The following is a 1,153,433-nucleotide window of genomic DNA, read 5'->3' as shown; positions in this document are numbered from 1 at the left end:
TGTTTGCCATCTTTACAGTGAATTTTTAAAAATTCAGTGAGTTTTAAAAAGTGTATAATTCCATTTTGATAGTGTATATTTTTTGTTAAATATACAAAAAATTACATCTTAAAAAATAAGAATTAACCACTTTCTAAGACAAACAATTTATCATGTATAATAATAACACAAAATACTTTTGGGTGTCTTCGGGGGCGTATGTGGAATATTTTCAATAACTCTCACGTGTTAAAAATTATTTCTTTTATTTTAGAACAAAAATAACACCTTAATTAAATACGGGAAATTATGCTTTTGCCATGTGGTACATTTAAACAAAAAATCCAACAGACATATGCTTTCCAGCACTTGTTTGCAATGTTTGATTTTTAGTAAGTTGCTAGCTTTGACTTATCAAAACATAAGAACATGAAAGTTTTAAATACAAAATGCGACCAATAATTCAAAATAAAACTCTTATTTAAAAATATTAAATATTTTATAGGTAAAATATATCCAGAGAGCTGCTCTGCTATAGCCAATAAGCCAAAATTCAATTGATAGCTTTTTTCCCTAATAAAATGTTCAAAACTAAAAAGATGCCTGCATCGTTTCACATGATAGGCTTTAGTTCCATTCTTGCAAAATATTTTTTGTAAGTGACAGACAGACTACCAATACCCTGCTTTGAGAACTTCACTGAAGTGTTTCACATAGTAGAAGTAATTTTCAAAAAAAAAAAAAAAATTAACACTAAATCCTATTGATTGTTATCGGTGGCGTATGTGGAATATTCTGTATTTAAATAAAACTCATTGTAGAAATATTAAATTTTAAAATACTATATTAATGATACGTACATTAAAATTGTTTATATTATGTTACAACCTATTTGAACTTCAAAAATCGTAAGCAATATTACTGTTAAGTCTGATTGATGCGGTTAAATTAACCACTTTTTACTTATTAACCTTCCTTTCATCTTTGCGGCTCCAAAATATTTTAAAAGTTTTTTTTAAATCCTGCTTTCCATCAGTCAGTATTCTGTGATGGAAAATGTGAAAATGTGAAATTGTGTGACGGGTGCTCACAAACTGCATAATTTAGTGACGAATTACTTACGAAGACGGACTTTTTGAGTGTGCAACAGATGACCCACACAAGGAGAAAAACATGAACATGTTCAACCTTTTTCTAATTTGCACACCCTAAAGTTAGCATGGCTTGATTCCCAACCTTAGGTGTCGAAATACTACGAAAAGTCACCTTGCTTTGTGTTTTTACTCCCCCTAAAATAGTCTTCATGGTTTTAGAGCCTTCGCGTGAACTATCGGATCCTGTCTCTCAATCTTGGTTGAGAAATGTCAAGGTTGCCAGTTAAAAGAACAGTTTCCTTTAGTTATTAAACTGGGCCGCGAATTCTCAATTCATTTCGTTTGTTCATTAACGATATTGGCAAATTTCTTCCTGGTGGGATACGGATAGCTGACACTAAAGTCAATATTCTACTGTATGCTATGATGATCTAGTGATCCTTTCATAGTCAATCGACAATAGGTTGTCAATATACTGCAACACAAGGGGACTTGCAATAAATATTGAAAAATCCAAAATCATCATGATATTCAAAAGATCTTCTCATAGTTTGGTTAGGTTGGTTTGAAGGTTGGTTCTTCAATGGCTATCGTCTTGAAATCACTACGATGGATTTCAAAAATCATCTAATTGAAAAGGCGAAGTCTTCGAAAAGCTCGCTGAGTATGACATGTAGAAATATTTTCTTAAACCATAATGTATTGCTATCAGCTTAATACAAAACATTTGAATATGTTGTTAAAACATCTCTTTGTTACGAGGCACAAGTTTATGGAGTGGATTAATTTGAAGCAGTAGAAAAGATCCAAAGAAATTTCAAAAAAAAAAAACTTTTTAACCTGCCAAATGGTACACCAAACTATGTAATTTATTTAGAAACGGATGTTGCAAAATTGTTTACGAACACACTTAAGATGCAAGTAGTCTACATCTATAAAGTTGCTTCAATTCAGATGATGGTTTGACAAAGAAAATGCTCCTTTATGAAATGCCGAATGCAATAGCTGTCTAGAAGTTATACAATTTGATTTGCATAACTTGGCTCAACTAAAGGGGCAAATTTAGAAGATATTTCAATAACACGAAGACCTTGTTCGAAAAAAATTAGTAGCAGTAGCAGTCTCACAACTGACTCACAACTAAATCACAACCTTTTAAACAATAATTATTTTGAAAACAAATTCAGCTATAAAGAAACATCGTTAATATTTAAATCCAAATGTAAGCTTCTAACCTTAAATGAAAGTCCATACAACGGAAAGTTCCAGCAATTCTGTACCCTCTGCAACATGAAGGCAAAAGAAGACTGCTTCCATTTTGTACGCATTTGTCCACTGTTATGACATCTAAGACTAAGATTTTTCCAGAAAAGCAGTTTTACAATGCCAGAAACAATAGAATTATTAAATGGTTTGAATTGGAAATTATTGTACCGTTTTTTAAATTCAATTTATAAGTAAAGAAATCTTTTAATAACTGAATATATTTAAAATAATTGATTTTAATTTTATTATATAAATTAAAATCGCTTTATATACTTTGCCAACTGAGCTGACGACTATGCCAAAGCTTTATAAAATTCGTAATGTTTATTCAAACTGTATTAAAATATTTATAATTAAATGAATTAATTACTTACTTACATTTCGTTTGAGGTTGGCTAAAAAAAGCCGAACATTTAACTTTAGACTTTTGGTCGTTTTCCTTGTCTCCCGAGATTTCGGAACCCGCAACCGTAGTAAGTTCTTTTGTTCTTGGGGAACTTTCCCAAGGTGACGTTTCTTTGTGTCCTTTGTTACACACCTGATTGTTTTTTTTTTTTAATCGTTTGTTCTTTGCTTTATTAAAGATACTTTAAATAATTGGTCCTCTGCCAAATATTCATCACAAAAGTGCGCAATTTTTTTTTTTTTTTTAAGCTAGAAACTACTTCAGCATGCTGTCTCATACTACGTAGAAAAAGTATGTTTTGTTGTTTTAGAAATCACCTCTGATTTCAAAAAGAAAAAAGTCTAAGAACAATCATACAACTTAATTCTTCGCATAATTGGAATACTTTTGTATTTTTTTTTTGTAAAATTTTTTAAAACTATAGATCCAGTAAATTATAATGATTCTCTTAAGCATGTGATTAATGGTCATTAATAAAAAATAAATAAATTAAAGTCATACATTTTGTTTACTTTTGAATCTCTTCGTGTTGATCACATCTCAAAAACATTTTATTTCATTTAACTACAACATAAGACTAGCAGGAGTAACATCCTTTTTAACAATATATAGTTTTTATTGTAGCCAAAATATCACATTTTTTTCTTACCAATTTACAGAGATTGATATACGCTATCTTACTACTGCCAAATGATGAGTTTTTTTTAATAAGTAGTTTTTTACAAATAAAAATATAATTGAAGGAAAAGCTACGATTAAAAACCTTCATTAATAAGATTATGTTCTATATTTTAATTCGTAAGTTCTTTTTAAAACTGAAAGACAAATTTATTCTTTAACTTTAGATATTTGCAGGTTGTTACCGTTTTTTCTAACAAATCCATTGAAGGATGAATCAAGACCAGTAAATTAAGTCTACCATAACTTAAAATAAGAACTTTAATCGATCCAAAAAGTAATAGATTATGAATTAACTAAAAGGTTTTATGGTATAAAATGTATCAGAACAATAAAAAAAAAACAGCGGCAGAAAACTCTCCTTTATTTTATCAGATTATTTTTATTATATCAATATCAAGTTCATAACATAAGTTAGCTTTTGATATCAAATGTTTCTGCCCAAAAGGGCAATTCTCTACTTACAACTATTATAATTATTATTTGCTTTTGGAATATTCGCTTTAGAAAAGTGAGGCAGTTAATTGCATAATATTGCTTTAGTTGAGTGCTCTTGTTATCTTAATTGGGCTCTATTAGATATCATCAGATGATCCATCACCAAGGAAACAATTAATAGCAACCCCATACATACCAAGACTTACCTACCTAGGTATAGCATGACCAACCTCAAGCAACCATTCCATAGATACAACATGAACTATAACGACTAGTGTGTATGAAGGTAGGTAAGTACTATTAACAGTGTGACGACGACGAACGACGACGCGACGCGACGGCATCAAAACCAGCGAACGAAACAAGCTCACTATTAATGGGAGCTCAACGCAAATAAAAGAAGTATCGCCATTGCTGCTTCTGATGATGCTTTCAACCAACAACAGGCTCAGCAGAACGCAGCAATAAACTGAAATAATTGTTCCAACAAAAACCAAAGCTGAAGCTGAATGTATATTGTGTATAGTAAGCGATGGGAGAAAGAGTGTGGAGCAATAACAAAATTTACAGTAAGAAGAGTCTCATGTATCCAGGCTACCTTGCCTTGCCTATCGCTATCGCTACCTTCCTTGTACTGGTGCTATAGCTGGAGCGTCGAGCATCATGGAGGTTGCTTCGTTCGGCCTCCAATGACGACGATGATGATGATGATGCTCTTCGCATTGTTAAGAGGTGCACTTGTATGGAAAACAAGCAGAAACGAAGTAAGTATGTGTGTTTGTAGCGATATGTGTATGTGTATGTGAATAGTGCTCATTATACGCGACAAACAGGACGAAGGAAACCGCATCCAATTATAATTAATGATCTTAATTAGGAGCAGAATTATAAGTTGTCGTTTTAACGAACTAATTAATAAATCTCCTTTTTCAAGTACCATTAAGGTAATAAGGTGGAATTATTGTGGACTCGAGAGCGATGTTATACGATGGATATGGATGTATGCGAATCAACATAGACGAGTAAGAGGTACCTACCTATACCTTCCTACCTATAGGTAGTGCTAGTGATATGATTTTATATTTAGAGCTCTATTCGCATACTTTTGTAAGGCTAAAAAGCTCAGGGTAATTTATTCATTGTGAACAAAGCATTGGTTTTATATTTCATTGGACATTTATGTATTTTATAGTAGAAGTAGAAATTGTTCACTTTGGGTTTATTTTATGGCCAAAAAGGTTTTTGTACTTGAGATAAAGTGTTAAATTAATATCTTCTACCTTGATACTTTTTTTTAATACAAGATAGGCCTTACACAAATAGTTTGATACTATGTCTGCTAGGTTGAAAAAATGTCTTCATAGAGACAATGTAGGTCAATTAGATTTAAACAACTGGTATTGTCCCCATAAACGTCCCAACTCGAATTTTGGCATCCCTCAACAAACTTTTTTATGAAAAGTAGAAGTTCTGTGCCTTTAATAATTAATATCATGACATTTTTTGTAATCTTTGCAAAATTTGAATAGACTCAGATAAAAGCATTAAAAACAACAAAGAACTTCACATAAAAGAATTATACAATTTAGGTAAGACCATCAAATGCAATACCCGTGGCATAATGCTTATTGCGTTAGACTGTCATGCCAGAGGTCTTTGGTTCAATCCTTGTCTGGTCCATCTCAAGTTTATTTTCACGGGTACTGCCCCTGGAAAGGAATTGACAAATCCTCCAAAAGTAATTCTTGTTATAAAAAGGACTTCTTTAAATAAGCAGTTCGGATTCGGCATAAAACTTTAGGTCCCTTCCATTCCTGACTGGTTTCTCGTAAATCACTAGGCCCTTGTTCTAAACGGATTGTGTGCAACCGATTTTATTTATTTAAAGACTAAAGTGAATGCAAAGAAATCAAGAAAATACAAAGACTTCAAGTCAAAATATAAATGAAGTCTCAAATGATTGCAACTTTTTTCTGCGTTAAAAAGGAAAAACGCTTATTGTTTACTTTTTTTGGCAAAAGCCGGAAAACATTGTTGTTGAATTACAAAACTGAAACAGCGGACAGGATGCGAGCTACACTGATAACTTCCTATTCCGTCTGTCGATTTGTCTTGCTTAAAAGTTTGCATGAGAACCAAACTTGAGTACTATTTTTTGTAGATTTTATATTTTAATGAAAAAACTAGCTGTTAGATTTAAAAAAAAATTACAATATTTTCTGTGAGATAAAATTAGTAGCCAATATTTTTAGTTTTTGAAAAGATATTTGAGTCGAAAGTAAATTTTTACCAAGTTTTATTTATTTGTTATTAAGTTCTTTGTAAAAAAAAAACTATCAATTCGATTTTTCTCAAAATATTACCGGATGTCAAAAGCGTTATTCTTTGTTGCACAAACTTATTTTGGAGATAAAATCAATCGTAAGATATTCGAGGTGTCAAATATTTTAGTTCCAGTTTTTTTTTTTATAATAAGCGCACACTCAAAGGGATATATAACCCTTATTATGTAGACACAGTGTGAGCACTAGGAAAGGGAGAGAGGGTTTGAAAGGAGATGTCGGTGCACAATAGTTTTGAATTCCTGAATATTTGCAAGGACTTGGAAAAACAGAGTGTGGCAAAGCATTCCACATACGCATAGTATGGCTAAAGAACGAATCTCTGTACTTGACAGTACAACCGAAGTTGGGCCCGAAGGTATATTGATGAGCGTTCCTAGAAGCGCGAGTATTACGGTTGAACTGTTTAAGGGGAGGAATGCAGCATAAACCATTAAAATAACGGTAAAAGAGGGTAAGACAAGAAACATTTCGACGATGTTCAAGTGACGTAAATGATCTTATGATGGTAATATCACCAATCAATCTGAATGCTCTACGTTCAATACTATCCAATAGGCTTAGGTAAGTTGCAGGAGCACCAGCCCAGATATGGGAGTTATACTTAAGCTTTGGACGTATATAAGTCTTGTAAATAACAGCCAAATCAGAGGGGGAGAAAAACTTCTAGCATCGCCTTAGAAAACCCAAACATCTTGCGGCATTTTTGGTGACATCGCGTATGAGATCGTTCCACAAAAGGTATATATATCGAGATGTTCAGTTTCTTCGATGCAAGTGCCATTTATGGATAATGGCAAGGGGGTATATTTCGCTTTAACGATACAAGACAGCATTGCGTTTTCGAAGCATTAAATTCCACACGGTTTCTTATTCCCTATTGTACAATGCTGTTTATGTCGGAATTTAATAAGTTTTTTTTTGTCGTTGCAGTTCCACATCCAAAGAAGAGGGATGTGAGTCTGAAAACGAATATGAAAAGCTAAGAGAACTATCGTCAGCGAAACAATGTATTGGATTAGATGTTGGAGACAAGAGATCATTAATACAAATGAGAATAAGTGTTGGAGATAAAACAGAGCCCTATGGCACACCAGCATTTATTTTGTGGTTTTCAGACTTGAATCCATCCAATACTGCTTGTATTGAACGATTCGGAAGGTAATTACTAATGCAATGAAGGAGGGATTCATTAAAACCGAAAGCACGAATTTTCAATAAGAGAGCCTGATGCCAAACCCTATCAAATGCTTTTGGAATATCTAGTGCAATAATTTTACTTTCTCCAAAACTATGTAAAGATTTGTTATTTGTTCCACTGTTCGGTGAGATTAACCATGCGATCATGAGATTGTTTTGTTTAAAAAAAGATTAAATGTGTTTTTTTCCAAAAATATACTAGTTTGGTATTACGATACATAATTTTTTTTAAATGCAAGTCTTTAGCGTTATTTTTGTTCGTAAAATATTTTGTTTTTTTTTTTTTTTAATTCCTATGGTAAAATCGCCAACCCCTACATCTTCCTGCGTTATTATCTGTATAACAAAATTTATTTCAAGTCGATATCTCTACTGGTTCTTGAGCTATGCACGATGAAAAAAACTTCGCGAACGTGCGGACGTACGACCGTACAGACGTACAAATGTACGAAGGAACGAACGTACGTACAGACGCTCGTACAAGTTTATTTCAAATGCCAAACCTTTAGCAAATCAATTCGTCTAATTTTCTTTTATTTAGAAGAAACACATATTCATCCAAGAATTATGTTAAAACCCTATTTTCCGGGCTACCCTATCATTCAATAGCCATTTTGACTAAAAGCTCTTTATTTTGACACGAAACTAAAGCAGATCTTCAATGCTATATGTATCTAAAGGGTTTTTTATTCAAAGTTTGTAGATTTAAAATGTAAAAAAAACAGTTGCTTATGAGTTACCAAAAGATTGTATGTTTATTTGATAGTCCTATCAGTGACATTATGTGTGAAATATAAAATATTTAAAATCTCCTAAGTGGCTTAGCGGGATGGTGAGCATTCGAAATATACAGTTTTCGATGACTTTGCCGCAATTATAGTGTTTGAGACACGCAATAGGTTGTGGCTTATTTGCATACACCAACGCCAAGGTGGCCTGTTCACGTCACCTTGGAGTGATATTAGAATGTCATGAAACCGAATATTGATTGTGTCTTAAGCTGTGCGGCACGTAGCACCATCCTATTGAAACCATATGTCTTCGGTGTCGATATCATCCAATTCAGGCCACAAGAAGTTGGTCATGTTCGATATATATTGGTCGCTATTGAAGGTGATGGCCTGGCGCTAGCATTATTTTTAAAGAAGTACGGACTACTGACACCTCCCGCCTAAAATCCACACTAAATAGTATCTGTATTTGGGTGCAATAGAACCACGTGAATCTCATGTGGACTGGTTGGTCCCAAATATCTGGCAATTTTACTTATTCACGAACCCATTAATCCCAAAATGGTCCTCATGGCTAAAGATGATTTTCGACAAAAATTGGGATGAATTTCCAACTGCTGCAAATCCATACATCGAACACACGATGCCCGCTGCGTATGGCCGTTAGATTTTTAATTCTAGGTCAGTTACATCATTTTGTAGGGATGCAGGCCTTAATTTTCGCAATACTGTTCTCTACTTTTAGTTGGCTGATTGTTCCCTGAGCCGTTGACCAACCGTTAAATAGTTGACTAATATAGAAGGACGACCGTGTACCCATTCAAAAGCAATATCATTTCCACGTGTTGCTTGACGCTGTCTGTAGCTTGACATGATGGTTTGTTTTCAAGGACTTATTAAAAAGAACATATTTTTACAGAAACTATTAGAAACTATATGTCGGACGCAAAAGCCAAAATCAACCCATCCCTATTGAAAAACTCCTTTATGTACATATTTAACATTTGGATACTGTCTGAATAGATTCAGGGATCATAATTCGGATCCGGATTATGCATGCTTTATTTTTTAGCACTGTAGACATAAAATAGAATATGAATAATTATACAATTTAAATTTGTTTTTCTACCCTTGAAGTATTTGTTCAAATGATAGAAATTCATAACTATTCGGATAATTCGATTTCCAGATATGTTTTGAAGGATACTATATGAAACCAATACTTGGCCCGTTATGCAATTACTAATTTATATTTTTTAACAAACTCATATCTACCCTTTTTGGCCGAAATAAGTTCACCATATATTTCTACTTTAATTGAACAAAGTTCTTCCTTCATCAAACACTGCTTTTTTAAATTATTCACATATAATATGTCATGGAATGGCGAGATTTTCAAGGAATTTGTGTTCATATTTTTACACCATTACTACCATTTCCGTATAAGGAACTACATATTAACAAGCTGTATGAATTATAATTGCTATTACCAGCTCTTTCTTAATCTACCATCAACTTACACTGAATAAAAGACAAACAAATAGCAAAATTCTTGGAAATCAATAAATTACATGTTCAAGTTTAGTATTATACTTCAGTTCAATTTAAAGACACATCAGGTCCTTGAGCCAACGAGATAACAAGATAGCCTTGAAGGTATATTGTACCATGCTCTATAAGTCATATAACATAGATCTAATTACGATAGCTTTTTTATTAATAAACAATAATAAAAAAAAAACATAATATTTATCTTTCCTCATCATTACTAAACAATCCACGTGCGTTGCTTTTTGATTGCAAAGATTGCTTCTAATTAAAAATTATTATTAACTTCAAATGTTAACCATTAGCAAGAGATCGATGTAAATGTATACAACATTCATTTAGGTATTTAATTCAATATATTCCACCAAAGGGTGTTGTACAAGACACAGAAATGGCTATCCTCTATATTCAACACACCACTCCATCGTCATCATCATCATCATCAGAATCAGCTTCAGCTTCAACATCAACATCGACATCAGCATCAGCACCAGATTGAGAAATAAATTCAAGTTAATTATTTTATTCGATCGCAATGATGGCACGCAATGCTGGTTGGCCAGGCCATTCGGTTGACCAGGGGCATGGACGGCAACCACCACCACCACCACTATTGGTGTTAAGCCTACAACCGCAATGCACGGATTGAATAGTTGGCAAATCCCAGCAGAAGCCATATCAGGATGTAGAATTGACTTCATACGGAGATGGCCGTCGGATATGGTATAATTGTCCGGGAATTTTTCGTTGGCATCAGTTTTAATTAAAATGAAAAATTGTTTAATAACCATCTCAGTCCGATTATGGCCAAAAGAAGAGGCTAGGACAGAGAGGGAGAGCTTTGTATATACATAGGTACATATGTGCATGATTTTATGAACGTAGGTAGGTTGGAATATATTTTAGGCTTTCAGGCGAAAAGAGCCGATTTATATTTATTTAAACAACAGCAACAAACCCAAAAAAAAAAGTGTCAGTAAGAGAAGAAGGGGTTGTCAAGCTTTGCTGTTTTATGTTTGACAATAATTGTTATGGCCAAAGGCTTATTGTATCACAATTATATGACAGTTTATTAATAAATTTCATGCGCAAACTTTTTTCATAGGTATATATGAGTCGAGCTGTGTTTGTTAGCCTTACTGCGATGGTTTGTACGCGATGATGTTGGTGGCTTGATATGCGGATAAAATGGGATTTGATTCTGATGCAGTTTGGCACCACATTAAACCTGATACAAAGTGAGTATATGGAGAGTAATCGAGTAATGGAGACGGGATGGTGATAGTGACCATAAATGGGAACTCCAACTAGAGTCTACCCATCTACAGCTTTGCTTTTGTAATCAAATATTAATTGACAGCGCAAACCACTCAAAAGAATCACTATACAATCATTATGTAGAGCTATGGTATACTTAAAATTGCAGGCTGCAAGCTTGTAATTAAAATCGAAATATCTACATATAAATATGGCTTTAGCTTGACATAATTTCCTTGGCGGGAATATAATAACCATCTTGGATTAAATGATTATAAGCATTTGGTTAATGAGATATACATTTGAACAGTTAGAGCGCGTTTTGTTGACGATGTTGACTACGAACGCACCTCTTTTTTTCCACACAAATCGAGGCATCTATAATTGCCAGGAGTCAGAGTGACATTTTCGCGGATAGATGGTTATGGATAAGCTAATGATAGTGCGTACAATTCCTTCTAAGACTCATCATCATCATTAAAACTATGAATAACGAACGAACGAGTTCGTGTTCATTATTTTCCTTATTATCAAAAATGGAAGAAGTGCGGTAGATATTTTTCATTTGAAGAAGATAATTAGTAATTATATTTGATGCTACATTGTACTGATATCTCGTTATTTGAGTAGAAGCTGATTAAACTGCATAGTTTCACTGAAAGTTTGTTTACATAAATGGAGCAATATCTTTATAAGTGTTTCCTAGTCCACCACTAATGGGACATAATTTCCATTTTTTTTTTCTTTGAAAACCAATAAGTCCGTGAGGATTTTCAATCTATTTTTTCGAGTTTAGAAGAAGGCAATAAGCCAACAATTGGTCTAAGTGTGTCTCATTATTTCTAACAGCCAATTCCAATCAACTTTTTAATGAAAGATAGTTTAAAAAGCTTTTTGAAATTGTCTAAAATGTAATCTTTTTTTAACGTACGATTTTTGTTTTTACACTAGGTTTCCCAAGGTTCAAGTCTCTGTATTATTTTTTCGAATTTTTTCTGACTTTAAACTGTTTTCAGACAAGAAAAATTATCATTAAAAATAAATTATTGATTCAAAAATTGGTTATAAATTTGAACCTTTACAAAAATAATACTTTTTAAGTTTGATATTAGGTAAATTAAAATTTAAATAATTTTTGGCTGATTCAAGGAATTTCAAATGCGTCATTCAATATTCTACTGCTCTTATCCCATTTTAGAGAAATCGATAAAAAGTTGATAATTTTACTTACTTGTTTTAAAGTTAATATATAAATAACAGGAAATTATTAAAGGTACTTGAGAATTTTACATTCCCAAAATTTTGAGTAAGACATTTTAAGGAACTTTATTTCATCTTTAATTGAAAACAAAATATATAACAAAATTCGTTATAGTTCGAAACTTAATTGCAGTGGTTAAAAATAGCAATCAGAATATCAATTGGTATAATCAAAGAGTTTTTCTGACAAATATTATTTTAATTGTATACATATTAAGTTATTGTATACCGCCTGATTTTTCAATTGAAAATTTTGACATTTCTCGACGTTTCAAGATTACAAGAGTTTTAATAAAACAGTTTTAGAGAGATGTCTGTTTGTGCGTGTTAACGTACTTTCGTACGTCGACTTAAATATGTTTTTAAAAATACTAATTTCATTCTTCCAATTTGTATTTTTTCTATTAGAATTAAAACTTTAAAAAAATGCTACTAAAATTAGTAAAATTTGGTTCTTTTGAAATCAAACTATTTTATCATATGCTAAATATTGTTGGTAATTTTTGAATATTTTATAATAATTCAACCGACAACTTTTTTAACAAACCACAAAAATCTACAAATCTTTAAGCTTTACAGACGGGATAGGAATTTTAAGTGATTTAAGATTTACAATATAAAAAACAAATAATCGAGTTCTTGGAAATGTTGTTCACAATTTTAGTATTAAATATTTCGTGAAAGATAAATGTTATATTTTAAAAAAATTCTAATTTTTCACTTTTTTTTTGAATAATAATGTTTTTTTCTGTACTTATATCATAGTAAACGAAAATGTAGATTTGTATTCATTCAAAATTAATCAAAACTAATACAAATTTTTCATTCAACCATCTTCAGAATAAAACAAAATATTGATTTTCGACTTCAAACATTCTTATTAAAATTTTGTTAAGTCTTAAGAAAAGATCAATTTCTATTTTTCTTACAAGAAATAAGTATTTCAAATATCTCGAAATAAAAGAGCTTAAACTTCTTATTTGAAAATAATTATCATTTTGAAGGACTTCAATATAAAATTCGATGTTTGAAGAGTATTCATGCTTGCACAACTGGTAGACGATAAATATGTGTAATACTGATTTAGCTGGTAAGGTACATATGTTGATTAAGGCCGTCATTAATACTGGATTGGGAGAATAATCATAATAAGTAACGTTATCTAAAAATTTTGTAATAAACACATAGCTCATTTATATCAACTATGACTGTCCTTAACCATGATATAACATTTCAGTCTGGTTTAGATTTTAAATGTTTCCCATCCTCTTATTAATTTTGTTTAATCTTTGTTTTTAACAAGAAAATGAAATACCTGAATTCAACAACGAAATCCTAGATACGAAAATTAACCTTCAAGAAGTGGAACTCTATGATCTCGAAAATTGGCGTGTGCAAATGGTATTCCTGTTGAGTTCTATAAATACGGAACAGTCATACTAAAAGAACGTCTGGTAATACTCTTTAATGCATATTTCTGTAAATGAATTTCAAGACGCTATAATCTTCCTGATACATTAAAAATGATCTTTGTTATATGCAAAAACTATCGTGGAATTTCTTTTCTTAACCCATTTGTGGATTGCAGATTAAAACCTGTTAAAAAAGACTCAAGGGAGAGCTTTAGATCAGGGTACTCTACAAAAGATAACATTTTCATAGTCAGAAGTTTAGCTGAAAGCTTTATTAAGCAAGGAGGAAAATTGTATGCATTCTTTAGTGACTTCAAAGCAGCATTCGACTCAATCAACCGAGGTGCTTTATTCCACAAGATATATGGTCTGAGCTTGTCTCTGAAGTTCGGACACGTTCTCGAAGAGCTGTATAGCGGAAAAAAGGATGGAGCTGAGCTTTCTGATTGGTTCACAACCACCACAACATTGAGTCCCATCTTGTTTTCGCTCTTTAAAGATGACCTTGTAGATAACCTACAGGTTGTTTTGATTTAGCAGTTTTTCGTATTAATGAAATATAATGCTGATGATATAGTAATGTTTGCGTGTTCCTCAGAAACATTACAACTTCTGATAAATAGAGTATACCACTACTGCTGCTTATGGAACCTTACAGTCAATACTCAAAAATCTAAGGTGATTATAATTAAGAAGGGTGGAGGGCACAATGGATCGAATGAAAAGTATAATTTCAACGAAGAAGATATAGAATATGGTAACGAATACAAATACCTAGGAGTAATTTTTTCAAGAAACCTGAATGTGAAGAAACATTTTAGCGAGAAACTCCCAAAGGAAAAAACTACAATTAATATTTCATGGAAAAGCTGCTTTATGAGTTAAAACATAGCTCACAGTAGTAAATATTAGATATTTGAAGCAGTTGCAGAAAGTAACCTTTTTTCTGACTCAAAAGTATGGGATGCAAAAAGTTGCACACGGTGGAGAAACTATTAACACATAATGTGAAGAGAATATTTCGTCTGCCAAAAAATACGCCAAATAACGTGATTACGCTGGAAACCTGACTATCACCTCTAGTTATAAAGACCCTAAGATGCAAGTAGATTATCTCCTGCACGCTTTTAGTATGAAGGAATACCAAATTGTTATAAAACTAGTAATAAATGCTGTAGAAGACCAAAATCACTGGTACAGTCGAGTTTAGAAATTTAAATTTAAATTTTAATTTAAATGCGGAAGATGTATCGCACAGTAAAGCTTTTATCAACAAGGTTATAGCAGCGGTAGATGAGAAGTGTGGAGCAGAATATGCAGCTCAAGCAGTTGGGTCCTTGTTCAGAACAACTTACAGTAGGCTTAATCATAATCTAGCAGATAGGAACTACTTCCATGATGAAAATAATGTAAACGTCATTGCTAACATGGTCAAGTTAAGAAGCGAATTACTCAACCTGAACTTCATACCGCACAGACCCGATATAATACTGGAGTGTACTATTTGCAATTTAGCAGAAAGAGAAAACGTCATACATTTCGTCGGAACGTGTCCAACTTAAAAAGAAATTAGAAGAAGTATTCTTGGAAGTGACTTTTTATCAGAGGAACAACTTCTTAGAATGCTGAATGTCTCCAAGCTGAATAACCATTGAAAAGTTGCGTTACGATTAGATCCAGAACAAGAAGACTTCTGACGTTTGTTTTTAAATTGGCCTTTTAATTTTTTTATTTTAATTATTTTTGTGATAAAATATTTATGTAATAATTGTAAAATTAATCTTTAAATGAATAAAAATAAAAACAAAAATTGATTTGGTTTTAATTTATAATTGTGTAATTGCTTACATTTTGAAACAATTTTAGGTCTATATGAAAGTTTGTAAAAAATACAATTATTATTAGTCCTCCGTCATTAAAAATCATAGCATTTACAGAAGATAACATTTTTTGAACATTTACAAAAAGTGTGCTTTTTGTTGGTTCTAAACAAGGAAAAAACCACACGAATATTTCCTACAAATTTGGTAAAAATGAATTCAAATCAGTGGGGTAGGCATTATTTTTTAATGAATTTTAAACTGTGCCATTTTGATAGTGAACAAAATATTGGTCTTCTTTCATCTTTAAATGATTGCTTATTTTTTGAAACAGCAAAAATACGTTCATCAAACCAGTTGTCAGTTTGAATTTTTAAAACAAAGATTACATTTTAAATTTGGCTTAACTATTCATTAATGATGTCCGTCCAATTATTGATAAAGAAGGTTACATCTTATGCGATTCAAAGATACTTCAAAATGTATCTTTTACAATATCATTATACTGATTCTAAGTAACATGTGCAGCTAGACAGACCCAAAACCTTAAGCACTGAGATTGAATTGAATTCTCATTGTTCTTTAAGACTATCGCGATGCGCAAAATTTATATGAATTGTTATTTCTAATTTTTTGAAAGAAAATTGTTTTAATTACTATTAAAGTTACGAAAATGATGAATTGAAGTAAATCTTTTACAGTAATTTGTCCATACTTTTACGTTTTGATTGAAAGAGTATTATATTAAAATTTAGGATGACATAATTGGGATATCTTTTTTTAAATAAGACTCTTTGACACGAGACCAAGTATAGTTTCACTTTAATTTTGATTACTTAAAGTAAAGTAAGGCTTTCGGTATAAGGTAAGCCAATTTCAGTTATGTATTGGAAAGATTTATTTTTGAAAAGCATGACCTTATAAATAAAATCAATTTTGATTTCAATAAACTATAATTAGTGTCTAAACTCATTGTTGTGATGTTGACACAAAAAAAGGTTCTTTTTGATCTGTAAGTCAAATAAGTAACATACAACCATCAATCAATCCAAAACAAAAGACCGTACAAGACGATCCTTCTCAATTCCAAGACTCTACTTATAAGGGTGCTTGAATCGAACCTACATTACCAACAAAACAAAACTGTAATGCAAAGAACCCTTCAGCTTGTCATTGCTTAACAACACCTTTAACTTGGGCATTAGAATGTCAATTTAGATTTATTTTTATTTTATATATAAATTTAAATAAATATAAAAGCGCGACTCCGTATACGCCTTCAAGACATACTATAGCCACATACTAAATTGATGCACACAAATTGCAATATCTCCTCCCATCATGCCACGCTATATGCTTTGGCATGGCCATGACCATCAACTTAAAAGAGCCCCCAACCATCTAGCCAGCGGATTGTGTGTGCGATTATTTATCATTTTTCATTCGATTAATTGGAAATCAAAGTTGACGGAACGAACGCATTTGGCATCGCTAACGTCTTCATTAACATTCCACATTGATACTCTGCTCGCCTTTTTGTCCATTTAAGGCTTCCCTGAATAGCCTCCATGAAATGTCAATAATTGCAATAATAATATATACTATATAGATTTTATGTATGTACGAACGACAAGAACGACTATACGCGCGTCAACAGTGTCATACAAATACACACTTTCGTAGAGGAAAGGTAAGTATATTCCTTAAGAGAAGAGTGAGGCTTTGCAGCAGACTTCATCGCATCACCGACCGGCTTCAGCATCAGCATCAGCACAAGCAATAGCACTGGACGGCCCAGCAAAACACCAGCATTATGCTTGGTGGTTTTGAGATCAGTGAATATAGAAGATGCAATGAAATTTCAGCCGTCATGACGGAGGCTGGTTTTGCCGTATTGCTTTGTGTAGCCTTTCTGTCTGCGAAGCACAATAGTAAAGGTGAATTTTACCAACGTTTCTGAAGCAAGGAGTTCCTAGAAATATCATCAAAACAACTGCAAACCTTGTCTTAAATGCCTCCAACATTCTAGAAAGCTCAAAACCGTTTACGCCAGTTTAGCTAAATTTTTGAAAGACTTATTAAAGGGGACAGTTAAAGCGATCTTTTGACTCATTTAGCTAAGATCAAATGAAATAAGGAATTTAAACTCCTTTATCAGGACTGATGAAATCTACACAATTATTAACCTACCCGAGTTACGGCTGCTTGGCCTTCTGACATCAATTCGTATACAAGACCTAAGGCAATTCAAGATTATAAAGTTGGAAACCGATGCACCTTGAATGGATGTTGCCGGCCGGCCGGTTAGCCGTTTGGACGTTTGGTTGGTTTGGTAAGTTGACCGGTTGGCTCACTATAGTGGATATCGTTTCACTAAAGTTGTGAGAATGTTGCAAACGTTTTTGGCCGACATTGACCATCGTGACGTCTGTACATCAAGCAATTGACTTCGAATCGAAATGCTCACTCCTTCATGTAAGCCATAACTGCTCTAGCTCTCGCTGCGCTGGCTAGTTGGCTGGCTGGCTGACTGACTGGAGCTGGACTGGGTGCAATTGCGGATGATATTACTTTTGCTTGCATCACGCTTATAAAGGTACGTGTGCATTTTTGTGTGTGCGTGTGAGTGAGTGATGCCTGATGGTTTGCGGAATCGTGCAACAAAATGTGATGGCAAGTGTTTTCCTGGAAAAGTTGGTATTTTTTTTAATGAATCCGCGGCATAATTAGGTCCAACTAAAGAGGGACAATAAAAGAATGCTGTTCCGAATCCGAATGTCCTCCGCGTTTTGAATTCATTGCAGAACTCAAACAGCAATGACAATAACGACCACGACGACAAAGACAACGACAACGACGACGTAAACGACGATATCATTAGCCAGAGGAACTTTTGTAATAAGATCGAATTATGACATGTTTCAAAGTAAATTTAATGCAATTAAAATAATTGCCTGGCTAATTAATATAATGAGAATGTAGCATTTGCGATAAGGATACACAACACACATTTTTATGTGATGCTCATGCTGATTTTGATGTTGATGTTCATTTTGATGATGATGATGTTGATATAAACATGTATGTTCATAGGGTATATTTTAAAAGTCATAAAAGGAATCAAGGAGTGCGAATGTTGTAATTCGTAGTTATGGTGAGTATTTATAAATCGTGTTTTTCATTTCCTATTTAATTGATAATGAGCTTTGACCATGTAAAAGAGTATAAGTATACTTTTATAGTTTGTATATGGCACAGGTATGTTATGTTGAGAACGTCAGTTATAAATTAAATCAAGGTTAAGGACATTTTTAAATGGAATTAATAATGCCTTTTACGAAAAAGAGTTGATTCTCGAGGTTGTTCCTTGGTGGTCAGTTATTTCTGGATTGTTTAATTCAAGTTTTAAATTATCAGAAAATCATTGTTGGTTGAATTTTGTTTCGCATAGTGTATATAAAGTTTTAAAATATAACCAAGCTTTCGAAAATCTACATATTCGTGCATCGTTTTGTTGAGGTAAGAATTTCAAAAATATAACATATAACTTTAACATTTGTAATCATTTTATTAATGTTTAGGCAAACAAGAAATTTACTTGTGTTAAGAGATTAATAATATATTTTACATGGAAACATTTTTAAATTTTCTTTACCGTTTTGGGAACTTTAACATTTTATCAATAAGTATTAAAAATAATGCAAAATGAAAATACTTTAAAAAAATCCCAATTAGCGAATCAGATTTTTAGGAAATGTTTTCTTGAAGATCCAGAACACCAAATTTGTTCCCATTCTTAATTAAGGATTTTAATTTAAAGCAGTTTTTTAGGCCTAAAGGTATTATTAATTGATATATTTTGTAACTGAGAGTAATCACTTGTACAAAGTCAATTATTTGTAAGTTATTGATACGTAAGCTACTTTTATAAATGTTCAATTATCTTTAAGAAAGTTTTAAGCAAAATTAGTTAAATACAAATGAATTTACACAAAAAAAATGTGTTGTTTTTCATTGTGTTATTATTTGCTCTTTTAGTTCATTGCAATGAACTAACAGAGCACTAGATCTCCCGATCTAGCAGTGTATGCAGGGCTGATCGTTCTACTCATCTTAGAACTTTATTTCTTGAATACGCTGTTTTTTATAATAAGCGCACACTCAAGGGGATAATACTACCCTTATTATGTAGACAAAGTGTGAACAATAGGAATGGAGAGAGGGGTTGAAAGAAGGTGCCGGTGCACATTTGTTTTGTATTCCTGGATTAAGAATGGCTGGAAAAGACAGATTGTGGCAAGTTATTCCACATTCGCTTAGTCCGTCTTAAAAACGAATCTCTGTACTTGACAGTACTACCGAAGTTAGACTCGAGGGTTTATTGATGAGAATTCCTAGAAGCGCTAGTATTTCGGTGGAACTGTTTAAGGGGAGGAATGCAGCTGGCTATTTCTCTAAAGCATAAACCATTTAAATAACGGTAAAAGAGGGTGAAACAAGAAACATTTTGACGATGTTCAAGTGACGAACATGATCTTTGATTGTATTATCACCAATCAAATGCTCTACATTCAATATTGTCCAAGAGGCTTAATTAAGTTGCAGGAGCACCAACCCAGGTATGGAGTAAAACTCAAGCTTTGGACGTATATAAGTCTTTAGATAACAGCATTAGAAAACACAAACATCCGCATTTTTGGCGACATCGCGTATGTGATCTTTCTACAAAAGGTGGTTGGTGATACACATACCGAGAATATCGAGATGTTCAGTCTCTTCGATGAACGTGCCATCTATTAATGGAATACGATTTTTTCAAGCACATGTTCTCACAACAGCTGGCCAAACAAAATATTGGTCCTATAATATAAAATACTATTTTCTTAACACCCAAGATAAGACCGAGAAGAGATCGTAATACATTTTTAACTAATTTTTTTTTTAATTGTTGCTGGTGTTTTTTGGTATATATATATTTTGAAACAATTGCTCATTCTAGATTACACTTAAAGTTAAAACTATAGGTATAAGTATCAAAAAATAAATGGTGGTTAAATTGTAAGGGCCGATATTATTAGAAATTATTTGTATTGGTCAACTATGTATGGAACAAAATATCGGCAAAGTATCCGCCTCGACCTTGAAGGCACACTTTTATCTGATGGTCTAAACTTTCGATGTCTCTAAGACATATTTGAGGTTATATGCCTTCAATTTTCTTTTAAATAACCCCAAAGAAAAAACAAAGAGTCTTTCTTTGTGACTGATTTGGTTTTTCGACAATCACTGTTGGATTATCATTCGCCCGAATGCGGCTTTTCTACTTATTGACGAACCCATATTTAAAATGTCCCTCACCACTGAAGATGATTTTTCCGAAAATGAATCAGCTACTGTTTCCATTTCTTGCCACTATTCTGACAATTCTGGTCAGGAGGCCTTAGTTCTTGAGCCCATTGCACCTTGTAAGCGTGTAAATGCAAGTCTTTATACATAACGACGACGGGTAGAGGTAGACGTGTCTTCAGCCACACTATCGCGAAAAGCAGCAATATTTTCTGTGTAGACCCGGTTTGCTCAAATTATTGCACGATTTTGCCGATTGTATGCACATTAAGACTATTAAATTTACCGAAAAAATCACAAAACATTTTCATAATAAACCTGAATAACTTTAATTCATTGCTCGACTGCGTGTATTTCATGGTTCAAATTGAAATAGTATAATGTTGAGGAATGTCAAATAAAGTACACACAAAAACTTAACGTTTAGGTGTGGTTCACATTCGACATCAGGCTTTAAAATCTAACCACCACCGTTTAGAAACATTATTTAGCGATGGATCTATAATTTGTCGTTAATTAGGAAATAATTAAATGTTACGGTAGTTCCCTTGGCACGATGGTTAGTGCGTTGGACTTTCATGCTAAAGGTCTATGGTTCGCGGATATTGTATTGTACGGGTAAAGTCTTGACATAAAATTATAACAGACAGACGTTTAAACCAAACTTTTGGATACAACGATTTTGGCCCCATAAGCGAAAAAACCTTATTTCTCAATACGCCCTTCGCGCCAGAGAAATACTTCGATTTTAAAATTTGTCAAAGCCATGTTTGAAAACAGTCATTGTGAGAGCCTATGACTTAACTTTGGATACCAATTCAAAATAAAAAGAAAATAATATAAAATAAAATAAAATTAGAATAAAATAAAAAAAAAAGAAAAGAAAAACAAATAGTCATCGATAAAATATTATTTCACTCGGAAAGAAGGGAATGATAGAAATGAGAGAAATAGAAGATAAATTAAAAAGGGAAAAAAAATAGTTAGAATTAAGAAGAGACGCTACGCTAATTTAAGTTAATTTCTTTGGTTAGAAAAGAAAATCTTAAAACTTTTTTGGAAAATGTGCATATCACATATATTCCGCAGATGAATTGGAGGTTAGTTCCAGAGGCAACATGCAGCAATTAAAAATTGCCTTTCCGAGGTCAAACACGAAAAGCCTAGCAAAATTAACGATGACAATCTGTTCGATGTTGACACTCTGATTTTTTCGAAAAGAAATCAGTTCCATTTTTCGAATCTTCTTGAAGTCATTTAGAGGCAAATTAAGGAGAATTTCTTGCAAATGTAAAACATGGTCGTACCTTCTTAACCCAAAGATGTATCAAATGATACTATTAAAGGCTATGTTTCGTTTATTTTAGCGGATGGAATCGCTAAAGTTGCTAAAATTTCGCATCCATGAGTGAAAACAGGTATAACTAGTGTCTTTGCTAGCATTAGTCTGGTTTTAAATGGAGTGCTGTTTCGGGTGGTCCACAGCTTTCTAAGCGTTCCATAAGTTTAATCTATCAATTGGTTGAAGCAGTCAAAGGAGAAACTCTACGATATGGATTCAAAGAGCTTCTCTCTTCGCAATTTTAATTTTAAGAAAAGAGGCTGGGATGCGACCCACACTGATAACTTCCCATCCCGTCTGTCGATTTGTCTTGCTTAAAAGTTTGTCTATATGTACTAGTATCGATTTTACCAAATTTGCGTACTATTTTTTATAGATTTTATTTTTTATGAAAAAACGGACTGTTGGGTTCTTATATAAAAATCACTGAATATTAAAAACAATATTTTCTGTAAAATAAAATAAGTTTGAAGCCAATATTTTGAATTTTTGAAAGCTATTTGAGTCGAAAGTAAATATTTACCAAGTTTTAGTATTGTTTTTTTTAGAGTTTTATTTTTTGTAAAAAAAACTTTTGTTAAATTTTTTTTTAGGTATTTAATTTTTTGTACAAAAACTATCAATTCGATTTTTTTCAAAATTTTACTAAATGTTAACAACAATATTTTTTGAAAGATAAAAGTAGTTAAAAGCCAATATCTACAATTTTTGAAAAGATATTTGAGTCGAAAATCAATGTTTACCAACTTTTATAAATTTTATTTTAAGGTTTTTATTTTTTGTAAAAAAACTGTCAATTCGATTTTTCTCAACATCTTTCAGAATGCTTAAAACAATATTTCTTATAAGATAAAATAAGTTTAAAGTCTAACTTTCAAGTTTTTGAAAAGATATTTGAATCCATATTCAATTTTTACCAACTTTTGTTAATTTTTGTTCGGTTTTTAATTTTTTATAAAAAAAACTATCAATTCGATTTTGTTCAAAATTTTATTGAATGTTTACAACAATATTTTTTGAAAGATAAAAGTAAATTAAAGCCAATATCTCAAAGTTTTGAGAATATATTTGAGTCGAAAATCAATGTTTACCAACCTTTATTAATTTGTTTTTTAGGTTTTTATTTTTTGTAAAAAAAACTGTCAATTCGATTTTCTCAAAATTTTATTGAATGTTGAAAACAATATTTCTTATAAAATAAAATAAGCTTGAAGCCTAAATTTCAAGTTTTTGAAAAGATATTTGAATCGATATTTAATTTTTACGAACTTTGAGTAATGTTTTTTTTAGATTTTTATTTTTTATAAAAAAAAACTGTCAATTCGATTTTTCTCAAAATTTTATCACATTTTTAAAACATTATTCTCCGTTGCTCAAAATTGTTTTGGAGATGAAATCATATGTTAGTCGTTAAATTTAGGAGGTGACAAATTTTTTTTTTCAGTTTTTTTGATTTAGAAAAAAACCGTTAGATAGATTTTTTTTCAAAAAATATATCTGTTTGGTATCACGTTACAATATATTATATAAAATTTAATTCAAGTCTCTAGCGTTTTTGGTTCGTAAGATATTAAGGGTTAACCAAAATGTTCACCTTTCTGCATCTTTCTGCCTTATTATCTGTATAACAAAATTTATTTGAAGTCGATATCTCTTCTGGTTCTTGAGCTTTGGACGACGAAAAAAACGTCGCGAACGTACGGACGTACGGACGTACAGGCGTACGGACGTACGGACGTACGAACGTACGTACACACGCACGCACAGACATCTTTCTAAAAATCTTTTATTTCGACTCTAGGGACCTTGAAACGTCGAGAAATGTCAAAATTTTCAATTTGACAAATCGGACCCATTACAATAACTTCCTATGGGAAGTTAAAAAGTTGTACTTTTAATACCCTTTTTCTCAAAAACGATACCAATAGGATCTGGCTAACGAGCTTATCTCGTATCAACTTAACGAAGCTTAGTTGTATCCTTAATATAAATTGGTTAACTATCAGAGGAAAAAATAAGCCCTTAGAAGTTCTAAGGCTATGATATCAATTTTAAAACCATCGTGCCATGTTTTCTATTTTTTGTTCTTGCTAACTGAGCAACTTCTTAGTTTTCTACCATTTGATGTTGATATATTGTGACTATTTCAAATGTGACATGTAATATTTTCTATTTCTTTAGCCGTTTTCTAAATAACTTGATGGTAAAAATGTACTCTAAGAAAATAAGTGTCAAGTTTTATGATTATTAATTATTGTATATAAACTAAACTTTAATCAGCAGTTGATGTGACAACAAACTAAATTTGTCGTTAACTTTTTTCAATTTTTAGTTGTTAACTGTTGTTATTTAAATGCTTTAAATTGATAAAAACATAATTTGACAAAAAAACGCTTTGTCTCCATTTTTTCCACATATCAATATCGAAGCTGTTGAAAATTTGTCAATCAAAATGACTATAATATTTCTTTCCCCTCTAATGCAAGCAAAATCAACAATGAAAGAACTCAAAACTTGAAATTAGTTTCAACGCACTTTCTTGATATTCTTAAGGAAAACATATTTATTAGTTAATATTCATTCACTCATTATTTACTTATTTAGTTAAAAGCTGTTTAAAAATAAATAAATATTATAAGCTTAGGTACATTTGAAATTAAGACAAAAATGAAACCATGAACCACGCTAATGTGTCTACATACATTTACTGTAAATGACAAAAATAATAATAATTCTAAGCATTGTGTCTCTGAACTTATCATTATTAAACATTTACTAAACTCGAATGTATTTTAGTAGCACTACGTGTCTGATGTGACTGTTAATAAGTTGTAAAATTATAAATGACGATTAAATCACTCACCCATATGTTCGTATTCAGTGAGTAAAGTTCTCCCGAAGCTATTAGATCATTGAATTTTAAACAAAATGAATCATCTTTAAAATAATATCTTGCCAGACTAATGAGTTATTTGAGCTTGGCATCTTCTATTGGTTTTTAGTTTTACTTTCACATTAATAGAGGACAGTTCGAATGTTTGATATTGTTGGAAAAATTGTAAAATGTCAAGAAGACTAATTGTTTGTTTGCTTTCAATATTTGTTATAGTGACACTCACGGTAAGTCAAACATTTGAGGTGTGTTAAGTACTTATTAGCTGAAATAAAATTATTTTTTTGTATAGAACGAATTAGAATTCAGCGATGAAGAATCAGACGAACAACCATCCCTTGAATTCGATTTCAGCAAAGACACAATTACTAAACGAATCTCAGAAAGCACGGAAAGTAATATATTGTGGGAACACATTCCATATATATTAACAACAACAGACCAAGAAGATACTCTTAAAAATAAGAAGCTTCAGATAAATAATTTTTTAAGTTTCGTAACGCATTTTTTTTTAAGAGATGGTGATAGAAGTAAGACATTCAAATAACATGTGCAATTATCATATTCTAATACCTTTTAATTTAGTATAATATGCCTTGAAATTTTTTCAAACCAGTGATTGGAAGGAATTTTTAAAAAATCTTGAAAAGTCTATTAAAAAAATAATCATAAGCCTTTTTTCATCAATATTTTCAAAAAAAAATAAACAAGCAATTTGAAATAATTTCATAATTTTCAATTTTGATTAATTTGGAAAGCTCAATCTGTACTTTTTTGTAGAAAATCTTTGTTCTTTTGATCTTTCTTATAATAAAAAAAAAAAGATCAAATGTCAGTTCGCAAATGTAAATTTTCTTTGGAAAACAAATTTTGACGAAATCGAAAATAACAATTCCAGAAGTTTTAGCCAATTTAACGTATAGATGTTGATCAAACCAAAAATTTGAGCTCGCATGGTTTTTGAGTAATTGAATATTCTGCTAAATTAATAAATGTGTCAGCGAACAAAATAATAAGTTCATTCGGCAACGAAATTTGGACATTGTTATATACTCTTACGAGGTAATCGTTTTGTTTTGCTGGCTTCAACTGCAATTTTGTTATTTAAAAGCCTGCTTAAGTAGGATTGCAGTTATTGGACAAACGTACGGAAAAATTATTGTTATGATGCTACCGTTTTTGAGCAAAAATTAATTTAGTATCACCTCTGCCAGTGGAAATTAATTTCAAAAAATGAATGGTTTTGACAAAATTGGCCTTGAAAGTTAGTTTTCAAAATCCAAAAAATGGAAAAATCAAAATTTTGTGGACATTTTTACTCATTTAGAAATAGATGAAAGCTGCAAATCCCACAATTTTGTAGCTCAACTAGTTTTTTTGTAATTCAATATTCCCCTAAATTTAGGAATAATAATAAGTAACTGTGCTGTTTATTCGGATAAAAATGTCTACAAAGCACTTTTATCCGGTAACGATGTTAATGCTTAGTATTTGTTAGTTAATTTATTGAAATAGTAACATAAAAGTGTCGTAAGACTCATTCTGAACTCATGAAAGCAGCTGGAACAATCTTGAGGGCATTTCTTTCACATTTCCAAAAAACAGTCAGAAAATACGAAATATTGTCCAAAAATGTAGTCATATAGATTTCTGCATGGAGAAATTTCTGGATTAGTTTCCGAAAACGAAATTCTGACTCAATTTTTAGCAACCCTTTGTCAAAAAAAAGTTCTTTGGCTCTTAAGAAATGAAACAAATTAAATAAAATTCGAGTTCCTTTGTCTTATGTTAAGCAATTGAAATTGAAACTACAGGGAACCAGAAATGATCAAAATTGTTTTCGCATGTTTCAGGGTTTTGTTTTGATGTGTCAAATCTTTTGTGTCTTTAGTTGGTTCACATGATCCTAAAAATAGTATGTATCTCTGCTTCTCTGGATCTCTGTCTTTAATCCGATCGGATTTTTATAATAAGAAACCCCTATGCTCTGGCTATACGTGTACGTATGCCAACAGCTCAATGATACCCATTAACGTAATTACTATAGAATTAAGCTTTCGTTAACTACATCGCAACGAGTTAAATGACCACTTTCCGTCTCAAATAAAACATTTCTAGTTGGCAATTTCACACCTGCCAACAATTTTCTATCCACACTACACTCGCTGCCAATCCAATAATATGCTCTATCCAACGCTTTATGCCATCGTTCGCCAACTACCATCATCGATCGGCCAGCAGAAGTCCAAAAGGATTGATTTCCTGCAATTCTTTGATATCTTTTTCTCTATTAACCAACAACAACAACAACAAACGATAGAACTACCTTACCTATATACAACACCCGACACCGGACCACAGCATCACATCGAACATTACAATCCTATGCGCACTTAATTGAAAATGTTGTGATGGTATTTTGAGACTTTGAGGATCGTGCAAGATCATCACACACACAGAATATCTAAAAGTGTTGCTGTTATGCAGCTAGCTGCTGGCCCTATCTTCGTTCTCTGCAAAAATGATGGCTGATCTCTGGCTCAGCTATGTTCTGGCTTGGCCATCATCATCATCATGAGTGCGCATCATTACAGGTGATTGCTGGGCAATCGTAGCGTATCAAGATTAATGTAGTTCTAGGCTAGGATAAATAGCTGTTCGATGTGCGAGTTGATTAAGCCTCCATCAAATGGATATGCCTACGCCATGGTAGAGTATTATATAGTCTTGTGTGTGCGTCCACTCGTCGACCGAGACGTCGTTGTTGGATCGGTCCTGCATTCAACGAGTCAATTTGTCGTTAACGCGCGCGGTACAAAGATCGGTGGTGCTCTGATGCGGGACATAAGGATCGATTGTCACAATAGCTAAAGGCGGTACTGAGTTGTGGCGAAAGTTGTGCACAACCGACAGGTTCATTTGTCTGTCTTTTATGCGTCGTCGTTGTTGTTCGTCTAGGAGGTGGACAAACTTACCAGCCTCCAAGCAGCATGTTGCCAAGCATGATGAAATTTTTAGATTTATACAAGATAAATAAACGTTTTAAGTCTCTTTTTGAAATAGATTTTAAGGACAAAACTCCACATTAGAAGTCAGCAATTTAATTTTGTTTAAGCTAATCTCTTTAGAATTTGTGTAAATGTGTAACTTTGTGGGTGTTTTTGAAAACTTATTTTAACACTTTTCTGTGTTTGAAAAATCTAATTATAGAATTTGAAGGGAAAGAACGACAGGTAGTCAAAAAAGAGGCTTACATAATTTATTTATCCTCAGTTGGCAACAAAAGCCAAAAGCAGAAAAGTCGGGAAGGTTATGATAAGCTATAAGCAAGTCTTTTTATCTGATATGGCTTTTGTCAAACGATCGTTGTATATATGTACAATTGTGGGCTTGTGGCCTAGCGAAGAGTTGAGAGCTGTTAAGTTGCAGGTATAGTTTGAAATTACTGCATTCATTTGCTTCAAGTTAAAGTCGACTCATCTAATGTTCGGTATTCACTTAATGAACTATGTGCAGTCGTAATGCTGCAGTGTTCACTGTTCAAAGATACGAAAAGGCGTTTGCTATGAGTCTGAGTATAGTGTGTCACACAGGAATTCCAGACCACCACAAGTTAGTGTTGTTTTTTTTTTTGTTTATATATATTATCGAGGTAAAATTTAACAATTGGTAACATCAAATCGGCAAAAGTGACAAAGTGGTAAGTTGATGAGGTTTGGTGTTGCAGATTCTTGCTAAGCTACTGTCGCGTCGAGTCGTGTTGATGTGGCCTTGCGTCAGTGTCGGCTGTTGGAATGCAACTAACTCTATGATGATAATGATGATGATTTGGAGCAATTACCGGTAATGTTTTGCTTTGAAATTGAAGAATTTCTATACGAGGGATACAAAGGAATTAACAAGTCAAATTCTTAAATAATTGGATATAACTTAGACACCAATCAATGGTAAAGTTAAGCTTTGATCCAAAATCTTTAAATAGATTCATTCTGCAGTCAAGCTACACTTTATTTGTTAAAATTAGTTCCGTATGAGAGCCGAAAAAGGGAGACATGCTAACGAAATAATGTATCATGATGATGATTAGTCCAGATTTAATTTATATTCAATCACTAAAAAACTCCATAACATCTTTATATCTTTGAAGACAAACTTATTATACAGGTATATTCTTAAATCCTTTATTGGTACTTTTTTAAACGGACTTTTTGCATACAGGAGCAAGTTCGTTCGACCCAGTCGTGCATCTTATTTTTGTATGATCCGATAAAACTGTTCCTTCAATTTGTGTCGTTCAGGTCAATATGTCATGTCTCTCCACAAGATTCACCAATAGTTTGCCATTTTGCAAACCAGTCCTTGTTCCTCAGCCCGTATTAGAGCTTTTTTTTGGAATTCTGGGTCTTGATAATTGCTGCAGATTTTAATTACGAAGTCATCTTGTGACTTGAGTGTATTTGTAAACATCTTTGGTAGTCCAGTTTCCAGGTAAAATGCGTAGCTTGGTGTGTTTTGGGGTAAATTGAAGAGTTTTTTTTAAGAAAGCCCTATTTAACTTTTCAATAACTTCGTGATCATATATGAGAAGCATAGCACAGAGTTGATTTTACCACCGAATCAATTGGCTTTCTTTCAAGGCAGTATTGGGAACAAAGAAAACTATTAACTTCGAACCTTTTTATCTTACTGATATAAAATGTTGTTGTCATTTCGTTTTGTAATTTTTCGAAAAGTTTGGTTAATACTTTCTTATTGCAAACTTATTGTCCTAAAAACAAAAAAAAATGGTTGAAAGTCTGGAATATCAATCTACACAGAAAACAGAATTAAGTTTCATTTTTGGTCTAGTAATTTTCTTAGTATTTTAAATGAGAGTTCGGCTTGTAACAAAAAATATCATTTCAAAATTGTGCATCGCCACTCAACCACTTTTTTTAAATCATAAAACCTTTGCCATGTGATACTTGTGGGACACTCTTTAAATTAAAAACATTTTTAATTACTTAGTCCTTTTTTATCTTCAATATTCAAAAATCTCTATATGTATATGTGAATTTTTAAATTAAATAGGCAGTCTTTATAAAACATAAAATTTAACAAAAAAAAAAATTGTTTCCAACACCTATAACACCAATTAAATCAAAACACAAAAATTAATCTGCATTTCCTTGATGCATTTTTTGTATGTGTGTGTGTGTTCCTTTATTTCTGACGAATTAATTAGCTAAATGACTCCCAATGATGTTTCTATTAATGTGTCACAGTACTGCGTGCAGCTCCATAATTTGCGCTCCCTCCGCGCAACCAACATAACTCGTAGCATATATCGTACTTCAATCATGCCACTCTCAGTTTGTTGCATCACAATGATGAATCTGCCCTCCGGTAAAGTAATTAAAAAAAAAGAAAAAATAAGTTAAACACAAACGAGTGAACAGATTGTGTTTGTTTCATTTTACCATTTCGCAAACAAAAATATGGAAGTTTTCCTGTCTCTCTGGTGTAATTACCAATTAAGTTGATTAACTGATGAATTTTCATTTTTAATATCAATCAAGTGCTCCCATTTTCTGGTTGATGGCCGCTGCCCCGCCTTCTTCTGCCTCGCCACGTTCTTCTTCGCATGCTATTTTACTATATACCCTGGTATAATTATTTCAATCTAGTATCGCATCACACACCCATTTGTTTCTATTAATTCGTTAATTGATGTGATCCCTGCGGAGTGGCAACACACAAACACAATACAAAAATGAAAAAAAAGGAAAACAACACACATATACATTCGCTTATACAACAAGAAAATCTAATAAAAATATAACATGGCCATCATGATAGAGTTAATTAAGCAAATAGTCCGACGTCTTATATCGTTCCGTGGAGGGGGGGGGGGAGAAGAGATAGAAGAATACAAGGAGACGACTATGATGATGACGACAACGAACGCCAGCGACAACGATGCCGCCGACTTGACAACAAGGACGAAGTTGATGGTTTGGCGAGGATAAAGGATATTAAAGAGTAGAAAAGTTTTGGAAACAAGAAACAAAAAAGTTATACAGGGTCGGATTTGTTTGAAAAAATAAATCTTATTTCCCAGGGCCTTTTATGAGGATTTGCTATCTTTACGAGCACGATTTTCTTCTTGTTTACAAATAGTTCTTATGTCTAAATATAAAAAAGTAGGCCTTCAACAAAAAAAATGTCAAAAACAATATTTTCGGTGATATGCAAATAGCTTGGAGGAAAGTTTTTAATATTTTTAAAAGAAATTCAAGTCGAAAGTCAATTTTTACGAACTTTTAGTTTGGGTTTTTATTTTTTGTAAAAGTTTTACCAGATGTCATAAACGTTATTCTTCGTTGCTTAAAATTATTTTTTTGTTCGTAATATATTCAAGGTGACATATACTTTTGTTCAGTTTGTTGATTTATAAAAAAAATGTTTTTCCAAAAATATACTAGTATCACGTTACAGTATATAATTTAAAATTTAATTCAAGCCTCTAGGGTTAAACAAAACGTTTGCCTTTTTTTTAAATTGCTATGGTAAAAAAAACCACTTAATTTTTTTGAGAGTTCTTTCTGCATTATTATCTATACAACACAATTTAATTGAAGTCGATATCTCCACTGGTTCTTGAGCTATGGACGACGATACCTCTCTTAAAAATTTATTTTGACTCTAGAGACCTTGAAACTTCGAGAAATGTCAAAATTTTCAATTCGACAAATTGGACCGATGAAAATGACTTCCAATGGGAACTTAAAACAACAGTAAGAGAAATGTCAATACAAATCAAAAACAGCTACCTCATATCTGCTTAAAACCTTAATTTCCAATTGTGAGCTCAATTGACCCAATGGTTTGTACTGTAGGGGCGAGGATAGACAGGAATCTGGGACCCACTTTTTCTAATTTTCTACCATCGTAATATAACGTTTGATCAAAATCTCGATTTCGGAATTTAGTATCAATGCAATACTTGCCGTTAAGTACCTATATGTAGCAAGTAAAAACCATTTAAAAGGCCTGACACTTTTTGAAATACTATATTTAATTTTTTAAATGTTTCTGTCTTATAACATGTCCTGGCAAGAGTCTTATTTTTCCAAAAAAAAGCCACATATGAAGAATTTCATTCATATCCTATCCAAATTTCACAATGGACATCCTATGTTCTAAGTGTAAAATCTTAACTTCCGAAATTAATTCAATTAACTGTGGCTGTTGCCACTCGGTTTTTCATTTAAATTGTGCTAAACTGAGTGAATTCCATCATTCCGCGCTAAAATCAAATGAAAACTTGTTTTGGAGGTGCAATACGTGCAAAAACATTCCTTTATATAATTACATATCGAAAATCAATGATTTTTATTGTTTCTTTGCTGACCATAAGCTTGAATTTGAAAAGCTCATCACTGACCATCCAAGTGCAAGTGCATCGAAACCCCCCCGCGTTACCCGCTCAAATACCAAAAAGTTGGTTGTCGGAACTAATAACTGCAAAGCGTCTCCGTCACCCATCTCAAATAAATCAAAAAAGCCTTCCCCGTCATCTCTTGTCGCTAAGAGCGATAGTGCTAAAATTCTCCCTCCTACTAAAAAACCGATTATTCCTTCTAAGCTCAGTACAAAACCAAAATCTGAAAACAATCTTAATTACTCTCTGCGTAGTCCAGCAATAATTGATAAAACTGCATGTTGTATTGCTGTAGATGAAGGTAATACCATGGTCGTTGAAGGTGCCTCGTTTGCCGATGTTGCATCATCTGCTTTGTCTACTGGTTTAGACAACACTGATGAGAATTTACACACCGGTGCAAATCAACGAAGTGCTGAAGAAAGTAATGTGAAAGACTTTCCCGTTATTGATAACCAAGGTAGTGAGAAAGCTTTGCAAGATCTCTCTTCTAATGTCAACATAAAAAACGATGCTGAAGCTGATGCTCCCAACAATAAAATTTCTGATAGTGCTATTGTTTTTATTGTTGATGATGATGCAGATGACGGCGTTGTTGCTGTTCGTACTGATGATACTGCTGCTGTTGCTGCTCCTTCTGATGTTGTTGTTGCTGGTTCTTCTGATGTTGCTGTTGATGCTTATAATGATGTATCTGGTGAAACTAAAGCACACGAAAATCTTATTTCTGGTTGTATTAGTGTAAATGTTGCTAACGAAATTGTTGATGACTACACTCAGGTTCGTTTGATTGAAGCCAAATCAATAAAAAACAAAAACGTTCGAGAGATCAAAGGCAATAAAATGATCGATGACATCATTTTCGGTGATTCAATTATCCAGCGCCGTAAATGGCTCCACGTATCCAGCTTTCGTCCTGCAACAAGTCCTGAATCAATCATTCAATATATTGCTTCATCCAGTGGTATTGAGCCTTCTAGGCTTTCTTGCTTTAAATTAGTAGGAAAGGATGTAAATCTCGACCAAATAAAAAAAGTTAATTTTAAAGTTTGTATTCCGGCTGAGTCATTCGATGCTGTCTTCAATGCAAACTTTTGGCCCAAAGGAATACGCGTCAGACCCTTCCAACAATTTCCAAAAAACGTGAACGACAGGTCAGTGGGAACACAAATGTGACATTCCCATCTACAATTAACATCAATAGTCAAAACCTGAATGCTGTTGAATATTCTAACTCCATTACTACCTCTGTTGCTAAATTAAATCCTTCATCCGATGCCATACAAGTGTATTACCAGAACGTTGGAGGAATGCGATCTAAATTGTCTACTTTTTATAACGCCGTAAGTGATTGTAATTATGCTATCATCGCTCTCACAGAAACTTGGCTGGGTGATGACATTTCTAATGCTGAAATCTGCAATACTGGTTACGAAATCTACAGAAGGGATAGAGACAAAATCTGTACAGAACTTACTAGAGGAGGTGGTGTGCTGCTTGCAGTTAAGAGTAATTTTAAGAGTAGGCAAATATCTCTCACAAACTCTTCTGGTTTGATAGAACAATTATGTGTTCATGTGAGCTTCACTCACAACTTAAGCGAATTAAGTATTTATTATTTTGTTTCTTATATTCCTCCAAAATCAAACATTGACATTTATTATGCTCATGTAAACAATATTAAAGACATTGAAGGTACATTAGATAGTAACTCTTACATAGTAGTCTTAGGCGACTTTAATTTGAGTACTGTTAATTGGATTTTCTCTGAGGATGATAAAGCTCTTATCCCATATAATATTGTAAACGAAATCGAAACCTTTGTATTAGATACTATGTCAGCCTTAAATTGTATTCAAACGAATAATATTGCTAACTCTATTGGTAGAATCTTAGATCTTATTTTTGTGCAAGAAGACCTTGAAATGTGCTTACTTGAAGAGGACTTTCCTCTACTGAATATTAGTATACATCATAAAGCTTTGCGTTTAGAGTTAAAGTGTATCAATTTTAAAAATACACATTGTTCTAATCTTAAAGTGGATTATAAATACGATTTTAGTAAGGCCGATTACATCAACATAAATAATTTTTTAAATAATGTAGATTGGAGTTCGATCTTGTGTTTTCAGGATGTTGAAAGAAATTATAAGACTTTGCTAAACTTAATTTACAAAGCTTTTTCTTCCTTCATCCCTGTTAAGCGAATGAAGAAAAATAATAAGCCTGTTTGGTTCACTAAAGGTTTAACAAGGCTAAAAAATGCAATGTGTAAAGTGCAAGGTATGAGTAAGGTCAATTCAGGTTTCCGAAGTGAATTTTGTCGCTTACGTCGGGAATATGATTTTCTAAAAAAATTCTTGTATAAACAGTATGTTTGGTCTTTAGAATCAAACATTAAAACAAACTCTAAATGCTTTTGGCAGTATTTAAATTCTAAGAGGAAATCCCTTGGTATACCTAGTTATATGACTTATAAAGGCATTGGTAGTAGTGACATGAATAATATATGTAATTTTTTTTGCTTCATTTTTTCAGTCGAATTTCATATTAAACTCAGCTTACTCAGAAGTAAACTATGAAATCCCTGCTATAACGGATGTCGGTATCATATCTCTATCAGAAGAAGAAATTCTGTCGGCGCTTGGTAAATTGGATAATAGTCTTAGTCTACCACCCGATAATATTCCTGAAATCTTCATTAAAAATTGTAAGTACAACTTATCGAAACCACTCCAAATAATTTTCAATCAGTCTCTTTCAAACGGTGTTTTCCTCGATTCTTGGAAACTTTCTTTCATCACACCAATCTTTAAATCTGGCTCTAAGCAATCAATTGAAAACTATAGACCGATTGCAAAGCTCCAACTGATTCCCAAAGTTTTCGAATCCTTGGTTAAAACCAAAATGTATGATGCTGTTAAAGCACATATCTCACCCTATCAACATGGTTTTGTCAGTGGAAAATCCACAGCAACAAATCTCACATTATTTACGAACTATTGTATCAATGCACTTGAGAAACGAAGCCAAGTAGATGTTATATACACTGACTTCTCAAAGGCATTCGATAGAGTTAACCATAAAATTCTTTTGTTAAAGCTTAGATGTTTGGGTTTTCACTCTCAGATGTTAAATTGGGTTAAAAGCTATCTAGAAAACAGAGTGCAAGCAGTTAGAGTTGGTCGAATTAAATCGGAATTAATTTTTAATTATTCAGGAGTACCCCAAGGTAGTCATCTGGGCCCTCTCTTGTTTTTACTCTTTGTTAACGATTTACCTAATGTTGTTTTAAAATCAAGTTGCCTGTCTTTTGCTGATGATTTTAAGATATATCGATCAGTAAATTCGCTCTCTGATTGTATGCAGCTTCAAAAAGACTTAACTTGTATATCAAAATGGTGTATGTTTAATGACCTTGATTTAAATATCAAAAAATGTTGTATAATGACATTTACAAGATGTTATAATCCAGTAGTCTTTAACTACTCTATATCTGAGAACGTACTTCGAAGAGTTTCCAATCACAAGGATTTAGGAGTTATTTTTGATTCCAGGCTTGATTTCAGAATGCATGTTGACTATATTGTATCTAGAGGCAATTCTATGCTTGGATTTTTGTTTAGAAATTCTTATGAGTTTAAGTGTCCTTATACTGTTAAATCACTTTTTGTCAGCTTTGTTCGTCCAATTTTGGAATATTGCTGTGTAGTTTGGTCTCCTTACTACAAAAATGCTTCTAATAGAATTGAAAGAATTCAAAAAAGATTCACAAAATATTCTCTTCGTAAACTTGAATGGACTTTGCCCTTACCAACTTATAAAGATCGGTGCGCGTTAATCGATATAAAACCTCTAGAAACTAGGAGAATTTATTTCTTGATTGCACTTGCTAGAGATGTAATAACAGGACACATTGATTGTGCTCCTTTAGTTGAAATGTTTATAAAACATACACCAGCTCGTTGTCTTAGGCCAAGAGCTAATCAATTTTTCTTCATCACACATCATTCGACGAATTACGGATTAAATGAACCGGTTACTAAAGCGTGCCAATTTTTTAACAAATATGCCGATGTAATCGAACTTGACTGTTCTAAAGAATTGTTCAAAAAAAGAATAATGAATACCATTGTTTATGTACCTGATTAACGTTATTTATAATATACCTAATTCTATTGATTTATTATTAGCACGCAATGTTTTTCTTTCTTTATTAAATTTAAGCTATGTCTAAGAAAGTAGCATGTACTTATAGACCAAATAAATAAATAAATTGTTTAACTGGATGATATTTTTGTTCTTTTCAAAATGGAAAAAGAGAGATTAGGAACTCCATCCTATGCTCCAGAGCTGTATTTGTGTACGAGTCATTTTTCTAAACAAAAGATTCGAAGACGTCTCTAGCGGAAGTACATATGTAATAATTTTTTTTCTATAAAAAGAACTGACTACCATTTGGTCTACATTTAGAATGATGTAACGTAACAACTACTTAGTTCTTTTTCCCCATAATTCTCTACGAAAACACTCAATCATATAGGATCTTTTTAAGGTTCCTAAAAATCGTGTTGAACAATTTGTTTAGGAAATTGGGCCTGATATTTTTTGAAATAATAAGAATATTACAAAATTCTAGATTTTCTCTTAAGAAAAAAGAATGCAAAGTTTCCTCACATTATTTTTATCATTTACTAAAATGAAAAAAGATCAGGGGTGGAATCGCGTAAAGCAAAAGGTGATCAACAAAATAATGTTTTTTAAATCGTTTGCGATTTAAGCTTTCTCCAACTCCCTATTTCTGATATCATCATTTTTCATCTTTCTTCATGAAAATTGCTAAATCACTTTTCTTGTCTTAAATAGTTGCTAGCTGTGGAATAGTATCTTGGATATCAACAAGAATTTCCAATTGCTTGAAAAAGAAATTCTCTTAGAGTTAAAATAATAGATTTTTAAGACGTCATCTACTTTGTTCTCTTTTGGCTGTCTTTTTTTGGGTTTGAAGAATAATTGTTCAATGTGTCCTTCAAAATTTGGTCTTTGCTCCCATTCGGCGAACTTGTAAGTTTGTTTAGAATTGTTTCGATTTTAACGAATCGCAGTTTTTCACTACATTCTGGGTTGGTATAAAATTCAAAATTATGATAATGAAATTATAATATGCCCTACAAAGTTTTTAACGATCATTTTACGCAGAACAAAGAAAGGGCTAGAATAAAAATTTCTATCGCAATAGCCAGTTTCTTTTCACCCCTAAAACAGTTCTGTCATGATACTCGAATTGCTAAGAATTACTTAAGCTCAATAACCAGTGCCCGTAGCATCAGTATAGACATTATTTGTTCAAGAATGTTGAATTTAAAGGGTTTTCCGGTACTAACCGGTATCTGCTCATGAATCCTTTCTATATTCTTAAAAGGTCATATTTTGTTTAAACAGTTATAGTTTATACCTTTGATGAGTTTTATATTTTATTATATTTATAAAGTTTACACCACCTTAAAGTTTCCAATAGAAAAGTAAAGCTATTCTACTATGAGATGACCGATTTTTTAGGTAACGATAATAGATGATATAGTGTCCATTTAGCTATTTTAATGCAGCTTAATTCAACTTCATTATTTACGTATGTATATTAAGAACGAAAAACATGGTCTTTTGATATCTTTCGTATGTTTAACTAATACACACGTGACTCATACTTTACATTGCATGCACCAAAATATTAACAATAAAATGCCATTTGAATCAATTTTCTCCTGAGGCGTCCAAACAAATAATTCCACCCCTGTAAAAACTCATATCAGTCAAACTAAATTAAATTTATAAAAAAGAAACTACTATAGTACCAGTAAGAGTATTGGCAAATGGCAAATGAAATTGAGTACTAATCAGAGATCAACGAATGAAGATGACTTCTATACGACTAAGACTACGGCGACGACAACGTCACACCGTTCAACCTCTATCCCTAATGCTTAAATCAATATTCCCGATTTATTGGCAAAGCGAATTTATACTTTTCGAATAGATGTATATTATACCTATGATAACCTCATACGTCTTTCCCTATAGTATAGTGGCGCTGTAATGTGATGTCTGTTGTAGCCATCGCATGACCTGACTCCTCCAAGTATATAACCAAACCATCATCAGAACTGCACCAAGCAACGACGACGACGATGAGTACCATAGGACACAAGATTTGCACCTTGACATCACGATGTATCTCCAAGTTGTCCCCCTTCTGGTTCATATTCTATACTCCAAGTTCCTTTTAATACCAAAAGACAATCTTATTTGATTCGAATGAAACATCTGTAGTTACAAGGACGAAGCTATAAGATCGTAACTTTAGCTCATGGATACAAGCAAAATCGACCATTTCGGAGATAGGTAGGTAGGATACTCGTATAGAAATGATTTTCAGAATGAGTATGTCTCGCTTTGGACGGAATCAGATGCTAATGAAATTAACAAAATGGATGAACACACATCAACTATACATATATAAATATATATTTGTTCGGGTTTGGCATTGGGTTCGATGTCGATGGATGGATGGATGGAAAACTCAATATCGAAGGGACAAAGGGGATTAGTCAACCAATTTAATGAATTAGTATATCGTTGCTATCGCTCGACATTATTTCATTAACTAATTTGTTTTGGGGAATGAGTTTATGTTGAGTATACGAACAGTATACGAATATATACAAGATAAAGTGTAAAAGGACGAAACGGACGGAAACTCAATTTTATAGATACATATATGCATCGTTTTGGGATATAAACTCACACAAATTAAAGGAGTAGGAAGTATCTGTGTAGATAGATACTAGTTTTAATTTTGTCAATTGATTTTATGTTCATTGTGTTTTGGTCTATTACGGAGATTACTTAATTCGTACTGTCAATTTATTTGTTGTTTAATGAAATGAATGAACAGTTATACACATTTTGCCGATATTACACTTAAGTAAACAAGCTTGACAATGAGGCTTTTATTCATCGAATAATGGTAACTTCGTAATAATAATAATAATTAATTAAAGTTGTTGTGTATTTGGAATTATTTTTGAATACTCGTTTTGGGTTTTATTTCTTCTTAAGTTATGGGCAGTTTGAAAACGGGTAAATTGAATTTGTCTACCTAATCTTTTAAGACTGTCATGCGAAAGGTCTTGTTTTCGATCCCTACCTATGACACCTAAAGTTTTTTTTCACGGGTACTGAACACTGCGAGGAATCATCAGTCATGAAAAGAGCTTTCTCAAATTTGCCGTTTGGATTCGGCTTAAAACTTTAGGTCCCTTCCATCCCTGATAACAGTACTCGCACACAGGAATGGTTGAGAGCTCTCAGTCACTAGGCCCTAGTTGTCAAACGGACTGTTGCGCCACACAATTTATTTATTTTTTTATAATCTTTTAAGCAATGAAAAAAAGGAAACGTAAATATTACAGATCAAGAATATCAAATTAAAAAGAAATGATAAATGATTTTAAACTTCCCAAAATGGTAGATAATTTCAATCGGATTGGTAAATCTGATAATAGGAAAAGGCCTTAGCTTCATTTATTACTGCAGTACTTTTCTAAGTTTTTTAATTGAAAATATGCCTTGTTCCTTAAATTTAATCATTTCATAAGGACACAATTGAGAAGTGATCGATGTGGTTAGCCATCCAACCTCCTTTTTTTAAAGCAAGCCGTGTCTGCTTAGCTCTAGTTCAAAAGGAATGCAATTTCTCAAAAATAAAAAGGAACAACTATAAAAAAATATTGACAAAGCTTATAGTATTGAAAGCGGTTCTTGAACCTTAAGGTATTTTATTTCAAATAATGCCTAAAAATTAATTTTTTTTCCAAAAGAAGAATGCATAAAAATAAAATGCACGACTTTTTTGAACAAATAAGGTGTCAAAACAGAGAGAATTTTTCGTAGACTTTGCGAATTGTTTTTTGTTGAATATTAATTGATAATTTCTTGAAAAACTTAAGTTTTTATTATAGTAAAAATATGAAATACTCGGAAAAAATTTTGTTAAGGGAAATGGTTTGTGTATTTGAATACACTTATCAAATACACACCATTTTTTGTCGGTAAGCTAGTTTCCAGGTATTCATCCCAAGACACAACTCATCCCAGGACTAAATCCTAGGACAACTCATCCCGAGAGTGAAAAATACTAATAAGCATACTTAACGAAAGCAATTGTTTGTGTATTGAACTAGTTCGTTCAAAGGTTTTTCCTGTGGATAGCTTTATTTTAATGTCATATTAGAATAACCAGGATGGAAAATAAATTATCTGAAGATAAGAAAGAGGAAGAACATGTATGATTAAATTGTAAAGTGATTGCATATTGGTTGTGTAGCTAAGTAGGTTGTAAATCGAATAAAGAAAAGTTCATTGGCGTGTTTAGCCATGTTTATGATGATAATGAAGGAATTTTATTAGTAGGTAGAAGGTACTTACTACAATCCAATCACATTCCTTCTTTCCAACAAGTTTTCAGCGCAAACATGAAGTTATAAAGTTCAGCTTATTTTTGTGTTAAAGTTTGAAAAAACAAGCATACGAGCTCTTTCGGATCATGCATGATTTGATCTGGTGAGATGGGAAGCGGTTACATTTAATACAAGTAAAATAATTTAAAAGCAAACTAATTTATTCAAAATTTTACCTCAAAAATAAGTTTGTCTTTAAAAATTTAAATGCCATTTTATAAATCAAAAAATTATTGATTTTTCAATTTTTCTTTTTCACAAATCGTTAGAGCAGTTTTTTTAATTAATTTTGTATCTATATAGTTCTTCAATTTTGTTCTAAAAATATTTTTGTTATGCAGTTGTTTAGTGATTGTAAATATACGCTCTACATTTCGTAAAAAACATTCAACCGTTTTTGAGATATAGAATTTTGAAAAAAAATCAATATATTTATTTAAAAATCCAAACAAAAAACATTACACTTTTGATAATCAATTATTGTTTAGCCAATATAAGAGCTCTTTAAAAAAAAATTATTGAAATCGGTTCATAAGTTGCTGAGAAATGCAAAAATATTTTTTTCTTTCTTAAAGAAGCCACGTTAAAAAAATAAAATGTTAAAAGAAAATTTAAAAAAAATCTATCGGTTTGTTTTTGAGAAAATACGAATTTTCGTTTTATGACCAAAAAAAATGTGTGGGGGCCGCTGTTAGTTTTGATCTTAAAAAAAATTTAATAGACGCTTTACTCGAATTTGCTGAAAACCTTAAATTCTAAGTTTGAACTCAATCGATCCAATGGTTTAAGCCGTAGGAGCGTGGACAGACAGACAGGACAGATAGACGGAATCGCGGGACCCACTTTTTTTACTTCTCTACCATCGTAATATCACGTTTGATTAAAATTTCAAGTTCGGAATTTTTAACAAATGCAAAACTTGCCATATAGTTTCTATGTATATGTCGCAAGTAAAAAGCCAAATTGGTCGTAAAAATGAGTTGATCTTGCTCCTCAAAAAAAATTGGCACTATTTCATTTAGTCAAAGTCTAATTATTAAAAGATGGTCTAATTTCCGTTGGCTTTATTTTATTTATTTCACTACAAGAGTCTCAAAGTATTTCAGTTTAAAACAATATATTTTTTCTTGAAAACAATATTGTATTTTTTTATGTTTACCAAATGTTAAAAACGTTTTAAAAATTGGTAATTTCCATGAAAAGAATATGTGTGTTTTGCTACCGTTTTCGAGAGGCTGTCATTTTTTAAATGTCAAAAAGAAAAATCATATTGAAAAACCTTATGTTTTAGTGGAATTTTCATTTGTATTTATTAAAAGTCATAAAAAAATGGTCTAATGCTAAATCCAAAGAAATCTTCAAGCCTTGTGATTTCAAAGAAAGTTGTTGTCAATTGAATATGTTAAAACCGCTAACAATCTAAGTATGATGTTCAAGCAAACTTAACTTTGAACAAACAAAAAACAAACACAGCTTTGAGTAAGACACATTCTACCTTTGACCTTTTAACCTAACGTCAAAGACATGTTGTCTAAATTTCGAGCAAATTCAATTAACAACAACTGTGAAAACCAGAAAGTTTAATTAAATGCAAACGTTTTATAAAAAAAAAAACACATTTCTGATAGATTCTTATGCTTTAATTACTTTGAAAAATCCTTATCAGTACACATACAAATCGTCTTAACTCAAAGAATCAAATTATTCTACCAAATTAAAATTCCTATAAAATTTTATTGCTTTCCTTATGTTTCGTTTTTCGAACACTGCAATAATTATAGTATTGCATGTCACGACCCACAAAACTACCTACATATACGAAATATAGCCCGAACATATTGCTAGCTAGCTGCTAGTTTTACCAATGTGGCATACTAATGTACCAATTTCGTATCCCTGCTGGTCGGGCCATGTGTATGTATCTATGAGAAGATCAAATAAAAGATTATTAAAAGTATCACTTAGGAGAGCTTAATTAAAATTAATGACGTCATAATACATGCAATATGCATGTTAAATTTAATTAAGACTCACATATGAATTAATGTTTAGGAAATTATATATCTACATAGGTGAAACCTATTCTTCGCACAATTTCCAGGCTCAGACATATAAAATATTGGTCAGGTATTTCTTACTAAAACTTGCATTTGTATTAAAGATGGAAATTATTTTGTTTCAGGTAAAGCATAAAATCAAAGAATACCAATGCTCTGGCAATTAGAGTGACCATTTCAAAGAAACTTATATAAATATGGTTAAGCAGGTGCTTATAATTTTAAACCTGCAATGCTGCTATAGTGGCAGTTCATTTGACAACTTCTGGACTATTTATTTCGGTACATATTTGCATTTGTTTGTGCAAGAAAACTAGATTTTCAAACTAAACTATTTCTTTATTATGAAAAATATTGCTGTTAATTTTAAAATTTTAAAGAATATTTCAACTAACAACTTTTTTAACCCAAAACAAAAACCTACAAACTTTTAAGCAAGACAAATCGACAGACGGGATGGATAGTTATCAGTGTGGGTCGCATTCCATTTTCTTTTTTTTCCCTTTAAGTGAATATCACCACAAGTTATACACCATTTAATCAATACAAAAGATATAATTTATTTTTTTGTTGCCAAACAAACACTTTTGCGCATTATGGTCACACTATTTTGCACTAGCAAATGCATCCTTTACTTGCCACTACGTCTAAGAGGAAGATACTTATACCAACCTGTGAGTGAACTACAAACTACACACCTACATCTACACCTTTTTTTAATTGTCCAAAGCGGATTGAATAGTTCTTCACAATTCAGCAGCCCGATGGATTCTTCAACGTTAAGTCCTTGGATAATTTGCGTCCTCTCCAAAGTACGTACAGAGAAGTGCATGGTACAACATCAGAAAGCACGCAAATTAATTCCACACGATTCCCTGCTCGTCCAGCTGGGTATACACGTTCGGTTCGTTCGAGATGAGATGAGATGAGATGAGATGCAATGGCAAAGTAGTATAGGAAGAGGTGTGCACCACTCGAGCTCGGGCACAAGTAGATAGATGCCAATAGGTACACTGCACTCGGTGTCAGTATATTGATGCATGATGTGATGTGCAGTGTGCACTGTGTACTGTTCAGTGCATCACTGTGTGCAGCAGTTTTGCAGTGCATGAAGAGATAGATGAAGAAACACATAACATTGGCGGCTGCATCGAGTAGCATGAGGAATAAATAACTCGCCCGCACATTCTGCCATTCTGCTAGGGTACTGGGTTTCATGTCTCCCACATGCATTTGGCTTAACGCAAATCCACCACCTTCAATCGATAGCAGCAATTATAGCCGATATTTTATTGAACGCTTGATGAATTTTTAATAGTGGATACCTCGAATACATCACCGTTATATGATGGTGGCTTTCTTTTCTCTGGCTATGGTTATGGCTATGGCTATGGCTCTGACTCTGGCCCAGTCCCAGTCCCAACTTTTTCCAACAACTCTTCACCCTTTTTGACGCTGACGCTGAAGCTGGCACTGGTGGTCTGTTGCGAGGATGATGCCGGTGTTCTGTGTTCAGTTCTCAATCCTGATGCTAGTTCTGTTCTGGTTTGGTTAGTGCTGGTCGGACTGTGTAGTGTAGTGGCGACTATGGTGGCACCACTTGGTCTCTCCACTCATGGCATTGCAATGTTGCTGCTTCCACTGGTGCTGGGGAATTTCTGTTAATTGAATACCAAAGTGATTCCTTGTTCAATTGAAAACTCATTGTTATTGGGAATGATGTATTATGGGTTGTGTCCTGTCGGTATTGGATGTGATATTTCTCAATTTATTAATGGCTCATGATGATGTCACTGTGCGATTGCGATTATTTGCAGAAATATTTTCGATACGAGAATTCAGCTTTTGATGTGGAGGGAAGGTTGAGGGAGGGGGTGAGGTGTAGCAGTGTCATATCTCCTCTTCGGTGAATATGGTAAATATGGGATGGATGCTTGAAAGGTAAATTTCCGAAAATAAATGTGGCAAGAACTTCATTTATTACTTTGTTCCGGCAGCTTCACCACCACCACCGTGCGTCACGCGCGTCGTGTATAAACAAAATCCTTCGGTTCAAATTATACAAATATTTTTGTTAGCTTTTGGAATTTATGCATTTACGAGAAATAATTTATCATACATTTTTTTCGATACGAACTCTATGATTTTTTCTGCGAAAAGGTAATAATTATTTTCAAGAAAGTTACTTTTATCAAAAACCAAATACGCAAACTGTTGTATGGTTCGAAAAGGTTATGCCAAAACAGATTCCTTAATTTATCTAAGCGATTTTAAAAGTGCTGTACACCATTCGCAAGGAATCAAATATTTTAGAAGGCTTTAAAATATATCTCTAAACGTAGAGAATTCGCTTGGGGAGTTAATTCATTTAATGCTGACTAGCAGAATAATTAACTCAAAACTGGGACACTCTTCTGCCAGAAGATTCGTTAGTAGAGGGTCACCGCAAGGTGGTGTTCTATCCCCTCTTATCTGGAACCTAACTTAAAAGTTAATTTCTTAACTAATGTTTTTATCCTGAAAATCTCAAGAACTTATTACTTATTATACTCAAGATTTAAAAGAATCATTTCGTATACAGACAATTATAGTGTTTATTACAAACGAGGGTAAAAAGAAATATTTAAATCGATTTTAAATAGATTTATTTATTTTTATTAAAAAAAGTGCGTATACGCCAGAGTGACCCATATTTGTTTTACTGTTTAAAAGAGGTTTTAATTAAAATTCAAACTTAAAAAATTAAAAAGCAAATGAGTTGTTTGTTTGTGCATACACAATTCTTGGATCTAAATCCTAAAGATGAGAGATTCAGAACGTGCATAATCATGAATGAAATCCTGACTAGTCTGGATGCGGAGGGTTTCAGAGTGATCGTCTATGCAGATGAAGTTGCCATAGCGGTTTCAGAAAAGCGTCTTTATACCTTAAAATAACTCTTACAAAATGCCTTAGAAAGACTTATTCTTTGGGCTGATCGGTGTGGACTGGGTGTTAAACCACACAAAACTGACCCTATATTAAATTAATCTGATTAATAAATGAGGCTTACAACCCAGAACTACGGAACGGTTATACACATCGGTAGTTAGACCGATTTTAATGTACAGTGTGGCAGTATGGTGGGATGCTTTAGAGAAAAATATATACCGCGCGAAATTAAATGTAGTCCAACGTTCAGCTTGCCTATGTACAAGCGGATCCTTTTGCACGGCCCAATCTGCGGCAATGAACACCTTACTCTACCTAACACCTCCTGATATATTTAGCAAACAAATATCTGTTCTGCTAATTGCCTCAAAGCTTCGTGGCAGTACACTCACAACATTATTGGCCGCTCCGTTATTCTTATGTATTTATAATCAATTCCAAAGTACACAGACTACACCATCCCCCAACTGCAATTCAACAGAAACTTCCAGATTTCTATAACTTCCAGATCTTTCATTTGGACGTGTTAATTCTAAACGACTAAAATTAAGTCTCTCATTCCGCCTTTCGAATCATTGCAGCGTGTTCCAGGCGGAACTTTTCACGATAAAAGAAGTCTTGTGCTGGCTTAAAGAAAACGTGATATCAACATCTGATATTTGTATTTTCTCAGATAGCCATGCCGCTATCAAATCTCTAGATTCTGCATCTACAAACTCTATAACAGTCTATAACTGTCGATCATCTGTAGTGGAGATATCACAGCAGTTTAATTTTTACCTTTACCTTTGGGGTGTTGGGCCATAGAGACATTCCAGGAAACTGTAAGGCAAATAAACTCATGAAGAACCGTACAGTACAACCCATTCTATCACGTTTGGCAAATGCTGGCATACCAATCGCTACTTGTAAACTGCTGCTAATGCAAGACGCTCTGAGGAGGGCAGGCACCAGGTGGAACAACATCACCACGTGTCAGGTCACAAAAACATTTAGCCAACATTAGATTCAAAGCGATCAAGGTGCTTGCTAAGCAGATCCCATATAAGCTTGAAAATAGGTGTCATAACCGGGCGTATTCTCAAATCAATTTTGTAGAAGCTCTATGGCCGAGGAAGAGGCGTACACAGTTCTTCAACTTCTCTGTACAGTACATGCCCTGCGCTGGCTCTAAACTCAAGAACTACCTAGGAGAATTCTTCTATAAATCATATTAGCATAATCAACCTCAAGAAAGCCTCAAGATTCATATGGGATCACAATATCCCATTAAACTGGCATGAGTGTGACCTATTTCATCGCGGGCAACCACTCTAACCTAACCTAAACAATTTAGTAAAAAAGGAATTTGATTTTTTTCAAATTTAAACTTTTTGTTTGTTTTAGTGGAAAGAAAAATAAAATGACTTTAAAAAGGTTTTTCATTCCAAATTTAATGCCCCGAAATTTTCATGAATTTGCCAAACACAAGTTTTTAAAATATTTCCTCAATGTACTGAGACTACATTTTTTTCTTTCTCACTCTTAGTTATGTTCTTTCTGAATTTCTCATAGTTTTTGAAGTTCATTGACCCATTGTTTAAGATAAAGCTCAAAGAATTATGCAACTTATTTGTTTTTTTACTTTTTTGAATTTGAATTATGATCAGAACCTCTTTAAAATTATTAAAAACAAATATGGGTCACTCTGGCGTATACGCACTTTTTTATAAAAATAAATAAATCTGCCTAAAATCGATTTAAATTGTTCGTTTTGCCCTCATTTATGAAAAAAACGTTAAATATTTGTATAAGCAGTAAATGATATTCCTATATCCTGAGTATAATGAGTAATAGAAGCTTGGGATTTGCATTGCATTGCAATACATTGTTTAAGAAATAAACATCTAAGTTTTTATTAACTTCCTCATTAATAATAACTTCAACAGCAAACTTTTGACTAATTCATTCCATTATTTCAATAATAACACGAAACCAACCTTATACAAATAGTACATTATTAATTATTTTAATTGGAAAACAAAAGCCAAAGTTGACTTATAATATGTTTCGAACATACATAGCTGTTGAATTGGAACCAAATCAAAGCAACATACTTATCTATAAACTAAAGCAATGGAAACAAATATGATTACACTATACACAATATACATACAAACTTGTTCTATAATGTAGGTAGATTTCATCTGATATAATATCAAAACACTGCATACATTCGGAGGTTAAATTAATGTTATAGACTATAGTACACAGAGCTTAGACAATGCATGTTCGGAATTAGGACACATGCTTTATTCGGATATCTAAGAGGAGAGGTTAAGTGGAGCCAAATAAATGTCACAATGTTTCACTGAATTCTAACTAATATTAAGATAATATCATATGTTCATAAAGCTATAAGATAATTAACTATACTGCTATTGAAACTGTTGATTGCAATCCGTGTTCACAAAATTATGTTGTTCATACAATTACTAAAGGATTTCAATTTCTATAATAATTTGTAATGAATTGAGGACAAATAATACACGATATAATACAAATTTAAGGCGAAATAGCAACCATTTCTTCCGAAATGTAAACTAAAACTAACAAAGATATTATACTTCGATATATTATGATGTAATATGATTTGAATTTGATAAAAAAGTTCAATTAACAGGAATAAGGTATTAAAACTTCACTTAGCTTCGTTTAAGACAGATCGCAAGAAGTTTCCTTTTTATCAGACTATATTCCTAATAAATTCCTGAAAACATTTGAATCGATTTTTTTCATCTATGTTCTGTGATTTTCTTTTTGTTATCCTTCTTTGATCTTTGTGTGAATAAGTTTCTTCGAAAAACCTGTGATATATTGTGTTAGTTATTTTATCTAAGAAATTGAGTGTTTTATTGCAAAAACAACAATTACCAAAACTAATAACGAGAAGCTTTATTTTGTTCTTATTTCTGAAAGTGATATAAGTTAGATAAGTAAGTATTTACTCGTAATAGACTTTTCATTTGTTTAATGTGCAAAAAAAGCCAAACTTGGACAATAAATCAGGAACGTTGTTAAGGACATAAAAGACTATTACACGACTCAATGAAAGTTAACAATAATACAAATTACATAAAAAAAAGTAATAAGACGACGATCTTTTCAGAAGTTTATAAAAGAATGTTGGCCTAAACAAAATAGTGTGAATTTCATGAAAATATTTTGTTTCCATTTAAAATTTCGACATTCAATCAACTGATTAAAATATAGGAGTTCAAATCCTAAAATTTTAACAGTTCTTTTAACTTTTCTACGTAAAATATGGAAATAAATAGAAAAGAATTTTAATGGAAAAGATTTGTGTAAAATAAATTAGTTATACGATTCTAAGAAATGATTTGGAAACAAAATGGTTCAGAAATAAAACTACCACAAAAGAAAAAAAAATCCAGATATTTTTCATGATTTTAAAACCATCGTTTTAAGAAATGTACAAACAATTGAAATAATGAAGAAATATAAAAGGAAAAAATAAACGAAAACATCTTAGATGACTTTTCGAAAAATATCATCAAAAAATATGATTGCGAAATATGTAAAAATAAAATTAACTTTGTTTTTCTTAATTTCAATAAAAACATAAATCAATTAATAAGAACGTATTTTTATCTCCTATAACTTCTATGAAATGTTAGTTTAAACTATTAAACACTAGAACGTCAGTAATTCTGTGGTAAAACTTCAAATAATAAAGTCTGAAATGTTGAAAAGTTATTTCGCTTTGCTAATTTTGGTAAGACACTTTGCAGAATATTATTGTTTTTCAAAATTGCAAATTTGAAAGAGTTTGTAGAAATGGACCCTTGGCCGTAACGAATATTGAAAAAGCTTATTGAATAAAAAACCGTAAAACTGTACGTCTTTTAGTAATTATAAAGTAAAAATTTGTTATAGATTATATTTAAACTTTAAGAGAATAAAAAAAGAAAAAAAAGTCAAAATTTCAACTTTCAGCTAATTTAGTTTTAACAAGTTATTACGTACCTAATGTTAATAAAACAAATATAAATCAATAAATTTGTCATTGTATGAGACATTTTAGAAGTTTATACAATTTTACTATATATAATTTCCTTTAAATCGTTAATATTAAGTCAGTAACTTGGTCAACATATAAAGTCAGGAGCATTTTTTTAAAATACTCGAACTCTAGAAACGCAAAAATTTTAAAATCTTTAGACTATTGTTACAATCCTTTTGTCCCAAAAAAGGATTAAAAACCAAAAATTTATTTGTATACATACTTTAAAATACATACCCCTAAATTTTTTTAAATTTAATAATACATATTAATTTGTATTTTCATATTTTCAAGTTGGTATCGGGGTGAGAAAAGGTCTATGAAGTTTGCAATACTAAGGATGTGGAGAAAACCAAAAGACCATGTCACTGACTGCTACTTTTGCATTATGTGCTTTTGGGATAGAAGATCGGATTCTTAACACTATATTTAACGGTCATGGCCTGTGGGAACAGAAGTATGTGTCGGAAAACAAAATGTAAAATTTGGTCTTATTTTTGAAGCGGAAAAATGTTAATGCCACCTATGAAGTTAGGACTGATAAAAAAATTTGTGAAAAAAACTGAATGAAACTTCAGAAGCTTATTGATACTTGAAAAGGGGTTTTTCGAAGTTATCGAAAGCAAAGGTTAAGGCTGGGGTTTCTGTTGGCCCGCAAATAAGACAGATTTTTGCCGATGAAAAATGTCAAACGTTGCTAAAACGTCATCAAAAAGGAAGTTGGAAAAGTTTAAAAGCAGTAGTATCTGGGTTCTTAGGTAATAACAAAGCTAAAAACTGCGAAAAGTTCGTTGAGGATATGATGACAAAATTTAAGGTCATGGGCTGTAGAATTTCATTAAAAGAACATATGCTACACGCACATTTAGATAAATTTAAAATCAACATTGGAGCGTATTCAGAAGAGCAAGGAGAACGTTATCATCACGAAATCATGAATTTTGAACAACGTTTTCAAAGACAGTACAATCAATCCATAGCTCAAGAACCAGAAGAGATATTGATTTCAAATAAATTTTGTTAATCAGATAATAAGGCAAAAAGATGCTGAAAGGGCTCTCAAGAAAATTGCGTCGGTGATTTTTTTTACCATAGCAGTTTGAAAAAAAGGGAACATTTTGGTTAACCCTAAATATCTTACGAACCGAAAACACTAGAGACTTAAATTAAATTTTATATAATATATTGTAACGTGATATCAAAGAGGTATATTTTTTGAAAAAAATCCAACTAATGGTTTTTTTTTTATAAATCAAAAAAAATGTTTGCAACGAAAAATAATGTTTTTGACATGTGATTGAATTTTTAGAAAAATCGAATTGACAGTTTTTTTTACAGAAAAAAAAAACGGAAAAAAAATTAACAAAAAGTTGTTAAAAATTGATTTTCGACTCAAATATCTTTTCAAAAATTTGAGATAATAGCTTTTAATTAATTTTTACTTATAAGAAATATTGTTTTCAACATTAGCACAAATTTTGAAAAAAATTGAATTCACAGATTTTATACAAAAAATAAAAACTTTAAAAAAATTAATAAAAGTTGGTAAAAATTGATTTCGACTCAAATAGCTTTTCAAAAACTTGAAATTTAGGCTTCAAACTTATTTTATTTCACAGAAAATATTGTTTTCGATATTCATTAATTTTTATATAAAAATCCAACAGTCCGTTTTCTCATAAAAAATAAAATCTACAAAAAATAGTACGCAAATTTGGTAAAAATTGATACGAGTACATACAGACAAACTTTTAAGCAAGACAAATCGACAGACGGGATAGGAAGTTATCAGTGTGGGTCGAATCCCAGCCCATTTTTTTAATCTTTCTGCATTCACAAACGCAATACACAAATTTAGATTTTTAAACTTTCATGAATTTTGTTTTTATTTATATAGGAGCTCTTGAAATGATGCTTAAAATCACCCTTAGCTGCGAAATATCTATATTTAAATATACCCTAAAACCTATTGCCCTGCATCATCATCATCTCGTTACATTATTCTATTTAAATTTTAACTCACATAATGGATGCTTAATTAGTTTGAATGTTATGTTCATTAATTAATTATGATAATGTGATTTCGATGTTGCCACCCGCGTATATTCAACAACATCAGTCGACACAAGGTGGCACAAAGCCGCCAATCAGCTTCTCAATCACTATAGAGTGTATATTTTGAATCAAGCTAAATTCAACTATGCATACATATGTATATATATAAGTAGCACTTCTACTACTCCCTATCTATACCATACCTTCTACCCATTATATTCAAATCTATACACCCAACTCCATCTAGGTTGGTATAATAGTGAGAGCATTCGGGAAACAGTTCGTTGACAAATAGCGCCTATCCTTGGTCAAAAACCAACAGCCAATGGCCACAAATGTGACCGGGCCAGGAATAGGTATGTACTTTCATACATTTATATAGGATAGAGCCACAAACAGACACTTGCATAAAGCGCCAAACCAGATGCTTATCATGACGCAGCGGTGTTGTTTAAGCAGACACAAAGTCAACTAGTCAACACTAAACTAAGAGCAAACATAACCGTCCGAACTGAATCAGAAATGACTATACGGCAATGGCAATGGCTACTCCAATGACGACGACGACGATGGCAATGACGACAAGGAGAACGACAACGACGACGATGACGGAAGGAAACGGAAGGATGGCCGATGGCAATCGACGAAGGATGTTTACCCGATTCAACTTCTATGTATGTTTGCTTAGTATATACAATATGCACACAAACAACATCACACACAGGTCATGCATTTATAAGAACGTTAATATTAGGGGGTGCCATGTCGGCCGCATACACAAAATCACATTAAACAATCACAGCTCAAGATTTTGGCCCAAATGCCAACGCTAATATACCAACGCTAACGCCAACGCACACCCAGCTCAGCGCCCTCTGTCGCACTAACCCAGCAATATAGCAATAGCAACAGCAACAGAGTGTGTTTACATAACTATGACAATAATTATATTAGCAAACAAGCCCAAATCACATTCATCTGGTGCTGCCACCTATAATGCCAAATGGGTTTGGAGTTTTCAAGTTGAACTTGGAGTTGGAGTTGGGGTTTTGAGTTGGGCCAAATTTCTATAACTTCAACCTTCCTTTGTCACCTCATTCCAGCTCGAATAGGAACCTGGCAATTAATGATAATAGTAATTAAACAATGCCTGGTAAGTTGGGTAACTAATTGTAATGTTGATTAAACATTTACGCGTGGGATCCTATTTGCGACATACTGTATACCTATACATATATCTACAATTGTGTGTGTGTTTCTAGGTTTGATCACGTATAGTGAGCAAACATTAGGAAATAAATCATAATCACGATGGTAAACGAGTGGAGAGGGGTGCGATAACAATCGATTGCAACAATTAGATGGGGGATAAGGGTTGCTTTTATGTTTTATGTGTGTAAATGACAATAATTATTACTTAGTCAAAAAGTCACCCAGCTACCGTTATGTCTGTATATATTCTACATTCTGTTGTGATGAAGTACTACGTAGGCTATGCACAGTAAATTGTACATATTTATAGCTCGACTTGTATTTATTTAAACATTTGTTAGCTTGACAGGTGTCCACGTTCTCTAATTGTCCTTTTTGTTTGTTTAACTAGCAATAAATATACCTGCTTTTCTATATAAACAAATTCACACATGCACACATAGGTATGCTTATACGAATTCATATTAAATGTTTGCATTAGCTGAGTTGTTAGACAAGAGAGTGAAAAATTCAACATTTGTATTTGGCTTATTTTGTTATTATTTACTGGTCATATTATGCTTGCGGTCGATAAAAACCTCAGTATTAAAATTTTGTGGCTATAAATGTATGTTTATATTTAAGCTGATGTCACGCGGAATGGAAAATTGGCAATCAGTTTATATTTAATCAAATATAAATCTGAATGATCTATTTTATTCAAGTATAGAGGGTAGGTATTATATACATATGTATGTTTCTAGGAATCATTTAGAAAAATCACAATTTTCAATGTTTTATTGAATGGATAATAATTTCAATGAATTAGAATGCAAAATATATTTACCTATAGATAAAATTAGAATTTAATTTATTGGAATAAACAATACATTTATATTAGTTTGCAAATGGAAGCTGTATAAATTGGTGGGACAATAAGTGTATTAAAATCGTATTTTAAAATTGATTTTCAAACGATTGTCTTTTTTTCTAAACAAATGTTAATGTTGTCTATTGTAACCGATTTTTGTTTAAATAATTTTTAGAGGGTTATATGTCTAGTCTTTGAACTTCAACTTTTAGTTCAAGTTCAAGGCTATACTCACAATTAAGCTTAGATTTGTATTCATTTGGAAATAGGTGACATTTATTTAAATTAAATTATAATTGTTATGGAAACTAAACTTGTTTTGAGGCGCTCAATAGGGTGCACCATAAAATTGTATTACAAAAATTAGAGAACATTGGTTTCCATTCCTACATGCTAAAATGGCTGACAGTTTATCTTACAGGACGCAGTCAGCTTGTTCAAATTGATTCGATTACCTCTCGTTCCTTTTCTGTAACTTCTGGCGTTCCTCAAAAGAGTCATTTAGGTCCAATGCTGTTTTTCTTATTTTTAAAAATGACGTACCTGATGTCCATACAAACTCAATGCGTCTTATTTTTTTTTATAATAAGCCCACACTCAAAGGGATATACTACCCTTGTTATGTAGACACAGTGTGAGCACTAGGAAAGGGAGAAAGGGGTTGAGAGGAGATGTCGGTGCACATTGGTTTTAAATTCCTGAATATTGCAATGAATAGGAAAGACAGAGTGTGGTAAGGCATTCCACATTCGCGTAGTACGGCTAAAGAACGAATCTCTGTACTTGACAGTACAAAAGAAGTTGGGCTCGAGGGTATATTGATGAGCATTCCTAGAAGCGCGAGTATTGCGGTTGAATTGTTTAAGGGGAGGAATGCAGCATAAACCATTAAAATAAAGGTAAAAGAGGGTGAGACAAGAAACATTTCGACGATGTTCAAGTGATGTAAATGATCTTATGATGGTAATATCACCAATCAATCTAAATGCTCTACGTTCAATACTATCCAAGAGGCTTAAGTAAGTTGCAGGAGTACCAACCCAGATATGGGAGTTATACTCAAGCTTTGGACATATATAAAATAAAAAATTGGGTTGCGCAACAGTCCGCTGAGAACTAGGGCCTAGTGACTTACAGCTCTTAACCAATCCTGTGTGCGAGTAATGTTGTCAGGAATGGAGGGGACCTATAGTTTATATGCCAAATCTGAACGGCTAATTTGAGAAAGCACTTTTTCACGACAAGAGTTACCCTTGGAGAATTTGTCAATTCCTCGCAAGAGGCAGTACCCGTGAAAAGACTTTAGTTGGCATAGGCAGGGATCGAATCCAAGACCTCTCGCATAACAGTCCAACGCACTAGCCATCATGCTACGGGTGCTACTTTGGACATATATAAGTCTTGTAAATAACAGCCAGATCAGAGGGGGAGAAAAACTTCTTGCATCGCCTTAGAGAACCCAAAACTCTTGCGGAATTTTTGGCGACATCGCGTATGTGATCGTTCTACAAAAGGTGGTTGGTGATACACCTACCGAGAATATCCCTATTGTAGAATGCTGTTTAGGTCGGAATTTAATGAGCTTATCATATTTTGTTGTTGCAGTTAAACATCCCAAGAAGAGGGGTGTGAATCTGAAAACGGCAAATAAAAAGCTAAGGTACTCTTATCGTCAACGAAACAATGTATTGGATTTGAAGTTGCAGACAGGAGATCATTAATAAAAATGAGAATGAGTGTTGGAGATAAAACAGATCCCTGGGGCACACCAACATTTATTTTGTGGTTTTCAGACTTGAACCCATCCAATACAACTTGTATTGAACGATTCGAAAGGTAATTACTAATCCAATGAAGCATGGATTCATGAAAACCGAAAGCACGCATTTTCGATAAGAGAGCCTGATGCCAAACCCTATCAAATGCTTTTGAAAAATCAAGTGCAATAATCTTTCTTTCCCAAAACTATGCAAAGAGAAATTTGCTGATACGACACAATGGTCAGATGTGCCTAGAGGAGATAGAACACTAATAGTGTACTTACCAGGGTCAGAGGTAAGAAACAAGTCAAGAGTGTTTGCTGCTTGACCTACCACGCCCGATATTCGAGTGGGCTCGTTGACCAGCTGAGTATTTCCGAAGAAAATCATTTTCAGTGATGAGTGACATTTTCTCCTTAGTGGATTCATCAATAAGCTGAATTACAACTTATAGGTGAATGATAATCCATATATGATTGTCGAAAAACCAATGCACCTGCAAAAATTGACTGTTTGGTATTTTTTATGGATTAATCATCGGGCTGAATTTTTCTAAAATGAGACCGGTCAGGAGGTTACTTTGAATAGTGATATGCAATCAGCAATAAAAATTGCTTTAAACATATTTTTTTAAATAGGAATGCATTAAATTAAAGGCGCAAAACTTCATAAAGATTCAATGAAAGACTTAAAATTAATGAGAATTTCTAGAAACTAAGTAAGATACTATAAAAATTTAAAATGCATTACCTTAGCCTTTAACCCCGTTGTTGGTTGTCTTTACCATTTTAAAAGTAGCATATTAAAAAAAAACCTGATTTGATAGAAACATTTTATTTCAAAATTCGAGTTCAGGAAAATGTAATCCCTTAAAAAAGTATTGTTGTTTTGTGTGACAGAAAAGAATCGTAATTGTTTCGACTATGTTATTTTAGACTAGAAATTTCTTTAAGAAATAAATCTAAAAATAACCAAAATTTTAATGTACGTTTGACTAAATGCATTACACCAAAATATTTTGCGACCGATTTTCCCCAAATCTGTTAACTCTGACGGAAAAAAGGGTTAAACTGCAACTTACAACTTTTATCAACAAAAAAAAATAAAGTTTTGAAATAATTTGCAAAAAATTGTACCTGATCCGCTTTCACTCCAAAATGTGAGTAGTGTTAAGGATGCATACATTTGTCAGTAAGACTATTTCTTAATATAATTTTTCTAAATTAATAATTCAATATTAAAAATGAAAAAGTCAACTTAAAAAGACTCATTATCTATGAAAAATTTAGAGAAACATTTTTAACCTAAACTTCGACCGTTTTTATTTTAACAAAAAAGCATCAAAACTGCAGTTTTTGAATTTGTTTTCAAGTATCTGAAGAAACATAGTTTTTGAACAACAATTTCACAAACAAAACGAAGAATGTATTGAATTCTTAGAAAATCCAATATAAATTTCAGTTAGCAATGAAAAATTATCTCCAGCGTCAATACTTCATACATCACGTGATAAAATTTTTCTAAATATAGACTTATTGCAAAAACAACTTTAACAAAGATTGACACTAATAACTGACAAGGGTTCGACATCTTACATCTTAATTCTCAATTTTTCCGTCAATTTTAGGAAAAAGCAACAACTTGAAGTATTTAGAACCACCACTAAAAACATCTGTAACATAATCAACATCAAATTATTTGTTCCATTTGATATATTCAAGTCATTAACAACGCCATCTAATCCATCAGCTTAATGAAAGACAAAAGACACCACACGAACAGGCTAATACATTCCACATCCACCCATAACTTGTTTATATGTCCTTGCCCATAAGACTAAAGCCTACAAAGCTTTCCTATACCTCCCAGACCAAACCTCATTCTTATCGTAAATATGTATGTATGTATACATATATATTATTAGCAATATGGCAGATAGATAGGTATAGATATATGTACATTTAGACATGTATGTTTACTTTTGGAAGGCTTTCGTGTTCTGATGATTAAAACAACATTGTTGCTCCAATTCTTCCTCCTATATTCAAATATATGTACAATTCATGTATAGCAACAATTTTTGGATGGGGTGATAAAGAAGGCAAAAGGGTGTGTGTTGTGTGATGATGAGTTTCTCATGTCCTATCCTCCTCCTACTTCTGGTATCTCCTTTTATTTTACGCACATCAGATCTAATCCTGGCGAACCACATATGACACGACCGACGACGTCGACAGAGAAATGATTATGCTCGTCATAAATGTCTTAATTAATTAAGGAGACTACTCATGATTGATTTGCTCATTTATAGTTAACTGATATCCTTTAATGATTACTTGACGATATACGACCAAGTATACGAGCGAGTATATTGGGATAAAGTGGTGCTTAGAAAATCCATTCCATCGATTTCGATTGATTGCGAAGAACACATAAACCGTCAATAAAAACCATATTGAGTTCTTTTGCATTCAATCAAATTTTTCGATGATGATGATGATGATGCCATGAAATTAGAAGAATTTGAATTCCTCAATCGATAATAATCAATTTGTTGGTCATAAAAGATTACCGTTGGTTGAAATTTATTATTAATTAAACAAGTATTAGTTTACTGAATACTGGGAAAGTATTTTATTTATTAATTGAAACTTTAATAAACCATGACTAGTGAATAATATTTATTTAAATATTAAATTTAAGTCTTCATAAAAATTCCTTAAATGTGTTTTTGTTCCTTGGATTTATTAAATGTGTATGACTTTTTTATTTATAACCTGAAATTGGCAATTGATATGTATGTTTCTAAAGTTGAAATTAAAGAAATTCCAAGCCTCCTTGGTTCAATAAAAAGCTTAGTAACTTAAGCAATAGAAAAAACAAGGCTTATAAACGTTTACGGATACCAGAAAATAAAGATGAACTACAAAATATTTATATCCAATTGGAACGAGTATTCGATGTTCTCAACAAATTTTTATTTCAAAATTATATTTTATCAATTGAATCTAACTTAAAAAAAATAGTAAGTCATTATGGTCCTACATCAAGAGAACAAAAAATCTCAGGTGTCTGAATTATATTTGTTCAACATTTTCAAATTTATCAAGTAATTGGGATTCCTTCGCACACTGTTTTGAATCTAATTAAGCTAATTCAAATGTAAGTTCAAAATTGACAGCCAAATATTTGTCTTTTGAATGTAGGACAGATATTGGTTGTTTAGAATTTATTGTTTCCGAAATTGAGTTTAACGAAAGCTGAACCGCTTTTCCTAAATTTGAATAGCTTTTTAAAGAACGGTGAATTTCTTCCAGCATGTAAGAAATCATTTTTAAACCCTATTTACAATGCAGGGTCTAAACAGCAAATATCCAACTAATGTCCGATTTGTAAATTTTAGTGTATTCCAAAACTTTTCGAAAAATTTATATATGAAAAACTAACATTTTTAGTTAAGGAACACATTTCACCGCTACAACATGGTTCCGTTGCAGGAAGATCAACAACGACAAATCTTTCTATTTTCTCCAATTTAGTTTTTAATAATCTTGAAGAAGGACATCAAATTAATGTAATTTATAACGATTTTTCAAAGGCATTCGATAGAGAAAGTCACTCTATTTTAATAAAGCAATTAAAAAACTTTGGTTTTCATTATAAGTTTTTTAAATGGTTGGAATCTTTTTTAAAGGATCGAGTTCAATTTGTTTGCATTGTCGAAGTTATATCAAAACCAATTTTGGTTTCATCTGGTGTACCCTAAAGTAGCCATCTTGGACCTCTTCTTTTTCTAGTTTTTGTAAATGGTTTACCTAGTAGTTTCCTCAATTCTAGTCAACTTCTTTTCGCCGATGACTTAAAGTTTAGAAGACGATTTTTCGAAACTATCCCAATGGTGCACGAAAAACAATTATATTTAAATGTCGCTAAATGTCAATGTTTTTCCTTTTGCTGCAATTCTTTTTTTTTATCATCTTTGACTACAAAATTGAGAATCGAGTTCTGGAAAAAGGGAGAAGAAATATATTGGTGTAGATTTTGACCCTAAACTTAACTTTTTTAAGCACATTGAATTGAGTGTATCCAAAGCAAATTCCATGCTCGGTTTTATCAAACGCAATATCATACACTTTAAAGACCCTTTTGCCCTGAAATCGCTGTTTACATACTGCTGTGTAATCTAGAACCCTTTTTATAACATTCGATCTAAGAGAATTGAAATAGTCCAAACAAAGTTTACAAGATTCACTACTCAAAAATTTGTGTGGAACACCGAAACACCATCATACAAAACTAGATTTCAAGTTTAAGCTATTCAATGGCTTGATAATAGACTAAAAATATTTTCTATGATGTTCATAAAATTACAAATGCCCTTTTTTGACGAATTATGTGTAAAATTCTGTGCGATGGTGTCATTTCACATTAAAAATTATAATATCGGGTATTTTATTACGGATACATGAAAAACTAGCAACAGTACGTTGAGAACCATTGCCTAGTGGCTTACAACTTTGAACTATATGCGAATCATGTCATGATGAAGGGGATCTACAGTTCTTATGCCAAATCCGAACGGTTAATATCAGGAAAGACTTTTCATGACCCCTGGAAAATAAACTTTTAGGTGGAAAAGAACCTTTGATTGACAGTTCTACGCACTAACCATCACGTTACGGGTCATAGGGATATGGAATAAAAGAAAAGAAAAGATCGATTCTTTGAAGCCGATTTTATGTCTGGTTCAATATCGGCCATGAGCTTCTCTTAAAAAATGCGGAACGTGTTACGTGAGGGTCATTTTCATCACGTTCTATGAAGACGGTGCTCAATATTCACATCAGACATCAAGCATTATTAAAAGAGTTCAATATAAGAACGGTTTTTTTTTGTGGATAAAGTGTTTACGGTGAAAACAAGAGATGAATTTAAATAATCAAGATCGAACGCCCTATATCAGACTTATCATCATAAAATGTTCTTAATGATACAACATAAATCAAAAAAGGGCAATATCTGTGTCCTCAATCTAAAAGAGGCTTTCAGTGTAATTGGTCCATAGCTTCTACTTGAAACTTGATTTCTTCTCTACTTCTTTAATCCTTGAAATTGTGTTTTCTTCTAAAAAATTTTTTTCAGGAAAGCTGAGACAGACGGTATTAAGGGTTATCTAGATAATTTTTATCTAAAAACAAAGCTTAGCTCTTTTGTATAACCATAAAAGAGAATCCCTAAGCTTCTGTCATTTTAAGGATCTTACCAATCATCTGCTAAAAAAAAAACTTGTCTTATGGTTTTGCTTAAGCAGACGATTGATAATTTATTTGTCATTTTTGTGAATAATAAATAAGTTGAAAAAAACTAATAAGTTTCGGAGATTATGTTTTAATAATTGACCAGTGTATATTTTGTAAGATAAGGCTGTTCTCAATTAGGTTTAAAGAGCTGAAGAATTCCTGGTTTATTACTTAAAGAGTTCACTAATAAGAGCTTTTATTTAGAACAGTACGCTTCTTCGACAGGCGTCATATTTTGACAAGTAAAACTTCATCATTACAAATTGAACAATACTTGCTCAAATTTTAAAAATTAACTACAAAAACGCAGAAACTTGTGGAATATTGTAGTTGTTGGGACAAATTAATAAATAAATAAATTAGCTGGAGCAACAGGCCGTTTAGAACTACTTGTCAGGGGCCTACAGTTAAAAGCCAAATTTAAAAAATTTAGTCGGCTAATTTGAAAAAGCACTTTTTATGACACGAATTACTTTTGGAGGATTTGTCAATTACTCGCAAGAATCAGTAACAGTAAAAAATAAACTTTAAGGTGGAAAAGAACTCTTGCACTACAATTCTACGCACTAACCATAACGTCACGGATCATTAGGATATGGAATTAAGAAAAAAATGTGAAGCGGATTTTACAGGAGGAGTAATCGAAGTTTTATTACAGATTTTTTACTTGAACCACGAGTTCTTTTCTACATTTTTAATGCTTGAACTGTATTGAAAGATTTACTTTAAGAATGTTTAGACAGATGTGGTAAAGAATAACCTTTATAATTTTCATCTAAAAACCACAAAGGTCTTTTATAAACCCCCAAGAATTTAAACTAATTTTACAGCAAAGAAATGTAGTCAAGAGGTTTCCTATTGCAGAAAATTTATGAATATTTGGCAAGTTGAAAAAAAAAACTAGAAAGTTTTAAAATTGTTGTCTTATTAATTAACCAATTTAAATAATATAATGTTCTCAGTTAGGTTTACAGACCAAGGCAATTTCTGGTTCAAAAGTGTTCAATAAACTTTGTATTGTATTGGTTATTTTTAAACACATTTCTCTTAATAGAAAGATCCTAAGATTTTAGAAATAAAAGGTTTTGCAATAAGACGTTTTATTTTGAATAGCAAGCTGTTTTGGCAGCCGTCATCTTTTGACAAGTAAACACATGATTTAACAAAAAATTGTTAAAAATTCACAACAAATACTTTAAACTGTTAGAAATTTAGTGATATTTACAGTTGTAACCGAGAACTTCGCTTAAGAACAAAAGAAAATATTGCTACTCTAGATTTTAGTGTTACAAAAACCCAGCTTTTTCGATTTCCTGACGAATATTCAAAAAAAAATATTATTTAAACGACGACAAAGTAAAACCGAAAGGCTAAGGGTTTATAAAGCTATTAAAGTTCTGTTAATACAAGAACCCAAGCTGAGCTCAAGTCCTTCATTGAGGTCCAAAAATTGCAAACATTATAATGCTTCTCTATCCTGAACGTTCCACTTTTTTGTGCGGTTTCTGGGATAATTTAAACTTCCCGAAGTTAGAAGGTATTGATGTAGACAAGGCTTATTTTCAACAATACGGTTCTTTACAAGCCGTAACAAGCAAAAGAACTATCGGAATTCTCCCAAAACATTTTTTTGACCGTATTTGTTCTCTAAAGTTGTCTAGTGGCCCCAACATCTTTTAGTCTATTGCCTTGATTTGTTTATCAAAATGAAACCTCTTATTAAAAAGCCTTATGTAAAGGATTTTTCAGGGCGGGTAGATGTTGAAATGGAATGGAATGTCGTTTGCACGTAGTGCCGTCCAATTGGGGTCCTCTTCCAAACGATTTGAAGCCCAGTCAGCACACATCAGCTTTGTCTATGGTCATGAACTTTGAGCTCCTGGGTCAGTTGGATCTTGTACGGGTGTAGGCCCAAGTCTCGTCGACAGTTGAAGTCTCCGAGTTCTTGCGCAAGGCAAGGTATAGACTGCCTCGGGTTCTGCTGTACACTTTCATGGACCACGGCGATGTTCTCAGCCGATCTTGTGTTCCTTGAACGTACGGGTGTTGGCTGATTGCTTACTGAACCATTCGTTTCAAATTCGACCACCAAGCTTTGAGTCGACTGGAAGGGCCACCACGCACCAATTGAAAAACCCCTTTTTTAGGACAAAATATAAATTTTAAATGGAGCTTGTTCTACACATTTTTAAATTAACCACAAAATTGGTAGAACAAAATTTTACATTAAATAAAGTTTAATAAATAAATCTTTCTCATGACTCAACCTTTATATTCGTTACGTAAGTTCAAAATACCGCCTCAAGCTAAAATATTGTTTCATCTCATAATTGACTCCTCTTCTTTAATAACCTACATATACATACAAACATACACCCATACACCCATATACGATGAAAGAAGGACGAGTACAATAATTTCAAGTAATGAATTATCCTCACTCAATTTGAGCTAACAACACAGAAGACCAACAAAAAAAGGATAATTTAAATAATTTCCTTCCTCGCGCAGTTACTCCATTAGCATTTTATTCATTTAATTCAAAAAGCAAAGGCAAATGATGAGAATAAGAAGAAGAAAAAAAAGTAATAATTAATGTTAATAATAAGTATTCACACAACAAAATACCATGACCTTAGCCCAAAACATTTAACAAAGAAGCAGCAACATTTTTCTCATGCTCTGGAGCTTCTGCTCCACCGCGCCGCGCCGCTTACCGCACTCACTCAGCCCATTCTCCTCGTAGCTATGTGAAATTAATTCCTTGAGTCTCTTTACCGCGCGCTGAGTTGTAGAGCGGGAACCCTTGCCACTCCCTCCATCAACATTGAATGTAATTCATTTTCGTTTCATTTCAATTAGCTTAATTCCAAAGTATTATTTCGAGCAATTTGTTTAGCGGAGGTCGCTTTATTTTAGGATAAACTTCCATCTGCCTTCCGAACCATCAGCCAGCCAAGCTATACCATTATCAGGACGAGTCCTTCTTCCACAACATGGTTTCTGGAGGATGGTATAAAAGGGGGGGTTGAGGGTATACCTTCGCCTCTAGCCCTCATCTTCAACTCGGCAGTAAATAAATAAGGCGCTCTGTCGCTGCAAGTGTATTGTGTGCTCGATACTATTTCTATGTTTTAATTACAAACTACAGAAGAACAGTAACGAATAACAGAGGGGTTGGGGAGAAGATTGGAGTTGGAGTTGGGAAAGGACGAGGGAGTGGATTTGCATGATTTAGACACACACCCTTACCCTCAAGCGAGACGGACGCAAGGCGACGCAATGCTGCCGCAGCCGAAGATCTGAACTATACTATAGGAACGTATTTCGAATCAAGAACGGGAGTACTGTGGAGAGCTCCCCTTTTCTGACGAAATAAAGTTCGCAGGGTGATGGGTTTCTGGGAGAAGAAGTAATGAGGGATCTCTCTTATCACTTCGCACAGGGACGTTAAGCGGTGATTGCAATGGCGGCGACGAGCAACGAGCGACGGAAACGAATACCAGCTATAGAATGTCGGTTCAATCTGCTGAATGGAAACCTTGGGGTTGGGGTTAATGGCTGAATATTACAATTATTTTAAATGGTGGTCTTAATTGGTTTTATGTCCCTTATTTTGGTAGTTATTTTCGACATTTCCGAGAAGCACACGGTGTGTGGATGCCATTAAAATGTTTGATAATTTTCAATGTTTGTTTGTTTAAGTCGTCCTCGTCCTTACACTCGCTCTTGGATGGATGGCTATATACGATGCGATGGTATTGCGAGTGTTCGTCCTAGTCCTAGTCAAAGTCAGAATTAGAAGAAAGAGAAAAAAACAGTAGCTCATCAGCTCTCCCGCATCATTTTCTTCGTCGTCCTTCGTCCTTCTTATACTAGTTTCAGTTTGTTGTTCTTTAGCTGTAGGGATATTTTCTGTTTCAGTCGTTTTAATTTTGAAAGGATACTGCTGATGATGTTGAAAACCGTCCCGACAGTATTAGTATGGTATAGGAGTAGGTAAAAATTGATGGTAAGGGTGGTGGAGGGTTTCATTCTGATGATGATGAAGAAGAAGAGGAGTATTAGGTAGAGTGATGTTATGGCCAAGCTATAGAGCTTGTGGTGGTATAGTGGTCCACTTCTAGAATTATTGCTTTTAGGAGCAATTGTGGGACGTATTTGAAGGAAATTAAAATTTTACTTGGATTTAATAAGAGTTTTCTATAAGATTGATGGAGATGTTGATGGTTTTGTTTTTTTTTTTTTGTTTGGTTTTTCTCTCTCTCTCTCTCTTCACATCTCTTTCTATCTTTCTACACTTTTTATCGAGGATGAAAAATGTTTTGAAGGACAGGAAGGGAGTGTATAGTAGTTAAGGAATTTTAATTAAATTTTAATTGCAGTTATTTCGTTATATTTGGCAAATATTTTATTTCCTGGTAATTAAATTTAATATTAAAGAACTCTCCTCAGTAATAACAACACAGTAAACAAATAAAAAAAGAAACAAATTATGGTAATAAAGAAATTTTATAGAAATAAATTAAGTTGTGTAATATTGTTTTTTAACCCTTTATTTATTTTTCTTTCGCTAACAACTTAATACTAATTTTTGTTTTCTATGGAATTGTTATGGAATTAAAACATTCATTATTTTCCCGAGAGCTTTTTAGTCTTCTTTTAGTTTATTAGGCTCTTTTTATTGTATTAAGTTAAAGAAAATTCCAAATGAGGGGACCAAAAAATGTTATCGTTACGATTTGGGCTTGGCCCTATTGTCTTGGCCATTCCACTTTAAGTATACCACAAAAACAAAAATGTTTAAAGGAATATTTTAGATAGAATCCAAAACTTCATTCCCAAGCACCATTTTAAAATCACAAAGAATAAAGCAGACAAAACGGAATCCTGAGGTATGCCATCATTTATTTGCTGTATAAAAGAATATCCAAGGTTGAAGTATCATCATATTTTACAGTCTTACAAGTTGAGCAATTAGTAGACGAAGCCTACTCTTAAATCTGATTCATACATTGAAAATTGTTATGTTAGATTGAGAAAGTCCCGCATTGTAGTTTCTGCTCTTTAGTTTAGAAGTTCAAATAAATGAGCTAAGTTGGCTTTGTTAATCCGAGTTTTTTTTCACGCAAAACTTTTTTTTAAATGTTTATTTTCGTGACTTTTTAATGATAACAAACTGATGAAGTAACGTTTTTACCAAAATATCACCTGAAGAATACAATTTTATAAAATATTCTTCAATTTGAGACTAACACACTAAAAATACGATGGGATGCGGCCAAAAAGAGGATGAAAAACTGCGATATTTACTATGGTGACTGCTACCACGAATACCAACAGCGCTTATTTGGATGCGGCTTTGTCATTGGAGCCAGACTTGGCTTGAAGTTTTGAGCTATAGGTGCATCAATGAGCGCCTCAATACGCATCAAAGCTAAATTCGGTAATATTAGCCTCATATGCGTGCGCGCCCCCACAGGAGAGAAAGATGACAACACCAAAGATATGTTCTTCGAGCTCCTAGACAAAACATATTATCAGTGTCCTAGCAACGATATTAAAATTGTCCTGGGTGATTTTAATGCCAAGCTAGGTAGGGACGACATCTTTGGTAAAATAATCGGGAGAAACAGCCTGCACGACAACACTTCCGGCAAAGGATTCAGGCTCACAGATATTGCTGCGGGGCAAAACGTCATGGTAGCCAGTACGCGTTTTGCACACCTCAACATCCACAAAGGAACTTGGACTTCTCCAGATCAACCTACCGTCAACCAGATTGACCATATTGCGATCGACGCCAGACACGCTTCCAACATTATGGATGTCCGAATTTTCCGAGGAGCTAACATCTACTCGGACAACTACCTTGTTGTAGCCAAGGTAGCACTTTGGATTCCAGACCCAAGGCAAAACAGGGAGGTGCAGGGAGAAGGTACAACGTCGAACGGCTGCAATTGCAAGAGATTGCCAAATCCTTTTTCGACCGAGTTAAGAGTAACCTCTCTAAGTTATCTGCCGCCAACACAATGTATTTAAAACCAGTGGCAACATTGCCAAGATGCAATCAAAGAAGCCGCCTCTGATGTGCTGGATTTCAAGCAGCCACCAACAAAAAAAACCCTGGTTTAATAAGGAATGTTGGCAGGCAAATGCAACCAAACAGCAGGCACGCAAAGCGGAGCTACATAAAAGGACGAGAGCTGCTCATGAGCTCTATAAGCAGAAGAGGCGAGAGGAACACCGATTTCTCAGCAGGAAAAAGAGAGCAAGAGAATCGTTGCAGATGCTGAGAGGTTCAAAAGCAGGAATGAAGTTAGAATGTTTTATCAGCAGATGAAACGACATTCACAAGTAAATAAGCCTCGAACCGAAGGTTGCAAAGACGAAACATCACAGGGGAACCGCAGTCAATGCTGAGGAAATGAAAGGGCTACTTTTGCATACTGTATAACGGCGACGACAAACCGAATTCTGCTGTCAGGCAGGATGATTCATTCAACATAGACCACGAAAGCCAACAATTCCAAGCTGAAGTATAACAAGCCGCTTTAGCAGATGAATTGAATGCCGAGCTCTTTAAAGCAGATGGGGATAATTTTGTTAGGAGCATGCACCAACTTTCCTCAGTATTGTTTGCCCGGTCCCGAAGAAAGAAGACCCTCTGAACTGCACCAACTATAGAGGAAGCAGTCTACTTAACATCACCTTTAAAATCTTCTCTATCGTAATATGAGAACGTCTAATGCCCATCGCCAACAACCTGATAGGTCCTTATCACTGTGGTCTTAGACCAAGAAAATCCACAGTCGATCAAATATTCACATTGCGGCAGATCCTGGAAAAAACCCCAGAACCCCAAATCGATACCCACCATATTTTCATCGATTTCAAGGCCGCATATGACAGCATCAACAGGGACGAGCTGTAGAGAGCCATGTCTAGTTTTGGCATACCTGCCAAACTCGTAAAGACTGGAAACAACTTAACAGAACCTTTCGATGTCAAAAAAGGTTTTAGACAAGGTGATGCACTGTCATGCGATTAACATCGTACTTGAAAGAATAGTGCAGAGCTCCCACGTCAACACTAGTCTGTCCAATTACTCGCATATGCTGATGACGTTGACATAATCGGAAGAACTCAGCGTGATAACAGTGGGGCTTCTGTGAGTATTGAGGCAGAGGCTACTAAAATGGGTTTAACGGTTAATGAGGGCAAAAAAAGCACGTTCTGTTGTCAGGAAAGGACCGACATCTTGGTCAAAACATCACCATCGACAGACGAAACTTTGAGGTAGTCAAGGACTTCGTCTGCCTAGGCACCGCTGTAAACGCAGAAAACAACACCAGCGCTGAGATCAAACGCAGAATAACTCTTGCTAACGGCTGTTTCTTTGGGCTTAGAAAGAAATTGAGTGGTAAAGTGCTCTCTGTAGGGAACAAAGTGTGGCTATATACCATTATCATCCCCGTCTTGCTATACAATGCACAAGTATGGACTATGACAAAAGTGGATGAAAGCACCTTGGGTCGGTTTGAAAGAAAAGTTCTTCGTGTGATCTACGGTCCCGTATGCATCGAAGAGGAGTGGACGATAAGATGGAATGACGAGTTTCCGGACTTAACAGCGAGGTAGACTTAGCTAGAAGGGTAAAAATCCAACAAATAACATGGCTGGGTCACGTAAAGCGCATGGAAACCAATGCTGCGATCCGGAAAGTCTTCGAATCCACACCGACAGCGCAGTAGAGGAAGACCGTGGATCAGGTGGTGCGCACTAATGGAAAGTGACCTCACCCACCTTGGAGCGTGAAACTGGAGACATTACGGTTCTGGGATTAAGACATATGTATATCACATTAAGAATTTCAATGTGTTATATTGGTCACAGTCAATAGTTCAAATTTCAAATTGCTTGACTAAACTAAGATCCAAATTTTTTAAAGCAATATTGCATACAAAATGTTTCAAATTCGCAAGTCTCTAATTCGTTTAGTTACACCCTCTGAAACACAAAGTTGTACTTTTTGTATTTTTCCTTTTTTTTGGAAAATCCGCTATAAATAATTCATGAAGTAATAAATAGGTACAAGTGTCAAACCCGTAACATAATAAAACACTTTTATGTAACTAAAAGTCAATAAAAATTATTCCAAAATAATTTGAATCTCTCCAGTGAACAATGCAAAACCTTGGGCTTTGTTACACGCTTCTACCCACAATGCTAATGTCTAAGAGAATGATCACTTTTCCTTGATTTACTACTCGTACACTAATAAACATAACAATTGTCCATTATTCTTCTTTATTCGTACGGCTTCAGAATCTTAAGCCAATTACCAATGTCAACAGCCAACCAAACCCCAACCCCTCCCCCAAAGAAAAAAACTCCTTTCCTTTGACTTCGTTCTGAAAAAAAAAAACAAAAATCATGATTTCAAAACCACTATAGTACCACCACTAAGACTATAGCATTTCTACCGCCACCACCGTCATGTACTCAACCAACACAAAAAAAGAACTGAAACAAATAATTTCCGTTCTTAATATTCAAATCAGGCCACTTTCAGTTTCATCATCCACCAAACCAGCAAGACGAACTAAAACAACACAATTAAGAGCACCTTCTTGATCCAATCAATCGTTCAGTTGACAAATCTGATTGAGTGCCTGAAAAATCCCTGATTTTCCAAGAAAATCAAATCAAAAAGTAAAAGTATAGTGGAAAAGAAAAGCGAACGAACTGGCAAAGCTAAAGAAGTAGATGAAGAAAGAGAAGGACTAAAAAAATAAGAACGCAAACTTAAGGATCCAAAGAGCACACCTACACCTATAGTATAGTACACCTACTATATAACATCACATCAGGCACCGCATCATCCATCCTCTCTTGCCTGCTGATGATGATGATGATGCCAACAACACTCAAGGAGTAAACCAACCATACGGCTCGTTAACCATCTTCTGTGTGGCTAATCATTTGTCGCAAATGCGATTAGAACAGCGTTTGTTGGCTTCCCACAACCTTCACTTAATGCGGCGTCAGAGTCATTTATTAGAGAGCGCGAATGAAGGTGGTATATATGTATATATACACTACAGACTAAGACTATACACACACATAGAATTCCCCTCTATACTCACCCCAATCCTGCCACAATGACAATCAGTTATTTAACCACCAAGGGAGAAATCTAAGGACTCAATGTCTTTGCTCTGTTTTGCAACAAAACACCATACCTAGACCCCAAAACCTACACCCACCACCTTTACCTATGTATTTATGTACGTACCGATACCGACTGACTCTACCTACATCTTCACCGCACCGTGCCGTACCACCCATCATCACCATCACCGCCTCCAACTCAAACTCTATAACTTCAAGGCCGATTGCTATTTTCTTAGTCCTATGCAAGGACTTTTTTGTTGGCTTTCCTTTTGCTGTGACTTTCTTGTTTTTAGCATTTTATACGTAAAAAAGGAGAATTGAGTTGAGTTTCTTTTTTTCTTTTGATTTGCTGCCTTGACTATATACTATATATGTATACTAAAAGGAGACAACCACTATTGCCATTATCACCGGGGAAATGTCTGTCGTCGCAGTGTCTCTGTCATGTCAAAAGAAGCAACAGCCAGACACCTTGGTACCTTTAGTTAGATGGAAGGCAGCCGCCAGCTCACATTTAAACGTGTTCAGCAGATTAGGTCTAAGGTTTTCCTTTTTGTTTTTTCCATTTTTGTCTTTCTTATTTATTCGCATACGTACTCAATTTTATTGAGATTGTTTTTTTGTTTCTTGAAATCGTGATAGTTTTAGGAGGAGGAGTTTATTTGTGGTTTGAATTCTTAGAAATGGAGAAATCTTCAAATCTGTGTAAAGGCCCGCACTTGAATTCAACTTACATGAGATCTAAAGCCAGTCTCAATGTCTAACGATAAAAAATTACTTATTTTCGTCTAATAAAAACCATTAATATATTTCTTGCAAGATAGTAATCTGGCACGATATTTTACTCGCATCAGAAACAGTAAAAAATTTTGCTCTCATTATATTTTTCTAAAGTAATTGTATTTTCATCACATCGAATTTTGATACGATATTTTTAAAAATCCTTAACTTCTTGCAGAATATTTTTGCACTCTTTATATTTTCATAATAGCTGCATCTCAAAATACTGTATTTCAAAATACTGTCAGTACAAAATACTGTATGATCAAAATATTGTAACTCAAAATTCTGTATTTCTTAATTATCTAGTTCAGAACTCTGCATTTAAATATGCTGTGTGAAATTTTTTTACGTTATCAAAACGATTATTATTTTCCAGTCTATTTACAGTATTTTGATAATACAGCATTTTGAGATACAACATTTCAAATACAGTATTTTTTTGTTAAGTGCAGTATTTTGAAATACAGAATATCAACCGTACAGTAATATGACCATATACTATCATTTTTGAGCATATAGTATTCCAAAATGCAGCTTTCCTTTTTTATTATTTGAATATTTTCTTAAATGCAACGTATTTTTCACAATTACCGTTTTCAAGTCAAGATAATTTGTCCATATTTATCTCAGACTTTTTTGCCAAAATCCCTCTTTCGATTAAAAACGACTATAAACTAGGGTGATAATTTGTGGAATACTTTGCGTATTTTTGGATGTTTTTATTCCCTTATTAAATTTAACACTCTTCATATTTTTGTTAATACTTGCGACACATATGAAATTCCGTACACGACTCCATTTAGCATAGACGACGAAAGCCAACAATTCCGTCTTTCCGACTTGGACGAAGTTAAGATTGCAATATCGAAGCTGAAGTCTAACAAAGCCGCTGGAGCAGAAAGCTTGAATGCCGAGCTCTTTAAAGCAGATGGAAATAATTTGGTTAGGGCCATGCACCAACCTATATGTAAGATGTGGTCGGAAGAAAGCATGCCCTATGAATGGAACCTCAGTATTGTTCGCCCGATGTTGGTTTTATACCAGAAAAGTCCACAGTCGATCAAATATTCATATTACGGCAGATCATGGAAAAAACCCAAAGAACAACAAATCGATACCCACCATCTTTTCATCGATTTCAAGGCCGCATATGACAGCATCTACAGGGACGAGCTGTATAAAGCCTTGTCTAGAGAACTCAAGCTGCTACTTGAAATTTGGAAACAACTTACCAGAACCTTTCGATGTCCAAAAAGGCTTTCAAAAAGGTGATCCGCTGTCATGCGATTTTTTAACATCTTACTTGAAAGAACAGTGTAGAGCTCACACGTCAATACTAGAGGCACTACCTTTCAAAAGTCTGTCCAATAACCAGCATATGCTGATGAAATTGACAAAATCTGAAGATCTTCAGCGGCGACAAAAATGGGTTAAACGGTTAATGAGGGAAAAACAAATTACATGCGTCTTCAAGAAAGGACTTACAACACCGACAACTCGAATAAAACTTCACTATCGACAGACGTAGCTTTGAGGTAGTTAAGGACTTCGTCTACTTAGGCTCTGCTTTGAACGCGGAAAACAAAACCAGCGCTGAGATCAAACGAAGAAGCATGTACTATAAAAAAAGCGGACGAAACCACCTTGGGTCATTTTGAGAGAAAAGTTCTTCGGGCTGTCTACGGTCCTGAATGCTTAGAGGGGGAGTGGAGGAAAAGATGGAACGACGAGCTGTACGGGCTGTACTACAATGTAAACTTAGCCAGAAGGGTGCACGTAGACCGCATGGGCACCAATGCTCCGGACCGGATCCACAACCACAGGACAGAGCAGGATAAGAAGACCGCAGATCAGGTGGCGCGCACAAATGGAAAGTGACCTTACCCAACTTAGAGAGCGAAACTGGGGAAATCTAGCTAGTGACCGAGTTAGATGGAGAAGTTTGTTGGGTGAGGCCCTAATTCACACAGGACTGTAGCGCCATCTTAAGTAAGTAAGAATGACTTGAAGTTGGCAAGAAGTCCAGAAAAGTTGCTCCCCCGATTCCGTCCGTCTGTCTGTCTATCTGGTCTCGCTGCTACAGCCCAAAATTTTGGGGCGATCGAGTTTTAATTTGAAAATTAAGGTTTTGAGCCAATTCACGTTGAGCATTTTATTTAGTATAAACTTTTTGGTCAAAAATCAAAAATTCGAATTTTAATAAAAATGAAACGACAAATTTTTTTTTTTAATTTTCTCCAAAATTTTTAACTTCCTATAAGAAGTTATTTTAATTGGTTTGATTTATTAAAATTGAAAATGTTGACATTTCTTGATGTTTGAAGGTCCGTAGAATCTAAATAAAAGATTTTTAGAGAGATGTCTTAAAAAATGTCTGTCACCTCGAATGTATTACGAAAAAAATGGTTTGATCTTCAAAGCAATTATTAAAACACATTACTAAAACTTGGTTAAAATTTGATTCCGACTCAAATATTTTTTCAAAAATTAAAGGCATTGGCTTCAAAATTATTTCATCTTATAGAAATCATAATTTTCAACATTCAGTAAAATTTTTATGAAAATACAAGAGTCAGTTTTTCCATTGAAATTAAAATCTACAAAAAAAAAAGTACGAAAAATTGTTATAAATGAAATTTCGATTCTTAATATGTTGTGAAGGTATTGTCTTCAAAACGATTTCATTCTGTGGTAAGTTTTTTTTAGAAAAATCAAACCCGTATTTGTTTATATAAGAAATACAAATTTTCAAGAAATGCTTCTAAAATTGTTAGAAATTGGGTTTCGACTAACAATCTCGTTGCCAAAAATTTATTTTAAAATCAAACTATTTCATCATAAGTAAAATATTGTTGGTAACTTTAAGTTAATTTTTTAGAAAACTTCAACTGACAACTTTTTTAACAAAACACGAAAACCAACAAAAATGACAAAAACTGATAAGAAGTCTTTTTTGACTTGAGTATTGAAAGAACAAAGAGAGATAGTGACGTCAATCTTCACAAGCAATACTGTTTTTTTTTCGAAATCTCGAAAATGGGTCGTTATTTTTGCATGCAATTAAAATGTAGGTTAATTAATAACTTTTAAGTAACTGCATATTAAAAATATTTTAAAACTCAAACTAATAATTTTAAATATTACAAATCAATAAAAAAACACTACAACGATTTTGAAATAAAAAATTTTAAAACAAGAATTGGAAAAGTTTAAAAAACGAATAGTGAAAAAAAAACCAAAAATAACAATGCTAAATATTCTTGGTCCGACGTGCGTCGTTCCAACAACTTGAAGCCGTTAATGAAAATGTGTGTTAAACTTATTGTGAGACGTCTCAACTCTTATAATTCCTTGGGAACGACATGCATTGGGATAATACGCTCAAAGATTCTGCGATTTCTTCATCGCGCATCAAATTTGAACATTGCTTATTTTTCCAGGAATCCAAGTGATTTATGAGTGAAATATAAGGACATGTCTGAGAACATATTGCTTCGTATGTATTACTACAAATATTACAAACAACTGAAGACATTCCCAATGAGACATTAACTATGATAGAAGACCCGATCTCAAATAAAGTGTTATGGTATTAAGGCATGACATCACCCAATTATCTTATGCATGATCATTAGTTCATGAGACCGCCCGATAGAATATCCAAGCAATAGCTGAAGTGGTTAGCATGAATTTAACAAACTTATTAAAACAACAGAAGATTCTCCACGACTCTTTGATCCTCCCGAAGGAACTAGAAAATCTTTTTCGATATCACAGCTTTTGGGGAGGATCCGATCGGAGAGTAACATTGCCTTAGGGTTGGTTTCATCTGGATTACTACTAACTTTGTTGGAAAGGGAAAGAACCGAATATTTTGCGTTGAAATTACAGTTAAACATGAAAATCGACGAGATACTAACTGAAAACTCCCACAATAGCAAAGATTTCACAGGTGTAAGAGGCTGATTTGGGGACGTATGTACGATGGCCAACAAGAGGTCAATAAAGGAGCAAGAAAGAACTTTGAAAAATATGCGTGTTAACCAAAACATTTTTGGTGGAGCTATGACTCTGTTGTCCGCTGATTTTTGTCAGACTCTTCCGGTTCTTCTACGATCAACTGCGACCGATGCACTAAACGCGTGTTTAAAATCATCTAATTTGTTAAGATATTTAAAGACACTTAGACTGATAGCTCAGTCTATGTTCTTTTACAACAAGATCAAAGTGCAGGTGTGTTTTTAAAAAAATTGCTAGATATGGGTGACGAACAAGTTGCAGCTGGCATCATGAATGGATTTTTTACCCTTCCTAACAATTTTTGCCACCTTACAGAGTCAAAAGAGTAGTTTATTGAGCGTGTTTTTTCTAAAATAGCACACAAATTAAAGGACGATAGTTGGTACAGCGAAAAAACAATATTGGCAGCAGAAAATAGAGAATTCGATGACCACAACACGTCCATTAATTCCTGAGCTGTTGTTTTCCTTTAAGTCAGTCGATACTGTTTTCAATTCAGAAAACGTAAATATTGATCGTACGGAATTTCCGAATTCACTAGAAATAGCTGCATTACCAAATTAAAAATTGGTTCTATTATTATCAGGATGTTGTATAACACTAACAAACTTCGAATATGCAATGGAACAAGATTGAGTAGTTTTTTCGAATAGGCGGTTTTCTCTAATGATGATTTTTCTAAGGAACAATTTTCTTGTGTGATATTTTTGAACGTTTTCTCTAAATTACTAAATTTTTGAAGTGATACATTTCTGACATACAATTTCTTCGGTTCATGGTACTTCATGGAATTTTAATTTTTTTTTTTTATGTTGATACTGGAATTTTAAAACCGTAATTTTTTAAAAATTATTTCAAAGCAGATAAGGGATTGTCTTAAACCGAAGAAAAACAAATAATGACTTGCAAAGTAATCTTCGACAGGTTTCCAAAACCACACGACTTCTTCACACTTCCAAGTAATCTTTCAAGAAACAATGAATTTCGAAAGCTATAACATTTTCAAAAACATAAGGTGAACGAAGAAATTCCTCATATCTACATAGCTACCTTTGGCTTCGACAAGAAAAACGACAAGACTATAGACGACAAGGTAAGGTATGTAGGGTAGGTGGAATATGTTATGAATATAGATATAGAGTCCCTAACTTACTATATATTGGGATAAGGAGTGTTGGTATACATTCGAACAAAGCACAGGAACGTTTTACCTATAGATTACTACAAGAACTATACCAGAGCTAAAGCCAGGGCCAGAGGCAGCAGGTTGGTCGTTTGGAGGGGGATGGTGGATGGAGCAAGGATTTAAGTTCATTATCTCCAACAAGATTTCACTCTAATTAAAAGGTGGTTTTGAGTTTGTGGGCAGTAAGTAATTTATTGCCGAGAAATTTATCATAATACATTATTTCTCGTTGTTGTTATTGTTGTTTTGTTGTGTCTTGTGTCTATTGTGTGTAAATGTGTGTGTCCTATACATAGATATTTATATGGAAGGGTTTTTGTTTCAAATTCGTTGTTTGTGTCTTTTTGGGTTGGTTTTTTTGGGGAAGCCAAGAAACAAGTCGATTGTCCTCCCACTCTCGTTTTCTCTCTAGTTTTTCCATACTTCTCCGGTTGTATGCTGTGTCAGTTCAGTTCAGCTTCGGAAACGATAAAACCTTTCTAAATTGGTTGTCTTAAAGTAGGGGGGTGTGGGAGAAAATTGTGTAAATAGATATGAACAGGGATTAATTGTTCCACCTTCATCGTCGTCGTAGTCTTCGTCGTCATCGTTGAAAGCATCGTCGTCGGTAGTACTTCCCTCCTTCCCTCATCTCATCGTGTTGAGTTAAGTTGAGGAGGAGTTGGTATCTCTCATAGAATGGACGTTGAGGTTTTGTTTTTTTTTTTTGTTTTTGAGGAGTTTTCAGTTTTCAAAAAATACAGGAAATTCGGTCGGTTGGCCGTATTTTAGTTTGAAATAGAGAAGAACGAAAAGGTGGTTCCTGGTTCATTCTTTATGAAGGAACCAGCAACCATAGCCACCAGAACCAGTTCCAACAAAAAGCTACCCAAAGCAAAATAGAAATAGAGAAAGAGCAGAGGAATTAAGAAGATATTCTATATTAAATGAATGACATGAATTTCGTAATTATTATGAATTATGGATAGAATAAACGTCATGTTAACGGGATTGTTAAACTAAATAAATAGACATGAAATTTCATACTATTTTAATTTCATTAGCACAATTCGGTTTAATGGTTGGTCTATGGAAAAACTCTTTTCTGGTTTGGTTTTGTGTAGGTATACACTCATAAGTCGTTCCAATGTATAGCTATGCTTCATTACGAGTATTATCCTGATATACTATGATTCTGATCCTGATAATGGTTTGCCTTTTTAGCTTTATTTTGAATTCCTTTGGATGAGAAGATTGGTTTTTAAGGGTAACTTATTTTGGATTCGTGTGTTAGTGTATAGGTATACCTAATGTAAGTTTTTGTGTACAGGTAGGAGGTATAAGTTTTGAGTTATGTGAAAGACATAGAAAGTATAAGACACTTGATTCCAATTAGAAAAGTGTGTACATAATTATTTTAATAAATGGACTAGTATCATGATGAATTGCTTCAAACTGTCAATGTCATACTCTAGTATTATGTAATATGAGGTTTGGAAAAGGTTGTAATAAAGTATAGCTAAGTATACCTGTATGAAATATTGAAATTTTTATGTTCGGGACGTCAAGTAAATTAATTATATTTCAAAATACGTTAAGACGGCACAATTTTTGAAGATTAGCAATATGAGTGTAACAAATTCATAGCTATTAATCATGGTGTGGCACTTAGCTTAAGTAGCAAATATATTTTATTGTTTCCGAAAAAATTATATTGTGATATAAGATTATGGTTAACAACTTATACAAAAACTTTAAAATTCAGTTCGTATTTTGATAAGTTACATTGTTTATTAACTTCCCATACGAAGTTATTGTAATCGATTCGATGTGTCGAATTGAAATTTTGACATTTCTGGACGCTTCACGGTCCCTAGAGTCTAAATAAAAGATTTTTTAGAGAGATGTCGTTCAGGGAGTTTTTTCGTCGTTCATAGTTCAAGAACCAGAAGAGATATCGACTTTAAAATTTTGTTATACAGATAAAAATGCAAAAATAATGCTCAAGAAAATTGCGTGTGTGTTTTTTTACCAAAGCAGTTTAAAAAAAGGTGAACATTTTGCTTAACCCAAAATATCTCACGAACCAATAAAAATAGCGACTTGAACTTGTATTGTAACGTCATACCAAACAAATATAGCTTTTGAAAAAATCCAATTAACAGTTTTTTTATGAATCAAAATAATAAACAAAATAATTATCACCTCGAATATTTTACGGACAAAACATGATTTTATTATCAAAATAATTTATTCAAAGAAGAACAACATTTTTGACATCTGGTAAGATTTTGAGAAAAATCGAATTAAAATTTTGTTTCTAAAAAATAAAATCCTTAACAAAACAATGCTAACACTTAATATAGATTTACTTCTGACTGAAATATCTTTTCAAAAAATATTGCCTTCAAACTAATTTTATATCACGAAAACTATTGTTTTTATAATTAAGAACATTTTGTATAAAAATCCAACAATCAGTTTTTTTTATAAAAAAAAATTAAAATCTACAAAAAATAGTACGCAAATGCAAATTTTATAATAATTCAACTCACAACTTTTTTAACAAAACACGAAAATCTTCAAACCACCTAAGCAAGACAAATCGGCAAACGGATTTGTTTGTATTTTAGAACTGAAACACTGATCAAAGAAATCAATTTTTGAGCATGTTTCATATAACTTTTTTTTTTAATATGAAATATTAATGTTCCAACATAAATGTTGGCATTATAAAATATTGACAAGAAAAAGGCTGGAATGCGACCCACACTCATAAGTTCCCATCTCGTCTGTCGATTTGTCTTGAAGTCAGTTGAATAATTCTTAAAAATATTAAAATTATCAACAATTTATTTTATATAAAGAAACAGGTTAGTTTGAAAATCTAGTTTTGTTAAATAGATTCTTAGTCGAAAACAATTTTTTACCAATTTTAGTAGCATTTTTTATTTCTTACATCAGCAAATACAAATTGGATGAATGAAATTAATTTGAGAGATATCGAGAACCGAACATCAATTTTTAAAAAAATTGCGTACTATTTGTTGTAGATTTTATTTTTCTTATGAAAAAACGGACTTATGGATTTTTATAAAAAAAAACTATTGAATATCGAAAAAATATTTTCTTTGAAATAAAAAAGTTTGCAGACAATATTTAAATTTTTGAAAAGCTATTTAAGTCGAAAGTACATTTTTACCAAATTTTAGTAATTGACAAACTGTCAATTCGATTTTTCTCAAAATTTGTCCAATTGTTTATTTTTTTGTAAACAAACTGTCAATTCGATTTTTCTCAAAATTTGTCCAATTGTTTAAAACAGTATTTGTTATAAGTTTACATCAATTGGAAGCCATAATCTCAAATTTTTGAAAAGATCTTTGAGTCGAAAATCAACTTTTAACAATTTTTATTACATTTTCTTTTAAGTTTTTATTTTTTGTAAAAAAAAAAGTGTCAATTTAATTGTTTTCAAAATTTTACTGAATATTGACCAAAATAGTTTTTAATAGGTAAAATTAGTTTAAAGATAATATCTAAAAATTTTGAAAAGATATTAAGTCGAAAATCAATTTTTACCAACTTTTATTAATTTTTTTGTTAAGCTTTTTATTTTTTTTGTAAAAAAAAACTGTCAATTCGTTTTTTTTTTTAAATTGTTCCAAATGTTGAAAACAATATTTCTTAAGAGATAAAATTAGTTTAAAGCCAATGTCTCAAAGTTTTGAAAAGTGATTTGAGCCGAAATTCAATTTTTACCAACTATGAGTAATGTTTTTTTAGGTTTTTATTTTTTATAAAAAAAACCGTCAATTCGAATTATCTCAAAATTATACCAGATGATAAAAATTTTATTCTTCGTTGCCCAAAATTGTTTTGGAGTTAAAATAATGTTGTATTCGTAAAATTTTTAAGGTTCCAAATTTTTGTTCAGTTTTTTTCATTTAAAAAAAAACGTTTATTGGATTTTTTCCCAAAAATATACCTGCTTGGTATCACGTTACAATACATAACACAAAATTTAATGCAAGTCTCTAGTATTTTTGGCTCGTAAGATATTCAGGGTTAACCAAAATGTTCACCTTTTTTAAACTGTTATGATAAAAAACAGCCCACGCAATTTTCTTGAGAGCCCTTTCTGCATCTTTCCGCATTATTATCTGTATAACAACACATATTTGAAGTCTATATCTCTTCTGGTTCTTGAGCTATGGACAACGAAAAAACGACGCAAAAGTACGGGCGTACGAACGTACGTATCCACGCACGTATAGAAATCTTCCTAAAAGTCTTTTATTTCGACTCTAGGGACCTTGAAACGTCGAGAAATGTCAAAATTTTCAATTTGACAAATCGGACCCATTACAATAACTTCCTATTGGAAGTTAAAAAGTTTTTTTTGGGTTTCTAAACAGTAAACACTTTTATTTTTTAGCATCTCTCACATTTTTTCTGACTGCTACATCATAAACAACGATCAAAACCGTTATACCATGACAGTCCTACGCACTCATCATCAAACCCTTTGAGCTATGTGTGGTTTTTACCTTTTGTAAACTTTTTATCTAGAGCTAAATTTGAATATCCATTATTTTTCCAAACGTGAAAATGACCAAAAATTCGTACAGTACATTTCCTTAGTAGAAATATCGTTTCAGCTTTTGTTTATTTAGATCATGTAAACATATTTTTAAATTTAATTTGAATTATTAAGAGAACAGCTTTCTATTGAAAATACTTTTAAATTTGAAATGTTTTCGAAAACTAAAAATGTTCTTTAATATTTATAACGAATGCTTTTTTCTTTTCAATGTGGCAATACTTATTTTCGAGCTGGTGGTCCTTTTGACAGCAGTTACTGGATTTACACTCATTTAAGTTTCGATTCTTTTCTAAACAACACATTTTTTTCTAAACAATATTTGCAAATTGTTGAAACTCATTGCCAAAATAATGGTGTGGTTTGCACAAAAGATCAATGTATTGAGGTGAACTTTTTGTGTCGTGAGCCTGTGATTTAATATTGCTTGTTGAATTATGTAAATTTACTTGTCTACTCAGATAAGTTTAATATGATTGACGTTTTAAAAGATAATATTTGGCGCGTTTTTGCTGACATACATTACCAAAGTGGTGCAATACTACAAAAAGTGCTCGAACTCTCGGTTAGAATTTATTTGATTCAGCTACTATGGTCCTCCAAAAATAATTTTTAAACCATTAAAGCAAAACCCATATATTGATATAAATGCTTGATTCGTCTTATAGCATTTTATATTTTTCTTGAAAACCACACGTCTTAAAAAAACACCCTTTATAAATAATATATAAATATAAATCCTACCATTACATATGTTCATAAATATTAGTTGTATGATGCGTGTAGTAAGGAGCTATAAAATTGGCCACCATTTTATAACTATTAGGACCATTTTTTAATGAAATGATTTTGGAATTTCTTTCGTTGACCTTTTGACGTTTATTTTTGACAAAAACAACAAATGCACGCGGTTTTGCCGATTTGTCAGCAGTTTTTTTTGCAATTAGTGTGTTCCAATCTTTTTCATTTTATTAGTGTTTACACAATATTATGTAACGATTTTCGTAATAAGGTTAAAACATCAAAGTATTATTTTGAAAATATGGGAATGCACAATAAACGGTACCGAGACGATACAAAAAAATACTACAGATGCTCTACACTTACAAAATATATGAATATGCACATGCTTTAGTAGTGCAAATTTACTTCGCTGAAACCCTAAAGTATACAAATGCACAAGGATGAGCAACACTGTTTTGACAGCAATAAATCAGCTGATATTTAAATAATCAACATGGCTGATCTAATTAAAATAAATAAAAAAAGAGAAAAACCGAATAAAAAGTGGTCAATTGACGAAATTAAAATAGTTTTAAACTATATATGGGATAATCCGGACTTGGAGGTAATATAAATCAACAATAATTTAAAATTTGTTTACAAGTATTTGCTGTTGTAGCTACCAACAGCACAACTTTATTATAAAAAATGATTGCTTAAACAACTACTGATGTCAATTGTGAGCTGATAAAGTGGAAGCTCTGACATTTAAAGTTTACATATAAAAAGGCTGGAAAATGTCGACAGGTGCTGATGTTCAAGAGACTGATGAAGGCATTTCAAGTGTGGAAGGTAAAATATTTTCATAACTCAAACAAATTAATTGAAATTTTCGGTGCAAAAGTTTATTCGCGATGCGCTTTTGAAGTGCAAGGCACGGGATATACAACGGACCAATTGAATAACCTGCATGTTGACGAACCAGTGGCATAAGAAGTTGTAGATATTTCTATAGTATATAATGCAGAACTCTGTGAAGCTAGTGCTGATGTAACTTCTAAAAACGAATCCTACGCTGTTAAGTTCACAAAGTGTCACAACCACGCTAGTTTCTAAAAAGGGCAGGAATTTTCCGAAAAATTAAAAAAAAAAAAATAACGCCAAAATCGTCAGCTGCTCACCTGACGGCATTCCAAGCAGAGAGTACAGAAATGTACAAAATTAAATGGGAATGAGAGAAATCCAAACATGTTATTTAAACTTTTCTTTTACTTTAAATCATATATTATTAAGGAAACATAAAGCAGTATATTGCTTGTCTTTTTGTTTCAGCAGAACAGCTGGTAACTTCTTCGCCATTATTGAAGTCTTCTGCTATCTGTACCGGTTCCACATTAAGATTAAGGTTATTTAAATCCTTTTCCAGTAAAATGTTATGTAAAACGCAGCATACAGTAAACCAATCGCAACATAACTTATGGCTTTCTTTGATAGCAATGCGCATTCTAAGCTGCTTTAGGCTACCAAATCTTTCTTTGAGAACAACAAAACAATGGTCTACTCTTACGCGGTACTTGCTATGCCTCAAATTAAAATTAATAGCGTTTCTATCTAAATGTTTTGAATTGGTCATGTATGGAGTTATTAAATTTTCAGACAGAGGATATGCCAAATCTCCAGCTAACCATTGCTAAGAAGAAAAGTAAAGTTCAATATTTTTAAACAGCGAACTGTTTCGAAAAATTCGCGCATCATGCCAACTTCCAGGATAGCCAATTTATTGTCACACACTACTTGCGCTTTTATAAAGTACGTATGGTTTCTGGAAAAGTAAGCAGTGTGGTCTACTATTGGTGCTTCTGCAAGCTCTATTTCAGTTCGATCGATACATCCAACGAAAATGGCAGTTCGTGGAATATGCCTGCAAGAATTTGTACACGCTCAAACGCATTTGGCCAAAATATACACGTAGACTGCAGTTTTAAAAGCACCTTACAAATTCTTTCAGTTATTTTGTAGATGGTGCCTGCGTCTTCTATTCCAAAAGTAGTTGCAAATTTTCTAAATGCAGCGCTTTCTCCAGATGAACCAAATCAAAAAAAATACAATGGCTAGTTGCAATTCAATTGAAAACTGCTTACACGAAAAAAAAAAAAACTGCTTAACTGTGCCTTATTGAACTCCTCATCATTTTGTATTAATTTTATCAATTTGAAAAATTGATCTCTTCCAACTCTAAGAAGTTGTCGAAATCTCGCTTCATCCATCATAGTTAGTACATTATCACGCCATTTATGACATTTAGGAATAATATCCGATATACCTCTACGGTGAGCCATTACAATTGAAAGATTTTCCTCTAAATCATAGAAAACATCTTCCATCGCGTCATCGTCATCCGAAATTTCTGAGATAATTTTTTCATTTAAAATTATGTATAAGAATAATTGACTAACCTTATTCAACAATTGTAGCAGCAGCTTCTTCTATAAGCGAATCAATAATTTGTTTTTTTTTCAGTTTTCCTCGGTATATTAAAACCAAAATAAACTTTTGAATTTCATAAATTGAATAAAAATAACAATAATCAGCTGTTCTCACAACTGTCAAAAATCGTTCCAAGAACACCTTGCTTTTTTATTTGCTTTTCGAGCGTTCACTATGTTGTGCAATTGCAAATGCAATTTTCAGACTAAATGCAACAGATCGTGAATTCCTCTAATATAATTTAAAAACTTTTTGAAAATCAAATAAAATTGAATTGGTCAACAAATTTACTGTTAAAAAAAAAAAACATTCTTTAAACTACCACAGAAGTTAAGTTAATTTAACTTTTATTTTGCACTTTGAAAGCTTAATTTATGAAAACAAACTTACCTTAAAAATGTCTAAGTTTTTAACCTGAAAAAAAAAAAATTGAAATAGTTAATATTTATTTTAACAAAATCAATTCAAAAAATAGATCGTTAATTTATTTAAGAAAAATGTATATTGTAACTCTTTTTAAGGGACTTTTATTATTTCTTGAGTTTTTTTAAACATTTTTTAACTAAATCAGTACCAGGACACAAAATTACAGTAATTTAAAAAATAAAAAATTTTACCTTAAATAATTAAAAATTATCTTAGATTTTAAAGAAAAAATAAAATAAAGAAAAAAATTGAAAGTAAATCTCAAAAAAAGTATATCGAAACTACTCCTAAAGAACTCAAAGCTTTCTCTTTTTCATATAAACAAAATTATCCTCTATATAATAGTAAATCATTAAAAATAAAAACAAGCAAAGTGAGTAATTTATCCTTTTAAAACCAAATGCAATTTCGAAATAAGAAAAAATCCTCTATTCAAAAACGTTAATGAATCTCCTGACAACAAGAAACGTTAGAAACTTCATTAACAATCCATATACCCTTTTTCTTTCATTCTTTTTCTATTGCCTCGCCTTCCTTTAACCCCCCTTCTGCCTTGTGTGTCACTGTATTTTAATTTCTTTTTAAATTGATTCAAAAGATAATCCCCAGAAGCTAATAATCTTTTCTTTTTTTTTGTGCGATTTTTGTTGTTGTCTTATATCTTTGACCCTTTCTTCTTCCACTCTACCGCTTACCCTTATTTTTTTTGTTGAGTGGAAAATGCCAAACAACCAAATAATAGGTAAAAGGGAAATTACGCTCCAAAGTCCAAACAAATGACCTTCACTATTCTGCCATTATAATTAGTTTTGCCCTCTCCCTTTCGTCTGTTCTCGTTCTCGCAAAGGAAAACCACCCACAAGTGGTATGGATGGCAGAGTAATAGTCCTTATAAAATTCGTCCGTCCAGCAACCACCCTCCCCCTCCCCACAGCTTGTCCTGCTTCAGAATTGCTTTCTAAAACGAAATGAATCGCAATCATAGGCAAAAACATTTTATGGTGCCAGTTACAAATTTATATGGCAACGTTTTTGTTGTTGGTTTTTATTTTGTGTGTCATTTTGGTTAAGATAGAGCGGGTTGATTTGTTGAAGGCCTCCACAATTACTACTGCCACTTAAGAATTTCACTTAATTTAAATTAAAAACAAAAAAGAAAAAGAGCCAAATGAATGACAAAACACAACAATAAAAGGACCAAAAAACAACAACAAAACAAAATAAAGAAGAATCACAACCAAAGGGAAGAAAAATTTATGAAGAAATAAGAGATAAACAAAACACACAACAAAAAAAAAGTCCAACAATCGCTCGCACACAATAAGAACTAAATCAAGAAGCTGGAAGCTGGGGACTGGGGTTTTGCGAAAAGGAAAAGGTTTGCCACCTCTCGCAGTGAGTGGGGCAAGGCAAAACAACTTCTTTCTGTCCTTTCAATTCATTCCATCCCACATCCACAACAACTGAGGTTTTGTCAGGGGCTAATGGGCGAAATTAATTAAAACTTTCCCAACTAATTAATCGGAGATGAGCGTTGGAACTAACAACAGCTCGTCCTCCTCCTTCCTTGGCATCCTTCCACCACTACCACCACTACCCACTCAATCCTGCTATAGCCTTCGCATCCTTCACTTTGTCAGTTTCTATCATCTTTGCCCACATTTAATTGCATTCGTCCTGGAGTTTTTGGGGTTGTGTATGTGGCCGAACACAAACACAACCGTAATTTGTATGTTTTACTTACCTCCCAACATAACACCACCAACACTGCCCCCCTTTCTCCACCGACAAAGCTACAACTATATATGACTATGACTAAAAAAGTAGTATAGTAACTTCTGTGATCCTGGAACCTAGAACCTAGAGCCAGAGCATTCAAAGCTTCAGTCTTTCTATTTCTGATGAAAGTAGCGTATAGTGCTCTCTCTAAAAGTTCTCTGCTCTATCGCTGGCTGATGATGTGATGCTGATGTTGCTTTTTTCGTCCTTCGTCCTTTACTCATCATCGTCCTCTTTTTACAGCGCGCGGCGGTGGTAGACGAGTAGGATACGATAAATGTGAGTATAGTGAGTGTTTCTCTATGGTTCATGTGCAGTGCATGTCGACAAAGTGAGGCTGGCTGAGGCTACACGGTACACGGCTTGATAGCAATCATGATGATGAGAAAGTTTGAGGAGCTTAAACTTTTGCTTGTTTTTCGGTTTTAAAATTGAAATGAAACAGAAGCGCAAAAGTAAAACACACATTGAATTCATTTAATTGTGTGGATAATTGTATGAGGGATATCCCAAACATAATTTTTTTTTTCAAGGATTCTTTTTCTTTTTTTTGAAGTAAAACCGAGTTCTAGGATGATCAAACATAAATAAATTAGTTAGACGTTACATATCAACATAGGTAGAAAGCAAAACATATTAGAAAATGGTAGTTCTCAAGCATTTATGTTTTATAGTCTAAGGTTTGATTGGTTAGGGTGGTCAAACTTAGTACCTTTTTCTTGAATTAAATAAATGCTTTTAGAGAGAGCACAGTTTATAAATTTCATTAAACAGTTCAAATATAAACAACTTATATCAATGAAAAGAACAGCAGAAAAAAACATTATAGTATATAATACTTACTACATAAATAATTATTACAATAATTATAATAAATAATATTAATAAAATTATAAATTTGAACGAAGGAAAATAAGTTAAAGTATTTTAAAACACAAATTGGGCTTTTAGTTTAGCTAAAACAAAGCTTACCATTGGACCGCATGTATTTGAAGTTAATATACGTGTTTCTATATGCTAGAGCTTCTGAAACAAATCGAATGAAAGTTTTCATCCACTTTCTCCATTTAAAATTGAAAACGATTCTTCAGTTGTAAAAAAACTTTTATTAAAATATAATCTTCGGAGAAATATTTTCAGCCTGATTGAGGTTACATAGTGGCAATTCGGATTCAAATCATTTCTGCGAGGTCTATAACTAAGCTCAAGCATTTCAACGCGCATTTTAATAATAAGACTCATCTCATTGGCAGTAAACTCGTTTCGAAAATAGTTCTCATACCCGAGACATGAGTTGAGTTTAGAGTAAACTGAAACTTAATACATTGTTTAAACTGTAATAGAAGTAAGGTCATACAGTTCGTTTCTAAGTGCTCCTATATTATCAATACTTAGTGACAACGGATAGTTATGTTCTGATGCCAAATCAAACCAGTCTTTAAAAGGATAGTACTCACCCCGCAGAGCTATCAAAATAACCTTTTTCTGAATGTTATTATTATGTCTCCTCATGACCTTAACAATATAGTCTGCGTAAGCTTTGAGGTTTTTTAATTAAACTGGAGGCAGGCCAGATTCAATGTAAAAAGCGTAGTTTGGTGTATTAGAAGGGAGTCTGAAAATACGTTAGGAATAATTCGATTGCTTCTAATTCCTTGTAGGCATAAACTTCACTAGCATACAAGAGAGAACTTTTGATAGTTGTCTCAAATACTTTACATTTAGTCGACGTATCTTAAAGTTACTTTTGACGAAGTTTGACCACATACAGTTGATAGCTGCTTTTGCTAGCTTCACCTTGTCTTTGAAATGAGCTCCAAGATCTACTCGTAAGTTATGTGTTATAGAAAATCGAAGGTATTTGTAATCAGTCACGACTTATGTGTTCGAGCCGTCAAGGTGCCAGTTGTGATTAGTTTAGTTTTAAGATCTAAAAACCATTATCTTTGACTTTAAAGTATTTATTTTAAGGTCTCAAGTAACACAATATTGTTAAATTTGTTAGTATGGAGCTGCAAAGTCTCTGGATTATCGGTTAGAATGACAAGGCCATCTTCATATATAAAAGCACCTTGATAGGTACATATCCAAAAATAACAAGACCTGAATTTGATCTTCAATGTCATTGATAAAGAGGGAATAAATCAAGGGACTCAAAATGCAACCCTGTGGAACTCCCGTTTCAGATTTAAATTAATTTTAAAATCTCATAAGAATTTTTACTACTGAACTTGTATTTGACATTAGTTTTCAAATATTCTTATGAACTTTGTAGACAAGCCAATATCTGTAAATTTGGAAAGTAGTAACCTTCCTTTTATAATGTCAAAGGAGGCTTTGAAATCTACAAAAAAATTCATAGAGGTTCTTTTTTGTATCAAACTTAATACTATAAACATTGCTTGTCAATTGACAGCAAACCAACAATTGACTCTTTTCATTAAAATTTTGTTCTTGTTTCAACTAAGATTTAAGATTCAGTTAATTAGTGCTTATAAATATACGTTTAACATTTGAATTTCGTTAAAAAATGTTTAACTGTTTTTGAGATAACGAGCTTAAAAAAAATACAATAATAATTTTAAAAAATCAAAAACAAATTATACATCAAATAGTACTAAAATAATAGAAACAGTGTATTTAAGCAAACGTTAACAACATTTTGTGTAGTATAAAAAAAAAGTTTGAAGTCAATATATTTCTTTGTTCTCAAGATACTTGATTTCAAAACCTTTTTAATCAGTATTCAGTTTTCGAATTTTTTTGGTTGTTGTAAAATGCCATTTTCAATTGGATTTTTCAATAAAATTAGCTACAAATTAAAAACAATATTTTACATATGGTAAAAAAGTTTGATTTTAATACTTTTTTTATTCCCAAGATATTTTAGTCTAAAATAAATTTTTAATAACAATTTTTGAGGCTTTTTATAAAATCAATTCAATTTGATTTAAAAAAATATCTTAATTTAACAACAATATTATTGTGGAATGAAATAATTTTAAAATAGGAAACGGCCTAGTCACTGATAAAGCTTCGGTTCCCATCGATCACCGAAATCAAGCATCAGTGAGCGTGGTTAGTAGAAAGATGGTAGACCGTCTCGAACCTACCGCGTGCTGCTGTCATGTGTTTTTTCTTTTGTGTCCTTATGACTTGTATTAATGTCTTGTGTTGTTATTACCTTACATAGTCTAGTTGCTGTGTAGTGTGAAATGTAATGTAATGTAATAATTTTAAAATAAATGCTATAATTTCTTGTGGAAATACTTTTAAAAAGTTTTTATAAGATTAAATTAATTTGAACCGAAAAAATGTATTTGTTGCCAAGAGTTTCAAGTCGAAAATTAATTTTTAATAATTCTTAGTAGAATTTATTTTTAGGTTTTTAGATGATCTCGATTTATTTAAAATTCTAACAAATGTAAAAACATTATTTTCGATTCATGTTTTTGTATTTATTATAAAACCTTTAATTGAATTTCTTACTAATTTATATTAATTTGGTATCAAAATGGTAGTGCTTTTGGCAAACCAAATTTTGTGAATGTTTAACTTAACACAGGAAGTTATTGTATTATTTGTACGTCCGTACGTTTTGGAAGCTTTTTTCATCATCCATATCTCAAGAACTTGAAGAGATATCGACTTAAAATAAATATTAATATACAGATATTAGCATGGAAAGATGCAGAAACGACTCTCAAAAAAATTGTAAAGAAGTTTTTTACCATAACATTAAAAAAAAAAGTGAATAAATTGGTTGAACCAAAATATTTCACGATCAATAACGCAAGTGACTTCAATTAAATTTTATATAATGTAATGTGACGTAATACCAAACAAGTATAATTCTGAACAAAAAAATCAATTAGCGCTTTTTATTTAAAAAACAAAAAATAATTGTAACCTCAAATATTTTACGATTAAAAAAAATAATTTAAATTTAATAATTATTTAATCTCCAAAATAATTCTATGCAACAAAGAATAACGTTTTTGAAAACTGGTACAATTTTGAGAAAAAATAAATATAAAAAAACAACAATAAAAGTTCATACAAATTTGTTTTCGACTCAAATATCTTTCCAAAAATTAAAGATGTTGTCATCAAACTTATTTCATATTAGAAAATATTGTTTTCGACATTCAGCCAATTTTATATAAAAACCCAATAGTCAATTGGTTCATAAAAATACTACGCAAAATTGGTAAAAATTGTAGTTGGATGTATAGTGAATAACTGAAGGTACAACCTTACAAAAAATGTTGTTATAAAAATTGTGTTTAAGTTTTGAACAAAAAACATAAATAGCCGGAATTGAAAGTTATCAGCGTGGGTCGCATTCCAACCTCATTTAACTTGTAAGATGTCGAAACTATGTTCCTATCTAGCAAGTTTTGTATTCAAGATTTAAATCAGCCATGATGGTACAGAAGTAGAAAAAAGTGGGTCCCCCGATTCCGTCCGTATGTCTTTCCCGGCTTCTGCAGTCCAAATCATTGACTTTAAATTTGAAAAATAAGTTTTTGAGCTGATTTGCGTTAGGCGTTTTTTCACTTTATTTTAAGACTAAAAATTACAGTAGTACAAAGTTTTTTGTCAAAAATCGAAAGTTCAAGTTTTCTCAAAAACCGATAGATTTTTCTAAAATGTTCACTAAATTATTTTTCTTAGTTTGACATCTTTTGATAAAAAAAGGAAGATATTTTTGTCTTGCTCTAGTAGAGTATACCCAATAGAACGGATATTTAGTTTTCAAGTTTTCTCAAGAACTAATCAACCGATTTCAATCATTTTTGTTGGCATAAAGTCTTATGCTGTTTCAATAATATTTGATTATCAAAAATGTCATTGTTTTTATTTTTAAAAAATATTAACATTTTGTTTCGAAATTTGAAATCTTGAATCATGGTTATCATTTGTTTAAAAATTGGAATGCAAGACGCTCTAGACAACTGCATACCAAAAATATTTTTAAAGAAAAATTAAGAAATTTAATACCTACAAAATTATTAAAAAAAAAAACAAATAGCGTTTAAATTTTTTAAAATACAGGAAATATATTTAAGGGGACTCCCAATTTTTTTAAAAAGTCCTTTCTACATTTTTAAGCTGTTATCTGTGAAATAAAATTTACAGACGAACGGACGCAATCGCCGTATCCTCTTTTTTCGATTTCTCTACCATTTTAAATGCATGTTTGATTACAATCTAGAGTTCGATATTCTTTCCAAGTGCAATACGTGTGCATATAATTTCACTATGTTGCAGGTAAAAATCGTTCAAGAGCCGTTAGGCGTTAAAAACATTAAACATTGTTTTATGCGTTAAAAACATTAAACATTGTTTTCTTTTGGACTTTGGAGATTTTTTAACAATTTGTCTTTTTGTCAATTTTTTGGGATGATTATTAGAAAAAAATTAGTGGTTCGTTGGCTTTGTTGTAAGGGGAAGAACAAATCGTCTAACTCTAAATCCTTTATTTATGGCTACAAAAAGTCCGTTAATATGCCGCGATAGGAAATTCCATTCACAGTTACTACTTGGTCAACCCTATTTTCAAAACAGTATGGCCCAATATCGCAGCCGTTTGCACCAAACAATCACTTATGAATATATCAGCTTCCCAATTTGCTTTTACCCAGATACGGCAATTATGTTGTTATGATTACAAAAATATCACGAAGAGCATACAACATTTTCAAAAACGCTTTTAAAGTCTTAAAAAGAAGCTCAATAATGTAACTGTCCGTCATTCAAGTAATCAAACAAGGAAATGTCAAGCAAACTACTGCAACTACTCTGCCCACCCTTTAATAAATAAGATAGGGATAAGAAGTAAGAGGTCCAGAGCTGAACCTCCACCCTATCTTACTCTTTCTCATCTACTATCAAAAAATTATACCCTTGATTCAATGTTATTTAACAATACCCATTTAAACAGCGGGTAGGAATACCTCTTATTTGCTTGTACACCGTTTACACAACAATTTTCTCCACAGCGTGTTAACAAATTTTTCCCTTAAAAATTATAAACATTTTATTCAATTGCTGATTGAACAGCTTTCCATCGTTATTAAAATTTCCCTGAAAACCGTTTTTAAAAAAAAATCTGAAAAATTTGCATATTTTTAAGAAATCGTAAAATTTAATTCATTAAATTTCCATTATGAACAATAAATTAAAAAAAAAAAAGATTTAACAAAAGTAAAATATTCTTTTCATATAAATAAATAAATAAAATCGAATGCAACAAAAATGCTAACTTTTCTTTGTTCATTGAAAATCAAGAGAAATTCAATTGAGGAACTGGTAAATTAACGGTTTCAGAAAACTCCATGAATACCAACCAAACGTTGCAGTCTGCATTCAAAAATTTATCACACATATTTAAGTAACTACGTATATGAATATGTGTGTGTAGGGAAAAGTGTTGGTAGTAAATATACACCACATAAATTTCCAACCCTCCAGGACATTGCTGGGCTGGCTGACTGCTCTGGATGCTGACTTATTCAAAGGCAGAAAAGCAGCGAGTCCTCTCCTTTGGGGTGTCCTGAGCCTGAAGTCTAGGCACATGATTTTCAATGAATAGGACTATAATGAGGACAATTGGCGATATATATCGTGCGTGCTATGGCATCAGCTCCACCAGTATACCAGAACCATAACCATAACCAGAGCCAGAGAATCAAAAAGCCAAGCCTATATCCTAGGCCATCATCATCAGCATCAACATCATCATCGTCGTCATAAACCAACTCGCTCGCTAGCTCCCGCAACGCCTCACCGAATCAGCATCAACATCAACATCACACACATCGCACAATCAGTGGGAATTGAATCCGTATTCTGTGGATCAAGAAATTGCCACCGCAATTTGTCAGTTCTGTGCTCTGGTGCTGGAAAAAGCCTGAAAGGAGCCAATCAAATGCTCCTCTTTGTCATCGTTTGCTTTTGCTGTTTGTATATATCATATTCCTGAATATATGTAAACGTAAGGAGCAAGTTAAAAATAAAAATAAAACCCACAAGGACAATCATTAAAATGTTGATCTATAAAAGGAGTAGCCGAGGATTTTTTCCTGATGTTTTGTTTGTGTGTCCGTTCAATGAATTAAGTGACAGCTAGAAGTTCGCTAACCCCAATAAGGTCGGACGGGACGCTTATTGTCGATACGAGTAAGACTACGAGTATGAATCTATATGAGATACCAGAGGCCAACACCTCAACATGCCACTGGGAATATTATACGCGCAGTGCTGCCACCCTGCACCAACTGCTGCTGCATCTATTGACGCGTGTAGAATTCCCAACTTGACCATTTTTGCACTTTTTTCAGCACCAGCTATAGCCATTGACGTTTTACGGTTTAGGAGTCACATAGCGCTAAATAAAGTCATGACAGTGAGCACTTGGCATGCCAGCTACATAGTATATCGGAAATTAAATCAAAAACCGTTTTGCCTCGGGAGAGTTGATCATTATCCCCGGCTTAGTTCGGTATCGGTTTGTGGGGTGACGACTGCAAAAGACCGAGGACGAAGACGATGATGAGTATGCGACGGGAAGTGGTGTGCGGTGCGGTGCGTGTCCGTCGACTGATGGGACTCTTATATGTGCATAAAGTTGGACATAGGCTTCGCCTAGTAAAGAAATCCCAATCAATTAGTTTATCTTTTCGGTTACACCTTTAATGAGACATCCGTGGCATGAGATCGTGTCCGACCGAACGAAGGAGTGAAGTCGCATATTTGATGACCATCTTGGGCCAACTATCTACACACAAGATACCTTTACTTTAGGTGATGCGATGGGAGATGAGATGATGTTGAAAATGTTGATGGCCATTGCGGCAATGGGCTAAAACGGGCCGGGCCGGGACGGGCAGGACTGGACTGGACCGGGCGCATTATTTGCGATGCGATATGGTGTCTCAATGTCTGTGCAATGCTGATGATCCACTTCATGGTTTGTGGTTTCCTATTTTGTGCATATTCGGCGTCCACTTCAGTCCAATATACAAAGCCATATCCTATCGCATATATGTATAACCGCTTTAGGTATAAAGTGATATTATGGTCTATAGTGATGGAGAAGGTTTAAACGCGAGGCAATTGCTATAATGATGACATGGCTTGGCTATATAATATATAGAAGAGATGGACTGGACATGCTGTTTGTTTTTTGATTGAGTGGTGCGCTGATTGGGAATAATTATTATGATTGTAAGATATTGAAATGGGCATTCACATAATAAGGCGGTTATACACCCCGGTCATTAGTGCGTTATTTAAGGGTTTAATAAATGGTTGTTTTTTTTTAAGGAGTTTTGAACCCATTTATGTTTCTTCTACATTTATTTTTCAACAATGTTGCACGTTAATTAACGGTTCAGACTAATTTAGCTCAGTTGTTAAATTTCTTTATTAATTCTTTTTGCAGAATGGAAAGACTAGTTGATGGAGATTTTGTGTTGACGTTTTTATTCAGTTTTCCTTAAAAAACTATTTAACCTTTCAAACGGGGAAACAATATATCCTTTTATAGGCTTCCATTGTAAACAAAGAGATAACGAATGAAATATCTTAAAATTTCGACCGTCGTCACGGCGAGTCTTCGGGAGAAGGGCAAATTGTTTATAGAATTTAATTAAAATTATGACGTTTCCACTTTAGATTGGCAAACTGTCATATATGACAAAATAATATACGATGAAATTTAAAGAACGAAATAGAGACTCAATTTTTAACTAAAGCCTCAATTATTTATTATAAGCGATTTTAAACATAAAACTTTGACGATTCTACAGAAGGTACAACTTATAACCTATACAAATATAACTGTACTCAACATTTCAGTTTTCAATGTTTAAGACTTTATTTTAAAAGTGGAAAAGGTTAAACCAATTTAATATACAACTTTTCAATAAATTCGTATTTTGAAAAGTTGAAAAGGACATCTTAGCTTTTGTTTATAAAGATCAAATATGCATTGACAAAATTGGAGAGTCAATATTTATCATGGTACCGTCAACACATAAGGAAATGCTCCTTAAGGATAAAATTGAGAGGCTTTGTCTAAAAAATTGTTGTGTGCTCAGCAAATGGTGTTAGAGAAAAATTCAACAATTGTAACTTTCGACATCCGATAAACTACTCTGCATACGGTTTATTTGCTTATTCCGATCTCTATTCCCAGATCATTTGTTGCAAGGGACTTATGGCTAAAACGCAAACACGCTGCAGCTTCAGCTTCGGCTTCGTCTGCGATACGATGGGCTCGCTTCGTGGTCGCTTAAAATGACATTTATAAAATGACACTTCTGTCATTAGCAGCTGTTAATTTTTCTCAAAAGTTTATTTTGATATTTCGTGCAGTAAAAAATAATAGCTTACACATCCTATCGTGGGTATTTTCAAATAATGGAGCAAGAATAAGCTCAAACTGAGAGACGTGGGTCCGTGATTAATCAACGGAGTTTTTCAACCTATGAGGGTTTCTTGGAAACTCATTTTCTGTTCTACGTTTTCAAACGTTTTAACTTTTTCTAATAATGATTGGGAATCCCTCCAAAAGCAAATGTATTTCGTTTGTTGACTTTTTTTGAAAGCTGTTGAGCTGTCAGACAAAGCAAATGTTCACCAAATTTGAACAGGAGCTTCTGTTTGCAGTCAGATTACATAACATTACGTTCTTTTTCTTACGATAGTCAAAAGAAACGTGAGGTCAAAGCTTAATTATGATAAAATGAATTGAATTCCTTTGGCTCAACTGGTAAACGTCAGCCGAAGTTGAAACGTGTTTGTGTTTCAGCTATTAAACACATATTTCTTTGACTATTGAATTGTAGTTTATTTCCAATTTCAGACAACACAAAATCGAGGATACTTTTCGTTAGTCGAATACTCTCTTTTGATTACATAATCATTTACGATATCAAAGTTAATTCTTGGTTTCACTGCTCTTTGGTCACTAAGAAACGTCTTTTGACAATATGGGTTTTGGTGAAACGTAATTTGAAAGTATAAGTGTAAAGTTGTAAAGTGAAAAGTGTTTAGTAAAATAGGACCCACGTTTTAAATAAATATGAAAGTTTAATTTTTCTTCGAAAATATTTTCAAAATTGAATTAATGTGGGAATAAGAAAATATAAAATAAATTGAAACCCAAATTTATTTTATATGTTCAAATCTGTCAGTTTAGGGTTGAATAGCTTTTTTATATTGCAAGTTAACTTAATTAGTGAATACATCTAATCATTTTTTTGTTATTGTTTTATAATCTTGATTTTTGTTGAAAGCCTTTAAACTTTGTTGTGTAAGAGTGCATAACAAGTTGGCAGCTCCTACAACTGCAACATTTACATAACAATCTTGTTGTGGTTTTAAAACGATATTACATACGTTTCATGGGAACGTGAAAACTCATAGTAAAATTGGTTTATTGTCCATCTGTTAATTCATAAATTGTCAAACTCCATGAACAAAAAAAACCGTTGAATTTAAAATTTGTAGCATAAACTAAGGCCTAGAACACACTGATCTACCTGTTTACCGGCACCTCAAAGTTTATAGAAGTTTCTCCATGTTTCCAGCAAGAAGCAAGCAACTTTATTTTTTATTCGCGACGTTTTTTTCGTCCTCCATAGCTCAAGAACCAGAAGAGATATCGACTTCAAATAAATTTTGTTATACAGATAATAAGGCAGAAAGATGCAGAAAGGGCTCTCAAGAAAATTGCGTGAGTGGTTTTTTTACCATATCAGTTTGAAAAAAGGTGAAAATTTTGGTTAACCTTAAATATCTTACGAACCAAAACCGCTAGAGACTTGAATTAAATTTTGTATAATATATTGTAACGTGATACCAAACAGGTATATTTTTTGAAAAAATCAATATCATATAATATCAATATAACTGAAAAAAAAATGTGTCACCTCCAAAATTTTACGACTGAAATATGATTTCATCTCTAAAACAAGATTGTGCAACGAATAATAATGTTTTTGACATCTGATAAAATTTTGAGAAAAATCGAATTGACAGTTTTTTTTTTTTAAATAAAAATCTAAAAAAAAGATAACTCAAAGTTCGTAAAAATTGAATATCGATTCAAATATCTTTTCAAAAACTTGAAATTTAGGCTTCATGCTTATTTTATCCTATGAGAAATATTGTTTTCAACATTCTGAAAAATGTTGAGAAAAACCGAATTGATAGTTTTTTTACAAAAAAATAAAAACCTAACAAAAATGTATAAAAGTTGGTAAAAATTGATTTTCGACTCAAATATCTTTTCAAAACTTTGAGATATTGGCTTTAATTTACTTTTATCTTTCAAAAAATCTAGTTGTCAACATTCACTTAAATTTTGAAAAAAATTGAATTGACAGTTTTCTTACAAAATATTAAAAACCGAAAAAAAATTAACAAAAGTTGATAAAAAATGATTTTCGACTCAAATATCTTTTCAAAACTTTGAGATAATAGCTTCTTGCTAATTTTTTCTTATAAGAAATATTGTTTTCAACATTAGGGCAAATTTTGAGAAAAATCGAATTGTCAGTTTTTATAACAAAAAATAAAAACCTAAAAAAATGTATAAAAATTGGTAAAAATTTACTTTCGGCTCGAATAGTTTTTCAAAAATTAAAAATTTTGGCTTCAAACTTATTTTATTTCACAGAAAATATTGTTTTCAATATTCAGTAATTTTTATATAAAACTCCAACAGTCCGTTTTTTTATAAAAATAAAATCTACAAAAAATAGTACGCAAATTTGGTAAAAATTGATACGAGTACATATAGACAAACTTTTAAGGAAGACAAATCGACAGACCGAATGGAAAGTTATCAGTGTGGATCGCATCCCAGCCTCTTTTTTATTTAATTGTTTGATAATTATTCTTTTTATTTACTTCCCATATATATGTGTATTTACATACGTTCGTACCTCCATACGTTCGGGAAGTTTTTTTTTATTCCATACCTTAAGAACCAATGCAGAAAGATGTAAAAAGAACTCTCAAAAAACTTGAATGGGCGCTTTTTTACCATAGCAATTTTAAAAATTTTGGTTAGCCCAAAATATCTCACAAACCAAGAACGCTAGCGACGTGTTATGTTTTGTATTTGCCAAAAAAATATGTGTTTGGAAAATAATTGAAGCAATGGTTTTCTTATAAATTAAAAAAAATAAAAAAAATTGTTGAGTTGACAGTTTTTTTTTATAAAAAATAAAAACATAAACAAAACATTACTAAAACTTGGTAAAAATTGATTTTCGACTCAAATATCTTTCCAAAAGTTTGAGATATTGACTTCAAACAAAATTTACTTTATAAAAAATATTGTTTTCAACATTCGAAAAATGTTGACAAAAATTGAAGTGACAGTTTTGTTTACAAAAAGTAAAAACGTAAAAAAAAACTATTCTAAAACTTGGTAAAAATTTTATTTTTGACTCAAATATCTTTTCAAAAGTTTGCAATAACGGCTTCAAAATTATTCCGTCGTATAAAATTATTGTTTTCAGTATGCAATAAGATCTTGCAAAAAATTAATTGACATTTTTTTATAAAAATAAAAACCTAAAAAAAATATTACTAAAATTTGGTAAAAATTGATTTTCGACTCAAATATTTTAAATCATTTTATCTCACAGAAAATATTGTTTTCGACATTTAGTCAATTTTCTATAAGTATCAGTTTTTTTAACAAAAAAAAGTACGCAAATATTTAAAAATTGATGTTTGGTGCTCGATATCTCTTGAAAAATAGAAGATATTGACTTCAAATTAATTGCATTCATCCAAATTGTATTTGTTTATTTAAGAAATAAAAACTCTTAAGAAATGCTATTAAAATTGGTGTTCACGAAAACCTAAAATTCTTTAAGCAGAGCATGGGAAGTTATCAGCGTGGGTCGTATCCCAGAATCTTATTGAACTAAATATTCCAATTTTAAAACACAACAAAATTCACATAATTAATAGATCTGGTCGAAAACATTACAAAACAAATTGACTATATTCTGATCTTTTTGTTTTTTGAAAGAAAAATTTGTCAAGCAAAAATTGGTATGCCCACATAGCAGGGCATGAACTAGGTAACCAAAATTCATGGCCACAAAGTTCCCCGAACTGTTTCTAATAATTTTCGAAAACTTGTTATTGCCAGCACTCTGTTTGACTAAAGAAAGAACTCTAAAATGGTATTAATCCTGAGCAACTTTAGATTGATCGGATGAATAACTTTAAGTTAAGTAACAGGATTTGGGCCTAAGATGTCGTTTCAGTACCGTTTTTTTTCAGCAAAAATTTTAAATTTGTAAACAGTTTTAATGAATACCGAATCAAATGTGTACTCAAAATTTATATTTTTTAAATCACTCATTCCGTGAATCTAACTTTAGAGTTCCCTTCGAAAGGCAAAGGTTCGATTCTAACTGAACTTTGAAGTTCCCCTCTCTGAATATTAAGACATTATAAATTTGAATTTAACATTCGATTCCCTATTTGTAATGTGAGATCACAAATCTAACATTTTTATGAAAACAAAATCGAGGAACAGATCAAACTATCTTTCGAAACCGAGACGAGACTAAAACATAAGTTTAGAAGTTTTTACTTTCACACACATTTTTCAACACGATTTGAATTATAAACAATTTTTTTTCTGGTGAATTAAAAAAAAAATTTCAGGGAAAGAAAAAAATGTGAATTGATTAAAACAGCCCACGAAAAAAAAAGAAGAATAATTTCGGTTTCATTTTTCGGCAAAACTGCTAACTAAAGAAAAATTCCTGTCGAAATTTTGTATTCTTGAAACGTAATTCAAACGCTAACAAATACGTTGTTCTCGCAGCATCATTAAGCAACCCAAAATCAACCCATACTCGTGGTATTTTAATCAAAGCGGAATTTTAATGAAATCTCTCTAAAATGCGTGCGTCAAAATCTCATCGAGTGTATTCCTTTTTTTTGGCTATCGTGTCGGATACAAATCCCATCGTGCATCGCATCGTCATTGTGTGTCGTGTCGTCGTCGTATTTGTCGCCAAACCTCACAAAAATGCATGCCTAACCTAAAAGAAAATTCCTAGAGTATCTAAGCTCTCCCATAGTCCGTCCATACGTATCCCTGTGTCGTATTTATGTTCGAATGATACGACTTGATGCGAATAAATTAATTCAAATGTTGGTATTTTAATTCGCAACACTGATATGTTGTGACGAGAGCTGCGAATTTGTTGAATTTAATGAGAATATATACGAAAAACAATTCCCTATTTGAAAATTTATAACAAAAATGAAAATAAAAATATCTAACAACAAAATCCAGGACGGAAGAAGTATTTTTTTTGTTTTTTTTTTTCGTTAGATAGGTATTTTTGTATCTTTCGCCTTCTACCCGTATATTCATTTGGATTTCGGACAGAGTTGCAAGTTGCAAGTTTTATAGTTCTAATTAATTTGATTTCACTCGTATCCACGGATGCATAACAAAGAATGACAACTTTTCGCATCCCTTTGACAGTTATGGCGTTTCGGGTTTTTATCTTTGTTCCTTAATCAACTGCTTCCTTTCTTTTAGTTTGCGATGCGATCCATTCCCGTAAAATATTTTATTCAACTTCTGTGGGAAAATATGTTTGTTCGCCATCAGGAGTTTAGTTGCGTGGTTTTTTATTCTACTTTTTTTCTGTCATTATTTTGACTAACTCTCAAGTTACAGCATCTGGATGCACGTAGCGTTTGAGGGAGAAGCATCATTGCACCGTGATGCCGCGAGCAGCACAAACCTAAGCGGACGGACGGACGGACGGATGGACTAACCTTAGAATCATGTATGCATAAAGTATGTATGCAAAATGATACCTAAATGTTTTATAAGGGTGGATTGAGCGGACTTAAAGTTAGCGGTGCCGGTTGTCGGCGGCGGCGGCGGTAGTGTGGTGGCTTTGGCTAATTTGGCTCCATAAAAGTTTTGTCGTAACTTTAGTTTTTTTTATAATTTGCTTTCCTGTTCGTTTGGTTTGAGGAAGGAATTTTTGGTAACCGTGTGCACCGGCGGTAGCCGCGTCCTTCGTGCAGAAGTGATGCGGTATCCCTTTTGAAACTATGGGGCTATTAGTAAATTAATATTCATTGTGTAGATATAGAAGGTATTTTTTATTACACGCGTATGTAAATAAATATATTATAAGGATAAAGTTTTCCTTTCAATTTTAAGTTGCAATATATGGAGGTAATTTTTGTGAGGAGAAAAAAGTTATCTATGGATAAAGTTAACCCAAAATTTTGCATCAAAAGGACACAAAATATTAAAGTCATATATTGTTTAATATAAAAATGTTATCAATTAAAGAAAAAGAAAACGTACCAATAAAACATGGAAAGGATAACGATTTTTTTTTAAATACATTTACGATATTTTTCTAGAATAGAAATATTTCAATAAACTTACCAAAACAACACTTACTTGATTTCCATTTTGACTTTCATCCAGTTTTGGCTTGGAATAAAGTTAAGCGTTTTCCAATAAGAGGGTTCAAATTTGTATTTAAAAGAAACAAATTACGGGTTATCCATTTTGCGGTCTGACATTTATTAAAACGGATCGCTTAACTATCGTACAACGCATACAAGTTGTTAAAATGGTGAATTTACCACATATTGTGCCTTAAGAGAAGATTATGGTTTACACAATCGTCCAACTACGCAAGCAGTTGTCAAAATTGTGGAGAAATTTTAAGAGATTGAATTGGCTACAGATATAATAAGGCCTGTGCATCATCTAAAAATACCGTTGTTGTAAGTAAAAGCGTTGCCGAAGACCCAAATGCGTAAATTCCTCGTCGTTCTCAGGTACTAGGACTGTCTTAAAGCACATTATGGCATGTTTTACATTTGGATCTAGACATCAAGTCCAGCTCACATAACAACTGAAGCCAGCTGACTATTCTCAATGTCGGTCGTAGATACGTGGACGGAGATTTTGCGAACAAAATTTTCTTCAGTGATGTAGCACATTTCTCACTTGGTGGCCATAACATCCACAAAATGTCGCTGTTTATAGCGCTCTTTGGTGCGGAGGTGTGATTAGACTTTACTTCTTCGAAAACGACGACGGAACGACTGATACTGTCAATTCGAAGAGTTACGGTCATATCATAACCGGCTTTTTCTGCCTGCTACTGAAGAATACAACTTGGAGATAATGTGGTTGTAAACAAGGCGGTCTCACATGCCACACAACTTAAGCGAATATGGCTTTATTTCAAGAGACATTTTCTGGCGCGTAATTTCTCAATATCAACTGGCCACCAAGATAATGCGATTTGCACCGCTGGACTTTTGTTTAGGGCTATGCGAAAGATCGTACTCTTGAGGACTTTACAATCAACGTTCGTCAAGTTATGGCTGAGATACCGCCCAATGTGTGTCAAAAAGTGGTCAAAAACTACCTCAAAAGAATTTATGGTTGCAACAATTCGAGTGCTGGTCATTAAAATGATGATGAAAAATCAAAAATTACCAACAGTATTCAACCTTAAATGAATTAGTTTGATTTTAAAATCTATTTTTGTTAACGAGATTTTTAGTCGTTAACCGTTTTTTACCAATTTTAGTAGCAATTCTTAAATTTTTTTATTTCTTATATAAACAAATACAAATTGGATGAATTAAATTAATTTGAAGTCAATATCTCCTACAGTCCAGTCAATGAACGAACAAAATTGCCTTCACCTCAAAAAAAATAAAACAGTTTTGAAATTTGGCAGACTTTCTAGGGATGTCTGGTGATGAACCAAAAAAAAAAGTCCCCAAGAATCCGACGTGAGCTCTAGCGGCAGTTAAGAGAAACATGGAGATTGTTTCAGTTTTTCACGTTTATCTCGAAAACTATTTATCGTATCAAAATATTTTTCAAGGGAAACATATGTTTTTTTCGGTTTTTCGGGTTTATCTTGGAAACTATTTTTCTTTAGATGATATCTCCAGCAACTGAGGTTTATAGTATGAAAAATAAAACCCTAAGGTTTACCAACCTGAATGTTGAGAACTAAATTTTTTAAAAGGTACAATTAGCTTAAAGCAAATATATCAACGTTTTCAAAAGATGTTTGAGTCGAAACTCAATTTTTACCAACTTTTATTAATTTTTTTTTGCAAACAAAACAATTTCATAATTAGATATTTTTTCAAAATTTTAGCAAATATTGAAAACAATATTTTTCATAAGATACAATTAACTGGAACCATAATATCAAATTTTTGAAAAGATATTTGATTCGAAAATCAATTTTTATCAACTTTGAGCAATATTTTTTTAGGTTTTTCTTATAAAAAAACTGTTTATTCGATTTTTCTCAAAATTTTACCAGAAGTAAATGGCATTTCTTTCATAACCTGAGCAGAAATTAGATCGTAACCTGGTGATTTTTTATTTGATAGTTGATGTAAACAAATACTTTTTGCCATAGCGAAAATTCGGTTGAAGCATCAGTCGTTAAATTCCTAAGGAATGTACTGAGTGAATCATTTTTGAATTTGTAAATTTATTTTTTTAAGATTGTTGCTTATACGGTTTAACGTTGTTTTATCATCTGGAAATCTAGTATTTTGAAATTTTCTTCGAGCTCTTCTTTTCTCTATTATCAACTCTCTTATCTCTAAAGGATATTCTACTTCATTTTGTCTTCTATTAGAAAATATTTTAGTACTTTCTTCAGCGGCATGTTGCACATCAACAATAAATTGTTCCACTTCATTTGCTCAATTGTATATATGGGAGATCTTAAATTTTTAAAACTTAAAAGCCTTTCTCTAAAATCATTCCAGTTTGTTTTCTTATTTACAAGCTTTGGATTACTTTTTTTTAGTATTTCCGATTCACTTAGTGCTAGAATCACTGTAGTATGATCTGATGACAGGTCATAATTACCTTCGATTTCGTGATTTCGTTTGATTCCTTTAGCTACGAAAAAGTCAATTAGGTCTGGTATTTTGTTAGTATCGGAAGGCCAGTAAGTTGGCGACCTGGAGGAATAGCATTAGCAATTGTATTTACTGCCTGCTTGGAAAAGTCTTTTGCCTTTTGTTGATCTTGAACCCCAATGGGTGTGTTTCGCATTGAAGTCTCCACCAACAAGAAAGTTATGACCAAGAAGATTAAATAGATCTCTATAGTCTTCTTCTGTCGGGGTGCGCCTTGGTGGGCAGTATATAGCTGCTATCTTAAACTCTTTCTTTTTCATACGAATACTAATAGTTGTTACTTGCATATTTTCACTAGTAAACTTTGTTACTTCATAATGTTTTAAGCTTTCTTTTATAAGAATCGCCGATCCACCTCATATTACCACGCTCCACATCCAGCTGACAAGGCGGATGTGGAGCGTGGTAACATGAATAGTTTTCTATTACATTATCTAGACTTTGCACATTAGAGAAATGAGTTTCGGACACCAGGCAAATATCGATATGTTCTAGATCTAAAAAGATTTTTAATTCGGATGAATTTTGTATAAGACTGTTTGCATTCCATGTAGCGATTTTAAGTGTTCTGTCTATCATTGTTTTTTTTTCGCTTAGCAGTTTGATATTAAAATCCTGTTTATCAATTCTTTTAAGAAAAAGTTGTAGCATTTCTATTATGGAGGTCTCTTCATTCTTCGCACATTTTTAACAATCTGAGAATAGGCTTTCTTTTCATCGCTTTAACTTTGAACAGCCTTTTTAGGCGGTTCCTTCTTAGTATTGTTTTCAGCAGTTAAATCGGTATTTACTGTGTTTCTGGGTTTGTCTCTAGCAGATGTATTTTTGCTTCTGAACTCTTGGAATTTTTTGGCAACTGGGCAGCCTCTATAGCTTGCCGGTTGATTACCCTTACAGTTCACACATTTTGCTTTTTGATCTTTGCTCATAGGACAATTTTTAGTTGCATGTTTTCCTTCGCACTTTACACAAGCAAACTCTCGGTTGCAGTATTTTTGGGTATGACCAAAAGCTTGGCAACGTTTGCACTGCGGAACAACTTCAGATTTTCGGAGTGGTTCAATTTTAACAGCTATGCTCAAGAACCGATTGTGAAGCATTAAATTAGAGTTTAGCTTTGGCGTTGCTTCGATAAATACTTAAGTTCTTGTTTTACCTGTGCTTTAAGAATCTTAAGACTTTCATATTAATGCAAAACTTATTGTTGCTTATGTTGTGAATGTCTAATCATAAAGATCGACGAGGAATCGACTTCTAATCATCCAAATATGTCTCCAGTTTAACTATTTCCAGTCGAGAATTGTCAAAAGTTTAAATTTTTCTATATTCAAATAAAAACCTCTTATTGGAAAAAGGTTATTTTTATTTATTTATTTTATTTCATTGCTTCCTCAAAAACTAGCTTCGAAAAATTCAAACGTGTTGAACAGTTAAATCACAAAGCTTACTTCTTTAAAATAAGTTAGTTCCTTGTTATTTCTTTTATGGAAATGTTTGATTTTTTACCAGAGGAATGCACATTCCTAAACGATACTTTTTATGCAAAAAGTAAGTCTCACGATTTGTTCAGGTGAAGCCCTTACAAATTGTTGGGCGTGTGTCGCTGTGCCGGTCACAATCCTATAGATTTCAGTATCACATGTATTTTTTTTAACTAAAAAAGAAATAAAAGACAATTCAACACATTTGTGTCATAACCATTCAAAATTTAACAATAAATGCGGAATCTAGGAACATGAGTTGTAGCACATTTGCGTGCAGGCATAAATTTTCATTTAAAATATTTCCAGTACTTCACACACTTCAGTTCGCTGATTTGAATCAAAATCCAGCTCTTACTTAAAATTAAAAACCCTTAAAATTACAATGTAAATTAGACATACAAATATTCATGGACTTTTCAACCAACAAAAAAACAGTTATAATGAATTGAAAGCATTTTGTAAAATTATCTAAATGATTAAAAATGTGCTTAAAACACACAAAAAATACCTCAAGAAAATGTTATCACGACCCGCAGAGAGTTTGGAGCATCGAGAATGCAAGTTACAGTCCCATGAATTATCCGGCCATCCTCGCTCTTTTATATATTCATAAATGCAAATTACATTGTTCCTTATGGATGAAGTTTATATGTATGGAGGACTACGAGAAGAAGATTTTCTTTTTGTCATAAAAGAATTTTTTAAAAAATTGGTAGATGGTAGGTTTGGTTTGGTACATCGAAAACAATGCATTGTATGCGACCGCAGTTCGTGCGTTGCGGCCTTTTGACTTATTTCTTCCGATGATTGTTCTTTATAGACTTTATATACGTGTAGGTATACCTACTCTGTTTGAATGTTGGTGAAGCAGGCGGCTTTTCATTTGTTCAAGTGCTTGAGGCTGATAAAAAAAATGTCTTCATTTTTTTGGTTATTTTATTTTCAAAGGAAACATCGGTCTTCTTCGTTTTGTAATGAAAACATAATAATACTTTTAATATATAGTTTTTAAGGTTGGTATGGAGATAAGTTACACTGCGGGAAGTTTTAACTTTTGAAAATTTGTTCCGGATTTCACCGTTAATATATGATATAAAATGTTAAAAAGAACAATTTACAATTTTCTTAGTCAAATACTTAATATGGTATCATCTTTTCTTTTTTTGTAAAGCACTATTGCCAAGTCCAATTTTAATAAAAGCGATTCATATTCTGCTTAAGATTAGCTCTCTAGGTATTAATAAAGTTGTTTTATTCTTGTGACATAGCTTCTTTTAGTCTATTCAGTAAGATCGGATTTCCTAACAACTTGAGAGCTTTAAATTATAATGCAATTCTGAAATATTGCTGGATTGATTTTTTAGCTTAACATAGGAACTTATTCTAACTGGTCCGAGTGACAGATTGTTTTAGATTTTTTAATTTTAAAATACAGTGAAGTGACAGAATCGCAACAGAGACAAAGAAAACATCAACAGTAAAAATATTAACGCATAGAATGTAAATTTATCAAAGGCTCTATCTATAACGTAATGTATGTTAATCATTGTTGTTCGTAGCTATTAATTTAAAATACAGGGTTTTTCAACAGAGAGGCTGCAAAAGTAGAGTGACAGGGACAGACAACGACGCCATATTTCTTGCCACTCTTTTGACATTTCTCTTCAGTAAGGTTTGCCATTTCATGATGACAAGATATACGAGCCAAATCGGAATTATTAAAATTTAATACCGAAATTAGGAGGCAGTGGCCTCAACTTTAAGAGCACTACGTCTTATTGTCATAATCGTTCTAGCAGGTCAACAATTGAGCGTCTAGTGGAAAACGTCGTTCTCAAGCGTTGGGCATCTCTGTGACATCGTTTTGTCGAATTTTGCTAAAAGATTTTGGCCTACATCATTACAAGATGAAATTGACGCAGGAACTGAAGCAGCTTGTCCACCAGAAGCGTCATAAAAATTATTTTCAACGATGAGGCTCATTTCTGGCTGAATGATTACGTCAATAAACAGAATATGAGGTATCGGCGTCATTGGGCCGTACCTCTTCCGTGATTAGCAAAACAGGCACGTTGCTTTGAATGGGAATCGCTCCAGTTCAATGCTAACCGAATATTTTTGGCCTTAATTGGATGATATGAACTTGGAGGACATGTGGTTTCAACACGGCGGCGGCGGCGCCGCCAAAAGCCACACAGCTCAATTTATTATATCTCACGAAATGGTCCAGTCGCTTGGCTGCCTCAGTGCGCCCAGCTTAGATAACGATACGTACCTGTCTAGTTAGGCGTTTTGTAACCAGAGCGTTGTGTATAGTTCTACCCTAATTTAGTGCTAAACGATGTAATCCAATAAAGGTCAAAGAAGTTGCCAATCATAGACCTGAGAAGGTCTTACCTTATAGTAAACACCAACACAAAATTTTTGCTCGTTAACGACAGATCAAAAGCTTACTGCTGGTAAATAAAACCATTTATGCATAAGGGCAATACTGGAATTTAATAAATAGGACAAAAGAGTCCTAAATTTCTGTATAATTATAATTACGCAGTTCGTTTTTTCTTATCTAATGAGGCAGTCTATTTTTCACCGTGCACAAGAACTCTACCTATCGCAGACTTCAACTTGCCGAATTTTGCGTCGGGACTTGGGGCTACAACCGTACAAGATCCAACTGACCCAGAAACTCAAAGTTCATGACCATAGATAACGCCGTTTTTTCGCTGACTGGGCTTCGAATCGTTTGAATGAAGACCCTAATTTTGGCCGAAAAATCATCTTTAGTGACGGTGCCCATTTTTGGATGAATGGCTGTGTTAAAAAGCAAAATTGCCGAATATGGGACGAAACCAACCCAGGCAAGCTTCACCAGGTGATAATGCGTCCTCAAAAAGTAACCGTTTGGTATGGATTTTGGGTCGGCGGAGTAATTGGTCCGTTCTTTATTTAAAACGACATTAATATGGCGATCACCGTCAACAGCGAGTGCTACATAACTATAAACTCCACGATTGACATTTTTTGCATTAACGATTTGAGGGTAAGGTTATCTCTTACAAGGACTAGGTAAATTGGCCACCAAGGCCATGCGATTTGACCCAGCTAGACTTTTTACTGTGGGGTTTCTTGAAGTCGCAGGTCCATACAAATAAACTACAATTGACCGATGCCCAAAATGTGAACATAACACAGGCCTCCGCTCAAATTCAGCTGGATCTATGCGGAAGAGTCATTAAAAATTGGATCGATCGGATCGGTGCCATCGTTAGAAGTTGAGGCGGGCATTTAAATGATGTCATATTCCACACTTAATGGCATACATGCGCTTTTGAAATAAAAAAATAATTTTTGTAAAACCTCACAAACAATATGTATCATTCCATTTCAACATTTAACCGATCTTATTGATAAACCCTTTATAAAAAGTAAAACTTAATTTAACTTGTAACGAAATTGTTTTATGTTTCTTTTTTTGGCTAAAATTTTTGATTTTGAACTTTAAGAGCTAACAAATTTCAAAAAATGTTTGCATTTCAAATACAGGGTTGCCATTTGTTAATTTCGAAAATAATATAGGTTATACCATATACTGCCACAGTTTTTGATTAAATCAAACCTTTTAAAGACACTTCAAATATCGTGTAGTGTCACCAAATTCTGTATTCTCTTGATATAAAGTGATTTGGATCCAAGCCAATATCCCTATCCCATCCGAATATTTATATATTTATTTTATCCCACCTTGTGTCAAATATTTATTTTGATGCGTGACAGCTCAGAAAGAACCGTATAGTGACTTTCAATTACAATACTCAACCAATTTTATATGCATTTTACATTAAAATTACATTTTATGTAGATACATATGTATAAATATGTATGTATGTATGTGTATACTGTATGTGTTTTCTCAATAAATTGGAATATCAATTTTTAATGGAAACTCATTTTTTTTGTTAATATAATTTAATGAATAAGTTTCCATTTAAAATTGATATCCCATTCAGTTCTGGATTTACAATTTATTGCACCTACCAACACCTCTGTGTTTGTATATTCACATGGATGTGCTTAATTTAATTGAATGCAGAAATAAAAACAGAAAAAAAAATGATTGTCCTTTTTTTGTTGTTGTATTAATATAACAACAACTGAACTTACACGTGAATTGTTTTAATATAATTACATTACCCTACTACCTTAATTAAACTATCACTTTAAAGTCTGCTACATTTATATAACCCATCAGAGTATATCGAAAAGTCCTGCCATATAGCGATGGCCTTCTATATGTAGAACTTTTGAAACACGGTCGGTCTTCACTTGATCACTTTGCGACTATACCTACATACATACGTTACAGCTACAAACATCCACTGAACCCAAAATTGGTCATTATATTGAAATGGCAGTGAAAATGAGTCTATGGCGCATTATTGGGTAAATTTCATTCAATTAAATAAAATTGTTTTAATTAATTGTTATTACCGTATGGACACATGTATAATGTATTTATAGTTAAATGCATCTATATTTTATTTACTATATTTTATATGTATTTGTGTTATGTTGTATATGTGTGTTTTGTAGTGTGAATTCCTATACGCCAGGATATGATTTTGCAAAGTGATTATATATATCTATACCTTTACCCAGTATCCAACCATCAGCTAGCACCACTTAACCAATTTACACACTGTTGCTCCTGTTGCTGAGGTATTATAATTTTCATATACATACATACATACTCGTATATTTATATATCGACGGAAAAGGTAAAATGTCGCTTATATACGAACGTGGATAATTTCTGTCTGAGTCATTATTAATTATTATTATTATGAAATCATAATAAAATGTTAATTTAATTTAAACGATTTTATTTAATATTTAACATAAATAATAAAAATTAAAGGCTCTGGTTGTTTGTACTTCAGTGAGAAAAATGGAAAAAGAACAACGAGGATATAAAAAATCCTTTTTATAAATTTTAATTGTTCCCAATTTTTTAAGTAAAAATAATCTTTATTATTTTGCAATTAACATTTATTTGGTAATTTTAAGGTGGCAAATGTATTCTAAAGACAAATATGTCAAAACCTGAAGATGAAGAAGTCTTAACTTTCAATACATTAGATTATGCAATTTCAGTGGGATTGACTTGTTTATTTTTAAGATTACTCTTTTATTTAAATTAAATAAATAGAAAATATTAACATATTAACAAATTCTGCAAAAGAAAAAACAAGACTATTGCTTGAATAATTTTGTCAATTTCCAGGAGTGTAGGTGTTTTAAACTTAAGATGGATGGAAGCTAGAGAAAACAAGAATGTTAAAAGAAGTACTAAACTAAATGCAAAATATTATCTAATTAAAATGTTTTTGGTATTTTGCTAAATGAAGTTGGAAACAAAATTCCAAAACGTTGCATGGTTTTTTTCTACTTTGGTTATTCTATCATTTAAACTGTGTGATATATTTTCGTCCATTTCTGGTTCAAAAATTCGCGTCATTTTAGTATTTTACCTTTAATCGCACATTAAATTATACCTTCGTCAAGTGCAGTTGCATTTTCTTTTCGCTCCTCAGTTGCCCTTTGCCCCCTTTTTACCGTTTCCAAATAAACAATTACAAATAAAAAAAAAATATCAATATACTCGTGTGATATTCTTACCCGACCTACTTTACTGCCCATCGCCGTTTCCCATTACACCAGCATTTTTTTTTTGGCTTGGCCAGAAAGGCGAGTGTATACCTGAAAGACTCTCTTCACAATTTTGTGTGTCGGATATTATGATTGCAATTCAATGTCTAAAAGAATCCCTTTCTTACGAACATTCCGTTTGCCAAGATCAAATTTCTAATCTCTCCAAGAAATTTGATCATGTCTGTAATAGTGTTGAGGACTCAAACATCCAATGTCAACAATCGTCTACGCAGTGCCTTTCCACGATACGTTCTTTGGAAAAACAATAATGTGACGTCATAGGTGGGTTGAATTCTCTTCGTTTAGATATTGACGATAAGTTAAAGCTGCTAACTTGGTCGGCAAACGATCTAAAAAAAAAAACCTACTGAAATCGGATATTGATTGCTGTATGCAAAGTTCGTCATCCCGGCTCTCCCCCTCCTCCAATCAAATGAGTAAAGTTACAAACGTTAGACTCGTTAACGAATTTGAAAACATTAATTGTATGCTTTCTTGGGATTCAACGTCACTCATATCTATTGCTTACGATATAAGCAATCAAGAACAGAAATATACAAGTGTGTATCGCGAGCTTGAAAGTCTAAATGTTAAATCTCAAAAAATTGAATCGCTTCTCTACGACATCATTAAACAATCCGGCATACCGTCGTGTGATATCGCGATCGTATCCATTCGTGATGAAATTCATGCGGCAAACCTGGCTGCTGACTCTCTGCAACAAACCACCTCAGTGAATACCATTGAGGAGGACGAAATCAGCAACGAATATGGCCATTCCTGGAAGTTATCGGACGAATGTGGCTTTCCAGAATGAGTAGCAATAATAATTTAATTAAGTCCAACAAATCCAAACCTAATTCCAAACCTATTCTCAAACCTAATCCCAAACCTAGTCCTAAACCTAATTCCCAACCTAATCCCAAAAAAAATATTGAAACTAACTTGGCTCTTAAAACACAAATCTTTCCAAACTTTTGTCTCTCTAACCAACTTTCGTCCCTTAAACGGAAAACTTCTCCTACCTTTGTAAAGCCTCCGTCCAAACGAGTTTCCTTTAAACCTTCTCATTCGGGTCTTGGTTTTTGCTTTCCGATGGTTGATGCTCCTGCTAAAACACCCGCTTATACAAATTTCATCCTTTCTCACACCATTAACCCTACTTCTTCTTCATCAGTTTCCCAAGAACCACAAGGATTCCTTAACCCAATGATCCCTCCAAATGTTAAGTTAACTAAACATTTATCTTAGGCCAACACTTATGATCGGTATGTTATGTCCCGTCTTAGAGACCACAAAATCTACAATAATGTTCGTCTTTACCTAGCTTTCCTGCACGACAAACCAGATTCTGTTTGCTTTGAAGGTAAAACAAATACAAAAATTATTATTGATAAACTTTCTTGCATTCCAAAACTTTTTGAAAGCTTAATTTATGATTCCGTTTATTTCGTTTTCTTAAAGGTAGATCCACTACGACTAACTTAATTGAATTTATATCCAAAGTTTTGTCAGCCCTTGCGAATGGCAAAGAAGTTGACGTTGTATACACTGATTACAGCAAAGCCTTTTATAAAATATCCCATAACATAATTTATCTCAAACTAAGAGCTCTAGGCTTTCCATCTATATTTATAAACTGGATAAGCTCCTATCTTGCGAATAGAACTTATAGAGTCCTTTTTCGTAACTCAGTCTCCAGTCCTATACCTGCAACTTCTGAAGTCCCACAAGGTTGTCACCTTGTCCCCCTTCTCTTCATTTTATCTGTTAACGATGTCTGTCTTAAACTAAAAAACTCAGATAAGATAAGATAAGATATGTAACTAAAGCGCTTTACATTTCCCAAGTCCGTCCTCATCTTGAATATGCATGCCAAGTATGGTCTCCCTTTTATGAAAACCATTCACTCAGAATTGAAAATGTTCAAAGACGTTTCGTTCGATTTGCCTTGCGTGGCCTCCCCTGGGATGATACATCAAACTTGCCTCCTTATGCCGATCGACTAAAACTGATAGGTTTGCAGCCCTTATATATTAGACGCAAAAACGCTGATATATTATTTGCTCACTAATGGTTAATGGGCAATATAGATTTCCCGGCACTCCTGAGTGATATTCATCTTAACATCAACCCTCGAAATCTGCGATCTGTTTCTCTTTTCTATATCCCTCATCACCGCACTAATTACGGGCACTTTGAAGCAATGCCCAGAATTCTTTGTCACTGCAACGCTGCTATGGTAGTCTTCGATTTCAACATTTCCAAATCCCATCTGAAAGATACCCTATACTTTTTCCCTTTTTGAGTCCGAATTCATCGTCCCTTGTAATTTTAAGTCAAATAAAATCAAAATTGTTAGTTCTTGTACATTAAAGAGTTTTTTGAATTAATATTGAAAACTGATAACAAAAAAATCTAGATAAAAAATGGCGAAAAAAACCTTAGTGCAGAATTCGAGTACGCGTATGTACATAACTATTTTCTAAGAGTCTTATTAATAAAAACACGTTATACCTAACACACGGATAGTGAAATAATTCATTTGATTAGTTACTTTTGAACCCAGAGTGTCAGCCTTACGCTTCCTATCCAATACGCTAATCCTTCGTACTTGATATTTTGGATAGTGTCATAACTCATGACGAAATTAAAACCATAGTAGTTAAATTGAAGGACGGAAAAGCTTCAGGACCTGATGGAATACCACTGGAATTCTTTAAATAAGGAACAGAAGGGCTAACTTTGAATTTAACATTGGCTTTCAATATAATTTTGGATACTGTAATACTACCAGAACAGTTAAAAAAATTCTTAATTTTTCCCATTCATAAAAAATACAATATTGATAATCCATCCACCTAATGTGGGATATCCTTTCTCAACGCCACCTACAAGATATTCGCAACATTATTAAATAACCGATTGAGGTGTTGGATTCATGATAATAAGTTGCTTGGGGAATTTCAGGCAGGTTTTAGAAGTGGCTTCTCGACTATGAACAATATTTTTGTATTGCAAAGCATAGCGGCAACCTCTATTGAACAAAAAAAGAAGCTCTTTGTATTTTGTGTCGATTTCTAGGCAGCTTTTGATAACGCTGAACGCCGATCACTATTCTTTAAGCTTTACAATAATGGGATGTCAGACATATTTGGGCAGGTACTAGAAAGCATCTATGACGAAAATAAAACGGCGGTATGGAACGATGCCGAAAAGTCCGAGAGTTTTGAATCGAAGATGGGAGTCAAGCAAGGATGCAATTTAAGCTTTTGCTTTGTTCATAGAGGACCTGATTGATTTTCTTCTTGGTGGAATTGAAATATCGAGAACACTCATCAAAGCCTTGTTTTTTTGCAGATGACGTCATACTGTTTATTGTCGGTTATGTAACCTGAAAGTCAATTTGAGAAAGTCCAAGATGATGATATTCCGGAATGGTTCTGTTAGAGAACCAATCGAGATTGTTAAAGCCTACTAATATCTAGGTTTTACTATAACCAGCAAATATGGAAACACAACTTAAAGAAAAGTTGATTAAATCTAAAAGTGCCATATCCACAACGTGGAAGAAATGCTTCCCAAACCAGTCAATATCACAAGGTGTTTGTTGCAGTGGCGGAATCTATTATGATGTATGAAGCACAGATGTGCGGTGGGGAGAAGTTTGAAACGGTCAAAGAACTTCATAGGTTCTTCATTTAAAGATGCTTTTGTTTACCTAAAAACACCTCAAACTATATGATCTCAATTGAGACAGGACTATCACCGTTCTTCATCAAAACTATTAAATGTCATGTTTATTATATCAACTAAGTTTTTAATATGCCAAATGAAAGACTCCCACAAACTCTTGCATTGAAAACAATTGAGGAGGAAAATATGTGGTATAAGAGCTAGAAGACCATTCTGTCTACTGTAGAACGGACTTTCGAATAGGTGATAAAAATGGTAAATACTGCGATGACGATCTCCGGAATCTTAAACTGAGAGCCGACGCTATTACTGAAACTACATCCTCGTTCCATATATCTACGTACAAACACAGGAGCAATGATAAGTATTAATTATAAACCACCTCCCGATCTGCCTATCTACTGGAGCCTTTGTAACTTAAGAGTAAGGGAAGATGTTATCCATTTCATAGGAAAGTGTACAATTTTATGTGAAATACACAGACATTTCTTCGGCAGCAATTAAAAATCACTAGAAGTCAATCGACAGACGGCTTAGCCAAGCCTTAACGACTTTACTAAATTATTTTTGTTAACAATGTACATGTGTATATAAACGAATGTTAATAAATCGAATTATCTATCTATTTATCATTTGATAAAAAAGAGGATGGCATCCGACTGATAACCATCCAATCCCGTCTGCCGATTTGTCTTGCTTTAAAGGTTGAATTATTCTACAAAAATTAAAAATTACCAACAATATATTGCATATTATGAAATAGTTTGATTTCGAACAACGTGAAAAGTGTTAAATTTGGAAATAATTCGAAAAATAGCAAAATAACTTTTTTTTTTCTTATCAAGTTATTTCCTCAAAGACTTCTTGACGGGTATAGTATTTAAGGGTTATAAGAATATTATAGACAAATAAAACAGAATCAAATTTCTTTTCGCATCTGCATAATCTTTTCATCTATTAATTAACTTACTTTTTTCACATGAGAAATACCAAAAGAGAAATTAACTGACCTCTTGCATGTCACCCACACTACATGCTTAACGATACGGGATCGGTAATTAATACCATAACAATGGCATGACAGTTTACCACATTACCTTCTACCTACGTACATATATGCATTGGATATGTTGCCTTTTTGGACAAAGCTCAATGTGCCACCTTCAGCGTATTCGGTTAATTGATCAGATAAAAGCACGAAACCTTTAAATTCGAGCTAATTATCCAAATTGGCTTCTGGAAAGGTCCATAATATACCAATGAGACATATGTAGTAGTATCTGTACGTCCATAAAGCTCTAAAGCCGATACCCAATAGAAAATCGGGGACCCACCATACCCGCCAAGAGCTCTACCACTATGCTCTTAAAACATAACACCGTAGCCCGAAAGTCGTCGTCGTCATCATCATCATCAGGATAGCCATAGCCCAACCAAAACTGCTCTACGGCTACCAAAATTAAGTTCGTCGTGTCGATAAACAACGCACGATGAAGAAACCACAAATGCTCCTCGCTGTCGCTTCTACAACTCCCAGCAGCCTCTCGAATGCACAATACTGCTCGCTGGCTGTAGCTGTAGACAGAGCGAAAGTCGCATAAATTCGACATTAACAAGCCCAAAAGAATGCAATTTATGCTATCGTACCGCGACACAAGCCCAGGATGAAGGAGTCATTGCGGCCGTGGCGACGGCGGCGGTGGTGGTAACCGATGGCGGCGGCGGCGTCGGTGTGGAGACGACAGCGGTGTGGCATGCCGCTACGTGAAATGTTAACATGATATTAAGTCTCCGGATAGGATCCAACAAAAAAATAAAATTGAAACTTCATTAAAGGTGTAAAAGATCCCAGAGAACATGAAAGTAATTTGAATTAACCGTGTATCCTTTTGCCTCAACCTTTCATACAAATGTATATAAGGTTGGCAAAATTCCCTGCTACTGTATTACAGAAAGCGGTTTTCGATAAAGTATGTACGCTGTGTACTCTGACTTGGTGCACTTAAAAAAAGAAGAAGTTTGGCAGAATTTTGGGGTTTAATGAGTGTTTTGGTGTTGTGTGAATTTCACCAGGAATCGTGAGATTTATCTGTCAAAACATTCAAAACTTTTACATTTGGTAAGCAACTGTTTCTAAGCCTCCATCGTCTATTGAAATGAGCTTTACTCGATTCGAAGACACTTGGGAAGCAGAGTCGATCTATTTGGCAGAATCCTCCAGAGCTTTATATTAAGCTTTCTTTAAAACATTTTGTCCTTTAATGCTCGTCATGGCTATTATTTGTATTTGTAATAAAACGAAGTCAATGATTTATTTATTCCCAAGACTTCAAATGTCATTTCAAGATGATTTGAATACTTCAAACTCAATTTGAGTTCTTAACTCAAAAAAGGACAAATCTGGTTCGAATTCCGATTGTAAACATAATAATTCTAAAATCAATATAAGAAAGATGAGAAAGAACAATTTTTGATTTAAGGGTGCGTTCACATTTAGTTTTTCAATGACTCCATTTAGTAAAAGTTAATGGAAAATAAGTAAATGAGTAATTCAAGGTTTGTAGAACATACACTGTTGTTCGAAAAATGTCGGTCTAACATTTTATTAACCTTTTCGAGATCAGTTCTTTTAATTAGAATTGCAATTTAGGAACGCTTCGGTTCTTTTTTGCACTAGGTAGTAACATTTAATTCAAACACTGTATAAAAGTCCATGTTATTATTAACGAGAGCTGGATTTGGCTCGTGAAAGTAGTACGAGTGATTTTGTGGAACATAAAATCCAATATTTCGTGTTTGTCACGTCTCAATTTGACAGCAAGTGCATGGAATTTGAAAAATATCGTGAGACCAAAACTAGTAAATCAAAAAAATCGGTTGGCGCACCGATCCGTTGAGAACTAGGGCCTAGTCACTAACAACTCTCAACCATTTCTGTGTGCGGGTAATGTTGTCAGGAATGGAGGGACCTATAGTTTTATGAGGAATCCGAACGGCTAGTTTGAGAAAGCACTTTTCATGGCACTACTAGCAGTAAAAAGGGCTCAGCGAAGCCAAAACAGACAACCTCTGTAGAAGATCGTTTTTTGGTGTTGTACAGTCGTCGGTATCGGTTCAAGACTTTGGTGGCCCTTAAAAACGATTTGTGAAGAGTTACAAGCAAAGTAATTTCGTCAAACTCAGTGAGAAAAAGGTTCGTAAAAATTGGACTTAAAGCACTCAAGCCGGTACTGAAATCGGATTTTCCAAAAAGAAAAACCATTGCTTGCGGCTCAAGAGCATCTGAATTGTACTGAAGACATGTGAAACAATGTCATCTTTTCAGACGAATTATAATTCAAGCTCCGTTTTGGAGGTGTGAGGATCCTTGCGCAAAATGAAAATTAGCTGGAAGTCTACCTTCCAGTCCTAGAAAACGTATTGGAGCTCACGGTGCTAGACCTTTTTTGGAGACACTTTCCGTTTCATTTTTCAACAGGACAATGCTCCTCGTCAAACAACCAAAATTGTAAGTATGAACTTGTTTTTATTTTTACCATGACTGACTAACACTAAGTATTAATAAAAGCTAAAATTTGTATGACTAAAAATAATATTTGGATTTTTGTTCGTATATTTAAGGTTTTTTGTCTAAATCAAAATGGGAAACTTTTATTAGAATTGATTGAAGACTTTGGTTTTTTCGTTCTAAATGGAACATCTCAAAGTGACTCAAACGGAAACTTCACTTTCGTGTCTGCTCAGGGTTGCTCTGTAATAGACTACTGTCTTATTAAAGGTGAATGGCTAAGTATAATTGATGACTTTGAGATCTATCCAGCTAATTTTTCGTCTCATCTCCCTATAATTGTCTTTTGCAAATTAGAAAATCTATTAGTAAATCTACAAACAACCGGAAATGATAAATTAAAATGGAAAGAAAGACATGCAAATAGATATAAAATTAAACTTAATCATCAGCTGGTTGCGATGCCAAGTGTGACATCTGACTCTATAGATTCTATAACTGACATAGTTTCTTCAGTGATTAGACAGTCTGCAGAACTTTCTTCCCAACGTAGAAATACCTTTCAGTCTGTATGGTACGACGAAGAATGAAAAAAAAATAGGAGAAAATCTTTCGCTTTCTTAAAACTATATAGAAAAACAAATAGCGCAGTTTTTAAATCACTGTATTTACAATCAAACCAAGAATACAAAAGGTTATGCAATCTCAAAAAAGAACTTTATTTAAAAAACACTGCTTCTAAGCTCGTTGAATGCAAGGACTCGAAATCTTTTTGGAAGACAGTACAAGTGTTGAGTGGGCGGAATAGGAGGGTATTGTTCACAATTGATGAAAATCTTCTTGCAAATTATTTTGAAACTCTATTTCTGCCTGACCCTAATCTAAACACAATGAGCTTTGCATTCCCTAATGTCATTATTCCTGAACTGGATTCCAATCTTACAATGGTTGAATTAGTAGCTGCTTTAAAAAAAATGAAAAATAACAAAGCACCTGGATCTGATGGGATCCCAGTAGAGTTTTATAAACATGCTACTCCTGAGTTTTTGGAATATCTGTTAGAATTTTTCAATAGAATATTCATTGAAGAGACAGTGCCTGAAAATTTTCGTCTGTCTCGAATTACAGCCATTTTTAAGAAAGGTAACCGTGATTTGCCAGAGAACTATAGAGGAATTGCTGTGCTTAACTCATTACGAAAAGTGTTTACACAAATACTCTATACTAGACTTACGACCTGGTTAGAAGATAATAACATAATTAGTTGCTTTCAAGCTGGTTTTCGAGCCAACCTTTCAGCTATTGATCAAATTTTTGTACTCAGCACCACTGCTAGGCGATTTATTGATAAAAAACAGAACTTATATGCCTTTTTCGTTGATTTAAAAGCGGCTTTTGACACTATTAATAGGAGGTCCTTACTCTATAAGCTCTCAGCAATTGGCCTATCTACTAAATTTATCAGAGTCTACGAAAAAATTCTCGAAAACACGATGGCATCTGTTCAGAATGGTGGAAAAGTATCTAGAGAATTTAGTTGTGAAGCAGGTGTCCCTCAAGGATGTGTTCTAAGCCCTATCATGTTTGCACTGTATATGAACGATGTCGAAAACAGTATACCTGGGGGAGTTCAGTTCGGGGATATTACACTTAAAGTCTTGTTTTATGCTGATGATTTAGTGATTTTATCAGACAGTCCGCTTACTCTACAGCTCCAGATAAACAAGCTGAAACAGTTTTGTGATCTATGGGATCTTAGAATAAATACCACCAAATCCAAAATAATGGTTTTTAGATCTCGAAATAGATCAACTGGCTATGGGCGGAATTGGACTTTAGATGGTGAGATAATTGAGGTTGTTAATGAATTTAAGTATCTTGGGTATACAATGACATATAATCTTAAAATTCAAACCTTTATAAAAGAAAAAACTACCGCTGCAAAAATTGCAATAAATACAATGTGGTCCCAGTTCTTCGCAAATAAACTCGTAGATCCAATCTCAAAATTCAAAGTCTTCAATGCCACCGTGAATACTTGTTTTTGCTATGGTAATGAAGTATATGGTTTCGAACAGTTGGAGGAAATGGAAAATATACAGAGGTATTTTTTCAAGAGAATTTTTAGGTTACCTATTAACACTCCTAATTATGCTATCCACCTAGAGACAGGCTTACCTCAAATTTTCTTGAAAAACTTAAAGGCTAACGCCGATTTTATGATCAGAGTTATGAAGCGATCTGACCATAACTTGCAAAAAAGACTCCTTAAAATTTGTTTTAGTAGTGGATATAGTCCGGTCAAAAATTGGTATGATCTTGCTGTAGCACATAACCTTTCAATATCATTGCCAGTGGACAATGTGGAAGCAATAAAAAATGCATTATATGAATGTATCTCTGTTATAGATGACTCGATGTATAGGCTTTGTGTTGCGAGAGGGACTGCATCAACATCGAGGAATATATACAGACAACTTAATCTGAAACTTGGTGAAAGAAACTATTTTAGAGAAGAGTTTACAGTTTCTGAAATGAGCTTGATCTTCAAGATAAGAACGGAAATGCTCGATTTGAATTACAGACCACATAGAACAGACTTAAACCCTGTGTGCTCTCTTTGCAACCTTGGTCAAAACGAAGATGTTTTGCATTTTTTAGCACTTTGTCCAATATTACAGGAAATCCGAAGGCTCTACTTTTGTTCTAGTTTTCTTTCTCAAGAGGAATGTGTCAGTGTACTAAACGGAGATCGTGGCTGGAAGCCTCTTATACGCTATGTCTCACATGCACGAAAATATCGAAACGAGTGTTTGAGTTTGTTTTGAGTTGTAAGACGATGTTAATGTGATTGTATCTTCTCCTTTCTTTTTTTTTTGTTTTTAACCAAATTAAAAGTCCTTAAAATTAAAAAAAAAAAAAAACTTATAAAATATACAGTTCTTTTCCTATCTTTTTGCTTTTTTTTTCTCACTTACAAACCATTATCTGTTTTAGCTAAACTAAAAGCCCATTACCAATATTTTTCTTTTTTCCTTAATTTTTTTGTTTTGACTAAACTAAAAGTCACATTTTTTATTAAACTTATAAATACCTGTTATTGCTTGCTTTATACTATATATATATATCAAAATATACTTTAATGGTGAACATTATTTCATATGGTTCAATGTTTTCTTTTTTTTTTTTTCTTTGTTTTGACTAAACTAAAAGTCACATTATAAAAATAATAATTTAAAAAAAAATTGTTTTCTTTAATATTTATATTTATATTTACACTTTCTTTTTTTTTAACTATGAAACTTATTTTGTGAAATATTCTCTCTTTTTACTCAAATTGTACTTTTTTTTTTGGTTGTTTATTTAATTAGTTTTTTTTCCCGGCAGACGGCTTATATAGCCATGCTTTGTATATCTTTTATCATGAAATATTGTACTTATAAAAAAATTGAAAAAATAAAGAACTTATCTATCTATCTATCTATCTATCTCTAATATTTTATGACTTGATATTCTTAGAACATATAATTGTACTGTTAGTGTCTACCTTTAAATTTTATACCATTATTGGAGATTCAAGAGAAGGCTTTTTTGTTGTACTATATAGATATATTGGACTTCATTTAGGCTCGTTAATTTTGCATTTTGTTAATGTACTTACCAATAATGAGAATAAAAGTCAATAATGAAACCCTATATTTAAGGTTAAAAAGTACTTCGAAGAAAATAATATCGATGTACTAAATTCGTCTCCCAATAGTCAAGATCTCAATCCAATTTTGGAATATTTGGTCTTTAATAAAACTTGAGGTTGTGATTAAAAAAAACTAATACTTTCAAAATATGATACTTGCATCCACATGGAAAAACCTATCTCATTCAATGTCTCGCCGATGTGCAGCCGTAATAAAAAAGAAGAGTTCCAACAAAGTACTAATAAGATACAACATGTTTCAGGGAAGCAATACAAAAAAACGAAAAAACTACACCAATAAAGTTTAGGCAGGTACCTAAAAAAATCATTTTGCGGTATCATCACTTTTTGCTCCCGTGGCCATTTTAAAAAAATCTCAAAATTTGAATTGTACCATAAAACGATTTGAAACGCATAACTATTAATTAAACAAACCTTTATTAAAAAATATGTTGTTATTTCAACACATTTGACAATATTCGAAAACAAAATTTGACCAAATTTTTTCTATCGTTTTTTGGAAGAAGTTTAATTTTCCTCATAAGTTGATAGATTTTTTACAGAAAATATAATAAAAACTATTTCACTGATTGCACTAAAAGAATTTCAATGTTTGGAACATTTTACTGTTCAATAAGAGAAAATCTTGACCACTGCATTTTTGTTGACAGACTGCTATACAAAGCTTTCAGAGAAAAATCAATATCATAGGTTTTAAGTTTTTCTGGACGTCATTGGAAATGTATAAAATTGATACTGTTCAGGAAAATCAATTTCTGCCAGGAAAATAGAGATAATAATGCAAAAGTATGCAGAAAGAACTATCAAAAAAAATTAGTACGTGGTTTTAAAAAAAAGTGAAAATATTGGTTAACCCTAAATATCTCATGAACCAATAACGCCAGAGACTTAAATGAAATTGTATGTTATATATTGTAACGTGATACCAAACAAAAAATTCCAATTAACAGTTTTTTTATAAATCAAAAAAAAAATTGAAAAAATTTCTGTCTTTTCTAAAATTTTACGAACAAAAATGATTTAACTTAAAAACAATTTTTTGCAACGAAGAATAACGTTTTTAACATCTCGCAGATTTGAAGAAAACACGAATTGACAGTTTTTTCTATAAAAAATAAAACCCTAAAAAACATTACTCAAAGTTAGTACAAAATTTCCGACACAAATATTTTTCAAAAATTTGAGATTATGGCTTCCATCGTATTTTATCTTATAAGAAAAATATTTCAACATTCTGAACAATTTCGAGAATAATTGAATTGAAAAATCGAATTAACCGGTTTTTTTATAAAATATAAAAATCTAAACAAAAAACATTACTAAAAATTGTTAGAAATTAATTTACGGCTTCAAAATTTGAGATTAAAGCTTTTAACTAATTCTGTCTTATAAAAACTATCGTTTTCAACATTAAGTAACATTTTGAGAAAAATCGAATTTACACTTTTTCAACAACAACTAAAAAATTTTAAAATAATTACTAAAAGTTCGTAAGAACTGATTTTCGACTCAAATATATTTCAAAAATTTGAGATATTGGCTTCGAATTAATTTTATTTTGAAAAAAAATATTGTTTTCAACATTTGGTAAAATTTTGAAAAAGTCGAATTGACAAAGAATTCTGTACAAAAAATAAAAACCCTAAAAAACATTACTAAAATTTGGTAAACCTGGATTTTCGACTCAAATATCTTTTAGAAAATTAAAACTATTAATAAATTGTTTATTAAAATCCAACAGTCAGTTTTTTATACAAAATTAAAATGTACAAAAAAATTGCTACTAACATTGGTAAAAATATATAAAAAAAATCTCGTTAACAAAAATAGATTTTGAAATCAAACAAAATGCAAAATATTGTTGGTAGCTTCAAATTTTTTAGAGTACTTCAACTGACAACTTTTTAACAAAACACGAAAACCCACAAACCATTTAAGCAAAAAAATCAAAACACTGGATGGGAATTATCAGTGTTGGTCTCATTCTAGCCTCTTTTTTTCAGATTGATTCCTGGTGTAGTTCTTATAATTTTCTACTGCACACTTTTCTGCCTTTGCTTAGTGATATTATAGACATACCTTAATTTTCTTCAAAATAGGCTAACTTAACTATTCATTATGCTTAATTAATTTTTATTTGTGATGAGTAAGAATCAAAGTGAGAAAAATAACTGAGCATTTTGTATAATAATCAAGTATTTGAATAATTTATAATACTTAGGTATGCTAAAGAAAGTACAAAAAAATATCTGTTTCGAAATTAATAACCTAAGCTTAAGAGCTTAACATAGCTTATGGAATGAGTAAGTGTTAAACTTTTTGCTATTAGCTGATTCTGAGTGGAAAACGCGAGTCTTCTGCAAAAGAAAATAGGTTCATACCTACTTCATTCCAAACGTGTAAATTTTCCTCTAAACCGTGACTCAATTTGGTTTCAAGGAGAAGTGAAAATCAAAACATTACACTTGGTATAACTATTAACTTTTGTATACATATGCATGTAGTATTTTGTATGTATTTTATTCGCTTAAGATTTAAACCAAAAGATTATTTTACCACTAAGAGTTAATTACAGTTTCATTATTTGTGTTAAATAAGGTGAAGTTGAATTAGTTACCCTGTGAAAACCTAAAGATTGGAATTGTTATAATAGTTGAAGGGAATTTTGTTTTAGTGAAATAAGTAAGTTTACAATTTGTATTTTTTGTATTTTTAATTTTCAGTCAAGAACTCAACATTGAAGTTAATATACAAAGCAGTATGACTAAAAAGCAGCATTCATAATGTTGATCATGGAGAGTTCTGAAAAATGTTCTCTCTTAACCTTATGACATATTTATATGCAAAGTTAAATTATTTTCGAGTCCATATTTTATATCGAAAGATGTATTTGAATTTTGGAAACCTCGAAGCGTTAAGGTTTTTTTGATAATTCGAAATTTCAACCAATTTCAATAACTTTTAACATAAAATAGTAGAGAGAGAGAAAAGATTATCTTGATGCACATTGGTCTTGAGTTTCTGCACACAGAAATGATTGAGAAATATTAAACCTGGTAAAGCATTACACATTTTTGTAGTTGGAGTTAACGGGAAGTTCTTTTCCCATCGACTTGTTTCCATATTCGAAAAATTAGTAGCGGGAATTTTTTGAAATTGGGAAAAAATTCCTGTATGGGAAAATACTCAGGGGCAACTTTTTTTCATGGGAAAATCTTGTGTCGGAATAGAAAATGGAGCAAACAATGTATCATTTTAAGGTCGAACTCAACATATACTCACCAAGTTCACGTTTTAATTAGTTTAATGGAAAAAACGAGTTATTGTTGATGGTTTCACAACAAATCGGTCTTAAGAAGATTTATCAAAATTTTTGAAAGAAGTAGAAAAAGAACTCAACAGTTTGGGCCCACCAACAAAATTTATTTCTAAATGGAAAAAAGTAGGTGATAAGTTGATAAGCATGATTTTTTTGTTCTTGATAAAAAAAGTATGTAAGGAAGAAAATGTCTGAAAACAAATATGGAGTATACATTTAGTGCGTTGGAGGAAATGATAATACGAATTTGTGCCTTAGAAGAATCGGTGGAATAAATGCCCAGATGCTTTTACTTTTGGTCTCCCAGCTGAACATTGAAAACAGAACTACAACTCCTCGTCCTACAATAAAACCAGAAAAAGGCATAACATGTGACGCCGATTTGGAACGAAAAATTGAAATCCAAAAAGAACTCTGCAATAAGGTTGAAGCGGCAGTTAAGGCTATGAAGCGACACCAAAAAGAAATAGAATACAATTTTAGTGAGTTTCAGAAGAAGATGTAAGATGAAACCTTAAGGCACAACCTTGAAATAGAAGCCATGACAAAGGAGGTTAAAGCAAAAGTTAAAGCAAAGCTCGAGTTTCATTTACTTGAAATCGCATTACGGATTAATAATGAAAATGATATGCTTTGCATTTTTAATTAAGGATTAGGTCTAGGACGAAAACAAACTATTTTTCTCTCTAAGAACCGACTGTCGAATCATTCCAAAACTATGTTTAAAAATAAATTTATTATTTTCATTTTGGCAAAATTTGTTCCTAATGAGAATTCCGTGGGGAATTCCCGATAGTAGGAACTTGCTCCCGAGAAGGGAAAAATTGCTATGGAAAAATATTTCCCAAGGAATTCCCGATAAGGCTGAGTGTGTCTAAATTAAGATTTCTACATACTTTATAATACGTAGGAAATTAGGCTCATGGGTAAACTGATTAGGGGTTTTATGGTATGAGCAGAAAAACACAACTGGATAATTCCCTAGAGCAATCTACATGAAATTAGTGATTAGATAACTACAAGCATAAAACTTTTGAATTCTATTTCAGAAACTTGAGTACGTTTTCGTAATACCTGCCCAAATATGAGAACTCCAATTTGGAACAAATTACGACTTTAAAAAATTATAGCCCGATCAGAAGAGATATAAAACTTCTAGTATCATCGAAGAAAAACTAAACAACTTGCAGCATTTTATTAAATCACTAAATGAAAGATGATCTGTTACGCACATACCTAGAACTTATTTACCTTTGTTTAGCTTTTCTCAATGGAAGAACGTATCATAAAAAGTGTTTAAAATGTAATCTGCGAGTACTGATATTGGCGAAAATAAAATTTAAAAATCATTACAAAAAATAACAAAAAGTATCGGAGACAAAACAGAGCTCTGTGGCACACCAGCGTTTATTTAAGGTATTACAATTTCAAACTCGTCTCTTTAAGATAATTTCTAACGAAGGAAGATATTAATTGATACCGAGTTAGACATCATTTTATGTTGTTTAAATAAACTGTTTTCTTAAAGAGATCATGACCTTATCTTTTTTCTCTCAAAAATTGTTAAAAGCAATGGCAAATACACTGTCCAGCACATTTAATTTAGGAGTATTATTGTTCACCTTGGCATCTGGTTGGATCAGTTTTTGTATTTCGACAGACTTATCAGTGCTGCTCTGGCCGGAGCTAGGGGAGCCTTTGCCCTGACAAAACGGTTGTTTTTTAGCAATCGTCTTGACAGTAGGGTGGAGGTGATTTGCTACATGGCCCTTATCCGACCGATAATTGCCTATGGGTGCCCGGTATGGTTCAACGTTGCCCCATCTCAAATGGGAAAGATTCGGGTGTTTGAGAGACAATGTCTGTGAAGTTGCCTTGTACTACACAGACCACCAGTTTCGGAGTACAAACATTACTATTCCAAACAGATTCTATACAACAGAGCCAACATAAACAGAATAGATAATTTCTTGCTTAAGCTTGTTAGGGGTCAAACTGCGAGATCGAGGTTGTCGACTAACAGCTTAATTTTTATGGCTTACTATCCCAACAATGAGTAATACGAAAGTGCACGTTTAAGTGGCAACATTCTCTATTTAGACAATCGAGGGCAGATACAGGATAGGGAGATGGTTCCGCTTATCTACCACGTCAGCCGTAAAACTGTAGATAGGCGACTCCGTTACAGTCGAGACGTCCTCGCACTAGACGGAACCGAGTGCCTTCGGTTCGGTAGGACTGTTTCCGATAGGGACCGAAGAGATAGGGTGAGGCAGGAGAACCAGTTTTGGTGGCTTCAAATTGAGAATGTCATTTAAAGTTGTCTAGAGCGATTGGTCTTGGCCGGCTTACATAGGCTAAAGGATTAGGTTAGCGACAGTCAGGGTGGCACCAAAAAAAAAAACATTATTGTGGCTCTTCTAGTTTTTAAGTAGTTTTAAGTCGTTTTAAGTGTTTTTAAGTAGTATTATTGGTTTGGTTAGTTTTAAGTAGCTTAAGTATCATAATAGGTTTCGTTTTTTTTTTTATTTAGTTTAGTTTCATGTTTTATATAAAATCAAAAATAGTGATAAATAAACCTTTTTTTTATTTTCTTGGTTTTAGATTAAGTTCTTGTTATTTAGTATTGAAATTGTTCCTAAGCCGAAAACAGTAGTTAAAAAATAATGGATTAACTTACAGCTATCGCATAGGGCAGTATGATATTTTTTAAGTTTTTCAAATTTTACGCTAGTTTTTTTTAAGAATTTTTGTCTAGCTTTAAGATTTTGAAAAAATAAAATATCTATTTTGTAAAATGTATACAAAAAACAGTATTATTGTTCATATTTCAACGAAATTTGTTCATGGTAATCTGTATAATCACATTATCTCAAGGTCTAGAGATTGGAAAGCGAAAGTCTCTTTCTGGCTCAATCATTTATTTGACCGTATTTTTGTAGTGATAAACGAGCTTTCAGTTATAAATAAATTGGGTAGCGTAACAGTCCGTTTGAGAACTAGGGCCTAGTGACTGACAACTCTCAACCAATCTTATGTTCAAGTACTGTTGTCAGGGATGGAAGTGTTGCCATTTACCAGTGAAATTTGACTTAATTTTTTGTTTTTTTTGTTCAACTTTGATTGAAAGTTGACCTCTAATGTAAACCTATCCTAATATAAACTAGTATAGAACCATTCTGACAGAACAATGTTTTTACTGTATAACAAAAATACTAGTTTCCATTCTTTACTTTTAATTTTAATTGTCTGACTTTTTTAACTGAATTTCGAAATATACCAAACAAAAAGTCAAATTTGACTAGATTTTAAAATATTGAACTGACAAAAATTTACTTAAGACTTTTTGAACTGCATCCATGTTTTTTAAAAAGCTCTTGCATATATTTTCACTAACACAAGACTTAACCCCTTTATCAAAACTGTTTTTTTTAAACTTTCGAACATTGAAACTAAAAGATTTTCCTTTCTAGTTTTAATAAAGAATATATTGAATATTATAATAAATAAAATTAATTTCAAAAATAATCTTCCGAAACGATTCTCTATTTTCCGAAAACATTGTATCTATGGATGGATTTAAATTCAAAACTGCCACCATAAGGAAACAGAAAATATTGTTAAAGTGTTTCTTTTAATATTCCCTCACATTCGTATCTCCAGAAAACATATGCATTAAAATATAATACAATTTCTATAGCATTCATAAAACTAAAAGGATATCACCGTATAAAAGAAGGAAGACCTAACAAACATAAATGCACTCCTAATTGATCTAAAATAGTAAGAAAACAGCCTATAAATGTACCTACCCTATCCCACAGTACATTAGTACCTATGTTACAGTATATTTATATGTATGTGTATAACCTTTATTCGTACATCGTATAAATATATTCATAAATGTATACTGCAGGAACGTGTGTTTTGAGTGTAGTACATATCTCAATTTAGAAAACCCCCTTGTGTAATAGCAAAAAACCACCAGTCGGCCACCACCACACCCTCAACCCCCAATAATCCATCCCATTCCACCCTTCGTTCGTTCGTTCGTTTGCATCCGCCACCAGAACCAACACGGCAATTCAATTTCAAATTGTAATTCCCTCCAGGCCATAAATTATCATTTCGAACCGTATAGAAGAATCTCATAGTCCCATTCATGGATGTTTTCGTTTTGGAACGATGGGATGCGATGGATGGATATTTGGGGGATGCGGATGGGGCAGGCATGGATTTGGGGTACTAGTTGCCGATCTAAATGAATTGACTACAAATCATGACGGCAATAGGTACAAAATTTACCCCCGAAAACTTGGCAAAGACCACTTTTTGCATTGCACCACCCGATTCCATACTCGTTTCGTATAGATTTTTATTAGTGTTTGTATGTGTGTGTGTGTTTGTCCTTAAATTGCTACACCTGAGACCTGAGACATGGGGCTTATTTTTTGATATAGAGGCATCCATCGCTTCCTTATGCTCGAGCTGAGACTGAAGCACAGGATTCTTCTGCTAACGCTATAGTTAACTACATATATCTTCACATGCATATTGTGTATACCTATGTTTGTAGGTAAATGAAGGAATGTGAAGGAACACAAAGAGATCCTTCGAATTTCCAAAGAATATTGTATGGAAATTAAATTATTGGTTATGAGCTCGAGCCACTGATTGTGGGGTTTCTATATATGGCAAATGTGCCTATGTATGTATGTAGGAAATATAAGGCATCAGGAGCTAGGTAGTGATCTCCTTTTAACTGGAGTTAAATGGAGAAAAGAATAACTTTTTTTTTTCTTCTCTTGGAACCATATTGCATGTGGTATGTGCGAAAGAGGAAGGCTCAAAGGATCTCATATACGTATACGGGACCGAGCGGTATACTATATGGTGGGGGTACTTTTGGAGCTTTAAATCATATTCTGGTAATGGAGATTTGTAGTTAACTATGGGACAGATTTTCGTGTACCTTACCACAATTTGCAGAGATTTTGAAAATATTTGATTGCTAGGAAATTTACGTGCGGTGGATGTAAAAATATAAAATTTGAAATAATGACTCTGTCGCTAAATGAGTTAGAAATTTTTTTAAATTTTTAGAGCGAATTTTTCTTTAGGGGTATGCATTTATTATGAGAAAAAATGGCATTGCTTACGAGAAATATAGATGACCTACCATATCGGGCCTTTTGAAACTTAGGATATCGCAAACTTCTTATGAGTTTAAGGAAATATTTATGTTATACCAGCTCTTACGAGAGACTTCGTCCGCATTACATAGTTGTTTTTTGGATAGTAGTATGATAAACCTGAGCTGTACTTTTTTGTACGTATGTTTCAATTGTGCCGAGATGGGATGAGGCCTTACTAAGCGTGATTGTCATAGGTTAAGTTAGGTTAATACGTTTTAAGAAGAAGATAGGTTGGCGATCTCAAGGCAACCTAGCCTGAGATCCAATTAGAGCTGTAGTGCGCCGTTAGGTTACTGCAATACATTTTTATATACGACGGTTTTTTGTTCTTCCTTGGCCAGAACGTAAAGATTTTGTGGGTTTGAGAAACTGCACTTTTTTAAACTAAAACGGCAAATCGGTTATTCCATGCCATGATTATAGCTTTTATAATATTTCGTCCTAGGTGAGTAATCTGTAGCCGTGTACCATTACATAACCTTGGTGCGTTAAGGTTTCTCATAAACAGGACTGGAAAACTAGCCTTCAATCTAAACTGATAATCCCAAAGAATTAAGAAACTCTATGGGGTATTCACGGACTAGCCTCGCGCCTCAGCCGAAACAGAATTATCAGACCCAGTGAATTAATTGTTATACCTACATAGCTCGTGTTTGGCGATGAAAGGTTGAGCATAGCAAAGTTTAGGTTTAAAATTATAATTTGTGGAACCTGGTGGGAGCCACAGTTTGAGTCTAATGTTGAGGACTTGAGGCACGTGGTGCGCAAAGCCCGCGTTAATATAAGTATATGATAAGTTTAACTTATTTCATAAGGCTTGGGAATGCGTTGTTTTCCCGTAATACCAATGCTATCTAAATATTATTCAAATCTTTGGTAATTGTTGTTTTACCGAAGTCAAAAGAAACTCATGTCCTTTATTAAGTCTCAAACTATCTATAGTCTAGGCGTAAGAGAGATCGGCCCACCTGAATTTGTCCATAATAATGCGTCATTTTCCCTTGGTAAAAAGTAGCCTATGTAATTTCTCGGGTATCAAAATATCTCCATTCCTAATTTCATGCAAATTGGTTCAGTAGTTTAGGCGTAAATAAGTAACAGACAAGCAGACAGAGTTACATTCGCATTTATAATATTAGTATGGATTTTTAATTCTGAAGTATGAGAAAAATAATTTATGAGTGCTTATTTTTAAGCCTGATGACATAAACGTTTTTTGAGACAAGAGGAATAAAAAGAAGCTGCCGCAAATTAACGTAACGTGGCAAAAATTCAAAAAAATTCGTCAAAAATTGGTTGTTAGTAAAAATACATCACCTGAATTAACATCAAAAAATATGTTCCAATTTCTAAACTTTTAACATTTGACAAGTAAAAACTACACAATTACTTAAAACAGAAAGTATTAGCATTGATTAAACTTTTGTAAAATTTTGCAGTTCATAGTTTTGCACGAAAAGTTATTTGTCGAAAACTTACACTTTCTTTGAGGGAAAGTAAAAGATAAAGTCTATTCCAATACGCCACATTTTATTGAAAACCTCACTTTGAAGATGGAAAACGTTAAGTTTTCGCAGGCATGTTTATTCGAATTGGTCAATCGAGATTGTATTAAATTAATAAGATGCTGTTATGCCTTCCTTCTTCATGACAATAAAAACACTCATTTTTTAATATCAAAATTAAACTTCTTACTGGAAAACCCTATATTTTATGATATTTTTGGGTAGCTCAAGCCCAAAATCAGTTTTTAGAAAGTCTTGAATTCACTATGATAAAAGTAACGTACCAACTGTTGAATTGATACGAGCTTTGAATCATTAATTTAATTGGATGAATGAAATTAATTTGAGAGATATCAAGAACCGAACATCAATTTTTACCAAATTTGCGTACTATTTTTTGTAGATTTTATTTTTTTGTATAAAAACGGACTGTTGGATTTTTATAAAAAAAAACTACTGAATATCGAAAACAATATTTTCTGTGAAATAAAAAGAGTTTGAAGACAATATAGATTTTCCTCAAAATCTTACGAATGTTAACAACACTATTTTTTAAAAGATAAAAGTAGTTTAAAGCCAATATCTCAAAGTTTTGAAAAAATATTTGAGTCGAATATCAATATATACCAATTTTATTATTTCTTTGTTTAGGTTTTTAAATAAATAAATAGATTGGGTGGCGCAACAGTCTGTAGAGAACCAGGGCCTAGTGACTTACAACTCTCGACCATTCCTGTGTGCGAGCAAGTGCAGGGATGGAGTGGACCCACAGTTTATATGCCAAATCCGAACGGCTATTTTGAGAAAGCACTTTTTCATGACAAGAATTACTCTTTTAGAATTTGTCAATTCCTCGCAAGAGGCAGTACCCGTAAATAAAACTTTTTAGGTGGCACAGGCAGGGATCGAACCCAAGATCTCTCACATGACAGTCCAGCGCACTGACCATCATGCCACGGGTATTACTTTTTGTATATATTTATTTTTTGTAAAAAAAACTGTCAATTCGATTTTTCTCAAAATTTTACTAAATGTTGACTACAATACCTAGTTTTTTAAAAGATAAAAGTAGTTTAAAGCCAATATCTTAAAGTTTTGGAAAAGACATTTGAGTCGAAAATCAATTTTTACCAACTTTTATTAATTTTTTTTTGTTTAGATTTTTTTTTTGTTATAAAGAATTGTCAATTTGAATTTTCTCAAAATTTTACCAGGTGGTAAAAACGTTATTTTTCGTTGCACAAAATTGTTTTGGAGATGAAATCATTTTTTATTTGTAAAATGTTTTGAGGTGACAAATATTTGTTTTTAGTTAACTAAAATGTTCAACATTTTTTAAACTGCTATGTTAAAAAAACAGCCTACGCAATTTTCTTGAGAACCTTTTCTGCATATTTTTGCCTTTTTCTCTGTATAGTAAAATTTATTTGAAGTCGATATCTCAACTGGTTCTTCAGCTTTGGGCAACAAAAAAAACGTCTATAAATCTGGGACCTTGAAACGTCGAGAAATGTCAAAATTTTCAATTTGACTACTCGGGCCCATTACAATAACTTTCTATGGTAAGTTAAAAAACAAAGATTTGATTGATGTAAATAAGTATTAAGAAACCATTTTTTTGTTTCTAAAATACTATTAAAAATACAGTCCACAGCTAATTGAAATCAAAATTTGTTATTATAGTTTTAAAGTTGTTTAGAAAACCTGAATCCATTACTCAGATCCTGTACAGTGTTTTGTTAAGAAATAAAAAAGGAAAACGGCTATTGTTGCAAAGGTTTTACTGTCAAAAATGTCAAAGTCATAATAAAAGAGGCTTGGATGTGATCCACATTGCAATCAAATTGAAAATTGTCTTGTCTTTTGAATATTACTAAAAATTAACAACAATATTTTTAAAAAGATGCAAATTACTTCAAAATTCAATGACTTAATTTTTTCGTAAGATACTCGGATCAAAAATCAATTTTTACCGTCTTAAGTAATACTTGTGCCAAGTTTTTGTTTTATAAAATAGAAAAAATTATAAACAGAAAAAACAGAATAAAAATATTCAAACATAAAATTGACAAACTAGAATTTAATTTTTCGACTTATTAAACATTTGTCAAATTTTTGAAATTGAAAATATTATTACCTTTCCATTATTGTTTTGATTTGTAAAATTGAAAATATTTTGACCTTTCTCTCAAGAACATGACAAAAAATCAACTTTAAATAAATTTTGTTTTACAGATAATAAATGCCTCAAGGCCATTTTAATGCTATCCTTAAAAACGAATACATTGGTTCAAATGTCAAATGATTGGTGATTGCAAAATTTAAATTCAATTAATTTAATGTTTAAACTGAAGTCATAGAAAATTGCAATTGCAAAATATCAATTAAAAACCAAAATATTATAAATTATTGTTTCATTAAGTATGGATCACTTGTTTTATGAAAAAAGAAATCAATGAAATGATTTATGTTTAAAATAGATTTCTTTGTTTTTCTTATGAATAAATGGAAAAATTGATAAAAACAATAAACATAAACAAATTTAAACCAAAATAGGAGATTAAATCCAACATTTTTAAAAAACAAAAAATTGATTGAATTATCATCAAACGCGTTTTAAAAGGCCTGGCAAAAAGATCTCCCAAAATTTAAAAGACAAATTCTATTAAATTTTTAAAATAAATACTGTGCCATTACATTATATAAAATAATTACTTAGTTTTAAAAATTACCATTTTATCTTTAAATAGCTTTAAATATAAACGTCTAAAAATACGGGATGTTTTTTTGCCGGAGCCTGTATAATAACTTCCAAAATAATAAACGTATTTTCAAGATTTAGGTTTATAGTACCTATTTACAGACATGCACATTAAAATAGACACAATTGCTTAGAGTAAAACCAAATTCAAATAACAACCTGCATTAGAAGTAGTTTTAACAAAGTAGTTATCAAAAAAAAAGTTAGACTTTCTTTTGCAAAATAACATGGGTTTTATTTTTTCATTGCTTGTTTATTTTTGGAGATGAAACGATTCTTAGGTAAGACTGTTATTTTTGTGGACATTTAAATAGAAACACATTGGAACACAGACATTAATATTAGATTTTATATTTTTTTTTATAAAACAATAAGTTCGCTTTGGAAGTAAATTCAAATTATTTTAATAATACTACAATTAATTCTAAGGAAAACATAAGTCGCGGTAAGCATTGTTCCCTAGAAAAGAAAGCTGTAATTTTAGTTCTACGAAGTGAGGGAAAATCTTTGAGAGAAATAGCCACAATAATGAGCAGATCTCTCAAGTTAATTGCAAAAGCAATTTGATGGCTAAAAAACAGAGAGGAATACCAAGCAAAACAACCCCAAGAGAAGACTAAAAAGATCTTTTAGGTCTCAAAAAAAGATTCTAACGAGTCTTCAAGGGAAATAAAAAAGAAACTACAGCTTCCAATAACTTCCAGAACTGTTCGTAGAAGATTTGTTGAAGCTAACTTGCTCAGAAGGATCACAAGAATGGTGCCCTTTGAAAGGAAAACAAAATATAACAAAGTGGTTTCAATTCGGCCACGATCATTTTTGATTGGAGTGGGCCAAAAGGAGGAGAAAAGTGGTGAAATGTTTTGTGGATGGACAAAACTAAGATACATTTGTTTTGAAGTGATAGAAGAAGGTTTTCTTTGAAAGAAAAGAATCCCAAATACATCCAGAAAACGGTCAAGAATGGTGGCGGCAGTATCATACTTTGGACTTAATTTTCTTGGTATGGCATTTGAAAGAGGATAAAATGGATCAAAATATGAAGGAGAATATCATGAAGGACACGATGCTGTCTTATGCGGTCGAGAACATACCTCTCAAATGTCTTCTACAGCAGGACAACGACCCTTAGCACACATCCAAATCTGCTCAAAATTACTTTGAAGACCAACAAATCATCGTATTTAAATGGACATCTCAATTGCCTGACTTAAATCTCATAGAAAATGTTTGGGGAGATTTAAAATGTGCCGTTGGGAAATAAAAACAACAAATTAAACCAAACTGTGGAGGACGGTTCAACAATATTTCATTTGACAGATGCCGCCAATTATTTGACTCAATGTCGAACAGATGTAACATTGTAATTAAAGCTAAGGGCCAGGCTTCAAGATATTAAATTAAATTTTGAACTCCAGAATAGCTTTGCATTTAATTTAATTTGTTTTAATCTTTGTATCTATTTTAAATTTATTCTTTTTTTTAAATTATGAATTTAAAATATTTTAAGCTACAATTTTACTATAAAAATTGGATAGTTTTAGTTTGGAAAAAAAAAATAAGAAAATGAAGAACAAACTTGAAAAAAAAATCTGTTTAATCAATAAAAAAATTAATTTTTTAAAACTCTGTTTAGTGTTTCCATTTTAATGTCCATATCTGTATATTGAGACATATGTACAAGTACATATTATATAAAACACACCGGTCGACTAAAATCGAAAGCAATACAAAACAATATTTTTTAAAGGTTTATAATGTCCAAAATTCGAATCTTGTCTTTAATTTTTTTTCATAATATCAGGTTTTCAAAATATGCCCCTTTCAAATAAATAATAATGTTAAAAACAATTTAAATGGAGTTTTCAAGGCTAAGTTAAAAATCAAAATATCTCTTAAGTGTATTATGATTTTTTAATTTATCAATTTAAATTATTTTAATATCTAACTTAGCTTCAAGAACTTCTCATTAGTTATGTGTCTTAATTTAATACAGATCTAATTTAGAAAAATACGTGTTCGAGCTAATTTTTTAGGGATGATTTCGAAACCAAGCTTTAATTTTAAAACTATTTACTTAAGTTTTAAAAATATCCGTATTCCTCATTGTTTTATATTTTTTTAAATATATTTTTAAAACTTGAAATAATGGAATTGTTTACACAATTGATTAAAACAGAACTTGCTTTCAAACCGTTTTGTGTTTATCTGTTAAAAACTCTTTTAGCATTAATGGTTTACATTTCTTTCAGATTTTTGAAAGACTAATGAAATCTAAGAACTAATGAAGGTTTTTCGAATATAATACAAAATAATATAAATATTTCAGCTAAATATTGAAAAAAAAGGTCACAGATTTGGAAATTCATCACGAATTTTGTAAAAAAAGGCTACTTGATTAACTTAGATAGCTTCAAAAAGTCCTATTTACTTGCTATCTTTATAATTTTAAAAGGCAATATCCCAAAAATCTGAAATAAAACATTAATTTTGAAATCGGATTTGAATTAATACCTTCAAATACATAGAAAAGTAGTAGCCTTATTGTCAGTGAAAAAACTGTTCACCAGTGATATCTTAGAACATTTTAATTTCTGCGTGATAATATGAACAAAATGTAGGATTTTCCTAATCACTTTTGGTTGATGCAGAGTATTACATTACTAGGAAAACCAAAAGTATGTTCAAACATATTTTTTGTTAACATCACTATTAACACGAGACTGAATAGAAATTCGAAAGGCCAGCAATACAACAAATCATTAATGAGAACGAAATATGAAACGCTAAAGTTTTTTGGGCAATCTTCGAGTTATTAAAAAAAAAACAGAGTGCTTTTGTGGGGGCAGATATACCCTTTTTCAAAATTCGCAATAAAAGTATTCCTTTTTTTTGGAAAAATATACCGAGCACAATCTTCCTTCAGAAACAACCTTGTGAGAAAAATATGTCCACAATTTGTACAAAAAACAATCGATACAATTAAAACAAATCGATTGTTATGGGTTTCAATTAAATTAAATGTATAGCTGACCTGGAAATTGACAAATCATTCAACCATCGCCCGGCTCTTCGATGATACGGTTAGATTTCTGGGTGAAGATTTTAACAAAGACTCTATCCTCCCTTTTTTCAGACTCCGCGCTGCTCCGTATATGGTAAAAGCGGACTATGTTAAGAAATTAGAAGTGAATATGCTGACATTGACCGCTTTATAGCAAATGTAAAAATGTGTTTTAAAAAGCTCCAGTGGAACTTCCTCCACAACCAAAAATAACGCGATGGGGGACATGGCTCGAAGCGGTGAACTACTACGCCAAGCATTTTGAAAATATTGTTCGGATTTTGTATGCTTTTTTTGGCATCAAGCTATGGGTTTCTAGTTACATCAATTTCAGAAATTTAATCGCAAGGTTTAGCGCTTAATTCCAGCACCCAAATTATAAGTGATACGTTGAAGACAATCTATAGCATTAAAGGCAAGTCTGCGAAATCAGTGAAGAAAAAAATAGAACATGTAATGGAAAAATGCTGGCTTCAAAAACTAAAAATAATTGCAATGGCTTTGTTAGGAGAGAAATCCATAGCAGTTGAAGACTATACAATTGCTGAAGTTTTAGCAGTCAAATACACTCCGATCACTTCTGTTGACGTTGAACGGAGGTTTTCCATGTATAAAAGTAATTTTTGATCAAACAGACAAAACTTAATTTTTTAAATATTTGAGTAAAATGTTAGTTATTTACTGCAACAAAAATTTGCTCTTATTGATCGCTGACATTACAAAACTTCTTTTATTCAAAAATGAATTGGATTTTTTTTACTTGAGTAATATATGTGTGCGAATTGGTATTGTTCTTATTAATTAATTTTCTAACATTTATTGAGCATTCATTGAGGGCATACATATATTTGATTTTTAAGGGTATATTATAAACTAGTTTTTTTTACGACAAATGTTTTTTCATATAAATTTAAAATACCATGTACAGGGAAAATATGCCTCTCAAATATACAACTAAAATGGTTTTTATTCGAATCCTATTCAAGTTAGTACCTTTTAATAAAAACGTAAAAATAAAAGTAATGCTGTATATAGTTCTAATCAGGGTTGTTGCGGATGTACAAATTTTGGCATCAGCGGATTTTTTGAGAATCATATCAGCGGATGCGGATGCGGATTTTAGAATTTATTAAATAAAAACAATTTAAAGTCCGTAAATAAAGGAAAATTGTATTTTTTATCTTTGCGTTTATAATTAAATTTAAAAATAGGTGAGTTATATTTAACAAAAAGCAAGATTGCAGCCTTCTCAGAGTGCAATCTGTTTCTTAATAGATCGTATATTAATCCAGCTCTACTAAATAGTTGTTCGCTGAGAACACTAGCTGGTGGAGGTGATAAATACCTCAGTGCAACTTTGGAGAGCCTTTTAAAGTCTGTTTGATGGACTTTCCACCAATCAAGTGGATTATTATCCAATTCTAGTCTTTTTTTTATTACTCCCTTCGGAGAAGTGCTTCGGGACTAGCGTTATCAGATTCTCCTTCACCTTCGTCTTCAGTTGATGAATCTCGCATTATTGCCATATCGCTTCTGAAGCAAGCCTTGTAACCTAAACCGGATGTTCCTCTTTCCGAATGTAAAGTCTCATCCATTTTCAACGTAGGAGAACTGGTGCTTAATGGATCATTTATCATCTTTAAAATTTCTCAAGTTTTTTCTTAAGCATTTGAATTATAGGAATAACAGATGATATAAGTACCTGAGAGCTGTTCATTTCTCGAGTATGTTCTTCAAAAGGGTTGAGTAGTTCAAGGCAGCTTTCAATTATTTTCCACTCTTCTGACAAAATTGGTTCAATATTGTTGTCATTGGCATAAAGACTTGCATGCATCTTTTATCTTGAAAAAACGATTAAAAATGTAGAATGTGCTGTTCCAGCGTGCCACACAATCCTGTAGTACTTTGTTGCTTTTTTTTCGAATTTGAAAAAAGCGTTAAAAACATCTGCATCCGCAACAAACTCCGCATCAGTTTATGCGGATACGGATGCGGATGCGGATTTTGGAATCATTGCGGATAATCCGCAATTGCGGATGCAGATGCGAATATTCGCAACCACCCTAGTTCTAATCCCCAAAAGTTCAATCATAGAACAAAATTTCACTTAATCTCCTGACATCCATACATAGTACATTTTTCAAAGCTCAATTTTAAACTATAGTAAAGTTTTCAAAATACTTTTTAGGAGCTCAAAAAAAAGCAGCGAAAAACAAAGTAATTTTCGAAACTTAAAATCAACATTAGGCAAACAATATTAAAAGAAAAACGGTCTTGTAAATTAATATAAAATGTTGGTAAGAATGTAGATCTTTTTTTTTACTTATTATAAAAATGTGAAAAGAAATTCCTTTTCAAGTTAATTTTTCAATAAAAACGAATTCTACAGACATAACAAAAAGCAAGAAATATGATTGTGAATATCACATGAATCTAAAGACTTTGACATAAGTTTAATGAAACCGATTGAGACTTCTTATGAAAAACGATTGATTCTTAAATAATTTAAGGGATCACTATGATTCCTATAAGCAAATCTTGACGAAAGAAACATGGCATTGAAATAATTTAAAAAGAAGTATTTGTATAAGAATTACTTTATGTCTATCTAATTAAGAAAATTTGTATTTACCTCTTTTAATGTGGATCAATATCAAGATCTTATAAGAGTAGTTCTAAATCTTACGGGCAGATGGCTCAAGTGTAGTATTAAGAAAAAACAACAGGAAAAAGAAGCTTATAAAAGAAATGCTAACTGTGATTTTGTTACTAAAATTCTCTCTTTTAAAAAGCTATTTTAAAAATGTCAGAAATAGGTTTAAAGACTAGATTATTTTTTTATTTTGATCAATTTAAAAAAACTAATTCTTACTCTGACTTCTTTTAATTTAATTTACACATGTCAAAAGTACAGATGATATTTACTTTCACATTGATTCTAATTTTTTTTATGTTTATAAGTAAACTAAAAAATGTTAAACGCAATAACAACAATTTTGAAAATAGTCTAATGTCCTAAAGGTAATTGTTCTTATTAGTTATTGGACACGTATTTATTTAAACAAAAAATAATACTACCCGTTTAGATAAAACTATAATAATTTTTATTTCAAAAACTGAAGAGAATTAGTTTTAGAAAACATTGAACACAATACCAATAGGTTTTTTGGAAGCTCTAACTTAAATAAATAAATGTGTATGTAGCTCAGAACATTACCAAATTTTAATATTGACGAAAGTTAATTTAAATTTAAAACAAAATTCTTTCATTTTCAATATAAACTTTTTTTACTTTTTAGAATATGATCAACGGTAAAAAAATTAACTTATTCTAATGAAAATAAAACACAAAAGAATTCTCAACTTACCACCAATTTATTCCAAATAATTTTCAACCTTCAAATTAATTCCCAAACCACCATAATCAACGTAAACACGTGACACATAAGTTAATTCGAAAACAAAGAAAGGAAGACAAAAATAAAAATAAACAAACGTCTTTCTTTATTCTTAACACCCCCGCCTATCAAAGTGTTATATATATTTTTTTTTTCTAACCCCCTTTCACACACAATCACAAATTTACTATTACCAGGGTGTAAAAGTAAAAAGAACAAAAATATCACACTTAAAAGAAATGCGCAATTATATTTTTTGTGTACAAACAAACATAAGACACACACTTTTCTTTTCTTTTTCGTTATCCTTAATTATTTTCCCGCCATTTTTAAGAACATCCTTAAGGCGAGATATTTAACTTTTTCACTTGTTTCTTCTTGTTTATTTCCAATAAGGACTCAATCGAATCTTTTTCTCTTTTTTTTTATTCTACTCTCAATTGTGAATAAAAAAAAATCCACCATCAACCCTCGTTAAATCAATTGCCGATTGAAATCCTTAAATTACCAAAATAAACACCGAGGTTAACCTGACGAACGTCCCACAGCGACATCAGCAGGAGCTGGGTACAGAACATTAACTACACTCAATTGATTAACACACCAGAACCGATTAACCCCTAACCAAAAAAAATTCAAATTCAAATTGACGTTCGTTCAATTCACTTCCGCCATCAGAACAAAAAATAACAGTAACAGATGAAGTACGAAGCTCGAGAAAATTACGAAAGCCGAAGAACCAAATTCCGTATGCTGCTCGGCTCGTTGTGTGTTGTGTTGAGTTGAGGTCCTTCGACAAGACAAACGACGTCGATCTTTCTTAACTCTCGAAAACGGCAGCACTGCAAAATATCGAAAATTTTGCATGCAAATTCCACCGAAAACTGAAAACATTTAGGAAAAGCACATGCCTTTTATATAGTAGAAGTAGAGGGTTGAATATGGCGGCTACTATAACGTTAACGGTTGTATGTTGCTCCCACGTTTTGCCTCCAATAAGATGGTCTTTTAAATACAGTTGTTGCCAAAGGATGGATGTGTGTACTTTGCAGCTGTACGTAGGGTGTACAGAGGGTAAGCCCGGCACAGCAATACACGATATGGAAGCGATATATTTTTTGTGTGTTTTTATTTTGTTTTGACCGACTTGTACCACCTATACTCGTACAGTAGCAGAATTGAGTGATGCCACTGCTGCAATTTGGGGCTGTGTTTTCGGTAGGTACTGGTCCTTTGGCTCCTGGCTCCTGGAGAGCATCAGGACTTTGAGTACATTATGTTTCATAGAATAGAATTCATCTCTCATAACCACATGAGTTTCTGATGTTGCTGCTGACGGGAATGGGGTGCAACACACAACCTCGCCTAATGATATGTACCAGGGATGAAGATGTTGATGCAGTGTGGCTTCAACGGAAACAACAACACCACCATCAAAATCTCCTGCAAGGACATTGCTCAAATTTCCGCACAACGCATGCGTCAAGGTAGGGATGGCTACATATATGAATTTTAACAGGTATCTCTGCTGATTGAAAACGAACAATCCAGCAAAAATTATTGTCATCTCATGCTGACTGGAGGTGCCTCTCATGGTACTTTTAGTGTGATGAAATTATTAATGCTGGACATGATGCTGGTCAACATTGGAACAGCGTTATACATCAACTTATAGGAAGAAAGTTTGTTTTTTTCTCCTTTAAATAAGCTCTGTTTTTTTTCAAATCATTCGAGAAAACAAGACGTATCCTAAACACGCATCATGAGAATATCCTTTTTTCCACCAATTTCTGCGGCGTATCATCTCTCATCACGACCGCATCCTTGAAGTATCTAAGGATAACTAAATGAAATGAAAGCGCACCTGCTGGATGTCAAAACAGTGATCAAAACAACACCACCACGAGGAAGGTTAATCGTTCTTACCACGTGGATGATTTGTTTTGTTTTCACAATTTATATTCCAATGGCATTGCCATCATCACATTCAACCCATACAAAACTCTACTTTTCGAATCTCTCAAACTTTTAAAGCGCATGTCCTTCCAGGACAATATATATTTGTAGAAAGCCAACATATCTAAAAGGATATAAAGAGTCCTGAATGAAAACAAAAAACAAACCAAAATAACACATGGCCTGTTATTTATTTCACTGGAACCAAAACAAAGTCAGCTGTTTCTTGTATATTCTCACAAAGCCACGTGACAAAGAAGAGGAGGAGTTTATGAAAAGGCGCAGGATCAAGAATATTTCCATAATGGTTTTTTTTTTGTATTATTTTTATACATTTGCCCTCCTTTTTTTATTTTATTTCGAATTATTATAAAAAAATAATATTTATAGAGAAAAAGGCGGAGAGATCAGAGGCAATATTATGATGGTATACGTATTGTGGAAGACAAGTGTTTTATTCGTTAGCGAAGTTTTGAGGGGGCAATGTCATTGTTTTATGTTTTTTTGTTTTTTGAAGTCTGTGGTTTTTGACGCAGATTTTAAATATATTTGGCTCATTGTTTGTCTATAGAGTAATTTTTTTTGTTGGTTGTTGTGGTGGTAAAAAACTATCAAAAATTCTTATCTTTTTTTTGTTTGGCTTTTTGTATTATTCAAGATGTCAAAAAGATACAGAACGTTTCATATGGATAAAAGTCAACCGAACGATTGTTTTATTTCCAACAAGATTTATAGAGAAGGAATTGAAGTAATTGGTGTTAAGCTTTATTTTATTAAGTCCTTAAAACATACCTGTCGATAGATTCCATGCTTCCTTAATTGAGTATAAGAACATTTTAGTTTATTGACATGAGCGTTATAGATTCGTTAGGATTGGTTCTTAAAACTTTAAGGAGCATTTTAACATTTTTTTTCACACGAATTTGACATTTTCGAAATGAAAAATCAATGTTTGCTTAGAAAAAAATTTCAGGAAAAAACAATAACAATTAATTGCAAAGAATATAAACTTTTTAAGACTACACTTTTCGCTTTATTAAGCACTTAATGTGATGCTACTCATAATTTGTATGATGTTTACCGACGCAGAACATTTAAAACATTTCAAAAACAGTCACATTACATAACTTTCAAAAACTAGGAAAATTGCAAGAGATACAAATGAAATTCAAAGCAATATCATCGAAATCTAAGAAAGGCTAAGAAAATTAATCCAATGGTTTTCTAAGGAATTCATATTTTTAATGTATTATCTTACAAGATCACGTTTTAAAAAATAAATTACAAAAATTATAGGTCAAAATAACCTAATGAAAATCAAATGCATAGACCAGTGTACTCTGGCGTATACGCACTTTTTTTAAAGAAATTTGTCTAAGTTTGTTTTTGTAAAGGATGTTGAATGTACTTAAAGCACAATTGACACTCATTTTAGTAAATATTCTTTCTTAAGAATGAATCCGAAATTCTATACGATATGCATATTAAATATTAAATTTTTATTTTTGAAAATTGTACTAATAAATAGTACTTCATTCAATATTAATAAATACGTTTATAAGAAAAATAAAAATACAAAGTTTTATGGCTCACAATTTTTGTGGATAAAATGACAGACAGGTCTGCATATCTTTACTCCTTTTTCTACAAAAAGACTCAAATGGCCAAGGATCGCATACGAAGATAGATGATTGTTAGTTAAATAAATTTAAGTTGTGTTTTTTTTCGAGAAAATTGACACAAAAGTTAGTACTTAAAAAACATCAAATAAAATGCATTTCCTGGCAACACAAGCACATAACTTTTCACTAAGAGAATGCATCATAATAATTTTGATAGAAAACGCAGTCTTTCAAAGACATCATTTAGATGAGATTAAATTAATTTGTTAATGCTTAGTAGAATAAGTAGAATTATAATTACATAATTTAGAATTATTTTGAAATAATTCGTGGATAATACCTTTAAAAAAAATACTTTCTTGACTAAATACCCGTTTTTTTTATTTTTAAACATTCTTCAAAAAACGCTGAGCTGCGCTAACAGACTTGCTAAGATATTTTCAATTGGAGAGAAAGTTAATGGAATAAAAATAATATTGGTCAATAATTTTACGACTTTAAACACTTATGTATGTGGTCAGAAGACTAGACATCACGAGACTTTTACTAGTCTCGCCTCGGTCTTATCATAGTCGAAAATTTTTAGTCTCATCCTGGTATTGGTATAAGTCGCGTATAAGTGAGACCTTTAATTTTTTCGACTGAGTCAACTGTTTCACGGGTTGTTTTGTCTCATCTATTTTTACAATTTGAATAAAAATCCCTAAAACTTTTCTAACATATGTGTACATTTTTGACTTGTTTTTTATAAAAACGGTAAGAAATAGTTCTAAAGAAGAACTGTGGGAGCTTTTCAAAAAAAAGCAACAAAAAATAAAATTTTTAACATCTGGTAAAATTTCGAGGGAAAACAAATTGACAGTTTTTTTTATAAAAAATAAAAACCTAAAAAAATATAACTCAATGTTGGTAAAAATTGAATTTCGACTCAAATATCTTTTCAAAAACATGCGATTATGGCTTCAAACTAATTTTTTCTTATAAGAAATATTTCTTCAACAATCGGTAAAATTTTGAGAAAAATCGAATTGCAAGTTTTTTTTACAAAAAATAAAAACTAAAAAAAACAAAAACTAATAAATATTAGTAAAAATTGATTGTCGACTCAAATATCGTTTTAAAACTTTGAGATATTAGCTTTAAACTACTTTTATCTTTTAAAAAATATTGTTGTAAACATTCAGTCAAATTTTAAGAAAAATTGAATAGATAGATTTTTACAAAAAATAAAAACCTTAAAAAAACAATACTCAAATAGCTTTTCAAAAAATAAAAATTTCACAGAAAATATTGTTTTCGATGTTCAGTATTTTTTTTAATACAAATCTAACATTCCATTATTTCATAAAAAATAAAATCTACGCGAATTTGATGTTCGGTTCTTGATATCTCTCAAATTAGTTTCATTCATCCAATTTGTAAAAATTTAAGAAATACTAATAAAATTTGTAAACATTTGTTTTCGACTAAAAATCTATTTAAAAAAAATAGGTTTTCTAACTTAACTATTTCTTTATATGCAAAAAATATTGTTGGTTATTTAAAAATTTGTAAGAATAACCCAACAACAACCTACAAACTTTTAAGCAAGACAAATCAACAGACGGGATGGAAAGTGTGAGTCGTATCCCAGCCTCTTTTTTTATTTGTAATTAAATGAGGAAAAAATCGGCACTAGGTGTATTTGAATATATGAATGTTTGTATGTACATTTGCAAATAAATTTGGGAATCTGTCAAGAATATGCTTTTATTATAATATTTCCAAAATAAGTGGCTTATTTCCAAATATACAAACATGTTTCAAATTTGATAATAAATGAGTTGATTTCTTTAAAATTTTATTTACTTTCAGTTTTTAAAGTACAGTTCAAAATCTGGATTTTCAGATTTTTTAACAGTTTCCCGATATGCAAATTGGTTTGGAGACGAAAAGACAAATAACATTCTTAGTTTTTGGAAATTTTAATTTTCGGAATAAGTACTCTTATATATAACTAGCTTCACCCGGGAGGTATTCAACTATTTTATTTAAAACAAAATGAAGATGACAAAAACTACTATTTTCTTATATTGTACTGTTTTATTTATTAATTTATATATTATTTTTGTACATATTTCTATTAAGTTTATAATACTTCTTTGTGAACAATATTTTTTGCTTTTTGGTGAGGCGCATACACATAATAGATTTTTGCCGAGCTGACACGGGAGCAAGCACCATAAAATTGTCCGTGGGTAAAACAGGGATCTTTGATGTCAAGGCTCACAACCTGTTGTGTCTGTCCCTATGTCTTATTGATAGACATAGCAAAATAAAGCTTCATCAATCATCGGTTTCTAGGAATGAAAACTTTGACCTTGGGCCGAGCAGGAAAGAATTGTATCTTCAATCACGTTCCTCTACATAGTTACTATCCGTAATCGAACACATTGCAAAATTTCGGTGCATTTAAATTCCTCATAAGTCTTATTGGAGCCCCAATTTTCAAGTCCAGTTTATGCGGAGAAAGTCCTAATCAAAAGTGTTATTTTGACAATCAGATTATCAATAGAAAGATAAGTTTGTTGTTAGGTCTGAAACATTGAAAGAATTGTGTTATTAACTTCCCATACATAGGAAGTTATTGTAATGGGTCCGATTTGCCAAATCCCTAAAGTCAAAATAAATTTTTTTAGAAAGATGTCTGTGCATACGTGGTAACGTCCGTACGTCCGTACGTTCGTCGTCTATAGCTCAAGAACCAGAAGAGATATCGACTTCAAAAAAATGTTGTTATACAGAAAGATGTAGAAAGGGCTCTCAAGAAAATTGCGTGGGTAGTTTTTTTTACCATAGCAGTTTGAAAAAAAGGTGATAATTTTGGTTAACCCTAAATATCTTGCGAACCAAAAACGATAGAGGCTTGAATTAAATTTTATATAATATATTGTAATGTGATATCAAAGAAGTATATTTTTTGAAAAAAATCCATTTAACGGTTTTTTTTTATAAATCAAAAAAACTGAAAAAAAAATGTTTTACCTCCAAAATTTACGACTAAAATATGATTTCATCTCCAAAACAATTTTGTGCAACGAAGAATAATGTTTTTGACCACTGATAAAATTTTGAGAAAAATCGAATAAACAGTTTTTTTATAAAATAATAAAAATCTAAAAAAAACATTACTCAAAGTTGGTAAAAATTGAATATCGATTCAAATATCTTTTCAAAAACTTGAATTTCACGCTTCAAATTAATTTTTTCTTATAAGAAATATTGTTTTCAACATTCGATAAATTTTTTTAATTTTTTTTACAAAAATAAAACTGTAAAAAAAAACAATACTAAAAAATTACTTTCGACCCAAATAGCTTTTCAAAAATTAAAAATATTGGCTTCAAACTTATTTTATTTCACAGAAAATATTGTTTTCGATATTCAGTAATTTGTATATAAAAATCCAACAGTCCGTTTTTTCATACAAAATAAAATCTACAAAAAATAGTACACAAATTTGGTAAAAATTGATACGAGTACATATAGACAAACTTTTAAGCAAGACAAATTGACGAAGCGACCAACACGGATATTATCAGTGTTGGTCGCTTCCCAGCCTCTTTTTTAAATTTAAATCTATCGATGAACAGTTTAAGTTATATAAAATGCTCATTCGACTTAAAGCTTCATTTTTCTCATAGTTAGTTCTATGGAAGTCAATATGTATAAAATCAAAAGAACGTAGGTAATAAGTTCCGTAAGTTAAATTTACACAAGATAGCAAATAAGGTGCATCAATTTCACCATTAATGAGTTGATGAAGAAATATTAAATTATTATTAACACGCCTTTGATGAAATGATTGCAATTGAAGAAGCTGAATACGATGTTCATAGGGAGGCAGATCAAAAGGATCTTCCCAAGGAAGACCCTTTTGGGCAAAGCGGTACGTTTTCTATAAAATTGAAGATGAGGACGAACATGACAATTATACAAAGAAAGAGTAACATAGGGATCATTGAACTCCTTTGCCCAGCGTTTTATAAAACCAAACAAAGAACTTGACTAATAGACAATAAAACTAATGTGATGTGTAAACTCTGAGTTGGAACAGAAATAAACACCTAAATCTTTAAATGTGGAGACGCGACAGAGTTTTTGCTGTGATATACAATAATCAAATACACTAAAGATACGTTTTTTAATAAAAGTTATCGTCTGGCATTTTAAAGGGTTGAGGGCAATTCTATTTTTTCCACACCAAAATGTGAAACTATCAATGTCGGCTTGTAAAAGTATACGACTTGTATTAAATGTAACCCCCTCCCATCTCACCAGATCATATCCTGTGCATGATCCCTGAAAGAGTATTACAACATTTTACTAACACTCGTATCATTTATACAAATTAATGCATTTGGTACATATTTATTTATTTTTATTACTATAACTATTGTAAATACCAATGATGGCCGCATAGCGCCACTGCATCGGATTAACGAATATGATATGTTTAATCAACAATCTATTTTAAAGTGTGTATCAAAAAGTAATATCTTGGTACCTTTGTTCATATGATTTTAAAATATTATTCTTTAAGAATAAGGTTGTTTCACATATATTTTACTTAAATACTTAGTACAAGTTTAAGAAACGGGCCAGAAAGAGTATATGTATTATTAGAATCACTTTTTCATCGTATACACATAATATCTATATAGGTATTACGTATAACCCCTTCAACTACTGCTTGCGTGTCATAAGTAAAATACAAAACGCACAAGAGCCTGACTGTAAACAACACATTAATAGCAATTTCTTGTACCTCTTCGTATGCTTGTTTTTTTTTTAACTTTAACGAAAAAAATAAACTGAACTTAATAACTCCATGTTTGTCCTGAAAACTTATAGGAAAGAAGGTATGTTATTGGATTGTGTAAGGTACCTTCTACCTACCAATAACATTCTTTCATTATCAGCATAAACATGTCTTTATCTAGCTATCTGCATAAAGCTGAGCACTCCAATGAACTATGTATTTTTTATTCGTTTTAGACACCTACCGAACTACATAACCAATAGGCGATCACTTTAAAATTTAAACGTATTTGTTCTTCCTCTTTCTCAGCTTCAGATAATTTATTTTCCATCCTAGTTCTTTTAATATGAAATTAAAATAAAGCTATCAAAAGGAAAAGGCTTTGAACTAACTAGTTGAATACACAAACAATTGTTTTTTTATGCTTACAAGTATTTTTCATATCCGGTATGAGTTGTGACTTGGTATGATTCGCCCATTTGTATATACAAAGAAAATACCTCGAAACTAGCTTACCGACAAAAAATGGTGTGTATTCGATAAGTTCATTCACATACACAAACCATTTCTCTTAACATAATATTTTCCGAGTATTTCATATTTTTATTATAATAAAAAGTTAAGTTTTTTTTAACAAATTAATAATATAATATTCTATAAAATACAATTCCCATAGTCTACGGAAAATTCTCTTTCGTTTTGACACCTTATTTGTTAAAATTAGTTCCGTATGAGAGCCGAAAAAGGGAGACATGCTAACGAAATAATATAAATGATGATGATTCGTCCAGACTTAATTTCTATTGAATCACGAAACAACTCATAACAAAAACATTTTTAAGAAAAAATGGAAAGTTTGTATGTATATATAAAAAAATGTATTTAAATAAAACCGGTCTAACGATTTCCAAACAAAAACATTGAAAAATTGAGGTTTTTATGACAAATCAAATGACAGTTATATCTTTGAAATTAAACACATTTTACAGGTATATTTTTAAATCTTTTATGGGTATTTTTTTGAACAGACTCTTTGCATAAAGAAGCAAGTTCGTGTGATCCAGTCATGCCATTGTTGAAAATAAAAAAAAATGTTAAATGGTTCTTTAAGCAAAAGGTCCAATCGGATATTGTTATCATCGAAATTTTCATTTTTTCCTTAACTGGTCTGTTTTCAATAAACAAGCAATTATTTGTGTTGTAATAAGCAAACTTCAATACTTTGTTTAATTTAAAAATACTCAGCCCGAGGTAGCAGGCGTAATTTAAATATACATTTTCCAAATATATATTTGGGAATCAGCCTAGAATATATTTTAAGTTTTTTTAATTTCTAGCTTTGTTTAAATAAATTTCTTATAATATTTCAAAAATAAAAATTTCCAAATAAACTAACAGCTTTCAAATTTTACAATAAATAAGTTGATTATACGTACGTTGAAAATACGTACATTTTAAAATCTGGTTTTTAAGATCTTTCAACAGTTTCCTATATGAAAATTGGTTTGGTGACAAAAAAACACATCTGACATACTTAGTTCTTATAGATTTTAATTTTCTGAATAAGCACTCTTATACGTGTATATATTTGCTGAATGGAGCTTTCAAAATTTTTAATGTAAGCGCACTATTTCAAATAAACATGGTTTTCGTTCCAATCATGACTCTTGATTTTTAAATTAGGCTGTTTTGAATTTTCAACCGATTCACATTTTAATGGGTTTGATTTATTAATACTGAAAACCCTATTTTAATTTTATACTGTTTATGGACATGAGAAATCAATATAGAAATAAAGGGTGATTTTTTTGAGGTTAGGATTTTCATGCATTAGTATTTGACAGATCACGCGGGATTTCAGACATGGTGTCAAAGAGAAAGATGCTCAGTATGCTTTGACATTTCATCATGAATAGACTTACTAACGAGCAACGCTTGCAAATCATTGAATTTTATTACCAAAATCAGTGTTCGGTTCGAAATGTGTTTCGCGCTTTACGTCCGATTTATGGTCTACATAATCGACCAAGGTAGCAAACAATTAATGCGATTGTGACCAAGTTTCGCACTCAGTTTACTTTATTGGACATTAAACCAACCACACGAATGCGTACAGTGCGTACAGAAAAGAATATTGCGTCTGTTTCTGAGAGTGTTGCTGAAGACCGTGAAATGTCGATTCGTCGCCGTTCGCAGCAATTGGGTTTGTGTTATTCGACCACATGGAAGATTTTACGCAAAGATCTTTGTGTAAAACCGTATAAAATACAGCTCGTGCAAGAACTGAAGCCGAACGATCTGCCACAGCGTCGAATTTTCAGTGAATGGGCCCTAGAAAAGTTGGCAGAAAATCCGCTTTTTTATCGACAAATTTTGTTTAGCGATGAGGCTCATTTCATTTGGAGTGAAGAGCAACCAGAAGCCGTTCAAGAACTGCCCATGCATCCCGAAAAATGCACTGTTTGGTGTGGTTTGTACGCTGGTGGAATCATTGGACCGTATTTTTTCAAAGATGCTGTTGGACGCAACGTTACGGTGAATGGCGATCGCTATCGTTCAATGCTAACAAACTTTTTGTTGCCAAAAATGGAAGAACTGAACTTGGTTGACATGTGGTTTCAACAAGATGGCGCTACATGCCACACAGCTCGCGATTCTATGGCCATTTTGAGGGAAAACTTCGGAGAACAATTCATCTCAAGGAATGGACCGGTAAGTTGGCCACCAAGATCATGCGATTTGACGCCTTTAGACTATTTTTTGTGGGGCTACGTCAAGTCTAAAGTCTACACAAATAAGCCAGCAACTATTCCAGCTTTGGAAGACAACATTTCCGAAGAAATTCGGGCTATTCCGGCCGAAATGCTCGAAAAAGTTACCTAAAATTGGACTTTCCGAATGGACCACCTAAGACGCAGCCGCGGTCAACATTTAAATGAAATTATCTTCAAAAAGTAAATGTCATGGACCAATCTAACGTTTCAAATAAAGAATCGATGAGATTTTGCAAATTGTATGCGTTTTTTTTTTTAAAAAAGTTCTCAAGCTCTTAAAAAATCACCGTTTAGTAGAATAGCAAATTAAGTATTAGTTCAAGGACTTTATTTTGACATGTCTGCAATTTTTAATGCGGTCTCAGCACAATCGAACCACACTGGTGCTCCATAAGTGAGGACTGGCTGAAATGTAATTTTATAATTGTTATGTATGGTTAGACGAGACTTCCTATATTGATAAATGGATACAGAATTTTAATTAATAAATTAAGTTTTATATATGACCTTGAAAAGTGACTTTTTTATCAAGTATAATGCCATGATATTTACAATTTTCGGACAATACGATATTGGTTGCATTAATATTGAGTGTGGTTTGTGGGAGGAAACATTGTTTTCTACGTTGTGTGAACCAAATAGCCTAGCATTTTTCGGCATTAACTTTAGTTTTCCACTTATTTAAGTAACTAAGAAGTTTATCAAGGAAACACTGTAAGTAGTTAAATGCGTCTTCATCAAAAAAAAAACTTGATGCAAAAAGAGCAGTGTCGTAAGCGAACATGGCAATTTCAGTATTTCCAAACTTAGGAAGATCGGGTAAGAAAACCTTAAAAAGAATGGGACCCAAAACAAATCCTTGAGGAACGCCAAATGAAATATTAAATAAAGAAGATTTCGCAAGTCCAGTACTATCAAAAAACTTTCGGTTTTTCAAAAAAATTCCTAATGATCCATCGTGGCAAAGGCTTTTTCTATGTCTTACAAAAACTAGACCCGTCGATTTTTTTAAAACAAGAGTGTTTTTGACATATTTTTTAATTCTAAGGACTTGGTGGGAGGTGAATTGACCTGCTCAAAATCCCAATTGTTCAATTAGATATATGCTTCTTACATCAGTATGTTGCAGGAGTCGGTCTTTTAACACCTCTTCAAAACGTTTACTAATATTGCTTAGAAAACTTATAGGCATACAACTTGATGGGCTAGCTTTAGGTTTTCCAGCCTTGGCAATAGGTATAATCTTTGCTAGTTCTATCATCTACAAGAGATTTCTTTATTTTCAGGTCTTTAAGCAAGCTTTTTACTAAACTGTTGTTAGGAATAAGTGTACTGGGTTGAAAAATTACAGACTCTTCGAACTCTAAGAGTTTTTGGCGAACAATATTTTCGGTTACGTTGTCAATTAAATGAACGGACGCTGTAAAATTGCGGTTGAAACTTTGAGCGAAGATATTTTCCCTTTCTTCCTGCGTAATATAAACATTATTTTGTTCCCTAAGAGGAGGAATAGCTGAACCTTTCTTCTTAGACATCTTTGTTGCATTCCCAATTTTTATATTCTATAATACAGTTGTTTACCATTTAATCTGAAGATCAAGCCTCCCCAAATATTTAACATGTATCTTAATTAATTTACCTATAAGTCTTTCTGTTGAAAAATATATCACTTTTAAAGCGGCCTTAACAGATTCGTAAGGTACGAGTAAATACATCGTTATAAATATTTTCTGTGCCCGTGGTTATCAAATAATTTAAACTCAATCTGCTTACAATGTACATATACATATATCACATTATATACATACATAGTTAAGGTATATAGATTCACTTCATTTGATGTTTTAAATTAAATATAAAAAAAAATTAACTGAAATTCATTCAATGGTAAATATTTGAGGTTATACCAACTCTCTGTGGAAAAATATTTTATATCTACCTGATATTTCAACGACTTGAATATTTCTCCGTTATTTGATTTTGTATAATTAATATGAAATTAATTTTGGCCTTCCAGTCTAAATATTAGCACCATACATTACCTTTTTTTGCTACCTGCCTTCCCTCCCACTTATTTGCATTAGGTCAAGCATTAACTCTTATAGTATAGAGAAGTCTCTTTACTCGAATTTTCAAAACATCAAGCTTTATACCGAGAAGACTAATGTTGATTTTCGTATGTGCTGCTCCGGTTCACATTCTCATTTTTTTCTGCTATAAATCTGCAGAATAGTATGCATTCATTTTTTATTTTTATTTAATTTTATTTTTTATATATTTTAAGACTTAGTTCCTGCCTCAAACCTGTTAATGTTTTGCCAGCTGAATGATGGTAAGAGAAAGGTTATACCTACCTACCCGGTGTGGTATCCTGTTTTTGAGCTTCCTGCACCCAGGTTCCGCAAATTCATTGCTGTTTTGATGGAAATATTATGGAAAGAGGGGTTGGTTTCGGCCACAGATACACACATTTATAATGTTGGGTACTGGGAGATATATAAGAGGTACACAGTATTATAATGTGTGCATACCAAAATGCTTTCAATTAAAAATCAAATAAAATGAGATAAATTAGAAGAACTCGTTGGCCCATTCATTCCGCCATAGCAAATGGAGATGCTAAAAATTAAAATACTAAAAAAAAAAAAAAAACAAGAAAGCAGCTACGAGTATAAGGAAGGATATAATTATTTAAAAACGAAACCTCTGTGCCTGATTATAAATGCAGAACAGGGCACATTTAAATCATTTAGTTGCTGTGCTAATGAATTTCAAAGCTCTAACCACATCATCAGCTCTGCAAATGCTATGGTACAGCAGCGTAGTGGCGGTAGATGGCAGAGGCTAACAGAAGTTGGGTGGGCGGTGGTGAGGCGCTTGAAAAAAGCAAAGGGCAAAGAGAAGGTTTTGATGAAAAGGTGTACATCAGCTCATATAGTTCGTACAAAGGTACCTATGTACATATATGAGCATTGCATCTAGTTTTGATTTTCTCGTGGAATTGTGAAAACCTTTTTAGATGGTTTTTCGTTTTTATCTTGAGTCCTTTTCGTGGTATATTCCGAAAAGTAGAACCTTATATGACTGTAATTCATCAAGTGTTTGCACTATTGGTATCTCATTAAGGGAGAAGAATTAATTATACCCTCTGACAGTGACGGTACACATGAGTATCTCTTTTTAAATTTAAAACTGTTCTATGATCATAAACGATTCTTAAATAACAGTCTAACAGGAATCAATGCACATTATTACTTGTAAAATGAAAATTGTTTTTTTTTTTAAAAATCATGAATATTTATGCAAGGGTTTAAAATACCACGTATTTTATCACTTTAATAAGAATTAAATCCGTCAAATTAAAAAAATTCGTTGCCTTTGAAAAATTATGAATTTATGATTCTTAAAATATTATTATATTTTATTGTTTTTGGATATTTTTCAAGCAAATTTTTTTTCATTTATGTAATAAAAAAATAAACAGGTGACATCAAAAAAAGTTCCCTTCTATGAAACGAGTTGTTCCTTGGACGATTTAAATAAAATATAAATGTTTGGGTAATTATAATTATAACAACTATTTTTAACTTACCATAGGAAGTCATTGTAATGGGTCCGATTTGTCGAATTGAAAATGTTGACATTTCTCGACGTTTTAAGGTCCCTAGACTTGAAATAAGAGATTTTTAGAAAGATGTATGTGCGTGCGTGACGGACGTAGGGACGTTTTTTTCGTCGACCGCAGCTCAAGAACCAGAAGAGATATTGACTTCAGATAAATGTTGTTATGCAGATAATAGTGTAGAAAGATGCAGGAAGGGCTCTCGCGTGGGTGGTTTTTTACCATAGCAGTTTAAAAAAAAAGTTGAAAATTTTGGTTAACCCTAAATATCTAACGAACCAATGTCGCTAGAGACTTGAATTTAATTTTATATTACATATTGTAACGTGATACCAAACAAGTATATTTTTCTAATTCAAAAATTCCAATTAAAGTTTTTTTTTTATAAATAAAAAAAAACTGAACAAAATATTTGTAACCTAGAAAATTATTTACTTACTTACATAAGGTGATGCTACAGTCCGGTGCGGACCTGAGCCTTAACCAACATGCGTCACCAGCCAGCTCGGTCCCTAGCTAGCTGTCTCCAGTTTCACACGCCAAGTTGGTTAAGGTTCTATCCCACCTGTGTGCGCCACCTGAGTCGCGGCCTTCCTCTACTGCGCCGTCCCTCGGGGTAGGATTCGAAGACCTTCCGGGCTGGACCGTTGATGTCCATTCTCTCTACATGACCCAGCCATCTAAGCCGTTGGACTTTAATTCGTGGTACAGTTCGTCGTTATATCTTCTCTCCATCCTCCATCTATGCGTATGGGGCCAAAAATCACCCGAAGAATTCTTCTCTCGAAGCATCCTAAGACGTTCTCATCTTTCTTTGACAGGATCCAGGCCTCAAAGCCGTAAATGAGAACCGGGATGATGAGTGTCTTATACATGGTGATTTTAGATGCTCGAGAGAGGACTTTATTTCTCAAAAATAATAATTTCAGCGCTGGTGTCGTTGTCTGTGTTTATAACGGTGCCTAGGTAGCTGTCCATGGTGACGTTTTGTCCTAGACGTTGTTGTTTAATGTCCTTTTTTGATGACAGCATATACTTGGTCTTGACCTCATTGACCACTAAACCCATCTTCTTCGCTTCCGTCGCTTTGATCTTCAAATTATATCAATATCATCTGCGTATCCGAGTCATTGGATGGACCTTTGGAAGATTGTGCCTCTTGTATTGACGGTTGAGTTTTGCACAATTCTTTCCAGAACGATGTTAAAGAAGCCGCATGACAGTGCATCGCCTTGTCTAAAATCTTTTTTGACATCAAATGCATTGGTGAAATTTTTTCCAATCTTCGAAAATTGTAATAATAAAAATGATTTTATCTCAACAACAATTTTGTGCAACGAAAAATACGGTTTTTGACATCTGGTAAAATTTTGAGAAAAATCGAATTGACAATTTTTTTATACAAAATAAAAACCAATAAAATATTACTCAAAGTTAGTAAAAATTGACTTTCGACATAAATATCTTTTCAACAATTTGAGATTTTGACTAATTTTATATTATAAGAAGTATTGTTTTTAACATTCTGAAAAAAATTTGAGAAAAATCTAATTGACAGTTTTCTTACAATAAATAAAAACCTAAACAAAAAAATTAATAAAAATTGATTTTCGACTCAAATATCATTTAAAACTTTCAGACTTTAACTTCAAACTAATATTGTCTTATAAAAATATTGTTTTCAACATTCGATAAAATTTTTAGAAAAACCAAGTTTGAATGTTTTTTTTTACAAAAAAAAAAAAAACCTAAAAAAACAATACTATAACTTGGTACACATTTACTTTCTACTCAAATATCTTTTCAAAAATAAAAAATATTGGCTTCAAAATTATTTTATCTCACATTGTTTTCGACATTCAGTAATTTTTTTATAAAAATTCAACGGTCCGTTTTTTCATAAAAATAATAAAATCTACAGAAAATTGTACTCAAATTTGGTGAAAATTGGTGTTCGTTTCTCGATATCTCGTGAACAATAGAAGATATTGACTTCAAATTAATGTCATTCAACCAATTTATGTATATCTCGTTAATTAAAATAGATTTAGAAATAAAACTATTTTGGTATATTGTTGGTAATTTAGAAATTTTAAAGAATAATTAACTGACCATTTTTTAAAACAACACGAAAACCTACAAACTTTTAAGCAAGACAAGACGTCGACAGACATGAGGGAAAGTTATCAGTGTTGCTCGCATCTCTGCTTCTTTTTTTAATTTATTTAAAATATTAGTAACGCAAATAAAAACAGAACATGATAAGGAATAAATGGAAAATTACTGGCTATTTTAAGATTATTAATAAAAAGGCTTTTTTTAAATAATCAAAAATGTATATTTTTAATAGAAAGTGATGGGTACAGAAATAGAAATGTATATGCCAAAATATATTTTAAGATATTATAATCAGTACAAATTTTTGACATTTCTTGGCATTTTGAGGTCCCAAGAAATTCATTGCTTTAAATATCTGTCCACATATCAAGAACCCGTACAGATATTAACTTTAAATTAATTTTGTTTACAGATTACAACATCAAAAAATGCAGGAATGCCTTTTAAAAAAAATTATGTGGTCAAAGAATTGGAATGAACTTGTCAGTTCTTTTTATAAATTGACTGCCAAAAAAATTCTGAACGCGAATATCTGACGAACAAAAAATAACATTACCTCTATAATAATTCCTTGAAAGTCGGAAAAAGAGACTTATGTCAGAACATAATATTAACAAATATCAAAAAAAAACGTGTTTCTGTCTTATTGCCTAAAGACTTAATTTATACGATACTAAGCAGTTGCTCTAAACTCAAGTTGTTAAACAAAAGAAACAAGACAAAAAAATCAAATCAGAAAATAAACCCCAAAGAATGTATGCAACGTTTTTGACTTTTGGTAAAATTTTAAAAAGTATTGAATCGACAGTTTTGTTATAAAACCTAAAAAATGACAATAATTTATATTTAAAATTGTCTAAAATGGATTTTCGACTCAAATATCATCAGAAAAAAAAATATATTTTGGTTTCATACTATTTTTATCTATACAAAATATTTGAATCAAAATTTACTGAAATTTCCTAAAAGATCCAATCCAGTCCTCCCAAAAATACTAATAAATTGAATTTTCTTCTTGAATATCACGTTTACCTATGGCATATTAGAGACGATCAACCAGTTTCATTTTTAATGAATTTTTTAAATTCACAAATTAAAAAAAAAACGCATTTTACTTACGAAATTTAGGAACTATAGGAAAAGTTTTGCATTTGTTAGAATTTTTAATCAAACATAACATTACGATGTTCTCTACCATCTGTAAAAAAGTGGGTCCCACGATTCCTCCCGTCTGTCTGTCGTGGCTTCTAAATCCTAAAGCATTGATTCGATTGACTTCAAATTTGAAAATTAAGGCTTTGAGCCGATTTGCATAAGGCGTTTCTTTTTTAACTTTTTTTAAGATTAAATATAGCAAAAATAGCACCAGTCCCCAAACAAATTGTTTGGTCAAAAACCGATCGATTTGTTTTTATTTGCGTTATATTTTTTTTTCTTAATTTTTTTTTCTTAATTTTTTTTTTCAATTTCAAAAAATATTTTTGTAGTGCTCGAGAAGAAAACAGAACCGCTTTTTTGTTTTTAAGTTTTCTCAAGAACTAATCAATCGATTTCAACACATTTTTTTTGGCACAAGCTTCTATACTGTCTAATGTTTGATGATAAAAAGTGCCATTTTTCAAATTTTTTATTTAAAAAAAATATTATTTTTTTCGAAATTCGATGTCTTGAAAATAGGTCATCATTTTTTTACAAAATTGAAATTTAAAACTTAAGTTTTAAATAACTGCATATGCATACTATTTTTTTTTTTAAACTAAAACTTAAAGATTGTAAATACATATATACAAAATTATTTAAATAAAACCGCACTACGATATTCACATACAAAATTTAAAATAAAACTTTTTTCAGGGATATTTTTAAATTTTAAAGTTCATAAAATGTTTTTAAACTGATTCTTTATATGCATAGGTTCGTTCGACCCAGATTTGAATTTACAAAAAACGCAAACAATACAAATTATAATCTTCCAATTTGCTTGATTAATTTTTTAAATTGGTAAATTAATCACAATAAATACTGCCTATTCTAACACACATTTCTGTTAAAAAATTGTCAATTTTATATTTTTCATCCATATATGAATTTTCAAGAAACTAAGCAAAGCTTCAGGCAAGACGTGTTGTGTGGCTTTTTAAAAAGAAATATAACGCATGTTAAAGCAATTTAATGTTATGGCAAAAAGAATTTGGCTCATAATTATAAAGATAAGGGTTAATCATTATGTTTTTTAAAGTGAAATTAGGAACACATGGATACTTAATGGAAGTCGTTTAGAAATATCAAAAGAATACAAGTATTTGGGAGTTTTACTAAATCCAACCCTGGATTACAGGTAGCACCTTGTAGAAAAAGCTAAAACTTCACAAAGCATTATTAATGTTACTTGGAAGAAGATTTTCCCTAACGATCACATAAACCTTTCAACAAAATACAATATTTTCAATATGCGGTTAGCAAGAATACGAAGAAATTGAAAAATTTCAAAGAAATTTCTTATAGAAAATATTAAATATTCCCTTAACAGCACCAAACAATTCAATTTATTTAGAAACGGGCCTGCCAAAACTTTTTACTTTAAGTCTAAAGTTACAGGCTGATTATTTAATCAAAGTGCTTGGTCTACGGGAAACTCGGTTATGTAAGATAATGATGTTTTACGAAATTCGGAATAAGGACTGGTTGATGAGGACATTGAAAAACATTGCTGCTTCCTGTGGAGAAGTTGTGCAGATCAATCTCAACAATATTGTTCAGATGAAAACGAAGTTCCACGAAATCATCAAAAACTTGAAAAACCTAACCGAAATCAGATGATTGAAAATGCCAGTCAATCAAAGCGCAACTTAATTATAACTTGTATGACAAGAACTACGAGTACTTCCAAGATTATTTCTCCTATAAAGATATTTCCCAAATTTTTAAATCAAGATGCGAACTTCCACATTTAAATGGAAAACTATACAACGGAGGCTTTGACCAATGTTGCAATTTATGTAACTTGAGAGCTGAAGAAGATTGCTTTCATTTCATGAGTGTGTTCAAAATGTTTAACCAAGCCAAGAAGAGTATGCTTTGGCAAACCATTCCTATCGGTACAGGAAACGATTGAAATTTTAAATGGATCAGATTGGGCGAAACTTTTCAAATTTGTCGGAGCTAGCTACCACTATAGAATGCTTATAATAACGAAATATACATAAATTATATAATGCAAATACTTATACAATCAAATCATACCTTTTTTAATATTATATCATTATACATATGTACTTGATCAATTGTATACTTAAATATTTTAAATTACCATTCGAGCTGACGGATAAGCCAAAGCTTAAAAATTCATAAAAGATTTTGAAAAAAAATGTATAATGATTACTTACAATAAATAAATATTTGAAATTGAAAAAAAAATTGTCTTAAAAATGATTTCAAGCAAGTGCCCACCGTAGCTTGCTCGGATGAATTCCAGTCGAGAGGCCCAATTTGCGAGGACATTTTGTCGTATGGGAGCAAATTATTGCCGTATTTCAGCAATTTCACTTAAAATTCTCTCTTTCGAGGCGTCAATCGTCTAGGGGTTTGCCGCTTAGCTATAACTACACAACACTACAAAAAAAAGTTCAGCAGAAAAACTGATAATCTTCAAAAATAAAAACTTAGTTTTTTAATTGGTCAAATAAAAATTTTAACTAATTCTGGTAATTTTTGGCAGCCTATTAAAAAAATCAAGTAATTGACAAGAATTAAAGAAAAATCGTACAAATATTTCCTATTTAATGAATATTTTTAGTATTCATTTAACTTTTTAAGGTATAAATAAATTTGGAACTCATTGTCATGAAAAAAAAAATTTCAATTCCAATTAATTTTCTATTTAGTTGGAACTTAGTCACTCAGTAAAAGACTTAGTTTTCTGAAAGATTGAGAGTAAACTAATAAATTTCGAACATTGGGTAAATAATCTCCCTTAAACTAACCGAATGCCTCACCACTGTTATAGTCTAGCCATTTCTGCCGAACACTTAAAATACTGTTGTTTTTGTAAATAATTTTATTTATTTTTCTGAAAAACCACCTCAATGAAATACTGTGTATGTATTATAGTTGCATGTTTTGAATGAAGAATATATTCCTTTTGCATTTTAAAATCAGTACAAGTACAAGTATAGGAGAATTTCCTGTGAAGCTCGTTAAAAACCCTTAAATCTTCCTGATGATGAAAAACAAATTCAAATGCGTTTCTAATTTCGTTTATTCTGTTCCCTAATGTCTATATGCGAGTCCCTTATTCTTTATAAAATGACGTGTGCTTTACCAAAGTGAATTTACCACCACCACTAGCACCACCCACCACGACCTCTGTCTCTGCTATTAAAATAAAGAACTATTTTCTCTAGAATTTCGTATTAGATCCACATATGTGCAACACACCTTTGATGGTAGCATATTTCATCATCATCCAGAGAGAAATCATCACACACTCATATGAGCTGGGAATATATCTATAAAAAGGACGACCTTTTCCTCTTTTTCTATTTTTATCCATTTTACACTTGAATAAATATTGAAATTATTTTATTTTCACCTCGTGTTTATTTTTTTTTTATTTTGGAAAAGATCTATTCATTATTCGAAGCACCTTTGCAATGATAGATGCGAAAGAAGCGAGCTTAGAGTATGTGTTTTGAATGTGATGATGACGACATTCAAAACCAAATCCTAATGAATTTATAAAGATTTCGTACCCAAAACCATGAAAGGAAGAAATTCAATTGCAACAAATGTACATTATGTTGAATAAATACAATTCAAGAAAAATAGAAGAAAACTGTTGTTAGAAAGAAAAGGGTTGGTATTTAATGCTCTTAAAAATTGATACACGTTTATTTAGAGTCGTTTTAAGAACTAAGATCCTTTTCTAACCACAACACTCTTGGTAATGAATAATTTGAGAGTTTTACACAAAGTGCGGTTAACCGGTAGTAAGAAAGACCGATGTTTGGGAGAGCCTTTTAAGGATTGTCCATTGGCAATAGATGAAGCGTGAAAAGAGTTGATACATTTTAGAGGAATTGCTTAAATGTTTATATAAGCAAATGTCTTCTAAAAAATATAGAAGAAGCTTCTATTAAAGATTTTAAATATAAACACTTCATATTGATAATAAGTCTGCGGTATAACTATTCGAACTCGGCATAATAAGTTTTCTTAAAAAGTCGTAAAATAAATCATAAATCTCAAACCAAATTAAAATTATTGTTTTTTTTCTAAGAACGCAATTTTGATTTGTATGAAGGTTATAACTTGCATTAAGTTTATTTATGGAAACTAAATGCAAGTTAAATTTTTTTTAAGTTAATGAGAAACCGAATTGAAAAAAATTAAGGAACTAAGAAAACGAATTTAAAGTGCGAGTTATTATATATGTGCAAATTTACACCGGGTTATAAATCAAAACAATCTTATGGAAGTTTTATCAATTACGAAAGTAGTAAATTTATAGCAAGCGTCAAACTACGATCAGAGATTTGAATCCCACCTTATTTAAATTTAAATCTATCGATGAATAGTTTAAGTTATAAAAAATGCTCATTCGATTCAAAGCTTTATTCTTCCCATTGTTAGTTCTATGTCTATATGTTGATAGCAAAAAGGGTGCATCAATTTCACCATTAATGTGTTGATGAAAAAATACTAAGTCATTTTTAACACGTCTTTGATGGAGAGATTGTATTTGAAGAATCTCAATACGATGATCATATGGAGACAGATCATAAGGATCTTCCAAAGGAAGGCCCTTTAGGGCAAAGCGGTACGTTTTCTTTGAATTTCGTAATAAGTCCATACTTGCGATGCATATTCAAGATGAGGACGAACATGGCAATTGTACAAAGAAAGAGTAACATAGGGACCATTGACCTAATTTGCCCAGCGTTTTATAAAACCAAGCATAGAATTTGCCTTATTGACAATAAAATTAATGTGATGTGTAAATTCTAAGTTGGAACTGAAATAAACACCTAAATCTTTAAATGTGGAGACACGACAGAGTTTTTGCTGTGATATACAATAATCAAATACACTAACGATTCGTTTTCTAGTAAAAGTTATCATCTGGCATTTTAAAGGGTTGAAGGCACAGCTATTTTCCCCACACCAAAATGTGAAACTATCAATGTCGGCTTGTAAAAGGACACGAACATGGGTGGACTTTATAATCTTAAAAATGTTCATGTCATCAGCAAAAATGAGAACTTCACTTGAACCTAGACATGACGATACGTCGTTAATAGACAGGATGAACTAAAAAGGGCCAAGATGGCTTCCGTGGGGAACAACAGATTGAGTAACAAAGGTTCAGAAGGAAAATTTTTAAATTTTACCTCATAGGATCTGTTTTCATGGTATGATTTGTTCAAGCTAAGAAAAATGGCAGAGAACCAAGAGCTTTAAGTTTAAATAAAATAATTCCGTGGCTAAATTGGTCAAAAGCCTTAGAAAAGTCAGTGTATACACAGTCAACTTCAAAACCTTATTTAATAATAATAATTTAATCGTAAATTTTTTACGATTCTTCATGTGTTTGAGAATGTAAGGAGATTTGTAGCGGTTGATCGTTTTTTTCACAAAACCATGTTGCTGTTCGCAAATGAGGTTCTTACTAAAAAATGCTACACTTTCACAAACAACTTGTTCAAACACTTTAGGAATACAAGAAAGCTTTGCAATGGTCCTTTAGCTGCTTATATCCGACTTGTTAGCTTTTTTGAAAATTGGTATTACAAATGACTTCTTTCTTATACATACAATGCTTATACTGGGAAACTTTCCTGTTTTTAGAGAAATTTTGAATACGAACGTAAGGGGTTCAATTAAAGCTTTACTACACTTTTATAATACTATCGGGGGAATACCATCGGGACCGGCTAAATAGTCATCATTGAACGCACATAATAGATGAAGGACCGTACTCTGAAGCACAGGTATGTGACTACAGCTAGCTTGCGAAAAGGAGTGAAGATTATTAAAATATACCACTTCAACTCCTTCAGGACTATAAACAAATGGCGCACGGACATTTGTTGCGAAAGCCTTACAGATATCAACAGTTTCATCTAATGAAAAGTGCTTATAAGTGAAGTTAACTGGAAAGCCATCCGATTTTTTCTTTGAGTTGACAAGTTTCCAAAAGTTTGTACGATTTTCTTTCAAAGAGGTGCCCATATCAGTAACATAGCTAGCACATATACAAAATTAGAAAGAGACTTATATTGGTTTAAGAGTTCAATATAAAACGAGAAGTTGATTGGAGACAGAGTTTTGAGATAAGTTTTCCATACCTTATTTTTCTACCAATGCCTCTAAAAAACCCTACGATAGCATAGTAAATTATATTGCTTTTAAAAGATTGCAAGAAATTCAATAAGCCTTTTATTTAGGAGTCTTAAGTAAGAAACCCTATGTAAAAACTAGATAATTAGATTTCTCAACCCTCTCTAGCTTTAAAACGCTTCATTTTGTATCAATCTGTGTATTCGAGAAAGCTTCTATTTAAAAGCTTTTTGGAAATATCTAATTGTTGGGTACTAAATAATATTGATTCGTATGCCAATACTTACGAAATTGGCTTTTCAAAATGTTTCTGTTTGGAATATATCGGAAAACTCTTATTAAATAAAGTAACTTACATACATATGTAGTTTCTTTTTGAATTAAAGAATGTTTAATACTTTAATCTGTTTTTTGATAAATGTCTTTAACGAAACAATCGGATTTTTTATTTTAATTTTTTCAGCCGAGAATTTTATGCCAATAATTAAATAAATGTAAGTATTTAAGACCAATATCATCCAATCAATGCTTGGCGTTCAGCCCGAAACTATGAAAACAGTCATGGAAGAAAGTTTGCTCTTTCTATTTATGATAATACATACATTTAAGTCAATAAATTCGAGAAAAAAACTTGTATTTAAAAGCTTAATAAAAGTATTACCGAAGCGTCCAGTACAAAATTTAAATAATTTAATTTTTCCATCGCCTACAACAGATTCTTGGTAAAATTAACTTACGTGGGAACTTAAGTTTTAATGAAACTATAATTCGTTTAACTTTATGTTATAAAGTCTTAAAGTCAATTTACACGGTGTAAAAAATCATTCTTTTTCAAATGACCCGTTAAAATATATTAAATCCTCATTAAACCCTTATCACTTCTCAAACGAAAAAGTACATATATTAGTTTTTTGACATTTTAAATGAGATTTCTTGTTTTTGTGGGAAACATAGGAATTTTTGAAATTTGAATACAAACAAATTTAAACTTCTTACAAGCTAGTTATGTTATTTCGTTTTCAAATATTCAACATCTTACTAACTCATACAGTCTTAAATTTAAGCATGTGGAGTGGCCTAACAAAAGAAGTCGTAGGATCATAATAAGCAGTCTCGTTATAATGCCTTCAAAAGGATGGATATTGGATATGTTTGATTCATAGCCAAAAATTTTAGTGTCAATACCTTAATGAGGAGCTCTACGTGATCACGCCCAAAACATCGTTTTAAGAGTTATTTCCTGCTCCAGAAAGTTATCTTTCTAAAATTGATGTGTTTTTGTATCAATCCATTGTTTATAAAAGTAAAGCAGAGTTAGGATAAATTGATTTAAAAAAAGAGGCTGGGATGCGACCCACACGCGATTTTTGGTATTTTATAACTTACGACAAACGACACAATCTTAAGAACACCAAATGGAAGCTTTAAACAAGTTTCCAGTTTAGGTACTCTTATTCCTAGGTAACACCCTTAATTTACAGACTTGAAATTTGAGTGAAGTAATTTTTTGTTGAAAAATGACTTTCGAACTTTTTGTATTTATTTTTAAAACAAAACCTAAAAATTCACATATTTTTAAAACAAAAGTAAAAAATTCTACAAGTAATACTTCAGAACCTTAAATAGGAGTAGAATTTTTTTACAATTTATCAAATAAAAGTTATCAACTTTACTTTTATCAAATCTTGATTAATTTCTCAGCAAATATGTTTGTATGATTCTTTGGACACAAAAAGGTGTTTCAAAAATACAAATAAGAAAAAAGAAAGAAACTTAATAGTTTCTTAATTTTTCGATGATACTTGATATTGTACACACAAATTTTGATCGTCAAAGTAATTCTAATTTTTCCGAAGTATTATTTGAAAAACACTAAGTCTTGAAATGATTTTGACTCTAAGTTCAAATTAGCGTATATGTATGATGTTCTTGATTTTTTTAAAGTTATAAAATTACTTCAACTTCTTAAATCATTGATATAAACTTCAAATTGACTATAAGTTTGAATAAATTGTAAAACCTTGACCTTAAATATTCCATTAAAGCGAGTGGTACCTTGCTAGATCCTAATAAATTACTTTAGATTTTGAAATGCCCCATGTCTTTGTGTATAATTAAAAATGTAACGGCCAATTTCTTGATAAAGGCCTAAAATAAATTGAAAACTTGATCTTGTAAGTCTCGGTTTATCTTTGGAACGTCATTTAAAAAAAATAACTAGAGCAGTTCTGTAGAACTCGGTTAAAGGTAATTTTTAAGTTCTGGAAATTTCAAAATTTAACATTTTACACTACACATCTCTTATTTACGACTTTTTGGCAAAAATTCCATTATTACGTATTTTCCAAAAAAATGTGTTCACATAAAAATCCTTGTGGTCTGAAATGTAATCCATAAAGTGAATGAAACTGAAAACCAAGCCTTTGTAACCAAACTTTGAGAGTCTAATAAATCGAAGTTCTATTTCAAACTAAGATCTGAATCAGAGTTCTGTCGCTTGGAACTTAATGAAAACCCACACTGATAACTTCCCATCCCGTCTGTCGATTTGGCTTGTTCAAAATGTTGTCGGTTTTCGTGTTTTGTTAAAAAAGTTGCCAGTTGAATTTTTCTTAAACATTTAAAAATTATCAACAATATTTTGCATATAATGAAATAGTTTGATTTCAAAATCTATTTTTGCTAACGAGATTTTTCGACGAAAACCAATTTTTACCATTTCTTAAATCTTTTTATTTCTTATATTAACAAATACAAATTGGATACATGAAATGAATTTGAAGCCAAATCTTCTATTGTTCACGAGATATCGAGGACCTAACATCAATTTTTACCAAATTTGCGTACTATTTTTTTTTATTACGAAAAAACTGATTTTTATAAAAATTTACTTAATATCGAAAACAATATTTTCTTGAGCAAAAATAAGTTTAAAACCAATGTTTTTTTTTAATTTTTGAAAAGATATTTCAGTCGAAAATCAATTTTTACCAACTTTTGTTAATTTTTTTTTTAGGTTTTTAACTTTTTGTACAAAAACTGTAAGTTCGATTTTTTTCAAAATTTAACTGAATGTTAAAAACAATATTTTTTGAAAAATAAAGTAGTTTAAAGCCAATATTTCAAATTTTTGAAAAGATATTTGAGTCGAAAATCAATTTTTACCAACTTTTATACATTTCTTTAGGTTTTTATTTTTTCTAAAAAAACTGTCGATTTGATTTTCTTAAAATTTAATCGAATGTTGAAAACAATATTTCTTATAAGTGAAAATTAGTTGGAAGCCATAATCTCAAAATGTTGAAAAGATATTTGTGTCGAAAATCAATTTTACCAACTTTTGTTAAATTTTCTTTTAAATTTTTAACTTCCCATAGAAAGTTATTGTAATGGGTCCGATTTGTCAAATTGAAAATGTTTCAAGGTCCTTAGAGTCGAAATAAAAGATTTTTAGAAAGATGTCTGTGCGGTTTTTTTAAATCAAAACACTGAAAAAAAAATGTGTCACCTCCAAAATTTTACGACCAAAAAATTAATTTATCTCCAAAACAATTTTGTGCAACGAAGAATATTGTTTTTGACATCTGATAAGTTTTGAGAAAAATCGAATTGACAGTTTTTTTATAAAAAAATAAACCTAAAAAAAAATTAATAAAAGTTGGTAAAAATTGATTTTCGACATAAATATCTTTTCAAAACTTTGAGATATTGGCTTTAATTTACTTTTATCTTTTAAAAAATATTGTTGTCAACATTCCGTAAAATTTTGAAAAAAATCGAATTGACAGTTTTTTTACAAAAAATAAAAACCAAAACAAAATTTATAAAAGTTGGTAAAAATTGATTTTCGACTCAAACATCTTTTCAAAAATTGTAGATATTGTCCTTAAACTACTTTTATCTTTCAAAAAATATTGTGGTCAACATTTAGTAAAATTTTGAAAAAAATCGAATTGACAGTTTTTTTTACAAAAAATTAACAAAAGTTGGTAAAAAATGATTTTCGACTCAAATATATTTTTAAAAATTTGACATAATAGCTTCTAACTAATTTTTACTTATAAGAAATATTGTTTTTAGGACAAATTTTGAGAAAAATCGAATTGATAGTTTTTTTTACAAAAAATAAAAACCTAAAAAAAATGTATAAAAGTTGGTAAAAATTGATTTTCGATTCAAATATGTTTTCAAAAATTTGAAATATTGGCTTCAAACTTATTTTATTTAACATTTTTATTTCATATACAAATCCAACAATCCGTTTTTCAAAAAAAATAAAATCTACACAAAATAGTACGCAAATTTGGTAAAAATTGATACGAGTACAAACTTTTAAGCAAGACAAATCGACAGACGGAATGGGATGTTATCAGTGTGGGTCCCAACCCAGCCTCTTTTTATTTTTTGTAACAAACACTCTCATTTTGATTTTTCTCAAAATTTTTCCGAATGTTGAAAACAATATTTCTTATGAGATAAAATAAATTTAAAGCCATAATCTCAAGTTTTTGAAAAGATATTTGAGTCAAAATTCAATTTTTACCAACTTTTATAAATTTTGTTTTGGTTTTTATTTTTTGTTTTTTTTATTTTTTATAAAAAAACTGTCAATTTGATTTTTTTCAAATGTTACCAGATGTTAAAAACGTTCTATTCTTCCTTGCTCAAAATTGTTTTGGAGATGTAGTCATTTTTTATTCTTAAAATTTTCGAGGCGACATGTTTTTTCGGTTTGTTTTTTTTTTATTTTAAAAAAAAAGTTGATTTGATTTTTTTTCCAAAAACATACTGTTTTGGTATCACGTTACAATATATAATATAAAATTTAATTCAAGTCTCTAGCGTCATTGGTTCCTGAGATATTTAGGGTTAAGCAAAATGTTAACCTTTTTTTAAACTGCTATTGTGAAAAAAAAAAAAAACATTGAGAGCCCTTTCTGCATCTTTCTGCACTATTATCTGCATAACAACATTTATCGGAATTTGACAAATCGGACCGATTACAATAACTTCATATGGAAAGTTAAAAATGAGTTACAACTCAACCGACTTCTAATTTATCAATAAGCCGATCAAGAAATTGGACGTAATATTCCTAAGTAATTTCGCCAGAACTTTTTAATAACATGAAGTTTCAAAGGACAATCGTTTCAAAAGGCAAAGTAAGCTGAAAACAATGGTTAGAATGGAAAATCTCAAACTTAAAATGAAAATGCTGAACACAAATGTTATATACTAACTTTAATAAGCTTATGTATTTGTTTGTTTGTTTGAACGCACTAATCTCAAGAACTACTGGTCTGATTTAAAACTTTTTTTCAGTGTAAAGAAGAGAATTTTTATCCTTTAATAGTTATACAAAAAAACTAGTATTTATTTTTTGAAGTTGGATTGCTGTCAACTTTTTATAATAACCAAATTGCTACTAAAATAAAGTATGCAAGTAACGCCGAGGGGGGCAACTAGTTATTTTATACATTTATTTTGATATTTTTAGAAACTATAATTATTTTTTATCTAATTTTTAATTTTACAAAGTATGCGTTCTATATAACTTAAATCTTATTGTAAACTTTAAGTAGTTTTTGTAATAAGCCATGCTTTTAATATTACATCAAAATCAAAACCTCTTTTCGAGCCTCCATTTTAAAACTTAATGGATGTTGCTTTTTTAAAGTTAGGTAAATTTACCCAAATTTTCATTATTTGTTTTTAATTATTTGATTATATTTAATTATGTCGCACTTATAATTAATCTTCTTTTACTTTGTCATTTCATTTTTGAGTTTTTATTTTAAAAGAACAATGTTCTGATTTCGAACGAAATCATTTAATAGTTTTTAAAACCTTAACCTATCTGCAATGTCAGGCCGTTCTAATCGTAAGTTTCTAGGAAATCTATGTAGATAAGTTATACAAAGTATTTAAGCTGTTAATTCTGGTTGAAAAACTAAAACTATGCGTGCTTCATAAACAAATAAGACGATTGCATGAGAAGTTTTCAAAAAGAATACAATTTTATTTTAAAGTTTTGAAAAAAATTAACTCCTTTTGTGTCCTGCTCAGTGCTCAACCCCTTCGTATATGGAATTCAAACAAAAAATCAACCCAAAAAAGGCTATAAATCCTGTTTTCGGGAATTCAAAACAACTGTACGAGACACCACCTTCATGTACTGTTATACTCCGGCGGTACAAACAAAAAAACATATATGAAACATACGATATTCCAAATTCTGGGTAAGCCGATTTTAAGATAAAAACGAAACCACAAGAACGGGAACACAAATTTTTGGCAGAGGCATTTTCATATACACTCTTTTTTTTGTTTCGCTGATGTTGTTTTTATTTGTTAGCTGGTTTGCTTTTTTATATGACTTTTAAAAATGTTTGGACGAATGGTGCATATATAGAGAATTGAAAAACAAAGTAAAACACAAAACATAACAGTGGTCTCTATGCAATACACTGCACAGTGCACAGAAAAACGTATCCGCTTTTCTCGTGGCTTATCCTATCAAACCATATACAAAGGATAATGTACTTAACGTGTTGTGTTGGTTTGCTTTGGTTTGGTCAGGATACACAAGGACCGACCGACGACGCCGAACGAGCGAGCGACGGACTGACCACACTTGCCTTTGATAAACCCGAGATAACTTGAAGGCTCTATATAAAAAATATTGTTATGGTTTTGTGGCTGTACCAGTTCACTGCATTAAATGGCCAAAATATACAAATCTAAGAATGAAAATACCTCCAGCTCTATTCTCATTAAGTGGACTTAAAGCGAGAGTATCTTTAATGTCAAATCAAATTATAAACCGTAGAATCAAGAAAATAGTGTATGTTAGATAGAAGGACTGTGAAACGTTTTATCGTTTTTTAAGAAGCATTATTAATGCAAGGTTAATGAAAGGAAGTAGATTGTTATGTTAATGTTGCAGTATTTTTTACTTCCCATAGGAAGTTATTGTAATGGGTCCGATTTGTCAAATTGAAAATTTTGAGTACGTACGTTCACGACGTTTTTTTCGTCACCCATAGCTCAAGAACCAGTGGGAATATCGAATTGAAATAAATTTTGTTATACAGACTATAATGCAGAAAGATGCAGAAAGGACTCTCAAGAAAATTGCGTGGGTGGTTTTTTTACCATAGTAGTTTAAAAAAAAATTTGGTTAACCCTAAATATCTCACGAACCAATGACCCTAGCGACTTGAATTATTTGTTTTATTATACCAAAAATATTATTAGACAAAAATATCGGTTTTTTTAAGTTACTTAAGGTGCCGCTAAAGTCCGGGGCGGACTCGGTCCTTAACCAACATGCGTCTCCAGCCAGCTTGGTCCCTAGCTAGCTGTCTCCAGTTTCACGCGCCAAGTTGGTTGAGGTCTTCACCCACCTGTGTCGGGTCTTCCTCTACTGCGCCGACCTTCGGGATTGAATTCGAAGACCTTCCGGGCTGGACCGTTGATGTCCATTCTCTCTACATGACCCAGCCATCTAAGCCGTGGTACAGTTTGTCGTTATATCTTCTCTCCATTCTCCATCTATGCGTATGGGGCCAAAAATCACCCGAAGAATTTTTCTCTCGAAGCACCTAAGACCGCTATCAAATCTCTGGACTCTGTCTCTACAAACTCTATAACAGTCCATAACTGTCGATCATCTCTAATGGAGATGGCGTAACAGTTTGATATTCACCTTTGAATAGAGACTATAGAATAGGCTATAGAGACATTCCAGGCAACTTTAAGGCACATGAACTACCTCGTTTGGCAAGCACTGGCATACCAATCGCAAGACGCTGTGAGGAGGGCCAGCACTAGGTGAAACAACATCACCACGTGTCAAGTCACAAAAAATATCTGGCCAACACTGGATTTAAAACGTTCAAGGTGCTTGCTCTCTCTAAGCCGATCGCATATAAGCTCGATAATAGGTGTCATAACCGGACACTGTCTAATAGGAAAGCACGCCACGAGACTAGGTGTATTCTCAAATAACTGTTGCAGAAGCTGTATGGACGAGGAAGAGGAAGAAGCGGTTCTTCATCTTCTCTGCACATGCCCTGCTCTATCTCGAAAACGCAAGAATTACCTAGGAGAATTCTTTTTTAACGATCTAAACGATTTAAATAATATCGGTATAATCAGCCTCTCACGTTTCGTAAGGGATTCAAGCTGGTTCCATTGAGCTTAGGAGGAAGCCTCAAAATTCATGTGGTATCACAATGGGCCATTAAACTGGTCTAAGTGTGTCCGTTTCCATCTTGGACAGCCATTATAACCTAACCATCCTAAAACTTTCTCATCTTTCTTTGACAGGGTCCAGGCCTCAGAGCCATAAATGAGAGCCGGGATGATGAGTGTCTTATAGATCACTGACATCACGTTTTGATCTTCTTATTATGTTAATATCATCTACGTGTCCGAGTAATTGGATGGACCTTTGGAAGATTGTCCCTCTAATGTTGACGGTTGAGTTTTGCACAATTCTTTCCAGAACGATATTGAAGAAGTCGCATGAGATAGAGCAGCGTGCATTGTCCATCGTCATTCTGCACAAACGGACAGGGATGCCAAGACTAGCCATTGCTCTGTAGAGCTCTTCCCTAAAGATGCTCTCATACGCGGCTTTAAAATCGATAAACAGATGGTGGGTATCGATTTGAAGTTCCTGGGTTTATTACAAGATCTGCCGTAGTGTGAATATTTGGTCGATAGTGGACTTTCCTGGTCTGAATCCACACTGATAAGGACCTATCAGGTTGGCGACGAACGGCTTCTGACGTTCACATAATACGGCAGAGAGGATCTTATATGCAATGTTAAGGAGACTGATGCCTCTGTAGTTGGCGCAGTTTAGAAGCTCTCCTTTCTTATGTATCAGGCATACTATGCTGAGATTCCACTCATCGGGGATGCTTTCTTCCGGCCATATTTTGCAGATGAGTTGATGCAGGCTCCCTACCAAGCTGCTTTAAATAGTTCGGCAGCGATGCCGTCAGCTCCAACAGCTTTGTTTGACTTCAGTTTAGATATAGGTATCTTCACTTCGTCGAGGTCGGCTAGGCGGAATTGTTGATCTGAGTCGCCAAGGTTGAGTGCTTCTATCTCTCTTACAGCTGAATTCGTTTCGTCAACTCCGTTATATAATTTGGAGAAGTGATCTTTCCATATTCTCAGCATTGACTGCTGATCCCCTGGTCGTCTTTACAAGCTTCGGTTCGTGGCTTGTACCCTTGGGAGGTTTTTTTTACCTTTTGGTAAAATTTACGAACTTCATTCCTGTAGTGACATCCCTCTATCTCCTTGATCACGAGCTTCTCGTGCTCTCTTTTTTTCCATCTAAGAAGCCGGTGTTTCTCTCTCCTCTTCTGCTCGTAGAGCTTGCGAGCAGCTCTGGTCCTCCTGTGCAGCGCCGTTTTGTATGCCTCTTGTTTCGCTGCGTGAGCTTGCCGGCATTCGTCGTGAAACCTAGCACTTTAGAGGCGGCATCTCTGATGGCTGCAAGGCAATGTTGCCACTGGTTTTCAATGCTTAATGCAGACAGCATAGGACTCCTTAGGAGGTTATTAGAGACTCGATCGGAAAAGGACATGGCAGTCTCTTGCGATTGTAGCCGTCTAACGTCAAAACTTTTCACAGTACTTCCTTGTTTTGGCTTGGACCGGGATATCCGTAACCGAACCTTGGCTACAACGAGGTAGTGGTCCGAGTCAATGTTGGCCTCTCAGAATGTTCGGATATCCTGGATACTGGAGAAGTGTCGTTCGTCGATCGCAATGTGGTCAATCTGGTTGACGGTTGATTGATCAGGAGATTTCCATGTCCCCTTATGGATATTAAGAAATGTGAACTGCGTACTAGCTACCAGAACGTCTCAACCCTCAGCGAAATCGATTAGCCTGAATCCGTTGTCGGAGGTAATGTCGTCAGGCTGTATCTCCCGATTTTGCCACCAAAGATGTTTTCTCTTCCTAGCTTGGCGTTTAAATCTCTTAAGATAATTTTATTGTCATAGCCAGGGCACTGCTATAAGTCTTGTCCAAGAGCTCGAAGAATATAGCTTTGGTGTCTTAATCTTTCTCCTATGTTGTGGCATGCGCGCATGCTTATGTTGGCTAATTTAGCCTTGATGCGTACTGTCGTGAAGCGTTCGCTCACACTGTTGAAACTGAACACTTTTTGCCTGAGTCTAGTTCCAACAACAAATCCACACCCAAATAGGAACTGTCTCCAAGCTCGGTATAGGAGTCGCCGTAGGATACATCGCATTCTTTTAGAGTGCGTTTGCCCAGTCCATCCCATCGCACTTCTTGGATGGCAGTAATATCTGCCTTGCAGCAGACTCCACTGGGTTTAGAATCCAATCTCCAGTTGAGGTACTAAGCACCCGATGTTCACCGCGTGGAGGTGAGAGTAGGAATTGATAGACATTTGAACAACGAAAATCGAATGGACAGTTTTTTATTAAAAAAATAAAAACCTAAGAACAGTACTCAAAGCTGGTAAAAATTTGGTTTTCGACTAAAAATCTATTTAACAAAACTAGATTTTCAAACTAAACTATTTCTTTATATGAAAAATATTGTTATTAATTTTAAAATTTTTAAGAATAATTCAACTGAAAATTTTTTTAACCCAAGATGAAAATCTACAAACTTTTAAGCAAGACAAATCGAAGTTATCAGTGTGGGTTGTAACCCAGCCTCTTTTTTGTAAGGTATCCTTTTTACAGGTATTCAAAAATGTCTTCAGATATTTAGGACAAGCTGGAAATTGTTCAAGGCCTAAAATGAAAATACCCATGTACGGTGCACATACGTCGTGCATATGGATCCTTAAAAAAATTGTTTGTACCGTAACAATAACTTTCAGGCTTAAAATTCAGAATTATTTGTCTAACTATAATATATGTAAACATTTCACATCCAAAATGAAATGGATCAGGCGAAATGATGAATAATGTGTCCCTCCGTATGCCAGCTATAAATCTACTACTCTTTCTCTGTTTCCATTTTGAGTGGCTAAACACTGAACACCAAACACACATCATATGAATACCGTATTAAGCTAAACTAAATCGTATTTGCATTGGATTAATTTCTGGAATCCGCAGCAGGATGTGAGTTTGAGGGATGTGAGCTTGTACTCTGTGCTCTGAAGCAGCAGCAGGAGTAGCAATAGCAAATTGTCCGGTTCGTCCTAAACCAACTTGGTAGCTCTGCTCGTATATCGAATTAAAATACCCATCTGGGAGTTTCTTTTGGAATGCGCTATACCCATAATACATATTTTGAAACTCGAAACATTCCGTCCATGGCAATCACTCTCTCTCTCTCTTTTTCCGGGTTTTGTACAGCAGGAGGCCCAGTCGTGTGTAGTCTCTCTAAAATCCCTGTGTTGTGCCTCCAACCTTGCACCCTAAACACAGGATCAGTAAGAGTATAGGGTTTCCGGAACTGCTGACCAGACTATCGGGAGTTGTAGTTGAAATGGGGTACATTTTTATGAAGAATAAGTAAAGAGGGGCACGAATGAAGGTGGCGGGCGATGGATAGATGGTTGGCCGAGTGGGTGATGGTTGGAACTGAAACTGGTATGTCCTGGCTGATGGGGAGCCTGTAGTCCTGTACTGAAAACTCATTTCTCATTGAAATCATAAATCCGCATTTAACAATCAACAATTCACGGTAACATGCACTCATACAAAATGTTTTGTGCCAATTCGTTCGCTGTTCTGTAGAGAAGTGGAAGTTTTTGGTCAAGTGGTATTATAGCCTAGTTTTTCGAATGTGGGTGTATTTTTAATTTTTTGTATTTTCGTTTTTTTTTCTGTTGTTGTTTTGTTAAGACTCTCGTGTACTTGAATAAGGATATATGGGGACAAATTATTCGAGAGAAAAGTTTTTAAACGACAATACTCGATGGCGATCTTTATGAACGACGAAAAACTTATATCAAATGGCACATGGAGTACATATTTATGTGTACACAAGAGAACACTAAAAAACTGTTTTTTGATTCCAACAGCATCAGCACCTATAGGTCCAATACATCGAGTTCACCAGGGTTCCCATTTAAATCAAATTTGAAGTGTTTCAACGATTAGATTATTTGTTTAAAAAACAGATTTTTTTAATCTTTAGTTTTCCAAGTCAAGTTCCATTACGGATTCGCATCTTTCTGTTCCTTGTTTGGAACAGCTTCAATAATCATGTTTTGATAGTTCGGTAGACTGCGCTGGGCAGGTCAATTATTTAGGTCACAGCTGTCACTTTTGACATTTGAAAAACTACGTCAATACGAAAAATGGAACGAATCATTCCTCAACAACGCATTGAAATTGTGATCATTCATAACATTTACTAAAGTGTTTTCGAGTGAAACATCTTTAGGACCGAAATGGTCTAAAAATCGAAATTACGTGCTCTGTTTAAGAACAACAGAAAATGTAACTGTTGTTCTTCGTAGTGTTGAAGAAAATCCAGGTTCATCAATTTCTCATTGATCTCTAGAATAAGGCATTTCAGAAGCTATATATAACATGGTATTTTAATCCCAGAAAAAGGGACTATCAATTTTCTGAACTTGTGAATGGATCCTGAAGGCTTGAACAAATATTGTAGTGAATGGATTACGCTTTTGATCTAAAATCAATGATTTTTAAGATCGAAGCTTGAAGATATTTACATATTTCTTTCGAAGAACTCGTTTTGACCGTGCTATTTCTCAAAGAAGTGATTAGGATCAAGTACCGAAATCTTATCTGATTTAACACCTTCAGGCTTCTTACTTTGGAAGTTCCACAAAATCGATTCAAGAACTTAAAGATGGAACTCGTAAGGTTATTGAGAAAATATATACATACAAATTTATTGGATTTTTTTATTTTATTTTATTTAAATATCGTAATTGCTTACCAACAGTAAGGTTTAAAATCTTATAAAGTAGCTGTAAAAAAGACTGAGCCCGGAAAAATAAAAAAAAAGAATGTTACTTTGATTATTAAAACTATCATAAGATACAAAAATTCAATGATTATTAAAAATGTTTATATTGAGAAATGAGATCTAAGCAATCTTCTTATGCTTGTTCCAAAGCTTAACCGAATTTACAAAAAATTGACGTTCCGATGTTAAATATGAGTAAGGAGGGATAATTAGCTGAGAGAGAACTGTTTGATGTCGCCCTTCTTACTCTGTCAAAACAATATTGTCGTTAGTGTGCGATAAGTATGTCGGAAATCAAAATCAAACTACGAAAATCTATATATTTTTTAGAAGGGCATGTCTAGTAAGCGCGAGGCAAAATCAGATATATCATATCTACGTAATCCAAAAACATAACGAACGATGGAGTCGAAAGCTAGTGAAACTCCAGTTACAAAAGATTTCACAACCATAAACCAGGATAGGAATAACCAAGTTTTCAGCAAGAAGCAAACGCGTTTATAATGGAGAGAAAGATTGTGTAACTCCATAAACCTTACCAAAAAGTCCAATTATACGATCATCCCAAACCCAAGTCAAAAGACGATTAAATGTCACACCAAGATTCTTTGCTGTAACCACATATTCAATTGGAGCATAACTCAGAACAATTTGTGGAAAATAAGAAAGATCAAGATATTTTCTATTAACTACAAGACATTTGGATTTTTTTGGGTTCAACATAAATCCGTTTGACAAACACCAATTTGCCACTCTCTTCAGGTCTTCATTGACGCAGAAAGCTCCATGTTCGATAAGTTCAAGTGGACAGCTAAAGTAAAGCTGAAGTTCATCAGCATCAAGTAAGAGCTGCAATTAACTGATGAAGATGGAAGTTCATTTACATAAGCAGAAAACAAGAGAGGATCCAGTATGGAACCTTGTGGTACACCAGTGACATTTGGCAACAAATTTGACACGATGTCACCAACGTGCACTGCTTGCGGTTAGATAAGACAAAATGTATTTATTTTCACTAGATGAAAACTTAAAAATTTGTATAAGCAGATGTAGATTGACATGATAAACACATTCGAAAGCTTTCGATAAATCCAACAAAATTAGAAATGTAACCTCGTCTTTATCTAATGCTTTTGTAACGCCATCAGTAATGTTTTAAAAAGCGGAAACATAGCTGTGTTTTTTCCGAAATTCAGATTGATAAGGGCTGAGCAGTGTTTTAGGAAATGGAAAGACGTAAGTTTGCTTTTGATCCTTTCAAAAACTTTCGACAAAAATGCCAATATCGAAATAGGCCTAAATTCATCTCTTTTAGCGGTTTTGGGAAGTGAAATGATTCTAGCAACTTTTCATGACTCAAAGTATATCGAAGACGTCAAAATAGTATTGAAAGCAAAAGTGATATATGGCAATAAAACTGGAAATATGATACACAAAAAGGTAGCATGTATATCATAGAGTCCAACAGCTTTTGACTTCATGGAAAGAACACTTTCGAAAACATCAGCACTATCTACTGCAGAAAATTCAAAACCATTACGTTCGCGTTGGTAAGTAAAAGTAATTGAACAAATTAAAGGCCAATTTTGTGGGACCTGTGGCGATGGAGAAGAAATTAATTTTTTGTTAAGTTCATGTCCTCAACAGCACCAAATATTGTCTTTCCGAATCCTATTCTATGTAGATTTTTCCAGAGCTGGCGACCATTTGAACTTGTGCTAAGCTGTTGAGAAAAATATTGGTATTAAGCCTCGCGTATCATAGCGAGGGGGCATGGGTATTATACAGTTCAGAGATATTATGTGTTAAAAATTCAATCTGATCTTTTGGGGAAGGCATATAATATAAAGAATCCCAATGTGTTTCTTGTGCTTGAGTTTCAAGTTCTTGCAAATCTTGATAAGTGGTTTTTTCATATGAATAATTAAGGCTAAAATTAAGTTTTAGAAAAATCAAATCATGCTTAGAAAAAACAGGAGCTGAAAGTTGATGCAACATTATTCTTTTCACTCACACACATAAGGTCCAACAAATGTTTTGGGGAACTGGTGTTAACTGGTACTAAATTAAAAGATAACATTTTCAAGAGATTGCCGATGAACTCACCACAAAGCACAATATTAGGAGAACTCAAAGAAATTTTCTTCCAATACCGCATACAGCGGTGAGAAATCAATATATCCATTTAGCCTTTAGGTGGTGCCACTAGTAAATTTCCCTGACTACCTATGATTTCAACTTGTTTTTATATATTGCTAATATATTCTGCAAGTACCCGTGGCGTGATGTTTAAAGCTTTTTTTCACGGGTACTGCCTCTTGCGAGGAATTGAAAAGTCCTAAAGTCCTAGAAGAGTAATTCTTGTCATGAAAGGTGCTTTCTTAAATAAGCAGTTCGGAATCGACTTGAAACTGTAGGTACCCTTCATCTCTCACAAAACATTACTCGCACACATGAATGGTTGAGTGTTGTAGGTCACTAGGCCCTAGCTCTCAAAGGACTGTTGCGTCACCTAATTTATTTATTTTAATCAAGAGCTGGTATTTTGGCAGATGTAGTTTCAAAAATGTGACCGAAATCACCTGTCAAAGTTCGTAGACCTGTTTGTTTTCCCTCAGTGTCTGTTATTTGTTTGTGATTTGTAATCCTTAGTTCTGTGAACTTGATTTCCTACATAAGAGTTTGACAGTACAAATTAAACGAACAGATCCACGTATTGATTTCAATTTGACGCAATCTAAACATACTTTATCACTAAACAGAAATAAAGAAAATTAAAGTGGCAACACTAATTTACCATCATGCTTATGATGTCTATGGTAGCAGCATTATTATTGAACAATAGTCTATTGATAGCAGCAGTTTTGTACCAAAATAGGAATTTGCACATCACAAAACTGAACGGGCGGGTCGGTTTTATTTAAGCGGAATGCTGGTTGCTATACTTCCCACATGTATACGTAAAATTACAATCAGATGCTAGGGCTTGATGCTTGTTGGATATTCACAATCAAACAACTAAGAGCATATGTCTACGCTGCGCTGACTGTCCTGGCTGGCTGCCTGGCTATAGCTGAATGTCGATGATGATGTTGTTGTTGATGATGATGATGATGATGATGATGGCAAAAGGACCACCACGATGATGATATGACGATAAAGCACTCGAAAATTGGAAATCCTTTCGTAATCTGTAAAATTTTTGTTCCAACAATCAAAAAGCTCTTAGCAAGGATTTACTTTTTGGTGATACGATGTGGTGGCACAATGCTTAAATTCGGACGAAGGCCAGTAGCTCCTCAACACAAAATTATCAAACAGAAAACACACACTCAGACTCAGTCAGACTCTGGCATGATGATTATGAGCCTCCCACATCAAGAGGATACCTTTCTTACATTCACATGTCCATAATATACTAATACTAACAACATAACTTTATATGTTTGGCCAATTGTCGAGAAGGATCATAACGTTAATGCCGTTACACCCCTAATTAGAGAGTTTATTTGAATTGGGAACGTCCGTCCGTCGTCCATCGTCCGTAGTCCGTTGTTGGAGTAAATGGAAGTTATTTAGGTTGGTTTTTATGATGGAAATGGAAATAATACTTTTCTGTATGAATTATAATTGGATTGAAAAGAGAACAGAGGATAAGAACGTTTAATTAGGTTTGAGTCTGTGATTTCGAGTTTAATTTAACTTATTCAAAACGTAAAATAAGCGGGGCATTTTAAATTTTTAATTTGTAGACATAAACGTAATTTTGAAGTGAACTGATGGTGTATTCTAACCAAATGAACCTTTAATTTGTGTGTGGCATCATTCTGTAAAGGATTTGGTATTTTTATGAAGGTACTATTCTAACTTTGTGTGTATAATGTATAAATGTAGTTTAGTAAAGTTTATAATCAGAATGAGGTAACTTTGTTTTCCAATGAATCTAAGCCCAATATTCTGCTATCCGGTGCGATGGAAACAATCAATTCAAGTGAATCTTTTATTTGGTTTGCAAGAAAGACCTATTTTCAAACCTTTTAACTTTCTCTTTTGAACAAAAATCTAATGAATATTTTCACAATAGAGAGTATTGCAAGCGATTTCATTTCTGGAATTGAAAATTTTGATGATTCGCGATGTTTCAAGGTTCTTAGAATCTAAATCTATGATTTTTAGAGATTACGTTCGGGATACTTTTTTTCATTCTTTCTCCACTTTATTGCAATGGGAAAAGGTGAATTATGGTATATAACTTATTTCAAGTATCTTTCTAAGCTAGTAGCTCATTTTGTCACTCCAATTTTAAAGGATCTTGTTTTTTTGTTATAATTAACGGGCACTCAAGGGGTTATTAATACCCTTGGTTTAAATTTTAAACACAGTGCGAGGCTTAAGAAAATTGGGAAGAATTAAAGAGAAGATACCGATGCACATTGGTCTTAATTCTTTGGTATCAAAATGATAGGGAAAAACAGAGTTGGGTAAAGCATTCCACATTTTGTATGAGCTGTTAAAGAAAAAATCTCTATACTTGCCAGTACGTCTGAAATTAAACTCAAGGATAAACTGATGTGCATTCCTAGAAGTACGAGTATTACGGAAGAATTGTTTGAGTGGGGGAATCCAAATAAAACCACAGAACTCTGTTAATAAAAAATATCGGTAGAACAACGAAAGGCATGAAATATTGCGGCGGTGTTCGAGTGACTGTTATAGTTCTATCGCCTATGATTTTCAAAGCTCTTTTTCGGATTCTCTCCAAAATGCTTAAACTTGTTTTAGGGGCACCTGCCTGAATATTGGACTTATGTTCAAATTTCAGACGAATGAAGGCTTTGTAAATTACAGCCTGATCAAAAGGGGTGCAAAATTTCTTGAACCGTCCAAGAAATCCTAAGCACCTTGCAGCATTTTTCGCAATTAGAAATATGTGATCATTCAATAAGAGTTTATCTATGATACTCATACCGAGTACTGAAAGTTGATTAGTTACCTGGATGCTCTTCTATACAGACGGTTCAATGACCGATTACAGAGTTGGTAGTGGTATCTATTCGGAACAACTGAATCTCAGTCTATCATACAGACTTCCCAATCAATGTAGTGTATTCCAGGCAACATTTAATGGCGATTAAAGAGGCACTATCCTGGCTCAAAGAAAACGTTATATCTTGCAAGGATATACGAATCATCTCGGACAGCCAAGCCGCTCTTAAATCGCTCACGTCTGTCTCCACAAACTTTCAAATAGTCCACTATTTTTGATAATCTCTGAATGAGATGATGGTTTAATATTCACCTCATTTGGGTGCCGGGCCACAGAGATATTCTGGGAAGTTGAAAAGCTGATGAGCTCGCCAAAAACAGATCACTTCTGACTAATGTTAGACAAAAACATAACATACGAACAAAACTTGCTACATGCAAATATCTTCTCAAACAATATGCTCTAGAATCAACAAATGCTAGATGGTCACAGAGTACCCTGCATATCAACCAAGAAAATGAGGCCAAGCATAGACTTAAAACGGTCAAGATATCCCTGAGCAGACAAAGTAATAACAGGACACTGCCTCATTGGAAGACATGCTCTGAGGCTAGGGGTCTACACAAATGACTTCTGTAGAAGCTGCATGGACGAGGTGAAAGAGGAAACGGTCCAACATCTTCTATGTACATGTCCAGCACTCTCCATTAGAAGAATTAACTTTCTTGGTAATCCCTTCTTTGATAATACCAGTGAACTGGCAACGATGGACACAAAATGTCTATCTAACTTCATTAAAAGTACAAAATGGTTTGTTTAAGTTCATTGCTCTCCCATGAGTAACCTCATTAGTGGTATCACAATGGACCCTTGAGGTCTAGGTGAGCCAATGACATCTGGACATCCACTCCGACCTAACCTAACCTACCTGGATGCAAGTGCCGCTCATGGATAACGCTTTAACGACAGAAGACAGCATTGAGTTTTTGAAGCATTAAATTCTACACGTTTCTTAATTCCTCATTGTATTGCCGTTGAAGTTCCACATCCAAAGGATAAAGATGCGAATCTAGAAATCTAGAGTTTACTATCGTCCAGTGAAACAGTTTAATGGATTAGAAGTAGCAGAGAAGAGGTCGTTTAAGAATATGAGGAGGCAAGTCGGAGACGAAACGGAACCCTGAGGAACACCAGCATTTATTTAATAAGTTTCAGACTTGGAACCATCCAATACGATTTTGTTTTGGAGGGTCAGACAGGACGGTCAAAAGAATTCAACAATACCAAAAGCACAAATGCCTTTGAAATATCAACTGCAATAATCTAACTTTCTCCTAAACGATATAAAGATATGTTCCACTGTTCGGTGAGATAAACCTTGAAATCAACAGTGGACTTATTGCCACGAAAGCCATACTGCCAGTCATTAAGATGGTTCTGTTCTTCGGGATGTTTCTTAAGCTGATAATTTATCAGAGTTTACATGGCCTTGTAAAGAAGGGACGCGAGTGTTTTTAGGGACAGGCTGGACAAATGCTATTTTCCATCCTCTCGGAAAGAGACCTGTTGATGTTTTCGGGCTTTATCTCTAGGAGAATGTTTTGAACAAGTGCTTGGCCAAGGGTTTGTCCAAATACATGTTTTCAATTTAAAAAATAAAATTGATTAACAAAGCTCTGAGTTGTGAGTTTTGTCCAGAAAATCGTTCGCTCGAAATATTTCTCCCGGAGTTTTAAAAGTTATTGCGAGTATCGGCCGAATAAACAGACCCTCTAATGTTGATGTGTAAGCTCTGCACCATTCTTTCATCACCTTGTCTAAAACCTTTTTTGACATCAAAGATTCTGTAAAGTTGTTTCCAACCTTTATGGAGCAGCGTAAATTCTTCATGGTCATTATGCACAAACGGACGAGCTTGGCAGGGATGCAAAAACCAAACATGGCTCTATACAGCTCCCTGTAGATGCTGTCATATGCGGCCTTGAAATCGATAAAAATATGGTGGGTGTCGACTTGGTGTTCTTGGGTTTTTTACAGGATCTGCCGTAATGTGAATATTTGATCGACTGTGGACTTTCCTGGTCTAAGACCACACTGATAAGGACCTATCAGGTTGTTGACGATGGGCTTTAGACGTGCACATAGTATTACGGAAGAGAAGATTTTATAGGCGATGTTAAGTAGACTGATTCCCCTATAGTTGGTGCAGTTTAGAGAATGTCCTTTTTTCAGGATCGGCCAAACATTCCATTCATCGGGCGTGCTTTCTTCAGACCATATCTTACAGATAAATTGGTGCATGCTCCTAACCAACTTATCTCCAGCTACTTTAAAGTGCTGGGCATTCAAGCCATCCATATCCTCAGCATTGACTGCGGAGAATTTTTATGTAGCGCTCTTTAAATTTATTTTGCTAGAGTTTTAAGCAATTTATTGAAATAGATTTGTATAATATATCTCTTCTTCTATCGTATGAAAATCAATTATTAATAATAAATAATTGAATAACACTTCTCAATTACAATAAAATAAAATTAACACCCACATTATAAAAATACTTTTTTTCTCCTAAATAAATAATTGGTTTCTTGTTCTTCTGCCTTTAGTTCTCACATTCAATCAAATATTCTCTCTTTACCACAGGAATTTCAAGACATCCACTCATATAAATCATATATTTTCCAAGAAAATTCTAAATTCAACTCTAAATATGTTTCACATGTCCAAATAATTAAGAATGCATGTCCTTGCGAGAATCTTGAATTGAAACTTTCGAAGATAACTGAATTGATCAATTATTTATAAGAATTGTTCACAATTGCATCTTGGGAATGGAAATGAACAAGTTTCCATGTGTCGTACCTCATTTTAGAATACTTACTGGTATGTGAGTTGAAAAATATAAAATACGAATAAGAGTTTTCCCTTGTTGGAAATATAATCAAGTGAAGGTGTAAATTTTCCTCTGTTTATATGTACCTCCATATCATTCCTCTGTCATTTTCAGTGACAGTGTCCTTGTCTTTGGTCTTCAATGAAAAAAGGGCCCATCAAATAAATGATGTGGTCCATGACGGAATCGTCGTCGTCGTATAAATATAAATTAGAAATTTTTCACCTTCGCTTTTGAAGGCAAGTCTGTCTCTGTTTAAGAAGTCTTAGGGAATAAGATAATGCGGAAGTTTAACGATAGCTGTTTCCTTACCAACAAAAATATTCCTATATTTAACTTTTTAAGACAAGTGGAATTTCTTCAAATATTCAAGCAGACATACAAATCTCTCCAGCACTGTGGCGCCTAACTTTTAAGTTTTTTTTGACAAAATTTTAAATAGCTGATTTTTAAAGCAAAATATTTGTCGTCTAATGTCTTCTTTTCCAATCATGGGTTATTTTGACACTGGAAATTTTAAAAACTTGGTTCAAAATGAAGTCCCTTGTAGTTTTTTTTTAAAGTTGTGCCTTCACATCTAAAACGTTGTCAAAGTGCTTAAATGAAACACATGACCCCATTGTAGGTGTACTTCTTACGTATGATGCAGTCTTGAAATGTTTTAAAAACTATTCACCGTATACTTGTATACATATCATATCTTCCTTCTACTTTAATTTTAAAGTGACGGCCATGGGAACAGTAAACTTAACTTTATCCTGTGCTCTTATGCCTTGGGCTGTATACAAAATTTTAGATGATAAAAATGAATTTTGTCATATTGTGTATTGAGTTACTTTTTTCTTGTGTGAAACATAAAAAAGAATCTTTAGGGAATACCTTTAATTTTTTGGCCAGTGTTCGAAAATTAAAATAAACATGTTTTTGATAGGATGTAATAAACTTTCAATTTTTCTTGTTAAATACATTTACAACTTTACGAGCATCGTAAACAATATTTTTCAATGGTCCCCAGTTATTAAACTTAAAACAACTGAGTGAAAAATCTTCAGAGAAAGTGTCATTTGCAAAAAGTTATATGTTTAGTGGATTCAGAATAAATGTTTATCCATTGAATAGAACCAGGCAAGGTCTTACTTACTTACTTAAGATAGCGCTACAGTCCTGGCGGACCTGGGCTTCAACCAACATGTGTCTCGGTCCCCAGCTAGCTGTCTCTAATTTCACACGCCAAGTTGGTTGACTTCTTCACCCACCTGAGTCGCGGTCTTCCTCCACTGCGCCGTCCCTCGGGATTGGATTTGAAGACCTTCCAGGCTTAAGTGTTGATGTCCATTCGCTCTACATGACCCAGCCATCTAAGCCATTGGACTTTAATTCGTGGTACAGTTCGTCGTTATATCTTCTCTCCATTCTCCATCTATGCGTATGGGACCAAAAATCACCCGAAGAATTATTCTCTCGAAGCATCCTAAGACCGCTATCAAATCTCTGGACTCTTTCTCTACAAACTCTATAACAGTCCATAACTGTCGATCATCTTTAATGGAGATGGCGCAACAGTTCGGTATTCACCTTTGCTGGGTGCCGGGCTATAGAGAAATTCCAGGCAACTGTAAGGCAGATGAACTCGCCAGGAACGGTACCACGTTTAGCAAGTACTGGCATACCAATCGCTACTTGTAAACTGCTGCGAATGCAAGACGCTGTGAGGAGGGCAGGCGCCAGGTGGAACAACATCACCACGTGTCAAGTCACAAAAAACATCTGGCCAACACTGGATTTAAAACGTTCATGGTGCTTGCTCTCTCTAAGCAGATCGCATATAAGCTCGATAATAGGTGTCATAACCGGACACTGTCTAATAGGAAAGCACGCCATGAGACTAGCCGTATTCTCAAACGACTCTTGCAGAAGCTGGAAGAAGAGGAAGAAATGGTTCTTCATCTTCTCTACCTAAGAGAATTCTTCTTTAACGATCTAAACGATTTAAATCATATCGGTATAATCAGCCTCTCACGTTTCATAAGGGACTCAAGCTGGTTCCATTGAGCTTAGGAGGAAGCTTCAAGTTTCATGTGGTGTCACAATGGGCCTAAGTGTGTCCGTTTCCATCTTGGACCGCCACTATAACCTAACCATCCTAAGACTTTCTCATCTTTCTTTGACAGGGTCCAGGCCTCTGAGTCATAAATGAGAACCGGGATGATGAGTGCCCTATAGATGGTGATTTTAGTTGCTCGAAAGAGGACTTTACTTCTCAATAGCCTTCTAAGTCCAAAGAAGCAGCGATTTGTAAGAGTTATTTCAGCGCTGGTGTCGTTGTCTGTGTTTATAGCGGTGCCTAGGTAGACAAAATTCTTAACTACCTCGAAATTTTAGCTGTCCATGGTGACGTTTTGTCCAAGACGTCGTTGTTCAATGTCCTTTTTTGATAACAGCATATACTTGGTTTTGCCTTCATTGACCACTTAACCCATGTTCTTCGGAATGCTCAAAAACGCTCCACTAACATCACGCTTTGATCATCTAATTATGTCAATATCATTTGCGTATCTGAGTCATTTGATGGACCTTTGGAAGATTGTGCCTCTAGTGTTGACGGTTGAGTTTTGCACAATCCTTTCCAGAACGATATTGAATAAGTCACATGACAGTGCATCAACTTGTCTAAAACCTATTTTGACATCAAATGCATCGGTAAGATCTTTTCCGCCCTTGATAGAGCCGCGTGCATTCTCCATCCTTATTCTGCACAAATAGATAAGTTTGACAGGGATGCCAAGACTAGACATTGCACTGTAGAGCTCTTCCCTATGGATGTTGTCATAAGCGGCTTTAAAATCGATAAACTGGTGGTGGGTATCGATTTGAAGTTCCTGGGTTTTTTCCAAGATCTGCCGTAGTGTGAAAATTTAGTCGATAGTGGACTTTCCTGGTCTGAAGCCACACTGATAAGGACTTATCAGGTGTTGACGAACGGCTTCAGACGTTCACATAATACGGAAGGATCTTATATGCAATGTTAAGGAGATTGTTGCCTCTTTAGTCGGCGCTATTTAGAGGGTCTTCTTTTTTATGTGTCCACTCATCGGACATGCTTTCTTTAGACCATATTTTGCGGATGAGTTGGTGCATGCTCCCTACCAAGCTGCTTTAAACAGTTCGGCAGCGATGCCGTCAGCTCCAGCAGCTTTGTTTGACTTCAGTTTAGATATAGCTATCTTCACTTCGTCAAGGTCGGGTAGGCGGAATTGTTGATCTGCGTCGCCGAGGTTGAGTGGTTCTATCTCCCTTACAGCGGAATTCGGTTCGTCATCGCCGTTATATAATTTGGAGAAGTGGTCTTTCCATATTCTCAGCATCGACTGCGGTTCTACTACGATGTTTCCCTGATTGTCTTTACAGGCTTCGGTTCGTGGTTGGTACCCTTGGGAGGTTTTTTTTACCTTTTGATAAAATTTACGAACCTCATTCCTGTTGTGACATCCCTCTATATCCTCGATCGCGCGCTTCTCATGCTCTTTTGTTTCCATCTAAGAAGCCGGTGTTTCTCTCTCCTCTTCTGCTCTTAGAGCTAGCGAGCAAATCTGGTCCTTCTGTGCAACGCCGTTTTGAATGCCTCTTGTTTCGCTGCGTGCGCTTTCCGGCATTCGTCGTCAAACCAGGGGTTTCGCAGTTGTGGCCGTGTGAAACCTATCACTTCAGAGGGGGCATCTCTGTAGCTGCCCCTCGGAACGATCGGGTATCCTGTATACTGGAGAAGTGTCGTGCGTCGATCGCAAAGTGGTCAATCTGGTTGACAGTTGATTGATCAAGAGATTTCCATGTCCCCTTGTAGATATTGAGATGTGTGAATTGCGTGCTAGCTACCAGAACGTCTCGCCACGCAGTGAAATCGATCAGCCTGAATCCGTTTTCGGAGGTGGTGTTGTGCAGGCTGTATCTCCCGATTGTGCCACCAAAGATGTCTTCTCTTCCTCGCTTGGCATTCAAATCTCCTAAGACAATTTTAATTTTATAGCCGGGGCACTACTTATATGTCTTGTCCAAGAGCTCGAAGAATATGCCTTTGGTGTCTTCATCTTTCTCCTCTGTTGGGGCATGCGCGCATATTAGGCTTATGTTGGCGAATTTAGCCTTGCGGATTGTCGTGATGCGCTCGCTCACACAGTTAAAACTCAAGACCTTTTGCCTGAGTCTAGTTCCAACAACAAATCCACACCCAAATAGGCGCTTTCTTTGTTCTCGGTAGTAGTCGCCGTAGTATACATCGCAGTCTTTTAGTTTGAGTTTGTCCAGTCCATCCCATCGCACTTCTTGGATGGCGGTAATATCTGCCTTGCAGCAGTTTAGGGCTTCCGGTAGTTGTTCGGCTGCACGTGGTCTGTTAAGGAACCTAACATTCCACGTGCATATCCGAAGTTACAGTGAACAGTGAATCCGTCCTTATCCAGGCAAGGTCAAAAAGGTTAAAAAGCAACGAATAAACTAATCATATTTCCTTTTTCAGCGTTCTTAACGTGTTATAAGAATATGAACCCTAGAGCCCTACCCAGGGTGTTTTATTACCCTTTAGTAGCAAGTGCACAACAGTTTCGTGTTATTCTATAGGGTTTTTAAATTGGCGCGGATAGATTTAAGGGTGGTGCAAAATCTTATCTGCATCTTCTATTGGTGCCCGCTGGATAGCCCGAAGGTGAACTAACGACGAACGTTGAATTTATCAGATCCAGATATGTGACACTTTAGTTACCTTTTACGGAAGTAGGAGCAAAAGACCAGATATCGATCTGAAGAACCAGCTACAACCAACGATCTCAGTTATGCGAAGGCCTCACAAGCCGGCCATGAAATTAAAATTTGAAGTGTGATGAAAACACAAGTAATAGACTCGGATGAACGGACTGATAATGTTGACAAACCAAGCACCACCCTGTAAACGATTAACGTATATGTACATGGAATGTGCGGACACTCAACCGGCCACGGGGAAGTGTCTACTCGATAGGAGGAAGCGCTTATTTGGATGTGGTTTTGCTGTCAGAGGGAAACTAAGGCAACGTGTTTTAAGCTTTCGGGAAGTAAGCGAAGGAGTGACGATTATCCGCATTAAGGCCAAATTCCACCACCTGAGCTTTATTAGCGCGAATGTTCCTACGGAAGAGAAGGATGACAATACCAATCAAGAATCTTACGAGCTCCTCGCCAAAAGATATGAGCAATGTTCTAAAAACGACGGTACAATTTTTCAGGAAGATTACAACGCCAATATTGGTAAAGAAGGCATCTTTGGTAGGTTAATCGGAAGACATAAAGCCTGCACGGCATCACATTTGGAAACGGATTCAGGCTTATTGACTTCCTAGCCGAGAAAAACACCCATACAAGTGGTATCATTTTTGGCCAAAGTTGATTAATAAGGCCATATCACAAAGTTTCAAAGAGACACTGTAAAAAATCTTAATCACCCCAGTCTTGTTGAATGGTGCAGAAACATGAACCTTCTCCCAGGCGCATGAAGGATCTCTTGGTATCTTCGAGAGAAAGGTTTTGCGCACGGTCTATGGTCTGTTTGGTGTCGACAGGCAAAGCATGAGCTATACGAGCTGTACAGCGACTTTACAACTGGTCAAAAAACTGCGTATTCAACACTTAAGATGGCTAGGGCATGTCGAGCGAATGAACATCAAAGCTCCAGCCAGTAAGGTATTCAACCCCAAGCCTTAAGGAACAAGACGCAGAGGCAGGATCAAGTTGAGGCCGACGCACGTCAACTTGGTATTCGAAACTGGAGGCAGCAAGCTAGAGATCGTGTAAGCTGGCGAAAGTTATTACTTGAGGCCCAGGAGCACAATGCCCTGTAGCTCTAATTCAAGTTAAGTTAAGGCAGACAATCACCCAGCACCCGAACGTTCAATCAACGCTAGATTGGCCGAGAACATCGTCGCAGTCCGTGAAGTGTGCAGCAGAACCCGAGGCAGCCTATTCCTCGCCGTGCACAAGAAATTGGCCTTTCGCAGACTTCAACTTGGCAAATTGTGCGTTGGGACTTGGGCAAACAAGATCCAACTGACCCCGGAGCTCAATGTTCATGACCATTGACAACGCCGTTTGGACTGGGCTTCGAATCGTTTGGAGAAGCATCCCAATTTTAACCGAAAAATCACCTTTAGTAATTGGGCGCATTTTTGGATGAATGTCTGTTTTAACAAGCAAAATTGTTGTATATGGGACAACACCAACCCACGCAAGGTTCACCAAGTGATAATGCGTCCTCAAAAAGTTACCGTTTGGTAAGGAATTCAGGCCGGTCCTTAATTTTTTGAAAACGACGTTAGTGAGTCAACAGGGAGCGCTACATAACGATGATAACTAATTTCTTATGGCCCAAATTGAACCATATGCACCTAGACGACATTTGGTTCCAACAAGAAACGCCATGACATCTGCATACATACAAAACACAACATCTACCCGCCCTAATTGAAAAATCCTATACTTAAATATTAATAAAACTAAGTAAAAGATGCATACATATACTTTTATTTAATAAAATATCATGAAATAAAGACAGGGTGCTCTGGAAACCATAGTAGGAAAGATCCACTAGGCTTACAGTTGTAACATCGATGTTATCTATAATTTTGTTGAAGATTGGATTTGGTAGTACCTACTTAAAACATATTAAAACTTGAGACTTTTTTCAAGGAAAATTTTATATTTGGGAATTCGAAAATTTCGACAAATACTGGCTTAAACAGTAATTTATCTGTATTTGAAATCGCAATTGTTCTTGCGATTTTGTAAAAGAAATTAAATTACTTACCCATGTTAAATAATAACTTTTCAAATTATTTATATGCTACCACATTCGTAATATAGCCGTAACCGAAAAAAAACGAACAAATTAAGTTAACACAATTTTTACATAAAACACTTTTTTTCGAGACAAATTCAAATTTTCAAATCAAACCGCCGCGCCGCGCCATTAAATTTTCAGCCAACACTACCGAACAGCGCAATCGACATTTATGCACAATGTACATACATACGTGACGAACGAAGATATAAAAATGACTTTAATTATTATTTATATACAAAAATTCAAACCAATTCTTATTTTCCTATATTAAAACAAAGTTTAAGATTTATTATTTAACTTTTCTTTACCGCACGTTGGAAATATTTATTATTTTAATTAATTTTTCTAATTGATAATGAAAGGACCGCGAGCACAAGAATTTTCCAAACTAATAAACTAAACTTGTTGAATCATGTTCATGGACTAGTGTTGGTATAAAATTGATAGTTTATCGATAGCAAGAAACTATCGAGTACATCGATAGTGCAAAAAAAACTGTAGACACGACTATCGATAGTTGCACTGATTTGTATATGTAGCTATGTTTTCGAATATTCTAAATGTTATATTTACAATTCTACGTACTTCTAAAAATCTTTTCAGACTAAAACAGGGAGTGAGATATCTATCAAATATAAAACGAAACAATAGAAGGAGAAAATTAAATTTTGTATGAAAGCTACCATTATTAATTATTTCTAAAGCCAAAAAAATATAAATGATGTTCTATTTTAGTAAGGAAAATAGCAAAATTTCGTATTGTTTTCGGTGTTAAAATCGTACATTTTATGTACATATGTCCAGATCTATACGAGTGGAAAAATGTCATAATATTTGTAGTTTTGTTTTTACGACTTAAAAGAAAATAATAACTATCTTCTACTTTACGTACATACTTTCATGTAACGAGTGTTTTTTAAGACGTGTGTTTCTCGCTCTAACAATTCTTTTTCGGAGTTGTTCTTTGTGACAGCTGTCACTTGATTTATAGTCAGTTTGGTTTGACATTTCATAATGAATAAATTTACTTTTGAACAACGTTGGCCAAATAGCAACGAGACGACTGACATCTTGGAATAGAATATTCGTAGCATTTTCAAAACATTTCTGCACACATTATCTTCATAATAAATCTAAATTCTTGGTCATAACAAAAAATTACGTGCGTTTTATTTCATCTTCATGGTTTGAAATTAAGTATTTAATAAAGGGTGGTCATAATATTTTAAGGGCCGATGTTTTATGTGAACGATACCTTAAGGTCAATTTTTTGTCTGCATTTCATTTGACATTTTTCAATTTCAGACTAATTCAATTTTAACCATGTAAAGATAGACTGTCGAGCAACGCGTTGAAGTTATTCCGACTTATTATGAAAATCAGTTCAAATCAAATCTGTAGAAAATGTGAAAACTGTGAAAAATATTACTGCTGTTCGCGATAGTGGGACCGAAGAGCTTCTTGAACATTTCAAGCGTTGATGAAAATTATGCATAAAGACTATCGTTTACACAAGAACTAAGGCCTTTTGACCTTTCCAAGCGTCGTGGATATAAAGTTTTCGAAGAAAATCAACTCCAGTGATGAGACACATTTCCCCTCACTAAATTCTTCTGAAGCACGATTGCCACATTTTGGCGAATGATTATCCAAGAGTAATTGTAGAAAACCCAATGCATTCACAAAGAGTGAGTGTTTATTGTTTGTTTCATCGGTCCTATTTTTTTTTTCAAAATGACAAATTCAATGCAATTGTGTATTATTTCACGTGGTAGCAATGGGCAGGTTCAGACAACATTAATGACATGATTTGCAGTCAACTACATTCTTTGAACGTACATTTCGACTAAGGTAACTATTTAGCTGGCCAAGTGCCATTAATTTCAAACTCGGAACTTTACTTCACTAACCTCTACCTCCAGTAGATAAGTGTCTACAACAAAAAATTTAAGGCAAGCTACACGAAGAAAGCATGCCCGATGAATGGAACCTCAGTATTGTTTGACCGATCCTGAAAAAAGGAGACCCTCTAAACTGCACCAACTATAGAGGAATCAGTCTACTTAACATCGCCTATAAAATCTTCTCTGCCGTAATATGTGAACGTCTAAAGCCCATCGTCAACAACCTGATAGGTCCTTATCAGTGTGGTTTTAGACCAGGAAAGTCCACAGTTGATCAAATATTCACATTACGGCGGATCCTGGAAAAAACCCAAGAACACCAAATCGACACCTACCATCTTTTCATCGATTTCAAGGCCGCATATGACAGCATATACATGGACGAGCTGTTTAGAGCCATGTCTAGTTTTGGCATCGGTGCCAAACCCCTCCGTTTGTGCAGAATGACCAAGGAGAATTCACGCTGCTCCATAAAGGTTGGAAACAACCTAAGAGAACCTTTCGATGTCAAAAAAGGTTTTAGACAAGGTAATGCGCTGTCATGAGATTTTTTTAACATCGTGCTTGAAAGAATAGTGCAGAGCTCACACGTCAACACTAGAGGCACTATCTTTCAAAAGTCTGTCCAATTACTGGCATATGCTGATGACATTGACATAATCGGAAGAACTCAGCGTGATGGGCTTTTTGGAGTATTGAGGCAGAGGCGGCAAAAATGGGTTTAACAGTTAATGAGGGCAAAACAAAGTACATGCTTTCGTCAAGAAAGGATATACAATACCGACGTCTTGGTCAAAACGTCAGCATCAACAGACGTAACTTTGAGGTAGTCAAGGACTTTGTCTACCTAAACTCCGCTGTAAACGCTGAAAACAACACCAGCGCTGAGATCAAACGCTGAATAATTCTTGCTAACCGCTGTTTCTTTGGACTAAGAAAGCAATTGTGTGGTAAAGTCCTCTCTCGAGGGACCAAAGTGTTGCTATATAAGACCCTTATCATTCCCGTCCTACTATACGGTGCAGAAGCATGGACTATGACAAAAACGGATTAAAGCACCTTGAGTCGGTTCGAGAGAAAAGTTCTTCTTGTGATCTACGGTCCAGTATGCATCGAAGGGGAGTGAAGGAGAAGATGGAACGACGAGCTGTACGGGCTGTAGAGCGACGTAGACTTAGCCAGAAGGGTAAAAGTCCAACGACTAAGGTGGATGGGTCACGTAGAGCGCATGGAAACCAATGCTCCGGCCCGGAAAGTCTTCGAATCCACATCTACAGGACAGCGCAGTAGAGGAAGACCGCGGATCGGGTGGCGCGCACAAGTGAAAGGTGACCTCACCCAACTTGGAGCGCGAAACTTGAGACATCTAGCCAGGGACCGAGCCAGATGGAGAAGTTTGTTGGGTGAGGCCCTAGTTCACACAGGACTGTAGCCCACCTTAAGTTAGTAAGTAAGGCAAGCTGCAAGTCTATCTCGACTTGTATTTTGTAATTAAAATAAATATTATTTATCCTTTTTCAATTTTACACGAAACATTAAATGGAATTGTGCAGAAAATAAATAAATCATAGAGTAATGAAGTCCAGCTTTAAGTTGAATGAAAAAAACATGATCAATTGTCATTTTGACATAAGTAGACTTAACTTGATCGTAAGGGAAATTTTTCTTGACTAACTTTCCAGTCAACTTTCCAATAAAGTTGCATTTATTGGAAGGACATACTTTGGCAACCAATACTAGAAACTTACTTTCAAGTCTCTTACGACGTCTGAACCTTTCCGATGTCAATTGACCACCAAGATAATGTGATTTGACACCGTGTGACTTCTATGGGGTCAATTGAAAGATATGGTGTACGTCGATAACCCAGTAAGATTTCCAGAGCTAATTGATGATAATCTCAAATATGCCTCAGTGTCATCGAAAATTTATACCATCGTGCCGGCCATTTCGTTGATATTTATAATATTTATCATAAAAAACAATAATTTCCTAAATAATTTGTGTTTTATTCAAAATCAACACCTGCCCTTATAATTTAACCAATAGTCTTATTCTCATAAAGTCTATTCCATAATTTTTCATTACATTTTCAATCAAGAGAATTTTTTGCAAAGTAGTTCGAAAAGCGCTTTAAACTTGATTGTAACCGAAAAATTAAAGAAAGTATAAATAGACGTTTCTTCAATACATTTCATATTTTATAACGAAAAGCAATACATTTTAGAAAAACAGAATTAAAGTTTTGTCAACCTATATTAAGACAGTTACATACGTTAATAAAACGTTTTTCTGAAATAAAATCACGTTATCACGTCGAATACACAATGGGTAGGTTCAGGTGACATAAGGGACTTGAAAATAAGGCAATTCTCTGGTATCTGATTGGCTAGCTGCCAAAAAATGACCTTCCAATTAAGGCATCTATAATGGAAAGTTGACTGGAATGTTAGTCAAGAAAAATTTCACTAACTATCGAGTCAAGTCAGCTTATGTCAAAATGACAGTAAACCATGTTTTTTCAATCAACTGAAAGTTGAACTTCATTTTTCTATGATTTTGCGGAAAAGGGTTTCTTGTCATATTCGAAAAGAAATAAGTAATATATTCTTACAATACAAAACATAAATGTTGATTGACATGTAGCTTGCCTGAGGAGTGTTTCGTAGACAATATTGTTCTTAATAGTTTTTGTACGATGAACTGAAGATAGAAGTTAGTGAAGTAAAGTTCTGAGTTTGAAATTTATGACACTTGAAAAAGTAACTAGCTGCTTTGTTCAAAATTTGAATTTAAAGAATGCAGTTGACTGCAAATTAAGTCAATTATATTGTCTGAACCTGCCCAATCTGAAGAAAGTGTCAAAAAATCACTCTCAATCCACACTCAATCCTCTTGTCCAATTTCTTGTTAATGGCCAGGTTCAGGGACTGAAAGTAAGGCAAGTTTCTAGAATCTGATTGGACAGCTGCCAAAAAAATACTTTCCAATTAAGGCAACTTTACTGGAAAAATGACTTGAAAGTTAGTCAAGAAAAAACTCCCTAAATATCAAGCCAAGTCAACTTACATATATATGTCAAAATGGCAGTTGATCATGGTTTTCCGTTCAACTGAAAGCTGAATATTATTACTCTACGATTTATTTATTTTCTTCACATGTTTTGCGTGGTAGGCTTCCTTGACACATTGGAAAAGAAATAAGTAATATGTATTCCCTTACAATACAAAATACAAATTGTGGTAGACTTGTAGCTTGCTTTCTAGAAGGAAATTTCATATTTTTGGAAACAGCTGACAAATAAAGGGAAAATTGGAAAATATCATGGAAATGGATTAGAAATATTTGACATTTAAGCTGGAAAAATGGAGGGAAAGCTTTCTTCCATGTTCGCTTTTGAAATTAACTCAGAGCGAAGACGGTCGAAATTGAATTTTCGCTTTCAATGCGATCCGCCGCGCTTTCTGGAATCGGCTCTCAGTTTCCTTTTTGTCAAAATATACGTTCAAGGAATGCAATTGACTGCAAATGAAGTCCCTTATATTGTCTGATCCTGCCAACAAAAAGCAAAAGAGTGCAAAGAGTAGAAAATCTTTAACTTAGCTTCGTCACTAATATTTGTGAAGCCAGAGATCCTAGAAGGTTTTCGTTTGAATTTTGAATAGAGCAATATAATACCTACCTTTCTTTTGATGTGTCACCCTTCAGGCTAAGATTTTAAAAATTTACTTTTGGATCAAAGATAATATATTTCTCATTCACATTTTCATATTTAACAAAATTTAATTTAATATAAATTAAAACCGTTCCTATTTGCAAATAAATAAACAAAAATACTTAAAAATTTGATTGAATAGTTTAACTTTAAGTGTGTACAATTATACTATCCTCAATTTGTTTTTTTATTAGTTTTTAATTGTTGAAGAATTTCTTCCAGCAAGTTGGTAACTCGAGCATTAAACTGCCTTTGATCGGCATTATGACATTTTTGTCTCTCATGAATTTGTCGTGTAACAGCTAATTGTCTTTTTTGTAAATAAATCAATTGCTTTAGTTGATCTCTGTTATTATTAACTTCAGAAGCTGACGCAAGGTTTTCGGTTTTACAACTTTCAAAAACATCACTACTAGAACTTGATATTTTCAATTTCTTTTGTGGAGGACTACCTAAATCGGATGGATTACTTTCCGAACATTGTGTAGCCTTATCATCAGAAAATACAACAACTGGGCAAAGTAAACTTTGGTCGTCATTTAATTCATCAACCTCAGGTTGTTGTTTCCGTGGACTTTTGCGATTACTTACACGCGCACTTGAACGTGTTGGTTTTTCATCAGCCAATCTTAAACTTGAAGTAGCGGAAGTATCAAAATCTGTTACTTCTTGTTTGATAGTTTTAGATGGATTTTGAATAGCATCCATTCCACAAATACGAATTACCCAAAGATCACTCTCTGAAAAGATGAATTCATCTGGAACTCTGGCACCGTTTATTTCATAAGTGTGCCTCAGTGAAACCTTTTTTCTTAATGTTTTTCGAATATCCGTCCACACCTAGAAAAACATTTTAAATTATTTGTTGTTCTACTAAAGGAGCATACGTTTCTTTTACTCTTCTCCACTTTTCAGTAGTTTTTGGAGGACCTAGTTCATTCAAATTGTCTTTGATTTCTTCCCATACAGCAGTTTTTTCGCCGTTGCCACGATTTGGATTCCCCGACAAGATGTGATAGTTTTCTTCAAGGAGCTCAAATAAGCGAACCTTTTGTTTGGACATCAATCGAGTCTAATATAAAAAAAGAAAAAAGTATAAATGCATCCACTTTATTTTGAAAGCTTTTACCATTTTGAACGTTATTACTCCTGATGTGGTTTTGGTTAAGATTTGTTCTATATATTATAGTTAAGAAGTTTGTTGACCAGGAATAAGAAATCGATTTTATTTAATTATCCTCCAGGCTTGCTAGGTGTCTTTCAATTCCTGTTTTAAATAGAAAATCAATGAAAAACACATTTAAACAATTTAATGAACATTAAACATTCACCCTAATACAATTTGTTTATATTCCCTAACAAAATATTTGTAAATTAATAATGTGGAAAAATATGTAACGATAAATTGGAGTGTTTTCCACTAATTTTTTTGATTTTAAAGAGGTGGACATTTGGTGGTGGTTGTGGATGAGTAGATGTGGAATAGGAATTGCTTTGATTTGAAGTTTGTGTTGTGTTTCGTATGAAAGAGATAAACATATTATAGTTGACAGATGATTCTCCTAGGAAGTCAAATAAGTGATACCAAGATATTTGTATCACAGAATTTTGTATGAGGGTGCGTTCATACTTATGTACTTCTTTAGTGAAATCTCAAGAAAATAAAATTTTGAATAAAAAATACAAATTCAAAAGTGAAGCAATGGTTTATCGCTAAGAGATTATATATAGATAACTGATTTTTTGGCTTAACTTTCCATTATTTCCATTCATTCATTTCAACGAACGATTTTTTTTTATTTGATAGATATGTGCAAATAATTAATAACTAGAGCACTTTTAGAGCAAGGAAACATTTATTTCGATTTTAAATTAATTTTCAAAGTTTTTCACGCAAAAATGGTTGATTTTGACATTTCCTCCCTGATTTTTGTTCAGTGTTGCCACACTTGCTTTTTTGTTGTTGTCAATTTCTTTGATTTAAGTGATCAAAAGCAAAAAGTGCCTTACATATACCCAAACTCGCACCTACCCCAAATCCTATTGTGATTCCAATCAGGGGTGTTGCAGGGAGCAGCGTGCACCACCTTACATACCTAGCTGTTAGTACACCATGCTATCAATTAAAAAAAAGCTTTTTTTAGGCTCAATAAATGAAATACAAAAAAGTAGGGTTAAGTCCGAAAAAGAAAATATTGTTTTGTATGATTTAAAGGTGTTTGCTCGCCTTAATATTTAAAACATGTTCTATTGAGACCCCTACCTAACTGTAAAAAAATCAGAAGGTAATGGAAAGTCGCCCCTTGGTTTTAATCATTGAAACCATTAATTGGAAATTTTTGACAGGTTGGTTATAGTTTTTATTGATAATTTTCGTCATTGGATAAATATTTACTGGTTGGAATTAAGCATTTTCTGTTTGAATCAGGAATTTGACGTTAGAGATAATCATTGAAAGCAAAAGTGACAGGTGGCAGTACAGTGAAACGATTGTGTTTAGAAATGTGAAATCAACAATCATTAATTAAAAATGATTCCATTATTGATAAAATTAAAAAATGAACTCACCAAATATATCCATATTAAATAATGTATTTTTTCAGTGAAAAAATTAAAAACTAATTGCTTCATTTTGACACTGAACGTTTGAAAATTTGACTCCCTTAATCTCTTTTAAGACAAGAATTTGTTCCATAAACCTTGACGGTTACGTGTTTTTGAAAACCATATTTATTTTATGGTATTGTAAGGAAAAAACGAACAAACGTTTTCGGTTGTGTGAACGACTTATTTCATGTTACTTCAAAAACGAATCGTTTCACTGTTTATATAGAGAATTGGGATCCTGGGTTCGTATTTCACTGTTATTAACCTTTCTTTCTAAAAACAAAAAAGTTTAAGATATCATGATTTGAAAATTGTTGTTATGTAGTGAGTTAGTACAAACAACACATTCGAGTTTGTTTTGTATTTATTTCTGCCAAATACCACAAAAATATCACAGTTTATATTTTGTCATTAAATCTATTTTAATAGAGTTTTGTTAATCAAAATTTCAAAACACAATTATAGGCAAAGGACCATTTTTACAAATATTTTTTTTCTTTTACCTAAAATTAATCGAACATATGATACGACATTCATAAATTACCCTTCTAATTTTTAACTCTATACAAGTCCAGAACTATAATAAGTGTTTTCTTTTTTTAACTGAAAAACAAAAAAATATTTACACTATATAAATCTATTTACCTACTAAAACAAATTAGTATACTAAATACGCTATTTCAATGGAGGAGATCCTTATATAATATTTTCTTTACATATTTATATTATTTATACTATAAAAACTATTTTCAAGCTAAAATCGGTAGTTTAGGTTAATTCTATAGTGTTGGTCCTCTCAGCGAGTATTGAAACCTTTTAACGAATTTATAGAATTTATGTCAGACTTGTGTTAACTTCGACAGTTTGATTTATGAAGCACTCTTTTGGCAGAAATCTGAAATTGAAAGAAAGTTACTTTTTTTAAATAATTGTTCAAAAAGGTTAAGTTAATAGAAAACAAACCTGTGAATTACTGGAGAAAGAAGATCAGCATCAAGTTTACTGACTTTTGTTGGTCCGGTTAGAAATGAAACGATAGTTCCCACAAATAAAACCGTTAACATTCCAATCGGTCCAACCCATAGGAACGATATTCGAAACAATGGAAATAGTTCAGATTGATCAGGTACATCGGTGGAAGGTGCTGTGATATTCAGAAATGCGGGACATTCGTCTACCCAAACTTGAAGTTTCTGAGGAACAAGAAGCCCTTCAGCAGTGAAAACTTGAGATCCTAATGAAACGGTTCCGGATATCAGGGCACCAGCCAAAGCTCCAAAAGTAGCACCTTTTGTATTACTCCATGGTATAAGCATCCCCAAGGTGAATATACCCGAAGTTGTGCCAGCAGCTATACTTGACAAAGAAGTGGCAACAGCAAGAATACCTCCAAGTTTTTCCAAAACTACAACTAATAAAGTCGCAATTACTCCGAACACAACCACACTGGTCTTCACAAGAAAATGGGAAGCTTTTTCAGAAAGGTGAATTTTAAAACAGCCCTTGACGATGTCTTCTAATAAAACTGCAGATGTACAGTTCAAAACTACTGACAATGAACTTAGACAAGCTCCAAAAATCCCAGCAACGAATAGGCCAGGAATACCTGTGATATGTCCTGCAATCTGCATTACGTACACTGGAAATAGTTGATCATCAGTCTGAAAATTTTCAAAAAAACAAAAATCAATCTTATGTTGTTATGATGACAATCGAAAATAAAAACTCTACCTGAATTAAGCCAGCAGTAAGGGGATCACATTTACTATAGTAAGCAAAAATCAACAATCCAGCGAAACAGCAAATTGACACAAATAAGCATATTCCGATAGCAAACAACACTATTGATACCTGAGCGCTTTTTTTAGTTGGCAAAGACATGTAACGCTGAACCATTGTTTGATTGACCGAGTTAAATGAAACCCAATAGAAATAACCTCCGACGACCACACTCCAAACTGAGTGTCTTTCATACAATGATGGATTAAAGCTAAAAATAAAATAAATGTATAAATGTCAGTTCCATCATGTATGTAAATTTGTTATACTTGGAAAAACGTATTCTTCCTCCCTCAAGAGATCGCTTGATTACTTCAGATGGTCCTCCAATATAAGTTGTTCCAATTATAACAACAACAGTGACAGAAATGAACATAACCAATATCTGCCAAGCATCAGTACTGACGACAGCTTTTATGCCACCCTTAAATTATTCAAATGATTGTTCTAAAGATCAAATTATTTTTGAAAGTATGACCAATACTTACCAGCAGTGTGTAAAATACGCAAACCACACAAACAATGCCGCTTATTAAGTGAATATTGAGTCCAGTGACTGAAATATTAGATTTAATAAATATTTGTTGGATTTAAAGTGCGGTAGTAATTTTAAAAGTACTTTAATATTTTAGAACTAAAGTCTTTATAAGTACAAGTAGGTACTTGGTATTGGTACTAAAACTACTTGAAAAACACAAGTATTTATCAAGTAGCCAGTTTTAAAACTTGAATCCTTGATCCCGTTAGACAAATACAAAAGCTATAAACCAAGAGTTTTGATTATAGCTTTCTCTATCATATTTATAGAGACATGTAGAGGGAGCTACAGTCAAACCGACTGTCAAAAAATTGACAAATAACTATCTTTTTGATCGAGTTATTCCTGGTCGCAGCTTTTAAGTTCTTACTACAGTATTAAATAATATTATTCTTTTAAATTTTCAACGGTATCACACTTTTGAAATACAAAAACAAGTCTAGATACTAAAACTGATACTTGTTTTGGAAATTGTACAATTATAAACATTTTTAATTGAAAACTAATTGGATAAAAATGTAATTGCACCATAAAACGAAAATACTTATTTGTAATATGATCTTACCTTGATTAAATGCAATAGCTGGAACGTAGAGTATAATTGGGAGAAACAATATCTATTGACATAATTGTAAAGAAATTTCAATAGATTTTAATAATCAAAACTAAAGGTAATAATAGAAATTTATTACCTCATCGATGATAAACAAAAATGAAGCAAAACTTCTTATTCCAGAACTAAAGCGCAATTCCAAGTACTGAAAAGAAATATGAACGTAATTACGATTAATTTAATTGTATTTTATTTAACTTAAATGCTAGCTGGTTATTTTAATTAACGTCACGCATAAGGCTTTGTTTGTATTATAAAAATTTAAGTATCAAGTCTAGATCGTTTGACTAAAATAAATGTTTTATTCCGTTTCTGGGCGACATTAGAAGTATAAGAGTTTGCAAAAGTTAAAAGTGAGTCATTAAAAAGATAACTTAATTGCTGAAAACCAGTGAAGATGGACATTTCCCAAGTTCAATATTTAAACAAAAATTCCTTTTAAAAACAATAAAGTTATAAGGTTTGTTCTCATTTTAATTTATCGTCTTTCATAAGGTACTGGAAGTTTTTTCGCAAGCAAACTGTCAAGAATTGCTCTCATGTACCTTTCTGTGTCTATTTGATAGTTGATTTTTGAGATTTTACTATAGTTAAACTTAAGTTTTGGGAAATGATTTTCTTAGAGTGTTTTCAAAGCCTAGGCTTTAGTTGTTTTATTCATAAGAGCGAAAAAACAGTGAGAATTGAAGATAACAATTAAACTAATCACCTCCAAAAAAATATATTTTTGCAATAATATTTCTGGCACTTAGGGGTAGGGGGCCAGTTATAGCTGTCAGTAAAATCTATCCGGAACATTTTTTTGAATCGATATTTGACAATGTTTTCATTTTCCTGAATAGCTGATACTTTTATGTTCAAAAGTGAAACCAATCGTTCCATTGATTTACACGATTCTAATGACAGATTTCTGTCACTACACATTTGTCGGTAGATTACAAATAGGAATATTTGTTCAATGAAAGAATTGTTTAATAATCGCCAAAAACGAGCTGTCAAAATATTTTCAACGATTGTTGTCAATGATGAAAACCTAATAAAGCTATTATTGCTTTTCATCATTTCTGTCATTGAAAAAAAATCCTGATTAAAATCCACCGACAATTTTTTTACTGTCATTGGATTTGTGTAAAGTTGGAACACAAACCAGTGGGACGATTCGTTTTACTTTTGAACATAAAAATATCAGCGGGAAAATAGAACAAAAAAAACATTTTTAAGGAAAATTAACTGCGCAATTCAACTTCTTAATTTGATTTGTATTTCTATTCCAAGGGAAATATAGTCAAATGTCAATTCAAAAAATGTTCTGGATTAATTTAAATGGTATAACTGGACCCTTAATCGGCTTTCTACGCAATTTCAATATCTCTTCGTCACATTTGTATGCCTGAACTTTAAAAATTTATATTATTTAAAATAATTAAAGTATTTAATTATTTCTCTTAAAATGTGCAAATTAGACTTGAAAACAATAATTTAAATCAAAATCAAACATTCAGGCGCCAGTTATACCTATCATTGGTTTTCTTCATTGAAAACAAACATTGGAATTTTTTGACAGGTCGTTTATAGCTATCATTAATTGATTCTTGATTCAAATCCACCAAAAATGTTGTGCCCGATTACACGAGATGTTTTTTCGGTTGTTTCCTCTTTCGTCTTTTTGACAGATCGGGTGAGTGGTGTAGAAACGTAGGGGGAAAGAAGTCGTGAAAAGAGTCCTGAAAATGTATGGACTTTTTTTGGTTGAACTTTGACTTTTATATCCAATTATAATTTGTAGGTACTCTCTGATTATATTACTGCCCGGACAACGAAACAAAATTAAATTCTTCCCCACAGTTTTTTCAGAAACGTCAAAAAGAGGAATAACGAAAGGAACAAAAAAGGAAAGGTGTAATCACGAGGGTAGGTACCTGTCAAAAAGATGAAAACGAACAAAAAAACATCCCGTGTAATCAGGGTCTTTTACTGACAGAAATCAGTCATTGGAATTGTGTGAAATTGAAACAGAAATTAGTAAGGGGACTGTTATATATATATGTGAAATTTGAAACAGGAGGAATTGGAAATGTTTTACTGATGAACATTTATAGCAATCTGTAAATTTACGTCATTCAATGTTGTTTTCTTTCGATCATAACATCGAGTTTCGCGTTTTAGACAATTTTGTACTGATGCTTTCATCAGTAAAATTTTTAATGATGTGATCCGAACAGTAAAATATTGGAACACTTTGACTTTTGCAAAGCAATACAAAAATTAAAATAGATTTATAAATTAAATAAAACTTTAAATGCATTGTTTCTTTTTGAAAAAAATACTTCAATATAGGATTCATCTTATTGCATCAATCTTTTGCTAGAAATAAAACTCAAAAACTTCAAAAACTAAAAACTAAAATTTTACTGAGGAATTTTACTGATAGCTATAGCCGGCCCCTAAAAGTATCATCGGTAAGGAAAATGAATGTCCGTTCGGAAAATAGAAAAATAAATACGCAAATATTGTGTGTAATCTCCGATCGATATATAATAAATATTTTTTCATTGATTTCAACGATAGCTAAAACTGGCTCCTTATATATGTACATTAATTTAAAAATGTACAATAATTTTTACACTTTGAAAACATAAACGAAAACATTAAATACTGTATTGTGAACCTAACATAGGGGCTAATTATAGCTATCATTGAAATCAATCCGGAAAAATTTTTGAATCGATATTTGACTGTGTTTCCCTTTGATTAGAAATGAGAATTATATATTGGTCGATCGGAAATCACACAAAAAATTTTGTTTGAGAAAAAAAGTGTAATCGTGCTTTTATTTTTCTCTAAAAATGCGTTTTTCTATTTTCCGGACGGAAATTCTTTTTTCTGAAAAGCTGATACTTTTATGTTCAAAAGTGAAACGAATCGTTCCACTGATTTAGTTACAATTTCACTCAATTCCAATGACAGATTTATGTCAGATAAAAATTGTCGTGATTTAAATCAGGAAATTTGTTTCAATGACAGAAATTTTTAATGATTGCTACTAACGACCTGTCAAAAAATTAAAATGTTTGTTTCCAATGATGAAAACCAATGATAGCTATAACTGGAGTCTTAATGTAGAAATGTGAGAAACCGTTCAATTACAAAACAATTTCTTTGTATTGTATTTACTGTTATAAATATGCCTTACATTTTACAATATATTAATTTTTTAAACAGCAATTCAGTAATAAGTGCGATAGATTTCTAACTATACAGCACATGATTTATATCACTTGATTAAACTATCTCCATCATCTTAATCATTGCCTTTAACTTAAATATAAGTCATAACCCATTACAATGAAAACCAATATTGACATTTCATTTGAGATAAATCGCAATATTTCAACAGATAAGATCTTCATATAAGACTTTCAAAGTTGAAGCTAATGATTTGCGTAAGCAAATATTTTATATATGTACCTGATCGTAATCCGCAAAAGTTCTCAGTTGAAAATTGATGTTTACACGCGATTTGATTTCTTTTTCTTGTTTTTTATTTGGAGAAGAGAAATCAATTGACTTATTAATTTGTTTCTTACAAATTAATTAAACTCACGCAAACAATAAAAAATATATTTTTCTATTCATTTGCCTTTTATTATAATTGGTGACAGTGACGATATGACGACACAGCAATTTGAAATGTCTAATTCAAAGATTCAAAGTCCAAAAATGAGTCTAGAGAGATACACAATATTAGCAGTGAGTAGAGTAGGAACTGATCGTTCCTTTGAATACCTAAGAACTTTTGTTTTTCAATGATAAATATGTAAAAACAATTTAATGGAATAAAACGATTGTCAGTGTCTGTAAGATAATAATAATAGATAATAATTTATATACATACGTACTTCATACGATGAACATATTCTTAAAGTAGTAAACACTGGAAGATATACCGTAGATACGGTTAAAGCCATTAACATAACAGGTATCACTGTTAGCCAGTATTGAGTACCAAAGTTGTAAATTTCCGCAGGAGTTCCCAGAACTGTTACACCTGACACATAACTGGAGTAAATAATCTAAGGTAAGAAATGTGTATCTTTCATTTTAACTTTTTGAATCCTAGCCCGAGCTTCAAAAACCACCAACCTAAACCTTAAGACATCTTGAACTACTAACTCTAAAAAAATATTCTCGTTAAATAACATAAATCAGTAAAAAATCTCTTTAGCTATTAAAAGACTTAAGGTTTAGACAAGCATAAATTAATCAAAACTTATTTTTGAGCAGTAAAAGAGAGAGAGAGAGAGAGAGAGAGGAGTTTTGTAATTGAAATCGTTTTTGAAACTCTTGCCAATGATTTTTGGTTTTCTCACCTTCCAATTAAACTCATTGCTACCGGGAATGTTGCGAGACTTCGTGAACCAAGCAGGTACTCACTGAGTTTTTTTGATCCAAAGCTTAAACCACTACCACGTCTGCATTTGGGATCAATATGTTCAATGATAGTATTTTTTCTAAAATATTGAAAAAAGCTATGTTAATAAAAGTTTGAATATAATATTTTTTTACACCAACTTGTAGTATCCATAATAAATTCCTGTTCCAGCAGACACAATTAACATTCCACAGAATATTATATAGTCGACTATGTGGAAATGGAATTCCTGAAAGTCTTCATATTCCTCCAACCTTAAAAGACAAATACATACATATTATAAATTATTATAATTTTACATAGAAATTGTTTATGGAAATATTTTGTAATTAAAGGTTTTATTCACACCACTTGCTCATTTTTAGAAATTATTAGTTCTGGCACATATTCAGTTGAAGTTTTTGAAATTCCATTAGATCCATATTTCCAAAAATACTACATTTTTCCGAAAAATTCTTATTGACAGTGAAGAAGATTACTCATTTATTTTGTCAGAGTCAATTTTTGATTAGTTTGGTGTTGAGATGAAGTAGATTTGTTTCTTCTAAGGAAAAATTATTTATTTATTTAACATAGAATTTTTCTTTCTGTTCATCTTTAATTTTTGAATGATGAAATCGTTTTCAATGCACAGCTGATTGTTTATTTCACATTTAGGCACATAATTGTTCCATTATTCCAATATTTATCCAAAGACAAACATTTTCAATGGAAACTAAAGCCAACCTAACAGCGAAAATTCCAATGATGAACATCGATGGAAACCATGACTGGCACTATAGTTCTGAATAAATCACCTTTATCACGAAGTCTTTATCAGTTGAGTAATGAAGTTTGAATCGCAAAACGAACAAGTTCATCAGTTAATGAACTTAAGAAATATTAAACTTAATTTGAATGTTAAATTATAAGTAAGCAATCACTTCAACGGTGATGCAATATATTTGAATTGAATGATTTAACCGAACTATATTTTCAGGGGTGGTACCTGTGGCATGATGGTTAGTGCGTTGGGCTGTCATGCTAGAGGGCTTTGGTTCAATCCCTGCTTATGCCATCTAAAATCTTTTCATGGGTACTGCGAGGAATTGACAAATTCTCCAAGATTAACACTTGTCATGAAAAAGTGCTTTCTCAAATTAGCCGTTTGAATTCGGCATATAAACTGTAGGTCCGGAATGGTTGAGAGCTCTAAGCCACTAGGCCCTAGTTCTCAACGGACTGTTGGGCCACCCAATTTTTTTTTTATATTTTCAAACCATTAATCACTAAAACAAATTGGAACTGATTGGATTTTATTTAAAAAACATACAAATACGATTTTAAAAGTATTGATTTTTAGGTGTTCTGTCAAATTTTAGTTGATGTACCAAACTTTTAGTTTAAAACTGTTAATGTACCAACTACTAAACTTACAACTGCTCCCAGTATTAGAAGTGTTTATTAAATATTCTTAACACAATTTTTACAATTGAAAATATTAAAAAACACATCAGTCAAACTGAACTGATAGATTAAAATGTGTGCAAGAAGGAATAAGGAGCTAGTTAGGGGCCAATTATAGCTGTCATTGGTTTTCACCTAACAAACAAATCATTGGAATTTGTTTAACAATTTGGTTTTAGCTTTCATTGAAAATGTAAATGTTTGGACTTAAATATCCTGATTCGTATCCAGCATTTCCTGATTGATGTCAAGTATTTAGTTAGAGTTGATCATTGTTAGCAGAAAGAAAACGGACGATTTTGTTCTGCATTTTCATCATTGAAAAAGAATAGAAAAGTTCTGGGTTAGGCGCCAGTTTAGCTACCATTGGTTTCCATCATTAGAAACAAACATTGAAATTTTCTTGACAGATCGTTTATACTCGTAGCTATCATTAAAAATGTCTATCATTGAAAGATATGTCCTGATTTAAATCCACCGAACAACTGTTACTGACAGAAATCTGTCATTGGAATTTTGTGAAATTGGAACACAAATCAGTGGAACGATTCGTTTCACTTTTGAACATAAAAGTATCAGCTGTTCAGGAAAATTTACGTCAGGAAAATAGTAAAAATACATTTTTAGAGAAAAGCAAATTCGCAATTACACTTTTTTTCCTCAACAAAAATTCTTAGTGTGATTTCAGATCGATCAGTATATAATTTTCATTTCTAATCGAATGGAAACATCGTCAAATATAGATCTAAAAAATGTTCCCGAATCGATTTCATTGAAAGCTATACCTGGCCCCTTAGTTAAAGAATAACATAAGGGAATTTATTTGCAGCCAACTTGATTCTTTGATTGTAAATTTTATGATTTTCAAATTCAGAACCTAACTTCACAGATATAGTTGATAGTACAAAAACAACCAAAAACAATATTGTCTACAAAACAATCCTCAGGCAAGGTACACGTCCATCACGATTTGTATTTTGTATAGTGAAGAAATATTACTTATTTCTTTTCAAAATTGAAAAGGAACTCTTTTACAGAAAGGATTAAATGGAGCTGTGCAGAAAATAAATAAATCATAAAGTAATAAAGTTCAGTTTTTAGTTAAATGAAAAAAAAACATGATCAATTGTCATTTTGACATAAGTCGACTTGACTTGATAGTTAGGGAGATTTTTGTTGACTTACTTTTGCAGTAAAGTTGCCTTACTTGGAACGAAATTTGTTGGCAGCTGACCCATAAGATGCTAAAAACTTGCCTAACTTTCAAGTCCCTTATGTCATCTGAACTCGCCCATCGTTCTTACTTTCAAGTCAAGTCTATTTATATCAAAATGTCACTTTATCAAGCTTTTTCATTTAACTTACTTTGTTTTGAATGAAAATTATTATTTTAAATAAAAGAATTCCTTGTCATATTGAGAAAAAATAAAGATATAAGAACTTTTCTCTAAAATACCATTTAAACTTTTAATGGACTCATAACTCATAAAGCAAGGTGTTCTTGCAACGATTTTTGACAGTTGTGATAACAGCTGATTATTGTTATTTTTAATTTGATGTGAAATTTAAAAGTTTATTTTGGTTTTAATATGCCGATTAAAACTGAAAAAAAAAAACAAATTATTGATTCGCTTATAGAAGAAGCTGCTGCTACAATTATTGATGAATTTAAGTCAATTATTCTTATACATAATTTCGGCAAATGACCACTTTTTATTTGGTTTTTCTCTTTTTAGATCAGCCATGTTGATTATTTAAATATCAGCTGATTTATTACTGTCAAAACACTGTTACTCATGCTTGTGCATTTGTATACTTTAGGGTTTCAGCGAAGTAGATTTGCAATACTAAAGTATGTTCATATTCATATATTTTGTTAGTGTAGAGCATCTGTATGCACATGCACTGATGCAAGACCATTTACACCCGATCGTGAATTCCCCTATTAATTTTTTTTTATTCGTCAAAAAGCAAATGTCTTTCTTTTTGCGTTCCAAAGGGCAAAATAAATTGAATATTTTTTAATTTGAGATCGAATCTACAGGTCAGAAATTTTCGGCAGATTTACTTCTCTTTGCACCATTACTAATACAATTTTTTTTTAAATGTTTAACTGACAATTTGACAGCTCTACCGCACTCACTAGCATGTACATAAAGTCGCACTAATACAAAGACAAAAAAAAAACAATTTCAATCGTTTTCCATTCCCCAAAAAAAAAAAAAAAAACAATTTTTATCGGAAATTTGGAAAACCCTTTTCTAATGCATTTGACTATAAATGAAATCCCTTATGTTGTCTGTAACTGTCCTTTAAGTTAACAATAGAAAAGCCTTTATTGTATTGAAAATAAGTCAAAAATGTAGTCTAGTATGCATGTAGACCAAAAAAGTTGCTTTACACATTTTTTGAGACATTGGTCGATTTTGACCATTATGCAATTAAACTGATTAAAAAACTAGTAATTTAGTGCCTTCGTGAATTGACAAAAATAAAAGGAAAAATGTCATAACTTATTTTGAGAATTATATTTTCTAATAAGAGGTATTGTAGGTATATATGTATGTAGGTGTCTATGTACCCACTTTTTATAATTTCTCAGTTCATTTAAACTTATAATTATAACATAAAAGATAAGCCGATTATTCTGCCACTTATCTAACATTCTTTTTTTAAAAGCTTTCTTTCATGATTTCAATATCTCCATTACGAGCAAAAATATAAACCCCTATCAATCATACTTAAATTGTATCTATCCTACTTTTATTTATATGTACTTCAATAAAATTAAAAAAAAAACATTTGTTTCATAAAATGTGTCTGTTCATGAGAAAGGTGGTTATTCACTTCATTTCAAAGCAATTAAGTTCAAATCTTCTCGTTTTTAATGTTTTTCCCCAAGTGAGTTCACAATATACAAAAATAATGAGAGTGACTACTGTGAGTGTACCTTCTATGAAAAATGACTTGGCGGGAAAATTTAAACTGAATCTATTCTTGTGAACAGTAGTTGTAAATTTTAATGAAACCCCACGTGGGTAAATATTAATTAAATATTTGCATCATAATGTGATTCCACTTATGTGTATCAAATGAGTTATAGGAGCTAGCTTAAACCAACTAGGCTCTGAATTTTTCGCAATAAGAAAATGTTGATTGTTTTTTAATGAAGGTGGGTAAGAACCAGAAATTTTCAGTAAAATAACTTAATTACGAATAAATTGATAAGCAAACGTATTGGCATAACATTTGAACAAAAAAAAGTGAAAGCAGATCGAACAAGAATTATTTTTATATTTTTATTGGTTATGTTAAGATTTTATTGAGGGGCTTTAAATTTTTGTTTAACAATCAACAGCAGCTCATGAAAACCTTATCATAATAAACTTCATGCCTTTGACCGATAAAGTATATAGATATCAATAAAAATCAATTCATTTAAAAGGGGTAAACCTATCTACCTATCTGAACATAAGTGGGTACTAACTACAAGTACCTGTACGCATGTATATTTATTTTTGCACCTACATACATTTATATAAGTTCTAGAGTCGAAATATTCGACTTTGACCATTATTGTGTCAGCTAAAGTAGTCTAAAATAAACAGCACAAGCCCAAAGTGCACTCTTCACCGACGACGACGCTGGTATTAACAGGGTTAACTCTTAATTGGTGACAAAAGATGTAATGCCAAAGGGCGCTGTCACTGTCTTCATTGGGCAGGTTCAAGCGACAAAATGGACTTGAAAGTTAGGCAAGTTTTTAGCATCTTATTGGCCAGGCTCCAAAAAATTAGTTTCCAATTAAGGCAACTTTAATGGAAAGTTGTCTGGAAAGTTAGTCAAAAAAATCTCCCTTACAATTCAGTGAAGTCTACTTTTATCAAAATGACAGTTTATCATGTTTTTTCATTTCATGAACTTTATTACTCTATAATTCATTTTATGCACAGCTTCATTTAATGCTTTTTGTAAAAAAGTCCCTCGTCAATTTGGAAAAGAAATAACTAATATTTCCTTACAATCCAAAACACAAATCGTAAAGGACTTGTAGCTGGAGGTGTGTTTTGTAGACAATTATTTCGTTGGTACTTTTTGTACTATGAACTTAAAGTAGAAATTTGCGAAGTAAAGTTCATGACACTTGAAAATGTCAAAATTTACGTTAAAAAAATGAAGTCTATTATGTTGCCTGAACCTGCCCATTATAATTTTCCAACTTAAAGTCTTTGTTAAAGTGTCACATAGGGAGCATTCCCGAAGCTAGTGACTACAGTATAACAAATTCCAACAGTTTGTAACAATGACATTTTAACAATTTTTCTGCCATATCCACAATAGTTAACAAAGGTTGCGTTCAATCTCGTGTTGGATAGGTTGATTTTTAGATACCTTATTGAACGTGATGGATGTACCTATGAAAATTGAGATAGCTGCCTTAAAAAAAAAAAAACAACTTTCAGCTGTACATAAAACGCCGATAAAGATTTAGATTTCGAGGTCCGAGAGCCAAAATTATTGTTAAATAAAATTTGATTTCGATAATTTTAATAATTCACCGGGCTTATACCAAAATAATAACAATTTTAAATTAATTTTTGGCGTCCTTCAAATTTAACCATTATGTTGCATTAACTATTCTGTCAGATACCCACATATACCAGAAATTGGGCAGGTTCAGAATACACAAAGGACATGAAAGTAAGACAAGTTTCTAGTATCTGATTTGCCAGATGGCAAACAATTTTTCTTCCAATTAAGGCAACTTTATTGGAAAATAGACTGGAAAGTTATTTAAAAAAAATCTCCTTGATGGCTAATTATGATTGTTCAACTAATTAAAAGCTGTACTTTAGTACTCTATGATTTATTTATTTTTTGCACAAATCCATTTTATGATTTATGTAAAAGGGTTTCTTGTAAAATTAGTAAAGGAATAAGTCGAGATGAACTTGTAGCTTCCCTAAGAAGTTTTTTTTTAAGACAATTATGTTTTTATTAGTTTTTCCACATTCAACTGAAAGTAGAGGTTTCAGTGAAGTAAGTTCAAAGAAAGCAGTTGACTGCAAATAAAGTCCATTATGTTGTCTAAGCCCATTCTTGGATATCTTTGAATTCCTTTTTTTGTTAACCCAGCTGTTTGGATGAGCTGTTCTTTAACGCATATCACACTAACAAAAAGGTATCCGATTAACCTAAGTTTCTGAAAATGAGCACTACACCATTTCTCTCCACAAAAAAAAAACACGCTTCTAGTATATGACTTAGCAGACTTGCGCTTCCGGTATCAACAAAATGCGGCCCTGTGTGTTAGCCGGTTACAATAAAACTTAATCAATAAATCACTAAATCAGACATCTAGAAAGCCACCTCTCTACTTAACACTCAAGACTGTTATTTGCCTTTTTTTACATACCAAAAAGAATGCATAACTTATTCGATTAACATTGTAACAACACAAAGCAAGAAAAATACATAAGGTAAACATAATGACTTGGATTGGATGAATTATAAGTTGGCACACAATATCATTGATAATACGGTTCCCATCCCGTACGTAATACGTATATAGTTTAATTAATCATTTATATTTGCAACAATCATTCGAGTTAATAGGAACAACATTGTCAGTCGTATTGTTGTCACTTTATACATATGCACAGAGTTCCCGAGAACTTTTCTTTCCACATCCAGGCATGCATTTCTTCTTGCTAAAATTTTAATAACTCCAATTTTGCTTTTATTGTTTCAGGAATTAGAATTATAATTGCTATATAATCAAACCATATGATACCCCGCAGAGGCGCGGCGGCGGTGAAAGAATTACTGACAACGCGCTATTTATACATTTAAACAAAAACAAGAATTGAGTAAAAAAAACAATAAGAAAGAAATAAACAGTGAAAGTTATGTAAAAGTAAATTGAATCATTTTTTGTTTAAACTTTTTGTTTTTTTGTATATGTACTAGTATGTACCTCATGGTAAATATTATTATTTCTTAATAAATAACGATTGGAAGACGAGAACTATTCTGTTTCGCGGATGAATATATTGTTCCTGTCAGATAACACCAATTTTGCCGACAATTATTTCCCGTATAGCGCAAATAGTAGAGAACATAAAGGCAAAAACCGCCACCGAATACTGAGAGCTTTAATGCAAGAGCACGAGTATTTTAAAGAAAGTACAAATCAAAAAAGTCTGAAGCTGAACCTGAAATAAATGCCCACATGCTCAGTAGTTGTCTGTATACCTACCTACAATCTACACCAAGTAAACGTCAGAGGTATTAGGAGCTTTTTTGGTATACATAAATACCACGGCCCATTCCCTGACTTGAAGCTGAGAGGAAAATTATTGAAAAAGCTTCTACATAAATTAAATTTAGAATGCATCACTGGATGGTATTAATTTTTAAATTTGAATTATTATTTATTTTCGAAAATTCAAGTTGTAGCGAATTTGAATTATAAATTATTTAAAACGGTTACAAGTTAGGCAGTTGGTAGTTCCAAGGTTTTAAGTTCAGGGTGTCATGCCCTTTTTTTTTGGTAAAATAAGGCGTTTTGATTATATTTATTTTGTATATTTTAGGCAGATGATTTTAATTTTATTTATAACCCAACCAATTGCCGGCGCAAATAATCACAATAAAAACACACGAAACTATAGAAACTTTGAGAATTCAAGAAATCGATTTTAGACTTAAGTGGTATAAATTCTTGCAAGGAAATGACAAATCCTCCAAGAGTAATTCTTGTCATGAACAGTGTTTTCTCAAATTAGATATTCGGATCCGACTTAAAACTGTAGGTCTTCTCCATCCCTGATAACATTACACGCACACGTGAATGGTTGAGAGTTGTAAGTCGGTAGGCCCTAGTTCTCAACGGTCTGTTGCGGCATTTATTTATTTATAGGTACAAAATACACGTGAACATTTTTGCGAAACAATTTTAAAATAAGACGTCTCGCATTTATATTTCTGTATTCTGGTCACATCTGCAAAAAGTACATATTTTCCACTCAATACTCTTAAAAAAAACCTACGAGATTTTGATATTTCATATGAAGGCGCTTATCCACCAATATTGGTTACAAAAAATCCTCAAAATTGTATGTTGGCTTTATAAATAATTCAATGTGAATGTTTTTCTTAAGCTTCTTATATTTTTTTTAAATATTAAACCTCATTTTAACCGGAAAATATTTCGTCAGAAAACTTTGTATTCTTAAAAGATTTTGAACAAAATTTAAATTTTCAATTTTTCGGACTATTTTTAATTTACGTTTGCATTACTTTTAAATATAAATAAGTACAAAATACATATGTATGTATGTTTTTTAATTAGAAATAACGGTTATTTGACGGTACGAATATTTATTTTCTTAAAATAGGTAAATGTTTATTCCGAAAGAGACTCTGAACAAGACTCGCTTTCTTCCTCAGAATTATTATTATCTTCTTCTTCAGAGTCATTTAATCGAAATGAAATCGGACCCTCAGATATAAGCATTTCAATTGGAAAAACCGCATTTTCAAGTACGGTTGATCCATGGATTAAAATTTTGTGCATTTTTGGAGTCATCGGAGTCAAGTGTTGCTGTATCGAATGCAATTTTACCAATCTTAGAAATATCGATTTTATATTCACTGGACAGAACTTCTAATATAACCTTAAGCCTATAAATTAACTGAATGTCAACACCCGTTATTTCAGCAGAAATTTGTGGATCTTCAAAGAATTTATGACTTGTATTGCCATCATTTGAACTCCCGAAACCTGGCTTTGGTACATTCACTATTAGACCGAGTTGGTTTTTCAATTTGTATGCAATTCTCGTTTTTTTCTTTGAAAATATCTTTATCTCCGTGTTCGAATTTGCCATTTCCTTAAAGCGTAATAAGCAATATAGAATATGGTTTCGAAAAGACGAATTCTTGCATGTAGAATTGATAAACCAAATTTTAATGTAGTTGTTTGAATATCTTTTGATTTTGACAAATCATTAAATTCCTAGATATTGCTCCACATATGTATTTATATAGCACTTCATAGTTGATTTTGTATCTGTTTCGGACTTTGATATCAATCATTGTAAATGCCAACGTATGTTTAATTTCCAGGGGCTCAAAATCTTCCAGTTTTGTTTCCATTAGAGAATTGATTTGCGATTCTATAAATTTAATAAATTTCACTTTGGGTAATATCCTTAGTTTCTTTAGTAAAAATAATTCTTATAGGTCGACAATACCTTGGTGATGATTCTGTCGGATTTTTTCAAACGAAAGGTACAAAAGAACTTTGAAATATATTTGCATCGGAATGGGAATGGTTTTGAAACTTTTGTTTATATTGGTTTTGTTGTCCATTTTAAAATAAGCTCTAAAGATTTCATTTCGTCCTCAGTTAAGGTTTGTCGAATATCTCAATACATCAGTAAGCGCTTATTGGTGTGATAAAGCAAGCTTTGCAATTTAACCTCACCCAGTGTTTCCGTAATCACTTTTAGCTTTTTTAAGTGTACTATAACTCGGAAATTTTTTCTTGTCACTCGTTGTTATAATTTGCAGATACTGCCTTACCAGATTGCAGCAATTTTATTTGTGTTGCAAAAGAAAGTCCTTCTGTTTGATGCGATCGACGAAGTTCTTTAGTTCGTCTACATTTACTACGAGGGCAGAGATCACCAAAGAACTTAGAGGGCCGACAAGGTCTTTATTTATTATTAATTTCAAAACTTTCAAGTTCCATCATTTTGTAAAAATCGACTTTCAACTCTTGCAGAACGAAGCCATCTGGTCTTAATTTCAAAGCTATAAATAACCCTTCCAATAAACAAAAATACATTTCATTATTTAAATTCATATTCAAACCTTAAACGCCATATATTAATTTTAAATTCTTCGAGTTGACCCTCCTCACTACTTGCCTTGTGTAACAAATATTTTTCTAAATAATCCAATCACGCTTTAAATCCACCTTCAGAACATGTTTTCATCACATCATATAAAAGTTTTTTGGTTAAAACTGTTAAGTCGGATGATTCTTAAAATATATCAAAATTTACGTTTTTTAAGATAAAGCTTAAAAATGCATAAAACATAACTTTTTCTTACACAAATAACAACGAAGGTTGCAAATTGTAGCACTCAATTTTTATGTTTATTTATTTATTTTATGTTTATGTTTATTTAATTAAATCACACAAACTATTAAAACTAAGTTTTTAAACAAAAACCAAAATGAATATATTAGAACACACCTGGGGTGGAATCGGCTAAGGTGATTGTTGACTATCAATTTTTTGATAGTCAAATTGACTATCATTTTCATTCCGTCTGCGTAAGATGATTCAACTCAATTCAATTCGATTGAACAATTTCAGATTCAAATTGTCAAAATTCGTTGTTGCCTTGGTGAAATTTTAAATTGATTCTTATAAAATATCTAAATAAATGTTTCAAATTGGCTGATTTTGAATAAAATTGTTACTTTTCTTACTTTTTTCGAATGTCGTAAGCTTTGTCGGTCACAGGAATGTGTTTTTTAAAAGAAACAAAGTGAACTAAGAAAATTTTCCAGTCGTTTGTGTAAGCGTCTGGTAGCTCTATTCGGAATAAACAAATTTGTTTGAAAACGACTATCACATTTTTTTGTGATAGCTTTTTAGGTATCAATTTGACTATCACCTTATGTAGATCAAATTCTATCATTTTGATTGTCATTTATCAACAATCACCTTAGCCGATTCCACCCCTGCATCTATATTAATCATCTCAAAAATTATATCAACAGTTGCAAAATGTTAAATAAATAATGAATTGAAATTACAACTTTCTTTCTATGGTGCAAAAAAATATGTTCTTTTTCATTGACTTTGAGCTAGTGATGCGGCTAAATTAACTGGAGTAAAAAAAATATACAGTTTCTTAATCTATGGACATTTATCTTACGTTTGGTTGAAACTTTACTTCTTAAGTTAGCAATTTTTAAATCGACTTTTGTCTAGTTTTTGCATGCTTTTACTCCATAGTGCACCCTTAATTCTTTTTTTTTTTAAATGAAAAACCATGTTAAAAATTGGTTGAGTAATTTCGAATTTGGTACCTGATTATAAGTTCGCGGCGGATCGTTTTCATTTCGACCTTTCAAATTCTATTTATTCTTATTAACGAATTCACGGCGAAGCGATTTTATTCCAGTGATTGCACACCTTTAGTTTAGACTTTTTCTTCCTATATTCACCGCGAACCCCATAATCAGGTCCTTTTTTTACGATTAGTTATTTTGAAACGCTACTAGCTTCGAGAAAGCACAAGATTTTCCAAATTTTCATACGATGGCTAAAAAAGATTACAAAAGTACTTTATTATGAATCTCAGTTTAAAATCATCTTTAAAATAATATCTCATATGTGCTTGCAAAGTTCATTCTAGGTCACCATGCATGTATAACTCTCGAAGTGAAACAAAAGGTTTATAGAAAATGAAAATACTTTCTTATGAAATTTTCGAGAAAACACTAAACAAAAAATTTGGTTTGTGACATTCCTAAACCTTGAGCAGGTACGAACGAAAATCCAATGACAAGATACGTTCGAAACGTTTTCAATATACTTCTTCCCAGAATAACACACATGAAATACAAAAACAAGTTTTTAATTTGCCACTTTGCCAAAAAATAACGACTAGAAGTGGTTGCTGTTTAATCAATATTTTCTAAAAAAAAATGCTTTCAAGTTATAAAAATAATTAAAAACTAGTTATTATTTTAATTAACTTTATTTTTTTATATCTCCTTTTTTACTTTTGTTTCCTGTCACACTCTCTTTAATAGAACAAAAGTTCTAAAAATACAGGACCGTAATTGTTTTTTTTTTTTTTTAAAGTTATTTTTTTTTATTTTCTATGACAAGTATTTATCTTCCTTCGACTGAAAAGAAAGAAAAAAAACATTTTTATACATTGAATTACATAAAATAATGTAAATGTAAAACTTACTGTAAGATGATAGATCAATTTCGTCAGGCAGTTCTGTAATATTTACGTCAAAACGATCTTGAACTTCGTTTAGGATTTTAGCATCAGCTTCATCTGAAACAAATGTGATGGCTAAACCCTTTGTACCGAAACGTCCAGCACGTGCCACACGATGCAAGTAGGTATCAGAGTCTTCTGGCATGTCATAGTTGAAAACAATATTAACACGTTCAATATCCATGCCTCGTCCGAATAGATTTGTTGCTACCAAGATTCTCTGTAAAAGAAAACAAAACAAAATGGATTTAAATTTTTGTCGTTTGTTTTTAAAGTTTATCAACGTTTTATTAAGAAGAACCCCATATTGAGAAAAATAATATTTTTACAACAAAACATACCTTCTGGAAATCTTTGAACTGTTGATAACGCGACAAACGCTCCTCTTGGTTCATACCTCGATGAATTCCAATAGCTGGGAAATTCTGTTCTGTCAACAATTGTGCTAGCGCCATGCACCGTTGAACGGATTTCAAGAATATTACAACCTAATGTTTTTAGTTTTTTTGTTTGTTTTAGTTTTCAGTCAAATTAAATATGTACAAATATTTTTCGGTTCAAAGCTTGAATATTCAAAGTACCTGATTGAACTCAAGAACATCGAGCAATTCAAAGAGTTTTTTGTTCTTCTCGTTTTCCTTCAACTTAACATAATGCTGTTGTAAACCATGCAAAGTTAGTTTAGCTTCATCATCGACATAAACTTCCATGGGCTAGATTAAAAGGGAACGAGAAAATGAGTTAAATAAATATAAATCCTTATAAAATACACTAATTTAGAGAGAACATCAAAATGTATGTAGTTAAAAACCGAAGCTTCATCTAATCAGCTTTGTAGTCTCATGTTTATTTTTATTTTTTCTCGTTCTGCAACTGTATCCACAACAACGTACAACTATCAATTTCCCCGGGTCTTAAAGTTGACTCAAAATATAATTCTTGCCATTTGAATTCGATTCGTATTCAATCTTAAAAACTAACTTTTTTTTACTTTCATTACATTTTTTTTTTTTTTGTTAAATTTTCTTTTTTGTTTTTTTTTTTTTAACAATACATACGGCTACAAAGGGACCTGCGACATCCACCAACCACCAAGAAGCAGACGGTGTTTGTGACCCTTCAATCCTCCATATAACGCCACCGCTTGGCACATTTATGGTGTGCGGATTTGTGGAATAGAGAGGTATACTCAGCAACCCTTACCAAGCAATCTGCTTATACACACACATTATTACAGAGAGTAATGGGAGTTTTCTGAAGCAATATTCTGCACATCAACGCAAAAGGATTTGTGGGAAGTTATTGTAACGATAGCTTGCGACAATTTGTAGTTCCATCGAACACACAGCTTGTTGATGCATATTATCATATAGTATAGTATTTTTTTTTGTAAGGCGCATAAACAGGAATTGAAGAATTTCTTCCATTTTCATTAGGTTTTTGTTTGAAGAACTTGGATTTTTCTTCAAATACAATATCATTTGATTGGTTTTTAAAAAATTAAACCGCGACCTCATAAATTATTTGATTTAAGTTTAGAAGAATATTTAACGTTTTGCAAACACAGCCAGATGAACTATGGTTATGGTTTTGGTTTTTCAAATACAATATGTTGTTGAACGCGCAAGTTTTGAGTAGTAGTTGAAGTGGTAGGAGCAGGAATTGAGATAATCTTATTGGTAGTAGTAGTAGAATAATTAGCACGGTGATATTTACATCTTGCATAAATTTCTTGCAGACTGGACGAATTTCTTTGCTAAGTGTTGCAGAAAACATCATGACTTGTTTTCCGTGTGGTGTACTGCGGAAGATTTCCTGCACGTCGCGACGCATATCTACAAAGGAAAACACACACACAAAAAAACATTATACAAAATGTTATTACAAATTTGAAATTTTATTTTAAATGTTTTAAAGATTTGTTATCACTTACCAAGCTGTTCCAACATTTTATCACACTCATCGAGGATGAAATGCTTGAGATGCTTCAAGTTAAGTTTTTTGCTGCGAATAAGAGCAAGAATTCTTCCGGGTGTGCCTACGACGATGTGTGGTGTAACACTCTTTAAGTTGTCTTCGTCTTTTTGAATCGATAAACCGCCGAAGAAGACACCAACCTAAAAAAGCAACAAGGTTTAAAAGCCACTCAACGGAATATAATCTTTTTTGTCGAATCTCACCTTAACAGATGGCATGTACTTTGAGAAACGTTCGTATTCTTTGCTGATTTGGAATGCAAGTTCTCTGGTGTGACACATAACCAAAACATAGACAACATTTTCAGTTGGTTCTAATTGTTGAAGTGTGGCCAAAACGAATACAGCTGTCTTTCCCATACCTGACTTCGCTTGACATAAAATATCCATACCTAAAACAGCTTGGGGAATGCATTCGTGTTGAACTAAAAGTAACAAAAAAAAACATGTAGTTTTAAAAAATAAACCAGGTATTTAAGTATTGAGAAATGTATACCAAAGATTTAAAATGAGGACAGAGCTTAAAAATGATGCTATCTGGGGATCATATCATTATGATACGAAACAAATGAAGAAGGTGGTATGTATACTTTGATATTATAATATTTTCTTACGCTATCTTTTAAGATCTTGAAGCATAATTCATCTAGATAACAGATATTCAGATTCAGTGTTTGCCACTTAATTTCGTTTGCTGATAAAAATAACGATGAGATATGTAAATTTATAGAAGGGAAAAGCAAACATAAAAGTTGTTACTCTAAGTTTCGTTTTAGCAAATGGACCTAAAGGAACTTGCTCAAAAATAAATCAAAAATGTGCAAAATGCGATTTAATTTTGTTAAGGCTTCTTGACATTTCATGACCAAATGTCACCAAATTTCTCTCTTCAATTTCAAACCTCAAAAAGGACCAATCTTTATCACCTCTTAAATTGTAGATTTGAAACACTCACGAGATAAAAGTACAGTTTCTCACAAAATAATAGCAGTGTAACATTCCATCGAAATTTTCTACAAACTAAGATAAAGATTATAAACTGTACCCACGTTGAGAGGTGTTAAAGCAGCGGATGGATAAAATAAATTCCAAGGGAGGCCCAATTTTCCACAACTTTTTTAAGCAGTTGGGGCAGTATGTCAAAAATAGTAAGCACTGGCACGATCTTGGATGCCACGCCACAAGCCTACGACACAAGATAATGCACTTGCGAAAAGTTTCCTTCAATTGTTTTTTTTTTATAATAAGCTCACACTCAAAGGGATAATACTCATTAAGCCCTATCATGAATTCTATCGTAATCGGAAAATTTTTACGAATCCCGAAAAACTGTATAAATCTGTTCGTAATGCAAAATTGTATGAGATTTTCCACTACGAACGGATTTTATGATACAGTTTTTTGGGATTCGTAAAAATTTCCGATTACGATGGAATTCATAATAAGGCTGATTATGAGGATGATTATGTAGACACGTGTAAGCACTAGGAAAGGGAGAGAGGGGTTAAAAGGAGGTGTCGGTGCACATTGGGTTTGAATTCCTGAATATTGCGTTGGATTGGCTTTAAAACAACAGAAACTAACCTTCTTAATCCTAATAACCTCCTAACAGCTCGCATCGAACCATGCGGTTACCTTAGGTCTGATGCTTTTAACCCTATAAAGATAGAAGTTCTCATTCCCAGGAGAATCAAACTTTTGATAATATCAGCGCTCGCGTCAACGTCACTATCGAGGAAGCATAGTGACCAGTTAAAGATCCTAAAATAAATTGAAACCGTCCTAATTGGCTTTCTTGTATTGCCAAACAGTTCTTTAAGGAGCTCTATCTTTAAGTGGAGAGTTTTAACACGAGAAATTTGCTGCTATGACACAATTTTCAGATGTGCCTAGAGGAGATAGAACACTAATAGTGTACTTACCATGTCAAATGAAAGAAACAAGTCAAGAGTGTTTTCTGCTCGATCTACCACGTCCGATATTTAAGTGGGCTCGTTGACCAGCTGAGTTAGGTGGTTTAACTCAGCAAGGAACTTAGCACTTAGTTGAAGCCATGAAGAATTGTGTACATTGAAATCGTCCGTAACAACAATTTCAGTGCATGATAGGACGAACCAATTCTTTGGATGAAATCAGACAAAGCATCAAATTCAAGAGAAGTGGTTAGATTATTTTGTTGGCTGTGGCGAACCCAACCATTATTTTGGGTAGGTAATAGATTTGTAAGATTTACAAACGTTGTTTAAGAGTAAGTCTATTTGTTATAAAATGGGAAACGAAACTGATCACAAATTCATAAATTAAGTAGCAGCAGTCAAGACCAACTTCGAAAAAAGCATTTCTTGATTTAAAATCCCACTTCTAAAAAATACAGCCAATATCTGTTGTCATGTAGTTTTAATTTTTTATTCAAATTGCGTTTTGTCCATACTATTTAAAAAAAAAAATCTTAGTTGCAATAGCAACTTAATGAAGAAATCGAAGAAGAATTAACACTCAAATAAGTAAAATTCAATTTTATAAAACGAATGTTTTATAATTCTTTAATAGATATCTCCTTTTCTAATATCCAATAATAAAAAAAATGGGGTATAATAATTGATTATGCCTTTATTTGAGTTCAAACCAATGGCAGAATCGAACAAGTAGAAGCGGAGGGAATCAAATGTTAGTTAAACATTTCTATCAGAAATCACTCCGAACCCATCCGCAACTCATTCATCAGATTCTGTTATCAAAACGATTTATTGAAGAAACAAAATTAATTTTTCATAAAATGTGAGTTTATCAGGGAATTTATGATTTTTTTTTAAATATAATACCATTTCTAATGGTTTTTGTGTCAACTTAAAGTTTACTTATTTCAAAATCCTGAAACTTTAATATACTTTAAGTCACTTTTCTTTGAGTAGGACTATGACTCCTATATCCCTTCTCCTTAAAACTCTGAGAAAATAGTTTTAAGGATTTAATTTCTATAAGGCACAAATTGAAATAGAAAATAAAGTTCGTTTTCTGGGTGATGAATTTTATATACCTTTGTACGTATGTATATATACTTTCTCCTGATCTATCAAGCATACTACAAAAATTGTTAAACATTTCGTCTTTCTGCATATGGCATTTAATTACAAAAAAATGTTTTTTATTATAACCAATAAAACAAATAACAAGTTACTATAACTACCACCTACACTTGTAGAAGAAATCGCTTTCCACTTTCCAGTGAAGATTAGGTTGTGGAAAAAACGGCGCGAGGGAAACATTTTTCCTCATCACTTTCATCTTCCAAACCAAATTCACTATGTGCCTACCTACCTACATGATTCTCAATCCAAACAGGCTCATACTAATTCTATAAAACAAACATGCTTAACCATGTCAGAAATGACTAATAAAACTATAGAAGATCTATATCTACTCTTTTTCTTTTTTTATTTAACAACAAACTTCTAAATATGAATTTGGTTTAGTACTTAGCTAAAAAAATTAAGTTACTACCTATTACACTTACCTTCAGAAGGATGTTCAAAACCGCAATCAACAATAGCACGCAAAATTTCGGGCTTCAGCAAGAAATCTCTAAAACCGGAGCTATGAATTGATACATATGTACCCTTTACATCTTTCTTTGGTGCTTCTGTGGTCTCGGCGACGGTGGTTTCGGTCTGTTCCTCATCTTCGTAGTCTAAAAGATCGTCATTGTCGGCCATTGTTGATTAAACTTTAAAGAAAATTACAAAATATATTAAGTATTTTCCTCTAATATAAAGAAATAAAACACGATGATAGAAAAGTTAAGGAAATAACGCCGGTGTAGGTCGCCATTTTTTTCTTGCATTTTTTCACTTCACATTTTTTTATTCTACAAAAATCTTGTAAATTATATTTTTATATATTTTAGATTCACTTTTTTTAAGTTAAAATACACTTTGATTGCCTACCTTTTTGTTTATTTTACTAGGAATAAGAAACTGAATTTTATTTCAGATAAATTGCACAAGCCAAGATCTAAAAATGAGATTTCTCTGCAATTTAATTCTGAAAATGAAAAAGGTAAATGGAATTATGGAAATTAAGGCAAATGGCGCGTCAAATCAAACACAACAACGAGTACTCGTTACTTTTCTTAAGTAGTGCCAATTGAACAATTGTTAATACAGTCGATAGGCATGACTATACATAAGGGCACAAGTACATTTTGATTTGATACATGAGCTCGAAAAGGGATTTAATCTCGAAATACAAAATGAAATTTTTAATAGGGAAAAAAGGAAAGAATAAAAAATTTGACAATTTTCGTCTTCGCTGTAATTCTTTCAAAAAAAAATACATTCTCTTGATAGAATTAATCATTTTTTCTGCAAAATAAAATAAAAAGTGATAAGTGTAAAAATGGGTTTAAGAAATACGTATAAAGAATACATAAAAATTAGGTGGCACAACAGTTCATGAAGAACCAGGGCCAAGTTACTTACAACTCTCAACCAACTGGCATATAAACTGTAGTGACCTACATTTTATATGCCGAATCCGAATGGCTAATTTAAGAAAGTACTTTTCATGACAAGAATTACTCTTGGAGAATTTTTCAATTCCTCTCAATAAGCAGTACCAATGAATAAAATTTAAGGTGGCACAGGCATTGATTGAACCCAAGACCCTTTGCATGACAGTTCAACGCACTAATCATCACGCTCGGGTACTACAATCACTGGAGCTTGTTTATAATTTCGACATAAAAAATGTTGTAGTATAGATGCTTTTTGCATTTAATAACCTCAAGTTGGAATTATTAAATTTATAGGGGAACTTATTCCATGCCGAATATTTTTGTTTTAGGTTAAACTGATAGAGTTCAATCGGAAGTCAGATAATTATATTTTGGAAAAAGTCAATTTATATACCAAAACCATTTTTCAACCTCAGTTCGCTCACATAAGACATATAATTGAAATTTGAAAAATATACTAACTTCACACACAAATCTCCTCGTGTGAAAGAAATCTTTGATTCTTCGAAATTTTCTCTTGGTATCACTTACAAACGGTATAAGCAGACTGGAAGCATTTGTATTTCCGCTTCTATTTCGACAGGCTTGATGAATTGATTTTATCAATTTTCAATTCACTCGTTTCGAAGTCATTACAGCGCAAAGTTGTATTTCGCGGCGCGTGCATCTATAAATAAAATAAATTTATTAAATTGGTAGGTATTAAAAGGTTTATTATTTTTTATTTTTATAATGTTATACAATTGGTGATGATAACTTTGATAGGGACATCTGAATCGAATGAAGATTTGTCACATTATGTAGAAAACCTGAGCATATCAATAATTTTAATCATATATTGATTGTACCTATAGTTTTTAGAAATCTCATTACTATACTTTCTTTGTTATATTTTTTGCTGGGAGACAACGTGCTTATTTTCCCTCAACTTGGCAAAACTTCCTGAGAATTTTATTTGGATTCAAGGTAAGTTGAATATTTTATTCAAAATGTATAATTTTTTATAAAATTAAAAAAAAAAGAATTAAATGATGAAAATTATGATAGGGACATCTGAAATTAATGATCGATTTATCATTTTTGTAGATAACTGATTAATTTATACTTATTAACTTTTATGAATATTTGTCTTAAATGTATGAAGTACTAAAACGTATATTATTTTATTTGCAGGTGTTTTGCTGAGTGAGTAGTCTGCGTTGTCGGCCCCGGTGGGGGTGGATAGCTTGGGTTTTCATTTCCAACGCCATTTTTTAAGAAGGGCGGCGTCATCAATTTTCAAGGGTTCATTTTCATTTGTTTTTGCTTTTGTTTGTTTTTTCGTTTGTAATTTATTTTAATTATCAATAAAGCTAAATAAAAAAAAATACATGAATTTTACTTGTAATGGATTTCTGTTCAACTGAATTGAGGTTTGTATTTGTTTATTCAATAATGATGGGTACATATATTGATACTTGGTAAAAGCTTGAGTATTATCAAGGAAGTCTCATAGGTACTGTTTTGGTATTCCTTTAATGGAAATTCACTCTTGTCTGTGGTCATTGGTTGCAGTGGCCTTGGCCAACAAAACCTGTTTTCAACAAGTATATACCTACATACGTCAAGCGTCGAAGGTTAACTACAATTGACTTTTTACAAAAGTCAAGCGCTCACTACAGATGCTTACTTTTGATGTAACGAGATATTTTGTGGTTTCTATTGTAAGAAATGCACTGTACATTGATACTTGCTAAAGCGGGAAAATTATCAAGGACGCTTCATATTGTTTTTCAATATTATTCTGGTATTTCTTCAACGGAAATTTACTTTTGTCTGTGGTCATAAGTTGCATTGGCCATAGTCAACAAAACCTGAATTAAACATGTAGCTTAGCAAGTAGGTATGTATATCAAACCATTTCCGCCAACTTATCGTAAGCGCCAAAATAAATTTGATCGTAAACGAGAAATCTGAAATGCTGGTCATTGAAAATTGAAACCACTTTTATCCTAAGTAGGTATTGGAAATAATTATGCTTAAGCTAAGACATAACAACAACCTTCAAGTCTTCATGTGTTACTAGCAAGTTCTGAAAATTCAGTTTACTTTTTAATTGAAAATGTCGCTTACGATAAAATGGGGAGCATAGCTCGATATACCTACCTAGGTACCTACAAAAATATATTAGACGTCGAAGGTTAACTGCATTTATTTTTACAAAAAGTGCAAAAATGAAAACGCTCACTACCGATTTATGTACCTATCTATTATTGTAAGAAATGTACGATAGTTTCTATTTTTTTAATAAAAGTTTAACCTCTATTATAGTCTCATAAATTCGTCATTTCAAAGGATTTTTAATCTCGTTTTTATTTTTAAATGAAAAATAGCTTTTAAAATAAAAATTATTTTAATTGATATGTAAAAATTATTTCTTAGTCTCTTTTTGAGTCTAAATACAAATCAATAATATTAAATGGAGAATTAGCTTCTCTTGCTTATGTATTTTCATATTCATCCTTATATAGATTACCTGCATAGAATTGTCTAGAGCGCGAATAAAGGGGCTTGTCCAATGCATTTTTTTATAGAAAAAACCCAGAATCTATGTATGTAGTGTTGTTGTAGGTATGGAGTTTTGCTAAATGCGTGAATAAAAGTAAAATAATAAAAAACAACCACCATTTCTGAGAGTTTATAGGTACACATAATATTTTTTTAGTCAGTCTCTCTTAACATAAAATCACTAATATTACATAGTAAATAGAGTCAGCTAGTTAAGGGCTGAATATAAGTATTTAGTATATGTTTGAACATACTGAAGTGACTAAAGGGGTTTGTTCTCCTTCGCCATACAAACGCATTTAAACATTGAAAAACAAAAAAACATGTTGTATTAAAAATCTTTACGTTCAACAAAATATTCAATGTTACTTTATATTGCTCATGTATGTACATAAATTGTATGATTATTTATATTGAGCGCCTAAATTATTTAAAGAAACTACCTTTTCGGTAGCCCAATTCAAAAATGTTTGTAGCCCAAAACAAGAGCCGAAAAATTAGCCCAAATAATTGCCCAATTTCAATTGAAAAAAATCTGGTAGAATTTGGAGTGTGTTTGGTTTATATATGTACATAAATATTCATATATGTACCTAGAGCGTTTTTACAATTGAATTTTTGGCAGCGCAGTTTTTATGGAAAAGTTAGAGATAATGAATTAAACTAAATTTCTTGGTTGCCAAACTTCACATTTCGGAAGATCCAGAATTCAGAAGCATGATAGAGGAAAAAATAACTCTACCAACTTTGATAGATCATTTTAGTACATTATATTGGATGAAAAATGGTTAAAAAAGAATTTTAGGCGTCTAATCTACATACTTTTCAATCAGCGCTTGTCGTCAAAATGATGGAAGATGCGACAAGTATTTCCTGCGAGTAAATCATTTGAATACAACTGCGGTAAATGTTATCTATTTTAATATTTAAACTCACCACCAAGTCAAGAATTTTCAAATGTAAACGCACATCAATTAGAATACGCCCCAGAAGCAACATGTTTTAATTTGTTCTTGTAACCATTACATCAAAACAAAAAAGTTAAGATCATCGACAATTTCTTTCTCAGCTCAAAATCATGGACAAATTAATCTGATGTACTAGGATAACATATTAGGAAGCAGTTATACGCTACCAATTTCGAAAGGAGTGTTTTTCTTTCTTACTTCCAAATTCCGAACACGATCACCACTCAAACTCTTTTCAAAACTATACATATCTCACTTATGCTTATTATACCTGGCAATGATTACAGAGCCAGACAAAAATTCATTAACTCTCCAGTACGTATTAGAATTGGTGGAGAGGAGAAATCACAATTTCAGTATAAGGAAAATGTTGGTGTGGAAAGTTCATTTATGTAAAAATGCAGCAGTAATGCAAGATTTGCATTACTGCAGTCGGTAACTCTGTAGTAGTAGTAGTAGTAATTTTTTATTGAGTTTCTTGTTTTTTACACATTTGTTTTTCTTATAAATTTTACATTATTTCACTTAGCTATAATATTGCCGACTTAGAATTGGCCAGGCTACACAGGTTTTTATTTATATTGTTTTTTTTAAATATATTTGACAATTTAATTTAAGTATTTAAAGAAATGGCTTCTGCTGGGAAAAATTTATGTGTGTTCACTCAATGAGAACCACGCTTATTTTGAAGTATGTAGGGGAGGAGGAAAAGGAGATAACAATATAAATTAGAACAGGCGAGATAGATTCGATGAAGTCGAGTCTACTCTAACACAAACATGTATGTGTGTACAAGTGCCTGTGTTTTTATTTTTGAAATACAAAGTTAAGTTTAATTGGTATAAGAATTTTTGTGAGTTGTTTCACCACTCATACTATCATATTTTCATCCATTTGTAGTTTGTGTTTATGTTACTTAGGTTTTATGAATAAAGATACTTTAATAAGTTAATTTTACATCTAGTATAAGGTACTGTCAGTCTTTTTGTAGTTTGTAATTCATTTTAGTAATATATTATGTTTAAGCTAACTTAAGATAATAGTTCACAGCCCCAGTTAAGGCACTAATTAATGTTAGACATTTTCATAAGTCAAATTGGTATATATGTTCTAGACTTAAAGCTATGTATACTAAGTTAATGGTTTTGTACATTTAGGTATTTGTTTTTGATTTATATATTATTTGTTTATACATTTTTGGATATATGTATATAGAAATATATTTATTTTATAAATTATTCTTTCAAGTAATTATTAGGAACCTAAGTTGCAAATGATTCACATTTTGAAAGGTATCAAATAATAATAATAAGATAAGATAAGATAAGATAAGATAAGATAAGATAAGATAAGATAAGATAAGATAAGATAAGATAAGATAAGATAAGATAAGATAAGATAAGATAAGATAAGATAAGATAAGATAAGATAAGATAAGATAAGATAAGATAAGATAAGATAAGATAAGATAAGATAAGATAAGATAAGATAAGATAAGATAAGATAAGATAAGATAAGATAAGATAAGATAAGTACTATGGTCTAACTTTAATTCTGAAATATTCTGTGATTATTCAATATAATTTTTTTTTTTTTTTCCATTACAAATTTTTCTTGTTTTTGTTTTTACCGGCACTAAAGACATTCAAGATGAAATCTCCTAGCCTCTAAAATTGTCTGGTGATCTTTTTTTATAAAAAGGAGCAAGAAACAAGTTGTCATCGTCAGAGAACAGAAAACCAGGGTTGGAACCCTCACTGAGAATGCTAATTGGCGAAATATAGTATCATCGATTTCAATTTGTTTTTCTGAGGATAAAAGGGAATTGACGTTAGCTTTAATTAAGTTTAGATTCATGGTGAAAGGGATGCGACAAAAAGCAAATAAGCACCAGGCTTCTCATTTTCATTCATTTTTTTATATGAAGGCCAGAATGACCTTATTTTTGAAATTAGCTGCCCAATCGGCAAACCAAACAATTTCTGAGACTCATTAATGAAATCTGAAACATCATTGCCATCAGTGGAACAAGGGAGGGGTTTATTCTGCCCTTTATCGCTATTTTTGACTATATCCGCGAGGAAAAGCCCGTTTGCGGTAACCTATTATTATCACTGGTGCTAACTAAGTTATTTAAAACTAACTTGTTCTTTTTGTCAGGACGTGAAGTCACTTCCTCTCTTTTTTTTAGGTATAATGATCTTTTTGGGCAACCTTTGTAGTTGGCTGGATGCCCTGCCGTTCCACAATTGACACACGATGCAACTGATGTTTCATTTTTTGGTCCCAGACTACACTTGCCAACTTCATGACTGAGAAGGCATTTGACACATCTAGTTACAAACGCACAGTATTCCGAGAGATGACCAAACCTCTGGCATCTGTAGCACTGCTTCATTCCAGAGCTTCTTATTGTATCCCACCTTACTTTGTGTCTCAGTAGAGATTTGAGAGTTTTTATTTGAAGGAGACTTTCCCTATCCTCCAGAGAGCAGACAAACATGTCCAATGGGATTCCATTTTCTTTAGACCATTTGGTCTCAAAGTTTTTAACCGTCACCCTCAGTGAGGGCACCAACTTTACAATCTCCGACTGAATCTCTGACGGAGAGAACTCACTTGAAATGCCTTTTAAAATTAAATTGTATTTTTTTTGCTCCTTAGGAGTGAAAGAGAAAGCTTCTATTTCAGTTTTTCGAAATTCATTCAATAAGTAACTATGGAGATTTACATCTTTTACAAAAATTTTAAGTTTGCCAAAACCTCTAGTCTCAAATTTAACATTTTCAGAATTAAAATTAGACTTACTTATAAAATGGAGAAGATCCTTCGATGATACTCCTTTAGCAAAAATTGGGGGACACCAGTTCTTTTCCTCCACAGGTACTGAAGCTTTGATGTTTTTTGGTTGATTGATGATTAACGAGTCTGCTGTCTGCTGTACGGCTGAAGGGTTATCATTAGCGTCTTCATTAGCGTCTTCATAATACTCCGGATCCAGCAATATAAAGCGGTTACTATTATTTTTTTCATTGGCAACTTTTTTTGCGTTGTTAACTGATGAGTATTGGCGTCTTTTTCGTGCCAAAATATTAGTGAATGTATCTTTACTATTCACAAGAATGCTTCTTAGAGTAGAAACTGTATCTACATCTGTTGCTGCAGACGATCCGTCCGCTGCATTAGTATTTGTAGTAACGGCACTACCGATTACTACGCTGTTTTCAGGAAGTAGAACCTTGTCATCGAAATGACTGGCTCTCTCACTTGCACCAATAACTGACGCGCTTGCGTCTGTCTCCATTTCATTTTCAGAGGTTGGAAATGCGCTTGATGGCGAAGCGCCAGCAATTGGCATCGACCACCATTCTAAATTTGTTAGAATCTGTTTTTTATCTTCACTATTTAATAATGATGAGGGTAAACTCGTAATTTTTTTGTTTTTTAAACACTTTGATAAAGTTTTGTCAGGGGGAACACTATATGGAGGTTTGCCCGCCTCCATGGTCAGATTTTCCAATTTCACTTTTTGTTTGTTGTTCACTTTAAAAGAGCTGCTACTAAACACGTCCTTCTTCTACAAGAGTCAAATCGAGAGTCCTCTCGGTAACTCTGTTAAAAAAAGCAGTCTGACGGCTGAAATGCGATCAAACCTGCAGTCATTTTATTTCTGTTGCGTCTCTGCAGGAAAATGTCAGAACAAGATGAGTAGGTAAAATAATTGAGTATTTATTAATTTTTTGGTAAAAAATTAAATGATTTGTTATTAATAAGTTGAAATATAATATTTATACTTCGTAGAAATGAATGAATGAATTTGCTGCATTCAAAACATTTGAAATAAGTCCTTATAAATTATTTTTATTTGACATTTTGAAAGAATTTTGTTACACACTAAAACATTAAAACTCGCGTAACTCAACGAAATATCTTAATTATTTCTGTCATACTTTTTTATAGGCGCCTACTTTGATGCCATTTATGAACTGGTTTTTGATATTGAATATCTACAGCATTATTACAGTTGTTTTTCTGTTCATAAATGCATTGCAGGAATTTTGTCTTCATGGCTTGTGCAGCTAGTTGCATTTTTGAACTCACGCATATTCACCTCTCAGTTCAATTTTTCGATAAGTTTGAGCTGGTGTTAAGGTCACCCTTTATACCCCTTCTTATTTTTAATTCCTTTTCTTCTCTACTCCAACAACATTAATAAGGATATAATCGCTAGCACTATTAAATGTGTGACCACACCCACTTTCCCCAATATTTTAACATTTAAAAGAAAAAATAATGCAATAATCAAAAACATACAATTTTAAGATCAACAGGGCATATTTTTATGATGAAATGCTCACGGAAATATTGAGTAATACTCTCCTTGAAAAAAAAAAATTAGATTTGCCTTGTAAAAACGGTCTGTCGAAGTCAAAAAATTTGTATTAATTCTGTTTCGTTCGTGAAAAGTCGGTAAGTGAATCCATGTAAGTAGCGTAATTTGCTGATGATACTTGCGGTGGTTTCATTTGCTGAAAGTAGAAAGTTTGACTATTTTTTTAAGGAATATTATTTTTGATTTTTCAAATTTAACTGATGCCTATTTTGCAAAAAACAGTTCAACCACCACCATAGAGGAAATATATTATATTATAATATATTTCCTATATGACCACCACGTTGCTTGAGTAAAACATCTTGCATATGTGCTACGAACTGCGAACTGTGATGTTCGTATATTTTGACTTTTCTTTCGCATGAGCTTTATTTCTATTCGCAGACAGCGACGAATTGTCAATTTATAAGCACCTTTTTCAATAAAGAAAACAAGAGCGGTATAATTTTGAGGTTAAGTTGAGCGCAAAAAATGTATTCGTTGCAGTGTAGAGTTTGACAGTTTGTAGCAACCACACTACAATTCGTTACTACCAAATTGTTTTTTACAAAATTGTCATGTTTTAGAGAATAAAATGCAAATTGTATTATCCTTACATAGGTGTCAATTGGTTTCTTATAAATTAAATGTGTTTTTGTTTGAAATTGACTTTTTGAAATGTTTAAAATAACGTTTGTTCGTCCATACGTTCATTCGTTTTTCCCTTTTATCTGCAAGGCCCTTAACCACCATTGAACCACGACTACACATTTATGTTCAGTTAAATATTGGACCGCAATTATATAATGTTTTTATTTATTTAAACTAAGTTCAGTTGTTGTTCAAGACTCGTAATGTTAAAAAAGTGAACTTAATGAACGCCACTAAAAATTGTGTCATATAAACTCAGATTCAACTGACGATTACAACCAAAATAAACAATCCGAAAACACTACTGACTCCCGAACGAGCCTACTTCTTATGTCAGAAAGAAGGGTAAACAAAAAACAAACCTATAAATGAACACGTCACATATGTCAAGACGAAAAAAAATCTCGGGCCACAAAATTCTTTTGGGACTTTAGGAGGATAGCTTCGCTTGGAATTTTTTGGGAAATGTTTAATTAAATTTAAAAGAACCAATTTAAAATTAATTTGAAATAGAAATAAATTAATTAAAATGGTGTCCCAAAAGGCAACATACCTCGATGACTTGGTCCAAACCGTATCCTTACACGTAATAAATCCAGTTTACTTAAGCGGTGTTGTCTTTCCATTCCTTGCAATTTACATTACTTTCTTTTACCTCTGGATTTACGTGTACGGAGTCGATGAATACTATGAGGCCGGTCTTATTACCTTTGCTGTCCTGGTATTCTCACATATTCTGGCGTTCCTTTGCTGTTTTTGGAGCGTTCATGTGTTGACATTTTTGAATTTCCGAAAAGTGAGTGTGGTTGCACGTCATCAATTAATTGCAATTCATTAATATTTTATATCTTTGCTACAAATTATAGGTTAAATGTCCACGTTCGGGAGTTGTGGCCAAAGTGGTCCCCACTCCAAACAATGGCTCATCCGAAATGGTACGCATCCAAGAGACAATCATGAACGAGACCACCAAAGAGTCTGTCTATTGGTTTTCATTCCAAAAAACCAAATACGTATGGGACGATGAGAAGGCAATCTTCAAATCTGTTCAATATCCAGTGAATAAGCTTTTGAAAGAGTATGCAGGTTCTCGAGGATTTGAAAATGACGCTGCTATTCGATTGGCTGAAAAGACATATGGAGCCAATCAAATGGAAATGGTCATTCCAGAGTTTCATCAGTTGTTCATTGAACGTGCAACTGCTCCGTTTTTTGTCTTTCAAGTTGTTTCGGTTGGATTATGGTGCCTGGATGAGTACTGGTACTTTTCGGTGTTTACCCTGTTTATGTTGATTGTCTTCGAGTGGACTTTGGTACAACAGCAGTTGAGGAGTATGTCGGAAATTCGTAAAATGGGAAACAAACCGTATTTGATTTATGTGTTGAGAAATAACAAATGGCGTCAGGTTGTTTCGGATCAACTGGTGCCTGGTGATGTGGTGTCGTTGACTCGATCTCAAAATGATAACATTGTGCCGTGCGACTTGGTTATGTTGCGTGGGGCATGTATTGTGGACGAAAGTATGCTTACAGGTAAGTTCTAACACTATTCAAAGGATATTTATTAGAAGCTTTGTAAAAGGATGTCCAAATATTTTGTATTTGTGATGTAGGTACTTGATAATTATTCCATATGGCATACTCTAAGAACTATCCTGAAAGAATGAAATAAATATTAATTTATTTAAATCGTTTCTTCTTTCTTTTAAGGTGAATCGGTTCCTCAGATGAAAGAATCTTTAGAAGCTGTTCAAGATCTAAACCGAGAACTTGATCCCGAAGGTGAAGGAAAATTATTCACCCTATTCGGGGGAACCAAAATAGTCCAGCATACACCTCCTACAAAAGATGGTACTCGTGCTCCAGATAATGGCTGCATTGGATGCGTCATCCGTAACGGCTTCAACACTTCTCAGGGAAAACTTTTGCGGACCATTTTGTTTGGCGTTAAACGCGTCACCGAAAACAGCTGGGAAACCTTTGCATTTATAGTATTCTTAATGATTTTCGCCATAGCTGCTGCCTGCTATGTCTGGATGAAGGGAACCGAAGATCCCGAACGCAATCGTTACAAATTATTCCTCGAGTGCACTTTAATTTTAACTTCTATCATACCTCCTGATCTGCCTATAGAACTTACTCTTGCTGTTAATAACTCACTTATGCAACTTTCTAAGTTGTATATATTCTGTACAGAACCATTTAGGATTCCATTTGCTGGAAAAGTACAAATTTGCTGTTTTGATAAGACTGGCACTCTAACGAGTGATAATTTAATGGTCGAGGGTGTAGCTGGACTTGATAATAATTCGGGAATTGTGCCAATCTTTAGTGCAGGCGATGCTACCGTCAACGTTATAGCTGCTTGCCATTCGCTTAGTCAAATGGATGATGGTTTAGTTGGTGATCCGTTGGAGAAAGCAATGCTCACAGCTATTGATTGGGTCTTGACGAAGAATGAAGTTGTTGTCCCCAAGAGGGGTAAATTGAAGCCACTCAAAATCTACCAAAGATTCCATTTCTCATCTGCTCTTAAGAGAATGTCAGTTCTTGCTGGTCATCTTATGCCCTCTTCAAGTGATGTTTCATACATTGGAACTGTAAAGGGAGCTCCTGAAGTCATAATGACCATGTTGAAAAATGTTCCAGAAAATTATAAAAAGGTTAGTATCAATTTGGTGTACAAAAAGAAGAACTAGCACGAATTATACTTTCTTACCTTCTTTTAAAATAATCAATTGTTGTTCTTTTGCGATAGACTTACATTGAATATTCTCGCAGTGGAGCACGTGTTCTTGCTTTGGGCATCAAAGAGTTGGGATGTTTGGACGGTGCTGCTGTGCGTGAAATCAAACGAGAGGATGTTGAATGCGACCTTACATTTGCCGGCTTCGTCATAGTTTCCTGCCCAATGAAACCTGATTCTAAGATTGTCATCAAAGAACTTATACAATCATCTCATAAAGTTGTTATGATAACTGGTGATAATCCCCTTACAGCTTGTCATGTGGCCAAGGAATTGCGATTCACCAGAAAGCAACTTCTAGTACTGACACCATCCGATGATAACAAATGGCAATGGCTATCAATTGACGAACAAATCAAACGCTCCATCGAAGACAATTACAAACAGGTTTTGAAAGAATTTGATTTGTGTATAACTGGCGAAGGTCTTGCATACCTGAACGAGAACGAACACAATTATATGCTTAACATCCTGCCATACATAACTGTGTGCGCGCGCTTCGCCCCTAAACAAAAGGAATTCATTGTGACAACTTTAAAGCAGCAGGGATACTATACACTTATGTGCGGAGACGGAACCAACGATGTAGGTGCACTGAAACATGCCCATGTTGGTGTTTCATTGCTCAGTAATATGCCAGTGGTTAAGTCAAAGAAAACCAGAGTAGAAACAGTAGAAAATGTAGGTACTGCTGTACCCACACACCAAAATTCTAGAGGTCCAAGGCAACACAATGCTGCCATCCAAGAAAGACAAAATCTTACCCCTCGAGAGCGGGCACTTTTGCGTCATAGAGAAAATCTCAGCGCAACTCAGGAGAATCTTCAACGTGTTCTGAGGGAAGTCGAAGAAGAGACGGTGCAAGTCGTCAAACTGGGAGATGCCAGTATTGCAGCACCTTTCACAAGTAAATCATGTTCGATTTCATGTGTAAATAACATCATAAAGCAGGGACGTTGCACATTAGTCACAACTTTACAAATGTTCAAGATTCTCGCTTTGAATGCCCTAATCTCGGCGTATTGTCAATCTGTGCTGTATATTGATGGGGTGAAGTTCAGTGATACCCAGGCGACATTGCAGGGTTTCTTCATAGCTGCCTGCTTTTTATTCATAACGCGGTCCAAACCTTTGAAGACTCTTTCAAAAACAGCACCTTTACCTAATATTTTTAACTTTTATACGGTTTCGACAATTCTATTGCAATTTGCTGTTCATTTTACTGCCTTATACTATTTAACAATGGAAGCTACAGCTAGAGCTCCACCAAGGTGAGAATACCAATTTAAAGTTTTTGGGTTTAATTTTTGTTTAATGTTAAAAAAATGTATTTGCTTTTCGTTTCAGAGAAGGAAAACTTAAATTGGATATTGATTTGGATCCAGAAGAAAAAAAAGAATTTGTACCAAATATTATCAACAGTACGGTGTATATAATTTGTTTAGCTCTTCAAGTTTCAACTTTCGCAGTTAACTACAAGGTGAGATATTTTAAATATTACAGAGGGTACTAGAAAGGAGGCAGACAAAAACAATATAGCCTAACAACGCCACATTTATCAGCACTTTTCCGTATGGCTGATTGATTTTAGGCAATCAAAACCAATAGAAAGTATTTTTTGTACTCTATGGCTCAAAGACTGCATACAATTTATATATAAATATATAGAAGTATAATTATTTCTTTTATTGGCAACAAAATTTTGTATACTCCCACATTAATGCAGAAAGTTTCAAGAGTGGATGTATATTTTGTTAAAACTTTCATCCTCATGTAAAATCTATGGTTTTTAACATAAAACTTTATTTTTCAGGGTCACCCCTTTATGGAAAGTCTACGAGAGAACCGTCTACTGATGACTTCAATCCTAATGTCAGCTGCCCTGGTGGTGCTGTTGGCTTTAGGTCTTTCTGCTGATCTTACTTATACATTCGAAATAATCGATTTCCCCGACGATGTAAGTTAAAACAATATCTTAAATATTAACAAAATTAATTCACTTCATTTGTTTTGTTACAGTTCCGAAGGATATTAATTTTCGTGCTAATTGCTGATACAGTATCAGCGTATGCTGTTGACAGAATATGTTCATTCCTATTCGGAGAAACTCGACGAAAATCTAAACTACTAAGTTTTTAAGTTTTGTGTTTGTTTGTTTTTTTTTCTCTCAATTTTTCTAGCCTGCTTTTTTCACTTAAGATAATTAATTAATATAAATCAATTTAAAAACAAATATTTTTTTTACAAATCTTTTATAGATGAGAGATTAACTTTAAATCAATTGAAGTAATTAAATTTCTTTTGTGTTTTGTCTTAAAAAATAAATTTAACGGTAATTTATGTGGCGGTTAAATAGATATAAAAAAAACACTTAAAATACATCAGTGTAAAATATTTATTAAAAAAATATTTATGGATTAAGATTTATTTTAAGGTTTTTGATGAAAATGGATAATGAATCAGAATACGCATTGAATTAAACACTTAAAATAAGTGAGTTTTTTATCTTTCTTATTTTTTGCAGAAGGGGGATTTAGTCCGATCTATAGCCAGTATTTGTGAAAGAGGATTTATTGGTGATTTAATTGTAGTAACAAATTCAAAAGTCTGTCAGTTTTAATTTGTTGCCATTAATTAAAAATAATTTATTTGGAATATTCCCTTTCTTCAAATACAAGGAATATGAACTATGCACGACCGTTTGTTTTGTAAATTAATTGTGTCAATTAAAAAATTCGATCTCAACAATGTGAAGACAAGAGTAGAATAGATATAAGAAATGTAAGTTATATAAAACGACTGTCAAATTTGAATTGTTTAAAGCGGCGAGCAGCGAGCAACATCTCACGTGTAAAATACGCTCGGAAGAAAACGTGTCCGATTAATAGAACTTCAACATTGTTTGCATGATTTTGAATAAATTCGACCCTCTACATTGCATCAACTGTAAATCCATTAGTCTTCTTAATAGCCCACAATATATTTTTTGTCGTACAACTGCATCAATATCAGTGTGCTTTTAGACCAGTCAACCATAGACCAAATATTAAAGTGAGAGCTGATCATCATAAAAAGCCACCATAACTTTGAAAACCAACAAATCAAGAGGCTTGTGTTAAATCGCTGATTGTTTGAACTTAGGAGGCAACTAAAGAATCTCAGGTGGAACAACATCACCACGTGTCAGGTCACAAAAAAACTTCTGGCCAACACTAGATTTAAAGCGATCAAGGTGCTTACTATTTTAAAGCAGATCGCATATAAGCTCGATAATAGGTGTCATAACCGGACACTGTAATAGGAAAGCACACCTCGCGGCTAGACTTATTTTCAAATGACTTTTGCAGAAGCTGTATGGACGAGGAAGAGGAGGAAACAGTTCTTCACCTTCTCTGTACATGCCCTGATCTAGCTCAAAAACGCAAGGATTACCTACAGCTATTTTAACCTAACCCAACCTAAAGGATCACTGTATACGAAACTTTCTATTCCCGTCGAGGTGTCTGGTTCATAGACACAAAAGTGGTTAAGAATGCTTCAAGATGTAACGAAAGAAAAAATTCTGTGTTTACTTTTTTGGTCCCGTCTGCATGTGACGTGTGTGAAGGAGAAACCTAATCCTCGACAACATTTTTTTTTTCATTTCGGAGTTGTTATGACTCTGATTACGTGATACAACTTCTTAAAATCAACAACTTATGAAGGTGGCCACAATGGATGAAGGTGCTATACTCTCGAATATTCCTTTCGTATGTAAATGATACAAGGTTGGTCCTAAGCAACTTCTTTGAGGTATACCAGTTTTTTTTTCTTTCCTTCCGAGTAGTTTTGGTCAAAGCCGATTCGTAAAAAAAGGTTTCAGTATTCCGCACTCCCAAATGCCAAAGTCTTACACAACATCTAAGAATATAGGATATAGCCGAAGATTATTATTTGTGTGTGTTCAAGTGGCTTTTCCAACATCTTATTGGTTAATACCAAGGTTATTTCCCTATAAACTTACATATTGCTAAAAGCAATTTCACTTAGGAAATTAACAAATGGGTATCCGTTTTGTAGATATACATCAATTTGCATTGTAATAGAAAAACATACCACTTTTTAAAGGTTGTCAACGGAATCATTAATCTCACGAAGAGTATAATTAATAAAAGTCCTTGATAAGCTTAAAAAGTTGCAGTGGATGACTTGTTGTTAGTTATAGTTTGCTCGATAGACAATATAGAAATACATTGCTGAAAATTCTTAGGCTTTCCATATTCTAATATGTATTCCATATAAGAAGTTTATAGAAAGGATTACAAACATTTATTTATCATTCTAACATTATAAGGATTCCATTTTTATATTAATGTAAATACACAAAAATTTAAAAAAAATCAAAAACTAATTCTAAAACTTACAGTGAATTAATTCAAATATTGGGTACCTATTGTATTTTATGGTATAATATCTAAATTATGGGTTGCCGAAAGAAATTCATGTCAGAATGTTTTCCTCCGGGAACCCTCCTAATCGATTAAAAATATTTAAAGGCATTGGAAATATTTTTATAATTTTACTTCCATTTTCCATTGTCCAAAAACACTACCTAGGCAAGCTACAATTAACATTTAATCATAGAGTTTATGTTTCAGTTGAATGAAAAAGAATGATCAACTGTCATTTTGATAGAAGTAGACTTTACTTAACAGCTGGGGAGATATGTATTGATTAACTTTCCATTAAAGTTATTTTATGGCAATTTTTTGACAGCTGGCGAATCATAGTCAGAAACTTGCCTTACTTTAAAGTCCCTTATGGCGTCTGAACTCTGCTTCCAAATTTGCCTAAATTATGCTTCCAAATTTGTCAAAAACAAGATTGCCGTTGATTCCAATTTTTAAAAAGCGAATTTTGTCTAATAAAGCTTTTTTAGATTCTGGTTTTTGGAGTGATGATAAACTCAAGTGTATGTTAAGATCCCTTTACCAGAGAGAAAAAAACTAAACGAGAGAACCAACTTCGACGGTTGCTCTCTTTTTGCCTACAAGCTGCGATTTGCACATAAACTTGCATATGTATTAACTCCATATAAAAAAAATGTGGGGAACGAATACTTATGTAAGAAGATGTGCATACTTCCCACATTAAAAAAAATGACGTCCACCTTCGAAAAATGGCGGATGCCATGCTGTTTAGAGGTGTTCAAAGAAAATTCAAAATTGTGGATGAACAATTTTTTGGTATTCTCATTGTGTTACTTTGGGAGTAATATCATTCGAATATGAAGTGAAATTAATTACTCTTGTTAGGTGCCAGAACAATAAAGATTAAGAAACAATTCTAAATTATGCATTTAGACAAATATTAGTTAGTTATTTGAAGCCAGTTTTAATCATTAAGTAAGTAAAATTGATTAGGTGGTGCAACGGTCCAATGAGAATCAGCACTACAACTATTATTTGTTTTATTATTAGCTGCGTTTATGCGTATCATTTTCGCTCAGACCGTTGAAAAATGCAAAAAAACTCAGATTTGTTTCAATTTTCAGATTTCATCGACTTAATTTTGGCTGCGAGAGTTGCTGGAACATTGACAACGCCAGTTAAGGAATGTAAACATGGATCATTAAAATAAAACAACGCAGAAACATTGTAAACATTTTTATATACTCATCTCTTTTTTACATTCCTATTGTATTTGTGTGTACTCGTTGTTTGTTTTCTTTACGTTACCGACATTTCCAAAATGCTGAAGATAAGTGATTTAAGTAGAGACTAAATAAAAAATCGTGAACTTTTGTTGCCAATTTTCATCGCATAAGATTTGTGAATTGGCGATAAGCTATGCTTTCCACTAAGCTAGTGTGCTGTTAAAGGCTTAACTACATATGTAAGCCGAAAAGTACTATTGTACAAAAGTAAAAGCATTTGTATTCTCGCTAGGTCAGTGGTTTTGTGAAGAGAATATACAAATTTGTTCTTCAACCAAAATTTAAGTCTTAAGCATCATTTTTATATGTTTTCCAGTTCTATTATTTATTTATATCTTATCTTTCAGTTATATAGCGACAAGGAAAAATCTGTGAGGGAAAGTTCTAACTACAGTTTTTCTGAAATTGCATTGTGGGTTATTCATAGATGTTTACTAAACTTTTTAGGCTATTCATAAATAAATGCAAATCTAAGTTAAGGGCTAAACCTGAATAACTATAAATATAGAAAATGCTGTGTTCAAGTAATTATTATCGCAGCCAAATTTCATAATTAATTTTTTTGATGACAAATAAATGTTACGTTAACACTAAGTTCCAGAAAATATCGGTAAACTGTAGACCTTTATTATTTCCACCTATTATAATTAATTCGATGTAAAATAATTCAATGCAGTATATTTTAGATAAAACAGCAGTTAAGTTATTAGTTAAGGTATTACTATTGAAATAAACATAACATACATTTATAAAAAACATATACTTGTTTATAACAAATAAAGTCTAGTCTAAAAAACCTTAACCTTGTTATAAACTCTTTCTGAACACATCTTTTCTGGTTTTGGTTGTTAATGCCATCTATCTGTAGCTCAAAGAAAGAGAAAAGAAAAACAAATTCACCACAATCTACCGTTTTAACGTTTTACCGTAAGTTATTGACAAACGAAAATTGTTTGCTAGAATTAATTTGTGAAAACCAGAGAGAGAAAGAAATATCAAATGCCTCTATTCTCTCTGCTCTTTGAGGTGAAAACATGTATACACCGATACGAATTCAACACGCTATAAAAAATGAGTTTAAGAGGTTTCAAAGGGACGGAGACGAGGAAATTTGGCTCTCTCGATTAGTTTTTTCTCTCTGCCTTTACATCCACAACAACTGACATGTTTAGTATATGCTTTATGGGTTGGTGGAATAATTTTGATTAGTAGGAACTTGTTTAAAAAACATGCTGTTCAGAACAATACAGTCAAGGGTGACTGCTATAGAGCCATTTCTACTCAGGCTTGATTATGAGGTTCGCGGCGGATCGTTTTCAATTCGACCTTTCAAATTCGACTCGCGTCCTATTTCCTTATTAACGAATTGGCAGCGAAGCGAAAATAGTTCTTCCTATATTGCAGTGATTTGACACTTTTGGTTTGACTTTTCTTAATGTATTCCAGTGATTTGACAGCTTTTTAATTGAATTTGTGAAATTTGCGGTGAGTTATTCAAAATTTTATGTTTTATTGCGGATTGTGGATAAATTATAAGAAAATTAAAATAAAGCCAACTCACATTTTTATATAATTACAATCAAGAAAGAATCAATGAAGTTGAACAGTGAATAATAATAAACACTCTTTCGCCTGTGAATCCGCCAAAAAACTGTCGGATTTCAACTCTCCAACAAACATTATGACATTTCAAATTCACCTTCGAATTCGTTAATTGGTCGAATTCAAAATGAAGAAGGCGTAAGCGAAAGCAATAATTAAAAAATGGCAAGATCGCTAGCAAAACGATTCGCCTCGAATCCTATAATCAGGCCCCTGTCCTTTTTTATTCATCTATTGAACAACCATGATTTGCAGAAGCTGTGGTTTTAAAAAGACAGTACAAAATGTCACGCAGTTCCACAATTTATTTATTGAAGAGACGTTACTGTGTAGTTTCACTTTATGGACCCGTGATTTGGCCTTAAAGCTCGTCGATTTAATGCCTCTTGACTATTTTCTGTTTTGATATGCAAGGTCGTTAAAGTTTACGCGCTAAAGGTTAAACGCCAAACTCTCGACCACATATTTTGGAAAAATATACGTAAATGGCTGTCATATGCCAGAAATCATATGTTACCTAAAATTATAACGCTAGATTATCTTTGGAATAGACATAAATTAAATTATTTCATTGTAAATTTCTATACCTAATAAAAACACCCTTTATTACCTATTAGATTTAAATTTAACTACCAATTATTTCGGTTGATTCCTTCTTCAAATAAGGGACTTCACTTCCATATATTAGATATTGTCTGTGCGCAGGAAAATAATATCATGTATTTACTAAGTTAATACGAGAGTCTATCCTGATGGACAGCTCGATAAAATGGGAGTAGTTATTGTCAGTTTGATATGAAAATGAGTATATGCAACAGGTTTCGCATAAACATAAACATTATACTATTGGTTTGGTACTCTAGCTACTTGACGAAAAGAGTTTCATTTATCAAATTAACTAATGGATTTCGCGTTCCGGGTAATAATTTAGATTCTCTCTTGAGATATCCAATCTAATTAAATTATTCGAAACAGATACACGTAGTTAGCAGCACAGTCTTTATTTTTATGTTACCAGACCTGTCAATACAATATTTAGTCTTTCAGAATTAATGGAACCTCTGGGTAATAAAGTCGAGTTAACAACTTTTGTTAAAGAACTAATAGGAAAATGTATATTGAAGAAGTTAAGAGAAGTCAAAACAAGCTTGCACTTCGAAAGAATTCATCAAATTTCCTGAGGGAATTGAATATGCAACTGACAATTCTAAAGGCAGTTGGACTATTTCCAATTGTCAAACAGATCAGTGATTATGAAATCGAAGGTCCATCTCACCAGAACAACATATATTCGACGATTATCCGGGGCATTATACATAGCTTGACCATCTTCAACTTGTACAGCATGTTCCAACGGCATTCGGTTGAGGGATTCTCAACGGAACGGGAAACGGATAACATCAATCAGTACATTGAGATAATAATCACCATCACCACCTACACCGGAACCATCATCCTATGCTCGAGACATTCCAATGACTTTCTGAATATTCTAAGGGACATCCTTAAGATCGATTCCAGCATCGAGCAAAGATATCAAGTTAAAGTTCAAAATCATTGCAAATTTGCTCAAATCACAGTTTTGGGAATTTTTGCAGTTCAATTATTTTTGATAAGTTTAAAATTCACAAGCGGAGATTTTACGAGTTCGATTCAGTATTTGTTTTTCTTATTCTATGCTTTTCAAAATTGTATTTGTTCGATGTTTATGATACTTCTTTCGGCATTGCTTCAGGTTGTTTCGCAGCGATTTGATTTTGTCAATGCGATTCTGGAGAAATTCTCCTACAACATGATCGAAATGAAGATAGAGCAACGATTGTTTGAAGAGGATGTTACATTTGTGTTTCGATTGCACAATAGACTTTTGATAATCTTTAAGCTGTTGAATGAGTCGTGTAGTTTGATGGTTGCCTTATTTATGGGTTATGCTTTTTATAGCATAACAACAAAGACGTATAATATTTTTGTGGAATTTACAACTTACGAGGTGGTGTCATGGGTTTTTCTGTTGGACTGCTTTGCTTGGCTGGCTGTGAATACGACTCTTTTGGCAATATTAGCGAATATTTGCGGGCAAGCTACAAGGAAGGTATGTTTTTATCTTGTTTTTTGTATGGAATTTGTTGAAACAAAGATAATATAATTCCGCAGGCTAACACATTACAACAAGTGGTAGCAAAGATCTATGGAAGAAACAAGGACTCTCAAACCATTGTGAGCTTATTTTTAACTCTAGACTTAAAGCGAGATAAATTAACTTTGCATTTTAATTTCAGATTGATAAATTTTTAACCAAGAGTATAAGACAGGAAGTAGAGTTTACAGCGTATGGATTTTTTGTTGTTGATAATTCTACACTTTTTAATGTATACTCTTGAATATATTTTGTATTTATTTTTATTAAAAGAATTTTTATTTAAGATATTTTCGGCAGTTACAACATATCTAGTTATTTTGATTCAGTTTAAAGAACTTGAAGAGACAAAAGTAGAGACTCCTACTACCATCAGGGTGCCCATACCCAGTAACCGAACTACAGCGCAGTAAACACAGAAAGTATTTTTGTAAATTTCACTTATTTTTGTAAAATATATGCTTTTAATTTTAATAATTTTGAAGGTATTTTTAAACTAATTATTGTATAAAATCCTGAAGTTCTGATTTTAATAAAATTGGTCTAATACTTATTCAATGATTTTGAACTCTGGTACCGAAATTGAGCAAGACATGGGGAAAACGCGAAACCTAAAGGACATTTTTGTTCATACTATTTTAAGGCCACTAATTTAATTTTAATGTAAGCCTAACATTGCGTTTAACTAGCGTTGCTAACACACCCTCACTTTGTGTGCAAAGACAATTTTTCCAAAAAAAGAGTGACTTACCTAAAAACTAATTTGAACCATCTTTCAAAAAACATTTTTGAAGGGAGGTATATGGTTGAAATTTAACAGCTTTGCTTTTGAAGAAATTAATTCATTCCAAGTGTTATTAACTTTAACATTATTGTAATGAGATATTTTGCTTTTATTTAATTTGTATGGTATAAAATAGCCCTACTTATTTTTTGAATCTTCATAGTAGAATCAAAAATTTAAAAATACCACATTTTAAAAATACACATAATATTATGTTTTTTTTGCGCCGAGAATTATTAACTTAATTTTAACTAACAATAGTAACAATATGTACATTTCAATACCAACAAAAATAAACAAACTACGAATACTCCTGCAATTTATTTAAAATTACATATATTGTATATAAGTTATAGATTAACCAAACTCTCTTAATCTTATTTTAAAACTCTTTAATAAATTAAAGCCACCAACATCCGTTTATTCGTTATGGTTTAAAATTTCAAACAAACAAACGCAGTAATCATTACTTCCGCCTTCATTCGTTACTTTACAAAATCGATATTTTTTGATATTATATCGATTCAGAATTTGAAATGCTTTCGATTATTTATTTGGTATGGTTGTTGTATCTGATATTTGTTCTGCTACAATTGTTCTATAATTCATGTCACATCCAATACAACAATCACATAATGACCACAGCGTCATCTGCACTCTCATAAGAAAGAATTGAATAGCAGCCATATTAACCAGGTTCACCAACAAACGCCATCAAGAAAAAAAATTAAAACAAATTATCAATAACAAAAATATGTCACAAATGGCGGCACGATTGAAAAAATAATTTTATAAATATTCTCTTATTTATTTTATGGATCCTAGTTAAATTTTGATAAATTATTATATAAATTTAAAGTAAAACTAAAATCGAACAAAGTTCCAAAACAGAACAGAAAACAAAATGCACAACAGAAATAACCATCGTTCTGAAAGTTCTCTTGTCAATTTGACCAAAATGTTTGTTCATTTATTAAAGAATTCTGATGGTCAATTGGATTTAAAACAAGTAAATAAAAATAATCATAAATATTTTATATATTTTAAACTAAAAACCCTTAACAAAGTTAAATGAATTTAAACGAATTGTAAACAAATTTTCAAAAGTAGCGCCAGATTATTACGTGATTGTGTTGTGGTCTTTCTCTGTCTTTTTGCATTTTCATTCTTGAGTGCAATAATTTTTTTTGGTTTAACTTGTGTTCTGTCAATTTTTGTTATGATTTTTGATTTCTTTTTCAAGGCAGCCAAATTGCTAGATGTCCAAAAAAGACGCATCTACGATATAACAAATGTTCTGGAGGGTATTGGTTTAATTGAGAAAACTGGCCATTGTTGTATTGTCAATTGGAAGTAAGTTTTTGGTCTTCCTTGAAAATTTTCAAATTTACGGAATTCATGTTTATTTTGATTTTAGAGGAAATATTAATGATGGCCATGGTGAAGCCCAAACAAACACATATTCTGAAGATGAATTGAAAGTGTTCGAAGAGAATCTTGACAGGGATATAGAACTGGCCAAGATGAACTTGCGTCTCATAACAAGCAATCAATCAAATCAATCATTTGCCTATGTAACTCGTGATGATCTCTTGAGTGCTTTTGGCGATGAAAATGCATTAATAACTGCCACCAATATTGAAGAGGCCGAAGTTAAAAGAACAAATGTAAGTCATACAAATATTGATAACGTAAGTAGGTGCGTAATTTGGAACATTCTAGGATACTCTACACATAAAGTTAGAGACAGGAAGCACAATTGATGTTCGTCTAGTCACAGATGAAGGTAGTTGTTTGATGGAAGACAATAACCTTTCCTCGGAGGAATCCCTTCGAACAGCCGAAACTTTAGACTTTGACGATGATGATGATGTTGATGTTGATGATGATGAAGTTTTGAAAAATGATCCAGACGATTGCGATGGATATCATGATGATGCCATAACTGCCCAAATCATTTTCAAGAATTTCAAGGAAGGATATTCGTTGAAGAGATTCTATCCAGATGATCCGAATTTAAGTGAGGTTTTTTTGTTGTTATTTGTTTTCTTTAGTTAATTTTGTTCTCTGTTTTCATCTTTCTAGCAAATACTCCATTTATGCATCTTAATCCTCCAAAAATTGATTACAATTTTGTTATGGGTTGCAATGAGGGTTTGTGTGATCTCTTTGACATTCAGATTGTGTAAGATAATGCTGATTGTTCCAAGTCCAACCAAGTGCAAATACAAATTTTGGAATTTTTTGTTTGATATTTATGAAAACATTAGTAGTCATTTTGTAGAAATTTAACCATTTATTATGAATTTTTAATATATAATGTAATTTATTTTAATATATAGTAGATCATACTTTTAGAAACAATGAAGTCGTTTTTGTTGATTTTTAACTTTTCATATAGGTACGTTCTTTGAATTACATTCTTGTCCTTGTGAATCTAATTTAACTCTAATGCCATTTCTCCATCAGTCCATTTTCTATTAGGGAATCATAAACATCACAAAGAACTTAGTGTCTAAAAAACTTTCTTTTCAAATGGCACTTTACCGAGGAGACTAAACAGCTTTCAGTTTTAGCATCCCAGATAATTTTGTTGAGAGATCACATATTTGGGGTCTTCAGAAACACAGCTATACAAATTTTATCTTATTACAGCTCGCACAGTCAGTCCGAACAATGTTCAAAATGGCTAATTTGAAAACAGTTTTTATGAAAAGAATTAATCTCAAAGAATTTGGCAATTCCTCGCAAGAGGAAAACACCGTGGGTAGACACGAATTGAACTCAGACCTATGTCGTGACAGTGCTAAGCTCTTAACATTAAGCCACATATTATGTATCATAGAAAACGCGGCTAGTTTACAGTTTCTCCGCAGTATGCAAGAGTTATCTTATTCCGAAATGATGAAGCCTGTTGTGGCCACTACAATAGGATGTTATTTCTGTTTACTTCTCCTTTTGTGGTTCGTTATGGAGGACCTAATTTATAGCTGCAAAGCAATATTTTCCTACATTATATTCAGACATAACTAAACCAATCTGCACAACTGTTTTTTAAAGCTTCCCACTTAGTTTTTTTCTTTGGAAAGAAAGTAACTACCAATTTTATACCTTAATTATTTCAAAACACATTTTATACATTTCTTAATTATAACAAACACATCGACTTCAAATTTACGTTTAAAAAAAATAGTAAATAACCAGAAAACTGATGATAGTTGTTGCTCACAAAACCGATTTTTGTTCACAATGGGTCAACAATTGTCAAAATTGGTAATTGATTTCACAATGCCATTTAATAAAATTGATTGAAAGATCAATAATTGAATGCGATGAATGATCACATACGATCCGTCCCCTTAAAAGAATCACACTACAGCAGCAGCATATTCAGTATTTGGAGGCATCACTGACTATCAAGATAATGTACTTTTCTGCACCAAATATCCTGAACACACCGATGTCGTAAAGTACGATTTTTATCGGAAGCACTTCCATACTAATTTCTCGTACAGATTGACGTCTGTTGAACATGTGAGGGACTTAGTACAAAGGTAAATAGTGATACTGCTAAACGTGAAGGGGCCACAGAAAAAATCGTGTCCTTCCCGTCATTTTATCGTAAACTACATTTTCGATAAATAAGACAACTTAATTATTAAAATTTGCTAGTAACACATATAGTCTTCGGGGCTATTGTCATGTCTTAACTTAAGCATAATTAATAATCTCCAATACTAACTACGGGTACAAGTTGTTTCAAGAAAGGAAGGGCTCGAAATGATTCATCTGAAACGGGCAAAAAAGTTTTACAATAAACAACAAGACTAGTGGCTTTATGTGGTGAAGAAGAAGATGAGCATTGTTTTTGACTACATGCAGAAGATTCCAGTGCAAAATATGTTTATTTGCGAAAACTGTGGCTCTATGTATTTTGTGTCCATGATATGAAGACGAACACTGCGGACTTTTACACGTACTATGAAGACGTAGCAAAGCGAGGCCAATTTTTTAAAATAAAACCAGCAAATCATTAAACAAGGATTCCATGTTTATGATTTCTAAATACAGACATCTGACCTACAACTCAACATCTATAGGGCGCATGGAAGCTTCGGAATGGATCGACAGCCTTATCAGTTTTCGAAAACGCCTCGCTACTCCTGCCTTTCCAACGACAATGGCTTATGAAAATAAAATTCCCATAAACCATAAAAAGAAGGAAGATGTCCGCAAAATCATATCGTATATAGAAGACGATATGAAGGAGTTCTACCTAACTATATAAACATGGCCAAGCCCAGCTTCTGAAGAAGAAGGATACAACTTTTTTTTACTATATTTTTTGTATGTGATCTTGCTTATGTATACCGCTTTTTTTTAATTACATAATCGCTTTATTTTAAATAAATTATGTATTTATTTCATTAAAATTTAAGTTTTATTTGAAATTTCAAACCGTAAGTTGCAAGAACTGAAAAAGTCCAACGTTTTCAAGCCGTTACAACCGGCTACAAACAAAATTTGTATCTCATTCCACTCAAATAAACGTGATCTTCATTTTATCTATAGGCCTTTCAACTCAAAAAAGTAAAATATAGACGCTCTTCAGTTTTTTGCAAAATGGACTTGTTCTGTTCTCACAACTGACGATTCAATTTATTGGTTGATTTCATAGTTGATATTCCCAATAACTGTGATGAAAAGTTTTCCTAGCACCATACTCCTAGAAAGTAACAACCCTTAAGTCTGGGTTATATATCTGGATTTTTTGATATTTATAGTAGAAAGGAATGTCCCTTAGCATTGCTATAAGCAGGGCCGAGTATAATGAAACTAACCGAGAAGAACTTGTTTCAAAAATTCCAAATGACAAAAAATAAGATTACATTACTTGGCAAAATGTATCTCCACGTTGTGGGGATAAGCCCGCAACCGAATTCTTACCAACACATGTTTTTATCATATACAAATGCAAGGCTTGGAATTTAACCGCCAAAATATTCAATTATGTGAATTTTTACACGTGCAATCTTTTTCACTAAAGTAAAAACTTTCCCAACTTCGAGGAACGAAGCATAGCAAAAATACGAAATTAAAAACAAGATATTTCTTTTTTCTTAAAAAATAAATTATATTTATCACATAAATTACAATATTTTACTTTTTCGCCTTCTTCCAATTCTTCTTTCCCTTCCCTCCGCCCCCGCCACCCGATGGTTTCATTCTCTTTCGAGCACCCGAAAATTGCTCTGAATCGTCAAAGTCTGTATTCTTAAACTTTCCTCTCGAACCTTTACTGTCTTCCAAGTCTTTTAACTCAAGCTTAGCTGTTCTCTGCGCTTCGCCAACTCTCTCTTGCAAGGCCATCACTTCGTCCTCCTCACATTTATACTGTGGCAATTGCTTGCCCAACAAATGTTCGATTCTCTGATACAATTCCACATCGTATTGAGTGACAAATGTTATCGCTTTACCAGATCGCCCGGCACGAGCAGTTCGTCCAACTCTGTGGATGTAGTCTTTGCTGTGTGTGGGTATGTCAAAATTAAGAACAACGTCCACATGGGGAATATCCAAACCTCTAGATGCAACATCTGTGGATATTAATATCGAACGATTCTTTGCCTTGAACTTGTTCAGAGCTGCAAGTCGTTTGTTCTGAGACATCTGACCGTGAAGGGGTATCGCAGCCAAGCCCAGAGCTCTCAACATCAAAGCCGTTTTAACTGTGTTGTTGCACGTACTGCAGAATATCATGAAGCAATTTCCCGCCAATTCATTGATGATATGCACTAAGTACACGTCTTTGAATTTAACCGGAATAAAGATGTAAAACTGCTGCAGTTGCTCCACTGTTTGGAATTTGTTTGAGACCTCAACTTTTACGGGATCCTTGAGGGATGCTCTCTGAAGTTTCTTGACTTTCTTTGTCATAGTCGCACTGAAGAGGTATGTTCTCCTCTCTCGGGGAAGGACTTTGAGAATCTTATCCAACTCTACTTCGAAGTCCATGTTTAGAATTCGATCGGCTTCATCCATGACCAAGTATTTTATGGCCTTCAGATTGAAGCCTTTTGTGTTTTCAAGATGATCAAGTAACCGACCGGGAGTGGCAATAACTATGTGGGGCTTCTTGGCAAGTTGAAGAGCTTGCGATACCATGTCCACTCCTCCGACTATGACGCAGCATTTAACGCCAATGGAGCTTCCTGCATAAAAAAAGTAAGAAACATTGATTATTTCCACATCGAGTAAACTTGGAAAATTTATAATTTGGGTTTTAAAACTCAGAGGTAGTGACGAAACTAAAGATATTTCTTTCATTATTGAAATCAAAATAAAAATTAACATCATTGTGGGGATATAATTGTAAAAAAAACAAATGGAATTTGGTTGCTAACTTACCGAGTGCCTCAAATTGTTCAGAGATTTGGAAAGCTAATTCACGCGTTGGTGTTAAAACCAAGGCGAAGTATCTCTGTGGATTCTCCAATAAACTCTGTAGAATTGGTAAGGCAAAGGCTCCAGTCTTTCCGGAACCAGTTTCGGCCAAGCCTATTATATCTTTGCCCTGTAAGCCAACTGGTATTGCTTCCTTCTGAATCTTTGAAGGTGCTTTCCATTTTAATTCCGTACAAGCTTCACATAATGTATCAAGTAGACCCTATCAACAAAAAAAAACGTACTTATATAAAAATGTCCCTCGTGGTTTGGAGTTGATTAATTTTTTCCTTACCAAACTTTTCCACGTTACAACTTCATCCTTGGGTTTTTCTTCATCGTCATTAGCTTCTGAATTCGAATCACTTCCGGCCTGTTCTTCTTCTTGGTCGCCTTCGATTGATTCATTTTCTTCTTCGGAGAGATTTTCATTTTCTGAATTATCTGAAGAATCCGACATTTTTAAAGTATTTTTTTTATTTTTCAAGAAATAAAAGTTTTAACACCAACCTTCTTCAGCGGCCAACAAATTTGAAATGAAAGAGAAAACCACGTTGGTGAAGAATATAACCTCAAAATTTGGCGTTTGGAATTCAGTTGAATGCTGAATGCATTCATAATAAATGATTATAATTATGGTGAGATTACACATCAAAGGGAAAAGCAATCACACGGTGATTGACCATGGCGGTCAAACGTCAAAACAAAAAAATCAAGAATTTTCAATTTTCTAAATTTAAAGTTTACTTTGGGGCGGCTTTCTATTACCGCAGAACGAATTTCCTTCTGAATTTTTTTTAACTGTAGGTAGGGGTCTCAATAGAATATGTTCTAAATATTAAGGCGAACAAACACCTTTGAGTTATAAAAAAAATTATTTTCTCTTTTGGACTCAACCCTACTTTTTTGTATTTCATTTTTTAAGCCTAAAACAAGTTGTATTGAATTAATAGCACAGCGTACTAACAGCTAGGTATATAAAGAAGGCATGCTGCCCCATTGCAACGCCCTGCTTGGTATCACTATATGATTTGGAGTGGGTGCGAGTTTGGGTATATGCAAAGTACTTTTTGCATTTTAGCACTAAAATCAAAGAAATCCCCAACAAAAAAAGCAAATATGTCAATACTGAACAAAAACAGGGAAGAAATGTCAAAATCAACAATTGTTTCGTGTTTTGTATGCAAAAAGTGAGCTTTGAAAATTAATTAAAAATAGAAATAAATGTTTCCTCGCTCTAAAATTGCTATAGTTATTATTTATTTGCACATATCTATCTGCGGTAATGGAAAGTTGAGCCTTTACTTTTGTTGTTTGTTTAGAATGCAGTCTACAATGACGGCTAAGAAAATCCGTCCCTTCTTCTTGTACTGCTGATGCTGCTTAATTTGTTGCTGCTCATTGTTCAGGAAAAAATAATTTTTGCCTCAAAATATTTCCCATCAAATTCTTGCGTAAACACCTTTTATGACAAATAAAAAAAATAAGTTTAAAGTATAAATTGATGTATAGTTAAATAGGTGGAATAATTTTCAAGGGGATTTTCTATAAGAATGTTAATTGACTAGCAGTCTAAATGTCAAATGGTATGCCAATGCTAGAAATGTAGACAATATAAAAAATAAAAAAGAGAAGACGATAATATAATATAGAGTACACTGAAGGCAAATTCTATCAAAAACATGTTTTTGATAGAGAATGACAGCTGCCAAACTTTTACGAATCTAGGCAAAATTTACGTTTAACTCTTTTGCAACTTAGACCATTATGAGTTGAATTGCTAATAAAATAAAATAATGACTTATTTCATGTTCTGAGGACAGGTACAAAAGTCATTTTGATATCTTAATTGACCATGACAATGAAAATGTAATTGTTTGAAAATTAAATTAAAATTGCTCACTGATTAATTCTCCAAGAAACTCCAAAAACGCTTTAAATGGTGAGTTACTTAGTTGACGGCAGGCACTAAGCAACACCCTTTTAAGAGGTGAACACTGTGAGAAAACGGATGATCAACGATGTAAATGAGCATGATAATCCATTAAATGAGCATAACAATCCCTTGCATGTCGGCTTCAGCTTGAGAAAATCTTAATTCCTAGACAACTTGAAAAGTAATGCGGATGTTTTAAGGCCCAACTATAATAGGCATAAGCTAGCATATGCGCGCATAAGTAAACGTGCGAATACAAAGAATCTCAATACGAGTGAACATAATGGAGTCGAGCTCCGTTTCGTTCAATTTTTCTCAGTTTCGTTAACTCAAGCAAACTTAAGCAAGAGCGATTCCAGTCGCTCGCCGGATAAGTAAAATCTGTAGATACGGGAACAAAATTGCATAATGGCTATCCGCGTAATTTCACAAACTTTAGTGAGTTTTCGTTGGGTTTTTTGAAATAAGCTTATGTTTGCTTATGCCTATTATAGTTGGGCCTTTTTACTTGTATTTGATTTTATACAAAACTGTGTTAAGAATGTAAAGTTTTTCTATTTGTTTTAAAAAAAAAAAAGCTTGAACTAAATTACACAGTTCAAAAAGTTATATAGAATTTATTTTTCTTCATGCATACTAGGTGTATCGTGTAAATCCTTTCTCCTATTAAATGCCTGAACATCTAGATGGCGTACAAAACACCATTAAAACAGATTTCACAACTCTTGGCAACGCTGATATCTTCGATTTGTATTGATCAAAAAAGTGACGTTTCCGAGGCGATTCGATAAAAAATTTTCCTTCTTTTCGGAAGAACTTATTTTAATATTTTCAATATTAAATAGGCTTTTCCAAAAATCGCATAGCAAATTATATTAAGTGCATGCTATAGTCCAAAAGAAGTGAGTGACCATTTAATAAATCTATTCCTATTTATCAGTGTCTGTCCCAACATTAAAACACAAAAGAAATAAGAATTTGTCTGTGCCAATTTTTTTTTCTTCGGTGGTTACCTCGGACGGGTGATAAAAATTTTATCGACTTTTCCAAACTCCTTCGATAAAAATTTTGTAGTACAGGAGTACACTACTTGTGCGTGGAACCCAATTTTCTCTATTATTCATTTAGCAATTCAATTCATTCAAATTTATAGTAAAAGGAGTTCTTTAAGAAAAGAAACATTTAATTAATAATGAAAATGATTAGTAGAGCAATTCGTATTTTCCAATTCGAAATTTATTGAGAAGATGTTCTACTTTTCTTTTGGTTTTTGTAGATCGAATTAGAAAATACATACAAAGGTGAAGAAAAGAATTTTTCTTCATTTAATAATATAAGAGGAGGAGCGAAAGAAAAACCATCACAAGTCACAGAGCTCACACTTAGAAACTTATTAGTTGCAATCTGAAGTAGCGGCACAAGCTGTTCCCCAATACTCTACGGAGCGGAAGTGAATAGTTGACGACCCCAAAAGCGCTACCACATCATACATCTCAAGTGAAAAGTCAGAAAGAAGGGAGGACTCGCGAAAAATGAGTGCTGCTGTTGACCCGTGGGTAATAACCCAACGGGAAAAAGTCAAGTACCAGGAGCAGTTCAAGGCGCTGCAGCCACAAAATGGATATGTCTCCGGTTCGCAAGCGAAAGGTTTCTTTTTGCAATCACAACTGCCTCCGCTTATCTTGGGTCAGATATGGTGAGTTCAAATTTTAATTTTAATAAATATATTTTTTATTTGATCTAATTGAAACGAATAACGAACCGAATACAAATGCGAATACGCCCATTTAAGTAAGTCAATGGTTGGTTTTTGTTATCAAAATATAGCTTCTTATGAATTAATATTAAGGGCGAAGGAAGATGACATTGATGTTCATGCAATAACTTACAATTTAGGGGTACATACATAACTACCTAGTTAATGTTATTATGTACATGCATGTGCGAAGCGAACTATAGGAGCAGGCGAAGCCGGGCCGATTACACTTGTACTCATTCCCATATTGAGTTAAGTTTTATTTTTTTCGTTGTACAAGGTGAAGAGTTCTTAGTTTTTGAATTTACAAGGGAAAGAGTTTTATGAATTGATGATAGTCCGATGTGAGTACACACTTGTTATGAAAAAAAAAAATGTCATACCTATTCCAAATATACCTTTTATATTTGAAGAAAGTTGAACAAGGCAAAGATGACTTTATAATATATTATACGTTATTTAGAATTAGTCTTTTTGTTATTTATTTATATTTTTTAATGTTTTAAATCGTCAATAAAGAACCACTTAACAAACAAAACAGTTAGTGTATAGTATTAAATATAGATTTTGCTTGACCTTTATGAGATTGTTGACCTGGAAAATGATAGGTAGGTAGATTTAAAAATACATTTGAACTTATAACATTTGCTAACTTCGACTTGCATTTTCATGTATCAAAAAGAGTTAATCGCGAATTTTATGAAAAATTAAAGATTTGTATTCAAATTTCTTGGCTTTTAAAAAGGATGTGTTTAAAAAAAACACTTGTATTTCTTTTTTCTTAAAGTCATTAATTTGTTTCAACGATTAGATGTAGATATGTATAAGCAAACTTTGGTCATAAAAAGATTCCATTTTTTCCTGTAACCCTTCTGTTCTAAGCTGCTTCTCTCTTTTGTTTTTATTTCTTTTAGTTTGCATTTATAATTGCTTTTTTCAATATTGAGCAATGTAAAACCATAAATTATCACTAGTTTATACGACTTGTCTTACAGTTTTAAACATACATATGCAAGTGTCCGGAGGGGGGGAGTGATTGCTCCTTCTTGATATGGAGACTACTGCTTACTTATACATCTGTTTCCACTCACCCCGTGGCTTAAATGTCTAGGTCAATTATGGTTTTAACGACCTTTTCTTAATTAAATATTCTGAATTGAAACTCTCAAAAGCTAAATAGCATTGATTGATCGACTTTTATATAAAAAAGCGTTTATAAAGAATTTCTCGAGTTAACTTTTATTCGTCTTCGATTCAAAGAATTGTTTGTCTAGACCTGCTACCAATCGAAGTTAATAAATACATAATTGCGTAAGTGTTCCTTTTAACCCGTTATACGGTTTTTTGCAAAAAATTGACTCTTAGGAGCAAAAAGATAACTCATTTAGTTACAACTATTATGACCTTGCTTTTCTTAATTTTTATTTTTTCAAAGGGCTCTTGCCGATACTGATTCTGATGGAAGAATGAACATCAATGAATTCAGCATAGCATGTAAGCTAATTTATTTGAAACTTCGCGGGCTCGAAATTCCAAAAGCCCTTCCACCAACTTTACTGGCATCTTTATCATCAGCCGTTGGAACTCCATCAATAACACCCACTGGGAGTCTAAGTCCTCTAGATCAAGTAAAATCGATAGCTTCGCCACTACCTATGCAGGCAGCAGTAGCTGGAATTCCCATTAATCCGGCACAGGTAGTAGCACCAGCAATGCCAACAATGATGCCAGTTATGACTGCACCAGGAATTGCTCCAGTTGTACCTGGAGTTCCAGTTGTTCCTGGAGTCTTGCCAGCCATGATACCAGGGCAAGGAGCAATTCCAGCTAATATGCATGTCGCCGCAGGAATGCCAATAGCACAACAACAAGTAACAACTATTCCTCCACTTATTGCACCAGCACCTGGTGGTGTTGTTCGTGGAATTGTACCAGTGGTAGCTGGACCACAAATAATTCCAGGAAAAATCACGTCGCCACCCACCGCAGACACAAGTGTGTTGCCAGCACCACCAACGCCTCCGCAAAGTAATCCACCATCTAGACACATGTCAATATCTGAGAGAGCACCATCAATTGAGTCACCGTAAGTCGAAAAACACAATCAACATAAACATATAATCGTAAGAGATTTTTTTTCTTTTCAATTACAGACAAGTTGATTGGGCCATAAAAGGGCCAGCCAAACTTAAATACACTCAAGTCTTCAATTCAACAGATCGTTCACGTTCTGGATACTTGACAGGCGTTCAAGCACGTGGCATTTTAGTACAGAGTAAATTATCTCAAGCAGTTCTCGCTCAAATATGGACATTATCCGATTTAGACTGTGATGGTCGTCTTAGTTGTGAAGAATTCATTTTAGCAATGTATTTGTGTGACAAGGCAATGTCTGGAGAGAAGATTCCAGTTACACTGCCTCCAGATTTGATTCCGCCTAGTTTTAGAAAAGTCGCCTCAAGACATGGCTCAGTTTCGGGATCACGACAGGGATCTTTACCTGGGTCGCGTCATGCTTCCATTTCTTCACAAGGAGCTGTAGACCCAGATCCTTTGGCTGGATTACCACAAAGTAAGAATATTTAAATAATTTAATTTTTTTTTATTTTTATTTTTTTTTTTGTTTTTATAAATTTGAATTTATTTTAAATAACTGCAGCATCATTTGAAGATAAGCGTAAAGAAAACTTTGACAAGGGTCAAGCTGAATTAGAGCGGCGACGTAAGCTGCTTATGGAGCAACAAAGAAAAGAGCACGAAGAGCGTGAACGAAAAGAGCGCGAGGAAATTGAAAAAAGAGAAAAAGCTCGCCTCGAAGCAGAAAAGAAACAACAAGAAGAGCTCGAAAGACAGTTGCAAAAGCAACGTGAAATCGAAATGGAAAAAGAAGAGCAACGCAAAAGAACTTTGGAAGCTAAAGAAGCAGCACGAAAGTAAAATCTTTTATATATGTTTTATATAATTTTCCAATAATTAAGTGTCTTTTGTTTATTCTATGTAAAGGGAACTTGAAAAGCAACGTCAACAAGAATGGGAACAACAACGAATTGCTGAAATGCAAGCACAAAAAGAACGAGAGCAAGAAAAGGTTCTTAAACAAAAAGCTCACAATCAAACTCTTAATGTGGAATTAAGCACTCTAAATGAAAAGGTAAAGAGTTGTTTTATAAAAAAGTTATTCAATAAATAATTTATAATTTCTGTTAATAGATTAAAGATTTATCACAAAAAATATGTGATACACGAGCTGGTGTAACTAATGTTAAATCTATAATCGATGGCATGCGATCGACTAGAGATACACAAATGTCGGAAATGAGTCAGCTTAAAGCTAGGATAAAAGAGCAAAATCAAAAATTGTTACAGCTAACCCAGGAAAGGGCTAAATGGGATGCAAAGACAAAATCAGGACAATACACAGAGGCAGCACATCAAGAACAAATGAATGCTGCCTTTGCAAATAAACAAGTAAGTACTTTTTTAAAACTTTTTAGAAGTTACTCTCAAATTGTCGGAACTTGCTAAAACAAGAAGACACTAAAAAAAATTCTCAGTGGAATTTATTACATAACATAACAGTTAGGAGTTGGTTCAGTTGGGAAGTAGTGATTTTGAAATAATAACTGTACTGGAAATAAGTCCATTATATTTCTCCAAGTCCAAGTTTGCCAGTAAATCTTATAATAATTTTAAAAAAATTAAGAAGCAATGTAAGAGATTCAATTATTTAAAATTGTCCCAAATATGATTTGTTTTATTTTAATCAGTTTCTTGGAAGTAAATTCACCTGAGAGATAATTTATTCGTGTCTAGTTTTCATAATTACCAATGAATTCGACAACTTGTTTCTAATTTTAATTATTTTATTAAATAGATTAATATCAAGGCGTTAAAAGGAAAGCTCGAAAATATTTGCCAGGAAATTGAGTCCAAAAAGGAAGATATCAATTCGAATGATATTCAACTAACAGAAACAAAGGCTGAGCTGACAGAACTAATAACCAAGTTTGAGGAATTGTACACTAATTATGACAAACAGCGAAATCAAGTGCTCGAAATGAAGCACAATAAGCGAAACGAAACTTATTCAACGTCGAATGCATGGGATGCCGCACCAACATCTGCATGGGGCGCGACAGATACCATTGAAGAACAAACTGTGGCATCTGTTGTTGATACATCGGCACCAGCTCCAGAAGGATTTGTTAAATATCGCGCGATCTATGAATTTAGTGCTCGAAATTCAGATGAAATTTCATTTGTACCCGGTGACATTGTATTGGTGCCGTTGGAACAGAATGCCGAACCTGGTTGGTTGGCTGGTGAGATAAATGGACATACCGGGTGGTTCCCAGAGACATATGTGGAGAAACTTGACATAGTCGAAACATCTGTCCCTATTTCTAGTTATAATGCTCAGGACACATTCAATGACAATAACCAACAGTTTAGGTAAAATATAAAAACACATTAGCTTTCCGAACGAAATGAAAATTAATAAAAAATCTTTTTTTTATTTTGTAGTAATTATCCTGCCTCAACGACAATAGAGCCCGAAGAAATTAAAACAGAACCAGCAGTTGAAACTTACAACGGTGATGTAGAATATTACATCGCAGCGTATCCTTATGAATCAGCCGAGGCTGGAGACTTGAGCTTCACAGCTGGCGAAATGATAATAGTTACGAAAAAGGAAGGTGATTGGTGGACAGGAACAATAGGTAGCAGAACAGGAATGTTCCCATCGAATTATGTACAAAAGGCTGACGTTGGAACGACCGCAGCAACAGAAGTAACAACTGCGGCGGCTACAATTGACTCCTACATTGAAGAACAACAAAGGGTAATTAATATTAATTATTTATTTTATATGACAAATCATCGAAATAATAGACAACGTTTTGGAGTGTTGATTTAAATGTTTGTTTGTTTTTGTTTAAACCAATTTTATGCGTGTGCCTACTAAGCCTCCGCATTTATCAAAATTACTAAACTAACCATTTTCTAAGCAAAAACTCCAATTTTCCTGTATCACTCTCTACCATTTAGGATAATAACGTAAATGGTAACGCTCAAGCCGAACAACTAAAAGATATTCCAGAAGAACCCGTACAACAACAAGAAAAACTGACCAGCGAGTACTCGTCTGAACAAATTGTTGCAAACAATATTGATTCGAAGCAACAGATGCCTGCTGCTGTTGCAGCCACAACTCATGATGCAACTGCCACTGATGAGTCCCGAACACAAGAAGAACTTGATACGGAGGTCTCTCAGATAAATACACAGCAAAAGAGTATTGAGCATTCGGATTCGTTTAGTCGACCCATGTCAAGAACATCATCCATGACACCTGTAATTTTCAAAACCAAAACATTTTTTTTATATTAGCTTGAAAATTCTTTTGTTTAATTGTTTTTTTTTTTTATAACTAACTTGAACATTTTCATCTTTGAACTAATCCAACTTACATTTGTGCTGTAACTTTATAGTTTTTGATCCTCTTCCTCTGTAATACTGCTTTCTTTAGAAAAAAAATACTACTTGATAAATTGATATCATTTTAAATGATTTCGAATTGCAATCCACAGGGAATGCGAGCCAAACGAGGTGAAATCGCACAAGTTATTGCTCCATATGAGGCAACAAGCAATGAACAACTTTCATTGCAACGAGGCCAGCTTATTATGGTGCGCAAGAAAACTGACTCCGGCTGGTGGGAAGGTGAATTGCAAGCAAAGGGACGACGACGTCAAATCGGTTGGTTCCCAGCGTCTTATGTTAAAATTCTTCAAGGCGGACGTAACAGTGGCCGTAATACACCTGTGTCTGGAAGTCGTGTTGAAATGGCTGAAACTATTCTAGGTAACTTCTTTTTTTTTTTGAGTATAAACATAAAGTTCTTAAACTATAATTGAGTTTTTTCTTGCAGACAAAGTCATAGCCTTGTATGCTTATAAAGCGCAAAATGACGATGAGCTTTCATTTGACAAAGATGATATAATTAGTGTGCTAGGCAGAGATGAGCCTGATTGGTGGCGCGGTGAATTGAACGGATTGTCTGGGCTGTTCCCCAGCAACTATGTAGGACCATTTGTTTCATCGGGTAAGAAGGATGCCAAATAGTGTTTTGTTTTAATTATAATAATATAAAAAAGTCTGTCCATTTTCAAAAAAAAAAATGTTATGCGTGATATTATTGTATTTTGTAAAAAAATATTTCTTTCGTAAATTCACAAAATCTCTTATTTTTCAATGATTGTTCATGATTTAGGTTTTTTCTGCTTTCTCTTTTTGTTTTAAATCATGTTGTATATTTTATTTAATCTATTTTGTTTTTCTTTTTGTGTTCCCTAAGTGAGAAATCATTTGATTGGTTCTAAGCATTCCTTAAAATAAAATTGCAATTTTTGTATCTATAGAAATGAAACTCATAACAATTAAGACATGAATTTTTTAGTAGCTGCGAATTATGTTAAAACTTTAAAAAAATTATTTATACTCTATTTTTTTTAATAATGTTTATTTTTTTTTAGTTTTAGATTGCAATGAATTGTTATTTTTTTCATAATGTTTTTTTAAGTAAAAAAAAATATATATGTAATAAAAAAAGACTTATCTATTATTTTTTTCTTTGTTTTTTATTTAATTTATACATAATTTTTAATTTTTGTTTGGCTTTGTGTGAAAGATGTATTTTTATACCTTGAATGACGTCTGGTTGTCTGTCAGAGGTATCCCTGTATGGGTTGCCAGGTTTGTACAGATATATAGTGTAAATTAATAATGGGGCCCTACTCTTTTACCGTTTCGAAAGTCGATCCGATTCGAATCTGATATTCGATTCGTTTACGACTTCGTACTCTGTTAAATGTTCGAATCGAATAAAACAATCATCTACAAAGTACTTTTTCGATTTATCGAATAGATTTGCCGAGTCTCGAAGTATTTCTTATGAGATTTGTCAAAGCTTAAATACAAACAAAATTCAAAACAAATCACAAATAAGACGAGGAAAAAATTAAAATTAAAATTCAGTCATTGAGAATTATCGTAATGTTTTGTTTTTACACTTCACTGCTTTGCAATTGACACATCTCTCTTTTCAATTCAAACTTAGAAAATTTAAGCTGATTTTTTTCATAGACATTTCGTTTTTTGTATTGAAATTTGTCTTTTGCCGAATTCCACCATAATTTCAAATTGCTTTTGTATGGTATGAAAATTTTTCGCTGATGATTCCTTGCAATGGAATTTATTTGCTTTAATTTTGAATAAAATTATTATTTCCTTTTGTGTCCTTTAAAAATGACCTTCGAATTGGAAATCGTTACCTCTCTTGGTGTAGAAACAAAAATTTCGTTTTCGAACGCTAATGACTTTCGGAAACGCATTGCCAGGTACTAAAAATCTGAATACAGATTTGTCATTCCGTAAGTACAAAATTTGTATCCGCATTAGAAATATAGAGTACAAAATATTCGTTTTCGAAAATTATTGCTTTCGAAACGCATTACAGACTAGGGCCCCTGTTGAGCCATAGTAAATGGAAATATCAAAGCGTTGCTTAATAAAACAACTTGGAATTAAAATACCTTGTACATAAGATCGGCAACAGCTAAGCCGAAGCAAAAAGCTGGTATCTTTTATTTTTTTTAAATTTGTGTTGATAGTTTAAACACGGCTGTTATTGCGCATTACGATAATCGTAAACAAATATTTTTTATCCTTACACTGCGACTACGACTAATTTTAGATGATGTATTAATATCGCGTTGTTGTTGTCGTACATTTAATAAATTGTCTACGTCTACTTCTTGAAAAAAAAATCTAATGGAAATGGTTGCATTCGTTCTCGAAATTCATAATCGGTCTGACTCGGGTTTTTTTATTTGTAGTACGCTGTACGGGTCCAGTTGTGGAAATCTGTACTCTTCTAATAATTTGTATGGCCCTATTGAGTTTGTAATACAAATATGTAAATATTTAAACAAATATTAAAGTTATTTTGTGGGACGTGTTTACTTTGTTTTCGGTTGCCTTATCTTCTATCCTTCAAATAAATTAAATAATTTGTTTTTATTTTTTCAGGTAACGTATAACGAGTATATGGTTAAGGATTTATTAATCAACAGCAGCGTATTAAAAAATTGAATTCATAATGTTGTTACGGTAGTAAAATTGAAAATAATAATTAAAACAAACAATTAAAAACACTTAAATAAGAATTTAGTTAACGAAACTTTGCGTAGATGTTCAGATCGTAAATTATACTTTTTTCTTAAGTTGACAATATAAACTTTATTAAAAATTAAAGAAAAGAACAATAATAAAATGATATTCGAAAGCAAATACATATTTTAAAAACGTAGTTCAATTGTTTTATGTTAAAAAAATTATAGAAATTGAAAACAAATTTATATTAAAACACAGTTTCTTATTTTTTAAAACAAATTAAAATAAAAAATTAAACAAAAAAAAATATGATGTTAACTAAAAGTATTAAAACATACATATGTATGAAATTAATTAAAAAAATGTAATGTATTAGATTTATTCCCATATTATGTTTATCAAAATTAAATAATATCCAATAGGACCTCCTTGTTCCATGTAATCATCAGTCTTATTGTACATGTTTGGACTTTTAAAGGCGACGACATGTTTATCCAGTAATTACCTCATTATGAGAACAATTTTATCCATAAACCTTCATGTTATAGAACAAAAAAAAAAACCAATTCGCACAATTATATTATAAGATCATTATACGTTGCTTAGTTTTTGAGCTTAAATGATTCTTTAAATCTGCTTCTGCTTCCAAGAAGGGTATTGTCGTATAATAGATGCACACACGTCAATTTTGACTATGCAGCATGCACTCTGTGGTATAGGGTGGGGAATTAAGTAAGAAACAAGTAAGCAATCGCCGAAAAGACAATACCTAAAGCCCCTGCCCATGTCAACAAGAACATGACTGCGCCTTGAAATCATCAAGAAAACGAATACAAATTAACTTATAGCCTCAGGATTTCTTCATGGTGTTCCAAATCAAGGGACTTTTCATACTAATTTAGTGACACACTATGCAGGTTTTTGTCAAGCTGATTTTGACTTCTCGCATATTTATTTGTATTCCAATTTCCGAAATTCGTCCAACGAACTCTCGAGGGGTGTTGGAATATCCACTTCAAGTATGGTAGGTCCCTTAACATAAAACAAAAATGTAGGATTTCAAAAAGAAGCTCCATATGAACTTAAGCGTCATCTACTTGATAGAATGTAAATTGTTTTCTTTGGGTTGAAATTGGAAGCCGAAAATATAATCGTATTGTTTTCGAATTGTGCTATCAAAAAAAAACCAAGCTAATTATAATTTTTCAAATAAACAACTATTACAATTTCCAATACCTATTACCTTAAAACGAAACCTTAGATGGAAATATTAAATAATAAATACATAATATGTATAATATAATTTTATTCAAATTTAATACAGTGAATACACAACAAGAAAAGGTTACAAAAAAATATAAATGTCAAAATTAAGTAAGAAAAATTTAACAAACAATATGAATTTATTTGATTTGTGTGTATTAAAAAAAAAAAAATACAGAAAACATGTATAAAAATTTAAAAAAGCGTACATACATAATTATGCATATAAAAAGTAAAGTATAAACATACCAATATATATATCATACAACAAAAGTATTATTCATGAAAATTTTTAAAATTTGCAGTTTCTAATTAACATGTTATTTGTGTATTTTCAAATGAGTAAACTCAATATTAGTACACGTACCTTTGGGGCATCAATCGAAAACCCCAAATCGCTAATTTCTTACCTATGAATTCTTTTCAAAACTAACGTACATTGTTCCATATGTACATATACGTCATAGATGTGATGAATAAATAGGTAATGTTATTAAAATAAACTCACGTGAATGTTCAAGAACTCAAAACACAAAAAAATATCCAAATGTAAACTCATTTATAAATACACAAATATATACTGTATATCAATTTTATAAATGTATGACAAAATTAAAACAAAATAAATTTTAAATAAATAAAAAAGAATTGACGTATTAAATGTGTTATTTATTACCTATACATTAAATTAAATACAAATATATATATACGTTATTATGAACAATTATTGTTTATACATGAACATTGTAATTGGTTATAAAAAAAAAACAAAACATAAATTAAATCGAATAAACAATATCAATAAAAATTAATACATAGAACACAAATATAAAGTAAGATTTAAAAAACAAAAAAATAAAACACTGTTAATGTATTAAACAACAACCAAAATTGTTTTGTAAATAGAATAAAAAGCATATAAATTCATTGCAACAAGTTTTCATTGTTTAACCTTTTAATTAATTTCATTAATGTACCTATAATTTTTAAGTGAAATTTAATAATTTTCGTAGATTTTTTTAAAGATAAAAATATTTATTATTCGTTTTCACCATTATTTATTAATTTTTGGTTTTGTATATAATAAATAAATAAAAAACACTTTGACCATTCACAAACAAAAATCCATGTGTATTTAAATATTGCGTCGCCTTATAATCGTATAAAATAATCTCAATACAAACAAAAATAATTATACATTAATGTGTGTATATGAATCGCTTTTTATTGTATGTAATATATAAATAAAGATTATTTGATTAACATATTAAACAAATTTAGACATTACATCACATTTTGTCATTTGAAACGCCTTCTTCTTGACAATTCTGCGACGCTTATTTTAAATTATATTGAAGGTCTCTACAAACAAGAAAAATAAAAACAAAACGCTAAATAACGCTAAGAAATAACGTTTATATACTAATTATTAATGATTATTTTAATTCAAACCAAACAACAACAACAGCTAAAATCATTTGTTTATTTTCATTTTTCATTTATAAAACGATAAATTTTTACAATTTTTATGTCTACGATGCCTTCACTCTCTTATGAAATCTCTGTTTAAATTTTTTATGTTATATATGTTTCATTCTGAACAAAGAAAAATAATGTTAAATTGAAAAAAAAAAAAAAACAAAAATAAACCAACTGTTTAAATGAAATACAAATTACAAAACATAGTCTTCGTTATCTTCTTGCTAGAATAAAACTATATATATATATATACACAATTATATCATTTAACATAAAATATAAACAAAATAAAATACATGTATTAATTGAAATAATGAAAATAAAACAAAAAAAATGCAAATTAATACTTAAAGAAATCCGATGCAATAAATGTATGAAAAAAAAATTAAAAAAACAAGACTTTTATTTTTAATAAATATTTTTAAAACAATACACAGGAAAATATTTCAGGAATTAGTGCAGCAAGGGAGCCCCAGGTTTTTATATTTTGGTTTGGTTAAAAGTTATACCCTTTGATTTAAAACTCTTTTGGTTTAGATGTTAGGACTTTTGTAACGTTCACGAATATAGAATGTACCACAAACTTAACAATACTTTTTTTAAGTATTAAGTTGCGCTGGGGCCCTACTCTGTTATGAGCTTCGAAAGCAAACATTGTCGAAAACGAATATTTTGTACTATCTGTTTCTAATGCAGTTAAGAAATCTAGTACTTACGGAAAGACAAATCCGCCTTCGAATTTTTCGTACCTGGAAATGCGTTTCCGAATGTTGTTGTTGTGTGAAATAGATAAAATGTAAGTAAGGAAATGATAATTGTACTCAAATTTAAGGAAATAAATTTAGTTACAAGGAATCATCAGCGAAAAATGTGCATTCCAAACAAAAGCAATTTTAAATTATGGTGGAATTCATTTGTTCTCATCCCGATTATGTATGCATTATGTTAACCTTCTATCACACATTTCAAAAATTTTTGATTTATCGCGTATTGTTCTACGTTCACCTTGTTTTTTTCTATTTTCTTCATCCATCCACAGCGCAGCAGAATCCATTTTATTAACTTTTTACTGAATGTTATATTTTCTTTTTAAAAATTTAAAAATTAATTTCAACTTCCTCGTCTTGTTTGTGTTTATTTTTTTTTGCTTTGACACTCGAGACTCGGCAAATCTATTCTATAAATAGGAAAAATACTAAATGATTGATTTGTTTGATTCGAACATTTTACAGAGTACGAATTCGAATCGGATTGACTTTCGAAACGCATTACAGAGTAGGGCCCTGAATTTGAATCTTGCCTTATAGTTTTTTTTATCACATGACGCTTTTAAAATATGCTCCCTAAGTTATATTTTTCATTTGACTCTATCAGCTAGGTTCTACATTATACTTTCAATGGAAATGGAAATGAAAACAATTCAAAATATGAATTGCATGTCTGAAATTCGCTTTTATCGATATCGATTTACTTTTTTTTCGAACTTAAACAAAGTAAGTTTCCGTGTTCCTCATTTTGATATTTGCGATTTTCATGTGATTTGAATTTTGATCAGATTAAGTTGGTGTGATTTGTACTCCAAATTGTTTAAAAACAGCAGTATTTTCTCTTAAGGGAAATAAAACTTAACTTCTTTACGTATGTACTTGGTTCGTGATAAGTTGCAGATTCTACTTTGTAGTTGAGGGAACGGACGAAGCATTGATATTGATTTTGAATAACACCATACATATGAACTGAATTATTTATCGGCTGCTTAAATTTCACTTAAAGTGATTTCGAAAAATATTCCAATTTATGAAATCGATGGAATGGTAGAACCCTGAAAACAATTTCACCCGATTTTCAATTAAGATTTCGTATTCATTTCTTTCGATTTTGGGAATATAGCTGTATGTATAGTTTTAAGAAACCTTAATAGAAATAAGCTCTGGAGTAAGTCTTTAGTGCTGCCTTAGAATCCACAAACTATCTGCTGCAATTTTTTAAATACAAGTTTTTAGCACCGTTTAAAATTGTTTGTTCAATATACATATTAAAAAAAATTGACGTGATTTTTATGAGCATTTCTGGAAATGCGGGTATTACGGCTGTATTGTTAAGCAACTGGCTGATTCGACGGAACATTGTTTTTAAAAATATTTGTGTCATCATATCTGTATATCATTTTCAAAGCTCTTTTTTGAATCCTATCTAAATGTTTCAAACTTGTTTTAGGGACACCTGTCCAAATATGTGAGTTTTATTCATATTTTGGACGAATTAGAAGGGGAGACAAATTTCTTGCACCCTCTCGTCGGAGGAATCCTAAGCACCTAAGTAATACACATACCACCACCTGAGGGACACTAGCATTTATTTTAAGAGTTTTAGATTTAAAACCATCCAATACTACTTGTATTGAACGGTTCAAAATGTAGTTTCTAATCCAAAGAAGTAGTGATTCATCAATACCAAAAGCACGCATTTTCAATAAGAAAGTTTAATGCCTTTCGACAATAGATTCGTTATAAACAAATACTTCAATCTCCTTTCTTAAACTTAAAAATGTATCTACTAAGGTATTGTACATGTACACTTTTTCGTCAATGAAGATAAATTCCAACTTTCGAAATTGGAAGTTAAGTTAGCTTCGAAAGTTTTCGAACTGAAGTTATTTGCTTGTGTTTATAACGCATAGCGTTGTTTGGCTAAAATGTCATTCTAAGTATTCTTGTGCACAAGCTTGCGAGAAAAAAATAATTGATTTTTCTTTAAATCAGGTAAATTGAGAAGCAGCTTACCCACTTGGTAAATCTTACAGTTGTAGTAACAGGTGTTTTTTTTTGAAAATGCGTTTATCAGTCTGGCAATACTTTTTTCGAAGTTGGTCTTTTGACAGCTGTCATTTGATTTATGTTCACTGTGGTTTCAAAATGAATAGAACAATTCCTAAAAACGATTGCTAATCCTAGATCATGCGGTTTAACAACGCTGGACTTTTTTTGTGGGGTTATGTTAAGTCTATTGTTTAAGCAGATAAGCCCGAGGCGCTTGACACCTTGAAAGTGAATATTAAGCTCTTTATTACTGACACCCGGCCATAATTGCTACAAAAAGTTGCTGGAGTAAGTTTCAAAACATAAGGGAAAACACTGATCGTAATAATAATGTTAAATTCTTGACCATAACACAGCATGATCTAAATTGTTTGCGTTTAGTTTCTTCTTGAAAACCACAAGTCTAAAAAACATACCCTTTAGCTCGGTTCTTCTCTGACGCTCAACAATAGCAAGAAAAGCAAGTTTATTCTGTGTTCCTCGAAAATAAACAAATTTAATAATTTTTGTAAAGCTTTTCTTTTTATTTTAATAATAATATTATAGTCTATAATATTTTTTACTTACATCATAGGAATTGTTTTTTTTTTTCAAAACATTTAAATAATTCTTTTTTTTTTTTTGGATTACAATTTATAAAACTTTTTATATTTATATACTCGTATATTTTCTAAGCATGAAATGACAAACAAAATAATTGAATTTAGAATTATAACTCTCATAATAAAGAACGCTTTTATTTTTGTTTCCAAAATGTTCTATTTTATGAACGCAATCATTTTTTTTAATAGTTTATATTTTTTCTGATTTTTTGTTTACTAAATTAATTGTTTTTTTTTTTTTTATAATAACAGGCGTCAATTTTAACACAGTTTGTTATTTCTATGCGATCAAGAAGTATATAAGTGATTTCGTCAAGAATTGTTTTTTATTGTCTTCAGTAATTAAAACAATGTGAATAATTATTTTTTTTATTTTTACATTTAGAATGCATTTTCTTTGTCAATTAGGAAATTTAAATTTATCAAACAAAATATGAACGGAGGATAAAAGTGGTTCTTAGTTAATTGCGATGGATCCGATAATAGTTTGACGTTTCCTTTAAGCTTTATGAGGATCTTGGATGGATTTGACAACTTTTTATTTAGAAATAAACTGCCGTAAACTAATATCGAATCGCATTAAAATTTAAGATAAGATCAATCAGGGAACTCAAAATGAAAACATCGAATTGAAATTAATTTTGATACTTTTTTTCCAGGTTGTGTATTTCAATTTATTATATGTATATCGTCTCATATAGTACACACATACATTTTATCATTTTTGTATTCCATTAAAACGTTGATTATCTTTATTAACATGATTTCAGTTTTCTTTTTTTTCTTTTGTGAACCTAAGATGAAATGTTATTTGCATTATGGTTAGGTATATAATATTATCAAAGTGCGTATTAATGTATTTACACTGTTTTCTGTGTTTTTTCACCTTTTTTGTTTTTTTTTTATTATACATTTTTATGTGCAAATTTTTATGAGAGTATTTATATACCTAATAATAATTTCATGTAAATATGCATATAGAAACGAATGTAAAATTGTGCTGCTAATTTTATGTTCTTTTACAAAGTCTATCCTTATTTACAGCTTCTCAATACTTTTACTTCTTGAAAAATGGATATGTTCTTCATTCAAAAAATGTAAAAAAAAAATAAGTAGGTACAAAAATAAACAAAATAATTCGAATTAAAATCAAGGAGAAAATTATTGATTTGAACATAATTTAACAAAAAAACTTCTGCCGAAAAAGACTGACTTAACATACAAGCATTCAAAGCATAAAGAAACTCATACTCAAGCAAGGAGAAACGGAAAGCGTATCTTTCTTGGAATATCGTTATTTTGGGCATTTTTAATTCGTATGCTGTCAGAGGCTTAACGAATTCAATGTATTTAAACAAATATTTTAAAAGTCTTTATAATGCCAAATAGAAATGGATCCTTTAAGAATGTTAAAATAGGAAAACAAGCTTTTAAAAATTTCAATATTCTCCTAAGATTGCCTTAAAAAATAATAAATCAATGTTTTGAGCTTAAATTGAATTTTCAAATTGTTGCCATTTTGTTTATTATTTTCGAAACATTAGTAAAAATAATTATTAACTCTTTACTATTTTATTAAAAATGTTGTACACAAATACAGAATATTTAAAACCTTGGTAGATTTTCGGACAAGTTATATTTTGTTTGGTGGATTCAAAACCTATTAAGTGTGTCTTGAAAAAAGAGCAAAATAAAGTAAAAAAAATTGCCAAATTAAATAAAAAAAAACAATGTTTTAGGATTAAATTTCTTCGTTGAAAGCTTTTTATTAATATTTATTATAGGTAACGATAAAACTAGTTTTTCGACTTATTTATTCAAACTATTTTCCTGCTTTAAAAAAAGGAAAACTCTTTTGAAATAATATTTTTACTACACCTATTTTCGAATTATGGATCCTCTCAGTCATATTTAAATGGTACGAAAAAATCGAACCAATACGGTCTATAACATTTTTAAATATAGTAAACAAAACAATCAAATATTTAATTTTCAATCAAAATTATATCCAGAGATGAAAATAGAGAAAAAAAATTGATTACTTAATATATTTTCTGTTTACAATCAAAATAAAACAAAGACAAAAATGCAATTTAAGAATAAGTACAAATAAGTCGTTAAACTAAACAAACAAAAATAAATTGTTTTTGAACAGCAAATAAAAACAAATATTACTTATATTTTTAAAAACACATAAATATCATAAAATGCAAACAACATTTTTTATATCCAGGCCTATGAGTTTATATAGTCTGAAAGTGATTAGTTTTTCAATTTCTGCAACAGCACATGATAGAAAAAACACTTCGTATTTAAATTATTTGAAATAAGTTTAATATAATCAAGTAAATTATTTGTATAAATATATTTTTTAAATAAGTACCAACCGTTATTTTGAACTAAACTTAAACTAAAACTAAAGAATAAATCAATTTTCTTTGGCTATTTAAAACTAATACATTTTCACACAGACACAAAATCTCTTTTCTTGTATTTTGGTTTTATATATTTTTGTTTTAACTATTTTTGTTTCTTGTTTTATTTTTATTATTAAATTGATATAAAAATAAATTAAATTTTCTGTTCTTTCTATTTTTAAGTTTGTAAAGGTTTTTTTTTACATATTTCATTTAATAAAATTCTTTCGTTAACATTTTCTGTACAATCTCAATACATGTTCATTTTCATTTCTCTATTACTAGGATGTGTGTGTGTTTGTTTAATTAAATACATAATAATATAATAATTGTCGTGATTTAAACCTTTATTATAATATTTATCGTTACCCTAAATTTATCAATTTCCTTATAATAGAAAAATTCAACTATTTAAATTTTTTTTGTTGATGTATCAAGAACACATTTGATTTTTTGTTTTATAATTTCATGTTTTTCAATTGAATTAGAATTTAATTAATTATGCTTTTTTGTTTTGGTAACTGCTAAAAGTTAGTCATGGCTGTTTTGTGTTTTTTTTTTTCTTACTTCATTGATGTTAAGTAGCCTTTGTTTCAATCGAATCATTTTTGATTCAAGTAGTTTCGCTTTATTAAAAGATCAATGGCAATCGGAACGAACAGTCGTCCGATCTTTACAAATAGCCAAAACATTCATTGCAAATTTGTGTGTCAAATTGTGTCGTTTTGCTTGAAGTGGTGCAACCTATTGTCTTTGTATTGTGACTTAAATAGCAGCTCTTTGCATAGAATTTTTGTAACAATTTTAACGTTTTGTTAAGGTCGCAATTCATCTTCATCAATAGTGTTTCGTTTTTGTTTCTGTTTTTTCCTTCTTTTTTTTTGGTTTTTGTTATAAAATTTTACTAAAAGAATAATTTATATCTAATACAATTCCCTAGCCGCATTCTTAGCAATTGTTCCCTTCTACCTCAAATGATGCTTTCGTCATTGTTTCGCAAAGCACTCGATGTCGAAGCACCATCTCCTCCACTATTGTTTCGTTTATTCGCCGATCCTGGTGTATAAGTTGAAACAACAATATTATCATCATCGTACAAATCAAAATCTTCTTCCTCATCATCGTCGTCGTCATCATCATCAAAATCGGACGTAGAAGTTGACAGAAGAGCTGTTGTTACTTGATTTTTACTGCCCATTCGACGGATTTGTGCTCGAGGCGTTAGTTTAGGAAGCAACGGTTCGCGACCACTACTCGTCGTTGTTGGCGAGGTGAGCAGTTTGTCGCTGTTTCCGCTTCCTGTTAAATGTTTTGCAGCTCCAGCCAAAGCGGAGGTCCATTCATCTCCGGCCGGTTCACATAACGATTTTGAGTGGTAATGAGTCTCCTCGGGGATAGTGTCTCTAAATTTTACAAAAACATAATGATTTATGATTATGAGTTTTGAAATTTTGTTTTTGCAGTTAAGTTTGCTATAAGCTAAATGGTTTTTTGTTTTTTATTATTATTTGTTTGAAATGCTTGTGATTTTAGTGGAGTTAGATTTTATGTTTGGCAATGCAATTGTGTGTAATACAAGTATGTTATATTAAAGTTAAGTAAAAGCAGTACTATGAAGCTTTGATAAGAGTTTAATTTAAGACTTACAAAGATAAATATATATCAGCTAATAGAACACATGTTTAAATGTTACTGAAGTATAATAAAGATTTGATGACAAAAAATTAACAAGTATGTGATAGAAATCAACAATTTTGTATTTTAAGATTCAATCTAATGTTTAAATATAAACGGTAGATTAAATTAACTTCAATAATGTGATTTTAAAAAATCCAATACAAATATCATTTGAGAAAGTTGAAAAACAACGCAGCTTTGGAGCATACAAATAATTGCGTTGAAAAATAAAAGATTATTGTGCCATATTAATATACGTGATAGTAAATTTTGAAATTTCTAAAAGAATTTTAAAGGAAACATATGTACTTGTTTATTGTGATCTTCCGACATATGTATAACTTAATATCAAGATTATTAATGTAATTTTTGTACCCCTCAAAAGTTAGGAATAAGAAAAATGCATCGTTCGTTACTTATATTTAAAAAGTTGTACCATCAAACATTTAAAAAAAAGACAAAAAGTTGTATTTTATTTGCCACACAATTGCATTTCAATTATTATTTGTTGGTTTTAAAGGGAATTACTTTGAAAATATAATTATGTACAGTATGTTTGTATATTGAAAATGAGAATAAAAGTAAAATAAATGAATTAAATTAGAATATAATAAGAAATATATGATATTAATAAAAAAAGCACTGAACATCAAGCATACAAATATATTAATTTAAACATTTAATTATTACGTAAACTACATTATAATGATAATAATCTATATTTTTTATATTAGTTTTAAGTAAATTTGTAACTAAAAAACAAAACAATGAACATGCAATTATGAATTATTTATGTAATTTCAATAGGTCTAGGTTTTTTAGCAATAAATTCGTCTTTGTCTGGTTGAACAGAATTCATACTTGAGTCTGAAAACTAAACATTTTAGTTGTAAGCAAGCTTAGAATTACACTTCTATTTTACTTATATAATTTAAAGAGCAAAATATCTGTCCCAGCAATTTTTAAGGCATAAACAGTAAAAGTTTATGAAAAATAGTAAACATTTTATTTTAAAAAATTGAGATAAAAATCAAAATTGTATGGTTTGTTTTTAACCTATAATTTTAAAATAAATTTAAATGTTTAATAGTATATTTGTTGCTAATTTGAAATTTAGATTTTTGATTTTTCAAAAAAAGTAGTTATGAATAAATTTATTTTTATTAAACTTTATTTTCAGAAAAGTTAACATCCGAATAATTTAAAAATGTCTAAAAAAATCTGAAAAACCTTTTTGCGAAGCTAGTTTTGAGGAAATTCAGTATTAAATGTTGCGGTTACGTTTGTTAAATAGAGCTCGTTACCACTTCTCAAAAAAGTGGAAGTAGATTTTAGGAAAAAACTGAAGTAGATTGAGAAAAATGGAAAAAGATTTCAAAAATTATTTTTTTTCATATTATTCCACATAATTTTAAATTACATTATTTCAATAAAGAAATTTAAAAAAAAAACTAGAATTATTTAATGTTTAAAATTTCTTACATTAATTCTTGGTTATTGACAACAAAAACGCAAAGATTGGACTCGTGTTGTTCAAATGAAATAACTTTGGGATGTTTTGTATTGCAAAGGACGAGTTCTACAAGAAATAGTTTTTGTAGTCGTAATACAATTCCAGTATATCAACAAACCTTTTATCTTTGTTTTTGGACAACTTAAAAATATCTTTTCATATTGAAAAATATGATGGACACTAGAGCACAACTTAACACAAATAACATTAACAAATAGAAAAGAATTAAAATGCGCGATTGGTTTGCATGAACTCGCTCTTGTATCCAAAAAAGTCTGTTTAAAACTATTTCCTGTATTTTAAGAATTAAAATGTACCTGCCAAAAAGTTTGTTTTAAAAAATGTAATCGCCATTTGATTTCTCAAGAAAACCTTAATTTTTTTTAAAATTTGTATTTGGAAATCGTTTTTGAATTTTAGTTTAAAAATATTTTTGATATATATTTTTAAACTTTTTATTAGACGTTTGCATTTCAAGTTTGTAAAAAATGATGACCCATTTTCTAGATATCAAATTTCGAAAAAATAATACTTGTTTTTAATTTTAAAATAAAAACAATGACATTTTTGGCAAAAAAAAAATAGTTTAGTTCTTGAGAAATCTTAAAAACAAAATAACGATTCTATCTGAGTTTCCCTTGTGGAGCAATACAAAAATATTTTTTTATATTGAAAGAAGTCAAACTATGAACACAAATTTTAGCAAGAATTAAAAAAAATCTATCGATTTGTTTTTGAAAAACACTCGAACTATCGATTTTTGAGCGTACAAATTTGTATTGGGACTACTGTTATTTTTAGTTTGAAAAAAAGAGGAAAGACATACAGGTAAGCCGACAAAACCGGGGTACACACTTTTTTCAACTTCTCTACCATCGTAATGTCATGTTTGATTAAAATCTCGAATTTGTTTGCGAATACATACATATGTCGAATGTAAATGACAAAAGGGTTAAACTATAATACATTAAATAAAACGGAACCTCACCGCAAATGCAAATACTCAAGGGATTTTTAATTCTCTAGAAAGTTTAAAGACTACATACAAGAGTGATAAGGAGAAAAAAGGAGTAGATTCAGTCTATTTTTATTAAAATTGAAGTAGGTAGAAACAAAGATTTTAAAAATGAAGATTTCAATATTTTGAAAGATGGTGCGAAGTAGGAAGTAGATTTTTAATTTATGTAAAAAAAAGAAGTAGATTTACTTCATTTGAAGTAAAGTGGTAACGCTGGCTCTGAGTTTATTGAATTCGGTTTATTTTAAATGATGTAGACAATTGTAGAACACGATTTGTTAAAATAAATATTTATGAAAATGAGTATTAGTTATAGAAAATCATCTATATAAATTTTAATTATTAAAAAACTTCACTATTTTATAAAAGAGAAGTGTTTGATTATCAAAGGTAAGCAACCATATGTTTTTTTTTTTTTAATTTATCAATTAACTTACAGCGAGGAAAAATATATGTAACTATATTGGGTGCAATCTAACTCGAGCAATGTATATAATTAAGTATATAGAAAAATATCATGACTCAAAAATGTGTATTAAATAAAATGCATAAATATAAAAACTTAACTTAGACTTCGACTACTTTAACGAAGCATTTTTAGCAGTAACGATGTTATTAATTACATATAATATTAGTATCGTTAAATTATTATTTTTTTTTTGGTTTTTATTTATATGAATTTAATTCTGATCTGTATCAATAGAATTGTAATGATTTAACCTGGGATTAGGAGGTAATATTTTACTAGCCCTCCGTCCTGCAAGTACAAGTCTGTAAAATATACATACACAATACAAAAATATTTAAAATAATATTTAATAAATTATAAAGAAGTTTTTTTTTGTTTACTTTTGTATGATTCTAACTTATTTTCATAACATTATAAAAATTGTTTCTAAAGGTGATTGTGTTTTAGTTTGTGTGTTATAGTTTTGGAATTTGACACGTCAACATTTTGACGCATTCGAGGATTTGTATGATTTTTTTTTGTCAAAGGAATATCTAAAAGATTTATTAAACAAAGCATTTTTTATGGTAAAAAAAAAGAAAAATGTTTTATTTTCTTTCATAAAGCTTTAGCTTTGAGTTAAAAATAGGTATGTAATGGTATGATTTTTCTAAATTCTCTTGCAACTTAAGTATAAACAGCAGCTTTTCCAATCGAAGAAGTTAAAATATTTACAAGAAAATTTAGTCATTAGCAGTATACATGTTGTCTTTTCTAATTTGTTTTTATCCCAAAACATTTTTTTTCTCTCATTTGTTTTAAGAAAAAAAAATATATTTTTCAAAAGAATATAAATTATGCCCTCGATGTTTTCGACTTGCAAACAAAAACACCAGTTATGTACTGAAATATGTGAAAAACGATTTTAAAACAGCAATTTTTTCATTAATAAACTAAAACTATCATTTTGACTTAAAAATTATCATCAAATTTCGTTGTGTTTTGTGAAACTTTTATTTTATTATTATAATTTCTGTCGTCCTTTTTGGAACAATATTAAAATCGAATATTTAAAAAATAGAACTTGTACCCTACTATTTTGATTTTTCCAATCAGACCATAATATTTGTTTAAAGTTTGAACAAAAATTTGTTCTTGCGCGATTAGATTATTTAAATTAATTTTCATTTACCAAAGTAAAAGTCCTAAACTCTAGACTTGCTAAGCACAAATTTCTTAAATATTTACGATAGTTTTCCTTCAAAACTGAACAAGTGATTCGTATCCTCAAATTACAAAACAAAAATAATCCTCTTTTTACTAGAGATTTTTTGGTTGTTTGCATTTTTTCATTTGAATTATATGGTTTAACCCCTCCCCATACGAGCAGCTTACGTGCGCTTAGAAGGTGTATACTTCCAAAGCAATTGAAAATCGTTTATCTAAATAGAAACCCTACACCAATTTGTTTCCTTACAAAATAAAAGGTATACTGTGAATATTTACAATAAAACCAAATAAATTAACCACAAATTTTAAAGCCAACAATTTTTTTTATTTAAGCAATAATTATAAATAAAATTTAAACTACATTACAAAGCAAAGCAAAGCAATAAAGCAATCAATTTTTTGTTTTCTTAAATGTAAGGTGACGAATGCAACAAACCTTATTAAATTCCTTTATAATAAATTTACAATAATATATAACGAATATAGTAAATAAAAAACAAGCAATTAATTTAATTTTGTTGTATTATAATATTTTTATAACAATATTATTTACATAGCATTATACCAAAAAATAATATATTTTAACATTTTAACATATAATACAGTATTATATGAAAATTAATTAAGATGCAATTTTTAAAACATATTTGTTTTTGTATGTATGTTTTGTGTTAGTGTATTTAATAGTGTTGTGTTTAAGACTTAAATGAAGTTTTATTTTTTTTCAAATGGATCTGAGTTAAATTTAATAAAAACAAGAAAAAATAATTTTGTTAAATTATAAAACATATTTTTTATAAAATAGTTTTAAATAGGGAAGCCAATTATTTATTTTGTTTTATTAAATTTACAAGTTATCGAACTTTTCTATATCTTACATAGAGCAAAATATTTCGGGGCAGTATAAGACATCACGTACGATTAACTTTTTAGTTATTTAACCATAAAACTAATCAATTTTCAAAAATGTAAGCTTTGCGTATTTAAGCCATTAAGGTCAGTTTTTTAATTAATTTGTACCTCAAGCTCTAGAAAAATGTATTCATTTTAACTCAAGTTTCAACAATATGGTTTTAATTTCAGCAGATTTCTTAACAAAATTTCCGGTGCGGATAAGAAAATAATAAGTTACTCCTGAGTATATCCAACTTTGAAATGCAAACAAGACTGAAGTGCCTTACAGCAATGAAACTATCTATTTTAAAATGTGTTAGAATCCAAATTGAAATATACATTGACAAACACTCATGAGTGTGAACAATCAAAATTTAGTCGCAATTCGCGTTTTACGTCCAAAAACTTAGAAGCAATGTCTATAGCAAATATTATTTTTTGAAAGTTTAAAAATGGAGCTCTCTTCGTAGTTTTAATTGGAATACCTAACCGTGACAAATAACTTCCATTGCGAATTGCAAAATATAATTCTTCGAATTTAAAATACATACACTCCAAAAACAGGGCGATGTATAAAAATTGCCAAGATTTCTTTCTAATGTTTCTAAGAACTTTTTCAGGGGCCCTACTATGTAACTCGATTCTACTTTTGATTCTATTCGAAACTCATTTCCGATTCTACTTTCAAATCGTACTACGTATGAAAGTAGAATCGGATGCCGGTTATACCAACTTGTTTTCAAAAAATTGTTTACTTTCGAACGAGTTGTTTGACAGTTAAAAAAAAATATCAAATTTTTGGACAAGAATAATTATTACAAAAATGGTTAACCATTGGAATTTGGTTTAATTTTCAAGGAAGCAAATTGAATGCAGAAGAATAAGAGATAATTCCAAAATAATAGAGCAAAGTAAGAAAAGGTTTGTACATATACATACATATATGCAGTAGAATATTTGAACGCATTCTTTATGAAAAATATATATATTTGTTTTAGTTTTGTTAAGAGCTATCGTCTTTCTAAAGACGTATTTATGTTCTTATATAACATCATATCATCCGACATGACTACTCGCAGAAGACAAAATGCTGTTCCAATTATCATAAAGTTACCAGTTTTTGGCAACAGGAGGTTACCAAAATCAAATCGGTGGTGAAAAGAACGCTACAATTGCACAGCAAACCATGTCAAAAATACTTGCCGAAGTTTTGACTTCAATCGAAAGTGTCATAGGCCCGCTGATGATGAATTTTGAAATGAATGAGGAAGAGAAACGAATGTAAAAACGCTAGTTTTGGAAAAAATCACGAATTCCCGATGCATTGGGTTGGTAGATGGAACTAATATTCAACATTTTACTTACACTTTGCCAAAAAAAACTTCGCTCGCAAACTCATTTGATGTTGAGTAATTATTTTCGAATGTTTTGAATTCTACTTTCGAGTCCTCGTTTATTCAAAAGTTCATAAGAATATAGTTGGCACTACTACAACTATCCGATTCTCGTTGGTTCGAAAGTAATCAAATAGATACATAGTATCATTTTTTCGAATTCGAGCAATTTCGTTCTAGAAATGAGTTACATAGTAGGGCAGAGATTCTTTTGATAGAACATGGTCATTAAAATGAAGCTAACATTTCTAACTTACAAGTCGAGTCAATCTGGTATTCATTTTTTTTATTTCAATTGCACGATAATGAATAAGACAAATCAAATACTATTGTATTGGGTGCAAAAATAAGAAAAATATTTCTGAAAATGCAGATATATCTAAGATTTTATAAAAACATATGTCTAGCCTAATGTGCTTTTTGTTTACGGTCAAAATAAACGACAATTCACATAGAGTTTTTAACGCAAAGTCAGCTTTGACATAATTCAAACCTGGAAACATATATGTAGCTTTATATAAGTTCTACTTCTGATAACGCATGCCCGACTAAATTGATAAATACAAATTTATATTGTTTTTACCCCAATTAATGGGTAAATTTGATTTTTCAACACTAACGTTTAAGACTTTAAACGTTTTTAAGAAATTCACGAAAGTGAAGCAGCCTGCTTTATGTAATACCTAATCTTTTTTTTACTACATAATTAGAAAAATTCGATAAGCAAACCACAATTAAATTTAACAAAGAAGCAATATCATCATGCACATTATGCTCAATTAACAAACGTTTAATTTATTAATAACATTATAGTAAGAGGATAGAATTTGTTTATAAAATAATTGATAGATAAATCTTAAACCAAATGAAATATAATATAGATAGGTTCTAACTTAATAAAAAAAAAACATAAATAAAACATATATGTACATAAATAGAGCCTTAATAACCAAATTAAATTAATAAAAATAAAATTAAGATAAAAATTAAACTTACCCGCTCAACTCAAGCATAGACCCTCTTCTTATATTTCTTCGATGACTAGCTGTCACCGGAAACGGTCCCGAATGACCACTATCGGCTATACTAGCCCCCGATATTGATGCAGACCGTTTGTCTGATCTCGCAGCTCCACCAATTACCGCAATATTCTGTTGTTGTTGCTGTTGTGGCAAATTAAAAGGCACCAATCCACTAGTTAAGGCGGCTGCTAAAGATGGATCCGATCCAATTGGTATTTCACTGAGATCGACAACAAGAGGAACGGGCTTGGGGGCAGTTCCACTTCCTGAACCAGAGCTTTCGCGTCGAAAGAAACCTATTACAGATTTAGCCTGTTTAGGTTTTGAAAGTCCACCTTTTTTTGTATAAGGTTTTTTTTTGTTTTGTTTTTTTTTTTTTTTATTTTTAATTTTAATTTTTTAAGTTAGGTTTTTATTATTTGATGTCCGATGTATGCATTTTTTAAAAGTTGTATGAGTGAACGGGTTGCAGTTGTGTTGATTTGGGTTAAGTTTTTTTTTAATTTTTTTAAAATTTGTATTGGGGGAGGAAGTGGTACCAAACATTGCATCACATATAGAGAGAAGAAGGAAGAAAAAAAATAAAAGAAAATAAATACAAACTGAGCATTACATTTATATATATTTAAATATATATTTAAAGCGCAAGCATGTTTTAGCCTATACAAATTTGAAGTTAAAGAAAAAAAACACAGATACGTATATTTATTTTAAATATATATGGGAGAGAGCAGATGCAGACTGAATGATAAATAAAAGTAAATGGTATTGTTGATATTTAATCAGGTGTTAATTTTCGATTCGAATTAAGATACATTTTTAAATTTTCTTTTTTATTTACATGACGAAAGGGTGGTTTTTTTATAGTATATAGAATTATAGCAACCTATAGTTTGTAAGTATTGGTGTCAAATACATGAACATCAATAATATAATACTAATTTCAAATTTTGAAGTGTCTGAAGAGGTTTTATTAAACAACCCACAAAATATAATATACAACAACTATATCACATGCTTTTCAATGTTCCAATTTTGTAAATTAAAATTGCACACAATTTTTAAACAAATAATTTAATATATAAAATAAAAAATCTAGATATACTCGTACATACAATATACATAGGTACATAGTATGTCTTTGTCTATATATACATAATTTAGTGCTTTTGTTAATAAATTATTTCAACTTAATAAATCTTGTGTTTTTTTAGCATAAGAATAATTTACCTAGAAACGTGGCACTAGGTGAATTGTATGCCAAGTATTCCTTATTTGATGCCCATGCTGGAAATTCATTTTGTTGAACAGCATCTGATTCTTCGTCCTCTTCACGTTTCCATGGCAGTTGGGATTCGGTGGCTGTTGGTGTGGCAACACGTCGTTCACAATCAGAATCACGAGATGCATTACGTTCTTCTTCGACAATCACATTTTCTGCAACTAATTTAAAGAAAAAAAAAATATATATTAATTTAAAGTAAAATGCAATAACAAAAAGTTTAAATTCATTTAAAAATTTATATAGAAAAAGAAACTACAAATAAAATTTCTAGAAATAAATTATGGCATGCAAGAAAAAAGAGACAGTACGATTTTGTTGAACAATATGCTGAAAAGTATTTTACCCAATTAAAATAATTTTTAAATTATGCAATTTTTTTACACTTAGGTACCATTACTTACCAATTGAACCAATACGCATTTTCATTCATTCAAAAGAAGTTAAAAGAAATCTACAAATTAAATTTACTATCTTTTTTTTTCCAAACAAATGAGCTGAGAATAAGAACTCTTGTAAGAATATTTGTTGACAAAAAAAAACCAAAGCTAGAAGTTATTTAATTTTTTGTATGAAACAAAAGAGCTGAGACACGAACTTTTTTTTTTTTATATTTTTTTTTTGAAACAAAAGAGCAGGGAAAGCGAACTTTTATATTTTTATTTATCAAACAAAAGATAACAGTTTTTTCTGGTCATCATATATTTTGAATAGTTTTTCACATGCTCGAATGCACATATTTGCACATTAAGTAATTTCGCCTTGAGTCCATCTGACATCATTTGTCCCTCAACATTTTTTTTCCTCTTTCGAACAAATGTGTTTTTGAAATTTACAGGTACCATTTCAAAATACATTCTAATGAAATTGTTTAAGGCGTTTTTAGAGCACCAAGTCAATCCATAATTTTTCCAAGATTGTTTGTTTTTAAATTAAAACAATTCAGCAATTAACAACATCGTACACAATTAATAAAGAAATCATGCAGCATGCAAATAAACACATTTCAAAAAACATTTCGCATTCGTTTGTTAAAGCGATAGATAATTAGAATTTAGAAAAAAAACGAAATTTCTGATTTTATTGAAGTAAACAATTTAAGAAGTAAAATCTTTAAATAGGACCTAAACAGGCATATTCAACATAACAAGAACATACAAAATTAAACAAATTAGAAAAAAAAATAACAAATAAAATAAAAATTTAAACAGTCAGTTAAAATTCTATAAAATGTCATTATTTTAACATATCGGCTATTGTAGTTTAGTGCTTGGTCATGGAAAGAATAATAACAATTGATGTGTTTCATAATGTTGGCCTATGTCACAATGTGTGTGTTGTGTGTAAAATATTATTTGAATACAAATTAACGGGACAGCCAATATTTAACAAAATTAATGATTTTTTGTTGTAAATTTAAAAGAACTAGCTATTTTTTTTATTAAAATTATAAATTATCTATATTTTTGCGTATACCAGCGAACTAATTATCATTAAATGAAAAAATGATAAACTATTTTAGCACATACTATTTAGGAAAAAAAAATAAAAGGTAAGACAAAATTAATTAAAACAAAAAAAAACAACTAAATATTTTTATTTAAAATCACTTAATTTCTTTCATTGAAAAAAAAAATATTAAAGAGTTTTATGCGATAAATCTTCTTTACCAATACTTTGAGAGGATCTCTCTCTACGCCACGGTAGTATTAATTCGGCCGCAGTTGGACCAATATCAGGTGTGATAATTTTCTCAGGACTTTCACTCTTGGATGCATAATGCTTAACTATTCTTGCTTTGGATGAATCAAAGCCTGGTAGGCTTGTGATATGCGCTATCAATGAATTATTATTCGCAAGATCTGAGTCCGCTGTGGGTTGGTTTGTAGGTAGGTAGGTATGTAAATATTTATTTGTTTTAAATATGTATTGTCATTTTGTTCAAAAAAAATATTATGACAATGGTTTTATTTGAAAAAATATTGTTGTTTAATGTGTGTGGTTATTTTTTTTTTGATTTTTGGTAAAAGAAGTTAAAAAAGTGTAGGAAGAAAGAGAGGAAAAAACGCAAACAAAATGTATTTTTTAATTAGGGGTTTATTGATATGCATTGAACAAAGTGGTAGTTCATTCAAAACGTTTATTTTTTTGTTGGTATTGAATTCAAACTAAATATTTCTAATAAAATAAAATAATCTAAGAAAATTATATTAAATGTATAAAATGTATGCATAAATCTTTTATTATATTTACAAAGAACAATGTTTTCTAAATTATATAAGCATTATTGATATTATTATTGAAAGCATTTTGTTATTATAAATTTAGACATTTAAGCGAAATAAAATTTAATTGGGAAGCAAATGAGAATATTTATATTTTTTAACGACTGAGAGTTATAATATATATAGCCTACCTACCTTCTATAGAACACCTACCTAAATTGATCACCTACTTTAACAAAAAAAAACTTACAATTGACGATGAGTGACATAAAGTATGTTTTAAAAAATAATATCAATGCTTTAAGATAAAATAAAGATAAAATTTAAAATTTTCGAGAAATGTATGATTTAATTACTGAATGTGCACTCTTGCAGTTTTGAAAATGTAATCTTCAAAGGAATGTGTTTTCACTTAACGATCTAAGATCAACAGTCACAAATTATAAAGTTCTGCATTGGATAATTTGTACCCTATTTCACATTTTTTTTTGAAAATATACTAATGAAATAGTAACTAAGATGTATAATACATTATTTGTAAACTATTTTTACTTTATTTAATAATTTTTAAAGTCTTATTTTTAATTTTAACATTAGCGATTAAGTACATATCGTACATCATCAATTTTAGGAAGTTGTTTTATTGTTTAAGTTGTCTGACCTACAAAGCGTGTTTTGTGTACACTTTAAATTTATTTTAAATAACAAATAATTGTTTTTCATTTTGAGAAAGCTCTGCTTTAAAATATTTTTTGTTTAACTCCGTCTAAAATTTATCATAACTTTGTTTAATTGATTTTATTAACAAAGCAACTACTCGTTTAGCATTTTTTTAAAAATACATTTATAATATTAACGATACATTATTTTTAAAAGCTTTAAATATTTGATTAATCCAGCGTATATATATTGCTATTAATTTTCTTTAAAATGTGGCAATAAACATTTTGTTAATAACGAAAATTTGAATTTTGGTTTAAAGCAAAGCATTTATAAAAATATGTTATTGGTTATGTCCAAACTAAGTAATTTGTTAAGAAAAATGTACAATTGAAAAACTGTCCTCACAATATTTGTATTTGTACCTAGCTTTGATTATAGTTAAAAGTTGTCTGTGTATTTAATTTATATTCAATTTGATTTAGAAAATGTCACAAAATAAAACAAACCAAAACAAATATGTAATACAAACAAATAGACAAAAGAAAATAATAAATTATAAAATATGAGTTAATGCTTTGTTATGCATGGTGATATAAAATATTATAATAAGAAAACATAAGTTTATAACTTATGAGATTCACTTTATCAATATTAAGACTCAAAATCACACAAAATTTGTATTATTTATGTTTTGATATATTCAAAAAAAATAACAAAATATTTATAATTTTGCACTATAATTGTATTTAATTTAATTGTTAAACACAACAAAAAACACTGAATAGTAGGTATCTATATTTTGTATGAAGAGAAAGTTAATAATAAAGATTATACATAATCTCAAAGATGTAAAGATTTAGGTTATAATAATGTTTATAATGAAGAATATAAGGAAAAAAATACAACAAAGTATATATTATTATAATGACATGATAAGAAATTAAAAACCAAATAAAAATAAATGAAATATTGTATTTTGTATGTTATCTACTTACGTGAAGATTTTGCAGTAAATGTAAGACCTTCTTCCCAATCATCGCCAGCTTCATTAATGGTGACTTCAGTTTGTTTCGGAGGATATTCTTCTGCTGATTCATTTAGGACTTCATTAATGTAATCTAATTTAATTTTAATATTAACGAAAAACAATGATGATAAATGAGAGATGTGATTAATGGCTTTGCCCCATAAGCATCCAAATTTGGATTTTTGTTTTTTAATTAATTCATTCATTTCATCAAAATTACTTTTTTTGATAGTATTAATTATGTTTTTTTAATTTAAAGTTTGCAAAAATATTTTGTTAAAAATAATATTATTGCCACGTTATTAAATTAATTATTTTTTTATATAGCAGGAAGCAATGAAGCTATGATTAAGTTGTTTGAAGGTACTCACAAATAACTCTCAGAAATAGGTTGATGATATTTTAAATCATGCAATTATTATTATTTGCAAAAGATTTGAAAAGGTATATATATGTTAATATTCATGGTACAGAAACTTTTGCATTCGTAAAAAAAAACATAGACAGATAAATTAAATCAAGATTAAAAAGGGAAAGAAGTTAACAAGTGCTTAAAAATTTAACAGAAATAAAAGTTTTTTTTTGTTAGCAAAGTTATTGGTATGTTTATTTATATACCTACGTTGTTTTTAGTTGTCAAATGGATTAATGGAATAAATGTATGAAAAATATTTCATGTTAAGTGTGTATGATTCATTCAGGAAAAGTATTTTTTTAGTATTTTACTAAAGTTTATTGTTATTAACAGATTGGGGATAGCTTTTGATTAAAATGCTGTAGAATAGATTAGAGTCTCAGCAAACAATTTGAGAATTTTCATCTTTATTTTGGTGTAATTTAAAAATTTTAAGAGAAGCAAATCAACAAGTGGATTGAATATTAAGATATAAAATACCAATACAGATATGTAATATCAATCTTGGAAGTAAAAAGTTTGTTTTCACAAATAAATAAAAGTCCAATCTCAACTGAAAGAACTCATATTTGTAGTTAGGATTTTCGGCAGGCGGTAGTGCAATACCAATACAGATATGTAATATCAATCTTGGAAGTAAAAAGTTTGTTTTCACAAATAAATACAAGTCCAATCTCAACTGAAAGAACTCATATTTGTAGTTAGGATTTTCGGCAGACGGTAGTGCAGTACTACAAATCAATTATGTGCACTTTTTATTACACAAATGATTAAAAAAAGAAAGAAAATTCAAAATTGGTATTAGTTAAATTAGAAAATAGTTTTGAGGTCGAATATAGTATATTTACATTTCAAATGATTTAACAAAATCATGTAAATAAAAGTAACCCCGTTGAGAGAGTCCTTAAAAAGTATCATCTTAGTCTTTTAAATGCAAGTGTTTGACTAAAGAATGAAGGTGTTTTCCTAGAAGTGACCTAGATACAAATGATACTTTTAGCTACACATGCTTCTATGTGTGAATAGATGAGGTTTTTAGAAGTCAGTATTTTCTACACGTTTTAATTGTTTATTATATTTTTTTTTTCAACATAAACTAAAGGACAGTAGATATACGGATGTTCAACAAAACTAGGAGACCTAATTAAAATTTGGATACATTTTCTTTGAAATATTCATGCAAAAACTTCGGTGTACCTACTAATTATTACAAAATTAATTTTAAATTCATATTTATTTTCTTTTATAATTTTCAAATCTTACTATTAATTTTAATCTTCATCATCATTGCATTAATTCAGTGCATGTTTTTTTTTGCTTAATTTGTGAATCAATCAAATTACCTATTTCTAATCTACGATATTTGTTAAGTGATTTGTGAGAATGTTTTCTGATTAGTTTTTTGCGTAAAAGAGGTTCATTCGTATTCGTACCATGCGACAATTGTTTAGCTGTTCCATTTTGTTGAAAATCAGTAAATGAGACGTGATTTTGTTTGACACCATCTTGTTGCTATAAATAAAAATATTTTTCTTTAGAATAAATTAATTTGAGAAAATAATTCATGAAATACCTTGTTTTTATCTCTTTTACTTCGTTTATGGTGTTGCCGGTCTTTAAACATACGTCGGAAGTTCATTTGCAGTTTATAGTTGACCTTAATCAAAACGAAATTTTATTAAATTTATGATTTTCTTCATCAATATTTATTTAAGGCTTACCTGTGTAGACAGATCTCTATCATCGACTGCATGTCTGCTATAGCTTAGACGACGATGCTGTAAAAAGTTTATACAAACAAATATTATTAAATGATATGCAGAAATTGACATAAAATTAATCACAAAACAATTAAAAAAAAATATTAAATAAAAAGAAAACCCAAAATGTAAAGAAATCAAATAAATCACTTCAATATTAAATGATTTTTTGGGATGGACAAAATTTTACGGTTTGACAACAGGTAAATAAAGTGCAATAATATATTTAATATATTTATAATAAAAAAAACTAAGTTAAGCAACGTGATGCAACAAAATCCATAATAAACTAACTTTTTATAAATATAGAAATTCAAATATAATAATGACAAAAAAAAAAACAAAGTTTAAACTTAATTTAAATAAACGCATTAACTAATATTATTTTTTTTTAAATGAATGATGCATATATTCGCGATTTCTATTTTTTAGTTGATTGAATATTTTAAGCTTTCAAGTTTATGTTTTATTTAATTTTTTTTTAAATTTAAAATATGAACTTTTAAGTGTATTTTTTATAGTTATAACAATTATTTGATTTTTTTTTAATTAATACACATTTAAGAAAACATTAAGATATTTTCAACACAAAACAACATTTATAATATAAAGGAGTCAAACACTTTATTTCTATGACCGTTCTATGGTCCACGATTTTTGTTTATGCTTATTTTTTAACATAGCCTTAGAGGTCAAAGATAAACGTTAAATCATATTTTGAAGAAATGTATTTCATTTTATAAAATGTCAAAGATAAAGGTTAAATCATATTTTGAAGAAATGTATTTCATTTTATAAAATGACTTATAGTATACCAATCCAACATAGTAAAGGTGAGCTTAAGGCAGGATTTGTTTAAGTTACGGGCAAAAGCCTTGTGAGATCTAAGAAGAGTCCAATGTGTCGTTAAGAAAAAGACACAATTTTAATTAAATCAGAATAATTAAGTACTGTTTTTTAGTAATTCATGTCGTAGAGTTCCGATTATCATAAATAACATACATCAGGCTTACTAAATGATTTAAACGGTTATATTGATTCAAAAATGCGAACATTGACTTAAGTTATCTGGCAAAGCCTTTTTCCTTTTTTGCGTTCAAGTAAAAAATATTTTACAACATCGATTAAATTAAGAACAAAAATAATAATTATAGATTATAATAGTTAGTTCGTATAAATATTATTGACTTGTGTATATGAACTCGAAAAAAAACCGTAAATTTGCATGCTTATATAAATTTAAGAAGCATAATTTCGCCTGCTATAATTTGACTTATTATGCCATTTCTTGTTTTAACTACTTTAATGATAGTAGTAGTTTTTTTTTTTTTGAATTATGGTAATGAATTTATTTCAAAATTAAGTCACACCCAAAACGTTGTTATACGATTTAGTAAAGGTTTAATACAACTACGCATATATAAACCAAACTTATTATTACCCTCATGAGATAAAGAAAAAGGTTTTGATTTACTTTTACAAATGAAAATGAAGAATCAAAAAGGGTTTACTTAAGTGATTACTTTGTGATAATTTTTTTAAGGGAGAATAGGTTTTCGTGAATCTTAAAAATAATTAAGAAATAAGCATTAATGTGCTTTTTTTATACTACTATTCTGCCAAAAATAAATGTTTCAAAATGTAAGCGTTATTAGTTAAACTACTTCGTTCATTTACAATGAAAGTAGGATTTGTAATATTGACGTTTTTTTAAAAAAATATGAGGTTTCACTAGAAAACTAGCTTTGTAATTGCAGATTGACCTTCTGTTGAAATTTTAGATATTATAAAATCAAGTGAAACAAAAATTAATTACAATCAAAATGAAGGGAAACATTTTGAAATGTGTCTGAAATATAATTAGTGACTCTTTCAGAAACCTTCTTATAAAGTCCTTTTTAGTATGAATTTAAATTTATCTTACATATTAAGAAAGTGATATGTATGTGACAATTGGAAAATATTAGGAAATGTCTTACGACATCTCAAGACGAATTGTATGAACTTTTTTTAATAGCAATTTATTAATAGCGATATTAAAATTAATATTTTTGTGCATATCTAAAATAATATTTGAACAAATGCAAAAACCGAAAAAATTAGCGTTTATAGTTGTTATTCAAACAAATTATAGGTACATATTAATCGAATTAAATATTAATGAAAATTTGGTATTTATAATAATGTTACAATTTATTTAAAAATAAAAAAAAAATTGATATTATTACCTACAATTTTATATGATTTTTACGTTAAAATTTGTTTGTTAAGACAAGAAAGTTTTACAAAGGCAGGTTATATATATATAAATACACATACACAAATTTATTAATAAAAATTGAAAAAAAAACATTAATTATCATAATCCAATTATTGCCTACCATTGCCATTGAAGCCTGATATTGTTTATTGTTGAATACATATTTTTATTTATGTTTGTTCAATTTTTTTGTTCATGTTTGATTTTTTTTTTTGGAATTTACGATTTGTTTTTAAAAATTTATAAGAATTGAATAAGCCAATTTTCAACCAATTCGATTTGAAACATGTTCATGTTTTATTGATGTTTTAATAGAAACAAAAAAATGGGAAGAGACAAATAAAATATATATATTTTTATTAATATCTATTTAAAAGCGGTATCTAATAGAAAATATATATTAAAATTATAAATTTGTATGAATTTAATTAAAACTATAAATGATTATTAAATTTATAAGCACATGATTTTTTTTTTTGAAGTGTAGTGACATTGATGGTATTTTTTTCTGTACAGTTTTTGTTGGATTGTTCTTTAAGCAAATTCCGATTAATTTTGTATTTTTTCGTATTGAATTTTATATTGGAATAAATATATATATGTATGTACATGAAATAATGACAATTTTCTGGTATTTTATTGAAAATTGTTTGTGTATTTTTAAATCATAAAAACTTTTGTCTAGAAAAAATTAAAATAAAATAATCTAAATCAATAAAAAACGAATTAAAAAAACTCACCCTTCTATATGGTTTTAATTCTTCGGCAAGTAAATGATGAATTCTTGCATCAGTTAAATCTTTTTTGGACGGATTATAGTCCAGTTCATGCATATCCAGATTGCGAGAGCATGTATTTTCTAGATTGGTTAAACTAGGACTAGAAAGGTAGTTGATAAGTTTTAAGTTAAATTCAAAGGATATGTAAATTAAGTTTGGACTTCTAACGTTTTTATTTTTTTTTACCAATTGTTCTTGTTTGCTTTTCTACAGTAATGAGTAGGACCAATTTTGGGAGAAAGAAAAATTATATTTTTGAACTTTTAGAAGCCCAATTTTTGAGAACCACAAACCAAGACAACTATAAACTAGAACGAGAACAACACAAACGTATACGACAACTTTGTCGGTAAACGAATTTTAAGTGCAGTGCATCGTCGTTATTTATATTCTTTTTCATTTTGTTTATTTTGTTTTTGTGATAGAGAAAAAACCTTTGTTTTCTACATAGAAAATAGTTAGAAGGAAATATTTTATATAATATGATAAGATTTGTTATAAAACTAAAAATTTTAAATAATAATTTAATTTAATATAAAAAAACTATATATTTAAACGTAAACGTTAAAATTATAAAACTTTAAACATTAAAATTTGAAACTATATTCTCCATTCCAGTCAAAAAAAAATATTTTTGTATTGCTCTAGAAGAGAAGGATACCCACATAGAACCGTTATTTTGTTTTTAATTTTTCTCAAGAACAAATAAAACGATTTAATTATTTTTTTCTACACGAGCTCTTAAGGGCCTTGCACATGAGAGCGAACAACGAATGGATGAACAATAGTGATCTTACATATTTCAAAAAGTCAATTTCGAAATGTGTCAATGATTGAAAAGTAAAATACCGTTTTGCGATGAAGATGAAGATTGTTTATGATTTACGTTGTTTTTAGCTGGACATAAATTTAGCCCGTTTTGCAATCAAAGAGTGTACTTTTAATTTTTGTGTTTTTTTTTTTTTAAACAAATTAATAATTTTTGTGGTAATTAAATATTCCTTTAATGATCTATATTAAAAAAAATTAAAAAAAGTTAATTAGTCATGGCAAAAGAAAATGGTGCTCAAAGGAAAAAAAGAAGTCTTATCTTGAAAATGAAGTCAAATGGGCGAACGGTAACAGACATTTCTAAGTAGTTGGAATACTTCAGGAAGCTGGTTTATAATGCCCTTCGTCTTGTCAAAAAGTTTGGAGCGATTGAAAACGTTAAACAAAACCCCCTGGGCAGAAAGACAACTACAAATGAAGATAGAATTATTTATAGGTTATCGACCAAGGGTCCGTTTAAGACCTCCAGTGCCATTCGTAGTGGGCTTTCAACGAACTATGGAGTAAATGTTTCTTCAAGGACCATAAGACGCCGATTAAATGAAACAATCTACGTAGGTGCGTTGCTTAGAGATAACCGCTTGTATCAAAAAACTCTGAAATCTATGTTACAGTTTGCCAAAGCTCACCTAGACAAACCAATTAGTTTTTGTAAAAACGTGTTCTGGAGCGATGAATCCAAATTCTGTCGGTTCGGATCCGATGGGAAAAGATATGTATGGCGTCCAAAAAACAGGGAATATGATCCAAGGTACACCATTAAGACGATGAAACACGGTGGATGTAGCGTTACGGTCTGGGCTGCTTTTTCATGGCACGGCGGCGTTGGCCCCATTGTAAAAATGGACCAGAATGTGTACAGAGATATCCTGTTGGATCATATGATACGCTACGCAGAAGACAACTTGCCGTTATTATGGCGCTTCATGCACGACAACGACCCTAAACACACTTCAAAGTTAGTGATGTTTCTACATTCCATACTTTTTTCTTCTTACAGATGTTAAACATATTTGATGAAGTACTATGAAAACATAGTGCTACATATGTATATGTAATGTAAATAAAATATAACTTGTTTTTATTTTCTTTAACAAATGTGCTAAATTCTTGTCCACCTCTGTATGTTAGGATGATAAAAATTGCATTTTGTTTTCTAAAACAAGACAATTTTGTCAAAATTATATTTTATTTCTTGAAAAGGGTAATTATAAATTGACAATTCGTCGCTGTCTGCGAATAGAAATAAAGCTCAAAAGTCAAAATATGCGAGCATCCACAGTTCGTAGCTCATGTGCAAGATGCTTTATACTGTCTGAATAATATTTGATGATCAAAAATGTCATTGCATTTATTTTCGATTTTTAAAAGAATATTAAAAATCTTTTAATTCGTAATTAATTTTTTTTTTACGAAATTGAAATGTAAAGCGTATATAAATAAGCTCTAAATAACTGCACACTAAAAGTCTTTTTGAACACCTTGAAAATTAAGTTTTTTTTTGAGATATCAAATGTCATTTAAATTTTTAAAAACAAGCTTTTTTGGATGTACATTTTTAAATCTTAAAATTCAGAAATATTTTTAAACAGACTCCTTAGATACATGAACAAGTTCGTGCGATCTAGTCGTGCATTTTATTGTTCTTTGAATAGAGTAGCAATTTTCGGATATGTAAATGATTTGTTTTCAGATGAAAAAAAGAGTGCAGTTAACTACATATCAAAGAATGCTCATGTATAAGTGAATAAATTACTATTTCAAAAATAAATCTATTAGCAGATACATTTTCGAATAAAATAAAATATTTCATAAATTATAGTTTTTCCATATTGATAATCTGAAAACAAGTTTGAATATTTTTAAGTAGTTGAATATTTGCATCATATTTTTTATAAAATTTATAATTGAATTTTAACTGTGTAAGTTTAATTTTTTAAACAAATTAATGGTTAAGTATGACAGAAGTGATATGACTAAATGAAGTGCATTGTTAAGATAATTATTTATAGATTTTCAATAAAGTGTTAAGCTATTAAGAATAAGATTATCTAACCAATATTATCAAATTCTAACTACATGCTATATAATAACTTTTAGTTGCTCTTGAATTTGGTGGTTTTTAAACTAACTAAACTTAATTACTGTAATGAAAAAAAAGTAATAATTTGCAAAGCCTGAACATTTACAATTATTGTGTTCAAACATTTACATAAATACAAAAATAAATAATTAATTGCATTGATTTTTTTTTTTTGAAATGTTAAATCATTTCTAAAATTGTACATGCACTTTCCAAAAACAAATTGACGAAAAATTCGTTTACCAAGTCGGAAACAACGTCGGCGGCGCCCACCTTCCACCTATACAATTACTGGTGTAATTCCTAAATAGTGCACTCATCGATTCGGTTCCAGATATTTGACCAATTGTTGAAGGATTTCGCCTCATAACTTCCATAGCATCACGCATTGTTAATTTTGAATAAGTTTCGATAATTTTTGGTTCAGCACCCTAAAACAATTAAATATTATTATTTTAAAACAATTTTGACGACATTAGAAAACATGAAAGATTAAAAAAACAGAAGTTCACCGAATAATAAATATGTAATTGAGTTTTTTTTTGTTCTTCTTTATAATCCTTCTTCATTTTCGAAATCTTTTATTAATTTTCTTTTTGAAACTTTTGATGGTGACTTTGATGGTAGCATTTGAATATTCATTATGTCTTGCAAATAAGCCGAATGCATTCTTTGTTCGATTGAATGTTCAATATATTGTAATGGTATATTGTCAAAAAATTGCAAACTTATTTCACGTGGCATCTTAATTTCAGTAATTCATGAAAATCATATCACATCATTTTTGTTTTGTAAGTATAACTTACCTTTAAATCTCTTATCAAAAGTGGACGAATGAATCGGTTGTCAAATCGTTTGAATTTATCCCTCACATTGTAGTTACCAGTCTTTCCAACTATGTCTTCTATTCCAGCCATCAAATGATCCATGAACTATAACAAAATATTCATGAGTACTTCTGTATATATGTAAGATTCAGTAATGGATTGAAATAGTTACCCTTTCATGTATCCTTTCATTCATTGTGGGTTTCTTCTTATTTGCACGTTTTACATTTAAAAATTTCACCAAAGGCTTTATTGTAATACCTTGTAGGAAGACAGTAAAATAGATAACCGCTATTGTTGTTGTCACAAACATTGCTTTCTGTTTGACGTGGGCCTCATCGATTAGCAGCACCAATGCAAATGCTACAGCTCCTCGAAGGCCACCATATGACATGACAAATTGATCAACATTTGACAATTTATGAAGACGGAATCTATTCGCCATAGCAACGAGGATGACAACTCCTTAAATTTATTAAAAAGTTTATGATAAATTAGTACAAATATGTGATTATAAAAGATAAATTAACAATCAAACTTTACCAATTACACGGAAAAATGAACAAAACAAGATTGTCAATAGAACGAATACTGTATTCCAAACATGGTCATTATTTACAGTGGCCACACCCAAAAACATGAAGATAATTGTTTCTGAAGAACTTGATAACATTTTCAAAGCATATTTAACAGTTGTGTGCGATTTTTGTGATATATTCGATTCCACATAATTTTTCATTGTTATTCCACAAAATGTGATGCTGGAAATTTAAGTAAGTCAATTTTTATTAATATAATATTTTAACAAATTCAATTTACTGTTAAAAAAGGGGTTACAATCAATTTAAATATCATACTTACGACATTATACCACTCATATGGAATATCTCCGCATTGAGATATGCTAAATAAGCCATTACGAATATAAATATGGGTTCGATAACTCGAACGTGATCTGTAAATCTGGTTACTAGTCCTGTAAGGACTCCCCAAATTACTCCTGCAAAAAATGAAACATTATAAATTAAGATGATTTAATTGAAATTGAATGCAACAATTTTTAACCTATAAAAGTTCCGCCTAAGGCAACAATAAAAAACGATGCAACGCCACCTAATATATCAGAAACGATTATATTTTTGATGCCAATTTCATTATAGACTTCCATCATATGATACATGACAACCTGCAAGAAATAATTTTTATTAATTATTAAGTTTGTTAAAAAGACCGTAACGAACATTCACTTTGAATGAGACTTTTAAAACATAAGGTAAATTAAGAATACTGTTGAAATGAATGTGGGATTGGCCAAACCTCGACACATCACCCTACTCCAACAGACGAACGAGAACCGCAACCGACCACTTAATAAACGGACAGACATAACAAAAGAGAATTAGCGTCCCTTCTATTTCTAATTTTCTATCCTTTCGTATTCTGTCTGTATACTGTATATAGTGTCAGCAGGAGAGAGCACAAATAGTCGTCACGCATTCGCAATCCATCCGTGAAGAGGATAAGACGCTTCGAAGTTTTTGCTCTGTTTAAAGTTATTAATTAAAGTACAATCTATTTCATTAAATATAAATTAGAGTTTTATTTAAGTAAAATAAAGAACCCCTAGACAGAAGGAGCTTGCTCTGGAAAAAGTTTGGCTAAGCCTTTGCAGATTCTTGCAACTTTGTATAAACCTATTTCTTTAAAATTTACTTATTTTCATTAATGAGTTAATAACGAATTCAGTCAGAATTTAGGGAAAATCCACCTGTTTAATTTATAGAAAAGGCTTTAAAATTGGGTTAGTAGATTATTTAAATTAAATATTTAATTTATTTTAAAGCATTTTCCAAATTCAATTCAAATTAAAATATTTATTCATTGCAAGTAATAATTATACATTATTTAAAAGCTTTTATGAATTTTTAAGCAGTGGGGTGGTACTTGCCCGCAACCTTAGAGGTTTGGTATTCAATTCCGTGTCTCGAAAATTTGTTTTCTTATATATGTATATATTTGTACATATAAATTAATTGCTATATGTGAAGAATCGGTCTTCAATTCTTGGAAAAATCAATTATTATTGACTAATTGGTAATTTGGCTGTTGAGTTAGTGCAGAATTTGTACACGTTTTTCACAGCCATTATAGAGCGCCACCGGATTCTGATTGAGAAATTATCGAAGAAGAAAAGCGGCGACACTCGTTGCTCTTGTCGAGCTGAAGCATTTGATATATTTTTATAAGTACGAGGAAGCAGCCAAAAAAATATCACATACTAATGAATATGTACAATCACGCATCAGAACGAGCAATGTGAGGTTAAATCCGGTCGATTACGTGCAAAATACAAGACGTAAATCTGTCACCCAAGGAAAAATACAAAGTATCCGCCTTCATCCCATTGATTGACCAGCTATCCGTTTCTCTTACGCCTATGAAGCTGTACGTTCGAGATTTGGATTTCTGAATCACATCGAGAAGGTGGATGCTGCAAATTTGCACACTGCAACATAGTGTATCCGGATGATTTAGAGCCTAGTATTGGTAATGAGTTGGTTAAATTTGTGTCTCTGATTGACTCATACAAAAAGGAAAAGGACAAAGGAACAGATCAATCGCCGGAACTATTTTACTACCAAATTCTCGAAAATCAAAATTTCAAAGCTAAATCCCCAAACCTCCTTCCATTAAGAATGTATTTGGTTTTGATGGTAACAAATTGCATTGGAGAGGGCTCAATTTCAAAAATGAAAATTATAAAAAATAGACTTCGAACCACGATGGGACAAAACCTATCGAAGCTTTCTCTTCTGAACATTGAAAGCGATTTACTCGGAGAACTGGATTTCAAAGAAATCATCAACGATTTTTCGGCGAAAAAAGCTCGAAAGGTTCCGTTCGTTAGCCCTAAAATTAAATTTTAGATAATTCTTTTTTCCGTTTGTATATGTATATGTGTTTGTTCCAATACTAAAGGAATTTACTTGGTATCATAAATAATTATTTATTGCCCCGCCCCTGGACCTCTTAATCTGGCTCTGTTTTTAAGCATTGGCTTAGCCAGCAGCTTATGATTTATGTATACTCCGTTATTATAAGCATTTTGTAGTGTAGCTAGCTCTGACAAATTTGACAAGGTTCCACCAATCTGATCCATTTAGAATTTCAATCGTTTTCTGTACTGATAGGGATGGTTTGCCAAAGCATGCTCTTTTTTGCTGGTTGAAAATTGTACACACACTGATGAAATGAAAGCAATCTTCTTCAGCTTTTAAATTACTACATTGCAAAATTGGTCAAATCTTTCGTTGTATGGTTTCCCATTTAAATGTAGAAGTTCCCATCTTGATTTAAAAATTAGGGAAATTTCTTTATAAGAGAAAAAATCTTGGAAGTATTTCTTGTCACACAAATTATAATTAAGTTGGCTACAGAGTAATCTGCTCTCCGATTGACAGGCATTTTCAATCATCTGATTTCGGTTAGATTCTTTAATTTTTTGGATGATTTCGTATAATTTCGTTTTCATCTGAACAATATTCTTGAAATTGATCTATACAACTTCTCCACAGGAAGCAGCAATGTTTTCCCATGTTCTTATCCACCAGTCCTTATTCCAAATTTCGTAGAGCATCATTATCTTACATAACCGAGTTTCCCGTAGACCAAGCACTTTAAAAAAATAATCAGCCTGAAACTTTAGACTTAAAGTAAAACGTTTTGGTTGGCCTGTTTCCAAATAAATTGAATTGTTTGGTGCGGTTAAGGGAATATTGAATATTTTATTTAAGAAATTTCCTTAAAACTTTTCAATTTCTTCGTATTCTTCCTAACCCCATATTTGTACCACATATCAAAAGGAAGATTTCACGACTGCATTGAAATATTATATTTTGTTGAAAGTTTTATGTGATTGTTAGAGAAAATCTTCTTCCAAGTACAATTAATTAAGCTTTGTGAAGTTTTTGCTTTTTCTAGTACAGTGTAGAATTTAGTAAAACTCACAAAAAATTGTATTCTTTCCATATTTCTAAACGACTTCCATTAAGTATCAAGGTGTTCCTAACTTTACTCCGATTGGAACGCGAAAAGACCATTACTTTCATTTGGTCCGTGTTGATAACTAGACCTCACTTGACACAATAGTCCGTAAGACGATTTGCCATCAATTGCAGGGTTTCTGCTGATTCGGACAACAAAAGAAGGTCATCAGCGTAGAGTAATTCATTTATTACGATACCAGCAAGTCGGACGCCTCCTGGAATGTGCGTACCTATATCATTAATAAAAAGAGAAGAAGAGCACTGAGTAGACATCTCTGCTTTACTCCAGTTTAAATGATTTTGAATATGTTTTGCCATCCCAGACTGCAACTTCTATAATTGTGTACAAACAACTTTTTTGTTTCTGTCTTGAAATGCTTTTACTATTGATGTTAAAGTAAATATGTGGTCAACCGTCGAATAGTTCTTTCTAAAGCCTGCTTAAACCTCTGTAAGAATGTTGTTTATATCAACCAAATTTTCAACCTGTTAATGAGAACACCACAAAATAACTTCGCAATGACTTTCATGAGAGATATGTCTCTGTAGTTTTCAACTGCATTTATATCACATTTCTAATTGTTTGGAAAAATTATCGATGTTTTAAAAGAGAACGCCACATCAGCATTTACAAAAATCTTTTTAAAAAGTGTATGTAGATGTTAGAAAACGTAGGGGTTGCATTTTTAAAATATTAGTAGGATATCCTTGGCTCTTTGGAGAACAAGTTGACTGATATAACTGATAACTGATTATTTTGAAGCATTTTCCTAAAAAGCTGCTGAGGATAATAAAATAATAACTAACAAACTTTTCACTCTTTTCGGGTGTAATTTAGACCTTCTAAAAATAAAAATGCAAATCCATAGGTTTTTTAAGAGGACTTAAAATTTTTTTCTTAAATAAAACGTAAAATATTTGAGATATTGTTTGTTGACATAAACCAATGACTTAACACATAATTCGAAAGAAAATAGTCTAGATGTGTGACATCACACGAACAGGCGTCCAATCGAATGGCCAATTTCTTGAGATAACACACTTATCAAACACAAATTAAACTCATAGTTGTCAAGTTCCTATTGAAAAACCTGATACGACACGGTGAGGTTTATGATACATTTTTTTTCTGTGAATACCGGGAAGCCGATAAATTGGAATCTTCAGAAACATTTGCACTATTTTCGATTGGGGGTGCATTACGATGGTACACAGGCCTTACAACATAGACAAAATTAATTTTCCAAAAATTTGTTTACCACTCAGAGTTTTTATAAAGCTATGTTTATTCGAATCTCTTTCTGTTGTACTTTTTCAGGAATTTAAAAATACATTAACTGCCGGTAATACAAACTATCATAAATAAGGCTCAAAAAAGAAGGAAATCAAATTATCTCAATTTCCTTTCAAAACAATAATATATATTTATATTGGTAGTATCATAGCGACTTACCGTAACAGCATCATTAAGTAGCGATTCACCAAATACAACAATATACAAAATTTCGTTTACATGGATTTCTTCAAACACAGCCAATACAGCAACAGGATCAACAGCCGAAATAAGTGAGGCAAAGATAAATGTATCTAAAAGTTTTGGAGTTTGACTCTCGTCACCATAAATACCCGTAAGGCCACACGCCCATAATGAGGAACCTTTAAATAAGAAACAAATAAATTACATTAATTTAAATGTATTATGATGATTTTGTATTGAAATACACAAAATGGTAGATATTCAAAAGCAATAAAAGAAATGTATTCATTTAAATAAATAACATTACTCATTCCACATGACAAAAAAAAATAATAAGAAGGACGAAATTATGAATAGAGCTCAATTATATTCCTTGAAAATAAACAAGCGAATTAATAATAATAATACACATTAGCCATTTTTATTTAATGTATGAAGTTTTTTTTCTTTTAACAAAAATATTAAGTTTATGAATTTTCTTTTTGTTTACTTCTTTTTATTTTTCAATAAAAATTTTATTTTTATGGATTTTTTTAAAGTGCAGAGTGAGTGTTTAGAGAATGATTGGATTAAACGAAGAGAACACTAAAGGTCCTACGCACTGGATGTTCAGTATGAGCAACATTGCTTACAATAGAAATGCAACATGTATTGAATTCAAATTGTCTTGAAAGCTGGGGCATGCCATTTAAGGTCGAAAATAGAAATTTTTACATTTAAACTACTTTCAATTTTGAATAATATATAAATAAGTTTTAAAGGTTTTTTTTTTTTTAAATATTGATATTGTGTTTTATTTAGAAGTTAGATTAAGATGTTTTTTAGATTTAACATTTGTTTTCTTAAAATCCAAATAAAAACAATAAGATGAAAAGAAATAAGCGACAAAAGTTATTGCCAGTCTAAGAAAAAATTTACATTTATTAATTAAAATGGGTGGGGTGACCCTTAAAAGAAAATTTAAGAAAGAAAGTTAAAATATCATACATTTATGTAATGCATACAGAAATTAAATTAAATTGAAGTTAAGCATTTCAAGAAAACATCAGGTAGATCCATTTACAAAAAATTCAATACTTTCATTATCAAGACTAAGGAGCCAATATTTAACTTGTTTCATAAACAACAATAGAGAAGTTTGCATCCTGATAGAATGGGGGAGTCTATTAGATATCCTACATCAGGAAACATTATAAAAATTTCTAAAAGCGGTTATTCGATATGCCGGTATAGAAACTTGGTTTAAAAAATTTCCACGTAAAATATAATTATCAATTATTCTAAAATTAATGTTACCTGATCTCTTAAAGAAAATTTTTAGAACTTTATAAACGGTGCTTTTTTAAGAGCTTGAGAACTTTTAAAAAAAAAAACGCATAAAATTTGCAAAATCTCATCGATTCTTTATTTGAAACGTTAGATTGGTCCATGACATTTACTTTTTGAAGATAATTTCATTTAAATGTTGACCGCGGCAGCGTCTTAGGTGGTCCATTCAGAAAGCCCAATTTTGGGTAACTTTTTCGAGCATCTCGGCCGGAATAGCCCGAATTTCTTCGGAAATGTTGTCTTCCAAAGCTGGAATAGTTGCTGGCTTATTTGTGTAGACTTTAGACTTGACGTAGCCCCACAAAAAATAGTCTAAAGGCGTCAAATTGCATGATCTTGGTGGCCAACTTACCGGTCCATTCCTTGAAATGAATTGTTCTCCGAAGTTTTCCCTTAAAGTGGCTATAGAATCGCGAGCTGTGTGGCATGTATCGTCATCTTGTTGAAACCACATGTCAACCAAGTTCAGTTCTTCCATTTTTGGCAACAAAAAGTTTGTTAGCCTTGAACGATAGCGATCGCCATTCACCGTAACGTTGCGTCCAACAGCATCTTTGAAAAAATACGGTCCAATGATTCCACCAGCGTACAAACCACACCAAACAGTGCATTTTTCGGGATGCATGGGCAGTTCTTGAACGGCTTCTGGTTGCTTTTCACTCCAAATGCGGCAATTTTGCTTATTTACGTAGCCATTCAACCAGAAATGAGCCTCATCGCTGAACAAAATTTGTCGATAAAAAAGCGGATTTTCTGCCAACTTTTCTAGGGACCATTCACTGAAAATTCGACGTTGTGGCAGATCGTTCGGCTTCAGTTCTTGCACGAGCTGTATTTTATACGGTTTTACACCAAGATCTTTGCGTAAAATCTTCCATGTGGTCGAATAACACAAACCCAATTGCTGCGAACGGCGACGAATCGACATTTCACGGTCTTCAGCAACACTCTCAGAAACAGACGCAATATTCTCTTCTGTACGCACTGTACGCATTCGTGTGGTTGGTTTAATGTCCAATAAAGTAAGCTGAGTGCGAAACTTGGTCAAAATCGCATTAATTGTTTGCTCACTTGGTCGATTATGTAGACCATAAATCGGACGTAAAGCGCGAAACACATTTCGAACCGAACACTGATTTTGGTAATAAAATTCAATGATTTGCAAGCGTTGCTCGTTAGTAAGTCTATTCATGATAAAATGTCAAAGCATACTGAGCATCTTTCTCTTTGACACCATGTCTGAAATCCCGCGTGATCTGTCAAATACTAATGCATGAAAATCCTAACCTCAAAAAAATCACCCTTTAACAATACATATGTCTCACTGAAAGAATTTTCAATCACAAGTTAACTAGAAACTTTTAAAAACTCTATTCAAACATAATGCTTTTGTTTGAATATTAGATAAAGTAGAAATAGTTGAAATACATTTATTTTATATTTTTTCGTCATTTTGTTTTATAATTATTTAAAGAATCCAATACCTAACCATAATAGCACTTGGAATAATTCAAGTAAAAATATTAAAAAAGCTTTCGCATCTCCTAATGTTCAAAGTTTATCCTACTTGGTTGTATGTATTTTTATTGAAAACTAAACGATCTCTTGGGAGAAATGGGAGTTTATAAAAAGGATTATTGTAGGAAAACTCTCTAAAGTAAAATTATGAAGACTTATATAAAAAAAAAATCGCATGACAGAACTATGTATATAGACTATAGTAACGAGTATTTGGTGCTTAAGAACAGACATTGTGTCGCAAGTATATCCAAGCTAAGGCGCCAGTTGTAGCTTTAATTAGTTTCCATCATTGAAAATTTTGTTTCGAGATTTTCAATGAACTATTGATTTTAAGAATGTTAAATTTGTTATATTTGGTATTAATATTAATGTTAATGAGTTGTAGAAATTATTTACTGAAAAAATATATACTTTATTCAACACATTACTTTTCTTTTAGTTTATTTTTAGTTTTCAATAATGAAATCGTTATTAATAAACAGCTGATTATTGGTTTTGGGATGAAATCGGTCCACAGAAAGCGTTACTATTACGTTATTTCAATGCTGAATTCTAACCTCAAATGCTTGATTCCAATTAATCAAATTTTTAAATTCTCGATGAAAGCTTTAACCGATCTGTCAAAAAATTTTAAATTTTGTATGATTAGTTTAAAGTTTATTCAAATTATCATTATTAAATTATATTCTGTGAAACATGGAAAATTTGTAACTCGGAATTTTTTGTAATTTTCTTTTTCTTTAAACTGTTAAAAAATTATTGAAAAAACTCGGCGTTCTTCTTTTAACAAAAGTATAACTCTTTGTCTGTGTTGTAAGTGTTCCCGTTAAAAAAACGGCTGGAGGTAGAACACTTTCTCCATTGTAAAAAAATGCTTCTGTTTTAAACCTCTAAAAGGCACTATCTATCAGTATTCCTATGACTTTTTTAAATACTCTTTTATAATATAACTAGCTGCACCGACACACGTTGTTTTGTCAGATAAATAATTTATAGATAATATTTTGCTAGAAATAAAAAACTTTTTGTAAGTGTGTAAGGTTGTGCTAAATGTGACATAATATTAAAATAATAAATCACCAAACAATTTTTTTTTAATTTATACATATTAATTCTTTAAAATTATGAATGAATGAACATATCCCAAGTTATGACAATATTACAAAGAAACAATTAAAATCCCTTAATGCAACATATTGTTCAATATTTCTTGTGATCCCATATTTCCCAATACAAACAAATTGGATGGTTTGCCCACTCGAGAGCACGCCACGTATAGTTGTCCGTGTGAAAAACATGGAGTGCTCAAATCTGAGCCGCAGACAGACATCATTGGGACTTGAGACTTATTAATAGTCATTGAAAATAACAATCTAATTGGAAATTGAAGTCGTTTGAATTGAATTGGCATATTTGAGGGTATAATAGGGATTCGTGATAATAATATATTTTCTTCCGAAAATTGCCATTAAGAGTTATGGTTTCGATAACATTTTGTAGCAATTTCTTAACTACCAATCGCGTGCCGTTGCACAACCGTGGTGTGTTTAAATTACGAAGCAAAATTAACGGAGATACAACGTTGAGTTGTAAATTGTGCGATGGCATGTATGGTAAATCTTATGAGTTCGAGTACTCAGTTGGATAATTTACAACTTCGGTAGCATCACAAACAGTATCAATAGATTTTTATGGCACCAAGTCTCATGTTTTATCTTGAGATTTAATTCGTAGACATTCAAATCTCTTGCTCCTAAAATTTTTCTTTCTGGCAACCACTCATGATTTGTATATTGTCCGTGTACATCTGGAAATATGTGGTCAATGAGAGCATCTTGTGAATCAATAATCGTTTAGAAATCGACCGGTAATTTTATGCATCCGGTTTCATCTGTAGTAACTTCTCCGTCCCCTATACCTAAAAGTTCTTTTAAGAATGTTTCATCGAATGGATCTTGAAGCATTTCAACACTCATATTTACTTTCAATTGTTTTGAATATTTAGTGGCACTTTAAATACTAAATGGGATGTTCTACCTCCATCCATCAAAGTTCCCGAAATGCCAGTATATGCAACATCCAAGCGATACCATTATTTGAAATCATTTTAGCAAGAATTAGTGAAATAAGGAATGTTTTCCCAGTTCCATCTGGTGCATCCAAAAAAATTAATCCACCTTATCCTGCCGAAACTGCGTGCATGATGTGGTCTTTCTTTTTTTTTTCTTAATTCATTAGTGCGACTTTGCGAGCAACAATCAGTGCTATTTCTACAGTATTGTATTCTTGTTTACGATTGAATTCAGTGTCTATAAAATAAGATTCGATTTGGTGAATGCATACTGAAATAAATGAGTGGCAAGTTGGCAATTATAATGCAAAGATCCTTAATAGCAAGCAATGCTTCATAGCGTCACTAAAAAACTATCGTAAAATCTTTGCATCGTCTACGATGTTGATGCAATTAGACCATAGCACTTAGGAATATAAAAAATAAATAAAAACCTATTCTCAGATCTGCCGAATGAACATGCCAAATTTCATTTAAATTGGTTAAGCCGTTTCGGAGGTGTATGGCAACTAACACTGTGACAGGGGAATTTTTAATATTAGATTTTGCTTATAGGCAACTAAAAAAGTTTTTTGAAAGCTATAGTTTGAGATTTTCTATATTTGAAAATGTGACTGGACTTAAATGGCAGTTTATAGAAACATCTTACTTCTCTGTTTTTTTTTTGTGGACTAATTGCGATATCACGATTTATGTTTTTTAAATGTCAATCAATCAACATAATAATTGTATTGTCATTATAATTTTTGATAAACGTACAATTCGAAAAACATTTAAGACTAGTTTTCAAGAATTTGGAATTTTTAACTTATTTTTTTGAATTTCGTGGTAGCCTGTCAAATTATTTTATGTTAATACTTTATTTAACACATAACTTTTCTTTTACTTCACATTCAATTTTTCAACGATGAAATCGTTTTTAATGAACAGCTGGTTATTGATTTCGAAATAAAATCATTTCACTGAAAGTGTTCCGTTTTTTTGTTGTGTATTCCCATCTGTCAGTTTTTATTTCAATGCTGAACTCTGACTTCAAATGCTTGATTCGAATGACAGTTATTTTCAATGATAGCTATAGCCAACCTCTCAGTTTCAGTGATAAAAACCAATGATATTTATGTACTGGCCCTAAAAAAAAAAACAATTAAAAACTTTAAATTTAGTTTTCAGAGACCATGATCAAAAAAGATGTCTATTTATTTAAAGCAAACAGTGAAAGGTTTTGTTTTAAACACCATTTAACAACACATTGAAATTCTTAAAGTTCAGTACAAAAACGAGGAAAATTTTGTTGTAGCGATAAAATTTAAAATAAAATTAAAAAAGAGGCTGGGATGCTTCCCATCCCATTTGTCGATTTATCTTGCTAAAGAGTTTGTAGGTTGTTGTGTTTTAAAAAGAAAAAAGTTGGTAGTTAAATTATTCTTAAGAAAATTTAAATTACCAAAAATATTTTGCATTTAGTTTAAAAATCTAGTTTTGTTAAATAGATTTGAAGTCGAAAACTAATTTTTATCAATTTTAGTAGAATTTCTTAAATTTTTAAAAGTTGGATGAATGAAATTTGATACATATCAAGAACCGAACATCAATTTTTACCAAATTTGCTTACGTCCTATTTTTTGTAGATTTTATATTTTTTTTATAAAATAACGGACTGTTGGATTTTTATAAAAAAAACTACTGAATTACCAAGTTTTAGTATAGTTTTTTTTTTAGGTTTTTTTTTGTACAAAAAACTGTCAATTAGATTATTATCAACTTTTTTACGGAATATTAACATATTTTTTAAAAGATAAAAGTAGTTTTAAGCATATATCTCAAAGTTTTGAGAAGATATTTCAGTCGAAAATCAATTTTTACAGCATTTATTAATTGTTTTTGATTAGGTTTTTATTTTTTGTAAAAAAAGCTGTCAATTCAATTTTTGTCAATATGTTTCCCAATGTGGAACACAATATTTCAAATAAGTTAAAATTAGTTGAAAGCCATAATCTCAAATTTTGGAAAAGACAGTTGATTTTAAATACAATTGTTTATGTTTACCCAACTTTAAATAATGTTTGTCTATGTTTTTATTTTTTATAAAAAAAACGATCAGTTTGATTTTTCTAAAAATTTTACCTGTTAAAAAGGTTTTTTTTTTCATTGCACAAAATTGTTTTGGAAATTAAATCATTTTTGATCCGTAAAATTTTCGAGGTGACAAATTTCTTTTAGATTTGGTATCACGTTACAATATATACTATAAACTTTAATTTAAGTTTCTAACGTCATTCGTTCGGGAGATATTTAGGGATTTATCTGTATTACAAAATTTATTTGAAGTCGATTTCTCTTCTAGTTCTTTAGCTATGGACGACGAAAAAACGTTGCCAACATACGGAAGTACGAACGAACGTACACACACACACAGACATCTTTCTAAAAATATTTTATTTCGACTCTAGGGATCTTGAAACGTCGAGAAATGTCAAAATTTTCAATATGACAAATCGGACCCATTACAATAGCTTCCTATGTGAAAAAAACATAAAATAAACATATTTTAAAACATCAATCCACAAGTTCAATTTCAACTTCTTAGTAAAAACTCATATAGTGCTAAATGAGATTTTGTTTTGAATTTTAAAACATTAAGATCATAAAGAATTAAAAATAACAATATGAACTGATAAATCTTTATTTTCAACACTTAAAATTTGTATGATTAATTTAAGGTCTAATTTAATTTGTACGAACAAAATATTGCATGATATTCTGTGAAACATGGAAAATGCGTTACTTAGAATTTCTGCAATGGAATTCAACCATCAGTTATGTTTTTGAACATGTTCTTCAAAGGTTAAAAATAGTTGATAGTCTGAAAATTTGATTATCATTTCCCGTGTTTTGTTGGAAAATCTATCCATAGTATAGTAGGATTTTATATCGAATAACAAAAACAATATCTATAGTATGAACACTAGCGATAAAAGTTAGAGACGAATTTTACTATGGATGGGTTTTTGACATTTTTACGAGTCTCGAATAGATCTTATGTGATATCGTTCTCAAATATTGGTACAATTGATATTGCATTTGTATCTCGATGGCTGTGTTCGTTGAATAGTTGTGCATGTGTTTTCCATTGGGGAACAAATAAATCTGTTAATGTTGATATTATTTAGTTTTGTTAATGAAAATGGACTAACTACGCTTATTTTGCAAGGGAAAACAATAGAAAAGATACTTAAGTTTTGCTTTGTTTCCACCAAAGGTTTATCTCAGTTTGGATTAAATAAATCCTTTTGGTGTTTCCACCGCACAAGAAGATTTTAAAATGATTAAATTTGACAGCACTTTTTAAAATGCAAATGGTGTGTCGATGTTTGTTATGAATTGCAAGTGAGATAGTTTGATTTGTGTTAAACAATGAAAAACTGAATAGTTCAGCACCATATGAGAATATGCTACCTAATCCATGTGCATTTTTTTTGTATTTCATTAAAACAAAACTATATTTTTTGTACACAAACATACAAATAAACAGGCCATAATGCATTATCTCTAAAACCAGCTCCTCCACACAGATTTTTCTTCACAAATTTTGAATCGACTCCAATCCCCGACCGGAATTAAGATTATTGCACTAGATATTTCAAAAGCATTTGATAGGGTTTGGCATCAGGCTCTCTTATCGAAAATGCATGTTTTCGGTTTGCGTGAATCCCCCCTTCATTGGATTAGTAATTACCTTTCGAATCGTTCAATACAAGTTGTATTGGATGGATTCAAGTCTGAAAACCACAAAATAAATGCTGGTGTGCCCCAAGGCTCTGTTCTATCTCCAACACTTTTTCTCATTTTTATTAATAATCTCCTGTCTGCAACATCTAATCCAACACATTGTTTCGCTGACGATAGTACTCTTAGCTTTTCATATTCGTTTTCAGATTCACACCCCTCTTCTTTGGATGTGGAACTGCAACAACAAAATATGATGAGCTCATTAAATTCCGACCTAAACAGCATTGTACAATGGGGAATAAGAAACCGCGTGCAATTTAATGCTTCGAAAACGCACTGGCACTTGTATCGAGGAAACTGAACATCTCGATATTCTTGGTATGTGTATCACCAACCACCTTTTGTGGAACGATCACATGTCGCCAAAAATGCCGCAAGATGTTTGGGTTTTCTAAGGCGATGCAAGAAGTTTTTCTCCCCCTCTGATCTGGCTGTTGTTTACAAGACTTATATACGTCCAAAGCTTGAGTATAACTCCCATATCTGGGCTGGTGCTCCTGCAACTTACATAAGCCTCTTGGATAGTATTGAACGTAGAGCATTTAGATTGATTGGTGATATTACCATCATAAGATCATTTACGTCACTTGAACATCGTCGAAATGTTTTTTGTCTCACCCTGTTTTACCGTTATTTTACTGGTTTATGCTCTAGAGAAATAGCCAGCTGCATTCCTCCCCTTAAACAGTTCAACCGTAATACTCGCGCTTCTAGGAATGCTCATCAATATACCCTCGAGCCCATCTTCGGTCGTACTGTCAAGTACAGAGATTCGTTCTTTAGCCGTACTATGCGAATGTGGAATGCCTTGCCACACTCTGTCTTTCCCAGCTATTGCAATATTCAGGAATTCAAAACCAATGTGCACCGACATCTCCTTTCAACCACTCTCTCCCTTTCCTAGCGCTCACACTGTGTCTACATAATAAGGGTAATATATCTCCTTGAGTGTGCGCTTATTATAAAAAAAAAAATTATAGAATCTCAATTTCCAGATGTTTTCTTAACATTTATTTTTGAAAATTGTTCGTTTTATTAGTGTTACTTAGTTTTTTTTTTGCTAAGTTAATTTAAACATTTGATTTTCACAAAACTTTCGTCTATTTGTGTGTTTTTTTATTATTATTTTGAAGATCTTCTAATAGCCTGTCAGATTGTTTTATGTCGAACATATTAACCTCTGAAGTTAACGTCGCACATAAAATTAAGTCGCAACATAATGAAGTAATTTGTTATATTTATTGCACCATCTTAAATCAACTACATATAGTTAACTCGACTTGTAATACCAAGAATTAATAATAAACTGTCAAATACAACTTATTTAACTCATTAACAATTCATTACCTGGTAAATACAAAGTTATTTCTAATAATTGAATAACGTCATATAATTAATTGAATCAAAGTTAAGTTTGTGCAATCCCAATGTTCATACCTATTCATCACACGTTACAATGTGATTGAACTAAGTAACCAATTTGTGGTATTACAACCGTTAGAGAGAATAATAATCTGAAAGTTACGTCATTGATGAAAATGAATCCCCTTCTTATCGTCATTGAATATAATATATAGATTGATTCAGGAAGAAAGAAAAAAAAAAACCTTTTTCTTTCCTTTTTTAATGATGTAAAGAAAGTCTATATTTAGAATTAATTTCTTAAAAGTATATTTTTCTATACTTTCTCAATCTGACAATGGAATTTTGTTTTGATAGCAGAATTATAAAGTTTTTTAGATCACCAAGCCAGCGCCACCGCCACCGTCAGCGTCAGGGCCATCACCAGAGGCATTGCATCGCAGCGTATAGAATCTCAAGTCCGTAATTCGCGTATATGTACCCCATACACCCCCTTCCTCCGTTTGTTGTCATATATAGAAAAGAAATATGCCAACAAAGTTTATTAAATGGATATCGATGACAATAATGGGGGTTGGTATTATGATGTGTTCACTCATTTATGTATATCTTGAATAAGCAATCCGGGACATAAAGGGGGTCGTATGTATGTACATATATAAAAATGAAAATTGAAATTGAAATTAAAATTGAATCGATTTAGATAAAAATGTGTCATCCAATGGTTGTTGAAGGTGTCCCTTTAGTATTATAGTCAAAGACCGCACAGACTATCATAATAATACATTCGTGTTTTGAAAGTAAGTAGAAAATGGAAGAGTTTAAATTGATGATAGTTTTGTGGCTATAGCACCCACTGGAGGCACACAGGAGACATGAAGGAAAACCGTATTATTAACCTGGTTGGAGACAGTTTATTCTAAGGTATAGCAATAAATTAGTTCGAATAGACACTTGGGGAACAATTAATTTAAAGACGTTTATTTTTGTAGATACTATATTCGAGTACTTGAACGAGCAACGAACTAAAGACTCGACTCGAACTCGATTAATGGAATTTAATTGCAGTCTTTTGCAAATTTGTTTCCACAAATGAAAGAACATTTATTACTTTGTTGGATTTTATCAATACAAATCGCAATTTAGTGTGAACGTAATATTGTAATTAAAGTGAAGGCTGGAAATAGCTTTGTTAATTATTGCTATTGTGTGCAGTGAAAAAAAAATTAATAAAATTTACGATCTGGTTGCACGTTTTTTTTGTTTACTTAATTATTACGAATTTTTTTCCAATCAAAAAAAGCTATAAAAGACAAATTTCAAACCACGAGTAAACGATATTTAAAGTCAATTGCACACAAATAGCCAGTAGATAAAAGTTCTTTTTTGACGTTTCTGATTCATAAAGTGAGAACTGTCACATGAGTCAAACTTGGCCGTAAAAAAATATTGGAAGTGTATTGAAGTTGTTGTTTCCCATAGGAAGTTATTGTAATGGATCCGATTTGTCAAATTGAAAATTTTGAAATTTCTCGACGTTTCAAGCTCCCTAGAGTCGAAATAAAAGAGTTTTAGAAAGATGCCTGTGCGTGCTTGTGTACGTACGTTACGTTCGCGAGTTTTTTGGTCGTACATAGCTCAAGAACCAGTAAAGATATCGACTTCAAATACATTTTGTTATACAGATAATAACGCAGAAAGATGCAGAAAGGGCTCTCAAGAAAATTGCGTGGCTGTTTTTTTTTACCATAACAGTTTAAAAAAAGGTGAACATTTTGCTTAACCCTAAATATCTCATTATCATAACAGTTTTAAAAAAAGGTGAACATTTTGGTTAACCCTAAATATCTCATTAACCAAAAACGCTAGAGACTTGAGTTAAATTTCATATAATGTATTGTAACGTGATACCAAACAAGCATATTTTTTGAACAAATTTTTAACGGTTTTTCTTTGATTCAAAAAAAACTAAAACAAAACATTTGTCACCTCGAAAATTTTACGAATACAAAATGATTTTATCTCCAAAAGAATTTTTGTGCAACGAAAACTAATGTTTTTAACAACTGGTCAAATTTTGAGAAAAATCGAATTGACAGTTTTCTTTATAAAAAATAAAAACCTAAAAAAACGTTACTCAAAGTTGGTAAAAATTGAATTTCGACTCAAATATCTTTTCAAAAATTTGAGACTATGGCTTTGAACTAATTTTAACTTATGTTAAATATTGTTTTCAACATTGGGAAACATTTTGAGAAAATGGAATTGACACTTTTTTTTCAAAAATAAAAAACTAAACAAAAAAATTAATAAAAGTTGGTAAAAATTGATTTTCGACTCAAATATCTTTTCAAAACTTTGAGATTAAGGCTTTTGACTAATTTTAACTTAAAATAAATATTTTTTCCAAACATTCGAAAAATTTTGAGAAAAATCGAATAAAATTAATAAAAGTTGGTAAAAATTTACTTTCGACTCAAATAGCTTTTCAAAAATTAAAAATAGTGGCTTCAAACTTTTTCTATTTCACAGAAAATATTATTTTCGATATTCAGAATTTTTTTTTATAAAAATCCAACAGTCCGTTTTTTTCACAAAAACATAAAATCTACAAAAATAGTACGCAAATTTGGTAAAAATTGATGTTCGGTTCTTGATATGTCTCAAATTAATTTCATTTATCTAATTTGTAAAAATTTAAAAAAATACTTATAAATTGGTAAAAATTTGTTTTCGACTAAAAATCTATTTAACAAAACTAGATTTTCAAACTAAACTATTTCTTTATATGAAAAATATTGTTGTTAATTTAAAAATTTTTAAGAATAATTCAACTGACAACTTTTTTAACCCAACAGGAAAACCTACAAACTTTTAAGCAAGACAAATCGACTGAGGGAATGGGAAGTTATCAGTGTGGGTCACATCCTAGCCTCTTTTTTATTTTTTTTTGTCAAGGGCAAATAGGTTTTCACAAATAAAATTCGGTTCCAAAGCCTTTATGAAATGCTTCGAGAAATCCCTGAAATTGCCCAAGGATTTTCGAAAATCCCAAAGGAGGAATTGAATTCCTTTTGGGAAGCAGTAAAAACAGAGTTAAATAGGGAACTCGCTACTAGGGACTTTGTGAAAGTGGTGATTACAAAACAAACTGGGCCCTAGAAAAAATATTGGTACTATATTTGAAGTTTTTTATTTTTTGGCCTAACTTAGATGCAATTGTGTTGTGTTTTGGTATTAGTTCAGTAAAAAATGTATTATTTTCTTTGCTGGGCAACATACATATGAGATTGGGGTTAGAAACCCGAAAACTGAAATCCTGATAACTCATAAACCCGAAAACGCAAAATCACAAAAACACAAAATCCCAAAAACCTTAAGACCAGAATATTCAAAAGTTGGTATTCTGTCCGTCTTTCAACAAAATGCTCCGTACTAAATTTCAAATCAATAGGCAAGGTTTTTGACAAATAACGCTGTACATACGGTACTATCCTGTTTTGATTTAATCTTGTTTAAACCAAGATCATAAACATTAAGGAAATAAGTAAGCCTTGCATTTGTTGATTTCTTAGATATCATTATTTTGCACGCATACAGCACTTGGAACTTGGTTCCATTTTTCAACGTAATTGTTTTTGGACTGATTTCACAAATGTTTGCTTCACAACTCAAGACTGAGAAAGTGGGTAGATATGCCACAACTCTGAAATCCAATATCACTATTTATCGACCTTTTTTTCTTTGCACTAGAAATTATATTTGTTTCGAAATTTTAAGATTCTGCATTATGGGAAAGTGTTACATAATTTTGATGATCTTTCATTCAGAAATCAGCTTTTTGTTATTTTTCAGTTCTGTATGTTAAGAGCGATTTGTACTATTCAGCCCTATTGCGAGTTTCACGGGAACAAGATTCCACCCGAAAAAAATCCCTTTTTTCAATTCGCCTATTGTGGGTTTCGGGCGAAAAAAATGCATGTTCGAAAGATTTCCCTTATTGGCAGCACTCAATTCGGGCGGAATGAAATTTCATTTGGCACTAAATTTTCCACTTAGTTTTTAGAGGTCAACAGAAGAATAACAAATTTTACAATGTAAGTTATTTATAATATTTGTAGTTGCAAAAAAACTAAATAACTTTATTTTTTTTATTTATATGTAAAGACAAAATCAATAAATGCAAATCAAAGCGATATGCTGCTAAACAAGATGCATAAGGAAAATCCTGAAATCGCAAGAGGTTTTGTAAAGTTGTAAAGTTTGTAAATTAAAGAAAAAATAAATGCATTTTAGAAGCAGATTACACTTGAGCTTAATAGCGCTGGGCCTCCAGTCAAGAATGACTTCGAATGGGTTCAATTTAATTCACATTGTTGAAGACTGAACAAAATAAAAAAACGACCAAAAACGTTACGTGAGGATAAAGGTTGCTACAAGCAAAATAATGGAAAGAGGAACAGGAGGTGGACCAAATAGGACACTAAAATTCTCTCCTGCTGAAGAAGCTATCTTCCAGGTTAAATCTACCCAAAAAGAGAAGTTCCGAAAATATGGAAAATGAAATTCAAATTGAAGATTTTTTGGATGAATTTGAAAATGATGAACAACATAAGCCACAGAGTTCTGATGTTATAACCTATTCATTTGCTGATCCTATTCTAGTCGTACCTGCAACTATTCTTTCTTCAACCAGTCAAACCACCAAGAAAAAAATATTTGCAAAATGAGTACCCAAGAAGTTGTAATGAAGGAACTTCAAACGCATAAAGAACTTTGTGACAAAGTGGTGAACCAATTTTTTTCATGAAAGATCATAACAACGATATACAAAATTGTATACAAAAAAACTTTACATTTTCCTTTTATTGTAAATTGTAAATTACTTCTTTTTATTAATCCTTGAAGGTGTCAAAACAAAAATACAATTCACTAGGGTTGTTCGTTTTCTAAAAACGAATACTCACATACCAAAAAACGAACAGGGAAATTATAAATATCCACTTGCGCAAATAGTTTTTTTTAGTGGTGATAAATTGATTGGGGTGGTTTTAAAAGTGTCTTGTCGTACGCAGTTTAACAGGAAATTGCGGGCCTACATAAATTTCAATGCGTTTTTATTTTCAACAAGAAATATAGGTTCAGATTTCATTCTCTGTTTTAATCAGAGATGAAGAAATTTATTGCGAACTCAGTTTGCTGAACACGACAATTATTTGAACTGTCAGTTCTGATTCGAAGTGAAATACTATTCGGGCGAAATTAGCATTAGCTTTTTAAATTCCGTGTGAATGATTTTCCTGGCGAAACTCACAATAAGGCTGGTTGAGTTATTTTGGTGAGGTGAGTCTCCTTGAAAAGCTTATTAAATATTTCAAATTTGACTTTATAGCTTCTAAGCAATTTGTTAGAAATAAAAAAGTGCACAATACCCTTTTATAAATAACCTTAAATAACCCAATGTTAAATGCAAAAATATCTACTTTAACAAAGAACAAAAACATTATGACCAAAGCACTGATTTCCTATGGACAAAAGTGTTCCACATACCCCACCTCCAAAAAGTTCTAAACAATCTACTACTTATATTTCGAAAATACCGGAGCTCTCAGTTAAGTTGAAACATATGCCAGTTTTGTTTATTCGGGTTTCTTAACTTCCAAAATGGTGTTAAATTAAAATCAAGGGTAAACCACAAAAATCATTGAGTATTTTTTTCTGAGATCAGTAGGTGACCTTTATTATTATTACTCCAAACATCTAAGCGCGGATTGTTGGAATCAATTTGTCAGTACAGAAGTTAAAAATGAATTAAACATACATATAATGATTTACTAGCGATAAAAATGTATACACACGTTTCATTAATAAACATGAGTTAAAAAATATTCTACGGTATTGGAGTTGAATTTAGTGAAGTTCTAAGATACATTCATGCATCAGGTGGTTTCAGACTTATGACATCGACAAAACATGAATCACAGAAGTTTTTTAAAATTAACATTTCTTTTTCCACTTTTAATATTATTCCATGCTTCAAAATCTAAGAAAATTGAATAAATTCAAATTTTATTTGCTTAGTTTGCATTTTCAATTTAAACATCATCAAGATAAGCTTTATTGAGCCTATAAATTTGTTTCTTCTAGTTGGTCGATTTACTGTGATTTATTTAAAAAATAATAAGATATAAAAAACAATGTTTGATTTATGATTACCCTTTTAACACACGAAACAAAATAATAAATATCACTTAAAATAAAAAAAAAAACGATAGACACATAACTCAATTATATGGGGATAAAAGACTTTGCCGCACAAATAAAATGTGTCGTGTGACCTATCAAATTGCGTACATGATGATGACACAATTGACTTTCGTATCTCGTGGTCTATACCCGCATCCAATTTTAATTTTATAGCTCTTCTATATGTACTGTACAGAGAGGAGGAAGATTGATTGGGTGGCAAGCCATTTAATTCATATCCCATGTAGTGGTCTTTTTATAATTGAATAGTATCTTAAAATGATCAACCATATTTTTTATGGAGACTAATTGAGATGACAAGGAGAAATTTGATTCAAATTTCCTTATTTAATTATCATTTGAATACACTCGAAACATTTTAGTTTTTGTTTTATTTGCAAAACATGTTAACTGTTCTTGAGGTTAGCAGTTTTTCATCCAATTATTTTTTTTTTTTTTTTGGAGAAAGATAAAATATAACAATTCCTAAAATTCACAGCTGTAAGATCCTTAAGTCTCCTTTCATTATGAGTTGGTAATAAAAGTGACAGCTGTCAAATTATTTCTCGATTCAAATGTTGAATGACACTAACTTCCTGTGTTAACGATTTTATCTAGAAATTATCACCCAAAACTTTATATTATCACTTTATGTCAAAAAGTCTAATTGTGGGTTCAAGATGTAAGAACTTTAGGCTTTGAAAAAGCTCAAGAGGACACAAAAATATATTAAAGTGGGTATAGTTTATTTATGTTTATTACCTATTTTAATACTATAGAAATAAACAAATGATTTATTAAATAGAAAAATAAATAAAATAACCTTCCTTTTATAGCTAAAATAATTAAATTAACGAGTTTTTATTTTTTTTTGTTGTTGTCGACTTACCAATAGTTGCAACGTTAAATATCGTGCCAACAACAGCCATTAGCAATATAGTTCCCAAGTTATCGAAGAAAAGGCGATTGGGCATAAAATACCCGGCATCTAAGATAATTGGTGGGAGCATGTAGAAGAAGAATGTATTTGGTGTTAATGGTGATACATTTACGGAAGTGACAAAATATAAAACAACACCAATGGCAACACCAACAACAATTAAAAGGCAGGATTCGGGAAAGATTTTATTAAGCTTTGGTGTCATATGAAAACCTGAAATTAAACAAGAAAAAAAATATTATACAATTTAATGGAATAATTCAGATGAATAATGTCAAAAACACACTGTTTTGTTAGTGCTGTTAAAAGAAAAATGGCCGGTCTTTATATAATTATGAATACCTCAATCGGTGCTCATTTTATTTCTTGAGAAAAAGTATTTCTTTTTCTGAAGAGTGACTTTTTGTGACTTTTTAAAGAGTTTTGCTAGTACTGCTTACTTTTCATAGGATATGTCAAAACGTTGTGGGGAAAACTGTCAGTGAGATGACATTTTCAAAAAACGATCCGTCTTATAGAACGCGTCCCTCAATTACATAAAATATGTCAATGAAAATAGTTTTTTAAAACAAGTAGGGCGCCCTTTGCTGCATTAAATTTGTCAATAGGAGATGACTTTTTTGGAAAATTAATAAGGGTGTAAATGGCTAAAAATTAATTTTTGTGATTTCGACTTAGAGAACGCGTCCATAAAATTACTTTTTCGAAAATAGCAGGGTTAATATTTATTTTTGTGGTTCCGTCTTATAGAACACGTCCCTAAGCTGTATTAAATTTGGCATTAAATTAGAATCTTACTACGGATGGGTTTTAGACATTTATACGAGTCTCGAATGGATCTTATGTGATTTCGTTCTCAAATGTTGGTACGATTGATATTGCATTTGTATCTCGATGGCTGTGTTCGTTGAATAGTTGTGTCTTTGGAATCATGTATTCCATTGCCGAAAAAAAACTGTTACTGTTGATATTATTTAGTTTTGTTAATGAAAATTCACTAACTGGGCTCATTTTTCAAGAGAAAATTGACCATTTTATTAGTTTTAGTTAGTTTTTTTAAGCTAAGTTAATTTTAACTTTTGATTTTCACAAAACTTTCTTCTATTTATGAGTTCTTTATTATTATTCTGACAGATCTTCTTTTAGTTGTTCCAATTTTTAAATAAAAAAATCTGGCTACTGCCAGAATTTTCTTTTATACTATTTAAAGATTGCCATAAAAACACGGGTAATGAGATGACTTTCTGAAAAACGTTAAGGGTATAGATGGGCAAACAAACATTTTTTTGTGATTCCGTCTTATAGAACGCGTCCATCAATTTTTGTAAAACTGTCAACAAGATGTCATTTTCAAAAATAATTTGATTAACCTGCATGTGACAGGATATTTCAAGTTATAGCATTTTGCGATGAGATTTTCATATTCTTAACAGTTACTTTAACATTACTCTAAGCTCATTATAAATTCCTTCAAAGCCATTTACGAACTTTCATTGAAGTAACGCCAAAAAATGAGATAATTTTTTCTTATTTTATCGCATCACTTAAATATTATGTCTTATGAACAATCGATTTTAAATGACATCATGGGATATGAACTTAAACCGCACACAAAATTTCGAGAATTCTCTCATTCTACTGCGTTAACCTCGTGTAAATGTCCTTGCAAGAAATCAGAAGTGGGTAGTATGCGAGTACTCAGAAACTATAGAGAATTATTTGTATATATGTCGTCAAAGTTAGAAAAAACAACAAAAATTTAAATCAGGGCCGGATGGCACAGGATATACATTCATATATGTACACACTTGTCACTTTTTAAATCATCGTTTTATTTAGCATAAATCAAACTTTATCTAAATGAACCAACGCTGTCATTTACAAAAAAAAAACACCAATTGAATTTTATGACAGTTGTTATCATTATTGGTTGATTAAATATTTTAAAAGATGGCGGGACTTTGATTTGATTGATAAAATAACAAGTAATAAGCACTTAACTGTGCAGAAAAATATAGTTTGCCATTTCATCTCTCTTTTACTGAAATGGGAAGAAAGTAAACAAATGTCCCTTCTTTAAATGTTAATTTATATCCGGGCCTGTTTCAAAATGAATATTATAAGGGCCAACAATGAATAAAATGTGAATGGTCAGTATTATTATATGTTAACTTTACTCAAGGGAAAAAGTCGTATATGTCAAATGTCCCCCTGGTGGTGACAAAATATATACAAAAAATGCAAATATCGATCAATATAACAATTTGATTATGGATAAGAACGAGGATATAATTTACACTATACCCAACCACATTCGTTTGACTACAGACAACACACTCCAACATAGTTAGGTTTCTTTTAGACAAGGACAAGTAATAAAGTCACGTTTCAGTAAAATTTTTGAATCGTGCATTTATTTCCATGTAGAAAATAAAGTTCCATTTCAAGTTCAAAGTTTACATAAAACTTTATCAATTTTAAACTTAGTTATAAACTTAGAACAAAAGTAGGTTTAGGTATATGCAAGTTCTTGGAATAGAAGGTCAAAGGAGACTCTTAATAAAATTATATGACGTTCTGTAGTGACTTTAGACTTGAAAACTAATTTACAGTTCAAGAAATTAAATAAAAGAGGCAGCGAATTCGTATTGAAGTACAAAAATGAATTTAGAATTAAATTATTTTCATTCCATTGAAAGTAAAATAAGGTCATAATTATGAAAAAATAAGACCTTAATTCTTGTTGTCTGTTAAAAAGCATCATGGTCACTGTATTCTTAAAGTTTATGCGACTCATTCTAATTTTCAAACATATACTAACGTTTTTACTTAATTTTCGAGACAACCAGAAGTGATACAAATTTTTGCATGAAAACATATATTTTAGTTTTATTTTTGTCTATAAAACTAAAGTTTAGCTTAATATTAATTTAAGAATGAATTTTTAACTTACCAATTTTTGCAATACTAGCTGATAGAATCCAAATACCAATAATAAATGGTGTTTTGACTCTATCAAAGTCAACTTGTGATACTGGATATCGTAAAGGTTCATGATGATCTCCATGTGATGCCAACGGATACGTTTTTCCATCCCCATGCTCTCCATGATCCAATGTTGTAGTTGGTGTTCCAAAAGAACTTGTTGAAGTCGCCTTAAATAAAATAAAAGCAAAATTATAGAAATAAGTTTATTAAATTGATTTAAACTTTTATTTGATATTATGTACATTTTAAATTAAATATGACACAATATCAATTTTAAGACAATAAAATAACCAGGTTGTCAAAATTGAGTGCTAGAAATAAAAAATGGATGTGTGACACTTTGCTTCTATGCATATTTTCCATGTGCCAGAATTTGACAGTTTAACACTGAACAAATTTTGAAATATCGATCCTTTTCCGCCATTTTATCGTAGGCGACAAGAAAAAAATATCTAAATTCGCTAGTACATTTTAAGGTACTGCTTACCAACTTGCTTTAACTTTCTATACAAAAATAATTATTGATTTAGCTTGAAAAAGTCTTATATTAAGGATTAAAGTTTTCTCATGACGAGTTTCTTTGACAAACTATAAAGTGACGTAAATCGTACCGTTAAACGGAATCGACGCGAAAGTCACAGATAGTTAAAGTACAAACCTAACTACATTAATATGTGACTTTGATAAATTATATCAGAAGACAAAATACCATAAATTTACGAAGTAAGCACCTAATTCAGCACCTAGCTGTACATTGATTTATAACTGTGTTTATTGAATATAAAGTATTTCAAGGTCTCTTACAAATCGTTACGTTTATTTTGGTATGTCAATTAATGAAATTGACTAAGATGAATAAGATATAAAAGTTTATCCTCCAAATCATTGATTTCACCAAACAATTGTAGGTAAACATGTTGGGATATAATTATTTGTATTTATTGTCCAGCAACTCAAACAAGCCTATATTCATATTGCTACGAGTATATATTTGAACGCACCCATTCTTCGAGAATCGAAACAAGAAATCCTGCATCTTACTTCCACATCATGTGAACAAATGAGAAGGCAGTATCGTAGGAACTTGTAAACTAAAGCGGTAGAAATACTATGCTCAGTATCGATTCTATTTTATTATATTTTCAAATTCATTTTTTTAAAATAATATTTAAACGCTTGATATGTATATTTTAATAATCATGATGTTAAAATAACATCAATAATAACTTCATATATTTTACAGATAGGAAAGATGTCAGTTTTTAGTTTTAGGGTGTGTTCAGGATTCAATTAAAGATGTCGAATGGCTTCATTCAGTAAAAATAAACAGAATAAATGCAAAGTTTGAATTGGAAAAAAGAAAAATTGATTTTCAAATTAAATAGAAACACTAAATAAGTGGCTTTTGACTCAGAAAAAAAGTCAGATTTGAATTTCCTTTTGCTCTCAAATTGCTGAATGTAATGGAACAAAATGATTATATTTTCGTTTAATCTATAGTTACATCAGCTTCAGATCGTTTTGTGTAATATATGTATATTCTCCATTATCACATGCTCGCGTTTTAATATTTAAAATAAATCATTGAAATATAACGCCACAATATTAAATCAATTGGGCAGTGTTTAGATCAGAATTAAGAGTACATTAAATAATATGCATACTTCACACACTAAATTTTCTTAAAATTATAATTTTGCGTTGTAAATTTAAATTGCATCAAAAACCTACATTAATTGGCGTTTTTCATGTCATCGAATCGGACGGTCGGTTGGTCCATTGGTGCAAAGAAAATGCTAAATATCTGAATTAAAAGAGGTGCTATATGAGTATGAAAAATCGTTATATCAATTTATAATTGAAAAATAAATGAAAACAAAAATGTGTTGATAATTTTTGCTTTAGCTATATTGTTTTCTCAAAACATTATTACTTGATCGCTCCTCTTAATTATTGTTTATTAGCATTTCTGTCAATCATCGTTGTTGTTTGATTCCGTGTTATATTTTACATCTCGAGTGGATGAAGATATGAGGACGACGAGAGACGAGGGTAACAATAAACAACAACATTATTTTTATCAATGAAAATGAAAAGCAAATATTTACTATGAGAACCACTTGGCATTTGTTTGAGCTTTGTATACACTACACACTTTAGAGAATTATTATTATGTTTCTACAAATACGAGTATGTAAACTGATAACTTGAGGTATGATGACAAATTGTATTTCTTTTGAACCTGACCTTAATATTTTATATTTTGTAACAATTTCCCTAGAGTCTTGACTCATTCAAAAAGGGCATATGTGTGTTCAAATACTGGCATTTCTGATAAGATAAGGTTATTACTTCTTTCCGATAGCCCCTATTTTCTATGAATAAAATTCATTTGATTTCATAAGTTCATACGTAGCATAAAAGCAAATGCTGTCTTTTAACTACATCACCCATTGAATTACGTATTTTACCCATTCCTTATATTCCTTTCTTTGAAAACTATATTCAGTCTGTTTCTTTTCTTGGAAATTCTGTGTTTTTTTTATATTATTTGTAGAGTCCTATATCAAGTACAGAATTTCAAAATAAAATTAAGAGTACTTTGGACTAAAAATCACTGAAACTCAGAATATAAAGAAAAGACGTATATTGTTCTAAAACGTACATATATAAAATTGACACTTATTTTGTGACAGTTATTAAGATATATTTTTGAGTATTTGATTTGAATCAGACTTTTAAAGAACAGACACAATAAGCAAAAGTAAATTTTAACTTACCGATTCTGTCACTGCCACTGTCGTTTCACTTCCACCAGAATTTAATGCATTACTCAAATTTGGACGGGCCTCTATGCTGCTAACAAAACAACAAATCCAGATATAACTCACAAGCAAACAAATAAATCCTCTATTTAAAGTTCTCAAACATGATTTCTCTTTGATTCGTTGTTGTTTTTGGCATTCAAGCATAACTTTGGCATTATTCACATTTTTCATTTCACTTATTTCACTCTTAAAACTATAACTTTTTAGCACCATTTGAAATTTAAGCAGTATTGACACTAAAAGTACTGTTAAACTCCACCATTTAGCTGATGCTCGATCAGCAAATTGACTGAATTCATTCATTTTCACCTTCGTCGACGTCGGAATAAACGAATCTACTTCATTATCGAAGTTTTTCATTGTTGCATTACTGTCTGACATAATATTTAAACAATTACTTTGTGGTATAGAATTATTATTATTACTAGGAGTTATAATTAAGTTAGGATGTGAATTTGTAGGATTTGTTTTGAAATTTATAGCTACATCTTTCAAAACCGTTGTCGTTGTTGTAGATGTTGTTTTTGTTGGTAGCTTAAGCAGGCCAGTTTGTGTTTCGTGAATGCACCTATTTATTTTACTTAAATTGTCAAATGCATTGTTCTTATAATTTTCTACTAAATCTACTAAGAAATTTCTAAATTTTCTACTAGGCGAATGAGTTTTTTTGTCACACCAACATGCTCGTCGAGCTAAATTCATCTCTTGCATTAAGGAAGGTGTTGCACTATCAAAATCGGTTTCCTTCATTTTGTTTGTTGCAATATGACACAGCGGCAGAGGCGATTGTTGACAGAAGGTGATGGAGTTGTTTTTATTTTTTGTATAAATTTTATGATTAGCTTTGATTGCATCAGTTGTTGTAAGCATTGCATTGAATACTATTGCCAACACACACGCAGAGGTTATTCATTTGGGAAAAGCTGCAGCGATATTTTTCAAGTTAGGAGCCCTCTGCGAATAACTGAAATGAAAAGAAAATGAATGTCATTATTAAAGGAATCTAATAGAAATTAATGCAATTTAAAGTTAACATATTTTTACTTTGAACAACAATTATTGAAGTTTATTACATTATTATGGTATGTTAAGCCGGAAATTCAAGTTCAATATCTACCTGGGGTACCTCACATTTTTTTCACACATGCAGCCTCCTGCAAAGAATTGACAAATCTTCTAACTGTTTGGATTCGGCATAAACTAGGTGGCCTGAATTGCTGACATATACAGGAATGGTTTTGACACTAGACTATTGTGCTCTAAGAACTGCAGCGCTATCAAATGTTTTTGTTTAAATTATTACATCCATAAAGTTCATAAACAACAATAGGCTTTTGGACTTTTAAAAGATGGTTCATGGTTGTCAAAGTTTTTCAGTTTAAATAAAGGTCAGAATGATGATATTTTTTGACACAACGAACGTCAAAAATTATTTTGTCTTCCTTGTTTTTCAAATGTCAGCTAATTTTCTTGCAAACAACGTTGACTTTTACACATTTTGCATAAAAAATATAATTGCCGGTCGTGAGATGATGTCCAAGTGGCTATTGTGCCTGATCTTAAGTACTATTCACATGAGCTCAACTAACGAATGAACTAATATTCGTCGATTTTGGCATATCTTTCACATGAGAGTTTTTAATTCATCACGAATGAAGTTTGACAATTTTTTCACCACCGAAACCAAAACAAGAATGATTTTTTTAGCGAATGTGGATAATGTGGAACGGGATTAAAGTTTGACAGTTCGTATTAACTACAACTTTTTTTCACGACAAACAAATGTGTGTTATTAAATTTATTAAAAAATGATATTGAAAAGTAAAAGTATGCATCAAAAATCAAATAGAAACTATATTGCTATCGGTTTGAAAAGAATTTGTGTAGCAATATGTCTTAAAACGTATATAAACTCAAATTTTGTAATTCATTCGTCGTTCGTTGGTCGCGCTCATGTGAATACTGCTTTAAGTTAACTTAATGAAAGTAGCATTGATTCGGACTTTTTTAAAAAAGAGACTGAGATGCGACCTACACAAATCACTTCCCATTCATGTCCGTCTGTCGACAAACCATTAAGTTTAAAAAAACGTTGGTAAAATAAATTGAATATGATAAAAAAGTTTGAACTTAATAAATTACTTTGTTCTCATATAATAATATTACTTGAATTGAAAACTATTCCTATTCAATTTTCTTTTTGGTTTGCAAAAATAGATTTCAATTGATTTTTTCCAAAAACTTAACTTAGAGTTTGTAACAATATTTTGGGAATGATAAAATAAGCTGGACTTTAATATCTGTTTTTGTTCCGAATATTTGTAGTCGAAAACCATTTTTTTGAAATTTTGTGAAGAATGAAATTATTTTGAAGTGAACAACTTCATCTTTTCTCGAAATAGTTAGAAAATAAGTATTTACCTATTTTATGAAGTATTTTTGTAGATTATTATTTTTTATAACAAACAAAAATTGAATGTAGAATTCGTATACAAATCTTCAAAAATGTTATAAACAATATTTTTTATGAGATACAAATAATTTGAAACCAATATCTTAAATTTTTTTCCAAGTTTTGACATATGTATGTCAAAACTTTGTTATATAAAACTATTCCGGAGGCAATATCATTCTTTATTCGTTAAATATTCAAAGTGACAAACATACTCGTACATCTCTCAAAGTTTAAGTTCTACGGAATCTGGAAACGTCGAGGTTTGTTTAAATTATAAATTTCACAAATTGGAACAATTACAATAAGTTCCTATGTGAAGTTAAAAATTCAATTTGGACACATTCACGTGTTTATATTTAACGTCTCGTTATCACTCGATGAAAAACAGTTGGCCTTATTTTCAAAAACCTGAGTGTAAAAATAACTTTTTCATATTTGATTACCAGATTCTTCTGGTTATCAAAATTATATATTTCCTGAAATGGGATATTTTATTAAGCGTTGCTATACCTTGGTTCAAAGCTGTGTTGCCGTCATTAAAAAAAACTGCCCCTCTATCTTTCAGGACAAAAATAGAACCTCACTATACCATTTCTTGTCTTGACCCCAACCTACACGCTTTATACCTTTTATAAACCAACCTACAAACCAATCCCTTTAAAACATTTTCCTTGGTTTTATTTTTTCTTAAAGATTCTGAAGGAAATTTATAAGTAATAAATAAGATTTCGTCTTTGAACGTCAAATCAATTTTAAAGGAGAAAATTGAAGCCATTATGTATATGAAATTATATTAAAAGACTCAGACCAACTAAGAGGTACATAGGTATACTCGTACATAAGTTCATTTGAATTCAAGAAGCTAAATAAGATTTGAATAATGCGTCATATACCATTTTCTAAATTCGAAATGAATTTTACATATTTAATAATTCAGTAATTTTGAATACATAAACTAAAATTATGACGAGGATTTAGACATTTCTATTGAAACCAAACCCCCCCCCCCCCCCAACTCAACCATTCCTGCTCTTACAAAGTGAACTGGATGACACCTTCATTTTAGATTCCTAAAATTGGATTTGAATTTATAAACATACATAAAATGAACTCATACCTCGCTGATGGTAGACTGTGCCAAAACCGATTTAACATCAAACAAGTACAAAATTCTGACTAATATATTAATTGAAAACCAACAAACGCGAATGAATTCATTAAACCCGAATGAGAGAGCACCCTAAATTCTAAATTTGACATATTCCGAACAAGTGCATAGGTAAAGTATACGAGAGTAAATTTTGTTTATTCGGATTTTCAAAAACACATGTAGATTTTCATGTCGTGCGCGATGTTTGACAGATGATGTATCGTCGCGTCGTCTTTGAAAAGAAAATACTTTATGTGTCTATAATATTTACCATTGTCATTAGTCAACCAATCAAATTCGTCATTCTTCGCAGGTACTCGATAACAATGCGAAAATCTACATTTAGTACAATGAAAATGAAAAAAGTAAACATTTATTTTGTGTTTATTCTCAAACACTTAGGTGCTAATGAGAATATTTTCATTGTGTACCTGTTGATTGTGGTCAAAGAGTTGACTCCCGCTATTAGCAGAATTGAAATAATGATTGTTTAAAAAAAATTAGCAAATATAAACTTTCAAACACAATTTTATTATGATAAGTCAATTAAGTGTGGAAACTGTAGATTTCTTTTGTTGCTTAACAATTTTGGAATACTATAGGTTTATCTATTTATGATATTTATATTATTTTATATTCGAAAGCAGACGTCTACGCGCCATCTGATTTAGATTTTGAAAATTTAAAATTGCGTGTGTGTGTTCTTGACCGTGAAAAACTCAAAACAGCATGTGGAAAATACGTTTTTATTTTTTTTTTATTTTTATTGAATTTTTAATGTATATACAATTTGAAGTCCAAGGTTTATTATATTTATCTTTTTTAAAGAAAAATCTTCATTTATCTTCATAGGTTGAGGAAAATCGTTGTTTGTATTGCATAATGTATTCTTAATCAATATTTTTAAACTTGCGAAAGAAATGTTCAGTATTACATGTTCTGTACAAAAGAGTTACATGTTTAAGTTATTGACGTCAGACAAACAAAATGTGTGCTTAAACATTAATTGTTTAACATAAATATTTTTTATTTTTGTAATAAACACAAAAATGTGAATGTGAGATTTTATGTATTTCGTTAGATGAATTTCGAAATCGTTTTAGTAAAATTCATAAAAATCTATTTGTCAGCTGTCACCTATTTTTCATATGTTATTTTTAAACCAACAAAAAACTTAAATGGAAATGAAATATTAAAATTACTTTTCAAAACAAAACTCAGAAGTATCAAAGTTTTTACCAAAAATCTAAAATAAGACACACATTTTCAATAAAAGCTATCGAAAATAAATTTAAAAAATTGAGGTGATTTAATATTACAAAACATTTTAAAAATTCAGTACATTTACCTAAATTTAACTTTAAAAAGTTGATAGTGAAATTTTGTCAGCAGGCATTGACACAAGATTAAAACCTATCTTATTTTTGGCTACGACTTTCTGAAAGACAGAGTATGGCAAGGCATTCCACATTCGCATAGTACTAAAAAACGAATCTCTGTTCTTAACAGTACGGCCAAAGTTGAGCTCGAGGGTATATTGATGATCACCAATCAATCTAAATGCTCTAAGTTCAATACTGTCCAAGAGGCTTAAGTAAGTTGCCGGAGCACCAGCACAGATATGGGAGTTATACTGAAGCTTTGGCCGTATATAGGCCTTGTAGATAACAGCCAGATCAGAAGGGGTGAAATATTTCTTGCACGGCCTAAGGAAACCTTGCGGCATTTTTGGCGACATCGCGTATGTGATCGTTCCAAAAGAGGTGGTTGGTGACACACATACCGAGAATATTGAGGTGTTCAGTCTCATTGATGCAAGTGCCATCCATGGATAATGGCAATGGGGGTATACTTCGCTTTAACGATACAAGACAGCATTAGGTTTTCGAAGCATTCAATTCCACGCGGTTTCTTATTCCCAATTGTACAATGCTGTTTAGGTCGGAATTTAATGAGCTTATCTTATTCTGTTGTTGTAGTTCCACATCCGAAGAAGAGGAATGTGAATCTGAAAACGAATATGAAAAGCTAAGAGTACTATCGTCAGCGAAACAATGTATTGGATTAGAAGTTGCAGACAGGAGATTATTAGTAAAAATGAGAAAGAGTGTTGGAGATAGAACAGAGCCCTGAGGCACACCAGCATTTATTTTGTAGTTTTCAGACTTGAATCCATCCAATACAAATTGTATTGAACGATTCGTAAGATAATTACTAATCTAATGAAGAAGGGATTCATGAAAACCGAAAGCACGCATTATCGATAAGAGAGCCTGATGCCAAACCTTATCAAATGCTTTTGAAATATCAAGTGCAATAATCTTACTCCCTCCAAAGCTATGTAAAGATTTGTTCCACTGTTCGGTGAGAAGAACCATGAGATCACCAGTGGACCTATTGCTACGAAAGCCGTATTTTCGGTCATTAGGAAGCTTTCAATCTTCGATGTATTTCTTGAGCTGATAATTAATCAGCGTTTCCATGACCTTGTGATAAAGGGACGTAAGTGCAATCGGTTGTTAATTAGACGGTGAGGAAGATTCGGAATAGGCTGGACAAATCAGGTTATTGCCGCTCGGAACGTTACCTTAGGAGTAGGACAGATGAAAAAGCTTACGCAGTGGTTTTGCCAGCGTTGAAGAACACCTCTTCAGAACAATAGTGGGGATACCATCCGGACCAGCAGATTTATGTATGTTAAGATCTTTTAGAACTCTCTCAACAGTACGAGTGCGAAAAAAGATTTGCCCCATAGAATAACTACATCCATACAATTTACTGGCAGCGTTGAATTGGCGGCGAACTGCCTAGCAAAAAGATTAGCTTTTTTTAAAGAGCTAACAAGGAGCGTAGGAACCGAAGAATAGGAAGAATTCCTCATATTTTTTACAAATGACCAACAATTTGTACTGCCTTTGGGACATTGCAGTATTTTTGCCGCAATTTTTGGTCATGTCCTTCCTCGCTTGCTTGAATTTAAGGTTTTAAGCAGATTCGCATAGGCGTTTTTAAATTTTTTAACAGTAGTCACCATACAATTTTTTTGGTTAAAATTCGAAAATTCAAAATTTATCAAGAACGGTCCCAAAGTTTTTTTATGAAATTTTCTATTTTTTTTTTAATTTGGGTTCTTTAAATACAACAAAATATGTTTGTAATGCCTCAAAAGGGTACACCCAAGAAAGACAAATTTTTATTTTTTTTTTTCAGGATGCAATGAACCCATTTACATAAGTAATAATTTAAAAATCTGATCAAGCTCTTGTATTGTTTAAAAATGTTTGTAAGAGTTGATATTTTTTAACGAAATTAAAATTTAAATCATTTATTTATAAGCACTTTATAATTACATACTAAACATATTAAAAAAAGAAAACTACAATTTAACAACTTAAAATTTAATTTGTAAACGCACCCTTTCAATCACCATGGAACCGTCATTTTCGATTTATCGAAACAAATTTTTTACAAAAAAATCGGAATCAGTGACAGCAACTTTATGTCGTAATTCGCGCCCTAGTAGACGGCAGTAACTAACAAGTTTAGGGCAAACATTTGAGTAATGTTGCCGGGTCAGTGAGACAAAGCTTCGAAGTCTCCAAAATAGCAAAGACCACATTATGGCCTATTTTGCGTGATGTTCTTGGTTTACACCCATAAAAGAATTTAAGTTGATGAATTATTTGAGGAGACGTAACTTCTCCGATTGGGCTCTAGAGAAGATGCGCTAAGATGATGAATTTCATTGGTAGCAACGAATTGCAGTGTGGTTGCTACGAACTGTCAAACTCTTTTCGCGTTCTACATACTATCCACACTGCAACGAATAAATTATTCGTGCTCAACTTAACCTCAAAATTTTACCACTCTTGTTTTGTTTGTTGAAAAGGGTAACTATATTTGACAATTCGTCGCTTTCTGCGAAGAGAAATAAAACTCATGTGAAAGAAAAGTCAAAATATGCGAACATCCACAGTTCGCAGTTTGCAGTTCGTAGCTCATGTGCAAAATGCTTTAATCGTGTGAAAATCCACGTTGAAACACCACATCATCCACAATAATAACTGTTTGGTACAGTTTGGATGCTGGCGGTGTTATTGAGCCATATTTTTTGTCGACGATTACGTAGATAGAGTAGATAAGTTTGATTATGTTATTTTAAGAAATGAGCCAGTCGATTATTTACCTCGTTTTTGAGTCATCAAAATTTGGGTCAAAAAAAATCGACCGATGGCAAACTTGCAGACATATGGTTGAGGTCGAGTTCCGTTCTTGAATGTTTTGATTGTACTTCAAGCCGATGATAAAGTTTTTAAAATATCTTATGTTTTATTTAAGACAAATAAAAACCTTTACATACTAAATTGATTGAAAAAAAACGTGTGAGAAATTAAGTGACATTGAAATTTTTGAAGAAGAACTTATTTTTAGGTATGTTTTTAAATTTTTAAATATAGATATTATTTTTAAATAGTGTTTTTGGATACGAGAGGAGGTTCGTGCGACCTAGTAGCACATTTTATTAACTTCCGACAGTAAGTTATTGTAAAGGGTCCGATTTGTCAAATTGAAAATTTTGAAATTTCTCGACGTTTCAAGGTCCCTAGAATCGAAATAAAACATTTTTAGAAAGACGTCTGTGCGTGCGTGTGTACGTACGTTCGCGACGTTTTTTTCGTCGTCCATAGCTCAAGAACCAGAAGAGATATCGACTTCAAATAAATAAGGCAGAAAGATACAGAAAGGGCTCTCAAGAAAATTGCTTGGGTGTTATTTTTACTATAGGAGTTTAAAAAAAGTAAACATTTTGATTAACCCTTAATACCCATTATTAATACGAACCAAAAACGCAAGAAACTTGAATTGATACCAAACAAGTATATTTTTTGAAAAAAATCCAATTAACGGTTTTTTTATAAATCAAAAAAACTGAAAAAAAAATTGTCACCTCGAAAATTTTACGAATACAAAATGATGTTATCTCCAAAACAATTTCGTTCAACGAAAAATAATGTTTTTAGATTTTTGTAAAATTTTGACAAAAATCAAATTTACAGTTTTTTTTTTTTAAATAAAAACCTAAAAAAAAAATTACTCAAAGTTGTTAAAAATTGAATTTCGGCCTAAATATCTTTTCAAAAACTTGAGATTATGGCTTCCAACTTATTTTATCTTATAAGAAATATTATTTTTAACATTCGGTAAGATTTTGAGAAAATTCGATTTGACAGTTTTTTTTACAAAAAATAAAAACCTAAAATAATTAATAAAGGTTAGTACAAATTAATTTTGGACTCAAATAATAGACATTTTTTTAACAAAAAATAAAGAACTAAAAAAACAATTTCTATAAGCTCGTAAAAATTGCTTCTCTACTCAATTGTCTTTTTTAAAATTAAAAATATTAGTTTCAAACTTATTTTATCTCACATTTAATATTTCTTTCTACATTCAGTGAATTTTTGATAAAAATCCAAACGTTCGTTTTTTCATAAAAAAAATAAAATCTACAAAAAAAGGACGAACATTTGGTAAAAATGATGTTCGGTTCTCGATATCACGTAAACAATAGAAGGTATTCAAATGAATTTCATTCCTCCAATTTCTATTTGTTTATAAAAGAAATAAAAACTTTTAAGAAATGCTGCTAAAATTGTTAAAAATTGGTTAACAACTAAAAATCTCGTTAGCAAAAGTGGATTTTGATATCAAACTATTTGATCATATGTAGGTATGCAAAATTTGTTATAAGTTTTTTTTTTTTTTTTTGAAAAATAATTCAACTGACAACTTTTTTTAACAAAACAATTTGGCCAGGATTATATTATTAATGGTATCAAAATTTCGGTTTTAATCAAAGTTAATTATAAAAATGTGCACTTAGCAACAGCTGAGCTGTGAGGTAGTACCATCAAGTTATAAACGAACTTACCTTAATTTTGAAAACAATATTCATTTAAACCGTTTTTATGATAACTGAACTTTTCCCAAAATTCTGTCATGATTATTATTATCTTAAGATGTGATGATTTTGAGATTTTAAGTCATCTGTCAATAAATGTTGAAATGAATGCATTCAGCGTGTACTTTCAATGATCTTGCATTTGTTATGAGGTGCGTTCAATTAAATAAATTTATGTACCGTTTACAAATGAAAGGTACTTTAGGTATGCATTTTATTTTTGAAAACAAAGTAGTTATTTTTTCCATTTTCTTAAAAAAGGGGACCAAACTGACAACCGTTCGTTTGAATCTTTAAAGAAGAACTTATTTTGCAGGTATGTTTTAGATTTTTAAATATAGATATTATTTTTAAACAGTGTCTTTGGATACGGGAGAAAGTTCGTGCGACCTAGTAGAGCATGTTATTTAATTTCAAAATGAGACTCATAATTGGAAAACCATACATATTAAGCAATAATGAAATAACTATTTGTATTTAGATACAGAAATAATGTACAGTTACAGCTTCTCAACTTTATTAGATAAAATAACTCTTGACGTATGTATTTACATTGTTTATTTGTTGTTTTCCATAAGTATATTATACTCATGTCTTATCACAATATAATGCTTATATTATAAGTTATTAAAAAATAAACATATCCATATTTCTAAACGTGCGGTTATTTTCCGGTTTTTTGTTCAACATCGTTACCATAGCTTTAAACAAATATTTGCATATCATTCTTAGGTAGGAATGTCACTTGGGTAGAATATAGAGTCAAGGTTATTTAGTTGATAAGATTATTTATTTACAAAGTCATGAATATTATACAATCTGGTGTAGGCGTATCACTGTGGTTATTATACACAAAAACCTACCTAAACCTAAGTAAACATTTTCTAAATTATAAAATCGTAATATTATACATTTATATATAAGATCCTGGAAAGAAATCTTTTTTTTTTTGTTGTGCCAATTTGGGATTACCAAAATATTCATGCAGGTATTTATGCGAGCAATGAGATTTACCTTTACCTTTGTCAAATGATATCTTCAAGATATGCACAGGTAATGTACATATGTATGTATGTATTTTTGTCATTCGTGGCACGTTTTGATTTTTACATTAAGTACATTTTATTGTACAGTATTGAAATCGAAAGCCTGGGGAATAATGTAACGTGTTTTTGAAATGGTAGGTATACGAGTATATGGTATGCAAATTATATCGTAATGCCTTATCAATTTGGTGAAGTTTTTATGGTCTAACAAGTGAATAACATAAATATGCAAAGACACATATTTGTCGCTAATTGAAAAGTATATATTTGTATTGCATTTTCCAATAGACCTATTACACAGTTGAATTTCGTTATAGAATGTTTCAACTCACAATCTCGGGTCTGTGGAAATTTACAAGACTTTTTTAAAGATGATAAGTATACTTTATGTATACGTATTATTTAAATAGCAGCTGTATGTTTCATTTTGACAATCGCTGAACACGCAGTCGTTTTGATCTTTTAAGAAGAAATTAATAAACCTTCCACATTTCTCAAACCTGTTACCGCAGAATGTAGAGGAATTTTTTAAATCTTTTTAAATGAGAATTGTCCTTAAACAGCTGATGTTTCTCTGAAACATTTCATTAAAAACAATGAAAGACTCCTTTTTTGGGGCAGTGTAAAAAGGTAGAAAGCTAAATAATTTAAAATCATCAACTAAGTTTAGTTCTGCGTTTTTGTGTCCTTCTCTCTTAATAACTATATAAAAGTTATAGCAGTAAAGTATATTTTAAGAAAAAGATTAAAACATACTATAGCCATATAAAGACGCAGAATACAGAATTTTTCCGCAATAAGATACAATAAATAGATGTGTCTAAAAACATTTGTATATTTGCATAAGATAAAATGATACAAAAATAAAAAAATTTCCGCAACGAAAATAAAACATGAAGTTTTATTGTGTTTATTATAAAATGAATAGATTTTATCTGACACAATAATAAACTTAAATTTAAAATAAATCTCCACGAGTATTAACTCGAGACAATTCAAACACGACTTTTATTTACATTAAACAAGATAAATACCTACAGCATAACCAGTTTCAGTTATTTTTTGATCCTACAGTCGTGAGATTTATTTACTAGCATTAGCTTAATGTCGTTAAATATGTGAATTATATACTGCAGCTTTGTCACATTTTAAATTAATTTAAGGATGCAATAAACCAAATTAACACCAGACTAACAATAAAATGTTATCACTTATCACATACAAGTAAGGTTAAGTAGCTTTTAAAGTATGTAGTTCGGTTGGCTTGACTGCGGTTCGATTCGTCAAAGCCGCTAATGGTTGAAAAGATACTTTTTCTAACGGTTATAAAAAGTGACAAATTGTCGATTACATAAAAAGTACCCTCATCATAATAATTCAGATTCAACAGCAAATTGTATTCTTCACTCATGCGAATTTATACAAAATTTATGCGGTTCGCCTGATGAACATTTTAGATTTGACCTTTTTTTTAGGGCATTTAATTTCCTGCAAAAATATGTTCAGATATATTTTTACCCTGATGATTTGAAGCAAAATATTGTTAAAGAATAGAAAATACAAAATATGTTGTGATGTTAGATTTTAGGTTTTTTTTTTTTTAATCATAAAATGTTCAGGATATTTTTTTTTCTGAGTGGTAATTTATAATAGTCAATCAAAACGGCGCACAACAGCGCTAATTGGATCTCAGGCTAGGTTGCCTTGAGATCGCCATTTCTAATTTATAATAGCCCACTTTTTTTACTGGTCTAATGTGTCTAGATTCAGAAAAAAAGGAGACCCCCAAAACTGCACCAACTATATAGAGGAATCAGTCTTCTTACCATCGCTTACAAAATCTTCTGTGCCGTAATATGTGCACGCCTAAAGCCTATTGTTTACAACATGATATGTTCTTATTAGTGTGGTTTTAGGCCAGGAAAGTCTACAGTCGATCAAATATTCACATTAAGGCAAATTCCGGGAAAAAAACAAGAACAACAAAACCACACTCCCACCATCTTTTCATCGATTTCAAGGCCGCATATGACAGCATCTACAGGAACGAGCTGTATAGAGCCATGTCTAGTTTTGGCATCCCTGCCAAACTCGTCCGTTTGTGCAGGATGACCATGGAAAATTCACGCCGATCCATTAACAGAACCTTTCGATGTCAAAAAAGGTTTTAGACAAGGTGATGCGCTGTCATGCGATTTTTTTAACATCTTACTTGAAAGAAAAGTGTAGAGCTTACACGTCAACACTAGAGGCACTATCTTTCAAAAGTCTGTCCAATTACTAGCATATGCTGATGGCATTGACATAATCGGAAGAACTCAGCGTGATGTCAATGGGGCTTTTGTAAGTATTGAGGCAGAGGCGCCAAAAATGGGTTTAACGGTTAATGAGGGCAAAACAAAATACATGCTGTCGTCAAGAAAGGACATACAACACCGAAGTTTTGGTCAGAACGTCACCATCGACAGACGAGGTAGTCAAGAACTTCGTCTACCTATGCTCCACTGTAAACGCAGAAAACAACACCAGCGCTAAGATCAAACGAAGAATAACTCTTACTAACCGCTGCGTCTTTGGACTAAGAAAGCAATTAAGTAGAAAAGTGCCACTTTAAAAGACCCTCATCATCCCCGTCCTGATATACGGTGCAGAAGCATGGACTATGCTAGTGAAAGCTAGATTTAAAAGTTTGTTGGATGTGGCCCTAGTTCACACAGGACTGTAGCGCGACCTAAAGTAAGAAAGTAATGTGTCTAGGTTTTCGTACTAAACCAAGAACGAACTAGTCAGGTTCAATACGAGAATGATTTGCTTGGCTTGGCATGATTTCTGCGATTGCAGCATTTCAAACACCAAACTTCAATACTGAAATGTATGCATTGATGCAATATAATTTTTACAACCTTTACACTTCCATATAAATATTTATCTTACCTCCAGAAACATTTTTATTTTCCTTGGATCTACATCAGTAAATCCATTTTTATCATATTAATGGTATGACTTTTAGTCGAACTTATCACTACTCTTGATTTAAGTCGGGCAAAAAAGAGCTTATATTTTTAAAACAAGTAAAAACAAGCATTTTTTTACTATTAGAGGGGGGTGGTGGTCTATCTCTCCCAGTTCAGGCAGCAGAAGCAATTTAAAAAAATTATTACTTAAAATGAAAAAAAGTAAAATAAATACATTTTTTAAAGTCAACATTCTGTTCTGTTAACCAGTTTTTAAATCAAGTCAAAACTATGCTTAGTTTTTGAAAAAAATTGTTTTAAACTCAAAATTTGGGCAAAACAAGTGTAATTTTGTTTTTAATTGTTCTATACAATTCCGTCATTAAACTTTGTCGTCTTAGTTATCGTACTCTCCCCAGTTCAATTTTTTAACTTGAATTATTTTTCTGTCTTACGATTGTGGGAAAATAACCAAACTCTAATCTAAAACATTATCAAATTTTGTTTTTTTCTTTCTAATATTATACTTTTTGATTAAAAGAAAACCTTGACCTATCACCCACGCTGGCTGCTGGCAAAAAAACAAACATGTTTACAATAATCATATTTTAAATTTTATTTCTGCCTTTTTGGATTTAAAAATTGTCCAATAGAATTTCATATTTTCTACTTTGTGCTAAATTAAAAACTACTTGGCAATATATCAATTATAAAAATATTCCCACATCTCACACTTTTATTTTGTTTTTTTATTTTTACTTTTTTTTTGAGGAAATTTGTTTCAAATTGTTACTTTTGGGACAACTCAGTATTCAGTATTGCTAAAAACAATTACATTTCTGGACTTTTTGTAATTTATTTTATTATTAATAAAATACACTTGTACTAATAAATCGTAAATCCACCATCCACTGAATTAATTAAATATTAGCTAAAATATAAGCAAAACCTTCAAATTGTTAATTAATGAAATTTCATGATTGAAATCGACGCATGGTTTAACCCTTTACAGCACGACTAAGATTCTCTTAATGGATTTTTCTTCCACTTAAAAAGACTATTAGTAAGGAGAGGTGGAAGTTTGATTTGATTGGAACATTTCTTCTTATATATATGGGGCATATTATTTTAGGATAGTTTTTAATTTTACGTTTAATAAAATTATAATGAATTCTAAGAAAATGTGAAGCCTTTTTAATGAATGAATTATGTTTTTGGATACAACAGATGAAATTCTATTGAAAACCCTTTTTTAATTAATAAAACTTGAAATATACTTTAAGAAATTAAAGAATCCAAATATGTGCTATGGTGATTCGATGTGGATACATTTTGTATGAGAAACACCCTTCAAAAAATGGTATATTTATAAACATTATTGGAACGTTTTATAATTGTGCTTTTCAATATATTGGGCTATATTCATAGTCATATTTTAAACCCGAGTCTAATCGAACTGGAGTCTAAATTTAATTTCTAGGTTAGACACAGCTGATATTCATAAAGAATTTGACAGCTGTGTTTAGTTAGAAACACTTTCAAGGTACATTCTACTACAAATCTAGTACAATTTCATTTAAACTTATACAAAATGGCTTGTAGAGGGAACAAAATAAAATGTGTTAGCTGGAGAGCCAACATTTTTTAAATATACATTAAATTATTCTGTTTGCTGTTGAGAAATTTTATATAAGTCGCTCTGAAACTGTTAAAACTTGAAAACACACAGACATTGGCAAATCTTTTATTGAATTTCGATCTCCAATATTTAGAAAATCAATCATAAACTTTTCAGTTTTTTGTTACCTTTCATACAAATCAAAAACGCTCTAATACAAATTGTCATCTATTTCAAAGGGATTGATATGGGTTGCGTAGAGCTTTCGTCTACTGTTGGGTGGAAGCATTCTAACATCCAGCAAAATATAAAATAATATGTATGCTTAATGGCTGAAACACAAATACGCTTCAGCTTCGGCTTCGCCTGACGTTTACGAGTTCAGTCATAGGAAGTCAATGCATGCTATCACAATGAAGATTCGACCTCACGTTTTATTTGACAATCGTAAGGAAATAACGTAGTGTTACGTAATGTGACTTCAAGCAGAAGCTCTAGTTCAAATTTGCTGAACATTAGCTTTGTCTGACAGCTCGACAGCTGATAAAAAGTCAACAAACAAAATACATTTGCTTTTGGAAGGATTTCCATTGGTTATTAGAGGCTGTGTAAGCTACTTCCGGGATAAATTTAATTTTTTCGATTTCAAAACTCATATTTTTTTTGAGAAAAAAATAACAGCTGCTAATTACCGAAGTGTCATTTATACCAACTTTCATAAACATTAAATTTGTTGGTCCCCTTTTTATGGTAGTTTAACCGCTTTCCCCACCGACCAAATTTTTAACTTGTTGTAGGTACATACAAATGCATTATTATATCATTAAAAAGACTAATAATTTTCTTAAGATTGTTTTACTGCTTTGATTTTAATTTTTATTTTTTGACATATTTGGAATTAAGAAATATACTCCAAAACTTTAATATTTGCCTATTTTCTGGCTTATCAAAAAATTCAAAAAATAGCGACATTCAGACAAGGGTGAAATTGGGTAAGCTGATTTTTAATAGTTGACTATCAAAATGAAGAAAATAGGTCTATGTTAGGTGATAGTCGATTTCCGAGTTTTAACCAAACAACTTGACATAAAATAAAAACTTCAAGAAAGGGATTTGTTCGTAGACTACTACATTAACATGTGGTGTTGAAGCGAGCTTGAAGCTCGCCTCAATTCTTTAAATACCTGAATCGAGTTGAAAGGAGCTTGATTCCCCGACCGGAATCAAGTCAAAATTTGTGAAGAAAAACCTGTGTGGAGGAGTGGCTTATTTATTTGCATGTTTGTGTACAAAAAATATAGTTTTGTTTTAATCAAATACAAAAAAAATGCACAAGGAGTAGGTAGCATATTCTTAAATGGTGCTGAACTATTCAGTTCTTCATTGTTTAACACGAATTAAACAATCTCCCTTGCACTTCATAAGAAACATCGAAACACCATTTGTATTTTAGAAAGTGCTGTCACACTTAATTATTTTTAAATCTTCTTGTGCAGTGGGAACACCATAAAGATTTATTTAATCTTAACTGGAATACAATTTTGGTGGAAACATAGCAATAAGTACTTTATTATCTTGTCTATTGTTTTCTCTTGCAAAATAAGCCCAGCTAGTCCATTTTCATTAACAAAACTAAATAATATTAACAGTAACAGACTGATTTTTCCTCCAATGGAAAGCACATGATTTCAAATGCACAACTACTCAACGAACACAGCCCTCGAGGTAAAAATGCAATATCAGTCGTACCAAAATTTGAGAACGAAATCATATAAGATCCATTCGAGACTCGTATAAATGTCAAAAACCCATCCGTAGTAAGATTCCGCTTCAACTTTTATCGGTAGTATTCATACTGCGGATATTGTTTATGTAATTCATGTAAAATCCTACTATACTATTGATAGATTTTCCAACAAAACACGGGTATTGCTTTCGGTAAGCAATCTGCATCCACAGTAGGATTTAACTTTATCTTTTATCCTTTATACATACAAAATGAAACTGTACTACTTATGTACATATGTATATTCTTTTTTGTTTATAGCGAAATTAGTTTGTAAATTATTTAAAAAATTTAAATTAACGCCCATGTTCCGAATTTCGATCACAAAATCACTTTCAGTTTCACCTCAATTGAAATTACATGTTCTTCAATTCGGTCGATTTCGAAAACTACGAAATTGCTTTGAACTGTCAGAACTGAAGGATCATCCATTTTTATTTTTATTCTGATGTAAAATGTGTGTTGTTTTGAAGATGGATGCAATATTATTGGCAATTTTAAGTGAAAAAAGGAAGCAGATTTCAAGAGAAAAAATAAGAAGACGAATTTTGCGAAAATGAAATATATTCTATTTACCTGACACAATGCAAGTGAGTGAAAATTATGTAGAATCGTTTTGATAAATACTCGTAAAGTAAAATCTTGATTTCCTCTTTTAAGCATTCATTATAATTTTAGATTAAGCAAAGACGTTTTTTTATATGTTCTAAGAGAAAAAGAACCTTTAGTAATACCAAAAACACTCTATATAAAAATAAAAATCCGCGGTAGACATCTTGGTTTGCCTACAAGCTAAACCGGAAATCAGCCTCATAACCTTTTTCATAGTGTGCGTGTAATTTCTCCTCTAATTTATTAAATTTCCCCAAAAAACTCAATAAGTGTGTCTATGTATGCGTAAAAACATTTCAATTTTTCTCGTTGAATTCGTCCACATTACAAATACAACAATGTAAACAAATGGGTTTTGGAGGGTGATACGTACGAAGGATTTATATCTTTACTAGAGTGTTTTTGAGTAATACCTTCATCAATTCCTTCAATTCAAAAACTTGCTTAAAGATAAATTCACAGAAGTAAAAAATGTGATTTGAATGCGTTAAAAAAATGGAAAAAACCGAAATACAGAACATCCATTTGCATGTTCGAAAATTCAATTCACAATAACGAATTGTGGAACACCCAAATTCACTTTCGAAAAGTGTGTTCACAATAAGTGAAATGCAGAACATGGACATACAACTTTGATTTCAGTTGCCTGTTATAAAATGATATCCTGGAAATCACTATCGAAATGAATTTTACAATGTTCAGCATCTTACTTCATTCAACAATTGATTTAAAATTCAATTTTTGCAATACAATGCAAAACTACAAATTACCGAATTCTCCAGATTTATAATTATGGCCAAAATATACGTTATTCATATCCATAGCCATTGAAAATGGACATCATTAAAATATTTGCTTAATGTGTATGAACGTTTTGTCACCGAGTGACATTGTTTTGAAATGACTTTGAAGTTAACTGATTTCTTAATGCCTGGGTAAACAAATCTCAACTGCAATGTGTATAGTGCACTTATGTAACACATGAAAGTAGTTTTATTCACATAGTCAGTTATAAACGTACCATACTGCAAAATGCCGTCATATTGGTAAATATAAACTTAGTACCTATTCAAATCTTCAATACACAACACACTCATGCATTAACAACTAAAACTCATAAGTCATTATTTTCTCGATGAACAGATTTTTGGCAGCAATATTTCGTTAATATCGAAAATAAATTGAAAATCCATAAAGGCTTATATCTAACTTGCCCTGACATAAACGTAAATCGAAGAAAGCTTTTACGAAAATGCGTTTGGAACAAAAATTATATATGCCTACTATAACCATTGATTATTACGTACCTATCTATTTTAGATATTGCAACGTGCAATGTGTCTTCGTCATTTACGAGTATATACGTTTAGAGTAAATTTGGCAAATGGCTTCAAGCCAAACATAACTAACGTGCCGCCAAATAGATAATATTTTTCCTCTTCATTTATTTATGAGATATATGTATTAAAAATATATATATGTAATATATTTTTGTTGAAAATACTAGGTGAAAATATATGAATTTTGTTTTTGTGTTTATAAATATTTAAAAAACTATGACGAGGCGATGAAAAAAAACATACAACACATCGTAATATGTTTATTTTAAATTGATATTATTTGTTAAATAAAAAATGTTTTTTGTACCTTTTATCGTTGATGCGCCGCTTTTTGGGATAAATATACGTGGATGCATTATCTTGGAAGTTCATTTTTTGTTTAAAGTTTTGTTTATTTATAAAATGTTTGGAGGTTACTGCCACATCAAATTATATAGACTCATAATATATACTTATAACTTATTGTTATAATAAAATTAAATATTTATTTATAAACACAACAACATTTTCCAATTCAATGGAAAACGAAAAACAATATCATTTATTATATGGAAATCAGATAATCTAAATAAGTTTAAGTAAATTATTTCTCAGGTCGTTAGACTAAATGATTGGATTGGCAAGAAGAAGGACTTCCTGTTGTTTCGAAATAACTTTTCCGGTAATGAAATGAGGAGTGGCAAGGATTTTAGTATCAGTTTAAGGAGACAAATTAGGTGGAATGTAGCTATAGGTATCTTTCTTATATATTACGACGAAATGCTAGGCTACCAAATCCGAGGCAGACGGCACGGCCAGGGCACACTAGGATAAAATTGTTGGTTCTATGATATAAATAAATATGTAGAGTTTGTTGAAAGGCAGGAGTGCGAATAAAGCAAATTAGGGATTATTTATATTTATTTATACACTGCGGGTCATAAGGTTAGAAGCAGGCATTTTTGAGAAGTAAAATCGATATTTCTCCCGTTACATGGTGGATTAGAAAAAAACAACTATAGTAAATGAAAGACTACTTTGTTAACAACAAAATGTAAAATTTGGGAATATTAGAGAATTAGCTAACGGATCTTTTATGACAAATTGTCAATTGAGTCGAAAATATGCGAAAATAAATCGGGTCATAAAATTAGAAGCAGTGAACATATTATAAACGTTGTCTTCTGAAGTGAATTCATTTTATTTTCGGTATAAACGGTGCATTTCAAAAATGAATTGTTGTTTATTGATTTGTAATAAAAATGGGCAAGAAAAAATGTTTGACAGTGGAGGAAATGGAAAGAATAGATGTTTATTACTTTGAAGGTCTTTCATGCCATGCTATAGCCCGAAAAATAAATCGAAGTGATCATTGTGTCATTTATTTAAAAAATCCATCGTTGTATCTAAAAAATTATAAAGGAAACACTTCCTCTGACTTAACACTTCGCGAAACGCGAAATATACTTAGAATAGCGTCAAATTCATCTTTATCGGCAGCTAAAATTAGGGATAAAGCTAATGTTAAGGTCAGCTTATCGACTGTCAAACGCACGATCCGCAATGCTAAACACATAAAGCGCCTGAAGCTTAAAAAAAAAACACCACTTAATGACGCAAGGAAGAATGCGAAAGATCACATGAGCTGGGATGTGCATTGTGCAGAATTCAATGACTACAAATGATTGGCGGAAGGTTATTTTTTCCGATACAAAAAATGTAACCTAGATGGGCCAGATGGTTATAATTATAATTTCCATAACATGAGGAAAGAGGAGCGGTTTTTAAACCGTCACCATAGCAGAGAAGGAGGCGTTATGGTCTGGGGCTCAATTTCGTTTTATGGCACTATAGACTTGGTAGTCCAAGATAGTAAAATGACTGGAAAACCTACAAAGACTTGCTGGAATCAGTATTCCCCAAAATTACCGAGCTTTTTGGATCAATTTCATGGATTTTTCAGCAGGACAACGCTCCGATACACACAGACCGAGAGGTAAAATCCTTCATTGCAAACCAAAACATCTACTTGCTGCCTTGGCCACCATATTCCCTCGAACTTATCATAATGGAAAATGTGTGGGGCTGGCTTACACGTAAGGTGTATGCGGGAGGGAAGCAATACTATGACAAGGAAGCGCTTATTCATGGTATCAAATTGGCCTGGAGTGAGATTTCACTGGACTACTTTCAATTTTTTTTAAATCCCTAAAAGATAGAATTTTTGAAGTTATTTTAAAGGCTTGTGGCAGCACACATTATTAAATATTTAATAAAACCCAAAAAAACTTAAACAAAATATGAAGAACTGCATTTTATTTTCATTTATTTTATTTGCTTCTAACCTTATGACCCGCAGTGTATGTCGGCTTAAAACAGATCTAGGATAGTTTTCGTACTTATGAATAAGTTATAACTTCTGTTCCTGCAAAAAAGATGCTCGACAAATTCAAAAGTATAACTTTATAAATGTTGTTTTTTAGTTTAGGAACTCGAACAACAAAAATTGTAAGGGGCAATAATCTAAAAATACCTTAGTTCAACATTTGTTTGATTAAGCTGCATAAACATCGCCATGGGGCGGAATTAAGTAACGCAACATCTTTTATTATTATATTTATTTAATTAGATAATAACACTTTTTGCAAAACTACATAAAAAGTTTGTGATAAAAAGTATGTTTTTTTTTAAACCGTAGAATACACAAGAAAAATAAACTGTTTGTATTATTTTTTATAAAAACATGTGTCTCTAGCTTCACTTTGATGTTGCCACAAAAAAAAGCAAATATCAATGAATTTTAAACCATATTCGAAAAATAATTTAGACATAGATTATGAACTAAGATTAGACGAACCGTCTGTAAAGTTCAAATTTAAAAATTGTACAATATAAACGAATTTAATGTTCGGGTCTTAATTTTGGTCTCAATAAAATCATATCCAGGTTTTAGTGTTTCTCATTCAAACAAATCAGAAAACCTTATGTTTTTCAATTTTTTTTTTAGAAAATCGTTAGATCGGATTTTTTAAATTAATTATATGTACATACACATGAATGTATGTACAGTTATGGTCATTAAAATAGAAACAGCAACAACTTTATCATATAAAATTAAATAAAAACAAAAACAAAAACAAGCAATTTACATAATTCGAACTCTTATTATAAACTTAAACACTACTTTATTTAAAGTATGGGATCTTTATTATTTGTTGTCTTTCTTAGTTATTGTAAATGACAAGTTTATTGAGAAAACAAATATTTTGCCTTGCCATTAAAATAGAAACAGTTCAATAATCAAGACATACACTATATCAAAAAATTGTTCGTATAGGTGATTCTTCAAAATAATAGTTAAGGTATTTAAAGAAAAACAGATTTTCAACCATTCTTTTTTCAGTTTTGGTATTGTTGATTATATGAGGATTAAAAACAAAACAAAAAAAGAGGCTGGTATGCGACCCACACTGATAACTTCCCATCCCGTCTGTCGATTTGTCTTGCTTAAAAGTTTGTCTATATGTACTCGTATCAATTTTTTTTATTTTTTTGCGTACTATTTTTTGTAGATTTTATTTTTTATGAAAAAACGGACTGTTGGATTCTTATATAAAAATTACTGAATATCGGATACAATATTTTCTGAGAAATAAAAAAAGTTTGAAGACAATATTTTTAATTTTTGAAAAGCTATTTGAGTCGTATGTAAATTTTTACCAAGTTTTAGTATTGTTTTTTTTTTAGAGTTTTATATTTTGTAAAAAAACTGTCAATTCGAATTTTTTTTTTTAATTTTACCAAATGTTGAAAACAATATTTCTTATAAGATAAAATTAGTTCGAGTCGAAAATCAATTTTTACCAACTTTTGTTAATTTATTTTTAGGTTTTTAATTTTTTGTACAAAAACTGTCAATTCGATTTTTTTCAAAATTTTACTGAATTTTGACAAAAATAGTAAATTAAAGCCAATATCTCACAGTTTTGAAAAGATATTTGTGTCGAAAATCAATTTTTACCAACTTTTATAAATTTTTATTAGGTTTTAATTTTTTGTAAAAAAAACTGTATATTCTATTTTTTTCAAAATTTTATCGAATGTTGAAAACAATATTTCTTATAAAATAAAATTAGTTTGAAGCCTAAATTTCAAGTTTTTGAGAAGATATTTGAATCGATATTCAATTTTTACCAACTTTGAGTAATGTTTTTTTTAGATTTTTATTTTTTATAAAAAAAACTGTCAATTCGATTTTTCTCAAAATGTTATCAGATGTCAAAAACATTATTCTTCGTTGCACAAAATTTTCATATTTTAGTCGTAAAATTTTGGAGGTTGCAAATTTTTTTTTCAGGTTTTTTTGATTTAAAAAAACCGTTAAATGGATATTTTTCAAAAAATATACTTCTTTGATATCACGTTACAATATATTATATAAAATTTAATTCAAGTCTCTAGCGTTTTTGGTTCGTAAGATATTGAGGGTTAACCAAAATATTCAACTTTTTTTCAAACTGCTATGGTAAAAAAACCAGCCACGCAATTTTCTTGAGAGCCCTTTCTGCATCTTTCTGCATTATTATCTGTATAACAAAATTTATTCGAAATCAATATCTCTTCTGGTTCTTAAGCTACAGACGACGAAAAAACTTCGCGAACGTACGGACGTACGAACGTACGTACACACGAACGCACAGATATCTTTCTAAAAATCTTTTATTTCGACTCTAGGGACCTTGAAACGTCGAGAAATGCCAAAATTTTCAATTTGACATATCGGACCCATTGCAATAACTTCCTATGGGAAGTTAAAAAACAATAATACGTATATTTTTGATTATCAAATATTATTGAGAATTCGGTTGGTTACTTTTTGAGCAAACTTAAAACAAAATCAACGGTTATATGGTTGTATTTTTTTTATTGATATAAGCCATGTCAACAAAAAAAAATAATAGCCAATTTAATACAAATCCATCAGTTCGTTCTTGAGAAAATTTAAATTGATGACTACTGTTATTTTTCGTGTTAAAAAAAAAAAACACATAATGAGAATCGGCTTATTACCTTAACTTTCAAGTTTGAACGGGCTGGCTGTTGGACCCCGGATTTCGTCCGTCTAATCAGGGGACCAAATTTGTTCGACTTCTCTAGCATCACAATGTGATGTTTGATTAAGAACTCGAGTTCGAATTTTTTTTACGAATTTTCATACATGCCAAAAAGTTCCAATGTTTTGCAAGTAAAAGCAACAAAAACGTGTTGAGTTTAATTTTTGTTATAAAGGTGTTTCTAAAAAAGCTTATGATTTAAACTGAAAATTAGCAAAAATTCAATTGAATGATATTATAGACCCAAGAATTTTGAGTTCGTGTTTCTGGCTTTACACGGCTCATTTTCGTTTCATCACAAAATAATTTTAACCAAGTAAACAATTTTTAAAAGCCTTTTTATTTTCAAAGTGAAAAAAAAATAAAAAATAAAAATACAAAAATAAACAAATCAAAAATGTTAGTTAAACAAAACAAAGCATCTAACAATTTCATTTTTGTAAGTGGTTATGGTTAAAGTACTTTAGAATTTAAGTATTTATTTTTAAGATAAAACAACTCTCATGTAAAGTCAATAGGTATAAACATTTTCTTTATTTAGCTTGTTTTTTATTTTAATGAATGATGTTAAAACAAAAACATTACATATTTTCCATATTTTAGAGTCAATGAAAATGAATTTCGTAACTTTTTACAATACTGAAAAGGAAATTCATTAAAGTTTAGTTTTAGAAATTTGTTTTTTTTTTTGTATCTTATTTCTACGATTCTCAGTTCATAGTTTTACATAAAACATTCAAAGTTTTATTGAAATGAATAAAACTATAAATGTTTGGCTTCAAAAACTTTTGAATGAGTTTCCTTCAGCGGGAATTGTTTTTAAAAGAGTAGTGCAATATTATACAACAATGTCGAAGAAGGAAGGGAAAAACAAAACAAGTCGTAATTACATATATTCATATATACATATATAAAATTGCTAACTTTTTACGCATAGTTCTCTCTGCTCCTTCATCTTCATCACATTGTCATCAAGGAGAATTTCGACATAAAACTTTTTCGTGCGAATATTTTGCGTATAAACAATGACTTTCGAAACTTAAGACTTATGAGTTGTGCACTGAGAGATTGACGTTTGACATAATTGGAATTATGAAGATCCAATCAATTGATTGTGTTATTGTTTTGTACTCATAACTCATACCATGTAACTTTAATACATGGTAAAGAAATCTTGTTAAATTATGTTTAATTAAGATCAATAGATACATAAATAGATATATCTGGTTGTAAGTAGTATGAAATCAGCAAAATCTGGAAAACCAATTCAAGTAGATATGCCTTCATCCGTGATTTTCAATATGTAATACCTATGTTGCCTTTGGATTTTTGTGACTAGAATTTTTAACTTGAACATGGTTGTGCGTTCGTGCCAGTTCACGTGCTTTATCATTCGTCGATTTATTCTAAGCCTTTTTATGGTGACACATTTTCTTCACCATGAAGATAATATTTGAGAAGGCATTGTCTTGTTTTACTTTTGTTCGCTTATTAATAATAATTACTATCATCCCTAAGTTTTGTTTCTTCATAAAATAGAGATGAGAGACATACATATGTACAAACGATGATGTACATACTACATAGCTATGTAACTATATATAGACTTTCATTTACTTTAGTCTTCTAATAAAACAAGGAATCTGAGTTTTCTCCAACTTTTAATTTGACACTAAATGCCTATGTTTAAGCTTTAAGAAGAGACGTTTTTCGGCTTTATCTTTCAAATTAATAAACTTTGAAATGGAACTTCAAAAAGTCTTAACAATTTTGTTTCTTAGTGGGAAATGGAAATGCAATTAATTTCGAAGAAGTACAAGAAAACTTTAAAGATCTTATCAAGTGTGAAAGGGACTTTATGACATCTTTTCAATATTTGACATTGATTTCATATCTTACAACATTATTAATGCCTCCAATTTGGCAAATAAATACAATTCAATTTATTTGTGTTGGCTTATATTGTATTTATTAAAATGAAGTACAACATCACAAAACGGAGAAAGTATTCGTATGTTTTATATTCAGCTTTTATAAAAATTTAGCTCGATATTTTTTTCTTTGCGATTAAATCGACAAAAATTCGAATCCATTTGAATATTTTGCCGAATGCGGTTATTTAGCTTATTTATATTAGCTCTGAACTCAAAAATGGCAACATTCAATACAATTGTAGAAAGAGTTTTATGAATTAGGTCTGTTTGTTTTCCTTTTGCAATCAAAAATCAACACGAAAAACTGCGGGAGAAAATTAAAGCTGTTTCATGCATTTTTGCAATAATTTCTGAAAATATTAAGAATGCATATAAATGTCTGGATTACGAATAATACATCAGTTTTTTTTTTTCTTAAGAAAAGAAGAACAAATCGATTCTAGATTCATGGAAAGAATGGAATACAAAAGAATGTGAAAACACTTTAAATGTCAGAATTATGAAATGAATGTTCTCATGAAACTCAGTTTTAAACGTCTTCGCAAAATAAAAGACATAAATGAGATATGACTTTTTTTTGACACATGCAAATATCCATTTGCATATCGATAATTTCTTATACAAGGTAATAAATTCCGTTCTAAAGAAAGATAGGGATTGACATTTTTGCATATTAAGCTTTATATAAAAAGTTTGTCTTTGAAAATTTGTTTAAGGTTGTCAAGGCTGTGACAGGTTATTTAGCAAATCATTCCTTTATTGAAATTATTTTTTCATAATATTAGAGATACGAAGCAAGATAATTTGAATGTGTCAAAATAAGTTTGCATGTGCTAAATGAATACTTTTTGGTCGTTTCATTAAAAAAAAAAAAACGCGTTAAGTGTGCTTCAACGCAAAACGGGTTGTGAAATAAAACATGTAGTCTTTAGTTGACCAGTGTTGAAATCGGATGAAAAAGTCTAAAGAAAAGCCAATCTAGCTTTTGGAATTTCTAAATTTGATTTCTATCGCAAAAAAAAAAAAATTACCTCACAGAGTTATGTAAATATGAAAAAACACGTGGCTTTGAAAAACGTCACTTTTAGGTTTATTCTTTATATTAATGCGTAATAAACAGAAAATGTTTATTCAAGATCTAACTTTATCAATCAATCTTTTGAGACACCGACAAAAAGGTGTGAACAAAAATATGTTTAAATTAAGGTGTGTGTGAAGATGACCATTTTTATTTGTGTGCTTACATTCTTGATAGATCAATCATACTAATCAAAAATGATAATACCTAATATAAATGTATGTATATGTTTAGCATTTTTCAGTGACCATCAGTTGTTACCAACTGAAAGTTTTTTCCAATTTTAAAAATTATGAAGTGCCTTCTTATTCGCTTATACATTTACAAAACAAGAAGTGTCAATTAAGACTTCGAAGAAAAAATTATGCGAACTTAACAAATGAAATGATAATTCCTGTATTATGACTTCTTTGAATCCTTTGAAACATCTTTTTCAACGCAGTCACAAATACATGGTCGTTGCAAATTTATTTTTATTTATTTATTGATTGATCAATTTGAATGCTTAGTAACTGTAAGATACAATATCTTATAAGGTAGTAACAAGCTTATAAATGAGAATGACAATGTAATTATTATTAAATGACATTTCAAATATTTTTATTATGATTATTATTATAATATGAACAGTTTACAGTCTATGTAAGTATGTAATATAAGTTTAAATTGAAAAGTAATTTATTAAGTCTTTTTAAATTTTTGTTGTGTTTAGATTTTTTTAATAAAGCGTGGAAGGAAGTTCAAGAGGCGAACTGAATTTACAAAAAATTGACCTCAGATGTTAAGCATGTATAGCGAGGGTGAACTAGTTGACGAGTCCTGTTAGAGGTGGGGAAACGTATTCTGTCAAAACAATATTGTGGTTGTTGTGTGAGCAATATAACAACAGCTTTAAACAACGAAGTAGCATAGCGAACGATATTATTAAAAGCGTAAAATACTGGGTTACCCAAAGTGTACGTAGAGCACCATAGAGCACCGAAGTCAAAAATCGATTAAATGTAACGCCAAGGTTCTTTGCAGTCTGTACGTATTCGATTGGATCATTACTTAACATAATTTGAGGAAAGTAAACAAGATCTAAGTTACTTCTTGACTAAGCATTTATATTTATTCAGATTCAAAAAAAGACCATTTAAATGGGACATTGACATTGGAGACTCCATTGTCAATAAGTCCGAGAGAGCAGCTTAAATATAGTTGGACGTCATCGGCATACAAGTGAAAGGAACTATTATCAATGGAAGTTCATTTACATACACTGAGAATAGTAAAGGACCCAGTATCGATCCTTGAGGAACGCCAGATAACGTTGGTAGAAAATTGAACAAACTGTCACCAGCTTGGACTGCTTGTTTTCTGTTGTTTAAATATAAATATATGAGCTCTGTGGCGCCTAATGAAAAATTAAACGGCTGCATAAGCTTGCTACAAAGCATGACATGATTAACTGTGTCAAACGCCTTGGAGAAATCAAGTAAATCCAAAAAGGTTACATCATCCTTATCCAACGATTGCTTTATGTCTTCAGTTACGTTTAAAAGCGCAGTTATACAACTGTGCTTTCTAAATGGCATATATTTCAATATAGAATTAACAACATTGACAAGTGTCTTAAAAAGTGTGGAATACCATCAATCTGTTTTATTTTTAAACTTAAGATGTCCTTGTCTTTGGCCCTGTAGTTTCTTTAAGGTTCACCTCAGGCATATTCTATTATTTTAAAATCAAATATTTTTGTATATTAAATATATTATGTTATGGATATTATATTTTTTCTACAACTTTAATAGGTTATTCAATTCATTATCTTGCGTGAATCCTCATTAATTGGCATGTCCTCTTCCTTTATTTCAATGCTTACGTCCATGTTTTGAACTTCGATCGAAAGTGAATTGTAATCACTTTTCAATTTCACGCAAAATGAAATTGCATGTTCTTGAATTCGATCGATTGCGAAAACTTCGAAATTGCTTCGAACTGTCAGAACTGAAGGATCACTAATTTTTATTTTGTTTCTGAAGTAAAATGTTTGCTGTTGGAATATGAATACAATATTAGGTCCGTTTGCTTTCGTGGAAAAGAGATATTTTAATTAAATTATATTAATATTCACAAAAAGACAAAACTACAAAAAAGTAAGCGAACGGAAAAACAACAAATTTTTCCTACAATTTGACTGTCAAAAAAAAAATACAAATTTTGAAACATAATCGTTTCATTTCGTGTTTAGAATTTATTTATTTTTTGTATAAATGGATAAATTAACACAACATGAACCTCAACAACATCATGCTAGCTCATTGTTTTTTTTATGAAAAAAATTGATTAAATTACAACTTGAAAATTGCAATCTTGTTGCTGTTCTTTGGGGAAAGAATTTTTAATTTTATAAGTGACAGCAAAAGTGAGCAATTTATTTGAAGTTCTATCAAATTTTACAATTTTCACAAATCAGGCCAAAGAAAGAAATTTGTTGTGCTAAAATTCGTAGGTTGGGGAAATATTTTACTCTCTCGTTGAGCTATCTCTTTTACGAAAAACTAAGAAATTTTTGAGTACGCGAACAGGTTTTAGTTAAATTTCGTAATTTTTCGTAAAATTAGACTGTTTTAAGAAGGTACGCGAACAGACCTGTTTTTGGCAATATTGTGTGAAAAAAGGAAGCAGATTTACCTGACACAATGTAAGTGTGTGAAATTATGAAGATTTTTTCTGATAAATAAAGTAATTTTAGATTAAGCAAAGGCGCTTTTTTATATGTTCTATAGCAAATAGAATCTTTTATAATACATTCATTGATTCCTTCAATACAAAAATTGCTGCAACCCTCCGATTCCTTTCAGAAGGAAGCAATTCACAGAAATAAAAAATGTGATTTGCATGCGTTCAAACAATGGAACAAACCGAAATACAGAAGAACGTCCATTTGCACGTTCGAAAATCCAATTCACAAAAACGAATTGTTCAAATTCACTTTCTCAAAGTATATTCACAATAAGAGAAATGCAGAACATGGGCATTAGAGTCCGAATTTAGTCAACAGAACATGTTATTTATTTGAATCAAAAAATCGGCCTAGCTTTAGATGGTGAACAAAGCTATAGTGCTTCCACGAAAATCCTAAACTATAATTTCCGTGTATTTCGGATCGAACTTAAAGTTAATTGATCGTATGGAATGATTTTTTCCATCTCATCTTAAAAAATGTGTCTTTGTTTTTCTAAACGGTATTTAAAAACCTCAAATTCGATCAAAATACACGGAGATGATAGTTAATAATGTTGGCAAGTTTTTTATCGTTCCTATTGTTTTTTCCAACACTGTTTTGAAACAAAATTAAATATTTAATTTCATTCTCATTGAATATTTGCAACAAGTTGAAATTAAAACTTAAATCGATAGAAAAAGGCAAGTCCTTGATCTAATTTAATTTAAAATAAACTTAATAAGCATGTAGGGCCCACATACCTGTGACAATTTTATTTTTAAAGCATATGAACACGTCTAAGAAGAAAAAGTTCATGAAAAAACATAGCAAGTATAAACCTTACGGACATGAAAATTTGAAATTTCAAAATCACGGAAATCATTGCGACTATGACAAAAATTAAAACAATTAAGTTTGTTTTTTTAAACTACCGTCAGACTCTTATCCTTACTTTTATGAAAATTAAAAATTATTTCATCAGAAAATGATTAATTTATTTAGGAGGTTGCCATTTAATCATTTTTAAAAGACAGGACGACCTCGAAATTTGTTAACGATTTGGCTCATGGAATGGAACGCACACTTAAATTAATTTTATATTTGGTATTTTTACAGTCAAAGTTAATAAATTTAAATGGAAAGCTTTTTTATGGAAATTTAATTATCATTTGATGGATTGTTTTTATTTTCATTTAACAATTTAAAACTCGAGACATGCAATTAGTTATCAACATGTACAGTAGTTCAATCAAATAAACATCAAAGACACATTCATTAATCCATCACCTACTATTTTATTAAGGTAGATAAAAACAAAATTTATATTTTTTTATTGGTTTGTTGAATAATAAAGAAAAATGCGTCAAGGTGATTGATTCACTCATTGAACTATTTTGTCATTCGTGCTAACTTTAAACTATATAATTAAGCTTTTTTGCTGATTTTTGAAAAAAAAAAAAAACAAAAAAACATAATCATAATTACTTTAGTCAATTCTATTTTAAAATATCATCGCTACTATCGGGAATATTTGAAATGAAATCAAAGGTCAATCGACAAATTAGTAATCGCATTGCTTGAATAATGGGCAAAAGGTTTGACGCCATTCAAGCTATTATAAACCTTGGCCGCCACTATACACACTATCCACATAATGTACTATAGGTACTTCTAGAATAAAAAGAATTGTTCCCTTATTTTTGTTTTGAAAGTCAGACGAATAAAAAAAATTCAAACAACATTTCCGTTCAGTGCTTTGCATTAAGTAGGTCAAGTCCAAGTTTTCTCAACACGTGTAATGGCATTTTTTTTTCTATTTGTGTTGAATTGATTTTTATGATTTCGAGTTTTATATTTTTCTCTTGGTAAATAATAAAAATTATAGGATACTAACAAATTGTATAGTTTTCCTAATGAAAATATAAGGATATACATATGTATGTACACCTACCTAACGTAGAACCTAAAGCACTAAGCATCTTGACATTATATTAGCACTGCAATTTGTAGAAGTACATTCTGTGCGATGCATCAACAATTCTGATAAAACTGCCTTGTGGAATTACCACACAAAAAGACGTTAACAATTTGAAAAAAAAATAAGCTATTAATTAAGCTATTTTTTTAAATTATAATACTTAGTACGTAGAAGTTTAAATGAAAGAATGGTTTCAATTTGAATTTAACACATTGCAAGCATTTTATGCTTCAAAGATTTTTCAAATGGCATTAATTAATTTGCCTCACTTTTGCAACAATATTTCTTAACTCAGAAACTGAAAATATAAATTAGTCTTTAATTATAGGAATTTGTTTGCAGAACTATGACCATCAAGCTAAGTAGGGATGTCTTCTCGTCTCAAATGCTTAAATATTATATTTAAAAAAAAAAAAAAGTCAGTTTCCTCAAAATTTAAATTAAAGAACAAAAGTAGAAGAGGTAATTATAAATAAATAGTAATACTTAAATTAACGAGCAATGCCCTGAATAATTTTGATTCGATTTTTTTCGATAGAATTACATAACAATGCTTGTCTAAGCTCGAGGATCAAATATTGTTTAATAGATTTGAAATTAGGGTTTTAGCAAATTTCGTAAAAAAATAATATTTAAAATGGGTTGTATTGCAACGTTTTAGGCCAACGCACACTGGGGCCTGTTGTATGGAGAGCGTGCTCAAAACTCTGTATCTATATGAGGGTTCGTTTCAAAAATGGGTGTATAGTTAATAAAAAGGAAATACAATTCATAAGTAAACCAATATTTGTATTAATTCATTTAAAAAAAGGTATATCACACATTCATTCTCAATTAAAAATGGTCTTCAACAGGGAGCGGTGAATTCGCCGATTCTCTTCAGCATTTACACCAGCGATCTGATAGGTAGTCTTACAAAGGCAATTGCGTACGCCGACGATCTAATTGCGTACAGAACGGCCCGAAAGGTTGAGGTTATTAGAATTCTCTTGCAGCGTGATTTCGACAAGATTCAGCGATATTGCGACGACTGGAAACTGAAAATAAATGTCCAGAAGTCAGAGACAATTCTGTTCCGGACTCCGTTGGCTAGAGCCACGAGGGATACGTGTAAGAATTGGCGCAAGATGGTCATGGTTGATCTTCACGGGCAGCCATTAGCGAGCAAAAGTGTAGTGAAGTACCTCGGTATCTGGTTAGATCAGTATTTATATTTTTTTATGGTTGTCCTGTGTTGTTCAACGTTGCCCCTCCCCAGATGGAGAAGTTTCGGGTGGTCGAGCGGCAGTGTTTACGACGCTGTGCCGGCTTATATCGAACAGCTGAGTCTTCTTATGTGCATTAGTTTTCCAACGAGGTCCTATACAACGGGGCTCAAATCAACAGAATTGACAATTTCGTGATAAAACTCGTTCGAGGTCACATTGCAAGAGCTATGTCTTCGACCAACAATTTAATTTTCGGGGCGTTCTATCCGAACGACGAGTATTTTGAAGTGCACGCTTGAGCGGCTTTATTCCACCAGAGGCATTCCTCTTTTTAGACAAATGCGGTCTGATACAGGATAGAATGGCAGTCCCGTTAATCTACCACGTCAGACGAAGAACCGTGGATAGGCGACTCCCGTACAATCGGGACGTCATGGCACAAGGTGGAGCGGAGCTCCTTCGGTTCAGTAGGGCTGTGTCCGAGCGGGACCGAACTGATAGGGTGAAGCAGGAGAACCAGTTTTGGTGGCTTCAATCGGCACTTGATAGTGGGTAGTCGGGATGGGGTTTTAAGCCTTGGCCGGTTTACATACTTGTTTTATAGTTGTAGGGTTTAGTTTTAAGAAGAATAAGCATGGTGGCACAAAAGGAAATAGAAAGAAAAAAAACAATACAAACAAAAAAAAATAAAAAAAAAAATAAAAAAAAGACAACAAAATATGAAAAACAAAAATGTTAGATAGTTAGATTTGCTGCTGTGGTTGTTCTAGTTTTAAGTAGTTTATAGGTAGAATAGGTAGTTAAAGTTAGTTTTAAGTTTTATAGTAAGGACCTTATTTTAAGTAGTTTTTAAGTAAAAATAAAAAGGATATTGATATTAGTTTTTTAAATTTTCTAATTAATACAAAAATAAATAAAATTGAATTGAAGTAAAATAGATCTAAGGGCCGAAAGGCATTAGTATTTAGTGTTATAGTTTAACTTAGAGTGTCCGTATGGGACCATTAAGTTAGTTGTAAGTTATGGATAATTAGGCTGGTTTTATGAATTTTTGTCTAGCTTTAAGATAGGTTTAAAAATGAATTAATAAAAATGAATTAAAAAAAAAAATTTTTAAAAAAGTGTGTTGGAATGTCATGCCAGAGGTCTTGGGTTCGATTCCTGCTTATGCCACCTAAAGTTTTTTTCACGAGTAATGCCTCTTGCGAGGAATTGACAAATTCTCCAAGAGTAATTCTTGTCATTAAAAGTGCTTTCTTAAATTTGTCAAAATGACATGACGAAATCATAAACGACAAATTTCGATGTGCTTTTCATTTTTCAGTACGCTGCTGAACGACGAAATGTGTCATTTTAGTGGATAGCTGTACTAGATTTTTTAGTACAATTCACCTCTCTTTTCGTTCTCAATTTAATTGCCCGGCATATTAATCGCTTGCGAAATTTTGACGTTTAATTTTTTTATTGGAAAAAAATGTATACTGGTGACTTACGGTGTTTTGTCTTTGATTTATATCAGAACTTGTCAACTGTTTTTGACAGCTGACAGAACTCTTCACAAATATTTTTTCGCTGTGGTTTTCGTTTTCATTTTGCTCTGCACTTGGAGACCGCCTTAAAAATTCGTTTCACTTCAGCTGCGTACTAGGCTTAAAGCTGTAGGTCCCCTTCATCCCTGTAAACAGTACTCGCACAGGAATGGTTGAGAGTTGTAAGTCACTAGGCCCTCGGTTTCAACGGACTGTTGGGACATCGGTTTTATTTTTTTTTAATGTTATCTTTTCTAGATGCCTTTCAACAAAAATATTCCCTGTAAGTTTTAAAGTCCCTGTTTCTGGCCTCTTGCGCCCTTTCGCTAAGCATACCAATTGGCAACAAAGCGTTATTGATAATGTCAGACCCATGAATAAGGATTTTGTGTACAGTTGGAGTCATTGGCATCCACGGATATAATGTCAGACCCATGAATAAGGATTTTGTGTATAGTTGGGGCCATTGGCATCCACGGATATAAGTCTGATAAGCTCCGGATTCACTCCTGTCACTTTTGCAGACGTTTCATAATTTTGAGAAAACTTTCGAGCTACGTTTCCGTCATTGCTATTTCCGAAACCAGGCTTTGGTTTCTCTACAATGAGAGACATTTGGCTCTTGAATTCTGTCTGTATTCTAAATATATTTTCTTCAACGATTAATTTATTTTCTTTACCTACACGCCAAAATCTATTGGTAATTTGTATGCAAGATGCAATATACACTCAAAAGTTCTAATCTATGAGTGCCAAATGACAAGTAATCACTTTGTGTTTCTTTTTGACCAACTAGCTAAAGATTGGGCAGGTTCAGACAACATAAGGGACTTTATTTGCAGTCAACTGCATTCCTTGAACCTAAATTTTGACCAACTCAACTAGTTAGTTTTTCAAGTATCATAAACTTCAAACTCAGAACTTTACTTCACTAACTTCTACCTTCAGTTAACCGTACAAAAACTACAAAAAACATAATTGTCTACAAAACAGTTCTCAAGGAAACTACAAGTCCATCACAATTTGCATTTCATATTTTAAAAAAAATATTATTTATTTTTTTTCCAATTTGACGAGAAATTCTTTTACACAAATAATTAACAAAAATATTAAATGAAATAAATAAATCGTAGAGGAATAAAGTTCAACTTTCAGTTAAATAAAAAACATGATCGATTGTCATTCCGAAAATATGTTGACTTGACTTGATAGTTGGGGAGATTTTTCTTGACTAACTTTCCAGTCAAGCTTCTATTAAAGTTACTTTAACTGGAAGGCAATTTTTGCTAGAAACTTGCCTTACTTTCATGTCCCTTATGTCGCCTTAACCTGCCCATTTTTAAAGTCTTTTGACGTTGCACCACAGAAATATCTACCATCTGAGTGTAGAATTTATATCAGTTAGAGAATTGCATATTTTTCCATCAACCATGGTAAATATGGGCTTGTGATTGACTTTATATGAATTTTCATTTAAATAAATTTATGAACTCATTAAGTTCTTGACTTCACCATCAATTTTCTTTTTTCCCTTAACAAGTTCATCTGTTTCTTTTGCGTATTCAAGATTAATGGGCTTGCGAAATCTGATTGAGAAAGTTCTGGGGTTTTGCCACAAGACAATCCGTTATTACCATAACAATGTGATCACATTTTTTACCGAAATCTTTGTCATTACTACTTATAAATTTATCTACTATGCAAATTAGAAAAAAAGTGTTTTAAACACTTTATTAGGATATTTTTCCGCGACTTTTATTATTTATGTCGATAAAAACACTTATTCCTTATCTACTGACCTTGATTAATCGATGATATTTTAATTTTTTTTTAAGCCCACCGAAATTGTTTTTTTTTTCTTACTTTTCACTGACCAAAAAAAGCCAAACAGATCTTTTTATTTGCCAAAACACAAATCTACCCCTTATTTATTCTCAATTTTGCATTTTAAGCACGCTCTTCATGCAACCGGCCCCAGTGTTGGTGTTACAAATTTCTGTAGTTTTTTTTTCTTGAGAAGGTACAACTTTGACCAATATAATAGGAACATTTCTCACTTTTGAGTTTCAATTGTTTTTTGTTCACTTAAGTGAAGCAAAAAAAAAGAATCTTTCTAAATATGAACTTTAAAATATCAAAAAATAAATTAATTGTCATTATAAATCATTTTTATTTTTTGACCAGCTTTATATAAATCCTGAAGCAAATATACTCCAAAGTCTTGCCAATCAATTTTACTTTTTAAAAATAACAAGTTGCCTTACACAACTCCCAAAGGCAGAATTAAGAAAAATTAAGTTGTGTTCCTATTATTTTGGCCATGTTTGTAAATATATACTACAAGTACGGTGACCATATTTTCCGAGACAAAATAATGAATAGTACCCACAAAATGAAAAATGTTGATCAGTTTTCAAGATTTTTTTTTATTTCAATGAGTAATAGTAAATAAATATAATATAATATTAAAAAATATATGAACATAGTACTATTAGGTATAATTATAAAATAAATAAAAAAGGAACTTTCATCGATAATAAACAAATCAAACATAAAAATAACACAGATTCTTTCAGTCTCTAACTTATTAACAAAAAAAATAAACAAAACTTTAAACTCTTTTATATCATATATGCTAGTCAAACAACTTTGACATCGAATTACAATACATTATTATTATTAAAATAAGTACTTTACGGAAGAACAATTTATTTATATTAATTCTGGCTTTCCTTAATTCTTAAATTCGATGCAATTTAATTCATAATTATTGCATTTGCAAATTAAAATAGTTCTGATTGTTTCAATTTTCATATTGTTTTTTTTTTTTTCGTTTGTCCATAAATTGTTTAAAATTGAGAAAACTCTCTCGGTAGGGCATTAGACGTAGACCCAGGAAGGCATAAACAAATCTCTACGATTTTTGAAATGTATCATTTTTTTATCTCCAGCACTTATTTGGGTCTCCTTCCATTCAATCATTTTTTCTGAAGAAACATAATTTTTTACACATGAAAACTCGTCGAAAACATCAGTGCCATTTAATGAAATATTGTTTCTCTTTTTCATAATATACATCAAACTTAACTCCATTTTGTCCCAGGAAAGAGTGTAATCCTTGCTCTTCATGTATATTTGAAGTGAAGGATTTTTCAACAATGCAATAATTACAACAGTCGGATTGCACTTTCAAAATTACTTTTGGAAAATGCCATAAATAATACAAATGCATAATACGATCTGATTTATAACATGATCTGATTTTTGTAATTGGGAGAGTAGGAAGTGTTCCGAAAAAGAAAGATTATGAATTATGATGTAAGGGTACGTTTTCATTAAACACTTAATGGTTTTCATGCTTAGGCTTTTTATAAAGAAAAAAGGCATAAAATAATGAACAAATAATGAGCTATTTCTAAAATAATGAACATTTTTATGTTTTCCGACACACAAAATTCGTAATGAACATTTTCTTTAAATAATGAACTGTTCATTATAAAATGAACGGATGGCTTTCTGATGTTGTACCTAGATTCCTTATGAATTGAAAGAAAATATTATGCATTTGTATGTTAGTGTTTCTGAAATAACAAGTTTTTTAAAAGTACCTAAAATTAAATTTATATAATTCTCCACATAAACAAATTTTAGAACATATGTACTCAGAAGCTAATAATATGCAACAAGTCAATATATAAATCTCAAAATAAATGTATAAACAAATAAATATCGGAACAGATGTGCGGTGCTGGTATTGAAGTTTATACATACTATAAACATAGATAAATACAGGTATGGCCAAAATAATAGCAACACTACTTGATTTTGGAATTGTTTTCTTCAGTATTTTAAGTTAACCATAAACTTTAGATTTAGACCATTTAAAGCAGAAAAATGTTTATTTTTTTAACATCAATGGCTGGCAAAAATAAAATTTGATAACAAGTTTCAAAACTGTCAATTTTTTACACAATATTATTTTAATTTCTCATAGAATCTAGAAAATCTATGTTCTATCATTTTTCGCTAGGAGTTGAGAAGCAACCTTTAGTCACAAACATACATTTTGAGCAGAATACAAAATGTCTCTATGACTTAAGTTATTACAATTTATTTAAAATTTATTAAAGCTTTCATTTTTATAACTTTTCTGTTTTTAATAAATTGAATACATTTCTTGCAGAATGTATACCGTTTTCATTTTAATAGCCTGCTGTTTCACAGCCGCCGCTTTGGAAGTTGTCATCCTTTGGCTAGAGAGAGGTACACATTTAAGACATTAATGGCTGAATCACAAACACGCTTCAGCTTCGGCTTCACCTGACGTTTACGAGTCAGCCATAGGAATTTAATGCATGCTATCACAATGGAGCTTCGACCTCACGTTTTGTTTGGCAATCGTAATGAAAAGAACGTAATGTAACGTAATGTGACTCCAAACGGAAGCTCTAGTTAAGCTGTAAAAAAATGTCAACAAACGAAATATTTGCTCTTTGGAGGGATGAAATAATGGAAATGTAATTCAAAGCAACCTTGAAGCAGGCCCACCGTAACGCATACGAACTGAAGCGTGTTTGTGATTCAGCCATAATTGTTGGGAGTATTGTGTGGGTTCAGGCGACAAAAGGGACTTAAAAGTAAGGCAAGTTTCTAGTAACTGATTGGCCAGCAGCTAAAAATTTGCATTCCAACTAAGGCAACTTTATTGGAAAGTTGACTCAAAATTTAGTCAAGAAAAATCTCTCTATCAAGTCAAGTCTACTTCTGCCAAAAGGACAGTTGATCATGGTTTTTCATTTAACTGAAAGCTGAACTTTATTAATCTATGATTTATTTATTTTCCACACAGCTTCATTATATGTTTTGTGGAAAAGTGTTCCTTGTCAATTTAGAAAAGAAAAAAGTAATATTTGTTTACAGTACAAAATACAAATCGTGCTAGACTTGTAGCTTGCTTGATGAATGTTTTGTACATTTTTGTAATTTTGTATTTTATGACATCTGCAAAAGTAACTAGTTGCCTAAATCAAAATTTACGTTCAAAGAACGAAGTTGACTGCAAATGAAGTCCCTTATGTTGCCTGAACTTGTCCATTTATGTTTAAATACTGAACGATTAATGGGCGCATTCACAAAGCTAGCGACTACGTAGTCAAAATTCAACTAGCTTTGTGAATGCAAAATTGCACTACAAAGCTAGTAAATCCGGAACTGTCATATTAATGACAAATACAAATATATAAAATAAGAAAGATTTGTGTTTTCAGAACTTTAAATAGTTTTTTTTTTCTTTTTAAATTCAATAAAACCAAAAAGACGATATAATATAATTGATTCATTTTTGATTTAAATACCGAAAGATTCATTTCATTTTGAATTCTTGTGTCCTTACCGAGAAGCTGATTATAAAACGTAAAACCAGTGTGCACTAACTACCAAAAACACACTAGAGTGTTTTTGCTAACTACCTTGGAGGGGAAATTTCAACTACTTTTGTAGTTAGATTTAGCCAATCAGAATCCCTTGACTACGTAGCCACTTGCTTGTGAATGCGGCCAATTTCATTTTGACTTGTTGTGACTTTATAGAGCAGCTGATTGTGAAACGCCAAAATAAGTGCCCACTAACTTTGTAGCCGTGAAGGCTATTTAACCTTCCTTTTTTATATATGTATGTACATATGTAAATGAATATTCATTAATTTCTATTAAAACGATATTGTTTTTTAAAAATTAAAAAATTAAACCTCTTATTGGAAAAGCCTTGATTTTTAGTGTAGTGCCGGTGGAATATCTATCTGCTTAAAATTAATTAAGAATTAATTTTGAAATTAGACCCATACCTATACAATATATTATAAAATTTACTAAATATCTTTCTTTAACGAATAAGAGATTTGTTGAGGTTTTCTTTAAGATGAAATTTTCCAATAACAGAAATGCAACATATTAACCGTATATTTTATTTAACTAAAAAACAGTTTTACTAAAAAGAAGAAGGTATTGCTATTACTTTGACCATAACTGTGTTTGGTAGAATATTCGTTCCCTTGAATTTCAACATTGTCAGGAGTCCACATCAATTTGATTTTGTCTGTAAAATTGATTAATTGATTTCGGATATTAGATCCATCTTCCTATGCTGTAACTCATGGTGTTTTTTTATGGCGTTTAGTTCAGATGCTATCGTCCCATCGTAAGTATTTTTCGGTAATTAATTTTAACTTAAGTAGTTGGAAATTAACAGGATATCAAATGATTCTTCAGTGAATTATAAGTTAATTTAAGGCAAATTACTCACTCAAGATAACAACTAATCCATGTTGAAGTAGATAGATCTAAAATATTTCTATGTATATTTTATGACTTCACATCTAAATGTTGTGTCTTTTATTTCAAAATTCTTAATAAAAATAATTCATTTAACAATCATATTCATAAAATGCCACATGTGTTCTTTATTATTTCACATAAAATTGTATCGACAAACCAAACCATCCCTCCTAATAACCTAATAATACCTATAGATACTCTTCAAATGAGATGCTATGAGAATTCTTGACCTAATGCCCCTAATTAAATTTTTAGTGATAAAACCCTACCTTCGTTTGTATATGTAGGAGTTTCTAAAAGGCATCTTCATATAACTATGGCTGCTTTAATGGTAAATATCACCTATCTACCGACCTAATCATTTGAATATCATGCACGAGGAGAAATACCTAAAGTAAGTACGTTATCATTTCGTGTAAAGGTTTATTAAAGTCATAAAATAATATGAATACATTTTTTTTAGGAAAAATCTCACTTACCATTCAAGGCAGGTAAATACCCTAGCATTTACATAAGTAATAGGTAGCAGTTGTGCATTATTGGTGGCATTAAGGCTGCAGGCAGGTCTCTACACTGGCTTCGCTTTATTTTGATAAGAAGATTTAGTTATAAAATATTATTTTCTTGTCATTGAAATTACATTCCATAGCATGTTTAGATATGGATTAAGTAATTTTATTATAAATATAAAATATAAACACCAGAAAAGCGCAAATATTTAATTGTATTAGGTACTGCTCCAACGGAAAGATACCTACAGATAATTTTCATTATGAATCAGAATAGGAATAGGTAGCTAGAGGCCTAGAGGTAGACGTACACAATATCCATAATATGGATACTATATTATAGTCTCTGTATGGTTATAATAAGCACTATTTTCTAAAAATATTCCCACACTCTTTAAATAAATACAAATTTCAGAACCAGAAACAGAAACTCTGTATAAAAATAAAATGCGCGCTCTATTCGATTCGAATGCACAACGAACAAAATATGCAATGCCCAAATCCAACGGAAAAATAAATAGGTACAAAAATAATGTTAAATAATTTCCATTTAAATAGAACAAAATTCAAAAGATTTGCTGAGATGCATTTTCTATTTGAAGGCAAGGGTGTTTTTTTTTAAGGTTTGTCAGAAGATTATATTTATTTTGTTTGATTCGCGCAACACACTTTCATTCAGCCCTTTTATGGAATAGAAATTATTGATTTTAAAGATTTCAAATAACCGGGGACATGGTTACAGATTTAAAACAACAATTGTTCACGCGACGACAACGAATTTTCACGGAAATCCTATAATGCCGGTGCCGAAATGACAACTGAACTCAAACAAAAAAAAAAACGAAATTGAAAATATACGAAAAAGGAATGAAAACAAAATACAGAAAAATTTGAGGAATTTACAATTTCGTGCTGAGTGCGCGAATGGATGCATTCAACTGGAATTGTTTGTTGGTTAAAAATTTTATAATATTAAATTTGTATTACTTCTTAAAGACTGAGTAAAAATAATGATTGGAGCAAATTTTAGGCGTGTGAGAGAGGAAAAGTTAATAAAAGGCTTCAAAACAATTAAAATTATGGAAGAAGCAGGTTGCTCTGACAAAGAAATAGAAACACAAATCACAAATATCAATTCAGAGTTCAGATCTCTGAACTGCAGATATTTGATAAAAGTGTCAGACATTGTTTCATATGAAGGCGGGGTAAAATTGCTAAATCACTATTTAAGTAATAGACCGCCCCTAGTCATTAGTTAGACCAACCATTCATAATCATTTGGATTTGTTACTTTTCTTAAAACATTCAATTGTCATTTAAGTAGTTAAAATATAAATTTATCAATATATTCTTTAGCACCAAACTATTGATTGATAATTTTGTTTCGTTCAACGACTGCTAAAGTGTGACTAAGAAAGACTATATATCATGTTGAAAGAACTTGTTATAACTTAAAACAGTAAAGCAAATGGAACTAGAGAAATCAGTTCTCTTTTTCTATGTCGACTCTGAGAAACTATCAAACAGGTTAAGATAAAAATGCTTTTAATCAACGTTACACAACCTTTATAAATAATTCGTTGGTCCTAATTAAATTGCAATTTTATGCAATTTAATAAATATATCGGGTAACTTTCCATTACCGCAGTGCGAATTTCTTTCTATTTTTTTTACAATTAGGTAGGGGCCTCAATAGAACATGTTTTAAATATTAGGTCGAGAAAACACCTTAAAGTCATAGAAAAAAATATTTTCTTTTTCAGACTTAACCCTACTCTTTTCATTTTTGGGCCTAAAACAAGTTTTTTTTTTGAATTGATAATAGGCGTACTAACAGCTGCAACCCCCCCTGCTTGGGATCACTATAGGATTTGGGGTAAGGCGAGTTTGGGTATATGCAAAGTACTTTTTGCATTTGAGCATTAAAATCAAAGAATTCCCAACAAAAAAAGCAAGTATGGCAACATTGAACAAAAAACATGGAGGAAATATCAAAATCAACTTTGAACTTTGAAAATTAATTAAAAATAGAAGTAAATGTTTCCTCGCTCTAAAATTGCTATAGTTATTATTTATTTGCACATACATATCAAATAAAAAAAACGCTAGTCGAAATTCGTCCTGCGGTAATGGAAAGTTGAACCAATATATCTGATGATGGATCAAACAGTTCGTACGACTGATCATATTCAAATTTTAATTTCGTACTGAATTCAACTAACATTATTGTTCAGCACATCATTTTTTAACTGCCATCCCTGCAGTAATGGTTAACAAAATATATAATTATTCTTGGCATCACTGTTGTTATTTTCGTATTTGACATTTCTCTTGCGTGTTTCTTGTTTGTTTATAAATCCAAAAAAACTTTCGCCAAATTTTATAATTTATTTATTAAATTCTTATCTTTAATTATGTCTGATGGTATGTCAAAATAAAAAAAATAATCTATCGTTTTAATTTTATTGCAATGATTAATATATCTTCCAGAGGATGTTATAAAACGCCGACTGCTTATCGATGGCGATGGTACTGGTGACGACCGGAGGCTGAACATCCTCTTAAAAACCTTCATAAAATGGTGTAACACAACGGATAGTCAAGAAAAGTACAAAGAAAACACTAATTAAACATTCTAAATTTTAACACACAAAAATTGTTATTTTCCTTTCAGTCAAATCTTCTACGACCGTCTGATGGCACAATTGGCACAATGCAGCTTTGTTGCATCCAAATCAGAACACACTCTCAAAATGATCAACGAAGAACTCAAGAACTACGAATCCCTTTCGAATAATATTGAAAGTGGTATCGAAATTGCCAAAGAAGACATTGAAACTTGTAAATTGAATTTAATGTATGCCCGAAAGGTTCGCAAGAACCGCGAAGAATATGATTCTTTGGCAAGAGTTATAAACAATGAACCAGATCGTGCTAATAGTGAAAAAGAACTCGAAGCTCTGCGTGGAGAATTGGCTTCGCTGCAGAATAAATCGAAGAAACTAGATCGAAAACTTGTAACTCGTCAGAATAAATTCAAAGTTCTTATGCAGTCAATTCGAGAAATGGAACTGTCTACACTTGAAAGCAGCACTGTCAAACCAACAGAAGATGCCATTAGTAAAGATGTGGTTGAAGTTATGGAAGTTATAGATGAGGATATAGATCTCGATGATATTATTGAATACCAAGCGGTTAGTCCTCAACTTTTGGAATAATCGAATTGTATTTTTGTTTTTTATTGAGTATGTAAATAAATTCGATATTTTTTTAAAATTAAAAAGAAGTGGACATTTTTTGAGATGTTAGTCACAGCAAAACTCTATTCAATAAATAGGTTTAAGATTGCAAGAGCTCATGAAAACAAACAGACAATTATGTCTGCTAGAGGGTTTTTGCAATACCCTCAAAGGCTTCTTTACCTACGCAATTTTTGTTTGTTTCTGATCTTATATCAATACAGTCTATGAAACTATTTATGACTTAAGAATGAAATTTCTTTTCGCAAAAAATAATAGTAAGTATTTCTTACAATGAACACGGCAAGTTCCTAGGATATTTAATTTAAAAAATCAAAGAAATGCGGCTACAGCAGTAATTCTTTAAAATTTGTTTTAATAGGTTTTGAAAATAGTAAGGAGAAAGTCGGCATTTTTCTTATATGCAAACGATGAACCATAGGATAACAAGAGTTCGAAATGTTTTTTATTTTGTACAAAACAAGGAAACAAGTTATTGGAGTTTATTGAAGTAAATAAAATTTTTCTAAAATCCTTTGAAATATCTTAAATTATTATTAGTGCAAAAGAAAATATTACTCACAATGTGAAATTGAGTGTGTTAGGTAAATTCTGCACAGCATTCAATTCATCCAATTCGGCTTGAGTCTTTTTTAAAAGCTGTACCACTCAATTTAAACTATTATTAATATAATTATTAGTAATATCAGTGCTTATGTAGAGTTCAAAAAGGATCACTTGGTACTTAAGTACCAATATCGGAACTTGCACTAATTACTATTATTTTTTCATTTTTCCAAATTAATTTTTTTATAATTCCTCAAGTACTTAAAAGTTCATTTTCTACTTTAATTGTTTTTAAAGTACAAAAAGAATAGAAAGTACTTGGGGAACATAATTAAGGGTAATTACTTTGATTCAATGACTTGGGGCTTACGGATCAATACTAGAAAAACCAAGGTTATGCTATTTGAATCTAGGCGGCATGCACGACGTGCTGAAGAATCATGGAACATCAACAACTAACGTATTGAAATTCTGAGTTAGTTTAAGAGTCCAGGCTTTTGGATACGCCCAAGTAGAGGAATTTGAGACTTTACAAAGATTTTTTTTAAATGGCTTTTTAAACTACTACACCTACATACGTACGCCATACATGTCGAATCGGGAATAGTACCGATATATATTCAGAATCTGAAACGACATTCCGACTATTTAGATAAGGTTTTGAAAAGAAAAAATTAGTTTCATAAGATTGTTTCATATGAGTTTGTAAGAAATGACTCCGGAAGCTATGGGCACCATTTTTAAAGCTAGAGTCGAGATCCTTAATCTCAACTTTGTCCCCCATAGATCGGACCTCTCACAAATTTGCACTCTTTGTAATAGAAGAGATGAGAAGGATATAAATCATTTCATAGCAGTTTGTCCAATATTACAAGAAATACGACGCCTATATTTGCAAGTGAGTTTTTTGTCTATGGACCAACTTATTGATATTCTTAACGGGCTGAGTGGTTGGACGAATGTGTTTAAATTTTGCAAACATGATTTAGCTTATAGAAGTAGCTTTTGAGCGGTCGTGAATCCAGTTATGACGATTGAGAATTTAATATTTGTTGTGTTTCAAATCACGGCAAAATTGAACTTGTTTACATCTACTAAAATTGTTTTTAAAAACGGGATAGTTTATTTTAAAATTTAGTGTTTCAAGATGTTTTAAGTTCGAATCACTGAGAATGTAAAAACCAAAAAATATAGAGCTATTTAAACTCATATTTTTTGTGTTTCAATTCATGTCAAAATTGTATACATATCTTTAAAGATAATAAAATCATTCAAACTTGTTTTAGTTATCTTCTTTTTAATAAATATTCAAGTTATTAAATTACTCATCTGTTATATTTGAAAATTGTTAACAAAAATCACTAAAAAATACCTACAGTTTTTATTTTCTTATACTATGTAGTAGTACCCGTGGCATGATGGTTATTGCATTGGACTGTCATGCCAGAGGTCTTGGGTTCAATCCCCGCCTGTGCAATCTAAAGTCTTTTCACGGGTAATGCCTCCTGCGAGGTATTGACAAATTCTCCAAGAGTAACTCTTGTGATGAAAAAGTTCTTTCTCAAATTAGCCGTTCGGATTCGCCATATAAACTGTAGTTCCTCTCCATTCCTGACAACATTACTCGTACACAGGAATGGTTGAGAGTTGTAAGTCACTAGGCCCTAGTTCTCAATGGACTATTGCGCCACCCAATTTATTTATTTATTTTAAAAACAAAACAAAAAAACTTAATAATGTTAAACTATTTTTAACTTTCAGGCAGACGACGGCAACAATGCCATGTCCTTATATTCTTAGCTTTAAATTAATGTAATTTTATTATATTTTATTTCGAAATAAAGAATTTAATCTAATCTAATCTTTGATTCAAGCTGTTTCAGATCTCTACTATGCTTGAAATACTCTTTACCTCCTTTCATTGCTCATAAATAAGAAACAGTAGACAAAATTTGTGTTTTATTCTTATCCTACATAAATTAAAAAATTAAAATACCCTCAAAAAAAAAATACTAATATTCTAAGTAAAACATCGTTCAACACCCAAACATTTCTTTAAAATCCTTTCTTTTATACATACTGTGTATTCAAAATCCTCATAGGATATAAAATAAAAAAAAAATAATAGTACCTATTATAAGAAATGACGGTATGAATTTACTGGCAGGCTTTTCAGCATAACATTTACGAAATAATTGAATCCTCTGAACAGATTTTTAAAGCACAATTCAAGTTTGCAACGTCAACAGCAAGTGCCAGTGGAATTATTGATTTGTTGTTTCTTCTGCTTTAAATAAATGATATTCGTTTGAATATTTTTAAAAATGCACTACATTCCCTAGCCATATTATTAGACGCATTGCAGAATTTTTATAATTATTAAATTATACGCAATATTTTTAACGTTCAAAAATGGTTACATTTGTATGCAGGATGGAGCTCCATGCCACACAGCATAAAAACTTATTTGATGGAAGAAAACATCACTCTGTTGGACTCGCCGGGAAATAGCCCTGATATGATCCCAATTGAAAACGTGTGGGAGCTGATGAAGAGGGATAAAGATCTTTAAATCTGTTGCTTTATTTATAGGAAGTAGTTTATATTCTGCATACAAAATAATTTAAATGCATTACAATACTCGAAAACCTGATTAAAATAGCTGGAAATCAGGATTTTGTATAAAATCTAAAGTGCGTCTAATAATATGGCCAGTGACTGTATATAACAATTTTACAAACAATTTAACAAAATTATTACGAGACATTTGCAAAAGTTAAATCGTTTGTGGTCACACAACCAGAACTTACACACCGATTGTACATATTCACAAGGTGTCTGAAACGGTCGGTTTTTCCGGGTGTAATTTAAAGTGATACATACAAAAGTTGGTAAACCACAAGATTGTTTCGTTTATTACTCGCTTTATACAATGCATGGAACAAATACTACACTTGGGAATCATTTCGAACTAGTATACTTCCCCTATTATATTACACAGTTTCATGTACAAGAAATCATACAAGAGCATAAGGATTTTTGCACCCTTAAATTGACTTATTCAAAGAATAATTCGTGAATTAAAAAAAAAATATTGAATTAGCGATTTTTGAAATAAAAAAAACACACAAAATATGTATGACATAATATTTTCCTTTTTCTGTTAAACGATACACGTGTATATCAACAAGCTTATGTTGGTCCCTATATTGTTACGAACTTATATTTGTTTTGTGAAGAAAATTAACTTACCTTTAAAGGCAGTAACTATATTTTATCGTATCCAATTTGAAGGCATAAACGACAACAGCAATAGGTTTTCCAAAGCTTCCTCTTCTGCAGGTGCTGAATTAGTACATATTGCAAAAACAAAAACACTCACAAATCACGCACTTAAACTGACATCATATTTTATTGGAGTAACAAGCTATTTGAACAAAAAAAAAAACAATAAAACACCGTTAAACATTCAGGTTCACGTTTAAAATAGAAAATAACTTCTACCATAAATTATTCCTTTTCACTTTTTCATATGTGACGTCAGTTTCCGAAAGCCGAAACTTTTAAAAACAAACCGACTTTACTTTTAAATTATTTTCTTTTTTTGTATTTAAATATTCATACGACAACTTTTACATGAAACCCATGTTGTTTTGATTGAGTTATTATTATTTGTTTTTTGTTTATTAATAATTTATATTCAATTCTACCACAATCGGCAGTCGGGTATTGTGTAATAAGATTAATTGATTTTCATCACTGTTATTCTATATATTTTTTTGCTTTTCAGATTTATGTAATCAAATGGCCTTGCACTTGAATTTTAAAGGAAAGTGTTTTGCTTCAAACCTTGTGTTATCCTTAACTAAAAACACACTACACACTCGTGGTTGGCTTCATTTGCACTGTCCGAAAAAGCAAAAGCACATATTTATTGAATTTTGAGTAATTCAAAGCAACTAAAAGCACATTCCTTTAGCGAAAGGCCAAGGTTTATAGTTTTTTGTTTAAAGGTTAGATCCTTTGTGTCCTTGTAGATTTGTTTCAAACTGCCAAAACAACTACAGTAGATGGTGTAGATCCTTTGTGTTTTTGTCGATAATTATGTACTGTTGTTGTTACACTTGAGTCAGTCAGTTGTGTTTTGGTTTTTTTTGATTTTCTTAGTTGAACCTTAAAAGATTTCAACAGAGAATCCACAGGCAATTGGGTGCTGCTTTTAGCAAGGATAATGACTACCTGTCATGTATTCTGAATTTATTCGTTCAGAAATAATTAGTTTTTACAGCACAAGCACACAAGGTAGTAGTATATTGGAAAAGTTGTTATTATGTAACGATTGATAGAGAAAATCATTACGGTGTTTTTCAATATCATTGTTGAGATAAACATCCCCGTTGCTGTCCTTTTCCACCTATACTCATGATAATCGGTACTGTCAATGCTGCTTCTACTGCTGCTTGCTGCTTCTGCTGCTGATGATGATGGTGTGTATGGAGGTAGGTAGTTTGTTTTTGCTCTGGGATGGGAGGTTATGCAAGCAAAATATACATAAAACCCAGACAACTGAGGCTCCACAACCTTCCTACTGCTATATTCGTGAAAAATCAATCGAGGACCATTAAGGATGTAGTACAATGTGTTGTAATTTTAACTTTTTAATATTTTACTTTTTTTTGTTGATGTTTCATTATGAATAATAATTATAAAATGTGTTCTTGTGGCAGATTTATATCCCTTTGAACTCGGGTTTTACATGAATACTTTCTTTTTTTAAGACAGGGTGTAAGGATGGTACCGAAAAGCCGAACTCTATAAGTAGGAGTGTTGTTTTGCGATAGAAGAAAAATAAAAATAAAATGTTATATAGGTACGAAGGAGCAACACAAACGGATACCGAGTAAAACCAATATTATTTAATAGTGAGACGATTTTCTTTTGTTTGTTTAAGTTTGGTAAGTGTTATAAAATATGTTTTCTTTTTAACACACACAAAATCCTTTAAATGAGTTTTGGATTAAATTTGCTGTTTTTATATAAACAGCAAATAATTTAATGTGATTTTTATGAAAATTTGTGAATTTATTTTCATAAAACAGAACGACTGCCATTTCTCACCGAAGAAAAACTGATGACTGAAATTTTCTTTCTTGCTTGCGAAAAGCTATATAGAAAATTTTCCTCGTGTATATCCTTATTGGAGCTTTTTTAGTGGGTGAATTTTTTTGTTTCGTTTAGACAGAGTAAACAAATTAAAACAACAAAATAATAGCTTTTGTACCGGCAGTGTTATGACAGTTATCCTGACGAAGTTTTCGCATTAAGGAAATGTGGGGGAAGATGATTTATCCAGTTTGTATTTTAATAGTATACCGTAAAAAGCTCAAAATGTTGTTATCTAATGTTTGGACATACCTTAGCAAAATTATGGTAAGGTTTAATCCCTCCAGTGATTTCTGTGTATGAGATCTGTCAGTTTTAATTTTTATTTATTTTTAATTTAATTTATTATTATAAAGTAGACTAAATAGCAAAGTAAAACTTTCTATCGACCATGACTGACGGTTCTGATTTTTTTTTAACCTTAAACTGGTTTTTTCCACTTTTTGTATGAATTTTAATATAAGATAAATATAAATAAAGTTTGTTTTACTGATCTCTCCCAAAAAATGTTTATTTATATTTCAGTTCTTAATTTAACAAATTTATTAATAATTTAGAAGTCAACATTGGGTCCTTGGCGATCAGCTTTGGTTTGAGACCTTTTACGTTTGATGAAAAGTCTTTCTCGGGCAGCTCTCTCTTTTCTAGAAAAAAAAAAGAAACCATCAACATTTCTTGGAGTACGTTTTTAAGAGCATGAAAACATACCTTCGTCTGATTTTCTCTAATGTTTCATCTGTAGGCTGTGGTGTCTCAATTTCATATTTCCGAATAATTTCTCGAAGTTTTTCTAAAGCATCTGCAAGGTTCATTTGTTGCGAACGTGTTAGATCGCTCTTAATGACAAAGTAACCTTCTTTGCTAATTTTATTTTTTAGCTAGGAATAGAAATTCAGTTATTTATGTAATTAAAAATCAGGGCATCCGAAGAACAACCAAGCAATTTGTTTTTTATAGCACTCACCCCAACTAATAGTTTTTCTTTAGTTTTCTCTGGTATCCAAGTTGCTGAAGCTAACTTAAATCGCAGGTCAACTTTGGTGTTTACGCAATTCACGTGCTGGCCACCAGGACCAGAACTGCGACTATAAGTTATATTCAATTCATTGATAGGGATATAACCAGAAAATTTGTCTCCTGTTGATATTGGCTAAAAAATTACCAAACAACAAATAATTAATGAAATATTAATTAAATTTAAATTAAATTTTACCGCCGATGGAGTAAACAATTGTAATTTGCTTTTTGGATATAATGTTTCCAATGATAAATCACTTCTGAATGAAAAGGTTCGTGCTGCGATATTATTTAAAGCTTTAGTACTTTGAACGCTAGGTTTAATAAGCACCGAAAGAAGTCGACCACAAATTTTATTCATATTGGTTTAATATAAATAATTCCGTTTTAAATAAATGTAAGTGTAAAATTTTTCTATTTCTCAATTTACAAACTTCCTAACCAAATATTTGAGAAAACAGCTGATAGGTTGTCAATTGAAATTCGGAGTGAATTTGTAGGGGAAGATAAAAGTGCGTTTGAAGTTGATGAACGTGCTCAGTAGTAGTCATGTCATCGAGAAAATGGGCGCATTCACAAAGATAGTGGCTACGTAGTCAAATAATTCAAATAGCATTGTGAATGCAAAATTGCACTACAAATCTAGTCAATTCGTAACTGTCATATTAATGACAAATTCAAATATATAAAATGAGAAACATTTGTGTTTTCAGAACTTTAAATAGTTTTTTTTCCTTTTTAAATTCAATAAAGCCAAATGGAAGATATAATATAATTGATTCATGTTTGTATTTACATACCGAAAGATTCAATTCATTTTTTATTCTTGTGTCCTTACCAAGCAGCTGATAATAAAATGTCAAAACCAGTGTGCACTAATTTTTTAGCGAGCATTTTTACACTACGTCGGAGGGAAATTTCAACAACTTTTGTAGTTGGATGTAGCCAATCAGAATCCCTTGACTACGTAGCTACTAGCTTTGTGAATGCAACCATTGTATGGTACGAACCTTTTTGAAATCTCTTATAGCTTTCAGAGAATTAATCAATTTTAAATTGTTCGGAAATTCTCCTTACAAGAAAAATGAACAAAAATTCAAAACTAAGTGTTGCTGATGTAGAACAAAAAAGGACAAGATACTTGAACAGGCCCAGGATTGAAATCTGAACTGAAAACTGAACGTGTCCACCATCATAAGGTGGTCTCTTTTTTATTTACTTTATTCTTCTCTTTCTAATATTCTTGATCCCAGAAATTTAAATATTAACGCTTTTACTCGTGAAAAGTTGTCTGCGCCTAACGCACTTAATTTTTTAGTTTGGGATAATTTTGTATAAATATATGATAATATTTAATAAATTGTACTACTCAAAAAAGGCGTTTTTCATTGTTACTCAATAAGTAACAAATCTAAAAAATTAAAAAATTAAAAGTAAATAGGAAAAGTAAGCTTTGTGGTAGTTTCTTTTCTCAGACAACGACAGAATGTCCAAGAATGGTGCCTGCGATGTCTGTACGGAAGCAGACTCTACGGACGACATGGTGTGCTGTGATATGTGTGACATCTGGGTGCATTATGGATGTGCAGGAGTTGACGATTCGGTAAAGAATCGTAAATGGTTCTGCCTTAAATGCAAGTCAGATTTAGCCAGGTCTTTGAAGACGGTTAGAAACGTCGCAAACGCACAAAAAAGCACACCAACATTGGCGGGGCAGGTCGAGGACATCATGGTAGCACCAAGAAGTGGACGTAGCGTTGGTTCTGTTCTCAGCAGGCAGATGGTAGACCTTGAATTGCTTCGACTGGAGGAGCAAAAGAGTCTGGAAAAAAGTCTGTTGGAGGAAAGAGAACGGAAGGAGCAGGAGTACATCACAAGAAAGTACGAGCTACTAAAACTTAAACAACAACACAAAGGCAGCAACAGCTTGTCGAGAAGCGATAGTTGTTCGGGCGAGGTTCGCCTCAAGGCTGTTGCAAATGACGTGGAGTCAGTTGTTCGTCGCACTAAGGACTGGGTAGCACAGGCGAGATTGGGAACTCAAGAAGACAAGTCTAAGGAAATAACAATTAAACAAATGGCGTCAAGGAAAAGTATATCCGGGGATTTGCCTTTCTTCTCAGGTAAATCAGATGAATGGCCTCTATTTATAAGTTGCTATCGAAACAGCACTGCCTTGTGCAACTTTTCCAATGAGGAGAATTTGGTTCGGCTGCAAAAGGCGCTGAAAGGTAAAGCGTTTCAAGCAGTGAGCAGTCAGTTAATGCTTCCTGCATCTGTGCCAACAGTTTTGTCCACTCTGGAATTGCTATTTGGTCGACCAGAGTATATTGTTGAGGATCTTATAAAGAAGGTGGAGATTTTTCCAGCCCCAAGAATGGAGCGCCTGGAAACAATAATATCATATGCTCTGGCCATTAAGAATTTGAGTTCCACTATGGAGGCGTCTGACCTGACAGACCACATGAATAATCCAGTATTGCTCAAAAAGCTTATAGACAAGCTACCTTCGGCCATGAAATTGGAGTGGGCCATGGGGTTACAGGCAAGCGACGTTGAGCAAAACATAAGAGGATTTGGCGAGTGGATGTACAGGAGGGCAGAGGCAGCAGCTGTGGTAACGAGGTATGCAGACGATGGCAATAAGATGGACAAGCGTTCGGGACATGTACACACGCATGTACAGGCAGACAATGGATCTGAGGCTGCATGTGCTAAAGAGGGATCTAGACCGAAGTGTTACGTTTGTGGACAAAGTCATCGAATATTAGATTGCGATGCATTTAACAAGCTCTCTGTTAAAGATCGTCAGAAGCTTGTTTCAGAAAAGGCACTGTGCATGTGTCTTAAGCATTCGAAACGAGTACGATGCAACAATATGAAAGAGTGTGGCATTGGAGGCTGTAGGCTAAAACATCATGCGCTGTTGCATTCTGGAGGTGGTAAAGATGTGGGTGCATGCTATTCTCATCAGAACGACAAAGAAAAGGGAACGCTATTCCGAATTTTGCCAGTGGTGTTGCATGGCAATGGAAAGGATATTCATACATATGCCTTTTTGGATAGCGGGTCTTCCCTCACGCTGCTAGAGGAATCAATAGCGCAAAAATTAAATTTGAAAGGTACTCCTAAACCGTTGTGCCTCAGATGGACAGCCAATTCCACTCGTCGTGAAGAAGAGTCTGAAGTTGTGTCGTTATCGATTTCGGCAAAAGGTGCTGAAAAGGAGAAGTCTTCGAGCGTGCGGTTAAATGGGGTGAGAACAGTCAAGTCGCTTGCCCTGCCATCACAATCTTTGTCACAAGAGTTTATAGAGAAGTTCCATCATCTCAAGGGGCTGCCGTTGTTGCCATACAGCAAGGCTGAATGTGGAATTTTAATTGGACTGAATAACGAAAAGGCAGCTTTGGCCTTGAAAGTCCGGGAAGGCAAGTGGAATGAACCAATTGCTCTGAAAACTAGATTGGGTTGGTGTATCAGTGGTGGTAGCGAAAGCGATTACCAATCTTATGGTAACTTCCAGATTTGCGAGTGCGAGGAGGATCTACACGAATTGGTCAAGCGACATTTTGTTTTGGAAGACAGTGGTGTTTCTCAAGTTCAAGTTCGAACGGAGTCAAAAGATGACTTGAGAGCAAGAGAAATTCTCGCAGCTACAACCAAGCGAGTCGATGGTTCCTTTGAGTGCGGACTTCTGTGGCGGTATGAAGACTTTAGTATGCCGAATAGTTATCATATGGCTCTTAAGCGCCTCTGCTGTTTGGAAAAAAAAGGTACGTTCTGATCCTATGGTTATTTCCAACATCAACCAACAGGTCGCCAGCTTGGTGCAAAAGGGCTATGCGAGAAGATGTAATAGAGAAGAAGAAGATTATTCATGATCGTCGAGGACTTGGTATCTGCCGATATTCATCGTTACAAATCCAAACAAGCCTGGCAAGATTCGGTTAGTTTGGGACGCAGCGGCCTCAGCCAATGGTGTCTCGCTGAACAAGATGCTATTAAAGGGTCCTGACCAATTGAAAGAGCTTCCTGAAGTTTTATATGGATTCCGATCAAATAAAGTGGCGATTTGTGGTGACATAGAGGAAATGTTCCACCAAGTACGAGTACGCAAGGATGACCAGTGTGCCCAACGTTTTCTTTGGCGCAATGGTGAAGAAAATCGCAAACCAGACATCTATCAAATGGAGGTATTTACCTTTGGAGCTTCATGTTCTCCGAGCATAGCGTTATACGTCAAAGATTTTAACGCTGCTGAATTCTCCGAGAAGTATCCACGAGCTGTGGAGAGCATTATTAAACACCATTACATGGACGATTTATTGGATAGTGTATCCACTGTTGGCGAGGCTGTGCAACTGGCCAAAGACGTGCGAGAGATCCATTCTAAGGCGGGATTTCGAATGAGAAGTTGGATGTCAAATTCATCGGAGGTCCTTAAGTCTCTTGGACAACCTATAGAAGGTGGAAGCCGGGTCATAGATTGTGGGAACGAAAACAATATTGCTAAGGTCTTAGGCTTATGGTGGCTTCCAACTGATGACGTATTCACCTTTTCATTGAAGTTTATCAAAACACACGAGGATGTTTTGTCTGGATCCAGATTGCCTACGAAGCGTGAGTTACTTAGAATTTTAATGTCTATTTTTGATCCTCTAGGTTTCTTGGCCTTTTACTTGGTGAGGATTAAAGTACTTCTCCAAGACGTTTGGCGGCGGAAACTAGAATGGGATGACCACATCGAAGGCTCATTAGCAACCAAATGGGAGTCATGGCGGCGAATCTTGTCAAATGTGGAGCATGTGCGAATTCCAAGATGCTACAACACATTATCAATGAGCGATGGTGTTTCAGTGCAGTTGCACATATTTATGGACGCCAGTGAAGACGCATTCGCAGCTGTGGCATATCTGATGTTTTGTGACAGTTTTTCAACGGAATGTACACTGGTCGGAGCAAAGAACAAAGTAACCCCACTGCTCCCAGTTTCAATTCCCAGGCTGGAGCTCCAGGCAGCCTTGTTAGGTGCCCGACTTGCTAAGACGATTGTTAAGGGTCATGGTTTCACAATAGACAGGAAGTTCTTTTGGACAGACTCAAAAACTGTTTTACAGTGGTTGCGCGCTGATGCGAAAATGTACAAGCCATTCGTGATGTTTCGCATCGGGGAGATACAAGAGAAAACAAAAGTTGATGAGTGGCGATGGGTACCCACTAACTTGAATGTCGCGGACGAAGCAACAAAATGGACAAAGGAACCTTGTTTTGATCCGAATAGTAGATGGTTTACAGCACCAGGGTTTTGCTCCAGCCGGAGGAGTATTGGCCTAAGGAAGTTACCTGCAAACAAAAAGACGTCTGTGAAGAAGAGCTACGACCTAAATACGTAATGGTGATGCGAGAGAACGTGAGCCAGATGGAAAAGGGAATCCAAGAATTGGTAATAGACTTTAATCGTTTTTCTACATGGGAGCGTCTCCGCAAAGTGGTGTCATGGATTGTCAGATATTGTCAAAATCTTCAAAGGAAAGCAAAAGCAAGGGCGATGGACACTGATCCGATTTCGATAGAGCCATCATCCGATGAATTGGTAATGGGAAATATTCGGTCAGACGAGATGCAAAATGCGGAGGTAATCTTATGGAGAATGGCGCAGTGGGCTGAGTTCGCTGACGAGTTGGCAATGCTTAAAAGGGGTGACCAGATTCCGAAAACGAGTGAAATATACAAACTTAACCCTTGTATTGATGATGATGGAATTCTGCGCCTAGAAGGACGAATTGACTACGCAGATTTTGTTAAAGAAGAAACCAGGCGACCAATACTTCTATCAAGAAAAAATAGGGTGAGCTTTCTGATTATAGATTTCTACCATAGAAAATTTAAACACCTTTGCGATGCTACAGTATACAATGAGGTTAGGCAACGATATTATATACCTGCATTAAGAACATTAGTTAGGTCAGTTAGAACTCAATGTGGCCACTGCATTATAAAAAGTGCAACACCGCAGTTTCCTCAGATGGCGCAGTTACCTCGAGCTCGTCTTGGACCGTTTAGGAGGCCGTTTACATTTGTTGGTGTCGACTATTTCGGGCCAATTTTGGTTGTGCATGGCCGAAGTCAAGTCAAACGTTGGGGTGTCTTATTTACGTGTCTCACTAGCAGAGCGATTCATATAGAAGTGGCGTTTTCTCTGTCGACAGATTCTTGCATCTTGAGTATCCAGCGTTTCATTGCAAGAAGAGGAAAGCCATCTGAATTCTATTCAGACAATGGAACGAACTTTGTTGGCGCGGAAAAAGAGCTAAAAGACCAGTTCCAGCTAATTAACAAGAATGCTCTACTTTCCAAGTTTACATCTCCACATACGAAATGGTACTTCAATCCTCCAGCAGCTCCACACATGGGAGGCAGTTGGGAGCGACTAATCGGTACAGTGAAGAAGATCCTCAGAGAAGTCATGGGAAACAGGCGGCTGAATGATGAAACTTTCCAATCAGCGTTAATCGAAATAGAAGCAGTGGTGAACTCACGTCCTCTTACTTATGTTACTTTGGGACCTGACGATGAAGAAGCGTTGACACCGAACCATTTTATTCTTGGGCCATCAAATGGAAATAAGGGACTTGTAAACGATAATGATCGAGAGCTTATGTCACGTAAGGATTGGCGGCAGATACAACAGATTGCAAACATTTTCTGGAAGCGATGGGTGCGTGAGTACCTACCAACTCTTACAAAGCGTACAAAATGGTTTCAGAAGGCTGAACCAGTGAAGACGGGCGATGTTGTTCTGATCATCGATGAAAATTTGCCGAGGTGTACTTGGCCAAAGGGGATTATTACCAGTACAGTCATTTCCAAGGATGGTCAGGTGAGAAGGGCGACAGTGAAGACGGCAAGTGGTGTTTTTGATCGACCGGTGGCAAGGTTAGCTTTGTTAAACATCAGTCAGACTACAGAGAGCAAGACAGCAGTTGGAGGAGCTCCCTTGCTGGGTGGGGGAAATGTTGCTGATGTAGAACAAAAAAGGACAAGATACTTGAACAGGCCCAGGATTGAAATCTGAACTGAAAACTGAACGTGTCCACCATCATAAGGTGGTCTCTTTTTTATTTACTTTATTCTTCTCTTTCTAATATTCTTGATCCCAGAAATTTAAATATTAACGCTTTTACTCGTGAAAAGTTGTCTGCGCCTAACGCACTTAATTTTTTAGTTTGGGATAATTTTGTATAAATATATGATAATATTTAATAAATTGTACTACTCAAAAAAGGCGTTTTTCATTGTTACTCAATAAGTAACACTAAGTCTTCAAAAATTGATTGATGTGTCCCCACCTAACATGGTTTAAAATAAAAGTCAGTTTTTATTTAGAACATCTTGGAGACTCTCATATTTAAAAAAAATTAAATGATTTAAATAGAATTTCTAACTTTTTCTGTGAAAACTTAAAGAATGAAAACATAAGGATTTGGTTTCTTAATTTTTGTATTGCACAATTCAATGGAGGTGATTAATTTTGACGATTGATAAATGTATATGAGTTTTTTTTAAACTATTAAATTCTCAATTTTGACTCCTGAAATTTTGGTCATCATATTTTTCTGCAGTTCTCAATTATAAGAGAATACATAAAAACTTATCTAAGTTCAAAACTTCACTGACGATCGTGATTTAAACATGGTAGATTCTGTTCAATGAGGTTGATCTTACAGTAGATAGAATCGCTAATGCTTCACTTTACCTTAATAAATGAAATACGAATATCAAATTGAAATCTTGAGTACGATTTAAAAAATCAGACTTGCTTAAGCAAAATCCAAATGAATTAACCTGATAAAACACGAACAAAATATAACTTTGTGTTGAATGAAGTCATTCAAAACAAATCTCTGAATGATTTATATTCCGAAATAGAAAACTTCAAAATCAGCTGTTTGAGTTCAACCAACGTGCACATATTTGACAGTTCTTCTGTATTTTGTTGATTTCAAAAATCCTTTTGACTCTTGCCTTTATTTAAGGCAAATGTTTAAATTATTATTAAAGTAAATAATCTTAATATAACAATGGAAGGGTCAACAGACGTAAGTTAAAGAAATATTAAAATATCCAAGTTTACACTTCAAGTTTAAAATTACAGAATAATTCGACGGCAACAAAGAATATAACAGAAAACTCCGCCGAAATAATATCTGGCGGTCATGTATTCTATAATCCTGTTCAAGAATTCAACCGTGATTTGAGTGTGTCTGTTCTTAACGTTTATTTTAAACGACTTCAAAAAGAAAGATTGGAACAAGCATTGAAGAAGAATAAAAATAACGAAAACAACGTAGATGGACAGGAGAAAACCTACGTTCCAGGACAAAAATATGAGGTGCATTTTTATACCCACCCACAAATTAATTCTCTAAAAAAAACTGTTTTTAGGATGGCATGCGAATACTTGAAGCCTTATCTGCAACTGGATTGCGAAGTATTAGATATGCTAAGGAAATTGCAGGAGTCCGAGAAATAATCGCCAATGATTTGTCCCAAAAAGCTGTTGAATCAATCAAAGAAAATATAAAACACAACAATGTAGAACACCTGATAATTCCTAGCCATGCAAATGCAATGTAAGTTATCCTTTAAAGCCTTTAAGTTTGATATAAGCCTTAAATTATACGATAGGACTCTTATGTACCTCTCTACTGAGCATGACAAACGTTATGATGCTATTGACTTGGATCCATATGGCTGTCCGAATATGTTCATTGATGGTGCAGTTCAGAGCATCCGTCCTGGGGGCTTATTGTTGGTGACAGCAACAGATATGGCAGTTTTGGCTGGCAATACTCCTGAAGCTTGTTTTGTAAAATACGGATCGGTTCCTCTAAGAAATAAGTCATGTCATGAAATGGTGAGAATCTTTAATTTTCTTGAAATTCTGATCACGAAGGATTTTGAAAATATTTGTTTTTTTTTTTTTAATAATTCGTCCATTCTCTTAGGCCCTCCGAATACTTCTAAGAGCTATTGAAGGACACGCAAATCGTTATGGCAAATACATAGAACCACTGCTTTGTGTCTCAGCTGATTTCTACATTCGAATATTTGTACGCGTTCATGTTAGCCAGGCAACATGTAAATACAGTATATGGTAACATATTCTTTCTTTTATACGATAAGTATTTAGACTGGATTAAGAACAAATCTATTTAATCTTAACTTTATTAGCAAGCAGTCTATGATATATCAATGCACGGGTTGTGAAATACTAACACTGCAGCCCTTAGGAGTAACTAAACCAAATCCAAGTGAAAATGCCCCAGATCGAGTCAAATTTGGTCTCCCAACTGGCCCTCAAGTGGGACCAAACTGTGCACATTGCGGGCACAAGCATCATGTAATAAGAACCAAAAAAAATGTACAATAAGATGAATTTTGATCTTCTTTTTTTAATAGTTAGGTGGTCCAATCTGGTCAGCTCCAATCCACGACAAAACATTCGTTCGTGAGCTGTTAGACGAAATCCAAAAAGAACCACTTAGTAAACTAGGCACAAACCGTCGATTGGTTGGAATGTTGAGTGTAGTAGAGGAGGAACTCGATGATGTGCCGCTCTATTATTCACTGGACAAACTTTGTTGTGTCGTGAAATTGGAAATAATGCCGATTCTTAAGTTCCGTTCAGCCTTATTGCATGCCGGATATAAAGTATCGTTCTCTCACGCCTGCAAGAATTCTATCAAGACGAATGCACCAGCGTCTGTTGTTTGGGATATTCTACGCTGTTGGAATGTAACTAATCCGGTTAAAAAAGATCGAATGCTAGATGGGACACCAGTTAAGGAGATTCTCTGTGTTCCACCCAAGATTCAGTATGAATTGAATGAAATCCATCCTGATGCAAATCCAGATAGTAGGAAAAATGCTTTATCAAGATTTCCTGGAAATCCAACTGCCCATTGGGGACCGGGAACTAGAGCCACAATTATGTAAGTTACACAAAATTGTTTTGAGTTTTAAAGTGTTTTCATATTTTCTTTTAAAAAAATTACAGGATTGGCGAAGATAAGATTGCGAAGAGTTTTAGAAATCAAAATAAAAATAAGAAACAAAAGTCAACTTCCTCACCTATGGAAGAAGGTGAAGAACAACAACAATCAAAGCATTTGAAATTAGAAGAAGAACCTTCTTTATAAAGTTTCTGTTCATTTAATTTTTTTTTTTAAATTTTACAAATAAAGAAATTTATTTGATGTAAAATAAGATTTTTTCTTTGTTGCTTTAGTAGTGGAAGAAATTTCCATCAGCTGGTTGTCTTGAGAAACCATTATTGGTAAGTTGAGTACGGTGTCCACTATTGATCAGCTTTACACTATGTGGAGATATTTTTTCTTTTATTCCACCTGTAAGAAAACACTCGAATTTTATATAATTTTAAAAACACTAAAGATGACACCTACTGATTACTAATGGATGACCCAATGGATCGGGATTCTTTACAATTACATTTTTTGTATTCCTCAATACACGAAATGTCTCTTCACAAATAGTTTCTCTCTGAAGAACTGTATCGACTTTTTCAGGAAATAATTCTTCAGCATGATGATATCGCGATTGTAAATTAAAATCTAAATAATCACGAGGAATATTGGGATTAGCACAATAGCGTATACTTTTTCGAACCGAATTTAAAGTTTGATGATAAAATAAACGTTCATGTGGTTTAAGTTCTTGAAACCATATCCCTTTAGTTTTTTGTGGTGGTGGACAAGGTAATGGTTGGATAAGTTGTCCTTCATTTTCAAGATTTGGCTTGTATGAGGTATTGCGGATTTTTAAGGTTTTTATCATTTTTCTAGTTTTTATTTTAGTTGCTAACAAAAATCAACTTATTTGGCAGAACTCACTTTTTATTATTATTTTTTTTGTACATATGTTTCCAAAGTAACTGAAATTTGTTAGTTACAAGTGCATATACTTTTTTAAAAGTTTGTTTTCCTTATACCCCTCACCGCATGTATGTGTATATTGTATAAGAATCTTACGGTTACTGTATGTTTTTTTTTTTTTTTGAAAAAGATTTAGTTTAAAACACCACCATAACATAAAACTTGGCAGCGCAACAGGCAATGAATCAATACCTAGTGATTTTCTGAATGCGAGTGCCAAATCCAAACAAATTTCAATAAAAGAAATATTACTAAGATTCTTTTTTTAATGCACGACGCCTGGCATGAATGGTTCCGATCTTAAGTTTGTTTTTTTTTTTCAACATTTCAGGGTTAGAAATAGTTACACAGGAAATTTGGTCTAATTTCATGGAAATCGAAAACTTTTACGAATTTTGGAAAAATCTATTAAAAATACGTTCTAAAATATCAAACAATTTTGCATTACGAACGGTTTTTCGTAATTCGTAAATTTCTGGTTACCATGGAATTCGTGATAGGCCTGAACAGTTTTTTTCGGGATTCGTTAAGGTTTCCAGTTACGATGAAGCTCGTGTTAGGGCTGACTCTATTTGCTTGAAGTCAAATGATTGGTGATTTGGCCTTTAATTGAAATGATGATCACATGACTTATTATCGGAATTTCTTAGGGCTTAGCAAAAACAAAATATATTTAAATCTGATACAACTGTGAAATAAAAGGTGGCAGAATGTATAGGGGTACATTCGAGGTGCTAAAATTAAAATCGCGGTGGACAAACGAGTGAAAAGAGTAAAACAAAGGAATATTTGTTGTCCCATACTTTTTTTCATCTCTTACAAGCTTCACGGATGTTGGTTTTTAGAGGCATCGCTTAGAGTTTTCCTGTTTCCTTATTATTTGATCCAACTGTTCCCTTAAAAAGATCAAGTTGTCCATATGCATCGAAAACCATCTCACCGAATCTGGTTGCCATATTTGCTTCATACTCGTCTATACCCCATATTTAAACAGCATAGCAAAGTATGGTCTTGACAACAGTTTTGAAAATCTTGTGTTTTGCAGATAATAGGATCCGTTTTTTTGAGAACACATTACTCCGCGACAGATTTAACATACTTTGACAAGAATTTATTAATGAAAATCAACCTTTGGATTAAGTTTCACTCCTTAGTACGTGTATTCGCTAACTATTTCTAAAGCTTCGGCTCTGGGTCCTGGAAGACCATGAAAATATTATAAATTTTAGATTATTTTGTTGATAAAAAGGACCCATTTGTCACAATACTGAAGAGCTTCCGGTGATTCAGGGAAGGTAAGTTACTATGTCAATAACGAAGTTAGCATGTCCAGTTAACAGTTTCAGCAAGACGAATGGTATTTATATATGTTAGGAGTAATCAAACAAAATTTAGGGTGCACCAACAACAACAAAAATCAAGTTCCCAGAAATAGTGTTAATTGAGGAATTCTAACTCCATAGACAGATATGGACATTAAAATAGAAACACCAAACAGTATTTTAGAAATTCGATTTTTTTTTTTTCAAGTTTAAATAGCCCTATTATGGCTATCAACTATTTGATAACTGATAACTTCTATCAATTTATTGATATTTTGGTATTATGAGTATCAAATGATTTTAAATCTCCCTCAAATTTTTCTATATTTTTAAGTCAGTTGGGATGACCACTCCAATACGATGATTTGTTGGTCTTTAAAATACTTTTGAGCAGATTTGGATATGTGCTTAGAGGGTCGTTGTACTGCTGTAGAACACATTTAAGACTCATGTTCTCGTCCGCATAAGGCATCATCGTGATGATGATATTCACCTTCATATTAAGCCCTATCATGAATTCCATCGTAATCGGAAATTTTTACGAATCCCGAAAAACTGTATCATGAAATCGTTCATAATGCAAAATTGTATGAGATTTTCCACTACGAACGGATTTCATGAATTTCCGATTAGGATAGAATTCATGATAGGGCTGATTATAATCCATTTTACACTTAATCAAATGTATTGGTCCAAACGCCATACAAAGAAAATTAACCCCAAAGTATGATACTGCCGCCACTATTCTTGACCGTTTTCTGGATATATTTGGGATTTAGATCTTTCAAAGGAAGCTTTCTAACGGTTTGTCTTCCATCACTTCCTAACAAATTTATCTTTGTTTCGTCCACCCACAAAACATGCCTCCACTTTCTGCCTCCTTCTGGCTCACTCCAATCAAAATGAACGTCGGCGAATTTAAACCGCTTTGTTATATTTTGTTTTCCCTGGAAACGGTACCATTCTAGCGATCCTTCTGAGCAAGTAAGCTTCAACAAGTCTTCCACAAACAGTTCTGGAAGTCATTGGAAGCTATAGTTGTTTTCTTATTTGTATGGACTGACTCGTTAAAATGATTTTGTTTGGTTTCCCCCTGTTTTTTTGGCTCTCAGCCGTCAAATTGCTTGTGCAATCAACTTGAAAGATCTGCTCATTATTCTGGCTATTTTACTCAAAGATTTTCTCTCAATTCGTAGAACTAAAATTATAGCTTTCTCTTCTAGGGAACAATGCTTACCGCGATCCACGTTTTCCTTCGGATTAATTGTAATATTATTTAAATAATTTGAATTTACTTCCAAAAGTGAACTTATTCTTTTATAAAAGTAAAAAAAATATTTAAAAGTAATATTTTTGATACTAGTTAAAAATTAAGGTCTGTGTTTCAATTTTAATGTCCACAAAAAACACAGTCCTACCAAAGGAACGGTTCATTTCCATACAATCAACAAGCATAAAAAAAAAGTTATTTTCCAAAAGAAAGTCAAACTTTTTTTGATAACGGTTAAAACTGCTTCTAATGCATCTAGCAACTGTCTCTGCGTCTATTTTAATATCCATGTCTGTATGTATGTATACATTTTTATTCATTTAAGCTCACCATGTTATAGGTTCCCTTATACCTATACAAAAAATAGCATGCATTCTGTAATGGTGATTCTTTGCTCCATGTGACATGATCATTTTTTTTAAATCTTTTAGTCCGTTTTAAATGAAAAACAATAGTTTTGATTTGATCAAAAAAAGTAAATTTTTATTTTCATTTAAAAAAAAAAAAACATGCTTAAAATTAAAGAAAATGAAATAAATAACATTCAAAAATCTTACCCAATCTTTAATCCTCATCAAACAAGAAGAGTCATCTTATGGCAACTTACCCGCATCGTCGTCATCCTTCTTTCATAATTAACCTGTAAATTACCTTTTTTAGAAAAAACGAACCAGCAACAATACAGCATATTTTATATCAGGGATCAACAGGCAACAGGAAAACACCATAAAAAAGCAGATGCAAACTATTCACAGCCATTTTTTTGATTTTTTTGATAATTCTCTGCTTTGGATTTTCGTGCGACGAAGACGACGTATGTCAGATATAAGCAAACATTTCTAATAAGAACAGCAAACTGCAAAGCAGCAACGTGGAAATCCACATGAAAGCCGTTTGGTTGTTGTTGTTAATTGTAATTGTTGCAATATCGGCGGAAACCTCAGAAGATCTCTGTCGGGCAGCAATTTGCAAACAGCAACAAATGTTTCCCAGCAAACTTAAATCAATCAGCAAAGCTTATGGTTGTTGCGCCAAAAAAAAACACTCCCCCATTTAAAAAACTAGGAACGGGAGCGGCTTGAAACGCTTACTTAACACTCGCTCGCAAAAGGCAGGCTAGTGCAATAACTGCTCTTCTATCTGCTTGGTTTTGATTTTGTGATCGAATGAATTTTAACTCTGCTCTGCTTAAATTCTGCTACTGACTAATCTGCCTCGATTCTGCTTGATTTTCTTTTCAGCCACTCGAAATTTTCTTTTCGTAACTCGGCCATCAACATCTTCAACACCATTACCACCACCACATGTCTCTCCCTCTCTCCTAACAGCAATATTTCACTCTTCACCACCACCCACCTTTCTTTACACTTACTGTCACTGCTGACCGACGAGGAGACAAGTCAGCTAGTTGCATATTTGTATTGTGTGTCTATTTTGTTTACTTGCTGAAGGCACGTTAACAGAAAAGATTCAAATCAGCAGTAATGGCAGCAGCAGCAGCATCACACGTTACATTTACAGACAGGAACGTCCTGCGTTAGAATTTGAGTATTAATATTTAGTATCACGTCTTTAAACATTATTTTGGTTTTAAATATAAAAATTCTAGATGAAGGTGTGTCAAACAAAAATAAAATAAAACTGATAATTGCATCACTGAATTTTGCCTCTACTACTTGTTTACTACTTTTTTTAAATTCCTGCTTAGCCTTATTTTTTGTGCCAATAAAAGTAACTGTTAGTATACTAATATGCGTATAATATACATATAATTAATAATTAAAGCAAATGAAAAAAGACAGCTTTTTGAATATTTTTTATTATTATTACATTTTATTCACCTACGTTGTATGTCGATGCATACGATATTTGTTTTTTATGTTTTTTGAGTTTGAATTTTATCCCATAAGCTACAAGTTTAATTTCTACTGTTTTTGATTTTTGATAAAATACAAAACATATCGGATAGTTAAAAATTAAAAAATAGTTTATGCTGTTGCAAGATTTAATTGTACTGTCTTATTTTTGTTTGTTTGTTTGTTAATAATGATGACAGACGACAGGTCTTGAGTTATTTTTCATACATAATTTCTGTTTAGTAGATTTTGTTAATGTTTTCTTTTGTTTTTCTTGAAATCCTTTTTTTTCTTTTCTAAACTTTTTGAAATATGTATAGACAATTATACAATTAATCTTTGATAAAAAATATTCGTTTTTTTTTTATTTTTAATAAATGATTTTTGTTTGTCTGTTTGTATTTTGAAAAAATATTATTCTTATTTTGCAATTTAATAAGATTTCGTACGATATAAAAAAAAATAATAAATGTAATGTAGAAAAATTAAACATTGTAATAATAATTATAGAAAATTAGAAATACAATACACAATATTTTATGTTGTTTTTATTTTTTGTTTCTTTTGTTTTTTGTTTAGTTATGTTATTTATGTACCTGTGTATATGTTGATGTTGTTGGATACTCGAGGTCCTATGCAGCATTAATTGCAAACAAATGTTCAAGAGCCTGCAAGGAAAAAATATTATTAACCTTATCGTATCGATATATGTATTTGTCTTTACAAATTAGTATACATTTGAAGTGGTTGTTTTAAATAAATGAAACTTAAATAATTTTTTAATTTTTCGACATAAATTTAGTCGAATCCTATTTGTTTGTCTTTTAATTTGGACGATAATATAGTGTAAAATCACCAACGCATCACTGCAGGGATGATTTGCGATCTTCCCTGTAGCACGTTCATAAATGCAAATAATTGGCATCACTTAAAATGTCAATTGTTCATTATTGCAAAATTCGATAACTGATGCGCAAATATAAACAAAAAAGCATCAACAATATTCTTGATAAGTTGTAGATGCCGACCCGTTTTGGAGCAAAAATGGTGGAAAAATCAAATTGTAAATTTGTTTATAAATTAATTAATTTGAAGAATTTTAGGGAATATTTTACCAGCGCATAAATTAAGGTAAATTCATTGCCGGCAGAAAATCAAAGTCAGTATTGTGGAGAAAAGTTATAGAGGAGATAAAATGCGTAGCTCCAGATTTTAATTACAATGAGTTTTTATTAGTATCACATCCATCATAAAGCAAAAGTTGTTTTTAAACGTAAAACTTTTTGTCAATCAGCTTCGCATCGATCAACATCGCAAAAAAGCAGTGATGCCTAATCACTGCTTTTTTTTGGCACTCATTTAAAAAAGTATCTTAAATGTACGTTTGTACATAAAATGTAGTGCAAAATTTCTTATGAAGCTCCAAAAATATTAAACGTTAAAAAATAAGAAAATGACAATGGTTTCCTTGGCGATACACCGAAAGGCGCTAGATTAAAAGGGTAAAAAGACACAAGTAAAATAGTTTGTTCTATAATTATTTATATTTATTCTATTTATCCAAATAAATACAATTTTTTTTTTGGTTAAATAAATTAAAATTTTGGTTAACCCAAGTCCAAGTTAGTGGTAGATCAAAAAATAGTGTACGATGCTATAATTGAAAGTGTGGAAAATAACAGTGGTAAACTATTTTTTTGGACACGCCCGCGCCAATTTAGTATTGTCAAAAGTACTATTAGATCGAAAGAATAATCATCTGGCAGTGGCATCGTCAGGAATTGCTGCAACCCTATTAAATGATGGGAAAAAACTCACTCTACGTTTAAATTACCGTTGGCTGTTTCTTTAGATCAACAGTCTGTTTGTTCAATCCGTCGCTGATGATTTGGGGTTTGGGAGTGCACCATAAGCCATAGAGCTCATGTAGAAGCAGTGGGCCGCTCATTAAAAAATATAAGAAACTCATGCAATATGATGGATGGGCTAATTTTTGTTATTAAAGCGTGCCTCAAATCATCAACTTTGTGGCTATCAATTGAAACTCTCAATTTACGCACTAATATGAGACCACATTTACGCAATAACCGTGGTGGTAATTTTTCAGAAAATATACTTAAATTAGGAAACAGATAATTTACTACTCCAATTGCAAACAGCTCCCAAGTACTGTTGGATATTAAATTAGCTCAAACTGTTCACAGTACAGAAATTCTTATGGACACAATCCCCAGTAAGAAATTTCCATTGGATCTGTTTGAGAGCGATATTGTCAACCAGGAACGACTCAGTAAATGAGATAAACAAAATTATTATTGAAAAAGTACCAGGTGATTTTAAATGTTACAAATCCGTTGATACCGTGTGCAACATCGAAAATACACTTCCCACAGGAATTTTTAAATTCCCTCAATCCTGCTAGCTTGCCCACCCATGAACTAAAATTAAAAATAAGAAATGTGATTGTAGAAACAATCGTTAGTCCCGTGGCCCGGTCAGCATGTTCCGCGGATCCTGATGATACCAACTGATTTGCTCATATCTTTTAAAAGGTTACAATTCCCTTTAAAAATATCCTTTGCCCTTACAATACATAAATCCCAGGGACAAACTTTTTCCATAGTTGGTATCGACTTAAGGAAAGAGTGCTTTTCAGACGGACAATTGTATGTGCCACTTTCTCGAGTAGGATCTCCTGAAAATCAATACTTTTTTTTGCCACCTACAAATACCACAGCCAATGTAGTGCACAGGGAGGCTTTAAGAATTAGAATTATTAACTTAAATATCTGTACCTATGTATTTGTGTCTACCCGTGCGAAGCTGGGACGGGCCGCTAGTAAAAAATAAAAACACAAAATTGGTAAGAATTGGTGTTCGGTTCTCGATATATTGTAAATAATAGAAGATTAACTTCAAATTAATTTAATTCATCCAATTTGTATTTTTTTGTATAAGAAATAAAAACTTTTAAGAAATGCTAATAAAATTGGTAAAAACTGTTTTTCGACTAAAAATCTCGTTGGTAATTTTTTTAAATAACATGTGCTAACATTTTTCAGAATTCGTTTCCCATCAAGATGGAATTCGTGAAAAAGGAAAATTATACCTACCAACTAAGGAAATTTTACACTTGCCTAATTTTGCAAGTTTCATTTTAGCGAATAAAACGATTACAATGCTATTTAACATATTAAAGTGTAGACCTTTAAAACCTCAAGTTATTTAAAAAATGTCTAAGACTTCCCCAGTATTTTATTTTAAATTCCAAATAGCTTTTAATCCAACAAAAATTGGTATATTGCCACTTTGTCCCACTTAACAAAACACTTACAAAGTTATTATTTGATAAAAAATTTAAAAACTTTGAAGGCAAGGCTGTTTCAACAATGTCTTAAATTTGTATTTTCTAATTAAATTAAATCTGGGTAACTAATGTCTTATGTGTGATGCATTAATTGAGTTATCTATCAAAATTAGACAGAGCTCAGGAAGAAGTAAAAAAAAGCTCTTCTCGGGTGTAATATGCAACTCAAATCCTTGGATTCGGGATAAAAATTAGAAAGACTGTCACAGTGTCAGCCAATTCTTAAACACTTTAATTTTCTTCTAAGACATTTTTTACATATAAATGCATTTGTAATTAGTGATAACGTCAAAAAAGGATTTGACCCTAATGAAACACAATTCATCCTAAAATTATGTCGCTCTTATTATTTAAGTAGTTCATTGCCCTTATGGTTTACAAAACTTGAATCTTTTATCTATTCCCTATACAATTCCTAAAGTTATCCAAATGCAAAAAAAAAAGAACAATATTTTTCTCATTAGCATAATTTGAAAGACTACAAGTTATAAAATAAATTTGAGATGAGAATACGATTCAGCTACTAGAAAAAAAACAACCACATACGTATTGAATGTTTTCCCACCAAAATATATTGGCTCAAGTTTTTTCAGCAAACAAAAAAAAAGCAAGCTAAATAAATCCTTTATTCTGACCCTTTAAAACTTCAAAAAAAGGAAGAAATTAGGGGTGTATTTCCTTTGTCATTCTTTGGAATTCGAAAATAGGGGTAGTTTGGAAAATTTCCAATGATATGTGTAATTATGCCCCAATTTTACAAACAAAAAATAAATTGTGTTTCAAGTGTTTAGTTTAATTTATCTTGTTTTAAAAATATGCATACAAATTATTTAAAAAAAAAAATGTTTAGTCTTATTTAGTCGATTATTTTTTCTAATCTCACCTCTGGCAAGTATCTAAGTCCTACTACGGCTGCGACTGCGCGAAACACTGCGACCGCCATTGTGGCTATTACTGCGGCTCAGTGATTTGCGGACGGGACTGCGTGAGAATTTAGTCCGACGAACTGGTGAACGGCTTCCCGCAGAGCGAGATCTTGATCTCGGCGAGTACGAAGGCTTGCGCCTTGGACTGCGCGAGCGACGTCTGGGTGAGCGTGAACGACGACGTCGTCCACCTCCACCACCGCCGCCTCCGCGTCCATTTCGTCTTGTGGGGGAAGTTGGCCGTCCATAACGAGCCATTTGGACACGCAACTCCCTGCCGTCTAACATGCGACCATCCATAGCCTCGAGTGCGTCCTCAGCATCCCTCTTGTCATAGAATCTAAAGTCAAAGAAAACTCATCATCACAACGCACAAAAATAGGAGGGTTATCCATCAATTACCTAACGAAAGCGAAGCCCCGGCTTTCGCGGGTATACCGATCGCGTGGTATGTAAATATCTCCAACCTCACCGCATCTCTCAAACACACGTCGTAAGTCTTCAGGTGTGGTGCGATAAGTTAAATTATCAACCTTTGCAATAAAAAAAGAAGAAGTGAAAATTTACGTATATATTTTAATGGATATTAATTGGGGCTCAGCGTCAGCATTTTCATATTTTTTTTTCGCAGTGAAAAAAAAGACGCCATTTTTTCAGAAAAAGGTTATTTCTTTTACATATATACTTAAATTATGGATTTACCTTTAGGGACACCATCCCGTCGATGCGAGGTGGTGGCCGGTTGCTGTTGTTATTACTGTTGTTGTGACTCATAATCACTGTTTTTTAGTTAATATTTTAATTATTTCACTGATTTTTGTATCATTTATTGGTATTTTTTCCAATTTATTCGTATAAAAAAGAATTCACAAAATTTTCACACTCGATAAAGGAAGGAACAAGAAAATGCCACAGCCACACCACTTCACTTTCTGGCTAAATGGGAGCTGGATAGAGAAGAAAAAAGCGCTCAAAAAGTAACTTCAAAAGTACAAAATGGCGTAAAAAGGTATCAACGAAAGAGGAACAAAAGAGAAAGCTGAAACGAGTCTCGATTTGAAATTAGTCGTTTTGCACCCTGTTTGCACGAGGATTAATCACAGTCGCATTTATAGGTGGAAATTTTTGTATAAGGGAGCAGTGTTATGTAATAGAATTTGTAAACGGGTTAATAATTATGCGGATGGCAAACAAATTAATTAAATGAATTGTTTAATATATTCAAAAAAAAAACAAATTTCAGGTTGTGATTCTACATTAGAATATACGGAAATAAATAAAGTATAACAAATTAATGTTAATGCTTGATTTTTTTCAAAATTCAATCGAAAACCTATAATTATTACAATATTCTCCATTTCTTGGAGCGAGTTATAAATTTGGCTCAACTTTCCATTACCGCAGCACGAATTTCGACTCGCGGTTTTTTTTTATTCGATAGATATGTGCAAATAAATAATAACTATAGCAATTTTAGAGCGAGGAAACATTTATTTCTATTTTTAATTAATTTTTAAAGTTCACTTTTTTACATACAAAACACACAAAAATGGTTGATTTTGACATTTCTTCCCTGTTTTTTGTTTAGTGTTGCCATACTTGTTTTTTTTTTCTTGGTGATTTCTTTTATTTTAGTGCTCAAATGAAAAAGTACTTGGCATATACCCAAACTCGCACCCACCCCAAATCCTATAGTGACCCCAAGCAGGGGGGCAGCATGGCCCCCCTTACATACCTAGCTGTTAGTACGCCATGCTATCAATTAAAAAAAACTTGTTTTAGGATCAAAAAATGCAATACAAAAAAAGCAGGGTTAAGTCGGAAAAAGAAAATATTTTTTTTATGACTTAAAGTTGTTTCCTCGCCCTAATATTTAAAACATGTTCTATTGAGACCCCTACCTAACTGTAAAAAAAATCAGAAGGAAATTCGTGCTGCGGTAATGGAAAGTCGCCCCATAAATTTCATTAGATTTCATCATTGAAATTTCTTCGACTTGTTATTTAAAGCGAACATTAAAAGTTTCTGAACAAAAACTACTGATTAAAATCCACCGACATTTTTTTACTTACAGAAATTTGTCACGGTTTGTTTCACTTTTAAACATAAAAGCTCATAAAAATATATTTCAGTTCGGAAAATAGAAAAAAAACTTTTTCAGAGAAAAATAAATTCGCAATTAAACTTTTAAAAAAAGTAGAAGAAAGTGTGATTTTCGAATGATCAGTACATGATTTTTAATTCTATTCAAAAGGGTGACAAAGTCAAATATCCATTCAACAAATTTCTTAATAAAACTAAAGGCATTGAAAAAAATATGGACTGCTAATCAATTGATGTTCATGAGTGGTTAAAATCGTTTAGCTTTGCTTGTCCTCTGGTAAATTTGGTGGAAAAATAACAATTGATTTAAAAACGCCAATTCTTGTTTTCCAAAAAACACTTTTATTAAAAAGACAAATATAAAAATCAAATTCTAAAAGTTAATCGCCTACAAATAAAAGACATCAAAGAGAAGTTGACTTCTAGCAGTCTATATCTAGTATGTAATTGTTTAATTTCAACTACTTAAGTCCTTTTTTATATAATTTAAAATATGCTATTCATTTTTAAAGGAAAAAACAGTGTGTAAATTAGTTTACAAAAACGTTCAAGTGTCACCTTATGCACACCATTTTTAAGTCGGGCATTGTATTTTTTGACCCCTGTCAAATTAGTTTGTTCATCAGTGACTACCTTTAGTGATGCCCAAATAAAAAGAATTCAGAAGCCTGAGGGAAGTAATTTATTTAAGTTAATGATAAGTGTAAATTATAATACAAAAAATGGATGAAAATGATTAGAAAAATTAATTTTGAAATCAATGTTCCAAACCACAGTTAGGATAGGCGCACACATGCAACTTTTAGTTTAGAAACTGTTGGTTTCAAACTGAGCACTACAGACTTATATAAGAGTCCGCGCACATGCAGAAACCATTCAGTAGCCCATTCGAGCAACTTTTTAGTTTGTGTTTTCACACAAACTAAACGATCACCTCAAACCAATTCCTTAGTTTTTGTCACAGGAAATTATAGCTAATTGCTAGTTGACATTCAACTAAATCGTTGAATAATTTTCTGTAAGTGCAAGAGAGAGAAAAATGTAGTCAAGGTGAATAAATGTTTAATATGTATTGGTTTATTTCGTTGCTTATGTGCGTGATGTTGATGTTGATGATGTGGGCAACTAACGATCGAACTATTTGGTTTTAAAAAAGTTGCATGTGCGCGCCTAGCCTAAAGGCATTGTTAATCAATTGATGTTCATGAGTGGTTCCAATTGTTTAGCTTTGCTTCCCCTCTGGTAAGTTTGGTGGAAAAATAACAATTGATTTAAAAACGCCAATTCTTGTTTTCCAAAAAAACACTTTTATTATAAAGACAAATATAAAAATCAAATTCTAAAAGTTAATCGCCTACAAATAAAAGACATCAAAGAGAAGTTGACTTCTAGCAGTCTATATCTAGTATGCAATTGTTTAATTTCAACTACTTAAGTCCTTTTTTATATAATTCAAAATATGCTATTCATTTTTAAAGGAAAAAAACATTGTGTAAATTAGTTTACAAAAACGTTCAAGTGTCACCTTATGCACACCATTTTTAAGTCGGGCATTGTATTTTTTGACTCCTGTCAAATTAGTTTGTTCATCAGTGACTACCTTTAGTGATTCCCAAATAAAAAGAATTCAGAAGCCTGAGGCAAATAACTTATTTAAGTAAATGATAAGTGTAAATTATAATACAAAAAATGGATGAAAATGATTAGAAAAATTAATTTTGAAATCAATGTTCCAAACCACAGTTAGGATAGGCGCACACATGCAACTTTTAGTTTAGAAACTGTTGGTTTCAAACTGAGCACTACAGACTTATATAAGAGTCCGCGCACATGCAGAAACCATTCAGTCGCCCATTCGAGCAACTTTTTAGTTTGTGTTTTCACACAAACTAAACGATCACCTCAAACCAATTCCTTAGTTTTTGTCACAAGGAATTATAGCTAATTGCTAGTTGACATTCAACTAAATCGTTGAATAATTTTCTGTAAGTGCAAGAGAGAGAAAAATTTAGTCAAGGTGAATTAATGTTTAATATGTATTGGTTTATTTTGTTGCTTATGTGCGTGTTGTTTGGGCAACTAACGATCGAACTATTTTGTTTCAAAAAAGTTGCATGTGCGCGCCTAGCCTTAAGTGATAAGAAGATACAATTATGGGACATCAAAAGAGACCGATGTAAACAGTGTCTTAAGACCTTACGTTCACACCAATTAAAGAATTCCGTAACGTGCGCTGTGGTGGAAATCAAATGTCAATATACCATACCAAAAATGTCAAAATCAACAAACTCTGTAATAGACATTATAAATTCTTTTTCTGCTCTAATTTGAGTTTAATTTTGCATACTGTAGGTCGTTTTTAGCCCATGATCATACCATCTCGTATTATCTTAAATACGCTTGTAAAATAAAATTAATATAAAGGAATCAATAGTTTAAGCTATTAAATTTAGATTAAGCTGATTTCAAATTATTTTCCTCATTGAATCAGAATCTATGAATGTTTTGTTAAATACCTAACCCACCGTAAATAAACCCTCAAAATTCTTAACAAGTTAAAATTCTAACATATTTTGCTCAAAACTACAAAATTGATGTATCAAGGAAAAAACATACATTATTTTGGACCAGTAGGCCTTAATTAACATTATCAAATATTTACTTTTAGTTTTTATGGAGGAAAAGCATTTTATTTTTTTCTGCAAAGAATGCAAATTTCTCACAAAGCGGATTATGTACTTTCGCCTTAAGAAATATAGAAACTGAGTAAAGAAATTCACCTATTTTCAGCCCATCTAGATCCCCAAACAGGTTTCATGTCAACCTTCAAAATTCTCTAAACTGCAACTAACTTCACATGACTGGAAAAAAGTTTTTGCTGCACTAAAAAAAAAATTACCCCATATATGCGTGGCCATTTTGACTGATGTGTTGCCGAAAAAAACGCGTGTAGTTCGGGTATCACGTCCAAGAATTCTTTTATTTGTTTGCTTAATAAATTAAAAGAAACGGTAAAGTAATAATCAATAAATATTCCAAGTACTCAACATACTTGTGAATCAAATATCTAATAAAAGTTCAACAAGTAAAAAGAGATCTAGAACAGAAGAAAAAAGAAGGCCGAAAAAATGGCTCAAGACAACAGCAACAGCGATATGCCTGCAAAATTCTCAACATTAAATGTTAATGCTGTGGAATTTGTACCGAGCTTCAGCTTTGGCGGACCACCACCTACCGCTGCAGCACCACCAGCTGCAGCTGCTGCTCCGCCCCCAATAATTGCACCATCAACTGGCACAACAAACAGCACCAACAACACTCCCACAGAGCCTCTTCATCTTCAACCGGATTCTATGGACTCCTCGCCCGACACCCAGCCGCAGTCAACCTCGTCTCCTCCGGCCGCTACAACTCCAACAATACCTCAACAGCAATTATCACCTTCAGGTGCCGCCGAGTCCATCATCCCAGAATTATTTGAGAAACTTCCCGAGAATAATGGTTTGTACTCTACCTACCTATTGACTACCTACACATGCGAAAATTCAATGACAAAAATGAAATCCCCTAAAGATCGAAAAACTCATTGAACTGATATCTCTCATGATTTCGTAACATTTTTTTGGTTTTTTTGTGATTTTGCGAAAAATGCATTTTCCAGTGTTCAACTTTGTCCATCACCCACACAAGGGACGGGTAATGGCAAACGAAAAATCACTCAAATCTCGTTCTCGTTTCTACAAAAGCAAAAATCCACACCTAGCCGGTTGACAGGTTATTTTTTCCATGATAATGCTGCCTGCTGCCAAAAAAAGAACAAATATTGATAACGAGAGAGAACGAACAAAATAAGTTAAATTTGTTCTTCGATTGAAAATGTTTATAAAGATATTTTTGACAACTAATGCGAGAGAGGCAGAGGTAGTAGGTAGTAGAGCCAGAAGAGTTTTTTTTTTAAATTTTTCCCTGCGATATTGGTATTAACCATATTGTTAAACATAACCTAGAAATCTTTTTGTCTTCTCTCGTTCTCCTCGTTGACACGTCGTCGGTCGTGGGTCGTTGGTCGTCTTGGGTTTTTTGGTTTTTCATTTCTCCCACCCAGTTTTATTTTTTCAATTTAATTTGTATTTAAGATTTAATTAATTTTGTGTTAATTTGTGGTTTCAAATTATTTTGTTTTAACTTTCTGTGAACTTATTTGATAAGGAACTCTTAAATTCTCTGCTGCTATTGTACACGTTGTGTATTCTCTCGTACTCGAAGTAGTAGAAAACTTTCCCGCTTGTGGCCAACAGAAACTGCTTTTAGCCAGTTTAACGCTGAGAAACCTTCGTCGCCGATAGATATTTACTTTCACTTGCAATGGGTATTAATTTTGTACTAAATTTTAATTTATATATATATTTTTTAAAACCTATTTATAATTTCATTACTTTAGTGATACTTTTTTAAAACGTTTTTTGGGAAGCTTTTTGTGAATTTTGAGTGAGTCATCATAGAAGGGGGAACAACCAACCTATCTAGTTTCTAAGTGATCTTTTCTGTGTTTTTTGTGAGAAGGAATTCAAAGTGAATTAGTTTTAGGTTTAAAGAAATTGGATCCTTTAAAAAAAGGATAATCTAATCTTTCAAATAATAATTATGTATGAGTTATGTTGATTTCAGTTAAAAATGACAACGTCCTCATGTCCAGTCAGCAAAACAGCAATTGAAGTTAGTAAAATGATGATGACCATGAGTTTTCTAAGCTTAATGCGTTGAGGGTATAATCTAAAGAAATTGATTATCTTAGTTGCAGTAACCTAGATTTACAATGAATACATGAGTTCCTATAAAATGAGAGAAGACTTAAAAAGCAAATAATCAAGAAAATCAAGTGATAAGTAGTTAGCTGTAAAAGTGATTATAATAAAGAATGCAACATTAAGTTTGAAGTGACCTATCATTCACAACAGTTTTCATTCTAAGCTACATGCGCAATGTCTTAAATATATTGCCGTATATATATTTTTAAGAAATACTAAGCATTGTACTTGCGTTGCAATATTTCTGAATCAATTTTGGTTATTTTGTATGGACAAATTTATGCTCTGCATCTGAATATAATTTTAGATTCAGTTGAAGAGAGAGAGAGTAACTCTTGGTGCAATTCCTCGCAGTGCACGTGGAATTGTCATAATTCAATCTAGATAATGATACGGGCATTTCAACAGAGCATAGTGAATCGTATGAATAACAAGGAGCTAGGTTGAGTTAGTTTAGTTAAGATTGAGAAGGCTGTCAAAAAGAAAGCTAGCTTTTATAAATCATAAAACACAGTTAAGGCATCAACAAATGAGGATTTTGACATCCGGTAAGATTTTTAGAAACATCGAATGGCTGTACTTTGAGAAGTTGAGGCTTTTGAGAAGTTGCTTTCGTGTGTCGGAAAGTATTGTTAAAACTAGAAAAACAATGAATTAACCCATTGAGGTACCTCTCAATGAAACAAATTGTTTATTTTTGTGTATCGGATCTGTGAGATCTTTTCGATAAAGGAGTTCAGGGAAGGTGATTAATTTTATTTTTGTCTTCTTTTTCAATATAGTTCTTAAAGGTGCGTGTCCATTTGAGAGTAATTCTTCTAGGTAACTATCAAAAGCAACTCTCGGGAAGCTGTCCATTTGAGAGCCAAATTTTAGAAATATTGCTATGGAGGGCTCTCTGCTTGAATATTGAGAGTTTTCTTGCTGAGGGTACTCTCATAATCGTGTTCACTTGATAGATTTCTTTTGCTAGCATATTATCACTTGGCCATGTATTCATACAAGGAAAGGGTTGCAGCTGCTTCAATTATCGGCACTGTTCTTAAAAAAGAAAAAAGAATTTGTTACTTTCTGTTTTAATTCTTCTTTAAATGACTCAAGTTCATTGGTTTCCTCGAATTTCCACATCTGCCATGTTTTTTCTCGACAGCTACTCGCAAAATATGAACTGTGTTGGTAATCCGCGAGCTTATTTCGGATAGTGGTAAAAACATGTGTCCACTTGCGAGTGATTTTCAAAAAGATCCAATGTCGAGAGTAATGAGTCAACTGTACGCGAGCTACTCTCCAGACTATGCCCACTTGCGAGATCGCTCTCGAGAGACTTGCAGCACGTTTACTCTCAAATGCACACCCACCTTTAGAAATCATTTGAGAAAAGTTCAAGTTATTTGCAGTTAAGTAGTATCGATTAAGTAGATTTCAATCTGCTTTAGATCAAGAAATTTCAAGTGCAATTTTGTTCTTTTTTTGTTTTGTATAATGTGCTAATTTTGCTTAACCTGGTGTTGGCTTTCTGTTCCATTAGTAAACGTTTTGTAAACTGTTTAATGTTGTACTAAGTATCACGATTTTATCGGCTTTATAATTTTCTGAAATATTCCTGTGGCTCGCCAGAAAATTTGAATATACAGTCTGTCAATTAAGAGCGTGGTCGTGTTAACTTATTTAAAAAAAATATTTTATGAAACTTTCATATTTATGTATATATGCATTGTACACATTATAAAACAATGATGCAATTTGGTCAATAATGTGTCCAGTCACCACCGGCGTCGATAATTGCCTGGCATCGCCGAGGCATATTTTCTACTAATTTGACGGCGTATTCTAGTGGCAAGGATCTCCAGATCCGACGAATTTGGTAAGACAACTGCTTCAAAGTGTATGCGCGTCTTCCACGAAGCTTTTGTTTAATATATGCGCACACATTTTCGATAGGGTTTGCTTCGGGCAACTGCGAGGGCCAATCCAATGTAACGATGCCAGATTGAGTCTTCCACTGAGTACAGGGCTGCGGTGTTTAGGATCGTTGTCCTCCTGCAGAATCCAATCGTCATTTTTTTTTTTGATGAACCATCGTTTGGCAGATAGCAGTGAAGCCTTTTTGTAGATTTTTGTCATTTTTTTGGCATTTAGTTTGTTAGTAAAGAGGTACAAAGTGCCGAATCCCTGCTTTGAGAAGTAGCCCCAAAGATGCATCTTTATTCCATGTTTTACGGTTCGCTGAACAAGCCTATTGGTGAAAGTTGACCAGGCTCGCGTGAGGATAGAACGTGCCCATATAGAACATTCATCAGTAAAAATTACATTTTCAAAATCTATTAATATTCTCATGCGCCAAGGGAGTCGCTTTTCTGTGTTTCATGTTTTTCAGTCAACATAGGCTTCTTCATTGTGTTGCGCCATTTTATTCATGGTGTTTAACGCGATTTTATTTGAAAAGATCAACGACAACTGAACCTTTGTTGACAATGCATCAAGAACAAAGTTTTCCTCTATCGGCTCGAGAAGGAAGCGAATAGCAATTAAGAAGGAAACAGAACGCTTGTCTGCTATTGCAAACATATTATTCACTTGCTAAAAACTCACACACTCATTTACAGGGTAGTTGTTTAGCATCTGAACAGATTCACTTTTTGAGTTTATGGATGAGGCCCACTTTGCAATCCCTACGGGTACGATGTGAGCCTTTGTCAATTTCTCATAAAAACATGTGAAAAACAGAGTTCTGAATTAAAAAGATACAATTTAGCAATTCCATCTGAGGAACAGGGTAGTTTTGTTACGCTCAGCTTGGGATTGCAAACTTTCAAAAACCTCCGTGTGAACTGATTGTTATTCTAAGCTTAAGAAAATAAAAAGATTTTTTTGAAAATCTCAAATAATAATTTTTCTAATTTAGAAAAACGAAATAAATACCAGTAGCTAAGTCATTATTTTTTCTTAGAAAAAGGGTGGAGTTTCTATATAATGCATAACTTGATCGAAGATGTTCTTTAGTAATTTGTAAACAGTTTTACTTAGTCCTTACAAATTATTTTATATTTGTCAAAGCCAAATCAATAGTTTTTTTTGAAGCTGTTGTTTTGTTCAGCAATAATTAAAAGCTATTTGCATAAAATATAATACCAAATAACCTTTAATTAAACATAGTCTAAAAAGTGGTCATGTTCAACATTTAAATTCATAAAAAGATGGATCTTTTTTAAAGATATTTCAAAGGCATTTGATAGAGTTTGGCACCAAGCTCTCTTATCGAAAATGCGTGCTTTTGGTACTGACGAAAGAACCTGCCTAACCGTTCAATACAAGTTGTATTGGATGATTTCAAGTCATAAAATAAATGTTGGTGTTCCCCAGGGCTCCGTTTTGTCACCGACTCTCTTCCTCACATTCATAAACGATCTCTTGTCTGTCACTTTTAATATATTAAAATGTTTCGCTGGTGACAATACAATCAGCTTTTAAAATTTGTTTCTAGATTCACATCCTTGTCCTTCGGATGTGGAACTTTAACAGCTCAATAAATTCTGATTTTGACAGCATTGTATAATGGGGAATTAAGAACAGTGGTATGTGGTATCAAAATGGTCCATTAAACTGACCTAAGTGTGTCCGTTTCCATCTTGGACATCCACTTGCGACTTGCAGCACGTTTACTCTCAAATGGACACCCACCTTTAGAAATCATTTGAGAATAGTTCAAGTTATTTGCACTTAAGTAGTAATCATTTATTAAACCAATAAAGTAGATTTCAATCTACTTTAGATCAAGAAATTTCAAGTGCAATTTTGTTCCCTATCATGTGCTAATTTTGCTTAACCTGGTGTTCTATCTTGGACATCCACTTTAACCTAACCTAAGAACCGTGTGGAATTTAATGCTATACAAAACTCAATGCTGTCTCCTGTCCTTAAACCGTAATAGACCCCCGATGCCGCTATCAATGAGCGGAATTTGCATCCAGGAAACTACTCAACTTTCAGTACTCGGTATGTGTATCACAGATCACCTCTTATGGAATGATCACATCTGTATGTTACAAAGCCTTCATTCGCATATTGTAGTACTCGTGGATCGATGGTTAGTGCGTTGGACTGTCATGCCAGAGGTCTCGGGTTCGATCCATGCAAATGCCATCTAAAGTTTTTTTCACGGGTACCGCCTCTTGCGAGGAAGTGATAAATTCTCCAAGAGTAATTTTTGTCATAAAAAGTGCTTCCTCAAATTAACTGTTCGGTTTCAGCTTAATACTGTAGGTCCCCTCCATCCCTGACAGCAGTACTGACAGGATCCAAAGAAGAGCTTTGAAAATGATAGGCGATAGAACTATAACCGAATCAATTACGTCACTCGAACACCGCCGCAATGCTTCGTGACATTCGTTTTTCTACTGATATTTTTATAAACAGTTTTCTGTCGAACTAGCCAGTTGCATCCCCACCCCCCGTCAAACAATTCAGACGCAATAATCGAACTTCTAGGAATGCAAATCAGTTTAACCTTGAGCTCAATTTCGGACGTGCTATCAAGAGTCTTTCTTTAACCGCACATCGAGAATGTGGAATGCTTTACCCAACTATGTTTTTTCCTATCATCATGATCATCATCTTTTATCCTTCCCTATTTTCCTAAAGCTCACACTGTGTTCAAACTTTAAACATGTTAAGGGTATTAATAACCTCCTGAGTGCCCGTTAATTATTAAAAAAAAGACCTTAAGGGGGTATTCTGGTCTAGAAATTAAAAAAAATCGATTTTTTTTTCTTTTCATATTTTCATAGTTTAACTATTTAAGAATATGTCTACTAGAGGATTTTCCCAAATTCAAATTATTTTCGGAGAAATAAGTATTTTGCTGAGCAGCCATCCAAATCGGTTGGGCTGCAACTAATAGAACAAAAGACATAATGGGGTACTTTAAACGCGTTTTTCTCAGAACTGTCTTTTTGAATCTGATACCCACGATTTCTCAGGTTCTGCCGAACCGATTTACTTGAAATTTTAAGAAAGTCTTCTTTAGGGACTTGTCTACGTCCGGAACTACGGCCATCCCCAAATTTTTATTTTTACTATTTTTAACAAATCGAAGAATGTTCAAAAAATGGTAAATTTTTTGTATTTTTCTTTAGACAGCCGCCATTTTGTAAAAAAAAATGTTTGTAACTTTTCCGTAGTTCCAGACATTGCGACATTATTGTAGATTAATAATCTTTTTTAGTTTTTGATTTCAGATTTCTAGGAGAGTTAAAATCGTGGGTATGGTCACGCACCAAATTTTTGAGACGCACTACTCTATCAGCTGATAACTAACGGAATTTTTATTTTTTTTTACTTTTTTATTTTTTTTTGTATGCTTCTAATGTGAATAAATAATGTATAAAAAAATTGATGGTAAAATTGTAGCTTGCTTTTTTCTACAGCACTTCAAAAATTACATAAAATTCATGTCTCTAGACCAGAATACCCCCTTAATTTAAATGATTTCCGGTTCTACCAGTATAATTCAACTATAAAGTCACATGTTATGCGGGAAAGTCGTGATAAATTTGCTTTTATTGAACGATCCAAAAATAGAACTTTAACGTCAACTAATGCCTTATGACATTAATGAAATGCCTATGACTTATGTATTTATCTGCTAAATACATAAGTCACAGAAAATCACATAATAGCCATCTAATTTGTTTTTTTAAATTGTCTCTCGCGGAAGTAAAATTTGGCTTTGATTTTTGTTTATATGTAACGTTTGATTGTTTATTAAATTTGTTTATTATTTTTGTGTATAGCTGAAAACGATCCAAGCGACAGTTGGGATGTCGAAGAGGATCCCATCATTACTCCAGATGAAGAAGAAGCCGACGAAATTGAGGATGGTGAAGCCGAAGGAGAAGCAACACCAAAAATTTCCAAAAAGAAACCACCAAAAATCGAGGACACTAAGAGCAAAAAGGAACACGTTAACGTTGTATTCATCGGTCATGTTGGTAAATCTCTTTTATCTCTTTAAATTATTTTACATTTATTTAAAATTTCATTTAAACAAAATTTTTAGATGCTGGTAAATCAACAATCGGTGGACAAATCATGTCACTCACAGGTATGGTAGACAAGAGAACTCTAGAAAAATACGAACGTGAAGCTCGTGAAAAGTCCCGTGAAAGTTGGTATCTATCTTGGGCTTTGGATACAAATCAAGAGGAACGTGACAAGGGAAAAACTGTGGAAGTAGGCCGAGCCTTTTTTGAGACTGAACGCAAGCATTTCACAATTCTCGATGCTCCTGGTCACAAGAGTTTCGTTCCAAATATGATTGGTGGTGCTGCGCAAGCCGATTTAGCCGTTCTTGTGATCTCAGCTAGAAAAGGAGAATTCGAAACCGGATTCGATCGTGGAGGGCAGACACGAGAGCATGCTATGTTAGCAAAAACTGCCGGTGTAAAACATCTTGTCGTATTGGTCAACAAAATGGATGATCCAACTGTTAGTTGGGATGAGACTCGATACAACGAATGCAGAGATAAAATTTTGCCCTATTTAAAGAAATTGGGCTTTAATGCCGGCAAGGATTTGACATTTATGCCTTGTTCAGGTCTAAATGGTGCAGGTCTACGTGATTCGGTGCCAGAATGCCTATGCTCATGGTATAAGGGACTTGCATTTATTCCATTTATTGATCAGTTGCCTTCGTTGAACCGTAAACTAGATGGACCATTTATAATGCCCATTGTTGATAAGTACAAGGATATGGGTACAGTTGTTATGGGAAAAGTTGAATCGGGATGCGCTAAGAAGGGTCAAAATCTTTTAGTTATGCCTAATAGGGTAAGAATTTCACAATAAAATCTAATTTCTCTATTTGTCTAAATTCTATTTTATCAATTGCAGACGCAAGTTTCTGTGGATCAAGTGTGGACCGATGATGATGAAGTAACAGCTGTGGGTCCTGGTGAAAATGTTAAAATTAAACTGAAGGTAAATTCTATTTAATATTTGAAAATTTAAGAACATATCTAGACAATTGTTTTCATTTTTTTAAAGGGAATTGAAGAAGAAGACGTATCACCTGGATTTGTCTTATGTGATTTCCATAACCCAATTAAAACAGGAAAAGTCTTTGATGCCCAAGTTGTGATTCTAGAACACAAATCAATTATTTGCGCGGGTTATTCTGCTGTTATGCATATTCATTGTGCGGCAGAAGAAGTTACGGTCAAGGTAAGTTTTTTATTTAAATATTTTTGTATTTTCATGGCAAAACTTTAAAAGTAGGTTCTTGTCTTAGCAAATACTTTAATAGATTTTTTCTTTTCTAATATGTTAAACTTTTCTTCACCGAAAAAAAAAGAATATAAATTTGGCATTATTTTTGTACATATGTACAGTATTGTGCAAAACTTTTTCAACTATCACCGCCTAACAAAAAAAATTAACATTCGTGTATATAGATTTTGTTCCATTCAAATTATTGCTCTAGACTTTTTTATTTGTCACCTAATTGTTCATAATCTTAAAGCAATGATCCACAGGCAAATTATAAAAATGCACTGCTTTTACAAAAACAATAATAATTTCAGCTGTGCAAAACATTTGCAACTATTGGCCATTTCTCTTTTCGTATCATTTTGATTAAGGTTAATCTGATTTATTTTGAGGTTGGTAAGTTTGTACGTGTAGCTTGATTTGTTTAGTTAGTTTTAGCCGTGACTTTGATCGTTAAAACGAGTTTTTAAGATAAATTCTTTTTAAATTGAAAAAAATACTTGTTTTAAAAATGGCTGGAAATATTTATCGGATATAAAATCCAGAATTATGAGTGATTTCAAAAAAGAAGCATCACAAAAAGAAATTTCAAAGAAATATTCAATTCAAAAATCAACTATTTGTAGAATCTTCAAAAGTGAAAAGGTGTTAGCCATCATAGAGAAGGAAGGCCTCGAAGTACCACAGCAAAAGATGATTGAAAAATAACAATTTTTTCGGAAGAACACCCACGGAATCATCCAGGGAAGCAAAAATTGAACTTAGGTTACCCATTGATCCATCAACTATACTGTCGCGCGCCGAGCACTGCAGGTCGGATAGCGTTGTTTTCAGAGAGCTATTTATTTTTAAAAAAATGTGAAAGCTTGTTTAATTTTTGCAAAAACTCACCTCAATTCGAAACGGTCTTGTGTTCTGATGAATCAAAGTTCAATATGCAAGGGTCGGGTGGAAAACAACATGTCAGAAAACCAAGAGGTGAGAGGCTTAATCCAAAATACACTAAATGGGCAGTCAAACATGGAGGTGGTTCAATTTTGGTCGTGGGCTGCTTCTTTGTCCAAGCAATCGGGCCAATTCAAAAAGTGGAGGCCATAATGAAATCTGAAGACTATGTAGACATCCTTTGTAACACCATGCTGCCTTATGCCCATTGGGAAATAGACGTCCAAACACGACAAGTCGATTGCAGAAAAAGAGATTGAGGTTTTACCATGTTCATCCCAGACCTAAACCCGATAGAGAACCTTTGGGAAATTGCGAAGAGAACAATTTTGAGCAACATTTTTAAACCTGACCGACCCCCATTTTTAAAAAATACGATGAGGCCGCCAGCCCATAAACCGCGCCAAACAGTCACTCTTTGTGGGTGCATTGGCTTTTCGACAATTACTCACGGATTATCATTCGTCCAAATGCGACAATTGCTTATTGGCGAATCGACTGAGGTGAAAATGTACCTTATCATCACTCAAGATGATTTTCTTCGAAAATTGATCATTCACTGTTGCCATTTTTTCCCACTATTCTGACCCTTGAAGACGCTTGAAATGGCCAAAGGGCTTTAGTTATTGAGTCATTTTCACCTTGTAAGCATGTAAATGGAAGTCTTTATGTAAAATGTACATCAACGACGAGCGAGAAAGGTGCAATTGTTGGGCACGACAACGAGTTGAGGTGGACGGCTCTTCAGCTACAATATCGCAGTGGTGTCTTCATATCTCCTACGCTTTTTCCGATTACGCATTAAGACAAATAAATTAACCGAACAAATCACGAAGTGCACAATATGCATTTTGATCGGAACGCCCATTTTCATAATAAACTAGAATAACTTTAACGCGTTGCTCGATTGTGTATCTTTCCATGATTTAAATTGATTAAGTCTGAAATTGAGAATTTTCAAATGAAATACAGAACAAAACTTGACGTTTAGGTGTCATTCAACATCATCTTAAACTTTTACCACCCATTATTAATCAGAAGTCTACGAGTGGTCTAAGACTCGAAAAAAAACTAGTATGCTAGTAGGATAGCTGTGCAGGCCAATATCAATTGCATTAACGCAAGGGGTCTTGGGTTCAATCCCTGCCTCTGCCACCTTAATTTAAAAAAAAATAATTTTCGCGGGTACTGCCTCTTGCGAGGAATTGACAAATCCTTCAAGAGTAATTCTTGTCATGAAAAAGTGCTTTCTCAAACTAGCCGTTCGGATTCGGCCTAAAATTGTAGGTCCCTTCCATTCCTGACAACAGTACTCGCACACAGGAATGGTTGAGAGTTGTAAGTCACTAGGCCCTGGTTCACAATGAGCTGTTGCGCCACACCATTTGATTTGAAATTTGGGAACATCAGTGCCTTTTTTACTTAATTTTTCAGACTTTTACTTACTCAAACGCCCGTTAATGGATGGTGGAATGCATAAAAATGGTTTTATAATTATTTGTTGGCTCAACCGGAAAAATAAATATAATTAATAAGCCAGTGTGATTCCTGAGAGAACAAATTTACAGTAATTATCAATTTAAGACTGGATGGGAATACCCATACAAGTATGCCCTCACAATTTTAAAAGAGGGTCATTTCTTATCTTTTAATAGGTAAATGTTCTAGATATCCGTGTCTCTGTTGATTGATTGCGTTTGGTTTACCTAATAGACCTAATAGACCATATAGTCCATTACCCAGTATAGAACTTTCATATATCTACTCTCTTGATCTAGGATTTTCAGGTTTCTATTTCACTCTCAGTGATCAAAGACCAGGTTAGGTTAGAGTAGGTTAAAGTGGCTTTCCATGAAGGAATCGGACACACTAAGGCCAGTTTAATGGCCCATTGTGATACTACTTGAGGCTTCCTCCTAAGCTCAATGGATCCAGTTTGAGTCCCTTACGTAACGTGAGAGTGATACCTATTATCGAGCTTACATTTGATCTGCTTAGAGATAGCAAGCACCTTGATCGCTTTAAATCTAGTGTTGATGTTTTTTGTGACCTGACACGTGGTGATGTTGTTTCACCTGTTTTGTGCCTTCTTCATAGCAACGCAGCAGTTTACTAGCGATTGGTATGCCAGCATTTGCCAAACGTGGTAGGATGGTCTGCATTGTACCGTTCCTGGCAAGTTCATCTGCTTTACAGTTACCTAGAATGTCTCTATGGTCCTGCACCCAGCAAAGGTGAATATTAAACTGCTGTGCCATCTCCATTAGAGATGATCGACAGTTATGGACTGTTATAGAGTTTGTATAGACAGATTCCCGAGATTATATTAGCGGGCTGACTATCTGAGAAAATACGGATATCAGATGTTGATATTACGTTTTCTTTAAGCCAGGATAAGACTTCTACACACGCTACAATGATTGGAAAGGCGAATTGAGAAACTTAATTTCAGTCGTTCAGAGTACAAACCTCCCAGAAAGATCTAAATATATTAAGAAGTGTTAGGTAGAGTAAGGTGTCCAGTGCCGCAGATGGGGTCGTGCGAAGTGATCCGCTTATACATAGGGAAGCTGAACGTTGGACTTGGCTTTAGACAGAGGCAAGACTTGTTTATTTTTTCTATAAAAATTGGTTGTATTTATTAGTTGTTTAACCTGCCTTAGTTTTGGAAGTTCATAATAGAAGTTTAATGCTTTTAATACGGCTTGGATATCTGACATGATGGCAATAATTTGCTTTTTGTAATTTTTCGAAATTACATTATGTTAATTTTTCTATGGTGTTAAATTTCCGCTAGAAAATGGTAATGAGACCCTGAATCTATAGTCGTTTAATATCGTCCAATCGGTGCTCTTTCTAAACTGTCTATAAACATTTAAGATCAAGCTCCAATTTGAACGTAGCGCTGTGTTAAAATGAGAACATTTGGACATTTTTCAGCAAACTTCAGCGTTTTATTATTTTCATAAATTGTAATGTGCGTTGATAACAAAATTAAAATTTAAATATTCTTATATTTTCAGGCACTCATTTGTTTGGTTGACAAAAAGACCGGAGATAAATCAAAAACACGTCCAAGATTTGTTAAACAAGACCAAGTTGCAATTATGAGAATTGAATGTTCTGGAATGATATGCCTTGAACAATTTAAACTCTTCCCACAAATGGGAAGATTCACTCTTAGAGATGAAAGTAAGTATTAAAAATTCACAATGCTAACAAATTTTATTCTTACTTATTTCATTTTCCATTTTACTTCTTTACAGATAAAACTATAGCCATCGGCAAGGTGTTGAAAGTGATCGAATAAATTCGCATATATTTTTACTATGCGACAAATTAAACAAAAAAAATACCATAACAATGTTTTTCTTTTTCGGTTCGTTATCCTAAATATTTAACATTTTCGCGCAGATGAAACTATAAACATATTAAAAGAAACAGAATGCAAGAAAAAAAATAAAAAAAGAAATCGAAACTACTTACTACTTTGTATTTTAAAAAGAACAAATGAAAAAAAAATTAAATTAAAACATTTTAATCACACACGTACAGTACACTCCCGACAACACACACACACACGCATACACACATTTTTATGACACTGAAATTAAAAAGAAATAATAATAGAAAAACAAACAAATGGAAAGAAATAAGCATAACAGAGAAAAGTTAGTTTTTATTAAAAAGAAAATTATAATTATATATTATTATTGTAACTAATTATGAATGTCGAAACTATATTGAACAATAATGTGTGGAGAATGATGGCATCTCTTTGATATTATTTTTTTTCTTGGTTTTGCTTTCTTTTAAAAAACTAAATTAAAAGATGAAATTGCAAACAAAAATATTATCCAAAAACTATTGCAGGATAATAGTTGTTCTTTTATTTTTGTTGTTGTTGAAGAGTTCGGCTTTGAGTTTGGACATTTCTTTTTCTTTTTTTGCTATGATACGTAAATAGTCATTTTTTATTATTAAACATAATCATTTTTTTTTTAAATTATGGTGATGGTCCATCCAAACAGTGTTAAAGTTAAGCCGGCTTTATCGTTGTTAGTTTGATAGAAGCAATTTGAAATGAATAACACTACATTATTGTCTAAACTATATTAAAATATAATAGAAATAAGAAAAAACCGAATCAATAAAAGCAATAACAAATAACGGCCGTCATCGATAAATATATATTATATATTTTTATTTTATTTAATTTAATTTTGTATTAAATTTCTATTAACTTCTTTTTGTTTTTATATTTGATTTTAATAGAATGAACACATAAAAAGAATTAACAAACATTCTTCACAGCCTCTTTTTCACAGTGAAATCCAATTTCACCAAGTGAATATATTTTATTGAAGTTTTAAATCATGTTATATTGTTTAAGGAATGAATCTTTCTTAAACTTAATTTTACATTAAAGAAAATAAAAAAAGAAAGAAAAACAAAAAATAAATACATATTTATTCTTATATGCGTAAGCAAATTAAAAAACAATGTTGTTTGTACTTACACATATAATTATAAATGTATATATATATTTGAACTATTTAACACGACCTATGCAAGTAAAAAACAAAAACAAAAACAAATAATTCAAGAATAGAAGTAAACAAGAAAATAAATACTACTAAAGCAGAGTGTATAACAGCTAAACAAAATATATTAAAAATAAAAAACAAACAAAATATTTTATCAAATTGCTTAAAACGTTATGGCTTGATTGTAATAAGGCATCAACAAACTTAAAGAAAAAGAAAAGATTGTTTTATGAGAATACTTGCAAAAAAATAATTATAAATTGAACAAACAAAACGAAAAAAGGAAAAAAAAATATTTATACACATAAATACGCTGAAGAATTTTTTTATTAAACTAAAAAATATAAAGAAAAATATTTAAAATTGGATTTAATGTTTTTTTTTGCATTTTCTTCAAGAAATTGGTTTTGGTTTTTTTCCATTTTGGTTGATTTGAGTTGGGTTTGTATTTTGGTTCCAAATACATTTTGTTACTTACTTAAGGTGACGGTACAGTCCGGGGCGGACCTGGGCCTCAACCAACATGTGTGGTTGAGTTCTTCATCCATCTGTGTGCGCCACCTGAGTCACGGTCTTCCTCTACTGGGCCGTCACTCGAGGTTGGATTCGAAGATCTTCCAGGCTTAAGCGTTGATGACCATTCGCTCTACATGACCTAGCCATCCAAGCCGTTGGACTTTAATTCCGTTAACTAGGTCAGTGTCGCTGTCCATCTATGCATCCGGGATCAAAAATCACCCGAACAATTGTTCTCTCGAAGCATCCTAAGACGCTCTCATCTTTCTCTCACAGGGTCCAGGCCTCAGCGCCATAAATGAGAAGCGGGATGTTGAGTGTCTTATAGATGGTGATTTTAGATGCTCGCGGCAGGATATTACTACTCAATTGCCTTCAAGTCCAAAGAAACAGCGATTTGCAAGAATTGTTCTTCGTTTGATTTCCGCGCTGGTTTCGTTGTTTGTGTTTATAGGGGTGCCTAGTAAGACAAAGTCCTCAACTACCTCAAAGTTATAGCTGTCCATGGTGACGTTTAGTCCAAGGGCAAGACGTTGTCGTTCAATGTCCTTTCTTGATGACAGCATATACTTGGAAGTACCAGTGGTTCAATCCCTGCCTGTGCCACCTAAATTTTTAATTCACGGGTACTGCCTCTTGCGAGGAATTGACAAATTTTACAAGATAATTTTTGCCATAAAAAAGTGCTTTCTCAAACTAGCCGTTCGGATTCGGCATATAAACTGTAGGTCCCCTCCATCCCTGCAATTACTCGAAAACAGGAATGGTTGAGAGTTGTATTGTACGTCACTATATCCTGGATCTCTATGGACTGTTGCGCCACGTAATTTATTTTAATTTTATATACTTGGACTTGCCCTCATTGACCACTAAACCCATCTTCTTCGCTGTCGTCGCATTGCTCAAAAACGCTCCACTGACATCACGCTTTGATCTTCCAATTATGTCAATTTAATAAACCTTTAGAAGATTTTGCCTCTAGTGTTGACGGTTTAGTTTTGCACAATTCTTTCCAGAACGATGTTGAAGAAGTCACATGAAAGTCATCATTTGTTACACAATTTAAAAACAGGAACAATGCTGTCTTTTTGACAACTGTCACTTTATTTATGCTCAATTTGGTTTGCTTTTTTCATAATGAATAGATTTCTAGACAACACTTGAAAATCGATTACCACTATTATGGCTCGGTTCTTGCGACGCGAGGGAACGAAAAAATCAATATGTAGAAGAAAACTTGCAGAGCGCATTATCTCGCGTCGTGTTCTTGTGTCGTGGCCTCCAAGATAGTTTAAAACTGGACTATGTTTATGGGACCACTTGACTACGCTGATAAGCCTGAGATGATTGACAAAGAATATTCGGCTCGTTAATGCTGACATTTGGCTGCAATTGCTGCCAAAAGTGGTCGAATATTGTGCCTTTTGGCTGAAATTTATACAAACTAGACACAGTTGCCACTTAAAAGTCATTATTTTTAAAATATAATCAGACCTCTCATGAATTCCATCGTAATCGTAAAACTTTTACAATTAATATTGAAGATTATTAACTTAAGCCCCAGATTGCTGAAGTTATTTCTGATATTATCAAACATTGCCAATATAGCATTTAGGACGGATGAAAACCCTTTCAGAAATACCGTAAAATCTCAGATGAACCAAAGATACAGAGGCTTGATTATGAGGTTCGGGGCGGATCATTTTCAATTCGACCTTTCAAATTCGACTCGTGTCGTATTTCCTTATCAACGAATTCGCGGCGAATCGAAATTAGTTCTTCCAGTCACTTTTGGTTTGACTTTTTCTTCCTATATTCCAGTGATTTGACAGCTTTCCACAAATTTTGTTTTGTTTTGATTGGATCTGTGAAATCTGCGGTGATTTTTTTAAAATTTTATATTTTATTGTGGATTGTAGATAAATTATAAGAAAATTAAAATAAAGCTAACTCACATTTTTATATAATTACAATCAAGAAAGAATCCACGAAATCGAACAGTGAACACCCTTTCGCCTGTGAATCCGCCAAAAAAAACTGTCGGATTTCAACTGGCCAACAAACATTATGACATTTCAAATTCGCTTTCGAATTCGTTAATTGGTCGAATTCAAAACAAAGAAGACGAAAGCAATAATTCAAAAATGGCAAACTCGCTAGCAAAACGATTAGCCGCGAACTCCATAATCAGGCATCAGATTCTGTTCTCATGAACGCGTGCAAGGCCCACTAAATGCTGAATGCATGTCTTACCATTACAAACCACTGGTAATATTTGTGGGCCAATCGCCTCGTCAGAGAAAAGTCTTTATACAAATGGCAACAAAAATCTGTCGCCGATTTCTTCCTTAAAAAATAATTATCATCTCCAGTCACGGATTCGTTGATGGTGGAATTCAATTGATCCTCATACCTTGTTAACGTTAACATTATCCAGACAAATATGTTGTCTTCGCAGAGGAGGAATAACGATCAAATGGATGTTTCAACAAGACAATGACATGATGTACCCACCAAAAAGTAAAGAAGTAGTTTTCGATCAATATTTCTGTTATGGTCTTGTATAATCATTAGGCCAATGTCAAAAGGTCGTTGAAGCTGTGAAAACCAACTTAAAGCAAACACAATTGAACCACAATCGAGATTGCATGGACAAATATCTTCTATAGGAAAGATGTCATAATTTGGTGGATTGTTTAAAGTATTAAAATGTACCGAGGCCTGAGATTTGCTTTAGAGTCATTAAAGCATACAAAATAATATTTATTTTTGTGAACAAACAATTTTATTCAAAAACTTAACATTAAATTCTCTTTTACAAAAAAAAATCATACAACAACAGTTTCATTGAAACTATAGTACTACCTCGACATCAATGGCGTCACTTGCCTATTTTTTTTCTTAAGTTCTGCTAATCGTTCAGCTTCTTTCTCACCATACAAATCCAGATTTTTGCCATAATACCAGACGAGTATATCGAAAAATATTCCAAGGACTGTGAAAGCTAAAGAAAATAAACAAAACCATTATTCTGTTGTATTCAAAAATAATCAGTCAAGAAGAATTTATGCACTTACCGACAGCACTCAAGTTGACCATATATCGGAATCTTTCCTGATCATATAGCTGACAATTTCCATTTTGACCGCATTGCTTGGTCCAAACCAAACAAGTCGAATCAATTATACGACCAAAAATAATTGGTCCCGGAATAAGTGCAAATAAGCTGATCAACATCAGCCCTAGACCTTGAGCAAATGCCTTATCCTCAGCCGAGACGGCTCGATAGTTGACTAAAATGTTCCCGATACGCCCAGATGATGCAAACCAATTAATTGTCATAGCAGCAAAAGCAAATGTCCAAAATGCTGTTTCACATCCTTTGAGACAAGCGCCTGGGGTTAGAATGTTGGTTAACGATGGAGTCACCTGACTTTTGAAGAATGTTAAAATTGTAATTTATGTAAAGAAAATGTTTATGTTTAATTTGAATGTTTACCTTGTTTCAGTTGTAAGGAGAGGAGTTGGTGGTAATAACGTTGTAGACAATTGATTGCCCATCCAGCTACCAGAGTCGCCTAAGCAAGAGCAATTTGAATAGATCTGCAAATATTGAGTTACATCATTAAAAAAATCCTAATTTATTGTGTCTATCAATAATAAAACTATACCTTGGTTTCTGAATCCCAATTATAACAGCCAGCATGACAGGGAGAGAAGTATGTGGTGTCACTTTCAACATGACACACAGGACTATACGTTACATGGCCACATGAGCAATTCAAATTGCAATTTGTTGTTACATCTAATCTAATATTTAAAATATAAAAAATTAATACTGCTCTAATATAAACTCATCAAAAAACATGTACTTACTTTCCATCAACCATTAAAGAAGCTGTATCACCACAATAAATAAACAAATATGCTACTTGTCCACCAATAGACAAAAATCCAATTATAACATTCCACATGAGTAACTTGCTAGGAGCTGGTTTTAATTTTGATATAACCAATCCAGAAAGTAATAATCCTAGAACCATTCCGGTTAGAGAAAATGGTCCAACGATAATTGTTGCACTTTGGGCACTTCTATGGAATTGCACTTCCATGTATTTGGTTAGGAATGTCATATAACCCGAAGCACCCAAGAGGTAAAATATTCCAGAAATAATGTTGAATATAAGCAGCTTGTTACGAAGGAGACGCATCAGAGCTTTTGGGAAGTCTAGACACAGAAAAACAAAAAATTGAAAATGAAATAAAACAAAGATAAATACATGAATTAAACCGTTGAATTAATATTTAAAGTTCGACTTAATTAAAAAAAAAGGTATTTTGTTATTTCATAAAATTTAATAAAAGATGCTCGTCTATAAGTTTCTAAGTTTAACAACTAAAAACTCATATTATTCAAGAAAATCTAAGATATAAAAAAAACGTATACGCCTAGTGCCCAGTGCATTTTTTTGTTTTTTATATGAACGATTTTATTTTAATTCAAAGATACTGAAAATAAGATTATCCGATTTTCGAGTAACCGAAAATGAATTGGTTATAAGATCAAATATGTAGATATGTATGTATACTTTTGTGTAGGTATAGGTATTATATTATAGTAAATTAAGATAAGAATGACGCACAAATTGATAAGATGCCGATATGATTTTAATCAATAAAATTAGTTTGTTTCGGCATTTTCAACACATATACCTGAGAAATATAATATTATATTATGGGTGGTATAAAACTAAACGACTTTATAGTTAAATAAAACGCACATTGTTTAATAACAATATATATTTTTTAATATAGAACTAGGAAGGAACTAGAATTCTCTTAATCTCAAAGAAATATGTCGTATATCGCCATCAGCGACATATCTTGATGAGTCAGCATGGTCTTATTTTTTATTGTATTGGACAAGGAATTAAAGTTAATTTATTAAGTAAACTTGACTCAAATTTAGGTACAATACCAATTGAGCACATGCGTAAGATGTGATCGTGTGATAATTAGTCAAAACTGTATTACTAGATCAACTAAAAATATCTCCTAAGAAACTAGTTTTGAGCGCTTATAATAAACCATTAAAAATCAAATATATGCCCTCAAAATATGTTCAATAAATGCAAAAGATGTTTATAAGAAGCGTTATTTGCCTTAGGAAATTAAATAATAAGAACAAAACCAATCAAAATAAGAAAAATGAAAACTCTTCTTCACTCTAATAGCATTTTTTTCCATTACATGTTCTATTTTTTTCTTCACTGATTTTGCAGCCTTGCTGTTAATGCTGTAGATTGTCTTCACCACATCACTTATAATTTGTTTGCTCATATTTACATTGAGCGATTAATGACGTGATTCAATTTTTGAAGTTGATGTTACTAGAAACCGATAGCTTGAAGCCAAAAAAGAGCAAAAAAAATCCTAATAATCTTTTCAAAATGCTTGGCATAGTAGTTCACCGCTTTGAGCCATATCCCCTATCGCGTTATGATTGGTTCTGGAGGAAGTTCCATTCCAGGTTCTATGTCTCTTAGAATTGTTCACAAAAAACATGTTCGATCATATTTTTGGTTGCTCTATATATTACAATTTAAAGGCAGATAAAAGAGTTTTTTCTTTTATTATAAATGGTTATGGTTCTACCAAAATTTTTGAGTTACATTGGGAATTGGATTCTCTTCCAATTTGACTGACGATTTTTATTTACTGATCGCTGGCAATGAACATTTGTTTGTATTAATTCTTTTTGAAAACAAAAAGTTTACTCGATTATATAAATAACTATTATTTGTGCTTATAGATGATTATTTCTGAAAGTTTTAAAAAAAAATAATGATTTCATTAATAGTCCAGTAACTTTGTCATTGGATTAAACGAGACCTTGCAAAGACCACAAGATATCTAAACATCATCGCTTATTGGTATTTTTTATACAGAAGCAGAATAATTTCAAAATAATCATGTTCTACGATTTTGAGGCAAATAGATAGAATTTAAGCTTTAAATTGTGTCTATCGCCTTTCAGAATACTGTTGTTCAAAAAAATTGCCATAAGGTACACCAAAACTCTGGAGTGTGAAGATTAAGACAAAAGAAGGAAAAATAGTTCGGGTTGGGTCTATGTATATCCCCCATGTTAGCCGCGAGTGGTGATTTTTTCATAAAATAATTTGATATATGAAAGATCAACGAAAGGAAAATAACGGCAACACCTACATTATTGTGATACAACAATCAGGTTTCGATTCTTGTAGTAACTTTTTAAAAAATGTTAAATCCCAAAATTATCCAAACAATTTTGTTTTCCATTTTGTATGCTATCGAGTACTCATTTTTTTCAGTTATCAATGTACTTGCCAATTATTGATTAAACACCAAAATACCAAATCCAAATATATATATCAGTTTTTGGAAAATCGGAAGCAATTGCATATAGTACACCATTTTTTAGTCACGTATAGTCTTTTCTCTGGACCGAAAGACCAGGTTCCGTAAATCCGGTTGATCTAATTTTTTGTCAAAGTTTATGACGTTGGTCTTATAAATTTCAGGGATTGCCGATTTAAATCCTTACGTACTAGTTTCTCTGCTAGAAATACTCTAAATTTTTCAGCAACTGAAATTTCTTCATTTTGAGCATTTTAGTTTTCTTTAATTAAGAAGTTTCTTAAATGGATTAAAATATCAGTAATTAAGCTCTATTACGATTCATTTTTGAGCTTCAATTTCAAAATTTTAAATTGATTTTTCTCCTGAACATTTTTTAAAATTTTTAACAAAGTATTTGCAGAAATGATTACAATATGCATACTTATGTTAAAATAATATTTAATTATTATTATTATTTATTTAATTCAGGAATAATTCAAAGAAATTTTACTTTCAGAAAGAGGATGGTGGTAGAAAATAAAAAAAAAATTAAATAATAAAAAAATCAATCCACTTTACAAGTTATAAAGGATGTCTAATATTTGAATTGATCGAAAAACTATTATTTGTACAATGGGACGTATACACATTTTTTAGTTTTTTTCAAATAACCTTTTTTTTTTTAAATGAACATAATTAGTCTAATTATGAATTTACAATTATTCAATAGAAATTCGATGAGGGTTTTGGTTAAAAATCTTCTTGTAAGTTATCGGGTGTTTTTATATCAGAATGTCAAAATTAAGGCCTTTGTCATTTATCAAAAAATTCTACTAGTTATTTTGGCAGATTAAATCTTTGAATAAACGCAAGAAAACATTGTACATAGAACATGATTCAGCAGTACACGAAATATTTTATCAAATTTTCTCAAGAAAATGGATTAAGGTAAAGACCAAACGGTCGTCAAGGCATTCTTCAAAAGATTAAATACCTCAACAATAAAATTTAAATAACGATATTGCTATTTTGGTTTTTCTATGATTGGTTTTCAACTAAATTTATGTATTAAGACACTTTTTTTTGAAACAATGAACGTTTTTCAGACACAAAAAGAACTGACTTCTATAAATTTTAATCCAGATTTTATATTCGATTTAGGTTTTGAAAAAAATGTTTCACTTTTCGTCACCCTAATGTTGAATCAAACCCTACCATGCTGCATGTCTACAATGTCTATGGAAATTAAATTAATCTGATAAAAGACACACGTCTTATATAAAAAAAACACGTATTATAGATAATAGACGATTATAAATATTATTGGCCATTGATATGCACAAAAAGATTGTAAATATCATAAGAATCAATTATAATAGTGCTTATCAAAATATTAACTTAATTTTCAATGGAAATACATATACTATACGTACAGTAAACAAAGCTTAAGGAAAACAACTCTTAAAACACTTCAAAAATAAAAAGGCGCACACGTAAGATTGATAAAAGAACATAACAACTATTTCTCAATATACCAACGCTTATGTATTACTCACCTTTAAGTTGTGGAATATCAGCATTTGGCGCAGAAAGTTTGTCTATGGCAGCATTTGATGATTGTAGTCCTCGTCCATCATCAAGAATAAGTTCATCATTTCGAAGAACTTGTGGCAAAACAGAACTGTATTGTTGGTTTCCTTGATTTCTCTTGGGCAACTCCTTGGGGAATAATCCAATTAATCCAGAGAACATAAACATAATTGTTCCCAATATCGTCCAACCAAACCACCATGCTCCCAACCATCGTGGATCCTTTTTGTCAATCAGGGGAGTCTTTGTGGTATCGATAAATAGGTTGAGTGAAAAGAATCCTTTTGAAGAAATACAAACAAATTTAGAGTTGGAAGTTTAAAAGAAATCATATTATGACCTACCTAACATAAATCCAAAAATAGGTCCAATCATTCTTAGTGACATAGCCACAGCAAGCATCCATGGAGTATTTGTCTTCTTAGTATTATCATCCAAATATGTCTGTCCCAATGAATAGTACAGGGTGTTTCCGATTCCAAGAACAAACTGGGACATAAATATCAAAACAAGTGGAATAATGGAGAACAACTGATCGCATTCTATGTCATTTTGATTGGTTCCACACAATTGCTGTGAGTCCTTGATGTTGGATTTCTGGAACGAAATAAAAACATATTTGGAATTAGAAAAAATTCCATTTGAAATGACACTTTTCACCTACAACTAAAACAAAATTTGTCGAATTGTCCAAAGTCAAGCTATCAAGGTATTCTTGTGTCAAATGGTAAGCCTCATCACCAGCCCCATAAATGAAATGAGGAAGTGCTACGATAAAACACGATATTCCACAGAATACCATTCCCCATGCAATCCAGCAAGGTCGGTTCCTTTGTCCACCAATATACGATAAGATCAAAGATAACATTATCTGAGATATTTCATTACCGCTGAGGATTATTCCTGAAGTAAAAACAAAAAACAAATAGTTAATAAGTGACTCAATCACCTGCGTCTAATTTTTTTTGAAATGTCATTCTCATTTTTTGATTTTGATTTTTGAAAATGATAATACACTGCACTCACCTGTTGTCTGACTTGGAATTTTGAAACGTTTCTCGATTGTTGTTAGCGTCACAACAAAATACATATAGGACATGGCTTGGATTGTCCCGAGAAGACTATAAACTACCATAAACCATTTGGCATTTGCATATCTTTGCATCCATTCCGGATGCCAGGATGACAATCCGCAAAGGTTATTTTTTTTCAGTCTTAGAGAGGATGGCATTTCTGCTTTGTTTTTTTTTGTTTTATTTCTAACTATGTATTTAATTTGATCTGGAAGCCAGATCCTCGATTTAAGAAAAAAAAATATTTAATAAATTGTGATTATTCCGCTTCGAATAAATTATATTTGAAATAACCACACCGGACTTATTGAATAACTGAATTAACTTTGCTAAAAAAACTTATGGCTAACGTAAGAAAATCAATTTATTTTATGTCTAAAGTTCGTTAAATAAAAATGGTTTATTTGATAAGTGGTTTCGATAACGATATCAGCTTTGCAGATATTGATAAGTAGGTGCATGATTGTATTTAAGAATTTAACTTTTGTTTTATAAACACTTGTTAAATAAATTTGTTTATTTGCAATTCTGTTAAAAGACAGAGGTTCAGCGAAAAAATTTTGCTTACTTTTCATTTTTTAGACAGACGACTCCAAAGTTATGTATTTTATACAGATTCTTTGCCGATTTTGTATTTTTTAGCACAGAAAAGGTAATGATTTTTGGTCTACCTTAATAAGAAACGTATGTTTGAAGGTCTACTCAAAAAAGGTGGCTTTGGGTTTGTATTATTATTGTTCGTATTTCAGTTCAATGTTATTTTGAATGCCAATTCAAAACATAAAACTCTTGCACAAATTAAATTGTTATTAAGAATTCTAAACTCACCAATAAAATTAAAAATTCGTTTTACAGTGTTTTAAATAGACTCTATTCGTCTTTGCACAAGTAGAGATGTCCTTACACTCATTTAAGACAAAAATATAATAGCGTGCTTTCTATCATTTAATTTTATTTCAATGTTTCTCCATCTTGTTATGATACAAAAATATTCGAACCAAAAATCAGGCTTCATGTTTTATAACAAAGGCATATTTGTTAAAAGTTATAAGGAGTGATGTTTTAGTTAATTTATACCGTCGCCGCGGTTAATTCTGTGCCTAATTTTATACGTACTGTGAGGTATAGGAAATCGTTCTTTAGCCGCACTGCATGAATGTAAAATACTTAACGAGACATACATTTTTTTAAATTCTAATTCACTTTTCTTATTGCTCAAATTGTTTCTAACATTACAATTGTAAGAGTACTCTTTAGTCCTTAGAGTGAGATAATAAAGGCTTTTCCATTTTGATCAGCCCGATATTTGGACAGTTGACACTTTTGAAAGTGTCATATTTTGACATTTGATAACGAAAAACTACGCAATCACAAAAAAAAGCTAACTTAACTTAAAAAAGTTGTACATTTTAGAATCACATATCCCCAAAATAAAGCGTTCTTAGGTCGTTTTGTAGTACCTTCTCGGGCGGAGATTGTAAACCTGGTAAACAAATTGAGTTGTTGAACAAAGTTAGTGATGTACAAATTTGATGCCTGAAAGCTTTTTTTTATTATAGATAAAACATATCCTCAAAGCTCAAAGGATTTTAAGTCGAATAAAGACATCTCGTTGATATAGAAGAATAAATGTTTCCAAACCCCTATGAACGATAAGACGATTCATTGAACTAAATGTTTTTAACTATTCGATTATTAAAGCCGATGTATGCACTGATTATGTTTGACTGATTATCAAAAAGAAAATTGGTCTACTGTAATGACTTGAAAAGAACATAATATCTATCATTTAGCCACAATTTACGAACAAAAATCGGCCACTAAAGAAAAGAAGAACTTAATAGAGCAGTGTCTAGTTTTGGTATCCCTGTTTCCGTTTCTTTGTGCAGAATGACGATAAAGAATGCATGCTGCTGTATTAAGTTCGGAAAAGATCTCAATGATGCTTTTGATGTCAAAAAAGGTTTTAGACAAGGCGATGCTCTGTCATGCGACTTCTTTAACATTGTTCTGAAAAGAATGGTGCAAAGGTGAATCGTCAACAATAAAGGCACGGTTCTCCAAAGGTCTATCCAATTACTCGAATTCGACGATGATATTGACATAAATGGATGATCAAAGCAGTGGAGAGTTTTTGAATATTGCGACGGAAGTGGAGAAAATAGGTTTAGTGGTCAATGCCTGCAAGACCAAATACAACGACGACGTCTTGGAAAAAATGTAATTATAGACAGTTATAACTTTGAGTTAGTTAAGGGCTTTGTCTTCCTAGGCTTTGCTATAATTCCGACAATGACACCAACACCGAAATCAAACGAAACAGCCCTTGCAATCGACTGCTTCTTTGGATTCAGAATGCAATTGATTAGTAGAGTCCTGTGTCGAGCTTCTTATATTGCGCTGAGGTTTAGAACTTGTCAAGGCAAGATGAGAGAGTCTTAGGATGCTTTGAGAAAAAAAATTGTTTGTCTGTATAGATGGACAGCGGAGGAGAAGATACACTGATCTAGTCAAAACAATAAAAATTCAACAACTTACGGGGCTGAGTCATGTAGAGGGAACGGACATCAAGTAGAGGAGGATCGAAACTCAGGTGAAGCATGCAGTTGGGAGACTTTAACAAATTTGGTGTGTGAAACTAGAAACAACTAGCTAAGGACCGAGCTGTATGGAGATTCATGTTCGTTGAGGTCCAGATCCGTCCCAGACTGTAGCGCTACGTTAAGTAAGTAAGTAGGGACTAAATTTAGAAGCCCTTTATATGTGTTGAAAAATCAACCCATTTAATGGCTAAAATATAAATATTCACATAGACATAAGTGCTAAAACAGTATATCAAAAATAATCTTTACAGAGTTCTGAAGGATATATAAAATTGCATTTTGTTCTCTTTTAAGTATTTTATCGAAAACGTCGGATTCAAGTTTTCAATATAGTTTTAAAAACATCAAGTACAATTGAAAAGTAAATGTATTGATCTGAAGAATTATAGACGACTATACCTACCGCAAGAGATTAGTTTTATCATAAATTCTGCGATGGAGGTTGCCAAATGGCAATGTTTATTTACCCAGACGCGACTGGTCATTGTTTAAAGACACAATAACTATTTAATTTACCTTCTGATTGTTTACTTACATATATAAAACAACATAGGTACTCATATAATTGAGAACATTATATAAGATAACAAAAAAGTTAATCATTAAAAGAAATATATAGGAATTTAAGCGCAGGTACTCAGATTAGATATCCAAAGAACTCAGAAATATGTACATACATGGTGTTATTGATGATTTGATTTCAATATCCTAATTGCAAAGCAAGGTAACTTCCATAATTCATAAGCCAAACACCCATGAATAATGCCGTGACATGACGTGAAGTTTATTTTATAGATATTTACAATGTCATTATGATTAGGCAAAATTGTGTCAAATTTGATTTTGATTAATAAAATTTTTACAGAAACAATTAATTTCTTAAATCTTTAGATCATGTGACTAAATTTTGGATGACTTGTTTTTGTTTTATTTGTAGGATAACAAAACAAAAACAGTAAAATTATTGAGAAATCTTGGATTTCTGTGAATGGAAGTGTGTTTTTTTTTAATATTCTAGGAATTCAGTCTTAAGATAAATTTTGGCCGATTTTAAATTTTACGAAGTTGTTTATTGTTTTCATTGTTTATAAACAAAAACAATTAGTTTGAATTCTACATAAATTTATTGAGAATTTGGAATTTAAGGAAAGAATGAGATATGCAGGACCTAGGTACGTGTTTAAGTGCGTGTTTATGTTTTGAGCTGCGATATGACGAGTTAGGGGAATTTTCTTTGGGGGCATTGTTGTCACAGACATTTTAAAGTGGACAAAAAAATAACACAATTCGACTTTTCTATGAAATTTTTGAGTTGATACTTGTGATATGTTCTTGAAGTTAACATAATCATATGTAAGCTCCTTAAAGGGAGAAAATAGAGAGGGAGGTCTATTGTAATAAAATTTAATATTTACTAACTCTATACAAAAGAATCCAATAATAATCTGTAAGATAATTTTGAATAATAATTTTACAAAAATTAAAGAAAAAAAATTAACTTTCAGCGCCACAAATCTTAAACAGTGTTTCAGAGGGAATAATAACATTGATAGGCAATAGAAAGAACGTTTCAAAATTAGTAACCAATAAGTAAACAAATTGGCCTAAACTATAAAATTCATAAGAACAAAAATTTACACTTGATTCCATCTTAGTTTTTATCGCGAGCACCTATAAAATGCATGCTCTGTTGAGAAAGTTCATCGCGCGCTTCTTCCATTTTATGGTCACTTTAATCGCGCTACTGAAGCGGCTATTCGGGCTATTGTGACTAAATTCCACACCAAAACTGTTGGACATTAAACCACCAAAACGCTTTCGTAGAGTACGAGCTGGAGAAAATATCGCGGGTGTATCGGCCAGTATGTATGATGAACATCATTTATCGATTCGTCGCCGTTTGTAGCAATTGGGCCTCTGTTACTCAACATCGTGGACAATTTTTCAGAAGGATTTAGGTTTGGTGCCTTTCAAAATACAGCTGGTGCAAGAATTAAAGCCGAACGATCTTCTACAACGTACAATTTTTGATGAATGGCCTCTTGGAAAGTTTTCCGAAGATACATTTTTTACCGAAAAATTGAGTCAAGCGACGAAGCTCATTTTTGGCTCAATGGTTACGTAAATAAGCAGAATTGTCGATTTTGGAGTGAATATTAGCCAGAAACATTGCAAGAGCTACCAATAAAATAAATTGGGTGGCACAACAGTCCGTTTAAGAACCAGGGCCTAGTGACTTACAACTCTCAACCATTCCAATTTGAGAACCAGGGCCTAGTGACTTACAACTCTCAACCATTCCTGTGTGGAGTACTGTTGTCAGGGATATAAGGGACCTACAGTTTTAAGCCGAATCCGAACGGCAAATTTAAGAAAGCACTTTTCATGACAAGAATTACTCTTGGAGAATTTGTCAATTCCTCGCAAGAGGCAGTACCCGTGAAAAAAACTTTCGGTGGCACAGGCAGGGATCGAACCCAAGACAGTCCAACGCACTAACCATCATGCCAGGGGTATTACAAGCAAGAGGTACCAATGCATCCAGAAAAAGACACAGTTTGTTACGGTTTATGCTGGTGGCATAATTGGACCGTACTTCTTTAAAAATGATACGAACCGTAAGGTAACTGTGAATGGTGAGCACTACCGTGAGATGATATCCAAATTTGTGTTTGCCCAAAATGCAAGAGCTTTACTCGCATGATATGTGATTTCAACAAGGCTGTGCCACATGCCACACAGCACTTGCAAAAATGGACTTGTTGAGAGGTGAGTTCGGTGAACATTTTATTTCACGTTTGGGACCGGTCAATTGGCCTCCAAGACCGTGCGATTTGCCGCTTTTAAACTATTTTTTGTTGGGCTATGTTAAAGTTCATGTCTGTACAGACAAGCCTGCTTCAATTGAAGCATTGGAAGACAACATTGAAGCATTTATTCATGAGATACCGGCCGAATTGTTGGAAAGAATATGCCAAAATTGGGCTAGGCGGATGGACCATTTGAGGCGCAGTCAAGGAATAGTGACTTATTTGAAATACGCAAAATTGTATATGTATGAATTTTCTATTTCTTCGTGCAAACCAGGATTTTATTTAAACTGCATTGGTTTATTTGTCTTTTCTTAAGCCAGATAGAAAAGAATAAATTATTCATTATTTTGGAGGACTGCAACTGTTTCAACAATTTTACTTAAAAATTGAAATTTTACTTTTCTAGAGAACAATCAATTTCATCATATTCCATTTGTATTTCTGTTTAAGTTTTCAATTATAGACAAAAATAGGAACTAATAATAAATCCCAGAAAATTCTTAAATAAATCTTTAGACGGAAGATTTTAAATTTAAAGCTCTGGAGCGATGCATTTTGGAATAAATTGTAAAATATTCCTTCATATACTTTGATCCGGTTGAAAGTTTGAGAGGTTTATTATGTCAACGACAATCAATAGTGCATGAATGAGAAAGCCGCCAAAAATAATGAAAAATTATATTTTCCAATCTTTATATTATAGAAAAGCTTTAAAATTACGATACAAAAATGACATATTTTATCATTTATTCATATTAATATTATTAATTCTGGTGTAACAGTACAATTTTATAATACATTTTAGTTTAAGTTGATAATTGTATTATTTCACGAAACTTTCACGATAAACCAAAATGTTGTTAAATATCCATAGTACAAAAAAACACTCAATGAATTTTATCTACAGTCTTTTTTGTTAATCTTGATATTATTATTTGTAAGTTAAAATATATTTTCATTCAATATCACAGTTTGACGAAAAAGGATTTCCAGACCCGGAATTGTCGGAAAATGTAAACATTATTAAATCAACATATTAAACCGAGTAAAAAAAAGGCAGTTAAACATTTGTATTTCTAACTCAACATTCAATGATAAGAGATCAGATCATTCAAACATTTCTTTCAACTGTTTTAAATTTACAATTCAATATTGTATACACCATAACCATTGTACGTATACAACTGCTATTAGTCACAAATTTGGCGAAATTGGTTGAGTCATTGATCATGATTTTTGGTTTTTAGTTTTTACCTAGAAAAATCGTTCTATGAACACAGCTAAAACCACACTGATGGAAATCGAGCTTAACCTTGTTTATTTTAAGATCATAAAACAACAAATTATTTACACTTTTATAAAATACTATATGATATATTTTTTTTGGATTAAAATTTATTTTAACTAAGCACCACAATAGAATCACAGAAAACCTTATCCAATGTTTATGCAATTGAGAAAAGAAGAAAAAATAGCATCTCGATCGTAAAAAAAATCCCGATCAACTAAAAAATTGTGGGCATGCAACATTAAGTGACCGCATCAAGAAAGATTCCCAATTTTCATATAACAATGTACTATAACGTACATACATACATATATAAGTAATCTTCCTACGCTTGGATGACGTTTTTTGAACCATATTTCAGTTGTTCTTCCGTTGAAATATTTAGATTAAAATACTATCATATAATAGGACTGCGCATGTGAAAATTAAATTGTTGCGACTTTGATTAGATATGAAAAAGCCAACATATTACAACTTAAAAAGTCAAGCGCAAGTCACAAAATAACAATAATAATAATAACAAAAACTACAAACATACATAACTATAAATGAACTAACTAGTTAATCAAAACGATATTTGATGCGATACACACATCAGATTCTATATTTTAAACTTTTGCCGAAAAAAAAACAATTCAATTTAAAGATACGGTCTTTTTTTATTTTGCACTCGCTTTCGCTTTTTTGACACAGATTCTTTCCGGCTCTTTGTACTTGACCCTTTGTGTCTGCACGAGACTTCTGCTGATAAACAACGACGTTCTTCAAAAAAATTGACATAATTTAAACAATAAAGAGAGATAAAACATAATTCATTGTTTTTAATGTATGAACATAGGGGATGTGAGGGTAAAACAACATATAAGGAAAACTAATTTTCTATGTTTCTCAGGGCATTTTTTTAATAGAGCTACGCTTTGAGTAAGAACTCATAAAAATGTAAGAAAACAAGGATTATCATGAATCTTAATTATGTTCTTGAAGCCAACTGTAACCCTTGAAAAATCTGCAAATTAAAATATGAGTTGCCATACACTTTTTAATAAACTTATCGGTAATTCAATAAGAAAATAGTTTCGTTTAGTATTCCTTTATGAGATCTAGTAATTTGAAAATAATTCAAGTGCCAAAAGATGTTAAGCTCACAAACTTAACCAGTGCATTGAAAATGTATCCATTTCGTAAGACCAGTGTTTTATCAATCAAGTCATGAGTAAAATAATATTTCCTGTTATTTATATTGATATATAAGCATTTATACCAAAAAGTTAAAACCTATACAAAGTATTGTTAGTGTTTTATTTTTTAAGAAAATGATACAATCTACTCGCATATTCAACGAGATTTCTCAAAGTGATGTCTAAAATAAATTTCCTCTTCAAGTCAAGTCAAGTTAAATAAGAGTTTCAATCCCGAATGAGAAATATTAAGCTGGAAATATGTTTATACTTTCCTCCTTTTAGAGTTCTAAACATTGTGTAAAAAGTCTCATAAAATCTCGTTTCCGCGTCGTAAGTTATGGACCGCCAAATGTAGCGAAAACCGTTTTTTCATGATTATCTAAGTTTCTAAAGGTTCAATAGTTTTAACACCTTTGCTGAAATTGTTAACCATAAAATTGCTAAAAAATTGTCTGAATCATTTCATTTGGTCAAAAGCGGTTTTTTCGAATTTTGCTAGTTTTGGCGTTTTCATAACTTACGACACCGACACGAGATTTTATGAGACCTTTTACACAATGTTATGAAAACACCAAAAGGTAGGTATACACAAATTTCCAACTTTCTTACATCTGAGGTTAATCCCTTTTCCATCTAATTTCAATGGACTATAAGAGTGTTATCACTTACTAAGTTAAATTAAATGATCTTAACACATATTTTGAGTAGCAGCACAAAAATAGATAAAACATAGAGGTTTTAAAAGTTGAAAAGAATTACGTATACGAATGAGTACACCAATATAAATGAAAACTAATAATTACAGTGGTTTAGACATTTTTAATTACAAAGTGAAAGATGCAATTGTACAAAATATGAAATACTCAAATGTACAACTTTTCTTTTGTTTCGAACAGTTCTAATCAAAATCAAGAAACCAATAATGGTCAGGTCTCATCACATCACAACCTTAGATTTATTTAGTTTTTGTGTTGTTTTAATTTGTTTGCATACAAATTTTTAATAAAAGATCTCAATTATAACATAATAAAAGAATAATCAAACAATGCATTCTTAGTTATTTTAAAATTTTAACTTAAATCTGACTAATTTTGTAATGTAACACACATAAACTTCAAATTAAAAACAAAAAAATGGTACAATTTAATTTTGTTTTTAGTTTATTTTTGCTACGTCTATATTTTTACAAAGTTCTTAATAAGACTAAATTGTTGAACTAAAAATACAAAATTTGTGTTTGAACTGAAAATATTAAAATGTATGTATTTTTTCGAAGCAATCAAATTTAATTACCTCCCACTGTAGTTTTTGTTGTTATACATCATATTTCATCGTTACACGAAGCTTAAAAGTCTTCAAGCCCGTTTTAAACAAAGCTTAAAAGTGTTGAAGCCTGTTTTACCAAAAACAATTGTACGTGCACTCACACATATACAGTCTCCCGCACAAAGTTAGAGAGGTGAAAGTATCATATTTTTGACCTCCCACTTTTTAAATTACATATTCGTAACAAATATTATACACTTTAAACTTTTGGTAATCTCGATGTAAAAGTTGTTTCCCTGGCATCAATATCAGAAACGTTGAGGAATTTTCCTAAAGCATGAATTAACCTAGGAATCTTTTTCCTATCAGAAGTCAATTCTGCAATGGCGTTTAAAGAATTATTTAAGTTCCCTAAATGTTAATTTAATTTTCTTTATTTAATTTAATTTGTATTATTTTCTATTAATTGTGAATTTGTAAGTTACTTTGTTTTACTCACATTAAATAATGTAAATACATTGATTGACTTTTGTTTAATAATAAGGTACTTCAACAACAAAGTTGAATAAAGGTCGTGACGAGGCTTTTTGTACACGAACCACAGCATTTTATTTTCCTAAATTCAAATCTCACCTTATAAATTTTCGACGACCACATCAGGCTTTTGAAATCTACACTTTTTAACATTAAAACATTAATTTCAATATCTCATTTATGCTCTTGACAGTTTTCATAAAATGTTTATGGTTTTAAAAAACATGCAACAGAAGTAATTTTAGGTTTTGTGATTGCAACTTCGGTATCACATCAAATTTAAAAAAAGAGGCTGGGATGTGACCCACACTGATAACTTCCCATCACGTGTGTCGATTTGTCTTACTTTAAAGTATGTAGGTTTTCGTGTTGGGTTAAAAAAGTTGTCTGTTGAATTATTCTTAAAAATTTTTAAATTACCAACAATAATTTATAAAGAAATAGTTTAGTTTGAAAATCTAGTGTTGATAAATAGATTTTTTAGTTGAAAACAAATTTTTACCAATTTTAGTAGCATTTCTTAAATTTTTACAAATTAGATGAATGAAATTAATTTGAGAACCGAACATCAATTTTTACCAAATTTTCGAACTATTTTTTGTAGATTTTATTTTTTTATAATAAAAAACGCACTGTTGGATTTTTGTAAAAAAACTACTGAATATGAAAAACAATATTTTCTGTGAAAGAAAGAAAGTTTGAAGACAATATTTTTAATTTTTGAAAAGATATTTGAGACGAAACTAAATTTTCACCAAGTCTTAGTGTTGTTTTTTTTTTAGGTTTTTATTTTTTCTTGAAAAAACTGTCAACTAAATTTTTCTCTAAACTTTACTGAATGTTGACAACAATATTTTTAAAAAGATCAAAGTAGTTTAAAGCCAAAATCTCAAGTTTTTGAAAAGATATTTGAATCGAAAATCAATTTTTACTAATTTTTTGGTTTAGGTTTTTATTTTTTGTAAAAAACTGTCAATTCGATTTTCCGTAAAATTTGTCCGAATTTTGAATACAATATTTCTTATAAGTTAGAAGCCATTATCTCAAATTTTTGAGAAGATATTTGAGTTGATATTCTCCGAAAATTGTGTCTAATTTGATATAATTGTGTCCGATTTTAGCCATAATTTAAAATTTTACCAAGTCAGAATTTTGTACTATTTTAAATATGTATATAAACCTTAGCTACAAACAAATTAATAATAAAAAAAAAACTAGTAAAAGGAAAAAACAAATCACCCTGTAAATGTTTCGCAACATTTCTTCAACTTTATCTTAATTATCAATGTTGTCTCCTTTTGTATATGAGTGTAAGTTGGTATAGGTTCATGGTTCTAAGAGATTGGACGAAGAATTGTTTACTTTTCATAGTCAAAAAAAAAAGAATTGATAAAAATTGTATTACACTAACCTTATCATTTTGAGATTACAATAGTTTCACCTGTTTCACTCGTTCATTCGTTAGTCATTGTGCTGAATTCAAGCTCATTGCAACAAAACGAACGCATAACGAAGAAATAAATAAACAAATATTTATAAATTTCTTTTAAATTCACTTATTTAATAAAAATGTGGTGAACAGTATAAATATTCAAAACTGAGTTTATTTTATTTATTAAGACTTAAAAAAAAACGAAATCATGGAAAGTGACAATCGAGGTTCGAGATACCAAACTTTTGGTGTAAACGCAAATAATATTTCAAGTGGTTAGAAGAACAAATATTTTTATCTATTTGTGTTTTTAATGTTGAGTGTAATAGTTTTAAAATTTATTACTTTAATATTCTTTTTTTTGGAATTGTTTAAGATTCAATTGACTGTGGTATTACAAAATTGGGCTGGTGTCGTGGTGCAAAGTGCCAAGAATTTGCTTCATTGAAATGGTTTGTTATCATTTTGTCCATAGCTGGGTTGCTTCAAGGGGCTGTGATATCTTATTTTCGGATATCAGCCAAACAAGTAGCGATCGCATATGGATATGACTCATTAATCGTTGGTAAGTTTTTTCAAATCGATTAAAAGTCTTTCCCCGTAAATTCTTACAAATTTCATAACGCGATTAGTATAGATGATGTTTTGAACCTTTTGTTTATTTCAAAAGGTTTTTGATAAAAATAGCGTAGGTTAAGTGATAAGCTTCCACATGGCGATGGATGAGCTAACACTAAAATTTTATGTTTCTAAGAAACAAAGGCAAAAATATAACAACATTTGTTTAAATTGTTTGGTCAGAAACTTATCACATTCGTAGTTAAAGAACTTTTTTGTATCTATTTTTTCAGAATGGCTCCTAGTCAGCAATGGTCTATTCCAAGCAGTTTGTGCACTTCTATTTGCTCACATGGCACACAAATATCATCCGATAAGCTGGTTAGGAGGATTCACTATGATTCAAGGTGTGATCTGTGTAGTGGCAATTATTCCAGCCATTCTAACCGAGTAAGATATTTTCATTAACATTTAATAAACTATAATTATTATCTGATGAATAATATTTTCAGCCAATCTGAGATGATCGTTCCTTCAAAAACTGAAGATGCTCTCTGCACTTCTACCCTACCTCCCATTGAATTAAGTGCACTCACTTTAGATCCAGATCAAAGTCGATTAGGTACCCTGGTACTCTTATTTGTTCTGCAATTCTTCATTGGAATGGGTACCTTGGCGTTTTTCGTCATTGGAATAACCTACATCGATGATAATTCCCAATCGATTGATAGTCCAGCAGCAATAGGAGCTGCCTTATGTGCAAGCATTACTGGAATCCAAGTTGGTTATTTTATAACAATGGTTGTGACAGTTATTTCTGCCAGCTGGTGGTTGGGTTGGGCTATTTTGGGGCCATTGGTGTTTGTGCTCGGCATTCTACTTGGACTCTTTCCACGTCGCTTGGTGAAGACAGTTGTGCATCATACTGCACAACGTATCATCGAAGAAACTGGTCAGAGAGAATTCGGAAGTCGAATGTCGGCGTTTGTCGATGATACTGGATATTGGGCGTCACTGAAGCGATTGACACGAAACAAATTGCTCCTATGCAATACCCTTAGCTTGACTTTCATTCTCGGAGGAGTTCTCAACTATTTCGATCAGTCGGAGAAATATATATCGTCGAGGTTCTTCATTCCGTTTAGTGAAGAAAACGGTCTTATGGACGAGTGGAACTTGATGTTCGTTTCGTATTTTTTGATGCCTCCAGTCGCTGGAATCGCAGTATTAGTTTCAGGATTAGTTATTTCTAAGCTGAAGCTATCAGCTAGGTAAGAGTTTAGAAGTTTCTTAACATTTTAAACCATTTTATTTTTTTTTTGATTTCAGAGCAATAACAGCGAAGAACATTATCTTTGGAATCTTCTTAGTTGGAATCTTTGCTTCGATGATTTATGTAAGATGCGATGTAGGACCGATTGCTGGCTTCTCAAAGGGCAAACTTGCACAGCCATATTGTTCGAAGCAGTGTATCTGCTCACCAAACACCTTTTTACCAGTTTGTCCAGAAAACAGCACCGTCACTTATTTCTCGCCATGTTATGCTGGATGTGAGAGGCAGTCTTTTATAAATCAAATTGCAGTAGGTTCTCAAAATTTGTGTTTGTATTGAAGCTATATTTGTGTACTTTGATAGCTGTATGAAGGCTGCACATGTGGAATGGACACAGAAACAGGTTGGACCCAGATGAGAGCTACAGCTGGAGCTTGTAATCGCAATAACTGCAATCGAATGTGGATTCTATTTCAAGTTTCCAGCATAAGTATGGCATCACTGTTGGCCACAACTGTTGTTGGAAAATTTCTTATAAGTTTAAGAAGTGTTTTGCCACAGGACAAGGCATTGGCATTGGCACTGAAAGTGCTCTTTGTGGGACTGTTTGCATTTGTTCCCGGAAAATTGGGATATGATTTTATTTCAAGTAAGTTGATTTTTTTAGTTGTCTCTTTGTGATGGATTACGAAAACTAATAATTTCAGGTAAAACTTGTATTTATTGGTCTCAAAACTACTCCCAGTGTTTGCTTCGAGAAACCCCTTTGCACGGAGACATCCTCAACATATCAACCGCTAGTCTTATTTTACTCGGCGTTCTCCTTGACATCCTTGTATTCATCTTTGCCAAAAATTTAAACGTCTACAATTGCAAAGTCACTGATCCTGATTATAACCCCGTCCCGACCAATGATGTCGCAACCTTAAGTGTACCTTCTTCACCATTGTATTCCCCAGTTCCAAATGAAGTTCTTCAAACACAGCCCTTAAGACAACTTCGACCAGCACCAAAACCATTTGTTTTTCGATCTCCAAGTAATGCCACAGAATCATCGGTAGATACAACAAATCAACCATCATCGGTGAATGGCATTACCTATGCCAAGGTAGCATTTCCACAGAGAAGCATATCACCAACAAGTGAGAATGAAAACTTAGACTTTAGAATGCTACCGGTGCGTAGTGATGTTCCACAACATCATGTATCCCAACAGGACTTGAGAGCTCAGTTAGGAACTTTGAAATCATTCAGTCCGGATAAGGGAAACAAGTCCGCAATGAGTAAATCGCAATCGGGAATAAATGACATTCGACCTAAGAGTCCCGAAACTGATTTTTAGGTGAAACCAACCAATTTAAGTTTTAAAATAAGATGGGTTTATTTTTAAGGATTTAGGTGTAAGTCATATTCATTACCAAATTTTGCAAAATAAATAACAAAGAACAAACCATGTTCATACGAAGAAATTAATAAAACAAATCTTTAATGTCAAACTATTTTTCAACTTTCCTTCCTGAATAGCTTTTCAATTTTGAATTGACAGATTTCGTTGTGAACTCACCCTTAAACCATTAACCAAGCTGTCACCGTCGAAACTTTTTCTTAACGTTACAATAAATAGAGATCGCTTCAGAGACATGAAAAACTAGTGCACTGCAAAGTACGCAAGGTTTTGAAAATTAAATAAAAAACATAGTTCTAGTAGTTTTGCGAATTTTGTTTTATTATTGGTATCACGTATAGTACTTAATTTTATTTTTTAAATCTTTTCACTGAGATTTATTTAATTTTTTTTCTCAAGAAAAATGTATTTGATTTTTTTATTTATAATATAATAGTGAGTTTTATTTTTATTTCATAATAATTTATGTATTTTCAATAAACTTTTTACACGGTAAGAATTATTTATTTTTTGTGTTGTATTCATAATGAAATATTTTTGTCTTTTTAAACAACAATGTCAAACCAGCCATAAAAAGGAGTTCTTATTTCTGATTAATTTATCTATTTTTTTTAAAAATCTTTACAATTGAGAAGATTTATGTAGTTTATTTTTGCATCGAAAAATATACATTTTGTTTTGTTTTATATTTGAATGAAAATTGAAATTCATCTAGATGATATTTTTGGTTTTTTTAATATGTATTGTGTAATGCTATTGTTTTAGTGGTATCGCAGGCATAATTTTTAGTACAACATACTATAAAAAAAAAAACAATTTGTTTGAATATTTAATAAATATTTATTTTTTTTGTAGTTATTATTGTTGGGTTATCATTTATTATATTTTCTTTTATTTATGAATTAAAAAACAGAGATCAAAATAAACTTTAATTTAAATGAATGCATTATTCGTTGACTATGAGATTATTGTTTTTATTTGCATTAATATAAATTTATAAGTATACTAAAAGTATGCCGTGCAATATTTTTGTGTTAAATATTTTTTCTATTCTTACACTAATGGTTTTAAGTTCCAGCACTTATAAAATTAAAACAAAAAATGATTAAAATTAATTAATAATGTTGATGATTTCATAAAATTTAAAACGCAAAATTTGCTAAAAATGTGAGATAATTTTTAAAAGTAGATGATTTTTTATGAAATTTATTTCAATTAATTTGAAATTTATTTCCAAAATTGGCACATAGATTTGAAATTTGGCGTCGGTGGTGATGGCATGAATGAACTATGAAATTCAATTCTATCCATAAAAGTCAATGACCTTTACCAATCAATTAAAAATCTAACAGAAGCCTGCTATGATCTTTTTCAAAAGCGAATAGAAGTCATTTATAATGGCTCTTCTATTTTATAAACACGCAAAAAAAAAGAAAAAAAGGAAGTAGTCTCCATAAAATGAAATTGACAGTGAATTGAAAGTCAAAACAAAGATTTATCTGAAACGAGCTGAAAACTTTCAAATTTGGAAATGCAGCAGAGATTTTTATCTGAATTTCTAGGTTTAATATTAAAGTGATTAAGATTGATTCGATATTTCGATAAACTGCTTTAAGCTTTAAACTCTTGTCTTGTCTTTAAAGACAATAAAATGACTGCAGATGATATCCAAGAGTTCAAAAGAAGATCTATTTACAAATTCTTAATGATCTTTGTTTAAATTAAAATTTTTATTTCAAAGAATTCCAATTTTTAAAAACAATGATCTTGAGGGATGTAAGCTACACAAAATACACCACAAAAACTGTCTAAAGCCTTTTGCTGCATCTTCTTATTCTACTATTCAGTTAAAAGTCCTTTCAGAAATAATTAATTCGACAGAATAAGAAAGTGGTAAAAGATTTCAATATCTAAATTTAATCGAAAGAGTAAACTAGAATAGCAGAATACCTTTCTCTTATTATAAAATATGCAATCAAAATTATCGATATTCGATGAATAGCTTAGTTAGTTTGCACATCTCTAGATTGAAATAAAGAACTTTTTACATTGCATACTTTTAGGGAGTGATTGAGTATCATTTCATAGTGTACACATTTCCGATTGAGAGTTAACGATTAATTCAAATCAAATTTAAATTGATGGCGATCTATTTTTAAGCACCCGTTTCTTGTATATAGAACTTTTCAGAAACATTAATTCAATTTTTCCAATTTTATCATCAGATTAGTTGAACATTTTTTCCAACACTTTTAGTGCAGTGGAATTGACCACCGTTAAAAAATGTTTAGGTTTAGATTTAAAATGCGAATGAAGAAGCCATTTATTAGAAGCAATCAACATTTGAAATTTGAAATAGAAGCACCGATCTTTTGCCCTAGAACTTTGGTTAACCCAAAGCCGAATCGATGTAAAAATGGCAGCTTACAACGTTATATTTTCAAATTTCTTCCAATGGTATTTAAACCTCAAGGCAAACAAGAGTAACACTTATGAAAACTAAGCCAATTTCAGCTCAAAACCTCCCTAATTCATTAATGCATCAAAAATAATAATCATAAAAACAAATAAACAAAATAAATCAATGTATACTGAAAAGAAGTAAATAAAATAAAAAACAAACAAAAATTTCAATACTTAAAATTTTCTTTTTTTTATTATTATTATTATTTAAATAGGTAATGCTTTTTATCATAGCAGCAAGCCGTATCTTTGAATAAAAAAAATTAATTTAATAGTAGAGTGGGTAAAATACTATGAATCTTAGTGCATATAGACATATTTTTAAAGAACTTATATTATACGAAAAAAAAAATAAAAGAAGACTAGGAGTTTCATTTACGTTCTTTTTTATTAATATTATTAAAATCCTGCTTAAGGCATTCTTTTATTATTTTATAAATTCTCTCATTATTATGATGAGTTGTTGTTGTTTTTTCAAATTGTTTTAATAAATAAAAAAAATTATGTTTATATTTTTTCTACTTTTAAAATGTATCACCTGTTTGCGCGCAAAGTTAAAATGAAAAAAATAAAAATAAAATATGTATAACAAAAAATAGTGAGACGATGATGATGATAAAAATAAAATACGATTTTTTTTGTAATTTTATGAAAATTTATACTGTTTGTATATTTTATTATTTTGTTGTTGTTTTGTTTTCAGTTATAGCTTTTCGGTTTTGGTTTGTTGTTTTTTTTTTGTATCATTGTAATAATTAGTAGTAATAATTTAAACGTTTATGTCAATAATTTTAGTGCTGGAACTTGTTTTGTGATTTTTTTTCTTTCTTTTGTTTCTATTTCTCTTTTAATTTTTAGCTTTTTCTGTGTTTTATTTATTTTTAATTATTATTTGATTTATGTTAAGGAATATAAACATAAACTTTCAATGATTTATAGACCTTCTAAGACAACAAATTAATCCTTTAACTTCTACTAATTATTTTCTGAATAAATCTGACCAAAGCCACCGACTTGTTTTATAATACAAAATTGTTTTATGACAGTTTTGTTTTACAAAAAGAAAAAAATGTTAAATAAAAAAGTTTATCTTTTTAAAACCGGGCAAGGCAGCATAACATCATTTAGACAAAATTGATAGAATAAAAAATATATAAAAACAATACAATTTAAATGATTGCTAATCACAGAGTGTAGTTTTTTTTTTGTTGTTTTGTTTATAATTTATTAAGAGACATGTATAACAATGATTTTTTTTTAACAAATAGCTCTTATGTGTGCAATGTAGGCCCGATTTTATTAGGATAGTTTTTTTTATAAATTTAAAATGAGATGAATGAATTAAGTCGGCGCTTTGCGGACGCATTTTATCAAGCGTGCAACCATCGTGAAGCACTTTTTTCCATAGACAATTAGAGTCTCTATAGGAAGATTATAATAATTTTTTTATGTTCATATAAAAATCATTTCATTTCTTATTTTTTTTTTGTTCTATTCACATGATAAATATCGTTTAAAAAATTAATTCTTGTCTCAAAAAGTCTAATCCTCAGATTTAATTTTTGTTTTGTGTTTACATTCTTTTTTCCTTTTATGTTTTTAGATTAGTGTTTTTTTCTGTTTTCATTGCTTTTTCTATTTAAAAAAAATCGACTTTTGAGTAACAACATTTTAACTTTTACAATTTTTGTTTTTCAGTTTAGTTTATCATCATTTTTTTGTTTAATGTACACATATATATATATAAAAGAACTTTCCTAAGCAATAAAATAATACATTAATTTAAAGAAAAATAAAAAAACATTTTTTTTAAATTACTTAAATATACAAAAAATAAGGAAAATTCCTTTTGTTGTTTTAAATATTTACACATTGTTACATTTTAAGTTAAGATTTTCTGTTTCTTTTTTTTTGATTTATTTTTATAATTTAATTTTGCATAATCATAATTTAAAGAAGTTCGTAAAAAAATATATATGTACGCATATAGGAAAAGAAAATTTGTTTATCTATGTTGTGTTTATTTTTTTTTTTGTTTAGTTTATATCAGAACATTATTTTTTTTATCCAAAAAAAAGTCAACTTCAGATGTGTCCTTTTTTTGATCAAACTCATGTGTTTTTGTTTTGTTACATGTTATGCAAATTATCACTTTTTTTTCTAAAACTGTACAAGAATTTCAATTTTTGTTCGATTCTTCATATTTTTCTTTTTTTTTCTTTTTCATTTTTTAATAATCATTCATCATTTTTTCTCAAAGTTCTACTTAGTGCAAAAGTATTTATTTTTAAGCGTTTCTTTTTTCTCTTTGCTCATTTCATTTATGTTTATTTTACAACAAAACGCTTTATATGATTTGACTGAAAAAGAAAAAAAAAACTTAACAATTTTTTCTCTACGAAACGAAACAATTTAGAAATAACACGCTAATAAAATTTTAAATACAAAAATGAAAATTTAAAAAGAAAAAACTTAAAGAATTTATATGTTTTTTGTTTTTTGAAATCGTGTTAATGTAAGAAAAAACATTTTTGTTTTTCTTTTTTTTTTGAGGTGATTATATTAATTAAAAATGTTTGTTTTTGTTTTTTTTTTTACGAATGTGATTTTTTTAAAAATCTAAAAATTTTGTTTGTTAAAATTAGTGTGTCTTTCTTTTTAGTGACATTTTTCATTTTTCATTTTTGTTTTTCTTTCTTTTGCCATTTTGCAAATTCTCCAACTCCTGAATTTGCTTTAATAAGCTGCTTCTCTTCTTTTATTAATGTGATTCTTCTTTTGTGTTTTGTTTTGTATCTTCTTTTAGCGTGAGATTTTTATTTAAAAGTTTTGTTTAATTAAAATTGTTGATAATTTATGTAGTTTTTTTTATATTATGCATATTTTTCACATTTCTCACTTTCGCTTTCATTTTCATCCAACAAATTTTACCTTCTTCTTCTTCGTAGCTTTTTTGTTTTTGTGTTTTTTTTGTTTCTTTGTTTTATTTGTTTGTTCTGTTGTAAAATGAAGAGTTCACACTAAAAAATATTGTTGTTTTGTTTGTTTTTGTTGTAAAATCCCAATACAAGTGCTAAATTGCTTTGTATGTTTATTAAGTTTCTTATTTAAGCTGACAGCAATTGTTCTCTTTATGACAATGGACCAGTGGTGGAGTTTGTTGCAGGATTGACAACAGCTTGTGGAGGAGCTTGTTGCTGTTGTTGTTGGGATTGTTGTGGAATAGTTTGCTGCTGCTGTTGTTGTTGTTGTTGCTGCTGCATTTGCTGTTGCTGCTGCGGTGGTTGTTGTTGGATTTGTTGTTGCAATGGTGGTGCTGCAATCATATTGCCAGATCCAACCGAACCAGCTATTTGCAATTGAGTTTGCATTTGCAATTGATGAAGTGTTTCTTGGGACATATTTGCCTTGAGAATTGTATTCTCCACCTCAAGTTGATTGATTTTATCCATTAATTCGGATATTTTCTCTTTAAGCACTTCGACTTCTTCTCGAACTGCTATCATAAGATGGGATTTAACCAAATCCTAAAAAGAAAACAAAAAAGAAAAACATTAGAATACAAATTAAAGAAAAATACTTTAAATTCTAATTTTAAGGAAGAATATTTGTGGCGCCTAACTTGCATATATGAACATTCATAAGATTGACATAATAGTTCAAATCAATCAAAATGAATATTTCTCTTTTTAATTCTCAAATACATAACACTATTTAATAAAAATAATTGAAAATAATAAACAACTCATCATTTAAGAGATGGAAGATTTTTTTTTTAATTGATAAATCAATTTCGCAGAGACAGGTTAGTATTGACGTAAGGATATATTATTTCTTGAATTCTGAGTAAGTATTTATTTTTTAATGGAAACCGGAATATTCAAGTTTTCTATTTTAAACCAGAAAAAGGTAGCATAATTGTCAATTAAGAAAAATGTTCATTTTGTTTTCCTCGGTTTAATTCGGTTTTGATTAGTTTAGATGCAAATGCATATATTCGATCAATGAAGTTAAAGAGTGTAATCCTATAGATATTTGAAGGGTGTTTTTTTAAAATTGGAATTGGAGTTCTTAAGAAACTTAAAAAAAACACCCTCCTCATAAAAATGGAATTTATTTCAACTTGAATTTTCTAGAATTTTGTATTAAAAGACGTCTTTTCATACTATTTAAGAAATAGAATTCCTCTTTCGTCAAAAAATAGAATTGATTTCACTTGTATTTTCTTTAAAATTCCATAAAAAAGTCTTCAGAACAAAATAAAATAAACAGTAAAAAACGTGACCAGAAAAGATGAGGTAAATGCTAAAATAGAAACGTTTTTCATAATTCTCTGTAAAAAAGAACTGTGAAGGTAGTATATTTCTATACATTGAGTATACTATTGACATATTGAATAAACTTTAAAAGTCTTACTTTATAGATATGGGTAATAACTCTTATGGGCATCAGTAAATGCAACTCATGTTCAAATCATGAATTTCATTCGTGTAAATACCATGATGAATCATTTTTTGAAAATATTCGTTGTAATTTTATATCGTGCACGCAGAATATTGCCCTTTTATTTTTTTATTTAATTTATTACTATCGCTTTGTTAAACATGCTTGGCTTTGACATTTTCCGCAGCAAGGCACTATAAAGTGCAAACAGAAAAATGAATCATGCTTTCCATATCTTTATCAGAAATAAAATAAAAAACAAAAGAGATATCCATTCGAGGACATTAAATTTCTAGATACAAATCAACAACAATTCAGAAAACAAGATTTAGTTTATTTTTTAAAAGAGCTTCTTTCAAAAGACACGTTTATTTTTGTTTATAGGCACAAGTGGCTTCAATTTGTTTTATATTATCAAATAATTAACATAAGATTAAAAAAAAAAACGAAAAAAGCAGTTTATTCTGACTCACAAAAAGGCTATGCCAACATAATTAGAAAACCAAATGAAAGTGACAACGAAATTTAAAGAAGACCACTTTAATTATTTATGCCACACGAACTTGTTAAAAACTTAAATCTAGTGGAATTAATTGATCTAGGCATGAACATTATTAAAAGCTATTACGTAAAATTTCTGAGGATTTTTGTTTTATTTAAATTTATGAACTTAGATAGCTCACAATTTTATGCCTATAATAAGAAACTAATTTCGAATACAAATAATGAAGATATATAAAAAATCAGTTCATCAGATTAAAATCAAATAAAATCTAAAATAATCTCGAGTAGCTGCATAAATTTCCAAATGAAAACACTTTATAACTATACATTTTTTTAAAAATAGAATAGAAAATATTCAAAAATAGATTTTCCGAAGGAGTATAGACAAATCCAAATTAGCAGGGACATTAGTTTTCTAATAAATACTTAAATATCTTACTCGAAAAGCGAACAGAATATTTTGAATATGAATCAGTATTTATAATTTTAAAAATATAAAAATGAAAATTAAGAAAATATTTCGAGCGAGACAAGGATTTTATTTTTTCTTGATTTAGAAAACGCAGAAGAATTTACGTCAGATATCCATTAAAGTGGAATAAAGTTGACAGGTTAAATATACAAAATGAAAAATAATTATGTCATGGAATATAACTGACAGAGCAAAGATGAGTTTTGAGAAATATTTTTTAAGAGCAATCTTTGTTTATATTTTGAAAAAAGAATTTAACAATTAAAAATATTTATTTTTTGAGGAAAAAATAATAATTTCTATTTAATTTTTGTTTTTAACTGTGTTGCAGACAGTAAACAAATTTATGACATTTTATTGAAATAAAAAACAAAAATATATTTTCTTCTTTTGCCGAAGCAATTTTTGAATTTAAAATGTCTAAGAATTTGAAAGAAAATTCAGTTTTTTTCAAAATTATTTTATGATAAAGATAACATTTCTGTTGATTTAATCTCATCATTGAGTAAACATTTAGTATTTATGAACAATTAAATAAAACAATTATTATTATCTTATCTACAATAATGTAGAATTGTAAGCCCAATGATAACAGAAATGTTTTTTAGTCATATCGAATTATGGGCCTACATAAAGAAGTATTTTTGAAGGAAGTAAAACTTCGTGTTTACCTTTTTTTTAAAATAATTCTTCATTTTAATTTTATGGTCTTATTATTATTATGTATTTAACATAGTGCTTTAAATTAGGGGTATTTTCATGGTCACTTGCAGTTTTCACTTAATTTATTATAAGTATGTACTTATACGGTTTTATCTTATCTTAAGCGTTTACTTAAGAGAAGGGGTTTTTTACTTTTCCTGAATTTAACAGAGTTTATCATTGGGTTAAGATAAATTTTACCAAAGCTTAAGTTATAAGGATTAATTTAAAAATAAGTTCAAGCACTGAGTAAATAATCAGAAAAGTAAAGATAAAGTTTCAAGAGGTCATGTAGATAACTATAAAAATTGACAAACATTTAAAAAAAAAATGAATCAATAAATATTAAATCTTTATTCAACAAAATATTCATTTTTCGCATTATAAAAATATAAATGAATAATTTAATGGGTTTAATTAATGTGACCTGTTTAGTTTTTAGTTTTTTTTGTGTTTTCAAAAAACCTAGCAGATAAGAAAAAGAAGAAAAAACAACAGTTTTTAATACAATAAAATTTGTATTTAAACTTTAATGTCATTAAAAAGAAGATAAGATCTTTTGAAACTAGGTAGTTTTTATTTTAAGTCATCAAAAACGAATCAAATAATAACAGAATAAATTTTAATTAATTGACTGTTAATTAGAAGATTAGACAAAATTATCTTTATCTTCTGAAGTATAAAAAGATATTCGAAAAATAAATTGATAGATATGTCTTATATCAATTAGTTAGAAGAAGATTTATCTGATTTCAAACAATAGGCAGTTTTTGGTAAACTTTTGCTCTTAAACAAGTATATTTTTAGAAGTTTCTAAAGTTTCAAAAAGAAAAAAGGATTACAAAAAGAAAACGAAGACACTCTTGATTAAATTTAGATCTTCTAGAAAATTGTTTTACTTTGCGTTTTTTTTCAATATTCTAACAATACAATTTTATTTAAACGACAATCAAGTTTTATTTCTTCTTTTCAAACGAGGGAAATGATTATTTTCTAAGGTCACAATCCTTATCTTTATTGCTGATTGAACACATTATAACAAAAAAAAATAAAATACAGGAAAAGCAACCATTTTTAAATCAAAACCGAACACAATAAAGTATTCGTTTGATGTAGATAAAGCATTGTTAAGCACTTTTCTAAAAAAGAAAAACAATGATCGAATAGAACACTTATTTAAAACAAAAACAGAATAGAAATTATGCAAGTTCGATTAATTCCTTGCATTGAATTTTAATTAGAAACAAGAGAACTAAATCTACTTCCATATTCACATCAATTGCCTTCGATAAAGTGCAACTTATTTTTCATTTAGTTTGTTTTATAATTTAATTAAATTTATATAGTCGATTTTTTATAACAAAATAAATTTGCAATACATACTTTTGCATTTGGGACCATAACATAGCAAGGACTATCTTGTCCCTTTTGCCAGATCTCGTAGAGCCAGTTTTCAGGTTGACGAAGTGACATGGTGCCCATATTTGTACTTTTTGTTTTCATAAATTTGTATTCACACAGTGAAAATATAAGTTTTTGTTTGCTTTTTAAATTAAAATTTGCCTTCAAATTGGGATGCAAATTTTTTTAAAATTTAAATTTTGTAGTTTTAAAAATCAAATTGGGATGCAAATTTTTTTAAAATTTAAATTTTGTAGTTTTAAAAATCACAGAGATATTTTTTCTGATTCACTTGAAGAAAAAGATTGTTTCTTTTATTTTTTTTCGCACTTTTACCACACGGTGGTTATTTAAGCGAACTGTGAGATATTTTTTAAAATTAACTAAATTTTATTGAGATATATAACCGGCACAAAGCTTTCAGTTTTTCTTTTAATTTATGAGAGAGAGCTTTTGTAGATTTATTCACTTTTTTTGTTGTTGAGATTATTGTAAAGCGATTGTGTAAAAGATATTTTTTTGTAATTTAATTTAATCTTTTTTTTTTCTTTTTGGTATAGAGAGATAGATTTTACAATAAAATATTTTCTTTTTTTTGTATTGTTTAAGAATGTAATACCGGCAAGTGTCTGATGGCGACTGAACGTCTATGGTCCTATTAAATACTTTTATAAGAAGAATTATGGAAAAAAAATCAATTTAAGATACTTTTGTGTATATGCGAATGCGGGACGACATAACCCATACAATTGTAAATACAATAATATAGAATCGATTTTATATATGTATGTGTATAGGTGTCTGTATGTATGCGGATTTAGTATCTGTGTGAATGAGATTTGTGTGCAAAAAATAAAATTGCACTAATACATTTTAGATTACACAAAAATATACATGGTTTTTATACAAAAGATATAACAACATACGTAGAAACAAGTGATTTGAGTAAGTACATATGTATGTAGTTTTGTACATATGTATGTAGGTAAATGTATCTTTGAAGTATTGTATCTGAAAGGTTTGGCGCAAAGCGCAGGTACAGTTTTTCGTAGCAGCCAAGTTAAAGTTAAAACAGATGATGATGACCATCACAAGTGTTGGTAGATAGGTAGGTATATTTTTTTCTTCTTTTACATCCACAAAATTGTATTGTTTGATTGTATATAGATATTGTATCTTTAGCTGATGCATATAATGATACAAGTCGAACGAAAATAATTAAATTCTCTCTCTGGCCATCATCAAACAATAATGTAATAACGTCATAAAAGTTATTTCGTTTATGCTTTGGTCACCAAATTCTTGTTTTATGATGTTTGCAGCACCAAACCATCTGACGACGTTATTAAAGCAGCTTTTGTATATTTTGTGATTTAAATTTAAATTTGTTGACTTAATGAGAACGTTAAATTCTCAAAGAATACACTTCAACTTCAGTCAAATCAGCAGCACGAGCACCAGTAGAGCCAGCCCAAAATGGTATTTTATTGGTTGGGATGATGGGACGAGAAGATATATTTAAGTATTTTGTAGGTAGATACTTGTACTCGTTAACTCAGCTGTTTTTGGTTTTGATGGTATTGGAGAAAACTTGAGTATGAAAGTGTAAATATAGTGATTTTCGAACAAAACATAGCTACCTATCTATACAGATAATAATCTATAGGTTTGGTAGAGCAAAACCTTATCTACACCGGATTATGTGCTGAAAATTTTAATGTTATGCCCATATACAAAATTATGTATGTTTGTTCGTATACACAACACATGTTGAACGATTAAAGCACTATTTACTTTTTTTTTGAGAATCTAGGTATCAAAACAAATGAATTCAATATGTGGGTTCGAATTAAAAGAAGAAAAAAAATTTGAGCCAACTCGATTTGTAATTTTCACACAGAAAATTATTGTCTGTTTATACGGGGAGGTAGGTATCTTATCCACTTGTCAAGTCAATTTTTTTTTTGCTCATTAAGGGTAGGTGTAGTAATTTGTAGATATGTAATTCTTTTTCATTAAAACGTACGAACAGTTTAAATGCCAGGAAATATTTAATTATATATGCCTAGGTAGACACAGACAGAAAATTACGCACATCAGGTAGGTAGATTTTTGAGTGCAATAAAATGTAAATTGTAAAAGGTATGGATATTTTTTTTGAAGTTTTAATTTTTAACCTAACTACCTAGATATACAAAAAATATGAGAAGGGAGTCAGTGTGTACACTTCCGTATTATATTTTTTTGTAGGTAGATCTATGTGAAAAATAACTATTGATTTTTCTTACCACATCTTCAGTAATAAAAAAAATATTATAATAGTAAATTATCTACCTAGATAAATAAAGTAAATACCTATATCGAAGCTTGAGAAATATAAGTGGAACGAAAATGTAGGTTGTGACCTGCTAGGAATTTATTATTTTATTATACCTACCTACAAATAATAAGCAAGATACTAAAAGATATTACACGTGTAATAAAAGTGAAATGGTGTCAATCAAAGGTAAAAGTAATAAATATGAAATATTAATAGCTTTAACTAGAACGACAGTTGTGTGGGTAAAATAAAATAATGACATCCCTAGGGTTAACTAATGACATCAACCTTATATATAAAACGCTTAGGTATTGTTAGATTCCATGATTTGGTTGCAAAGAATAAATTAGTCAATAAAATTTAAGTGCAACATTGAAGTTTAGTATAGAACAAGAAAATGTCAATGTTATTAACTGAGGTTTTTGACGCTTGAGTGAGGATAATTTTTCATTGTTCTGTGCTCAAAAATATTTGGCTTTTGGAATCTCATTTTTATTCTTTTACAAGCGACAATTTTTCAATTTTTCGGTTTAAGTCATTAAAATAAAGTGCAGGAATTTTCAATGTCACTAATGAAAGCACATATTTCAATTCCAAGTTGATTTTTTTAAAGTTATGATATAAACACATGTGAAAAAATACTCTTTTTTCGAACTTTCATAACGTTTTCTTCAAGATAACATAAGAAGTTTGTTTTGGTAAAATAGCAGACTCAAAGTATTACTTAAATTCTTAAATAATTGCTTTATAAATGAAAACGTTTTAAGAAGCAATCTTACTATGAAACATTTGTTTTTTTTTTTTTTATTCATTTCATGAAACTATGATTTTTTGGAGTCTGTAAAGAATTGACAGACAGAAGAAAATATCCTGAATTACGTAAGTTTTTTTATAGACAAACAATTGATTGAATCTTTTGGTCAAATGATAAATTTCTAATCAACTTTGGAAATGTATTTATTTTTTTGATAATGATTTCGAAACTGCGAATTTTTTAAAAAATAAATAATTTAAAAGGATTTTCTTAATCTTTCAAAAAAGATATGAAATTAAAAGAAAATTGTTTGTCTATTTATCGTTTTTGATAATTTTGTCAAGCAAATTGACAAAACCGAATAAAATTTGAACAAAATTCTATATATATTATGTATTTAACATAGTGAGAATTTTCATGGTAGCTTGCAGTTTTGACTTAATTTATTATGAGCATGGACTTATACGGTTTTATCTTATCTTAAGCGTTTACTTAAAAGAAGGGTTTTTACTTTTCCTGAATCTAACAGAGTTTATCATTGGGTTAAGATAAATTTTACCAAAGCTTAAGTTATAAGGATTAACTTTAAAAATAAGTTCAAGCACTGAGTAAATACTCAGAAAAGTAAAGATACACTTTGTGTACAAAAATTCCTTTTTGAAAAGTCACTCATGAACGTTGAATCGAAAGAATTTAAATTGCTATGATTTTGTCGAATATTTCTTGTCGTAGATTTTGATAGGCGAAATGTTCTTTTAATTTTTCACACCTGTGAAATAAATGCAAAAAAACTTTTGACATTTTTTGGACAGTGCCGAAACTGTTATGTATAATGTTCATATTAAATTTGTTATTGTCATTTCAATTTAAAATTAAATTTTCTTCTAATTTTTATCACACATTTGGGACCTTTTTAACATCGCATATTTACAATTCTATACAAAACATTTTTCATTGAGGTAAGGATTTGAAAGAAGTGATTCATATTCTTTGAAAAGAAACATTCCTGTTTAAGTTTTCTGACTCGGCTATGACTCTCATCATGTGTTGTATGATTATTGATTAATTGTTTTTTTTTTTTTTTTTTTTGCTGGAGGGAATTCAAAACATTTGTATTCTACGCATCAAATATAACATAATATATATTTTAGAAAATGTATCACAAAATCCAGTCAACAAAGAAAAATGTTTACATTTGTCAACATTGCCCACATCACGAAACAAATTCGGGGTGAAAGAATTTCGTTGTTGTGTCACTTTTGGTTACTATGAGTTCAACAAAAATATTCATTATTTCATTCACATAGTACGTACATAAGTCGTTCACCATTTATGCAGTAAAAGTGTTCACACAAAACAAAAAATATATAATAATTAATTCATTTTCAACTATAATCCTTTGTCTGACTCATATAGCGCAAACGTTTTTTTTAGTTTATTTTCTATCTCTAATATAATTGTGTCTAGACTCTATGGCTGCTTTGGCTTCTCTTTATGAAAAAAGCCAAAAAATCGATTATAACAATATCAAGTTATATGTATATACATATATGTACTTCTACATAGTTTGTATAGTTAAATTACATTCAAATGAAAACATCAAATATTCAAAACAATAGAAAAAACAAGGCCATACAAAACAGCTTCAAATATATGTTCACAGCATTTATGATATTTGATTTCATTTTCTGTCAAATTTCATTGAAACCCAAAGAGCTTTAAGTTTTTTGATATTTTTTTTCTGTGCTATCTTTAATTGGCCACTATGTCATTAGTACACGCGAGTTACTTTGACACTTCGAGGTTATATGAAATATTTAATAATTTATGAATAGTTTGGGTAAGTTGGTAGTATAGTTACCTACCAAACAAAAGTGCGGATTATCAAATTAATTTTGTCTATTAATTTTTTTTTTGTCATAGATACAAATATTAATTGTTATAGAACACGCTTTAGCTTTATTGAAAAATATTTTATGCTCAAAAACTTGTTAATATCAGTTATAAAAATTAATTAAGTTATGTTTAATTATGCCTGTACTTACTAATGACAACTTTTAAAAGAAAGATTCGACCTGTTTTTTTTTCCTTATGAGAAATCGTTCTACTACATTAAAAACGTCGATTAGTTCGATGATTAAAAAACTGTTAAATATTTAATTAAGAAAACTTGACAAAAAAAAACAACGCCCAAATACATTTGCAAAGCAAAAATCATGATTAATAAACTTTATATCTGCGCATACATTTTAAACAAAATTTTAAATTGATTTGAAAATTATACCAGTTTATAGTGGACTGATATAAGATGATACGAACAGGTAAAATGTTGACAAACAAGAATATTTTAATTTGAATTTTAGTATATTTTCCTTGTTCGTTTTTATTCAAATTATTTAGTTCGTGCTTAATCCCATATACATTTTTATTTAAGCGAATACTTTAAAATTTACTATACAAAAATTCTATCTGAAGAATTAGAAGTCTCGTTAAGGAAATGGCAAACATTTTATTATTTTTAGATTCTTGTAACATAACAGCATTATGTGTACAATCCAGGGGCTATGAATACCCCTATTCTATTTGGAATTTAGTTTAGGATTCATAAGGCTATAAACATTTGAAATGTAGTGGGTGGGAAATATTGATCGAGGTTAAGGAAAAGCAATTCACATTTGCTGAGTGCGGCTAAAAACAAATATCAACACTTAAAAAGCTTCCGAAATGGGGACTCGAGGGAACAAACTAACTTTTTCTAGAAGTTTATTCTTTTGTTTTATTTAATAATAATAATTCTTATAACATAACAGCATTATGTGTCAATCAAGGGGCTATGAATACTCTTATTTTATTTGGAAATTAATTAAGGATTCATAAGGCTATAAACATTAGTTTGAAATGTCTAAATATTTCAGTGGGGGGAAATATTAAGCGAGGTAAAAGAAAAGCAATTCACATTCGCTCAGTGCGGCTAAAAAACAATTATCAATACTTTAAAAGCTTCCGAAATGGGACTTAAGGAAACGAACTTACTTTTTTAGTTTATTTTTTTTTTGTCATTAGAGGAGTTTAGATAAATAGACAACAATTATTATTCTTCCTTTTAAAGTTTAATATTTAGCGTAGAACTATGACATATTTAAGACTACAACCAAAAATTACAAGTGGAAGTAGATTAAGAAAGATTAAAGAAGACACACTGATGTCCACTGATTTTAACGTTGTGAATAATAAAATGGAATGGGAAACAATTGTTACACTCAAAAAATCGTTCGATGTTAAGCTCAATTGTTAATTGAAGGACAATTCTAGAATATTACGGCTGAACTGTTTTTAAGGGGAATGAAACTGGCTATTTCGACAAAACATTGTTTTGAAGTAAAACTCCGTTTCAAAATTTCAATTAGATCGAAGAAATATACGAACAAAATTTCAACTTATTGAAACACAGTTTTTTGAATCAAGTGGAATACAAGTACTAGAGGCAAGAAGTTGCTGTTGACATGACAATAGATTCTTTCGTTTATAAAAATTGTTTGATTTTCAATTATTGGAAAAGTGAGTAAGTAATAGTATACTGAAAATATACATTGAATTTCTTAATTATCGGAAATAAAATTTGAATGACTTTGAATACTCAATCATTTTCAAAAATCAACTGTTTATAAACAATAGCTTTTTTTTGTTGTTTCCAAATAAGGCCTCAAATGTCCAGATTGAATAATTTCCAGGCTCATATTCGGGACTCTATAAGTTTCATTTAAACGTATTTTGTCAAAGTCTTTTTATGACGAGAAATAATTTTTTGAACTTCAAAAATAAAAATAATATAATTTCTAATCAAGGGTAAACTTAAATTTTTAACAATTGGCAGAACTTAAGGTAAATATTGTTGCGACAAAAGTTTAAAAGCAGACTTTTCTAGATTTTGAAAAATGTATATAATTATGTATAAGAACTTGTTATATACTTATTCTAGATTTTATTTCAATGCCCTTTAGCAGTGTCTATACTTATGTATGAAGTGACAGACCCACAATAAGCTTTTTATTGACAATAGTCAGTAGCTACTCCCCTTTTTTCTACCCTCACTATCACACAAATTCTAAAATCGATTGTCATAAAAAAAGAAAAGAAAACATCAAAACACGTGCTGATGTTTTCCCACCATAAAATGAGGTCTGACTTTTGGGTGGTGGTATGACAAACAATATCCAAATATGTAAAAAATGTTGTTTTTTTATTGTTGTATATCGAAAAAGTTTAGCATAGGTAGGTTAGGTAAGGTATATAAAATAAACAAGGACGATTTTACATTCACAAAAAGTTAGATAGATATTCATCGTGTATTTGTTTTATTCGGGCATACTTCTTACTTCTTGATGTGGAATCAATTTTATTTTGTCGTTGTTTTGAATTCTCATGGCAGACATTATTTTTTTCTACTTAGTAAATGAATTCAAAAAGCTAAAAGACTCGTCATCGATTTTTATGCCAAAAAAACAACAAAACTTTTGTTTTGGCTTTACTCGTAGATACATTTAATTGAATTCAATATAAAAATTCATTGAATTCTATTTTATTTGTCATTTTGTTTATTGCAGTGGTCGTATTCTTATAGTTTTTGTATGACAAAGGTTATTCTTAATCGAATCGTTTGATAGTTTTTAATTAAATATTCTTGAATGTTATTTGTTCAATAGAACAAAAAAAATGAAAAACACTTTTCTTTCTTAACGTAGAAAGCCAACAAACTTTTGCATACATAACCTCCCAACAGTCAGTGGTGTGGTCTTATGCAAACATAGCTAAAAATAAATTCATTTTCTCAGCAGTTATTGTTTCCAGATTCTTTTTGTTTGAAATGTGTGGGGGTTGATGTTGTGGCTTAACACTTTGGTATACTAAGCCCTAAGCTAACAACCACCACCACTGCATCGTCACCAATCAATCGTGTGCATAACTTATATAGTCCATTGGTTTTTCCAAGAACGTGACTAAAGGTAATTGGTTCAAAACTTTACTATGTAAAGCTTGGGTCATCATTGTCCAAAAATATACCTTTGCCGTGTTATGATTCAAGCATACACGCAATATATTTTTTTGTACATAAATAATATACAAAAAAAGCAATGAAAACCCATAAAACGTCTTCGTTTTTGTCGTAAGATATGGGAATACATATTGTGTAGCTAAGAGAAGGCTTGGCCATTTAAAATTGGGTGTGAATTGTTGTGGCAGGATGTAAGTCTCGTACCTATTGTCGTAACCATGAACTTTATCTAAGAATTTGAACCATGAAAATCAAATGTATATACCTTGAATCAATGCCAGGACTTTTCTTTTGAAAAAACTCAAGGAATTTTGTGTTTTTCTTAGTTTGCAATAATGATAGCCAAGTATTTTATTTCCCAAAACCTCAAACTTAGAACCCATTAAGAGTGTTTGTAATAATAAGTCATGTTTCTATTATACATCAGATAGGTAGGTACTGCGACTTTACTAATGGGGACTTTGACTGATTTAATTGTTTATAATTTTAATTTAATTAAGACAATGTAATGTAAACAAAAATATTGTTTACTTTTGAAAGAAAACTCTGTAAACAACAGTCATTCTAGCAGCACGCAACCAATTTTGTGTATTAAGACATTGAGTTGGTAAACAAATAGCGCCAAATTGAGTCACACCCACTTGTAAGTTGGGGGTGTGGAACATGCGAATTTTTGTTAGATAAATTACTTTAGATTACAAGTTGAAGGAAGTTTACACATATTTTAGGAAGGCTACATTTTTGTACAAACTCCTTAGAGTTTAATATACGAGAAGTAATAAAGAAGGGTTAAGGTTACTTGCTAGAAGTAATGAGAAACGGAGCCGAAATAGGCGTCAATATCTTACAAATCGACAAACTGGACGTTTACAACTAAAGTAACTTATGTGCAATTTGTTTGAAATGATAATAAATAGTTTTCAGCTTGTTAAAAGTTTGCTTTAAAATAAAAATTAATTTCAAAATTTTGTTATATCTTATTAGTTTTTTTATGGAAAGTTGAGCAATTGAAGATATCGCACGCTTTGCACATTAACTTTCCATACACTTCGTTTTGAAATTAAAATGTGTTCTTAACCGGAATTATTAAGTACTTCTAAACTATTAAGTACGTCTAAAACGATTTTTTAGTTTAGAAATAAATTTCCCAACGGAATGTTTTTTCCTTTAAATATTAGAAAATTACTCAAATATTGCTCAGAAGTTTTTACCAGAATTGTTACAAAAAAAAAAACAAAATCAGGAAAATTTTGCTGTAATTTTGGCTTTTCCTAGAAGACTTGTGTAAGATCTCGTTAGATTTTTCACTTTTCTATTTTCGGAGAGATTGACTTTCAAAACAGAGTACGAGCATCGGAAAAAATTCTCGAGAATTTCTGACTAAGAGATATTTGCTAAGGAAAAACAGAAGGACTAACTAAAAACAATGTTGGAAGGTTTACTTTGTCAAGTGTGAATAAAGTATTGGTGTTGCCAAATTTCATCAATATGAAAATACGTATTTGCGAAATATTTTAAAATATAAATTCACAAGAAATACAAATATATGTACATAAAAACCTTTTCGCACTTTAATGTTTTTAATATTTTGCTTTTGCAGTTCACTGTTCCACAATACAAAAATTCTAATCAAAGATGAATTAAATTTTGGTATCGTAACTAAAATTGTGCACGTGTATTTAACCGACCAAATCGAATTAGGCGGTTTTTAAATAGACACAAATATTATATAAATACAAAATCATTGGACCAAAAATTAATAACTTGCTCTATTGAGTATGTTAATAAGGCTATCAAAAGCGACAAATGCAAAAATCGTGCAAATGTTCTTTAGTTTAAAAATAATTGTAGATTTGTACATTTTGAAAAATACTTACATATGTATTATTTGTAGTTAATTTTGAATACGAACAGATTTTCTTCAATTCTTTCAAAATTAAAATGATAAAGTTAAATTTTTGAAAATTATGTAAATTAAAAATTGATACTTTTAAATAACGTTCTATTTCTCAAAAGATACAAGAAAAAAGTTAGAAAATGTCTGCTTTTGTTCACGACACAAAATCTTTAATTATTAGATATCTCGATTTTTTTGTTATATCTGGTAGCAAATATTTTCAAATTCAATTCATTCCAGAAATTTGGAATTTAAAAAAACTAACAAAAAAGGACAGTTCTAAATTCATCATTTTGAATTTCAAAATTTTAGAATAAAATTCATAAAATTCTGCTTAAAAAAATTCAATCCTCGTGGTGGAAATCACAGGAATTCTCTCGAAACATTTAAAAAATCACATGTCTATTAATGGGAACAGCATATATCATGTTCTATTCTCGAAACAACAACAAATTTAACAACAAAAATAAATCATAAAACGTTTTTTAATGACAGAATACAAAATATCTTTAACCTAAAAAAAAAAACAAAATGCAAAATGATAGACATTAGCAAATGATATCTAGAAAGCCTGAACCAGAACCAGAACACACACAAAGTGTTTACGAGTGTTTTTTTGTTTAATGATGGGGAATCGCATTTAAAGTGGTCAAGGTAAAGAGGCTTTTTTCCAACAAGCTAGAATACAACTTGAGTGGGTTGGATTTTAATATTTTCTTGGCAGTTTTTTTCTTCTTGATGTGTGATAAACTTTTTGCGCAGTTGTTTTTTAAAAATATTCGATTTATAAGATGGTGGAATTCTTGTGCTGTGACTTCTTGATTTGAAATGTCAAGGAAATAAAACCACATGTTGCTAAATTTATGTAATCTGTCAATTGAGTCATGGCCTAAAATTTATATTTTTTTTTGTTTTTGCACTTAATGGAACAAGGTTTTTAAACGATTTAATATAACATTAAAGTCACTTTAATAAGTTTCTAAACAAAAATGATGAATTTTCTAATATTAAACGATTTTAGCATATTTCACAATAACAACTTTAACTTTTAATAGTTTGGTGATCCTTACAGTTCTAAGTTTCTGACAATAATAATAAACTTTATATATGCCTAATATTAAAATTAAGGTTTTGCTTTATTTTTTAAATCAGAAAATTGATATTGAAAATTCCTAACAAGTAAAATGATATTTATCCCAAAGTCTTTAAATTGTTAAATTCTCTTAAATAGTCATAAGAAATAGTTTCAAAATTGAATATTTCAAAATTGAATATTTCAAAATTGAAATAAAATAAACAATTTTATATGAAAGAAAAGATACTGTATCTATTTCCTCAAGTATATTATTTGCTTAGTGACAACAAAAACTAATTATTTACAAATAACTCGCAAGTGTTTCCAACGTTCTTGGCATCTAAATTGAAACTTTTATATTCTTCTTAGTTTTGAAAAAATACTCTGGAATTCCATGAGTAAATATTTTGAATTCGTTAAAAAACAAAACAAAAAATCAGCTGTCACAAGGAATTGTTTCCGCAAGTGGTAGAGTAAATTTTTCAGAAAAAAAAATAAAATAAATTCCAATAAATGTATTTTCATATCAAAAAATATTTCTATACATAAAAAAATAAAAAAAAGCCAAAATAATTAATTAAAAATAACCCAAAACATGCTATGTTTTCCGGCAGTTGTGTGTATTTTTTTTTTTCAAAACTAGATAAATTCGGTTTTGTTTTTGTGTTTTTTGACAAAAAATGGAACAAGGCACATCAACATCGGAGTGTGTTTTGAAAAGCATACACTCGGCGTGTGAATGATTCGTTGATGAAAATATTCCACACCGTCGATTGGCATTGTTCCAAAATAGAATGAAAGCCAGATAAATACGCTGTGTTTTCGAGTAAGAGAGATATTTGTGTATCTAAAAATGCGGGAATTCGTAAATATCTAGGAGGTATGCCCACAAAAAAAACACATGTGAGACAGATACTGGAGAATTCCTGAAAAAAACGTCTAACACTTGTTTTTCTTGTTTACCAAACATAAACAAACATCAAACGATCAAAACAAAAACTTGAGTTGAATAAAATTTTACGCAATTTAAAGAAAAAAACAAATTCAAAAATGAGGTGAACAATTCGGAAATACAAATAAAAATGTAGATTCGAGATTAAAATAACAAAATGCATTTGAGTATAAAAATTAATTACAAAATCAACTTGTTCTCTTCTAATATTTGATCAAGATATCAAAAGTTAGATAAATGCATGTCATGAGGAAGCAAAAGATCTTTCGACTTTATTTGTCTATGATTAAGGAGGAGAGGTGATTCACTTTGAGTACAGCGCACCCCATTGGCAACGCCTCACCGTCGTCGAGTTGTCGTCGTTGTAACGCAACGTCAATCTGATGAAGAACTTTTCAAACAATTTGGGTAATTTTCCATAGCTAGGTTCTTATACTGATCGAACGAAAAACACAACATGAAAACAAGGCAAGGAAAAGCTTGCGCGCGCTTGAGCTCAACGCCAACGGCCTTGTGGCGTGCGGTGGACAAAACAAACATTTTTAAATCTACACGTTTGTCAATAAACAAAGAATTTAAATAAAAATGTTTAAAAAAAAAATCAATAAATTGATATTTATTTTTTTTAATTGATGCCAGATCACTTCGTATACATCCCGCATATGTGCCCACCATGTTAACATTTACGAGTACAATTATACAAAAATATTGAGTAACAATATTAATAATTTATTATTTTTGCATTTCATTTTATTATTTTTATCGAAGGAGTGTAGGTAGTTTTCCATGCATTAAAGTGTTTATTGTTTTTAGTTTTATTTACTTATCACTTAAACGATAAAAAATTAAGTCCATATGGTTATAAGCTCTTAAGTAATAAGTATAGGTACCTACATTAATTTATCAACTTGTTTTGACTTAAAATTATCAAGTAGATTGCTAGTTTGTATATAAACAATTTGGGGTAGCAAATCGAAAACAGAAAAAATTGAATAATACGGAAGGGAAAATTAATGAAGCTAGTCCTGGTCAAAACAAAAGAATCCGCGTTGAGCTGGAATTTGAACATAAATTGTTTTTTTTTTTTTTTTAATTTATTTTGTGTAGTTATCAAACACACAATCTTTATTAGACGATTCGATACTGCAGTTAAACAAATTGATTGTTAAACATTTTTTAATGATAGTTGACAGTTTTTGATTGCTTTTGAAATAATAGCCATAAAAACACTAAACAGCAAGCGTTTCAAGTCTTTGGTTATTCCATGTTGGATGGAATTGGTTGTGATTGTTTTTATTTGGATTTTGTTGGAAGTTAGTTATGAGTATGGCTATACTGAAAGTCAGTTTAAGCAATGGCGATTCTCGATACTTAATATTGACTTATGAAAGGAATAATCTTTAAGGCCATTTTTTTTTTGGAAATGAAACTTAAGATAGAAAATAAGTTCAGCATAAAACATGTGATTGTTTAAATTCATACAAAAAATAATGCTTAAGCTTTTGAGTTGAATGTTTAGGTTTGGTAGCGGAATATAACTACATGACCTTGAAATCTGTAAAAAGTTTTAGTTAAGCATTGATTTATCTTTTAAACATCAATTAAAGAGAAGTTATGTTTAAAGATGGTGATTTATTGCTTTGAAGTTTTTTATTCTTTTAAAATGTTGGCGTATTTTTTTGGGTCAAGGATGAACGACTTAGATCTTACAGAATTTACAACTTGAATGCAAGCAAAAATTTTGTTTAAAAAATAATTATTTATTTTTTGCACGGATTTTGTTTGTATCTACAAAAAATCGAAAAATTAAAACCATTTGCTTTTCACTATAGAAACAATTTTCTTAGAGCTTATTTTAGGCCCCGTTATACATGATACCGATAAGTTTAATAATTTGTAAGCATCAATAGTTCTTATTTATTTCAGTTCAATATTTGTGGAGTTTCATACAAAAATAAAACAACACAGGAAATCGTAGAAACTGATATTAAGAATTGATCCTCTTATTAAAAGACATTACAAAACTTGATCAGACAACAACCGCCGAAGAACAGAACTAGATATTGAGCTTCTAGTTGTGCTTCAGTATCTTAATACTAGTACTTTAAAATTGCAATCACAGATTTTGTATAGTATTTGGAAGTTTGGGGGAAGTGTTCTTTACATTAAAGATCATCTATCTATGGAAGCTCATATAGCTCTTCTAAGTTTAGTTTTAAAGTGTTTGTCAAGTACTTGGAAATACTTGAACTTAAGTTTACGATACTAAAGAACTTTTAAGAACTTAGAAACATATTGTTACATGACATTTTCAAGAACTAGAACAAGCAAGAGCCCTAAAGTCTTTCCAATGCTGATGTTCGTAATAGGGTTTACAATTTTAAAGCTCTTTGTGTAGGGCATTCACTTGAATTGATATAAATTTATTAACGTGGATTTCGGTAAGTTTGTCAAGTATTTGAAAATACATTGCACTTAAGTTTACAATACTTAAGAAATTAGAAAAATATTGTTACAAGAAATGTTCAAGAACTAGAACAATAGCCCTAAAGTTTTTCCAATGCAGATGTTCGTACTTGGGTTTAAAATTGTACACCTTTTTGTGTAGGGCATTCACTTGGATTGATATAAATTTATTAACGTGGATTTCGGTAAAAATTCTTCCGAAAGTGATGATTTCTACGCAGAATTGTCATGCCATAGATAAGGTATGGATTGAATTCTAGCTAGCATCGTAAATTTGTTTACGGGCATTACCCATGCTCTAATTCTTAAAGTGTTATAATTTTTTATCATAGAAACGTTCTTTTCGAATAAGTTATTGAAGATTAGCACATAATTATCGTTTCTAACAATATAAAATTCTTGAAAAATTTACGAGTTTAGATTGGATTCTTTTTCGAGTCATTGCGCCACCAAAAACTAATAGGAGATAGTAACAATTTCAAATCGTCTTAAATTACCAAAATCATTTTTTTGGTAATAAACTTATAAAAAAGGATTAAAACGCTTATATAGTAACGCTTTCCATCACGCTCGAGCTAAACTCTAAAAATATTATACTCTCGCAATTAAGTAGAAGAAATAAAAAAGAAATAGAAACCGGCGTTGTCTGGTTAACTAATTAAAATGATTTTAAATTCAGTTGATCTATAAAGTGAGTTCTTTTTTGAAATTAAATTGCGACAACCATTATAGCTAATGGTAACGAATAGAATAAACAATGCATTCTATCTATCTACGAGTATTTTTCTGCTGCGCTTATACTCGAACCAAACAATCGAGCATAAAAGTTTAAACAATAGAATTACATAGAATATATACTTTTCAGTATAAGTATATGTATACCAGTAATGTACTTTATGTTTATTCATGGTTAGCTATATTGTCTTTATTCAAAATGGCATAACAATGACACAAACAACAAATAAAATAAAATCCTAATACTGGCATTAATGTATGTTTTTGAGTGAGGAAAAACTTTTTTGTTTCGTATTTGCAGAGATATAGAAATGAATCATTCAACCATTCAACTACGCCGCCGCCGTCATGAAACTATACATAATTCTCCTCAACATTCATACACGATTTTTATCAAAACAAAAGAATTATTATATTTTTTTTAATTCGTCAGCTCAAGAGGAAATTTTCTTCTTTTTTTCATATTTTTGTATGGAAACGCGTGTGCTGTGCTGAGCATATCACATCAAGACATCAAGGGCATTCTGCCAAAAGCATTAAGTATACATACGAGTACCAACATATTTTTGTTTATATTTATATTTTGTTTTAGAAGCATTAAAACTCAACCAGATGGACTTTAATTTATGAGTCCCTACGTACTCAATGGGAATACGCAATTTAATTAAAGAAACAAAAAAAAAAAGAACCAAAATAAACAAATAAAAATGTATCTATCTCATAGAACTTAATTAACGAATCGCGGATTCGTATATGAAAAAAAAGCGAACGCCAACCCCTGAGGGGCTGGCCCAACGGTTCGACTTACGGAATAAATAAACGGTTATTAAATTTGACAATATATTTATTTAACGACTAATCAGGTCCGGGCTCACGATTGAACTCATTAACTTAAAACTAATTCCCTAAAATAACACCTAACGGCGTGCATCGATGATTGCTGCGTCAGCGACCTTGATACTCGTAGTGTCGGTGCATTCACCTCAATGCACCGTTGTCCAGAATATGATACCCACCAATCGTGGGAACTTATGAGAATATGCTGTTATGCTGAATTGGCAAATCATAGTCGCGCGTGTTGGCGCGAGGTGTTAACTCCTCCCCCTTTGAAAATCTACGTCCCGTAGATCAGTATTTTAAGATGAGATGTTAGGGGTAGGTAGCATCGGTGGTGGTAGGATTTGGATCTTTGGTAAGTCAATCTTCCTGTGCAGCTTGCGCCATATCATCCATACAACTATTGCCAATATCAGGAGGATCGTCACATCCGTAGCAGTATAGGTGTTTAGCCGATATGATAGGCCATTCAGGATCTTGATGTTCTTGATGCTCATGTCATGAAGGTATTCGATGTCCACTTTGTTCACTTTCAAGGATGTGTTGGTTAAAACTGGTGGAAGCGCTTGAAGCGATGTTGCCGTCAGGCTAACAAATGTTCTGTTATTTAGTCGAATTGATTCATTGTAGAGCTGGATCAAATATGTACCGGAGAGATCCTTTGATATGTTCTTGCTATATAATTTTCCTTGGAAGTTTGTGACAAATATCGTGTCTTCCTTGATCAGTTCCGTAATACTGGCTGTATTGGTACGAATTGCACAATTAGCGTGCCCTCCTTTAAGCAACCGAACTACGCATCCCTCTTCTTCCAATTTTTCTAAAGAGCTTTCATCACAAGTCGTCATGTTGCCCATACTAAGGCAGTTGGATATTATGCCATAGGTATCTTCATGGTTTGCTAGAATCTTAGAATAAGGTAGGTCGACTTGCTTTCCTCCCAGGATTGACGCTCTGGTCAATAACAAGTTGTACTCAGTCCTGCTGACTTTAGGCATAGATAGTACGTACAGTAGGATGGAATCGTTGGTATAGACTGATGGTTTACCAAATTGCAAAGCCTCCACAACGTTAGCATATGGTAAAGTTTCAACTTCGCTGATAAGCCTGTTGATCTCTTCATGGTCCAAGAGATTTGTATTTACGATTCCGCTTCTCGCCATCTGGCAGGCGCGAACAATTTCGTTTACATCTTCTTTCACCACTAATAATTCGTCCATAACGTTTTGCTCGTGGATAGCCCTATTAGACGATGACGTTTGGATTACGGTGCTGTTAATGACCTGGTTGATCCTTTGGGTGATATCCTTTGTTATCCTAAGGATCCTCTCGTTTATTTTGTATTGATGATTATTATTCTCGATTATGTTGTTCTCGTTTTTGAGCACTTCATCCCAATCTGCTGCGTCAGGGTTACCGGCCAACCATTTCCACGCAGAACCAATCCAATTAATCGACCTTTGCCTTCTATGCATTTTTCCTTTGAGCATATCGATTCGTTCGTGAAGCTGGGTAAGGTGATGGCGTGCCACGATTTTCTTTTCAGGTTGCTTGATTACAGCTTGGACAGCTAAAGTCATTTTGTTGAGCAGATCTTCAAATTCATCTAACCGGATCAAATGCACCAATTTGAAGTGTCCATCGATAATCCACCCTGGTCCTTCCTTTATTGTTACCATTGGGGACTGGTACTCGAAGATAGTGAAGCCTTGCACGGCCGTTAGGAATAATAAGCTATATTGTGTTTTAAATTTGTTACATTGGTTAAATATAAATAAATCAGTTAAATATAAACTTAATAAGGAAAAAAATAGGTCATGAAAAGTTTAAAAATATTAATAATGTAATATCGTTATTAAAATATCTAGAAAAAATGGAAAAATTAAAATTAATATTCTGAAAAAGAAATGGTTATTAATTATGTAATAATATAGATAATATAGTTTGGTTTTTGTTTAGGCATGGTGCCATTGACCTTTTTTTTTTTTTTTTTTTTTTTTTTTTTTTTTTTTTTCGATGTGTGCTTTCTTTGTGCGGGTGTGTGTTCTGTAGTTAAATATTCTTTAATTGGGATTTGTGAATTTTTCTACCTGTGTCTGTTATAATGGTTACCTTGTTATCTTTTGCTACCACCTCCTTCCGATACAGCGGCTTATGTTTGCCCTGAATCCTCTTGAAGGATGTGTAGACTACGTCACCTTTTTTGTATTTCTTCGGGATAGATTTCTTTTTATTATGCCATTGGTTTTTGGCCTTTTGATTTTTTTCTATCTTTTCCCTAAGTTCCTGATTTACTTTTATCCGATAATTTGACATCTTTTGATAATTTACTCTGGAACTTCTGTTAAAAAACATGTCAGATGGTTTTCTGCCAGTGACCGAGTGAATTGTATTGTTATATCGATCGACCGATATGTGTATCAGCTCCCTTAGCTTAAGTTCTTTATACTCGGCTCTCAAACATCGAAAAATTTCGAGAACTGTTGAATGAAATCTTTCAACTTGGCCGTTAACCTCGCTACGATTAACGGGTGTTTGGTACATCTTTATGTCGAGCATTTTGATAAAGTTAATTATTATGGGGCTGAGAAAACTTTTTTCATTGTCTGTAACTAATATCCTGGGGACTGTAAAATAGTGAAGTACTTTCATCACTTTGTCCCTTAGATATAGAGAGGACTTGTTCCTAATGTGGAATAATTTAGCAAACTTTGAAAACTTGTCGATACATGATATAAACTTTTCACCCTGGATTTCCATAATATCCATGTGCAATATCTCACAAGGATAAGAGGGAATAGGAGTAGGCTGAAACATAGGGGTCGCCGGATGTCGATCATACTTGTTTGTAAGGCAAATGTCACAGGACTTTACATAGCGTGTTATTAAGCTATTCATTTTCGGGAAGTAATATCTTTCAAGGAGTTGTTCCTTGTTCTCTCGAGCATTTCTATGAGCTCGCTTGTGTTCCTTACTAATGAGTTCCCACACTCGATTCTCGTCTGTGACATCTTCAACAATTCTTTGTGTCAGCCTAATCTTATAGCTGGAAAACGTTTCCAAATATACCTTTTGCAGAAGTTCCATACAAAGTTCAGGAATTTTAATGCCATTAACTATATTGGGCCTAAGTTTGGCTTTAAGGACAGCTGTTAGGGCAACGTTATCTAGATACGGAGTTGAGAAGTAGTGTCTTATGTAACCGGGATGTGGTTCCTCCATCGAATCAAGTTTATTATCTGAAACCCTGATAATAATCTGGTTTCGGAAAACATTCAATGGAGCTTCCACATGAGGAATCAGATCCGTTGAATCCTGCTCTGCACTGTGCATTGTTCCACTGGCCGACACAGTTGAAGCCGATTCGACATCTTGTGATCCTAAGGAGGAAACCTGTTCGAAAGCTGTATCGGTATCGGATCTACCATCAGCGAAATTTTGTTCGGAAGCTGTGTCTGTTGAAGATGTGTTCTGTAACGCATTCACTTCACATTCTGTTTCAGCTTTAGCTGAGACAGTCGAGTGGTCGTTTACAATATTAAGTCTCGATAGTGCATCTGCTACCACATTTGATTTTCCAGGCTTGTAAATTAATTCACAAAGCAGGACCTCTGATTTTACCCCGAATGTGTTGTAAAATCGCACGGTAAAGCGGTTTTGATTTAACTATTTCATAGTCTTTAAGGATTCCCTCTACAGTATGTATCCATGATACATATTGAGTAGGATTTCCATTAAAGACCTGAAGTTCTTTAACGCAGTCAGGTAGCTTACTTATTTCCCTGAGATCAGCCTCTGTTTGAGGAGGACTAAGCTCAAAATGGCTAACAGCCGAAGAAGGTGCAGCTGAGGAGGCTGACGAATTTGTTTTTCCTTCGACAGCTTCGATTCTCCTCTCAAAGCTTTTCAATTGGGAAATCAAGCTACTGACTGCCCCAGTCAATTCAACAATTTGTTGGGCGACTTGATCCATAGTTTATGTTTTTATTTTAAAAATCTCTCTCAAAAAATAAAATAAGAATAAAAAAAAATGTAAAATGTAGGCTTACCTTAACAGACACTAGGCACAGATTATGAAAGATTATTTTTCACCTTATTAAACTTCTTTTTTCTTTTATATCAAATAACTGCACACACTCACACTTGCACAATTAATAACAATTAATAAATTAAATATGATTATTCTTTTCAAATTAGGAATAATATATATATATCTTTTCTTTGAATAGCTTAATGCTTCAAGGATCACTTTTTCTATAGAATATAGATAAATTATGGGCTCTTTTTTCCCACTCACACAATTATCATAACTTCCTCGCTTTAGTCTTTAGTCTTTTAAAAGATATATATTTTTTGTTGAAATATTTTTTCCTGAAAAAAAGGGTTTAGATTTAGTACTCCCCTTAACCGACGGAATAGGGTTTCCAAGGAACCGTGTTGCGTGGGAGGTGTCGTTTGAATCCCGTTTAGCCGCAAGCAGCCTACTAATGGAACGATCACCATCACCGTCGTATCCTTTAGCCTTAACAGATATTCGCATGTTCCCATGTTTATGCGAAAAGTTTAGTTATTATCCAAAATGGTCAACTGTGTTCCCATGTTAACAGTGACGTTCACTCAAATAGAGCGTATTGGTAATGAACTAGGATCTACAGGCGAAAAGGATACAGTTTTGCAACGCGGTCCCTGTTCGGGCGCCAATTAACGAATCGCGGATTCGTATATGAAAAAAAAGCGAACGCCAACCCCTGAGGGGCTGGCCCAACGGTTCGACTTACGGAATAAATAAACGGTTATTAAATTTGACAATATATTTATTTAACGACTAATCAGGTCCGGGCTCACGATTGAACTCATTAACTTAAAACTAATTCCCTAAAATAACACCTAACGGCGTGCATCGATGATTGCTGCGTCAGCGACCTTGATACTCGTAGTGTCGGTGCATTCACCTCAATGCACCGTTGTCCAGAATATGATACCCACCAATCGTGGGAACTTATGAGAATATGCTGTTATGCTGAATTGGCAAATCATAGTCGCGCGTGTTGGCGCGAGGTGTTAACTAACTTATATACAATCCATATAATAATAGACAAAATAAAAACAATGTTTGTTTTTATCTATAAACAAACAATTGAATTAAATTTGTGGAAATTTTTAATATTATTTTATGCCTATTTTAATATCTTCTTTACAAATTGAGCGCATGGATGGCGTGCGCATTTTTATAAGAATTTCTATCGCGTCTATGTATCTATTTTTTTACGAGTATTATATTCGAATTTCTTTCGAGTTTAATTTTAATTGAACTTTTATGTTGTGAGAAGATTTCTTAAAGATATTCGTAGAAGAAGATAGAAAAGAAATTTCAATTTGTTTCAATTAATTATTAAAATTGCTATGTTGATAGAATATTCTTTCTCTTTCTGTTTACTTTTTTTTTATCTAGACATTAGGATATAAATATTTAATTAAAATTGATGAACTTGTTTATTTGTTTTGTTTTCTTTTTTATGATTATTATTTCTGAGACTTACTGTGATCTTTGGATCTTATATCTAATATACAAACTTTATTTGATGAATGAATATAATAAATACTCATAAAGAATAATAAGCTTACCTGCAAAGAAAAGAGAAAAAAATGTTTTATTAGTATTTTATTGTGTTTAGGTTTACATGTTTAAAGATATATTTTGCTATAAATGTTTGATGGAAGGAAAATGTATGATTATTTCTTAATTAAAACATAAATAAATTACTAAAATATATCTTCAAATAATATGATTTATATATTATATGGTAGTTGCAAGAACGATTCTTAGCTAATAACAATAACCGGTGGACAACAAAATAAATGTTTTTTTTTTCTGGTGCGCAGAAAACAATACTTTTGTTAAAGGATGCTCAAAAAGCAAAGGCTCTTAACTCAACTTAAGTAGTCTTAGCTGTTTATCCTTTTTTTATATATTCTCTCAACAAACTATTTCTTTTCCTTTAAAACAAGGAAGTTATGACGTTTTGTAAAATAACTTAAATTTAATTCGTTTTGCCAAAGGGAAAACAACTTGTAAAGGGTGATTCGTCATATATATCAATTTATTTTATAGAACAGATACTAGGCAGAAATGATGTTGGTAAAATATCTTAAGCTGTTTTTATGTTATATATTAATCAAAAAAGTAAAAAAAAAAAAGTTAAGATGTTTAACTATATTTAATAAATACATAAAAGAATACAAATAAAACACAACAAAGGTTTAACACTTAAATTAAAAATAAACATCAAAATTTAATTTTATTATTTATATAATTGTATAGACCAAGGTTAAATTACTAAAAACTGTATCTTCATATCCTTCTTTTCTTTTTTTAAAACAAATATTGCAAGTTAAAAATCCACTTTCTGAAAAAAACTATACAAATATACTTAAGACTTTTACATTAGGTTTTTAAAATATGCTCCTTTAAAAATGACAGACATTATAACACGCCCTAACAAATAAATAGTACAAATTGGGAAAGCACAAATCTTTATAAGTTTTAAATTTTGAGTAAATATTGAATTTTCATAGTTTTGAAAAATACGTTTTGGAGATAATTTTTAGTGATGAATTTGAATCCGAATTTTGACTTTAACGATATGTTCAAGATTTAAAAATACCTGTTTTTAACATTATTTTTTAATATATTTCAAAAATTGATATGATGATAGAATTGTTAAGAATTTAATCGAAAAAAGCTAATTCATAAATTTAAATAACCTCAAAAAGACTTTTTCTGTGTTATTTTTGTAAATTTTAAATAGTGAAGTATCAAAAACCTTACGGGATAAGACTAATTTTTAAGGCGGGTTTAAATTAAGGATATCAAAACCGATTAAATTACACCAAATGTTTGAAACTACACCGAAAAATTCAAAAAATGCTAATTTATGTCAAATTGTAAGCTTTTCAAGGAATTAAAATAAAAAAGGAAAAACAAAATTCAAGAAAAAAGGGCGTTATAGTGGGCGGAAATAATATAATAATATGTTTTGTAAATCAAAGCACAAAACACTTCCGCCATGTTTTTGAAAGACTTGTTGTAATGGAAGTAAAATTTATAAATTAAAATTCAAATTATTTTAGGAAATAAAAAAGAAATTGAAAGGGTAGGAGAAAACTAGTTGTACTAAGAACATGAAGTACCAAGTAATTTTTTAATTTTGTAGGTTAACTTAAGAACTCCTAGTCTTAATCTGTTTTAATTTTAAGAAAAATATAAAAATACTTAATAACGCAAAAAATATGGTTTTGAAAGAAAGATTAATTCTGAAAAGACAATCGGAATTAGTTCATTAGTTCCAAATAATTGTATTAATTTCAATTCAAACAACAAAAAATATTTGTTTGACTATAAATAAATTTAATTCAAAACGAATTCTTAAAATTTCAATTCAATTTGCCAAATTTAAAGATGTTATGTGATAAAATAGTTTATATAACTTAACATAGAATTAATTAAATCATCACATTCCTCCTTTCAAGCTTGAAATCTTACAACTTCCAAAAGCAATTATATAAAACACAATCAAAAAACTGCCCTACGATCACACTTTGACTCCTATCCGACATTTTGTCTACCCAAACATGATGTAGAAATTACATTCATCCACATTTGAATCAATTTGAATTCAAGGACACACAAAAACAAGACAAGATGATGTGTTTGTTAGTTTTAATTAAAAATGAAATCACTTTTCAATTTCATTTACCTAACATACTATGTTAACCATTTTACCAAATTTTCACCACCTGATGTAAGACGAAAACGACGACGATGAATACTTGCTGATTAAAACGTAAAATGCAATGACATTTTCAAAAATTCTATTTTTTTTTATTTTCTTAAGAATATCTCTCTATATCAAGGTGTAGATTTAATTTTACAAATAAATTTGTCATGATGATATTATATGGTGGTCGGAATTTGTCGTGTTTTTTAATTTTTTTTCTAAAATATATCTAGCACAAATCTAACGTATTTATGTAGACATATCTAGATCTTTAAGAATTCTTATTTTTAGAATTTAGACCATTTTAAAAAATAGCAAGAAAAAACATAAAACAGTAAAATGTTACAAAAAGTCGTACGAAATAGCTCAAATAGTTTTAAAGTTTCTGTCTTAAAAAATACAAATTGACGAAAAAACATAAATTCTTAACATTAAGAAAGAGAAATAATTGTAAGAAAGTTTAAGGCTTGGGAGCTCTCACTATGCAAAAATGTCTGTGTACACGAACAAAAAAAGGTTCAAAAGGGTACAAAAGATGGTCTTATCAAAAGCGAAAAATCAGCATTTTTAGATCAAATCCAAATTTTTACTAAAATCAAAGAAAATCCTTGAAAAAGCAAATACAATTTCTTTACCACCGATTGCTGACGCTTTTTATGATCGCATTCATTAAAATCAAGAACTAATCCACAACTTGCCCCTTAGTCTCAATAAACACGAGTATTTTGCAAATAGTTAAAAAAATAAAATAAATATTTGAGCAATAAAGCCTACATAAACGAGTATAGTTGTTGAGGCATAGAACATTTCCTTCTTCGCTAAATGTTAACAAACTGGCCAAGGTGATTCAAGTCGTAAAGTCTTTGGCTCGAAATATATATTTTATTTATGTGTTTTTGTTTTAGGTTTCTGTCATTCCAACAAAATAAATACTTGGCCTCAAATCCTATTTCAAAATTAGGTACATACCTCCCCATTAAACATGTGACAATATTTTTAATAAATTCAAATTATTTTCTGATTGATTTATTGGTGATATTTCCAATTTCATCTAATGATATAATTTTCAATTTAATTCAAATATTTATTTTGGACAATTTACAAAGAAAATCATTTACGTAAATATTTTTTGGCAAAAATTCCAAGGCTATTAATGTATGTACATGAAAGCGCTTTTTGTAAAGTTAATTAAATATAAAACATACCACAATTTAATGCTTTTAAATTTAAAAATGTAAAATTTCAATGATTAATGAGTGAAAGTAAAAAATGAATATATTATATTTCGTTCTGTGTGCTAAATTTGAAAAAAAAACGTTGACTTTGGTTTATAGCTTCCGTATGGCCTTGGATAATTATAAGAATATCACAAGACAAGAAGGAAGATTTCTACTTAAGAAATTGTCATTAAAAGAAAAATCTCATAAAAATAGAACATGTAATTTTTATTTGTTCAACAAGGCAATTTCCTTTATTTCAAAGAGAGTTTTTTTTTGTTTAAACTTTCAAGGAACCAACAACAACAACATTTAATTTTGAAACAGAAGACATTTATTTTATGTAATTATTTAAGAACTTTTATTTTATGGTTTATTGAGATTAATGCATCCGGATTTTGTTTTTGTGTTCAACCAAGTTAATTATAATGCAATGGTTTTTGTTCATATACAATGAGGTTATTTTATGATTTTTAAAAAAGCGGAAATAATATGCTTCGATGAATCCTTTATGGTGAAAAATATGAACCAAAATATATTTTTTTTAAACAAAAAGAACAAATAAGTTCGAATCTACAAGCTGCTTTAAATTTTCTTCGACAAATTTGAATAGTTCAGCTTTTTTTGGTTCTTGTTTTAAGTTCATCTGAAAAATTATTTTCTTCTAAGAAACATGTTTGGGAATAAGAATTGCGTTAATGATTTTTATGAATATAATTTCCTTTTCGTTGAATTGATTTATTTATTGAATTTTGTTATCATACAAAACAAACTTTTATTTGAAGAGAAAAGGCTAAAATAAAATTATAATGGAAACAGAAGTGGCCTAAAGATGAAGTCTTGTGGAATCACATTATTTGTTCATGTTTACAACAAGATTCATTCAAGATATTTTAAAAAGCTGGAATGAGTCTTTAATAATGACTAATAAGAACTAAAATATATTTGTTTGAACAAATAAGTTTGATTCTACAATCTACTTTATATTTTGTTCGACAAATTTAAATGATTTAGCAAGTTCGGTTCTAGTCTGTAAAGTTTCCCTGAAAAATAATTTAACCGAAAAAATATGTTGTTATAAGTATTGCTGTAAACATTTTTTTATTTAATAACTGTTAAAAGTCACTCATTTATTTAATTTTATAACCAGAAAAAAGAAAAACATTTGTAGAAAAAAAGCTTACTTAAAAATTATAGTGTAAACAGAAGTGGTCCAAGGGTGGAGCCTTGTGGAACCCCTTTTTATTATTCATATATTTACAACGAGATAAATTTATGATTTTTTTCAATTTTGTTTGTTCGTATGATGTTAATTTATGATTTTTTTAAAGAGCTGAAATAATATACTTCGAAAAATACGTGAAAAATAGGAACCAAAATATATTTTGAAGTAAAAAAGTGTCAATATACAAGCAGCTGTTAATATTTTGTGTACAAATTTTAAATGATTCACCCTGTTTTTAAACAAAATCTATACCTTAAAAATATATAACAACATTTATTACTTGAAGAGAAAAAGCTTCAATTAAAATATAACGAAAACATAAGTGGTCTAAGGATGTAGCCTTGTGGAGCCCTTTTTCTTTTCAACAATAGTAAAAATACTACATCGCTTTATAAGAGTGGTGCATCTATCAAGTTCCGTTTACATTTGTTTCAAAAAAACGTCACAACACCAAAACTCAAAACAATTACCAACCCACTCAAAGTTTATTACCTTTTGTTACATGAAACCAGATTATATTAACAACTTTTTATCATACCACGATGAAAATATACCCAAGGAGATCCTCCAATTAGCATATTTTACCATAATAAAATAAAATGTAGTAATTCTAAAATAAACTCTTTTCCTTGTATCTAAGTAAAATATATTCGTTCTCGTGCTATTTTTTCAATCAATGCAATTGCAAAGAATCATGTTTCTATGAACTTATTTTACACAGTTTATAATAATAACCACCACCTACATTTATTACGTCTACTTTTTATTTGTGGTATCTGACATCTTTGTCAGCAAGCGTCATAATGCATATACGCTAATTAAACTACAAACAAATGAATGTTGCAATCGTCACAAGTCCTTATTATGCTTTTTCTTCACATTGTAGAGACCTTTCTAAAGCCTACGAGTAGGTACTTTTGATGAGTAATTTTTGTTATTTTTTTAGCTTAGCTCAGCTGACATCGAGTACCAACCAACCTATACGATGCGTCAAGTTCGCATGTCAAGTGGTTTAATTAGCATATAGACCGCTTCGAACTTTGCACTGACGTATAATTTTTTGTTTTAGCTTTTGTGTCTTTCAACGACGTTTTCGCATTTTGCTTTTCTATTTGTTGTTCCCCCTAGAATTACATGAGTGTTAAAGGGTTGTGTTTGAATGACTAATAATAATAATTATTGTCATTATTGTGCCTTCTCTAAACAATTTATGAATAATACAAAATAAACTTCAGTTTCTATATGCACATGAAAGTGTGTCTTAAACGTCACAAAAGTCACACTTATTCATAGTAAATTATTCATAAATTCAGGAGTGGGCACACTGGTTCATTATAAAATACCAAATCCTGACTTATTTTTAATTACATTTACTCAGTTTTGTATAATAAAAAAAAAGAAGTTGTAAATAAATTAGAAAGCTTCTTGATTACAACATTGCCGTTTCTGTTGTCGGCGGTGGTGGCGGTGGTGGCGGTGCGGCGTCAAGCAACGACCAAGACGCGACAAACGTTTATAATGGAAACATGATGCTATAACCACAAAAGTTATAAACGACGTCATGAACCTACTATTTCATTATAAGTAATTCCATATAATTTTCATTTTAAGCGCCTCCACATCAAACATTAAGATTTAGATTCTGATTTTTCTAGAATCTTGAAAAAGAAAATGCAAATTAAATAAACAAATATGTAATAAACTATAATTATTTTATTTTATAGTGTTGTTGCCTTCTGGAAGCTGGGAGTTGTATTTTTCTTTAATGACCGTTTTGACAGATGATAAACTCTGAGATTCTGAAGGCATTTTTGTTTATATTTTATATTATTTTTGCACTATGTGTGGGAGTAAGTTTTTATAAAGACCAGATATTCATATTATTTATTTAATAGTCTTCTAGATCAAGTAAACAACCATTATAAAGCATATATCACATATACTGATAATAATAAAGTAATAAAATAGATTAAAATATTCAAGGTTTATTTTGAGGATACTTTTTTGTATTTCTTTTTTAATCAACACAACAAGGAAGTGATCAGTTTGAAAATAAAATAAAACGAACTGAAACATTTCCATTGTTTATTTACGCTTTTTTTTTGTTTGATTTGTTTATTGCTTATTTTTATAGTTTTGAGTTTTTGTTCTGTTTTGTTTTTGATTAAAAACAGATATAGAAGTTGTTTGATCAATTTTCGGTAGGAAAATGTATTTTGAGTTGTTGACAAATTTTGAAAATATTGGACACGATTCAAGGTAGAATGGTTGAACTCAAATGACATTTTGTTTATTAAATGTTGTTCTTTATATTTTTTGTTTAATAATTTATAATTTAATCAGTTAAGGATTTTTTGGATATAAATAAGTATTTTTATAAACTTTTCTATTTGATTTTTATTTTCAAGGAAATCACATTAAAATTTCTTTGACCCAACAACTAACTAAAAAAAAATATTTTATTCTAATTTTGTTTAAGTTTTTTTTATTAAAAGATTTAAAAAAAAGTTATTGGCTAAATAAGTCGTGTTTCACACCATCGTTAAAAATTTAATATATTTTGATTTTTGTTTTTCATACAAACATATCGTACACAATTTAAATTTATTATTTCATTTCGCGACATATTGACATTTCTTATTACTTTTTGATTGTGAATTTTTAATCAAACAAACGCGTGCTGAAAATTGATAAGGGTAGCTAATATACGCAAATAAATAAAAACCATTCTAAAAATCTTTTTAGTTGAATTGGACAAAAAAACACAATAAAAAAGGTCAAAGTTTAATTTATATGCAAATTAAAATTAAGTGAAAATATTGCAAAATATCAATTTTTAAGGAATGAGGTAAATTTATTTTGGGGTGAAGAAAGAAACGGAACGTGGTAGGCTCAGTCATTATCAGGAAATAATTGTTTTTAAAATAGATGGGGGAGTGTTGAGAACTTTGTGGTATATTTTTTAAAAATAAAGTAAAATGTTTGTTTCTAGAACTTTCATTTTTGAATTTATATGATGGAGTTGAATTTTAAAATCTAAATAAAACAAAGACCCAATTCTATTAATTTCTTTAAATATTTGTTTTTAATTCATTTGCAAGAACATTTTAAGTAAAAACATATGTGAATTAAGAAAATCCGAATATAAGATAACATTTGGGTACAAGAACTTTTAAATTGTATAAAAGTATTAAATTAAATAGACCAAACCGTCATTGGTTTTTTGAAATGTGAAATTAATTTGTTTAATTTCTTTGGTAATTTTTTTAACCAAATTGAATCTTGTTTATTTGTTAAAAATGTTGTCTCCTCTTTCTCAGCTTTTTTGGTTTAATTTGTGCAGCATATTAAATGTGTACTTATTGGATTGTTCATAAAATTGACTGTAAACTTTTAAGACACTAATCATGCTGCTGACTGTTTGTGTACAATTTTATTTGGGATTTTAAATTATGTTTTTTTTTTTTTAATTTCTGTTCCATGGCCATTTGGCCAATTTTATTTAGGAACTTCCAGAAACTGCACTACGAGTTACTTTACAGGTTCTTATATTTTTAATTTAATAAATGATGTTTAAGTCTTTTTGTTAACTCTATTTAAGCGATTTGACACCATCTGTTTCTCTAACAAAAAGTTGTTTTTTCCAATAACTAATTTTCGATCAATTTACCAACAAAAAGTTTCAGCTTACCTTAAAAGTGACTTGTTTAGTAATAAACTTATAAAATGTTTTAATGGTAAGAAGAAGGGTTATTTTATTTCAAATAAAAATTTTTGTTTATGTAGTCAGAATTTTTAAAATTATAATTTCGACATGTTTTTTTCTTACTTCAAAATTTGGTACTCGTATTTTATGTTTTTTGTATAATGTGCGCGCACTAAAGGAGTTATGAATACCCTTATAATGATTAAACAACAGAGAAACCGATGCACATTGGTTTCGAAATGTTGCGCCTCGTAAAGCATTCCACATTCGTGTAGTGCGGCTAAGGAAAGCATCTCTGTACTTAACAGTAAGTGTGAAATTGGCCTCAAGGTAAACTGATTTAAATTCGTAGCAGTTCATTTTTAGAGCTGTTTTTTCAATCCTATCCAGAAGACTTTAGTACGTTATTGGAGCATAAGCCCAAATATGATAGTAATACTCAAGTTTTGGAGGAATACACGCTTTATAAATTATAGCCAGATTAGAAGGGATGCACCACTCATGAAAAGTGGCATTTTGGTGGGGGGGGGGGGGGTTAAGCTTTTGCCACAGTAGACAGCATTTCAAATTTAACAACTATTTTGGCTTCAACAACAAATTTTGAGGAACAAATTATTGACTAACTCAGTAACAGATTTTGTGACTGTTTTTAATATTTTTAATATTAGTTTTATTAACATTTTGTTAAGTTTTCCCTAAAGCCAAGTTTTTACATTACTGACTACATATTTTCTTGTTAAGTAAACAGTCCTGATTTGAACTGCTATTAGTTGGCTTCGAAAATTGATTGATTAGAAACTCCATTAAAACGAAAACAAAAACCAATTTGTTGACAACTACTCTCTCAGAAAAGATAATCAAACAAAAATCATTAAATATTGAAACTTGATATTATATAAAACTAAATACCAGATAGAAGTCACATCTTCATCTTCACCCAAGGACCACCCTTAATCTTTTTATTTGTTGTTTTTTTTTCTTATCAAGAATTAGTACAAGATTAATTTTCAAAATGTCAAGCTGCCGCCTATACCCCCAAAACCAACCCAGTCTCAATTTCACACACGTTTAATAACAATCTAAAAGTAAATATATGAACAAAAAAACACATATTTTCAAACCATTGCGTGCGAACAAAACAAGTTTGACATTCTTATCGTCTAAGTCTATCCCGAAATGCCTTCAGAATATTTAAAACAATATTTCTTATAAAAATGATAACATTTTTATTTATTTATCAATTGTGAGCTTAACCTATTTTCTATAAAAGGGAGGTTTTGTTTGTGGAAAAAACAATAACAACAAAAGTAATTATTGCTTTTTGTTTGTTTAATCCAATTTTAAATCGTTTGTGTGTTTTTTTTTAATGGTGCACTTGACAGTTTTGTGTCAGATAAAAAAAAAGACATTAGATAATTTTTACCTGCAAACAACAAAAAGTGCACTCAATAAGCTTACACATACCTGTCTTGTATATTTATTCGAAACTTGAAAATATGGACGTCATATCTTCAAAAAAAAGTAAATAAAAAAGAAGACTAAACTAACCTGTTAATCTGGTAAATTTTGGTTATATGGCATTTTAATATTTATTTCAAATCAAGTTTGTGTATATGATTGCCAGACTGGTCATGGAGATGGCGCTTAAGTTTACTTATTTTGTATATATATTTTTTTTTGAAAAGTAAGCACGTGCTGGGGGAATAATTTATGTACTTCTCTTTTTTTAAACAAACAACAAAAAATAACAAGTTCCATGTATACAAATTTATACTAAATCATAAAGACAGGGAGACTGGTTTCCAATAAAAAAAAAAAAATATCGATAAGGAATACAAAACTCTACTTATGACATTAAAATCCATCTGATAAAATATATGAAAAAGATACAAAACTGGACTTTTATTTTTCTTTCTTTTCGTTATGATGTAGTTCGTTTACAAAACAAACAAAATAAAAATGAAACAAGTTTTGAGATATGTTTAAATGTCTTTTATATACAAATAATATTTTTTTGAATGTTATGATGATGATCGTATGCAAAAATACAATACACAACCATAACACCTTTTCAAAAAAAGGTTAAAAGTTATCATCAATCGACTTTGGACCACAGCCTCGGAGTCGGTATGAAATAATCTTTTTTTTTGTTGTTGAAATGTTGAATTCAAAATAATAATGATAATTCAAGGTTACTCCTGGAAAAAAATTAATATGATGCCATTATGAGTGATGATGGAATCATTCATTTTTATAAAGAAGGAACATCTATTTGAATGATTTGCAAGTTTGAAAGGTTTCGATAAAGAACTTTTACTTTCATTTCAAACAAAATGGATGATCGGCCATTTTGAACTCCGAAATAAAAAAAGAATCAATTTTTAGTTTGACGCATTGGCAGGCTGGTGTATTATAACAGGTTTTTTTTTACTTAACAGGGTGTCATTTATTGAATTATGGTTTTAAATGAATGCCATTAACTTCATAAATTAAACATCAAAGTGGTTTGTGTGTTGAAAATTATCGTTATTATGTAATAATTATTTTTCTGACAATTCTTTTTCAGCTTTTTGCAATTGACAAATAAAAATGCTATTAATTTGTCAAAAATTCGTCACATGTATGTCATTAATAAGAAAGTGTAACTGATTTGGAATTTCTGGTTTAAATATAGTGGAAGCAAGTTTTTTGGCGTGGCTCCAGGACCAGTTTTTTACAAACAGTGCACAATATTGAAATATAAATTGAACAAAGGTTTTCTTAATATTTGATTTCAAATGGTTTTACTACGGGATGGTAGTTTTATTATTAAATTACGCAATGAAAAGCATGTTAGGAAGTATCCAATCATCAAAATTGGAAACTTTATTAATTTGTCCAATAGAAGTTTTTGTTATTTCAAACTTTAGTTTATCATTTAATAGTCGAAATTTGAGATTATAAAGAAAAGTGCAAAATTATCATTGTTTTCATTTTTCGAGGATGGTATTCTTTAATGGCCCATTAGGTATATCACGACTTATACTGGAATTGATAGACGATTCTAATGCTTTGAAAATAGTAAAAAGGCCTTTACAATACACAATTATAAATTTACTCGAATGGTAGATTTCGTCTCAAAGACTAAATATAAAAATAGCAGACCTGTGCCCTGTTCCTATAAACACTTTTCACTTCTACATTGCAAATTATTGAATTGAAAAGTTTTTTCTTTTTTCAAAATACAAAATCTATTTTGAAAATGGAAAAGGTTTGTTATTTTGCAAAGTATTTAAGGTTTATTTTTGTATCACCAATCAGTGAACTTTGTATATAGAATTTCTTTTGTTTGTTTTGAAAAACTGTTAAAAACTAATGCAAAAAAGAGGCTGGGATGCGACCCACACTGATAACTTTCTATCCAGTCTGTTGATTTGTATTGTTTAAAAGTTTGTAGGTTTTCGTGCTGAGTTAAAAAAGTTGTCAGTTGGAATTTTAAAAAAATTTGCGTACTATTTTTTGTACATTTTATTTTTTAATGAAAAAGCGGACGTTGGATTTTTATTAAAAAAAATTACTGAATATCGAAACCTATACTTTCTTGGAAACAAAAAAGAGTTTGAAATATTTTTAATTTTTGAAAAGCTATTTGAGACGAAAGTTAATTTTTACTAAGTTTTAGTTTTTTTTTTTAATTTTGACAACAGCATTTTTTAAAATCAAAAAGTAGTTTAAAGCCAATATCTCAATGTTTTGAAAAGACGTTGGAGTCTAAAATCAGTTTTTAAAAACTTTTGTTAATATTTTTGTTTAGGGGTTAGGGTTTTTTTTTGTAAAAAAAACTGTCAATTCGATTACCGATTGTTGAAATATTTCTTACAAGTTAAAATTAGTTGGACGTCATTAACTTGAATTTTTGAACAGATATTTGTGTCGAAAATAATTTTTTACCATCTTTTGTTAAATTTTCTTTTGTAAAAATACTGTCGATTAAACACGCACGAACAGACATCTTTCTTAAAATCTTTTATTTCGACTCTAGGTACCTTGAAACGTCGAGAAATGTCAAAATTTTCAATTTGAAAAATCGGATCCATTACAATAACTTCCTATGGGAAGTTAAAAATATATGAAACGTTTTAAAAAAAGAAGAATAACACAATGCTGTTGTTATTTTTATTTTGACGAATTTACCAAATAACTTTGAATTTTAGGGTTAAATCGTTAATTGGTCTCAATTTCAAAAATGTCTGATTTTGTAAAGGTTGTTTAATCTATCGAAATTTGATAGTTTATAGCAAAAATCGTTTTTTTTTGAAAAGCTGTAATAGAATGAAGAAGTTAAAAATAGGGACCAAAGTCTAAAACTAAGAATTAACTTCGGTATCGGAAATGATTTATCGACAAAATTAAAGATTTCGATTATCGGAAGGTACCATCAAATTTATGGTGTGTAAAATTGGAAATCAACTACAATAAATAAAATAAACCATTTGAGCATGGAATGAACATAGCTTCGCAATTTTTTACTCAAGGAGGATTTATTGTCGGTACCATGATAGACATTGATTCACCAATTTTGATTAATGCAAATTTGATCTTAAAAAACACAATCTAAGACTTTACTTTGCAACTTTTCAAAATACGATTTCATTTTAAAGTTGTATTTTAAATTGGTGAAACGTTTTGCTTTTCACTTTTCAAATAAAGTCTAAGAAACTGAAAAGTAAAAAGTCTTTTCACTTTGCAAATTTTGTAAAGCACTTTGCACTTTACTTTCCAGGATATTATTTTTTTTGCAAATTTGAAAAGTGTATGTCGAAAAAGGTCCAAGTTTTACAAACAAGTTAGAGTATTAAAATTTTGGTTTAATATGCTTTCATTTAATTTGATTTTCTAATCCGGAGATTGTTTCAATTGAAAACGTTTAGAAAGTTAAATTTTATTTTCTCTTTTATTGTTTTCTGAAAAGGGAATCATTTTTGTAAAATAGAATAATATTATACCAACTTTTATTAAAAAGAAAACACAGCTTTTCAAAAGTATTCAAAAGCAATAAAACCAAAATATTTAACATTTTGTTTGTATTCATTTTTTTTGTATTATTGTCATGTTTCAATTTTCTGTACATTTGGTAAGTCTTTTTTTCTTCTCTTATCATCAAACAAGAATATGACGATAATAATGTCATTTTACCAATCATTATCGTCGTACAGCATAACATTAGAACAAAAAATATTCCATTTGTCTAACATTTTCCTATAAAAATAGTTTCAAATTGATGAATCAACCTCAATTCAATAATAATTAGTTTAAATGGTCACGAAAAAAGTATGTATTCTTGAATTATAATGACGAATGACAATTTTTCCATTGTAACTATAATCCAATAATAATAATAAGCAAAAACTTAATGTCACAATATTGTAATGACATCAACGGAAATTTCTTATTATACGCAATATGCTATGATAATAATAATAAAAATTACTTAAAACATAAATTGAACAGACAGCATGAGAGTGAGCGTAAGCATGAAGTTATGTTTATAAATAATAATAATATATGTATAATTGTATAGTCATTATAACTTTGTCATTTAGACTTATTTATAATGAGTTCAACGTATAAACTTACAATAGGTAATATAAATTCGAATTCATGATTTTTCTATTGAAAATGAGCCAAGTGTATATTGATTGTATTTTTTTATAAACGGGAAACACGTCAGAATGTCTAAGCCGACAATCAAAGAAATGCAATTTTTTCATAAATACTGAAATATCAACCAAGCAACAAACCAACCAACCACTAATCAAGCTAAAAATCACCAGCATGCCTTGACTTTTAATCATGATGATGATGGTGATGACAGATATTATTTTATTGCGTATAGATTGGATATGAGATATCAATTTAATGTCATAAATTGAGAAGGAATTTACTACCTACTTTGTACTTGTACAGTACATATGCAGTAAATTATTAAGTTTATTCAATCGTTATCGTAATCGTATCCGTTTAAAGGTTAATTTTGTGTATTTTTGTGCAATTTTGCTTGTTTCGTTCTATATGACAATGACAAAACATTTTATTTATCACAAACCTGTCAAACTTGACATTATATCTTTTTATTGTAAAAGATAAAAGAATGTTATCTTAGTAAACAATAAAGACAACATATCCAACCCAGACGATACGTAAAGCTTAAAAAATGATAACGATTGATTAAAGATTGTTTTTGTTGCGGTCTGAGCGAAAACAATGGTAAGAAATATCTATGGTTCGGTAATCTTTAGTTTATTGTAAAATACTTGTGGGCTTAAGTTTCTTGATGTCGTTTACATTCTTTATCATTATATATCAAAAAGGTTTAAACTAATTTAGAGGTAAAACAAATTTGCTTCGACGAATCAATGCAATCTCTAAGAACCATCAACTGAATTAACTCGAAATATTGCATTCATTGACTTAATTATGAGACTGGGACTTAAAATGCCGCAAAGGAACTTTTTGTCACTGATGATTTCATAGCAATAAACTTATTGGAATCAAGAAATTCTTTTAAAGCTCTTTCGAGACTTGTAATATAGTCATTTAAGATTGGCTCTACCAAAGATTATTTTCACAAAGGATTGTATTCTTTTACAACCTAATCCATAAGTTTGAAGATTGGTTTCGGAGAAAGCAAAACACGTGAATAGTTTTATTATCTGCCTTTCAAATTTAACCAAAAACATATTTTTTTTATTTCGGTGATTTGTATTTTAATCAAATATCAATTAACCTCTACGCTATTATCAAAGTGTCAATTTGATCTTCCCTTTTTCTAATCTAAAATTCAATTGCGTATTAATTTTTTTCAAATCACACTTTTAAGATTAAGAAATTATGTTATTTTTGTTTGTCCATGAAGACAGCAAGTATACAAAACATATTGCAGATGTTGATGTAGATGTTAATCTCAGATATGGCTTTTAATCGGAGGATAATTTAATACAATGTTTTTTTTTTCTTGTTTTTATATAAAAAATATATAAATTTTACTTAAAAAAAGAAAAATCGCTCATATAAGCGATAAGATTGACTAAACACTTGGTTAGCAAATTACTGATAAAGAAGTAAATATTTAAACAAAATTATCAAGTCTAATAAAAATGTACAATGTACATACTTTGTGTGTGATATGATCAAATGTATGTACATGTGTATGTATATGTATATCAGTACAGTCTTGTTTACAATAAATGATTTTGCCAGACAGAAGATAGATTGTATGTAGAACTAATTATTATTTTATATATTTCTTATCAACCATTTTGCAAAAAGCAGTTCATGGGAGAAAAACAATAACAACAACAAGAACAACACAAATATTTCATTGCATTGTTTTTGTGTGTCCAAAGAAAACATTTAACTTTTTTTTTTAATTTTTGTTGTGTCTGCCAAAAAATATGAGCGTCTAACATTTCAGATATGTGCGATATTTGGCGTTGTGATAAATGTTAATTATTATGTGCTAAAAATTGTCGTAGTAAACAATGTTTTTTTTGTTTGTTGTTGTTTTTTAAGGTGGGTGGTAGTAAAACAAGCAAAAGTTATCTAATAACAATAATGAATACAATATTTCCTAGAGGAAAAAAAGGTAAATAGTAAATAACTCTAATGGTTGATATACTTGTCAACAATAAAAACAATTAATCAAAAGAACAAAAAAAAAAAAAAACACAAAAACGTTTTGGGTTTTTTGACATTTTTGTTTTATCAGAAATTAAGATCAATATTTTGTTATTATTTAACGCATTATCATTTGGGCCTGTCCTACCTTAGAAAAAATTGCTTCTAGGCTTGGCAATGAATATATTTATTATTATTATTTTTTTTAATATCAAAGGTTAATGCGGAAGAACAAATAATAATTTGTCTGAGTGATAAGGATAGTTAAAAAAATATCTGCTCTAACTTTTTGTTTTTATTCTAAGACAACAATTTTTTTTCATATTTTTGGATGAAATTTTGTACAAGGAAAAAACTTTCTTTTACAAAAAGAAAAGTGAAACTGATGAATCCTTAATTTTGGTTCCGGTAGTTATGAGTTATCAACCATCCACTTATTTATATAAATACAAAACATTTAAAAACCGAAAACGTTAACAAATAGGGAAATGTAATTTTAACACATTAGTGAAAAAATAGTATACGTATACGCCACAGTGTCCCATTCTATCGAATGAAAGGAAGCTTCCTGGGTATAGCTATATGTTAGGAATATTAAGTGTTTATAGTTTGTTAAAAACATTCAGAATTTAGCATAGCTCATAAACCATTCATTGGCACTTAAATTTTGTAACTGGAAAGCATTAAAACGCTTTGGGTCTCAAACCTTAATATTCAGGAATTTACAGAATTAATATACTTTGTTCAGTTAATCATAACAAAAGTATAAACTTGTACTGATTAATTTGCTATTTAGACACTAAGGCGATTTGATTGTTGAATAAAATTACTAAATTCGGTCTAAGTTCTGTAGAAGTATGGTAGATGTTTGATTTCATTTGGAGATTGTTGAACCATACTTGAAGGAAATTATACCATATTTATACAGAATATCGACGAATGGTTTAGTTTCCACTTTTTACCCCTATACAAAAATAATACTCTCTGTAGATCAATTAGCTTTTTAATTTTTCGACTTCGATGCATTTGCATTTGAATTTTTTGTAATGGGCCAAGATTAGATTGACAAATTAAGTTATTTAGGTCAAAATGACAAAGGTCTGATTGATTTAAAGACACTGTTGATAGAAAGAATATGTCAATGTCCTGTTGTTGCTGCTGCTCGGTTTATATTGGTTGTAATTGTTTCGTTCTTTGACATAGACATAGTTTTGTGTTACGTGAAAAAGACATAGACAATTCATCAGAAACATGTTGACAGTTGATTTGTTGTCATTTTGGCATTTAACCAAATTTTTGTTTGTGCTTACTCCACAGGGCAAGCGTTTTGTTTTGTTTGAAAAAAAAGGATATGTTTTGTTAACACGATGTGGTGCCCGTGACGTGATGATAATTGGTTTCGACTGTATTGTGACCAGCCCCAGGCAATACCATTGAAAAGTTTTTGTCAAGGCCGCTGCTAGTTGCGAGGAATTTACGAAGTCTACATGCAAGAAGAAGAAAGTGGTTTTCTAATTAGAATTTGACATAAAATTCCAAGACCACTTCGTAACATACATTTTTCGAGCTCAGGAATATGGTTTTGAGTAGGAAGTCAAATGAATTAGCTTTTGCACTAATAAACCTTCAAATTTAGTAGAACATATTGAAATTTAAAACTTATAGTTTAAGTAGATACCATTTCTTTTCCAAAGTTTTAGTTTTTCAAAACAAACCATAAAGCTTTTAGTTTTTTGAAATGAGACTGCGTTTTATATTTTTTAAATTGGATTTTTTTTATGTTTAGTGCAATTACAAAGGTAGGTAGAGGCACAGTGTGATTGTCATCTTTTTGGCAAATTTCTAAAAGTTTCGACAACATTTTTTCCAATACAAGTGTTACAAGTTTTCATAAAGTTTTTAAATTTTATTTTATCAAAACTTATTTAATATTTTATTTCATTAAAGGAAACCAAATATGTATCCATAAATATGCAAGACACACAGTTATTGTTTCAGTTCCTTTTTGTTCGAAATATATACAAAAATTTCATGCTTAAAATATCTGTTCAAAATTCTTCTCATATCATAAACCTATTTAAACCAAAAAGTCCATTCTCATAAATAAATTCACAAAGTTAGACATAAAATCCAACAACAACAACTACAACAAAAACAATATCCAAGGACGTTATGCTATTCATATATGCACAGCGAAACGTAACAAAATAATGGACACATTTGACAAGCCCATCGCTTAATAGCCCTCTTAAGCTTCTCTCATAAAAAGTCACACATAAAATTTATAATAGACTCACATTGTGTGTTTTTATTTTATGCCAGGCTTATTTTTCTCCTTGTTTTTATTTTACAAGCAATGCCTGTAAGCAAAATTGTGTGACAAGTGAATGGCAGCAATGTACGTTTTTTAAAATGAAATGCTATAGTAGTCGTATTTATTTATGTGCATGTTTATTGTGCATAGGTACAAAACGCTTGATGACCTACTTAAGTCCAAATTTACCTCTCTGCAGTTTTATATCAAAAAACAAAAAAATATATACATACCTGCCTATACTATTTAGCCAATTGAAAGCATGAAAATGTTGTGTACAGTGAGTCTTTTTATATTTGTTTACAATTTCAACTTGTATGTAGCTTTTAAATACGGACCTAGTTTTAATTTGTTTTACTTTCTTTTTTGTTTTTATGTGTGTTTTTCTTTGGATTTTGTTTATTCTTTCTTCACATACCAGTTTATCCTGGTTTTGTCTACATACTATACACGAAATAGAAAAAACACACAGCCGGATGTATAAATACGATGTAATGGATTATTTGTTCAGTTAATGATAATAATTTTCAGGTCAAAAAGAGCGCGAAACTTTATGGGCTAATGACGGATGAGAGCGGCCTCATAAAACACCACCGTTCGCCATATAACATCATCCTATCAGACAATAATTATTATAATTAACAAAAGCTAACCAACCGCATATAAACCAACATACAGTTGGTATTAGGGGAGATGCAATACGACTTATAGTTTTATACAAAATATTGCATCTAGATAAAAATGTTTGATTTATCGAATTTATTTTTAGACAATGTTTATGTTTGTTAGTTCTCGAAAAAGGGGATCAGTTCTTGATTCCAGAGAATTTGACGTCTGTTATTGATATGTATACATTTTTGTTAAAGATTATTATTTTCAATAGAAATAAAATAAAATAGGGCATAGTTTTAGGTGTGCCAATAAGAAATGAGGTCGAAAACTAGAATTTTTTGTTAAAAACATGAACCATTTTCGACGCAGTTTTAGTTTCGAAAATGTAACTATTTCAAAAGCCACAAGATTTTGTCTCATAGCCTCTCGAAAAAACATCTTTGAAAAAAGTTAGACACTGCAAACAATAATTTGTATCGGGATTTATTAGAGGTTTTTGGATTAATCCAGAAAAGGAACTTATCACTGAAGATAATTTTTTGATAAAAAAAGACACAAGTCGTTTTCTTTGGACGTTTACCTTCAACCCACCTTATGAATTCAGTTTGTAAGGTAAAGGCCCAAGTCACAATGTAAAATGTCCGAAGTGGTAAGCTACGGAAGGCTGAGTGAGGCAAAATCGATGGGCCTTAAATTTTTCTTTGCATATTCTTAGGAAAAGCAGCTATGTTTTTGTAAGATTTAGCAAATCCATATCTGAGCCAATCGACTGAGAATTAGGTAGGACGATTTTGAATTGTCTATGGTTACATTTTGGAAAAACAGAAACAATAAGTGACAGCCAGTTTGACAGATGCGGCTTCAATATGACTGCTTTAAGCTGACAAAGTTAGGAATGTTAGGAAATCCCTATTGGGAGAGCATTTAATAGTTTTTAAAATGGTACAAGGTCTGATTATTCCAGCTTGACGTCAAGCTGGGAACACCACAAGTTTGAGGGGGAAGGGATTTTTTAACCAAGTCGGGATGAGAGCACTAAATTAGCACAAACTTAAATAGGGTATAGTTTTAGGTGTGCCAATAAGAAATGAGGTCGAAAACTAACATTTATTGCTAAAAACATGAACCATTTTCGACACAGTTTTGTTAACAATATAATGAAGCATAAAACTGTCTCAAAAATCACAAGATTTTGTCTCGTAAAATGTCGATTTTAGCCTTACGAAAAAAGTCTACAAATTGTTTAGTGCTGAAATATACCAAAATATTTGATTTTTAAGGACTCAAGATCTACACCAAACACAATTTTGTTTGGGAATTGAGATTTTCAGATTTGACAGATGCGGTTTCAACAATTTAACTAATATATAATGTAAAAGTTAGCAATCCCTTTGAAAGGGCATTTATTATTTTTTGAAATGGACCAAACTCAGGATTCCTAAGTTAACACAAACAAAATTGGAAGGAACGGAAGTTTTTTTATACTACTTGAGTAGGACAAGGTCGAATTCAATACAATACATCAGTGATTTTGTTGTCAAATGAAATCGATACATTCTAAAAAATGGGATCTAAAAGTCTAAGTTTTCAAATTCTCTTACACCAATAAATATTTATTATTTTATTTAAAACATTTAGTTAGTGACAAAAAAATGGTAAGCTTGCCAAAAATGAACCTAGTAAAATAACAAAAAACAGTGTTCTCAAGCCACCGAGCTTTTTCAGTAATTATTTTCTTCGTTTGCCAAATGTCAATCAAATTAAATTACTTTGTTAAAAATAAAAAAACTTTTTATTTTAATTAAACGATTGACAGTCTCAGTGCTTAGATAGAAAAAAAATATTGAAAAAAAAACACAAACATATACAAATTTGACAAAAAAAAATATTTTATGTTAAGATATCTTGTTTTGCTTGAAAAATAGACCACATGACTATAAAATCGTATTTCAAGGCTCTACATAAATAACCTAGCTTTTCATTGCCTAAATCGCGTTTTGAATACTCCCACAATAAATATCAATAGTTTGAGAATTTGTGTTGGAAATGATAAAACATGCCTCTGCAGATATCTCCAATGACAGTCATGTTTATCAAAAAAAAAGAAACGGTCTAACGACACCACCTGGGTGAAAACCACAAAAATAAATATATTTTTTTAGATCAAGTGATGGTTCATGAATATCAATAACTAGTTTTCTGCTTTTTGAAGAAGTCTTGGATAATAACATCAAATAAAACATTTTTCGGCACTAAACCTTACAACGTGATAAAAATAAACATTTATTTTTGGTTCAGGGGTGCGTTCGCAGTGAAATATGTCAACTGTCAATTGAAAAACCATTTAGTTTTCGAAGAAGATAAACACTTAGTCTTAAAAGGCTCATGAAACTGCCAAACTTCTATAAGGTTCTTGAATTTTGAGACGTTGCGTTAGTTTATTTAATATCGATAAAAAATTACAACCTTAGCTCTCAAACTATAAATTGCAATGTATACAAATCAATTGAGGTGGAAACAACATGTTTTAATATTGTCAACCTCATGAGATTAAAACTAAAAATAAGCCATGTTGTGGTTTATGTTGAATATCGTATCATTGGTTGTTGTCGTTGTTATCTCCGTTGAAGTCGTTGTTGCCGCCGCCGCTGGCCTCACCGTGTCGTGTATGTAAATTGCGTGTGGGAGGCAAGACGCAAGGTTACGCACATTTGCATTTACGAAGAGAAAGTTTTTTTTTTCTTAATCGTGTCGTCTCCGACGCGACTACAAACGCCAACAACGGGACGTCTTACATTTTATAACGTTTGTAAGATACTATTGTGGGTGTGTCGATGATGTTATGTTGCGGTTTTTTCGGGCCGTAAAAACAGAATGTCGTATTTTCTTTCTGCTATTTCTTTTTTCAAAGCTTGGTGTGGTTAGTTTCTTACCCACACGCAAAATAATTTCAATTCAATGCAAAAGATTACCTTGATAATTATCTATATAAAATAATAGAAAATATTTAAAAAAAAAAAAGAAAGACAAGAAAAAAATAGATACGCTCGTGTAACTTAATTCCTCTTAAGTACTTTTACCTAAGCAACAATAAAAATGTAAAATTAAACAACGTACGAGTTTTTTTTTCTTTTCTTTATTTTTTAATACTTTCGAGGTTGTTCACATAGAATTGATAGGTTAGGTTTATGTAGAGGTACCTAATTAGATTTATTTCATTTGACGTTAGATACACGGCAAGATAAAAGGAATCTTTATCTATATACAAAGTTATTCAATCGAATTAAAATTCATCTTTTCAGGATTTATATCTGTTTCGATCTATTTTTAGAGCAACAAATGAAGTGTGAATTATTCAAAAGTTTGTAAATTTATTTTCTCGTATAATGAAGAGAAAAGTAAATCAAAAAAGGACTAAACCTCAAAGACTTATCAAATTTACAAATATTAAATCCTGAAAGCAGAATCATGGAGGCCTGGCATGCCAAAAATATAGAAGACTAAAATAGACGTCGAACTTAACCTAAGTTCTAGAAGAATTCATTACAAACAAGCTAACAGTAATTATAACATTAAAGTAAATAACTCTGAAGTGTATACCTCAAGGAAGAATACTAGGTACCTTACTTTTTAATTTTCAAAATTCTTGATTTGTTGAGGTTTTCGATCTGATTGGGGTGTTATGTGTTCCAACAATGCTGTTCGTATTCCATGCTCATGGTAAAAGAACTTACGAACTGAAGAGAATTTTCACATAAGCCGCATTCCAGATCGAAATGTTAGAAGAAAGAAATATGGAACGAGAAGAAATCCAAGCATAATTGCTTTAAATCAAAAAATCGACTTTAAAACCACATTTAAACACTATAACTTAGCCCCAAACTAATTTCTGTTAAAACTGTTTTTTAACTATTAGTGAGTTTTACCTCTCTTTCATTCATCTTTTGGTTGCATGTACATAAATTACTGTGGGCGCAAAAGTTTAAAGCTAAAATCAATCAAACAAAGTTTAAAATACAGACAGGCAGTATCTAGTACCATTTGATACAACTTTAATGGCAACTAATTTTAATTTCAAGGTTTTCAACTTTTATGTAACTCCCCACAAAGCCCAGAATTAAAAAAAAACGTGCTATCCAAAATAATGCCTTTAAGGTAAAATTTAAACAAATTTATCATTAGTAATTTTCAATTTCTAAAATTGACCTATTACCTATACTATAAGTTACCAATATAAGACTCTAAAACATAAAAAAAACTGCATGTAATCATTGTACATAAATTCGTGTTTTGAAATCAAAAACATGAATAAAGCTTTAAAAAAGATTGTTTTTTTTTTATTCTTTCTTCTTTTTTATTTTTGTTTAATAGCTCGTCGCAATGCACTGACGTAGAACGTGAATGCAATTAACCTGTTTAATGATTTTTAACTTTTATTGCGTCAATACGTTTTAGATAGTATATCTTTGTGGTGATTTCGATATACGCAACCCACATTTAAATCAAGTATTTTTTTTATTAATTATATAAATTGATAAGTAGGAACACTTATATAGATAATTTGTTTATATTTATTTTTTGTCAGAATAGAAGATAAATTGTTCTGACGTCATATTTGAAAATATTAGTGAAGTTAAGGTTTTAACTTAAGTTAATCAATGTTTAGTTGTCCAGATAATTCTTCCATAAAATGTAGGTAATTGGTTTAAAAAATGTTAAAAAGGCAAAACTAAATACAAATAAATTCGAATATGAGTCTGGATTATGTTTAAAATCGAAGATCCGAACATCATGTATACAATAATAAATGTCGACCGAAGTAAAAATCTATAGAACCTCAAAAATTCAAAAAATCTTAAGCTTACTCGATCGATTTTTAAGCAAATTAAAAGATTTTCGTACTGAAAAAAAAAACAGAGGATACATTTATTTTCAAAAAATGTATACTGACTGGGCACACCCGGTTTTAATTTTGTGAACATTTTAACTGAAGTAAAGTTTTATGTTTATGTTACGTTTTTAAATTGATCACTCATTTAACAGCCTACAAAAAAGGTTTGTCTGATCAATGGACAACAAAAAATATTAGGCCTTTCAAAAGTCAAGGCTAAATTTCTTGATATTCATTTTTTTAGTTGTATTTTTTGGCTGTTCATTTCCGTTTGAGACATTAAATAAATTATCATAAATTATGTGACGCAACAGTTGAAAAGTAGGGCTGAGTGACCTACAACTCCCAAATCCTCCTTCATGTCAGTGATGGAGGGGACCTACATTTTAATTCCAAATCCGACCGGCTATTAGAGTAAACACTTTTCATGACAAGAATTACTCTTGGAGAATTTTTCAATTTCTCGCAAAAAATAGTAACAAAAAAAACTAGGCAAGAACTACCCAAGACTTCTAGCTAGACACGCAGTAACGCTTTGAGGCTCATTTCGCATTGAAAAAGGAGTGATCTTTTTTGATGTATTCCCAAATTCAATGGATTAAAATCTTTCAGGAACTTCTCAAATTGACTTCAAATGAAAAATCGAAAACAAACAGAAGTTTATTACTAATTTTAATCAACTTAAATTGTATCTTCTATTTCAACTCAAAACGACGAGTAAGTTTCAGAAACAACTGAAAGCCAAGTAAGGCTTTTTTTATTCTTGATAAATTTCACACGAAATAAATTGTAAAACAGTTGCGTTGTATAGTTATCTAATTCTTCTATCAATTTTTAAACAAATCGGGTTAAAGGAAATTTCATTTTAAAATATTATCAAAATTTTTATGGAGAAAATCAAATTAAACAGCTGAAAGATATTCCTTTCGAATGTGCAAATCTGAATTCTATGAAAGAATAAATGTCTCATCAAATTTTCACTAAGTTACAATTATATTGGGTTTTAAAAAATCGTTTGATGCGATTTTGAAGGATTCATCTGGACTGTTTAAATGATTAACTCAACCATCCTAACTATACTCTAATTTGAATAATCAACTATTTTCATGCACCTAATTTAAAATATAATCTAACTTTAAAAAAAATTCCTCAAGTTATTTTTTTAATCAAAAACATCTCGTTTTATTATTATTAATAATAATCATAATCTCAAAACCTATTTGATAAATATAGAATCAGGAACTCCATGTTAATCATCATAAAAAGAAAATCTATTAAAATTAATAACGATTACAAAAAATATGCTCCTTATGGCGAAATCATCTATAATCTGTGTTTTTTTTCTTACAATTTTTCTTTTTGTTTTAAGCCCATTATTATTAATCTCGTTTCACTGACCTCGAATAAAAATATAAATAGTATGTCACAGTAGCAGTAGACAAGCGCATGTGCGTATGCGTCTATCGATTTCTTTATATTAAAAAAATAAAAAATATTTTGAATGATCATCCGGCGGATAAGCTACTATAGTAGTATACCTAAATAAAGCCCGCTGCTGTCATCATTGTTTATTATTACAAGCTCACTGACTGCACTTCAACCTTCACCACAAAAACCTCTCTGATGAACGCTTATAGCCTGCTTTTATAGACAAAGTGCTGTGTGGTGTGTGTTATCAATCTTTTTTCCTTTCTTTCGACAAAGAAACCGGACATTTCAGAAAATCAAGATTTTGTTTTCATATTCGTTTATTTTTCTTTTTATTATTTTGGTTTCATTTATTTCACCAAGAATTAACTAGTTCATGCAGAAGGTGAAGGCATGTGCGAAAATTCATTCCGGATGAGGACGCGCTCTTTATGGATAAAGTCACAATAAATAAACAAACAAGGATGTGATGTGATCCAAGTGTCAGTCAGCAGCTAGAAACAAAATGAAAATAAAAACTGCGATGGTTTCAAAAACTAAATAAAGACCAAGACTGTATATATTAACGTAACGTATAGCTACATCCGTTAAGCCGATTTTCTACCAATCCAATAGGTAGATCTAGATAGAAAGGTATAAGATGCTCAATGAACAGAAGAATAAGATTGCAACAAGAAGCAGACACAAAAGACAAAAAAAGGTTACGTATACGCCCGAGTGGACTTGAAAAAAAGTATGCTATCTCAGATTTCTCCTTTGCGATTTCATATAGATCGAAAGTTCTAGATGCAACAGCATCCTGAAAACAACAATGACCCGGAGCCGCTGCAACTGCAACTACAACTGCATCTGTAGACAACAACAACAACAAATAAGACACAATTAGGGATCACTTCTTCAATAACAAATTGGCAGTGGGCGCTCTCTATTTTTAGATCGAATGCGTGCGTGCTTTATAGAAGCTGCACTATGGCTGATGTGCAATGATGGCGGCCATCACGCAACCACAACTTTAGACTACGACAACAGCTAAGGCAACGGTAGGCAGCGACAACGAAGACGGCAACAACGAGATGTCCGTCAATGATGTGCGCTATTCAATTGCGCCAATTTATTTGCGTGGCATTTATTGAATTAACGCATTCTGGGTAATTTGTTATTCTCTCGAAATAAAATGAGCTATAAGTATGTACGACCCGGCGACGCAAGCGACGTATTCAAAATGACCATTTGCTGATGTTGCAATGATATAATGCGGTACGGGTGTCCATTAAGTTTGATTAATTTAAAAAGAAAAACGCGGACTATAAGATATAGGTTTTTCTTCTAGAAAACACTTAAAACCGTTGATTAGTTATTTCGATTGTCTCGGTTTTATTTTTGCGTCGCGTTCGGCCTATTCAACAAATTGTTGTTGCGGTTCAAATGAGTTTTCTGCGCCAACAACAACAATTGCGAGGAGGAAAATTATTACAGCATATTCTGCTGCATGCAGTAGATGCATGCATATGTAATGTATATGCGTGCTAACATGTGCTGCAGTTCACTTAGCTTCCAATTTGTAAGTCGCTTTTTCTGTATAAAAAGGAGCGATAATAATAAATCAAACGTTGCATCGTGTGGTCGTCGTAGTCGTCGTCATCGTCGTCGCCTCTGATGGCAATAAAAAGAAGCTTAAAGAAAGATAGAGCGAGAGAGAGTGAGACTCTGCAGAAGTCAAATTAAATCGAATCGAATACCAAATCCAAGCCGCTTCGAATTGAAGCCAAAACCAGAAAGCTAGGGATAAAATATTATTTTTGATTTCAATTGACGGAAGTTAAATTGAAGTGGACTTTTGGTTAATATGTCGATGTTTTCGTTTTTGTTTTTTTTTTTGGTTTTGGTTAAAGTTGTTGGTTGGTTTTTTAATTCAATGCAGCGCGGCGGCAGCAGTTTCTGTGCCATTAGTAGACAAATATAGATAGTTAGCATAAATATAAAATAAAATATATCTATGTTATATGCATGCGGAAAACATGTTTCAATTTTTTGTATTTTATTTTATTTATAAAGATATATAAATACGGCACATAAATGGTTTTCTTTAGATGGAAACTATTCGAACTACTGTATACATAATAAAATAAAATAGCATTTTGATTGTAGATTAATAGTTTTTAAGCTGTCATATGGAAGAGAGTTGTAATAATGGTTTGCGTTTTTTTTTGTTATGTTTTTAGAGTGCAATTTGTTGATATTGTTAACTTTATATTGATAGATGGACCATAATATTATTAATAGTTTTTCCTTTTGGTTTAATGGGTTTTTTAGTGTTGAAATGAACACACTACTCAACTTTTCTTTGTTTTCTTTTGAATCTTAGTGTCAATAAAATATTATGATGATGATGATAATGAATGATGTTTTATAGAAGATATAAAAATCCATTTATATATAATTTAGATTTTGTTTAGACTTACCATAGCTTGTTCGATTTTGTTGTCGATAGCAACTGCACTTGTACCAGATGCACTGTAATTAAAAAAAGAAAATACATTTGTAAGCAAGATGAAGATAAAATGATTAAAATTTTACAATACTGATAAAAACACTTAATTTGGTTTAACAAATATTAAAAAAGAAAGGAGACACAAAAATCCAAAAAAAATTCTATTTAACTATTTTAGAGCCTAGAATCAATTACAAAAGTGAAAATTTTGTTAACAGACATTTAAGTTTTTATTTTTACTAAATTCAAAATTAATTAAAATATTATTTTAATTTATTTGTGAAACATACAGCTAGATTCTACATTTCACTTTGACTCTAAATAAAATTGAAATCGATTTAAAATATACAAATTGTAGTTCGTAAATTCACTTTTATCGAAATCAATTCGAAAAAAGGAAATTCTTTTAAAACAATAGTAGTTTCACTTAAAAGAAATGATCTGGCAACACTCTAAAAGACTTCTGTGTAACATTTAAAGTAAAACATTGTTGATTTAAAAATCAAACAAACAAACCTGGAAGAGGACGAAAAACATGTTTTTCTCAGCAAGACGAACGAATAATTTTAAGAAAATTCGAGGTAAACCTTAAAACCAGTGTACCAAACTTGATGACCGCAATGGCGACACTTATTGAAAGACCAGTTTCAACCAAAACTGTTCATCGAGATCTTCGGAAGAATGATTTTAACGGCAATGTTGCTCGAAAAAAACCTCTTATTTCCAAAATTAATAAGCGAAAACGGCTTGAGTTCGCTAAACTGCACCTCAACAAATAATTTTTTTAATTTTTATTATTTTTTAATAATTAATTTTCCTCTTGTTTATTTAACATAAAATATTAAATAAAAGAAAATTGAAAACAAAATGCCTAAAACATAACATTTAAATAATTTAAAACAGCAAAACCGTTTTTTTTTGGTGGTGTACGCTCAATTTTGAGAGTAATTGTAGATTTATTTTATTAAAAAGCATAAAACATATAAAAACATAAGAAATGAATTATGACAATCGACAGAATAATTAATTGACTGATGTGTTATATGCCAGCTGCTTTAATTTGACTTGAAGTGGTTTTGAAAAGTATTGAAAAGTAATGAAATCGATCGTTTAATAGAACCGTACAATATTTTTCGAACCTTGGTTGAGAAGCTTAAGGAGCAAACACACTTTTCAATTAAAATAAACATTATAAAGACTCAATACCAACAAAAGCTTGATGACTACTTTGACACTTTTGAAACATTCTTTGCCATAAGTTGTTGTTCAAATTTAAATATTTCAAATATTCAGATGGTTTCTTTAGTTAAGACGATAAAATTTTTGGAAACAAAAAGTAAACGATAAGTATTTTTCTTAGATTTATCTCATTTCGAAATGAAAATGTTTTCTTTAGCGATATGAGTTAAATAAAAAAACTGATCTTTCCGTATTTTTCAAAAATGGATCGTTTGGACAAAAACAGTTTGCTTACTTTCCCTATTTATTTACATTTGAATTTTAAGAACACAAAATACACTCATAAAGTGAGCCATTTTTTATTTAATCTCGATACTTCCATTTTCACTAAAAACACAGTTTTCTTAATTTGTGTATAATACTTCATATTTTTAATCAATGTTTCAAAAAGATTAAGAGACTTGATGATAAACTGATCAGTTTTTGTAAATAACTGAAATTCATGTATTTTTTCGCTGAATAATCTAAAATTACAAACGACAAATTGCTTTAAAATGTCCATATTTTGTACTTAATTTCTTTTTTCCGCATCTAATAATACGAGTAATCAACAAAACTGGGGCTATTCAATAAAATATAATTGCAGAAGTCCAAGTATTAAAACTTCAAAAACCATTAAACCAATTAAGTTAATAGGTATACCACTCTTAACTACTTCATCAACCTTAATGTAAAGTGCGTGTCTTAACCAATTTATCATCGAGTTAAATAAAAAGTATGTCAATGTTGCGAATTTTAAATGTTTTAGTTTTTTTTTGTAATGTCTTTTGAAAAGAAAAAGATATTTGTTCAAAGTGAGAACTCCTCTCTAAAGTGAATTAAATCACTTTAGTTTTACTTCCATGCAATTATATACTCGTACACAATCTCTTCAAAAATGAATATCTTTTAAGATTTTTATTTTAACACTCCTATAAAATCCATTTTACACGTGAAGCAATAAATCATCATCAAAGAAGTGAATTTATTCAACAACAAAAAAGACACTCCTCTGTATTTTTTGTCATGCGTCTGTATTTTTTGTAGGAAAGAAGAAACCTTTGATTTTTATCAAATTTTATGCCATCAAGATGTTTTTTAGAAAATGTTGAAATAGTTTGAAATCGCTTCAAAAAGATGCTTTTAAAACATTTTTTCTTATTTCGAAAATATCAAAATACATTTTAAAATTTTATGACAATGTGTTTTTCTTATGATTTATGAAAATAGATTTGGTTAAATAAATCACTGCATTCATTAGGAGATGCAGGTTGGTAAAATAAAATAGCAATTATCTATTTTCACATTTTCACCAGGAAGTGGCGCCGAAAAATATTAAATTAATAGATCAAAGATTTAAAAAAACAAAAGATAAAAGCTTTTTCCAAAAATTATTGAAAGCATTAAAAAATGAAACATTTGTTTCTTTTAAATAAATTGGTTGTAGCTTCATTTGAATTCACTTTATTTTAAATCGACTATAAGTTGAAAGTTGTTTTTTTTTGTTAAATTTAACAAACAAAAGGTAAAAACTTCAAAACCATTAATCAAATACTCGTTTGTATGGGTATAATTTGATTAGTAGGTTTGTGTGCCTTTAGACATCACACATTATTTATTTACTTAATTGTTTAAACAAGCTTTCCATTTATTATCATAGTAACGAAGTTAAAATTGTTGTTAAAGATAAACTTAACTATATTTTACATAACTTTATTAATTCGTAAGTTATAAAAATAGTTACATACGACAACAGGTAGTAACTACACGGTAGTTTTTTTTTAAATACATTTTTTAATGTTGATGTTTAAATGGTAAAACATTCGCATGGTTGCGTATAGGTATAAGATACGCGTAACAAAACGTAGTACATATTTGTTTAGTGTTTATGGATCTGTACATTTTACGTTCGTAAGCCATCAATCAAAAGTTTACAGTACATTAATATTATGAATAAGAAGATAATAATATAGCAACAAAAATAAAATGGTTTATCAACACTTACATGACGTTTGACGTGAACCATATAATTAAACATTATACATTGTTGGTGTAATGTGCTAAAATATATACATACATTAATTTATTACAAAGAGCTTTATGAAAAGGTAATCTTTTTTTTATTTAACGAATGTTTTCTTCAAATGAAATAAATACATTTATTAACGTGGGTACAAAGTTCATTTTTTAAATCTATATATTGAATTATCGATATACAGAAAAATGCAAACAATTTTAACAAATAATATAAACTTGTTAAATAAGCATTTAATAGGCTTATTGTGGTTTTAAACAAATAAGTATTGTTTAAAGCCGTTTTGTTTTAAAAAAAATATAAACATAAGAAAGTTGAATTATATCTCAAACCTCATATTCGTATAAGTTTTGGATACAATTAAACACCCACAATATAAATAAATAATTAAATATAAAGACAGTGGGACATAATAGCATATTTTGTTATCTTAAAAAAACAACTAAATAAACTGGAATTGGATAAATTTCTGAAATATTTAAAAGCTAAAAATTGGAGCATTCGTTTTTTTTAAGTCACAATTAGATCAGACGAAGTTACACATAAAATGTTTAAACTACATGCTTATGCTTTTTCCTACTTCATTTTATATGGTCGTGTATTCAGTTGAAAAAATCAGTTAGAAATGTTTCCCCTTGAAAAATTATCCACTAAATAAGTCTTCTATAAATAAAACCTTTTAAGATAGAAGACTTCCTTTTTAAATAGGGATATTGGTGTTGCCATCTATTGATTATGAGAGCGAACAAAAACTGTTATGAGCTTAAAAACATTGGCAAATGTCAACCACAAGTAATTAAAATAAAAAAAAAAAACCTTTTGGGCATCAATAACAGAACGATCTCGAACAGTAAAAAAAGGATATAAAATCCTTACTAGGATTCCAATTAACTAAATTTGTTTTCTCTAACTTATTTTACTTTCGAATATATATATAACGGCGATGACGAACCGAATTCCGCTGTAAGGGAGCCAGAACCAATCAACCTAGGCGACGCAGATAAATAATTCCGCCTACCCGACCTCGACGAAGTGAAGATAGCTATATCTTAACTGAAGTCTCCTTAACATTGCATATAAGATCCTCTATGCCATATTATGTGAACATCTGAAGCTGTCGTCAACAACCTAATAGGTACTTATCAGTGTGGCTTCAGACCAGGAAAGGCCACTATAGCCCAAATATTCGAACTAGGGCATACATTGGAAAAAACTCAGGAACCCACCATCTCTTTATCGATTTTAAGGCCGCTAATGACAGCATCTATAGGGCAATGTCTAGTTTTGGCATCCCTGCCAAATTTATCCGTTTGTGCAGAACGACGATGGAGAATGAACACCGCTCTATTAAAGTCGGAAAAGATCTAACTGATGCATTTGATGTCAAAAAAGGTTTGATATAAGTATAAGCTGTTATCAAAAATGGACATTGGACAAAACGTCACCATGGACAGCTATAACTTTGAGGTAGTTGAGGACTTTGTCTACCTAGGAACCGAGCATCTAAAATCACCATCTATAATACACTCATCATCCCGGTTCTCATTTATGGCGCTGAGGCCTGGACCCTGTCAAAAAAATAAAATCACCATCTATAATACACTCATCATCCCGGTTCTCATTTATGGCACTGAAGCCTGGACCCTGTCAAAGAAATATGAGAGCGTCTCTGAATGCTTCGAAAGAAAAATTCTTTGGGTGAATTTCGGTCCCGTATGCATAAATGGAGAATGGAGAAGATATAACGACGAACTGTTAGGGCTGTACAGCGACACTGACCTAGTTAACAGAATGAAAGTCCAACGGCTTTGATGGCTAGGCCATGTAGAGCAAATGGAGATCAACGCTTGAGCCCGGTCTTCGAATCCAATCCCGAGGGAAGACGCAGTAGGGAAAGCCCGCCACTCAGTTGCGTGAAGACCTCAACCAACTTGGCGTGCGAAACTGGAGACAGCTATATAGGGACCGACCTGGCTGGAGACGCGTGTTAGTTGTGGCCCAGGTCCGCCCCGGACTGTAGCGCCACCTTAAGTAAGTATTTTACTTTCGAAAACCCTCACTTGTTGCATTTAACTCTTCTATTAGAATGTAGTATTGAAAACAATAACTCCTTTTATCAGTTTAGGGATGTGGAAAAATAGTTAATCGGTTTGTAGATTTCGAAATATGTTAAAACATAAATATTTTTAAGAACTGCAGTCCATTGAATATTTGTCACTTATCAATAGAACATAAGGAATTTTCCCAAAAATAAGAAATTAAACAAATCACACATTTTCCTTCAAATTTTAAATGCTATTTCTTTGTTTAATCACATTTTTATTTTAAATTTTTGAATAATTATTCTTTTAGGAAAAATTGGAATTAGTTTACGATGAGCACAACTCCGATTATGAAGTAAATCGGTCTTTCCGATAAAGTTTCAGCTTGACTTACGGGCCACTTGGAGTAACAGGCCAACGGACTAAGAACTTTTAACTCCTAACTAACGATAAAAAGACGTTTTTCATTAAAAGACGTTAAATAAAAAAATACTTTCACAGTTTTTTGAATAAAATTTAACAATTTTTTCCAACGAAACAATATCAATTTGTTTACTGTTTGACGCCTTCGTGCTCCTAAAGTAAAACAAAACATATTTCTAATCTTAAAACTAGATCCGCTTCGCGCATCATCTTAATTTTATTCATAAACAAAAACAATCCATAAAACAAAACAAAAAAAAACAAGAATTTAAATTTCAATATTAGCATATGACTTTATTAATTAATTATTGTATAGACACAACCATAAAAGCAGTCAACATCATGAGACATGGTTAACAGGTTTTCTTTTAATTTTTCTATTGATATTCCTAACCTATACAGTTTTTTTTTTATTTATGATGCATATGAAAGTGATGATTAGTAGTTTACAAATCTTAATACATTTATCAATTCTTTTGTTTTATTTAATAAACAAAACAAAAAAATACGTTAATTTCGTGTTTGTCTTTTTTATTATCTGCAACTTTGTTGCTAAGTAATATTTCAACACACCAAAGAAGACTAAAAATTTCAAAAAATCAAAAAGTTTTCAAAAACTAGTTTTGATTTGACCTAAATTCGTCTATACCTACAATTTACATATATAGACACATATGTGTGCCAAAGTTGCGCGCCTATTTCTTTCATATCGTTGGCATATAACAAACAACTAAAAATAAAAGAAGAAAAATTTCATCAATTTCATTTCTCTTCTCTCCTACCTAGATATTAACTTTTGTATCTATCTATCTATAGCTACATATCTTTTCATGCAACAAGATATCCGTTTCAGTTTTCCGGTCTAACAAAGCAAAATATACCACTATTCAAAAAGAAAAAAGAAGAAGAAGAAGCATAATAAATATATTCCCAGAGCAGAGCCTGAAAGCCTGACGATGACGGAGACTCTAAAGACGACCGACGACTACAACTACGACGATGTTGAAAACGATGACGGTATATCTATCTTATAGATACTCTGTATGAAGAAACCTGATAGCACTCTATACTATGAGATTATATATAGTATAGAGGTAAAGTGAGAGGCCCATATAATTTTATTGAATTTAAACCGGATGAGGAGGAAAATTCTGAGCGCACACTTGTTGCGTGTATATTTTCTTTGCCTCTTTTCTCTTCTTCCTTCAAACAACACGAAGGTTTGTTTGATTTAAAAAAAAAACTTGTTTAATTTTTTTCGCTTTTTAATATCTCGGTCTTATTATTTTGTACTTCTTTTTGTTTGCAAACTGTGTTCCAGGTTCCATCCATCAGAGGGCGCCTAGAACAAACACAAGGCATCGTCAAATGTTGGATCATTTTTTTTTCTCAAGAGTGTGTTAAGTGTTTTTGTCCGTCCATTATTTTAATCATCACCAACGTCGTCTTTGTGCACTTAATGTAGTTATGTTGTATATGGCCTAAGTCTCCCTCTCCGCGCATCCTCTAGATACATTTTGATGTATCTGCAGATACATTTTATGTCAATGATTTTCACTTGAGCAAATAATAAATTTATCTTCCATTTTTATTTTTTTTTGTAGTATGTTTGTTTATTTTTCCGATACGAAATGGCGGTGGATGGGAAAAACCGGCAGATTTTATAAGTAGGTAAAGGTAGTAGGTAGGTACACACGACACAGTAAACATCTGATTGCCGGCACAAATGAGACAGTTCAAGGTACAGACAAACAAATTTACTTTTGGATACATTTTTAAATAGATGTTTACTTTAAAAAGAAATAAATGAGGTTTTTATTTTCAATATACAACTATTTGAGTGATATTTCATACTTTTTATTTCTTCGAGTAGAAATATGACTTTGGGAGCCTTCAAAAAATATAGTTAACGTGTTTGTTTTCTCTCATTTATATACAATCAAAAATTTAAAAGTATTCAAATTTTGATTGTTGCTCACGTCAATGACTTAAAATATTCAAAAATCTAAACACGCTTTGCAATACATTAATTTCTAAATATATTGAAAAGTGTCCATTTTGTATGTTTTTTTATATGGTTTGAAATGTCAAAAAATATATACAAGAACAACAAAAACCTAAAATTATGCAAATCAGATACTCGGAAGTTAAAATGTACGCAAAACAAACAAACAAACCATCAAAACAAAACCAGAAACGAAAAAATATCAACAATAAAAACTATAAAATATTCAAGTATGGTTACTCAAAAAGGGTTGACTATTTATATTAAATAGTGTACGAAATGCATACATACATATAAAGTGTGAGCTAAATTTAAATATTAATGTCACGAATTTTTGATCAAAACAACAATATCAACAAAATAACATAAGCTTTTGCTTTGCTATAAAATCATGTTTTTGTTTATAATAATAATTATTATTATATTATTCTCTTTTTAACTTAAATGAAACAACAACAAATAAGAAATATTTAAAAAACAACGAAAACATTTTATTTGTGTTTACATTTTTTTTTGTTCAACGGACCTTTTTGTGAAGTTATTTAAATATTAAGTAAATAGATACAAGTATGTCAATAGCCCTTGGACTTTAGGGCATTTGACTTACTATTTACTCGTGCATACTTTTGTACATCTGTTAAGTTTGGTCTATTTGAATTTTTAAAATGTATTTGTTTTGGTTTTTGGAGTGAGTTTAGAGATATCTTTTTGTATTGTTTTTTTGAGTACCTAAGTTGATGATGTCATGACCAAAACAAATAGTTTAAAAACAAGAACCTGAAACGGGATTAACATTCAAGTTCTTTAAAATATTGTGTAGAAAAAAAGAATGGAGGATCTTAATGTAATTTTTTAATAATATGATAAGAGATTTAAGAATCAGTGAAAGTTGTTTGTCTTGTTAAGATAGTCAAATAAATTCGAATTCGAAACAAAGGCTAATTCCTTTTATTTCATCGCAAAATCTTTAATTGAAGAATTCACTTTTATTGCATGCTACATATTTTCAAGGCTTTGTGCTCTTACTAAATTTGATCAAAACCAAAACTTAATTAGAACAAAAATATAAAATTCATCCCTATTAGTTCAGGAAAATCAGACATTCTCTTAGATTCGGTGCCATGAAAAAAAATCAAGTGAAAATAAGTCTAACTTTCAAGCATTGATCTTATTTACCTTTAAATAATTACAATGATTCCAAATTTCAACATTTGGTCTTATTATTATTTGGTCAAAGTCGAATTGATTTTACCTCCCTGCTTTTATTCACCGTAAAAACAAGTTGGTCTTTGAAATACTCGAAACTCAATCTGTTAAAATAATATTAATTCATTGACTTCAATTCGGGTTTTACAATGAGATGATTTATTTTGATATTTATAAAAAAAAAATATATATTTTAAGAGAAAACAAAAAAATGAAACTAACGACGGAAAGGGTTGGAGCTTCATATCATTTTTATGAAATCTTCATGACAAATTGGAATATTTGCAGCTGTGTGTCCTTTACAGCCATTACCATCTTTATGGCCTTTTATCCATTATGCAGTATAGAGCAATCAGTCTACTTAACATCACTTACAAAATCTTCTCTGCTGTAATATGTGAACGTCTAAAGCCTATCGTAAAACAACCTGATAGGTCCTTATCAGTGTGGTTCTAGACCAGGATAGTGCACATTCGATAAAATATTCACACTACGGCAGATTCCTGAAAAAAACCAAGAACGACTTCTAGGCCGCATATGACAGCATCTACAGGGACGAGCTGTATAGAGCCTTGTCTAGTTTTGTTATCCCTGCCAAAATCGTTCGTTTGTGCATGATGACCATGAAGAATTCACGCTACTCCATAAAGGTTGGAAACAACTTAACAGAACCTTTCGATGTCAGAAAAGGTTTTAGACAAGGTGATGCGCTATAATGCGATTATTTCAACATCGTACTTGAAAGTATAGTGCAGAGCTCACACGACAACACTAGAAGCACTATCTTTCAAAAGTTTGTCCAATTACTAGCATATGCTGATAACATTGACATAATCGGAAGAACTCAGCGTGACGTCAATGGGGATTTTGTGAGTATTGAGGCAGAGTCGGCAAAAATGGGTTTCATGGTTAATAAGGGCAAAACAAAGTACATGCTGTCATCAAGAAAGGACCTACAACATCGACGTCTTGGTCAAAACGTCACCATCGACGGACCTAACTTTGAGGAAGTCACGGACTTCGTCTACCTAGGCTCCGTTATAAACGCAGAAAACAACGTTCTCACAGGACTGTAGCACCACCTTTAGTAAGTAAGTATTGGCATGGACTTCTTTGTGCGCCGTGGCTTCAACGAAAAATTGTGATCACTTGTTAGAGAAGTCAAAAAACTTATGCAAACTTAAAAAATTAAGTCTCCCACATTCTGGCCATACAAAATTATTAAACATAGCTCGGACGCTAAATTGATTCATCCTTCACTGTAATAGTTCCACCAGCCTCATTTTCAAATTATTAAAGTCTAATAACACTGCTATCCCAAAAACACCCTTTAACTTTAAAAAACATTTTAAACTTAAGTTAAGTTAGGCTAATTCACGGTACTCTTCAATTCTTTTCTAAGTTATAGGACTTCAAAGATTATTTTTCCCTTAAAGTATGGATTGGGCGATTTATAATTTTTCCTAAATATTTTAAATATATTTGATTTGTAAATATAATTTAGAGTTCTCAAAAATGCATTGAACAATTTATTTCAAAAATATTAGATTTTTGAATTTTGTAGCTTTCTTTTTCTAACTTAATCAGCCCAATTTTTGTTCTTGATTTTTTTAAAATTATTGTTACTGCTTAAATTTTTATTACAAACATATTTTTTAAATGAGACTAAGCTTTTTAGTTTTTTTTGAACATTAAAGTGATCAATACGTTTTTTCCTCAAAAATGTAGACGTGAATTAAAGCAGTTAGAAAAGCAAAAATACGTAAAGTACATTCAAAAACATATAGTAAAATAAAAATTAGTCCCCATCAAAGTTCAATTTTCTAGTAAATAATAACTTAGTAGAATTTTAATAAACTTGAAGAAAATTCCGAAGCTCAGTTTTTTTTTCTTCAGAAATTCAATTTCTGAAATAAAAATATCTAACAGTTCAACTTTGATTCTAATAATTTTAAACAACATTTTACAAAAAAAAAAGTTTGAAAACAAATTTCTGACCATTCTACATCGAAATTTTGTTTCAATTTTTTGTTTGTTGGGAAACACTTTTCCAGTTGACAAATAAAGTATTAAGATCTTTTAAAATGAATTTAGGTTCAACAGATGTCTTATAAAGTCGTGAAATTTTATTTAGTGTGTAGGTGAACACAGAAGCAATGTTTATAAATCGCATCAATATTTCAACAGGTTCCATTTGATATATAACTTTTCCACCTACTCAATTGATTTATTCCAGAAGCAAACTAAGCATAATCAATTGTTTTTTTTGTTGGTTTTGTAATATCAGAAAAACCCACATTTTCCGAACAAATATATTACTCATTATATTTTCTATGGAAATGTCATAGATGGATTTACAATTCAAACGAATTCAATTTGTTCCAAAAAGAAATAACTTCATTTGATTCCTGTTAGCAAATTGCTTATTACTTTGTAGTTATGTCCTTCTGCGAAAAAGGCATATAATTTCGTGATACGTGTTAAAAAATCTGTGACTAATTTTAGAGGCATAGAGTTACCAATTACGTATTTAAATTATTTCAAAAACTTGGACTTATAATATAATCTTACTTTCGAAACTGCTGAATTTCAATTTTACCAAGATTTTATTGATTTTTCGTAGCCTATTTTGGAAATTGAAATGAGATGATAGAAATATTTGAAAGCAGTTGACTTTGGCTTTCAATTAAATCAGTGAGTTAAAATATTATATGTTTCATAGAAAGCTAATGATTTTTTTTTTCAGAATAACGGTTCAACCAACTTAAGAATTTATACTCTTGAAAACATTTTACAAGAAAAACTGGCTTATAAAAGAAGCATCAGCATCCGTCTTAACCACATAATACATTAATGATAAAAATAGCTTATAATTTTTCTCCGTTATAAGTTGTTCTTTGTGTATTTCCTTATTTAATTTCTTTTTCAACAAAGTACATAATAGGAACTGTTTGCATTATGCTAAGTTACGTTTACATTTCATTCCTTTCTAAGAATTAAATTACACATAATGTTTCATTTCTTTGATAAAGAGAAAGATGATATTTATGTGATTATGGATTCTTGGAAAAATAAGGAATAATAAACGAGTCCATAATAATTCTCTTGTGAGATTTGATATGGTTCAAAGCAGATTCAGGTACAAAAATGTATGTTCATATCTACAAGTGGATAAATATTTTATAAATTGTTAGATAAGGATAAGAAAATAATTTTCTTTCTTTTATGTTTATAGGGTTTTTCTGTTGAAATTATGCAAAAGACCATTAATTTGCATGTAATAGATGAGTGTTGGGCGCCATTTTTAACCGTTGTGACAAAGCGTAAGTGACACGTATTGGAACGGGTTGGGGAAAACAATTAGTTGTATGGAAGTTCTTCCCTTTAACATAATAAAACTACGCAAAATAAGTTTAATTCTTTCATAAAAGTTTTGGGCGCTATTTTTGATCATTTTTACAGGTTAATATACAAATTTGAAGGAAAATCTAACAGATGAAAAGACGTAGAGCAGTTTTTAAAAGTACTAGAACTATACAAGGCCTTCTACATTCTACACTGTACATTATAGGTGAAAGTGTTGGGCGCCACTTTTCATCGTAAAGACAAATTCTGGAAGAAATTACAAAATGTATACAAAATAATTGTATTTCTAATGAAACTAGAATGAAAAATCTCTTACGCAAAAATTCAATGATTCAATTCAGTTTTCCAAAATTCTTCGTAGTGAATTTTCTGTTATTTACCTTTCTTATGAAAGAAAAGGTGTTTACACAAATTATGAATTACGTAAGCAATATATACAAACTCAAAACGTAAACAAAACTCAACATTTGGCAGCTTTTATATTTAGGTACTGCCAGGTGCGACTGACACGATCAGAAAAATAAATAGTTACATTCATGATTTATCAAAGAAAATCCAAGTTTGTAAACAACAAATATTGTTAGTTTTATTATTGCATCTTTTATTTATATGAACGTGTTTATTGCGGCGCCAAATCATTTCGATCAATATGGGATGTTTCGAATTTCAAGAAACAACAAAAGATATAAAAGATCAAAAAATTAAACAATGCAAAAATTTTGTTTATTTGAACGAAAACTTTCATTTTGTATGAATGGCAGATTGAATCCACTCATAGATAAACATTGAATTTTAATTATTTTCAATTTTTCACGAAAAACAGAGAACACAAAACTACGAAAACAATTATTGTATTTTTTTGCGTGGAAAACCACCGAAAAATACTTGCGCAAGCTTAAGTGGAAAACAATTTTTTTCTCCTTTTTGAAATTTATTGTGAAATATACTCGTAAAAATCAAAACAACCAAGAACTCGGAAGAACGGATGTTTACTTTAAGAATATTTTTCATAGCTTTTTGCTGATTTTATTTTTCGTCTGCACTTAAATTTTCTTTACTTTTCACATTTTCAGCTGAATTTTATATTTTAATATGATAAAATAAACGCCAAAATTACATTGAGGGCAAAGTTGTGATTCATTTTCTTTATGTCTTATAACAGGGACGAATTCATTTATATGTGGTATAACTAAGTGATTAAGGCGTCACTGTTAAGGGGCTCAAACTAAATTTCTTAAAGATCCTTGTCAAATTTTATGATCTAGATTTTTTTTAATATTTCTTTAAGGTAGAACCATTTTGGGAGAAAAAAAATTGACACGTTTTTTGGGAAATAGTACCCGAGTTTTGTTGGAAAATCTATCAATAGTATAGAAGGATTTTTCAAGAATAACAAAAACAATATCCGTAGTATGAATACTAGCGAAAAAAGTTAAAGTAGAATCTTACTATGGATGGGTTTTTGACATTTATTCGAGTCTCGAATGGATCTTATGTGATTTCGTTCTGAAATGTTGGTACGATTGATATTGCATTCGTACCTCGATGGCTGTGTTCGTTGAGTAGTTTTGCATTTGGAATCATGTGCTTTCCATTGGGGAAAAATTCAATCTGTTACTGTTGATATTATTGAGTTTTGTTAATGAAAATGGACTAACTTGGCTTATTTTGCACAAGAAAACAATAGTAAAGATAATTAAGTTTTGCTATGTTTCCACCAAAGGTTTATATCAGTTTAGATTATATAAATCTTTTTGGTGTTTCCACCGCACAAGAAGATTTAAAAATGATTAAGTTTGAAAGCACTATCTAATTTGCAAAAGGTGCTTCGATGTTTCTTATGAAGTGCAAGTGAGATAGTTTGATTCTTGTTAAACATTGAAGAACTGAATAGTTCAGCACCATAAAAAAATATGCTACCTCCTCCTTGTGCATTTTTTTTTAAATTTGATTAAAACAAAACTATATTTTTTGTACACAAACATGCACACAGGTTTTTTTTCAAAAATTTGGCTCGATTTCGAGCCCCGACCGGAATCGAGTCGAATCAAGGTCATTTCAACTCGATTTAGATATATAAAGAATTGAGGCGAGCTTTATGCTAATGTAGTAGTCTACGAACAAATCTCTTTCTTGAAGTTTTTATTTTATGTCACATTATTTAGTTAAAACTTTTCTTTTATAATCTCAATATCCAGATGTTTTCTTACCATTTTTTTTTTTGGAAATTGACTGTTTTATTAGTTTTAGTATTTTTTTTATTTTAACTTTTGATTTTCACAAAACGTTCTTTTATTTGTGTGTTTTTTTTATATTACTATTCTGACAGGTTTTCTTTCAGTTGTACCAATGTTTAAATACAAAAATCTGCCTACTGCCGATGGGATTTCATGGGAATTTTCTACTCTACTATTTATAGAATGCCAAACAAATTTTAGAAGAAAACACCTATACAAAATATATTCATTTTTCGATTTTTCATAAGTGTAAAGTTATAGTTTCAAGGCCAGGAACTAACCAAATCCTTTACTGAAAAACATTTGTGAAAATCCGCCGCCGTCATGGTGTTTCTACCTATCAATCTGAAAGAGTCACTTTGCACAAAAAAACAACAACAACATGGGTGTAAATTTGTACAACATGCTGTGAGGTTAATTGTATGCGCCAATTTGTATCTTCTGAAAGGCAACAAAACAATAACATCATATAAAGACAATGCAAAACATTTCATATCGAATATATTTATTTTGTTGTTGTTGTTGTTCACATTCCAGAGAAGGCAAACTGGCATAGCGACAATATTTTTCAATATTTTTTTTATCTACAAAATACAAATGAGTAAGAAGTGTATCTGGGTAGCAACGCTTGCTGCCACGTCAGTACGACACGACTGCGGCTGGTTAGTATATTTTTGTTGCAGAAACCAGCCAACGCTTTCTCTTTCTAAAATTTATTACAGAGAAGAAAAAAAAACAAGCAAACTGCAACTTAATCTAAAAATAAATTTAATTAAATCACATTCGTTTTTTTCTTTTGGTTTTTTAAGAACACATCAGGTCAAGCTGTATGCATACAAAACAATACAACAGCCATGCAGCGCTTAAAACCCCACATTAAAAAACCATAAACAATCAAAGTGCATTGTCAACAAAAAAATTAATAATTTTTTTTTAAGTTGATGATGAAAATAATTTATGTTTGTTATAAAAGCATGACAAATAATTTCGGGATCAATGATTTCGAGATTCGATTTCGAAGGACGAAGTGAAGACGGCGGCCGGCGGCGACGAGCCAAGATGGCAACAAAAATAAGATTTAACCCAAACCGCAGTGAAAGTTCTTTTTATTTTTGTTCTTAAGAGTAATTGTTAAGATTGTTTCATCATCTGGTCTCTACTTGTAAAATTGTCAAGAAATATGGTTACAGTGCGAATCTGGTATATTTACACTCACCAATTGATATTTACAAAGTATAATGAAGTGAATACTCTTTCTTTTAGAGTAAAAGCTCTTTTTTTAAGGCAAATGCTCTTAAAAAATTAAGCAAATGTTTTTTATCTAAAGTTAATAAGAATTTTACTTCTATTGATGAATTTTTTTTCAATTTATGTAAAATGGAGCACTTTCTCAAAGAACTTGCTCGTTTTCAGACACTATTTGCTATCAAATCACGAATTGGTTAAAGATTGTCACTTACATTCTGTGTCCATACTAATAAAAGGAAGATTTTTGTTTCATACCAAATAAAGCAAATGCTCAAAAGAGTTGATTCTTAAGCATTCTTAAATTTATAAAAATCTAAGATCTGCAAAAAGATATTTTACTCTATGAGCTCAAAAAGCGATTAGTAACATTTAAATGATATTATTCCAATAAAACGTGACTTCTCAAAAAATTACAAACATTTTATAGGTTTCGACTGTACAAAAATAAAGCTATGTAGGGCAAAACATTATATCTTTCACTCGAAAACAAGTTTTGAAAATATCTCAAATAAAAGTTTTTCGATAAAAAAAAGAATTACCAAAAAAACTACTAAAAATGGGTGCGGTCAACTCAAAAACTGAAATTGCATTTGTGTAGGGCTTTCGAGTAACATTTAAATTGATAAATTAGGAAGCAGCAGATGCTGATTTTAATTTCGTCACGAGTGCGATTTCTTAAAAATAGAATTTAAATACTCAAACTGACGCAGTATACAGAGTTGCAATTTCAATACACCTAATCTTTTTTTCAAATGCATTGACTTAGAAAACTATTCACCTTCATTTCATCATTAAAATGTTGTACAAAAATAGAATTTTCTTTTTTCGTTTTTTTTTTTCTTTTCTGTTCTAGAAATGTTAAATTTACAAGAAAAAAAAATAAAATTGTTATTTAAGTTGAAAATTAAAACAGGTGTGGTAATGCTACTTTTGTTTTTCGTAATTGTGGGTGGTCGTCGCGTGTTTTTGATGAAAATGTCTTTTTACGTCGTTGGTTTTGAATAAATTATTTTTGAAGAAAGCAATTTTCAACGCAAATTAAGGAAATACAAAATATTTCAAATGAAGAAGAAAATCTCATTAAGTTTTTCTTTCATTTGAAAAAGAAAATGTGATCATATTTAAAATGTCAACATATTTGTCAATGAAAATATTCTTGGAAACGTGTCACCATTTTTTTGTCATGAATTTTCTTTTATTTAGTTGCATATTTTTTCTAGAGGAAGCAACAAAGGATTCATTCAAAAACTGTTTTGCAATTACATATGTGTGTGTAAATTTCAAAACGTTATAATTTACATTTATTAGACCTTTTGACATTCAGATTTAAAAAAATAAAATGTAAACACAAATATTCTATTATTTTTTTGATTTTTGTTTAGGTGATTTATTTTTCCAAAACCAAGAAGTTTCTGAAAAAAAAACCACAATATTTTTGGCTAAAAATGAATGGTTTGAGAACTTGAGCCCAGCAGTTTATAAAAAATATTCGAAAAACAGATATTTGGGCTTTAAAAACTATTTACGGTTCTTAAGAAATTAAAGTTTTTGGTCAAATATTTTTTAGGAATGAAATTTCGATATTTGTGACACTATCAATTGGAAAACTATTTACGGTTCTTGAGGAATAAAAGTTTTTTCTATAAAATCTTTTTTAAAAAAAAAATGTTTGTAATTTTCCTATTTTGTTTGCAGAATTTTAAATGTAATTAGTTTTCAATTGATGGCCGGGTAAATCCGTAATTTGAAATATTTCAAACAGATGTCTTGAGATGGAACAACTTGTAATGTCTATACATCAATAGATTTGACTTGTTCTATAAATTTTAACTCAATTTTTCTTGATAAATAATTAAATATATTACTCAATTTCAATGCTTTACAAAAAATACAGGCCCCAAATGGCTACCCTGTGGTATTCACAAAGTAAGGTTAAATCTGCATACTTGAAATATTGAATGGAGTATAGAAACTATTGAATGAAACATTTGGAAATCATACTTCAAAATTACTGATAAATATTCTAAGAATAGAAGAGAGTATCCAGTTTTCAGCGCAACATTCTATGGATTAGTTTTTTTAGTAATGCAGTCAAACGAAAATGTGTTGTCTCATTTTATTTTAAGAATTGATTTTATAGTTTTAGAGGCAAACACCATTTTTGAAGATTATGAAAACATAGCAGTTCAAAGCCTTACGTTTCCATAACTTCTAGTAAACGCAGATAATATGACCTTATAGCCCCTTTTTCTTAAAAATTCCAACATAAATGTTCATTATTAAACATGCCCACAGATTTTATCGTAATTGAAAACTAACGAAGCAATATATAAACTATTGTATTATATCTAGAATTTCAAAAGTAAATATTAACAAAAATAAATATTTAAACATTAAAGAATAGTGCAATGTTTTTTAGTCATGGCAATTTACAGGAAAAGTGTTGTAAAATGGTATGATAAAAATTATTTCAACACAATTTACAGTTTCGATATTATTTATTTTACAAAATATAGTTCTAGCAGTTTTTGCTTAATTTTCGGTATTATTGGTTAGTTACGATATTACAATAAACAATTAAATCACGTAGAATTATCGAAAACCAATAAAAATCAAGAAGAGCCTTCATTGTTCACCAAAGTACAAAATCAACCATTTTATTATTTCTCATGAATGATCTTCAAAATGTCTTGAAGCATGCGCATTTAGACCGTTTCGTATGAAAATACTTTCTTCTATACAAAAGTTAATGATTTTCTTCAAACGGCAGATTTTTAAAATCAATTTCTAAAAAAAACTTAAAGTTAAAGAAAATTGATTTTTCAACCACATAACAATATTTGTAGAAAATTCAACCTCATAAGCCATCATTAAGTGAGTGGGTAAAAATTGGGAACACCCACTTCCTTCAGTGCATTTTCAAATTTATCTAAGTGAATATATTTGACTTAAAATATCATATATGGAAGCAGGAGGAGGAGTAATAGGTATAATTGAAAAACATTTCAAAACCACTTCGAAAAAAAATGATTGAATATAAAAATGAGCATGAATGACGCTGCATAAAAAGCAGAACATAAAAAACCCCAAGTTATAATTATTGTGTTCAACGAACAACGTCAATTTTAATGAACACCTCCCCACTATATTCGATACATTTGTATATAATATAGGCATAGCTATAACTAATTAAAGAAATCTATTTCTAATAGTTACCTACTACCTTAAAGTTGGAATACGACGTCGATAAGAAAAAATAAAACTGCATAAAAATCGATTGCTCAAGAACGAACCAGACAAAATGGCATACAAGTTTGATATGCGCTCTTTGTAGCTATAGATACATTAGATGTATCTAATATCTATCTATCTATTCTACACACAAAAATATGCATAGGAACTTGTCTATCTATAAAATTAAAAAACACATTGAAACAACACCCTATTCTCCTAAATTAAAGACTAGAAAACCTACAAATTCATATAAATCTCAATTATCTTAATAGCACAGTCATAGAAATATTAATTAAACCAGAAATTAATAATGCAAGAAAATGAGGAACATTCATCATTAAAGATACAAAAAGAAGGGAAAGGTGCATCTTATGCAGAGCACATATGTATCTACATAGGTACATAAATAACAATACTTACTCCGGATAAAAGTAATCGATATACTTCATTACAACCTCTCGGATAATGTCTTGTTTCCCGGAGGTAGTTGGATACAGCTGAAAGGTCATGATGTCTGTCTTCATTTTAAGTTTCCGTAACAAATGTAGGAAAAATTTTCTTTTTTTCTATTTCGAATTAATAAACAAAAATTGATATTGTTTTGTGTCTTTTTTTCTAATTATTTGTTAAAATGAAAAATCAAGACCGCGAAGACGAATGACGATTATTTAAGTTTGATTATCAAGAAGAAGCTGCAGAGTACTCAAAATTTGAGGTTAGGTTTTTCTTTTTAGATTGAGATTGTGAGAGAGACACCAAGAGAGGGGCGCGGCAGAATAAATTCGAAGAAATATATACACAAAATGTCTTTTTCGTTTCTTTATTTCTTTTCTTTTTTTTTTACTTAAAATGGTAAATTGCACTTATATTTTTTCTTTTTTGATGAAAAAATCAATTAAAAAAATATGTTTTGAACACTTGGGTTTGATAATAGAATTTTTCAATTTATTTAGATATGTTTTTTAATATCTTTTGATTTATTAATAATGCATTTTTATATTCTTTATATTTGTATTTTACATGCGCTTTTTTGGACAGACAACTTCTTTTCTTTAACTTGGCTTCACGTTTTTTTTTTTGTAGATATATAGATTTTATTCTTTTGTGTGTTTTAATAATATTTTTGTATTCTAAAAAACAAACAAAAAACTATAATTAGTAAATAAATGAAATAAACACTTAATTTTGTATGTTTTATTATGGGACACAGAGAGCAAATAAAAAATGAAATTCGTATAGTAGTTTAGTCTGCACGAGACTATAAAATTTCAATAATTTTTATATTAATTACACACGACTGTCGCGCGCTGAAGGCTTTCATTTATAAATGTGTACGTAGGAAATTCGAATACGAATATGCAGTGCATAGCCGATTTCTGTCGTCGTTGATGTTGAAGATGGTGGTAAGTACCAATACTTGTGTGTGATTGTATATGTATATACTCTTTGAAACACACACAAATGGAAGAATTTATGTACATATAATGTAACGATGCTTCTTCTAGAAAGTACCGATATGTTTTCTTTAAAAGAATAAACCACCAATACTTTTTTAAAAGAAACACAAAATAAATGTGCAATAAAAGTGTATTGGTAAAGAGAGCGATGCTCGGTGTACACAGTGTACACAAAATTTTGTGAGTATAGGTAATTGGCGGGGGGCCTATCCGATTGAATCTCACACAGAATTTACCGCAGCAGTTTCGAAGAGTGGTGAATATCAAAAATCAAAGAATTCCTAACCGAAAATTATTCGGACTGTTTTTTCTTTAAAAAACAAATTAAAACTGTATAAACAAAATTCTTTCAAGACCTAATGGCTTTAAGGACTTTGAGGGTTTTAATGGATAAAAAGCAAACTTGAAACTGAAAGCCGGTTTATTGATGACTTATTCTTTTTTAATTATTATTAAATATTTGTCCTAATTTGATGCACTTTAAGGGGTTTTAGAAAAGTTTCTTTTTTGTTTATACCTCAAAGCAAGAAATAAGTTTAGGAATTATTTTAAAAAAAAAGATTTAAAAAATATGCGTTTCTTTTCAATGCGCACGACGACGACGAAAACGACGACAAAACAACAACCACGACGACGACTACGACGCTGACGATGACGAAGAATAAAAAGAAGCTGAGACGATGTTGGAGAGCTCTTCAGCATAACTGAATATCTGAATAAAACCGATTGTCTTTCCTCCCAAGGTTTTTCAGTTTTTTTTATTGTATTTTTTTTTTGGAAAACGACGACGACGACAACGAATGACTCTAGGCAGCAGCATATTTATGGAGAGGTGGAAGCATCGATTCACTTCGCTGGACATTATAGAAGCTGGCTCTGGTTCATAGCTGCTGCTGAGAGATTTGGCCATGACTTGAAGGAGAATCACGAGGGGATACATACATAATTTGTACCTATATTCTGCGCACTGTTTAATTCCATTCAACGTCGTCGTCGTTGTAGCGTCGTCATCAGTATATTTTCCTTCCTGCACAATCATCAACCACAACACAAGTCCACATTACCTCAGTCAGATTGAAGCCTGATGAGAGTTTGAGAATTGAGACTGTTGTTTTTTGTATACCTGTAAATGCAGAGGTGAATTTTGGAAATCTCTCTTTTGTTGTGTCTACTCTACTTCTGGCTTCAGGTACCTAACTTATATCTAGAATTTATTAAATTTGACTTCGAGCTTCCAACTGTTTTATTGTTGCAATAAATAAATAAATAAAATAGAAGCACGTAATATTTTATTTTTATTATGGTCATCATCATAATTGGCACGTTTTGTTGTGGACATTAATTGTTAAAATAGCTGAAAACTTGTCAAAATATGTAGGTACCTAACATACCTAAAATGAAGTCGATTTTTAGCGCAGTATTTAAATGATACGGTTGCCATTAGTTGCATACAATTTTGTTGCCGGTTTATTTACATACAAGGAAATATATGCAACTACATACAATTACTTGAATTTGAAATATCCAGACACTTTTTCAATTACTTTTAAAATGTAATTGAAGAATTCTAATTACATGTAATTGGAAGGCATCAATTACTTGCAATTTTGTATAATAAATATAATTAAAAATGAAAGTAATGATCAAAATAGCAGGAATTGTTGCATTTTCCAGTAGTCATTATACAAAAATTACAATCACCTACGAAATATAACTTAAATAATAATCTAAAATGTTTATTTCTTTAACTTATGTTCGTTTTGATCAAAAACTTTTATATTCAATTAGTGAGTAAATTTTTGTAGTTACAATTACAAGTAATTGAAATTTGCATATTTTTCAACTGCAGTTACAAGTCATTGTTTCGACTTCGTGTAGTTGTAATGGAAAATAGTCATTTACTAATTATGTACTTAAAATTGAAAATTGCATTTAATTACGACGATCAATTATTATATCCCAACTCTGTTTTCAAAGGTAAAATTCAACATCCTTAACTTAATACTAGTGTTTTAGGATAATTTGGGACAGTGCCAAATCTCTTATTACAAAAATACAAGTTGACAATTTTGTCGGACAATATCGCCTGAAAATTTACTGCCAGCAGTTTTCTGGAAAATTGTTTCAGTTGTTATAGGAATAATTTTTTCCTCACAAGCGCAGTTTTGCTGAGACAACAGTGAAATTGTAAGACTTTGGGACAAAATCTGATCCGGTTATTTTTCAATTGACAATCGTCAGCTCTTAAGCTGTGGGTTAAATCAGAGTTGTTAAACCATACAAATAAATAAATTTACATTTATCTGATAATGATATTTTTGTTGCAGCAATAAGAAAACCATGTATCAAATTTCAAACCTATTTTTTAAGGTATATGCTTTGTAAGCAGGAAAAATTTGTTGAACAAGTCTACGCTTAGTTTTAATCTAGTCATGAGAATTGCTTCAACAGTTTTAAAATATGGTATTTTACATTTTTTCGACGACTTGAAAAGAACGAAGTGACTTCCAATCATTTTTATGTGTCTACATTTTTATGCCGAAATTAATTTGAGAAGCACACTTTATGACAAAAATAACCCTAGGAAGATTTTTAAAAGGCACAGGTCTACATAAACGCGGCTTGAAAAGTTGAAATATTTTTAAAATATGTTCTTACTTGTAATTTGGGGGTTTTAAGCATAAAAACTACAACATACTTTGCAAAAATTTGTTTGGAGGAAAAGTTACTAAGGTTAGCAAATTGTTCACTAGATCTTTTCTATTCCTCGCACATAAGGAAAGCCATTATTGAAAGCGAACATTAACATTGCAAGGGATTTTATTCGAGGAAATAAAATTTTCCGTGGAATAAAATTCATCTAGATGTTCCTGTAAGACCAAATAATGAAATGGATAAAATGCCTTTAAAAAAAATATTTCCAACCACTCGAAAACATCCATATACCCGAGATGTGATAATAGCATATTCAGACATGAACCCACTAATACGTCTATTTTAAAAGTAGGAAGTTTAACAATTTTTAAGATGAACAAAAATTGTCTTCAGGAATTGAAGTGAAAATTATTATGACAGAATTTTATTTCAGAAAAAATTTAATTGTAAAAATGACAAAATGTAATGATACTTGAACTTTTTTGGTAAGATTTTTTCCAGTTTTTACGTTATCCTCGTATCTAGAAAAACAGCATTTTTTAATTCTGTAAAACAACATAGATCGTTTCCCTAAGCAGCACAAAATATTCAACACTTTCAATTTTTTGTTGATCGATAGTGTGTCATTTTTCAAATAAATAAAATTAAAAAGAGTTGAACTACAATTTCCTTGCAAATAATCGAAAAATACAAATTTTTAGATACGAGAAATGGGCCTTAAAATGGCAGTATTTTCGATAATAGATAAAGAGCTCCGTGAACAAAGTATATATTGTTGAAGATTACTATAAGTTAAAGGTATTGACCAATTGAAATTAACGACTAAATAATGATATTGATGTGATATCTTTTAAAATGATTTGATTTACTAATAAGTTTACTTTAAAAACGAAAATAAAATATTACAATTTTTAAATTAAACACAAAAGAATTATATCCCTGTTAACGTCAGATGTAGTATTTTTTTAAAAGGTATTTTGTTTCAAACTTCATTGCCTTACTTTTGATATTAAAATTCATATTTTTCTAAAACTGAAATTTCAAATAATTATAACAGAAATAGAATTGAAAATTTATTTCGTAATACAAGGTATCTACGTTAAACTTGTACCTAGAAAAACCAACATTTTTGAATTCTGTTCAACAACAGATAATTTCCAAAAACCAATCTTAATTTTAGGTAAGTTTTTCATGTTCTTAAATAAATACAACTAAAAAGTACTTAAAATTGCTACATCTCTTGAAGAAAAAAAAAACGATTTTCCGCCTAGAAACGCATTAAAAGGCTTTTGTCAGTCTTTTCGGAGATAGAGAGTTCCGTGAAAAAAGTAAGCTGAAAATACTATTGCCAACGTATTGAACACTTTAAATTAGACAAACAAAATTTTTGTCAGTAGTTTTCTATGAACATTTTTAAAGTTTCATATTTGGGCCTTAATGAATTAGACCTATAATTTTATGTAGGATCCGAAAAGATTCTTTCACAAAAAAAAAACAGTTCCTAATTAGCAGTTTGGTTACTAGGGTAAATTGATAGTTCCTGATAAAAAGTAAAGCAAATAATAACAGTAACCCAGGGTACGACATTCTTAAGTATATTTAAGATTTTACTGCTTTTGTGCAAATAAATCATTCTACATATGTGAGAAAAAGCAGAATTTTATTTTATTTCACAAGATGTGAGCTGTTCATCGACACGCTTAAGATTCTTTTCGATTACGTTATCAAAATACGCCGATTGGATTCCCCAAGGATAGAGTATTAAAGTTTATCATCATAAATCGGCTTAATTTTGTACAAACTTGGATAGATTTAGCAAATTTGATGGAATCCAATTTGATTTGGACAATTTAACGGGTTTTAAAGGAAGTTTTAACTCCCTTGTTGCGAAATTGGATCAGAAATATCGGCAAAATTTCATCAACCAGGCCAAAGCATCCCAGTACAGAGACTTCTATAGTAAGTTGGAGTTCAATTTTGGAGAATCAAACTACTTCGACAACAAGAACTCAACGGATATGATTTCTTCAATTCTAAGAGCCAGAGGTGAGACACTTTCTCTGAACTACATACCTCACAGATCAAACCTGCCTATCGAGTCCCACATCTGCAACACCAATGACAGAGAGCATATCAGACACTTTATATGATTTTCTCCAATTTGTAGCTGAAGATGTAATTCAAATCCTCAATGGAGCAAAACAAAAATTTATATAAACTTGTTTAAAATTATTTTCCACTAATTTAATTTTATTAATTGATATAATCTCACTTTTTATCTTTATTGTTTTATTTGTTTTCGCTATCAGAATTCATATTCTGTCAATCTGACCGACGACGGCTTTAAAACTAGGTCTTAAAAGACTTGACATTTATTGTATAATTGAATGTTATATATAAATAAAGTCAAAAAAGATGTGAGCTATAAGCTTTTTGAACAATCTTCAAGCTGTTAGTTTGTCAAGACTATGTTACATAAACTTTCCATAATTTCTCTAAAACTAACTCTTTAATCTCATTTATGTAAAATTCAGATATTTCGGTATATTTATCTTTTACTTACGATAAAAAGTATTTTTTAATATTTTCCAACATTGCATGAATTTCTTTATTTCTTTTTTAATTTGATTTAAATATCACTTTCAAAAAAACTATACAATTGTCTTCATTGTCTCAACGCTTCTTAAAACAAAAAAAGAAAAGAAAACAAATTTTACAATTTTAAAAACTCCACAAAAACAATATTATTTCTTGTCACGTGTTTTTTTTTAATGTTGCTAATAATAGAAATAGAAATAGCTATCGACCTACTAAACTTTATTTTTATTAGAGGCAGAATTTATGTAGGTTCATAGATATGTTGGATAAAAACGAACCGCAGTGGTAATCATATTCATGATGGTTTCTCATAAAAGAAAAATAAATATAGCGGGCGCTATGTTGAATTTCTTGTAAAACATGAGGTAAAATCTTTTTTTCTCTCTCCCAAAAAAGAGAGCTTCTTCAATGGCTCTCTCAAGCCGAACAAACAAAATATCAGCAGCGTCGCGCATAAAATTTTATGTGAAATTACATTGAGTTGAAAATACCTGTGGTAAGAAACTTTTAGACTAACCAACACATCGATAAATGAACCCAGAAAAAACATGGCTACTGTACTAATACTTTCACAAAATATACAAATTTGAGTAAGTATTAGTTTGAAAGGGTCATGATGGTATTTGTTTTTCAAGTATATAGCCACGTTTTCAATCACATATTAAAATCCATACAGACATTTTGGTATGTTTTTGTCGTTTTGTCAAATTAATGATTCTTCAAAAATCAGCTGATTGACGAAAAATTTACAAGTGTTAAAATTACAAAAATTACAAAATTATCATTCTAAAAAATTATAGGAGAAGCTTTCATAGTTTATAATAAAATTAAATACAATGAAATTAAGGAAGAACGGAAAAACAAGGAGGATATAGTGATAATGAAATATCCTGCATGTGGTGGAATCGACATTTAAATCTCCTTTTGCATCGTTACGTTGCTGTTGTGAGTTAAATTGAAATCCTGTGAGAAATGAAAGGAGGACATTGATTTGTTTGGGTTCTCTCTATCCACCGTCTCATCGTTGTTGTCGTCGCCGCCGCCGCGCCGACATCGAAATCGACGTCGACGAAGTTTTTTGAATCTAATGGTGGATGACTGAGCTCTGGGTCTGGATATATATGGAATTCAAAAAAACATTTTTTTGTGTATGAAATTGTGATGGTGAAAGGGCAAAATATTTTGGTAGACATTTTGATTTCAGGTAAATATGTGTACATACCTAAATTTATACATATAGATGAACATGTTTGTATTTGTATATATTTCATGGATATATATGTATATGCGCCTGTAGGTAGATGACTTTCCCAGTTGGAATAATTATGATCGAAGATTGATTTCTCTTGAAGTTGAAGAAATCATAAAAGAATTGGAAATAAAGGTTTTGTTTTAAATCAACGTTATGTATGTATGTACAGGGGTGGCCAAAATAATAGTAGTAGATTATTTTTTCTTCTTTTCATGTTAGAAGCTATGCCTTAAACGTTTATAATTGGAGAAAATTATACATACGAATTTTCTTTGACATGACTGTAAAACATTTCCAGTTGCACCAACCATTAATGATGGTTAGAGATTTAGATTTCCAATGGTAAAAATACAAGAGTGCTGTTAAGAATTGCAATATTTCCGGTCTTGTTTACTTCCGATCGCAATTTATTTATTAAATTTACTGTTAGACTTGTATTTAAGTGTTTAAAGTGCATTTATTTTTTAAGTAATGGGAAATTCATTGTTTGATTCTACAACTAAGAGATCAAGGCGAAACATACAGTTTCAATGTGTTGTTGCTATGGTGCTAAAGGAGCGAAGTCTACCAACAAATTTCACCGAAAAAAGAAGACGCTCAAATAAAACATCAACTTTGCTGGACAAAAGAATTCAGAGGTGCTTAAAAATTCCTTTACAAGAAATTTATTTAAAAACCAAATTATTTAAAACAAATCTGATATTGGATATAAGCTCTCGTGCAATCCGCAGACGACGTTTGCAGGATAAAAATGTAAATGGTCGTATTGCGAGAAAGATTCCGTTACTTAGTTCTAAGAACATAAAGCAGCGTTTGCGATTTGCAAACGTAAATCTTTAACAATCGACTTGCAGAAATTGACGAAACCAAGATAAATTAATTTGGTTCTGATGGCGGACTTTATTTGAGAAGGAGGACCAATGAAGAACTAAACCATAGGAACACCATAAAAACAATTAAGCACGGTGACGGCAACATCAAAATCTGGTGTTGTTTTTCTTATGCTGGAGTAGGTCCTATCTATTGATTAAAAATTGATATGAGCAAGGTAACCTATTTGAACATTTCGGAAAATGTAATGCTTCCATATGGCGAATAAAAAATATGCCTTTAGTGTGGACCTTCCAGCAAGATAACGACCCCAAGCACACGGCTAAGGTAGTGATATTGTGCAGGTACTGCAATGACCTTCTTAATCTCAATCTCCGGATCTTATTCCTATCGATCATATTTGGAAAGATTTAAAGAATAGGGTCTCGACAAAAAAAAAACACTAATCAACAGGCGTTATGGAAAGAGATACAGGAAAACTCATTGATTCTATGCCAAGAAGATGCGATGCGGTACTAAAAAAAAGGGATCCTACAAAATACTAAGACTTTAGAGGTGAGGATATTTTCAAAAAATTTAGGTGAATTGTGTTCCCCGCTCTTATTTTTTTGGCCAGGATAAAAATCAAGGGTTCCTTTACGATTCGCATTATCTTTAAAGAAGTATGGTCCAATGATGCCAGCCATAAACCGCACTAAACTGTGACTTTTTCTGGATGAATTGGTAGCTCTTACAATGCCTTTCGCTGATATTCAATTATTTTGGTACCCTGACCATATTTAAGTAACTGACCATATTTACGTAACGACCATAAAATGGAAGAAGCGCGCGATGAACTTTCTTAACAAATCACGCATTTTGATAATGAAATTCAATAATTTGCAAGCGTTGTTCGTTTGTAAGACAATTCATGGTATTCATAGACCAAACTGAAGATGTTTGACAGTGAAACAAAACGTGCGTCAGCTGTTCAAATCAATGTTGCCAAAAAGTAACAGTACTCCTTGAAATGAGTACAAACACAGTACTTATATGAGTTTCTAGGTACGCTAGGTAAGGAAAAACTTTTAATTTCATGTGGTATACCAGAACCTGTCCTTACCTAGTTTCTTTTATATTTTTAAAGCAATTTATTTTCAATTTAGTAATTTGTGTACCATATCAGTTTATGTATAAAGAAAACTAGAGAAATGTAGAAAAATTATAAACAAACTAATTTTGTAAGGAAACTACGTAAGGTGAAGTGAACCTAGGAAGGTGTCTAACTATAGATATAGTCTAAATTTTACCTAAGCTTAATAATTTGGCTTATGCTGAAATCTTGGGGGATTATTTCCTATGTGCATCTGATTAGTATGTTAATATGAAATAATCATCATTTTTTTTTTTAAAGCACTTTAGATTTTTCAATTTTGATTTATAAATAACTTTTCAACCCTTTTAAAAAAGGATTAGCTATCTTTATTTTTCAAAAATTGGGATTCTCCTTAAAATATTAACGCTTCAATGGCTTTGACAATTGTTAAAGATTAATTTGCATAATAATTAAATTGTGGTACGTTTTATCTGATTTTATTTTTCACGTGAAATTTTCAATTTAAGTATTAAATCGGAACTACTTAAAATTCATACAAGTTCGGAATAAATTATCTCCGAATAGATTGAGAATGTCGGTAGGCTTGATTTTGTAATAATGAATTTCAGAAAATAAAAAAATAACTAATTATTCAAAATTGAAAAGAAATTGCTTTCCATTAAGGGTCTATTGGCCTCTATGAGAATTTAAAAAAGTTACTTTAATGTATCTTAAGCTGTGATAAAGGTAATTGCATCGTTATTTTTAAAGGATAGAAAAGATTGGTATAAACTTCGATTTTAAGTTAAACAAATATGTACTAGCTTTAAAGATTCGACTTTAATAAACTTGTATCAGCCTTATAATGTCTTTTAAACTATTCAATTTTCCCTGTACTTTTGGTCAAGTGAAACATTGTGACAAAAGATGTTAAGCCAGAAGGCATGTTATACCTTAATCTTGGCGTTCTTAATCGTATGTAAAAAGCCCCAAACAATTTTAGGCCAGCTTCGTGATAAATTACAAAAGGTCAGTTAAGTATGTAGCTCCAATGATGTTAACACCATTTGTAGAAATGTATAGCATACGATTGGCCTTGAACATTGGCTAACGCGATCAACATTTTCAGGGATAAAAGGCTTATAGTATGCAGGAACCTTAAGAACGAAGCAGATGGCTCCAGAAACTGCTGCGATATGAAGAAAATATAGTCAACGGATGTAATAGTCAATATCAGAGATGAAAAATACTGATCCAGCTTCTGCGATCAGTTTAAATTGAATAACCTAGGCTTATTTTTCCGTTGATTTTAGATCTATATGCATATTGAACTGTGTTGTTGCACACTTTCTGGCTCCTCAGATCTTTACAACTTCGTTATAGCAAAAATGTAATTCCAGCATATTGATGGTTATTTAGACATCCAAAGAGCCACACACGATTGATGACTTTTTGTACTCACTACTAAATCGAGCGTTTATCTTTTGGACATCATGACCATGTGACTTCGATTTAAGATAAAACTTACAACTATTCAGCCAGCCTTTGCCCAAGCTATCAAGGCACGCACTTTGTTCTGGGAACATGATTGTATCTTTAATAACAATAATCTAATAATTAATTTAGAACATAAATTAGGTGGCGCAACAGTCCTAGTTCCAAGTGACTTACAACTCTCAACCATTCCTGTGTGCGAGTACTATTGTCAGCGACAGAGAGGACCTACAGTTTTAAGCTGAATCCGAACAGCTAATTTGAGCAAGCAATTTTCGACTTTTAAACCTTGGCTCAAAAAAGAACTTATATCAATTCGTGGTTTTTATTGATGAGACTTTTGCTTTCTAAATTATCGTTTCCAAGATATCGTGGATAACACCATTGCAAGAGCCAATTACGTCAGAAAAAAACTTTTGAATTGGTATGAACAATTTTCGAATCAAAATAAAAACAAATCTTTTTTTAATTTTTTTTTGGAAAACTTAATCTAAAATAGAAAGTAAAAATGTATGATAGAAAATAAGTATTTCAAGATTTTATTGCTTTCTTGTTGAAGTAAACACATTTCTGAGAATAAGAAACTAAAACTTAATTTTATAATAAAATGTTATGTTATGTTAGCACCCTTAAAAACCTGCTAAGAGTTTTTCAAGGTGAAACTTAAAATGTAATGGTCTTGACGTTCCAACTTAAGCGCTTCATAAAATAAAAAAAAACAACATTTTATATAAGGCTGATTGTCTTAGGACCATCTAAAAATTATGTGACTGTGACGCCCAAACACATAACTTCAAGTAGAGCAGCGATCTTTGGGTTTACTAAGCTCAACATAATTCTTGTTTCTAAATTTATTTGGCTAGACTACCTCCAGTTTTTTCTATAAATCACTTACAAAATATTATTTATTTAAGAAAACAAAATTTAATTAAATTTTTGGTGGTCCACCCACAAGTCATGTTGCAAAAGCATCAAAAAATAAATCAGGCACAATAAAAATGAAGAAAAACAAAAAACCAATGACTCTTTGAATTTTAATTCAAGGTCTTTCTTGTCTTCTTTTTTTTAAATAAGCGCATTTATTGCAATCGCAACATTCAATGTCACTGAACGAATGTGACATTAATAATTAAAGGAACAAGATGCATTGGTTTTAAACTTAAAATTCGTTGAATGCCCTTTGTGTAATCTTTTACGAAAAGAAAAACTCAAAAACAAAAAACAACACAATCAATGAACTTGAAAAAACCGCATAGCATAGGATACCAACAAAATCCAACAAAATAAATTTAAAAAAAAATTCAAAAAATTGACAGACACTTTTGGTATAATAAATTTAGTTGTCAAGTAAAATTGAACTTGACATTGGAATTGTTTTAAAAAATGTTTTTACGTCAATTTGAAAAGAAAAAAACAATACAAAAAATGTTAAATTGTAATTATTTTTTTTGTTTTGCCTTTGAGGTTGTGTCTTTTGAGATAATTTTAAAGCACATATGTCACGCGAAGAAAATATAAGTATACTTGGTCCTGGGAAACAATAAGAATAACATTCGAGTCATGCTTTCAAAAATTCAACAAATTCAAACAGACAAAAACATAAAAAAAACGAAACAGATGCTTTAAATTGAATTGGAAAGTATTTCATCTTGAGAGTTTCTTTGATAAAAATTTAAGCTAATTTATTTTGTAAATTTTTCCAATGACAAAAATAAGTGGTTTGTCTTGAAAATGTCATAAGAAAAAACATTTGACTGCAAATATGATTTGTAGAATGTTTCAAAATGTATACATTTTAGGTATGTCTAAGTGAATTTCATGATTTCACACTTCATTGTGTTTTATTTTAAAATTTTTACATACATGTTTGTTTTTGATATGTTTTTTGAAAATCAATACCAAAAAAGAAATTAAATTTGTTTTACTTTAATTATTTGCAGGAGAATAAGTCAAAGCACGAGAAAACTTCGGTTTTGAAAAAATATATAATGAATGTTTTCCAAGTATGTATACACTTTCTCTCAAAATTTGTTTTTAAATTTTGATTTATTTTTTTTTTGTCGAAACGTGCAGCTAAAGTTCTAGAATTGTTTCTATGTGATAAATAAGAAAATACATATAGAACTTGAAAAAAAGTATACATTTCTTGAAACTCCAGAAATCGTTTATTGTTAGGAATCTTACAAATGCTTGAATTTTGTTTCGATTTTATTAAGGTGTGCCACAGGGTTCTATTTTATCTCCCACACTGTTTTTTGTTCAATAAAAGAAGACTTACAAGTAATGAAGGACTCGTAATTAAAACTTTGAGCTTTTTCTTGGTGTTTGCTAAAATGTGTGTCAAGAATGAACAAGAGCTACTTTGACAAGAAAAATACTTGTATAACTTTGTCAAATTTTCATCAGAAGCAGTGTTTTTTCCAAAAAAACAGTTTTTTTATAATGTAATGAATACAAACGTTGATTTTCAAACTTGACTTATGACATCCTTTATTCGAAATGTTAGTTAAAGAAAGAAAATGTGTGATATTAAAATTGAAAAAAGATCATTTGTTGAATTTTAAACACAAATACTTTAACTTAAACTATTTGGGGAAATCCAAAAGAAAATTATTAAGCTTTGGATTTGAAAGTCCGTGTTCCAGATTTGGGTGTTTGTTTTTATTTTAACAAGAATTCACGTTATAGATACGTTCCAAAAAGTTTAATAAAAGGAAATTCGAAATTTATTAGTTAAAGAGGTATTTAATAAATCCTTGATAAACAAGTTCATTTGGAACTACTTAAATGGTTATTCTTAAATAATTTGAAATACACGAATACGAATTTTCCGCCATTGATTTTTGGCTAAGAGTTATCATGAGTTATAACGTACTTCTTTGAGAGGGACGCTAGATTTTATTCTAGCTTCTATCCAAATCGACAAAATCACTTGTCTAATTTGGGACATCAATATTGAATACTTAGATTTCAAAGAAAGTCACACATATTACAGATCACTTGGAAGAAATCACTTGTTCAATATCTGGATAATTTATAAATCTTACAACTTTTGTTGAGCCCTTGAAGTGAACCTTGAGTCGTGTACTGCAAATACTACGTTTTGTTCAAATTTTGACTTACACAAAAAAACAATGTTGGACCTTATTCATCTATTTTAAAGAGGTTTATAGGTTTCAACATTTGAAATAGCCTCCTTTTTGCTTATTTACCAACCATGTATGTTGTTTCAAATCACACTTAAAAATTCAGCAGACAAAACAACATTTAAAACATGACAGCTTGCAATACATCTCACGCAATTGTTGGAAATAAATTAACTATACAAATGCCAAAGCTAACAGCTGGTGGAAGGTAGGTACGAGCAGTATAGTCAAGTCAAGCCATTGCATAGATAGATATAATTTGTCTCCATTCCCGGTCTTGTAACATTTTATACATACATATATGTAAGTTAAGCAGTGATCACACCAACTCTATATAGCAATCATTACACCGATCTCATCACAATATACGAGTTTACCTACCCCCCATATATGGGGACATTATCTGCATGGCAATTGGCTTAGTAACGTGCGACAATTTTTGCAATAATACAGAGGTAGGTATCTATCAACCTATCTTGTTTATATCTAGTGGAGCAAAGCTTGCAACCTGATGTGAGGCTGACGACACCACTCCTCTTTCCGCGCACGAGATATTATGGCACACTTGTCAGGTCAAACCATCACCATCATCATTGTCACATTATATATCTACAAATATATACCTCTTCTATTCACTGTAGATCTTAATGGCTTGACTTGAGCTGAGTTGATTTGAGTTTGTTGGATTTCTGACAGAAGCAATTGGAACGTCAGGCGCACCCTTTTTTTGAATTTATATTTTTTTTTCTATTTTCGTCAAAAGATACTCGCTTAATTCAACTATTATTTCCAAGCTTAAGCAGTGGGGAATGGTTATATTATTATCTCATAGCAACAAAAACAAAAATGTCTTACATAACGTGCGGCAGCAACAACGTTTCGTTGAGATTTGACAGCTAAAAGAAAATATCAGCCAAAACATTGCAAAATATGTGTGAGTTGAATTACCAAATTGGATTTGTTTGGAAAAATCTGTTAAGTGCCAGTTTGGGGTTTTGAAGTTTTCCTACATTTTTCCGTTTTTCTTTTTTTCTGAAAAAATACATTACACTCAGAAAATCACAAGCAATGGAAATATGCAATTCTAACACACATAAATATACAATATTTAAAAAATGTTAGATTTGCACATTGCAAGTGTAGGATCTGTCAAAAATAAGGGTTTTTGTAAGCATTTGCTTATCGGAGCATGTATGCATTTACTGAGCATCTACTTTGCTCTTTAGAGCATTTGCTTAAAGCGAATTTAACTTAACTGTATAACTTAACATAATATAACTTTATTGATTATTCTACGTACGAAAATTGAGATGGTTAAGTTCTTACTTGCACTCTTGCTATTTAACAAGCATTTACTCAACTTTTTTAAGCATTTTCTTTAAGTAAATCAGTTTTATGCAAATTTATCGATTTTTGGCATATTAATGTTTCATTTCTTTTTGAAGAATAATTTGGTGGAGTTGAACATACAGTTGAGAAATCAGGATTATGTCATTTATAGCATTTACTCAAATTTTTCAAGCATTTGCTTTGAGTAAAAATTGATTTTTTTATAAATTTGATGATTTGTTGCAAAGATTGCTTTGAGGAAAAGGTAAGTAGTTTATGATCAGCTTTTTTCAGCATTTTTTTTTTTGAGTAAATGATACTTTGGTATTCTAACAAATTAATAATTTTTCATCTGATTTGTGTCTTATTTAAGAAAATTTCTTTCAGTGTTAATCTACGTATGAAATATTAGATACAATGAAAATAAAATATAATACTTTTGATGGCGGCAACGTGTGTACGCCTTCTTGTTATACTAACGCGTGCTGTTAAGCCTGTCATTGCGCGATAAATTGTTTATAATAATTTCACGCCGGTCTTGTGCGGTTATGTTTTATATGTAATGTGCTGATATACTCAACTTGTATTGTAAGTATGAAATTTATTTGACGTGCATTTCTATATACAAAATAAAAAAAAAACACAACACAATGAAATTATACGAAAAGAAGGTGTGTACATTAATCAAAAATATGCAGCAAGAAAAAAAAAGATTTAATAAATAAATCGGAGTCGTGTCTGGGTTCTGCTGCCAACACGATTAAATTACGAATTTATCTTTGAATGCATTTCAAAACTTTTAAGGAAGGATAGGAAGTCGTATCCGTGTTAGAACTGTCATGTTGCAAAACGACTGCAGAAATGTGTTTTTTAAACATTCTGGTCATTCTAGGGAAAATATGTGGGTCGGATAGCAAACATATCACTTCATATATCATTTTTTTTAATTCTTTGACTCTCAATAATCAAATCAAAAGTAAGGAAATTCAGATACTAGGAAGTATAAATTGATTTATAAGAATTTGTATAATTTACATTTTTGATCAGAGACGATGATAGACATTTTAAGGGAAAGAGTGTTTAAGCCTTTGATAAGCCAGATTATAAAATATTAAACTGCTATTTAGGGTCTCAAATTTTTTTATTGATTTATTGATCAAATATTACATGAAAGTAAGCACATGTAAAAATTGGATCCTGAATTACGACAAAAATCTTGAATTTTCACTTGAACTATTAAATATATTATAAACTGGTTGATCATCTTTTACATCCTCATTATATTTAATTTACCGCCTTAAAACGAAGTGTATTCTACCATCATGTTAGGATTTAATACGAAGCTATGCTATCTATTGAAACAAATATCAACAAAATAATGGTTCACTAAGGCGTATACGTCCTTATCAGTGTGGTTTTAGACCAGGAAAGTCCACAATCATTACGGCAGGTCCTGGAAAAACCTAAGAATATCAAATCGACAACAACCAATATTTTTATCGATTTTAAGGCCGCATGATAACTATGGAGAATTCGCGCTGCTCCATAAAGGTTGGAAACAATTTAACAGAACCTTTCGATATCAAAAAAGGTTTTAGACAAGGTGATGCGTTGTCATGCGATTTTTTAAATATCGTTCTTGAAAGAATAGTGCAGAGCTTCCACGTCAACACTAAAGGCACTATCTTCTAAAAGTCTGTCCAATTACTAGCATTTGCTGAAGACATTGATATAATCGGAAGAACTCAACGTGATGTCAATGGGGCTTTTGCGAGTATTGAGGCAGAGGCGGCAAAAATGGATGTATTGGTTAATGAGGACAAAACAAAGTTAATGGTGTCGTCAAGAAAGGACCTACACCACTGACGTCTTGGTCAAAACGTCACAATTGACAGACGTAACTTTTAGGTAGTCAAGGACTTCGTTTTCGTAGGCTCCGCTGTAAACGCAGATAACAACACCAGCGCTAAGATCAAACGAAGAATAACTCTTACTAACCGCTGTTTCTTTGCGCTAAGAAAGTGTCGCTACATAAGACCCTCATCATCCCCGTCCTGCTATACGGTGAAGAAGTATTGACTATGACAAATGAGGATGACAGGATTTTAGGTTGTTTCGAGAGAAAAGTTTTTCGTGTGATCTACGGTCCCGTATGCATCGAAGGGAAGTGGAGGAGAAGATGGAACGACGAGCTGTACGGGCTGTACAGGGATGTAGACTTAGCCAGAAGGGTAAAAGTCCAACGACTAGAATTACTGGGTCAAGTCGAGCGCATGGAAACCAATGCCCGGCCCGGAAAGATTTCGAATCCACACCCACTGGACAACGCAGTAGAGGAAGACCGCGGATAAGGTGACGCGCACAATTGGACAGTCACCTCACCCAACTTGGAAACTGGAGACATTAAGGTAGGTACCGAGCTAGATGGAAAAGCTTGTTGGTAGATGCCCTGGTTGATCATCTTTCATATCCTCATAATAAAGGGTGATTTTTTTGAGGTTAGGATTTTCATGCATTAGTATTTGACAGATCACGCGGGATTTCAGACATGGTGTCAAAGAGAAAGATGCTCAGTATGCTTTGACATTTCATCATGAATAGATTTACTAACGAGCAACGCTTGCAAATCATTGAATTTGCAAATCATAAAATCCGCTTTTTTATCGACAAATTTTGTTCAGCGATGATGCTCATTTCTGGTTGAATGGCTACGTAAATAAGCAAAATTGCCGCATTTGGAGTGAAGAGCAACAAGAAGCCGTTCAAGAACTGCCCATGCATCCCGAAAAATGCACTGTTTGGTGTGGTTTGTACGCTGGTGGAATCATTGGACCGTATTTTTTTAAAGATGCTGTTGGACGCAACGTTACGGTGAATGGCGATCGCTATCGTTCAATGCTAACAAACTTTTTGTTGCTAAAAAAGGAAGAACTGAACTTGGTTGACATGTGGTTTCAACAAGATGGCGCTACATGCCACACAGCTCGCGATTCTATGGCCATTTTGAGGGAAAACTTCGGAGAACAATTCATCTCAAGGAATGGACCGGTAAGTTGGCCACCAAGATCATGCGATTTGACGCCTTTAGACTATTTTTTGTGGGGCTACGTCAAGTCTAAAGTTTACACAAATAAGCCAGCAACTATTCCAGCTTTGGAAGACAACATTTCCGAAGAAATTTGGGCTTTTTCGGCCGAAATGCTCGAGAAAGTTACCCAAAATTGGACTTTCCGAATGGACCACCTAAGACGCAGCCGCGGTCAACATTTAAATGAAATTATCTTCAAAAAGTAAATGTCATGGACCAATCTAACGTTTCAAATAAAGAATCGATGAGATTTTGCAAATTTTATGCGTTTTTTTTTTTTTTTTAAAGTTCTCAAGCTCTTAAAAAATCACCGTTTATTTAACTTAACTCCAAAAAATTATGTCCATGTTCAGTTTTAATACGAAATTATGCTATCTTTTAAAACTAAGGACAACAAAATTATGGTTCACTGAGGTGTATGCGTACTTTTTTGTATTTTATTGGAATTTTTGATTTGGATTTTGTCTTTCTTTGATTTATGTAAAAATAAATATTTATCAAGAAGTAAAATATCAACGCTAATAAATCAAGGAACATAAAGGACAGACTATTGAGTGAGCCAGTAAACTGTGGAGCAAAAGTAGTAAGTCTATGACTTAACAATCCGTATCAAACGCAAGAAGAGCCATTGTATGCCTTTAAAGTAACTGTTTGCTGTCTAATTTATAGTGAAAAGCTAATGACCTATGAAATAGAACAATTATAATGTAAATTTTTAACGTTTATCAGGCTTTTTTTTCGCGAGCTAGTAAGTTTGCTTCATACTTAAGGCATTAGTTTAGGCAACAATATACATTTTTGACTTTAATTGTGGGATACCACTTTCGATTTTTTGTTAATCTTAAATTTCTCGAAAAATATTGAAAATATAGAACATATTTCATAAACTTTTGTTTGTATGGCAAAACTTTGAGAGTAAAAGAACAAAGAGTCAGATAACGAGATATAAAGACTGCTCCAGGCTTATGATTTTGGCAAAAGAAAAAAAAATTAAAACAAGACGTTTTTGCAAATATTATTTCCAACTCAAGAGGTGTCCATTTGAATGCCACAAATTTTTCAACAAATGTAATTTCTCATGAACATTCTGTTCCATCTAATACAAACATGGTTTAACTAATTAAAAAAGTTTAAATTTTAATTTGAAATCAATTCCTAAATAAACCTGATCTTTTTTTCTCAAAAATTAAACCTTTTTTGGCAAAATAATATTAGTTTCTAAGATCTTTAAATTGATAATAAATACTTATTTAGTTAAACACTCAGCTTTAAGCATGTTGAAATTTTCCATTAAGTAGTCTCTGTATACCTATTCTTTTTATCAATTTCCAATCAAACGCTTTCAAAACAAAATTTTCAAAACAATGTAACAAACCTATAATATGCGTTTCGATTCACGGTTCATATAAACAACACCAACAAAACAAAGCAAAAATATAGAAAACAAAAAAAAAACATTAAAGTTAAATTTACATTCAGAAAAATCGTGACTAGCAAATTATTCGATTATTAGCCTTAAACACTGACAAGACACGTAGTCGCCACCGACCATCAGCGTCATCTATCTATGATCTTATAGAAGCATTTTGTGTTTTGTTTTTATAATAATATTATGCACATTGCACATCATAGGTATAGTAAAGTGAAACTTTAACATTTGATCTTCACGACTGACGGAGCTACGCGACGCGGCTACAATGACGACAACGTCAATAATAATAATAATAATAATACAAAAAAAATCCACTCTCGGGAAAAAATAAGACATCTACAAAAAATAAATAGATGGATTGTATGTTTTAGCTGAAATTCATAAAAAAACACAAAAATGAAGGATTTGTCAGATTTAGAGGGGATTTATATGAGAACCAAAATAAAAATAGAAAGGACTTTTCGTATTTGTTAAAGAAAAAGAATTTGGTGCAGAATTTTCAACAAATTACATCACCATGTAATTTTTTAACTTTAATTAAAACATCGACTTTGTTGCTTTCCAAAATTACTAACATAAAACTTAGTTACACTTGTGCAATAAATCAACGAAACCCAATAGAAATCAATTAAGTTACAATCGAATAGTATCTACGGTATATGAAAATAAATACAAAGCAACATATGCAAATTAACAAATCAAAAAACCTAGAGAACGTCTACCACGATATTGGAGAATGGCTTCTGATGATATGATGGTGATTGAACACGAGTACAGCCGCACATAAAACATTTGTAACATAGCTCCCAATAATAATACAAAAAAGAAATAAAAACAATGAATGAATGAATGACTCTTCTTTTAGTTGGCTGACTTTCAGGCCGTAAGTGGCTGAAAAATTGCAGTTTGCATGCGATGGACTCATTTTAAAAATAAATACAACAATACGAAAATGGGTTTCGTAATTTTGCATCAAATGCATTTTTTGGTCGAGTTTTATTTTTTATATTTATTTTTCATTGGAAGACACTTCACTTTTATAAAAGGTGAGTAGGCCTGATTTATTCGATCATAAAAATGCTGATGCGTTGACATTTTTCATTTGTTTACAATGATGGCGTGCTGTGCATAGCAACTGCATCGTGATGTACAGGTGATACTTTTTGTAGAAGCTCTGAGGTATATAGTTAAATATACATATAAGAAAGAAACTTTTTTGTATACAAAAATCATATGATTTGTTTTAGTTATGCGTCTTCCGGATTTTAAAGTGTTTTTCTTTATAGCATTTCAAGCCAAGTTAACTTTAAAAACTTTTTTGTATAGTAAACTTTAGTACTCTTGTTCAAAATAGTTCTTAGAATTGTGAAATAAGATTACACGCAATCTTAAAAAAGGTGGAAACGACATAAAAAACTGACACCACTGTGATACAATAAATATTTATTTTTGAAGAGACCTAGTTGATGTTGTATATCTATGAATGTATCTATCAATTAATGGTACTCAAAAAATTCGTAGACTTTGAAAATCTCAAATCATTCCCAAAAACTTTTGTTTTCACTTTCAATTTTTTAATAGTTTTAAATTTTTAAATGATTAAAGACAATTCGTAGAAATAAAAAGATTCTTTCTTTTTATTTCTACACTTTTCTAAACAATTTTTTCGAAGAACTTTTCTTGTCTTTGGACTGAATACAAAAATAACACAGTTTGTTCAAATTATTTGGAATTTGTTATCCGTTTAAGACATTGTTTTGATTGTTTTAAAAATTATCTTGAATTTAACTGCTTTTAAAAAACCATTATCCAAAGTAACAATGGAATACAAAATCAGATTAATTGCGGACAGGCTATGAAATTTTTCATGACCAATTTGGTCCCGGATTTCGTCATGAATTCCATTTTAAATCACAAGTATTTAATTGCGATCACTTCTTCGAAAAACAACACGGACAAAAACGTTGTCTTGAAAAACTACAAACCGAGACTGGCAATGTAATCGACTTAAATGCGTTTTTAAATCATGTAACTTATTATTTTAAGTTGCTTGACAGCTTGACAGTTTTAAAAGATACAACTGTTCAATAAGCACGCTATTAAAAATGGTATTGGCCGAAAGTGCCTTATCTCGATATTAAGAGAGCCATTACCATGGCTATGTTTGTACTACAAACAAAATTTAAAAATAAAAATACTGAAGGGAAAAAGACATTTCGAATATGTTTGAATCAAACAAACGTGAAACCATAAAACCGAAATTCAAAACATTACCAAATTCAAAAAAACAAATAACAAATAACAAAGTTCTTACAAATAAATCATCGACATTTTTATTATATTTTGTATTCAAAATAAAAAAATTGGGTGGCGCAACAGTCCGTTGAGAACTAGGGCCTAGTGAATTACAACTCTCAACCATTCATGTGTGCGAGTAATCTTGTCAGGAATCTTGTTCGGCATATAAACTGTAGGTCCCAGTTTATATGCCGAATTTGAGAAAGCACTTTTTCATGACAAGAGTTACTCTTGGAGAATTTGTCAATTCCTCGCAAGGGACAGTACCCGTGAAAAGACTTTAGATGGCATAGGCAGGGATCGAACCCAAGACCTCTGGCATGACAGTCCAACGCACTAACACTCATGGCACGGGTACTACATTTTATTACTATTTTTTAAAAAATGTCATTTAAATTAGTTTTATTTTTAAAATTGTTATGTGCTGTTTGCTTTTAAAATGTTTTGCATTTTTGTTTCTAATATAATTTTGAAGTGACTACATTTCTGCAGTTACAATGTCCAAGCACCATAAGGTTGCACAAAATACCACAGGGTCCATGGACCTTATGTCTTCCTTGTAACGTCCATAGGCTTCGATTCACCGTGGCGTGGGTTGGTGGGAAAAATATTAGATGTGAAGAGAGCAACACCAAATAAACATTACAGGCATAACGTCAAATCAGCGTTCTCTAAACAGAAAAGAATATTAGTACAGATTTAAAGCCTTTTAATCTTTTATACAATCTTGTGTTGTCTTATTAGTTCAAAAACTCAACATTAATCCGAACTCTACTTGTGCGTGTTCTAAATGTATTTTCAAACAATTTATTATCATTGCTCGTGAAAAGATCCGGTGATCTCATATTTAATATATGATCAATAAATTGTTTTAAGAATTAAAAACTTTGCCAAATTATGTACTAATATCCTAGACCTCCAATTTTGAGGGTCTAAAAAATTGAAGTTCTATCTCAAACTGAGATCAAAATCATTGTTCAAACGATTGAAAACTTGATGAAGAATGGAGTTTAAACTTAATCGAGTTCTAGTTCCCCAATAAACCGAATTTAAGAGACTAGAATCTTTTCAAGAAATAGGCTATAAAACACAAAAACTAAAATTTTATAAACATGGGGAAGGAAATTCAGAAAACTTAGATTCAAATTTTGCATTTTCGATAAATCTGTTATGAGATCCGATAAATTTGTTTGAACATTGTACATCGTTATCCGTGTTTTTTTTTGGCTTTCTATGAATAGTAAATAAATAGTTCCCAAGAAAACGCATCGGTAGTAGCCAGATTTTTGTATTTAAAAATTGGTAGAAGTGAAAGAAGATCTGTCAGAATAATAATACAAAAAAAAACACCCAAATAGAAGAAATTTTTGTGAAAATCAAAAGTTAAAGTCGGAGATCGGAGTCGAGTCAATATTTGTGAAGAAAAACCAGTGTGTAGAGGTTCGTTTTCCAGATAATGCATTATGGTCTGTTTATTTGCAAGTTTGTTTACAAAGAAACAGTTTTGCTTTAATCAAATTTAAAAAAAATGCACATGGAGTAGGTAGAATATTCTTATATGGTGCTGAACTATTCAGTTCTTCAATGTTTAAACCGAATCAAACTATCTCACTTGCACTTAATAAGAAACATCGAAACACCATTTTAGAAAGTACTGTCAAACTTAATCATTTTTATATCTCCTTGTGGAAGCACCAAAAAGATTTATTAAATCTAAACTAAGATAAACTTTTAGTGGAAACATGGCAAAACTTAATTATCTTTTCTCTTCTTGCAAAATAAGCCCAGTTAGTCCATTTTCATTAACAAAATTAATAATATCTACAGTAACAGATTGATTTTTTCCCTAACGGAAAATATATGCACTTCTCAACGAACATAGCCATCGACATACAAATGCAACATTTGAGAACGAAATCACATAAGATCTATTCGAGACTCGAATAAATGTCAAAAGCCCTTCCGTAGTAAGATTTTACTTTAACTTTTATCGGTAGTATTTATACTGCGGATATATTTTTTGTTATTCGTGTAAAATTCTTTTATACTTTTGATAGATTTTTCAACAAAACACGGGTATTGTACACAAGAATTAATTTAAAGTTATTTTATTTTATTACAACAAGAATAATCGGATTATGATTAAATTATCTAAAATGTTTTTCTTACATTGTACTTGGAGTAGGTATTTGAAATACAAACTTTTTAGTTTGTTTTTTTAAGAATTAAAATGTTTCTATTTATTGTGCAAGAACCAGAAATCGAATTTTTGTTTTTTTATTTTCTTATACCTGAGAAAATGAGTCTTGTAGTAGTTTATCAAACTTCTTAGGAAAAAAATGATAATAATAGCAAAAATTAAGAAAACATTGTCAGTAAACATGGATAATGTAGTTTAAATTTTGTCCAACATCATTTTCATTTTTTCGTTTTTAGTACGTTAAGTCAACATATTTATATAGTTTGTTTTTAAATCTAATTTTGAAAATATAGACAAATTTTAGAGAGCTACAAATTATCTGTATGAAATTCGTAAGCAAATTTGTTAAAGTTAAGTTTCTATATCGCCATGAGAAAATAAAAAGAGTTAAAAACACTTAAAAAGTCATTTTCTAAATTAAGTAATTATTTTTTCTTCAATTTCAATCAATTAAATTTAAAGTCATTTTAAACATCTATTTTCTAAAGCAATAACTAGACTGACAATTCATTAGAAATTTTTTTATATCTCGAATTTTACGATATTCAAAATAAGTGTATATTATTTAATGGATGCCTTTGAAAGAGTTTTAAGTTAAAACAGATGTTAATATTCATTACTTAATGTATTCATATATAATTTTAAATGAATATGTATTACAGTACTTATTATTAATATACGAATAGTTGTTGAAAAAAAAGAACAAAATCTCCATCATGTAAATTAAAAAAGCTAACCAAGTATTAATTTCTTTATAAAATACCGGAACACGTGAAAAGCGAATGCACTATGGAATTAATAATAACATGGGTTGTGTACCTTGCAACTTATATGAGTAAATTTTTTTTATTATTTGACTCAGCCAAGTGCTTGTTTTGGTGTACATTCTAGAAACTTGAAATCGACTTATTGTCTGGGATGTGCAATATTACAACATCATTTTGTTCATTTGAAAATATAATGTAGATATTTTTTTTGTTATCAAGTTGATTTATTTTATTATTGTATAATTAACAGTTCATTATTCATTTCTATTGAGTGCAATTTTTTCGTAATCAACGTGATTAATGTAGAGAATTTGAGCCCTCCTTCTTGACAACTATAATTCAAACAAGATGATAACTTTTCTATTTTGTTTTTGGATCTGTTTTCATTAAGTTATCAAATATAATCTAGAAAGGTGCATGTTTATCGGTCAGAACATAATATTTATTAATTTGTTGTTGTGAAATGTTATTCGAGTGCCCTTAAAATCTTTCCTTAAAGTGAATCATTGAAAAAAATAAATAATTGAAAAACTGAAGGACTTGAAACAAATTATCCAATTGGGAACAATTGGGTGAACTAGAAACTAGTTGAAACTCTTAAGTGTACTTAAGTTCAATTAATAAATTTACCTAGGATAAATTTGCCAATAATTGATTTGCAGCATTCTATTCAAATGACAAAGGTACTTAAATAAATATGTAAAAACTTTTACAAAATGATTGACCTCCGTAATATTTTTCAATTCAAAATCTGTCAACTGCGAATTTGAAAAAAAGGAAAATCTCAAGAGATTCCGTCACACAACAATGGACATTTTTAAATGTGAAAATATTGAAGATAAGAGATTTAGTGAAGAAAAAGAAAAATGGTAAAAGTATGGAGTCTTGAGGAACACCACCATAAATGTTTGTGAGCTAAGAAAACCCTTTAAATTGTATGAAAAACACAAAACAATCACTTTTAAAATTTAAGTCGCTTGAAGATTTAAGTTTTTAGTTAAAAATTTATCAATATTTTATATAGTGAAGCGATTTTAAGTCAAAAACCTTAAAAAGTATTCTTCGCTTATGTGTTTTCTGTTCATATATTTTGTTTAAGTACTTTTAAAGCCTATATACATAAGTGAGAATTTTTTGTTTGCAATATAATATAAAAAAAAATTGTTAAAATTTAAAAATAATTTACGATATTTCTAAAAATAAATTCTAAAAAAAAAACAATTTCAATTGCATGTCTACGTAAAATATTTACTTATACGAAAATTAACTCCAACACGTGTTAAAAATATCTATAGGCAGGTATTTTATTTGCACTGTCGTAGATTGGTTCATAGAATTTTTTGTGTTAAAATTGTTTACTTACTCATTAGCGCCCACTTGTACAAACTTTTATTGTTATATTTTTTTTTGAATTTGGTATTCACAGAAATAAAAAATATTTCTTTAAAATAAAATTTGCACACTTACCTGAAAAAAAGAAAAAAATATTTATTAGTTCAATAAACGTTAAAAATGTAAACAATTAATTTATGTTATTTTTAATTAAAAAAGACATGTATACGGGATTTTCCAATAAATTTAGAATATATGTGAAATAAATTATTATTGTAGGCGAAAAATTTGTTTGTTTACCTATCTGTACTTTTATTTGTTTATTTTTCTTTTGGTGTTTGTTGTCTGGATAAAGACGACTTAAAGACATGAATGTATTTAAAAATACATTATAAGAGATAGAATTCAAAAATAGCAACAAAAAGAATAATTTAGTGTACTTTGATGATTATTATAGAATACTTGTTATTTTTAAATTTAATTTCTAAAAATTTGACTGCTACTCGTACGAAAAAAGTCAGTACACTTAAAAGAGAATAAAGGGTGTTTTTTACTTCTGAGTGCCAAACACATCATTTCTTTTACCTAGAGAAACATTGAGTTTATATATATTTTTTTTTTAAATTTAAGAGAACGACCGACCTACGTTATATGTTCTCCAAATACATACAGCTATGGACAAAGTAAAATATACAAATATTAATGTCACGTAATTTTGTCTTTAGCATTTGTGTTAATTTTAATTTATTTTAGATTTTAAGTATTTTGTTAATGCTTAATAAGTTACGATTTTTGAAAAGTAATATTTGTTATCAAAATTTTGTAATCCGTTTGTTGCACGCTTTATAATATGCTGGGCAAATAAATAGGAACACTTTATACGAACTTAAAAAACAAAGCATATTATTAAAAAAATATTAATTATTATTAAATTAATGTGTTCATATATTACTTTGTATTTGTATAGTTTTTTAGAAAGTGGATTTTTAACTTGCAATCTTTCTAAAAACAAAAAAAAGGACGATGTGAAGGTAATTTTTTCAGTTATTTTGCCTCTATATAAAAAATGATTTTTTAAAAGCTATAGGAAAGTTTAAAAAAAAACATAAAATTCAGGAAAATGCATGAAATTGGTATATGTTGTTGTTGACCTTGACTGCGGATCAAATGGTTCATCCGCTTAGTCCAATTTGGGCATACTCTTTCCAACATATCGGCGGGTATCTCACGAATAAATGTTCAATGAGCTTTAACATAGCCATACAAAATAATATTATGATTCGCATTCTTCGCTTCTAGCTGATATTCACTCCAAAATCGACAATTCTGCTTATTTACATAGATACGTACCCATTGAGCCAAAAATGAGCTTTGTCGCTGAACTCAATTTTTCAGTAAAAATCGCTCGATGAACTTTCTTAACAGACCACGCATTTTGATAATAAAATTCAATAGTTTTCAAGCGTTGTTCGTTTGTAAGACGAGTCATGCTTAAATTATAGATTAAACTGAAGATGTTTGACAGTGAAACAAAACACGAAACGTGCGTCAGCTGTTCAAACTAGTGTTGCCAAAAAGATAATAACTAAAAAATCACCCTTTACATATACAATTATAAAAAAAACTAAATAAAATAAGTGGATTATTAATTTTTTTTAGATACTTAAGTGCTTTTGCCTAACAACTTTTACAATTTTCAATTGACTAAATGTCCTTATATTTTTCTAAGTCGGTTAAACGGTTTTGTGGCAAAATATTTTAAGTTGACATAAGCGATTTTAATTTTTTGAATAATATCGAATATAAAAACAACAAACAATTATCTTATAAATAAGTTGTTTCACCTTTCGCAAAACCCTATGAATTATGCTATTTTACAAAAGGTCATAATTTTCTTGTTTTAAGAGATTTATCAACGAGGGTTAACTAGAAAAATAGTTTTTAGGGAGACAATATAAAAAAGTATAAACAGCTAACACCACTGGAGTCAAAGTTAAGACAAAACAAAAATAACATTTTTTATTTATTCCAAATGTTTTTAAATAAGATTCATTTTGAAAAGCTCGCTATTTTGACAGCTGTCACTTCTGAAGCTGTCATATTTTGACAAGATGAAACTACAAGATTCAATAAAACATTGACATTGTTTAAATTCAGTTAAAAAACATTAAAATAATAAAATAATATTAAGAATGAAAACTACTCGTTTGTGTCACTGTAGAAAAAGTCAGAATATTACCACCGTAGTCCGAAGTGTTGATTCCTCGTCGATATTTGCTAAATTGACATTACATAATATCTTGCACTGGTCTTAAGATTTTTAAAATTTAGTTAACATGAAGATTCGAAACAATCAACTACCAGAAACGATTGTCGTATCCACATTTGAGATGCAAAATGTTAGCATTAAGGATTCAGAAAATTCGAAAATTATTGTTTAAAACGTGGAACTGTTGAAATAAGTAACGTACCTATTATTTTGCCCATAGCTGTATGTATATTATGATAGACTATTAGTATATAACTTTAATGTAGGTACTTGGTATGTACCTAATGCAAATACAAATTAAATAAGCTCGTCAAACGAGTAGAGTACAAAATTACCATAAACAAGTTTTTCAAACCTAACCTATAAGAAAAAATATGCATCTATGTACATACATATATAATTAATCAATTTTATCAATGCCAAACATGTTCGCTTACGTGTAATTGACATATTATAAAATTACGTTAAGCAAAGTTAATTTAATTTTATGTCAAACTACAAAGCTACATATTTACATATACATATAATTGTACAAACTATTAGGACAAAAGCACGTACACGTGCCTGATGGTTCACTTTATTTGGTTATATATCAATTAAGAAACCTACCAATTAACCAACAACAAATACCGGATATCAAAACGTCAAACATTTTACTATAATATACGACAATTAGATGCTTTTCATTGACATTACAAGTATATTTATAGCAGACTGCTTGACGCTAAAAAATTTAAAATAACACAAGTAAATTATAATGATTTTCTTTGATGTTGTTGTCGAAATAATTCCCACAACCAAAAGGGGTTGAAGTGTTAAAAAAATAAATTAAACTTAATCTAAACTAAAATTTCAAAGCCATTATGACCAATTGCAATTTTTCACACTTTGTCTTTTGTTAGATAAATCTACAGACAGACTTTTTACATGACTGACGTTAAGTGCTGCACAACAAAGAAAATATAAAATTTGAAAAGTCCTTCATCTACCCTAAATATAGACTTTTGAGGCAAAATAAAATAAAATTGTATGGGAACATTTTTGAAAGAAATTTATTCATTTGGAAAAGACTGAAAATGAAAGCAGTCATTCATTGAACACCTTTTTATTGGCAGGAATGCAAATATTTGTGCAAGTGGCAACAATCGAGTTATAGGGTCATTAATTTCCGCCACGAGCGCTAAGTAGTGTCTATATTCTGGGAATTAGTGTTGCAAACTATGGCATTTATGCTTTTTGGTAATTTAAACAACTATGTCTCAAAGGCCAAAGCAGATTACAAGTTTTTCGAAATGTTTGACGTTTAATGAGACTTCGTGTTGAAGGACATAATTATCGTAGCTTTCAAATTTAATTTTTGCAAACTATGGCAAGTAATTCTCCTTTGGGGGTTGAAACAAAGTGGCGCTGTTCGTTGTAAGAATTTTCAGAAGCTATTTTGTTGAAAAAGCAGAGGTTAGGAGGTATCTCGAGAACGAGTCGTCGTAAAAAATGTTTGTTCTATTGCAGGTTTAATAATTGTTTATTATATTTTTGACGGAGAATCAAACAGTTGTATAAACCAGTCAGTTTTTCGATAAAAGACGTTTTTGATTTGGCATTGTGTCTGATGATAAGCAACAAAATCAAAGAAACAATTTTTTGGAGTTAGGAAAAAAGTCTTAAGTTAACGTACTTCCTTTTAACAACATTGAGTCTAAAACAACTGATAAATATCGTATTAATTAAGCCTTTAGACAAGACCACAGAAAAAAGTAATTTTAACGTGTTAAGTTCATTGGGTCTGTGTGACAATTTGCTGACTTAAGTTCTGTTTAGTAAACTTTAAAGAATTGTAACCGTAATAATTGTATTATTTACTGACGAGTTAAAGGTGCCTAACACCTATTTTGCTTTCTTTCTTTAGAAGAATTGTTGTTATTTCAATTTGAAGGTAGTCATGCAAAAAGATTTTTATCGCATTTCCCAAACAAAATATACTTTATCTTTATAGCTATATAATTATAATTATATTTATAATAAATGTTTATCTTCAAAACTATAGTAATTTGTGCAGTATTCAGTGTGAATTCTTTTGTTTATGTTTTTAGATTCCGATATAGAGAATATCTGCAGTGAAGGCAATTTGTAAATAAATCAAATGTGATAGGATCTTTTATTTGTATGACGATAGAAAATAAAATTGACCATTACATCATCTTTATAGTGTTTTGTGATAGAAGTGCAATATACCAAATAAGGTAATTTTGAGTGCAAGAGTACTTAAGAACACATTTTTCATTTTATTATTGATATTGAACTACAACAAATGCATTTCATTAAGTACTTTTTAATTTTGAATTCTTTGTTAAATAATTATTACTTCAATTTTATCTTTAAGTGAAATGAAGATAAGATAAACTAGTAAAAGCTGGTTGAGTTTGATATGTTGGTAATTTTTTAATTATAGTTTTTTCTTTTTTATTTTAAATTGAGATAATCTTAATTGCAGGAAATTATTTTATCAAAAGATTTTTAATAAAGATTATTTATAAAATTTTTAGAGACAATTAAAATAGAGCTTTTGAAGGTTTATTGGTGTATATAACTTTGTTATAAAGTCCTTCACTATAAGGTCTTTAAACTTTTATTGTTAAACGATAACAATAACACATATCATAAATTGCCATGTGATCTTAAACATTTTAAAATAAAAAGAGAAGTTCAATGAGTAATTAAAAAAATAAATAAAAGGTGCGACTAGGTTGATGTCATAACTAAAGTTGTAAAAATTGTATTCATATAAAAAAAATTTTGAAACTAAAAGGTAATAATTCCGTTAAATATCAAAAATTATATTAATATACCAGATGTTATTACGAGCCCACTAAAATTTAATTTCATTTGATTTTCCTTGATGAATGGACTAAAAATTGGATAATATTAACATAAGTCGTTGAATGTTTAGGTGCAGGAGTTCTCCTATCGAATTTTTTAGCATTCCTATTTTGCAAGCATTATACACTTTTTTAACTCGATGTACATGAAGCTAATATTGATTTTACAAGCAGCGCAAACGTTTTCAAGCGAACTGCTCATCCGCTCATAAAAGAAACCTGGACCACCAAAAGCTTTCCCAATAAGTGGAAGAAGGGAATTATTCTCTTATTATTAACAAAGTGCGAAAACTGGAGAGGAATTTGCGTTCTTGCCAAAATAGTAGCCATAGTCATACTGAAACGCATCAGAGAACACCTTGAGACCACACTCGATGCCCAAACAAGCAGGATTTCGCGCTGGATCCTCCTATATTTATCATATCAAAACTTTGAGGATCATTATTGAACCACTTCACTTGCTGTTCATCGACTTTAAGGAGGCTTTTGATAGCGTTAACAGGGAGTATATCTGGTTAGCGTTACGGAGAAGCGGCATCCCAGAAAAACTAATTGTTATTATTAAAGCAACATATGATGGATCAAAGTGTCACGTTCTACAAGATGGTAGGTTGTCAGATGATTTTTAAATCCGTAGCGGAGTCAGATAGGGCTGTATTCTGTCGATTACGTTTTGGATTACGTTTACCATGTTTGCTTACTCTCTCATAGGATCATGGATCTTCATAAAATGACAACAAGTATGGAGAGAGAAGCAGAAGTTGTGGGGCTGAAAATTAGTTCCAGCAAAAGAAAAATGATCAGCATCGGAACCCGACCATCCTCACAAATAAATATTTCCTCACAACCGGTGAAAAAAGTGGAGAGCGAAGTCGGGACAAAGCTACGACTGTTTCGCACAAATGTCGAATCTATGCTTCTTTATGGATGCAGTATTTGGAAGGTTACTTCAGCCATTACAAGAACAGAAAACCTTCGTGAAAAGATGTCTTCGTAACATCCTAAGGATCTTCTGGCCAAAGCGTATTTGAAATGAGGTCCGTCATAGAAGGATAGGTCAGAAACCTATAGACTCTATAATACGAAGGCGTTAGTGGCAATGTATTGGACATACGCTTCGAAAAGGTTACGACTGCATGTACTCTTATCCCGACTGAGCATATACAAATAAAAACTTTTCGTGTTACCAACAGCTAAAGCGCTAAATTAGAAGTGTATATAATATAGGCGAAGTTCTAGATTTATGTATACGAGTACATCTCGTAACCCCAAAAACCTGAGTTGTTTTGATTGTTTCATAAAGCCTTTAAAACTTTGAGGCTGTTGACTAATTTTCAAAGTCAAAGTTAGAAACAAACTTAACTTAATTAAGTAATAAAGTACGAACTACAGTCTTAAATATTTAGATACCTTATTTTTTAACCGAAAGAGCATAAAGTATGACTGAAGAAAAAGAAAGAGGGAGATAAAAGGGAACGCTGAGGTACACCATTATGTGCAAAATGTATTTGTGTTTACAGTCATATTTTTCTTGCATTATAATTTAAAAATGGTTACGGAAATTATTGAGAACTCTGTCTGATATAACACTCACGGGTGCCAACCGATCATCGGACTCCTTTAGTGTGAGTTAGTCTTGGGTTTGTTGATATGAGTTGGGAAATATTTCTGCTATATCTGAAATCTATTTTCATCTCCACAAGACCCTATGTAGCCTTATAATTTAATTGGTGGAACATAAAGAATAATATCGAATTTCATGACAGATTTGAATTTCCGTTACGTTGCCAAATGGTTCTCTTAAGAAATTAAAAACTTATCTTATAACCTTCACTTTAAACACCGGTTAAACATCAAATTTGAATCTCTAAAAAACCTAAAGTCTCAAAGAAAGAGACACTTTTTAGAGGATTTGGTGAAACATGACTCCATTTCTACACTAACTAGCACGTTACTTTCTACAAGTTAAACTTTAATACTTATATTTTCGAAGTTAGTAAATTAGTTTTTTTGTTTTTTTTTTTCAGAAAAATATAAAATCTTCTGAAAAGAAACAAAAGTTCTTTAATAAATTAACCAGAAGCTTTTTAATTATTAGCTGATTGAATAAACTAACGACCATGAGTATGAGAAAATCGTTTTTGATCTTGTTACCCATAATTTTTAAAATATTTGTTTTGCTTGTAAATATCGTTTTTCCTGAATGAGTACAAATTTCCAAATACTTTTAAAATGCTCAAAACATTAACTAAGTTTTTGTCCCAATAATTGTTGTTTGTTCATTCTACAACACTTCTAGAATATAAATTCTTTTAAAATACCTAATTCTCTTCTAGACTCTTAAATAACCTTCATTTAAAAGAAAAAACCTTCATTTAAAGTATTTGACAGTTTGAACTTAAACTATGGATTTTTACTTTTCATATATTTTGCATAAATAATGTTTTCGTTCCATTGAATCTCGACGTTAAGAAATTGATCACGTAGACATTTTGTACTTCCGTTCCGGAAGGTTATTTTGTTTGAACAACCTATCTCAGAACGTATGTTTGTAGATCAGTTTTAAAGAATGTATTACATTAACGAGATTCAATAAAATTACCTAACATTACAATAAATATTTTTATTATTCAGGTTTTTCCCTTTTTATTATTTTGACAACAAATCTTAACCTTGAGTTATAAATAGCATACAAAATAAGATACAATAAATAAAAACAACCACCCTTCTCAATTTTAAAATTTTGTAAATTCAATAACCTTGAACTCATTTATTTCTATCAAAACCAATATCGACACAAACAAAAATAAAAAAATATATTTTAATTTTTATTATTGTATCTTACTCTTCACTGAACATCCGAACAATGTGTCTTTTTAATCCAACTTGTTCTGTAATTGATGGATACTCCTCATCACCGCTTAATTCTTCAACATCACCATGATAAAGTGATTCTTGACTTTGTGAAAGTTGTGATGGTGTTGACCATAATTCGTTTGTATGTTTAGCTTGAACTTTTGTAAATGGACCCATTTTTGTCGACGATTCCAAACTTCACAAAACTAAATTATTTCCTTTCACACTAGAAAACTTTCATAAACTGATTTTGCCAATTGTATTTCTCTTAAAGGCCCTTTTAAGAAAAAGGTTATTCACAATATTTTTACTTTTTTTTGTTTTCTTCTTCTATTTACACAATCAACTTGAATTATTTACTTTTTTTTCAAGACTTCTTTTTTATATTTCAATTTTCTCTAAAATTGTAAACAAAAGAAACAATTATATCGAAACAACAACTTTATCAACAACACTGATTTAAAAAAGAGAGATACTCTCAGGGTTCCACTTATGTTTTCGCAATACTCAACAACTCAACAGCAAAGTAATCGAAACAAAAAACGAATATAAGAAAATTTATAAGAAAGAAACAAAACGATCGACAACGACGGAATTTGAAAAATAAAAATTTATAAAAACTGCCGGCGCGCGAGCAATTGCAATCTCAAATTCTCAATAAGACTAAACTTCTTAACGTCGTCGTTTAGAAAAACTGAAACACTGATTCTCAAAATCTGGTATATCTGAAAAACATGGAAATATACTCGTACTCTACTCCCATACAAAATTTGTATAGATATTTTACAAAACAAGATACGAAATAAAAATTTAATAAATTAGAAAAAAAGAAATATAGATATGTATACTACATAAATTTTCTATTTATTCCATTATATCAAGGCGCGTTATTGCTTAATATTTTGCGATTTTCCTTAGTGGAAGCACGATTTTAACTTAAAAATAACAAAACAAAAAAAGCACGTATACGCCAACGACATCAGGCGAAAATCAAAATATACAAAATTGAAGAAGAAGAAGAAGAAAAGGCACGAAAAAAAACACATCAATTTACAAGAGTAAATTTCTCAACACATCATCATCAGTTTAGAGCGCAGTGGTTATTTTTATCGGATAAAGTATATATACTATGTAGGTACATATGTACCTATGTTTATGTTTATATCTTTTTATATTCTCTTGAATGTATCTATCGATTTATTTACAACAATTTCCAGCACCACGGCTGCGGTTCACAACTTATAGATATAGATACACTGATACTGTTTTGGTGATAAGTATTTACTTTTTGTTGTTGCTGGAGTTGTTGTTGTTGGTTGTGTTTTTTTTTTTAATTTTACTCATGCATTTTCCATTAAATATTATAATTTTGTTAGATTTCTTGTTTTAATATTATTGTTTTTGGTTTTTGTTTCTTTCTTAAACTAAACTATGCGCACAAGGTTATAGTAGTTGGCTATACTAGGAGAGTGTTGTGTGAGATATATTTGTTTATTATCTTTTTATTTATTTAGTGAATTTTAAAATAAGTCGACACACAAATAAGTTGAACGAACGAATTTTGACGAGTGTTTATTTGTAACTGACGGTCGTATTCGTCGCAGTAGTGGTGTGCGCATTCAGAAGAAAAAGTAAGTGTCAAGCCTCAAAATGTTCAGATAGCTAGAGTTTTACGTTATTTACTTAAGCTTGTTGTAGGTAGGTAGGTAGGTCGGTAGGTAAGTAACTTACTACATAGCACATATGTGATCAGAATACTATCTAGGTGTGCTTTTTTATTTTAAAGTAAATAATTAAGATTTTCGACCATAAACTACTACTACACAGTCGCAATGCTATCGTAGATACTTTATAAGCAACAACAAGATACATGTACATAAGTAAACAAGATTTATTTATGCTATGTCACATTTCTCATCGTAATCGATTTTTTTGATAACTGGTTAACTTTCAGATAACTGGTAATGCAAATATAAGAAATTGATATCTTGAAAAGTGCTACCGTTAAGATTTAATACACGGGTTGATGGTGTAAGATATTCTTCTTTCGATTGAATTTGCGAGGAAAGTGTGACTAAAAATTTGTAAGATAACAAGTCAAATCTTACGACTTAATTTTATTTGTATTTGATAATAAAGTAAGCTGCATGTTAGATTAGGTGTATGTCTTGAATAGAATGTTGATTGCATACCATAATTAGTTTTATTTATCTTATTTTTTTGTTCTCGATAAATAGTTGTTGAACAAAGAGGATAATTAGACACCTGGGGGTTTTTAAAGCTATTTACGTTAGAATCTTGTGTCAATCAGCTGGAGAACAGATAAGTACACATAAAGCTGAGTAAGTGAGTGTATTTGCGAGGACTGAATGGCGGTCTTGTTTAGCGATATCGAAAATGAAACTTATAGAAACAAAGAAAGTAAACAGAAGGAGAAATACAATAAAAAGTAGGTTTAAGGTTTTTTGTAGAATTTACTGTAGAAACTCCATATTGATGAAGATATGAAGAACTTTAAAAATGTGATCGACAATCTTATTTTGAAGAGCATGTTTTTCCCTTCGAGGCTATCTAAATAATTTAAACAGATAATCAAAGTATCTCCTTATATAAGGTGCAAAGGGCCTTATTAATTAGTAATGAAGGCTAATATTTATAATTTTTAAATATCCATACAACTACAAACTATTGACATGTATTAAGTAGCACTCAAGGCTTACCGATGCCTTGGAGAAAATATATATACATTTCCCGATTTAAGATCTTTTGACATTTTGTCTTACTTTTTAAGTTGCAAGTGTCAAATAATGAATTATTAAAATTCTTTTTAAAATTGTTAAACATTGATGTACATATGAACAAATCAGAGTTATTGTAACAGTAAACTAATAATACTTGACAAACTTGTGAAATATTAATTAAAAGATAAACGAACTTATACAGCGGTGGCCATAATTATAAGAGTGGATAATATTTTTAACCTTAAACCTTTTTGATTGGAGCAAATTAAACATACGAATTTTCTTTGACTTGACTGTAAAACTTTTCAAGTAATCCAGCCATTAATGATGGTTACTTTCAATGAACCGATAGTTTTACTTACAAATGTCAGATTTGCAATGGTCAAAAATATAAGAGTGCTGTGTAGAATTGCATTATTTCTGGTCTTTTTCACTTCCGATCGCAATTTATTTATTAAATTTACCGTAAGATTTAAGTGTTTAAAGTGCATTTATTTTTTAAGTTATGGGACGCGGAATTCATTGCTCCGAGGAAGAAAGCTGTTTGATTCTCCAACTAAGAAATCAAGGCAAAACATACAGTTTCATTGCAGCTGCTCTTCAACGATCTCAACGTGTTGTTGCTATGGTGCTAAAGGAACGAAGTCTAACAACAAATTTCAACGAAAAAAAAGGACGCCCAAAAAAAACAAGTTTGCTGGACAAAATGATTGTTAGAGAGGTGCTTAGAAATGTCTTTACAACATGAAGCGGTATAAAAGCAAATCTATTATTGGATATAAGCTCTCGGACAATCCGCAGACGTTTGCAGGATAAAAATTTACGTTATCGAATTGCCAGGAAGGTTCCGTTACTTAGTTTTAAGAACATAAAGCAGCGTTTATGATTTGCAAAAGTACATCTTTCACAATCGACTTGCAGAAATTGGCGAAATGTTCTTTTTAGTGACGAGACCAAGATAGATTTATTTGGTTGCGATGGCATACTTTATGGGATAAGGAGAACTAATGAAGAGCTGAACCAAAGGAACACTATAAAAACAGTTAAGCACGGTGGCGACAACATCAAAACCTGGGGTTGTTTTTCTTACGCTGGATTAGGTCCCATCTATTGGATACAAAATAATATGACCAAAGAAACCTATTTGGACATATTGGAGAATATAATGCTTCCATATGCCGAAGAAAATATGCCTTTAGTGTGGACCTACCAGCAAGATAACGACCCCAAGCACACGGATAAGGTGGTGAGCAGGCGGTTTCAGCAAAATAATGTGCAGGTACTGCAATGACCTTCTCAATCTCTGGATCTAAATCCTATCAAAATTTTTTGGAAAGATTTCAAGAATAGGGTCTCGATAAAAAAACACTAATCAACCGGCATTAGGGAAATAGATACAGGAAGCATGGTATTCTACACCTGTGGAAACATGCCGAAAACTAATTGATTCCTGAAAAAAAGATGCGATCCGGTACTAAAAAAAGGAAATCCTACAAAATACTAAGACTTTAGAGGTGACCCATATACTAAAACTCATAAAGAATAGCATTCAAAGTGGTATTTTTAAAATTTTTAGGTGAATTGTGTTCCACACTCTTTTTTTTGGCCAGGATAAAAATCAACTTAAAAACTTAGTGAACGGGATTTGTAATTGAAGGTTATCTTCTTGTGAACAAAATTTATAATGAGGTAAAGGAAGTATTTTGGAAGATTAATTTTTAGCAAATTAATGGAAAAAATCGGTTTCACTCTCATTATTTTGACCACCACTGCATATGAAATACTAAATTTGTTTGTTCATTTTCAATACTCTGTTTGTTGGTTTGATAAACATCGGACTTTTTTATTTAATAATTTTTAAATAATAGTTAATCTAGATTTTTAAAAAAATGAGCAACAATTTGGATTGATTTTTTTAAAGAAAATTAGTATCCACAGATCATCAAAAATTCATAATAAATAACATACAAAATTTTCATTTTTGTCTCATTTCGTTTCAGATTCAAAAATGTTTCCTGAACTCCAAAATCCGTTAAAAGAAAAAAAATAAAGCTATGTCTAAAATAATGAATCTTCATTTTAGACATAGAATATACAAAACCAAAGTCTTCTTAAATTTTGAGCTTGTGTTTTTTTTTGTGTTGGAAAATCTTAGAAAGTTTCCATTTTTAAAGCCTAAGCTATCAGAGAACTTTATTTGTTAAAACAATACTTGCTGTTTCTTTTTGACAGTTGAGTTTAAATTCTGGAGTAGATTAAAAATTCAAATCGAGAAGCCGAATTCTCAGAATCATCCTTAAAGAATATTTTTTTGAGAAGCAAATAATTTCAGAAAAATATCAAACGAGAATTATAACATTGTAAAATATATTTCATACCGATGATGGCAGGTTAATAGCAAAATAACATGTTTCAAAGAAAAAAATTCCAAACACATTTAACTTAAAGTGAATTTAGGAAGTAAACATCTTAATTCAACACTGAATTATTGAATTAGACGTTTAATTAAAAGAATTGATTTTTTTTTTGAATTTGAAACGCAATTATTTATCATAACTTTTGACAAATCACTATTTAACTTTGATTTTAAATGGACTGACATAAAATTTATTTACATTTTATATGCAAAATTGAATCAACTTCGTAAACCCTTTTAGTTTCTGTTTCATTCGTAGTAACCTTGCAAATTGTAATATAAAGAACATATCAGTGTCATAAATTTACATTTCTGTTTCATTCGTAGTAACCTTGCAAATTGTAATATAAAGAACATATCAGTGTCATAAATTTACATTTCTAGTGCCTCTATACAGAAAGTCAATACAGGGATTGTTTGGGAACTTTAATTTTGGTCCAATATTGTCAAAATTAATTTTTGGTAGACTGATTTTAATCGATTATTTTTATTATTGGGCATAGTGCAAATCAGTAATAGAAAATAATACTAATTTGATGAATTTTCTTAATTTTTAAACTGAAAAACAAAATATATGAATTTGCCCTAAATTTAATTTAAACATTTTAAAATATTTTGGACTGTTAAAAAGCATATAAATAAAATAAAAATGACTAAAAACATTTCCTAAAAACAACGTTTTAAACGCTTAAGATACGATCAGTAGATTTAAACGTCTAAACTTGGATTTGCCTCACATAATCTTTTAATTACTTCTGACTGAATTTTTACCTGTTAACACAACACCATCAAAATAAGTATACTTTCCTTTTATTAACAACTTAAGACAACCCTAATTAGGAAAAGATTAACATTGAATATCTACCTGAGCCTCTCGTATTTGATCCTTTATACCTGTGTCCCCAGCATATTTACCTTCAATTTGTATAAGTACTGGCATATTGGAATTTAGCAATCAGTTACAAATTAACAACTGTTCGTTTTACATCACGGTCAAACATAATTTGAAGCACACTTTCACTTAAAACCTGTACTTTGGAAATCGTATTTTAACGACCTTTTGTCATTTACTTTAATTAAAGTAAATAACTATCGAAATGGCAGAACTTACACAACACGAACGACGAAAAAGGCGAGCTACATTTATTTCCCTTCAAAATCACGTTAGTAGTCTTGAGTTGAGAGTGAAGAAATTTTGTGAAGGAATCAATTTTGAAATTCACGTTGAACCTGTTAGACCATCGGTTTGTGAACGACAAAGATATATAATTAAATTAAATCCAGATGCAAACGATGATGAACAATTCGGATATGATGTTCGGGAATATTCGGATCATCCATTGAAAATGCGTATTTATAAAATTAAAAAACTTCAAAGTCAATACAAGTCACTGAAAGAAACTGCATTGGAAAAGTTTACTGAACTCGAAGAAGAGTACAAGCACGAGAATGTAAATATCATTCTTTTGGAATATAAAGCAAAGTCCAAATGTTCAGACGAGGATTCCTCTTCGAGTTCGGAGTCAGATCTTTCAGAATACGACAATGATTTCAATTCTCTAAAATATAAAACTGGGAATGAGGAAAGTAATCCCAAAACTGGTTCTGAGACTGAAACAGCAGGTGAAACTGAAAACCTCTTAACAAAAGAATATGATTCAGAATCCAGCAGTAACGAAAAGTCCAACGAAAACCCATGTCGGCCAATGAATCAAGTTCATCAAAATGTTCAAGAATTACAAAAGCGATCAGTTTCATTTTATGATACTTCAAGGCTGAATGAAGTTGAAGAAAAGGCAATCGAAGGTGAAAAAGATGAGTGGGAAACTGCACCTAAACACACAAAGGATCTGGTAAGAATTTTGTTGGGAGAAGAGCTTCTTGCAACAAACAAATTATCGAATAAATCTCAATCCGAGGAAGAACCAGTTTTTGGTAAATCTGATTTGGTAGAATTGAAGATAAAGGACATCATTGAAATTATTTGTTCAAAATTCAATATATCGGAATTAAGTGCAAGAAATATGATTGCAACGAAATTTGCTGATGCCGAAAACAAATTACGAAGGAAATCATCGGAGAAATAAAAATAAAAATATTTGTAAAACTTGATCATAAAGAAAATAAATATATTGAATTAAAATGAAATTAATTTTGTTTTATATTTAACTTTGTTACAAACTTTTGAATTGATAGGATTTATAAATGTTAATTTTTACAATTCTCCTAAATAACTTTATGACCGTTTAGAATAGGACGAAACAAGGCATATATAAAAAGTGATTGGAATACACAAGTGACAAAACTAAATCTTTGGGGTGTCTCACGGTTTAATTTTAGGACAACTTCTGTTTAGAATTTTCAGAAGCGATATCTGATAAAGTTTGAAAATATTAATTGAACCTTTTACGAGCTATCGATCATAAAGTAGTTGTTAAGAATGAAACAGGAGTTTCGAATAAGCATTTTTATTTGAAAGAAATTGCAAATTTTGAGCAATGGACTTCGAAATTTAAGTTTTACCTTCATTTTTTTAATTTTAAAAGAATGTTTGTTTATTTTTATTTTAAGAAATGTGTAAGTAAAAGTTGTTTTTCGAAAGTTAGAATTTTAAACAAAGGGTATTTAAGGTTTTTAAACGTTAGTGGCTGTTTAAACTAAATATTTCTTTTTTAACAATGGCAACTATTTGACGCTTGAAATCTTTACTGGAGTCAGTTTCATAATTTCGAGAAACGAGCTTAAAAGCTTGACAACGGTATGCATGGTTACTTTCGTAGTAAGGTGGACAAAGGCGTGGATGTGGCTGCTGTGTAAGAGTGTAATCCACGAACATCAATGTCTTGGCGAAGCTAGATCTCGTCGATTTGAAAATATTGTTAGAAACTTTAAGAAACAGGTTTTTTTTTAGTTATAAAAAATTACTTTGTTATTTTAAAAACTATACTTTAAAACCTTAAAATACGAACAACTTATTTTTGGAGAATTCATTTAAGAACATATTTTAAGATTTTGACATTTAAACCGGAAACACTTAGAAAAACACAATTATATTCAATATTGCTCTTAATTTGCAAGACCATTAATGTCATGTTAAAAATGCATAATGCAGTTATAACAAAGATAATTTATCAATAAAATGACAACTGCTTTAAATTTCATTATTATTTCTTCTCTATCTAATTTTAAAATTTATTTATAAACAAAAAATAATATTTATCTACCTTACATTTTTTTGTGAGCAAAATTTTGTGTTTATCTTACCTGAAAAAAAATGAAAAGAAAACCAAATTAAAAACAAACCAAGAAATTGTAGTTTTAAAATGCATTAGCAAATTTCAAAAATTAAAAATGTTGTGTCTAAATATTGCAGCAAGTTCTTTGTGAATATTTGACTTAAATATTGTGAGTCAGAATTTTGTATATGTTATTTACCTTTGATGCCAAAAATATTTATATACGATCAATTTATATTTGCCGTTAGAGAATAAGAATAAATTAATTTTCGATTCAATAAAGTTTTTGAGCACAAATCGAAGCCTTTTATATAAAATGCTGCCACTTAATCAATTTTATTTAATCTTGATTTTCTTGACAAAGTAACAATGGCAAGTAATTATTGGGTGCGTTTAGGTTTAAGATATTCCGTTTTGATGTTGTTTTATAAATGATTGACAAAACTGTATCTCATTAAGTTTAGAATTTATTTTAATTTAAAAGACAGGTAGACGTAGACACACTGACAGCAGAGAGATAATGTCTGGTTTCATTTGACGAGCCATCAATCAATCATCTCACTTTCACATCGAAGCAGTCAAAACAACGGCAATACAACAAAAAAATGAAAACTTAAGTTTAAGAAGAAAATATAAGAAGAAAAAACACTAATTTTATTTTAAGTATGTAATAAATTATTAATAGACAAACCGTTTCCCCATTTGAAATATTAAAAGATTGACCTACAAGATAATATTTTAATTCAAATGTCATCATCAACATCATCATCTTCGTCGTCAACTTCAATGAGTGATGTTCCGCTTATTAATTAAAGAAATCACTCAACAAGAAAATTAAAAATATAGCCAATTATTTCATCTTAAAGTAATATCATAACATCGTCGCGGCATGAATTTTTTTAATAAAAACTTCTTATTTGGCTTCTATGTGCTGCGATTAAAATGCGCATAGAAAAGAAGCTTTATCGAAATGGTTTTGTTTATGGCGATGATTTAATTTATATTATTTCGAAGAAAATATGTATAGAATGACATGATTCTAAAAATAGAACAATACTAGAATCGTTGGTTTGTAAAATTGTGTTAAGTGATGAAGAAATCAATTCTATAAACGTTAAATTGGCGTTAAGTAAAGTAAATTCAGTCATGATGAATTAGAAGAATTTTAGTATTGTTTTTTTTTTACAATTTAATAAATACAAAGAGATAATTGTATTTCGAATTCAAAAATTAGTAGATAATCAGTAAAACATTTAGTTTCTTACAAAAAATGAAATAGACGCTCCAATTTTGAAATTTGTACAAATTAAGCTTTAAACTTTTTGAATATTAGCGTTGGACTCTTAAGTTAAGACTTAAAATATATGGTCGGCTGATATTGCATGAAATTTACACGAAAGACTTATTTTCCAAATTGATAAATATATACAAGAATACAATCCCGAGGGACGGCGCAGTAGAGGAAGACCGCGACTCAGGTGGCGCACCCAGGTGGGAGAGGACCTCAACCAACTTGGCGTGCGAAACTGGAGACAGCTAGCTAAGGACCGAGCTGGCTGGAGACGCTTGTTGGTTGGGGCCCAGGTCCGCCCCGGACTGTAGCGCCACCTTAAGTAAGTAAGTGTTTTTCGAATAATTACTTGTTGACTTAAACTCCAGCATCAGTTGTTTTTTATTAATTGGAAAAACATTTTTGAAAGAAAATTGAAGTTAAATCACCACTAAAACAGTACGAAAAAAAAGTTATAAAGAAGACGGAGTTCAAAATGGTCCTAAAAAATAAGCAAGTTCTTATGTTCGATAGATAGATAGATGCTTTATTCTTTTCATGGATTAAGGCTTTACAAAAATTTGCGTAGTACGCAGCTTGCACAGAGATTTGATATTTGAAATATATCTTACAACTGAAAAATGTAATGAAAGTTAATAAATACATTTAAATTAAGAAAATCTACATTTGAAGGAAAACTATGATAAAAGACCTTCATTCGATAGTTCTTATGTTAATTGATGATATAATTCTGCATTTAAGAATTTGTTAGCTAAGTTTTATCCTATTTCTAAGGTAATTATAGTCTGTTGCATTAATCGATGGCCTCAGGGTAGTGAGCCTCACCATTCATCAAATTTTGTATAAAAATTCCGGAAAAAAACTTGAAATTAAAACCGGAAGTTTCAAACCAGTGACAGTGATGACATAAATATAGAAAAAAGGTATATGAAGACCAAAATCTAGCTTCATGCTCAGATCCACCATTTCCGCAGAACTACGATAGAGATGCTTAGTCAAGGTCAATAAAGACTTAATGGGTAATTTTGATGTGCTACATCTGCTTCTTAAATATTTTTTCTTCAAATTCGCAAAATGTTTAGTCTTGTATTTAGAGACATAATATTTAAAGGTCAATCCAATTAATCACATGTGCCATTTAAATTAACATAATCATAAGAATCAGCATGCTTTTTTTCTATGTAACCGAAAAACACTGATTTTGTTAACAAGATTGTGAACAAAATGTTACAATGATTTTGAGATAATCAACCAAAATTAGGAAAGTCCCACAATGTAAACGACTTTTTTTAAGCTTCAGTTTGTTGAAAATTTTGTTTGAATGACTTTAATAATCAAAAGTATTTAAAGAACGCTTATCATTCGCCTCATCTTTATTTTGTGCTGCAGAGGATGGACTTTGTTTTTTAAAAACCATTTAGACTATTTCAAGAGTAATATTAGAGCATAGTATTGAAAACAATATAAACACCGAGCGTACTTTGGCTTGAATGTCAATGCAATGGTTCTGAATTCCTTCTTAGAACATGGAAGAACAAGTTGCTCTATCAAGGATAATGGAAATTCCAAAAATTGACATCTTGGTCAAAAAGCTATCAGTTTGTCTCTTTAGAATATGGAAGAACAAGTTTCTCTATCAAGGATAATGGAAATTCCGAAAAATTGACATCTTGGTCAAAAAGCTACCAGTTCGTCTTCTGAGTTAGTTAATCATTGATATAGGTTAATCTAGCTGACCTTGACACATTTTTTGTAACAACAGAATAAACTATTCGGAACAAAATGGTTCAAGCGATGTTAATATGAGGCCTTAATTTTTTGATAAGAGGATTAATTTTGAAGATTATTTTATTATAAAGAAGAAAGTGTGCTATTAACAATAAAAACAAATATCATAGAAATAGCTGAAACAGTAACGATTGCAGCACCACAACCTTTATCATGAAATTACTTCATGAAATTTATCTTTAAGAAATTGAATTGATCATCCGCAAAGATCTTTAGCTTCACAAATAAAAGTCCAAAAGGTGGCGAACTGTGATGACGTCTCCAAAAAAAACACGGTCATGAAGTTTTTCTCGAAAAATTGCGATTGATACGTTGCTTTCACACAAGCATCCTAGCGCCTTGCCGCAGCAGATGCATCAGCATTATTTTCGGATAAGTACTATGTTCGGTTTAGTGTCCTTTATGAAATGCCTAATTTTAATCATTGGGGTGGAATCCACAAATTTTGTGTTTTGCCAACACGACAGGCAACAGAAGTTACGAATTCGAATACTTTGGGAACTGTGGTTGCAATATTTTTATTATTTTTTTTTTGTTAAAGTCCGCTTTGTTCTATTCTTAGTAATGGTGTATGTCAAAAAGTGAACACTTTTAAAGTAACGGGTGTGTAAACAACGGGCTATTCAAAATGAAACTACTTTTTGGTAAAAAAAAATAGAAAGGGGAAAGATTAAACATAGTTAGTTCTAAAAATTGGCGTTTCAAAAAAGCCACCAATGGATGTTCAAAACCCTGAATTCTCGGACCTAAATTATAATTTTAAAAGTCCTTCTATATATTCTGACAATTGAATTTCAAAGATCTAAGGCCATTTAGACAAATTTTCAAAGTGATTGAAAAAATGTTTAGTATTTATTTTCTTGGCACATGCTTGCTATTATACGAGATGACTAATTATTTCTACGTTAACCATTAAATAATACAAGTTGTTAATTGAATATTACTTCTTTCTTGCGCAAAACAAACAAACAAAAAAGACCCTTAAATGTACTTGAAATAGTTAATAATATTAACACAATATTCATTTTCTTTTGTTTATTGTTTGTTAAAAATATTTTTTTTTTTTTTGAATTATCAAAAACAAAGAAAATCGAGTGTTTTCCGTTAGCTCCGTTATATCATCCCTTATATACATTTACTGTCGTCAAAACAAAACTTTGTCTAGATTCTTTGTCTTTCCTTCAACTATACACATAAATCAGACACGTGCTATAACTATAAAGTCTCCTTTATATACACTAGATAACCATAAAGCTTTTCATTGTTTCAATAATTGAATCTTTGTTTCGGAAGTGTTACATTTTTTTTTGGGTGTCTGTGTTTGATTTTGTACCTGCTCAACTTAGTCATCCCTTATTTTAGGTGTTTCTTCATCTTGTGTGTTTTGGGTGCTTGCAAATTTCAATAAAATTTTATCATCAAAAACACTAAATTCAAAGCTTTTCACACATCATTGCACAATCCAAACGGATACTACATAATAATCATCAGAATCACAAATTGTATATCTCTTACGTCAATTATATAAATTTGTTGCCATTGGCATTTAATTTCAGTTGTAGAAACAAAGAAAAATGTGTTTATAATATCATTACAACACATTGCTTAACCAAATGAACCAACCAACGAAACAGCATGTTTTGAAAAAGAAAAAAAAGAAATTCAAAATAGCTTTAGGTTTTTGGCACAGATGATAATTTATAGATATGTGATGAGAACTGAGGATGCAAAAAGAATTGAACTTAAAATGCATTTTAGTCTTATTTTTCTTTCTAGTTTTTGATAGATTCGGCAGCAATTTCCGACGGGAAGTAATTTACAACTTACAACTACACTAGGGTGCACGAAAAAAAGTTACACCTCTGTGAAATTATTTTATCTGAAATTTCACAATTCTGTCTTATGAATAAATGATGGGATGAAAAGTACCACTTTTAGACAGAATTAATAAAGGATTAAATTTTAAAAATATATGAAACTTGCCACAGACATAGATTTCATTCTTATAATTGTTTTTTAATTTAGAAAGAAAACGTCTAAAAAAATTCAAGTCGGAATTTACAAGATTGTTTATTTCATGTTAAGCACATTGTCTATTTTTTTTTCAAATAAAGATTAAAGTTAATCCGAATTGACTCAAAACCAGAACCGAATTCTAGATTAACAATTTAATATAAGGTTTAGAGATTTTGATTCAATGGCACTAATCATTTAAAATTAACAAACTAGCTAAAGCCTTAATTATCGTCTTAAGAAATTGATTCTTTTATACAAAGTTTGATCCAGAAGATCATTTGAGGATATACGATCCAAAATAATCGTTAGTTAAAGATGAACCACTGTGAACAAATTAACTCATCGTTAATATGTGTACTTTAGTAATTACTTCAATAACTTTTTTAACAATATGTTTACTTTTTAAAAACATTATTTGTTGATTGAAAAATATAAATCTTAATGGTCTGCTAAAATTTCACCCCAGTATAAATGCATCTTAAAATACATCTTTTAAGTGTGAATAAATGAGTTGGCAGTCTGATTAGGAATTTCTTCGTCTTAATAAAGAAGAAATAAACAAAAATACATTTAATTTAATGCAAAATATAAATCTATCCAACGTCAATATACATACATACAATTAAAATTTAAACTTTTAATTCGATCTTTTTTTTTTTTGATTCGAAAATTGATGTGGATACATAAGTATATCCCGGAGGCTGGTGTTGTTGCGCGACCGTGATATTATTTCCTGAATTTAAATGCTTTATTCGAAATTAATTATATACAAACATTATAATATATGGCTCAATCAAAAATATCGTTGGCGATGTTTGATTGTGCTGTTATAATGGTTATAAGTATCAACAAAAAAAAAACTGCCAACTGGCCGGTGGATAAAGATGAATTGGCTTTTTGTGCTGACTTTGGGTTGATTAAACTGCTTGCACTTTTATTAAATTGAAAAGAATTTTGTATTCTTTTATTATTTTTTTTCTGTGAGTGATGAAAATAACTTTCGAGCTTTCTTAAGGTTGCCTGTAATTTTTTTTAGAAATGTTTTATTAATACACTTATTCATAAAAGTTGATTTAAATGATTTTGCTTACGTAAAACAAAGTTTATTATGAGAGACGATAATAAAACTTTTAAGTTCAAAAAAAAAAAATATAGAATTATTGGATAATTAAAATTCGAACTTATATTCACAAGAAAATGCTGAGATTTATTGAGGGATATGCGTCAAATTTCAGAGGATTATACGGTTTTTGACATCACGAAAAGAATAAGGCTCGTTCGTCATTCGTTTAGCTTGCATTTTTATTTAGACCTGTTAAGCAGTTATTACATTGAAGAATTTAAAACATTTAAGAGTTTTATTTTTAACCATTTATATGAGATTAAGAATTAAAAATCATAAATATTTGGTTAAATAAAGCTAACTGTCTAAAAATACATACCAAATGCATGTTTATTTTATTGATTTATTTTTAAAAATTTGAACATTTTTTCATATTGCTTGTGAAATCTTAAAACCGAGCTTGGGATTTAAGCTTTTGTTTCAAGTGTTTGAGCGTTTTAAACTTATTTTGGATAGGTGATAAGCCGTTAGTAGTTTTCATTTATATTTTGTATTACTAATTTTAGAGGGAATTGAAAAGTAAGGTTGAATGTATGCAAGAACAATGTAAAGTTAAACTACTTTAAAAATGTGGCTCAGATATGACATGCGAGTATAATGAAAACTTTGCATTGATGGGGTTAAAAACTTACAGCTGGTATTTGTTTGATAAAAACCAAGTTGCCATTCAAATTTAGAAACAAATGTACCTAATCAATTATTGAAGTTAGTAAAAATTTTAGGTTTTCTGCCAATAAAAAACAATGGTTTAGTTTTTGGGAAAAAACTGGGCTTTTTTTTATTTTACAAGTTATTGATACCATCACTATTCATAAACTTAGATTTTCCTTAAATCAATATAATTGATCATTTTTGAGAGCCAAGAATTGAAGTTTAATACATTTTTATAAAATTATTTTTTTTTCATTTATTTTATCTTCACTAATATTGCCAACTGTTAATAAGAAAGATTTTGTATTAAATGAAATGAATTTGAAGTCAACATTTGTATTTGTTTTTAAGGTACTCCAGTCAAAAAAAGAATTTTTATTAGATAATATTTGTTCTGAAACATTTGACCTGAGTTTCATATATACACGTTCTGAACATTTACTAAAAAGTCATCTTAATTAAGGGTTAAGCAATTCATAAAGACGAAAAAACAAAACTTTAAATTGCTATAACTTCAGAACGAATGAAAGCATATACATTTTTAATACATAATTTTGTAGTCTACAAGTAGCTTTAAGATCATCTTTAGAAAAGATATAGATTTTGGAAGTGTTTAAACAGAGAGCAAAAATCATTCTAAAACTTGGTTTTTTAATCTACACTAATATTATAAAGATCAAAGATTTGTATTTTTGTATGTAACGAATAAACTCAAAAAGTTCTGGACCGATTCTTTTTTCATTAGAAAGCTACATTGTCACTGAGTAACATAGGCTATATTTAGTACTAGATTACTATAGAAATCTTTAGAAATTCCTATTAAAACCAACCGAATATATGTACAAAAATTTGCCATACAATGTCTTTCGTCGCAGACGCTGCGAAGAGTATTAATGATAGGACAAAGAAGTGTTCGACAATATTATAGAATACAAGGCTATTGATCAAAGAATTAAGAGATAATGTGCTTGTAGCAACTATCATTACGGGTCTCGCGTCCGGTCAGCTCGCACATGTTCAGCGGACCCCGATGATACCAACTGATTTGCCTTAACAATAAATAAATCGCAGGGACAAACTTGTTCCATAGTTGGTATCGACTTAAAGAAAGAGTACTTTTCTCACTGGCAATTGTATGATGCACTTTCTCGAGTAGGGTCTCCTGAAAATCAATACGTTTTGTTGCCACCTACAAATACCACAGTATTGTACAGGGAGGCTTTAAGATAAGCATACAATTTTTTTCTTATTTTTGTGATAAATGGTCATTTTAATTAGCATGCTTATAACTTAAATATCTGTACCTATTTTTGTCTACCCGTGGGAAGCCGGGACAGGACGCTAGTAAGAAATACTTTTGCAAATATTTATAACGCAAAAATTAAAATTTACCCACCCAAAAACAAAATTTTCTTAAGATTATTTAAATTTAGCAATCGATTTTTTTTCAGGTTTTCTACAAATCTATCAGTTTTAGAAAAAGTTATAATTTTAATTTTATAAAATTACAGAAATAAATTGTACCGAATCAAAAAAATATATATATATACACATAATCCAAAAAGTTTCTGTACAACAGCTTTTTTTTTGTTAATTCTGAGATAAAATAATTATAATAATAGCAATATATTAAAAAACAGGTTTTTGAAAATCACAATTTTTGAAAATTTGGTAAAGAGGTTAAAGTGGAAACTAATTTTTTTACATATTAACACTTTGGTTTTTACATTTATTTCCAGTTTGCAATAAACTGCATTTATTTCTAATAAATAAAAGACGTTTTTTTAAATGAATGTCTAATTTCTTGAAACGTTGAGAATTGTCATAGTTTTTTCCACAAATCGAACGAACTACAATAACTTGGAAACGGCTTTTAGTTCAACAAAAATTTACATATTGCCGTTTTGTCTTGGTATTCTCATTTGGACTTATTAGTCAACTAGTGAATAAACCTTGTTATTACACAACTTACAATAACTTCTAGTGGAAGCTTAAAAACAAAAAAAAATAATGTTCTATTTCGGAATTTTGAGACAATGGAAAACTGTTTTAATATTCATAATTCTGCAAAAGTTACAATAGAACCATTATCTTTAGAACACTGAATAAATTCCAGCGGGTCTTTAAGTTACATTTAAACAACATGATCACATAATGAACCTTAAACAACGGTACTTTATTACTTATTAACTCGGTTTGAATTCAAAAAGTTTCTGCAGTTGTTTTTAGCTTTTCTACGATATGAATTAATAGATCAATAAATTAAAGATTACTCGTATTTAGACGACTACGGCGCTTAGTTTCACAATTTTGTCTAAAAATCGAACAACTAGTTTTATGGATATTGGTCTATTCATTGATTTTAAAACTTGGATAGAAGAAGCTCCGAATATTTCACAAGATGTCTCTCAAAAACTTAAGAGCAGTATCGTAATTTATAAGATTGAAAATGAAAAATGATTCACAATCTCATTCAATTCATTTGAACATCAAAGTTTCCCATAGCTTTGAAATATTGTCTATAGATCATATAAGGTTCGATGCCTTATCTTAAAAAAAGAAATAAAGTTTAATTGCGAAATTCCTTGTCAATGGAACCCTAAAAAAGGTCTATAGAAAATTATCATCCCAAATCGTTAAATCTCTATATAGGCTATAGCTCAAATATCAGTGGACACACAAGCCGCTAGGCAGTGCAGGTACCTATTTTCTATATTTTTGTTCACTTTCAAAGTGCTCATTTTACTTAAACTTCTATTTTTACCTAAAAGCTTAACTGTCTTTTTGGGTGATTTTCTTTAAATTGAACCCAAATATGGTTAAGCTAAAAGATGTGTAATTAAGGTTTCAAAGAGGTAGAATATTATGGTGTCCTACTTTATATTTTAAAAACCATTAAACCTAATTCACCAACCAATTTTACGTCAATCCTTTTCTAATTTTAACTATGCTCATTTGACTATTTTGAAGGTCTCAAGAACACTGAGAAGTTGAATAAACTCTTTTAACATAAAAACCATAAAATAATTTATAAAAGGATATTTTTTAGTGTCAAATAAAAAAAAACAATATTGAAAATGAAAATGTTAAAAACAAAAACTAAAGATGTTTAAAATAAAAAAAATAAATTAAACTAAGGCACTTTTGGAACGCCATAAGAGACCAATTAGAAATAGTGCAGTTTATGTAAATTTAACACTACCAACAAAAAACAACATGGAAATTGTATGGTTACAATTTTTTTCCAAACGCAAATCACAGCCAAACAAAATTAAATAATAAAATGTTCACATTCATAAAAAGAAGTATAAATTGCAAATGTTTAGCAATATAAGACAAAGCATGATAAATGTTTTGATTATTTAAAATTTTTAGTATTATAGTATTTAGTATTTATATTCAAACAACACTACTTACCCAATAAAATCTTTAACAAAACAGTAAATCGTAAAAATGCCAGTACCGTTGAACAAAGTGTCCGGCTTTATGACCGGTAACTGGTTCTTCATTGATTGACCAATTCGATTATTGTTGTTGTTGTTATTTGAGTTATTGGTGTTGTTGTTGTTGCTGTTGCTGCTGTTGTTATTGCCGGCGGCGTTTTCGTCGATTTTGCCAACCGTATTGACTCCGTCACCACTATTAACAATTCCAACACCACCCCCACCACCACAACCACCTCCAACGATATTAGCAGCGACACCACCAGCAACACCTCCAACAACGTTAGCATCAGTAGTGCTAGGATTCAATGCCACAAGGACTCTTGGTGTAAATTGAACTTGGTGGAAGTCTTTAGTTCCACTGTGGCCAGCTGCAGCTGTGGTGGCCATAATTGACCATTTTATTAGATTTCCAGGAATAACGTTGAAAATCGTAGCCAATAAAAATGTTGTTATTGAAGATTTTGTTGTTGTGTTGTTTTTTGTGTATGGTGGTTACTGAGGTGTTGGTCTTGTTGCAAATTAAAACTGTTGAAATCATCCCAAAATTTACTCAAAGTTTTGATTTAATTTTTTTTTGTTTACGGTCTTAATATTGAAATTTTGATTTGATTTTGGTTTCTTGTTGTTTTTGTTTTGTTGTGTTTTGTTTCACCAAAAACCGCTAAGAAATTGTTTTTTGTTTGTTTTGTTTTTTAAATAAATAAAAGTTCAATTGAAAAATAATTATTGAACTTTTATTTAAATTATTTATATATATTAAAGTATTGAACAGAAACAAAAAAAAGGTAAACAGAAACTTAAAAACAAAAACAAAGAAGACAAATTGATTCAGCCAAATTTATCTATGTATTTATGTATAAAGTTGCAATGGAATGAATGGAAAATTTTACAGCAGGAAGGTGGTTTAAACACTACGCGATGAAAAGAGACAACAAAGATGACAGTAAATATAAGTAAGTGTTTTAAATAACATTCAAGAGAGTTAACTTTATAATTTAAGAATTTATAATTGGTTTGAATAAAATGAACTATGAAAACAAAAAGAACAAGGAAAAATAATTAACTGTTTGTGCTCTCAAAACAATAAATAATATGCAAACACTGAAAGCAAATAAACGACAACCCAAAAATGTGAAATTTGTAAAGAAAAAAAAGTAATGTAATCAAAAAGAATAATATAAACAAACAACCCTAAACCTATATCTTCAACTTGAAAATTTAAATCTATAAAGAAAAATGTTATTTTGTTCGTTAAAAAAAATCAAAATTAACACTAAGTTCGTTGATAAGATAGCCAAAGAAATATATTTTTAAACCTTTTTTTAAGTATTTGTGTCCACTGTACTTTGAGCTAGAACCTAAACTTATGGAATCACTTAGGTTTTTGAAATTTGGCGTAGATAATTTTGGTATAGATCTCCATCAGAAAAATCGAACTAAATTTTTAGATTGAATTGTTATATTTCTGGTTGTTTCTGTATATTTTAGACTTGTTTAAATCTAAGTATAAATAATTTTCTATTTAGATCTGATTTTAAAATTGTTTTAAAAAATTAAACCAAAACAAGGCATCCCAAATCACCTACAAGAACTCAACTGTAAACAATAAACAATAAGAAAAATTATTTTGTACTTAGATTCTTAATCACGAATTTCGCAGTTTTCTAAGATTTATTTTTTTGTAAAATGACACTGGTCCTATAGCTAAGCACACACGAAGGATCGATGTTTATAATTTAACCTATTGAAGACCAAAAACTGCAAGAACAAAGAAAAGTTAATATGCGAATTTGACTATTTGCAATTGATATTACTTAACTGCTATGAATTTTTTTGAATACGCCTAACTATAATATCGAAGAGTGTTCGTAACTGGTGTAAAACATTTTTGATAGAAATCTACAAACTTTTATTACTTAGCTACAAAGCTTCTTAAAATGTATTCTTCAAAAGTCTGAAACATTTACTTTCAGTGAACTCGAGATTTAAGTCAAACTAAACATTAAAATCATCTCAAACTCTAAGGAAGGAGGTTAATCAATTCACTATAATTTGCAGAATTACAATCCTTAGATTGTTTTGATATTTGAGCACAAATAATTAAATTTGAAGAAAGTTTAAAAATAAATAAATATATAAATTGGGTGGCGCAACAGTCCGTTGTGAACCAGGGCCTAGTGACTTACAACTCTCAACCATTCCTGTGTGCGAGTACTGTTGTCAGGAATGGAAGGGACCTACAATTTTAGGCCGAATTCGAACGGCTAATTTGAGAAAGTACTTTTTCATGACAAGAGTTACTCTTGGAGAATTTGTCAATTCCTCGCAAGAGGCAGTACCCGTGAAAAGACTTTTAAATGGCATAGGCATTGATCGAACCCAAAACCTCTGGCATGACAGTCAAACGCACTAACCATCACGGGTACTGAAGAAAGTTTAAAAGATTGTTATAATTATTGAAAAATGTATGTTCACGTCCAAATATTTTGAAAGTCTCTCAGAAAAGTCTGCTATCGATTAATGTAAGGAAAAGATCAAGATACTAACCTCCTCAAAATCATGTACAATAGAATCATTACAAAGAGCCTGGGATGCGACCCACACTGATAACTTCCCATCTCGTCTGTCGATTTCTCTTGCTTAAAAGGTTTGTAAGTTTTCGTGTTTTGTTGTAAAAGTTGTCAGTTAAATTATTCTTAAACATTTAAAAATTACGAACAATATTTTGCATTTGATGAAATAGTTTTATTTCAAAATCGATTTTTGCAAACGAGATTTTTAGTCGAAAAGCAATTTTTACCATTTTTAGTAGCATTTTTTTAAAAATTCTTATTTCTTATATAAACAAACACAAGAATGAAACTAATTAAAAATCAATGAAGTGAATAAAAATTATTCACGAGATATCGAGAACCGAAAATCAATGTTTAACAATTTTGCGTACTGTTTTTTGTAGATTTTAACATTTTATGAAAAAAACGGACTGTTGGATTTTTATAAAAAAAAAATTCATGAATATTTTTTTAAGGTTTTTATTTTTTGGAAAAAAATGTCAGTTCGATTTTTCTCAAAATTTTACTGAATGCTAACAACAATATTTGTTATAAGTTAAAATTAATTGGAGTCGAAAATAAATTTGTACCAACTTTTGTTAATTTTTTAAGGTTTTTCGATTTTTCTCAAAATTTTACAAGGTGTTCAAAACAATATTCTTGCCTAAAATTGTTTTGGAAATATAAGTTTGTAAGATTTTCGAGGTGACAAATATTTGTTTTTCAGTTTTGTTTTTTATTTATAAAAAAACCGTTTATTAGATTTTTTTACCAAAAATATATTTGTTTGATATCGCGTTACAATATATAATTTATAGTCACGAAAACTACTGAAATGAAACTCCAATCATGTCAGAGAGCAATGGAGAGAGCTATTTTGAACGTTCATATTGCCCAGCAAATTAACCATCAGAATATAAGAAGTCAAACTAATTTTGAAGACGTTAGACACAGGCTTAAGAAACTCAAATGGGAATGGGCAGGACATGTAATACGTACACCTGATAATCGATGGACAAAATTAGTAACCGAATGGATACCCTTAGAAAGCAAAAGAAGCGTAGGTGGACAGCATAAACGCTGGAAGGATGACATCCGAAAAATATGCCCACTTTATTGGAGAGAAGCACTAGATAGAAGAAGATGGAGAAGTCTGGGGGAGGCTTATGCTCAGATAACCTAAAATTATACCTCTCTTTTTCAAATAATGTATATATTTAAATTAGGTTTAAACCTTCATTGAATTATTTGTTTCTTGCAATTTAATTAATTTTACGTACACATACTTGTTTAAATGTAATGTAATTATATTCAATCAAATGGTAATTATAAAATTATTGTAAATTTTAAAGTATTAATGAGTGAATAAAGCTTGGAATAATAATAATAATATAATTTACATTCAAGTCTCTTGGTTATTGGTTCGTGAGATATTTAGGGTTAACCATAATTGTCACCTTTTTTCAAATTGTTATGGTAAAAAAACACCAATTCAATTTTCTTGAGAGCCCTTTCTCCATCTTTCTGCATTATTATCTCTATAACAACATCTTTTTGAAGTCGATATCCCTACCGGTTGTTAAGCTATGAACGATGAAAAAAAAAAAACGTTGCAAACGTACGTACACACGCACGCACAGACATCTCTCTAAAAATCTTTAATTATGATTCTAGGTACCCTGAAACGTCGAGAAATGTCAACATTTTTAATTTGACAAATCGGACAGAATACAATAACTTCCTATGGGAAGTTAAAAGTGCAAGGTCCACTGTGTGAGTCGCGTTTTTCTTCGTCACAACCGGACATACTGCCAAGGTATCCCTTGGGTAACGAAGCAAGCGGAGAAGTAAGAATATTTCCAAAATTAATGGAAGTACTTAGAGCATGTATTCAATGTTTTGGAAAAGTGAAACGTTTTAAACTGATCCTTTAAATCATAAGTCAAAATTAATGATATCAGCTTTATAATGAAAATTTAAACCAGATTTTATAAAAACAAAAGTTTCGAACAACATTTTTCATAAGTTTGAAATGGATTAAAATCGTTTGTTTTTTTCATGGGTATATAAATTACATACAAGAATATTTTATGGCTTTTGTAAGACTTATTATATTATTATACTTTATTTGTACAACAACATCAATGTTTTGATAAAAGAAAAACTTTAAAGCAATGGATCAAGTTGTGCATTTTTCGGTTATCTTTAGTTTTTTTTGTGTCTCTTTATAACGAGTGTAATCTATAACATTATAAGACATTTTTTTAGTTTTAACCAAAAAAAACTTATATGTAGTTAATTGAGATATATTTTTTTAGAATATATTGCAATATAGTGTTGACTTTTGCATACTTTATGTAAAACATTTTACATTTATTTAAAAATACTTAAAACAAATAATTAAAATAAATGATTTCAGATTTTAATTTTCGCGCTAAAAAATTCTTATACCTTCAATACATACATAGGTACGACTTAGCTTCAACTATACATGTTGCTTAAAAGAACACCAGTAGGTTAGAGGGCGAAAAGATTAATGTTTAAATTTGGTTAATAAAAGACCTACAATATTAATTGACTTAATTGAATTGATAGTGGACGTGCCAGTTTGCACGAAATTAATTATTTCCTAATTTCCCATTTTAATTTTTGTTTTAACAATAAATCTAATTCCGTTCTGAGATTCGATGACAAATAAACCTATACTAATAAAAGTAGTATGTATTATCAAAGAAGTACTAGTAATATACATAGAAAACAATTTTTCTTCGAATCATTAATAAAATGTGTATTTATAAAAAAAATGTTTATTAAACTTTAATCTTTCCTCATGTAAAACCTATTATTTTTGATTTCCAGAGGATGCATATCAATTAACGCACGAAAATTCCAAAATTAAAACAAAAACGATTTATATTTCACTTCAATCTGCCCCATAGTAAGGCTAAGGCGTTAGTTACAGTACGTGATAATATTCAACATCTCGAAACACTCTAGTGAACTAAATACGTAAATATATATCCATATCCATGTCTATACCTAAATAGATGATAACTTAGCTATATTTATATTTATTTATTTATTCCTTAGCGTAAACGAGTATAAAATGTACACAAATTGAGTTCATCATGTGTTGTGTGCGCATTTGTTAAACTCGGCTACGAGCGAAGCGCGAGGAAGAAAAGCTTCTTGTTTTTTTTTTGTTTTTCTTATTTTGCACTTAGCCTTGACCTGGAAATGCGTTTTTGGAATTTCGTCTTGGTGTATTGTATAGTATACACTTGACTACGTCATCTTTAGCATCGCCACCATCATCGTCATCAACATCAACATCATTCCCAGCACCACTGTAATGTAGTTGTTTTTCAGAAATGAAAACAACTTTTTTGCAAGATATGTACATGCGATATACAAAATTGTGTGACAAATAAAAGATACTATATACATTTATGTATGTTTGTACGTTTATAATATAATTTTAGTTGTTTTTATTTTGTCTCCTTTTACTTTGAAGATGAAACATCAAAAGAAATAATGTCTGCTAAGTGTACCAGAATAAGAAGTGGTGGGAGTATCTAATTCAAGTTTTCAAAATTGTTCTTTCTTCTTATATGCACATTCATAAGAATATTCATTTATCACTATAAATACATTATGTACATATGTATAGTATACATATAGATGACGTGCTACAAAAACAAAACTTCAAAAACTTGTAGAAGAGAAGATGCAATTTGATGTAGGAGTAGTATGAATGAGAACGTGTTTAAGGATAACTTGTAAATTTATGAGATTGTGATACCTACATTTTTGTTCTTCTTATGGTTTTGGTAAATTACATGAGAGGGAATAGACATACATATGTACATATCTACGTATAAAGGAACATATGACATTTGAATCTTACGTAGGTTCCACCAACGCATTGTACATATTGTTACCCTTTGAACGCCAACAACTTAAAAGACTTTTGATTTTTAATTTAGGCTAGAGATTTTTAGAAAGTATGTTAGCAATTTTGAAATTGAACTGTTGATACATCATAATCTGTCATGACGTCATAAGAAACAGATTTGATAAGAAAACTGTTTATTGTTTCGTTTCTTTAGGTCACAGCAGACAAATTTCTATTTCACATACTGTATGATTGTACACTTAGGCGTATACGCACTATTTTTAATGCACTTTGTTTGTAATATTATTTTTTCTTTTTTCATGTTACTTAGGGTTAAAGAATCTGAATTTTGTCATCCTGTATCTGAATATGGTCTGCACATCAAGCCAGGTCTTAAACATGTGAACTTGCAATATTTCTCATAAGCACGACAGTTAAAATCATGTTTAAAACCACGAATTTTGTAGTAGATTTTTGGTCCAGTTCCAATTTTGAAAAACCAACATTTTTACATTTTTGAAACTTTTAGATTTCGAAGACAGTCAGGTTTGCAAAATGTTAGCGTCGGTAATATTCATCTCCTTCTATTCTACAATAAGATTAACGTAGTTGAGTCTTATATATTCTAAAGATACACACACACTCAAGGGGATATTACTACCCTTATTATGCAGAGACACAGTGTGAGCACTAGGAAGAGGACAGAGGGTTGAAAATGAGATGTCGGTGTACATTGGTTTTGAATTCTTGAATATTGCAATGACTGCGAAAGACAGAGTGTGGTAAGGAATTCCACATTCGCGTAGTACGGCTAAAGAACGAATCTCTGTACTTGACAGTATGACCGAAGTTTTACTCGAGGGTATATTGATGAGCATTTCTAGAAGCGTGAGTATTACGGTTAAACTGTTAAAGGGGAGGAATGCAACTAGCTATTTCTCTAGAGAATAAACCGTTAAAATAACGGTAAAAGAGGGTTTGACGAGAAACATTTGGACAATAGTCAAGCGAAGTAAATGATCTTAAAGTAACATCAACAATCAATCTAAATGCTTTACGTTCAATAATGTCCAAGACACAGGAGCACCAGCCCAGAGATGGGAGTTATACTCAAGCTTTGGACGTATATAAGGTTTGTAGATAACAGCTAGATCAGAAGGTGTGAAACATTTCCTGCAACACCTAAGGAAACCCAAACGCCTTGTGGCATTTTTGGCAACATAGCGTATATGATCGTTCTTCAAGAGGTGGTTGGAGACATACATACCGATGTTCAGTTTCATTGATGCAAGTCTTATTCATGGATAATGGCAAGGGGTTATATCTCGCTTTAACGATACAAGACAGCATTGGGTTTTCGAAGCATTTTAATTCCCATTGAACAATGCTGTTAAAGTCAGAATTTAATGAGCTAAGTTCCACATCCGAAGAGGAGGGTTTCAAGTCGGGAAACGAATATGAAAAGCTAAGAGGGCTATCTTCAGCAAAAAAATGTATTGGATTAGAATTTGCAGACAGGAGATCATTAATAAAACTGAGAAAGAGTGTTGGAGATAGAACAGATCCCTGGGGCACATCAACATTAATTATATGGTTTTCAGACCTGATTCCATCCAATACTACTTGTATTGTATGATCATAAAGGTAATTACTAATCCAATGAAGCAGGGATTGATGGAAACCGAGAGCACGTATTTTCGATTAAAGAGCCTGATGCCAAACCCTATCAAATGCTTTTGAAATATCAAGTGCAATAATCTTATTCTCTCCAAAACGATGTAAAGATTTGTTCCTCTGTTTTGTGAGATGAACCATGAGATCACCAGTGGACCTATATCATTAAGAAACTTTCGATCTTCGAGATATTTCTTGAGCTAATAATTAATCAGCGTTTTCATGCCCTTGGAAAGAAGGAACGTAAGTGGAATCGCTCGGTAATTAGAGGGTGAGGAAGATTCGCCTTTTTTGGGAATGGTTTTCCATTCTCTCGAAACGAGACCAGAGGAGTAGGTCATATGAAAAAACTTACGCTGAAATTTTGCCAGCGTCGAAGAATGTTATCACTTTTGAGACACCAATTAAAAGTCAATAAAATAAACCCAAACATTTTAAATACATTTCTAGAATGATTAATTTATGTGTAAATGTTAGAAAAAAATGGCTCCCCACTTTATTCTATATCTGAATTTTTTAAGTTTTAGATTAAAAAACTTTAAAACAAGTTGAAATTATTATATTTTTTTCAATTCCGGGGTTTTGGATACACATACAAAGCGAATACAATTTTATTCAGCCTCAATATGTTTTTTTAATAATTTTTTTCAAAGAAACTCTAGCAAAACATTATAGTTTTGATTTCTGTTTCAAAATTTTCACAAAACTAATAAAAAAAATGATATGTTTTTTGAAAGACTATTTTCTCTATTAAAATAATTTGTCTCATATTTTTAAAGATGCTATCCTGGAACTTTCGACTAAGTCGTGCTTTAAAGCTTTTCTTGGTTTTCTAGAGACTATAATATATCCGTCTGATTTTTTATTATAACGAAACTGATTTTATTTTCGAAAATCAAAAACTTTATGTGCTATAATCAAATTGCAGAAGTATTCATCAATTAGTGTTTATTAATTTCTTCAATCATACAAACAATTTTTTTTTAATAAACGAAGATTTTCATGAAAATTGTTATTTTCTGTTATTATTACTTCATATTTATATATATTTGGATCGATTTTGTTAAAGGATATGCTTTAGAAAAAAGGCCTAATTTTTTTTAAATCATAAAGGCGTTTTCATATCACGTGATTAATTTGAATAACAAGGTTTATGGATTTTGTTTCAAAACAAAAAAGAAATAAAACTACATACTTTTATCTGGCTCAAAAAATTCTGAATGAATATAAAAGTTTTTATCAAAGGACATTTATTATTTTCTCTCTACCTCCTTTTATTTATATTTTAGACATTTCCTGTAGTTGCAAGACAATACACTCAATTGCGACTTCTGAATTTACGGAAACTTAAACAAAAAATCAACCCTCCATTTTATATAAAATGTATCCAATTTTTATAACAGCTTAAAGCTTAGCTTAAAATTAGATACCCAAGTTCTTTAAGCTGAGCTTATATTACCTTAAAAACTAAAAAAAAAATGGAACACAACTTTTCCTTAAAACTGCTAAAACAATATTGATGTATATTAATCAAATGTATATGTGTTGAAAAAATTCTTTCCTTTCAAAAGTGAAGAAATAACTTTAAATCCCCAAACATACAATTCTTCCATAAAATTAGTAGGTACGAGTATATGTAGCTACTTGTACTAAAAAAAAGTACACCTTAACTTAACCCCAAACCAACCAACCAATTAAATTTAAAAAATAAAAATAAAAACTTTTCAAATAAAAAACGATATTTTTCAATTTCAGTAAGAAAACTGTCCTCGTATTCTATTACGCAAAATCCTAGAGTATGAGAGTGAGGAAGGAATAAACCAACAACACCAGAAACAACAACAACAACAAAAAAAAGTAATAAAACACCAAGTCTCATGATGTCTCAAGGGAATGGCATGACAGTGTGAATGGTAGCAACGATGATGGCGCGCGCCAGTACATACGACACGACACAACGACGACTATTCATATGAATTCCTATTTTTTTAAAAAAGAAAAACACCAAAATTAAAAAGTCGAGAAAAGTCTTTAAAAAATAAAGAACGAATGAAAATAATACTAAAACAGAAAAACACACTATTTTTATGTGAATGAATTATGTATTTTCTTTCCTATTTTCCTAACAGGGAGATTTATGGCTTCCCTCAGGAAAATATCCTCAAACAGTATTTCTGGTATTAGTGAATAGGTGCTAAGTGTCAGCCATTTTAAACACATGCATTAATTCGCCACGTTGCAATGTACATTCTTTCATTTATGGAGAAAACCCTTGACTGCAATTGGTACATATTTTTTTCTGAAACTCAAATTTCCCATTCATTCATAAATTAGAAATAATTAATTAAACAAAATCAGAATTAACAAAAAAATATATAATCATTCAAAAAAAAAAAAAAAACAGAACAAAATTTTATAAATAACGAAACAATATATAAAAATTGTTAAAATTGATTTTAAATTTAAATTTTAAACTCCCCCCTCTCGTTAACCCCATCATCATTATCATCACAGCCTAACCGTATAGGGGTAGGTATGGTGTACAAAAAGGATATGCGGTTGGGGGGATGCGAAATTAACAGAAAACTAAAACTATTACCTTTTAGTAAATAAATTTCCGTTATTAAATGCAATTTCTAAGTTGTTTTTGTTTTCCATAAATATCGTATAAAATTTTCAACTTGGTCGCAAATTTAAATTTATTTATTTATTAAGAAAAGATAAACTTTTCTTCTTTTTTTTGTTAATTCTCGAATTTTCTTCGACAAAAATACAATATTTTTATTCTTTTTTTTCTTTCTTTTATTTGTCAGCACTTTTTTTATTTTTTTCACGCGATGCGATTTTTATTTAAACAAAAGATATTTTTATTTTTTTTTGAAATTTTATTTATTTTTTTTTTGTACTTTTTGAACAACTTTTGTGGTTTAGCAAATTTAATTTATATATATTTTTTATTATTTATTTGTTTAATAAACAATTATTTACTCTCGCAAAGAACTTTTTGTTTTATTATGTTGTACAATAATTATTATCGAAGATTTATTTTGTTGAATGCGTTTCCATTAAGTTGGCGAGGGTTTGTGTTATACTTTTAGTGAAAAGATGTCCGCCGCCCGTTTTCCTATTTTTCTTTCGTTTTTCTTTTTTTTTTGTTCTTTTTTAGCCTTCTTGTAGTTGATTGGTGTGTAATATTTTGTGTTTGAATTTTATTTGTATCTCGTCGTCGACGTCGTCACACAATTTTTGAAAAGAAGAAATTGTAAAATGTAAAACTTCTTCTGTGCGTTTTCTTAAATTTTGTTTGCCTTCTCTTTTTAATTTGATTATTTCGTTAATTTTTATTTAAATTTTCTTTTTTTTTAATTTTGTTATATTTTATTTTGTTGTTATTTTGTTTTTAACAAATTAAAATTAAAAATGTATTTACTTAAATAAAAAAGCGCGTATACAAACGAAATTATTGTTTGGTGGATAGAAAGAAGCCAAAGTGTGTATTGACAGCTTTTTTTCGTTCAAAAAGGTTGGTTGGATGAAATTTTGAGATTTGATGTATTTTTTAGTTCGGTTTCTGTATATTTTATTCTCTCCCTCGATATAATGATTTTTGCTCTCTCCCAATTACTCATATGCTCATTTTGAATACAGTATCGTTATCGTATAGAGACGAATTTTTAGAGTATAGAACATTTTGGTGTGTTTTAGGGGCTCGTTTGGTTGAATATAGTAAGTGGAAGGGCGAGTGTAAGAGAGACACAGAAAAAAGGAAAAACAAAGACGAACGAAATAAACAGCGAAACCACCATTTTGGGGGAGGTTTTTCCTTGAGTCTTTTATTTGTTTGTGTGGGTGTAGTCAGTTTTAAGGGAAATTGTAGTGTTTCTTAGTTTAAGTGTTGTGTGGTAGCAGGGTTTTGAATATTGTATTAGCAGTACGAATGAACTAAAATGTAAGAGTCAAATTTTTTTAGAGTTTAGAAATATTTTAGATTCATTTTTATTTTTTTGAAATAATGTTTTCTATGCCCTGGGTGGGAAAAAATAAGAACACTTTGAAAGATTTATAAGGTAAAGCCTTTTTCAACAATCTTAGAGATAAACCTTTAAAAAAATATAGCTTAAATTTGATCTTGTAGGGTAAAAAAGGAGGATAGTAAGTTTAAATTTAAAAACTAACTTATTTGAATTAATAATTTTATTTTTCAAACTTATGTTGAGTCAATCAACATATGGACAAATTTGATTGTGGCTACTTTGGTTTCAATGAAGAAACTAAAAACTTGGTTTTGATTTAGCAATAAACAGTAGATAATAACAATTAATTAAAATTGCCTTCTTTTATAGCAAATCATTTGCAAGTACTGCAGAAAGTGTGTCTACTATGTTTTAAGCACATTTTATTTTATCTCATCAATATTAATGAACATGAACATATTTTTAATTTTTGAGCAATACTGAAAATTGGTCTTATTTTACTATGGAAAATTGTTGCAAGGCTAGTTTCTGAAAGTTATGACTTTTACAAATCCTTTTCAAAAGTCAGAATCATCAGAAATTTTCTAAAAAAAAAGTAATTTATATTTAATAATTTTGGATCAAATTAATTCATTTTTCTTGAAGCCAATGAACGAAATTTGTTTAAAAAGAAAACTGCACAAGATTTTCCCTGCTAATAGGTAAAGTTTCCATTTTTTTCTGCCAGAATTGTTATGCCAGAGGTCTTGGGTTCAATCCCTGCCTGGGGCACCTTAAGTTTTTTTTTCACGGGTAATGCCTCTTGCGAGGAATTAACAAATCCTCCAAGAGTAATCCTTGTTATGAAAAGTGATTTCGAAAAATTACCCGTTTGGATTCGGCTTAAAACTGTAGTACCCCTTAATCCCTGACCACACATAGGAATTATTGAGAGTTGTAAACTTATTAGGTCTTAATTCTAAATGGACTGTTGCGCCATTAGACTTATTTATTGATTTTAATGCGGAAATTTCGACTCAGTGTTTAGATATGGACAACAAAATTTCGTCGAAAAATCGGTTATTATAATAGTTTTAGCACAAAATGAAATTGTAAAAAGTGCGGAAAAGTTTGATCGAGATTATTCTTTTGTGAATTTAACCAGCAGAGATTGTTGCAAATCTGATAAAAAAAAAATCATCATTTTGGTCACTACTGAAGAAGATCCAGAAATGTCGATTCGAATCTGATGCGCTTAATAGCATTTCGTCTTATTACTGGCTCAGCAGTTATGTCAAAATCAATATTGTTGTTTTTTACAGCAACAATCCACAAGTATTAAATCAATACCTATCCACAAAGATTGACTGATTGCAAAGTTGTTCAAAACCGGAAAAAAAATGTTTTAAAACCAGTTACGAGGTCAAAGTTTATCAATATTTTGTAAGATCCGTTTTTGTTGAATTGTAAACTAGAAATTAAAAAAAAAATTATTTCTTGCGTTTCGAAAACTAAGCGTTCTAAAAGAGTCCAGTTTGGACTTTTTGAATTCATATATTGCCATAGTGCAAAAATATTGGTGCTTTCAATAAGTGTTATTTTTATATGTCATACAATAAGCGCATCATGTGAAGTTGTGAATAACGAACCTCTATCATACGAATTAATATCATTCCACTATTTTTTCTGCAACTTTTTTAAGTCAATAACAAGAAGACCGCTTTAAAATGACCTTAAATCTTGCATTAGAAAAGCATTTTTCTAAACACCGTCGAGCTTATTGGAACTCTTCATAAATTGGACTTAGCTAAAGAAATGACAGATCAGCGGAGGGAACTTTTTGAGTGATGTATTTTCTGTCATAATTATAATGAAAGTAGTTTCAAAATGCATGTCCTTTTTTCTTTTTCTTTGAATAACAAAGATTTTATTTTAGAAAAGCATTCTTTAAGCAAATTAGTTGGGTACGTTTTTAGTACCAAAAAACTCAAATCGGGAACACTTTTTCACTTGGGAAAATGTATCATTCAAGAAACACCATAAAACCAATTAACTTCTCTCCCAAAGCATTGTTGGCTATGGGCTTGAATGCGCACGGCAGCAAATTTTCCCATAGAGTTAATACCTAGCAGCAGCAGCACTAGCACTAGCAGCTCCCGTATACATCCTCTATTTTCGCTCAATTAATTTAGTTTGTATCTATGATTTGTATCTACTGCAACAGCGGCACCACCAGTACTAAAAGTACAGCAGTACTTTTGTATATTCCTTGTCATTATATTGCATAGACCTGCGCATAAAGTTAATGCTTTTTGATCCGAATCCACCAGAAAATTCTTTAGCAGCAGACATAAAATTCATGTGAGAGAATTCTTTTTTTTTTTTGTTCAGCTGTAACAAAAGGGTGGGGGAGAGAGAAACCAGCAGAGAGTGGATATGACATGTAAAATGTGTGAATACAATAGGTGACATGTAATTCTTTTCAATTCATGATTTTTTAGAAATAAACTCAAGCTACATAGATAAATGCTTAACTTAAAAACATTTTTTGGTTTCATAAAATTGTTAAATTATTCATTTAACTTCCGGAAGTTTGGCAATTTTCTTCAACCAACAAAAGAAACTAAGCTTTTGAAAATACTTTTCTGTAGACACCTGTCGTTTTGCAGATTTCGGTGGCTTTTTGTAGAGAAGCAATTCGAAAAAAAAGTATCTATCTATCATTTCATAAAGATAGATACTCACTCACAAGAAGTGAGAAAGAAATCAATGGTTTTTGTATTTTGTTACTTCAATTTACTTCATCCCCAAAATATCTAGATGTACCTCTGCACGAACCATAACAATAAACAAACAAAAATATTCAAAACAAAAGGGACATTCCAGCTAAAAGCTTAACTTCTGCGCTCTAAGAAGAGTTGCAAAGCTCCTGCTATATTTTATTGTTAAGGACCGCAGAAACATATCTATAAATAGAATAAAACCATAATAAAATTGTATGTATATACCATACATATAGGTATACATAAATATTATGTATCTGGCACATTGCTGGGGAGATAGTGAAAGTTTGCAGTTTGCTTTTTAGGAAATCTGCTAGGTTGTTTGGAGCCGAGAGGAGTTGTGTTAGACAGAAAAAAAACAAACAGAAAAAGAAAAGATAGATAGATAGATGCATGGCACGTTGGTTTTGTTGAAAAAGCCCAAAATGACTTCAAGGCAATAATAACATTACTATATTCGTATAGAAGAATTTACCACGAACCGAACAGGAATGTCTTGTCGTAATTTGTTGACCTTTCTTAACATACTATTTTTTGTGGCACACCTGGCGCACGATTTCGAAGCGAAAAACAAAAATAAAAACATACATAAAGGGGATGTCTGAATTTCTTATTGATAGATATGTTTTATTTTATATTACTCACGTTTTTGTGTTTATATATTTTAATAGATGTTTTTTTTTTGGTTACACATACCTAAAACAAAAAAGAAAGAAAAATGAGCATTAGATAAATTATAAGTGGTTTTTAGTATATACGAAGCTTTTAGAAAGAGTTTAAAATATTAAAATTATATATAGCTTAAGCTTAGTTCTACAGTTTGGTGGTTATCTGTAATACATGATTAATATGTAAATTATGTGGTTTTGAACCAAAGTAATTTTTGGTTTGAGACTTGCTTTTAGGAATGTTTTACGATCTTATCACCCAACCGCCTTTGATTTATTAATTTACTAAAGAGTAAACCATTACAGAAGGGAAGTTTTTCCAACTTGTTCTTTATTAACCTAGGATTACATCTTAAAGAAGTGTTATTGTTTAGACTAAAATATTGCATGATATTTAGATTAATTACATAGAAAGTAAGCTAGCTATAGTTCAAACCAAATACTTCATTATCTGAACTATAGACTTAACGTGGAAATCATGATTTCATGATCAAGTAACAATCATTCTGACTGACAAAACCACAGATAAAACGGTTTTATTTTAAATGTTTAACACTTTAATCAAGTTCTTCAATGCTATATGATCATGATGAGCTCAAAATGTGTTGTTCTATTTAACTTTAACCTCGCACTAAAAAAATGATCTAAGAAGTCATATGGCTTATAATAAGGTACAATTTCTGTTAAAGTGATTATTTAAGTGAAAAATAAATCATTAACAACTTTTTTTTCCACAATTCATAGATTATAGAAAATCTTAAATTATCTCTAGCATATGTTTTATTAAATATGAAAATTATATCTCTTAATCAACACCTTAACATCCACAAAACAACATTAATGTCTCAATTAGACTGAATACATTGCGGTTAACCATACTTTTACAATGTATGTATTATTATCCCAGTTTAAGTTTAATTAACTGTTTTTGTTTCTATATTTTTTCACCTTGGGAGAAAAATTCCGAGAGTTCAAAAGCCCTGAAACAAGTACATCAATAAAATCATTTAGCAAAAAATTTTACTCCAAAATGTATACTAAAAAATTCCAATAACAATTAATTCTGTAAATTGTTACATGAATACAAACAATATGCATAGAAGTTTGATAAGAGAAATTAATCTAATTTCCAGACGTCACCATGACATTGATTTGATAAATCTATGTCAACATTTAGTTGGTATAGTATTCACAAAAAAATAAATATACTCTTCTCTTCTTATTGATTTTATGTATAGTAAAATTTGTTTGTACAGATATCTATGGGTATACATATTTATTGGCCTAAATAAAAATATGACCTCATTCAAAGTAATCGAATAAATTGTTGTAAGGGTTGATTGTTGACTGATGATTGTTCATTTTGTTTAAGTTACAATCGTTAACTATATACTGATAACAGCAGAATATTAAAGTTTTTTAATCAATTTTTGACAGCTAAAGGCATTCAAAATACTAACCTAATTACATAGTCAATTATATTTATTGTCTTTCCGGATGAAACTTTAATAAATAAAAATAGAACTCTTTATTCTTTAGCGACATTTTTTATTAACATAATTATTCAATTTTTTTTTTCAATAAACAAATATTTAATCATGTATTTGAGAGATAATATTCACATTTTATGAAATGGGTTTATAAAATATGAAATATAAATAAAATCTCTGGCCATGAATTATAACTTATCATTCAAAAATTTGGTTTCTATAGAAAATTTTTTGTATACCAATTTTTTTAAATTAATAAATAATGTATATAACTTGGCAATTGCTATTTAATTGAATGTGAATTCAATTTTTGATCAGAGCTCAAATTTATAATGCTACCTTAATTTAAAACTTTTAAGTTCATCAATTAAGTAACTTAAGTATTAGAATTTTTACAACTTAAAATTTAGTAGATATAATTTGTAGTTTGAGGATTAGTACAGTTATATTTTGAAATGAAAAAAGTATCCGCCACATTTATTCACCTCTCCGTGTAACTGGATTGGGTACGAAATTCCGAATCACAAAATCGCTTTTTACAAAATTTCGCATCGCATAGCTCTGAATGACGAAAAAAAATTGATTGTATTTTTCATAGCAATAATGACACCAATTTATGAGAATCAACAAGAACGATGTTTTTAAAAAGATATTAATTTAACTTTAAAAAGAATTGTTTGATATTTTAAACACAAAGGTGCTCCTGGCAGGCGCCATTGGAAAATTGGGGAAACACCCACTCATGGAGCTTTGTCGTTCTGCTTACGGTATGTCCAATCGTCAGGTAGGCGACAACGTGAACAGTTAAATATTAATCAAACTTAAACAGTTCTCAAACAAATGTAAGTAGGTACTAAAAAGAGTAGTGGTAATCTCGACAAATATATTTTAGAGATTTCGGTGCTATTATGTGCGAAAGGATTTCGTTACGTTCATTTGTAAGCTTTTTTGTTTTGCTTTAATTTTAACGAAAACTGTTGGTCTAATTTGTTTCATTTCTATTTTCAAGAGGAAGTTAATTTTTTTAAATATTAAATTTTAAATCTACCAAGTTGGTTTTGAATGTTATTTCGAGAATATTTTCAATAAAAACTTTGGTTTTAACATTTAAATTGGAAGAAGTTCCAAATATCAAAAAGGGTCTTGGCTTAAATAAATTAAAAAAAAAACTTTATTAATGGTTGGGTTTCTTACAGCTTTTTATCTATTTGATTGAATTTTTGAAAAATGTATTCCAACAAATATTTGTATAATAATAATTTTAAAAACCATTTGCTTGCAGATGCTATTTAATAATTTATTTGCAGATGCTATTTAATAATTTGTTTTCAACTTCGAATGTTAAAAATAATTAATGAGAATAAAGTTGCAGTAAATTTCACTAAAAAAATATTTCTTATATTTTCGCATCATGAAATATAAATTGTGTCGCGTGTTTATTGGTCAATGTTATAGATGGACAACAATAGGGCAAGGACAAACAAATTTCAATTTTCCACAAGTACTTTTTTATGTTTTCTAAAGTATTTATTTGGAGACTCTGAATAAACTTAGACGCAAGCAAAAGTAAAACCTCCTAAAGCACATCGAATTTTTTGTTTTTAATTTTTTCTTTTGGAAAACTATAAAACGTAAAGTGAAGAAGTATTTGTATGTATGTACTGGCCTCTTGCGAGGAATTGACAAATCCTCCAAGAGCAATAATTCTTCTAATGGAAAGTGCTTTCTCAAATAAGCTGTTCGGAATCGTCATATAAACTGCCCGTGACATTCCAAGCACTCAGGAATGTTTGAGATTTGCAAGTCACTAGGCCTTGGAGTTCTACGAGCTGTTGCACCTTATTTATTTTCTCTTTTATGATGTAATTTATCAAACCTTTTTTATACATGAAAATACCACATTTTTAAATAAAAATATTATTTTGTTTGTATTTTGAAGCATTTCCTTAAATTCATTAAAATCAACTATTAAAAAAAAAATCGGCTCTATCATACTACGTGTATGACTGTGATATCATTTGGTCTTATAAGACAAACCACATTTTCTCGAAGAACAGAACTAAGATAACAAAATTATTTATTGTCTTTTTATAATTATTAACAGAATACAGTCTAGATCAGTGAAAAATGTCTTCATATTTAATTTTTAAACGAATTTAAAAAAAAATCAGTAGCAGTATGAAGCTCGATCATTTGTATTTGATACTGTAGAGAATATTTCGACGACTATTATTAATTATCGTTTAAGGAAAACAAGACCTAACTATGAACAATTACTGAAATACACTAAGAGTACTCGAGGATCAAAATGAAACAGTTATAAAAAGAGGGCGAGATGCGACCCTCACCGATAACTGCCCATTCGGTGCTCGTCCGTCTATATTTCTATAAGCTTTAAAAAAAATTTAAAAACAACAGTTTAAAGTCAATATCTTTCTTTGTTCTCAAGATACTTGATTCGGAAACCATTTTGTATCAGTCTTAATTTCTTATAAAAATGCTGATTAGATTTTTCTAAGAAAGTTACAGCATGCTATAAACATTTTGTATGAAACGAAACAAACGAATTTTGAAGTCAGTAACTTCATTTATTTTCGAGATATTCGAGTTGAATATCAGTTTTAATAAATTGTGTGTAGTATTGTTTGTTGATTTTATTTTTTATAAAAAAAAAACTATCAGTTATGTTTATTTAAAAATTGTACACATAAAGATGCTATTTTTGGGGACTACTATTGTTTCTGAAAATTGTGGAAATTTATAGCAGCTGTAAAAAAACATTAGTACCTGTTGCATGATTGTTAGTGCGTTGGACTGTCATGCCAGAGGTCTTGGGTTCGATCCCTGCCTATGCCATCTAAAGTTTTTTCACGGGTACTACCTCTTACGAACAGAGTTGTAAGTCACTAGGCCTTAGTTTTCAACGGACTGTTGCTTGTTTTTTTCATTAAAGATTTATAACACCGCGGGATTTTATAGCATCACCTCGCCCAGTAAAGGTTTTTTTGTCAGAATTGAATGCTCTACAAAAGTGTCCAACCCCATGGAATTATCAACAGTAAAAATGCATTACAAATTTTTTATAGAAAAATTGATTTCCTACAAAATATTACATCGTTACATATCGCTAGTATCGATAGTTTTTAAGGTATTAACCGTTTTCGATTTTGAACACATTTCAAGCATTTGATCGAAAATAAAGACAAGAAAATACTAAATTTTTGAAACAAGAAACAATGAATTAATCATTTTTGGTTGTCTTTTACCCTAAATTGTAAGTTTCTTACATTAATATTTGACTGATTTTCAATAGGCCATGTGTCAGAAATGTCATCATCAATAAAATGTTTTCTTTTCTATTTCGAATTATTTTTAACAGCCTTATTTATTGTAATTCCGACTTCTTTTCTTCTAGATAAGGACACAACCGCCTACGTGATCTTCTCCTCCGATCCAACTTTGAGCACAACAAAACACCAAGGACATTATAATTGTTTTTCAAAATACAGACACAATAAACCAATCTATATACTTCAAAAACAATAATCAATGCAACACAATCATATCTTATCTAATTTACACCATTAACAAATAATATTATCAACAACAACAAAACCTATCGTTAACAAAAAAAAAACAATAATTTATAATTGGAGCTCAACAGCAGGTACAAAGTGTAGTCTAAAATATATAGCAGACTTAAGCTTGGCAGAGCTTCAATTCGAAAGCTATCGCTCAACCGCTCTTCAACGACCGACGACGTGAACGTCGCTTCGTGCTGCATCACACACTTATTTACCTAGCCATAAAAAAGATAGATAGGTATATTTATTTTTTAATATAAATATACAGAAAAAATAAATAAAACACAGATAAAAAAAAAGTGTGCGCTTTTGCCATATAATATAACGAAACAGATATGTGTGTTAAAGTGCGGGATCGTAAGAAATATAAATCCGCCACTTGGTTTTTGGGTGCGACCGGCAATGGTTCATCGCGCGTAAAACAATATTCTGTTTCTCAGTCTATCGGTGTCTCATTTTGTTATCAACGGAAATGAAATGAAAATTAAATCTCAACCTGTCTTTCGAATTACAAAAATATAAAAATGGTGGTAAGTTAAAATCAATTCGAGAATCAAATCACATTTTTTATTTATTTGTTCTTTCTTTCTTTTTCAGAATTATCAAATGATCGCTAATGAAAGTTAAAAACTTAAAAAACACAAAAAATTGTTGACGCGATTCCAAAAACTGATTTGGACCATCATCATCGCATCAAACTACTTCTGAGATAACCGGATTTTTGAAGAACCGGCTTTTGCATTGCTAAATAAGTTTTAGTTTTTTCTTTTTAATTCATTTTTTTGAACGTGTTAGTTTTTTGGGTAATAACATATACAATCAAACCTGGTTGTATTAAATTTTGTATTTTATCGTATTCCACATATGAGTGGAATTTAATTTAAAACAAAAAAAACATCTTATTTACTCAGACACAGAGCTGTTCAAAATCAAAACAAACAAAAATGCTCGAAGCTGCTTGTTTAATGTTGATCTGTCCTTGGTTGGCTTTTATCTTTATTGTGATTTTCGCTATGGCGGTTTTGTGAAAATAAAAAAATAATATAAAAATTTGAAATCCGGCGGATAGTTTGGATAATAATAATTAATTTTAGTATAAGATATGTGATGGTTGATCAGATCACATTTAGTTGTATGTAGGCTGTGATGAGACTTATTTTTAGTAGTTTATGTTTTCATAGATTTAAGATGAGAAAAAAATGAAAGCATGTACAAATTGTCATAATGGTTGTGTAATAAAATAAGTTTTTTTTAAAAAGATTGGTTGTATTTTTTGAAAACACTAATTCTTATAAGAAAAATGTTGTTTACCTTCTTCGCTATTTACACAACGTGCTGTGCAAGTTTTGTAAAATAAATCAAATTTGTTTGTATATTTTTTTATTTCGTCATTTAGGTCACACAAATGTCTTTAGCCATTTTGAGGGCTTAAACACTGATTTTAAGTTTAATAATAAGGTTGTAACATACGGAAACACATAGGTACATTAAGTATTCTAGCCATTAACGTCACGATGGATTTAAGGTTGATTAGGGAAAAACTAATTGTTATGTTTTAAGGGGATTTACGAAAAAATTATATGTTATTAAAAAAGTGCATCGTAAACAGCACTCTACAATAATCTTTATTAATTTTTTCTAAAGTAAAAACAGATTAAAGCAAAACAACGAAGTTCTGAAAAAGAAACTAGCTTTTGTGACAAAAATGACGATGAGGTGGATTTCTGATATTTTTGTTGTTGTCAAGATTCACTTCGCTTCTAATTCAAAAAATAAAAAAATAAATGAATAATTTGCGTTGCGTCACATTTTTGTCATTTTTAGTAACAATTTTACCATTTATCAATAGAAAGGAATTAAAATTTAGTAACATTCTGTGACTATTTTATGAAGAATTACATAGTTTTTCATTTCATTAGACTGAAGATATAAACCTGATTAAAAGGTTATTTCTAGGCTCAAATAGGATTAAGAAAAACGTTGCTCTATAATCTTTGACGCTAGACAAAAAGTAAGAAACTGGTCACATGGACTCAATGAACTTAATATCAAAATAATATGAATTTTTCTGAATTATTTTCTAAAGTCTAAATTCAAACGATAAAAAACAGTTGGTCTAGACTCAAATTGACAGTATTATAAACGAAAGATTTAACAAAACAAGGTTACAAGGTAACGTCACACATATTAAAAGCCTAAAATACAAATACAAGACCTTTTTACCTAAGCCAAAGAAATAACACAACTATATTGTTTTTTTTTTTATATTTTCTTAAGTGTGTGACGTTGATGACATGTATAATTTTAGTAACAATTTATGAATACATACATCTATAGAAAAGATACGATATTGAGTAAAGTTCTACACATTCCTAATAATTAACATTACACACTTTTTTGTATTTTTTCGATCAATTATTTAGTGTGTGACGTTAGTGACACATATATAGGGTTTCAGTTTTTTTCAAAAATTAAATCAGAAAACGTTGTGTACATGAACTTCTTTAATATTTCTCTCTTTATACGGTTTTGAAAGATAATCCTTGTTCATTGGAAGCTAACTCGATACAAAAATGACGAAAGCAAATTATGAATTGAAAATTGCCATTTATTTATTTGGCACCTTACCAAATTGACTCTTTTGGTAGAATTGTGTCAACTATTTCTTGCCTAGGTAATATCCGTGTCGTGATGATTAGTGTGTACGACTGCCATACCAGAGGTCTTGGGTTCAAAGTCGGTATGTGTCATTTAAAGTTTTTTTTTTTACGGGTTCTGCCTTTTGCGAGGAATTGAAAAATCCTCCAAGAATATTTACTGTCATGAAAAGTGCATAAAAGCTTTAGGTCTCCCTTATCCCTTAAATGAGTCTCGCATCCAAGCTGTTAAACTAAGTTTAAACAAAAAATATTATTGTCATGAATTCGGCCAAAGTAATGTGGACAATATTGTTTCTTCCACAGTACTGTATATTCTTTCTTCTATTTTATAATCACACCAAATAAAAAATAATGTATCATCAACATTTTGTTGAAAGTTTACTGAACCATAAATTATTACTATTGTCTTGTCTATTTTTCTTCTTTTTTTTTTGAATGTGTTAAAAAATATGATGTACACCTTTAATCCATGTGGCAATAGCGTGTGCCATAGACGTACGTACATAATTGTTATTAATAATTTTGTATAAGGTGTCAACAATTAAAAAAAAAATAGTAAAAGGAACTGACAGCTTGTTTGTTATTGTTTTGGATGTGCAAATAATATGAACAATGACAAATATGTTAAACATAATATAGTTGCTATGGTGACACTTATAAGTACGTGTTGATAAGACTTTGTATGGTATACGTATTGAATTTCATTTGGCAAGAAAATAATGTAAAGAAAATTGTTGTCAAGTAATAAATCGTAATGTGCCTGAAAGAGAAAAGATATTGTGAAAAAAGTTACTACAAAGTGACGCCATTGAAAACAAAATTGTTTAAGTTTTTTTTTCGATTTTTCGGATTTGAAAAGATACTTTTTCGAATTTAGTATTAAAGTGTAGGTACAACGAACGCCCTGGAATTCGAGATATGTTCATAAGAAAATGAACAACACTCGCCAAAAATCGTCTTTAATTCAATCATCTTTTTGAAATCTAAAATAAAATAAACACAATTTTTAAAACTACCAACAAATGCTGAACAGAAATGACACAAAAAATCGACCTTTCAGATCCCTAATTCAGGAACCTTAAACTCAACTGACTTAGGAGCTACAAGTAAGGGACTAAGTTAGGCACAGCTGAAGGAAATCGATCCTTATTTTAATGGAATTATCGTCTCAAGCGAGAAGCTCATTTTTGGATGGATAACGAACAAAATTGTCGAATTTATGGCGATATCAAACATCTCGAACAGTCACAATTTCAAGTTGAAGTGGTGTGAACTCGTCATCAAATAACTGTGAGATTTAAACTCGTAAGATTTTGTCATCAAACAGAAACATAACTTACATATTTTATCGAACAAACTGAAGTTGATTTATGCATCGGTCACAGAATGAATGAGCCTTTTCCTTACATAATGGCATCGATATCCTTTTCAAACGCATATTATTTTGATAATATTTTAAAAACACTTTGCAGCACCACTCCTAAAATTGCAATTCCAATTTTGTACAAATCCAAAACTTTTCCTAAAAGTAGTGATTAGACAAGCAATATACTCAACTTGTATGGCTAATATATATAACTCGCTCGTGTTTCTTAAAGGACTTTTTACATAAGTGTGACTTACCACCAAGGAATCAAGAAGATAATGGAATTAAAATTTCTTCAAAATCTTAATTCTCTACGAACGAAACAGCAGGAGTTTGATTTTTTTCTAAAACATAAGAAACTTAAATAAATATAACTTATTTCATGTACAACATTGAAAATATGGTGTTTTAAATCATAATGTTAAGAACATCGTCTGATTTAGAGACCGTTGTTGAAGCCTTTCCTATCGCAATATCGAGTTATTTACATTTTGACTGGAAAACAGCTTCAATTTACTGTATGTAAGAATTTTTTAAATTGTAATATTTAAACACAAAAACTTATCATGAAAAATAAATCATTTGCTCCTAAAGTACATGTAACAAACATTTTCCTATCAAGAAACTTAAAGCAAATCGAATACACATCACTTGCAGGAGACCAGACCACTCACTTGCTTGCATAATATGCGGCGTATAATTTTATTTCCTTTCAATGGAAGTTTATTTTGTTCCTTTTTTGTTTTTTAATTCATGCGGAAAATACGATGTCCTCAAAAAATAAGTAAGAAAAAAAGGAAAATGTTCCATTTCGTAGGTAAACTGTTTTCTTTTTGTAAAGGCAAAAAATCGATTTACATAACTTACACGATATAACGACTACTTTGTTTATACAGTACCTACCTTATATGGTATAATATATATAAAGTGAGGGAGCTATATATTTTGGTTTTGATATATGTAAGGATATATTAAAAAAGTGAAGAAACCTGTACTTTATAGTCTTCCGGGTCAAATGAATAGGAGGTTACTAGTTAACCAGACTAACTTAGCGCCAACCACAATTTTCCCTCCCCAAAATAGGTCATTTCTGCATATGAAAGATACGTAGCTTTATTCATTTTTATAGTTTTTCGTACTTATATTCAATTTTTGTTTACTTGTAAAAGAAACATAAATTTAAATGAGGAATTTTCAATTTCCAAAACAAGATGAGAATAATTGTTTACCTTTGCGTAGAAAAGATGGAACTTAATTTTTTTATTCTCATTAAATTAAAACAAAACGAGTAAGTTATTATAACTTGTATCTTATTTTATATTTGAGTTGAGTAAATAAAAAAGGGGATAAGCGAATAATGACGTTTCTTATGAAATTCGTATATTTTACGACCTTCTTACGCACAAGAGTTTAGTGCGTTTTACGATTTAAGGAAAGCAAAAATTCAAATAAGATAATTGTGAAACTTGGGTAGTTATATTTTCTTAAGAGTAAAGTTACAAAATTTAACCAAGGTTTGTCCATGTTTTTAATTAGTCAAAGAATTTTATCTTCAATCGTATATCTTACTGGTTTTTAATGCAATATGTGTGTCTTCTCAAACACTTACAGCTACACACATGAAACAAAGTTATAACTTTTTGAATGGAGTTCGTGTTACAACTTTCGTATGTTTTTTTTTTCCTTGTTGAATTTTTAAATTGAAAACATGTTTAAAAGCTATTAAGTTTTCAAGGTAGTTCACAAAGCAATCCAATTATTTCAACAAAAAAAAGAATCTTTAAATGATAAGGGCTGAAATGTCCAACACATGAAAGTTTGAGAGAGAGAGAGGTCAAAAGAAACTTATGTTTTTTTCTTCATTTGAAACCTTTATGAAATCGTATTTAAATAAAATGAAAAACTATACTGGGTCGCATTTACTTTTTCTTGTAATTAAGAGCTGTATAATGGAGTGGTTTAGTAATTAACATTTTATTAACATTACGACATGTGTATTAATTCAAAGCACCTATAATACATGTATTTTAACTTTTAACTGGTAGGACTGAGTTGCAGTAAGTTACTCAGTAAGATTAAGGGTGTTAGAATTTCGAATGTATGGCTGTATATAGGAATTATTAAGAAGTTAACTAATAGATTAAATGCCGTTTTTAGCATTTCTTCATTTTACAAACTCTAGATCTTAAATTTTTTTTTTGGAATTTTGGAAAGGAATATGTTGCATGAACAAAAATACTTTAACAGCGGTTTAATTGACTCGCTTTACAGCAAAACTAGTTCTGAAAAAGTTTCTACTTTTTGAGCTTTTTTAGAAGTTCATTTAGATGACCATTGAAATGTGTTTTTATACTAATGATTTTATTTACATCTGAACCAAATTGTATAAAAAGTCAAAAAACTTGAATGTTTTGAAGAAACTCAAAAAATATCAGTTGGACTTTTAGCATAATTGAATAATTTTAGGAAACGAAAACCTTTAAACTGAATATTAAAGAAAAAAATAACAGAAAATATCATATGGAATCATCTATATACCTCATAAACTCGAAGTGTTAATTTTTTTTTTTTTTGAAGTCGGATTCAAAGCAAGGTAATATAAAGCTTTTCGAAAAAGTATTATAATATTTCTAGTAACAATACTTTTTATACCAGTGTTAATTTCATCAATAAACCAATAAATGAATTATTTACCGAAATATTGTCACTGCTGTTGGTAAATATTCAGAACAATAATTTCTACTTTGTCATTAAGGGCTGATTGGCAAAAAATGTATGCAAACTTTTCGAAAGGGCATTACTATTTTTGAACAGAATTAAATTTGCAAGCTCTACTTAAATACATATCTCACCTTGTTGTTCATTTCTTTACATACCTAACCATCGATGGTTATATTAGTAAAAATCGATTAATAGATTTTTTTTACTAACAGTTCAAAAAATAAAGCCTTTTTTTCGTGTTTATTAATAGGCCGCTTACTATATTTTTTGATACCATCAACAGAAGATCAATTCTATATAAGTTAACAGTTATTGGTCTTCCAACCAAATTTATTCGGATTTATGAACGACTTTTATTAAACACGTCTGCAATGCTTTGTAATGGTATATATATGTCAAAATCGAAACATCTGTTCCACAAGGGTGTGTATTGAGTCCGCTAATGTTCGCTCTTTTTATCAATGTTATTGAAAATAAATTACCAAGAGGCGTCAACTATTGCGATTTATCTTTGAAGATTTTGCTCTATGCTGATTACCTAGTGGTGTTCTCTGATAACTAGGTGTACGAAATTGGACATTATCTTAAATATCTATAAATATCTTGGTTTTACTATCACTCATAATTTGAACATCAAAAATCATTTTCAAAAGAAACTGGTGGTAGCCAAATCGGTTATAAACTCGATATGGTCACATTTTTTTCAAGAAGCTTCGTGGACTCTACATGGAAAGGGTTTTGAGGCTACCGTGAACAGTTGCTTTTGTTATGGGAATCAAGTGTATGGATACCAATTTCTAAAGCATATGCAAGTTATTCAAAGACACCTTTTCAAAAAAATCTTCCAGCTGCCGAGTAGCACGCCCAATTACGCCATATATGTTGAGTCCTGGCTTCCGCAAATATATGTTAGAAATTTAAAGGCCAACGCAGACTATCTTATTAAAGTTATGCATACACCTGATATTAATCTTCACAAGCAGATTCTTTTTCTTATTCAAATTACTTTGTCACTTTAACAAAAAAAAAAAAAATTGGGTAGAGCCACAGTCCGTCGAGAACCTAGTGACTTACAACTCTCAACCATTCCTGTGTGCGAGTAATGTTTTCAGGAATGGAGGGGACCTACAGTTTGTGTGCCGAATCCGAACGGCTAATTTGAGAACGCACTTTTTGATGACAAGAGTTACTCTTGGAGAATTTGTCAATTCCTCGCAAGAGGCAGGGATCGAACCCAAGACCTCTGGCATGACAGTCCAACGCACGGGTACTACTTTAACAAAACAACATTAAAAAAGTTGATCACATTTTTGTAATATTATTTATTTTATTTTATATTTCATAATTGTATACACTTTTTTCTTTAAACTCTGGCGCGTCAAATAAGTCAATTTAAATATAAAAACACATAGAAACCATTTAAACAAAATATGTAAAAAAATAAAAATCTATATTGATTTGAGAGTTCAACTTCATGTCTGTTTGCTAAAGAGTTGAATTACTAAATTCGAAAATGAAAAAAAAAAATGGCTGATGCCGCCATTCTAAAAATGTCACAAAGCTCAGATTACATTTTATGTCATAGAGTACTTGACTTTGTACAAAGATTTGTTCAACGCATTTTTTTCGGAAAACTGCTCTAGTTTCTGTTAACGTAATTTTTGAGTTTTGAAATCAAGCCCAAAATGGATGAAGCTTTTTTCGGTTATGGAGCATATGATATATATTGCAGCAAAAATATAAAATGTGTGAAATCTTACAAAAATCTTATATGTTGATTTTTGTCTTGAGTTTGATTACTTTTCTGTAAAAAAAAATCATATCGAGCCCAATGAAATGCATCTTTTCAAAAACTCTGAATCCAATAGGGCAACGACTTGATTTTCCTACACAAAGTTATAGCTCTTTCTAACGTTTATACTCAATTGCTTAACTTAAATTTCGCATATTCGACTCGAATTTTTTTTTTTTTGGTAAAAAAAAATCAACTATTTTTAACATAAAATGGACAACTAATCTTCAATATTATAAGTACGATAATTATTACGAAATATCAATAATTTCAATTATTGAAACCTTTCAAGTATTTTTTTTACCATCATCACTTCAACTAACCATTCACTGAATTGGCTTTTTCTTGATTTTATACCTGCGTCCAATAAATGTCAACAATGCGAATATTTTAATAAAAATTACAAAATCAAAAATATCTGTACAGAAAGCATCCAAATAAATTGTGGATGAGCTTATTGTAATTAATTATTTTATACAAATAATATTTAAAAAAAAAGCTACAAGTCGATAAAAGATACCTCTTACATATCACATGAATTTTATTGGTACTTGCATACCTACCCATGTAAAAGATACAAATAGTGGGAAATAATAATTGTCCCACTCGAAAGCGGCGGAGGCAGCGGGTTTACAAAAATCATAGATAATTGCTTATGCTGTGGAAATAAAAGTTGAGCAACTTATTTTTATTTTCTATAATCGGTGTGGTTTTCTGCATGCAAACAAAAATATACGTACACCTGACTAAATCGCTCAAGTAACAAACGGTTGTGGCATGGTTTGTTGCCATAGGGTAGTCTTAAAAGTTTGGAGTGCCAACTTAATGGCTATGCTATATGCAGCTCAGCGGCAAACTTGAATCAAAATCTATTATCATAGAATGAGATGCTGACATTTTAATTCTATCATTTTTCATTCAACTTAATCGGAGTAATTGTTATAGCATACTACGTAGATATCTATAAAAATGAAGGTAGATATAGGTGAAATACACAGTTAGATACTTTACATTACCTTGGTTTGGATTAAAAAAAATATTGACGTTGCAATATGGATAACAACGTCAATTTTTTCGCATGAACTTTATACTTGAGTAAGCCACATTTATAATTTATCTAATTACAAGAATTAGCTTTTATAATTCTTCCCAATAGTACGTCAGGGTATATCTATAAAGTTCAGATGGGGTGACAGTATACAACAGTATAATTTAACTAAAGTGAATCACCAGGTATAACAGCCCCACCAGTCACTGAGTTGAGTGGAAATGTAAAGAACAACAAGCAGGTAGTGAATGTAATTTAATAGCGCACCGTAATCATAGTTATAACCAGGTATATGTATGAGTTGGCTGAATTCTAACCAGAGACGGATTAGGGTGTACCCTTTAAGGTGGAACTTTTCTCATATTGAACATCAAGACTTTTAAAGATCAATGGTCAGACTATTTCAAGAATATGAGATGATTATTCATTCAAACTCAGGGTGGAATTAGAAAAACTTCACAAAATGGCCATTACCACTTTTGTTCAATAATTTTGAACTAACTGATTAAGGCCCGGGAATATTATCAAGTCAGAAGGTAAAAGAGTTTCAATTTAGTTTGGTTTTTATAGATTATGTGACAGTTACAGATCCCTCTAAATAGTAACAAAGAATTGTTGTCTCTCATATCAGATACTAAGACTATTAAATTAGGTCAATACCTTCTGTTTCATTTCTTGCTAGAAATACTTGAATAATTAGTTAAAGAAAATTACAAAACAGGGCGCCAATACCCGTCGCATACCCTACTGATTTAAGCTTTTTAAAGTTGTAGCTTGTAGGTATAAACCCAGAGCTAAAAAATTCACAAATACAAACAACGCAATCGTTCATTCTTGGCGACAATCTGTCTACCCTTTTGTTATTTTAACCTTGATTATTCTGAGAATAACTTTTTTTTGTTGTTTCTTTATTCTTTACAATTTTACTCATATAAATATATGTATTTTCAAAAGAATATGCCAAAAGACGTATACGTATATTTATATATAGAAAGTGGGGTTGTGGTAAAAAAAAGTTAAATCAACAACTACTGGGTTACAATTGTGAGTTGGAAATACGTTTTTTTTTTTAATTTATTTCAATTATTTCAATTGTTGGGTTAGATTTAAGAAAGAAAAGGTGGTAGCAAAATTATATGTCTAGAAATAAAAAAATGTAATGGGAAAAACCATCACTATAACTGACGTTGTATTTTCAATACAAAAATGTCATCATCGTCATAAATCGAAGTACTCAATTTATTGGATAGATATATTGAATGTTATTTGAAAAGAAGTTGGAAGAGGTGGATTAAAAATGTTCATTTTAAAATTTGTATTAAATTTAGTGGTTTTGGGTTGGAGTATTCATTTAGAAACTTTTGCTAAATATTAAAACGATTGAATAACCGATCTGCAGTGGGAACATGGCAAACAAATGGAAATTCTTTAAACTAACAATTTCACTCCTATATTTAAAGAACATTCAATTTTAGATGTTTTGAAAACTCCACCAAATTGTAAGGAATTATTCTTTAATGGGGCAGGGTATGGTTTTTACTTTTAAGTTTAATACAAGTTGTAATTTAAACTTGATATTATAGTAATATTAACAGTTAAGGCTCGTTATAGCTATCATTGGTTCTCATCGTTAAAACCAATCATTGGAATTTATTCGGTAGGTTGGTTATAGCTTTTATTGAAAACTTCTGTCATTAAATAAATATTTCAGGATTGGAATCAAGTATTGGAAGGTACAGTTGATCATTGACAGGTACAAATACAAAGAAAATAGAATAAATAGTCGATAGACTATGTTCCGAAATGTGAAATTAACAATCAGCTGTCCATTGAAAATGATTTCATCACTGAAAAACTTAAATTTTGTATTAGGCAATATCTACAACACATCAGCTTCAATTTAACATCAAACAAAAGAAATTTGATTCTCTAACTCCCAACTAAATTCTCAATGATGCAAACCAATGATAGCTATAACTGGACCTTTAATAACGCTACATTCAAATTAATATAAAGCCTTTTCCGATCGAATACAGCTATTATTTCTTTAAATATAAAACAAGACAAGACAAGACAAGATATTTACGTGTGTTTAATAAGTACCCGGAATTTTAAAATTTCGCTTTGTTTTTTATGAGCTCGGCGATTTTTGCTGTAGTCTGAATTTTTACCAAAAAAAAAACAATCGCATGAACATCGCTCAGAAGCTATTAAATGACGTCAACGACGACGATCCAGGTTTTCTTGAAAGGTTCATAGCTGGTGATGAAACATGGGTGTACGGATATGATGTTGAAACCAAAGCACAATCGTCCACAAAGAAGCATCCAACGTCACCAAGAGCGAAAAAAGCACGTCACTGTTTGAGAGTTCTTACTACAAGGTCGTATGGTTAATAAGGAGTATAACTTTGAAGTTATGCGACGTTTGCGAAAAGCAATCCGAAAAAAAGCACCACGATAACACATCTTCCCGTTCGTCGTTGCTTGTTCGTAATTTGTTGGTCAAAAACAATACTAACCTCCATATTCTGCAGATATGGCTCCATGTGGTTTTTTTCTGTTTCTAAAGTTGAAGAGACCCATTAAATGACGTTTTTTTCCTCGATTTAAGAAATATAGGCCGAATCGCTGATCAAATAAGATTGAAAAAAACGCTGGCATAAGTGTATTAGATCTGGGGGGGACTACTTTGAAGGGGACCACATTGATGTATACATTTCTTATACATATGAATACATATTTTTTTTGAAAAAAAAAAAAAAACGAAAATTCCGGGTACTTTTTGAACACGCCTCGAACATGTCAAAACGCTTGGCTTTAAATATAAATAGTCTTAAATCTAAGCGAATAATTCTTCTTCCTTTTTTAATGTAAAATTTTAATATTTTATTCCTTGACCTTTTTTATCCCAACTTAATTTTCGAGAATTTCATTATTATTAAAAATTAAAATTTTAAGGTTTGAGTATTTGAAAATAAAAAAAGATCATAGTTCAACTTTTTTATTTGGTCCTTTTAATCATTATTACTGAAGTATTTTAAGAATCTAAACTATACGAAGAATTTATTCGTCTTTGACTATAAAAATTAATCTTAAGATATTTTTAATTTTTAAAATAAGATAATTGCAAAAATTAAAGTTCATGAATTTAAATTTGTTCAGTACAAATTTATTTGTGTAGCACAACTTTGAAGAATAAAGTTGGGATCAAAAGATCTTATAAAAGACATTTTTGTTTAAGAAGTTTAATAAAGGTTTGTCATCTTTAAAATGGTCGCAATAACTTAGCGAGGAGACAAAGGCCTCATAAAATTTTAGTTTTAATTTTCAAAAGTTTTAAAATATCTAATACACCATAAAAGTTAAATGTATCTTAGTTTTTTAATAAAAAGATTAAAATGTATTCCCGTTCAATTGTTGTAATTTTTCAATCCATGGTGGAGCTTTTGTTTTGTTATTAATTGATAACGAATAACTTTGAATATATTATATAATTAAGATATTTTGAATGTAATGTTTACAGAATGATGAATGCCGACGAAACAAAATGGGAATTTGTTCAATCAATGGGAAAAACTAGGTTACAACGCTTAAAGAAAACGTATTTGCTTGTTTTAATTTAAAACGTAAATAATTTATTTGAAGTACTAAATTTATAAGCCAATTTTTTAGAGTATCAATTTTTGTAAATTGATTTTTTCGTTATTCGAAAACATTTAAAAGTAAAATCGAAAACCAGGGAAATAGTTCAAAGTTTTACTATTCGTAATAGGAATTTAATTTTCGTAACAAAATAAGATGATTTGGGTGCTTTTAAGGAAAATATCGATAGAAAATAAAAATACAAATTCAAAACTACTTAAGGTCTATTTTTGTCACTATAGCGTTCAACAGACAACAAAAGTCATTAAGTTTTATACCCATTTAAACCATTAGTACCAAATCTTTTATTTCGACTCAATTTTTTAGTTTTACCATTGACATCAGTGTGTCGTTTTTTTTTACAGAAATGCATGTTAAGGTAGCACACAAACATTATAAATATTTAAACCTATAAACGCAATTGTTTCTTATACTACATTAAGTGAAATCAATAGTCTATTTATAGTTTTACTACGTAGTTTTTTAAGTGGAAGAAACAACAGAAATGGTTCTTAAGTATCAACTTATAATTAATCCATATTAAGAATGGTTAAAAATAGTGTAAGCAAGTTGCACTATTATAGCACGTCTATTTAAAGAATAAATTAATGATAAAGAAGCTACAAAATTGTAAATATAGAAAATTTCAATTTACAAACAAGATACATATAAAAAAACAACTTTGAACTTTTATCCTTTACCACTTTTTTGCTTCAAGTTAAAGAACATGCAAGATATTAAGAAAAATATCACTCCTTAAAAGTCGTCTATTCTTTGAATCCTGATAAAATAGAGAAAAATAAACTAACAAAAATAACTGACACACATAATATGGCAAGGTCAATCAATAATGTGCTACATTAATAAAATCTTAATTATAAAATATCTAAACAAGTGTTCCTTTGTTGATGGAACAGAAAACCTACTCAAATAATGAAACAACAACAAAAAAAAATAATTTTCTAAAAATATGTTCTAGGATGATTATACAAAAAATAAATATGTTTCAACATCACCATCATCAAAATATACTCATACCTAACATCATCATCATCATACTATCATGCGCACAGTGAAAAGCAAATATCTAAGTTTAGTACATAATCGCACAATGTTCACATTCAGTTCAGATACCATAAAACAACAAAAACAAAAACATAAACATCAGAAACAAAAACAACAACTAAAAAAAATAAACCAACAACACAAAAACACGAAGGACATTACCCTCAAATTGAGAATCATTTGTGGCTTTTTCTTCAGTTTTTGAGTTCATTCGAGTTTATTTGCCTTGGTTTTTATTGATTTTCAACAAAACCAACCCAGACTAAGAGTATACCCTCATATAGTATGGGCACTGGGCACGATATATTTCGAAAGGGCTGTTTGAAATAATATTTTTCCTTTTTTTTGTATTTTGAGATGCACATCACGCATCTACATTTATCTATATGGCGTAGGTATACTTGCTGCTAGCTTGGAGCAATGTTGATAAAGCGCATTGATTACAAAAGACGGTGAATAAAAAGAAAATGCGAGAGATTAATATACCAACTGCAAATGCAACTCTAACTGTAACTGCACATTATTACAAGTGTAGTATATACAAGTACGACTACAAAATTTTGTAATAATAATCCCATACCTTTGTAAGGAATCTTAACGTCTCATCATTGTCGTCATGTCACGAAGAGACCAACTGTTTAACGAAAGTTTAAGTCTAATTACTTGGAAATGTAGTACAAGAAAATACCTACAAACATATCATTTTTCATATTCATAAGACAACGACAACGAGAAAGTAAAATGGGAAATGTAATATGGAATGGGCTTTTTGATGGAAAATTTTGTTGTACATAATATGACTTACCTACCTTGGAGTATCCGTATTACAAAGAAATTCTCATGGAAGGTAATGGCGAGATGGCGATTGTAAGACTGCTAAATGTTGTTGTACAAGTCTTAGTGCCTACATGTTTTTATGTTGTTTATAATGGAGTAACTTCGTTAAAGACATGCATGAGGTACAAATCAGCTGATAGAGTATTAAATGTCCATACACGATTTACAATATTTTTTCAATATGACACAGAACTGTCAACTTTGTGCGGAAAAAGGTTGAGGCACTGCGCTCGCTTTTTGGAATATTTTTGATGATTTCAGAAAACACCAAATAAATCAAAAAAGACCTTTATTATTTTAGTTTTAGTGTTTTTATTGCTAGAAAAGCAAAAAAGGAACGGCTTATATGGTGTGAGGTGGCGTATGTGGAACTTTTTTTTTAAATTTAATATTTTTTCGAGGAACTTTAAAGGGTCAACATTTTAAATTTAGATTAAGGTTAGGTATAAAAAAAGTCAAATGTATTAAAAAGTTTGGGATAAAAAGCAAGGAAGAGAATTTTCTTCATGGTCTTTTATTTTGTCTTGCAATAAGTTTGTACTTGGGGATTTTGATATATTTAGTGTTGAAATAAGAGATTAGATTTGATTTGATTTAAGACAAAATATTTATCTGATCTCTCTATGCATTTCAAACAAAATTTATTAATTAATGCTTAATTCATAATAATGGAAGAAATTCATACTTAAATTAGAGGGAATTCGGTTAAAAAATAAAGAGATTTGTATTCAATTAAATTATTTGCAGTGTTCTTTTCCAAAATGTCAGTTTTATGTTTGCTTTTATTTTGTCTATAATCAATTGTTTAAATGTTAAATTTTTAAAGTTGATAATATCATACATATTATTTCGTAAGCATGTCTCCCTTTTTCGGCTCTCACCCGGAACTAATTGCTTTATATTGGCATAGCTTTATTTTAATTGCACACCATTTTTTGTAGGTAAGTAAGTTTCATCCCAAGACACAACTCATCCCGGAAATGAAAAACACTTGTAAGCATACTGAACGAAAGTAATTGTTTGTGTGTTCAAGTAATTCGTTCATAGCTTTTTCTTTGGGATAGCTTTATTTAAATTTCATATTAGAAGAACCAGGATAGAAAATAAATTATCTGAAGATAAGAAAGAGGCAGAACATGTATGTTTAAATTGTAAGGCGATCACCCATTGGTTGCGAAGTTAGGTAGGTGTTAAAAACGGATAATGAATAGTTCATTGGCGTGCTCAGCTTTATACAGATAGATAAATATAGATATGTTTATGATGATACTGAAAAAAAGCCTAACGCAAATCTGCTCAAAACTTTAACTTCCAAGTTTAAACTCAATCGACCCCATGGTTTAGGCTGTAGGAGCGTGGACGGACAGACAGTACAGACGGACGGAATCGCCGGACCCTTTTTTTCGACTTCTCTACCATCGTTATATCATGTTTGATTAAAATTTCTGGTTCGAAATTTTGCACGAATGCAAAACTTGCCATATAGTTCCTATACGTCGCAAGTAAAATATGGCAATAAGAGGTCTGTAAACAGAAAAAATATTAACCTTATTTTTTGTTGAAATAGTGAGTTTTCAGATCTTCATAAACAAATTCAAAGAAACTTCGTTTAATTTGACTCAACCTATATCCCACTCAAGTAAGAAATTTCTTTTTAAATATTCCACTACTTGAACAGCTGTCATTATTTGAAGTTTGACAAATAAGAACTACATAATTTTCAAAAACGATAAACTCGTCAAAAACGCATTGAAATGATTAAAATTTACTTTAAAAAAAACGGTGATAATTCTGCACAACTCACTTTTTGGAACGTCTTGAAGCACCTCCTTGAAATGCAATAGTGAATGTGATGGAAACATTTCAGCTGTTGGAATAAGTTGGTGATTTAAAAAATAGAAAGTCTGTCACTCAAGAACAACAACTCGTAGTATTGTCGAAAACATAGGTTTGTCGATTGACAGTCAATTTTTGGAATTTGTTACTCAATAAACGACAATAGGACGTATTTTGCATAGACTTAGGTTTTAAAGCTTTTAAACTTCAGTTAAAATACAATAACTCAAGTCGGTAGATCATAAGCAAAAATTAAACTTCACTGATTGGATCTTTGCAATGAATGGAAATGATCCAAATTTTCATCGAAAAATCATTTACAGTGATAAAACCCATTCTCAATTTGGAAGCTAAGTTAATATTAAAAATTTTTGCATCCATAAATGTTTGTTGAAATGTCTCCTTATTCTCTAAGGTTTACTTTTAATTGTGTGTAATTAGACCTTACTTATTCAAAAATTATTCTGGAGCAACTATTAGAGAAAAAAGATAGCGCTGCCGAATTATTTCAGTTAGATGATGCACCCAACGTTACACCTTTCATCGAAAAACTCTGATAAAACTACATAAATGTACAATGACAACATTTAAAATAATTTATAAATATCTTTTGCGTATTTTATGTTTTTGTTAGTAGACTTCTGTTTAACGTCGATTTTTTTATATACTTCTATAAACAAACTTTCTATTTTTCGTCCTACAAATGAGAATGGCATGTATTTTTCATCATCAGTTACCAAAATAAATAGTACACAAAGTCTAACTTTTGCTAGACTTTTGAATCTAAAGACTGTTTACTTTTTGAAATACCTCCAAAGTATCTCCAAATAATAGAAATGTCAAACAAAACGTCGAAATGTTCAAAGTAAAGTTGTTTACACTTTACCTATAGTGAAAGTCATTGAATGACTGATGGTACTTTGTTATTATGAAGTGATGTTTCTTTGTTTCATTTTTCAAAAAAAAAAAAAATGGCTTTTATAGTTCAAAGCTTTGCGTTGGTATATTGTTGAAAAGACTCATGATCCAGAAATAGATTTTGTAGCCAACAATAAGACTTTATGTGATTTTGTTTTTATTTCCTTTAAAATGAACCCCAGTTAAACCAATAGCACAAATGAACTAAGGGAATCCGAATTTTTGAAATAAAAAAATACTTAAAGGCAATGATGAAAAAAAAATATTTTAAATTTTGAAAAAAATCAAACAGTTTTTATTGTTTTCTTTGTAAAAGCAACTTTGAATTAAGTAAATAATTACTATTGTCAGGGAGTTAATTTCTAACCTATCTGGGAGATACAAATATAATAATTGGTTGTAATTTCTCAATTAAGAAACAAAGCTATTTGATATTTAAAACTATCAACTTAATTAAAATCTATTAAATAACGAATTTGAAGAACTTATTAAATATATAACTTAAAATATATATATTCAATTAACCTATAGAAAAGTTAAAAATGGACTTACCTTTCATTCCATTCATGTGTATTCGTAGAGAAAAAAAGTTTAACATACCTGCAAAAATAAACAAATTTAAAAAATTAATTAATTAATCACCGCATCACATGTCACTAAACTCTTTTTTAAATAAATTTTACTGACAAAAAAAAATCTCGTGCCCGATTTCAGACACAACAATCCAAATAAGTCTAAGTACATATGTACATATTTATGTGTATATACGTATTTTTGTATGTATGTTAAACAAAACCCAAACAAACATCAGTATCAAGACGTTTTTAATTAGCATGCAAATGGATTGTGCTAATGTCACCACTTTGCCTCCATCATCAGTAGACTCCAGGCTTAAACCGAAAAATAAGTACAAATAAATCATTTAGGGGGTTTCTTGTTTAGGAGATGTTAATTTATGTTTCATTTCATTAGGAACTTCAAAACTTAAAAAAAAAAAATGATACATAATATTTGAGTTTAAGAATCATTCCCATATAAGTCTTGATTTGAATTCAATAAACAACAAAAGTTTTAAACACCTCATGACACAGAGATCGAGAGAAAAGTTCAGAAATTAGCGACATGATAAGCATGGTACGCAATTAAGGCGGCGACGACAACAACGACGTCGATGTGGTAATTATATTGATCATTATTTTTTGTTATTTATTCAATAATGCGATTGTAGGTATATTTATTCCGGTTATCGTTTAAAAGGCTTTTGAACTTTCATGAGAAAGTCAAATATTTATAATGAAGGTACAATATTATTATAAAGAACAAATAAACTTTCACGCAACATTGAAACTCTTAAAACAATTAACTTGTAACTTTAATAATCAATCAAGATTTGCGAATTCTTAACTCAAGATTAATGTTTATAGAAAGCTTGTTTCAAAAGTCGGAAAATAAATCTGTCTTGTTTTTGAAAATAAATGTATGCTTTTTCGAAAGGTTCTGGGTTTGCCTTGATGGTTTTCAAAGTATTTAATTTAAAATTTTTCAATACAATTCATGATGATAAATATATTTTGAATAGTGTATTGAATTTTAGAAAAATCCTCATTAGTTGTAAGTATAAGATACTAAAAGATACTAAAATGATTTTATCTGTATCCAGAAAATAGGATTTTTACTATACAATAAAGTATTAAACATTTTTTTCTTAAATTATCTTATATTTGAATTTTTCTTTAACAACTAAAAAATGGACAAATGTTAAGAAAAGGGTACAAATTAGGACAACTAACTTTGGTAGTATTGCTTTATTTGTGGGACAGAAATCAAACTCAATTTGCCACTGAAATTTGCATTAGTTCGAATTATAGCCAACTGCAGCTTTAAGGAAGAACTAATCGTTGTCAAAATCGGACTTGTTTAACATAATTTGCAGATTTCTGACACGAACTTTTACTAGGTTCGTAAAAGATGATAAGCTCAAATACAATATCTTTGTCTTCTTCCTATTGCAAAATTAAAAAAAACAAGTGAATATTTTTGTCTGATCTTAAGCTCAATTTTAGTTTATTCAAATGAAAAATAAAAGCAGAACTTTTGACATCATTAACTGTTCCTGATTTTTAAAGAATAGAAAATATTTTGATGAACATTTTAACACACTTTGAAATTTTAAAAATGTATTGGGTTCCTTTTTTATTGTTTTTATATTTACAACTTTTCTAATAAGTTCTTAAGTTTACCCTTAAAAAATATACTTATAATGATACCTGTAAATAACTATTTTCTACAAAACTCCTCTAATTTTGGTATCAATGAATTCAGAAACTTCAAATTCGTTATGTATACTAAACTTGTGATTAGTTTCAATTACGTATTACTTGTCTTTTGAGATAAACGAATAAAGAAATCCGTAAGTGTTTGACAAAGAATTAAAACTCTGAAGCAGTTTTCAAAATTTGTAAAATATTTGAAATTCTTAATTCCATCTGGAATAATTCTTTACTTCTTTTACGCTTAAAACAGAACTTTTAATACAAAAAGAAAATACCTCTTAAGTTATCAAAACCGAATTCTTCAAAACAACTCTCCAAAATCGATCTATTTTTCTTTTTATTAATTAATTAATCACTTTGAATTTATTGTTTATATGATATATTTTTAATCGTTGTAATAAAAAACAAATTTACTGCCAAAACACCATCAAAAACTAATCTACCTGGCCAAACCCTAATTCCACCTCAGCAAGACATTCAATAAATATTATTGTTGTTCTCAAATGAAAGACATCAACAAAAAAAACGTTAAAAAAACATAACAATCAAACAACATTTATGCTTTAGTTCCTTATGTTCTTCTGACACGTCAAAAGGCCCTCTGGAATTTAGATTGGACATCAACTATACACAAGAACATAAACAAATGACATCATCTGACTTAAACAAAAAAAATATTATAAGGAACCTCTATCTCATAACTACGCATCACATTCCCTTTAATACGGTGCGGTTCTCAAAACTACGTATCACTTAAAGGAAACACGTAATGGCATATTTTTGGCTAAATTTTATAGGTATCTTTGTATGGGTCTATGGATGTGTATAAATTGTTATGAAGAAGACTTTCAAGTTCCAAAGTTCCCTAATATAGTGTTGTTTATTATTTTATTTTTGTTGAGTTCCTTTTTTTTACTATGGAGCTAAAATTGTCTTCCATGCCATAAAAAATAACCTAAACATCACATTGCCGCAATCTAAGGCAGTAAACTTAGTCAGATGTTTAGAATATTATTTACTGGGGGCGCCAAGTTGTAGGAAGTAGAATGTAGTACACAATAATTTTATAAGGTTCTATTTTCAAATTCAGATTGTGAACATTTTTCAAAAAAAAATTGTTCAAATCGGCAAGAAATTTTTTATGATTTAACGATTTTTATATTCGATACACCCAAAAAGGAAAAAAAAAATGTCGAGAACCTATCTAAAGTTAGCTTTCTTGTGTTGATATTAGAAATGCCGTTTTCATATCTTACGTAGAAAAAAAATGTACCATTCATTGATAAACAAAAAAAAACTATAAATATAACAAATATTTTAAAATGAACACTAATTTTTGAACGATGTCAACAAGTAAAAAATTTTACAAGAAGTATTTCGTAGAGATTTTCTAGAATTTGTGGTTCATTTTTTAAGTTAAAAAATACGCAATTAATATTCGGAGCGTCAAATTGTATGTGGCCTGTTCTTACTCCAAATGATTTAAGAGTTTGTTGGACTACAGAGCACATTTTTAGCTCCAGATTTGGTTAAAGCACTTTCACCCTTATTCCCTGTACTTAATTTGTTGGATTTTAAGTTCACTTATCTGATATTGTTTTTCGGGTTTTAACGAAAACAGCAAATGGCAATTAATTTTTTTTTCGATGTGTTTAGAATATAGGATCCGCCATCTAACGATCTTTTTCAGCTTAAGTGAATTATTAAGTGAATGGTAACACTTAGCTCATGTCTGATTTAACAGATAATTAGTTTCATCTTTCCGCTGAACGAATACGATTGTGTATACGCTTGAACGACGCTGGAAACAACGCTTAGAGAAGGTACCGATTTTGACAAAAAAAAAAATAACCATATTTTCAGATAAAGCTCATTTTGATCTTGGCGGGTATGTAAACAAGCAAAATTGTCGCATTTAAGGCACAGAAACCCGCACGTATATTGAAAAGCTGATACACCCAAAAGGAGTCACTATTGCGGATTTTGGTCCAGAGACATAATTTTTTCCGAAAATGAGTAAGGAATTATTGGGCCATGTTAAACGAATGTTTGTTCACAATAATCGCCAACATTTGGTTTCACAATGATTTTATAGCATTTTCAAAAAAACAAAAAGTTATTTGGCGGAACCTAAATATAGAAAAATTCGTACCTCAAAAGAGTACCGATAACTTGTACATTACTGCGACAAAACTTCCTGTAAATCTTACCAATTATCACATATTTTAGAAAACAATATGAAATAAGTTTTTTCTGAATTGGAAACAATATTAGTCAACTTTTTCCTAAATTGTTCAAACGCGCAAAACTTGTTGTCAAAACTTAAGTAAGCTGAAATCTTTGGGTTATTCATTTTCAATAGATTCTAAGACATTGTAAAAGACAAAAAAAATGGACGATAAACTTTTTCCTAAGCAAAACAGTCTTGTGTGATCTAGAACTGGATCAGTCTAAGGAAAAGATCAAAAAGGAAAATCTATTTTTGTCGCCTTTTTTGATTCTTATATTTTGAGCTCAATTTCAGAAGTGCTTTCAAGTATAGAGATTGTTCTTTAACCATTCTGTTTTCCTTCTCATTTTGATATTCCAAATTTGAAGACCAAAACCGGAAACTCCTTTTTGACTCTGCCCTATATTCTTAAAACTCACACCGCTTTTAAACTTTAAACATGTTAAAGGTATGAATAACCCCTTGAGTGCCTGAGCCAAATAATGAAAAAGTATATATTTGAATAATAAATATGCAGAAGTACAGTGATGGAAAAAATAATATAGACACATGTGTCTTCATCATTTTCGATACACAATATTTTTTAAGCAGTCTTTTGTCGTTAGCCTTTCTATATTTTAATCGTACCTAATACTGCTCTCAAATGGCAAAATTATTTTGTGTAAACAACTTTTTGTTTTCACTTAATGGTAAAAAGTTTGAGGCCAATGATGATTTCGCCTGGAACAAATAATAGAAACAAGCTATTTTAACTTTTCTCACTTAAGGTCAGTTTTTAATTTAATTTATCCAAATAGGATTTTTTTAGTTTGTTTATTAGTTTGTCAGATATTTCATTTTCAATACTAACTAATTTTTTTTTAAATCGTCAATAATTTTAATAAGTATGGGTCGTGAATTACATTCTACTCATTTTGAACGCGAAGTGATGAAAAAATTAGGACAAACTGGAAAAGTGATGGTTGAAATTGCAAAAACCTTAAACTGTTCGAAGAAAAAGTGTTTGAAACTTTACATTCACGTTTAAAGAAGAGGAAAAAAGATTAACTTCTTCGCGTCTTGATACACTATTGGTAAGAATATGTAAGAAGCAACCATTTATTTCTTTACGACAACTCAAAAACAGACCAGTGATAGCTAGAACAATAAGAAAACAACTTATGGATGCAAGTCCTCCTAGTAGAAGTCCATGAAAAGTGCCGAAAATCAATTTGTTAACTGATTTAAAATGTATGTGAGAAGGTCAAAAAACAAGAAGTTTAACTTCAGAAGGCAGTGAACCACGATGGCGCGAATATAATGATTTGAGGGTACTTTTCAGCATTTGGTGTAGGTCTAATATTTTGGATCAAAGATGAGATGTGCGTTGTGGATTATGTCAACATCTTAAATTCAGTTATGCTACCATTAACAGAAGAGGAGGTGTCAATCGAATGGATGTTGCAGGATAATAAGCCGAAGGGCATCTCCAAATTGGCTAACAAGCACAACAAAACAAAATCAATGTTATGGAATGGCCATCACAATCCCTCGGCCTAAACCCAATTGAGGCATCCTAAAGGGAAGAATCGGAGATTGTAAAACCAAAAAGAAAGACGAGTTGTGGTCGAAAATTCAAAGGGAATGGTACTCCATACCCGTAGAGACAGAAATTGTTAATTTCGATGGGGCGAACTTTTATTAATAATAAGAGTACCATTACAAAATACTCAAAGAATTTGAAATACTTTTATCGTTAAGTTATTTTGTCGCTACAAAACGAGTACCATTAAATTTCCATTCTAATTTTGTTTCTATTATTTTTCCAGGATGGCACAACAAATCTATCATTATTATTATTTCCCATTATTATATTTTTAAAAAAATTGTTGCATTTAAGCAATATATTATTAAAAATCTTATGTGTAGTTTTTATTTTCCAACCTTTTTATGTGTTAAAAAGAATGAACACGAAGATTTTTTCTATTTTTTTTTTCATCACTGTATATCTGAAGAAGATCGACGAAAGAGGAGCTCTCAAGTACGACTCTTAATCGAAATTCTCAGTTTTTTGATGTTGTGATTGTAGGACCATCTAAAAATTAATTTAGAACGTCCATTCGCCCAACTTTCATTCTTTATTGAATAGAACTATTGGAATCGGAATGCGGTGATTTGACGACTCAAAGAAAACAAATAATTTCAATTCAAGAAACAAGATCCACAAACCTGACTTTTTAAATGTTTAATTCTTACTTAAAAAAAAAGAAAATGTCACATTATAATTTACTAACAATAAATATGTGTGCCTTTTATAATGTATGCATTTCCGAAAGGAATGAAATAATAATACACATTTGTTTTTATTTCATAAAATGAAAAAAAAAAGTTCCACATACGCCCCAGTATACTTTCCTAAGTAAAATTCAAACAGAATTATTATAATTATTGTTGGGTAAATTGCTCTATTTAAATAATTTCATGTTAAAAACCATTTTTTAAATTTTTAAAAGAATATTTTTTATTTTCTTTAAAATGTCATGCTGTTAATTGCACTAAACGAAGGTCGCAACAGCATGCGATTTTTAAATTGTTCCGGTACTTGCCATGAGTGAAAACTTTTTCTTATTTAATTTTCCTTTTTATGTCATAAGTTTCATAACTAGGTGACAAAATTGGCCCTACGATGACTATATTCCTCAAAATCCAGCACTGAAAATCATTAAGATTGTCCAGTAGCTGTGTTGATGTTAATTCGCGTTAAAGCACACCTAAAAAAAAGAACTCAACACAAACCTAAACAAATCATCCAGAAGAGCCTTATAATAGTTATGTAGGTACATAAGCTTACATTTTATCATGATATCCATCTAATATCTACTATATACTATAGGTGCTATATATCTATAGTATCTAAAGCAGTAGCTGGAAAAACAACAATCAACGACATCGGAAGAAATTAAGTGAACTTGGTGTTGTTTGCGAAATAAAAACATTATGATGTCATTGTGTATTTTTGGAATCTTTCACCGCAATTTTTCTCATTCCAATTTTTAAGCTGTTTGCTGTTTTGTTGGTCTTTTAAGAAATATTTATTTTATTGTGTTTTGATTTCTCCATGAATCTACTTATGAGATACAATATCGCAGTGGTGCTGATTCTTTTTTTTTTTTTGTTGGTTAATGTTAAACTGTGACGTAGAAATATATTTTTGTTTCTTTGTTTTCTTTTCCAATTGTATACAAAATGGGAGAGTTAAATTGGCAACTTAAAAACGATCAAAACAAATAAAAAAAAAAAGGTTATGGTTTCACGATCGGCTTAACATTGTTGTTTCACGTGCTCAGCTTGAAAATTGAAAAATACTGAAATTTACTAGTTGTAAGTGGTTTAGAGTGTATAGAAAGATATGACAATGATGGCTAGGACAAACGACTGGATGGCGGTAATCTGTGCTAGGCTGGGCTGGGTGTTTGACTTTCCAATTGCCTAGAGCTAATTTTATGGTTTAAAGAGATTATCGTGTATACTCGGTACATGGTAGAGAAGACAAATGTGTTGATATATTTGTGTTATTATTGTTATTGTTGATCAATATAATAATACAAATGATCACTTTGTTTATGAGGTCTAATAATAAATGTGGAATTTGATTTATTTAGATATTTTTTACTACGCAGGTTGTTTTTATAGTCTCGGTCTCAGACTGGACGGAGATCAGACAGATGCTATTTTTACAGTAGTGGAATTAGTGGAATTTTTCCTGTTAAAAACATTTTTCTCTGACAGATGAATTCAATAGAATGTGGATCTTTTCAAAACAAATACATTTATCTACTCAAAATTTAAAAAAACTGAAAAATGTAGATATAAAAAGGCGAAATGGACTTTTGTCCATGTTCCATTTTTTCCACACAAAATAAATATTGTATGGTTTTTTGAATACTTGAATTATTTAGTATGAACAACAAGGATTCCAGTGTTCTTGATGATATTCAGCTAATCTCACCTAATTTAATGAATTATTCCCTGAATCAAACAAAATTGATTGAATCAAAAAATCGAATAAGAATGAAAAGCCACTTTTCTAAAGTGGTTTAAGATGTGAGTAGAGGCAATCAAATTGTTTCATACAATTTATAGTGACTTTGTTTTTAAATTTTGAGACATTATTAAAAATAGTGGCACAATTATGGGTTTCACTTTGAATAGCTTAAGATTTTGGCAACTGTCACTTTAAAAACTGGGTTTTTTGACATTTGATGAGAACAAACTACATGATAAGTCAAAATCAAATGATACGATTTTTTACAACGCATTGAAATTCACTTCCAAAATGTGAAAATATTGTCAGTTTAAAATTCAAAAACTCTTTCTTTGCCGGAAACAGTGAAACTTACAAGTTTTTAATGTGAAAGGATCGAAGCTGTGCGTGTTAATCAAGAAAAGTAAGAATATTTTTGCTGTAGCTCTACAGGTGACGAAAACGAGGTTTGTCGATTCTCAGTCTATCATTAGAAATAAGCATTTTACTAATATTAAACTGAATTTGACGATAAGACTTAGGTCTTAAGACTTTTAAAGTATTGCATTTGAGACGTGGAAAATTCAGAAGCCTATACATCCACAACGTGTCATTGTTTGGTGCGTTTTTTGAGATGCCGGGGAATGCAGGTTATGTGATCACAATTGGTCATCAAGATCTTTTGATCTATCTCTTTAAAGCTTTCTTAATTCAGATAAGGTCTATCACAATGCTCTAAGTTGCTCGACTCAAGAATTTATAGGTTCAATTCGTGAAATTATCAGAACGTACAACTGGAAAAGCATATGGGGCCGTGTATGCTATTTAGTTGATATCTATAGTTTTTTGTTCCATATGTTAAATCATAACCACTTTAATGCTTACATTTTTTTTGACAACCATGAGCTTTTATGTCCACTGAAAGGAACTTAAATTCATCTACTTACAAAAATTGATAACAACTTGGGGTTTTTATTTTGTGTAGATTATATTATTTGAATATATTTTTCAATAAGAAATGTTGGCACGCCTTTTTTGGGCGTTTTCCAAATTAAATATTATTGAATCAAAAAACTTATGAAACAAACAGTCCCGCAAATTTAGAAAATAATTCTTCTAAGGTAAAAGGTAACGATAATTTCCTTGGTTAGAGAATACTTATCTCCTTAGGATCTTTCATATTTAAATTCTAGAATAAAGTAGAATTAATTTTTAAAAAAATATAAAATTTTAAACAAAACTGAATGAGTATTTGAAATACTATTAGAAAAAACGGACTAAAGAAACCACAAACATACACACTATTAACAATGTATGTAAATAAACAATTATTATTATCCTAGGATTAGTAAACATAACGAAACTATGTATGTATGACGTATTAAGGAACAAAATTCCGTGCAGAAAAACTCAAATGGACAAATTATTGATTTCTCAATAACCTACATTATTTCTTAATAAATTTTCAAAAAATTCAACAAGACATAAAATGAGAATTTTTTGAAACTAACAAAAAACCAAACAGACAAAAATATGAGGTAACTTTCGAGCAGTATGAATGAAAATTTTGAAAAAAAGAAAACACATAAACAATCCTTTGGACAAGAACAAAAAATCGAATTGAAAAAAAAAATGTAATCAAGAAACGTCAACAACAACAACAGCAAAAAACCTGACCTGTTTAGGACAGATGCTGCACCTCCAGCTGCTGCGACTGCTGCTGTTGCTGCCGCCAAAGTTTTTCCATCATTTCCAAGACCTAGCCCAAGATTAAGCCCATCGATTCCACTCCGTCCGCAACCATCAATGACTCTTATCAAGCGATTATTACCGCTGGTGATAGCACCACCGCCGTGATGACCATGAGACATTAAGGTCGGAACACTAAGTCGAGTCGATGCACCTCCATAAATTGATGGGTCGAAGCTCATTGAAATTGGCTGCACCAACGATTCGGACGAAGTTGGAGAACCATAGTAGAATGGCGAATACTGAAAGGTAGTTGGACTCGCACTACGAGCCATCACACTATCACTCGTTTGTCTACTGAATATTCCACCACCACCTCCAGTTGGCGATCCAATTAGTATAGGAAGCGAACGCATTCCGGAGGAGTTTTTGCCAATTGATTCACCACCATCCAATGTCTCATCGCTGGGGGACGTCCGGCTTTGCAACATATATCTTTCATCCCCTAGCGCTAGATTTGTAAAGAGATGGTGTTTTTCTTCAGTGGCATCATCGCCATCACCATCATTATCGCCATCGCCATCAACATCGGAATCTTTAATGTTGCTTAAGGAATCTGTGGACGCATTAAAATTAAAGATGGGTGCTAGGATGGGTAGCTGTGGGATGCTTGAATTGCGTTTACCTCTATTTTCAAGTGCAAGGGCTAAGCTGGAAGCTTTACTACTATATGAAAGAAAGAACGATAACAAAGAGAAATGAATAGAAATAGTTAAGCAAAATATTTATAACTGCAGATTTGTTTTTGATTTTAATTTTAAAACTTAAAATAAAAGAAACAAATTATAAAAAGAAAAATATTACGTAATCAATATCATAGAGTATGACTTATTCATGATTTCATAAGCTATTAAGGCAAATCATTATTGAAGGTTTAACCTTGACTTGAATTCTAGGAATTCCTTTCTTCTTCAAAACAAAAAAAAAATATGTAAGGAATACATAAGTACGTACTCAGTTATAAAAATCCAATATCAATTCTCAGTAAAACCGCCATGATGCAATGATGGGAAATTTTTGAGCAGACACGCGATTCGATTCAAGGAAAAAGGTAGTGAATTATTAATGCCCATTATATACCATCAGGTGTAAAATAAAAGGAACACAAGGCAAAGGTCGAATGAAAGAAATTGAAGGATGATTACATTGAAGCTTTAAGGATATGGGAGTTTTTCTAAATGTTAAAGATTTTGTATAAAATTTAAATGAATTTTCTCCATATTGAAATTCCTTAAGTTAAATATTGAAGTGATAATCCCTATTGGAAAAAAACTAGGTACATAATTTTCTATCAAAAAGAGAAAACTATTTTTTTTTGTTCCAATGAAATCGAAAGGAGAAACTTTAAAAGAGATAATCTCAAATTACCATACCTCCATCAACATTCAACAATAACACACTGACTGTTACTGCTTTGTGCATTAAGTGAAAAACAAAAAGTAGGAAGCTAACTTAACTTGGTATGTTAGTAGATACATTAACAATGAACAATAACCTACCAAATGTATTTTTCTATAGATATCTTTTGCAAACTATCTTTCACGCTGAATATATCTTAGATACTTTGCAACGGGCCATTACATCGGACCAAACAAAAACAACAAACCAAAAAAAAACACAACACACGTTCACCCAATTTTCTATGGAAACAAAAAAATCCACAGGCAAAATTGTTTCCTAAAAAACATTCCAGAAACGTTAAGCAAAACACAAGCTATCAACTATGGAACAGTAAAAGCATCCGTTTGTCCGTTTCATCGAAGATGTGACCGACCATATAGTAACTTCACGTTGAAAGTTGAATTTACCAACTTTATCCACTATGAAGATACAATTTACCCACTGCACTACTACTGCAATTTCAACTGCAACAACAGCAGCAACAAAAACAAGCCTTCCAGCAATCTTTATGAATAGACAACCTGATTTGATTGCCAAAAGATTCCATGGTCTTTCATGCAAAAGCGCAAGGAGCGACTTCTTTAATGTGAAATAGTCCTAAATGTACAGTGGAGTATCGTTGGGTTTCGTTCACTTTATATTTTATGAGGTGTATTTCTCAGGTGTCTGTCAGATCTTAAGAGGAAAAAGTTTTCAAGGACAATGTTTTGAAAAGATAAACGCCCATGTTCCAAATTTCGATCGAAAATGAATCGAAATCACTTTTCAATTTCACGTGATATGAAATTGCATGTTCTTCAATTCGATCGATTTCGAAAACTTCGAAATGACAGAACTGAAGGATCATCCTTTTTATTTTGTTTCTGAAGTAAATGTTTTGCTGTTTTGAAGATGGATGCAATATTACTGACAATTTTAAGTAAAAACAATTCAAGAGAAAAAATAAAAAACTTTAATTATAATTTTAGATTAAGCAATGACGATTTTTAATATGTCCTAAGGGAAATAGAACCTTTTATAATACCTTCATCAAATCCTTCAATTCAAAAACTTGCTGCAACCCTCCGATTCCCAGCAGAAGGAACGTATCAACGATCAATTCACAGAATTAAAAAATGTGATTTGGATGCATTAAAAAAATGGGACAAACCGAAATACAGAACATCCATTTGAATGTTCGAAAATCCAATTCGAACATGAGCAAAAGACTAGAAAGACAATGATTCGAAAAAACTGTATCAAGGGGATAAAGTTTTAAAACGACCCTTGTTTTAATAAAACAAATTTTGCCAATAAAGCTTCAAAAAGGAAAGCTTCGAAAAAAAACTGTTTGAAACACACAAAAATATAAAACACCTAAACTCAAAGGAAAGAGATTCGAAAGGATACAAAATTAAAGAGACAACGTGTTTAATAGAATATAAAATGTACGAAAAAAGTTTGTTTTATTTGTTTTTTTTTTTTTTAATATATTTGTATGTACAACATTTTTCAATTTGAGTTTAAAAATATTTGTATTATGCAGTTTTTTAAAGCTTATTGATAGTTTTATATTTAAGTTTCGTTGAAAAATACTGACCAGTTTTTTAGGTATGGAGTTTTGAAAAAATTATATTTTTTTTAAATCCAAACCGAAAATTTTTATACTTTTGATCATCAAATATTATTGAGACAATTTAAGAGCTTGTGCAGAAAAATAATTATTTTAATCGGTTTAGTAGTTTTTGAAAAAAAAAATAATGGTTCTATGGCGTATACCGGTTCGTTTTTAAGAAAATTTTATTTTTCGATTTTTGACGCGAATCGGATTAAATCCTTAATTTTCAAGCTTAAATCGACACAATGGTTTGGGTTGTAGGGGCGAAGACAGACAGACGGAATCGGGAGACCCACTTTTCTACTTCTCTACCTTCATAATGTCATGTTTGATTAAAATCTCGATTTCAAATTTTGTTCTCGAAAGACAAAGGTTCGAAAGCAAAACATTTCAGTCGGCAAAATTCGAAAAATCAAAGCTTCGAAATATAAGGGTTCGAAAAAACAAACTCTTAATAGATAGAAAAAGAAATGTTCAAAAGACGAACGTTCAAAAAGACAAATAATTGAAAACAATTATGTTTTGATAGACAAAGGTTGAAAAGAAACAAGTTTTCACTAGATTTTAAAAACCAGTTAAACAAAAAAAAAAACAGTTTCGAAAAAGCAATGGGTTCGAAAACAAAAAACCAAAGGTTCGAAAAATAATTTTGCGAAGAGAAAAAGCTTCAAAAGATAAATGTTTAAAAGACAATGTATAAAAAGACAAATTTTTAGAAGACCAATATTCGAAAGAAGAATTTTTGAAAGACAAACATTTAACAAAAATCTTAGTTTAGACAAAAATTCAGAAAATAAAAATGTTCGAAAAAGGAATTTAGGTTCGAAAAGATGAATTTTTGCCGCAGATATTTACATTCAGCTGTTTTTTGTTGGGTTATCGAAAGAGTTTTCAGCTTAGGATATCGTCTATCTACTAAAGGGTGAATTTTTAGCTGTTATCTTTTTGGCAACATTGGTTTTAACAGCTGACGCACGTTTCGTGTTTTGTTTCACTGTCAAACATCTTCAGTTTGGTCTATAATTTAACCATGAATCATCTTACAAACGAACAACGCTTGCAAATTATTGAATTTTATTATCAAAGTGTTCTGTTAAGAAATACATCGCGTTCTTCTTCCATTTTAAGGTCAGTTTAAACGACCCACTGAAGCGGCTTTTCGGGCTGTTGTGACTAAATTTCGCACCAAATTTACATTGTTGGACATTAAACCACCAACACTCTTAAGTAGAGTGCGAACTGAAGAAAATATCACAACTGTATGTATTGGCCAGCGTTAAGGATGACCATCAATTATGTTACTCAACAACGTGGAAAATTGCTCTGAAGGATTTAAGTGTGATGCCTTTCAAAATACAGCTGGTGCACGAATTGAAGCCGATAGACCTCCTGCAACGTAAAATTTTTGGTGAATGGGCTCTTGGAAAGTTGGACAAAGATCCACTTTTTTACCGAAAAATTGTTATCAGCAAAGCTCATTTTTGTCTCATTGGGTACGTAAATAAAGAATTGTCGATTTTGGAGTAAATATCAGGCAGAAGCATTGCAATAGCTACCAATGCATCCAGTCAATTTGGTAAGTTTTATGAGCAGGTCGCATCATTGAACCGCACTTCTTCAGAGTTGATGGGAATCGTAACGTAACTGTGAATGGTGAGCGCTACCGTGAGATGATATCCAACTTGTTTTTGCCCTAAATGCAAGAGCTTGACTTGCATGACATGTGGTTTTAACAAGACGATGCCACATATCACATATCACACAGGACACGCAACAATGGACTTATTGAGAGGCGAGTTCGGTAAACATTTTATTTCACGTTCGGGTCCGGTCAATTGACCGCCTAGATCGTGCGATTGAACTCCTTTAGACTATTTTTTGTGGGACTATGTTAAAGCTCATGTCTACACAGGCAAGCCCGCTTTAATTGACTCATTGGAAGACAACACTGATGCATCTATTCGTGAGATAAATGTTCGAAAGACTTTTCCAAAATTGGACTAAGCGGATGGACCATTTAAGGTGCAGTCAAGGTCAACATTTGCATGAAATAATCTTCAAACATTAAATTATATGGACCGTTCTATCGATTCTAATAAAGATTTCATGCATTTTTCTGAATAGTATGTTTTTTTTTTAACGTTCCTATTTAAACATTAAACCACTTTTGTTTAAGAGCACAAATAAACTTAAAATGACAAATGGGAGGTAGAAAGTAGTAAATTAAAAAATGTTCTAAAATGTATATTCTAGGTACTTTTCTAGGGACATCTCACCCACTGTTAATGTAAGTAGTTTATGCCATTTTCGCGTCACCGCACTATCTGTAAAAATTAAAAAGGAAAAACAAAACAAAACCAAAACATTCATCGCTATCATAATCATCAATATTATTTAACCTGTATCCATCAGATACACCATTTGAATTAACGAGACTATACCTATACTACCGGCAGCTAACGCAACAACCAAATTATTATATTCACGGCTCCTTGTGTTGTGTTTTGTTGTTGTTTTGTGTTATTATTATTTTTGTTATTAACTATTTTCTGGTAGATGAACACCAACGGTGGTGATGGTGAGTAGGACACTCGGTTTACCTACATTTTCGCGCGTGCATTTATTATGACGATTGCTTGCATGCACGCCGGTTTTTATTTTTCAGTTTTATGCTATATGACGACTTATTTTCTTCTTCTTTTTTTCTTGCAAAAAAAGAACTTTCCCGGAAATGAAGAATTCAATGCAATATAATGTGTAGAAAGGTAATGTAGTTTGGAATTATGTGAACATCTATAATGGACATAGTCTAGCACTATAGTAAGTCTTATGATGAATAAGAAAAAATTGTTGTTACAAAACTATTGGTATCATAAGTTAAAAGTAATTATGATGAGCTACGAATTATTATTTGATTCATTAATGAAAAACACGAATCATCATTTTATTGACAAATGACCAGTTATTTGTATCAATTAAAGTGATTGGAATAGATTTGCTTCCGTTATTTAAATTTGTAAGTTAATAACTTAATTTCGATGACTTCAGGACCTCGTTAAAGATTGTTTACATGCATAGAGATTGTTTAATATACATGTATCACGATGGAAAAAAAACAGACTTTTAAATAATATCAAAATATTGTGCAAGATTTGACATCTATTGCTTTTTTTAAGTAATTTTGACATTGACAACTATTTTCCTATGTGTTTTTTAAAGAAAAATTTTGGTAGAAATAAGGACCCATTGGATTAACATAACCCCTGTTTTGTTGTAAAATCTATCAATAGTATAGTAGGATTTTACACGAATAACAAAAAAAATATCCCTAGTATAAATAATACCGATAAAAGTTAAGGTAGATTCTTACTACGGATGTGTTTTTGACATTTATACGAGTCCTGAATATGGATCTTATGTGATTTCGTTCGCAAATATTAGTATTGCATTTGTATCTCGATGATGCGTTCGTTGAGTAGTTGTGCATTTGGAATCATGTGTTTTCCAATGGGGAAAACAATCAATCTGTTATTGTTGATATTATTTTGTTTTGTTTTGCAAGAGAAAACAATAAAAAAGATAATTAAATTTTGCTATGTTTTCACCAATGATTTATATCAGTTTAGATTAAATAAATTAAATAAAAATGATTAAGTTTGACAGCACTTCCTAAAATGCAAACGGTGTTTCTTATGAAGTGCAAGTGAGATAGTTTGATTTTTGTTAAACATTGAAGAACTGACGAGTTCAGCAGTGCCAATTTTTTGTATTTGATTAAAACAAAACTATATTTTTTGTACACAAACATGCAAATAAGCAGCCTATAATGCATTATCTGTAAAACCAACTCCTCCACACAGGATCTTCTTCACAAATTTTGACCCGACTCCGATCCCCAACCGGAATCAAGTCGAATCAAGCTCATTTCAACTCGATTCAGTTATATAAAGCTTCAAGCTCGCTCCAATACCACATGTTTATGAAGTAGTCTACGAACAAACCCCCTTCTTGAAGTTTTTATTTTATGTCAAAGCTACAATTGGTAAATGAACTATTTTTATGGAATCTCAATTTCCACATGTTTTCTTAACATTTCTTTTTGAAAATTGTCCATTTTATTAGTTTTAGCTAGTTTTATAAAAAATTTGGTCGAAATAAGGACCCCTTGGACAAGGGCGGATCCAGACTTTTCATCAGGGGGGGGGGCACACTTTTAGATGAGTTTTTACTCACTTTGTAAAGGATGATAACAAAATTTAATAATTGTTAAAATGCCAGCTTTAGTTATCAAATTATTTAGAACACTATTGTCCAGCAAGGTATGGTCTTACTATTTAATTCGGATGACTCATATGAAAGCATTCCAATATTACAACAGTTTTTTAAATATGGCATATTTACGAGCTAAAATACAATAGCTTAGAGAGTTTTTGGTGCATATCGTGCAGAAATGTAGGAAATTGTTTTGAAACGTTGCTTTTTTCGAAAAACAAAACACACTTTTTTAGTTTTCATTTCTATTAACGCTGCAAAAACTTAAAAATCCAAAAAATGAGAGGATCTGATATGTAAAAATATCGGGCTTTTTTTGATGTAGTTTTTTTCGAAATCAATTTCCGGGAATCTCTTATTACTCTCGTTATCAGTCTGCTTACTCGTATTTTGATCTTATAAATGCCTCAACAAAACTTAAAAAAGAGACAAAAAGGTTTGATTCTTGAATTCAAGGAAATAGCTGCATTTAAGTACATAATTTCTCTAAAAAAAATTAGATTAAAAAAAAGTAATGTAAGTAAACAAATAAGTTGGGAAGAAAAGTTGTGTAGTACTCACAAATTACACGTTTCAAAGCTTTTATATAAATAGATATGAAACGTTAATTATGTTTTTCACTTAGCCATTAATTTAACAAAATTGTCACTTGATTTTTTTGGGACATTTGTATTATTGAAATTCGTGTTTGAATCTCAATTCTAGAGCATCCAAAGCAAATTCACTTTAAAAGTAGATTTTTTTTAATCTTTTGTATTCAACAGAAAACCAATTTTGAAAGAAATGAAACGCACGACTGGGTCGCTAGAACTTGATAATTTCTTCCAAAATGTCTGTTTAAAAATATTTTCAATATTTAAAAATTTAAAAATGTAACTGCAAAATAAGTTTTTATCAAAAATTTAAAAGCTATTTTATTTGTCAAAAAATCTAGATTAACCTATTTTTTTCGAACCTCATTTTAAATTTTGTCTTAAAAATATTTTTGGTATAAGCACTAAATAAAGAGTTTATAAATATATGAACATTTTAATTTAAAATTTCGTCAAAAAATATTGTCCCCTTTCTGAAATATCGAGTTTTGTAAACAAAATTAGTATTTTATTAAAATAAATTGATTATAAAAAATCATCATCAATTTTATCATTGACAAGAGCTTGCACAGAAAGAGAAGAATTTTGAAATCGTTCCATTTGTTCTTGAGAAAATTTAAAAACAAAATTAAGGTATTTTGAATGGTACCCTTCTGGAGCAATACGAAAATATGTTTTTCTTGTAGAAAGAAGCCAAATTAAGAACACAAAATTTAGAGAAAGTTTTAGAAAAATCACATCTTCAACCAAAAAATTTGTGTGGGGACTGCTGTTATTTTTCGTATTAATAAAATGAAAAAAACGCCTTACAATAATAGGCTAAAAATTTTAACTTTAATCAACACAATTGTTTGGACTGTAGGGGCCAGGTAAGACAGACAGAGGAAAGTCTGTCGTAATGTCATATTTGATTAACACCTCTAGTTTGAAATTGTTTACTTATGCAAAACTTGCTATATAGTTCCTATATGTCGCAGTAAAAATCACTTTAATAATTACTATTTATGTGTGTCAAAAAATGTTATAAAATATAGGCAACTTATTATACAATTCATGATATCTTATTCAAGGTTTCTTCTTAAGAACCAGAATATTTGCTCTTTTTCTTAGAAACAATTTTTATGAAAATAATTTAAAGCATGACTAAAGTTTGTTCAAATTCTAAATTGAGTGAAAATCAAAATTTGAATTGTTTTTGACAGCAAACCACTTTTCGGTGAATTACTGTTGTTTTTTGGAATAAGGCTGAATATCCGATTCATATTATGTTCTTGGTCCAATCTTCAGTCAAAAGTAGTACTTTTAGCAACAAAGTTTAAGGAAGTAAAATATAAATGTTGTTTTCATATACAAAAAATAATAAATATCCATTAACGCAATACGATTAGTTTTGAATTGAAAGGAATTCCTGCGAAAAAAAAAAAACAAATTACCTCCCAGGGTTGGGTCATGTCCCCTACGCCCCCCGCCCCTGGATCCACCATTGCCCTTGGATAGACATAAAGTATTACTGCAAAGCAAAGTATTACTGTATTTTTAAAATTTAACTTGTACCTGGCCCACTCTTCAAATATCGATGTGAAATCAAATTATAGAGAGAAAGAATTTCTATTCTGTCAAAATAATTGACTCTTCCAAATTAACACAAATAAAGCCTAACGAATATTTTTGCATTGTTTTAATTTTGAATAATCTATACTACCAGAACGCCACCTAACGGATTTGAAAGTTAACTATATAGCAATGCAACAAAAAAAAAAAAACGGTTTTCATATTTAATTAACGAAAGTTGTTTCGTTGTATTTTCCACCAACTCGAATGGTTTGTGTCTCAGGAAAAAGCAACACATTTTATCACATACCAGAATCTATTGTGGAACGTAATAATGCGAGCTTCTCAAACTGTGTGGAAAGTAAAGAATATTCTGATTCTTTTATTTAGTAAACAAAAAAGAAAAATAATAATAAGGAAGTTAGTTTTGAATTATGTATATTAAAGTAGTGAATCTTTAATAAGAATTCATTTAGTGAAGGGGTTTTTCTTGTTATCAGTAATTACTTCAAAAACTACGCAATACACTTGGAATATAATTTAAATGCATTTGAAATTTAATTTATTTGTCTCATCATCGTTGATTTGTTTATTGTTTTGCAGATATCGAATTAATTTTTTGTTTATTGGGGCGGATTTATAGTGAATTTTTTAACAGATCTAATAATTTTGAATACTAATATAATAGCATAAATTGAGACTTTTGTATAGTATGAAGACTGTCGCACATTTCTTAGTTTTTTTTGGGAAATATACTGTATGGCTATAAAATGAACCAGAAGCCATAGACTTACGGTTTCTAAGTATTCTTGTATGTTTCATTAGTTTAGATGAAGGGTGGTCTGTAATTTTTTGTTGGGCTTTGTCTTTGCGTGTGAGCTTTTAAAATGAGAACTTTTTAATTTTAAGATTCAAATTAAAAAGTCAATCACAAGCACCCTATTACGTAAAATGTGATGAAAAATCAAAACTGACATTTTTTTGTGAAAAACATATAAGCAATTAAATATTATTTTATTAAAGATTAATTTCCACTAATGATAAATAGTAAAAAGGTACACTCTGTCGTATACGCACTCTTTTTTTTTATAATGAAGGAGGTTCTTTGAAGAAATTAAGGTTTGTACGTGGATTTTTTTTATTTCAAATTACGCAACGATATATTAAGATATCAAAAAAGTAATTCCAGAAACAAAATAATCCGAAAAATTTTGATATTGAAAAACCAAGGATTTTTGAGTTAAATTTTGTTTGGATGAGTAAGAAAGAATTTAATTTACTTTAATAAAATGTGAAGTATTTGTATTTGGCAAGGTTGATGAGATTTTTTTCATTCAAAAGTTTCGTCAAAATAAAAGGTTGACTTTGCTTACACCTTAATTATTTTATAATTATTTAACGTTATATATGCATATTGCGAGTTTATGTACGAGGTGAGTTTAAAAAGTACCCGGAATTATTAAATTTCGTGGGTCTGGAGAGTCTGAAAGTCATATTTGTTTGTATTGTGTTGGTATACATGCCCCTAAAGTATGGTGCAATTTTCAACTATGTTTATTCACTGTTTACTTTGTCTGTGGTAGTTGCTAAGGTTCGACGTGTTTTAACGAGCCCGGCGATTTTTGCTTGTTTAAACAAAGGAAGAATAATTGAAGAGACCAAAAAATCGATCGCATGGACATCGCTAAGGAATTGTTAAACGAAGTCAACGACGATCCAAAATTGCTTTAAAAATAACTGGTGAGGAAACATGGTTGTATAATCGTTCACCTGGAAGCCTCCAACGTCAAAAAGCACGTCAAGTTCGATCAAATTTGAAGGTTTTTCTTACTGTTTTCTTCGATTATAATAGCACAGTGCGTCAAGAGTTCTTACCACAAGGTCGTAAGGTTAATAAGGAGTATAACCTTGAAGTTATGCGACGTTTGCGTGAAGCAATCCGAAAAAATGCTTAGATTTATGGAAAAATAGGTAATGGCTTTTGCACCACGATAACGCACCTGCTCACTCGTCGTTGCTTGTTCGTAATTTCTTGGCCAAAAACAATACCGTAGTCATACCTCAACCTCCATATTCACCAGATATGGCTCTGTGTGATTTTTTCCTGTTTCCTTGTGAAGAGACCTATGAAAGGACGGGGTTTTTCCTTGATTGAAGAAATAAAGGCCTATTCACTGAGAATACTCAAGAACTTACGAAAAAGTGAATATCAAGAGTGCTTCGAAGATTGCTGGAGAAAATTCCGGGTACTTTTATAACATCTTTTTTTTGGAAATTAAATAACAATGTTCACATTTTAAAAAGATAAACTAACAAAATAATGACAAATTCAAAAGACGAAACTTTTAAAAGCATAAAAGTTAAATAAGAACAAAACTGGTATAGGTAGTATGAACTTTTCGATTAAAATCAATTTGAGATTGGGACTTCCAAGTTTGCAGTCATCAATTATTTGGCAACAACAAATTGTGATTAAAATGATTTTTAACTGCTTTAAATTAGATAATAATCATTCGAGTCTACATGAAGCCATTCAAAGCATTTTCATTCCTATGAAATCCTTGAATTTTCATATAATCTTTTGAAAAGATTTCGAATGATTTAAAAACCTGAAGATAAATGATAAGCAACACAAATTTAAACTTTTAATGGCCATAATACTAGAAGCATTTTAATACAAGCCTATGCAAGTTAAGTGATAGATTCGTCTTTTTAACTGGAAAGTATGTTTTTGAATTTAACTAAATCCTATCACCTTAATGATGTCGAAAAACCAATTCTACAAACAAAATAAGCCACTATTCTCATAAGGAAACATAACAAGTAAGCACTTTTCCTAGAAGGCAACAGTAGACAGTAAAAATGTTAAAATAAGAACGTTCAGCTTTAAAGACATGAAATTGTGTTAGTTTTCGAACCAAAACGAATATGCACAATTTTCCTTTCAGGCAATCTACTTTTATTATACAACTAGAACCATGGCGCCACATCTAACCAATATGGAATATTTTGCTTCCTTATTAGAATAAACCTATACATTTCCTAATCTCTATAAGGCAATCCACAGATCATGAATCAATTTAGCTAAATCATAAGGAACAAAATCTTTTCTTTTTAAGGGATTTGTTTACCCGCCATAACTCTAAACGTAAAAAAAGAAACAAAAACACAACTTTGGAATATAAGTCGCATTAAAACGTAGTTTGTAAGTTTGCCACAGACAAAAATTTAAATGAAAATGCACTAATGTATCTATTAGAAGCTATAGAGAGAGCGATTGCAAATAATAACAAAATTAAATAATAATAATAATACAAAAAAATACAATATCTATCACGCGTATTATGAGCATTACGTTATAAGGTAATTTGCGCATTAACATTTTTTTTTGTTTTGTTTTTATTTCTATTAGCATTTTTATTTAATTTTCCTATATTCTCAGCAGAGCGGTCAAACGATTTGTGGAAATGGAAAAGTGGTTTTAGCTTGTAGATATTAATTTTCCACTCGTCATCAATCTATACAAATTGCAAGAACTTCTATTTTCCATTGTTTCTTATTTATAAAGGAAAAATAAACAAATACCACCGGTTTATTTTTCTTCTTCTTCTTTTTATGATTTCGATTAAAACCAGACAGTATGAACCAATTATTATAATTTTTCTCTTTTCAATTGTGCCACAATATTTAACCACAAACTGATGACAAAAGCAGACTCTTATGACCAAAAAAAACACAAAATATATTAACGAGGAGCTGGCGCCATCGATATCTAAACAACAGAACGGCATTGCAGAGATACATATAGCTAAGTAGGTAAGTACTTTTATGTAAATTTACAGCTAGCTACAGACTTACATACAGTATTAAACAAAGCATAACTCATTTGCACTAAAGAGCAGCGCGAAATTCCGAGTACGTTACGTATCCACAGAAGAACTACATGCATATCTGTATAGCCAACAACAACGATTACGTATGCTATATTATATGGCGCATTGGGCGGTATGGCGGGCGCGTCGTGCAGTGCGGTGTGGTATAGAATATACCTACCTACTGTTTAATTTACCTATGTCTACCTCTCTATCTCACCGTTTTTGCATCTATCTATCTATAGATAGATAAGTTCGTAGTTCTGCAAATCGGCAAAAAAAAGGCAACAAAAGAGACTAACTTAAAAAAATAAAACAACGTACAACTCAAACTGACTGTAATGGCAAAAACTCGAGGGCGCGGTGTGTTTTAAGGCTGGGGGCGCACTGGGGCTTAGACTAAATGGGCGCTATCTATTTTTAAAACACCAATGCACGTGTATTGATTGCGAAGCGAACATGTATTTGTATTTGTATAGTATTATTATCTGACGTTTTATAGTCGCACGGTTTGCATTTGGGAAATTTTTATTTGCTGCTGCTCCTCTCCGTATAAATGCATTGCTTTTTGTTATTTTAAGATGTCTGGCCAAAGAGTTTTTAAAATGTTTCAAAAAGAGGAACAAAATGAAAATAACAGGAAAAAAAGAGAAAATAATACAAGAAAAACAAAAAGAAGACAATTCCGTCCGAACTGGTACTTTACTACACTCTTCATTGAATTGGGTAAAATAGAAGACATTCTGTTAATAGTGAATTGTCTTATTCCCCGCGCTGCTGGCTGTAACCAAAAGGTACGCCGCGGATAAATGCATGTGTGAAAATATATTGCAAAGAGTATAAAACAATAGTTATTCTCTTAATTTTTGAAGACTGATAATAATTTAGACACACCAGAGTTGTTGTTTTACTACTTGTGAAGTACTTTTTAAAATAAGTAAGAACACGTTTACAGAATACAATCTTATCGAATTATCAACGGAACCAGTTGGGCGGATAAAGAAGGCGATTGTACTTTTTTTTGGCAATCAGGGTAGTTTGATAATTGATTAGGCCTTATTAGTGGTAATTGGAACGACCAAATAATTGAGTTCAAAGTTGAAAATGCGCCTTTTTCGGATCACTATTAGTCGTGACTTGTGGACTTTCAAATCAAACCCTATGAGTCTTCTACCAAAACTTGGGTGGACCCAAGAAAATAGAGTTCAATACCAGTTCAATAAATCTTAACACTTTCCTTCATATTATCAGCAATATAACCTGAGTCAGTTAGAAGAGATCATGAAAGCAGCATTAGGAAAACATAAGATAGCTTTATAGCACTTTGGTTTGATCTAGAGCGTAAAAAGTCCAGAAAATTATTATTTGGATGGTTAAGAGCTTATCGTGTGATGAGCACTTTAAAAAACAGCATCTTGAAGAAAATACCAATTATAAGAACTTGTGTTGCCAAAATAAAAACAAAATACTTTGAGATAGAAGCTAGACGGTTTATCCAATTGTATGCACTCGAAAGACTTTTGGAATTTGGTGAAATAATTAAATGGTAAAACCTTTAAAATCTATCCCAAGTTGAGACCCGTGCTTTTGGCAGATCATTTTAAAAATTTGCTAAACCCAATACATGAAGGAAACAACTTTAATTTAGCACATCCGGGTATTTATAGTGAAGTTTTGGACACAGATATAACCAACCATTAAGTAGATGAACAAAATGAGGGATGAAAAAGCGGCAGGCTCCAATGGGATACCAGCGGAATTTTTTAAGTATGGAACTGTTTAGTTAATAAGCAAACTTACTGCAGTTTTCAAACAAGCTGTTGGGAATATGCATGGTTCTTCAAGAATTTAGTGAATCAATCATTTTTCCGATCCACAAAAAAGGAAGCTTGTCTGTGATGTCGAACTATTGAGGAATATCTTTTTTAAATTCGTGTTATAAAATATTTACAACCATTCTGCAAACACGTCTTAGTGAATAGATTGATGAAAACAAGCTGTTGAAAGAATTTCAGACAGGCTTTAGATCCGGTTACTCAACAATCGATCATATCTTTGTTTTGAAAAACAATGCCGATTCATTTATAAGAAGGAAGAAGTTATAGAAGCTCTTTTATCGAAGAATTCGACTTCTTACCAGGTGGTATCAAACACGCTGGAGAATTAATTGAAGCACTGTTGTATGCGGATGATATTGTAGTTCTCACGTCATCTCCAGAATCACTACAGCTTATGATAAACCAAATTTTTGAGTACTGTAAAATATGAAACCTAATAATTGATATGGAAAAGTCTAAGATCATGATTTTCAAGAACGGAGGAGGTAGAAACTCCTTATTATTAATGAAACTAAATTGTTGAGAATATAGAGATTGCCAAAGAGTTTTTGATTGAACTTGAAAAAAAAATTAAATATGGAAATGCATCATTAAATTATAGGGGAAGAATTGTTTATGAGAGTTTCTGAATAAAATGTTTAATCTTATTAGTAAACTATTTAAAAAAAAACTTTTTATATCATGTATCTAATTTGTTTAATTAAAAATTATTTTTTATAAAAAACAAGTATCTGATTTATGTTTTGCCAACCAGGCAGACGGCAGAATGCCATGTTTTTTTGATTTTTGTAAAAGATTCAAGGTGAGCAATAAAAATCGATCTATAAGTCTACATAAAAAACTTGCTTTTTGTTAGGTAAGAATCAAAATGTTGAAAAATATAAAATAACTACCGTGATCAAGTAAAGTAGTCATTATTTGTATGAATAAGTTTCTCTCAGTTTATTATACTAAAAACGAATTTACATTAAAATGGCGTTTCTTATACTAAGGCGCCCGTTTAGCTTTCAATGGTTTTTATCATTGAAAACAATCATTGCAAATTTCTGTCGTTGGACAGATTTCCCGATCGAAATAAGCATTTCCTGATTAAAATGAAGCATTTGAGGTCAGTTGATCATTGAAAATAAAACTGATAGATGAAAATACATCGCTTTCAGTGGAACGATTATGTTCCTTAATGTGAAATCAATAATGATTTCTTCCTTGAAATCTACTTTATCATTGAAAACTTAAAAATGAACTAAATAAGTAGAAAAAATATACAACTTCAAATCGACGCCGAACATAAGAAATTTGACTCTCTAACTTGCTTTTAAATCCCTCAACAAAATGTTCAATGATGAAAGACAATACAAGTTATAACTGGTCCTTTATACAACAAACGAATGCTGGTGCACTATGGCGTATACGTACTTTTTTTGGTTGATGTTGAACTACACCAGCCCAGACTCTGAGGTAATCTTGCAAATTGACTATCAGAAGGCGTATTGAACGCACAACAAATTTGCAATATATATGCATTACCAGCCCACCAAATAAAGGGAGCATTATTTTGTTTATATTTTGAAGTTGTCGTATTGAAATAAATCTAAAAGAATTGAAAGATTCATTTCTCTACCCACTACAGTGATGAGCCTTAAGAAAATAGTGTAATTACGGTATTTTTTATTGTTTTTTTGTTGGTAAGAATCATTTTAAAGATTGCCTTCGGCCAACAATATTTAGATTAATAAAGTGCAAAGACTGGAATGCACGAACTTGCTCCTGTATCCAAAAACTCTGTTTAGCAAGTATTATTAAAATGTACCTATTCAGTTTTTCTTCAAAAAATTTCAATGTTATTAAATTATTCAAAAAAGAACTTGATTTATTTGATTTTTGATTTGGAAAATCGTTAGGACTTTTTTTAAATAATTTTGTATGCATAACATTTTACAATTTAAGTTTGAAAATATTCTTAGTATGTAGTTATTTAGAGGTTATTAGATATTTTCGCGATATCGAATTTAATAAAAAAAATTGTTTAATATTTAAAATCATTATCATTAGACATAAAGGCATTATCAAATATTTTTTTATATTGAAAGACCCCAAGTTAGAAAAAAAAATTAAAGAATCAATTAAATAAAAAATTTTTTTGAGAAAATTCGCATTTTCGATTTTATACCAACAAATTTGTATGGGGTCTACTGTTATTTTTAGTCTTAAAAAAATAACAGAACTAAAAAACGAGCAACAAGAATGTGCTTTAAACCTTCATTCGTAATTTCGAATTGACGGACGGAATTGGTGGAGCTACTTTTTTAATGTCACGTTTGATTAAAATCTCGAATTCAATTTTTTACGAATGCAATACTTGCCGTATTGAATCTACATATATGTCACAAGTAATAACGATGGCACAAATAAGACCTAACTCTAAAATTGTATGTCCTACAAAAACTAATGTTTGAAGACCATAAACATTTATTTGAATTTTCAAACTAATCCGTGTAAAATTTGTTTTTTAATTATTGATTAAAAAGTAAATTTAAAAAAAAAAAAGATTTTCACTGCTGCTCAACATTTCAAGAGAAATACATTTTTTTTTAATAGTTTTGCATTCTTCACATAATGAAACGATTTCAAATAAAATTAATAGTATTTTAGGTTGTTTTTTAAGGAACTTTCAAAAAGTCCAAGGAAACTTTTTTATTAAGTTTAATTTAGAATTATATTTTTCTGTTTCCATTATTAAAATTTTAAAAGTCTTAATTTATAAGAATTTACTAATTTATAAAATCTGCTAAGTTATCTTTTTTCACTAACTATCATTCATAATAATTTCCATTGTTTTCTCTCTAAAGCCCGACTCCGAACCCTGCTACAGTTGTTAAAAGAACTAAAAATCTCTAAATTTCTCTTTGCCAATATGAATATATGTATGTATGTGTGTATAATTTAAATTCTCTTAAGAAAACATCACGATCATTAAAGATGAACAAAAAAACAAGAATATAGAAAAACGTTTTAGAAATAAAACAGCAAGGAGAGAAATTTAAGTTGACGTAGATATTTAAAGAAAACAAAAACAAAATAAATTTATATATGTATGTATTTATTTGAAATGGCATTTCCTATCAGATTAAATTCAATATTTTGCTATATACATTAATAAAATGAAAACAAATTCAATGGATGATGAGAAATTGCGGCTTAATATGAATAGTGATTCATGTTATCATCGTTTAGTTAGTCACCAATATGGAATTCACCCATAATACCATGTTGAAGTTATATTCATTCACAAAGGAATGACAAAACACAGTCCATTACTATAAACCTAAATATAGGAGGAGTTGGTCCAGAAACTGATAAAAATAAACCTCAGATCAGTTAATTAATTAATAAACAAATAAGAGACAAACCTATGAGAGTGAAACCTTATCGGTGTATTTTTCTTTTGCTTTTAGCGCCACTTTTCGCAATACGCCACTTGATAAAATTTTCTATTTAATGTTTAAACAGAAAACAACCGTGAAACATGAGGCTGATGGCCGTTGTAAGCAACTTTTTGCACAGAATTGTTGCATTGTTTATTTAAAATTGAATTGTAATAACGAGTTAAAAAAAAAACTAATGGTTAATGAAATGCGTTCAAATGTTTTAGAAGTTTAAATTTATATTCAATTTCATTTCAAATTATTTCAATGTTTTCAGCTAGTTTTAAGCTTATTTTTAGTTCTACAATGAACAATGGAAAAATTAATAGAATTAAATTAATTAGCTGTTAAGTGTTTAAGAAATTTTCAATTTTGATTCGCCATTAAACTTGAAAAGGACTTCATAAAAGAAATAGTCATTTCAACCAATCTTTTCACGAAAGATTAAAGAAATCGTTTCGTATATGCTTGTAATTCTAGCATTATTCAAAATATCAATAATTAAGAATGCAAAAACTTAAGAATCACAAAAAGAAAACAAAGCTTTGAGGCGAAAATATCAAAAATGAAAATATCATGATACAAATTAAATTGTTACTTAATGTTTCAAAAAAAAAATGTATTTTTAACAAACTCACGATCAAAATGTCTACAGTATGTTGTATACAGAAAATTTGCATAGAATTAAATTATCTTGAATTGACTCTTGATGCCTTTAATTGAGTCATCACTCAAAAGGAGTATCTTAAAATACCTTAATAATTGCATCGCATACGAGTAATAACCTTAAATTACAAATATATCTTGATACTTCTCTGGGGTGGTTCCTGAAATGTTCAATATGTTTTTAAAAAGGTGTAAAGATAGAAATGGCAGTTAGAAGTAACTTTTGCTGAGTTATTTAATTAGCTCCGTTTTGATACCATAAGAGGCCTTACGAACTTACTTTCAAAAAGGTCCTTTTTTAAAATAACTCCCAAAACTTTCAGGGTTTACAATAGTTATGCCAATAAATTTAAAAATTAAAACAAAATATATGTGCATCTATTCAATTTGATTTTCAGACCTTATTTTCATTTCGAATTCTAGAAAAGGAAGAAAGAGATTTGCAATTCTGTTTAGCACTGTTTTCAAAATTTCAATTTTCAAAAACAAATCTGGTCCGAGGTTTTTTTAACAAAAAAGAAATAATGTTGGCATAATTTCCGAGAGTCTTTTAAAATGAAATCGAACTAACTTCCGTTTTTCATGGTTTGGATTTAGTTCATGGGGATTTGATTGTTACCGCACTAAGTCCAACCTTAATTAACGCCCAAGTATTTTACTAAGACCCTTTGACAAATTTATTAAAGATGCATAAGTTCATTTCGTCTAGTGGTATGCTCTTTTGGGGCTTAGTCGTTTAAAGTAAGTAGAATAAGTAAGGATAGGTTGGTAGAGACACTTTTAAGAGCCATTTGGTCAGAAGCAGAAAGAAAATCATTTCTCTGATTTTCATTTTGGAAAGCTCATAAAAATCGTTTAAGAATGTTCCAAAAAAAAGATGCTGGGATGCGACCCACACTGATAACTTCCCATCCCGTTTGTCGAATTGTCTTTCTAAAAGTTTGTAGGTTTTCGTGTTGGGTTAAAAAAGTTGTCAGTTGAATTATTCTTAAAAATTTTAAATTTAAAATTAACAACAATATTTTTCAAGGAAATAGTTTAGTTTTAAAATCTAGTTTTGTTAAATAGATTTTTAGTCGAAAATAAAATTAAATTAATTTGAGAGATATAAGGAACTGAACATCAATTTTTAACAAATTTGGGTACTATTTTTTGCAGATTTTATTTTTTAATGAAAAAGCGGACTGTTGGATTTTTATAAAAAAAAACTGCTGAATATCGAAAACAATATTATCTGTGAAATACAAACATTTTGAAGACAATATTTTTAATTTTTGAAAAGCTATTTAAGTCGAAAGTAAATTTTTACCAAGTTTTAAGTATTGTTTTTTTTTTAAGGTTTTTATTTTTTGTAAAAAAAACTGTCAATTAGATTTTTCTCAAAATTTTTGGGAATGTTAAAAACAATATTTCTTATAAGTTAAGATTAGTTGAAGACATAATCTCAAATTTTTGAAAAGATATTTGAGTCGAAAATCAATTTTAACCAATTTTTGTTAAATTTTCTTTTAAGTTTTTAATTTTTATAAAAAAAAACTGTCATTTAGATTTTTCTTAAAATTTTGCCGAATGTTGAAAACAATATTTCTTATAAGATAAAATAAGTTTAAAGCCATAATCTCTAGTTTTTGAAAAGATATTTGAGTCGAAATTCTTTTTTTACCAACTTTGAGTAATGTTTTTTTTTGGGTTTTTATTTTTTAATAAAAAAAACTGTCAATTTCATTTTTCTCAAAATGTTACCAGATGTTGAAAATGTAATTTTTCGTTGCACAAAATTGTTTTGGAGACAAAATAATTTGTTATTCGTAAAATGTTCGAGGTGAAAAATTTTTTGTCATTATTTTTATTTTTAAAAATATAGGGGTTTGGTATCACTCAAACGTCGCGAACTTGCGGACACACGCACGTACAGGCATCCTTCTTAAATTTTTTTATTTCGACTCTAGGGACCTTGAAACGTCGACAAATGTCAAAATTTTCAATTTGAGAAATCGGACCCATTAGAACAACTATTGGAAGTTAAAAATAGTCTCAAACGGAAGGAAACAAGACATTTGCCGAAGTATTGAAAAAACGTCTTCTTTTCACCTTACTGAATGTAAGCTAGTGTCCGGTACATATTTCAGTCATTCTGGCTTTGTTGTACCTGGGCCAGCATTAAAGATCGTTAGAACTAAACTTGTTGTAGATATGCATGCAATTCATTTTTACGTAATTTTGACAGTTGTTACTGATATTTTCTTCTAGTAAGAAAAATCAAGAAGATTTTGCCTTTCATAAAAGGCTCGAATGCAACAATCATATTATAACCTCGAAAAATTGCAGACAAAATCTTATTTTGAAAAAAATTAACGTCATGAGTCTTAACAGAAGTTAATTTCTTTCTTTTGAGTTTTTCGGAACTTGGTCCTCGTGCAAATACACCGGAAAAATCCTGAGCTCTGATAATAAAAACTCATCTTTGTCACCAAGTTTAAAATTACAAATATCACAATTCATTCAAAAATGCATTCAATCTGAGTTAATGTTAAGAAAAATATTTTTGGGCAGTGTACATTTCGAGAATTATTTGTGACTCAAACTTGTCCGTTTCCCTAATGGTCTCCAGAATAGCTGGCAGGTAAAGAATGAAATAATAAATACAGTTTTTAAATGTGTTCTTTTCGAAACATTATTTTTTAATTCTGCTTATATTTTTCTCGAAAAGCAATAATCTGATTGATTTGAAATTTAAACGTACAATATGATTACTCTTCTTAGTCTAGCGTAGTGACATAGAAAAACTATTTACCATTTTGTTACACACAAATATTTTTCAAAAGCTTTAGGTCACCTTAAACCAAAAAACTTCTAATTTAAATACAATTTTTGTTCAGTGTCCGATAATCCATTTTCTGGATTTTTGTTTGGTTTCACAAAGTACTTAAGTTATTAAGTACTTTTCTTCCAAAAATGATTGCGAAAATTATTTTTTTTTTAAATATCAAAACATTTTTAAAACAAATATCAAAACAAAACTTAAACAAATAAAGTGACGACACTTTTTATTTGTTTTTTATCTGTTTTGCTATGCCATTCATAAATCCACTAACATATTCATACCTGAGGGGTGGACGGCCCATCATCTTTGAATAATTAAGCTTTTTGACACATTCCTTAAGTCGATGTGATCGAGTGAATGCTTCTTGTGAGGTAGCACACCAGTTGTTGCTACCTAGGAATCATTATGCATTATTAGTTGTTCTGGCTCTCTTTTTCTTTGTTTTTTTTTTTTTTTTTAATTAAATAATTTAAATTTTGTATTCTGCTACTCGATAAACTCAGTCTTGCCAACATTCCTAAATTCAAATATTATTGTAACTGGACTTTGGAATATCTGTTTTCCAGTTTATATAGATTGTAAATTCATTCAAATCAACAAGAAATATATAGAAAGAAAAAAAAACAGAAATGTCAAGTTTCAATGCTGATGTGATGGTATTGTGTTTTAATTGAATTAAAAAAAAAAGAAATAAAAGTTCATAAGTTCAATTGGGGTACATGCCGCCTTCGTTCGTTTCTGTTGGGTTGAAATATTTTGCAATTGTGCTGTACATACAAATCATGAGATGTATTTTTTTACAAAAGCAATTCACAGATAAATATTTTTCTGCAAAGAATACAAAAACAAAATTAAGTGGGGGAGTGAGTGTTTCATCAACTTATTATAAAGACTAGCTAAGTTGCTTTATTTAAAATGTCTGAACGTTTGATTTGCACAAATAAAAAAATATTCTTTCATAACAATTTATAAACTGAATTTAGTTGAAGGTACTCGTATGTTTAGTGGACCCCTGATGAAAATGATGATGATGGTGAAATTGAATAACAAATCTGTTGTTTTTTTTGTATTTTGTACTTCCTCCTTAAATAAAGTCAAAGTTTGTTAATTTAAATTAAAACGTTGATGACGTTTTTGCTAATTTTGCAGAGGTTTATAATTGTGAACCAGAATATGATATGATGAATCCACAATAACACTTTTTTTGTAAGTAAAATATTTACTAAAAAAATGACAAAAATCACAATTGTAAATTCATAATTCCATTGTCATTTAAATTATTCATAAAGAAAAATCTTTTGCAAAATTTAACGGCGGTGAAGATGACTAATGGTAATACAATAATTTCGCAGACGGCCAACAAGCAATATGGTCGGCCATTTGGTAAAACAATCACACCACGCGCGCCGTTAGTTTTTTTAGTGTTAATTTTATTTATTGTAAATAATAAATGTCTACCCATAATTGATTTATTATTTCATTCATGTTTTAGCTACGCTTCTGGTGAATATGAATACTCATAAGTGAGTGTATTTTTATTTTGAAAACCAATAGAACTTAGATTTGGTTTTTGTATATAGTTTTGTGGTATATACAAACTTATTAGTAAAACTGTCAGCTGGACAGCTGTCACTTTTGTAACTGTCATCTTTTGACATTTGACAAGTAAAAACTACGTCATTACTAATTACAGAGCGGTACACGCTTTAACAGCAGTTAAAATTCTCCATAAAACTTGTAAAACGTGTGTAGTTGAAGTTCATAGTTTTTCAAGAATTGTTTCCTAACCGTGTTATTTCTTGAAGATAAGTTCATTGCCAATGCTCCACGCTCGATCAAAAACATAAAAATGAAATTCTTGAAGTAAAGAAAAGAATATCACAAATATGCGAATTGTTGGACATTTTTTTCGAACAGGAAATAGAGCTGCAATCGGAGTCATGGCGGCCAGTTGGCTGATAACGTTTTCAATTGTTACTTGCAATGTTACTTCGCTTTTACAATGAAATAAACACCTATTGATTTCTCTAAAAACGTAATTTATAAATATATAAATGTCAAAATTATTTCCCTTATTGGAAAACCCATCTAGCAATTTGTTAAACTGTCAAAAAAACTATACTGATTTCGACCAAAATTTTAAATGAAATTTCTCACTTTGCGACTATAGTTTCAAAAATTTTTTTTGTTGCTATTTTTAAAATTTTTTAATCAGTCATGCTTTAATAATATTTATAATATATTTTATTTTAATCTGTATAAATTATCTGCATGACTACATAGAATGAACTTTATTTAGCAATGATAAATGCTGATTGTATATACTACTTGCATCGATGACTTGGTCAAAGACGTCGTCGTCGTTGCGGTCGTTCGGCGGCGACAACGACGCACGTCGTCGAGTGGACGCGTTTTAATAGCACGGCCGGACGGTGTGGTACACGCAAGACGGGTATCACTGCTACCGCCTCCGTGATATATCTTTATCGCACATAATAATATCGATGAACTTCAAAAATAAGTCAAAATAAGGCAAAAAAAACTCAACAAGACATATTTATTATCTGAAGAATGTATTTTTCTTATCTATGTGGTTAAAGGTACTTAAAATGGCAGATATGTATATAAATATGACATGTTGTTTGATTTATTTATTTTTTGCAGAATTTTTGCACCTTCTTCGCATTGTTATGTGTTTCGAAAGTTTTCGTTTTTAGATTTTGGAAGAACAATTTCAAAACTTCTCGAATTCTCTCTACAAGAATGGTAATGATATTTAAAGTAATCTCAGTTAAGTAAAATGGCGGGAACAAAATTGACTTTCTTCAATATAAAAATTCGACGCGTTAGTCTGTAATTTAAAAGATGGTTTTGAAGTTTTTTTTAAAACAAGCTTTATAGGTATTGAAAAATGTCTATTTAAATCAATTATGACTTTGAATATGTCAGTCAATGGTTGGGTGTTTAAGGGTTGCTTTAGGGTAATTTATATTAATTCATTCATAATACGAAGTTAAAACTTAAAGGTCTTACAATATTGTTGAAGCTATATTCAGCACTGAGGCACATCTCAAATTTAAGACGACACAATTCAGCGCAGAGGAGTGAACTTTTAAGTGACGTTATTTGCCTGAGGTCGATGTTGCCAGGCTATAAGCCATCAATTTCAAAGGCGATTGCCATGGGGCGACCATATTTTTTGTTTGTCCTAAATCAGATTACTTCACATTTGAAATTCTGAAAAAGGGGCTGAGATGCGACCCACACTGATAACTTCCCATACCGTCTGACGATTTGTCTTGCTTAAGAGGTTTTGTAAAAAAGTTAAAAAATTTAAAATTACTATATTTTGCACATTATAATGAAATAGTTTTATTTCAAAACCAATTTTTACCAATTTTAGTAGCATTTGTTAAAAGTTTTAATTTCTTATATAAACAAATACTAATTTAATGAATGAAATTAATTTGAATTTAATATCTTTTATTATTCACGAGATATCGAGAAATGAACATCAATTTTTACAAAATTTGCGTAGGTACATACTATTTTTTGTAGATCAAATTTTTTACCAAAAATGAACTGTTGGATTTTTATAAAAAAAATTACTGAATGTCGAAAACAATATTTTCTGAGAGAATTTTTGAAAAGATATTTGATTCGAAAATCAATTTGTAGGAACTTTTAATGCTTTTTTTAGATTTTTAAGTTCTGTTAAAAAATTGTCCACTCGATTTTTCTCAAAATTTTACTGAATGTTGACAACAATATTTTTTAAAAGATGAAATTAGTTTGAAGTCAATATCTTGAAGTTTTGAAAAGATATTTGAGTCGAAAATCAATTTGTACGAATTTTTAATGCTTTTTTTAGGTTTTTAATTTCTGTTAAAAAACTGTCCACTCGATGTTTCTCAAAATTTTACTGAATGTTGACAACAATATTTTTTAAAAGATAAAATTAGTTTGAAGCCAATATCTCAGAGTTTTGAAAAGATATTTGAGTCGAAAATCAATACCAACTTTTTCTAATTTGTTTAGGTTTTTATTTTTTGTAAAAAAACTGTCAATTCGATTTTTCTTAAAATTTTACTGAATGTTGACAACAATATTTTTTAAAAGATAAAATTAGTTTGAAGCCAATATCTCAGAGTTTTGAAAAGATATTTGAGTCGAAAATCAATACTAACTTTTTCTAATTTGTTTAGGTTTTTATTTTTTGTAAAAAAAACTGTCAATTCCATTTTTCTTAACATTTTACTGAATGTTGACAACAATATTTTTTAAAAGATAAAATTACTTTGAAGCCAATATCTCAAAGTTTTGATAAGATATTTGAGTCGAAAATCAGTTTTTACCAACTATTGTTAATTTTCTTTTATGTTTTTATTTTTTGTAAAAAAAATATTAATCCGATTTTTTTCAAAATTTTTCCGAATGTTAAAAACAATATTTTTTATAAAATAAAATTATTTGGAAGTTATAACCTCAATTTTTTGATGTGATATTTGAGTCAATTTTTTCCAACTTTGAGTATATTCTTTTTGGTTATTTCTTATAAAAAAAAAAACTGTCAGTTGAATTTTTCTCAAAATTTTACTGAATGTTGACAGCAATATTTTTTAAAAGATAAAATTAGTTTGAAGCCAATATCTCAGAGTTTTGAAAAGATATTTGATTCGAAAATCAATTTGTAGGAACTTTTAATGCTTTTTTTAGATTTTTAAGTTCTGTTAAAAAATTGTCCACTCGATTTTTCTCAAAATTTTACTGAATGTTGACAACAATATTTTTTAAAAGATGAAATTAGTTTGAAGTCAATATCTTGAAGTTTTGAAAAGATATTTGAGTCGAAAATCAATTTGTACGAATTTTTAATGCTTTTTTTAGGTTTTTAATTTCTGTTAAAAAACTGTCCACTCGATGTTTCTCAAAATTTTACTGAATGTTGACAACAATATTTTTTAAAAGATAAAATTAGTTTGAAGCCAATATCTCAGAGTTTTGAAAAGATATTTGAGTCGAAAATCAATACCAACTTTTTCTAAATTTTTTAGGGTTATATTTTAAAAAAAAAAAAACTGTCAATTCGATTTTTCTTAAAATTTTTCTGAATGTTGACAACAATGTTTTTTAAAAGATAAAATTACTTTGAAGCCAATATCTCAGAGTTTTGAATATATATTTGAGTCGAAAATCAGTTTTTATTAACTTTTGTTTTAGGTTTTTATTTTTTGTAAAAAAAATGTTAATCCGATTTTTTCAAAATTTTTCTGAATGTTGAAAACAATATCTTTTATAAAATAAAATTATTTGGAAGTTATAACCTCAATTTTTTGATGTGATATTTGAGTCAATTTTTTCCAACTTTGAGTATATTCTTTTTGGTTATTTTTTATAAAAAAAACTGTCAGTTGGATTTTTCTCAAAATTTTACTGAATGTTGACAGCAATATTTTTTAAAAGATAAAATTAGTTTGAAGCCAATATCTCAGAGTTTTGAAAAGATATTTGAGTCGAAAATTAATTTGTAGGAATTTGTAATGCTTTTTTTGGGTTTTTAATTTCTGTTAAAAAACTGTCCACTCGATGTTTCTCAAAATTTTACTGAATGTTGACAACAATATTTTTTAAAAGATAAAATTAGTTTGAAGCCAATATCTCAGAGTTTTAAATATATATTTGGGTCGAAAATCTATTTTTATCCACTTTTATTCATTTTTGTTTTAGATTTTTATTTTTTGTAAAAAAAAAAATTTCAATTCTATTTTTTCAAAATTTGTCTGGTTGTCAAAAACAATATTTCTTATAAAATAAAATTATTTGAAAGTCATAATGTCAAATTTTTAATAAGATATTTGAGTTGAAAATCAATTTTTACCAACTTTGAATATATATTTTTTAGGTTTTTATTTTTTATAAAAAAAAATGTCGTATGGATTTTTCTCAAAATTTGAACACATGTTAAAAACGTTTTCAAAATGTTCAATTCGATAAATCGGAAAGATTACAATAACTCCCTGAGGGAAGTTAAAAAGTATTATCATCTCACTTGTAGGTGATATCAACTGGCAACGAAGATGCATATAGCCTTTGCAATCGGTCAAGTTCACTCTGAATTATGTGCTAGAGTATGACAAGTTGGACATTTAAGATCCCATATAGAAGGGGCTGGTGGACCTTTGAACGATGTCATACATATATTTCATACATAAAAGCATGGATAGGCATTTTGAACGAATTCAAAAAATAAATGATAAGAACATAGAAAGCGACACTTTATGAAAGATCATGTATAGGTCTAAGAAATATTATTAACAAAGACGAATAAATGAGTGTAAAGTGTATAGATCAGCTTGTTTTTAATACCAATAATACAAAATTATAATAATTCGACGAAAGCTTTCAGTTTTTTTTATTCCATTGAATTTATGACAAGCTCAAATTACTGTGACAATAAATCCAAAGTAACTTTTTTATTTGCATCACACAGTATACACTTTCTTGGTACTTTTATTTTTTTTTTAAACAGATACAAAATTTTCCACAATCTAGTAAATCAATACTGTTCACTTTAATGTGCAACAAAATTTATACTTAATTGTTCACCCACATAAACAAAATTGTTTATATTATTTTAAGGCAATAACCTGAAGTGTATAGACAGTAAAACCCTCTTATTTTAAACATTTTCGTCAAATAAGACCAAAAATACAATCAATATTTTTCGCTTTGGTGAAACACTTCGTTACCTGAAACATATTTTTAGTAAAGTTTAATATTTTTTAATGAAATAGAACTTAACAAAATAGAGGTATTCAAGTTCTAATTACTTTACGAACTTGTGAAAATAAAGTTAAAGTTCGAGTTAAGTTTCCAATAGTGAAAAAAATAATGTGACGTGTTGCCGATTTTTAAAGTGAGTTTACTATTTATTTATTTTTTTTTTTAACAAATTTAATGTTTTAAAGGTTTTCGGCAGAAAATCGTATTCCTTTTTTGTTGAAAAAATTGTATCAATAAAACTCACAATCACCTTACAGAATTAGTATTGCAAAAGATATTACAATATAGAACAATGTTTTAAAACACTTCTACTGTTCATTTATTTCTTACAAAGAAGCCGGTGATGTAGTGACTGTTTTGGTTGTCAATATCTCTGACTTCAGAGTTATTTCATCCTAAATTGGATGATACTGTTTTGAGTGAACATGTGCTTTCAAAAAGACCACAAGCCGTGAAACAATTAAATTACCATGCATGAGACATTTCCTTGTCGTGTATACTTTTGTTCGTTACGGTGATCAATATTGATCTCATAAATCGCGTGAAGACCTTTTGTCTGATAAGCTATTTTAAAACAAGGCTATATTCTGTGTATTTTATGATCCCAATTCATGGGATTTATTTAAAACCTGGAAGTTCGTTCATAAATCTAATATTTGTCAAATTGAGCAACAACGAAAAATTAAATGTTGGAAATCTCAGAAAAGAAAAAAAAACTAAAAAATCGATTTTATAAGTTAGTTTTCGTCAGATACCACCAATTCAACCTTTCAAGGTCTTATTCATGCAAGTCGCATATACATATAACAGAAATTGATATATTTAGCTGTGATTTAATTTTAAAAATTGATAACATTATTGCAAAAAAAAAGAAAAGATAACATCAACTACAACAATTTATTTTGATGGGAATTCCAAGAATTGATTTGGTTATGGTTAATAACTTTATATATATTCACTTAGTTCCCACTTCTTGCTCCAAAAAAAAAGTTCTCAACATTGATTTATTCTTGGAATTTTTTTTCAAAATTATTTTAATTTCACCAGAATTTATTTACTTATTTATATCTTAAACTTGTTGCTTGAGATCCTATATTAAATACCTTTTAACGCGTCATGTACCAAACCTACTAAGTTTCGGTTTTTGGGGGGTATCCGATGATATGTAAAATATTTCTTCAAAAATCCTAAATACTCATTCCGATGAAGAAACATATATAAGTTGTGAAATACAAGATTTGTCTCTCCATCTACCTTCTGTAGAAATAACACACAAATAAATATCAATAAAGACGATTTCGGAGATTAAGTTAGGTTGACAAAAAAGGTAAGCCTTAGCAATCCTATTATCAAATTTTGGTTCATCAAATCAAACTCCTTAAATTGTCATTCTCATCCCTTAATATTTGTAATAATATTCTAATAAACTCAATATTCGTGCAAATCTTTCATTAAAAAAAAAGAACTAGAAAAAAAAAATAAAAGCAATTCTTGGTAACCTTGCCTTTACTTTTTTCGAGATTCAAGGTTATTCTACTATACCCTAATATTATTCGTAACAATAATAATACATAAGTAAAATTTGATATCTCTTTGGCATGACATGAATTTCGTTTATTCTTTTTTTTTAACAATCACCAAAAAAATATTTCAAAGGCAAGTCATTTTTTAATTAAATTTACATACAATAAATCAATAAAAAAAACCCTAACTTTGCAAATATGTATACAAAAGTCTGTCTTAACAAATAATTCACTGAAAGACATCGAAACAAGTCAAATGCAAAAAAATGAGTTATTTTCCCATCCATCAGACATGCAACAAATAAATTAAATAATATTATAAAAAATATCATATATGTAGCCTGCTATACCGCAAGAATTGTGTAGCCACAAAAATATAAGTAACTAGGTACCTACAGAAGAAAAAAAAAAGTTTATACTTCCTCAAACATTTTCAGCAAAAATCTAACCAATGCTAAGTTACATAGTATTTCATTTTCTATGCCAACCCAAAGTCAAAGTGCACTTGCTCGCTACCTTTAGATAGTTTTTTTTACGGTAAATAATTCGCTTAAGATACAGTCTAGAAAAACCTCAAACGTCTACAAAAAAAAATACTGAAAATACCTTCCTGTCTCTGAAATATATCAAAACCATAAAAATCACAAATAGTAGAAGTAGTAGTAGTTGTAGTAGAAATAGGCGCTATGTTGCCATTGACAACACATTTTTCATAGATAAAATAATATACTATATTATATGTACTGTACATTGTACAAACCTAACAATTTCTATTTTTAGTTGTTCTGTAGTTAAATTTATATTGCGCACTACTTCTTTGCAAAAGAATAAAGAAATAAATTAGTACTGCCAAAGCTAAAAAGTTTTATTTTATTTTTAATTTTTTTTTATTAGAATAAAATAATAAAAGTACTAAAAAAATACGATTTTTTGAAATTTTGTTTTAATTCGTTTTTGTTTACGTTTCGAACGCATTTGTTGATGTCCATCAAACTTACATCAGAGTTTATTGAGAGGAGGTTGTTTTTTTTTATTAGTTTTATTTTTATAAAATGGAATTTATTTTCATATAAAAATATATATTTACAATGTTTGCATGATATCTACCTTCTTTAGAATGTTGGATTTGCTAAATGTATTTTAAGCACAGTGCTGTGCGAAAATATATATTTTTTTTTAAATATATTTTAAATACGTTTAACAAGTGTTGTTATTTATAAATAGTTTCATACATCTTTGCCAACGATAAACTTTACCAATTTTCATAAACTTAAACAATTAAAATCCAAGCACGAAATTGAAATCAAAAGTTTTACATTCAATTTTTCGCACCATCGTTCTATGGGAAAATGTCTCTGTCAATCAATAAATCACGATAGAGGTACAACGGCAATACTTGATTTGACAAATGGAGATGAAATTTGTTTGACAACAAACATTCATGATGAAACAGGGACTCAAATTCGAAAATGGAAAAAATTTCATCTCGACAGAAAGTACGAATTATTTCTGATACCCTCCAATTTTCTTTTAGGAATATCGTTTGCAGTTAAACCCGAGATGTGGTGAGGACGTAAGAACTAGATCTAATCCAATACTTTTCTTTAGAAATAAGAAATGCCAAAATTCAAGAAATTAAAAAGTTAGACGATAGTGTGATAGAAATACCGTACAGTGTTTTAGTTTCCCTGAAACATTACAATCTAATTGAAATATTTTTAAAATACATACAAACATTTTATTGCTCAAACACCAAATATGTCAAAAACTAAAAGCTGTATAAGCTGTATACTTCATTTTTAAATACGAACGTATTCGGGTATCAGACTTGTGCAGTAAAATAAATATGGCCAAATTTCAATAATTGGCCCTAATTTACTTTTGTTAAGTGAAATTAAGCCTATTTCCAAAAGTTGGGCTTATTAAACTTAAAGAAAGTGAAATAAAGTCGAATTAGTTTTATTTCATTATCAGCAGTATGCGGTTTTTCATAAATACAAAGAAATTTTGCATGCACTCAACTTCGCACCTACCCCAACTCCTATAGTGTGGCCAAGCAGGGGTTGTAAGGGGCTGCGTGTCCCCCTTACATAGCTCACCATAAAAATAAATTGGGCTTATTTTACTTTTTGAAAGTGCAATATGACCATCTGCTGAAAACTGTTCTTTTATATTTAAATTTTGAAAATTTGTCATTTTTCACTTGGACTTTTTTCACGGCACATATCAGGCTGTCAAATAAAAATAGGTGTTACTATTGTATCCCTGAGCATCAACATTCAAAACTGAATACTAGCATTTGGAATAAAAACAGATAAGTTAGCAAGTGTGCTTAAAAGTATTTCATAGTGCTCAAAATCCGCTTGATTATATAAGAGCATGTGCAAAGCAAGTAAGAGTCTGTTCAAAGCTTTAACTAAGAAAGAAAAACCCCTATTGTGAGCATACACAACACTTTTTGGTATTGGGTTCGAAATACTGTATGGTTTAAAATACTGTATGTCAAATTCTGTAAGAACAAAATTCTTTAAGAACAAAATTGTGTATGGTCAAATTCTGTAGGAAAAAATGTTGGTTCATCAATATTTTGAATTTCAAAATACTGTATAAATAGCCTGAAAAGAAATCGTTTGATAAATGTAAAAATTTCACCATTTCGAAGAACAAAATTCTTAAAACAAAATATTTTTGAGAATAAATTATGTATCATAACAATTTTTCTGTAACACCACTTTCCAAAACATTTAAATTTTCTTTAAAGAAAAGTGAATTTCTTGTGTTTCTAAAAAGTTTTTTGTTTTTAAGTCAATATTTTGACTTTCTTTTATTGTTTTTGTAAATTTGTATAATAATACTTTTACAGCATTTATCAACTTCTATATGCTTTTTTATTGACCTCCTATATAACATTTGTAATGGTTAAAATACAGAACTATCAAAAACACATTTTGTTGAAAAAACAGTAACAGTAATGTAATGTAATGGAAAATTCGGAAAAACAGTATTATCAGATACAGTGTTTTGTTCATACAACATTTTGATATACAATATTTTAAGATTAAACTGTTTTGAGATACAGAATTAGAGAAACACAAGATTATGACCAAACAGTATTATACGGAAATTTGATCATACAAAATTTTGAAAAACAGTACTTCGACACTCTCCAAGGTAGGTAGAAATGGCGATCTCAAGGCAACATAGTCTGAGATACAATTAGGGAAAGGGATAGATTGATAAAGAAGCTTCATAGCGATTATGTTAGAGCCATTTTGTCGCATTGAGAAAAAAGATTAGGTCTCTAATCTTTGTCTCAGATAGCTCATCAAGTTCTTGAAAGAATGCTTTTAAAAAGTATTTCATTCTAGTGTTTGCCAAAGCAGGACATTTGCAGAGGAAATGGATTATCGTTTAACTTTCTCTTTGGTCAATACAGCTACGGCAAAAGGTGTTGTAAGAGATACCCAACTTCTCTGCATGAACTCCTATAGGCCAATGTCCGGTACAAACCGCAACAATCCTGGCTATGTCTTGCCTTAGCCTGCATAGAAGATCGTTTGCACGGGTTTTGTTATAGGTGGGCCATATATTCCTAGATATAATGCAGTTGGGTAAATTGCTCCACCTTCGGTTTGATTCAGTTTGGTAGATAGAAAAGATTTTACCCTTCATAGCACTAAGAGGAATGTTAACCATTTCCGCAAGTGAACTATGAAGGGCCGATCCTTGCCTGGCTAGCTCGTCAGCCCGTTCATTTCCCACGATACCACTATGGCCCGGAACCCAGATCAGGGTGACACCGAGGTTAATATTCAGCCTCGCAAGCTCATCGCGACATTGCTGGACCAATGTAGATGAGGATATTGCCGAGTTATTGGCTTTGACAGCTGCCTGACTGTCTGTAAAGATAGCCGCATTTCGATTTTGGTTTGGGTTTTGTTTAAGTATTTTACATGTCTCCCTTATTGCCAGCAGTTCAGCCTGAAAAACGCTAGCAAAGTCAGGAAGCCTAAGGGATTTGGCTATATTTAGACACTCAGAAAAGATCCCAACTCCGCACTCCATCTTTGAGCCGTCAGTAAAGATGGTTTTGTCGAAACCTATCGACACCATGTCATCCTCCCAATCTTCTCTCGATGGGAAAATAACCTTAAAACCCTAACTAAGGTTCAAAGTAGGGGTGAGGGAATCAATTTCGTAGTGTTGCTCTGACCATAAGGATTTGACAACCAGCTATTTGATTCCTTCAGCCTAATAGCGCTGCAGGAAACTATGTATTAATAAAAAGGTCGATTGGGCAAGTACGCATGGCCCCTGTGGTGCCCACGCAAGCTGTTCTCTGAACCTTCTTTAGCTTATTAATATTATAGGCTTTGCTAAGAGCAGGCCACCACACAATCGAACCATATGTTAAGATTGGGCGTACTACGGCTGTGTACGTCCAAACTTTTTGAAAATATTTGTTGCTCTTTCCTATAGCATTTAAAATTTTTTTCGCATTTGTTCGAACACCCGGTCTCACAGACATGTAGGTGACCAATGGCGGGTTAAGAAACTCAATTTTTTATTTTAAGCCAGAAAATCTAGAAAACTGCAACATCCAAAAGTATATTTTCTGACAATTTTACCTTGATTGCATTTCAATATTTATTTGTTGGTTTAATTATTTTCAACTATGGAAGTCAAATTAATCAAATACTCATTAGCATTTTAAATCCCATTTAATAAAAGTCAACCGCTTAAAGAATTGTTCACAGTACTGTAAACTGTAAATAAATAATAATCATTTATTTTGTTTACATATGCATTTTTATTTCGTGTGCTTCATTTTTCTCTTGGGTTTGGTTGTTTTAAATATTTTTATTTTTATTTATTTTTTTTGTCTGTTTTTGTTATTCTCTTTGCTCGATTTAAAAATATAAAAATAAACACAAATCTTGATAAGAGTTAATTTTACATTTACAACCTCGAAGCGACGCGACGCTAGCGAGTTACACTGTTACAGCGCAGCGTCTTTTTGTTGTTGTTGTTGTTTTTTTTACTTTTTTCTGATATTTAGCAGCTTCTAAAGAGCTGCAAAAAAATTGTCGTTGTTTGTGGTTTTGAATTTGGCTCAAAGAAGAAACTTCAGAATAAAACGGCAACAAAAACAAACAACAAATAATACACTGACAAAACCACTATACTCGTCTCGTCGTCCGTCGTACCAAACCAATATTATGATGAATTTCTATTTAATTTTTCATTTATTTACAAAAATAAAACAAAAATCAAAATAAAAACAAAACAATAATCACAAACAAATGTGAATGAATAAATTGTTAAATGCTATTAAGGATGAAGGCGTTTAAAGTTTTCAAGTATTGATTTCTCTTCTGGGGTGTGCTTGACGTCGTGTTCGTCGTCGTCAATCTAAGTACATGCGAATATCTATATCTACATACATATATGTATCTCGGCGATATGTGAACGGTTCGATTACTATAGCTATAAATGCTGTATATAAATAATAATTGTCCGTCATATTTAGGAAATAATCATAGATATAAGAAATGTGAGATATTTCATATTGAGTGCTTGCCTGTCGAATTTTTTTGTTTTTGTTTTGCCATTTGACACTTTGACAGTGATATTTGGATTACCTGGTTACCGCTGCCATGAACTATAGAAGACTTTACGTCGTCGTCGTCGTCTCGTGTCGTTTTATTTTTTCGTTTTTATATTTGTGGGTGCCACTGACCTTGACTTAATTTTATATTTTTGCAATGTGTGGCAAAAGTTTTGAGGTTTTAATAGTTTTTTTTGTTGTTTATTTTATACTTTTTATAGAGATCGATTGCAAAAGGTGAACAATTAGAACAAACAAAAGTGATATTTAGTGTACTTGAAGTTTTTGCACCTACACGCAGCTGAAAGTAACCTTCAAAATAATGGCAAGCATCTTCCATCACTGCTGATAGATGATGCGAGGCAGTAATTGTCAGAAAAAAATGTTAAGTAATATAAGACGAGAATAACGAGTGCGATAAGGAGAAGGTACTTGTACCAAAGTTAAAAGACTACCGACGACAACGTAGACGACGCCATCAATCGAGCGACAACAACGGCTGAATACAGCGGACGTATGAATTTAATTAAATTGACAAATGATTAAAAAATATAGGAAACGAATAAATAAAGAATACTTAATCACACTTTTGGAATGAATCAGTGAACTGTAGATATGAATGGATAAAAATAAAACAGGTTTTTTGCGTTTTAGGGTTTTTTGAATCAAATTAAACACAGACTAAAATTATAGCCCAATTTGACTCGGTAGTAATTAAATTTTGTTCTTCCATAAGTCAGTTTAATAGCGGCATCAACCAATCAACCAACTGATTTATAACATTTCAGCAATTTGTTTGATTTATTATCAAATTACATTGCATCGTTAAATGTTTTTTTTTTAATCAATAAATTTCGGATGGGATGTGTTTTAATTTGGTGTGTCGAATCAGCTAAAGTTTAGGGAAAACAAGACCATATTGAATTTTTGTTTATAATAGTCTGATGTATAAGAAATATGATTGAGAAAAAATGAATATACTTAAAGCAAAATAAACATTGTGTATGTTATAAAACGTCATTTTAAAGACACTTGTACACTTTTGATAGTTGGTAGCGGCAATTTGGTCTAAAATACATCTGTCAAATAACTTTAATTTAAGAACGGATATATTTTCAACAACGCTGTAAATGATACAACTTTGTGAACAAAAAAGGTATTTTACGTGGGCAACATTTCGTGCGTTACGCCCTTTTTAATGTCGCCATTATAGTCCTGCCGAACCTTAAAAGGTTTTAATAATTGCCTTTGTTCAAATCCGTCTTGTCAGTATTTCGTACAAATTTTCAAAACACCTTTTTTATGAGCGTTAAAAAACGTCGAACTATTTATGCTTAAAAGGTTTTTAATAGAGAATGGCAAGTCGCTCTAATAGTATCCTTCGTTTTGTGACGAAACTGTTGTCTAAACAAAACTATCGGATCTAGCTTCTAAAATATTTTGAAAACCCATAAAACGGCTATTTTTTATTTTATTTTGAGGAGATGTCTAAAATCGAAATTTGGTTTCAAAATAGACAAAAAAAAATAAACTCCATTATGTATCAAAACTTCAAAATACAGTTCATAATAAAGTCATCTCATTTCAAATGAGTTTTTTTACAAACTTATTTCTAGAACTGCAAGTATGTTCTGTTATGTGATAGTCTTGATAAACACAGTTTTTGAAAACATAAAAGAATCTTAAGATTTAGATTTTACATCGCTCAATCTCTCTGAATTTTGCCACACAACTCACACTTTCAAGGACATGGTGAACTAGCAATGACTTGAAAATACTTCAAATGAATTCAAAGAATCCAACAAAATACAAGGAATTCAAATGAATGTAAATTTTAAAGTCAAAGCAAGGACTTCAAATGAATGCATGAAGTTCCCACTGGATGCACAAAGTCTCAAATTTGTGTAGTTATAAATCATAAAAAATGTCACAAGAGCTCGTAAAGAACCAAGGCCTCTATTGGTGACTTACAACTCTCAATCGTTTTTATTAAATGTTCATGACTAGAGTTACTTTTTGAGGATTTGTGAAATCCTCGCAAATGTTAAAGCAAAGGACCTTGTTGAATGAGGGAAATTCAGCTTACCGTATAAATAATCGGGTTATTATGTTTGGATGATTTCATGGAGGTAACTCAGAGAGCGAAAGTTTATTAAGCTGTCTAGGCTACAACCAGAAATCCGTACTGCAAAAATGGATATGTGCTCATAAAGACGTAGATTACAAATATAGCTGGCAATATTGTTATAAGCAACATTCAATTTTCGGCTAGGCATACAGTCTAGTTTACAAAAGATTTTACACCCATACAGCACAATTGGTAGTATAAAGGCCTTAGCAAGTAGCAGTTTAGTTTTGATCGGGATGAAATTTCGAGTGACTTGAAGAAGGCAGAGACTTCCATAGACTTTACCACTTTACTACGCCTAGGTTTCTAGCAGTGCTAACATATTCAATGGTTTCGTCGTCAAGTTTCAACAGGTTTGAACCCGATAGATCAAAGTTTGGGGAGGGATGTTGATTTGACAGGGTTAAGGTGGAAATGGTTCTTTTTTGACCACTGTGAAATGCGGAGCAGATCTTCTTTCATTCAAGCTACGGCATCATTTTTAGCCCCAAAAGGTCGACTTATCAGGAGCTGCACATCATCAGCATAATGATGAATTAAACAACGTTTAACAACTTGTGGTAACTCATTTATGTAAAGTAAAAAGAGGATTGGTCCAAGTATAGATCCCTGTGGCACTCCACTCAAAACATTAAGAAATGTGGGCGAGTATCCATTAGCCACCACATTGTTGCCTTCCGCTGAGATACGAAAGAACAAGCTTACAGGACTCTAAAGAAAACCCAAAATTAATTCGCAGGATTGAGTGGTTAACAGTATCAAAAGCTTTTTAATAATCTAACGGTGTTAGCAATGTAACATGATCACTGTTCATTGCCATTCTTATTTTTCATCAGTTACAAAAAGTAAGGCGGATTTGCAGCTGCGCTTTGGTTGAAAACCAGACTGACAAGTACTTAACAGGTTGTTGATTGTAAGATATTTTTGGACCTGCCCCAGAATAGTTTTTTTCAAATACCTTCGAAAGAAACGGAAAAATGGCAATCGCCCGAAATTCTGTAGCAGTACCTGTTTGTTTTTTGGGTAAGGGAATAATCATAGCCTTCTTCAATTCTAAGGGAAACTCGGAAGAAGAAAATAAATAAAAATATGTAGATTATATAGCGCAGTATATATGGAAGCAGTAGTCTCAAGAACTAAGGGTCCATTTGGTCCAAGCCAGTAGCATTAGATTTAATCGATATTATTGCCTCTCGAATATCTTCCTCTACTCATAAAAAAAAATCTCCAAGTGTGACGAGTAAGGATTTAACCCAAGATCTCTGCAATGACAGTTCTACTTACTTGCCTTGACGTCACGGGAAGATTGCAACCTTTGTTATATCAAATGACTAAGGATTGCAAAATTTGCAGTCCCAGTATTTAAAAATGATTAAAATGAATACCATTAAATATTGTTATCCAAAAAGATCAGCAGAAAAGCAACGGCGACCATTTGAACAATATTAGATTCTATACCATATAACATTTATAGGAATTTCACATGAATTTTATTTACTTTTTAAGACCGAAGGTGTTTAATGAAATACCCTCTACAAAAATATTTCAAGGAGGAAGTATAAAAGCACTTTTTAGAATTAGTCCATCGTATAAGCAAAGCAATATTATGAATTTCCTAAATTGGTATACACTTTATACTTATTATAACCAACACAAACAAATACGTATTATATTTAAAATAAATATTTGCAGACAAACATTTTATGAGTTGAAGTTCAATCATTCATTATGTTGATAAAACTAAACTTGACCATGACTTTTCCAGCTAATATGATTAATAAATGTTTAATCTTTCAAATGTACTTAGTTGCCATTGTTTTAAATTTCTATAAATGGTACTTGTACCTCGCTGAGTTATATTTGTATTCTTATTAAAACATTCATCATATTTTAGATTATTCACAATAACATATTGTAGTATTTTTATCAAGAATTTGTAACTTTATATTGTATACCTATTTCATAGATTAAACATACCTACTTAATATAAATAAATAAAGTATCTTTTACTTTTACCGGCGCAGCGGACAATTGTAAGTTTGTTTGGATTTCAACACAACCATTCATAGTCAGTGAGTCATCAAATTTAAATTTCCTGAAAACTAGACCAGAACGAGTGACGACCGGCGAGACGACTTCGTCGACGATGACGACGACAGACAGAAAAAAATCGAATATATATGTAGTATGGATGGATGATGAAAAAAGTAGTCCATACTCCATACGAACGTGGGTGTGAAAAAGGAAACTAAGCATTAAACACGCGCCTCACGGGCTATAAGAAAATATTACAAAAAAATGGTAGACAAGCCCGTCAATCGGAACCATTCCTTTTGCCTCTATATTCTTTTCCTTTTTTTCTAAAACGAAATAATAACTAAAATTGTTAATCTTGATATATCTAGTTGGTTATTTTTATTACCAGACTTAAGTCGGTTTACTTTTCGTATATACTTTAAGATGATGCCAAAAATATCTTAACAATTATTTCTTCTATTTGAAATGACTTTGAGTTAAAGTGTTATGATTTTTATTTTCGTCTTTTTTTTAAGACTTTTCAATCTTTTTTTTTGCATCAATACCTAATGAAGAGAATCCTTGGAAATCAAAAAACAATTTATCATGATTAAAAAATTAAACATAAGTTTGACTGTCAAATTAAATGCTTCATGAGCCATGATGATGGTAGGTCAACTTGAGATAAGTACCTATCTATATTTCGAAGCAATGCAAATTACATACTCTTGTATATCTACTCAAATGAAATTCAATACAATTGAACTACATAATGTAGTTTAATATATTATATACTATACATACTTGAATAATTGCGGATAAATATATTTTTGGGAGTATGTGGGTCAAGTGAAGACAAATACCTAAAGCTAAAGGAGAAATGTGCAATATCGATTTCAAAAAGCAAAAAAAAAAAAACATTTCAATTTCGAAAAAATAAAAACAAATCGAGGTCAATATACTCGTACATATAACTTCAAGAGTGAGTAATGTCGCGGTTTAAAAAGAATGTCACAAGGACTCGCAACTTGGACAATAGTCTTATGAGGAAATTCTTTCCAAAAACAAAATTGTATTATATTAGTTAGGTTCATGAAAGGTAACCTCCTTTTGTATGTAAACTATTCAGGTTGAACAATTAGTATGACAAACTAAAAGAATTTAAATGATTGTCGGAAAGTTCATAAGTTTGTCAAATTAGCAATAATAATTGGAGTAAACATTATGAGTTTGTCGTAAAACGATCTTTAAAAGAATTTTGACGGATTTTTTTGCCGAAAAATATATCTTTGATATGAAAAACCTTCCTTTTGCGTTAAAATATTGGATGGATTTACTACTACAATTAATTCATGAAGTTGGTATAGTACCGTGTTCATGGCATGATGGTTAGAACGTTCGACTATCTTCAATACAAAATGTCAATCTGTTGATTAAAGAGAACTACAGGTTATCAAATATTAACAAGTACTGGGACTGGGTCAGTTAATTTCAGTGACCCTAGTATGTTCCCTAAAATCAACAAGATATTCAGGAAAAAGAACGATAATGATCTTCCGTGTCTGAAACTCCAAAGAACTAAAGAGAACAGAGACGTACTCAGGACAGGGCAATTAGATCCAGAAGAAGTCATCTTTGACGATGACTTTTACATAATTGAAGATCTGAAGGAAAAATTTGAACAAGGTGAATGTTAGCATTCGCCCCAACCACGACCTGGAAAACATAGTCCTACTTAATCACTTTTACCTTGGAAATGATATGACACAATGGCGATCTGAGAACCGTGGTTTTATGTGGTTCGATGACGATTCCTTGGAAAATGCCATAATCGCCGAGTAAACTGGACTTGTTAGTGACGAAGGTTGAGCTTCAGCTCATCTTCCATTCAATAAAAAACAAAGAGTCAGCAGATGTATATCCAACGTTGTATTAAGACACTTACCGATGGAGGCAATTGACATATATACCACACTCTTCAATAATGCATTGAAAATTGCATATTATCCAGTGCATTTGGAGGCCACTGTGGTTCATCCTCTCCCAAAAAGGAAAAAGGACAACTCCAACCCGTTAAATCCTCGGTCGATAAGTCTTCTTTCGAGCATCAGCATTCCTTCCGAAAAGATCTTCAATAGGGCCCTGACTAAATGGGCTGCGGACAACAGAATAATTCCGAATAAACAGTTCGGGTTTAGGACGGGTCATGCATGACTCAATTCATGCGGCGTCTAAAATCGTTTCTGATATCCAATAGAATAAATCAAAACAACAATGCAGAGGTGCTTTTCTGGTTGATTTAAAAAAAAAGGCCTTTGACACTGTATGGTTAGAGGGTCTTTATCTAAAACTGAGCAGGATTGGCATAAGCAAACCGTTGTTGTATATACTTTATGATATGCTTAACGGTAGAAAGTTTGTTGTCAAAAGTGGCAATTTAACTTCTACCAAAACATTACTAATCAAAAATGGTCTTCAACAGGAAGCGGTGAATTCGCCCATTCTTTTCAGCATTTACACCAGCGATCTGATAGGTGGTCTTACATCTAATCTAATTGCGTAAAGTTGAGGTTATTAGAATTCTCTTTCAGCGTGATTTCGATAAGATTCAGCGATATTGCGACGAATGGAAACTGAAAATAAAAGTCAGCGACAATTCTGTTCAGGAATCCCTTGGCTAGGGACATGAGGGATAAATGGTAAATATATATAAATATTCAGCCGTTCTGATTTTTGAGACAATTAATGTACAGTTTAAATATTTTACGAGCTCTAAATCATTCGAATAAGATGAAGCTATTTTTCGGAATGCAGAACTGCCCAAAATGAAATAGAACTCTTAAATGAGACCGATAAATAAACATTTTGATATCTAATTTTGCCAAGTGAGCAACAATGTCAGAAAAATTCATCGATAAAATGTTATTTGACTTGAAAACAAGGGAATAACAGAAATAATAGAATTAGAAGAAGAAAAGAGGGAGAAAAAGATATAAGCTATTTTAAGTTAGTTGCTTTGGTTAGAAAAGAAGATTTTAATACTTTTTTGGAAAATGTGCATATCACTTATAGATGAGTGGGAAGTGAGTTCCAGAGGCGATATGCAGCGAAAATTGTATTTCCGAGGTCAAACACGAAAAGCGTGTCAAAGTTACCGAAGTCGATCTGTTCGATGTTGACATTCTGATTTTTTCAAAGTGATAAGCTGGTTGACGTGTTTATTCAAGATTTAAAAAAAAAACAGTATCAATGTTCGAAGCTTCATGAAATCATTTAGAGGCATATTAAGTAGAATCTCTTGCAAATGTGAAACATGGTCGTACCTTCTTAACCAAAAGATGTATCGAATGATACTATCAAAGGCTATGTTTAGTTTATTTTTGCTGATGGAATCGCAGTTGAAAAAAAGTTCGCATCCATGAGTAAGAACAGGTATTACTAGGGTCCTTGCTAGTATTAGTCTGGTTTTAAATGGGGTGAATTCTGGGCGTTCTCAAAGATTTACCTATCAATTGGTTAATGTGAACATTCCAGACCAATGTTCTATTGAAGATTGCACCTAGATTTTTACTGGAATTTACGAATTTTTAAGGGTTCTCGTTAAGAATTATGGAAGAAAAGTATGCTAAATCTCATTCTTTTCTTGATATAACCAGGCATTTTCTTTGAGAAACAACCCATTGCAAGACGCCCAGTAGGATATCTTTTCTAGTTCTTGATTCAGGATGAAAGCGCAGTCTTCAATTGAACCCAAATGACAGCTTTTGTAAATTTGAATGTCATCGGCATAAAAATGTTTGGATACTTCATTTATAATGAAACCGTTTTCATTTACATATAATGGAAATAGAAGGGGATAAAATTGATCCTTGGGGAACTCCTTGTTGAATCGGAAGAAAATCGGAGAGATGTTCATTTAAAAAAAACGGCTTGCTTTCTATCATTCAAAAAGGAAGAAAAAAGATTAATAGTTTCTGAAAATACATTGTTTGAAGAAGCCTACCCTATATATTAGAAGAAAAAAAAACACAATCCAAAAGCACACGTCTTTCTAGACATTTTCAGATCCGTAGAATTAAATCGTATATTGTTTTAAGATGTGTCTGCTTATCCGTGTTTTATAGATTCTAACATCAAGTTGCGCAGAAATTAATTCCGAGAAACATAAAACAGTGTTTTTACTACTATATACATTTTAAATGACCATTATAAATTTTGATTCTTATTAAATATGTCTCAAAGTTAAAATTAGTAAACAATTTTCTAAATATTAAGCAATGGACAAAGTACTATTTTCCTTTTATTAAAACCGATGCATCTGAACACGTCCAACTAATGACAGTTCTTAAAAAAATAAAGAACCAGCAAACAAACTGTAGTTTAGGAAACGGACCTAATAATTTGAAGTGTCAAAAAACTAAGATGTAAGTGTCAAAAACTAAGAAGTTATATGGATTTGGCAAACGATTTCTTCAGATATAAGCTTTAAAATTTTATTACTGTACCATTTTTTTTTTTAATTTAAAACATTGCAGTTAATATATTCCCTCAATTACTTCATGACACTCGATTGATCGCAATCACTTAAAAATTCAAACATTCTTTGTTCTGTTGAAATGATTGTATTCTTTGCAGTCTCAAATAATGTCAATAGTTGGAAAATGTTCCTTAAAAAAATAATCTTTATGTTTAAAACCTAGAATGAATGTCAATTGTGATAACAGCTTTTATATAAGAGTCAAATCTTTTTATTATTGTTTTAATGTTTAAAAATTTTAAAAATGGCTAATCGATTTGAACCCTGTTTTACGTAACACTTATAAACTTGCCTCTATAAAATGTATTGGTCAAAGTGCAAACTTTAATTGTTTAGTTAATCAACTTTAAGTGAATGAACAAATCATTTTAAATAACGGTAGGTGGCACTTTAACACATTATCTATACCAATGGACCAATTAAAATTAAAATTCACACCAGTTTCGTAATTATCGAGAATTTCTACTAGCTACAAATTCCTTTAACTACCACAATGGTGTTAATTAAATTATTGTTTAAAAGTTTTTTTTTTAAATTAATTATTATAAAATAATCACTTACCTTTCAGTCTCTGTTTCCGAAACATGGTGCAGCTGAGTTTCGTCTGTAGTACTGCCTATAGTCGATGCAACTGCAACACTTCCTCCTGATGATGAAGATCCCTGTACTGATCCCGCAACAGACAGTGATGATGATGGTAATGATGTTTGCTGTTGTTGTTGTTGTTGCTGTGGCTGTGGAGCATTCATACCTTCTGAAGGCGTATTAGTCACTGTGTTAGTATTACTCCCCCCGGTAACAGTACCGTTGTTACCATTGTTAGTTGCGAAATTGTTCATATCAATTTGTTGTTGTTGGTTTTGTTGCTGCTGTTGTTGTATCGTTGCAGCAATAACTGTTGGATCACTTATAGTTGCTGGAGTATTGTTTTGGGAGGCCTGAACAGGCTGTTGTTGCTGCGGCTGCGACTGAGCCTGCGATTGACCTTGAAGATTGAAATTCATTTGGTTTAGCATAGGCATTGATTGACCAGCAAGTGGATTTGTTTGCATCGGTTGGAACTGCTGTTGTGGTTGAGATTGCGGTTGTTGGCCATTGGTGCCTCCTGAGGGGGTTCCAGCATTTGAATCACTTTGTTGCTGTTGTTGTGGTTGTTGTTGCTGTTGTTGCTGCTGTTGTTGTGGCTGCTGTTGTTGTTGTTGGTACGAATTAATTGAATCAGTCCCTATTTGTTGGTTCACAGAGATTGCATAGGCTGCACCACTCATAGCAGCTCCAGCATAGGTTTGCGGCCCGGTCATACTTTGAGAATAATAAACCGGGTACGTTTGTTGCTGCTGTTGTTGTGGCTGCTGCTGTTGTTGTTGTTGCTGCTGTTGTTGTGGTGGTTGCTGCTGTTGCTGTTGTTGCTGCTGCTGCTGTTGTTGTTGCGGCTGCTGTTGTTGCTGTTGCTGTTGGCCAGTCTGTTGCATTGGCAATGTATTAGCTTGAGGCGCACCACTGCTACCTTCAAAACCTGGTTGATAGGATACGTTATTGTTTGGAAAACCAGTTGCACTAGCAGGACCTGGGCCAGCTCCATTTTGTAAATGAATGTTTGCTGGCAAAGTTGCACCATGAACTGGAGTCGAGTTTTGCTGTTGAAAAGTCGGGGGAGCACTACTTGAAGCCGCAGAAGCAGCAGTCGCGGATGCATTTGTGTTATTTGCAAAGAATCCCACAGGCTGTGATTGTCCAGCAGACGAAGGAGTCTCATTACCATTTGCCTGTGGCTGCTGGTTATTTTGGGCAGCTTGAAACTGTTGGAAATCGGCTGCAGCCATGGGAATAGTCTGACCATGGCCAGTATTCTCCTCGAACGATTGGCTTGTCTGTTGTGTTGGCAATGACGTTGGATGAGTAGCAGCGCCACCTCCTTCAAAAGGCGGAGCATAGGATGCGGTTGCGTTAGCGTTTGCATTTGGAAATCCAGTATTGGTTGGTGCTTCAGCGAGATTTTGTAGGTGAATACCGGCTGGCAGCGTTGCTCCATGAACCGGTGTCGATTGTTGCTGTTGAAACGTAGGCGGAGCACTATTTACGCCGGCATTAGCATTAGTTGAAGTTGCATTCAATTGGTTTGCAAAGAAACTGGCAGGCTGTGATTGTCCAGCAACCGGAGGAGTCTCATTGCCATTTACCTGTGACGACTGCTGGTTCTGGTTCTGATTTTGATTTTGATTCTGAGTCTGTGTAGCTTGGTATTGGAAGTCGGATGCTGCCAATGGCATTGTCTGACCGTGGCCACTATTACCCTCGTAAAGTGTGCCTTGGAATTGATTAGGAAGCTGTGATTGTTGTAGTGTTTGTTGGGATTGTACGTTCACTGACCCACCTATAGTCTGGCCATGAACTGTCGGCTGGTTATTAAAATTCTGACCAGTTCCTGCGGCTGTCGTTTGAATGTCGGACCGATAAATATTTAGGTTTCCATCAGCTGCCAATTGGGCAGCAGCGTCAATATGATTTCCAATACCACCGGTGGCAGCGGAAGCATTTGAGTTATTCGTCATTGTGTTAGTCTTTGTACGGAGGGCTTCATCTCCACTGGCCATGGACGATATTCCCGAAACAGATCCGGAACCATTCTTCTCTGAACTTACTTCCTTGTTTATAGTTTGATTTCCGGAATGATCCAAGTAGTCCATGCACATCCATCGACCTCGTCGAAACGGTTCGGTTGATTCGATCTTTACTACTTTGAAACGCTCGCTGCGGTGTTGAGTCTCTTTTAATTCCGACTTCTTTTTGTTATCAACGGCACTAACCACATTTATGACGTTGTCGGCGACATTCACTTGGACATTTTGGATAGTTTGTCCAACGGTAGAACCGATTGGGTCAACCACGACCAAACCATATTGGGAACTGGTGGGAATGACAGGCGCGGTCGTACTCAGTGCGTTGTTGGCAAAGAACACATCCTCCTTCGAAAAAGTGTCCTCGGAAACGCTTGGAGTCTCATTCTCTAAATCTGTGATTCGGCTGTTGTCATCTGTGTGAGATTCATCAAGATCATCGGCCGAATCATCACCATTATCGGAGCTGAATTTGCTGCCAACTGTCACCGATGTTATCTGAAACGATGATGTCTTTGGTTTTCTTTGCATTGGACCACCCTCACTGTTCGGGAGGTGTGGGTGCGAATGTGGACGCGACGAATGCGAGTGGGAGGACGAGGACGACATTGAATGTGAATGATTTGAAGTCGAGTTGGAGCTTTTTGTTGTAGCAGCCATCGAGGAGGATCCCTCCCGAATTGAGCTGCTATTGCTGGTGGAATTTGTCATGCTGCCCCCTCCACCATTGCCTGGATAATCCAACCCCAAGCGAAGGCTCTCACTTGTGGTCCGATGGATCACATTATGCTCGTGATGACCACTGCTTGTGCTATTGTGGTTATGATGGTGGTTGTGATTGTGATGATGATGTTTGCCAGATGATTTATGAACTGATGATCCGTCAACGCTGGTGCTGGTCGAGGTAACAGGTCTTGGCAATTTAATGCAAGTTAGTGAATTTCGCATATTCAAAGTCTTTGATCTTGGGTTGGGAGTAATACTATCGCTTGAACTTTCCTGATCCGGTGAACTGTCTGTTTGCTGGGATTGCTGACTACTAGTCTGTTGATCCTGCTGTTGCTGTGGCTGACCGGAGTCTTCACTAGCCGTTTGATTCTCGGCCATGATTCTTTCAGTAGCCGATCACGATACTATTTTTCAAAAAAAAATTACTGGTCTATAAGATTCATTCGTCTTTAAATTAATAACAAAAAAATACGAGACAATTTCGCGCAGGTACTATTCGACCCGAGGGCTCAAATCAAACTTATTGTTGTTTTTAAATCTGAATTTTCACGATGTCACGATTTGCCCTTGTTGGCGGAGCAGCGCGGCGCGGAGCGGTGACAGCGGCGGCGGAGAACAACGAACAACGAACGGACGACTTTGCTCCGAATTAAACGTAATTGAGTTTCATTAACTAAATCCGTTCGAAATGATCTTCCACATCATCCCGTCATCGTGGTCGACACAGCACGGTTCAATTTAAAATGAAATCTAAATCACAAACACTTGGTTTGCTTCCCCCTTGCTTCCTCTTTTGCTGCAGGTTCAGAGTCTCTTTACAATTAAGTAATATAACGAGTACGATTTTGAGGCTCCGTCTCAGGCCAAAAGTTTGCACAGAGTGTGGGGAAGCTTCTAATATTAAATATTATTATTCTTTTTTGCGTTTTTACTTATGTATGTGGTTAAAATGGCCAAAAGAATAAATAATTATTAAACAAATAAAAATTAAAAGAAAAAAAAAAAACAGAATTAAGAAAACACAAACATAGGCGCACTTAATTTTAGAGGTCACCGCACAGTGGGAACCGCACTTTTTTGATGGTCTCACTTGTTTGCACTATATTTTTTATTTATTTTTTTATTTTCGAATTTATTATACACTCTATTGCGATTTTGCAATCAACGTAAGTTAGAAGGTATTTTTTTTTTGTTTTGTTTAAATTATTTATATGTACTTATTCGTGTTGTGGTTTTTGAACACTACGTTTATGAGCTGTTGAAATAACTTTAATTAAGAAGGGTTCACAATTCCTGAAAAAAAATCAAAAATATACATTTTGATATTACATATTTTATGTTTTGATGCAAATTTTTAAGGTGGCGAGCAAACGGTCGAGCATGTTTCAAGTTTGTACTTTTTAACAAGGTCAAGGTGTCATGAATGTCGTTTTTGGATTTTCTTTTCAAAACTTTAATTTAAATTAACTGCCAATTTGCAAATTTGTCCCTTATGTTTACCCTTACAAGTTAATGTTTGTTATAAGTGAATTGCTAAACCTTAGTGATGAGTGGAAAACTTAAAGTGCACCATGAAGACGAAACTGACTTCCCTCTAAATATTAAAAAACAAAATTTGAATTCAACTAACTTTTTTTTAATATGGAAAAGAAATGCCTCTGCTTCCGATTTTTTTCATATTTGGGTATTATTATAATGACACTTGGAAATTAAAATATTCGAACGATTCCGAAATATAAAATTCAAAACTGAAACTTTAAAAGTTGCAATGATGCAAAAGGACTGATATTTTAACTATGGCGGAATTCTTGCGGCTATTCAGCAAAGTAACCATTCATTATTCATTCTTTTGAGTTATGTGAGAGCAACGTAAAATAATGAGACTTGAAATTGAAAATTTCCATAACAAAAAAATGTACATATGTTCATTAAACTTTTAAAATGTATGTTATAAAATGTTTAGAATCACTTAGAAATCAGCTGTCATTAAACCTAATGTAATAAAGTTGCCGTGAAATGAAGCCAAGTGAAATAATTCTAATTTACGAAAGTTCGTATTATTTCGATTCGCTTTATTTTACGGCACCACCAATAAAGTGATTTCCTATCCATATCTAAGACATACAGTACAGGACAAAATAAAGTACGCAAAGTGTGAGTTTTTATGATTATGCTATTTTCGCATAAACGTGTTAGGTAAAAAGCCAACAAAATTTGTAGGAACAAGTTTTTTTAATTTGTCTACATTCTTCAACCGAAAGTAATTCGTTCATCATTTTACACAAGGCAAAAAAAGTACGAACTTCAATTTTGTTATAATTGTAACAATAACAATTTGAAAAGTACCTTATAAATGTGCCGTTATGTTGACAAACATGTTGGCATAGTTTTTTGACAGTTATCAACATTGTGTGAAGAGCGTGGGTGAAATAAATCGAAATGCCGAAAATTTCAATCCAAGTTAGAAATCTTGTTGTTCTACACAAAAAGGAGGCATTTCTAATAGGGAAATTGCTAAACAATATTTAATTAGTGAAGCCTCTGTAAGAAAGATTCAAAAAAAAATTTCAAATACTCGGTTCAGTAAATGATAAACTTGGTCGCGGTAGAAAAATAAAGACTTGTTCCTATGATGATCGCAAAATTATATGGGAAGAAAAAAAAACAATGATTTCGAATCTTTTTATTGAAGAAAAGACTGGAGTAAATGTTTCACACAAAACAATACGAAGATGGTTAAAAGAAGCAGGTCTCTAAAATAGTTTTGCTCAACGACGCCCTTTAATTCTAAAAGCAAACAAAGTTAAACGATTAGAGTTTGCAAAAAAATACATAAGTAAACAAATTTCGTTTTTGAAGAAGGTTATTTGAAGTGACGAGAGAGCATACGGCTAGGAAAACACAGGATTTCTTTCGTTCTTCCCAGATCAAACTGCTTGATTGTCCGGCCCAATCACCAGATTTGAATCCAATTGAGAATTTGTGGTCTATTTTGGACTCCAACCTCGAAAAAGGGGAAGTTACGAATCGCGACAACTTTTTTGACACCATGCGTACATTCTGGGTAAATATTGATCCCTAACATTTAAAATGTGTCTAAAAGCTGTTATCGGGGCTAAAGGAGGGCATACGAAGTACCAAATAATATCAATTCCAATCTTTTATTGATTGCGTACTTTATTTTGTCCTGTACTTTATTTTATGCAGTATTGACTTTTTAATTGATTAAAGCTTTTGAACCAATGTGATAATTGTTTTTTTTTTTCAGAAAAATGGAAGCTATTAAATGTCAGTTGTCAAATAGCTCAAGCATGACAACAACATGAATACTTTAGTTTTATATTAACTAAAAATAAAAACCTATTCAGAAAGTTTTGGATAGATTTTTGAACACGACCATTGGTTTTCATCATTGCAACCCCAACCAATAATAAGATGTTTTTTGACAGTTTGGTTATCATTAATAATTTCCGTCATTTCGCAAAAAAAATAAAACATTTTATGATTAGATTCGGGCACTTACAGTTAGCATTGAAAGTAAAACTGACAGGTGGGAATCGAAAGAAAATGGAACGTTTTAGTGGAACGGTCTTGTTCCGAATTATAAACTAAAATATCAGCTATTTATTGAAAACAATTTCATCGATAAAAATTAAAAAGGAACTCAAAGAGGGTTTCTGAGTTAGGGACTAGTTTAGGCTATCATCAGAGAGCATCATTGAAATCAATTCTTGGAATAAAATTTTTGACATTGAACACAAATTTCCTAAGTAAAAAATCAAGCATTTCAAGTTACAGTTGATCGTTGAAAGTAAAACTGACAGGTTGGTTAATCTGCAACTGATTAGCTTCATTTTAATACCAAATATTACAAATTTGACTCTCTTAATGGCTTTTAAAACTCGAAACAAAATGTTTAATGATGAAAACCAATTAAAGCTACAACTGGCCACTAAAAATAAGACTCCTGAAATAAATTCAATATGATTTACCTATTCAATTTCAAATTTCACATAACCAGTAGTGCAGAAACTTAAACTAGCCTAAATTCGTAAAGAAGTTGGCAGTTGAACACACTTATTAAAAATGGAAAACGAGAATCTTTCCGTCTTGCTTCTACTTCAAAATGAACAATAGATCACTTGGCTAGTTTATATTTCTAAGATCTCAGAGATTTCCGTATTCACAGAAATATAAACAACATTTTCCACTTTCGGTGTCAGAAATTTCAGAACTGATTTTGTATGATTCGATTTCTAAAGAATTATAGTTCGCACAGTTAAAAAGATTGAAAAGAAATACAAAACTAATTTGATTGCTAGGTAAGAATGGATAATGAATTGTTTTGGTATTTCTATCTCTTTTGTTTTGACATTTCTATTGTCACGCAAGATTTGTATGTCAAATATGAATAGTCAAAGAAGTTATTATAGATTTTGGTAAATGTATTTGTACATACGAATATCTACGTACCTACCAACAAATATTGGGATATGAAAATTGACGTAAGATTTTATTAAGCGTAAGCAAATATCACTAAAAAATACATCATATTTAATGACAGCTGGGAATCAGAAGATCTAAAAGGTGAAATACCTGAATGGTCAGTTTGCATTTTTTGAACACAAATTATTAAGAGACCTTCCTCATAAAAAAGGTCCGTTCTGGACTACCTATCGACCTACTATTCCTTTTTATTTAAATTGTTAAAATTCCCGAATACAACTTAAGATCCTCAGACTATTAAAAGAACGACGAGGTCTGTTCAACTTCAATCATCCTGAACCTATCCTAACCGCTTCTTATTTTTCCTCTTAAACGGGTAGTTCATATTTGCATTCAAAGAAAACTGACAGCATAAGTGCTTGGGTATGAAACTATGTATACCTTTTATAAAGACGGGATTTCGAAATACATAGGTACTTAGAAGGCGTTAAAAAAATGACCTTGAAACATTAAAAAAGCATAAATAGGAAAATGTAGAATTTTAAATTCTTCGAAATTTTTGTACAATATTAAATTCTCCAAAAAAAAACATAAGCAGATAGTTTTTTTTGGAAAAAAGAAATACAAATTGTTTTCCATTTCAATGCCAACACTATTGCAGAAAAAATGCAATTTTCACATTATGTACAATGTTCATATGTTTACATACATTTATTATGTATATAAACAACTACCATCACCTATAATATAATTTCTTCTTCTTTTTTATAGAAATGCAGTTGAATAGCAGCTTTTTGCGAAAATAAGAGCTAAAACTAAATATACAAAAAATTCTCTTAAATTTTTGACATAGTTGAAAAATAATTTTATTTTTATTGCAATATAACGAAAATCAATTTTCTCTTTTGTTTATCATTCATTTATTATTCATTCTACCTATCGCTATTGCTATCCTATCCTCCACCTCTATATCCATTTTCCATTTCCATAATCTATGCCGGGTTAACGAAGAAGAAACGAGTATTTTTATTTTTTGACATTTCCTTTTGGAGTATATTTCTCTGCTCTAGTATGAGGATGGTGTGGTATTAGTGGTGGCGTTAAGAGAAAGTTTAGCAATAGCAACAAAAGAAACTTGAACTTATTTATTTTTTCCTTGTTGGGGAGGGAAAAATATGTTTAAATTTTTTTATGGAATCTCTCTCAAAACTATTCCAAGACCAAATCTTTGAGAAGAAAAAGTGTAAACTTTTCGTGAAGAAAATGCAATGGAAAAACTATTGAGTAATTTTCTTATAGTTTGCAAATTCTTAAATGCATCAAATCTATGAAGCGTGTAGATGTAGATTATTGGAAAAAATAGGAGTTTCTTTGTGGGGGACTGAAAATAATCGTCTTTTTTTTATTGTATTCTTCTTATTAGATTATGTATTGGACTTTGCGTTTTGCAAAAAGCAAGAAATACAAAAAGAAGCAAAAAGAAATACCATAGAGGCACACAGAATGGAAAACTAGATAGAGGAACCACGGAAACAACAATAAAAGAGGCCGACACGACACGATGCTGATGAGAGGAGAATTCACTGATGTCGAAAGTACTATTTTAGTACAAAGGTTCCTACAATATGGGCATACAATTTGTATTTATAAGTTTATAAGTAGTTTTGGTGTTAAAGTTTAATACCTAATATAAACTTATCTTTTTTAAATAGTTTTGAGGTTTTGTTGAACATTTTTGTTTGCATAGTAGCTTTTCACTTCTACTGTTCGACTTAGGTGCCAATTATAGCTATCATTGAAATCGATCCGGACAAATTTGTGAATCGACATTTGACGGTGTTTCCCTTTGATTAGAAGTGAAAATTATATACCGATCGATCGGAAATCACACAAAGAATTTTTTTGTGAAAAAAATGTTTAGTTGCACATTTATTTTTATTTTTTCCGGGCGGAAATTCATTTTCTTGAACAGCTGATACTTTTATGTTCAAAAGTAAAACCAATCGTTCCACTGATTTGTGTTCTAATTTCACACAATTCTAATGACAGATTTGTGTCAGTAAAAATTTGTCGGTGGCTTTCAATCAGGAAAAATTTTTCAATGACAGAAATTTTTAATGATAGCTTTAAAAGACCTGCCAAGAAAAACCAATGATTGTTTTCAATGATGAAAACCAATGATAGCTATAACTGGCGCCTTAATTATTGGAAAGCACTGGGGTGTTCATTTGCTGTGACCTTCTGTAATTTTTAGTCTAAAGTGTTGTCACTTTGTTATACAAATTTTTTGCAGGATTTTGGTTTGAGTAAAGAAACAGATCTTTTTACTATGACAACTAGTATAGGACTGTTCTTAAATACTGAGTTTTTGAAATGTTCATTGTTTTAGCTCACAATCAACAAAAACAAAATTCAGAGCAAAAATAGCCATTTATAGACCAAAACGAGAAACATGAAAATGGTTTTTACACTTTTGTTCTTTATCATATTTGGATGGTTTAATTTATCAAGATATAAGAAAATTCCGTAAACACCAACAACATTTTTCGTCGAAATGTTGTCAAAGCTGTGACAATAATGGCTGAAATGCAAACACGCTTCAGCTTTAGCTTCGCCTGACGTTTACGAGTTCAGCGATAGGAATTCAATGCATGCTATTACAATGAAGCTTTGACCTCATGTTTCTTTTAACAATCGTAAGGAAAACAACGTAATGTAACTCCAAACGGAAGCTTTAGTTCAAATTTGCTGAACATTTGCTTTTTCTGACAGCTCAGCAGCTATAAAAACAAAGTCAACAAACAAAATACATTTGAATTTGGAGGAATAACTATTGTTTATTAGAAAAAGTTGAAAGATAACTTATTGAAATATTGCAAACGTTTTATTTTTGTAGAGAAGAAAAAGAGCTTCTAAAAAATACCCGTAGAATGAAGAACTCCGTAGATTGAGCTCTCGGACCCAACAACGTCTCTAAATCTAATCTTCTTCTTGCTTCATGAGCTGAACGATAGGCTGTGTAAACTACTTCAGCGATAAATTCAATTTTTTCGATTTAAAAATGTATATCTTTTACTGCACGAATTATCAAAAACTGTTGAGAAAAATTAACAGGTGCTAGAGACAGGAGTGTCATTTTAAAAATGTCAGACTAGAAAAGTCATTCAAAGCAAGGCCCATCGTAACGCAGCCGAAGCTGAAACATGTTTGTGTTTCAGCCATAAGATTTGTTCAGTTATTCTCTTAGGTAAAATTCAAAGAGGAAGAAGAGAATTATGGGGTTTCCCAATAAGAGCTTTAATTCTGATATTAAAAGGATAACGAGTATTTTTTTGTAAAATCATTGTAATTCATTGTAAAAAGTAAAATTTTGTTGGTAAGTACGTGAGTTGAAACATCGTTTCATTATTAATAATAGATTGGTTTTGTCGTAGTAAATTTCAGAAAATTACATCTAAAAAAATGAGAGCTGCCCAAATGGTGGGCTATTCAAATTTAAATCTCTTATTGGAAAACTTTAAACAACGCTTATTTGAATTCTGATTAGAGAATTCAATTTGCATTGTAGTGCCATGCTTTTTAGTCGACTGTGAAAATTCTCACAAATCTCGGAAAAATAACTTAGCTCATTGGATCTAGTTTCTGAAGTTTTTTTGTAGTCGTCAAATTAGTTCGCTTCAAACAAATCCAATTTAAATCCCATCTTTGAAAAATTAAATACTGAACAAGCGAACTTAATAAAATTGAATAAAATAACAGAGTAAACGGAGTTTGCTGAACACAAACAATTTAATATTTAAAAACCAGTAAATTAAAAAAATCACCATCAAAACAATAAAAATAGCGCAAGAGGCTGGTCGCTCTAGTGCAGAAGGAAAGATAATTTAACAAAAAATTGCATTTTTATGAATCAAATTTATTTCAAGCTTCAAATGGACGAATTCTATGACTGTTTTTTTTAATTGATTTGATTAAAGAAAATTTTGAACGAATTCAAACAAGCGACATTTTAAATCATGACAGTTAAGTGTTCAAGTTGTTTCATAATTAAATCAGAGAACTCTCAACATACTCTGCTCAGAACTCTTCTCTACTCTACTCTGTTCGCTCAGACTCTGTTCAGGGTTCAGCTCTGAACTAAAAAATAAATGAACATTTCTTTCAAAGGCCAAGTTATCAAACAGACTGGAAGCTATGTTCCAAAAAGAAAATTTGAAGAATCTTTATGTTGAACCCAATTTGCTTTTGCTATGAAATAAAAAATTGATATGACTTAAACTTAACTAATTTGTTTATATTTACGTTATATTTTTTGTACATTTAGCTAGTAAGCTTATTAGCTAGTTTATACTTTCAAAGGCCAAGTTATCAAACAGACCAGAAAGCTATGTTCCAAATAGAAAATTTGAAGAATCTTTTTGTTGAACCCAATTTGCTTTTGCTATGAAATAAAAAATTGATATGACTTAAACTTAACTAATTTGTTTATATTTACGTTATATTTTTTGTACATTAAGCTAGTAAGCTTATTAGCTGGTTTATACTTTCAAAACCTACAAAATTCTCAATATTGCTGTCAAAGCTAGAACACAATTTGAATGATTGGTGTCTTAAGTTAGCCAGATTGCTGTATTTTCAAAAATTTGAAAACGTTTCTTATTTAAATTTCTCCAAAATCTGAGAACAGAACTTTTCTTATTCGATTTTTACAATAATGTTTTATAGAAAAATTAAAAAAGTAAGGAGGGAATTACAAATCCAGTTTGAGTTTTCAAAAATCTTAAATAGGTATGTAAATTAGTTGAACTGCTCTTTTAATTTGACTGCAAACATTTTTAGAAATCTTGAAAAAATAAAAATTTCAAATCGCACAATTTAAATAAGAAGGAAGGTAATTCTTTTCTTTTGAGTCAATATTTATGTATGTTTATATTTTATTCTACTGCTCTCAAAAAATTCTCAAAACTTTTAGAATTATATACCGGCCAGATTCAATACAATATTAACATTCTTATTATGATTTTATTTGCAAGTTTTTCAACTTTGACAGCACTTAATCTGATTCAGTTCAAATAAACATAATCAACATAACCTTGCATTTGTATTGTCTGGAAATTATGCTACTATTTTGGAACTTTTAAGTAACAAAAGACTACCCTGATTGGGGAGACAGCAGCAGACAATACACAAGGCAAAAGCAAGAGCAAGACCATAAAAAAAACAACATACCGTTCCGTAAGCAAATTGTATTGAAAACCAGCGTGAGATTTTGTTGCCTTGCCTCACACACGCTCTCATTGTCTCTCCTAAATAAATTTTCTCTTAAAAATGCCATATTTTTGGCAATATATTCTTTTTTTCTCGGTTGCTTTAATTTTTCATTCCAAAGAAATTGCAATAAAAGAAAAACTCAATAAAGAAAAACCTTTAAACTGCAACTCCACCGTCAAAGTTGAGAAACAGTGCAATTCCAATGCGAATGTGAATTCGAATGCAATCCTTATCCAATCCACCAACGCCCAAAGAAAAGAAAGACACTCATGACACTTTCAGAATATCAAAGAAACAAAAATACATATAATTGGAATTGTAAAACTTGTGCGCCATCATCACGGAATGAAGAAAAGAATTGCAAATTGTCCTCTTGTCTTGGTCTGTTCCCTACGTCGCCATCGAAACTCGAACGGCTGACACCAAGATCGAAACCGAGACCGAAACCGAGACCAAGACTAAAAATGAGGACGAGGACGACGACGAGGAAGAGAGAGGTGCGAAATGTTTGGTGGTGGTGCTAGTGCCAGTGCTGGTGCTGGTGCATCTCCTCCAGATTGCCCGTGTCCGGTCGGTCTCCGGTATTCATTCTCCCATTCGCTTCGCTGTTTCGTTGAATATAGGATTATAAAATCAATGCACTCTTTGGTGGAAATTATAAGAAGGAACGCAGAAACGAAAAAAGACTAAGAAAACGACATCGACATCGACATCGACATTCACCATCGCCACACCGAACCGATTACAGATTTTAAGGTTTTCCTCTTTAATTATGCATTGACTATTACCGTTTTCCCTATTTGCGAATGTTTTATTTTGTTTATATTTAACAACAAAAAAGAGATGAGGTCTTTTTTGGTAAAAATATTGCAAAATAAACGTCACGAAAACACAGAAAACACTCTTCTCTCTTCGGCAATGAAATTTTGACGAGAACGACATAGACATCGACATCGAAAACGAAGAAGAGGAGACGAGACCTCGATGACGATGAATGCTCCGCAGAACGGGAGATCAACTACAATAATTGTTCATTGATCTCTTCCTTCATTTATGCACACACCCGAGTCGAGTCGAACAGCAGAGCACTAGCACTAGCAGCAGTACCAGCACCCAGCACCCTACCCGAACCATGAACCGCCACCCGACCCGAACCAACAACGAAACGACGACGACGGCAACGGCAACGACTACGACGACGACGACGTCTTCTTATGTGGAGTGCGAGTGGATGTGGGAAAACGGAAGAAATTTTTTGACAAATTTTCCTTATTTTTCGCACAAATTTTCATGCTCGACCGTTTGACATATTGCCTAATGGCTGGACAATGGGATTCGAAGGATGATAAATTAATAACTTAATGAAAAAACACACCAATTTGTTAAATTTTTCCACTTTTTTCACTGCTTTTTGCACTTTATCTCATCATCAATTCAACACTACGAACGAACGAACACTACGAGAATGGTTGGATTTTTCATTTCATTTTTTCGGCTGTTGTTGTTTTGTGTAGGGGAGATTGATTTTTATTTTTTTGATTGATGATGTAAAAAGTATTTATTGTTTTGCTATAATTAGACAATCGATATTGCTAATTTGCAATTATTTATTTAAACAGAAAATAGAGACAAACGCGGTGGTCACAGATCTGCACGAGAAAAAATTATATTACGAGGAATTCAATTCAAATCAGAAAGAAAAACTAGGTATATTGACGGCCATACTCATTTTGATGACGATAGTTGTACTTTTCTTACTTGGGTTATTAAATGGTAAGAAAGCATGTATAGTGGTTGTTACTTTCTTGTAGTGTTTAAAGTTGGTTGGGTAGCAAAAATCGTTCAATATGATTGGTTTTCTTACAACGGGAGATGAATGAAGTGTTAGAAGGCTGAAATAGGTTGCATTCAGCAATAAGTGGGGAATATATTATTTTATTAAGCTGGAGCTAAAATGTATACACCTTGACAGAAAAATTTGTAATTCGTATATTCATTGCTTTGTGATATTAATAATGTTTTCACATCAAACCAAAAACCGGGTTTTCGGCAAAATGTTTTGGAAAAAACGAAAATCGTTCACACCGAACGTTTACACGCCTTCATTTGACATTTAAATTTATTTAACACCGGTTGTCATATTTTGTATTGATGAAACAATTTGTGAGAAAAATGTTTTGTTCTTCTAAAATCATTTGCGAAAATAAAATGAATTCCAACCAATTCAAATTGATTTTAACGAAACACTAGCTCATCTCAAAGAAGTGTTTCAACTGAAGTTCTGGGGACGGGTGGAATGGGCTCACGACATGAACCAACAAGAACTACAAGCTCGCTTGGCTGCACTTATCCTCTTAGTTCAATTCAACTGGTCCAAAGAATTTACTAAGGAGAAGCTAATTGTCTAGAAAATATATGATATAATCAACAACAAACAAAACTGCTGCAATAAAAATTCATTTTATTTAAAACATTTTCTTCTTCTTTCACAACAAATTCAATCCAAAATACTGAGTTATGACTATTGCTTCTGCTGGACAAATGTCCGTTAAGAATCGCCATATATTGTGGCCGTCCGAGCAACTTATAGGCGGGGTTGAGAAGATTCTAAACAATTTCATGTAGGTCCTTATGGCCGGAGTAGAAATAGTCAATTCCTAGTTCCAGATTCATACCAAAATCACACTCGATGTGTTTTCGATGTAGGTTTTCGTCCAAAACCTATAATTTAGCGAAAACCGGGTTTTTGGACTTGGTGTGAAAAGCTTATTAAGTTAAAATAACTCTAAACACCTAGAAGTTATTAATATTTATAGGCTTTCTCTAGAGCTGTGATTTTTCTTATAAGATTGGCACAATTTCGTATTCTGCGAAAAAATCTCATAAGAAACCCGACAAAAAATCAACACAGCGAGAGGTGAATTTCTTACTGTGAGTTCGGTCAGCTGTTTGGTTTGTCGAAACAAATTTTATTCAAGATGAACACAAAAATAAAAGAGCTTCGAGTGAGCAGCTAAATTATGTTTAGACTTTGCCAAGAAATGTTCTGAACTCTTGGCAAATAAAAATTACTCAACGAACGCTCATTATTAGAAATTGGATTAGGATCTGCCAAAGAGGACGTCATAATTTTGAAGTTTTTGTGAGGGTCACAAGTTGTGAGGTTTTTGTTAGAATACGAAAAAAGTCACACAATGAAGTTCAACAATCAGTGAGGTTTAGTGCCAACAAATTGTTTCGTTCTAGGCATTTCAGTAAATTTAAAATTTTTTTTTGTAATAATAAAAATGCTTAATATATATAGAACTATGTTGGTGATTATCTCTGAAGCCCACTCCACCAAAATAACTTCCTTTGCGGTTGATCATATATTACCTCGGTAGTAATTGTAAAATTCTACAACAGTTTACATTTTTTAAAAGCCCTTGAGCAAACTGAAGTTTGTGGCGGTGCCGATTTCAAAATAAATGATGTGTTTCATTCAAATATATGGCGTTAATCGTGATTGCCATTTTGACAGATCGCTTAAGGCAGCTGTCACATGAAGATATTAAGGGAAATCACAAATGCTATGCCCGAATTTATTTATGCGATGGATAAAAACTTTTTGGTAGTTTTATGGTTGTCAATTGCAATAAGAAGTTTCATTTTGGTATTCAAAAACGACGTATATATTATTCAAGAAATCAATTAATGTTTGTTTCAGCCAAATGGTAACTATGGCTTCATTTTAAGATCCATATTCTGTAAGTACCAATTTCCATGACCGATTATCAGCTATGTCCTCCAAAACCTCACGAATCTCATCTTGAATAGATTATGGAGGATTGGCAGAAACTTGATCTTGACCTCAAATGATTTCTAAAGCTGTTTAATGAAAGGGTTTTGTGTTCCAATGATAATTTTTTCGAGAAAAAACACGGTCAGGAAACTTTTCTGGAACGACAGTGAACTGTAGTTTTAAAATACCAAACATTTTCGTAGTGAAATTTGTTGGTGAATTGTAAATTATTCAATTTATGTAATGATGTGTATTTTTAACTTCTTAAAAGTTTTTTTTTTTAATAAAGTTCGGAATAGTTTTACAATGTCAAATATAAAATTACTTTCTTAGAACGATAGTTTTTATCACTTTATTTTCAAAATCAAGTTTGAGGTAATTTTATTTATTTATTTACTTAAGTTATAAATTATTTTTAGAAAGGCATAAGGGTAGCCAGATCATATGATGCCGTCTCTTAATTATAAACATTTACTTATCAAATTCTATATTTCAGGTTATAGGCTTTTCACACCGACCCCAAAACCCGGTTTTCGAGAAATTATCGGTTTTCGCCGAAAACCTACATCGAAAACTCAAGTTTTCCCATACATTTTTGTAAACGACAAGGTTTCGTAAACAACATGTTTTATATAAAACCTCTCGAAAACTAGTTGGAATTCAAAGTTGAACAAAACAAACAAACCTTTCGGAACATTCAGCGATCAAATAAATGTAAACAAAACAGGCTGCTGTCAAAACAAATATTTTATTTTGAAATTTTGTTTAAAACAATTATACATATATTCAAACAATCAAAACAATTTGGCCGTGGTAAGTAATATTATTTATACAATTTATCTTTACAAAATAAGAATTATTGCTTTTTGTTTTTTTATTTACAGAATATGGAAGAAAAAAAAAAAAAAAAAAGGAAACTGTGGGGGAGCCAGGATGAGGAGTACCAGTACCTGCTCGAACTCTGGGCTGAAAAGGAGTCTGAGCTGCGGGGCAACCTCATCCCAGTACGAAGAAGATATAGAAACTCCGTCGGCCGAGTCTGCATCTAGTTCATCGCGGGCTACTCCGTCAAGGCTCCGGGCTGCCAAGAAAAGAAAAAAACTTTAACTCTAATTTTTTAAAATTGTTCCAAAAATAAAGTTTTTAAAATAAATGTTTGTTTAGTGTTTTTTTAGTATATTGAAAATGTTATATGTACATATGTATGTATGTACATACAAGAAAGTATTTTGCGCGATAAGAGAAGACGGTGGAGTGTGAGCTATACAAAAGCACCACTTCACCATGCGTCGCGACGTTGCGTTCGTCGATATGCTGCGTATTGTAGATATGTAATGTGTATATACTTAAGTATGTGCAGTATGTGTACATTTGTTGTACAGGTATTTTGTGATCTTACCTAATTGCATTTTGATGGCATTTCGGATAATGGAAGGTGTATTTCTTGCATCATCTAATGGTATTCACTTCCTAAAGTTTGTATCTTGCATTTCCAGATCCTTTAGTTCATTGCAGAGTATATTGAAAGTTCTGCTGCTCATTCTGAAATGTTGTTTGAAATACTCATCATCGTTTTCTAACATTTCATGTTTCCAAAAAGTGCTGGTGCGTACCTGCATCAAATATTTAAATATATACATAGCTTCCTATTAATTGAATTGTTATAACAAGCTTACCTTTGTCCAAATCTTCATATTTTGTTCATCTTTCTTTTTATATATTAAAAATAATTTCAATTTTTCAGAATTCATTTAAAATTTAAACGTCAAATGAAAACGTGTAAATGTTCGGTGTGAACGATTTTCGTGTTTTCGAAAACTTTTTGCCGAAAACCGGGTTTTGGGTTTGGTGTGAAAAGCCTATTACTTTAAGTAAAACAAAATTGTAAAAAAAAATAAATAATTTAGCAAATCCTAATTATGTTTGATTGAGAAGTAAAAAATAAAAATGGATCTTTAATCTGATGGATTCAAGATTTCGGCAAGTTTTTCGGTTGTGTTGTCTGATGATACTTCAAATTGGCGTGATATAGGACAAACGACAAGGATATGCCAAACAGAGAGTATCGTTCCACAATTCGAACATTGCTCAGGACCTCCAGTATTAAAGTAATTAAATTGGTTGGCGCAACAGTCCGTTGTAAACTAGGGCCTAGTGATTTACAACTCACAACCATTCCTGTGTGCAAGTAATGTTGTCAGGCTAATTTTGAGAAAGCACTTTTTCATGACAAGAATTACTCTTGAAGGATTTGTCAATTAATCGCAAGAGGCAGTACCCGCGAAAATTATTTTTTTTAAATTAATGTGACACAGGCAGGGATTGAACCCAAGGCCCCCTGCATGACAGTCCAACGCACTAACCATAATGCCACGGGTACTGCATTATAGTAATGGCTAGTGTTAAAAATAGCTTTTCCAACTCTTATTCGGAAAAGTTTTGTGCTATCTTCTCTGTTTAGAGACCTATTGTATGGTATAGGCGCGTAAGTAGGTTGATGTTTTTTTTAGCAAAGTTTCAGAGTTTTGCCAACTTCCAATAAGCTCTTTCCTATGATCCTGAACCAAAGTTCTGCGTAGGAGCTTATACAATTTGGTATACTCTACAATGAGTGGATAGTTTGTAGCAGTTCTTCTGCAAGGTCTGCTGCCTCATTTGCTTTGATTCCTGAATGTCCAGGTATCCATGTAAGAATAATATTTTTATTGGCGAATAAACATCTTCTTTTTAGCTCCAGAGAAGGGCATTTATTTTTCTCAATTTTAAGACCCAAGATTATCGGTTAGAATGAGCTATTGGTTAGAGTATTTTTGGGCAACAGATATGCCTTTATAAATTGCTGTTAACTCTGCAATGTAGCTGTTCACAGATTCTGGTAAAAGAGCTTGGTGAATAATAGATGTTTCAGAATTTGGTTGTAACTGAATTACTGCTTATGAACACCAATTGTCTTCTTTGTACGAACCGTCTGTGTTGAAGATTCTATCTGTGAAGCATTCTAAATATGTCGTCAGTAGTATTTTCCTTTTGTACTTAGCATAATTAGTGTTAATAGGAAGTATACGTCTTTTCCAAGGTAGTAGATTACCTCCTAATGTCTTCGTATTATTGAATGAAAAAGAGCTAAGATTGGGAACTATAAATGTCTTTTTTATAAGGGCAGATTGTGATATTTCTTGATCGGTTTTGAAGAATTAATCACATCTTCAGCAGAAGTAATTTTGTTTTACTCTTCAACTAATTTGCACATACAAATTTAAATAATTCGTTTTTTTTTGGGATACATTTATTTGGTTCTTCTGGTTTACCCATACTTTTCTATGGCTTGATAAAATTCTATCATTGCTCACGTTTATAAAACTTTACTTCAAATGTATATAAACGCGCAGCAGCGCGGCATTTCGTTGGTAATTCCATTCACTTGTTCGCCGCATTTTGTATACGCCTTAAGTTTTATATGGTGAAATTCAATGAGTTGAAAATTTGAAAAGGTGAATTTCGTTGACATTTTCTTAATTTGACATATATAAAACAAAAATGAAAACAGAAGTAAACTAATTCAAATAATAAGTTCAATAATTCAAAAATAAAACCCCATTCTTATAATAAGAAACATTGTTCTACAATAAGGAATAAGGGTGAATAATATCAATAATTATGTGAAAAACCAATTGCGTGCAAACTCTCAATACAAAAGATTCTCTACACTCAAGAGTGTATTTTTGGGTTCCATTGGTATGTTTTTGAAATATTCATCTTATGTTTAATTAATAAATTTATTTTTGAGAAGCTTCCAGCAATGGAAATATACCACTGAGTCAGAGAAAATCATTGGATATTACTTAGATATCACGCTTTATATGTAGAGGAGAACAGGAACTCCTAAAACATGGAATGCAGATTGGACTGTTCACTTATGGAGGTATACTCTAGGTTATGTTGGGCATGCCTATAACCAGGTTCCTGAGAGTTCTTTCAGAACTCTTAAGATTCCGTGCACGAAGGCAAATGAAAAGAAAGCACTTATCGTGCCTCAGCATTGGTAATGCTTTCATTTACAAGAGGAACAGAAATATTAGTGTTAAATTAAGTGGTTAAGCAAAATAAAAAAATTCTATTTCAACCTAAGGATATTTTTTAATATTAGTGTATAATTCCATAGCTATAACTTAACACGATGTCATCAAGCATTTCCTTTTAAAATGAGACGTAGGCACCTACTTGAAGAAGAGAATATATTTCAAAACATTTCCCTCAACATCATAAACCAAAAACCGTATGACAAAGCAAGCCATCAGCAAGTAGGTAAACTCTTCTTAATATGTTCCTATTGTATGTCGAGAACATGTTACTTTTTCAGTTAAGTGCTATAATTTCAAAGATTTATTCTTAAACTGAAAATTAAAGGAGACCTAAACTAATACAAAGTTCAAAAATCAATTTAAGATCCAATTTCATCGAATGGTCCCCACCGTTTCTGTGATCCTGCCTTAAAACCGAATAAGCACATTGAACTGTTGCTTCCTTTTTTTAAGTTATTGCTGTAAGGATTAAGTGTAATAAGCTGTCTGTAACATTATGCAGGTAAGTACTAAAACGAGGATGAATTCCAATAAATCTGCCAATATATCACAAGTAAAGTAAAATTGGCATTTTCTCAGTAATTCTAGAAACACTCTTGAAAACTTTATCATCAAACCTCTATGATGATACAAAAAATCTACAGAATTTGCATTTGAATACATTGTAAGGTTCGCCTTATGACTTGTCCTCATAATCTTTTCAACTTAAATACAAAATATACGTCAGTTAATATTTTTTCCAACTATTCAAGTTTCTTCCGTCAAATGTTATAAGATAAAGAAAATATTTAAATATACAAACATATATGTATGTACCTAACGTCTTCTATCATGTCACTTAAATGTCTGATTCAATTGTTTAATCGTACGATAAAGTTTCAAATTTACAACATTTTATGTCAGATTTCTCTTGTGAAATATTATAGGTAGCTTAAGAATAAATATTTTTATCTAATTCAAGATCTTGTGTCTGATTTGTAAATATTCTATAACACAAAAGGCTATTTTCTATGTGTACTTAGATGATACCTAAAGTAGTTAAATTATAATGTATTTTTAATAAACATTAAACAAATGACGTAAAAATATGTTTAGATATAAATTAATTAAACAAAATGACTAATGGTTTGAATAAACATTTTTATTTAAAAATTTTAGTCCAATTTTTTTTAAAATTCTTTTGGAATATTTTATTTTTCTTAGAATAGATTAAGGTACCTACTTGTCATCACTATTTGTTTATTTCGAAATGTATGCGATAGAAGCGAAAAACATTATAAATAGGAAGGTAGGTACTTAAGTGAATTAAACTTCTAAAAATTGAATGAAAAATGTTGTGAGTCATTCGAATTTGGAAGATGGACTAAAATTAAATCCTACTCTTATCTAAGAGAGGTGCAATGAACATAATATTTGAATAAGTTGTTTTGAAATTGTGTTTTTCAATGAAGTTGATATATTTTAAGAAATTGTTTGCTTTAAAATCAACAGAATTGGAACGACTCATCATTTAATCAAACATAACACGTTTATTCATCGAATGGAGGAGAAGATGGAATGACGAGCTATACGGCGACGTAGACTTAGCCAGAAGGATAACGTCCAACGAATAAGATGGCTGGGTCACGTAGAGCGCATAGAAACCAATGCTCCGGCCCGGAAAGTCTTCGAATCCACACCCACAGGACAGCGCAGTAAAGGAAGACCGCGGGTCAGGTGGAACGCACAAGTGGAAAGTGACCTCACCCAGCTTGGCTCGCGAAACTGGAGTCATCTAGCTAGGGACCGTTCTAGATAGAGAAGTTTGTTGGGTGAGGCCCTAGTTCACACAGGACTGTAGCGCCACCTTAAGAAAGTAAGTAATATCTTTATGGTATAGAGCTTTCTGTTATTTTTTGAATTGTCTCTGAGATGTAATTTGAGCCAAAACTCCACACGCGGTTTTATTTTTTTCGAACATTGTGTCTGAGTTTCAATATTTTAAGGGTATTCCTAGAGATCAATAGTTTCCTTCAGTGGGCATAAACTATTAACAAAAACTTTCATTTATGGGGTTACAGTTTTAATGCAGCTCAGGTTGGGCCCTTTTTCTTTTAGAATTTCATTGCTGGTGATTGTAGAATGAACAACCAATTCAAACTTTTAGGCATTCGTAGAATAAAGCTCCTCTTCCCGGGCCATACAAACGGCATCGAAATATGAATTTATGTGAATCTCTCCACAAAAAAAAACTACCCCTATTATCATTTTTTATCTAACTACATTATCCATATTTGTTGTTGTTTGTGCTGTTTTATTTATTTTTTTTTTCTTACTATTGTGTCTGCTACTGAATCTTCTTCTTTTTCGTCTTGTGTATTCTTTAATTTTTTGTTCCTAAGTTTTGTATCTTATCGGATTATCACTGTCAGTATTGTGATCTTCTTTCAAGCAAAAAGATTAAAACATACGACTTATCTTTTACCGTGCGTCGCTCGTCGTCGGTTGGTTGCTCGAACACATAACATTTCATATACCTAACTATAATAATTTTTATAAAACTTTTGGATTTCATCTTTATAAATTTCAGTCTTTGTCCAACCATCCATCGAAGAGATTGTGAGAAGATATAATATCTACTACGCTACGACATTGCACCTCTCCACCCCTGCACCATCACAAAATAATAATATAAAAATAAAATTATTATTACAAAAAGAAAAAAAAACGTTGCATCTCATTCTTATACCTAAATTAAAAAAGTTCTTTAGAAATGAATTGAGAACAGAGGTTGAATTTATACGCACTTCACTATTACTACCTACTTTAAGGATAAATTAATTAAACAAGAGAGTGAATATAAGAAAAAGTAAAAACATAATAAAATTCCAACTTATAATCAGCTGCAAGGTTTTCAAATTTATCTCGATATAAATAAAAATAAAAAGAAAACATACAAAAAACATAACTTAATCCTTTTATCAATATCAAATACCATTATCACTGTGACTTCGATGATCTTATTACCTGGGTTTTCGTGCGAAATGTTGCAATACACTTCTACTTAACGTTTTTTTGAAATCATAAAAGAAAAAAAGAAGGAGATCGTTGAAAATCTTCCAGAAGTTATATGTATAGTTAAAGAGCCACCATATTTAAAGTGAATTTAATTTAATATTTTGTATATTAATCTATTTTTGTCTTCAAAACAACATTTTTTAAAAATCTTATTCTTAGCTTGCGTTTATAATTTTGAATTTGTGATACAAAGAAATAAAAAGATGAACTAAAGAAAAAAAATAGAATCCAAATCCATTAGATTTAGATTCAGATCCAGCATCATCATCAACATCAAGCTTAGTAGCACGAACAGCAACATTATACGTTACTGCTTCTGCTTCTGCTTCTACTGCTGCATCAACAACAACTTCTAGATCTCGAGAAAGGGGTTCACTTAGTGAATGAAACTTTTTATTGATAAATTGGATTTAATAAGAAAAACGGACGTTTAATTTCAAGTGGTGCGGTCTTAGAAAACATACATAGAATAATATAAAATAAAATACCGTCACCGTGCCAAAGTGGTTGTGATATTTTACCTACGACTTTTTGTTCGTTGTTTTTTTTTGTCTTCTAAGATATGTTTTAAACTCCTTTGCCTTATTTTTTCTATCAATGCATATTGTGTGATCATCAAAGAGAGGCATCAAAAACAATCGTTTATATTTTTGAAAGAAAGCGAATTGCAAATTTGATTATCTACAAACAGGAGAGGCCTATCTATATCAATCAGTGGTGCCGCCCGCTACCGTGCGTCGTCGTAGTCGTCGTTCTATACCCATTTTTGATTGATAAAACCTTCGATAGTAATATTATTTTTGTGTGAGAAAAAAAAGAAGTATAAATTCAAAATGGGCGAAGAAACTGCAACAGAAACAAAGGACGAGAAGCCGGAACTGTCGAGTTTTGGAAGAATGTGCCAAAGAAAAGGAATCAATCCGAATTTGATAATGTTGAAAATAACGTTGTTTGTTATGTATGGAGGTATGTATACAGCACTCTCGAATTAATTAAGTATGAAATCCAATTAAATCATTGCTTTTTTTTCGGAAGCCATTAATTAAGAATAAATAAAGCTTAAATCTTTTATTTCGTTAAAGTTAAAACTCACACATGTTTTAATTACACTCTTTATGTAGAGTGTTTTTTCGACAGTAACTATTTTTTCTTAAATTCATAATATACCAATTTTATTTGTTCGTGTGTACATTTTTTTCTTTAAAGCTATAAACTTAAGTGATATAATTTTGTACATGTGTACAATAAAAGTATCGTTATTATTCTTGTACCTAATATAAAGCCTAGGAACTTTTAAATGAGATTCGATTAGGTCATGTGAGCGTGCCTGTCCGTTTGTCGTCGTTGTTTGTCCGTATTTTATTATATCCATCATAGCTTTTTTGAGCTTTATTTTTTCTTTATTCCTGTGTTGTTTTTATTTACCTATATTTAGCGGTCAATGTAAAGAAAGTCAGTTGTATGTACTGTTATTTTTTTTAAAGCAACTCGAAGGCTTTTTTGACGTTATTTTATAGTCATCAGTACGAACATTCTTGAAAAAAAGGAACATGAATAATAAATAGAATAATATTTACAATCTTTTTAAGACAAGAGCTTTAATCGGGTTTTTGGATAAGAAGTTTTGACAGATCTTCCTATGAAAATGTCAAACTCTCATTGCTGAAAAAAGATAATTATTTTTTGAGGATCTCTTGAAAAACGGTAAACTGAACGTCGAAAACTGAAAATGTCCAAGCACCATGACCTTGTGGTAAAATTGGTTATCATTAAAAAAAAAGAACTGTTTTTTTTGTGTCTTAATATTGGGGTTGATTTTAAATCAAAAATAATCAATTCGTTTTTCGCAATGTAACACAATGTAAAATCAATACCCGTGTTTTGTTAGAAAATCTATCAATAGTATAGTAAGATCTTACACGAATAACAAAAACAATATCCGCAGTATACATACTGGCGATAAAAGTTAAATTCTACAAACGGTTTTTGACATTTATACGAGTCTGGAATGGACCTTGTGTGATTTCGTTCTCAAATGTTGGTTCGATTGATATTGCATTTGTATCTCGATGGCTGTGTTCGTTGAGTACTTGTCTATTTGGAATCATGTGTTTTCCATTGGAGAAAAATCAATCTGTTACTGTTGATATTATTTAGTTTTGTTAATGAAAATGGACTAACTGGGCTTATTTTGCAAGAGAAAACAATAGAAAAGATAGTTAAAATTTGCTATGTTTCCACCAAAGGTTTATCTCAGTTTAGATTAAATAAATCTTTTTTGGTTTTACCGCACAAGAAGATTTAAAAATGATTAAGTTTGACAGCACTTCCTAAAATGCGAATGGTGTTTCGATGCTTCTTCTAAAATGCAAGTGAGATAGTTTGATTCGTGTTAAACAATGAAGAACAGAACATTTCAGCACAATAAAATATTTACCAATTTTTAAATACTGCCGATGGGTTTTCTTGGAATTTTCTACTAAACTGTTTACAGAATGCCAAAAAAACACGAATAATATTTTGATTATATAAAAACTGAATAAGTTTATTTTTCACAAATAAATACGCAAAAAAAAATTAAAAAGGAATAATAAACAAAAATAATAATCTTAATCTTTATTTATCTTACTCCCGAATTTAAGGGGTTTTGAATACCCTGTTAATTATTAAATGTAATAGAAGTTCATTCCAATGCGCATTGGTTTTGAGTGTCTGCACATTGCGATGAAAGAAATTGAGCCGAAATAAACATTTCACATTCGTGTAGTGCGGCTAAAGGGCTTGGTAGTTGATAAATTGAGCTCAAGAGCATTTTTAGAAGTACGGAACGGGTATTGCGATTGAATTCTTTGAGTAAGGAAGTCACTAGAGCACTGTTTATGAAAAGTAGTTTCAGAAAGGTAACACGTCGCCAATCGTTTTTACGTTAGACGATGAAGAAGCTATATGCCTTCGAATTTTAAAGGTAATTATGATCTATTTTGACTTCGAAGCTTAAATGTTTCTTGCTTTTTGTAAACAGCTCAAAGTTTGTTTTAACTTTTTGACAACAAGGTATCTAAAAATCCACCTATCCAAGATGCCCTATCCAACACGAAATTGAACGCAGCCAATGCATGCTATCACACTGAAGCTTCGACGATAACGTTACGTAATGTGGCTCCAAACGGAAGCTCTAGTTCAAATTTGCTGAACATTTGCTTTGTCTGACAGCTCAACATCTGTAAAAAAGTAAAAAAACAAAATATTATTATTAGCTGTTTAAGCTACTTCCGCGTTAAATTATTTTTTTTCGATTTCAAAACCTTTTTTTTTTATTTTGAGAAAAAAAATAACAGCTGCTAGTGACAGAAGTGCCATTTTAGAAATGTCAATATGACGTGTCATTCAAAGCAACCTCGAAACAGGCCCAACGTAACGCAGACGAAGCTGAAGCGTGTTTGTGTTTCAGCCATTAGAGTGTGGACATTTTACTAAGTTTTTGTAAGAAAAAAAGGGATACAAAATGTCTAAATACAATTGAATAAAATAGTAAAAAACTGATTTTCAAGAACCGAACTTGTAAACTAAAGTACGCTAATTTTTACAAAGAAGGGTTATCATTATGGTAAACAGAGATCAGGAGACAGAAAAAATTGTATTGGCTTTCAACGAAAATTTAGAAAAACTCAACAATTTATTGATCAATTCAATCAACTGATTTTGAACCAAAAACTTTACTTCACACATGTCTTCCCTCCAGTTGTTCTTGTAAAAAGTACTAACAACTTTACTGTCTTTTCAAGAGCTACACATCTATTTTTAGCTTTAAGTTGTACTAAAGATGAAGAAAATAAATGAATTTTAGATTAATCCAGTGCAGCTTTCAATTGAATGCAGAAATATGTTTTCCGGAAATTTTGAGCACCGGAAGTTTCTCTGGGCTTACTTTCGAGTCAACTTTGCATAAAAGAAGTAATTTATAGCTCAAGAATATGAGAATGTACATAGCCCTCAAATTTAGTATGCCCTCTTAATTAATTAATTTCTGTTAAAATAAATACTTGAACTGTTATTTTTTTAATTGAATTTATTATAAACTACTTTTCAAGTTCAGATTTAAAGTTTGTTGTGTTAATTAGTGATATTATTGAAAAAACAAATGTATCATAAGTTTAGAAGAAATAATCAAAAATAATTCAATTATATCTATTGAACCAGAAAGCAGCAACCCTGAAAGAGGTCGATGTTCGAAAACTTAACTTCCTATGACGATAGCAAAACAAACCAAAACAAAAAAATAAAATACCCAAAGAAATCTCAAACTAAATTTGATCTTTTTGTTTTAAGATATTTAAGTGATGTAACCTTGTAGAGGAGTAAATTATCTTTTCTACTATACAAATACATAGAAACACTAAAAATAAAACCATAAATAATTCAATTTGCCAAAAAGTGGGCATATCCCCTTAATAGAAATAAAAGATTCAATTGAATATAATATGTATTTATATCTATGAATGTGTGGGTAAATTGTGTGTCTGTATATCTGGCGTATGTTAGTAATGAACCTAATTTTAGGAAAGTTTATATTTAACTCATAATATGTAATCAAAGCACGAATAAATCACTATTATTAGGATATTTTCTGAGTTGATTGTTTCAAAGACATACATACATTTTGCTTTGATAATTTAACAAATATAAACTAAAATTAAATAGGTAATGGAAGATGTTTACATTTGAAGAAACATGAATACAGGATCTTATATTGTCTCTGTTATCAGTTTTAAATTTTAAAAAGTTGGCAACACCAAAGTGATTATTAGGGTATTTGTTAAGTTAACGAACATAGGTGTAAAGGAGTTACCCAGATGAACGCATATATTCAAATATTTTGCTACACTTAGTTTGTCACCTATAACCCATTTAACTGTTACATTTTATGTAAATTAAAATATAAAAATTACCACAGTATGAATACTACCGATAAAAGTTACACTAGAATGTTACTACGGAAGGATTTTTGACATTTATACGAGTCTCGAATGGATCTTATGTGATTTCGTTCTCAAATATTGGTACGATTGATTGATTGGATCTGTACCTCGATGGGTGTGTTCGTTGAGTAGTTGTGCATTTGGAATCATGTGTTTTCCATTAGGAAAACAAAATCAATCTGTTACTGTTGATATTATTTTGTTTTGTTAATGAAAATGGACTCATTATTTTTATTTTGCAAGAGAAAACAATAGAAAAGATAATTAAGTTTTGCTTTGTTTCCACTAAAGGTTTATCTCAGTTTAGATTAAATAAATCTTTTTGCTGTTTCCACCGCACAAGAAGATTTAATAATGATTAAGTTTGACAGCACTTTCTAAAATGCAAATGGTGTTTGGTTTCGATGTTTCTTATGAAGTGGTAGTGAGATAGTTTAATTCGTGTTAAACAATGAAGAACTGAATAGTTCACCACGATATAAGAATATGGTACCTACCTAATTCATGTGCAATTTTTCCTGCACACATGTTTTTCTTCACAAATTTTGACTCGACTGCGATCCCCGACCGGAATTGAGTCAAATCAATCTCATTTCAACTCAATTCAGGTATATAAGGAATTGAGGCGTGCTTCATGTTAATGCAGTAGTCTACGAACGAACCCCCTTCTTGAGCTTTTTGTTTTTTTTTGTCAAATCTTGAATTCTTAAATAAACTTTTTTTTAAAGAATTTCAATTTCCAGATGTTTTTTTACCATTTCTTCTTGAATGCCCGTTTTATTCGTTTTAGTTAATTTTTTTGGTGAACTTTTGACTTTCACAAAACTTTCTTCTATTTGTGTTTTTTTTTTTTAATTGTTATTCGGACAGGTCTTCTTTCAGTTGTACCAATTTTTAAATACAAAACTCTGTCTACTCTCGATGGGTTTTCTTGGGAATTTTTTACTATACTATTTATAGAATGCCCAAAAACACACGGGTACTCATACGCCCCAGTATGAGTTTCAACTTGTTGAACTAAAATTTAAATTTAGAGTGATTAGTATTGAAACTAATTATTGATTACTTTTATTGGTCTGCCTAATAAAGAGACTTGATTATGAAATAAAGAAACATAAACAACTTCATCCCTGCAATTACTCGCACACAGGAATGGTTGAGATTTGTAAGTCACTAGGCCCTGCTTCTCTACGGACTGTTGCGGCACCTAATTTATTTATTTTTAGACAACTTATTATAGCTGCAAGTTATAAAAAAAAAACTAAAAATTATTAATGTTCTGTTTATAGTTTCTTCTCAATTACCAATTTGATCATCATACCCCTCTTAACATTTATAAGTTTATTTATAATTGAGCATGTTAAATTTAAATTGAAAAATTCTTTCGTCATTGGGATTGATCTTGTGTTTCAGAGCCATAACAATGTAAATTTGTATTGTTTATCAATTATAAAAATTTCAAAACTTATTCGCAAAAATTCATGTTCACTGTCGGCTTCTTTATCTATCCATCTATTATGATATTTGTATTTGAAATCATGCGTATTATTGCATTTTTCCATTGAGCTAATCTAGTTAAAGAGGTTTCTGTATAGAAAAACTGGAAAATACCAGACAAGTTTGATTGAAGAACTGCTAACTCTTTTATGTAACTGTTTAGAAAATTAAAAAAAAAAAACATTAAAAAGTGTACGTAATTTGTTTGTAATGTTTGAATTGCTCATAGCTATAAGAATTAAAGAAAAGTTAACAGATTGTCTCCCAGAGCTTACTTTGTCTATCGTAAATGCTATCTATTGTATTGTTCAGAATACAAAAACATAATTATTTAATATTTGAACTTAAAGGTTTTCCAATAAGAGGTTTTAATTTAACAAGCAAAAACGACATGATTCTTTAACAACGCTTTAAATTGTTACAATCCAATAAATTGCGTAAGCGCTTTTGAGCGGGATTTATCACGGAAATCTTTTGATTTAACGCCTTTAGCCCTACCTTCTCATTTTAGGTGAAAAACAAGGTCTGTGCCAATTCTGCTGATGGAATGCGTTAAGTTACCAATGTTCATGAAAACGATATTGTTTCAATACAACTTAAGTATATAGTTTTTGTAAAGAAACTGGATTGAAAAAATATTTTAAAACATAAAAAATCTCATATTGATGGTGTAGTCTTAAAAAAAAATTGTTTATTTAAAGTGGCTAACTTGTAATTTTAACAGGATAGATCAGATAGATTTAAGTTAGCATCAACATTTAAACCTACAATATTATGTTTTACTAGAGTTAAGAGTTTATATGTGATTTTGACACATGTCAAAATTTGTAAAATCTTGTGTCTTGTAAGTTATTAAACCTAATGCATTGCAATAAATAACCAGATAGCTTGTAAATTTTACATGATATTTTTGTAGGACACATTTTTATCAATTAAGAAATCTAAACCATGTGTATCTTCATTTACAATCAAAGTAGAATCATAAGCTAAGAGAAATAGAAAACTTAAAGGTCATTATCTCATATATGAAAAATATCACCAACTGTTTTTTTAATTACTCTCAAAAGATGTGATTTTCTCGTAATTTAAACGACTTACGACAACGACGATAAAAAAATCTACTTTTATTTGTTTATTTTCATTTCGATCATACATACGTTCTTATTTCGTCGGCGTTATTACACCACCATAATCATGACTCTAATCGGATGCAATACACTAAAGCCTTAGCTTATGTTATGGGGTAGATGTGAGGGCGAGGGTTTTGATAATACGAGTATAGAACTTACTCTATTGTCGTATGTAGTTAGTTGTCTTGTCAGTTGTAGTCTGTGAATTATAACAAATGATACAGCTTGTGCCACTCGCCGTTACCGCCACCACCATCGCCACCGCCGTCTCCTCTGCCGCTGCTGGACTCAATGTCCATTTTTTAAGCTTGTGGTAATTTTTATAGGAAAATATACACCGAGGAACAAATGTAATTAGATAAAAGTGGACTTTAATTAGAATTTTGCCGTTTCGAGAAGATGACGTTGAGGTCGAAAGTATGGATATGACATACATTTATTTATGTACACTTAGTACTGTTATATGTACATGCTTATTGGTCATGATTTAGATATGTAGAGGACATCATGTGAATTTTATACTATGTGTAGTTTATTTTTGTATCTATAGATATTTTCCACTTTCCATGTAAATAAACTGACATTGACATAATAAAACTATGGTATTAGTTTGGGCGGTTGGATGGCGGTAAAATTGTTGATGTTTGAAATGGGGTCACTATACTTTATTTGTGTAGATGTGGATGCGGACGATGGAGTTTTTGTGCATAAAATTTAATTTTAACTTTTAATCATTTTTAATATGATGTTTGGCATGGTTAAAATTAAAGAGGGAATCAAAGTTTTATGGAGTAAATTCGTTTAATTAATGGACATTATCCTTGCAACTGTTTTTTTTTTTCATTTTCATAGAATGATGATACTGAATACTTATGTATTTTTGTATAACTCTTTTGTTACTGACCCGTATAGTGTAAAATCATATATGACGGATGCAAGATTATAGACATTGGATCATTTTCCATAGTGAAAAGATATCTGGGGCTTTTAAAATTTCCGTGGAAATTATTGCGTAGTGCATACCTTACTTTCAACAGTTAAAAGATTTATCATCATATTTTAATAACCTGATTATCTGAACGTATAGAAGAGATTCAACTCTATACAAATAAGACTAGACGCAATTTATGCTTTAGAAGTGGATGTTCTCAATCAATGCTTTTTTATCGTTATCATTATGTTCTAATTACATCAGTTAACATTGGAGTGTTCTAAGTGTTAATTTTCTTATAACAAGTGCTTTGTTTGAGATGTGTTTTGTTAGCAATTGAATAGAATATGTAATTACTATTTTTAAAAGTGTAATTCTTATGTGTATAAACTTGTTAAACAAACAATAATAATAATAATATTCGAGGAAAGTTGATAAACATAATTTTATGTTTCTGTTTAGCTTGATTCTCTTTTGAATGTAATGTCAAAGTCATAAAGACAACTACATAAACTTTAGATACTTAAAATACATAAGGGGTCCTTAGATGAAGTTAAGTTTACAAGACACTTATTTTTTTTGTCCAACCGGGACAGAGAAACCAAAAAAAATTGTTTAATTCTTTGGATTGAGCTATAGCAAGTCCTTCTCCGAAATAATGGGCTTCCCAGTAATCAAAAAAGATATCAGACACTACTGCTACGGTTGCAGCACTACATCCTTATCCTTTAAACAAAGACCTTTATATCTTCATGAACTCCATTTGCTTTTTTAAGAGGTATAGATTTTCAAATGGAATAAAACAAAGTTGATTTGACATGAAATTTACTTTATTGGAAAGATAATATTCCGACATTATAATTTACATATGATATCCTGAATATGATCTCCAAAAGTTTTTTTGACAACTTTTTTTTAACATTTGTCGGCAATTAAGTGGCGAATTTTTTTTCACTAAGTGGTCAATCACATATCCCCACAGAAACAAAATTCACACAATTTTTATATTTCGAACAGACTCAATATTTTCAAAGTAAATTTGCACAATTTTGAAGTGTTGTTTCCATTGTCAGGCTATTCATGTTAAAATCCAAACAAAATTAAAAACAAATCATTTGATAGCTGACAACTTAAAGTTCTATACCCCACCTGTTATAAAATTTTCAATCTACAGCTGCGGAAATTTACGAAACCCGATTAACATAAATGCAGAAAACAGAAAAAACTTCAAATCTGTAAATCTTTGTCACTGAATCATCAATCAAACAACAACATAGCCAAGTTAAGGCTGTTAATTATATCGAATGCTCACTTAAGACATAAATGGTTTTAAAATGACTAAATTTATAATTCATTATTTCTAATACACTTATTTTTGTCACTTAAGATATTTTGTCTAAAATGATTCAATATGTTCATGACTTTTTTCTTTAATATCTTGTTCCATAACGTTGCCCTATATTTTGTTTAAAATTACATATTTAAGCAGATATTTAACAAAACACTTTTATAAAAATATTTACATTTAATATATTCATATTCTTATTTTTCAGCTACATCATCACTTTTGCCTTACCTAACAATTCACATGCAATCAATTGGATTGACAGTTGAAGAGATTGCTATTATCTATTTGGCTCTACCCTTTACAACTTTTCTTAGCCCACCGATTACAGGTAATTTCAAATTTCAAAACTATTTTTCTTTAAAAATGCTTAAAAAAAACTAAAAAGTAAATAATTTTTTTTTTTAAATTAAATGTATTTTAATTATGTTGTGTTCATTTGGCCCCAAAAAGTGGTCGAACTTCTATAATTGATTAACTTTCCATAGGAAGTTATTGTAATCGGTCGAATTGAAAATGTTTTTTTTGAAGTTTAAAGGTCCCTTGAGTCTAAAGTCTTGAGTACGTTCTCGAAGCTCGCCAAGAAGCAATTTAAAAAGAAGGTGAACATTTTGGCAAACCCTTAACCTACGAAACAATTAGTATAAGGCGATACCAAACCAATTTATTTCTGGAAAAAATCCAGTTAACGGTTTTTTTTATAAATAAAAAAATGACAAAAAAATATTTGTCACCTCGAAAATTTTACAAACAAAAAATGATTTTATCTCCAAAACAATTTTGTGCAACGAATAATAACATTTTAATATCTGTTAAAATTTCGAGAAAAATAGAACTTACGAAAAATAAAAACCTAAACAAAACATTACTGTTAGTTAGTAAAAATTGATTTTCGACTCAAATTTCTTTTTACAAATTCGAAATATGGGCTCTAATTAATTCAGTAAAATATTGAACAAATTCGAATTGACAGTTTTTTTTTACAAAAAGTTTATTGATTTTCGAATCAAATATATTTTCGAAAACTTGAGATTATGGCTTCAAATTTTGAGAAAAATCGAATCGATAGTTTTTTTTACGAAAATATAAAGAACTTAAACAAAATGTTTTGCTTCAAACTAAATTAATCCACAGGAAATATTGTTTTCGACATTAAGTACAATTTTGTATAAAAATCGAACAGTCAGTTTTTCATGAAAAAGAAAAAAAAATTAAAATCTACAAAAAAAAGTACGCAAATGCTACTAAAATTGATAAAAATTGGTTTTCGACTAAAAATCTCGTTAACAAAAATTTAAAAAAAAATTGATTTTAAAATCAAACTGTTTCAGCATATGCAAAAGATTGTTGGTAATTTTTAAACTTTTTAGAATAATTTAACTGACAAATTTTTTAGCAAAACACGAAAACCTTCAAACTTTTTAAGCAAGACTAATCGACAGATGATTGCATCCCAGCTTTTTTTTATTTTTAAGATGACAATTCACATGATCTTCAGATTTCGAAAAAATTATTTTCAAAAATGTATTACCAAAAAGCACAACCGTACATTTTTGATTTTGCTACGTTTTTTCGACAAATCTTCTTTTTTTATATAACACTGATTGTCATTTAACAGGTCATCTTAAAAAAAGAATAAGCACTTGAAAAATCACATCATTTTGAAGATAGTCAACACATATCTAAAGTAAGCTTATAAACTTAAGGTAATATAAATGAAAAATGGCCATTCAAGCAACAATAATTGAACACTTTAGAATTATGAACAAAAATCAGCCTACAAACAAATTTTGGAATATTTGTGGATGTTGAAGCTGTTCCCACTAATAGTGTAAGGTGCTTACATTTTGTTGTTAGTCTCTTAACACCAAAAGAAGTTGAGCCTAGTTTCAACATTGAACATTGTTGAACAATATGTCTTGCATTACATTTCGTGCAAAGGCGCCTTCTGAAACTGCTCAATCTGTTAGTTTTTCCATAACCGGGCCTTAAAAACCCTAAAAACCAACCGATAATATTTTGGAAAGTGCAAGCAAATAGAAGTCCATATCGACGTTGTTTAAAACCAACTAAATATAAAACAGACCAAAGACAAAAAGTTGTAGGTTACTCAAATAATTTCATACATCCAAAATTTTGTTAGAAAAATAAAATCACTTTTGTTTAAATGGAAGGATATAAATTCCCCTTTACACAGTTAACATGTCCTTGATTTACTTACATCGTATCTAAACAAAAAAGGCACATTTATCCAAAAACAAAACAAAATTAATAAAAACATTCATCAAAGACACACATTTTTTCAATTTATGAAATAAATGTGGCTGAAAAGTGCCACACAATATAAATAATAGACAAATTTAAACAACGAAATATGTATAGTATATTTATGACGCCACATAAATGATGAAAATTTTTGGTTGAAAATATATAAAACCACGTAAAAGATATCCTTTTTATATATGTGTACATTTAGTATGCACTAATATATGCATAAACGAGCATAGTTCTATTGTTTTTTTTATGCGATACGTGCAATTGTTTTGACTTTAATGTTAATATTTTCGATTTAAAAGTTTTTGTTTTTATTTTCGACATTTGAATTTATTTTTGTTTGCATATTTGTTCTCCACAGACGTGTCATTGATTGCCATAATAAAGTGATAACTAAATTTAACTTTTTGATTTGTATAAATTAAAGTTAAATGAAAAAAGTCATTAAATCGTAAATAATTTGAATCCATTGTTGTATTGTGTACGAATATGCATAAGCATCATCACTTCTATTTCTATTTTATTTTCGGTTTGACATTTGTCATAGGATTATTTTTTTTTGTATTTTTACTTGGAAAATATTTGAATCAAGGATTATTTGAATTTTAGAAATTGAAAAGCATTTAGCATTAGGACGGGACAATGGAATGACCTATTTTGAATTAATACCGCAAATTTATTCTTATCCTATTTAAAATTATGTTTTATAATATTTGCTATTCGTAAGCGCCCGTAAAGATTTTAATTGAATTTTAATTAGTTAACGAATAAAAAGCGAAATTTAAGTCCATTTAAATTCAAAGGGAGGTAAGACTATAGTCTAGATATCTTAAAAAAGGTAAGAAAACAGAATAAGTTTTCAATTAAGCAGTTGTGTGTACATCTAGATTAATAACTGCTCTCCCTCTTGCCCTTTGCTACAGTTCTTAGCCTTGCAAATAAATAAAATGTGTTCCCTGTGTCCATAGATAATTCAACTTAAATATGAAATAAAAATGAAAACTTGAATATAAATATATTTAAATGTGTATGGGTTTTCCAATAAGAGGTTTCATTTGAAATAAACCGCTTTTGGGCAGCTGTCAATTTTAAAGCTGTCAGGATGTGTTAAATTGAATGAAAAGGATTGTAACTTAATGTTTCGCTACTATCGTTTTCCGTTGTACGTGGCATCAATAAATATACCCATTTTGTTTTTTAAATGAAGCCTTTTATATTCTAGTTTTCGGGATTATAAAATTTTGAGGTATGGCTTTCGGTTGTCGGAAAGAACCAACAATTTACGTAGTTATGGAATATAATAGAAGTCAGTTTGCTATTTTTGATTCGTTTCAATAAATTCCAACATTGGCTTAAGTCTAAAATTCAAATAAACTTAGAGTAAAAATTGATAGGGCAGAAAATTTTAAGTTGGGTATTAAAAAAGATTCCCTGTTGATCTAATGAAAAGGCCAACAGTTTTTCTTTTTTATTTAAATTTATTTAAGATGAAAAAATTGTATGCATTCCTTTTTTCAATGTTTTTCCTTGACACTCTTTTTTGTAAAATCTTCTTACACCCTTTCCTCTACTTATTTGACCTCTTGCAAGCAAACATTGAACGGATTTGTTAAAGGTTTTTTCCTTTAAAATGTTTTTGTTTGCTGTTTCGAAACTATTAGCTTCCTTGACTTAAACTCTACTCTGTATACTGTTCTGGTAACTAAATTGCTACTGGCACTATATACAACTTTTTATAGAAACTTTCAGTCATGTGAATATTAATGTGTACCTATTTTTTTTTAAATAAAAATAAACAAACAAAATCATTATATAAATGTTTACTCTAACATCATGCCTAAGAGACTTGTCTCCTGCTACTCTTGTCACATTTTTGAAAGACAAATTTATTGTATTTTAAAACTTTGCTATACCGTCCGAATTCAAATGCGACATCATCACAACTATACGGAGCAAAACAGAAAACCCATGAATTTAAAATGATAACAAATTTATTTACAAATCACAATTTAATTTATTTATGAAGTCTCAAAACCTCAAACCTTTTGCTTCAAGCTTTAAAGCTAAATCAAAAAAGGAATAACTTTTACACTCTTGTGTCTAATTGAATGAATTAAAAAATATTACAGTGTGACATATAAAGTTCAAAATAAATTTAACTATACAAGAGTATACCTAACTCAAATTAAATTGTATGTAGCTTATCAGAATAAATTTAGTTTTTCCAAATTAAATTGTTAGGAAAAGTTAAATAACTTTTTATATCTGTATATTCCGTACATGTGCTGTAATAAATATACCTATTTCCGGACATTGTTTGCTTTTTATTTAAGATTTAAATTCTTTCTGTGAAATGTACTAAAGGCATGATGTATGAATGGTACATACACACATCCATTCGAGCATATAATTTATTACTTTATAGAGTGACATTTTTTTTTTTATTAATTTATGAATTTATGGTTAACATACTTAATTACTTTATTTATGTATGTACAAGGCTTTAGAAGAATAAAGGTTTTTGATTTATTAAATTTTGAATTAGAAAAATATTTCAAGGTATTTAAGCAAGAAATCTTACTCAAGTTATGAACAATTAAGAGAATCCTTTAACTATTGAAATTCACATGAAGAATATTAAATTTTCTACATTGAAAAATAAAAAAAGTTAACCTTGAATTTGATAAAAGTAATAATGAATCAACTGCACAGATATATTTAGTAATCAAAATACTTTTGGTGATGCAACAGCTAGTGAGGAACCAAGATCTTGTGACTTTCATCTTTCAATCATATTTGTGTGTGTAATATGAAGGTTTCAACAAAAGAGACCTTAAAGAAATTAAAGACCCTAACAAGAAAAAGTTACATCTCTTTCACGTGAGAAAACCATATCCTCGAATCCTACAAGCTGAATATAAAATGTTGGGTGAGGTGTGTTCCTTGCAGCGCCAATGGACCCTATTAAATATTAAAAGACCCATTTGGAAATCACTTTAGCATATTTTGCAGCCTTTAATATAGTTTATTTTAGCTAAGCTTTTCTTACTCACTACACCTGAAGATTAAGCTCGAAAAAATCATGCTAAGCCTACAAGCCTAAAGTGTAAGCCATTTTGGAAATAATAAATTTCGTGGTTTCAAGTTGGCAGCGCTGGAATTTGACAAGTGGTAAACTCAGTTTTCATTTAAAGTGTCATAATAATAGTTGAATATTTGACATTCACTATAATGAATCGCTTAGTAATCAAATAAAGCTTTATAGGAGAAACAGATTGATACAGCAACTTCAAGTCTTTTCGACAAAAGTCAAGTGAAATAGATTGAAACGTCAACAGTGCTTTTGACAGCATAAAAAAGAATAAACGAAACAGTCGAAAAATTTCCTTCCAATTTTTTGTTTGGCCACATTGTTTTTTAAGACTTGCAATTTTTGTTGTACCAATATTAATTTTGTTTAACTAATTCTAAAAAATTTTCTTCCATAGTGAAAACCAATATAAATAGACGACACACAAAGATGGTTGTTACAATTTCGACTTAAAGTTGGTAGCATTTGCACAGCGATATCTAATTTAGGGTTCAGGTCTAACGTTGACGTCGATTTTGCTGCAAAAATGTAATCAAGGCTATTCAAAACCAGTGGCTCTAGAAAGTGTGAAGTTGTTGACATGTCTCCTGTGTCGATCTGTTTCTTGTTTTAAATTTATTGTAACTAAGTTCAAACGAAAAAGTCAATTTCGACAAACTACACTAGCAATTGGTAAAGTTATAAAAGTCAAAATATTTTAATTAAAGGTGCAAGTGTTACTGATGTTAAGAATTTGTCGATTTCCTGGCATTTGTATCTGTTTCAACGTATCATGCAACTGTTGACAATTGAAGATCATGACTAAATGACTTAGAAGCTATTATCGACTTACAAGTTTTCAATAGAGCATTTTTAACTTAATAGTTAAGGTATTTGATTCAAAATTTGAAGTTGAATAACTCCCGAAATGTATGATTTAATTTGTTGGTTACTTAAATTGAACAATCTATTTCCAACTGATTTGAAATCGTTCTGAAACACACGCACTTTCCACGCAATCATTAAGTCAAGAGCATATTTCTGGAAATAAACATATATACAGACCGTAATGTATTTTCTGTCAAAATTGACTTCCAGAATAAAGAAGTGTTAATATAAATTTTGGATCGCTTTTGATTCATAAGTCCTATCAATTTAAGCTTAGCTTATTTCAATTTGATGTAAATTTACAAAGAGCTTCACTCTCATTTCAATAATATTCATGAAAGAGGTAAAATGGAACAATTTTCGTTTGTTTTCTTACTAGATTCATAGTTTTCATAGATCCAATTAAAATTCAAACAAAAAACTAAACTACGAGTAAATTTTAAATCTTACTTTTCCAATACCTAAAATACATATTTCCATTTAGTTGATTTTAGTAAAGAAAAACAAAGAAAAATTAAACAAACAGAAATTACTACGAGTATCATTCATTTTCTAATAATTCCATTTCATTCATTTTCAGGATTTTTGGTCGATAAATTTGGCAAATACAAGCCAGTCGTTGTAATGAGTTTGCTATTGAATGCCTTGTTCCATCATTCGCTGTTGTGCATACCACAGCAGGAAATTCCAGGTGTTATTCCATCGGCTTATGTTATGCGGCATCCAGAAGCAGCCACAGTCGAGGTAATTTTTGAAATGCAATTTGTAAATTTAAATTGCGTAGACGATTGCGTTTGCGTTGCTTTTCTACCAATTAAGCTTAACTGATTCGCATGGGTAAATGTTAATGTGTGTACCTGCGTTTTAACGAGTTTTCTAAATCATCATCATCGTTATGACTGTTTGTGTTTAATATTTATGATAAATCCTGTGCTTTGTAAATTTGTAGATTTGGTGGTCACCATGTCCAAGTCGAGAGTGTCCTGAGGAAGAAGAAATGGATTTGGTACTCGACCAATGTTTGGACTATTGCTTGCTGCTTGAACAAAATCCAAAAATCGAAATCGTTCCTCCTCCAACTAATGCACCAATATTTCAACCGTCAGATGATGTAAATCCAAACGATCCGGAAAAGTTAAGATTCCATGTAAGCAATAAGGTGCACAATAAATCTCATGAGCCTCCCATAATACAACAACCCTCATCGACAACGCCGCAGGCGTTATATTTGAATCGTAAGTGGGGCAAAAGTTATTTAAACTTTTGATTAATTTATCGATTAATTTCTTTGTTGTATTTGCTTCGCAAACTCATTTATAATATAGAAAGCACAACAGTTATAGAAGACCAAACAACTGAATCTGGTTGGGTATTGTCCAGCAGTGATGACTCGGCATTCTTCTTCTTAGACATGCATCCCGATTTAGCCGATCCCATTGAACAGCTTGGCATGGAAATCGAACCTGATGATAACGAGACTGTGACAGATTTTAAACAACGTTTTGGAGAGAAACTCCTGTGGCGACAAGGAGTGAATGTAACTGATTTGGAAGAGCTGGATTTACGATGTGGTGGAATAGTTAAACGTAGTAATATGACTGGAAGTCATAAACTTAATGAATTGACAGTTGATTGTATGGTTCAAAGATGTCGATTCAGGGAAAATGGACCGGAAATTTGTCCACCAGACTATAAGGAGAGTGATGATAGAGTTTTCTGGCTTTACTTTTTGTTGAGGTGAGTTTTATTTATTTTTGTCAATAAAATAAAAGCATAATTATTGGAATTTATGTTTTAAGCTAAATACACAATTTTATTTATGGCTAAACCTAAATCATGTTAATTTGAATCACTTCATAAGAACAAATGAGGATTAAATTGTGGTGCATCCAGGCGTATACACATTTTTTTATTGCATTTTAAACATTCTAACATTGTATATAAAGTGCAAAAAAATCAATTTCAATTAAATAGAACTATTTAAAAATCTAATAAAATTTTTTACAAATAGGCAATTTATTTTGTTTGAATAAATTAAAACAAAAATCACATGTTTTTTATTCATCACTTGTTAAGGCAAATATTCTACTTAAAAATGTTTCATATACAATGGTTTATATATTAAAGTTAAAAGGGTTTATTTTTGAGGTATTAAATAAAATCAATGGCTGAAAGTATATTTAAAAAAAAGCCGATACCCCGAAAAATAATTAATGGTTATTTTACTGAAATGTTGTTTAGATTTTTGTTTTGATTTAATTTTATTCTTTAGAAAAACTTTTATTTTTTCGTTAAAAATAAAAATTTTAAAACTCCTTATTTTAAAATCTCTAAAAAATTGGTGAGGCGAATGTTGCAACAGTTTTCATTTAAACAAGGATTTTAATATTTAATATCACTTTATAATTAAGGTTTAAAAAGATGTTTTAGGTTATTCACGTTGATGGAACTGGAATTTGAAACCTGTCAAACTCATCTGTCAAAAAATGTTTCTGTGAACAATTTACATAAAGCTTAAAACAATCGAGAATTGTTAAATCAGCTGAACCAATAAATAGTGTTACCAAATTTAAGTTCTAAGCTATGAAAACAATATTTCATTATGAAACTGCAATTTCGTGGAGACATTTTTTAAAAACTTTTCTCACTTCCATAAAAGTTGCCTTAGTTTGGAACTAATTAAACAAAATTTAAGGGGAGGGGAAAGAGGTAAAGTTTTTGTTTTTGAAAAAAAGTTCTAATCACTAAAATATTCACCTATATAAATTTTCGAAGTAAATTAAACAATTTTAGGATAAAAGAAAAGGATCATGAGTATCAAAATGTTTTTAAAAAAATGCGTTCTCAAATAATATTTATAAAATTGCACTTCAATCATTTCACTCTCTATGAAAGTGTTTGCTTCACTCCAAATATTTTCAGCGTACTTTTAAAGAAATAAAGTTCTCCACTAAAAATTGACATATTCAAATTGTGATGTTTTTATTTTCAACTTTACATAGGAAGTTATTGTAATCGTGCCGATTTGTCAAATTGAAAATGTTGACATTTCTCGACGTTTCAAGGTCCCTAGAGTCGAAATAAAAGATTTTTAGGGAGATGTACGTTTACGTTCGTACGAACCAGTAGATATATCGACTTCAAAAACATTTTTTTATACCTAACTAAATTGAGTGGGTGGGTTTTTTACCATATCAATTTAAAAAAAGGTGAACATTTTGGATAACCCTAAATATCTCACAAACTAACAACGCCAGAGACTTGAATTAAGTTTAATATTATACATTGTAACGCGATTCCAAAACAATTGTATGCAACGGAAAATCGTTTTTAACACCTGGTAAAATTTTGAGAAATATTGAACAGACAGTTTTTTTTCCAAAAAATAGAAACCTAAAAAACATTACTCAAAGTTGGTAAAAATTGATTTTCGACTTAAATATCTTTTTAAAACTTTGAGATATTGGCTTTACACTGATTGCATCTTATAAAAAATACTGTTGTCAACATTTTGTAATGTTTTGAGAAAAATCGAGTTCACAGTTTTTTTTTTACAAAAAATTGAAAAACCTAAGTTATAAAAATTAATTTTCGACTAAATCTCGTTTACAAAAATCGATTTTCAAATAAAACTATTTCATAAATTTTGAAATTTTTAAGAATAATTCAACTGACAACTTTTACACTAAAACACGAAAACTTACAAACCTTTTAAACAAGACAAATCGATAGACGGGATGGGAAGTTTTCAGTGTGAGTCGCTTCCCAGCCTCTTTTCCTATATTAATTTATAACGTCACTTTAACGTTCAAGACTTTTATTAGGAAAATACAACGAACATGTTGGTGAAAAGTTATGAAGGGTTGCCATTACCATGAATATATATATTCATAACTACTTAATGAAGTGTAAAAAGAAATAAAACTATTTGATTTTATCCACGAATACGTAATAATCATAATTTTCTTAAGCGGTTATGGCAGTTATGTATTTTCATTTAGTAAAAGTGTGCCTCTTATAGCACAGAAAAAAACACCCACTCACAATATCATTAAAACTAATCTATAATAATGTAACTCTAACTGGTTCAGTTAATTATATTTATATTGTATAATCTAATTGGCCAAAATTCAGGCCAAACCATTAACTTCTGATTGTGTTTATTTGGTTAAATTTATTATTATTACATTAACACAACACATTCGACATAATTAAACATATGTACAAACACACAAAGATATATATGAAATTTTATTTGAAAATATACTCTATTTCAGATTCTTGGCCACAACAATGTTGTCTGCTGGTGTAACAATAATGGATCCAATTGCCTTGACCATGATTGAGAAATATGGAGGTGATTTTGGCAGAGAACGTCTATTTTCAAGCATTGGAATGGCCATCTTTTCACCTATAACTGGCATCATGATTGATTATACTTCACGTGGACTAGGCTATACAGACTATTCGGCAGCCTTTTATACATATGACATACTCCTAGTCATCTCGACAATATCGGTCTTAATGATGCCACTCGGAGAGAAGCTACCAGCTGACAATGTGTTCCGGGATTTATGGAATCTGTTGAAAATGCCACATGTAATCGCTTTCATTTTGTTCCTCTTTGTTTTGGGTAACTTCTGGGGTTTCATTGAGAGTTTCTTGTTTTTGTACCTGAAGGAATTGGGTGCACCAAATTATTTACTGGGTAAGTGCTCCTATATAGCTTCTGTCCTGAGTCCTGTATATGTAGCTCCTATATGTGAGTGAGATCTGACCTATTGTGTGTGTTTGTCTTTTGTCAAATTGTACCATTGACCCCTTTTGGTTTTCATTTGACATTTTAGGAATCACAATCACTGTTGGTACGGTTAGCAGTATACCATTCCTGTATGGAGCTGAAAAGATAACAAGAATTTTCGGACATGTAAATTTGATCATTATTGCATTCTTCTCGCATGCCGGACGCTTGGTTGGATATTCATTTATAGAGTGAGTGCATTTCCGGTACTTGCACCAAAGGCCATTTTGTTTGTTAAAAATAAACATGTGTATTACTAGTTGTACCTATAGTATGATGAGTTTGAGTGTGTGTGTTTGATATATATATGTTTGTATGTTTCTTTTGCAGGAATGCCTGGTGGTGTTTTCCTTTTGAAGCTATGGAAGCTCTATCATGCCATTTGATGTGGGTTGCAGCTGCAACATATTGCTCAATATTGGCTCCTAAAAATCTATTGGCTACTTTAATTGGTGTTTTGGGAATGGCACATTTCAGTTTAGGTACGTAGACCCTATACTCTTCTACTTTTTCATTTAAAATTTAGAAAATACTTCAATAGGTTTTGATATATGTAAAATGTACATACGTATGTATGTATGTATAAAGTATGTTAAGGTATGTACGTATTTACATATATATAAAATCAAAAATCAGTGACTTAAAGGAGTTCTAGAGTTTAAGTGGTTTTGTGTCATGTGTATTTAGTAAATTTCATGTATATGTAAACAACTTCTAGAGGAATCGTAAATTTATCAAGGATGAGTATGGTCTTTATTTGTGATGAAGGGATGTCCCTTTTTAATATTTGATTTATCAGTTTTTAAAAGGAAATTTAAATTTAAATTGATAGAAATAAAATAGAAGATAGATTTATTTATTTAGAGCTTAAATTGAAGGTCAAAGTCTAAAAACATGAAAAAGAGTACCTATATGACACTTAACCTTAATTAAAGTAGTTAACGTTTGGCAACATCGCATAAACTTTCATTTAGTGGTTTGTACTTTTTACTCACTGGGTAATAAGTTTACATGACAATAATTACTGAATTGGGTCGAAACTTCATGATTCTAAAATAAAAGTCGGTTGCTAATTCACAATAATGTATTTTGATATAATTAATTACCTATGTATTTAAAAAAAAGTCGAAAATATACAAATTTTAAATAATTTATTGGTTAATTATAATGTTGGACTTCTAATCACCCAATGGGGTTACAGAGTAGAGTATTAATGGGTTTTAGTAGTTTCCTTTTAAATAACTCTTTTTTTGCAGTTGTCATATTTTGACATTTTACAATTAGTATCTACATATGTAATTTTTAAAAACAATGAAATGATACAGGAAAAAATGATAAATAATTGGCAGACTTAGTTTGGGGTTTTAAGACAAGATTCCTGACTGTGTTATTTGTCGAAGAGGTCATCACAATCGACTACCTTTAGACCTTTTTTTCACGTGGTTGATTAAGATCTTAAAGATAGTATCGGTGAAGATATCAAGGACATTAAAATCTATAAGATAGTATTGGTGAAAATATCAAGGACATACAATCGCTATTGTGCGTATTGGTCATTCAAAATTTCTTAATAAATATTCAGGGCCGGACACAGCATATTTGCAAGATATGCAAATGCACAGGGCGCTAAGTTCTGGGGCGCATTACTAGGAGCAAGAAAATGTACTCTGATCTTGAGCAAACAAATATGTACTACTATTTGCCATTTTTTTAACCACAAACATTCTTAAAATAATCCCAAGAAAACATCGATCACAACTGCCCTAAGTTATCTCTTGCGCACTAACTAACATCACTTTCATTGTTTTTTTCAATGAAAATTTAACTCAAGATATCGCAGAACTAAAAATCCGAAATCATATGGGTCAAAGCGTGCAGGCGTGCTTACAGGAGATGAAAAAAAGAGGGATGAATCTACGTGGAGTCGAATCGTTCTTTTACACTTCAGAATTTGAAGAAAGTAGTAAGCTTATAGCAAGCGTCAAACTACGATCAGAGGCTCATCATAAGTGCATGTGTTAGTTGTTAGTAAAAAATAATACAAATATAGCCTAACACACGCACAAAATACAAAACAAAATTAGCATTTAACTATTACAGAACAAAAAATTACGATAGTGGAGCACTGGTTCTAAACAATGATTTTAATCCCACCTTATTTGAATTTAAATCTATCGATGAACAGTTTAAATTATATAAAATGCTCATTCGACTTAAAGCTTCATTCTTGCCATAGTTAGTTCTATGGAAGTCAATATGTATAAAATCAAATGTGCGCAGGTGATGAGTTCCGCCCCGGTAATTCAAATGTACACAAGATAGCAAATAAGGTGCATCAATTTCACCATTAATGAGTTGATGAAAAAATACTAAGTCATTATTAACACGCCTTTGATGGAGAGATTGCATTTGAAGAAGTAGAATACGATGTTCATAGGGAGGCAGATCATAGGGATCTTCCCAAGGAAGACCTTTTAGGGCAAAGCGAATGAAATTATGTTGAATTGATTCAATACGTTTTCTATGAATTTCGTAATAGGGAGTCCATACCTGCGAAGCATATTCAAGATGAGGACGAACATTGCGCAGGCATTTTTTTTTATAACGTTAATGACTGTTTTACTACTTTTAATGATAGGTATATCTAGTCTGTTGCAGAATGCAATTGTTTTTTCGCTTTGTTGGTTAATTAAGATTAAATAAATAGCTATTAGTGTTAGGAATGTGACTGAGTCAGTTGATTTTAGACAAGCTTGAAATACATGCAATTTTAATAAGTAACTGTAGAAGCCAAAGTTATGATAATGGTTCGAATACGAAAGGAAAAGAAGCGGGTGCTCAGAATCGAATTCGAACCCTAGAACTAAGAGCATTTTTCGTTCCATGTTGCTCGCATTCCTTAAATTTAGTGGTTAATGATTCTGCTCCGTGCTCATTATATGCAGTGAAATTTTTCAATACAATTCAATGTGGGATATTTATAAGAAAAAAATTGAGGCTTTTAAAAACAAAAGTTAGAAGAAATATATGAATCCCTTATAGAAATAGGAAATCTAGGAGCAAAAAACATTGCAGAATGGGTTCAAAATAAAATTTTTGATTTTACATTTATTTGCTGCCTGCTAATTTGGTTTGATATTTTAGAAAATATAAATAAACCTAGTAAAAATGGCATAAAAGTCTTAGAAAATACAATAAAAGTATGTTAAATTAACCGAGCGTATTGCCAATTCCCTAGAAATAGAAAAAAAAGGGCGCTTTCTACAAATCTTGCGCAGTGCGCAGGTTTGGCTAGGGCCGGCCCTGTCCATTGTTCATGGCATGCTTTCCTCTTTGCAACGAAACAAAATTGATGTGATTCATCTTAAGAAATACTTGATTTTTTAATTTTGAAATATAATCTCTCATTAAAAACCCCTGAATATTGTTGATTTTTGACAGTTGGTGACAACTATCGATACTAATTATAATCTAATTTAATCCGCCCCTGGTTATCTAAAGCATAATACAACAAAGGAATTTATCTAATATAATTTTGTCTTAATCAATTGTTAAACATTGTGCGAGATTCTCCAATATAACAAAGAAAATGCAATGCACAAAACAAAGCAAAGCATATAGATATAGAAAGAAAAGTATACCACTCGCTGTGCTTCAAATATTTTTTGTTATTATCGTAGAATGAATGCATTTTTGGAGGGTGTAGCTTTAATTTAAAAAAAAAAATATGATAATCATTATTGCTATTTCATATTATATTATTTTTGTTCAGAAAAAAATATAAAAATAGACTAAGCTGTGACCCAAAATTTTAACTTTCCATTGTTGAACTTAAGAACACGCACCTGTCAAAATGTCATATTACGAACTTTGAAAACTTTGGAATGCATGATTGAAATTTTAAGCCGATTTAGTCGTATATTTGTAGAGAAAATATCGAAAGTTAAGATTTAAGAAATTGAAATTGATTGAAATTTTAAGCCGATTCGGTCGTATATTTGTAGAGAAAATATCGAAAGTTAAGATTTAAGAAAACGTTACCTATAATGTCAATATCACTGTTTTTATGTAAGAAACTGTTCAATAAACTTCTTCTAAGTAGAATACAATTATTCTTAAGATCCGGAAACATCTTTTAAATTTTGTATTTATCAAGCAACACATAGGAAAAAAAATTGTGACTTTTCTCGAAATTTATTTCTTGTCGTTCAAATGAAAAAATTATTATTATTAAGATATTTTTGCATCGCTTGAACTTTTAAAGGTACGAGTATTTAAGACAGTCCAGTTCTGATGAATTGTTTAGAAGAGAGTATTAAAAACACTGATATATTTTAAATTCGAACACAAATTTTCCATCTTATAAAGGACTATAGCTCTATTTTTAATTTACCAGATTTTCTAAAAAATGTGTCTAAGAGTTGTGATTTGTTCCTCCAAACACCCTGTTGTCGAATAAAAACTAATTTTCTCTAATGGGATTTTTTTGTATTTTCATTATCAGGACGTGGTAGTGGTTCATTTACTGGTGGTCTGCTCATAGGGCAATTTGGTACTCGAGATGCATTCCGTTACATGGGTCTATTGGCTGTTGTCGGTGGTATAGCCTATGGTCTACTCCATCTTGTTTGGCTACGCAAATTTGACCATCAAATCGACGATAATGATGACAACGAAGCAATTGAAAATGGCGAAACTGAAAAACTAACCGAACCAGCAACCAAGGAACAAGGCACATCCATGTCACTTGAACGTTTGAGTCTCATGATAAAATACAACCAAATTGGAAGTTTGACCTCTCTACCCAGAGGATCGAGGGTAAGAAATTTATACTTTGCTTGCTTTTTCTCCTCCTCAATATCACATTTGTGTCAATTAATTTGAATTTCTAAACCCACACACAAAAAAAAGGTCGACATACAGGACCACCTGCCTCACAGACGTAGCAGTTATAATGTTGAACAAATTCGAGTACCACGTCATGGATCGAAAGTCGATATCCTTAGGTCAGCACTCGAAATCAATCACAAGACATCAAATAATTCAGTCGGAGGCAGAGTTGATAAAACATCCAATCAATCATTGGGTCGTAACCGAGCTGACAGTGCTCCGAAATTAAGTCATGGAAATATGAAAAATATCTCACAACCAGCTCTGGAAGGTGTCGTTTTAGAGGTCAGTATTAAAATTAAATTTACGCTCAGACACAATTTTATACATAATTAAACTTTGATATCATTCACATCATGCTAGCGAGTTTTTGGTTACACATTTTATAAAAACCCCCCTTCAAACAAAATTTTTAAACAATCCTCTCCTTTGGGTCAAATTAACCCTACCACCAGTATACCAACACAAAACAACCCCCGAAAAAATAACTCTCCATATATTATATTTTATTATATAGACTCCCTCAGTGCCATACAAAAGCCTTAAAAACTATTTTCAAATTCAAGCGAAACAATTCTAATAAATATGAAACTTTATCATGCATTCTCGGTACATAGGGCGTGGAGTCAACGTTTTTCCCAACTCGAATGAAAAAATATTCCAGCGGTTTACTAAACACAGTGGATCCTTCCGTAATCCCTAGCGCTATGCTAATGGTATTTACATCTCATGCACACATATTTTGTGTGTGTTCATTGCAAATTATTTAGTAAAAAAAAATTAAACTATATAAAAATAACTGTTTGTATCTATGTTTTGGCAAAAATGTTGTTATTTTTATTTTGTTGATCATTTATGCATTTTGCTGTGTGATGAAATAAAAACCTTGCCTTAACAATTTTCCCTTGAATCTGATGATTGGTATGTTTTCTTTTTTTCTGTTTTATTTTATTATGTTGTTATGTACTTACTTTGGTGCTGAAATTTTGCATGGTTTTAAAACCAGATTTTTTTTGGAAAATGAAAACAGTTATGATTTACATATTGCATGCAAAATATTAAAACAAATTTGAGTAAAAAATATGCATGTTTTGAGTTCTTTGGTATGTGTGTACTGAAACAGGGAAGTAATCCATTATGTAGAAACGTTGTATTTTCAAAAAGAGTGTTGTATTGTTTCACTAATAATCCATAGATCAATCGATTTTACTTTTGAAGCTATAGGTTAGGTTTCGATATGTTTGATATACGTTGTTTTTTTTAGATAGATTTATTCATATACAAAAATGTGGTTAGTTTGTTGAATCCAATGGATTATTACGAAGTATTATTATCGTCCTTGTTTCTTTTTACGAGATAACTATTAGTAGAAGGATTAGTATAGTGAAATGCTGAACTTAAGCTCACCGAATCTGGCTCAAACTGCTTTGATAACAACGATAATATTTTTAAATGAAATTGTGGATCGAATATACTAGAAAATGACAGTATAAGATGGGAAAAAAAAGTTTAAAATTTCAAAATTTAGTAAATGTATGTGACCTTAGCAAGCTCAAAACATAAAATTCTACAAATGTTGCTGAAGAATTTCTTAGTGAATAGTTACTTTTTATGTTTGTAACTTGAAAATTAAAATCAATTGTAGAAGAAGAAGATATTGATGGTTTAAAAAAATATAGTAAACTTATTAAACATTTTTTAGAAAATGTCAACCTAAACGATAATTAAAATTGTTGGTTAATTTTTGATTCAATTTGTCTGTTTTTTGTCTTGCTTAGAGGTTTTTTTTAGACAATCCTTATATATGAAAATATCAACAAAAGACCTTTGGGTTCCCTACTCCTGACATGACTTCCGTACAGGTATTGTTGGGAATTGTAAGTCAAGAGAAATCGACTTCTATAAGCTCTAGCGCTATCAAATTTATTTACTTCTATATGCCTTAAAAATCTAATAATTTTTGTATTATTTTATTACTTATCTTTTCTTTAAAATTAAATTATTGTGAAGTCAGTATTATTTTTGTACCTAGATGTATAAAAGCTTTAAAGATTTTAATGCCATACGAAAAAGCGAAAGATTTTTGAGACTTAAGAAAATGTTAAATATTTTTGAAATTGCTCTAGTAAAAACCACTAACTGATTTTTTTTAAAGTTCTTTCTCTCAATCTTGAAATTATTATCTGCAACACATTTAAGGCCAGAAAACGGTGTGATCATTGGGATTAAAGAAAAGACACAATACATTTTAGAAGGTTAAGTTGATTGTAGAAAGATTAGAAGGCGATTAGAATGAGATTAGGTCAGCAAAAAAGAAATTTCGAAAGTACGTACACTACACACTGCTTAAGATTCATGAGATAGAAAACCCTATCAATATGTTAAATATGGCTACATTTTTGGAAGTTAATAAAATCAAAATAATAATTGTTAAAATAAATAACAATAAAATAAAAGAATTCAAAAATTTCAAAAAAAAATATTGTGTACATACTGTATATCCTGAAAACTTTTTTGGTATGTCGGATTCAAGACTTGTCGTTGTCTTATATTTTTTTTTCAAACTGAAATAAGAAAATATAATCAATAATTTGTTTCAATTCATCTGAATTACTATTGTTAACTTGTTTTCCCGATGTTTTGTTTTCCATTATCTGAACATCGAAATATGTAGTTTAGTTTCATTGTAGAATTTCAAGTTTTTACTAATGCAGACTTCCTAGAAAAACTTATAAAATATTAAAATTAAAAAAGCGTTTTTTTTTTTGGCAAAATTCAAATAAAAAATGATTTAATTGGTTATCAAAGCTTCAAAATCTTTAAACCTTAAGTTAAGCTTAAAAAATTATGGATGAAAAAGATATAGCTTTTCTTTAAGTTTACTGATGGAATCTTATTTAAATTTTATAGATTGCAAGTTGCAAGTAGATATAAATCCACGTACTGCACTTTTTATTATTATCTTATTTGTACGGTATTCATGTTTCAACTTTATATTTTTTCGCACTGCATTTTGCCATCACTATTTTTCCAATTCTATATTTTGATAAAATTCCTTCTTTTCAAAACGGGTGACTCCATACGCAACACATATACCACAAAATTGAGAATGTGCAGGCTGTGGTAACTTAACTAGGAAGTCTTGAATGATTTGTTGTCAATATTACATTTTTTGAGGATTTTAACTGGCAGATGTCTGATGTTGTAGAATCTAATCTTAAGCAAACATTGTATTTTTTTTGGTAGTCTTAAACAGTTTTCTTTTTAAATTTTCTTTTATTTTAAAACTGAAATAGTTTTTCAAATGTTTCTCTTTGTTCTTCAACATTTTTACTGAAATAGTCATTGTTTGGGATCTTCCATAACATTTTTTAATCCTAATATTCAATTGAATGAATATGTACTTAAATAAAATAACTTATTTAAAAATACTTACCAAAATAAAATAAATCCCATAATTATGCATTTGTTATTAATACAAAATATTTAATATTTATATAATTTGAAAATATCAAATATAAGAATGAACAAGCATGTTTTTAATAACATTCTTCAAAAGTTTTTTTAAGACTCCAAGTTAAAATATAAAAACTTTATTCCTTTTCCAGGCTGAAGAACTTCGAAAAGTAATTCCAGAAGAAACCGAACAAGCAAATGCTGAAGCAAAAGCTAAACTAGAGGCATTAGCATTATCAGCCGACGATGCTGGTGGTGATGTATCTGCTCAAACAAATGGAAAAAGTATAGAAGATTCTACAACAAATCAAACGAATAATAATGCCACATGATACACGTAACACATAAAATATGTACAGTATTTTCAAATTCTTTCGCTCTGAACCTGGAGAAAAAATGTTTGATATGTTACATAACTTTTTATTTTTATTTTTTTTGCTGTACCGTATTATTATAGATTGTTAGTAAATTACTCTTTTATGTGTTTCTATTTTATTTTATGAAAATATTAAAAAAAGAGGAAATAAACGTTTTTATTTAAAAATAAACAATAAAATGGTGATATAGTTTTTGGACAGTTTTAGAGCGATATTGGAAGTGAATTTAAAGTCAAATCTGAAATTCAATATTTCTAGACTTGGAATTTTTCAAAAATTGTTTAAGGAACAAAATATTTTTTTTTATTTTTAAAGGATAATTTTATATACAGCAGGACATGTATTTCTTTAAAAAAGCTAAATAACGCTTTTAAGATCACTGTCCCACTTTGACAATGCTATATATGTTAAATCGTCAGACAGTCACTAATGTCATGAATGAACACATTAGCTGAAAAATAATCCTTCCCAACATATCAGTGCTTAAATAGGTCCCTAGTCAGATTTTTGTTGACCTAGATTATTTTTGACATTCCGTGAATATTTCTATACATTTTTGTAGAATTCCATTTGAAATAAAATATTATTCCTTTGTGAATATACGAGCAACTGTCTTCTATAATTGGGTTAAAAAACCAGACGAACGACATCGTCATCTAAATTTTTAACTGGGACTCACCTATGTCCTTGAATGAGTTAAAAGATGATACCAATTTGAATGAAAGCTATATATGTAGTTACGTTAGGGAATTCTTTTGAGATACAAAAAATGTCATTTATTTTGGATATTTTTAATTATAATACCTAATATGCGTAAGCAAATGAGTATATGTACGTTCAGTACATATTTTTCGCTATAAAGACCCAATCATTTCAGAAATATAAACCTTAGTTATTGCAAAGTCGTTGAAGTCGGAACATTTTAATTCTCTTTATATAAATTATGTCTAGAAAACTATGGCGAAGACAAAGTTTAAAACGGTTAGAAGAGTAATATCTTCAATTTTTTCCTATAACTTTTTTATTTAAAATTCTATTTTTAGAGTCGAAAAATCAAAATTGAGTAGATTCCTAAGTAAAAAAATAAATATTTCAAATGATAAAAATATAGTTTTGGATAATGATGGCATTGAAAGAAGTATGAATTATGGACAACATTTTCAAGCAGCTAAAGGAATATTTTTGGAATATCTAGATGACACTACAATCCATGGTTTGAAATATATGGGTGATAAGAAAAGACCGGTTGTGGAGAGGTTAGTACAATTAAACGGGAGAGACATGGACAATTTATTAGTTGGATAATAATCAAGTGATAATGAGTGTGTACTTTGTGATGGTATAATTTCTGTATCAAGATATTTATTAACCTTTTTTTGAAACCTCTTAAAGTGATATATGGGATTATTTTATCGTCCAATACGTGGAAACAAATTAAGTTGAAAAGTATTATGTTCTTCAAGAAAAAGTCCGGAATACTTTTTTTCGTGTGAAAAAAGACTAAAGAAATTCCATCAGCAGTGCTAAAAAGTATAAATATTTAATATTTGGGCCCCAAATAACTCACAAACAATTAATGTCATAAAATTGCATTATATTTTAACTTAAAGTGTTTGGCTATATTATGAAGAAATCGTTAAAAACTGAAAAAACTGTTTTTAATAAAAAAAATTGATATAATTATGGTTCCAATATCTTCGGAATGATAAATTATATTGGCTTGAAACTTATTTCCCTTATTTGCCGTAACATTGTTAATCAATTTTTACAAATTGAAAAATATAAAAACTTTGTTTTTGTTCAATTGTATTGAAAAGAAGTATAATTCGCTCAAATAAGGAAAAGCTGTTGGCAGCTTAAAAATTAAATGTCTATGCATTGTTGATGCATGTATCGTGCGATTAAAATTTGTACGTTATAGCTTTCATTGGTTTTTATCATTAAAACCAATTATTGGAATCTTTTCTACAGGTTGGTTATAGCTTTTGTCATTGAGAGTTGATCATCGAAAGTAAAACTGATATGAGAGAATATAAAAAAATTGTATTAATAAAAATTATATATTCAATTAACGTGTTTTTTGGTATTCTAGAAATAGTATAGTAGAAAATTCCCAAAAAAATCCATCGTCAGTAGCCAGATTTTTAATTTCCCATAGGAAGTTATTGTAATGGATCCGATTTGTCAAATTGAAAATTTTGACATTTCTCGACGTTTCAAGGTCGAAATAAAAGATTTTAAGAAAGATGTCTGTGCGTGCGTGCGTACGTACGTCCGTACGTTCGCGACGTTTTTTTCGTTCTCCACATCTTAAGAACCAGAAGAGATATCGACTTCAAATAAATTTTTGTATACATATAATAAGGAAGGAAAGGGCTCTTAAGAAAATTGCGTGAAAGGTTTTTAACCATAGCAGTTTAAAAAAAAGGTGAAGATTTTGTTTAAAATCTTAATATCTTACGAACATAAAACGCTAAAGACTTGAATTAAATTTAGTATTATATACTGTAATGTGATACCAAAGAAATATATTGTTTGAAAAAAATCCAATTAACGGTTTTTTTTTTATAAATCAAAAAAACAGAAAACTCGAATATTTTACGAATACAACATGATTTTATCTCCAAAACAATTTTGTGCAGCGAAAAATAATGGGAATGGGAAGTAATCAGTATGGGTCGCATCCCAGCATCTTTTTGTTTTCAAGAAGAAATGGTAAGAAATCACCTGGATATTGAGATTCTATAAAAAAAATGTTTTAACCAAACAATTTGACATAAAATAAAAACTTCAAGAATGAGGTTTGTTCGTAGACTACTACATTGACATGAAGTTTGCTTCAATTCTTTATATATCTGAATTGAAATGAGCTTGATTCAACCCGAATCCGGCCGGGAATCGGAGTCGAGTCAAAATGTATGCAGAAAAACCTATGTGGAAAAGTTAGTTTTACAGATAATACATAATAGTTTCATTTTTGTGTACAAAAAATATAATTTTGTTTCAATCAAATAAAAAAAATGGCAAAATGGAGTAGGTAGAATATTCTTATATGGTGCTGAACTATTCGGTTCTTCAATGTTTAACACAAATCAAACTATCTCACTTTTGCATTTTTGAAAGTGCAGTCAAACTTAATTATTTTTAAAACTTCTTTTGCGGTGGAAACACCAAAAAGATTTATTAAATCTAAACTGAGATAAACCTTAGGTGGAAACATAGCAAAACTTAATTATCTTAGTATCCAGTAAGTCCATTTTTATTAAGCAAACTAAATAATATCAACAGTAACAGATTGATTTTTCGCCGAATGGAAAACACATGATTCCAAATGCACAACTACTCAACGAACACAGCCATCGAGATACAAATGAAATATCAATAGTACCAACATTTGATATCAAAATTACAAAAGATCCATTCGAGACTCGTATAAATGTCAAAAACCCATCCGTAGTAAGATCCTACTTGAACTCTTATCAGTAGTATTCATACTGCGGATATTGTTTTTGTTATTCGTGTAAAATCCTACAATACTATCGATAGATTTTCCAACAAAACCCGGATTATGATGAAAACCAATGATAGTCATAATTGGCACCTTAGCAACAATAAAAACGATTCAAATTTTAGTTTATTGTTAAAGCTGATTTGGTCCCAGTGTGTCCCTAAAAGTCTAAAATACTATTTTTAATTTTCACTAAAATTTGATTCATTTGGGAAGATATGCAATTACAAAACCTTTACAAAATTTGAATTCTTAAAATCTACAACACATTGAATTAAAACATCTAACTGAATTTTCTATAACAAAGTTATGTAATGAATATATTTATTTTTGAATTTATAGAATTGTTTGGGTATGTGCTCTTGTTTTATCAATTTTAATATGCTGCTATCTCATTACCAATATCTGGGATAAACGCTACAACACACCGGTTATTGTTCACTTTGATGAAAAATTAACATCCGTTTGGGAAATTCCATTTCCTTCGGTGACTATTTGTCCAGAAACTAAAACTCATGTGAATATATTTAATTACACGGATATATATTGGAAATTAAATTGGAATAATAATACAAAAATTACAAAAGAAGAGTAAAATAAAATGAAATACAATTTTATCAAATTTAAAATTAAAAATTAATAAATTTAATTTTGTAAAGGAAATATTACTGGGAGGCAATATCACAAACATGTTTGTATAGAAAATTGGACTATGGAAAATTATTTGCAAATGTATCACAATTAATTAGTGCTATTGATGACACAGCTCCAGGATTACGAGAAACTCTGTATTCGTGTACATGGAGGCAAACGCGTATTGTTTGTGATAAATATTATAAAACATTAACCGAGGAAGGATTGTGTTTTACTTTCAATGGTTTAAATCCTAAGGATATTTATCGACCTGAAGCGTAAATTGACCTTATTTTATAAATTTTTTTAAAGTTGATTTAAAAATTGCTACTTTTAGCTTGGTTGATGGTGTTTTTTCGGAAAATAACTATAACCCAAACATTGAATGGAATCTAGAAAACGGCTATAATTCAGAAGCAGGTCAAAATACATTTCCATTTCGTGTGCTAGGATCTGGCAACAAAGAAAGTCTTTTTCTGTGGTTATCTGATAAGAAGGTTGACGATGATTTATTATGTCGAGGTCCTGTCCAAGGATTCAAAGTTATTCTTCATACTCCGGGGGAGTTGCCACAAGTTTCAAAAACATTTTTGAACATTCCATTTGATCAAGCTGTTTCGGTATCAATAAAACCAAAAATTATGAGAACCTCCGAAGGACTACGACATTATGATCCAGAAATGTAGAATGCACGTAAAGATTTGAAAACCATAATTAACTTTCAACTTTTCTTCAGGCGAAAGTGCTTCTATCAAAATGAACGATATTTAAGGTACTTTAAACACTATACCCAGGCTAACTGTGAACATGAATGCCTGTCGAATCATACACGTAAACAATGTGGTTGTGTTAAGTTTTCAATGCCAAGTATGTTTATGATGGTGATATCCTTAAAATTGTTTGAGACTTATATATTTTTGTATGCATTTTTTCTTGAAATGTGTGAAAAGGAAATTCTACTGACGTTGTTTGTGGAGCCAAGAGTATTAAATGTCTTTTAAGAGTAGAAAGAGGACTTCTTGTGAAAAATTTCGAAGAAGGATCGCATGCATTTCAACAAAGTGAAAACTCAAAGAATTGTAATTGTTTGCCATCTTGCATAAGCATTCAATACAAAGCCGAGATGGAACATCAGACTGCCTTTGATTATGCACATTTTATAAGAGCTCTTAGTACAGAATCCATGCAAAGGGCTTCGTCAGTGGATCCAGGGTAAGAAAAGTCTGGAGAAATTTTTAGTCATTTTATAAACATAATTTTGTTTTTCTATTTAGCATCCGATCAGCGAGGCTGACAATATATTTTAAGGAAGCTGTCTTCAATGCTCTGAGACGTTCTGAATTATATAACACAACACAGTTTATAGCAAACTGTGGGGGATTATTGGGTCTTTTTATGGGTGTGTCGATTTTGAGTTTGGTGGAATTGGTCTACTTTTTTACCATCAGACTTTGGGTTAATTTAAGAATGAGGAGAAAAACTAAACGTGATAATTTTGAATTTGTTGAGAAATAGATGTAGTAAACAACGAAACGGATATTTTAAATTACTTTCAACATGAGATGTTTTATTATTCAAGTCTTCGCGAAATAAAATTCAGATTTGAATTTGGTTAAAATTTAGTAAAAATAATTCTTCCTTTCAAATTATACAATTTACAAAGCATATAAAAGTTACTATAGAAAAATCTCAGATTTTTAGATGTTTCTTTTATTCTTAGAAATTGATAAGTAAAGATTGCTTTTCCTTGTTCCCAAGTGTCAAGTTTGACAGAATGAAAGTAATTTAACAATGTTCTGTCAATATTTGATTTCTTCATATAATTCAACTTCAACTTTTTGCGTTTATCGTTTAGTTGTTCAAGAGACCTTTGAAGGATTTAAAAATAATTCGAAAACAGAAGATTATTTCCAAAAATTTCACTAAAAAAATTTTTTCTAAGAACCATCAATAAAAAAAGTAAGTACTTAAAATTTTGCTTACTAGTTGACATATCTGTTTAAAAAAAAATCCTAAATTGTTTACCAATAATGAAAATGTTTATAAAATAAAACAATGATTTCCAAAATCTTGTTTATTTTTTTCACAGGACACTCTTGTGTAGACTTTATTTCTATATTTAATAACTCAAAACTTATTTTTTTGTTTATAAAATACTTATCATAACATTGTGTTTAAAAAAAAAAACAAATATTTATTCAAATTACAATCCGCAGCTTTTATAAATTATGCAATTTGTGTACTACACAGCAGGTACTAAGCAAAATTAAAGCAAAAATGTTGTATATTTTAATTGTTTATTTTCGAAAACAAAAACATAAATAACGCCACTATACAGTTATACACTTAACTGCGCTGTCTGTTTCACTCAAATATAATACAAACAAATAAATAATATTAACAAAGTGTGGTTATTAAAGTTTCGTAAATTTTGAACTAGAATTAATGTTTAACATAAAATTAAAATTAACATTAAAAATAAATTTTTTTTTTAAAATGGCGTTATTATTTGACTAAATTTCATATTTTAATTCCATGCTTAACCATTTATAACTTTGCTGCAATTTAAAACCAAAGCCTTAATTTCTAGTCACCTTTTATTTATTTTAATTTACGTTTTAATTACAAATTTTTTGAGTTAAAATAATTTTTAATTTTATAGTTTTTTTATGTTCATTTTTTTTTGGCATCTTGAGCGTATTTATTTTTTTTTTACAATTTTGTGATTATCTTTAAATTACTGCTAGATTTTTTTATTTATGTGATTTCTAATATCAATTTCTTAAATTTATCAAATATCAAAATAAGAACAGTTAGTTTTGCTAATTTTTACGATTTGGTTGTTCGTCTTCTTCAATCTTTACAATATAACAGCAATTTTTATTTTTTTCATAAATAAAGACAAAATTTGAACAAAATATTTATGTTTTTATTCACACTTCCAAATCGTATGCGATTTAATTTTATATTTCATTATGTTTTGCATTTATTTTGCTGTAAAATAAAGGCAAATTTTGCATTTTATTTCTAATATTTTAATTTTTTGTTTTATTCATATTTTATTTCTGTTTCTTTTTAAATATATCTAAACTCTCATTTTTAATAGATCTAAGTGACATTGTTTTCCTCATTCAGCACTGTTTTTTACTACCAGCGCTACTCCGGTGCTGCTGTCGCATAGGTCTATCTCTTCACTGTATTAGGGGTGAGTGTTGTGAATGTTCACTAAAGTCCACCGTATAGTACATATCGTTTTCTAGATTCATTGCCAGATGGCGTTGAAACGGTCTTGTATGGGCTTGCTGTGGTGGTTGGTGTAATCCAGTCGTACTCTGGCTATGATATTGATTTGATCCTGTACCAGGAACATGTCCTCGACCTGATTTTAAGGGATTTCCATTGCAGTTAGCACCATTGCTTGGACCACTTCCTGCTTTGCCACTTAGCCAATGCTTGTGCGACTTTTGTGACTTTCCACGACGGCCAAAGCCAAGAATCGGGAAGAAAGAAGTTGGTCGTGTTGAGAATTTGCGATAAGTTTGATTCACTTTGCAATGACAGATTGTAACCTGAAAGAAAGAAAATAAGATACGATATTTTTTTTTAATGTAACATTGAATTTGTTAAATAATAAAAAATTTAAAAATGTAAACTCAAACAGAAAATTGATCATCTTTTTAATTTCAAATTCTTACTTTTTACTTGTTTGTTAAGTATAAACCACAAGGATCAACAAAAGTTAATAAAGGCTGAACAACTTCTAAAAGGTCAGATAGTATTTTATTTTTGTTTATTTTTAAATAAAATATTGTCAAGCAATAAATTTTAAATTGGTAAATTTTAATTAAAAACTTATTTTTGTATGTGGTGGCTACTTTTGTGTTGTTTTCGAAGTTTTCGTATGCTTCAAAAACTGCAGCAATATCACAAACAAAAATAATTATTTTATTTGACAAGGTTTATAAAACCAAACCATTTCATTTAACTCTCAACAACAACTTAATTTTATTTTATATATGTATATGTGTTTTTGTATATATTTAGCTTTAAGTTCTTGTTTTTTTTTGTCTCCTTTTCGGGTCAAATATTTACGCATGATTGGTGTCTTGGTTCTTATTGATATGGTTGGTTATCTTGAACAAAGCATTCCGGCTGATTGAGTACCAGCAAGCCTGAAATAAATCAGATACAAGTATCTCTTATATTGTATTTCTTGTATTTATGAATGACATTTTGAATCCAAAAGTCTCTCAAAAAATACCGACACGAGGCTCATATTTTATACTGGATAAGCAAATGTGGCGTTTTTGACCGAGACAATGACATTGTGTTTCTTCAGAATAACACTAAGTCGGGATCAAGAGTGTTCATAGTTATATTATAACATTTATAACCAAAAGACAACAAAGAACTTCAACCTGATGTGATGGTGTTATGCAACAAACATCAGTACATATGAGTACGTGCAAAAACTTTTAAGGCCAAAGAACATAACATAACATAACAAGAAAACAAAAAAAAAACAAAACAATGTCTGGATGTTCAAATAGAATGGCGTTAGGAACTTTTAATTGTTTTTAATTTATTACAAAAGACCTTCTCTTTATTTGTGTATATGTTCGTCATATGTATATGTGTACAAAAGTTTCAAAGTTTGCAGCCTCAGCCTCCACAAACCATATTTATGCATACGTATATAGTGCACCACCACCCAACTCTACCACCTCCAACATAACATAAACTCCTTTGAGTATAAAGCTGACTCTTTTTCCAGAAGTGACGAAGCGTACACAATGTACCTACACCCACTCGAAAAATGTATATTTATAAACATAGTCCTTCACATATATGTTAACTTGTACATACATACATAATAATATAGTCAAGCATAAAGTCACACATCGAGAAAGAAACGATAATATATTTTCCATTAAAAGCCATTAAGACTTTTCCATACTTTAAGTACAAAGTGCTTAATGAGCGTTCAGCTTCTGGCTATATATTTTGTATGTATGTATAGTATAAGGGCACATTATACAGATATGTACGATTATATAATATGCATATGTATATATTATCCTCTTATATTAATTGTAACAATTTATAACCATTCACATTTTATTACAAATCTTTGGGTAGGTAGATACTTTTTGTCAATGACACAGACACAATGTCCAGTCAACACAAAAGACAATGACTAATTACCATATTTTTTCATCCTTTAGATTCTGTCCTTTTGCAAAATTAGCTTTGGGTGTGTACTGTACATCTGAGAAGGATAATGGGGAGTAATGAGGATAAAATGCTAGTTAAGCAATGGTGATAATATTTAAAAAGAAGTACAGAAAGTACACTTTGTTTAATAAAGTATATATAAGTACAACTTGCCATAAAAATGGCTATTAAGGTGCATATATGTATATATATGGATTTGTTACAAAGAGTTAGTTTTTTGAAAGTTAAATAATTTTTTTCGTTACTGTTGCATGATGAGGGGAAATATTTACTTTGAAACACCAAGTAGATATTGTTCTAAGAAAGATTAAATGAAATTAATTCCAAAAAAGACTTCCATGAAGCTAATGTTGCTAGATTTGAGTCTAAGGGTCCACAGAAAAATTGTAGATAGTCGATTTTACGTTACTTAAATGAATGCGGCCTTTCGTTAACCACAAATATTAGAATTGTTTATAGTCCTATGGAACTAGACTCGTACAAACTTAAACTGATGAAGGAGTAAACGAACATATTAGCCCAGTCATTGAACGAAAAAAATTGCCTTCACCTCGAAAAAAAAATCCAACAGTTTTGAAACTTGGTCTGGTGATTAACCAAAAAAAGCCCCCAAGAATCCGACGTGAGCTCTAGCGGCAGTTAAGAGAAATATGGAATTTGTTTCAGTTTTTCACGTTTATCTCGAAAACTATTTGTCGTATCAAAAAATGTTGTTCCACAAAATTAAAGGTCATTCAATTTTATAAGAAAATGTTTTTTTTTTAAATTGTATCGTACCTCTTGTAGTTTTTACAATAACTCAAGCGGCAGTGAAGAGAAACATACAGTTTTTTCGGTTTTTCGAGTTTTTCTTGAAAACTATTAGTCGTATCAAAAAATAATCTTCTTCAAAATTGAAGCTTATTGAATTTCCTGAAGAAAAAATAGTATTAGGTTATAAATAACTATATCCACAAATTATTTCCTTGTATGGTGGTTATCCAGCCTTAAGTTGAACTATCAGACCAACATCTTCACCTATCATTGCAACGTTTGCAGTCTCCCCAGATTTTTCTATCGAAGTTTGAATAATTAATAGGTCAGCATCTTCTGGTGCTTCTTTCACCTCTATTCCTTGGTTACGAAGTGCCATGGATAGAAAAGATCAATATTTACTTCAGTTGTCTATATCTTCATCAAACACTTTAGTACAACTTTTGACTAATAATGTTTTTGAAGGTATTTAATGTAGGAATAGCAAATTGTTGAAATATCGGAATCTTTGTGTAGCAAGAAGCTACCATCCACAATAATGTCAAAGTCAAGGAAATCAATATTTGTTGTGGATATTGTAAATATGTCGCATAGCGCTGACTTCTTTGTTTTTCGCATTCCATTTTTATCAAACAATGGTAATAGAAAGGGAGCCAAATCATACTCCATATAAATCTTTAAGCCTTCGGACTGTTTACTTATACTTATTTTTTGGAATGCTATCAAAGGATCTTACAACAGTTTCACCTCGAATCTTGACATAAAAGGCAATGGGAGTGCTCATGTTCTTATGTCTATGTTGGCTTATGTCTACTTGTTCCATGATTATATTAGCTAAAGATGTCTGTATTAGTATTTAAGCAGCAAGAACTGCTCTAGCAAAAGCTTTTCCTTGCAGCATCTTTTCAACAGAAACCGGGGCGTTCATAGTGTTCATTAACTCTTGCAGGCCACTTCCACTCATCAGAAAACCTATTGAACCAATATAGGACATTAACATCTGAAATCCACCCAATATTTTAATGCGGATAAAGTTGAATGAAAGGTTTTTCTTATAAAATTGAATTAGCTTTAATTAAACATTTTTTAATACGACAAATAGTTTTCGAGATAAACATAAAAAACTAAAACAAACTATATGTTTCTCTTAACTGCTGCTAGAGCTCACGTTGGATTCTTGGGGACTTTTTTTTGGTCATCACCAGACATCCCTTAATAAGCTTAAGAGTGCCAAACTTTAAAACTTTTGGAATTTTTTTTGGGTGAAAATCTTTATTAACTGCACTATAGACAATCATGCGTGCGTTTGTCCTCTTCCTCTGAATTTGCTCTAGAGCAGGTATCTTCACTTATAAGGTTAATTTCTGGACAAAACAATTGACCAACAAACATAATTGTCAAACTTATGACCGTTTTTAGGAAAAGTATTAAAATCTTAAAGATAACATTAAAAACGCCTATATTTTATATTTTGAGGAGAAACATGAAAATGGTTTCTAAAAAAAGTTAAGAATAGAAAAAATTTGGTTTAGAAAGTTGAGTTTTAATTTCTCATAAGCATGATTCTGAAACAGAAGAGGCGCCGATATGGGACTTGCCCGTGACCACCACTTAATGATAGCTACCCTAAGATTGCGTACAGCTACAGTTCAAAGATCGAACGAAGATCTGTCACCAATATTGTTTTTATTAGTGATAAGCGTTGTACTGCGCGCAGCTTTGTCAGGTATAGCGGAGGAATCCAATTGACTTTGACATCGTATTTAAAGCACTTGGATTAAGCGTACGATGTTTTCTTACTCTGTCATAAGATCATGGATCTCCATCAAATGACAACTAGTGTGGAGTGAAGTAGAAGTTATGGGGCTGAAAATCAATTCCGGCAAACAAAATGATTGGCCTCGGAACCCGACAATCTTCTCAAATAAATATTTTTTTGCAACCGGTGGAAAAAGTGGAGATCCTTCAATATCTTGGAAGTATCGTTTCCATCAAAGGCGGAACCGAACAAGATGTCATCTTCCACATCGTCAAAGCAAAAGCGGCGTTTGCTATGCTGTCAACAATTTGGAGGAGTAACTCTATCAGCTTAAGAATAAAGCTACGACTGTTTCTCACAAATGTCGGATCCGTGCTTCTTTATAGATGCAGCACTTGGAAGGTTGCTTCAGCCATAACAAGAAAGCTGCAAAACTTCGTGAATAGATGTTTTCGTAACATCCTAAGAATTTTTGGCCAAACCGTATATCAAATAAAATCCCAGAAGGACAGGTCAGGAAAGTTTAGAATCTATAATACGAAGCGTTAATGGATTGCACATGCGCTTCGAAAAACTAACGACTGCATTACAGGCCAAGCAATGCAGTTGAATCCGCTCTCACAAGAAGGAAGAAGAGCTGGACGCCCGTGAAGCACATGGCGAGGACAGCCAAGGCGGAATCGGCGTCACTAGGCTAGAGTTGGAGTAGACTTAGTAGAGGCCCTATGCCCCTTAAGGGGTTCCCAACGGACTTAACAGATATGAGGACCTAAGTAAGTAAGTATGATTCTGAGTGCAAAATTGTTCATAAAACTCACAAGTCCTTTTCAAGGAAACTAAAAATTGTGTGGTAAGTATTTATGATAAATTTCTAGGAGAAATAAAAGTCTAAAAATGGATACAAAAAAAATGTATAGAATTATGGGAAAATGTATGCAAGTCGTAACCGAAATGTAAAAATAGAGTTCTTAAAAATGTTAATATCGAGTTTCAATAAAACCTAGCATTGATAGCTTAATGTGTTTCCGAGCTTTTGTAAAGATATATTTTGTATCTGTAATAAAAGCTGAAATTGAGTTTTACACTTTTTTCCTCTTTGTATAAAGATCAAATAGAAAAAGAGAGATGTATCGATTATTGAATCCTTAATTGATGCTTTTCTTAGAAATTTTCATTCAATAAGCACTCCACATCAATACTGTTAAGCATAAGTCCTTTGATAAAGTTAAAATTTTCTGTGAATTTTCAAAAAAATGAACTCGATTTCTTTTTTTGTTATGTATTCATACGAAAATTCCGAAAGTTATTAAAAATTCTCAGAAAACTTAAGTATTCTTAAACTCTATCAACTGCATCTGTAAATTAAAAACAAATATTAAAACTGTGAATGCACGTGAATTTAGTCATTTTATTCATAAAAGGCGTTTAACCAGGAGTACAATAACGAAGGAATTTTCTTTTAGTGTTTGCGATTGAATTGGAATTGAGTTCTACGAACTGCGTTAAATTGTTTTATTGTTGCATGTGCATGATGTAGCTCATGTATTCATTTGTACGCCATACAAATGTTTTGTTGTACTAGTTAAAATGTACAAGAGGTTATTTTTTAAGTCATTGTTTATTTTGGAGCTTATAACTCAAAATCTTGGTCAACATCTATTTACGATAAACAATGTTGAAAAATAATCAAACTGATTTCCAAGGTGAGTACTTCTTAGCAAAAATAGTAAGATTTTTTGAAAAGACGTTTTTACGAAAAGAAGCATCCAAATTGGTGTTATAGAATTAACACTTTTTCTCCTACTTTCTGCAGATAAAAACCACACATAACCACTCAACATTTTACTTTTCAAAATGGTAAAGAATTTGAAAATGTCTACTCTCTGGCAGTCCTTACTACTTTTAAACCTTTTATTCATATATATCAGGGTTAATAAAATGTTACAATTGGATTTAACATACATAAGCTGTTACTATAACTTCTTCAAGTGGGATTTTAATAATTTGAAAGATTTTATCAATAGAAACAAATTTTAGAGAAATTTACCCAAATACTAATTCTAATAGTAGTTGTAGTTTAAAAGTATGTAATATGACTTTATGCAGGCAATAACAATCATAGAAACTATTGTTCAATAACTACATTAAGAATTTCTTTGATAAGATAAATATTACTTTATCAATTTTACTCAACCTTACCTTAAGGTTTTATATGAATTTGAAAGCCATCAATTATTGCTTTAGGCAGACATTGAGTTAAAATTATTATATTTCAAAATATACTAAGGCTCTTTTTAATGACTCTAAAATATCAAATTCAAATTATATCCACTTAAATAAGAAATCATTATACCTACAAGCTATAACTTAAATACAAAACAAAAATATACGATCAAAGGAAATTATGGTAAGTAACTTTGCCATAATTGGTTTTTGCTACTTGAATTCAAACAAGAGAATATAAGAAAACGATAAAGTTGACAAAAACACAGAAAACAATCCCTATGGCATATTGCTACAGGACAATTGAATTGACAAAAAGCTCTGTTCTTACTTTCTACAAATAATATATATTTACGTAGATATATAAATAATTCAAATCCTTCTTTTTTGTAGCAATAAATATTTAAATGTTCTTATGCTAAATCACAAAAAAACCAACCATCATCTTCACACCCCACCTCATCTTTTGAATAATGTTTTTCTTGTTCTTATGTTTTTTATTTTTATATTTTAAGCTTTGGTCATTTCCATTGTTGACTTATAAAGTTGAAGTTTTCTTTCATAACTCAAGAAAGTCGTTAGATAATATTTTTTTGTTCATCAACCAACGTAACTCTCTTTACCAAATAAAAATAAAAAACACGCTACACATAAGTACAAACAAGGAACACCTTAATACAGAATCCTTGATGTTATAAGTGCAAAAGTAAAGATATACTTTTTGTTTTTCAGCATAGGGAAATGAACTGGTAATCACACAGAATTGTATATTTCCTTTCCCTCAAAAGAGAACACAAGTACGTTTAATATTATAACAAAATTGCAGGTTTTTCTTTTAAAAGGCAGTTAAAATTTCATGTAAATACTTTCTTAACAAAAGAAGTTTTTTGGTATGTAAAAGAAATAAGGTAGGTAAGGTAATTTACTTAAGGGCGAAATATTAAAAATGAAAAAAGCAAAAACAAAAAAAGATAATAACCCAAAAAATCATGCGGCGAAAGCAATTTTCAAAATCGTAAAACCAAAGTTTGTGATTTTAATACGCACACACCTAATTGAGATAATTTAGAGAATAATACATTTTGATGAGCAAGTTAATGTTGTTCCTGTGCGAAAATATACCAAAAAAAGGATCATTCACGCTTTTGAGAGGGGTGATGTGTTCTTGAAAACAAAAAGCAAAAAAAAGTTAAAAGTTTCTTTTCCTACTTGGTTGAATCAGAAGCGGATTTAAAGTACATCAACTTCGAGGCTCCCAAACTTTTGGCTAAACAAATTGAAGGTTTCAAGATTTGCAATGAAATAAGGAATACAAAAATCACAAATCGTTTGTGACAATTAGTGATGAATTGGAGTCTCAAGCATATAAAGAGGATTGTGCTTACTTCGAAAACATCTATTTTGAGTGTTAGTATACCCGTTAAATATATGGTAAGTTAAATTGATTTAATATCAAAAATTGATTTAATATTAAAAATGCTCTACAAGTTCAGCAAACAGAGCACGAATTTTGAAAACAATATAAATGTCAACGCTTTGTTTTCATTATCCAAAGTATACTAAAAATAGTCAAACAATCTTCAATAGTATGACAGCTAGTTTGACAGCTATCCCTGTTTAAAATTCTGATAATTTCAAGCCACTTGATGAATTTGACGTACGTCAGAACTATTATTTCTCCATACATAATTTTCTTAAAACTATTGGTCTCTTTTAACTTTCACGATCATTTACAGAAGTCTCTCAATAGAAAAGCAAACATTTTCTTTTAACAAAGAATCCTTCAAGTTAAAAAATCCACCCCTGTACACTTTTAAAACAAACACGTCAACGCTTTTCCATGTGCGTTAAAGTTTTTCAGGATAAAGGAATGACTATTGGGGATGCCTTACCTATGTATGTATGTATGAACATTGTACACCTACAACACTGGTGGTATAAAATCTTTACGTCTTCAGGAATTTTGTTCAAGGCAATGAGTTCATAAAAAAGGCAAGGCGCATCAGCAAAGTTAAAAGTTCATAGCGTATACTCGTATCTATTATTACATGTAAAAGTATATGTATGAGAAACTATTATTGAGATGAAAAACTAATTATTAATGTAAAATAATGCGATATTATTAAGTTTTGCCATCGTGCGTAACATTAATTCTTAACTTCTTGTGCTATAGCTTCCTGATGGTAACATACAATATTATAACAAGGAACATAACTATAACTAACTTAAAGAAGAAATAAGTTAGTTTTGAGTTTTTAAATATGGGTCCTGGTACACATAGGAGGGTAAAAAATGAAATGTTATACGCGGGAATAAAACTTATTTTTTAAAAATGCCACGGTGTGGTGGTTTAAAGGAAAGTTTATTTTTCGCTGAATACAGGTAAAGTTTTTTTTTGTGTTTGTGTTAGTAGGGTTTTGTAAATTTTGTTTTAAGTAGAGTTTTGAGGTTATAAAACTTTAGAGACATAGAAAGAAAAACTAAATTAATGCATGAAATGTGAGCTACTTTAAGTATACGTACGAATAAATATAGAATTCTGAAGTTCATGGTAATTATGTCAAATAATAAAGCAATCAAAACATTTAAGGATTCTCATCAGTTTTTGATATGTTCAGGTACTTGTTCAAGTTTAATTTTACTTGACATATTTACAATGACTTATTTTTGTATAATTAAGCATTTCAAATATGGAAATAAACTGTACAAAAATTTAAATTTAAAAGCTGATTGTGATATTTTATCGAAGTTTGAACTAGCAGCTTAAATGTAAGGGGGGAGTGAGCTAGTGCGAAGCTGAGGTAGTGGATCTGGACTGGTTTAAACTAACGATCAATGAATTTTGTTTCTACAACAAACTTTCATAATCAGGCTTTAACTTCAAGTTAATGAAATCAGTCCTGTTTGTCGAATTGATAATAGTGGCATTTCTCAACGTTTGAATATCCCATCAATGGCTGGGAAAGACAGAGTGTGGGAAGGCATTCCACATTCACATAGTACGGCTAAATAACGAATATCTGTTCTTGACAGAACGACCGAAGTATTGCTCGGGGTATATTGATGATCATTCCTAGAAGCGCGATTATTACGGTTGAACTGTTTAAGGGGAGGAATGCAACTGGCTATTTCTCTACAGCATAAACCATTAAAATAACGGTAAAAAAGGGCAAGACAAGAAACATTTCAACGATGTTCAAGCGACTCAAATGATCTTATGAATAATATCACCAATCAATCTAAATGCTCTACGTTCAATACTGTTCAAGAGGCTTAAGTAAGTTGCATGATCACCAGCCCAGATATTGGAGTTATACTTAAGCTTTGGACGAATTTAAGTCTTGTTGATAACAGCCAGAGCAGAGGGGGAAAAAACTTCTTGCATCGCCTTAGAAAACCCAAACATCTTGCGGCATTTTTGGGGACATCGCGTATGTGATCGTTCGACAATAGGTGGTTGGTGATACACATACCGAGAATATCAAGATGTTCAGTCTCCTCGATGCAAGTGCCATCTATGGATAATGGTAAGGGGGTATATCTCGCTTTAACGATACAAGACAGCATTAGGTTTTCGAAGCATTAAATTCCACGCGGTTTCTTATTACCCATTGTATAATGCTGTTTAGGTCGGAATTTAATGAGCTTATCATATTTTTCCGTAGCAGTTTCACATCCGAAGAAGATCGATGTTGAAAGAAGAACGAATATGAAAAGCTAAGAGTGCTATCGTCAGCGAAACAATGTGTTGAAATAGAAGTTGCAGACAGGAGATCATTAATAAAAATGAGAAAGAGTGTTGGAGATAGATAAGAGCCCCGGGGCACACCAGTATTTATTTTGTGGTTTTCAGACTTAAATCCGTCCAATAAAACTTTATTGAACGATTCGAAAGGTAGTTACTAATCCAATGAAAAAGGGATTCATGAAAACCGAAAGTACGCATTTTCGATAAGAGAGCCTGATTCCAAACCCTATCAAATGCTTTTAAGTGCAATAATCTTACTTTCTTCAAAACGATGTAAAGATTTGTTTCACTGTTCGGTGAGATGAACCATAACATCACCACTGGACCTATTGCTACGAAAGCCGTAATGTCGGTCATTAAGAAGCTTTTGATATTCGAGATATTTCTTGTGCTGATAATTAATCATCGTTTCCATGACCTAAATAGAAGGGACGAAAGTGCAATCGGTCAGTAATTAGTCGGTGAGGAAAATTCGCCTTTTGTGGGAATAGGCTGGACAAATGCTGTTTTTCATCCGCTCGAGATGTGAGGAGTAGGACAGATGAAAAAGCTTACGCAGTGGTTTTGCCGGCGTTGAAGAACAACTCTTTCAGAACAATAGCGGGGATAATATCTGAACCAGTGGATTTATGTATGTTAAGATCTTTTAGAACTCTCGCTACAGTACTGCCCAATAGAATCACTAATTCGTTAAGTACAGGAGGAGTTATCACACTCATTGGCAGCGTTTTATTAGCGGCAAACTGCTTAACGAAGAGATTAGCTATCTCTAAAGAGCTAGCAAATGAAGTGTCTTTGACAACGAGCGTAGGAACATAGGAAGAGGAAAAATGTCTCATATTTTTTACAAATGACCAAACATTTTTACTGCCTGGGACATTCAGTATTTTTTCCGTAATTTTTGGTCATGTAAAAATTTAGTCCGTCGAACGCCCGTAGCAGGCCTCCCTAGCTTGCCTGGACTTATTCCGGTTTTCCTCAGTTGGATTAGCTTTAAAACAACGTAAGCCTACCTTCTTGACCCTAATAACCTCTTTACAGCTCGTTAACAAATTCATCCAGTGGTGCTTTTACAATTAGTTTGACAATAATACCTAAACTACAACAAGTGAATGTACAGAAAATATGTCGTGAAACTGTATGATTTTTACTGACGCTAGAGTTAACCCTGAGTATTGTATCCAAGGTTTTTGGCTTTTATTCGGTTAACATTTTAAAACCCTTTGAAATAATGTTAAATCAATGGAACTTAGAATACGTGCTTAATTTAATTTATAAATTACGAATAAAAGGAATATATAAAAGTGTGTTTTTCTAGTAGTAGACAAATCTATTAAACTTCTACTTGAAACCCTCTCCTAAAAATGAGAAGCTTACGAGTGTCGACGGGTTAGAAAGGGTTTCCTATGAACTCTAACCATTATCCTTAAAAATAATAAAAGTTCTTATCATTGTGTAGCCATTTTACACATATGGATCGTTATTTATCCTAACTACCTCTTTAAAATAATAACACATATTTCCTAAAAACTGATTTTCAGACTTTATTAATGAAAAACAATTTAATTACTTCGGGCACTTTCAATAAAACGTCTTTTTCTAAAACCTATTTTATTTTTAGAATTTTTAGATAACCTTTAAATTCGTTTATCAAAATTTGAATAAAGAAACTTAAAACAGTCTAAAATAAATAAATTTGTAAGTTTTCCAAATTTAAGTTCCTCCCTTTTTAGTTTTAAACTTGACTTTATAAGATACAAACTATACTTGTTAACGATAAGAAAGGCTTAACTTCTCGCAATAGTAAGGTCTACCAGGATTTATTTGAACGATCTAAAGGAATTTTTATGGAATTCTTAAACTGTCAATAATTTTTTCGTATCAGTTTACTACTCAGCTCCCCGTTTTGCAGGAAACGTAATCTCTATTGTTATACCTACATTTTATTTTGTGCCAAACGAAAAACCATTTTCGTCTAACTTACTTGTAAATGAGAAATAAATTACCAATTTAAAACCAATCCCCCTTCCACATTTCTGGCTCAATAACGATTGAATTTTCCAATACTCCGATAAAATTGAGCACTTTGCTTTTTAACATTAAATTTCATTTGAACATTATATTATGGTACTTAACTATACAACTATACAGAACACAAACAAAAAAAATATTGAATGAAAACCTCTTATTTGGCTTCTTATAAAGTTATTGTAAGATCAAACCACAAAAACAACCTTTTTCAATCTTGGTTTCTATGTTTAAGTTAACAATAGAAAACGATATGACGACTCCACAACTCCAACTCCAATTCGAATTTTCACGATGACGATGAGAGGATGACGACGAAAACGACAATGCCAACGACAAAGATGACTATACAAACGATGGTGTTAATGTAAATTATTGTGATTAGGGCTTGGGAAAGCTGTTGCTGTTATACAATATCAATGGCGCGAATAATAATTTCGAATGTAATCAAAACTGAGGGCGTGTGTTTTTATATTAGCCACATTAACTTCGCTGAGTTGAATAAGGATAATATCCGTGAAATAATAATAGGGTAATACGTTTTCTCGCAATGTACATAGTAGTAATATATGGTGAGAAAAAGCTTTTTTTTTTCTTTTTTTGTTAACAACGGAGGCGGTGTATGGGGTATACAAATTGCTTGGAACAATAATTTTTCACATGAAAAGAGCTATGGTATTTTTATTTAAAGACACATCAAAATTATGAATGCTTTGATGCTCACTTCTGAATAGATTCATAGATAAAAAGGCAATATTTGGAAATATATGTATTTCGCTTTGTTAGCATGTAATGAAAACTTTCAAATCTTTCAACTCTGTCAGATTTGTAAAAGTTCAGTAAAATCTGTTTGATAAAAACAAGTAATAGTTTGAACTTCCAACTGGTAACATATTGACACTGCCTTGTCCCTTGGCCTACAGCCTTTACCTCTGAAATTGGTCTTAATAGTACGAAGAGCGTATGCCGCAAAAATTTCTGCAGCGAAATGTTCGCACTTAAGTCAGCTCTAAAACTCTTTCTCATATTCTACAAGATGTCGAATTTATTCACAGAAAATATATCGCAATAAAAGACCAATTCAGAACCGGATTAATTTCACTAAAATTTCAAGGGTTTTTCTTAAAATTCTACAAATAAAATTCGACCTTTAACTGACATAGTTCGAAACATACGACGTTTTTTGTGTAGCACTTGCTCGGTCGAAAATTTATAATTAGGATTTTCATAGAAAAATCATCTTCATTAGCAGAATGGTCACCGTGTAGGTGTTTTGGTAATATTTTAGCGCATTGGGTGGAGTGATTGGAGCTTACTGCTTCTAAAATTGTTGAATGGATTGTGCTTCAGAGGTAAGATTTATTACATGTCTTTTTTATGATAAGAATTGGACGGTATAAATACAGTCAAGGAAATAAGAAGATTTTAGAAAGAGGATGTTTCCTGACCATGTTATTTCTTAAAATGGTGATTACAATTGACCACCGAGATTTTGTATTTTAACACCTTAAACTTTTTTTTTATTCGATAGTGATGCGCAGCTTAAAGTTGTACAGATAATAATGCACAAAGATGCAGAATGGTCTCTTTAGAAAATTGCGTTGGTGGTTTTTTTACCATAGCAGTTTTAAAAAAAGGTGAAAATTTTGGTTAACCCTAAATATCTCACGAACCAATGGCGCTAGAGATAGAGACTTGAGTTAAATTTTATATTACATATTATATCGTGATACAAAGCTATTATATTTTTGGTAACAAAAAAATTATAAATCGAAAAAACTGAGAAAAAAATTTGTTACCTTAAAAATTTTACGAAATAAAAATGATTTCATCTCCAAAACAATTTTTTGCAACAAAAAAAAAAAGCGTTTTATCTGATAAAATTTTGAAAAAAAAATCCAATCGACAGTTTTTTTATAAAAAATAAAAATAAAAAAAAAAACATTACTCAAAGTGGGCAAAAATTTAATTTCGACTCAGATATCTTTTCAAAAACTTGCGATTATGGCTTCAAACTAATTTTCTCTTACAAGAAATATTGTTTTGCAACATTTGGAAAAATGTTGAGAAAAATCGAATGGACAATTTTTGTACAAACAATAAAAACCTAAACAAAAAAATTAATAAAAGTTGGTAAAAATTGATTTTCTACTCAAATATCTTTCCAAAACTTCGAGATATTATCTTTAAATTACTTTTGTCTTTTAAAAAATATTGTAATCAACATTCAGTACAATTTTCAGAAAAATCTAATTGATAGTTTTTTTTTTACAAATAATAAAAACCTAAACAAAAAAATTAGTAAAAAAATTGATTTTAGTCTAAAATATCGTTTCAAAACTTTGAGATATTGGCTTAAAAGTACTTTTATCTTATATCTTATATTGTTGTCAACATTCAGTAAAATTTTGAGAAAAATCTTATCCACAGATTTTTCTTTTACAAAAAATAATAACCTTAAAAAACAACGATGCTAAAACTTGGTAAAAATTTACTTTCGACTCAAATAGCTTTGACAAATTGAATTTATTGTCTTCAAACTAATTTGATTTCACAGGAAATATTGTTTATAATATTAAATATTTTTTTTGAAATCAAACGGTCTGTTTTTTACAAAAAATAGTGCGCAAATTCTTGATATCTCTCAAATTAATTTCTTTCCAATTTATAAAAATTTTTGGAAATGCTTCTAAAATTTATAAAAATTTGTTTTCGACTAAAAATATATTTAACAAAACTAGATTTTCAAACTGAACTGTTTTTTGATCCGAACAATATTGTTGGTAATTTTAAAGTTTTTAAGAATAATTCAACTGACAAATTTTCTACCCAACACGAAAATCTACAAACCTTTAAGCAAGACAAATCGACAGACGAGATGGGAAGTTATCAGTGTGGGTTTCATAATTTTTATCAACAAAACATCGAAAGTCAATTTTTACCAACTTTTAGTAATGTTTTTTTCATATGTTTTTATATTTTATAAAAAAAAACTGTCAATTCGATGTTTCTCAAAATTTTACCAGATGTCAAAAATGTTATTTTTCGTTGCACAAAATTATTTTGGTGATAAAGTCAGTTTTTGTTCGCAAAATATTCCAGGTAACAAATATTTTTTTTTCAGTTTTTTTATTTATAAGAAACCTGTTAATTGGATTTTTTTTACAAAAATATAATTGTTTGGTATCCCGTTAAAATATATAATATAAAATTAATTCAAGTCGCTAGCATTATTAATTCGTGAGATATTTTGGGCAAACAAAAATGTTCACTTGTTTTTTAAATTGTTATGTTAACCACCCACTCAATTTTCCTGAGAGTTCTTTCTGCATCTTTCTGCATTATAATCTGTATAAAAAAATTTATGTGAAGTCGATATCTCTACTGGTTCTTGAGCTATGAACGACGAAATAAATGTCGGGAACGTACGAGGGGGCCTTGAAACGTCGAGAAATGTAAAAAATTTCAATTTGACAAATCGGAAGATTACAATAACTTCCTATTGGAAGTTAATAAATCATTTTAACCCTAATTCATTTTGAATTTATGGTAAATAATTAACAACTTCTATATAGCCAAGTATTTCATTTTTTAAGCTAAGCTAAATAATCTATTTATTTATTGGATTTCCTGTAAAAACAATACAAAATATTTAAAAATTCATTCCGTTTTCAATTAAATTAAACAAACAGTATGCAATCTATTTTGCTATAGTAAATCTTTTTTTTTGTATAAATAAATATTCATAGGAATTTTAAAATTTTTAAGAATAAATGGTTTAAAATTGTTTTGTGCCAATTATCAGTTTTTTGTATTTAGGTGGAAATCATTTACAAATCCATTGACTCTGTTTTCTATAAAAATAACTGTATTATTGTTTTTAATTTGAAATACATACATGTATGTTCATGTGAAACTAATTAACGTGTTGTGAAAATTGTAGATGGATAAATTTAATTTTAAAACAATCCTTTAAATCTTTGAAAAAAATTACTACTTTCTATAAAAGCATATAATTAATTTTGCAATAATGACTAAAGCTTTATTCAAAACAATACAAACAAAAAACAAAAGAGTGATTTAAAGAAAAGTTAATTTAAGCTTTCTGCAATTAAATTTAAACTATACAACTTACACAATCGGTGTAACATAAATCCAGTTATAATCTCAAATGGCAATTATACAAAAACTTTTCTTTGAAACCACAGATTCCCAGACGTAATATATACATAAATGGGAATATTTGTATGTAAGGACCTACCTAGAGCTATACAGTACTGACACATTTTCCATTTAAACTTTGACATTTTCAAATATAAATAGATCCATTAGGAAACCTACTTCAGTACTCAAGTGGAATACTCTTCAATTTGAATATAGAAGAACTCCTTATGCGCTATGCGATGGTAAAAGTGCGGATATTTTAAATAAAGCATCCTTCTTCTCTCGATATTTTAAAGCAACATCATCTTGACCTTTGTTATAGATAGAAGAACATTTAGATTCATTGCACGCGTTTTGTTTGGTTTGCGTGGCGATAGCGATGGTCCTAAAGCGATGGGTGGTAGTATAAGACCCAAAGGGTAGAATCAATAGGCAGTAAGGGAAGGTATTATGCGATAATCTTCAACCCCAAATTTTATTTATTTATACCAAAAAGTTTCATTTCCTCTCGAGTCGAAAGTTTAGATTTAATTTCCGACCAAAAGCGACCATTAAATGAATTCAAAAAGAGAAAGATATAAAAACAAAAAACAGAAACTACAAATACTTTATTGAAAAAGCCAACTTTAAATGTCAGATAATTGAAAAACATACAACACAGTTATCCCCCATTTTTCCCTTTGGTTTTAATGTCCCTTAACTTCTAACTCCCGTCAGAGTAGAAAGTATGTATATCTAGTATAATAACACAGTCGTCGTTATTGTCGTCTTCGTTGTCGCCGTCTTAATTGCAAGTTGCGTCGAAAGGATTCGGATTTTGTCCCGCCACCACGCAAGACGCAAAGCACATAAGAATCACTTTATCTTTTGGTTTATTCTTAAGGCTCGTTGTTATACATATATAGGTATTTGTATGTACATAAAGTCATTTCAGTTTCCACCCTCACTTGAAGTTTCATCCTTTTAAGATCTTCCTTCCTTGATCCTGTTTCTTTTAATAGTTTTAGATAATGCACAGCAGCAGCAGTGGCCATGGCCATGCCAGGCCAGCACAAGACAGGACAGGCTATGCTTCAGCTTCAGTACAGTAATAGAGCGGCAAATGAAAACGATACGCCAGCCCAGTTAGTTGCTTAATCGCTTATTATTTTTAATAGGTTATCTTTCCTTATGGAAAAGTTTACCCTCTCGTCTTGGTCTTCGGCGTCGTAGTTGGTCGTTGGTCGATGGCATCGTCGTCATCCTCGTCGTCGGTTGGTCGAAGTTATTCGGTTCATAGTTCAGAAAATTAAACTAGATTATATTTCGTTCCAGTGTATGTGTTGGTCCTTTCAGGCTATGACTGCGGTTGAAAATAAAATTAAGGAAGACCATCCAGACGTGAATGCCAAAGAAGGTCAGGAAGGACAAAACCGCATTAAAACATTTCTCTGAACTTTAAATCATAAAAATGTTATTATTATGTTCATAAAATATTAACCCGATATACGAATAGAAGGACATGATATGCCTACACAAGATGTAATGTTTTATTCCTTTATAGCTTTACTATACATTGCTGGTGGCAAAGATTTCGAGTCGTAAAAAGAAACTAAATGTTTCGGTTAAAATGTTGTTAGTTTAGTAAAATTTAATGCGTATTCGTAAGTAGGTACTTATTTAGTTTGAAAATTAATCATAAATATATGTTTGTATAGTACAAATATATTTTGAAATAACTCATCTATTTTGTAAAATGGGAATCATTATTTTTGGTCCTCTGGGCAGTTTTGTGGTTGATGGGTTTTTGAAACCATTTTGTTATGAATTATTGTATTATTATATATAAGAAAATGATTAATTTTCTCGCATATTTGGGGTTTTCTGATTAAACTAAGGCAACAATTAGAAGCGGTAGAAATAAAATATTGTATGAAATTCCTTATTAATGGCACGTCTAAAATCTTTGAATACTTCGTTCGTTTATGTTAATTCCTGCGCTTAAAGAAGTTTATTTGTCATTTTTACAAAACAAAGGAAAGTTTGTTGACAGTTCATAAAATAGACGGTCTTTAACAGTTGTTTCTAAATGTTTGACAGTTGGCAGTATTGTTGAAGCTACATCTTTCAATCTAGCTGTCATGTAGTTTAATTGGTCTGTTTCTTGAATATATGAATAAAACTTTCAAAAACACGTTGATAGTCATATTTTTTCAAAATTAATTTTCTGGTTGGACAACATACAGCGCACTTAAAACATTTTACGGTCACAATTATTGTTGCTATCTACCGAGGGGAGTTGAGTTGACAAAAAAATGTCGCCTTATTATGTAACACAGTATTTCCAAAGTGTTCAATCACAAGGATTGGCTACTCGAAAACCACAACTTGGAGAACTTTGTATCGCAAACTGACCCCTTTTAATTCTACCGACCGAGGTACTGCAGATAACAGACTATAGACAAGGATGTTCGTTAGGCTAATTGCCTCTGCAGCTGCTGGTCGTAAGTTTCATCATCAATCATCTTAAGACGAATGAATACTTCACAAATAAAATTTGGGCCGATACAAATCTACATGGCGTCCTTGAGATTGACCTTGGTTAAGCCATTACCATCATTGTAGAGCGCTAACCATAGGTACCTGGATTTGATTATGTCTGTCAACGAGACGTGACTAGTCTCGGTCTCGTCTCGTGGAACCTAGAGGAGACGATACGTCTTTTAAAGCTTCCAAGTCGAGACTCAGTTATACGAGACCGACACCGTACGAGACTGAAATTTGTGGCATCGGGGTATATGAAAGAGAGTTAATGCTACATTATAAATCTTCATGAGCGATTGTAGAGACTATAAACTCTTTGTGTGGAAGTTATGTACACTGCCCACAGAGGTGATGCGATTTGGCCTTATAAGACTTTTTCTTATGGTGTGAGTCACATGTCTCTATGAATCAGCCAAAAATCACAGCAGTTTTCAAAGCTAACATAACCAAAACCAAACTCCACTTCATTAACGACTTAGGGTTAAAATTTAAGAATTTTTTTTCCAAAAGTAATTAGTTGAAATTTTTGCCTTCAATACATTTATATCCGATAGTACGAATTTAAAATTAACTATTGAAACAAAAGTTAATTGAAACAATTAGGCTACTTGTTTGGCGTTTGTTTATGTTAATTAAAAAAAAGAAAAATCTACAAAACATTAATTCACGTTTTTGTTACAGAAGAACATTTATCAAACTATTCATAAAATGTTCAATTTCAAATTAACAAAAAAATAAAAACAAAATCACCAGCAGTTTATTTATTTAGAGTTTTTGTTGAAAAATTGACCCCAATCAAAATTCAAACAAATTTAAATGGCTTTCGACAATCATCAGTTTTTATTAACATTTTGTTAAAACCCTCAACAAAATAAATAACAAAAGCTACATGTTCAACAAATTAAAAGGGAAGTAATAAAATAAACAACCCTAAACAAAAAGCTGCTAACTTTTCCATTAAGTGTACATACTCGTATAACATATACACTCACGCCTATTTTCCTCCCTTTTTTTAACTTTTCCACCCAATTCTTTGTACCTACTCGTTTAACTTTGAGAGAGTGCAAACATTTTTTTTCTTTCTGTTTCTTAAATGCCATAAATTGAAATAATCCCATGAGACAAATAATAAAATGAAAATAAAAAACACACAGCAGTAAAGTAAAACCTAACAAAAACATATATTCACATATTTAAAAAAAAAATAAAAGAATAAAAAAAACATAAAAATGCAACGAAAGACTTACCACAACCGCAACAATAAAAATTGCTGCTGCCAAAACACCAGCCGCAATATATGCGTTATGCAGCTCAATTGGGCTTTTCAGGACAACAGATCCGAAGGCTTTATCGTTGAAATTTCGGGCGCTCGTATCGTCTACCATAAATTCACTCGAGCTAACAACTGTCTCCACAACAAATTCATCTGAAATATAAAAATGAAACATATTATATAGGAGGTTTAGAGTATCATCAGAAAATGAATAAAAGTAAAAAACAAGAAAAAATAAATAAATTTAATAAACAAGTAGAAATAGTATAGAACAGCGGTGGCGGCGGCGGTCAAAGTATATTGCTTTAGATTGCAGAATATATGTAGGATAAGTCCTAAAAAATTCACGTTTATTATTCCATGATACAGAAATATAAAGTTGATTGGACGAATACGAGCTTTTTTATAGGTATGAATGTCTCTTAAATCAAAATCCAAACACATTTTCTCTTCAATTAGTTTTTAATCCTACATATATTGGTAGATTTTAAATTAAGAATTAAGCTATTGAGACAGATCAATTATTCTATTCGCTTGAACATAGAGAGATACAATTTTAAGATACGTTATTTGTACATTGGAAACAAAAAATAAAAGTGACAATTTTGATTCAACATTATTTTATGATGATAACGAAAACGACAAAAAAGACATTAAATTCTCTATGTTCTTATTATTATAAATTATTTGAATTAAAAAAAAAATGTCTCAGCCTTAATGTCTCATTATTTAATAATTTTTCACACAACTTTTTGCTTAGTGGAATGTTAAGAAATAATTTAATTAAAAGATTTTATTTTTAAATTTAAGATACGTTCATTCGATGGATGATGTTCTTTGTAAGCATTTATTTTTTGTAAAAGAACTTTTTATAAAAATGGTACCAAATTTCAAGGTCATACGTTTTTGTAGTAAAAATTAGTGCGATTTTCATTACTATGCTTTTTTTATTTATAAAAAAATCTCATTTAATTTGTATCTAAATTTATTTCGATTTTGTGAGAGCTTTTAATGTAAGAAATAAAACTTAATTTGAGTGTATAGCTTTATTTTTAAAGAGATATTAATCTAGGGACTTTGAATCGTTACGAAATTTCAAATGTAATGACTCAAATGACATTTCACCGCGAACACTATAACAAGGTCCAATGGAAAGTTCAACATTACAGAAATTGAAGATATTAAAAATTATGTTTCTTATCCCGAGTCATGATGGTTAGTGCGTTGCACCGTCATGCAAGAGGTCTTGGGTTTGTTTGCCTGTATGTTCTATTTTTTTTTTTGAGGAATTGACAAATCCTCCAGAAATAATTCTTGTCAAAAAAGTGGTTTCTCAAATAAGCCGTTCGGATTCGGCTTAAAAATGTAGGTCCCCTCTATCACTGAACACAGTACTTGCACACAAGAATGGTGCAAAGCCCTTAATCAGAAGGCCCTAGTTCTTAACGGTCTATTGCGCAATCTAATTTTTTTCTTATCTAAAATTCGATTCTAAAAATGATTGATTCCTAATTTTGGTGCACTCAATTTTGATTTTAAAAAGTCTAAATGACTTGGTTTTAAAATCTTTTATTTATTCTTTTTCTTATTTTTTTAAAAGTAAGCTTCATTTTTTCCCTTAAATATTTGTTAATCTAAACTTTTTTTTTTTAGTTGTAACTATGTTTTTGGTGTAAGGAACTTATAAGGTTAACATTGCACCCTCATGCAATTATTTTTTTTAATTGGTGTAAATCGCAGATATCTCCAACGGTTAGTCACTAAGTAACATAAAATGTTTGATGTAATAAAACGCGTTACTTATTGGGCATACCCTTATTTTATTTCTTTACAATTTTATATGAAAGAAAGAGGCTGTAATGGAACCCACACTGATAACTTCCTATCCCATCTGTCGATTTGATTTGAGAGGCATCAAGAACCGAAATCAATTTTTACCAAATTTGCGTACTATTTTTTGTAGTTTTTATTTTTTTATTGAAAAACGAACTGTTGGATTGGAATCGAAAACAATATTTTCTGTGAAATAAAAAAAGTTCGAAGACATCAATTCCATTTTTCTCATGGTGATGCACTGTCATGCGATTATTTTAACATCCTGCTTTAAATAATAGTGCAGATCTCACACGTCAACACTAGAGGCACTATCTTTCAAAAGTCTGTCCAATTACTAGCAAGTGCTGATAGAGCTTTTGTGAGTATTGATGCAGAGGTGACAAAATTGGGTTTAAAAAGTAAGTAAGTAAGGTTAATGAGGGCAAAATAAAGTACATGCTGTCGTCAAGAAAGGACATATAACACCGACGTCTTGGTCAAACGTCACCATCGACAGACGTGACTTTGAGGTAGTCAAGGACTTCGTCTACCTAGGCTCCGCTGTAAATGCAGAAAGAAACACCAGCGCTAAGATCAAACGCAGAATAACTCTTGCTAACCGCTGTTTCTTTGGGCTAAGAAAGCAAGTTAGTAGCAAAGCCCTCTCTCGATTGACCAAAGTGTCGCTATATAAGACCCTTATCATCCCCGTCCTGCTATACGGTGCAGTAGCATGGACTATGACAAAAGCGGATGAAAGCACCTTGGGTCGTTTCGAGAGAAAAGTTTTTCGTGTGATCTACGGTCCCGTATGCATCGAAGGGGAGTGGAGGCGAAGATGGAACGACGAGCTGTTCGAGCTATACAGCGACGTAGACTAAACCAGAAGGGTAAAAGTCCAACGAATAAGATGGCTGGGTCACGTAGAGCGCATGGAAACCAATGCTCCGCCTCGGAAAGTCTTCGAATCCACACCAATAGGACAGCGCAGTAGAGGAAGACCGCGGATCAGGTGGCGCGCTCAAGTAGAAAGTACACTCATCCAACTTGGAGCTCGAAACTGGAGACATCTAGCTTGGGAACGAGCTCGATGGAGAAGTTTGTTGGGTGAAGCCCTAGTTCACAACGGACTGTAGCGCCACCCTAAGTAAGTAAGTTAGAAACTATTTCTTATAAGATAAATTAGTGCATAGCCATAGTCTCAAATTTTTGAGAAGATATTTGATTCGAAGTTCAATTTTTACCATCTTTAAGTAGTGTTTACTTAAGGTTTATATTTTTTATAAGTTAAAACTATCAGTTTGATTTTTCTCTTGATTTTACCAGATGTTGAAAACGTTGTTTTTCGTTGAAAAAAATTGTTTTGGAGATGAAATCATTTTTTATTCGTAAAATTTTCGAAGTGACACATTTTTTATTTTTTTTTTGATTTATAAAAATAAACCTTAATTGGATTTTTTTTGCAAAAATATGCTATAATTTATAATATTAAATTTTATTCACGTCTCTTGCGTCATTGGTTCGTGAGATATTTAGTGTTAACCAAAATGTTCACCATGTTTTTAAACTGCTATGGTAAAAAAGCACACTCAATTTTTTTGAGAACCTTTTCTGCATCTTTCTGTATTACAAAATTTATTTGAAGTCAATATCTCTTAAGCTATGGACGACGAAAAAAAACGTCGCGAACGTACGTCTTTTATTTCGACTCTAGGGACATTGAAACGTCGAGAAATGTCAAAATTTTCAATTCGACAAAGAGGATCCATTACACTTACTATCTATTGGAAGTTGTGGAAGTTAAAAAGACATACCTAGAGCTTTTCAGTTTTCTTAAAATAAAAAAAAAATACATTCTAGACTTCGTTTCTTTGTTTTAAAATATTTTTGTCTTGTACAGTTCAAGTTTCGTTTCGTTAATTGTTTTCCAAGTTTAAAATTATATAATTAATTTAAGTATGTAACTAGTATTTAAAAATAATTGTTTTATATGATTTTCCAATCATCAAGAAAGTTGCCATATTTTATATATATATTAGATTCAAAATAGAGTCTTTTGTGAGCTAAAATGTTATTTGGTTTCGGTTTTTTGCTCTAATGCTTTTTTGATAGTATCATCTCGTCTTGGTTAAACGAGATGAAACCAAAATGAGACCGAGATGAGATCGATACTTTTCTCGCATTGAAGAGTTGTTCATCCTTTATTACTGAATATGCCTTTTGTCTATAAGAATTATGTAATCAGATTTTGCCAAGCTACGCAAGTTCAGAAAATTTTGAATTTAGCCAAGATATTTTTTTATCAAAAATCTTGTACTCATTTTCAAAAATTTGAGATAAATCAACGTTCTTTTGAATAGGATGCGAAATTTTAACTGTGAATCTTGAAGTCAGTGCAGTGAGATATTTTTTGTCAAAATTTCAGGAATCGACAAAATATTTTTTAAGAATTAAATTAAATACTTTAAAACGCATAGAATTTAAGGATTTAATATTTTGGGAATTGGAGAAGTGGAAACTTAAGAAATGTAATTAAATCCGTGGAGTTTACCTTCTAAAATATTGGTAAATTTTTTCTCGTAAACTTGACATTTCTGGATGAGAAAAATGATTTTAAAAAATTTAAACAAACCTATTGACAATGAAAGATCTTTAAAAATGAACACTGAAAATTCTCCAATATTTTGTCTTGTTAAATTTTAATTTACTACTGCATTTTAAATTAATGAATTTTTGGATAAAAGTCACATACAAAAAACAGTATCTTAAGTCAAATAACAACTTGAATATAAAGTTATTTCAAATTCAAAAATTAAAGAACACAAAATAACAACAATTAAAATAAAATTTTTTATGAAGTATTCGTGTTGGTATAACTACTTCTGTAAAATATTTCATGATTAAATGTGTTTTAGTATTTTTTGATGGAACACTTAAGAAAACAAGTAATGTGTACTTAGGTTGGTTTTAATTCCACTTTTCTTATTATCTTCAAGATGAACTCGTAAAAATGTTAATTCAACTTATGTATAAACACAAAATACATACTACATATATTTTTGCCTAAAAATATGAGAGAGTAAAACACTCATTTAATGTCCTTACTGATGAAGATGACGAAAACAAGAATATACTATGCTCCCTAAGTGTTGAATGGAAGGTAAGTATATTTCTGTAGGTTTATATACCTACTATAGTAAAAAAGATGAGTTGTAAAAAACTTTTTGAATTTAGGATTATAAAAACAAGATATATGTGAGTTACGTCAAAATGGCTACATAATCCGCGCTCTAACATAGTAGATTAAACTTTTCTAGGTCCTGGTACTTATACCTATACAATTTATGTCCTCATCCCATTTGTACATAGGTTTATATTTCTCATCAACAGCGACACGGTACGTTGCGGTACAACTGGCCGAGCCTTGGTGGTATGATGTGGTAAGCAAGGAGCAACACTAGCCTTATACTGACATCCCCAACCAAAGCACTATATGTGCACTGCGCGCTGATAAAGTGTATAATTATGATGGTGGCAGATGAAAGATAAACAACAGTATTATAGCGAGTGTTATTACTCGTCCTTGTCGGTTGTCGGAGTATTCTGACTTTTGCCAAGGATGTTGGTGGCAATACCAACTATATACCTCTTATGTGTATGAAGTTTCGTCATATGAGTGGATTTTATGATGTGGTGGCGGGCGTTGGGCTGTAGTAGCCTGGCCATGTGTTTCCATGTCCATGTCCATCTAGTCGACACAATAAATTACTTAAACAAAGAGAAAAATATCGAGATAGCTGATGGGCTTTTGTGATGCAGCATATGGACGTTACGTAGTACCTAGTACGTGCAAAATGTACCACGAGATACGATACGAGTTGTATACCTAAATACTTAGGTAAAAACACTTTTTGACGCAAAACCATTTTGATTATTGCGATGAAATTTTGCCATCAAAATTGTTTCTATTTCTAGTCAGAGATGTGAGATATGATGAGAGTGGTAAAAGGAAGTAGAAGTAGAGTGCCGGAATAAAACACCACAATATTGTGTTTGAAGCACAATAATCCGACGAGAAACATTAATTTAACTAAAACATAAAATGGTCGTAAATGTTGAGATGCGGAAGGGATATGTTGGAAACATTTACGTTGCGAAAGAACTTATGGGCGTTTTGACTTTGCCATTAAAAGATGGTAGCCTTAATGCATAGAGTTTTCAGACTTTTTCAAGAATATAAACTACCTATTGTTTCTTTTATATTTTTCCTCTCTAAAGCATTTAAGTATTTTTAAACTTATCGTCTCGTTCGTTAAAAATTCAAATAAAATATAGTGTGGGTGAAGGGAGCGTTACGAAACACCGCCACGCCGCTCTGAATTACGCCAAACATAAAATAAAAATGTCGGGATTAACATTATTTTTATTAGTACTAAAATTGGTTACCAAATGTAAAGTATTTAAGGAGTTAGTTCGGAAAAACTTAAGTTAATTTTAGAACTCCGTTTCCAAAACATTTTTGAGAATGTTTTGTTTTACAAACATTTGTGTTTAACTTTTGATTTTCAAAAAGATTTTTTCGGAAAAACATAGTTTTTGAAGCTATATTTTAAAATATTTATTTTTGCTAGTGATTCTGTTTTTTTCAATAAAAATTAATTTTGTTCCCTATGTTTTAGTAATGTATTTTTCTACTAGAGACAATTCCTTCCTTTACCAGTTTGGTCTGTTTTTTTTTGTATGTTTTATTTTATTGTAAAATGTTTTTTTTAATTACTAACAAATATAACAATAAACTGAATTTCTTTATATTTTTTTCTTTTCAAAAAACTCTTTACATTGGCGCTTGCCAGCCGATAGCTCACTTTAATCGGCGAAATTGACTGATCTTGTCTATAGTTTTTTAGAAACAAATATTTTTTCTCTAAGGTTTTTATATAGTAGTTGATTTTGAAACTTAAAATTATTTTGAAGAAAAATATAGCCAAAAATCATAATCAAACCATCCCCCTAAAACACGTCCCTTGGAAATCATAAGTAACGCCACACAACTGACAGCGCCGTATTAAAATTAAAGTTTATATTTGCAAGAAACTTCGTTCTCGTTAATTCTCATTCAAATGTGTCATGTGTATCATGACAAATAAAATGGATGCAGTACTTTTGATTTAATATTTAACCTGCGGGATTTTGTGATTCGGGACTTAATTATATGGGATTTCATAAAATGGAATTTTGGTAATTTTTTTTTAATTTCTTGTATTCGTTTGAAAGGCCTATGCATAATATGACATCGTTAAAATGTCTGCCGTCACTTCTCAGGGTGGAGTTCATTTAAAATATCTATTTTTTATTAATCTGGGGCAAAAATTAAACTAATTTTATGAATTATGGGGGGTTTTCTTTGGCATGTGGCTTCCGAAGGTGGGTAGTTAACATCGCAATTATGGACCTTCAGAATAAATCCACACTTAAAGGTGATTTTTCTGAATAAATTTCAAACTTTTGGATAACATGGGGCTTTAAATTTGTTTGATGACGTTCCCTACATAACAAAATGGTGCGCATCTTTGAAAATTATTTGTCGAAGAAAATTATAGTCAATTTCCAAAAGCTCCTCAGATCATTGAGAAAGCAAACATCCTTAAACATGAACATCTTGCTTAGGTACTGCATTTCGCCAATGATCGGGTTTATCAACACAGGATAAATGATTTACAAACCAATTTGACAAATGAATACATCCAAAAATATGGCCGCTATCATATGTCAAATATCGCAAGTTGCTATTGATATATCCGTTATAGGCAGTTCCCTATTATGTTCAAATAATAACTATTTTTCCTCCCTTAAGCTTTCGTTCTTAAGTTATTCTAAGAATATCTCCGAACAGACTAATATAAAACTCACGAAAATGTAGCTAAAGGTTCTCGTCCGCAATTGAATATGCATGAAGCAAGGGATTATCACCAAAATCTAATAAATATTCAGTTATAATAGAATACAAAAAAAAAAAGAAAAAACACTTCATTAATTTATTATATGCAAAGTGTATTCACGGTTAACTTTATTTTTTATTGATAAATCGTTTTTTTTGAACACGTGTGTGTGTGTGATTTTTTGTAAATGTATAAATGGAAAAAGTGGGAAAAAACTACGCAAGTTTTTTTCATTTATTACAATTTTTAATGATTTTTTTTTGCTCTGGATTCTGGGATGTAAAGTAAAGTGGTAAATGAATATGCAATGTTTAAATGAAGCACCAGATCACATTTTTAAGTTTTCTCCTCTTTTTACATTATTTTGTTGGATTTGTATATTTTTGCATCATTCGTGTTACGATGCGATATGTGATGTGGAAATTTGATTCTGCAATACGTTAAAATGTAGGAATTTTGTTGGATTCTTTTTTTGTGCTGTGTTAAATTTTATTTTATAAGGGTTTAAATTTTTTTTTAAGTCCATACTTGAATCGTATCTATACAGTAAATACTTTGTTCACATATTTATTTTTTTGGGTTTTTGTGGAATCAGAAATTATTTTATCTGATGATTGAATGGGTGTAATTTTTTTATAAAATTTTATTTTTTCATATTTAAATATTTTATCACACCTGACTAGGCATGTCAATGATTTTGAGCAAAAGTTTTGTATTCTTTTTTTTGAAGTTGTTCAAATCGATTTGTTTTATCAAACATTTGTTTTTTTTTTATAAAAACCGCATTTTTTAAGGTAAGTAATATGTGTTTTGTATTGTAATGAAAGGTGCAGATATTGATTTTGTTTTTGGGTCCTAATTTGAGTTTCCATTCTATTAAAGGTAATTAATAATATTTGGTTCGAATGCAAAAAGTACACGTTGCTTGCACCTCATTAAAAAAAAGATGAACTAAATATGAATCATCTGCTATTTGTACCTTTAATTTGAGAATTAAAGTTAAGAAATACTTTTGTTTAAAATGAAAGGTTATTATTTGTTAGTCCTTAAAGAAAAATATTTCAAAACTGTTTCAAAGTTCTTAAAGAAATTTAAATTTTGTAAGCATATCTGTAAATTGTTTCGCATGTTCAATGAAAATAAAGTTGAAAACTAGTGAAAAAGCAAACAAGCATATAAAAGGAAATACCAAAGTCGTTAGGACTAGGTTGGGAAGCAGTTTTTCAACAATTGTTAAACTGGTAAAACAATGTTACTTGTTAGACAAGTAAGTAATGTGAATAAATAAAACATGTTTGATTCTTTTGCCCATAGTTGTGGGTAAAACTTAGGTTTATCGCAAACTTATTGAGCTTTATATTTAGTCTTCCAGAGACGAAATTATATGTTATTTTGCGTATAGACTAATGCTTTTAAAGTTTAGTGAGCACTAAAACTCATATCAGCCAATAGCCACCTACTTCGTATCTTCGATAATTGGTTCATTGAAATGCATTAAAATGATGCAGATTTTCATCAAAAAATCATGTTCAGCGGATGAGTTAAATTTTTATTTTAAAAGCTACGTTAATATGTGGAATTTTCAAATTGAGAGCTTAGAAAATTTAAGAATGATAAAAATAAAATAAAAATACAACATTTTATTCGGAACTCCCTTGCTATTCAATTGTAAGTTTGAAGAAAATAGGACCATCCATTTCGTCTGCAGCCGGAAGTAAAAAGATCGCATTTTTTTTAAAAACCTTTTAACTCTTCTACATACATATTTATCAACTCTATGAAAACCAATTACATATATCAAAATTGAGAGAAAGGCTTCATTTCAATTTTCTAACGAATGTTTGTGTATTTACAAAGTTCTTTTTGATCAACAGCCATGATGAATCCTGTTGTAAGAAGCCACAAAGAGAAATCAACAAACCTGAAATCATAATCTAAGTTCTTGTAATATTCATTCTTTTATTTTCTCCCTTTGCCTATTCTTTGACCTACTCCTTTATGTCAGGAAAGAGACCTACGAAATACGTTTATTGTCACAACCTCAACTTTGGTTTATTGTTGTTATTGATTTTTAATTCAAATCTTTTTAAATAAATCTTGAATACAAAATAACTTGGATATGATCAACTCAGTTATAAAATGTAAATACAAAACAAATTTGAAAATGAACCATTGTTGTGAATATTTTTGTATTCGGATGCAACCACAATTTTTTTTCTCAAAGCCAAGTGAAAGAGTAAATTCTTATGATGTCATTTTCTTTATTTTTTTATTTTATTAAGATGTTTAAAGGCAAATCTGGGGTGATGCAAAAAGCTTTTGGATTAATCAAACATTCAAAAGCAAGTATTTTATATTTTATTTAAAGTAAGAACTGGTTTAAATAGGATGTTACTCCCTCTTAATATTTTCAAAACTCACATACAATTTCGTACACCAAAGAACTTAAACCATACAAAGGTTAAAAAGCCAGCATGGTGTATATACATACAATTTTTCTTCACTAATTGCCCAGATATAATTATTTCTTTCTTTTTCTTTTTGATATTTAAAGTTGCATACTGAGTTTATTTAAAAATTTGCTTAAACCAGCAGTTCTTAAAATGAGAAAAAAGCTAAAATTCTTTCATCCTAAACAAGTACCTCTATTCCACGTTCGTTTTTCTTTTAAGTTTTGTGAAGTATTTTTAGTCAGAAGTGGAAAATGTATCCTTAAACACTAAATGACCTCTTTTGTTGAAGAGTTCAACAATTTTTTTTTGTTTATGCTGCCTTCGGCCATACGGCAGGCCAGGCGGTTCTCTCGCCTATAATATGCTCGCTCAGTTCAACTCAGACACAACCATCATGATTGTGTGCATATACCAACATTTCAACATACCTTCACACATTGTCCCAGTATATCCGGGCCGGCAGGCACAGTAGAATGAATCTCCGCTGGACCAGCAAGTCCCTCCATGAGTACAAGGATTAACATTGCACTGCTGCAAAAGGAATAAAAAGAAAGAAAATATAAAATAAGACTAAGTGAATACCAATTTACAATTCACTACATAACTAGTTAGTTTAAACCTCAAACCAATCCCATGGAGTAAAAGTCAATAAAGAACCGCATCATGCTAGCCATACACACAACACACATTTCATCATCATCCCTTTATAGCCTTCCACACATACAGTATTGGGATCGTACAGAGTAAAGGTTTACGCATATACACATTTTGAATAAAAGCGTAGGTTTTTCCGAATGCACACAGAAGTACGGGTATTGTTCAGTTAATAAACAAAACAAAAAAGAAAATATTTAAAAAATACTCAGAAAATATTCCACATACGCCACAGTACCCATTCGAGTATATGTTTTTTTCTTCTTATTTCTGTATGGCTTACATTGCTGACTTGGTGCTTGGTGCTTGTTGTTTGTTGAAACTACTTTATACCAAGAGAACAACACTGAAAACGCGACGAGGCCAAGGAACTACAACTGGTGGCTGATGGCTCTCGTTTTCTCGATGTTGGAATTCATACACACTTATTTGCATGAATTTTATTGTTGAGCAAATCATAATTCAAGCAGAAACTGAATTGGTGGAGGTAAAAACTCGAATCGAATAACAGGTGCATGTGCTAACCAGAAGTAATGATATTGCCAGAAGAAAATTAAAGGTGGAAATGATGATGGAGATAGTCTAGTTGGTGTTGTACTACTATGGGGTTGTGGTGCTGATGCTGGTTTGGTTGGTGTTCTTCGGTGTTGTTGATTTTGTTAAATTTTCATTTTCTTTAAAGGCAATATATAGTTTTTAAAAAAAATGTTTATATTTTTTAAATCATAGAATTCTTACGAAAATTTATGACAAGACATTTTATAGATAGGACATAGATTTTTGTATCTCTTTCTTAAGTACTAAATAGAAAGATTCTGTTCCAAAACCAAATAATTGAAAATAGATGTTTTCAAAGTTTGACAATTGATCATCATCTATCAAACTGGCCATCATTTCATTACCTTTATGTGTTTTGCATGGATAATGGGTTTTGTTTAATCGAAGTATGTGTTTTGTACAAGAAACGTTCCTTAATTTCAATGTCACCAAAAACGTTTTACCGAAAGTCTATTGACGAGAGTGATAGATAATTTTGAGTTCCCTTGTTTAGTTAATGATCACCTAATAACTCGACAAAACTCTAGGTCTGCTGACAACATCTCTGTTGTTTCCAACAGTCTGCAGTATGATTTCATATAGTTGATTTTGCGTCATTTACAAAAACTCTACCTTTTTTACCACAAGATGACATTTAATTGAGTCTGTAAAAAATTGAACTGACTCAAGAACTAAGGATCATGAACAGTCATAAACAATGAAAGATTTTCGCATAGAATGTGTCTGAGCGCAATTGAGAACTCATCCTAATTCATGTACCAAATGCCTGGAAAATGGAAACATTCAGAGAAGACACGGATAAAATTTGAAAGAATTTATAAACCATTTAAATGTTATACAACATTTCTGTGGATCTCATCACACAAACTGATAGTTGATACATATTACATACATATAAGAGTTTAAGAATATTTTAAACTATTTAACAGAATCATATCAATTAAAATTGCTTTGTTTCTTAATGAATGACCTTCTAAAAGAATGCAATTCCAAATTTATACTTAATCAATTTTAAATTGTTACTCACAAAGAATGTGTTTGCGTAATTAAAATTTGAATATAAAACTTTGAATGAAAAATTTTAAAATTACTAAGTTAATAAAAGCAAGTCCATGAGATCTAGTGTTATAAATTAAGTGTCTTCATATATTTACATCATGATCTTTGGTTACCAAAAGTACAAGTGCAACACACGAATGCTTCCATATCCGTTTATATTCAGAATACTCGTACCCGTAAATTGGTTGCTCCATAGATGAATGAATTTATTTATGGTATACTGAGTTTTAGAGTATTTTATATTATTGAAAATATTTTAAAATAAATTGCACGAATGGTTTCTGGTTGCACTCGTTCTTAAGTTGTGTACCACTTCACATCCTGTATGGTCCTTAAATGCATCGCATTGAAATAATATTAAGCTATAAAAAGCTTTTTTTTAACATACGTTTTTATGCAATTTAAAAAATCAAAATTTATGAACTTTAAGAAGGAAAATGAAGGATTTTCGATTTGTTTACTCTTTTGGTCATCATCCATTATTATCTTTCATAAAAGATTAAATTCAATTTTATGAAAATTTTTAAAATTATTCCAACTCAAACCCTCAGTATGCAATATAAATTGTTGTAGCAATCGTGTGCCAGCTGTGGGAAGATGATTAAAAGAGCTTATACAGAAAAATTTCGTTTAAAAATGAAAAATAAATTTAACAAAAAAAATTAAATTTACTGCTGTTTGACATTATTTGCCTTAACAGTCTTATACTCAAAATTAAAACACGTATCACCACGCCAATCCTCCTCAAAAAGACAACAAAATAAACAAACAAAAAAAATACGTACGCATAATATTTGGATATACGTTGACAGAAACAAATGTGATCCAGGTGTAAATGTATTGGTGGACAAGGATGGCGGCGCAGCATGTAGCCATTTTTATGTGCGTTTCTTCTTTTTTTTTCATTTTGCACCAACAGCAAACGATGAAATGTTAATTGCTTATTCAAACAAGAGAAATGTGAACCATCGAAATGGGAACATAACGGTATAATATAGCACGTAAGAATCATATATATTCAACATATATAATATAATACACAAAGACATACCACCACCCGCATCGACAAAGTCCTTAGTAAGGACTACAGCGACACACCGGAGTGTTCAGAAAGTATCAGTAAATGGATATGGTTTAATTCCACCATAAACAATAAGACTTTTATAGCATCACTGACTGGTGTAAGCTTATAACGATTCGTTATATTATGCTGCATTTATAGTACACCGCAAAAAAACAAAATATTTTTATATATACAAAAGTTAATATAATAACATTAACTTGGGATAAGGAAATCCTTATCAAAAATATAAAAACAAAGGAAATCCTTATCAAAAATATAAAAACAAAATTAAGTTTATCAACTCAACTCAATTTCATTTGCTCTTAATTGGGAAATGAGGTAGTAAACAATAGTTATATTTTTCGAATTAAAAAATATATATTAATGATAAAGTTTATTTTTATTAATGTAAGAATCCTTTAACAATATAAATAAAATTATAGTGAAGCCAAATAAAGGGAACCCAATTAAAAGAATATTCCACTCATCAGTTTTAATTTCTGCATCAGTTTGACTAATTTCCTATAAAACTCACCGATTAAGTGAAACCCAAAAAATATTGAAAAATGTCGATTAAATAAAAAGTCCCTGATTAATATTTTTGAGTACAGTACACCTCTTTGAAGGTACCGTTAAATACAGCTAAGTGCAAGTGCAATAGGGCCAATTTTTAGAAGTTGGTCTTATTTCTGAAAATATGTTGGTCCTATTTCATTTTGACGAAGTGCAATACGACCAAATTCTGAAAAGTGGCTTTGTTTCACTTTTGTAAAGCGCGATAATGCCCATTTTTAAAAAAGGTCTTATTTCATTTTGATATTTTTCACAGCAAACTCTTTCAGTACAGAATTAAGTTGGGCAAAAATTATTCAAGGACTAATTTCTTCTAAACTAGCACACTCAAGTAATATTCTCCTAAGGGAAAAATCCGAATACTTGATACTTATTGTTAGTTATTGAAAAAATGTCACCAGTGAATAAAATTTAAAACTGAACAAGACAAAATTTACTGATTCTCACCAGTATCGTTTTTCTTAGCAATATTGATTTTTAAAATGTGCTTAAGTGAGTTTCATTGATTTGAAAGCGCCTTTGTGTTTTACGTATCTGCCAATCCAATATTTTGTATACTCTTAATTAGTGAAAAATGAAGTATCCGATGGTAAAGTGCGTTGAACTGACATGCCAGAGGTCTTTGGTTCAATTTCTGCCCTTACCATCTAAATTTTTTTTTCACGGGTTCTGCCTTTTGTGATGAATTGACAAATCCTCCAAAAGTAATTCCCGTCATAAAAATAGCTTTTTCAAGTTAACCGTTCAGAATCGGTTGAAAACTGCAGGTCCCCTTTATTCCTGACAACATTACTCGCACACAGGAATGGTCGAGAGTATTAAGTGTCTAGGCTCTAGTTCTCAACGGATTGTTGCGCCACCTAATTTATTTTTCTTATTTAATACGCCAGAAACTTGGTGTGTTCGTTTTGAATTCTAAAAGATTGAAATGACCAATTATTGAGTGGTAAGGTATTCCACATTTGCGTTTTACCTCAATAGAATAAATGTCTACACATAACATTTGGAATGAATATGCTGAAGAATTTAATTAGCTTTTCATATTTTGTCATAACAGTTTTACATCTGAAAAAGAGACTATATTTGTCTTTAAGCCTCTCCTTTTTCTTCACAATTGGAGCTATCTCTTCTGGACAAAGTCCTTCTTACAGACTTACAGCAAACAAACTGTATTAAAAACTCAAAAAATCTAATTCTCCATTTAGTCTATTCTTCTGACGCTATTAGTACTCTTGTTCCAGAATCTAGTTCAGGAATTACTAATACTGATAAAAAAAACATTAGCATTTTCTAACATTGACGAAGCAGTTTCAACTTTTTATAAGATCCTTGATTATTGTTTAAAAAAATGTACCCTTAAAGAAAACAAGAAATACAAAGTTAAGCTATCCTTGGTACGCGAAAGAATTGCGGTTACTGCGTAAGAAAAGAAATAAGGCATGGAAAACGTATCTCAAAACTCTGTCTTCAATCAACTTCTCTTTTCATGTTGAACTCTTTAACCAATTTAAGTCTCTTTCTAATTTTGTATATGCATGTTTTGTTACTGATATGAGCACCTCTTTAAAAGAGAATCCTACAAAATGTTGGAATTTTGTAAACTCAAAGAAAAAATCAGATGATTTTCCAGTTAACTTTGCTACCAAGAACCTTTCGTTAGATAAAACTGCTGATATCTGTAATGCTTTCGCAAAAAATGTCCGTGAGTCATTTGTAGCCCTGAAGAAGTTGATGAAGTATATTTTCATTATCTTCTCTCCTTTTTACAAACTAGGTGTAGTCATGTACTTGTGCTACAGAGTACGTTCCCTAATCTTTTATCTGCGTTGAATGATGAGTGTTCAGCCGGTCCCGATGGTATTCCCCGATAGTACTAACAAATTTAAGTAATGCTTTAGTTGAACCCCTTACGTTTTTATTCAACCCTAACTAAACCTTAACTAAAAAAGTTAAGTAATGCTTTAGTTGAACCCCTTACGTTTTTTATTCAACGTTTCTCTAAAAACTGGCAAATTTCCCAATCTATGAAAGAAGTCATTTCTAACACCAATTTTCAAGAAAGGTAGCAAGTCAGATATAAGCAACTACAGGCCCATTGCAAAGCTTTCTTGCATTCCTAAAGTGTTTGAATAAGTTGTTCATTTGCGGAGAGCAACATGGTTTTCTGAAAAAAGATCAACCGCTACAAATCTTTTCACATTCTCAAACATATGTTCAAACGCTTAAGAACAAGGTTATGAAGTTGACTGTGTATAAACTGACTTTTCTAAAGCTTTTGACCAATTTAGACAAGGAATTATTTACTTTAAACTTAAAGCTCTTGGTTTTCCACTATTTTCCTTAGCTTGAATTAAATCATACCTTGAAAACAGATCCTATGAGGTGAAATTTAGAAATTGTCATTCTGAACCTTTTGTTGCTCAATCTGGTGTTCCACAGGGAAGCCATCTTAGCCCTTTTCTGTTCATCCTGTCTATTAACGATGTATCGGCATGTCTACTCCAATGTGAACTTCCCATTTTTTCTGACGTCATAAAGATTTTTAAAATAAGAAAGTCCACCCATGATCGTATTCTTTTACAAGCCGACATTAATAGTTTCACCTTTTGGTGTGTGAAAAAAGCATTTCACTCAACCCGTTAAAATGCCAGAAGATAACTTTAACTAAAAAACGAATCGGTAGTGCATTTGATTATTGTATATTATAGCAAAAACTCTGTCGTGTCTCCACATCTAAAGATTAAGGAGTTCATTTGGGTTCCAACTTAGAATTGACAAATCACATTAATTTTATTGTTAATAAAACAAGTTCTATGCTTGCTTTTATAAAACGCTGGGCAAAGGAGTTCAATGATCCCAATGTTACTCTTTCTTGGTATAATTGCCTTGATCGTCCTCATCTTGAATATGTTTCGCCGGTATGGACTCCCTATTACGACAGGTAAAGAAAACGTATTGAATCAATATGTCTTCCTTGGGATGATCCTTATGATCTACTTCCCTATGAACATCGTATTCTGCTTCTTCAAATGCAATCTCTCCATCAAAGGCGTATTAATAATGACTTAGTTTTATACATTAACTCATTAAGGGTGAAATTGATGCACCTTATTTGCTATCTTGTATAAATTTGAATTACCGAGGCGGAACTCATCACCTGCGTTCAATTGATTTTATAAATATTGACTTAAATGGAACTAATTATGGGAAGAATGAAGCTTTAAATCGAATGAGAATTTTATATAACTTAAACTGTTCATCGGTAAATTTAAATTTAAACAAGGTGGGATTCAAATAATTGTTCAGAACCAGTGTTACACGATCATAACCGTTTTTATTTTATTTTTTGTTCTGTAATAGTTAAATGTTAATTATGTTTTGTATTTTTTACTAATAACTTACACATGCACTTATGATGAGCCTCTGATCGTAGTTTGCTATAAGCTTACTACTTTCTGAAAATTATGAAGTGTACAAAAATACATAGCTAGGAATCAAAAGAAGAATATGAAAATCAAAAGATATTTTCTCTGGCGAAACAATTTATTGAATTAGGAGGACATTATTTAAAAAATTGGAAAAGGTTCAAGGACAAACACCATGTACCTAATTATGTTATAGTTCTTAGACTTTGATTTATCAAAAAACAAAAAAAAATATTGAACGGTTAACAAGCAAATTTTTAATTTACGAATATTTGATAAGCGAGAAAAATTCCAGACTTTTTAAATGCGTTTGAAATATCAAGTTTAATATCATAACTTTCTCTGAAACGATTTGAAAATTAGTTTCACTGATATTCGATGAGATAAGCAATCGGTCAATAATTTAAGGGAGAATAAGATTCGCCATTTTGGGGATTTGCTGAACCAATTTGAAAGCATATGTAGGACTTTTTCTATCAGATAACCGGATATATCTGAATTAATGCGTTTGAAAACCTTTAAGCACTATCAAAAGATTGACCACATACCTAGATTTAATAAAAAAAATGTTAGTAGCAACAATCTAAGAAAAGAAGAAATATATAACCGTTTTTTTTATCTTTTCAATTTCTTTTAAGTTGGTCTTACTGTATTCGGTTAAGTCGAAAAATATTATATCACATCCTTTCCAAATCTTTTAATAGCTTTATCATTTAGGATACTTTTTTTTGTTATTGTGGCAGTGTACCTGCAGCTACATATGTATATATATTCCGTTCTAATATAAAAGGTGGGTGAACAGAGGGTTGAACTTGAACATATATTATGATGAAAGATAGAATAACATTCAAGGAAATACAAGTACTCTTCTATAATATACCCACCTATATTATAACTGCTTCGACGTGATGCCAATAAAACAAAGGATAAAGAAAAATAAATGCTCCAAGGAAAGATTTCTCAATTTTTATTTCCGTTTTTTTTTTTTTTTTTTCTGAAGCAGAATCTCTCCATTATCTACGAGTATACGAGTATCTATGTAAGGTATGGAAATGAAAATGCGCCGCTTGTAAATTTAATTGCATCGACTTTGTTTTATTGTTGAAACGAGATAAATAAAACACAAAAATATAAGATACAGTACAGTATTACAAAGATATAGAAAACAAATGGTTTTATTTACATTTTTTTTATGTTTTATTTAATGGAATATTGATGGTGTTTTGTATGTGTATGTGAATAAAATGGTACTAGATAATGAATGGCAACAAAGTGGCTTAGCAATCTAAATCCGAAAATCGTTTAAAATTTATATGGTTCATATACGAGATAGAACAAGGACATAGAATGTGTTTACCACCCTTAGCACCTAATAAAATTGTTTAAAAAGGATTTAACTATTACTTGAAACAAAAAGAAAAGAAATGGAAAGAGATGGGCTTTTAAAACTGTTTACACATTTAAATAAATTAAGGGAGCAAGTGTTTTATATGATCTGTGTACATAAGTCCATGAATTTTACATTAATATCTTTTTCATTCTCAATAAAATAAGTAAATATTTGGTTGTTGTATGATCGGAAACAAACGTTTTATGGACTCGAAATTTTATTAAAGCGATAAAGTGAAATAAAACTCTACAGATGATGATGTTCCCAAAGTAGAATCACGTTTTTAAAGAAACCATTAAAAGATTTAAAAAAATGTTTCATTTAGAATAGAACGATATTTGGGCAGCTTTTACTATTGAAACAATCAGTTGTTGAAATTTGAAAATTAAAACCTATTTTATGCCTAAAAATGGAACGATACACAGCAAATGGTAAAAATTTTGCAGTCACTGTGGTAATATTTAAATTGGTGGATAATTTTGAGCTGCCAGTGGTTTGAAAAACCGAAACCGTGTGTTTTGCTAAAGAACAACTGAGAATATTGCTGATGTTGCCTGTATTTTTGACGAAGATTCGCGTATGTCAATTCCTCGTCAATCTTTGAAACAAGTTATTTCCAAAAAAACACTATTATAGTTCTGTTAATACAAAGAACTGAAAAAACTGGATCACCAGCAACGTATCTTCCTGTCTTTGAAATTCTTCAAAATGATCCCTACTTTAATAAAAAAATCATATTTAGTGATGAGAAACATTTTAAAGTCGGTGTTTGTGTTAAAAAAAAGGTTTTAGTCTTTTGGGGCTCGAAAAATCCAAGATTGATTGCTTAAAAAACCTCTTCATAGCAAATTTGTCACTGTTTGAATGGGTTTTTGGACTGGCGCGGAGGCGGCGGCGTTGCGATAAGTACTTAATAATTCCAAGTTAAGGCTTTTGAAATTGGTATAATAATTATTTTTTACGACCAATAATTCCAACATCAAAGAAATAATCTCAACTTAATTGAAATAATTTCTGACTGGGCTATTTATTAAGCGGGTCATTAAAATTGCTTGCCAAAATCTTATGATTTATCGGCTTTAGACTGTTTCCTTCGTAGTAACGTGAAATAAAAAGTAGATTCAAGACCTAAAAGATGAAGAGTTTGTGATGATATCGTGAGCATTCAACAGCAAATGTGTAAATTGCTCTTTAAAGACTTCATGAAGAGAATGTAGAGCCTGCAACCGCAGCTGCAGGACTATTTATTTGATATTGATTTCTATGGTCAATGGTATACCTTCCTCCTTACAACGAAATGAACATCTACTGATGTGTTTTAGAACATTGTTGTTTAATTTCGAAACAAAACTTCTATTTTAATAATACTCTTTAATTTTTAAAGTTATTTGAAAACATAAACATTCTAGTATATTTCTTTTAGAAGTAATGCGTTTTATTTTTTGAATCTGAATTTTTTCAAAATGTTCAGGTTGAAAAACCAATAAATGTTTTTTAATTTCCGGTTCTAATCTAAAGATGTTAATGATGTTAAATATGGGTAAACACAAATTCAAAGTAACCATTACATTATAGGTTGAACGTAAAATCACTGTGCATTTTATGTTTACTTTTTCTAGGCATACATTTTCTATACCCAACCACATCACTTCCTTAAAGCTTGCACAAAAAAAAAGAATTTGCATCTATGTATATGTATATCTATTATGAATTCAAGTTGTTCTAATTCACTTTCTAACTTCTAAGCTTCTTTTCAAAAGTTGCTAAATGTACACATTTATATATATGTACATTGTTCATCTTTTCAAAAGCCTGAACGAAAAACCCTTACCCTAATCAGAACCTCTCTTCATCAAGTTTTTTTTTTCTTATATGAGTATGTACAAACCACACAATCCACAAACGTTATCCATCTGCGAAAAAAAAAGAGAGCAGCAAACAAAAAAATGCCCATACATAAAGTCTTCTTTAGACTTTAGCAACACCATGATGATGCATCAACCACTCATCCCGGCAAAGGCGTTCAAAGCTCCAGCTTCGGCCAGTTCATTTCCTTTAAACAAACAACCATAATAATCTCGTCATGTCCTTATACATACATATGTACGTAGTGAGGCTTAACTAACTGCATATAGAAGATATAATCAAGTGTGTGTGTCTATACGTATATATATATATATCTAACCACTGAAGCTGAAGAATTATTTTTATCTTATTCAAAGAAGACATGGACAAGGATAACCACAAAAAAAGAATCCTCTCAGGAAACACTCGTTCTCACTCTCACTCCCACTCCCACTCATGTTCTGCATAAGACACAACACCACATATCGTCCCAATGACCAACAACCCCATAATTTTTGTTTACAACAACATTTGTTAATACAAAAGAAAAAAAAGAGAAACAAATACAGAAAATAGAAATGTAGATAAAACATGACTTACCGTCCTTGGAATTTGATTACAATCCGGGCCGTTGCGTCCTCCGGGACATTCACAACTGAAATCATCTCCATGATCAATGCATCGATGTCCTTCGGGGCAGGGTTTATTGGCACAAAAATCCACCTAATCATGTTTCCATGCCATTTCGAATTCGAATTCAAGAGAAGCAGCCCGAGGAGACACAACACGAAACCATAAATCGATTGTATATGTGATTTGTTTTGCCAACAATGAACCGAGATATAACGGCATCAACCATATAACAACACAAACCAACAATCAACAAAAAAAAAGAAAGAAAAAGAACAAGAAAATAGGATTACAAACAAAAACCAGTATATTTGCATTAAAAAAACAAAAATCCAAAAGATACAAAAAAACATCAAATTTACATGAGGGGTTAGAAAAAAACGGAAAAAGAAATAAATTGAAAAAGTGCCACAGTTATAACGTTATACACCCTACATACCTTAATCTCACATCGACTCCCGATGTATCCCTTAGAACACCTACACTCGAAGCTCCCGATTTGATCTATGCACTCCGCTCCATTCAGGCATGGATTCGATTCACATTCGTTATATTCAAAATTGCAAAGTTCACCAGCGAAACCTACGGGATAGAAAGGAAAGAATGAAAAAGTGAAGACTTAAAAAAAAAAACAACAAACATAAACCAATCGAAGTGAAAAGTTATTCGGAGGAAAATTGAAAAAAAAGAAGAAAAAAAATGAAAAACACCAAAGCAAACGAAATGGGAAAAATAAAAAAATCAAAAGTTGCATCCACAAATCATCTATGAAAAGCTATTAGTTCGAATCACGATAACAGACAGCGAATTCATTCGAATTATTAATTCCTTGTGATGGCAATGGGAGTCTTTGTGTACCCACCCATCTATCTATCTATGGCCCAGCACCTCTCTACAATTTTACATTCATATGAGAATAAGTGGGCCGTGATGGGCGTTATGTGCTTTTTTCTTTCTTGCTTTTTGTAGGTAGGTATCTATCTACTACTCCCAATATCTCAATTTTATTACACATTTTTTTGTTTGTCTCAGTTATGCATGACTGCATTCTGATAGAGATATAAATTACGAGTACCTATAATTTTCAATAAATTTCATATAATAGGACTTTAGGAAGAGATAATTGTTTGTTAGAGAACTGTATGCAGTTCAGTAACCTGAAAAAGGAAGTGCGAGAATTCTATGACGATGTATCTTTATCTTTGCTAGCAGCGAAACTCGGGAAGAGGTTCAAGTGATCAATCATCATCGTTCTTGATGTCTGACGTAAGAAATAAAAAATGGTTTCTGGGAATCCTTTCGTTCTTTATCTGCATGCATGGCGTAGTTAGTTAAGTGAAATACGCATTTTAAGAACGATGTTATGTTAATAATCAAATTTAATGATGTCACATACATAGATACATTTTTGAGGGTTGATTAAAGGTTGTATGTACTATCATAACACTATCAAAGATAATTATACCTCTTTATTACACAGAATGGAAACAAAATTTCAATTTCAAAGTAATTTTCAATCAAATGGAAAGTACTCATACGCCCCCAGGTTCCATCAAATGCATGCATACATATGAACACTAATGCATGTGAGCTTTATTTGAAATTCTTTATGTTACTTTAAACTGTTCACATTTATCTATGTACCAAGTTTTTTTTACTACGTGTACATATTTTTTTAGTTTTATTTTGTCTTACTTTTATTCTGCATCTAGAGGAAAGAATCAATTCTTCTTCTCGTCTTTAGTACATATGAAAAGGATTTAAAGCAAATTTTTAAGAGCTTTAAAGTTGAAAGTATTTTTGAAGACTGAGCAAAAACAATGGAATCATCAATAAAGAATTGTTAATAATAAATAAGTTGCCAAATTAAGATCTAATGGATTAATAAAAAGTACTGGAGATAACTTATTTGTTTTGCATTTTATATTTTGGTCCAGACAAAATTTCGTATCGATTAAGTGCAAAATCTTGTACATACATACGACAGATAAAATGTTGTCATTGAAAAACATTTAATTCAGAAAAAGCCAACAATGTCTTATTTCTTAAGGAAATATTGAGAAACTAAAAAAAACAATTTTTACAATAACTTAGAGCGTTTTTCTTACAATTCATTTTAACATTTTTATGAATAAAATTAGAACAAACAAATTTAGAAAAAGTTACCAACATATTGGGAACTGATTGAAAAAATAGAAAATGTTTTTAACAATTGAATTGACAATAAAGAAGTGACCCACACTGATAACTTCTCATCCGTTCCCGTCTGTCAATTCCTCTAAAACTTTAATAATAATGTATTAATAACAATATTTTATGTGAGATACAAAATTTGAAGTCAATGTCTTTCTTCATTTTTCATAATACTTGAGTCGAAAGCCACTTTTTATTAGTATTTGTTGTTTTTGTAGCTTTAAATGTTTTTGTAAAAAGTTTTCAACTGAATTTTTCTAAAACATTAACCAAAAGTAAGCAACAACATTTTTTATATAATAAAAAAGAATTTGATTTCAATAAATATTCTTGTTCCTGAGTCGAAAACTATTTTTTATACATTTTAGAAGAATTTTTGAAACTTTTTATTTCTTGTTAAATAAAAACAGATTTTATTTTTCTAATAAAATTGTTTTGCTTTAAAAACAACCTTAATTTCTTTCTCGAAATATTTGAATTAGCCATCAGTTTTATTTTAGATTCTTATTTTTATACGTCAACTAACTGTTGGATGTTTCTACAAATTTTGACACATTAAAAAAAGAGGCTAGGATGCAGCCACACTGATAACTTCCCATCCCGTCTGTCGATTTGTCTTGCTTAAAAGTTTGTAGGTTTACTGTTGGGTTAAAAAAGTTGCAAGTTGAATTATTCTTAAAAATTTCAAAATTACTAACAATATTTTTCATATAACGAAATAGTTTAGTTTCAGATTTTGTTAAATAGATTTTTAGTAGAAAACAAATTGTTACCAATTTTAGTAGCATTTCTTAAATTTTTTTATTTCTTATATAAACAAATATAAATTGGATGAATGAAATTAATTTGAGATATATCAAGAACCCAAAATCAATTTTTTTTAACAAAATTTGGGTAATATTTTTTGTAGATTTTATTTTTTTAAGAAAAACAGAACTGTTGGATTTTTATAATAAAACTACTGAATACCGAAAACAATGTTTTTTGTGAAATAAACTTTGAGTAGTGTTTTTTTAAGTTTATGTTTTCTGTAAGAAAAACTGTCAATTTATTTTTTTTCTCAAAATTTACTGAATGTTGACAACAATATTTTGTTAAAGATAAAATAGTTTAAAGCCAATATCTCAAGGTTTTGAAAAGATATTTGTGTCGAAAATCATTTTTTTCCAACTTTTGTTAAATTTTCTTTTAAGTTTTTGTTTTTTGTTAAAAAAAAACTGTTTATTCGATTTTTCTCAAAATATTTCCGAATGTTGAAAAAAATATTTTTTATAAGTTAAAATTAGTTGTAAGCAATAATAATAATTTTTTTGAAATGATATTTGAGTCAAAATCAATTTTTACCAACTATGAGTAATGTTTTCATTTAAGTTTTTATTTTTATAAAAAAACGGTCAATACGATTTATTTCAAAATATTACAAGATATTAAAAACGTTGCACAAAGTTGTTTTTGAGATGAAATCATTTTTAATTCGTAAAATTTTCGAGGTGAACATTTTTTGTTTTTCAGCTTTTTTTTATATTTAGGTTTAACCAAAATTTTCACTTTTTTTAAACTGCTATGGTAAAAAAAAACACCCACGCCATTTTCTAAGAAGTCCTTTTTGCATTTTTCTGCAATATTGTCTGTATAACAAAATTTATTTGAAGTCGATATCTCTACTGGTTCTTGAGCTATGGAAGACGAAAAAAACGTTGCGACGTATGTACACACGCACGCACATACATCTTTCTAAAGATTTTTTATTTCGACTCTAGGGATTTTAAAACGTCGAGAAATGTCAACATTTTCAATTCGTTAATTAAAAACTTAATTACAAAAACTTCCTATTTAAAGTTAAAAATATTTTGCACAAGATAAAATTAGTTTTAAAAATGTTATTGTTTGTCGCGTAAAATTATTACGGAGATAATATTGTTTATTATATTTTTATATCCCATATTTTTAACTTTCCATATCTTCTTGCAATCGATCTGCCAACTTGAAAATGTTGACAGTTTTGACAAATTCCTTAAGTTAAAATATGCTATTTTGTGCATTCTTGTTTCGACTATATTCCATGAATAAGTTGAGATATCAAAAATAAATTAACTTTATGCCTCAGATCAGGATGTGAAAAGCGGAAGAAATAACTCGATTTTTTTGAAATCATTACGATTAACAAAAAGTACGATATTTCATTGCTTAAAAGTTTTGTTTTTTATAAATTAAGAACTGAAATATAAGTTCAAATATTTTCACATTTGTCAACTTTATGTATGTACATTTATTTCAAAATTATTATCATATTTGTAAATGGGAAGTTATTAATGTCTGTCGTATCTCAGCATCTTTGTTTTTAAATAAAAAATAAAATTTGTTTCAATCAGTCTTGATCGAAATTTTGTTGTTTTATTTGTATTAATAATATTTTTCCAAATTTTGTTTTGTTCAATTCTGCGAAATATGCGAGAAAAGTTTTGAAAATTCGTGAAAAGAAAAATATATTGTTTAGATTATGACAAAAATATGAAAATAAAATTTCGACGAAGTCCCTTAAGAAAACAAATGTGTGTCCTGAAAAATATTATGTCTGGAAACTAAAAATCCTAATTCTATCTTTCAGACAGTACAAGTAAAAGTTAAAAATAAAATGAAAATATTGCTTCCACATGTTTTTTTTTACAGGAATTCCTTTTCTTTTTTCAATCATTTGTATTAAATCAAATAAGGTTCTTTTTTTATTCGAAGCCAAATTTTACTATTTGCCAATATCAAATATTCCCGAATGAAGTATGTTTTTTTTTATTAAAATCAATTCCTTTTTTTTGCATTATACGAAAAACTGAATATTTGTCATTATGATAAATGGTCTTTGGTTCTACGACTGATAACGTAGGGTCCGGATTCCCATACCTTAAAAAACAATAAATATGCGCATAAAATATACTCTTAATATTGCTTAATATGCCATCAAAAAAATATGTCATATAAATCCAAAATGTTCTCCTGAACTTTTCAAAAAGAAAATAAAAATACCTTGAAATAATAAAAACAAAACAAAATACTCGTTTATTCACAGCAAAACGTTAAACAAGTTAATATAGAACACACAATTAATTTAGGTTAAAAAAATAGTAGTTCTTATGTAAAAATAAATTGTATTTTAAATAATATTAATGTAGGTAAATTATTTTTGAAAGTATGTTTTGTTAGCGCGGATCATGAAGTTTTTTTTCTAAAATTTTCAAAAATGAAAGCTCTGCGATTTGAACTCAAACAACTTTTAAGCATAGAGAACGACCTTTGCACGCCAACAGACGTTAGTGGGTCATTTTTAAAGGAAACAACCTCATTAACTAAAAATTGACGATCGAAACACTTTTCTTTATCCCTATTTAAGGATGTGAAGATTTTTTTCATTTGTGTATATCCTTCGTTTTTTTAAGGACGTTCTCCATTTTTTGCAAATTGATTGACCCATTGGCAATTCTACAGCATGTATTTTCGATTTTGGTTCGTCCAATAAATGTATTTAGTTTTTGAGTAAGTTCCAACCCTCTTATTCGACTATAGTCCCACTTGTGAACCATATAGTTCAAGCTATGAAAAATGCCCATGAATAAAGCAGGTGTCATGATTCATGAATCATTTTTGGATAAAATATTTTCAGTGTGTGAGCAGCTTTCACAATATAAGGAGCTGCATCTGTTAAAAACAGAAGATTTAATTTGTGTAAATATGTTCGCCAAACAGATTAACAGATTCGTCAAAAACTCGAGCTCGATTGTAGCGTGGTTTGTTTTCTATAGCTCAATAACATTGGCTTAATATTTTTTTTCACACATTTCTTCGAAAACATGACTAAAGACTTTATGCATTTATATCAAAATATGTAAAAATATACGCCAACGGTTGAATGCCATTTCAAGAAAATTTCTTAATATGACAAACTATCTAATTCTTTTGCTTCTAAGGCTGTCCAAAAAATAATAATAAGGATAAGTTATATTTTAGACAGATTGTTCTCGAACAAAATTCTAAAACATATAAGCAACCGACGGAAGTTTATTTTCTACAAGATTAGTTTGTATTCATCTTTTAATTAGAATAAGTTCGGAAAATATTTTGTTAAGAAAATGTTCATTGCTGTCATAATTTTATCTACGAAAACGAACTTAAACTTAACAGAACACATATCAACTGATAAAATTGATACTTAAATGTATGTCTTTTTAATTTCTTTCAAAATGGACAATGCAGGCACTAGTTTAGGTAGAAACCTCTCAAACTTAGACACTCAAAACCCTTAAGAATACTCTTAATAAAACAAACATACATTTTGACTCTGGATTGTTAATATTGTAAATATTTTAATTTATGTTCTTTAATTTGACTGACCTTTAGATCAAAGATAAATTAGTACCTGAGCATTGTTGAGCAAGCTTATCCGTCTTATGTTGCACCTTGAATGTGGTATCACTAACACTTGAAGCAATATTTTCCCTTATTCCCATCAAACCCCCTCTGTTTTTCTTAACTTTTATTCTATTTTGTACATAATTTAATGTAATTTAATAAATTCAATGTTGATACTGATTAAATTTGTTTATCAAAAAAAAAGGGTTTAATCCTAACCCCCGCAGTTGTTTCCGTTATTATGCTTCGTTGGATTTAATTTTATTAGAAAATTGCATTGCCCTTAGGGAATTTATACAGTCGAGAATACTCGCATACCCACCATAGATAAAAATAAGAAGGTTTAAGATAAAACTCTGTTAATCTCGTTACTCAGTATTCAGCAAAAACTTACCGCACTTGATGATGGCGTACATTACATCTATAGGTATGTACGGTACATACATATATATAATAAGGGGCAAATCCAGAACCATTTTCATATTTGGAACCCTTAAGAAATATCTCTGTTGATATTATTTTATTTTTTGTGTATATGTACAGTACTCAAAAAGGTATTGTGGATAAAATGTAAATGTAAATGTAATTTCGCTTGTAGATTATTTAAATAATCACGCTTCGCCACAATTTCATTGAAACCATTAAAAAGGGAAACACCAGAATTTCACACCAACCCATAAAGCCATGGTTTTATTCAATGCGGAAGCTAGGAGCATCCGTCGCATTGCGTCGCTCGTCGTCGTTGTCGTTGTCGTCTACTTCGTTGTACTCGTTGTCATCGTTGTCGTTGTCATTATTGTCAGATGAATTTCAACGTATTCTTATTTTCTCATCTGATCCCGAAGGATCTATTTAAATTCTTACGCACTTCAAGACTTCAAGGAAAGGAAAAAAAATGAACACTAACATAACAACAAAGAAAACTAAGTCAAGAAAACAGGGGACAAAATAGAATGCTTAAGCATACCAATATACTAATCCGTGCAAAAGGTGGAGATGCGGATTATATATGACTATGGCCATAGTAGGAAAGATAGAGTCATCATTGTTGAATAAAAACACACCTTTCCACTTACCTAACTCCATTTACATACATTTATATACATACATACATTAAATATAGTATTTCTAGGTTTGTTGTTGGTTTGTTTCCCTCTGCGATAGCTTCATTTACTATTTAAGGATTCTGTGTGTTTGCTTTGAAATCCTTTTGGCATAAATTGCATCGTGTCGCTCGCTCTAAGAAATTCCTGTACAGCTTTGGTTTGTGCTTTTAATTTAATTTATATTATGCGAGATTGTAAGGTAAATAATTATTTTTTCCTCCTTGGAAATTCTTTGAGCATACATATTATTTGAATTATAGAATTTTTCAATATTTATTTAATTTATTAGAAGGATAAATTTGAACGAATAATTTTAAAATTAAAAAAGCAAACATAAATAATTCTCTTTCTGCATTTTTGCTTCCTGAAATTGTTATTAATAGCTCACAATAAGTCAAAAACTTGCGTTGTGTTTTAATTTCTTTTTTAATGATAATAAAATTGAACAACATTCAAAACTTGCTTGGATAGCTAATCGATAATTTGTTTTGAAGAAATTAAATTTATGAAGAAACAATGTTTTACTTTATTGGCTAATCTAATTAAGAATTTTCAATGAATTTCTGATTAAATTGAGGGAAAGGTTACGATTATTAAATTTCGTAGAAAATTATATTAAACATTAATTCTATATTGTTTATTCTTTGTTTTATCCAATTAAATCTACTTATTTTCTAATAAATTAAATCATTGAATTATTGGTATCAAATAAGATAAATAAACCAGAGAATATTTCCGTAGAATTCAGTTTTAATTTTAAATTCAATATTTTGCTGAACTGGTGTCTTTTGTTTGTACTTGTATTGTTGTATTTTGTGTATTGTAAATATATTAGTTTATCAAGGGAGATTTTAAGGTATGAGACTAAGCAAAAACCTTAGAGAATTTTGTTCAATACTAAGTTTGTCAGTAATAATAACGTCAAAAACTATTGAAAAACAAAAAAAGATGGTTGATAAAACTTTTAAGAAAGTTCCGAAAAAAGATTGAGCCAAGAAATTTTTAATGAAAATATATCGCATTGTATATTAAACACTTTATTTAAACAAAATTTGATTTGTTAGTTTTAACATTTTTTAAATTGGAGTGCCTATTCCAACAAAAATAAGTAGATACTTGTTTGTAATCTACAAAGGCTAATGTTACTTGTTTAATGAGTGCCAACTCGATCTTTAGACTGCCTTAGGTATTTTTCTCTTCAATTCAAATGAAAAAATTTATATTTAGAAATTGTGTATTTCTTGATTTTACTTTAATTCCTCAAACAATATCAACCTCTATAATTTAAAAAAAATTAATGAAATCATTTCAAAACTAAATAGCAACAATTTTTCGAATTTGATATAATTCTGTGTTCAAAAGGTAAAAGCTCTTAAGTTCTTTCAATTTTTCAGAAATATTATTTCCAGTTATGGAGGGACACGTTTCTGAAATTTTACCCTTATTTATAAATTTATTAAACTAGCAAGATTCAATGTCGATAAGTGGTGTTTTTAATACATTAATCAATTTTTTTTGGCTTAAATTCTTTTACAAAACAACTTTTAAAGTTTTTCATTTACTTCGTGTTCTTGGCCGGTTTAACCGTAGTTGTGTTTTTATTTAAATTCTTTTTGTATTTACCAATTATGGTAAAACATTTCGAGTCAAAAGTTTTGTGGTAAAATATCTTAATTTTTTTTTAATATTGAACATAAGAATAACTTAACATAATTTACTTAATGATAAATATTTTTACCAATATTAGTAACATTTCTTTAATTTTAAGAAATTGGACGAATGAAATTATTTTAAGAAATTTGCGAACAATTTTTTTTGTAGATTTTATTTTTTTTTATGAAAAACCGGACTGATTTGTATAAAAAAAAAACTACTGAATATCGAAAACAATGTTTAATGTGAAATACAAAAAGTTTGAAGACAATATTTTCAATTTTTGAAAAGCTATTTGAGTCGAAAGTAAATTTTGACTAAGTCTTAGTGTAGTGTGTTTTGGGGGTTTTTATTTTTTGTAAAAAAAACTGTCAATTCGATAGTTCTATATTACTTATAAGTTTAAATTAGTTGGAAGCCATAACCTCAAATTTTTGAAAAGTTTTGAGTCGAAAATCATTTTTACCAACTTTCGTTAAATTTTCTTTTAAATTTTTATTTTTCGTAAGAAACTGTCAATTCGATTTTATTTTAATAACTGAACCGAATGTTGAAAACAATATTTTTTATAAGACAAAATAAGTTTTAAGTAATAATCCAATCAAGTTTTTGAAAAGATATTTGAGTTGAAATACAATTTTTACCAACTTTGTGTAACTTTTTTTTATATTTTTATTTGTTATAAAAAAAACTGTCAATTTGTTATTGCAAAAAATTTTTCCAGATGTTAAATACGTTATATTTCGTTACACAAAATTGTTTTGGAGATCAAATTATTTTTTATTGGTAAAATTTTCGAGGTGACAAATTTTTTTTAAGAGGATGTACCAGTGAAAAAAAAAACTATAGATTTCACAGGCAGGAGTTACACCCAAGACTTTTTTCAAAAATATGCTGGTTTGGTATCACGTTACAAGTTATAATATACAATTTAATTCAAGTCTCTAGCCTCATTGGTTCGTGAGATATTTTGGGTTAACCAAAATTTGTACCTTTTGTTTAAATTGCTATGGTAAGAAAACCACCCACGCAATTTTCTTGAGAGCCTTTTCTGCATCTTTCTGCATTATTATCTGTATAATAACATTTATTTGAAGTTGATATCTATTCTGGTTCTTGAGCTATGGACGTCGAAAAAAAAGTACGTAAACACGCACGCACAGACATCTTTCTAAAAATCTCTTATTTCTACTCTAGGGACCTTGAAATGTCGAAAATTGTCAAAATTTTCAATTCTTCAAATCGGTCCAATTACAATAACTTCTTATGAGAAGCAAATAACACAAATCATCCTCTACTTAGGTTGTTTAACGTTTCGCAATAACCTACGAATTAAAGTTAAGCTATTTTACAAAAAGGTCATACCTTTCTAGTTTTAAAAGAATTATCAACGAAGGTAAGACAGAAAATATATAAAATATTTAGAAAAAGGATAAATAGCTAAAAGCACTTCAGTTGACTTAAGAGCCTTTACCTTTTGAGCATTTTATCATAGTTTTTGTTTGCAAAGAATTTAATTAGATTTTTGCATCAATTGTGTTAACCTACAAAACTTATATTGGTAAACCACTGTATATTTAGTAAAAGCTTATACAAGAAGTATACTGTAGCGAGTGATAAAATCCCGATCACTTCCTTAGTTAGAATAGGGGTAGGTCTGCATATGCAGCTCGACTGAGTGAAGTTGGTGGTTGAAATCATTCATTCCATATCAACGGTGACGGGCATTCGGTCGAGTTGTGAGATTGTGCAATTATTGGTGTAATAATAATTAACTAGTTCTTTGTTTGCTGATTGGTGTTAATAATTGTGTTAATAATAATCAGAAGTGGGATTCGGATCCAAATTGATGGTTTAGTTGTTTTTTTCTACTATCTTGAAAAAAAAAAAAATAATAATAATAAAACGGAAGGAACAATCGAGTGGTGCAAATGCTTATATGTCTAGTCGACAGCAATTGCCATAGCGGGATTGTGCGGTAAATTTGTTGTGTCGCTTTGTCTTTTCTGGTGTATGTGCCTATCCCTTTCGTCATCGGGTGAAGTTGTCGAGTGTCCCTGCTGGACTCCCATACTTGTTTGTGTTCGTTGAGTTGTGTGTTATATCGTCGTCAACTGATTTTATCGTGTGTGAATGCGTATTGCGTACTACCCATATTCCACTCGACTCAATTCTCATGCTCATATAATATAGTGTTAGTTGCATCGCGTCGTCGACTCTCTTTTATTTTTGAATTGAGATTTCATGTACATAATTTTCATTCTTGTTTGCAAGCGTGTGGGTAATATAATCTTTATATACAAATATATATATTGCATGCATATGAAAAATGAGTAAAATTCGCAAGGAGCTAGACGAATTAAAAAAAAAAATGCAGAGCTTGAAAAGGAAATGGCTTCTATCCGTCGAGGTCAGAGTGCGGGTTCGTCGGCGGTGGCTGAATCTACGCTTAGTCATCCATCTTCGTCGTTGCGTCTCGGCGGTGAAGAGGTTAAAGTGATTATTCCTGCTTTCAATCCGTCCCGCGGAAACGGGATGGCAGCAGAAGAGTGGGTAAACATGGTCGACAATATTAGTCACATGTATGACTGGGATGATCGCTCCACTCTTTTTTATGCATCTTTGCGATTAGAAGAGGCAGCATCACAATGGTTGGCAGCTCAGAGGGGACACATCACCAGCTGGACTCAGTTTAAAACCAGTTTGGTGATGGATTTCCCCTCCTCGACCGACGAGTCCGATGCTCTCGTAAGTCTCATGACTCGAAGAAAACGTTTGGATGAAAGTTATGAAAGCTATGTATATACGATGCTTGCGTTGGGCAGGCGGGGTAAGTTTGGTATTAAATCGATATTACGTTTCATAATATCTGGGTTGGGTGATCGAGCGTTAATGGAAAATGTGACCATGGCGAAATGTGCATCCATTAGTGAATTGCTCGAGCTTTTGAAATCATTATCAAAAGTAAGAGCACAAGCTTGTAGTCGGGAGAAATTTGATGGTAGTAGGAGCAAGGGCCAGGAACGAACGGGGTCATTTGAAAACAATTTAAGGCCATTCAGAGATTCTCGAAAATACGGTAGAGAACTTCCAATTACTTGTTATAAATGTAAGAATATTGGTCACTATGCTCGCAATTGCAAGTTGAATTATTCATCTTTTAACCAACCAAAATCAAATGCTAACGATTTCATGCAACAAACGTGCTTTAGCTGCAAACAGCCAGGGCATTTTGCGCGTAACTGCCGTGCAGCAAAACGAAATCCTTTTACACAATTGAATGGACCACCAAACAAAATACGGCGTCTACGGCACAACCAAGACGATGGTGGTTTGACGAAAAACATAAAGGTTGGTAATTTCACTGTCATGGCATTTTTGGATCTTGGTGCTGATTGTTCGACTTTACGGTCAGAAGACGCTTGCAAGAATAACTGTAGGCAAGAGTCTTGTAATGTGACACTCAACGGATTTGGGGCGGGAACTACAAGCTCCATGGCAAAAACGCATCAGATGGTTACGGTCGGGGATGTGACAATGCCAATCGATATATATATTGTGGACAATAATTCGCAGGACGTACCCATGATTTTGGGAAGAAATTTCCTTGATTCCCCTCGCGTTCGCGTTATCAAAGAATTCGGTTCCCTCGAAGTAAAGAACATTGAACCCCCATTGTGACTTAATTCTATTTCAGTCGCCTCCATCGAAAAAAAAACTAACCATTAGTTGTAAGGATTTAGATCTTGATGACAACATTGGAAGTGAGGCAACTGGAAAATTAATCAATCTACTCAATAAATACCGTGACTGTTTCTCTACTTCCTTACGCGAACTCGGTAAAACGAAAGAAATAGAATTAAAAATTAATCTGAAAGACAATACTATTGTTAGGTATAAACCTTATCGAATAGCGTGTAATGAGACGCTCGAACTCAAAAAAATTATAAACGAATTACTCGAAAATGACATTATAGAAGATTCATCGTCGGAATACGCGAGTCCTGCTCTACTTGTAAAGAAAAAGAACAATACTTATAGAATGTGCGTCGATTATAGGCATTTAAATGATATCACAATGCGCGAAAATTTCCCTACTCCCAATATCGAAGAACAAATAAATCAAATGGCTGAGGGTAAAATTTTTGTTGTTCTCGACATGATGAGTGGTTATTATCAAATACCCGTTAGCAAAGAATCCAAACATTTAACTGCTTTTGTGACTCCTCACGGCCATTATCAATTTAAACGTGTCCCCTTCGGTTTGACCAACGCTCCGGCGACATTTATGCGTCTTTTGTACTTAGTTATGAGACGCGTAGATTCAGAAAATATCCTAGTATATATGGACGATATCGTTTTGTTCGGTAAAGATATCTATGATATTTTTAAAAACTTTGAAAAACTTTTAATAGTATTAAAAGAATTTAATTTGACCCTTAACCTATCGAAATGTAAATTTTTTTTGAAACAAATTACTTTTCTTGGCCATGAAATAAGTGGCGATGGTATTAGACTTGGAGACTTTAAAGTGGAAGCGGTGAAATCATTTCCTGTACCTACCGAGACCAAGCATATAAGACAATTTTTGGGGTTATCTGGATACTTTAGAAGATTTGTACCTAATTATGCAGAAATCGCGTCTCCGTTAAACAAGTTGCTCAGAAAAGATTCAAAGTTTGAATGGACCGAGTCTCAACAAAAAGCTTTCGACACTTTAAAGTCCAAATTATGTGAATCACCCATTCTTGTGATGTACAATCCAAACCTTGAGCACGAACTTCATACCGATGCATCCTCTCTAGGCCTTGCTGGTGTTCTATTGCAAGTAACTACGACGGGAGAAAAGCCAGCTGTTTCCTACTATAGTCGAGCCACTACAGATTCCGAAAAAAAGTTTCATAGTTATGAATTAGAAGCGTTAGCAGTGGTGGAAAGTCTTGAACGTTTTCGTTATTATTTGTTGGGAAAACGGTTCACCATTTATACTGACTGCAATTCATTAAAAATGACTCAAGATAAGAAGGATATGAGTGCAAGGATAGCCCGCTGGTGGCTTAAAATTCAAGAGTTTGACTTCAACTTACAATATAGAACAGCCAACCAGATGCAGCATGCAGATGCTCTTAGCCGCAACCCAACCGGGAGAGCTGTTGAAATGGAGGAAGCTGGATTAAACATCAATATGGTAGGGATGGATGACTCAGATTGGATTGCCACTTTGCAGTATAAGGATCCAGGACTTAATGAAATCAAACAGACTCTACAAAACAATGACAAGAAGGATGCGAAGACGAAATCTCTCCAAAAAGAATATTGCTTAAAATCCGGTCGTCTTTTTAAAATTACACCTGATGGTCCACGTTTTGTTTTACCTCATGGTGTTCGCTGGAGAATAATCAAAACGTCACATGATGATATAGGCCACTGTGGGATGGATCGTACTATAGAACACATTCGAAAACGATACTGGTTCCCGAAAATGCGACGCATCGTTGACAAATATATCTCCAGTTGTGTTCCGTGCCTGTACAACCAACGCTCTAAAGACGAGTCAAGGTACCAAATTCATCCGATCGAGAAACACCCAGTTCCATTTTTCACCATACACATTGATCATCTCGGACCGTATGTTAAAAGTTTAAAGGGTAACTCGTACGTTTTGGGCATAGTTGATTCTTTCAGCAAATTTGTGATCCTTAGAGCTGTGAAAGATACCACGACTAAAGCTGTTGTTCGAGTTTTGGTAGATCTTACACAATTCTTCGGGACACCATCTCGCATAATATCGGACAAAGGAACAGCGTACACGTCAAAGCAATTCAACAGCTACTGTGATGAAAACGGGATTAAACATATAACCACCGCAGTGTGCACTCCCCGGGCAAATGGACAAATCGAGCGGTATTTTCGTACCGTGGGAACAGCGATATCTACAATGACGACAAGACCGGACGGAAGAGATTGAGATTCTCACCTCCCCGCAATACAATGGGGACTAAATTGTCTAAAACATCGAATAACGAACCAAACACCACAAGAGATTTTATTCGCATTTAAACCCAAGAATTCACTTACCAATGAGCTAAGTATAGTCTTACAAGAAGATGATTCAGAGGATGAAGAAGAAAATATTCCATTGGCAACGTTGCGAGATCAAGTCAAACGCCGAGTCGACATCTTGCAGGCGAAACAAGCCGACAAATATAATGAGACACACCGTAAACCTCGAAAATATCAAGTTGGGGATTTGGTATTAACCCGTGCCGCGTATGCAGCTACTGGTCAGTCCAGAAAACTTCTACCAAGATTTAGAGGACCCTATGAAGTTAAGTGTATCCTGCCAAATGATCGTTATTTAATAGGCGATTCATCGATGACGCAAGTATCTCAGAAACCGTATGAGTCAGTTCATTCAGCGGATCGTCTGAAGCCATGGTGTTCTTTGAACGATTGTGATTTGGATGGCGTAGATGAGGAGGAAGACCTTGATGAGGATTCTGAGATAAATTAATTCATGAATTGATTTTTATTTTATTTTTTATATTGATTTCGTATTGGTTAGTTAAAAAAAAAAAAATGAATCAAATATTACATTTAACTGATATTATTTATTCGCTTTATATAGAATCGTATATTTTTTAAAAACACAGAAATATTTTATTTTCTTTTTTCTGATTTAATATCATTCATTAAATAATTTGAAAAACAATGTGAATTCAACTCCGAAAGGCATTCTGTTTTATTTAAAAAACGAACCGGATATATATATGATGGTAAGAATTAGTGGTAACAAGTATTCTGGTAAGACAGAAGAGATATATAAACTTCAAGGGGAAATGGCAAGTATAATGGGTTTTTGAGACAGAGTCCGAGTTGAATTGTTGTTGGCTGTGAACATGCCGAGTTGAACTGTTGTTGGCTGTGAACATGCCGAGTTGAATTGTTGTTGGCTGTGAACATGCCGAGTTGAAATGTTGTTGGCTGTGAACATGCCGAGTTGAATTGTTGTTGGCTGTGAACATGCCGAGTTGAATTGTTGTTGGCTGTGAACATGCCGAGTTGAATTGTTGTCGGCTGTGAACATGCCGAGTTGAATTGTTGTTGGCTGTGAACATGCCGAGTTGAAATGTTGTTGGCTGTGAACATGCCGAGTTGAATTGTTGTTGGCTGTGAACATGCCGAGTTGAATTGTTGTTGGCTGTGAACATGCCGAGTTGAATTGTTGTCGGCTGTGAACATGCCGAGTTGAATTGTTGTTGGCTGTGAACATGCCGAGTTGAAATGTTGTTGGCTGTGAACATGCCGAGTTGAATTGTTGTTGGCTGTGAACATGCCAAGTTGAAATGTTGTTGGCTGTGACCATGCCGACAAAAATGCTAAGGGCTGTGACCATGCCAAATAGAATTGTTATAAATTATGATCATGACATGTATGTTTATCTTCTTCCAAGACAAAATCACTGAGGACAGTGATGCGTCGGATGGCCGAATTGTTAACCTACAAAACTTATATTGGTAAACCACTGTATATTTAGTAAAAGCTTATACAAGAAGTATACTGTAGCGAGTGATAAAATCCCGATCACTTCCTTAGTTAGAATAGGGGTAGGTCTGCATATGCAGCTCGACTGAGTGAAGTTGGTGGTTGAAATCATTCATTCCATATCAACGGTGACGGGCATTCGGTCGAGTTGTGAGATTGTGCAATTATTGGTGTAATAATAATTAACTAGTTCTTTGTTTGCTGATTGGTGTTAATAATTGTGTTAATAATTGTGTATTTATAAAAATTGCAATTAATCCAAACATAAATTAAAAAAAAAATAAACTTGGTAGAACAAAAGTCTGTTGAGAACTAGGGCTTAGTGACTAATAACTTTCAATCATTCCTATGTTCGAGTATTGTTGTGAGGGATGGAGGGGACCTACAGTTTTAAGTCGTATCTGGACGGCTTATTTGAAAAAGCGCTTTTCATGACAAGAATTACTCTTGGAAGGTTTGTCAATTCCTCGAAAAAGGCAGTACCAGTGAAAAAAAAACTTTAGAGGGCATATCCAGGGATTGAACTCAAGACCTCTGGCATAATAGTCCAAAGTACTAACCATCATTCTAGAGGAACAACATTTATATATATATTTTTTTTCAAATCAGTTTTGTACTTACTAAAAACCAATGTAAAAGATTGTTGTGGTGCACTGGGGCGTATATATAATTTTCTCTTAAATCTAAATTTTCAATAAATTCTCTTTCTTTTGTACGTGTCCCTGTAGATCAATTTCATTTGAAAACCTGAAAGCGTTTTATTAACGATTGACAATTATATAAATGATTTGAAAAAGTACGATCTTCAAAAATTGTACGATTGAAAACTGTTGCCACTATATTAGTTCCTTCTTTCAAAAATAAAGAACAGTTTTTTCACTGAGGTAGTTACCTCTTTTTATATAACCAACTTACTTAAGGGTCAAATAAAGATGTGATTATTACTAGCTGCAGGATTTTAAACTTAACCATACCTTGTAATATGAAATTGAATAAAATGTAAGTTCCAATGATGTTTTTATTGTCCTCTCCCCTTATGATAACTTTAACAACCTTACAGTAAAACGGTTATAAAGTTAATTATTAAGGTGTTGTCAACTTTCAATGGAAAGTATTTGTGGTGTTATATCTTGATCTTGATTTAATGTGGTTAAGAAATTCTATGATGCATGGAAAGGTCACTCTTTGTATGCAAGCTTTGAAACGTTATTTAAATTTAATTAAACTGGGGTAGATAATATTATGCGTTATCTACAGTTGCTTTGAAATCCCTTGATTTATCTTAATTGTATGTATTTCTTAAGAAATAATATTAATTAGTTTAATTAAAATTATGATTGGATATGCACATTATAATGTGCCCAAAGACAATTGTGCAGTATGTTTTCGTAGAAACACATGTCACTAATTGTAAGAAGTCATAAAATTATGATGTAGGGCTTGAAGGCTTTAAAGTTTTGGTAATTTATTCAAATTGTTAAAGCTGAATTCAACGTCTGATGAAAGAAACATGGCTTTTCATTCGAACTTTAGTGCAATTAATTGTTTTGCGAAACCTTATTGCCCTTTTTGGAGGAGAAAAAAAGGAAGTGAACATTGAGGGCCCACAACCTGCAGAGCTGATTTAACAACAGAAGCATAAATAATCTCAACATTTAGCATAAATACATTTTAATAAAGCTCAAATCTTTTTATGGGGTACATATAAGAATTCCACAAAATTAATTTTATATAAAATTCCAAGAAAATTAAATTAAAAACTTAAGTTTGTACAATGGAAGCCATTCGTGCATTATATTTCTAATTTTTTAAGCGATTTGTTTGGATTCACCGTTTTTATAAATTTGAAAACTTTAACCTCTTCCAAGACTTGAAATAAAATTAAAAAGGAATTCTTTTCACAATTTGACAACCAGCAGTTATTTATGTTTTCTAAACAACTTCTTATAGAACAAAAGTTCTCTCAAAAACCAACAAAGCTATACATTCCACAACCAAACCAATTTCAAATTAATGACCATATCCATTACGCATTTTAATCTCTTGTGCAGGAATATCACAATACAAATTATGGTTGGCATTTTGTGTTCAAATTGCCTCCATAAAACTAATGAAAATAATTAATATTACACTTGAATAGGTTTTTAACCTTGCCAATCTGTCGCAACAACTGATGCCAGACCCTTGTGCGATAGCCCATCTATAGCATACAAAAATATATGTATCTACTTATACCTAGACCTACCTATACCTGGTGTTATAAGGACAGTACATACAAACAATCAAACATACCTTAAACTTTAAGATTAAAAAACAAATAAGAAAACAAAAAGAAGTTGAAAAAAAAGCGAAGAAAAAAAATTTCGTTCATATCGCTTCACTGACCGCAAAATTAAAAGGACAAAAACTTTCTTGGGAAATATGTCAACATTGAGAAGAAGAAGTTTCCCCATTTTGCTCTTTAACCTTCACCAATAGTAATGTAAGGTACCTTACATAAAGCAAAGCCCATGCCTCAGCTCGTTGCTTGGCTTGTGCTGCTATCCATGCCTAAAGTGTTGTTTCACAGTTAAAAGTTATATACACAAAGTAATGTATATCAGCATCAGCATTGAAATTACCACCGGGATTTCATGCCACCCAACCGGAAAGGTGCGGCCATGGTAGTATCCTTTCAAGAATCCCAAAGTATCCAAAATATAAAAAAAAACACCTCCCCCATCAGTCCCTCAAGAATCAACTACAATACGGAATTTAGATTTACCCTAGCTATATACAAAGACCAGCGATTACGATGACTACAACGACGTCGACGTCGACGACTACGACTACGACTACGACGCCGGTGACGGTGACGGTAGATGAACAAAACCACATAAATATAAATACTAACGCTTTTTCAGAAAACCAAAAACTCAAGGATCACAGCGGAAATGAAGTAACGCGTGGATTACGGTGAAATACGACCGCAATGAAGGCGGATTGCTGCATAATAATAAGCATACAATGTATAGGGCTTTGTTTTGTTCATCCACTTCACAAAAATGTCCTTATTTTCAGGCGTTTTTCTATCATTTTCTTATTTTTCTCTCGTTGTCTCTCGTTCTCTTTGCAGATTAGATTACTTTCTTCTTTTCATTTTTGGCACAAATCGCATTTTCTGTTTCAGTTTTTCAAGTTTCTGTTGTTGTATTTGCAAGCATTGTTCTTATTTTTAACTGTTCTAGATGAATGATGTCATATAGGTTTGTTTCAAAACTGCATGAGCGCAATTTATAGATTTGTACAAAAAAATGGAAAATCTTTTTAAGCTTTGAAGGCATTTACCTCAAAACATTATGTAAGGGCTTGTGGACATTTATTTTTAAATTTTAAACTGATTTGAGACACGCCAAACAAAGTGACAGTTCCGCAGTGTTTCGGGTACTAATGGCCTTTAGTGTCGTGTCATGGTCGGATATTGGGCTTTTTTTGGTTTATTCCGGTTTTATGTTGACTGTCTTGTATTGTAAGATGTTTAAATCAATTTTTGTTCTATTTATATCACTTGTACACATTTTTTTAAATATTAAACCTTTTGAATTGCAACAAAGGTCTTCTTTCACTTTTAAAGTGACACCATTATTTTTAACTGAACTTTTGTTATAGCAGAATGATGCATGTCACGCTGTCAAAAGTGTTATATTTAATAGCAATTTAAAAAAAAATAGTTAGTTGTACTTGATTTTCAAAAGTATTGTATTCGTATAAAATATCAAACCCGAGATTTTAATCAAAAAGTGGAAAACAGTGGGTCCCCCGATTTCGTCAGTCTAGTCTTTTCCCTACCAACATTGGGTTGATTGAGTTCAAACTTGGAAATTAAGGTTTTGATCCGATTCTAGTTAGCAATTTTTTTTAAAGACTAAAAATAACAAAAAAACGAACTTTTGATTTTTTTTCAAAAACAAGCTGATAGATTTTTTAATGTTTAACGCAAAAATAATTGGTTTTTATAGCTGCAGAAGGGTGCTCTCATAAAACATTTATTCTGTTTCTAAGTTTTCTCAAAAACTAATCAACCGATCTCAATAATTTTTTTTAAAGCTCATTTACAGTCTCAATAATATTTGATGATCAAAAATGCAATTGATTTATAGTTTTGATTTTTAAAAATATATACAAGACATTTTTTTCCAAATTTGATATTTCGAAAATGGGTCATTACTTTTTTAAGAAATTATAATCCAAAACATGTATTAAGTTAAGTATAAAGTTTCTAAATAACTGCACGACAAAAATATTTGGAAACTAAAATAGGAAAATTGTGTACCTATACAAAAATTTTGAAGAATTACATTTTTTATAAAACTAAATGGCGTTTATATTTTTGAAAACAAACTTTTTTGGAAGGCACACTTTTACGAGACTTGAGTAAGTTTTTGTGGCCCTGTTATACATTTTATTTTATTTGGTTTTCTTGTTTTGTAAAAAAAGATTTGAAACAACATTTGCATATGTAAAATAAGTTTAAATTCAATAACTTTTCTTGTTTCCTTTATTTCTAGTCAAAACATATCTTTATACAAAACTAGCGGCTCGGTACGTGCTTCGCTACGTATAAGGCATAGTAATAAAAAAAATGATTATTAAGTTCATTTATTCAAACAAACAAATATTTTAAATTGCTAGCTATTTAAAAGTTAAAATGACCCAAGTAATATATTGTTTATATTATATTTATCAGCAAAGAGTAAAAACTAAAAAATAAAAAGAATTGGGCACTCTTAGTATGGTGAATCTATATGGGTTAGTCTAAAACAGCTGAAACAGGCAACATAAAGTTGGCCATGTGCAAAACATGATTCCTCCAAATCGACCACACAAACTTGAAGTGTTTGAACTTGGGCCTGATTTATGAACATTGCAAATGGTAAACGCACAGGATATTGTAATCATTTGAATTCCAATGGCATGTCAGTTCGAATCATAGGGATACTCGGTATTAAACACACTTCTCCTTTTAGTTTACCAGTTAAGATTGTAGCTTCAATCAAATTTGGCAATAACTTTTTCACTGCCAATCTGGTGCCATTACACAGTTTTGGTGGATTAATGTTTCGCAATATTGTCAATTGATTTATAAGTCCTGACTACACATGTCAGTTTCGCTTGAATTTGAAAATTAATGGCATTGATATGAATGTTTTTCGGTGCTAAAATGGTGCGTTCTCTCAACCAATCAAGATTTCACTAATTCTGAAGAATATTCGGAAAAAAACATTCTATCAACTCATCTATAGAATGCGCAATTGTACAAAAATTGTTTGGTAAAGTTATCAATCCATTTGTACTGTCGATTTGTATTTTTCCATGACCAATTTCCAACAATTGTTATGATAACTCAAGCATCATTATGAAGGTGAATACGCATTTTAAAGTTCAGTGTCATTTTTCGTAAATATCTCCAAAGAACTGATAACTTCAAACAGGCGTTTATTTCATCAGTAGAAGTTGATGGAGAAATGACATTTATTTGTCATTGTGCACTAATCCTATCAAATAATTGACGTTAATAGCAGAACTTTTGCCGTAGCAGAATTTCTCGACCACCTTCAAATAATGTAGCAGCAATTCCCGAAGATTTTGTTCCGATCGAATAGTCGCTAAAATCAATGATACAACGACAGTTTTGCCTGTACCACCAGGTGCATCCAAGAAATAAAGTCCACCTGTATTATTGGAAACGGCACATGTTTTTGTTGAATATTTAATTTGGTTATATTCGATTTTTCAAATAAACGTAAATCATTAGAATTGAACTCCTGCTCACGTTGCAATTCACGATTAAAAAATCATGTATTTCACGATTTAGTGCGGTCTTTCCCATTTGTGCTAATGCTAAATTTAAAATCAAAAATTTTTTATCAAAATTAATATTATGAGTTAAAATATTTCGTATGGAATAAAATAATTTGTCAAATGCATATCTTCATTATTTCTCGAGACATTCGAGTCAAACATCAGATTTTTTAATTTTTATTGTTTTTTGTAGATTGTAATATTTTAAACGGAGAATGGTATTTTTATAAAAAGTAAACTTAATGTAAAAAGCAATATTTTGTATCATTTTGACCATCTTTCAATACTACTTCTGTAGATTTTTTTTTTCCAAAAACTGTTACTTAGAATTTTGTAAAAAAAAGTTCTCAGATGTCAAAAACGTTATTCTTCAATGCATACAATTATTTTGAGGGTAGTATCATTTTTGTTCGCAAAATATTCTAGGTGTCAGCTCTTTTTAGTGTTTTTGTAAGTTTGTATGAGTTTTTAAAAAATCGTTAGTTAAATCTGTATCTTTTAATATTATTATCTGTTAAATTAAATTTATTTCAAGTCTCTGATGGTTCTTGAGATATAAAATAAGGTGCCGAAACAGCTTATAAAAAAGCAGGGCCTTGTGAATTACAACTTTAAACCATTTCTATGTGCGAGTAATTTCAGATATAAAAGGGGACCTATAATTTTTCTGAAGAATCCAAACAAACAATTTCAGAAAGCATTTTTCTGGACAAGAATTACTCTTGGTGGATTTTTCAATTTCTTGCAAGTTAAAGTACGAGTGAGCAATAATTTGAACATAAGATATTTAACATGTCCATCGTACACATTAATCACCACACCACGGTGGTTCTTGAAATATGGTATTCCGAAAGTACGGACGTATTTACACTCACATATACTAAGAACCTTGTTTTTAGATGTTAGGGACCTTAAAACCTAGAGAAATGCCAACATTTTCAATTCGATTTATCGGGCCAGTAACAAAAAGTTACGATGTTAAGCTTATACAGCAAATTTTTTGAGTATCTCATTTAGTATCCGAGATCTGCATAAGTTATCACTTGACTCCAAACGAAGTTTTAAAAAAATTTAAATCTTTTGCTTTGGCTGGTTTGAAAATTACGTTTTTAACTTCGCATTGGAAGTTGTTCTAATGGTTCCGATATGTCGAATTTAAAATGTTGACATTTCTCGATGTTTCAAAGTCACTTGAGTCGAAATAAAAGAAGTTTAGAAAGATGACTGTGAGTGCGTGTGTAGGTACGTTCGTATGTTGCAACGTTTTTTCGTCATCTATAGCTCAAAAACCATACTAGATATCGACTTTAAATAAATTTAGTTGTACAGGTTATAAGGCAGAAAGATGCAGAAATGGTTCTTAAAAAAAAATGGGTAGGTGGTTTTTTTTTACCATAGCAGTTTAAAAAAAGGTGAAAATATTAATAAATAATAAATTGGGTGGCGCAACATTCCGTTGAGAACTAAGGCCTAGTGACTTACAACTCTCAACCATTCCTGTGTGCGAGAAATGTTGTCAGGAATGGAGAGGACCTACAGTTTATATGCCGAATCCGAACGCCTAACTGGAGCAAACACTTTTTCATGACAAGAGTTACTCTTGGAGAATTTGTCAATTCCTCGAAAGAGGCAGTACCCGTGAAAAGACATAGATGGCATAGGAAGGGATCGAACTCAAGACCTCTGGCATGACAGTCCAACGCAATAACCATTAAGCCACGGGTAGTGGCAAAATATTGGTTAACCCTAAATATCCTACGAACTAATAACGCTAGAGACTTGCATTAAATTTTATGTTATTTATTTTAACGTGATTCCAAATAAATATATTTTTGGAAAGAAATCCAATTAACGGTTTTTTTTTATAAATGAAAAAAACTAAAAAAAAAAAACAATTTGTCACCTCGGAAATTTTACGCATACAAAATTAATTCATTTATAAAATAATTTTGTGAAACCAAAAATAACTTTTTTAACATCTGGTGAAATTTTGAAAAAATAATCAAATTGATAGTGTTTTTTTATTTTAAACAAAAAAATTAATAAAAATTGGTAAAAATTGATTTTCGGCTCAAATATCTTTTCAAAGCTTTAAAATAAATAAACAAATAAAAAATATTGTTTTCAAAATTCAGTAAAATTTTGAGAAAACCCGAACTGTCAGTTTTATCACAAGAAACTAAAAACTTTAAAAAATCTAACAAAAGTTGTTAAAAATTGATTTTCGACACAAATATCTTTCAAAAAATTTGAGATTATGGCTTCGAACTAATTTTTACTTTTCAAAACATTAAAATGTTGGCTTTATCTTTGTTTTTAATATTCATTAAAATTTTGAGAAAAATCGAATTGACAGTTTTTTTTACAAAAAATAAAAACCCAAACAAAAAACAATACTAAAAATTTACTTTCGACCCAAATAGTTTTTCAAAAATTAAAAATATCGTCTTCAAACTTTTTTTATTTCACAGAAAATATTGTTTTCGATATTTAGTAATTTTTTTTTATAAAAATCAAACAGTCGTTTTTTTCATAAAAAGGTAAAATCTACAAAAAATAGAACGCAAATTTTTTAAAAATTGATGTTCGGGCTTTGATATCTTTCAAATTATTTTCATTCATTCGTAAAAATTTAGGAAATGCTACTAAAATTGGTTTCATTTTTTTTCGACTTAAAATCTATTTTACAAAACTAGATTTTCAAACGAACTATTACTTTATATGAAAAATATTGTTGGTAGTTTTAAAATTTTAAAGAATAATTCAACTGACAACTTTTTAACTCAACACGAAAACCTACAAACCGTTAAGCAAGTCAAATCGACAGACGGGATGGGAAGTTATCAGTGTGGGTCGCATCCCAGCCACTTTTTTATGCTGCTTTCGAATTTGCAATACATGCAAATAACTTCGTGTTTTCAGCATTGTCATTTCATAGCTTTTCAATATATTTTAAAAAGTTATCAAATTTATTTACAAGTTTTGCTTAGAAAACAAAACAAAAATACTTTTAAACTGGTATGACATCTTCTTCATTCAAAAATAGCAAACTGAATATTGAACATTTTTAATATATGCAGATTTATAGAATACAGTTCCGAATTCAATAACTATAAGTAGCTTAGAGCAAGATTAAGGATCAATACATATTTTCTTTTCCAGACATGTCTTCATATTTGTCTGATTAAAATGTACATTGTCTTTAAAATGAATCGATCATCAAATTAGGATTAATTAAAGATGTCAATTTATTTTATGTAATAGCATGTTGTGTTTTGAAAATAAATCACAGATAGTATATTGTTTCCACTATAAGTTTAAAATTTCGTAGTGAATTCGTTCTCACATTGTTACAAACAAGATGTCTTATGTTACGTATGTACCTAGAGAGATACCATTCCCGAACAAAACACACTCATTCAACTCTAATGCACGATAAAACATAACCCATCTGTGTCTTACTCGTGCCTCTTAGCCCAGATTAACTTGTGACTTGTGTTTAAAATGACAACTTCCAGAACAACCTCATGAAACTTTGTCTTACCATTTATTTCTTTTAACAAAAAAAAAACAAAGAAAAAACTATTAACTTCCTTGTCTTTGTTTTAGATCTTACAAGAAGGATATATGTAAAATCTTAAGAAGCGGGTTTTCTATTTATTTGTAATTTTATCTTTTTTATTCTTATCTCCATTTTTTTAATTTAAGATAAAAAATAATAAACAATGTACCTCAGTATACCTATTTATGTACTCTATTATATTGTGCAGAACAGTGTAAGTTGCCTAAAGTAGGAAAATGGTATAAGGATTGTTTTCAATTTAAAATGTAAAAAGCAAGTTTTGTGTTTTCACTTTTTAACTGGCTGGATGAATTTCTAAACAGGGTGGAAAGGGTAGATACTTAGAAAAGCCAAAGTGGTGAAGAGTTCACTTCCAAAAACCAAAAAAAAATTGAAAAAAAAAATCACAGGGATGCCAAAAAGCTTAATGCTCAGTTTCAGACTTGTGGCAGAGCGAGGATGTTAAAAAACTTTATTTCGTTGTACCTTAAAATCAATAATTTCCATTACGAAAATTCAAAAGGTGTGTAGGGTAGGTAGAAGTTTGTGTTTTTATTTTTTGAGAATTTTACAACAGTTCAAGTTTTTTTTATTTTATTTTCAATTTTGTCTGTGTGTTTTTTTTTGTATCCAACTTTTATTTTGAAACCAATTACCTGTCTTATGTTTTTAAGTTTGATATGTTTATTTAATGGCTGCCGGTTGTTTATGATTCAATTTGCCCTTTCATTTTATAAAAGACTAGTATTAAAGGTGGATTTTTGGATGAGAGAGTTCAGGAAAGTGTTTTATTTTTTAAAAAAAGTTATATTTTTTAAGTTGGTTTATTTTTGTACCTTTAGCGGATTTCAACAAAGCAAAAACTTTTTCTTTGATAGAAAATAATTTTCAGATTTGATGTTTTATCTACGTAGGTAAAAGAGATTATAAATTCCTTTTGTAAGGTACCTACCCAAGGTTTTAAGGTCCAAAAGCTTTTAATAAGATAAATTTATGATTTAATTTAGTTGAATAGTGCTTGAGAACTTATCCATCATAAAATGTTAACAAAACAATTTATTATAGCAAACAAAATGTTCAAAATAAAGAACTTACCTCAAATTGGTAAAAATACTTTGGAGTGAAAATAAAGAGGATGTTTTTTTAATAAGAGGTGTTGAAGTTTTGAACTTAAAACAAATCAGAGATTAACTTTCATAAAATAAAGATTTATTTAAGAGATTTTTTTTGACAATAATGTGCTTATATATGGCATTGACAGGCAAATTATGTCTGAAGCAGAAAGATCAACGGGTGCTATCTTATAGTGATCCAATTTATACATATTCTTCGTACAAAGGTTGAAGGTATTTTAACAATAACACGTCAAAATATGACTTTCAAGGACTCAACTGCATCCGTTGATAGTATGGTGGCGTAAACATATTGGACTTTATTGATTATCAGGAAAAATAATTTACACTGTAATGACATCATGTCACAGGAAGTTGGAACTTTTTAATTAAATAGTTAACAGATATCCTTTTTTAAAATTACAGCTTTCGAAAATAATTAATATCAGTTGATTCCTACAACACACAGTAAACTTGTTTTATTTGTTTTTGCTGGCTTTAGAAGTTTGAAAAGCTCAAACTATCGTTGCCTTGATAAGTGTATTTGATACTATTTTGTATCATGTAATTTGACATAGTTTTATTTTCGAAAGATATGTTCATTGATTATGTATTAGTCTGCTTTTCTGCGATGACATATGGTCCTCGTTCTTTAAATTAAATTTTAAATTATTTTAATAGTTTAGAGTTAAAATTCAACATAATTTATTTTAATGACAGATATTTGAAGTATTTACTGAGAAATTTGAATGCGATGGTAGTAGGTTACTACTAATGCAATTGAATTAAGGCACGAAAACTTTAATATTTACGCCTAACTTTCACTTACATTTAACTTATGTTTGATATGAATTTCTGAATTTTAAAATATAATAACTGTTCACAACTCTCAATTATTAAAGCAAACCAAATTTTGGCAATTTTTGATTTCTAAAATCTAAATCCCTTGAGAAAGTTGGAACAAATATCAATTGTTACAGAAAAAACACATAATATTTAATGTTGGAAGAATATTTGATGTCTAAATATTTCAAAATGTTTTCTAGGAAAGAAAGTTAAATTTAATAGTTATTTATTGAAGGAAAAGCTTTGTAAACCATTTGAAAAATTGTTAAACAAATCAATTTCCAGTTTTGAAATTTTAAAGAGTGGGTTCTGAGAACCAAAAATTAAAGATCTACGGCTAGACTAACAATTTGTCTAATTTTTATATTTTAATGAGTTATTGATTTTTTTTTTCATTGAACATATCAACTGCAACTGCTAGAAAAAAAAGGACTTTTGCAATTTATTGATAAGGGTGGTTTTTTAGCTATTATCTTTCGAGTTTTGTTTCACTGTCAAACATCTTCAGTTTGGTCTATAACTTAACCAAGAATCGTCTTAAAAATGAACAACGCTTGCAAATTATTAAATTTTATTATCAAAACGCGTGCTACGTTCAGAAAGTTGGACATTAAACCAACAACACTCTTACGTATAGTGTGAACTGAAGAAAATATCGCAGCTGTATGGGCCAGTGTTAATGATTACCATCAATTATTGATTTGTCACCGTTTGCAGAAATTGGGCATCTGTTACTAAACAATGTGGAAAATTTTGCGGAAGAATTTAGGTGTGCTGCCATTCAAAATACAGCTGGTGCAAGAATTGAAGCCGAACAACCTACTGCAATCTAAAATTTTTGGTAAATGGGCTCTTGGAAAGTTGGCCGAAGATCTCCTTTTTTAACGAAAAATTGTGTTCAGTGACGAAGCTCATTTTTGGATCAATGGGTACGTAAATAAACAGAACTGTCGATTTTTGAGGGAATATCAGCCAGAAACATTGCAAGAGCTACCAATGCATCCAGAAAAAGTCATAGTTTGGTGCATTTTATAGGCTGGTGGCATTATTGGACCGTCCTTCTTTAAAGATGATGCGAATCGTAACGTAACTGTGAATGGTGAGCGCTACCGTGAAATGATATCCAACTTTTATTTTGCCCAAAATGCAAGAGCTTGACTTAAATGACATGTGGTTTCAACAAGGCGGGGCCACATACCACACAAAACGTAAAACAATAAAATTATTGAAAGGTGAGTTCGGCAAAGATTTTATTTTACTTTCGGGACCGGTCAATTGGCCGCATAGATCGTGCGCTTAAGCGCATTTAGATTATTTTGTGTGGGGCTATGTTAAAGCTCATGTCTATACAGACAAGCCCACTTCAATAAACGGATTGAAAGACACCATTGAAGCATTTATTCGTGAGATACCGGCAGAAATGTTGAAAAGAGTTTGCCGAAATTGGACTAAGTGAATGGACCATTTGAGGTGCAGTCATGGTCAACATTTGCATGAAATAATCTCCAAACATTAAATTATATGGACCGTACTATCAATTTAAATAAATATTTTATGCATGCTTCTGAATTGTATGTGTGTTTTTTTTTTTTGAAAAACTTTGCTATAGCTTTAAGTGAAGAATTAAAAATGTTCCTCAAAATAAAAATGTTCACTTAATTGTTAAAAATAAATGCACTAAGAAATTAAAAAAAAAAACTACTTATTTCGACGGAAAATGTATTTTCAAACATACATTCAAAATTGAAAGTCTATCGCTTATAAATTACCCAAGTTTTCAGTCCAAAAAACTCAGTTTGTAAATTGATGCGTTTGAAGTTTAAGATAGTAGAAAATTATAATTTTGCAATACCTTTAATACAAACATTTGAAAACCGAGTAGCTAATAAAAGGTTTTCCCGGCCATAATCTTTTGGCGCAAAATTTTTGAAATCCTTGGGAACAGTTTAAAATACCAAAAATTCTAGGGTGGCATTTTAAAATTGATTTTTTTTCTACTTGCAAAATAGATTTTATTGATTTAGGCCCTTATTACGAAAAGCGAACGTTCAACGAAAACGTATCCAATATAGAGCAAAATTAAGATGGGTGAATTTCAACGTTCAAATGGGTTAACATCTCTTTCTCCAAAAAAGTAGGGTTTTAAAGTGAATATTGAAATGGTATTCACGAAATGAGTAATTTCAAAAACGTTCGCTTTTAGTCGAACGTTTGATTCTCATTATAAGGGCCAGGCACTTAGAACACTGTCTTAACTTAAAATATACTAAATTAAAGAAACTCTTAAATTCATCAACTTTTCATTCCAGTAGCAGAATCTAAGTAAGCTCCAGTAGAAGAATCTAAGAAAGCACAATCATTTAAGTTTTTAATCAGGTTTAAAAAACTGGAGAAATATCTTTATCTTATTATAATATTACGATTAAGACTAATTTATAAAATAAATCTGAAAAAAAAACAATTCTTAAAGTTTCGACAACAAAATGAGAATTTGTATTCATTTTTGTCTAAGAATGAGGGAACATCTGAGACCTTAAAAATATTAACTGACTATTCTTGGCTTCGAATTTTAATATAAAGACATTTGTTCAAACTTCTGTGAATTGCTGTCCTTAATTTTAGTATTAAATTTTTAATGGAGAAACTTTTTCTATTTTTAAGACTAAAACATGTGTCCATAAGACCTGAAACATTTCTAATTGCGCTACCGATTTTTTTCCTGTTATCAAATGTATCATAAAATTTGTACTAATAATCACAAAATTGTTAAAGTTGTATTGTTTTTTTTCGTTCATTCTTTTAAAAGCACAAACCCAAGTTTCATACGGCAAGGAATTCAAACAACTCAAACTTTGCGTTTTATGCTAAAATCTAATCGCAACTTATTGTAGGTTTTAAACTTTTACCATAAATAAGTTATTAATTGTTATTGAAGTTTGTTTTTTTTTTGTTTCATGATAATTCCAAGAATTGAATCAAACACTCCATAATTACAAAAGCTCTCTTTTAATAAAATTCTATAGAAACGTATAAAAGCCTCTTAAAAGAGCTATTGAATTTATCAACTCATAAAAAGCTATGTTCAATTGTAATTTCAAAAAGTAAAGACCCCTTTTCGACGAAAAATTAAAAAAAAAACAAAAAGCTGAAAAAACAGAAACCAATAAAAAGAACTAATTCGAAATAATTGCTTTCTTCTTTGGTATATAATAATATAAAGCATAGCTTTCTTTCATTCCATTTCATTTCATTGGAAACTTTTTGGCAAAGTAATTAAATTGTTATCGCAACATTAATCACCAAAAAAGCAAAGCACTTGGACAAGGAATTCGCAATTTAAAAGTTTTATTTTTTTTATTTTTTCGAAAACTTTGTATTGTGTGCAATTGCTTGATTTGAACGATGCCTTAAAGTTCAATATCTGGTACTCCTACATACTTTAACTTTAACTCCATACCTAACCAAATATTTTATTACCCTTGGAACCTTCGACCTTTCAAACAAAAAAACATCTTTGACCAAAAATCAAATAAAAAACTTCACTTGTTAAGTTATTAAATTTTCCCATTCGATTCGAAGAAGTGTAGCAACATTGGGTTTTTCAAAAACCCAACGCATGGTTTCCGTTTCCATCAGTATCTCGAAAATACACACCGCACACCATCATGGCCAATTTTATTTATTTATTGCTACGTTTATTTCAACTTTTTTTTTCATAGATATGTTGGATAGGAAGGAATTCGCTTGGGGGGAGGGAGGAGTGGTGTGGAAATAAATCGATTTGAAATTTGGTTTTCTAAATAAAAATCAATTAGAATGAACTCACCTGGCTGGCAAAAACACCGGAAACCATCTTCCTGGTCCACACATATTCCATGCACACACGGAGATGATTCACATTCATTCAAATTGTGTTGACACAGTGGACCAGTGTAACCAGGAGCGCAATCACATCTAGTATTCCAGTCCAAATATTGACACATTGTGGGCAATTGGCATGTTGGTTTGGATTTTAGTGTTTTAGGTTCGAGTTGTGGGTGGAGCGGTGGTGTAATGGAGTTGGTTGGCCGGCGTCAGCAATTAGTTGTGAAATTTGTTTATTGGATGATGTTTAAAAATAGTAAAAATGAAAAGTTTTGTTTTAAGTACGAGAAAATAAAAATCCAGGACCATCATATACAAGGTCCTTGTTTTTATAAACTTTATTTTGAATAAATTTATGCAGACATTTTGATTTTATTACATATATAAAAATGTGTACAGTGTGACGGCGGCGTGCATACCTGAAATGACTGGAGTTTCCAACACATGATCCACCATTCATACATTCAGCGGGGTTGCAAGGATCCGATTCGTATTGACAGTTTTTGCCAGTGTAACCTGGAAAATCAAAAGTAAATTCAATTATTAGCGATTTCGTGGATTAAATTTTGTATGACAGCTAATAGAATACCAAATTCATGGTTTTTTTTTATTGTCAGTTATTCCGACGATGGTGAATATTGATTTCAATGATGGGAATTTAATTTCAGATTTGAAAATACACATCAGGTGTAGAAAATTGATGAAAATCACAGAAGAGTAAAAAAAGGAAATGCTATGAGTTTGGTTTGACAAATATAGAATTTAAGAATCAGCTTGACGTGGGAAATATTTGTGCGCAGTTTGAAATACAGAATGTTTCAGGGTTTTTGTTACAGGATTAAGGAATGTCCTTATAACTGACGATAAAACAGAAAATACTTAATCCATACTTGGATGGTTGGGCAACCATGACTAATTTATGGCTTTTGTATATACTATATGGCTAATAAGAACATTGGCCTTGTAACTGAGAGATTATAGCACAAATCGTTTGTTTTCTTAAAGCTTTTTGTGTTTGATTGTATGATTTATGTATATCCTTACAAATGGTCCTATATTTCTATTCGGAAATATATGTTTGTATGATACTAAGAATGTATAAATATGAATAGTATGTATTTGTAAATTTTTAGTGTCATTTTATGATTTGTGTATAGTTCTAACAGTGAGTTTAGTATGTTGTTATATTTTGAGTATATTTGGACAAATTAGGATTATTATATGACATTTGGGTTTGATTGCTATTGGACACTTAAGAAATTACTCATATGAAAGTATGTAATCAGAACTTTGTGGACCATAATGCGGATTTTTATGAATTTCATGAATATTTTTTATAGTGTTTCGTACACAAAATTATAATTGAATGATGTAATATTTGAGAATAGAATATTATTCCCAAAAGCATACAATTATAAAATTCTGTAATTATTTTGTGACACGTTGCTGAAGTCTTCTATGATAAATTTTCCCATTAAAACATCATGTAGGAAAAAACTGAGACTGCGGACTTCTTACATTCTTAATTTTAATACAAAATAATTTCGTTGAGGTTAAAGGATGTTTTATGGATTAATGAAAGCTGAATCGGCGTTAGGTTTTTTCTCCCAAACTCAATAACGCCTAGTTCCTAAAATGTCAAAAAGGCCGATCTTGGCCACAAAGCCCAAAAAGTTAAAAGAAATCTACAAAAAACCCCAAGTGAATATCGAAACGCCAAAATAAATTTTAAATAAAAGAACACTCAAATAGAAAGTTGTCATTTTGTCCAAGAAAATTTTTAATTTTGAATTTGGAATTTATTTATGGCATTTATTTTGGGAATTATGATGGCTATGATTTCTTTTGTTTCTTATGTCTTATCACCCAACGAAAATTAACAAAAATCATAAGATGACAAAAAGCCCAAACAAACTTTTAATATCGTAAAACCCAAATTAAGAAATGTCACAACGCAAAAAACAGTGAGATATGTACTCGTATGTTTCTGCATTCAAAAATCTTTAAGTACTCACAACCTTGCACCTAACTCAAATCCTTATAGTGATCCCAAGAGGGGCGTTTACTAAATACATATTTTAAAAGTAAAACAAAGCTAAATATATTTGTTACGCTTTCGTGAGGTTCCGAGTTTTTGGGCGAACAAAATGTCATAGTGAAAAATAAACAAACTTTCCGTCAGAATGCCCAAATATTGAAACACATGAAGTTTCCCGGGCGATTTTGGTGTTATGATATTTTAAAATTTGGCAATACGACATTGATTTAAGGCTTTGTGGCATTTTTTTCTGAAAAAGTTTTTGGACGAGCCTTTTTTATTCGATTTTTAATATTTCGGCGTTATTTTATTGGACAAATTGGAATTTCATAAAACCCAAAATGGTCCTATCATCCAAAAATTCGGTAATATTTCCAAAAATTTAATCGGAGTTAAGGCATGAAACTGTCATGGCAGAGATCCTTCGACTTTGACGTTTCAGTTCGGTTTCCTTCATCCTTTAAATAACTCGCAAACAGCAATAGTTGAGAGTTATAAGACACGAGGATCTTGTTTCCTATAAGCTGTTGCCCCGGATTATTTATTAACTTCCCCAAATAAGTTATTGTAATAGGTCGCATTTGACGAATTAAACATTTTGACATTTCTCGACGTTTTTAGGTCACTAGAGTCGAAATAAAAGATTTTAAGAAAGATGTATGTGCGTGCGTGTGTACGTACGTTCATGCGACAGTACGTCCGTACGTTCGCGACACGCGCGTTAGCTCAAGAACCAGAAGAAATATCGACTTCAAAGAAATGTTGTTATACAGATAATAAGACAGAAAGATGCAGAAAGGGCTCTCAAAAAATTGCGTGGGTTTTTTTTTTTTTACTATAACAGTTTAAAAAAGTAACTCTAAATATCTCAAGAACCAAAAACACTATAGGCTTGAATTCAATTTTATATTATATTTTGTATAGTGATACCAAATCATTATATTTTTAGAAAAAAAATCCAATGAAAGGTTTTTTTATAAATCGAAAAAACAAAAAAAATATTTGTCACCTCGAAAATTTTACGAAATGAATTTTTTACAACGAAAAATAAAGTTTTTAACGTTTTCAAAAATTGAAATAATTTTTTCGAACTAATTTTAACTTATAAAGAATATTGTTTACAATATTCGAAATATGTTGAGAAAGACCGAATTAACAGTTTTTTTTACAAAAAAACTAAAAACCTAAAAAAATATACTCAAAGTTGGTAAAAATTAATTTTTGGCTGAAATAACGTTTCAAAACCTTGAGATTATGACTTCCACGTAATTTTATGTAATTTCATATAAGAAATATAGTTTTAAACATTCGGGACATCTTTTAGAAAAATCGAATTGACATTTTTTTTACAAAAAATAAAAACCTAAACAAAAACTAATACAAGTTGGTAAAAAAATGATTTTCGACTCAAATATCTTTTCAAAACTTTTAGATTTTGGCTTTTAACTACTTTAGTCTTTTAAAAAAATATTGTTTTTAACATTTGGACAAAATTTAAGAAAAATTGAAATCTGAGTTTGTTTACAAAAAATAAAAACCTAAACAAAAACTAATAAAAGTTGGTAAAAATTAATTTTCTGCTCAAATATTTTTTCAAAAACTTGAGATTATGACCTCTAACTAATTTTATCTTATAAGAAATACAGTTTTCAACATTCGAAACATTTTGAGAAAAACCGAACTGACAGTTTTTTTACAAAAAACTAAAAACCTAAAAAGAAATTACTCAAAGTTGGTAAAAATTAATTTTTGGCGCAAATATCTTTCAAAAACTTGAGATTATGACTTCCAACTAATTTTATCTTATAAGAACTATAGTTTTCAACATTCAGAATTTTTTTTGAAAAATCGAATTGACAGTTTGTTTAAAAAAAATAAAGACTTAAAAGAAAATTTAACAAAAGTTCGTAAAAATTGATTTGCTACTCAAATATCTTTTCAAAACTTTGAGATATTAGCTTAAAACAACTTTTATGTCTTAAAAAATATTGTTGTCAACATTCAGTAAAATTTTGAGAAAAATCGAACTGACAGTTTTTAATAAAAATAAAAACCTTATACTTAAACTTGATAAAAAATTACTTTCGACTCGTGTTCCAACTTTTCTTTACAGAAAATATTGTTTTTGATATTCAGTAGTTTTTTCAGTGGTTTTGTTTTATTAAAAAAAAATGATGTTCGGTTTTTGATATCTCTCAAATATAGTTAATTCATCCAATTCGTAAAAATTTAGGAATTACTACTAAAATTGGTTAAAATTTGTTTTCGACTAAAAACCTATTTAACAGTACTAGATTTTTAAACTAAACTGTTTCTCTATATGAAAAATATTGTTGGTAAACTCAAACTGAAGCATAATTTTAAAATTTTTAAGAAAAATTCAACTGACAACTTTTTTAACCCAACACGAAAACCCACACACTTTCAAGCAAGACAAAAACGGGATGGGAAGTTATCAGGTCGCCTATTTTTTTGTTATGTTTAATCTTGATTCGCCCTAATTAAATAGTAAATTACGCTTATCATGCTTTTGTTTCATTTCCAAAATACTAAAGTTATCTATCATTTGCCATCAATTTTAAACTTGAATTTCAAGAGCTAAAGAACGATTTGAAAATAATTTTAATGCTCAGTTCAATTATCGACCTTCTTTTAATTTACAACGCTCAAATTTTTTTCAAAATTGGTTTTAAAAGACTTCAACTTATTCTGTAGCATCTCAAAAATGTTTGTTTTAAATGCTCAGAAGCTTTTTATAATATACGCTTTAACGTTCAATATCGTCAAACAATTTTGTAAGAGTTTGATTGGTGATTTCAATATTTTACCACCATGTTTACCTATGAAACACACTAAAGATCTTTGAAACAATATTAAGAACCTTCAAATCAAGACTTCTATCATTAAATTCACAGACTTCATTCTGACAAAAAAAGACAAAATTGGTAATTTGGGAATATGATATTAAACAAACAACAATATATATCCCCTCTTAGATGTGAACTCATTTACTTTTGAAAGAGCAACTTAATAGAAAGTCTTTCTGACAGTATGATGATGATGAAGCGTGTAAAACTATCCTGTGTCTTCTTTCTACATTTTTATATCCTACCTATGTTTATATATTTCAGTAAAATAAATCTCTTTGAAATCGATTAAATGTCTGCGAGTTCTTTTAACATCAAAGCCATTATCTTTATATATTTATAGGAATTGAGTAAATTGTATATTTTAGCAATAAGTTCAAAAATAAATCAATCTAAAAACTGACAACCATATTATTACGTAATGTGCTGATGAAACTAATACCCTCTTTTCAAACTTAAACCTTTTCAAACTCCATATATTTATAAGAAAAGAAGACAACACCCTACATACATATATATATATACATATCTCTATAGTTACTTACCAAATACTTTTGTTATGAGAAAATCCACTCAAAACACCTTCAATAAAACACAAATATTCAATACACAACACACACTATTAGAAATAAAAACTTTTTATCTGATACCCTTTCAAGAATAACACAATTATGTTATCCTGTCAGACAATATCCTTACAGGTTTAGTAAACAACAACCATTCAATGTTGTTATTGATGTTTTTGGAAGGTGCTCTATCACACACTCACAAAAAAAGAACACATAAATGGACTTTGGTACTGAAAAAAAGGAGAAAATTCATATTGAAGGATAAACAATTTACTGCACTCGCTCAAAAATAAATCCTTTCAGACAGACAAAATTCCAATGAAAAACAAAAATAAAAAATATATAATACCAGATACAAAAAGGGAAATACCTCCTTGTACATAAATATGTAGTAGTGCAATCATTCAATTGCGTTTTCCATTCACAAAGAGACAAAAACAAAAAAAAAAAACTTAAAAAGCTTTATATAAGGACGACACACACAAAAAAGAAGGAATATATCACAGGATGTTACCTTGATTGTACTATTGCACTACTACTATTGACAAGGAGCACAAAAAGGACTCTGCTATTGGCTTAAGAATTGTTTGTTTCTTAGCTTGAATTTTGTTTTCAATATATTTATATATAATCCTCGATGCAATCCTTTTTCTTTAACGTATCACACTGATCCGATCCCGTTAAAAAAGTCCTTGTTACTAAAGTATAAAAATAGATAGGTAGTACCTACACATAAGTATGAAAAGAAAATATTTCGAAAGACGCCAACGACAGCGCGGGCAAAGGATCACAAATAAAAACTAACTAAAAAAATAAAACCCAATCTACAACGAAAATAATAAATCCCCCTTGGGTCTCTCTCAAGACGTGACACAGTCTATCTCTCTATACTCCACAGAGACACAGAACAGAACATTACTCTGTACAAACTTTATCCCCCTCTATAAAATCCGCATTTACGAGAATACAGACAACCAGGCAAGCAGCCATCAGGCAGCCATACAGTCAGGCATCCAGGCAGGCAAAAAGGATGAGAAAAGAAAAAAACACAACCAACTGATGGTAAGCAAAACAAATTGAATACAGTAAATATTGAGTTTTTATATCCTTGGCACAACACCAGCATCATCTGCTTTACTATGCTGCTGGTTATTATCCTCAAGGACTACTGCTGCATAGATCGATTGGATAGCAAATATATCTTAGAGTAATTTCTCAATGCACTCTTATACTCTCCTCGTACAATATCCCCAAAACGTCCGTCCTCATTCCAAAGCCAAAGTGGATGCTACGGCGGCGGTGGCGGCATCGAAGAGTTAGAGGTCCTTGTCCCTGTCTGTGTTCATAGGGATAAAGTATACTCACTAAGAGAATATAAATACATTATGTATGTTTGTAGGTCAGAAACTGACTTGGATACGAAAATGACCAAAATATTATTTTTATGACCATATGGACATTCCAATACACACAACATCCATTTATAGCCCCATCGTGTATGTATGTGTGTAGAATTGTGGATAAATTAATTATCCATTCGATCTTAGGGATTGAATGGTTGATGAAACAAGAAATTGAGGTTCGTGTTGCTAAATTATAGATTGTAGCAATTAAATCAAATGCTCGATGAAAACAAATTTGTTTCATATTCAATCCAATCAACTGAATTGGTTCAATATTGTTTTTTGCTCTTTTATGCAAATATTGATTTTGTGAAACTTAACCATGGAAGTTACTTACGTCATCATATACTCCGTCAAGTCCGTCAAACTGTGCGTATAAACGTCTGATGTATGTTAACAAAGGGAATACTCAAAACCCCAAAACCATTAGCTGAACAAACGTTAGATGATTCTTGTCCTTCGAATTACTATGTTGATATATCAATTCACTTCCAATTGGGACCTAGTCTAGTTGGGAATGTCCATGCTTCAAGGTCCTTTGTTATATTAAGTACAAACTTTCAGTCATTGTGTCATCAAGACGAATATGATTTTAGTATTTTGTACGTATATATTAAAATAAAAACTCATTTTTCTTCAATTTTCAAAACTTCTCTAAAACATATCTATAGTTAAATAATTTTGTCTCCTTTTTTTTCTTTGTATTTTAAACTTTTTCTATATTCAAACTGACGATGCAGACAGCGATTCAGAAGTTTTTGGGGAAACTTCTCGAATAATTATTTGTTTCCTTAATGATTTCTTGGAAAATTTTTGATCTCTCCGGTGGCAAAGAAGCAATTTAACTTCATAAAGTAAACAATGTATTAATAACTTAAGCATGGTGGTCTTTTGTGGACTTAGTATAGAGTAGATAAAGTTGTTTGTTCTTAGTATACACGTCGAATATAATAACAATATAAATATAATGTTCGTTGAGAGAATAGATATTGTTTGGGAAATTAGTTTAAGTAAATATTTCACATACGCATCAGTGCACATTCATTTTTTTTGGTTATGAAAACAATATTAGTATTTTTTGTATGGTATTTTTTAAGGATGTTTTTAAATAGAAATACTTTAAATTTGATTATTTTTGCTATATTTTTGTGCTAGACTTTGAAGAAAAAGGCTTTAGAAGAATATAACTTTTATAGGCGGAAGAATCTGTATAATTTGGATACTATAAAATATTGTTGATCTCGTTGGTTTTGTTGGTTTGGATAGTCGTTAAAACCTAGCTTGCCGCTTTTATTGCGTTAACATTTGAAATTTGTTCGATCTTTTAATTTTCATTTAAACTCAATGAATGAAAAGTTATTGAAGGTGCAAGTACGAATAATATTAAAGCCCGAAGGTATAATTTGTACGTAATAAAACATTTCTAAAATTTTGAGTGAATAAAATGGACTTTAATGCCTGAAGAACAAATTTATCGATATTGGTACATAAAAGACATGTAATTACTACACAATAAATGTGAAGGTCAAGGTTTGATATGCTATTTTATCTGAAGTATTCGGCGTTTTACAAAATGTTCCAAAAGCAATGATGCAACTTTAAACTCTTATACCAATGAATCAAAAACAGATGACGGATTAGTGGAGATGTGTACTGCTATGGACTAAATTTACTTCTTCTTCCAAATCACTTCATCGTTTTTGAGGCGAAACTTCTGTTGATCAAAAAAAGAAACCCTCTCTTGATCCAGAAAAAAACATGATATCGGCTACGTATCTTCTGAGATAGTCAAGCTTCCATAAGATTCTTAGACTCTTAATAAACTCACAAATAGCACAAAACTGTGGATAATATCTAGTGAAGATGGCGGATCAGTTTAACATTTACCTTATTTGATTGGAAGGTCATAAGGATATTCCAGAAAATTGCAAAGTTGACTATTAAAAAAAAAAATGGAATAATTTTACTTTTAATGGTCAACAAATTCAATATCGGTATACCCCTAGCTACTTGTAGCTTATGCTTAAACATGATATCATAATGAAAGCAAACCACAGTTTGTCTTACACAGCCACTTGTCGGCCAACCAAATTAATTTGGCCAATTTTTTAAGTTAAATATATATACAACTCATTTCGGTTGATAGATTGAGCATAAGCTCCATTATAGGAGTCCTTACAGGACACTTCTTAATGAATGGATATGTTTTTTTTTACTTGCGGCTCCTGCGAACGATTTTTGAAGGAGATGACTTGTCTCACTTTCTATGTTCATTGTTTATGTCCTGCCCTGTCTCAAAGACGAAGACTCCACCCTGGGGACTTTTATTACAATGCTCTTAGAAATTCTGATATCCATTTTCTTCAACACTTTAACTGGTTCTACAAATTAGGTTCATCCATGGTATCACAACAGACCAACTATTGGACTAAGTGTGTTAGGTTTTCCCGTCAACTTCAACATCGATTTTAGATTATCGTGGATTATCGTTTTATGGTCATTTACAACACATTTAAAAAAAAGCAATTCAAAATCTTTCGAAAAACAAATTAATAGAGCAAACATAATTTTTATTAAAATTACAAACTGACGACAAAATCAAACTTTTAGCCATTTTTGAAAAGATGTAGTTTTCTTTTGTCAAAAGTCAAAAATCAAAACATAACACTTTCACTAAAGTGCTAAAAATGTGTTCTCAAAAAACTACACAGAAAGCATTCAATTAACTTCTACAAAACGAAGAGTCTCGAATCTTAATTTTTTGTTTGCAGACGCTCAAGGGTTTATTAGTACCCTTTATATTTTTATATTTAATCACAATGAGATTGTTAGGAAAAAAGGGGAGGATTTAGAAGGAGATACCGATGCACATTAGTCTTAAAGTTCTGAACATCAAAATGGGAGGGAAAAACAGAGTTGGCCAAAGCATTTCACATTCTCGATGTGCGATTTAAAAAAGAATCTCTAAATTTGACAGTACGCAAAAATTAAGGTAAAGAGGGGAAACTTATGAGCATTCTTGGAAATGCGAGTATTATGGCTGAATCTTTTAAGGGGTTAAATGCATTTGGGTAATTCGACAGAAAATTGTTTGTTAAATATCAATACAACAACGAAATGCACGAAACATTGCGACTGTGATCTAGCGATGTAAATGTTTCGCTTAAAAGGATGAAGGCTTTTTTACAGCAAGATCACAATGTCATGCATCGTCGCGGTCGGAAAAATCCTAAGCACCTGGCAGCATTTTTGTTAATACGAAATATGTTATCATTCCATGAGAGGTCATCTTTGATACACTTACCGAGACCTGACAGTTGATTAGTTTATTGGACCCTAGTGCCAATCATAGATAGAGGCATCGGGGGTGTGTTATGCTTTAATGACAGGAGACAGCATTGAGTTTTCAAAGCATTAAATTCTACACGGTTTTTGATTCCCCATTGGTTGATGCTTTCAAGATCAGTATTTAATCTGTTGTAGGTAATCATAAGCTGCCGTTGAAGTTCCGCATCCAAAATACAAGGATGTAAATCTAGAAACGAATATGAAAACCTGTGGCTACTGTCGTCGGCGATACAGTTTAATGGATTATAAGTGGCAGACAAAAGATCATTTATAAATATATGTAGGAGAGTCGGAGAAAAAACAGAGCCGTGGGGCAGGCTAGCATTTATTTTATGAATTTCAGACTTGAAACCATCCAGTATAAATTGTTTTACTTGGTAAGAAAATAAATTTCTAATCCAACGAAGGAGAGATTCATCAATACCAAAACCACGCATTTTCAATAAGAGAGCTTGGTGTCAAACTCTATCAAATGCCTTTAAAAAGTCAACTACAATAATCTTGATAAACCATGAGATCATCAGTGGACCTATTGCTGATAAAGCCATCCTGTCGGTCATTAAGAAGCTCCTTTTCTTCGAGACATTTCTTTAGCTGAAATCAAATCAGCGTTTCCATAACCTTGGAAAGAAGGGACTCGAGTGCTATTAGAATATCCAACTTTTCATATCGATAGAGTGAATACTATCCAGACCAGCGGATTTGTGTATATCAAGATCTTTCAGTATTCTCGCAAATGCAAAAGTGCGAAAGAAGATTCGTGTCATAGAATCGAGCAATCGAGCTTACATAGAAAGTGTTATTTTGGACGAGCTTTGGAACAATGACGTTGCGTTTCGTACGTTTTTTACAAATGGCCAGACATTTTTACTAGCTTTGTGACATTGTAGTATTTATTGCCTTAATTTCTGATCATGCAAAAATTTGTTTCGTCTAATATGACCATTGGAGGTCTTTCTAGCTTGTTTGAACTTATTCCGCTTTTCCTCAGTGGGGTTGGCTTTATAACAACAAAAACGTACATCTCTGACCCTAATATCCTCTTTACAGCTCGAATCAAACCATGAGTTCTCTTTGGGTTTGATAGATTTCACCCTATTCGGGATAATATTTCTCATTAAATAAAGAATTAAATTTGTAACAATATTTACGCTGGAATCCAATTCACTATCGAGAAAGCATAGTGACCAGTTAAGGTTCCTAAAGAATTCGTTGAGACTGCCCCAGTTGGCTTTCTCATACTGCCAAACGGTTCTTATACTAGTTTTTTCTTTAACAGGGTTTTTAACTTAAAAAAGCTTTCACCTGAGAGAATTCTAAAATTTGGAGCAAAATACCAAATTCCGATCTATTCTTTTTTCCAGACTTAATTGAATTATTTCAGCTCATCAAAATATCTCATTATATTTTACTGTTTAAAATCAAAGAACCCCTATTTTCTTTGTGGATTTTCCTTCGATGCCTTTCCTAACAATTTTTCGTTTCTCTACCAAAAGTGTTGTGTCACAATTTAAATGACATTTTATCAATTGTATTTCTGTACTTAAATTCAAGGATCATTGTCTCTCTAAAGAAATGTCACGTATATCTGCAGTAAACCTCTACCTATGTACCTTACAAAAGTATCTTACACTCGATTTTCCCCCAAAAATCCACACAAGAACAATGTCTTTCATAAAAATAAATGAACAATTCCCTAAAATAGTTATTAGGGCATTTACGTTTCACCTCTTTGTAAAAAAAATATATAAAAACACACTCTCATACACATTTTCTCAGTAAAACAATAAAACCTTCTCAGGAGGAAAACCCTGCATATAATACAAAACAAGAAGAGGAAAATATCAACAAGAAGAAAAAAAGAGCAAAAGAAAGTAAACTTCTGGCAAACGTTTTAATGAAAATTCCCTTTCAGTTCAATTGATAAATAAGCTATAAGAAAGCATTTCGAGTGCTCGATATAAAACAACAGACAATGTCAGCTTCAGCATCAGCTTCAACTTTAGCCATAGCATCATCAGCAAAGGGATCCGGATCCTTTGCAGGAACAAGAGCAAGAGCATATAAGAAGCGCTTTTTCCCTAGCGAATATCCTTCCGAAAAATTGTATTTTACGTACATATCAAACTCGTACATTATACAACAACTTCGAAGCGAAGCAGCTATAGCGCAGCGCTCCACTTTGGCTAATACATACGACTATATGTAAGGATATGTAGTTGAAGGTTTTTGTGTATATATATAAATGTAATCCAAAGTTTTTCCTCTTGACACACTTTATGTTCAAAATACGTAACGAAGGACTATTATAAAACTGACGAAATGTGATTCGTTGCTGCCAAAATAGAAAATATAAAAACTATTGAACTGCATCAAATGAGAAATCATCACAACGAGGAAGGAACAAAGAAACGAAATTCCCAATAAAATCAAATTGGGGTTCGATGACTATTCGACACGACTGTGAGGGAACTAGGGAACTCCATAGATGCCCGCGAGACCCCATTTGTATTCAAACCTTGATGCATACAGTTGTAGTCATATAATTAAACTTTAAAATAAACAGTAACTTTTTTACCAATGTTGTGTTTGGGCTTCAGTTGAGATTTCTTTTTCTTAAAGTCTATATTAAAAACGTGGTGAATTGAGGAATGCACTTAAATAATATCAAATGATATTATTAATTAGACTACATTAAACTACTCTTGCGGGTGGATAGAAAAATCACTAGTTTTAGCAAAAAGGATCTCTTTTGAAATTACTACAAATAAGGCGACAATCTTTTCGACCTTATTTGCACAGGCCAGTTACTTCACATAGCCACTCAAAAGGAGTTCCGCGGTATTAAACCACACGATCTTGGAGGCCATGCCACAGGCCAAAAGTTTCCTTAAATAAATTGTAAGAATAAAAGGTCGTCTGCATCAACATTCTTCAATTCCCTATTGACTTTATCACTATGACCGGATTCATTTTTGAAGAAATAAGGACCAATGGTTATTATTTTATTATTATCAGCCAAAAGTGACTTTTTGAAGATTTGGAAGTGTTTCAACAAAAACTTCATCACTCCCAATTCGGAAGTATTGTTTATTCATTTTCAAAATAAATGTTTAAAATTTTCAAACTTTGTTCAAAAGTAAGTTTATTCATTATAAAATGGTAAACCAACCAGAGTATAAATCTTGTGACAATTTTAAAAAAAGAGTTACTCAGAAAGTGGGCTATACAATACATACAAAAAAAAACTTGCCCAACTTTCAAACGCGTTGTTCGGGAGTAATTCTACGTGATAGCTGTGAAAAAGACCAACTTCAAAAAAATATTAAGTTTTAAATTACTTTAAAAATGTATTTAAAATATTATTTTTATTATTAAAAAAGAGGATGGGCTGCAACCCACATTGAGAACGTCCCATCCCGTCTGTCGATTTGTCTTGCTTAAAACATCTGTAGATGGGCAATTTTGTTGAGCATGTACCTATCAATATTCATTAAAGTATAAAAAAGGTTCTCAAATGGGCAATGCTGATGGACTTTCAAGATTGCCATTGCCTATTTAAACAAACTTAGAGACAAATGGGATTAATTTAATTAAACCATTCACTTTCCTACTCTTTTCTGGTCATATACGAGTACATAATTTTTGGGCGCTAAATAATTTTAAGTCAATTCCTTATTTTAATAATTTTTGAGTCGAAAACCATTTCTTATCAGGTTTTTTTTCTAAAGGTTCTCGTGTTTTGTCAAAAAAGTTGTCGGTTGAAGTATTCTTAAAAATTTCAAAATCACCAACAAGATTTTTAGTCAAAAAACAATTTTTACCAATTTTAGGAACATTTATTAAAAGTTTTTATTTTGTAAATAAACAAATACAAATTAAATGAATTAAATTAATTTAAGAGATATTGAGAACCGAAAATTCATTTTACCAAATTTGAAAGCTAATTTTTGTAGATTTATAATTTTTTTATTTTTTTTTTGGCAGGAGGAAATCTTCAAAAGACACTTGGCAGTATTCGACACCAATTAGTGTGGGACTCTTTACCACTAAAACCAATTCTTAATCAGGACCAATCTTGAAGGATCGACTTCCGATTTTTCTTCCTTAACTTTTTACAATCACTTTGGGGGAAGTTTAAACTTTTAATACTTTCCCATGTTTTTTTTTAGACCATAAGCTCATAAGGCTTGGTTCTTCTTAATCTCCGAACATGGTTTCTTATATTCAAGACAGACTCCATTTCAGAGTTAGTATGACTTTGCAATCTCTGGTTGTGCGATACAGCGTATTTTTTAACAACTTCTGTAACCATTTCTATTTGTAAGTCACGATGTAGATCAGTATTTTTTTATGTACCAATATTGGAATATTGCTTATCTTTTTATTTGAAAAAATTATATGTAAAGATCTAGTTTCATTGAGTTTGATACGCCATTTTTCAGTCCAAGCTCTCACTCTGTCGACGGCATTTTGTAGTTTTACTGCTGTCTTAGAGCCACATTTGTCGGGTACCAAAACTGCGGTATCATCTGCAAAAGTAGCCATCATGGTGTGATTACCAACTGGAATATCACTTGTATATAGTAAATACAGGATATAGGACCTAGGACACTTCCTTGTGGTACACCGGCTTCTATTTTCTTCAATTCCGAGTATTCTTGATACTCTAAACAGTCGGCCTCAGATGTACGATTTTAATATTTCAAAGTACTGACTGGGAAGATCCCTTTGCAGTCTGTACTCAAGTCCCTCATGCCAAACTTTGTCAAAAGCTTGAGCAACATCTAAGAAAATAACTGAACATACATGGTTTTCTATTACATCCGATATTCTTTGAACTTGGTCTATCGTGGAATGTTTATTTCTAAAGCCAAACTGATGGTTTGAGATTAAACTTTGCTAAGTCTCTTCAGAAGCAGTTTTTCAAAAACTTTTGCCATAATTGATATAAGCGATATTGATTTGTTTATGAAAAAAAAACGGACTGTTGGATTCCTATGAAGAAATAACTGAATGTCGAAAACAATACTTTTTTTGTGAAATAAAATAAGTTTGAAGCCAATATTTATAATTTTTTAAAAGATATTTCATATTTTTTTTTTGCAAAAAAATTCTGTATTCGATTTTTCTCAAATTTTTTCCAAATATTAAAAACAATGTTTCTTAAAAGATAAAATTAGTCAGAAGCCAAAATCTCAAATTATTGAACAATATTTGAGTCGAAAATCAATTTTTACCAACTTTAACTAATATCTTTTTGTTTTTATTTTTTTTTAAGAAAATTGTATATTCAATTTTTCTCAAAAGTTTAAAAGATGATGAAAACGTACCTTTCGTTGCACAAAATTGTTTTTGCACATATTTTTTTCGAGTAGCCAAACATTTTTTTTCAGTTTTTTGATTTGTAAAAAAACGTTAATTGGACTGTATTCCAAAATTAATTTGTTTTATATCACGTTACATTATATAAAATTAAACTAAAATTCAAATCTCTAGCGTTATTGGTTCGTGAGATATTTTAAATTAAACAAAATGTTTACTTTTTTTAATTCCTTTGGTAAAAAAATTACCCTCTCAATTTTTTGAGAGCCCTTTCTGCATATTTCTGCATAAATATCTGTATAACAGAATTTATTTGAAGTCGATATCTACTATTTCTAGTTCCTGAGATATGGACGACAAACGTACGTACTCACGCAAGCACAGACATCTCTTTAAAAATCATTTATTTCGACCCTAGGGACCTTGAACGTTGAGAAATGTCAAAATTTTCAATTCGACAAATCGGACCGGTTACCATAACGCATTATTCGAAGTTAATAAAATACACGACTGGGTTGCAAGATGTACCTTCAATAAAAGTTTATTTTCAAAAATTTAAACTCCATTTGAATTAAAAAAAAAAACTCAATTTTTTAAATTTGTTAGAGCGTTTTAGAGCGTTTCTTTTAATTAATTTATTATTTAAAACTTATTTAGAATTTTATAATATACGTTTTACATTTGATTTTTGTAAAAAAATGATGATCCATTTTCAAGATATTGAATTTCAAAAGAAAAATGATTTAATATTTAAAAAAATAAAAATAAAAAAAAAATGTTTGATCATCAAATATTATTGAGATAGTATAGAGCTTGAGTGAAAAAAAAGTATTGAAATCGGTTGATTATATCCTGAGAACATTTTAAAACAAACACAAATTAAAAAACAACTATCAGTTTGTTTTTGAGAAATTCTATATTTATTTTTAGTCTTGAAAATGGCAATCGGTTCAAAACCTTAGTTTCCAAATTTGAAGTCAATCGACCTTTTGAGCTGTATAAGCGATTACAGACAGACAGACATATGGAATCAAAGGACCTACTTTTTTCAACTTTTCTACTATCGTAAAGTCATGTTTATTAAAATCTTGAGTTCAACATTTTTTAATAGATAACTTTTAACTCAGTGTCTTCATTAAATGACCACAACTGTAACTAGGTATTTGAACTTTTTCAAAACATTCGTCAGTCGTGTCGTCTATGTTGATCATGATTCATATGTATCAAACAAAAAAAAACAGAATTACATCAAAGTCAGTGCGCACAAATTTTTCCCGACCTGGCTCCTTGCACAAAAACCTAATTAGATTTTTTTTCCCATTTTCGTTTCTCACATAGCACCGATATTTAGCTTCTTTTTTCTTCTTTTTTTGTATTCTTTTTAAACGAGTACATGAGTAATATAAAATGCTTTTTGGATGATAAGCGAGTTAAGGATGAAAATAAAGTGCATGACTTGAAAATTTAAGTTATTTTTTTCCTCCTCTATTGGCGCATATTTTGTCTGTGTTTAATTCCTAATAGAAACGTAGGTAGAATAAGGGACCTATACTCCATATAAACCGTTATACGTGTAATACATAGACTTACATACAAACATCACTGCTACTATTAGAGCTTCTATGAAAAATTGCAATTCAGAGATTTTTCATCAGGATTGACAGAATCCTATTAAATTAAAAATCTAATAAAATGCACGACTGCACTAATCGGATTTTTTTTTGTTGTTTCATTTTTCGTTTTTTTACTTCCAACATATAGAAACTACTTTGTATTGCAAGTTTTTCATTCGTAAAAATTTTGAACGCGATATTCTATTCAAACATGACATTACAATGATAGAGAATTCAAAAATAGTGGGTCGCGTGATTCCGTCCCTCTACCTATCTGTTTATCCTTGCCCATACAGCCAAAGCCATTGGATCGAAAGAGTTCAAACTTAGAAGCCAAGGTTACCAGCAGATGCGCTTTAGACATTTTTTTCATATTTTTTAAGATAAAATTAATAGTAGTTGAAAATTGGAATTTATTCAAAAACAAACCTAGAGATTTGTTTGAAATATTCTATAATTTTTTTCTTAACTAATTTCACTTCTATTGTTATATTACCCGGACGATGTTTGCTTACTCTTTCATAGGATTATGAATCTCCATCAAATGAAAACAAGTGTGGAGAGCGAAGCAAAAGTTGTAGGGCTGAAAATTGATTCCGGCAAAAATGATCAGCCTCGGAATCCGACCATCCTCTGAAATAAATATTTTCTCGCAACCGGAGGAAAAAGTGGAGAGATTTCAATAGCTTGAAAGAATCGTTTCCATCGAAGGCGGAACCGAACAAGACGTCATCTGCCACATCGGCAAAGCAAAAGCAGCGTTCGGTATCGGATCATCACGAAATCTCGAATGCCGAAAATCTCGAAAATAAAAAAAATAGTGCGCAAAAATCTCGAATCCACAAAAATCGAGAACTAACAAAAATCTCGAAGGCTCTGTCTAGAAAAAAATCTCGAAAAAAAAAATACAAATTCGAGATTTTTTTTTGGTATTTTTAACAGTTTAAACTAAATAAAACAAAAATATATCAGTTTATCCAATATTTTATTTTCTGAGGAAGAAAAATAGTTGCAAACAATAAACAAAAATAGAAAACAAAACAAATACTTAATACAAGTATGTATTATAAATTTGTGTTAGCCGCAAGACTTCTTAGGAACCCAACATAACTTTTCTCTTCCTTTTCGTCCAGGACTTTCAAGATACGTTTTTCTTTTTGTAAGTACTCTCGTCTAACTCTAGTCTTCTCTCAATAATACACCTAACATGAACAGATTCATCCGACAAAATTTCAATTAATTTATGCAGACCAATGTAGGGCCTTTCAACTAAAACCTTAAGCCTTCTGTGCCAGGAACAAGCACGTAGCCAGAGGGGGGCTAGAGGGGTTCAAGCTGAAACGAAAATGAAAAGACAAAGTCTGGGGATAAGAATTTAAAACACCACAACGTAACCAGTTCAAAAAACGCAACCTATATAAGCCCAGATATCCAAAACCAAATCTGTTATTGTCACCAGAAAAATATCTAACCGGGTTATAAGATCGAGTTGTTTTAGCATTCTGGCTGATGAAACAATGGATGTTTCTGGCACTGAGCAACTTTCAATATGTGTCCGATATGTTGACTGCTGTACAGAGCCCACGAAAAGTATGCTGCGGGAAGATTTTGAAAACCTGACTAAAACCATATTGCAGCGATGTGAGGAACTACATCTAGATATGAACAAGTGTGTTGGCCAAGGTTATGACGGAGCGGCAAATATGTCAGGCCACTTAAGTGGAGTAGAGAGTAGAATAAGGCAACAGTATCCAAATTCCAGATATGTTCACTGTGCAAGTCATCGCTTGAACCTGGCTCTGTCTAATGCCATGTCAACACCCTCGATTCGGAATTGTCTTGGTGAAGTAAACGAAATAGCTAATTTCTTCCGAAACCATTCAAATGCAAATAAGACTTTCCAAATCACCATCCAAAAAAAAGCCCCATAAAGCAGAAAAAACGCCTTTATGAAACGAGGTTTATAAAGAAAGGCATGACAGCATTCTTTTATTTGTAGAGCTCTTCAAATGTTTTGCTATTAGTCTTGCATCAACTCTGTTAGCAGCAATTCAAAGAAGTGATTTTCTGGTAAATCCTCATTGTATGCGAATAACTTTTTAGTTTAACGCTACCCTTACCAATTTTCCTTCAAAATGAATCTTTAAATTTCGTGTCTGCAATAAATCACACGAAACAAGTCTTAAGTTCTCTTAAGAACATAAGAGAAACTGCCAGAGACTTTTTCAGAGACGCTTTTCAATCCGCATCACAACTTGCCAGGGATTTATTTGAAGTCAGCATAACAATTCCAAGGCTTTCTTTGAAACAAACAACGCGCTCTAATCCAGAAACATCATGTCCAGAAGACTATTTTAGAGTTTCTATGCTTATTCCCTGTCTAGATTTTCTTATACAAAATCTTACTGACAGATTTATGGTCAACGAGGACGTTTTACTATCGTTTCAAGCTCCGCTTCCAGGTTTTGCTGCCGCCAATTGAGTAAATGAAATGGAAAATCTAACACTCTACTTCGATAACGCAATATCCTTGTCAGCTGTTAAAGCGGAGTACATACTCTGGTGCGAACAAATTTCATCGATGGATCCCTCTTCCGATGTTCGGAAACTGCTAGATATATGTGACAAGACCTATTTCAGGAGCATAAGATACTTGCTTACAATTTTGGCCATACTACCAGTTACAACAGCTAGCGTTGAAAGAACCTTTTCAACGATGAAAAAGACTAAAACAGTATCCCGAAGCGTTATGGGCCATCCAAGCCTAAGCGGACTTGCAATGCTGTGTGTTCACTCAGGTATTGATGTGGATTCAGATGAAGTGATCGACATTATGTCTAAAAACAAGACAAGGCGTTTATTGCTGTAAATATCCAAACTATATATTTAATTAAATTAAAAAATACAAACAAAAATAAAACATTTACATTATGTAGTTTTTTTTTTTTTGTATATAGAATTACTTCTTCGAAATTGAACAAGACCCCCCCCCCCCGAACAGAAATCCTGGCTACGAGCCTGGCCAGGACTCAACTTTGTTTTGAGTTCTGGGGAGGGTCTGCTTTACTTGTTTCACACATGACCACAATGAGGGAAAATACATTGGCTTCGATTTTTTGGTGCCAATATAGTTTCTATCAAACCAGTTTCCTATTAATTTACTGCTTTCGCAAAATTAATCACTCAATGAAGTAGTCACGAACTTCATCGGCAGGTACAAAAGCCACGCATTTCAGCATTCGCATTTCATACTGAAGTTCTCATCCTTTCCGTACTTTTTGGCCAAGCCTACTTTTTGGATCTTTCGATAAAGGATTTGTCCTAAATGAAAATAACATCCTTTTGATTGAGTTCGAGGAAAAAAAAAACTGGACTGATTTATAGCTGGCTTTTTCAAAGTCTGAAATAATAATGGATGGATTGTGATGTTATCTTCTGAAGAGCATTTAATAATCTCTGAAAACAAAATGTCATCAGCGGCCCACGACTTTGAACTCATGATGCAAAAAACTACTTGGACAATTTCATCCTTTGCCATGCAATGCAGGGAAAACAGTTGGCGCATGATAGATGCAACGACTTCAAAAGTGCCATCCATCAGCCAGGCACTTGAAGACCCGAGCAGTTGAAGTTGTTCTCTCGTTCCCAAAATTATCAGCTTATTCTCACCATTGTATTCTTTTTCTGACAGAACAAATGTATTTCCATCGACGTACCTGTAATTTGGGCAGTAGTAAAATAATAATAAATAATGTTTAACTATGACCCGCATTGTGGTTGTTGATAGGGAATGGAGTCAACTTTTTTCGATTGAGTTGCTTTATTTTAATTTGCGATAAGAATTAAAAATTGGCTCAATCGACATAAGTCGACTCGATTTATAAATCAACGTCTTATGTATGTAAATAATATTTACCTCAGTCTCTGTGGCATATTTATTTATCTTAAATCAGTGGGCTCTTTTTCCATGAGGTTTATCACTGGAGAAACTTTCCTCTTTTGGGCAACATTCGATGGCAAATAGACTCGGCAATTTACTGATGGTGTCTCTACTTTTGCTCTTAGCACTATCTGAGAAGGTGGATCGGATTGCAGAACTACACAAATCAATATATTTCTTATATGCTACAGGGGTATGCAAAGGCTCGGAGGGAATTTTAACAACAATGTGCTTGTCATTATTCTTGACAGTGATTACTCTGACACGATAATTATGGGATTTGTTAAGCCCACATAACCAATAATATTTATTATATTAACGCATTTGTTACAATAGTAAATAAATCCCTCGATCACAATTTTAATATTTCCTTTATTTGTGACAATTTCATTTACTTTCATCTTTAAAGACGCAATTTCAAGCTCACGTTAGACTAATTTTAATAATACTGAATTTACTGTGGATGTTCTTACAGTTTCATTGACAATCTGTTTAGATGGGTAACTGTTCTCAAAGGTGCATGAGTAGCAATGCGCAATTGTATGATTGATAACTTTACTTGTCAACTTTAAGTTTGTTAAGGAGAAGTAAGTTATCCAGAATGCATGTTTGAATTTTTGAGACAATGTTTAAAATTTGGGTGAAAGCTGCAAAGTTTCTTGAATAATTTTAATGTCTTCGTAACATCCTAAGTATTTTCTGGTCAAACCGTATATCAAATAAGGTCCTATAAGGCAGGAACCTATAGAATCTATAATACGAAGACGTAAGTGGCAATGCATTGGACGTACGGTTCGAAAAGGTAACGACTGCATTGAAGGCCAAGCAATGCAGTGGAATCCTCTCACACAATAAGGAATTTGATTTAAATATATTTTTTTTATATTGCAATCACTGGTTATTTAAGAGTAGATTATAGTAATGTTCGTGAGCTAAGATCGAGTTTTCTTTTTGTATACATCCACATTAAAACAGCTGGTCTTGGCATTGAGTGAAACCCAAGTAGGTGAAGATTCCGATCCTGCTGAATTTTTTATTCATGTGTATTGCTTAGTGCCATTATTCTTCTCACACCATGGTCTCGCAATATATATTAGGAATGATGTTGTTTATCAACTTTTACCACAATACGGTCATTTTACCAACTTCCTTTTTAATTTCATGTGGTAAAAACTTTCCGTGAATAAGCACATTCACTATTGTTTTCTTTATCGGAGCCCAAACCTGGACAGAGTTTCAACTTCTCAGGGATTTGATGCTCTGTCTGATACCATACAAAGAATTGTCTCCCTGTATCCTTATTACGGGCGATTTCAATGTTCACAATTCTTCGTGGCTTCGCCATTCGGGCCAGACAATGCCCGAAGGAATGTTTGCTGAGATTTTTGCTGAGTTTAACCATCTTACTCAGCTTGTCAATGAGCCTACTCGTATATCAGACGTTAATGACCGAGCAGAAAATACCCTTGACTTGTTTCTCACTTCTGATCTTGATAAGTACACAATCAGTGTATTGACGCCTCTAGGCACATCGGACCATAGTGTTATATCTGCTAATTTCTCGTATCAAACAAATCCAGTTAAAGAAAGAGCTCCGAAGAGAACCGTTTGGCAGTACGAGAAAGCCAACTGGGAAGGTCTCAATAATTTTTTCAGGATTTTTAACTGGTCGCTATGCTTCCTCGGTAGTGACGTAGACTCCAGTGCAGATATGATTTCTAGTATGATTCATTTGGGAATGGAAAAGTTTATCCCGAATAGGGTTAAAAGTATTAAACCCAAGGTTCAATCATGGTTCGATTCGAGCTGCAAACAGGTTATCAAGGAGAAAGAGGTGAGCTTCCGGTGTTTTAAAGCCAACCCAACTGAGGAAAACCGGACCAAATTTTTACATGACAAAAAATTATGGCGAAAAATACTGCAATGTCCCAAAGGCAGTAAGAATTTTTGGTCATTTGTAAAAAACATGAGGAATTCTTCCTCTTCTTCGGTTCCTACGCTTGTTGTCAATGACACTCCTTTAGTTAGCTCTATTGATAAAGCCAACTTATTTGCAAGGCAGTTCGCCGAAAATTCCACCTTACCAGATAGTGTCATGACTCCCCCAGTTCTTGAACGCTTAAATGATTCTATGGGACCAATCTTTTTTCGTACTCGAACTGTGGCGAGAGTTCTTAAAGATCTCAATATTCATAAATCCGCTGGCCCAGATATTATTCTGAAGAGGTGTTCTTCCACGCTAGAAAAACGACGCTTTTCCACCTATCCTATTCTTCTGGGCTCGTTCCGAGTAGTTGGAAAACTGCATTTGTTCAGCCAATTCTAAAATAAGGCGAATCTTCTTCTCCCACAAATTACCGACCGATAGCACTAACATCCCTTCTTTCTAAGGTCATGGAAACGCTGATTAATTATCAGCTTAAGAAATATCTTGAGGAACGAAAGCTTCTTAATGACCGGCAATACGGCTTTCGTAGCAATAGGTCCACTGGTGATCTCATGGTTCATCTCACCGAACAGTGGAACAGATCTTTACATCGTTTTGGAGAAAGTAAGATTATTGCACTTGATATTTCAAAGGCATTTGATAAAGTCTGGCATCTTGTTCTCTTATCAAAAATGCGTGCTTTCGGTATCGGCGAATCTCTTCTTCGTTGGATTAGAAATTTTCTTTAGAACCGTTCAATACAAGTTGTTTTGGACGGATTCAAGTCTGAAACTCATAAAATAAACGCTGGTGTGCCCCAGGGCTCCGTTTTGTCTCCGACCCTCTTCCTCATTTTTATAAATAAACCTTATTTACTCCATGTGCAATTTATTTTTAATTTTATTAAAACCAAACTATATTTTTTGTACACAAACATGCAAACAAACAGACCATAATGCATTATCTGTAAAACCGACTCCTCCACACAGGTTTTTCTTCACAAATTTTGACTCGAATCCGATCCCCGACCGGAATTCAGTCAAATCAAGCTCATTTCAATCTCGCTTCAACACCATGTTAATGTAGCAGTCTACGAACAAACCCCCTTCTTGAAGTTTTTAGTTTATGTCAAATTGTTTTTGTAGAATTTCAATTTATAGATGTTTTCTTACCATTTCTTCTTGGAACTTGTCCATTATATTAGTTTTAGTTAATTCTTTTTGCTAAAGTTAATTTTTACTTTTGATTTTCACAAAACTTTCTTCTATTTGTGTTTTTTTTTTATTATTATTCGGACAGGTCTTCTTTCAGTTGCACCAATTTTTAAATACAAAATCTGGTTACTGCCGATGGGTTTTCTTGGGAATTTTCTAATAGGTATACTATTTTTAGAATGCCAAAAAAAAACCCTGGTAATGACTCTTTTGTGCGCCAAGTTAAACGGCCGTGTTATCTCACGTGGTGGTGATCTGAATTGGCTACCAAGATCATGAGATTTGACACAATTGGGCTTCTGTTTTTGGGTTTAATTAAAAGAAAAGATGTACTTCGAAAAGCCTGCAAAAATTCAGGAGCTAAAGGAGCACATAATTCCCACATGAACGCCAAAGAACCTCTATTATGCCTCGGATGGAGATATGCCGTCGATCTTGCGGCGGCCATTTGACCTTTATTTTGTTTACATAATATGTATATATAATTACACAAAAAACTATTTATCATAATAAAAAGAAATGACAGTAATTTTGTAAGCTATTTGTGTTTTATTAAAACTCACCATCGGCCCTTAAAATTAAGCCACCCTTTATTAAAGTAAAAGGGAATGGGACTTGGTTTATCAAGTTTTCAGAAACGAGACTTATGAAAATGATAAGTTAACAGTGTACTAACGACTGATTTATTATTTACTTTGTCCTAATGAATTGGAATTGGCTGAAATTAGCGCCAAAAAATAAGAAAAATAGTTTGGAAGTTCAAATCAACAGAGGCAAATGGTTTAATTCAATGGTTTAAACTTTATATGCATTTTCATCATATGTACAAAACTCCTCTTGAAAAACATCGTCTTGTTTATAGAAACCAATGTGGCCTTAATTTTGAAGATGACTTCAAATATCTTCTTGGAAGCTAAAAAAATATAATTTGCAACCAAACTCCATACATTTTTGGAGCCAAAGATGAAGCATCGAGATGGAGATCGAGTGAGTAGTAATAATGAAGACATCTTTTACAATAAGCGACGCCATTTTCTCTCTCAATTAATAATTATTTCCATTTCATTACTCCATCTCTATTTCTCCCATCACATAGCCAATAGAAAAAGATTACTCTTTGATTTTTACATTACACACACATCAAACTTCATCATCATCGCCTTCATCCATACGCCCACTTAACACCATACACTGTCAGAAAACAGAACAGAAAGAGAATCGAGTGGATTAATTCTTTGCAAGATTGAACATGCTAATAAATAGTTTCAGTACTCAGTTCAATTCATTAGCTTGTTGCGTTAGTTTGTTCCGCGATCGGGTCGTCGAAAAAAATATAATAATATTATTAAATGTTTGTTTTATTACTAAAAAAGTGGTTAAATTTGTTAACAAAGTAATAATTGTTGTTTAAAAGTGTTTAATTTATTAAAAAACAAAGTGTTTAAAGTGATTTTGTGTTTTTATTATCGTTCTTTTTTCATGGCATACAAAATTTTTTACCGTTTCAATTTTGAGAATGTAGCGTCGTCGTGGGTGTTGTCGGGCTCGTAACCGTAGTACGTAAAATCAACTGAAATTTGTAGCATACTTTTTGGCGGTAAAATACAAAAAAGTAGGCAATTGTGAATTGAAAAATAATGTGAGGTAAGAAATAATTAAATTATATTTCTTGGCAATTTATTTGTATTGTATACTACTCGCTTTTCAAATAAAATTTTCAATCATTCATTATTACATATTATTATATTAATGTTTTGAGTTTTTTTTTCAATTTTAGGTAAGTTTTGTGACATTTGACGATTATTAATTTCATAAATTTGACATGTATTTGGTAAGAAATTTTATAATTTGTTTAATTCGTATAATATTATTTTGTGTAGAAGTAAATTTTATTTGTATATGCCAATATTTACGTACATATATGTACATATTGTTCAGAAAACCTCTTTTACACGCCCTCCGTATTTAAAAAAATAATAATTACTGTAGAATTTAACAACGTAGAGTGTTTTTTATGTTCTAAGCAATAGAAAGTGGCTAAAATTAATAACCAAAAACCTGGGCCTTAACCAACATTCGTCTCGTGCTAGCTCGGTGTCTAGCTCCAGTTTCTCACGCCAAGTTGGTTGAGGTCTTCACGCACCTGCGTGCGCCACTTGAGTCGCGGTCTTCTTCTACTGCGCCCTCCCTCCGGATTTTATTCGAAGACCTTCCGGGGTGGAGCGTTGATGTCCATTCGCTCTACATGAGCTAGCCATCTATACCGTTGGACTTCAATTTTTGTTAACTAGGTCGATTTTGCTGTACAGCTTGTATATAGGTTGTCGTTATATCTTCTCCTCCATACTCCATCTATGCACACAGGACAAAAAATCACCAAAAGAATTTTTCTCTAGAAGCATCCTAAGACGCTCTCATCTTTCTTTGACAGGGTCCAGGCCTCAGCGCCATAAATGAGAACCGGGATGATGCGTGTCTTATAGATGGTGATTTTACATGCTCCAGAGAGGGCTTTACTTCTCAATTGCCTTCTAAGTCCAAAGAAGCAGCGGTTTGCAAGAGTTATTCTTCGTTTGATTTTAGCGCTGGTGTAGTTCTCTGTGTTTATAGCGGTGCCTAGGTAGACAAAGCCCTTAACTACCTCAAAGTTATAGCTGTCCATGGGGACGTTTTGTCCAAGACGTCGTTGTTCAATGTCTCTTTTTGATGACAGCATATACTTGGTCTTGCCCTCATTGACCACTAAACCTATCCTCTTCGCTCCAGTTGAAATGCTCAAAAGCGCTCCACTGACATCACGCTTGATCTTTCAATTATGTCATTATCATCTGTGTATCCGAGTAATTAGATGGACCTTAGATGGATTGTGCCTCTACAGTGTCGACGGTTGAGTTTTGCAAAATTCTTTCCAGAACGATGTTGAAGAAGTAGCCTTTTCTAAAACCGTTTTTGACGTCAAATGCATCGGTGAGATCTTTTCCGACCTTAATAGAGCCGTGCTCATTCTCCATCGTCATTCTGCACAAACTGATAAGTTTGACAGGGATGCTAAAACTAGACATTGCTCTGTAGAGCTCTTCCCTATAGATGCTGTCATACGCGGTTTTAAAATCGATAAAGAGATGGTGGGTATCGATTTGAAGCTCCTGGGTTTTTTCCAAAATCTGCCGTAGTGTGAATATTTGGTCCATAGTTGACTTTCTTGGTCTTAAGCCACACGGATAAGGACCTATCAGTCCGTCAGGTCCAGCAGCTTTGTTTGAATCCAATTAAGATAGAGCTATCTTCACTTCGTCAAGGTCGGGTAGGCAGAATTTCTGCGTCGCCTAGGTTAAGTGGTTCTATCTCCCTTACGGCGGAATTTGGTTCGTCATCGCCGTTATATAATTTGGAGAAGTCTTTCCATATTTTCAACTTACATGGACTGCGGTTCTACTACGATGTTCCCTGATCGTCTCTACAGGCTCCGGTTCGGGGCTGGTACCCTTGGGAGGTTTTTGTTACCTGGTAAAATTTACGACCCTTATTCCTTTTGTGACATCCATAAATCTCCTCGATCTCGTGCCTTTCATGCTCTCTTTTTTTCCATCTAAGAAGCCGGCGTTCCTCTGTCTCCTCTTCTGCTCGTAGAACAACTCGCGAGCAGCTCTGACCCTTTTGTGCAGCACCGTTTTGTATGCCTGTATTTTTTTTTGCTGCATGTGGTTTCTGGCATTCGTCTTCAAACCAGGAGTTTCTCTGTGGTGGCCGTGTGAAACCTAGCACTTCAGAGGCGGCATCTCTGATGGCTGCAAGGCAATGTTGCCACTGATTTTTAATGCTTAATGCAAGCAGCATAGAACGCCTTAAGAGGTTATTAGAGACCCGATCGGGAAAGGATATGGCAGACTATTGCGATTGTAGACTTCTAACTTCCTTGTTTTGGCTTGGATCAGGATAATCGTAGTCACATTTTGGCTACAACGATGTAGTGGTCCGAGTCAATGTTGGCCCCTCGGAATGTTCGAACATCCTGCATACTGGAAATGTGTTATGCGTCGATCGCAATTTGGTCAGTCTGGTTGACAGTTGATTGATCAGGAGATTCCCATGTCCCCTTGTGGATACTAAGATGTACGAAAATGTAGATGATCTAACAGAACGTCTAGCTCCGCAGCGAAATCGACCAGCCTGAATCCGTTGTCGGAGGTGGTGTCGTGCAGGCTGTATCTCCCTATTGTGCCACCAAAGATGTCTTCTATTTTTAGCTTGGCGTTAGTTAAAAAACGCTAGATAGGGGACTTACTTACTTACTTATTTATATATCTTTATAATTATATAAACCTTAATTGATTTTCCTTAAAAATAATACCTTTTATGTTATTGAAATTAAAACTTTTACTGGAAAATTGAGTGCTTACAATTTTTTTAAACTGTTAATTTAATGGAAAGAATCTATAAAAATACTGAAGGTGAAAGGATACAATAAAGAAAAGTGTTCAATTTAAACCAGAAACAACCTCACGAAAAGTTTCCAAATAAGTCACTCAGATAATAGTATTTTTACTGTTTTTTTTTTTGAAAATTCAATTCATGTTCAGTGATTCGAAAATAAAGTATTCTTCAGAATTGAATAATCTTAAACGACATGATTAAATTTCTAAGAACAAACTAACTATACCTTAGAATAATAAGTCTTCTAAGTATATTCTAAGTAATTTTAGTAAAAAACGTTCCATAGCTACAAAAAATGTACATGTCAAACATTTTTCCCAAGAATCCTTCTCTTATTCCAAACCTCATATCGTAATTCTAATGAAGCTCTATTTTGTTTTTAAACTTAATCTATAATATTGTTTCGAAGAAAAAAAACATTTAAAGTACCAAAAGCAATTTCTTAAGTGAAAGTAATTAAATTGACATGATGTTTATTTATAAACAACAACAATTCAAAACTTCCATAAACATATTAGCTTTAAGCAAACCTCCCATCAGTGATGCTCCCTTACCTCTATGCTCATAAATTATACTCTAAAAACATTGAAGATTATGTCGATATTTTGCTTGTTGTTGTTGTTGGTTGTTTCGGCTTCTGTTTAGATCTGTTATTAAGAAAACAAAAAGAACAACAAAGATGTCATCATCATGATAAACTTTTAACTTGAAGCATCTGCTACCAAAAATAAAAAAAAAAATAAAGATGAATCTCGCATATACTCGTATACCATCAACTCATATTTTAACCACGACTTGCTCTCTCAAGCGCAATTACCATTGAGTTTTATACTTCTTCTGACATCCAAACAACAAAAGACTTAAAAAACATATAAATACAACACAAAGCTATACATTTTTTAAGACTTCGCTTTTGCTTTAAAAGCTTGGAGTGTGCACATCAAATCATAACATCAGCTAAAGTATTATAAAGGTTCTTTTCGACGAAATGGCCTTCCAGCAATATTGAGCCGAACAAACTTACTCCGCACTGCATTAAGGTTTTCTATTGAAATTGATTTTCTTCTCCTCTGATTTTTCTTTCGTTTTTGAAGATTTTACATTCCATTGCATCTTGTTTGCTTGATCAAAATTTGTTCATATGCCTCTTCCTCTCTATATGTAGATATATCTACCTTACCAAAAGACGGAGATGAGCATAATAACAACAAAATGTTATCCTTGACAAAGAAAATATTTACCAAACGAAAAAGGACACTAACATCAACAACAACAACAACAACATCCAATTGAAATATTTGAACATGTGGATGTGTAAGCAGAGATACATAGATATAGAAAGATGCTACAATCTTGTCGTAAAATCGAAAAAGGACACAGAGCAGTGTTTTTTTTTTTTGCCCGAAAGCAGTCTTGGAATCTGAGCCAGTTGGTTTGGTTTTGGGTTTAAGCTATATTATAAATGAAATTTTTCATCGAAGAAAATCAATTTTCTTTCATAAAAACGGTAACAGCTTAGCAAATTCGGTTGCTTAATGATTTTTTTGTATGTGTCCTGCTGCTTCATAAAATATTGAGAGACAAATAGGCATGGATTTTTTGTATAAACCTACAATCAACGACGACGTCCTACATACACCAAAATCTAACTTCTCGATCTCCTTCGAATGAATCCTTACACCCGTCGTATCTATAATATTCTATGGTATGAAAAAGTCTCAATTCAATATTAATATACAAATAGAATTGAGATTGATGTGCCATGTTTTTAGGGACACGTTTTCTTTTCTGTTTTTTTTTTTTTTTTATTCTTCCATCAAAATGACATAATGTGGTTAAATTTGTTTTAGTAGCGATTTAATTTCTTTTCGTTTCATTAATTTGAAAAAGAAATTAGCAAGCTATTCGACTTCAATTGATGGATATTTAATTTTAAATTGAATTTTGTCTATTAAATTAAGTCTTGGTATTTTCGATTTGACCAAAGAATTTATTGGATAATAAAAAAAAAAAACAAAATCCATTTGTCACTTTGTCGGTTAATTTTAGATTAAGAAGCTGTTCAGACGATAAACAGTGGTTGTCTACTTGAGATTTTAATGAATTATCCTTCGGTTTAGGTACAACTCTTACTTTTTTTTTAATGCGGTAGACCAATTTCCGCTTGAGTATTTTGGTTTAACAATCCATTTGTTTGAGGAAATTTAAACGCTTAATTACATGCATTAAGAATAACAATTTCGGAATTTTTATCTTTGGGCATATATAGGGATGATTTTACAAAAGTTAGGTAACGTTTAAGGAAGTTTTGTTTACGATAGTTATTAAATCAAACTTCTACAAAATCGGGTGCATATGATAGCTCATCTAATTAATATATTGTTCCCAATCGGGTCAGTCACTTTCTCAAGTACATTGTAAGATATTGAAACATTGCCGAATTTGACTGACGTGGTAACATAGTACTGATACATGTTTTACACAATTTTAAAAGTATTATAATGAGATTTAATACGAATTAGTAAAAATCTCTTAAAATCAAATATAATGATCACTTAAAATCACTCAGTAACAATTAAAAATAATTATTAATATGTAATACTGAAACAGACTTTTGACACTATTTGTCACTTTGATGTGGGTTCATTCCTATTATAGTTGCTTCTAAAAAATTCATCACGTAGGTAGAAAAGCATACGGAGACTTCTGCAAGGTAAAAACAAATTAATACATTCAAGCAAATAAGAACAATTCATGTGGTTACTTAATATACCTTTTACCATCATTACTGAAAAATATCTCCTTCTTAACTCAAGCGTTTGCATACCAAAGAGCTGACACCTTAAAGGATTTGGAGGTCTATCATTACTCCAATTAAGCTTAATAAAAGCATATCTACGGATTTCTATACTCTTTCTATTCTTAAGGAATGAGTGTTATAGTACGGATTCCAAACAACACTACAATACTCAAGATTTGATCTGACAAAGGCTGAGTAAAGGCATTTGAGCGCGTAAGGATCAGTGAATTCCTTTGTGTTCCTTCGTACAAAGCCGAGCATCTTATATGCTTTCGACTGGTACCATTCACACCATCCTTCATGACCATCTTAACCTTTCAAAGGTCAGTGCAAGGTGGGTGCCACGTATGCTCACAGCGCCTCAGAAAAAAGTGAGAATCGCATGCTGTAGAGAGCTTTTAGAGATGTGTAGTGAGAACGCGGACGGTGTTATGCATCGGATTGTTACTGGGGACGAAACATGGGTTCACCACTATGACCCTGAAAGCAAACAAGAGTCCATGCAATGGCATAAAAAAGAAAAAAAGACCCCCCGAAGAAGTTCAAAGTCACTCCATGTACAAAAAAAAAGATGAAACCATCAACGCCAAATCCTACGCTTCCACTTTGCATAATTTGCGGGAGGAAATTAAAAAGAAAAGACGGGGTGAACTCGCAGCAGGTGTGTTGCTTCTTCATGACAACGCTCCTGTTCACACAACGCGAGTTTCCAAGGCTGCTGTGCGAGATTGTGGTTTTGAAGAAATTCAACATCCACCCTATAGTCCAGACCTTGCCCCTAGTGATTACTTCCTGTTTCCGGATTTGAAAAAATGTCTTCGTGGAAAAAGATTTTCGGATGATGAAGAACTCAAGAAGGCAATAAATGGGTATTTTGCCGGGAAAAAGGAAACTTATTTTTTTGAGGGTTAAAAAAAGCTTATCTCAAGATGTAACAAATGCATTGATGTTATGGGAGATTATATTGAAAAATAAAAAAAATTTAAATTGAATTCGCATTTTCCTTCATATCGATACCGAGAATATATTGAACGCCCCTCGTATTTACAACAAAATTAATGTGGAAATTCAAAGAAAGTTTATGATCTAATATGACTCCTAAGTCTTTTTTTTTTTGAGTAACTTTTTCCAAAACAATGTCATAATTGAGTAATCAAACAAAATGTATGACTTTCTCCTAAAACACGTAAAACTTTGACATTTGGAGACATTCAGAAAGAGCACATTTCTATTACACCACAATGGCAATTCATTTAGATCCTCTTGCAATAATAGACAATCATCAACAGATTTTATGGTTTTAAAAATTTTGACATCATCAGCATACAATAAATAATTAGAAAATTTAAAAGTATCAGGAATGTCATTTATAAACAAGTATAAAAAACAAGGGTCCAATATGACTCCCCTGTGTAACACCTGATGTTACTTTGATACCTTTAGATTTGAATTTATCTATTTTGACGAATTGGGTCCGGTTGCTCAAATAAGAGCTTATCCATTTTAAAAAATGAGAATGGAATCCCAGAAAAGAAAGCTTATGAACAAGAATTTCATGATTTATCCTATCAAAGGCCTTAGCAAAAACTGTGAAAACAGTAAGATTAGAAGTTGTTGATCTGCCTGACATAAAACCGTGCTGAGCAAAGGGGTATCATGAGAGATGTTGCACATCTCCTCCACTCCCCTTCGATGCATAAGGGACCGTAGATCACACGAAGAACTTTTCTCTTCGACACTTTGGTCCTTTGAGAGAGGACTTTGCTACTCAATAGCTTTCTTAGCCCAAAGAAACAGCGGTCAGCAAGAGTTATTCTTCGTTTGATTTCAGTGCTGATATTGTTTCTGCGTTTACAGTGGAGCAAAGGTAGCCAAAACTAGACATTTCTCTATACAGCTCGTCCCTGTAGGATGCTGTCATATGCGGCCTTGAAATCGATGAAAAGATAGTGGGTGTCAATTTGGTGTTCTTGAGTTTTTTCCAGGATCTGCCGTAATGTGAATATTTGATCGATTGTGGACTTTCCTGGTCTGAAACCACACTGATAAAAAGCTATCAGGTTGTTGACGATAGGCTTTAGACTTTCACACATTACGGCAGAAAAGATTTTATAGGCGATGTCAAGCAGACTGATTCCTCTATAGTTGTTGCAGTTTAGAGGGTCTCCTTTTTTCAGGAGCAGGAAAACAATACTGAGGTTCCATTCATCGGGCATGCTTTCTTCCAACCATATCTTACAGATAAGTTGGTGCATGCTCCTAATCAACTTATCTCCAGCTGCTTTAACGAGCTCGGCATTCAAGCCATCCGCTCCAGCGGCTTTGTTAGACTTCAGCTTAGACAATCTTTACTTCGTCTAAGTCGGGAGAACGGGATTGTTGGCTTTTGTCGTCTATGTTGAATGGATCATCACGCCTAACAGTGAAATTTGGTTTGTTCGTCGCCGCCGTTATACAGTCTGCAGAAGTGGTCCTTTCATATCATTAGCATTGATTGCGGTTACACTATGATATTTCCACTTCCGTCTTTTCAGCCATCGGTTCTAGGTTTGAGTACTTGTGAATTTCGTTTCATCTGTTCATAAAACTTTCGAACTTCATTCCTGCTTTTATACCTCTCAACATCTTCGACCGTACGCTTCTCATGTCCTCCCTTTTTTCTTCGGAAAAGTTGGGTTCCTCTAACATGTTCTGCTCGTAGAGTTCATGAGCAGCTCTCGTCCTTTTATGCAGCGCCGCTTTGCCTGTTGTTTGGCTTTATTTGCCTTCCGACAGAGGTTTCTTGTAAATCGGTTTTGCCTTCTCCCAACATCTCCCTGTTTTGCCATGGGTCTGGAAATCCGAAGTGCTACCTTGGCTACAACGAGGTAGTGGTCCGAGTCGATGTTAGCTCCTCGGAAAGTTCGTATATCCATGATGCTGGAAGCGTGTCAGGCGTCGATCGCAATATAGCCAATCTGGTTGACGGTAGATTGATCCAAGTTCCTTTGTCGATGTTGAGGTGTGGAAGCCACGTACTGGCTACCATGACGTTTCGCCCCGCAGCAAAATCTATGAGCCTGAATCCGTTGTCGGAAGTGTTGTCGTGCTGGCTGTTCTTCCCGATAATTCCACCAAAGATGTATTTCCTTCGTAGCTTGGCATTCAAATCACCCAGGACTATTTTAATATCGTAGCTAGGACACTGCTCATATGTTTTGTCTAGGAGCTCGAAGAACATATCTTTGGTGTTGTCGTCTTTCTCTTCTGTGGGGGCGTGCGCGCATATCAGCAAATGTTGTCGAATTTAGCCTTGATGTGGATGGTCATGAGGCTCTCGTTGATGCACCTATAGCGCAAAACTTGACTAAGTCTGGCTCGAATCACAAAGCTGCATCCAAATAAGCGCTGTTGGTTTTTCTCAGTAGCAGTCACCATAGTAAATATCACAGTTTTTCATTCTCTTTTTGCCCGGCCCATCACATCTGATGTCTGCTTTATAGCAATTTGTAAATAATCTTCGGCAAAAAAGTAACATTTGTGAATAGATGGATATGTCAATAAGCAAAACTGTCAAATTTGGGATGATCACAATTTATATGAGTTCAAAGACTGTCAAATACAAACCGGAAAAGTCAGGTTTTTTGTTGGACTTGCAACCAATGTTACCGATGATTTTTAAATAATCTTTATAATAGCTTACACCGACTTTGTTTTATTTAAAAAAGGCTTTTTTTTATAAAAGACCCTTCATCTCTTGAAAGACTTTTTAATTGTAATCTTCATTGCGAATTATTGTTTATAGAAAATAAAATTTGATTGAATCTTTAGATTCACATGAATACTTTATAAAATAGTTTTCAAATTTTATTTTTTAATTTTAAAAATTAATCATTTATTGAAGTTCTTATACGAATATTGCAAAACTAATTTTCATTTGGTATTAAAAAATAACATACACGTAAAAATAAAACGACTATTACTTCTTACCTTTTTTTAAATTATCCAGCACAAATGTTGTCAACATTTTTTGTCTTGCCTAAGATATCTAATATATATAATATAGTTTAAAAGAGTCCTATAGTGTCTTCAACTCTCACAAAAGTTTTTGATGTCTATACAAAAATTCTTTCTAAAAATCTGCCTAAACAAAATCTAGGTATACATCCACAAAACAATATACCAATCATATGAAGTTTAAGTTTTAAATTTTATAACCATCTATAAAACTTTTTTAATCTTTTGAACCTCGCCTTGAGCTGATAGTAGCTGGGAGGGCTTTGCATGATAGTTTTTTTTCATAAAATTCTTGTATCACAGACATAGCTAATCCCTTTGAACATGTCTGCATAATATGTTGAAAAATATCAAAAAGTTTTACATATTTTGCCTAAATTTTACTCTTTTATAAATTGCAAAACTTTTTTGAACGAAACAAAATCAAAAATAAATAAAATGCATGACTGGGTCGCACGAACTTTCTCCTATATCCAAAGACTGTGTTTGAAGACAGTTCATACAGTGGATCAAAAAAGCGTTGGCAATTGCATTTCCAATTGAAATTTTCAAATTGTATGCAATTTCTGAAGTTTTTTTTTAAAACAAACTTATTTAAAAGAAAAAAGCCATATATTTCGGAAGTCATAACGACGATTTGTGTGCCAAAACGCATCTTAGCAAAACCAAGGGATTTTTAGGAAATGGTTATGGCCAAAACGCATCTTAGCAAAACCAAGGGATTTTTAGGAAATGGTTATTTTTTCTGATTAGTCGAAATATGTCATTATTTGGAGCTATGAAAGGCAATATGTGACACGAAAACCAATTAAGGAGCTGAACAGTGTCTACCGTGAAACATGGTTGGTGAGTGAATGGCGGCAAATGGTGTAAGCAATTCAATTTTTATTGAAAGTCATATAACGGCCCACTTGTACATTGACATTGGCATGCTAATTGAAATGACAGTATATCAAAAAATCTTGGTCTTAGAAATTAAGTTATCTTTCAACAAGACAATGATCCTAAGTACACTGTCTATAAAGCTCGTGAGAATAGTTGCTCAATTATTGTAAAGGCCAATCTCCTGACGTTAATTCCATAGAAAATTTATTGAATAATTTGGGGCAGTCATTGAAAAATTACAAGATTGAGCGAGCATGAGAAGTGCGATCGAGGAGATTAGATGGAGGGATATCACAGCAGGAATGAGGATCGCAAATTTTACCATAAGGTAAAAAAAACTCCCAAGGGTACCAGTCACGAACCGAAACCTGTAGGGACTATCAATTTAAACAGCCGCAATCTTTCAAGAATATGGACAAACCACTTCTTCAAGTTATACAACGGCGATGACAAACCGGATTTCTCTGCAAGAGAGATACAACAATTCCGCCTACACGACGTCGACGAAGTGAATATAGCTATGTCTAAACTAAAGTCAAACAAAGCTGCTGGAGCTGATGGCATTGAAGCCAAACTATTTAAAGCTGCAGGCGATGACTTGATAGGGAGCATGCACCAACTCATCTGCAAAATATGGTTGGAAGAAAGCATGCCCGACGAGTGGAATCTCAACATAGTTTGCCCATATATGAGATCCACTCTGCAGTATTATGTGAACGTCTAAAGCCGTTCGTCAAAACCTGATTGGTCATTATCAGTGTAGCTTCAGACCAGGAAAGTGCACTATCGACCAAATATTCACACTACGGCAAATCTTGGAAAAAACCCAGGAGCTTCAAATAAATACCCACCATCTCTTTATCGATTTTAAAGCCGCGTATGACATCATCTATAGGGAAGAGCTCTACAAAACAATGTCTAGTTTTGGCATCCTTGTCAACCTTATCCGTTTGTGCAGAATTACGATGGAAAATGCACGCTTCTCTATCAAGGTCGGCAAAGATCTCACCCATGCATTTGATGTCAAAAAAGGTTTTAGACAAGGCGATGCCCTGTCATGCGACTTCTTCAACATCGTTCTGCAAAGAATTGTGCAAAACTCAACCCTCAACACTAGAGGCACAATCTTCCAAAGGTCCATCCAATTACTCAGATGCTCAGATGATATTGACGTAATTGGAATATCAAAGCGTGATGTCAGTGGAGCGTTTTTGAGCATTGGGACAGGAGCAAGAAGATGGGTTTAGTGGTCAATGAGGGTAAGACCAAGTATATGCTGTCATCAAAAAAGCACATTGAATAACGACGTCTTGGATAAAACGTCACCATGGACAGCTATAAATTTGAGGTAGCGTAGGACTTTTTTACCTAGGCACCGCTATAAACACAGACAACGACACCAGCCATGAAATCAAACGAAGAATAACTCTTGAAAATCGCTACTTCTTTGGACTTAGAGCATTTAAAATACACTCGTCATCCCGGTTCTCATTTATAGCACTTAGGCCTGGACTCTGTCAAAGAAAGATGAGAGCGTCTGAGGATGATTCGAAAAAAATTCTTCGGGTGGTTTTTGGTCCCGTATACATGGATGGAGAATTGAGGAGAAGATATAACAACGAACTGTACAGGCTGTACAGCAACACTGACATTGTTAACAGAATTAAAGTCCAACGCCTTAGATGGCTAGGTCATGTAGAACTAATGGACATCAATGCTCCATCCCGGAAGGTCTTTGAATCCAATCCTGAGAGACGGCGCAGTAGAAGAAGACCGCGACTTAAGTGTCGCACGCAGGTGGGTGAAGACCTCGACCAACTTGGCGTGCGAAACTGGAGACAGCTAGCTAGAGACCGAGCTGGCTGGAGGCGCATGTTAGTTGAGGCCCAGGACAACCCCGGACTGTAGCGTCACCTTAAGTAAGTAAGTAAGTAACCTTATTTCGTGAATATGGTAACACTTAGATACACCCAAAACTAGTCACTGTTCGGTGCAGATTTTTGCCCAGAGGCATAATTGGGCCATTTTTACTCAAAAATGGGCAAAGAGTGCCCGTTACAGTCAATGGCGATCGTTATCAGACCATGTTGATCGAATTTTTGGTCACAAAATTTGAAGAGGAGGAAATTGGCTACATTCCAACAGGACGGCACTACTTGCCACACAACTGAGGCTACACGTTTAAGAACGTGTTTACAAAATTGATATTATAGCGTTGCTTGCGTGACACTCACTGCCGTTTATTTTAAAATAAATGCGGTCGGCATTATTATATTTCCTTGCCGGCCATACTTTTTAATATTATTCATACCTTGGGACGCAATCTCATAAGAACTGATCTATTTGGGTTTCAGAAGTAACAATCACACATACAGTGATACATGAAAAAATGAGAAGCTTTTCAATCATTCCTCTTGAATTTTCCAAGGTCGAACTACAAAAATTCTGCTTAGCCTTGGAGGTGAAAATGGGTCTCATCACTGAAAATGATTTTTCGATGAAAAATTGCATCATTTTGATTAAGGATCCAATCGGTGTTGATGCGATTTAAAAATCCTGAATGCTTGATTCTAAAAATCGAAAAGAACTAGCCAAACCATGGCCATGTTCGAACTTAGGGTTGACAGATAAGTTTAAAAGATGACGGCTTTAAAAGTGATTAGCTGCCCAAAGTGCGATCTATTTAAAATGTAACCTCTAATTGAAAACTTTTTATTAGGTGTAAGTTTTGAAAAGCGGCATTTTTTTTTGTATTTAATATAAAAATGTCAGTTTGAGTAGTTGTAGGGTTTCTATTAAGATTAACTTTTTTTGGCTCAACGTTGTTTTTTCAGATTATTATTTTCTATTTTGTGACCTACGTATATGTAATATTTTTTGTTTAAATATATGATAAGGAATTCCAACAGTCCAAAAAGGATTTAATATTAAAAAAAAAAAGATTATTTAAGCTTAAGCCTTAAACCTTATTCATGATTTCATAAAAATAACAGAAAAATGAAACCACTCAATTTGAATAAATTTTTAGATTATGTTTTCACACATTTTCAATTTTTTCACTGAATCAAAATCAATATTTTAAATAATATTTTCCAGTAAACAAAGTTTCCTCTCAAAATTATAGATGTATTTAAATAATGTCATACACATCGGCAGGACTTTTGAAAAATTCTTACCCAAACAGTAATTTTCTTTTTAAATCTTTTTATATACGATTTTATCTTAAGCATCCATAAACAGTATTCCTATATTTTTCCTTAATGTCTGACATTCTATACCCACTAAACAATACACCAACACAAAAAAAGTACCTTTTTAAGGCTAAGCATTAACAAAAGATGAATAAATTTGAATTGTGAAACATCCTGCTTTCTTCATCACTATCACAAAAAGTGAACACAAAACAGGAGCCAAATTTCCACACATTTAATTCAAGTTTATGCAATAAATTAAAATAAGTTGACTGGAATTTTTACAAAAGATAGATTCTTTAAAAGAGATAGAATATAGAGGACACTCAAATTCATATGTATGTAAGAAGGATGTGAAAGTTTTTCCTTTTTTTCTATGCGTCCATAGCATAACTTATTACCATAGTGATATTTTGTAAGTGTTTGTGTTGAGTGTAAGAACTTCTATTAAACCTCACATGAATATCAGACTTTTTGAAATTTAAAACATTCATAAAATATTATATCAGGGTATTTAAAAAAACATTAGTAATCAATCTGAGTTTTTGTAATTAAGTCCATATGAATTTATGTATGTAAAATTTGAATAGTTTTGGAGAAGGGTGATTGAAAAAATGGCCAGCATAAGATTTGATGAAAATTTAAATATTTTCTAAATGAAACATTATGTAACCTTAGTCTAAAAACAAGCTTATTAGTTCCTTTTTATAAGCTCAGAGTTCTAAGACTTTCTCAAGATATGTTGCCTATAGATTTTATGTGATATGAAAAATTGACAATATATTAAAAAAGAAGGGTCAAAACTTTTTTCTCTATTAGAAAACCTAAAACATCGTTTCATATAACTTTTTTACAAATTTTCTTTGTCTCCTAAAGCATAAAATAACATAAAGTGCTGCGACAGCTGGTAGAGAATAAAAGGGCTTGGTTAACCATTTGTATGCATATGTGTAAAAGTATGAGGTTGGAGATGTAATAGAAACCTTTATGTCGATTTTTGGCAATGTGTATTCCATTACTTCAGGAATTATATCTTTAAAATCTTAATTTGATTGTGGAGCAAAATACAACATATTCTTCAAATTCATATGACTGAATTTACAAGCTTCACAAAAATATATATTTTAAACTAAATAGTCAAGACTGTTCTTCCTTTGTATTTGAGAAGCATGAATTGGCGAAGTGAATTTAACGCTTTAAAGACCTTTTTTGTAAACAACATAATTATAAACTCAATAATAATCGATGATGTAAACATTATTAGGTGAACTGCAGCAATACATTCAAGATGTGCATAAATCAGTTTTTCAAGCATGGCTAAAAAAAAGAAGGTCCAAAGATATTATTATTAATTCAAGAGGAAAAGAGTTTCTATAGTTCTGCAAAGATAGTGGCTTAATTGTTTTAAATAGATGAACCAAAAGTGACAAAGAAAGAAGCTTTAAATTCTGACTAGCGTGAAATGATCGGAAAAAGACTGAGTATCAAAATAATCTTAGTTATAATTTGCAAAATCTAATAATTCAGAAGGATCCAAAAGAGCTAAAGGACTTCATTGATTAAATAAAGAAGTCAACAAACGGTTAGAGCAGAAGCCTAAAATGAAAGCCGAAGAATAAATGGTACAATTATGATACTCACTATTTTTCGGAAAACGAGAACCACAAAGCGAAGGGAACTATTTTGGAGCTCAAAAAGAATATAAGATTATTTGCACAAGGAGTAAGTCCACATACAACAATCAGCTTGACCTCAAAATAAGCAGTCTTAAAGACAGTAAATAGTGGTGGAAGTTGGCAAAGGAAATACATAATCAATATCATCAAATGTTCCCTTAAATTTTCGCTCCTGAGTTTAGAACATATTATAGTTCACTTCTTAACCCAAATCAGATTTTCTATGAACCTTAGTTAAATCAGGTTCGGGATTTGGATATGCCTACAATTGTACCTATAGATACAATTTTAAGTATTCTAATAAAAGTTAAACTAAACAAAGCACCAGGAGAGGACACGATAACCTTTGAATTCTTCATACATGCAAAAGATGACTTCTTGGAGCAACCGGTAGCAGGATTTGGTAGGATGTCAAACGACTGTAAAGTAGAAGAAGCCTTTGTGAAAACAATTATCTTCAGAAAAGTAATTACATTGAAATCTCCTTTGTGAATTGTGTGGCCAAGATTATGATGCGAATTCTCAACTAGAGGCTGTACTCATGGGTGGAGGCAAATTATATACGACCATGGATAAAACTTATAATCTGGCATCAAGTTTTTACAAAAAAGAAAGTGTATGCATTTTTTGTCGATCTGAAAGCTGCATTTAATAAAATCTCAAGAAAAATTGTTTACCTACAACTAAACACAATAGGAGTTTCGACAAAACTTGTAAACTTGATAGAAACCATATACTCCAACACACAATCAGCTGTTTGGACGGGAGACACTTTTTGGAGTCAAACAGGGATGCTTGCTATCACCGTTGCTTTTCACACTGTATACAAACGATTTGCATGAATCTTTAAGAGGAGGACTCTTAATTGACTTGTTCAACATAAGGTTGCTGTTTTATGGACGCGATATGGTTATTCTTATAGATGATGTCACGGTCTTGCAGCTGATGATAACGCAACTGAAATGTTACTGCATTGAATGGAGCCTAGAAGCCGAGATAATGGTGTTCAGAAGTGGTGGAAGGTTATTTAGTCAAGACAATTGGATATTAAATGGAGGAAGAATTTCAATTGTCTATAACTATACTTACTCAGGAGTTTTACGTTCATCAAAGATGTCGTTTTCAAAGCACGTAGAAAAGAAAAACACTGCAGCCAAGAGCAGCATAAATTCGACGTGGCAATACCTTCTAGAAAAAAGTAATATCAACTTACAAACCAAATGGAAACTATTTCAGGCGGTTTGTAGAGCCATTCCAACCTACGGTGCTCAAATCTGGTATTTTGGAATGTTCAAAGAAGTGGATAAACTTCAACTCTATTTTTTGAAACGAATTTTAAAATTTGCCTAAATTTACTCCAAACTACTTTTTGGCAATGGAAGCTGGGGCGGAGGACGGACATTACTATACCCTTGATCTTCACCTCAGATATGTATCAAAAACAATATTCGAATACAGTGCAACATGACTGCCGCATCAGCTAACAAAAATACAAAATCGAGGGAAAAATTGTTTTGGGTAAAGGAATTTAACAATCTTGGATATTGTTTTGGACTGTGTTGGTATGAGAAATCTCTTTCTCTAATTGATTGGATCCAAAAACATATTGATCTATTGCTGCTGTTGAAATCAGAGGGTAAACAAGAAAACCTACGAAGGGCATCTGAAAGCAGTACGCGCATCTACAAACATCTGGATCATTTAAGAGGAAAGATTTACAATATGGTTTCGATCGAACCAGATCACCTAGATTTTTAAGGGAAGATGTGATTTAAACAAGCTTAATGGGAACTGATTTGCCCAGAACGAATCATCATTATGTACTGTGTGCAGCTTAAGGGAGGAAAAAAAACATCTAGCTGTTTTTGGGTAAATGTCCGGGTTTAAAAGAATTTAGGGTGGCCTTTTTGGGAAAGTTTGGCGCAATGGAGAAAACATCACCAGTTTTTAAGGACTTGCGAGTTTTATCACTGTAGCACACCGAAATGAACTGGCAAGGGAATATAACCAGTAAAAAATGTTCTTAAAATTATCACAACATTTTGATTTAAAACTAATAATTGTTATAATATGTACGTAAATTCAACTACTCGCCTGACGACGTTTGTCAGTGTGAGTTTGTCACGCTGAGTTTTTCCGATTATGTTAATGTCAACAGCAGACAGACTTTTGAAAGATAGTGCCTCTAGTGTTGACGTGTGAGCACTGCACAATTCTTTCAAGCACGATGTTAAAAAAATCGCACGACAGCGCATCACCTTGTCTAAAACCTTTTCTGGCATCGAAAGGTTCTGTTAAGTTGTTTCCAACCTTAATGGAGTAGCGTGAATTCTTCATGGTCATCCTGCACAAACGAACGATTTTGGCAGGGATGACAAAACTAGACAAGGCTCTATACAGCTCGTCACTGTATATGCTGTCATATGCGGACTTGAAATCGATGAAGAGATGGTGGGTGTCGGGTGTTTTTGTTTTTTTCCAGGATCTGCCGTAATGTGGATATTTGATCAACTGCGGACTTTCCTGGTCTAAAACTAGACTGATAAGGACCTATCAGCTTGTTGACGATGGGCTTTAGACGTTCACATATTACGGCAGAGAAGATTTTATAGGCGATGTTAAGTATGCTGATTAATCTAAAGTTGGTGCAGTTCAGAGGGTCTCTTTTTTCAGGATCGGGCAAACAATACTGAGGTTCCATTCATCGGGCATGCTTTCTTCCGACCATACATTACAGAATAGTTGGTGCATGCTCCTTACCAACTTATCTCAAGCTGCTTTAAAGAGCTCGGCATTCAAGCCATCTTCTCCAGCGCATTTGTTAGACTTTAGCTTAGATATGGCAATCTTTACTTCGTCTAAGTCCGGAGGACGGGATTGTTGGCTTTCGTCGTCTATGTTGAATGGATCATCCTGCCTGACAGTGGAATTTGGTTGGTTTGTCGGCGCCATATCCTCAGCATTGATTGCGGTTCCACTATGATGTTTCCACTTTCGTCTTTGCAGCCTTCGGTTCTAGGTTTGTGTACCTGTGAATTTCGGTTCACCTGTTCATAAAACTTTCGAACTTCATTCCTGCTTTTAAACCTCTCAAAATGTTAACTTCTTAGTTGGAAATAAAATACATTTTACTAATACTACGTCTACTACTACTACTAGTCAAGGCAATGGTGGTAGGGTTTCAAACCATACAAAAATTTGATCACCTACCGATCATTTATCTTTTCTTCCAAACTTGTTATTGTTTCATGGCTTGTCGGTTTTTCTTTCTTGAAAATAAACAATAAACAATAGCAATACTGATGATAAATAATCATTACTCATACCCCATCGCCTGCCAGCTCAAAAACCGCAATGAATTTTAAAAATTTCAATGTGTTTTTGAATCTTGTATCCATATTTACTTGTAAAGTGTCAAAAGATGACAAATAGCAGGCTATTCAAAATAAAACCTCTTATTAGAAATCCCGGCACATTGATTTAACCAGACTTTCATAATTGTCTTACATTTAAAATATTTTTTTTTTTAAAGACTTTAAATTTCTTAGAACTTTTCCTTCAATATTTAATCTAATCCTGGCAGCTTTATAGCTTTAATCCATATCATAAAAAGTATTCATGTAAATTTGTGACTCAGTCGTGCATTTTATATTTTATCTTAATCATATTTAAATTATGTATTTTGACATTGTCTTGAGTCCTACTTATTTTTCTTGATGCATAAGGTTATATTTTCAAATGTGAATATTAAGCAATAAAAGTTGATATTTTGTAAATAAAAAAACACGACATCAGTATCAGCATTTGAATAAAATTCCACGAAATGAGAATTAAAAGAAAATAAAAATCCGAGACGCGCATAAAGATGTAAACACTGATTTTTCTCTTGAGAACAATATACGTGAATACGTATATAAATATACGTTCCAACATAATGTTTGAAGGTCTGATTCACATCACATGAATATTTTGTATATATACGACACATAAAACATTTTATAGATCCTCAATTGCACGTATCAAAGAAAAAGAACAAAAAAAAAAAACATCACAAAATAAAAATGGAAATCCAAATTCCCTAAGGATCAAATAGAACTCACGTTCTACAATATGTTTCCTCTTCTGCTGTGCAAAATTTTGGATTTTCGCTAATTACACGTTCACATCCAGTTCAGTCTATCCACTTTCACATATGTTTCCACTTCAAAAGTGTAAAATATACATATGTACCTGTACCTTTAGATACAACACTCTTCTCTCCACAATCTACATAATACTCTCGAGTTTGTCCAGAGGCAAACTTTTGAAATTCCTGTTGATTAAGGGGAGTATATTTACATCCCCCTATATATGAAAGGACTTCATTCTATATCCCTTCTATACCCATTCTATACCCAATAAAGAAACACAAGATATAAAGAGAGAGTATAAGGCCAGACGAAATAAAGCTCAAAGAATTTTTAAAGTCAGTGCTAGCCAAGGTACCATTGGCATTGGCAAGATTATATGTAAATAAATACAAAGTGTACTATTTCGCATACTGTATAGGGCAAGAGATTGTGGATGGGAATGGAAATCGGGAGATTTTATTGATTTTAGTACCAATATCCATACAGGATATAAAGGGGTTATATAAAACTAAGAAAAGAACTCACTCATTCATAATGAATCTCGTATTTCAAAAATTCAAAAACACAAAGTATCTACATACCTACAGAACCTGCAAGTATAGTTTCATAAGCTTGATACGAATGAACAATTTCAAAGTTTTCAAAAACCTTAAGTACTATGTAACTCTACTAGCTATTAGAAGAATGTTATTCCAACTAGAACAATTTCCAAGATGCATATTTCAAAAAAAAATTAATTGGCTCTCTTAAAACTCCCTTCGACAACCCTGATCATGAACCAAGCAACTAAAAGGTCCTGAATAAAAATGTATATACAAATTATATGCACAGAAAAAAAAAATAACTAATTGAGACAGTTCACCGATGTGCAAGTGCAATTCTTTACCATCATCCAGAGAGCATCAGAGGTTATTTGATTTCGTTGTCATTCAGAACTTCTGCTTGAACAAGACAAAAGGATTCTTTTTTTTTAATACAAACTTGATGTAGCTACCTTAACCATTATAATATATCTATGTACTAAGAATAATATCCTTCTGGCACTTTTGCTGTGTTTTCTGTTTTTCAGAAAACCGGCATATTATTCTAACTGTTACGTACCGTACATACAAATGTGAAAGAAGGACTCATTAAATTTTGTTTTGCATTTTCCTTTATAAAATTCGGTATTTAACAAAGGAGTATATTTTCATTCAGTGGAAGTTGAAACTAATAATGGTTATAATTTGAAAGAATAAAAGAAAGGACTATACTCATTTTGCAGACTGCTTGCACATTGTGCCTTAATTTTGAGAAACATCTGACTACTGTTAAAAAAGGCAATAACAAAAAACTATAACAAGTTTTTTCGAAAAATTTAAAAAAAAATATTTTTAATGGTGAAAAAGTAAGGGACTTATTTTTGTGTTCTTTGCTCTTCTTAGAAATGATAGTTTCAATAAGTTGCACATTCAAAATTTAGGTTATGTTGCATTTTTAGAAAGGGTGTCAAAATAAAGTAAAATGGGAAAACAACAATTTTTAACTGCTGTCAGTTTGAGAGACGAATTCAAGGCGTTTTCATTTAGAAAATTCAAAGTATAGCCCGAATATTGATTTGGCTACTATGAAGAAGAAGTGACAGAAATTAAATTCATTTTTAATAACAAGAGTAATTTTATTATTATTGTTAATACCTGTCGATTTTTTTGGGTTTTAGATTAAAATTAAAGGTTATTTTTTGAATCCCCTTTTTACGATACTAAAATTCATTGATTGTAAAGTTAGCAACATTTTTTTTGAATGTACAAAAAAAAATTGAGTTTTAATGTCTTCAACTTTTGTTTCTTAAGTATCCCAAATATCGAGGAGGCTGTATTTCTTTGAAGAACTAATTTTCTTGTTTCTAACTTAATCTTTATTAAAAAAGTTTTTTAAGACCGAAATTATGATGTAGAAACTTTAAAGTAAGAATCGCAATTTTTGAGGAAAGAAACTGATGTACATTGTTTTCAGTGTGGTGCACTTTTTCAGTAAATTTTACCACAAGAAGTTTCATTTCCCTTTTTGCTAACCACCCTTAACAATGCTTACTGCGGCCTCAAAATTCTGGAAGAGTTTAGTAGAAACCTGGTCCATCAGTCAGTGACCTGCTCTTCTTTTATTTTCGGAAAGCAATTTTAACAAGTTTAACCAAAGTGTGCGAATGAATTCCACACCAACGAACTGTGTGGCGTCTGGTCCACATATTGGCCTAATAATATCCAAAGGCATGAAGACGATACCCATGCTCAACAATGTGTGTAGGAAAGTCACAAAAACTTCAACTTAGTATGGCCCAGGGCCCATCATAAAGTATTACCGATAGAAAATCACTCCAAGAATATTTTAATAACTTTCATTTAATTATAGGCTTGGTAACTGACTTCCTTCAACACAACATAAGTAGTTTTTCCTCAATCGAAATCGAGCACGTGTAGGTACTCGGTAATGCGAGGAATTCCACAAGATTTTCCAGAAAGTCTTGGCTGGAATGGGTTCGAAGTTGAAGAGCTGAACTCATTCACCTCTTTTAAGAGATCGCGTGCGATGAAAGATACCTGGCTTCTCGGTCATACACCCCAATCTTATGGATGGAGGAATATCCGAGAGGATTGTAAGTAGCCGGAAGGTTCAAGCTCGCCATAATGATGGTACTTTTTGGGTTGCGCCCAAAGCTAAAAGAGTAACGAAAAATTATGTGAAGGAATTTTGTTTGTTTAAAAGACCTACGTAACGTAATTTTTGTACGATAGTTTTTTTTAAAAGTTTTATTGAGTTGAAGATTGTACTGTAAAGTACAGATATTCGATCTTTAGCCGTACTACCCGAATGTGGAATGTTTGGCCACACTCTGTCTTTCCCAGCCATTGCAATATTTAGGAATTCATAACAAATTTGTACTGACATCTCACACTGTGTCTACATAATAAGGGTACAATTATCCCCTTAAGTTTGCGCTTATTATAAAAAGTAAACGATCGGATAGAAACATTGCCAATTTTCGTGCCAGTGTAAAGAATAAAACATAGCAGCCTAATTCATTTCATGTGTTTGAAAATGGGCTCTGGAAAAATTAGAAACCTCAGTTTTAAAATTTGAATGAACGAAAACTGAGAATTTGTGATTGAATCATTTCGCATGACATCAAACACGCTGGTGGGTCTTTTTGAAGTCACGGGCCTATGTAAATATAACCTACAAGTCGCAACGGATTTTATAGCCAATAACTCCTGCAAAAGTTTCAATTTAGCCTGTCTAATGCGATTGGGTGGGGAAAATTTGGCATTTCGCAGGTACACGGGCATTTAAACTTTTTATATTTTATACAAAATGGCATCGCAGTATCAGTGGTGATAGTTATCGCATAGGAATGTTGTTTGGTGCTGGGTTTAATAGCTGCTGTGCTACCTTCAAAAGTGTTGTCTATTGAGAAAAATTTACCAATTTTCCATATTAGGCGATTTGTTCACGAAACACACATAAACTTTTAGGGATTGTAAGACGCTACGCCCTGGTTTTCTATGTGCTGCATTTCTGACAAATTTACTTTATTTTTAATGACTTACTTTAAACGAATACAAACTTTCGATGATATATAACATACACTTTTATTTATTAAAATTTAAAGACTGGAATCGGTAACTGATGGTTAAAGCAACACCTCCTAAGGACTACCGACCACAGTTTACGAATAAATAGGTTCAGATAACGTGTATAGATTAGTGGTAGCAGTTAAAATATCTCAAACAGTTTAGAAATTTCAGGCAAAAAGGCCCAGAAGACGCTTCTTTTTTATCATAAATCGGCTCAATTCCAGACTCAACATTTATTGCATAGGTTGGCGTCGAACTAGGTAACCGAAATAATCTTTTTAAAAAAATTGAATACCGTAAGACAAGTAAGTGTCAATTGTTCCTTGAAAAAATTCGGTATTTAGATCCTAAGCCTATGTTTTTGTTTGAGAAGAAAGTTGGCCACATTATGTTGAGAGCTATTTTAGCTTCTTTACTCTAAGGTATTAACATGTTTATTAAAGCTACCGTTAGCAGACATCAACCCTCCCTGATATTTGAATTTCTGTACTACTTCAATAGGTTGGTTGTTAAGGAACCACATTTCTTCTCTCAACCTTCTGAAACTCTTTGTTTTCTCTGGGTTTATTTTAAGGTCCCAGATATTACAGTACGTTTGGAACCTATCGATTTGTAGCTGGAGAGAAGATGATGATAAAGAAGTACTTTTATACGAATATCAGAAGAACAAACTCCTCTGAAATATAATCAATGCAAAGGGCAAACAAGATAGGGCTGAGGATACTTCCTTGGGGAACACCTGCAGTCGTTTGAAACCAACTTGAAATCTGTTTTTGTAGACCGTGAACCGTATTTATAAAGAAAACATAGTTAAAATTAATTATTTCAGATCTCGTATTTAGGAAAACTACACAATGGAATACAAATATTCCGGACTCAAATGAAACGGTAGGCAACTGCCTTTAGTTTGAGTTCGGAAAATTCGCATTCCATGGTGAAGTTATCCTAAACACGGGAGCTGAAATAACTAATTTTATGTTTATTTTCTTTATAAATGCGGGGGACAATATATAAAACCTACTTCAAACTGTCATTTAAATACTGTAGGTGATATTCTTGGTAAGAAATAATAGACCTAGAAGTTTAATTTCACACCAATAGACCGTTCTTTTTTTGTGTTTTATTCTTTAACTTTAAATAAGATTTTCCACACAAAGCCCAAGAAGAAAACCAGAGAGAAATATTTAATTTGAAAAATGTATTTATAAAATCTACTTACCATATGGACAAAGGCATTGATAAGCATTCCCTTCATGTCCCTGTGATAAATCCACACAAATACCATTATTCGTACATGGACTGGGTGAGCATGCATCGATTTCCTCGCAATGGGGACCTGCAAATCCACCACAGCATTGGCATTCGTATCCTTCCATAGAATCATTGGAATAGCAAATTCCCTTTCCTGAACAATCTGCATTCTCTCCACAGTTATCTGACTTCATGGTGACCTTCAATCGAATGCACTGGGGTCCCCACAGCTCAGACACAACTGAAAGATAGGATTTCAAAAATGATGTTTTAAATGCCATATGCCAAACACTATGAATAAAATCTACAATTATGTATATGTCTGATGTGAATTGTTTATATGCAACAGCAGCAGCAGCAACAGCGACACGCCAAGCTACCAACGTCAACGCAACGACGGAGTCTGTTGGTAGCAACATTATTATCGATAGGTAATTTATGTGGAATGTATACAAAATACATACGAGCTTACAAAATTTAATGGCCGACCTCAAAGCCGGAAACAAGCTGTGTAAAACATATAAATGGGCGGTATACTGCATACTGGATACTGGAAACTGGACAGTAGGTAATGCAAGCAGCATGTGGCTTGGAGGTTGCTTTGTTGTCATGTAAAATAATAGTCTACACCAGAGGGCGCAACCAACCGTAACCAAAATGTGTGCATTGTATAAGTTGGCACTTACCAATTAGCAAGTTTATTCCCTCGGTGAGATCTTTATCGTATAGTGTAACGAGCTTTCTGCCGTCCACCACAAGAGGAGTTATGTCCAAGAGGATACCTTCAGTGACATCACAATGTTCATGACCGGATCGGGTTACTTGATATACTTGCGTTGTGTGACCGCTTAATTTGTGTATGGGTATTATTGTGTAATTTTGTTTTATGTATTCCCACAAGAATTTCGAGGATTCCATTGTTTGGTTGATTCACAGGTTGTGGTGCACAAAAACAATATAAAAAGATATAGATAGAGATAAATAAATGAATATAATTACACATAGTTTTGTACAAGGACATACATAAACACTACTTATTATTATCAACGAAAGTGTATCCTCAAAGAGAGAAAGAAGAGGATTATACATCATACGAAATGATTGGATAGGATTTTGTTTTGTGGTTTTGTCATATCGCAACAAAAGAAGAAACAATTGAATGATAGATATTTATCTACCCTCCCCCTAATCTCTCATCAGCTAGTGAGTGTGTTTTGTTTAGTTTTTTTTTTGGTTTTCTTTCGTATTCTTCTATTGTTGTTCTTCTTCTTTAAGTTGGCTCATTTAATTACTTTTGTTAAATGAATACAAAGAAAAAGGCAAAAATTATGTGAAGGACTTCTTTTTTTTTGAAATGATAAATGATAGGAATTAAGTTTGCAAGGATTTTGCCTATTTATAAAACTGTCAGTTTTGTTTCTCTGTCTCTGTTGGACTCGTGAAGTGCAAAGGTATGAACAAAAAAGTGATTTATGATTCTATGATGAGGCACGAATTTTAATAAAAATAATTCTAATTAAATAATTTGTTTTGCAAAAGACAGTTTTATGAATTTATACATTCACCTTTTCATTAGGTCGCATTGCCCTTTCTTAAAAGATTTAATTTATCATTACTAAAAAAACTTTGAAAAAATATAACCTGTATTGAAAATATTAACTCATCCAGCCTTAAATTTTTTCTTAAAATAGACTTCAAAAGTAAACAGGAACTTCTAACCTTGTGAGGGTTAGAACCACATACTAGTTTAAACTCAAATAAACTATTTTTATATTAGCTATTTACAGTGCTTTCAAAGCAAATCTAAAGGGCAAACACGCTATTTTTTTATTTGTATACTATTTCAACTTTTGGATGGTCTCTTTTGATCCTTAATGTACATTAAAAATGTATCTTTCGATTACATAAAGAAATATTTTAAGTTTAAGACTTAAATTCTGACTTTTAAATTTCCAAATTTGTATATCCTTATAATTGTGTTATGGGTTGCTGTATTCCAAAATTCTGTGACATATTTTATATTCTTAGCAAAAGACGTAGGAAATAGTTATTATCATTTGACACCTTTTTTAATATACATGTGATCACTCCACATGTTAAAAAAGCTACAGCAGCTCTTTTCCTTTGCAAGAAGCCATAGGAAGCAAATGGGGTTTTCAACCTCGCATAACCTACTGGCTATATACATAGATCATCCGACCAATACTTATGTACGGGGTTGCAGCATGGTGGACTGCACTGAAGAAAGTCACATACTACGACAAACTCAGCAGAGTCCAACACACTGCATGTCTCTGCATAAGGGGGGCACACCCTCAGCAGCGTTAGACACTCTCCTCCATCTGACACCCCTCGACATCTTCAGTAAACAAGTGGCAGCGACTCGACGCCTCATCTCAATAGACCAACAACAATGTGGGGCACTCCATCATTTTGAACCTCTTTGGTTCTATACTAAAGTACATATCCCAAAACCCCAGTTTGGAAAAAACTTCCAGGTATCCATTCCATCCAGGTATGAATGGGAAGGCAAAAAACTCCTGGATGACAAAACCATTCATTTTTATACAGATGTATCCAAGACAAATGAAGGAGTTGGTAGTAGTGTGTACACAGAAAAGCTTAATCTAAGCTTTCTGGCAAAGAGAAAACGTGATATCAACTTCTGATATCGGCATCTTCTCTGACAGTCAGGCTGCTATTAAATCTCTTGACGGTGTCTCAACCAAATCTCATACGGCCCTCGATTGTCGATCGTCTCTTATGGAGATGGCGCAGCAATTTAACATCCACCTATGTTGGGTGCCGGGCCACAGAGACATCATGGGAAATTGTAGAGCCGATGAACTCGCTAAAAATAAAATCGTCATGCCTAATTCACCTGAAAGGGAAGAGATAGGTATACCGATAGCTACATGTAAACTTATGCTAAAAGAAACAGCTTTTGCGATAGCAAATTCTAGGTGGCACAATTTACCAACATGCACAGCCACAAAACTCATATGGCCTTCACTGGACTTAAAGCGCTCTGAAGACTTGTTATCTCAAAGCAGACTTCATATTATCTCCCTAATAGGTGTCCTTACGCGACACTGTCTTATAGGCAGACACGCAATACGACTTGGTGTAACCTCAAATGACTTCTGCAGGAGCTGTATGGACGAAGAAGAAGAGGAAACAATCTCTCACCTTCTCTGCACTTGCCCTGCTCTTTCACTAGGGCGCAAACTTCATCTGGGAGTCTAGTCTTTTGATAATCCCAGTGAACTAGCTAAAAAGGATATCAAATATCTTCTTCGCTTTATAAAAAGCTCAAAATGGTTCTACTAGTAAGAAGTAATTCTCTAGATTTAGGTGGTATCACAATGGGCCTTTTCTTTTAGCCTAAGTGTGTGGATTCTGAATCCGCAGCCACGTTAACCGAACCTAACCTATCACTCCACAACAAGTGGTTTGTGATGCATGCTGTACATAGGTAGTCCACATCCGAAAAACAAGTATGAGAATCTTAAAACGAATACGAAAAGCAGAAATGTAGTGGGTTAGAAGATTCAGATAAAGATCATTTTTGAATATAAGGAAGAGAGTCGGAGACAAAACGGAGCCCTGGGGCACACCAGAGTTTATTTTGTGGATATCAGATTTGAACCATCCAATACTACTTGAATTAACTGGTGCAAAATGTAATTTCTTACCGAACAAAGAAGAGATTCATCAATACAAAAGGCACTCATTTTCGATAAGAGAGCTTAATGCCAAACTCTATCAAATGAATTTTAAATATCAAGTGCCATATCTTACACTCTCCAAAACGATGTAAAGATTTGTTCCACTGTTCGGTGAGATAAACCATGAGATCAGCAGTGGACCTATTGCCACAAAAGCTATATTGCCGGTCATTAAGAAGCTTCAGATTTAAGATATTTCTTGAGCTGGAAAGTGATCAGCGTTTCCATGACCTTGGAAAAAAGGGACGTAAGTGCGATTGGACGATAGTTAGAGGAGAGGAGGATTCGGCATTTTTAGGGACAGGCTGGGGAAACGCAGTTTTCCATCCACTCGGAAAGAGACCAGTAGAATAGGACAGATGGAGAAGCTTACGCAGTAGTTTTGTCAGCGTTTGAGAACACCTCTTCAGCGGATTTGTGAATGTCAAGATCTTTTAGTACTCTAGGAACTGTACGAGTGCGAAAGATGATTTGACGCATGGAATAGTTCACGCTTTTTATTACAAGAAGAGTCATGCAACTCATTGGCAGCATCGCATTAACAGCAAACTGTGCTGGAAGCAAATTGGCTCTATCAATCGAGCTTATAAAAGGAGTGTCATTGGAAACTGACGATAACCTACATTTTTTTTACAATTCTTGAAATTAAATGTACAAGAGAGATTTAAGGAAAAGATGAAGCAAAAAGATGCAAGCTTTTAATTTTTTCGACATTTTACATTAATAAATTCTTGCTTGGTCTGAAGAATGAAAATTAAAGGCTTTTCCCAACCAAACTTGTTAATATCATTTATCGTTAAGAAATTATATTATACTCTTAACATATGAATTTTTAAATCAAAACCTATGTATATAAATTTGAAGGGCTTAATTAATACATTTTCCATTGCAACGCAATTGATTTTACTAATTTATTTAACGTTGAATCAGTTAACTATTAAAAAAACTAAAAAATTACAGAAAATGTTGTTAAAAAAAAAAGTGAACCATTGACAAAATGTGTTCTTAGCGGCAAGGCTTTTGAAATAATATTTAAAATTCTGTAAGTTAAATAGTAATTTCTTGATAAAGTGGAATAGCAATCTCGAAAAAAATACAGGTAACACACAATTTCTGAATATTAACTGATATTTCGAAATGCTGTATCTCAATGAAAATCCTTGTTGTGACAATTCATTGGTGATATTTTGAACTTTGAATCAAAAAGTATACTTTTTGTCTTTTATTGACTTATTGACAACTTATTAGCAAAAATCGAACCGTAAATCTTAGGCCAGTTCGAAATACAGGAGTTTTGGAAATTTGTTTTTTTTTTTTTTTAATTCTAACTGAAATTTGTTAAAAGAATTTTTTTTAAGGTGAAATGTCTGGCATTTGTCAGATTTAACCGTAATGCTGAATGAAAAAGTTAACTGCTTCATTTCCTTTTGTTAGGCGATTCATTTTCACGTATGGTTTTTTATTGCACTAGAGCAACCAAGATAGAGTAAGATTGCCAGGAATGTATTTTTTAGAATTACGTGTAAGAGAGATAATATAACGAAACATCAAAATAAGTTGATTCAAAAGATTCCAATGTAAACACCGCCCATGAAATATTTTTAAAATACTGTTTGTGATATTTAATTATTTCTGAATGTATTGAAAATTGGTGATTCTTTGTGTTTTAAATTGAACCTTAAAGAAAATTACACCAGACTCAAAATCTGTATGTTGGAGAAAGTAATAGCAAAGAATATTTACTTAAGTCTAAGAAATATTTTCCCATAAATCAACATTATATAATTTATGTAGGCGTTTAATGTAAACCACACAAAAAATCTTTGATTGCTAAAAGCTTTATTTAAACTTCTAAACACATCATTGCATGGATAAAATTCTTCAATTTAATTTTATTTGTATCTTTATAAACGTGCTGGTTTGTAAATGTGTGCACTCAATTTAAGAGTTCTTCAGATATGTCTACTTATTTTTACATATCCTCAAATCCTTGCAGCCAAAGTAGCTGAGGATAAACTTTGCCTTGCAAGTGCTACGTAACTATAACGTATATATTTATGAAAGTAGAATATATTATAATAATAATTGGATGCTATTGTTTGTGTTCTTCTTCTCAAAAAAAACCAATAGATTGATCGACGGCATAATGAGCTGGAAATTTTGTACTTTAAGTGAGTAGATATATGAGCCGGTTTAATGCATCAAATGAAGTGTACTTTAACAATACTTATCCCTCTTCTCTGAGGAAGAGAATTTTGCAATCGTTGTGTATATTTATATCTAGAAGTAATAAAAACTGAAGTGTTAGCATTATCTAGAATCTAGGCTAGTGTGTTAATAAGTGGAAAATGTAACAGCTGCTTTATTAAGTTTTCAAGCAAAAAACTATAATCCTTCTAGAAAAAAAACTCATATCAAATGAATAAAAATAAGTTCATATTGAAATTAATTGATCCAACGAAAAGATAAATAAGCAATTCTTCATACAATACAATATGAGAATTATTACAATTAAAAGTATAAAGGGGATCAGCCCATAACTTATGCTTCCCTCCACTTAATTATTTGTTGTGGCAAAGATTTTAAGGAGAAAATAATGTAATTCATTTAGTTAATTAACACATACCTGTTAATTGAGAAATTCCATTTAGATATAAAACATTTATTTGCGTTAAAGTGTAATAAAAACAAAGAATAAAACATCAAGTAAAATAAGTCCATCTCTAACAATCATTGACTATATAGCCAGGAAGCTATACAAGGATTGTATATAAGTTTCTAAACTACTTAAACATATCAACAAGCTCGTTATTAGTGTTAATTATTGTCTGTAGCAATGAAAATCTGTTGAGTAAATGGCTAAATCCTATATTCTATCCATTGATCATTTTGCCAATAACTCTTCCTAATGTTAATGTATTCGCAGTATAAGCTTATTCAAACTACTATCACCATTAGGATTAGGAAGAAAATGGATAATAGCTACTACATAATGTATACCAAATCGTCTTATATTCAAAGCTTACCTTCCAATTTTATTTTCATAATAGGGATAGAGACTTGCATCATTGATTTCTACAAGCAATACATCTCCTGATTGAATTTCAGCATCACCTTCCCATGAAACAAGCATTGGAGTGCAATCATTGAAGCCTTTACAATTCTCTGGAGTCTGAAATTGAATGGAGAAAGAAAATAAAAATATATAAGAAGAATTTATAAAGATATTTTAATGACTTGTATGAGATGAAAATGTGAATAGAATTTTGGGAATTATCAAGTTTCGAATTTTAAATCTTTACGATTTAAAATAGAGTCTTATTTAAGTTTAAATAAAAAGTTGAAATGGTAAAGTAAAGCCAGTTATGGATAATGGAAATAATTATACTTTGCTAATAGTTTTTATTATTTGTTATTTTGTTGCAGTAAATAATCGAAGGCTTAGTGAGTGGGTCTTTAAAATTTTCTTCAGTAAAATATTCAGACATAGATATTGTATAACTATAAGGGGTTGTCCATTTTACGATTTAAAAAATATAGGGCTGGAATTCGATGTCTGTCAAAGAAAGTTGTTAAATCAATTTTTATTTTCCAGAAAGTCTGACACATACGAAAATGGATCGCTTAACTTTTGCAGAACGCATACAAATTGTTAAAACCTACTACAAAAATTTTGATTCTGCCACAGCCACATATCGTGCCTTAAGAAGAAATCATGGTTAACATAATCGTCAAACTACACAAGCATTTGGAAAAATTGTGAAAAAATTTGAAAACACTGCGATGGTTAGAGATATTGTAAAGCCTATGAATCATCGTTTCATCACTGAAAATATTGCTGCAGTAAGTGTTGAAATGTTGCCGAAGACCCAAATGTGTTGATTCCTCGTCGTTATTAGGAATAATTACAGTTTAAGATAATTGCTCGCAACATCAACACCTGGCCATAGGCCCTTTTTTGATGGCAAGCTTTTAAATTTGCAGCTCCTTGCCTTGCTTTGTCGCTTAGGTTTTGAAATTTCCGAAAAAATATTTCACAAGATTTACCCTCTCTTCCTTGGTGAATGCTTCGAGTGAGTTTCTCTTTCTGGGTAAACAATGAAAAATCAATACCCTGTGCTTATAGGATAAACCACAGCCACCACTATACTCTCATAAGGAGGCCATCCCATATACGTTCATGGAATTAACCATATGATTGCAACATATCCCGTGGTACCACATCTTCAGTCGTGTGTTAGTTTAGGTCTTTGATGTGGTGCCATCTGGGGAAGATAACCCTAAAAGTGGCCCCCGGCTTCACGTTGCTTTATCTACAATTACATCATTTTTTTAAGAAAATTATTTTTACTTCCACTCCAGACTTATTTTATCTTATACGAAATACCGACGACTTATAGTCATTAGATTTTTATATTTACTGATTTCTATTTATTTTTTATAATTTATATCAGTAAGTCAAGCCTCGAACCCATGAGGCACTACGACAGTCCATTGTTGACCATCTTTCGAAAGATTTAATCTTGGAAGGAAGTCGACAGTAGTTTCTTGCGTTCGCTCACAAGTTAAGAATTTTCTCAGTGCAGTTCTAAGCTGTGCCTTTTTCAATAACTATAAATTGGAACAGTATCATTCATCATCGAGCTGCACTGATTTCTATGATTTGTGCCCAGGGCCCACTAACGTGGAGGTGCAAGTAAGCGCTTCTTTATTCCAAATTATAGACAAGCATATAGCTTCCCTATATCTATAAGGAAGTCAGTTTGGTCCCCAGGAATTAGGACTGTATTACGTCAAATTATGGCATATTTGGATCTAGTCTTACATCTATATATAGTCTAGCTCACAACAACTGAAGTCATCTGACCATTCACAACTTCGTTTTTTTTTATAATAAGCGCACACTCTAGCAAAGGGAAAGAGGGTTTGAAAGGAGATGTCGGTGCACATTGGTTTTGAATTCCTGAGTATTGCAATCGCTGGGAAAGACAGAGTGTGGCAAGGCATTCCACATTCGCATAGTAAGGCTAAAGAACGAATCTCTGTACTTGACAGTACGACCGAAGTTGGGCTCGAGGGTATATTGATGAGCATTCCTAGAAGCGCGAGTATTACGGTTGAACTGTTTAAGGGGAGGAATGCAGCTGGCTATTTCTCTAGAACATAAACCATTAAAATAAAAAGTGGGTGGCATGATGGTTAGTGCGTTGGACTGTCATGCAAGGTGTCTTGGGTTCAATCCCTGCCTGTGCTACCTTAATTTAAAAAATTAATTTTCGCGGGTACTGCCTCTTGCGAGGAATTGACAATTCCTTCAAGAGTAATTCTTGTCATGAAAAAGTGCTTTCTCAAATTAGCCGTTCGGATTCGGCCTTAAATTGTAGGTCCCTTCCATTCCATTCCTGACAACAGTACTCGCACACAGGAATGGTTGAGAGTTGTAAGTCACTAGGCCCTGGTTCACAACGGACTGTTGCGCCACCCCATTTGATTTTTGAGACAAGAAACATTTCGACGATGTTCAAGCGACGTAAATGATCTTATGATGGTAATATCACCAATCAATCTACGTTCGATGCTGTCCAAGAGGCTTAAGTAAGTTGCAGGATCACCAGCCCAGATATGGGAGTTAAGCTTTGGACGTACTATATAAGTCTTGTAAATAACAGCCAGATCAGAGGGGGAGAAAAACTTCTTGCATCCACTTGGAAAACCCAAACATCTTGCGGCATTTTTGGCGACATCGCGTATGTGATTGTTCCACAAAAGGTGGTTGGTAATACACATACCGAGAATATCGAGATGTTCAGTTTCCTCGATGCAAGTGCCATCCATGGATAATGGCAAAGGGGGGATATCACGCTTTAACGATATAAGACAGCATTGCGTTTTCGAAGCATTAAATTCCACGCGGTTTTTTAAACCCCATTGAACAATGCTGTTTAGGTCGGAATTTAATGAGATTATCATATTTTGTCGTTGTAGTTCCACATCCGAAGAAGAGGGATATGAATCTGAAAACGAATATGAAAAGCGAAGAGTACTATCGTCAGCGAAACAATGTATTGATTTAGATGTTGCAGACAAGAGATCATCACAAGAGATAAAACAGAGTCCTGGGGCACACCAGCATTTATTTTGTGGTTTTCAGACTTGAATCCATCCAATAAAACTTGTATTGAACGATTCTAAAGGTAATTACTAATCCCTTGAAGGAGGGACTCATGAAAACCTAAAGCACGCATTTTCGATAAGAAAGCCTGATGCCAAACCCTATCAAATGCTTTTGAAATATCTAGTACAATAATCTTACTTTCTCCAAAAGTATGTAAAGATTTGTTTCACTGTTCGGTGAGATAAAGTATGAGATAATCAGCGGACCTATTGCTACGAAAGCAGTATTGCCAGTCATAAAGAAGCTTTCTTCAAGATATTTCTTGAGCTGATAATTAATCAGCGTTTCCATGACCTTAGAAAGAAGCGACGAAAGTGCAATCGGTCGGTAATTAGACGGTGAGGAAGATTCACCTTTTTTTGGGAATAGGCTGGACAAATGCGGTTTTCCATCCGCTCGGAACGAGACCTGACGAGTAGGACAGATGAAAAAGCTTACGCAGTGGTTTTGCCAGCTATGAAGACCATCTCTTCAGAACAATAGCGGGGATACCATCTGGACCAGCGGATTTATGTATGTTAAGATCTTTTAGGATTCTCGCCACAGTACGAGTGCGAAAAAAGATTTGCCCCATAGAATCATTAACTCGATCAAGTACAGGTGGAGTCATAACACTCACTGGCAGCGTTGAATTTGCGGCGAACTGCCTAGCAAAGAGATTTGCTTTCTCTAAGGAGCTAACAAATGGAATGTCATTCACAACGAGCGTGGGATTCGAGGAAGAATTCTTCATGTTTTTTACAAATGACCAAAAATTTAATTTGCCTTTGGGACATTGCAGTATTTTTTGCCGTAATTTTTGGTCATGTAAAAATTTGGTCCGTCGAATATGTTTCAGGTCTTCCTGGCTTGCTTGAACTTATTCCGGTTTTCCTCAATTGGATTGGCCTTAAAACAACGGAAACTTACCTAGTTGACCCTAATAACCTCTTTCCAGCTCGCATCGAACCATGCGTTTTCCTTAGGTCCGATGCTTTTAACCCTATTCGGGATAAAAGTGCTCATTCTCAGGAGAATCAAACTTGTGATCATATCAGCGCTGGCGTCAACGTCACTATCGAGGAAGCATAGTGACCAGTTAAAGATCCTGAAGTAATTATTGAGACCGTCCCAGTTGGCTTCCTCGTGTTGCCAAACGGTTCTCTTAGGAGCTCTTTCTTTAACTGGAGAGTTTTTACACGAGAAATTTGCTGATATGACACAATGGTCAGATGTATTTCTTAAACTTTAAATTCTTCGACTTTCACTGTTTTTCTCCTTATAATTTAAATAATGTCAGTATCATATTATCATATTCAGACAGGTAATGGATGGGGGCGAATATGCAAGGACGTATCCCTAACCCTTTGAAGGTTCCATGTCAAATACTGCCTGTGACCGTTTTTCTTAATTTGAATTTTAGTCCAATTCACTCATGAAACAAATGAAACACATTTAAAACGTTACCGTATTGAAATAAAAAAAATAATGATTTTGAATCTTGTTGTGTAGAACCCTTAATGTTTTAAAGAAAGCCTTCTTTTATTTATGTTTGACTTTTTATCGGAAATTATTGAAATTGGTCCGATTTGTGGAGTGAAAAATGTCACTAATTTTGACATTACAAATAAATATTTTAACTGGAAAAAAACAATATTTTTCAATTTTAATCTCTTTGCCTTAATCTCGTCCAGCTCCTTGAAAAAAACTTAGCTACACACTTGCTTGAATTCATAAAAGCACAAATTATAATAACTTTAAGCTTCCTGGCCTTTGATATATTAAGGCTATATAAGCATTATCTGAATCTAAGAATTCAAAAAATATTTCTTTCTGAATAATGAAGTCTATCATTAATCATTATAAAAATATCGGTGTCGTTGTCAAAAATATGACAGTTGTCTCGCATAAAAAATGATGCGAACACAGGAAAAGATTTTCTAATATTTAACACATTTATTAAGATTGAGTAACCGTTCTTTTGTGAGCTCCCAACAAACTTATGCCATGAAACCCATAAGTAGATGAAATTTTTTATTCTTTTGTACATAAAAAATCTTTGTCCTTTGTATATGAGCTTAATTTATAAGCTCCTTACAAACTACGACCTAAATAAAAAATGATCATAAAGAATGTATTCTTCAACTTGCATCATTAATTCATTTAAGTTATGAAAACTCATGAAAACTCACTTCATTTTACACATAAAAATACAATCAAAAACCATTAGAATTAAGTATAGTAACTCACCCACACCCACACCCACACCCACGTCCTTACGTTTGTATCCTGTATTTTAGAATAATATTTCAAAGCATTATAATAATATCCTACATAATATAAAGTTTCTATGATACACAATAAAGGTACACTTTGATTCTCTTAACGGTAGCCTGAATGCATGTGTATACAACTTGAATTCTGAAACGTGCTAGAGTAGCATTAGTAAAAATATGTATATTTATAGTCAAAACATAAGTAAAAAAGAAATAATTTTTCAATTTATGAGACAACACACAATGGTATAAAATATTAAATGGAAGTGATTCCCATGAAATTGATAAACTACTCGTACATCAAAATATTCTTTGTTTTGAGGACAAAGTATTGTGCAATGGTATACCTTCAATTTTAGTAAGAAAAGGAAGCATACATCGATCATTAAATTTTCAAAAAGGTATTTAATATTTTGTCAATTAAAGGATTCGTAAGAGTACATTCAAAAGAAAAGATTTTATAATAAACCAAAAATGAAAGACTTTTACAAATGATTTGAGTTTAAATTTAATATTTCATCATTTTTGCAACAAAGGACATCGATTTAATTTGTAACTTTTGAAAGAAAAGTAAATCTGAAATTCGCAAGAAAAACGAACACAAATTTATTGTAACCATACATAGAATATTTTTATCAAAAGCTACGATTTTTGAAGTCATCTGTAAGACAACAGATGGTTTTTTTTTATTGTTGGCCAAAAAATTTAAAGTGGTTCAAGTAGAAAAGGGAAGATTACTGTATTGTACAATGTATGTACATACACTTGTGTGGTTTACCAACTCAGTGTAAACCACACACTTTCAAAATTTGTATTTAAAAATACTATTTTAAATAATTCTCATAAAATAAAAGAAGCTATTAATATCTCAAGGCAACCGTTTTGCTACCAAAAACTCGTTTGACCTGTGATAGAAAGGGAAACATTTATAGAGAAGCTTTATTGCGATTATGTCGGAACCATTTTGTCGCATTGAGAAAAAAGATTAGGTCTCTTATCTTTGTCTCAGATAGCTCATCAAGTTTGTGAAAGAATGCTTTTCCAAAATATTTCATTCTAGTGTTTGCCAAAGCAGGACATTTGCAGAGGAAATGGATTATCGTTTCACTTTCTTTTTGGTCACTACAACTACGGCAAAAGGTGTTGTAAGAGATACCCAACTTCTCCGCATGAACTCCTATAGGCCAATGTCCGGTACAAACCGCAACTATCCTGGCTATATCTTGCCTTGGCCTGCATAGAAGATCGTTTGTACGGGTTTTATTATAGGTGGGCCATATCTTTCTAGATATAATGGAGTTGGGTAAATTGGTCCACCTTCGGTTTGATTCAGTTTGGTAGATAGAAAAGATTTTACCCTTCATAGCGCCAGAGGAATGTTAACCATTTCGTCAAGTGAGCTATGAAGGACCGATCCTTGCTGGCTAGCTCGTCAGCACGTTCATTTCCTACGATACCACTATGGTCCGGAACCCAGATCAGAGTAACACCGAGGTTAATATTCAGGCTCGCAAGCTCATCGCGACATTGCTGGACCAATTTAGATGAGGATGTGGCCTCGTTAATGGCTTTGACAGCTGCCTGACTGTCTGTAAAGATAGCTGCATTTCGGTTTTGGTTTGGGTTTTGTTTAAGTATCTTACATGCTTCCCTTATTGCCAGCAATTCAGCCTGAAAAACGCAAACAAAGTCAGGAAGCCTAAAGGATTTAGCTACATTTAGGGACTCAGAAAAGATCCCAGAACCAACTCGGCACTCCATCTTTGAGCCGTCAGTAAAGATGGTTGTGTCGAAACCTATCGACACGATGTCACCCTCCCAATCGTCTCTGCATAGGAAAATAACCTTAAAACCCTTACTAAGGCACAAAGTAAGAGTGCAGTAGTCAGTGTCTACCGAGATAATATCTGAGGTAATCAACTTCTTTGTGTAGCTGTGACCATAAGGTTTTGGCAACCATCTGTTTGATACCTTCAGCCTAATAGCGCTGCAGGAAACTATGTATTTAATAAAAAGGTTGATTGGTAGAAGATCCAAAATAAAGTTTAAGGCGTCCGTTGGGCAGGTACGCATGGCCCCTGTGGTGCCCACGCAAGCTTATCAATATTATAGGCTTTGCTAAGAGCAGGCCACCACACAATCGACCAATATGTTAAGATTGGACGGCTCTGTACGTCCATAAAATCATCTTCAACTGAAGTCCCCACTTTTTGCCGAAAGTTTTGCTGCAGGCGTAGAAGGCAACACACGCCTTCTTAACCCGTACTTCAATATTTAGTTTCCAGTTTAGTTTAGGGTCGGGTATAACTAGCAAATATTTTGCACTGGAAGATAATGATAGGAGTTGACCGTTGAGTCGAGGTAGCGTGAAGGGCGGTACTTTAGCTTTGGTGGTAAAGAGCAACAGTTGAGTTTTATTTTGGTTAACTCCTAGTCCACAACTCGTGGCCCAGTTCCTAACTTTCTTCAAAGCTGACTCCTTGATTTCAATAATCACAGAGGTGTACTTTCCTGACACCAATAGCACCAAATCATCCGCATAGGCTACCGCCTTCACTCCACATATCTCTAATTGAACGAGAATTGTATCCATGACCAGAAGCCATAGAAGAGGCAAACGGACACCGCACTGGGGTGTTCCGCCAGAGTTGTAAAAACTGCAGTCTTTTTGGGACTGCAGTTAAGTCACTAGTAAGACTTTTTTTCTTTAATCTTTTAACTTACAAAAGTACTTTAACTGTAACTAAACAGTCAGCAGTTAGTACTTACTTTCTCACTTGGCAGTTACAAAAAAAAACAAAGACCAAATTATTTTGAGAAATAGGACAAACTTAATTTTACGGTGATAATAAATAACATTGACTTATGGGAGGATGTGCCCCTCACCCACTTGCGCACACTAGATTTGGTATAGGTGCGGTGCAAGATTTCTTTAGGATTTATAGCAAATTTAGAAAAGTAAAATGAGATCGATTCTTAAAAGCTACGACAAAATATTCTCAGCTTTCTAACTTTTGCAAACTTCTCAAGAGTTCAAATTTGACCACCAACTATCATCGGGGAACGTGCTTCACAACAACCCAAAAGTTTGAGAATTTTTGATTGCAAAATTTGCATCATTTGATTTTTAGTAATGACGTTGTTTTTAATTATCAAATGTCAATAGTTTCAGAAGTGACAGCTGCCCAAAATGTGGACTACTGAAAATAAACTTTTATTTTTCAAGTAATTAAGAATTAAACTCCGATAAAAGTCAATATACATAACTATATAATAATAATTTTCCGGGTTCAACCTTTTCGAAAGAATAATTGATTGCAGAGATAGACAGAGCGAAACTTCACAAGGCAGCTGGAACAGCCCGAATTCCATTTGAATTTTTAAAGGATGCCTCCCGTGATTTAATAGCCCAACTTTTTTGCTTTTATAATGAGATCTTCGAGTTTGGAATTATTCCTCATAGTTTTTTGTCTTCGGTGATTTTCCCATTATATAAAAAAGGAGATGCATCTGTTCCAGAGAATTATTGAGGGATATCGTTTTTAAATGATATTCAGTAGACTTACTTCGCGGGTGAACGTAAACTCCAAGCTCAGTGAGCTGCAAGCTGGATTTCGCTCTGGATATTCAAAGTCTAAAAGATGTGCGTTGAGTACTCTATTATTCACTCTATTTATTGAGGATTTAGTGGAGCACACGGGAGAGAGATTAACTTTGCGGGAGAAAATGTTCCGGGCTTATTGTATGCTTATAATATTGTACTTTTATCGGAATCCCCAGACCAACTCCAAGAAATGATCGTCAAACTTGGAAAATATTGCGATACATGAAATTTATCAGTCAACCTTAGAAAATCTAACATAATGATCTTCAGAAAAGGACCCAGAAGATACGCTAGTTATGAAAAATGGAAGCACCAGGATCAGGAAGTTCAAGTTGTTAAGGAAGTTAAATACCTTGGTGTGACCAAAACAAGTAACCTTTGTATGAAAAAGCATATCAAGTTAAAACCTCAGGAGGCGGAGGCTGCCTTCTGCGTTTCCTGGAAAAACTGCATTGGTAATAAATCCAGCCACCACTCAGCAAAATATACACTGTTTCAAGCTGTGGCAAAATCTATTATGCCTTACTTCTCGCAAGTGTGGGGCTACAAAGAATATGAGGATGTGAAAGGGAGTCTTTGCTTTCCCATCAACAACGCCTAATTATTTGCTTCATATCGAAACAGGTTTGCCAACGTTGCTCATTGACACGCTCAAGATTCATTTCGATTACGTTATGAAAATTCTCCGATTGTATTAGTTCAATAGAGTATTAAAATTTATCATCATAAATCGGCTTAATTTTGTACAAACTTGGATCAATCTTGCTAATTTGACGGGTGAATCGATAGAATTTGATTTGAACAATCTAACGGCTTTTAAAAGAAGTCGTTACTCTCTTGTTGAGAAATATCAGCAAAATTTCATCAACCAGGCCAAAGCATCGCAGTATAGAGATTTCTATAGTAAGTTGGAGTTTAATCTTGAAGAATCAAACTACTTCGACGAAAAGAACTCAACGGATATGATTTCTTCAATTCTACGAGCCAGAAGTGAGCAACTTACCTCACAAACCAGACCTGCCTATCGAGTGCCAACTCTGCAACATCCATGAGAGAGAGAGAATATCGGACACTTTTTAGGATTTTGTCCAAATATCCAAGAAATTCTTCGAAACATTTTTGGGAAGAACCAATTTGAATCTGAAGATGTAATCCACACCCTTAATGGAGCAAAAGTCTAGGATAAACTTTACAAATTCCTCCAATGCGCAATGGCTTACAGAAAAAGAATTCTTAAAGAGAGGTTTTAATTTTTCCAGTGCATTTTTTGTTTTCTTCTGTTTTTGGTTTTGCCGTATCTTTTTTTTTTCTAACATATTTATTTTATAAATTATTGCTTAGAAAACAAAGTTCCTAAAAACATCTGTGGGTATATAAATCAAAGCTTTTAAAATACTTCGTATCGATTAAAAACCCACACACACATTATTTTCATTGCTCATCATTTTATCAATTTACCCCAACCAACTTGAAAGCATTATGTCCTCCACCTCTTACAAAAACCCTTATCTATATACAGATAGACGTGCCACACATTCCTTTTATTTTTTAACATAACAAAAACAAAAAGCTGCATACACTGTTAACTTTGTTGAAAGATAGAGTTTCCCTTTATGACAGATGTTGCGTCCCTTATGCCAAAAGACCTGAACTAATCGTCTGCTCAGCAAATAAAAAAAAAGAAAAGCATTTAGTAATGGTGACGACGATGACGCTTATATATCCGTGGTGAATTCCCTATGCGACACAACAGAATAAACATATCATAAATAAGAAAAAAGAATAAGTCCCGCAAGCTTAACATAAGTTCCTATTTCCAATTGAAAACCCAACAGAAAAAGGATAAACACCTACATCATCTAAATCAATCAGGTCTATGGTTTGAAGCAGCATTTGTTAAGCAAAAAAAAGAAAGAAAAAAAGCTCCAAGCAACACAAGCGAAAGCAACCCTTTTCCGTCGTCATGGCATGCGACGTTGTTGGCGACGCGACGTGTTGGTGGGAATGTTTGAAAGGCGAAATTTCGAACCTTTTGTTTTTATAGATACAAAAAAGAAAAACTCTGCTCAACTGGTATAAAAATGTACCATACAATCAAGAAAAGAACGCTTTACAAACATATAACGTACTCACCACAACTGGCAGCATCAGCTCGTGCGTCTCATTGCCACGCCATATGTGAGACTCTGAAGGCAGGGTCTGTATGTCGCACTCTAGAGAATTGATTTTTTCCTGCAAACGCGAAAGTATACGTGGCCTCGATATCGGTTTTGACTTGGAAGCCTTTGTTGGACCCGTTGTAGTTGACTGGCTATCGACAGTTGAATAAGGCGTTGGGGTTGCGTTCGAGTTCAGATTGGGGTTGGGGTTGGTGTTCGGTATTGGAGTTGAGCTGCTTTGGCTAGGGGTAGATGGTTTGCTGGACAAACTAGGAGCGATAGTCCTTTCGCTGTTAACTTTGTTTGATTGAGTCGGTGTTAATGACACACCCGTTGAGCTTGATGTGAAGGAGGACCGTACTTCGAGTTTGTTATTCATCGAAGTCTGTGGCGATGGTGATGGCGACAAAGATGGAGATGTCATCTGAACCGACGACGACGACAACGACAACGATGCCGATGCCAATGATGATGATGATGATTTTTCCTCATTAGTCCGAGGATTATCCTTAGGCGTATTTGTCTCACGTTCCAACGGAATTGCCACCTGAGGACCGAAGCTTTTTTGCAATTCAATTTTAACACGTTTTAATGCCTTTGAACGTGCACTTGTTTCATCAGCCTCAGATCCTTGATTCGCACCACTGCCGCCATTGCCTCTGGGATTGGAGTACTCGTATTTGTTGGATTCGGTAATTAGCTGAGAAGAAGTCGTGGTCGAGTGTAAATTGCCGACAGTTGCGTCTGTCGTTGTTGTTGTTGGGTTTGTTGCAGTTGTATCTCCTTTAGTCCCCGATGATGCCTTTCCAACAGGACTATATGTTGTTGCATGGGCTGCAACTGCTGCTGCTGCTGACAATTTCCTCCGCTGAAGCATTTCATTGTATAACTCTTTGCTGTTGTAGAATTTCGTAGTGGAAAACTCTGGATGTGCATCGGCGGGATGATGGTTCTCCACAGTGTCAGCCGATGTCTTTGCATTGTCTGTTTTGAACTTTGTGTTGGAGAAGCCAACCCTGGAGGCCGCCTCATGATGCAGAGGAAAATCGAAACTTTTCTTTACCCTTCTGTCGATGAACTCAATTTGATGATTCACCATGAGTCTCGGCCTTGCGTTTACTAACGACTTCGAAGTGGTGGACAAAATCGGTGTCGATTTTGTTGTTGATTGTTCGAACTCATCGAACCGGAATTTCTTCTCAATTTCCGTTATAACACCATCCTTCTCTTGCAGCAGTTTTCCAGTGAAATCGGTTATTTCACCCTTCTGTCGGTTGACTGATGGCATTCTGGTTATGATGGTGGCGGCTACAATAGTTCCATCGTCTTGATGGCGCCCAATACGGGGGTCCCTAGCATCAATGGGTGGTGTGTTTATATCCAATGAATTTGGAAACATATTTCGGTCGTCATCCTCTCCAGCCGGATACTGGTTCCATTTAGTTGGAGTATCCTTTAAGTAAATATTTTTCTCCCGGATAAGTTTTTCATTTGAATTTCTAATAATTGGGTTGAAGTCTTCGAGCTTTAAAGGATACAAGTCGATAATATTGATTTTGCCTCCACTTGCTGGCGCTTCGATTGCATCCGTCGCAATCTTCGATTGTTGGGAAGAAATATAATTCTCATTGGGAGCGTCCAGGTGCTGATTAATACCGCCATTAAATTGGTCCGTGATAATTTCAGCTAATTTAATACGATACAGACCGTTTCCGAGTTTCTTTTCCACGTGTATATCATTAATCAGAGTTTCATGGGTCGTGGTCATGGACAGAGGGTCATTTGTTTTATTCATTGTACTGGCAGCGATTGATGTCGAAAATGATGATGATGGAGTCTGCAAGTCTAGCAACAGTACAGGTAAGGGTTTTATAGGGGTTGTTGCTGCTGCTACACTTGATGTTGATGTTGAAGTCGATGGTGCTCCAGAAAGAATGGTAGACGATGGTGGAGGGCGTTCATCGGTGTTCTCCTGATCGGTTTCGGGTTGATTGGAAATTGGTTCACGTATTTCCAAAGGGTCAGTCGATGGAATCGATGAAGACACCACAGTTGTAGGTCTGGGCATACTGCTTGTATTCTCAAATGATGACGATGATGAAGATGATGATGACGAAGATGTTAATGACGACGAGGACGATGACGACAAAGACGACGACGACGAAGGCGAGGCATCTGTCGTCGTTGAAGAAGTAGCCACTTCATCTGACATTTTGATTTGTGAAGCAGCATCAGTATCAGCAGCACCAACTACAGTTGGATTTCTTGTCACATCAACAACTGAAAGTGAGTTTGAGTTGGAATTTATTAGAGGCACATCCGTGAAAGGTTGAATATCTTCATTTGGTGTCGTTGAAATATACGCCACCGCCGCCGGACTAATGCTGCTGTGAAAACTTGTTGTGGGCGTAGTATTTGATTCGCTGAAGCCGATGTGACAGCTTACAAAGAATAAAAGTACCAACGGCAACTGATGTAGAGCTTCATTTCCTTTTTTTGTATGGGACTTCATGATTTTAGAATTTTCTATCAATTAGCTTAGAAAGTGTAGTTTTCAAGGCAATTGCTTCAAAACTTTATCTATAATTGAATTTTTCTGCATTCATAGTTTTTGGTGAAGGTTTTTGTTTTTGATATAGTTTTTTTCGACGATGTAAAATCTGAAATGAAAAACAAACAATTATTTTTATTTATAGGATAATTGAGGTCAAACATTTTGCTTGAAGTAGTAAGATAATTCTCAAAATTGAAATAAGTTCTTAATTGTAAAGTATTTTCGAAGGACTTTACATTACACATAAAAAAATATTTTACTATTTTTCACTAATTTATTTAAAATTTAATCCTACTTATCATAAGTTAAAAACTGACATTTTCTCTTTAAATTTTAACCAGAGAGTTTCAACATCAATGTGAAGTAGATATCAATATCTATTTGTTTCAAACAAATTAAATTGCAATTAAAAATGTCAAACAAAATTCCTTTCAAAAATTCTTGTGTACATTAAAGATTCCTTTCATTAGCCAAAACTTAAGGTTAAGAAAATCAATCCAAACCAACAACAGCAAAAAATGGCTTAGAAAGAAAAAGCATGCAAAACAATTTATAACTTTTTCTTACGCCTATCCTAATTTTTGAAGGATCTAATTTAAATTATGCTTGAAAAAATACAAACGACAAGAGAACAAAAAAAAACCTTTTTCCAATTTTCACGACTGAGTTTAAATCAAAATTTAATGGCAAAAGTTTTCCATAAACAACACTCCATGTTAGAAATACATAATTAAGCCCTTTTTGTTTGTCAGCTAGCTATACAAAATATATACCTACCTATACACATATACCTAACATCGATTTTCCCTGATTTTTAAAGTGCCTTCAAAAAAGTTAAAAAACAAAACAGAATGTCCTTTTGTTATTCGTGTATGCCTTAAATACATCTATACATTTAAATTTTGTATATGTGTATTGTCGAAATTTGTGTTGCTGTGTTGTTATACAAAAGTAACACTTTATGATGCTGTGATTATGTTTTTGGCGGGTATATTAGGGTTATCCTAGTTCCGAATATCGAAAAACACAAAGTGGTCTATGGCAAAAACAGAAAACCGAACAGAAAGGCAAAATCCATTAACCACTAATTTGTTTTCAAATCTGCAGAAACTCATTTGTGTTTTCATTAATTATGCGAAAATTCGGTTCATTTATCATTCTGTCGTTCGAATGTCAATTAATTTCCCACCAAATTAATCGACGACCCATTTTGAATTTTCAATATACATATATACTTATTTCTATATTTATATAAATATATATTATGCATAGATCATGTTCGCATAAAAGGACCGCATCAATTTAAATAACATTAACAGGGTTGGACTTAAAACCTAAAAATATAGGCTCTCAAAATTAAAATATTTTTGAATGATTGGGAAGGCGATCTTTAGAAACCCTTATTGAAATCCCAGAAAATTCGTTTTGAAAGAAATCTGTCATTGGAACTGTAGAAAATTATAAGAAAGTTCGGTGGAAGTATTCGATTCATTTTTGTACGTAATTTAATCAGCTGTCCTTACATTTTTAGAAAAATCCACTTGATCAGTACATAATTTGTATTTCTAATCAAAAAGTGACAAGGTTTTAGGTTAGGTTAGGTTAACGTGGCTGCGGATTTATAATCCACACACTTAGGCCAAGAGAAAGGCCCATTGTGACACCACATGAATCTAGAGAATTACTTCTAACTAGTAGAACCATTTTGAGCTTTTTATAAAGCGAAGAAGATATTTAATATCCTTTTTAGCTAGTTCGCTGGGATTATCAAAAGAATAGTCCCCCAGATGAAGTTTGCGTTTGAGTGAAAGAGCAGGGCAGGTGCATAAGAGATGAGAGATTGTTTCCTCTTCTTCTTCGTCCATGCAGCTCCTACAGAAGTCATTTGAGGCTACACAGAACGAAAACAGTCATCCTATTGACTATTTTGGTAGTCAATATGACTATTTGGTAGTCAATTTTCAGCCGATAACCGCGATAGTCAATAGAACAATTTTCGGTTGTCAATTTTGGAATCCGAAATTTTTTTACAATTCGGTAGTCAATATGATAACTTTAGTAGTCAATGTGACAACTTTGGTTGAAGGAAATTGAAACTAAGGTTGTCATATTGACTAATTTGGTAGTCAATACGACAACTGCGGTAGTCAATATGACAACTGCGGTAGTCAATAGGACAACTGCGGTAGTCAATAGGACGACTGCGGTAGTCAATAGGACAACTGCGGTAGTCAATACGACAATTTTTGTTGAAAACTGAAATCTAATTTGACTACTGGGTAGTCAATATAACAATCGTCGATTGTCAATTTTGGGTAGTCAATATGACAACCAAATTGTCGTATTGACTACCGAAGTTGTTCTATTGACTACCGCAGTTGTCATATTGACTACAAAAAATTGACAATCGAAAATTGTTCTATTGACTATCCAGTAGTCAATTTTTAAAAATAAGGTTGTCATATTGACTATTTTGGTAGTCAATGCGACAATTTGGCCAAATTTCAGGTTGACTATCGACGATTGTTAATATGACAACTTTATTTTTTTCTGTGTACGCCTAGTCGTATTGCGTGTCTGCCTATAAGACAGTGTCCTGTGAGGACACCTATTAGGGAGCTAATATGAAGTCTGCTTTGAGATAACAAGTCTTTAGAGCGCTTTAGGTCCAGTGAAGGCCATATGAGTTTTGTGGCTGCGCATGCTGGTAAGTTGTGCCACCTAGAATTTGCTATCGCAAAAGCTGTTTCTTTTAGCATAAGTTTACATGTAGCTATCGGTATACCTATCTTCTCCCTTTCAGGTGAAATAGGTTTGACGGTTCCATTTTTAGCGAGTTCATCGGCTCTACAATTACCTGTGATGTCTCTGTGGCCCGGCACCCAACAGAGGTGAATGTTAAATTGCTGCGCCATCTCCATAAGAGACGATCGACAATCGAGGGCCGTCAAAGATTTGGTCGAGACACCGTCAAGGGATTTGATAGCAGCTTGACTGTCAGAGAAGATGCGGATATCAGAAGTTGATATCACGTTTTCTCTTAGCCAGGAGAGAACCTCTTTGATCGCCAAAATTTCCGCTTGAAAAACGCTACAATGATTAGGGAGGCGGAATGAGATGCTTAGATTAAGCTTTTCTGAGTACACACCAACACCAACTCCCTCATTTGTCTTAGATCCATCTGTATAAAAATGAATACTTTTGTTATCCAGGAGTTTTTTGTCCTCCCATTCATCTCTGGATGGAATGGATACCTGGAAGTTTTTTCCAAATAGGGGTTTAGGTATAGTGTAGGTTTTAGTTTTACTAGAAATTAATTCAAAAGTAATGAAAATAGAAGAAAAGTGGGTTTATAGAATTTTCAAACATTCTTTAAATTAGTCTCGTTTCTCTTTTGTTTTCGAAGGAAAATGACATTTGAAAAAGTCTGCATTTTAGTGGCCATCTTCTTTTAAAACTTTAAACGGAGTTTTAGAAGTAGAACCTAACCAACAGCTTTGGAATCGGCTGTCAAAAAGTGTCATACCCTCGTTGTTTGTGTTAAAATTAAGCCGTTTCTCAAGAAGTTTAAGTTGTTTTGGGCCATGACATTATTTTTGAAACTTTATTTCAATATCAACTCCTTCCCTGAATCACTCATATTCATGTCATAGGTAGGTACTGGTATTTATCTATCTACCAACTTTTAAGTTTAGCACGTTCATTTTAAATAAAGTGATTCATAAGCCCTAGTATTTGTTTATGGAGAAAGCATTTTGTGGACAGGTGCCACTTAGATTTGTGTTAGTGTGCGTTTTTTTTTTTTTTTTTGAAAAGTGTGGTTATTTGTGAAATCCCTTTATTTATGGTATTTTTTATATAAACAAAAAGCACATTTTGAAAAGTGTCATTGTTTTAATTAATTTGTTGCGTCGAACAGTGGTTAAAATGATACATTTGAACAACCTTTAACGTCGAACTCACAACTATCTCTATTGGTAACACCACAAATTGAAAACCATCAGTGGTATCATCCAAAACCTTGAAAACAGACTTTCAATTTAATTTTGTAAAATGTCGGCGATGAGTTAAAGATAACCAAATTAAGTTGCAATTCCCCAGACTCTGCAGACACACAGGAGGCGTTTTAATCGTTTCAAAGTCTTCTAACCTATTTATATATGTATATAAAGTTATTTAGAGCAAAGAATAAAGTTTTCAAACATATCTGTCTGGCGCGTATGTTAGAATGTTGACCTTTGAACAATGAAACGATTCCTTATTACTTTATAAAATTAAGCGAGCGTTGAAACAGTGGGTATTAACTTTCAACTTAAGATTAGTTTTGTAGTATTTTCAAAAAGTTTTAAGGCACTAAGACTAATAGACTGTGACTAGGAGTCGCATGTAAGCAAGGTTTTTCTTCTTATATTCAAAGTTAAATATTGTATTTGAAATTATGGAACAAGATAAACCCTTTTTGGTGTGTGATGTTGGCCTTGAAAAGTTTTAATTAAAATTTTTACTTGGATATTGTGATTTAAGATTAAAAGAAAATGGATTTAGCTAGGGAATGCAACCCGAGGTGAGGTTTTAAATGACTGTTGGAGGGTGATTATAGTTTGGTGTTTATAATACTCTTAAAAAGAAATATAACAGCCCATAATTCTAAACATTTTATCTTTCCATTGGACACTTTATGAAAATTATTGTAGTCTGTCCGATTTGTCGAACATTGCAAAATATTCCTGACAATTCAAGGTCGAAAATCTTTAATTATAGAATTCTTAACCTTCGTGGTGAAAATGTGCTGCATGACTAAAGGTTACTGTTCGATTTTTAATTCATTTCAATAATCCAACCAGCGAAGATATGGCATTGACGATCAGCGAATGATAACCCTAAGCTGTTCTTAAGCATTGAATACTTTTTCAATTAGTCAAATAACTTAACTAACTTTCCGTTGTAAGGGAGATAGAACCATTTAACTTAGGCAACGCAGATCAATAATTCCGGCTACCTGACCTCGACGAAATGGAGATCTAAACTGAAGTCAAACAAAGCTGCTGGAGCTGACGGCATCGCTGCCGAATTATTCAAAGTAGACGGCGATGATTTCGTAGGGAGCATAAACCATCTCATCTGCAAAATATGGTCGGAAGAAAGCATGCCCAATGAGTGAAACCTCAGCATAGTTTGCCCGATACATACGAAAGGAGACCCTCTAAACTGCGCCAACTACAGAGGCATCAGTCTCCTTAACATTGCATATAAGATCGTCTTTGCCGTATTATGTGAACGTCTGAAGCCGTTCGTAAAAAACCTGATAGGTCCTTAGCAGTGTCGCTTCAGACCAGGAAAGTCCACTATCGATCAAATATTCACACTACGGCAGCTCTTGGAAAAAACCCAGTAGCTTCAAATCAATACCCACCATCTCTTTATCGATTTTAAAGCCGCGTATGACAGCATCTACAGAGCAATGTCTAGTTTTGGCATCCTTGTCAAACCTATCCGTTTGTGCAGAATGACGATGGAGAATGCACGCTGCTCTATCAAGGTCGGAAAAGATCGTACCTATGCATTTGATGTCAAAAAAGGTTTAAGACAAGGCGATGCACTGTCATGCGACTTCTTCAACATCGTTGTGGAAAGAATTGTGGAAAACTCAACCGTCAACAATAGAGGCACAATCTTCCAAAGGTCCATCCAATTACTCGCATACGCAGATGATACTGACATAATTGGAAGATCAAAGCGTTTTTGAGCATTGTGACGAAAGCGAAGAAGAGAGCAAGACCAAGTATATGCTGTCATCAAAGAAGAACATTGAATGACGACGTCTTGGACAAAACGTCACCATGGACAACAATAATTTTGAGGTAGTTAAGGCACAGCTATAACCAAAGACATCGAAACCAGCGCTTAAATCAAAGGAAAATAACTCTTGCAAACCGCTGATTCTTTAGACTTAGAAGGGAATTGAGTAGTGAAGTCCTCTCTCGAGCATCTAAAATTACCATCTATATAAGATACTCATCATCTCGGTTCTTATTTATGGCGCTGAGGCCTGGCCCAAGTCAAAGAAAAACGAAAGCGTCTTAGGATGCTTCGAGAGAAAAATTCTTCGCGTGATTTTTGGTCTCGTATGCATAGATGGAGAATGAAGGAGGAGATACACTGCCAATCACTAGGATGAGGCCACATATTTTTCAACCGATTTTCGTTCTTTATACCTGCTGGAAATTTCGCACCAATAAAAATTTACTACATTTGAGTAGGTAGATATTTTCTTTAAATAAAGTAATAAAATTAAGGGGTTAAATAGAAAAAACAGTTGGAATTTCCCTACATTAATTAAAGAGCTACTTAAAAACATTATGAAAAAGTGCGTCACTTGGATGAGGCCACATGAAAAATCTTATAAAATATCAAAAAAATGAAAGAAATGTTTACAGTTTTTGGTTTTCAAACACTTATTTATTAAGTTTTTCTCAATTAATAATGAGTATGCCCCCCATTTTTCGATATGACCTCTATTAGACGGTTTGGAATGGAATCATAAAGTTTTTTTAAATAGTCAAGTGAAATCTTGTCCCAGGCATCACGGAAAGCTTCAATTAAGGAGTCCTTGTCATCAAATTGTCTACCGCCTTCATAAACTTTTCGAGATAGCCATGCCCATACGTTTTCGATTATGTTCAAGTCCGGTGAATAGGGTGGCCCTGCGAAAAGCTCTACGTTTTCTGATAAAATCCAGCTTTTGACAACCCTGGAAGTGTGGATGGGGGCATTGTCTTGTTGGAAAATACAAGGCAGAGGTCCAAAATTATTTTTCATCTTCGGAAATGAGCATTCCAACAAGTGTTTGTTACTGTTTCCGTTCATTGTTAGAGAAAGAAACTCCAATTCGATTTTGCCATAGTAGTTGATAGCTCCCCACACCATAACACCTGATGTACGGCTGTGATGTCTTCCCAAAATTAGTTCCTCTTTTCTTAAATCATGGAAATAAAAGTTGTAACCATCGGGTCCGTCAAGGCTAAACTTTTTTTCATCCGAAAAGACGACGCGTTTCCATTGACTGCTCCAAGAGACATGTTCTGTTGCAAAGTTCATTCGCAGCTCCTTGTGTACTTGCTTTAGAACAGGTTTCTTTTTGAGTTTTCTTCTCTGGATAGTACCATCTTTTCTTATTATCCTTTGGACTGTCGAAATACTGGCTGATGCTCCGCTTTTGGACCTTATTTTAGTAGATGATTGAGTAGAATTTGAAGCAATACGTAAATTTAACCGCTTTTCTCGGGATGATGTTGCTTGGGCTGTGCGTCCTTTTTGGTTTTTCCATAGTTTTGAGGATCAGCAAGATAGTTGTTTACAACTGTCTTACTTCTGTTCAGCTTCCTATTTCTCGGCTTGAGAGTCCCATTTCCTTGAAAGCATCGATATGTCCTCTTTCTGCTACTGTCAACGTCTTTCCGGAACCCATTTGTAGTTGAAATTTAATAAAAATAGTTATTTGTAAAACGTTCTTAAATATTGTAACCCAAATTTTGAAAAAAATTGCTGATCTGAACTTCTACAACGAAATATTCGCAATGGCCTCATCCTAGTGACTCACTTTTTTATATCCTTTTTAGGTAGCTCATTCATTAATATAGGAAAATTCCAACGGTCTTTTCTAATTAACCCTATAATTGTGTATCTTTGTTTCAAGAAAATATGTACCTACTCTCATGTAGTAAAATTTTCGGGGTTAAACGAATTCCAACAGGTATCGGACCGAAAATTGGTTGAAAAATATGTGGCCTCATCCTAGTAATTGGCAGTGTATAACGACGAATTGTACGGGTTGTATAGCGACACTGACCTAGTTAACAGAATTTAAGTCCAACGGCTTAGATCCCGAGAGACGGCGTAGTAGAAGAAGACTGTGACTCAGGTGGTGCACGCAGGTGGGTGAAGACCTCGACCAACTGGTCGTGTGAAGTTGGAGACAGCTAGCTAGGGACCGACCTAGCTGGAGACGCATGTTGGTTGAGGCCCAGGTCTGCCCCGGACTTTAGCGCCACCTTAAGTAATTAAGTAAGTAATTAACTAACTTGCCCAAACAGCTACAAATTTGTCTCTAGTTTCTAAAAAGTGATTCAGTTTTTCTAGTTTTGACGTCAAAATGTTCACCATTTTTGTTGGAGATTGTAGTTTTTCAAATCCATACTTGAAGCCTATATGGCGAAATTTTTATTTACTTAGCTTGTCCAATGTCAAACTATGACAATTTGAATTTGATATCTGCCCAAAAACCTCAATAGTTCCAGGGCCTAGTGACTTAACCATTCATGCGTGCGAGTAATGTCAGGGGACCAACTCCAACAGTTCTTATGCCGATTCCGAACGGCTAATATAAGAAAGCCATTTTCATTACAAGAATCTCTTTAGGAGGATTTATTAATTCGCTCCAAGAGGTATTACCCGTGGAAAATGATGGCCAAATCACGGATTGAACTCAAGACTTCTCGAATGACAGTCCTTCGCACTAACCACTAATGCCGCGGGTACTATAAAATATACATTTTTGATTTAAATGGTTGTTGTCTAAACGTTCTTGGTCTTACAGAATAAACAATAAGTTGAAAAAAAAGACGGCAATGAATTTAAACAAAATAAAGAAAGTCCTTAAGCTCTATGCAAACCTACAGCTTTATTACGATACTTTTTTATTTCATTTGTTTTAAGTGTATTATTTTTATAGCTAAATTATACACAACAAACTGGACTTATGTTGGTATATAAAAATCAACTTAACGTTTATAATACAAATTTAATATCCCCACTGATAGAGATAACATTTTTACAACCATTTACGTTCTCTCGGGATTAATTTAGATATTAAATTTATTTTGTTTCAAAAATAATAAACTTTCCAAAAAAGCAGACTTCCAAAAAAATAAAAAAATATATAGTCGTATAAAAACAAAAACGATAACAATCTAATTTATGTTTTCACATTTTCTCGGATTCATCATTTTTGTTAATTGATCTCTGGTGACATAGACATTATCCCATTTTATACAGAAAAAGTAAAATGATGGATAAGGAAATGGTTTCAAAATCAATTTTCATTCTCGTCGCCAAACGAATAATGACCAACTGACAGTCCAATGCTACTCTTTGTTAACGTTCTCATCGTTTTTGTTCGTAATCAGTTTTCATTTAATGGAAATTACATTTTCCACTGCCAAGAAATTAATGTGAAAGAAAAAAAAGGATATCCAGAGATTTTTTAATTCGACCAAAGCATAGACTGGAACTTGAAAGTTGAACTTAAGCTCTTAATTGCCTCATTAACCCTTTGGGTCAACCTTTTTAACATTTTTAAATTATTATAATTTTTGTTTGTAATTTCATTTGCCTTGGGATTATAGAATTCTTTGCTTTTCTTTCTTGATTTTGTACTCAAACGAAAACTAAATAAGATTTTAGATGGTCACTTTTTTATGTTGATTGAAGCCTAGACTTTCAAACGACAACGTCTATATTTCGTAAATAATTGAGTTTCATAGTTTATTTTTTTTTGCAAATAAGATTTTTTTAAAAGTCTTTTAATTAAAAATGTATCTCAAGGTACTTTGGTATAAAAACAGAAATGTCTTCTAAGTTTAATGATTCGAACTAAAATCTGTTGAAATTTATTGATTTCATTCAAAATACGGATTAAAACTACAAACACTCGTGTATGAATATTTTGTATAAGAACAAAAAATTAAATATACGAGTACACATTTTGGGTCGAGTGTATATTTTTCTTGTATAGAATAAAGCAAGGGGGTGAAGCGACATGCGAAGCATAAATTAACCCTTAAGAAGAATATTCCAAAATAATAATACTAAATCCATTTTAATGTGTTTTTCCTTTTCTTTTTTTGTTTATTAATCTTGAATGGCCATGACCCAATTTAATAGAATTTGATAATTATGTTAAGGAAATTAAATTTTGCATTTGAAGGTTTTTCTGAAAGTTATGGTAATTGATATTGTTTAATTAATTACACTAGTTTTGAAGTTTCAAGTTATAATGACTTTCAAGAGGCTTGTGAAAAGTTGATTTATTACTTTTTACTAATCCGCTAGCGTTTCTGTTGCTTTCAAGTACGCTGTGTGGTGGTAGCTTTTGATTTAGTTTTTTTTTTTAATTCTAATTGTATCTGAGATTATACAGGGTGTCAAATAAAATTTATATCTAGTTTATTAATCAAATGACATAAGTAAACGAAAATTTCAAAAAATTGGTTATACTATTGTAACTAAATTGAACGATACAAACATAACAAAAGTCATTGAAAAGGGCTTTGCAAAAACATATTGTTTTCTAAAAGATTAGGTTTTCCACTTTTGAGACTGAGTAAGCGTTGTCTAAGCTTGAGGATGATAAGTGACGTGATATTGATGGAATTTCGTCAATTATTTTACGAATGTGCATTGGCTGTTCTTTTAAAAAGTATTTCTAATCGTTTACTTGCAAATGGCGAGTTTCTAAATACTTGGAAACTTTCAATAATCACACCTACTTACAAATCAGGTGGTGGCCAAGATGTTTCAAGATATCGTCAAACTTATTATTTAGTCCCTGACAAATTAACTCCTTCTCTTAAAGCAATGATTTTACCATACCAACATAGTTTTGTAGCTGGTATATCCACTGCCACTTACCTCACTATTTTTAGTAATTTAGTCTTGAATGCACTTGAGAAAGGTTATAAGTAAGATGTTGTTTTTACTGAATTTTCTAAAGCTTTTGACAGAGCAAATCATGATGCTTTACTTATAAAGATAAATAAAGTAGGTTTCCACACAAACGTTCGTATGAATAACATTATTTCTGCACCGGTATATGTTACGTCGGGGCGGACAAAAAGAGGATGAAAAACTGCGATATTTACTATGGTGACTGCTACCACGAAAACCAACAGCGCTTATTTGGATGAGGCTTCGTCATTGGAGCCAGACTTAGGCAAGAAGTCTTGAGCTATAGGTGCATCAACGAGCAACATTAGCCTGATAAGATGACAACATCAAAAATATGTTCTTCGAGCTCCTAGCCAAACATATGAGCAGTGCCCTAGCTACGATATTAAAATAGTCCTGAGAGATTTTAATGCCAAGCTAGGAAGGGAGCTCATAGATTTTGCTGCGGGGCGAAACGTCATGGTAGCCAGTACGCGTTTTCCACACCACAACATCCACAAAGGAACTTGGACTTCTCCAGATCAATCTACCGTCTACCGTCAACCAGATTGACCATATTGCGATCTACGCCAGACACGCTTCCAGCATTATGGATGTACGAACTTTCCGAGGAGCTAACATTGACTCGGACCACTACCTCGTTGTAGCCAAGGTAGCACTTCGGATTTCCAGACCCAAGGCAAAACAGGGAGATGCTGTGCCGCCAACACAATGTATCGAAAAGCAGTGGCAACATTGCCAAGATGCAATGAGAGAAGCCGCCTCTGACGTGCTGGGTTTCAAACAGCCACCAACAAGGAACCCCTGGTTTGATAAAAAATGTCGGCAGGCCAATGCAGCCAAACAACAAGCACGCCAAGTGGCGCTGCATAAAAGTACGTGAACAGGTGAAACGAAATTCACAGGTACACAAACCTAGAACCGAAGGCTGCAAAGACGAAAGTGGAAACATCATAGTGGAACCGCAGTCAATGCTGAGGATATGGAAGGACCACTTCTGCAGACTGTATAACGGCGACGACGAACCAACCAAATTCCACTGTTAGGCGGGATGATCCATCTAACATAGACGACAAAAGCCAACAATCCCGTCCTCCCGACTTAAATGAAGTTAAGATTGCTATATAAGATGAAGTCTAAAAAAAGCCGCTGGAGTGCATGGCCTGAACGCCGAGCTCTTTAAAGCAGCTGGAGACAAGTTGGTTAGGAGTATGCACCAACTTATCTGTAAGATATGGTCGGAAGAAAACATGCCCGATTAATGGAACCTCAGTATTGTTTGCCCGATCCTAAAAAAAGGAGACCCTCTAAACTGCACCAACTATAGAGGTATCAGTCTGCTTAACATCGCCTGTAAAATCTTCTCTGCCGAAATGTGTGAACGTCTAAAGCCCATCATCAAAAACCTGATAGGTCCTTATCACTGTGGTTTTAGACCAGGAAAGTCCACAGTTGATCAAATATTCACATTACAGTAGATCCTGGAAAAAAACCCAAGAACCACAAATCGACACCCACCATCTTTTCATCGATTTCAAGGCCGCATATGGCAGTATCTACAGGGACCAGCTGTATAGAGCCATGTCTTGTTTTGGCATCCCTGCCAAACTCGTCCGTTAGTGCAGGATGACCATGGAGAATTCACGCTGCTCCATAATGGTTGGCAACAACTAAACAGAACCTTTCGATGTCAAAAATGATTTTAGACAAGGTGATGCGCTGTCATGCGATTTTTTTAACATCGTACTTGAAAAAATAGTGCAGAGCTCACATGTCAACACCAGAGGCACAATCTTTCAAAAGTCGGTCCAATTACTAGCATATGCTGATGACATTGACATAATCGGACGAACTCAGCGTGATGTCAATGGGGCTTTTGTGAGTATTGAGAAAGAGGCGACAAAGTACATGCTGTCCTCAAAAAAGGACATACAACACCGACGTCTTGGTCAAAACGTCACAATCGACAGACGTAACTTTGAGGTAGTCAAGGACTTCGTCTACCTAGGCTCCGCTGTAAACGCAGAAAACAACACCAGCGCTGAGATCAAACGCAGAATAACTTTTGCTAACCGCTGTTTCTGTGGACTTAGAAAGCAATTGAGTGGTAAAGTCCTCTCGAGGGACCAAAGTGTTGCTATATAAGACCCTTATCATCCCCGTCCTGCTTTACGATGCAGAAGCATGGACTATGACAAAAGCGGATGAAAGCACCTTGGGTCGTTTCGAGAGAAAAGTTCTTCGTGTGATCTACTGTCCCGTATGCATCGAAGGAGAGTGGAGGAGAAGATGGAACGACGAGCTGCACGGGCTGTACAGCGAAGTAGACTTACCCAGAAGGGTAAAAGTCCAACGACTAAGATGGCTAGAGATGCTCCAGTCCGGAAAGTCTTCGAATCCACACCCACAGGACAGCGCAGTAGAGGAAAACCGCGGATCAGGTGGCGCGCACAAGTGGAAGGTGACGCGCGAAACTGGAAACATTTAGCTAGGGACCGAGCTAGAGGCATTGTTCACACAGGACTATAGCGCCACCTTAAGTAAGTATGTAAGTATTCTTTTAAAAATGATGTGAACAAATTTTGAAGTTAAGATAACTTATAGGCTTCAGTTCAAATTACAGTGTTGGCATAAAAACAACAAATTCTCGATATATTTGTAACCAATTAATAATCAAACCTTAAATTTTACCAAAACTTAAGAGGCAGACATTATATTAACGAGACTAAATGATACTCAATGTTTAAAACACCTAAAGAGAGTTATAAACAAAAACTGTTCATTGATATTGGTTACCAATTCTGTGAATTGTCAAGAACGCAATTCATCGACGACGTAGACAATTATTGTAAAGACAACAACAATAACAATGACAACATGGTTTTTTGTTCGTGAAATAAGAGGGTTCAAGCTTATTTTACATTAAAAGTATATTCCAATAACAAAAGAATAGTATCTATCAAAATGTTATTATATTATCATTGTCTCTTTTTCCTGAACGTAAAAACCTACAAACTTAGGTACATTCTCACACACAAACGTATTGGAATCTTAAAACTCCTTCAAAAACCAAGATTTTTAATTACACAAATTGTATAAGTTACAATAACTTGCAATAGCAAGTTTATAAATTTAGTTTTTAATTTGTTCACTCGGGCGTATAAGCATTTTTTTATGATAAAAACTGTGAAAATGTATGATTTTAGGCTTAGAACGGATTAAATAATTCTAAATATCCTAACCAAAAGTATGTAGTATGGTTAACATTGAACAAAAACTTACATAAATATATAGTTCTATAAATTATATATGTAGTCTTAAACAAAACAGTGATTTTAATTAAGATAATCCAAAACTCAGTACGTATAAGTTTTAAAACACAAAAAACCTCTCTGACCTTCCCTTCGCGTAGATCAAATGGATAGCACCATATTTTTTTGCACTATTTTTAAAATAGAATTAAAAAAAGAAAAATTTAATCTGACCTATTTTTTAAATAATAATTGAAGTGCACAGTTTCCCAACAATAAAGTTGAATTTATAATGCATTTTCCGAGAAATGATTTTTACAAAACAAAAGGTCAGTTTTACAATTAATCCTGTTAACAAAACCTTATTCACTTGACCCTAAAGGGTTATGCAAACTATAAATTCAACATACACACACAATTCTACATACACATGTATGCATGAAGGAGTATATGTAGATAAATACAAAATCAGAGTGAAATTGCATGCACTGCTTATTAAAATCATTTCAACCATCCCTTAAATCCCCCACTTCTACAAAGTTTTACCAAGAGTGTTCTTAAAGAAAAACCATATACCCATTAAAAAAATATTTTATAATATTTTCCTTTCTCTAAAAGCCCCTCTTCACATAAATAACTCCATTAGCCTTTCACACTAATTCAAATCCACACCAACTACTTCCTAATTCATAAAAAAGAAAATCTCCAATTAGCTCCAATGATGATGATGATGGTGATGATGATAAAAAAAAATGATTACACACACATAGGTACTCATTTAACTTCTTGTCTCAATTCATTTTTAAGAATATAATTAATGACAGCTTACGTAAAATTTAATTACCATCTTGTGGGTAGGCTAAGGCAGAGTTAGAACTTCTAACGAACAATTAACACGTACACTAACACACAACAGGCACACCTACATACATTCGTAATACTATATAGAAGACACAGAATTAAACTTTTAAAAACCATATATGTAGGCCTTAATGTAGGCGCCTATACATTCATACATATGTATGAAACGAATATAAGAGAGCTTAAGACCCAAAACGTTCACTCATCTTTTATATTAACTCTCAAATTACAGACTTCAACTGGAGAAATAATTATAATCATGAGATAAATAAACACATTCAGATAAAATTTATGTTTAGACATACCTCTGTGCATACACATACATATGCATATAGTTATACTTCTAAACCTAAAAGATAGCAGCTTAATGGCTCCAAAAAGGACTTTTCTTCCCTCTAGTCATAATAATTCAACAAGACGACAAACAGCAATGAAAGAAACCACTATACCAACAACCACTACAAATACTATATCATATAGAGGGAGTGAAAAACAAAACTTCTCATACCCGTTCCTTTTGCTGATGGCGCCATCTTTAGTGAGAAGTTTTGAAAAAAAAATACATAAATAAATAAAAATAAAGTCTACTGTGATGTGAATATTATCATTACCAACGATTCCTTCCTGAACGGAGGAGAATCACGGAGGCGAAATGTATAGAGTGCTTCCACATTCAATGAGGCCCCACACTGTTGTATCGTGTTACACTTTTTATTTTCGATATATGTTTATACATACATTTTTACCTTATGTGTGTGTGTGTGTGTGCAGGAATGTTTAATAGGGTAAGTTTGGCATTCATAGAAAAAAAAAAAAGAATTTTTATTATAATCTCTCTGATGTAACATTTTCTGCTGAAGGGAATAACCCTCTATTTTGGCAGCTATCACTTTTGAAGCTGTCATATTTTGACAGTTGACAAGTTAAAACTATGCCATTACTTAAAATGGAAAGATACAGACTTAAACAATACATACATACAAATTTGGGAATACGTGTTCTACAAGCAACAAAACAATGACAATTTTGGAAGAAAAGTTTTCTGACCCTGTTATATTTCCCAAAGAGGTGATAACAGTTTCCCACCAAGATCTTAAGATAAATTTAAAAATTTAACGTCAACAACGTAATCTATCTGAGTAGATTGCCTGATTGGGCACTGCTTAATAGGAAGGCATGCTTTTCGACTTTTAGCCCCTGCAAATGATTTTTGAAGAAGTTGCATGGACGAGGAGGAGGAGGAGACAATCTCTCATCTTCTGTGCACATGTCCTGCTTTATCACAAAGACGTAGAATCCACCTTGGAGACTATAACTTCGATGATACCAGCGATCTAAAAAATTCTGAAATTATTTGTCTCCTACGCTTCATTCGGAGCTCCAATTGGTTCAACGAGTTAAGCTGATAACTGATCCATGTGGTATCACAACAGACCATACTTTGGTCTTAGTGTGTTGGACTTCCCAACCAACAGCCACTTTAACCTAACCTTACCTAACGTCAACAAAAAGATAAGTCCTATGTTACATAATCGATTGAGGCTTTATAGCCGCAAATACGCAAATTGGTCATGCAAAAACTTTCAAGAAAAGGTTATGGCGCTGCAACCGTAGCCTTGAAGGGCTTTTTACTATAAAATAAACTTCCATTGATGTAACTTTAAGACTTTTGTATTTTGTCTCTTTAAAATAAAATAAACTTCCATTTAAGTAACTTTAAAATACTCGTATTTTTTAATTTCAAAATGAAACTTCTTATTGAAAAATCTTAATGTTTTGTTTCAAGTCAAGTTCAACATAAATTAAATAGAGACGGAGACCACTTCAACAATCGATAAAAAGTGCTAAATTTTATAAACTGTAAAATTTAATTTAAACTCCACAACGTACGAGTAGTTAAATCCTGTCTATGTATCCCAAACCATTGGTTTGGACCTTAACCGAAGGATTATATCATTTGGAAGTTTAAAATACTTGAACAAGTTTGAGAAAAATTTGTAAAACATAATTAATCACAGGATCTGATTTTAGTTTGATTATTAACTCATTTTTGAACAATTATATCGGTCTAAAGCTCAGTTAAGTAGGCATCATTTGTTAACTCTCTTTTAATTTTAAAATCGGCAGTTAGCATGAGAAATTTCAAATATTTATGTAAAAGCTTATGATTTTCCCTTTTTAATGACGATTTTAAATTAAATGCAGTTTGTATTTTGGACGTACTGTAAAGTTAAGATATTCTTTTATGAGCCGTACATTAAGAATGTGGTATACTTAATCCAATTCTGTTTTTTCCTTTAAATTTTGTATTCAAAACTTTAAGGGAAATGAAAAAAAAAAATATAAAAACTTGTTTTCAGCTCAATTCTTTCTTGAGTTTTTGTATTTAAGTGCTTAACTTGAAGACCATTAAGTTAAACGACCAAGAACCTCCGACCAAGTTTGTGTGCCTTAAAATAATTTTCTGTTTTGTATTCTCTTAATCCACAATTTTCATGCCTTCCGGTTTATATTCCATTTATTCTATATTCGAGAATATGTTATGAAGTGCTGTAGGTATTTATGTTTTCTATAGTTTACTTAAAGTATAGTATATCCGCCAATGAGAAGACTAACAATAATTAATCAATAAATAAGCACTGTGCGTATAATTAGATAATTAATTCATTATGATTATCCTGATTGAAGGCTCTTATGGTATAACAGCAGTTTCTCTTTTGGATTTAATTTAATAAGGCATCACATTGTGCTTCTACATACATTAACATTACTGTGACTGTATGTACGATACGGTGTAGTGAGTTGAATTATTGTTTTTTTTTTTTTTGATGACGGTGTGGAGAGATGAAGATAACTTACATACATAATTTAAAAGTTCAAACCAATTGGATAATAGATTAAAAATAAATCCTTATAGTGAATTAATTTTTGCCTACTAGGTTAATCCTGAATAAGTGCCTTGCTTGCAAATATACACATAATTATATAGTATAGAATATTTCTCTTTTTTTTGTAGGGTTATAAGTGGGTTTTTGAAAAAATGAGATAAAAGAATTAAAATGGAGAATTTTTGCAAGAATCATTAAAAAATAAGTAGTTAAGGAATACAGTGGGTTTGGATTAAATAAATGTTTGGGTCGGATAATTGATAATGCTGAGTTCGGGCATATGAATAAATTATGAAACCCTCATTATCGTTTTCTCGACACACAGTTTTACAATATAAATTATATATTTTTATTTTAAGGAAAAAGTAGATTCTTAGTTATGGCGTTGAATATTTTAACGGCCTGTTTTTGAGTTTATACAATTTAACTCCCTCTTAAAAAAGTGTTTATGTCTTAAAATGAATGCATAAAGTTATAACAATATAATGGAATGAATTGTCAAAACAGACTTCCTACTTTTGCAAAGCTATGTAATAAATATTTGATCTAAAAGACCGTATTTCTACAGAAAATAAGGTTTCCTCCTGAATTAGTTTTTCAAGTTGGGTGATTTTTAAAACAAGCGTAATTATTTTCTGTTTTGTTGTCAAAATAATTGCCGCCGATATGACCTTTAGATGACAAATTGGTTTTCTCGTTTAATTGTTGGAATATTGTTCAAAAACAGACTTTCTTATTTGTCTATATATGTATACGAAGGATATCAGAAAACCCCACACAGAAAGACCTCAGTGCTTAGAATGTCTCGTGTAGATTTTCAAATATGGCTTAAGCTGTGTAGCACGTAAAACTACGCTGTTAAAAGTACATATCGCTGTTGACAATATCATGTAATTTAGGCCAATTTTCAGGTCACTCTCAAGATTGCTAAAGGCATTCTTCTATACACAAAAATCAAACCCTTGCATTATGAATAATTATTATAGGCCTATTTCACTGTTAGCTGTTTGTTCTAAAATTTTTGAAGAAATCAAATCAAGGAAAGATATTTGAAGTTTTTTAATAAAAATAATTTTTTAGTGAATCTTAATTTAGATTTAGAGCCCATAAATCAACTGACGATCCGTTATTAAAATTTTGCAGTAAAATTTATGAAAACATGAACAAGAATTTACTTACAGCTGGACTCTTAATTGATTTAACTTAAGCATTTGATTTAATTGATCATAATATTCTCAAAATCACAGGAATGGGTGGATTTACTTATAATTCTATATATTCTTATTTATCCAATAGAAAGCAATTAGTGAAAATAAAGTATTGGTGTACCCCAAGGTCCATCCACAAAGTAACTTGGACTTCTCCAGATCAATCTACCGTCAACCAGATTGACCATATTGCGATCGACGCCAGACACGCTTCCAGCATCATGGATGTACGAACTTTCCGAAAAGCTAACATCGACTCAGACCACTACCTCGTTGTAGCCAAGGTAGCACTTCGGATTTCCAGACCCAAGGCAAAACAGGGAGATGTTGGGAGAAGGCAAAACCGATTTACAAGTAACCTCTCTCGAAATTCTCTGCCGTGAACACAATGTATCGAAAGCCAGTTGCAAGGCAACATTGCCAAGATGCAATCAGAGAAGCCGCCTCTGACATGCTAGGTTTCAAGCAACTATCAACAAGAAGCCCCTGGTTTGGTGAGGAATGTCGGGAGGCAAATGCAGCCAAACAACAGCCACGCAAAGCAGCGCTGCATAAAAGGACGAGAGCTGCTCATGAGCTCTATGAGCAGAAGAGGTGAGAGGAACGCTGACTTCTCAGAAGATGTTTGAGAGGTTTAAAAGCAGCAGTGAAGTTCGAAAGTTTTATGAACAGGTGAAACGAAATTTACAAGTACATAAACCTAGAGCTACAAAGACGAAAAGTGGAACTGTAGTCAATGCTGAGGATATGGAAGTACCACTTCTGCAGACTGTATAACGGCGCGGCGCCGACAAACCAACCAAATTCCACTGACAGGCAGGATGATCCATTCAATATAGACGACGAAAGCCAACAATACCGTCCTTCCGACTTAGACGAAGTAAGCTGAAGTCCAATAAGGAGCGGAAGGCTTAAATGTCGAGCTCTTTAAAGTAGCTGGAGAGTTGATTAGGAGCATGCACCAACTTATCTGTAAGATATGGTTTGAAGAAAGCGTGCCCGATAAATGGAACCTCAGTATTGTTTGCCTGCTCCTGAAAAAAGGAGACCCTCTAAACTGCACCAACTTTACAGGAATCAGTCTGCTTAACATCGCCTATAAAATCTTTTCTGCAACCTGATAGGTCCTTATCAGTGGGGTTTTAGATCCTGGAATGTCCACAGTTGATCAAATATTCACATTACGTCAGATCCTGGAAAAACCCCAAGAACACCAAATCAACACCCACAACCTTTTCATTGATTTCTATGCCACATATGACAACATCTACAGGGACAAGGTGTATAGTTTTGGCATCCCTGTCAAACTCGTCTGTTTGAGCCGGATGACCATCGAGAATTCAAGCTGCTCCATGAAGGTTGGAAACAACTTAACAGAACCTTTCGATGTCAAAAAAGGTTTTAGACAAGGTAATGCGCTGTCATGTGATTTTTTAACATCGTGCTTGAAAAAAAGTGCAGAGCTCACACGACAACACCGGAGGCACTATCTTTCAAAAGTCTGTCCAATTACTAGCATATGCTGTTGACATTGACAAAATCGGAAGAACTCAATGTAATGTCAATGGGGTGAGTATTGAGGCAGAGGCGTCAAAAATGGGTTTAACGGTTTTAAAGGACATACAACACCGACGTCTTGGTCACCATCGACAGACTTAATTTTGAGGTTGTCAAGGACTTCATCTACCTAGGCTCCGCTGTAAATGCAGAAAAAAACAACAGCGCTGAGATCAAACGCAGAATAACTCTTGCAAACCGCTGTTTCTTTGGACTAAGAAAGCAATTGATTGGTGAAGTCCTCTCTTGAGGGATCAAAGTGTTGCTATATAAGACCCTTATCATCCCCGTCCTGCTATACGGTACAGAAGCATGGACTATGACAAAAGCAGAAGCATGGACTATTACAAAAGCGGCACCTTGGGCCCGAAAAGTTTTCGAATCCACACCCACAGTAAGACCGCGGATCAGGTGCCGCGCTCAAGGGAAAAGTGACCTTACCCAACTAGGAGCACGAAACTGAAGACATCTAAGGGGCGTTCAATATATTCTCGGTATAGATATGAAGGAAAATGCGAATTCAATTTAAATTGTTTTTATTTTTCAATATAATCTCCCCTAACATCAATGCATTTGTTACATCTTGAGATAAGCTTTTTTAAACCCTCAAAAAAAATAAGTTTCCTTTTTCCCTGCAAAATACCCATTTATTGCCGACTTGAGTTCTTCATCATCCAAAAATCTTTTTCCACGAAGACATTTTTTCAAATCCGGAAACAGGAAGCAATCACTAGGGGCAAGGTCTGGACTATAGAGTGGATGTTGAATTTCTTCAAAGCCACAATCTCGCACAGCAGCCTTGGAAACTCGCACCGTGTGAACAGGAGCGTTGTTATGAAGAAGCAACACATCCGCTGCGAGTTTACCCCGTCTTTTCTTTTTAATTTCCTCCCGCAAATTATGCAAAGTGGAAGCGTAGGATTTGGCGTTGATGGTTTCACCTTTTTTTTGTACTCAATGAGTAAGATTCCCTTTGAGTCCCAAAAAACTGTGGCCATGAGCTTCCCGGCAGACGGAGAGACTTTGAACTTCTTCGGGGGGTCTGTTCCTTTTTATGCCACTGCATGGACTCTTGTTTGCTTTCAGGGTCATAGTGGTGAACCCATGTTTCGTCCCCAGTAACAATCCGATGCATAACACCGTCCGCGTTCTCACTACACATCTCCAAAAGCTCTCTACAGCATGCGATTCTCACTTTTTTCTGAGGCGCTGTGAGCATTCGTGGCACCCACCTTGCACTGGCCTTTGAAAGGTTCAGATGGTCATGAAGGATGGTGTGAATGGTACCAGTCGAAAGCTTGGTGATCTCTGCCATCATTTTCACCTTTATTCGGGCATCCTCGAGTACAAGTTTTTCGACTTCTTTGATGCTTTCTCCCGTACAAGCACTAGCCGGGGCGCCGGAGTGGGGGTCGTCTTCAATGCTCTCTCTGCCTCTCTTGAACTCACTTGACCACTTTTGCACAGTTGATAAGGAAGGTGCGGAACCCTGGTAAACTGCCACCATTTCTTCATGAATAGTTTTTTGACTTTTTCCTTGCTTAGTGAGAAATTTAATTACAGCTCGATGCTCAATTTTCACCATCATCGTCTCAGTTGCCATTATGATTCTGTTTAAATAGAGATTTAACGGTAAATAATATTCACATTTATATGAAATTTTACATGAATGCACTACAATAATAGTATTACTTGATAAATAAGTCAATTTATATATATAACCACAGCTTCACCCCGATACCGAGAATATATTGAACGCCCCTTAGCTAGGGACTGAGCTAGATGGAGAAGTTGGTTGGGTGAGGCCCTAGTTCACACAGGACTGTGGCGCTACCTTAAGTAAGTAAGTAAGTTCCCCCAGGTACGGTTTTGGGTCCCTTGCTTTTTCTGATTTTTATTAATTCCATTTTCAATCAGAATTTCAAAGACAAAATTACAGCATTTGCTGATGATAAGGTCTTTTCATATTGCAGTTCTCTGGTTAACTTAATTTTTGACATTAACTCAGACTTAGATTTCTTAAGACGCTGGGTTGCTGTTAAAAAAATATTATTATACAATAAAACAAAACTAATTTACTTTAGTCTGTTAGGATCTTCTAACAGAGGTGATTGCGATATAACATATATCGCTTTCCTCAGATTGCCAAAAATATATATTCAGCGTTAATGAATCTGATAGTTTTGTCTCTAGAGAGTCCTGTTAAGCTCAATGCTTTCAGGTAGAAATTGTGAATACCTTTAAATACCTTCTTGTCAAACTTGATAATTAAATGAGTTGGTCCGAACATACATTATTGTTAAAAAATTATTTACTTTTTGCTCTAGACAGTTCTATACGCTTGGTTTATTCTGCTCGAAAAAAATACTTGTAATGATCTACTTTGGTATTGTTCACTCTAAAATTCAGTATGGAATTACTTGTTGAGGGAGGGTTTTATAAAAATAAAATCCATCCGCTTCTTATTTTTCAAAAGAGCAACAGCCTAGTCACTGACAAAGCTTCAGTTCCCATCGATCCCCGAAATCAAGCATCAGTGAGCGTGGTTAGTAGAAAGATGGGGGACCGTCTCAAAATCTACAGCGTGCTGTTGTCATGTGTTGTTTCTGTCTGTTGTTCTTTCTCTGCTGTCCTTCTGTCTTGTATTAATGTCTTGTGTTGTTGTCACCTTACATAGTCTAGTTACTCAAGGTGCTGTGTTCTCTACTCTGTACATTTATGTGCAGAGTAGTGTGAAATGTAATGTAATGAATTCTTCAAAAACATATCATACAAACTATTTGTAAAAAAATCGCTTTCATAATAGTTTAAATTTATTTCAGGAGTTCAAAGTTATTCCTTTAAGACATCTATACTATTTAAAAGTCTTGAGGAAGTTTTAGTGGATATCTATCAATAAGAAATATTTCTCGAAACAATTTAAGAGTGAACTCCATGAATTTAGTATCTTTCACTTTCGCAGATTCTTCACAATCGCAGAACCTTCAGTTTTTAATAAATTGCCTTTCTCAATAAGAATTCTTAGAGTATTGTCCATTTTACAAGCTATAAGCTAAGCTAAAGAGTGTCTCATATTTTGTTTTCTAGGGTTACATAGAAAACTATGGTTATTTGGAAGATCTCTATGTTTTTAATTCTTTATTGTATATTTTTTCTTGTGTTATTTTTCAAGTAGTTTTGTTTTAAATTCTTCTTAATTTTGTATATAATATAATTAGTTGGATTACTATATTTTGGCTTAGTAGTAGTATTAATTAATTAAGATAAATGTTGTGTTTACCTCCAACGTCTTCTATTTAACTTATAATTGTAAGCATTGTAAATATACCAACATGAATTAATAAATACAATACAATAATACAAAATAAGTTGGAAATCGTCGAACTTTAAAATCGTTCCCAAAGAAATATTAACCAATAATCTTGGAAGCTCAAAATACCTTATTGAAATGGAAACATTGATTTTTAGTTTTAATATATTTTTAAAAGTCCTTAATAATTGTCAACACTCAATCTATTTTTAGGGTTGCTATAACATTAAATTTTTTCGCGTCAATTTTGCATAAAGTTAAAGAAAATTTCTTTACGAAAATTCAAGGCCATTTTGAGGTTCTTACAACACTTCAATTCAATATGTAGAATAAATAACACAATAAGTAATTCAAGTATTTTTTCTCCAAAGTAGAAGAATTTCGGTCCCACTGTGAGCTGACTATGTCTCATACAAAAATTAAGATCCCTCCCACATCGAGTCTTAAATAATTAAATTTTATTTGAATAGACAAAGCATCCTTTTTAAAATTAGATATTTAAAAGTTTTCAAGATTCAACCCTTAAATCTTTAGTATTCTTGAAAGAGTTAAAAAATCAATGAAAAAAACTTTGCATATAAATCATTTTTATGATTATTTTTATAGGAAATAAGTAGGTTATAGTATTTAACCTACCTTTGTAAATCTACCTTCATAAATAACCTTATTTTAATCAAAAGTATCTTCTTCCCTTCTTGGTTTCACACAAATTCAATGAACCTATGTTAATGTATCACCCAAGTAGTACATCAAGAACACTTATTCAAAAAGACCTGGTTTAGGTCACAAAATTCCAATACCAGTATTTCAACGAGCAAAAAAAAGGGTGTAATATAATAATAGCGTATAGACTTATTAAAAGGTTATCAACCAACCACCACCACATAGATAGATATAATACGCCCCATGTAGCTCGCGAAATTGTTTAGGTTCTATAATAGCTACTACGCATTCATTTCCCTTCTCTTTACAAACCCACCTTTTATAAGAATACAACAGTATAAAATGAAACAAAGCCTTTTAGATGTAGATGCTGCCCAAGCCCACTAACATACGCCTTTGATCATTCATTTAATGCTAATTAAAAACCCTTTTAATGTAACACGGTTCACCGATCCATACTTAAATCTTTTACTTTTTCGTATACCTTTTTAAGTTTTGTTAAAAGGATGTGTTCAGGTTCAGGATATATGTATATGCGCTAAGCACACGGAAGCAATTTATGGAAATTTAAATTTAAAAAAAAAATACATACATATGTAAATTAATGGTTAATGGTTTTTGGCTAGACTAATTGATATAAAAAGCTCACATTATTTGTAGTTTTATGGTTAAGGTGTGTGTTTAAATAGATTGCACATGGCTTTTAAATTCTTGAAAATGAATATTTCTTAATTATTACATTTGGCGTTTTTAAATACTCAGTGTTTGACGTTAGATTTTTAACTTCGAAAGTATTATTAATTAAAGATATTCTTTTTGCAACTGAACTTCAAGAATGTCGAATACCTTACGGAGCTCTTTCCCTCCCATTTTGATTTGTAAAATTGTTCTAAAACGTTTCCCTTTTATCTTACTACCCTTATATTTCCTTTTGTGTTCTTGAAATATTTAAAGAAATGAATACCTAGTTTTAAAGCCAATTAAGACTCTTATTATATTTTAAGTTTTATGTAATTAAATTATTATTTCAATTTTGTTTGTGTTGGGAAATAGAATTTGGAGAGTATTACGCCTACTCTGATATTATAAAAACGTAGGTGTCAAAGTCAACTTAAAAATAACTTTTTCAACTCATTAAATTTAATTTTAAAATTGTTCAAAATGTTTATAAAGTTCCTGATTTCATACAGTTATTTTTAGAAAGAAAACAAAATTATTAATAATTCCTTAAATAGAATTTATCAAAATAATTGTCATTTCAAGAAGACAAGTATACTCTTAATGGTCTAGACATCAAACATAATCAAAAGAATAAAAATACCTGACACCCACTTGAGTATGTTTGAAATTTGGAATCATTAGGGATCTGTTGTCATCTTTGATCTGTTGTGGCATCAAATAAAATCATATTTTTTTTCTTCAAATTACAGAATTGATTTTTTTTGAAAACTTTATTTCATCAAACAAATATTACAAAGTGATGAGATCAAGATGATGACATGACACCAAGATAAGGTTGTGACTTTTAGAACTTTGAGGAATTTTAAATAAAATTTAACAAGAAATTTCATTCCTAAAATTTGTTTTGTTTTTCGTATTAATTCTCCTGCCAAAAAAATGTCATAGTAATTCTGTGAAAAACCTTTCAATTTTAAATTTCTTGACATGTCTGTGGATCTTATATCTTAAGTTAAATGTTCAATAAAGTAGTTTTATCTTGATCTAGTCAAATTCTAAAATCGTATTGATATCGTAGGATAATAGGAATTTGTAGGAAAAATGTTAAATGTATCGTGTTTTGTTTATTGCTATACGGAGTTATTTTTGTAAACTATCTACTTTTCATCGATATGGGCAATTTTTATACACCAACTCTATTACATCAAATACACACATCAGCGATTTTTAATATTTCAAAAAATAATGAAATAAGCATTGTAAGCTGAAACTCTAAAACCTGAAGAAGCTTTCAAAGCCTATGCAATTTTGATAAAAAATATACAATATAGTATTGGGTTTCTTATCTATTGCCTCTTCGATAGTATTGTCTCGTCTTGTCGCCAATTCTAAGGACGTGGTAGTCAACTGTATTCTATATATCAACGTAGATTAATATATTTTGTTTGAAAATTTTTAGGTATTTGTAACGTTAAATGAATTTAATTGTGTTTTTGGAAGAGTATTTCGAGATAACTTTGCATTAGACTGAATTTTATAAAAAATCTTATATTAGTTCTTCTTTATGTAAAACTAGCTTTTACACGCGACTTCGTCCGCATTAGATAGTTTTTTTTTTATCTAAGGTGTACTTTTTTGTACGTATGTTTTAATTGTGCCGAGATGGGATGAGGCCACACTAAGTGTGATTGTCATAGGTTAGGTAAGATTAATACATTTTAAGAAGACGATAGGTTACTGCAATACAATACTACGTTTTTTGTTTTTCCTTCCTTGGCCAAAACGTAAAGATTTTGTGGGTTTGAGACTCGTGAGCACGCTACATATGATTGTCCTTTATTTATTGTTATTACAAAAGCGGCTTTCAGAGGAAACTGCGCTCTGTAAAACTGTTGGAATCGGTTGGAACTATTTTTTCCTTTTGGTTATCCAGTCATGATTATATCGTCCTAGGATAGTAATCTGTATCTGTGTACCATTGTATAACTTTGGTGCGTCAAGATTTTTCAATAACAGGACTGGAACACCAACCTTCAATCTCAACTTATGAGAAAACACACCAATAATTCCAAAGAATTAAGAAACTCTATGGGGTATGATGTTTCTTGCTCCGTGTCCATAACATTGTCTTCTGAGAGGTACTCGACAATATCTTCCTCCACGTCCAACATAATTTGTTCGTTTATCTGGCTAACTATCTCATAAGTTGGAGCCAAAATTTCCCTCTCACACAACCACTCCCGATTGTTCATATTTAGATGCGGGTTTGGATATACATTACTTTTTAATTCTTCTGTAAATCATTAATCAATTAAACTTACACCACAAATAAAATATTTGCAGTATTTCTCTGTAATTTGCATGCGTCCGACAACGGCGTTTGCCTTCACGTGTGCCCGCAGTAGTTTAGGCGAAAAGCGATCGGCCCACCTGTATTTTCCCATGGGAATGCGTAATTTTCCCGGGGTAAAAAGTAGCTTATGTCTTTTTTGGGTATTAAAATATCTCCATTACAAATTTCATGCAAATTGGTTCAGTAGTTTAGGCGTGATTGAGTAACAGACATACAGACAAATTTACTTTCAAATTTTTAATATTAGTATGGAATATGCATTATTCTGAAAGTAATATTGTTTTTTATTTTTAAAATTGTCAAGCTGAAAAATAGTTGTGTTCAAGTTTCATATCAAATCAAGTCGTGAGATATTTTAAACCAGATGAAATAAACAGCTTTTATAAAACTACCACCCACGGAATGGTTTTAAAGTTGTCATAATGTTGGTACCTGCAAAAAAGGCTCATTTAACATCGATAGCTTGCCTCATTTTTGAGATTTGCTTGAAGAAATAAGTTACCCCGAAATTATAAAATTATTATTTAATTATAAAATTGTAGTGTATTATGCTTTTACTTCTCCTGACTATAAGTATATATGGACAAAAAGCCAATAAGGTGGCTATTGAAATACTTTGCACTTAAGACGATTTAACCCTACATCGATTTCATTAACAATGTATTTTTAATGAGAGGTTTCAATCTATATATATAAAAGAAAGTCGTGTTAGTTACACCACTTATAACTCAAGAACGGCAAAACAGATTTGGCTTAAAATTGGTAGGGAGGTAGCTTAGAGCCAGGAGACGGACATAGGATACTTTTTATCCCGTTCGACAGCGTTCCCGTGTGACTTGACCTGAAACGTCAGTCACTAAAACGTGGTATAACAAAAAAGAATCAGACATGGAATAACAAAACGCAAATGACAGCTATGTAATTGACGTAAAATGACAGCTATGTAATGACGTATGGATGACAATTTGATATTTGTAAGAAATCAATATTAAAACTATTTCTATTAAAAAAATAATTAAGAAGTGGATTGAAGTGAAGTGAAGTTTAATTAAAAGTGAAGTGATTTAATTAATAATGCCGCGACCAGCCTGAAGCTCTGGATCGTACACTTAGGAATTTTAGAACTGAGTAACGTCCGATAAGAGGTGTTCTGATACTGTTTGCAGGTGTGCCAAGAGGTATAAAATCGTCGTTTCTGTGGACTTCTGTCAAACTTTTAAGATTGACCACAAATATGCGCGTACATTTGGGTGGTGATAGTAATGCAGCACAATTTTCAAGAACTCTTTTGGATATAGGAAATGGAAATATTTTAAATAATGATGGTGAAGTACTAATAGAACCAACATTTGCTACTAGCGTAACTAGACAAGATGAATTAAAAGCTAATGTTTACCCGTCGCCCAAATTTCAGAAAAAACGGATGACTGGTAACGCGAACGAGTGATTTTAGAACCATAAATAAATAAATCATAAAATTCTTTCAATGTTTGAAGCCCATCAACAAACTTATCTTTCTATTGATAATCTGACTGATCAAGATGATGCTATTGATATTCCAATCGAATTTTTGAATTCTTTGAATACATTAGAACTTCCTTGGCATAAACTAGACTTGAAAATTGCGGCTCCAATAATACTTATGAGGAATTAAATGCACCGAAATTATGCAATGGTACTAGATTACGGATAGTAACTATGCAGGGGAAAGCAATTGAAGCTAAAATTCTTTCCGGTTCAGCCCAACGCCAAAGCGTTTTCATTCCCAGGATACTGATGATTACTAACGAATGCCCTATAAAGCTTTGTTTTGCTATGTCTATCAATAAGGCACGGACACTGAGGGTTGCAGGCATTTATATCACAAATCCCTGTTTTACCCAAGGACAATTCTATGTTGCTTGCTCCCGTGTCAGCTCGGCAAAAAATCTGTATGCTTACAAAAAAGTATTATAACCATAATAGAAATATTTATAGAGATACTTTATAAAAATTATTAAATAAAAAAGGTACAATATAAGAAAATAGTAGTTTTTCATCCTAATTTTTTAATATAAAATAGTTGAATACCTCCCGGGTGAAGTCGGGTAAACCAGCTAGTTTAATATAAAACAGTATTTTTGAAAATAGATTTTTCTATTGTAAAGAAGAATTAGTAATTAAAAACAATATCAGCCAAACGTACAGTTGCACCACCATATCCATGTCTAATCGATTGTTGTCCATTGCCAATTGCGATCTTAGTCTTGCCTAATTTTTCTAAGGCTGACAAGTGCCAACCATCTTATGTGTAAAAAACTTATTCAGCAGTTTAATGTATGTGCAAGTTTCGCTAAGCTTGTATATTCTATTTGACTAGCAGAAAACAAGCATTTCAAATTGTTGACTGTTCCGCTGTTCCTCAGGGGTCGATATTGGGTCCTCCACTATTCTGTATCTATTTCAAGTTTGATCAAAAACGGTTGTACTTCAATTGTCCTCTTGGACTTATTGAACATGGTGCCTTGACAACATTTTAAACTGGTCTTAATTAAATGGCCTTCTCTTGAAATCTAACAGAAATCAAAATGCGTAATGATTTATAAAAAGTTTCTTGATCTTTGTTTTTCTCAATTTTATTTAGTAATGTGCCCATTGAATATAAAGAAACCTTGGCGCTCTCTAACATGGGACAACCATATCAATGTAATTATGGGCCAAGTTTTTGTTGCCCTAAGTACTTACAACAGTAAACACACGCATGTTGCTTACCAACAAGCTGTGTGTGAGGTGTTAACACAATTATTTTTTTTGATGTGAAAGTCGCATGTATGCCATTAAGTGTGGAATTTAACATCATTCAACTGATTGCCTCGGATTCTGCTGTACACTTTTAAGGACCGTGGTGATGTTCGTTCCTTGAACGTATGGGTGTTGGCTGATTGTTTACTGAACTGGTCGTCTCAAATTTGGCAAATAAACGTTAAAGAGTCGATTATGAAGTGCCACCACGTCTATCGTTAAATAGGCACAATGTGAGCAACTATTTCGTTAACGAACACTCATTTTGATAATAAAGTTTTAACATTTAAACGTGATGTTCAATCGTGTAAGTTGCCATGATGATTTGGCATAAGCATCTGAATAATAAACAAAAGATTTAACAGATTTCACAAAAACAAAATGGCCCCCATGGGGCCCCGAAATCTACCCGGTTCAATTGAAAAACCCTTTATATGGTTGTGAATTATATTGCAACTGTAAACATGAAAGTGAACGTAAGCTTAATGTTTCCCTTATTAATACTGTTCGTAATGTTTTTGACCTACGAAGATATGACAGTGTATCCAATCTTACGACCCAGATATGTCCTTTGTTAATTGCCCTAAATTTCTTAATTAGTTGCTACTCTTTGACATACTGGCCTCCACGGCTTTGCAGGCACATGCGCACTCTTTTGTTGAAATTTTCCATGACCATTCTGCATAAATGTGGCTGAATTTCGTTGATGCAGCGTTGAATCTCCTCCTTTAATGCACGGGTGGTTGTGGGCTTGTTGACGTAGACTTGTGATTTCAAATAACCCCATAAAAAGAATTCTAGTGGTGTTAAATCACACGATCTAGGAAGCCAATTTTGATCACCGAAACGAGAGAGTACACGACCTGGAAATGTCTCATCTAGCAATTGAATTGTTTCACGGGCTGTATGACATGTGGCACCGTCTTGTTGAAACCACATATTGGACACATCAATATCATTCAATTTTGGCAGAAAGAACTGTGCACCAGTAACAGTCACTGCTTGACCAGCATCATTTTAAAAAAAATATGGCCCAATTATGCCTCCAGCCCAAAATCCACACCATACAGTCACGCGTTGTGGATGCATTTGTTTTTCGACAATCACATGTGGGTTCTCCGAACCCCAAATGCGGCAATTTTGGCGATTGACAAAGCCATCAAGATGAAAATGTGCTTCATCGCTTAGGATGATTTTGCTCGAAAAATCAGGGTCCATTTGGAGATGTTCAATAATCCATTCAACGAACTCTCTTCTCTGTCCATGGTCATTAGGCTTCAATTGTTGTGTTAATTGAATTTTGTAAGCATGAAGATACAGATCTTTGGTGAATATACGCTGTAGAGAGGTTCTTGAAATTTAGAATTCTTGTCCACGACGTCGAATTGAGGTTCCTGGATTGTCAGCAACACTCTCACGCACTGCTTCGACATTCACATTTGAACGGCTTGTTTTTGGACGACCAGTGTGTTTGGCGTCTCCATCGGATCCAGTCTCTATGAATTTTTCAATTAATCTCTTCACAGTTGACGAAGTTAAAACACTATTCCGACCATATTTTGTATGAAATTTTCGAACTGCAGCCGCCAAGCTTTCACTATTTTTGAAATATTCTTTAATAATGAAGACACGTTGTTCTATCAAGTAACGCTCCATTTTTAATAACCCTATACTGTTAGCTGTCAAATTGCTTTTTTTCAGAGTTGCCAACACTTCACTGCACAAATGGTGGCAAATTCAAATCTTGCTTTAATTTTGGGACACCCTTTACAATTAATTTCAATACCTCTAGAACGTCTCGTCAATTTATTTTTCATCCCTATACGTGTTTAACACTCGAACGTCAATTTCTTATAAACTCAATCCGCATGTGGAACTCTCTCCCACGTGCTTTTAAGAATTAAAAAAGCTCTTAAACATTATTTTTCAATTTAGATAGATATATAGATAAGATAAGATAAGAAAAGATAGATAAGATAAAATAATTTCATTTTCAATAAAAAATCATATGTATGCTAGTATTCAAAATTAAATTTGACAATAACTTGTTTTAAGTTGTCTGTCAGGTTCAAAAATGTATTTGCTTTAATACAGCAAAGCTAAGTAAGTTAACTAAATTCATTTATTATAAGACTTCAATATTTAAGAGATTTTTTTAAAAAGTTGTATAGATTTTGGTAATTTAGGCCATTTAAGAAATTGAGAAATGTTGATCGTTCTAGCAATTCGCTTCCTAGATATTTTTTGCAGTATCCCCTAAAAATGGGACAAACACCAACGAAGTGATACGTATTTTCTGTAGCATTCAATTGCATATAGTGCATATGCCTACAGTATCATTACGAAAAGCTCTTGCGTTTAAGTTAAGAAGGCCACATCTTACTTTGAAGATAAGGTTTATCATGTCACGGGGGTTGTTATCTTCAAAGTAGTTTGAGACTTCAGAATAAAGAAGGTTGCAATATACGTCATGGTATTTTGACTGAAATGCATTTCCTGTAGACACAACCCACATTTTTTCGGAAAGCTTTGTAAGCAGTATTTTATGCATACGGTTCCATTCTTAGCATTGAGCTTCGAAACCGAAATCTATTTGAATTTCTTGGAAAAGGCCTGACCATTCCTGGGGCCAATAAAAATTATTCTTAATCATAATTTCAGATAGAATTCGTGGAAGACGATTACGTGGCATAGACATTACTTTCCTTATGTAAGCTAGAACTTTTAATGTTGTTAGGAATGCCTTTGGTTGACCGGTTTCAATATGAATCGCGTAGTTCGGAGTATTGTCTGGCAATCCAAAACATCTCTTTACGAAGAAACGTTGAAGTTTTTTTTCAATTTGGTCGTACTCTTTGTATCCCCAAACCTGCGTGCAATAGTGCATTGTTGATTTTGTGGCTGCATCATGTCGGCAACGTATATATTAGAGTAGAGAGGAGAACTATGTCATCCGCGTATAAAAGGACGTGTATTTCCAAAATGTTCACGATGAGACCAGTTGGGAGTTCGCAGTTTTCAAAATAGCAGACTATTTCAAACGGAACCTCTTATTGAAAAAATCTATGATTTTAAAATTAGTTTCACGGAAATTATGGTATCGATAATTTTTTTTTAGATAATTTTTAATAAAATATAGCAACAAAATATCATTTAACATTTCAAAATTGGCTTTCTTCAAACATTTTCAAAATATTTATGTTTTTTTCTAATACAACTTCGAAAACATAAATCTTACATATGCAGTTAATTATCAATATTAAATAACCACTTACTGTCCTTGGGCTACAATACCGGCCATACATAATACATATAAATATTTTACCTGGACCAATTTATTTTTATTGTTGCCCACATAATTAAAAAGTTCATTATTAAAAGAAAAAAAAGTTGAATACTTAATTATTAATTTATTACAACATGGTTATATAAACTTTATTTATAAGCCCGCACATATGCCAGACGTATGGTCATTTTTTGTATAATGGCCAATACTGGTGTAAGTACATATGTATATTAAAAAAAAAACCGATGGTATGCAAAGAAAATAAGTTTAAATTTAAAATGAAGTGACAACAGAATGTTTTTAATTTAAAAAAAGTGAACAAAATCAGCAGGTAGATGCTTTCAAAATAAATTGGCAGCATTTTAAAATTACCATCAGTATTTTGTATGTAATATGTTTGTGTGTATACATGTGTGTTATTATTAAATACATAATGTATATCAGTTTATGAAAAGTTAATTCAAACATAAAATGATTATATCTATTATTAAATATAGTGGCATCAGGGAATTCATGGAATGGCATCCTAACAGAATTCCTGGGAAACAATTTTATATTTGATAATAATTTTACATTTAAAGGACTTTTTTATTTAAAAGAATAAAATTCAAGAAAAAAAAAATACACATACATTTATAAAGTACCCAACAGAACCCTTAACCTTATTTGTCAAGCAAATATCATGAGCATCGTCGTCGTCGTCGTCCTTGGTTTGTTGTTTATGTTTATATGTTGTGCGTATAGGTAAGCAGAGGTATGCAAAGTTTACTTATATCCTTTTCCTTATTCCCTATAATACTTTATACAAAACGTTTTCCTTAAAGGAAGAGGATACTCAGATACCTACTCTCCATAAATCAAATGTGTTAAAATACTATCCTTTTATATTTTTAAATTTCCTTCCCAAGAGTGTGTCCTTTTTTATGTATATTGTATATGTACATTTATCCAGAAGCTCCTCAACGTATCCGCATCTACATTCATACAGTTATTTCGTTGGTTTTTTTTGTTGTTGTTGTTTTTTTTCCTTTCAAACAGGATATCCAAATAAATGATTACTCGACAAAATTGAACCGATAAAACAGTTCATGCTCATATATAAATATATACAAGTATATGTATAAGGATATATGAGGATTATCGCCGTTGCTGTCACTTTCACTGTCTTCATCCCAATATATGCCTTAGGCAGATAGAAAGGTGACGTTATGTATATGTAAGTACACATCTACATATATGTACTTATTTCTTTTAGTTTTGTAGTGTGACAGTATTATACAAAATCCATTATTTTGTCCTTTGAATAGAAACCAATATTATCCAACAAACAACGTCCGTTTATCTTCATTCCAATAGGAAATATTAATATTTTATATAAGAGAATACGTGATTATTGCCATCAGCATATAAATAATATACTATACTATATATGTATAGTTTATAGATTAGAACCACTCAGGAATTCCCATAAAATAATGTCTCCGGAGAATATTCTTATAAAAATTTTGCTCTATAATATTTGAAGTGTTATCTTCTAACTTATCCGCATATAAAAATGTTTGAACATGTACAATCTTAATATAAAATCAATAAAATAATAGTTTGTATAGAAAATATATAGTATAGATTAGATGGAGCAAGTTAATGGAAAATACATTATCGAAAGGAGATTATTGTATAGTTAATTTTTTTTTGTATTATTCTTATTAGATTCAAAGTTAAAAGAACATGCATCCCTGTGGTGTGGAGTAAGTGCAAGACAATAGTTCTTAATTTATTTTAATAATGTTATTACTGCTATTATTATTGACTTCAGCTGTGGCTTAATAGAAACCATACGGACCTACCTCACGGAGCAAGTATTTCCTCCATATCCTTGTTGTAAAATGTTTCGAGATTTAAATAGCAAATCAAATATTACGATTATGGAAAAGAAAGTAGTAATGGTTATCGTCGTAAAAGGAAGCATTTCATTTTTAAAACGCATATCGACGAATACGAGTATCACTTTTCTTTAAACAAAAAATATGGATAAATGCAAATTGAATATTTTTTTATGGTTTTTCCACTTCATACATCCTTAAGGTCTACTGACTACTATACTTTGAAGTAGACATAAGGATTGTTTTATGTTAAATCTCAACATAAGTTGGTATAACTGATCTATTGTCAGTTTTTATATACTTAATGTCCATGGACAATACTGCTGCGCCTATTATGGCATACCAGCGGACATAAGTCAATTTGTACCAACTTTCAAAAGCATACTATTTTTTGAGGATTTTTCTGATTAACAGATTGTAAAAAACAGATGTTTTTAAAGACTGTTGGCTCTGATTTTATGTATAAATAAATAAATAAGGTAGCCCAACAGTCAGTTGAGAACTAGAGCCTCGTGATTTACAGCTCTCAAGCATTCCCGTGTGCGAGTAGTGTTGTCAGAAATGGATGGGACCTACAGTTTTAAGTCGAATCCGAACGGCTAATTTGAGAAAGCAATTATCATGGCAAGAGTTCCATTTGGATGATTTATCAGTTCCTCGCATGAGGCAGTAGCAGTACCCGTGAAAAAAAAAACTTTTAAACTTTTACTAATGCCTTTCGGCCTTAAAATCTATTTTACTTCAATTTAAATTTTATTTGTTTTGTTTTTATTAGAAAATTTTGAAAAAAAAAACTAATATCAATAACCTTTTTTATTTATTTTTACATACAAACTACTTAAAATAAGGTCCTTAAATAAAACTTAAAACTAACTTAAACTACCTATTCTACCTATAAACTACTTAAGACTCGAACAACTACAGCAGCAAATCTAGCTATCTAACATTTTTGTTTTTCATATTTTGTAGTTTTTTTTTTTTTTTTTTTTATAATTTTTTTTTATTTTTATTTTTTTTTGTTTTTGTTTTTTTCTTTTTCGTATTTTTTTGTGTTGTGCCACCATGCCTATTCTACTTAAAACTAAACCCTAATACTATTAAACAAGTATGTAAGCCGGCCCAGGCTTAAAACCCCATCTCGACTACCCACTATCAAGTGCCGATTGAAGCCACCAAAACTGGTTCTCCTGCTTCACCCTATCAATTTGATCCCGTTCGGACACAGCCCTACTGAACCGAAGGAGCTCTGCTCCGCCTTGTGCCATGACGTCCCGATTGTACAGGAGTCGCCTATCCACGGTTCTTCGTCTGACGTGGTAGATTAACGGAACTGCCAATCTATCCTGTATCAGACCGCATTTGTCTAAAAAGAGGAATGCCTCTGGTGGAATGAAGCCGCTCAAGCGTGCACTCTCAAAATACTCGTCGTTCGGATAGAACGCCCCGAGAATTAAATTGTTGGTCGAAGACATAGCTCTTGCAATGTGACCTCGAACGAGTTTTATCACGAAATTGTCAATTCTGTTGATTCGAGCCCCGTTGTATAGGACGTCGTTGGAATAGTAATGCACATAAGAAGATTCGGCTGTTCGATATAAGCCGGTACAGCGTCGTAAACACTGCCGTTCGAACACCCGAAACCTCTTAGTTTGGGAAGGGGCAACGTTGAACCACACAGGACAACCATACACGATCATTGGCGGTATTAGGGCCATGTAGCAAATTACCTTCACTCTGGGGTCAAGCCGACTGCTAAAAAACAGCCGTTTCGTCAGAGCGAAGGCTCCTCTGGCCCTGGTCAGAGCAGCATTTATATGTCTGTCGAAATATGAATACTGATCTAACCAGATACCGAGGTACTTCACTACACTTTTGCTCGCTAATGGCTGCCCGTGAAGATCAACGATGACCATCTTGCGCCAATTCTTACACGTATCCCTCGTGGCCCTAGCCAACGGAGTCCGGAACAGAATTGTCTCTGACTTTCGGAAATTTATTTTCAGTTTCCAGTCGTCGCAATATCGCTGAATCTTGTCGAAATCACGCTGCAAGAGAATTCTAATAACCTCAACCTTTCGGGCCGTTCTGTACGCAATTAGATCGTCGGCGTACGCAATTTCCTTTGTAAGACTACCTATCAGATCGCTGGTGTAAATGCTGAAGAGAATCGGCGAATTCACCGCTCCCTGTTGAAGACCATTTTTAATTGAGAATGTTGTGGTAGAAGTTACATTGCCACTTTTGACAACAAACTTTCTACCGTTAAGTCCAACGCACTAACCATCATGCCACGGGTACTGTCCTTAAGCTATCTAAAAAGTCCACAGGGCTCAAATCTTGGATCTGGTGTCCAATTGACATCGCCAATACGGATGATAACACGACTTCGAAATGTAGTAAGTAAAGGAAATTAAATTATGTGGCACCATCTTCTTCATGATCCGTTGGTCTCTCAAATCTTTGTCTTCTATTAAATAAAAATTGGTTAGGATGGCTCTGTAACTCTAAACGTTAACCGCAATGTTGTAACCAGTCTCACTTATGAAGTAAAATTTTGCTTTTATGCTTCAATCCACAATCCGTATCAAAAAATCAATTTTTGTGGATGCATTATCTTCTCAACAATAAGGCGCAGGTTTTGCGAACCTCACATGCAGTAATTTTGTCATAGAGCTTAAAATAAGCCTAGCACAAAACGTGAATTTTCGACAATAATCATTTTATAATTCAAGGTGTTTTTTATGTTTTTATGTTTTCCACATTCAAAAAGGCCTTTAAAGCATCAACAGGGAGTATCTGGTTAGCTTTGGGGAGGAGAAACGTTCCAGAAAAACTAATTGCTATTATAAAGGCAACATATGATGGACCCAAGTGTCACGTTCTGCACAATGGTAAATTGTCAGAGAATTGTGATACCCTTAGCGGAGTCAAACAGAGCTGTAGTCTGTCGCAAATTTCGTAGGGATCCAATGGACTTTGACATCCTATTTAAAGCACTTTGATTATGCGGACAATGTTTGCAAACCCTCTCATTTAATCATGGATCTCCATCAAATGACAAGAAGTGTCGACAGAGAATCAGAAGTTGTGGGGCTGAAAATTAACAAAAATTATCAGCTTCGGAACCTAACCGTCCTGTCAAATAAATATTTTCTCGCAACCGGTGGAAAAAGTTTAGAGCTTTCAATACCTATAGAAGTATCGTCTCCATAGAAGCGGAACCGATAAAAACGTCAAAGACGACATCTACCGCATCGGTAAAGCAAAAGCAACGTTCGGTATGCTCTCGAAAATTTGGAGGAATAACTCTATCACCTTAGAAACAAACCTCCGACTGTTTCGCACAAATGTCGAATCTGTGCTTCTCTATGGGCGGAGCACCTGAAATGTTACTTTAGCCATTACAAAAAACTGAAGTCTTCGCAACATCCTAAGGATTTTCTTGCCAAACCGTATATCAAATGAGGTCCTTCATAGAAGGACAGGTCAGGAACCTATAGAATCTATAATACGAAGACATAAGAGCCAATGAACTGAACATACGCTTCGAAAAGGTAACGACTGTATTGCAGGACAAGCAAAGCAGTGAAATCCGCTCACAGAAGAAGGAAGGAGAGCTGGACGACCGAGAATCACATGGCACAGGACAATCGAGATGGAATCAACGTCATTAGACAAGAGTTGGAGGATGCGGAAACACATCTTTAGAAACCGTACACAATGGCGCGTAGGCGTAGTAGAATCCCTTTAGGGGATTCCGACGGACTTAACAGGTCTGAGGACTCAAGTAAGTAACTAAATACTTCCAGAAAACAAATTTGTATGATAAAAAAAAAATTTCTTTTGAAACAATCTTTGCATTTTTAAAATTTGGTTCACCTAAAACTCGACTGCATCAATCTATGATTCCTTACTCGATTTTAAACACAAACTTTAAGTCACCCCCGATTAAATTTCTAGTATAAGGCTTCGTCTTTTGTTTTCAAACAAATTCCCAAAAATTACCACCATTTAAGCGGCAATGTCAAAACATAAAAATCAGGCTCCGAATTAAACTAATATAAACAAATTAGATGGCGCAACAGTCAGTAGAAAACCAGGGCCTAGTGACTTAAAATTCTCAATAATTCCTGTGTGAGCGAGTAATTGCAGCTTTTCATAAAACTCTGTACAAAATTGAATTAGCTTTAAATTCTGTGAGCACAAACTTTCGTAAATATAAACAAATAATTTTCGGGAATTATTAATCATGGATCTCCTAATTAAATATGTCAATCAACTAGGTGGAATAAAACAATTATTTGAAACCTTTTTTGGTAGCATCACGACAGTTTTGCGAGGAAAAAGGACTAACATTATGCAAACTCACCTTCCCTAGAAGGTGAGTTTGCATAATGTTAGTCCTTTTTCCTCGCAAAACTGTCGTGATGCTACCAAAAAAGGTTTCAAATAATTGTTTTATTCCACCTAGTTGATTGACATATTTAATTACATATAATAGCACTTTAATATTATGCAAATTTTATAACAGACACCAGAAATTTTTTGTTTTTGTTAACCAATTCAAATTTAATTTAAAATATATGTACTGTACATAGATCCTATATAAATGTGTGTATGTATGTCTTCTGATGGGTAAACTTCAAAACAATATATTAAATTTATCTCAATTTTATTGCATAAATTAGTCCTTCGTTAACTTTGAAAGCTGTTTCGGTTTACCAAGCCGTCCATCATTTTGGCCATACTTTATAGTGCTGTTAATTTATAATGACTCATACTGCTGGGCTGCTGGTAGGCTCTTTGGCTCTGGCTTGAATTCATTATGGAGAATACATTTTTTTCCCATCATCGTTCTTGTCAATCAAAAGATCAAGGAAGAAGGCGCTAAATAAACAACACTCCTTTCTTTTTTATTCATTCGTATCCTTTTAACATCAGAAAGGGTTTTAACACACAATATACAACCAAGTACAAGTACACAACCAGGATACCATAATGTACCAAAGAATATACAAGAAATCATCCCAACGACGACGACGACGCGTCTCACCCTCTCTCTTGGTGTACTTTGTGATGCGGCAGCGATGACTGACGATGGGAAGGAAGGGAATGAAATAAGAAAGAAAATTGGATGCTAATACCCCAATTGATTATATTTTGAACTGTAAATGTGCTAATGTTGTTTGGTTAATGGGTGTGGGTTGAGGGTGTTGGATGGTGGATAGTAGATGGTGGATGGGGTATTGGTTTTGGTGCATAATAAATGAGCAAAAGGACATTAATTAATTATAATTTTGGATGGTTTAAGACACTTCCTGGAGATGAAATAACGTTACATTTGTTTTTTTTCATCAAATTCTTAAGCTTTATTGACCGATCAAAATTACTGACAAAAATAACCAAAAGTTTTTTATTGAATGTATTTTCTAAATATAGAAAACATTAGTGTGTAGGAAATTCTAAAATAAAATAAATCAGCCAATTAGAAAAGTTTTTTTTCCAAAACTTTGAAGTACTTTTATTTTCAGTATTCTCTCCTAAAGTCCTATATGTCATACAAGAAGGTCGTTTGATAAATGTCTGTATGAGTCATACTACTTACTTACTTTCGTATACACATACAAATATTTATAGATTATAAACTTTATGGACTTGGGTTGGAATAAGTTTTCATCATCGTTTTTCGCAAATAATTCACTTAAAATTGTGGTGAGAAAAAGCCATTTGTCACATTACTTTTTATGTTTTGAAAATATATGTGTGAGGCAAAGTGTGTGTGTTTGAATGAAGACATCTAAAAGGATGACCTCAATTTATTCTGCTTTTGATTTATTATGTCCACTTATGTTCTCTCAGTGAAATTGGTAAATCCATAATTTGTGAGCTAATGTATGTACATATGTATGGATGTAGGTTATGAATGAAGTCATCTTTCAATTATAAGGATCTGATTTCATATTGGGAAAATTCTTTCTTCCTTGCAAGATGATTGAATAGATTTTCCTATGAATAACAAATATTGACTACAAAAATTAAACATTATTTATATAGATAACGGCAAAAAAACTAAATAAATAAATTGTTTAACTTTTTCAATATTTTGTTTAAAGATGATATTAAGCTTTAATTTTAACAATAATTTCTAGTATCAATAAAACTTTTTAGAAATAGAACATGTGTTTTGCAACTGCCTTGAAGTTTCAAAAATAATTATCATTGTTTCCCTTTGAATCTGGTATAAGACATGTTTAAAATGTAAGATCTTTTTACAAAATACTTCCCTAGAAAAAATTCCATTCATTTCGTGTATTTGGAACGCATTTTTACTTTTATCAGTTCACTTGCATTCTATTCAAAACTTTGAGATTTTAAATGAAAAAATAAAAACTTTAATTTTCTTACAGGACAGTCACTACTACAGATGATAACCACGGATTTCTGAGGGCATATTAATTCGAAAGTTGTATTAGGTAAGATGTTCTTGTACCTCTTTTTAGACAGTCTGACTGCCTCTTACTTTTCTAAGTTGCACATGATTTTTGAATTTTGTATTTATTTAACTTACACATAGTCCAAAAAGTCTTCGTACAGCAGCAAGGTTTTTGAAAATCACAATCACAATTTTTTTTAAATTTGTTAAAAAGGGGAAGGTGGAAACTTTATTTTTTTCAATGTTACCGCTTTGGTTTTTACATTTATTCCTAGTACTTTTTTTCATAAAAATACTAAAATTAGGCTGCTTTACTTTTTGGACTTAGTGTAATTGTGTTACATCAAGTTAGAATTACATATGTATGTTTCAAGAATGCCAACCGATCATCGGATTGCTTTATTTGTGCTACTTAGTCTTTGGTTCGTACATATTAATTGAAAAACTTTTCTACCATCCGTCTTTAAGATTCGAATATTGACCAAGAAGCTTAAGGAGACGATGCACTACGCATCAAACCACAGCAGCTGGCTGATTAAAGTGCTCCAAATGCAAGCTTTATGCTTGTCAATTGGAATGACAGACTAGCATTCTTATAAGCTTGTGCAAGTTTTTTCTTTAGAATTCGGGTTCTTTCTGTATTTTTTTCCTTTAAACTCGATGTTTGGCAACATTTGTTTATTGACAAAGCTATTTTTTAAGGCAAGATACAAGAGGTGAGGTTATTATCCAAAAAGTTTATAGTCAAATTTTGAAGGGAATTCTTGAATTTAAACATTTGAGCAATGATCGAACTCATGTGCAGAACATTCGAATATAAGATTAAATTATGTCTTAACTTTAAAAGCAACAATGTGTTGTTTTCATCCCAATCCCTAACTTACAAACAACTTTAAGCTTTTATGAAAAATTCGAACATTATTAAAATTAGATGACGAAAATTACATTAAAAAACAATTCCTTGAAACATAGATTGCGTTATTAGTTGTTACAAGAATTCTTTCTAATTCGGAAAACATTCTAAAATGGTTACATCCTAACAAGATAAAATTGACGTAAGAACTGAAGCCACCCGCGGAAGCGTCGTATGCTCGTGAATTAAGCTAAAAACCAACTTGAAAATGATTCGGATTCGGATACAAAATAAGCGGTATTGTTCAGGCAGCAATCCACACTTACTCCATGAGTCATCATTGCATCCTGAAAAAATTACGGGTTGGTGTGGTTTATGGGCCGGCAGCGTCATTGGCCGTGATGATCAAGAACGGCACTTTACTGTGAATAGGGATCGCTTCCGTTCAATAAGAACCAAATATTTTTAGCCACAATTATATGATATGGACTTGGAGGATTTGTGGTTTCAACAGGATGGTGCCACAAGCCATACATTGAATGTCAAAATCAATTTGTTCTTATCCCACGAAATTGTCCAGTCAAGAGGAGGAAACAGCTCTTCACCTTCTCTGTACATGCCCTGCTGTAGCTTAAAAACGCAAGAATTACCTAGGAGAATTCTTCTTTAACGATTTAAACGATCTAAATCATATGAGTATAATCAGCCTCTCACGTTTTTTTAAGGGACTCAAACTGGTTCAATTGAGCTTAGGAGGAAGCCTCAAGGTTCATGTGGTATCACAATTGTGTCCGATTCCATCATGGACTTTAACCTAACCTCACCTAACATTGGCCGCCGCGGTTGTGCTATTTGACACCGTTCGATTATTTCCTGTGGAACTACATCAAGTTTATGGTCTATGCCAACATTTAACGATAATTGATGAACTTCGTACGAATATCGAACTTGAAATTGCAGTAGTATCAGCCGATTTATGCATGAAAACCTTCGAAAATAGGGTTCAGTGTCTGGACTTCTGCAAGCGTGCTTGTGGTGCCCATGCAAAAGAAATCCAGTTCCATACATAATGGCATCGAACGTACTATCACAGGAACAAAGAATTTCATTGATATCCAAAACCGTTTTTGTTTTATTAAAAAAACACTTTGTAGCACTCTAATTGAAGAACCCGGTGCATAAGTGTGATGATTTGTATTTTGTTGCCTTATTGTCATAAAATAAATGTACCTGTATGGCTAAAAGTATGTTATATGTACGTTATATTATGTTATATAACAAAGTGGTGCACTCGGGCGTATACGCACTTTTTTATTTTGTTGGATTTTTAAAGTATTTGATTATCATTTTTACAATAATTAGTTTTTCGATATGAAATTCATTTTTGAATGTTGTTGATTTATTTAGTTAAATAAATAAATTGAACTTAAAATTAGTCATTTTAACAATAAATCACATTTCTTATAAATCTTTAATCGAAAATTCTTACGTACATATCATTGAAATCGGAATGAACTCACACTGCCTCTGTTTATAAAGGAGTGTATAAACGTTTTATAAGACCATAGAATTTTAATATGTTTAAATATACTATGATTTCGTTCGTTTTTCGTTATTTTATACAATTTATTAATTTAATAATTACTCATATTTAACTTCAATTGAACTCAAAAATGAGAAACACCCTTATAGTATTACTAGCTTTTACCCGCGACTTCGTCCGCATTACATAGTTAGTTTTTGAATAGTAGTATGAACAAATCTGAGCTGTACTCTTTTGTACCTATGTTTCAATTGTGCCGAGATGGGATGAGGCCACACTAAGTGTGATTGTCATAGGTTAGGTTAGGTTAATACATTTAAAGAAGATGATAGGTTACTGCAATACATTTTTATATACTACGTTTTTTGTTTTTCCTTCCTTGACCAGAACGTAAAGATTTTGTAGGTTTGAGACTCATAAGCACGCTTTATATAATTGTCCATGGGAAAACAGTTTTTTTTTTTTATTTACACTTGCAACTTTGACCATTTGTCCCTGAGCTTTATTTATTGTTATTGCAAATGCTGCTTTCAAAAAAAACTGCACTGTTTTAAACAAACGGCAAATCGTTTGGAGTTATCGGAATGCGGGGAATCAAATCATTTTTACCTTTTGCTATCCCAGTCATGATTATAGTTTCTATAATATTTCGTCCTACGTGAGTAATTTGTAGAATTGTACCATACTTTGGTGCGTCAAGATTTCTCATTAACAGGCCTCGAACACCAACCTTCAATCTCAACTTATGAGAAGGCACCCCTGATAATTCCAAAGAATTAAGAAACTCTATGGGGAATTCTACCGCGTGTGACCCCGGCCTACGCCCTCGCCCCGCACTTCAGCCGAAACAGAATTATTTGTTTTACCTAAATGGCTCGAGTTTGGCGATGAAAGGTTGATGACAGCAAAGTTTAGGTTTAAACAAATTATTTGTGGAACTTGGTGGGAGCCACAGTTTACGTCTAACATTGAGGGCTTGAGGCACGTGGCACGCGAAGCTCGCATTAACGGCATGTATGATAAGATTAACATGTTCGACAACTCATTTCATAAGGGTTGGAAATGCGTTGTTTTCTCGTAATACCAATTTTTTCCAAATATTATTCAAATCTTTGGTAATTTAGAAGTGAAAGCGATCAGATTTCCCGGAAAGTAATTTTTACCATGGGAATGCGTTGTTTTCATGAGGTCAAAAGTAACTCATGTCCTTTCTTAAATTTCAAACTATCTCCTTACCAAATTTCATTTAAATCAGTTCAGTATTTTAGGCATAAAAGCGATCGGCTCACCTGAATTTTCCCATGGGAATGCGTCATTTTCCCGGGGTAAAAAGTAGCCTATGTCCTTTCTCGGGTATTAAAATATCTCCATGCCAAATTTCATGCAAATTGGTTCAGTAGTTTAGGCGTGATTGATTAACAGAAAGGAGTCTTTCGCACTTTTAATATTCGTGTGGATTATTTCAAAAATTTTGATTTAGAAATCAACATGTATTAAAATCTCGGAAACTTTTCTTTGTTTAACAAAATTCTTTTAAAATCTCTTGATTTTTCTTGAGTTTGCACATGATTTGATACTACATTTTGTGATAAATCCAACAATAAAACTCAACAATAAACAATGAAACACAAATATGCATAAATGATGCTACTTATGAAAAATGTATTTTGACAAGAGATTCATAAAAATGAACGCGATGATAGTTGTTCACAGCAAACATATGTCAATTTCAAAATTCTAGTTTCATTTCTGCAATAATTTTTCAACTTTTTCCCTTTTTTTTCAACAATTTTAATGAATATTACTAAAGGTAGAAAAATGTAAGAACGTAAGGGCGAACGAATTTTTTTATAATTAAAATTGTTGTTAAAAATTCGTTTCTAAACCACCTTTTGGGAGTATTTAAGCAAAGTTCAAAATGGTTTAAAATGTTTTTTAGTTAAAGCACTTTGACAACTTTTTTAAAAATGTCCGAAAGGAAGATTATTCCCAGAATTCTTACTATTCCAACATCAAACCTAACAGCTTTATTTCACTCACATTCTCTAAGTTTGTTTTTCTTCCAATCAAATACAACTGAAGTAAACTTTTTTAAACCATAAAAACAATTTCAGAATAGCTAGGCCTCTTTTCCAAAAGGGAGAAATCTCCCTCACTTCCAAATATTCAATTTTATCCTATTTAAAAAAAATAAGTTTCTGTTTGAATTGTGGCGTGAATTACCTTGATTTTTTTCTTAAATAAGAAATAATCCCAACGTAAACAAAAATACGACTTTTGCACCCAAAACGATATCTTTTAATTAAATTTAAGATCTTCATGTTCTTCACCGTGAATTCATTCCTTTTTCTTCCTATTTTTCTTTATTATATATATCAACAAAAAGATTCCAAGAAAAAAAAAGTTCAAACCTGATTGAAAATATTCCCTTGCCATTCATTTCCATTCGAAAGTCTTAGGATTTTTACTGTCAGTATTTCTTATTCAAAACAAGAAAAATATACTTTTTTCGCGCTTGATTGTTATCAATTCACATCTAATCGAATTGAAAAAAAAAATAAAATGTTCTTCTTTAAATGAAACAAGTAAAATAAAAAAATAAAGCACTCATAGAATCCTTAATCCAAATCTCCTTCAATTTTGCACACACAATTGAAAGCAAGAGCATCTGTGCTACATAAAAACACACAAAAATATATACACTCTAAACTATACACATAGCGTTAAATTCTGTGAAGCATCTTAATACAAAATACACCCTTCCTCTATCATGTCTCTGTCTCAGACTTAGTCTTAGTTCAGTTGTAGCAGGAGTCCTACGCCAGCCATGTGTTGTATTTATTTTTATATACTTAGGTATACCTTCACTCAAAAGGAAGGACGATGACGACAACGACGACGACAACGACAACGAAGACGACGACTACGTCGGAAGGAACTCAGTAAGAAGAAGAAGGGCGAGTGTGTCGCCTTAGCCTCTTAAGAAACCGTTGAACTTACTTTTAACCACATCAACATCACTATCTTAAAAGAAAAGCTTCTTCATAATTTTTAAACTTCATTATCTTAGGGCAATCCTGTGTATTTGTTGTGCTTGTGTTATCATCATACAGTTTTTAATCTCTCTAAGGATGCCCATATTAAAGCTTTTTTCATTATCTTCAAACATCATTAAGGGTTCTTTTCTCTTTTACAATTCCCTTTGTTTTTTATGGCGTACTTTTTTAATCTCTTTCTGAATTATACACCATAGGCTCAGAAGTGGGATACAAATACAAACGCAAACAAAAATTATAATTAAAAAGAAAAAAATAGAAATTTTAGCCCATTAACTTGTTTCACAATGCGCCATTCACAAATAAATCAAATAAATTTCACAAATCAAACATAAATCTGACCTGCTGCGATACGAAGACTGTCAGAAATATGAATTATTTTTGTCACATTAATTGTGCCATAAAATTATGCAATAATTATCTGAAATGATATATTATCGAGTTGTGTTTGTGAATAAAATGGAACGAAACAAAATAAAAACAATCCCTTAATCCATCGAGTCACCATCAAAAAGCCAATAAACCAGCCTAGGAACCAGCCAGGAAAGGCAATAAAATTCTTGTTTATTTTAGCTTAAACTTAGAAATTCAAACGGTACCTATGCAATATACCATTGGAATCTTAAATAGCTGTCATCCAACACCCCCCTCCTCTTCCTAACCTTCATAAACTTCTACCAAAAATCTAAGGGATGCAAACTTACAAACTTACATTCAAACGTGACACAAGAACGGCAGCAGCAAGCAGCAGAGCAATGCCGTTTGTGTTCAGCGGTTTATGTTGTTTGCGAAACGTGCGGTAATCCTTATTTATTATGCGTTCAGGCGAAAAATTATCCCAATAAATTTATTTTTGTTCCTTTTTTTTACTTTAATATTTTCTTTTTTGTTTTGGAAAAGTATTGATTTTTATTTTTGTGCGTTGCAGAAATATCCTTAAATTTTTGTTTTTCTTTGAAATATTTTTTATTTTTATTCACTAATTTCAAAACGACAATATTATAAATATTTTTTTTTTTTATTTCAACAATTAATTCACTAATATTATGTATATTTTTTTTAATTTCAAAACTATTCATAGAATATGGGCAAAGCCCGTGTGTGGTAATTATTTTATTTCTTTTTTCTAACACTTTATTTTTATTTTCACTCTTTTTTTTCAAAGAAATCGAAAATCCAAATTTTTTTCACGAGACCGTTATTTTACTGTCGCGTTCAGAAATTCCACGAGAACTGACTCATCGTTTGTCGGATGCTGTGTGATGGAATCAGAATCAGTTTACAGAAGTTGCTCATCGTCCTTCGTCCTTTCATAATAATGGAGAATAAAGCTTTTCTTATTTGGCTTTTTGTATCGATTTGGACTCACGTGAGGGCATGATGGAATATTTAGGGGATGAATGGTGTGAAGAGGATGGATTGTTGTGAAATATGGAATTATAGGAAAAAAGAGCTTTCAAGTTTCAGCATCATGAGATGCTGCGGAAGCATGTATCTTCATGGCAAGGATATAAGGGGTGGAAATGTTGAAGATTTTGCAGATGAAAATTTGAACGAAAGTTCTATGGGGAAATACTAGGCTCGTAGAAGATGAGGGGTTGGATATGTTGTTATATTTTGAAGTTGATTATTTCTGTATATTCAGCTGAATGATGAAGCATTAAATTTGTGGGAACTGCGTTGACTTAATGTTAAGGATTGGCATTGGGTTTGTTTAGACTAGGATACTATTAGCTTTAAATTATGTTGGGTTTTCCAATAAGAAGTTTCAATTTTATTAATCCCGCTTTTTGAGAAGGAGTCATTTTTGAGGCTTTCATTGTTCCAAATTTAACAATTAAATTTAATGTTTTCTCTATAATTGAAAAGATACGCACTTCAAAAATGCAATGAAATTGTTAAAGTAAACGGCAAAAAATTTCAATATTTTACAGTCACCTCTCAAAACTAAAGAATTTTTCAGTCACATAGTTGTATTAGGTTTTTGATTCCTTGTTTTCCAATAGACATTTCACAAACAAAATTAATCCATATTTGACTTAGGTCTAAGACCTTTCAAAATTCAGTTAACACAAAAAAAACACGGTAAATCAACAGAAACTTCGTATTCTCCATGTTATAAAGCCCATTTTCAATTTCGAGGCTAAGCAGAGCTATCATACTAAGGACTTTATTAAAAGCTTTGAAAATCCAAGAATTACTCGCAATACGATGACATGTAGCCACGAAAGTGCGAAAAAAAACGAAAACGCTTTGGTGCCCCAACTATAAAGCCATGGATGCCTTTTAATGTTTCAAATCCAACTTATGTCACACTGGAATACAAACTCCCCAACTCCAGACCAAAAGTACTGACACTCGTTACACAAAATAAAATTATTCTTTTATATGAGTAAAACAATTCTCTCGGGTTTTGTTTAGGTATCTATTTATTTCTTGTTTTCTTTTTGAAATTCCAAACTTTTTGCAAAAGGGCCAAAACATTTATCAAATTGAAATAACTTTTTAAAAAAGTGGTAATATTTTAGTTGGAAATAATTTCGGTTGCACTGATGGTAAAATGTTTATTCCGCATTTGAATTTATTATATTCCATTTTACTCTCGAATTTATATCCAAAACAAAGTCCTTGACAATTGTTTTGCAGAACACATTCCAAAGCTCCATTAAAATTTCCTTTAGAAAATTTACTTCCTACCCTCAGCCATCTCTTTTATTTTTCACAACAAATACAAAAAAAACCCAAAAAGCCAACTTTGTTTTCAAACTAAGAGCATACAACTTTTAAATTATTAAGTGGAAAATTCTATATGCGGGTGTATAGAGTACAATCATAGTACATACAACCTTCATACATATAAAATGGTTAACATTGTACTCACTTAAAAACCCCAAACTTCCTTATACTTCCTTTTAAGTGTCCCTTTTTCTGACAAAAGATTCACGCCAGCAACCAAAGTCAATTTATGTAGGTACATCAGAAATTTGTTTATGGGTAGTATGAATGAAGTCGAAGTGTTTAGATGTAAATACTCTTTTACATATACAGTTAGGTATTGTTTGGTGGTGTGTTACTATCCTTTCTGTTCTTTTAGTCCTAGTTATTGCTACTGAAAGGTTTATTTGCCTGAAAATCTGCTACAAGATAAACGGATACACTTGAGGAATTTTAAATACGATTCCGTCTATTAATGTGATGGAAGTGATGCTAATGATGCATATAGAAAGGGCATTGTTTTAGGGTAAATGATGGTCAAATGTGTTCAAACAAGAAGACAATCTCTTCTCCATTATAAATGTACATAACAAATACATGGCAGGGGTTATAGTTTTGATTGTAATAGGATTTGCTATTAAATCGATAAGAGAGAAGGTTGCTAGGTCAAAAGCAGCATCTGTGACTAATGTGTTTTATAGTGAACCAGTATTAGGTATCTTTGTGTATCTCTAAAATATTGAGTCCTGACCTAAATATTTAGAAGGAAATGTGCGTGCCGTTGTAAACTATAAGATAATAATTTACAAATACATACATACACAGACGTTTAGAGTCGTATAGACGAACCTACATACTCACTTGAAATTCTAACTTTTATAGTATTTAAGTATCTATGATAAGATGAAGCTAACATTATGTTGTTTAATAAATCGATTTATTTAACATTTTTTGCATTCGTTACTTATACAAGGATTTTAAGTATGTTGCTTAGGATTTAAAATGAATTGAGTTTATGTTGATGTGGGCAATATTGTTCTCAAAGTGAAAATTACTTTGAGGTTCTAGGAATGTTTGTAATATATTTACATGAATCTGTTTTCAAAACACAAAGCTATTATATTTGGTATAAAATTGGATTTTTGAATGAACGTAGATTTCATTGTCTATAAATTCAAAATAATGCTTAGATTTGTGTTGAGGAACTTCAAAAATGTGTTTTCACTTTGAAGTTTCTTTATGTTCTCCTCGTTATCGTAATTCAAAGGTTTGATTACTAAGTAAATATGGTCTTAATTTGTACGTTATTTTTTTTTTTTGACAGGAGGAAATCTTCAAAAGACACTTGGCAGTATTCGACACCAAGAAGTGTGGGTCTCTTAACCACTAAAACCACCTCTTCATCAAGACCAATCTTGAAGGATCGAATTCGGATTTTTCTTTCTTAACTTTGTACAATCACTTTGTTGTAGTTTAAACTTGTAATACTTTCCCTTGTTTTTTTTTAGACCATAAGCTCATGAGGCTTGGTTCTTCTTAATCTCCGAACATGGTTTCTTATATTCAAGACCGACTCCATTTCAGAATTAGTATGACTTTGCAATCTCTGGTTGTGCGATACAGCGTATTTTTTAACAACTTCTGTAACCATTTCTATTTTTAAGTCACGTTGTAGATCGGTATTTCTTATGTACCAAGGTGCATTAACTATTCCACAAATGACTTCGTTTTGGAATTTTTGGATGATTTCGGTATTAGTTTTCTTTGTACAGCCCCAAATTGGATTCCATAGGTCCAAACAAGCTTTAGTACTTGATTATACAGCATTTTTTTTTGGATTGATAAATCAGAGTTGTTACCAAGTAACCAGTACATTTTGTTATATTTTAAGTTTAGTTCTTCTCTTTTCTTTTTGATGTGCTCTTTCCTCTTTAGCTTTGCATTCAAAGTCATTCCAAGATATTAATGATTATTGGAATATTGTTTATCTTTTTATTTGTAAAGTTTATATGTGAAGACTTTGTTTCATTTAGTTTGATACGCCATTTTTCGGTCCAAGGTCTCACTGTGTCGACGGCATTTTGTAGTTTTACTGTTGCCTAGAGACACATTTGGCGCGTACCCAAATTGTGGTATCATCTGCAAAAGTAGCCAATATGGTGTGATTACCAACTGGAATATCCCTTGTGTATAGTAAATACAGGGTAGGACCTAAGACACTTCCTTGTGGTATACTGACTTCTATTTTCTTCAATTCCGAGTATTCTTGATCGTACCTTACTCTAAACAATCGGTCTAAGATGTACGATTTTAATATTTCAAAGTACTGCCTGGGAAGATCCCTTTGCAGTTTGTACTCAAGTCCCTCATGCCAAACATTGTCAAAAGCTTGAGCAACATCTAAGAAAATAGCTGAACATACTTGTTTTTCTATTACATCCGATATTCTATGAACTTGGTCTATCGTGGAATGTTTATTTCTAAAGCCAAACTGATGGTTTGGGATTAACCTTCTTTCTTCTATGATTTTGCTAAGTCTCTTCGGAACCAGTTTTTCAAAAACTTTTGCCATAATTGGTATAAGCGATATTGGTCTGTAAGCCGTCACTTCTGTTAGTGGTTAACCTTTATTTGGTATGACAATTACTTCAGCAATTTTCCAATCGTGTGGGACATACCAGTGCTTAAGGCATGCATTTATTTTGTATTGGAGTTTTATGAAGGCTTTCAATGGCATTTCTTTCATAACCTTAGGATTAATTAGATCGTAACCTGGTGATTTTTTATTTGATAGTTGATGTAAACACATACTTTTTATTTCTTTAAGTCTTACAACTGGTATTTCACTTTCATTTATCTTATCAACAAACTGTAAGCGATTTTCAGCCGCGTTTGGTGAGTAAGGCTTAAAAACATTCGCAAGATGTTCAGCGAAAAGGTTAGCTTTTTCTTTTGGGTTACCGATGCATTTCCCATCTTGAGATTTCAAGGGCGAGTTTTGTAACTGCGGTCTTTTCAGGCACTTGTCTGCTTTCCATAGCGAAAATCGGTTGAAGCATCAGTCGTTAAATTCCTAAGGATTTGTTTTTTAAGACTGTTGCTTATACGATTAAACGTTGTTTTATCATCTGGAAATCTAGTATTTTGCCATTTTCTTCGAGCTCTTCTTTTCGCTGTTATCAATTTTATTTCATTTTGTCTTCTATTAGAAAATGTTGGAGTACTTTCTTCAGCGACCTGTTGCACATCAGCAATAAATTGTTCCACTTCATGGTCAATTTGCTCGATTGTATCCATGGGAGATCTTAAATTTATATTCCCAGTTTGTTTTCTTATTTACATTTTTCTAGAACTTCCTATTCACTTAGTGATAGAATCACTGGAGTATGATCTGATGATAGGTCATAATTACCTTCGACACTAATATGATTTCGTTTGATTTCTTTAGCTACGAAAAAGTCAATAACGTCTATTATTTTGTTAGTATCGGAAGGCCGGTAAGTTGACGACCTGGAGGAATAGAATTCGCAATTGTATTTACGGCCTTCTTGGAAAAGTCTTTTGCCTTTTGTTGATATAAGTCTTGAACCCCAATGGGTGTGTTTCGCATTCAAGTCTCCACCAACAAGAAAGTTATGCCCAAGAAGATTGAATGGATCTGTATAGTCATCTTCAGTCGGGGAGCGCCTTGGTGGACAGTATGTAGCTGCTTTCTTAAAATTGTTGTTATTTGCATATTTTCATTAGTAAACTTGGTTACTTCATAATATTTTAAGCTTTCTTTTATAAGAATTGCCGATCCACCTCTTGCCTTGTCAGCTGGATGTGGAGCGTAGTAACATGAATAGTTTTCTATTACACTATCTAGACTTTGACAATTGATGAAATGAGTTTCGGACACCAGGCAAATATCGATATTTCAAAGGTTTGATTACTTGTATGGACAATGAAATACATATGTAAGTAAATATGGTCTTAATTTGTACGTCATTTAATGACGATCAAACGTACTCTCATAAGACGAAAAATTCTTTAAAATATCTTTTTTGTTGTTGTGTTGCTAGGCGTTACTTAGAGAAAAAAATAAATCTTTACTCTTTTTTCGTTGACTTTAAATCAGCATTTGACACCATTAACAGAAAATCTCTACTATTTAAACTTGCAGCTATCGGGCTATCGACAAAATTTATCCGAATCTATGAGCAGCTGCTCTCAAATATGACAGCTGTAGTTTCAAACGGTAGTAGCAAATCGAAACCGTTTAGTTGTAATACAGGTGTGCCCCAAGGCTGCGTTTTAAGCCCGCTTATTTTTTCACTATTTATAAATGATATTGAAGACTATATCCCTGGTGGTGTTACTTTTGGTGATTTGTCTATTAAAGTTTTGCTCTACGCCGATGACTTGGTGATCTTAACTGATAATGCAGCCACACTTCAGCTTCAAATAAACAAATTAAAACAATTTTGTGATCAATGGGATCTCCAAATAAACACCTCAAAGTCGAAGATAATGGTCTTTAGGTCCCAACATCGTAGCATTAGAACCGACCGCAACTGGACCCTCAATGGTTCCAACTTAGAAGTGGTGAAAGAATTTAAATATTTAGGCTACACATTAACTCATAACCTGAATTTTGGTGTTCACATAAAAGATAAGGTGAGAGTTGCAAAAACTGCAATAAATTGTATGTGGTCAAACTTTTTTAATAACAAACTTGTTGATCCTACGTCTAAGATCAAAGTGTTTGAAGCAACTATCAAAAGCTGTTTGTGTTATGGCAACCAAATCTATGGGTACAAGCAATTAGAAGATATCGAATCTGTCCAAAGATATTTTTTCAAGCGTATTTTTAGACTCCCAACTAACACACCCAATTATGCTATACATATCGAATCGGGACTTGCTCCAATATTTATTATGAATTTAAAAGCAAACGCTGATTATATATTGAGGGTAATGCAAAGGCCGGCCAACAATTTGCAAAAGAGGGTCCTATCAGTGTGTTTTAGATGCCGGTATACTCCATTTAAAGACTGGTATGATTTGGCCTCGGCACACAACTTTCCTCTGTCTCTATCTGTTGATAGTTTAGATACGTGGAGAAGTGCTTTCTACGACTGCATATCTACCATTGATGATCACTCATTCCAAAGCTATCTAGATAGGGCGAGGGAGTCTGTGTCGAGATCAATTTACAGTAAACTTAACCTTAGACTGGGGTCGTCTAATTACTTTAGTGATAAATTTACTGTAATGGAAATGAGCATCATATTTAAAGCACGCACGGAGATGTTAGAGCTTAATCACAGACCGCACAGAACTGGTAACAACCCAAACTGCACTTTGTGCAACCTTAATCAAGTTGAAAACATTTTCCACTTTGTTGCATTGTGCCCAATCTTGCAGGAAATTCGTCGGCTTTATTTTAACAAGAGTTTTCTGTCACTTGAAGAATGTCTAGGTGTTCTGAATGGAGATAACGGATGGCGTCTACTCATTCAGTTTTTATTAGATGCAGTTTCATATAGAAACATGTACATTAATATATACTAGAATAATAATTCTATTACAATTTTGTTTTAGCTAAACTAAAAGCCTAAATCGCATTTGAAAAATTGCTAATCATTAAATTCCTTGAGATATCTTTCTTTTTTTTTCGTTTTCGCCAAACTAAAAGCCCGAACCGCATTTGAAATTGCAAATACTTTATGATCTATGTATTGTTTAACACATAATTGCCATAATTAAATGATTGCTGTTTTTGAAAAACTTAATAATTTTGTTTTAGCTAAACTAAAAGCCCGAATCAGATTTTGTTTATATTTTTTTTTTAATAAATGTCCCTAGAACAAGGGATAGTCAAGTTCAAAGTATTGAGGGGTTTAGGACGCATATTTACCCAGATACTAAGAGAAAATGTTAGCTAAATAGAAAGGAGAATGCCCCGAGGTCACAATACTGAAATTATTATCCCTCCAGCGTCTTTACATATAAAATAAACTTATTTTTATATAAAAGCTCCGAAAGCGAGATTAATGCTATCAACACAACAAACACTAAATTGTGGGAGGTTTTGGGCATTATTCTATCGTTCTAAAAAAATTGTATAATAAGCCCGACGTTTCTGGTCGACCCTTTATTCGACGAGAATTCCACAAACCTTGAGATTCGTCACCAGTGCAGTCCAAGATTTAGGTTCCTTACCCACATGAAGAGAGTTTTCAAAATGAAACATTTTATTTAAAGATCTTTTATCTTCTTAATTTGTATCAGGGAACTTATAAATCCGACATTATTTTGAAACATGTGTACTTAGAGGAGATTAATTTGTTTCAGTCTTTGAGTATATACTTTCTTAATGTTGTTTCCCCTTTTCAATGCCCAAAAAGTAAATACATTTCGGAACATTTTGCTAACACATTATGCATGGTTCTGGATTTTCGAAAATTTGGATTTCAACCTTTCAAAATCACTGCGTAAGCTTTTTCATCTATCTTACTCCTCAAGTCTCGTATCGAGTAGATGGAAAACAGCACTTGTCGAGCCCATCACTAAAAAGAGCCAATCCTCGTTCAGTACAAGAAGTAGTATTGGATGAAATAATAAATTCTGGTGTGTTGGGTTTTGTTTTCTTTCCGACACTCTTTCAACGCCAAAACTTGATAAGTTAATTAAATTCCGACCTCAGACAGCGTTTTCCAACTGGGTTATATAAAATCGTGTTGAATTTAATGCTTCAAAACAGGAGCATTTGGCTGTCTTGCATCGTTTAAACGAGATCATATCACATTATATCACCGAAAATGCCTCATGATGTTTCGCTTTTCTGAGGTGATGGAAGAAGTTTTTCCCTGTCTCTGATCTTTGCTGTTATCAACAAGACTTATAAACGTTCTCCGAGCTGGTGCTTCTGCAACTAACTTAAGTCTCTTGGGAAGTATTAGATTAAGGGTAATACCATCATTGAATCATTTAAGTCGCGTCGCTTGAATATCGTAGTAAGGCTTCATGTCTCACCCTTTTGTACCATTATTTTACGGTTTATGCTTTAGAGAAATGGAGAGCTGCATTACTTCCCTTAAATAAAAATAAATAAATTGAGTGGCACAATAGTATGTTGGAAACCAGAGTCTAGTGACTTACAACTCTTAACCATTCCTGCGTGCGATTACTGTTGTCAAGAATGGAAGGGACCTACAATTTTAGGCCGAATCCGAACATCTAATCTGAGAAAGCACTTTTTCATGACAAGAATTACTCTTGAAGGATTTGTCAATTCCTCGCAAGAGGCAGTACCCACAAAAATTATTTTTTTAAATTAAGGTGGCACAGACAGGGTTCGAACCCAAGACCCCTTGCATGACAGTCCAACGCACCAACCATCATGCCATGGTACTACTCCCCTTAAATAGTTCAATAAAATAAGCGATTCTAGAAATGCTCATCAGTGTACCCTCGAGCCTTCAGTCGTACTGTTAAGTATAGAGATTCGTTCTTTAGCCGAACTACATGAATGTGGAATAACTTTAAACACTCTGTCTTTCCCAGTCAACATTCAGGTATTCAAAACCAATGTGCACCGACACCTCCTTTCAACTTCTCTCCGTTTTGTAATGCTCACACTGTGTGATTTCGTAATAAGGGTAATAATATGATCTTGAGTGTGCGCTTATTATAAAAAACCTAAAACTTCAATCCACTATGGGAACAATCCAACTTACCCTACCTTGTTTTCTTATATCTAACTATGATCAAGTTTGAATACCACAGACCACCACCGTTTTAACTTAGTATACCTTTAAAGTAAAGTGCTTAACGCCTTAATAACGTTTGGCACGTACTGGCATACCAATCGCTACTTGTAGACTGTTGCTAATGCAAGACGCTGTCAAGTGTCAAGTTATAAAAAAAATCTGGCCACCACTGGATTTAAAACGTTCAAGGTGCTTGCTCTCTCTAAGCAGATCGCATATAAGCTCCATAATAGGTGTGATAACCGGACACTGTCTAATAGGAAAGCACGCAACGAGACTAGCGTATTCTCAAATGACTTTTGCAGAAGCTGTATGGACGAGGAGAGGAAGAAACAGTTCTTCACCTTCTGTCTACATGCCCTGCTCTGGCTCGAAAAAGCAAGAATTACCTATTAGAATTCTTTCTTAGCGATCTAAACGATCTAAATCATATCAGCATAATCAGCCTCTCACGTTTCGTAAGGGACTCAAACTGTATCAAAATTGTTTTGAATCTTTATCGCCTTTAAAATATCTAATTTTTTTTTCAATCAATCATACGTATGTATAATTGTATAACCCTAAAAAAGTTTTGTAAGCAAAATCCTTGAGAAATTGTTCATTATAAAAAAATGAGTAGTTTAATATGAGCACACATTTAATTTCCAGAAACTTTATAATAATAAGAAAAAATTGTATGAAGAATCGAAGTAACTTTCAGCAGTACAAGCACCTGCATTGCATTCAGTCAAAAGTGTATATTGGCACCGTACTCTTCAACCCTCACCAGCATCGAACTGAATGGCATTCCATAAACTTTGAAAACTTTTCAAAAACTTCGACGTTCTTCTTTTCTTTTGGTGTCACCTGGAAAATTTGACATTTGTGCGCAGGAAAAATTGTAATAGTCTTTCACATTTTTCAATGAAATGTTTCTGAAAGTTTCTTTTATACTTTAATAGATGTCACTAGTTACATACGTCGTCAGTAGGTTGAACAGAAAAATCCACTTACTCCATTTACTACACAACTTACTATAACTACATGCTTAAGTTCATAATGAAAAAGTGTTAAAATATTTCAATCTTTGTTCGAAAAGAAAACATAATCTTTTAATTTTTACATAATATTCTCTTTTATCATCATTTAGGGTATCTTATTTATAATTATCGAAGAATCAACTTCTTTTACATAAACTTACAAATTAATGTGTTACAAATCCTATAAATTAAATAAATGTATTATAGTTAAGGGATAAGGACTCCAAAGCAAATGACTTTTTTTTAAATAATTTATTTCAAAATTACATAATTTTATTTTTGTTTTATTTATATTTTTGAATTTAAATGTCAATTGCATATCCCGCCAATGTAACACCAGGAGCGATTTCTTCTTCCACATATGCGCCGGCCTCCTTGAAAGTTGTAGCTGAGCTATCCTCCTCCAAAGTCTTTCCAACCGAACTGGACACGGGTTTTGTAGGACGATTGAAGTTGGCGTCAGGTCGATTGTACGAAGTCGTATTAGAAGTATTGCCAAAGTTCTTTTGACCTGAAGTTGGTCGAAGTTTGGGCATAGCATTGTTTTGAGTCGAACTATTGAAAGTACGACTGTTATATTCCACATTGTTGTTTTCCGGCCTTGAGTAATTGGTTTTGCGTAGCATTGCTTTGAAGTTAAAGGGTGGTTCATCCTCAGAAGTCTGAAACAACACAAAAAACAGTTTTCTATCGTTATTCTGATATTTGAATAAATTTATAAAATTATATTGCTTGTGGCTATATTTTGGGTTTTTATATTTGAGCGATATTTTGAATGTCAAATTTTAACAACCTACATCCATACTTGATCGTCTGCCAAGTGACTGCAACTCCCGCACCGGGTCCGATTTATTTGGTATAAATTGCTGTGCACGATTATAGTTATTAAAATTTTGATTGCGATTTGCATTCATTCGCGATGCGTCGTCACGCATCATATTCATAGGGGGCATTGGTGGTGGCGGTGGTGGTGCTGGATAGCTTTTCAGGGAATTTCGCCTCGATCCGGTGCCAGTGGATGTGTAATTTGGACGATAATTATTGTAATTATTGTATTGTTGATTTTGTGGTGGGACACCATAGTAATTTTGATTATATTGTTGCTGTGGATTTGGATAGTTTGATTGGAAGTTATAGTTTTGCCGGCTGTAAAATAAATATTTTAAATTTATTATTAAAAATATAGTTAAAGGGCCTGTAAAATTATAGTTTTCACATTATTAAAATGTTAATTAAAATAAAATAAATAAATACAAATATATATAAATTTATGAATTGACTTTTTTGGGTGAGTAAATAAATTATATGAGAATCATGACAATATAAGTGGTTGCAAATTACTTCCCTTAGGCTCCAAATGAAGCTTACATTGAAATTCGCTGTTGATTTGATTTTAGATTGAAAATACTTTCAAAACTTAATTTCTAAAATCTTTTTATAAAAACTGAAATCTTAAAACTTGATATATGGAATTAAATATGTTGTTTTTTAATTCATTTAATTTTAGTATGACATCAAAAATAAATGTCCATTTTAGCAAAACAAAACTTTCAATTATTTGCCCAAAAAGGGGGTTGGCTGCGAAAGACCGCAGATTAAAATCTTATTCACAAAATCTCGCAAACTAAAATCTCGCAGACTAAAATCTTGTTTTTTAGAATCTCGCAATCACAAAATCTCGCTTCTGCAAATCGCAGACTAAGATCCCGAAATTTGAAATCTTGCATTTAAAATAAATATTTCTAATTTCAGGGTTATAGTTTATCAGACTTATTGCAGCATAAAACAAAACGGGACTAACGATTAATTTTCACTTTAATTTATTGCTTTAATTGATATAAGATATGAAAAGCCAAGAATAAACAAACTGTTAAAATGAATACAAGAGAGATTACTCATTCAATCGATGATTCAAGCTGAGCATGAAATCAAAGTGCAACTTAATATGATTATGTACAACAAAAACTGTACAGTTTCACGTTCTCTTTTTTTACCGAAACTATTGAGCTTTTTAAGTGATAAGAAAGCAATACTCAGTTATAATCGTACAGTATTCTTATGAGTATTAATTTGAAATCATCGTGGTTTTTCTTTTGGAAATGGAAATAAGCTTAGAAGACTCTAATAAAGGAAAAAAAACTTATAATACTCGTAGATGGTTATAGTTATCACTTAGAAAGACAAAATGGAGAAAAATATTCTTGGGTGTGTTCTAAAAAACAAGAATTTATTTTGTTAAAGTCGTGTACACACTAAATGTAAAGTCAGTAAAATATCGTCTAAAATAAAAAATGATGCAAAGTGTATTGCTGAAAACCAAGCCAAATTGTTGTCCAATGTCTACCGGATTGCAGATCCTACCTCTCGAACACAAAAGCCCTGTAACAAACAATATCACGTGTGCGCAGTAATTATCTGAGAGAAGGCTTTGAGTGACATAACTTTCCCAGACTCGTTGAAATTTTGTGAAGGTGAACTATTTGTTTTGTCAGAAAAACGAATAAATGATGACTTGATTATAGTTCTTGGGACCAAATCTAGCATAAAACTTTTGAGTGAAGCCCAGTGCTGGATAACGGAGGGAACATTTGATGTGGTACCTTCAATAATGCGCCAGCTATACACAATACATGGAAAATCGAAACTGATTAATGACGCGAAAAACAAAGGTTTTATATACTGAATTCTTTAAGGAATTGCAGCAATTAAGCGTCAAAATGAACGTCAAATTAGATCCACAGCAAATTATAACGGATTTTAAAAAATGTGTTCCATTGGCCGCGAAAAGAGTTTTCACAAATTGTGTATTTAAATAATTACGTCAAATAATTTGGCGTAAGGTTCAAAGAGAAGGGCTACAGTCGAAATACGGCAACAACGAAAACTTTTCAATTCAAGACAAATAGTTTTGATGACCCTGATGCAAGAAAAATTGGCAATTGGTTCAACAAAGTGTATATAACCGGAGAAGTCAAAACTAACAAGTCTCAGGTTACACTGCCCCAATACAATCCGAGTTTTTGGAATGTTGTTGACACGTTTTCAACAAATTTACGAAGAACACAAAATAATGTAGAAGCGTGGCACAGGCGGCTTAACTCCATCGTAAACAAGCGGCTTACTGGTGTCTATAGCCTTATTGGTCATTTATCCAGTGAGTTAATAATAGGAAGGCACAAACTTGAACAATCCAAAAGCTGCAGAAATTCGAAACAGCGCAGGCGAACAGTAATTCGCAGTAAGGACAAACGCCAAAGTTGAATATTTAAAGAGCATAGCTCGAAATCTATATCTTTCCTAGGCTTGGTAATATATTAACCTACCTATTTGAATTGTACAGTTTTTTTATTTAATTTGGTTAAAAAAAATTTTTGTTGTTTGAAATTAAAAACATTATCGTTTAATTTTCTGTTAAATAAATGCAAAAAATAGCTTAATTGATATGTAAACATTAATCACTTGTTGGCTTTTTTTAATGTGCGAGATTTTACAGTACGGGATTTTGTAATGCGAGATTTCGATAGTGTAAGATTTTTTGACACTAGCGAGATTTTCGGAAAAACTTAGTGATTTTGTGTTTCGAGATTTTGAAAATGTGAGATTTGAAAATAAGTTATTTTGGGAATGCGAGATTTCGTTATGCGAATTTTTTTCAAATTTGCGAGATTTCGTTAAAAGTGATTTTGGTCTTCGGTCAAAGGTAGTGCTCCATCTTCAAGCGGCCTTTAAGGTCTTCATTTTATGGAAAAATAGAAAGAAAAAATCAAATTGTTGTTCAAAATAGACAGTACAGTAGTCAAACGATATAAAATAAAAGATCCTGGGACTTCCCATCCCGTCTGTCGATTTGTCTTGCCTAGAAGATTTTTAGGTTATCGTATTTTGTTAAAAAAGTTGTCAGTTGAATTATTATTATAAAAAAAAATTACCAACAATGTTTAGCATAGGATGAAATAGTTTGCTTTCAAAATCTATTTTTGTCAACGAGATTTCTTAGTCGCTAACCAATTTTTACCAATTTTAGTAGCATTTCTTAAAAGTTTTTATTTCTTATATAAAAAATAAAAATTGTATAAATGAATTTTTTATAGATTTTATTGAGAAAACGGACTTTTGGATTTTTAACAAAAATTCACTGAATGTGGAAAATACTATTTTATGTGATATAAAATAAGTTTGAACAAAATACATTTTTAGAAAGTTTTAGTATTTTTTTTGTAGGTTTTTATTTTTTGTTAAAAAAACTGTCAATTCGATTTTTGTCTACATTTTATCGAATGTTGAAAACAATATTTTCTATAAGATACAAATATTTTGAAGCCAATATCTCAAAGGTTTGAAAAAATTTATTTAAGTCGAAAATCAATTTTTACCAACTTTTGTTTCGGTTTTTATTTTTTGTAAAAAACTGTCAATCCGATTTTGCTCAACATTTTTCAGAATGTTGAAAACAATATTTCCTATAAGCTAAAATTAGTTAGAAGTAATAATCTCAAAGTTTTCAAAAGATGTTTGAGTCGAAAATCACTTTTTACCAACTTTTGTTAAATTTTTTGTAGGTTCTTAATTTTTTTGTAAAAAAAACTGTGAATTCGATTTTTCAAAAAATTTTATCGAATGTTCAAAACAATATTTCTTATAAGATAAAGTTAGATTCAAGCCAATATCTCAAAAATTTAAAAAAAGATATTTAAGTCGAAAATGAAAAAGTTTTTATTTATAATTTTTTTTTTTAAGTTTTTATTTTTTTTAAGAAAACTGTCAATTCGATTTTTCTCAAAAATTGACAGAATGTTTAAAACAATATTTTTTATAGCATAAAATTAGTTTAAACCCAATATCTTAAAGTTTTGCAAAAATATTGAAGTCAAAAATCAGTTTTTATTTTTTGTAAAAAAATGTCAATTCGATTTTTCTCAAAATTTTTCCCAATTTTGAAAACAGTATTTTTTATAAGATTAAATAACTTGGCAGCCATAATCTCAATTTTTTGAAAAGATATTTGAGTCGAAACTAAATTTTTACCAACTTTGAGGAATATTTTTTCGGTTTTTATTTTTTATTAAAAACAAACTGTCAATATGATTTTTTACCAGGTGTTAAAAACGTTATTTTTCGTTGGACAAAATTATTTTGGAGATAAAATCATTTTGTGTTCGTAAAATTTTCGACGTGACATATATTTAATATATAATAATTTAATTCAAGTCTCTAGAGTTATTGTTTCATGGGATATTTAAGGTTAACAAAAATGTTAAACCTTCTTTTTAAATTACTATGAAAAAAATGTTTTTTTTTGTATTTTTATCTGTATAACAACATTTATTTGAAGTCGATATATTTACTGGTTTCTGAACTATGGACGACGAAAAAACGCACGCACACTCAAAATCTTTTGTTTCGACTCTAGGGACCGTGAAACGTCGAGAAATGTCAACATTTTTAATTCGACAAATTGGACAGATTACAATAACTTCGTATGGGATAGTTATTAATTCACTTTTATTTAATATTCACATGTAATATTTTAGATCCAAGTTTAATTTTAGAACACAAATATTTGAATTATTTTTTGTATAAAATATGTCAATTTTGTATGGTTTGATTTTTGTTCAATAGTAGACAAGAGACAAGTGGATCAGAAATCTTCTGATAAAATCCTTTAACTTTTCCTAAAAATATTGCCTGAAATATTTTTTTATAGCAAATTACAATAAAAGACAAGTTTTATATTTTGTATTTAAAGTATCTTTTGTACCTCAGCCTAACATCTCAAATAAAAAGAGGACAAAAGCTTCAAGTCTTTCAAAATCAACTCTTACGATTTAGATTGAATAAAATCAAAATTAATTATTTTCACGATTCTTTTGAACGTATAAATCGATTCCAATCAAAAAGATGTATGCAAGAGATCCTGCTTATCTTTAAAATACAATATCTTAAAAAAGGGTTGGTAAATAAATGTTTGGGTATATGTAAGAAAATGCTTAAACATGGCCTTACAAATTTTATTTTACTAAACAAAAAATTACGTATCCTTAATACGAACAACAATGTACATACAGTGGTGGACAAGAATTAAGCACACTTGTTAAAGAAAATAAAAACCATTCAATTTTCAATACATATACATAGCACTATGTTTTCATAGTACTTCATCAAATATGATTAACATCTGTAAGAAGAAAAAAGTATGGAATGTAGAAACATCAATTTTTTGCCTGGACACGAATTTAGCATATTCAACAGTTCCTTGATAACATTTTACTTACCGTCAATCAATTCTAAGTTTTTCTTAGTATTTGGTAGGGAACCCTTTATTTTGCAGTACAGAAACAATTCTTCTTGGCAAACTTTCAACCAAAGCCTCACATCGTGACTTTGGAATTGCATACCAAGCATTTTGAATCTCCTGCCACAATTGTGTTAAATTGGTTGTGTTTTTTTTTGCTCAAAGTGATGTTCAACATCATTCCTTAAATTCTCGATCGGGTGAATGTGCTGGCCACTTGAAAACGTCGGTTTTATTCACCTCTAAGGCACACTTTACTAAATTTGAAGTGTGTTTAGGGTCTTTGTCGAATGGCACTGAAGGTCTTAAACGGATCCTTGGTCGATAACCTATAAATAATTCTATCTTCATTTGTAGTTGTCTTTCTAGTCCGGGGGTTTTGTTTAACGTTTTCAATCACTCCAAACTTTTTGAAATGACGAAGGGCATTATAAACCAGCTTCCTGGAGCATTCTAACAACTTAGAAATGTCTGTTACTGTCCGCCCTTTTGACTTCTTTTTCAAGATCAGACTCCTTTTTTTCTTTAGGCACCATTTTCCCTTTGCCATGACTATTTTTTTTTTAATACTGATCATTAAAGGAATATTGAATTACCTCAAAAATTATAATTCTCTTAAAAAAAAAAACACACACAAATTAAAAATACACTCTTCGATTCTAAAACGGGTTAAATCTATGTCCAGCTAAAACTGTATTTTACTTTTCAATCATTTACACATCATTTATATAACCATATAAGGTAGTCATAGTAGCAACATACAAATGAACCGTTACTTGCAGGTAATAAAGAATTGAAAGTAGAAATATACTTGTACTCTTTTCAATGTGCTAAATTCGTGTCCACCACTGTATATATATTTTTTTTTTAAAAACCCACTCAACGATATATTAATTACTTTCGATATTTTTCTTCTTTTTTTTATTTTTTTAGGAGCAGTTGCTTAAGAAAACAGAATAAGAAGATTTTGTAATCTTTCGAGTTATTTAACGGTTTCCCTTCTTATAAGTTTCAAAATATTGATAAACTTCCTTTTTTAATGTACAGTTATAAGTGCAGAAAGAGGTTGGTAGTGACCCGTTCTGAAAACTTCAAGTTGATGTCATAACATATTTGCCAAACGTCATTTTTTTTAGAGTACTTCAAAACTTAAAAAAATCCAAAGAGTCTTGAAGCAGAAATAGAAGTTTAAAGTTTCGGTGTCCGCAAAATAACACTCTTTTTTCACTTTCAAAACAAAATTGTCTCATATTAAAATTTGTTGCGGTAAATTTTACCATAACAAGTTTTATCTCCCTTGTTGCTAACCACCCTTAACGAATTCTTTCTGCGGCCCCAAAATTCTAGAACAGTTAAGTAGAAACCTGGACCATCATCCAGTGACCTGCTCTCCTATCATTTTGGGAAAGCAAATTTAACAGGTCTCACCAAAGTGTGCGAAAGGATTCCACACCAACGGACTGTGTGACGGTTGACCCACGTGTTGGTTGAATAAGATCATCAAGGCATGAAGACGATACCCATGCCCAACAATGTGTGCAGGAAAGTCACACCAACTTAGTATGGCCGTGTAGCGCGTGTAGGTACTCGGTAATACGAGGAATTTCACACGATTTTCCAGAAAGTCTTGGCTGGAAAGGGTTCGAAAGTGATGAGCTGAACTCACTCACAGATCGCATCACCTCTTTAAAGAGATCGCGTGCGATGAAAGATACCTGGAGACAGATCGATAACCACGCAAAAGATCCGAGAGGATTGCCTGCGGTCAAGTAGCTGGAAGGGTCAAGCTCGCCATGATGATGGCCACTTTTTAGATTGCGCCCAAAGCGATTAGAAAATTAACGACTATTGTGTGAAGGAATTTTTTTTTTGAAAAAGACGTAATTTTTGTACGATAGTTTTTTTTAAGTTTTTGTGAATTGGAGATTTTGTTCTGCTGTGAGGAAAGTTGTTGACGAAGGACTACGGTAGCTGTTGGAGAATGTCAAAAAGAAGCTAAGTATAGTGTTTTCCTTTGTTTCTTAGAATATCGCTTTTCTTCTGGTGTTCTTCATTTATCTCGAATTCGTCCTTCTGACCTTTGCTTCAAAAGTCTGTTTTCCCGGTACTACGGGAAGTGTCCTACCGTTCTTTTGTCGAAAATTTTCTTTGAGTGATTTTTATTGGTTGTGTTTTTTTTCAATTTGTTTAACAATTAATAATTTTCACACTTGAAATTCTTCATACATTTTTTTACCGAGATTTGACATTCTGTCAATCTCAAAATCTCTACTTGTAATTTCGTTGTTATAAAAGATCCTGGTTTTTAATCCCGGCTTCGGACAAGGTTTTTTTAATTTCCCATCTGGAAAATAAAACCACTCTTTTATTTCATAACTCTGTTTGAAGACTAATTTTCCAGCTTCTGGTTTTGGTAAACTTCCAATAAAAAGTTTCCTGGCGCCCACTTTAATCAATACGACTTGGAGAAATTTTCCTCCTCGTATTTCGATATCAATTTCGTTTCAGTTTTATTGATCACCTTGATTAATAAAATATTCACCTAATCGAAACCCCCCTTAAGCTGAGCTACCGTGCTGTCAATACTTTTATTGCTACCTGTGGTGTTATAATAACTCTCGCGGCACATTGGCGGTGTGCAATTTCGATTTTGTTTAATTTTAATTAATTTAAAAAAAAGGAATTTAATTCGCGTTCGATCTTGGACAATATTGGATTCGAAAATCCAATATTGTTTAGAAATAATCGTAATTACATTCAGTCCGTCGGGTCGGTATTAAGGTGGAAAAATTTGCAACAAATTCCATACATGTAAAATGCATACATTTCAAAAAATAATAAAGTTATTTACGTAATTAATATAACATTTGAACACAAATGAATAAAAAGTAAAAACCTTGAACCTTAAACAAAATTTGCAACACAAAACGTTCATCTATTTTTTAAACTTACAATAAATTATCACACTCATTTACGATTACAATAAAAAGCCCATATTTAAGACTTCATGGATCGAAAAACATAAAACACACCTTTGCATTCAAAGAACATTTTATTTTAGACTTAATGTATACTTCTTCTCCCTTAAAGGTGTTTATTTAAAAAACAAATCATTCCTTGCATACAAATCTAATAAACAAGTACAAAATGTCTCTAACCACCTGTAAAATCCTAACAAGTGAACAAATTTTCTTCCCTCAATTGCTTAATAATATGTTGCTCTCTCACACCTGTATTGTTAGCATATAGCAAATCCTCAGTGGGAAATACAACTTAACTTTGTTGGCCTTTCATGCATTCATGAAGGTAAATTCAACCCTTATTTGTAAGTCTAACTACTGCTTCAAATAAAAAATATAAAAAAGGTTTCAAAAGGCAAAAATTCATGTGAATTCACACATAAAACCACCCTCTCTGCCTATAAATCCACCCTCCCATAAATAACAAAAAAATAAAAGAAAAGAAATGTTTTCATCCCTCCATTCTATCGCACTTACTACATCCAGGCATATAAACATATTTTATCTGGTGGATAAACTTACTTTCTCATCAAATGCGGATCCCTCAAAAACGTTTGATTATAAACAACATCACTCTCGCCAATTCGATCCCAATTTGTTTGGCAAGCCTGCTCCTTTTTGTATGCATTGTATGTCATTAAGTGTGTAGTTAATGAGGGATTACGTTGCAGAGGACTATCCCAGGCTTCTTCATCTTCATTTGTTAAAAAGCCAGCTGGCAGCGTTGTCCTCGCTACCGAACTTACTGGATTACACATATAACTTGTGTCATAAAATGGTATTTGATCTAGACGAAATGGTAGCTTTTTAGTTGGTATTGGCATTGGACCCAATAATGATGCATTGATTTGACGTTTATCGATTTTTTCCAAAGGAATTGGCCTACTCACAGTAGACAGGGCAGCCACAACACGTTGATTGTAAATGTGAACCTATTAAATAAATTGGTATGAATACAACAAAATCAAGACAATATTATAAGCCCATGTCATAAGGGCTGTGTGTCATCATCGTTGGTCTAGAAATCGTTAAATCTCACAAAAAATACAAGATGACAGTTATGGACCATTTGACAGAGACTTACTGGTAAAACATCAAACATTTATATAAAAAACTCACTTGTTGTGAGAGGTTAACGAGGTCCTGGAACCTCGCTGCCCGGTAATGCAGCAGAACCTGGAATATCGACCGCTCTCGCCATTTCTTTGCATAATTCCGTACGAAATTTGCTGTCGCTTCATTGATTTGACCAGTCTTTTCATTATACAAAGGTCCATACTTTTGCCTTTCACGGAAGCCCCGATATGCTGTGGGATGATGTGTTGATTATGACGAAGCAGACCATCAAAAGTGGGCAAAGGTATTTATACAACCCCACATCACGCAATGTCGAAAATAAAAAACAAAAAAAAAATATTGAGTCAATTAAAAATGATGACAAAGAGGGAAAAATGAGGGCTTGGCAATTTAAGATTAAAATGTATTGATGGGAGGTACGATTGGAGGGTCGTCTGTCAATCAGTTTGTCGGTTTGTCGGTCAGTCTTATATTTGTTGCGTTGCAGTGACAAAAAAGTAAGCCATACGACACACTCGACTTAAATTATTGCCACAATCAATTGCGTATATACAATGGCAATTGTCGCCGACTCCGCCGCCGCCGCCGCAGCTGCTGCCGTCGAGTATCCTTAATTTAATTAAAATTTCATTTATTTCCTTTTCATATCTGCATTTATGCAACTTTGTCTCCGTGAGGGTATTCCGTAAACCTGCTCCAGATTTTAAGCCCCTTCTGCGGTAAAGTGAGGGGCGTTGATTCTTTTGGACGAACGATGGACTACATTGTGTTTCATTATTAAAAGCCGTCCAATTCCAACGACATGTATGTAATATAATCGGACAGTGTCAATTATTGACGATGTAAATGTTCCGTAAGCGGATTACGTTTGTTGGCAAAGTGCCCCACTTTAAACAACGATGAAGGCCGAAGCCATAAACAAAAATTAAATTTCATCCCTTCTTCTTGAATATACATACATATGTATGTATGTATGAACGATTGATATATAGGTGAAAACATCGTTTTTAAGATTAAACTTTTTTCTTTTAAATTTTATTTTCTATCTTTTAAGTCTTTCTAAATACTGTTATTTTTATTTTTAGGTCACACATGGAGGTGTGTTGGTAATACAATGACATAAGACTAAAAATCGTGTTGATTGAGATGTTTTTTTTTTGTCTGTTCGAGGGTGGTTTTTATTTTGAAGCACCGAGAGATGATTTTTTAGGAAGCCTCCTCTGGTGCGGCAGCTGGTGTTGCAGTTTCTGGAGCTGATTCGGCTTCAGGTGCAGGTTCACTTGCTTCTGCAGCTGGAGCATCAGATTCTGCTGCAGGAGCAGGTTCTGATGCAGGTTCACTTGCTTCTGCAGCTGGAGCATCAGATTCTGTCGTTTTTGGTGGAGCGGATTCTGCTTCTGTAGGTGCAGATTCTTCTGTTGCTACAGGCTCGGCTGCAGGTGTTTCAACAGCTTCAGCTTCTGGCAGCTGTGATTCTGATTCAGCTGGTTTTGTTTCACTTTCTGCAGTTGCGGCAGGTGCTTCTCCATCGGCTGGCAATTCATTTCCTTCATCTTCATTTTTACCACCAGCAATGCCAACTGGTTTTGTTGGAAACTCATATAAATCCTCACAATCTGAGGGTGCTTCACTTGTTTCGAAATATTCAACGTCAGATAAACCTTCTTCGTCGTCGGCATCTTTAATGTCAAGAGTGTTATTATTTTCCTTTTCAGGTTCATTACCTTTCTGGATAGTTGCTGCTGCAATATCGGCCTCTGGTCCACTTGGAGTCTTTGCTCCGGGTTGTGTGCCGGCTTTTAAAAAAATAATAAAAATACAAAATTTATTTAATAAAAAGTTTATCAACTTAAGTGTTACAAATTATTGAATTGAATATCTCCTTAAGGAAAGTTTTTAATTGTGATTGATCTTAGTACGAAAACTGGACAAAATTAAATTTCCGTGGTTGGATTTTTCTCCAATTAAATTATATTCCACATCAAGAGAAATGCTGCCATCTTAAAGCTTAAATTTGTTGTGTCATTCTGTATGATAATTTTCGAAATATCTATTTTTTCACAAAATGATTAAAGAACAACTTTCAGACAGTAAAATTATCTAATTTTGAAGTTTTAGATCAAATTTCTGCTTTCACGAAATTTGTAAGAATTAAGGCCATTTTATTATTTAATGGACTTTGTGGTTTTACAGACAAGGACCAAACTACCAGAATGTCATTTTTCAATAACCCGTTTTTAATAAATTTATCATTTACATACAAAATTTTAAAACTGATATTATTAAAACAAGTCCGGGTATTTTGCTTGAATTTGCTGAGGGAAAAATGCTACTGACTATTTCATTAAAACCTTGGAGCGCATTTTTGATTACCATATTAGAGAAATCCTAGTTGGACGATTTCTCGAAAGATCTTCGGTATAGAAGACTTTATTCGAGAATGGATTATTTCCATGCACTCTAGGCAATACAATCGCAACAAAACACGTGAGTAGGGGAACACCCCAGGGTGGTGTCCTTTCGCCTCTTCTATGGCTTCTGGTCATGGATACAATTCTCGTTAAATTAGAGAGATGTGGAGTGAAGGCGGTAGCCTATGCGGATGATTTGGTACTATTAGTGTCAGGAAAGTACACCTCTGTGATTATTGAAATCACGGAGTCAGCTTTGAAGAAAGTTAGCAGCTGGGTCACGAGTTGTGGACTATGAGTTAACCAAAGTAAAACTGAACTGTTGCTTTTTACCACCAAAACTAAAGTACCGCCCTTAACGCTACCTCGACACAACGGTCAAATCCTATCATTGTCTTCCAGTGCAAAATATTTGGGAGTTACACTCGACCCTAAACTTAACTGGAAACTAAATATTGAAGTACGGGTTAAGAAGGCCTGTGTTGCCTTGTACGCCTGCAGCAATACTTTCGGCAAAAAGTGGGGACTTCAGATGGTTTTATGGACGTACACAGCCGTAGTACGTCCAATCTTAACATATGGGTCGATTGTGTGGTGGCCTGCTCTTAGCAAAGCTTATAATATTGATAAGCTAAAGAAGGTTCAGAGAACAGAGTGCGGCACCACAGGGGCCATGCGTACTTGCCCAACGGACGCCTTAAACGTTATTTTGGATCTTCTACCAATCGACCTTTTTATTAAATACATAGTTTTCTGCAGCGCTATTAGGCTGATGGAATCAAACAGCTGGTTGTCAAAACCTTATGGTCACAGCAACACAACGAAATTGATTCCCTTAGATATTATCTCAGTACACACTGACTACTGCACTCCTACTTTGAGCCTCAGTAAGGGTTTTAAGGTTATTTTCCCATCCAGAGAAGATTAGGAGGATGACATCTTGTTGATAGGGTTCGACACAACCATCTTTATTTACGGCCCAAAGATGGAGTGCGGAGTTGGTTCTGGAATCTTTTCTGAGTCCCTAAATGTAGCTAAATCCTTTAGGCTTCCTGACTTTGCTAGCGTTTTTCAGGCTAAACTGCTGGCAATAAGAGAGGCATGTAAGATACTTAAACAAAACCCAAACCAAAACCGAAATGTGGCTATCTTTACAGACAGTGAGGCAGCTGTCAAAGCCATTAACTTAGCCATATTCTCATCTAAATTGGTCCAGCAATGTCGCGATGAGCTTGCGAGCCTGAATATTAACCTCGGTGTCACCCTGATTTGGGTTCCGGACCATAGTGGTATCGTGGAAAATGAACGGCCCTTCATAGCTCACTTGCGGAAATGGTTAAGATTCCTCTTGGTGCTATGAAGGGTAAAATCTTTTCTATCCACCAAACTGAATCAAACCGAAGGTGGAGCAGTTTATCCAACTGCATTATATCTAGGAAGATATGGCCCACCTATAATAAAACCGGACAAACGAACTTATATGCAGGCCAAGGCAAGACATAGCCAGGATTGTTGCGGTTTGTACCGGACATTGCCCTATTGGAGTTCATGCGGAGAAGTTGAGTATCTCCTACAACACCTTTTGCCGTATTTGTAGTGACCAAAGAAAAAGTGAAAAAATAATCCATTTCCTCTGCGAATGTCCTGCTTTGGCAAACACTAGAATGAAATACTTTGGAAAAGCATTCTTTCACGAACTTGATGAGCTATCTGAGACAAAGATTAGAGGCCTAATCTTTTTTCTCAATGCGACAAAATGGCTCTAACATAATCGCTATAAAGCTTCTCTATTAATCTATCCCTTTCAATCAAAGGTCAAACAAGTTTTTGGTATCAAAACAGCGCACTATAGCGCTAATTGGATCTCAGGCTAGGTTGCCTTGAGATCGCCATTTCTACGTACCTATTTCATTAGAACACTTTTTTAAAAATATAATATGTATGTTTTTCTATTCTTGGTCCTATATAAAGGTCAAAACGATCAAAAACTTCCTGTGGACAAAAAGTCAATAACTAGATTTTAAGGTATTTTATATTCGTGAAAATTTAAAAGATGACAAAATTGTATAGAAAAGCTTTTCGAGAATCAGTTTTTTCCATAAAGAGCTTTAAAACATTGGCTTACCGACTTGACCTGGGGGAACTCCTTTGGCCATTTTTTTCCTTGCGATTAATGCTCTCATCATAGATTGTACCTTGATGATTTTTTTCACTTGAACTTCATATAATCTGTAAGAAAAAAATATGCAATATTTATAATCCTTCTTCTATCTACATTTTTAAAAGATCTTTTAGTTAATTTCCCGAAGCTCTGCAATAATTAAAATCTAGTTTCTATTTTTATATCTATAATAAAATTAATTTGTGTTAGCTTGATTCTTACAAACCTTGCCAAGAATTCATCATTGTAATAACGAAGGAATACTTTTGATTTTCCAATAGCCCATCCTTCCATTTTCAAACGAACCAATAACAATCGGCAGTTATCTTTTGTTATATCGACAGTTTCATCAAAGTCAAAGGCCAGAAATTGGTAACTAAAATTTGATACAAATTTGTTAATCATTTAGCAAATTCTAAGTACAAGTTATAAGTTTACGCTTGAATATAAAGCTTATACCTTAAATATGTATAAATCATAAGACATACCGTTTAAGAAACTCTTGAAATGATATACGACACGAATATCCTTTTTGTCTCGCAATTATGGTGTCCATAACTCCCAAAGCCTTCAATTGCTGTTGAACCATTTCAGGATGAAAACCTTTTACCTGATAATCCAAATCAGCTCGAACACATCGAACAAAATGCATTCCCAATCCTTGACTTTGACTCAATGTCTTCAATATAGTCAAACACGTGTATCTAAAATTAGCTGACATAGTGCGTAAATTATTCACTTGTGATATATGTCCAAGTGAGAGTGTATTGAAAATCTATTTCAGAAAATAAAAAAAAAATATTATCATTATCACTTTAGAAGACTTAAATTATAGAAAAAGATTGGTCTTACATAAGCTCTCCGTTTTCCATCAGCTTGTTTATGTTCCTTATTTTCGAATGGCATTGTTAAATTACCAGCTTTGGTTAACATATTTGTGAACATCATAACTGTATTTTCGTCCAATGATGATCGAAGTGCTTCAATCATTTCTGGAGGAACAAAATCACGATTGATATCAACAAATGCTCGGGTGTCGTAGAGCAGACGACCAGTGTAGTGAGAAACTGCTACTTCAGTATTGGAGTGTTTTTTAACAAATTGACTTTTCTTCTCAGCAACTCGATCTAGGATTTTATTAATTGTTTAAAATTATAAGCATTTTAAGGATTCTTGTGCAAATTGTATTACCCATGATTTGATCTTGATCCTGACTAGTGCGAGAAGCTTCGTCAATAATATAGAAAAGTCCATCGGGCTTGGTGAGTAAGTTATCCAAGGCGCTCTTATTGTCGTAGAAATTTAATTGCATTGTAGGAATTCCATCGGCTTCCTGTAAATATAAAATCACTCTTGGACAACAAACCCTTTTTCTAATATGGTATACTTTATGTTAAAATTATGTATATTAAAAACCTGCTTTTCCTAATAGTTATGGCAGTTTAATCTTTACCCAAGCAAAAGTGTTTATAACCTTAAATTTAGCAGAATTTGTAAGAAATAGTTTTTTTTCTCAATTCTTAATGGGTTTCCAATAACAGTTTACATTTGAAACGGCCCATTTTCACCTCAAAGGGTACGTTGATTCAGCAGACTTTTTACACTTGGTGTTTAGGAAATTCAGGAATAATTGTTGAAAGTCATCCATCCTAAGTGAACCACTGTTTTATGCAGTTTTGTAACTGGAAAATGTATTTAGATCTTACTTATTTGATAATTTGGCTAATACAATTGTTACCGTAAATTGATTGCGGTAACGAGCTATTATCATAATATTGATGAGGACCACTTTCATTTTCTACAAAATTTCTGCGCTACGTATCACATAATGATCCGAATTACAAAAGACTTTTGATATAATAATTGCACCAATCCTTGAGGCAATTTTTACCAGCTGTCTTTACCTGTTCCATGTTCCCTCGGCATGGAGAGAAGTTAAAGTTATTTTTATACCTAAAGCAGGTAAATGCTCCCAAGTCAATCCTAAAGATCTACGACCTATAAGTCTATCATCATTCCTTCTTAAGACCCTGAAAAGATTGATTGATTTCCATTTAAGGGCACGCATCGATGCAAGACTTCTGTCTTCGTCTCAAAATGCCTATTGTAAAGGTAAATCGGTGGAAACAGCGTTACACATCCCTCCATCATAAAGAGTTCACTATGGTTGCTTTATCTTGACATCGAAGGTGCCTTTAACACGTGGACACATCTGCAAACACATCTGCACTGACATCTCTAAATGTAGAGAATTCGCTTCATTTAATGCTTACTAGCAGAATAATTAACTCAAAACTGGGCAACTCTTCTAGCAGACGATTCGTTAGCACAGGGACACCGCAAGGTGGTGTTCTATCCCCTCTCCTCTGGAACCTAGTGGTGAATGAAATCCTAACTAGTCTGGATGCGGAGGGTTTCACAGTGATAGCTTATGCGGACGACGTTGCTATAGCAGTTTCAGGAAAGCATCTTAATATCCTAAAAGAACTCTTACAAAATGCCTTGGACAGACTAATACTCTGGGCTGATCGGTGTGGACTGGGTGTTAACCCACACAAAACCTATCTGGTCTTATTTTCGAGGAGATACAAAATTCCATTTGTCAACCCTCCATATATTAAAGGAATCCAATTAAAATTCTCAGGCGAGGCTAAATACCTGGGTCTTGTCTTAGACAATAAACTAAATTGGAAACGGAACGTACAGGAAAGAGTCAAAAAAGCTACTGTAGCTCTCTTTTCTTGCAAAAAAGCTATTGGTAATAAATAGGGTTTACAACCCAGAATCACGCATTGGCTATACACATCGGTAATCAGACCGATTTTAACGTACGGTGTAGCAGTATGGTGGACTGCTTTAGAGAAAGGTATAAACAGGGATAAGTTAAATAAAGTCCAACGTTCAGCCTGCCTATGTATAAGCGGATCGCTTCGCACGACCCCGTCTGCGGCACTGGACACCTTGCTCTACCTTACACCTCTTGACATATTTAGCAAACAAATAGCTGCAAGCTCTGCTATTCGCCTCAATGTTTCGTCGCAATGGACTAACAACAACATTGGCCACTCCGTAATTCTAAGGTACTTAAAATCAATTCCAAAGCACACGACTACACCATCCCCCAACTACAATTCGACAGAAACTTCCAGATTTCTATACCTACCAGATCTTTTTGGGAGGATAGGACATTCTTGGAGGATGAGTCAATCCCTTTTTACACAGGTGGCTCAAAAACCAAAGAAATTGTTGGTGGAGGTGTGTACTCTGAACGACTGAAATTAAGTCTCTCATTCCGCCTTCCCAATCATTGTAGCGTGTTCCAGGCGGACCTTTTGGCGATTAAGGAAGTCTTGTCTTGGCTCAAAGAAGACGTGATATCAACATCTGATATCCGTATTTTCTCTGATAGCCAGGCCGCTATCAAATCTCTGGACTCTGTCTCTACAAACTCTATAACAGTCCATAACTGTTGATCATCTCTAATGGAGATGGCGCAACAGTTTAATATTCACCTTTGCTGGGTGCCGGGCCATAGAGACATTCCAGGTAACTGTAAGGCAGATGAACTCGCCAGGAACGGTACAGTACAGCCCATCCTACCACGTTTGGAAAGTACTGGCATACCAATCGCTACTTGTAAACTGCTGCTAATGCAAGACGCTGTGAGGAGGGCAGGCACCAGGTGGAACAACATCACCACGTGTCAAGCCACAAAAAACATCTGGCCAACACTGGATTTAAAACGTTCAAGGTGCTTGCTCTTACTAAGCAGATCGCATATAAGCTCGATAATAGGTGTCATAACCGAACACTGTCTAATAGGAAAGTACGCCACGAGACTAGGCGTATTCTCAAATGACTTTTGCTGAAGCTGTATGGACGAGGAAGAGGAACAAACGGTTCTTCATCTTCTCTGCACATGCCCTGCTCTAGCTCGAAAACGCAAGAATTACCTAGGAGAATTCTTCTTTAACGATCTAAACGATCTAAATCATATCGGTATAATCAGCCTCTCACGTTTCGTAAAGGACTCAAGCTGGTTCCATTGAGCTTAGGAGGAAGCCTTAAGATTCATGTGGTATCACAATGGGCCATTAAACTGGCCTAAGTGTGTCCGTTTCCATCTTGGACAGCCACTATATATAACCTAACCCAAACCTAACCCTATCACATAATGATGGAACAAAGCAGCATTGCAATAAAAGTTTCCTGACCGCGTGTATTTCTCCACTGATACCTTAACATTTGAAACTTTTTTCGTGAAATAAAAAGTCTATATCAATGCTCCACAATCGATTTAAGAACTTAAAAATGGAATTCGGGAAGTTATTGGCGATATTTGACGGCAAATTGGGCATGACAAAATTCATAAGAAGAGTATGGTGCAACAACCATAGCCGTGCTGTGATTTTGCTAATATTGTTTTTCGTAGTTAGTGTCAAACCTTATTTTTAACAATGAAAGAAACATACACTGAATTTGATTCTAAAATACTTGTTATTTTTATGGTAATATCAAAATGAAACCTGTTAATGGAAAGCTCTGTATCTGTAAGTTTCTAACATAACGTGTAGTTTCTTCCCCATCCTTAATCTTCCTAATTTAAAATTTTATGTCAAGAAATCTTCGATGTTTAAGGTGTTCTTAAAAGATGGCTAAGATACTTCAACTTGGGGTTTGTGAACTTTTGTTTTTACTAAAATCAATATTCCCAATTTTTTGTCTAACATTGTAAGTTCTGAACCTCAAATCATTTGCCTTTTTTCCAATACAACCACTAATTATTATTGTCTTCCGGAATTCTATAACTATAACTCACCTGTTCAAGCATTTCACTAACAAATATCCTCTGATTGTAATGGTATTGCATTTGTTCGTTAATCGTATTTATCATGAGCTGTTCAAATCCATTACGATGGAAACACTCAAATCCATACAAATCATAAATTACTATGGTGTTAGCATCGCCACTAGAATTATAGATTATTACAGAAATGAACAAATTATGTATATTTCTCTCGCCCATATAAACTAAACAGAATACTCACAAAACAGCCCTCGGGAAAGCCATGTTCATGTTGATTTTATTGATAATCCAATCAACCAAACGATTGTAGATGGTCGATGCCACAGCATCACGTGAATCTCTAGCTTCCTCCGATGAATATTGCTTCCGTTCGGCAATACCACCCTTAACCTTAATGTAATTAGTTAGCGACCAAACAAATTTCTTCTCATCAACTCGCAATAGTTCAGCAATTTTGGTAACAACTTCTGGATTCTCAATACTAGCATGACGACCATTTTGCTGGAAACGAATATTGCCAATATTTAAAATTGCCGACAACATTTTTCGAATGGTTTCGATTTGTTTGTGATTGAAATCCAGATCGCCGAGAATTCTCTCAAACTCACGATATTTCTCGACATTTCCCGTGGGATCATCGCGAACGTATTTCAATTTAGTGGGTGGTGATTCGGGTGGTATACGCAGGTAGCGGTGATTGCGTTCTTCTTGGAGATGGTATTCCTTTAATTTACCCTCGGCATTCATGAAATCATAGAGATAGTAGAAAATATGGAAATTGTGTTGATTCCTAAAAGAAAAAGAAATTGCAAGTCATATGGGATTGTCTTAGAAAAAAATTCAGCTAATGGTTCATCACTAAGCTACTGTAAATGTGCTCAAAAATTGCTTAAATTTGGGCGAATTGAGCTCAATGGTTTTCTTCTATGCTTATCATGGACATTAAACCAGGGTGCAATTCTGAGCTACAATCATGGTTTGTAGGAAAGCTTAATGGTTTATTTCTTCACTTATCAACTTACAAAACCACAACTATCCGAGACATATATGGTTCTTGTCAACACTATTGAGCTAAATGGTTGTGTTTTTAAATTATTACATGACTTACATATCCGTTGTTGAAACTCGCATTTTCTCCAACATGTACATATTGTAGACAGCACCACTCATCTTTCCAGTATTGCCAAATGCAATAAAATATTGCATAATACATCGTGTCGAGTCATTATTAATTGGTGTTCCAGCATTGATGAGCATTTGAACGGCCTTTGTTGAATTTTCCACACGTTCGGTGGCGCCTCTGTTGCCATTGCCCAAATAGCAGAGATGTTTTATCAAAAGACGAGCATTTGTTGATTTACCGGAAAAACTTTCCCCGCAAAACATCACATGTTGTGGTTCCTTGTGATGCATCATGTCCTGATAAGCAATATCAGCTACAGAAAATATATGTGGAGAGTTCTCGGAGCGGGATTTAAAGCGATATCTTGCATGAAACTTTAAAGAAAAAGACAACTAGAAACATCCCTTCGTTGACTAGAACTGCTAGAATTTTGTTTACCTCTTCTGGAAACTCCTTTGGCAAGTCATTGGTATTAACCGACAATAGAATATCACCAATAAAACTATAACCACTTCCAGCCATGCACCGGTTTCGTACTGCATCGAGGACAACTTCTTCAACTGGATTCTCAATTCCAGCCAAATCTTCGGAGTACATTTTCTCTGGTTCAGATTCGAATTTCTTGATGTAACCACGATCCACAAGAACTTCATCGATTTTATCTGGTTCCGGTGCTTCGGTTGCCATTGAAAGAAGAGTTTTTATTTCTTCTTGCATCTGTCCAAAAATTCCATTAAAAAAGAACACACAAAATATAGATGGGAGGAGGTGAAATACTTACATCACTTTCATTGTCAAAAAGTTCGGTCATGAAAGGATGCTCAACCATTTCCATCATCATTGGACGATTCTCGGGATTCTTTTCCAAACATTCACTAATAAAATCATTAATGACTTGAGACCAGTTGGTGGGCTTAAATAATGTCGGTGGTGGATTTCGAACAATTTGGAACATTGCCCTTGTTGGATGCATATCACTGAATGGTGGTTTTCCATCAGCCAATTCAATGGTTGTAATTCCAAGAGCCCAAACATCGACACGGCTATCATATACTTCTGGGTCAGCTATAGATGATAGATTTTAAAGGATAAGGTTCTTAATAATATTTTTGTATTTAATAATCTAAATTTAAAAACTGTTTTCCTCAAACTCGGTTTTTAGAAGTTTTAAGGCAACAACATTAAAGACTTATTTAATTTTCTTGTCTAGAAAAAAAAAACGTTGTTAAAAATGTTTTTTTCGCTTATTTTGATTCTGAAAATATTTTTGTTTTGAACATTGAATTTTGTTAAATGTTCGTATTCGGCTTCGGCTGAAACATTCCTTTTTTTTACAAAAAGCGTGCCATTTTGTCTTAGAAGACTTATTAATCAATACAATTCATTTAAATGCCTTTTCGACAACTTCTAGAAACCTGGTTTATGGTTCTTTTTGATTTTTTTGCGATGTATGTTAAATGAATGAAATTTGGAATTATTGCTTAGGAATTTATGGTGTTTTTAGATTGCATTTTTTATCATATTTTTCAAACCGAACTTTGACTACACAGTTTCTTTTTCTTAAGCGACTTATCAAGACTTCAATTGTTCATATGATAAATCCAAAAGTGAGCACTTTTATTTCAAAAATACATATTTTCTATTGCATAACATAACTTACTCGTATCGAATGCCGTAACAAGCTCCGGAGCCATCCAGCAAGGTGACCCAATACACGTTCCTCGCTTGCCAACTGTCGAATCGATAGCCCGACTTAATCCAAAATCACACAACTTAACCAGACCCTTCTTCGTCAATAGGATATTACTTCCCTTAATGTCCCGATGCATTATATGATTGCTATGCAATTCCACAGCAGCTCGACAGACTTCACGAATTATATAAGCAATGTGTTCTTCGTTGAGTTTTCGATTCAAATACAAAAGTTTGTTAACCAATTGCATAACATTCCCAGCATCACAATACTGAAAAAAGGATATCAGGACTCTTAATCTAGTAACATAATCCAATGTGTTTGTTAATTTAAACCAAAACTAACTTCAATGATAAACCAAATCTCATCAGGTGCATTCGTTTTCTTCATTTTATAGGCCCCATAGAAATCCGGAATGTTCTTGTGGCTCGAATAATCCCGCAAAGTGCGATATTCCTCTTCGATATGAATTTGATGCTCATTGTCGTAGGATTGAATTTTAATGGCAACAATTCGGTCATTTGCCAGCTCCTTACCACGATGGACCTTGAAAAACCAACAGATTTTTAATTTTTCTTTCTCTTTTGTTGGAAGAAATCCTCAAAAAATAAGGATGTCTCTAACCCTTGCATTGGCACCCTTTGCTATTTCCTCATAAAGCTGGAACTTATCCGTTGCATCAGGAAGTTGATCGTACGGCATATACATGATGACTATATCCTGTTTTGCACTCCGCACTTACTTAAAAAATTGTTTCACTCACTTTAAGGACGATTCACTCAAAAATGACGCACTGAAACAAAAACACACGCAAAAAGGATTGGCGTCAAATTTCACTCACTCAAATATGCCTCGACCACGTTAAGAACGCAATTGTTTTTTAAACTGCATACTACGAGCCACTAAATTGAAATGAAAATTGCAAACGAGGATACCCAGGTGAGGAAGATTCTGGTCGTAATTCAATAAAGGTCCAAATCCTATTAGCACCCAGCAAAACATCAGCAACATAGTTGTACAGTGCTGTCCAGTGGTACATATTTTGCCTGAGAAACCATATAACAGATAGCCTTCTTCTTCTCTAAGCCCTGCATGTACAATAGAGTATATCTTCTTCGTTTCGTTTATTTCATATATATAACAGTTAATTTTATTTTTACCTGCGTAAGGGTGGTCACAAGATAGTATTGGTATATAGCTATGATATTAAATCGAAATCGACGTTTTTATTTTGCATATTCCTGATAGAAATGTACTTAGCCGTTCTTTGCACTTTTGTTGCACACTGCTGTGCCCTAGTGTGTTGAAAACGTTTTCAAAAAGAGTGGACATACCTTACCTATAGGTGATGGTATTATAAGTATGTGTACAGTTATTAGTTAACCCTTAGATAGGCAATTTTTTTGTTTGCTTTATTTTTATGGCACTAAGTGCTAAAGTCTTGGAAATTGATTTTGATGAACTAACATGACGCGCTCAAAAGCTCTAGACATTTGAAATATAGGGAAATCGATTTTTATAAAACGTGCGACTTAATTCTTGCACCTATTTGCTTTGAGGACAATTTTGTCAATAGAGACGAAAATTGCTCAGTGATATAACTCGAATTAATTTGTGATTATGTCTTGAGTGCGTGTATGATTATTTTAATTTAGCACTATACAATATATTGTCTTATGTCTTGCCTTGAATTTTCTATTTGAAATTATTTACACTTGATCGAATCATATAAACATAAGTATAGACGATGGGTAGACTCATAAACAAAATAACACAAGGTGAACAACGTCAGACATGGCTTTTAATACAGCTTATCTATGGTGTATGGCCTTTATTGAGGTCAAGCAAAAATTCTGTGACGATTTAACGATTTATAAGAATTGGATTAAAAATATGACTATTTTGAGAAATCAATGGTATGATAGTCCTTAGTGTCGTAGGCTGTGTAACCAATAGCCATAGAAGCGAAATTGGTAATTGCTGTACTTATAGTCACTTTCAATAGCTAGTCAAAAGCTTTATATTGCTTTAAGATCTTAAATCAATTGTGTACCATTGCCATAGACTAAATTTTGCATTTAATTCCAAAGAAAAAGAAAGAAAGATTCAAAAGATCTCGGTGGTCAATTATTATGACTTCCTTACTGTCAACAAATTTTCTTTTAAAACTGCAATTGTTTCGTTACTAATATGGCATTTACGTCAGGCTGTTGAAAATAAATGTGGCCAATATTGTTATCTTCCAACTCCAGCTTTAAGGAAACCATTTATTACACTGGTCAACAAGATAAGGTGACAATCAAATTATACTTTAAGGTTTTTAATGGACTTAGTTTGAACCCGAATTCAAAATTAACCTTACAAGCTTTTAAGAAACAACCTTTTATAATTTAAAAAACGAAACTTGTATTAGGCTTTTTACTTAATTATACTTAAAGTAGCGCTTAGTCCGGTGTGAACTAGGGCCTCACCCAACAAACTTCTCCATTCAGCTCGGTCCCTAGCTAGATGTCTCCAGTTTCGCGCTCAAAGTTGGCTGAGGTCTTCCTCTACTGCGCTGTCCTGTAGGTGTGTATTCGAAGACCTTCCGGGCTTTTGGTCTTCTGGCTAAGTCTACGTAGCTGTACAGCCCGATGCATACGGGACCGTAGATCACACAGAATTTTTCTTTCGAACCGACCCAAGGTGCTTTCATCCGCTTTTGTCATAGTCCATGCTTCTGCACCGTATACCAGGACGGGGATAATAAGGGTCTTATAAAGCGACATTTTGATCCTTCGAGAGAGGACTTTGCTACTCAATTGCTTTCTTAGCCCAAAGAAACAGCGGTGTTATTGTTCGTTTGATTTCAGTGCTGATGTTGTTTCTGCGTTTACAGCGGAGCTTAGGTAGACGAAGTCCTTGACTACCTTAAAGTTACATCTGTCGATGGTGATGTTTTGACCAAGTCGTCGGTGTTGTAAGTCGTTTCTTGACGACAGCATGTACTTTGTTTTGCCCTCATTAACCGTTAAACCCATTTTTGCCGCCTCTGCCTCAATACTAACAAAAGCCCCATTAACATCACGCTGAGTTCTTCCGATTATGTCAATATCAGCATATGCCAGTAATTGGACAGACTTTTGAAAGATAGTGCCTCTAGTGTTGACGTGGGAGTTCTGCACTATTCTTTCAAGTACTATATTAAAAAAATCGGATGACAGCGCATCACCTTCTCCAAAACCTGTTCTGTTAAGTTGTTTTCAACTTTTATGGAGCAGCATTATTTCTCCATGGTCATCCTCCTCAAACGGACGAGTTTGGCAGGGATGCCAAAACTATACAACTCGTCCCTGTAGATGCTGTCGTATGCGGGCTTGAAATCGATGAAAAGATGGTGGGTGTGGATTTGGTGTTCTTGGAACAGAAGCTGTTGTAAGCGATGTTAAGTAGACTGATTCCTCTTTAGTTGGTGCAGTTTAGAGGGTCTCCTTTTTTCAGGATCGGGCAATGACCCTGAGGTTTCAATCGTTCCATTCTGCTGACCATATCTTACAGATAAGTTGGTGCATGCTCCCACCCAACTTTTCTCCAGCTGGTTTAAAGAGCTCGGCATTCAAGCCGCCTCCTATAGCGGCTTTGTTAGACTTCATCTTAGATATGACAATCTTAACTTCGTCTAAGTCCGGAAGACGGGATTGTTGGCTTTTGCCGTCTATGGTGAAAGGATCATCCTGCCTGACAGTGGAATGCGGTTGGTTCGTCAACGCCGTTATACAGTCTGCAGAAATGGTCCTTCTATATCCTCAGCATTGACAGCGTTCGGTTCTAGGTTTATGTACTTGTGAATTTCGTTACACCTGTTTATAAAACTTTCGAACTTCATTCCTGCTTTTAAACCTCTCAACACCTTCGACCGCACGCTTCTCATGCTCTCTCTTTTTCCTTCTGTGAAGTCGATGAGCAGCTCTCGTCCTTTTATGCAGCGCTGCTTTTCATGCCTGTTGTTTGGCTGATGCATTTGCCTGCCGACATTCCTTATCAAACCAGGAGTTTGTTGTTGGTGGTTGCTTGAAACCCAGCACGTCAGATGCGGATTTTCTGATTGCATCTTGGCAATGTAGCCACTGGTTTTCGATACATTGTGTAACTAGGTCGGAGAAGGATTTGCTGATTTTTTTCGAAGTTGTACCTTCTCCCAGCATCTCCCTGTTTTTTTTTTTTTTTTTTTTTTTTTTTTTTCAATTCAATCATTTTTTATTCAATTTTCACTTCAGAATAACATAATAACAATATTTTTAGATACTCAAGAAGATAAGTTTTAAAAAAAAAGAATAAGATCTGAGCCATTCAGTAACATGTGTATGTCAGTGTTGAGTGGCCGGCTAAAAATTAAGCATACTAGAGAAAAACTGACGTGGGGTACTTTCAGTTGTTCTTTTCTGCAATTTTTAATTAATTCAAGTCAAAAATACAAAATTTAGATATCAAAATTAATTTAAAGAAAGTTGAAAAATTGGTTTAAATAAAAGAATCCTTTTGCATTTATTGTCGTACTTTATAAACCAATTCAATGTCGCTCATATCCATGGTGAAAAGCCATTCTTTAATTTTTCTTAAGAAAGAGTTGAGATTGTTTGTTGTTCTTATTCCAAATGGAAGATTGTTGAAAGTAGTTCGCGATGTCATTAGATAGAAGTTCATAAAATGTGTTTTATGTGCAATCAAAGTGCTGACAAGTTCTAAATTGTTGACCCGTAAATTGTATATTGAAGAATTTCTGCTGGGAATATTACCACTTTGTTGATAGAATTCTTTTAAGACCTTAAAAACATACAGGTGACCCAACGGAAGTATCTTTAATTCGCAAAAAAGAGGCCAGCTGTGTGTACGTTGATTTTTACCACAAATAATACGAATTATATGTTTTTGGGCAATTAAAATGGGTCTAAAAGTGCTCATAAAAGTACCCCCCCAACTAACTATACCGTATTGCAATTTAGACTGAGTAAGTCCGTAGTAGATCATAGTTAAAACATTCTTAGTGCAAAATGGTCTTAACAGATAAGTCTTACGCGTAATAAGATTCATATAATTTCTAAGTGAATTAACATGAGATTTCCAGTTTAGATTACTGTCGAAAATAATTCCTAAGTATTTAAATGAGTCAACACGTTCAATTTGAAAACAGTTTGGGGAACACTGGTTATTATTTAAAAAATTGTATCTACCACATGTGGTACCCGTGGCATGATGGTTAGTGCGTTGGACTGTCATGCTAGAGGTCTTGGGTTCGATCCCTGCCTATGCCACCTAAAGTCTTTTCACGGGTACTGCCTCTTGCGAGGAATTGACAAATTCTCCAAGAGTAACTATTGTCATGAAAAAGTGCTTTCTCAAAATTAGCCGTTCGGAGTCGGCATATAAACTGTAGGTCCCCTCCATTCCTGAGAACATTACTCGCACACAGGAATGGTTGAGAGTTGTAAGTCACTAGGCCTTGGTTCTCAATGGACTGTCGCGCCACCCAATTTATTTATTTATTTTTTTTTATCTACCACATACATGCAAGGGTAAAACGAATTTTTGACAATCATACGAGTGGAAATACAACTCAAAATCCTTAGGAAAGTCATCTGTTAGCTTGAAACACATAACTTTTGTTTTATCGCTAATAATTAGTTTATGATATGCAAACCACACCCTTAGTAATTGTAAGTCTTTATTTAAGTTGGCAAGACATTGAAAATAAGTCGGAACAGTGTAAGTAAATGCTATATCATCTGCAAAGGCTATAAGATTTCCAGAAAAATCTTGAAGGAACAGCGAGTTAATGTAGATTAAAAAAAGTAAAGGTCCTAAAACAGAGCCCTGTGGGACACTATTTTTTAATGTTTGCACATTACTGAAAACATTATTAATTAATACTCTTTGTTCCCTTCCAATCAAATATGATTTAAACCATTCATATATTATACCTCTAAAACCAATATTATATAACTTACTTAAAAGTATTTCATGATCGACCATGTCAAATGCCTTTGTCATGTCAATGAACAGCGCCATCGTTGAGTGGCTTTCGTTTATACCCTTGTATAAATAACAACTTACTTTTAAAATAGCATCTTCCGTACTTCTACCTGATCGAAACCCAAATTGAACTTCGGAAAAAAAATTGATTTTTTCGAGAAATGAGAGCATGCGTGTTTTAATTAACTTCTCAAAAAGTTTGGAAAACGTAGGAAGCAGGGAGATAGGCCTATAATTAGCTATATTTTTATGATCTCCTTTTTTAAAAATTGGGATAACTTCTGCAATCTTCAATGCATTAGGGAGCTTCCCAAAACTTATACTTGAGTTGAAAATATAGCATAGTATATCAACAATTTCCCAAGATACTTTTTTTAAGATAACCGCAGAGATGCCATCACTAGTACAAGATTTCTTATTCTGTAAACTTTGAATTTGCATATGTATTTCTCCAGGGGAAAATTCTTGAAAGTAGAAGCTATTAGTTTCCATTTTGTCTTTTTTTATGCTATCAGCGATGGTGCAGTTGCAGCAAAGGTGGTTTGGTTCAGGAGGTTTCAGAGCATCGGTGATATTTACAAAATAATCATTAAAACTACCCGCTATTATGTTCGGATCAGAAGTAACAACATTATTGCATAGAATGTTTGAAATCTCATTTGGTTTATGTTGCTTACCTAAAATACAATTAACAACTCTCCATTCTTTTTTCACATCGCCCCTATATTGATTTAAGCGGTTTTTATAATAGGAATCGCGTGCCTCAGAAGTTGTTTTTTTTACACGTTTGCAGAGCTGAGAATAATATTTTTTTAAATTTAGGTTAAGTGGATGCCTTTTGCATTTTTTAGCGATGCTATTTTTAAGTTTTATTTGCTTTAGCAAACTATGTGTCATCCAAGGCTTCAAGAGTTTTATTTTGTTTGACAATTTTAATAGTTTTTTAGAACTCTCTAAATGTCTACTTAATATGGAAATGAATTGATCATACGCTTCAGAAGGATCGCTCTTAGATAAAGCAGTTTCCCAAAATTCATACCTTAGTTTTTGACGAAGAATACCAAAATCTATTTCATATTTTATTTTTCCCAACTCGATTTGTTGTGGAGTATGGTTCTCACGAACTTTTAAAACACATAAACGGTGATCAGTTATTTTGTAGTCATGCACTTCACTAAAAAAGATTGACTTGTTATTTTTGTAAAATCGCACAAAAATATGATCAAGGCAACTTGAACTTGAACTTGTAACTCGGGTAGGCACATTTATGACACTTTTTAACCCAAATGAAGACATCAAAGACATATAACAATTTGTATCGTTATCATTTTCATTCAAAAGATCAATATTTATATCACCTGCAACAATTCAATTTTTATCTTTGGTATTATTCAAAACATTATGAAACTCTTCAATAAAAAAACTTTTGCTAAAAGAATGTAAACGATAAATGCAGATAATTGCATAACAATTATTTTTATAAGTAAATTTTATTCGTATGATATCCGCACTGATAAATTCAATTTTTGAGTGATCACACACAACCTCACTTTTTATGTACGCTGCTATACCACCAGCAGCGTAGGATTCGTTACAATTGGCATACAAAGTGTATCCATCAATATTATATAGACCTATTTCATATTCATAAATCCAGATTTCACTAACTATTATAACCAATGGCAATTTTTCAAGAGATTGAACATGAACTAACAAATCATTAAAGTTTTGACGCAAGCTTCGGATATTTTGGTGAATGCAAAAAGATTCTTCAGAATTGGGAATATTAATGTCATTATTACATACAATTAAATTATTATGGTAGGATGGAATGTTTACATGGAGATTCGAAAAATTTTGAGAACTCATTGCACTTTAATAAGGTCAGAAGAGCTTGTTATTTTGATAAAGTTATCCCCCTCTTTTTTACGCATGTAAACGATCCCATTCCGTGTCCACAGAAATTTATAATTTTTTGAAACTTTAATTGCTGCTGCTGTTTTAAATAGTTGACGTGTGTTGTATGACAGGCTTTCGTTGATGTACATTTTCTCCTCCAAAGCTCGGTTACTGCATACGGATGTTTTCAATTTGTGTTTTTTTTCATGATTTGCTTTTAATATTTTCTCTTTTAAATAACGAGAGACTAATTTCACATGCAAAATTTTGTTTGTGTTTTTTGCTGCTGCCACTGTCTCTGCCGCCGCCGCCGTCGTCGTCGCCTCTGCTGTTGTTGCATTGCAATTTGGAGAACCATCGTCCGAAGCTTTGCTTCGGTGTATTGTTTTTATATAGCAGTGGTCGATATCTGCCTCAGTGATGTTAATATTCAGTCCATCACGAAAGATTTTTAGAGCGATGTCAGTGCTCGATGATTCTGTATTGTCACAGGGAACGTTAACAATATCAATGCAGTTGGCTAATAGCTGTTGTTCGAGGTTGTTGACCCTTCGTTCCAAAGCTTTTATATTTGCCTCGCACTCTTTATTTTTAGTTGTGAGTGCATTTAGATGATTTTGTTGAAAGTTTTCGATGGCAATTACTTTCGCATACACCATTTCCAAAGTGATTTTTGTTGTTGTTGTTAGATCTTTTTGTCGTAGGCTGGTGGTTGTGTTGGAGGAGGTTGGCGTGGTGGCCGATGATGATGTTTGATTTAGCGGTAGAGACGCTGGTGGTGGAAGAGACGTTTGAGATGCCAAGTCTGCAAGAGAACAAGACGCTGGATTTCGTCTCTTTGATTGACACACATTACATTGCCATGGTGATTTATTTTTTTTCATGTTCTCAAGATCAAGAGCTTGCAAATTGACACATTTGGCATGAAAGTACTTATTGCAATCAGTGCATTTAATCTTTAACTCCCCTCTTTCAACTTTGAGCTTACAAACTTCACAAGACATTTTATAATTTTGAATTTATTAATTAGACTTTATAGGCAAAGGTAGAACAAAAACAGGAAAAATGTTCCCGACACGAGTGTACCCCACGACGACACGCTGAGAACTCGGTCTGGAAATCCGAAGTGCTACCTTGGCTAAGACGAAGTAGTGGTCCGAGTCGATGTAAGCTCCTCTGAAAGTTCGGACATCCATGATGCTGGAAGCATGTCTGGCGTCGATCGCAATATGGTCAATCTGGTTGACAGTAGATTGATCTGGAGTTCTCCAAGTTCGTTTGTAGATGTTGAGGTGTGAAAAACGCGTCCTGGCTACGTTGTCGGAAATGATGTCGTGCAGGCTGTTTTTTCCCGATTATTTCATTAAAGATGTCTTCCCTTCCTAGCTTGGCATTAAATTCGCCCAGGACAACTCTTATTATTAGTATTAGGCTTTTTGATGCTACCTAAATTAAGAAGAATATAGTTCGAGATGATTTTTAAAACTACAACCTTTTACTTTAATATTTCGTTTTAAAAAAATTCACGTTCTTACTTCTTATTTTTCAAAAAATCCTCATAATTTGAACTAAGCATGGATCTGTTCATTTATCTTAAAATCATTCTGAAGCAATTTTGCGAAAACGGCTGTTAACAGAAAAACGATAAAAAGGTACCTGATTCATTTTTAAGGTTATATCATCAAGTTTTTGGAATATATTGACAAACATTTAATAATAATGTTGAAAACGGGATAAAACAATGACAATCAAGGCTTTTCAAAAACATTTCTTAGATTTTCTTCATCACTGAAAATGATTTTTCGTTGAAAATCCGGATCAATTGATGTATTTCAAGGAACCAACCAGGGAAGATACGACGACGACGTTACTTTGATCGACTCACTTGGATTCTTATATTAAGCAAACTTTAGAAGCCTTTAGTCTTAATACCCAAAAGCGTTTAAAATCACTAGTGGAATTCCTTAGTCTATAAATTAAAGCTTTGTCTTGATTAACACTCCAAGAAAAAAGACGTGTATAATTTTTGTCATTAATAACAAAATGAAAAAAAGTAAAATCTTTTGAATTTTTGAAATACACAAAATTGCATAAAGTTAATAAAATTCCAAGAATGTTATTTATCTTATGGAAACACAACTAACTTAATTTTTAAAATTCAGTCCATGACGGGAACAGAGTTAAAATAAATTAAATCATTTCACGGTTACTAATTCTTTTATTTACATTTTATGTTATTATAAATAAATAAAGTAGACTTTCTTATTTTAATCTATACAAATATAATATTTTACTGTTTATTTATTTTCTTATTTTCTTTTTTATGTTTTTTTTTTGATTAGTTTATTTTATTTTGTCTTTAATAAAAATATTAACCTATTTATTTGCGACTTATCTGGTGGTATTTTTATTTTATTTTGAAATAATATTAAAACAAAAGTTTAATGAAAAAAAATTAAAATAATGATTGATATAAAAAAAGTAAATAATTTAATTTAATTCTTATAAATAATATTTTTATTTTTATTATTTTTTAATCGAAAGATAGAAGATCTAATTTTTTTTATTGAAAATTCATAACATTCTTTCATATAACCTATTCGCATAACAAAGTTGTCTAAATTTTTAATTTTATAAATTTATAATAATACGAAAAAAATTATTATTATTTTTAGTTTCGATTGAATTTAATTTTTGTTTATCGTAAGAATTGTATTCATTTTTGTTTTCATTTGTTTACTTTTCTGTGGTTTGTGCGGATGATTTTTGTTACGCTTTTTATGAATTTTTAAACTAAGTGTTATTTTTGAGCTTAATTGCAGACACTAATCCATTCTTCAATTTGGCATTCTTCACATTCGACATTGCAACACCAGTTGAATTTACAATGGCAGCGTTCCAAACGTTTTTCTTTAACTAAACTGTAGCCTCGGCCACAGCAGAGTGATGTACAGCCATCATTGGTAGTACTATTGCGATTGCACTTACGCCCGACCGTTCCTGAAAAGAATTAAGAAATATTTTGTTTTTTAAGACGATATTTGAACATTTTTGTTTCAATTACAAAATTTTAAAACATATTTAAATTTCAACAAAATTAAAATACACAATCGACTTACCTTGAATATCAGCGCTAAGATCACGTTCACAAAAATTCGGCGAACGCTGATAGTAAAACAACGCATTTTCTAGCTTCCTTAGCGACCTTACAGTACTTTTGTCTTGTTGTGGTTTTCTTTGTGGACGTTCGCTTCGCTCATTCGAATTTCCCATATTCGATTTTTTATTACGTGATCGCTTCAATACAACTATTGGTTCACCATTACCTAAATTCGATTGATCTACTAAAATGGCACGACGGAATTGATGTTTGAGGACTCTTCCAACAATATGAAAATCTGGTGCTGACTTCCAGCACGTCTTCAATTGACAACTGCCAGACATTCCATGGCATTTACAGCGAAATTCCATATTATTTGAAACGGCCTTAAGAAAAAACAAAAAAAAAAAACATAATTTTCAAATTATTTCGTATCCAAAAAATAGTAGAATTTAATTTTTACCATTCTTCCAGCATGATTATTGTGTAAATTAATTTTCGATTGAATATCACCGGCTTTTTCTCGACAATCGAGAAATAGTTTTGAGAATTCAACACCAAAATCCATGTTATGCGAACAACCACCCCATTTCCATCGGCTGGCGATTTTCGAACGTTCGTACTTTTTTTCCTCTTCAGGAGTGAGGATTTGATTTGTCTCGAGATATTGCAAAAACATTTTCTTCTCTTTGTCCAAACTTTGACGGAGATTTTTATTGAGGGTTTTACGATTAACCGACGGATCACAGCCACAAGACATTAGACGTCCTTGACTGCAAGCTCTTGCTACACTGTGTGCAACACCAGCAGCTGATATTGCAAAAGCAAATGCACTTTCCCGATAACCTGCAATTAAATAGTAAAAAATTGAGATACAGAAGTGTTAAGTTTTATTAAAAGTTATCACAAAAAATCAGTATTAGAAGTACATTTCTTTTTTCAGAATGTTTCGTGTCTAATAGTGCACTGGGGCGTATACATATTTATTTTATTTTATTGAATATTGTCAAATTGTTCATTTTTGTGTAACGTCGTTATTTTAGTTTGAATGATGATGATATGGAAGATGTACAAAATGGTTTTGAGATATTCTCTCGTCTAGAACAACTTTTTGAGCTTCCGATTTTTTTCGAAAACGGTTACTCAAACTTAACAAAAACATTTTAGAGGTTCGTAAATGTTTTTGAAGATAAAGCATTAGTTTTTATATTAGATTACTAGAAAACAAGGGTATATATTTTCAAAACTAAGTGTTTTATACTGTAGGCTTGTGAAACTATAAAGTTTCACTGTGAACGCATCCGTCATCCATTGAAAAATTGACAAAATGTCAACTTTAAGAACTTCTGTAAACAACATTTGAATCAGACCCGTTCATACAAAATTTACATTCAATACGCAAATCCCGAGTCAATTTTTGCATTTTTAAATAAATAAATTGGGTGGCGCAACAGTTCATGAAGAATCAGGGCCTAGTGACTTACAACTCTCAACTATTACTGTGTGCGTGTGGAAGGGACCTACAGTTTATATGTCGAATCCGAACGGCTAATTTGAGAAAACACTTTTTCATGACAAGAATTACTCTTGGAGGATTTGTCAATTCCTCGCAAGAGGCAGTACCCGTGAAAAAAGTTAGGTGGCACAGGCAGGGATTGAACCCAAGACATGACAGTCCAACTCACTAACCATCACACTAGATTTTGGTTAGGTTAGATTAAAGTGGCTGTCCGTGATGGTGTAGGCTGATGATTCTTGAGGCTGCGTCCTGAAGTCAATCAAACCAGCTTGAGTCCCTTACAAAAAGTGAAAGATTGATTGTGTGTTTATAATTGAGATCGTTAAGATCGTATTAGAAGAATTCTCCTAGGTAGGTCTTCCGTTTTCCAACTAGAGCAGGGCATGCACGGAGAAGGTGAAGAACTATTTACTCCTCTTTATTCTCCATCCATAAAGTTTCTAAAAAAGTAATTTGAGTATACGCCTAGACGGGGGCGTGCTTTACTATTAAGCAATGCCCGAAGCAAACACCTTGAGTGTTTTAAATCTAGTGTAGTAGTGTAGTGATGCTTGGCTTCTCTATAACGTCTTGACTTAGCAAACATTTGTGTACCGATTAATTTGCCAGTATTAGCCACACGTGGATTGTACTGAATCAATTCTGACTTACAATTTCCTGGAATGTCTTTTTGGCCCGGCACCAAGTAGAGGTGACTGTTAAACTTTTCTACCACCTTCATTTGAGATGAGAGGCCTGATTATCTGATAAAATATGGATATCAGCTATTGAAACCACGTGGAAAACAGTACAGCAGAATGAGAGACTACATTTGAGTCGTTTAGAGTACACCCCTTCACCAACCTTTGTTTATTCTGATCCATTTATATAAAAGTGTATTGACTCGTCTTCCAGCAATGCCTATCCTCTGGAAGGTACACAAATCTGTCGAAAAGTGAATTAACCCGTCCACCAACAAAATGGAGTGATTCACGTGCCTTCATGTTACAGTCAACAAAATTTGATTAACAGACATAATGCAAAGGCTAAGGTTAGGTTTTACGAATACCGTATCCCAATATGTTTCAAAAAATCATGCATCGTTTTAGTACATGCGGCTTCTTGAAAATCCTTTCTGATAGTTCGGGAAAATGTCTTAATATATATATATAGAATAGAATATATATATATAGAGATTTTATATAAAATCTCTACCTCGAACTTCTAAGCTTTCAATCGTTAAGCTCCAGAGCAATTCTCTTCTATTTCTTTAGTAAATTGTCCTCATCATCATCACCCTTTAACATTCTTTTCAACCATCACACATAGACCGACTTCTTTACTACTTAACTTTCAATAAATTCCAAGCTACAATGTGTTCTCGCTATAGTTCATCACTTCTTAGACCATAAGCTAATGGGAACATAAAAGTATCGCATTTTTCATTTATACTTTGTTTGTTTTCCAATTTGAAAATTTAAATTGAATCTATTGCTGCCACCGATAAAATGCCTAAATGTTTATTACATAAAAAGACGCGAGTTACTGATGTTGCTGTTGATGGTGCTGAATGCTTCAACTGAAGGCTGATGTTGTTGTTGCTAAATTCCCCTCTTTTCCGTTGACTAAAAAGTCATTCGACGAAAACTGACTACATATACACATCCTATCTCCAATAGAGCAACGACGACGATGTCCGACGATAGCTGTCTCGATTGTCCGTCTGTCGTTTAAATCTTTGAAGACATGTCGACGACAACTCTTCTTCAACTGAACTCTCCATCTTTTAACATATAATATGCTCAGCATAGGTCGTAGGTACCATTGTCGAAGAAGCAACAAAATGCCTTCCCATCATCAGCCACATAGCCATCCGCTGATCCCAATCCCAATTCCAATCCAAGTTCCAAGATCTCTGAGAATAAAGAGAGTGAACGATTTATTCAAATCCCGTTCTTACTCTGTCAAGATAACAATTTAAATTGAAATCGAAAGAAGAGATTCGGTTACAATATAATTTATAATGTGAATGCAAATAAATTACGTATCGTTGTTCTGGGGCTGTTGGTTTGTACCGTTTGTAGGTTCATATATATGTAGGTACCCTTTTGTATAGCCATATTCCGAATTGCCCCTGTGGAATGTGAAATTGATCGGCAAGCACTGCCAAGCCAGACGAGGCTCGACCAGGCCCAGAAGCGGTAGCAACAATGAAATCACTTCCAACTTAAGGTGGGTGCATGTGTAGTGCGCAATTGCTGCACCCCCTCCTGATGGTGCTGGTGGTACAGGATGGACAGGACAGACGAATGAACGAACGATGCGTCCGAACCGGACAGGACAGGGCAACAACTAAAGTCAAACATCAGTATTCTTCCAATTTCAATTTCCAAAAGGCTTCTGCATTACTTCAATGTGACATTGGCATTGTTTTAAGCTGTCCATCGCCCTGTCGACCTTCCTGTGTGTATAGTGTGTATGTATCGCGTCCACCCCCGACTCTCACCCTGTTCCAAAGGTGATGTCCTTTTTTTGAATCTCGCAGGTATTGTTAAATTGTGCTTGACTAAGAAGACTCAGAATCAGCTAAATTCCATAGCATGCAAACATTTTTCGGTTTACCCACGTAAGTAACTTCTGTCTTGATCATCAGCCTCAGTCTCTCAGTCTGTTATAGTCTCAGGCTCAGCCAGCATCATCAAGCAGTCTTGGTTGTCCTTATATTTTGTGTTTGTTGTTTTGTTTTTATTTTATTTACTTTGATCTGATATTTTCATGAAACTTTTGATCGGTAGTGTTTACAGAGGCATCGCAACTAGTAGAGAGGAACATCTCTCGGTTGTGATTGTGATACGTAAATCTGTCGTCTAAACAAACGACCAGAATAGGTGACATATCTCTTGGGGATGTGAAGTGAAATCGATCGAATGCATTGCGCATTTTGGTCGAGTTATTCCCTGAAGGTCAGAAGTCCATACAAGCAGTTTTAACCATATCAGCAAAGAGGAATACAACGTATTCGTATACGAGAACGAGAGTACGTTGTTTTGTTGCATCAACTAGAGTTGAAGTGATTTAAAAGTATAGAGAGACTTTTTTAAATCAGTTGCATTCGATCTTGATGTGTGTCTTTTGATGCAACTAACTTAACATGTTCAACCTATTTTGCTATCGAAAGTAAAACGGAATAGTATTAAGGGATTCTTTTGTCGATTCAAGACGTGATATGGTTGCAGGTCTGACGTAAATTGGTAAGGTATACATACATATTGATCTAAGTTAAGTAATTTACTAACATTAAGGTCTTTAAATTCTATTTTAATGATTAATTAACTTTTTGTTAGTCAGCTAGTTAAGCCATGTCAAAGTTTTTGTACTAAACGCTATTTTTTTTTTAAAAGAAGTCGATATGAAAGTTTTGAAACATTCAAACATTTTTTTTATATTTCGGCATTCGAAATGAAAGTTGGAAATTTTCAACTTTAACCTTATGAGTAAAAATGCCTATTTGAAAAAATACACACTTTTTTGTTTTTGTCAGAAAACAACAGAAAAGGTTAACAGTTTCTCAAATCTGATGATCAGTCGAATGATTTTATAGTTTCGAGATAGCCAGATTTTTTTTATTTTTTGTATAAAAGCTGTTACTCTTACTTATACGTAGCACCAACAAAGTTAAGAACCATATAGTACTATATGAACTTTGGATCATAGTGGCTTTGACAGACACAGTAGTGCGAAGATTTATTCTAGTTTACAAAGTTTTGAACAGCAGTAGTAAATGAAAATGTAATTCTTTCAACAAATTTCGATAAAGAACATTTCGAGTAGACCAACAAGTTTTATTTGAGGAAAGAAAGAGTAAAGTCACTTCAATTCTTTGGAAAATTATAGCTTTTTTTGGCAGTTGTGTGACAAAGAATTATACATCATTTAATTCAGAAATAAAGAGTATGTTGATACGATTTCTAAATATGTTAGGATATCGAATATTGCTGCTCTGAAAAAGGAAAGGAAGCAACATTTTTTCTATGCATATATTTAATTCGAAAGTGTGTGGGAAAATTATGCCCTTAAGGTGCTGGCCTTGATTTTCTATTCGTCATTAACACAAACGGAACACACAATTTTTGTTGACTATCCTTAACTTAACCATTGAAATGTTGGCAAAATGTTGTCCGATTGAAGCTTTCAGATCTTCAAAAGAATCACACAGGCAAACGCGAAAACAATATGATTTTACCGCTACGTGAAATTAATTGATTGTCAAACATTTTACATTTTAGTACCCGTGGCATGATGGTTAGTGGAGAGGTCTTGGGTTCGATCCCTGCATATTCTACCTAAAGTTTGTTTTACGGGTATTGCCTCTTCCGAGGAATTGTCAAATTTTCCAAGAGTAATTCTTGTCATGAAAAGAGTTTTCTTAAATTTGCCATTCGGATTCGGCTTAAAATTGTAGGTCCCTTCCATCCCTGAAAACAATACTCGCACACAGGAATGGTTGAGAGTTGTCAGTCACTAGGCCCTAGTTCTCAAACGGACTGTTGCGACACCCAATTTATTTATTTATTTATTTTACATCAATGATTTGGAAAGCTATATGATACGTTGCACGGTCTTGTTAGACGGTACGCCTTGGTTTCTATCTTCTACCGAATTCTAGACACAAATCCGTTTCATAGCTGTTTGTAGCGTTCACCGTTAACCGTTCCTCAGAAAAAATAAGAACCGATGATGCTCCACGTCAGTACTCCCATCTGAACGCTAGCCTTCGGGGGATAAGAAGGTTTCTCTTGAATCTACCCAGACCAGTGACAAATATTTTGTTCATTTACTTTGTTCTTATCACGGGTGATTTTTTAGCTATTGTCTTTTTGGCAACACTGGTTAAAACAGCCGATGCACGTTTCGTGTTTTGTCTGTCAAACATTTTCAGTTTGGTCTATAATTTAACCATGAACCGTCATACAAACTAACAACGCTTGCAAATCATTGAATTTTTTTTATCAAAATGCGTGGTCTGTTAAGAAAGTTAATCGGGTGCTCTTTCCATTTTATGATTAGTTAAATCGATCCACTGAAGCGGCTATTGGGGCTATTGTGACCTAATATTGAACCAAATTTACATTGTTGGACATTAAACCACCAACACGCTTACGTAACCAGTGTTAATGATGACCGTCAGTTATCGATTCGTCGCCGTTTGCAGCAATTGGGCCTTTGTTACTCAACAACGTGGACAATTTTGCTGAAAGATTTAGGTGTGATGCCTTTCAAAATAGAGCTTGTGCAAGAATTAAAGCCGAACGACCTACTGGTCGTCCTTTCACCTTTTGGCGAATGGGCTCGTGGAAAGTTGGCTGAAGATTCACTTTTTTACCGAAAAATTGTGTTCAGCAACGAAGCTCATTTTTGGCTCAATGGGCACGTAAATAAGCAGAATTGTCGATTTTGGAGTAAATATCAGCCAGAAGCATTTGCAAGGGCTACCAATGCATCCAGAAAAAGTGATAGTTTGGTGCGATTTATGGGCTGGCGGGATCATTGGACCGTACGTCTTCAAAAATGTTGCGAATCATAACGTAATTTTGAATTGTGAGCACTACCGTGAGATGATATCCAACTTTTTTTGCCCAAAATGCAAGAGCTTGACTTGCATGACATGTGGTGCCAACAAGACGGTGCCACATGTCACACAGCACGCTCAACAATGAACTTATTGAGAGGCGAGTATGGTGAACATTATATTTCACGTTCGGGACCGGTCAATTGGCAGCCTATATCGTGCGATTTAACGCCCTTACACTATTTTTTGTGAGGCTATATTAAAGCTCATGTCTATACAGACAAATCTGCTTTAATTGACGCGTTGGAAGACAACACTGAAAAATTTTTTCGTAAGATACCCTCCGAAATGTTGGAAAGAGTATGCCAGAATTGGACTAAGCGGATGGACCATTTAAGGCCCAGTCAAGGTCAACATTTGCATGAAATAATCTTCAAATATAAAATTATTTGGACCGTACTATCGATTCAAATAAAGACTTCATGCATTTTTCTGAATTTTATGTGTTTTTTTGAAATACTTTCCTATAGCTTTTTAAAAATCACTCTTTACTTATTATAAAATAAGTCATCAGCCGTTGAGGCTAAAATAAGCTTAATTTTTTACAACGTTTACGAAACTTTCGAACTGTAACCATGTGAGAGTCGCCATGTCGAAAATGCGCTCTATTTGGTAGATCATTCTTTTATGGTGGTTCGTTATTTAACTGAAAGATTCGATTCCCCAATTGAAATAGAAATGGTGTTATGATTTTCTGAAAATTTTTTATGTAAAAACAAATTTATAACACTTTTTATAGATTTTTGTAAAAACGGTGCAACATTAAAGTTTCAGAGTAGTACCGGAATACCACCATCTTGCAAACAATTTTCGCTTGTGTGTTGATTTATATGAGCTTAAAATCAGCATTCAACTTTTTTCAAAAATTAGTAATTTGTAAATAATTGTAGTTGTAGCTTCAGTCGAAAACAAGGTTTCTTTTTTGGAAATGTTTTAAGCGTGAAATTGTTTTTATATTAAACTTAAGTGAAAAACTGACCAACAACGCGTTTTTTTATTATTATAAAAATGCATCTCATGTCTGAAGATGATTTGTTCCTTGACATGAAATTTTAATACTTAAGGTATAATTTTGAATTCTTTTCTTTATTTGATTTGATGAATCGAAATGTTTTATTTTTTAACCTTCCCAGCTTGGAGTGTCAACAAAATTCATCCAAATTATCCGTTGTTTATACACAGATACTAAAGTTGCAGTATGGGATTGCAAAACATATTCAAAACCATTCAAATCATTTACTTGAATAAAGCAGAATGTCTACTCAGTGCTCTACTATTTGCTCTTTTTATTAATGATATAGCTGCTCACATTGCAGGAGGTGTCCGAATTGCGGGTATCGTAATAAATGTTTTACTCTACACCGATGACCATCTCTTGTTATCTGAATCAGCAGAAACTCGGCAATTGATGGTAAATCGTCTTACGGACTATTGTGTCAAGTGGGGTCTAGTCATCAACACTCACAAATTAAAGGTCTTTTCAGGTTCCACTCAAAGTGAAGTTTGGAACACCTGGATATTTAATGGAAGTCGTTTAGAAGTATCGAAAAAATACAAGTATTTGGGAGTTTTACTAAATCCAACCCTGGAATTCAGCAAGCACCTTGTAGAAAAAGCAAAACCTTCACAAAGCTTAATTAATGTTACTTGGAAGAAGATTGTCTCTAACGATCACATAAACCTTTCGACAAAATATAATATATTTAATGCAGTCGTGAAACCTTCACTTTGTTATGCGGCAGAAATATGGGGTATACGAGAAATTTGAAAGGTTTAAAAGAAATGTCATAAAGGAAATATTCAATATTTCTTTAACCGTACCAAACTATTCAATTTATTTGGAAACAGGCCTGCCAAAACTTTTTACTTTAAGTCTAAAGCTACATGCTGATTATTTAATTAAAGTGTTTGGTCTACGGGAAACTCGGTTATGTAAGATAATGATGCTCTTAAAAATTCGGAATGAGGACTGGTGGATGACATGGAAAAACATTTCCTGTGGAGAAGTTGTGCAGATCAATCTCAACAATGTTGGTCAGATGAAAACGATATTCCACGAAATCACCCCAAAACTTGAAGAATCTAACCGTCAATCGGAGAGCAGATTACTCTATAGCCAGCTAAATTTTAATTTGTGTGACATGAACTACTTCCAAGATTCTCTCTCCTAAAAAGATATTTCCCTAATTTTTAAATCAAGATGCGAACATTTTCATTTAAATGGAAAACCATACAACGAAAGCTTTGACCAATTTTGCAATACATGTAACTTGAGAGCTAAAGAAGATTGCTTCAATTTTTAACCAGCAAAGAAGATAAATAGTTAAAAGGCATCCTTTTTTTAAGAAATTAACTTAATGCGTCCAAATATTTCTACAAAGTATAACTATGTGACATTTGTCCCGAATTCCAAGTACAATTCGAATTTCGGTGACGCATTTGTTCACTTAAATTCGCACATTATTTTTGATTTTTTGATGTCGATTGTGTAAATATACATAAATAAATGATTGGCTTATGTCTAGAGGAGTCAGAAGAGTGAAGAAGAAATAAAGCGACCTATATCAACTGTCCGCGGAAAGCTTCGTTTTTCCCGGTGAAGGACTACTGGCGGCTGGACGGCCGGTCGATATACGAAGACGAGGGAAGGGTATATTGATGATGACCGCGGGTTTTCAAGTTCGATCGAAATGTGTACAGTGTATACAGCATGCGAGTTTCACGGATCAACAACGATCGCAATGAATCTTATATGTCGGTCCCAAGGGAACCACAGAGATCGTAATTTATGTTCAACGGTGTTGTTGCCGCTGCATAAATTTATGCACACGACCATCTCCTTCCACGTTCCACATGCATAAGTTCGTCGCGCATAATATGTAGGTAGGTTGTAGGTATGGTGCACAGGAATACAAGGTACCTAGTTTGTTTGCTGATGCGCTTGCGCAGTTGATTCAGTTCCTCCGAAAGAAGAGCCAAACGACAGGCGTCTGTCCGTCGTCGTTGAGCAACGATGGGCTGCCAGCATACCGATATACCGAATCGACGACGACTTCTCAAATCGCCTTCGTCAACGGAACGTAGGTAGAGGTATATAGTCAATTGTTGATTTGAGTGAATCGAATGGCGAGGATCGATTTGATTGATGGCGATTTAACAATATGTTTAGTGATCAATTGTCATTGTCGTAATCAATGATCACCGAAATGGCAACAAGCGTTCAGTGGTTTGCCACCAACAAACCAACATTAGCTGCATCGCGTCGCTCGTCGTCGCTCGTCATTGATATGGGGGTACGACAATTCTTGTTCCGTGTGCCAGGCCGTCGTCGCACCGTATCACTCTTCTTCCGTCTCTTGTTATACAGCCGTTTGTTTACCGCAGTCGTCATTCGTTGCCATCGATCGTCATTGCAATCGGAAAAAGGTTGGAGCAATCTGTCACATCAATGTGAGTGATAGACGTTGTGGCTTAATTCAAATCCACTCCATCAGGTTTGCATACAACATTATTTGTTATAGCGTCATCGTCTGCATGTCAGTTGTCAACGATAGCTCTCCATAGGTACTACACACTATTGAAGACATATGCATAAATACGAGAGTATCAACAACAGCATGCTGCACCTTCGATTGATCTTCAGAGTGATTTGATTACGTGGCTTGATTGAATGCACTGATCTCGCATGGATTCGATGTATGGATGGACTGTATGTGGCGGACTATTCGAATTGGACTGTTGACAACTGACTGATGTCTTTGAATGTGTTACCATGTGACAGTTCCCTTGGCCATGGACGGACGAACCATGTCAAAGATGACAATTTGCGATGAGCATTCATTGATGATGATGATGATTTGAATGCTGATGGATGGATAATCATCTTGACCTACAAGGGGATACATTATGTGGATTGATTTGGGTATAATGTCATAATTTGCATCTTAAATAGTTTTGATTGTTTTCTTATTGTGATGGTCAACTTTTGTGTTATGCCTCAAATATGGATGTGGCAGGTGATTTTTACAATGATTTTCAACGGATGAATTTGGTAGGACTTAAAACTTGACTTGTGACTAAATTAAGGTCAAGAACAATTCTAAGAAATATGTTTTCATGTTTACTGAACACGAGTCAAATGAAGTACAATATCAATTTCCACAAAATGATATTTGAGAATAAAATCTGAACGACGCAATTTGGTTTTTAAAAAGTTCCACATTTTAGGTAAGGCTAAGGCCAAGATGCACCTTAATGACAAGTTTAACCTTTGCTAAATTTGTCCATTTCTTAAAATAGGCAGTAGTCACGAAAAACACGGTAGGATTGCATCGAGAGAAAATTTAAAATAGGTTGTTTTTTTTGGATTTTTTAATAGGTGCACATTTTGTTGTGAAATTTGATACCTTAACAACTGCTAAAGGTTTAGTCTAAAAATAAATCTGATAAATAAAAAAAATCATAATTTCAAATGACAGTACCTTGTCATGTCCAAAACTTGATGTTACCAACTAGGTACTTCGATTTGACTTTTTTAGTTTAAAATAAATGTTTTTAATTGAAAGTTAAGGAAATTAAAAAAATAGTATTTAATTTTTAATTATACACCAACACAAAAGTACTTTCACTTGTCAATTATTGCAAAGTTAAACTGCAATCTCATCCATCGCAAAAAGAAAACTTCATAATAATAAAAGATAAAAACACAAAAAGTCACAAACATAATGTGTCAAGATAAATTGTTTTGACTCGATTGAACATCCTCTTGGAACAGAATCCATGACATGGACGTTGTCTTCGTTGTCGTCGTTGTTATTATAAAGAACCACACACATAGTATGAATTAAATAAAAATAAAAAACAAAAAGTTAAAATGGAAAAATCCACATGCAAGTCTCCAATCTTTACATATAATAATGGAAAATAAAATAAAACTGACACAAATATCTAATAAACATGAAGTGACAAGAGTTAATAAATCTGCATTTTATAGTTCTTTACAACATAGCCTTTTGATGCACGTGCAAACACACATGTAGGTAGGTGCCTTAGATTATACCAACAAAAAAAACCATAAAGGTAAATTGAAAATCTAGGATGAAGAGAGACTACTTAAAGTTCGTTCTATTGGAAGTCATGTTTTGTATAAATTGTTATTTAAGAAGCTAATTTTTAAACTTGACTTCTTCATCCTTCTATTGTAAAATCCAATTATGAAAGTTCCATGGACTTTAAACGAGAATACAACAACTTCATTTGAATTTCGATTTCCAAACCTTCTCTAATCAAATTGAGAAAATCTATCCCAAATTCAACAGCTATAACGAATCTGACCTGGCACTCTGTAGACTGATTATTGCGACAGCCAATGACTTATGTCGCTTACACAATTCTTTATTGTTGACATTCGCTGTCAACGGTGACCAATTAGTGTTTAAAATTATTTCAAAACCAAGTGCTTGATTCTACCACACATCATTGTGCTGCTGTTGCTGCTTCTAGAAGTCCTCAACATTACCACCACAACTAACATCACCATCACTGACCTAAACGTCACTGTAAAATAACCACAGGCATATCTCAGACAACGACGACTACGACAACGGACAGGATGAACGTCTCTCCCATATTTAAAAAAAGAAAAAATATATTTAACCTCAGATTTGGCATCAGCATCTCTTCAACTATGCAACAGAAGCTAAGACTGAATCTGATGCTGATGATGGCAAGAAGCTATGAAGCTGAAGCCCTGTGATATAGCTGCGCTGAGGCATTACCAAGTCTGGATTTATACATACAGAAACCCTCACCAAAGTCATCGTCGAATACAATCGATCGTTTATCTGGTGACATGATCTGTGATGTCGATAAATTTATTTTGCTCGATTTGCGATTTGTGGAACGCATGCAAAGCGAATGGGTGGGCAACGCCGAAACAGATTCATACAATGCGCTCCGTTGTGCTTATAGCAGCATATGCCCGATGCAGCGAGTTACCATTACCATTACCATAACCATTACTAGCAACACAACGACAGCACTCGCTAGCTCTTCCATCAAGTTTACAAGAAAACCAAAACAAAAACTTCCTTTGCTCTAGGAATATACTTATGGCGTCTATATAATATAGAATAAGAGCCTCACATCAGGGGGGTAAGCCTTGTTGCGTTGAATAATGGCCAACTGATATTGAATGACAGCCAACTTGACTATATATTTACTGTTGTAATTGACATATGACATTCGATAGTTACCATCAACGACCAGCAGCAAAATGCGGCGATAAACTATCTGCATAATCACAGCATAATATGCGCTGCGCACTGCACTGATGCACTGCTTATACACACATCTAGTATAGTGCAGAGTGTGACTCCTTAATTTAAGCAAATTCGATTATAGCCTTCCGGCGAAGAGTCTTAAATTAACGAGACCTTTATTTCCTATGGGTACCTCTAAAGTGTAGGTTTATTATGTGGCGTTAGAAGAAGAAGAAAAACAAAATAGACATCGAATGAAAATATTATAATCGATGGAGGCGATCGTTAAAATCTCAAGTTGAAGTTTTGAATGATTGATCGGTTGGGTAGCCGCTCGTTGGGTTGGATTCATGTGTGACTGTTGAAAGATACTTATACGCTATAAGCACCGTGTGACATAAAATCGTTTATGTCAGCGAGTCTTTTAATTGATGGCACTTTATACCTAAGAGAGTTTTATTGATCGTTTGAATTTTTATTTCTTTGACCATCCAAATATATATACGCAACTTAGCGCAACACAGCTATTGGCTAAAGTTAATGTATATACATACATATATGAATATGTTTCTGTGTGAGTATATTGATTAATATATTGTTTTGTATTGTTTAATTATTTATCAGATGATATCTGGATCGTATGTATTTTGTGTTAAAACCTTTTTATGAGAGCTGTTGTGCCCAAGAGTTATTGAGATTTAGCGCTACTGTTGTGTTGGTATTGAGTTGAATATTAAAAATGTGCGTCACAAATTAAAATTAAGTTAGGATTGAATTGTCATGTTCATAATTCTTTTATACCGACACTTTCCAATTTTTTTTAATTTAAGAAAAGAAACAAAGTTCGGACGTCAGCTCTTTTGTTTCAAGAGAAATAATAATTTTTATTTACAACTGAAACTTTTTCTTCTAGCCAAAATTTGTATTTCATTTTGTTTCTTTATTAGTTTTCTAACAAATTTCATATTCTTATAAAATTTTTAAAGCTAGGAGCCGATAAGTGCTTACGTCTCTTTTTTGGTTACTAAATTTGTTCAGCTTACTCCACCAATTCTATTGAAAATGTTCAAAGCTTCATTAAAAAATTAAAAACAGTTTTGCGTTTAAATATTTATTTAAATATTAAAAACAAATTAATCTTGTACATGGTTTTGAAATGTATTTGTATCAAATTGTAGGAACTGCGTTTGAACTTGATTACTTGTTTCTTTCTTTGGTGACGATGAGTAACACAAAAACAAAGACTACTGATGGTCAAGTCTCTGCTAAGTCCAGCTTATAGTGAAATTGTAGTGCAACTAGAAAATATTATATTACTCTTTATGCTACTTAAATCAATCTTAATACCTAACACGCGATAATTATTACAATATGCAACCATCTTAACTTTCTTAATGTTATAAGTAAGATATTCAGTGTCAGTTGTGTTGTTGCATGAAAACTAAAAGAGAAACCGTTAAAAGTAAATTAAAAGTAGATTAAAACGTATTTGCCGCCCAGAATTATACCGTGACCTAAAGATATATTCGTTCGTTCAACTAATAAAGCCCTTTGTCTATTTGATAGGATGAAAATCTTTAGTCTGGAAAATGTCTAGATATTATTTTCATAAGAAAAAAAAATGAACGAAGAAGAAGCAAAAGAAGTAGGCAGTATGCTAAGAAAAGTGTCAAATTGCAACTAGGTTTATAGGGTTTTCAACTACGCATTATTTAATTAATTCGTTTGTTTAGTTTTCTTTGTAAGAAGATTGTTGCACTTCTTGTTGGCGGTATGAGTTTTGTTTCAAAGAAAAATTTACATGATCTTTAACACCTTTGTTTGCAGAAGGAAAAAAAACACATTTAGAATCGAGAGTTTCATAAAAACGGTTTCCTTGTATTTTTTGTGAGAGAAACAAAGAAATTAAGCTAGGTTGCACTTTCAATGACAAGTTTTCACATTACTAAAACAAATTAAACTAACAGAACATAAGTAGTTTAAATATTGGTCTTACCTTTTGTTAAGAGATTAGATGAATGTGGATTCCCGCTTTTTGTGCTTAAGGATGAACAATTCCAACGATGCCACTGAAACTATAAGAAACAAATTTTATTTAAAAGACTAACGACCATGACATTTTTTAAAATTGTAAAACATTTAAAACAAATAAAAACAATCAAAAATTTAAATAAAAAATAAAATATTTATACACGAAATTGTTATTTATTACACTCACTTGAACCTGGCACTCACGTATTGCTAACTCGAGTCCTTCTAATGCCGTTAATGTAACGTCACTTGCTTTATAACAAAGTTCTAATTGATCTTTTGATAGTCCTGGAACTGAACGACATGTAGCTCTTGCATCTGGCACACAGTTTAACCTTTTAAATAAAAGAATAGCATAGAATATTTTAAGTAAACATCTTTTTGAAACAACAACTTTTTAAGGACAGTTTTAAAATTGTTAATAAGAGCAGAATTTGTAAACCCTAAAAATAAAATCACGATGATAAAATGCTTGTAAGATCTCATTCGAATTTCAAATACAAGGTATTTCTTAATACCCCAAGTTAAACTAGAAGACTCACTGCATATCAATATCCGGAATCTGTTGTGATTAGTCAACATTTTATTTGTAAAGATCAATTTTTTCATTCTGATTGAACCTTAGCCGCATAAATCAATCAAAACAGCAATAAATTATATCTTAATTGACTCTTTAATTACAATCCCACCCACTTAATGTCATGTTCTCATGCAAATCATTCCGAGTATTATGCCAAAGTAACATCAATGCTCATTTCATTTCCGACAAATAATATAAAATCAACATCATCAAATTGTCAGAAGCAATTTATTCTACCTCAAGTAGGTAATCACGTTTATTTTGTATTTATTGTTTTTTTTTTTTCTTACTTCGAACTCAATCGAAGAATATATTCAGACATCAGTTTAATCAAATTAACACCCAAAGATCTGTTGGCTTCATTGAAAGAAATCAAGGCAAAGCCGGCTTTATAATGTTCAGTATAGAGGATAAGTGTGTATGCCAATTGAGGTGGGGAAATTTTGCTAATGCATGTGCATACATTGGTGATGCAAATTAATAGCAACCTATGGCAAGACTCGTGCCAATTGTACATAGGTACAGCTCCATATAATCTCCAGAATCCATCATCCAGTGTATATCTGTTTGAATGTAGGTAGAATGCTTTGGGTGTAACAAGGTGTTTTATGTTGGCGCCAGCCCCGAAGGCAACTGTAACAGGTGTACCTATTTATTTTACGCAGCAGCTTAAAATATGTATTGCTATAAATCTCATTTAATTAATATCAAATAAGTGGGCTGTAATATATATTTCTTCGTCTAAGTGGTCTCAGGAGTTCCAGAATAGAAGTTTTTGGTACCCATAAATAAATTAAATTTCAATCAATCCAAGCCAATTTCTTATTGCAAAACAAAAATTTCAAGCACTTCCCACCACAAAACCAACCAACATCACAATTGAAAAATACCAACAACCTAAAATCAGCAACCCTTTTTAACAAACAATAAAAAAATAAAATTCCAAGAATGTTTCCTCGGCCGGGTCAGTATTTTCAAGGAATGTTGCAGAATCTGCTTTGGAGTACTTCACAATATCGTGTTAAGGAGTCGGGGTTGTTTTATCCTTCATACATAGTTACATGAAAAGTTTTCCTTTAATGTGGCTCTTATCAAAGGATGCTAAAGGAATTAATTAAATTATTAACTATGCGGATGAATGAATATTTAAATGAAACTGAAAATAATGTGTTTTGCTTTCGATTTCAAAACTAATATTATGTAGAAGTGCTTTTGGTAGGGTTCGGCAGACCAAGGTTTTAAAAATCCATAGCATACAAATATTATGTTGAGTAAGAAATATTCTTGAAAATTTCTTTTGATCTTCTCAGACGTACTTGAAATAAAATGAAGATGATTTTGGAACTAGAAAAGAGTTAGAGTTATAAGGAATATGGGAAATTAAAGGCAAGTTTAAAGATAGAATATAGAACGCAGTTTCTCATGGCTTAGAGTTCAAATTCTTCGTGTGCCTAAGAAAATAAGTTTTTTAAACATTATTTCTCTAATGCAGAATATAATAAAGTTTTAGATACTAAACTTCTTGGATGTTTAAAAAGAAAGAATTTCTTTTACATATGTTTTTAAGTTTAAGTTTTTTGCTCTTGAATAGAATTTTGTTTGAAATATTTCAATTTGGAATAAATGAATAAACTGGTCAATTAAGAAAATGTAAGTGATCAAATCATAATTTGAAAACAGATTATATAAGGTTAAATTTAAAAATTGTCATTCTAAACCTTTTGTTGCTCAACCTGATGTTCCCCAGGGAAGCCATCTTGGCCCTTTTCTTTTCATTATGTCTACTCTCATTTTTTCTGATGACATGAACATTTTTAAGATTTTGGTGTGGTGTGGGAAAAATAGCCTTGCACTAAACCCTTTAAAATGCCGGACGATAACTTTTTCTAAAAACGAATCGGTAGTTTATTTAATTTTTGTATATCACAGTAAAAACTCTCTATGTAAGTGTTCATTTCTGTTCTAACTTAGAATTAACAGATCACATTAATTTATTGTTAATAAAGCAAGTTCTATGCTTGGTTTAATAAAACGCTGGGCAAAAACATTTCAATGATGCCTATGTTACTCTTTCTTTGTACAATTGTCATGTTCGTCCTCATCTTGAATATGCTTCGCAGGTATAAACTTCCTTTTACGAAATTCATAGACATTGGCCACTCCTTAACTCTTAGGCATTTAGAATTAATTCCGTAGCAAACAGGCTTCACTATCCCACAACTGCAATTCGACAGAAACTTCCAGATTTTTAAACCGATAGGGGATAGAGCATTTTTCTAAGACGAGTCCATCCATTTTTATACAGCTGATTCAAAAACAAAAGAAGGGGTTGGTTGGTGGTCATTGTAGCGTGTTCCAGAAGGAACTTTTGGCGATATAAGAAGTCTTGTCCTAGCTTAAAGAAAACTGATATCCGTATTCAATAACTGTCGATCATCTCTAATGGAGATGGCACAGCAGTTTAATATTCACCTTTGCTGGGCGCCGGGCCATAGAGACATTCTAGGTAACTGTTAGGCAGATGAACTTGCCAGGAACGGTACAGTGTAGCCCGTTTGGCAAATACTGGCATACCAAGAAGGCAAACACCATTTGAAAGAACATCACCACGTTTCAGGTCACAATAAACATCTGGCCAACACTAGATTTAAAGCGATCAAGACGCTTGCTATCTCTAAGCAGACCTCATATAAGCTCGATAATAGTTGTCATGACTGGACACTGTCTAATAGGTAAGCATGCCACGCTACTTGGCTTATTCTGAAATGACTTTTGCAGAAGCTGTATGGACGAGGAAGAGGAGGAAACAGTTCTTCACCCTCTCTCTACATGCCCTGCTCTAGCTCAAAAACGCAAGAATTACCTTGGAGAACTCTTCTTTAACGATCTAAATCATATCAGCACAATCAGCCTCTCACGTTTCGTAAGGGACTCAAACTGGTTCCATTGAACGTAGGAGGAATCCTCAAGATTCATGTGGTATCACAATGGGCCTTTAAACTGGCCACACATGCACTTATGATGAGCCTCTGATCCCTGTTTGAAGCTTGCTATAAGCTAACTACTTTCTAAAAATTCTGAAGTGTAAAAAGAACTCAAAACTTTAAAATTAAAATTCTTCTGAAGAAATTTAGTTATCACTTAATCAGTTCAGAATTTTACTCAAAGTTAATCAAATCTAGACGAAAAAAAAGTTTTTTAATAGCGCAAAACATCGAGTGTAGCTCCGGATGCTCCTCTTGAAACCACATGTTGCCAATATCCTTCTCTTCAATTTTTGTGAACAAAAATTCGTTCAACATGGCCTGATAACGATCGACATTGACTGTGACGAAACTTTTCGAAAAAAATGGCCCAAGTCTATCGGCTTTTCAATGCATGCGTGTGGGTTTTCTGTGCCCCAAATGCGACAATTTTGCTTGTTTACATACCCGCCAAGCTCGAAATGAGCTTTATGTGAAATGATGATTTATTTGTAAAATCGACATCTTCTCTAAGTGGATGGAAATAAGCACTTATAGTTTCAAAAAACCCTACACTAGTTTACATTTCTTTTAAGCGTTGGACTGTCATGCCAGAGGTGTAAGGCTTAATCCCTGCCTATGAAATCTAAAGTTATTTTCACTGGTACTGCGTCTGGCGAAGACTTGACAAATCCGTCAAGAGTAATTCTTGTCATGAAAAGTGCTCAAATTAGCCATTCGGATTCGGCCTTTTACTGCAGGTCCCTTCCATCCCTGACAACATTACCCTCTCACATGAACGGTTGAGAGTTGTAAGTCACTAGGCCCTTGTTTTATTTTTATTTATAGTTAAATAGCTTTTACCCGTGACTTCGTCCGAATTAGATAGTTTTTTTTGCTATGAAAACACCTGAGCTGTACTTTTTTGTACGTATGTTTGAATTGTGCTGAGATGGGATGAGGCCATACTAAGTGTGATTGTCATAGGTTAGGTTAGGTTTATACATTTTAAGAAGAAGATAGATTACTGCAAAAAATTTTTATATACGACGTTTTTTGTTTTCCTTCCTTGGCCAGAACGTTAAGATTTTGTGGATTTGAGACTCGTGAGCACGCTACATATAATTGTCCACGGGAAAAACAGTTTTTTCCAAATTTACACCTGCAACTTTCAGCGTTTGCCCCTGAGCTTTATTTATTGTTATTGCAAATGCTGCTTTAAGAGGAAACTGCTTTCTTCTAAACTGAAACGGGAAATCGGTTGGAATTATCGGAATGCGGGGAATTAAAACCATTTTTTCCTTTTTCTATTCCAGTTATGATTATAGCCTTTACAATAATTCGTCCTAGGTGAGTAATCTGAAGCCATGTACCATTAAATAAAGTTAGTACGTTAAGATTTCTCATTAACAGGACTAGAACACCAATCTTCAATCTCAACTTATGAGAAGGCAACCCTGATATTTCCAAAGAACTAAGAAACTCTATTGGGTATGATATTACTTACTATAGTATATGTGTAGGTTAAGTTTAACATATTCGACAACTTATTTCATAAAGGTTGGGAATACGTTGTTTTCCCGTAGTGCCAATTTTTCAAAATATTGTTCAAATCTTTGATAATTTATGAGTGAATGCGAGCAGATTCTCCGGAAAGTAATTTTTCCCATGGGAATGCGTTGTTTTCCCGGAGTAAAAAGTAGCCTATGACCTTTCTAGGGTATCAAAATATCTCCACACCAAATTTCATGCAAATTGGTTCAGAAGTTTTGGCGTGATTGAGTAACAGATAGACAGACAAAGTTACTTTCGCATTTATAACATTCGCATGGAAGTATCTATATGGATAATCAAAAATGATAGTGGGGCAGTTTTGAAAATTGTGAGTGAGCCCCTTATTTTCTTGGTTTTGAAACTTTATGAAATCTAGTTATTCAATCGATTACCGCTGATTGGTGAAACCACTTAAAAGATACCATTGAATGTTATTAACAGTAATTAGCTGCAACATGACAACAACTTTGATGGCTGCAAATGGAACGAAAACGTTCAATAACCTATGCCATAATTCGTTTCAAAAATGTCTTCACTATAAAATGTTGTAAACATTTCATAAATTGTTCTCAACTTCTTTACTAATAACCACAGTTCGAAGTTCAAACTTCTAAATTGACAAAACGCAACAATTGGAAATGTAGTCAAATTTTATTTAACAGTTTCTTCAGGACAATAAAGTGTTACCAATTACTACAATAATTACTGTTCTCAGACCGGAACACAATTGCCTTAACTACGCGCAATTAACAAGATTTTCTATTGAAAAATAAATATGCTTGGATGTTCCATTGTCGCGTGAATGATTTAAAAACTGATATCGATATGTAACTTCATTAAGCTAAAAGGTAGATAGACAAAGTTGTGACGTTCATTATTTCGCTTTAACTGCTTATGGTGTTGACAAGTTGAAAAGTCAAGTGTATCATTTTTCACACACACAAAATTGTATAATTTGTTTTTCAAAAATAAAAATCTATTTTCGTGAAATTCGTTTAGATTCAAAATCTTAGAAATTCTATTTAGATTTTTTTTTTTTCAAAAAACAATCAAAAAAAGAATTTCCAGGGAAAGAGAGACACATCATCATTTTTAAAAAAAGTTGTTTAAGATTGAGACAAGTCAATTATCATCTTTTTAATTAAACCAAAGTTATCTCTTTTAATTGGCTCATGTATAGTTTTGACCAAAATAATACAACTTTCTGAAATCTCGTCTATAATAAGATCTAATCTCATGAATCTAATGTTTTCTTTTTTTGTCTAGAGACATAAGAGAGTAATTAAAACAATTTGTGTTGGCACAAGTATTTTTATTACGATGTTAACCTTGAACTTCTCGAAAAAAAGAAAAAAATCAACAAAAGCAACAAAAGCAACATCAACCCATAAGTTGTATAATACCATTTTAAAGATTTATAACTTCTGCTTCTACGATAAAGTAATCAACAAGATTAATTCATCTAACAATGGAAGCTCACTCAGACCAACCCTACCTACATAATTCTCATATCTATATCTTTTTGGCTAAATTAAAATTTTGCGGTCAATTATATGGCCATCGACAAGCCGAACTTTCTCAAATAAGCGAGTTGAGTTCGCATCAGACTAATTGATGGCTAAATTTTTATTGTTGTTTGAGATCTCTATCATTAGCTTTTTTGGAGCATAAATTACAAAAACGATTTGCCAAAAATTTCCGAGTCCACACGTCTTGTGTGTTGTGTAGTGTGTGACACACGATTATAATGCATATTGTCGAAGCGGGACGACTCGTCGAAGGTCGTCTTACACATATGAAATCTCGATGAAATCGTAAGCGAATTCCGAGAAAACCACAAAAGCTCCTCACATCAGGGAGCTATAAGAAAATTACTGATGCGCTTGTAAGTGCCAAAAATTGTGATCTCTGATGGAACTTTTTTTTCTTTGTTTGTTGTTTTTTTTTTTGGAATTTTATTTTTTGTGGTAAACGATTTCATTTTGAGAAGATTTTAGGTTTTTACAATCGGCAACGAATCGAAATAAATCATGTTGCAAGCATTAAATCAGATGAACTCTCTGGATGTCCGTTTTTACATTTTCCACGCTCCGTGTGTGGCTGTATCTTCATCTTAATTCATGAATTTATGTGCCATTCATATACGACGATGATGACGATGATGGTATATAGAAGACTGATGGGTTGGAAGGGGGGATGTTAAACGTGATGCTTCCCATTGTATACACAAATATTTGTATGAATCTTTATTTTGTGTTATTTCTTTAGAAAGAACAAGAAGTAAAAAGAACATAATAATATTATGCTTCCGGGCGAGAACAAGGGACGTATTAAAGTGGTCTTTTTGTCTTCGAATAAAATTTCTGATCTCAGTTCCGAGCTTCAATTTGATTATAGAGGGAAGAGTTAGAAAACATTGTTGGTGGATGTGCCTTACAATGCTTTCGATGCACTAGTCGAGATAAAGTTATGCTTTGATGTTGGACATTAGAGGATATGAGGCTACATCACATGCTAGAAGGAAGGGAAGAGCGTTTAAGAATGGAGGTGGAATAATATTCTTAAATACACTTTCAAGGAAGCAAATATTTGAAATTTGATCAAAATCATTTGAGTTGTTATGGTTTGGGGAGAAAATGTTCAGAAGCTCCTTAAATTTCCTTGGAAAAAAATCAGAATGAACCATTAAGAAGATTTCGGTATGTTAATCAATACGCGTTCATGTCTTAGTAGAAAACAAAGAAAATTCTTTCAAATCCAAATACATTTTCAAAGACATATTGAAAATTACCTAAACATACAAACATAAGTAGCAGAAAAATTTAAAAATGACTTGATTTACTTCACTACTGCTTTTGATTTAAAACCATTTCTAGTTTCTAAAACATTAAAGCTTCATTTTACTAAATAAGTTACATATTCTTCAGTATTTTTTTGTCTTAATTTTTATTTTTTGAATGACTTTTTCTTGTAATGTGATAAAAAAATATACAGTGTACGTGATAAAATTGTTGTACCTTTGTCATGATGCGATACATTTAACTCAGAGCACACATCAACAATGAAGATGGTTGGCCATTAATCATAGAAGTTAAGACTGTACAAGCGGCAGATTTTCGTGAGCTTGATTTCAACACATTCTTATGTCGAAATATAGTGGGACAGTTTCTTATGAGTTTCCAAAAAAAATTAAAACAATCATTTCTTCTTTTCAATAAAAAAAGTCACTGTAACCTTCTAATTTTGTTCGTATGGTTTATCCTTAATAAAATTATAAATTCCATCTTTAAGGTCTTGAAACGTGTATTTTTCTTATTTTTTTTATAGTTGACGGGCACTCAAGAGGTTCTTAATAAACATTAACATGTTTAAAGTTTAAACACAGTGCGAGCTTTAGGAAAATAGGGAAGGATGAAAGTGGAGATACCGATGTACATTGGTGATAAAGTTTTGAATGTCAAAATGATAGGGACAAACAGAGTTGGGTAAAGCATTTCACATTCTCGATGTGCGGTTAAAAAAAGAAACTCTATACTTGACATTACGTCCGAAATTGAGTTCAAGGGTAAACTGATGAGCATTCCTAGAAGTACGAGCATTACGAATAATTTGTTTGAGGGAGGAAATGTAACTGGCTAATTCGACAGAACACTGTTTATAAAAATATTGGTAGAACAACGAAAGGCATGAAACATTGCGACGGTGTTCGAGTAACGCAATTGTTTCGGTTGTAGTTCTATAGCCTATCATTTCCAAAGCTCTTTTTTTGCTCCTGTCCAAAATACTTAAACTTGTTTATATGGGAGTTATATTCGAGTTTTGGACGAATGAAGGCTTTTTAAATTACAGCCATATCAGAAGGGGTGAAAAATTTCTTGCACCGTCGGAGAAATCCAGCATTTTTGGCAATATCGAATACGTGATCATTCCATAAGAAGTGATTGAGCGTGGGTTGCGCTTTAACGACAGGAGACAGTATTAAGTTTTTGAAGCATTAAATTATACACGGTTTTTGATTCCTTTTTGGACAATTCTTTCAAGATCAGTATTAAATGAGCTTATTATACGCTTCAGACCAAAGGTCGTTTATAAAGTTAAGGAAGAGAGTCGGATACAAAACGGAGCCCTGAGGGACGCCAGCATTTATTCTATGAATTTCAGACTTGAAACCATCCAATACAACTTGTATTGGTCGGTTAGAAAGTTAATTTCTCATCCAACGAAGAAGGGATTCATCAACACCAAAGGCACCCATTTTCGATAAGAGAGTTTGGTGCCAAACTCTATCAAATGCTTTTGAAATATCAAGTGCAATAATCTTACTTTCTCCTAAAAATTATAAGACCTCTATTTCTTTCAACGTACTCAAGTGTTTTGCGTTTTTGGTTCAGTCAAAAATGTGTCAAAAATATTGCATTTTTCCGATAATGTATTTAAGTTTTTAGTTATGAACAATTATTTATGTTTGAATGGCTTTAGGATGCAACTTAACCTAATGTCTTCATATTTGTGCCATTAAACAATTGGCTGATATTTTTGTTTCTATTAATCTAAAATACCGTGGCATGATGGTTAGTGCGTTGGACTGACATGCAAGGGGTCTTGGGTTCAATCCCTGCCTGTGCCACCTTAATTTAAAAAAAATAATTTTCGCGGGTACTGCCTCTTGCGAGGAATTGACAAATCCTTCAAGAGTAATTCTTGTCATGAAAAAGTGCTTTCTCAAACTAGCCGTTCGGATTCGGCATAAAATTGTAGGTCCCCTCCATTCCTGACAACATTACTCGCACACAGGAATGGTTGAGAGTTGTAAGTGACTAGGCCCTGGTTCACAAAGGACTGTTGCGCCACCTCATTTGATTTGATTTTGATTAATCTAAAATTCCATATATCGATGGCCAAAAAGTTTCTAATGACTTAATTTTATTTTTCAAAATTAGGTGCAATTATTTTTTCTTATATCTGGCTATTTTAAAACTTTACCTTTAATTTGGTCTCAAAAGATTTCTATCGAAACTAGTAACAAATTAGGTTTTTATAAATGCGCATTCTAATTTCGAATCCAAGCTTTTATTTTAACCATTTGTTCAAGTTTAACAAAATATATTTCAAAAACTTAATATAAAATAATTGTTTGGATAACAGATTCGTTACAAGAACAGCACTTATTCTCAAACCCTTATACCTTTTTTTGTTGAAACACGTTTTAGCATAAATAGATTCAGGACCTTGGCAGAGAATTTCTTGAAACAAAGGAAAAAGCTGTACGTATTTTTATCGATTCTAAAGCAGCTTTTAATACAATCGATATAGGTGCACTACTCTATAAGCTATATAGTCTTGATATATCATTAAAGTTTGGTAGCGTTCTTGAGCTGTATGAATAGGTGAAGAATTCTCAGACTGGTTTGAAACGTCATTGGGAGTGAGACAAGGTTGTACATAAAGCCCTTCCTTGTTTGCATTATTCATTGATGACCTTTAAGACTACCTGCCGCGTGGAGTGGATTTGGCAGGGATGTGGATTAATGCACTTCTGTTCGCAGATGATATAGTCATGTTTGCGCATTCACCGGAAACTCTGAAGCTCATGATTAACCGGGTTTACCATCATTGTCAGCTATGTAATTTAATAGTAAATATAGATAAATCGAAGGTTATGGTTAGTAAAAGTGGTGGTGGACGTAATGCATCAAATGAAAAATGGAGCTGTAATCGCGAAAATATTGAATGTGTGCAAGAATACAAATACATTGGCATTACTGTTACAAATAATTTAAATATGGATAAACACTTGAAGAAAAAATTGGTTAAGGCGAAAACTACTATTCATGTGACCTGAAAACAATGCTTCATGAATAAGTGTTTAGCACATATTTAAAATATTTGAAGCTGGAAACGGATCTCTCTCCTTTGTTTATAAAAACATTGAAGTTGCAAGCGGACTTCTTGCTTAACGTTTTTAAAATGAATGATTGACGGGTCTTGAAAAAAATGGCCATAAAAGCCATACAAGATCAAAACAGTTGGTATCGACAGTGGCAAGATCTTTCTGAGGAATGTCAAATTAATTTTAATTTACCCATCGAGTATTTAACAACCGCTAAAAACATCTTTTATGAAGTCATTTTAAAGGTTGATGAGAAATGTAGAGCTGAATATATTGCCGATGCATCTAATTCCTTATAACAATTACTGCAGATTAAATTATAACCTTGGTGAGAACAACTATTTTATGGATTCCAATAATGACCGTGTAATTTCTATGATGGTCAGACTACGTAGTGAACTAATTGATTTCAATTTCATTCCACACAGACCTGATTTACCCCTAGAGTGTAATATGTTCAACATATCAGAAAGAGAGGATACTGTCCACTTCTTGGGAAGATGCCCCATTCTCAGAGAAATGAGAAGGAATGTATTCTTGATGGCTTTTTACATTCATTGTGTTTTGTTGGCAGACGGCAATCGCCATGCTATAATGATTTTTGTAAACATTTTTGGGGTGTAATGTAAATTTTACTTTAATTCAATAAAATCTGTATCTATTGATCTAAATAGTTAGGAACTTCTTTAAGTGAATATTGAATAAAGGGAAAATCAATTTGGGAAACTATCACGAATTTTATTGAAAAAAGCAACTTCATAAAAGTTGATAGTCCCAAAAACCCTTATATACTTGTTCTGTTTTTCAAATTTTAAAAAGTAATAACTCAAAAGCCTTACGTAATTCGGATTTAAACTAAGGTAATTATTACACATTGAAAACGTGCAGTTTTATTGCCAGAGAAAAAAACATTTTCTGCTAGTGATATTAATAACAGCAGTAGGAGACGGACAAATTTGAAATTAATATCATTCTTCGTTTTCGTAATACCCTCGTCGAAAACCATTTTCTATCAGTTTTTTGTAGGTTTCCTTGCTTTGGAAAAAAGTTGTCTATCGAATTATTCTTAAAAAATTACTAAAAGTTAGCAGCAACTTGTTATAAAATGCATTCTATTTCAATATCTGTTCTTTTCAATAAAAATTGTAGTCGAAAACCAATTTTAGCAGAATTTTTTGAAAGTTTGTATTTCTTATGGAACAATTCCCAGCGCCATTCAGCTAAACCTTAAGAAAAATTAACGACAAATTGACATTAATTCATAATGGTGCACTTTAGTTTCTTTTTTCTCAAGATAAATTTCCTTCCAAATGGTAGTTCAGATTCAACACAAAATAGTAAGTCTTTTCTTTTAACAGCTTTTAGACTTTTATTTTTCGGAGTTCCATCGAAAATTTAAAAACAAAATTAAAATTATTTCTAGTGTTAAAGTTAAATTGTCCAACTGTTAAATTCATTGGCAGGTTTATACATATGTGATGTGGTGAATATAGCGCACGGCTCTGTCAGTGCATAAAGTTAATAATTTGTTCATGAGAGTATAATTTTACTCAAACGTTTTGCAAGATGTCTTCAACGATAAAATTTTATCATATTTTCATAAAATATACGACACATTTTATTTAATCATTTTTGCATAATTTGACGATAAAATGTAAGAAAAATTCATAAATAAAATGTTCAATCTTTCCTCAGGTATTTTTAAATCACTGTAATATCTCATAAATAATCTTGATAAAATAATAAAAAAAAAGAAGTTCGATAACAACCTGAATGGATAGATTTTGACAGTTCGTGAAAGTAAGCTGTCTCATCTGATCATCTCTGATTAGTTTAAATAAAGAAAACTGAGTTAAGTATTTAATAAGCGTAGTTGAGTACTCCAAGTTTAGTAAGAAAACATTTCTGGAGAAGATTTTATGCTTTTTGAGAGACAGGCAAATCAAGGACCAAGCTTATTTACAAAATGACATTTTATGGTATGTGGTCATTTTTTGAGAAGTGAAGTTGAAGTATCTTCTAACAATTGCTTCGTCAAAGAATATAATATATTGACAGCTCTATCAACTATTCTATATTAATCTTCTGTTGTGACATCAACTAAACTAACAGTCAAAAAATTATACTTAAATAATTTAACAAAAATAAACTAATCCAAAACTTAATCTTTTTCAACATTAAATTTTGTCGACTCAATTTTACGAATTGCTTAAGAATAATTATGATATAAGCAAATGATACCCAACAATTGAATCACAATATCTGCTTTCAACACTAGCAATCATCGAAAGAATCAAAATGTTTTATTTTGGGTCCAACTGAAACATTCATTTGTCAAAAATGTTACCAAGTTCAGATATGTCAGAAGGATTAATATCTGATTTCTGTTTCTGATCATTATTTTTTCTTTCTCAAGAGATTTAATTTTTTGTTTGTCTTCTTCTCTTATCCTAATTCCAAAGTTAGACTTAACGAATAATCTTCTCTTCCCAAAATGGTCCAAGTTGAAAAAAATAATTTATCACAATATTGTCAGAAATCGAAGATACCTTTTTAATATGCGGAGATAAATTTCATGTGATGACATTTTGGTCATTTTGGTCTCTTGTGCGTGTTTATATTGCTTCTTTATAATTTTTTTTTTTGTAGTTCTGTCTGTTCTTCTGTCCAAAGAATTTGAATGTGATAAAACTGTCCATTTTATTACTGCTTAGGACAGAAGAAGATCTAAAAAATAAAAAAGTGAAGAAAGAAAAAAAATAAACTTAAACAAAAAACATAAAACAGAGTGGGGTCTTTATAACAGGCGCCGTTTAAATTATTTTTCTGGACTTCTGAAGAAGCATATTCACAATCACACACAATGCTGGAAGCTGGAACTTCCACTTTTAAAAATATAAAAATATGTATTTTGTTTGCCTTTGACTGTTGATATAAGCAACAGAGGTTATAATATGATGATGATGGCCTGAATTTGCAAGTCTGGACTACTGGACTAGACTGGACCGGACTCTCTCTCTTTATGGGAGGGTCTTAATGACTTATCCAAAACGCTTCTAGGTTTGATATGATGGGATGGTTATAGTTTAAACGTGAAAGGTTATATGGTAGTTCCTTTTTTTTACAGATGAAGGGGTCTATTTGATGGGTTAGTTGGATAATTTTGATATATGGTTTTTTATTTGGTAGTAAAAAAAACGACTGACATTGAAATGATATGTGCGGTCAAGAAATTTGAAGCAGGTAAACTAATAAGCTTATAATATTGACTCATTGATTTATGACAAAAGATTATTGTTTGCTTTTGGTTTTTATTTTTGTATGAGAAACATAATTTCTGCGTATTTATAGATGAGAAGTTATGATCTAAGGCACAAAAATTACTTGGAAATAATTACGACAAAAAAATACTTGTTTATGCATCAACTTATTTGAAAATTAAACAACACATTAGACATGTGTTCTACAGTGTTTCAGAGTAATCAAAAAGAGCTCTAGGATATTCAAATCAAATGTTTTATTTTGTTCAAATTAACACTTGCTTAAGAATTTTGTACAAAAAAGCTCGAAGTCAAACTTACTTACTAACTTAAGGTGGCGACACAATCCTGTGTGAAATAGGGCCCCACCCAACTAACTTCTCCATTTAGCTAAATCCAAAGCTAGATGTCTCCAGTAATGTTCACACAACTCGTCGTTGTAAGTACTTTCTTGACGACAGCATGTACTTTGTTTTGCTCTCATTAAAACGTTAAATCCATTTTTGCCGCCTCTGCTTCAATATTTACAGAAGCTCCATTGTCATAACTCTGGGTTCTTTCCGTCAATGTCAATGTCATCAGCATATGCTAGTAATTGGACAGATTTTTGAAAGATAGTGCCTCTAGTAGTCTAGTGTTGAAGTTTTGCACTATTCTTTCAAGTACGATGTTAAAAAAATCACCTGACAGCTCGTCACCTTGCCTAAAACCTTTTTTGTCATCGAAAGGTTCTACTAAGTTTTTTCCAACTTTTATGGAGCAGCGTGAATTGTACATGGCCATCTTGCACAAACGGACTTGGCTCTTTACAGCTCGTCTCTGAAGATGCTGTCATACGCGGCCTTGAAGGCGATGAAAAATGGTGGGTGTCGATTTAGTGTTCTTGGGTTTTTTCCAGGATCTGCCGTAATGTGAATATTTGATCGACTGTGGACTTTCCTGGTCTAAAACCACACCAATCAGGTTGCTGACCACGGGCTTTAGACGTTTACATATTACGGCAGAGAAGATTTTGTCAGCGATGTTAAGTAGACTGATTCCTCTATAGTTGGTGCAGTTTAGAGAGTCTCCTATTTTCAGAATCGGTCAAACAATACTAATGCTCTATTCATCGGGCATATTTTCTTCCGACCATATCTTACATCCAGCTGCTTTGAAGACCTCTGCATTCAAACCATCTGCTCCAGAGGCTTTGTTAAACTTCAGTTTAGATATGGCAATCTTTGCCGGTGTCCTTCTATGCAGCGCTGCTTTCCGTGCCTATTATGCGGCTTCATTTGCCTGCCGACATTCCTCATCAAACCAGGGGTTCAGAGATCGTCGAGAGAGGTTACTTGTGACTCGGTCGGAGAAGGATTTTTCGATCTCTTGCTATTGTAGCCCTTCGACTTTGTATTTTCTCCCAGCATCTCCCTGTTTCTCCTTGGGTCTGGAAACTCGAAGTGCAACCTTGGCTACAACGAGGTTGTGGTCCGAGTCGATGTCAAACTTACAATATTTATGATTTAAAAATTTTTAAAATAATTTTAAATGAAAACAAAAAATATATGTATCGGTGTTTCACTCGTGACGTCCATGTAAAATTGTGCTTTTTAGTATTCTTACCTAAAATTTTATATTATTATCATTTAATATTTCGTGATAGATAAAAAACTTTCTTGGAAATACAATCGCCACATTTCTTGCAAAATTGGGTACACAGCTATAAAATGGTAAACATCTTCTAGTTCTCTTCTGTTACCCAGGTTACAAATTTGCTGCAAATCAACTCTATGGGGGATGAAATTAAGATCGAGAATTCCCACCCTTGCTTTAAAGACTACTTATTAAATCGGCTGAGTTTTTAACATTAAAACAGCATTCTTCCGTAGGTATTCGGTGATTGAGCTGCTATAAATATTTCTAGAAGAAGAGGATGATGCTCTGGTCAAGTGTTGATCGAATATGGCGTCATCATGCAGATTTCGTTCAGTTATTGAAAACGTGATGTCATGAGATAGGGCCAGCTGGTTCCATTCCCTAAAAGGTGATGCATTTGTTTGCAATATTCTAACCAATATCAATTTATGAAGACTCACTTCTTCTTATCACTTTCGTATAATAGGCTAAAGTAGCCTTAAGGTTTTTTATATAGATTGGTGGTAATCCTGTTTCGACATTAATCGCGTAGGTCGGTGTGGAGTTCAGGCAAACGAAAAATGCGTTTAAGGAAATGTCTTTGGACCAACTCAAACTCTTCGAACGAAGTAACCCCAAATGCTTGTATCCCATAGCAAATACAGGTGTTGACTGTAGCATTAAAAACCTTGAATTTTAACGAATGTTCAATATCGGGATCTGCAAAAAAGTCGGCCACATTGAACTCAATGCTAACTGAGCTTCACTGCTTTTTTTGCCGTGTTCGGAAAAGCTTAATTTATACGTAAACAGAACTCCTAGATACTTAAATTCACGTATACATTCAATCCGTTCGCTACCAAGTCTCCTGGCTTCTTCAGGAGCTCTTCTACATTGTCGGTTTTCAAATATCATTGCTTTTGTTTTTTGAACGTTAATTTTCAGATCCCATGTTTTACAGTACGACTGTAATTTATTAATTTGAAGTTGCAGTGAAAAAGGATTGTCGGCGAGTAAAATCAAATCAGCAGCATAGAGTTTAACTTTGATGAGAGTTCCCACAAAGATTAAGCCCCCCGATAGAATGTCAATAATATCATAAATAAATAGAGCGATAGAGCGACAATCAGAGGCCTCAAAATGCATCCATGTAGAAAGCCTGCCGATGTTTCGAACCACTCTGACTGTTTAGATCCATCCCAAATTTTAATCTAACAGATTATGATGTACAAGGGAGACCCAAAATGATTTGTTTCTATTTATGGAAATTAACAAAATTTGTTGTAGTATTTTCTTTTTATTTTTGTTGTTCTTTCCTTTCACTCACAAGACTGGATATTGCAAATCCAATTGTTATTAAAATTTAATAAATAAACAAAATAATTAAAAATATGCAACCGGCGTCACCGCGGAAGATATTTTCGATTATGACCCAGCTGTCACAATCGAACGAAGACAAACCAAAGAGAATAATAGACTAAAGAACACACTACAACAAAAACTGCAACACCTGTGCAGCTCACCGACTAGCTCAGCTGGGTGTGGGTTAAATGAATTGAATGGGGAATCATATGGGTGTTATCAAAATAATTCAATTCGATTAAACTAATATTAATCGGATTGAATTGAGTTAAATACAAGTACAGGGGCGTACTTGAATTTAGGGTGGGCGCCAGGAAACTTTTTAGAGGGTCGTTTGCCTTGACCGGGGAGCTGAAAATGTTTCTTCAAAATGTTAAAAGAAACGAAATGTTTTAAATCCCTGATGGGGAGTTTAATAATTTTATTTGTTTAACAAAATGTCCTAGGAAACCGTGGCAGAAGGCTTCGGATAAAAACCTAGGAATCTTTTCAAAGAAATTAGATGACACTAATACAATGTTAACGAAGTAATTGAAACAGATATGGAAAAGAACAATGCAAAAGCGAATTTACCGAAACCGATTGAATGGACCGCTATTATTCTGTCCCGAAAGAATGACAACAGTTAAAAGAAAATTGAACGCGACTCCCACAAATCTTGGGACGCAAGAAAAACCAAACGAATTTCAAAAAAACAAAAAGAAACAGATTTCAACACAAATCTACTTATCCTTTGTTAATTTTCCTTATAGGATTGACCCTTCTGGAGATTTCTCCTCTGATCCCTTTTTCCTTCTCACTCCTTCCACAAACTCCACTCTTTTCTATCTTTAATATTTTTTTTTTTTTTTTTTTTTTATTAAGTCACTATATTTCAACTTTAAATCTTCTATCAATTCTCCTTTATTTTCCTTTTTTTTTATATTCAAATTCCTTTATTTCTTTACTTCCTTTAAACTTGAAGACCAACCAAAAAGTGATTAATCATTCAAGCTTCTACTGCGGCCTCCTCACACACACACACATTCTCTCACCCAACCAGATTTCTCGCTGAATTCAAAGTTACGGTGCCACTCCGAAAATCGAATTCAGGCGAGCCTCTCACACGCACACACATACTTTATGAATTCGTTAAGTTTTGGAGCTTTCCCAAAACCAGACGAATCCATGGCCGTGTTCAACAATACGACTAACAGAAAAATTAGAAGAATAAAAGAAAATTCAAAGTTGAAATAAATTGGTCTGAGCATTCTCTCAGCTACTCTACTATAAAACTATCTGTGGAAGAGGTCCGAAGAAGAAAGTACCAGCGTAATTATTTAAATTAATTTATAACCTAAAATTCGTTTGATCTTATAGATTGAAGATATTAGGGATGACACTTAGCACTACATTCAATTTCGGTTGTACATAATTTACGAATTTATTGAGTTAGCAATTAAGAAAGTTATGGTGGACCCAAGGGCCATACTAAAACAATATGTTGGGCTCACTGGCCATGATTTTCGGGAGCGTTCCTCACTCTTTTAAGCGATTTTTCGTGTGAGTCTCCAGCTCGTCCGCTGGCTCAGCACGATCTCCAAATGGGATATACCTAAATTTTGTCATCCTTTAAGGGCTACTCTCATGACCCTCGAGGACAACGGGCTGAAAATGAAATTATAAAACATAGGAGAGGTTGGGATGGAGGGGAAGACACACAATGAGAGTAAACCATGGCGCAAATACATGGTCCGAAACGATTTTAAGAATCATGTAAGGGATGATTTTTGTTGCGGTAAATCTTACCGTAACAAATTTTATAGTCAAGTGTTTAAACTTTGAACAGCAATATGTTTAAAAAGCAGAATCGTTTGTATACTAAAAACATTTTCAGATTCAACTCGTAAGTTTTTACGTGTAAGATAATTTTAGACATTTTTAATTCTATTCTGAAGCTTAAGAAGGTTTTACGTTTTTTAACTATTATTCTAAAAATTAAAGAAATTAGTTATTCACTTAATATATTTTGTATATTATTTATACTTTAATATTTTAAAGTGCTTTCTCGGTTTCCTAAACTAGTTCAACCAAGGATGGTTGCAATGACCGAAGTTGTTGCAACATGTACATACTTTATTTAACTATATTTTAGAAGAGCTTATTCTTTTGAAAATATTGATACTTTTTTTAACTTTTTATGAAACATACAATCACATATCACAGGACCAAATTTTTTAAAAATATATCATCATTATATGAACGATATCATTGTAAATTTATATGAAAACAAAAGTTGTACCTACTCATGGAAATCTACGTTAGCAATGGCTTAAATTCAGCTGTTTCAAAAATCGATTTATTGCGCGAATGGAGAGTTGCTTTGATTGAGAACGTGTCTTTTAGAAAATTTAACATTTATATGTACGATATTTTCTTGAGATTTCGCGATTTTCCTCATTTCGGGAGTCTTCAAGAAATTCGAAACAGGTCCTTGTAAAAACATTAACTTTGCGTGCAAATTCTATGGCTGTTTAACTCTATTTTTGTTATACGGTTTTTATAGTTTTTTTTTGTCAGAAAGTAGATTTTTAACTTGTAATTTTTATTAAAAACAAAGAATGAAGGCAAAATTTTATAAATGTTTTTTTTTTTTTTGACTTACGTGCTTTAACCAAAATTTTTCATTAACTAAATATACTAAAATGTTCGTAGGTTGGCCTGACGGTTTTTTTTTTTGTTAATATTCACAAGCACTCAAGGGATTATTAGTACCCTTTATATGTTTATATTTAAACACAGTGCGAGCTTTAGGAAAATAGGGAAGGATTTAAAAGTAGATACCGGTGCACATTGGTCTTAACGTTCTGAACTTCAAAATGGGAGGGAAAAACAGAGTTGGCCAAAGCATTCCACATTCTCGATGTGCGATTTAAGAAAAAATCTCTGTACTTGACAGTACGCCCGAAATTTAGCTCAAGGGTAAACTGATGAACATTCCTAGAAGTGCGAGTATTACTGCTGAATTGTTTAAGGGGTCTAATGCAACTGGCTAATTCGACAGAACATTGTTTGTAAAAATATCTATAAAATAACGAAAGGCATGAAACATTGCGACGGTGTTCTAGCGATGTAAATGTTTCGATTATAGTTCTGTCGCCTATCATTCTTAAAGCCCTTTTTTGAATTCTATCCAAGAGATTTAAACTTGTTTTGGGGGAACCTGCCCAGATATGCTTATTATATTCAAGCTTTGGACGCATGAAAGCTTTGTAGATAGCCAGATCAGAAGGAGTGAAAAATTTCTTTCATCGTCGGAGAAATCCTAATACATATGTCATCATTCCATAAGAGGTGGTCTGTAATACACATAACGAGTACTGATAGTTGATTGGTTTCCTGGATGCAAGTGCCGCTCATAGATAGTGGCATCGGGGGTGCGTTACGCTTTAACGACAGGAGACAACATTGAGTTTTCGAAGCATTAAATTCTAGATGGTTTTTGATTCCCCATTGGACAATGCTGTCAAGATCAGAATTAAATGAGCTTATCATACGCTTCCGTTCAAGTTTCACATCCGAAAGACAAGGATGTGAATCTAGAAACGAATATGAAAAGCTGAGGGTACTGTCGTCGGCGAAACAGTTTAATGGATTAGAAGTGACAGACAAAAGATGGTTTATGAATATAAGGAAGAGAGTCAGAGACAAAACGGAGCCCTGGTATACACCAGCATTTATTTTATGAATTTCAGACTTAAAATCATCCAATACAACTTTTATTGAACGGTTAGAAAGGTAATTTCTAATCCAACGAAGAAAAGATTCATCAATACCAAATGCACTCATTTTCGATAAGAGAGTGCAATAATCTTACTTTCTCCAAAACGATTTAAAGATTTGTTCCACTATTCGGTGAGATAGACCATGAGATCACCAGTGGACCTATTACTACGAAAGCCACACTGTCGGTCATTAAGAAGCTTCCGTTCTTCAAGATATTTCTTAAGCTGAAAATTAATCAGCGTTTCCATGACCTTGAGTGGGAGGAGGATTCGCCTTTTTAGGGACAGGCTGGACAAATGCAGTTTTCCATCCACTCGGGAAGAGACCTGTAGAATACGCAGTGGTTTTGCCAGCATTGAAGAACACCTCTTCAGAACAATAGGGGGAATACTATCCGGGCCAGCGGATTTGTGTATGTCAAGGTCTTTCAGTACTCTTTCGACTGCATGTGTGCGAAAGAAGATTCGTCCCATAGAATCATTTACGCTCTCAGAAACAGGAGGACTCATGACACTATCCGGTAACGTCGAATTAACAGCAAAATGTGCTGCAAGCAAATTGGTTTTATCAATCGAGATAACATAGGAAGTTTCATTGTGGACGAGCGTTGGAACCGAGGATGAAGTGGTGTTTCGTACGTTTTTTACAAATGACCAGAAATTTTTACTACCTTTGGGACATTGTAGTATTTTTTGCCTTAATTTCTGATCATGCAAACATTTGGTTCGTCGAATATGACCATTAGAGGTCTTTCTAGCTTGTTTAAACTCATTCCGGTTTTCCTCAGTTGGGGATGGCTTTATAACAACGGAAACTTACATCTCTGATCCTAATAACCTCTTTACAGCTCGAATCAAACCATGAGTTCTCTTTGGGTTTGATAGATTTCACCCTATTCGGGATAAAATTTCTCATTCCACAAAGAATTAAATTTGTTACCATATCTGCGCTGGAATCCACGTCACGTGACCAGTTAAAGTTTCTTTATAATTCATTGAGACCGTCCCAGTTGGCTTTCTCATATTGCCAAACGGTTCTCATAGAAGGTTTTTCTTTAACTGGGTTTTTTCGACGTGAGAATTTTGCAGATACGCTACAATGGTCTGATGTGCCTAGAGGCGGTAATACACTTATTGTGTATTTATTGGGATCAGAGGTAAGAAACAGGTCTAGGGTGTTGGCGGATTGACCTGCAACGTCAGGGATTCGAGTTGGCTCATCGACAAGCTGAGTTAATTGATTTAACTCAGCAAAGATCTCAACATACCTTCCTTCCGGTGTTGACTGGCCAGAATAACGAAGCCAAGAAGAATTGTGTACATTGAAATCGCCCGCAATGACAATTTCAGTGTGAGGATAATGGGCAACAATTCTTTGAATGGAGTCAGACAGAGCATCAAATTCGTTAAAAGTTGAATTTCTGTCCAGAATTGGACTTCGATATAAAAAACATGTGTGGATGATGCGCTTATTTAGCGTAAATTTTAACCACATGAAATTGAAGTTTGTGTTAGAGCACAAACCATATTGAGGCTGGAGTTGGTACGCCACATCATTTCTTATATACACGGCTAATCCATGATGAGGAAAAAATAATGGCACTAAGTTATACCCATTTAGATTAAATTCTGAATGATCGGAATCTTCACCTATTTGAGTTTCACTCAATGCCAAAACAGCTGGCCTTTTTGATGCAGTATGGACATATGTGGTATAGAAGTTCTTTCTTAAACCACGAATGTTGCTATTGTGTTTTAATTTGTATTGTATATAAGAAATGTAAAATGTCTTAAGTTGACATAAAAGAATTTACTTTTTTGATTAATGTTGAACACAAATTGAACTTAAAATATTTTACCAAAATAATTTCTACATATTATCTGATAAATAAAATATTATCATTTTTTGCTTGAGTTGTTTTATCTTTTTCAAAACCCTACAAATTGAACTTAAGCTCTTTTACACAAGGTCATTACTTTTTTGTTTTAAATGATTTATCGACGAGAGTAAAAATAAAAAATTATTTGTGGACAGAATATATAAAAAAGATTAAACCACTTAAGTGGAATTAAGAGCCTTAATTTTTTGAGCACACAATTTACAACTTTTGAAATACGAAATATAAATGGTCTTAAAAATGTACTTAAACATTTAAAAAGAACTACTAGTAAAAGAATAAATTATGACAATCTTATATTGCCAGATAAACCTAGTATTAGGATTTTCAAAAAAATTATCTGTTTCTGCCTCGATGAATCTTTTAATAGCTTTTTTTTTAAATCAAATCTGAATTTTTAAAGTTTCGATTTTCAGTTTAACTTCGAAAACTTTTAAAAATATTGAACCTCTTGGAAGATTCTTAAATACACCCTAAGCCATTATTGCACTTTTCTATATCATATTGCAAAAATTAATATACATATATGCACATTTATGGAGGTAGCTGATTTTTAAAGATATTTCACGACACTTGGTAATAATAGTTCATAAGACACCTCGTACATTTTTATTTTGAAACAACCTGAAAAAGCACGTGAATAAGTTTTGTTTTTGTGTTTTCTTTCAAAAAAAATAATCCAGGAGCTGACAAAAGTTATATTCAAGCTATTTTAAAATCAAAGTCCAGAAGATCAAATCAAATTTGTTCCCATACCACGATTATGTGGGATACAAAATATTTTGGCTCCTTTTTTCCGTTGAAATCCAAACAATCCCCTCATCATACTCATAATACATAAAAGGACAACAACCAGCTCGTGAACAACAAATCGTTTTGTCTACTCTGGAATTAGGGTGACATTGGTTGCAAGAATGTCATTGGGTCTGGAATTTTGCAAAGAAGTGAAGAATATCCACTTGGGGCTCCATGGGAACATAGGTAACTTGAATTTCACAAATGTTTACCATGGTTATATAACAAATAACAACACAAAAAAATACATACACACAAGTATCCTCCCAACGAACTCTTTCCAAATACGGTTACGGTCTGAAAAAATGGTTAACCTTTAGAGAAATATTTGGATAATTTGTTTTAATATTTGTTCACTAAATGCGGAACTAATTTTTGTCGTCCTTCTTTCAAATAAAGTTTTTGGCTAAGTGGGAAAATTGTTGTATTTTCTATGAATAAAATAATTGTATTGGGATAAATGAAATGTAATCAAATCGGGTTTATCTATAAAAATAGAAAGAAAAAACAAACATCTCGAATTGCATTCCTTTCTCTCTTTAGAGTGTCGCACCTTTGGGGACGACTTCAATTCAACTCTATCCCAACTCTAAGCAAGTCGGTGTAAAGAGGGTAAAAATCAGAAGAGTCTCTTAGGGCACATTATAAAGGTATGAAGTGGACGCTTTCATACGAGATTCTGTACTTAATTGACACCATTCGAGATAAGATTATCAGCGAAATATTTTCAGAGAAAAACGAGAAATCATCCTGCCTCTTACCACTTACATCCTTAGCAATTAAACATTTTTTTTTTATTTTTTATCCGTATCTGTGTTTTGTCTTGTTGCTCTTTTAGTTTAAAGTGTATCTGTGTATGAGTGTGTTTGATGTGTTGAAAGGATTCTTGCAAGAATAAAGTTTTTTTATCTTTAAAGCTATTGCACCACCGACATTAACAGATTCCAGTGATTTGCTGTGCTCGGCTCGCAATGGCCTGAGAGAATTCTGAAATGGTTAATGTTTTATATAGAAGCGTGCGGGTAGGGGGTTGGTTTTGCGTATAGTATAACATCAGGCAGAGCAGGAGCTGAAACTAAAGCTGGGCTGCATTGGGGGCTTTGGCATTTCTCATCTTAAAAGACACAGAGGAATTTTCACACGGACTCGCTTCCAGAAGGAAGGTATTTTGCATTTAATTGGAATACATTTGCAATGCGACTGTGTATATGGAACAAGATAAGATTATGAGAAAAGGTTATTTTGTTAAAAACAAAATCGGATAAAATTGTCTGGTTTTATTATTTTTTTTCTTCAAATATTATAAAAATTAATGAAGGGATCTAATTGTAAAGAAAACGATGTGATGGTCTTCATAAAGATGATGTGATAGTATTAAGATTAATTTTGTTCATCATTTAAATAATACTACGTTTATAAATTTTTATCAAAATTGTCTGTTAATATGTAATTTACGAATATCTTGACGAAATTAAAACTCAGGTTTATTACAACAATTCAAAATACGGAATTAGAGTATAGACGTTTTATTTAATAGAACTGTTACACCAATAATATTAATAACTCTAATATGTAGCCAAACTATCACAATCGTTTCTTAGTAATAAAAATTATCTCTTATTAGTTATTATATGAAAAAAATAAAAAGGTAGATCAAAATGAGAAGTCAATAAGATTTTTTGCAATATTTTCTAAAATCTTTTTATTAAAAACGATTTAGCCGTGATACACATTTAAAATATACACAAATTGATTAGTTTCTAGAAAAAGAAGTCTTGTAACATTAACAAATACTATAAAAAAATATAAAGAGATAGGCTCAAAAAGTATGTCGATTTGTATAAGACAAAATGTGAATAACAATGTTTTGTGTTATATACAATAATCAGATTTGAAGCCAATATCTTTTTTCCCTTAAATCATAGTACGCAGCTGAAGTGAAACGAATTTTTTCGGCGATCTCCAAATGCAGCGCAAAATGAAAACGAAAACCACAGCGGACAATTATTTGTGGAGAGTTCTGTCATCTGTTAAACACGTTATTGACTTTTTCGTAGCTAAGGGAATCAAACGAAATCACATTAGTGTCGAAGGTAATTATGACCTGTCATCAGATCATACTCCAGTGATTCTATCACTAAGTGAATCGGAAAGTACTAGAAAAAAGTAATCAAAGCTTGTAAATGAAAAACAAACTGGAATGATTTTAGAGAAAGGCTTTTAAGTTTTATAAATTTAAGACCTCCCATGGATACAATCGAGCAAATTGACCATGAAGTGGAACAATTGATTGCTGATGTGCAACAGGCTGCTGAAGAAAATACTCCAACATTTTCTAATAGAGGACAAAATGAAATAAAATATCCATTAGAGATAAGATAATAGACAAAAGAAGAGCTCGAAGAAAATTTCAAAATACTAGATTTCCAGATGATAAAACAACGTTTAATCGTATAAGCGAACAATCTTAAAAAAAAACAAATTTACAAATTCAAAAATGATTCACTCAGTACATATCTTAGGAATTTAACCACTAATGCTTTAACCGCTTTTTCGCTATGGAAAGCAACTAAGCGCCTGAAAAGACAGCAGTTACTAAACTCGCCCTTGAAGTCTCAATATGGGAAATGGATCGGTAACCGAAAGAAGAAGCTAACCTCTTCGCTGAACATCTTGCGAATGTTTTTTAGCCATACTCATCAAACGTGGCTCAAAATAGTTTACAGTTTGTTGATAAGATAGATGAAAGTGAAATAGCAATTGTAAGACTTAAGGAAATAAAAAGTATGTGTTTACATAAGCTATCAAATAAAAAATCACCAGGTTACGATCTAATTACTGCTCAGGTTATGAAAGAAATGCCATTGAAAGCCTTCATAAAACTCCAATATATAATAAATGCATGCCTTAAGCACCGGTATGTCCCACACCATTGGAAAATTGCTGAAGTAATTGTCATACCAAAGCAAGGTAAACCAACCACAGAAGTGACGGCTTACAGACCAATATCGCTTATACCAATTATGGCAAAAGTTTACTTAGAAAAATCATAGAAGAAAGAATGTTAATCCCAAACCATCAGTTTGGCTTTAAAAATAAACATTCCACGATAGACCAAGTTCATAGAATATCGGATGTAAAAAGTCATTACAAGAAAAACAAGTATGTTCAGCTATTTTCTTAGATGTTGCTCAAGCTTTTGACAAGGTTTGGCATGAGGGACTTGAGTACAAACTGCAAAGAGATCTTCCCAGGCAGTACTTTGAAATATTAAAATCGTACATCTCAGACCAATTGTCAGAGTAAGGTACGATCAAGAATACTCGGAATTGAAGAAAATAGAAGCCGGTGTACCACAAGAAAAACAAGTATGTTCAGCTATTTTCTTAGATGTTGCTCAAGCTTTTGACAAGGTTTGGCATGAGGGACTTGAGTACAAACTGCAAAGAGATCTTCCCAGGCAGTACTTTGAAATATTAAAATCGTACATCTCAGACCAATTGTCAGAGTAAGGTACGATCAAGAATACTCGGAATTGAAGAAAATAGAAGCCGGTGTACCACAAGCAAGTGTCCTAGGTCCTACCCTGTATTTACTATACACAAGGGATATTTCAGTTGGTAATCACACCATATTGGCTACTTTTGCAGATGATACCGAAATTTTGGTACCCGACAAATGTGTCTCTAAGGCAACAGTAAAACTACAAAATGCCGTCGACACAGTGAGAGCTTGCACCGAAAAATGGTGTTTCAAACTAAATGAAACAAAATCTTCACACATAAACTTTACAAATAAAAAGATAAACAATATTACAACAATCATTAATAATCAAGCTGAACCTTACGCCAACAACTCTGATTTATCAATCCAAAACAAAACAATGCTGCATAATCAAGTACTAAAGCCTGTTTGGACCTATGGAATCCAATTATGGGGCTGTACAAAGAAAACTAATACCGAAATCATCCAAAAGTTCCAAAACAAACTCCTTCGTGGAATAGTTAATGCACCTTGTTACATAAGAAATACCGATCTACAACGTGACTTACAAATAGAAATGGTTACAGAAGTTGTTAAAAAATAAGCCGTATCGCACAACCAGAGACTGCAAAGCCATACTTATTTTGAAATTGAGTCCGTCTTATATATAAAAAATCATGTTCGGAGATAAAGAAGAACCAAGCCTCATGAGCTTATGGTCTAAAAAAACATGGGAAAGTATTAAAAGTTTGAACTTCCCCCAAAGTGATTGTACAAAGTTAAGAAAGAAAAAAAAATCGGAAGTCGATCCTTCAATATTGGTCCTGATGAAGAGGTGGTTTTAGTGGTTAAGAGTCCCACTCTACTTGGTGTCGAATACTGCCAAGTGTCTTTTGAAGATTTCCTCCTGTCAAAAAAAAAAAAACAAGTAAACATTTTTTTTTTTTTTCAATAAAAAAATTAAACGTCAAAATTTTGCAAGCAATTAATATACCGGGAAATCAAATTGAGAACGAAAAGAATGGAGAATTGTACTGAGAAATGTAGTACAGATATCCACTAAAATGGCACATTTCGTCGTTCAGCAGTGTACTGAAAAACAAAAAGCACAGCGAAATTTTTCGTTTATGATTTCGTCTTGTCAATTTCGTATGGTAGTTGTCGTTTCGCATCAGCAGCTTACTAGGCTTTAATACTTGATTCGAAAACCATTTCTTATCAGTTTTATGTTGTTCTTTAGTTTTTCATGTTTTGTAAAAAAAGTTGTCATTTGAATATTACTAAAAAATTAACAACAGTATTTTACATATAAGTTTGATTTCAATATCAGTTTTTTTCTCTAGTCAAAACGCAATTTTTACCAATTTTAGAACCATTTTTTTTCCTTATTTCTAACATAAAAATACTGATTTGATTTTTCTAATACCTTTATCCTTCATTAAAAACAAATATTTTGAATGTAGTCAATACATTTATTTATTCACGTGATGTTAGGAATCGATCATCAATTTTTAGATTTAAATTTTTATGAAAAAAATGACTGTGCGCTTTTAATACACATTTAACTAAATATTGAAAGCAACATTTTTAATAAGATGAAATTAGTTTGAATATCAAATATCTTTAATTTTTGAAAAGATATTTGAGTAGAAAATCAGAGTTTTGATTTTTCTACCAGATGTCAAAAACGTTATTTTTCGCTCCATACAATTGTTTTTGATTTATAATCATATTTTGTTCGTGAAATATTCGAGCTGACAAATATTTGTTTTTAGCTTTTTTCATTTATAAAAAAATTATACTTGTTCGATATTACGTCACAATCTATAATTGGTTGATTGTCATACCTTAAAAAAAACTTCCTACATTTCAGTTTTTGAAAATTCTCAAAACACTAGAAAATTAAATTTTAGAAGAAAAAAATAAAAAAAAAATTCTTATTTCATGAAAATAAAATATTCTTTGAACTGAAAACATTCTTAAACACGATTTTGCGTTTTCGTAACTTTGTTTGCCAGAAATGGGTTAAACCATTAAACAGCCAAACGGAGTTCTATGAACTTATGAACTTGAAGTTTTATGTGAGTACATTTAAGTTGATTAAAGATTTTTTTATAGATTAACAATAATTTGAACTAGTTAACAGATTAATATTAAATTGTCATAAGACACGTTGTCGAATTTAAAATGTTGACATTTCAAGACCTTTAAAGGTGCGTAGAATCTAAATCGAAGATTTTAAAAAAGGTGTTTTTGTGTGCGTGTGTACATGCGTTACCAATTTTTGTCATTCATATCCTCAAGAACCAGTAGGAATTTCATAATATATATACGTAAAGTTAATTTTGTCTTACCTCAAAAGATGCAGAAATTACTTTCAAAAAAATTGAGTGCATGAGTTTTTAATATATCAATTGAAAATTTGAATTGGCCCACATATCTTACGAACCAATAACTACAGCGAGTTCAGTTGAATTTTGTATTATATAATGTGACGTGATACTAAATTAGTATTGTTTTGAAATAAATTCCCGTTTTTTTTTTTAAATACAAACAAATTGGAAACAAAATATTTGCCATCTCGAATATTTTACAAACCAAAAATTAATTTAACTTTAAAATTTAAGTTTTATGCGCTGAATAATAATGTTAACAACATCTAGTAAAATTTTTAAAAAATCGAAGCAATGGTATTATTTACAAAACTTGATTTTTGGTTCGAAAGCTTGGAAAAATTAAAACTATTAACTTTAAACTATTTTTTGACCATTAAGTCACATTTATGGAAAAATCCAGCTGTCCGGTTTTTTATAAACAATAAGAATACAAAAAAACTTCTCAAAATTGGTTTGAATTCGAATATTTCGAGAATGTATACAAATAATAAATAAATAAATTGGATGGCGCAACAGTCCGTTGAGAACTAGGGCCTAGTGACTTGCAACCCTTAACCATTCCGGTGTGCAAGTAATGTTGTCAGGAATGGAGGGGACCTACAGTTTATATGCCGAATCCGAACGGCTAATTTGAGAAAGCATTTTTTCAGGAAAAGGATTACTCTTGGAGATTTTTTCAATTCCTCACAAGAAGCAGTACCCGTGAAAAGACTTAAGATGACATAGTCAGGGATCGAACCCAAGACCTCTGGCATGGCAGTCCAACGCAATATAACATATGGAAAACAATCTTGCTAGATTTTAGTTAATTTTTTAGAAAGATTCAATTGACAAGCTTTGTTTACAAAACGAAACACAACTGGCACAATTCTTATGAGAACAAGGAAAGATTTTGACTCTAAATTTTCTTATCTGACAAAAATATTGTTCTTAATACTTCGTTAAGGTTTAAAAAAAACCGACAGACGGAGACGAATGTATCCCACACTCTTTTTTTAGTTTATTCATAAATATTAAGTATTTAAACTAGTTTCCGCACAAATTTCTAGCTGATATGATTTCTGTGATATCTTTGGTCTGAAAATTCACTAAAAATTCCACCTGTGGTATTTTTCGATTCGAAAAGATTGTAACCAAATCAATTGAATTTAAAAAAAAGTTGACGCAGTTAGAACACACAAACACTTATTTTTAAGCATACAAAATCCAAACCTTTATGTAAGAAAATATTTGTGGGAAAATGTATTAATTTTCTTAGTCTAAACACTCTCCGCTTCTTTATTGAAAATCGAATGAAAACAAAACAATAGTTTTTGGTAAATGTATGTTGCCCTGATAATTAATGAAGAAAACTAATTTCCATCAGATTAAAACTGTTGGTATCGTTACCCAAGATTAAATTATAAATTCTCTTTTCTTTCCCAGCAACTCAACTTAAAAATTTAAAGCTCCCCTGTACTAAATTTGACACTTTTGATGACGATATAAACCATAATCGATTGATCAAAGAAAATTTTACTCCTATGTAAAATTGCTGCGCTGTCTATGTAAGATTATTTTGCTTGATTTTATTCAAAGCCACATATCGAGAGTGAATAACCTACCCCTAAAAACTTTCGTTATCCTGCGCCTAATTGGAAATGTCTCCATTCTACATCACCTACCCACATAATATATTATGTTACTACTTACATATAGGCTATGTATGAGTAGGTGGATAAAGTTAATGAACTGAAGTAGCGTTTCATTCATAAAATGAACGCCATGCAGCCGTTGCGTTCCTCGAAGAAGAAATACCCTTGCTTGCTTCAATCCTTCCATATGTAATATGATGGGTACGAGAGGTGCGCTTACATCATGGTTATGGCTAAAATGGTTTGGTTATAGGATTTATGATGGTGATGTTGATGTTGATGTGTAATATGAAAACACTGATGTTGGGGATTAAGGACGGAACACTTTGTCTGTTAGGTACTTTGATTGTAATGTTATGGTGACACGGAAATATGTACTAAGCGTCAACCACTCTCTTGAGCAGAAATGAATTGAGACCACTTTTATGTGGCTAAGTTGGTGCTGGTGCTGGTACTGGTGTTCTTGTGCCTCATTATTATCCTTTTTGTGGCTTAAAATCATCGCGTTGCAACGTTGCATTCATTGACATCGCCATCGCAGCAACGTCATCGTCGTCGTCGTTGCATTGCATACGCGCTATCAGCGTACCTACTGCAAACTGCAGTCAACTGCAACAGCATGTCTTCACATTCACAGACTCCACACACTCCTAGTGCATATCCTTGCCTGCCTGCCTACCTACCAGCTACTGCAAAAAACTACATGCACTTTCTCAAGCCCATCTGCACATCCAGCCAATCCTCGTCCTCTAGATGTGCTGCTAAAAAGGGGTTAGGTAGCTACTCGAGAGTGTGAAATGAGGGTGATGCATTTGATTTGGCATGTTTCGTTCACATATGATGCATTATTTTTGATCCTTTCCAAGTCATAACACTTATTTGTTTACATGCTTACTTGCAGCACATGTACTTTTATTTGTTAAGATGTCATCACTCATGTTCTTGGCGCGAAAAATAAAACCCCAGAGTTAAAATTTAAAAAAAAGTAAAAATGAAAATTAAAAAAAAAAAAAACAAACGACGACTTTGAAGCTGCTGTAGGCTGCCACTGCCACTACCACAGCTTAGCTTTAGCTTCAGAACCAGCGACACCACATCGCACCGCGCACTGTAGAAACACGATAAACATAATTATATTCTCCTTACGGATACATGTCAAATGCATTATGCAGTTTTTGCATTATGTGCCCGTTCTCTTCTTAAAATGCCATCGCATTTGCATATCAAACGAAAATTGTATTCGCACAAAATTAATCGTCAGGTTTCGATGCACGAAAACCTTTAAGCTTACTTGTTAGTGGCTCTGGTTCGGTTATATCTGCGAAGCAAAATGTACCTAACTACCTACTTGTTCGTCGTACGTACGTTCTACGTACCAATCGCCTCAAAGGTTAGCTGAGGAATTTTTTAAATAATTAGAAATCTGGAAATTAGGTTTTCATACGAAGAAGTTGTGCAATTAAAAATTATTTGATGTTAATAATTAGCTTTTTAAATAAAACACATGTGTACATATGAATTTTTAGCGTACCTAATGAACTTGGATAGTAAAATGTTATCTCGATTGGAATGCGGATTAGGAACATTTTTTGCTAGAAATTTAGATTCTTAATGCACTAAAAATAAATAAGAATTGGAATAACATATTTAAAGAATATTTATATTTTTACAACTCTAACAGCATTCATTGATTTTTAGTACAATGATTAAGACATCAGTATAGTTAAAGAAAAATAGTCTTTACGAATTGTTTGTATTTATGATGTTTCAGAGAATTGTTTAATTGATATTATATTCAAGATCTTTAAAATCGAAAAACAAGTTCGAAAAAGGTAATTTTTAAGCAACTCTTAGAGGTTTGGATAAATACAAGTTTTAACCAGACGCCAGTTAGCTGATGTTGGTCTTTTCTATTGAAGCATATTTCTTAAAAATACATATATTTTTTTGCTTGTTGAGGAACCGTTTAAAAATATATTTATTAATCATTTCATTCACGCAATAAATTATAGAAAAAAAAAAAATAGGTACATTTTAAGATCTTGGAATAAAAATAGACTGATAATTTTAATTTATAGAAAAAGTAAGGATGTTTTATAAACACCAACCGAATACATTTGCTGAAATGCTTTTAAAATTTATTTGTTAACAATTTAAATTTTCAATTGAAATACGGCCAAATTTCAAGAATTGGCCTTATTTCGGTTTTGTAAAGTGACCTTATTTCACGGCACCCATATAATTGTTTGTAGTATGCACAGCCTGGTTTTGGAGATTTGGTAACAATTGAGGGTACTCTTACCTCAATCGGTACCAAATCTTCAAAACCGTAGTAAGATAAACATCCTCAAAACATAACTGTGCCACCTCCGAATCTGTGTAGCGGCTGAACTGCATCTTTCTTCTTCTCACGTTGCAAATGCATAAAGTGTTTACTAAACGAGGCCTGCCTCATCTGTCCTCAACACATAATACCAAACCTGTAGAGGCTTTTAGATGTACTAAAAGGCAAATGAGAGGCGTTTCGCTTTGTTGGTTTCAGAAATATCGACCACTTTTCTGCGGCGCAGACTTTTTTTCCACTATGCTGATTCAATGCTGCTGCAACCTTAACGGGACTTATTGTGGTATATTGTATGATTGTGCCTATCAATTTTCTGCATTATCTTTAAGTCATCACCGGTTTCCTCCCAGTTCTCTTTAAATTGTCCGAGCAATTGTTCGTTTCCTTATTTTTAACTAAATTATAAACAGTTTTCCTTGAAATTTGATAAATTTTTACTAACTCCGACGCCGAAATCCCACACTTAAACTTGGTAATGATCTCCGATCGAGTTTCAATGGATAATTCCTTTATTTTCGGCATTTTATTTATAAAATTTTAAAATTGAAAAAAAAAAGAAAAACTATTCTGACTCAAACTAAATGAAAAAATAATTGCTAATTTGCATTGTGTAAATTCTTTTGACTACCTCTGTATATTCAGATATTGAAAATCGGTAAAAGTTGAATCAAAAACTGTTTTGTTTGCCTTGATATTATTAAAATGTACCTTGTTTTTAAAATGTTTTAATTATTTTAAGATTTTGAATTAGCTGATTCTATAGGGTGTTATTTTTTTAATTTTATGAAAAATGGTTTGACAATTGAGAATGTCAAACTGTGTTGCTATTTCTGATTTGCAAGGTTTGGAATTCTAATATCAATCTCCTAACGCTAGAACAACACTTCTAAATTGTGGAAATTTGTAGACAATTTCGTTGCAGAGACTTAACGCCTTTTCATTAATTGTTAGACTATTTTAAGTTTTTGGCATATGTCGACAAACTAGCAACCTTTTACCATTGTAAGTTAATATTTAAGAAATCTTTGGAAAGTAGTGAAAAATTGGAATGATCGAATGTAAATTTTTTTTTAAATAAATGTCATTAAATCATCTTCCAGATTATAATGATACACAATTATTTCCAACAATATTTCTGACTTTAATAATAATTTTATATTGTCAAGCTCTCCAGAAACACCCTGTAGCTGAAAAAGTGTTGAGAAAAAAACATTTTTAAAATTACTTAAAATTAATTATTTATTTAATTTTATTGCTTCAACAGTAAGATTTAAAATCTTATAAAGTAGCTGTAAGATTATTTTACAAAAAAGCTGAGCCAAGGCAATGAAAAGAATGAACTTTAATTATTAAAACTATCATAAGATTCGAAAATTCAATGATTATTAAAAATATTAATATAGAAAAGTGAGATTTAAGCAATCTTTTTATGCTTGTCGCGTTCAGATTTTGTTTTATACTACGATGCGAGGCAAAGTGTTCCAAAGCTTAACCGAATTAACAAAAAATTGACGTTCTGATGATTTAACATGAGTAAGGATTTAAAAATAGCTGATGAGATCTGTTTGAGGTCGTCCTTCTCACTCTGTCAAAACAATATTGTGGTTGGTGCAAAAAGTTCTAGGTATATATTTTTCGAAAGGCATGTCTAGTAAGCGCGCGGCAAAATCAAATATTCTATCATATCTACGTAACCCATAAAACATAACGAACGATTGAGTTGAAAGCTACATTAAGTTTCCGCCTGCTCGTGAAATTGCAGTTACAATAGATTACACAACCATAAAACATGATTACCAAGGTTTTACCGAAAAGCAAAAGCGTTTTTAATGGAGTGAAAGATTGCGTAACCCATAAAGTACGAAGTACTCCATAAAGCTTACCAACGAGTCCATTTATATGATCATCCCAAGTTAAAAGACGATTAGAAGTCACACCAAGATTCTTTTCTTAAAAAAAAACAAATATTTGATTGGAGCATTGCTCAGAACAGTCGGTGGAAAACAAGAAAGGTCTAGAGATTTTCTATTAATTACAAGACATTTGGATTTTTTAGGATTCAACATAAGTCCGTTTGACAAAGACCAATTTTCCACTCTCTTTATGTCTTCATTGACGCAAAAAGCTCCATGTTCGATAAGGCCAAGTGGACAACTGAACGTCTTCAACATACAAGTGAGAGTTGCAATTAACTAATAAAGATATAAGTTCATTTACATAAGCAGAAAACAAGAAAGGAACCACCAGTGGCATTCAGCAAAAAATTTGACAGGGTGTCATCAACTTGAACTGTTTGCTTTCTATCAGTTAGATAAGAAAAAATTAACTTAGTTGCACTAGATGAATAATAAAAATGTTGCTTGAACTTTCTAAGTAGATTGACATGATTAACAAAATCGCAAGAATTCCTAAAATCCAATTAAACCAGAAACGTAACCTCGTCTATCAACTGCTTTTCTTATGTCATCACTAACGTTTAAAAGTGTTTATGTGTTTCTTCCGAAATCCACACTCATAAGGGCTGAGCAGTGAGTAAGTAGAGAGAAAGACGTTAACTTACATTTGAAGGATCCTTTCAAAACCTTTCGACAAAAATTGCAATACCAAAATAGGTCTAAATTCATCTTTTTTAGCGCTTGTAGCAACATTCTATGAGTCAGGGTATATCAAGGACGTCAAAATAGTGTTGAAAGCAAAAGTGATATATGGCAATACCATACACAAAAAGGTAGGATATATTCAATCGATCCCAACAGCTTTTGACTTCATAAAAAGAACACTTTCGACTACATCAGAGCTATCTACTGCAGAAAATTCAAAATCAGACTTATTACTGTCGCGGTGGTCAGTATGGGAAATTGAAGAAATTTAAGGCCAAATTTGTGGGGCCTGTGGCGGTGGAGAAAAAATGAATTTTTCATTAAGTTTATTGCTATCAATGTTCTCAACAGCACCAAATTTTGTCTTTCCGATTCCAATTCTGCGTAGATTTTTCCAGAGCTTGCGAGAATTTGAACTTGTGCTAAGGTGTTGAGAAAAGTGTTGGAATCTAGCCTCGCGTATCATAGCTACTTTTCTGTTACGGAGTAAGCAAAACATAGCACGGAGCTCGGTTATTCGGTTAGCTTTAGTCATAGTTCTCTAAATTTCAAATATCGTTTATCGTCGACCGTATCTCAAGAACCGTCAAAGATATTGACTTCAAATAAATTTTATTTTAAAGATGACAACATCATGCAGAAAGGAATGTACGATAAACTGACTTCGTGTCAATTGAATTTTTCAAAAAAAAAAACAGGGTTTTTCATTCCAATATTTGCTCTTGTTCTCAAGGTTTTTAGTCGAAAATCAATTTGTACCAACTTTAGAAGCATTTCCTTAAAGCTATTATTTCTTATATAAAAAAAATATAGTTTAGATTTATCTAAGACCGCTATCTAACAATATCTACAAAATTCGGTATAGAATATAACCATCCCAAAGTCAATAACTTTATACATATATTTGCGAGAGTTTTAGTAATGTTTTGCCAATTCAATTTGTGTCAAAATTTTATTAAATGGTGACAACAATATTTTTAAAATATGGAATAAGTTTGAATATATCCGATACTTTAAATTTTTGAATAGCTATTTAAGTCGAAAATCATTTTTTAACCAACTTTTGGTAAAATTTTTTTTGCTAGATGTCAAAAACGTTATTCTTCGTTCGATAAAAATTATTTTGGACATAAAATCATCCAATGTTTGTCAAATTTTTGAGAAGACAATTATTTTTTTTTTCAGTCTTAGAAGAATTTAAATCACAGTTTTTCTTACAAAAATATAAAAACCTAAAGAAAATAAAAAATTATTAAGTAAAAAGCGATTCGAACATCTTGGCAACAGATTTTTATCTTCTAAAAATCATGCTTTTGATATTGAGTAAAATGTTTGAAAAACCGTCAGTTTATTTATAGAAATTTTTTTTGGAAATTGGTGAAACTAATGTTCTACTCTAACATCTTGAAAATTTATGAAGGTATTGACTTTAAAACTTTTTTTATTATTTGCCAAATGTTGTTGTTTAGATAAGACAATTTTCCTTTTTATAAGAAACAAAATTGGAAAAAAATTTTCTAAAATAGGTCAAAAATGGTTTTTGACTAAAATCAATTTTGTTTTATCATTGTTGTTAACTATAAGCTAAGTTTAGGAAAGATTATCGTTTTTTAAACAAAAACAAAACGAAACCTAACCAAAGAACTAAAAACTGCTAAAAACAAATTTCGACGGAAGTTTGTTGACAAACAAGAAAGATATTGGGAATTTCCAATTGTATATTTTTTAGTAAGTTAAATATAGAACTAAAGCATGTTCAAAACTTTTACTACAAGTTCGAGTTTGTGTTCAGAACTTTAAATTCCTAGCATAGTTGTTTAAAACAAATTTCAAAACAGTATCATGCTAAAATTCTCTCTGTGCACTTAACACAGTTTTAAAGCTTTTAGACTTCAAAATTTTGTATTTGCGAATGAATCCAAAATTAATAAAGATTTTAAATGATTTCTTCAATTTTGTGTTTTTTTTAATCTTTGGGTCACCAAATTACCAAAACCTTTTCTAAGAAGGCTTATTTGACTTAATGTTATATTTTGTTTAAAAATAAAATCTTTTGTGACACGTTAAAAATATTAGAACAAACATAACTCACCAACTAACATTCAGCATAATAATCACAATTATTGTTGTATGAAAATGTAAAGTGAGAAAATCACAATTCCACCTCAAGAAGGACATTTCGCCGAAACAACAACAATAAAAACACTGAAATTAATTTTGCAAAATTTATTTTTCCGAAATTTTATATTTTGATCCCACTGACCCCGAAAACTTTCTTTTTCTTCAACTTCTATTTTATTCACTCTGATTTCTTGCATAAAATTATAAAATTTGGTAAACATTTTTGAGTTTGCAATTTATTTTCTAACATCGACAATTACGACGGAAATTTTTCTTATACAAAAATTCACTTTTAATAAAAATCAATATTTTACAATTATTAGATTGAATTTTTTTCTTGCAAAATTTTTGAACTCTTAAGCGACTTTCAGCACTTTTTATTTTTGCCAAAATCAATGACATCACGAAATTTACACTTTGTTCTCTTTTTTATTTGAAATTTAATTTATTCATAATTTTTTTTCTCAAATCGATTTGTAAAAAAATTATTTTTTTTTTAACACCAGAGAGTAAGATTAATTCAGCATACGGACTACAATCTGGCAGCACATTCTTACTTCGCCACACGTTAGAGTAACGCTTGTAAGTTGTATCTTTTATTCTAAAATAATTCGAGTATATATTAGCAACTGAAATCCCTACTGACACGATTGGGTGAGGTATCTGTATCCGTTCGCGCACCGCATTCAATTATTGTTTCAATTTATTATAATAATGTGGGGAGTTGATAAGTATATTGCTCCTGTTGGTTGTTGGTGTAGAGTTGATTTCTCTTCTGTGTGTTGCGATCGGTGTATCTTTTAGATGCAGAAAAGGTCTCCGAATTGTATCTAAGAAAATAACCAAACATATTCGCAATATACTAAAAGAACACACGCGAAAGGCGAAAAAAGAAACGATTATTATTGGCTGCAGTGGTGGTGGAATGAGTGAGCTTGGGAGTAGAAGAAGTCTTGAAGTTAAACCGGGAAACAAGAAGTCGCTGGCGCTGACGGAATTAATGATCGATTTCGAGTGATTGTGATTCTATATGCAACACGGTGGCAGCGACGATGACGACGGCGGCGGGCGGCGATGATGGCATCGGCAATGGCAACAGCAACGATGGCAATGTGGTGCTCATTGTTTAATCAAAAAAGATTTCAATGACAAGGCACTTAATATTTTTATATTATTAAAATTATTTCCAAACTCTTTTGAATTATTTTCTATTTAATTATTTAACCGAACAACAGAGCGATCGCGATGTTTATCCTCACGATAACACTTTCGATATGCAAGGCTATTCGGATACTCATTCAGGAGCTTTGGATTCTTGTTAATAATTCTCGTCGTGTCGTCGTCATTCGAAATGGATGCAGTGAAACAGGAGTCTGCGCTGCGAGCGCAGCCCTAAAACCATCAAGAGCATGCATCCATCCATCCATCCACCTATTATCCTTTTAGAAGCAGCATTGGCTAGGATAGGAGAAGGTATAGTTCGAGTTGTTGTAACTCCGAAATTCATTCATCTTTTAGATACAGAATGGTGATGATGATATGAGTATTGTTCCTGCCTCACTTTGCTGCTGCTGTTGTTGCAATGTGATGTGATGTACAACAGAAGATATACTCGTATGTATGCAGATTTTTATCGCAGACTTTTTTGAATAATGAGCATGTGCTGCTCTTTGCTATACACATAGCGAGGTACTTGAAATTAAAAATTATAAATCCGTTTGTGATGGGATAATTCATTGTGATTTAACATGCAACCCTCTTGTGTCTTTGTATCTCGAGCAAGTATAGTTGAAGGGTTGATATGGTGGGTAATTCTATTTTTTTTTTGTCTATTTAATATGCGTTTAAAGTAGGGCTATTTAACGCATTATCATTTTTGGAATAGGCTATATTGAGGCACATTAGGTATTGTTTTTTTTTTCACTAATCTTTTGTAAAACTCATTCAAAGGACATGGTTTTTTTTGATAAGATCTCATGTAAACAACTGTTAAGATTATTGATAAAAACTATGTTGAGTGGTATTGAAACTATCTTTAGGTACCTTTTCCTTAATTCCTGGGACAATTTTTCTTTTGTTGACAAAATAGAAATTCATTTATGTGACAATTTTGTGTTCAATATGCCAGCAGCGGTTTTCTTTAGAACAAATTATAAGTTATGTACGTTCATATTTCTTTCCGACAACATGGCCTTGTTTGCGGTCGTTCTACAATAACTAATTTATCTCTTTTCTCAAATTATGTGGTAAATTCGTTTGAAAGTAAGAATCAAGTAGATGCGATGTATACCGATTTCAGTAAAGCTTTTGATTCGATGGATCATTCCACTTTAATACACAAATTAAAAATTTATGGTTTACATTCTACTCTTCTAATGGAAAGATCTTAAAAAGTCATAATAAATAACACTTTTTCGAGATCTATTCAATGCAGCTCAGGTGTTCCTCAAGGAAGTCATTTGGGTCCGCTCCTCTTTAATATTTTTATAAATGATATAACTACAGTGATAAATTATTCACAATACCTCCTTAACGCTGATGATTTGAAACTCTTCTTAAAAATCAAATGCCTCCATGATTGCAAGCTGCTACAGGACGACCTTAACCATGTCTCCGAATGGTGTAAATGAAATTGTTTAGAATTAAATATAAAAAATGCAATGCTATCTCCTTCTATAGGACCAATATCCACATTAGCTTTGACTACACAATCGATTCTAATGTATTATCTTGTGTAGAAAACATACAAAATTAAGGTGTTATATTGGACAAAAATTATTCCTTTAAAAGTCACATGGATTATGTAATTGGAAGAGCTAATTCAACTGTAGGATTTATAAAACGTAATTGTGTAGATTTCAGTGATCCTTACGCATTACTATGCCTATATTATCTTTTGTAAGATCTAAATTGGAATATGCAGATGTCATTTGGAATCCACGTTTTGAGACCTGCTCTGATCGTTTAGAAAAGGTTCAGAGGCGGTCTACAAGATTCATATTTTATAAGATGAAGTTAACTTCTATCGCAGATTATAAAACAAGATGCCTTTTTCTTTTATTGTTTACATTTTAATATAATTTTGTAATACTTAAATTTTTAAGATCAGCTTGTAGATAAATAAATAAATTAATAAAATAATATCCGTATGTAAATACATTTAAATCAGGCCTAAGACCATTTACAAAGTTAAAATAAAGAATAATATACATACAAAAACTTTGATTAAAAAGAAAAAATGAGGTTTGAAAACTAAATTAAAAACTGTAATTCTGCTTATAAGATTTATTTAGTTTTTTTAATATAACTTTCAATCACCTTTTTTTAATTTTGTTGATGTTTGGAAGATTAAAAGACAATTAAGTTAAGTATATTTTTTTAATGCTAATTTCGCCATATTTAATATCATCATGTTTTTAGTTAAATTATATTAACTGGTATTGCCTTTCACGAATCACGCACTGCTTCGCACAATTCTTACGAATTCTTGGGTTTTGCTTTATGAATTGCGTTCTTAACATCCCCCCACAAATTTTCGATGGTGTTAAGGTCGGGGTATTGAGCGGGCCACTCCATAACGGATAACTTCTTCTGCGCAAACCATTATTTTGCATTTTTTGACGTATGCTTTGGGTCATAGTCTTGTTGGTATACCCAAACCAACGGCGGCGTTTCCTCTTCAGCAAAAGATATCATAACCTCCTCGAGAATTTTCACATACTCGGTTGCATCCCTTATACCCCCGATAAGATAAATAGACCCAACCCCGTAATATTAAAAGCAAACCTATATCATCATTTTTTCTCCACCACGCTTCACTGTTTTTATAGTGTACCGTGGATCGATTTCTGCATTTAAGGGTCTTGTCACATTATCCCGACGACCCTTGGACCCAAAAAGGACGACTTTGCTTTCATCGCTCCACAGAACATTCCTCCATTTCTCTTTTGCCTAATCTCTATGCGCTTTAACAAACTCCATTCTACTGGCCATATGCCGTTTCGCCAAGAATGGTACATTGCGTGGACTTCGGGCTGGTAACTTTGCTTATAAAACACGTCTTCGTATTGTGACAACGTTAACAGACAGTTGAAGTCCATTTCTTATTTTCCAAGAGCCTATGGAAGGGTTCTGCTTTGCTAGCTGAACAATTGTTTTGTCAGTTCTTTCAGTAGTCATCCTTTTTGGGCCTAGCGTTTTGTGTTTATTTTGCCATTTTAAGGCGTTACAGACGATTTTTGCTGAGCAGCCTAGGATGTCTTGAATATTTTGGTAGGTTTTTCCCTCGAATAAGTTTTCTAACTTCTTTGGTGCAGTGTCTTGACCGCCTGATTGTTTATTTTTGAGCTTATATTTATAAATTTTCTATATGCTAATATGTTACAAATACTTAAAACTTTATATAGTAAAATATTTACTTAACGAAAAATAAAAACAAATTTAATTTTTAACACTTTTTAATAATAAAATGAAAAGCACTGCTATTTCTATGAACACTCTATATCCAGAGAGTTTGAAATAATTGGTGTTCACCGGGAAAAGTAGGGTATAACTTCAAGCTAAAAGTCTCTAATATGGATACGAAAGACCGTTAAATGCAAGTTACATTGTAATTTTTTTTGTAACAATAATAAAATGTAACCAGCACTGCTATTTTTATGAACACAACTGTAGGTGTTGTCTATCAGTTGATTGCTTGCAATTTGAAAAATGTAACGTTTTTAATAATTTTTTTATGTAACATTAATCTGAAATTGAAAATTCAACAGCTTTCTGTTGTAATATTTTAGACGTTAAAATAATTAAATAGTATTTTTTATTGAGCTTTAATTTGAAAAAAAAAAATATTTTAAAGGTTAATAATTGTTCAAAACAATATTTTGTATGAGATGAAATAAATCTGCTGTCAATATTTTTTATTGTGCTCAAGATATTTAAGTCAAAAATGTATATTTTTACCAATTATTTTTTGTTAAGAAACTATTAATTGGATTAGTTTTTCCAGACATAAAATGTTAAGTTAGTAGAAGTGAAGAATTATTTTTTATTTTGGCATAAAGCACATTTATTTTTTACTTTGGGAATTGTTATAAAATTGGCTTGGACAAAAACCTACCAACAATATTTGACTTTTTGTTTATTTCGAAATCATTTCAAAACCAATTTCAATCGATTTTTTTTAAATATTTCTTAAACTTAATTAAATTTTTTTTAAACCCCCTGGTTAACCAATTAACAATTGTCACCATAAATAATGCGTTGGATTCGAAATAACAATTACATTGCAGTTTTCTGATAATATGCCTGAAAATAATAAACTTATTGTTTCGTGTCCATTTTCATAATGATTCTGCAAAATTACTTAAACTACTAATGACTACAATAAATCCAAAAAGATTATTATGAAAAATTAACAAAAAATTACCGTCAATATTTTGCATACGATGAAATAGTTTGATTGCAAAATACTTGTTTATTAAGGAGATTTTTAGTCGATAACCCATTTTCACCAATTTTAGTAGCATTTTTTAAAAATGAAACAAACACAGATTATATTTTTTTTGGATTTTGAAGTCAATACCTTCATTTATCCACGAGATATTAAGAACCGAACATCATTTTTCAAAAATTTTGCGTAATATTTTTTATAGATTTTAATTTTTATGAAAAAAACTGACTGTCGGATTTGTATATAAAATAAGATGAAATAGAAATGACGCCAATAGCTTAAATTAAAAAAAGATATATTAGAGTCGATAATCAATTTTTACCAACTTTTAGTAATGTTTGTTTTGGTTTTTATTTTTTGTTAAAATATTGTCAGTTTGATTGTTCTCAAAATTCAACCGAGTGTTGAAAATAATATTTCTTACAAGATAAAATTAGTTTAAAGCCATAATCTTAAATTTTGAAAGAGATATTTGAACCCAAAATCAATTTTCGTTTTTAACTTTTGGTAACGTTTTTTAAGGTTTTTATATTGTATAAGAAAACTGTCAATTCGATTTTTAAAAATATTTTGCTAGATTTCAAAAATGTTATTTTTTGTTGCACAAAATTATTTAAGAGATAAAATTATTTTTTGTTCGTAAAATATTCAAAGTAAGAAACATTTTTTTTATTTATAAAAAAACGTTTATTGGATTTTTGTTTCAAAAACGAACTAGTTTGGTATAACGTTACAATACATAATTTAAAATTTAATTCAAATTTCTGGTATTATTGGTTCGTGAGATATTTCGAATTAACCAATAAGTAAAATTTTTTTATAAATGACTATGGTAAAAAAAAAACATCCACGCAATTTTTTAGAGAGTCCTTTCTGTTTTTTATTGCATTATTATCTGTATAAACAAAATTATTTAAAGTCGATATCTCCAATATTTGAAGTCAATACCGGGTTTTTGAGCTATGCTATGGACGACGAAAAAAACTTCCCAAACGTATGCACGCACGCACAGACAAATCTCTAAAAATCTTTTATTTCGACTCTAGGGACCTTGAAACGTCAAGAAATGTTAAAATTTTCAAATCGACAAATCGGACCGATTACAATAACTTCCCATGTTAAGTTAATATTTTTTTTTAACTTCACCAATTGAAAGCAAGTAGTACCCGTCGCATGATAGTTAGTGCGTTGGATTGTCATGCGAGAGGTGTTGGGTTCGGTCCCTGCCTGTGCCACCTAAAGTTTTATTCACGGGTACTGCCTCTTGCGAGGAATTGACAAATTCTCCAAGAGTAACTCTTTTCATGAAAAAGTGCTTTCTCAAATTAGCCGTTCGGATTCGGCTTATAAACTGTAGGTCCCCTCCATTCCTGACAACATTACTCGCGCACAGGAATGGTTGAGATTTGTAAGTCACTAGGCCCTGGTTCTCTACGGAGTGTTGTGCCACCTTATTCATTTATTTAATTGAAAGCAACAATTCTTTGAGTTCAAGATAATTGAGTCAAACATTTCTATTTCTATTAGTTTTTTGGGAAGGTCTTAATTGTTCATAAAAAAAAACCTTCTTTTGGATTTGTTTTTATATTTTTTCAGATATTAAAATTAGGTTATTCGTAATTAAGAACTATGAACAAACTAATATAATTTTTGTTTGAAAAATGTATTTCTATTAAATGTTTTTTAAACACCCTGATGAAGTGAAGGGTCTTTATGGAAGTGCCATTGTGGTACTCAATAAAGAATCCTTGGCTCCTCTAGCCTTGATCAATGGCTTTATAAATAATGGTTTCGAATCCAACAAAATTCGAATATACAAAAAAGATGAGGCTATCGGTAATAGCGGGCCTCCTACAACAACCGAAGGTGAACTCACGGTTGGTGGACCTGGGACATCGTCTTCTCTACCACCAGACATGCATGCCCTCTCCAATCAGTACTCCACCCTCTAATTAAAATCAGCAATTGTTTCGGTAATCCATTTTTATAAATATTCTGCAAAATTACTTAAACATAAAATTACAATAAACCAAACAAATTTCCATTTTCTTCTAAGTTAATACTTGTAATAGAAGCACAATAAAAAAAACATAAAATACAGTGGCTCGATAACAAGTATTGTCCAAAAATTTCTTTGTAAAATTATATTCAAAAATGTTTAAATACGTACAAAAAAATCAGGTTTTTTCTTCACATTCTACATTTTTTGTAGAATACACTTGAATAATCTCATTTTGTGTAGATTTATTTTGTGTCTCTAACTATAAATGCAAAACGTTCAATAACCTGAAAGTCGCCAAATTGCACTTTCAACTAAAAAAAAACACTAAATTCCGCTTAAAAATATTGATTAGCTCATTACTTACAATTCTACCAGGTTATAAAATCCCCATTACTTTAAGGACTTACACTCTGTTGAAAGCGAATCATAACTACTAAAATCATTCCCCTTTCTCTTTAAAGACTTTCTAATTATACAAAAAAAAATAACTAAATGTACTTTCATTAATAATTTATACTTGCATTACTGCACTTTCACACCATACCCATAACCTTCATCTCATGACTCGGAATGATCTTCAACATTGTACACACAACATATGACCCCATATCCCAGCATAGAATTAAAAAATATGTTTTCCTTCTCATTTATAAAAATCATAAAATCCTTATCAAGTAAATAGCACAACATTACTTTATTCAATGTTAAACGTGTTATCAATTAAGTAATTAACATTTTTCAAAGGAAAAAATGCAAACTCACAATTCTCATCACACATTTACCCACTTTTCAATAACCATAACCCAATATATTATGCCTACTTTATGCACACGTAATAAGCATGTAATTCCGTTAATCCCTTAGTAATAACAAAAGTATGCATAAATATGTTGTACACACACACTCTCTTCTTATAGGAAGGTAGGTAGTACCTATACCTACTCGAATATACAAAACATCCTTTCAACTGAAAAGGATGCGGGTGATGGTGCTGGTGGTTTGGAGAGGGAATTATTATCGGCTCATCGACTTCATCTACATGCATATGTATATGATGGTTGCAAGTACCTTATACCTACACTTGTTGCAATGCAACATATCATATCGTGTGGCAATACACGGTAAAAAGCATAAATGAACCCCAATATGCATCATCAGAAAAGTCATCGCAGGAAAAAAGGAATCTTAAAAGAAGGATATTTGCACGCATTTGGCTGGTGGCAAAAGGCACTCGAACACACTTTAAGCCTGTGTATAGTGTGTAGTGTAGGTAGTGGGTGTGTGTATTTTGTTGCGGGAGGATGAAGATGAAGGATTTAAATTGTGCGTCAATCGCAAAGTACAAAGGCAGTTTACAATGCCCTTCATTTAATCTTATGTGATGCGCTCTTCCTCTCCAATTTGAAGAGGAAGTGTTTGTCCTTTCGTTTCAACGAAGAGCGGCTTCCTTTTTTCTAACCGTTTGCTGCAAATATATGCAAGTTTGTATTTGTGTGCATAATATGCAATTGACAAATTGCATAATGCAAAAAAATATAAATAGAGTAGATAGGACGTACTGCAGCAGCTCTTACAGTAGAGGCTGTTAATTAATGAATTTATTTTATACTATACAGTACAGTTCGCATTTAACTATATTTTAAAAGCCCTATAAGTGAGTGTAAGTAGTTAACATGCTTAAACGTTCCCTTTAAAAAATAATTTTTTATTAAAGATTTTATAAAATAAAAAGAACTTGAAGTTTTCTATTGGAACAATATTGTTTTAAAGATTAAAGAACCAATTAAAAGTAAAATAGAGAAATATGTCAACATACATTTTTTTAATGATTTGTGTTTATTAGCTCTTCATATTTTTCAAAAAAAAATCAATATTTTTTTTTCAAAATTTACTTTTGAAAATAATAACAAGTCGTATTGTAAGAAGTCAAAATTATAAAAATTCAGGAATTATTTATTTTGTCTTATTTTAATGATGCTTTAATATTATTTAAAGCTTTTTCCACTCCGAGGTTTCATTTGCCATAGTCTCTATATGAGCAGTTGTCAATTTTAATGCTGCCACCGATTGACATTGGACAAATACAACTACGCTGTAACTAAAAGTTTAAGATAATATTATTCAACAACAATTAGAGGAATACCATTAAGCTTTTCCGACCAAGCTAAATATTTAGTCCTCATTTTAGACAAAACACTAAATTGGAAGGCAAATATTGATGAAAGAGTAAAAAAGGCTACTGTAGCGCTTTTTACTTGTAAAACGGCCATAGGATCAAAATGGGGCTTCTCCCCAAAAAAAAAACCCACTGGCTATACACTTCGGTAAACAGACCGATACTCATTTATGGAGCTGTCGTATGGTGGACCGCACTGGACAAGATGGTAAATCTAAATAAGCTCATCAAAGTCCAGCGGTCAGCAGGTAAGTGCATCACAAGAGCACTTCGCTCAACACCAACCGAAGCACTGGAAGTGCTTTTGAACCTAACACCTCTTAACATCTTCTCCAAAATGGTGGCAGCCAACTCATGTGTGAGGTTTAGAGCCACCTCTCAATGGACCAGTAACAATACTGGAAATACTACTATTCTAGACAGCTTCAGATCTATCGCAGATCGGTTAGACTATACCACCCCAAAAATGGTATTTGGTAAAAGCTTCCATGTGTCCATCCCTTCAAGATCCTTCTGGGAAGAAGAGAGACCCCTGGAAGACGATGCGGTACACTTCTATACAGACGGTTCAAAGACCAATTACGGAGTTGGAAGTGGTATCTTTTCGGAACAACTGAATCTCAGTCTATCCTTTAGACTTCCCAATCAATGTAGTGTTTTCGAGGCAGAAGTAACGGCGATTAAAGAAGCACTATCCTGGCTCAAAGAAAACGTTATATCTTGTAGGGATATACGAATCTTCTCAGACAGCCAAGCCGCTCTTAAATCTCTCGCGTCTGTCTCCACAAACTCTCAAATAGTCCACGGTTGTCGATCATCTCTGAATGAGATGACGGAACAGTTTAATATTTACCTCATTTGGGTGCCGGGCCACAGAGACTTTCCGGGAAATTGCAAAGTCCATGAGCTCGCCAAAAACCGAACACTTCTGCCCAATGTTAGACAAAAACATAATATAGGAACACCACATGCAAATATATTCTCAAATATCCCCGAGCAGATAAAGTATAAGCTCTATCATAGGAAGACACCTCTGAGGCTAGGGGTCTACATAATTGACTTCTGTAAAAGCTGCATGGACGAGGAGGAAAAGAAAACAGTCCAACACATTCTATGTACATGTCCAGCACTCTCCATTAGAAGGAATAACTTTCTCGGTAATCCCTTCTTCGATAATACCAGTGAACTGGCAACGATTGACACAAAACGTCTCTCTAACTTTATTAAATATACGAAATGGTGTGTTTATTAAAATAATCCGGATCATTAGCCACGGATGTCTTTAATTTGTATTTTTGCTACAAAAGTATTCTATTCTGTTTCAAATATAGGATTTTTTAATAGGTGCGGGTAGATTTTGGAGACCAGTGTCGGACATTTTGTTTTGGTGGCATCTGTCAAATATTTTGTTTATGCAAAATCATTATGATAAATTACACGATTGATTATCACGTTCAAATGATAAAACTTTATTATAAAAATGAGTGTCCGTTAACGCAAACGTTGCACGCACTGTGGCCATTTTACGGTAGACGTGGTGGCCCTTCACAGTCAACTCTTCAACGCTTGGTGGGCAAATTTGAGACGCCTGGTTCAGTTAAAATCAACCAACACTCGTTCTTTCAAGGAACACAAGATCGGCCGAGAATATCTCAGTCCGTGAAAGTGTACATCAGAACCCGAGGCAGTCTATTCATCGCCGTGAACAAGAATTCGGACTTTCTCAGACTTCAACTTGCCGAATTTTTAGTCGGGGCTTGGGCCTACACCCGTACAAGATCTAACTGACCCATGAGCTCAAAGTTCATGACCATAAACAACGTCACCGTTTGTTCGCTGAATGGACTTCGAATCGTCAATTCGCTGAATTTTTAGTCGGGACTTGGGCATACACCCGTACAACATCTAACCGACCCATGAGCTCAAAGTTCATGACCATAGACAACGCCGCCGTTTGTTCGCTGAATGGACTTCGAATCGTTTGGAAGAGGACCCCAAATTTGGCCCTTTTGTGATGAGGCAAATTTTTGGATGAATGGCTGTGTTAACAAGCATAATTGCCGTATATGGAACACCAACCGACGCGAGGTTCACCAGATGATAATCCATTCTCAAAAGTTATCGTTTGGTGTGAATTTTGGGCTGGCACTAAGTCCTAACTTATTTCAAAATTACGTTTGTGAGGCGTTAAGCGTCAACAGCGAGCTACATAATGATGATAACTATAATTTCTTATGTCCCAAATAGGCCTAGGCGACAAAAGTGGTTCCAGCAAGACGGCACTACGTGCCACACAGCAAACTCCGCGATTGATGAACGATTTGAGGTAATGCGATTTGACCCCGATTAACTGTTTCCTGTGGGTTTTCTTTTAAAGGTGAACATAACACAGGGCATTGCTCACATTCAGGTAGATCTATGCGTAAGAGTGATTGAAAATTGGACCACTCGGATCTGTTCCATCGTTCATTTCACATTTAATTTCAAATCAAAAAAATAATTTGGAAAATACTTTATAAATTCTTTATGAAATAAAATTTTGAAAAGGATATAAATAATGTACATTTTTTTCAAAGGTCTCATTCAAAAGTTTATACAAAATTCGATACGTTCGTTCTTATTTAAAAAAAAATGTCTTTCGTTTTTATAAATTCCTTTTCAGCAAATATCTGATTTAAATTTCGAATCGATTTTTATTAATTTTCAAAATCTCAAAGAATAGAACTTTAATCGAAAGTGACATGTTCATTATTTCAGTCTTTACTGTACCCAAAAGGACAAGGCTAGAATTGTTAAATAAATAGGGATGCAATTTCGTTGCACATATATTAATGACAAATGCAATAAAATTATAAGCTATATAAGTAACCTTCAAAAGAATCCCGCCAGTGAAATTTCGCAAACTCATCTTTTAAAAAAAACCTAATTTGAAATTGAAGAGTTAATTCGTGTGCATGTTGGATCTGTTCGTTGGTTGGTGGGTTCGTTGGTTCATTCGTTCCTACGTTTTTTATATGTTTTTTTTTTTCAAAAAATCTGGATTGCATTTTCAAGGGCAATTAATATCAAGCCGCGCTAACGACAAACAAGAATATTAGCCAAGTTATGTGGCATTGGCTCTTGAACTCATTTCTTTGATTCCTTTTAAAAGCTAATCAGCTCTTATAAAAAGGATTACTCAAAGAGTTTTTTTTTTTTTGAGTTTTTTAACGTTATGCATAGTCAGGCCAATGTCATATGCTTGTCTTTAAAAATCATCAACCCTTCTTTCCTATTTTCATAGGATAGGTATTCAAATTAAACACATTGGTGGAGATCAAACAATATGACAATTGTTTTGATTAAGCCGACCAAACGGATGTCAAGGACAATCAGACAAGAATGCGTCTATATTTTTGTATGTGAAGTGGTGAAAAATATTCTCAATTTAATGTTCTTGAACTCTGGAACGCAACCTATAACGGTATTGTGTTTTAGGTTATTGTTTTGAAAAAGCTCTTAACTCAACCGACGGAATAATGATGGGTTATTGTTAATGTTTATGGATTTTATTATTTTGTCCTTTATAAGGACAATGACTTTTTAACAGTATTGTTACTATAGTGTTTTTTTTAAACTTAAGTCAGTTTATTTTATTGTTTGTTTCGGTATTATCAGTTTTTAAAATCAATGGAATTAGATTTTCAATTAATAACAACAAAATTGCGATTGGTGTCAACATCGAAAAAAGCAAGTATACGCCACAGTACAAACTTCTTTAGTATTTTCAATACTCATTTAATCAAGAGTTTATGATAAATTATCGTAGCTCCTGTAAAAAATCGAGTTATTTTAAAGCTATTTTGGAAAATTATTTTAAAAAAAATTGATTTTATATGGAATTTTGTATCAGTAAATGGATTTTGTATGTCAAATAAAAAAGAATAAATATGAAAACAAATTCAAGAGGGGTATTGTATGTAGAAGAGATAAATAAATTAGTCAACATGAACTTTAATATTTAAGTGAAAAATTGCCTACGTTTATATCTTAGCGGCTTGTTTCAATTTGTATTCAATATTTTAAAAAAGTTGCTTTGGCTAAGTGCTTTTGGTCTAAGTAAGCGTTTTTCAATTACTTTTTCGGTCAAATTACTTTTGTTTCATTTAAAATTTTAATAACATTATTAAGTTAAAAATTAAAATAAAAAAATAGTAATTCACTTCAGACGGAAAACTATAAAATAAAAACAAAACTTAATTTTCGTTATTGTTTTGGTAATTTTAATTTCATGTTTCGACTTAAAATGACGCTTTCTTATTTTAATTTTAAATTTTAAATCAGTTCTCCTGAAAAATGCTTAGAAAAGACAAAAAGGCGTTTTTCCTTTTGAGCAGTGTATTCGATTTAAAGGAAAATTGACGTTAAAAGAGTTAAACAATTAAAATAGGTTAAATATTAAAAGATGATATATTTTCTTATTTTTATGATATCAAATTTTAATTCGAGAAAACTATTATTATCGTTTTTAAAAAAATTGTATTCCTTTGAATATGGCATGCCATCATGTTTTGACTCTAAATATAGTTTTGAGCAAACCTGAAATTTATTAATTTCATAGTTGTGAAAAAGACGTTTAGGAGTTATTTTTAGTGCTAAATTCGGATTCAAATATTAGTTTTAACTATTTGCTCAAGAATCAAAATACCAATTTTAAAACTCGTTATAATAGAATAGTTTAGACAACAGATCGCTACAAGGGTAAAACTAAACTTTTAAACCATTATGCCTTTTTTTGTTGAAAACCGTTTTATAATGAATGAAATATTTCGAAGACAAGTCAAATCTGACACCTAATGAAGATATTTCGAACAATTTATAAAATAATACAAATATTTCAACTGAATATTGAAGAAAGGAATTATAGATTTGGAAAACCATCAAACAATATTATTGAAAAAAAGCTACATACTTGGTAAATTTAGACTGCCGTAAAAAGCTTCAATAAATTGTTTTTTTTTTTCGTATTTTGAAAAGTAAAACATCCCATATGACGTTATTGTAATAGGTCCTATTTGTCAAATTGAACATTTTGTCATTTCTCGACTTTTCAAGGTCCTTAGAATCGAAATAAAAGATGTTAAGTGAGTGCGTCTGCACATACGTTTGTATGTTCGCGACGTTTTTTTCGTCGTCCATAGCTCAACAACCAGTAAACATATCGACTTCAAATAAATTTTGTTGTACAGATAATAATACTCAAGTATAATTTCGAATACTGACTAAAGGTACAATTGTTTTCAAGGACAAGCAGAAAGCTTTTGATTACAATACAATGTCGTCTACAATACAAAATCTTTAAATTGGCGGAAAAGGCTCGATATTGTTTTCAATATTTTGACACATTTTTAGAAAAATCGAATCGACAGTTTTTTTTTATAAAATTAAAAACCCAAAAAAATATTAATAAAAGTTGGTAAAAATTGATTTTCGACCCAAAAAACTAATTTCATCCTTTGAAAATATTACTGTAAACATTCAGTAAAATTTTGAGAAAAATCAAATTGACAGTTTTCTTTAAAAAAATAACAACATAAAAAATATTAACAAAAGTTGGTAAAAATTTATTTTCGATTCAAATTTATTTTCAAGGCTTTAAGATATTGGCTTCAAACTAATCATAAGAAATATTGTTTTCAATATTCGATAAAATTTTGAGAAAAATCGAATCGACAGTTTTTTTTACAAAAACATTAAATCCTAAAAAAAAACAATACTAGAACTTGGTAAAAATTAGCTTTCGAATTAATATCTTTTCAAAAATTAAAAATATTGGCTCGAACCTTATCTTATCTCTTAAAAAATATTGTTTTCCAAATTCAGTAAATTTTTTATAAAAATCCATCAGTTCGTTTTTCATACAAAAACAGAATCTACAAAAATGATACCTACTTACATTGGTAAAAATTCGTTTTCGACTAAAGATCTCGTTAACAAAAATAGATTTCGGAGTCAAACTACATATTTGATTTTATGCAAAATATTATTAGTAATTTTTAAATTTTTAAGAATAATTTAACTGGCAACTTTGAAAAAAAAAAACACGAAAACCTACAAACTTTTAAGCAAGACAAATCGACAGACGAGATGAGAAGTTATCAGTGTGGGTCGCATCCTAGTCTCTTTTTTGGATTTGAATTATGGCCACCAAACCCCATTTGAAAAGTGCAATTTTTACTTGCGATATATAGCAACTTTATGGCAAGTTTTGAATTCGTGCAAAATTTCGAACTCTAGATTTTAATCAATCATGATATTACGATGGAAGAGAAGTTGAAAAAAGTGGGTCCCGCGATTCCGTCCGATCTGTTTTGTCTATCTGTCCACGCTCCTTCAACCTAAACCATTGAGTCGATTGAATTCAAACTTGGAAGTTAAGGTTTTGAGCAGATTCGCGTTAGGCTTTTTTTTTCATTTTTTTTAAGATCAAAACTAACTGTGGCCCGATATAATTTTTTTGGTCAAAAACGAAAATTCGAATTTTCTCAAAAACAAACAGATAGATTTTTTTTAATTTTCTCTAAAAATTTTTTTTTTAACTTGGCTTCTTTTAATAAGAAAAACATATTTTTGTATTGCTCAAGAATGGTACCGCCCATAGAACCGTTATTTTGTTTTTAATTTTCTCAGCAACTTATGAACTGATTTCAATATTTTTTTTTTAATAAGGTCTTATATTGCCCTTATAATATTTGATTATCAAAAGTGCAATTTTTTATTGTTTGGATTTAAAAAAAATATAGAATTTTTTTTTCAAAATTCGATCGGATCAATATTTTTTTTACAATATTCAAATGTAGAGCGTGTATTTACAATTACTAAACAACTGCATACCAAAATTATTTTAAGAACAACATTGAAAAATTGTATATATCAAAAATTAATTTAAAAAAAAACGCTCTAACGCTCTATCTTCAAAAAAAATTGAAAAATTAAGGGTTTTTCGATTTATAAAACGGCATTTAAATTTTTGAAGGCAAACTTATTTTTCAGATAAAATTTTGAATCTTAAAATAGTTTTTTTTTTGATTATTTTAACTGCATGAACCCGAAAGAGCGCATTATTTTGACAAACCTGTAATTACAATCCTATCTTTTATTCAAATTAATGCATTTACGTATTTTCATAAAAATAACTTTTGTAAATACCAAAGATGGCCGTCCGTGTATTGCCATTGTATCGGATTATCAAATATGATATATTTAATCAACAATCTATTTTAAAGTGTCCATCAACAATTATTGTCTAGGTACCTTTGTACATATGATTTTAAAATATAATTCTTTACGAATAAGGTTGTTTCACACATATTTTAATTGCCTTCGCCTATATAAAAGAATAAATACTAGGTACAAGTTTAAGAAACGTGCCAAAAATAGAATGTGTGTTTTCTATTAGAATCACTTTTCAACCTGTAAAGGTGTTACGTACAACCTCTACAACTATTGCTTACGTGTCACTTCATAACTAAAATCCAAAACGCATTAGAGCCTGATTGTAAACAACACATGAATAGCAACTTCTTGTACTTGTTCGTATGCTTGTTTCTTTTAAAATTTAACTTTAGCTGAAAACTTTTAGGAAACAAGGAATGTGATTGGATTGTAGTAAGCACCTTCTACCACCAATAACATTCCTTTATTATCATCATAAACATGTCTTTATCTATCTATCTGCATAGAGCTGAGCATTAAAAAGAACTATTCTTTATTCGTTTCAGACACCTACCTAACTACACAACCAATGAGCTATCGCTTTACAATTTAAAAATACATGTTTTGCCTCTTTCTTATCTTCAAATAATTTATTTTCCATCCTTGTTCTTCTTATACGAAAATAAAATAAAGCTATTTGAAGGAAAAGGCTTTGAACGAACTAGTTGAATACACAAACTGTTGTTTTCGTTAAGTATTTTTCATTTCCGGGTTAAAATTTCTTAGGATGAGTTGTGTCTTGGGGTGAATCGCGCGGTTTTTTTGACAAATTAAATGGCATTTATATCTTTTAAGACAAACTTATTTAACAGCTATATTTTTAAATCTTATATAGGTACTTTTTTAAACAGACTCTTTACATACAGGAGCAAGTTCGTGCGATCCAGTCGTGCATTTTATTTTCCCTTGGCGACCAGTGTAATTTAAGTGGTTTATAGCTCTTGAGAAAAATGTTATTAATAGTTTAGATATAACGAGTGATTTTGTAAAAGCTATCAGAAATTAAAAAAAATATACAATTCAGAAAAATTCATGAAATCGTTATTTTAAATATTTAAAGTTTAAAGATTATTTCTTGCAAATATTGACCGCGACTGCACCTCAAATGTTCCATCCGCTCAGTAAAATTTTGGAATACAATACTTCTAACATGAAATAAACTATAGGCTGTTTGGCATGTAGCACCGTCTCGTTGAAAGCACACGTCATGCAAGTCTAGCTCTTCCATTTTTTTTTCTGGATGTGCAATGTTAAGTTTTTCAATGGATTGGAACCACTGTGTATAAAGGGTGATTTTTTTGAGGTTAGGATTTTCATGCATTAGTATTTGACAGATCACGCGGGATTTCAGACATGGTGTCAAAGAGAAAGATGCTCAGTATGCTTTGACATTTCATCATGAATAGACTTACTAACGAGTAACGCTTGCAAATCATTGAATTTTATTACCAAAAAGTTGGCAGAAAATCCGCTTTTTTATCGACAAATTTTGTTCAGCGATGAGGCTCATTTCTGGTTGAATGGCTACGTAAATAAGCAAAATTGCCGCATTTGGAGTGAAGAGCAACCAAAAGCCGTTCAAGAACTGCCCATGCATCCCGAAAAATGCACTGTTTGGTGTGGTTTGTACGCTGGTGGAATCATTGGACCGTATTTTTTCAAAGATGCTGTTGGACGCAACGTTACGGTGAATGGCGATCGCTATCGTTCAATGCTAACAAACTTTTTGTTGCCAAAAATGGAAGAACTGAACTTGGTTGACATGTGGTTTCAACAAGATGGCGCTACATGGCACACAGCTCGCGATTCTATGGCCATTTTGAGGGAAAACTTCGGAGAACAATTCATCTCAAGGAATGGACCGGTAAGTTGGCCACCAAGATCATCCGATTTGACGCCTTTAGACTATTTTTTGTGGGGCTACGTCAAGTCTAAGTCTACACAAATAAGCCAGCAACTATTCCAGCTTTGGAAGACAACATTTCCGAAGAAATTCGGGCTATTCCGGCCGAAATGCTCGAAAAAGTTACCCAAAATTGGACTTTCCGAATGGACCACCTAAGACGCAGACGCGGTCAACATTTAAATGAAATTATCATCAAAAAGTAAATGTCATGGACCAATCTAACGTTTCAAATTAAGAATCGATGAGATTTTGCAAATTTTATGCGTTTTTTTTTTTTAAGTTTTCAAGCTCTTAAAAAATCACCGTTTATATGAGTTGTCTTTCTGAACACAATATTCCGTCAAAGAGTTGATCTTCTTTTATTTTTCAAGACTAAATTCACCAAAAATGTGACGTTGAAGGTTGTAGTTTGTTTGACTTCATTTCTTGCAGTCCCTGTATTTTAAAAGACATTAATACTTAACTTCTTCTCAAAAAATGTTCCTCGTAATGAAGAAGCAGAGGCCCAATTGCTGCATACGGTGCTGAACTCATTCATAATTTACGGTCATCACTAAAACTCGCCAATAAAGCTTATTTATAATTAATTTACAGACCAAACTGAAGATGTTTGAAACTGACACAAAAATTAAACTTTCGGAAGTTGCCAAAATTAGTATTTCTTAAACTTGATAAAGAAAAATATAGTAGACAGTTTACGTATGGTATTGATATATGTTTGGATTTTAAAATCACATGCCTATTAATTATTCATAATTTATTTCTCTTATAAGCAAGACTTCTTGCATATATAAAGGGTCTGTGATCGACAGATCTTTTATTTTACTTTCCATTTATATGAAATATTATTGAAAAACTCGCTTGACTTATGAAAGACTCAAAAAATTAACTCTTCTACTATCTCTTTATAAAATCAAAATCCAAGACAAAAGCATCGCATTGCCTTTAAAAGCTAAGTAATTAAAACTGCAAAAAGTTCCCACACTGTCAACACGATGAGGAACTGATTTCTGCACAAGTCGAAGCCAGAATGGAAGGTACCAATTTTAATTTAGCACAACCCAACAAAAAAAATCAAACAAAAAGAATTCCGTCAGATATGAAGACGTTTCCCATCAAGCCCATTTAAGCACCACCACTAAGTATACATAAGTATGTATATAAAGAAAGGATATGTTAAACCTAACATATATACTCATCATCATCAGACTTATTATATACCTTAATTTATATAACCATGGTCATATATATTTCATCTCATCATTTTCACACATATAACCACAAATATACCATTTAGTCGGTCTTATTCAGACATTTTTGTGGTTCTTATCCAATCAGAGAGAAGAGTGTCTTCAAAACAAAGCTAAAACAACAACACCAACAAAAAATAAAAATTCAAAGAAAATACTGCCAAATAATGATGATGATGGTAAGGAATTTTTATTTTTTTATTTAAACTTTTTAAAAAACACATTTTTGTTGTTTTGTATCTTCCTTTTTTTTTGTTGATGCCTCATGATCCACACACAACATTCTCACTTTAAAATTTTTCACGGAACTTATTTTGTTTTTTTCTGGTGTGCATATTCTTGTACCTCGTACCGTACCTACCTTTGGAGGTTTTATGAGTTTTTAAGTTGTCGTTGCCTTGAAATAAACTTGGTTATAATGAAGTTTCTCTTCCTTCATTCAGAAGGTTATATGTACGACATACGTTAAAGTTTTATTCCATTCACTGCAGCTAATCAATCAACCGATCGTGGACATAGCAACTTCTTCATCATCGCCATTACCATCATCGTATCGACGAATTGGGAACCAAAACCAATGCAGAAATTGCATATCCACGATATTGGATGGAATTTCGAAAGAGTTACACGAGTTAAATTCAGTTTTTGAAAGAAAAAGGCGAATGGGAGGATCACATGACTTGGAACATGTATAAAATGTGTTGAGTACATAAAATCGCAAAAATATGATCGTGGTCGGTGGTCGATATGGTGATTCAAAAAAATGTTGATGTTGTTGTTTACGTTCTGACAAAAACAATTGGGTCGCCTAATTTTGTGGTTGAGCTTGAATGAAAATTTGTGGATTCAATGAAGCGATATTAATTACACGAAAATACATTTTTAAAAATGTAAAAAAAAATAAATGAATAACAACTTTATTGCGTCGTACGAAAAAAAAATTAGGTTAAATTGATCGCATATCGATCAAAATTATGACGGAAAAATTCTCTCCGCACAGTGACGTGGTAAAAAATGTTTCGCAAAATATAAATAATTAATAATTATTGTTTTATTTTTAGAATTAATTTTTATTTTATGTTTATCTATTTTGCACTTAAAAATTATTAATGCAAATCATTTTTGGTAATACAACTTTGATTTTTGTCTATTTTAGTTTGAATATTTGAATATTATTTATATTTTTTATTGAATATTGCAATATTTTAACAAACATTTGTTTAAACTGTTGCTAAAACAGATCAATCTTTATTTTTTTTTAAATTGAACACAAATCTAAATATTCTGCCATTAATAAAACATTGTTCACATGTTTAAATGTGGTATTTTTGTTTATAAATGATAAATAATTATAAAACGACACGCGTTAATAACTTGCCATTAGTCTACATATAGTAAGTTTGAAGAAATATGTCTCCTTGGTCTTGAGTCAAAAACCATTTTTTAAGTTCTCAATTGATATCTAAAAACAACAATTTTGTGCATGTAATACAATATTTATGATTTCAATTTCTGTTTTTGTTTCCGAGATATTTTTGTAGAAAAACAATGTTTAACAATTTTTAGTAAAATATTTTGAAAATATATATTTCTTATAAAAAATACGGATAACATAACAAAATTATTTTATGATAACGATATTTAAATAGAATGAAACAAATTTTAAATCTACACTTTAATTATAATCTATACCTTAATATAATTATAAATATAAATATTTAAGTAATTTTTTTTTTTTGTATAAAATACTGACAACTGGAAATCTGCAGAAATGTCTCTTATTTGTTAAAAACATTTTTAATTCTACAAATCGAACTGATTACAAAAACTTTCTGTTTGGTTCAAAAATTTTTAAAAATGTCTGTATTAAGAATAATGAATCTTAAAACTATGTTTTTATATATAACTTATATAACTTAAATTTTAAAAATTAAAAATAAACCAACAAAATAAGTTTGTCTTCAAAATTTAAACGCCATTTCATTTCGCAAAAAAATTTAATAAATTAATTTTATTCGAAAATCGCTCGAGCTTTTGTTTTTAATGAATTTTTTTTATAAAATTTTGTTAATTTTTTGTTCAAACAGTTTTTTAGTATGCAGTTATCAAGAACTTATTAATTAATGTTTTAAAATTGGTTTTCATAAAAAAATTATGACCTTTCTTCGAAATATCGAATATTCAAAAAAAAAAAAAATTAAATTTATATTGTTTGCTTGACCATAGATTTTATTAGAATAGGTTAATTAATAATTGAAACACTTAAAGCCGGATTGACGGTTCTGTTCTTCTGAAGCAATATTAATAAACGCCAAGTAAAGAACACACATTTTAAAGTTTTAAAGTTATTTTTGAGAAATTTCAAATTTTCGATTTTGTCAATTTTAAGTCACAAACAAAAAATTAAATATACGCCTAGGCGAATCTGCTTAAAACTTTATTTTTTCTTTCCGTAGCAAGTCATGTTATCGGTCCGATTTGTCAAATTGAACATTTTGACATTTCTCGACGTTTCAAGGTCCCTTTAGTCTAAATAGAATTTTTTTAGAGGGATGTCTGTGCGTGCGTGCGTACGTACGTCCATACGTTCGCGACATTTTTTCGTCGGCCATAGCTCAAGAATGAAAAGAGATATCGACTTCAAATAAATTTTATTATACAGATAATAATGCAAGAAGATGCGCAAAGGACTCTCAACAAAACTACGTGGGTGGTTTTTAGCGACAGCAATTTTAAAAAAGGGTGAATATTTTGGTTTACCCAAAATATCTCACGAACCAATAACGTAGAAACTTGAATTAAATTTTGTATTATGTATTGTTACGTGATAAAAAAAAAAACAAGTACATTTTTTTAAAAAATCGAATCCAATTAACGTTTTTTTATAAATAAAAAAACTGAAAAAAATGACTGTCACTTCGAAAATTTTATGTACAAAATAATTGTATCTCCAAAACAATTTCCTGCAAAGAAGAATAACGTTTTTAAAAATTGGTAACATTTTTAGAAAAATCGAAGTGTCAGTTTTTTTTATAAAAAAATAAAAACCTAAAGAACAATTACTAAAAGTTGGTAAAAATAGATTGTCAGCTCAAATATCTCTTCAAAAATATGCGATTATGGCTTTCAACTAATTTTATCTTTCAGTAATGTTTTTAAAACATTCTGTACAAAAATCGAATTTACAGTTTTCGTACAAAAAATAAAAAAAAACTAAAACAAATTTTATAAAAGTTCGTAAAAATTTATTTTCGACATAAATATCTTTTCAAAACTTTAAGCTATTGTCTCTGATCTAATTTATATTTAAAAAAAATTGTTGTCAGCACTCAGTCAAATTTTGAGGAAAATCGAATAGATAGTTTTATGAGAAAAAATAAAACTTAAAAAAATCAAATATCTTTTCAAAAATTTGAGATATTGGTTTTAAATGTTTTATCTTATAAAAAATTTTATTTTCAATATTAAATTAAATTTTGAGAACAATTAAACTGATAGTTTTTTTTAAATAAGAACCTAAACAAAACATTACTAAAAATTAGTAAAAATTGAGGCTTTAGTAATTTTCGACTCAATTATCTTTTCAGAAATTTAAAATTGTGACTTGAAGCTTATTTTATTTTATAAGAAATATTGACAGTTTTACAGAAAATAAGAACCTAAACAAAACAATAATAAAACTTTGAAAATATTTACTTTCGACTAAAATAACTTAAATTTAAAAATGTTGGTTTCAAACTATTTTTATCTCACAGAATATTGTTTTCGATACTCAGTAAGTTTTGTATAAATATAAAAAAAACAAAATCTACAAAAAAATAGTACGAAAAAATGGTAAAAATTGATGTTCGGTTTTCAATATCTCGTGAATAATGGAAGATATTGACTTCAAATTAATTTCATTCATCGTATTTATATTTGTTTCTATAAGAGATTACAACTTTTTTGAAATGCTTCTTGGAAAAAATTAGTATTTGACTAAAAATCTCGTTAACTAAAATAGATTTTGAAATCAAGCAATTTGATCATATTATGCAGAATATTGTTGGTATTTTAATTTTTTTTTAAATAACTGAACTGACATCTTTTTTACCAAAAATCGAAAACCTACAAACCTTTTAAGCAAGGCAAATGCACAGACGAGATATCAGTGTGGTTCGCATCCCAACTCAATCGGCCCAATGGTCATAAGTCACAATTAAAAATTATTTTTCGTATATGGGTGACTAAAGCTTTATTTTAGTTTTAAACTAATAATTAACTATGTTTTTTTTCTTAAATATGTTTTTTTGTGCAAGACGAGTTATTTATTTTGTCCTTAAATCTGAACTAACTAGCGGTTTGAAAAAATCTAGTTTGTTTGCATATTTCTAATGTAGGCACAACTAAATACATGCTCTGTGAAGGATTTTACAGAAAACATGCTAGTTTACGAGATATCGAGCTTCAAACACGGCCCAACCCTGCCTATTTATTTGTTACATTTACGTTTAAAGGCGTTTACCGAAAAGTAGTGTTTTTAAAAATTATTCTGGCATGATTTTGGAAAAACTATAGAAGACATTGTAAATCTGTAAAGTATTACTTATTCATAAAACATCTCTCAAGGTCTAAGCACAGTCTTTTTTCGAGTTTTACAGTTTTTTTAGATTAAAAAACATGGTCAAATCGCTGCCATTTTGTGAAATTTTCAATTATTCAAAAAATCTTGTATCTAGGCCTAATCAACGTTCTAAAAATTCAGTTTAACATTTTTTGATGTTGTTTGAAGGTGAAGATGAGATATCGTGCCAGCCGTTCTACTCCGTCGTACCGACAGTAGCGGCGCTTTCAACGACCGACGCGTCAAGGTCAAATTTTACCAGTGTTTTTGTTTTTCATTAAAGTTCAAGAATTGACTAATCAAATAAAAAATGTTGTTCAAATATCATGTTTTGTTCTTTTTGCAATCCATCTAAATAATAGGCCCGAATGTAGAAGTCCCCTTGAAACAGTTAACACAAAATGTATCTATAAATATAAAAATAAATAAATAAATTAGGTGGCGCAACAGCCCGTAGACTAGGCCAAGTTCTAGGCAATTCAGGGTTATAACGGACTTACAGTTTCTTTGCCGAACCTCAACGAAAAATTTGAGAAAAAACTTTTCTTGACTTTCTAAGAAGATTTGTCAAATCCTCGCAAATACTAGTACCCGTGAAAAAAAAAATAAGTGGATCAGGCAGGGATTGAACGCAATACCCCGCGGATGATAATCCTACGCACTTTTTTAAATTCATTTTTCTTCATTCATTCTTAAAACTGGACAGAAATAAGTTAGATTAAAACTAGACTTATTAACCAAGTCCTGCTCACTAACCATCACGCCACGGGTACCTACTATTGTATCTGTTTTACGTAATTTTTAGTTTTCAGTTTATTTCTTCACTCTCGAAAGAAAGATTCAATTTTTAAATTTAAAAAAATGTATTTTCTTCTGAAAAATTTTGAAAATATAAAACAGCCACAGGTTCTACGATATAAATTTTGTGTAATGAGTATTACTCAAATTTTCTGGTATTGAGAAAATAAATTTTACATATTCGCTTTACTTAAAATCTTGATTTTTGAAAAACTTATTTTTAAAAGAAAACATTTTTTCCACGTATCAGATCTTTCACTTTTAACATAATTATATTTTCATCCTGTCTTTCAGATTTCATCAAAATGTTTTGCAAAAGAAAAATAAATAATGTAATAATTGAAATGCCATAATAAGAGTGCCCACGTGCCCACACATTAGGTAAGTACTCATTGAATACGAAATTACATATTATTATTATAATGCATTTTATCAATCAATTCAATCAGAGAATGGATTTAAAAATAAATACCATAATTAAATAAGAACATCATGTTCCTGTAACTACCTACACAACATAAAAAAAAAGATACTAAAGATCGATAGCCCGTAATATTCCTGACAGCATGTATACGATTCGAGTATGTCAGGTTCATTAAATTCATAATGTACTCGAGTTTAAATTGACTTTTGATAAGAATCGATATTTAAAAACTGAACATGTAGGTGCTATGAGTCCAAGTGCATTTGATTGTATACGTATGCTAAAGAAAATACAACAATTTAATTTGTTGCTACTGTTAGATACATATATCATAAGATATTTCAACGATTGTATTTTTATAAATGTAATTTTGAGTATCTTTTGAGTAAACCCATAAATTGCAGGCCAAAATCTTAAACTTCTAACTTGTTATTATGGTAAGTGGACGGATATAATAGAAATGAAAGCCAAATAAGTTAGCTATAAAATATTCGTCGATTAAAAAGCTATTTTTAAGATAATTGGTGGATATTTTATAGTGACCATTAAAATGTGAATGTGACAGAGTTACAAGTTTTTAATTTATGGGTGTCTCCGTTTTTATGTTTACAAGTATATTAATTTTCTAAATAATGAAAACTCTTAAGACCATAAGTTTTCAAAAAGCTTAATTTTGAATGGTAACCAATTCTCTTAAAACAGAGTGTGTCACATTTTATTTTGCTTCACTTTGCTTATTCTTGAAAGTTAGCTTTATTTTACGGTACTTAAAATGGGCTAGTGATATACTTGGTCTGAAAACTGTTGGCCACTGTTACTTTTTGACCATGCAATAAAGTGTAATGGATATTGAGTGGGTTCTTAGTTTCTCAAATATAACAATTTGTTTTAAAAGTGGTGCTTGATTATTTTATTATCTGGTTTGAATTCGAATCATCTTTATCAAGGTTTCGTTCTTAGATGCAAAATTGTGTTTTCCCTTTTTCTAAGCAAGTTAGTGATTATTGGCCTCAGAAATGATTTATACCTCTCCGTTACTGCACAAATGCAATGTCCGTTCTTTTATTCAAAATTTGCACAAACCAACGAGTACCCTATGGATTTCGTGAGTGGTAGATCTGCTACAAATTAATTGTCGTTTTTTACTCAACATTTGTCAAATGCCTTGAAATCTAGTTTTCAGGTTGATGTAATTTAACTGATTTCCGGAAAGCGTTTGATAGTATTTGTATTTGTTTTCAAAAACTCAATATATTCGGTCTTCATTCAACTTTTATCAAGTGAATTTCAAGCTATTGGATTAATAGAAAACAAGTTGTGAAAATTTTGGACTCGCTGTCAACAAAAACAATATATGTAATGAACCATCTGGTGTTCCACAAGGGAGCCATCTTGGTCCATTGTTGTTTTTGATTTTTCATGAATGAATTACCATTATACTTGAATTTTACAAATGGTCTATTATGTGTAGATGATTTTAAAATGTTTGCAATTGTTAAAAGCAACAAAGATTGTTTATTAATACAGAATTATATTGATACTATGAACGATTGGTGTAAAAGTAATCATCTTTCGCTTAACACCAATAAATGTAGTCGTATGACTTTTTCTCGATATCATACTATTATTTAAAACAAATATAATATTTTAAATGGCGTCTTATGAAGATTTTCGTAGATTAAGGAGCTCGGTGTAATATTCAATGACAAATTAAATTTCTCTGGACATAATATAGATTACGTTATTGCTAAAGCGAATTCAATGTTGGGCTTTCTTAAAAGAAATGGTGCCGAATTTTCGAATCCGTCAATATGTCTCTACGTCCTCATTTGGAATATGCTTCAGTTGTATAGGACCCTCATTATACAGTTTCCAAAAATCCTATCGAGAAAGTTCAAAAGTCTTTTACGAAATTTTTAGTTCGCCAACTTAAATGGAATTTATATTCAATGCCTTGTTATTCTTCAAGATGCGCTTTAATTTATTTTATTAAATTGACAATTCCTCTAAGAGTAATTCTTGTCCTGAAAAGGGTTTTCCCAAATTCCTTCTGTCGTGCCGATTGCGAATAGAAAGTGTATGAAAGGTTGAGAGTTGTAGATCACTGATTCTGTAACTAAATAAATGTGTTTACATTTTTGATCTCAGTGAGGTTGTTTGAAAGGGGAATAGCAAAATAAGAGATACCTAACTCCACATTCTCGAAGTGCGGCTGAAAAAGATTCTCTATACTCGATCTAACGTCCAAAATTGCGCTTTTGGATTGCCTTATGGACATTCCTTTAAGTTTGAGTACTAAAACAATTGTTTTAGGGGATTGAAGCAACCGGATAGATCGATAAAACATTACAAAAACATTTTCTAAAGCCTTGTAAAAGAAATTATATTTTTGCATTGAATATTTGTAAAGTTGTTTGGTTTTAAAGTCTTTAATCATAAAATATGTTTATAATATTAACCAAACACTTTTTTGACATAATTCTGAAAACTTAATACCTACTCATAATTGTATGCTCCAACTGTACACCATCACTACAACCGCCTACAAAATTCAAATTGTTTAAAACAAGTTAAAAATATTCCCCTCAAAAATAGTTAGTACGTAAAGTTATTTAAAACATACCTCTTTCTACTGTTGAATTCCACATGAATTCTATAAAACCGTCAGAAATGAAGTTATGTTTTCTTGAAAACATTGTTGGAATCGAAATAAAATTAAAACAATCCTCAGAAATATTCACATAGTTCATATGGTTCTAAGGACAATAAATAAGAACAACAAAAACTATAAAAAAAATAATAGAATTTAACTATTTTTCTCATAATAATTCTCATTCTCCTTTAAAATTCTATTCGAATAAAAAAAAAGAAGAAAAAATTAAAAATATTTAGCCTGTGATTTTCCAAATTCCATAGAAAATATTTTCACCCTGGAATTTCTGTCCAACTTTTCGCAAGCATTACACAGCGAACAACAACGAACCAAAAAAAGAAGAAAAAAAGAGAACATTCCGGTTGAAGAAACCACAATAAGGATTGTTCAGCGAACAATGTAGAATGCAATGCTTGAAGCTTCAACATCAACATCAACATCAGCCATGGGAAGCGCACCTCATCATACCCCTCATTTTATATGAACCTTGATTTTAACTGGTGGTGGCGCGGTGATGAGTGACACCCATCCGTCCAACCATCCATCCATCCATCTATACATCCATCCATCTACCTATCTATCTAACCATTCATCTATCTATGCCTTATTTCATGTGGGGCTTTTGGTTTAGTCTTGAAGATTGGAATGTCTGCCATTCCTGCGTTGTGTGGTGCAAAAGTGGTGCAGCGCAGCACAATGAGGACGATGATGAGGACAACGACAACGACAACGACTACGATGACGATGATGATGTCGAAGACGACGAAGTTTGTTCACCATATCAGAACTTTTAAGCCTTCTCAACATTAACAATGACTGCATCAAGCATATCAAGGACTTATAGACGTTATATTGTGTTGTGCTGAGAGTTGTGTGAAAAGGGCGTTACTTTACTTGAGCTGAGATTGCATTCCTTTTCATATAAATTGTATGGAAGCCACAAACTCTTGGTTATCTGTTGATACCTTTACTTCCTTTTGCACCATCATCATATCAGGCTCCCCCAAAAAGTGTTCCCTTATTTTTTGACTGGAAATGGTCACAATCTAAAGGCACACTGAGAAGTTTTTCCCCATTTATTGCCAGAAGGGAATCTTCTTGGCTTTATTATACGGTGGTATAGAGGAAACATCTGAATTGCCTCTGTATGCGCTTGCGTTAGCTCGAGGAGAAAGGAGGAAACACGTCAGAGAGGAGCAGGTAGGTGGAGCCAACGCCAACGTAGCCAATATGCACTTAAATTTAAACAACAATATACCAAGCCAAGTCTATATGGCTTCCAGAATTCAGATAAATGTAGGTATAATGTACTCAGCTAGAATTTATAATGAACCAACATGAGGAAGTCCGAAAATCTTATCCGAAAAACCAATTTCGGAATTCTTGCGGGCGGGCCTCGAATTTCTGTTGGTTGTGTGAAGATGATGACGATGTTGATAGTGATGATGATGATGATGATGACGACGACGATGCGATGCTCCACTCTTCATGATTCATTGCCTAATAGATCCTTGAGGCATATTGATGAGCCTCTTTAGTTGTATATGCTGTGTCTTCATGGTTGATGGTTTTCTTTCTTCTTTTGCTCTGAGCCTGAGTTGGCAAGTTGAACTTATTTGCACACAGTTCAGTTCTCAACTGTTTACATATATACTTAACCATCTCAAAAACAATCCGCAGGACTGATGAGGATTGGAACTTGAGGGACTGCAACTCTGGCTGAATGTTCATACTTTACCCAGGTAAAGGTATGTAAAAAAGGCTTAAGAGCAGATCTTGAGGTTTTTTTTTCTATATAAGAGCTGCTGTGGGTAGAGACTAGAGGAAGGTATAGGGTAAGGTAATTGCCCTATTCAACCCAATTAGGATAATATAGGTATTCCGCAATGTTGTTGGTGCGATCGTCATGGTAATTGATGATGATGAAAACTGTCGTCTCCACTTAAAGAAAGATTGGCTATATAACCAGATATTTAAATTAAGGACTTGACAGTGAACATCTAAAGAGGGACAGAGATTTCGTTTTATGTATATTTTGCTCGTATACGATGATTTTTTATTTAATTTTATTTTTATATACATCAAGAAAATAAATTACAACAAATTTACAAGTTCGTGCTTAATTCTTGTTTGTGCTGTTTTTTGATTATCATAAGGCTTTAATTTGTCAAATATTAACAAGTGACAATGAAGAGGTAATTAGTGATGCTTTGTTGAAGTGTATGCAGTAAATGGCTACTTTAAAGCTTTTCAGTATCATTGTCACCATATGGAACTTCAGCCTTTGTAAGGGACAAGACACGTTTGTTCATTTGGACAGTTTTTAAGCGTGTTCTTCAAAAATGTATGCTAAAAATAATAATCAGTTCAGGGCTCAGTCTATACAAAATAATGATTGGAAAATCACCAAATATGAATGAATGAACAAGAATCCAAAGATTATACAAAGCCAATGTTTTTGAATTCCATTTCTAACACGCTATAGAAAGGTATTGTGTCGATTTGCTGAATTGGAAATTCTTAAAAGGTTTCACTTGCAACAGATTGCATTTGGAAAAGCTTTCTATCGATGCAGCTTTTAACTTAATTAATAAAAAAAGAAACTGAAACATTATCCATTTTTCAAGAGTTTCCTGGTCACGTTATTTCTAGTAGAAGGCAACGCAATTGGGCACCGATATCGAGGTATTGTGATTTAAAACTTGTAGACAGTTCTAAACCTCATTCATAAAAAGAATCTGCTGCTGCCACCGTAACCCTTGGGGCTATTCGGCTAATATCGTTTACTTGAAGAGTTTTAGTTTTTAAGCAATAAATTCTTGCATAAATCCAAATCCTAGAAAAATACAGCTTGAAACTGTTAAAAAATGTTTATACTGAAATATCTTGGAAACGAAAAAATAGTATTGACTTGATAACAGCATTAAGTTTTATAACCAATAATGGTATTAAAAATTAGTAAGGTTAAAAAAGAAGATCCATTGCCAGATTTTGCCAAAATAAAATTAAAACTACTAAATTTTTTAAACATCGCAAATATAAGGATCACCAATCGGCAGTTAAGGGTGTGTGCTGCATTCCACCCTCTTTTAACGATTATTTAAACAATGTTTTCAAAAACAATGGTGTCCCTACCAAGCAATCTAATCCATTACAATTTTCTCAAAAAGTCATTGCGGAATGCAATAGAATTTCTAAGTTTAGTAAAAATTAAGTTGTTCAATGTTTTTTCATAAAATAAAAATAAGGAAACGTTGCTGTGAAACCTAAAATGATGAAAGTACTTATACACTTTATTGTATCACAGATATTTATATCGTTACAAATTGCTTGTGTTTGCGTTCAAGTGAGATTCAGAAGCATGGACTATGATAAAAGCGGATGAAAGCAGCTTGGGTCGTTTTTAAAGAAAAGTGTTTCGTGTGATCTACGGTCCTGTATGCATAGAAGGGAGTTGATGTACGTACTGTACCGCGAAGTAGACTTAGGGTAAAAGCTTAACGACTTAGATGGCTGGGTCACGTAGAAACCAATGCTTCTGCCAGGAAAGTCTTCGAATCCATACCCTCAGAAACAGCGCAGTAGAGGAAGACCGCGAATCGGGTGGCACGCACAAGTGGAAAGTGACCTCACCCAACTTGGAGATGTAGAAGTTTGTGGGTTGTTTTCGTTGAGTGGATAGTTTATGGTAAGTCTGTTCCCACGATCAGAGCAACCTATTTTCATGATGTTTCAAAGCCGGCTATGCAAATTTTGTTTCCTGACGCCATCAAATTCGAAGATGAACTCCACGAATTAGTGAAACGTCACTTTACAACGGAGGAATTTGGTGTTATGGCGCCTAAGGCTGATTTGGTTAGTAAAGAAACAAGTCGTGCTCTTATCATCATGGAGAGTACTATCAAGTATGTCAACAATCGGTATGAAATTGGTTTGTTATGGGATGCTGACGATGTGAAGCTGCCATATGTTTCTCGATGGCGTTTAGTCAACTTATTTCATTGGAGAAGTCGTTAAAGAAAAAACCACACCCCTTAGAGTGGAAAAACAATCATATGCTTAGTCTGTTAACAAAGGGCTATGCGAGGATTGCCTCTGCGGAAGAGCTTCATCGTTGAAAATCCAAACAAGAGCCGTCCAAAACCCAGAGATGTGGCTGATTTTGCAGCAAAGGTGTTTGGGGTCTCTTTAAATTCTCATTTACTCAAGGGTTCTGACAACATAGTGTCTCTTCACGCCGGTTTTTTCAAGCTTCAAGAACGCAAGGTAGCAGTAAATGCTGACGTTAAGGAAATGTTCTACCAGATTAGAATAAAACCTGAAGACCAGCATTGTCAGCGCATTCTCTGGAGGGATGGAGATACAACGAAGATGCCCACAGTTTAAATCATGGAAGTGATGATGTTTGGCCCTAGGTGTTCTCCTGTGTGTGCCCGATTTGTAAAAAAACTTTCATACTAACAAGTTCAAACATGAATTTCCGGATGCTGTAGATGGTTTAGTTAACCGGACCTATTTTGACGATTACTTCAACCGCCATGATACTGTGGAAGAAATCTAATCAGTCACAAAAGATTCCATTCAAATTTGTCAATGGGTTTCGAGTTGGTAAACGTCCAATCAAATCGTTTGGATTTTTTTAAACAAGTTCCAGAGAAAAATCTTGATGCATAGATCCAAAAAAATCTGACAGTCACATAAAAAAAATGTTGGGTTTGTATTGGCTTCCTAATTTCGGTCTTTTTACTTATAGGATTCCAGATGATGGTTTGTTAAAGAAGATGTTAACTTCAAAGAGCTCAATATCTAAACGTGAAATTCTTAAAACTATTATGCGTATTTTCGATCCACTGGGACTTATTTCTCATTATATTATCTGAGGCCGGATAATCCTACAAGAAATTCGAAGGGAAGATTCTAACTGGGAAGAACCAATCTCAAATCATTTAAGGGTCTCCTACCAATTCAGTGCCCAGTCTTGTGGTCTTTGCATACTTGCGCTTTCAAAAAGATGATGCCGTTGAAGTTTCTCTGTGTATGGCTAAAGCAAAGGTTGCGCCATTGAAAAGGTTGTCAGTTCCACGTTTGGAATTACAAGCCGCAGTTCTTGGAGCTCATTTATCCCTAACTATAAGAACTTCTCATTCAATTTCGTGTCGTGAAGTTCTCTTCCTTTGGGACTTCAAACAAGTATTTCCTGGACCAGTTCTTCGGAATATAAGTTTCCCACATTTGTTGCCGTAAGAATCGGAGAGATCTTAGATTCAACTTCTCCTCTACAATGGTATCATATTAGCTCTGAATACAACGTAGCGGATGATGGCACAAAATGGTCTAATCTTCATATGGGGAATTGCGAGTCCGTGTGGTTTAAGGGACCTAATTTCCTAAGAGAACCCTTTGAGTTGTGGCCATTTAAATCAAGCCAATCGAAAAACGTAGAAGCCGTCTTCAGCGAAGCAGATACTAGCGTTATGATTCATACCAGCTAATCAAATATTTCCTTCCTTGTTCATGATCAGTTAAAACCAAGGTTTCAAGCGAATTGGGCTTCTTCAGTGAGAATGATTGCATTTTTACTATGTGCTTAAGACTTTTATTTTAAAAAAGTTATAGAAAAAGAATGTTCATTACACCACCTGAATAAAAACGTGCAGAAGACTGGCTGTTTAGAAAAATTCAGCAAGTTGCCTTTTTGGCTGAATTAAATTCTCTGAGTAAGAGCAAAACAGTTGAGAAGTCGAATTCGCTATAAGATTATTTTACATTCCTGGATGATGAAGGTACTATTTGCATGAGTTCGAGAGCTCAAAAGGCGCTCATTCTGCCGGAAAATCATCCTCTTATCGACATATTTAAGCAATATCATCACGATCGCAACTTTCACACTGGTACAGCTGGAATCGTTTCAGATATACGAGAGAGAACATAAATTATAAGTATTAGGACTGCATTTCAAAGAATCAAAACCTGCTGCAATATGTGTAAGCTTATCAGTGCTAAGCCACAAATGTCAACTTCCAGTCGCTCGTTTATCCTTTGATTCAAGGCCATTAACACACGTTGGGGTGGATTGCTTTGGTCCGCTGCTTATGAGATTTGGAAGAGGAGTTCAAATTGAGCTTTTAAATGACCTGTCTTTGAATCAATGTACTATGCCAGTCCGCCAGTTCTTAATCAACCGAGTTGTTACTAAATTTTTGTAAAGTGATAATGGGCTAAACTTTGTCGGTACAAGAAATCTACTAGAAAAGGATGCCAAAGAAATGAAAGCAGCTCGTTGTAGATACTCAGTAAAATATGAAGGCATAGTGTGGTGATTCATTCCTGAGTATTCAACATGGATGTAAATAGTAAGTTGTACAGTCGAATATCGCAATATTTGATGGCAGAGTTCTCCAAACGATGGTATCTAGAATACTTACCTGAAAAAACATGGCGAACTAAGTGGCATAAGAATATAAAATCAGTTGTTAAAGGTAGTATTGTCATCTTGGTGGAGCCAAACGAAATTAGATCATCATGGAAAATGGGAGAAGTAACTAAAGGGTAACCAGGCCCTGATGGAGTGGTCCGAACCTGTGATGTGCGAATATCGAATGGAATTATAAAGCAGAAGAGATCAGTTAGTCGGCTTGATGTGCTTGATATTGATATTTTGTCTTCACCCTAGTGCTTAGACGGCCCCCGGAATGTCAGCCAGCCTCATACTTAAAATCACAAATATATCTTTTAATAAAGTGGGAACTTATTGTCACGTCTATACAAATTTTCAAAATGCTATCTCTCCTTTTGTATTAATTCATTATTGATAAAGTTGATGCGACTTATTTATTATTATCTTGAATTCATTTTAATTAATGCAGTGGGGCTCATCATCTGCGTACATTTTATTTTAAACATATTGACTTCCATAGAACTTACTATAGGAAGGATAAATCACAAATAACCTACACAATTTGTCGATCGAATTAAATCTAAACAAATTTGGGTTAAATCATTAACGCACAATTTTAAACGACTAAGTAAAATGTTTCAACCACTTTTACCAATTTACTAAGCTAAAAAGACCATTTAGCTTATTTTAAACGACTTTAACATCTTTTTACCTCTTAAAATTCTCCTTAAGTTTAAAGCATGGTATGACTTCTTTAACTTTTAGTAATTTCCTAAATCCAAATAGAATCTGTCATTATAACCACTGGATGAAATGGTCCAGTCTACGCTGGGAGTACCAATTAAAAGGTCCATTTCAGTTTGTCTGCTTTGCTTATTTTCACGAACTGTCACTATTTAGAAATGTTCGCAGGACCGTTTTTCATAAAAGCTGATTAATAAATTACTTGTTAGAAAATCGAATAGAACGATATTTAAAAAGTTGCTCGTTATCAAAATTTTGAGCCCTTAACATTAGGTTCCTTAAAATGTTGGGTCATTGTTTAAAATCTTGAACGTTTTTTTATACATATGTACATGTTTATTTATTTTAATTATTTTTTTAATAAAAACTAATAAAAACACTTGATCGGAGATTAACGCTTGAAGCTTAAGCTTTCTACTTTCTAGAATTTCTAAAGTGTCTTATATTTTAAATGTTTTACTTATGGAGCACTTTGAGAAAAAGAAATTATAACCTCCATCAATAAAAAAACCTAAGTTTGTAGGCAGACATTTGAGATTGACAAAATTCGTACCATAATCATTTTATACCTTTAAACACAAATTGATCTATGCGATATCTTTTCTTATAAATTATTTTTCTTTTTATAAAACCTTAAATTCTTCAGCAAATTATGAATTCTCTCTCGCAAAGAAAACAAAAAATAGCCAGGTTCCTGCATTAGGTGCCTTAATAAACGCCTATCTCACCCTAAATTAGCGCTCTTTTCGTTTTGCGGCAAATTTCTAAAGGCAAACACAAAACCATACGCTTAAACATACCATCACACAACAAAAGCAACGATTTATACAACAACAAACACAAAAAAATTGAACCAAAAAATAAAAACGCTGCTGAGGCTGCATGCTTGATTTGGATCGGACGCTCTAAGCCTTCATATAATAAAAGCAATAATTATATCCTTCGTTGGTGTTCTTCACGCCTTGAAATTACGCAACGGTTTCGTGTCCGACATTCATGTTCCGCCGCATCGCCACCGCCACCACCACCATCACCACCCGGACCAGCATCAACTTCAGCATCAAATTAAAGGAAAAAAAAAAACACAGCCAGGACGATCATCAGCATCAGAATCACCAAACCAACCCAAACATTACGAAATATACGAATATTTTTGGGTTCGTTCGATTAGTTTTCTGTTCACGCAATTTGAAGGCATGCGTCCCCGCGATACTGCTGCCTCTGATGCTGCACTTGAAAGTTTGACCAGTCTGCACACAGTTGGCTGATGGACTCTCCAGACCTGGGCCGGCTCATTCGAACTATAAAAGGGCATCAAAAATGAAGCCATTAAATTTGCTAATTTTTCCATCCCTCAATCATGTTCCTTGCAGCATATCTTTCGTGTGGTATGGTGTGGCGTGGTGTGGTGGTGGTATCTCCCAAGTCCCAGGGCAAACAAAAAAAGGATAACCACTTGATTTTTTTGTTTTTTTTTCCATTTGGTTTGTTTTCAACTCTGGAAGAAGAATCATATCATGCTCGTTCTTTGGCTCAAAGAAGCTGTGAGGCTACGAAGTAGGTGGCCTTTTTCCTCGATGGAAGTCCAAAAGGTTTAAGGCACCTAATAGAAATATGTAGTGTAGTGTATAGCTGTAGGTATTATTTTTATATATACATATATTTTGGATATTCAATTAAATCGTGTTTCAGAAATGAAAACTTTATGCCTGGGATATTAACGATAATCGATTTTGTCTTCGAGGTAAATTTTGGTGTTTTTTTAACCATTCAGTGAGTGTAATAAAATTTTATTAGGTTCATGTTAAAGTTCAAAATTATTAGAAAGATTCTATAGAACGTATTGTTATACTCAAAATTATGTTAAAATATTTAATAACAGTAGTTTTAAAATTTAAGAAACTTAATGCCTCACAGAGTTAAGAAAGGTATACTCATGAATTTAAAGCCAATAAGCCACTGAAAGCCTTACATTTTTTTTTTTTTCAACGGAAAGCATTAAAGATGTGAAGATGAAGATTTTTTCAACTGGCATAGATTTTGGCACTCCGTGGCGGCCATTTTGCTATGGTGACATCTGTCAAATCATTTGTTATTTATTAATTTGCTTGTGCCAAATCATCATGGTAAGTTACACGATCGTAAAGCACGTTCAAATGATAAAACCTTTTATTATGAAAATGAGTGTTCGCTAACGTAAACGTTGAGTGGATTGTGCCCATTTTAGGGAAAACGTGGTAGCCCATCACAGTCGACTTTTCAACGTTTGGTGACCAAATTCAAAACGACCGGTTCAGTAAACGGTCAAGGAACTCAAGATCGGTCGGGAATATCGCCGCGGTCCGTGAAAGTCTACAGCAGAACCTAAGGCAGTCTATTCCTCACCGAGAACAAGAACTCGGCCTTTCGCAAATCCTGGCGAATTTTGCGTCGGGACATAAGCCTAGGCTCGTACAAGATCCGAACGGTCCAGGAGCTCAAATTTCATGACCATAGACAACGCCGTTTGTTCACTGACGGGACTTTGACTCGTTTGGAAGAAAACCCCAATTTTGGCCGAAAAATCATCTTTAGTGAAAAGCACATTTTTGGATGAATGGCTGTGTTAAGAAGCATTAGTGCCGTATATGGTATGACACAAAACCACGCGAGGTTCACGAGGTGATAATGCATCCGTTTAGTGTGGATATTGGGCTGGCTGCGTAATTGCTCTAAGGTCATGTAATTTGACCCCGATATACTTTTTCATGTGGGGTTTCTTGAAGTCGCAGGACTATGCAAATAAAACATAATCGTTCGATGCCCTAAAGATAAAGCCAGATCTTTTTTTTGAAATTGGATCCCAAATTCTTTATTAAAACTTATAGCTGACTTACAACTCTCAACCATTCCCGCATGCGAGTAATGCCAGGAATTCGAACGGTTGACTTGAGAACGCACTTTTCATAAAAAGAATTACTCTTGAATGATTTGTCAGTTTCTTGCAAAAAGATGAACCGTTGAAAAAAAAACCTTAGGTTTCACAGGCAGGAATTGAACCTAACACCTTTGGAACGACAGTCTTACTCACTAACCTAAGCAATAAAAAACATTTTTTTACAAAACGCAACAGAATTTTAACAGAACCTTTAAATGTCAAAAAAGGTTTTAGACAAGGTGATGCGCTGTCATCCGATGTTTTTAACATCGTACTTGAAAGAATAGTGCATAGCTCACACGTCATCAATAGAGGCACTATCATTCAAAAGTCTGTCCAATTAATAGCATATGCTGATGAGATTGGCATAATCGGAAGAACTCAGCGTGATGCCAATGCGGATTTTGTGAGTATTGAGACAGAGGCGGCAAAAATGGGTTTAACGTAACAGACGTAACTTTGAGGTATTCATGACAAAAGTTCTAAGGTCCCGTATGCACATAAAGGGGAGTGGAGGAGAAGATGGAACGACGAGCTGTACGAGCTGTCCAGTTATGTAGACTTAGCCAGAAGGGTAAAAGTCCAACGACTAAGATGGCTGGGTCACGTAGAGCGCATGGAAACCAATGCTCCGGCCCGAAGAGTCTTCGAATCAACACCCACAGGACAGCACAGTAGAGGAAAGTGACCTCACCCAAAGAAACTGGAGACATCTAGCTAGGGACCGAACTAGATGGAGAAGTTTGTTGGGTGAGGTCCTAGTTCACACAGGACTCTAGCGCAACCTTAAGTAAGTAAGTAACAGAATTTCATATTAAAATTTATTAAAATTTAATTTTTTAACTTTAAAATTCAAACATCAATTTTGTGTTTTTCTTAATTTAAAATATTTTAAGTTTCAATATGAGAGAGGTTTTCAAGTTACGTAGTGTTGTTTTATTTATATCCTTTTAACACAATTATTCAACTTCTTGAACAGTGTCTTTACCTTGAAACCCTTGTTATCAATTATTTCCCATTTATTGAAATGAGTTATTCTTGAGCTTTCATTAGATAAAACCACCATTCCCACGGAAAAAAATCTCCTGACAAAAAAAGCGTTAAACATTTAATAAAAAGTGACAGTCAGCCTTAATCACATTCATTCAGTCCAATTTTGACTCATTACACATTGATGTGACATTTAAATTAAATTATCTGCCACCGATTTGATTTTAAACCCATTAAAATATTTGAAAAATTTGTGTTACTTCCACACAAAAAAAATTACCATAAAAGCCTTAGAAAAAACGTATGTTATTCAATTCCTATCAAATGCTCATACTTAATTATAACCACAAAATGCAATTTATTTAAAAGCTACTGAAGGCTTTAGGCGATATAATGCATAAAGTTTGAAATATTTAAGTCATTAGGTGTTACCTAATATTGCTATTAATAAAAAAAAATAAAACAAAATTGAGAAAAACTAATTTGAATACAAATTTTGCAAAGTCTCATATTTGATTATGGTGATTTTTATGAAACGCGACTGAATGTCAGCAAAAACAAACGTTCTAGCACCCCCAAGAGAGCAAAACCACACATCAAACCAGCCAAAAGCTGTCCCACGACAACGGCTTCGGCGACTACGGTGAAGACGAAGACGACAACGACGACGACGACCGACAATGACTAAAAGCGACATTTGACGCTCAATTCACCGCAGAATGGCACCGTTGTCGTCGTTCGTCGTCCGGTCGTCGTCATCTGCATCACGATTCAAATTTATTCCACTTCAAAAAATCTAGAACGCGCAAATTATATTTTATAAAAAAAAGAACTCCAACAACAACAAATAAAATAATAAAACCCATATCGAGTCAAGAGTACAGAGATCCGCCAAGACCGACCTCAGACTTCACGTACCACCTTATAACACAAACCCCATCTCCCGTCCCATCAGAGTCAGGGCCGGTATAATGTTAAAGCATAACAAATGCTCCCCAGAAAATGAATTACTGACCAAGAGTTGTTAATAACATGTTAAGTGAAAATATTTTGGAACAATTTGCGAGGGTGGCTCTCTCTTGGTTGGTTGTGTGCTTTGCTGTGCTGCGCCATGCTGCTGGCCGGCTGGATTTCGGACCTCCATTCCTTCGGGATATATTATTTTGGCGCATATTGTATATCATATAAAAATCACACGGGTCATCACGCCGATTGCAAGACTAACTCTCCTTGTCCTAGTGGTTGGGTTGCTGATGGTCTTGGTCATCGTAGTCTTCGTCTTGGTCATGGTTGAAAATGATGCAGTACCAAAATTTTAACTGCGTGAGCATGAGTCCGCGCTGTGCCATATTTCATTCGTGTTGATATAAACATTTTCATCTTTTGGCCAATGTGTAGATATAATGTCCAGTGAGATGCGAAGCACACTGCACGTAGCTTTAGGTATCTCTTTATACTGCCCATTGCCCAAGAATCGAAGATGACCATGCGAGGAACGCATTCTTTCAGATGGAACTTTATCTGCGTCTGATGAGGACTGTGCTGCAACATCATGATACAAATGCGAGAGAGGGAGTGTGCAAAATTGGTGTCCTTCATAAAAATTCATAATTCAGTGCAGAACTCTCAAAGGATTGTATGGTATTTCAATTGTACAGCAGGGTGCTGCAATATAATATTGTTCGATTTCTGATGTGGGTATGTTTCTTTTTTTAAATAAAAACATTTGTTTTCACAGTGGTTACAAAAAGATTTGGTACTATAGACTGTATGTGAGGAAACTATGTTTTATTATACTACAAACTCGATACCAAAAAATGTTTAATATTTTTTAAGTTCATAAGAAGATATTGAGAGTTTTACTTTTGGGATATTCACAGAAAAAGAGTGATTGTTATTAATAAAACAGAAAATCTTAAACTTATGTGTATTGGAAAAATTAGGTTTTCCTTCGGCTTTTTTGGTCACTTTGATCGTTGCAATGAAACAAGTTTGTTACCAACGTTTCGGCAGGGGTTGCTGCCTTCCTCTGGGGAACTTCATTACACATGAAATATAAAACACATAGTACAATATTGTGAACAGCAAGAATAAAAAAAAAACTTACAATTAAACAATTAAATTTTAAAACAACAAAACAAACAAAACACTTCTAATTAAGAAGTTCAGTCTATAACTACAAAAAACAAAGAGAAAACTCTTATGAGGAAACAAGTGAGCAGTATACAGATGATATACTCTGTGTGTCTTGCTTGCGATTCATATTGTTTTTGTTGTTCAGGATGTGGAGCGTTTCGAGCGTATATCGCTTAGAGGTATGTTTTTCCGTTTGAAGAACTTTAACACCATCGAAATCCGTAGAATGAAATTTGTCTATTGAATGGGCCGCCAATGCGGTTTTAGCCAGGTTTTTTTTTATGTCAGATTTGTGGTTGGACAATCTTCGGCGCAAGAATTGTTTGGTGGTTCCGATGTAGCAAAGGTTACATGTTTTGCCAGGTTTACCTTTGCAGTTTATTTTATAAATGCCGTCAGTGCGTTTATATCTGTCTATTTTGGTCTTTAGTTTGGTGAAAAGGTGTCTAATTGTCTGGTTAGATTTGAAAGCCAATCGGACATCTGGGATGTTTTTGGTGACAACTTGCTTAAAACTCTCAGCCAGTTGTTGAACGTAAACAATGCTTTTGAAGTATCCTTTGTTGTTATCCCCACTTTGTTATTTATTTGTAATTTTGGTCACTTTGATGGTATTGGAATCTTTCGTCACTTAACGTGAAAACTTTGTTAATTAAATTGGAAGCTGTGTTGAAGATTATGTGTTTGGCTCGGTAGGACCGGAAGTTGATCAGACGTCGTGATGCTGTTGGTTTTTGAAACCAATCAAACGACAATTGAGTGTCCATACGGTGGATTTTGACATCAAGGAATGATATAGAACTGTTATTTTCGTTTTCAACAGTGAACTGTAGTTTGGAGTGGAATCCGTTCAGGATCAATAACAAGTCTGCGACTTTATATTTGTCCATAACCACAAATATGTCATCAACATATTTTACTATAAAATTTGGCTTTGCATTACATCCAGTTAAGCATTCGTCAAGTAAATGGTTCTTTACCAGAACAGCAACAGTGGGCGAAAGTGGGTTACCCATTGGCATTCCAAAAATTTGTTTGTAGATAATGTCCTTAAACTGCAAATAGTTGTTGTCTTTTAAGCAAAAATCCATAATTTCAACAAATTTAGTTTGGCTGATTTTGGTATGTCTGCTAATCGTATCCCATTTCTTTAAAGCAAAACAATTTCAGAAAATACTACATTACATTACACATAAATGTGCAGAGTAGAGAACACAGCACCTTGAGCAACTAGGCTATGTAAGGTGATAACAACACAAGACATTAATACAAGACAGAAGGACAGAAGAGAAAAAACAACAGAAAGAAGAAAGTTATTTAAAAAAAAAACAATAACTGCCACAAATCTTTAAATTTCTAAAACATAATTGTAAAAAAGAAAATACTGACTTTTTATGTGGTAGTTCAAATAAAAATACAATTAATTACAAATAAACCACTTACTTATATTTATCAGTGATACAACACAAGTTGAGTGCTCGGTAAAATGTCCAGATACCAGAAAATGCGTGAATATCACACAGCAAAGTGTGTAAGACCTTTCAGGGTCTTGTTCTTACATAAGAAAGTTCTTGCAAAGGTAATCAATTTCTGAAAGTAGTTTTCTTCATCTTATGATTTTGATAACAAACTTTTATTTTAAAAATATACCAGAAATAAAGTATTGTTAATCTCTAAGAATTGTCAACACTGCTTTTAATTAAATTATTGATATTTTAAATGAGGCCACTTGTCAAACTATTTTTTTTTTCAGGAATATCCAATCGAAGAAAGTCTTCAAAATCTATGATTGTAGTAACCATTTTTAGAAAATTTGTATATAAAAATTAAGTTTCAAATAAGGTTTTTGTTAAAGTATTGAAATCATTGAATATTTTTGTAGAATTCGTATTTCCAACTTCCCATATTAAGTTATTGTAATTGGTCCGATTTTTCGAATTAAAAATTTTGACATATCTCGGGGTTATACGGTCCCTAGAGGTTGCCTTTCAGCCTAAGAACAATTTTGATAATAAATAACTAAAAACCAAGAAAGTTAAAATACAAAAACTTGGTGTCTTTATCATTATTTTTTATTTTATATACCTAAACCTTAAAACTAAAACTAAACTTTATAATTCGGCCAAGACCAAACGCCCTAGACAACTTTAAATGACATTCTCAATTTAAAGCCTCCAAAACTGGTTCTCCTGCCTTACTCTATCTCTTCGGTCCCTATCGGAATCAGTCCTATTGAACCGAAGGCACTCGGTTCCGTCCAGAGCGAGGACGTCTTGACTGTAAAGGAGTTGCCTATCTACAGTTTTACGGCTGACGTGGTGGATTAGCAGAACCGGCTCCCTATTCTGTATCACCCTCGATTGTCTAAATAGAGAAAAGCTTCTTGCAGGATGATAGCACTTAAACGTGCACTTTCGTAGTATTCATTATTGAAGTAGTAAGATCCAAAAATTAAGTTTTTAATCGACGACATCGCTCTCGCAATGTGACCCCAGCTTCGGAAAGAAATAATCTATTCTGTTTATCTTGACTTTGTTGTATAGAACCTGGATGGAATAGTAATGTTTGTACTCAATCATCGGCCGGAAAATACTTAAAAACTAGAACAGCCACAGTGTGTTTTCTTGTTTGTTATTTGTTTTATATAATTTTGTGGGGCCCCCCTGACTGTCCCTAACTTAATCTGGCCAAGACCAAACGGCCTAGACAACTTTAAATGACATTCTCAATTTGAAGCCACCAAAACTGGTTCTCCTGCCTTACTCTATCTCTTCGGTCCCTATCGGAAACAGTCGTACTGAACCAAAGGAACTCGGCTGCGTCCAATGCGAGGACGTCTCGACTGTAAAGGAGTCGCCTATCTACAGTTTTCCGGCTGATGTGGTAGATTAGCAGAACCGCCTCCCTATCCTGTCTCAGCCCTCGATTGTCTAAATAGAGAAGAGCTTTTTACGGAATAATGCCACTTAAACTTGCACTTTCGTACTACCTTCTCATTATTGGAGTAGTAAGCCCCAAAAATAAAGCTTTTAGTCGACGAGAGCGCTTTCGCAAGCTTCAGCAAGAAATTATCTATTATATTTATCTTGATTTTGTTGTATAGAACCTGGATGGAATAGTAATGTTTGTACTCAACTCTGGTGTTCTGTGTAGTCCAAAGCAACGTCGCAGATATTGTCTTTCAAACACCCGAATCTTTTCCATTTGAAATGGGGCAGCGTTGAACCATACTGGGCACCCATAGCCAATCATCATCGGCCGGATAAGGGCCGTGTAGCAAATCATCTTCACCCTACTGTCAAGAAGGCAAAGGCTCCCCTAGTCTTGTCCAGAGCAGCACTCATATGTCTGTGGAAATACAAGTACTGATCCAACCAGATGCCAAGGTACCTTACTACACTTTTGTTCGCCAGTGGCTGTCGATTTGGTCCAACGATCACTAGGTTTTTTCACTTCTTTCTCGTATCCCTTGAAGCTCTATACACCGTAGTCCTGAACAGAATAGTTTCGCATTTATGAATGTTGATTTTCAACTTCCAATCATCACAATATTCCTGAATCTTGTCGAAGTCACCCTACAAAAGTGTCTTGATAACCTCAATTCTTGAAGCCGTTCTGTACGCAATTAGGTCGTCGGCTTACGCTATTGCCTGAGTCGGACTTGCTATAAGATCACCGGTGTAAATGCTGAATAAGATCGGCGAGGTAAACTCTCCCTATTGAAGACCATTTTTAATATCAAAGATTTTGGTAGATGGTACATTGCCAGTTTTGACTATAAGCCGTCTACCATTAAGCATGTCATAAAGCATATACTCGTTCAACAGTAGTTTACTTATATTAAAGAGAGATGTCTGTGCTTTCGTGTGTACGTACGTTCGTACGTCCGCATGTTCGGGAGGTTTTTTTCGTCGTCCATAGATCAAGAACCAGTAGAGATATCGACTTCAAATCAATTTTGTTATACAGATAATAATGCAGAACAATTCAGGAAGGACTCTCAAAACAATTCAGTTGGCAGTTTTCTTACCATAGCAATTTAAAAAAAGGTGAACATTTTGGTTAATCCTCACGAATCAATAACGCTAGCGACTTGAATTAAATTTTAAATTATATATTGTAACGTGATTTCAAACAAATATATTTTTGAAAAAATCCAATTAACGTTTGGAGAAAGGAGAAAAAAAATATTTGTCACCTCTAGCATTTTACGAACAGAAAATGATTTTATCTCCAAATTTATTTTATGCAACAAAAAAGAACGTTTTTTCCATATGAAAAAAGTCAAATACATTTTTTTTAAATAATTAAAACCTAAAAAAACATTACTAAAAGTTGTTAAAAATTTATTATTGACACAAATATCTTTCTAAAAACTTAAGATTATAGCTTCAATCTAATTTAATCTCACAGAAAATATTGTTTTATGTTCAGTAAATTTGTTATAAAAATCCAAACGTCAATAACGTCTAAAATAACAGTACGTACAATTTATTAAACATTGATGTTGGGTTCTCGATATCTAGAGAATAAAAGAAGATATTGACTTCAAGTTAATTTCATTTATCCAACTTGTATTTTTTATATAAGAAATAATTTTTTTTACGAAATGCAAATAAATTTTGAAACCAAACTATTTCATAATATGCAAAATATTGTTTTTAATTTTAGTTTGTTTAAAAATAATTTAACTTACGACTTTTTTAACAAAACACAAAAACCTACAAACTTTTCAGCAAGACGAATTGACAGACGGGATGGGTCGATCCCAGCTTCTTTTTTTGTTAATTTGGTGATTTTTAGAATCACTGAAGAAATGCCTGTGGCCTTTTGACAGTAATTTATAATTTTTTTTCAATATCCCAATAATTATTTATGAATATTTTGAAAATTTAAAAATAAACTTAAACAATTGTTCGGAAAAACTGATTATTAAGTGTCATTTTAAAAATTAAATATATACTCTTTGAATCTTTATCATTGTCATTGTATTTCAAATGTTAACCTTTTCTGTGATAGTCCAGTCCAGTGACGTTTTTAATAAAAACTCTGTTTTTTCAATTCAAAATTCAGGATTAGAAAATCTCTGATGAAATACACCATTTTTTAAATATATAACAAACCAAAACTTATTGACTTTTTTAACAAAACAGTCGTATCTATATATTTTAAAATCGAATATTTCATTTTGATGAACTAAGTTTAAGCAGTTCATGAAATTTACACAAAGCAGAACACACTGATTTAAACAATTGAGAAATTTAAAAACAATTTTAAGTGAGTTTCGAATCATCCCTCGAAGTAGTGTTTGTGTTCTTTTTTTCTTAGCTCTACTGTAGGACTACATTGCGTCGACGTTTTAATGGCATCATTAGCTTGACTCCTCTGGGGTACGTGGTTACATTATTGCTATAGCGCGCTTTGCAGTGATCGATGTATAAATATTGTAGTGGTGAAGTAGGTGCGTGCATGTAAATGCCAAATTACGATGCTTTCTGCACGAAATGCTATTTATGTCTTAATAAAATAATTTGATGTTAATCTTTGTTATTTTTTTTATTAGACATACTACGTATACGTAAGTTTACGTATACGAGCATATAGCTGGCTGATGGTGATGTCTAGGGTTCTGGACATTGGAAAATCTTTTTTTTTTCTCTTCTTAAATTCTTAAACACTCCCTTAAAACCTTTTTTTTAAGGATAGAATTTTAAAAGAACAATCTTTTAATAGGTCATGTCATTTAGAAAACATGATGTTTGATGCCTACAAGTTTGTGTATATTAGTGCAACAAATTGACCACAATCCCATTAACATACCTTTGGTTGACTTAATTAACATCGTTCTGAACGTTCGTCATCGTCTTTGTTGCAGTCCTGGTTCAGGCTCAATTTACCTGTGAACTAATTTGAGGCTCAGCAGGTGTTAATGTTATTCAACTCACATACATACCAATTCTACTCCACATATATATGAAGGTATGTATCTATACATATGTATATGAATGCAATAATAATAATAATCGGCATCTTTGCTCTGTTCTGTTATGCTTCTTAAGTGTGAAACAATAACGTCAAATGACGACATCCGACTACCACGGAGGTCTTCATTGAAAAATGATGACCCTCGAACGCCAGGAGTGAAGAATCTTTTCGATCGCACACACGCATCCGATCTGATCCGATCCTCTTCATCATCAAGTATGAGAGTTGAGGTTAAGATGAACTATGGGTGGATACGAAATTTTTAATGCACCATCCTCTCTATACACTATGGCCAGGTATTAATAAAGGTAGAAGACTTGGTCGTCCAGGTCCACCACCTCTTTCATAATATACACTGTATAGGTCCATATTATCATCATCATGGCCTATCTGTCTTTCATAATGGAACATACAAAAAATAAATAAGAAGACGAAAAGAAAAAAAAAAAAAACAAATTACATATTGAATATGTTTCATCTTTTGGCCTTCATTTTCTTAGGGTCACACCTTTTGCGTAATAAAAATGATTGCATGTCAGATTTGTGCAGATAATAGAGGTGTGCATTGGGCTACACACATCACACACTGGATCTGGAGTTAAGGCAAAATGATGCTCTTTATTTGCAACAGAAAATTGGAAGGTAAATTCAGGTATGCAGAAATTTCTAAATTAATTTGGATAACATTTTTAGAGAAGTTCATATTTTAAGGCTTCAAACGTTGTTCTAACTCCATGGGGTTTGTTAAGGATTTGGGACAATTTTGCTTTCGCCGACAATTTATGTACAGTAAATTTAAGAAGTACCCGTGGCATGATGGTTAGTTCGTTGGACTGTCATGCAAGGGGTCTTGGGTTCTATCCCTGCCTGTGCCACCTTAATTTTAAAAAAATAATTTGCGCGGGTACTGCCTCTTGCGAGGAATTGACAAATCCTTCAAGAGTAATTCTTCTCATGAAAAAGTGCTTTCTCAAATTAGCCGTTCGGATTTGGCGTTAAATTGTAGGTCCTTTCCATTCCTGACAACAGTACTCGCACACAGGAATGGTTGAGAGTTGTAAGTCACTAGGCCCTTGTTCACAACGGACTGTTGCGCCACCCAATTTATTTATTTTATTTATAAATTTAAGTTCTTAATGTCCAATTTGTTCAATTGATTGTTTTTAAAAATCGTCGGACTAGATTCAAAAATTATTCAAATTGTTTTTGTACGAAAGGATTTTGGAGTTAAATGGGAGTTTACACTTTGAAAGTTTTGATTTGACTCCTATACAGAATAGATCGCGCACTGCATAACTCGGCCAAGGAGCTTAAATATACCTTGAAAGCCACAGACAAAAATTGATTGGAAAAATTAATTAAATTTTAGCCACAAAATGAACATAAGCCTTAAAACATTGTTCAAATAAAATTAAGATTCTGCCAATAAGGGCTTCTGACATTGTACGGTTGATAGGAGCTATATTGATGGAGTAATCTGTCAAGTTGGCTGCCATCTATTGATTCTCTTTTTTACAAATTACTGTCAAGTTGGCTGCCATCTATTGAGTCACTTTTTAACAAAATACTAAGCACGATTACAATCTTTAAAATACGTTTAAATAATTAAAATATTTTGACAAATTTTGCTGTTAAGGACACCTCCGGCGCGATTCTCATTTTTTGCTGAGGCTCATACGCCTTCTGACAGATACGTTTTGGCTCACTGGTTCAGTAAACTTCCAAACAAAACATCAAATCACAGACAAAATGCAAAAATCAGCATTTAGAAAACATAATGATCAGTTCGGAAAACCCAAATAAAGCCGATTTAGTGACACTCACCAGCTCGTTTCTTAGCTAGCTGTCTCCAGTTTCGAAAGCCAAGTTGATGGAGGTTCTCTTCCACCTGTGTGCTCCAGCTAGGCCGCAGTATTTCTCTACTACGCCGCGCCGGCCGTCCCTTAGATTTGGATTCCAAAACCTTCCTGCTTAGAGCATTGATGTCCATTCGCTTAACAGGACCCAACAACCTTCATCAGATCAGTGTCACTGTTAAGTCCATACAGTTCGTCGTTGTATCTTCTCCTCTACTCTTCATCTATGACCGGACCAAAATTCAAGACTAAAAATAACCGGATAATTTTTCTGTCTAACCATCCTAAGACGCTCTCATCTTTTTTTTATAGTTCAAGACTCAGCACCATAAATATGAACCAGGATGTAGAGTGTCTTATAGATGAGACTTTAGATGCTCAAGAGAGGACTTTACCACTCAATTTCCTTTTAAGCCCAAAGAAGCAGCCAGGTTCAAAAGTTATTATCTGTTTGATTTCACCGATGGTCTCATTCTCTGAATTTATAGATAAAGTTTGAAGACCTTGGTAGAGAAACGTGCATTCTCCATCGTCATTCTACACACATAAAATAAACGATTCATCAGCGATGTCTTTAACAGATTACAATTTAGTAACATTTGCTTCGTAACTTGGCACTTTTAGCTGATCAAGGACAAAACTTACCCCTCAATTCTGGTACTCCAACAATAAGTGACTAAGTTCTGCTGTTTAACATTGCGGGAATCTGCTTCTGAATACCTTACTCACATAAAATTGCTGTTGGGAACTAAAAAAGACACATAACAGTTTTCTCAACCACTTCTAGAGTGTTTTTAATTTATTCGTTAAAGCGGAAATAACTTCAAATATTATTTGTTCGTCATTTCTAAGGCATTGCTGTTATAAGAAAATCGGATGTGAATCACTTTCTTACCAAAAACTTATAACTTATACCTTAAATCTTAATAAAACTATCATTTGACTATCATCTCAATCCGAAAATGGTTCGATTAAGTTCTGTGTGCATCATCAAACCACCCATCATCATGGGACTCATGAGTGCATTTAGTTATCCACAAATTCCACAAACGACTTGAAACTATGAATTAAAAGTAGTGATCTAAGCTATTAAGATAGGAACTAAGTGTTATCCGCATTTTTATGAAATGATGTGTCCCACAGATTGATGACTAATCGGAGCAATCTTGAAACTCTGTCCTGATGCCACCGCTGATTCTGATGGCTGCTATACCTCGATCTCACTTTCACCCGCATACATCAACCTGCTTCCAATAAATGGTGGCTCAACATCATAAGGGAGAAAAAACAGCAGAGATATTTTAAAGAGTATAACCTCCTATATCTCTGGTCTACATAATGGTAGCATCGAGAAGATGAGATACGCATCTTCCAAATGGCTAACCGAACAAGCAAATCTCATTAAGGTGTCTGAGCTGTTTCGCCATCGATTAAAATGAAGCTGCCGCATGTCTCTTGTGCATATGATTATCCAAGCCACACAAATTTAGCTATAAACATATTCGGTATACGATGAGATGTTGATGACGATGATGATGATGATGGCGATGGTGATGTTGGACTTGGACTTGCAGAGCAAAAGCTGGACCTGGAACTCAACTTCAAGTTGATGTCTTCTATAAAGAGTTTAGAGTGGAGTTACGTCTCTTCGATTTTTTCTTTGTGTGATCGTTTTCATCTTTATATATTTTTTTTGTTGTCTTTTTGTTTTTGTCAGAGATATCAATAAAATTCTGAGATAATTTATTTAAGAAAAATGTAGGTAGGTATTTGGAGTCAATTTGGACGGGACTTAGATAAGCTAATTGTGAGAATTTTTGATAGGTATCATGATTGGACATGTTAGAGGGAATTTGGTTAAGACCTTTTTTATATACAATTTTTTTATAATAATGTGAGCCCTGGGAATTATTTTGATATGATAATGTCTCTATCATAAATTTTAAACCTTTTAGTATAAAGTTGCGATGAATCTTATATTAAATGATGACTTTAAAAATAGATCACAAAGGCTTACTAATTGAATTGGATTAGTTTAAAATGTCTTATTTAATTATTAATTGATACCTGACAAATAAGCTTAGCAAATTTGTTAAGTGAAGAAGAAGAAGATATATCAGTTCATTTGAAAGGCCTTTCCATTTTGTATATTTTAAAAAAGCATTGTTTAAATTACCGTCATAGCTTCTCTGGAGCTCGAAAAATCCCACAATAAAATTACCCTTATCAAATAACTTCGGTGGTAAGTTCACATCACGAAATCCCCAAATGGCAATACCTTTGTATCGTTGCTTGGCCACGATATGGCCTACAGGAAAAGTACTTGTCTAAAATCAATACCGAACAGCGATGTCTTTTTAGTGAGTTGGATGGTCTTAGGCCTCGTTTGCATCGAATCCTTACAAATTCCACAATTTCGTTTGTCAGTTAATTTTTGTGTAGGTTTAGGTCCAAGCCTTTATCTACAAATAACCATGCAAAAATCACCTCAAGAAGACGTTAATGAGTGTTACTAGAACATATATATCCATTGAAGTTGCCTGATCTAAGAAGTTAGATGTCGTATCCAAAAACACAGCTTGACAAGCGTTACTTTAAAAGAAAGCTTTCTAAGAATTGAGAAGAAAAATATCCTTGATCTTTCTAATACTCTTAAACCTAGCAAATTTTAAGTTCTTTCATCAGGTATTTGTTGGACATATGACGGACGGAAAATTTTGGATAAGAAGATATCTTTCAGCGACTCAAGTCATTATAAATAGATCTTATCAAAATAAGCTGGAGTTACAAAAAGGAAGATAACGATGTTTTCAACTGAAACTTTTACAACTTACAAGATATTGTATAAAGAATACGTAGTCTTGGTAATCTTGGAAATCAGTAAACCCTAACCGGCATTCTCAAAATTTATCAATTAAAATAATATTAAAATTCTTTGAAAGTTTGTTCAAGCAAAATCACCACAATAAATCTTGTTCACACGTCCAACTCCAACCACACAAAAAAAAAGCTCTTCACATATTAATCTCGTCAACTCTCGAACAATAGCCCCTAAGCGAAGAAAAAGAGGGAGATATATAGAGAACCATACATATCTTGTATATTAATTAAGAGCTGCATTCCAAATGGATTTAACGGTATCAGCAAAGTTATTAATCATCTTATATATGCATCGCGAATAACGAATGGTCTTCCTGACATTTTAATCCTTCGAACACATTTTTGTGGTTTCTTGCGATGCGATGTCCGAAGCGCACCTACCTCACTCTATTCACTATAATTATTATCCGTGATTACACTCAGCGCGAACAAAGAAAAGCGGCCTCCAACCATTCCATCGCCATCAGTGGGATTTCTGCTGATGGTCTGAACCTGGACTCCTGGACTGTTGCCTTTGCATTTAGCCATAGCCATCACCATTGCCACCACCGCCGCCGCCATCGTTGTTCGTCGTCTTCATCAATGATCCAAAGATTCCTCCAACACTTCAGACATAAAGTCAACCTAGGGAATTTGGTCAATTAACTCATCGGGTGGCCGGCGGCGACTGTGAGCGAGGTGCTGGCCCTGGCATCAGTGATGGTGTTGGTGGTGGCCATCATGATGAGGTGGCATTTATTCCTGGACACTCTATATACGCTCCTGACCACAAAATGGAAAATTTATTACTTTTTTAGATGAATACAAAATTTTCGCATAGAAATAGAGATGCTCACTCATCATATTTTCCATAGACCTCTCCTCTACCCTTGCAAAAGACAATCTTTAGAAAAAAAAAGATCCTGGCTACAGTTGATGACGTAACACATCATTATGGTAATTAACATAAATTTAAACTTAAAAATAACAACAACAATAAAATGATGGAGACACGAAAAAACTGCAAAAAAGTGTCACACAGAAAAGACCAACAAAATTACCTACACTTAAGGAACGATCATAATCTGAAACTAATCATCACATAAAACGGCAAATTAATTGCCATGATATCCAAGAGTGAATTGAGCTGCCAGAGTGACCAGATAAGTTGTTAAATCGTTAATTAATTTGTGACGTTAAGCTGTTGCTGCGTAATCAATTCAAAAACCAGATTTTTTGAGAGACCACCATGGATGGTAGTCGTTGATGTTAACACTGAATAAAAATTTAATCGGTTTATTTATGTCTATACCACAAAAAGACGGGGAGTCAATTAATTCACTATTATTTATCCAACGATATTTTCTTATAAGAAACTAAATGTTGGTATGTATAATATAGACTGACTCTGTAACCGTAGGGGGTCTTTGGTGTTTGGTCTGGGTCTGCAGGTCTGCGGGTCTCGACGACACATAACATGACTTTTGAAAGGAAGAGTTTTTATTTATAGGAAACATAAATAATTATTATACCCTGTTTAATCCAGGTTAGTGTAACTTTAAAGAATAAGAATTAATTGAAGATTAAAATTTAATTCGATAAAGAACTTCTTGAAATATTACTAAATCATTTACTGGTTCTGAAATATTCAACAAAAATGTTATAACTTTAAAGCTAAATTGATAGTTATGTCTCATGAAGTCATTTGAACTTTGGAGACTAAGGCACAGGAAGTAGGCAACATGAATGTTCAACAACTTACAATTTTATAGAACCTAAGTTTGAAAAAATGTATTGCCAAATATTGATAATGATTAGGAAGCCATGGTCTTGGAAAGCCTAATCAAGAAAAAATAACCAAATCCTGAAAACACGAATGACCGAATTTCCAAAACTACGTAACAAAAATGTTAACGTTTGAAACAAGTTGATGTAAAATATTAAAATTCAGCATCAAAAAAATCGAAGTTTCGAATTAGTTAACATTTAAAAAAATAAGCTTTTAAAAGGCAATTTTGTTTTAGGAATTTGAAGATTTCTGGATTCCAAACAAATCTTAAAAAAGTTTTAAACATTTTTAAATAAGTTGCATAACTTCGATTTTCACCTGAAAATGTTTTTCTTCAGATTTTAAACTGTAAATTTGTTTATAAGTAATAAAAATCTAAAAGGATTCTTAAGCTTAACTTAAGAACACTCTTTGTTGTATAAAAAATGACAATCATTTTTATTTAATTTTTTAACTTAGTTTAAGAAGTTTGTTTTTAATAATTTACAAGGGAGTATTGCAAAATAACAGGCATTTTCGCGAAACGCTGAAAACCCTATTACAAACAAATTCGCCATATCTCAGCTTTTATAGCAGATGCTAAAATTTAAACAGAATATAAAAACGATATTAACAAAATAGTTTTTAAAATATCTAAACAAAAATTTTAAAAATGATTTAAAAAATGTTTGGGAGGAAAATTTTAAGATCTTAAAATCAGTTAATTTTTGCTACAGTTACTTTTGAATTTTGTAATACCCTAGTAACCAACCTTTGAAAGATTTATATTCTACACAAAACTTTGCCCAATCACGTGTTAAATATATTGGACTCATTTTGTAATAAAAAAATAAAAATTAAAACAAAAAAAAGAAGACATTTATTTCACATCATCAGCAAATGCATTCATTTCTTACACAACATTATTTATTACATTAGAATTATTTTATAAACTTTTCTCTTATTCGCTAACTAAGTTAATTATTCTTATTATTCAAACTCATTTTAAACAAAAGCAAAAATTCCTATACATTATAATACGTTTGCGGTAAAAAGTTTGCCAAAAACAAAATTTTCATAACAATAACTATTTTTATTTAATTAATAGATAATAATATAATTAAGTAACTCATGTATGTATATTTTATAATTTATCACAAAAAAATAACTAAAAAATAAATAATTTTTAATTTTATTAGAATTGCAATTTTGTCAAAAAAAAAAGAAGAAAGAAAGAGAAGTAAAACAAAACAACTCTATCTGCAAGTGCTCACATCTCTTCGCTGCTGACATACACTGCAAGTCACCTCACAACACCACTTAAAGACGCATTTACAATTGACATTTTCCTTGACTATTCGATGGTCATAACCCCGATTGCAGCACAGCAAATCACATCCGTCAACGTCTTGCGAAGTTGCATTACACTCCCTGCCATGGGTGCCCAGGGAGCCGGTTTTTGTGTTGACTTCACAAAAGTCCGGCGACTCATCTGCGTATACAATGTCATATTTGCTTGGCATTTTTATGGTTTCGCTTTCGGGCATAAAACTATTGCCATCATTTCGTGCCACAACCTTAAAGGCTCCATCGAATCGCTCTTTGAGGCGGTTACCTACTTCCCGTAAACTTGGCATCTTCAGCCAACAAGTCTTGACCGTGCATGAGCCTGATAGACCGTGGCATTTACACTCAAGTCGCATGAAATCACGAATTGCCTAAATTGAAATTTGATTTGAATTTTTTGTTTTTATTTTTTTAAACAACAACAAATATATCTCTAAAATTTTCTTACCAATCGACCAGCATTGTTGTTGTGTAGTTTAACTAGATTCCCCAAATCACTACGTTTTCGGTATTTAGCATCGAGAAATGCTCTCGCTTGGCCAAGACCGAAATTAACATTATCACCACATCCACCCCATTCCCAGTCGCCATCGGGCATGGCGATGTTTTTGAAAAGTCTTCTCTTTTGTTTGGCTATGCTCGTATGGTGTCGGTTCTTTTTTTGGGATGGGTCTTGGTTTTCAGTTTCAAAGGTACTGCCACCCATCGACCATAGGAGATTCTTACGCGGATGGCTTTTCTCACACGAACACTGCACCAAATGTCCCGTTGTGCAGGCTTTTGTCATGGCAAATGTCACACCAGCTGCTGTAACGGCATTTATAAAGCCTGTCTCTCTGGTATCTGCAATGAATAATGAAAAACCAAAAATAAGTTGTAAAATTGCAAATTAAATAGAATTGGTTCAATATTTTTTGTGTCGTTCACGAAAACAATAAAAATTTAAAAAATAAAAATCTACAACTGAATTAACAACTCGTTTTAGGGGTTGAAAATTTTAAAAGTTAGCAATTGTCTTAATATTAGACAATTAGTTTAATATTCTTTTCAACATCTTAGCGTTTTATTAAATCCTTTAAAATGTATTGGTATTTAAAAAATTACAAATGTTTCACCTAAGACTCAGTGTGCCACGTTTAAAAACGTGAGGGTAATGAAATTTCGTGCACGGAAGCTCGCTAGTTCGGGAAATACGTAGTTCTTTTGAGAATTCCATGGAGGATTGAGGTCTCATTGAAATTCGTACAAATATGATGCATAAACAGTTTTCAATATAGTTTATCCAACATACACACCCTCTCCAACCCCCAAAAAACGCACCTACCCAATACACTTTTTAACCACAAGTAACCCAACAAGCCCGCACCAAAAAACCTCAAACGTTTCCCTCTCTAAATAAAGTGTTAATAAGGCCAGTTTTTGAAAGAAATAAACCATTTTCGAAATAAATATTTAATTTGAATTTTTTTCAGCTGCGAACTTGAGCTCAGAATTTAACTAATCGGAGCTTCTCTAAGATAATGGATATCAGAGTGATTTTTTCGTAATATAGTAGAAAACTTCGTTCTTGTTGATTCTCATTAATTTGTGTTACCATTACTAACTTCAAGGACGCATGGTACTGCTCACACCATCTGTTACTGATCATCAATAAACACTAATTAAATTCATAATGTTAGCTTCAGATATAATATTTAAAAATATGTACTTTAAACTTAACTAAATACCTAAGCAAAGCCCCTTCTGTGCTCGTAAATTCTTATCAATGTCATGGCTCGTTTCTCCAAATTGTACAAAATAACCATAATTATCTTTGAGCTTATAATAAAGAACCTTTAAAATAAAATAATTTTGTATGGAAAAAGAAAACTATTTGAATCAAAATTGTAAACAAGTACAATTTAAAAAAATGTTTTCATTATAATTCTCTGTCCTAAATTATTTAAACCAAATGAGTTGTTAAATGAAAACTTCATAAAATCAAATTTAAAATAAGGGAAATACAAAAGACCTAAAAAAGAAACGTGAACACTTTCAATTAGGTTTCTTGTGAAGTTCCTAAATAACCAATTTAAAAAAAAACATCTAATTTATTTTATTTTAAATGTTATTTCCTACTGAGATTTCCGTTTAAAAAAATTTAAAAAAAATGCAAAATACGCGTTAATAGTGAGTGATTTACTACTGATCAATGAAGAAAACGAAAAGACGATTTTTTCCGGCTAAATATCTTATTTTAAGTGTCATTTTTTAAGACTTCAAAATGTTAACAAATAAAAGCATAACAAAATGGTTTCCTCGTCATTTAACTTCCGCATGTATTTTGTTTGCTCTTGAATACAGCCTATTTTGCCAACTAGACAATATACATCATTAAATATATTTTTTTTCTCAAAGTTATTAGCGTGCTATTGTTAAAATTAACAACAACGGGTAATAAATACTGTCATAGTGCGTAAACTCGAATTTGTATGCGTACCTATGCATAAATATGTATGACATCATAAAGGAAGAAAGTGTTTACCTCCACGTAATTCCAGAAGGAGGCATGGTATATTTTTGTGTCTATTTCTATAGAATTTGCATTGACATACTGCCCCGTCATTCATTTATAAATATACACCAAACCACCAACGTCACGTAACATCTTAGTTAAAGTGCGTGACGTGTCTTAAATTCTTATATTTGTGTTATTTTTTTATTTACCTTTTCATGAGAAACAAATAGACAGTAACAATTAGCGGTGATTAGTAAGTTTTTAAATTCGGTAAACGCTTCAACGACTGAACAACTTCTTCTTCCACCATTTGCCTATAGAAACGTTTTTTTTTTAACAAATAGAAGAAAACAAATTAGGACTGTCACAAATAGCAAATATGTGTGTGCCTCTGCACCCCCACCAAAAAAGAGGGCTTCCAGTAGCACTATAGTGGCTGTTGGATGATAGGTGTTAAAAGACCATTTTCAGTAGTTTAGAATTGACATCTAAATTATTTAAACAAATACAAAATGTCGGGTGACTGGACGGAGGACAATTACATATTTGAATTCAAGCCCTACAAAGATTGTGTGTGGTTTGTCTTCTGAACAAAGAAAATAAGATCAGTTTGAGATTTTGAAAGAAAAACATGAGAATATTTTTAAAACTCAGGTTTCTCAGAAATTAATTGACGATGCAAATATTTTGAAAGATTTTAGTAGATGGTTTAAAATAAAGATTTTCTAACTTTAAGATTTGATAGCGGCGATGTGTCAATTTGGCTGACAGTTATGTCTTATCTGCTTCGTTAGATTAGTCAAATTCTTTCTTTCTTACTTTAGCTTAGAAAGAGTAATAAATTACGATAAGTCTACTTTTGATTCGCTTCTCGAACTCGTTTCATCTTAGATTTTTTAACCAACTCCGTTTATATTTCTAATCGCAGTTTGATCTGATTCCTCTATTTCATCGTGCGTCGTAATTGTCTAGGGACAATTTTATCATTAATCCTCGCGTCTTTGGTCTCGAAAGCTTCAAAGCGAATATAATGAAAACTCAATTGCCTTTAAAATCGCCCATAAGTAAAGACTCTATGGAATCAGAGAACATAAAAAACGAGGAACAAATGGATCAGCTGATGATGACGCACCATAAGTCTAAGTTCCATTCAATTTCGCAATAAATTTCAAATAAGTTAACTAAGTTGGACACTTAAATTGATACTCTGGACACTTTAATGCGAATCAAAGTGGTATCCCTTATAGCTTTGAGATGACAACGCGCGATAAACTTAATTCGCTTCATATCGTGCGACCGACTTTGTGTCTTGATGTGCGGTAAAGTCGTCGTTGCGTCGTCGTCGCGTTCGTTGGTCGCTAGTCGTTTTGGTTGGTTGTCATCAGGTATGCAGGCTGCACTAAACGCATCATACACCGTACCATATACCGACGACAATTTATTACATGACTTAATGAGCGATCGTCTCTTATTTGGACGAACCTTTGGAGCTTGTTAAACCACCTTACTTCACCTCAGAACATCGCATCGGAAGTGAAAATAAGAAAATAATGCGCATTTCAAAGCATCTCTAAGGTGATTAGTTTCGAGGTCAAGAAGTGTGTGTGTCCATCATCAGGCATCAGGACTTTGTATCAGGTACGTGCAATGTGCTGTGCAGGTATCCCCTTGAGTATCCTTCGATATTGGTTGGGGATTGAGCATCGCTTGCTGCGATGCCTGGATGTACCGTCCATTGCGTTCTGAATGGAATTTATTTCGCCGACCTCGCTTTAGTTTCCGAAACCTGTGCTACACACATATTTTATTCTATACATTGGCTGCCTCACCGCTGTCGCCGGAGCTCTGTTCTGGCCGCAGCAGTCTCGCTGACAGACAGATAGACACAGCCTGACAGACAGTTCCACTTGTTGTCAACACACAGACACCGATGGGCTAAAGCGTGATCTCATAAATATACACGAGTCCTATAAGTTGCCCCGCAAGTCGCCCGCCATACCGAAACCTGTGCAACATCACAGAGTCAGAGTAGAGCTGTTGTATCTTGAAAGTTCTGTATATCTTGTTGTGCCCCATATTGTAAGCTTTGTACGTCAGGGCAGGTAATGGGGATATAAGATTCCAGATGCGCGGGCAGGATGTGAGCTGCAAACTGCGCGCGTTTAAAGCTATGTGCACATGTCACCTGAGTTGCGTTTGAAAAGTAGCTGCGCGTCAACAGCAGAGAGACAACACCGACATGGAACGACATGTTCCATGAGCGATGAAATTATCATAACAAAAAATCTCATTAATTTAATTGGAAAATTGTTTTCACAAATCACATAGGTATACTGCAGTGCGCATTTTACGAAATAGTACAGTGCAGCAGACGGACATTATCAGCGACACACTGTACCAATATATTATTATGGATATGTGTGTGTATGATACCTATGTCAAGGATGGATGTTATGGTGCAGCGGCTTTCGTTGTTCGGTTGGGGCTTTAAGCACAATTGTATACGCGTTACTGCAACGCATAATGCTATGCAGTGCGATGCGCATTCGCAAGCGCAAAAGCAATCTTAAGCGCACATGATGCGCAGTACAGTCTTGTATTTCATTCGGTGGTGATGGTGTAACACAAACAACGAGCAGCACCTTTGGGCTTAACATCCTTGCCTCAGAGTTCAGATGGAAGAGACTTTTAAAACTATACTACTTTGGACTTACCTTTCATTAAAATTTTTCTCATGCTTTTGCGCAGTGATGTGCAGTTCCATCGCCGATTCTTGAATTGAAATTCACATTCTCGGAAGCCCAGATTAATGCCATTGATGATCTCTTTCAGAAGTACAGAATCATGCCGACATATTTCTGCCAATTTACCGCGGACGCGTCGTGTCTTCTTGCACATTAAATTTGGATCAAGTAGTATGTTGGAACCCTCGGCCCTGTAAGTAAAAATTATAAAAGTTGAATGGCAAATTAATGTTGTTTAAAATAGACATTCAAAAGCATACGTCTTTTGCAGACTTAATTTAAGTTTAAATGTAGGGTTTTTAGAACTGCAACACGTATAACAAACTAAGAATTAAAAGAAGAAAAGAGTTTGAGAGCTTGGGGCTAGGAGGGAAGATGTTGTATATATATGATATCTCACTTATAACGTTGTTTTTTTGAATATACATATATGTACATATGATTAGGAACATAATGGAGAACATTAAACAAAAGACGCGTATACGCCTCAGTGTTCTAATATTTTACATTAAGAGGTTCTATTTTCATGATGTCAAGATACGAGTCTTTTTTTTTTTTCATTGTCAAGAGAAAAGTATGTCATTAATAATGATAATCAATCTTAGCCGTCAGGGCTACGGGTGTGCTCTAAGACAACCCAAAACTACTTATGTTTTGCCTACCATATGTGATTTCAAAATATTCAACATTTTTTAAGTGAATTTTGACTATTTTAATGTATTTTTTAAGCTAGCTGCTCCTTAAGTAGTCATTACTTATCAAATGTTACAAGAAAACACCAGCAAGAAGACATCTGCTCTTATATCGAAATATTCAAAAAGAAACCTCTTATTGGCTTAAAAATCACTTAAATTTTATCATTTATGCAAAAATAATTGCCGCACTTAATAAAATTTTCTATTTAAAGAAAGAAACAAGAACTACTTTGTTTTGAATTAATTAATTCAATTGAATTTTATTGCATTATTCATCTCTTTCAATAAAATCTAATTCTAATTCGATTAAGCTTTTCGATTAATTTCAATGATGATATTGAACTTTTTTTCTTCTATACACTTTCGAGTATATACTCGTACTCATATAGATAATGGTCGATCAAAAAGCATTCATACACCCCGCAATCAACAAAACTAATTAAAAGGCATTTATGAATTTCTATTGCCAACGATTTATCTAAATTTTATCCGATTCGATTAGAAAATTGTTCTTTGGTATAATAATTAACACACCTGCTGTGCTTTGGATGCTCCTACCCTGGCAACTCGTCCGTCTATCGATTGAAGGGAAAAAAACATTGTTTCGCGAGAAGTAAACATCGCTTTAACTTCCATAATATCTTGCATTTATTGTATGACTAACTAGAGATCTAATTATACCACAATTTACCTTCGTATCCAAAAGATACATAAACATAATCTTCACCTTTAAATATATCCTGTTTCTAAGCACACATCTATTTCATATTAAAGCACACATTTTATTTCATATTTAATTGCTGTGGCAATAAAAACAAACGTCTGCAGCATATTCCATGAATTTTCCCACTTCCTTGCCCCAACATTAAATATCTACATAAAGCAAACTCAATATACCAGAATCCAGGGCAATTGATATGAAATTATAAATTGACTCTACAACACACAGCATCATCATCATTTACCTATCTATATATCTGGAAGATGCGAGGGAACGGGCATCTTTGGTGTATAAAGAGGCAGAGCAGCATGGTGGCGCGGCAGGAAACAAGTGACTTAGTTATTTTGGCACCTTGAAGCCGGTACGGGGTTTTTTGTTTACCAAATCAATCAACTCTGATGGGATTTTCTTATTTTGATTTTCGTGGAAAAGTGTATCTATGTGTGGATACAAGATTATTGTTGTAGACCACTTACTTAAGAAGTTGAGGTTTAGATACTTTTAATGATATTATGCATGCAGTCAAAATTTTGTTTGCAACCTTACATAATAACACAGATAGATGGAGCCTATACCTAGTTGTATTTTTTTTTTTTTTTTTTCAAACAATGTCTGACGTAGTCGTCGCCGTTTTATTATCTTTTGATTGGGGTTTTGAATTGTTAAAACCAGAAAAAAAAAGATATTTGGTACCGATTTTATATTTGTTTTGATCATAAAATTGTAAATGAAAATTATAAAAACAGTTTTAGATAGTGCGGCTGATGATGGCACGCAGTTTTTTTTTCTAGGTAAGATCATAATCTTAGAGATTTATAGCTTTCCCAGACTTAGACTAAACTCTGTATAGTAGTCTAGACCAAACCGAAAGGCTCAAGTCTTCATTTGGTAATAAAATTATTCTTTTTATTATCAATTGAAGTTGAATCTTAAAAATACTATAGTATGTACTTTGTCTAGTCACTTTAGTTATTGCTGAACTTGTTTATAGACAAATAACTAATCATCAATACCAACTACACTATAAACATTAGACTTCATCCGTTGTTTTTATTTTAACAATTTTACTTCATATCCGATCGTTAAAATGCTAGTTGTATTGCTTATTGATTGGCACATGAAAAATATTAAGATACAAATTATAAAAATATCGGGAAAAGTACAGGAAATGCATATGTTAGAAATAAAAGTTGTTGTGGTTTCTAGAATTGCTGAACAATTAACATTTACAAAAGTTACTGTCTTTTGAGTGAATCCTGCATTTATGAAGGAACTAGTGTCACTATGTCTAACGGAAAAGTTTGTGGAAGAAGAAACAGGAAAACTGATCAGATATTGGCAATAAAACTTGAGACCAAGGAAGTTTGTTTTGTTTAATATTATTCTGAGAGGATCTGTAAAATTATTAAAAAATGGAAAACTGAAAAAAGTGACCAATATTTTGGACTGGACGATAACGAAGAAAAATACCAAATCTTGGAAACGTTCAAGCATATTTTTTTCTGAAAAGGAAATTCCCCTCTTGAGCATCTAAAATCGCCATCTATAAGACACTCATCATCCCGGTTCTCATTAATGGCGCTGAGGCCTGGACCCTGTCAAAGAAAGATGAGATCGTCTTAGGATGCTTCGAGAGAAAAATTCTTCGGGTGATTTTTGGTCCCGTACGCATAGATGGCGAATGGAGGAGAAGATATAACGACTAACTGTACTGGCTGTACAGCGACACTGACCTAGATAGCAGAATTAAAGTCCAACAGCTTAGATCCAGCTCCAGCCCGGAAGGTCTTCGAATCCAATCCCGAGAGACGGCGCAGTAGAGGAAGACCGCGACTTAATTGGCGCACCCAGCTGGGAGAGGACCTCAACCAACTTGGCATGCGAAACTAGAGACACCTAGCTAGGGACCGAGCTATAGCTGGAGACGCATTTTGGTTGACGCCCAGGTTCGCCCCAGACTGTAGCGCCACCTTAAGCAAGTAAGTAAGTATTTAACTACTTTGAAGGATATATCACTTGTCTTTGTTAACATTTTATATTTAGAACAAATTTTGAGCGGCTTAACATTTCTTTTTGAATTGCTGTTATCAAACAACACTTAAATGGTTTTTTTTTTAAGTAATTTATGAGCATTTCATATTCATTATATACTAATTAAAATTTATTTTAAGTCGTTCTATGATCTAAGGTTAGTACCCGTGGCATGATGGTTAGTGCGATTCACTGTCATGCGAGCGGTCTTGGGTTCGATCCCTGCCTATGCCACCTAAAGTTTTTTCACGAGTACTGCCTCTTGCGAGAAATTGACAAATTCTCCAAGAGTAATTCTTGTCATGAAAAGTGCTTTATAAATTTGCCGTTCGGATTCGGCTTAAAACTGTAGGTCCCTTCCATCTCTGACTACAGTACTCGCACACAGGAATGGTTGAGAGTTGTCAGTCTTTAGGCCCTAAATCTCACACAAACTATTGCGCCACCCAATTTATTAATTTATGGTCTAAGGTTTTTCCATTTTTGGAGATATTTTAAAACAATATAATTAAATTCCCTTTATATTAGTTTGAACGCAAAACATGTGAAGTTATGTATTAGATAATACATTTTAAATATTAAATATAATTTTATTGAACATTTTTTAAAACTAGTTTTGCAGCAAGACTGTTCTTGAGAAAATTTAATGATACGAATGTTACAGTTTTGAAAATTAGAATTACATTTCTTAATATTATGAAATGGGTTAAATATAATAATAGCACATTCGTAGAATGAGAATCGGTCGTACAACGTGCCCGCCTTTCGACATTTCTTACAGTGTTACAAAATAGACTTGTCGACAAGGTTTTCTTATTGGAAATATAATTTTATGTTCCCAATGGGGTTTGGTGGTCTTAATTTAAGTTCGATTTTAAAATAGTTAGTGTATCAAGTCAGGTTTTAGAGAGTTTACTTTTTGAGAATACGAAAAATCACGTATATCTTTTGAGGCTAAATTTATGAAGTAGCTTTTTTTCAATATAATCCGTGATTTATTTCAAAATCTTTAATCCCTTTGTTATATTTAGTTGAAATATTTATATTATTTAATATAATATTCGAAAAATGTTCATTATTTAGTAGATTTGACTTGTCTCAAAAAAATTTTAAAGTTATTCTAAAGCACTCAAGCTTAAGTGGTTTTCAACAGAAAAACGCGCGGTTTAAAAGTAAGTTATGCTCTTGTAAACAATCTGTTGTCTTAACAACTCTATTATACCAAGTTTTTGAAATAAAGGAGTTTTCAATAACGGTGGCTAGATGTTGGAATAGAATAAAAAAGCTGTGTGTAGAAGCCTCTGCTTCTTACGGTGGCATGGATTCGAGTTGCACAATTTTCAATGACTTTTCCGCATAGGTCCGGCTGAATTTGAGCGATGGCCTGTATATTGTTCACCTTATGGTTTATTTGCATAGACCTGCGACTTCAAGAAACATAGGAAAAAGTTTTTCGGCGTCAAATCGCATGACCTTGGTGGCCAATTCACATCAACCCTGCGTAAGATTATCTTACCCTTAAACCGTTCATGGAAAATGTTAATCGTGGCGTTGCTGTGTGGCATTTAGCGCCCCGCAGCCCTGCTGGGACCACATGTCCTCTAGGTCCATATGGTTCAATATGGGCTATAAGAAATTAGTTATCATCGTTATGTTCTGCTCGCGGTTGACTGTGGCCGAAATTGGGGATCCGGAACCCAGTCAGAGAACAAACGATGTTGTCTTTGGTCATGAGCTTTTGAGCTCGTCTGTCAGTTTAAGATAATTACTCGCAACAAAAGCACCTGGCTATAAGCCCTTATTTGTTGGCAAGCTTTTAAACTTGCTGTCCCTTGCATTGCTTTGTTGCTTAGTTTTTGAAATTCGCTAAAAGTATTTCACAAGATTTACCCTCTCTTCCTTGGTAAATGCTTCGAGTAAGTTTCTCTTTCTGGGTAAACAATGAAAAATCAATACCCTTTGCTTATAGGATAAACCACAGCCACCACGATACTTTCATAAGGAGGCCATCCCATATATGTTCATGGAATTAACCATGGGGCTGTAACATATTCCGTGGTACCACATCTTCAATGATGTGATACTTTAGGTCTTAGATGTGGAGCCATCTAGGGAAGATAATCCTAGAAGTGGTCACCTGATTTTATGTGGGATTCAATCCACCGAGCTTTATCTACAATTACTTCATTCTTTTATAAAATGATTCTTCATTCTTTTATAAAATGATTTTTACTTCCACTCTTGACTTTTTATCATATATAAATATCGACTCAACTGTCGATTTTCATGGATTTTTTACAATTTTTATCAGTAAGTCTACCTCGAACTAATGAGGCAGAACGACGGTCTCTCAATACCATCGATCTTAAAATTTGTAATGTCCTCAGTGCAATTTTAAGCTGGCCTTTTTCAATAACTATGAATTGCAACAGTATCAATCATCATCAAGCTGCACTGATTTCTCTAACTTGTTCCCAGGAGCCACCACGGGGATACAAGCATATAGCTTTTCCTGTGTCTACATGAAAGTCAGTTTCACCCCCAAGAGCTCCTGGTCAGTTGGACCTTGTACGGGTGTAGGCCCAAATCCCGACGCAAAATTTGAAAAGCTGAAGTGTTTGAAAGGCCATAGACTGTCTCGGGTTCTGCTGTACACTTTCACGGACCGCGTCGATGTTATCGTCCGATCTTGCGTTCCTTGAACTAAGGAGTGTTGGATGATTGTTTACTGAACCGGTCGTCACAAATTTGGCAACCGAACGTTGAAGAATCGACTGCGAAGTGCCACCACATCTACCGTAAAATAGGCGCAATGCACTCAACGTTTGCGTTAAGGAACACTCATTTTGATAATAAAGTTTTATCATTTGAACTTGATGTTCAATTGCGTAACTTTGTACGGTGATTTGGCATAAACAACTGAATAATAAACAAAAGATTTGACAGATGTCACCAAAACAAAATGGCAGCCACTGGGACCACTCATTTATTTTAAAAGTCTTTTTGGCATGTTTTAATTTTAATTTTTTTTCAAAATTGATATCTCTGCCAGTTCTTGAGAAGAAGACGATGAAAGAAGGTGTTCCACTTACGTAGACTTTAAAAGTGAATTTGCAATGTTGTATAGTGTAAATATATTAATAAGTCCAGAAAACATTCTTAAAATTGGCAAAAATTGAGTGATCAAAGTTCAAATATTAATTTGTTTACAAGTTGACATTTTTTTCAGTTTTCAAGAAACCGTTGATTCGCGAAAGCCAAAACCACAAACAATTTGAAAAACTTTGAATATTTTAGGAAAATGGAATTCAGTTTCATTTTAATAAACCTAAGATCTTTCTATTCAAAAATTGAACGCTAAGGTCAAAAGCAAAAAACGACTTTCCTAACTTCCTGCTGATTGCTTAAGACATATGTATGTATAAGTTTTTCTGTTTCTCAGATTTTAGTTTGTTTTCTTCCAAAATTTTCATTTATTCAGATGCACCGTTTTAATGAAAGGAAACACGTAAGTGTTTTATTCAGCAAAAGTCTAAAATTTTGAAATTTCTTGATGAACGTTTGGACTATTAGGGACAGACAATTTTTTAAATTTCAAACTTATATAATTCAAACCCCTTTCCAAAGTTTTCCACATTTTTTTAAAATTCTCATTTGATTTTTCTTTTCTTGTTACAAAAAATCTACACTCAAGCATTCACGTTTAAGGCCATATAAATATTCAGTCAGACATTTACGTATGTTACCTATACAAACATAGACACACGTTTGTCGGCATCACTTCGAAATCCCATAGGCTTAATTTATTAATACATTTTTTGAATTGGCCAGGCCATCATCTCTCTCTCTAAATCCACTTGACTGTTTTTCTATATTTGTTTGTTTTGCTTTGAAGCGAAAAGAAATTTCAAGTACCATAATATAAGAAAACAAAACAATATACATCAGGTGTAAATATTGTCTTCACAGAACTACGATTATTTAGGTCCCTCTCCCAATATACGACTTCGACTATTTAGTGTGTGGGATATTTTATATTTTATAGTCATCTTCGCTTCGCATCGCAATTTAATATGGCCGGCTCGGCTAGTCGGTCGATGAAATTCTGGACCATCCATCCATCCATGAAGTTCTCATATTCTCAGATGTCAGATCGTGTGCGAGATGAAGAAAGAGAGATGTTTTACAAATATTTGCATTTCGGATTTATCCGTCAACTCAATTGACGGTGTCGATTGAAAGGAAACAAACAAATAAAACGGAAACCTAGCCGATGATTGTACAAGTACCATACAATATGCATGGGATACCGCAAATGGACACAGACAGGTAGAATACCAATTTTTCGACGTTTGAGCCTTCTGATGATGTACACATTAGTGTCAGGGTGCCTGATGTGGCTGATGGCCTTTATACATCTGTTGATGGTGAATGCTAAGTCAACAAATTCAAAATTCTTCCATAGACACTTCATGTGTGAAGGATGCTAGAATGGAAATATTAATTAAGATTTTTGGTACGTTAATTTTTTTTGGTTTTTTGTAATTTTGAAAATTTTGTAGACAAAAAAATTATTAATTCATCTAGCCTAAGCAATAATTAAACATAAGGTTTTTAAACTTTTGACAAGTTCTGCTTTCAAAAAATATAATTTGATAAAATTTATCGCCCAAGTAATGTGTGAAGTAAAAAGTCTTTTCGGCAAGTCAAAATTGTTTTAAGGAAAGAACGCCAGATTACAGCTTTAACAGCTTTATAGCTGTTAGTAAAAGTGTATAAAAGGTTGGCCATGCAAAGACATTAATGTAGGAAAAGACCCACTAGAAATAACTTTTATCTGTTTATAAAGGAGCTGGCAACACCGAAAATAATTCTTCAATAACTCGAATTTGAAATGTAAAATTTGTATAACCCTGGTTTGGAAACCGATTAGGCGATAGTTGATCAATTTGGGTTGTGATTTTCTTATTGGAAGAAAATGATTTTCATCATTTTGAATATTGAACAAAAAGCTAAACTTAAACTATCAAAAACATCAGTTGTCATTTGAAAAATATGTTTTTGAAATATTATTTTAAAAAAAACTAAGGTTTTCAAATTAAAAACTGTGATTGTATTCTTGAAAACTGTGGTTGTATTATTAAACACTTCAAGGAAGATTATTTATTTATTTATTATTATTAAAGATTATTTTTTTAAACTAACAATTCTTTTGCTGGGGATAGAACTCGAGTTCTTTATTTTTTAGATGTCCAGAAGAATTATTGTTAAAGTTTTGAGGAAGTTAAGTTGGTTAGCTTTATTATATTAATGAAGAATCTCATGTTTTTTAATTTCAAGTTTAAAATCCAATTAGTCAATTTGATAACCGCGAAAGTCAATTTGACGATTATGAAGAGAATGATAGTTTGCAATTAAGAACACAAGTCTATAGGCTTGTTTTTTTTTGGCACAGCTATCCGTATCTGCAGTGGGAGCTTCCACATATTACAAATACAAGATGCAGCTGTTGATGAAACTTAGACTTACTTATGTATGTAAATCTGGCTGCGGATATAAAAATTGACATTTTTGTCGGGTATCGATATTTGATCAGAGAAAAATTTATTTTGTCAGGTTTCTAACTCGGATAATCGGATAATCAAAGAGTCTCAAAAACTTTGTTCGCAGAGTGCAAAGCACTTTAATTGCGTTCTTTTATTTAAGTTTATTTGAATTAATATTGAAATACATAAATCAAGGAACAAGTAACACGTAGTTTTTCTATGGTGTTTACTATTTTTCTTCTGTAATGTCGTTTTATAGTTGCGAGATTTAAGGTATAACTACTACCTACTACTTTTTGTAAAAAGTGGGATATTTACAAAATTATTTTTTTTCTTTGAAGCTCCATTTGAATTTGAAAAAAAAGTACAATTGTTTTTTGTTGACATTAAAAAATAAGCATCATTACTCTTAATTGTGGGGTTTAAAAACGGTCACAAAATGAGTTTGAAAATGTTCACTTTTTGACTTTTTGCAAAAAGTGCTCATTGTAGTCATACCCTTAGGGTCAAGTCGAATTTGTGAATCTGACAGCTAAAAAAGGATTTCATGATCTATTTAAGACTTGAGATGCAAAAAAATGGATTCTTCAAAATTCTGCATCTCGATTTTTGTCAAAATTTACATTTTTAAACACACTTCTTTGTTTGACATTTGTTATTGTTTTATTTTAAAAAAGTTAAGTTTTTATGAATAGATTTCGTAAACAATTAAAAAACTAGAGTTTATCTCCTATTTGCCAGGTAAAATCTAAGATTTGTATACAAAAATTTCAAAAGCAATATAAAAACGACATCAGTAAAATATTCTTAAGTTTATCTAACTACAAAATTAAAAACAATGTGCGAAAGCTAAATTTTTGGTAAAAAAAATTATAAATCAAAAAAACTGAAAAAAAAATTGCCACGTCGAAAATTTTACGAAAAAAGAATTATTTTATCTTTAACACAATTTTGTGCAACGAAAAAATAAGTTTTTAACATCTGGTAAAATTTTTAGAGAAATCGAATTGACGGATTTTTTTATAAAAAGTAAAAATCTAAAAAAATTACTTCTCAAAGTTGGTAAAAATTGATTTTCGACTCAAATATCTTTTCAAAAATTTGAGATTATGGCTTGTAATTAATTTTTAGTTATAAGAAATATTGTTTTCAACATTTTGAAAAATTTTGAGAAAAATGGAACAGACAGTTTTTTGAGAAAATATAAAAACCTAAACAAAAAAATTAATAAAAGTTGGTAAAAATCGATTGTCGGCTCATATATCTTTTCAAAACTTTGAGATATTGGCTTAAAACTACTTTCATCTTTAAAAAAATATCGCTGTCAACATTATGTAAAATTTTAAGAAAAATCGAATTAACGTTTCTTAAAAAAAATAAAAACCCAAAAAAAACAAGACTAAAACTTGGTAAAATTTACTTTCGACTCAAATAGCTTTACAAAAATTGAAAATATTGTCTTCAAACTCTTTTTATTTCACAGAAAATATTGTTTTCGATATTCAGTAGTTTTTTTTAAATAAAAATCCAATAGTCCGTTTATTCAGAAACAAATAAAATCTACAAAAAATAGTACACAAATTTGGTAAAAATTGATGTTCGGTTCTTGATATCTCTCAAATTAATTTCATTCGTCCAATACGTAAAAATTATAATAAGAAATGCTACTGTAACTGGTTTAAATTTGTTTCGACTAAAAACTATTTAACAAAACTGGATTTTCAAACTAAGCTATTTCTTATATGAAAAATGTTGTTGGTAATTTAAAAATTTTTAAGAATAAATCAACTAACAACTATTTTACCCAACACGAAAACCTACAAACTTTTAAGCAAGGCAAATCCACAGACAGGATGGGAAGTTATCATTTTGGGTCGCATCCCAGTCTACCAACTTAAAAATAAAATCAAATAGCGGCGGATGGGCTACTGCGGATACGTTTTTTTGGGAAATCGATTTTTGTTGCAGATAGCGATTGGCAGATTAATTTGTTCATACTTAGAAGAAAGCAAACTTCTTCAAATCTCCGAGCAAGAAGGGAGCCTCCAAGAAACTTGAAATGACGCGTACTCGTAAATAGAATACGTCAGTTGTTTATTTTATTAAATTTGTTAACATTGTTTTTCGATAGTTCATGTTTTCAACTTCTTGAGCATAATTATCAACGAAATTTTAGCAAAATCGGGTCAGTAATTTTGAAGAATAATGCTTGCCGAGTAAGTTCTAAGAAAGGTACAGCAGAGGATAAAATATAAGAAAAATGTAGACACTATTTTAAATATTATTCAAAATGACCTAAACAGTAAAATAATGAAACAAACCAAAACTTAATTTTTGCTAAATTTGCCATTTCTGAAAATTAATACATTTTGAAGACCTTAAGGATTGCGAAGAAACCAAATCAGTTTTGAGTGCAAAGCTATCGCGGGAACACATGAAAATGTTATTCTTTGTATCTGAATAAAACTTAAGAACCCTATTTTTTCAAAATTACCAAACTTAAGGCCAATCGTTCATAACTAGCTATTTTCTATAAAATTTTGAGCATTCATTGCATTATCTCATTTTTTTCTATTTTCTTAAAAATTTTAAAAGAAAATATATTTTAAGTAGATATTTTATTTGTATTCGTTTTTTTTTCGAACTTCAAACTCAAACCAGCACGCATCATATCAACGATGCACACATAGAAATATGAAAGTGGCATTGAATATAAAAAGGGACGACCCGCCAAAAGATGAAAATTTCTCAAACCAAAAAAAATAAAATAAAAATAAAAGAAAAACAACTTTATGAATCTTAAATGTGCAGATGATGTTTCTTATTTTGATTTTGATTGTCAATGTTGATCCTGTCGACTAAGATGAGTTGAGATGAGACGAGATGAGTTGATGCTGCTGCAGCTAATGCATTGCATTGCCACATCTCAAGATCACCACAAACAAACAAACAAAAACACTTTTCTACACATTTTCCTCGCCACTTAGAGGAAATGTGTCATCGCTGCAAGTGAATCTTCTTTCTCTCGGTCGTGTACATACATAAGTTGCTAGTTGGGAACTTCTAGAGTCTAATCCAACACATCTGACGCTACGACGACGACGCACTTCTGTTTACCTTCAAATTTAAACCCTCACTCAGTAATCAAGGCATATGTAGTGTAAAGGTACGACTGTAGAGTGTACACGCGGGGTATCTTAATTCAATTCTGGCGTGATGCACTTCGAAAGTCGAAACTGATGAAAATTCATCTTTAACAGTTACCACGAGATTCTGTATAAATAGTTTGATTTTGAGAATGATCAAAAATCAAACACCATCAATTTTCAGATTTCTGATTTCTGATTTAGCCACATTATAGCCAACATCCGTGCGCTGCGCTGGGTTCCCTGCTTCATCCGATCTGTGGCATAGATTCTCCACTCGGAACATCATTTTTGTATCTTCTGTGTTTTTTCTTTTCATTCTTTTTCTTTTTTTAATATAGACTTGGACAGAGCTCAGATAGACAGACGGACGAACGGACATGGACGTCGTCATCGTTGGAGTAGTCGTAGTCGTCGTTGATCGGATCGTGCCCCATCGTCTTTGCTGCTTCTCTATGATGTTTGTCGGCGCCTTTTGTGTGATATGTATTTTTACAGATTTCCTTCATTCGAGGTTTTCTTGTGTGCAGCCAGCCTTTGATCTGGCCAGCTCCAGCTATAGCTAGCCAGTCAGCCATCCAACCATCCGAAAAGGAGAAGAGTTAGAGGAGGCGTCAGCAAAAGGCATCATCGTATACCTACCTATAAGCTGTAATATTGTGCGGCACGAATGTGGTTTTCCGCATTCGTGGTGGCCACTTTGTGTGTGCTCTATACGTCTGCTAAGTTGTACACTGTACAGTGTGCATCCATGGAACTGAAACTGATGGAACAGAAAACACCGCACCGCATCACGCCGCGCTCCGGTTGATATTGGCTCATCTTCATGATCAATAAGTTTGGTAAACAGAGAATCACTTAGTTGGCACTGAACAATCAATCTGAAGTCATCACTTGTTGACTTGGACTGTTGCTTTCATTGTTGTTGGTGGTGGTCAGTTTTTCTTTTTACATCTTTTTACCTTCCTATATATAATATGAAGGTATAGAAAAAAGATGTATGTATGTAGGTGATGGGTGATCGATCCTACGGGAAGACTGGGGATGGATTTCTTCAGAGAGTGTTGAGAATTCATGCATTTGATGGTGGGTGCGAAGCGAATGGCACTTGTTCTGGATTTTTGTGATGGAAAATTGTTTGTTTATGCAATCACTTAAGATTATTTTGGGCCTCGTTCGTTTGGCAGGCTTAACTCCGAAAAAGTTATTTTGTTTTAATAATATTGATTTGTTGATTTTAATTTTTTGTATTATTATTAACTTAACAAAAATAGCTTTTAATAAATGCTGTGCATTTTAATAACAAAAAGTTAATAGTTTTTCTTTAACCTGAGCACGTTACTCTGATTTTTAGATTTTGGAATATTCAAAATTATAAGGTTTAAGTTGGTACATTTGTAAATGCTGTACTTAATGCTTTGAAATGTTTGCCTAGTGAGTAAAACTCACTGATTTTAGGTGTTAATAGAGGATTTCCGAATTAAAAAATATTCACAAGAAATTACTTTAGCAAGAAACAAATTGAAGCAGCAACAGCGGCTTCCAATTTTTTTGAACCAATGGATTCCAAATATTTAGCTTAATTTAGAACAGCAACGTCAAGAACGCCATTAGTCATGTGTCCTAGATTTGCTATTGCATTGCTGAAAGCTTTTTTCCTACGATATGCAAGGCACAAACAACACGCTATTGATTATAAGCTGATAGTGCTGTTTTCAATGTGTTTCGAAAATATTTGCTGTCCAATGCGATCTTAAGTGTTACTGTTGCTGTTGCTATTTTGATTTGTTTGTTACTTTTCATTCAAGCTGAATGACAAAACTTTTAGCATCAATTAACATTCAGCATCTTCAAATTTTGGTTTTTATTAAACATTATTATAAACTTCGTTTTGGTTTTTTAACTTCTTTAGCAAACATCAAATTTTCTTAGTGGGCTAAGTCTTCTAATAATTCACGGACTCAGCAATTTTGAACAAATTGTAAAACACTTTTTCGGTTATATTTAGATTAAGCAGTACATTTTTTGATCAATAAAATAATTTAATATTATATTCGCCTTTCTATCAAAGTATTAGAGCCAGAAGGGTTTGAAAGAAAACTTAATAATCAATCATTATTACTGGTGTTACAAAATTATTTCAATTATATGAGTTAAATTGTTTTGCTCAAAATAAAATCTGTATGCTCTTGATCGGAGAAAAAAGAGTAGATGAAATTGAAAAAAAATGACGGTAAACTGGAATGCTTTCAATACCCGTGATGTGAAGTTAGTTAGTAGGTGTGTATTGTCAGAAGACTTTGGATCGATCCCTGCCTGTGCAACTTAAAATTATTTTCCACGGATACTGCATCTTGCAAATACTCCAAAAGTAATTCTTGTCATGAATTCATTTATGAAATGATTTTCCATTGTGTTTTCAAAATTATATAGATAAGTGGAAGCACTGGATGGCTCGAACAAATTTCAACCAAGATTCCAAATATTCGACCATTTTTTGTAGCAATTGGGGCCGTATAAAAGCAATAACGTTCCAAATACTGTCTTACAAAATGTTTTTTGTCTTGGGATGCTTAACGAAGCCAATTGACATGACCCTACAAAAAAAAAGTTCATCGGTGTTACCACTGTCTCGGAGGACATGCCAAAGGCACATGGCACGAGATATTGCGCTTACCGAAAGTTACCTTCCATACATTGATTGTTTCGTTGGCTGTTTGGCATGTAGTCCCATCTTGTAATAACCGAAATTCGTCCATATGAACACTCTACAATTCTCTATAGATTTCTCCATTAATTGTAATATTATGGACCAAATTCAACGAAAAATAAGCTTCATCGCTGAAGCAAATGTTCTTGTGAAAATTGGAATCTCGATTTTGTTTAAATAGTTTTGAAGTATTAGTTTGTTGGACTTTTACCTTTCTGGATAAGTCTACCTTGCTGTACAGCCCGTACAGCTCGTCCTTCCATCTTCTCCTCCACTCTCTTTCGATGCATACAAGACCGTAGATCACACGAAGAACTTTTCTCTCGAACCGACCCAAGGTGCTTTCATCTGCTTTTGTCATAGTTCATGATTCTGCATGCTTAGCAGGTGGGGGATGATGAAGGACTTTTATAGCGACACTTTGGTCCATTTTCATGATTTTAAATACCAATTTCATTTTCATGATTGTAAATCAGATTTTTTAAAAATAATCGGTGTTCAGGAAAAAACAATTCGACTGTTAACATTCAAATATTTTAACTTCAAAAAAGTCCCATAGCAAGGCAATCAAAATAGCTACAATTTATCTTCTTTAAAGACTTGTAGCAACTATATATTTCACAGTAGCTATATGTAATTCGTATTATACGGAGTCTCGATTTATTCGAGAAAATATGCGTCAAGACAAGGTGTAATGGTCATCTTCTGATGAGCCCAACCATTACATCGGGGCGAAACGCATATATGAACACCTATGCTGGTTTATTTTTATTTTCATTTTCATTTTTATGATTTTAAGTAAAAATTTCATTTTCATGATTTTAAATCATATTTATTAAAAATATTCGGTGTTCAGGAAAAAACAATTCGACTGTAAACAGTCAAATATTTCATCTTCAATTGCTTTGTTTGCCAAAGAAACAGCGGTTATCAAGAGTTGTTCTGCGTTTGATCTTAGCTCTGGTGTTGTTTTCTGTGTTTATAGCGGATCCTAGGTAGATGAAGTCCTTGACTACCTCAAAGTTACGTCTGTCGATGGTGACGTTGTGACCGAGACGTCGGTGTTGTAGGTCCTTTCTTGACGACAGCATGTACTTTGTTTTGCCCTCATTAACCGTTAAACCCATTTTTGCCGCCTCTGCCTCTATACTGACAAAAGCCCAATTGTTATCACGCTGAGTACTTCCGATTATGTGAATGTCATCAGCATATGCTAGTAATTGGACAGACTTTTGAAAGATAGTGCCTCTAGTGTTAACGTGGGCGCTCTGGGTTATTCCTTCAAGTACGATGATAAAAATTCACATGACAGCGCATCACTTTGTCTAGCACCTTTTTTGACATCGATAGGTTCTGTTAAATTATTTTTAAACTTTATGAAGCAGCGTGAATTCTCCATGGTCAGTAATGCCAATACTAGACATGGCTCTATACAACCCGTCCCTGTAGACGCTGTCATACGTGCCCTTGAAATCGATGAAAAAATTGTGGGTGTTGATTATTATTTATTAAGAAATGAAAAACAAAATTAAGTACAATCCAAGTGACAGGTGTCAAAAAGACAAACTCGAATTAAACTATTGTCAGATTGAAAATCAAAGATCTGTAATAAAAACTTGTTATTCCTTAACGATGATTTAAGCTTTTCAAATAAAATTTACACAAAATTAAACTTTTTTTAACAAACCTACTAAGCAGGAAATTTTTTCGAATCCTTAACTTAAAAATTATTCTTATAGTTTAAAAGTTTTATTTTAAAACACAAATCACCAACTTAAAAAAATATTGGCTTATATCACTTTGACGTAAGTTCAATGTAGAGTAAACATATTATACATATAATATACATATATATACATATAATCTATTCGTTTGGTAGTTTTTTAGAAGGTTGACATTTGGAGAGCATCAGAGATACGATATTGAAATTTAAATAAACTGTCAACAAAAAAAATAATAAAATTATTTTTTATTTTGAAAACTAAAAAATTAACGTTAAGCATAGTGAAAATTAAAATAAATTTGAACATAAATACAAACATAATATATTGCAATAGTGGAAAGTAAATTTTATTGTCAACGTTTGTTATAAACTTCTTGCTAAAGAATATGTTAAGTCTAAAAATAAATTATTTAAAGAAAATTATTTGCTATTATAATTTTTGTTCTAAAGTTAATTAAAATATAATATAAACATAAAAACAAACTACAAAATAAAATAAAATAACAATTTTAAAAATTAATTTATGTGCTATTGTCACTGAACCCAATAATACAGTGCAACGTTCATTTTGTGTAATAATCAATATACAACGCCTTCATACCACTGCTATTTTTATTAACTTGCTAAAATAGCTGTGACATAAAAGCATCGTTTATTGTAATTTGCATTTCTATGTTGAACGATCACCACTAAAAAAGTAATATTATTAAATAATAAACTACAGCTAAAAAATAAAAACGTTAACATATTAGTTATTAAAATACAAATATTTCTTAAAAAATTCCTTATTATGTACACGTTCCTTGATTTGAAATATTAATATTAAAATTGAAATTAGTAGAATTGTTTTTATTTTTTAATTAAATAAACTCAAACTTACAAAACTCATATCAAAGCACTTTCTTGTATTTACAAAAATTTATAAAAATATTAAAATCTTTAAAGTAAATTAATTAATTCAAAATAACCATACAAATATATTTTTCATGGAATCTCAGTACAATGTTATTTCACGCATTCAATTTTAAACTTGAAGTTTATAGTGAAAGTGACAAAATTTGTCAGCTTTAATATTTAACGAAATATATAAAAAGTTCTCTTCAGAAAATCTCGACACATTCGAAGGGCTTTGAATACATTTAATATGCCAGAGACACAGTGTGACAATTAGTAACAGATGGAGGGTTTGGAAAGGACATGGTTTTGAAAAGACAGAGGTTCATAAGTTGTTTCACATTCGCGTAGTACGGCTGAAGATCAAATATCTTTACTTCACAGTACGATTGAAGTTGGACTCAAGAGTAAACTAATTGGAATTCCAATTAAGTACGACATTATGGATATCTTCAAAATTTTTAGCACATCCGTTTAAAGTCCTTTTTTTATTATACAAAATTTTTGACAAAACAGCTTAGCTATAAATTATTTTCGTTTAAAAACTTTTTGAAAATCTTTGGAATATTACAGAAAAAATATAATTTAAACATTTTAAAGGTCACGAAGAGAAAATTCCCAATGTTGGAATTTGAGCTTCTCTTCTCGAAATATACGGTGTTTATTTTACACATTTTTGAAAACCCACCAGTGAATTGTACATATTTATATCCTTAAGTCTGTTTTCTTATATGTTAGCCATCACTTTTCCAAAATTTGATTATTAAGAAAGTAAGAAAGTTTTAGGCAGTTTTGTATTATCTAAGTTAATGATGTTTCATAAGACCACAGATCTGACCTCAATCTGATTTAATTTCAAAAGAAGCCATGATTGAAAATTCATCGTTTGAACTAAGAATCACGAAAAGCTTATTATTTTTTAATTACTCATTTGGAAACGAAATTTTGGACTCAATTGGAAAAACCAGAAGCCAATATGTCTTTTTTCAATTGATGTGAAATCGGTAGCAAATTTCCTGCATGATATAATCGGACCGCAATTACGTTCTTCACCCACTAAAAAATTACTCAATGCCTTAAATATTCAAAGTTCAATAAAAACGCAAAAAAAAGTCGTGATGCAAAACAAATTGATACACAAAAGTAGAACACTTCAGCACTTAAAAAATAAAATTAAAAAAAGTAAAAACAACAACTTTTATTTCAGATCCTTATCTCATCAAAATTAACTGCATTCTCGCAGTTTGTTGATTGAGTTTCGTTCCCAAATAATCGCCCGCCTCACATCTCAAACGTCATTCAGAGCACAGTGATGTAAGCGGGGAGGAGTTGGTGGTTTTTGGTGGCGTTGGTAGTTTATTTGTCTCTGGTGTGTTGCAAGCAGTTTACAACCCACAGGGTGCAGCAGTCAAACTTCAAATAATAATAGACGCGCTAAGCGATCATTGATAAATGAATCTGTAATTAGATTTTAATTAAATGATCTCATTGCGCCCAGTGTTTCTGTTCATTCATCCATGAACGCTGCGATGATGTTGCAAGTATTAAAGGCATTGAATTGAATTGATGATCGTTTTGGGTGATTCCGCGATCATCCTACAAACAACATACTTTTTATGGGCGATCATCACTTCATGATGATGTTGATTATTTTCTTTAAGAATCTAGAACTAGTGCGCGTTTTTCGCAGAATTGACATCTGATGACATAAATCACTGCGCCTCTTGATCGCAATTAAGTTTAAGGCACTAAACACACACGCACACACTTAATTTGGCGTGCGTTTGCCTTGTGTTGTTGAAGTAGCAGATCAAGTCACAGTTCATTATTTTCTTGGTCTCGTTTTAATGATATGCACACTGCACAAAGTGTAGCAGTCAACAATTTATTTGCCACCCCGCACATGCACTTATGCCACAGCCAGTTAGTTGCAAATCCACAAGTCCCTAAGCTCTCTGCATTAGCCTGGCCTGCCCCAGACCAGAACACACTTATGCCGCCAAATTAGATAAGCGGATGAATTCTGTCATCAAATGGACACATGCCAAATGGGTGTCTTATTATTATGATTATTATCGTTGTTGGTGCGATTGCGGAGGCGGTAGAGGTGAAGGTGGAGGTGGCAGTGTTGGTGACGGTGGATGGCGGTAGTTCCGTCCGCGGTACAAACGTCTCTGTAGTATTTTTCTATGAATACATCTTTTCAATTCATAAAAGCGTAGCAAATTTCATGGTCACATCAGATGCAGCAGCCAAATGGTCTTTCTGAATTAAAATAAAAGACAGGATGCGGCAGAGAGATGCAAGCGGGACTCTTCTACTATAGAGAAGGTGAGGTGCGACCCGGTATACCGGACCGGTATGAGTAGGTAGAAGGTGTTAGAAATTATGTCTTTCTTGGCCAACTCAAGTGTGCTGCCAGGTTTTTTAGTGCTATAACTGCCAGGTAAATTGTGACTGTGAGTCTACAACAATTTTGAAATCATCAACAACAAACATTGCACATTATTCTAAAGCTCTTCTCAGATACTTTATGTAGCTAAAAATGTAGGTAAGGAAGTTGGCAAAATGATACTAAGTCAAAATTGTGATAAGTCGCGTGATACTTATGACATTTGAATGATTGCACAGCGTATAGAAGCTGCAGGGTGAAGATTAAATAACATCCGTAAATCTTTTGGCAAATAAAAATAGAATTTTAGAAAATTGTTTTTTTTTTTTTATTTATTTTTAGAATATGCAAACATAAAAACGGAAGACAACAAATAATGAGAAAAAAAAAATATTTTTACAAAGTTAATTATACTTTTTACTATCTACTTAATTTGATGATATTTTAAATCAAATAAGTGCTTAGGAATAAAGATACAGGTATGAAAATCACAATTTCTTAGGATTTTAAATTCTCAAATAGAGAATAATCATACACTGTTTCAAAATCTTGAAAACATCGAAGTATCAATTTTTAATTTTAAAAAACATATTTGACGAAAAAAACTCTTTTAATTTTTTTGTCACGATGTTAACCTTTGAAAATGTAAAATTTCCATACTTGTGAGGATCCTTGTCCTATATTTTCGAAAATGTGTGTTTTGTTGAAAACAAAAATATTAACAAAGTTAAAGGTTATATCCTATTTATGTTTTCCGCTTTTTATATGTGGTTTCAAAAATGTTTGTATTTCTTATATTGATTTAATAGAACTCAAATTTGTTTGCATATAGCGTCGCTAAACTACTTAAGAGTTATTTTATTTCTTCATTGAACATTGAAATTATAAAATAAAATGTTTACCAACTTATGCAGCTGAAAGTGTAAAAATAATTGAAACACAAAAGCAACCGCATATGGGAAAAAAACTCATGTCTCATAAACGCAGCTGTAATCATGTCAGAAAGTCAAACAGTTTTGTTTCATGAATAATTTTCAAAATCAGCTTTTTTGACCTTGATTAGTGTTTTCTTTTCAATTAATTATAAGTTTGTGTCAACTGTCAGGATTTTGTTTGTAACATACCGCTAAGTTAATACAAAATATGTAATTGTAACAAATTGTCAACAGTTGATGTTAAAATACGATTACCTTCAGAACAGATTTTAAACTTTCAATATTTGAAAACTATAAACACGTAAATACCTTAATTTATGTTAATTCTTTGATTTAAAGCCGAAGACAATATTGGAAATCTGATTGTTGTATAACCGATTTCATTTACAAAAAAGTGTAAATATGTAACATAAAACAGACTTCTTCAAAGTCAAACGAATTCTTTGTCTTGAACATGCCGATATTTGAATTGTACGCTATGTTCAAGATATTGAATTTTTTCACATTAAGGTTATCAAGAAACATTGTTTCTGAAAATAGAATAATTGATTTCTTTTTTAAAGTTTTGAACCTTGATATTAATATCATAGGGTGCAGTGCAAAAACAACCACGAAAGTATCCCTCACGGCGGCGAGGGTTGTTTCACAATACATTGCTTTAAACATTAAATTTTAGAATCACAATTGAGCTCATAGTACTATGCATAAAAAGTGATGTTCAAAATCAAATTTTTATATTTCCTGTTTATTTTTTTAAACTTTTAGAAAAATAATAAAAACATTCATAGAGAGAAACACGTCAAAGTCGTAAAATACGCATTTATCCTGGTTAAATATAATTTTAAAGGATGTTTTTGAAGTTACAATATTTAAGTGTGTTTTTGTGATGTTTATTTGTTTCCTTTTCGAAATGAAGAGTTTTATTTTTAAATAATCGTTTTTGACGTCAGTGGATTTTTGTTACAACTTTCTGTAATAACTAACAAGTATTAAAAGTCGGTAAAACTTGGTTTAAATATCGGCAGTAAAATGGACATAAAATATGTTTTAGTGAGTGATTCATTTGTGACGAAGTGCAACATAGTTTTTTAGCTACTAATTAAGTTTGTATACCTAACTATCAAAGACCAAAACTTGTAGTTGTTTACGACATCAAAAAAAAGTCACCACCATCACCCTGGGTATAGACTGATTCCATCTTGTGGTGAGTCTTTAACATCTTTTCTTGTGTAATCACACTTTACGGTTGCAATGGCATTACTTTGCATCATTTTTAATACCAAATTCTTAAGACTTATTACTTTCAAGAAATCTACAATTTGATTTATAAGGTCTTGTAAACCTTGTCCTGATTCAATTTTGTGTTTATATGTTGTCAAATTTAAATATCGGCATGGTCTCGTCATGTCAAAGAATTTGTATGATTTTAAAAATGTCTGTTTTTTGTAACGTCATTGAATATTTTTTTTTTCAATGGTTTCATATTTTTAAAATATTGTTTCCAATCAAATATAAAATAATTTAATAGCGGTGTAATTTCAATCAATTTTTAAATATAGTTTTCGGTTTAAAATCAAAGAGATTTAAAAAGCATGTATTTACTTGTTCATAGTTTTTCAAATATTAGACTTTCAAATCTGTTACGAAGGTTGCCAATTAATCATTTTTTACATTATCTGTCACGAATAATAACAAATAATAAAGGTGTGTAAATATTTATTTGTTTACAATTACACACATTTATAAATATAGCGGTATTAGACACGAAAAAGGAAACGTACAAGAAACACCATTTTTAGTCAAAAAAGAGTATGTAGGTGATTTTTTAGAAATGCATATTTTGTGTGTACAAGTTCTAGTGTCAGGAAAATGTACATACTTTTTGTGATGGTAGTAGAAAGTTTGCTGTTTCAATATTTTCGATGAAATTTTTATATTTTTTACTGGAATCAATTTAGCGGTCACTTTGTTTGCCTTGAAGATGTTAAACATTTTCTTCTTTAATAAAATTCTGTGAAATTTCAATGCTTAACATTAATAATTAAAAAAAAGAATAATAATTAAAAAGTAGGGTTTTTCTAACCTTGTGTTAAAAAATCCAACTTCGTTTGTCTGTTTTACAATTTAAATATCGGCATACTTTTACATCCAGGAATCCGCTTCATTTTGAGAAAAAGTCTGTTTCATATTAAATATTTACATATGCATTGTTTCTCCCCAAATATCATATAAAAGCGGCAAAACTTCAATAAAATATTCAATATTGATTTCGGCGTTAAATCAAAGAATTACCATTATAAGAAAATATTTACTTGTTTATGGCTTTTCAAATATTTGTAGTTTAAAATCTGTTTTGAAGGCAATTACATTTTTACATTACTTGTTTCAAATAAAAAAAATTTTATAAACATTTATTCTATTACAATAACATAATATTATTAACATAGCGGTATTTTAGAAACAAAAACCGTTTTTAAATACAGATTTATAATTGATTAAAAAACACTATAATCAAGGTCAAAAAAGCACTGAAGCTTCTGAGATATTAAGAATATGGAAAAAACTATTAGACATGCATGTGGTTATTTGTTTTTTTATTATTCCATTATTTTCATACTTGAGTTGCATAAGTAGACAGGCAAACATAACCTTTATAAATAAAAATTTCCATAGATGTACAGCAACGATATGAAAACAAAATGGAAATCAAATTGAATAAAAAAAAACATATCAAACATTCTGATGGAATAGCTAAAAAACACACTTTTCCAACGGAAAAAACCTAGTATTGGAGTTAATCTTGACCATTGTTAGTATTTGTTGCTGAAAGCAAACTGTTTCCTACTGTTTTACACAAGGATATCTATAAGTTCAGTCAGATTTTAAAAAGATCTTAAAAATCACGAAATTGGAAATCTTACAAAATTCATTCTCATTTGTTTTCATACTTTACGTAAAACAAACTTTTGCAGAATACACTAAAAGAACAAGGATTTTGAAAAACAATTTTGAATAACAAAAATTAAATTTATTTATTTTTTATTATTTGATTGTACTATTGTTTTAACTGTTAGTTAGTTAGCACAGACTAACAGAGAATCAAAATGTAGGCTTTTATCGAATTTTTACAAAGTTTTGAGAAATAAACCTTCACTGAGTCAAAGATAAAAGTAGCATACATGCTTCTTGTAAAGCAATCAACAATTTACTTAAAATACAACTGAAGTAAATAACTGATAAGAAAGATCAAATAATACTTAATATAAGTTTTATAAATGTTAGTTTTTAAATAAAAGTTTTATCAACAAATTTGAAACAAACAACCTTTTTTTAATAAAAATGGTTTACCATAGGAAAATATATAAATAAAAATGAAAATTTGTCACCATTTATAACTTAATACTTTCTTTTTTTGCAGGTCGGTTGTAAGTTTTTGAGATATCGATGAACAAAATCAAAATTTAATTTATTCCCAGAAGAAAAAAAAAACAAATAATTCAACTACTGGAAAAAATAGAAACAAAGTATGTAAGTGATTTGAAAATTTGAATTGTGTTTAGAAAAAATGTCTACTAAAAACGTTTCATAATTCAGCTTTATTTAATTTCCTATAATGGAACAATATTTTTAAAACTATGACTTACAAACTTTAATTTTTTGATTACGTTTAGTAAGAAATGTTAGGTTTCGTCAAAATTAAATTTACTTACAAAGTCAAAATTTCAATACAATTATTTCACTATAAAAGTTTGACGAGAATCCATTTTATGAAAAAATTTGTATCATTATACGATAGCATCAAATTTATTTAAATTTCAATCTTGAAAATAGTATTTATGTCTTAGTTGTGGTTTGTAACATCCTTTTTTTGTGTATTTCGAACAATTTTTCACCTTTTTTTCACTTTTCTGTGATCTTTTTGAAAGTATTAAAATTATGAATGTCATCAGAATTCTGCAGTATTATATGTATTTCTGTAAAATACTCAATATGATACCTACTGTTTGTTCATAATATTGTAAATTTATAGTACTGTTTATAGAATTGTGAAATTAACATAACAATGTTCCTAACAAAATATATTTTTAAATAGCTCCGATTTGTTCCTCACAAAAAAGTCAAAACTTAAATTTTCCACTTCAATCAAATTATTTTTTAACACCATAAATCAAATGTTTCTAGTTTTGAATTATCACTAGTTTTAAAGGAACACAATAAAATGGACGTAACAATATTTTAACTACACAGAACTACATGCTTCTTGTAGAAGAATCAACAATTTACTTAAAGTACTAACAAACTAAATGACTGAAGTAAAAAAGTAAAATAAACTTAACTTCTGCAAATTTTCGAAGATTTTAAAATTTGAATACTTTTTATGGAAAAAAAAAATTGTAATACAAAATACTTGTTCATTATTGTCAAAAAATCTGCGATTTCTTTACAAAGATAGCGTACTACTCTACTGATTGTAAAAATCCACAATACAAATCTTATAAATATTTTTTATCATTGATAACTTAAGACCTCCTTTTTTTCAAGTCGGTTATAAGTTTTTGAGATATTGATAATCGAAATCAAAATTCAATTTTTGTCCCAGAAACATAACTATTTTGCGATGGATAATTTAAAAAAATGAAACAAAGTAGCTGATTTTAATTTTTTGTAGGCCTTTGATAGAGTCAGCCAAAGTGCCACACTATTCTACTTAACAAACTATCATGATTTGGTTTTCTATCAAATATTTTGCAATATTTGAAATCTTATCTTATAGGACGCATTTAATTTGTTTCCATTGGTAGTGTTCTCTCTACTCCTGTACATGTGTCATCAGGAGTTCCTCAAGATAGTCACCTGGGACCCTTACTTTTTTATTTTTTTTTTAATGACATGCCAGATATTTTTCATAATTCTCGTACGCCCAATTTCTTCACAAAGTCCTAAATTCCCTTTACAACCTGATCTAGTGAATCTCAGTTCAACGATAGAACTTAGTTTTTAAAATATTTGGAACTCGGGCATTTCTTCACTTCTCTAGAACTCGATCTTAAATCATCATTGAGTTCTAAGCTCTTAGAACTTGTTATTTTTAGAACCTAGTTTTAAATGTTTTTGAAACTTTGGAATCACCCGGCAGAATATTTTGACAGACGTTTCCGTTCTTATATTCTTCAATTCAAAATACAAAATAAATATTTCTGTTGCGCCTGTTTTCTTTTCTGGTATATGTATGCCTATTTCTATGCATATTATAGTGAATTTGTTGTGCATTTATCAATAATATTCTTAGATAATATGAACAAGGACAATACGAAAGGAAGAAAACGAGAAAGCGGTAATGATGGTAATTTGCCCGACAGCAAAAAACACAGAGGCGACAACTGGACTCAAGAGGACATGAACATGCTGTGTAATTTGTTGGTAAAATTTGTTCAAAAAGGAATTCTGAACAAAGAGACTAATGGCGCAACTAACGACACCAAATAAAGAAAGTTTAGCATAATTCGCTTAGATTTCAATACAGACCCAAAGATGCGTTATAATTTCATTTCCTGATCAGTTTTAACGTAGCATTTTCGTTCAGATAAAGACCCAAAGATAAGTTCCTGCACTAATTGGAAGGCATAAGAAAATTGTAACGGCATTGCGTCAGTTTACCACTTGTGCAAAACAAAGTGCGCTGCAAATTGTTGGGGGACCGGCCAATACACCACCCGTGCTGAAAATTGAAATGACCGGCGAAGTACTTCAATTGAAAAATTATTACGGTCATTTGCTCACAGCGTTGGAATCTTTTGATTCCAAATGCCTTTTGAGGCTAAATGCCTCCAATTGTTGCTGACAGCAGTCAAATTTTACTTCCGCAACAAGTAGTGACACTACCTTTTCCCGTAGTGAAGAAACAAGTACAGACGATTGCCAATCTCTGCGAAAAAAATCTGCGTGAAAAAACGCCGCCATCTCAAACCGTCAACTCTTCACCGAGAGCTGATATGTGTGCAGCTTTGTCCACCGAAAAAAGTCGCCTTGATGAATTCCATGAATTGAGGATTGACGTTCAACTTCATTACGTGTTCGGATGATGTGGGATTGGTAAACTTGCATCCGTTGATTATTGGCAATGGGTTGTTTGCCGTGTAAGGGGTTGCCAAATAGCTGGTATTTGCATTCCCAGAATCACCAACAAGAATTTATTCTCCATATTGAAGGACTGCTAAAAACGTTTGTTTTGTTAAACGGAAACGCCGAAAAAAATTGGTGTCGTCCCATGTGTTTCATTCTATCGTTCTTACTTTCCTACTTTCTTCGAATATAAAAATGGCAGTAGTATTCTTGAAAGAGTCGATGAAAAGAAAGATGTTGGTGTTGTTTTTGAGCTCAAACTCAATTTTATCAAACTTGTTGAATATATTGCTGCCAAAACTAACTCCATGCTTATTTTTATTAAAAGAAATTCAACATACTTTTTAGACCCTTATACTATTAAATCTCTTTTTTGTTTATACGTAAGATCTATTTTAGAAAATTTTTGTGTAGTTTGGAACCCATACTATAGAATTGAAAGAGTTCAAAAAAATTTCACTAGGTTTGTTGTATGGAAACTTGGATGGAAAATTGAAATTAACTTATATCTTTAATTAAGTTAAATATACCTTCTCGTCAAAATAGAGATTATGATCTATTCCACGTAAGTTACCATAGGGTTAATTACTTAGTTAATGAACCTATAACTCGCTGTGTTAGGGAAACCAATTCTGTCTCTAATGTAATAGACTTTGACTTCCATTTAAATAAGCTCACCTTAAAAAATAAACTTGTGTTCCATTTCCTAAATACTAATTGAAATTTATGTACTTATTTATTTTTGCTTTGTTTAATTATTAATTTAATCTTAATTTTAAGTAGTCGGTAAGATAATTAATGTAATCTCTGTTTGATGATAAAAAAAACAAAAATTTGAATTGTGAACTTTAAATTTTCTAATTTAATGCTTTCTAAACTTTTTTTATTTGATGTTTTAAGCATCAATATATTTCAAACTACTATGTTTAATGGCGTTCCGTTCAATATAAATTTATTTTCAAAGATTTAAAATTGCAATACAACGATTTAAATGAGATTACTATCCAGGTTTTCTAGTTTTTTAGTTTTAAAAAATCACAACTAGCAAAATCGAAATAAACCCATTATTCATTAATATTAAAAGGCTTTTGACCGAATAGGGATCCATATAGTGCTAAATAAATTAAAACAATGGAAAATTGGTACAAAAATGTTCAACTACATAAAATCGTTCCTACTGAATAGAAAGTTTCGAGCCAAGGTTAATAACTATCACTCAAACATTAACAATCTTAATAATGGTATACCGCAAGGATAGCCACTTTCTGTAGCAATCTTCATCATAGCATACAATGATAAAAGTAACATCATCACGCAATTTGAAAAATAAGTCACACGCTATATGCGGATGACCTATATATAATTTCAAAGTGTAATGATTCCATCAGCTCTCTACAACGCTTTGAAATTTGCCAAAGACCTCGGTCTCAACCCAGCTGTGAACAAAACAACCATCGAAAAACACCCGCCATGGCTTTTGCCTCGTGCCTCAATTAACACTAACCTGTCCAAATTCAAGAAAGATGACACGCCAAGGGAAACCTATCTTCAAAAGTTCCACGAAATGATTTATACCTTCCAGGAAAACAATTGGGATATCTTTTTCACGGACGGCTCAAAAACTAATGATAATGCAGGATATGCTGTAGTCAACTCTTATGGTTCTTCTATATTTGCTGAACGGGTCTCACCTTATGTCTCAATCTTCTCCATCGAAGCACTGTCTGTACTCAAATCTACAGAAAACGCTTGCAAAACAAAGACAAATTGTTGTATGCACGGATAGTCTATCCACAATAACAGCTGTCCAAAATATAAAAAATCAGTCACCTTACATCTCAAAAATTCAGAACAACATCATCAAACAAGAAAATAACCTAAAACTAATTTGGATACCAGGTCATATTGGCATTCAAGGTAATGAAATCACAGACCGAGAAGCTAAAACTGTGTCCTCGGACACTAATACTCATATTTTAAATTATCAACCTGTAAAGAAAAGATCTCCTTAAGCTATTTGATTCCCATTGGAAACAACAAAAAGAAGAACAATTGACTTATTACACCACTATTCCACAATCAACCCCAATTCAACCACAACTACAAAACTAAACAAAAATGTTCTAAGACTAAGAATTGCACACACTAAGCTGACCCATAATTACCTACTCAAGAAGGACACTCCACCGACATGCCATTTTTCCAATCGGGCCCTATTCTAACCAGAAAACATTTAACAGTAGATTGTAATTATGTCAAGAAAGTATCTAATGAATTATTTAACAAAGATTTTTGTACTCTTCTTACAGTTCCCTCCGAACAAAAACGTATACAAACTTTTAAAAAGATGAGAACTTGAGAATAGTTTATAACAATAAGAAACTTCGTCTCAGTTCCGGGGCGGTCGAGAGAGCCCCTAATTTTATCAGGCCCTCTCTAGACCGCCCCCAAACTGAGTATTATTTATATCAATATATGTAGAAATTTTATTACTTAAAATGCCTTCAGAATTAAGCCCTGGTAGCTCTAGTGCTGTTTTAAAATTATACTGATGTAGAGTTTAATAAATTGTAATAATAATAATAATAATAGTAATATTAATAAAATTTTTTTTTTTTTTTAAATTAATTTCATTGTAACCTTTAACTAATGTAAGATATCAAAAATTATAATACAAAGTAGTAGTAGTAGTATTCTCTTAAAACAAAACAAATATCAAACTCAAATCAATTAACAAAATTAGTGTTTTCAAGAATACTGTTTTCATAGTTATTTTAGTTCAACTGTTTACTGTAGACTATACGGAGCCAAAAATATAAAAAATGGGATTCCGATACACTTCTTAATTTAATGTTCAAAACTCCTATTGTTATTTAATTTAAATGCACGTATATTGAACAATAAAAATCGGGATTGTCGGGAATATTATCTCTGGAATTAAAACCAGGAACACGAATAGATATATTCGTAAGTGCAAGAAGTTGAGCACATTTAATATGATTATTAAGTATATCTCTGATAAACATTATCGCAAAGTATGCACGCCGATTTGCCAAACTCTGCAAACCAAATCAGAGACATCTAGTTTTATACGATGGAATAGCAATACCCCAATGAAGTTTATAATAAATAAACCTTAAAATATTTGTCTGAACTCAAGCAAAGTTCGAACGAGAGAAATATAAAGAGCTTTTTTGGTATACGGATCTGTAAATTCCTTACTATTTCTTTTGATGAACCCTTACATTTATTAATGGTATAGTCAATATGAGGAAGAAAAGAAAGCTTAGTATCAAGGATAACTGCTAAATCTTTCTTTTGTGCTACGATCCAATATAGAACTTTCAATTTGATACTCGTAAAAAATTGAGGAAATCGTACGAAAGCAAGACATAACTTATCATTTTGAAATATTAAGATATAATGAGTTTATATTACACCAATCTGCCAATTTATTTAAGTCATCATTAAATAAAACACAATCATCACAACATTTAATGCAACGATATAGTTTAAGGTCGTCCGATGATTATTAAAGAAGACACTGAAAATTTTGAAAAATGTTGGGAATATCGTTTACAAAAAGCAGGAACATTAAAGACTGTAAGTGGCTACCCTGAGGGACACCAGATGGAACCAATATTTGATTAGAGTGATACTCGTCAATCTTAACGACTTGAACTCTCGATGTTAAATAGGATTTCAACCAATCCAGAAACTTAGAATGAAATCCTAGTTTCAAAATTTTGTGTAATAGAATATGAGGACTAACGCGGTCAAATGCTTTAGCAAAATCAGTAAATATTATATCAGTTTGACTATAAGATTGAAAATTATTAATTATATAGTTAGCCATTAATGTAAGATTAGGAGTTGTAGATCTTCCAGATATAAAGCCGTGTTGGAAACCGGATAAAAAATCTTTTTATTGAAAAATGAGCTTGTCACAGACTAATTTCTCAAATAACTTAGGAAGAGCATTTTGCTGATTGGTCTATTATATGTAATTTCTTGTTGAGATCCAAATTTAAAAATTGGTGTAATATACGACAGTTTCCAACATTCTAAAAATTCACCTTTCGAGAGCGATAGGTTGAAAATGGCTGTCAATGGAATAGCTAAAGATGAGGCACATTTAAGCAATAAAATTTGGGGGATCCCATCAGGGCCAGCATTTGTGTTGGTATATAAACGTAGTAAGGTTGATTCTACTTCAGAAACCGTCAAAACAATAGACCATATGTTAACGATAGAAGAAACAGACTGAAAATAAACAGCAAATAAAGTACAAATTTCTTCAATATCACTCGTTGATTTATTCAGATACTTCATACAGCTTGGATACCCATTGCTTTTACGCTTAGCGTTAAATCCAAGTGAAAAAACGTTCACTTTTATATTTAATATTTGACTCAATAGAAACAAATAAGCCCGATATCAAAATTTATTAATCGTATCGAATTCTTTTTGAATTTTGAATAAGCGGGATTTTAAAAATCGGTATTTTAGAAGACTGGATCTTAAGAGTTGTCCTTTTTAGGGATTTTTTAAAAACAAAATTTAAGAAAGTGGGTTTCCGATACGCTCCCGAACATAACTATGTTCCTCACAAAGTTTATATTTATATAGTTCTTATATTCTTCCTTGCAACAATAGTCAAAACTCGATTAAGTTTTCCAGGTCAATATAATTATTATTATTCAAACAAAATACTGACTTTATTGCCATAATACCTGAATCCAATTTTTCTCAATAACAAAACTCGAAATCTTTTTGAATCTATTTTTGAATTATCATTAGTTTTTAAGGAAATCAATAAAACCGGCGTAACAATATTTTAACCACATAGACATTTTAATACATTATTATAACCCATAAATATTATATTAAACTTGTCATATTCGATAATATAAAATTGATGACGTTAAATACATTCATTCTGTAACTTAAATTATTGTATTATTGAAAAAACAGTAGAATATGACTTCACACCTTATTGTAGATAATTTCAACCATTAAAATGAAAATTTTTACGATGGTCTCCATTTTGAAATATCCGGTAAAAATAATATGCACATATATTAACTTCAAAATACTAACATTAGTTCAGGAACAAAAAAAAGCTGTTCCTATACAATTTATTTATAAAATTATAATCAAAATAATAATTTATAATAAATACTTCTAATGTACAATTCAAACATAATTCTAAGGTACGAAAGCATTTTTTATACAAACATACATATTTATTTTAAAATACGTATACAAATTTCAAATAAACTAAAAACAGAATTAAATAAACACCGCCAATTTACTACAGTATAGGTATTCCAAAAATTCCTATTAAACTTTTTTAAGGTAAAAAAAAACACCTAAATATTTCTAAGTTTTGTTTGTATTTCTTATTAAATATTTACTCAAGGTGGTTTTAAACTGTTCAATCAATAAGAATTATAAATATTTCGCGATTGGATCAAAAATACGAAAAATCACCATTTTGGATTAAAAACAAAAAGACCACAAAAAAGGTGTTACTTTTTTTTACCAAAAAATTCAACATAGGTCTGAAGGTATTTAAAACAGATTATCATAGAGAACACGTTGATAAAAAAAAAAAATACCTGTGTACAGATTTGAAACACTATTATAAAAAAAAAACACTAAATGATATAGAATTCAGTTATGTATAAATATCTATCTAGGTTAGAATCCCAAAACACAATAAATCAAATTTATTGCGTGAATATCACAAGCGAACTAAGTGTAACAATTTTAATTTCAACTTTAAAATTTACTACAGAAATAAAATAAACTAAGATTTACCAAAAACGTTTGCAGCATCAAAAACTTTAATTTCAATTCAAATTTAATTGAAACAGGAACTTAAATAAAAAAAGAACACACAAAAACTTTAATTAACTAAGAATCAAAATTCTACCTGTTTTTTTGTTTTAATTCCAAAAACATGTGTTTTAATTTTATTAACAAACAAAATGGTTATCATTTCCTATCTCACTCTTTTTGAAATACCTTTTTTATAGCAACAACAACAATTCTAACCATGACATTGTTCTCATAAAAAAAACTATACTATTCATCAAATGATATATATATAGACTCTGGAGGTAGTCAACTACTCCTATACTTTCGTATCTTTAAGATACAAGATAAGAAATAAACATTTACACAAAACTAAGAAAATTTCAACTGCGATAACATTCATCATTCCAGTAAAGAAAATACCTAGATTGTAATTTTTTTTGACACATAATTTCACTTTCACATCACTTAAACAAAAAATTAAATACAAATTACAATAACTTACCATCCAAAGCCTGTCAGTGGCATTGCAAATATTAAAATTGCAATAACCATAAGTAGCCGCATATCTTAACTTTCACTCGCACGTTCTAACATCGATGCGATTTTTGAGATTCGTTCGTTTTGTTTAAACAATTTAAAATTTAAAAAAAAATCACTCTTAACTCAATGGAATTTTTAAAGATATGTTTTAATTGTGTTCGAAATTTAATTTATTAAACTTTTATTCGATTTTAAATAAGTTTATTTCTTGAATTCAAGAAGCTGCAAATAAACCGGCCGGAAGGAATAATGCAACAATAACTGACACTCTCGAGAGGATCCTTGAGAGCGGATTGAAAGAATCAACACAATAGATCACAAGTTCAAAACGTTTTACAACTTTATCGCCAGGCTTTAAGTGTTACAATTTGGCTTAAACTGCGCTTGTGAAGCAAGCTTCACTGGCTTTAAGTTTTTTGTTATTCGCGCTCCGAAGGTAGCAGCTATAAGCGGTGTTTGTTTTTTATTTTTGTTTTTTTTTCAAAAAGAATGACCGCTTTTTACAAGAGATTTTTTTTGTTGGTGTTATCTTATATAGTTAATCTCCTTTCTGGAGACGGCCGCCGCCGCCGTTAACGTTAAGCGTATCGTCACTACAAACGAGCGAAAAATTATATCGCGCGCGTACAAAACATAAAAGCGATTTTGTTTCTCATCCGCGCGTATAGAAAGGAACGAACGAACGAACGAAAATTTTTGTGGAGCGATTGCGAATTGTGATTCTGCAGCCCGCACGGAGGAGTACCTCTATCTATAGCGAAAAACAACCTGCTGTAGACTGTAGACTGTAGGACTGGAGCTGAAGCTTCACTTCACTTCACCACTTTTAATGTGGTGTAGAGTGTGTTCCGATTCTATACATAAATGCTCTATACACACAGATTTTTTAACGTTTTTTTTGTTTTTTTTATTCAAGTCTTGAATTTTTTTTTAAATTTTATTTATTTTTTGTTCTCCTTAGTATTTTATTTTATTTATTTATTTTTTTCTTTGTAATAAACTAACAATCGCATGCGAAGAACCAACGAGAGTATCTTCTGGTTTATACGACACACAGAACTAAATGAAACTAAGGGAACAAGATGTATTCTTCATTTTTATTCGACTGATGCGAGTATAAGAACGTAGAGTATAGGTAGAGGTACGTATAGTCTTGATGGGCTTGAGAACTTAAGATACATTAAAAGAAAAAAAAGCACCAACGACGACGACGACGGCGGCATCTAGAGGGTATTCGATGAGCGACGCACGGACAACACAAAAGTGTGTTCTGAGTTCTTATATTCAAAATTTTGTAGATTTTTTTGACTCTCCTTAGCTTTTACGTAGTTTTTTTTTTTTTGAAATTTTCGTTTACATACGAGCATAGGACCAGCCGAGACGAAGCGACGTGATAGGTGAATGAAGGTGTTCACTCATTTTTATGAATTAAATGAAATCTCGAGGAACACCACCACCACCAACAACAACAAAAAAATTGCTCTCTTTCACTCAAAAGATTTTTATTTGATAGATACTTTTTTTTTTACTTTCATTCTACAAAATTTTGTAGACTTTTTGGGTTTATTATCTTTTGATCTTGCATAGATTACAAACGAATGATGATGATGTTTTGAGTGGATTTTTGGGAGCAATTATTCTTGTTGAAGATCCAAAAAAAAAAAAAATTAAGATGTAAATTAAGTTATTTTCATTCATAGAAGAAGATAAATTTGGTTTTGATGGTGATTTGGCATCAAGTTAACACGTCAAAAAATCAAGGGCACAATGTACGCGACTATAGGCATAGAGTATACGCGCTTAATTAATTCTATGCGTTTGTAGGTTAATTTAGAATTTACCGCTTATTTATGTTGTTCATTATATTGAATGAGAAAAATAAATAAATTCATGACGATTTAGACCGGTTTTTGGTTGATTTATGTTAAATTGTTTGGTAAAATGGGGATTTTCTTTTATACGCCTAATTTGGTGTTGATTACTTATTTTTTTTTTAATTTAGAATTAAGAACTTATTGTGCCTGAGGACGTAAAACTTAGTAAACCTCATGGCTAAACTCCTCAATTTCATTTTTATGAAGTTTCAAGTGTAAATTTTAATATTTGATAGACTATAGTTTTGGGGCTAAAACTGTCAAATTAGCATATTATTGGTCGCAAATATTGGTCGCTTTATTTGTCCTACCGAAAGGACTACTCGAAGTGTGGTCGATAAATCTGATTCAACATTAATTTTTTGACCAAAAAGATCATCTGAAAACCTTGTGTCTTATCCCAAAACTACTCGATTTAACGTCGCTAGCAAAAACCTCTTTTCCTCAGGAGTAGTTTAAAAAATTGTAAAATTAAGAATGATGATAAGAAATGTCCATCCAATTTAAGCTTTATGAATTAATGTCATAATATTCATATAAAGGGTGTTTTTTTTAGAAATGTGGTTTTCAAGACTAAAACCCTAGCTTTGTTATAAATTTAGGGGTTTAATATTAATAGCATCACGATTGCCATTGTTGTATGAAAAATTCCGATGTGCAGTAGAAGAGATCACCCTGTTCAACTATCTAGGAAGCTAGAGAGAGAAGAAGAGAAACATATAGATGATCTGTCATGAAGGAAGTTCGGTCCCAAAACTTGGAAACGTGGTCGTTCTAGAAATAGAGATAGATGGAACTAACTGGGTTCCGTCCAAAGCTCCAGGAGGAGTTAAAATGCTGCTACTAGCAGCAGAAAACGAAGAAGAAGAAGAACCGCAAACCATAGGAGGCCCAATTTTCGTCCACTTTTTGCAACGAATGTCAGCAATGACCCGGGGTACCCGTGACATGATGGTTAGTGCGTTGGACTGTTTTGCCAGAGATCTTGGGTTCGATCCATGCATATGCCATCTGCAGTTTTTTTCAAGGGTACTGCATCTTGCGAGCAATTAACAAATCCTCCAAGCGTAATTGTTGTCATGAAAACTGCTTTCTCAAATTTGCCGTTCGGGTTCGGCTTAAAACTGTAGGTCCCCTCTATCCCTGGCAACAGTACTCACACACAGGAATGGTTTAGAGTTGTAAGTCACTAGGCCCTTGTCTCAACGGACTGTTACCCTACCCAATTTTTTTTTTATGTCAACAATGACACACCGCATATTCTCTTCCAAGGTGTCAATTGTCTTCGGCTTGTCTGCGAAGACAAGCGACTTCAATTAACTGTACAAAATCCAAATGTGTTAAATTACACAATATTGGAAGGTTCATCATAGGCCACGTCGCAAGATAATGATGTACTCACCAAAATTTTTATTCAATAAATTAATTCTTTCGTTGTTTCGCAAGAATTGCAAAGATTGTTCAAGTGTAAGCCTTTTCATTTTTAAATGGCAAACCTAACTGAGCATAATTCAAGGAATAGCTGTCTTAAAGTCTCACTTTGAAGAAATTGTTACCAATTTGAAAACTAAACGTCAAAAAAATGATATTTTGACCCTTGTGTCAAAAAACTTCCCCTTTTCTTTCCTAAAAAAAACCTAGAGCACGGTACCAGAAAACTCAACTCTGCTTAGCTCAGCTTAAATTCGATGAAATCAGCTTAACTTCGATTAAATCAGCCTAACTTTGATTAAATCAGATCAACTCAACTAAACTCGGTTCAAATTAGTTCAACAAAGCTTAACTTAGCTCAACTCAGGTCATCTATCTATAAAGTTCAATTTTGCTGAACTTATCCAACAGCTCAATCCTTACTATTAGGTAACACAAAAGTAAGCAGATATTAAATATCAGCTTCTGGCATACATTATAAGTAAAAAAATCAAATTTCTTAGTATAATAAGCTCCGACTTAGTTTCCTAAATTTAACTTTATTTTCAAGCCATCTGTGTGACAATTTTCTTAGAAAATTGAGCTATAGAATTTGTTTAGTACTAAAGACTTAGGTTCGTAAATATAAAACATATTTTACGCAGAGCATAATAAGAACCCCCAAGACCAATGGTTCCCTAAAGATTCTTCTTTACCTTAAGTAAGTTTTGAGGAACTGAATATATTGAAAATAAATTCAAAATATGTCTCTACTTTTTCATGTCACTGTGCTCATCGGGAAAAAATTGCTTACAAAATAGATAACAATATTATATTCCATCCAATAATTTAAAAATTTTTTTTTGTTTAATAAACATTTCTGTATCTCTTTCTCTTTCCTGTCTCACCATAATATCACATTATGTACTCTCATATCTCACCTGTCACAAGGCGAGATGTGAAATCTTTACATTAAACTGATTCAAAAGTAAATAAAGAAAAAGGTAAAAAGTCTATTTCTGGAAGTCAATATAATTAAATTAAAATAAATCTCCATCACACGCTATTCCCTGTTTATCTCAATTTTAACATTAAAAATCCATAATTTATTGCTGTGTATAGTATAGTGACTATAAAAGTACCTACCATATTAACATTGAACACTTAACTTCAGAACAATGAATAATAAGATGTTTCAGAAGCTTGAACTATAAAAAAAAGGAAGATCTTACCACATAATATCTTTAATATCAACCAGCAGCCCTCTTTACACGGAACTGATCATTTCGACCGAAGAATATGAATCGCTTTTAATGCCTGGTTGTGCCAGTTCTTTTTTAATTTATAAATACAAAAAAAATTTAAAAATATTTTACATGAATTACAAAATAAAACAACTAATGAGAGACGTTTGTTTTTGTTAATTTGTGTTATAGTATTAGATATTAACTCCGATTTCTCATAATGTGGTTTTATTTGATAACGGATCAATTTATATATTTTTGACATTTCCTCCATTCAAAATTAAACTTCTTCCTAAAAACCCTCAATTCAGTTTGTAGAATCCGGGCATTATACTTCAATATACAACAAATTTATACAAAAAAAGCATAATTTAAATATAATTATTTTATCATAATGTGGTTTTATTTGATTACGGATCAATTTATTTATTTTAGACACTTCCTCCATTCAAAATTAGACTTCTTCCTAGGAACCTTCAATTTAGTTTGTAGAATCCAGGCATTATACTTGAATATACAACAAATTTATACAAAAAATTAATTCCGATTTCTCATAATGTGCTTTAATTGATTACGGATCGATTTATTTATTTTTGACATTTTCCTCCATTCAAAATTAAACTTCTTCCTAGAAACCTTCAATTCATTTTGAAGAATCCAGGCATTATACTTGAATATACAACAAATTTCTACAAAAAAACATCTTCTTTTCTTCAATTCACATACAAAAGTGCTACAGTATATTCCTCCACATTCGAGTACTCGTATAATTTTTCCAAAGAATAACAAATTTTTCAATTGTTCCAATGGAAAAAGCTACTTAAAAATTTTGTGTTTGTTGGTTTTTTGTATGAAAAAACAACATACACACAAAAATCACAAAATAACACACATAATTCTTCGGCAATAGCAAGGAAAACGTTATTTCACACTACACACCGTATAGTCTGTATAGGTAATAAAAAATTTTATGAGCTACAAAATTTTTAAGGAGGTAGTAAGAGTATTGTAAGCAAAATATTCTTTTATAAGCACAAGCAAATCACAAAAACAACAACAACGATGATGAAATAACAGCTTCTGTTTCCAATACTCGTACCTACATATATATTTTTCTCATGTGCCCATTTTTAACTGATGATACTTTACTTATAGGCCATTTCTATCTATAGTCATACATTGGGTAGAAGCTTGTTTATATCTACATAGGAGGAAAGATGCTATAACTCTAATTGTAATGAATACAAGTCGGACAGTACTCGTACTTGGATACAATGTTGTTTTTTTTATATATATTTTTTTAAAATTTTTAATTCAATGCAAAACAACAATGTTTTTTAAATATTCACCTTTTGTTGTCAAGAAAAGATGAGTTCTCCAGAGTCCATCGGAAGTGCTGTAGTTCCATGACCCTTATATTATAAGGTGCCAGAAGGTGTAAAAAAGGTTTTTTTTACCAAAACAAGATTAATAGATTTTAATTGATCAAAGAAAGAAAAGATTAGGTGAAAGATAAAACGACTATGTACATTACTCACAAAATGATTCAAAACTTATACTTGGAATGATACTGATTTGAATAGGATCTAGTTCACGTATTTACAGTCCATCGAAGTTGGAGTGACACGTGATGGAATGAACGAGAATTTGAGTTTTTGAATGATTTTATACAATTCTGGGAATTGCTTTCAACTTATTTTTATTTTTGTAAATGATGATGGTTTCATTTTCGTTCCACGTTGGTTTTGGAATGAGTAATACTCATGTCTAAGGCAACAATTTAAAAAATAGTTAAAGTAATTTATGAGTTTATTCTGACATCAATCATTTAATGAATTAGGTGACTAATGTTATTATTAATTATTTTTTTTACAAAAAGTTTCACAGAAGTTTGAAAACTCATGTCTCGAGGAGGTTTTGGCAAAAGTTATAACTCAAACAATCATCTCCTGACCTAAATTTTAAGCAACTCATTAACAAAAACAAACTATTTACTTTTGGGTCTTAATTGAAATAGAAATTCAAATTGGGCTTAAAGTAAACAAAATATTAATATTTCTGTGATTTTAATTAATAAAGAGTCAACTAACAAATCTACTCAAGCTTAAATTCGAATAAGCAAATGCACATATTGAAGATCTAGACTTAGCCTTGATTGAAACTATATTCATGAGTCCAAAATTTGAATAATTACAAATTCAAATTGTTTGCATTATTAATTTTTAGAACAAGATCAATTAAAAGTACAATGACATGTTTGGGTAGGGTTGCCAAATCTTGTAATATAAAAATATGACATACAAATATTCAAAATTGTAAAACTACTTCTGCTTAAATCTGAGAATCGACATTTTGCTTGAAAGATCAAAATTAAGGTTTGAACAGGATTTTTTTCAAAACATTGATGTGGAGTGGGCCTTATTTGCATGAATACAATTAGCGACTTCTGAAAATCTCAAAATCATCTGTAAGCTATAGGTTTGGAAAAATGCGAATGATTTCAAATCCTTGAAATTAGTGAAATCTTAACTAAGATAGCTTAGATGAATTGATTTTATTAAAAGTTAACCTAGAAACAGAGGTAGAGATGCTGAGAACTTCTCATCCGTGTCTGTTAACCGAGTTCCTGAGAAAGTTTAGGGAAAAAACAATTTTTGGCAATTTTTAAAAGCATTTTTTGAAAAATCGTATTCCTTATTTTTACTACAGGTGCATTGATCTTTCTTAAGACAAGTTTTTATTAACAACAATATCTATGTACAAAATGAAATAATTTTAAATTAATACCTTTATTTATTCTTGAAATATTCGGGTCGAAAATCAGTTTTTAATAATTTTGTGTAAATCAGTTTTGGCGTAACGTGTTTTTGCCCAAACTCATATCGCCCAAATTAAATATCTCATAGCTCTAAAAACAATTGTATTCAAATTTTGAAATTGTACGATGTGGAAAATATTACCAAACCTTTGAGCATTAAAACTTTTTTGGGGTTTCTGAAATTTCAAATATAAAGAAAAGTTCGATTATATCGCCCAAAAATGGCTCTATCGCCAAAAAACTTTTTTCAGAAGAAAATGCCACGAACCCCAAAATCATTGATATATTATCCAAATCAATTTTAAGGTAGTATAACATCAAAATTATCAATTGTCGTATCACCCAAAACATGTTACGTGTTTAACATTTTGGGCATTCAGACAAAATTTTTGTTTAATTTGAAAACTATGACATTTCGAGTTTTTTAAATTTTATCTGTCAAAGGAAAATATTAAACGAACTCGCAACAAATATGCTTGGCCTTACTTCACTTTCGTGAGCGACATAAGGCCAATTTTTAAAGTGAAAAAAGCCAAATTTTGTGTGTGGTCACAGCATTATGGCGAATAAATAGAGAAATATGTATGGGGACCATGTTTCCCCCCTGCAACCCGCTCAATATAGGATTTGGGGTAGGTGCTAGCTTGTGTGTATGCAATATTTCCTTTAATCCAGGAGGGAAACTTTGCAAACTTCTCTTCTACTCCAAATCCAAAATTGAGCCCAGGTAAGGGAGGCAGCAAGTCCCTTTACAAGTTACCTCATTGCGTATACGCGTCTAAGAGTCCAATCAACAGAAATCTTTTGGGCGTAACTACATTGAAAGTTGGTTTTGGTGATATGACATTACAGACTTTTGTTTTGAGTATTAAATGACAAATTATTCTGGTAATATATCGTTGGGGGACAAATCATAAGGAAGGATAAAAATCGTAATCGTCATAGTGCCTAAAATAAATGTCAAAAGTCCATCCTCTTAGTCATAAAACCCAATATTTCAAATTAAAAATTCTTTTATTTAAAATTTATTCAGGCGTTACGACATTCACTTTGAGTTTTTGGCGATTTTTTTTTAACTTTATGGGCTTCGTGATAAATTTTGAGATTTTCGACATTTAGGGATCTGGGAGTTATAGCTTTTGGCAAAAAGATCTAACGCCTTTTATATTTTATATGAAAAAACTGTCTGTTGGTTTTTACCAACATTTTTCCAAATGATACAATAAATGTTTTTGTAAGATAAAATAAGTTCAGTGTTTTTTTGTTGGTATTTTTTTTTTTGTTTAGAAAATAAAATATTGCTCTGATTTTTCTAAAAATTGTATTAAAATTTAAAAACGATGCATACATTTTTTTCAGCTTATTTAATTTTAAAAATAAAAACTTTTGTTAAATGTCAGAATATTAAATATAAAAAATGATTGTTTTCACTAAAGTCATTGTTTCGAGAGACAAGCTTTTTTTCAAACTCGAAAATGTATACAAAATATTATTTAAATTTTTAACTTCCCATAAGAAGTTATTATTATCGTTTCGATTTGTCGAATTGAAAATTTTGACATTTCTTGACGTTTCAAAGCCTCTAGAGTCAAAATAACAGATTTCTAGAGAGATGTTGGTGTGTACGTACGTTCGTACGTCGTACGGTGGTTTTTTACCATAGCAACTTACTTAAAATTTATAGTGCCCATAACGTGATGGTTAGTGCGTTGGACTGTGTCCCTTCCATCTCTGACAACATTACTCGCACACAGGAATGATTAAGAATTTTAAGTCACTAGGCTCTGATTCTTCATGGTCTGTTGCGCAACCTAATTTAGTTTTTATTTGAACTTAAAAAAAAGTTGAACATCTTTGTAAACCCAAAATATCTAACGAAACGCTGGCGAGTTGAATTAAATTGTATATTTTATATTATAAAGTGATACCAAAAAGTATGTTTTTGGAAACAAATTCCAACTAACGGTATCAAAATAAATTAAAAACATATTTGTCACCTCGATTATTTAACGAACAACGATTTTATCACCAAAATAAAAGAACATTTTTGACATCTGGTAAAATTTTGAAAAAAAATCAAATTGACAGTTTTTTTTATACAAAATAAAAACCAAATTTTGTATAAAAATCCAACAGTCCGTTTTTTCATAAAAAAGTAATATTTACAAAAAATAGTACGCAAATTTGGTAAAAACTAGTGCGAAACTCGATATCTCTTGAATAATAGAAGATATTGACTTCAAGCTATTCCTGATTCATCCGATTTGTATTTGTTTATATAAGAAATAAATAATTTTGAGAAATGCTACTAAAATTGGTAAAAATTTCATAAACAAAAATAGATTTTAAAATAAAACATTTTAATTCAAAATATTGTTGACAGTTTCAAAATTTTTAAGAATAACAAACAAAAAATTAAAACTTTTAAGTGTGGGTTACATCCCAGCCTCTTTTCTAAGTTGATTTTAATCAAATTTTTATCAAATAAAAATAATTTTCCTTCAGTTCTTTAACTTGTAGCCCGAACAGACATTTTGGGAAACACTCATTAGAAAGTCCAATCCTGAATTTAAAGTCTCAATTCCGGAATGCAAAGTTTGTCATATACCTCTAGGAGATAAAAAAAAATATTTTAAATTCAATTTTGAACAAAAAAGTTGTGACCTGGTATTCAAAATCTAATTTGAAATTCAGTTGTTTTAAGGTTGAACGTTTTCAATATTAATCACATCTAAATTTAAATGTCTAAATTTCTTGGAATTTTTAAGTTGTAAAAAAAGAATTAAAATTAAAAAGTATGAAGGGTTCCAGGATAGTAAAAAAGTAAACATTACATATTTTTTTTATAAACTAAAAATCATGGGAACATAATAACATTTTTTTTCTTGTTTCTTAAAATCATTTTGTTATTATGTTGTAAGAACATGATTTAATTATAAACATACTAATCCATTGAAATATAAAAATGATTTAATTTGTGTGGCTATATTCTGTAAAATTAATTAAACTTAATTCACCTAATCTGGTTTTTCTTGTCCTCTACTGTTCAAAAAAAAGATTAAAATCTGACAAGAGCAACAAATCTCTAGCCTATCGCTGCGAAAGGCAAATCATTCTCTCTCTCTGATGTTGACAGCAGCGCATCAGCAGCAGCTAGAAAAAAGATTTACGATTGTTTACCAAACGAATTTGTTTTAATGTGATTTTGACTTTGAGTGAAACTTTTTTGAGTCACTTTCAGCAAAAAAAAAAAAGTATCATTACATTTATAACTTCGGTCGGGCGTCTCAGAGTGTAGTATGTTAAGTGTAGACATTCACCTGCCACTGCCACCCACTGCTGTTGAGGTGTTGAGGTGTTGGGTTGTTGAGAACGTGTGCCACTCACAGTCAAATTCGAATCAGTGCAGTGCTTATTCTCACCCTGTCCTATCCAAGTCCGGTCCGAGTCTTCTGACTTAAAATTGGGATAAACCATTTAGTAAAAAGTTCAAAAATAAAAAAGATCAGTGTGCGCTTTTCGAAGAAGATCTCTTTATGTACTTTTTGTGTGTTTTTGAATCATAGACAGAAACAGAAAAATAAATAAATAAATTTCAATTCAAAAACAGCTTTGATTTTCTACGCCACTTTGTGTGTCTATGATGCGACGAGTGATGACGACGCCGCTATACCCCTGTCCGCTACCGCCACCCCCACCACCTTCACCGCCACCGGCCGCGGCCGTCTTCCGATGACGATGGACGGATGGACGGGTGGACTGAGAAACTATGCAAAGTGCAACTGAATTTTAAAAGATGCTTTTTGTTTTTGTTTTTTTGAATTTTAGTCCTCATGTCCGTCATCGCGGTAGCGATTAGAGATGGCAGGCATTTTCATTCACATTTAGTTCATGAATTTGCATAGAAATGCGAGCAATTGATGTGTCGTAGGCGTACAACGTGCCCCATGCACCCCATTAGCCAACAATACGAGTACCTTACCCAACTATACAAAAAAATATATCTGTCTGGATTTGGATTGCTCTCAGATTTTTAATTGAATATCAAATTAACGTTCAGATAAGAAATAAGCCTTATCTGCCACTGGATCATGGCATTTTTTCTCTTTTCTTTTCTTTTCTTACGTTGATTGCTTCTTTATTCGAAATTTATTCATTTAATTCATTACAATCATTAAGATAAGAAATCGAATTAAGAAAAACAAAAATAATATGATGTTAAAAGCGCCAAGAGAGTGAGAGAGCTATGCACGTATAAGAACGATTGTGGTTCTTTGGCATGGGCATGCACTAATTTTCGATTCTGTGGTGATGGGTTTTGAACGCTGTGATATTGAAAGAATTCCCTCCTTCTTCCCGCAGTGGATGGGATGCGATGGGTCCCAGATGAGTTTTGTTCGAAGCCCCAAATGCATTTCCCTCGGATTAACAAAAATTATTTTGTTTTTTTTTTTCTTTTCGTTTTCATTCACTTTTTTTGTGTTGAATTTGTTCATTGTGATTGGATTTCTTTAAGTTTTTGTAGTTCAATTAATTCAGACACTCATATCAATAAAATTAAGTTAATTGATTAGCATAACTGGTACAAGTAGTATATTTGCTTGCGTATAATGTATTTGTTATCTTAACGATGGAGTTCACTTCTTGTTGTTTCTTCTTTCATTTTTTTAAACAATATATTATGTTGCATTCCCCCAAAGATTGCTAAGTAGTTAAGTTTTTGTTTTAATTCAAGGAAGACGTTGAATGTTTTATGAGAACATAATGAAATTGGTGAAGGGTTTAAGTGAGCATTTTTAGGGGGTGACAATTATTGATATATTAATTTAGGAGGTTAGTCTGTAAGCTTAAAATACAGATTCCTGATTTAATTTTATTTATCATTTAAATTATAAACCATTTTGTTGTTTTATATTCTCAATGTTTTTCAAATATTATGTTGCATACAAAAAAGGTTTTGTAAGCCAACAAAATTACCTAACAAATTCTAGTTCCAAAACATTGAATAGATTTGACTAAAATTAGCACCTACAGGATTGATTCTCGTTTTTTCTATATTTTATTTTTAAAAAGACAGTAGAAATTAAAATTCAATACTTCATAATTTTTCGAATTATTAAATGGTCATGCAGGGCGTATTAGTGATTTTTTTACAAACAATCAAATGGCCTTGTATGACTTTTTGTACACCAAAGATTTACAATCTTTTACCTTTTGGAACTTCTTAAAGGAAAGAAATCGATTGTATAAAGGATCTATTTTTTTACATGAAAGTTTCATTTTGATTTGAATAAAAAATCGAGTACTTTTTAAGAGATTTCAGTCAATAGGTATTCACTGTAAACAGGAATCCATGCCATTATCAGTGGAGAGCTATAATACACAAAAGGTCTTTACTGTTTCAGTTGCAGCGCCATGTCCTTATCATGAATTCTTTCATGACCAATTCAAATATTTTTGGCTGCAAATTGTCGAAAAATTCACAATTTATTGAAGTGATTACGGAGGATTGGGGTAGGGTTTTTCTCCAGAGAAAAAAAAATCTTATAATGCCGCAATCTGTCCATGGAAAAATTTCCACCAGCCTAATTTTTTTCATAAGTAAAACCCAACCACACCGCTCAATCGTTAGACCAAAAATAACCTGTACAACCACCAAACAGAAATGGGTTGAGGATGGAAAACCTATTCAACAGTCATTTTTGGATTCTCGGTGACCTAAATTTATTATTATTAATATTCTTTATTTTTTCAACATATTTTGTACACATGTTCTTAACAAACAAACTTTAAAGATATGGCTTAAAAGACGGCTGCTGGTAGTATCTAAAATCATTACATTTACATTTACAAACTTTAAAAGTTAAAATTGAAAAAGCTTAAACCCTTTTAGCATTTAACACAAACTAATTGGGCCATATTCATAGTCCTTTAATAAGTTCTGATTTTGTCTTTGCTAAACTAAACTTCAGTTTATGCTATTCATAGACAATTTACACGCAATTTAAAAATAAAAAGAGGCTGGGATGCGACCCACACTTATAACTTCCCATCCCGTCTGTCGATTTGACTTGATTGAAAGGTTTATAGATTTTCGTGTCTTGTAAAAAATGTTGTGAATTGTCAGCTTATTCTTAAAAATTTCAAAATTACCAATAATATTTTTCATACAATGAAATAGTTTAGTTTCAAAATTTAGATTAGTTAAATAGATTTTTAGTCGAAACTAATTTTAGTAGCATTTTTAAATTTTTTTTATTGCTTATATAAACAAATACAAATTAGATGAATAAAATTAATTTGAGAGTTATAGAGAACCGAACATCAATTTTTACAAAATTTGCGTACTATTTTTTTATAAAAAACGGACTGTTGGATTTTTATACAAACATTTCTGAATATTGAAAATAATATTTTTTGTTTGAAGTCAACATTTTAAACTTTTGAAAAGCTATTTGGGTCGACAGTAAATTTTTAGCAGGTTTTAGTATTGTTTTTTTTTAGGTTTTTATTTAAAAAAAATGTCAATTCGATTTTTCTCAAAATTTAACGAAATGTTAAAAACAAAATTTTTATAAAATTAAATAAATTTTAAGCCAATATCTCAGATTGTTGAAAATATATTTGAATCGAAAATAAATTTGTATGAACCTTAAGTAGTTTTTGTGTAGGTTTTTATTTCTTTGTTTCTAACACTGTCAATTGGATTTTTCTCAATTTTTTTTCCAAATTTTGAAAACAATATTTCTTATAAGTTAAAATTAATTGGAAGTCATAATTTTAATTTTTTGAAAGATATTTGAGTCAAAAATCATTTTTTTCCAACTTTTGTTAGTTTTTTCTTTAAGTTTTTTTTTTGTTTAAATATGTCTATTTGATTTTTTTCAAAATTTTACCGAATGTTGCAAACAATATTTTTACAAGATAAAATATGTTTAGAGCCATAATCTTAAGTTTTTGGAAAGATATTTGAGTCGTAATTCAATTTTTACCAATTTTGAATATTTTTGTTTAGGTTTTTATTTTTTCAACATTTTACCAGATGTTTAAAATTTTATTCTTCGTTCTACAAAATTGTTTGTGAGATGAAATCATTTTTTGTTCGTAAAATTTTCGGTGTATTAATTTTTTTTTAAATTTTTTTCTTATTTATAAAAGAACCGTTAATTGGATTTTGTTCAAAAATATACTCGTTTGGTACCACGTTACAATACATAATATTAAATGTATTTCAAGTCTTTGCGCCATTGGTTAGATATTTAGGGTTAACCAAAATGTTCAACTCTTTTTTAACTGAGAGACCTTTCTGCATCTTTGTGCATTATTATCTGTAGAACAAAATTTATTTTAAGTCGATATCTCTTTTGGATCTTGAGCTATGGACGACGAAAAAAGAAGCGAACGTATGAACGTACGTACACACGCACGCACAGACATCTTTCTAAAAATCTTTTATTTCGATTTTAGTGAAACTTCGAGAAATGTCAACATTTTCAATTCGACAAATCGGACTCATTACAATAACTTCCTAGGGGAAGTTAATAAACACGATGGAATCTTTGTTTAAACTGCTTGTAAATCTATAAAACTTCAAAAATAAACAAACTGATTGAGAAAATTAAGTTGAGAGACATTTTATTTGCAAATTTAAAAACAAAAATTAAAATATCAAAATACTTAAGCACATCAATCCATATCAATATTTTGATATTTTGATGGATGTCACCCAAAGAAAAACGAAAGTTCTACTTAACCCGAATCGACTCCTTTGAAATCGATGAGGACGATTTGTATGAAATGTATCGATTCGAGAAAATAAAACTGTCGAGTTTATGATTGATCTTCTAAATATTGAAGATCGAAATTCAATAAAAAGTTTGCCAATATTTATGTCTTAACGGCACCAGAACGACTTACATACAATTTGTCAACTCACAGCCAACAGAATAATTGAACGGTTTTCCAAAATGTTGGCTCTTTAGCTAACGGAATTTTTATTTGATTCCCTCTTGAAGTCATTTTGTAGAGGTTTAAGTGAAATTGTACTAGAATTGTTGTAGAATATACCTTAAACCTGTTTCAACTAAACAGAGCTGCCAAATTCTTTATGAATAGCAGCTGTGTCTAGCCTAGATGTTAAATTTAGACTCCAGTTTCAATAAACTCCGGTTTAAATTATGACTATGAATATTCCCCATAATATTTACAAAATATCATTAAAATAAAAACAAAATTTAATCAAATCTGAAACTTATATAAGTCTATTACATTAATGGCAGATTAAGTAATCCAGCACTAATATTGATGTACATATTGAGAGGTGAGTTTCAAGTTAAGCTAAAACAAAAGATTGAATTGAGTCTACAAGAAATTCAAATATATTTTTTTCTAAAAGCGGATCTTAAATATCGAACTTAACTCATTAAGTGTGAATAAATTTCAGTGTTTTAATATTACTTCAGTCAATAGAAGTGCAGAATTCCATATTTTGAATTAATTTTAATATCATCTTATTTTTTTTGTTTTGTCGGTTAATGAATTCTTGTGATCTCTCGTATAATTTAATTTTGTATTTACATCTAGATTGAGAAGACTTAGACAAGTTTGTTTAGCTTGACTATCCTTGTCAGTTTTCTCATCTGGGGGCAAATGCAATACAACAGTGTTTTCATGTGACTTTTCGTGAAAAATTCCAATTGTTTTTCAAGGCTTTTACAAAATCTTTCTGCAGTAGCCAAGCGTGCTGTAAGATGTTTGTTTTGAGTCTGCAAAAGCTGGAATGTTCTGTGAGACAACCATCACCATAAGAATTTATTTCATTATAGTTTGAGAAAATTTACTCAGTTTTGTGCTATTAATGAGATATTTTTTCAGTGGGGTAAATTCGTTGCTTATCAAGGATTTATATGGAGATATTTTCCACAGCTTCTGTTTCGACAGCATATACAAATAAGTCATACAGACAAAGGTAAAAATGGCCTCTGATTGTACAAAACTTAAAATTTTTACCTTTCAAACTAGTTTTGAAGGTATTAACATTTTTTAAATTGTCAAACTTTTAAACTGTTTAAGCAAACAAAATTTCAACTTGTAATTAAAGGACCCAATCAGCAAAGATACGATGTTGAAGGTGATCGTCAATGGTAGACGTTTACATGCTTGTTTATAACACACATTTTTAAAAGACTTCAAACTTAAGTCATTTTTAAAAAAATATTGTAAGACGTCTTATGTAGAGTGAATAATTTTAAAGACCGGCAAACCTGTGTTGTCGTCAACACTACGGGCTGTAGCAATACTCTCAGTTCTTTAGATCTCTAAATAGATGGCTTTTTTAAATGAAAAAAATAAAAATCCTTAATTTTCTTTAGGTTCTTAAAATGTTTAGCATGTGATCCCTTGTAAAATAAATTAAACTGTTTCATTGAAAAAAAAATATTAGAAAAAAATTGGTATTTTTTGAAGTTTCAATACCTAAGTTAAACAAGTTTTTAAAACAAAACAACATACACAAATTACTTTTAGAAAAAACACCTAAGAATTCTTCATATAAAATTCAGGTTTCTTTCATTTCAAAAAGAAGAACAAATGTTGGTTAACATTCCAGATTGTTTGGTATTTTTGCTATATTTGTTATTGGAAACATTTTTGGCTTTTCTTCAAATTTATTTGGAAACTTGGTCGAATATATTATCATATTTTCAGGTCAAATTTCGATTTGGCTTCTTGATTTTCTTAAAATTCCTAATTGGAACAATTTTAAACTTCTCAAAAATCTATTGTTTTCCTAATGGAAGCAGACAAACTTTAACAATTTTTTATAAAAATTATTCTATCGAAATATTTTCTGAATTAGTCCACCTACAATTTAATAAAAATATGCCGGAATGCGACACATGATAACTTTGCATTCGTGCTCGTCTCTCAGTATTTTGATTTTTTATAAAACAGAATAGTAAGAAAAACATTTTATGTAAGATAAAAAGTTTAAAGTCATTATTCTGTTATTTCTCATAAAACTTGAGTCGAAAATCCATTTTATTGGTTCAGGTTTCCGTGTTTTGTAAAAAAAGTAGGCAATTGGATTTTTCTAAAAACACAAGTTTCAGTATTTTTTTTTCATGGCATTTGAAATGGAAATCAAATAAAGTGTTTGAAAATTTCCAGTAATACTTTTTTTACATTTTAATGTCTTGTGAAAAAAAAAACTATAATTCCTATGTTTCTGAAACTTTTGATTGATTTTATTTTTGAGGTTACTTCATTTCTGTTCTAGGCGTTCGTTTTTTTTTGATTTTATAAAAAAATACATTATACTTGAATTTTTTTCAAAACTACCCATTTTTTACCACGTCAAAATTCTTTTAAAAAATCATTTTAAATTTTTTGATATATCTCTGGTGGTTCTTAAGATATGAACGCCAAGGGATGGTATCCCAAACTTACAGACGTACAAAAAAACGTTAACATTTTCAAGTCTATAAATGTTATGTTAAGAAATTATGCTTCTAGTTTTTATATAAATACTAAACTTTACTCACATTTCTTTAATTTAATATTTTGAATTAATGACAAAGTTTTATTTCAATTTCAAAACCAGAAAAGTCGGTGAGAGCATTGAAATTAACAGCTCTGTAGAAATTTTCTATATTATTAAAAAAAATTCATTCCGTTTTGAAGAAAACAAGTCATAACTTTACAAACAAAATTGTTCTTATGAGTTTTTTTTCATTAAAATGGATTTTAGAATTTTATTCAAAGCCCGTTAAAAAAAATATTGAATTCTTTTTCTGCAATATTTGAATTTGAAATTTAACTGTGAAAATTTTGTTCACAAAAAATACACTCACACTGATGAAAAACAAATATTCCTTCCAAACGAAACTTTCGATATTTAATAAAAATCTTTTTTTTCTTGCAAGCCACACTGTAGATTGTGTTTTGTATTCACGAGCAAGAGATTTGTGTATTTAGCGCAAAATCCAAAATACAAAATGATCGATGGTCTGCTAATTAAGTCATACAATTTCTTTCTTGATATCTCACTGACACATTCGCTAATTTAACTACCTGACAGTTATCATTAAAGGGAATATGTCGAAACCTATCATGACGTTTTTTGTTTTTTTTTTGTTGCCAGAGGGTATTAACTTTCTTTATCTTCTCTTATTATGTTTTGCGGATACGTTTATCAACTTTTATATATACGCATGCTTTGAAAGATATATTTTGTGGATCCTTATTTTGAGTCCTTATAATCCTCTTCTTCATCGTCTTATTTAGTTCGACATTGCCGTCAAATTAATAAACAGCACAAAAAAAAGAAGACCAAAATTGAAGCAAGCCAATACACTATCAACAAAACTGTCTTCAATATTTTTATATGCCAAGTCGATGCCAATGCTGAGTCCAGGATGAGTTATGTGGACATGCGACCCAGAGAGAAGAAGCTTAATCCACATACACTGGCATTATGGAGAGCCCTTTTCTACTGTTGGTTTTGCTGCTGCTAATATTGCTTCTGACGCTGATGATGAGGATGTAGATGAAGATGAAGATGATGATGACGACGATGAAGCCAATCCAAATTCAAATTCCGCTCATGGATTGATTTTGGGTCTAAAAATGTTTAGCCATGTGAATGCATCTTCGGCGCAGTTCGCGCAGTTCACTCTTTTTTTCTTAAACCCTCCAGACGAGACGCTCTCATGCCTAAAAAGCTCCTCTACTTGCTCCGGATTGAGTTCATGGCTCAGACTTTGATTCCTGACATTGCCAAAATAATAAAAAAAAAATCAAATACAAAATTATAAGCAGGGCCAGACAGATGTAGCATGGGATTAGTCAATGCGCCAACATTTTGATGACAGCACCACGACAAAGGCTGACCAGGTCCGTCGCATTTTCTGGATCTTAACTCACAGTTACAGTTTTGTTGAGTCCGATCTTGCTATGGGTTTTTCTCAACCGAAAATCAACATATCAACAATATTTTTGTTGTCTTCTTTTGTATCTACGAATTTGATCTGAAATTCTCAAAAAAGATTCAAATATCTCCACTCTCTATACCCATCGAAGATCACACAAAGCTCTCGATTTAATTTTTAATCCCATATGAAACATCTTATATCTACACATCTAAGTAAATATAAGTCCTCCTGTCTTCAGTCTTGTGTTTGCTGAATTTGACAATAGGGGTATCTTTAGATACACCGTAGGTAGGTATAGATACAGGAGAATTTTGCTGACGGTCATTACAAGTTCAGACTTCGTTTTGGCTTAGATACGTACGTATATAAATTCACCACTGAGGCACTCTGACATGGCCAAGAAATGTGGTGTCATAACGTTGACACATGCCTTTTGTGAGTTATCGAATGGGATTTTGAGGTTTGCTGACACCGGACTGTCAGTTTATCTCGGAAACGCTTGCCTAACCGAAAATGATTTGTATTAGGTTGCAAAATTATTTATTTTTTTCATACATATACAAAGATCTGAATGTGCATGTTGGCCATAAGATTGCTAATTATGATGGATTATGAGTTTTGTTATGTGCGGTTATATTGTTTTTTGGCATTAGCACTTTTCGAGAAGTCTAGTGGTTTGTTAGGTTTCATTTTGTATTCAATTTTGTCGATATTGATTAATTTTTCTACCTACAATTTGAATTTGAACGAACTTGACTTTTTTGCAACTTTGTATCGATAGTTGTTTATTTTTTTTTTGTTGGATGTGTTGTTTGAAGATTGAAGTAATAATTGACCTTGGTTTATAAGTTTTTGATCTGTAACAAATGATCGTAGACAGAGGCGGAGATGTTAACTTGATCTGCTGATGGTCAGGCTAATACATAATGGTATTTGGTTACTATTTCCTCAGAAGCTGTTGCGGCACTGATTTCATAATCTGATTGACTTTGAATTAGACTCATGTTTTTAGATTCTTTTATTTTTTTCAGATAGAAATATCTTATATAATTTTTATTTTACTAAAATGCCAATAAGATTCTAATTGATACGTCCATAAAAATTATGAGTTATAAGAATATCATAAGCCTTATGAATTTTTTAATTTTTAGGCGTGTGGTTTTCAATACTTTTTCTGGAGTATTTTTGACAGCTGTCACTCGATTCACGCTGAGTTTGCCTTTTTTTAAATGTATTACCAAACGAACGAATGGTTTGGTTTACGTGAGATCATCACTTAAAAAGTATTTACAAATTTTGACATTCACAAATCCGCTGGCCCGGATAGTATTCCCGCTATTGTTCTGAAGAGGCGTTCTTCAACGCTAGCAAAATCATTGCGTTAGCTTCTACATCTGTCCTACTCCAGAGGTCTCTTTCCTAGGGGATGAAAAACTGCATTTGTCCACCGTGTGCTAAAAAAGGCGAATCCCCATCACCATCTAACTATCGTATTACACTTGCGTCCCTAATTTCCAAGCTCATGAAAACGCTGATTAATTTTCAGCTTAAGAGATACTTTGAAGAACGAAAGCGTCTGAATGACCGGCAGTATGGCTTTCGTAGCAATAGATCCACTAGTGATCTCATAGTTTATCTCACCAGACACTGGAAAAAATCTTAACATCGTTTTGGAGAAAGTAAGATTATCGTACTTGATATTTCAAAGGCATTTTATAGAGTTTGGCATCAAGCTCTCTTATCGAAAATGCGTGAATTTCGTTGGGTTAGAAATTATCATTCAATTCAAGTAGTATTGGACGGGATAAATCTGATATCCACAAAATAAACGCGCTGTGCCTCAGGGCTTCGTTTTGTGACCGGTACTCTTCCTTATTTTTATAAATGATCTTTTGTCTGAAACTTCTAACTTCTAGCCTTTTAATCTCATTTGCTAATGAAAGTACCCTCAGCTTTTCATATTGGTTTACATTCTCACTTGTCCTTCAGATGTGGACAGCGTATGATAATTCTGAACTTAACAACATTGTCCAATGGAGAATCAAAAACAAGTCACCAAAAACGCTGTTAAGAGTTTAGGTTCTCTCCGTCGATGTAAAGTTTTCACCCCTTCTGATCTGGTTATAATTTATAAAGCTTATATACGTCCCAAACTCAAGAACTATTCTCATAACTGGGCAGGTGCTCCAGTAATACACTTGATCTTTTGGACAGAATTCAAAAAAAGGTCTAAAAATGATAAGTGACCGTTTTTTAACTGAAACTTTTGTATCTCTTGAGGACCACCGTAAGATTTCATGTCTGTCATTATTTTATCGCTATCCAGTTGCATTCCTCCTCTCAAAAAATTCTACCGTAATACCCGTTCTTTTAAGAATACCCATCAGTTTACCCATAAGCCCAATTCCGGACGTACTGTAATGTACAGAGATTCTTTTTTTAGTCGCACTACTTGAATGTGGACTGCTTTACCAAACTCAAAATTTCCCACTCATTTCAATGTCAGGTATTCAAAACCAATGTCCATCGGTATCTCCTTTTCAATCCTATCCTCCCTTTCTAATTGCTCGCACTGTGTATAATCATTATAAGGGTATTCATAACCCTTTGAGTGCATGAAAAATTAAAAAAAACATCAATTTGTTTAAGGAAACTTTTGGTTAGCTCGTCGTAGGCCTTAAAGCGTGACCTACAAAATCGAGCGATTCAACACCGCCGGATTGGTCTTGAACATTGCACTACCAGACAAATGTAAAACTTATTAAGGAATTCCACATTCGTGTTGTACGGTTAGAGAACGAATATCAGTGTTTTAAAGTAATGCCAAAGTAGGGCTTTAAAGTGAACTGATTTTTGTTGTGTTCCTGGAAGCTATAGTATTACGGTTGAACTGTTATCATAGTACGGCTAAAGAACGAATCTCTGTACTAACAAAGAGTACTTGAAGGTAAATTGATGGGTGTTCCTGGAAGCCCTAGTTTAGCGGTTGAACTTTTTAAGGGAAGGAATGTAGTTATCTCTAATAAAATATAATCCAATAACCAAAAGTTTTGTAAAATCAAAAATTGAATAACATAAATGTTTTTATTCTTGGTTAGGTGAGTGCGTGGCTATTAGTAATTGGTAAGAACAAACTCTTGCTTACTTCTAATTTGGCATGGTATTGAACTTTTATGTTGATACTTATCCTGCTCTCCTCGATAAGCCCACAAAAACATTCTACGAAAAATCACACATTGATAAAATATTTTCCCATCCAAACGCAAAACCTAACCTGTGCGTCGTGGTTGTCGTCGTCGTCGTCAGATTGCTTCGTCCTCATGATCACGGTTCTTCGTATCTTCGTATACCGTCTTCGATGCACTGATTAATCCTTCTCTCTTATATTTTTTTCCGATATAATCCAGAGTTTTTTTTATTGGTATGCCACCAAGTACCGAGACAATTAGTAGCTTGCTAATTGATTTAAGGCATTTCCTTTTACCACCGCTCTGCATCTTCTCTCTGTCTCTCCGATCTTTGAGATCTGTGTGAACTCTTTAAGGAATTTGAAGGATTTGTGGAACGCTTAAGAGTTAAAATCGCAGCAAAGTGCAATTAAAAAATGCACAAAAAAGCATTTTACCTCTTCAAGAGTTCAATATAGGTTTGTTACTGGGTTAAATGGAGGGGAAGAAAACTGAAACACCACCTGAACGTTTAACATGCGTTCATTTGGTGGTATGAACGAGCCATCTGAAGATGGGGACTCGGATGCGGATGGACACCACAGTTCATCCAGGAGAGGAATTTTTTCGTTGGATGCTGTTACCTCGCTACGCACAAGCTCCTTAGATCTGCTCTGTTTTACTGTACTGTGGGGTGCTCTTAATGCGATTTGTTCTTTTACTTATATAGAAAAATGGCAGTAATGCTACACATATAATTCAGTGCATAAAATTGGTAGGGCATAAACTTTTTTTACATCTTGTGTTTGGATAGAAATATTTTCTTTTAACCTTTACCTACCCTACGCTCCTTCGCAGAGAGATGGAATGATAGGGCATCCTGTGCTAAAGTATTTTGTAACAATTTGTAACTTTTATGGTTGGGGCCTTTGGTCACTGGAATTGTCATCTGCAAGAAAGCATGTAACTTGAGTACATTGGGAAGTTCTTTGTAATATTTGAAACAAATAGGAGAAATAACTTCTTTGTTTTGAATATTTTTCAACAAAATTCAGAAAACCCAAACAATAATGTTTTAAACCACTAAGACCCGATTTTTCGGATTAAAATCAGGCTAAGGCTTTATTCCTTTGGCTGCCATCTATTCCTTATACCTAGATCCATACATAAGACCAGCCTTGAAAAATCGATTTTGATCCCCAAGTCAAATTCACACTGCAAAAGATTTTGTGATTATTTTTGAGATGTTTCAACTTTAAGATTACAGATTCTACTCTCGGTTCTGTTAAAATAGAAAAATAAAACATTTTAAAAATATAAATCCATATTTTTGACGAATAGTTTATCCTTAGAAATATTTCTCTTGTTTTAAAACAAACAATCACATCTCATATATGAAATAGTCTAAGTCTAACCATAAAAATAAGGAGATAAATAACAACGTCCTTACATATAGCCATCACTTATATAAGCGAATAAGAAAATAAGACAGAAAAACTTCAGAAAGTATTTTTCCAAATTGCATTGATATCATATTTCACTTCCTTTAGGATACCATAAAACTTTTCGTTGTCAACATTTATTGAAAAGTCGTGCGCGCACTTTATGCCATTTGGTGTTGGGGTTTCAATGTGCAAAAATATCATCAGGGAAAACTCCAAAGCTATTTATCTTTTTGGCGTCGAGTTTTTGTTTGCATTTATTTCTTTAAACTTAACTTAGCCATCCATTCTTCACTTTCTGATGGTGATATGGTGGTGCAAGAGTGCCAGAAAGGATTTTCATATAATATTGGTGAAGTGCATCATCAGTACGCGCACTCTAGTTGTGGATAGGATAAGTTTAGGTTATAAGAAAGGTATATTATGGTAGGTATTTCTTCAATGAAAGACACACTTCTAGTGCGATCATTTTATAAAATTTACGACAGGTATTATATGGTTCAGTATCATTTTGAGGTTTATTTATTTGAATCTTTCGTATGTGGTATTTTGTGTGCGGTTAATGTGAAAGAGTTGTATATTTTCTGTTTGAACAAAACAAAGCATCAACTATCTATCAAACTCTGAAAGACCCTTTACTTGAGGTTTCAATTTGATAACAATATTAAAACAACTATGGTTTTTTAAGCTGTTAAATTTTTAAATTTGACAAGCAAAACCTACGCATTAACTACATTCAAAATTGAAGGACTTTTGGAACTTCAACAAACTTATTATTTTTAAGCTTTTTTGATAAGTTGTTGAAGACTCAAATAGCATCACTTAAGAACATGTAAGAGAAGCATTTATGAAAACCTAATTTTGACGATTTCTCTTTCACCTGATGCGGCATTCCACAAACGATATTACACCGTATTTTGCATTAATTCATTCAGACAGGTTTAAACGCTTTCAAAGTTCCTTTAACAAAAAAACCTCAAGCCGTTCTATCAAGACTAGTCGTATTTTTGCTAGTTAGGTTCTTGAAAAACATACATTAAAGGGATTTGGATTCTTACCGAAAAATCGTCTTCAGTAAGACCCATTTTAACCTTCGGTGCTAAGTTAATAAGCAAATTGTCACAGTCAATGTTTGCTGAAAACCCTCTCTATCCTAAACGTTGGGTGCGGTTTTTTTGCGTTACCCCAGTTCAGGTTATTGAGGGTGACACACTCTTACTGCAAGTAAGAGCGCGCTAACCGTAGGAACCGTGGCGTGGTGGTTAGTCTATTGGACTGTCATGTCAGAGGTCTTGGGGTCCATCCCTGTCTGTGCCATCTAAAGTTTTTTTTCACGGATACCGCCTTTTGCGAGAAATTGACAAATTCTCCAAGAGTAATTCTTGTCATGAGACTGCTTTCTCAAAAAAACTGTTCGGATTCGTCTTAAAACTGTAGGTCCCGTTCATTTCTGACAACATTACTCGCACACAGGAATGATTGAGAGTATTGTAAGCCACTAGGCCCTAGTTCTTAACGGCCTGTTATGCCACCCAATTTATTTTTTAAAGAGCACGCTACGTGCCACACATATTTACTTATCGGGTACGATTTCTGGAGATATACTTTAGCTCCCTCCAACTGTTCAGAAGTCTTACTGATTCATTTTCGAACGTTCTTCGCCAAGGTCTCTTATGCCGTCCCACTTGTCTGCTCTCCTGTGTAAGCGGGTTTCACTCCAAAGTTTGGCCTAAAATGCACCCATCGTCAATCCACAGCCACTTTTGTCTTCGTAATAAAGTCTATGGGTTTCTGCCCAGTATTCCTCAAAATATTTCGAAGACATCTTTAACATGTGACTTCCAGGTGTTGCATCCATTAAGTTACTAGGTTTTAACAATAAAATATTAGAGAAATCCTAGTTGGACGACCTCTCGAAATCTCGAAAGCTCTCAGCATACTTATCTTAAAGGCAAATCTACGGAGACTGCGTACTGTAGAACAAACAATCCATTATAAAGAATTTACTATTGCCACCTTCCTAGACATAGAAGGTGCTCTTAACAACGTCCTTACAGAATCCGTAGGAGAATCGCTCGTTAAGTTCGGTGTAGAAGACTTCATGCGAGAATGGATTATTTCCATGCTCAGTGGTAGGAAGATTCGAGCCTCTCTAGGCAATACAATCGCAACAAAACACGTGAGTAAGGGAACAAACCAGGGTGGTGTTCTTTCGCCTCTTCTATGGTTCCTGGTCATGGATACAATTCTCGTTAAATTAGAGAGATGTGGAGTGAAGGCGGTAGCCTACGCGGATGATTTGGTGCTATTGGTGTCAGAAAAGTACACCTCTGTGATTAGTGAATTCACGGAGTCAGCTTTGAAGAAAGTTAGTAACTGGGCCACGAGTTGTGGACTAGGTGTTAACCAAAGAAAAACTGATCTGTTGCTCTTTACCACCAAAATTAAAGTACCGCCCTTCCCGCTACCTACTGCAGCAAAACTTTTGGGCAAAAAGTGGGGACTTCAGTCGAAGATGATTTTATGGACATACACAGCCGTAGTACGCCCTATCTTAACATATGGTTCGATTGTGTGGTGGCCTGCTCCTAGCAAAGCCTATAATATTAATAAGCTAAAGAAGGTTCAGAGTGGGCAACACAGGCGCCATGCGTACTTGCCCAACAGACGCCTTAAACGTTATTTTGGATCTTCTACCAATCGACCTTTTTATTAAATACATAGTTTCCTGCAGCGCTATTAGGCTGAAGGAATCAAACATCTGGTTGTCAAAACCTTATAGTCACAGCAACACTACGAAATTAATTCACTCAGATATTATCTCGGTAGACACTGACTCCTGCACTCCTACTTTGAACCTTAGTAGGAGTTTTAAGGTTATTTTCCCATCCAGAGAAGATTGAAAGGATGACATCGTGTCGATAGGTTTCGACACAACCATCTTTACTGACGGCTCAAATATGGAGTGCGGAGTTGGTTCTGGGATCTTTTCTGAGTCCCTAAATGTAGCTAAATCCTTTAGGCTTCCTGACTTTGCTAGCGTTTTTCAGGCTGAACTGCTGGCAATAAGGAAGGCATGTAAGATACTTAAACAAACCCCAAACCAAAACCGAAATGTGGCTATCTTTACAGACAGTCAGGCAGCTGTCAAAGCATTCCTCTTGGTGCTCCGAAGGTGGAGCAATTTACCCAACTGCATTATGTCTAGGAAGATATGGCCCACCTATAACGAAACCCGTACAAACGATCTTCTATGCAGGCCAAGGCAAGACATAGCCAGGATTGTTGCGGTTTGTACCGGCCATTGGCCTATAGGAGTTCATGCAGAGAAGTTGGGTATCTCTTACAACACCTTTTGCCGTAGCTGTAGTGACCAAAGAGAAAGTGAAGCCATAATCCATTTCCTCTGCAAATGTCCTGTTTTGGCAAACATCAGAATGAAATGGTTGGGAAAAGCATTTTTTCAAAGATTAGAGCCCTAATCTTTTTTCTCAATGCGACAAAATGGCTCTAACATAATCGCTATGAAGCTTCTCTATCAATCTATAATGTACTAATGTCCCTTATTTTTTAAACTAGGTCCTCTCATAATACTTTGTCCTTAATTAAGATATAACTTCTTAAAATACAATTAATTCAGTATAAATGTATAACAAAATAAAACAAAAATTAAATTAAATGCAACAACTGTTTGATCATGAGGAAAAAAAAACATAATAAAGAGTGGTTTTATAAAAGATTTAAAATGAACCTACATGATGGTTGATGCAGTTGATTCCCGCCGCCACGCACAGCGCACAGGTAGGTAGGTAGTCAAGCTCTCTTTTACTTGGTGTGCAGTCTCGCGCAGTTGTTCTTCTTTGGTATATGCCATGGATGGGATGGCGTATGGCTTTGGATGTGTTCCTAAAGGAGTGCACCAAATTGGTTCTTTAAGTTCTCCATCATCGGCCCTAACGTGCTTCCACTATTCCATAATAATTGCAATGTATGCTCAATGTTAAAGCTGATGCTTGGGCTGTAGGTTCTTATATTTTTTTTTGTTACTTTTGTGTAGCTTGTTGCTGCTCCTCATCATCATCATTTAATAGTCGACATGAGGCAGAAAGTGTTGGTTTTGGTTGTGATGATGGTGATGGTGATGCAAGAACACAATCCGAACTCTGGATTCTGGAGCTGGAAGGTTTGGGTATACCTACTGATACTGTGATGATGGAGATGGAGACTGGACTTGAGAATGGACTCTTGAGATTAAACGAATAACAACTGATGGCGAGGTTCCAATGAAATGAAGACGTTTCGTGACTTATAGTGGGTCCTCAAAATGCAGGTTATTAGTCTTATTTGGCGCATCGTGCTCACACACGTGTGGGAACGAAAACATAAACCGCAGGAGGCACGCATATGTGTTTCATTAAAATATATTGCCGTCAACAATGTAAATAATATATTGTATCTTTACCTGTATAATATATTATATACATTATGCACAATTATTGCTTTTTATTATGTTTAAAATGTATTTATGAATGTTTATTTAATGTACATTACGTCCTCGCCAGGTGATTTATTGTTGCCGATTTCAAGTATAGAAGCATAGGACTCTTTTTAGAAACGAAGGTTGATTGTATTGTGAGGGGTTACAACCTTTTTACTTTGTTGGGAAAAATTATGTAGAACTACTGAAACTTTGCTTTTAGTTTCTAAAACTATTTGAAAAAAGGTTGGAACGATCAAATATGCCTCAAGATGTTTGAGTTTTCTAAGGCGATGCAAGAAGTTTTTCTTCCCATCTGATCTAGGCTGGTGCTCCTGCATTTTACTTAAGCCTCTTGGACATTATTGAACATAGTGCATTGATTATAAATAAATTGGGTGGCGGAACAGTCCGTTTGAGAACTAGGGCCTAGTGACTTACAACTCTAAACCATTCTTGTGTGCGAGTAATGTTGTCAAGAATGGAGGGGACCTACAGTTTATATGCCGAATCCGAACGGCTAATTTGAGAAAGCACTATTTCATGACAAGAGTTACTCTTGGAGAATTTGTCAATTCCTCGCAAGAGGCAGTACCCGTAAAAAGACTTTAGATGGCATAGGCAAGGATCGAACCCAAGACCTCTGGCATGACAGTCCAACGCACTAACTATCATGCTAACGGGCACTACGAGCATTGATTGATTGGTGATATTACTATCATAAGATAATTTACGTCGCTGGAACATCGTCGAAATGTTTCTTCTATCACCCTCTTTTACCGTTATTTTGACGATTTATGCTCTAGAGCAATAGCCAGTTGCATTCCTCCCCTTAAACAGTTCAACCGTAATACTCGCACTTCTTAAACTTCGGTCGTGCTATCTTCAGGGATTCGTTCTTAAGCCGTACTACGCGAATGTGGAATCCTTGTCACACTCTTGCTTTCCCAGCCATTTTAATATTCTAGAGTTTAAAACCAATGTGCACCGATACCTCCTTTTAACCCCTCTCTCCCTTTCCTAGTGCTCAAACTGTGTCTACATAGTAAGGATAGTATTATCCCCTTGAGTGTGGGCTTATTATAAAAAAAAAAACTATTCATAACCTTACATTGTTCAAGAGCCGTGAAAGCATATGTCACTTCAGGCCTCCAATGACAACTTTTCTCCGAAATTCAGCTTTTAAAAAAAGGTGACAATATACACAAGATGATACTGATGCGATAAGAAAACATATACCTAGCCACAATTTAATTTTTTTTTAACTTAATTTTTGTATCATTTTCCTCATACAAGATCCGCCATCAAAACCAACAACTTAAATACCCACTGTGATCAAAAAACATGTCACGTGCCGGGTTCTTAACTGATGTTCCAACTTTCAACATTTATTGTTTTACATTTCACATAACAAGAAAAATGAGTTTCAGGCAATTTGCAATAATCTTATCCGATGTGATATAGTAAATGTTTTTTTTTTTTTTTAGGTTTTGACCATTAAGATCGAGTTCAAGATAAGTCTGGGTGGTATACTTGTATGTAGTATAGTACCCAAAAGAAATACAAACATATGTAAAATGATACACATAAGTTACAAAATGTCACTACTTGGAAATTGGCATTAATTATAAGATTAATTTTTTTCGGGTTATGAGAGTTTAAAAAATTTGAACTACACAATTTTGAAAAGATAATGATTAAGTTAAAAAGGAATTCAAATGCTTCATAAAACATATGAGAATCTGAGTTATCATCTCTTAGAAAACCAGCAGCATTATTATAAAAGGGTATTTATGGCTTTTTGGGGTAAACTTAAGTTGAATCAGAATTTTGAGATCTTATACAGTACCTTGTTAACCTTTACTTGTTTAACATTATATAGTTTGCATTTTTATGAACTTTATTTTTGTGTTTTATCTTTTTTGATGAGTTTATTATTGTTTTATTGACACGTGTAATTATTTTTGTTTAAATATATTTTTGTGGGTTCTATATCACTTAAGTGTTAAAGTTGTGGCACTTTGAGGCAATGTTTTGTGTTAATGTTAAAAAATAATCTTTTCATATTGGAGTCCAAATGATATATTTTGTATTTTAGGGGTAGAATTATATGAAGAAGCAAGAGTACATGGATTTGACTACACGATTAGTTTTTATCTCTCAAGTTCATGGATAGGGCTGTAACCCTTTGTTTTAAAACAAATATTCTAGTTGTTAACTTTCTACAAATCACATTGGTACTTTGTTTAAAGAGACTCAAATATTCAAAATACAGATGTTATAATTCCAGTTGTAGTCTCTCTAAGCGAATTGGAATCGAAAATGTCAACCATTTTTAAGCCTCTGCAAGAAATTCCAAAAATGTATATTCCAAACAGATTTCTTAATCATCATGAAGTGTAATGTATATTTAAATTCTATCTATTTATTCATGTATCTTTGTATGTACATCTTATCTATATATCTTTTTATACAACTTATTTTAAACTTTCAATTGTTTATTCTGCTCATATGTCATTTTTCAGGCAGACGGCAATTTTTTTCATTGACATTCTTATGTTCTCATATAACTTCCGGTGTCCCACAAAGAAGTCATTTGGGTCCTCTTTTCTTTCTCTTGTTTATCAATGATATTCCCAGTTGCCTAAAAAATTGTTATTGTTTGATGTATGCTGACTTAAATTATTCCTGCGCATTAGTTCTATTTCCGATTGTATAATCTTTCCGTTTGGTGTTCTAACAACGATTTTGATTTAAATGTTTCTAAATGTCATAGTATCTTATTCTGTCGCGGCACCTCTCCAATTATGTTTTCTTACAGTTTACTTGGGTCAACCTTAACACAAGTCACTGAGAAAAAAGATTTAGGTGTAATCTTTGATTTAAAATTCGAATTCGCTAATCACATTGACTATATTATTTTTAAGGCCAGTTCTATGCTTGGATTTATTTCCAGGAACGCTAAAGACTTTTCTGATCCATATACTCTTAGAGCTTTATATTTTTCATATGTTCGCTCAATTTTAGAATACTACTCATCTACCTGGAATCCTATGTATAAAACTTATTCGGCGAGAATTGAACGAATTCAGAAACGCTTTACTATAATTGCAATTCGGATATTGCGTTGGAACACGGATATGCCTTCATATAACACCAGGTATTTGTTGTTGGGTATTCTATCCCTAGAATCACGACGTATTTATTTCGATGTAATCGAGCCCTTCCCGCCATTTTATCGTAAGCAACATTTTCAATAAAAATGAAAACTTAATTATTAAAATTTGCTAATAACACTTAGAGCCTTGAAGGCTTTTGTCATTTCTTACCTTAAGCATATAATTAATAATTTCCAATACCGACTACGGGTACAAGTTGTTTCAAGAACCAGCAGTAAGCTTTTGATTTGTCGTTTACGATAAAATTTATTTTGGGGCTTACGATAAATTTGCGGGAAGGGCTCGTAATGCTTGTCACAGATTTAATAAATTATAAAATCAATTGCCCTCACTTGCTTCCGTTGATTGGCTTTCATGTTCCTTGTCGTGAATTACGTAATAATCGTTTATTTTGTGTACCCTTTCATAGGGTCAATTATGGAATCAATGAACCCTTAACTCGCTGTTTAAGACAAGCTAATTCTGTTTGTAATGCTATAGATTTTAATTTATATTTAATGGGACTGTTTTAAAAAAAATTGTTATTAATAATAAACTTCGGTGGTTAATGTTAATTGTACATTTTGTTTTGTTTTGTTTTGTTTTATTTATTATTATTTATATAAACTTACTATTGTTCTAAGTTGTCTTTAAGAGCTGTGTCTCTGCTTGATGAATAAATACATAAATAAATAAACTTTTTAATTTTAAGTAATAATAATTGTTTGTCAGGTTTAAGTTTCAAAGCTTATTAGCTTATGACTTAAATCAGCAATGACTTTACTTTTCTTGAACTTTGCAATGAATCCTAACAATTGTTGAAATACTCACTGAAAGCTATCATACTATGATTTTTAAAAATTGCAACACAAATGGCAAAAAAAGTCAGATTTTGAGACACCCTTTATTTTAAAGTAAATTATTACTAAAGAATTAAAACTATTCTTTAAAATAATTAAACTAAACAGTTGTAGTTTTTTGGTTTAACTGAATCTTTTAGATGATATCAAATAAAAACGATTTAGACGAAAATTTGTGTTTTTTGACATTACATGTAATTTTCAAACAATATAAATTTTTGACCACATTATTTTCGAAAGAAATGAAGATACATAGTTGCTATGAAACAAAAACTCAAACGATAGTTGTTTCTAACACAAATTAAAATCCTATCAAGAACACAATTAAATAAATTGGATATCCCGAGTACCTCATTAAAAAAATAGCTTCAACTTCAAATTTTGACTTTTTTTTGGGTTCCTAAAATGAGAATTTAGCTAGCTTATAAATTAAGTTATAATATCTTGGGACAAGCCATCAACGAAAAATTTTCAGAATAATTCAAGAACCAAATGACTTTTCCTCCATATTAATTTTATGCTACGATTAACCGTTTCTTACATCAGATATAATTTTAAAAATATTAAACCTTTTATTACAAAAATAGAAGCCTACAAAAATATACCAAAAACTTTAATTAATTTTCAATTAGAATATCTTCAGAACAAATCGAGGTATTTCCTATTTTTTTTTGCAACTACTAATACTTTAACATTCCGAGTATCGATTTATTTCTCTATTTTATAGACTTTTAATCAAAAACCAATTATTAATAAATTTAGTATCATTTCTTAAAAGCTTTTATTTCTTATATAAAAAATACAAATTGGTGTTTTCTTAGAAAATTTATCACAGAGTGAGATCATTTTGAAGTCAATACCTTTATTTATTCACGAGATATCGAGAATCAAATATCAATTTTTACCAATTTTTCATATTTTTTTAAGATTTAATTTTTATGAAAAAGGCTTTTTGGTTTGACATCGCACTATAAAGGGTGATTTTTTAAAAGCTATAAGAAATTAAAAAAAAACACATAAAATTAAAAAAATGCATGAAATCTTTATTTCATGCAAATGTTGACTTTGATTGCGCCTCAAATGGTCCATCAGCTAAGCTTTGGAATACTTTTTCCAAGTTTTCTGCCGAAAAAATCCATCAATGTTGTCTTTCAATTCGTCAATTGAAGCGGGCTCATCTGTATAGACATAAGCTTTAACTGGCCCACAAAAACTAGTCTAAAGGCGTTAAATTGCACGATCCACGCCGCCAATTGACCGGTCCCGAACGTAAAATAAAATGTTCACAGAACTCGCCTCTCAATAAGTCCATTGTTACGCGTGCTCTACGGCGGCGTGTGGCACCGTCTTGTTGAAATCACATGTCATGTAAGTCAATCTCTTGTATTTAAGGCAAACAAAAGACTTGGATATCATTTCTCGGTAGCACTCATCATTTACAGTTACGTTACGATTCGCATCATCTTTGAAGAAGTACGGTCCATTGATGCCACGTACGCATAATCCGCAATAAACTATGACTTTTTCTGGATTCATTGGTAATTCTTGCAATGCTTCTGGCTGATATTCACTCCAAAATCAACAATTTGCTTATTTACCTACCCATTGAGCCAAAAATTAGCTTCGTCGCTGAACACAATTTTTCCGTAAAAAAGTGGATCTTTTACCAACTTTTCAAGAGCCCAATTACCAAATATTAAACGTTGCAGTAGGTTGGTCGTTCGGCTTCAATTCTTGCACCAGCTGTATTTTAAAAGGCATCAAACCTAAATCGTTCCACAAAATTTTCCACAGAGGCCCAATTGCTGCGAACGGCTACGAATCGATAATTGATGGTCATCATTAACACTGGCCGATACAGCTGCGATATTTTCTTCAGTTCGCACTCTAGGTAAGCATGTTGGTCGTCTAATGTCCAACAATGTAAATTTGGTGTGAAATTTAGCCACAATAGCCCGAATAGCCACTTCAGTGGGTCGATTCATCTTTCAAACATTTTAATAAGCTAGAGCTTTCAAAAAAGTGGCGAAGCGCTCAAACCTTTCTTCAAAAACATCAACACACGTGTCCTGTTTCTCGACAAACAGATGCTGAAATAGAGACTCTGGAAAAAATCGTAGATCCATCAAATGTCAAAACTATCTGTCGAATTAAAGCTGCCATATCTGCTCAACAGAAGTTTGAAGAAATGTAATTAGTTTAGTTGTTATAATTGTTATCTTTTCAATGAAAACTAATGTAAAAATGTAAATAAAATAAAATGTAAATATTTTTTTCCTTAAGCCTTAGTAAATTAAAAACGGCATCGCATGGTATCGTAACCCTGATGCATTAAGTAAGTAATTTATAAATTTAGTTTGTACGTTACTTCAATAAATAAATAAATAAATTAAACTGATCAGAAAATGGAAAAAGCACCCTATGAACTTTCTTAATAGAGCACGCATTTTGATAATTAAATTAAATAATTTGCAAGTGTTGTTCGTTTATTGGACGGTTCATCTTTAATTTATAGACCAAACTGAAGATGTTTGACAGTGAAACAAAAAATAAAACGTGCGTCAGCTGCTGGAATCAGTTTCGCCAAGAAGATAAGAGCTTAAAAATCCCCCTTTATAAAACTAAATTTATTTAAGCCACAAGCGTTATGAAATATTTTTGGGTTAACCAAAATGTTATTTTTTTTTTAAACCGCTATGGTAATTGTTTTGAGAGCTCTATTTGTATCTTTCTGCCTTTGCTCGGTCGTTTCAATAGGTATTTGTATCTAACAATATATTTTGAGTACTCTCTTATTCAATACTTAGTGCATTTATTTATTTTTCCGGTACCTCAGTTTTGTTTAGCACTAAGCTTTAAATTCTTCTTCAAGAATTCCAAGACAAAATATTACTAAATCAAAATAAAACTTTTGAATAAAACAACTAAACAGACGAAAAAATTAATGCAAATTTTGAACAATCTGACATCTCATTAATTTGCTTAAATTACCTTGAATACATCAATGCCACAAATGACTGATTAAGAAAATGCGGTGCCGATGTAGATTGCCTATCAACAAAAATCCATTGTCCATTTCTATAAAGAGGCAGAGGTAGGTTCATAAGTATATATGGTACGAATGGTAGATGGACATTGGGCATTATGGGTAACCCTCTGTTTTGCTTGATGCGGTCATTGTAATGTAATGATACAAAACAACTGCTTCACTTTACTCGCTCGAAATCTTCTGACTCATGTTTTTTGTGAACTTCAATTTATTATCATCTCACATCGTTGTTGAACGTGTACGAGTATTTCTATATGATGTTAGTCTCATCATAAGACCTAACTTGCTCCACAATACAATATAAAAACTGAAGATCTGGGTGATGTTATATCTACTGATGGCCAGTCCAGTAGCAAAGGCAAGGCAAGAACCACGACGATCGACGACTGTGAGGTGCGTGCGATGCTTTTGCTTCTGTAATTTTCCAAAAATGACAATCGACGAATAGTTCACCATCACCATCACTATCACCGTCATATAAAATGAATAAATCTCAAGACCGCGCGCACATAATAAGATGAATGTATGTAGAAGAAGATTCTTTTCATTTTGTTGAAGCTCATATCAAAATTCAAACAATGGAACCATCAATGACGGAGGTCTCCTTTTTTCCCTTCGTATTTGTATATTATAAATATTCTGAAAGTCGTCATCATCATTCGTAGTGGTAGGTATAAAAGTGGAAGTGGATATTACCTTTTCCAGATTCAGTGTAGTTTAGTTCTCATTCTACAACTGCACTGTGAGAAATGTTTCTATTCAATTTAAACTTTCGGAAAAACAAAAAAGTGTGTGGTCCACAAAATAAAATTGCTTTTCGCTACTTCTTATTCATTCTTAGAAACCTAGGAATTTACAGCAATAATGCTTTAAGAAGACAGCTTCATAGAACAAACAATCTTGCCCCACTTTGTCAATTAAACATAGACTTTTTGAAAAAGGGACTTGTGTCTCAAAAAGGTGGTACTTAAAGCTCTTATTAAAATTTCAAGAAATTTCATTTAACCTTTATTGATAAATCATGAAATTGCAGAAGCTTTATTTTGTGTAGATTTTTTGGTTGGATGATCAAAAAAGTTTACTTTTAGTTTTTGAAAATTCTTTTATAACAATCAACGACATTATAACTACTTGCAATTTTTTAATCAAAATTTCTTCCAGATTAAAATATATAAACAGTACTTGATAGCCTTTAACAACATCTTACCTAAAAAGCAACACAAATAAGCCAGATGTTGAGTTAAGCTCCAGTTAAATCGCTCTACACAATTTTATCACTAGTGTCTTGGGACTTCGCTTCCCAACTTTGTAAAAAAGTGTTTCATAAAGTTTAAAGTTTTAAGTAAAAAGACTTTTCATTCTTCAACTTTGGAGACTTTATTTGAGAAGTGAAAAGTAAAAGTGAACATGAACAACTTATATTCGTATTTTGAAAAAATTCAAAGTTAATCTTAGATTGTGTTTATTAAGAACAAATATACATTGAATCAACATCTATCATGATACCGGCAACACATCCAGCAACATAAGGAACAAATACACCTTTTGGAAAATATTTCGAGGCTGTGTTTGAACAACTTTGTGCTCAGCAAATGGTGTTAAAGAGAACTCCATCAATGATATTATTCAACACTCGATGAACTACTCTGCCCTTCTGCAGATGGTTGCATTTCTAATTCAGTACATAGACCAACACCTTAATATTGGGCTCCATTCCCAGACCAATGTACAGTTCACAAAAGTTGTTGCAAGGGACTAAAACAAATATATGGCTATTAAACTTACAATTTTAGACAACCAAAGGTCGATGGTACTTTTCGTTAATCAGAAACTCTCTTTTGTCGAAAAATCATTTTGGATACCGAAATTAATTCATAGTTTTACTACTTTTTGATCACTATCATTAACTTCTTCCTTTTCAAAATATTCGTCAAAACGATTCATTTTTTACCACAGCTTTTCAAAAAAAAAAATATTTTGCTACAAACTGTCAAATTCCATTAAAGGATGGCTTCAACATCGATGGATTAAAATACTTCTACAAAATCAGACATTTTTAAAAGTGAAATGAATCAACGCGTTAACACTAACATTCAAAATTCATTTTCTTTGGTAAATTCGTCAAAATTAGAAAAAATAGCCTATGTCCATTGTCTTGTTAACAATTATTTATTACTTCATTTTAAGAATGGTCTATTTATTTTTTATTAGTTTTCGACATATTTTTAAAACATACAAGCTTTTGGCAAATGAAACTTTCTCTTTGTATGTTACTGAAAATTGTTTCAAAATTCTAAATTTAATATGCAAAGTTTATTGTTTGTTGAAACCAAAAGAACAAATACTTATTGACTTACTCAAGGTGGCGCTATAGTCCTGTTTAACCTAGGGCTTCACCAACAAATTTCTCTATGTAGGTCGGTCCTTAGCTAGATGTCTCAAGTTACACGTTCCAAGTTAGGTGAGGTCAATTTCAACTTGTGTGGATGTGAATTCGAAGAGTTTCCGAGACGGAGCATTGGTTATCATGCGATCTACGTGACCCAGCCATCTTAGTAGTTGGACTTTTACCCTTTTGGCTAAGTCTACGTCACTGTACAGTCCGTTCAGTTCGTCGTTCCATCTTCTCCTCCACTCCCCTTCGATGCACATGGGACCGTAGATCACATGAAGAACTTTTCTCTCGAACCGGCCCAAGGTGCTTTCATCCGCTTTTGTCATAGTCCATACTTCTGCACCGTATAGCAGGATGAGGATGATAAGGGTCTTATATATCAACACTTTGGTCCCTCAAGAGAGGACTTTACGACTCAACCGCTTTCTTAGTTCAAAGAAACAGCTGTTAGAAAGAGTTATTCTGCGTTTGATCTCAGCGCTGGTGTTGTTTTCTGCGTTTACAACGAAGCCTAGGTAGACGAAGTCCTTGACTACCTCAAAGTTACGATTGTCGATGGTGTAATTTTGACCAACACGTCGGTGTTTTATGTCGTTAAACCCATTTTTGCCGCCTCTGCCTCATTACTCACAAAAGCCCCATTGACATCACGCTGAGTTCTTCCGATTATGTCAATGTCATCAGCATATGCTAGCAATTGGACACACTTATGAAAGATACTGCCTCTAGTGTTGACGTGTGAGCTCTGCACTATTCTTGCATCAACCTTTTTTGACGTCGAAAGGTTTTGTTAAGTTGTTTTCAACCTTTAAGGAGCAGCGTGAATTCTCCATGGTCATCATGCACAAACGGACGAGTTTGGCAGGGATGCCAAAACTAGACATGGATCTATACAGCTCGTCCCTGTAGATGCTGTCATATGCGGCCTTGAAATCGATGAAAAGATGGTGGTTGTCGATTTGGTGTTCTTGGGTTTTTTCCGGATCCGCCGTAATGTGAATATTTGTTCAACTGTGGACTTTCCTGGTCTAAAACCACACTGATAAGGACCTATCAGGTTGTTGACGATGGGCCTTAGACGTTCACATATTACGGCAGAAAAGATTTTATAGGCGATGTTAAGTAGACTGATTCCTCTATAGTTGGTGCAGTTTAGAGGGTCTCCTTTTTTCAGGATCGGGCGAACAATACTGAGGTTCCATTCATCGGACATGCTTTCTTCCGACCATATCTTACAGATAAG

The 1,153,433-nt window shown here is 31.8% G+C and overlaps 25 protein-coding genes, 4 long non-coding RNA genes and 1 other non-coding gene across 75 annotated transcripts; 16 read left to right on the top strand and 14 right to left on the bottom strand.

Annotated features, from left to right (window-relative positions):
- Positions 1–199,288: 199,288 nt before the first annotated feature.
- Positions 199,289–200,750, bottom strand: LOC129950914 (uncharacterized). Its single transcript, XM_056062857.1, has 4 exons — positions 200,594–200,750; positions 200,392–200,529; positions 200,161–200,334; positions 199,289–200,102 (listed from the first exon to the last, which is right to left on the bottom strand). The coding sequence occupies exons 2-4, from the start codon at positions 200,392–200,394 to the stop codon at positions 199,437–199,439; spliced, it is 843 nt and encodes a 280-aa protein (XP_055918832.1). The 5' UTR covers positions 200,395–200,529; positions 200,594–200,750; the 3' UTR covers positions 199,289–199,436.
- Positions 200,751–202,215: 1,465 nt separating this feature from the next.
- Positions 202,216–216,828, bottom strand: LOC129950956 (sodium-coupled monocarboxylate transporter 2-like). Of its 3 annotated transcripts, none has more exons than XM_056062926.1 (11): positions 216,655–216,828; positions 209,372–209,485; positions 209,170–209,310; positions 208,699–208,858; positions 204,879–204,944; positions 204,752–204,803; positions 204,137–204,204; positions 203,918–204,072; positions 203,601–203,859; positions 202,833–203,530; positions 202,216–202,764 (listed from the first exon to the last, which is right to left on the bottom strand). In XM_056062926.1, exons 1-11 carry the CDS (start codon positions 216,657–216,659, stop codon positions 202,704–202,706), a joined length of 1,779 nt encoding a protein of 592 aa, XP_055918901.1. In that variant the 5' UTR covers positions 216,660–216,828; the 3' UTR covers positions 202,216–202,703. The 3 variants fall into 3 exon arrangements, with proteins under 3 accessions (XP_055918901.1, XP_055918899.1, XP_055918900.1); XM_056062924.1 differs by lacking the exon at positions 216,655–216,828 and adding an exon at positions 216,094–216,122; XM_056062925.1 differs by lacking the exon at positions 216,655–216,828 and adding an exon at positions 209,580–209,745.
- Positions 216,829–221,446: 4,618 nt separating this feature from the next.
- Positions 221,447–227,800, bottom strand: LOC129951145 (ATP-dependent RNA helicase WM6). Its single transcript, XM_056063159.1, has 9 exons — positions 227,641–227,800; positions 227,211–227,420; positions 223,901–224,121; positions 223,654–223,837; positions 223,437–223,555; positions 222,302–222,433; positions 222,062–222,208; positions 221,685–221,940; positions 221,447–221,616 (listed from the first exon to the last, which is right to left on the bottom strand). Exons 2-9 carry the CDS (start codon positions 227,407–227,409, stop codon positions 221,603–221,605), a joined length of 1,272 nt encoding a protein of 423 aa, XP_055919134.1. The 5' UTR covers positions 227,410–227,420; positions 227,641–227,800; the 3' UTR covers positions 221,447–221,602.
- A 1,431-nt stretch (positions 227,801–229,231) lies between these two features.
- Positions 229,232–229,309, top strand: LOC129953008 (small nucleolar RNA Me28S-Cm2645). The gene has a single exon (XR_008782439.1). It is a non-coding gene; the product is annotated as a small nucleolar RNA Me28S-Cm2645 (small nucleolar RNA).
- A 7,826-nt stretch (positions 229,310–237,135) lies between these two features.
- LOC129949536 (endoplasmic reticulum transmembrane helix translocase) lies at positions 237,136–241,990 on the top strand. The gene is made up of 7 exons (XM_056061057.1): positions 237,136–237,543; positions 237,614–238,280; positions 238,458–239,410; positions 239,506–240,764; positions 240,841–240,973; positions 241,307–241,450; positions 241,513–241,990. Exons 1-7 carry the CDS (start codon positions 237,277–237,279, stop codon positions 241,630–241,632), a joined length of 3,543 nt encoding a protein of 1,180 aa, XP_055917032.1. The 5' UTR covers positions 237,136–237,276; the 3' UTR covers positions 241,633–241,990.
- A 5,819-nt stretch (positions 241,991–247,809) lies between these two features.
- LOC129951403 (gustatory and pheromone receptor 32a) lies at positions 247,810–249,352 on the top strand. The gene is made up of 4 exons (XM_056063528.1): positions 247,810–248,882; positions 248,945–249,007; positions 249,070–249,159; positions 249,215–249,352. The coding sequence occupies exons 1-4, from the start codon at positions 247,902–247,904 to the stop codon at positions 249,338–249,340; spliced, it is 1,260 nt and encodes a 419-aa protein (XP_055919503.1). The 5' UTR covers positions 247,810–247,901; the 3' UTR covers positions 249,341–249,352.
- Positions 249,353–250,442: 1,090 nt separating this feature from the next.
- On the top strand, positions 250,443–252,079 carry LOC129950286 (transcription factor E2F2). Its single transcript, XM_056062181.1, has 5 exons — positions 250,443–250,720; positions 250,955–251,064; positions 251,129–251,378; positions 251,434–251,731; positions 251,797–252,079. The coding sequence occupies exons 1-5, from the start codon at positions 250,616–250,618 to the stop codon at positions 251,898–251,900; spliced, it is 867 nt and encodes a 288-aa protein (XP_055918156.1). The 5' UTR covers positions 250,443–250,615; the 3' UTR covers positions 251,901–252,079.
- Positions 252,080–254,820: 2,741 nt separating this feature from the next.
- LOC129951939 (ATP-dependent RNA helicase DDX47) lies at positions 254,821–256,701 on the bottom strand. The gene is made up of 3 exons (XM_056064307.1): positions 256,451–256,701; positions 256,120–256,378; positions 254,821–255,923 (listed from the first exon to the last, which is right to left on the bottom strand). The coding sequence occupies exons 1-3, from the start codon at positions 256,613–256,615 to the stop codon at positions 254,872–254,874; spliced, it is 1,476 nt and encodes a 491-aa protein (XP_055920282.1). The 5' UTR covers positions 256,616–256,701; the 3' UTR covers positions 254,821–254,871.
- Positions 256,702–258,856: 2,155 nt separating this feature from the next.
- Positions 258,857–270,674, top strand: LOC129949218 (intersectin-1). 5 transcript variants are annotated; one of them, XM_056060530.1, is made up of 13 exons: positions 258,857–258,993; positions 259,368–259,787; positions 261,283–261,933; positions 262,001–262,419; positions 262,507–262,780; positions 262,851–262,998; positions 263,058–263,315; positions 263,722–264,299; positions 264,372–264,690; positions 264,897–265,202; positions 265,439–265,712; positions 265,780–265,953; positions 267,939–270,674. In XM_056060530.1, exons 2-13 carry the CDS (start codon positions 259,624–259,626, stop codon positions 267,947–267,949), a joined length of 3,576 nt encoding a protein of 1,191 aa, XP_055916505.1. In that variant the 5' UTR covers positions 258,857–258,993; positions 259,368–259,623; the 3' UTR covers positions 267,950–270,674. The 5 variants fall into 5 exon arrangements, with proteins under 5 accessions (XP_055916505.1, XP_055916506.1, XP_055916503.1 ...); XM_056060531.1 differs by lacking the exon at positions 267,939–270,674 and having other exon boundaries at positions 262,519–262,780; positions 265,780–266,476; XM_056060528.1 differs by lacking the exon at positions 267,939–270,674 and having other exon boundaries at positions 265,780–266,476.
- A 4,146-nt stretch (positions 270,675–274,820) lies between these two features.
- Positions 274,821–378,764, bottom strand: LOC129951805 (sodium/hydrogen exchanger 3). Of its 27 annotated transcripts, none has more exons than XM_056064128.1 (22): positions 376,900–378,764; positions 328,500–329,511; positions 325,685–325,886; positions 322,681–322,944; positions 305,450–305,652; positions 301,016–301,136; positions 300,812–300,950; positions 300,494–300,711; positions 300,123–300,415; positions 299,930–300,055; positions 299,367–299,554; positions 296,171–296,309; positions 295,552–295,566; positions 293,132–293,188; positions 292,984–293,067; positions 292,754–292,922; positions 290,964–291,056; positions 288,751–288,951; positions 287,029–287,241; positions 285,773–286,133; positions 281,531–281,581; positions 274,821–278,005 (listed from the first exon to the last, which is right to left on the bottom strand). In XM_056064128.1, the coding sequence occupies exons 2-22, from the start codon at positions 329,415–329,417 to the stop codon at positions 277,573–277,575; spliced, it is 4,488 nt and encodes a 1,495-aa protein (XP_055920103.1). In that variant the 5' UTR covers positions 329,418–329,511; positions 376,900–378,764; the 3' UTR covers positions 274,821–277,572. The 27 variants fall into 27 exon arrangements, with proteins under 27 accessions (XP_055920103.1, XP_055920101.1, XP_055920107.1 ...); XM_056064126.1 differs by lacking the exon at positions 376,900–378,764 and adding an exon at positions 369,812–370,158; XM_056064132.1 differs by lacking the exon at positions 376,900–378,764 and adding an exon at positions 369,812–370,158 and having other exon boundaries at positions 285,773–286,094.
- Positions 316,053–316,790, top strand: LOC129951808 (uncharacterized). The gene is made up of 3 exons (XR_008782236.1): positions 316,053–316,191; positions 316,249–316,469; positions 316,538–316,790. It is a non-coding gene; the product is annotated as an uncharacterized LOC129951808 (long non-coding RNA).
- LOC129951807 (THO complex subunit 7 homolog) lies at positions 372,109–373,121 on the top strand. Its single transcript, XM_056064154.1, has 3 exons — positions 372,109–372,265; positions 372,332–372,449; positions 372,516–373,121. The coding sequence occupies exons 1-3, from the start codon at positions 372,256–372,258 to the stop codon at positions 373,057–373,059; spliced, it is 672 nt and encodes a 223-aa protein (XP_055920129.1). The 5' UTR covers positions 372,109–372,255; the 3' UTR covers positions 373,060–373,121.
- A 526-nt stretch (positions 378,765–379,290) lies between the features above and the next one.
- On the bottom strand, positions 379,291–380,302 carry LOC129950888 (peptidyl-tRNA hydrolase ICT1, mitochondrial). Its single transcript, XM_056062820.1, has 4 exons — positions 380,024–380,302; positions 379,775–379,960; positions 379,519–379,688; positions 379,291–379,454 (listed from the first exon to the last, which is right to left on the bottom strand). The coding sequence occupies exons 1-4, from the start codon at positions 380,186–380,188 to the stop codon at positions 379,364–379,366; spliced, it is 612 nt and encodes a 203-aa protein (XP_055918795.1). The 5' UTR covers positions 380,189–380,302; the 3' UTR covers positions 379,291–379,363.
- Positions 380,303–385,852: 5,550 nt separating this feature from the next.
- LOC129950746 (uncharacterized) lies at positions 385,853–386,902 on the top strand. The gene has a single exon (XM_056062668.1). The coding sequence runs from the start codon at positions 385,853–385,855 to the stop codon at positions 386,900–386,902; it is 1,050 nt and encodes a 349-aa protein (XP_055918643.1).
- A 905-nt stretch (positions 386,903–387,807) lies between these two features.
- LOC129952217 (tRNA (guanine(26)-N(2))-dimethyltransferase) lies at positions 387,808–390,059 on the top strand. Its single transcript, XM_056064702.1, has 8 exons — positions 387,808–387,926; positions 387,983–388,219; positions 388,273–388,460; positions 388,516–388,744; positions 388,836–388,984; positions 389,062–389,230; positions 389,290–389,822; positions 389,888–390,059. Exons 1-8 carry the CDS (start codon positions 387,909–387,911, stop codon positions 390,027–390,029), a joined length of 1,665 nt encoding a protein of 554 aa, XP_055920677.1. The 5' UTR covers positions 387,808–387,908; the 3' UTR covers positions 390,030–390,059.
- On the bottom strand, positions 390,005–391,168 carry LOC129952218 (uncharacterized). The gene is made up of 2 exons (XM_056064703.1): positions 390,294–391,168; positions 390,005–390,236 (listed from the first exon to the last, which is right to left on the bottom strand). The coding sequence occupies exons 1-2, from the start codon at positions 390,682–390,684 to the stop codon at positions 390,115–390,117; spliced, it is 513 nt and encodes a 170-aa protein (XP_055920678.1). The 5' UTR covers positions 390,685–391,168; the 3' UTR covers positions 390,005–390,114.
- A 3,098-nt stretch (positions 391,169–394,266) lies between these two features.
- LOC129950278 (serine/arginine-rich splicing factor 2) lies at positions 394,267–400,483 on the bottom strand. Of its 2 annotated transcripts, XR_008782096.1 has the most exons (5): positions 400,226–400,483; positions 399,926–400,056; positions 399,481–399,863; positions 395,827–395,898; positions 394,267–394,906 (listed from the first exon to the last, which is right to left on the bottom strand). XR_008782096.1 is itself a non-coding variant. In XM_056062162.1 (4 exons), exons 1-3 carry the CDS (start codon positions 400,295–400,297, stop codon positions 399,494–399,496), a joined length of 573 nt encoding a protein of 190 aa, XP_055918137.1. In that variant the 5' UTR covers positions 400,298–400,483; the 3' UTR covers positions 395,178–395,898; positions 399,481–399,493. The 2 variants fall into 2 exon arrangements, 1 of the variants encoding a protein (XP_055918137.1); XM_056062162.1 differs by lacking the exon at positions 394,267–394,906 and having other exon boundaries at positions 395,178–395,898.
- A 4,042-nt stretch (positions 400,484–404,525) lies between these two features.
- LOC129949422 (eukaryotic peptide chain release factor GTP-binding subunit ERF3A) lies at positions 404,526–419,560 on the top strand. 2 transcript variants are annotated; one of them, XM_056060874.1, is made up of 7 exons: positions 404,526–405,127; positions 412,227–412,424; positions 412,493–413,262; positions 413,326–413,412; positions 413,479–413,655; positions 417,669–417,837; positions 417,912–419,560. In XM_056060874.1, exons 1-7 carry the CDS (start codon positions 404,755–404,757, stop codon positions 417,953–417,955), a joined length of 1,818 nt encoding a protein of 605 aa, XP_055916849.1. In that variant the 5' UTR covers positions 404,526–404,754; the 3' UTR covers positions 417,956–419,560. The 2 variants fall into 2 exon arrangements, with proteins under 2 accessions (XP_055916849.1, XP_055916850.1); XM_056060875.1 differs by lacking the exon at positions 404,526–405,127 and adding an exon at positions 405,661–405,995.
- Positions 419,561–422,430: 2,870 nt separating this feature from the next.
- LOC129952397 (solute carrier organic anion transporter family member 74D) lies at positions 422,431–429,094 on the bottom strand. Its single transcript, XM_056064953.1, has 9 exons — positions 428,706–429,094; positions 428,344–428,582; positions 428,024–428,276; positions 427,646–427,960; positions 423,585–423,936; positions 423,380–423,518; positions 423,208–423,311; positions 422,786–423,141; positions 422,431–422,712 (listed from the first exon to the last, which is right to left on the bottom strand). Exons 1-9 carry the CDS (start codon positions 428,908–428,910, stop codon positions 422,570–422,572), a joined length of 2,106 nt encoding a protein of 701 aa, XP_055920928.1. The 5' UTR covers positions 428,911–429,094; the 3' UTR covers positions 422,431–422,569.
- A 10,785-nt stretch (positions 429,095–439,879) lies between these two features.
- On the top strand, positions 439,880–443,792 carry LOC129948771 (solute carrier organic anion transporter family member 1A5). The gene is made up of 8 exons (XM_056059787.1): positions 439,880–440,144; positions 440,246–440,434; positions 440,721–440,877; positions 440,940–441,698; positions 441,757–442,009; positions 442,064–442,349; positions 442,408–443,042; positions 443,225–443,792. Exons 1-7 carry the CDS (start codon positions 440,078–440,080, stop codon positions 443,040–443,042), a joined length of 2,346 nt encoding a protein of 781 aa, XP_055915762.1. The 5' UTR covers positions 439,880–440,077; the 3' UTR covers positions 443,225–443,792.
- A 2,973-nt stretch (positions 443,793–446,765) lies between these two features.
- On the bottom strand, positions 446,766–683,359 carry LOC129948770 (protein bunched, class 2/F/G isoform). 10 transcript variants are annotated; one of them, XM_056059779.1, is made up of 6 exons: positions 682,989–683,333; positions 669,111–673,189; positions 624,541–624,581; positions 623,844–624,471; positions 502,469–502,520; positions 446,766–449,095 (listed from the first exon to the last, which is right to left on the bottom strand). In XM_056059779.1, exons 2-6 carry the CDS (start codon positions 672,272–672,274, stop codon positions 448,700–448,702), a joined length of 4,281 nt encoding a protein of 1,426 aa, XP_055915754.1. In that variant the 5' UTR covers positions 672,275–673,189; positions 682,989–683,333; the 3' UTR covers positions 446,766–448,699. The 10 variants fall into 10 exon arrangements, with proteins under 10 accessions (XP_055915754.1, XP_055915755.1, XP_055915751.1 ...); XM_056059780.1 differs by having other exon boundaries at positions 624,541–624,578; XM_056059776.1 differs by having other exon boundaries at positions 623,844–624,581; positions 682,989–683,334.
- LOC129948773 (uncharacterized) lies at positions 546,949–548,752 on the top strand. The gene is made up of 2 exons (XR_008781957.1): positions 546,949–547,816; positions 547,911–548,752. It is a non-coding gene; the product is annotated as an uncharacterized LOC129948773 (long non-coding RNA).
- LOC129948774 (uncharacterized) lies at positions 566,187–585,370 on the top strand. The gene is made up of 2 exons (XR_008781958.1): positions 566,187–566,476; positions 585,051–585,370. It is a non-coding gene; the product is annotated as an uncharacterized LOC129948774 (long non-coding RNA).
- On the top strand, positions 595,380–597,033 carry LOC129948772 (uncharacterized). Its single transcript, XR_008781956.1, has 2 exons — positions 595,380–596,303; positions 596,371–597,033. It is a non-coding gene; the product is annotated as an uncharacterized LOC129948772 (long non-coding RNA).
- An 8,555-nt stretch (positions 683,360–691,914) lies between the features above and the next one.
- LOC129950256 (uncharacterized) lies at positions 691,915–722,350 on the top strand. Its single transcript, XM_056062133.1, has 12 exons — positions 691,915–693,499; positions 702,624–702,746; positions 709,228–709,391; positions 709,597–709,882; positions 709,973–710,384; positions 712,925–713,355; positions 713,495–713,639; positions 713,779–713,930; positions 717,953–718,266; positions 718,360–718,623; positions 718,956–719,054; positions 721,947–722,350. Exons 1-12 carry the CDS (start codon positions 693,367–693,369, stop codon positions 722,124–722,126), a joined length of 2,703 nt encoding a protein of 900 aa, XP_055918108.1. The 5' UTR covers positions 691,915–693,366; the 3' UTR covers positions 722,127–722,350.
- Positions 722,351–723,311: 961 nt separating this feature from the next.
- On the top strand, positions 723,312–727,832 carry LOC129950745 (pickpocket protein 28-like). The gene is made up of 7 exons (XM_056062667.1): positions 723,312–723,427; positions 726,022–726,258; positions 726,339–726,590; positions 726,650–726,994; positions 727,049–727,179; positions 727,263–727,524; positions 727,587–727,832. The coding sequence occupies exons 1-7, from the start codon at positions 723,312–723,314 to the stop codon at positions 727,825–727,827; spliced, it is 1,584 nt and encodes a 527-aa protein (XP_055918642.1). The 3' UTR covers positions 727,828–727,832.
- Positions 727,833–728,378: 546 nt separating this feature from the next.
- On the bottom strand, positions 728,379–922,842 carry LOC129951310 (serine-rich adhesin for platelets). Its single transcript, XM_056063403.1, has 12 exons — positions 922,283–922,842; positions 871,662–874,347; positions 860,521–860,666; positions 854,453–854,613; positions 853,735–854,007; positions 803,965–804,061; positions 803,508–803,635; positions 771,862–772,004; positions 771,393–771,515; positions 760,654–760,756; positions 749,993–750,171; positions 728,379–729,881 (listed from the first exon to the last, which is right to left on the bottom strand). The coding sequence occupies exons 2-12, from the start codon at positions 874,197–874,199 to the stop codon at positions 729,504–729,506; spliced, it is 4,269 nt and encodes a 1,422-aa protein (XP_055919378.1). The 5' UTR covers positions 874,200–874,347; positions 922,283–922,842; the 3' UTR covers positions 728,379–729,503.
- Positions 922,843–933,336: 10,494 nt separating this feature from the next.
- LOC129952110 (neither inactivation nor afterpotential protein C) lies at positions 933,337–956,560 on the bottom strand. 3 transcript variants are annotated; one of them, XM_056064549.1, is made up of 18 exons: positions 956,270–956,560; positions 955,991–956,191; positions 955,613–955,916; positions 954,734–955,017; positions 954,391–954,669; positions 953,938–954,326; positions 953,071–953,619; positions 952,842–952,992; positions 949,214–949,355; positions 948,875–949,149; positions 948,511–948,797; positions 948,249–948,398; positions 947,987–948,090; positions 945,175–945,246; positions 943,493–943,680; positions 942,896–943,305; positions 933,859–934,207; positions 933,337–933,723 (listed from the first exon to the last, which is right to left on the bottom strand). In XM_056064549.1, exons 1-18 carry the CDS (start codon positions 956,351–956,353, stop codon positions 933,364–933,366), a joined length of 4,578 nt encoding a protein of 1,525 aa, XP_055920524.1. In that variant the 5' UTR covers positions 956,354–956,560; the 3' UTR covers positions 933,337–933,363. The 3 variants fall into 3 exon arrangements, with proteins under 3 accessions (XP_055920524.1, XP_055920526.1, XP_055920527.1); XM_056064551.1 differs by having other exon boundaries at positions 933,581–933,723; positions 933,855–934,207; XM_056064552.1 differs by having other exon boundaries at positions 933,581–933,723; positions 933,867–934,207.
- A 9,674-nt stretch (positions 956,561–966,234) lies between these two features.
- LOC129950744 (protein Wnt-10b) lies at positions 966,235–1,050,344 on the bottom strand. Its single transcript, XM_056062666.1, has 6 exons — positions 1,050,217–1,050,344; positions 982,259–982,406; positions 982,037–982,115; positions 967,117–967,499; positions 966,673–967,039; positions 966,235–966,553 (listed from the first exon to the last, which is right to left on the bottom strand). The coding sequence occupies exons 1-6, from the start codon at positions 1,050,342–1,050,344 to the stop codon at positions 966,366–966,368; spliced, it is 1,293 nt and encodes a 430-aa protein (XP_055918641.1). The 3' UTR covers positions 966,235–966,365.
- A 25,355-nt stretch (positions 1,050,345–1,075,699) lies between these two features.
- Positions 1,075,700–1,115,745, bottom strand: LOC129952088 (protein Wnt-6). Its single transcript, XM_056064516.1, has 4 exons — positions 1,114,329–1,115,745; positions 1,081,058–1,081,278; positions 1,076,295–1,076,689; positions 1,075,700–1,076,217 (listed from the first exon to the last, which is right to left on the bottom strand). Exons 1-4 carry the CDS (start codon positions 1,114,388–1,114,390, stop codon positions 1,075,756–1,075,758), a joined length of 1,140 nt encoding a protein of 379 aa, XP_055920491.1. The 5' UTR covers positions 1,114,391–1,115,745; the 3' UTR covers positions 1,075,700–1,075,755.
- Positions 1,115,746–1,153,433: the final 37,688 nt, after the last annotated feature.

The sequence above is a fragment of the Eupeodes corollae genome, chromosome 3 (genome assembly GCF_945859685.1).
Source record: "Eupeodes corollae chromosome 3, idEupCoro1.1, whole genome shotgun sequence".
Lineage (NCBI taxonomy): Eukaryota > Metazoa > Arthropoda > Insecta > Diptera > Syrphidae > Eupeodes > Eupeodes corollae.
The sequence above is the reverse complement of the archived record's forward strand: the minus strand, read 5'-3'. Positions and strand labels throughout refer to the sequence as shown.

Excerpts from the sequence above, each read along its gene's own strand:
- LOC129950914 (XM_056062857.1), bottom strand. Across the intron at positions 200,103-200,160 it reads CTACTGAAAAGTGGAGAAGA|GTGTGGACGGATATTCGAAA; the intron begins GTAAAAGAAACG and ends ATGTTTTTCTAG.
- LOC129950956 (XM_056062924.1), bottom strand. Across the intron at positions 208,859-209,169 it reads GCAATGAGTTTAATTGGAAG|TTATGTGTCAGGTGTAACAG; the intron begins GTGAGAAAACCA and ends TATTTACTCCAG. Across the intron at positions 203,531-203,600 it reads TTACTGCTGGCTTAATTCAG|ACTGATGATCAACTATTTCC; the intron begins GTAGAGTTTTTA and ends GAAAATTTTCAG.
- LOC129951145 (XM_056063159.1), bottom strand. The coding sequence starts at position 227,409 with ATGGCCGACAATGACGATCTTTTAGACTACGAAGATGAGGAACAGACC. Across the intron at positions 223,838-223,900 it reads AGTACATGCCATCTGTTAAG|GTTGGTGTCTTCTTCGGCGG; the intron begins GTGAGATTCGAC and ends TTGCTTTTTTAG. Across the intron at positions 223,556-223,653 it reads TAAAATGTTGGAACAGCTTG|ATATGCGTCGCGACGTGCAG; the intron begins GTAAGTGATAAC and ends TTTCCTTTGTAG.
- LOC129949536 (XM_056061057.1), top strand. The coding sequence starts at position 237,277 with ATGGTGTCCCAAAAGGCAACATACCTCGATGACTTGGTCCAAACCGTA. Across the intron at positions 238,281-238,457 it reads GGACGAAAGTATGCTTACAG|GTGAATCGGTTCCTCAGATG; the intron begins GTAAGTTCTAAC and ends CTTTCTTTTAAG. Across the intron at positions 241,451-241,512 it reads TAATCGATTTCCCCGACGAT|TTCCGAAGGATATTAATTTT; the intron begins GTAAGTTAAAAC and ends GTTTTGTTACAG.
- LOC129951403 (XM_056063528.1), top strand. The coding sequence starts at position 247,902 with ATGTATATTGAAGAAGTTAAGAGAAGTCAAAACAAGCTTGCACTTCGA. Across the intron at positions 248,883-248,944 it reads GCGGGCAAGCTACAAGGAAG|GCTAACACATTACAACAAGT; the intron begins GTATGTTTTTAT and ends ATAATTCCGCAG. Across the intron at positions 249,160-249,214 it reads ATAATTCTACACTTTTTAAT|ATATTTTCGGCAGTTACAAC; the intron begins GTATACTCTTGA and ends TTTTTATTTAAG.
- LOC129950286 (XM_056062181.1), top strand. The coding sequence starts at position 250,616 with ATGCACAACAGAAATAACCATCGTTCTGAAAGTTCTCTTGTCAATTTG. Across the intron at positions 251,065-251,128 it reads TGTTGTATTGTCAATTGGAA|AGGAAATATTAATGATGGCC; the intron begins GTAAGTTTTTGG and ends TTTTGATTTTAG. Across the intron at positions 251,732-251,796 it reads TCCAGATGATCCGAATTTAA|CAAATACTCCATTTATGCAT; the intron begins GTGAGGTTTTTT and ends TCATCTTTCTAG.
- LOC129951939 (XM_056064307.1), bottom strand. The coding sequence starts at position 256,615 with ATGTCGGATTCTTCAGATAATTCAGAAAATGAAAATCTCTCCGAAGAA. Across the intron at positions 256,379-256,450 it reads TTGTAACGTGGAAAAGTTTG|GGTCTACTTGATACATTATG; the intron begins GTAAGGAAAAAA and ends TTTTGTTGATAG. Across the intron at positions 255,924-256,119 it reads TGAACAATTTGAGGCACTCG|GAAGCTCCATTGGCGTTAAA; the intron begins GTAAGTTAGCAA and ends TTTTTTATGCAG.
- LOC129949218 (XM_056060528.1), top strand. The coding sequence starts at position 259,624 with ATGAGTGCTGCTGTTGACCCGTGGGTAATAACCCAACGGGAAAAAGTC. Across the intron at positions 262,999-263,057 it reads TAAGCACTCTAAATGAAAAG|ATTAAAGATTTATCACAAAA; the intron begins GTAAAGAGTTGT and ends TTCTGTTAATAG. Across the intron at positions 265,203-265,438 it reads GAACATCATCCATGACACCT|GGAATGCGAGCCAAACGAGG; the intron begins GTAATTTTCAAA and ends TGCAATCCACAG.
- LOC129951805 (XM_056064128.1), bottom strand. The coding sequence starts at position 329,417 with ATGCTTACAACAACTGATGCAATCAAAGCTAATCATAAAATTTATACA. Across the intron at positions 325,887-328,499 it reads CAGTGGCAGTGACAGAATCG|GCGACTTCAACAAGTTCTTT; the intron begins GTAAGTTAAAAT and ends ATTTTATTTAAG. Across the intron at positions 296,310-299,366 it reads CCGACGTTGTTTCCGACTTG|TCCTAGTTTAACCAATCTAG; the intron begins GTAAACGAATTT and ends CTACCTTTCTAG.
- LOC129951807 (XM_056064154.1), top strand. Across the intron at positions 372,450-372,515 it reads ACAACGGATAGTCAAGAAAA|TCAAATCTTCTACGACCGTC; the intron begins GTACAAAGAAAA and ends TTTTCCTTTCAG.
- LOC129950888 (XM_056062820.1), bottom strand. The coding sequence starts at position 380,188 with ATGAATAAAATTTGTGGTCGACTTCTTTCGGTGCTTATTAAACCTAGC. Across the intron at positions 379,961-380,023 it reads AATTGTTTACTCCATCGGCG|CCAATATCAACAGGAGACAA; the intron begins GTAAAATTTAAT and ends GTAATTTTTTAG. Across the intron at positions 379,689-379,774 it reads AAGAAAAACTATTAGTTGGG|CTAAAAAATAAAATTAGCAA; the intron begins GTGAGTGCTATA and ends TTCTATTCCTAG.
- LOC129950746 (XM_056062668.1), top strand. The coding sequence starts at position 385,853 with ATGGCGCAGTTACCTCGAGCTCGTCTTGGACCGTTTAGGAGGCCGTTT.
- LOC129952217 (XM_056064702.1), top strand. Across the intron at positions 388,220-388,272 it reads TTCCAGGACAAAAATATGAG|GATGGCATGCGAATACTTGA; the intron begins GTGCATTTTTAT and ends AACTGTTTTTAG. Across the intron at positions 388,745-388,835 it reads ATAAGTCATGTCATGAAATG|GCCCTCCGAATACTTCTAAG; the intron begins GTGAGAATCTTT and ends CCATTCTCTTAG.
- LOC129952218 (XM_056064703.1), bottom strand. The coding sequence starts at position 390,684 with ATGATAAAAACCTTAAAAATCCGCAATACCTCATACAAGCCAAATCTT. Across the intron at positions 390,237-390,293 it reads GGGTCATCCATTAGTAATCA|GTGGAATAAAAGAAAAAATA; the intron begins GTAGGTGTCATC and ends GTTTTCTTACAG.
- LOC129950278 (XM_056062162.1), bottom strand. The coding sequence starts at position 400,297 with ATGAGTCACAACAACAGTAATAACAACAGCAACCGGCCACCACCTCGC. Across the intron at positions 400,057-400,225 it reads ACGGGATGGTGTCCCTAAAG|GTTGATAATTTAACTTATCG; the intron begins GTAAATCCATAA and ends TTTATTGCAAAG. Across the intron at positions 399,864-399,925 it reads CGGGGCTTCGCTTTCGTTAG|ATTCTATGACAAGAGGGATG; the intron begins GTAATTGATGGA and ends CTTTGACTTTAG.
- LOC129949422 (XM_056060874.1), top strand. The coding sequence starts at position 404,755 with ATGGCTCAAGACAACAGCAACAGCGATATGCCTGCAAAATTCTCAACA. Across the intron at positions 412,425-412,492 it reads TGTATTCATCGGTCATGTTG|ATGCTGGTAAATCAACAATC; the intron begins GTAAATCTCTTT and ends CAAAATTTTTAG. Across the intron at positions 417,838-417,911 it reads ATTCACTCTTAGAGATGAAA|ATAAAACTATAGCCATCGGC; the intron begins GTAAGTATTAAA and ends ACTTCTTTACAG.
- LOC129952397 (XM_056064953.1), bottom strand. The coding sequence starts at position 428,910 with ATGCCATCCTCTCTAAGACTGAAAAAAAATAACCTTTGCGGATTGTCA. Across the intron at positions 427,961-428,023 it reads TATTTTTGGATTTATGTTAG|GATTCTTTTCACTCAACCTA; the intron begins GTAGGTCATAAT and ends TTTCTTCAAAAG. Across the intron at positions 423,142-423,207 it reads CTCCTTACAACTGAAACAAG|TCAGGTGACTCCATCGTTAA; the intron begins GTAAACATTCAA and ends ATTCTTCAAAAG.
- LOC129948771 (XM_056059787.1), top strand. The coding sequence starts at position 440,078 with ATGGAAAGTGACAATCGAGGTTCGAGATACCAAACTTTTGGTGTAAAC. Across the intron at positions 440,145-440,245 it reads CGCAAATAATATTTCAAGTG|ATTCAATTGACTGTGGTATT; the intron begins GTTAGAAGAACA and ends GAATTGTTTAAG. Across the intron at positions 440,878-440,939 it reads ATTCCAGCCATTCTAACCGA|CCAATCTGAGATGATCGTTC; the intron begins GTAAGATATTTT and ends TAATATTTTCAG.
- LOC129948770 (XM_056059776.1), bottom strand. The coding sequence starts at position 672,274 with ATGGCCGAGAATCAAACGGCTAGTGAAGACTCCGGTCAGCCACAGCAA. Across the intron at positions 624,582-669,110 it reads TCGGAAACAGAGACTGAAAG|TAGTAAAGCTTCCAGCTTAG; the intron begins GTAAGTGATTAT and ends TCTTTCATATAG. Across the intron at positions 502,521-623,843 it reads GCAGCATCTGTCCTAAACAG|TGCATCTGGTACAAGTGCAG; the intron begins GTCAGGTTTTTT and ends TTTTAATTACAG.
- LOC129950256 (XM_056062133.1), top strand. The coding sequence starts at position 693,367 with ATGGGCGAAGAAACTGCAACAGAAACAAAGGACGAGAAGCCGGAACTG. Across the intron at positions 709,883-709,972 it reads GCAGGCGTTATATTTGAATC|AAAGCACAACAGTTATAGAA; the intron begins GTAAGTGGGGCA and ends TTTATAATATAG. Across the intron at positions 718,624-718,955 it reads TGGAAGGTGTCGTTTTAGAG|GGCGTGGAGTCAACGTTTTT; the intron begins GTCAGTATTAAA and ends CTCGGTACATAG.
- LOC129950745 (XM_056062667.1), top strand. The coding sequence starts at position 723,312 with ATGAATTATGGACAACATTTTCAAGCAGCTAAAGGAATATTTTTGGAA. Across the intron at positions 723,428-726,021 it reads AAAAGACCGGTTGTGGAGAG|AATTGTTTGGGTATGTGCTC; the intron begins GTTAGTACAATT and ends TTGAATTTATAG. Across the intron at positions 726,995-727,048 it reads CGACATTATGATCCAGAAAT|GCGAAAGTGCTTCTATCAAA; the intron begins GTAGAATGCACG and ends ACTTTTCTTCAG.
- LOC129951310 (XM_056063403.1), bottom strand. The coding sequence starts at position 874,199 with ATGAAGTCCCATACAAAAAAAGGAAATGAAGCTCTACATCAGTTGCCG. Across the intron at positions 803,636-803,964 it reads GGAAACTCCAGTCATTTCAG|ATGTGATTGCGCTCCTGGTT; the intron begins GTATGCACGCCG and ends CTGGAATACTAG. Across the intron at positions 750,172-760,653 it reads TACTGGGACAATGTGTGAAG|ATGAATTTGTTGTGGAGACA; the intron begins GTATGTTGAAAT and ends TTTATATTTCAG.
- LOC129952110 (XM_056064549.1), bottom strand. The coding sequence starts at position 956,353 with ATGTATATGCCGTACGATCAACTTCCTGATGCAACGGATAAGTTCCAG. Across the intron at positions 955,917-955,990 it reads AGATTTGGTTTATCATTGAA|TATTGTGATGCTGGGAATGT; the intron begins GTTAGTTTTGGT and ends TCCTTTTTTCAG. Across the intron at positions 943,681-945,174 it reads AGCAGCAACTATCCAGAAAG|CATATCGGGGCTTCCGTGAA; the intron begins GTAATGAACCTG and ends ATCATCCCACAG.
- LOC129950744 (XM_056062666.1), bottom strand. The coding sequence starts at position 1,050,344 with ATGAATCATGAAGAGTGGAGCATCGCATCGTCGTCGTCATCATCATCA. Across the intron at positions 982,116-982,258 it reads TACGTGAGTGCCAGGTTCAA|TTTCAGTGGCATCGTTGGAA; the intron begins GTGAGTGTAATA and ends TGTTTCTTATAG. Across the intron at positions 967,040-967,116 it reads ATAATCATGCTGGAAGAATG|GCCGTTTCAAATAATATGGA; the intron begins GTAAAAATTAAA and ends TTTTTTCTTAAG.
- LOC129952088 (XM_056064516.1), bottom strand. The coding sequence starts at position 1,114,390 with ATGCGGCTACTTATGGTTATTGCAATTTTAATATTTGCAATGCCACTG. Across the intron at positions 1,081,279-1,114,328 it reads CCACTGACAGGCTTTGGATG|GGCCGAGGGTTCCAACATAC; the intron begins GTAAGTTATTGT and ends TTTTACTTACAG. Across the intron at positions 1,076,690-1,081,057 it reads GAGAAAAATTTTAATGAAAG|ATACCAGAGAGACAGGCTTT; the intron begins GTAAGTCCAAAG and ends TATTCATTGCAG.